This window comes from Paramacrobiotus metropolitanus, unplaced genomic scaffold, assembly GCF_019649055.1.
Source record: "Paramacrobiotus metropolitanus isolate TYO unplaced genomic scaffold, Prichtersi_v1.0 Parri_scaffold0000002, whole genome shotgun sequence".
Classification (NCBI taxonomy): domain Eukaryota; kingdom Metazoa; phylum Tardigrada; class Eutardigrada; order Parachela; family Macrobiotidae; genus Paramacrobiotus; species Paramacrobiotus metropolitanus.
The window spans coordinates 696,800-1,504,604 of record NW_026570222.1 but is presented as its reverse complement, the minus strand read 5'-3'; the positions used below and the strand labels follow the sequence as shown (position 1 = coordinate 1,504,604).

The 807,805-nt window shown below is 41.3% G+C and overlaps 149 protein-coding genes, 3 long non-coding RNA genes, 1 other non-coding gene and 2 pseudogenes across 290 annotated transcripts; 73 read left to right on the top strand and 82 right to left on the bottom strand.

Moving 5' to 3' along the window:
• Positions 1-1,635: 1,635 nt before the first annotated feature.
• LOC129590964 (tyrosine-protein phosphatase Lar-like) lies at positions 1,636-39,221 on the bottom strand. Of its 12 annotated transcripts, none has more exons than XM_055486441.1 (30): positions 39,026-39,221; positions 38,443-38,591; positions 38,293-38,358; positions 33,054-33,149; positions 29,801-29,915; positions 24,639-24,734; positions 12,459-12,749; positions 11,899-12,081; positions 11,701-11,811; positions 11,439-11,564; positions 10,614-11,209; positions 9,696-9,816; positions 8,826-9,488; positions 8,555-8,572; positions 8,156-8,397; positions 7,745-8,021; positions 7,593-7,685; positions 7,244-7,528; positions 6,876-6,985; positions 6,527-6,807; positions 6,078-6,295; positions 5,837-6,006; positions 5,544-5,756; positions 5,280-5,458; positions 4,751-5,111; positions 3,231-4,265; positions 3,034-3,168; positions 2,696-2,976; positions 2,327-2,462; positions 1,636-2,240 (listed from the first exon to the last, which is right to left on the bottom strand). In XM_055486441.1, the coding sequence occupies exons 5-30, from the start codon at positions 29,868-29,870 to the stop codon at positions 2,169-2,171; spliced, it is 6,363 nt and encodes a 2,120-aa protein (XP_055342416.1). In that variant the 5' UTR covers positions 29,871-29,915; positions 33,054-33,149; positions 38,293-38,358; positions 38,443-38,591; positions 39,026-39,221; the 3' UTR covers positions 1,636-2,168. The 12 variants fall into 12 exon arrangements, with proteins under 12 accessions (XP_055342416.1, XP_055342431.1, XP_055342436.1 ...); XM_055486456.1 differs by having other exon boundaries at positions 38,443-38,557; XM_055486461.1 differs by having other exon boundaries at positions 38,476-38,557.
• LOC129591033 (structural maintenance of chromosomes protein 4-like) lies at positions 38,833-47,583 on the top strand. Of its 4 annotated transcripts, none has more exons than XM_055486544.1 (23): positions 38,833-39,548; positions 40,804-40,924; positions 41,027-41,428; positions 41,675-41,823; positions 41,911-42,102; positions 42,166-42,351; positions 42,493-42,657; positions 42,789-42,916; positions 43,016-43,156; positions 43,231-43,381; positions 43,469-43,690; positions 43,770-43,891; positions 43,952-44,185; positions 44,264-44,476; positions 44,582-44,757; positions 44,858-45,273; positions 45,399-45,556; positions 45,624-45,768; positions 45,864-46,037; positions 46,188-46,376; positions 46,441-46,673; positions 46,793-46,976; positions 47,046-47,583. In XM_055486544.1, the coding sequence occupies exons 2-23, from the start codon at positions 40,816-40,818 to the stop codon at positions 47,310-47,312; spliced, it is 4,356 nt and encodes a 1,451-aa protein (XP_055342519.1). In that variant the 5' UTR covers positions 38,833-39,548; positions 40,804-40,815; the 3' UTR covers positions 47,313-47,583. The 4 variants fall into 4 exon arrangements, with proteins under 4 accessions (XP_055342519.1, XP_055342499.1, XP_055342529.1 ...); XM_055486524.1 differs by lacking the exon at positions 38,833-39,548 and adding an exon at positions 39,627-39,768 and having other exon boundaries at positions 40,741-40,924; XM_055486554.1 differs by lacking the exon at positions 38,833-39,548 and adding an exon at positions 40,435-40,469.
• Positions 47,584-50,512: 2,929 nt separating this feature from the next.
• On the bottom strand, positions 50,513-53,678 carry LOC129591049 (SWI/SNF-related matrix-associated actin-dependent regulator of chromatin subfamily A-like protein 1). The gene is made up of 4 exons (XM_055486564.1): positions 52,637-53,678; positions 51,620-52,292; positions 51,076-51,410; positions 50,513-50,994 (listed from the first exon to the last, which is right to left on the bottom strand). The coding sequence occupies exons 1-4, from the start codon at positions 53,551-53,553 to the stop codon at positions 50,736-50,738; spliced, it is 2,184 nt and encodes a 727-aa protein (XP_055342539.1). The 5' UTR covers positions 53,554-53,678; the 3' UTR covers positions 50,513-50,735.
• Positions 53,679-54,796: 1,118 nt separating this feature from the next.
• On the bottom strand, positions 54,797-59,827 carry LOC129583069 (guanine nucleotide exchange factor subunit RIC1-like). 2 transcript variants are annotated; one of them, XM_055474783.1, is made up of 17 exons: positions 59,441-59,827; positions 59,146-59,353; positions 58,885-58,992; positions 58,748-58,827; positions 58,574-58,675; positions 58,373-58,515; positions 58,082-58,310; positions 57,760-58,021; positions 57,592-57,690; positions 57,390-57,539; positions 57,095-57,334; positions 56,853-57,015; positions 56,684-56,791; positions 56,496-56,623; positions 56,291-56,425; positions 56,022-56,231; positions 54,797-55,938 (listed from the first exon to the last, which is right to left on the bottom strand). In XM_055474783.1, exons 2-17 carry the CDS (start codon positions 59,287-59,289, stop codon positions 54,976-54,978), a joined length of 3,264 nt encoding a protein of 1,087 aa, XP_055330758.1. In that variant the 5' UTR covers positions 59,290-59,353; positions 59,441-59,827; the 3' UTR covers positions 54,797-54,975. The 2 variants fall into 2 exon arrangements, with proteins under 2 accessions (XP_055330758.1, XP_055330750.1); XM_055474775.1 differs by having other exon boundaries at positions 59,146-59,336.
• A 565-nt stretch (positions 59,828-60,392) lies between these two features.
• Positions 60,393-63,458, top strand: LOC129582098 (ADP/ATP translocase 1-like; annotated as a pseudogene).
• On the bottom strand, positions 62,675-67,412 carry LOC129582085 (uncharacterized). Of its 2 annotated transcripts, none has more exons than XM_055473494.1 (10): positions 66,860-67,412; positions 66,453-66,704; positions 66,268-66,370; positions 66,160-66,205; positions 65,635-66,098; positions 65,347-65,579; positions 64,762-65,164; positions 64,533-64,661; positions 64,031-64,472; positions 62,675-63,921 (listed from the first exon to the last, which is right to left on the bottom strand). In XM_055473494.1, exons 1-9 carry the CDS (start codon positions 67,243-67,245, stop codon positions 64,038-64,040), a joined length of 2,451 nt encoding a protein of 816 aa, XP_055329469.1. In that variant the 5' UTR covers positions 67,246-67,412; the 3' UTR covers positions 62,675-63,921; positions 64,031-64,037. The 2 variants fall into 2 exon arrangements, with proteins under 2 accessions (XP_055329469.1, XP_055329478.1); XM_055473503.1 differs by having other exon boundaries at positions 62,729-63,921; positions 66,453-66,689.
• A 12-nt stretch (positions 67,413-67,424) lies between these two features.
• LOC129582071 (uncharacterized) lies at positions 67,425-69,251 on the bottom strand. Of its 4 annotated transcripts, none has more exons than XR_008689585.1 (4): positions 68,908-69,251; positions 68,378-68,621; positions 67,788-68,310; positions 67,425-67,623 (listed from the first exon to the last, which is right to left on the bottom strand). It is a non-coding gene; the product is annotated as an uncharacterized LOC129582071 (long non-coding RNA). The 4 variants fall into 4 exon arrangements; XR_008689588.1 differs by having other exon boundaries at positions 67,425-67,952; positions 68,139-68,310; XR_008689584.1 differs by having other exon boundaries at positions 68,139-68,310.
• A 97-nt stretch (positions 69,252-69,348) lies between these two features.
• LOC129588717 (aminomethyltransferase, mitochondrial-like) lies at positions 69,349-70,956 on the bottom strand (annotated as a pseudogene).
• A 584-nt stretch (positions 70,957-71,540) lies between these two features.
• Positions 71,541-72,812, bottom strand: LOC129590221 (uncharacterized). Its single transcript, XR_008690722.1, has 3 exons — positions 72,782-72,812; positions 72,115-72,283; positions 71,541-71,798 (listed from the first exon to the last, which is right to left on the bottom strand). It is a non-coding gene; the product is annotated as an uncharacterized LOC129590221 (long non-coding RNA).
• A 5,926-nt stretch (positions 72,813-78,738) lies between these two features.
• LOC129582359 (haloacid dehalogenase-like hydrolase domain-containing protein 2) lies at positions 78,739-80,409 on the top strand. Its single transcript, XM_055473876.1, has 2 exons — positions 78,739-79,548; positions 79,655-80,409. Exons 1-2 carry the CDS (start codon positions 79,017-79,019, stop codon positions 79,963-79,965), a joined length of 843 nt encoding a protein of 280 aa, XP_055329851.1. The 5' UTR covers positions 78,739-79,016; the 3' UTR covers positions 79,966-80,409.
• An 88-nt stretch (positions 80,410-80,497) lies between these two features.
• Positions 80,498-84,241, top strand: LOC129582331 (uncharacterized). 4 transcript variants are annotated; one of them, XM_055473850.1, is made up of 9 exons: positions 80,498-80,790; positions 80,844-80,972; positions 81,147-81,222; positions 81,290-81,456; positions 81,522-81,788; positions 82,084-82,304; positions 82,373-82,435; positions 82,690-83,579; positions 83,639-84,241. In XM_055473850.1, the coding sequence occupies exons 4-9, from the start codon at positions 81,317-81,319 to the stop codon at positions 83,909-83,911; spliced, it is 1,854 nt and encodes a 617-aa protein (XP_055329825.1). In that variant the 5' UTR covers positions 80,498-80,790; positions 80,844-80,972; positions 81,147-81,222; positions 81,290-81,316; the 3' UTR covers positions 83,912-84,241. The 4 variants fall into 4 exon arrangements, with proteins under 4 accessions (XP_055329825.1, XP_055329840.1, XP_055329818.1 ...); XM_055473865.1 differs by having other exon boundaries at positions 80,767-80,972; positions 82,084-82,286; XM_055473843.1 differs by having other exon boundaries at positions 80,767-80,972.
• Positions 84,242-84,786: 545 nt separating this feature from the next.
• On the top strand, positions 84,787-91,180 carry LOC129590432 (dihydropyrimidine dehydrogenase [NADP(+)]-like). Its single transcript, XM_055485656.1, has 23 exons — positions 84,787-85,095; positions 85,167-85,298; positions 85,412-85,450; positions 85,569-85,614; positions 85,790-85,864; positions 85,929-85,969; positions 86,266-86,395; positions 86,460-86,602; positions 86,781-86,904; positions 86,973-87,044; positions 87,457-87,594; positions 87,682-87,732; positions 88,009-88,388; positions 88,586-88,748; positions 88,856-88,908; positions 88,979-89,143; positions 89,206-89,479; positions 89,542-89,741; positions 89,801-89,905; positions 90,003-90,069; positions 90,132-90,202; positions 90,281-90,511; positions 90,585-91,180. Exons 1-23 carry the CDS (start codon positions 84,946-84,948, stop codon positions 90,873-90,875), a joined length of 3,141 nt encoding a protein of 1,046 aa, XP_055341631.1. The 5' UTR covers positions 84,787-84,945; the 3' UTR covers positions 90,876-91,180.
• Positions 91,181-91,353: 173 nt separating this feature from the next.
• LOC129584396 (regulator of telomere elongation helicase 1 homolog) lies at positions 91,354-95,245 on the bottom strand. Its single transcript, XM_055476558.1, has 4 exons — positions 94,575-95,245; positions 94,088-94,397; positions 93,128-93,922; positions 91,354-92,927 (listed from the first exon to the last, which is right to left on the bottom strand). The coding sequence occupies exons 1-4, from the start codon at positions 95,013-95,015 to the stop codon at positions 91,483-91,485; spliced, it is 2,991 nt and encodes a 996-aa protein (XP_055332533.1). The 5' UTR covers positions 95,016-95,245; the 3' UTR covers positions 91,354-91,482.
• Positions 95,246-95,358: 113 nt separating this feature from the next.
• LOC129587620 (NADH dehydrogenase [ubiquinone] 1 alpha subcomplex subunit 6-like) lies at positions 95,359-96,950 on the top strand. Its single transcript, XM_055481446.1, has 4 exons — positions 95,359-95,467; positions 95,537-95,713; positions 95,936-96,051; positions 96,629-96,950. Exons 2-4 carry the CDS (start codon positions 95,539-95,541, stop codon positions 96,755-96,757), a joined length of 420 nt encoding a protein of 139 aa, XP_055337421.1. The 5' UTR covers positions 95,359-95,467; positions 95,537-95,538; the 3' UTR covers positions 96,758-96,950.
• Positions 96,951-97,257: 307 nt separating this feature from the next.
• LOC129585915 (telomere length regulation protein TEL2 homolog) lies at positions 97,258-101,208 on the bottom strand. The gene is made up of 13 exons (XM_055478832.1): positions 100,827-101,208; positions 100,562-100,732; positions 100,068-100,479; positions 99,919-99,987; positions 99,552-99,699; positions 99,333-99,472; positions 98,833-99,130; positions 98,661-98,752; positions 98,412-98,600; positions 98,226-98,339; positions 97,887-98,140; positions 97,696-97,814; positions 97,258-97,600 (listed from the first exon to the last, which is right to left on the bottom strand). The coding sequence occupies exons 1-13, from the start codon at positions 101,081-101,083 to the stop codon at positions 97,380-97,382; spliced, it is 2,484 nt and encodes an 827-aa protein (XP_055334807.1). The 5' UTR covers positions 101,084-101,208; the 3' UTR covers positions 97,258-97,379.
• A 155-nt stretch (positions 101,209-101,363) lies between these two features.
• LOC129582264 (alpha-ketoglutarate-dependent dioxygenase alkB homolog 4-like) lies at positions 101,364-102,915 on the top strand. The gene is made up of 2 exons (XM_055473755.1): positions 101,364-102,010; positions 102,152-102,915. The coding sequence occupies exons 1-2, from the start codon at positions 101,513-101,515 to the stop codon at positions 102,677-102,679; spliced, it is 1,026 nt and encodes a 341-aa protein (XP_055329730.1). The 5' UTR covers positions 101,364-101,512; the 3' UTR covers positions 102,680-102,915.
• LOC129582248 (mediator of RNA polymerase II transcription subunit 23-like) lies at positions 102,837-108,889 on the bottom strand. 3 transcript variants are annotated; one of them, XM_055473742.1, is made up of 9 exons: positions 108,376-108,889; positions 108,083-108,190; positions 107,486-107,752; positions 107,013-107,372; positions 106,434-106,806; positions 106,023-106,348; positions 105,506-105,939; positions 105,368-105,404; positions 102,837-105,307 (listed from the first exon to the last, which is right to left on the bottom strand). In XM_055473742.1, the coding sequence occupies exons 1-9, from the start codon at positions 108,433-108,435 to the stop codon at positions 103,073-103,075; spliced, it is 4,200 nt and encodes a 1,399-aa protein (XP_055329717.1). In that variant the 5' UTR covers positions 108,436-108,889; the 3' UTR covers positions 102,837-103,072. The 3 variants fall into 3 exon arrangements, with proteins under 3 accessions (XP_055329717.1, XP_055329699.1, XP_055329709.1); XM_055473724.1 differs by having other exon boundaries at positions 106,434-106,827; positions 108,376-108,888; XM_055473734.1 differs by having other exon boundaries at positions 106,434-106,827; positions 108,086-108,190; positions 108,376-108,888.
• A 113-nt stretch (positions 108,890-109,002) lies between these two features.
• LOC129582272 (thymidylate synthase-like) lies at positions 109,003-111,393 on the top strand. 2 transcript variants are annotated; one of them, XM_055473765.1, is made up of 6 exons: positions 109,003-109,501; positions 109,591-109,770; positions 109,844-110,014; positions 110,268-110,368; positions 110,592-110,738; positions 110,972-111,393. In XM_055473765.1, exons 1-6 carry the CDS (start codon positions 109,264-109,266, stop codon positions 111,107-111,109), a joined length of 975 nt encoding a protein of 324 aa, XP_055329740.1. In that variant the 5' UTR covers positions 109,003-109,263; the 3' UTR covers positions 111,110-111,393. The 2 variants fall into 2 exon arrangements, with proteins under 2 accessions (XP_055329740.1, XP_055329747.1); XM_055473772.1 differs by having other exon boundaries at positions 109,007-109,492.
• A 1,227-nt stretch (positions 111,394-112,620) lies between these two features.
• On the top strand, positions 112,621-117,926 carry LOC129588707 (tonsoku-like protein). Its single transcript, XM_055483056.1, has 6 exons — positions 112,621-113,471; positions 113,857-114,526; positions 114,619-114,912; positions 115,081-115,673; positions 115,739-116,395; positions 116,478-117,926. Exons 1-6 carry the CDS (start codon positions 113,000-113,002, stop codon positions 117,824-117,826), a joined length of 4,035 nt encoding a protein of 1,344 aa, XP_055339031.1. The 5' UTR covers positions 112,621-112,999; the 3' UTR covers positions 117,827-117,926.
• A 42-nt stretch (positions 117,927-117,968) lies between these two features.
• LOC129584542 (novel acetylcholine receptor chaperone-like) lies at positions 117,969-119,804 on the bottom strand. Its single transcript, XM_055476742.1, has 3 exons — positions 119,522-119,804; positions 119,294-119,429; positions 117,969-118,622 (listed from the first exon to the last, which is right to left on the bottom strand). The coding sequence occupies exons 1-3, from the start codon at positions 119,630-119,632 to the stop codon at positions 118,408-118,410; spliced, it is 462 nt and encodes a 153-aa protein (XP_055332717.1). The 5' UTR covers positions 119,633-119,804; the 3' UTR covers positions 117,969-118,407.
• A 370-nt stretch (positions 119,805-120,174) lies between these two features.
• Positions 120,175-125,727, bottom strand: LOC129584491 (anaphase-promoting complex subunit 7-like). Of its 4 annotated transcripts, XM_055476669.1 has the most exons (6): positions 124,330-125,316; positions 124,218-124,262; positions 123,089-123,340; positions 122,578-122,618; positions 122,252-122,504; positions 120,175-122,025 (listed from the first exon to the last, which is right to left on the bottom strand). In XM_055476669.1, exons 5-6 carry the CDS (start codon positions 122,465-122,467, stop codon positions 120,484-120,486), a joined length of 1,758 nt encoding a protein of 585 aa, XP_055332644.1. In that variant the 5' UTR covers positions 122,468-122,504; positions 122,578-122,618; positions 123,089-123,340; positions 124,218-124,262; positions 124,330-125,316; the 3' UTR covers positions 120,175-120,483. The 4 variants fall into 4 exon arrangements, with proteins under 4 accessions (XP_055332644.1, XP_055332652.1, XP_055332669.1 ...); XM_055476677.1 differs by lacking the exons at positions 124,218-124,262; positions 124,330-125,316 and adding an exon at positions 125,326-125,727; XM_055476694.1 differs by having other exon boundaries at positions 122,583-122,618; positions 124,218-125,316.
• On the top strand, positions 122,892-124,997 carry LOC129584532 (uncharacterized). The gene is made up of 2 exons (XM_055476730.1): positions 122,892-123,389; positions 124,395-124,997. Exons 1-2 carry the CDS (start codon positions 123,096-123,098, stop codon positions 124,596-124,598), a joined length of 498 nt encoding a protein of 165 aa, XP_055332705.1. The 5' UTR covers positions 122,892-123,095; the 3' UTR covers positions 124,599-124,997.
• On the top strand, positions 125,205-133,066 carry LOC129584515 (protein quaking-B-like). The gene is made up of 7 exons (XM_055476706.1): positions 125,205-126,401; positions 127,401-127,531; positions 128,906-129,022; positions 129,190-129,333; positions 129,398-129,518; positions 129,624-129,932; positions 131,481-133,066. The coding sequence occupies exons 1-7, from the start codon at positions 125,942-125,944 to the stop codon at positions 131,615-131,617; spliced, it is 1,419 nt and encodes a 472-aa protein (XP_055332681.1). The 5' UTR covers positions 125,205-125,941; the 3' UTR covers positions 131,618-133,066.
• Positions 132,655-135,612, bottom strand: LOC129584524 (procathepsin L-like). Its single transcript, XM_055476717.1, has 5 exons — positions 135,217-135,612; positions 134,645-135,103; positions 133,612-133,676; positions 133,372-133,540; positions 132,655-133,164 (listed from the first exon to the last, which is right to left on the bottom strand). The coding sequence occupies exons 1-5, from the start codon at positions 135,350-135,352 to the stop codon at positions 132,959-132,961; spliced, it is 1,035 nt and encodes a 344-aa protein (XP_055332692.1). The 5' UTR covers positions 135,353-135,612; the 3' UTR covers positions 132,655-132,958.
• A 623-nt stretch (positions 135,613-136,235) lies between these two features.
• Positions 136,236-138,423, bottom strand: LOC129582516 (uncharacterized). Its single transcript, XM_055474037.1, has 3 exons — positions 137,577-138,423; positions 137,097-137,287; positions 136,236-136,732 (listed from the first exon to the last, which is right to left on the bottom strand). Exons 1-3 carry the CDS (start codon positions 138,171-138,173, stop codon positions 136,624-136,626), a joined length of 897 nt encoding a protein of 298 aa, XP_055330012.1. The 5' UTR covers positions 138,174-138,423; the 3' UTR covers positions 136,236-136,623.
• A 162-nt stretch (positions 138,424-138,585) lies between these two features.
• Positions 138,586-140,316, top strand: LOC129582532 (mitochondrial transcription rescue factor 1-like). The gene is made up of 4 exons (XM_055474043.1): positions 138,586-139,201; positions 139,416-139,576; positions 139,801-139,873; positions 139,990-140,316. Exons 1-4 carry the CDS (start codon positions 138,911-138,913, stop codon positions 140,185-140,187), a joined length of 723 nt encoding a protein of 240 aa, XP_055330018.1. The 5' UTR covers positions 138,586-138,910; the 3' UTR covers positions 140,188-140,316.
• Positions 140,317-141,928: 1,612 nt separating this feature from the next.
• On the top strand, positions 141,929-144,313 carry LOC129587500 (synapse-associated protein 1-like). 2 transcript variants are annotated; one of them, XM_055481294.1, is made up of 9 exons: positions 141,929-142,205; positions 142,280-142,318; positions 142,465-142,568; positions 142,638-142,778; positions 142,854-142,993; positions 143,166-143,260; positions 143,329-143,361; positions 143,652-143,789; positions 143,875-144,313. In XM_055481294.1, the coding sequence occupies exons 1-9, from the start codon at positions 142,073-142,075 to the stop codon at positions 144,021-144,023; spliced, it is 972 nt and encodes a 323-aa protein (XP_055337269.1). In that variant the 5' UTR covers positions 141,929-142,072; the 3' UTR covers positions 144,024-144,313. The 2 variants fall into 2 exon arrangements, with proteins under 2 accessions (XP_055337269.1, XP_055337277.1); XM_055481302.1 differs by having other exon boundaries at positions 141,931-142,184.
• A 490-nt stretch (positions 144,314-144,803) lies between these two features.
• Positions 144,804-145,932, bottom strand: LOC129588634 (protein zerknuellt-like). Its single transcript, XM_055482952.1, has 2 exons — positions 145,563-145,932; positions 144,804-145,491 (listed from the first exon to the last, which is right to left on the bottom strand). Exons 1-2 carry the CDS (start codon positions 145,930-145,932, stop codon positions 145,058-145,060), a joined length of 804 nt encoding a protein of 267 aa, XP_055338927.1. The 3' UTR covers positions 144,804-145,057.
• A 1,275-nt stretch (positions 145,933-147,207) lies between these two features.
• On the top strand, positions 147,208-150,800 carry LOC129587526 (uncharacterized). Its single transcript, XR_008690377.1, has 3 exons — positions 147,208-147,827; positions 149,640-150,037; positions 150,197-150,800. It is a non-coding gene; the product is annotated as an uncharacterized LOC129587526 (long non-coding RNA).
• Positions 147,441-151,870, bottom strand: LOC129587428 (uncharacterized). Of its 2 annotated transcripts, XM_055481170.1 has the most exons (14): positions 151,657-151,870; positions 151,183-151,294; positions 150,938-151,023; positions 150,649-150,808; positions 150,388-150,506; positions 150,167-150,250; positions 149,836-150,090; positions 149,622-149,735; positions 149,349-149,479; positions 149,046-149,285; positions 148,718-148,851; positions 148,569-148,650; positions 148,266-148,404; positions 147,441-148,082 (listed from the first exon to the last, which is right to left on the bottom strand). In XM_055481170.1, exons 1-14 carry the CDS (start codon positions 151,669-151,671, stop codon positions 147,816-147,818), a joined length of 1,938 nt encoding a protein of 645 aa, XP_055337145.1. In that variant the 5' UTR covers positions 151,672-151,870; the 3' UTR covers positions 147,441-147,815. The 2 variants fall into 2 exon arrangements, with proteins under 2 accessions (XP_055337145.1, XP_055337153.1); XM_055481178.1 differs by lacking the exons at positions 151,183-151,294; positions 151,657-151,870 and having other exon boundaries at positions 150,881-150,943.
• Positions 151,871-152,128: 258 nt separating this feature from the next.
• On the top strand, positions 152,129-153,544 carry LOC129587517 (40S ribosomal protein S16-like). Its single transcript, XM_055481313.1, has 5 exons — positions 152,129-152,544; positions 152,652-152,753; positions 152,826-152,922; positions 152,998-153,045; positions 153,297-153,544. Exons 1-5 carry the CDS (start codon positions 152,485-152,487, stop codon positions 153,440-153,442), a joined length of 453 nt encoding a protein of 150 aa, XP_055337288.1. The 5' UTR covers positions 152,129-152,484; the 3' UTR covers positions 153,443-153,544.
• Positions 153,545-153,667: 123 nt separating this feature from the next.
• Positions 153,668-156,229, bottom strand: LOC129587477 (uncharacterized). Of its 5 annotated transcripts, none has more exons than XM_055481282.1 (7): positions 156,152-156,229; positions 155,784-155,855; positions 155,460-155,497; positions 155,182-155,325; positions 154,694-155,048; positions 154,295-154,501; positions 153,668-154,101 (listed from the first exon to the last, which is right to left on the bottom strand). In XM_055481282.1, the coding sequence occupies exons 3-7, from the start codon at positions 155,471-155,473 to the stop codon at positions 153,775-153,777; spliced, it is 1,047 nt and encodes a 348-aa protein (XP_055337257.1). In that variant the 5' UTR covers positions 155,474-155,497; positions 155,784-155,855; positions 156,152-156,229; the 3' UTR covers positions 153,668-153,774. The 5 variants fall into 5 exon arrangements, with proteins under 5 accessions (XP_055337257.1, XP_055337240.1, XP_055337230.1 ...); XM_055481265.1 differs by having other exon boundaries at positions 155,430-155,497; positions 156,152-156,228; XM_055481255.1 differs by having other exon boundaries at positions 155,430-155,497; positions 156,148-156,199.
• A 548-nt stretch (positions 156,230-156,777) lies between these two features.
• Positions 156,778-159,721, top strand: LOC129587470 (uncharacterized). Its single transcript, XM_055481235.1, has 6 exons — positions 156,778-157,157; positions 157,336-157,464; positions 157,750-158,001; positions 158,397-158,502; positions 158,592-158,798; positions 159,036-159,721. Exons 1-6 carry the CDS (start codon positions 157,126-157,128, stop codon positions 159,390-159,392), a joined length of 1,083 nt encoding a protein of 360 aa, XP_055337210.1. The 5' UTR covers positions 156,778-157,125; the 3' UTR covers positions 159,393-159,721.
• A 97-nt stretch (positions 159,722-159,818) lies between these two features.
• Positions 159,819-167,085, bottom strand: LOC129587444 (E3 ubiquitin-protein ligase parkin-like). 7 transcript variants are annotated; one of them, XR_008690367.1, is made up of 14 exons: positions 166,871-167,085; positions 166,369-166,633; positions 166,142-166,283; positions 165,932-166,035; positions 165,635-165,724; positions 165,437-165,555; positions 165,001-165,199; positions 164,814-164,945; positions 164,604-164,687; positions 164,077-164,351; positions 161,834-163,165; positions 161,061-161,452; positions 160,761-160,868; positions 159,822-160,627 (listed from the first exon to the last, which is right to left on the bottom strand). XR_008690367.1 is itself a non-coding variant. In XM_055481193.1 (9 exons), exons 1-9 carry the CDS (start codon positions 166,582-166,584, stop codon positions 164,142-164,144), a joined length of 1,296 nt encoding a protein of 431 aa, XP_055337168.1. In that variant the 5' UTR covers positions 166,585-166,807; the 3' UTR covers positions 163,837-164,141. The 7 variants fall into 7 exon arrangements, 3 of the variants coding, with proteins under 3 accessions (XP_055337189.1, XP_055337168.1, XP_055337198.1); XR_008690368.1 differs by lacking the exon at positions 166,871-167,085 and adding an exon at positions 166,697-166,784; XR_008690366.1 differs by lacking the exon at positions 166,871-167,085 and having other exon boundaries at positions 166,369-166,807.
• Positions 167,086-167,487: 402 nt separating this feature from the next.
• LOC129583083 (serine/arginine repetitive matrix protein 1-like) lies at positions 167,488-173,111 on the bottom strand. Of its 3 annotated transcripts, none has more exons than XM_055474803.1 (19): positions 172,764-173,111; positions 172,595-172,684; positions 172,402-172,524; positions 172,068-172,336; positions 171,252-171,812; positions 170,986-171,090; positions 170,826-170,912; positions 170,622-170,696; positions 170,377-170,460; positions 169,940-170,188; positions 169,777-169,866; positions 169,522-169,662; positions 169,398-169,454; positions 168,990-169,064; positions 168,734-168,826; positions 168,484-168,576; positions 168,326-168,422; positions 168,064-168,243; positions 167,488-167,982 (listed from the first exon to the last, which is right to left on the bottom strand). In XM_055474803.1, the coding sequence occupies exons 1-19, from the start codon at positions 172,785-172,787 to the stop codon at positions 167,959-167,961; spliced, it is 2,517 nt and encodes an 838-aa protein (XP_055330778.1). In that variant the 5' UTR covers positions 172,788-173,111; the 3' UTR covers positions 167,488-167,958. The 3 variants fall into 3 exon arrangements, with proteins under 3 accessions (XP_055330778.1, XP_055330769.1, XP_055330785.1); XM_055474794.1 differs by having other exon boundaries at positions 167,488-167,986; positions 172,764-173,110; XM_055474810.1 differs by lacking the exon at positions 168,990-169,064 and having other exon boundaries at positions 167,488-167,986.
• Positions 173,112-173,808: 697 nt separating this feature from the next.
• On the top strand, positions 173,809-180,067 carry LOC129585764 (LIM/homeobox protein Awh-like). 2 transcript variants are annotated; one of them, XM_055478601.1, is made up of 6 exons: positions 173,809-174,261; positions 175,661-175,851; positions 177,730-177,838; positions 178,252-178,375; positions 179,067-179,223; positions 179,549-180,067. In XM_055478601.1, exons 1-6 carry the CDS (start codon positions 174,145-174,147, stop codon positions 179,796-179,798), a joined length of 948 nt encoding a protein of 315 aa, XP_055334576.1. In that variant the 5' UTR covers positions 173,809-174,144; the 3' UTR covers positions 179,799-180,067. The 2 variants fall into 2 exon arrangements, with proteins under 2 accessions (XP_055334576.1, XP_055334584.1); XM_055478609.1 differs by lacking the exon at positions 173,809-174,261 and adding an exon at positions 175,262-175,500.
• Positions 180,068-181,163: 1,096 nt separating this feature from the next.
• On the bottom strand, positions 181,164-185,976 carry LOC129584182 (calcium load-activated calcium channel-like). Its single transcript, XM_055476305.1, has 6 exons — positions 185,630-185,976; positions 185,492-185,553; positions 184,843-184,920; positions 181,875-182,046; positions 181,656-181,800; positions 181,164-181,496 (listed from the first exon to the last, which is right to left on the bottom strand). The coding sequence occupies exons 1-6, from the start codon at positions 185,644-185,646 to the stop codon at positions 181,413-181,415; spliced, it is 558 nt and encodes a 185-aa protein (XP_055332280.1). The 5' UTR covers positions 185,647-185,976; the 3' UTR covers positions 181,164-181,412.
• Positions 185,977-186,764: 788 nt separating this feature from the next.
• Positions 186,765-192,023, bottom strand: LOC129583243 (vacuolar protein sorting-associated protein 11 homolog). Of its 3 annotated transcripts, none has more exons than XM_055474976.1 (17): positions 191,933-192,023; positions 191,684-191,738; positions 191,554-191,625; positions 191,165-191,338; positions 191,052-191,102; positions 190,898-190,966; positions 190,678-190,775; positions 190,376-190,535; positions 190,202-190,291; positions 189,861-190,065; positions 189,706-189,785; positions 189,137-189,636; positions 187,876-188,656; positions 187,681-187,802; positions 187,523-187,618; positions 187,401-187,460; positions 186,765-187,103 (listed from the first exon to the last, which is right to left on the bottom strand). In XM_055474976.1, the coding sequence occupies exons 2-17, from the start codon at positions 191,696-191,698 to the stop codon at positions 186,926-186,928; spliced, it is 2,751 nt and encodes a 916-aa protein (XP_055330951.1). In that variant the 5' UTR covers positions 191,699-191,738; positions 191,933-192,023; the 3' UTR covers positions 186,765-186,925. The 3 variants fall into 3 exon arrangements, with proteins under 3 accessions (XP_055330951.1, XP_055330959.1, XP_055330942.1); XM_055474984.1 differs by having other exon boundaries at positions 191,905-191,992; XM_055474967.1 differs by lacking the exon at positions 191,933-192,023 and having other exon boundaries at positions 191,684-191,889.
• Positions 192,024-192,471: 448 nt separating this feature from the next.
• LOC129584215 (uncharacterized) lies at positions 192,472-194,716 on the bottom strand. Its single transcript, XM_055476337.1, has 5 exons — positions 194,231-194,716; positions 193,843-194,097; positions 193,516-193,734; positions 193,118-193,382; positions 192,472-193,019 (listed from the first exon to the last, which is right to left on the bottom strand). The coding sequence occupies exons 1-5, from the start codon at positions 194,450-194,452 to the stop codon at positions 192,760-192,762; spliced, it is 1,221 nt and encodes a 406-aa protein (XP_055332312.1). The 5' UTR covers positions 194,453-194,716; the 3' UTR covers positions 192,472-192,759.
• Positions 194,717-194,892: 176 nt separating this feature from the next.
• LOC129584236 (protein IMPACT-like) lies at positions 194,893-197,903 on the top strand. 5 transcript variants are annotated; one of them, XR_008689857.1, is made up of 5 exons: positions 194,893-196,303; positions 196,389-196,564; positions 196,857-196,951; positions 197,010-197,199; positions 197,336-197,903. XR_008689857.1 is itself a non-coding variant. In XM_055476363.1 (2 exons), exons 1-2 carry the CDS (start codon positions 195,579-195,581, stop codon positions 196,468-196,470), a joined length of 807 nt encoding a protein of 268 aa, XP_055332338.1. In that variant the 5' UTR covers positions 194,893-195,578; the 3' UTR covers positions 196,471-196,958. The 5 variants fall into 5 exon arrangements, 1 of the variants encoding a protein (XP_055332338.1); XR_008689858.1 differs by lacking the exon at positions 197,010-197,199; XR_008689855.1 differs by having other exon boundaries at positions 196,389-196,951.
• On the bottom strand, positions 196,517-199,216 carry LOC129584226 (epimerase family protein SDR39U1-like). Its single transcript, XM_055476348.1, has 8 exons — positions 198,979-199,216; positions 198,887-198,907; positions 198,702-198,814; positions 198,419-198,501; positions 198,291-198,344; positions 197,699-197,766; positions 197,322-197,625; positions 196,517-197,107 (listed from the first exon to the last, which is right to left on the bottom strand). Exons 1-8 carry the CDS (start codon positions 198,998-199,000, stop codon positions 196,837-196,839), a joined length of 936 nt encoding a protein of 311 aa, XP_055332323.1. The 5' UTR covers positions 199,001-199,216; the 3' UTR covers positions 196,517-196,836.
• Positions 199,217-201,474: 2,258 nt separating this feature from the next.
• On the top strand, positions 201,475-203,515 carry LOC129584615 (uncharacterized). Its single transcript, XM_055476851.1, has 4 exons — positions 201,475-202,087; positions 202,195-202,268; positions 202,760-202,816; positions 202,892-203,515. Exons 1-4 carry the CDS (start codon positions 201,754-201,756, stop codon positions 203,228-203,230), a joined length of 804 nt encoding a protein of 267 aa, XP_055332826.1. The 5' UTR covers positions 201,475-201,753; the 3' UTR covers positions 203,231-203,515.
• On the bottom strand, positions 202,478-206,865 carry LOC129584604 (ribosome quality control complex subunit NEMF-like). Its single transcript, XM_055476840.1, has 5 exons — positions 205,333-206,865; positions 203,886-205,095; positions 203,733-203,821; positions 203,445-203,672; positions 202,478-203,388 (listed from the first exon to the last, which is right to left on the bottom strand). The coding sequence occupies exons 1-5, from the start codon at positions 206,659-206,661 to the stop codon at positions 203,308-203,310; spliced, it is 2,937 nt and encodes a 978-aa protein (XP_055332815.1). The 5' UTR covers positions 206,662-206,865; the 3' UTR covers positions 202,478-203,307.
• Positions 206,866-207,026: 161 nt separating this feature from the next.
• On the top strand, positions 207,027-210,217 carry LOC129584658 (golgin subfamily A member 5-like). 3 transcript variants are annotated; one of them, XM_055476940.1, is made up of 8 exons: positions 207,027-207,196; positions 207,250-207,706; positions 207,848-208,006; positions 208,091-208,292; positions 208,390-208,510; positions 208,580-208,676; positions 208,751-208,857; positions 209,168-210,216. In XM_055476940.1, exons 2-8 carry the CDS (start codon positions 207,286-207,288, stop codon positions 210,026-210,028), a joined length of 1,968 nt encoding a protein of 655 aa, XP_055332915.1. In that variant the 5' UTR covers positions 207,027-207,196; positions 207,250-207,285; the 3' UTR covers positions 210,029-210,216. The 3 variants fall into 3 exon arrangements, with proteins under 3 accessions (XP_055332915.1, XP_055332906.1, XP_055332897.1); XM_055476931.1 differs by having other exon boundaries at positions 207,027-207,706; positions 207,857-208,006; positions 209,168-210,217; XM_055476922.1 differs by having other exon boundaries at positions 207,027-207,706; positions 209,168-210,215.
• A 653-nt stretch (positions 210,218-210,870) lies between these two features.
• Positions 210,871-218,254, top strand: LOC129582042 (SCO-spondin-like). The gene is made up of 19 exons (XM_055473422.1): positions 210,871-211,251; positions 211,339-211,470; positions 211,619-211,765; positions 211,980-212,330; positions 212,428-212,595; positions 212,699-212,863; positions 213,062-213,232; positions 213,403-213,576; positions 213,664-213,831; positions 213,917-214,093; positions 214,250-214,420; positions 214,487-214,672; positions 214,746-214,916; positions 215,021-215,260; positions 215,342-216,319; positions 216,397-216,750; positions 216,821-216,925; positions 216,995-217,407; positions 217,649-218,254. The coding sequence occupies exons 1-19, from the start codon at positions 211,128-211,130 to the stop codon at positions 217,961-217,963; spliced, it is 4,710 nt and encodes a 1,569-aa protein (XP_055329397.1). The 5' UTR covers positions 210,871-211,127; the 3' UTR covers positions 217,964-218,254.
• Positions 218,255-218,824: 570 nt separating this feature from the next.
• LOC129587420 (60S ribosomal protein L12-like) lies at positions 218,825-219,880 on the top strand. Its single transcript, XM_055481161.1, has 4 exons — positions 218,825-219,016; positions 219,158-219,231; positions 219,330-219,510; positions 219,588-219,880. The coding sequence occupies exons 1-4, from the start codon at positions 218,980-218,982 to the stop codon at positions 219,791-219,793; spliced, it is 498 nt and encodes a 165-aa protein (XP_055337136.1). The 5' UTR covers positions 218,825-218,979; the 3' UTR covers positions 219,794-219,880.
• A 482-nt stretch (positions 219,881-220,362) lies between these two features.
• Positions 220,363-225,817, bottom strand: LOC129588624 (uncharacterized). Its single transcript, XM_055482942.1, has 16 exons — positions 225,327-225,817; positions 224,869-225,173; positions 224,717-224,778; positions 224,412-224,486; positions 224,258-224,358; positions 224,083-224,165; positions 223,972-224,009; positions 223,742-223,818; positions 223,579-223,657; positions 223,325-223,493; positions 222,247-222,588; positions 222,074-222,165; positions 221,562-221,745; positions 221,201-221,364; positions 220,849-221,034; positions 220,363-220,769 (listed from the first exon to the last, which is right to left on the bottom strand). The coding sequence occupies exons 1-16, from the start codon at positions 225,371-225,373 to the stop codon at positions 220,452-220,454; spliced, it is 2,322 nt and encodes a 773-aa protein (XP_055338917.1). The 5' UTR covers positions 225,374-225,817; the 3' UTR covers positions 220,363-220,451.
• Positions 225,818-226,657: 840 nt separating this feature from the next.
• Positions 226,658-228,659, top strand: LOC129588614 (DNA mismatch repair protein Mlh3-like). The gene is made up of 6 exons (XM_055482932.1): positions 226,658-226,739; positions 227,900-228,044; positions 228,094-228,343; positions 228,421-228,499; positions 228,587-228,611; positions 228,647-228,659. The coding sequence occupies exons 1-6, from the start codon at positions 226,658-226,660 to the stop codon at positions 228,657-228,659; spliced, it is 594 nt and encodes a 197-aa protein (XP_055338907.1).
• LOC129588461 (homeobox protein DLX-1-like) lies at positions 228,300-232,060 on the bottom strand. Of its 2 annotated transcripts, none has more exons than XM_055482678.1 (4): positions 231,846-232,060; positions 231,150-231,409; positions 230,531-230,868; positions 228,300-228,760 (listed from the first exon to the last, which is right to left on the bottom strand). In XM_055482678.1, exons 1-4 carry the CDS (start codon positions 231,905-231,907, stop codon positions 228,698-228,700), a joined length of 723 nt encoding a protein of 240 aa, XP_055338653.1. In that variant the 5' UTR covers positions 231,908-232,060; the 3' UTR covers positions 228,300-228,697. The 2 variants fall into 2 exon arrangements, with proteins under 2 accessions (XP_055338653.1, XP_055338646.1); XM_055482671.1 differs by lacking the exon at positions 228,300-228,760 and adding an exon at positions 230,070-230,313.
• Positions 232,061-235,121: 3,061 nt separating this feature from the next.
• LOC129584139 (girdin-like) lies at positions 235,122-246,491 on the bottom strand. 2 transcript variants are annotated; one of them, XM_055476255.1, is made up of 15 exons: positions 245,922-246,491; positions 245,654-245,742; positions 243,231-243,345; positions 241,262-241,331; positions 241,051-241,193; positions 240,820-240,978; positions 240,619-240,755; positions 240,401-240,554; positions 239,625-239,994; positions 237,479-239,421; positions 237,272-237,417; positions 236,763-237,004; positions 236,064-236,700; positions 235,914-235,998; positions 235,122-235,800 (listed from the first exon to the last, which is right to left on the bottom strand). In XM_055476255.1, the coding sequence occupies exons 1-15, from the start codon at positions 246,012-246,014 to the stop codon at positions 235,555-235,557; spliced, it is 4,629 nt and encodes a 1,542-aa protein (XP_055332230.1). In that variant the 5' UTR covers positions 246,015-246,491; the 3' UTR covers positions 235,122-235,554. The 2 variants fall into 2 exon arrangements, with proteins under 2 accessions (XP_055332230.1, XP_055332238.1); XM_055476263.1 differs by lacking the exons at positions 245,654-245,742; positions 245,922-246,491 and adding an exon at positions 244,355-244,488.
• A 1,376-nt stretch (positions 246,492-247,867) lies between these two features.
• Positions 247,868-249,943, top strand: LOC129587581 (uncharacterized). The gene is made up of 3 exons (XM_055481391.1): positions 247,868-248,343; positions 248,728-249,026; positions 249,583-249,943. Exons 1-3 carry the CDS (start codon positions 248,256-248,258, stop codon positions 249,781-249,783), a joined length of 588 nt encoding a protein of 195 aa, XP_055337366.1. The 5' UTR covers positions 247,868-248,255; the 3' UTR covers positions 249,784-249,943.
• A 4,401-nt stretch (positions 249,944-254,344) lies between these two features.
• LOC129582573 (E3 ubiquitin-protein ligase Siah1-like) lies at positions 254,345-256,548 on the top strand. 2 transcript variants are annotated; one of them, XM_055474113.1, is made up of 8 exons: positions 254,345-254,513; positions 254,711-254,749; positions 254,859-255,017; positions 255,093-255,127; positions 255,193-255,268; positions 255,367-255,606; positions 255,690-255,879; positions 255,938-256,548. In XM_055474113.1, exons 2-8 carry the CDS (start codon positions 254,713-254,715, stop codon positions 256,161-256,163), a joined length of 963 nt encoding a protein of 320 aa, XP_055330088.1. In that variant the 5' UTR covers positions 254,345-254,513; positions 254,711-254,712; the 3' UTR covers positions 256,164-256,548. The 2 variants fall into 2 exon arrangements, with proteins under 2 accessions (XP_055330088.1, XP_055330078.1); XM_055474103.1 differs by having other exon boundaries at positions 254,346-254,749.
• On the bottom strand, positions 256,479-258,401 carry LOC129582585 (mitochondrial import inner membrane translocase subunit Tim21-like). The gene is made up of 5 exons (XM_055474125.1): positions 258,134-258,401; positions 257,720-257,782; positions 257,452-257,549; positions 256,997-257,073; positions 256,479-256,895 (listed from the first exon to the last, which is right to left on the bottom strand). Exons 1-5 carry the CDS (start codon positions 258,345-258,347, stop codon positions 256,688-256,690), a joined length of 660 nt encoding a protein of 219 aa, XP_055330100.1. The 5' UTR covers positions 258,348-258,401; the 3' UTR covers positions 256,479-256,687.
• A 162-nt stretch (positions 258,402-258,563) lies between these two features.
• LOC129584995 (probable ATP-dependent RNA helicase DHX34) lies at positions 258,564-264,287 on the top strand. The gene is made up of 16 exons (XM_055477474.1): positions 258,564-259,026; positions 259,265-259,369; positions 259,570-259,793; positions 259,989-260,178; positions 260,304-260,521; positions 260,774-260,899; positions 260,963-261,118; positions 261,325-261,427; positions 261,507-261,559; positions 261,623-261,699; positions 261,827-263,062; positions 263,151-263,272; positions 263,331-263,498; positions 263,568-263,655; positions 263,772-263,902; positions 264,020-264,287. Exons 1-16 carry the CDS (start codon positions 258,654-258,656, stop codon positions 264,151-264,153), a joined length of 3,504 nt encoding a protein of 1,167 aa, XP_055333449.1. The 5' UTR covers positions 258,564-258,653; the 3' UTR covers positions 264,154-264,287.
• LOC129585005 (dolichyl-diphosphooligosaccharide--protein glycosyltransferase 48 kDa subunit-like) lies at positions 264,206-266,696 on the bottom strand. Its single transcript, XM_055477486.1, has 9 exons — positions 266,441-266,696; positions 266,127-266,324; positions 265,829-265,935; positions 265,551-265,645; positions 265,387-265,480; positions 265,164-265,324; positions 264,808-265,076; positions 264,638-264,744; positions 264,206-264,576 (listed from the first exon to the last, which is right to left on the bottom strand). Exons 1-9 carry the CDS (start codon positions 266,589-266,591, stop codon positions 264,400-264,402), a joined length of 1,359 nt encoding a protein of 452 aa, XP_055333461.1. The 5' UTR covers positions 266,592-266,696; the 3' UTR covers positions 264,206-264,399.
• A 1,070-nt stretch (positions 266,697-267,766) lies between these two features.
• On the bottom strand, positions 267,767-272,410 carry LOC129584863 (rab11 family-interacting protein 2-like). Its single transcript, XM_055477244.1, has 9 exons — positions 271,917-272,410; positions 271,155-271,257; positions 270,177-270,308; positions 269,927-270,105; positions 269,234-269,457; positions 268,969-269,127; positions 268,797-268,899; positions 268,533-268,705; positions 267,767-268,246 (listed from the first exon to the last, which is right to left on the bottom strand). The coding sequence occupies exons 1-9, from the start codon at positions 271,993-271,995 to the stop codon at positions 268,082-268,084; spliced, it is 1,317 nt and encodes a 438-aa protein (XP_055333219.1). The 5' UTR covers positions 271,996-272,410; the 3' UTR covers positions 267,767-268,081.
• A 3,234-nt stretch (positions 272,411-275,644) lies between these two features.
• LOC129586654 (POU domain, class 3, transcription factor 4-like) lies at positions 275,645-279,162 on the bottom strand. The gene is made up of 5 exons (XM_055479979.1): positions 277,948-279,162; positions 277,278-277,292; positions 276,996-277,219; positions 276,093-276,231; positions 275,645-275,914 (listed from the first exon to the last, which is right to left on the bottom strand). Exons 1-5 carry the CDS (start codon positions 278,615-278,617, stop codon positions 275,778-275,780), a joined length of 1,185 nt encoding a protein of 394 aa, XP_055335954.1. The 5' UTR covers positions 278,618-279,162; the 3' UTR covers positions 275,645-275,777.
• A 3,228-nt stretch (positions 279,163-282,390) lies between these two features.
• Positions 282,391-290,988, top strand: LOC129591113 (phospholipase D1-like). 5 transcript variants are annotated; one of them, XM_055486671.1, is made up of 26 exons: positions 282,391-282,408; positions 283,953-284,130; positions 284,361-284,488; positions 284,662-284,803; positions 285,130-285,258; positions 285,594-285,687; positions 285,860-286,083; positions 286,192-286,666; positions 286,724-286,834; positions 286,896-286,939; positions 287,003-287,077; positions 287,154-287,211; positions 287,274-287,804; positions 287,955-288,016; positions 288,084-288,241; positions 288,318-288,436; positions 288,542-288,769; positions 288,890-288,984; positions 289,083-289,197; positions 289,358-289,406; positions 289,472-289,539; positions 289,613-289,689; positions 289,754-289,894; positions 290,071-290,194; positions 290,268-290,465; positions 290,544-290,988. In XM_055486671.1, exons 3-26 carry the CDS (start codon positions 284,371-284,373, stop codon positions 290,568-290,570), a joined length of 3,462 nt encoding a protein of 1,153 aa, XP_055342646.1. In that variant the 5' UTR covers positions 282,391-282,408; positions 283,953-284,130; positions 284,361-284,370; the 3' UTR covers positions 290,571-290,988. The 5 variants fall into 5 exon arrangements, with proteins under 5 accessions (XP_055342646.1, XP_055342638.1, XP_055342623.1 ...); XM_055486663.1 differs by lacking the exon at positions 282,391-282,408 and adding an exon at positions 283,712-283,826; XM_055486648.1 differs by lacking the exon at positions 282,391-282,408 and adding an exon at positions 283,772-283,884.
• An 809-nt stretch (positions 290,989-291,797) lies between these two features.
• Positions 291,798-295,461, top strand: LOC129581957 (protein phosphatase 1D-like). 3 transcript variants are annotated; one of them, XM_055473294.1, is made up of 6 exons: positions 291,866-291,926; positions 291,985-292,034; positions 292,220-292,468; positions 293,141-293,186; positions 293,252-294,871; positions 295,038-295,461. In XM_055473294.1, the coding sequence occupies exons 3-5, from the start codon at positions 292,297-292,299 to the stop codon at positions 294,864-294,866; spliced, it is 1,833 nt and encodes a 610-aa protein (XP_055329269.1). In that variant the 5' UTR covers positions 291,866-291,926; positions 291,985-292,034; positions 292,220-292,296; the 3' UTR covers positions 294,867-294,871; positions 295,038-295,461. The 3 variants fall into 3 exon arrangements, with proteins under 3 accessions (XP_055329262.1, XP_055329269.1, XP_055329279.1); XM_055473287.1 differs by lacking the exon at positions 291,985-292,034 and having other exon boundaries at positions 291,798-291,926; XM_055473304.1 differs by lacking the exon at positions 291,866-291,926 and having other exon boundaries at positions 291,988-292,064.
• A 5-nt stretch (positions 295,462-295,466) lies between these two features.
• Positions 295,467-305,254, bottom strand: LOC129581943 (rho GTPase-activating protein 39-like). 2 transcript variants are annotated; one of them, XM_055473265.1, is made up of 18 exons: positions 304,933-305,254; positions 304,706-304,871; positions 303,017-303,118; positions 302,226-302,364; positions 301,130-301,285; positions 300,932-301,024; positions 300,624-300,754; positions 299,168-300,330; positions 298,614-298,826; positions 298,318-298,538; positions 297,958-298,236; positions 297,547-297,773; positions 297,330-297,459; positions 297,029-297,225; positions 296,638-296,712; positions 296,299-296,557; positions 296,006-296,065; positions 295,467-295,934 (listed from the first exon to the last, which is right to left on the bottom strand). In XM_055473265.1, the coding sequence occupies exons 2-18, from the start codon at positions 304,720-304,722 to the stop codon at positions 295,800-295,802; spliced, it is 3,597 nt and encodes a 1,198-aa protein (XP_055329240.1). In that variant the 5' UTR covers positions 304,723-304,871; positions 304,933-305,254; the 3' UTR covers positions 295,467-295,799. The 2 variants fall into 2 exon arrangements, with proteins under 2 accessions (XP_055329240.1, XP_055329249.1); XM_055473274.1 differs by having other exon boundaries at positions 304,940-305,254.
• A 3,004-nt stretch (positions 305,255-308,258) lies between these two features.
• On the top strand, positions 308,259-309,690 carry LOC129589620 (SCAN domain-containing protein 3-like). 2 transcript variants are annotated; one of them, XM_055484449.1, is made up of 3 exons: positions 308,259-308,638; positions 308,722-308,929; positions 308,981-309,690. In XM_055484449.1, the coding sequence occupies exons 1-3, from the start codon at positions 308,615-308,617 to the stop codon at positions 309,433-309,435; spliced, it is 687 nt and encodes a 228-aa protein (XP_055340424.1). In that variant the 5' UTR covers positions 308,259-308,614; the 3' UTR covers positions 309,436-309,690. The 2 variants fall into 2 exon arrangements, with proteins under 2 accessions (XP_055340424.1, XP_055340416.1); XM_055484441.1 differs by having other exon boundaries at positions 308,259-308,664.
• A 441-nt stretch (positions 309,691-310,131) lies between these two features.
• On the bottom strand, positions 310,132-313,451 carry LOC129589047 (uncharacterized). The gene is made up of 12 exons (XM_055483527.1): positions 313,298-313,451; positions 313,048-313,131; positions 312,810-312,846; positions 312,374-312,461; positions 312,081-312,305; positions 311,942-312,018; positions 311,666-311,893; positions 311,230-311,515; positions 311,013-311,176; positions 310,860-310,952; positions 310,738-310,803; positions 310,132-310,612 (listed from the first exon to the last, which is right to left on the bottom strand). The coding sequence occupies exons 2-12, from the start codon at positions 313,113-313,115 to the stop codon at positions 310,340-310,342; spliced, it is 1,605 nt and encodes a 534-aa protein (XP_055339502.1). The 5' UTR covers positions 313,116-313,131; positions 313,298-313,451; the 3' UTR covers positions 310,132-310,339.
• A 483-nt stretch (positions 313,452-313,934) lies between these two features.
• On the top strand, positions 313,935-323,950 carry LOC129582058 (rho family-interacting cell polarization regulator 2-like). 2 transcript variants are annotated; one of them, XM_055473455.1, is made up of 17 exons: positions 313,935-314,495; positions 318,255-318,571; positions 318,643-318,721; positions 318,810-318,863; positions 319,247-319,295; positions 319,386-319,547; positions 320,088-320,257; positions 320,336-320,484; positions 320,676-320,829; positions 320,891-321,142; positions 321,212-321,321; positions 321,656-321,884; positions 321,953-322,244; positions 322,338-322,481; positions 323,100-323,249; positions 323,312-323,536; positions 323,668-323,950. In XM_055473455.1, the coding sequence occupies exons 2-17, from the start codon at positions 318,297-318,299 to the stop codon at positions 323,742-323,744; spliced, it is 2,571 nt and encodes an 856-aa protein (XP_055329430.1). In that variant the 5' UTR covers positions 313,935-314,495; positions 318,255-318,296; the 3' UTR covers positions 323,745-323,950. The 2 variants fall into 2 exon arrangements, with proteins under 2 accessions (XP_055329430.1, XP_055329438.1); XM_055473463.1 differs by lacking the exon at positions 313,935-314,495 and adding an exon at positions 317,218-317,818.
• A 1,246-nt stretch (positions 323,951-325,196) lies between these two features.
• On the top strand, positions 325,197-328,956 carry LOC129582048 (tetratricopeptide repeat protein 7B-like). Of its 2 annotated transcripts, none has more exons than XM_055473443.1 (4): positions 325,197-325,412; positions 325,768-326,040; positions 326,137-326,291; positions 326,380-328,956. In XM_055473443.1, the coding sequence occupies exons 2-4, from the start codon at positions 325,878-325,880 to the stop codon at positions 328,684-328,686; spliced, it is 2,625 nt and encodes an 874-aa protein (XP_055329418.1). In that variant the 5' UTR covers positions 325,197-325,412; positions 325,768-325,877; the 3' UTR covers positions 328,687-328,956. The 2 variants fall into 2 exon arrangements, with proteins under 2 accessions (XP_055329418.1, XP_055329409.1); XM_055473434.1 differs by having other exon boundaries at positions 325,197-325,428.
• A 106-nt stretch (positions 328,957-329,062) lies between these two features.
• LOC129588362 (uncharacterized) lies at positions 329,063-330,331 on the bottom strand. Its single transcript, XM_055482549.1, has 3 exons — positions 330,113-330,331; positions 329,893-329,963; positions 329,063-329,703 (listed from the first exon to the last, which is right to left on the bottom strand). Exons 2-3 carry the CDS (start codon positions 329,959-329,961, stop codon positions 329,404-329,406), a joined length of 369 nt encoding a protein of 122 aa, XP_055338524.1. The 5' UTR covers positions 329,962-329,963; positions 330,113-330,331; the 3' UTR covers positions 329,063-329,403.
• A 1,410-nt stretch (positions 330,332-331,741) lies between these two features.
• Positions 331,742-333,267, bottom strand: LOC129590465 (putative ATP synthase subunit f, mitochondrial). Of its 2 annotated transcripts, none has more exons than XM_055485721.1 (6): positions 333,156-333,267; positions 333,046-333,087; positions 332,512-332,652; positions 332,290-332,388; positions 332,073-332,189; positions 331,742-331,962 (listed from the first exon to the last, which is right to left on the bottom strand). In XM_055485721.1, the coding sequence occupies exons 3-6, from the start codon at positions 332,609-332,611 to the stop codon at positions 331,934-331,936; spliced, it is 345 nt and encodes a 114-aa protein (XP_055341696.1). In that variant the 5' UTR covers positions 332,612-332,652; positions 333,046-333,087; positions 333,156-333,267; the 3' UTR covers positions 331,742-331,933. The 2 variants fall into 2 exon arrangements, with proteins under 2 accessions (XP_055341696.1, XP_055341686.1); XM_055485711.1 differs by having other exon boundaries at positions 333,019-333,087; positions 333,156-333,246.
• A 376-nt stretch (positions 333,268-333,643) lies between these two features.
• Positions 333,644-336,509, top strand: LOC129590444 (transformer-2 protein homolog alpha-like). Of its 3 annotated transcripts, none has more exons than XM_055485683.1 (10): positions 333,644-333,927; positions 334,032-334,097; positions 334,830-335,050; positions 335,113-335,211; positions 335,273-335,305; positions 335,380-335,515; positions 335,649-335,777; positions 335,862-335,921; positions 335,998-336,098; positions 336,155-336,509. In XM_055485683.1, exons 2-10 carry the CDS (start codon positions 334,083-334,085, stop codon positions 336,204-336,206), a joined length of 846 nt encoding a protein of 281 aa, XP_055341658.1. In that variant the 5' UTR covers positions 333,644-333,927; positions 334,032-334,082; the 3' UTR covers positions 336,207-336,509. The 3 variants fall into 3 exon arrangements, with proteins under 3 accessions (XP_055341658.1, XP_055341667.1, XP_055341674.1); XM_055485692.1 differs by having other exon boundaries at positions 334,032-334,240; XM_055485699.1 differs by lacking the exon at positions 333,644-333,927 and having other exon boundaries at positions 333,954-334,240.
• A 799-nt stretch (positions 336,510-337,308) lies between these two features.
• LOC129590439 (AP-2 complex subunit alpha-like) lies at positions 337,309-342,913 on the bottom strand. The gene is made up of 18 exons (XM_055485670.1): positions 342,559-342,913; positions 342,300-342,368; positions 342,009-342,151; positions 341,747-341,940; positions 341,101-341,332; positions 340,913-341,021; positions 340,695-340,845; positions 340,561-340,632; positions 340,287-340,383; positions 339,963-340,208; positions 339,831-339,905; positions 339,673-339,770; positions 339,479-339,608; positions 339,098-339,355; positions 338,824-339,038; positions 338,333-338,629; positions 338,042-338,228; positions 337,309-337,923 (listed from the first exon to the last, which is right to left on the bottom strand). Exons 1-18 carry the CDS (start codon positions 342,620-342,622, stop codon positions 337,711-337,713), a joined length of 2,850 nt encoding a protein of 949 aa, XP_055341645.1. The 5' UTR covers positions 342,623-342,913; the 3' UTR covers positions 337,309-337,710.
• Positions 342,914-344,137: 1,224 nt separating this feature from the next.
• LOC129582439 (WASH complex subunit 4-like) lies at positions 344,138-349,625 on the top strand. The gene is made up of 8 exons (XM_055473955.1): positions 344,138-344,465; positions 344,776-344,921; positions 345,013-345,939; positions 346,086-347,658; positions 347,913-348,127; positions 348,211-348,294; positions 348,419-348,613; positions 348,830-349,625. Exons 1-8 carry the CDS (start codon positions 344,444-344,446, stop codon positions 349,118-349,120), a joined length of 3,453 nt encoding a protein of 1,150 aa, XP_055329930.1. The 5' UTR covers positions 344,138-344,443; the 3' UTR covers positions 349,121-349,625.
• A 2,738-nt stretch (positions 349,626-352,363) lies between these two features.
• Positions 352,364-354,361, top strand: LOC129587028 (tRNA wybutosine-synthesizing protein 2 homolog). The gene is made up of 2 exons (XM_055480606.1): positions 352,364-353,128; positions 353,928-354,361. The coding sequence occupies exons 1-2, from the start codon at positions 352,529-352,531 to the stop codon at positions 354,330-354,332; spliced, it is 1,005 nt and encodes a 334-aa protein (XP_055336581.1). The 5' UTR covers positions 352,364-352,528; the 3' UTR covers positions 354,333-354,361.
• A 163-nt stretch (positions 354,362-354,524) lies between these two features.
• Positions 354,525-370,843, bottom strand: LOC129582199 (protein Shroom2-like). 4 transcript variants are annotated; one of them, XM_055473650.1, is made up of 9 exons: positions 369,636-370,843; positions 369,058-369,552; positions 367,703-367,854; positions 362,652-363,738; positions 362,173-362,270; positions 357,651-358,031; positions 355,740-356,583; positions 355,183-355,455; positions 354,525-355,122 (listed from the first exon to the last, which is right to left on the bottom strand). In XM_055473650.1, exons 2-9 carry the CDS (start codon positions 369,217-369,219, stop codon positions 354,862-354,864), a joined length of 3,258 nt encoding a protein of 1,085 aa, XP_055329625.1. In that variant the 5' UTR covers positions 369,220-369,552; positions 369,636-370,843; the 3' UTR covers positions 354,525-354,861. The 4 variants fall into 4 exon arrangements, with proteins under 4 accessions (XP_055329625.1, XP_055329633.1, XP_055329642.1 ...); XM_055473658.1 differs by having other exon boundaries at positions 369,859-370,843; XM_055473667.1 differs by having other exon boundaries at positions 369,058-369,389; positions 369,859-370,843.
• A 3,791-nt stretch (positions 370,844-374,634) lies between these two features.
• On the bottom strand, positions 374,635-375,507 carry LOC129588607 (uncharacterized). The gene has a single exon (XM_055482919.1). It carries the CDS (start codon positions 375,505-375,507, stop codon positions 374,635-374,637), a length of 873 nt encoding a protein of 290 aa, XP_055338894.1.
• Positions 375,508-383,262: 7,755 nt separating this feature from the next.
• LOC129588598 (dynactin subunit 1-like) lies at positions 383,263-391,716 on the bottom strand. Its single transcript, XM_055482907.1, has 4 exons — positions 390,106-391,716; positions 388,906-389,031; positions 388,713-388,823; positions 383,263-383,364 (listed from the first exon to the last, which is right to left on the bottom strand). Exons 1-4 carry the CDS (start codon positions 391,714-391,716, stop codon positions 383,263-383,265), a joined length of 1,950 nt encoding a protein of 649 aa, XP_055338882.1.
• A 2,282-nt stretch (positions 391,717-393,998) lies between these two features.
• LOC129588589 (tetraspanin-11-like) lies at positions 393,999-395,553 on the bottom strand. The gene is made up of 6 exons (XM_055482896.1): positions 395,488-395,553; positions 395,215-395,406; positions 395,054-395,151; positions 394,748-395,018; positions 394,589-394,672; positions 393,999-394,501 (listed from the first exon to the last, which is right to left on the bottom strand). The coding sequence occupies exons 1-6, from the start codon at positions 395,551-395,553 to the stop codon at positions 394,409-394,411; spliced, it is 804 nt and encodes a 267-aa protein (XP_055338871.1). The 3' UTR covers positions 393,999-394,408.
• Positions 395,554-396,996: 1,443 nt separating this feature from the next.
• Positions 396,997-399,019, bottom strand: LOC129586853 (tetraspanin-11-like). The gene is made up of 7 exons (XM_055480321.1): positions 398,793-399,019; positions 398,487-398,619; positions 398,214-398,405; positions 398,076-398,150; positions 397,734-398,016; positions 397,587-397,669; positions 396,997-397,499 (listed from the first exon to the last, which is right to left on the bottom strand). The coding sequence occupies exons 2-7, from the start codon at positions 398,604-398,606 to the stop codon at positions 397,407-397,409; spliced, it is 846 nt and encodes a 281-aa protein (XP_055336296.1). The 5' UTR covers positions 398,607-398,619; positions 398,793-399,019; the 3' UTR covers positions 396,997-397,406.
• A 176-nt stretch (positions 399,020-399,195) lies between these two features.
• On the top strand, positions 399,196-406,384 carry LOC129582288 (PAN2-PAN3 deadenylation complex catalytic subunit Pan2-like). The gene is made up of 16 exons (XM_055473785.1): positions 399,196-399,438; positions 399,842-400,310; positions 400,406-400,575; positions 401,454-402,171; positions 402,611-402,759; positions 402,811-402,948; positions 403,064-403,274; positions 403,620-403,923; positions 403,982-404,082; positions 404,160-404,395; positions 404,481-404,751; positions 404,813-404,903; positions 404,989-405,293; positions 405,382-405,561; positions 405,678-405,810; positions 405,939-406,384. Exons 2-16 carry the CDS (start codon positions 400,161-400,163, stop codon positions 406,088-406,090), a joined length of 3,309 nt encoding a protein of 1,102 aa, XP_055329760.1. The 5' UTR covers positions 399,196-399,438; positions 399,842-400,160; the 3' UTR covers positions 406,091-406,384.
• LOC129582297 (uncharacterized) lies at positions 406,255-408,677 on the bottom strand. 4 transcript variants are annotated; one of them, XM_055473796.1, is made up of 4 exons: positions 408,143-408,677; positions 407,756-407,999; positions 407,371-407,487; positions 406,255-407,018 (listed from the first exon to the last, which is right to left on the bottom strand). In XM_055473796.1, exons 1-4 carry the CDS (start codon positions 408,392-408,394, stop codon positions 406,477-406,479), a joined length of 1,155 nt encoding a protein of 384 aa, XP_055329771.1. In that variant the 5' UTR covers positions 408,395-408,677; the 3' UTR covers positions 406,255-406,476. The 4 variants fall into 4 exon arrangements, with proteins under 4 accessions (XP_055329771.1, XP_055329788.1, XP_055329780.1 ...); XM_055473813.1 differs by having other exon boundaries at positions 408,215-408,675; XM_055473805.1 differs by having other exon boundaries at positions 407,756-408,002; positions 408,215-408,674.
• A 919-nt stretch (positions 408,678-409,596) lies between these two features.
• On the top strand, positions 409,597-412,047 carry LOC129582322 (1-acyl-sn-glycerol-3-phosphate acyltransferase alpha-like). The gene is made up of 5 exons (XM_055473834.1): positions 409,597-410,100; positions 410,388-410,539; positions 410,951-411,123; positions 411,332-411,497; positions 411,657-412,047. Exons 1-5 carry the CDS (start codon positions 409,874-409,876, stop codon positions 411,839-411,841), a joined length of 903 nt encoding a protein of 300 aa, XP_055329809.1. The 5' UTR covers positions 409,597-409,873; the 3' UTR covers positions 411,842-412,047.
• A 587-nt stretch (positions 412,048-412,634) lies between these two features.
• Positions 412,635-414,277, bottom strand: LOC129583866 (60S ribosomal protein L4-like). Its single transcript, XM_055475872.1, has 5 exons — positions 414,038-414,277; positions 413,866-413,981; positions 413,593-413,795; positions 413,331-413,535; positions 412,635-413,147 (listed from the first exon to the last, which is right to left on the bottom strand). The coding sequence occupies exons 1-5, from the start codon at positions 414,193-414,195 to the stop codon at positions 412,699-412,701; spliced, it is 1,131 nt and encodes a 376-aa protein (XP_055331847.1). The 5' UTR covers positions 414,196-414,277; the 3' UTR covers positions 412,635-412,698.
• A 299-nt stretch (positions 414,278-414,576) lies between these two features.
• Positions 414,577-417,602, top strand: LOC129583630 (splicing factor 3A subunit 1-like). Its single transcript, XM_055475520.1, has 3 exons — positions 414,577-415,450; positions 415,666-416,086; positions 416,194-417,602. The coding sequence occupies exons 1-3, from the start codon at positions 414,755-414,757 to the stop codon at positions 417,246-417,248; spliced, it is 2,172 nt and encodes a 723-aa protein (XP_055331495.1). The 5' UTR covers positions 414,577-414,754; the 3' UTR covers positions 417,249-417,602.
• Positions 417,603-418,093: 491 nt separating this feature from the next.
• On the top strand, positions 418,094-419,089 carry LOC129589429 (uncharacterized). Its single transcript, XM_055484200.1, has 2 exons — positions 418,094-418,475; positions 418,647-419,089. The coding sequence occupies exons 1-2, from the start codon at positions 418,298-418,300 to the stop codon at positions 418,793-418,795; spliced, it is 327 nt and encodes a 108-aa protein (XP_055340175.1). The 5' UTR covers positions 418,094-418,297; the 3' UTR covers positions 418,796-419,089.
• Positions 419,090-422,617: 3,528 nt separating this feature from the next.
• On the top strand, positions 422,618-428,153 carry LOC129588104 (glucocorticoid modulatory element-binding protein 2-like). 2 transcript variants are annotated; one of them, XM_055482190.1, is made up of 7 exons: positions 422,618-423,352; positions 425,924-426,108; positions 426,370-426,452; positions 426,641-426,989; positions 427,111-427,289; positions 427,377-427,651; positions 427,820-428,153. In XM_055482190.1, the coding sequence occupies exons 1-7, from the start codon at positions 422,882-422,884 to the stop codon at positions 427,895-427,897; spliced, it is 1,620 nt and encodes a 539-aa protein (XP_055338165.1). In that variant the 5' UTR covers positions 422,618-422,881; the 3' UTR covers positions 427,898-428,153. The 2 variants fall into 2 exon arrangements, with proteins under 2 accessions (XP_055338165.1, XP_055338156.1); XM_055482181.1 differs by having other exon boundaries at positions 427,108-427,289.
• A 179-nt stretch (positions 428,154-428,332) lies between these two features.
• LOC129586001 (charged multivesicular body protein 2b-like) lies at positions 428,333-430,474 on the bottom strand. The gene is made up of 8 exons (XM_055478979.1): positions 430,125-430,474; positions 429,880-429,971; positions 429,660-429,701; positions 429,476-429,580; positions 429,206-429,256; positions 429,025-429,127; positions 428,860-428,966; positions 428,333-428,796 (listed from the first exon to the last, which is right to left on the bottom strand). Exons 1-8 carry the CDS (start codon positions 430,168-430,170, stop codon positions 428,674-428,676), a joined length of 669 nt encoding a protein of 222 aa, XP_055334954.1. The 5' UTR covers positions 430,171-430,474; the 3' UTR covers positions 428,333-428,673.
• Positions 430,475-430,872: 398 nt separating this feature from the next.
• On the bottom strand, positions 430,873-436,596 carry LOC129584343 (protein MMS22-like). Of its 4 annotated transcripts, none has more exons than XM_055476497.1 (16): positions 436,235-436,596; positions 435,848-435,961; positions 435,727-435,779; positions 435,575-435,662; positions 435,337-435,472; positions 435,183-435,276; positions 434,990-435,120; positions 434,673-434,874; positions 434,420-434,610; positions 434,224-434,346; positions 433,651-434,156; positions 432,757-433,401; positions 432,189-432,696; positions 431,802-432,100; positions 431,470-431,658; positions 430,873-431,380 (listed from the first exon to the last, which is right to left on the bottom strand). In XM_055476497.1, exons 1-16 carry the CDS (start codon positions 436,315-436,317, stop codon positions 431,299-431,301), a joined length of 3,444 nt encoding a protein of 1,147 aa, XP_055332472.1. In that variant the 5' UTR covers positions 436,318-436,596; the 3' UTR covers positions 430,873-431,298. The 4 variants fall into 4 exon arrangements, with proteins under 4 accessions (XP_055332472.1, XP_055332479.1, XP_055332488.1 ...); XM_055476504.1 differs by having other exon boundaries at positions 433,789-434,156; XM_055476513.1 differs by lacking the exon at positions 436,235-436,596 and having other exon boundaries at positions 435,725-435,779; positions 435,848-435,920.
• A 447-nt stretch (positions 436,597-437,043) lies between these two features.
• On the bottom strand, positions 437,044-440,807 carry LOC129591177 (NAD kinase-like). The gene is made up of 6 exons (XM_055486733.1): positions 440,233-440,807; positions 439,580-439,610; positions 439,235-439,420; positions 438,336-438,441; positions 438,189-438,274; positions 437,044-438,043 (listed from the first exon to the last, which is right to left on the bottom strand). Exons 1-6 carry the CDS (start codon positions 440,529-440,531, stop codon positions 437,276-437,278), a joined length of 1,476 nt encoding a protein of 491 aa, XP_055342708.1. The 5' UTR covers positions 440,532-440,807; the 3' UTR covers positions 437,044-437,275.
• A 422-nt stretch (positions 440,808-441,229) lies between these two features.
• LOC129591218 (mitochondrial translation release factor in rescue-like) lies at positions 441,230-443,019 on the top strand. The gene is made up of 3 exons (XM_055486795.1): positions 441,230-441,506; positions 441,761-442,052; positions 442,915-443,019. Exons 1-3 carry the CDS (start codon positions 441,342-441,344, stop codon positions 442,971-442,973), a joined length of 516 nt encoding a protein of 171 aa, XP_055342770.1. The 5' UTR covers positions 441,230-441,341; the 3' UTR covers positions 442,974-443,019.
• Positions 443,020-443,034: 15 nt separating this feature from the next.
• LOC129591148 (protein phosphatase 1 regulatory subunit 12A-like) lies at positions 443,035-461,713 on the bottom strand. Of its 5 annotated transcripts, none has more exons than XM_055486695.1 (23): positions 461,224-461,712; positions 458,375-458,505; positions 458,161-458,279; positions 457,916-458,075; positions 457,616-457,760; positions 457,471-457,545; positions 457,333-457,400; positions 457,042-457,264; positions 456,642-456,953; positions 456,501-456,569; positions 456,358-456,435; positions 456,234-456,295; positions 455,835-455,993; positions 455,675-455,770; positions 455,480-455,570; positions 455,137-455,395; positions 454,994-455,070; positions 454,827-454,931; positions 452,322-452,489; positions 443,978-444,079; positions 443,830-443,871; positions 443,713-443,763; positions 443,035-443,651 (listed from the first exon to the last, which is right to left on the bottom strand). In XM_055486695.1, exons 1-23 carry the CDS (start codon positions 461,500-461,502, stop codon positions 443,565-443,567), a joined length of 2,958 nt encoding a protein of 985 aa, XP_055342670.1. In that variant the 5' UTR covers positions 461,503-461,712; the 3' UTR covers positions 443,035-443,564. The 5 variants fall into 5 exon arrangements, with proteins under 5 accessions (XP_055342670.1, XP_055342662.1, XP_055342678.1 ...); XM_055486687.1 differs by having other exon boundaries at positions 456,642-456,956; positions 461,224-461,711; XM_055486703.1 differs by lacking the exon at positions 443,830-443,871 and having other exon boundaries at positions 456,642-456,956; positions 461,224-461,711.
• A 50-nt stretch (positions 461,714-461,763) lies between these two features.
• On the top strand, positions 461,764-466,399 carry LOC129591185 (28S ribosomal protein S35, mitochondrial-like). 4 transcript variants are annotated; one of them, XM_055486763.1, is made up of 10 exons: positions 461,764-461,782; positions 463,813-463,892; positions 464,080-464,179; positions 464,295-464,392; positions 464,627-464,852; positions 464,958-465,097; positions 465,204-465,313; positions 465,375-465,444; positions 465,795-465,899; positions 465,955-466,397. In XM_055486763.1, exons 3-10 carry the CDS (start codon positions 464,080-464,082, stop codon positions 466,159-466,161), a joined length of 1,056 nt encoding a protein of 351 aa, XP_055342738.1. In that variant the 5' UTR covers positions 461,764-461,782; positions 463,813-463,892; the 3' UTR covers positions 466,162-466,397. The 4 variants fall into 4 exon arrangements, with proteins under 4 accessions (XP_055342738.1, XP_055342730.1, XP_055342746.1 ...); XM_055486755.1 differs by lacking the exon at positions 461,764-461,782 and adding an exon at positions 463,331-463,486; XM_055486771.1 differs by lacking the exon at positions 461,764-461,782 and having other exon boundaries at positions 463,523-463,892; positions 465,958-466,399.
• On the bottom strand, positions 461,902-469,013 carry LOC129591228 (uncharacterized). 2 transcript variants are annotated; one of them, XM_055486807.1, is made up of 7 exons: positions 467,848-469,013; positions 467,047-467,196; positions 463,446-463,479; positions 463,215-463,290; positions 463,043-463,103; positions 462,939-462,963; positions 461,902-462,245 (listed from the first exon to the last, which is right to left on the bottom strand). In XM_055486807.1, exons 2-7 carry the CDS (start codon positions 467,095-467,097, stop codon positions 462,205-462,207), a joined length of 288 nt encoding a protein of 95 aa, XP_055342782.1. In that variant the 5' UTR covers positions 467,098-467,196; positions 467,848-469,013; the 3' UTR covers positions 461,902-462,204. The 2 variants fall into 2 exon arrangements, 1 of the variants encoding a protein (XP_055342782.1); XR_008690825.1 differs by lacking the exons at positions 461,902-462,245; positions 462,939-462,963; positions 463,043-463,103; positions 463,215-463,290; positions 463,446-463,479 and adding exons at positions 463,497-463,884; positions 465,415-465,456; positions 465,665-466,018; positions 466,450-466,639 and having other exon boundaries at positions 467,848-468,935.
• On the top strand, positions 468,041-475,651 carry LOC129591209 (ras-like protein 2). Its single transcript, XM_055486783.1, has 8 exons — positions 468,041-469,159; positions 469,776-469,816; positions 469,914-469,941; positions 473,805-473,854; positions 474,016-474,053; positions 474,178-474,280; positions 474,395-474,622; positions 475,189-475,651. The coding sequence occupies exons 1-8, from the start codon at positions 469,124-469,126 to the stop codon at positions 475,265-475,267; spliced, it is 603 nt and encodes a 200-aa protein (XP_055342758.1). The 5' UTR covers positions 468,041-469,123; the 3' UTR covers positions 475,268-475,651.
• A 799-nt stretch (positions 475,652-476,450) lies between these two features.
• LOC129589447 (coatomer subunit beta-like) lies at positions 476,451-482,301 on the bottom strand. The gene is made up of 23 exons (XM_055484222.1): positions 481,846-482,301; positions 481,522-481,751; positions 481,092-481,261; positions 480,841-480,955; positions 480,653-480,745; positions 480,460-480,597; positions 480,272-480,394; positions 480,107-480,214; positions 479,901-480,047; positions 479,684-479,832; positions 479,530-479,626; positions 479,306-479,469; positions 479,132-479,252; positions 478,997-479,068; positions 478,745-478,897; positions 478,489-478,581; positions 478,336-478,422; positions 478,048-478,192; positions 477,862-477,981; positions 477,654-477,799; positions 477,483-477,572; positions 476,889-477,041; positions 476,451-476,819 (listed from the first exon to the last, which is right to left on the bottom strand). The coding sequence occupies exons 1-23, from the start codon at positions 481,934-481,936 to the stop codon at positions 476,736-476,738; spliced, it is 2,889 nt and encodes a 962-aa protein (XP_055340197.1). The 5' UTR covers positions 481,937-482,301; the 3' UTR covers positions 476,451-476,735.
• A 632-nt stretch (positions 482,302-482,933) lies between these two features.
• LOC129589474 (40S ribosomal protein S23) lies at positions 482,934-483,729 on the top strand. Its single transcript, XM_055484253.1, has 3 exons — positions 482,934-483,242; positions 483,303-483,423; positions 483,500-483,729. The coding sequence occupies exons 1-3, from the start codon at positions 483,079-483,081 to the stop codon at positions 483,644-483,646; spliced, it is 432 nt and encodes a 143-aa protein (XP_055340228.1). The 5' UTR covers positions 482,934-483,078; the 3' UTR covers positions 483,647-483,729.
• Positions 483,730-484,605: 876 nt separating this feature from the next.
• Positions 484,606-486,090, bottom strand: LOC129589465 (40S ribosomal protein S13). The gene is made up of 6 exons (XM_055484246.1): positions 485,923-486,090; positions 485,736-485,784; positions 485,392-485,470; positions 485,134-485,303; positions 484,899-484,999; positions 484,606-484,714 (listed from the first exon to the last, which is right to left on the bottom strand). Exons 1-6 carry the CDS (start codon positions 485,943-485,945, stop codon positions 484,681-484,683), a joined length of 456 nt encoding a protein of 151 aa, XP_055340221.1. The 5' UTR covers positions 485,946-486,090; the 3' UTR covers positions 484,606-484,680.
• A 557-nt stretch (positions 486,091-486,647) lies between these two features.
• On the bottom strand, positions 486,648-489,568 carry LOC129589455 (hsp90 co-chaperone Cdc37-like). Its single transcript, XM_055484234.1, has 8 exons — positions 489,142-489,568; positions 488,810-488,943; positions 488,201-488,342; positions 487,941-488,057; positions 487,713-487,871; positions 487,306-487,542; positions 487,173-487,241; positions 486,648-487,027 (listed from the first exon to the last, which is right to left on the bottom strand). Exons 1-8 carry the CDS (start codon positions 489,172-489,174, stop codon positions 486,836-486,838), a joined length of 1,083 nt encoding a protein of 360 aa, XP_055340209.1. The 5' UTR covers positions 489,175-489,568; the 3' UTR covers positions 486,648-486,835.
• Positions 489,569-490,209: 641 nt separating this feature from the next.
• Positions 490,210-497,510, bottom strand: LOC129582498 (uncharacterized). 3 transcript variants are annotated; one of them, XM_055474029.1, is made up of 10 exons: positions 497,281-497,510; positions 494,119-494,658; positions 493,758-493,818; positions 492,593-492,754; positions 492,387-492,496; positions 491,840-492,225; positions 491,690-491,764; positions 491,510-491,631; positions 491,169-491,220; positions 490,210-491,108 (listed from the first exon to the last, which is right to left on the bottom strand). In XM_055474029.1, the coding sequence occupies exons 2-10, from the start codon at positions 494,220-494,222 to the stop codon at positions 490,717-490,719; spliced, it is 1,464 nt and encodes a 487-aa protein (XP_055330004.1). In that variant the 5' UTR covers positions 494,223-494,658; positions 497,281-497,510; the 3' UTR covers positions 490,210-490,716. The 3 variants fall into 3 exon arrangements, with proteins under 3 accessions (XP_055330004.1, XP_055329989.1, XP_055329995.1); XM_055474014.1 differs by having other exon boundaries at positions 490,210-491,220; XM_055474020.1 differs by lacking the exon at positions 497,281-497,510 and adding an exon at positions 495,770-495,933 and having other exon boundaries at positions 490,210-491,220.
• A 781-nt stretch (positions 497,511-498,291) lies between these two features.
• On the top strand, positions 498,292-503,850 carry LOC129590954 (transcription elongation factor SPT5-like). Its single transcript, XM_055486421.1, has 10 exons — positions 498,292-498,445; positions 498,691-498,805; positions 498,983-499,096; positions 499,306-499,568; positions 499,858-500,642; positions 500,837-501,429; positions 501,493-501,925; positions 502,010-502,638; positions 502,811-503,278; positions 503,362-503,850. Exons 2-10 carry the CDS (start codon positions 498,767-498,769, stop codon positions 503,512-503,514), a joined length of 3,477 nt encoding a protein of 1,158 aa, XP_055342396.1. The 5' UTR covers positions 498,292-498,445; positions 498,691-498,766; the 3' UTR covers positions 503,515-503,850.
• A 197-nt stretch (positions 503,851-504,047) lies between these two features.
• On the bottom strand, positions 504,048-506,250 carry LOC129584824 (fibroblast growth factor receptor substrate 3-like). 2 transcript variants are annotated; one of them, XM_055477161.1, is made up of 2 exons: positions 506,085-506,250; positions 504,048-505,746 (listed from the first exon to the last, which is right to left on the bottom strand). In XM_055477161.1, the coding sequence occupies exon 2, from the start codon at positions 505,262-505,264 to the stop codon at positions 504,578-504,580; it is 687 nt and encodes a 228-aa protein (XP_055333136.1). In that variant the 5' UTR covers positions 505,265-505,746; positions 506,085-506,250; the 3' UTR covers positions 504,048-504,577. The 2 variants fall into 2 exon arrangements, with proteins under 2 accessions (XP_055333136.1, XP_055333143.1); XM_055477168.1 differs by having other exon boundaries at positions 506,092-506,250.
• An 887-nt stretch (positions 506,251-507,137) lies between these two features.
• Trnal-aag (transfer RNA leucine (anticodon AAG)) lies at positions 507,138-507,219 on the bottom strand. Its single transcript has one exon. It is a non-coding gene; the product is annotated as a tRNA-Leu (tRNA).
• A 1,481-nt stretch (positions 507,220-508,700) lies between these two features.
• Positions 508,701-519,412, bottom strand: LOC129585775 (uncharacterized). Of its 2 annotated transcripts, XM_055478622.1 has the most exons (20): positions 518,547-519,412; positions 515,757-515,837; positions 515,517-515,591; positions 514,336-514,513; positions 512,987-513,111; positions 512,716-512,802; positions 512,585-512,623; positions 512,334-512,511; positions 512,026-512,162; positions 511,878-511,958; positions 511,411-511,597; positions 511,214-511,323; positions 510,956-511,090; positions 510,801-510,833; positions 510,448-510,631; positions 510,018-510,328; positions 509,556-509,756; positions 509,341-509,439; positions 509,063-509,188; positions 508,701-508,950 (listed from the first exon to the last, which is right to left on the bottom strand). In XM_055478622.1, the coding sequence occupies exons 1-20, from the start codon at positions 518,686-518,688 to the stop codon at positions 508,871-508,873; spliced, it is 2,589 nt and encodes an 862-aa protein (XP_055334597.1). In that variant the 5' UTR covers positions 518,689-519,412; the 3' UTR covers positions 508,701-508,870. The 2 variants fall into 2 exon arrangements, with proteins under 2 accessions (XP_055334597.1, XP_055334605.1); XM_055478630.1 differs by lacking the exon at positions 515,757-515,837.
• Positions 519,413-522,660: 3,248 nt separating this feature from the next.
• Positions 522,661-526,736, top strand: LOC129590323 (uncharacterized). Its single transcript, XM_055485487.1, has 5 exons — positions 522,661-523,580; positions 523,769-525,643; positions 525,876-526,171; positions 526,236-526,347; positions 526,410-526,736. The coding sequence occupies exons 1-5, from the start codon at positions 522,840-522,842 to the stop codon at positions 526,563-526,565; spliced, it is 3,180 nt and encodes a 1,059-aa protein (XP_055341462.1). The 5' UTR covers positions 522,661-522,839; the 3' UTR covers positions 526,566-526,736.
• Positions 526,737-527,270: 534 nt separating this feature from the next.
• LOC129590331 (podocan-like) lies at positions 527,271-531,862 on the top strand. The gene is made up of 2 exons (XM_055485499.1): positions 527,271-527,913; positions 529,398-531,862. The coding sequence occupies exons 1-2, from the start codon at positions 527,797-527,799 to the stop codon at positions 531,579-531,581; spliced, it is 2,301 nt and encodes a 766-aa protein (XP_055341474.1). The 5' UTR covers positions 527,271-527,796; the 3' UTR covers positions 531,582-531,862.
• LOC129590340 (uncharacterized) lies at positions 531,812-534,655 on the bottom strand. Of its 4 annotated transcripts, none has more exons than XM_055485520.1 (6): positions 534,230-534,655; positions 533,741-534,126; positions 532,851-533,549; positions 532,706-532,771; positions 532,579-532,634; positions 531,812-532,501 (listed from the first exon to the last, which is right to left on the bottom strand). In XM_055485520.1, exons 2-6 carry the CDS (start codon positions 534,068-534,070, stop codon positions 532,066-532,068), a joined length of 1,587 nt encoding a protein of 528 aa, XP_055341495.1. In that variant the 5' UTR covers positions 534,071-534,126; positions 534,230-534,655; the 3' UTR covers positions 531,812-532,065. The 4 variants fall into 4 exon arrangements, with proteins under 4 accessions (XP_055341495.1, XP_055341505.1, XP_055341512.1 ...); XM_055485530.1 differs by having other exon boundaries at positions 533,741-534,083; XM_055485537.1 differs by having other exon boundaries at positions 533,741-534,073.
• Positions 534,656-534,883: 228 nt separating this feature from the next.
• LOC129590359 (uncharacterized) lies at positions 534,884-537,553 on the bottom strand. The gene is made up of 3 exons (XM_055485552.1): positions 536,345-537,553; positions 535,624-536,110; positions 534,884-535,528 (listed from the first exon to the last, which is right to left on the bottom strand). Exons 1-3 carry the CDS (start codon positions 536,986-536,988, stop codon positions 535,136-535,138), a joined length of 1,524 nt encoding a protein of 507 aa, XP_055341527.1. The 5' UTR covers positions 536,989-537,553; the 3' UTR covers positions 534,884-535,135.
• A 1,446-nt stretch (positions 537,554-538,999) lies between these two features.
• LOC129584471 (DENN domain-containing protein 1A-like) lies at positions 539,000-543,609 on the bottom strand. Its single transcript, XM_055476645.1, has 17 exons — positions 543,191-543,609; positions 543,065-543,129; positions 542,936-542,976; positions 542,560-542,720; positions 542,201-542,482; positions 541,760-541,858; positions 541,645-541,695; positions 541,540-541,585; positions 541,369-541,470; positions 541,194-541,300; positions 540,996-541,107; positions 540,740-540,883; positions 540,646-540,681; positions 540,471-540,536; positions 540,227-540,375; positions 539,943-540,066; positions 539,000-539,765 (listed from the first exon to the last, which is right to left on the bottom strand). Exons 1-17 carry the CDS (start codon positions 543,211-543,213, stop codon positions 539,250-539,252), a joined length of 2,124 nt encoding a protein of 707 aa, XP_055332620.1. The 5' UTR covers positions 543,214-543,609; the 3' UTR covers positions 539,000-539,249.
• Positions 543,610-544,005: 396 nt separating this feature from the next.
• Positions 544,006-547,489, top strand: LOC129584483 (calponin homology domain-containing protein DDB_G0272472-like). The gene is made up of 6 exons (XM_055476656.1): positions 544,006-544,479; positions 544,648-545,111; positions 545,433-545,546; positions 545,699-545,797; positions 545,889-546,713; positions 547,011-547,489. Exons 1-6 carry the CDS (start codon positions 544,389-544,391, stop codon positions 547,158-547,160), a joined length of 1,743 nt encoding a protein of 580 aa, XP_055332631.1. The 5' UTR covers positions 544,006-544,388; the 3' UTR covers positions 547,161-547,489.
• A 4,103-nt stretch (positions 547,490-551,592) lies between these two features.
• LOC129586416 (discoidin domain-containing receptor 2-like) lies at positions 551,593-570,445 on the top strand. Of its 4 annotated transcripts, none has more exons than XM_055479683.1 (12): positions 551,593-551,795; positions 560,165-560,281; positions 564,519-564,624; positions 566,215-566,937; positions 567,489-567,667; positions 567,751-568,037; positions 568,124-568,391; positions 568,607-568,848; positions 568,960-569,075; positions 569,209-569,403; positions 569,513-569,747; positions 569,915-570,445. In XM_055479683.1, the coding sequence occupies exons 2-12, from the start codon at positions 560,191-560,193 to the stop codon at positions 570,212-570,214; spliced, it is 2,742 nt and encodes a 913-aa protein (XP_055335658.1). In that variant the 5' UTR covers positions 551,593-551,795; positions 560,165-560,190; the 3' UTR covers positions 570,215-570,445. The 4 variants fall into 4 exon arrangements, with proteins under 4 accessions (XP_055335658.1, XP_055335648.1, XP_055335665.1 ...); XM_055479673.1 differs by lacking the exon at positions 551,593-551,795 and adding an exon at positions 557,296-557,592; XM_055479690.1 differs by lacking the exon at positions 551,593-551,795 and adding an exon at positions 559,336-559,680.
• LOC129586440 (uncharacterized) lies at positions 557,541-571,032 on the bottom strand. Of its 6 annotated transcripts, none has more exons than XM_055479700.1 (3): positions 570,725-571,032; positions 565,278-565,468; positions 559,542-559,706 (listed from the first exon to the last, which is right to left on the bottom strand). In XM_055479700.1, the coding sequence occupies exons 1-3, from the start codon at positions 570,866-570,868 to the stop codon at positions 559,544-559,546; spliced, it is 498 nt and encodes a 165-aa protein (XP_055335675.1). In that variant the 5' UTR covers positions 570,869-571,032; the 3' UTR covers positions 559,542-559,543. The 6 variants fall into 6 exon arrangements, 1 of the variants encoding a protein (XP_055335675.1); XR_008690129.1 differs by lacking the exons at positions 559,542-559,706; positions 565,278-565,468 and adding exons at positions 567,452-568,222; positions 568,309-568,442; XR_008690130.1 differs by lacking the exons at positions 559,542-559,706; positions 565,278-565,468 and adding exons at positions 567,452-568,222; positions 568,309-568,372.
• A 144-nt stretch (positions 571,033-571,176) lies between these two features.
• On the top strand, positions 571,177-572,324 carry LOC129588648 (uncharacterized). The gene is made up of 2 exons (XM_055482977.1): positions 571,177-571,711; positions 571,919-572,324. The coding sequence occupies exons 1-2, from the start codon at positions 571,312-571,314 to the stop codon at positions 572,062-572,064; spliced, it is 546 nt and encodes a 181-aa protein (XP_055338952.1). The 5' UTR covers positions 571,177-571,311; the 3' UTR covers positions 572,065-572,324.
• Positions 572,325-572,462: 138 nt separating this feature from the next.
• On the top strand, positions 572,463-575,357 carry LOC129584759 (uncharacterized). The gene is made up of 6 exons (XM_055477072.1): positions 572,463-572,985; positions 573,084-573,162; positions 573,484-574,161; positions 574,265-574,564; positions 574,708-574,806; positions 574,922-575,357. The coding sequence occupies exons 1-6, from the start codon at positions 572,512-572,514 to the stop codon at positions 575,167-575,169; spliced, it is 1,878 nt and encodes a 625-aa protein (XP_055333047.1). The 5' UTR covers positions 572,463-572,511; the 3' UTR covers positions 575,170-575,357.
• Positions 575,152-577,844, bottom strand: LOC129584768 (origin recognition complex subunit 4-like). Of its 2 annotated transcripts, none has more exons than XM_055477085.1 (2): positions 576,271-577,844; positions 575,152-576,124 (listed from the first exon to the last, which is right to left on the bottom strand). In XM_055477085.1, the coding sequence occupies exons 1-2, from the start codon at positions 576,986-576,988 to the stop codon at positions 575,577-575,579; spliced, it is 1,266 nt and encodes a 421-aa protein (XP_055333060.1). In that variant the 5' UTR covers positions 576,989-577,844; the 3' UTR covers positions 575,152-575,576. The 2 variants fall into 2 exon arrangements, with proteins under 2 accessions (XP_055333060.1, XP_055333067.1); XM_055477092.1 differs by having other exon boundaries at positions 575,155-576,124; positions 576,292-577,844.
• Positions 577,845-582,414: 4,570 nt separating this feature from the next.
• On the bottom strand, positions 582,415-583,997 carry LOC129586358 (vesicle transport protein GOT1B-like). The gene is made up of 6 exons (XM_055479544.1): positions 583,855-583,997; positions 583,523-583,771; positions 583,332-583,423; positions 583,061-583,239; positions 582,909-582,990; positions 582,415-582,813 (listed from the first exon to the last, which is right to left on the bottom strand). Exons 2-6 carry the CDS (start codon positions 583,545-583,547, stop codon positions 582,772-582,774), a joined length of 420 nt encoding a protein of 139 aa, XP_055335519.1. The 5' UTR covers positions 583,548-583,771; positions 583,855-583,997; the 3' UTR covers positions 582,415-582,771.
• Positions 583,998-584,182: 185 nt separating this feature from the next.
• Positions 584,183-585,103, top strand: LOC129583844 (60S ribosomal protein L38-like). Of its 2 annotated transcripts, none has more exons than XM_055475847.1 (4): positions 584,183-584,340; positions 584,508-584,568; positions 584,676-584,798; positions 584,917-585,103. In XM_055475847.1, exons 1-4 carry the CDS (start codon positions 584,338-584,340, stop codon positions 584,967-584,969), a joined length of 240 nt encoding a protein of 79 aa, XP_055331822.1. In that variant the 5' UTR covers positions 584,183-584,337; the 3' UTR covers positions 584,970-585,103. The 2 variants fall into 2 exon arrangements, with proteins under 2 accessions (XP_055331822.1, XP_055331814.1); XM_055475839.1 differs by having other exon boundaries at positions 584,268-584,408.
• Positions 585,104-585,906: 803 nt separating this feature from the next.
• LOC129583826 (U1 small nuclear ribonucleoprotein 70 kDa-like) lies at positions 585,907-590,473 on the top strand. Of its 3 annotated transcripts, none has more exons than XM_055475827.1 (10): positions 585,907-586,190; positions 586,328-586,397; positions 586,474-586,622; positions 586,736-586,798; positions 587,216-587,270; positions 587,329-587,390; positions 587,481-587,543; positions 587,827-587,908; positions 589,462-589,822; positions 590,022-590,473. In XM_055475827.1, exons 3-10 carry the CDS (start codon positions 586,479-586,481, stop codon positions 590,143-590,145), a joined length of 954 nt encoding a protein of 317 aa, XP_055331802.1. In that variant the 5' UTR covers positions 585,907-586,190; positions 586,328-586,397; positions 586,474-586,478; the 3' UTR covers positions 590,146-590,473. The 3 variants fall into 3 exon arrangements, with proteins under 3 accessions (XP_055331802.1, XP_055331794.1, XP_055331785.1); XM_055475819.1 differs by having other exon boundaries at positions 586,321-586,397; XM_055475810.1 differs by having other exon boundaries at positions 585,908-586,397; positions 590,022-590,472.
• Positions 590,474-591,018: 545 nt separating this feature from the next.
• On the bottom strand, positions 591,019-595,712 carry LOC129586864 (CD151 antigen-like). 4 transcript variants are annotated; one of them, XM_055480342.1, is made up of 7 exons: positions 595,384-595,712; positions 594,477-594,620; positions 593,576-593,767; positions 593,314-593,487; positions 592,353-592,577; positions 591,593-591,676; positions 591,019-591,424 (listed from the first exon to the last, which is right to left on the bottom strand). In XM_055480342.1, the coding sequence occupies exons 2-7, from the start codon at positions 594,594-594,596 to the stop codon at positions 591,377-591,379; spliced, it is 843 nt and encodes a 280-aa protein (XP_055336317.1). In that variant the 5' UTR covers positions 594,597-594,620; positions 595,384-595,712; the 3' UTR covers positions 591,019-591,376. The 4 variants fall into 4 exon arrangements, with proteins under 4 accessions (XP_055336317.1, XP_055336326.1, XP_055336308.1 ...); XM_055480351.1 differs by lacking the exon at positions 595,384-595,712 and adding an exon at positions 594,704-595,175; XM_055480333.1 differs by lacking the exon at positions 595,384-595,712 and having other exon boundaries at positions 594,477-595,175.
• Positions 595,713-599,410: 3,698 nt separating this feature from the next.
• On the bottom strand, positions 599,411-606,267 carry LOC129583000 (uncharacterized). Of its 4 annotated transcripts, none has more exons than XM_055474656.1 (9): positions 606,109-606,267; positions 603,443-603,618; positions 602,991-603,079; positions 602,551-602,781; positions 601,826-602,403; positions 601,605-601,753; positions 601,308-601,529; positions 601,135-601,247; positions 599,411-601,027 (listed from the first exon to the last, which is right to left on the bottom strand). In XM_055474656.1, the coding sequence occupies exons 2-9, from the start codon at positions 603,579-603,581 to the stop codon at positions 599,705-599,707; spliced, it is 2,844 nt and encodes a 947-aa protein (XP_055330631.1). In that variant the 5' UTR covers positions 603,582-603,618; positions 606,109-606,267; the 3' UTR covers positions 599,411-599,704. The 4 variants fall into 4 exon arrangements, with proteins under 4 accessions (XP_055330631.1, XP_055330646.1, XP_055330656.1 ...); XM_055474671.1 differs by lacking the exon at positions 606,109-606,267 and adding an exon at positions 605,945-606,084; XM_055474681.1 differs by lacking the exon at positions 606,109-606,267 and adding an exon at positions 605,941-606,078.
• A 253-nt stretch (positions 606,268-606,520) lies between these two features.
• On the top strand, positions 606,521-608,563 carry LOC129583024 (uncharacterized protein NKAPD1-like). Of its 2 annotated transcripts, none has more exons than XM_055474725.1 (3): positions 606,521-607,207; positions 607,602-607,718; positions 608,122-608,563. In XM_055474725.1, the coding sequence occupies exons 1-3, from the start codon at positions 606,855-606,857 to the stop codon at positions 608,219-608,221; spliced, it is 570 nt and encodes a 189-aa protein (XP_055330700.1). In that variant the 5' UTR covers positions 606,521-606,854; the 3' UTR covers positions 608,222-608,563. The 2 variants fall into 2 exon arrangements, with proteins under 2 accessions (XP_055330700.1, XP_055330692.1); XM_055474717.1 differs by having other exon boundaries at positions 606,557-607,207; positions 607,581-607,718; positions 608,122-608,561.
• Positions 608,446-609,587, bottom strand: LOC129583019 (harmonin-like). The gene has a single exon (XM_055474705.1). The coding sequence runs from the start codon at positions 609,506-609,508 to the stop codon at positions 608,567-608,569; it is 942 nt and encodes a 313-aa protein (XP_055330680.1). The 5' UTR covers positions 609,509-609,587; the 3' UTR covers positions 608,446-608,566.
• An 80-nt stretch (positions 609,588-609,667) lies between these two features.
• Positions 609,668-612,209, bottom strand: LOC129583015 (uncharacterized). Its single transcript, XM_055474692.1, has 7 exons — positions 611,985-612,209; positions 611,750-611,843; positions 611,322-611,622; positions 610,836-610,896; positions 610,660-610,745; positions 610,419-610,592; positions 609,668-610,231 (listed from the first exon to the last, which is right to left on the bottom strand). The coding sequence occupies exons 1-7, from the start codon at positions 611,998-612,000 to the stop codon at positions 609,896-609,898; spliced, it is 1,068 nt and encodes a 355-aa protein (XP_055330667.1). The 5' UTR covers positions 612,001-612,209; the 3' UTR covers positions 609,668-609,895.
• Positions 612,210-613,313: 1,104 nt separating this feature from the next.
• On the bottom strand, positions 613,314-619,301 carry LOC129589931 (mutS protein homolog 5-like). The gene is made up of 24 exons (XM_055484868.1): positions 618,839-619,301; positions 618,655-618,778; positions 618,379-618,459; positions 618,182-618,277; positions 617,973-618,097; positions 617,785-617,903; positions 617,697-617,732; positions 617,593-617,615; positions 617,425-617,530; positions 617,202-617,340; positions 616,989-617,051; positions 616,793-616,870; positions 616,646-616,702; positions 616,486-616,558; positions 616,312-616,421; positions 616,100-616,177; positions 615,922-616,009; positions 615,654-615,750; positions 615,343-615,438; positions 614,894-615,020; positions 614,535-614,684; positions 614,128-614,424; positions 613,853-614,067; positions 613,314-613,749 (listed from the first exon to the last, which is right to left on the bottom strand). Exons 1-24 carry the CDS (start codon positions 619,022-619,024, stop codon positions 613,641-613,643), a joined length of 2,673 nt encoding a protein of 890 aa, XP_055340843.1. The 5' UTR covers positions 619,025-619,301; the 3' UTR covers positions 613,314-613,640.
• A 203-nt stretch (positions 619,302-619,504) lies between these two features.
• Positions 619,505-630,919, top strand: LOC129589919 (dnaJ homolog subfamily C member 13-like). 2 transcript variants are annotated; one of them, XM_055484856.1, is made up of 45 exons: positions 619,505-619,720; positions 619,863-620,057; positions 620,127-620,202; positions 620,273-620,419; positions 620,484-620,525; positions 620,602-620,748; positions 620,803-620,856; positions 620,929-621,071; positions 621,140-621,206; positions 621,305-621,400; positions 621,472-621,563; positions 621,630-621,796; positions 621,852-621,934; positions 621,996-622,376; positions 622,472-622,627; positions 622,694-622,872; positions 622,933-623,104; positions 623,168-623,404; positions 623,544-623,651; positions 623,727-623,833; positions 623,949-624,108; positions 624,195-624,257; positions 624,316-624,417; positions 624,490-624,594; positions 624,710-624,912; positions 624,973-625,057; positions 625,131-625,486; positions 625,545-625,746; positions 625,829-625,944; positions 626,009-626,087; positions 626,150-626,285; positions 626,351-626,535; positions 626,792-626,983; positions 627,046-627,225; positions 627,393-627,563; positions 627,629-627,859; positions 627,953-628,124; positions 628,201-628,392; positions 628,568-628,843; positions 628,991-629,115; positions 629,193-629,366; positions 629,521-629,700; positions 629,778-630,059; positions 630,122-630,224; positions 630,539-630,919. In XM_055484856.1, the coding sequence occupies exons 2-45, from the start codon at positions 619,984-619,986 to the stop codon at positions 630,643-630,645; spliced, it is 6,705 nt and encodes a 2,234-aa protein (XP_055340831.1). In that variant the 5' UTR covers positions 619,505-619,720; positions 619,863-619,983; the 3' UTR covers positions 630,646-630,919. The 2 variants fall into 2 exon arrangements, with proteins under 2 accessions (XP_055340831.1, XP_055340824.1); XM_055484849.1 differs by having other exon boundaries at positions 619,505-620,057.
• Positions 630,909-632,041, bottom strand: LOC129589936 (mediator of RNA polymerase II transcription subunit 11-like). 2 transcript variants are annotated; one of them, XM_055484881.1, is made up of 4 exons: positions 631,900-632,041; positions 631,747-631,849; positions 631,467-631,607; positions 630,909-631,274 (listed from the first exon to the last, which is right to left on the bottom strand). In XM_055484881.1, the coding sequence occupies exons 2-4, from the start codon at positions 631,829-631,831 to the stop codon at positions 631,066-631,068; spliced, it is 435 nt and encodes a 144-aa protein (XP_055340856.1). In that variant the 5' UTR covers positions 631,832-631,849; positions 631,900-632,041; the 3' UTR covers positions 630,909-631,065. The 2 variants fall into 2 exon arrangements, with proteins under 2 accessions (XP_055340856.1, XP_055340861.1); XM_055484886.1 differs by having other exon boundaries at positions 631,747-632,013.
• A 171-nt stretch (positions 632,042-632,212) lies between these two features.
• On the top strand, positions 632,213-634,950 carry LOC129582647 (cell division control protein 6 homolog). Its single transcript, XM_055474218.1, has 9 exons — positions 632,213-632,792; positions 633,019-633,197; positions 633,272-633,378; positions 633,458-633,597; positions 633,757-633,863; positions 633,925-633,998; positions 634,133-634,305; positions 634,401-634,541; positions 634,602-634,950. The coding sequence occupies exons 1-9, from the start codon at positions 632,427-632,429 to the stop codon at positions 634,689-634,691; spliced, it is 1,377 nt and encodes a 458-aa protein (XP_055330193.1). The 5' UTR covers positions 632,213-632,426; the 3' UTR covers positions 634,692-634,950.
• Positions 634,815-638,155, bottom strand: LOC129582656 (actin-related protein 3). The gene is made up of 11 exons (XM_055474231.1): positions 637,864-638,155; positions 637,740-637,795; positions 637,452-637,576; positions 637,274-637,384; positions 636,732-636,935; positions 636,328-636,471; positions 636,078-636,251; positions 635,928-636,020; positions 635,725-635,850; positions 635,583-635,666; positions 634,815-635,191 (listed from the first exon to the last, which is right to left on the bottom strand). Exons 1-11 carry the CDS (start codon positions 637,905-637,907, stop codon positions 635,096-635,098), a joined length of 1,257 nt encoding a protein of 418 aa, XP_055330206.1. The 5' UTR covers positions 637,908-638,155; the 3' UTR covers positions 634,815-635,095.
• A 303-nt stretch (positions 638,156-638,458) lies between these two features.
• Positions 638,459-642,094, top strand: LOC129582640 (pre-mRNA-splicing factor CWC22 homolog). Its single transcript, XM_055474205.1, has 10 exons — positions 638,459-638,882; positions 638,960-639,182; positions 639,411-639,539; positions 639,772-639,907; positions 640,029-640,235; positions 640,296-640,588; positions 640,728-640,958; positions 641,028-641,155; positions 641,231-641,332; positions 641,393-642,094. Exons 1-10 carry the CDS (start codon positions 638,752-638,754, stop codon positions 641,883-641,885), a joined length of 2,073 nt encoding a protein of 690 aa, XP_055330180.1. The 5' UTR covers positions 638,459-638,751; the 3' UTR covers positions 641,886-642,094.
• An 835-nt stretch (positions 642,095-642,929) lies between these two features.
• LOC129586328 (polycomb group RING finger protein 3-like) lies at positions 642,930-645,435 on the top strand. 2 transcript variants are annotated; one of them, XM_055479501.1, is made up of 7 exons: positions 642,930-643,047; positions 643,549-643,711; positions 643,776-643,878; positions 644,312-644,367; positions 644,443-644,753; positions 644,859-644,942; positions 645,052-645,435. In XM_055479501.1, the coding sequence occupies exons 2-7, from the start codon at positions 643,603-643,605 to the stop codon at positions 645,097-645,099; spliced, it is 711 nt and encodes a 236-aa protein (XP_055335476.1). In that variant the 5' UTR covers positions 642,930-643,047; positions 643,549-643,602; the 3' UTR covers positions 645,100-645,435. The 2 variants fall into 2 exon arrangements, with proteins under 2 accessions (XP_055335476.1, XP_055335486.1); XM_055479511.1 differs by lacking the exon at positions 642,930-643,047 and adding an exon at positions 643,099-643,192.
• A 72-nt stretch (positions 645,436-645,507) lies between these two features.
• LOC129584674 (uncharacterized) lies at positions 645,508-648,764 on the bottom strand. The gene is given in 9 exon segments (XM_055476954.1): positions 645,508-645,901; positions 645,982-646,113; positions 646,186-646,392; positions 646,459-646,812; positions 646,868-647,154; positions 647,157-647,259; positions 647,425-647,484; positions 647,803-647,990; positions 648,093-648,764. Coding segments are annotated over 8 exon segments (1,428 nt in total). The 5' UTR covers positions 647,965-647,990; positions 648,093-648,764; the 3' UTR covers positions 645,508-645,778.
• A 648-nt stretch (positions 648,765-649,412) lies between these two features.
• On the bottom strand, positions 649,413-653,704 carry LOC129584193 (WD repeat-containing protein 75-like). Its single transcript, XM_055476317.1, has 14 exons — positions 653,166-653,704; positions 652,660-653,099; positions 652,393-652,580; positions 652,260-652,330; positions 652,101-652,199; positions 651,795-652,048; positions 651,545-651,738; positions 651,279-651,478; positions 651,076-651,215; positions 650,771-650,993; positions 650,607-650,701; positions 650,467-650,550; positions 650,022-650,401; positions 649,413-649,910 (listed from the first exon to the last, which is right to left on the bottom strand). Exons 1-14 carry the CDS (start codon positions 653,324-653,326, stop codon positions 649,611-649,613), a joined length of 2,829 nt encoding a protein of 942 aa, XP_055332292.1. The 5' UTR covers positions 653,327-653,704; the 3' UTR covers positions 649,413-649,610.
• Positions 653,705-653,987: 283 nt separating this feature from the next.
• On the top strand, positions 653,988-657,454 carry LOC129584809 (membrane-bound transcription factor site-2 protease-like). 2 transcript variants are annotated; one of them, XM_055477131.1, is made up of 5 exons: positions 653,988-654,479; positions 654,886-655,175; positions 655,234-655,609; positions 655,681-656,415; positions 656,479-657,454. In XM_055477131.1, exons 2-5 carry the CDS (start codon positions 654,988-654,990, stop codon positions 656,947-656,949), a joined length of 1,770 nt encoding a protein of 589 aa, XP_055333106.1. In that variant the 5' UTR covers positions 653,988-654,479; positions 654,886-654,987; the 3' UTR covers positions 656,950-657,454. The 2 variants fall into 2 exon arrangements, with proteins under 2 accessions (XP_055333106.1, XP_055333114.1); XM_055477139.1 differs by having other exon boundaries at positions 655,681-656,419; positions 656,483-657,454.
• A 141-nt stretch (positions 657,455-657,595) lies between these two features.
• LOC129584817 (lambda-crystallin homolog) lies at positions 657,596-659,489 on the top strand. The gene is given in 3 exon segments (XM_055477148.1): positions 657,596-658,313; positions 658,586-658,965; positions 658,968-659,489. Coding segments are annotated over 3 exon segments (963 nt in total). The 5' UTR covers positions 657,596-657,981; the 3' UTR covers positions 659,219-659,489.
• Positions 659,490-660,636: 1,147 nt separating this feature from the next.
• Positions 660,637-663,902, top strand: LOC129584431 (retinoblastoma-binding protein 5 homolog). Its single transcript, XM_055476591.1, has 5 exons — positions 660,637-661,103; positions 661,246-661,274; positions 661,338-661,651; positions 662,455-662,730; positions 662,792-663,902. Exons 1-5 carry the CDS (start codon positions 661,073-661,075, stop codon positions 663,591-663,593), a joined length of 1,452 nt encoding a protein of 483 aa, XP_055332566.1. The 5' UTR covers positions 660,637-661,072; the 3' UTR covers positions 663,594-663,902.
• Positions 663,903-664,428: 526 nt separating this feature from the next.
• On the top strand, positions 664,429-671,202 carry LOC129585132 (oxysterol-binding protein-related protein 8-like). 2 transcript variants are annotated; one of them, XM_055477720.1, is made up of 16 exons: positions 664,429-665,755; positions 666,600-666,925; positions 667,254-667,473; positions 667,725-667,979; positions 668,034-668,173; positions 668,315-668,358; positions 668,422-668,446; positions 668,529-668,641; positions 668,701-668,782; positions 668,853-668,951; positions 669,044-669,140; positions 669,251-669,561; positions 669,641-669,732; positions 669,868-670,050; positions 670,119-670,369; positions 670,611-671,202. In XM_055477720.1, the coding sequence occupies exons 1-16, from the start codon at positions 665,662-665,664 to the stop codon at positions 670,892-670,894; spliced, it is 2,616 nt and encodes an 871-aa protein (XP_055333695.1). In that variant the 5' UTR covers positions 664,429-665,661; the 3' UTR covers positions 670,895-671,202. The 2 variants fall into 2 exon arrangements, with proteins under 2 accessions (XP_055333695.1, XP_055333685.1); XM_055477710.1 differs by lacking the exon at positions 664,429-665,755 and adding an exon at positions 666,269-666,484.
• A 4,694-nt stretch (positions 671,203-675,896) lies between these two features.
• Positions 675,897-678,632, top strand: LOC129584706 (uncharacterized). Its single transcript, XM_055477003.1, has 9 exons — positions 675,897-676,458; positions 676,557-676,678; positions 676,770-676,790; positions 676,876-676,899; positions 676,977-677,086; positions 677,172-677,256; positions 677,354-677,444; positions 677,873-677,987; positions 678,263-678,632. The coding sequence occupies exons 1-9, from the start codon at positions 676,284-676,286 to the stop codon at positions 678,333-678,335; spliced, it is 816 nt and encodes a 271-aa protein (XP_055332978.1). The 5' UTR covers positions 675,897-676,283; the 3' UTR covers positions 678,336-678,632.
• A 492-nt stretch (positions 678,633-679,124) lies between these two features.
• LOC129584679 (uncharacterized) lies at positions 679,125-683,730 on the top strand. 4 transcript variants are annotated; one of them, XM_055476968.1, is made up of 7 exons: positions 679,125-679,545; positions 679,637-679,673; positions 680,193-680,320; positions 680,458-681,088; positions 681,731-681,928; positions 682,628-682,756; positions 683,452-683,730. In XM_055476968.1, exons 4-7 carry the CDS (start codon positions 680,483-680,485, stop codon positions 683,476-683,478), a joined length of 960 nt encoding a protein of 319 aa, XP_055332943.1. In that variant the 5' UTR covers positions 679,125-679,545; positions 679,637-679,673; positions 680,193-680,320; positions 680,458-680,482; the 3' UTR covers positions 683,479-683,730. The 4 variants fall into 4 exon arrangements, with proteins under 4 accessions (XP_055332943.1, XP_055332951.1, XP_055332967.1 ...); XM_055476976.1 differs by having other exon boundaries at positions 679,637-679,708; XM_055476992.1 differs by lacking the exon at positions 680,193-680,320.
• LOC129584714 (MKRN2 opposite strand protein-like) lies at positions 683,571-685,760 on the bottom strand. Its single transcript, XM_055477015.1, has 5 exons — positions 685,402-685,760; positions 685,161-685,210; positions 684,564-684,753; positions 684,194-684,493; positions 683,571-684,125 (listed from the first exon to the last, which is right to left on the bottom strand). The coding sequence occupies exons 1-4, from the start codon at positions 685,626-685,628 to the stop codon at positions 684,283-684,285; spliced, it is 678 nt and encodes a 225-aa protein (XP_055332990.1). The 5' UTR covers positions 685,629-685,760; the 3' UTR covers positions 683,571-684,125; positions 684,194-684,282.
• Positions 685,761-687,176: 1,416 nt separating this feature from the next.
• Positions 687,177-688,752, top strand: LOC129584724 (proton-transporting V-type ATPase complex assembly regulator TMEM9-like). Of its 3 annotated transcripts, XM_055477035.1 has the most exons (6): positions 687,177-687,403; positions 687,476-687,650; positions 687,776-687,867; positions 687,939-688,062; positions 688,226-688,396; positions 688,455-688,752. In XM_055477035.1, exons 2-6 carry the CDS (start codon positions 687,537-687,539, stop codon positions 688,593-688,595), a joined length of 642 nt encoding a protein of 213 aa, XP_055333010.1. In that variant the 5' UTR covers positions 687,177-687,403; positions 687,476-687,536; the 3' UTR covers positions 688,596-688,752. The 3 variants fall into 3 exon arrangements, with proteins under 3 accessions (XP_055333010.1, XP_055333002.1, XP_055333019.1); XM_055477027.1 differs by having other exon boundaries at positions 687,177-687,650; XM_055477044.1 differs by having other exon boundaries at positions 687,180-687,650; positions 688,226-688,369.
• Positions 688,753-689,303: 551 nt separating this feature from the next.
• LOC129582450 (elongator complex protein 1-like) lies at positions 689,304-694,614 on the top strand. The gene is made up of 5 exons (XM_055473967.1): positions 689,304-689,701; positions 689,798-690,055; positions 690,484-691,943; positions 692,020-693,685; positions 693,987-694,614. Exons 1-5 carry the CDS (start codon positions 689,414-689,416, stop codon positions 694,158-694,160), a joined length of 3,846 nt encoding a protein of 1,281 aa, XP_055329942.1. The 5' UTR covers positions 689,304-689,413; the 3' UTR covers positions 694,161-694,614.
• An 850-nt stretch (positions 694,615-695,464) lies between these two features.
• LOC129588578 (protein Wnt-1-like) lies at positions 695,465-698,015 on the top strand. Its single transcript, XM_055482884.1, is given in 7 exon segments — positions 695,465-695,578; positions 695,934-696,084; positions 696,316-696,445; positions 696,701-696,778; positions 697,076-697,407; positions 697,678-697,894; positions 697,897-698,015. Coding segments are annotated over 7 exon segments (1,116 nt in total). The 5' UTR covers positions 695,465-695,489.
• A 65-nt stretch (positions 698,016-698,080) lies between these two features.
• Positions 698,081-700,042, bottom strand: LOC129588418 (vesicle transport protein USE1-like). 2 transcript variants are annotated; one of them, XM_055482629.1, is made up of 5 exons: positions 699,855-700,042; positions 699,541-699,693; positions 698,966-699,146; positions 698,663-698,837; positions 698,081-698,426 (listed from the first exon to the last, which is right to left on the bottom strand). In XM_055482629.1, the coding sequence occupies exons 1-5, from the start codon at positions 699,963-699,965 to the stop codon at positions 698,378-698,380; spliced, it is 669 nt and encodes a 222-aa protein (XP_055338604.1). In that variant the 5' UTR covers positions 699,966-700,042; the 3' UTR covers positions 698,081-698,377. The 2 variants fall into 2 exon arrangements, with proteins under 2 accessions (XP_055338604.1, XP_055338596.1); XM_055482621.1 differs by having other exon boundaries at positions 698,668-698,837.
• Positions 700,043-700,348: 306 nt separating this feature from the next.
• On the bottom strand, positions 700,349-708,344 carry LOC129585653 (paired amphipathic helix protein Sin3b-like). The gene is made up of 14 exons (XM_055478424.1): positions 707,562-708,344; positions 706,926-707,286; positions 706,240-706,590; positions 706,107-706,175; positions 705,898-706,023; positions 705,181-705,768; positions 704,750-705,128; positions 704,235-704,592; positions 703,851-703,931; positions 703,119-703,660; positions 701,982-702,682; positions 701,488-701,840; positions 701,038-701,314; positions 700,349-700,958 (listed from the first exon to the last, which is right to left on the bottom strand). The coding sequence occupies exons 1-14, from the start codon at positions 708,113-708,115 to the stop codon at positions 700,545-700,547; spliced, it is 5,154 nt and encodes a 1,717-aa protein (XP_055334399.1). The 5' UTR covers positions 708,116-708,344; the 3' UTR covers positions 700,349-700,544.
• A 3,750-nt stretch (positions 708,345-712,094) lies between these two features.
• Positions 712,095-722,940, top strand: LOC129584884 (insulin gene enhancer protein isl-1-like). Its single transcript, XM_055477285.1, has 8 exons — positions 712,095-712,459; positions 713,102-713,303; positions 714,565-714,692; positions 714,814-714,945; positions 716,089-716,459; positions 716,699-716,761; positions 721,065-721,319; positions 722,139-722,940. The coding sequence occupies exons 1-8, from the start codon at positions 712,414-712,416 to the stop codon at positions 722,322-722,324; spliced, it is 1,383 nt and encodes a 460-aa protein (XP_055333260.1). The 5' UTR covers positions 712,095-712,413; the 3' UTR covers positions 722,325-722,940.
• Positions 722,941-728,920: 5,980 nt separating this feature from the next.
• LOC129588571 (uncharacterized) lies at positions 728,921-729,940 on the bottom strand. The gene is made up of 4 exons (XM_055482872.1): positions 729,656-729,940; positions 729,428-729,506; positions 728,971-729,134; positions 728,921-728,926 (listed from the first exon to the last, which is right to left on the bottom strand). The coding sequence occupies exons 1-4, from the start codon at positions 729,938-729,940 to the stop codon at positions 728,921-728,923; spliced, it is 534 nt and encodes a 177-aa protein (XP_055338847.1).
• Positions 729,941-730,279: 339 nt separating this feature from the next.
• LOC129581893 (RNA-binding protein rnp-4-like) lies at positions 730,280-731,766 on the top strand. Its single transcript, XM_055473180.1, has 5 exons — positions 730,280-730,554; positions 730,673-730,729; positions 730,805-730,897; positions 730,965-731,101; positions 731,323-731,766. The coding sequence occupies exons 1-5, from the start codon at positions 730,479-730,481 to the stop codon at positions 731,449-731,451; spliced, it is 492 nt and encodes a 163-aa protein (XP_055329155.1). The 5' UTR covers positions 730,280-730,478; the 3' UTR covers positions 731,452-731,766.
• Positions 731,767-731,888: 122 nt separating this feature from the next.
• LOC129581865 (phospholipid-transporting ATPase ID-like) lies at positions 731,889-739,663 on the bottom strand. Of its 3 annotated transcripts, none has more exons than XM_055473150.1 (20): positions 739,272-739,663; positions 739,007-739,129; positions 738,108-738,169; positions 737,967-738,025; positions 737,588-737,701; positions 737,057-737,155; positions 736,779-736,984; positions 736,550-736,698; positions 736,237-736,418; positions 735,913-736,127; positions 735,693-735,849; positions 734,580-735,524; positions 734,344-734,523; positions 734,105-734,175; positions 733,929-734,041; positions 733,615-733,838; positions 733,372-733,545; positions 733,108-733,251; positions 732,711-732,922; positions 731,889-732,597 (listed from the first exon to the last, which is right to left on the bottom strand). In XM_055473150.1, the coding sequence occupies exons 3-20, from the start codon at positions 738,145-738,147 to the stop codon at positions 732,165-732,167; spliced, it is 3,717 nt and encodes a 1,238-aa protein (XP_055329125.1). In that variant the 5' UTR covers positions 738,148-738,169; positions 739,007-739,129; positions 739,272-739,663; the 3' UTR covers positions 731,889-732,164. The 3 variants fall into 3 exon arrangements, with proteins under 3 accessions (XP_055329125.1, XP_055329133.1, XP_055329116.1); XM_055473158.1 differs by having other exon boundaries at positions 739,440-739,663; XM_055473141.1 differs by having other exon boundaries at positions 739,007-739,663.
• Positions 739,664-740,107: 444 nt separating this feature from the next.
• Positions 740,108-741,642, top strand: LOC129581883 (motile sperm domain-containing protein 2-like). The gene has a single exon (XM_055473170.1). The coding sequence runs from the start codon at positions 740,613-740,615 to the stop codon at positions 741,507-741,509; it is 897 nt and encodes a 298-aa protein (XP_055329145.1). The 5' UTR covers positions 740,108-740,612; the 3' UTR covers positions 741,510-741,642.
• Positions 741,643-743,784: 2,142 nt separating this feature from the next.
• Positions 743,785-746,526, top strand: LOC129587601 (nuclear receptor 2C2-associated protein-like). Its single transcript, XM_055481413.1, has 4 exons — positions 743,785-744,184; positions 744,346-744,436; positions 745,380-745,553; positions 746,107-746,526. Exons 1-4 carry the CDS (start codon positions 744,147-744,149, stop codon positions 746,218-746,220), a joined length of 417 nt encoding a protein of 138 aa, XP_055337388.1. The 5' UTR covers positions 743,785-744,146; the 3' UTR covers positions 746,221-746,526.
• A 392-nt stretch (positions 746,527-746,918) lies between these two features.
• LOC129582936 (biogenesis of lysosome-related organelles complex 1 subunit 2-like) lies at positions 746,919-748,627 on the bottom strand. 2 transcript variants are annotated; one of them, XM_055474569.1, is made up of 4 exons: positions 748,310-748,627; positions 748,108-748,227; positions 747,777-747,881; positions 746,919-747,651 (listed from the first exon to the last, which is right to left on the bottom strand). In XM_055474569.1, exons 1-4 carry the CDS (start codon positions 748,464-748,466, stop codon positions 747,380-747,382), a joined length of 654 nt encoding a protein of 217 aa, XP_055330544.1. In that variant the 5' UTR covers positions 748,467-748,627; the 3' UTR covers positions 746,919-747,379. The 2 variants fall into 2 exon arrangements, with proteins under 2 accessions (XP_055330544.1, XP_055330552.1); XM_055474577.1 differs by having other exon boundaries at positions 746,919-747,533; positions 748,310-748,616.
• A 563-nt stretch (positions 748,628-749,190) lies between these two features.
• On the top strand, positions 749,191-751,246 carry LOC129582953 (uncharacterized). 3 transcript variants are annotated; one of them, XM_055474595.1, is made up of 5 exons: positions 749,205-749,462; positions 749,887-749,966; positions 750,177-750,476; positions 750,644-750,699; positions 750,847-751,246. In XM_055474595.1, exons 3-5 carry the CDS (start codon positions 750,258-750,260, stop codon positions 750,899-750,901), a joined length of 330 nt encoding a protein of 109 aa, XP_055330570.1. In that variant the 5' UTR covers positions 749,205-749,462; positions 749,887-749,966; positions 750,177-750,257; the 3' UTR covers positions 750,902-751,246. The 3 variants fall into 3 exon arrangements, with proteins under 3 accessions (XP_055330562.1, XP_055330570.1, XP_055330578.1); XM_055474603.1 differs by having other exon boundaries at positions 749,205-749,528; XM_055474587.1 differs by lacking the exon at positions 749,887-749,966 and having other exon boundaries at positions 749,191-749,462.
• A 154-nt stretch (positions 751,247-751,400) lies between these two features.
• Positions 751,401-754,328, bottom strand: LOC129585179 (creatine kinase B-type-like). The gene is made up of 6 exons (XM_055477773.1): positions 753,617-754,328; positions 753,298-753,474; positions 752,965-753,186; positions 752,487-752,831; positions 752,308-752,424; positions 751,401-751,731 (listed from the first exon to the last, which is right to left on the bottom strand). The coding sequence occupies exons 1-6, from the start codon at positions 753,884-753,886 to the stop codon at positions 751,630-751,632; spliced, it is 1,233 nt and encodes a 410-aa protein (XP_055333748.1). The 5' UTR covers positions 753,887-754,328; the 3' UTR covers positions 751,401-751,629.
• Positions 754,329-754,589: 261 nt separating this feature from the next.
• On the top strand, positions 754,590-758,357 carry LOC129591053 (heterogeneous nuclear ribonucleoprotein R-like). The gene is made up of 9 exons (XM_055486576.1): positions 754,590-754,760; positions 755,182-755,872; positions 755,938-755,995; positions 756,642-756,813; positions 756,893-757,011; positions 757,077-757,208; positions 757,289-757,526; positions 757,589-757,754; positions 757,818-758,357. Exons 2-9 carry the CDS (start codon positions 755,219-755,221, stop codon positions 758,025-758,027), a joined length of 1,749 nt encoding a protein of 582 aa, XP_055342551.1. The 5' UTR covers positions 754,590-754,760; positions 755,182-755,218; the 3' UTR covers positions 758,028-758,357.
• Positions 758,358-759,124: 767 nt separating this feature from the next.
• On the bottom strand, positions 759,125-761,338 carry LOC129591080 (60S ribosomal protein L7a-like). The gene is made up of 7 exons (XM_055486603.1): positions 761,181-761,338; positions 760,878-761,010; positions 760,321-760,470; positions 760,102-760,237; positions 759,956-760,040; positions 759,418-759,548; positions 759,125-759,360 (listed from the first exon to the last, which is right to left on the bottom strand). The coding sequence occupies exons 1-7, from the start codon at positions 761,181-761,183 to the stop codon at positions 759,186-759,188; spliced, it is 813 nt and encodes a 270-aa protein (XP_055342578.1). The 5' UTR covers positions 761,184-761,338; the 3' UTR covers positions 759,125-759,185.
• A 112-nt stretch (positions 761,339-761,450) lies between these two features.
• On the top strand, positions 761,451-763,009 carry LOC129591090 (mediator of RNA polymerase II transcription subunit 22-like). Of its 4 annotated transcripts, none has more exons than XM_055486622.1 (4): positions 761,451-761,675; positions 761,788-761,987; positions 762,214-762,297; positions 762,489-763,009. In XM_055486622.1, the coding sequence occupies exons 2-4, from the start codon at positions 761,847-761,849 to the stop codon at positions 762,750-762,752; spliced, it is 489 nt and encodes a 162-aa protein (XP_055342597.1). In that variant the 5' UTR covers positions 761,451-761,675; positions 761,788-761,846; the 3' UTR covers positions 762,753-763,009. The 4 variants fall into 4 exon arrangements, with proteins under 4 accessions (XP_055342597.1, XP_055342612.1, XP_055342605.1 ...); XM_055486637.1 differs by having other exon boundaries at positions 761,451-761,707; XM_055486630.1 differs by having other exon boundaries at positions 761,451-761,714.
• A 189-nt stretch (positions 763,010-763,198) lies between these two features.
• LOC129591062 (major facilitator superfamily domain-containing protein 12-like) lies at positions 763,199-766,997 on the bottom strand. Of its 2 annotated transcripts, XM_055486593.1 has the most exons (9): positions 766,872-766,997; positions 766,275-766,787; positions 765,888-766,035; positions 765,595-765,802; positions 764,739-764,853; positions 764,490-764,672; positions 764,223-764,408; positions 763,813-764,078; positions 763,199-763,700 (listed from the first exon to the last, which is right to left on the bottom strand). In XM_055486593.1, exons 2-9 carry the CDS (start codon positions 766,602-766,604, stop codon positions 763,427-763,429), a joined length of 1,710 nt encoding a protein of 569 aa, XP_055342568.1. In that variant the 5' UTR covers positions 766,605-766,787; positions 766,872-766,997; the 3' UTR covers positions 763,199-763,426. The 2 variants fall into 2 exon arrangements, with proteins under 2 accessions (XP_055342568.1, XP_055342560.1); XM_055486585.1 differs by having other exon boundaries at positions 766,275-766,954.
• A 530-nt stretch (positions 766,998-767,527) lies between these two features.
• Positions 767,528-779,029, bottom strand: LOC129585873 (CREB-regulated transcription coactivator 1-like). Of its 5 annotated transcripts, none has more exons than XM_055478790.1 (11): positions 778,645-779,019; positions 778,467-778,561; positions 774,835-775,245; positions 770,909-771,103; positions 770,263-770,628; positions 770,096-770,136; positions 769,816-770,011; positions 769,272-769,481; positions 768,995-769,168; positions 768,452-768,575; positions 767,528-768,206 (listed from the first exon to the last, which is right to left on the bottom strand). In XM_055478790.1, the coding sequence occupies exons 3-11, from the start codon at positions 774,943-774,945 to the stop codon at positions 767,923-767,925; spliced, it is 1,701 nt and encodes a 566-aa protein (XP_055334765.1). In that variant the 5' UTR covers positions 774,946-775,245; positions 778,467-778,561; positions 778,645-779,019; the 3' UTR covers positions 767,528-767,922. The 5 variants fall into 5 exon arrangements, with proteins under 5 accessions (XP_055334765.1, XP_055334774.1, XP_055334747.1 ...); XM_055478799.1 differs by having other exon boundaries at positions 774,835-774,917; XM_055478772.1 differs by having other exon boundaries at positions 769,281-769,481; positions 774,835-774,917; positions 778,467-779,029.
• A 15,220-nt stretch (positions 779,030-794,249) lies between these two features.
• On the bottom strand, positions 794,250-801,145 carry LOC129585516 (endophilin-A3-like). Of its 3 annotated transcripts, none has more exons than XM_055478238.1 (10): positions 800,616-801,145; positions 800,326-800,490; positions 798,542-798,610; positions 797,157-797,373; positions 796,913-797,046; positions 796,781-796,850; positions 796,007-796,211; positions 795,744-795,907; positions 795,585-795,654; positions 794,876-795,079 (listed from the first exon to the last, which is right to left on the bottom strand). In XM_055478238.1, exons 2-10 carry the CDS (start codon positions 800,368-800,370, stop codon positions 795,007-795,009), a joined length of 1,047 nt encoding a protein of 348 aa, XP_055334213.1. In that variant the 5' UTR covers positions 800,371-800,490; positions 800,616-801,145; the 3' UTR covers positions 794,876-795,006. The 3 variants fall into 3 exon arrangements, with proteins under 3 accessions (XP_055334205.1, XP_055334213.1, XP_055334219.1); XM_055478244.1 differs by having other exon boundaries at positions 795,606-795,654; XM_055478230.1 differs by lacking the exon at positions 795,585-795,654 and having other exon boundaries at positions 794,250-795,079.
• Positions 801,146-801,540: 395 nt separating this feature from the next.
• Positions 801,541-806,925, bottom strand: LOC129584588 (zinc finger protein basonuclin-2-like). Its single transcript, XM_055476815.1, has 6 exons — positions 806,623-806,925; positions 804,802-804,904; positions 804,241-804,476; positions 802,323-803,954; positions 802,233-802,262; positions 801,541-802,167 (listed from the first exon to the last, which is right to left on the bottom strand). Exons 1-6 carry the CDS (start codon positions 806,665-806,667, stop codon positions 801,958-801,960), a joined length of 2,256 nt encoding a protein of 751 aa, XP_055332790.1. The 5' UTR covers positions 806,668-806,925; the 3' UTR covers positions 801,541-801,957.
• Positions 806,926-807,805: the final 880 nt, after the last annotated feature.

Here is an 807,805-nt window from a genome sequence, read left to right as displayed (position 1 = left end):
AGTTACCAGCTTACTACAAACTCTGCGAATTCCACTGGACAACACTTGCCACTTGGACAGCTGTAGTCGTCGAAGCTGTCGTCATAATACTTGCTTAGGTTCCGTGAACATGGAGGTGGTCACGAAAATCCTGAAATTTGCTTTGCTGGTTAAACCGCGTTTGCTGCTCATGATCGCCATGTGAAGAATTTTAAGAGCAATGGCAATTAATTCTGTTCTGCATGAAAAACTGCATCCTTGCAGCTCTATCTAGCTGAACTAAATTTTTCGCAAGAACTTGCACAAATTTTTTTGTTAATGTTTTTCTGCAATCTGCACTGCTAGAGTGTTCTTCGAGAGTTGTTCGAGAGTACTGAGTTGTTCTTCGAGAACGGCTCTGAATATGAACAGATAACAAAACTAAGTATGTAGTAAAACCGGCCGTATGCTACAGGACTTACTGGTCACAGGCTTGCATTTAGTCATACACGGTTAATTACAGGATGTTAAGTTGTTAACTGCTTCAGGAACTATATGATTCTGCAACTTCACTGTCCGTGTCGAAATTTCGTACGAACCCATACGTGTGCATCTCCTTAAGGTGCAGCATCGTTCGTCGCTTATGGAATAAAGGCAAATCTGGCAGCGCAGGTGGCGTAACTCGTGCAGTGGGAATGGGCACCGGCAAGTCTGGCGTTGATCTACTCGAGCGGTGACTTCGCAGCAGTTTCTTACCGTTAGTTTCCATGATTTCTTGTTCGTACAGTACTACAGGTACTGGAGTACGAGAATATTCTTATTGCTGCTCGATGTTGTATGTGACTTGGTTCTCGTTTATCTGCGTAAGCTTACTGCAAAATTAATGAAACAGCCCGCGCTGTTCTCGTTTATTGGTTCTTCATCAAACCCCAAGGCTTTGTCTCCGATCCCAGTTGCGCGCGTGCGTACATAGTACATACTAAAGAAGCTTTGCGTTGTGCCACCTGGCCCACCTCGTAAAATCTGTAACCACGCATCGGTCTAAAATTCCGTCACGTACTGTGGTACTAATGCGTGCGAAAACTACCCTTGGCGAGTGGCGACTGAAGTTTTGTACAGAAGGGAAAATCTACTCGTAGAGTATTCAGCTTCTACAGAACCTTCGACTGCTGGTCATCAAAATTCAGGCCACTCCTCATCGAACGGTAGCAATGCGGCTATGTAGCATGCAAGATCTCCAGTTTTGAAAGGACTCGTTTTCTGCTTCTCGTAGCTGCCTACAGGCAGCTGATGCGGAGTATAACCTTCATGTAGATTCGCTGCTTATAATAGATACCAAAGTGGGAATCTGACTGTGAGGTCGCGAAGGCTATTTGCACTCGAAAGGTCACGTTAGCTTTCCGTAACGATACAATGTGTTTATGTCCTAACATCACGATTTTCTTGAAATAACTGCATTTGGCACAATTTCGAATTAAATATGGATACGTTTCACTCAAGATCAGTTAACACTGCAAAAAACCAAAACTGTCGAACTTTGTGAAGGTAATTAGTACTCCTACATAGTGGCGACACGACCATAAACACAGCCGGTGTTTTGCTTGCTACTCGTTGGTAATCAAATAAACAGTAACAGTGATTTTATGCAAACTGCATACAGAATAATACGAGTAATTTCTTTACGTTATTTTTATTTGGTATCGCTTTCATTTGAGCAGAGGAGAGGAACGATGCCTTTAAAAGCAACATCGAACCAATTCCAAGGTAAAAACATGCGAAGGGTTGAACACAGCCCCGGTCCACAGGCAATGCAACCAAATTATTTTAACCATTCACAAATACCGAAAGCAACAAAAACCAAGAAATTCTGTTTGTACATTCAAATCTTTAAAATTAAAAACTAAAATTACATCAAATCCACTTTAGGTTGCACAAAAAACTACAAACAAAAAATAAAAAAACTTCTCTAACTGCACAAGAGGAGATACGTGTTTGGCATGGAAATGACTAAACGCTGATCAGCACTGCGCCAGCGAAGATGCGTCCAATGACGCCACAGCGGAATGCGATCAAACTGGTCCTCGGAAAATGGCCGACAGCGCAGAGTAAACAACATGAAGCATTCGTTTCTCTTTGGAAACATTTAAGGCATGAAAGGAATCATCGGTAATTTGAAGCACAAACAAATCTGGCAGTGCTCAACATATGGCTTAGGAATTATTGTATTCATCAAAAGAATTGAGATATTCCAAGGCCGCAAAATACAGAAACTGATACTGATCCTGCAACGGTACAATCGATGCTCACAGTGAAGAGGTACTAACGAATCACAAACAAAAATCATGCGTTGATATCAAATATAACTTACCAGTGTCTGCACCATCGACGGTCGCTGCGTTCGAAGAAGTTTGACCGCTTGAAAAATATCAATAACGCCTTCATAACGCAGTCGCTCCAATACAACACTTAAGGCAATAAAAGCCCCGGTTCGACCAACACCGGTGCTGCAAAGATATCAATCGTTAGTACAATTCGTTAGCAAACTAATCATACTTACTAATTTTTTCTGTTCCCTGAATTCTTATTAATATTTGCCACATCACGGTTATCACAGTTACCACCATCGCCTTAACCGGATTTTATCTAATTTTTCAAAAAATTTTCCAACATAAACAAACGCTATGTTGAAAGCTCATAACGAAAGGTCAAGAACTTAATTTTACTTCTGTTCACCAACCTGCAGTGGACGGTAATGGGTCCTTCCTGACCGAATTGCTCCTTCGTCTTGTGCACTTGATGGCAGAAATCGATAAAGACCTCACCAATCTTCGGCACACCCTCTTCCGGCCAGTCGGTAAACTGGAACTGTCTGACGGTGCGCGACTGTCCATCTCGGGCGTCTGTTACTTTAAATTCGCGCAGAATGTACTGCGGCATGCTGTACTCCGCCACGGGATACACCACAAAATACTGGTACCGTTGAGATCGCTCAACCGGCCAATACTGCTCACATTTCTCCTGTACGGAAAATATTATTATAAGCATGTAACTTCCAGTCACTTATTGACAACGTACTCGGCCTAGTTCGCGTAGTTTGGTTAGCATCACAATAATCGTGGAGTTGTGCTCCCAGATCATCCTCCAAAAATCATCGACGGTGGACTTGAGTGGCGCTTGAGTGGCAATGTATGCACTGCGCTGCCGATAACTCTGTTAAAAAAAGTCACATTCAAAATCCAGTTCTGCTGAATAAAAGCACCACTCCAACTCACATCAATATAGCTGGCGTTGATGTAATCCGACCCATCAATACTCCTGATGGGCTCCAAGCAGACGCGTGAACTCTCATAGGGCAGGATATTAATCAGCCGGTTCTTATGCTTATTCACCGGCATATTGGCGCTAACGAACTTGGACATTTCCGCTTTCACCGGTGCCAGCTTCCTAAACTCCAATTCCATGGCCGTAATGCTTTCCGGTCCCCCCACGGGCTGCATCAGTTTCTGCAGTCGCTGATGGAGATTCCCCGCCCTGACTTCCGTGAAGCCGGCCTCGACGGCCTCCAACACGGCGTCATAGATGAAAATATACTGATCCTCTGTCTGGACCATATAGTTCCTCTGTTCCCGCAGGCAGGTCACGTGGCCATACACATCAACACTCCGCTCGCTCTGCAGCCTATCCAGCTGTGCTTCAATCACAATAAAAGCCCCGGTCCGTCCCACCCCGGCGCTACAGTGCACCACCAACGGCCCGGCTTCCGGTGGATTGCCGGTTTTTACGCGCCGTAAAAACATGAGAAACTGCGTTGGACTCTCTGGGACACCGTGGTCCGGCCACCCGGTGAACTGATACTGCCGCACTTCCCGCCGGTCCATGTGACCCATGGGCTGCAGGTGGAACGTGCGGACGCAGTAGAATGCCATTTCCTGTACATCCACCAAGGTCACCAGCATCACGCCGTACTGTTCGTGACCACGGGACGGCCAGTACTGATCACATTTAATGCGAGCACGTTCTTCCAGTTTCGTCATCATGATGATGGTGAAGCAGTTCTGCTCCCAGACCATGCGCCAAAAATCCCCGAAGGTTTCAGGAAGCGGACCCTGAGTGGCGATGTACATGTTTTTATGCCGGTAACCATCACAGAAATTGGCGTTGATGTAATCGCTGCCCGGAATACCGTCCAGCGTCTTCAAAATGACCCGCGAATGGTCATACGCCACGACGTTGGCGTAACGATTTTTCGGTTTATTGTATTCCAGATTGGAGTTTTCCCAGGTGAACTGCTGATTCGTTTCCACACTCTACAAGAAATTGTCAAATCAAATTCTGATAAAACCTTGAGCTTTTTGCTAGCACCTTCCATGGTGCGCGGTTCAGTGAACAGTATTTATCGATTCGTGTTACAATACTACAACTACTGTATAGTTTTTTTTTCTCATCCGTTTCGCCGGCCGTAAGATCCGCGAAATTACCGGAGAACCACGATCTACGGCCTTTTTAAGGCAGCGCTTAAGCCTTGCAGTAGTCAGAGGAAATGCAGCTGCGGTTTTGGGTACACTGACTGCACGCCCCAAGATCACTAATGGGACTAACGATTTTGGATGTTTTTTCAATGTTTAAATTCTGATCATTTTAAGTAGTGTAAACCTGTGCTAGCCCATCTGATCTGTAAGCTGACTGGTGTCGAATAAAAGTTATCACTACTGTATAGTACTTTATATCAGCATAATAACTGCAAATATTGTTGCTACATAAAAAAACATTCGACGATTACTGTAAGCAATACCTCGTATTCTTGCGAAAATTTCAGATTATCATTGGCCTTGAGGTTATTGATGTAATTGGCCAAATCTTCGATCGGAATGGCCGGATGTCGTCCGGGTTGCGGACTGGGATAGGAGTCCCGCTTGTCCCGCCCGACTTCACGTAACCGCAGTGTCGAGTTGGGGGACGGTTCCGGCTCTTCTGGGTAAGTTGATCCGAGAAGAGCCTTTGTTTCTGGGCTGGTGTTGACTTGCAGTGCATGACCGCCGTGTCCGTTACCGATGGCTCCATTGCCATTGGTGGTCGGCTTCTGGGCATATGTGGGACTGGGCTGGGGCGGCTTCACGTGCGGCTCCGGAATTGGTTTTCTGGTTTTCTTGTTCCTTAAACCACGACAATATTCATTTTACAGCTCTTTTCGTACGTTTGGATAGATATCAAGATATTTTTTTTATCTTGTTGTTACAAAATTGTTTTGGAAAGACTATCAATGTTTAATCGGTAATCTCGCCAACCTAAAATTTTGCATTAGCAAACTACGTGTGTTGTACCTTTTCACGAAGAATAAAATAATAAGACCAATAATAACAGCCAAGATAAATCCAGCAACCAATATTATCCACCATGGAAACTGAGCAGCTTTCTGGGTGGCTTCCGGTATTTCCGGCTTTGCCCGTTTATCCGTACTGATGTCCTCCGAAAAAGGGCTGCTGGTGTACAGTGGCTCAGACTACAAGGGCATGCATTATAGTAGAAAAGCAAATTCATGGATTTCATTTCCGTAAATCCTCAATGACATGTCACAGCGGACTTACGATGTTCTGACTGTCCACGTAAGCCCGCACAAAGACCCTGTAATGCTGGCCCGGGACAATCTGCCGGTTCAGATATGTTTCATATACGTTCCCATCGCCAACATCGAACGTGTGCGGCAAATTTTCCCGACTAAACTTTGCAGCAATATATGGGAAGGATGGCTTTACAGTACGATGTGTTTGTTGTCCACTCGCCAATTCATGCCGCGTTAACTGTCAAGGAACAAACATAAAGTGTCCGAACAAATGTATTCAGTGTCCACTACAAGTATTTACTGTAATCAAACGAATACCTCAGCAAGAGTGTAATTATCCGGATGCTTGATCGCCAACTGACTGGGAACAACCACTACCAAATAATGCTTAATCGGGCCGAATTCTTCCGTTGCCCGCTTCAGCTGGATTCGAATCATTTCCTTCTTCGTAACAGTGGTAAAATTAGGCGGGAACAGCATGGGTGGCACTGTGGGCAGAATAAATGACAGGCTTAAGTTCTTCCCAATGATTAAACTATCGTCTCAGGATAGTAATTACCATCGATTGCTGTTTTCACTTCCAGTCGCACGGCAGGCGGCTCTCTGCCATCCAGGGGAATGGCAGTTAAATCAATGTAATAGGTGGTGTGCGGTCGCAGATTGTTCAGTGTTATTTCCGTGTTAGCAGTCTCATTGGAGCCTTTGGGCATCTGACGAATCTGAGTACTGCCGTCTTGGTCCAAAAATACTTTCCGGCCACGCCAAGATATCATGTATCTACAAATAATCATAATAATAATTACGAAAAAGAAAAAGCAAGGGTTACACATATAGGGCAAAACGTTTCGGTTCAAAAACTTTATGAGCTAAAGGTCACGAGCATCGAGGGTAAGTATTTCACATGCAACACTTGGTCAAGAACTATCAACAGCGCCAGTTCACATATAAATAATAACACCACAACAATAAAAAAAATTAACAAAGACGAGTATACTAAAAAAAGTTCACCTGGAAGGAATGACGACTAACGGAGGTTTCCATCGAATTGTGATGGAATCTTTCAGTACGTTGACCACATGTACGTCTTTAGGAACTTCTTCCGGTGCCATTCGGAAAACTACTTTTTTGGACGATTGCCCAACACTACGAGTGGTCTTGCCCGCCACAATGACGGTATAATTTCTGCCGGTCTCCATATTTGGCAGGATGACCGACGTAGCATGATCTACATCAACCGATCCCGCGTGCGTGCAGAGATGCCGAACTTCCTTAACGCAGCTGAATGAGACCTGCACCAAACCGGATCAATTCGCATAAAAATTCCGACAATAAAATAACGCACACAAATGTATCATACTTTATAACCGTAAATTTTAATAGCGGGGGTGTCCGGAATAGCATTCCATCGGACTTCTGCGTGAGTGTCGTTAATAGCGGCGGCACGTACATTTTCAGGAGGCGGCGGTACTGTATTAAATTAAATGACAAAGCAGTTTAATAGCTAGTTGGCTCGATCAATATTCAATGCTGTTAATCGATCCAAATGGTTCCACAACTGTTTTACCAATATTCGTCTAAATATTAAATCTACGCAAGTTATTCACTGAGCATTTCGGTCTAAGGAGTAGCAAATATAATAAAAAAACTTTTATTCAATCATGTATTTTGCATTTGGCAATTCGATTTTTCTCTTCATAAGCAAAGCACTTGACTGTCGACACGAACCTTCCGCGGGTGTCGATATGACGATATTCTGGCTGATTTTCCCTTCGCCCTTCTTTGTCCATGCGGAAATGCGAAATATGTATTCCTTCCGCAGTTCCAGTTTATCAAAGTCAAAAAACGGTTGCGTAACATTGGTTTTAGCGATGGTCCCATTGGCGTCAAAGTACACCGTATAGCCGGTGATCAGGCCGTTCTGCATATCCGGTACTGGCGGATCCCAAGTGATGTGCACCGCCGAAGGGGAATCGAAACGATAGGAAATATTCTGCGGCGGTCCAGTGGGGACTGCAATAACATTGCGGCTCTTGCGGTTGATCGTCCCTCTTATTTAAATATTTTCGCCACTCACCGCCTTCAGGCATCTGCACTTCCTTAATTGCTTCCACGCCCACGCCCAGATTGTTGAAGGCAGCCACTCGAAATTCATAAGGCACACCGCGACCTGCACATTAACCCATTTAATCCCACCATCCAATCAAAATCGCAGTAAACAGTAATTACCTAATCCTTCGATACTGATGAATTCATCCCCCGGGAGCATCTCCTTGACCGTGAACTGCTCCTTTGGGCTGCCTTTCTTCCCGTACATCACATAATAGCCCTTCAGCGCGCCGTACGTTTGTTCCGGTTTCTTCCAGTGCAGTTTCACTTGAACTTTTCCCTGGTCTTCCGATAATTTGGGCTCGTCTAATTTGGGAGAGAGAGGCAATCCGGGAGGTGTTTTGACTTTTTTCGGCTTAGTCAGCTCTCCATCTCCTGAACGCGTATATGCGCCGACCTGTAAAAATGATGAAAATCAATAACAAAGTCGAAATGGTAGTCCTGCAGTACTAAGATTGCTAGTGGTAACTGCACATATAACTCAAGGCCTCAAGCGCACAATCTTGGATTAACTATAATGCGAAAACCTACCTGGACGTTGTAATTCGTATCCGGTTTAAGGTTGGTCACAGTGTAATGCGTTGCCGTTCCATCCATTATGTTGTACTTATACGTGTCATCAATCAGTTCATCGCGCTCATCAACCGGCTGAATAAAGATGAGATAGCCGCGAATAATCCCGTTTTGACCTTTCTGGCTCGGCGGCAGCCATTCCACATCGATGCTGGTGGCGTTCTTCACAGTTACGCCCACTTTCCGTGGCCGCTCCGGAACTGCCCAGAAATCAAAAGTTTAAGGCTACGCTAACCAACACAGCAAGAAAAAACAAGCAAATTTAAAGACATTAGAAGATAATTATAAGGAAAGGCACGACGCCACTTGCTTTTGCTTAAATAACATAACACATAAAGGAGCACACACATTACTTACGGGTTTTGGATGGCACGCCTGGCAAAGTTACGCAAGATTGCAAAAAGCACGAAGAAAAGAGTATTACTAAACGGGGTCATATACGTAAATGGTGGAAACAGAAATGTTATACTACCGGAAATGCCTTTCGCCAATAAGTTCGCAGCATTAAATTGACAAAGTCAGCAAACACAACATGCAAATTAAACAACCATAAAGTGTCACACACAGGGCACTCTCATAAAACACGGGTATTTTATCCTATATATACGGGAAGGAAAGGCGTTCTTACCGGACTCATCAGTGCGAACAATAATGGGTTCCGTGGGCGGCCCATCACCCACGGCTGTACTGGCCACCATCCAGATTTTATACTCAGTCCACGTCGAAAGATCCCGTAGAATATACCGGCGTGATTCCCCTTCGGCAGTAACCACCATCGGTTCACCCTGCTCCTGATCACTGGGCTGGTAGAAGATTTTATAGGAAATAATCCGGCCCCGCGGAGTGTCCTGCTCGGGCGGCAGCCATGTGATCTCGATGCGGCGACTGTCCAAATATTTACCAGCCAGCGCCTGAGGTGGAGCGACGGGTCGGCTCTGCTTGGTCATCACTTTGAGGGCATCGGATGCCGGGCTCTCCCCAGCGGAACTGGATGCCGTAATGTAGAAAAAATACTCCGTACTCGGGCGTAACATCCTTATAGTAGTGTCGGTGGTGGATGCTTCAACGGTCTCGTGGCCGTGTGCGCCATCGCTGGAATTGTAGTAAATCTTGTACGACGTAATAGGGTGGCCGGTCGAGGCGGGTGCAGTCCATTTCACACGCACGGAATCCGTGGAAACCGACGGGAAGGTCACGTCCGTTACCTGACCGGGAATCCCATGCTGAGTTTTAATTTGAATCGGTCGGGAAAAAGGTCCCGGACCGCCCGATGTGTACGCTTGAATACGCACTATCAATAGGAAAAACAAGGCAAGCATTAGCAAGCAATGTACTGCTATCAAATAAAACCTAGGGTAAGCCATCTTTCAAAAAATAAAATGTTAAACGAATTTAATCACGTTAACTTTGATAAAATGTACGACAGAGGGAAACCCAGAGCAGCTGGGCCACGATTTCCTTCTCCCAATCGAGGTTTATTAGCCTATCCGTTACGTACCAGTGTACATCGCACGCGGCTGCAAATTGGATAAAGTTGTGGATAGTTCATTCCCGACCATCTCAAATCTCCAGCTGGTAACTGATAAACGGGCATCAGTCGTATATGCCACTTTATATCCCTGGAACGAAGCACACAATAAAATCAATAAAGACTTTTTCACCACACCATGCGTAAAGCTTGCGTGCAGTCAACAAACTAGCGGCCGAAAGTGGGTTAATATTGGTCACGGATATCTAGGAGAAATTGTTTCCTAACATTCACAAAACGGTTACTCCTAATCATCAACAATCGCACACAATTTCCCTAGAAAATTTCTCCCTGCTTTTTGCCGGTTTTCTTTGGCTGAAATCGACGGCATTCATTAGTCACGAACATTTTAGCCGTATCGCATGAAAAACAACAGTGGTCTAAAATTTAGGCTACATTACGAAATAAACCTGATGAGAAGACAATTTACAGGACCCCACTGGGCGTTTCAATACGATATCGGATATACCATGTCTTTGCAACCGTCAAGCGTAACTAGAGCGATAAAAAGTCAAGGCAATAAATTGTGACCTTTATAAATTTCTGTATTTGAAAATTTTCACGCGTGCTGGCGTGCGTAACCTGTCGGGCACTTGAGGGATTTAAAAAATCCCACAAGCCGATACGTTTAGCACAGCCACTCAAGCAAAGCATGTTTGGTTAACCGGTATCGGGTGCTGCAGACAACCATATTCACAACAACTTGCAGTAATTATTGTCCGTACTGTGTAGAAGTATTATGTTCAGCTCCTTTTTACTAGATGACCAAGGGCACTGACAAATTTATACCAAAGAAAGATTTCAAATGGTTAAAACTGCTCTCTTATTACAGTTTTCAAAAATACCCTGCAAAATACTGAGCTTAGAAATCATGCTTCTGCCACGTACCACAATCTGTCCATTGGGTGACATAGGCGGATCCCACTCAACAAACAAACTGGTGGAGCTGGGCGCTCTGGCACGCACATTGCGCGGAGCACTTCCTGGCTCAGCTTCCAGGGTCGTCATTTCAGCCACATCACTGGGCGGTCCGCGGCCCTTGTCATTGACACACACCACTTGGAATTCGTACAGTGTGTAGGGCTTCAGATTGGTGACGGTGTGGCTGGTCGTGGTGATGCCGCTGATTTCCGAGTAGCCTTGCGCTGAATCCCGCGGCTTATACTGTACCACGTAGTACTTAATCTGCTCATTATCCCCACCCGGATACCAGGACAAATTAACCGAGCTGCCGGTGACGTCGGAGATTTTCAGATTGCGCGGCGGCAACGGCAGACCGGCACTGCTGGCATCCGCTCGGGGCCGGTCAGCCACGCCGTCCACGTTAATCCACGTGCTGGCTTCGATGGCGCCTGGATCCTGCATGTTCGACTCGGCACTGGCAACGCAGGTGAAGTTGCCGCTTTTTCGGATGTTCTTCAGCTGCAAGACAACTTTGCCGATAGCTTGTGGCTCGCCTGCTCCCGGAGCGACATCCCTTAAGCCTATCAAATCAAAAAATATGGTAAAAACTCTTGAAATCCACATCAGTAGCCAGAAAAAACCCTAAACGATTACGCATTTCGAAAAGTCGAACAAAATTTTCCGTCAATCACAAGAACTGAAATACAGTAAATTACAGTACATTGTGTACACATTGCGAAGCATGCGTAGAAATTTCGGCATGTCAATTGCACCAAGTACAAAAAGCAATTACAGTATTGATTGGCATACCTTCACGCCACTTGACGAAAGGGACCGGCGCACCAGCCGCCACACAAGTCACATTGAGATCACTTCCCAACGGGACGCTGTACTGTTGACTAAATGGAATGGAAAAGTATGGAGGGACACGGCGCACTAGAAGGGAGAGAAACCATACACATACTGCATTTCCTTGGCAATTTCCGGTACAACTCAGTAAAAAAATATACATTCACACAGGACTCAAACAGTAAATCCAATATATTACAACAAATGTGTAGAGTACTCTTACCCTTAACGTACAACTTGGCGCTGTTAGACTGGAGTGTACCGTGGACATTCTTGGCCAGACATTCATAATCGCCCTCATCCTGCTCCACTGTTTGGCGGATTTGCAAAGAACCTAGAAACAACACAGAAAAAATAGACTCAGGAGCTTATTGACCAAACATACAGGCAGCAGAATCAATACAAATCAAGGGAGACGAACCTTGATCTAGCAGGGTGTAGCGGCTACTATCCAGCTCGAGAGGAATGTTGTCTTTTAACCATATTACTTCCGGTGGCGGATTCCCATCGACTTGACAGAACATCACAGCATTGCCACCTTTCTCCACTGACTTAAGCTGTGGATGATGGATGATTTTTGGAAAGCCCGCCGGCGCCTCATCATCTGCACATAGCACAGTAAAAGAGAAAAATCAGGCCATGCGAAATTAATCATCCATTCTCGAGTAAAGTATCCAAAGCCAGCCAACGGAAGAGATTTTCTCCCTTTCTCTCTTCGCGGAGTGCTATGCGGCTAAGAGTACCGATTATGATTCAAAATCCAGATGCATACCTTTTACCTTCGTGAATATCGAAAAGCGAAATGCATGCATCACAATTAAGGTAACAAGCGTTTCTACTGGCAAACGCTGAACTGCATCGCAACTACTGCATGGCGGGTTTTATTTGATTGTTATTATCACAAATCACCGATATTTAATTTATCATATTAATCAGACGCAATTTTCGCATTCCAGATAAAGTTTTCCTCCTTGTACACACCTTTCAACACGGTTAGCTTAGCACTGGCGGTAACCGGTGTGCCGATGCCGTTCTCAGCTAGGCACGTATACACTGCGTCATCGCGGTTTTGTCTAACAGGATCAATCCGTAAAACGCTGGCACTTCCGCCCGGCACATCTTTGATAAGGATCCGTGAAGAAGCGGCTCGTTTACCATTTTTCTGCCAGATAATACGCGGCTTTGGATTACCCGATGCACGACAAATGAAACTGACAGCTCTGCCATGGATGGCCGTGGTATCAACGGGAGGATTGAGAATTTGTGGAGCATCTATACAACACACACAGCATTTCATATCAGTTCCAATTTACTGGTCAAAGACCAAACCAATGCATTAGGCTTTCACAATACTCTGCTTTTTAAGCCACTGTGTCTCATTTTTCTCGGATCATAACACAGGCACAACTATATCGATCACGCACAATTTTACAACATAAATGTAATAAAATATTGATGAGATATCCCAGATCTACACACTTTAAGTCCAGTTTATCGATTCGTCATTGTGCCAACTTCTGCATTAATTTCGCAAGCTAAAAAGTCTTTCTCCTCAACGCCGGCATCGCAGCGGCTTCGCTAGTCGCTTTCGTAAATGTATCGAGTTAATTTTTGGTAAATTTTCCTACCGGATATATGTTAAGCGAAGCCGACGCGCAGTGTGGTCGCTCTAAAACCCTAATCTAATCGGACACAATTAGGTGGCACCACATCCATTTGGATGCCAACCGTCCTGGCTAGGCCTGGCACTGACCACTGCTCTTAATTCGCCTACTAAGCGGATGTAATGGAATGTGATAAGTGCACTTACGGGAAAGATATTTGACATACTGGTACGCGTTGTAAAACCCAGGCCCCGTACCACCAGTCCCACTTTGATTTATGTTCGAACTGCCTGTAAAATGCAATATGTGCCTACGGAAGCTGAAGATGAACGCCTGATTTCTCTTTGTATAATTGCGTTGATTGGGGTTTGCTGTGGTATACTGTCCCAAATACTGATGAAACCACCGTTCAGACCACTACACAGAAGTTACAGTTTTAGTAAAATTCAAACGATAATTTCTGCGACACTGTAAGCTTCGAGAAATTACTATTCTTTGGTACACAAAAGTCGCACGCACTTTTTCAGGGTGATTTTACGAACCCACTTTGAATACACGGCATTCATAGTCAAATTTTGTATTCATCTCCTTGAACGCACTATATCTTCTGATATTATCGTTCAAGAATCGCTCCTTCACCGATATTTAATATTAAGCTTCAAGTACGTTTCAGATATAATCAAGGTTCATCAATTTTATCCGTTAAAAGAGTATCACGACAATCATACTTCACAACGTGCTTACATATCCTCCACAACACATATATCCCAGAGCGAATACCGGGGAACAGTTACAAATCAGCGACATGGAAACCTACTTTGGATAATGTGGTCGTCTGTGCATCGGTCATCGTATCAGTGTACAATACAAACGCATTTCATGAGCACATCGATCACTATGAGTAGCTCTTGGAAAATGACACGGCCGCAGTCTTCAGAGACATTAAATTAATTTAATTATCGCAGTATTATCCGACAAAGCTCACAACCGTTTGGAGAATAACCGGCTAACTGGATGCAAGTGTTCAGCCGCCGCTGCTAAATACAATGAGTGCACTATCAGTAAAGCGACTGGCAGTCGATCTTCGACAAAAAAGTAGTAAATACAGTTGGCAGTCTCTCCCGAAAGAGCTAACAGATTCAATATAAAGTTTCATCAAGTAAGCGGCATGCTACTTCCGGTGACCCATAACATTGCGAGATGCAACACCATTATTTACCAGATCGCAGTGCATGAGCACAACAAAATCTTGAGTTCGTAATACAGATTTTAGAGTCCCGTAATACAAATGTCAATTCTGTATGTTGCAGCAATGTTTGGATTACATTGTGTATGGTACAAATTATCCTAATCATGGGCAAAAAACGTCGCTGTCGCCAAAGCCAGTTGAACCAGCTGCACGCTATAATCCACTTTGATTCCTCTTTGTTACGCTACTTGTAATACACACTCCCCAAATTCAAGTAAGGAAGTTTGCAAAACAGCTATCCGGCACTGCTTGCACCATGCCAACTGCTTAAGATGCACAAAAAAACATCGAAACTGCAATTCCGTAATTAAAGTACAGATTTGCTTTAAAAGGAGCACTTTCATACTCCGGTATTCTGCATTACATTATTTACACCTACAATTAAAATTAACACAAACACGATCTGAGGCATTTTTACTTACGTGTGAGAAGAATAATATTCAAAAATATTTCTGATGTTAACATATTCCAGTCACACAAAGCACAATGGTGTCATATCGGATCGACCACATCAGAACCCGCTGCGACTGCTTAGTGTTTTGCTCATAAGCTGCCACAGCACATCAATCCGCAACTAATAACTCATGAAAGCCTAATGAAAATGGATGTCGCATGCGGTTTCGGCAAAACATGGTGCACAATAGCAAAAATTCCCATTTTAGAAACCACATCTAGGATATCCAGCCGGCTTAATCTTCATCCCGCTGCACCATGTCCTGGCATGCAACTTCTTCATACATCCAGTTACCAAATATTACGCGAATCATCGCTGCTCTACCGGCGCGACGATATATGCTCCCTTAGAGCTCAGTCACCGACCGGGATGTATGAGCCTGTGTACTATGAGCTGTTCGGGAAACAAGTGTAGGTGCAAAAGAGTACAAAGTCACACAAAGCAGCCAACTTGCGCTAAACGGGAGAATGGAATCCGGAGAAGCCGGGGATGCCGACTGCAGTGTGGCAGTTAGTACAGACTAATCGGTGGAATCACGCACTAGCGTGGGGATACTCTCCCTCTCTATCGCCCCTCACGATCGCCGGCGTACAACTGGCAACAACCCACAAGTAAATAAAAGGACCGAAATTATGAAAGGGGGCTTTTCAAAATAATCGTTCTCATTGCTGTTTCCGATTAAGCACTGCACAGATCCAGCTGTAGTACAGAAAGTACAGTGCGGGCCAATTGCTACCAAATCCCGGGCTGCTCTCCCGACTAGCCAATCTGATTCACTGCTGCACTTCTTTATAACATCTTCCTTTTATAAATCATGGTTGCCATCTCACTCAGTTGGATGGCGTAGTACTCTATGTCATCATATCTCCATATAATTGACTGGACTAGATCAGGTCAAACGATAAAATACTATAATATATCACATGTTGCCCAACCCAGTGTGTCGGAACTTGGTCAAATCGTTATAATAATTTCTTAATCAATATGGGAACAGCTGCATCTGTATCAAAATGTGATTAAATGTCTACGTAAATCTTTAATAATTTACGCAAGCACACTCACTGACACATAACAGACAATGCCCAGTGTCCAAAAACAGTTTCCGTATATGCGTACAGCTTTTCCACAATTCAGGATGGTACAAATACAGTATTACTATACCAAGATGAGATGGGATAACGATATATAGGTTTATCGCTACTATATACCTTGCTACTGCCATAGAAAAAACTACACTATTGTGCAGAGTGTAGATACAGATCAATGAGATCATACAGTGTACGGTGCTAATACTTTCAACACAGCAGTAAGGTCCAGAATCATAGTTACTACCTGCAAGGTCAGTGTGCATTTTCATTTGTGCATACTCACTTATAATTTCATGAAAAATCCACACCGAAATTCTAACAGTTAAATCAAGACAACAATTGACATACTTATTCGAAAGTCCTACACTGTAGTACACGCGTAAAACCTTCCCAACCATTTTTTTGACGATGCGGGAATAAAGTTGCAATATAATAATACTGTATTTCTGTACTCCAATACCGACTAATGGTAAGCTGAAACTCACGGTTTGTAGCTTGTTAATCGTCTTGGTGTTTTGTTTGGAAAACATATGGAACTGTATTATGTAAGCATAGATATGAGAGAAATTAATGTGGCCACTACAACATCGTCGAAACTGCGTGAAAAATCCTAAAAATATTTTTCCTTCACTTTTGCAATTGCCCTTAAAAATAGTAATCACGTGCCAGTATCATAGAAATATTTCGATTTACACGAATTCATATTTCCAAACTTGGTCGCGATTAACCTAGACCCTAATTATGGCCTTAAAAAAGAAGTGATAATGGTTTTTGTACCCATACACGTAATTACTGATTACAAGCGTTTCTAAAATGATGTGTTTTAATAAATGTAATATTGTGACTCATTCAACATTTAACAGTAGTAGTAGTAGTAGTAGTAGTAGTAGTAGCAGTAATATGGTTGCTTTGTTGGCAAAATTCAATTTCCTTTCTTCTCAATATCTCGTGTTTACTTATACGTGGTACGAGAAACCCGCAATCGTCGATTAAATGAATCCAATTTCCGTTGCGGCTAGCAATTTCTGTGTTTCTAGATCTCTTAAGTGGCCCATGTTTTCCTCTGCTTTGCAAAAGCTTCCCCTTGTACGCCAAAAAACATGCGGCGGAAAGCACCAAACAGTTCTCAGCGTACAAGAAATCTTATAACCAACTTGGATAACACGAAAGGAAGATCGAGTACCTGGAGCGCGATAACCGCTTAGCCTTGTACTGTATATTTTGTAGATACCAGGAGCAATTAGCAACTGCAAATAATTCGCCAAGGTAAGAACTAAGAACCGTGTTTCAATCGCATATGTTTTACAGACATTTTTGACTCGTACGTTGTACCTCGTAAACACTGAACCTTCTATCCGTTCGCCAAACGTGAACTGCAATTATTTCCAGTTTCATGTATGCTCATCCATATTCGAGGCTATTATCAGGACCGCGCTTACTACGACCGCGCTCTAGGAGTACCGAAGTACTTAATTCATTCATTCCGTGCTCCTAGAGCTTGGTCCTACTAATATACTTACGAAAAGGATATGATCACTCTTACGTATATAACAATAATAACCTTACTACGATTTCCCTACCGACCCTACGTAATAATAGTCGGTTGTACTAACAGAGGAGGCAAGTATACACCGGCAAGCATACACCGGTTCGCCAGATAAGTCTGAAAATAGCCTTCTAGTACACCTAACAAAATGTACTGACCTTTGACGAGAACATTCTGCTTGATTTTGTACAACTGGTTCAAAAACTGAAAAAAGTAGATCTAGCCTCGTAAAATCTTCATACATTACTCGAAAAGAAAGGAACCATAGTCGCTGGTATAACAAATCTTAAAAGATGCAAAAGTTAACATTGAACGATAATATACTAGTCAAAGTTCTACAGCGCACTTGTATGGCACTGCAGTGGCGAGATCCTCGAACATCATTTTAACAATAGTGCCAAGAATGGTTACGAAGCTTTCAGGTACTTATTCAAATAAATTATTTTCAAAGACCAGCAATGGAGAATTTTTCTGATTTTTCGCAGATCTCCAGAAATGCTGGTAGCGTCCAACCGCTGACCCGTATTACTCTCACATACAGCTCCCCAGCTTTCCAAAATAAAACATGTTTCCCATAAACGGTTAATAAACCGCAGAAGAAATGAAAAGCGATCGAGCAATAAAGAGACAAACAACAAATCGCACAACCGAACTTTCCTGATGACACTTCTTCATCCTGCATAGTGGCTGCAGACTTTTTCCTTGCATACCTTTCCGGTCTGCAAAGAATACATGTGTACGTATTTACAAATAGAGTGCATACCCGAATTCTGGTAATTAATAATACGCCAGGGTCCAGACACAAATACCAGGTACTCGTACATATCTGCCCAAATGCATTAACCTGAAATCTCGATGAAGTAACGCATATCCGAAAAATTCCCACAAGATATTCTGAACTTAATATGACCGCTATCGACCATTTCCGATTTGGGAAATAATTCTATGCTGCCGCATGTTACTGAATGTCCACTTCCATGTGCTGAATGCATTGATCAACTGGACCAAACGGAACTTGGAATACCCTTTCCGGTTGGGTGATTCGTTTCACTTCCCAAATCTATCATTCAACACTCACACTCAGTGTTAGCCACAACAAAGCCCTTTTGTGCAGTTTTGCACACAAATACTACGGCTTCTATAAAGACTTCATTAGAGCAACATTTCACAACATTCCGTCGGTTGCTGCACAAAGGCATATTTTGAACCGATACGACCTCTACGAAATACGAGACAAGTATCCCTATTGCGGTGCTTTGCAGTCATTCTTTTCATCAAAACGTTGATAACAAACAGGAAAACATCTCTATGTTCTATGGACACCTCGAAAAACCAGAAAACAGGTCGATCGAGATTCCGTATAGCTTATTTCAGAACGTAGTACTTTAACCAAATATATAATACTTTATTCTTGTTTAATTACCGATAACCATGTACAGTATGTTATACTCAGTTATAGTGATCGCACAAATACAGCACAAATATTTATACTTGCAAAAATTTTGTAGTATCGTACATACAGCCACACATCACTGATCGAATGGGCTGTGCTAAACGCCTAATTTAATTAACTGTAAGGAAACCGCGATACCCGTCTGTTGCAAATATTTACATACAAGCGTATAAGCTGCTTTCAATCCTGCTTACATCACGCATTCCATCGGCTAAACCGCCAAAGTTAAGCAGGTCCTCAACTCATCCTAACGGTCAGTCCAGACTTCATGCATGCAACCTGTACAGGTAGTTCAACGCCTGTTCACACATACCCAGATAAACCATCGACACCTCCGGTGTACAAAATGCAAACCTCCTCGGAGGACACTTACCCCGCAAAGGCACAAAGCACTGGCGCAAACATATGGATTGCTCTAATTTTATGTCATGTCCATTCCAGTGCGCAGAACGAACTTTAAATCTTCGGGCTTACCAAGAGGATGCTGTTGAATACGGCTGGCAACAGACTTCTTTACGCGTATTCATCAACCTGAAGAGCTCTCTACCTTGTTCAAAGTAACTTCCTACATAACTGAGACTCATTCCCCAGTCAGTTGCAGTCCAACGTTCCCAACTCGACCTAATTTTATTGTGCATTACACCAGAAAGCTTCTAACTGACTTCTCAAAAAATAAAAGGACACGGCTTATGTACACGTCCACAATAATAAGGAAAATAGGCAAGTTGTATTTTATGTTCAGCAATTACAGAAAAAACACAGTTAAACCAGTTGTGGCGTCGGATTGCTGGCAAATCAATTCACCATCAGATATTTTCACTGAATAAAAGAAAACTGTAGAGCAAGTAAACAGGGTATAATACAGCAGTAGGAATCAAATCTGAAAAGAAATTTTATGCTAACCGTTTTCGGACAAAATGTTATATCCGTTATCTTTTCAGCAGCATAATCTCTGCAGATATGGACTACCGGCATTTGTAGAGACAGTAGAGGCTCTAATGTGCGTACCATCGTCCATGATTTCACACGCGTTACAGAGAAAACACACGCTAATAATAAATTTAAAGGAATGAATATTTAGCATTCGATAGAAATTTCTTCTTTCCGAATTTATATATAATTTACTCCAATAGTTAGTACAACACTTGAGTGCCGCTAGTACTGGGGCCATCACCAGCATAGTGCTGCATTTAATTTGTACAGGCGCAGCAAATCCCGAAAACAGTTCAATTTTGTAAATAGTATCGGTCAACTGTTGAATTGCGTCCAGCATCACAGTGAAAGTTAGCCCAATTTGGTGGGACGTTAATCCACCTAACCTACTTGAACAGTGCAAAGTGACTTAATTAGAAGGCCCTGACCACATTCGGCTCTGACCGGATGTGGAACAGAATCGAGAACAGCAGTGATCTTCCACTGTGCAGCATGCAGTATACAATGCGCTCCGGGACGCATTGATTTGATTCCTAATTATTTCGCACTGGCTGTACACAAAGCATACCAGCCTTGTTAAGCTAAACAAAATATACCGCACACCTCATCGAGACATCCATTCAAAAACCGCATTAACTCACCACTTTTTGTATCCGAACGACAATACGTTACACAATTTACACCCAATTAGTTCTGATGCCGGCTTCCCACTTCCGGCAGCGGACTTTTTTATATCGCTCTGTAATTATGTGTCTTCGTACACTTGTCCTTACGACGCGACTCTAACAAAATGATTATTTAGGAAAAACTAAATCAGCATGTACTGTATGTCACATATGCCTCTACGCAAGGCCGCTGACAAGCATATTCACACAACGTCCTAGAAAATTAGTCCATCAAAATAAATCCAATAAAACTTGTCGGAGCATATAAAGGATTTATTCAAGCGAACAAAGAACGCTCGTGTGGCGTATTTGTTCGATAAATAATGGACAACATGCAGCCGTAAAAAGAGCGCGAGATGCCCATCTTCACCACACGTTGGCCTGCCTAATTACGAGTTTTGGCCCATCGCCTTTTCACACCAACTAGACACAATCCCGGGATGATTTCAGCAGTGTACATGAACAACAATATAAACTTACTGAACAGGATAAGGACCATGTTGAGAACTGCCTCAGCTGTGAGCATTTTTCCCCAGAGGCAGCTTTGCACATCACTTAGCTAAGATCAATTAATACAATTCCTCAGCAATCCAGGTCATATGGAATGCATGACACATTTGAGATCTACCCATCAAATACAGTACGAGTACAATAAATACTAAGTTAAAACTGGTTTCCGGATGGTTATAACGAAAAAACAATAGGACCGATAGTTGAGAAAAATGATTCATTTCAACATGTCAGTCCCGTGTTAGTCCATATGGAAAACGGATCCCCTCCTCCATATAACACAGGATAACTGATCGCTATGCGTAAACGCCAGTAAGTGACAGAAAACGAGCTTCTAATGTCGTAATTTGTCACCCAATTCCACCTAATTATACAGGAAGTAATCCATAGCCCGAGCTGTGCAGATCAAACAGAAAAAGAGCGCCCATCACGCAATACGCGAGATGTGGTATCGGGGATGGTGTGAAATGCACACAAAGTCATCAAAAACGGAAAGGAGCATCATGTCTGGACGCTACGATCCGTACAGCCACAACGTGCCGGCAATGGCATTGGCCATTCGGGAGACTATCGACTGACAAAGAATCCGTTAAAGATCGTTCTGGATGGGATGTGGGCTATATCCACACTATCGGGATTATGGCGTGTCAGTGATATTGGACGGTTGTTCTATCCTCGTTATCGTGCTGTCGGCGACAAGGACGTTTAGACTTGTACCAACTACTTGAACGGCGTTTGGAATACAAGTTGCCAACTGGACAAATTATACATGCCTCGATGTTGAGGCATCTTTCTGGTCAATCGGCTGATACCAGCGTCGGCAACATCCAAACAGAACACATGCGCCCGATTAATTCTCAATGCTAGCAGGAAGAGCCAGACGGAAGATACAACTATTGGGCTTAAATAGTTTTCTGATCTCCAAACCCACTCCAAATTGCCCCTCAATACTCCGCGCCAACTCCTTTATACATTGCGTGTATGTAAGCGGAAATATTCACAGAGATAACATGCCGATTTCCCGCAACATAATACGCGGTGCATTAAAATTGAACAGCGAAGACCGTTCGTGTTCCCACGTCAGTCTAATCTTGGGAAAGTAAGTAACCAATCAGTAAATTACGATGAATTCAGCCTGACCAGCTTCGATTAGCCAGAATCAATCTTGAACACAATCTTGAAAAAACAGGAACCCTAATGTTGACAATGCGGTATAAGCGTGTCAGAATAAATCACAACATATAACATCCAATATTTGGTTTGGACTGCTGCGGCTTAAACAAGCCCACACCGGGCAGCGCACTGGGAGCAGCGCTGAACCAGGCATACGGTGCAGATACAAAACGTACGCATTTCTACACAATTCCAACGCACGGTCGAATAAAAACGTAGGCGAGCAACAACAATGCCTGCCGATCATATCCCGTAAATCAAGTGTTGCCAATTGGGAGCGAATGGTAAACAACCAAGAGAATCCCACCGCGTAACGCTACTTATTGTGCCACTTCACTATGGCGACATTTTTCTTCCAACCAATATATCGCTGGGAAAAGCAACATACTGTCCTAATAGGAAAAATGCATGCGGGAGTGCGCTAAGTGAGCCGGAGAATAGAAAAACGCATTCACTTGTAACCTACAGCAACTTAGGATCAAAAACCAAGGAAACAGTCTTAACCCTGTCCTGCTGCATTTGTAACAAGACAGATCGATATGACGTACTCCCCCAACGAAACACCAGATCAAATGTACCAGAAAGCAATATTGACGCTCTGTACACTTTTCACTCTTTTTGAACTTGCTGTCTCCTATTTGTCCGCAGACACGGGAACAGACGAGGCAAACTAAAGTCCCAATTCCTGGACTACACCAGTCACTCTGCATAAGCGCATACAGCCGACCATACAAAAGCTTTGAATATAATCCGGCTTAACATTATTCCATCACTTGAGCAAATTTCTAGCTGTTAAACGTACTTTACACATGATGGATGCGCTAACCTAGTTTGATCGAATCTTAATTTTCCTTTCCCCACATTTTATAAAGGGGAGAGCAAAAAGCGAAGGAGGCTGTGTACAACCTGATCATTTGCTTCGAATTCTTAATGTGTGGCCACGCGCACGCTTCCCTTCTCCCACTTCCTAATTAAACGATTTACCCGTCACCCAGTGCCCATTGAGTGTTAAGGCATTATACAATATAGCTGCAGCACACATCCACATTTCCAACTGGAGCACGGGTTACTGCACTGATTCTTCCATGACTTAGCCAAACTTACTCCCAATTTTAAAGCTTGTTAATCTGGTCTCGGTAAACCACTTGAAATACAGCTGAACCGGATCACCAGCATCCATGGGAAAAGTTCCCTGAGGAACATTTTGTACGATGTTCCATCACAAGAGCCTGTAGACCTCACAATACCGGGAGGATCTTCGTATAAACTGAAGCAAACGGGATGGCAGCAAGTCTGCATGTACAGTTCGTGAATTTGCAGCAGATTTATCTGCTTACTTTTTGCTTAATTAAATCGAGCCGGTCCTAGCTGATCGATTCACTACTACCTGTTATGAAAACCCTTTCACTGTCTGACTTCATCGCTGTGATTTCAATACTGGTCCGAAGAAAAAAGCTCGACTGCACTTACCTATAATACAAGGTGCATTTATTTACATATATTTTACATATATATATTTACATTTATATATTTGCATACATGCTTTATATATACATAAGAAAACTGCGAAATACGCTTAATTATAACCTTTTAAATTTAGTTACCTCAGTGAACTGCACTGACTGAGATTTTTATAACAGATCTTCAACTTAATTAATATTCACCTGCACACACAGAAACTATGTAGCATAAAGCCATATGTACTTATTATGTAATTTAACATTGAACGGCTACGTAGAGTTACTTCATAGTTCGCAGTCTCAATATCTTGTGCAGTTTCAGGAAAAAAATCAAGTATAAGCTGGAAGGTGTGCAAAAGGACTTTCGTAAGATGAAGCAACCGGACACGCATCGAATGTAACAGTCACCTACGTCGGCACATCATTAAGTTTTTCCGCTCTAACCGTTAGCGAAAATTTTGCCGTTGTAACGACAGTATCATAATACTTTCTAAAATTGGATTAGTTTCCATTGTTGTGCCTGTTGCCATTCGGCTGCTGCATATACAATACTTATAAGTATACATTACACAGTAGTTTATTACACTGCCATATCCACAATTCTGTACTTATATGCACCATGCAAAGTGAGTGGAGAATCGGAGATAGTGGTAAAATACAACATGTAAGTGTAAACTGGGCTGCTACGATGTTACAGTGGTGTCAAATGCTCGAGAATTTCTGAACTGCATAAAATTACAAAGATTAGCGTATCCGACAAAATAAACACTTATTAATTAGTTGTTGGGAAAAGCGCATTAAGGGTTGCAACATTTTCACTGGGCGAAAATACCGCCAGAGTTGCAACAACCTATGTTGACTTCGGCATGTGGCTGCAGTACAAATTTCATTATTAGGAAGCACCGAAAAAGTTAAACAAAACAAAACGTGAAAAAAGCGACGGTAATAAACTTTCAGCTTACTTTGTTAGTGACGTATACGTACGGATAACATGTTAACGCAGAATCTAAGCTCTAATAAGCGTACTTTTACCGTATATCCCTCCAGTTAAAGTGCAACCTGGACCACAACCGGAAATAGGGGTAGAACGCCAGGCGGCATGTACCGATAAGCACAACATCCCTGCCACCGGAGCAGCCGTTACTTAAATTTGTACCGTAACTATGCTTACGTATATAGATCCGAAACACAAGAAACACTTTTCTACAATTTTACAGAATAAGTCTTTGACTTAAAATTTATCTTTGCACGTAGCATTGTTAATGAAAACTGCACTAAAGCGAATGATAACGTGATTTCCGGAAGCGACAAAACTTCAAAGCGCTCTAGCAGTTAGCCATAACTATATATGAATTTTTATGTGTTTACGAAACGGTTACAGAATTTACAACGCACTAGGGGAACTGGCACTGCAGCAGCCATAATTCTTCCGCAATTTGTTCATCGTTGTTTAATGTTTCCTATTTATTGAAGTTATGAAAAATATTCATGTTCGTTTTAAACATCCAAGATGACACACCATGCCGCTGATTAACAAGCTGCAGGGCGATGCGAAAAAAACGGCAGACGTAAGACGTTTTTAAAACAAGATTTTGGATTGCTAGCATCAATAAAAAACATTAAAGGCCGGTTTCGGACACCCCTTTTAATCACTAAACGTTTTCCTTCAGAATATTGTAAACAAAAGCGTACACTTGGTACACCATTTTGCTATTTACTGAATTGTGAGGTACTTATTACCTATTGCCTATTGGATGGGCAAAAGGTTAAAATAAGTTTTATGAATCCATTGAGCACCTGCTACAATCAAAATTAATATGACGATCATTGATTTATATTTACGGCAGAATACGAACCTTGCCAATCGCATGTTTTTGATTTAAATATAAAAATTTCTGTCAGAGTGTAGTTGCTACTTGCTGCAACAAGAACTACTACTGAGTGGCAAACCCACGAACTCCATGGACGACTTAAAAAACATAAAGTTTTTCCTGATGGGTGTATCTCCGAAAGACGTAATTTATAAAAAATGTAATCACTACTTGATAGCATGTTGCTGCAGAGTATAAATACGGAGAAAATATCACAACATACGATATTCCATGATGCTGTATGTGACAGAAAAACGGCAGTTATAAAGTTTCATTTCCAAAATTAAACCTTTATGTTTTCTTTTATACCATAGTGCCTGTAATATATATGTTGGAATATTCTTTAAACAAAATCTTAGCACTGGGATTCGATACATTATAATATATAAACAAAACATTTCAAATCTACCGGTAGTACGCTAGCTATTGTACAGTACATAATACTGAGAACAAGAATGTGCAAATCCATTATCGCGACAATTTTAACACAACTCTTTCCAGAATGGTGGCTATACATGTTGTCTCTAAAAGGCCTGGTTTTAAATTTGCCAAGTAAACTCTAAAAGACCCGCAAGGATTCCTTTAAACGAAAACGGGACATCCATTGGAAAGCGGCTTGCACATCTAGTAGTCAATCAATCTACTGCAGCCACCGACCGCTATAGTGAAAGTCCCGAAAATGGACATTTGTAATTAAGGACTGTTTTGCTGCTGTTAGTAGGCATACCGAGCGAAGCCGGTCAACTTGTTGTGCGTGAGCAACACACAGGATCGGAGAAATGTATATCGAGGATGAATAACACAAATTCATCACTGCGTCTACCCCAGTGCCGACTAGGAACACATGTCATTCAGCGGAGACGGAAGAATCGATGTCCGCTCTTCATTTGGCAACAAGGAACCACAATACAACGCCAGTTTGAGTACATCACAAAGAACATTTTTGTTTTGGATGGAAGGCCTTTCTCTTGCTCCTTTTCTTTGGAGCTTCCCTAACCAACCCACAATCCGCAATTCATCATTATCCCATTACAGCGATCAGTGACGGCAGACTTGTTAACTGATTTATCCCAAGTAACTCAATAAAAACGACCCGCGCAAATGTCATCAGCTGACTGTGACATGCACATACACTGGAAGCCCACCAACTGTTAATACTTCGCTACTTTGCATACTCGAATGCTTAACTAAATGTTTTGGCCTTTTATGCATTTCTGACATTTAGCCATTTTTATGAATGCTGAAACCCTGCTCAAACGCCTTGCGCAATGATAAGCTAAAGCGTGCATAGTTGAATGTCCCGAATTAAAAACAAGAAGGAAAACTGAACGATAAAAATCGTCACACAGACACTGGAGTTGTGGATACTGTGAATCCCTGCTGCCAACGAAATGAGTGAAGCAGAAAATACATGATGACAGCCATCCAAGTGATCGTAATCTCTATCGATTACACAAATGAAATTTAGTAAATTTCATGTTTTTATTGCAATACTGAGCACGATGCGGTTGCCGAAATCAGAACAGGAAAGAAATGCTCACAACTGTTCAACTTTTCAGTTGCAACGGCATACCATTTTATCCAAAGAATTCAAGGCGCAAATCAAGAATTTTATTCTACAGTGAAGAAAGATAATTTATTCTACAGTATCGAACGAAAACATGTATGGTAAATGTGACCTCAGTGTGCTACCAAATTTCCAGAACGTCATGCACTTGTCCGCACTGCTTGTATAAATGCATACAAATAAGATCAAAATCACGAATTTTCAAAAAAATTTGGTCGTGGGTGGCACAAAGACCACAGACTAAAATCGATAAAATTTTATAATAAAACTCTTTAAGTTAATTAAACACTTCACGAGCGACTGATCAAAGATATTACTGCGTATTTCCAGATGAAATTTTGTCAACAATCTAAAGCGGTATTATACACGGGGTGTGTTTCACATCAAGGAGAGCAGCGTCTTAATATAATCACTGGAACAATCGTGAGTACAGTTCGAATTCTTTCTCCATTGCGTACTCAAACATCAGCCTAACCCAACAGACTGCGAAAATTAATTACACACTCCAACATGCAAAAAAATCATCGAAAATCTCAGCCACCGACTTTTAGCATTCAATTACAGTAAATCAGATGGTGGCCTTCAGAAAGACCCATCAGTAACCGACACTTGCTTCTTCTTTATCAACTGCGTTAAATTCCTGATCATGGAGTACGCAAAGTTTTCACGGGTTATACTATTTGGAAACCAATACAATTCTATTGAAAATTCGGATTATTACCTTAGAAATATAAAGATACAACATTAAAGCCAGCAGAAAAAGATGCACAAGTAAAATTCATCAGATCTTAAAAAACACCGAAGAGAAAAGATTCTGTCGACAGGCTTGTTGTTTGTGAGTGTGAGACACGAGCCGCATGGCAACACACATGCATTATGTTGATTGGTTACACCAACACGGGACCAACAATGCGGCCAATACGTTAGTGTTCGGAAGTCGGTTCCGTCAGTATGTACTTAAAATGTCTGACAAAAGGTACGATAGGGTGCCCCTATTCTCGCCAAAAAGGTAAACGACCAAAAGTGGTTTAAATTAATCGAAATGGAATGAAGATTCATGTCACGCAATCCCTTAATCGCTTTCGCGTTACAGGTGATACACAAAAACAGGCAACACCCAAAAAAGAATGAGCTGGATTATAAATTTAGACCTAATTTATCTGACATTAAATTTGTAATTTTAATTTAGTTTAATTTTGAAAACTGGGTTGCGCAGAAACATTTACGCGGTGGTTTTCGCTGGCTTTAACTTGTGCCCTTTATATACGGTTTAAGCTCTGTACTCTGCAATGTAATCGTAAAACATTTTATGTAAAATTTTACAAAAATATACTGTGCGAAGTAGCTCTAGAACAGTGCACTGGGTATATCAGCCAAGGAATTTAACATAATTTTAAAAGTGAGCTGTTAAAACCCCTTCCAAAAAGCCAGTTCCAAAGCGGCATATTTCTCCCTTGTCACAATCAAACTTAAACCAGGCGGACTTTAATGTTCCAATTAGCAGTGTGCGTTCACACCAGACGTTGCGCAACAGCGACACGAGTCGCAAAGCATTTGCAGAAACTTTTCCAAGTGGACCTTTTACCAATGCAAACCTGCAATAACTTCGTTACTAACTTTCTACAAAAAAACATTCTGGCTACCTGTAAAAACTGAGCACAGCGAAGCGAAATTAAGCTTCGAAGCTGAGTCCGCAGCATCAGTATTTATTTTAAAAATTTGAAGAACAAATTGTGTCTACTAACCAGTAAGGCAAAGTGAATGTTAATTCAATAAGCAAGGATGGTCCAGAACGATGTGCATGTTTTCACTACAAAATATTCTTGATTTCCCAGTCTGGCAAGGTAAACGAGTTTTTAAGTGTTTCACAGATTTAATATTTTAAAAAAATTCCTTTAGCTTGCGTATTTTGGATAATTTTGGTTAAGATTATGGCGAAATTCTTTCTCGCAGATCCATTTAGCAGAAACAGTAAGGAAAAGTCACATCATACAGACGCAGCTGTCTGTGCACTTGTCACGAAAATGTAAGGTTTAATCACTTTTTTACTGCATAATTATTTCGTTTTTCCTTAAATATCAAAGAACACTGAACATCTCCTAAAAGCGACCGGCAATAAATTTTCCGAACGACAGACATCTGGGTTTGAGTTACATGCATGTTTCCTAACTCTTTTCCGTTATATATTTTACAACCATAAAATCAATACTGACACACTTGTAGGTTTAGGCAACCGCACAATGTTCCTATGTATCCGCCAGACAAGCTCACACACAGTTCACAAATGCGCCCGCTGCATATAAGAAGAATTCCAGAAGATGCAAATAATTTTATTTAGTTGACTATGATAAAATGTCGTTTTAACGACCGATATCCGGTGGATTATTCAAACATTTAACTTCATCAACTGAATCGCTCTTTCAAGTGAGCACTGTGCGCGTAAATACACTTAATGCCAATCAGTGCAGCAGCGTTCACTAATTCCAAAATATGCTTTTTATAACAAAACCATTTATACCGATTTTACAGTGACAAATTTAAGGTTCTTGTTAATTTTTGAAAATTTGACTGAATAACACATAGTAAAACATAGATATATTCAAGCAGTCGAACGCTAATTTTATTTATAAAAATTGGTAGTGAAAGAAACTGCAACTTTTGCCTTGACAATAGGCAGAAAGGCAATTTCATTAGTATTTGCGGCAACCCGCAAATTCCCATCCCGCTCAACTCTGAGAACTCAAACTCACCTTCAGCTTCCGTTGTTAGTACTTGAAAGTAGATTATGCATATCAGGCGAAGTGTTAAGCTCCGCAACATCGTATCTACCGATGTACGTGTAGCAGTAGGTTATTCACAGAACATCTGTAAAAAGTTAATACTCATCCGTAAAGATATCCATCATACGAACAGCCGTAAGTGATCGATTTCGGCAAAGGTGGCAGAGTTAATTAACACAAAATCAGTTTTTCCTGCAATATCAGTGTCTCCAACCACTTATGTCTGCAGCAAAAAATACAACGCCATGGCTACAAAATTCCAGTGATCGTAGAAGAATACACGAGTCATGACACAATTATCTGATGGTGCGCTTCGTCGCTCCATAATCGCATCAGATCCCCGGAACACCGCGGAGGATAATGTATACACACTGTTCCGGTTATTGGCTGCTCACGAGGGTCAAACAGTGTAAAATAAAAGTTTCAGTGTACAAAACGTTTTTACACCCTGCGCAAGTCGTTTCATAAAATGGGAAGACACTGGTGCCATATAATTTCAAGAGTCAGGCACATGTCCGCGACGACGTTCGGCAACATAGATATGCACGGAGCTTTATACACGATCCGCCAGCAACTGTGCAAGTTTGGGAAAGAAAACAGACACTATAGGATGCGTCCGCACGAAGTCAAACGTAAGAATGGAATAAAACATTCAGTTCAAGCCAACACGATTTAGAAAAACACACAGAGAGAGTTAACAAGGTAACAAGCGCACTCTCAGCTAGTTTGTTCTATTCCCGTTGTCCCAGAATGCGTATATCCCACGGTGGTGCGATCAGCGCCGTTGCCGGCGACATGACGAAAAAGAGAATAAGCGGCAAAGTGAGCCTCGGCTTTCAATAGGTTTTACTTAAGCGTTATGTGATGAAATTGTCGCTAAATTTCGCCATTCCCAGCTTATGCTAGCATACTAACGATACAGGACAGCAATTGTAGTGATCTGTAGCTGCACATTGGATATCTCCACACTGGAAGATGGGAGCCACAAAGTGGCCACATGACTGTGCACATACATTGGACGACTGATCTACCGACCACGATAGGGCAAGCTCCACAACACAAGGCAAAATTGATCGATTTCCAGCCCAAAATTTTAATGCATTCATCAGCGATCGGCTTAGCCAACGACACACACACATTCGACCACAACTGGATTGTATTGTACATACGTATCGCAAATAACCGGAGAATTTGGGCTTTCATATCTACAGGCAGATTGCCTGCTTCAAGAGAAAATCCAACCAGGATAACCGGACATGACGAGGGAATTTCTGTATTAATTTTCCATTTGGTGCCATTTTAAAAATGCTACATTAACTGGAATATGGACTCTCCAATTTTGCGAAACTACTGCAACGTTTAAGTGAATCGCCTAACAATGCCCGTCCATGCTGGGTTACGCCGTCGTTTCAGGGACGAAAGCGGCATGGTACTAATTTCGATTGTATCCAATTCAGGACGCGCGGCAGCCACATTCCCTTTTTCCTGCTCGAATTAGCGATTAACGATGTACGATCAAGTCCGATATATACTGGACACACACATATAGTCGACAGCCCATTAAGCACACACAGTAGGCTTCTTCGCAATAGCAGATCATATTACCATGTATATGTTTATCCTGTCCTTCCCATGCGCTTACTAATGCAGTTTATCACCGCAAGGAACAGATTAAATTTGGCTAACACTGACAGATCCAGACATTTTCCGCTCATTTCTGCTTTTAGGCTGAATTGCGACAGGTTCTAGGCCAAGCAGATTCGAAGCCGCATATATGGCAACATTTGCATATCAAAATACGCATTTTACTCGGATTTGTGAGTATCCCGTATGAGCCTACAAGAACTAAGACGGATGTACGCCAACCCTTTATAAAGCTTCCGGTTTGAAAGACAAAGACGGCAAAAATGAACCTTAAAACGTGTTAACCTTGCAGAGACAGCTCCGTCCTAAATATTGTGTATTAAAACTAAATTCACTTTTTAGCATCTTTACAGAAATAAAATACACTTCCTGTAGAAAAAAGAGCGGTTATGACTTATACGAAGACAACAACTCCTGAAGTGCGACAATCGTATTACGGTCCGCACAACACAGCTGACAAGTGGGCGATTAAATTTGTGGACAGGTATGATCTATTGTTAATTAAGATTGATTCCATTGAGACCAATAGAGTCATGCCGTAAGAAGATTCAGCCCGACAGGGCACTTTCCAAAGGTCCCGTACTACCGCTTCCGTCCCAAAGTCAAAAGCATTTAGCTGAGTGATCCAGAAATACTCTATAACTGCTTGTCAGCAACCAGCGCGTTTTGTCTGTCCCGCTACATTCTGTTATTACACGGGCACTCTACTCATCAAGTAAAGCCGAAGCGGACCTCTTCACTCGTGAACAAGCTCCTGTAGCGCAGCCATGCAGTACACCCGGCATGCCTCTGGTAGCTGAACAGGAATCTCCCATCAACAGTGTAAGCTGTAGAGCATCGGGTCCAACTGGCAGCCGCATTACCTCCAGCTGGCAGCAAAAAAGCGTTCCACAGAAACACGAGGCATGCAGGATGACGGCGGATTCAGAGTACGAGTACTAATGGTATTTTTCTTAGTCTTCCAAAAAATCATTAAACCACTTGACCTGCCTCTCAGTCTCTCTAGTTTCCTCATCAAATGTACAGCAAATCATGGTTTTTAAGGACGTCAACACGAGGCTTGGATTGTCAAACTTGACCGATTTCTCAGGCCGGCTGGATGCAATATTAGCACCTTGTCCGAATGATCGCTCATGCCTCAGCGGAAGATTTAGCAGAGTGGATATACTACCTCTCTCTCGTGCGCAATTCAAATGCAACGCAGCATGAAAATGTTTTTACATTAGTTTTTTAACAGTTTGATATATGGAAATTAATCATGATAGTGCAGTAATATTTCGTAGCTTTTTTTATCAAGCCTTTCATACTTTGCTTTGAAAGATGCTCGGTTTTTAACGGAAGAATTAAAACACCTATCTACAGGAAAGCAGAGAAATAAAAAATCCCTGTCGAACTGCAAACTCACTGCAGCTATGTACAGAAGTAAAGTACAGTATCCAACTAAACAAAAGCAGTCTTCAACTGCCACTGCGCTATTATAACTCATTAACAATTGTTTGTAAACCACAACGATAAGCAACGCCACAAAATTCTAATGCCACCTTTGCCGAGAAATTTAAGGGAAAGCAATTTGACGTACCGAGTGTCCAGATATCACGTCCATACAATATCAAGCTCAGTTTCCGTATGCGGAAGCGCTACAGCAGGGGCTTACATCCTTGTTCCCATCATCACCCTGTAACAGCAAACCCAAAAACTGTCAAATATGTATCAATCTAAAAACTGTTTCCAATGAGCAAGTGCAAAAAGCGTTTGTGGTCGTAGTATTTTCGAACTCTTGATTTCTAACACCGGAAACTGGGTTTTAATACTGCAGAGAACCGGATCAAGAAAGCAGTTAGACTTTACTTGTTAGCCCAACATATTACGGTTTTCTTCCATATAAAACATTGGCTGTAGTGGTACTATGGTATTTCATTAACATCCGAGAACTTAGTACCCCGTGTTTTGAAACCCGCTACATAGAAGCATCGCCCGTGTACCAAAATTAACAATAGTGAAATACTTAATTATAAATAACTTTACAAAATACCTGAAAGTAATGATGTATGTATTGCATTGCATTAAGCCCGATAACGAACGCATGCTGCTAAGTATTTCGATGTACAAGACTACAAGTACTTGTGCGAAATTCTATAGATATTATTATCAATTTTATTAGTTCTATACGTACATATACGTAAATAACGTAATACATTGTATTAAGCGGAGCTTCGCTCAGCAAATACAATTATATCATTTTTCTTTTGTTGATTGGCGATTGCGCAAAAAAATGAAGCAACACTCGTACAGCAGTACAGCTGCATCGCAAAGTATAGCAATGTTTAATTTGAGATTCACGACATATCATAACTGTGCTATCCGCAGATTCCGCACTACATGAGGTATCGATACGTTGGGTGGTTTTGCCTTTAATAAAGGATCTCTTGTTAATTTCTTCGACTGTTGTCTTTTTTGGTTTGCTGGCTGAAGCGCATGAATACATACACGGAACCGCGAAGATACAACTAAAAAATTAGCGAGCCAAACCTATTGCTGCATTGGATCACAACCTTTTTTTGCGTTGAACGAGCCTTATCTGAGCAAAGTTGTGTAATTATAACCTTTTACTGTGGGATATTGTGATACAAACAATAACTGAGCAGTAGGCCAGTAGTACAGTGCGCACGTTGGAATGTATGTTGTGTTATAATTATTATTATAAAACATGTTCATAATAAAAATCAGGCGTATGACAGGAATAAACATCAAGGGTCAACAAGGGCAGACGAATATAATTAACAAATTAAAACCTCAATAATGGCCACGGTTAATTAACTCCTGTACCAGTGGCTGTATTTCAAAAGTTGCTAAATTAATTTTCCTAGTCGCCATGCCATATATTCAGCCTGCAAGTCCCAGATTTCAAACAGCGTATTGTCACACTCCCTTTTCGTGGGTACATCCATTGTTTCTCGTTTCAAACACGGATGTGTCCACAATGACTACCCGAGAGCTGTCCAGGAACAGCTAAGTTGAAACAAAACGGTCAAAACCCATCAGTTTCTAACTTCCTTAATACCATGCACGATACTTTATTACTGCATACTCAAATAAATGTTGTTCCCGTTACTTCTTCATGAATAGGAAGGTGAAGAACTACCACTGATCAGTTCCCGATGCTCACGAAGAAAACCCCGATAGCCACTGGACGACAAATCGTACATCGACAGATAAAGGAGGTTTTATAAGTGAAATCTGAAAAACTGGCATGTGTTCACTAAATTCAGTACTGTGTTAAACGTACGGCATTATCCGTATTATCCGCATATATTTACGTAATATAGCCCAAAATCTAGAAAATTCGGCAATTTTGCATGAACAAGCATGATTCACCAAATATTCGGGATAAAAGACGAGAAGGTTTCGGTACATTAAACTTTAAAGACTAAAGAAATCCATTTGTGTTGCACTGCTCGTACATGTACATACAATGCCGTACAACTGAACCATATTACCAAACTTTCAGGAAAAGCGACAACAAAAAGGTTTTATCCAATAAGCGTACAGCGCAGCAGGTTTTTCCGTTTTAGAGTATAAACTTTTTTTTTTGAAGATACAGAAATAATAGGAAAGAATATTTAGCGGCGGATAGGACTTCGAAGGAAAGACTTCATAAGCATACAGAAACAGCACAGAGTTCAGCAACATTTGAGAACGCAAACGGGAAATTACGTGCTCGATTATGCATGAGCCATAACAAAAGGGATCTTTGACGGCTCTATAGCATCCTCCTGTAGCAGCGTATCTGTATATAAGAATCAGCCACTGGCATGATCACCCAGCCCGTTTTCCTCCACTCATACATTAATTGTCGTATTTTCCCTTTAACAAATCGATAAAGCTTTTCATAAAGGAATAACAGTGGCATAAGGCTGTCAGACTATGACTATCGTCCAACTGACCAGGAGCATGCATTGTCCATTTCGGACCACTGGGAACCAGGAAATTCACTGACAACTTGTACAGCTGTAATTCTACACATATAAATGCGCACTCCGCGTCTCTCTCCCAGATGCAAGTTCAGGAAAAATCGTTACTCCATGCCTGCACTGACCTACTGAATAGCATCCAGCAGTGCCAATCACGCACTTTGCAAATCGGATAAATCGATGTATCCATCTTTGGTACAGGCCGGTTAGCTAATGCGCCCACAAAATACCCAAATTCTAACAAGCCTAAAAATGGATTAAATAGACGATTATGTAGTTCAACTCGTCCGAAGCGGGATACCAATAACAACTTTAGGCTTAACACCTAAGTTGGATATTGCGGCCTCAAAATGGCAATTTATCCTAATACCCGGCCCGGATCGTTTTTGATTTTAATGCACACACGCTAGTGACGCTACTCCGTAGGATTAAGTACTAGCAATAGATAACTGTGAAAAAAACTGAAAAATTTCTTATTATTAACTGTCTATAAACCACTCTTGTAATGTAACAAAGACTGCAGTATGAGTGCACTTTATTTTCATATATTTTATTAAACAACGCAATGATAAGATAAATTACAGGTAGCGACGATTTCAGATGTACCCGTGAGATTTCAAAGCAAAATTATCCGTACGTACGTGCCGCAGAATTATGAATGATCAAAAGAATCTAAATCATTGACACTTATGCAAGCAACAGCAACAACTGCTGTAAAGACTACTTCCAAAATCGCGATCCTAGAGTATTCCGAGTTTCTGCTAAATTTTTCCTGTTGTGATCTGCGGAGCCGTTGCTGTCATAAAACGCATAAAGTTGTAGCGGTTTGAATAACAAAATTCTGCGCATAAATTTGTTCGAGTATATTTCATGTTTGCAGCTTCCGCTAGCATTCTGCAATTCCAATTGACAATGTGAAAACATTTCCTCTCAGCACAACAAACCAACATTGTCAGCTGGGACGATTAATCATTCAGCAAATCACAAAACGATAGAAGACATCTTCAACCATAATCACTGTTGTTAAAAAGTGACGCCCGATAACCATCAAGCACACTTGAGGCGTCTTGCGAGTTGGTGCTGTTTTATTCCCTGTCATCGGCAAAACTGCAAAATTAACACAAAAGCCACAGCACATCCCTAATTATTCCCCGCCTTTCAAGCGCATTTTCGGGATTCAAATGTATGTGTGTGGGAGTAAATCAAGAAATACACCAACGACGACCTATTTTATCCTGCGGATGTTTAGGACTCGTCAGTGCCTACTAGGCTGAACGTCAAATGATCCGGCACTATCACATAAAACTATTCGGTTCCTCTGCGACGAGTGCTGAATCGCTAACTAGTTGATTACGACTGCATATACAGCTCCTCGCCGCTTAATTACCTACAGGCTACGGTCCGAATTCACTCGCTCCAGGGACACACTAACAAAGACCAAGCAGAAAATGACAAACATTCAAATTTTTTCCCAATTAAACCGTATGCAAGTACCAGCGCTCTGTTTCAAAATCCCAACCGTAAGAGCGACACAAGCCATTTTTGCGGTTTGTTAAAGATTTTTGCATTACCCAGTGTTCACCTTGAAATACAACATTATCAAAACTTATCACATGTCGCGAAATATATAATTACAGTTATTATTTACTCATACAGTATTATATGGGAACTGCTAACATGCAGCCGAAGGCGTACGAGTAGCGATGCAGCATCGCTGGAAGGTCTGACAAAAAGAAAAGCGTAACATAACGGTTTGCAAATCGAGCGGTGCATCTGCAAATGTTTACTTATCAACGAAACGATGTGGGAAATCTCTATAAACGGTTGGCAAGAACTATGCAGTTACGCCTGCGTTCGTAACAAACCAAATCGGTATAAACTGCGCACATATTTTGATTGGTAAGAAATTTCACATCAACTAACTTTCTCACATAAGTAGTTTGTAATGATTCCGTTAAATGATGAAATTATTGGTTGCCCGTTGCGGATATGTTATAAGGGAAAGAAATCAGGAAGAAAGAAGCAAACTGAAGCATTTCCCACCTCTTTCAAATTAAAGCAGCTCCAAATTAAACTATGTACTCAAAAATAATACTTCTACATAGCTATATATATTTTCTAGATAATGCTATCAAAGCCAAAAACCGGTTTTATACCAAACCGCGTGTGCTCTCTCAAATATTTATACGCATTAGTATGGTTCGCAATTACGAAAAAATGTTTTAAATTATAGCACCATTTTGTCAGTATAATCCGAACGTCTGACTTTTGTCAGTATGTATTAAACGATCACATCCAGCATTAAGAACTTTTTACGGTGAATGATGTAACATCTTATCCATAACTGACCATAAGGTTCAGCAAATTTCAACCAGGTGAAACGAAGGTAAATGATTAAACCTGACTGTAACTAGCCTAAAAGCAAGGGTCAGTAAACAAATATCTCGATGTATGAGCAGCATCAATTTACTAATTTAACGTCGTTCAAACATATACGAATACCACTGCGGATCTGACGGAAATTCGAACCAAATACCAACTGAAACAATATTCGTTTCTACAAAGTGCCGCTAACAATCGAAAATTGGACAAAAATAATATGTATGTATAATGTATATACACGTTCGATTAATCGTACGAGCACAAGATACAGCCATTCCAGCTGACCTGTTAATATCTCGTAAAGAGCAACAAGCACTAGATAATCAAGAGCCAATATGATACAAAAACACTCTTGACAAACATTGCTAAACAATTCAAGCGACAGTTGCGCACAACATGCTGCGTGCTCAATAAAAAGGATGATACGGACGGAAATTAATCAGTTGGATGGAATTTACAACTTACCGTGAAAATAATGGTCTATCAACATTTGTAAATCAATGGACCCACATCCGGAGCAGAAAGCGATTCCTATCGAATATTCAATAAACCATTAGATCTCTGTTCATCGCACATCAGGGTGAGTTGATAGTTTCATATTTCTATCCAGCGCACACATTGCACTACAATTTCCTCCGTGTTTCTTACGCCGTCCACAGATACGAGTACATAAGTGCCGCCGTTACTCGTTAGTCCATCGGCTCCACAGACACTCCGTCTAGTCCAGCGGCTTAAGAAAACAAGATGCAGCACACAATGTCAAACTGAAAATATGCATAATTTGGTGTCTATCAGATTAAAAATGAAATATCACCCGTACATGCTGTCAGGCCAGATAATTCACACAGTCGCCGAAAATCACCGCTTGCGCGATCGGTTCAACGAGTAAAGGCCTTGGAGGTACATTAAAGTCTGCACATGCATTTCTGAGGCAGCAGTAAACAATTTTATCATTGGTCTCGCATTACAAAACACCTTCAAGTCAGATACAGAGGTGCTGCACAGTAAGCACATAATGCACATTCAATGTCATATCATTAAAATAAAATTGTTACTATCTCTGATTTTCCAGCACCATTTTACTGCCATGATATGAGATAATACACTTTTCAGTTGACCATTTATATCGTCGAGCGCGTATATCTATATATTATATACATAACTGCCATGCATGCATACAGTAGACATACGGGCTTACTTGCAATCCACAACACCGACACCTTTCCATGCCCAATGAATTGATGGCTTTATTTTCTGGATAGAATTCCTGGTGGGGACAAACTAGCATTCAGTTTACACAAATCACAACGAAGGAATTCCTCACTGCAGTAGTGGTGCACAGAACCATTTGAGCTGGATCAAACGCGTAATATGCATGTGTGTACGTTGTTTCCCTGCCGAATCGTGGGAGACATGGAAGCTGCACTATCGATCGGACTACACGCTGACGGCCAGGTCTTTTACGTGCTCTTTCAGCCATGAGCCGTGCGGTGCTACTTTCCATGATATGCCATTCGCAATGTCATGTGCACGTTGCCGGTCGTGCTCGTATTTAATTGCCCAGCCTCTGCAAACCGGCCAATTCGACGTCTCTGACCACGGATAGCCTCATTTCGCAACTACGGAGATGAGAGTCAACACAATCAGACCAAATAATCACGCATAATGGGATGAAATAGCAGGATAAGGCGGATGTATTTCCAATATCCAGAGTAACCTCAGTCAGTAGAGGCTGTAATTAATAAACGAAGGTGCTAACAGCCCGCAGCAGACTGCAAAGAAGGACACCCCAACGCCACAATAATAACTGTCTCGGATTACATTATTTTATTTTTTATTGAGAGAATGATTAACATTTATTTCCTGCCCAGAATTTCGGGTGGGATATGCAGGCTTTTAACATATTCTCCTGATTTATCACAACGGAAGGTATTAGAATGGGTACGAGTACGATAGTGACTGACCAAAGTCCAAAGGATGAACCGGACACGGTTTCATATTCGTACAAACTCAGTTCCCCGTTCCGGGTTATGCTATCCTTTTAGCACGTCACTGCCTATCTGCTTCTAAGCCAATGGCTCCGGGAAACTGGATTCAGGAAGTTTCATCTTCATCCGTCAAAATTATGTCGGAATTGCCAGAAAACAAACTACAACAGCAAAACAACAAATGCATTATTTTATAATCATAAATTTATAAAATGACTATTAAGTAGTTGAACTTTAATCCACATTTACCAGGACTGGCTTTCTGCTTCTCAAAAATAGTAAGCTGCGATATTCGGAACCTTTGAGCATATCTACGTATTCCAGTATTTCTCGCGGCTTTTGTTTTGTCATGCACCGGAAGTTGGAAGCACACTGGTCCAACTGGAGCGTTACCGGCCGTGTCATACGGTTACCAAATTACCACTTACCAGCCTACTATTTTTTAGTAGCCGAAAGCGAGTGAATCGCGGTAAAAAGTCTTACTGTACAGTGTACAGTACACTAAACTTTGCTGTACACTAAATATCTGAACGGAAGTTATGGAAATATTGGAATTAATTTGCTAATAGACATTCGGGAAACCGTACGGGAAGAGACGAACTCTGCCAATTTATAGCGGGCAATTCACAAAACGAGTGGTCGTTATGGCTTGCTGTAAGAGACGAAATTGCTTTTGCTCCCATACAGAGAATTTGAGAATGCGCCTGCGATAGGCATGTCAAACTTTACGTATTTACAGTGCGGTCTATTGCTGTGCTTCCCTGTACAGATTAGCAAGTAAATTCAAGTGGACCAACTTACTATTAAGTACTGTTTTGAGAACTAACGGCTGTTTCAGTTTGTTGTCTACGCGCGATAGTTTATCACGAAAACTGATGATTTCGTTTTCTTCTTTTTTTGAAAAGAAGAAACGTTACGAATTTAGGCGCTATTTTCAGCTTTCATGGAATGCTTCCTAATTATCCCGCACTTGTTAATGTGCCTGTAGAAAGTTCAGAAAATGGAATCACTTGTGTCAGCTGGTGATTCGGAATGGAATGCTAGTCGTAAAGACGAAACCCGTCAAAGCACCCGGGACACACTCACAGAGAATCTCAGCCCAAATGCTGGTTAGTTATTCGACTCACCATTTCCAGTGCTGATGCAGAATCTTGATTATCTTGATTCTTTAATTTGTTCGTGCATGACTTGAGCGATACTTTTTGCATCAGGAAAGCAGTGTGCACCTGCTACCAACGGCAGTTTTGTCACACCAGAAAAGATCTCAAAAACCCGGTTTGCAACCAAAACCTCGCCCATCAACCTGTTGAAAGATCGCCAAGCGCATGTGGATGGCGCTTCCCGGGAAGTGGACCCGGAGGTAGCGAAGCGCATCGAACGCGATGGGCGAGTCAGTCTTACGCCAAAGCCCAATACGGCCACACCTAAACAGCGTCGCACGTATCGAGCCAGCTGTGCTGCTTTGGGCATGGACACCGAAGAAGACCACGCAACGCAGAACGGTGACGCAGAAGACTTCGAATCTATCAAATTGGATTTAGAAGCGGAGGCCATGGATGTGGACGAATTCGCGCCTGTACCTCTGGAGGACGCACTAGAAAATGCAGAAAGAAGTAAGTATGATACTCCGTATGTTGCAGCCAACTGGATCAGGCCTAGCTGAAATATTGAATTTAATTACTGTTTTTTACATGTTGTGATTTATTTTTATTTAAGTTTTGCTCAACCTCCCCATATTACATAGGAAGTTTTTGAAATAAGCGTAATGTAACCTAAATGCGTAATGTTTTATGTCATGTGAAATCAGTAAGCGTAATGTTTTCATGTAAATTCTGTACGCCATGTGCAACTTGTTTTAGTATTTGGAGTGACCATGCCTCCGCCGCTTCCCACATTCCGACAGCGCATGAATGCTAACAAAAGCGACGGTCGCTTCGTTGTTACTTCGTTGGTTCTTGAGAATTTCAAATCGTATGCTGGTCGCATTGCTATCGGGCCGTTTCATCGGGTATAAATCTTCCATAATGTGGTCCAGTTATTTCTTCTGTCTTTAAATTTTACCGAAGAACTGATAACTGAGCTGTTTTATATCCAGAGTTTTACTTGCATAATTGGACCTAATGGAAGCGGCAAAAGCAACACCATTGATGCGCTTTTATTTGTGTTCGGCTACAAGCCAAAGCGGCTACGAGCTAGTAAAGTTAGCGAATTGATCCACAAGAGCGCCAGATACCCAGACTGCAAAATGTGCCGCGTGACAGTTCATTTTGCTCGAATAATATTTGACGTAAGTTATCGTTAATCGCTGTTGCTTAATAAGCAGAATTTATGGGAACCACCTTATCTTTAGGCGAATGATCTGTATTCCCATCAAGTCGTTTCGGGATCTGAGTATTCAATCGCTCGTGAAGCATATAAAGAAGGGGATAAATCATTGTATTATATAGACGGCGTGCGAAGGCAGCGCGAGGAAGTTGTGATGCGACTCCGAAATGACGGCATCGATATTGACCACAATCGCTTCCTGATACTCCAGGTGAAGAAATCCTTTAGTTCACTGTTCACATTGTGTGATCATATTGCTGCCGAGTAAATCGTATTTTCGCTCTTATCTTTCGAGAGCAATGATACGTGACGACATTTAATGATTATGCTTTTAACGGACTTTTTCTTACAGGGTGAAGTGGAACAGATAGCGATGATGAAGCCGAAAGGAAAAACTGAAAAAGACGAAGAGATGCTGGAGTATATCGAAGACATTGTTGGCACGAATCAGTACATTGATCCTATAAAAGTCATGAATCAGAAGGTGGAAGATCTGGCGGAAGAGGAAGAGAGACAAGTAAACAGCTTTGCAACTTTTATAAATTACAGCTTTCTTAAATCAAAATATTTGCGTGCATGGCGCAGTATAACCTTATACCGGACCACGGTGACTCAGGAAATTCAGTGTGAAAAATTTTGTTCTTGCAGAATGTGGAGGTGTTCCAGTTTAGCAAGACGCTTACAAGCCTGGAGCAGGTGAAGAAAGAAACCGAAGATTTTCTGTTGACGGAGAATGAGGTTTTCCATCGACAGCATCTGCTGCAGCAGATTCGACAGTAAGTTTGAATTTTGTCATTGTGTAACATGTCTGCAGTGGGGCTCGTATGTGACATGTCTGAAGCACTGACCTCACCATCATTTACCGCTGTCTGTAGTTCGGAAGTTATGGCTGACCATGAACAAGCCGTCGGAGCTGTGAAAGAATGTGATAAGCATTTCAAAGTGGCGGAAGAAGCATATCTACGCGTGGAGGTGGAACTGAAGACGGTTTCGGATGAACATAAAATCTTAGAAAAGTATATATATCTGTTTCACAATGTTTCGTTGATTCTTTGTAAGTGAAAACGATAGTAAAACGATTTCCTGACAGGATGATTCGAGAACTGGAATCAGGTCCTTCTGTTAGTGGAACAAAGGTCAAAAATGCCGATACGGCCAAGGAAAAGCTCCATACGAAACTCGCTGCGTTGGAAGATAATGTCGTTCGCCTCGAAAAGGAACGGGAAAAATTTCAGCAAGAAGTGAGGCTTGGAAGATAATCATGCCCATTTTGGAGTAATGTAATGAACACGACACGAAATCTTCATTATAAATCCAATGATTTGCAGCTAGAAAAACTGCATGGTGCTCCGGAGAGACTTGAATCGGACATTCGAAGATTAGACGTTGAAATTAATGAGTCTAAAAACGTTCTGGAAGAAGCTCGCACACAACTGCAGGCGGCGCTGGAAGAGTTACCTCAGCATTTGACCGAGCTAAACAACAAACAGCAAGAGTTGGAAGGGAAGCTGAATAAGATTCGGCCAGAACGGGATGAAAAGCTAAAAACGGTAACTCGTTTATTGTTGACATTTCATTGGTTTTCTGACGGGGACGCACGTGTTTTATGTTTTGTGTCCTGCTTCTCAGCTCGATGACAAAAAAGTAGAAGAGGATGGATTTACCGCCCAGTACGACAGGGCTGTAAAGCGCCAGCAAGAACTCACCGAAGAAATTGCAGCACTTGAGCACAGAATTGCGGAAGTTTCTGGGTCAGAGCAATGAAGTAAGTAACTTACCTCAGCAGGGAAATAAAGTAGTACATGTTGCAGAGAATTTGATATCGTAACTCAACAATTGCCTGCAATAAAAGAGAACGTCGCCGCCAGAAAAAGTGGAATTCAGCAAGCCCAGCGTAGTCTTTCGGAAGTAACAGATTCGCTAAATCAAAAACGCGATTCGCTGCAAGAAGCACGGGCGAGGACTGAAACGGCTTCCAACGATAAAATGCTGGAACGTATTCTGCAAGCCCAGGACCAGGGTCAGTTAGCAGGCATCGTCGGACGGTATGCGGTTTTGCGAATAAGCTTATAAGTTATAATGTATATGTATAACGAGTAATTTATTTGTTGATATCGTCTTAGACTCGGGGAACTGGCAACCATCGATGAAAAATACGATGCGGCGATATCCACGAATTATACCGGTCCGCTAAACCACATTGTTGTTGGAGACAAAGACCAAGGCAAACAGTTGCTGGAATACCTCAAGTACCAAAATCTGGGACGAGCGAGTATTTGTGCACTTGAACAAATTGCCGCAAAACAAGGCAACACCGCGAACGCACCGTTTCGAGCGTACGTTACTTTGTTTTGGTGCCGTTGTACATGTACTGGTTTTTTGTGTGCATATATTTCCGACATTTGGTGGACGTATTTTATACCGTTGATTATCTTTGACAGGCCAGCCGGTAGTCAACGACTCTTTGATCTCATCCAAGTAGCGGATCCTGCTTATCGAGCCGTTTTCTATTATTTTTTGGGTAATACGTTAGTAGCAGATGACATCGACACAGCCGCCAGAATTGCCTACGGAAAAGATAAATTTCGCGTGATAACATTGGACGGGAAAGTAGTCGGTACGCAGATACGAAGGGCAGTTTACGTTAATTGTCTGAAAAACGATCCAGGTAGTTGATTTATTCAGGTTTTTTTTAATGGAATGCGAATTGTTTGTAGACGGTAAATCGGGTAGTATGACTGGTGGGGGTGACATCTTACGAGGACGAATTCGAACCAGCGCTCAGGGTCAGCTAGTGCGGGATGCCTATAATGGACCCAAGTTGGAACATTTGCAGACCGAATGCGAAGCATTAGAAGCCCGCCAAGGACAATTGCGTAGAGATATTGAGCGTGCGGAAGCGGAATTGCTCGAACTTGAGCCTGGCGTTCGCAATCGAGAGGAAGGCCTGCGGACAATGCAGAATCGGCTCAAGATAGATGACGCAGAATTAAAGCGATGCAAAGAAAGCCTGGAGAAACAGCAGACTGTTGTAAAAAAACTGACACCAGATCCGTTAATACAAGCTGACTTTCAGCGTGCACTGGAAAAGTTGCAAACTGATTTCGATAAAGTGGATGGAGCATTCAAACAGGTATCAAATTAATACAAACAAATAGTGAATAAACTAACTATTGAACAACTGATATATCCAACAGGATTAGGTCCGTGATAAAAAATAATGCTGCATTGTCTGAGGAAAATTTCTGTTTATTTAAGGTGGAAGACCAGATAAAGAGCACGAATACGGAAATCGCTCGCATAACCGAACACAAAGTGAAGCCACTGCGCAAGAAACAGGATGACGCCAAGAGCGCTCTGGAAAAGTTGGAAAAGCAGAAACAGGACAAACAGAACAAAATCCACTCTCATGGACGGTAACGCTAATTTCCCGGTATATAAAAGGTTATGGTATGTTTTCATCAACTCTTCGTTGCACTGTAGTGACAAGGAGCGTGCTGAACAAAATCTTCGTAAACGCGACGAAGATCTCGAAAAAAAGACTGCAGAAATTGAAACCTTAGGTGAAGAATTAAAGGGTGCTGTTGCTGCCGCCGAAGCTGCACAGAAAGAACGAGAAGCTGACAAGGTGAGCCCTTACATTGTTAGCAGTAGAAGTACGATTTCTGCTGGCTTTTTTTGTCTGTTAGTGAGATGCTAAACATCTGTTAATTGTTCTTACAGGAGCTGCTCGATCAGAAAAAAAATGAGTATCAGAAGAGCAATGTTCAGGTCGATGTTTTGGACAAAAAGTTAGAAGCGGAAAAAACCGCAATGGAGAAATTCAAAGTGGCACGAGACAAGGCGGCTGCTGACCAGAAGGCTTTACTGAAAGAGGCCCACAAGATCCAAAGCAACGTAAGCCACAATACTACCTAGTAACTTTATTTCACTATCAGTGACAAGGCTGTGGCCAATAGCAGTTATTAGTACGTGCATATACGAGTATATTACAGTACTATTTGCAGTTTAATACTCGTGCTAATAATAAAATTGATGGTGTTTTAGATGGATGCTATAAAATTACATGAAGTGCAGTCCGATGATAGGCGTGCAAAACTTGCCTTAGAAAAACTCAATGAAACCGCCATAAAGGAACTAGCGGATCGCGACTTTGAGGAGGAAATTGGTCAGCTGAAGTTCAGAATGTCCAGTCTCAAACCCGATCTAACGAAGCTCAAAGAATATTATGATATTGTTAGTGTTGCTTTACATGCTGCTTTACATTTGCTTCGAATTGTTATACATGGTGGGTTTGTAGGATACAAAAAGAAAGCAGCTGATGGATCGTGTTGAGGAAGTTCGAAAAAGAAGAAAACTCGGCTTCTCATTTTATATGGCACTGAAAAACCGCCGCTTTACCGAATTTAACACTGCCTTGCGGATCATTAAAAATATTGTGAAAACTACATACCGACAGTTGACGCTCGGGGGAGATGCATCATTGGAGCCCATTGATCGTTTTGATCCTTTTTCGGAAGGACTGGAATTTATGTGAGTTATTAAAATATTATGGTTAACAACATTATTGCAGAAGTTACAAGAAGTATCTGTAATTGTTTATTTGTCCTGTTTGTTCTCTTTCTACATTTATTTCATGAGAATTCGTTTAGGGTGAAACCCAAAACCAAGTCCTGGAAGAATATTGGTTACTTATCGGGCGGTGAAAAGACCATCAGTTCCCTGGCTTTGATATTCGCTCTGCACTATTTCAAGCCGACTCCGTTTTATATTATGGACGAGATCGATGCTGCTCTTGATTTTCGTAATACATCTGTAATTGCATTTTTCGTCAAGGTATGAATGCTGTTCAGTGTTCATTGTACAAGTTTTCCAGCTTCGCGATTGTTGACCTTTTTTTGTTAGGAGCGGGCAGTGTCAGCGCAGTTCATAATTGTATCATTGCGCAACCAGATGTTCGAGACAGCTTACCGCCTGATTGGTATTTGTAAACCGGACAATCACAGCATGTCAATGTACATTGATCCCCAGAAGCATGTATACAGTGAAGAGGACGAGCGACGCAACACCGGAAGTATCTTCTCGCAGGGCACGCAAGGCGGTCCGCGGCCCACCGGGGGCACAACATTCTCTCAGCATACAGTTTTAGGTCCTCGAAATTCGAATGTGTAAGGAAATTGTGTCCCGAATTGGGAGCAGGGCTTAGTCAAACCTCATTGGTCCATGCCCTCACGGTCAATCGATCATTTTAAGCTTCGTCCACATTTGCATCTTATGACGTTCCTTCTGACGCAGCGTGCTTTTGCAATGTTTTTATTTCGTTGGCTCGTAATTTGAATTTGTTGGTTACATTGACAGTATTCAGCAGAGTTAAAGATCTGCAGTTGTGCCTTGTTGTTTAATTATAAACTACGTGCCACTGCCGCCCACAGCAGAGATGCGTCGTGTAAAAACGAAAAACAAAACACCATATTATAATAATTATTTTGCTGACTCTGTAAAAAATGCGTACCAGTACCAGCGCTTGCAGTTTTTATTTATCCTGTTGTGAATACTACAATACGAAGACTCAGACATTCCGGTATCTTTCCAACGCCAGTTGGTTTTTGTGCATAATGCGCCGTAGATAACGACGGGTAACGTGTGTCATGAATCATGATGTCATCACGATCCGGAGCTTATAATCTGCGCTCCGAATGGTCAAAACAACTATACCGCACGTATTCAAGATACCGCGCTGCACAACTCCGTTTTTTAACATACCCGTCCTTATCTCTATAAAACATAGGGCAGAGTGCGCTAAGCTCCAAAACCGATTAAAAACATGACCGATTAAGAGTTTGCCCGAGTCACTGAAAGCGACTCGACTCACAGAACGCTGCTATTGGCCAATTTCAAGCCACCTCCTAGAGAAGTTTCTTAATCACTACCGATTAAGAAGTTGTCCGATTAAGAAATTTCTCCGAGGAAATGTTTTAATCGGAATCGTAATCGCTCTGAATTGCTTAGCGCACACTCCCCATAACTTATGCACCATAGTGCGCTGCACTGGCCGTATACCAGCCAGCAGAGAAAGATGTCTGACTTTTAAATTTTCTAAATATATCCCGGCGCACGACTGGCGCATTACCAACAAATGCCAAATTCATTTTTGCTATTATGACCTATGTTACGTAACTATTTTGATCTCTTTCTCTGTTGGTGAGGAATGAGTAGTTTTAAAAGGACGATTTCCATACGACCTGCTGTTCATTTTAAGTACTTGATCGAAAGTAATGATGGCCGCTCAGGTGTTGCAAATGGATAAAGATCAGAACGATTCTCGGATAACGTTGATTTTCCCGGAAGGTGAAATCATCAGCTGCAAGTACAGCGATCAGATGTCCTTGATCAAAGCCAACTGCAGCGATTATGCGGTGCTTGTTGTTTTCTTGGCACATGAGGACTCACACCGACCATTTCTTCTGAAGGCCAGTTGGAAAAAAGACTTCCAAGATATTATTGACGCCCTCTGGTGTTCCGAACTGGTCGCGAAAAAGCGGGAATTATGTATTTGGCCAAGCAGAGAGCCAGTGGAAGACTCTACCCTGCAAGAGTCTCGGCATCTGCGGATGTTGGTTCATGTTGGAGGTCGAGAGAATCATTTGCCGATTCTTATTTTTGCGCTCAATCTAGATTCTGACGACCCTGATTCTCAGGGCACTGCTAAGTCAGCCAACTCCAAAAGGCTCCGCCGGAATTTCAGACCTTCGAGGATTCAGCACATTGATGCCACATTTTTCAAGCTGCGGATGAACCTGACTGATGAAGTATTGGACCCTCTTCATGCTGTATACATGTACGAAAAAGAGTATGCAGCTGGAACGTGGTGTGCGAAGTTTGATGCAAAAAGTACGGCGACCCTGAAAGATTTGGTAACACTAGTGCGAAGCTGCACTGGCAGAACGATCACTGCTTTCCACAACCACCTCAACGAAGTGATAGCGCAAGGAGTGCCCATGCCAGCAGTTCCAATGCCACAAGTGATGGCCAGAGCCGCTAGTCCGACACCTGGCACCCATTTGATTGTTTTCTTTAGGAAAGACCCGTGGTTGTTGCTGTGAGAAGGGAGAAGGAAACAACCAGAAAACGGAGAAAAGAGTTCTTTTATAATTTGAATATTTTTGTAGTTTCACGGGGATGCTAGCTTGATAGGACTGGGCACTGTGGGCAGCTCGACAATGTTGGGAGGAATCCGAAGGATTACCGTTTTCTGCACAGGAACCGATGGTATTTAATGTTGTGCATCACCACATTACAAAGCTTTTGTGTGTGCCAGTTTGATTATTCGATTGTTTGATAGTTTTACTGGTTTGTTTACTAGATTATTTCCTTCATGCAGTATTATAAGTTTTAATAGAGTTGCGGAGTTGTCTTTTATCATTAGATTAAACAGTATTCCTTGAATGCTACCCGATTTTTAGGAGCAGCGCAGTTCTTTGGTAACGTTCTCATGGCATCGAAAGTTTTCAGGATTAAAATATGCATGCCAGCTTTGGCCGGGGTTGTCACTCGATAATTCTCCAGTTTCGTTGACTCACTACAAAACGTCATTTTAACACGGGTAAAAGTGAGCTTTTAACACGGGTGAAGACAAATATTATGCAATAAAGGTGCTAGAACCGGTGCAACAGGTGCTCGGTTGTTTGCTTTGTTTATTATTTACAATATTTATGTACTTAATTTACGTAGCATACTGTGTCGACAGATTTCAAACTCTCCGAATTGTTCCGTGCATTTTTATTTCATACTAAGTTGCTGTGAATTATGGCGCAGGTGTTAGCAGAAATCAAAGTCATTATTAATAATTCATCGTACGCCACGGCCCACCACTATCAACGCATCAGAATGCCGCTGAGTCTGCGTAACGGGAACCACGACAGCCGTGCCGGAAACGGACTCACTCATTGTCGGACGCTTTGCTCCCGCTCTTCTGGATCTCTTGCAGAAATGCTTTCACGGTTGACCTTTTTTAACTTCTTCCACAAAATTGCATTGTATGACGTCAATTCCAGCGTGTGCGTGATTTTGCAATGTTTTTATTTCGTTTGGCTCTTAATCTGAATTTGTTGGTTGCATTTGACAGTATTCACAATTGTCAGCGGAGTTAAATATCTGCAGTTCTGCTTTGTTGTTTAATTTTAATTGCATATTAAAATTTAATACGTGGCACTGCTGCCCACTGCAGAGATGCGGCGTATAAACCGAAAACGAAACAGTATAATTATTTTGTTAACTCCGTTAAAAAATGAGTACGACTATCAGCGCTTGCGGTTTTTCTTAATTTTCCTATAGTCGTGAATCTTGACAAGCTTACACGGTGCTTAAATCTGCATTCCAATTCCAAACATGATTTCCACAGAGATGTTGTTATTTTACTCGTACAATAAGAATTCAAAACAATCCTACCCATAGCATGCAGCGGGCTGATTGCGAAAATATGAACTTGTAAGATTCGACATGCACAATCCGCCTTTCTGCCCGACTAACTCTGTTCCCAGTCAAAACTAAAAACTGTACAAGCAACTCCATACTCAGAAAAGAATTGGAAAATACTCATTCCATCGGACTATCGAAACCCGTCATATCAATGTTTTCGTCTGTCCGCGTTCGTTTGAAAGGTGGCCCGTTTTCGCCGTCACCTTCATCTTCCAAAGCTTTTTCCAGTTTAGCTGAGTCCACCTCAGCATGCTGTATTGTAGTTTTTATATTGTTAAAATTGTCTGTGCTCAGACCAACATCGTTCAAAAATTCCAGTTTTCTTTTGAGCAATGGCCACAGTTCGTCATCCGCCGTCTGCTTCGCGACAAGATACCTAATATGATTAGAAAACAGAAACTGTACTTAATATAACCGGCACAGACCCCGATACAAATCACATGTTTCTGCTACTCACCTGACCATAACATTGTTCTGTTGACCCAATCGATGAAGGCGATCTTCCGCCTGCACTAGAATGCCGGGATTCCAATACAACTCTGCAAAGACAACCAAGGAAGCGGCCGTCAATGTAATGCCGGTACAGCAAGCTGTTATGGACAACACAGCACTCCGGCATGTGTTATCGCGCTGGAACTTGTCGCAAAGATGTTTTCTTGTTTCGGTCGGTGTAGATCCGTCGATGGTTATGCCGTGGCTATCACCGCCAAGGGATTCGTGAATTTCTTTAACAACTTGCGTATGATGAGCGAAAATTACCATTTTTAAGGAACTATTCTCCTCCAGCAGATCCTAACGGCACAACAATTTTCGGAGATTAAAATAAATTCTTGCAGAAAGATAACAAACATCATTATAAACTTTCAATTTGAACATCGCAATTTACATGCAGCTTGCATTGTCTACTAAGGAAGTAACAGCAAAAATCCGGACAACAATATAATGCAGTTATGGAGCGTAAAGTTCATCAAAAGTTTCAGATAAAAAAAGTAAGTATTCACCTTTAAATAATCAACGACAGCCGGCAGCTTGGCTTTTCCCGTATGTTGGAAGTAAGTCAGCAGAGTTTTGCGAATTTGTGCATATGATGCTGAGTGCGACTGCATTTCTCGAAAACTCTCTGCCGATGAGCTCAACTCGGATGGGAACTGAACCTTCCCCGGATCCAACACCACTATACTCCGAGTCTTGTCGGGTAGCTGACTGGCAACGTCTTTCTTCATTCGGCGTATCATTACCGTGGCCTCCAGAATCAATTGCAATTCTTCCACATTTGACATACCCGAATAATCCATATGCCCAAAACTTCCTACGTGTGCATCGCAGTAGCGTTTGGCATAGTCGGGGAATGTTCTAAAAATGGTCCGGTCAAGCAGTTCGATTTGGGAATACAATTCCACCGGCCGGGATAAAGCAGGGGTGCCCGACAACAGCAAAATCCGGACAGCTTTCTTCGCAACTTCAGACACCACTTTGGTACGTTGAGCTTTATAACTTTTCAAGGCATGAGATTCGTCGCAGATCAGAAATGGAAATGTGTGGGGCAGAAAATGCTTTTTCATTGAGACAAGGAGATCATAAGTGGTGATTACAACATGCGCATTCGCCAACTGATCAGACTGTTTACTGTTCGTCACTACGACGATATTTTGCGGTTTCAGCGTTGGAATCCACCTAGAACAGGATGCATTCAACCGAATTATAAAGTAATATCGAATGATTAACTAATACGCAGAGCAAGAATTTAGGTTTGCATTATTAAAATTCGATATTCATTTTTTTCTTTCGTTAATTATCAACTGAAAAAAAATTTCGGAAGAAGCTAACAGAAATTACAGAATTGATCATCCATTATTCGCTTAGCCCAAAACATTTTTCTCACATTAATTATCCGTATCTTATTAATTCGGGAAAAAAAAACACAATACCAACTACAAAAAAACGGTAATGCTGAATTTGTATTAAAAATACTGTAATCTCTGAACCTTCCAAATTAAATAACTGCAGCAACATCTCACCTAAGCCACTGTTCTCTCCATTCAAACCTCACGGAACTGGGAGTAAGACACAGAACAGGCCAGTCGTTTTTAAAGTACGCTGCCGTCGCAATCGCCTGTACGGTTTTTCCCAAACCCATATCATCCGCCAAGAGAATCCGTCCCCCATTTCTGACAGCAAACGTGACTCCCTCCACTTGATAAGGCAGTAACCGCAGCAGCAGACTGTCGGGAATCTTCTCGGCCAAATCCACATCTTGAGCGGGCGTCCGCTTATGGCGGCCTTTGACGAGAATATCCACGACAAACCGCGCCAATCCTTCAAACTCCACATAATTCCCCAACTCCGTGCGGATCGTCCGTTCCAGCGTCTCGTAGTCTGAGAATTCGAACGACCAGATGCGTTTCGCTGTGTCATATTGCTTCGTTTTGAAGCGCTTGAACGTTTCGATCAACTGCGCGCAGTATGGACTATGGATTTCCACACGGTTCTTCGACGTCACCACAGCCGATGCCTTGACTTTGCGAACAGGAAGAGGTTTTGGAGGAGGCTGTCGGGGATAATCCGAGCATTGTGGCAGTCGCGGACCGGTTACCGGTCTGAACTGCACAGGTGCTGGCGCCACAGACTGTGTGACTGATCCGTTTGGAAAAGATGCGGACGCTGAGGCATGGGGGCGGACCAGAGGATCAATCACGCCAGTACTGATCGGAGCGATTGAATGAACAGTATTAAATGGTACTCTCGGTCCGCTAAAAGCAGGACGCGGTTGAGGGAGCGGCGGTCCTGAAGGGTGTTGTTGTGGTTGTCCTGTCGATATCGAGACAGCGGACAATTGTCGCTGGGCTTGCAGTCTGGCTTCGCTTTGTTTACGTCGTAGAAGGGCTTCTTGCTTATTCTTCTCTATCCGCTGCTTCTGTTCCTCGGTCAGCTCCATTACAATTTAAGGGAAAACACTCACAATCGATCCATAGACAGTATCCAAATGCGTCGACAGGGTGCGCTGTTAATGCGTACCTCGACAAAACCGATCACACTGACAGTACCTGGGAATAAATTTTACTGCTGACAACCAGTAGTACCTATGGTTGCTTGGTGGCCAAGACCAGTAAAGTGCCCAACAACGGTACACTAATTTCAAGCGACTCTCACCCTAAGGAGATGGCTTCCGAGTTTCGACGTTTTAGCTTTCCAATGTGTGAACGTGAACCCTTTTCCTTCTACGATTCTACCTATAGCTTTTTAATATTTTTATCTTTTATTAGTCTGAACGGCGGCGACGAATCGCAGGGGTTTGTATTCGTACTCGTCAGGAGCAGAAAATTTGTTGCGTTTAGTGGAAAGTTGAGATAAAATTAATGATATGTTTCGGCTATGCTGCCTAATTAATGATATGCTTCATGTTTCGGCTATGCTGCCTATACACGTGCGGCACACAGGAACTAACGGTAACGGTCGTTACAAATGTGGTAAGAAAAGCCGGTATGAATATATTTGTTACGTAAATGGGTAACACTCGTAAATGGGTAACACTCTTCAAGTGGCGAGAAATTTAAGGTTCCACTTTCACCAAATGGCGAATATGGCAGCATTAACAATAAGAGGAATGCTGATGGTCAGCAATAGTTACGGCCACCGGACGTTTATTTCCAACGGTGACCCAAGCTCTCAGGACAAGACTGCAAACTCATGAGTGGTTAAAAGTGAAAATATTTGGTGTCAGGAAAATGCAGAGAGCGGGGTCATCAGAAACACGAAGCAGACGTGGAAGTGGTTTCTATGCCACTACCACTTACGCAAAGAAACAAAAACCTTTAATTTAGTATCTGCCATTTGAGGCAATCGTACTGTTAGTGGAGCTAGCGCCAACTTACCAATAAAAAAAGGAGTTTGCAACTAGCGCACAGGGTTCTTCTAATAAAAAAGCCAAAATTAATATGTAACTAAGTAAACTGCCAAACATGAAAAGGTCCCGAACCCTTTGCAAATGCATAGACAATAATAAGTTGACTAGCTGAGGGATATTAACTAACACAATGGATGGAAGAATGACAGACCATAGCACCGGGCCTGCATAGAGGGGCGATACTCATTTTCAACATTTTGACCCTTATTTTACCTATTGTCTCAACCAGTGCACATATTGCAGGCGTCTATCTGGTATACTGAAAAAGGAAAAATAATTCGTACTCTTTATTGAAAATAACTATCAATTTGTAGCCGATGATCATTCAGGAGCACCAAGATGAAAATAAAATTACTGATCAGCCAAACACTATAATACACACACATTGATACGAGTCATAATGGCTCACAAATAAAACGAGGCAATCACCGGAAATACAAACTTAAAAACACATCAAGCATTCTGTGGACCATCAAGTTTCGCTTGAGCGTAGCCTGGGAAACGGCGTCGATTCCATTTCTGCTTGGAAACCATGGACGGTGTCGAAGAAGAAACAGGAATATGCATATAATTCACTGAACTGGACGGATTAGCAGGGTCTACTTTTTCTCCCACATCAGCCATCGAGCCGTTCTCAGCGGATGTTCCATTCGTCTGGCTGGACAGCAATGACACTGATCGCATAATATCATCCCGGGCAAAGGGTGCGCTACTTGTTCGCTTCAGATTTGCAGCTTTCTGAACCGATTCCGAGGTGGTTCTGGTCCGCACCGTCGGCCCGTATTTGAATGTCGATGTGCCTTGCGGTGACAGAGGCGATGCATAGTCCGACCCTTCTCCCACGGACACACTATGCTGTAAACCGGTTGGCGACTTGCTGGAATTTAAATTCTCTGGAGTCTTCCGCTGACCCTCTTGCTCCTCAAGATCCAATGCCCGAAGAAATCGCACCGTCTCATGTACTAAACTGCTGTCGTCATCCGCTTTAGCTCTATCGTGGAGGATCAAAGCCTGTTTTTTAACTGAAGAGACGCTCAACGTATTATTCAAAATTATCAAGAATGAAGCGGCAATATTCAACTGATTGGAATCCAGGCACTCCCGAAACAGATCAAGGGGCTCTCCAGCTTCCGCAAACAATTGAGGCCAAAGGGCAATGTCTGATTTCCGCGCACAGTGAGCGATAGTTTGCAGAAAGACCGGAAACTCTTGCACAAACGCCACCACACTCGGCAGCAAAGGATCAGGTATAGGTTCGGAACACGTGCCCTCCTCTTCCAGCACTTGATGCAAAAGTAATTCCAATGAATGGTTGAAGTACGGTAATTTTGTACATGTCTGAGCTATATCCAAGGCATGAGCACCCAAATTTTTGCGGAGAAGCTGCCTTAAAACTTGTGGCAAATATACTTCACTCTAAAATGGGATAATAAAAGAAACTATCATCTGTTGTAATTACTTCAAAATTTCTGGTAAAAAAGAGAAGCTTCGACGCTTACCGTCCTCTGAACTGTGAAAGCCGGTAAAGATATGCTTTTTCCATCGACTGAACAAGAGTCAAACATGAAGTCGCTTTCCGCTCCATGTACCATAGCTTCGTCAAATAACACACACAGCGGCAAAATTTTCAATCGATTCGGTAGCATGATTCTGCGTGAGTGAAAGGCTGTCCTCTTATTGACTTCTTTGGAAAACAAAGGAACCCAGACCTAACATTCAGGAGCATGATGTACCTTTGAAAAAATCAAACAATGTTTCAACCAACAACCTTCATTCCATGTGCTCCGCAGAACATCCAAAGTGCTTCGCTTAATTGTGGCTTCTCTCTGGATGGAGTTAAACCCGGATAAACCCAGAGCATTTCCACACACGACGATAGTAACATTGGGGTAATGATATTATTCTGCGGATATTGTAAAATGTTAATGAATCGGCTCATTGAATGAATTCAGTCGCTACTACAAAGTCCGTACCACCGAATCCCGGGATTCAGTTTTCATATCGGCTTTAAGATCTGGCTCTCGTTGAATTATCCATAAACGTCCGCAAACATTTATCAAGAGGCTTTCAGCTTCCCGTGTTCCCGGGTGCTTCCTTTGTCCTAAAGATAATACTTCGATATTGCTGCCGAAAAGCTGCATGCTTACGGCAACCACTTTACCGGCTTCGGTGCGTAAAGGTGTTAAGTCAACAGATACGACGCAATGTGGATGAGGAGCTATATTTTCCACAGAGATAATTTGCAAGATCCGAATCAAAACGCTTGGAGCTGAAACGAAAAACCAGTCACTATAAGAATCTTAACATCGCGGGCATTTAAGCACGCTTACTGTCAGCTTGTTTTCTTTCCAAACTGCACAAAGTCAGCATCCAATCACCGGAAAATATAATCAGTATATCCCGAAAAATATTCAATGAAATAACTGAAGCCTGGGATTTCCAAACAACAGCCGAGTTGTGATCCAGTTGTTTCCCTTTTGGATAAAACCGCACCTAGACTCAAAAACTGGATAAAAACGTGTTCTGAAATTCCCAAGGGCATTAAGACATTAATTAACAATCACATTATTACCTCATCGCTTTCCGTTTTTGTGTTGTAACATCCACAAACAATAAAATCTTTCCACCACACCAATCCCCCCGTGACAACAAACAGCTGCTCAGCAGTATCGTTGGCAAACGTTTTCCACTTCCGGCTAGAAACGGAGTAATGGGCTAAGCCGAACCGTCCCGCTACCGCAATGGCTTCGGCATCTGCGTCCACAACAGCGTAGCGCAAAGGACAATTCGTAGCGAGGTAACGATATGCCAACTGCAACATTTTTCTTAAAAGCATAAAATTAGAGCAAATTTTCTTTTCCAAATACTTGTATAATAGTCCATGCTTTATTGCTGAAGAGTTTATAGCTGGAATCACCGGAACTCACAACTGCTCCATGGGGTGGAGAAACCACACGGTCTCCCGTGTTCAAATACAGACACTGCTCTCCTTGCAGCAATACGTACATTCGGTTTGTCTATAAAAAAATACTGTAAACAAGGTAATCACTGCAAAACTACACTTCTTACAGAACAATTGTTCATCGCAAGGGCGCTCTTCAAAAAGCTGTATGTAAAAACGATTTTAGGATCCATTAGCCACAGGGAATAACCTTCGGTGCCCCAGTCCTGAAATACAGATTTTTAAATCCATAAAAAATTGTGTATCTACACGATGGGATTCGTTGAGTATTTTACCAGAGCTTTGATTGTCCGGGATAAACCTTCATGAGCAACGGATAAGCAGAACGTCATGAGTGCTCCAAATACACTCCATATTGAAAATCCACCGTTCTTCCAGATGACGGCCAGAGCGCAGCCATCGGGCGTCCAGTTCATGTCAACGACGGGGCCACACGCGCCCACCATATCCGGACAGTCTTTGTCCAGCAGCTGCAGTCTGTGTGTCAGCTGAATGCCTTCCGTTTGATCTTCGATACTGTATAATGCTCCTTGTGCACTGCAGGAAGCAAAACAACGTTTCACACATAGTTTATAAACGCCAAAAGGCAACACATACTTTTCGCAACCAAAAGCCATGAGTCGATATTTGTGGTTGACTGCGGTGCATGTAAAGGATGTCGACTCAGATGGCACCCATACGCAATACACAGAATCCGGAATAAAATCGGAATGGGTAGATGTTAGCAAAGCTCCGCGGCCGTTTGAAAACACGACGGAAAATCCCCCCAACAGGAAAGAATAATCCATATCAACCACATGAACGGAGCTGCGTGGCAGATAAGATTCTACAGCGTAGCAAAACACTGTGAAAGATGCGTGAGCAAAATCCATTTCACACTACTCTCACTTTTCGATTGCGGAAAATCGACGGAAAATGGAATTCTATCCACTACTAATGTCATTTTTTCACTGACAGATCCATCCCACTGAATGCGCTGAATAAACCCATCGGATGTGGACACAAGCACATGATCGCGCAGAGATTCCAAACTGGAAAGCAAGGATTTCGTCAGCACGAAGCGGTAGATGCAAACACGATTCGCATCACCTCGTAATCTTCCCGGATACAAGTATACTGGCGGTAAGCGCGACCGAGATATAAGGGATCATCTCCTTTACGTATAACTCATCGGAAACCCGTTTCGAGTTTCTGCCGAACAAAATAACACCACACAACTCACTCCGCGTATCAGCTTTAATTAACTGAATTCCCAGTATTTACTTCACATCCTCCAGCTGATAACTTCCATTATCGGACATATCGGCATCGATTTCGAAAAAAACTAATCCCATCTCCACCGTCTGAAAGAAAAAGTTTCTCATTCAGTCGGCAAAAAATTGGTGATTTTAGGTAAATACTTGTACGACGATGGCCGATGAGTCAGGCTTCCAGAGCGCGCTGACATTATGTCCCAAATTTCGTATGGACATCTCCGATCTTCTGTAGGCAGTTAACTGGACAAGCGGCTGTGCGACGCAAAACGCACTTCGTTAAACGCGTAGCGAATGTATCGTCATGTTTAGGTTAAAATCACGAGCAGAAACAGAGAATGCACGAGTCACAAGTGTAGAACGCACGCCAAGAACTGTCGTTCTGGACACAAAGCACATCTTGCCTACCCGCAGCTGCCATATTGCTATGGAGTATTTTCTGAGAATCAAGCAGAATATCCTCTCGCGATTGCAGCAAATGTACTGAAACTGGTCATCCTCCTCTTGAGGGAGAGTGCTGATAACTTTAGCCAGTCCACTTGGGAAATACATTTCACGGACAGGAATTCGCCTCCACGTCCAGTTGACGCTATTTCTCGCTGCAATTTGCAACTAGCTAAGCAGTGTTGCAAACAAATGATGTGAGACATGTGAATTCGCTGAATTACAAGCACCACAACATAATATTATGGTATTCGGTTACCTTGCGAATCTCATCCTAATAATAAGAAAAAAAATGAGGGGTCATTATCATTAGCCCTCGCTTGATGTCGAACATGATTTGGTTCTAAAACATAATTATCTTGGTCGAAGTGGTACCTCGGTTTGAGGTTAAGATTGGTGTTCAAGAGCATCATCTGCTAACGAAACAGAAACTACAGCAGGTCACATTTACTGATTTACAGTGAAAAATGCGGGATCATTGAAAAATTCGAATTCCTAATCAGCAGATCTCGGTTTCCAGATAAAAATTTTCGGTAACAAATTAACTAATAACTGCTGACAATTGGACAACCACCGACTTATAAGTTATAAGTACGTAACAAATAAAATTAATAATGTAGGTTCACTAGGTTGTGTTGATTTATTTTATCGTTAATGCCGTGCACATTCCGTTTTTAATATTCTGCAGGTAAGTGCACTCCCAGGTTGGGTTCTGAACATTATCGTCCTACCGCCCAATTCCCTAGCTTTACCTGAACAGTTATCGTCGGATTCCGATTTGGGTCACATAAACAAGCAAAGCAGTAAGTACAGTCACTACAGTACTACATATGTACAGTATGGCGTACAAAACGCGCAAAATTAAAATAACGTGAAGTGATGAGTTATGAGTGGTGATCACCGTGATCTATAATTAGTGAATAATAACTGCTGATAAATTAGTGTTGATTAGAAAATGGGGATGTGAAAGTGAGAGTTAATCGGTGATTTATATGCGGTGAGTTCTGGGCGGTAAGTTAAGAGTGGTGAGTTCAAAAGCGGTGAGCTTAAACTCCTGATGTAAAAGTGATGATTGGAATGTGGTGATTTAGTAACGTAACTGGCGCCTTGTGCACCGGAAAAGGCATTACGAACTTGTGGTTTCGTTCAGCACGTTCGACTCACTAAATGCTGAGTCATCTGTGTCTGCCATTCCGCTGTGCTAGTTTTACTGTTTACACTTTACAGTACTGTACTTGCGAATATGCGCCCAGCTTTTTAAAACTGAATTCTTCCCGTTCTTCCCATTTCTTGGGTTTTCTAGGAATATTTTGATTCATGTGGCAGTCATTTGATTTATCATTTGGAAAATGGAAGCCGGTGGAGAAGTTCTGGAGAACCCAAAAATCCGCCAGTACACCACTAAAGAGCATTTTCAGCCTTGAGCAGAGCTTGATATTATGTGCTTATTATAATGGAGGGCTGAAAATTCCTTATTCCGTGGCCCGCGCGCATATCGCTGAAAAAATCGGCCAACCTGGAAGCCACGGGAAAAAAGGAGTTTGGACTTGGTTCAAGAATCGCCGAGAGAAAGGGAAGAAACTCGCACAACTGGCAGAAAAGAAGAAACAGGCTGATGTGGGATCCGCTACTGTTATGTTTCAACCTCGTCTACCACAGGATGTGAATTTGCTGCAGCCTGCAGATGTGTTTTCCTCGTTATCTGCCGCATCTGCGACTGTTCCGGAGAACCAGTCGGCCGAAGTGCATGACGGCATTCCGTTGAATTTTGCTTTTCTGGAAAGTTTAAAGTAAGTGCACCGATCCGAAATTAGTAATCATTTAAATTAAGTAATGATTTTAAATTCATTTTTTAAAACGGTTTATTTTGTGTTGCAGCTTGAAGGCAGGCTGCGGTAAATTCAGCCCAGAAATGGTGGAAAAGTTTAAAAAGGTCTGTGAAAACTTGAGGATTTGCATCGTGCTCGTAATCGCTGCATTTCGGTGTGCAGCCAGCTTGCGTGGTCGATACAGTTATTTACACGATGATTTTGTCTTGTTCAAGTTGTTGCGCGCAAGGACGTTATGCTTGCAGTGGATTCGGACGAGATTGAGATTGAAGGCGTGAAAGACTTTCTGTGGGCGTGTTGAAAATGAAGAACCATAAAGTTAAGGTTTGCGTAAAAATTAAACAGGTTAAAGTTTTTCGAAATTTGAAAATAAGTCGGCCGGCAGGAACGACTACAGACCTTCTGCCACTGGTTGTCTCTTGATTGTAAGTGGTTTCGCTACGTGTCGTTTTATTAAAATTTAAGTAACACTAGTGCTCCTGCGTTTAATCGAATTGTCGTAAAAGCCTACAATAAACAATTTATCGTAAACCTTGCCATGCTTACGATAAGGATTGCAAGGTATCTGATTTGTTGCGTTTTCTGCTACAGTACTAGTTTGGACAACATCTTTGAGCAAGTTGCGAGGTTTTTCGTCATTGTTAAATTGATTTGAATGACTGCGTGTGCAGCGTGTATCCCCCTTGACACTGTAAACTTGCTTGTGCATACAGACAGCGGCCGCCGCAGGTGGTCATCCGTACTTTTATATTTTCGTAGGACTGCATATCGCTGGTTCCTCCCTCGGATAATTTGACGTAGCTGATACCTTCATCATGGATGCGACAGCAGTATTCAAGGATTTTATGACCGGGGGAATTGCCGCAGCCATTTCCAAAACGGCTGTAGCCCCGTTAGAGCGTGTCAAGCTCATTAAACAGGTGCAGAAAGACTATAGAAAGCAGCAGCGCTATAAAGGCAAGATGGGCGCTTTCATTTGTATTTGGAGGAGCGGGGATAAATCAATTTCTGATGTGGTAACTGGGGCAACGTCATTCGGTATTTCCCCACGCAAGCCTTGAATTTTGCATTTAAAGGCCAATGTGAGCGCATCTTCTTGTCGGGCGTTGACAAGAATAAACAGTTTTTCTACTCCTTCTTGGGCATGTTCTGGCCGGGGGTGCAGCTGGTATGACGTCGCTGGTTTTACCTTGGATTTTGCCCGAACTCGGCTTGGTATGTACTTGTACGAGTACTATATACTGACTGGTTCTTTGCGAGAAAGTTTAGTTCTTCGTTTCATTTAACCGGATCGAAATTGTTGATTATCCGTTATTGCGAGTAACTGAATTATTTTTTTAAAATTAATAGATTTATGGAATTATACCAGCTTATAGTGTAGAACTTGGATTTCCGAGTTAATTACATTAAGACGTATGTTCCAATCCCTCTTTCTGCTTTCAACAGTGTTTTTCGGAATTGACGTCATTTGTTGTGTAATGTTATGTGATTTCCATAATTTAATCTCAGAATTTTGGAATTTGAACAACAAACACAAATGTTGAACAAAAGTATTGCAAAAAGATTTCAACAGTTTAGTACAGTAGATCGGACGTGCATGGAATTGCTGGCTGACTGGCTGACTACGTTTGAAATGAGCTGTTTTTTAGGAGTGGATGTCAGTGAGAACGCGGGGACTCGTAAGTTCACTGGTTTATGAAACTGTATGAGAAAAACCTACCAAACCGATGGCATTCGCGCCTTGTATCGCAGCTTCAACGTTTCCGTCCAGGGAATATTTATTTATCGAGCTGCATATTTTGGTGTATCTGACACATTTAAAATTTACTTCAAAGAAGGCAGAGTGCCCATCATGCTTAACTTTAAGATCGCCCTCACCGTCACGGCGTTTGCCGAATTTATGGCATAATTCTAACTCAGCTCCGTTATTAGTACGTTTTCTGAATTTTGTTTGTGCTTTAGGTATCCGTGGGATACCGTGCGACGACGCGTGATGATGCAGTCGGCAGGCAACGAAATTCTCTACAAGAATTCACTGGACGCCATGATGAAAATTGCCAAAAATTAAGGTTTCCCGACATTCTTTATGGGCGCCCTGTCCAACATGTTCCGTGGCGTTGGTGGTGCACTTGTATTAGTTATTTTTGATGAATTGAGACGTGCTATGGAACTGCAGCCAGGTGCGGGGAAGGTCGGTCATTAACTGGGCACCGTGTGGAATGGATTGCTATTTCCGATTACCGCAGTTATCGAAGTGTTCAGTTCGAGGAAGTTTTCTTGATGCATTTGATTCCGTTGTCATAATGATTTCTTTACTACAATTGTGTTTTACATACCTAATTCTGTCAATTTTATTTGTTAGATGGTTTTAATATGAGCCGAACAGATCATGATCCAGGTGGGCTGCGCGCTTAAGACTTGAGTGATAATAGATGTTATTTAAGTATAGGTACCGGTTAAAAGTTTGAAAGTCTCGTGTGGGAAATATTGCAGTTGGCTCCGAGTAGCCGGTAACAGATTTTTCGGCTGACGAACATCGCGTTTAATCAAAATCAGTTCAGTTTCTCCATCATAACATGAAACACGGATAACAAATTATTGAAATTAATTACGCTGGAACATAAAAAACATTCCCGTTGCCGAAGGAACTAGTACTCAAATGCCATGCGGCTATTCATATGCTATGCGGCCAGCAAATTGTGCTGGAGAATTTCCTTTAAAACCAAACAGATTTCCACTTAACGGTTATTAAAGCCATTAACAGCATGTTGCAAAACTAAATGAAGTCCAATATTCCGTAATCCATTCAAGTCGGATCCAAATTTAGTTGATTATTCCACCCAAATCAGGAACGAAAACAAATCCGTTATTTCTCACTCCACACGACTGCCCAGCTACCGCTTAACAATCCCTCAAAAAATACAGCGATTTAGCAATAATTTAATTTAATTATGTGATTTATGGTTGAATTAGAGGTGTTAAAAATTCAAATAGTCATTAATAAAGTAAATTTCTCTTACACGTTGTTCATTTTATCTGGAAAAATCCCGCCATCTCGCTGTCCACAGATAAAATGCACTCGCGAAGGTGCAGCCGCAGTTTGTCCTTGGACTCGCATCCGACGGGCAGCATAAGCTTATGGCTGCACGTAGATGCCTGAGGGCGACGTTCTTCTTCTCGTCCAACGGAAAAAACAATTGCGATTTTCGGAGTGGCCGGAATGCGGTACCCGGAAGTAACAAAACGGAGCAGTTGTCGTCGTTCATGGTGGCTCAGGTCGTGTTTGACAATTTCATCAAACCAGTTCACAATCTGCAGCTGCTCAGCCATCAATTCATCGCTAATATCTTCGGCATGTTCATTGTACGGCAGAAACTCTTCCAGCAAATCGTCTACTTCTTCGAATTCTCGATAAAGGCTTTTCTCGAAGAATTTCCATTGAGCACGTATTTCTCTCAGCTCCTACAACGATTTTATTGCAAGTAAGGGAAATCACAAGGAACCAAAAACAGTGATTCATACCTTTCCCATCGTTCCGGCCAGCAAACCTTCACTTAGATATTTCAAATTAGAGGCTCGCTTCCCGCACAGTTCATACTCGGCGATGTGTCGACACAATTTCTGGCGTCCTTGTTGCACCAACGCAACAGTCTGCAATACAACATTTCAGTGCTATCCACAATTTAGAGACGTTGTTAGCTGTTCAATTTTCTTAAATTTAATATTATAGGGCAATTTCGTCGAATTTTACCGGGAAAGCTGGATGATTCTCTGCCCAAGTCTGCAAGGATGTTTCATTTGCCCAGACGATCGGCCCCGTGCCCGATAGGATGTCCTTGATGGTATCGCCGGTTCCAACGTTGAAGCGGAAAATGTCATTCACTTCTACTGGCAAGTTCAGAACGTACCGGAAAGCGGAATTATTAAACCACTGAGGGAACGGACTCCCATGAAGTATTGCTTCACGCAGAAGAAATCCAAATGCCCGCAAAGCCGAGATACCTCCTTCTGTTGTAATCGCTTTTCCGGTTATCAAAGTAATCCCATCAGTCACTTCGAATAAATCAATATCAACATCCGGAATCTTGTACGAGCGGAACCCTTCCAAAAGCTCCGTGATACATTCTTTGAAAGGCCCGTCCCAATCCGACGCACTACAAGAATAAACTTTTTGTGTGCATGTTATCTTTAACACGGCGTATTTTAATAAAGTTTTCAGTACCGGTGCATAAACTACATAATACATCTCACAAGTTACAGCCCGTGTCTGTTACAGTAGCGCGCTTATGTACATGTCAAAAATCTTCAAACTGAAAAGCAAAGTTATTACACTTACTCATCCATTTCCACTTCCATTCTTCCGCCATAAGCCAAACCATCAGCACGCGCATAGTAAAAGTCGATAAAATTTTGTACGTTGCTGCTTCTTTTAATCCAAACAAATACGATGTCGGATTTGACCATTGGTCGCTGACCGGTAACTTTTAAGCACAGCCGAGATCTCATGCTTTCAATCGATATTTCACTTGCGCCTGGATCAACTTCAGGAAATTCAGCGACTTCAATAATCTGCGAAATAAAAACCATAAATTTTTGTTCGATTTAATTGTTCAAAGCCAATAACCTGTTCTGTAACTGCGGCACTACTGGCCGCGACAGCGTTCTTCTTCTCCTCTTCAGCTTCGCTGTTATCCGAGTCACCAAGTACGATGACGTTATTGCTTAATTGACGACCAGAAGCACTATCGTTGAACATTAATCGACCGCGACGACGGCGAGGCAAATCCGGTGAAGACGGTGGAGACGGAGAAGTATCGTCTAACCGTCCCCGAAAGGAATTCCTTGATGCGGACACGCTTCCAAAGCCGTATGTAGAAGCAACGAAGGCACTTCCGAAGCCTGATGATGCACTGGATGCACTCCCGAAGCCGGATGATGCACTGGATGCACTCCCGAAGCCGAATGTAGAAGCACGGCCGGCACTCCCCAAGGCGGATGTAGAAGCACGGGAGGCACTCCCCAAGGCGGATGTAGAAGCACGGGATGTTTCTCGCAGACCAAAAGGGGATCGGGAATTTGTGATACCAGCTGGAAAAGTCTTTTTTAGTAACGATAGCAATATAGTTTTAACCTCGGATGTATTTATTACTTGGAACGTTTCGTAAATCCAGTTCTTCCACAGTTCTTCCTTGATCCTGTAAACACACATTATCACAGCGGCATACGTCATATCGTTTTGTTTATACAAACTATTTACCGCAGCAAATTCCTCAAAAATTTCCCGCGGGATATTCAGTGTACCATGAGCTAGAGCGATATACATGCGTCTTCGCGCTTGGTTTAGGGCCCTCTCGGTGTATCTAAAAATCGTACGCGACAGTTCAAACCAACAGAATATTTTATGCGAAATTAACGGTTTAACATTTTTCACTTCGTACGTACAAGTCTTGATCCGCCCAAGATGGAGATAAAACATCCAAATCTGTTGGCCAAATAAACGGACTCTTTAGCTTTCCCGGCTCATCAAGTCGGCTCAACAACGTCCATTCCTGGTTGCCAAGACAATCGCCAAATGCTTCGGAAATTTTTGTATAGATGTGACGTCCTTCCAGTACGTCAAACTCAACTTGCCGAATTAGTCCCGCTTTCCGCATGAAATCTAGTTCCATCTGATATTCGCTGTAAATAACATCACTATAAAAAAACGTATACATTTCAAACATAAAACGTACGTTAAAAACTAACTAGCGTACAAACATTTTATTTTTTAATTAAAACTGGACAAATATTTAAGGTTTTAATTTTGCTCAAATAAAAAACCCTTACACCCACAAAATTCAAAAACTTACCCCACTCGCTGGGACGGAATCTGATTTCCTTCGGCGCTACGAAAAAAGTAAATCTCCATGGGATATTTACGGTGTACTACTGGCCTCTGATTCACTGGCTGTCCGAATTGGTTTGAACTGGTCATTGAGCGAAATTCCTCCGTTCTGGGTCGTTTGACTGCATACTGCTGCCCACCACGGCCTCGCCGGCCGCCCCGGCCACTGCCGACCGGCAAAGATGAAATTCCTACATTCGAATTGCTTGAAAATCCAGGTGGTACAGATCCACGTGCCGGTGCTCTTGGAATGCCTGGCTGTCCACCGCCAAATGTACTCCATGGCAACTCACGCTGCTGGAAGTTTCGCAATGGCTGTACTGAACTACTTCCCAAGCCGTAAGGTTCCATATTAAAGGCTTGATATTGACCCTGCCCCGCATTTCCTGTGAAAACCTGAGCTCTGCTTCCAGGAACTGGCGGCTGAACAATTTGTGCTCCGCTTCCTTGCGGGCTGATAGCAGCGTGCTGGGCTGTAGTTGTGGATCCGGTGATACTTGCAGCATTTTCATTTTCATTCATAAGGGGCGATGGCTAGCGGAGTTTCCCATGTTTGAATTCAATTCGGGATTAACAGCTGCCAATAAACTACAGCGAATATGCAGACCGTACTCGTGATTACATCCAAAAACACTGCATTTAAGCCCGCCCAACGGTCCGCTCCAGGAAAAATCGATGTCAGCCTTTAATGGGATCACACATGGGCAATCTCTTACCCCACATTTATAGCTAAAATCAACCATTTTAGTCACACACACGAAACGCAAAACGAAAAAATGTTTTGTCAACGAAAATTAGATAAAATTCGATGTTTCTACGCTCCACTTTAAAAGAAACCGAATGATGTGAATTAATCTGAATCTGCCGCTTAAAATGATTTTAACAGTTCTTACAGCAGCCCATGCGTAAGGCGTGGCAATAACTGACCAGCTACGAGCAAGCTGCGAATAAATAACCATTGGCGCCTCAGCAGCTTACAGCGGCATGCAGGTGGGAACAAGAACAGACAGCCCACATGCGGTAACTTAGATCTTCCATGCCGCTCGCAAATCATTTGTCTGCAAATTTTGGCCGGCATAAAACAAAGGCTTCCGCGCATTAGTCGTGTTCCACTGCAGATTTTTACCGTACGCGTATTATTCTCGACAACAAACTTTCGTGTGAAACGATTTTTGAGGAAAAAAGTAAAATGAATCAGCAGAGGCGAATTGACATACGAAGTACTTCATCGACGCAGAATTTACCCGCAAATCATCCAGCATGGCGAACTCACATCCGTAAAATACAATCACACCGTTTCTACCATGCGGGATCTTATTTCAGCTGTTTACAGATAAAATAATGTTTCCAGCAGCGCTGTGTCCGGTTGCTGCGTTCATAGCATGCTCCACTCTGGTACGCCAATTTTCGGGCATACTGCAAATATCAACAGCGTATTGATTTCAACTACGATCTGAAATGAAACATATTATTCCGAACGTACCATGCAAGATGCCGGCACACGAATAGTTCCGGTGTCTAGTGGTAGTACATGTCGGTCAGTTTAAGCCTTGGATGTCATCCACGGTCAACCTCGGTTCCGGCGGCTGGCAGCACACAATGAAACGAACCGGTGATACGCTCCCCTCACGCACATTTTGCGGCACAAGATAGGAATCGTACATATCCCGGCGAGTAATTCCTTCATCGCACACGGTTCCTGGTTTAGGATTCAGCAAAGTATTTTTCTGCAATAACATCATGCGCTTTGTAAAAAAACAGGTAGAATTTTATTTGCAATGCATTCAACACATTATGCGGCAAATGAAGCTAACCGCCGGTCAAATACAACTATGGACCTTTGGTTTTTTTGCGCATAGGATTATTAACTCAAACAACTAACAATTAGTAACAAAAAAACGAGTGCAGTTATAACAATGCAGTTATGACGATCCCGTTATCTTGCACAGGCTAAAAAACGAACGACAGCGAAACCAAAAACATAACGGAATCATAGGTCAGCCAGTTACATACTTTTGCTTAGCGCGTTGTAATACTGTAACGCCAGACATTAGCTCTGTTTATGTCCTTTGGCATGGTAATAATTTGCCTCCACAAAAGGCATTTTCGAAACTTTTCCCTCCACATTTTACGGACAAACTCCAAGTTTGCAAAAGCATTGTTGGGATGACATGCAAACGATACCACATCCTTGATAAATCACATCCATACAATGTCATGCGTAATATGCCCGCAAGTTTTCATACTTCGGGCAGGTGCTCTAGTGGAAATAATTCCAACACGTTTCTTCTGCACCCCCCTTTGATTTGGGGAAGGATTTTCTCTGCACCCGGAATTCCACCCTCTTTGCGACGGCGTTTTCCTACAATTACGCATATATTTCCAACAATTAAAAAAATTTTGGAATACTTTGAAATTTTTTGCTTGCTTTAATAGGTTTACCTATCGTCCAGGTTAGTTAGCTTCTACCGGTGTCGCTTGTTCGTTAATATCGTTTCCGGACAAACACAGATCGGCTTCCAGCCGGAGTGAATCCCTGGCTCCCAAACCAGCCATTCGTACCTGCCCTTCATGCGACTTTAACAATATATCACATAAAGGCGCAGCATCTTTGGAAAGACAGGATATCTGCAGTTTGAATTATGCATGGGAACACTAAAGCGTACATAGTGAATTATGCATGGGAACACTAGAGCGTCCATGGAAAGACAGGATATCTGAAGTTTGAATTATGCATGGGAACACTAGAGCGTCCATAGTGTAAGCACTAAGCACGTGCCTCAACGCCATCTTCGCCGGTGTAGCCGCATTTGGTAGTTCGACATCCCTCAAATCCGTACAGTGTACAAAACGTAGTCTGCAGGAATTCCAAGCTATCCAACGAATCCTTTAAGCCGGGCTGAATAACTCTTGACATTTCCGGTTCTAATCAGAGAAAAAAGGACATATATACGGCAAAAGGTTAAGTGTCACTCTGACCGTAACTTCGAATCAAACGAACGAAAACCAAAGCAGATTTTTCTTTAACATAATGCCGAATAGGTACAATACTGACAAAAAGTCTGTTTTTATCGATAATATGATAACTCCATGCCAATACATACTTTTAACAGTTTTTTAAACGTCGTCATGCTGAAACAGAACGTGAGAACTCACTTATATAATCCGTAACCCGTAAAGACGTGCAATAAGTCAACTGAACCTGAACAGCAATTATGAATACAGATTTCCGTTACAGCAAACCTTGAACTGCAATCAAAGCTCTTTCCTGCACAGTCACGATGCCCATTTGAGCACCCTTCCCCTTCTTCTGGAAGTCCAAGACTTTTTTCGTTAAATATTCTAGATCTTTGCCGCACAACCGGCGTTAACAACTACGAAGAGATGTCCGTGACTGGTGTTCATCTGCACCGTATCATCAATGATGCCACCGCTCTCGTTGGATAACAAACTTAATGTGCCGCTGTTTTCCGGTTGCTTTTTAACATCCGACACGCAAACAGATTCCCAGAACTCATGCCGATCGTTGCCGTGAATGACCAGCTGTTGCTTGTGAGACACCTGCACAACAATTAAAACAGCATAACAAAAAAGTAAACATTCACAAATTCAGACAATCCGATGCATACAGCCATGGAAAATAATACATGGACTTTACGGTAGTGGTAACGTACAGGATAACGTAATCGGCAGTACGAGTATCGTAACCGCTGACTGACCATGAGATACTTAACAGGTACTTTTTTAAGCATAAATTAATATCAACACGAAAATAAAATCATAATTTAATACACGGCACGCAAGAAAAATGCAAGACCTTCCGTCAGCAATACTGTACTTTCATCAAAAATACTGTAGTGTTTCCGAGTATGGATGTGAGATTCCGAAATGGACTGGTCTTGATAAATCAACGGCATTGACCGGGACTACCTGCAAAACGTCTGAGAAAGTCAAATCTCTTATGTTCTACTAAAACGCTCATACCCTTGCATACGAAATCATTGCACAAGCGAACGAAAACTTTAACCCTGATGCCAAATCCGTTTTTGGTGGCTGAAAGTTACAACGACTATGCCAGTGCGTGAAATCGTCGTCCGTGCTAGCCAAAGCTGCGATCGAATCTTTTCTTCGTTTGATGTCGTAACAGGCGTCCACTCCAATCACCACAAGACTCATTGGATCTTTTCTTCTGAAAAACAAATTAACAATACAAAATTTGTTATCATTATCTTCATAAAAGCAGATTTAGCCTTACATTGTCAGCATTTTAGCCATGCCAAATGGATCCACCCAGCCTGCAATTGATTTGCAAAGCGATTTTCTGCGCAAATGCGCGCAAACGATCTGACCTTCCCAGTGTACGACTCATAATGACCTGCGAAGCGATTAAACAAGTTTAGAACTGTGATATCCATAGAAAAACTTGTTTAATTATTAGAGAAAAATATTATACTTCGTTTTCCACCGCGGCTTTAGCAATGCTACGGGCATATGTGATGTTTTGATCGGCAGTTAGCATCATTATCTGAGGATTTCCGAGCGGCATGCCAAGACTTTGACTGGCGTCACGGAAGGCGCGAGCAGAATCTTCCGCATTTTTGGTCCCGCTTTTCGAAAATCAAGGTCCAATGTTCCGCCCTCTGGGATCCATAAGCTTTCCACCGGTCGTATTACGCGTCCAGTCGCCGTTTTCCGGAACAGTAACGGGATTTGGTGATTGACCACAGATAAAGCTGTTCGCGCTGTAACACTCGCCCAGGCATACGTAGCAATTCTTTACTAATTTTGATGCCGAACGTCTGTAGAATTTTCTGGGCCTCTTGGCCTCGGTCAAGGTCATTTAAAATACCCTTGATTGTTTCCGCACGCTGTTGGGGATTCAGTTTGGTGGCTATGGCGATGGCCTGAGCAAAGTGAATTTGTCAAACATAAACGCCTTAACCAGTATCAAATATCGATATTTCAAAACGCCGTACTGAAGTACTAAAAGTTCCACAGTACAGACAAAGCGTTGTACGTGTAGCAAGCAACAATACTCGCAACCTCTGTGCAACCTTACAATGTTTTGTTATACTTGAAATTTACAAAGAATTAATTAAACGGTGTACTAAAAGTACATCAGAATTTCAACCACAATCATCTCAAGTTTCAAAAGGCACTTTTAGGCACAGAATTTTCTATAATACAAAAGTAAATAAATCATCAGCGGAGAAATGGTACCTTCATGGCCGCAAAACTTGCCCGCAAATCATCCTGGATGCCAGTCAGCTGACAGAGTCGTCGCTTGTTCATCTGCCGATCTTCATAGCCATGGGAAGATAAATGATGCAGCGTGATCCACGTCAACCGATCCCGCGTGCGTGCAGGGATGCCGGACTCCTTAACGCAGCTGAATGAGACCAGAAACAAACCGGATCAATTCATAAAACTTCCGACAATAAAATAATGCACGTGAATGTATCATACTTTATAGACGTAAATTTTAATAGCAGCCTGTACGGAATAGCACTTCATCGGATTTTATGTGTCGTCAATACCGGCGGCACATTTTCAGGAGGCGGCGTACTGTATTAAATTTAATGCGCAGTAATAGTTACTACTGTATTAAATTAGACTTTTCTGTCAGCGCAGCGGCCTTTTCACTTAATATGCTCGCCGTATGTTTAGTTTTCAACAGGCCGTTGCGCCTTCACGATAAAACAACACATCCAGAATTTACAAAACCTTAAATTCGGCAGAAGCAGTAAATACAACGCTCACTTACTATGACATAAAGCTCACTTCTTCCATCTAAACTATCGCTTTTAACTCTGCCGGTATCAGTAATATCAACGGAGTAACACCACGGGTTTTCTAAAATTCGGATACACTGATTTGTCATATCTACCTTTATCCAAAATAATGTTGTAACATTTCCTTTGCTTCGCAAAACCTGAATTCCATGAAACCCATCATCCCGCATCAGATCCATACTAGCCCGAATTAACTGAGCTTCAACAGGGAAGCGGCTGATTATATCGCACACCGGGACAGAATCCCTGGAATGGCCAACTTGATTTCTTAAGTACTGCGGAAATTTTCTGCGACATCCACGTCGGCGTCAGGCAGTATCAGCCGACAAGATTTCTTCCAGAGGAAAACCTTTCAATCCTTCTGATTACAGCCGAGAACAAACAACTGCCTTGGTGACTTCTCGCCCTCCGTGCGCAATTTGTGGTTATTAAAAAAGGAAATAAAGCTATTTAGCTTATCCTGAATTCTTTCCGTGAATACTAAGTGCAAAACCATCATGTCGCGGGCACTGGTCATATCCAAAATTCGCATATTTTCCATGTGAATGAAGATAGATCGAAACAATTTAATCACAACGCGACCCAAGTCTCTCCAAAGCCGTTCTATCCGCTGATTGTGAACTGACGGTCCCATAATGATACTGGCGCGGTTCGGCCCCATATAATGCTCCATCCAGCGTGCAACTCCGAAATTTTCTCCTAATTTGAAAAAAATAGTAAGATCATTCACTACTGAGAATTGACGACTCGTAAAAAGAAAAATACACTGAGGAAAAGCAAAAATCGCAAAACTGACAAAAGCGCAAAAATGGTATTGTACCGCCGCAATCGCTTCTCACTCTGGACGGTACTCCCCAAGCTTCAGCACCAACGAGGAAGGCTTGCAGCACTGTGCTTGCCCGATTGTTCGTTGCAACGACGAGGGAAATAACCGTCCGAGAATAACCGTCAATAATACCGTGTAGATGCAGATCCCCAGCGGACCAACTTGTGATTGCCATCAATGTGCCACAACGCGTTCGGTCCAGCATTTGAATAAACGCGGCGAGGAACAAAATGGAAAAACCGGTTGGCTATGCCATAAGGATCCACTCTTCTCATAGAAGCCAGAATTCTCGTGCGTTGAACTGTTAAACCTCCTGATTTTAACTGGCCGTTAATGTAACGATATCCTACGTTCGGGAACGAATTTAAAATGTCCACAATCACGCGATCCAAATCCATCACTCAATTCCGAGTACTGAAAAAGCAAACGAATTTAAATTAACACATAGCCTGCTTATACCGTATATAACAATCAAAAAAGATAAGAATTCACCAATGCAAATCTGCAACGAACTAAAATATCTACGAGTACTACACCCAACCGTGCCGTGATGCTGGCACATCCCTTACTTTCCTATTCAAGCCAGCATCTGCCAATCTGTACGTGACGGTCCTCTTAGAAACTCCATACAGCTCAGCAATACATTCATAACCTCGAACCGCAGATCAGTAAATCATCCTCCGGAAGAATATTTTTCCATCTGGTGTGCTGCGTGATGGGAAACGGACACAGTCCGTTTTCGTCTTCTGCAGTAGATCCCGTAAGCGACTGGAGTAGTTTATTAACACATCAAAAAGCTCTTGCGCTTACCGTCCGCTCCTCCGGAATATTTTCGCAGATATCTCTCGTATATCTAACAAAGAAAACATTCAAAATTCCAACAAATTTATCAGCAACCGTTGCTGTTTGGGCAAGTTACCCATAAATAATCCATCTGTCAGCGCTCCGTCAACTATCTTGATCCTGATCCCATTCTGGACTATTAAATAACGCTCCGCACGTCTTACAACCGAGTACGCAAACTGAAAAAACTGATCCATTTCAAATTTCTCTTGGTTTCTAAACAAATAAAGTGATAAATACTGAAAAATTAGAGACTTGCTCTTAAATGGATCGCAATAATCCAAAGTCGCTAAGAATAAACAAATTTCAGTACCATTAGAAGAGCATTTCCAGTAAAAATAACTGTCACTTCCAAAGAATGCGTTAAATTCCACTCACTCATTGGAACTGGTGGGTGGAATTGGAATGTACAAGAACTCAGAAAATTCTTCGAAGTCCGGAAATTAGGCTTCCGGTTCAGGAGGCGGCAGTCACGTTGATAAATCACCACTCTATCATCACCACTTTTACACTTTTAATCACCCCAGTCTTATCATCATTGTTAAATCAGCACTATCTAATCAGCTCTATCTGATCAGGACTACTTATTTAATCAGCACTATTGATTCACCGTTGTTAAATCACCACTTAAAGATCACCGATGTAATTAAAATCAACACTTATTAATCAGCAGTTATTATTCACTAATTATAGATCACCATTCATAACTCAGCACTTCACGTTATGTTAATTTTGCGCGTTTTGTACGCCATAGTACAGTACATATCAGGCGCACACAGCAGCATAGTGTCACACTGACTCCGACTTTCACGGAGGAGAGTCCCGACTCGTATGGAATTCCGAATGGCCGGGAGTTTTGTTGATGTTTGCTGTTTGATTTAGAAAGTTTGATCAAAGATCAATGATTACAAGACAATGAATTTGGATGGTTTGATTTAAAACCATTGATTTTCAGATCAGTGATTTTCAGTCAATGATTATGAATCAATGGTTTTCGGACACCATGATTTTAAATCAGTGATTTTCAGATCAGTGATTTTCAGTCAATGATTATGAATCAATGATTTTCGAACACCATGATTTGAAATCAGTGATTTTCAGATCGGTGATTGAAAATGACTGACTTAAATGTTTTGATTTTGGATCACTGAATACAATTAACTGGTGATTCACTGGTGATTGTATTAAATCAATGATTCATTAAAGACAGACCTGCAATCATTGATTGCCATTCATTGGCTTGCCATCAGTGATTTTCAATACGTAACCGTCGCCGCGTGCAATGGAAACCCGCTATTCAGACTTGGAAAAGTTTTCACGCTTTACAAGTTCCGATTCCTATCTACCGATTCCAATAAATTTACTCCAGTAAAAGGTTTAGAAATCATTCAGAGTGATACACAAATAATGATATGTTGCAGTGCTTCACATTTTTAATTATTTGATGAAAAATGCGAAAAACAAGTTAAACGAAGTTCTGTATATCACCATAAATTCTGTTATACTGTAAAAGAAGAAAAGGATGGCATTCTATGCAAGCGAGATAATATAAGTGTTCCAGTGATCCGGTCACGAAAAACATAAAGCTTTTACTCCAGGCAGGACATTAACGGGTACTCCAGGATGTACATTAAGTAAGACTGACCAGTGATAGCTGAACATTAAGCTGTACTGCAGGCTTTCCCACTAACTAAACTTACGAGCTAAATAGTTCCATTGAGTTATTCGCACACATACCAGACGCATATCGTTTTATGGAGAAAAATTAGCTTTGTCAAGCAGTGTTTTTTATAGCGGGGTGGTCTTTATTCTTATCGTTTAAAAAAAATGAAGTTAGTATTGCAAATCGTCCAATGACGCGTCTGTGCGCACTTCAAAGACGCCACCCATCACGCATCCGAAATACTGAAATTCGGTGAAAACTGAGCGCTGGCCCGCCTGTACGACATCTGCGTTGGCAATAAAGAGTCTTTATTTGCTTTAGTTTTGAGTTTACAAAGAGTTCACAAAATAGATTGTTGATATTTTCATGTGCATTTAAGGTTCAAAATCGTCGAAATTAGATTTGGAATTTTAGAACACAAACAAAATTACACCGCGTTCAAGTGTTTAGTGCTCAGAATCTACAGCGTACTTTGTGCCAGCTTCAGCTAAATCCGGATATGATCAGCCAAGCTAATAACCACGCGATGCAGCATGCCCGCAATCAGCGCTGCAGAAGATCGGTATCTCCGATGCGTGATGGGCGGCATCTTTGAAGTGCGCACAGACACGTCACAGGACGAAATGCTATACTTAATTTACATGTTTTTAAACGATAAAAATAGAAACCAACCCACTACAAAAATTTTTTCTATAAAGCGATAGGCGTCTGGTATGTGAGAATAACTCAATGGAAATATTTTGCTTGTTAGTGTACTACGGCTATACTACGAGCTGTACTACAGGCGGTACATTAGGCAAACAAGTTCTGTACACGCCGGAGTATAGTTAAAATGCAGAAGATATTAGTTAAGCATATTGAATATTTTTGTAATTATACTTAATCACATTAGAAATAATTTGAGGCGTAAAAATTGAAACCGGTAAACTGGAAGCATGGATATATATTTGATACGCAAGACAAAATTATTAATGAATTTTAGCACTGCATCGAGCCGAATTAACAAATTCATAAAACCAGAGACGCGGACAATCTGCAGCTTTCAGAAAAAAAAACACTTTTGTCTTTAGTTTTTTGCAAAAAAAGTGTTAATAGGGTGACTTATATTGCGCTCAGAAAAGTATTTAAGAATTCAGATGCATTACGTTAAACAAATCAACAATCATTGCGATGGGCTGCCTAAATTTTTTAATATCCTAAATTCTGTGTGCTATTACTATATTTGTTTTTCTGATGTGATAAAATACAATTAAGAAAATATTCAAGATGCTTAGCTGATATCTTGTGCCATATGGCTATAGTGCGGCCGACCCCGGCGTGCTGGTTTGCCTCGCTTGTTTGCCTAATGTTCCTGTAGTACAACCTGCAGCACAGCCCGAGTACAACCTAGTGCATGCCCTGCAGTCTAACCTGTAGAGCACCAAGTTCAATTTAGCAATACCATTAGCATTATTTATCGTACAGCCAGCAGTACATCTCAATGTACGACCTGTTGTAAAATGTTTGCTTTCTATGATTCAGATACATGTGTTGCTTTCGTATTTGTTTAGAATGTTGTCAAATTTTCTTGCAGAGCATTACAAAATTTATCCATATATACTGAACGGAGTTTTTGTTTTCGAAAAGTAAGTAAAATCTATGTGCACGCATTGTTATCATTTTTTATGTACATTACTACAAAAGGATTAATAAGCTTTCTAAGTTAAGATGTTCAATTGATATACATATTGCTTCTCGTCGATTTTCAGTTTGCCAGTTAATGGAAGATGTAAAAGCAATGGTGGTTGTTATTTCATCTTTGCTAATGAAATGTCAAGTTCTTATCCAGAAGAAAATGTATTATTTCGATATTATTTTAGTTGAATGTCACAAGTAATACATCATTATTATGCTAGAATTAAAGCTGCACTAGCAATTAGTTATCTGGACTCAGTATTGAGTAGCTGTGCGCAATTCGGATTGGTTGGGTGGTAGTGAACAGGAGTGCGCAGCCGCGTTTTAAGACGGTTTTCTTGTGCCGCAGAGTCTACGGTGCACTGGATACCAAACATTTTCGTGTTTTCCAAGTCCGAATAGCGGCATCCAGTGCACGCGGCGACGGTTGCGTATTGAAAATCACTGATGGCAGGTCAGTGCAGGGCAATCAATGATTGCAAATCAGTCTTTAATGAACCATTGATTTTAATTCAATCGCCTGTGAAATGTATTCACTAACCCAAAATCAAGCCATTTAAGTCAGTCATTTACAGTCACTGATCTGAAAATCACTGATTTCAAATTCATGGTTTTCGAAGATCATAGATTCGTAATCATTGGCTGAAAATCACTGATCTGAAAATCACTGATTTCAAATCATGGTGTCCGAAAATTATTGATTCATAATCACTAAAAATCACTGATTTCAAATCATGGTGTCCGAAAATCATTGATTCATAATCATTGACTGAAAATCACTGATTTGAAAATCAATGGTTTTAAACCAAACTATCCAAATTCATTGTCTTGTAATCATTGATCTTTGATCAAACTTTCTGAATCAAACAGCAAACATCAACAAAACTCCCGGCCATTCGGAATTCCATAGACTCGCGGTTTGTTTGATATTAATTTTGTGAGTGCCTTCGCCGACTCGCGGCAACATTATAAGGTTCGTCATCCCGTAAGGCGTAATGCACAGTTATTACTCATCCGTCGACGGCGGGTCGCGTCAGTGACTCAGATGTCTAGCGTTATAGAATCTACCCATTCGAATTAGATTCATACGGTACATTTGTCCATTGACTGTCTCCTGTCTGCAGACTTTTTTCAATTCATAATTTTTCCGAACGTACAGTAGTCTGCTTCAAAGAAACGGATTTGATGCGTAATCGCAGTTGCGTTTATATTTTTTTCGTCGTTTATACCGGATCAACCCATAAAGTGAACTGCCATTTTTAAAGAGCAGTAATTCAGAGCTTTCGAATCTGAAGTTATTTTATTGGAATTCTCTAATTCATCGATGCCGACTAATACCGATCTCAAACCTCTCCTTCCAACGTTCAGGGTTCTTCATCGACACGCGAAAATGACTCGATTCTGCATGGCTCTGTTTGATCTTAGTGGAACTTTACATGTGGATGATCACGCCATTCCTGGCGCCGTACAGGCGATTGATCGCCTACGGCAAACAGGAATGCCTTTACGTTTTGTCACCAACACAACGAAGGAGAGCAAACGGATGCTGCATCAAAGATTGACAGCTATGGGTTTCCATATTAATCCCGACGAAATCTTCACTTCTATAACAGCAGCCAGGAAGATCTTGGAAGCCAAGAAATGGCGACCATGGTTACTAGTTTCCGATGAAGCAATGGAAGACTTTGAAGGCCTTCCCACTAATGATCCTGATGCTGTGGTAATTGGGCTAGCGCCCGAAAAGCTGAACTACGAGAATATGAACAAAGCCTTTAACATGGTACTGAATGACGGAGCTCACCTTGTGGCTATTCATAAGTCACGATATTATCAGACCAAGCACGGAAGTGCCTTAGGTAAGCATTTTCCAAGAATTTTTTTGAATTGGCTTGAATGATTAAGTTCATAAATCTCGAAGCCTAAATTTTAACACTTTTGCTAATGCTTTTGCTAATTTTTCAGGTCCAGGAGCTTTTGTGACGGGTTTAGAATATGCGACGGACACGAAAGCTCAAGTGGTGGGTAAACCGGACGCTGCCTTTTTCTTATCGGCTATCCCTGGCGTTCTGAGTACGCATAAGCTGAATGAAATTGTCATGATTGGTGATGATGTAAGGGATGACGTATGCGGCGCTATGAAAGCCGGTTTATCGGCTATTTTGGTTAAGACAGGCAAATACCGCGAAGGTGACGAAAACAAAATAGAGCCACATCCCACATTCATTGCCAGCGACGTAGTCCAAGCCGTCCAGTATATTCTGGAAGAGCTGTGATTACCGTGAAAACGTTTGGGGAACGCTGCGTTGTGGGAGCAAAGTCCACATTGGCGCAGTGATCACTGATCGATGAACCTCAACCACTTCCTGTCCGCTGCGGAATGGGTGTGGAATAGACGATTGTATTGGTTTAGTGGTCTTCACCAGTTTTTGTTAATGATAATGTTTGTGGGTATTATGTCTGCAGTTGTTGAAAATTCCCTTCGGTTTTGTTGATAAATTTAAGTACCATTACTGTTGTTGAAATGGCATGGTCTGTGTTTTCGGTTTTGAAGCCGTTTTCGGCACCGTAACTTATTGGTATGGTTTGAACATTCTGAATTCCTCCTTCGATATTTTTACGGCTTAATTTTAAATAAATCCACTGGCACACTGCGGCCGATATCGCATGCGGAGTTTAAATTAACGCAGTGCTATAGGCATAACTGTATTTTCGTATCGTAAAAGCGCATGGGAGAAGGCTGTATTAAAGGCGCTAGGCGCATGTTCTGTTCACAGCAAGTTCTGTTCACAGCAAGCGATCAATGCAACTTCGAAGTTTTCGAACTGAGAGGTTCGAAATTCATGGCAGATTTTGGAAATACCGTTAATTTTGCTAATTATGCAATAAAAAAAATAGTTGTACAAGTTTTGACTTCATTGCTCCAATTCATTTTGAAAACTCCAGTTAGGCATCTTCTGCTCCAGGCCCCGACCAAATGTCGGATACTTCAAACGACTTCAGTTTGTGCATCCGAAGGCGGCTGGCTTTATGGCCAGAACAGTGACAATGAACAAAGTCTAAAATCTGGTTGCTAACTCAGCTAACAGATATGACGATATGTAGGTTAACAACCCATGCAAGCCAGGAAGATTTAATAACATTTGTTTTCCAGCGTGTGCATTCTTGAAGCAATTGGCGTGACTTTTATCCACGTTATGCTCCTTTGTGGATGAGGGAATGTGAGTAACTCTCGGCGCTCGCTCAACTGTCGAAAAACCGAAACTTGTTGGAGACCCATGCAGTAAGCCTTCATAAAGAAATGATTTTTTCCGGGTAGATATGATCTGTGAACCCCGTTCGCAGTTCAATGTTAATGACAAATTTAAAAAAAAACTATGGTGTTAAGTTATTTGACAATAGCGAGCGTGGCCTGTATCATGTATGGCCAATATGGGTGTTGCATCTGTTCTTTTAGATATCCTGTTCGGTGTGCTGATTTTGATTTTGAATACCAGGACATGCAAGTGACCCGCAGTTGCTAGATTTTACATGTTAGTTCTATCAGCTCTACGCAAACCACGATTCCAGTTCGGTTTCTTGTAAAGGTTTTTTATACAGTTGGCAGTCCATGCTGAAGGACGGAAAATGTCCGATTATCCGCTGGTGCAGAAAACTGGCCGAAAGCGTGTGTCAGACTTACCAAATATGGATGGCAGTGCGCAGCATGAATTGCAGCTGCGATGGAGACTGAAGCCGCAGGATGGATCGAATCCCTCCGTTGATTTGTATGCGTGCTCATCAGTTGTAGTAATGGAATATCCCTTCGGGAAGTCATCCGTTTCCATTCCAGGTGGCACGAAGTCTGGCTCCCAGAAGAACTGGTCAGTACGAAAATGTGTGGATTTCGAATTGCGGACGATATCGAAACCGAGGAGCTTCTGACAACCGCCGCCACCAGCCCGGCTCGACTGCGAGGAAATCATTTTAGCGGTCCGTTTAATGTGCAGAAGGGTGTTGTCCACGCTCGCACTGTTCTCGATCACCGTCAAAGTCCTCTCCTCACGTTGGATGGCGCTGAACAAATGGAGTATCGCGTTGTGATTAGCGCATTCGGAAGGTACGTGTGCGAAAACACTGTGTTCGGCAGGTGGTTTTTTATGTAGTGCAGTTTCGATGACAGCTTGAACAGCAGTGCTTTCTTGCAGTGGTGCCACAACTGAAGTTTAATAGTGGCAGAGTATTTTAGCATAGATTGCCGACGATTTGCCGTGAAGTAATTCCTAAGATGTAGCGCGTTGCATTGTTCTGTTATTGCTGGTCTTCTTCGCTTTTTTATGTATTGCTGGTCTTCTTCCGTTCTGTTCCCCGTCATTAGTCGCAGTAATTAACTGTTGTTTTGTTTAACACTGCAGTGAAGAAATGATCTGGTTGCCTGCCGAACTTGTGGCACCGGCTGATGTTTCTCGCTATAACAAGAAGCGTACTGCGCCTCCATCTCCTGTGCGGAGCCCTACCTTTCCGGAAGTGACAAACATTAAATTACGGAATGTTTGTCAGGAAGAACTAAAGAGAGAATCAGTGGAGCATACACCCGTCTTGAAAGATGCAGTCGCTAGTAAGATGGCTCATCTGGGTGTGTATTTGTTGCAGCTAAACGTAAATTGTCATGGATCCGTAAAGCATCCTGTTCTTCAATTTTAGACAATTACAGTCGAAAGACTCGCAGGGCAAAAACAAAACGAAGGGTTTCGGAATTGGATTCTGGTGCGTATCAGCGTTGTACGCTGGATATGATACTGTTAAATGCAGATTATTATTTACAGCACTTAATTTCAGTTCTAGTAGATTTAGAGTGCAGTTACTGTAATTAAAACCAGAATGCAACAGTAAGTAATGTTAATCCATATGTCTTCATTTTTCAAAAGCATTTTCATAGGTTCGGTTAATTTAAACTTACTCGTTTCCCCATGTTGATTTACATTACCGCTTTCTTTCATCTGAAAACTCCGTGCTTGTAGATCAAGAAACTGCCGCCGACGATGCTGTTAAAAGAATTCTGCGCCAGCGAGGCTCAATGAGAAGTCTTAGTGTGATGCCAAAGCATAACTACGGCTTGCGTATATCATCGAGAAAACCGGTTTATTGTGAGACAGACGAAAAAAAGGAGGAAGAATTTGTTGAGAGAAAACAGGAAGACGAAACAGTTCGAAGAAAGGAGGTGCCCAGTACTTCAGTCCCTGTTGAAAATCCTGATAAAACTGCAGTCGCGTTGAAATTGTTAGCCAGATCACGAGAAAAGCGTAATAAGCGGCGTGCAATGTCCATGATATCTCAACCATTTGCCAGGGGAAATCCAGTTAGCCGGAGTTCGTCGCCAGATGATGTCCCTATTGTCAAGCGGAAAAGTGAAAACGTTCGCCGATGTTATTTTGACGAGGATGATAGCCATGATGACGAGGTCTCCCTTACTTCAGCTTCCGTGCCAGTAGCGCAGAAAATGTCGAACGAGAAATCCGCCGAAAAATCTACTGTTGTTTCGCTGGCAGAGGAACTTTCGGTGCCCTCTGCGGAAAAATATGACACTCCTATGCAGTGTCCGGCACCGGAAGCAACACAGAATGCGGTTAACAGGAGCTCGGAAAAATTCGTAGTGCTGGTGCAGCATGAAATGGATGGTGCTGTGACTGCGTCATCGACTGCTCCTGAACGGGTGGACGAGAATGGGCGTATGCAAGATGATTCTGAGGAATGTCATGCCGATATGAGCATGGAAATTGAACCCCACCCTGTGCATCCCGTTCATGTTTTTAGCCTGAACAATTCCTCTGCATCACTTGACGAAGGAGTGTATTCTGAAGAATCAGACGTGCGCGCTGAGGATATGGCCTCTTCTTCCGGCATCGCAGAGGTAAGTGACATTATGGAAGGATCTTTTTGCCATCTGCTCGTACATGGTGTTTTATTTAGGAACCGCTTTCTGAAGTACCTGTCTTTTCTCTAAGTGGTTTGGAACAAGGAAGAGTAGCCAAAGCCATAGAAGCTTGCGCCGAACTTGAAATGATCAATGTTGGCAGTCCGTCCTCAAAAGAAGTACGATTTTTGGTTCGATATGCAGACGAGCGATTGCCCCAGCACGAAGCTGTGCGCTATGATGTCTGCTGGAAGTATTGTCCGCAGTTGATGATTTCCTATTTCCGCTGTATGGGATTCGATTCCGGATTGCTCAGTTCTCCTAGGTGATTAATGACTTCTTGGTTTTCTGTTCCTTGTTTAGAGACTAACTGCAGCACCGTTTTTCCGGTGTGGTGTTAATATTGTTTAATTGTACAGTTAGGTTCCTCTGAATCACAACGTTTATTTTGCTCACTGATAGTTTATTGTTTTGATCTGAAAGATTTAGCTTTTCTGCCAGAAGTGCGAGCGGTGTCCTTTTTCTCCTTTTAATTGCAGATGATGATAATACTAGCAGTTATTAGAGTAGCTTTCTGACTGATTGATATTAATTTGTGAGATCGACCTGCTGATTTGTGCTGGCACAACGTATTTTGAATTCCAAAGAATAAATCTCATTCGCCATCAAATAATGCTGTACGTCTTTTACAAATTGCGGGACAAGCGTACTGATTTCACAAAAGAAAACCGGAATACGCGGCTCGGAAATTTCCGGTGGCCAAAAGGCGCATAGCGCAGCAGTTTGTAATTGTTGAAGTGCCGGACAATTTTAATTGTTTTTGAAAGCCTAAATTTGCTGTCTGGACAAAATTTCTTGTGACTAGTGATGAATAAAATAAAACAATATGTTTCAAGCGTTGTAATGCCACTCGCTTCTCGTGCTGCATACACGTTAATAGATTTGGTTACCGTTTTGCGGCATCGTACTTGATGCAAGGTACATGTTTCGTCGCGTGCAGTGGAGCTGTAAGTAGATAATGTGCAATCTTCATAAATGTTCCGAAGTGAGCAGATTTATAGGTAAATACAATTTGCTAGCTACTATCTTCTTTGATCTGGAAAGGCCATTCTATAGATAGCAAAAAGATCTCTAAACCGATACAGCATGCACTTCGCTTTCAACACATGCCTAGAAGGTAACAGCCGTGTTATCTATTTGGCGGCTACTGCACATTCAGGACAACATTTAATACACTCTAGCGCAAAACATACTTCACATGCAATTCGTTGTGGTGTGCTTTACTGATTTCACTGACTGCAGGTGAAATCTTCGTGATTGACCGTTGTTTGACGAAAAGCTACGGCGCTTAAATCACTGTACAATGTCGCATCTTTTAAGTAAAGATTCACCGGATATCGAGAGCTTACTAGCCTTAAATCCCAAAGTCCCTCAGAAAGCCACATGGAAACCCAGCATTATAACAAAGGGCGAGAAGAAACGATGGAAGCGCAACGAGGACAAGCAATGTTCTGTAAGTGCCGTGCTTTTCTGACTGTTTGCTTTAATTGATAAGGTTTCTTGTTATTCCGGTGTGCATAACAGACATGCAAACCTTTGAACAACAACTTTGACGACATCAAACATACAACGCTAAGCGAGCGAGGCGCTCTTAGAGAGGCTTCTCGATGTCTGAAATGTGCGGACGCTCCGTGTCAGAAGTCCTGTCCGACGCAGGTACCGTACATAAATCCAGAATCAACTGGTGAACGCTAGCTGATTCTGGATTTGGTAACCAGTGTAGCCGGCTAAATGTTGACGATACAATCATACCATTGTAAATCTTACAGTTGGACGTCAAGGCATTTATCAGCAGCATCGCCACCAAAGTATGTGAACATCGAAATACCCTTTAATGTGCACTTAATTAAAATTGTTATATTGCGATTTTGTTTTATTTGGAACAATATTCAGAGAGTATTGATTTTGTATTTTCGTTTATTACAGAATTACTACGGTGCAGCTAAAGCGATCTTGTCGGATAACCCTGTCGGTGAGCGTGCACTGAATACGTTACGTATGGTTATGTAATGATCAGCCGCTATATGATCGGCAAAATAGATAGAAGTACGTATAGATAGTTCAAATTCTAAAACCGCTTTCCCAAAGCGATCACACTGATCAACCGATCTGTTGATTTTGAGATTTTAAAACGTTAATGTTTGCAGGTTTAACTTGTGGAATGGTGTGTCCTACTAGTGACCTTTGTGTCGGAGGATGCAATTTATTCGCCTCCGAAGAAGGTAATCAATCAAGTAAATTTTTCATCTCGGAAAGCATCTGAAGAATATATTTTTTTGTTAAAAGGTCCAATAAACATTGGAGGTTTACAACAGTTTGCGGTGGAGGTATGCCATGCACAGTTGTCAATACATACTTGTAGGAACAATTCCAAGTTAACGCTATGCTTGACTAACCATAAGTAACTATACACTATACACACTATAGTAAGTACTTGGTACAATACTTTTCACACTATAGTAAGTACTTGGTATCATATATAAATACTCGCCATATGTTGCTGCAGACAGACTGCGCATTGTGTTTTTAAAATTAGGAAAAAAGAATTAAGAAGGCTTACTTTTGAACATCCTTATCGCCACTCGTTTATGAAATTGGATTTAGTTTTATGCCGGTTTTGCAGATGTTTAAGAAAATGCAAATCAAGCAAATCAAACCACCGAATTTGGCTCACGATCTTCCGGCATCTTACCAATCGAAAATAGCACTTCTTGGTTGCGGACCGGCGAGTATAAGTTGTGCTACCTTTTTAGGTAAATTTGGAAAGGAGAACCGAAACTTTATAAACAAACGACTAACAAATCGTTATTTCTGCAGCCCGACTCGGCTACTCCAACATCACCATCTTTGAAAAAGAGAAATTTCCAGCTGGTCTGAGCGCATCCGAAATCCCTCAGTTCCGCCTGCCTTTTGAAGCGGTTTCCTGGGAAGTCAAATTAATGCAGGATTTGGGCGTCAAGGTAATATCACATTAGCTCTGCACCTCTACCATTAATTAGTATATAACATCTACGTACACATATTTTTGATTATTACGATGATTCGACCATTGTAACAATATGCATACCTCCGGAAAGCCTACTCAGTAGAGTAGTACACTTAGGAAAATGACCGGTTTACGTTTAATTAACTTTGTAGATTAAATACGGTGCTGGCATTGGTTTTGACGGTTTATCCATTGCGTCACTACGTAAAGACGGATATGACTCTATTTTTGTGGGCATCGGACTTCCTGAGCCCAAACGCGATCCCATGTTTCACGGTACGTGTTTTCAATCATCTTGCCATGGAATTTCTCGCCCTTAAGCCCACAGCAACCCTGATGTTTAGATCTGGCACCGGAAAATGGATTCTACACATCCAAAGAATTTTTGCCGGCTGTCAGCGCTTCTAGTAAACCAGGTACGCAGCGCATTCATGTGAATAAGACACAACAATGATACAGGATAAACGAGGATAAATGGTTCGAAAATTTGGTACGAAATACTTCTGGTAAAAGAAGTACGCAGCGTTCTTCTTTGCTCCACAAGGTCATGAGTACAAAATAAAAATACTGGTATACCTAACTGTAAAGGTGTTGTGCACGATTACGTACGCGTGCACGTTGCGGTTGCAGACTTTAGCAGAAGAGTGGACGTGCATAATAATATACTTAGAAAAACTACTTACTACTAAATAATATACTTAGAAAAACTACATTACACAATTATGTAAACAGCTGCAACCATATCTGACAATACGTTTCAATTCTACCATTTCGGGATGAGGCGGCTAATGGCTGTTTTACGACTCATAAGCCGCTTTATACGTTTAGGAATGTGTGCATGTAAATCGAAATTACCGGAATTATGGGGCAACGTGATTGTACTGGGGCTTGGAGATACGGCACTGGATTGCGCTTCGTCCGCACTGCGATGCGGCGCTCGTCGCGTTACTATTGTCTTCCGGAAAGGTATGCAAAGTTGCAAAAAGACTGATTAAATTATTATGATATTGTCTTCCAAAAAAAGATGTTTTAATGTGGTTGCGCACTGTTTAGGTTTTACGACTGTTCGTGCCGTTCCGGAAGAAATGGATTTAGCGAAAGACGGTACGGTATAATGAATGACCTTTGAAATAAAAAACGGTTGCTGGTTCCTGAACATTCCTTGAACAGTCACTTGTCTGTCTTCCTGTATACAAATTGTATAAAATAATTAGCGCTTACATAATTTTCTACTATTTTTAAAAAAAATAAAGATGACAATGGCATCCGGCGTTATATCAACCTGCGTTGCACGATTTGTTGTGACCAACCGAAAATACACATATAGCGTTCAATTTAGCTTTGCCAAATTTATGTGACCCTTAACTTTTCTTCCATTAGAAAAATGCGAGTTTATTCCCTTCATGCAACCTCACAAAGTCATTATGAAAGAGAACCGTATTGCTGGAATGGAATTTTATCGCACTGAACAGCTGGAGAATGGAAACTGGATTGAGGACGCCGATCAGAAAGTCCGCCTGAAAGCCGACTTCGTCATTTCGGCTTTTGGCTCGACGTTGAAGAATACTGCTGTAAAGGAAGCCTTAGAACCGCTGAAATTCACTAAACACGGTTATGCAGTGGTGGATAAACTGACCATGACCGCGCAAGATGTCCCTTGGTTATTTGTCGGAGGAGACATTGCCGGTGTGTCGGAAACGACGGTCGAAGCCGTCAACGATGGAAAATCAGCTTCGTGGTCCATGCATAGATATTTGCAGGTATAACTTTAACATAGTAACTTGCGTTCAATTACTTGTGAACACCTGCTAACAGCAAGGTCTCAAACAGTGGATAAAGTTAATTCGTTTCATATAATTGTCTAATTCGGATATTTCACTGCTTGTTGTAATATCAAACCGTGCGGAAGGGCATGCATACCAAACCGTTGTATGTATATAGTATACCACGTTTTCAGAGCGTACATAATCTTGGCGTTCCCGAAAAACCATTCTTGCCGCTATTTTACACTCCGGTTGACCTCGTGGACATTAGCGTCACTGTCTGTGGACTGAAGTTTAAAAATCCTTTTGGTCTGGCATCTGCGCCGCCGACCACTTCCAGCGCTATGATGCGAAGAGGTAAGACACCTTTGCATATGTCATCAACAGTTTTTTGTCATATAGTAAAATCATATCGTTTAATATACGCTTATTTTTTGGCTTGATATACAATCCCAAATTTGCAGGATTTGAAGCTGGATGGGGTTTTGCGCTGACGAAAACGTTCGCTCTTGATAAGGTAACAGTCAAATATGCACGTAAAAACAGAACGAATGAAATACTCGTACTCATTAAACCAATTTTGTTAGGACATTGTGACCAACGTCAGTCCACGTATTGTGCGCGGCACAACTGCCGGTCATCTCTATGGGCCAGGCCAAGGAGCATTCCTGAATATTGAATTGATCAGCGAAAAAACAGCTGCTTACTGGTGTCAAAGTATCACAGAGCTGAAACGAGATTTTCCTGACCATGTAAGTTCGGTAGATGCGTTCCTTGTTTGCAACAATGTTTTAGTTGTTTGATGAATCGGTAGATACTCATTGCCAGCATTATGTGCTCGCACGATGAGGCTGACTGGACAGAATTGGCCAAAATGTCGGAAGCGGCCGGAGCCGATGCACTGGAACTGAATCTGAGCTGCCCGCACGGTATGGGTGAACGCGGAATGGGTTTGGCTTGTGGTCAGAAGCCGGAACTAGTTGAAGATATCTGTCGCTGGGTACGCAAAGCGGTGAAAATTCCCTTCTTTGCCAAACTGACCCCCAACGTTACCGACATTGTCAGCATTGCGCGTGCCGCAAAACTAGGTAAAACACGCTTCGTGCAATGGACAACTTTCAGATTGCTGCAGCGTATCCTTCTGTCGCAGGTGGTGCCGACGGAGTTACAGCCACGAATACCGTTTCCGGCTTAATGGGTCTGCGGGGTGACGGAGCAGCATGGCCGGCAGTGGGCAATAAACAGCTGACCACATACGGGGGTGTTTCCGGTAATGCCATTCGACCGATTGCCCTGCGCGCTGTCAGTGCCATTCGCACCGTGTTTCCGGATTTTCCAATTTTGGCCACGGTAGCCGCGATTTTACGCGCACTGTACCGTTTACTATATTTGTCATTAATTCACTTCAGGGTGGCATCGATAGTGCCGAAAGCGCTCTGCAGTTCTTACAGGCTGGCGCCAATGTTGTGCAAATATGCAGTGCGGTACAGAATCAGGATTTCACCGTTGTGCAGGTAACTAAAATTGTACCATCCTTAAGCTTGTGAACTGCATTGAATAAGTAAGTGTAAGTAAGTAATCGAGTTTTGGTATAACGTGGGTTTTCTCTAGGACTACATTACCGGCCTGAAGGCACTATTATATTTGGAAAGCATGGAGGGCTTTGACGGATGGGATGGTATGAGGATTACATTCATTTACGACACCTTTAATAACGACAATATCTGCTACTTATTACAGGACAAAGTCCACCGACTTTGAAGCATCAAAAGGGCAAACCCGTCGTACGGCCGAGCAAAATGGGAGATAATGTTCGTACACCCTGACAGCCAATTCCATGCTGTCAACGTTAATCTAACTTTTGTGCCGATTTTTGCCTTGTAATACAGACTTTGCCATTCTTTGGTCACCACATGGAAACGCGCGAGGAACTACTGGCTGAGGACAAAACGCACGGAAAAGAAGGTACACCGGAAGAGAAAGCGCATTTGATGGATTCATACAATCTCGAAAAGAGGCCGGCACTGCGTCTGGAAGACGTCATGAACCGGGCTGTTGACCGCATCGGCGCTTATGGTGACCTGGACAACAGTCAACAAGTGGTTGCCATCATTGATGAGGTACTGTACTTGTCAGAATAATCTTGCACAATTATTAGAGGAATCAATGACCAATGAAACTCTCCCCTCTTAGGACATGTGCATCAACTGCGGCAAATGCTACATGGCCTGTAATGATTCCGGTTACCAAGCTATTACGTTTGATCCGGAAACACATTTGCCCCACGTTACGGAAGAATGCACAGGATGCACATTGTGTCTGTCGGTGTGCCCCATTGTAGATTGCATAACAATGACAAAACGGAAAACACCATATATTCCGTACCGTGGTATCCCACTTGGACAGACGAATGAGGCCAGCGGATACTCCAACGGGGAGAACCAGCGAGTGCGTCGACAAAGTGAGCCGCTGCACTGTCAGTAGCTCTGTTACGCGAAAGTGACCTTTGGTTTCCCATGCACGGTTTCGAGGGTCAAGAGCTGTTCACAATATATTCCATTTCTAATGCGAAACTGCACTCTGTGCTGAAATTAAATACTAATCAGCATGTACAGTGTAGCTCTGGCACAACCGTACTGTTAACATTACGTAAAAATTGCTACATATCGTTCTTTAGATGATTGTTTGTGTCGTGTGCAAATGTTCTAAAGATGTGTTTGTTTTGGAGTTTACTTGTTTTGAAGTTTACTATTCTTACTCTTAACGCAAAATAAAATATTATCAATGTTACAATGCTGGCTGCGAGCTCCAAAAATTTCTTCTGCTACGCTACAATATGAATTCGTATGCACGAAATATGATCTCACCCATCGAACTACGTAATCTCATCTCGATTGTAATTAGAGACCCTATATATCCACAGCACAGGACTATGCCATCGTACATTCATTTTTTTCTTCTAATTTATTAATTTTCTTTTGATAATAAACTTGCACAAGTATAAAACATCGACGTGAGCAACATTAAATTTTCACTTTTCGTGTGCCACACGGCCAACAAGTAACAATTATCACAACGCTGCGTCCACTGATTACAAAGTGATAACGTAGCCCATTCCATCCAGAAATCGATCATACTCTTGACGGCTGCGCACTGGAATATACCTGCTTAATAAAAGCGCAATTTTCCTGCGCTTGCTCGAATCTTCTACACGGCGAAGTGCTTCTGTCAAAGAGGCACATCCGTCACACTCGGGTTTCCTTAGTATACTCAGTGCGCGAGAAACCGCCGCATAATCTGCATGGTTTAGTTCCGTCCGCAAGACAGATAAAGTATCCGACACTTGAGTTGTGTTCCTTTCCTTAACTCCTGCTTCTGCTGGATCGTTTGAGGACTTAGCCGAAGCAACCACGGAACTCTCTCGGGGCAAGTCGACAAATCTCTGTGCAGGCCCGGACTGTGAGTTCAACTCCGCGGATTTATTGGGTTTAACGACAATTTTTTTGCGAATTACAGGCATCGACTGAGTGGCCAGGCTAGAGAATGTGGAAGGAATATCAGCTGAAGCAATAGCCGGAACAGCATTTTCCAGCGCTGCTGAATCTTCCGATGCATCCATTGCAGCAAAAACAGATGCATTTCGCTTCGTTTTCGACACTGCCGCACCGGAATACAAAGATAACACATGGGCATCCGACTGTAGTGCAGCGCATCTTTTTTGGACAGCGCAGGCCGCAGCCATGGAAGTTTCCCTTTCTGGCTTCACAGACGCGGTAACGAATTTTTTCTCTGGTCCAAAATTTTCCAACGGTATCACATCTGAGGACCTCAGACGTAGTTCTCCACAATGACCTCGGAAAAAATCTGCTAATGCTCGCTTGCCGACCGGGAAGGCGTAATTCCGCAGAGAATTACGAACCCATCCGCTTAACTGCTTCTTGCTGCTTTCGTTCTCGAATCTCATATCACACAGCAAACAAGCTCCGAAATCTTTAGCATGACGGATTACACGCCCCAAGGCTTGGTTGACCGTCGACCAGGCTTCCCGATTGTACCACTCTTCACCAGTCAGTGTCCGAGTGGTGACATTTCCATAGGTTTGTTGCAAATATTCCATTTTCACGCGAATGCGCGGTTCATATCTATTTGGATACGGTAGACCAGTCAAAATAACTCCGCGAGCGCAAACATCTGGGAAATCAACGCCCTCGCTGATTTTCCCACGGCAGACGCCGAAAAACGCCGCTCCGGGTCCGTTTTCTCGAACTGCTTGAAAATATGCCGACAGCATGGTGGTAAATTCGTTGCGATTAGTCGGCTCAACAAAACATGCCTTCTTTTTTGACATTCCCTCCCACAAATCAAACGATTTCCAGCAGGTAATACAATCATCCATGACACGATACGAAGGAAAAAATATTAATACTCCATCCGGAATCACTTCAAGGAAATTCAGTATACCCCGACCAAGAGATCGTTTGTAGTCTACAGAATCACGGTTTTTGAACTGTGAGTTCCATTGGATTCCATCCGGTCCTGCAAAAATACAATAATAATCTGCTACATTTCGCTAACTTTTGCGTTTAACATGATCACAACATTTCGAAACGAGATCAGAGTCTTAAATCTGCAGTCGGAATCATATGGCTATTATTATCTTTTCAATCGCATTTACCGAGCGACTTATTATTCTTTCAAGCTACCGAATCTAAATAGATATAATATTAAAAACTCACCTTTCGATATCACTCCGACCCAAACTTGGCTTCCACTAATAACATGTGGATTGTACAGCTGGATCGGAAACGGTACGGCTAGTTCCTTTAAAAGTGGCTCCGCTGGAGTTAGCGTGCCAGAAGTGATTATCATGGAATGGATTTCACTTTGCATGATAGTCTGTATCGTACAGCCTGGACTCATACACCAAATGCTGATTACGCGATTCTGTTTGGTCGTAATTCCATCTCCGCTCCAACCGTCTTTTAGTCTCTTTTTTACGTCTTCCTTGCGGACATAGACGCGAAAATACGGATGATGCTTCTGAACGTCTTTCGAGAAAACAACTTCCATCAAATCAACGAATTTCTGCAGAGATCCCGCATTATGACTCGAAAAAGCAGAGAACTGATCTTTGTTTTCATTCTCAGCAAGCAGCTCACTAACGGAAGTGCTTAATTCCGCAAAACGAACTTGGTTTACTTTAGCCGCGGAAAACAATTCTTTCATAAAGGTCATTGGTCGTACCCAACCGTGGCTGGCGTCCTCCGGTAGCGAGAGCTCATCAAGTGCCGCTTCAAAGTCTAGTAATGTTCTTTTTAATGTGGCAACGGCGCGTGTTTTCTCCGACCGTTCCGGATTTTGCAATTCCCTAGTGACATTCGACTGCACAGTGCTGCCTGACGCTGTTTCCATCTCATTCGATTTTACCAAATGATTCAGGATTCGCCCGGTTTCGCGGATCGTTGTGGCAAGATCAGTGGATGAAATCTCATACGAATAACTGTCCTCGCATACTTTGCCAACATTGTGCCCTGCACAAAAATATTTCTCCAATAAATAAACATAAAAAAACGAAATAATAATAAATATAAACGTAATAATAATAAATTTATATACTTATATAACAATAAAAATTAACAAAATTACATCTATGAAAAACTAATAAATCATACTTCGCCGCTTAAACTTTGCCGTACCTTCATCGAGAATTATAACAGCATTCATAAGATCCAGTTTGATAGTGCGCCTGACGGTGGGATCGAAAATGTAATTATACGGCATGAAAATCACTTCGGCTGACTTCTCATAACTTTTGGCCAAATAATACGGACACACTCGGTTTTTCTTGCCGAAACTGAGCAGATCTTCAATATCAGCTGCCGGTTCCACAGCTAATGTACTCTCTTTGGCTTGCTGTTCCAACTGAACATAAAACTTACAACTGCGGGTATTGACTTTATCACGACACACTTTATTCTTGGCGGCAATGTTAGGCAACTGCGAAACCTGAAAAACATATCTGTAATAGAAGTTTACATGATACTAATTAACACGTTATACGTACAACATTACCGTTAGACGACTCACTAGAACTTACGCACTATTTCAATATAAACAACTAAATTTACTTTAAATTTGTAGATACGTTGCACGGTAATTGTAAGTGTCGGATGTACTGCTTACCTGTGGATTGATGCACAGCTGATCTCGCGAGCCCAACGTGGCCACTCGTACATTTCTGTAACGAGTTTTCTTCAGCTCCTGCATGACTTGCGCCAATTGGGAATGAGTTCGGGACGCGTAAATGATTTTCGTTTCCACTAACGCCTTCGTCAGCTCAGCAGCAGAACGCTGCGACGGCCAGGAATCGGGAATCTCCGCTCCAGCAGAATATAATGGAGCGCCAGTCAAACGCTGCAGCTGCTGACGCGCTTTTTCGTGCTCCAGCCATGCTAAAGATGCACACAACAGACACAGGGTTTTGCCAGTACCAGTAGGACTCTCCAATAAGGCATTCGTCCGTGATTTCAAGGATTTTATCACGTGTGTCATATAAGATATCTGGATATCGTATGCCTCATACGGAAACTCGACGTGGATACCTTCGATGTCGAAAGAAGGCATTTTTCTTCCACGCCTGCTGCTTTCACAAACTCACATGCACAGATCTGTCCAATGGATGTACCATACACCATACATCATGTATGGTAAACTTTAACTAACTGTAAGCACTGTAAAAAACCTTGTACACACCACTGTAAACGCACGCCTCACTAAAACTCACGGCAAAAAAGTCGGAATTCTGTTTGTAAAAAAGGTTTTAATATGTTTATCATTTATGTTTTAATAAGGTTTCGAGAATCTTGTGTTTTGACAGAACCAAATACCCGCGCGATATGTTGTCGCTGGCAGAGTGTGTACTAATGCAGAGTCCGTACATATCATTTACACATAGGCTTGTGCCCCTGTTCTATAAAACAGTTAAAACTGTAACTACGAAGGTATTTTACTGCCTTTTAAATTTTGATGAACTGTCGTCGCGTACAGTAATTAAATTTTCTTTTGAATATTATTGGGTAATCAGGCACCTTGCAACATTGTTTGTATAATTGTATTATTTCTGAGCTTTTTTCTTTTGGATGCAGTCATGATTCAAAGTGTTCGCGCTGCTGGCGCTCTCGTCGCCCGATCTCCTGGCATCAGATCGGGAGTGAATGTGGGTGCCCGCGAAGTTGCTCCCGTGTTTTCCCTAAACCGAAGACAAGCTCGTCGTCAAGTACTTTTGCTGTACCGAGCCTGGTATCGTGAAATCCCGTATTTCTGTAAGTTTCCTAATTTGCAGTTTGTGAGTAATTGCTGAACATCAGCCTGCATGTTTGTTGTTTTCGGGGAATCTGATAGCAGCAGCGTTAAATCAACTTTAGTGTCTAGTTATCTGGTAATTATTTTGTTTTCATACTGAAATACTGGCCAGTGCTAGAAAGCAAATTTCAGTGAATGATGAATCTACCATCAAAGCATGGGATAACAAATGGTATTTACAGTGATGGAATACCATGTCCCTGTCAGTGCGGAACAGTGTCGAAAGCGTTTGAAGGAGATATTCATGGCAAATCGAAATGTAACCGATATTCGCGTTATCGACATGCTGGTTGCAAAGGTAAAGAATAATTAAAGATCCTATTAAAGTGTTCGCATTAATAGAGTCATAGGTAGTCACCGTAGTTGTCGTTGGTGTTGTAATGGCTTTTGTTCTCATCTCCTTCGTTTGCTGGCGGTTTTCATTCCTTTTGAAATGCAAGATGGAGTCACTGGAGTGAGAATTAGTGACTGATTATGTACTTTTCCGTGAAAATCGCTTGGCTTTGTGGATGATATACGTACGCATTATTATCGGGAGTATTTTGTGCATTCTTTTTTAAAACTGGCTGCGAATAATCGATGCAAAAGATAATTAGCTATTGAAAAGTTGAGCGAAGTACAGATTTGCAAACAGGAAAAGCATGCGGATTTAGCTGAACGTTACTTACATTGTTAATAACTTAATACGATTAGGGTAGGGTTTATTCCTGATTTCGTATGTATAGTACATATCTATATACAATTTGTGTAGAAATCCACTCACGCAAAGGATGCATCATTAAATTTTGTTTAACAACATAAAAAATAGCTATTTTTGTTTGGCTTGTTTCGTCAGTTTGTGTGTGCAGTATGAGTAACGTTGTTTGTTTGTAAAGGGTCAGATGGAGCTGAGAGAAACTATGGAAGTTTGGAAACAGGCAATCCACCTCATGTCGTTTTTCCGAGATACAGAACCGCCCAAATCGCATAGCTTCCTGTCAAAGTTTCTGCACGGAAAGACATAATTTTGAATTAATTCGGAGCCGCGCATTTAGAGCATTTAAATATAATTATAAAATAGACGTTATTTCCTCGTACGGGATGCTAATGTAATCTTTTGTGTGTTCTGCAGCATTATGATGCGTGCTTCATCAGCCTTGTACAGATAATTATTGCACCTTGCGAAATGGACCGTGCAACAAAAATCAAGTCTCTTTATCGTATTCGTGACCCTAGAAATAGTTAACAATGTTTTTATTTGCAAGTTGCAGTTCGAGAGATCTATTATGAGGCTTTTAAATAAATCCTTGACAAAGGAATGTTCACCTAATTTAGCTATAGACTATGGGCAGGCAGTCTGTTTTAAGGCAGCAACAATGCTTACTGCAAGATCGTCAAATATTTCAAGAACGGAAGACTTTTGCACTTGAGGCCTGTATTATATTTTGACGGAATGAAAACTGTAATTTTAAATACACCCGCACATGCTGTTGCTAGATATGCGCCCGCATAGCGTACGTTTGTAAGATTTATTGTCCAAAGCACCTTCTATGGCATCGACTTTCCGTTCTCCAAAATATATCACAATTTAATGCCAATATTTATAAATCACAAGAGAATGCTAAACTGATGAAAGCCGATCATTTTTCAGCTTCGCCAAAAGGTTGAATAATTAGACAACGATGATATCCTTTTTACGTCTTCCAGAGTTACAGGCTTCCAGTCCCGTCGATTTATATCCAAAGCAGAGAAAGACTGTTTTGGTCCCGAAAAAAGTATTATTTTACTGCTAATAGTATGATCCAACATTTTTTGAACTTGAGAAGCCAGTTCCGCGCACTTCGAATTGGGATCAAAGGATTTCACATCTGCAAAAAATATTTATGGTACATCACCATTGTGCACAAATTTTAACGCGCAACAGCAACAAAATTACAAATTTTTACGCGCATAAAAGAATTACCTGAAAGGTATTGTCTAAGCTGGTCAATGAATCCGAAATCTTTGTTTGCAGACGTAAAATCCAAAGGCACTGCTTGCACACACACAGCAAGACACACCAGAACGGCCTGTTTGACAGCCCTAAATAAAAATTCACTGGGTAAACGGTTCTAAGTGATAGCAGAAATTTGGTTCAACTTCCAAGCATCTTACGGATCATGGTGGTCTTTTAAATCCCACACATACTCAATGACGCGCAAACAAAGACCTGGAGTCTCCGGCAACTTTTCGGCATAGTGCATAAGAAGCGTCAGAGTTTGCACCAGGTGACTTAGCAGCATCGCATCTTCTTGTTGTAGTAAAAACACCGGTGTCCTTGGAGTATAGCCCGTACTTATTAGCGGCATAATATAAAAGCGAGCAAAGTTCACAAAACGGTGTTTCATTCCATGGGATATTTTGGTAGCCTTAAAATAACAAAATCATTTTCGGATAAAGTAAGAGAGAACAGACAGTCTACTACACCGAAATTTCTGAAAAAGGGGAACACACCGATGCAAAACGTCGAGTTTTGCCATCGACAGTACTCTCCAAAGGTGTTCCCGTTTCGATAGCAGTAACGTCACCAACTGAATGGCTAAGCTCATTTGCTGCCGCTCGGATAACCTGCAAATCCAAAAGATGCTGAAAAGAGTCCACAAGCGTTCAAATGAGCTAGAACAGCAATTGCACTTGCACCTGAAGCATTTCCAGCCGAGCGCCCAGGCCGTAGTTATTCATTCTGACTTCCTTTCCATAAAAACATCCACTTATTTTCGGATGATCAAGTGCGATTCTGATTAGCGCAGTACTTCGATCAGCTGAACAGTCAGCCAGAGAACCCTCCAGTTCAATGGAATAAAGCACTTGCAAGAAATTGTCCACCATCTAAATCGAACGGGATGTAGTGAGGGGAAGCATGGGCATGCAAATGCTCTCGAAACTCACAAACTCAGCGGTGTCTTTCTGCTTTTCCAAAAGTCCCGCAAGAGATTCCAAACACACTTTTCGCCTCGCAGGATCCTCTTTATTTATCAGGCCTATATACACAGCAATACTGTAACCGAATATCTTTACGTTACTTTACGTAAGGATGCAATAACATGCCCTTGCTGCTTACCATCATAGCAATCTTGCAGGTACTGTGGTCTACCGAGAGACAACTTTGTTTTGACTGAAGTTCGCGAAACAGTATTGCTGTATGGAACAAGATCGTCATCGCTGTCAACTGCTTCGGAAAGAGGATCCTCGAGTGGCTTGACTGCGCCTTGAGTAACTGGCTCCGCCACTGGAGCGTTTTCTTCATCAATAGTCTTAATCGTCCAAACTGGTTGTTTTGAGCCAGGAAACCCCACCGATTCAACAGCACGACATTCCATCAGGGATTTCAAATATTTTGTATCGTCGGAGTCCACATACTGTACAGAAAAAAAACATCGATCCCGCACACGATTCTTTAAACATGTTCAAACAAAGCGGACAAGATTTCCCAATATCGGCTTTAAAAAGTACATATTAACGATCATCCGCAGTCGGCGCAAGCGATGAGTAATTATTCGGCTCACTCCGATTTATTTGAAGGAAGCCAACATTAGAATAATAACAATAAGTCGCTCGTACCTCAAATTTCAAAGCTGCTTCCGGCGTTATGTCGACCAGTTTGGTCACGATCTCTCCCACAACCATTCCACTTCGTCTTGTCCGGGAATCTGTGGACTTCAAACGCTTTTCAACTCCGGGTAGCACAGCCACAAGCACCTCTGTGCAAAAATTATATTGTCAGAAGGACGACAAAACAGACTTCAAACGGTTAAAAGGAAGACAGAAATATTGCAGTACTCTGTTTGAGTTCCGCATCACAAGGTAAACATTCTCGCAAAACACCAGCAGCCAATATCAATGCCTTTGTCAGTGACATTTCATATTCCACGGCTAAAAAGCGGTGCGCGCAGCTGTTTCCCCATGCGCCAGCCAGGGAAATGAGTACCTACAAAATAAAAACAGTAGTTGTCTGAATTCGCAAACAATCCAAACATATGCCGAACAGCGTTCTCAAAACTATCAATATTTCTGCTGTGGGAAATCAAAAGCTATACAGCAAACATTTCCAGCACATAGCACAATCTTGAGACTCGAGCATGATAGGCATATCATTTGATGATGCTTTGGACCGCACGGTAAATTACTAAGTAACTGAATGCGTTACCTCTTTAAATGCACTGCGATCCTGATTCAAGGCCCAGAAAAGCTGAAGCACTGCCCGAAAAATATGAACCTGTAGCAAACGATAACAGTCGATGACAAAATGATTTCGCGGGATAAAACTTGAAAGACTCTAATGACAATTCGACATACATCTTTCGGCGGAGGAAAGTACTTATTAAAGAATATTGTCTTTGTCAGAAGCCGGCTGAGCTGCGGTTCCGAAATATCGTAGCCAACTACGAAAACCATTTGCCGACCATCTTCCACAGCACTCAACAGCTCAACAATCAAAGGCTCATGCGCTCGATGAGGAATATGTTTAAAAAGGGTCTGTAACAATCTACGCCAGACAAAATTTGCTTCACATTTCTGCAACGCGGGAAGAATAAGCGATCGGACGACTGCCTTTTCTTGCCCAATCAGACAGAATTTTCCCACCAAGCTACCATAGAAATGCAAGGAAACACTGCGGTTTTCGCTGAGCGCCAAATGCTTTCGATGCAATCCGTTTAGCACTGAGCAGCAAACGTGGTCGAAAAATTTCTTCCCGGATAACACTTCCCTAACATACAACAGCCGTCCAAAATGCTTCCGCCAAAAAAAAACAGGAAATTAACGAACGGAAATTACTGCTGAACACCAACCTATAATCTATCAACATATATGGCGTCACGCGGTCCGGAAGCGATCCCAGTAATTTAATAACGTCAGCCCAGTCGTCTGCTTCGTTTGACAGAATTCCGAGGGATATAAATGTCGGCAGAACATGGAGCACGTGATACTCAAGGAGGTTCAAAACGTCAAAAATTACCGTGCTACAAGAATAACGTTTTAGATGTTTGTCTGCTATAAACTGTAATAATAATAAACAGTCGTGAAACATGGCAAAACAACAGAAGGCAGTCTAACCGTGATCCGTTTCTTAGAAGGCTTATTAACAAGCGCAGAGAATCCTGGGTGTCCGCCAGTCGCAGCAAATGCTTCAGATGAGGGATGAAATCGCTGAGACCACAAGCGAAACTCGATAACTTTTCCAGTGCTTCTTGCAGGACTAGAGCATAGTCCCGTTCTCGTACGGACTCCGGTCCTTCGGATAACAGTTTATCGAGAACAGCGTAGAGATCCTTCGCTGAATCGCAAGTGGTGACAGCCGTGATGTAGTCCATTTCATGCCTTTATTACTGTAACGGTATTTCATAACATTAAATCGTATTCGTAATGCTCTTTGCCGACTTTGCGTCAACAAAAACATCGTTCTTATTAACCAAACTTCGCAAAAAAACTACTTCTACTGAGTCTACTCTGTACTACAGAACAGCCGTAAAAAGATGCTTTATTTTTCAGTATGGAAGTAGCTGCAGCAATGGGGGTCTGCCGGCCCGGAACTCTGAAGTCTGCATTATTTTACTTACCGTCCTTACTCCGGTACTTCACTGATTACGCTTGTTTGTTTAGCAGTTTTATTCTTTTATGAATTTATATACGCAATAATACATATTAATTTTGTTAGCTAGATGATATTTTTCAGGGCTGGAATTGTCCGTTTGGAAGTGTATTTTTATTTGCGAAGAGGTATTGCAGAAGAGGTTTAAGCAATGTCTATCGATTGCCTGCAGGTCTACGGAGGCAAACCGTGTGCCTGTCGCGGCGTCCGATGTTGTGTGCGCTGCAAACCCGATCTGTTCGCGGAAAATCTGAGTGTATCGCGCAATATAGCGGACAAGCGTGGACCCGAAGGAGCAGATATTAGTGATATTCTGGATGATGGGAATTGTTCCAGGAACGGAATGAAGTCTTATATAAACTCTCAGTCACTGCCACATTCATACTCGTATTGCTATCAGTGTCACCATGCCTTTCCAGAAGTGATATCCTGTTCGTACAGCAGTTCTGTTCGCGATGCGGAAAAGGAAGCGTCGTCTTGTACAGGAACCAAATGCATTCATGACGATACGCTGTATAGCAGCCATGCTTTCGTTCTTCCCGGTTTGTACATTTGGCTGGACTTCGTTTCCGAAAACGAAGAGGAATTCCTTGTGAACTGCATTGATCAGCGAAGCTGGGTAGAGTCGCAGTCTGGACGACGTAAACAGGTAAAAAATTGAAATCTTCGCGAATTAATGCACAGTAGTAGCGAATTAATGTACAGTTGTGACTCCGACTGTTCCTCCATAAAATTTCGTCGCTACGTTTTCCATTACGACCCTTTCGTTAACAGTTTTTTTTCTTTTTAGGATTACGGACCGAAAGTAAATTTTAAGAAGCAGAAATTGAATCCTGCCTCGTTTACTGGGTTACCAGGTTATTCCCGCTTCTTATTGGAGCGGATGATTAGTCAGGGTGACTGTAAGGATTATTTTTCTGATTTCCGATGCGCGGAATTATGCAACCTAGAATACACCCGCGAGCGCGGCTCTCATATTGAACCACATACTGACGACACGTGGCTGTGGGGCGACCGGCTAGTCAGTGTGAACTTGATATCCGACACATTTCTTTCGCTAATTCCGACAGATAGCTTCGCAGCGCAGTCGGGATTACCACCCGAGATTCGCGTGCATGTCCCTATGCCTCGACGTTCACTGTTTCTTATGATGGGCGAAGCCAGGCATAAATGGAAACATGCTATTATACCGGAAGACATTTGTGATCGACGACTTGTCATGACGTTCCGAGAGCTCACTCCGGAGTTTCTCACAGGCGCCGAAAGTGCCTTGGGAAAAATGGTGTTGGACACTGCATCTTCTTTTCAGGGAGTGTAGCCGTGTTATGTGCGTCCCTTACGGACTAGGATAACGATAATGATTTCAAGCTTTGGTAACACTTTCTGGTAGTCAGTAAAAACGCCTCTGTTGTGCGTGCTCTTGGTAAAGTAACCGACTGTGCTTGGTCACTGTCCACTTTCGATCACAATTTCTTCACACAGATTTATTCTGAATACTGAGGACACTTAAAACAACACCTGTTGATTTATACTTCAAAACAATTTGAAATAAGTGGACACAATTCCCAACATTCAAACGTAAAGTAAAAAACACTATGATAAACTAGCAGTTTATTTATAAATGCGAAAAATGAACACATACTTAACTACTTACTTCACAGTAATAATGAGCAAAAACAAAACTGTCAAGCTGCTTAATTTTTCAACCATGTTATGTTGAATTATCACCTTCAGGTTTAACAAACTGCTGCAGGAATACCAAATATTTCCCATACTCTGGTTGGACGGTGGATAGGAGTTCGGTAACCTGATCTCTTCTCAGATCAAGAGATTTTCCATAATTTTCCATAACATAATACAAAACATCGCGCAATGTAGCAGCATGCTGAAAAACGATATTCTGCCGGCTTCCCACACGCTGTATTAGTATTAAAATTGCCGACAGCCATTTGCCCAACCTGACCGGATCGTTACCGATTTTGGGCAGCAACGGAACAAATAAATTCATAACATAGATTAGCTGACATTCAGCACCCAGAAATGGGACGATAACAGTGTGGAAAAACTCCAAAGATTTCAGCAAATGACCGGAACCGCCGTGAAGAATGGTGGCGTGGAATATTTGTAAAAACAGGCCGTGCATCGGCTTTTTCATGTCGAAATAGCTTTTTTTCAAATCAAACATATCCATTAGCACGTTCCCAGCCGTCACAAGATCCGTATCCTCCAAAAGCGTCCTCAAGAATCCAAGAAGACCAACAAACAATCGTTCTGGCAAGGCGGAGATCATAAGGGCGACGCAGTTCAAACATTGCAGGAACTGGTCGTAGGTCTGCATCGCATATTCTTTGGATCCATTTTCAGCTGCCGGAAAGCGTCGACGCACAACGTTTAGTAAGTTTTCTGTTATCGCTTCCGACGGCCCCGGAATGCACATCAATTCTATGCAACTTGTGTACAGGGCGTGAGCAGCAGGGCTCGGGTGCTCATGGAATCTCCATTCGACACCATGATAAGGAATTTCCAAATTATGGCTATATAAGCATAATGTCAATCTTGTTACAAGAAAATCGTAATATTCGGCGGAAAACACAAATGCATCAGGTTGTGGCGCAGTCAGATAGGCTTCACAATACCGCGTCAGGTAAAAATTCGGCATATGGTACTCTGCCTTAGCTCCCAAAATGGTTCGTATTAATTTTCTTCGAACATTATACACATCCTTTAGATGATGGTCATAAAAATGTAATGTCTGCCAGATAAAATTTACGGGATGGTCGTGGTAGCGGAATATTTTCCCAATATTGTCCAAAAAGGATTCGAAATGCTGTAGTTGCGAAGAATTTTTCGGAAACTCTAGAAATCGGTGAATAACAATGTTAAAAACTGGTACGCATCGCAGGATAACATTGGAAAAATACACCGGCAGAGGTTCATGGTTAATAGCCGGCACTCCTGGCTGTGTGTAGTCGTATGTACCGTTGAAATAGTACACTTCCGGGAACAACTGATGGTAAGCAACAACCTTTTCAAAAAACGTCTGCTCGTGATTCAAATAATCCGGAGGAATCAGATTAACTGTTTCCATCAGGCGGCTCTGAAAATCGGTCGATTTACAGAGCTGCACTACGATTACAAGAGCCATTTGGAGCTCATTTGCCATGTCGAAATGTCGCATGATCAACATGAAGAGGAACCTTTCAAACGGTATGATACCAAGTTTCCAAATCATCAGTCGCAGGCAATCGAGCTGCCGACTGATCCGTTCGGGAGACGGAGGCGGAATGGCTGTGAGCTCCATAATTATATAGTCGATAAAAATCCGTAACATGTGCAGCTGACCTTTGTATCCTGACTTATCAAGGACAGCGGCAATCAGGGCCGGCGAGCGGAACGGCATATTCTGGTCCATGTTTTCCATCAGTTGCTTCCAAATTATGCAGTACATATGCAACACGTAACTCCCATGAGTTCCCATAAGAATCGTGCGTACATCGTTGTCATTCGCAGCGGCACGCAGGCGAATGATCATCTCATCCACCATACGCCGTGACTGCGGTTTCTCCCGGGTAATTTTTACATCTTTGTACAAGTTTTGCACTGGTTCCGGTAAAACGTTCCACAGAAAAGTATTTCCATTGGTCGTACCTGGATTTCCCCATAAGTGAGCGACAACTTGTTGAGATTCTGCAACGTATTTCGTAAGAAACTGCATGGTTGTCGCATCCAGTCCCGATATTTGCGCCAAACGGAACGATGTCAGGAGTGAGAGGCGGAGAAGTTCTTCTACTTCTTGCTGAGCAGTTATCACGTTAGCGCTCCCCAAATAGTTACGGATGTAGTGCATATCATATATGTTCAAACTCTGAATGATCCTAATTGCCAACTGCTCCACATACAGTACTGCGTGGGGATGACTGTGTGTGTTTGTCATTGTCACAAACCTCTGCAACACATCCACCGTCAACAAGATTACTCGGAATATTAGAAAAATTTACTATATTACCTGCACAATGTTCATAACCATCACCACCAGGATCGGCCTAGAAACAACAAATGCAATATTACCATGGGCTGCATTACCATGGGCTGCATCATGCTCAACATGCTTTAAAGTACAATTTTTGAAGCTCAAAACGCTTACTTCCAGTTGAATGGAATATATGGAGCACGAAAACTTAGTAATTCGAGTTGACCAACAAGCACAAACCAAGCGCGATTTGAGATTGCTATTTCTGGCAGTTTTCGTATCATCCACCCCAAAACGGACTGTTCATTTTCTTCGTAAACACATAACCGTGCATTTGTCTCCAAAAACCCGGATGAAAGAAAAACCTTTTCCGGCTTGCTGGCGTAATCCGAAATAATGCGGGTAAAACTGGGTGCCAGACTGTTGGCCAATAACAGCCTGGCATGACCCGAAAGTCCATCCAACAGCTCCAACGAAAGCGGCTTTGTAGCGCGAAGCACCACAGAACCGCCAGGGGCAGCCATGGTCTCGGGTCTTTCGACAAAGGAGGACGAAGTCGAGTTATCTACCAAATTTTCTGTCAGCGAGGCAATCATTCTGTCACAGTGCTACAGAAGAATAAAATTCATTAGGACAGCGGTACGCATAGCGAGGACTAAGGAGCACTTATATGGGAGGATCAACGACCTACATCCATTCTGTTGGCTTCCGGTATTTTTGTGGGTGACATGGGTACGAAACAGTTGACTACGGCAATATGTTCCAGAGTAATATCCAGAAATCCCAAACCACTAGGTAAGACTGCTCGGTCAATGCAGGTGCGAATAAATTCCAGCTGCCCCAGCAAACATCGTGGTGTTCCGCATGGTAAGGGAAATTTTTCGTAACTTGCCCGACGAGAAACATACGCCCACAGATATCCCGGTGACAAATGGATGATAGCATATTTCGAAGACAGCTCAGGAACATGAAGATATTCTTCTTCCGGAAACATTTTCAAAATAAGACGCAGGCTCCCTGGAGTGCATGCAAAATTGTTGCAATTTATGTCACATCAACTGCACAAAAACCGGGTTCATTCAAAAATCTCGAGGTATCATACCTGCAACATCTTTTACGGAGACTGGCAGGTTATGCTGCGCAGCTACCCATTGATAAAACAGCCAGATGCAGTAAAATCTGCCAGTACTGAGGTCGTCCAGTTTAATGCTGTCCAGAGCCACTTCCAGATTGTGCATAACCGAGCTGAACCGTATGTAATTACACGAGACGGCGCTTAAAACGTGGTTTAAGATGTGCATCCAGTTTGTGTATAACAGCTGCTCATCAAAGCATTGTAAATGCCGCACCATAACGGCAACGATCTGGCCTTCAAGTCCCAAAGACAACATGGTATTCTGCTTCGATATGCCCAGGATACTCTGGCACATTGGTCGACTATTGGCTTGTTCCAGCAAATATTGAACCAATTCCGTCTGTGGTGGGTTAAATTTGTCCTACGAAATTTCCAGCAGTCATTTTCAAGTTTATGCAATCCGCCTTAGTTTTAAGGTCCTCTGCAGTTAGAATACATTGTGTTAAATCTGCAATTAAGCACAATTCTACAGCTATTCTTACACGCTACTCCAAGCTATAGCTAACAATCATAACCAAAGTATCGCACAAATGATACAGTACGTACGCTGACAAATTCTTGAATAGCAGGCATGGTAAACTGCAGCGTTGTGCGATCCATTCCCCATAACGGACTGTGATACAATGAATATCCAACAACAGGAAAAGAGAACTGACGCTCGCGAATTTTAACCAACTCCACCGTTTTCTCGAAATTCTCAAAAAATGACGCAGAAGGCATTATTAAACCAGAAGAACGCCAATTTTTCGTGGACAAGGTATTTACGATTTCCGGTAACAAAATAACCGACGGACAAGTGCTGGAGCAAAGAATAATCTGCAAAAAACCTCCGAGATAACCATAAGCATCGGTCTCAGCCCCAAGTTTCCGTTTGGCGCGGAGCCGCTGGGATTTTTCGACCGCAGCCTAAAATACCAGACATTATCCAACAACTTTGTTAAGGACAATTTGACATTCAAATGCTTCAAGCGTCACCGCTTTCATGCAGCTTGCAACAATGCATTTCGTATTTCGCCTACACGAAGAATTTCCCCGACTGCTTTCATGTCCAACGATTTTAAAACAGGCACAACCAGTCTGCACAGTTCAGGTTGCTTCAGCTCGAACTGAGAGTTCAGCACAGCCAGGAGAAACAGCTTTCCCGCAGTGTTCTGGTGACTGACACTGGCGCTCTGGAGTGTATGAAGGATGCCATTGTACAATGCGTCGCAGATTTTTTTGTTGTTCAGTGGGTTCAGAATATACTGCACCAGCAGATCCAATATCGTCTTTTGCGTTTCCAGAGACTAAAACATTCATTGCTGACAGTATGCAGACTTTGTGTGTATTCAAAATAACTGCATCCTCCATACGAGTAAGCAAAAAGAAATCTTTTCCAGTTTACATGCGATCAAGGTATACAGGAGAAAACTCCTATACACCTTGGTGTTACCACGCATGATATCTACCGGGTACTCGTAGATTAGGTATATTAGTTAAGTAATACTGTAGATTAATGACTTTATAGTTATTAGTTAATTACTATAATCTATATACACTTATTAATATACAATACACATGTACCATATTGTGCGAAGACTGAGCAGGCATACAAAATCACAAATAGTCCGACTCACCACGGTTGGTAAAAACAGTCCTGGAAGTCGATCAATCAATTCATTTAAAGGATCATTTACTGGATTCTTCACCGTGTGAGAGAACAGAGTGACGAAGGATTCGTATCGCTAAAGGAAAAACAAGAGTGATATTGTAAACTTCCGCTCGTTAACTTACGGCTTCCACTTAACTGAAAAAATAACGCCAAACAATAACTACAGTAGTTATTAGTTCGATAAGTTTTTCTTCTAACTTTTCGTAATTTTATAAATTATCATATACATCTGCAACCCACTGCAATGTTTTGACTTACATCCAGGATCTTAATCATGGATGCAACGGCTTGCTCCGTCAATGGGTCCGACGCAGCCATCTCTCAGCTCATTAAACGATGCTCTCGCCGTAAACAAAAGATACAGACAAAAGAATTTTGTTAAAAGCAAAAGAATCACTGGTGAATCAAAACTTAAACTGTAAACAGGCTGTCAGACTACAAACACCACGAAATTCCCTCCTTCCATCATCCACGGTACAACGGCAACGCGTCAATATGAAAAAGCCAAATAGATTTTAATTTAGATGGTGACTCCAAGCTATAAGCAGCGCATCCGTTTTAGATGATGGAACAATATTCATATGATGTGCTGCTAAAAATAATTAATAAGAAACTCCATCATTGGAATAAGAAACTCCATCGAAGTTTTTAACTTTTGCTCCTTACAGTCTTACTGCTTACAAAACCAAAAGCATGGTCTGTGTATATATATACATACACAGACCATGCCATTATATACACAGACCATGCCAAAAGCTTTCAAAAGCTTGCAAAAACTGTATCGGAAAATACTTTTGAAGTGATGTGCATAATTAATCGCTCCAAAGCAGGTACGACCACCGCCCCATGGAGGCTTCCCTAGACGTAGAAAATAAGAACAAAGCCTGACGCAGTCCAGTTCCTGAGAGAGACAGCGAACCCTTCTCTCTGGCAGATTGAGATTTGCCCATAATGCCCCATATGTTTGAGGTTTGAGCTAAGTCTACGCTGATTTTGCTTTTTTGTGGTTCTCCACCTCTAGGAAGAAGTTCTAAGTTTGCAAAAACAAATTTCCTTGAAGATCCGCCCACTTTTTGAATATTTTCTATAAGTACGCTGTGCTGTGTATGACTGTATGTAAGGTATGTGATCTTGCTTGTTATCCTCATGGAAAACAGTGATGGTTCGATTACGGGTCAGGCGAAGAATGCGCTCCACAATCATTTGAAATTTCGATATGATGGACAACAAAACAGTGAATCCAGCAGGCACGAAGAAATGCAGTATCTAGACCAACTTCGCTACATTCTGGATAACGGATCCTTCAAAGCTGATCGCACCGGAGTGGGGACCTTATCAGTCTTTGGGTTGCATTCCCGTTACTCTTTGCGGGAAGGTATTGTAGGCTCCAAAACAAGCTGCAGCTCTCATCTGCAGTTTTTAACAACCGTGACGAATTTCGGGAGATATGCAATAAGAAAACTTTTACTATAGGTTCGTTTCCTCTTTTGACCACGAAGCGGGTGTATTGGAAAGGTGTTGTGGAAGAGTTATTATGGTTTATTCGCGGTGGAACGAACGCTAAAGACTTGGCCGAAAAGAACGTTCACATTTGGGACGCCAATGGATCGCGTAATTACTTGGATAGTATCGGGTTGAAACATTACGAAGAAGGTTGGAACTTGCGAAGCACTACATTCTCTTGATAATGCAGTTTGCACCCACTGTCGCTGATGCCTGATTCTAGGGGAGCTCGGTCCGGTTTACGGATTTCAGTGGAGACACTTCGGGGCTGAATACGTCGACTGCCATGCGGATTACAGTGGGAAGGGCATTGATCAGCTGAACGATATTGTTCACAAAATAAAATCCAACCCGAATGATCGAAGGCTGATTCTTTCTGCATGGAATCCAGCCGGTAAGTTAAGTTTAGCGTTCAAGATTCTCTGTACAACCGCAATAAATGCTTCACTGTATTATACAGTCATTGCTACAATTTATTTCGATTATTACAGTCTGTCTAATCGAAATAAATTGTAGCAGTGACTGTGCTACTGTAACTTTTATTGTCACAGCCATTGTTGCTGCTCCGGTCGAAGTTTACCAAAATTCATGGAAAATTTTCTTGTGTGTTCCTACTAATAACGGTTGTCACAAGTTGATTTTCGCAGATTTGCTGAAGATGGCTCTTCCGCCATGCCACGCTCTGGTGCAGTTTTACGTGTCAAATGGTGAATTATCCTGCCAGATGTACCAACGATCAGCTGACATGGTACAGTAAACTGTGCAAATGTGACCGTATAATTAGGCAGTTGTGCTTCGGGATAATCCGGTAGCGGCAGAATACACAATTATTTGCTGTTTATTTACCTTGGAATATCAGTTTAATAGGTTGTTTACTTGATTTAGTCCGGTGGTTTTTGAATAGTTCTAGTGCAGCACTGCTAACCGGTGGTCGATAACTGCCTGCTGTATCTCTCGGAAACGTTTTGCAGGGTTTGGGTGTGCCCTTCAACATCGCGAGCTACTCCCTTCTAACGTGCATGATAGCTCATGTTACGGGCCTTTCACCTGGCGATTTTGTCCACACAATTGGTGATGCTCATATTTACGTGAATCACGTGGACGCTTTGAAGGAACAGGTGCGTACTTTTCTGTACATATATAAATGTAGATCACAGAATCAGTCACTGTGTCCACATATCAAATTTTTCGTGACGCGGCCACGTACTGTAACTCTGTAGTCTGTAGCCTTTATTCACCGGCGATTTCTTTTTGAACGTTGATTTTGCTAGTTGACTTGTTTTTTATTAAGTTGACTGAATAATCTGACCGTGGGGTACAAAGATATAATTTTCTGATTTATTTATTTCAGTTGCTGCGAACCCCACTGCGCTTCCCTCAGTTAACTATCCAACGAAAAATCAAAAACATTGATGATTTTCAAGCCGAGGATTTTGTTCTAACCGGATACAGCCCACACCCTCCCGTGAAAATGTCGATGGCTGTTTGAGAACGATTTAATCCAAGATTACGTAAAAGTTTACCAAGCACGGTTTAATGTATTGGGTTTCATACCTCACTAATTGTGAAAGAACTTTGTGGAAAACTGACCATGAATGGGTTCATCGGAGTACACTGTTGAGATCGTCATTTTCGAAGTTCGTTTCTGCTCTATCAACTGCTGAGCGTTGTTCGTTTTCACTAACTGAGTACGACCTGAAATATATTGAAGTGTAAACTAAAATCGGTATTCATAATTTTCTAAATCCTGTCAATTAAATCACTACACAACTGCTGCTCATGAGCGTTTTCGCTGTTTGTATTACGTGAGTCACTGAGTACTTGAACTTCTGCGTCCGTTTACTGTGAGTTATCATCTCGGTTATGGTATGTGACTTAGCAAGTCTCATGACCTTTTACACCATACTGATTTTGGATTGGAATTTTGTATACACTGACGAACTATTTCGACTTAATAATTAATTTACGTATTATCCAAGGGAACGTGTCCTCCATAATTAAACAGTAGCAGTGTAAGAAATAGATGCTGTGAAAGCGCAGACTTCCCATGCCAACTGGAACCGACGGGCCTATCCGGAAAAGACGGGATGAAACCGGATTTGCTGATACCTGTCCGGCAAGGAACGTTAGTATGAGATGCAAGGAATTAGTGCACGACGCAAGCTAGCTCGAAGAAGGCAGGGAGTATGTATTGCACACCTGGCAGAAGATGCGAAGCGGCGACCATGCTCTTCATTCAGAAAAGCGATACCGGCCTTTATCCTTTATTCTATCCTTTAGTCAAGGTATATGAGAGATAATTCCTGCTACTGTTTAATTATATACCTATATACCTTGCTTTAGTGGTTGAAACGCTGTGTGTTTTTGATCCGGCTTTAGCTGAGCGAGTTATTACATTTATGGGTCGAAAAATTCGTGAATTAACTGGAGAAGCGTGTTCTGCTGCCTTTTTCTTAGGCAACGTTTTAGTTGGGCGGTAATTAATTAAGGGAAACGTTTATGTCTGCGCTAAGTACATTACCTTTCGACCCACTGGAGGATATTGATTTTTGGTTGTTGGTTTGATGTTTAAATTTTTAGCTACTCGTATTTGAAGTAGTGTGTCCGCGCTTGCACTTTTGTCATTTTGATCGCTATTGCCTTTTAAAGTTATTACTGCAGGTTATTTTCATAATTTTATATTCTGGAGGACGAAATGCGTAAATACTAAATTGGCAAAACACTCCGAACAAAGATTCCTTTCGAGCTGGCCTTATTAAAATTTTAAGTCGTGGTAAGCCTACTCGTAGTAAGTACTTACAGTACTGTACCATGGCAAATCATACAGTGTAGTGTAGTGTAATGCCTTGACTGTACTGTAATCCTCCCTGACCGCCTGCCGCAGAAGTCAGCCCAGGCGAGCGCTCATTGAATTGTTCTCAGTGCTCACGTTGTTTTGAACATTTCTGATTTCTCAGTTTGCAAACGTGCTTTCAAACAGCTTTCTTGCTGATTTTTCCAGAAGTGTTAACGTTATTATTCTGATGGTTGTTACGAAAGGGTGTCTTGTATTCCAGCATTTAAGAATTAGTTTCTATAGAAAAATGCAATAAGGTAATCAAAGTTTAATACGAGTACGATCTGTTTGAGTGCTGTCCGTGGTTTGTCAGATTTTATGCAGATTTCATTGCTTTGGTTGGTATTCTGAGCTACTCCTAGTGCATACTGATTATTGCTAACAGATTGGAGTTCGGAGCCGATGCAAGCACCACATTTCATTCTTGTTAACCTTTTGGTCAAAATCTTTTTCAAAAGGGAGAGATCCGTCGTCCAAGCCATCGGTTTCACCCGTTTAACCCGTTAAAATTGGGATACACCCGTGGTCGTGGTGCATGACAAGATGGTGAATAAGAGCATCAAGAGCCAGATTGAAGCGCTCTCCCGTGATAAACAGACAAATCTCAACCGTAGAAACTACAAGGAGGTGGCAGAAATCTGCAATTATCTCGGCGAACTGCTAAGTAAAGAAGGACGCTACGAAGATGCTATTAACGAGCACGAAACTGAGCTGGAAATGTGCGAGAAACTTCAAGACGCACTGGGAAAAGCGATTGCCAATCGGAAACTCGGTGAATGCTACTGTGCCTTGGGGAGCTTTGACAAGGCTCTGGCGTACCAGCAACAGCACTTAGTCATTGCGCGCGAGCTGGGAAATGAGTTGGAGCAGCAAAGAGCGCATGCCACCCTTGGTCGAACGTATCTGTGCAAAGCAGAAGCTGCGGACGATGTGCGGGGAGCTTTAGCCAAAGCAGAACAGTCCTTCCAGTCCAGCTTGAGCATAGCACTAGTTTTGAAAGGCGAAATTGACTCAGGTAAGGCCTTTCGCAAATGCGTGGGAATGGGCACACTAGAAACTGAAACAGCTATTAAGTGTTGTAGATTTTAAAACGGCTTGTTAACTATTTAAAAGCATTTTTTGTGGATCCATTTTGTTCGTAAATCAGTAAGCCAAAGTACAATGATAAGCCGTAGGTGACTAAAAGTTAAAACTATACATTAGAGGTACGGAAATAGTCTTTGTTGATTGTTACTGTTTTGCCGCGTAATGTTACTTTTATTTTCAGTGATCTTTTACATAGTAATTAAACATCGTTATTCTTTGTGAAATTTAAGTACCCGTAATCCATATGAGGAATAATTTAATGAAAAGGCTTCTAGACGGATTTTTTGCATAATGCCGGTTTTCTAAATTTCCAGGTGAATATTTCGCTATGGTTGGTCGGCTGTATCTTAACCTTGGATTGGTTGCTGAAATGAGTGGTCAGATTACACGTGCTATCAAATATCTTCACGATGCCAGAACGGAAATCAGTGGAAAAAAGCTGGAAGATGAGGAACAAAAATGCCTGTCCACTTTGAGCGCTTTGTACCAGAAAACCGGCAATGTATCATCGGCCCGGGAATTCGCGGAGAAAGCGTATGTTCTTAGCAAGCGGCTTAAAGAGAAGTCGGCATTAGTCGAATGCCTGCAGCTTCGTGCGGGGATTTTCATGGAATCTGAACAGTTTTCGGAGGCTCGACACTGCCTGAAGCGACTTATCAAATCAAAATTTGCGGAGGCAGAATGCAAACACAAGGCAAAACGAATGCTAAATTCGCTTCCCAAACTCCGGGAGGGCATTGGCAAACTCAAAAAGTGTGACGATAAGGTGACGCGCTTGTCTCTTCTTGAAGTAATTGGAGATTTGTACTGCGGATGTGAGTGTTATTATACCGGACTACGATATTACAAAAAAATGCTCGAAACTGCCATTGACTGCGATAGACCGAACGGCCAGCTAGCATCGATATACGTATCCCTTGCCCAAACCGCCGCGGATCTCAAGATGTACAAAGAAGCGGTGAAATACTGTTTGGAAGAAGTGAAGTAGGTTTACATACTGCAAATATTAATTGCCAGTTACACAAATGAATTGAGGATTGTTGTGTGGTTTGGTAGTACCGATTTTTGTTTTGTAGACTGCGGATTGATCCCGTTCAGTTATGTAAAACGTGGCTGAATATAGCAGATTATACATACCGCAGCGAAAGCAACGATGACCTTACTATTGATATGTACAACAACGCTATCCGAGAAGCGGAAAAAGCGGATAATTCCGGATTGCTGCTTCAGTGCCTGCAAGAACTGCGTTCCTTGTACCGTTCTTCTGGGGATGCTGACAAAACCACTGAACTGGACGATCGTATACGTCGTCTGCGAATACGAGTAGATGCTAGTGAAGACGATGATGATGAAGAACAGACTTCATCGAGGTGAACACCTTTAATGTCATAGTTAGACTGACTGCCTAATTGTAGTTGGTTTTGTTGATTTATTTTAAGGCAAGGGATTTTGCTTGATGATGTTCGAAAGGCAGCTGCTATAAGGCAACAGAGTTTATATGCGGCAGGTTTTACAGGCACATTTTGCTTTCATCCTAGATCTGCAACACCTGACTTCGACGATTTGAGCAGTGTTACTGAATCCGACGATGAACAAGGGGAAAACGAGGAAGGCCTGCTTCCAAGGAAACGGGGTCAGTACAAAGTCCGGCGGAACGAGAAGGGAGAGACCCCGCTGCACGTGGCTGTAATCAACGGCAGCTTGAAAAGAGTTCGTCATCTCATAAACCAGGGTCATCCGGTGAATGAGCGGGATTATTGTGGTTGGCTCCCCATTCACGAAGCTGCCAACCATAATCATTTGGAAATTGCTAAGCTGCTCATTGAAAACAATGCTCTGTTGGATGATCAAGGTGGAGGCAGTCAGTGCGATGGCATGACGCCGATTGTGGACGCGGCAAACTGCGGAAATCTGGACATGGTCCGGTTGTTGTTCGATCGCGGTGCCAATTTACTGAAAAAGGATAGATTTGGCAATACTGTTATCGATGCACTCTACGCTTGGAAGAACGGTAACCTGGATGAAGATGATGTGGAGACCAAGAGCATTTTTGAAAATTTAATCGCCGATTTGCAAGGGGCCATGCTGCAGTCAGGAGCCAAGCCGAATGAACTGCGCAACAAAACAGCGGGTAATTTAAGATATACATTATCATAAATCTCCTCTATAATTATAACAGTATATAATTTCTCCCAGGGAAATCGGAACCCAATCAGACTGATTCCAAATTACATAGATCACATAAAAGTGGCGAGAAATTGAATTCACATTTTCGCCGTCAGCGATCTGCGTCACCACATTTGGACTCCAATCCGACAGAAATATATCGTGAAGCTATTGTGGGTATTGGAAGTTCGCGTCAACGAAAACGGAAACGCAGTCCTTCGCCAAACTTCCAGAAAATATCCAATGACGATGCGTTAATCCGAGCGGAAGATTTTATTGGTGATGATTGGCTGGTTGAAGACGTGATTACAGCCGATAAACAGCCGGTCAATAAAAATGCCGCAGCGTTGCTGTTTACTTCTGGTTCGCGGCAGTCTCCGATCGTTTCGAGTAAGAGGCCGGCAGAAGATCTTGATATGCGAGCTGAACCGAAACTGAAGCCTGGATCACAAGCCTCCACTGTATCCCAGGACAGTGCTTTTGAAAGAGTGGCTAGATCGGCTTCATCTAAAATTTCGTCGTCCAGACGAACGGTACGTAATCCTGATGTGGAAATTTTGGAGCTCCCAGACGAAGAAGACAATGACGATGAGGAACTGGCAACTTTGCCGATGCAGACGGCGCCCTCCGTACCGGCAAAAGAAAGGAGTTTCGAATGCGCAGCCACAATTCATGTCTGCGGTTCGTGAACCTGGTGAGAAATGGAGTCATTTATTTTCAAGCAGAACGGTATTTTGTTTTACACAGTGTGTTATATTGTTTACTGCAGCAGTACGAAGATTGCGAATACGCATCCAGGACATGGTGGTGTTAGTCCCACTGACATCTGGTTCCGGTAAAACCATTTCATGGCTTGCTGAAGAGGCTGCCACTCGATACGCAGAAGCTAAAGGTTTGCAACCACGCTTGCAGTTAATGACCAGCGATGGAGCGGTACTGTCGTTGGCTGACCAAGTCAGCGATGTTGTCGGTGAGCTCGAGGAAGTTTGCGGATTACCAACATCATGGGATATGCCTCCCATCGGCGAGCGCTACACCAAGGCCTGTCAAGTTACAAAAACCCCGCTCTATCAAAATATTTTGCAAGCTCTTAACATTGCCGTAGACACGGGGCAGCTGGTGTTGGATGACCTTTTAGTCGAGCCGAGCTCCATGGCACCGATTTTTCGGTCACTGCAATTCCAGTCCAATATCCGACATTTTTCGTGCGAAGGGTGTTTGCTTAACGATTTCTCATTTCCAGTGTTGAACGAAACGTTAGTAACAATGCCGCATTTGACCAGTTTAAACTTATCGTGCGCCAATATGACGGAAACGAGTTTGGAAATCATTAGAGGAAGCCTCAACCCAACGACACTCGGTTCCGTAAAACCTTTACAAATGGTCACCAAGTTAGATCTAAGTCATAATAATTTTTCGAATGCCGCGATGAAAATAGTTGCTGATATTTTAACGTCTATTCCTAATCTGGAGGAAGTAAAGTTGGATGACTGTGGATTTAGTACTGGTTTCCTGGACGACATTTCTTCCGAAATTCGTGGTAAACTGGAAAAATGTGAAAAATTACGGACGCTGTCGTTTGCCATGAACCACATCGGAGCTCATGGGTTTTTGAAGACTCTAATGTGTTGCTCGAATAATGTATGGTCTGTGAATCTGAGCGGAACAATTCGGGATGCCTGTGCGCCACCGGCTTGTTTATACCGTGAAATCGACAATATTTCACGCAGCATCCGTGAGTTGTCTCTAACCTATTGCAAACTGGATAGGAAATGGCTGCATGCCTTGTCGCCCTTGTTCAAGAATTGTTTGGATCTTAACAAAGTTAGTTTTGAAGGTAATCGTGAACTGGGTGGCGAAGACGTAAGGTTGATCTTGCGACTAATTTTGCGAAAAGAAGTTTCATGGTCTGCAATTAACCTGTCCGGGTTGTTGAGCTGCGACGAATGCTGGCCTTTGTTCCAGTCAATAGTGGAAAATTGCCCTTGGGTTAGAGAAATGAGCATAACTTTTCAAGATGCTACGTTCTGCGAGAAGATGAAAGAACTTTGGAGAACTCTGCGAGGAGATCGTGTTGTCTGGGATAAACCAACCGGAACTGTTTTTTGCATGGTTTAGCCCTGTATTTGGATTGGATTGAAGAACTATAAAAATATTTTAGTAAATTGTCGTTCGATACATTTGTTAAATGTTTTACCTCAGAGATTGTTTAATAAAAAACTGAAGGTGATGCGCGACGGAAGTATTACAGAAGCCACAATTACTCAAAAAATTTTACCGCCAGAGTCCCACAAAAAACTGAAAATTCATAACATCTTGGAAGATTTCGGATCATCCAATCAAAATAGCGCACAAACAACGGTGAAAAACTTCGTGACATGCATGCTTCATTCTTCTACACGACACTTGGAGATTCTGTGCAAAAACATACTCAACGGAAGGATTCAAACAAAATAAAAACACAAATGACCGCGAACAAAACAAATAAAAACCAGAATCGCGTCTCAACCACAGAGGTCATTCGCTTCGGGGACACTGTGCGCCGGAGTAGATTCCGGTTGCCATGCCCCGACAGAGGTACTTCACGTGAGATTCCTTATCAACAAAAGAGGTGCCATAATGGGGTAAAGCATCACAAGGGGCATTTGTCCGATGATGACGATATGGATAAAGGGAAATCAGAGGAACTGTCCTCAGATTCAGTCTACTTTGCGCTCCACGTGGTTTTCCCCGGAAGCTGCACTGTTCTTCCGCCTTGCCAGTTGAGCATTGATAACGAAACGGCAAACCAGCATCAGCGCGAAGACGATTGCCGGTGCGATTCGATCTAGCCGGTCATTTATTTTCCAATGGGAATAAATTGCCAATGACACCACCAGGAAAAGGATGACATTGGCAATCTGCTTCATAGCTCCTGCATTAAACACACGGGACTTTTACCAACTGTCAAGAAACGTTTACCAGTGCATTTGTATATAACCACTAAGAGAAATAGTTCTATCATTACAGTTCTGTCCTCAGCTTACGGAACAACAGCTTTAATATTAGCTATTCTAGTTAGCATATACCTATACCTAACTTCTAGTTATTCAAGTATAACTTGTTAGCTTATGCTGCGTAAGCTAACAAGGCAAACCATCATATAAAGCAATCACATTCCTGTCCTTCCCGAGCAATTACAATGCATTCTTCCATACCGTTTACTGTATATCCAAAATCCAAATCAAGCCTTTACTCTTTACTGAGACAGTAATACCTCAAAGTTTAACTTAAACAACCGAAAAATCACGATAATACAGAATCTGGCAAAGAACTGCAGCCATTTTGCGCCTATCAAATTTTCTTCAACCTGTCTTTTAATTTCTTAGCTTGTGATTGTAACTCCTATTGTGGTTAGAAGCAAACGACCCATACACTAGAAACCATCAGAATACGGAGCAAAAGTGGTATTATCATAAATAAATATTTAATAACAATTGAGTTTATTTCAATGACAATTTAAGATTCGCTTCTATCATATAATTATTTATTTTTAAAGCGCGCAAGTATCAGCTGAGAATGACTTTCAATAATCTGGTCCCTCACCTGGCATTAGCAGTAATGCAAGTCCACAAACAACTTCGGTCCAGCCAACAGCTTCTCGATATACTTTGGGTGACACTTTCACGCCAAGCTGAGACAGGACCGGGAACACTTTGGCCTGAGCAGCGAAGTTCTTTTTCTACATCAGGTGGATAGTAAGAGAGATAAACACCGCCGCTTACCAGAACAGATTTCAAACCATATTCAACTGATATGAAAGAAAGAACTCACCAGATCTTTATGCATCTCATAGCTGACAACTTGCGTCAGTTTCAGGGTTCCCACGAAACAGAAGAAGATACCAAGAGAAATTGACAGCGCCGTCAAAACCATCTGAGCCATTTCTGATCAGGCACAAAGGCGCTCTAACTATGAATACCGCTGCTCTGTTAACTCAAAGTTGAAATAGTATTCGGGTAAAGATTGTGTAAATCACTCGGATCCCGGGTTTAATCTATGAAACTGAAAATATGACGGTAAAATGGAACTGTAAAAAAATTTCCGAATTTCTGTTTTTGGCCACATTTACAAAATGTGAATGATTCATGCGACAGTAGAATGGGAAACGTGGCAACGGCACTTATGGCTAAAGGGAGAATAAATGCGCGTCGCCCTAGGCCAGGGGGACCTCAGTACGTGCCCTGGCTCCATGTAACTGCCACAAAAGGCGGTCCGCTCAACCGGAAACGTTCCACCCGGAAGTAACACAAAGAGACAAAACGATTATGTCTGCGAGTTCTCCAGTAATTTCTCTACGTACTTACTCATATTATGTATTACTGAAGTAATTAACAAGTAAGTACTGTTGTGCTATCCAATGTTGTACAGATTCGTTCCAATTATCCGCTTGTTTTTATTCAGTTCCAATTATTTCTAAATTTTTCCCCCTTTATTACCAATTATTACCAGTACAAATAGCCGGCTTTTCTTGTTTTTCTTTAGATTTTTGTTCCTTTTTTGTTTTAACTGTTTTTTTTTTCTTTTTATCATTAACTGGCTTCTTGTTTTTCTCTAAGACTGCAAATCCACATCCGAAAAAATTTTTCCCACTATTTCTTAACTTTTAGTCATTTACGGTACAATATCCGTAGTGTAAACTTTTGTTTAAATAAAGGTGACTGTGAACGAATAATCAAATAAAAAACGCTCGCAACCCAACAAATTCCATTTATTCGCAAAATGAACTTCCTTAACTATTCCATAAAAGATTCTTCGTCGTCTTCCTCTTCCGCTTCGGAATCTTCGTTTGGACCATCATCCTCATTAGGCGAAGGCAGTCGCGGTGATCCTGGCGAGCTGCTACGGAAGCCATTGGACGGCCCCGGCATCGGACTGTCCGCCCGCGGATCCAGCCCGGCCACCGGGAACGTATCCGCCAAATTCGTATGCTCCTGCTCCTTCTCGTCATTATTCAGGCTGTTATATAAGCGGGCCAAAAACTGATGGATCTCTTTACTGCTGCCATACATCATCTGTTTTTTCAACACTTCCACTGAACGATCTGGTACTTTTAATTTTTCGTATGCACTGGCCAATAACAGTGCCGACTTCCGATCACGGGGGTAAGATTTTAAATGCTTCTCTAATGTTGTAGCGACTTCGCGCAGGCGATATCCAAAATTTATGTAGCATTCTGCATAAATCTGCACACATCGCGGATTTTTCTTGCAGAGTCGGTACATATCGGCGGCAGCAGTTATCGATTCCTTTTCACCGTACTTTTTCTGGTAAATTTCTATGCGATACTTATGAGCATCCAGACAGGTAGGCGACAGATCAAAAGCCCGTTGAAAGGATCGCTGAGCCGCAAAGAAGTCCTCCTTCTTATAGTACACCAGGCCCCGCAGAACGTGAGCCCGATAGTGCGTGTCGTCGAGATTCGTCGCATGCTCTGCATACCGCACCGCTGAGGCGAAATCTTTCCGTGCTAAAGCCGTGTACCCTTTGCACGTCCATGCTTCAGGAGACAGATTGGCACACTTAACCAATCGCTCTGATAGCTTCTGCAAACCAGAGACATCGTTCTGATCATACAACACGGCTGCATATTCGTCCATATCCTGAAAAAAGTTCGCATGTGTGTGGTCAATACTGCTGAGAATTTTTCCCGCTTGCTCCTGATTGCCTAACGAATTCTGGCATTTTGCCTGGATAGTCATCAGAATTGGATTATGGGACAGAATGGGCTCTTCCAAAAGAGCGCACGCTGCCTGATAGGCATAGTAATAATTCCCCGTGGCAATGTATGCATGACAGTGCACCAATTTGTTCAGAAGCTGTGCGACTTTCTCTTCTGCAACGTTCTTTCCCAAGTTAGCATTAAGTTCTACCATCTTCCCACTACAGGCAAACCACATCTTCAGCACGCGCAAAGCCATGGGAGCCTGCCGCACGACTTGCTTCATTTTGTCCAGAGCGTAAGCCTGCCGGGCGGGATTTAACTTGACCATCATAACATTGACTTTGGCCGAACGGTTGGCGGGAGGGATCGTGTCCAGCACAGAAAGCGCCTCATCAGGATCATCCACAAAGACGTACGCTTGAGCCAAGCGATACTTGATATCGTCCTCAGTAAAAATCCGCTCAAACCCCGTAGTGCCAGCGGGGGTTTCCACTCTTGGCCCGCTGAGTGATCGGCCGCCAAGTTTTCCAGCCGAGCCCGGAGGCGGGTGCGTGTGATACAACATGGCACAAGCGCGCCCGTAAACATCGATAGCCTGACGGTATCGATGCTCCTGTAACAAAGTCCAGGTCCAATAACGCGGTCAGGTCAATTAAATAAGTAGTATTCTACTCGTGCTTACATACTACATACTAGCAAAAAACTGCAAAGAATAATTAAAATTAGAGAAAACATGAAATCCTGGGAGTCCACAAATGTCTAACGGATATGTTAATACACTTGTGATAAATTTGTTAGCTGTACGAGTATTAACAGTATTTAGTTGTTCGTTGTTGTACCTGAAGTAACGCATGAGCATACAAGACGATACTGCGAAATTCTTCACGGGGACCACGAAATAAATCGCGTTGTGCTTGGGGATTTCGAGGACGGCAGTCAGACGTTAGAAGGAAATCTCCGAGATCAACCAGCGAATCAAATAGCTCTTCTTCATGAAGTGTTTTAAACTGTTGGTACAGCGTTACTGTCCCGCAATTATTTGCTGTCGTAGTCATCACGGTGAAGTTTTGGTAACTTCGCTGAGTTTGCTTCCTGTGAAAGTCAGTAGAAGGATCAGCATTCAACAATCAACAATTTGATTTTTTGCAAGCGTTGTATTACTTACGGCACCTCTCAGATTAAAAATTCCAATAAATCATAGATTCCCTGCAAACAAAAAGATTCGGGTGAACGAGCTATTGAGAATTTTAAGTTTTTATTAACCATTAATATGGATGCTCAGGTCTTTACGAAAGCGGGAAACATCAAAATTATTGTCAGCTCGCGAAAAAAAGCGTGGAAAACAAACCGACCGACAACTGATGGTGAGCACAACTCCGAATTATTGATATAAAGCATAACGTAACTGCCTCATGCGGATTGTGGAACATAAGACAGCCGGGTCCGACCATGAGTGTTGTCACAGACTCAAAAGTCAAAAGAGAAAGGAAAATGCAGGAATGCAACAATATTTTTTTTTGTAAATCATAAATTTAAATATATCTTCCAAAATTTAAAACGGCGTACGAAAACTTGATTAATTTGCCGTAATATATTCTCACTTCTTTCTACCGGACATATTGCAAGTATTTGCGTACAGAGGGTTGCCAACTGAGCTCGTGTGTAGGAAGACGTACTCTAACGATGGAAGCCAGCACCAGTACAAATAATCCCAACGTGGATGTTGCACAAGTGAATGTTCTCGAAGTGATTACCAGCGGTGAAGAATGGTTATCATCAATCATGAAAGGCATTTCGGAAATATTTGGGACTGGAAGGATAACTGCATTCCCAGTAGATAAAGCGCAGCTGGCTACCCTTACGGCTCGGATGAATCCAGTTCCCGAATGGCTTAAAGGAATTTCGGAATCATTCCGCCGCTTGCGGATCTTGGAAGAAGTTTTAAATACACTTATTCCGGAGAACGTACCAATCGAAGTATCGTAGTCAATCTTTAAGTTGTTAAAAAAACGACTTTGCGATTAAGTAAAACGGATTGTTAGATGTATCTGTACAAACTGCAGTTTTATTGTTAGTTTTAGCGTTTAAAGTTCAAACTGTTAAACTCTATTAAATAATTAACACTATTAACAGTTAAACTTGTGGGATTAAGTACTTCCCAAATTTCTTAGTAAGTAATTGCACTTCAGGTTTATTATTTTATATTCTACAGACTACAGCGTATGTACAGTAAGTTGCGTACGAATTGCTCTGTATGGAAAATGTACCCAAAATCGAAATCTACTCATTGTCAGTCTACTGCATTGAAAATTTAAATTATGAATAATTTGTAATTATAGATATTTTCAGTTTTCTGTAGAGGTACTCCGTACTCCTCTATAGAAAACTCCGAAAAGGTACGGTATGTACTGTCAGTTAGAGTACAAGTATGTGCTAAATTTGGTTTTGTTTGCGAAAAGTATTTTTGATTTTCTGTATTCTGGGTAAAATTTGTTTGCGGACATGCTTTTAGTACATTCTTAATTTCTACATTTTGTGCTACCTACATAGTATGACTAGTGGGTAATAAGTAGAACAGAATTTATATGCTTTAGATTTTTTTGTTCTTTTTTTAATGATCGAATTTTATGACTCATGATTCATGAAGTACTACAGTGCCGTATTGTCTTCGCGTATGCATTTTTCCTTTTTTATTACTTCGATAGCATTACAAGAACTCATTGTAAAAGCGTGCATAAATAATTTACTAAGTTTTACAATAAAGCAGTTTTACAATACTGTAATCATAATAGTTCATATACTTACTATTGCAAGTATTTCTATATGAAGTGAGCCATGTTCGCGTGAGAACTGTAGGGTACAGAATGCCGTTATACTGTAACATGTTCTGACCAGTGGCAGTGCCAGTCATCCTTACAGGCTGCGAATAAATCCCAGGTCTGCTTTCAATTCGGCAATCAGATTCAGATCTGCTGCTTTCAGGAGCTGGTATGCATCCGTGGAAATGAGGAGGAAGACACCCCGCAAAACATTGAAGACATGTTCAAAAGCAAAGTTGACAGTGATTTATGGAAAGAATACGAAGAATTGCGGGATGAACTGCTTAAGCAGGATGCATATATAAAACGAATCATCGACGCTGAAAGGATGTTTCTTCAAGAAGTTAACTGTATTTTGTACCCTTAACTACCAATAAAGTTGACCTTATCAGTTGATAGCATCCTTTCGGGTGCTTGTTTTGGCCTTTTGTTCCAGCTAGCCGGCCTTTGTTACAGCACAAGCACAACTTGATATTTCATTAATCTTGGAACTTGGACAAATGACTTCGGCAGTTAAAAGTATTCAGTTTATTGCAGCTGCATATTGATTTTACATTTATGGAAAGTAGAAAATCGAATTAAAAACATGATTGTTATCAAATTAGAAGCCGTTATTGTTAGCTCTCGGTCCGTATAGATACATTGAATGACATCCACTACCCGTACTGATGGTAATTCACTTTTTCTAACAATTGTAAGTCAGTGCTATATGATTTAACCAGAGAGAAAGATATCTTTCTCTCTGATTTAACATTTAATACTCGATAACAGTGCCGTTCTCATTGCGTGGCCCCAGGCTATTCTGGTGAATCCGCGCACGTACTTCATATGCATCATTCTAGTTTTGCACCGACTCAAATGGTAAATTTAAGAAATGTTACTTACTACTATGTTACTACCAACTTTATGCGCTAGGGTTATTTGAACGTATGCCGGGCTACCAGAAGAAAGCGATACGAATCGCTGGTGACTGCAACATGAAAGTCTGCAACTGTTTTCGACATTCCGTGTCATTACTCCGGCAAGAAGTACCGGCGTCAGAATACGATGATCCGCTACTGTATTATACTGCAGAACTCCTATAACATACTTACTTGTACTGTCGCGTACAGAAACGGATACGGAGATCGTAATCTGATAGGCATCCTGGTGTCTGATGAATGGATCAGATTGGCTGCGCATGTGGAGAATTTGCTCTTCTTCGTCCAGGCCTTCAAGTTTCGCTAGCGAACCGAATGGAGTTGCGGTTTTGCCGGATCTTCATGCTGTCATATTGTACAATACGATTCTATCAGCTGTACGAGCGCATCCATCCCTTAACAGTTCGTACTGCACATGCGGAATTCATGCATAAACATGAGCCGAAAGCAGCAGCCAAATGGCCGATGGCAGTGGTAGTTTGTTATTAGTGTTAAGAAGCCACGGAGACTGCATGGTTGAGACGGTAACGTTTCTTTCCCTTCGCTAGCCGATTATTATCACCAACTAACACAACTGATTAGCTAATGCAGCTTGTTAGCCCCTGCGTGCGCTGTTTGCTGGTCCTTTAATATGTTCTAATGGACACTAGTGACCTTTGAACTTGACTTATTGTTGTGCTTTCACATGCTTGTGTCAGCAGCAAATGTCGTTAGTTGTTGGCAGACTTTAAATTGGACAATTTAAATTTAAAATCTGTTAGTTATTTTTTTGTTAAACCTTCGCTAAACCATGACCGATCATCCTTCCCTGCAGAACCTGTCCATCTCCAGCAACAGTTCCTCCGGCTACAGCAGTCCCGGTTCCGGCATTCTTTCTAACGGAAATTATATTGCTAACATGGGAAAACGCGTGCAGGCTCATCTGCAGCCCGGCGGCACAGCCAGCGTCAACGGGCTCCTCAGCAGCAGTTATTCATCAGGCGCTTCGGCGGTCAGCGACCTGAACCGATCCGCCGGGCGCTCTCCATCCATCAGTCCCAAATCCTCGCCACACCACAGCTCCAACGATGCCCTGAATTCCTCCGCGTCCATCTCCAGCGGTGTGGGCAGCCAGAACAGCAGCGTACTGCAGACGTCAATCGCACCCGGAAGTCTGGCGGATCACCTGGGTCAACTGTTGCGGGATAAGCGACAGCTGGCCAACCTTCCGCGCGACACCTTCATGCACGTAGAACGCTTGCTGGATGAAGGTAAATGGCACACCCATTTGCTTTTCTGAAGAGAAATTAAGGATTCTTATCCAGTTTTACTGCAGCCTTTTTTTCCCAAAATATAAAGACCTCATGATCACCAAATGTTCGGTATTTTATAATTTACATGAAATATTTTTTGCGGCTCATTTGCACATCACGAGCATTTTGGTCAGGAAATTTCCTATTTCCACATTTCAGGGTTCCCAGAATCATTTCCCCGAATGATACTACTATAGTTCCTTTATAAAAAAATACTGGGTTTTGTTATTTTGGTAAAAGTAAAATATAATGGTGAATTTTCGCTGCCTTGATGAATTGTAGTAACTTCATTACTTTACTTAATTTTGATTATGTAGCCAGGTCTCCGGTTGAAACCGTGAATGTGCGCTTTCTGTTTATTTTTTGTAAGTACGGGTCAGTTTATCCGAAGGGTCACGGCCTGTTAGTGTACATCTTTTGATTTCGACACGTGCCGCGGTAGTTTGAATTTTTCCCAGACTTAGTACTGCGTAACAACATCTTTTTTTCTCCCGTTAGCTAAAAAAAGTGGTTATTGCTTAACGCATTAGATTAACTACTGTTATTTTATCGGCATGCCTTCTTTCGCGATGTGCAGTTATGCGTTACGTCGGCTAGCGGTTAAAGTGCAATGAGTCAGTTTTGGCTGCGGGCCATATGCAGCTGCTCACCTTATGAGGAAGTTGGTATCATTTCTGTAATTTATCGGTTAATGAATAAATTTCCTTAAATTCAGACTGCCGAAAAAAAGTTATTGACTGGCCGAGTGTGATTGAAAAATTTCCTGTAATCATGATTTTTAGAAATTTAAATATGACTTGTTTGATGGTTATTATAATTAAACAGTTATAACTGTCGCTTATTTGGCGACCGAATACAAGTATATGCACCTGTAGCTGTGCCGACAACCGTCACTGACCATGAAGCATAACCAACGACAACAAGTAAATATTGATCTTGTGCCTGTGCTGCTTGCAGAGATCAGTAAGGTGCGAATCAGCTTGTTCCAAGATGGAGAGGGTCCGAAAGAGCTGGTTCTGCCCGAGGAGGAAGGCCCTGCCATGACCCAGACAGAAAAGGTTTTCATTCCCGTCGACGAGCATCCCGATGTAAGTGTCATACCACCCGGTAGCATTAATGCGGAATATGTATTATTTTGTGCAACGTTTTAAAACAGGTTAGGCTGTAAATATCGCCTTCAAATTCTAATTAACGCATAAGCGAATATTGGGATTAATTGGATTTGCTGTTGTTTTTCAGATTTTAAATTGTTGTGATATTTCAAATTTAAATGTTAGAAAGGCAATGCAAACGTGTAAATCCGGAGTCCAGACGACTTTGAACGTCATTATTGTATACATGTACCGACAGTCAGTAGTGTTTTCTGTTAATTAGTTGCCGCAAAGAGTCACATTCGACTGATTCGAGCGGTCTTTGGTTTAGTTCGCTTGGTGCATGCATCCTGTAGACCTGTACTCTCTACGCGTGCTTTTTCAAAATATGCGTTAGGTCATCGGTGTTTTCACGAATAAGTAGCAAATGACACTTGGAGCAAGTGTTGCATCTGGACTAGTTTGGCTGACTGAGAGATTGATTATTGCTGCATGGAATTTACTGCGTCTATAGGATGCAGCCGTATACTCGAAAATAACCGTTCTGAGAAGGAAAGTTTAGGGAAGATTTGTTACAAACGGCTGTTAACTCTTAAATCGCACTAGCGACAGATTATGTCACTCATCAGATTTCATTTGGGGTATTTAAAGATGTGCGTTTTAACTCCTCTCTGCGCTCTGTGTGCCATCTGAGATTACCATGCAGTTGCTTTAGTAAATCATGTCAAAAACGGCAAAAATTATTTACCGATCCTGCTGAGGAAACGATACCACAGGGTTTGTTAATAACGTTGACTCTCTTAAGAATTGAATTTCTGTCGTGCCAAAAGGTCAGATTTATGTGGTTCATTTTTCTTTCTAAACTGAAAGTTATGCTTTTAAATAATTTCACTGTATTTTAATTGGAAGTATGAATGTGGTCTTTGTCAACTGTACTGGTAGAGTGACTATCTCGGTTAGTGAATGCTTCTGAACCGTAGCGAATGATCCCGAGCAAAGAACAGATAAATACGGTTTCATACGGAGTACCGGCTTCAAAGATCCTTTACATCCTTACCAGAAAGAACTAGGTTCTATCTTAAGAACTGTGCTGTCGTATTTGTCAGCCTAAACTGGCTGAAATTTACTGCAGCAGAAGAGACAATTCCAGTTTTGCAATGTAGAAAAATTTATGGAAGTAGCAGTTATAACACACTCTGCCCATTTTTGTTTCTTGTACCTACTATTGTGCCAAAGGTCATATGTGGTCATGTGTTGGTTTATGTGGTTCATACAGTACAGTATATTGGTAGTGTATAGGTCTTAGAGATTCGTAGTTAACTACGTACGCATTGACTGATTGACACTAACTTACTTTTTGCAATCTGTTAGTTCAACTTTGTGGGGCGAATTTTGGGACCTCGTGGACTGACCGCAAAACAGCTGGAGAAGGAAACTCAGTGTAAGATCATGATTCGCGGCAAGGGATCGATGCGTGACAAGCAGAAGGTGAGCATTCGCTGTTGGCATTATCGCACTTTTTACAGTAGCACTGATAACTGTATTGCGGCTACTATAAATTTGATACTACTTGAGCAGACAACTCTAGTAGTTAATAGATTATACACCTGCAGTTTTTAGAACATAATAAAAAAATAAAACCCGATTATTTACAGGAGGCTCAGAACCGAGGTAAGCCGAACTGGGAGCATTTGGACGAGAATCTTCATGTGCTGATAAGTGTGGAAGATACTCCGGAACGAGGACGCATCAAGCTGAAGCGGGCGGCCGATGAAGTTCGCAAATTGTTGGTCCCAATGGTAGGTCGATTTCGGCAAACCTTTTGGATTAATTGGATGTTTATTGTTGCTACTCTTCTCCTAGAACGAAGCTGACGATGAGCTGAAAAAGCGGCAACTTATGGAGCTGGCAATTATTAATGGCACTTATCGTGAAAGTCCAAAGGCCTTCGCTATTAGCAATGGCATGAATCCTATTATTTCGCGTACGTTCCAGCTATTTGATTTGCTTTTACGTTTTACATTAATGTGCCGAAGTTCTTCAGTCGCTTGCTGTAATTTGTCAATTATACTGTAATATTGTTGAGCAGAGTATTACGTGGATAACGCTACCCGCATGTTGGCCAACCAGGCGGCCATGGTGCAGGCTGCTGCCCGACAGCAGACTCTTGGTGCTCCGTTGATGCTGCCGGCCACGCATCAGCACATGGGCAACACCTCGGGATCCTCTCCACGCTATTACCACGCCTCCGCCAGTCCCGTTTCGCTGCCGGTGCCGGACGCCACGGGTCTCTTGCTCAACCCCTACGAATACGCTGCGGCTGCCTCCTATAATCCAGCGCTGGCCGCTTCCTTGTTGAATGGTGATTATACTACCTTGGAGTCGCTTGGAGCTGTTGGTGGGTTTGTTACCCGTTAAGACTGCGTTGCATTACCGTGATCTTCTTTCCCACCCGGCACAGAGTACTACTTTTTCATTCTTCCCAAATGCACATTTTTTACGCATTTCTCTCACTCATTTTTATGCCTTATCTAGGAAATTTCTTATTTAATTTTTGGGAAGAGAACTTTATTATCCAGCAGCTGTTTCCTTTTTTGTTCTAGTCGAGACAGAAAGAATTAGCGTAATTGCATTTATTAATTTTATTGCGCATATTCATTTACTTTGTGCTCCAGGCGCAGTAGTTATTTCCTGCTTGCTTTCTCGCCATACCTTTGTTTTTTTGCATCGAAGTTCGGCTAATTTTGTTACTCCATTTTTTGCGAGACCATGGACATCGTTCCTTGAACGCCGTAATGTTTGCCTTGCATGCGGATTGTGTTGTACATCCATGGCGTGATCTGTTGTAATGTGGATGCTTTTGCGTATTTTGTCTGTTGTGCTGATCATGCTGCCTTTTTGTACTGTATTTATCACGGTCTTGTTTTGTGCGCTTTTTCCCGTTTATGTACTGTCTGTCTGAGAGCTTTCCGAACCAGAATGCAGTACTGGAAGCATTCCATTTTTTTGCTTAACGTCATTCCCAATGATTTTGTAACAAATTGTTTTGCGGGGAATAAAAATTTGCGAAAGTTGGAATTAAATTTAATTTTGAAAGGCATTTGCTATGAGAGCGTGAAAGGGTATGTGAACGGGGATACCGTACTGTAGATGGAAGGGCAGTGGTGGTGGAAGGCCAGTACCTGACAGTAATTTCGTAGTTATAACGAAGGTCACGGTTGAAAATGTAGAAAAGCCTATGATTACAATACAGTTGTCTTACTCCAGCAGTCCAGCCGTACGATATTTGAGATTATTTAATGTTATTTAAGTAAACTCACCATGGTCAGAGAAACAGAAAGTTTAATAATATTTAGACTCATTTACAGTACACTGAACGCTAATTGAGGAAGTTTTTGACGACGCCGCAGAAACATTAAGTCTAGAAACAAGTAAAATTACTCTAAAAAGAATGTGCCAAAATTAATAATTCACTCTAATACTATGATAATTATGAAAACAATTGTGTGATATTATCGACTCATATTGCTACGTACCTTACGCCCTCATTACTCCAACATTACCTTATAATTATAGTCTGCTACGGTCAGTGGTTGGCAAAACTGTCACGGCACCACTAATCACTTAATACGTATATCATGTACCGGTATTACATTATTAACTTTAAAAGCTTCTGGACCGCATGTATTTTTCCAAACGCCATTAATTTATTTAAATAATAGTATTGGTACGGTCGTACCTAATTCGAACGGTGTGGGAATAAACTGGTTGTGGGCTAAAACTTGTGCAATGGGGTGAAGGTTACCAAGTCTTGATATATAATTTGCTTGATTTTTTAAAAGCCTTAATTTTGCGATAACCTCATTATGACTATGGGATAACCTTTAAGCTTGTTCCGCTGTTGATGACGTTAACCATTTGGACTTAATAACCCTGGGTTTAACAGGTGGCGTGATTAAACAAAAACGGCATTTGGGAACGAACAGGGAACAAGTCCCGTATTCCCGCCCCGCGACTATTGCTGGTGCACCTATTGTAACCGGTAACACGGTTTCTGCCTCTGCTTCCTCTTCTTCAACTTGACCGCGCTTCTAATAATCTGTGGTGCCCTTTGTATTTACATGTTCTTATATGAAGTTTAAATCCATTCTTGGCTTGGATATCACTAACTCTTGGCATCTGCTTAACACGTCCAGGTTGGTGAAATCAGGGACATGATCTGATCTGTTGATTTTATGGTGCCTCAAAAACGTTTTCAATTTTTGCATACTGTTAAGAGCACGTTGTTGATGTTGAGATGTGCATTATCTTGTTGTTGAACTATTTGTGCCAGCTTAATGGTTTGAAGTACTGCTCAATTTTTCTTAGCCCAGACTCTAGAATAGAATACCCGCCTACGTTTTACCCGAGGCAAAAGCTCAGTTTTCAAAAAAAGATGTTTCTATTACTCGTTTATATTATAGTATTGTTAATCGTCTTATTTCGTTGCGTTTTAAAAATAACTCAGCTTGGAGATAGTCACCACTTTGTTATAGCTTGCACATCGATGAGGAATATGAGTACTCGTACCGAAGCGGCGATGCAGCGATAATCGAATACTGGCTTATGCCAACACTACTTGCTGAACACTTATCAATAAAATTAACTCAAAACTTGTGAAGCACAGTATTGTACTTACTCGTATAGTAATCGATTCTTCCGATTTTGTTTGGTTAGTTAACTATAGCTTCAGTATACAAGTTTGCTATTCCGAATATTCCGTTCGCTACTTGCAAGTACGAAATTAACCTTGCAATTACGAAATTAAATTTTATGAAATTGTATGCATACGAGAAAGAATTTCATTTTCTTGAAACAGGAAAGTAAGTAAATGTGGAGCTACGTACCATAAGGCATAAGGTAGCACAAACCTTAAATTAATTAAATAAAGTCACTTCTATGCGCCCCAAAATTTTAGGGCTCATAGCACTTTCGATTAAATAATGTACGAAGACGAACAAAAGCTTTGCGCTGTTATAGTTCGAAAAAAATCAAGTACGGTATTACAGTATCTCTTAACAGCAGTTTGTGAATGCCGATCTTATTCCAAAACCTGTGTACATTCTCTGTAATGCACCAAATGGATGTGAAATCTTTTTTGTTGTTCGTCGTTTTAAAACAAGAATGAAACTGTGCAAAAGATTAAAAAACCATAAAAGACAAAACATGGGAACATGAAAACTGTGCCACCTTCGCAAAAAGAAGGCTAAATGCACGGGAATCTAACCATTAACATATTCCCGAATTCAAGAAGAAAAGAATCATCTGTCAATCTGATGATGCGCAACTGAAGAAATTATCACATAACAAATCCGAACTGGCACACCAAAGACGTGAGATTATAGTCATGATCAGGCAAGGAATGGAACATGATTGGCAGGAAAATTATACTAAAGGATAGCTGGCAGCTGTGGCAATGCCGCACTGGTTTTTCTTGTTGCGAACCATCTTAATGTAGCCATCATCTCCCCATTCCTCACCCCAGCTGTTCTTCACCAACCAGTAATCCTTTCCATCCTCTGTCCCGTAGCCAACGGCCAGCACTCCGTGGTCCAGATCTTCCGAGCTGCACGACTTTTCATCATACACTCCTAACAAATGGTAATCAAGTTCAAATTTAAGTTTCTTGACCCTAATAATATACCGCAGACAACTGCAATACGGTAGACACCAAACCGATCGGCAACATTATTTTTATGAATCATTATATGAATAAAACTTACCTACTGGCTTCGTCATTCTTTAAATTAAAACAATAAAATTCCATTACAATAAGTACTTCCACTTTTATTTTATACCTTTTGAATAAAATTGGAAAGTTTCGTGGCTGGCATCAATTGCAACACTAATTGGACCAACAGTAGCAACAGCTTCTTTAAGCTTTCCTTCGTCACCAATCGGCGTGACATCCATGTGACCGGAATCTGTTGCTCCAATGGTATCCTTCTTGAAACGGCATTTCTTATCCTGAAACGCATCGAAATTACGTATGCTCTTTTCCATACAGTCACAAAACATTTTCCACTAAAATGACTTACTTTTGCTTCGTAAGGATATGAAGTTTCCGTGTCCAAACCTTTGTTATCCTTGATGTAATCGAACGCTGAAAAAAGCATTCGAGACTTATACCGACGTCGTCACACGCAAATGGTTCGAGAAATTACACATACCGCGAAACTGGCTAAAAAGATTCTGACAAAGACCGAAGTCACACATGTGACCACATGATTGTATGCGTGCATCAGCAACGAAAGAAACAGCGCTTCGTCAGCTGATTTTAAAAGAATCAGAACGAAAAAGTTCGAAATAATTACTTGCGAGCTACAAGCTTGAACTTCGCTTTCGGGCCAGTTTCGGCAGTCATCGAACACATGAACGCATGTCACGGCATGTACATAAAAATTGCGAAGCGGACCATTGCAATGCAATGCATGCAATGCATGCTTTTGTGAGTAAAGTTCAGTAAACAGACTGTACTGCACTCATCCAAAATCTCAGGCAGCACTAACAGCAAAGTCCAAGCCACTAAAGAATTCAACAGGAAATCAGATACTTAACTTCCACATCTGCTTGTTTTCAAATACCGAGAGTCACCACTAATCGACTAAATCAGCCAACGATTTCCGGTATGAGAGCGTTAAAAAAATCTAACACGATGAACTTCGGATGACATCAAGGAAGATAAATCAAAACCGAAAAACAGCAATCTATGCTACACTTTTTGTTTTCAGAACGGATTCCTTGCGTCAGCGTAAAAAACCAAAATTCTACCCAAAAGAAACTTCTTTTTTTTTAAAAATTACATTTATTTTATTAAACTAACAAACTGATTTCCACACGCCATAACCAACTACGAAATTAACCACGACATTATGGAAAGTCCTAACCTTCTTATCTGTGTCCTAGTAGGAAGTAGAAGTTTAAATCTGTTTCAATTCAGGTTTAGTTTTCCCTTTAAAAATATTCACTTTCTTGCAGCAATTTGAATACGACTAATTTCCAACAATTCTTACCACTGCTTACACTTACTGCTTAGTCAGCGACGCCGACAGCTACTGTATTAAATTTTACCTTGGTCCATCAATCCACCATTGCAGCCTTCATTGCCGTACTTTCCAGAACAGTCGACCAGCTGCTGCTCACTCAGTGATACCAACTTTCCCGATTTCTTAAAATGCTGTCCCTCCAACGCGCCCGTAGAACTGAAGGCCCAGCATGATCCACACTGACCCTGATTTTTTACAGGAGTAACGTAGCCCTTCTGTCGCCAGTCAACCGTATCCGGGATCTGCACATTGGACGGCGTCAAGAAGAGCGAGTGCGTGGTGGATTTGCTTTCGTTGTAGTTCCGCTTCAGGCCATTCATAATCTTCCGGAATTCCTGTGGTTCAATATCCCCGTAATGGTTCATTTCCAGTTTGTACGAATGCAGACCCTGCGCGTATTCCTTATTGTGCTGAAGAATTCTCTGGCTGTTTCTGAGATACACTTTGCGTCGTACGGGATCTTCTGCTCCATCGTATTCCTTTACTGCACAAGCAGAATAAATTAACTGATTACTGTAACTTAAATTAACACTACAATAACTGGAGTGACACGACGTTATTATTATCACGCAAGTCAGAAGAGATTAGTTACTGCACCATGGAAGGATTTAAATTTATGCCAGTCGAAAAGAATTCCGTCTTCGGTAACTTGATTGGAGGATTCATCCCGAATAAGCGCTGATAAAGAAAGCGCATGCAAACAGGCAAATGAGAAAAGCAGAAGCGCTTGCATTTTTAATAGACGATCCTTTGAGTTTTGACGAAGTGTCAGATAGCACAATCTAATGAAATGACGGATATTATAGAACAAGTCTGATTAAAATAGTACAGTTACTGAGTTACAAGTGAAAAAAAACGCAGAAATCTGTTAGCTTCACGACGCTTTGCTACTGCTTTTCTCCGCAACAAGATAGAAAATGGAAAGTGACACCACTTTATACGCTGCGCCGCTGCGGAGACTGTTGGTGCGAGAGCAGACATATTATATGTCTGCTCTCTTGGTGCTTTATATTTTGTGTGGCTCGCAGTCTCGCACGAGATAGGTCCTTATGTATGTGAGTCAACCGACTGGGCGGCCGCCTACTCTGCCTGTTTACTGCAATCACATGACATCGTTTGCGTAATACTCGCTAAATAACAAATTTCAGAGAATCAAGAGATCCAAATGTAAAGTTGTAAACCGGGCGAAATCATTTCGTTGGTGAAATCATTCGTGGCGAAATCATTTCGTATTTACCCGTACATATACGTACACGTACATTGCAACATAGCATACAGTATTTAAAAATTAATTACGAATGGAAGTAGCATTCGATGATGTTGTAATTTGTAACGCAACCATTTTTTGTTATCTCCAAAATCAATACGCTCACTATAGTCGCTGTACAATACACTGTACAGCTAAAAGTAAGGCAGAGGAAACGTACATAATTACTATCAACCTGAACTATAAGGCATTCTTACTTGCTACTCCAAGGTACCACTGTACTAACCGTAAAATATAATTGTAAAATTAAATTGTATGGTTAATAGTACAGCTAACGATAATATTACGTATGCAGTAAGCACGTAGCAAAACAACTTCCACATTATTGAGGTTACGAGCAACTTGCGGCCACCGTATCTAAATACAATAATATACAGAATACAGAACCATATACAGCAATAAATATTGAGAATACATAGTCCGAATACTGCAAACAAAATAATCACTACAAATTTAGTCGATTAAGCATAGTTGCACAAAACCGCATTCAACTCACAGTCAGTGAACTCACAAGTCACAACTAGCGTCTTGAGATCAAAAGTTTTTTAACATAGCTGCTTTTCTCGCAAAGTTATTATACATTCAACTACGTATATACAAAGTTCAAACGTTCACATAATTTTTGTCAAACTACAAACAAATCACAATTTTTCTGAAAAATGATAATAGTGTCGATAAATATGCTGATTAAATATTGACCGTTAAAGCAAGCTGAGAGTGAGGCATGGGTGGAAATGTCATCTCAACGGAAAACTCTGGTAAAAATCCAGAAGCGTGGCGCGGTGAGAGGCTTTTGAATTGAAGAAATCCCGTGGTACCACAAACACCACGTCAGCATAATCTAGCCTGCAAAACAAATAGAACAGGTTACAAGCTAATCTTTTATTAGTTTTATTAGTTTTAAATCCAAATCAACGCTACAAGGAAATCTCTGAAACCGATATCTTTTCAGGACCGCGTACAGCACTACCCAACACAAACCGACGTACTACTGTGCGGTACCAATTTTTAGGCTTCAAACAATATTTTTGAAAACACTTTCCGGATCTTATCGGACCACTGCTGTTTAATACAGAATTCCGTAATACTGAGTATGTATGTGAATGCTTAAGGCAGGGTGTATGGGTTACACCTTGCTTAAGGCGTCGCTTCGCGAACGTTTAATCCATTTACGTGCGAATAAAATAACGCTCAACAGCGACTCCCTTACATAGTCAGCAGATAATACAGCTTTGAGTCGAAACCACGGAAACATGTAACAATATTTCCAATTTCACCGGGCGGAAACTCGTTCTCATGATACGCTCTGGCCAACTGAAAAAACTGGCCATTCATAACAACTCCTTCGGTGCCGCAGTCCTGAACGAGGTAAGTCACTCCAAAAGCCGCAACCGGCAGTGACTGCAATGGAAAGTGTTTCGGTGGTTACTGAACGCCAGATACATGAAGACAAAATCTGAAAATATTATCCTGACTCTGGATGCATTACTAGAGGATTGTACAAACAGCAAAGCGCGTGCAAATCACCTCAGCCCGAAATTTATGAAAACAGCAAAACTGAAAGCAATCGAAACTGGTACTCTATAGCTATATCACCAGTGTGAGCCTTTACACTTCATATACCGAATAAATACTGCAGAAAACTCAGTCCAAATTAAATGGTCGAGAATGCAGAAAACATTCAACTAACCTTTACTGTATCTCCTTCAGGCGCAGTTTGGTTGCTCTGCGTAGTTGGGTACTCTGTATATTGCTCAAGAACGGATTCAGCAGGGGCAACAGTCGGAGATTCATCAAATGATGAAGCACGTGCTCTAGTTGGAGATTCTACAGATGCTGTAGCAGGAAAGGAAATTTCACATTGTTCGCTGGATACACTATGGTTCGGAATATCAACCTCCATATCGGGATTTGAACTAGAGCTGACATCCTTGGGCGACTGCGGCGAAGCTTGTACTTGCGACGTGATAGATGCAGCTGAGAAATCTGCTGTAGAGACGATAACCGTAGGACGACGCCTCGCAGGTCTTTCAAATGCGGAGCTGGGCAATGCGCGATAATAGGTGCCACCGCCAATATCGTGAATATCGCTAAGGTTCTGGGCATCCTTGGCTGAGACTTGAATTGTAATTACCGCATTTCGTTTGCCCCTTCGTCGCTTCGCTGGTCTAGGGGAGGCGAAGTCCGGGGATTCATCTGAGGCTGGTTCAACGACAGCGCTCGCAGCTGCGGACAAGAAACTGGATGTAGACGACGACGCATAACTATCGCTGTCAGTGTCCGCCATTGCAGTATTCAGTTAAACTTCCAGCTGTGACGACCATTCATCGAAAAGTTTGCCCAGCGTCCATGATGAATTTCAGATCTGATGGTTCCATATCGATTTCCAGTATGTTATCACTCCCACTTAGTTAGAATTGTAATCTAGGAATCCGAGGGAAATATTCCTAATTCAAAATCAAAAACCAAGAAAAATTGGGAAATGCATCTGTACTCTATAGATCGCAGCAGAAGTACTTACCATGGCTTTTTAAACTGATGTATCTGATGTATTACCATGGCTATCTGATATACCTACGCTGTACTTACTAATCGTAAGTAGACGATCTCCAGATTGTTGACCGGAAACCCGAGGTGGGCAACCAACGACAGCGGTACGTATAAGTACTACTGTACTTGTAAATATAAGTACTACTGTTTTTATAAGTACTACTGTACTTGTTATTGTACCGTTGTACAATACTTAATTTACGTTAAATGTTAAATTATAACGTATGGTAATCAGTTCATTCAGCTAATTAAGAAGGGCACAAACTTTTGAAACATACCCATTGTTTCTGCAGACTTGATTTATTTGAGGTATCCTGTTCTTATGACGAAGATTGGCAGTCCGTAACTGAACTACTCGTACGGCCAGAGAGCTTACGAAGTTGTTTCTAGCTTTCTGTTTAGTATTTTAGCTATTTTTCAATTTTACCGTTCAGTTTTCGACTTACGCATGCGAATCAGTCACGTCCCTTCACAATGACAAACGTTTCGAGATCGGCCATTCTTGGAATAGTGTCGCGGTACTGCGCACGGCTGCCCACAGTAGTCCGTAACGCACCCAGTTTGTCAGCTGGCTATCTGGGAATATGCAGAAGCGCTGCCGTTATCTCCACTGGTTCCATTCATACCTTATCTCCCGTTGGGCGGCTGTCCATTAATTCGGGTTCCCGGAGGCCTTCTTTAGCTCACTCGCAGCTTGTCCATCCATGGCTTCCAGTTTCTGCTCAAATGAGGGGGTACGCCAGGAAGAAATCAGGTGCGAAAACGGTAGGTGACTACGAAGATGCCACATGCACAGGCCCGTAGCCGAGTATTCTATTTTCTATTGTATCCAGATGTATTGCTCGCTTACCGTAAGTAATAATACAGTTTTCGGGGCTTCTTATTTGACATTGCAGCATTTGTTTGGCAGTGTAACAGTGTTTCCTCGTCACTTGCAGTTTGCAATACATTGCATAACTTGCATTGAAATATTTGTTAGGTGGAAAAAGACGAAGACGAGACAGGAGAAGATGAAGAAGGTGGAGTTCTTGAAGACGATGATGACGACGGGGAAGTAAAAGATTGGAAGGATGTAAAAGTGAACGTGTCCACTGCCAGAATAGACAACATTATGAAAACAGCTTTGAATGCCAATCGCGCGTACGTTCTGGAGTAGACGATTTCTGTCAGACGTTTTAGACTTATGCTTTGAGATATTTTTGAAACAGTAAGTTTTACTTTTGGAACAAAATTGGTACTGAAATATTGAAATTGAGTAAAGTACCTCTACGAACGTGGCTAACCTGTTTGACATTTTTCATTAATTCCATAGCTGTCGTCGGCTTACCGCTAGACCTCTATTATGGTATGGTTTTTCATTACAGGAAAATTGAAGAAGGATTTATGGAGAACCGAATTCGGGTGAATGGCGAAAAAGTTCACAAAAAGAGCGGAATTGTAAGGTTTAAGAGTACATTACTACAGAAACAGAGCGCGGCTGCGCGAGCTATAAATACAGCTATTCTGTAGAAACAAAGTGGTAGAAGTATGCAACATTTCTAAAATGCTTATAGGTAGCACTGAATGACGAAATGGATTATATCATTGGAATCAGCAATGAAAATCCTGATATGCTAGAAATTATGCGAGTGCAAGTTCTGGGACTTGAGGATACTACTATGAAGGGCAAACTACCAATATATGCACGTATTTGGAAAAAGTTGTTAGTCCCAAATTACAAAGGATCCAACAAATACACTTTGTCCGGTTAAAATAATGATTCAGATTTTGTGTCCAGTAATTGCATTTTTGCGTTTCTGGGTTGGGAACGCTGATTTATTTGCTGTTTCACGATGCTGTTCTGATCGCTAGCGGCCATAAACTTTCTGGAAAGTTTAAAACCAACCAAGATCGATCGATATGAGCCATTTTGGTAATCTTCAGTACGTAATCAATCGTGTTCGTAACCTGAAGCTTAATTTTCTAAGTCCACTTGACCCATTGCACAACAATACTACACAACATACATCATAACGTTAAGCAGGACAAACCAAAACAACCACGCTGATAAAATTATTAATCACACCGGCCGGGCCCGAAATCAGTGCTTCTTCCCAGTAGCAAATTTATCCTGGGCGTGGTGTGCAGTATCCGAGGGCACCGGAGTGGTCTTAGTCAAAGGTTCAGCCTTTTTCGGTCTGAATTTCAGATATAAAAACCCTAAAAGGAGCATCCCGTAGGTAGATGCCGCAATCTGCAAGTACAAAACCAACATGATAAACACGATACATACATACAAAACCTATAAAAACGAAGGCAAACTAAAGCCAGTAAGCAATAATGGTAAGTTAACAAATTAAGTAATTTTGACTGAAATTTCTGTCATGTGCGCTTTACGAAAACACTGCGAACGGCTAAACCGGTCACTTTTATGTTCTGTTGTAACTATTACAGTACTTCAATTTAAAGGTAGGTTAAGGTAGCAAGCACTCCTAATTTCCTATCTCGTATGGCCGTACGCGTAAAAGCAGAGAATCTGATGAAAACAATAAACATTTGGAAAATCTGGTGCCGTGAATTTGTCAGACGTCAACAACTAAGAAACTCTTGTTATTAGTGTTGCGCTGTTAGAGTTTATCTCTGATGATTCTGATCACAACGATTCACAAGTCGTAAATTCAGAAATTCTAAACTAGCACGGCAAAAGCTTCCTACGAGTCGTACATCAACATGACAACGTCTGACGATGAATAAAAGCAGCGCTCGAGCACTTACATTTCGTCGTCCAAGGATGGTCGTAGTGTTGTAATATTTCTTCCATCCTGTTATGTTCAGACTATCACCTCCGTGGTCTCCTGCCATGTTTGGATAAAATGGATGACAATTGTCACAATTCACGATTTCCTGGATTTCGGCCGAAAATACCTCTATCAAAAACCCTTATTATTTTTCAGCAGGAATGTTATAAAAGATGTTGTGCTTTGCGCCACATTAGGCCAGGAAACAAAGCGCGAAGGCGAATCAAATTGCCGCAGCAAAGTGCAAACAGCAAAAGGTGAAACATAACAATTAAGTAACCTGTAACACTGATAGTCTGCGACTGAAAAAAAGGAAAACTTAAAAAAGGAACAACCGCAAACGGCAGCGACGGCACACGTACTTTAAGTAGCACTGGTTTACCTGTTATTGGGTCGTAATGAAAAACTTTCAAATTATATAAAATGTAAATAGCAGATGTCACAATTCCGTATTCCAGGAAAAAATACTGCAGCTTTCCAGAGTACCAGCTTCCGAAGATGATGTTCCTGATTTTGAAAAAAATGTGGCTGTTCTTCGGCAGCCCCACAAGGCATTTCTTGTGAGTCTGTCTACTACTGTGCCACTTTACTGTACAGTACTACAGCAACTGCGGCCCACGATTTGCAGTTAAGAATGTCTCCGCCCATAAAGCTGTAAGTATTTTCGTGTAGGTTCGGTTGGTTCGGCTCATCGCATTTTCAGCATATGCGCAGTGCTCCTTTTAAAAGGTGTTTAAAATTTGCATCATTTTGTTTGGGAATGCATTTATTGTTAACCAGTTAACATCCACGTGAATTCGTTCAGTTTAATCTTGTTTACCGTAAAAATTTTCCGGTGGAACGTGTTAGAAATTTTGATATGGAAGTTAGTCCGTTGTTGCAGACAGATACCGCTTCTGATTCAACAAGGAAGCGTACTGAAGAAAGCGAGGAAGCCCAACATCTGCCAGAAAACGTGGAAAGTCATCCAGGTGCAGAGGGAAATTCCGCTGGTATTATAGTGGAATCAGTGGACCGTAGTTTTATCGTTTCATACGCTGTTAATTCTGGATTTCATTATTTGTAGAGAAACCGTTGAAGGTACAGAAAACTGCTGGGCTTTTTGGTAAGTGCGATTCGTGGTTCAGTATTCTGTATTGGCTTTGACTTTTGGGGCTGAATTGAATTTTAAAAGGTTCTAAAAATAAATTGTCGATTTGTTGTTTTTGTTTTGCATTGGTAGTGGTTTGTCACTAAATATGTAATTTGCAGGGGTATTCTCCAATTTGGCTGCAGGGATCACCACTGCAAGCCAGAGCGTTCTTGAACAGGCAAAGGAGGCATCAAAAGCTGTGCAAAAAACTCTTGAAGACAAAGTAAATTCGTGGTGTTCTACCCATGTCGAATCTTAGCGTCAATTGTCCCGTGTTTGCGTGAACCCTTAGACGATCATTGGAGGCTTCAACAGAATGCAGAACGAGTTCATTCAGGAACGAATGGCGCGTGATAAGGGTCCAGGCGTGGCCCCTTGGAGCGGCTGCAACAACGAGGAGGAAGTGAAGAAACAAGTTTTGGCGCTGTCGGCAGTATGTTGATGTTGTTAGAGTGCTTGCTTTAAAACGGATACCGCATCTCAACGAGTGTTGACTTCGTGTTCGCAGGATAGAAGAAATTTTACACGCGATCCTCCATCGGGTGCCAATTTTGAATTTGATCTCGAGAGCGCAATGCCCATTGCTGTTATTCTTCTGCAAGACGATCCGGAGCTTAACAAAAAACGTTTTGAATTGGTGCCAAAAGTGTGAGTAGTTAAATTATTAACGTACAGTTGAATGCGATTTTTATTTCTTATAAAGGCTACGAATTGTAACTTTGTATGCTTATTTATCCAACTTATTGTATCTTGTTACTTTGAATTTTTTTTAATGATTTTTGAAGTTTTATTATCCAGTAATAAGCTTACATTTTTGCAGCGTCAGCGAGCACGACTTTTGGAGAAATTACTACTATCGTATCTCATTGATAAAACAATCATCCATGTTGACCGTAGATACCTCTGACATGGAAGGCAAGCTACCAAGATTTCGTGTTCTTATTCTAATGTTTTCTTTATGATATATTTCTGTTTATAATTAGGCACAAACACTCCAAGAGGGGATATTGACAGAGGTGAGTGAAAGCACACCTGTCTGGTTAATTTTTACTGGTTATCCCTCTTTACTGTTTTGCTCGTTTTTTGTCGTGTTTAAGCTTCGTATAAAATTTATTCTGGTACCTGTTGCCTGTTCAACTGAATTTCGGTTGACCACATTCTTTTAGTTAAACATTTACCATTGCAACTTATCGTTAATAATAAGGCTTTATAGAGTTATTGTTTGTTAATTTCTACCGGAATGTGTTGAGTTCTATGTGATGATATTCATGGAGTGTTTTCAGCTTGTCATTTGTTTGCATTTTAGACGACATCTCAGTTGCATCGAATCTGGATCTTATGGACGGCTCTGTAGTGGGCGATTCCGACACGCATACTGCCGAGCACGTGGTTGTGCCGTCTTGCCCTCCGTCAGCTGACAAGCCGGGCAAATCAGCTACTTCGGGTACAAATTTACCTTATAAGCTGTTTTATTCTTACTCGTGATGCATTTTTAAATGAATAACTCTTCAATATGGGAAACCTTGCAGAAACAGGCAAAGCAGCCGAAGAAGGGTGGGAGCAGGAATTGCAGCAGACCTTAGATAGTTATGAGGTTGTTGGTGGCGAAACGGACATAGCTGATACAGAATTGGATCAGGCCCTGAGCAATACCGTCGATGATCAAAGGACTGTTTGACAGACATGCACACATAATCACATTGAAATGGGGACTGCTCTGTCGCCTTCCGGAAGGATAAAGTCTTGTCCAGCGGCATAATGTTGCCAACGCTGGTTTTCGCAAACCTTTTTTCCAGTTGATAAAATGACTCAGCGCGGACTGTCCTGTTGTTTTGGTAATTACTAGAGGTTTAGAGTTCCAGCACTTTCAAATGCACTTTCATTTTAACTGGGTCGGAATTTCTTAGTTTTTATCCCATTTCCACATCGCTACAGGGAAGCAACCAATCAATAAACTGCGGTATCGGACACTAAGAGCGCCTCGAATTTTGTAATCATAAGCGAACGATAATAAATTACAGTATGTACGAACACGAGCGCGATGGTTGAAAACTTAAACGTGAACTGTCTAACGTACACGTAGGTCCGATTAGGTCGTGGAGTAGCGTTATCCTGTGGAGAGACTGGAAAGCTACCCTCGGCTACCGAATTCAGTGTCAAAGCTCGATTTTTGCCATGATTTCGATGCACATGCCATCTTTCAGATAAGAAGCCTAACAAGTACCTGTTGATGTTGCAGGAGTAACTACAGGTACTACTTCCATTGTTACTGTCCTCTATTATTGTACTTACAACAGAACACGGCACTTCTACCACGATATATACCCTGTTCACCTTGCTTCTACTGAAAGTCTAAAACCGGTCAATGGTTGCTGTTGTTTATGAACCGTGCATTTCGCAACAAAAAACAACTGGTGAATTCAATCGCATACTTTATATATTTTAAACATATAAAAAAAATCACAGTAAGCGCAATGAAAATTAAAGAACAAACTTCGATAAAATGAATGCAACTAAGTTCCTCTTCGTCATTTGCGATAATAAGAAAATAACGATAGAAGTAAGTACTAGTACAAAAATTAACAATAACTCGCAGGCATGCATCAAGTAAGTGAGTGCTTCTACGTAAATGAGTATATGAGTACTTCTACGTAAAATCACTGTTCAGGTTCCTTTCGAATTTAGTTTAGAAGTGCATTCGTACAAAAAACGTTAATAATTGTGCAGATACGGGTAAGAGCAATTGGGCATTGGCAAATAACCCGGTTCACGGTGGTCTTCGGTGTCGCGGACAACGTCAGACTGCACATCCGCCTCCCTTCGTGTGGCACTCTTCGCGTGTGCTTTACGGTGCTTAATGCGGCGATTCTGCCACCAGATCTTAATCTGCGCCTCCGATAATCCCAGAAACTGGGCCAACTCCAACCGCTGTGTGGCATTAATGTACTGTTCACCCTTGAAATGCTCCTCCAGAACTCGCAGCTGATCGTCATTGAACGTTGTTCGGCTGCGTTTGACTTTGTGCTGACGCGTTGACCGCGTAGGTGCTTTTCGGTCAACGATGTCCCCGGCGGCTTTGGCATTCCCGTTGAAAACACAATTTTGCTGCTGGACACTGTGTTTGCCGCGGAAATGGTGTTCCGGTCAGTGAGATGGCGGCTATAATCGCTCCAGATATCGATATGATGCGAGCGGTCGACGTCAGCGTCTCCATGACCTTTCTCCTGGTATTCGCAGTTGCCATCGACATCCCTTTCCCGGAAATTAGCGTAAACGTCGCCCGGCTGGCTGGCAGTTGTGTCGTGGTGTGCTTTCTCCACATTTTCAGTTTGGAAACCGACCGAATCAAACGGTGGCATAGCAAAAGGATGACCTTGCGGCACGACGAAGTTGCTGTATGGGTTGTAGCCATATTGCGCCAGTTGGACCGGATCGTACAGAGCGGACTTGGCAAACATATGCACGTATCCCGGAAAAGGGAACCAGTTGGAATTCGGATGCTGGAGTGGCGGTACAAGCATTTCCGGCGTCCATGGGAGCTCACCTCGTTGCGCAGCGGTATGTTCGGTACTGTATCGCGAAGTCATGGCGGTCACTGCTACAATGCAACCAGCAGAACTGAATATTGATAAATTTCATGGAGTTCGGTCGCTCTATGGTTCTACTCGTATGAAAACTAGAATTCAAAAAAGGATGCAGAGTTTTGCACTCGTGCACATAAGAACACGTACTGATGACCAACAGACCGGGTTCGTAAATACTCCGCAACGCGTATAATTTTATTAATTTCGGTGGACACACCGGGCCGGCCGGCAGGTATATGGAGTCAGGGACGATATTACAGCACTTGCTCTGTACTGCGGTCGCATACGGTTAAAACAATTGGTGTGTAAGAATCTAGTCAGACGCTTTCAGTCACTTTTTGAACAAATTAAAAATGTGTGTACTTACCTTTTTAAATCAATATTGATACCGCGATACCACAAGCAAGAAGACACCATAAATAATATAGATTCCGGCACGATGTTCCGGCACAGGTTGGTTGATCCGAGCACAAAAATCTTGTACGAGATTTTACCTTGGAAGAGATTTTACTTTGTTAGAGATTTCGCTAAAATTGATCCTGCTAATAAACGGTTTACTGAACTAAATTTGACTTGAAGATAAACGCAGAGATATTAAATACTCTTTTTGGCTCGCTACGAGACCGATTAAATTCGCTTTCCTCTGTTCTCGTAGCAAGAGTGAATTGCTTGCATGCATGAAAGACGGCAGTGGGCACTGGGCAGCGTGCTTTTGATCGTCCCTTTCCGAGAACGGTATTTAATCACAAGTCCCCTGAACAATAAATTACTGATTGGCCGCTTGCTAATTAAAGCGCCGTTGAAGGGGAACCTGCAGCATTCCTGCAATCTATGAGCTGGACAAACAGATCAAGAATGTTTTGGTTTCCCTGTCTGAGCACACAGCGGTACCTTTTGTTTTGCCTCACAGACCTTTAAAGCAGCGGCAGTATTCATCGGTCAGTGCTGTGTCACTAGTAGAAGTAGTGTTTTTGCCACACATCTATCATAATTATTCCAAATAATATTACGCAATTATCAGCCTTAACGTTAAAATATCTTTAATTGTTATGAAGTATTACATGTTATAGTTATACTTCTAAACTATCTCATTACCGGTCTTGGCATTCTTTCTACATACTATACTCTTATTACAGTACGTCTAGTACTAATTAATAGAACAATTTTGAATCTAACTTAATCCGTGTTGCCAATCAGCGTGAAAACATCTATCGCATGATAGCAACTGCCATTTAAACACATAACGAGCAATTAGTGTGAAGTTGTGAGCCCTTTTTCTTAGGGCACACATTTCAGTTTTAGCAAGTTTGTTTTAAAAATTGCGTGTAAAAAAAGTTATTAGCACCCCACATCCTTAGGGTTCTAAATGCGCGCGTTAATTTTGCATACGTTTTTTATTTAATCACAATAAACAAGTAGCCGTACGTCCTCGCTTCTGTTCCTTTTTAAATTTCTTAACGTATCTGTATATTAATCGGCGCCTAGGTGTAATTTATTAATTTATTGGAGTTTTGGATCTTCTGCACTAATTTTGTCACAGCTTCCGATGGTACAAGATAATCCGTTCGGTTTGTCACAGATATTTTGCGGTCGGCATGCCTTTGAACGAAGTTAATTAACAAAGTACCAACACCGAAAGCCATTACATGGCACAAAAGCGCAAAGGATCAATTACCATGTTAAGAGGCTTAATTCATCACTGAGCATAGAGTGTGTGAAGAAAACAGTCACATATAGCTGATCGGCCTGATCCCATGAATGGCCACCAGCAAAGATACGCACATCAACAGGTGCGACATGTATGCAATTTAATGACAATGATGACAAGGACGTCGTAAACACTTATCGTGATGGCGCGAAATCAAACCATCAGACCATCACAGACTTTAAACAATGCTGTAAGTCCGTTTTCTGCCCATTTGCGTCATCGCCAGAATTCCCAAATTCTGGAGTGCCGGTAAACACGATGTGAAGCGCGCGTGAACTTGGGAATCAAGAGAACTGTGCTCCACATCCTTCTTTTCCAAATATTCCCGTAACTGACTAGAAAACCCGGCGCAAGACTTAGAAAGATCCAAAGCGCGCCTGTTAGACTTCAACGTTTTGTACACAAGGCAAAGATCCGGCACAGTTCCGCTTTCTCCTTTACTCTTCTAAAAAACAAGAAAGGTTGTCCAAGGTCAGGCTCGAAAACATCTACTCTGTAACCGTTTTACGCAAAGCTTTAACAATGTGATAAATAATCGGCCATATTTTTTATTACTGCTAAGTATTAATTATTCTAAATACCGTTTAGCGCACAATGCGCATTTCAGACAGATTTCGGAGATACTTACGGAAAGTAAGGAATTACAATCTCCCAAAACACCGCTGCAAATAGCTTTGATATCCGGTAGCAGTACGTCGCTCACACTCTGCACGTCATCAAAAATCAAAATTTCCCCAAACAGTAGATGGTCCAGTGGTTTCACGTACCTAATCGAATGAGAAGAGGAATTCGTTTATCACAAACCACAAACGCTAGCTTCAACAAAACCTTGAAATTTATTTGAAATCTAACTCCCAAAATGGCACCGGTTTGGAAATCAACAGCCAATTGGTCATGTGTGCATTTGTCGTTATTTGTCGGTACGCCTTACCGGCTCAAATCATCCAACAAAGATATTAGAAGTGACCGCTGTTTCGGCTGTTTCCTAAAATTCAGCAGCGTTTCTTCCGGCTCTGCAATAAAACACGCTTAAAAGTTTTGATTTCTTATTGCACCCTTTTGGATCACACTGCAACATACCATTTATTCCCGAGTCAATATATTTCTGTACTGACTTTTCCATCGCAGAGGCGGAAGAAATATTCTTATTCTTTTTTTCTTTGAGAACAGCGATGCATTTTTTCAAGGTTTCTGTTATCTTAATTGGATTTAGCCTGCAATCAAATAATCCTTCATCAATAGCTGTTATATTATCAATATATCACAGTCAAAAACATTTTTACGCATCATTTAACTCGTGGAAAGTCGTAACTAATGCCACGAAGCTAAACAAAACCGCGAAAAATAAGATCAGCGATATAACATAACTACTCGTAACTAAAGATCAGCAGTACCACGTTTCACCGACCCATGTTCGTGTAGATCTGGACAATCGTTCCATGTAGTTTTAGACAGGATCTGGGAATAGCATTTCCACCACGGTAATTTACAAATAACCGACAAAATTTTCGACACGATGGTTGTAGTTAGCAGCGCAATATCGTACAGCGACCGGTATTCGAGTAAAGATTTTTTAATTAATTCCACCATAACCTCGTCATTTAACAACAACTCCACCCTCTCCGAACCTTCGCGGCTTTTCAGGTACCTGAAAATTATATTAGAAATAAGAAAAGTGACCATTTTCTCAAACTGTTCTTGAAATCTCCACCTGCGAAACGAAGGAGAAGACCGACACGAATCCAAATGTTCACGAAAATCAGAAGTGTTGCTAATTCGATCCAGCGGGACAAACTTCGTATCTTTGTAAAGCTCTTTTGTGTAATAAATCAGTACACAAGCCTGCAAAATTTCGCTTGGCAATTACTTAATTTTGGGCTAATTTCCATTCTTGCTATTCAATTGATTCTACCGCCGGCAGAGAAAATGACTAACTGATGTAAAATCAGTACGTAAATATAATGCAAGTTTGCCGCCGCATTACCTTTAAAGCATTTTTCAGCAACCGCGGCGACTCATAATGCCCCATAACGCAGTCCATTAGAAACGAAACAACTTTTGGTCCAAACATGAATGGCAGTTTTTTGCTCTCGATGATCTAAACACACAAACTTTTTCGAATGGAATTCACAAGAACGAAGCGAATCGACAGGCTATGCGCCGCAGCCGTTATTCCAACGTTTTACCCAATCACTTACATCAAACAAAAGATCTTCTGCTACAACAGACTTCTCCGGGGTAATGTATTGTTCGCAAACAACCGTCGACGAATTGGAAAACCGGTTTTCCATTGCGGAAGCGCGTCCTCGAAAAAGCAAAACCACAGCCGCGTCGTATCCGCTGCTTTGAATGACAGTGGCGAATTTCAAGAGAAGTTCCCGCTTTACGAGTTCACCGTGGGTAAAAACAAAATAAAGATCAATTACGGGCTCTGCGTTTGCTTTGTCCGATTTCTACAAAAACACAGCGCGCGTTACTGTATATGTTTGTAAGTCACAGGCCGTCTATGTGCTGAATTAGATGAGCTACCTTCCGGCTTAATTTTTTCTCTTCCTGCAGGTAGCCGATCAGCCCGAACTGAGCCATTTCTTCGCTGGATGTCAATTCCGTGCCCTAAAATAACCCACACGTAGAAACCACGCTATTATGATTCAATTACACAGTTCAGTAAATGTCAGTGCCATCAAGACTGGCCCTGCATTATTTTGTGCCCATTTGCACTTTTTGTTAATCTTTTGGGCGGCACATACCATCATCACATCAATGTCATTCATATTCGAAATGGCGGATCCGTCAAATGAATGGACGAGCAAGGAACTTTCGTGATCATGAAGAGCCCCGACGAAAGCATCGACTGCAGCATCATCCTCTACAAAACGTAAAAACCAATGGAATGGTCTCATAAAATTAGTTAGTTGGCAACTTGCGTTTAATATGACTGTAGTAAAGGTGTGAGTTACACGAAAGAGCAGCATGGATTCTGGTGATCAACACAGAGTGATTTTCCCTACCAAGAGCAACTTTCAGTAAAGGAACTTCGGCCTTGAAATCCGCAATCTGTGGCAGATTTGCCGTTTTTATCTCCTTTCGACTCATCATCCCATTGGCGCATTCGATAACTTGTTCGGCAAGTCTGCGCACTTCCGTATCTTGCTCCTCCTCATTGCTCACCTTTGTGAAACAAAAGACCATATAAAAATACTTTACTAGTAATACTTTAAGAAAATTAATATACATACATACCGATATTTAACTGGCTTGTGACTCAGTGACTGTGACTTTGTGAGAACAAAACAGTACCTTCGTAAATGGCTCGATTAGCAGTTCCAGACTTTCGAAATCGTCCTTGGAGCAGTTCGGTGCAGAAGCAAGAAAAAGCTCCTCATCTACGAAAGCTACTGTAAATAATGTACATACTGCTGTTCAATGCCGCGTAGACCTAAATCGATACGAAATGATCTTCAAGGCGACTCAAATAAACCGAATGCTAAATTCGAATAATTTACAGGAAACATCAACTATTCACGAAATCCATGTGTAAATACCTGATTTAGCAGTAACCACGTTGTTTCCCCTCTTTTTTGGGGTACCGGCCTTCGGCCTACTACTCTTTGACGTCTTTTCCTCGCTCTTCTCCGGTTGATAAAAAATGCAGGCCTGAAAAAAATCAAATATTACTCATTTGTACAGCAGTTACAAGACTGAAACCCATTAAAGCAGCATTACGGCTTGTATGTTATTTGTAGGTATTATCGTACAGTACTCGTACTATTATACAAATATCTTAATAGTAAGCATTATTACAACTTGAGGGTGACACAGAAACTTCACAAACTGTCTGCCGTGTTTGCTGTTTGCAGAAACCTAACAAACACTACGAAAACACAAACTCAGCCGAAATCCACAATATGCAATTATACCCTCATCCAATAAAATTACGTGCTAGTGACTTTATGCAACAAAACGGGAAACATAATCATAAATTGCCATCAAAAGGAAAAACCCAATCCCGTTCGTACCTGATGCAGTTCCATTCGTCGAGATCCAAACGTAGTGACACGTACAACCAGTTATCCGGAAATCAGCTCTCCAAAGACTGGATAAAGAAATCAGTAGACACTAGACAGATATAGCAGTCTGCAACGACGATAGCGTTGATTCACAAAGAACATGGGAATTATGATAGACAGGACTGAGACCCTAGGTAAAAACTCCAAATTTTAAATAAAACGAAAAAGAAAAGCTCAAAATAAGCAGGGTCTCCAAAACACAAAAACGAAATCAAAGGCTGTCGGAAAGCTGCCCACACGGGGTTGCAGTGGCCAGGCGCAGTGTTGCTTACGTCGACTGCTATCGGAAACGGAAGTGCTAACCGTCTCAGACCGGATCCAGTCACCCATTTTCAGTTTTAAATTTCTGATACATAATACCTAAATATTAACTGAAAATACTTACGGTTACCTAATACCTACCCTAGTGGAAAACGTAATGATTTAAATTCAGTTTCCATTTTGACACGGTTGTTAATTTTGTAGCAGTTATCCAGTGGTCCAGCGGAGGAAATAAGACATCAATTTTATATCCTCTTTATAGATGGCACCACCGCTTCGTCCACGTGACAAATAAAACCAGCTACCAAACCGTAGAAGTCACGTGACAAGCAGTCACCTGTTAAACTCCATGCGCATACTTATCCGTAGCGCATAGTAGCATACGCCGAACAGCATCGTATTGTAGACGACTTTCTGGCTAGGACCAAATTTCACTCAAGCGATTCCAGATTGCTGTTTCTCTGGGATTAGTTCTCATATCGTTCTGTTCTGGCTTTGGTTAGGTAATATCAAAAAATGTCGACCCCGAAAACTCCAAAAGCTCCCATCCAGTCAGTCCAAGTCTTCGGTAGAAAGGTAAGCGGCGAGCCGTACGCTGGTAGCCTGGTACTTCAGTTATGGCCGGCCGATAAAGCTTACGCAAATGAAATGTGAGAGATGCTGAAGAGCATATGATTTTGTAGAAAACAGCGACAGCAGTCGCGTACTGCAAGCGCGGACGCGGACAGATTCGCGTCAATGGAAGACCGCTGGAGTTCGTGGAACCCCAGTCGCTGAAATACAAGGTACTTCACTTGACTGCCTAAGAAGACGGTTCTTAACTCCAGGATAAATTATCTGTAATTCCCCTTTCCTAGCTGCTGGAACCAGTACAAATTCTCGGTAAAAATCGATTTTCCGAGGTAGACATCCGGGTCCGTGTGAAAGGAGGTGGTACTATTTCTCAGATCTATGGTGAGTTGACGGTTATCGCTAATAAATAACCAGAATTTTCTAGATTCCTGATCATTCATGTTTTTTTATCTTTAGCTATTCGCCAAGCAATCGCCAAAGGATTGGTCGCATATTATCAGAAATGTAAGTGTCCAAATTCTTCAGAATTTGTTTTGATTGGTTTTTGCTCGGTATTTTCATAATTTCATAAAGAGGCAGCGTTAATTGCACCTTTAATTGTGGTCTGTGTAAATGCTCACACATCTTGCCGTACAAAATTTGCTTTTTTCTTTTCAATTACAATGGGATTTTTACTAAGAATATTGATTGTATGTGAGGCAGTACTTGTTGCTTACACCTAAATCTGCTTAAACGGTCCTTATAATCATCTGCAGATGTGGACGAGGCCTCCAAGAAAGCCATTAAAGATGTTCTCATCCAATACGACAGAACGCTCCTTGTGGCAGATCCGAGAAGATGTGAGCCAAAGAAATTCGGTGGTCCCGGAGCTCGCGCTCGTTACCAGAAGTCGTATCGTTAGATTCTTTTCGATGTATGTTCTCTGCTAATTTTTCCATCCTGAATGATATGAACATTTATACTGGGCGACGTTCGGCGTGAAACAATAAAACAGCGTCATGGATTGTTATCCCAGTTCGTTATTTGTTTTTGCCCTCATTTACATTTAATTAAATAAGTTAACCAATTTAAGTTCGTAAGGCTCGTATAAATTAAACCGAAACACGAGAAATGGCCAGGAAGTCAATTGTATCACAATTTCTCTATCAAAAAAATGCAAGAGGCAGTCAATTAGACGGCCACTATAGTATTTATAGGACTAAGTCACTAAGGATCGTCAATCAGACTCCCTATTCAAAGTGCAGGAGCGTTTGTCGGAAATGTGCAACCACTTTGCTGTACAACTACGCTTGCAGCATGCAATCCCATCGTCACACATTTATCCACCGGCATATCTTGAATATATTGGGACAAGAATCCACCAAGAAATGCGTCACCGGCTCCGCTAACATCAACGACATGTTCTGCAGGAACTGTAATTATAGGATAGAAAGAACATCCATCCGCCGTGGCTACCAGCACAGACGCGGGACCGCGTGTCATCACCACAATTCGGGATTGCACACTTCGAATTTTAGGAAGTTTGACAATGGAGGTACATATGTCACAGACATCCGTTTTCTGCAATATCATTAACACAGACATAAATATACAGTACAATTTGGTTGAAATTTGTTCAAGATTGGATATTGTCATATTTGTTATCAAAAATTTTTAATATGACAATATACATTGAAAGATTTTTAGTAGTAAAAGCAAAAAAATACTTAACACAATCACAAGATCCACAATGTACCGGTATTGTCATTCTTACCATCATATTCAAGGCTTGACCAAGAGCAGTGATTTCAGTATCATTACCGACTAAAACATCCACAAAGGGAAGAAGCGCACGAATGGTATCGGTTTGCTGCCAGCACACTCGGGGCGCACCCAAGTCTAGTATCAACTGCTTTCCGGCTTCTTGTGCGTGAACAGCAACACTGCGCGCTGTTCGCGCGCAAACTGTCAGAAAAAATCCCTGGAAAAAGTGCACCTCATTAGCGACTGTTGAACATCGCTTCAAGAAAAACAAACGAGATAAATAACCTAAACTAATCTAAGGGATAGAAGTATAAAAAATGTGAGCACCGCGTGCCCGGATATGATTAAAACGTAAAGAACGATGACAAAAGTACTTATTTACTGCTCGTCAACAGAGGAAGTTGATTACCGAAATGTAGATAAAAGATGATGCACGGAACAGGCGTTGACTGGTATCTTCCAAAAATTTGGAAAAACTGAATTCGCGACTGGCACCGCCATAACTGCACATGGATCGCTGATTGCCGGTAATTAGGACAACACAGGCACCTGTTGGACTTCCCTCGATAACCTGACAGGCCATTCGTACCCCGCTCTTCTTGGCGGCTTCCAGTAAAAATTCCCCGCTCTCGTCGTTGCCGATGGATCCCATAAAGGTGCAGATCCCATCTTTTCCCAAGATCCATTGCACCGTGCGAAGCACATTCAAACAGCATCCGCCGGCAGATTGTCTGGTGGGGAAGCGATCTTTGACCGATTTCAACCTGATAAAATAATGTTTTGTAAGTAAGTAAAAGAAGGTTTAATTTACTACTAATGTTTGTTACAAATACAATAGGATGACGAGTTTTGGCCAAACATGATTATACGAGTACGAAGTATATAAGAGGTACCTACAAAGTGTAAAAATGCGCAGGATCACCTCGAATGGCCTGATCCGTTTTGATGCCGTTTTCAGTGAGGAAATCTTCATTCACGTCAGCCGTAATGTCTAAAAGTGCATTGCCGATTCCCAAAAGTGATTTTGGCGTAACCCCAACCCTAGATAACAAATAACTTGTTAAACTATCCTTGAAACAAAAGGTTTTGATATGCTGACTTGCGAGTGGATAACGTAACATTCATTAAACTTAATTTTAACCAACTGTTTTCCGTCGTGCGGTGCTTTCGGAGACCTGTTCAGATCCATCTCGGCTTCGAAGAGACCAACCGTCTGCAATTTAGCACAACAATTAACCCTCTAACATGCATATCAGCTGTATAAACAGCAATGATTAATATAAATACTAGCAATTTCCGCATGAAGATACATGCAAATGATACAAGTAATAAATTAAACAGCGGTGTTGTATACTGTTATGTACCATCCACTGTGTGAAATTCACAATAATCTTTAACATACGAGTATTCCAAGTACATAATAGATACGAGTATTTCTGTATTCCACAATTCAAGGAAGAGCATCGTTATCTGTCAGAAGCGCTTATTTTAGCACATACTCTCAGTCACGCAGTCCGGGTTTTGAACGTCGGTTTTTACATCCGGTCCTGCGTTTGGGAACAGCTGAATCCCTATTAAACCATTAAACCATTACCAAGTATTAACGAAAAAGTTACACGTTTCGCTGATATCGGTGTTTGTTTAATGAAAGCATATCAATTCAAGCTTTCCACAAAAGATGTTGGCATGTTTTTCTGAGCAAGAACCTTTGCGTCACGACAATCAGCTGTGTCAAACAACAGCTGCGTACTAGAGCATAAATTGCAGTCTACAGGTACAGTACGTAGAATGGTAATTAGCAGAATATCAAGTAACTGATAAGACTCATTAGTGATAAACTACGGCTGATCCTACGTAATGTACCTACAGATCTGTATGAAGTAATGCAGTAATCAGTAAACCCATTCAAGTCCAGTTACAGTAACAAAAGTTGCTCGAGCGTGCTTCGTTTAAGTTTAAGTGCAAGAATTGCTTAATCAAAGTGCATCAGTTTCCAGCTGACACTATGCGAAACCGGTAAAGGATGCAAACGATCAGGCAGATTGTGTTTTCAACTGTTTTATATGTTTCTGCGGATTTACAAAAAAACACAAAACACAATAGTATACTTAAAAGTAGGCGCAGGAATTTGTAAAAATATCGTACTGAATAAAGTTATTACATTATTTACATACACAACGTAGTTGCATAACAAGATAAGTAATTACAAGAAACCTTACTTACATTAGTTAACAACCTACTACACTCAAAACTTAATTTGAAATACTTAATTAATAATCATAATCTTTTGCTACCGTTTATTATTTATTATTTATTATACAAAATCTCGAAGCAAATGGATTTTTAAAGGTAGCCATTTTATTATACTTCTATATTTGTTATCTGATAGTTTTTCGTTGAATGAATAATGCCTGGTGACGCAGTGACGCTACATCGCAGTTTGCCGGAAGCATTAGATCAAGTTTCGAGAATCTGGTCGCTTATCATGTGGTTGCCCCAAGGTTCAGCTGATAGCATTCTACGGTATTTACTAGTTTTAAATGGGAAACGGATACTACTGACTGTACAGTTACAGTGTCTATGGCGATCTAATAGTACTGTAGTTGTGTTAAATTTGGGCTTTCTCGTTTTACCATTTTCGTTTCCTTGCTTGCCGGCAGGTTTATCAGGCCATGCACTGTGTCGGCCTGTAACGTCTGTTCTAGACTGGCGTCAGAATTCAGTACAGTACTTCTGAAGTATTGATCATTGCTTAATTTAGAAGCGGATTGTTGGACGGAGTCCTCGAAAGTATTACTGTTAGTATTGCTCACTGCTCCTGACTTGCGAATAACATTCATAATGGGAAGTCAATGTCAGCCATCAAATCTCTCGTAAGTTCCATAATGTTGTTCAATAATTGCATGTTCGCTTAAGGTGCTTGGCGTTACAAAGTTAGACTACGAGTATTTGGAATAACACGGTGAAATGCACTACTTCTTCATAGAAACTGCGCTGCACGACATTGACTAAAGTACCGCTCTGTCTGTAATGACTGTTTCCCTGATTTAGCGAGGGATTACTCTTCGGATTAGGGAACCCGCTGCTCGATATTACCGCCGCAGTAGATACGCAGTTTTTGGAAAAATACGGCCTAAACGCTAATGATGCGATCCTCGGCGGAGAAAAGCAAAAGAACCTGTAAGGCTTCCTCTCTGTTTCCATGATATTTCTTGGACGTTTACAACAACGTCGTAATTACTTTTTTAATCATACTTGTCTAAACATGCTGTCTAAAAAAATTTTACAGATTGTATAGCCATATTTTCACATTTGATTTGTTATCGATAAATAACTGCTTTTTTCATCAAACATTTTCATCAGTTTTCCAACGTTCGTTTCTACTTTTTAATTAATTGTTCCGATTCATACGAATTGTGTTAGGAATTATTCAAAATCACAAGTGTAGAATTAAATTTTTTATAGTTCCCACGATATGGTGGAGAAGTACAAAGACGTGATCTACACTGCCGGCGGTTCATGCCTGAATTCCTTCCGGATTGCGCAATGGCACTTGCGGAAGCCGCATGTTGTCACCAACACCGGCTGCGTCGGCAACGATGAGTTTGGACGGATTCTGCAGAAGCGCGCTCTGGAGGTTGGCGTGAACGTAAAGTTCCAGATTACGGACAAAGAACCCACCGGTACATGTCCCGTCCTAGTCACCGGGACCCACAGGTTCGTTCGTCTGCCAAAAAGTATAAGAATCGCTGCGGGCAGTATTAGTTTATAAAGCATTTGTGCTTGATTGAATGGGATGCATTTCACTTGTCAGTTGCTGTATCAAACCATATAAGTTATCATGTTTCTGCTGGCAGTCAGAGATAGTTTCACTTTCACAGTTTCGTCTTTTTTGGAAAGATTTTTGGAAAGTGGTAATAAATGCGCTGTTCCGAAATTTTTTTTCCTGGTATTCGCTTTATTCGTCATGGCCTGTTTCTTTTTACTAGTGCTTACTCCTGTACTTCAAAATTCAAACCAAATTGGTTTTACTTCCATAAATTTCAAAAGCGTGCTGAGGCTACAGTACTTTGCCAGGTTTCCTGTTTTATTTTTTTGCGGATTGTCTTTAGGTCGTTGGTAGCCTTCTTGAACGCCGCCCTTTGTTTCGACAAAGAGCATTTAAAAGATGCTGATATCAAAGATTTGATCGAGAAAGCACAGTTTTTCTACACCACGGTAAGAAAAATTTTATATCGTAGAATTTACGTTCCATGGTCTCTGTTTTCACACTTTTCAGTAACAGTACATATTTTGTGTCTCCACAGGGATATTTTCTTGTTGTCAGTCTTCCAAGTCTGTTGGAAATTGGCCAGCACTGCCTTCAGCGGAACAAGTGTTTCCTTTTTAATATTTCAGCTGGTTATGTCTGCGAGAGTTACAAGAATTCTGTGGAACAGCTGTTGCCCTACGTAGATGTGGTATTTGGTAACGACCAGGAGTTTACAGCCTTCTCCCATGCCTTTGATTTGGGGGTAATTATCATAATGCTTTTCTTTTGTTTTTTTTGGTTTATAGATCACTTTTAAAGTTGTGTTACTATGGTCTTGGTAATAGTCGTCCCCAGTAACGAACTGTATGATTTGGCGGAGTTAGCGTTGTGCGTGATATTGTTACTGTACCGGAACCCTGCTTTTCTTTGCACAGAAATAACTTTTTGATAGGCCCGCGATATTGATTTCTATTTTATTTACATTCCTTTTTCATTGCAGACAACAGATATGCATGAAATCGCTAAGAAAGTGGCGGTCATGCCTAAGCTGAACAGTGCCCGAAAGCGCATAGTTGTGATTACTCAAGGCCCGGGCATAGCGTTGGTGTGCCACGATGGCCTAACCATTGATGAGTATCCAGCCACTCGCATCCCCGATTCGGAAATCGCTGAGACTAATGGAGCGGGAGATGGGTTTGTTGGCGGATTCCTGTCACAGTTTATCCAAGGTGCCTCGCTTGCCCAATGCATGGCTTGTGGACATTACACAGCTGGACAAGTAATTCGTCAGCACGGAGTGAATGTGCCTCCTGAGCCAAATTTCGTTTTCGCGGACAGTCAACAGACTTGCTCTTAGTCGACTCTTAGTGTTTTAATTTATTTCTGAGTTTCTTTGTTAATTCTATTATTGAAGCTCTCTACGTTAAACTGCTATAAATAACTTTTTGGAAGCTTGATACGTCAAGGCAATTAACTCTGCCAACAGCATCTGTAAAAGACATTGTCGAAGTATAACCATTTGCGATTTTTGCCTTGGGATTTGCTTTAAATGGATTTGTGTTACTGGTCGTACCTCACACAAGTTTAAAATTCAAACTAAATTGCTCCGCGTCCGGTTTTTGTTGTTTTCCTCCGTACGCTTCTTGCTATATTGGTTACATCTTCAAGAAAATGCAGTGACGATTATTAGTATCCGTCCGTACGCAGAAACCATCGACCGTAAAGGTAATGAATGAAGTGAAAGAAAAAATATCGGCAGGCGAAGCATGCTAAAAACAATTCTTCTTCTCAATATTAATCAAGGTTATTTACTTCAGATTTAAACAAACTCTGGTAAATATCAGTAATTACCAAATCAACAACAAGCTCTGGTAAATAACAGTAATTACCAAATTTAAGAACAGCACCGTAACGTCAAACCGCAACAAAGGTCATCGCCAACAACTTACAATACCTGCACACACTGTTTTGGTATTCATCCTAAAAACATTCCGAGCGTGGAAATGGTACTAAGTACTACTAACTGTGCGAGTGAGCATATCTTTGGTCATTCACTTAATTACAAAATTAATTACACTGCTCTCCTAGATACACTAAAAAGCGTAAGGACAAAGATAATGTCATCATGCCATTTTGGCCATGCGGTCCATGCCGATTATGCAGAAGGTGCGCTTGGTGATAAATCCGGGTACAATCCAGCAGTTGTGACGGGATATGCCGCATATGCATTGGGCACGGCCCGAAGTTCAACTTGGGATTCTTCCACGCGAACACGAGAAACGCGTCCATCGTTGTCCTGTGGAATGCGGCGATGTTTCCTGTGATTGTGTCGCATCACCAGCAGTATAATGATTATCAACAAAATAAAAAAAACGACGAGGCATGGCACACAGATCATCAGCAACTGCATGTAATCAACACGGTCAGCAGGCGCGGTAACCGCTGATGGCAACGATGTTGAACTGGCAAAAGTCTTCATAAATTCAGGAGTCGTCAGCAGGCGAAGTTTTTCTAAAGGTCTGTTCACCGGAACGTTAAACTCATCGTCACGCTCAAATTCTTCGGGGGCGGAAGGGTCAATTTGGTTAGCATCTACGAAAAGGGGAGCTAATACTTGTACACCGCAATGCTAACAGAAAAAGGCACACCACGAAAGTTATAAACTCGTTACCAACAGCGCAATACTCATTACCAGAGTAACAGTTTACTTCCTCATAAACCTTACCGAAGGTTCTAAAAGTAATATTTGTGTGCTTCCCCCATTCTCCTTTGTCTTCGTCTCCTTTTACAATAGCCACTACGTCAACCATATACTGTGCCCTTGGTTTCAAACCTGCATAAAAAATTAAGAATGCACGAAAGAGTGCTTTTGAATACAGGACGATGAATTTCTGGGCCATTGCAAATTCACTAGAAGTATATTATCCAAAAAACGCAGCTGATAATTTGGGAGTACGGACTCCACAGAGTAGTTCTCAACATAAACAGAAGCAAGTGTAAGTACCGAAATTTCGGTACAACATACCTTTCAGCAACCATTCCCGCTCTGGTTTTTCGTGCATGTAGGATGTTTTTTCGCGGCAGCTGACCGGGGTATCAACGGTCATAAGACACACTACATAACCCATAACACCTCCGGTTGCTGGTCGATCCCAAAGAAATTTCGCAGTGCCTTCAGTTCGATAACTGTTTCTAACCCGCAGGTCCCGAGGCTGAGTTCTATCATCGGGTACGACCGCTGTAAAGTATACCGGTGAACTGCGGCGTAAAGGGCGGTTGCCTTTTCCAGGAGTGGAATCCACAACGCATCGATATTTTCCCGCATCTTCTGGCCGAAAATCGTAAAAGTCCAATTTGACCGTGAAAGAACCTTCACCTTCCGACTCTGCATCTGGTTTGGTCTCTACCACGTAAATTCTGTAAAGTTAATTGGTACATCAGCTACACTGTCAAAACGATTAATTACAGTATTCTAACGTTAAACCGCCACCGTAACGTGCTGCACTGGGCAAACAAGAAACGTAAGTGCACCGGAAGTAGCCTGTTGTTGGTTTTGCAGTAACCATAAAAGTGCCGTGCATATGTACAATATAAAATCATGATAGAATTTAATATACTCGTACTACCCTAAACTATGAAGTCTAAGGTATTGTACTTACTAGTTATTTTGTTCAAGTATCCATACAGTGCTCATACATTATTCCCACAATTGCTGCGATCGGATATTGTCAAAAAAAATTATTCCAAAAAATAGTTCGCAATAATTATCGTTCACTTAAAATCACTATGAATTCTGACCGTCCGCTTCTGTCTTGGAAACGTTGACCATCCTTTTCCCAGTAGACGAGTGCTCCTTTTGCAGCAACAACTGTGCAGGACAATTGAGGATGAATTCCCAAAAGCCTAATATCAAAATGTATCGTTTGGTTCGGCTGGACAGCGCCAGGTGAATCTCTCCAACCTACGCCGAAAAGGAGATTGATGGAAAAATTGTGCAGATTCTTCGAATCTTCCGGAATCGACCGCCGTAAAGGAACTGAGGCGGAAAACTCTGTCTCCAGTAATAATATCAGTAATGGCACGGTAACAATAACGAACCGTAACGTTGCCATGATGTTAAACATGGAAGCGCTAATCACGTGGATCCAGACAATACTGAACAGCAGCGAAGGGAATGAGAAAACGAATTAATGTAAAAATTTAGAAAACGCATAACTAAACGTAAGAAAATTATCCGATGGATGGATGCTCTTCGTCTTCAGCCGGTGTTTTGGTATTTACTAACTACAGAAATTTGGTATGTAGACAGTCTGCATATGTACAGCAGGCTATGTACTGCATAACAAAAGCCGGCTAAAAACCACTAACAGAAGTCGGCTTTTGGCTGCCAGCCAATAATGCATAAGCCTCTCCTAAAACAAAGAACAATCTCGCCGTCCCAGTAATTTGCTGCCAAGTTAACGGTACGCATCTGCATCTGCCCTAGATAAAAAAATATGACGATGAAGAGCAAAGGATTCTGGATCAGGTAGACAAAAACAGAGGCAGTTAACGACAACGAACGCTTAAATAGATTTCACACAGTGACAAGTGCTCACGCAGGCTGCCATTAGCTCGTATTAGTAATAACAATACAATATTAGTGGTATTCATGCATTGTCGTCTTCCCGACAAACCAGATGTTAATCCGCTGATCGCATATAGTCCTAACTGGTAAGTTGTGGTTTTATTTGTTTCACATTGCGTCGATGTGGATTGTGATACAGTATAGAAGTGACCATTCTACTGAACCTTTGAATAGCACAGCAACTATGACATATGATGGAAGGTGCAGTCATGCCGGTTGGTGTTTTTGAAAAAACGTCTGATACTTCAGATAAGTTTTTTAACTGCTCACCCGATGGGTGACATGATGCCTTCCTGATCATAATCGTTTCTTGCTGCAGCTGAGCGTACCACGAGGAGAACTTGATTATGCTTTTGCATGCTTGTTGGACGCTTCTTCGATTTGGTAATCTGCATTCTGCAAGACTGAAATGCTGACGCCAGTGTTGAAGCTTAAGAAATGGAAAATGGCATTTGTGGCGGAACGAAAAATACAGCATATTTTGTATACTGAACATTCAGTACCTGTAAACAGAAAATACTTACCACAAAATTAGGCATTATTCTAAGCTTTTAACGTTGATTAACTTGAATGACCGCATTCCCGGTACCAAGCAGCAAATAAATTCTTGAATTTAAAATACGGTCACATTTATAACCAACTAACTTTATTCATGTACCGTATATTTAAATACTTACTTTAGCTTGCCTGATATGGAAACGTTTTGCCGATTGTCACAGGCTGGTTTGATTTCTTAAATTTTCCACCGTCGGTAAACCGGCTTGCATCATACTGCGCAGTGCGTACTAATTGGATCTGATTTTCATCGCCTCTGATTGACCTATTAAGTACTATTATCATACGAATTGATACAATGACTTCAAAATCTTGATATCGTTTCAGGGTAAAAGACTTTGCACTGTGTGGTTTTTATGCTAAACTCTATTTACATTATTAATAAGAAAGCGCAATACAGAAAGTTGACATAATTCATATATTACAGATTTCTATATTAATAATTCAATACATACGAAATAATTAAGTACATGAAGAAACTTCTCTACGCTCCGGAAACTCTTTTTTTTTTGCAAAAATGCATCTTTAAGGCATACTAAAATATTGTCTACTTATTTATCGAATGGTGCTGATCGCGTCCTTTATGCAAGAGAAGTACCGTTAAATCGATATCTTCGTGTTTCAAAATCCAGTTCTCTCTTTATTCTCTACCTGAAGGCGAACTGAAAGCCGTAATCAAAATAAGAATGCAAACCGACAACCTCATCTTCAGGTTTTTCATATTATTCAGCAAGGACACCATAAAATTCTCATGTTTGCGATGTACATATAAATAGCTCGTCCCGAATAGTACTAGGGAAATCTAGCTGACAACAAACACAACATTGCACTCCAAAAAACGTTATCTGTTATAACTTACAATTAACCCAAAAATCTTTTCGCCAACGCAACTTTCGATGGGCACACGTGTATATTGGCGTATTCTCATCCGAACCAATGCCGACTCATGCAGTTAATATTCCACTCAGCCAAACAAATCCAGCAAAATTCTTTCCGACACCGAGTACATGTAATATGCATGCAACCACCATTCCGTTCCACTGGTGTATGACATCCAGGACAAGATTTGGTCGTGTTGGCGATCGTTAAGCGAGATCTGATATCTGTTCGGCTTGGATCTTGCGAGGCAAAGGTCTGAACGTAAAAAGCACCCATCCTCAATGTTGTCAGTTACAACTTATAACTAACCTGAATTCAAAGGAGCCAATAACTCAAGTGGTAAAATGTGCAATCATATAAGTAATACGTATTAATCTACGCAATTATTCACTGTGTCGAACAACAACATATTCTTTCATTCACACAACGAAGGAAAAAGTGCTTTTGCGCCAACCTAACCAAAAAACTGAAGTAACTCGCGATTATTATCATTACTAAGTTACTAACCGATAGAATTCCTTTCGTCCAGATAACAGGCTCATCGCAACCTCCACTGTGAATTTTATCTCGACAAGTCCGGCAGTATCTATGCTGCAATGCACAAGAAGATCAAACTCACAGCAATGTAATTTTTGCAAATATGTACATTAACGTTAAAAGTATCTAAACCAAATTTTTTTACAGAAAACAGCAAATCTAACGGAGATAGTGTCTTACACCCTTCGGACAGGACGCGAAAACGCTGTCGGCTAAATCCACAAATGCAGTGTTGCACGCCACTTCCGAGCAGAATATCCCGCCTTCTCTAACAAAACGCTCTTCCGCCGCAAAATCTTTAAACTTCTCGTACTAGCAACAAGACGGTTTTAATCCATCCCACTCGAAATCTCTCGAAACTGCTTACCAGCTTTCTACCAAGTAAGTAGAAGTGATGCGGATCGTGGATAAATCCATGGCGACAGCCAACCGGACAAGGAATGACACAACCCGTCTGTTCTTGCCAATAAAATCTCCGTTCTGTGACGAGAATAGAGCCATACTGGACAAAACAGTCCAGACACAGAACATGAGTCGGGTCACAGAGAAAATCCACCACGAGCGAACTGAAACACAATCAACAGTAAACAGCAACTTAACTGCAAAAATTCAACCACTACTGCATACGCGAAAACCAGAATCAGTTCCAAACCGCTTTCACCCTTTTTTCCCATACGAAAAAAAAACAGCAAAGCCCCAAATTAAACCGCCAAAACTCAAAAAGGGTATATTGTACGAGTACGCGTATCAGGTCGAAATTACCATCTGTATTTATACGGCAGCTACGGCATTTTAACGCTCACCTGACAGATTCGCATGTCACACACGGGATGTCGTGTTCATTCAACAAAACTTGACGCAGGTAAACAATTTGGTCAAAATCACTCCTACTTGGATGTGCCGCACATTTAAAAAATAAATTCTGCAAGCAAGCAAACGAGTAATTATCCCTGTGCATTCCACCGGAAAGAACTGTTCATTTTTTGCACAACTACACCTACAGCCGATGCCCCTCCACATCTTCCATAACAGTGAGCCGGTAATGCCACTTGTCGGGAACATATGCGGTCCCATTCCTGACAGACTGTTGCCTGTAAATACACACTAGGATAAAACAGACATTTGCGGACCACTGCAGAATGATAACAACAAATGCAATTATTCACAAGGTTAAAAAATTCTTATTTAATGAATTATTCTGAAAAATTTTTGGACTGAATTTTCGACAAAAATGCTAACGTCCAAACCAAAAATGTAACTAGGCTGCACAATATTCGTATTTCGCACGACATACCAACCGTTTTTATTACGATGTTTGTTGAATCGCAAAAGCTACACGAAAAGCGCAGCAAAGCTGGCACCAATGCTGCGCAAACGTCCTTGCAATATCCATAAAAGGTGCCTGTAAGGAGCAGAAGAACACAAACTGGAAAGTACTATAATATTATACTGTCAAAATGGAAAGCATAATGCGAAATGCATCTGTTATTCTAGTGCGAAATTCTTACAGTTAAATTTCCTAGCCTGTTCCACTGGAATTAAATCGCTCTTTCCCGAGGCATCCTCGTTGATACATGCTTGATCCGTGCACAGTGCTGGATTTCGACATGGGACAGCATGAAGAATTGTGCAATCACGAAGCGATGTGTCCTAATCATAAATGTGTATCGCAATGCGTTTGTTGATCAGAGAGTAAAAATACTTTCTCACAAGACAAAAGTGACAAACCGCGTACCTTCAAAACGCTGTCGTCCGCCAAAACTTCGCCAGCAAACGTGATAATAATATCGTTAGCTGCTCCGTTCTGGTCGCCACCGTTAGTTTCCTTATTGAAGTATGGCGCTTGTTGGAAAATAACCCTTTTCAGGTCTCTTACTGTGGCGCTGTTCGCGATGCGGACGTCAAGCGATTCTTTCCCAGCGATACGCACCGACAACTGAAACTCCATCATCCATCTCCATAATTGACAATATTAACAAGGCGAGACGGCCGAAGCATAACTGATAACGATAAAATAACCTGGTGAGCTAAGGTGGAACCTAAAATCCGCTGCCAGTACTTACTACAACTATAAATACATGTATACTTCTATAAACGAAGGAAATCTGATTTCCTATACATCAAAAATAGCTCAAGGGATGGATGGCAGTTTAAGAAATATAATGCACTTCACCAACTACCTTGTACGCCACATACTTAATAACATACTACTTAATAAATAATTTTTAAACTTTTACTCCTTTCAGTCGTTTCCTGCTCGCCGCGCGCGATTCATAATTTCATATCGCTGGCCATCAATGTCCACTATACGTCGCCGTAGTCGAGTAAAAAATTAAAATCACACAGAACATGAATCTCAAAATTAAATAATAATCTTTTTACGGAGATATAATTTGTATTGTTATAGACTCATAGTTTTTTCTCATAACGTATAGCGGTACTGCCCGCATGAAAAAATTTCGCCGGCAACAATCGGAATAAATACTTACTCTGTACGCGAATGATGTCATGATGGGGTTGTAAAAAAGTAAAAACTAGCATTATTCCAAATTTCCGACACTTAAGTCGGACAAATCATGCTTACCATTTTGTACGTAAAATTTTAGAAGACCTGTGGTAAATTTGAAGTGCAGCAAAAGAAGAACACAAAGCAAAGGTTTGTAACAAGTTGAAATCCGGGCAGTTTAAACTAATGAGCCACCTTACGAATCTCCGAGACGATCCACCTTACCAGTTCTACCTTCACAATTCTTTTGCCATGATCCGCACGAAATATGCGTAATCCTAATAAGTCCCGAAACCCACACAACCTACAAATTAAGTCTTCCTTCGGATACGGAAATACAAATACGGGTAAAATTACTGCTCTTTCTTTAGCTTTTCTTCCTTCAGGGTCAAAACACAGCCTTAAATCACCCAACAATTCAAACAGCCAATTACCCAATATTCATTATAAACACAACAAGTCTACAAATCGATGGAAACCGCGAACAAAGAAATTGTTATCTATCCGCAAAACAACAACAGCGTCCAATTGTTTGACCATACCGAGCAGAAACCCTATTATACAGCCATATTAAAACGTTTACGTAAAGCCCAAAACAAACTAATGCAACTAACTACCACCTGACAAAAACATCTTAACGGTTTTCCGACCCAGCATGCACGCGCAGTTCCAAAAATTACATATCGACGATGATATAGTTAACTTTGCCAATCATATCCTACTTAGCTTATTTTACAGAAAATGAAGTCTTATGAAATTACGAGTGCCGCTCCTGCTCTTTCTTCATGGATGCCAAAGCGCGGGCACGAAGCTTTTCCTCTATGTCATCTGGATCCTCTGAGTCTGCCTAAAAAAATCTGTTTTAGGTTTATGGGTTCACATTAACGAGCACTAACGTTTCGCTATTAAAAAAATAGGTTTTACCGTTTTCCGAGATTTCTTTTCCTTGCGATGTTTCTTGTGTTTTTTGTGTTTCTTCTCCTTATGCTTGCGTTTCTTTTCTTTTTTTGGTTTTTTAGGGGACTCACTGTCCGGATCGCTCTCTTCGGACTCCGCTTTAGAATTGATTGGGCTCCCTTTCGTGTTAATTTGCGAAGCAGCTTTCTACAAATTAACAAAGCAATACAAAAAGCCACACAGTAATTCATAATGTTAAATCAACGTTGCCCTTTGCCGGCATAACCACCTTTTGTAAGTCTGCTGGACTTCGAGATCTCCAAGCTCGAGGAGCTTCCCCACTTGATGCCGATCGTCTATCGGGATGAGCGCCATCAACTCGTTTACTGTTAAGCAAAGTCTAAAATAATACACGCGCGGAAAGATTCCGTATCTTGCAAATCTCACCCAGCTTGTGCGTGCGCCTGGGATTCTAATTTGCTAGGAATGTCCAACTTATTATATTTGTCTCCCAGTTGCGCCGTCTTCGCAACCGTGTCTCTGCAAACAAACGCGCAGTGGTATTTACACATACGCACCAAATATTTATGCAAACTAAGCCACTAGGTAATAACAAAAAATAACATTTAAAATATAAGAATCACTATTTTAAAAGAAAACTGATATCATCAGCTCAGTTCAGACTACAGGTACTTACCCAGAAGGCTGACCAGCATTCCCTTTATCGCCAGTTTTTCCGGGTGGTCTCTCAACCCAGCGTCCGCGGGGAGTGGACGATCGTGAACGTTCTCTATAAAACGGTAAAACAACTGCCTTAAACGTGGAAACTATCTCAATTTTAAATTTTAATCTCGTAAAACAGCATTTTCACTAACAGAAGTGTCAAATAACCACACGGAATGGAAGAAAATCCATCAACAAGGGCCAGAATAAAACCGAAGTACGAGAATTACCTTTTCCTATCAGGAGAGCGTTGCTGCGTCTCCGGGCCCTTTTTACCAAATACTGGATTTGAATCCAATTTGCCCCTAAATGAAACATTATTATTAATTATTAATTATTCGACTTCCCGCTAAAATTCTAACTTTCATTTTTAATGAATGTAGCACGTATTAAATACAAATTATGCAAAAAATACCAACGAATATATCAGCAGTAAGCCAAATGTCAGAAAATCGAAAAACGCACGCGGTGGTTTACTGGTTCATGAACTACTCAGTTATGCGCACAATCAAGTTTTTTTCCCACTTTCGCAAATGAAAGAATTCCTGAGGAAACCGGATGGGAATGAATATCGTGGAATTTGATGCATCAGTTTTCCAACAAACTAAAGAATTTTTTAAAAAATTGTGAAAAATTACCCGTCTCGCATCCGAACGTCGATGTCCCGCTTCGCATCAGGGGTGCCTGATCGTCCACTAAATCATAAAAAAACGTCAGGCATTATGTTCCATAACAAGCAGCACCTCGAAAATGATATAATACCGGGCAGGTAATTTGACTGACTCCTTTCCATTTGCACGATCAGGGCCACCATCATTTCGATATTGAGTGCGCGGTGGTGGAGGTGACCCTGAACGACTACGCCTGGTATACTGTCGCGGAATATTATCTCTAGAGCGATCTCTGAAGGAAAAACACGTTATGCACTCGACGTACCAAAATAAAAGCACATCAAGAAAACTATCAACTTTTCACAAAAAAAAACGTTTCAACTTAGAAACATCGACAACTTATTACCGTGTCGCCCGGTTGTATCGTTGATCCCTCCGATCGCTAGGTCGCTCCCAGCGTTCCTGGCGGAATCGAGAAGAAGGCTGAAACCGTCCCCTAAAACATAATCGGAAGGTGCACGAAAAGTACAAGTTCGGGTGCAGAAGGGTACTATTTTCAGCAGTATTACCGTCTGTAATCGCTAGGCCTTCCTCTATCACGATAAGCATTTCGTCTAGGTGATCGAGAATGAGATCTTCGTCGGGGTGATCGCGAATCTGATCGATGTCGTTTTGGCGACCGAGAATACGAACGCTTCCTTTTAGGTGATCGTGAGTCGGATCTTTTCCTTTTCGGTGAACGCGATTCAGATCTCTTCCGCTTTGGTGAGGGTGATACCGACTTTTTACCTCCTTTTTCCGATGGCGAACTGGAAAGCCTGCACAAACCACTCAGATATAACAATGAAAAACATGACCCTCGGCTTGAACCGCATTACTAAATAATTAATGTAAATTGTTCCAGCAAGTACAACTTGGAGCATTCAAGCACAAATATAACATATTTCTCAAAAGACTGCATTTACTCACGGACAATGGAAGTAGACATACATCTCTTTCAACTTACTCTTTCCCTTTAGCAGCCGTTCGTCTGGGTGGCGGAGATGCTTGAGTCGCACGTGGAGAAGGCGATTCCGATGATGATTTCTCCCTGCAAACATAATAATTATAGAAAAGCTCCAGAAAAAATCCATAAGACAGAAGTAAAGAAAGCAGCAGACACATGACTCGCTCATTCCGCACACTGAACTTATTTCATACTTAAAATAATATTAATTCCATGTGCTCCAAAAGGAAAGTGAGGCAACTTACCGTTTTTTATAACTTGGTCGACCGCGCCTTTGCTCTGCAGTAGAAGATTCAGCAGCACGGCGTGGTACGGGCGACCTATCCATGAAATATTTCTAGGTTTTGTTTCATCAAGCTGATAAAAACACTCAGTTAAGATGCGACCAAATCATCAAAGAGGTAAGCTCGAAAAACTCTCAAGCGCGCAAAATCTATTTATCAACCTACCGGGAAATCGATTTTCGCCTAACAGGGCGAAGCGACTTAGACTTATCGCGTTTGCTCTTATCCCGATCAGATGACAGAGATCGCTTCCTGCAATGTCCAAATCATACCCAGATATCCACCTATCCATTTTTTGTGTATATGGATAAACAAAGCGACCCACCTAACAGGCTGCCGATCCGCCGGTTTCCGAGGCGGCGGAGATGGAGATGTCGAAACCTTTCCTTTCACACGGGGAGGCGAAGCCGATGAAGCCGAGGAACTGCTTCTGTAAGCAGTTCGAACTGATTTAATCAAAACTTTGAAAATCTCAGTTTCGAAATTCGAAGACCCGGTTGAAATAATTCGATCGGGTAGCATAACACATATCTTTGAATTTCAGAATTTACCAGAGATGTAAAGGTTTCCATTATCTAAAAAAATTCATACTTTTTCCGCAATGGACTCTTCGGCTTTCGCGCTTTTTCAACTTTAGATTCACTGGAGCTGCTTCGTTTACCCCTAGCAGGCAAGGGTGATCGCTTCTTCTCGGTAATTATTTCTTTTTTCGCTGCACGATTGCCATGACTCGTAGAAGAACTGCGGCTGCTTGAGCGGTCTGATGAAGGTGCTTTAACTTGAGGCAGTGGACGGCGCTCGGCTGGCGAAACACTGCTGCTGGAGCTACTGCTTTCGGATTTGGCTCGTTTAGGCTGGATCTTCGTCGCTCGCTGTGGAGGTAAGGGGGAAGGTTCCTTTGCTGTTTCCCGGTTTTTGACTGGCAGCTGTTTCGACGGACGCTCCACTGAACGTTCACGCGACCGACTACGGCGAGCAGGGACACGCGGCGGAGGAGAACGTTTACGCCGAGGAGACGGAGTCCGTCTAAGGTTACGTGGTGGACTTCGTGTGCGACTTCGACGGAACGTCCGCGCGGGCGAACGACGCCGTTCTGGCGACTGACGAGCTCGGTTGGGACTCTTTCTGGGGTTGCGGCTCGTTACAGCAGCGCTGGAAAACGTACAAAGTGGGATTCGTTAGACTGGATCAAGTTGTCACCGCGAAAAAGTAGAATATTTCGACTTCGATCTTCAGGATGCACCAGCACACTACAGAATTTGCTTGGGTACTGTCGTACTGAAAACTTAACAAAATCTCAAAACCAAGCGAAAAACAGCCCACTCATTTGAAAAAAAGCTATCTTCCGAGACCAAAAATTAATTAAATTAAGATAAAAATGTGCTAGCTAAAACAGCTGCTTCGCACCTGTTAGCGATGTTGATAGCCTCCTTGGAGGGTGGATTCATCATATCGATGGACGCCTGCGTCTTGCGAATAGCTGCGTTCACTTTATCTTGCTCCACCTCACGCTCACGCAGCTCCTTCTTCTTCGCTTCAATAAACTGATCCGGAATGCCAGTGGGATTATTCTGCGCACTGACCAGATATTCCCACAGCTCGCGCATAAATTCCCGAGCATTTTTCCCATTGAGAAACCCTGTCATATTGATCTGCATCTGCTTAGGGTCCACGATCTACGGCGGAACAATCTGTGTATTATTCACTGGAGAGATGTGACAGATTCACAGAAAACACTCACAGGAACCTCCAACTGCGAGAAGACATATTCCACAACCACTTCATCTTCCAAGCCCAACATCTCCGTGATGCGCTGTGCTATCCATGGTTTGATGGTTTCCAGCTTAACTTTCTTCATGTCCACCTGCAATTTTGGTCAGAATTTCATTATGCTATTCAGTGTCCCACCAACGTTATCAACAACAGTTGTTTACCCGCTCCGAAAGGATATCGGCGAATTTCATGGTTTTGAGCAGCTTCTTCTGTTTATCGGAGAACCTGGTGTCCTGTTCACTGTTCGTACCCTGCAAAACGTAGCGCATGACATCACCTCGAACAGGACACACCATTTCTCACAGGGGATTATCACTTGATATTGCCTACCCGAAAGAAACCTGCGTCCGCCATGATTCCTTAGGACTTAGGAGGCCAAACCAGAGAAAAAGGGGATCAAAATGGTTCCTTGAACCTTCTTGCCAATCGGGTATCAGGATTTATTCAACATAAACCATTCAGGAACAATTCAATTTCTAGATTCCCAAAAATAGTTTTACATCTCCGTGACGAAACAAGAAACTAAAACAGTAAAACGCACCATTAACGATATCAATGCTAGCCACAACAATAAACCTCCAGAAGTCAAATTGGTACATAATTCTCAAAAATAGTACCCTAGCGAAAAAATGCATGAATTTCCTGTTTCCAAAACGAAATGAGAGCTACACAAGTGACAATGCGATCAACGATTGGTTAATCGCAACACGTTGTGCATTACTGTAGGCGTGTTAAGAATTGTACAGCAAATTTACACAGAAGCGCTGGAACAACAAAGTCAACAACAATAAAATTTACGATAATTTTGATAACGTTTTACATTGATATCAAAATGTATTTTTGTGGTTGAAATTGGTTAAGCGTTTTGTTTTTAACCCAGACATACGAAGTTACAATAAGTATAACAATAAACAGAAACGTTTGAAAATGGCTGCACGGCGTGCACGCCGGTTTCTAATTACGCAACAATCAAAAGTTGCGCAGCGGAATAAGTAACCAAATCAATAAAAACGGTTTATTTTTAGATGGATTCATATCAAAACTCGCCAGAAAACAGGGACCGCACCGTGCAGAAATATCAATAAAAACATCTTTTTAGGCAGGAGGCATAAAACAACGAAGTCATAAACAAACAAAAAGCTACGATGCCTGCGTATCGTTATGTACCGTAATTATTAAGTGTTGTAACATGTGAGCTTTGTAAACTTACATTTTATTTCGGGAGTGCCGCATATTTAGTAAAAATGATTATTATATCTTCGTATGAATTTAACAAAAACACGCGAGGATCGATTTATTGATTAACGCTTGTGAATATTAGTTGTACCGTCATGCATGATGTTAGCGTCATCCACCGGATCCGCAGGCTACTCTTCAGTCGTACAGTTATAAATGTGTCCACGCTGTACGATGCGATCGGACCGATCGATATTAACACCACATCTTCCTGTTCTACTGTTTTATCACTTTTCGCAGATTTTGTACAAATCAAACCGCGTTGATATCAAAAATCGTAAACTTTTCATTGCAAATTCGCGATCCTGGGGTGATAGAAGCATTTATGAGATGCGAAATAATTATTTGTAGATACGGTATCTTCAACCGTCATTCTTTCCAACGCACCAGTCACTATTAAGGACATGTTACTGCGAATCCATTTGGAACACAATTAAATCAAGATGATTGTTTAGCTATAAATTTATTTGCCGACATGAGCATGCTGTATTCCTATTCGGACGTTGTTGTCAACATTAATGCTGGAGACAAATTCTCCAGGACCAAAAAGCGAGATGGTTCGGTCAAGAAAAAGAGGTCAGCTGTCGTGCGGGTAAGGAAAATTGTGATGGAGTTATTATTCTCCATATTGGTTTCTACAATACACATATAATATTTTGTTTCACAGGTTAATAGGTTTTCACGGGACAAATATTATTGCTAAATGGCGATTATTGTGTTCTTTAGCGGTGAAAGCTGTGAAACCAGGTTGACACCTCAACCTTAAGTTATATTTAGCAAAAATGACCTGGGATTCGCTGTAGCTTAACGCATTTGACAAGGTGACCGGGAAGTGTGAAATTCAGTCAAAATTAATTGTGTACTTTGAGATACAGTACCGCGGTGATCTGGCAAAGAGAATAGTACATCTATTTTATTGAATCGAACGAGCAATATAATCGCGTTTCCGTAATCGCGAACGATATACAAAAGGCTAAGAAAATGTGAATGAATAATTGCTTGATATGCAAAAGGTTACCTAAATCTCAGTTTCTCTTTCGATTTAGGTTGATTTAAGTTGTCGCTTCTTGGTACGTAAGTCGAGCTTGCATTTGCTCAAAATACAAGAAAATTTTTTCGCTAAGTCGAATTAATATACAAGTTACAGTACCTATTACATACAGGCTGCATTACTTACTGTTACATACTGTTCGCATGCGCATGCGAGACGATTCGGCAAAGATCAACAATTGTGATTGATAATGGCCTTCGATGGGAGAATCAAATTTCGGGACGCGATACAAGCCCGATACGTGGGCATTTTCTTTTAAGTGATATCTTTATAGTTTTCGATAGGAAAGAAAAATGTCAGAACGCGACAGGGTGGCTCATTTTATTCACACTCATTAATTATGAGTATGACAACAACGCAACCTATGATGGCGATTTTGCATCGCGAGTTCATGACAAAATTCATGATACATAGTTTTGACGAGGGGACAGCCAGCTGTGAGGAAAACGATACCTTGCGGCAGGCATTTGCCGACACCAGTTAAACCTGCACACATAAAGCGGTCTGCGACTAGTATCCTTTTAGCTGAAAGGCGATTTTTGTTGCCATTTTTGTTCCGACTATTTTTCGGAGATTAATGTCTGTGCATATATTTTAGAAAGAACGCATAACATTTGACTGTCTGTCTTTCACTGAAAGAATGCGGCTTTTTTTCGGTTTATCAGCATGTCAACCTGCGGTGTCATTGCTCACGAACTGCATCAGGCGACTAATTTAATTCCACTGCACAAAGCCTCCCTTTCTAGATCTGTCCAATTGTGCATGCCACTATTACTCGATGTAAATCTGCACTCTTTGTGCGGCCGCTTTGCTTATCCTTTACAAATTACTGTGCTTACCGAAATCACGCGCGATATGCCCGTATATGTATTTCAGCAATTAGCATTACTGATGACGAATCCCGGAAAAACCGAAGGTGACATGTATTACCTTTTTTCAGGTAAATAACTTAACGTCGTATGTCTGTTCATCTTGTACCGGCTTGATTGTCGATCGATATATGCTGCAAGTTGAAGACAAATTCTACCATCTGGATTGCCTGCGTTGTGCTAGCTGTCAGAAGTCTCTTGGATCTGATCGATCGTGTTTCGTCAAAAACAACAATGTTTATTGTAAACAAGACTACGTAACGTAAGTATTTATGCCCAAAAAATGAATTCAACGACTTATATGCCTTGTACTGGGTGAATGGACAAAAGAGAAATCTACACTCTAGACACCTGTCTCTTTCATCCGTTACGGTTAGCGTATTTTCAAACGCCAGAAATTTTTTCAAGAATTCCAATTGTTCACCCAAAAAACACTTGATATACGAAAACGAATTCATTCGAAAAGCCATACGGACATTTTTTTGTTGTGCAATTTCCACAAATTCTGGACGGCCTAAATTTAACTCGCTTGTAAATGACACGTGTGGTGCGCCAATATTACTTAGCGTTTTTTTATATCACCGGTACTCACAGTCAGGTTAGCTAAATCTGCGTGTTTTCATTACTTACCATTAATTAACGTGAACTGAACTTATCCAAAATTACTTACTTTGAAAGGGCACACATTGAAAAACGATGTAGGTAAGTTGTCATGTGTCAGTAGAGTTACTGTAATTCCATCGGATTTCATGCGGATGAGATGTCGGAAATGGATCACGGGTCGTTTTTGACCAATGGGCAAACTTGCATAGTTGAGCCTGTGCAGCGTATCGGCTATTAATCGGCATATGATCATAACCTCGTTGGGCCTGTAGCTTCTAGTGTGATGTGTTTTGTCGGTGTTCCCTGTTGCGCCAATATCACGGTCAATAATTACCCATCTGTGCCCCATCCTCAGTGGTTATTGTCAATGGAAGTGCGTCAACTAAACCAGGAATGTTTACTTAACAAATGATTCTAATTACGAAATATGCGTAATACAGATTGCCTAATTAGTACACGCTGAGGATCGTGCTGCGTGGATCTGTGACGAAAGCTCGCACATCTGTTTCCAGTCACTTGAAATTTAGATTTGTTTATCGCGATCGTTGTCATATAATGCGTTACACATTGCCGCACCAAAATAAGCAACCTATAATCCGTAATACGTGAAAACGTTTTGCGTTATTTCTTATAAATTCTTTGTGCTGCATGTTTTTAATGCTGAACTCTATTCCCACAGATACTCGTGCGTTTGCGTAAAAGCGTTTTTCAAAAATTATTTGCACAGTTGTACACAGTGTTGGTGCCATGCTGCATTTTTATGATTGTTTTGGAGGATTTTAAAAAATATTCACGGTTTCAGACATTTCAGGTCGGGTGTTTTCGCTGCAAGGAGCAATAATAATTTAGGCACTTCAAAAACTTATCCGTACTTCTATGCACAGAAAGATCTGCAAAATTAAATTACTGTAACTTCTGAACTGCACTTTGTATGCGTATTTATTATACAAGTGTACTTATCCAAAACTTATCCAAACCAATCCTTGCATCTGAACATTGCCTTCATGTGGCATTCACAAGAAATATTGATTTGCCAGGCTTATTGAGTTCTTCTTAATTTAAATTCAAAAAATATGCCTATCATATAGTTTGTAAAGCAGCTTTGTAAACTTGTAGTATACTTTGTAAAGTAGCTTTTCGTTTGATAAACTAAAAGTTTCTTATCCCAGAATTCACGTGATACAAGTACTATAGTGTACATGGTTAGAACCGCAAACAGCGCAGATCCATATGTCATAAACATTTTAAAATATGCTGTGGGCTGACCTTTTGTACTTACTGTCTACTAATTGTAGGGTGTACGTATTACAAAAAATCGCTATCGAAGATGACGTTTGATTAATGTACTTAAAGTTAGATCTGATTAGTGTTCATTCAAATAATCGCTGCAATTTTAAAAATGAATTTTTACTGTCGGCCCTCAACAAAGAACGTGAGAAGGCTTGTCTAGACCATTTGCGCCTTTCTTGAACTACCTAACGAAGATTGATTACATTCTCGCATTGTTAACGTCGCTAATGCATGCTGCTATTTGCAGATTGTTTGGTACTAAGTGTTCCAAATGTTGCCGCAGCATCGCCGCCACCGACTGGGTCCGACGTGCACGCGAGTGTGTTTATCACCTTGCCTGTTTTGCTTGTGATACTGTAAGAAAACTGGGAAATATCGAAACCAGGCGTAATTCGTCTACATTATGGGCAATATTATTCTGCATAATATAAAATTCTTTACAAAGTAGCGCAAACGGAGAAAGGAAAACTTAAAAATTTTTAAGATATACGTTTTTCGCTAAATTAGGTAGTACTATTATACTTTATGTATTGCACACATTTTGAGAACACACATACGCCTTTTAATGGTGCTATAAATCTCAAAAATCTTGTTACTAAATTTTTCACAAGTCATAAGGTCGTGTCACTAATATTCCAATGCCTTACTAGTGCAAAGGTCAACTAGGAAAACGTTTTGTATAGTTTTAAAAGAAAACAGTTCCAAATGACGAACGATTATTCGTGAAGCTTAGCCAAATAACTGTTATAATACGGGGATAATTTTTTAGTGCAAGCGACAACTATCGACTGGAGAAGAATTCACATTATTGACTACAGACGAGGAAACGCGTTTATTATGCAAAACGCATTACATCGACTCCGTGGAGGGATCATCCAGCAGAATCAAAGATGGTAATTTCGTTTTACATGCCGGCTCCACATATATAAAAAAGATAATATACAAGGAGTCTGACGGAAATAGTACAGTACTTATACTTTACATAATATAATATTATGTTAATGTAAGATATTATAAGAATAACACATTAGATGTAGGTACTAGCTGGTTTCAATACTGTATCGTGTTCACTTGGCTATTACGCGTATTTCGATAAGGTCAGCATGTCAGCGCATGCGATTGAATAATTATTTTTGTTGCTCTTGCCGTGTGTGACCAACCTACGTAAGTACTTGTCTTCCTTTAATTTCTTACTTTGTTACTTCTTCTTACGTTAGCTGTATGATGACACCATAGTGTACGCACTGTACGGTTGATTTTGCGCATAGTAATTTCCGATGCAACGGGACCAAAATCACGGGAGCGTGATAATCCAGTTATATAGGTGTTGAGTTCTGTGGTAATCCGGATGAAAGATACTTACGGGATTATATAAATGATTGCCAGGGTGGCGGTTCTAACAGTTTTCGTTAGGCATAACAAAGGGTTTTTTCGTTTTTGTGGTATTGAGTCCATTTATTGATAGAGGTATTTGTGCTTCCTGAGAGGCTAATAATAATGTGGTGGGTGTTAATGTAAACAATAATAAAAGCTTCAGTTTGTACCCATTGCCATTGGTAATGTGTGGGCTCGCATGCATTCTAGATGGGTCAGACTCGTCATCATCATCCACCGGAAAACCAAAAACCAAGCGAATGCGCACAACATTTACGGATGAACAGCTACAAGTATTACAAGCTAATTTTAATATGGATAGCAATCCGGATGGTCAGGACTTGGAAAGAATAGCACAAATGACAGGGTATGAAGAGTCCGTAGTGAATTCTACTCGTACGTAATTAGCATGTTGCAGGTACTACTCGTGTGAACACGATTTCTTTTTCTTCGATTATTTAGAGCCTAGCCTTTTACTGTCAAATTGCCAATTATCTTTAAAACTGTAAGAATGAGTATTTGAGTATATTGTTTTCTGTCACATTAACGCCAATAACAACCTGATAATTAATGCGTCCATTTAGTTCACATTGGTTAGCATATAGTAACTGTTTACTTTTAATTAAGTATTATGCTCGGACATAATTGCCATGTAATATCTAACAGATGAGGTGCAAGAGATTTTGTTCCAGGTTATCCAAAAGAGTTACACAAGTGTGGTTTCAAAACTCCAGAGCGCGGCAAAAAAAGCATCAACAACAAAGTCAGCGGAAAATGCACGCCAAACAAAACAATCCCCATTCTGTTAGCCGGCAGCAAATGGACTCTTCTGTTGGAGTACAACTTAGTCAAATATTAGCTAATTCACCTAGTCCAAACAGTATGAGCAATGATAATGCTGATTCGAGTTCACAAGATTATTCTATCTCATCGTTTATGTAGAGGGTGGGAATATAGATAAAAAGAAAAGGTCACCTGTATTACCTAAGAGGTTGATGAAAGACAAGAGTTCGTTTACGCTGCTTCTGAGGATAGTCTTTCTGATTCGTTTTAAAGACTAATTGTTATCGATTGCATGATTACGCTAACGCATAACTTGGGTACAATGCATATGCATACGATCCATTAAATGTCGACCATAAAGTTTTTATTGTTAAATGATACCCAGTAGTAGTATGCTAAATTACCAGACAAAATGCAGAAAAAATACGTTTCTGGCAATTGTTTAATAAATGTCTGAAACCAGAGAAAAAAGTCTAACTAATAAAAAATAAACCTGTTTACTAGATTGGATGTCTTAAACAGATAAACTGCCTTTGTTGTAAATCTTTTAGCTTTCAAATTATTCGTATTTTTTATTGATCTGAAATTTGAACGGTGTGCTGTGGAAGACAACGTACCATACTATGTAACAGCCACAATCACAATAATTTTAATTTGGTCATTCGATCAGAAATATCCGAATATTCGTGCGAGAAGTCGTGAATTCGGTATAAAATGGCCGTTGTTGTTGTACAAGACCTATCCTACTCCTATATTATAACCTACCGTGGCTGTATTGTACACTAGTCTGTACCTACTTCTCTCCTAACACTGGCTAACAGTATTAATAAACTCCTGCCAAAAACAATTTCTGCTTTGTTATGGCACAAATGTAGCTGAATTTATCGTTATTGATCTGGATAATTCTGAATGCAACATAAATATCATCGGCGCGCTTTATACATACGTAACACACCCTCGGCAGCCAATGCAAGGCAGGTGCAATTTGTACAAAGCGTCAACAATGGCTGGAGAGGTTATTAGGCGATTATTATATCAATTCAGCCTTTGCAAAATTATGTGTTGCGCAGCCTGTCCAGATTATTCCCCAAATCAGAATTATGAGCGTCAATATTTTGCACAGGAATAATCTGGATATGCCCTGGCGACTGCAGCGGCAAATCGGGCTCAAAACGACCGGCAACGAGAGCAAGTGTGGACGTTTAACACAAACAGGATTTCTAGCATGGCAAATCAATGTTGCATTTAATCTGTTACTGTTTACTGGAAAATTGGGACAGCCAAATTATACACTAGTGTCCTCAATGCGCCAAAGAGGACTGTATCAAGAGGATAATTCGATTATTATCCCTTGTATTGGTCTTGATGAGGTCGGCGGAAATTTTCCTGCGTGACTGTCGTGACAATGCTGTACCGATCGACATTGACTACACGCGGCACAGTCAGAACACGATGTTTAGAGCACTTGATCGTATCTTTCCAAAGGCACACATTATGTCTCAAGTGAAAGGAAACTTTCGTGAGCTCTTCGTTCATTATTCGCTCTTTCGGTCAGTTCACAAGCAGAAATCTGTACGGCTACTAACAGAATGTAACATTTTAATACTTCAAAACCGAAGTAGTCGGAAAAGATTAATGGTCAATTCTGAGCAGCTCGGACTAATAAAAATTATTAGAAAATCAGTGACCACAGACCATGGGAATTTTATGCGTGTGGCTAATGGGCAAAAATAGTAAATACATTCAATAATCAGCTGAAATATAATTTTTATATTATTTCGTCGTCGGAGGGGTAAAAAAGCCTGCGTTCTGGTTGCTTGATCTAGCAGGAGCGAAACCGAGGATCTTTTGCAAATTCTACAAACAAAGAAATCAATAAGTCAACATTTGATATTGCAAAAACAGTGAATAAGTGAAATTACGACTCCCGATTCACAAAAAAAACAGGAATGTGGAACTAATTGAAGTGGAAAACCAATTTCCACCAGATTTGTTAACGAATGAAAAACGACTTACCTGGCGAATTGACATAGTGCATAAGATATATAAAAATAAGTAGGAGCAATCAGTATAATCTGATCCAAGCAGGTTCCGATGAGAAAGGCCTTGAAAAAGCCCAAAAGGTATAAAAGGCAACTTTGCTACCACTTTTCCTTCGAACCTAGGCAAAAAAAACGTTGTCTATGTACAGCCAGTCCACTGCACCATTTTATAATCCAGGTATCTGTAACTTACAAAGCACTAAATATGCTCAACATCGCTGAAAAAGCCACACCGATGGCGAAAATCGATTTCATCTTCACCATGGACAACTCGCGATTGTTGTGCTTTAGTTTTCCCTCTTCCCGGTCCAACATCTTTTTCTTATTGCGCGAAACAGCGGTTTCTTCCTTTTTCTTCTTCTCAACTACAAAAAAACTTTAACATTGACGAACGGCTCAAAGTTAATTTTTTATCACAAACAATCAAACAACTAAAATTATGCACGTATTCGTGTAATCTGACTGTTTCGAATACCTTAACTAGATGCAGCAACATGTCAAATAATTTCGTTCTGCATGTTTATGCACTGCACCACGATGCATTAGTAATATTTATACCGGAAACAATCCACAAACAATCATAGTAAGCAGTAGGATACCACGAGACTTCCACCAAGGATAAAAACGACAAAACCGATGCACAATTTATTGGTAAATTTAACAATTACAAGAAACAGCCTCGGCTTCGCCTCCGCGTTTCTTGTGGTCCATGGCCATTTTATTTGAATTTGAATCAATATTTATTAGAATAACATCAGTCTATTCGTCGAAACATGATCGGTACATGCAATAGGGCAAGCACGAATTTTCTATGAAAATGAGTTCCCGATTCTATCAACCTTGAGAAAGCATTCCCTTTCGCTGTGCATACAGATAATTTCACGATACCCTACCCGAAAAGAAAGCCGAAATATCAGTATATAAGGTGTGAAATTCGAAACAGTGATAGTGCACTGTTTCGTTCACCCGCTGCGTTAACGGACTTTCTGCGCCGGACATTAGTGACTGCGCGGTCACCTGCTCTCCTACCGGGCTTTGTGCACCGGACAGTGGTGGTAACTCGGTCACTCGTTCCCTAACGGGCTTTTTACACTGAAAATTAGTGACAGCTCGGTCACTCTGCATCGGACAGTAATAACAGCTCGGGCAACCGCTCGCATAGCTATCCATAGTGGCAGTTCGGCCACTCACTGGCTTAGCGGGCTATTTTAACTAGAAAGTAGTGGTATTTCAGTCAACTAATTTTTGGTATTTTGTGCACAGTGGCGGTAGTTCTGTCTATCGCTGCTTGGCCGGCACTTGTTTAGAAATTGTCCTCGATGACAACGTTGGATATGTAGTCGTTCTTGTCGCAATAACGCCAACGGTCTGCTAATTAAATTGATTCTGATATTCTAATTAGTGGAAAATACTTTTATTTTTTAACTATATTTTATTTGGTTTACGTGGCAACATTGCCTGGTTAAAAATACCACGATGATAATTATTATTATAATAATTTAGTTACATTTGGTGAAGGTAGCCATAACTCTTCCGCTGTGGCGCTCGAAGCGGGAGCGGTTTTAAAAGAAATGAATACTATCTGGCCGGGTTTTCGACTACGGGCTTTCAGAATATAATATTGGTTTTGGTCAGTCTTTTCTGGTTTGCCGGCTCTGGTGTATCCCATTCGTGGCAATATAGATCTGAATCTTGATAACGATTTAAGCAAAGCGTCGTATTTCAGTCACAACAAACAAACATGCAAAATAAAAAGATAAAGCGTGATAATGACACTTACCTAATTAAACTGGGAAATTTTGTGTTTGAAAAATGTTATAATATTACTGCATAAGAAATGGAGAAAGCTGCGCACACCACGTTTTACCACCAAAGTCTCCGCACACCACCTTTCACCACCACCAGGCTCCGCCCACCACTATTCGCACCACGTTTTGTCTCGGGCCACCATTTTTACGCCACCATTTTTTTATTAAAATCGTCGGCAGTCTCGGGACACCACATTATACTCGTAGTTTCGAAGATATGCGGTGGTCGGTCGTATATACGACTAATATGAGTTATGTTGTATTTTTCGTGTGTGTACAGAAGGTTAAACTTTTCTTAAAATATGTTGTATCTATATTACAATGTTTTGGGTTTTTCAATATAGTGCAAGGCAAATCTATACTATACAGCATGCGTAATGCAAGTAAGTAAGCACAGCATAAACCATAAAGTAAAGCCGATGTTATACTTCCATATGACGGCCAAAATGATGGCGCGTCATAAGCAGCATACGACATAATCATATTCAACATTTAAAACATGAAACCAAAAATGATTATGCCGTATGTTAAATGGCAATATGCTATCACCAGTAAAATGAAACGGAAGTATGAACCAACTCGTCAGAAATGTGTTAACAAACCGTTAACCGCCCGTGGTGGTGATATCGCCACCTACATGGGGCGACAGCTTTTACCTAGCATATTGTTGACATAAAAATATGTCGAAATGAGCAGGTTCATTATGACATTTTTTATGTAGCATAGTCAACATGCGAGCATCATGCGCTCATGTTAACATTTTTTATGCAAACGATTCATACTTTTATGTTCAGCATAAAAAATGTGCAGCATAAAAGTATGAATGCCGATCACATATATGACAGCGTATGCTAGACATATTGGCCGTCATGTGGAAGTATAACATGGGCTTAAGTAAGCACTTCTTTAGTAGGCAAGCACAGCAAAACACAGGTGGTTGCGAAAGCAGGCAACCACGCGCAAACGAAAAAAGCTTGAGTTCGGCAAGTCTGCAAAACCGAAAAATTCGCAAACTATAACGGAAGGCAGACGAGTTGTATCAAAAAATACCAATTAATAACAATTAATCAATTTTGTTGTTAATAGTGGTGTGCTGAGACTGTGGTGGTGTGCACTCTGCCCTTGGTGGTGTCAGGAGATTTCGGTGGTTTTTGAAAAAAAATTAAAAAATAATAAAAAGTGGTGTGCGGAGCCTGGCGGTGGTGTTTCGTGGTGTGCGGAGCCTTCCCCATAAGAAATTTGGTAGTATTAGATGTGAGCAACTTTGTGATATTCATTCTATCTGAGCAAGACTGCCAACACACACCCATCCGATGCGGAAAAGGACAAGCTGGGACGACGAGCAACACTCACCCTTTTTGACTTGGCGATCGATTTCCGCTTTCAGCTTCTTGTATCTGTCGGTCCGGTACACTAGCAGCCATGTCAGCCCTGTTAAAATAAAAGCTGCTTGTTTGTTCTGATGCGAATTAAACCACAGTTACTAAAACAATTACTAAAACAATTTCCGTTTTATGTTTTACTGTTCAGTACACCGAATATAAACGTTTAATGAAAAGTGCTACTCGTATGTTACTCGCAGTCTCGCACTATCATTGCAAGGATTTAAATAAAATCTCCCTGAACTCTCTCAGTCAAAAAAGCTATTTCGGAAAATACGGGGTTTCGTAGGAGCCAAAAAAACAACCATGCGTTCTGTCTGTTAAAACAATATTCCGGGAATTCCTCATTTTGTCAAGAATAAATAACCAGATAGGAGCACTTGAAATAAATATTGGAAGATTACGATCCGAATATTGTTAGTACTTGCTCAAGCCGAGCTATAACACTTTCAACAGCACTTTTAGAGGCCAAACCAAAATACACTGTTTTAATTGTAAGAAACATAACCAGCCCTGCAACAGTGATCAGCATGGATCATGGATAAATCAGGATAATTATTTATGCAACCAGTTTCAAAATGAATTCCTCAAAATTAAGCCGCTGTATGACTCGTACTCACCTTCGCCGATAGCCGAAGCGATGAAGGAAACGACGATGATTAACACAGCATCCGCAATCATCCTGAAAATGGCTGAAACCCCTACTCTAATGGAACTTCGACCCTGAGCAGCAAAAACTGACAAACACGCTAGCAGACCTGCTGCAAAACTTCATCAAAAGTTGACGGGAGATGTCCTGCAGTGTGACAAGTTAAAGGAGGTGCAATTAAACTACACAAACCAGAAAGGCAGAAACCAAAAAACTTGTCCGTAGGACTGGGATTGGGAATACCGAAACGCGTCGTCCATCAAGTTGCAAGAGCCATGAGGTACATATTGCCTCCGACGAGGTAAGTACAAGCACTCACCGAATGGCGGCTGCCCTACGATACGGTTTCACACATGTCAGTCACCACTCACCACTTTACAGGCTAACGCGCGAAATAATACAAGTGTGCAAAATAGCAGTGTCGAGCGCCATTTCACCATTGGATGATCCTCGTTTCCGTTGTGCGGCCATGCTCTTTCCATTTTGATTTATTTTTTTGTGGACATGTTTCCGGAGCAGTAAAACAGATATCTGCGGTGTATACATACTACGAAAAACATATCTTGTAGAAAGAAAAATGCAGTTAAAAACTGCGAGCGGATTTCCGCCCGGCACTTTCGAAACGGCCGTCGTGGCCAAGTACAGACATATCAGTCCTCATAATGTTTTCATGGCATAACCGGCTGAGTGGGGTCATTATTACGTAACCGGGTCATTTTATTACTTTTTTTCACTGCACAGATACTTTATTTCAAAACAACGCTTCCAAACCGTGTACTAATTACTATTATTACTTACCAATTAAAACCAATTATTACCATACAATTCACAAAATTATCTACTTAACTACTTATGGTTGTTTCTTTAATGTATAAACCTGTCTTTTATTAGTGCCTATCAGCGCGGGCTTGTTTGTTATGTTAATTGGCTATTACCTGAATAAAATGACTACTTAATTCATGCATCTCTACAGTATTACCTTTGCACCTTCGATAGTTACAGAATTCCACACATTTCTAAACATAGCTGGGAGCGCCCAAGCGCGCGAGATACTCTAGCAGGAGTACGTCAAACATAGCGCTCGTATTAGAACTGTTAAAAAAACAAAATGCGTAACAGGCATTTTGCGTACTTTAAAAGCACGCAGTATCGCAAGTATTACAGTCATACAAACTGATACAATACCAATTTAGATTTCTGTAACCTTATAATTTCAAATAAGCTGTCTTTCAAATAAGAAGGGGTACAAAGCCAAAATTTAATAACGACACATAAAGTAACAAACAAAAGCTGCGTCAAAATTTAAAAAAACCAGCAAAAACACTTTCACTCACACTCACAAAAATTCAGAAGGGAAGACGTATCGCAGAAAAATCACAGGCACCGGACCGTAGGTAACAATTTCTTAAAGTCTATCTCCAGGATGCAAAAGATCATCAATTGGTGTCTGTCGTCCAAACAATCGTTTGCCGAAATATTCAGCCACCACCGAAAAACTATCTATTTCCTTATTAACGCGGGAGAAAAACTGCTGTGATAAATCTCGGTTCTGCTCCTGAGCGTTGATTTCATCCAGTAATTTTCTAAACAATAAAAAATTTTCATTTGAGTACTAGTAACGAAAAATTTTCTACAGTTCCTGTGATCGAACAACAATTCGACGTTCAAAGTTCCATAATGCACCACCCTGTTTCGTAAGTTTCATTATGGTCCGAGTGAATTATTTTCGAATTTGAAAAGTACACAGTAGGTACTTGATTTTTTTTAAAAATTTTATTTTACTGAATTCAGCAAACGGAAAACCAAGCAAAAAAGGCGAAAATAAAATCACACGAAAACTATTCTAGAATTGCACAAAAGCAATTATACAAGTAGGGTACCTATTTTCCGGACGGCAAATTGGACACTCTTCGTCAGTGTCGGAATAGCTATCAAAGCAGCTGCAAAATGAAAATGTTTTCACAAATACTTTTTCTTACAATTAGAACTAAAGGTTACTTACTGCTGATGGTAAGAATGCCGACACATAAAATGAACGGATGGCAACTCCAAAGACTTGTCACAAGCACTACAGTTGGCATCTTGAAAAATTTGCGCTCTACAGAAGAAGTACATGAGCACTCAGTTTTGTACGATAGTTAAATTATCAATAACTATTACCCATTCTTTATCTGATCTACTTCTTTTCGAATTTGTTCCGTTTTTTCGCGAAACTTTTGAATTTGCGCTTCGTCGTCTTGGATTTTTTTCTCGTCTGATTTCATTCGGCTAATAACATAATCCTAGGAACACAAAACAACGTTCCATGGAATTAAAGGTAAAAATCTGGATGTAAAACTTAACCATTCCACTCACTCTAATGATATCCAGCGTTGTGTTGGGATTTCTGGATAGTATATCAATTACCATAAGTGAAGGTAGCAAATTTTTTGTCTCGATGACTTTTAATACTTCCGCAATCCATGACTTATCGTACTCCCCAAAACTTTCGGAAAAGAACCAGAACGCTTGCACCCACAAATGGCTTTCCTTGTCCCCAAAGCGCCGACAAGTCTGAACCACTTGCTCAAAACTATGCCGATCCATGAAAAACTGCAAGATCTCGGTGTACATGTGTTTTTGCTCGAACATGTACAGAATTCCTGGAGCGAAATCGTTCAACTGGCACAAAAGCAACGCCTGCATAGGATCACAACAATTCTCTTGCTGGAGCAAGCGCATAATCTTCTGCTCTAAACTGTCTTTGATGGCTTGTTGACCGGTATTCTTCCAGTTCTCAAGATATAACTCCAGTAGCGTATTATAGAATTCAGGGGAAAGATCGCTTCGACAATTGGCTACATATTCCAAAAATTCGCACATCAATCCAGAATGATTGACAAAAATATGGAAGAAGTCTTCAGGATTGGCCGCCATATGCACCGAGCTGCTACTTATTGCTTCTACCTTGTCACTTTTTGGCGCATAATCTGTGCACAGCTTTTTCAACAATTCCGTGCACTGCTCGCTTGCATGCGATATCAGAAGGCGTCCGTAGCATTTCAAATTGGCTTCGCATGATTCGAACTCTAATTTCGAAATATAATCCAAAGCTTCAACAAAATCTTTGTTGTTTTCCAGCTGAATCTTCAAGTACCTGCATCAATTACCAATATGGAACTCGTAGATTCGTATACAAGAGAACAGTATGCTGACATAAAAAAGAATACGTACGAAATGATAAGTATGGATAAAAAAAAACTCTGCCATAAATCTTCAAGATCTTAAAAAAATTTAAATTCACTAACTTGAATGGGTCCAATTATTATTTATAAGTCAAACGTTTTGTACATTAACATAATATCACTGTGGTATTATGTATATATTAGGTATATATATTATGTATATATCACCACATATATCTTGTGATATTTTCTCACTGCAAAAATAAACTTTTTAAAGTCCAAAAATATCTGGACTCGAGATTTTGAGCGACCATTCTCACATACCAATGTTATCTCTCACAATCTATCACATTTAATCTGTCACATTTAAACGCAAAAAACAAATAGTGAATCCCAAAGTACAAAGTCATTAAGTACCGAATTCGGATAAGTTTTGCCTAATTACTGCCTACCAATCGTGCTTTTGGTGAGTTTTCGCGAGGTGTAAAGCATGTCGAAAATATCCAGACTGTCGCAATACCCGGATAGCTGTTTCCACATCGAAGTTGACAGCATGATTTGAATTCTTTGACATAATAAATTTATCCAGCTGCTCCTCGTCTTTTAGTTTTGTATAGCAGTTTAATAACAGCGTTGTATGGTCCTGGGAAGCCAAATTACTGTCATGCAACGCACTCAAGTAAGCTGTCAAATTATAGATTCGCTGAGCATCCAGGAACTGACGGATAACATAAGAAGGTTCTAATCGTCCAATTGTTTTGATATACTGAGCCATAGCTTCATCAAAGTCCCCTTTGCTGTACAGATGGTCACCGTACTGCCGGAACATATCGATCAAGGCGTCCTGATCATATTGCTGCGCCTTGGCAAGCGTTATAGCCAAAGAGTACAAATTCTTTTTGAAAAGCATGTCCAGTTTTTGGAGCAACTCTTTTTCTTTAATTTGGTATATCTACAAAGCGGAAAGTTCGTCCACAATCATATTTCACATGACCCTGTTCATAGTTAAATTGCTTTTTACCTTGTTATCTGTGCAGAGGATAAAAATTGAGCCCCATTCGCACAAAATGGCTCTAACTTCTTGTATCGGACCATAATATGCTATTGGATAAAGAAAAAAAGACATCAAGCAATTTATAAACTGCGGTACAAAAGCTGCAGTCAAGCGCAACTTACCTATAAGCTTATTTTTGACATCGTAGATGGTAATAATCTGCATTTCACCAGCTCCGGAATCACTGCCGCTTAATGTGCTCCGCGTTTCGCTCTCTTCTTTTCGGCTAACCACAACAAGATATCCGTGGCACCATTCCAGCAACAACTTCGTACCTCCAAATGCAAGGCACTGTCCACGACTATCCGGCAAGTAAAAATAAAGCGCCTAAAAATCAAGGTTTTAGATAAATCAATCACAATTTAAATACTACTGATTTGTATTTTAAGAACTGTTTGTAAAGAGCACTGTTAGTAAACACTGAAATCAAATATGGTACATATTTAAACCAAGTGTTTCTTACATCTGCTCGGCCAATGACAAACTGATAGTCTGTCGAAGAATCAGTCATCGTTGAGCACATCAATCCGCATCCATGGTGATCCAACACCGACTATAACAAGCAATCGCTGATGACTTGGCTTGTCTTACGGAGATGCGAATTAATTTAAGACAACGACAATAAAAGAAAACTTACCCCAATTTCTTTATCTCGACCTCCTATCATATACGACCATATTTCATCCATGGAGGAAATAAATAGCACGATGCCACCCTTTGCTGTTGTGGTAGGTCGAAAGCTTAAACCGGTGATGGTGCTTTTACCCTCGTGCAGTACGACATGTTTGCTTGTGTTCCTTTAATGTACAAAACCATGCTAGTGGTACACACTGGGTACATAAACGTCGACTAAATTCCCATGGTAAACCTCATATAAAAAATCCCAGTAAAAGTTTTCCAGAAACACAAACCAGCAACCCTTAAAATTTCAACTCGTACCTTTCCTTCGTAATATCACCTTTTAACAGAATCACAACACCGCTGCTGTATCCAATGGCAAGATAATTCAGGTTTTCGTGAACCACAAAGCAGGACACCTAAAAGAACTCAACGGTGCACGTATGAATCACACTAACTTAGCTAAAAAATATCATTCTTGCATATTCGGCAAATTCATCACGACTACAAAAGCGATTTAAAGTAAATTAGCAAATCGTACCAGTTCCTGAGTGTTTCTGAAATTCAACCGGATCATCCGCGAACATGACGGATTATCCCCGCCATCCATCTGAAACAAACACATTTTATAAGGCTGACATATGTGTACGGTATTTTGGGCATAACCAGAAATCTGTTTTCACTTTTGAACATACTTTGTCAAAATTCCATACTTTCAACATTGGCCCCTGTTCCGCACTGTCCTCCTACAGCCAAGTAACCAATCTTAAGAACATATGTTATTATTTTGCTGCTGTAAATTAATTACCCCAACAGAGACTAAAATGTTCTGTTGTTTGGTCATGAAAAGATGGGACACTTGGAGAAGATAGCCGCGAAAAGAAGTGACATTCTGTTTGTAGTCCATCACTACGATCCACCCCTCCGAATCCCCAAATATCATCTTTCCGCGCCCGAATGTCGTCGACCATATCTTGTATGACTAATAAAAAAAATTCGCGACTTTATGCCGAACGACACAGAAACTCAATACTTATTGTTGCTATCACACATTCAAACGCAATAGAAGTATAGTGAATAGACTGTTCATTTGATCCAAAAACAAAATTAGGGTCGAAGTTATTCTCTTAATTAAGTCTATCTAATATACTACTCAGTTACTCAATTTATCGAGAGAATTTAAGCATAAGAGCTCACCTTCAGGGCATCCAAAGTATCGCCCGCTTCGTTCTTCAGAAGCTTCTTGTCGAAAAACGCGAACTTCCGCCACTAAAACAGACAAGTGCTACAAGGATCGACAGCGAAGTGGAAAGTATGCTATACAAACCTGATTTAAAGCCATTTTTCCTCTGCACCACCTCGGTATCAAAAAAGTTGATGTCCTGTTCAACCGAACAGCAACAAGAAACTAAATAATGATTCTCTGCTTCGCGATCAGAATCAAAAATTCATGGAAGGAAATTTTCGATGTCGAAAATGAAAAACGGGTGGCAAATATATCAAATGCTAATACCATAGTCAAGTTACAACATGTCCTCATGTAATTACACTGCTAATACACCGAATGATTGTGAACCTTCGGGTCCAGCGTCCGCGGCGGACGTGCCGTTCCAAAGGAAATTCTACTTAACCTCGGCCGGGGGTACGACGCTGTGGCGATTTTCGTCTGGCTGCTTAAAAGTTAAAAAACTTAAAACAATAAGGATTTACTTATTTAACTTATTATTGTAAGAATTAACTAAGTACGGTATGTACGAATACCTCCACAAAGGGCATACTCGTACTACATTCTACTTTAAATATTTAGGAAATTAACTATGCGCCCTAAACTTTTGGGGCGCATAGCGCTTTCGAATAATAATTTTTTAAGTCGATTTTGATTTAATAGATATTAAATGCACTGTTCGTGCTGCAGACAGCCCGTCCAGGTGGCCCCAAAAGTGTAATTTCCATTTTCCTCCCTGAACGGGTTAGGTACATACTAGATAGTGTCTTTTAATAACAATAAGAGCGACAAGCAGCCAAGAGTACTGATTTACATTTCAAGGATAACCTTGCAAACTCATCGCTACTTTTCGATGAATACAGATTTTCTCTCGGAAAATTTGTATAAACTGTAAACTTTAATAACACTTATGCTAGTACCTTTTTACAGAAATGCAGTTATAGCACAACAGTCTGCAAACAAAACAACATAATTATGGTACTCCAGGACCAAACTCCAGACGTACAATGTCAAATGCACTGCAACATGCAAGTGCGAAGTGCCAACAAAATAAAGACGGAAAGATACAGCACACGAACCACAGAAGCAGAGAGAAAGGAATTTAACTGGAAATTGAGTAGCTTAAAGTGTTCGATTAATCCATAACGTGAAATCGTATGTCAAAAATAAATCTTTGGTCAACTAACATCCGGTTCTGCATTTGTCACTACTTGACCGCTGCCCACTCCAGAATGTGAGGCAGAAGCTCCCGCGGTCACCGCAAGCTGAGAAGGAGCGCCAACAACTTCTTGATTAAATATCTCGAATCCCAGTTGTCTGCCGCTGTGCAATGGGTGTCCAGCAATGACATTGGCGTCCGTCATCAGACCATTATAATCACGATTACAAAGCCCAAGCCAACTGCGGAGGCACTTTTGAGTGGCTGTTCGGACTTTTGCTGGAAATTTTGCAAAACGGAAAGTTACTATGGGAAGTTAATCCAAAGTTATACTATCCTAACCCTTACTAATTCGAATTTATCGAAATTCTGCGTACATTTTAGGTGGTTCAGTCCGGTCAGAATTAACAACGCGCGCAACTGGCATTTGACAATTTTAGGAGATATCGCATCCGCAATAACCTCATAAGCAGCTACGCGCACTTCCCACGCAGAATCAAATGCTGACCGGATTATTGCTGCTGCGCTAGAGGAACACACATGGACGCTCCGTACGGCAGCCGCTCGGACGATGGCAGATTCATGTTCTTGCATCCGGCAGTGCAGCACCAAAAATGCTCGCGTTGTATGACATGCCTCTTTCTGGAAATGAAAAAAGCCAGAACAAATCTGAAGTAGTGCACTACCAAGCCGGCCGTAATAATGAGCTATACAGAAAAAAATTTAAACCAAATCAATGCTTACTAAGCCTTAACTGCCGCTGTCAACCACGCACCTCGTATTGGTAATGTTGAATCGCCTCCATTGCCAAAGCGGCCACTTCATTTTTCACGTCAAAAGTGCGCGTAAGTAAATATTTGCGCACAAGATCTTTGTTGCCATCGGTCTCCTCGATGGAAGAAAATACAGCTCCTGTACTGGCCATCTTTTCCAAGAAACAATTGATAAACTGCAGTATTCGATATCGGACTTCCCATCGGCCAGACTCCAAACCCTTTAAAAAATACCGTCTACTAACCTCAGCTACCAGACGAAAATTCTCGCAAATATTTCACACTACAAAAATCATCAGCACGCTCCATAATCTGATGCGCAGACAAACCTTTGCAAAAAACTTGATAATCCTAACAACAAACAGTCGCGACCCGTCGTTCGACAATTCAGGATTTCGGTGGAGATCACACAAGAAAGCTGCGATGGTGCGCATAGTATCGCGATATTGGACTGGGTCTGGACGTCGGCCTGATAACTTAATCTTCAATGATCCTTCGACCAGGACTACCCTGCACAAAATCAGCCAAACTTCGTTTCCCATATCGCCCACCTGGCTTACCGTCAGCGTGTCCTTCTGGAACGTCTAAAACAAGGTAAAGGAGTCAGTTTATGAAACGAAACGGCCTGCAGCTAGTAATCATCGTAGAGCAATATATGAACTGTAGTATCGCGTTTTGCAGAAGCCGCAGAACCGTTAGGCAATCGAAGAAACCTACCTCGAAAAACCTGTCACGCAACTGGATGCATAATTCTTCCCGCGTTAAATCGGACTGCACCTTCCAAACTTCATCCAGAATATTAGCTAAAAACGCGCAGTAGTCTCGGATTGGATCCTCATCGACTTGCATCGCGCCGTCACTGTTCTCAGGGTTTGATGATGGAGCTCTGGTTGTGGTGCGCGTACTAGTCGTTGGCTTACTGCTCTTACTTCTTCCCATCGCGTAGCAAATCCTAAATGCGGTCTACCGAAAAGTATAGTCTCCAAACGTGGTCTGCCAGCCACGGGTTTTCTTATCTTTAAAAAAACCATCTGTGGATTATTCTCTGACAGTTGGAGACTTCAAGTTGTAAAGCAAGCACCGCGACCGCCCGGAGAGGCGACGTTAAGCCACTGTTTGCTGTTTACGGTCTTCTGTTTACACTTTACAGCTGTTTAATAATCAGTTTAATGATTTAATCACTTTAAATCATTTAGGGCAGAGTGCGCTAAGGGCAGAGTGCGCTAAGCTCCAAAACCGATTAAGAAACCGATTAAAAACATGACCGATTAAGAGTTTGCCCGAGTCACTAAAAGCGACTCGACTCGCAGAACGCTGCTATTGGCCAATTTCAAGCCACCTCCTAGAGAAGTTTCTTAATCACTACCGATTAAGAAATTTCCGATTTGCAAAATTCCCGAATTTCCTTAATCGGTCCGATTAACAAACCGATTAAGAAGTTGTCCGATTAAGAAATTTCTCCGAGGAAATGTTTTAATCGGAATCGTAATCGCTCTGAATTGCTTAGCGCAGAGTGCGCTAAGCAATTGCTTAGCGCAGAGTCCGCTGCGTCGGTGCAGCAGCGGAGCAGGCGGAGAGAAGAAAACTGTCGAAACACGGCTGGCTACAACCAAGATACAATCTAGTAGCTGCCGCCTTGGAAATTTACGGACCCTGGGGAGGCGGAACGAAAAAACTCGTGGGGAAGGTCGGCAACTGCATGGCTTCCGCCACAGGCCAGAAGCGGGCAAAAGAGTTTTTTAGACAGCGGCTTTCTATTCAAATGCAACGGGGAAACGCGTTATGTGTCATGGGTACGATCCCCGAGCAGGATAGCATTGAAGAAGTGTTTTTGTTATGAATTTTGTTTTAGTAAGTACTTAGTATGTACTTGTATGTGATGCTTATTAAAAGTCAGTTCATTTTTTTTTACACTGATCTAGTGTTAATGCAATGTGTGACGTTTCTTAATCGGTTTTGGAGCTTAGCGCACTCTGCCCTTAATCACTTTTAATGTTTACGATTTTATTTACGATTAGCACTTCTGTTTCGTTTAGAGCGGTAATAATAATAATTGTCAGTCTAAATGGACAGCTTAAGCGATGAACAACAGCAAGCAGAGGAAATGGAAGCTGTCGCTAGTATTTACGGAAACGACCTGCACTACGAAGATGGGTTTGGATCGAAAGGAAGAAATTTCAGCATTATCTTGTTTCCCAAGAACGAAACCCAAATTTCGTTTTTCCTTCCGCCTGGATATCCAACGAAAGAGTCTCCCCGGACTACACTTATTGCCCCTAGCCTGCGTGGCGAACCGCGAAAAGTAATCGAGAGGAAACTGCAAGAAACAGCGGAGCGTTCTCTGGGACAGTGTTGTTTGTTCCAGCTTGCAGAGGAAGCACGAGATTTAGTGACACAGGCGGGGATCCAGGTGGAACCATTATTGGAATCCTCAGTTAAATCTGCAGCTGCTAGTGAAGAAAATATGCATCCAGAGAACGCGTCCGTATTGCCTTTGTTGAACCATGAGATTTTCCATGGACGGCCATTTACCGAACGAAAAAGTACATTCCAGGCCCATGTCGCCGCTGTCCGGAGTGTGACGGAAGTGCATGCCATTGTAGATGAATTGAAACGCAATCGGAAAATTGCTGATGCGACGCACAACATTATGGCTTACAGAATAGAAGGACCTGGGCAGAGCGTAATTAGCGACTGTGATGATGACGGTGAACTGCAAGCCGGTGCGCGGCTTCTGCATTTGCTCAATATTCTGGACGTGAAAAATAAAGTGGTCGTCGTCAGCAGATGGTAAAAACTCTCTACGAAGCATGCTAGTCGTATGGGTATTGCGTAGTTGGTTATTTGCATACCGATAACTAGAAAATTATTTCAGGTTTGGCGGTGTTTTGCTGGGACCGGAAAGATTTAAGCACATAAGCAACGCAGCGCGCGATCTGTTGGTTCAGCATACATAATCCGAACATAATTATACGTTAATCAGTGCTATCCGTGGCTGTTGCTGCATTCTTTTCATTTCAAAGCCGTTGTTTTGTTTCGGAGAATTCAGCGGTATTTGTTTTTTAACTTTTTACATTAAATTACCCACTAGCATTTTTACCACACACCTCTTGCACAGACGTCAATTTGCGGACATGTTATCAGTCATAATAGCACTTGCTAACTAGAGCAGCCACTATTAATGAGCAGATTCCTCATTGCCGAAAAAAAAGCATTTGCTACTTCGCAAACAAATTATTTCGCAGTGAAAAAATTTAAAAAGCGAAATTCTCCCCGCCAGAATCTCAAAAGGTTACGCAGCTGCTGAAGCGAAAAGCTTGGAACTAATCATGTACTATTGTAGGCATGCAGATATCTTCACACGCCTCTTTGATGGTTGGAAAGAGAAACCCAAAGCCATCACTGACGATTTTTTTGGGATGAACTTTCTGTCCGTCGGTAAGTATCTTTGCCCTCTCTTTCCCCAGTATAACGTTCAGTGCTATCTTGGGGACAGGTATGACGGCTGGTCGGTGCATAGCCTTGGCAAAGGCTTTAGTAAATTCGGCATTCGTGATGATTTGTGGAGCAACTGCATTGTACGCTCCATGGCACCTGCGCATTTTACGGAGCAAAATTTAAGAAATAGCACGACGAGTGTTACATAACAAATTTATGGACACACATCTACCGTATGCTCATTTCAGGTGCGGCAAAAATGTCGCCAGAATTTGAAACAAATAAATTCAGCGAATGCCATTTTTGTGAATGTAGGCATTCACACACACGACAGGTTAAAGTCAACGCGAGACAGCCGCTTAATCCTTACTGTTTATTTTCCAGGGTGTACTTGTAAATGTGGGCCAGATCATCCAAATGTATCCAAGGAAAAGGCTGCTTCCCGTCACCAACCGGTCCACCCAGTCCAAAATAAAATGGCCAATACAAGTTTTTAATGACGCCACCGTCGCGACCGAGTACAGCCCCACAACGAAGATTTATCACACGCACGCCTGACTCGCGTGGTAAATGCGAAGCCTTTTCCCAGGCATCCGCCAGTTGAGCCAGAAAATCATGTTTGCCTCCCGAACTGGCTTCGGTGTATTCCTCCGTCGGACTCGGCTGGTAATAGCCTAGAAACGAAAGAAAGCAAAGGAAATAACGGCCGCAAAGGATATAACGGCTGTCCGACTCGGCAGTACATACCAACACCGCTTGCAGTAATAAATACTTTCGGCTTCGTTTTCGTTGCAAGAATTACTTCTCCTAAAAACCTGTTAAATGTGGCAATATTACTGCACAAAACGTATTCTTCCCTCATTTTTATCAGTGCGTTGTTCACAAATGCACGGCTTTAGGTGCAGTCTCACTGCTCAGCCTCACTGCAGTAGATCGTAGCAAAAACATCATCAACAGAAACCTTAGAGCATATTAGCGACACAGATGCCGGCGGCTGTTTAAAATCACAAGAATTCGTAGAATCTGGATTTCTGAATTAGAACTTTCAGCTATTTAATGTAAAAGAAATAATATTGCAGTCACGGGAAATAACATGACATTTTCGTCGTACTTTTACTGTAACATTTTCCATAATATCCAACTTTAACATTTTCCATAATCCGTAGACCGTACTTATTGCCAAAATTTATTAAGGACATTCTCTGATTATTATTTTTGTTTTTGACTAGCATAGTAAGCATACCAAATACACACAATATATCCACGGAAAATCAGAAAAGAGAAAAAAATCAAAAAATGTAAACTAAATCGAACAAGAGCATACACAAGCTTCACTTACTTGGTTGATGCTGTCCGGCTTGTGAAAACATCTTTTTTAAATTTAGCATCCCATCTATCTATCATAGAAACGTGGAAGTCTCTGCGGCTATCCAATTTCCTAGACTTCAATAACAAGGCGGAAATTACCTTCGCGTCATATTCATAATATTTTCGCCTGCCAAATTGATCACCGCGTCGCATTGAGGAAGCCCATGAAGTTGTAGATGGTCCTAACAATATTAACAAGCCAGAATGACTGATTTGATGAAATGAGAGACCACGAAAAACTAAAAAAACACCATTTCGTTTTCGACTAAGCGTTATATTTATCAGGACATCTGGATGCTAATTACTTACAATTTCCAGTGTTTATCGATAGCAAAAAAATATTATTGCAGCAAAAGCATATTGTAGCAAAAACATATTGTACCCAGGTTATAGTTTCGTGGAAGTACGGTGAACTTGCGCTTAATTGCGACGTCCTGCGTGTAACACAAATAATATTGTATCCATCCCTGTTCAGCACCTTCGCCAGGTGCCGACCTAAAGAAACACAGTAAACGGGCCTGTACACCGTTAGCTGGATCACTGCATGGTGTAAACGGGATAGCTTACCAACAAATCCTGAAGCACCGGCTGCAACAAAGATAAATTATTACCAGGTTTACTGTTTGCAGTTGAAGAAGGCTACAAATCAATGAGCTTACCTATAACCACAGTGGCAGACATTGAGATGCGATTCCACAGTACAGTAATCGAGTACTGCTAACCAGTCTGTCACTTGAGAATTAAGATAGGTTTTTTCCCTTTAAAAGAACCCAAGAGTTTTCCAAGACCAAACATTACCAAAAACCAGAAAAACAGCGTTTAAACTTTAAAAGTGAATCAAAACTTCTGTTTAATAGAGGCCGCTTGTGCAGTTGTGCTGAATCTGCTGATAGCGAAAGCGGGGTAGTTAGAGAACGAAGTAAAATTTCTAGATACATTTCTAGATACACTGGTGTAAGCAGCTGACGGCAACCGGGCTCCGTGCGGTTGCATTGATCTTACGGATAGAAATGACGACCACCCGAAGAAACATAGCTATACGCCTACACCCATTTCCGATTTTTTTCGCGCATTAATTTTAATTTAGCTTTTGTACCGTATTTTACTTTATTTATCATGACAATCATGATGACATTGATAAGATTTTCACATGAAATTCTCAAAAATAGATCCACAACGATATGGAAGGCATCCATGATTAAAATCCTTGCATAAACGCAAAAGCGAAGCTGAAACTGAATGAAGTGCAGTGCAGATATAAAGATATATATATTATATACACTGTTAATACTAATAATATATATATAATATATATATAATATTATATACTACTGTTAATACGATGCGGTTAATTTATTTTGATACTTTAAAGCCTCTATACTGGCTTAAAGTGGCTTTGACCGAATACGGATTTTATAAGGACTGCCGCGGTAAGCATCCACCAAAACGTTACGTTGTGCACAACGTTGCCCTAATATTGCACACATGTAAATATATGACTGAAATTTTATCGTAAAAATGTTAAACTTGTGTATTTTAATAGATAATTCTTATAGAACAATATCTAACTATTGCGTCAAATCCTGTACAGAATTAATATGAACAACATAGATGCTCACTGTTCACGTGTTAATGCAGTGGTACAATGTCATATCAGTTCGCCAAAGTTTTATAGGAATTAATTAGCTTATGAATAGTTTCAGTATTCTGATCAATAACCAGTTTTGAAGTTTTCGTGTCTATTTGGTTTTAGCGATTGAATCACCATAAAAATGCGCACGTGGACTGCGAGTAATTTGTTTTAAATACAATATATGCAGCAGCACTACTATTCCAGTGACCTTTCAAGGAAACGTGCAAAATGCAGTTAAAAACCAGGTGCTGGAATCCAAGACACGTTTATTATGCGTACTTGAATTCTGGGTCTTGGCATGTTTGACGGTGATATGATCAAAGACGAGTGGGTTTGTGTTGAATTCTTTGGTACCTTGTGCCTACTCATGGCTGTACATGTAGATTACTAAGACAAACTAACACATTTCATATTTTGTAGAGTACCTGTTACCATTTACATTATAACTATGTGTGTGAGAACGAAAAACCCGAGGCGTAAAACGCGGGTTAATTAACCTATAAATATTGTAGCAGTAATAAACCATTACAAGACTGCTTGTATATAGGTCACTACTTATTACACAATATTTCCCAATACGCATGCGTATAATACTATAAAACTTACATACAAGTACTTATATTCGCATACAAGTACTTACATAGTATTGCTAACCAAAATACACGTGCATGTATTATGGTAAGGCAAAATATATATATACTGTACATATTTATATATTATCTATGTATAGATATTATATTATCTACATTACTGTAGTAGACTACCGACACGCTTACATCCTATTATTACCTGTGCGAGAACAATTTGTGTACAATTCAGCACTGTATCATACAACAGTGTACGTCTTTAATATTTTTGGAAGATTATTCATTGAACTGAGATAAGCAGAAAGCTGAACCTTTTTTGCACAATAGGTTTTTATTTTAGAAAGGTCACCGTTCGTTCATGATACGTGCAGCGGTAATAAGAATGTTGCATGTTGTGTACAAAATTGTGTTTTCGATGTATCTGGATTCTGGATCAAATATTAATTTCATAACTAGACTATATGAAATGAGTGTTTAAAGTTGAGCGCCATGCATGCAAAAACACCTTTAAGCCATTAACATTAATCATACAGACATTTCTTATGGCGCAGTACGGTTCCAGCTGTCACTATTCCTACGATGGAAGCTCAAGACATCATCGCCCCGCTTCCCATGGTGTCTTCATTATAACCTTTGTGATATCTCCATGCGCGGTACATGCATACTTGTGCAACGTAATTTCCTTTGACCAGTATAAACGTGTGGGCTGAGGAGCACTGCTGGGGCCACTCCGCTCTACCTGCCCTTCTTTCGGCTGGAGCTCCAGGATGCTCCATCACACTGCGTTCGACCTTAATGCACTCACGCACAATTCACAATTTCCTTTAAGGACTGTTGCCCACGGGAAAATGCGGTTATCCCGCACGGCAGTCACGTCGCGTTATCCACAGCCACTATAAAAACGCCGCCGCAACATAACAAACGCTCGCAGTTGATCGATTTCCCACCAAATCTACTGTATACAAACTAGAAAAATTCCCTCATGCTACGATCGTAATCACTGTCAAGGCAGTTACTGAGCCGTATACAGCAAAGAGGAAAATAAAGCCATAGCCGGCATATTGCGCGATCCTGTGGAGCGTATACAACGCACATATATCTCAGCCGTTATGATTAAAAAGCGCTGCCATGTGATGCAAGTGATTTCGTGAATCTGAGGGAATATGGATTAATTGAAGCACAGTGCTATCTAGCGTTCCCCTCTTTAACAAAACATGATTATGGATCACTCCCACACAGCGCATGTACACTATGCATCGCGCAGCCCAACATTGCACTCTGGCTTACTATCCGTGCACGCTCCCAAACGACGCGCAACGCGAACATTTAGCGCATCCACACATAATTCATTTCAAAGTTCTCGTCGTCATTCGGTGTGGAGGAAATTCAGTACCAATACTATCGCCCTCAGTATGGAGGATAACGAAGGCAACGCTTTTGTTGGCGTTCCAACGGGCGCAAATCCGAAATTATGGTTTGCACTGATATATTCCACGTTTGTGCTAGCCGGATGCCATTTTGTGTGCGGATTCATCAGCATTGGTGTTGGTATGCAGCAAAACAAATTTCCGCATGACCTATTAGTGTGCCCCGCGTTATTATATCAGAAATTGTAATCATCCGCGTTTAATAAGGTAGTGTGTTTTGCACAACAGGAGTCATCACGACGATAGCAGCGGAGCAAACTGTCTATGCTCACACTGTGTCCCCCATCTGGAGCGGATTATCAGTAAGTGAACTGTACTGGTCTTTAATCTCTTACCCCTTGGGTAGTTTGCGTCCCTCAACGACCCGCACCAGCCTTCAGACAGGAAATAAAATTTAAAATTCAATTATCCCAACTTTTATTTCGGGCTGGTGATTTCCATTAAAGATGGTTTTACACATGTCACTTTATATTACTCTTGAGCGAAAAACCATCACGCGGCACGATTTCGCCATCCAGCGCAAACAATGCGGTAATCAAAATCTGCCAAGGTGAACATGGCCATGGAAAATGATAGCGGCATATTTCATATCAGGTTTAGAACAACAAAACACTGGAATATCTAAAATGCCGCTTATACCATGTGGATCCGTCAGTATACGTGTTACCAAATATCAGACGACAGGAAAATTCAGAATTTATTGCAGGCGTCAAAAAGAATTATTCTGATTAGGGTGGAAATGTAAAACTAAATTAATCATCAAAGACGTGATAATCACACCGTTATAACTCAGTTTGTAGTGGCGGGATTTTGTGGAATCAGTGCAGCGCGGAAGCGAACAGTGTACATGGTAAATCACTCAAATAACCATATAATTGGCCAATAAATCAGCTCATAAAATCACTTTTCTATTGATTTGCAACAGATACATCTTTTCATCGGGGTCTCGGTGTGTGCCATGATCCTGCTGTTAATAAGTATCCAGCTGTTACGACTGGGACTCGTCTACCACACCAACGACGGGAATACATTTCAGAAGGACCAGAAAGACATTTGGATCATAATTGCCCTGAGCGATGCAGGCATGGAGGGATTCATTTGTTTAATTGCTGTTTTCACCAGCTGGAAAATGGCACGGCTAGCGAACGTCCCGCCGGAGCCGGTTAAGGATGATGGACCGTTCCGTATTCAAATAACCAAAGGCGGCAGTCATTACATGACCATGAGCAAATACACCAATAAGCGCAAGATTTCCAGTTTATAATCCGAATATTATCCGAAGTATATCTCTGCTCGTTGGGGTAACAGAACCGGTTTTTTTAGTAAAGAACAAAACATCCATTATTTTCGTCGCTGTTTGAACTTGGGCTGCTGTAATGCCACCTTGACAGAGCCCGGAAAGTTGCGCGATAAATCCTGGTCCTAAAAACAGACACAAAATGACATAACATTTTAAACAGATAATCCAAGATATTTGCCTTGATCGATTTCAGTATGTCCTTTTCTGTAGATGTGGCCGTTTTGTCTCTAATAAATGCCTGAAAGCAAGCTTTGGCTGCTTTTCCGCGTTTCGCCGTGCCCGGGAGTAATTTCATCTTGTACTTGAAACTTTGCATAGCGGCGTATGGAGCACAAACGGGTAGGCAAAACAGCAGGATATCGTTGGGCAGCGGATTTCCAATAAATGTTTTCCAAAAGTGTGAATCCTGCCATCAAGCACCTAGTAAGAGTAGGAACGCAACTACGTGACATGCATTCAAACGTACCTCGGTGGCAGCTGTCACCGGCTCATCCTCATCCACATCCTCTTCATCACGCTCTTCCGTCCCGGGCTTCCTTTCACTTAATGACTGGTCTAGATGACAATTATAAAAACATCAGTGTCTTTTTCGTGTCACGTAAAAAGACTGTCTACGTACCCGAAGTTGTTTCAGTCGGTTGTTCCACCAGCGCATCATCTCCCATTGCTCCAGCAGTTTCGATCTCATTCATCACATTTTGAGATGTTTCCTCTTCAGTTAGTTTTACGGAATCATCAAGGGAAGCAATACTTTCTTCAGTCTTGAGCCCTCTATCTGTCTTCTTCTTACGAACCTTTTCCGGGAGACCTTGGTGTCGCTGGGTGTAGTTTTTTGTTGCCCGGGGAGCAGATTTTCCCTTTTTCTTTTTATAATCCGACCAATCGTGATCATCTTCGACAGCATTTGGCTTATTCTTCTCTTTGACATCAGCCTTTGTAATATTAATTTTCGGCGGTACAACTTTTAACTCTCCGCTTTGCTTAACGCTTGCTTTCTGAGACCCACTTTTTTGCGCCGGAACAAAGCCAGACAATGTAGCCGTGATAAGCGTGTTTTCCTCGTTATCTACACCAGTTGACAAAATCCGAGAAGCCAAACTGCGTAGCAAATTAATATCTCCCGATTCTTGTTCTACAGTCGCAACTTCCGCTTCGTCATCGGAACTGTTATCCATTTCCAGTGCAACATCTTCACCAGGATTTGTAGTTACTTCTGCATCAGCTTCGGTTTCAGCCCGATCTTCTTGTCCGATATGGTTCTGCACCGAAGCGTCATCGATTTTAAAGGTTATACCGAATCCCATTACCATGGGCAAATCGACAAAAAAATTCTTTCGTCCACGTATCATAAAGCTACCCGTGGTCAAGTATTCTCCCGTCGGCGCCGTTTTGGTAACTTGATGGCTGTACACCCACCAAGCACGACAAGGGACTTTAGCTTCCCACGCACTGCTGTAACTGATAGCCATGACGCCAGCTTCTTCCAGAGCTTTCGGTGGCGGCGGGGTGTTCAAAGGATTTTTAACAACAACACTGCTGGCCCCATGCAAATCCGCGTGAACATAGAAATCGTTAGTTTTCAAATAGCGTTTCACCAATATTTCGTTCTGCTGGGCGTCACGGCCACCAATGACCAAATAGTTGTCCGAAGTGATAAACCAAAAAAATTTTTCAAACCAATACGTTTTCCGCGCCTTTGTTATTGTCCCAATTGTAGCCACTTCTTTCAGTGCCTGCCTAGTCCGCTTTTCGGCATTTTTAAGGGCTATTTCAGATGCTTCAATAGTCTTGTGTTCTTTGGCCGCTGCCTGCTTTTTCACGGAATGTAACTATAAAAAAACACGAATTTAGGACAAACGGTCAGCAACCGGTAAAAGGATCCACTCATTGTCTACTTCGAACGTATACCAGTTAAAGAACAAACACGCAACACCAAAAATTAATAACCGAAGTGTTGTGAAACGGTGTACAACTAGGAATACGTAATATATGAAAACATTATTTTAGCAAAATAAGCAATCTGACCACCTGATAAGCAAATAAGTTAAGTAATTAGTAATAATTACCCTGGTGATATTTTGGAAAGCAGACTGTCCGAGATTAATGTCAAGCTTCACCACGTCATCCTGCTCTTCGGTGTCGCTATCTTCGTCGCTGCGGTTATTACGGTTATCCAAAACGATGGTCACTGTATTCCGTGCAATATCAGCCTTGACCACTCGCTCGGCAATTTCATCTCCTCGTTCGCGTCTTCGCTCAAGCAGCTCGGCCACATCCGGCCAGGATAATTCAGCTGCCATTATAGTTCGCATGTAAACGATGATTTTATCCACTAATTCTACATGCTCTTCAATCAAGCGAGCCTGGAGAGCTTCTTTTTCTTGGGTTTGACGTAACGCATCCAGGCGACGCTCATGATCCCGTTGAACATTCTCCAGTTTTTTCAGTGCCAGTTTCTGTTGTTCCAGAATATTCATATCCAACTTCTGGCTCTCTAATTTCGAATAAAATTCGTCCACTGCAGTCAGAAAGGTGTCTTTTTCAAGAGAACGTACACTTTTCAGCTGCTGAAAGTATACGGGATGAAATTCATCATAAACTTCGCATTCTTCGTCTTTTCCGGCCTGAATTTTTTTCTCCGTTCTGTAGGTGATATACCCCTTTCCAACTGATTCGGAACACTGTTTGTACAAATTTTCTGATACTTGCAATGCGTCGATGACTTTGGGAATGAGCGCTTCTAAATTCGCATCCTTCGCAACTTTTTGATTGGGTACGAGTCCCGTTATCAACAATGCGTGCTCCACCAGCGCTGACCCATAGAAAAGATGGATATTCAAGATTTTCTTCAGCTGATCTTTACCAGACAAATTAACGAACCATCCTCGAATTTCTTTTTCGCTGGGAGGAGGAGTCCACTGTTTGGCCATCTGTGTTGGATATTGTTCATGCACCGCAAAACGCACATCGGTATCTTCGTCCGTTCTGGATCGCAAGATATTCAGGATATTGTAAGAATTATCAGTGAGCACAATATTTCCTCTGTCGTACAACTCCACAATTACATGGTACGCTGCTTCGCGGCTTCCAAATTGCATGTCGACTATTCTGTCGACGCCAAGTTGATGAATACGTTCTAATCGGCGATTTCTAATGTGCTTGCGCAGCTTCATTGCGAAACTTGATGGTGCGGAGTTTTTCGGCCATTCAAAATCTGTGGTGTGTATGCGGATTCCAGACTCCACTAACAGCATCACCTTTGAATCAGGTTTTGCGAACTTGAAAAGGTACACTTTGTGGTCGACATCATAAACATTCGTTACGCGCAGACCGATCAATCCTTGCAGTTCCCGCACAGCGGCGACAATATCAATATTGGTAAAACGAGCTTTCATGGTTCGGGATCGGTGTGTGTCGATCTCGTACACAGAACTCTGCCAAACAATTCCAGACAGATAATAATATTGTTAAAACCTGCAAACAAATTTCATCATCTTTCAGATTTTTTCTCTCCTTATAAAAATTCAAATGGGATAAAATAATGTCATCATGACACGCAAAAAGTTCTGTTCTAAACATCTGGCAGACATTTATTCTGGCTGCGGCCAGATAAGATTGCAAAGTGAAGCAGAAGTGCGGTAGGCCGCACCGCCTGCTGATGCGCGACGTGCAAGTGACCCGAGATGCACGAATGCGCAATGTTGTGGTTTCGTTTCGCCACGTACCGTAACCTACGAACTGGATAAACTGTACGTATTTCCTTCGCTAAAAAATTTCAGGGATTATTGTTTACCAGTTGCTTTGATGCTCATAAGTCGCATGTGAAAGCTGACAAATTTTTTTTGTCTGCTATTGGTGCCATTACGATTCTGTGATATCGGAGATTTTGATTTGTGAAGTCAACTGAGTTCGAAAAAACCTCTGTTTCCGGTTTGGCTTTTTTCATTTTTTCTTTATTGCCTTTGATCATGGCATGGTTTCAGGACTTGGCTGGCAAAGCAGAGAGTCTCCTCAATCGCATGGACCAAACAGCTGCAGAAACTTTGCACTCTGGATCTCCAGTTGGCAGTAGCACGCAAGGGTTTCCCTCAGATTCTATCGGGAACAACCGTACAACTCGCCTATCTCATCGCCACTCCGGTTCGAATGTCTCCACTGCGTCGGATGCGCTCTTTGGAGGCGACCATCGCTCTCTTCCCGAGGAAGCGTGGCACACACACGATTTGGAATCCGTTGATAATCCCGTTCGTAGAACAGCCAGTTACCAAGATTTTGCCGCATCACGAGATCAGAGGAAAGCTCGGAGTAGTCCCAGAAGTAAACAAACGGAATCCGAATTAATGGAATTTTTGAACGCTGAGGAGCAAAATAGTTCTGCCGAAGTGAACAGTCGCCGCGACTCAAACAATACGCAGCACATCCAAGGAAATGACCCGCATGGTATTTATTGTAGCAGTAACGTTAACGATCAATCCCTTTTCCCTTTAACGATGCCAGAATTCGGAATGCTATTTATTGATCGTTTTACTTTTATGGGTAACGGTTTAAAACAGAAATTACCCATATATTTTTCCGTCTCAGTTGAATCAGAAATTTTGGAAAAAGCAGCGGATGTGCAAGATTCCGGATCTGCTCCTCGTGAAGCTTTTTATCGCGAAAATCAGCTTCTTAAAAGTGAACTGCAGGGACTGCGGAAAGAATCCAGTTTGGCACTTGCTCGAGCTAAGCGAGCTGAACAAGGTAAGAGAGGAATTCCGCCATTCCGATGCGTGTTACTAGTTACTGATTGTACTGGTTTGGTATTTACGTTTTAATGTGCTTCAGATATGGAAAAACTCCTTAACCAAGTATCCGCTGAACGCACTAAAAATGTGGCTGAAAATAACTCTCGAGAAGCTGACTTTATGAATGCTCTCAAAGCCAAGGATTCGCAAACAGCGGTTCTGAGGGTGAAATTGGAACAAGCAGAAGGAGAATGCCGTCGCATTCAGGAGAAGTTGAATAACGCGGATTCTGAGTTAAACAGGTTGAGAATATTTGTTTGGTTAATATTGTGATCGTGGAATAAAGGTGTTCCTTCCGGCCGACTTGACGGGAATTTTCAATACAGTATTTTTTTCCAGATTGAATCGGCTACAGGTGGACATGGGTTCGCAAAATGTGCAGATGGAATTCACTAAGCGGCAAATATCCGAACTGGAAACACAATTGCATCGGGAAAAGGAAGCTGCAGTATCTCAGCAGGTGTGAAATTCTTATTCGCCAGTTTTTGATACAAAACTCTACACATTGAATAAATCTCGATTTGTACAGAACCAGCTGGCGACGAGCATTAAATATTTGGAGAATCAAAATCAGGAATTGCTGGGTTCTGTTTATTTACTGGAGAAAAACATTGCCTCCGAAAAAAGTATGGTTTGTTATTACTGCGCACGTTATCGTCCGATTAGGTCGATGGGAGATTTAAGGCAGTGATTTCTGTAGGCGCACGAGAGGAAACGGCAAAACAAATGAGTTTAGCTCTATTGGATTGCGATTTGGCCAGGCAGGAGTTGGTCGATTATCAGCAGAAGGCGCACAAAATTTTGCAGGTAAGTTTCGTTCATGCGTATTTAATTAAAATAACAATGGTTAATAAGTGAACCAGTGTATTTATTTGCCTTGGGCCACAGGGCCGTGTTGTACTGATATGCATACGACGAAATTATTATAGAAATCGAATAGAATAGAATATCGTGTAGAAATGTGGGTGCAATGCGTATATATGCTCTTGTCCGTCAGTTAGGTGATTAGAATTATTGTGCAATACATTGAAGTATCATTAATAATTGTTATTGTTAATCGTACAAGTTCGATTAGCGACCTTTTTATCCAAACACGTTAATCAACTTTGTTTTTTAGTCGAAAGACGAACTGATTGGTTCTCTTAAAATGAACTCGGGAGCTTTAAATGACGAAACATCTAGATTAGAAATGAACGAAATGGAAGAAGAAAAAGAAATGCTGAGAACTGAAATCATTAGTCTTCAGAGCCGTATTGAAAATGTTACGAAACAGCTCCATGCCAACGAAATTCGCCACAGGGAAGATGAAACAGCGTTGCGATCCCAGGTTATCAGACTAGAACAGGCACTGTCGGAAGAAAGCAACAAGCGGTCGGCAGCTGAAGCCGGTCTGCAGAGTCGATCGGACGAGTTACGCACGGTGGAAGACGAACTAAACAGAAAAGAGCAGACTTTCCATTCCCGAATGAAAGACCGTGAAGAGGAGCTTATTCGTCTGCGGCAACAGTTTTTTACTAGAAGCGAATCGAAACCATCAGAACAGGAACTGGAATCTCGGATGAGGATCTTAACTGACAATCTTATCCAAAAGCAAACTCTAATCGAAACTCTGAACACTGAGAAGAATTCGATGTCTGTTCAAATGGAGCGCTTGGAGAGGCGGCTGAGGGAATCTAGTCGAAATAGTGCAAATGATTTTGTCCTTCCGGTGGCATCCGGTCCCCACAGTGAAGCGTTTCGAACTAACGCACCGTCTTTTCTAAACGAACACTCTGGTGATAATGAAGTTTCGCGGAGGCTTAAGCGGGCATATTCAACGGTGGACCGCTTCAGCTTCCGGTTGGGCACATTCTTGCGACGTTATCCTTTAGCACGAGTTATGGTAATCGTGTACATGCTGCTTTTGCACTTTTGGGTTCTTGTCGTTTTGTTTACTTATACACCGGAAATGCATGGTACAGAGCATTCGAAAAGATGATGTTTTTGATTTATTTCATAATTTGGAATGAGATTGGGGCGGTAAGGTTGGTTGAAGTTATTATTAAGTGTTGATGTTATATGAATGTACGGTACTGTAACTCAATGGTTTGATGACAACTGTTTGACAAGAACGTGCCTGCAACATGTAGGCCTGCCTGTACAACAATAATGATTTTACAATTTACAGTACAGTAAAATCATGGCCCATTCAGCATGACGCTTATAATATACCTACTTAAAGTAAGTCTATCACGCTATGGTAAAATTAATGGTAATGTGGTAGGACCTTTCAAGTTTCCACGCAGACAGCAGTATAAGTAATATGAGCAAGATCAACAGGTGTAAAAAATTTAAATTTCAGTTTACATGCTCTATGGTTTTGCTGATACGAGTACATCTCCATAAACTACCAGTTGCGGCGAAGCAGGAATCATCGGACAGAATACTACAAAGATGCGTTGGCGGGACGTCCGCACAATCGCTAAAGTTTGAAGTCATCGAACAACCTGTCTTTTTCAACCGCAATCTTTTACTGAAATCCCCCGAAAATTAATTTAATCATTCTTTCATCGGCTTAAAGAGAGTGACCAATGGGCGTTCAGAAGTCGTGAATCTGTGATACACCACCACGTACGTTTATGTTTCGCACAGTACTGTACTCAAAGTATTGCACTCATAGTCATACCTGTCACAACTCCTGTACAATACGGGTGCATTTCGTACAATATTTATATTATTTTAAAATTATATAGTGGAGCGCGCGTACGAGTACTGATGAAGAAGCACCGTATAGAATAAATACCGCCTCGGTACCGCGTTAGCCACTAAGTCTTGCGAATTTTAAGATACCGGCGTATTAAGTAATACTTACAAAATATAGACGTCAGTGATTTCAATAGGAAATTCTGATCCAAGACTTGGGTGCAAATTTCTCTTTCTCTATGCGACCCAGGTTTTGTAGTTCTTCGGATTTTGTAGTTTTTCTGTTTTAGAGCCAAATTATTTTATGTTTTTGTAATTGTTCAGTGCTGATTAATCGTTTTTCTTCGTGAAATTTTACAGTACTGTATTCCAGTTCGCAGTCGCTCGGAATTATCATGATCATAAGGAAGTTTTGGATATCTTGCGTTATACTATCTTCCTGTACCCCGTGCTCTCGTGCGCAGGACGAAGATGTGGTTGGCACTGTTAACATAAAAATTCAGAATCTGACTTCACCAGGTTTGTGTTTGGATTTAGTAGCAAGCTCTTCCAGGTTGCTGTTTTCGGAAGATAACTGCAATCTGCGCATTTGTTGTGGTTTTGTAGATGGGGGCGATGACCTTTATGCAGACGAAGACCTGTACACTTCGACCAAATTGCCACCTCTGATGAAGCAGGGGGAACGAGAAAGTCCACCTTTGGTCAACCGATCTTCTACTGGGATTTTGCAAGTTGATGGTAATTTCATTTTTCGAAAACGAAGTTTAGAAGAAACATGGATTGCACATAATAATTGTATACAGGAACTGGAGGCAGTCTCTTACCGTGATCGATCGACTTTGTGAATTATTCCAAAAGCGATTTGAATTTTGCGATAATATTATAGGTGACCATAAAATCGGCACTTGTCCGCCTGCATACGCGATTGCTATCGGATCTTGCTTGGATACCTGCAAATCTGATGCAGACTGCCCGGGAAAGTGGAAATGCTGCAAGAATGAGTGCGGAAAAAACATCTGCTCATCACCGATCCGTAAGTAAAACGGCCATTTCGAACAGAAGTTATTTTTGCACTCTAACTTAAGAACAACTGAAGATTTATCCAGCTCTTTTGTACTGAGGTTCGTAAATAATCAAAAGTTTATTTCTTAAAAAAACTCCTAGTATTAATTTTTTTTGGGCAATAAAAGACCACGGCAAAACCTCTTGGGTCTGTGATTCTGATGTTTGGTTTATTCCGTGAGTAGAAGATTTCGGTTGGTACCACTGGGGTCAATGGGGAAGCTGCACGGCCAGCTGTGGAGGAGGTGTGCGCGTGCGCAATCGGAACTGCAATTTTCCTGGACGCTTGGCGGAGCAGAAGAAATACTGTCACGGGAATCATTACGAGTTGGAGAGTTGCAATAGCCAGAAGTGTGAGAGCTACGTTTCCCCATGGATGGAATGGACGTCGTGGACGGCATGCTCGGCAAAATGCGGTGGTGGAGTGCGTAGTCGTTATCGTTTCCGTGTGTGCGCTGATGAAGATTCCAGTGAAAAGATCTTTTGCGATGATTTTCAAATGGATCTCGAGGAATGTAATTACCACAGTTGCGCAGGTTGGTCCGCTTGATGCTTTCGTTCAGTTGGGGAATATGCTTCAAACTATGTTATTGTAACCATAGGAGGAAGTATGTAACTCATTTTTCTTTCCAGATGTTGTGTACAGCAATTGGAGTAGCTGGTCGGCATGTTCCAGCTCCTGTGGTACCGGTCTAATGTCCCGGTTTCGCTCTTGTCCGTTTTGTCCATTTACGGGCTACGTTGGCGAATGTTCCGGTCCAAATTTCGACTACAAAGTGTGCACTGGACCACCATGTAAAGGTACTGTTTCCGAATTATATTTTGCAAAGTGAAATTGATTCGATAGCCTGCATTTTGTCGAAGACGCTAACATGTATGCCAACTTGTTAATGTAATGCTTTAGGCGAACAAAGACTAGTGGAGGATTGGTCTGACTGGTCTCGGTGTACTCGGGATTGCGACAGTGGGCTGAAGATCTCTGTTAGGAAAAACCCTGAATGTCAGTTAGGCAAGGATTGTGAAGGATACGAATTCAGGAGTGATATCTGCAATCCGCAAAAGTGTCCTGGTGCGTCGCTACACTATGTTATGATTTATGCGATTTATTTTTTAACTAACCCTGGCTAAAAATCTTCACTTATAAAATCAGTTGGGAAAAAGTCTATAATAAACTTTATCACTGCATCACTGAACTTCTGTAGTCGAACTAACTGCATTTGCTCCAAATTATAAACGGTTATTGACCGATTTTTGCTCTTGTCGATAGTTATTCCCGGAGATTATGGGCAGTGGAGTGACTGGTCAGAATGCTCTGCCGATGGGTGCGAAGAAGGATACCAGTACGCGTCGCGTGATTGTAATCATCCGACACCGTGGAACAGCGGGCGATATTGTAGTGGAAAGCCTTTTGAACTCCGAGTTTGTAATTTCTGCAAGAGTGAGTACAATTTGAATTGTTTATTTAAATAGCACTGGATTTATTGGGTCAAAATTCAAATATGTTATTGCATAGCCTGGCGTTGCGATTTGAATTGTTTGTTTCTGGTAATACACAGGAGATGCGACTTCTTAATTACAGCAGTAGTAGTTTAAATCTTTTGCTTGTAGTGGTTGATGGCGGCTGGTCGGACTGGGGAAAGTGGAGTGAGTGCAGCGCTTCGTGTGGTGGAGGATTACGTTACAAAAGCCGAAGTTGTGATAATCCCACCCCAATGTATGGCGGACGTTATTGCCCAGGGGATCATTTCAAACTGGAAGCTTGTAATACTGTCTCGTGCAGCGGTAAGCTGATTAACAGAATCTGTGCCGTACACTTCCCTTTTCTGTACTTTGATGGTTTGCTGAATATAACGATGTTTTTTTATACAGCAAGCGAAGGTTATGAATGGGGATGCTGGTCACCATGCAGTCGTAAATGTGGAGGAGGTGGTCGCATTCGCTATGGGACTTGTAACGCCCCTACGCAACAGCGGTATGATGAAATTTGTAATGCTGATCCTTACGAAGATGAGGCATGTAACACGGACGCTTGTGACGGTATGTCTTGCCGCTTTCTTATGATGTGACACTGAATCACTGATAATAACTGACACTCGAACTTTCAAATCGTGATCACTTGCAGATCAGGAAGTCGATGCGAAATTATCCTCTTGGACTCCTTGGAGCTCATGTTCGCATACTTGCGGCACCGGAACAAGAATACGTTATAAGTACTCCCTGTGTCCTGCTGGAAAGGATTCTGATGCCTGCCACGGTCACGACTTCGAAATCGAACGATGTCAAACACGTCCTTGCTCAAGTAAGTGTGCAACCAGCACGATATCTGGTTTTTCGCTATAACTGTTTTCGCCGAACGCTGAACAGTACATACACCCTTCAGGCAGTTTATGTTAATATTCCGTGATTTATACTGTACAATATATTGTATATTGCAATAATCCCGTAAAATTTTCAGAGAAAGCACTGGCCTGGGATCACTGGTCAAGCTGGTCTCCATGCTCTTCCTTATGTGGAGGTGGTTCAACTATGCGCATTCGAAAATGCTTATCGCACGGTATCGATCAACATTTAGTATGCCCCGGGACACCGTATGATGTTCAGCCGTGCAACACTCATCCTTGTGACCGTAAGGACAACAACTCGTGTGTACATCTAAGGACAAATTTGTCATATTGAATGTATTGTTGAACAGATTACCGTCAAGATTATGCAGCATGGAGTAGCTGGTCATTGCCCACTCCTTGCTCCGGCCAGTGTTCTGAGGATGGTTATTTCGCTAACACGTTTCGTATATTCAGTTGTGGGTCGGCGGATGTCGAAGATTGCCCGAGAATCGAAATACGGCAGGTCGAATGCGATTACCGAAGCTGTTATAAAGGTAAGACTGATCACATCTCGTTTCCACATTTTCACTCAGACTGTTGGACGAGGTTTCATTCGTAAATTTGTAGATGTAAACAATTTCATTTATCCTCCATGGAGTGAATGGTCATCGTGTTCAAAGCCGTGTGGGACCGGATATGGGTATCGCAATCGGACGTTTGCAGATGACCTTCCAGTCAACGGAGAATTCTGTACCAAACCGGCTTTTGAAGTAGCCCAATGTAATCGTAAAAAATGCGGTACGTTTTCGAATCATTTCGAAAGTTGCCCACGTCAATATTGGCACTCTGTTTTTTTTCCTCATCGATATTACTGGAAATATTATATGTTTGTGTCCTTGCAGGTTTACGAGAAAAGACTGAATTTGCTGGAGACTGGAGTTCATGGTCGTCTTGCTCTCGTTCTTGTGGCGGAGGGATCCAGATGCGACGCCGTCAGTGTATGATTGTCAGCGTACCTGAATATACGGATTCTGTTGTAATCCCACCTCCTCGGCCACAACCTAGAAGCGCTTGCCTGGATGGATCGTCCGATTTCCTGAGTGGCATTGAACTGGCTGGTTGCGCTATCAGCTTATGCCCGGGTATTTATTTTACATAATTATGCCTATTAAGTTATCGTAGTCAGGCAGGCAGGCAAATGAGTTTACATCGTTTATTGTTAGGCGAACTGCAGCGCTTCGATGCCCAGTACGACAACAAAGACAACTACAATTACGCCAACGAAGCATCCACTCCGCGATATCCCGCTGCAGCTGATCTAGTGGAATACAACAGCACGGCGTATCCCGATAAAGGAGCGAATAGATTAAAACTGGATCATTTGGAGCAAGATGACCATGACGAACATTATCCGAAGTACCCCACAGCTGCCACAACAATATCCCCCACGCAGTATGTGTCATCAAATTCGAGCAGTTACCGGCAGACTGTTTCGCAGTATCAACCAGCGCCGGCCAGTGTGTACGTGCCCAGTTATCAAGGATGGAACACCAATGTGAATACTTTGTATCCAAACCGATCTATAGTTCCACCTTTTCCGGCGTATCAAGGTTACGACTTCGTCAACGCAACCGGTCATCTTCTGCGTTATCCTCAAGTAAACCCAGGAGTGCAGACATTGGTTTACAACCTGCCTTTGCCCGGCGATTTCCGTGTACAACGTCCGCCCGAGTATGGACCTCGAAATGTGTCAGCTCCGTATGTGCAACCTGGTCAGCCGATGCAGGGATGGGGTTCAGTGCCTCCTGGAGCGAAGCCGTATAATGTTTCCCGACTACAAGGAGCTCTGCAGTATAATCAATCCGCTGTTTACGTTAATCAAATCGTTTCTAGCGGACCGCAGCAGTACGGGCCACCTGTCGGCACTCCACCACAAGGCTGGGGTCCTGTAACCACGTTGCCGCCTCAAGGATGGGGAACGACATCTCCGTATGGATATGACCGGCAGAGTGCGAAACTTTCCTACGGCACAACAGCTGGATGGGGGCCGTTATCAACTTTTACTGGCTGGAGCTCGACGACACCGAAACCACAGGGATGGGGAACAACCAGTACTGTGCCTCCACAAGGCTGGGGGCCATCATCGACATTGGGATATCAGACAACATCCGGATGGGGCACAACGCCGTACGGTCTAAAAGGTAAATGTGTAACTGATTTTTGTTCTTTGCTGTATGGATGACTGCAACTTTTGCTGTATGGATGACTGTTTTGGTAGGAGGAATTGTTGTAGCTCAAAATACAAGCTATGTTGAATACAAGCCTGAAAAATTGTACCTTGCACCGACAACATACCAGGGATGGGGACCGGCTGTCGCACTCAGCACTCCCGCTGTCTCTGGTTGGGGATTAGTGGCCGAATCTAGACCTTATCCTAATGTCAGCTTTGCTTTGGACTTGTCTAAAGGATTCGTTGGCGGGTGGTCAGAATGGGGACCGTGGAGCGGTTGTACGAAGAGTTGTAATGGAGGGCAGAGATTTAAAATTCGTGTATGCGCTGCGTCTGAAAACAGGAAAGAGTGTATTGGACCCGACAGGCGAAATGATGCATGCAACAAACAAGCCTGTAGCGGTAAAGGACCTTTTAATCATTGAGTTTCTAATCGTATTACTTATTGTGTAAAATTCGTTGCGCTCTTCAGGAACTCCGGCTTGTGTTAAGCAGTGTAAAGGAGACAATGACTGCGGAAGCAATTCGAAATGTTGTACTCCCGATGGGTGCAATTCCGTATGCATTGGCGGCTCTGGTAAATTCATTGTTATTTACGAACCTGTTGGGCTATCTGCATTTTAACATCATTCTTGAGCTTTTGCAGATTGCAATTTTGATCCTGCGGCTCCATGTACACAAGCCACTTGCCGACCGGGCTTCGAGTGTATTTCTTGGGTGCAGCCGAACTGTCCATATCCTCCTTGTGAACCGGTGCCTAAATGTATTTGTCCTCTGTCTTGTCCTTCTGGATATCGTAAACACCCTCTTACCGGGGAAACAATGTGCGCCTGTAATTCGGCTTGCGAAGCAATCAACTGTAAGCCGCGACAACGGTGTGTTCCTCTGGATCGACTATGCCAGTCGTGTCCTAGTGTCGGCCTGTGTTTGGATGAAGGATGTTTCCTGCTGCAGCTGTACGACAAGATGGTTGAGAACGGGATAGGATCGGCATCGTCCATTTACGTCGTTCCACCAAATGCCAATTCTCCACCGATGCCAGGGCGTAATTACAGCCAAGTATGTAATATTTTTTGTGACGGGTCAGAATATCTTTGCATACAGTATAATATGGCACAAGCCTCATAAGTGCCTGTTGGATGCGTAAGTGCGTAAAAACTTCAAAGAATAAACGTTTTTGTTTGTAATGACGTTATTTACTCAAATGTTTATTTTTTTAAGTGATCGCTAAGGCCTGAAAATTACCCTGTACGTTTATCACCAATCTGTACAGGGAAATTATCTTGTTTAATTACTGCAGATGGCCTTGCCTGGACAAAATTACACGGGACGAAACTCGTATTCTCGCGGAGCGCCAAAGCCACTTCCGTTAGCATACGGAGCGACACGGCCGGTTGAGATTCTTAAAGTTCCTCAAATGCCAGTCGCCAGCAACCCTCCAGCGGCGTCCAAGGTACTGCCTGCCCCGCTTCCTGATGTCAGGCCCCAAAATTCGTACCCAGAACGACCGGCTAACGTTCCCAAAGTTGATCCAGTTCTAATGCAACGCTATCGTGAATCTGTAAGCGCGGATTATGATGATTATGACGAAGATACGAGAAAAATCCCCTATTGATTTACCCGAAAGAAGCATTATGTGATTTTTTGGGTATCCGGTGATTTTTAATTGTGTTTGAATTTGCAGTATTATTATGGTTTTTGATACTCATGACAGAGATTTTTGTTTTGTTCTAATTGTGAGTATTAGTGATCATTTATTTTTTATACTTATTTTACAAACATGTGTGATCCCCTTTTGGACTATGTATAGGATTTTAGGGTGGACTTTTTTATTTCCGGTGTCTTTGCAAACCTGGTATTGATGTGTTGTATTGTCTTTTATGGAAGTAAAGCATTTTGAAAGGTACTACCGAAACATCGTAAAAGTTTTGTCGGTTATTTTCCATTTTTAGCGACACTTGCTCTACTTGTTAAATCCATGTTTAAATTTCGTTACTATATTACGAATGCCGTATAATCGTTGCAATTTACTATTCCGATTACTGTATGTGTATGTTATTTTTATCGTTAATAATCGATCTGTTAATATCCAAGGACTGTACTTGTACTTCCGTGTAATCGAAAAAACAGGCTCGCTTTAATACGGCGTTTATTATTCAATCACCGAAGCAGCCAGTTTTCTGTTACTACAAAAAGGCTGTTCTAGTATTGGTTTAACGCTTTTTCCCAAGAAGACTGATACCCCAAAATGGCTGCAAGCTTTTTCACGAATGCCGGTCATCGGCACGAAACATCACTTACAGTTGATAAATTTTTTAGAAAGATACCTAACATAGCGAGCTATTACTAAACGGCACTTCCGGTCGGGCTCCTAGCAAGCCGGCATGCGGCTACGTGAGCAAACGATAAATCGAAAATTGTGCAGACCCGCTTGCCATGCGCACTGCCTCGGTACAGCCAGGAAAATCTGTACGTACTCTGCATGCAGCTCGGCAGCTGGATCGGATTTGAAGACTCGTAGAGTTCCTCGAGCCGGGTCTTGACTGTTTGCATCTTTGATTATCCTAGATTGGAGTCTGTTCGGAATTTGATTTGTTTTTGGATTAGCGATTAACTGGTTATTAATTCACAATGCCTCCAAAATTTGATCCTAATGAGATCGTAGTAGGTAAGTGCCCATGGGACTCATTTTAATTTCGCCACGATACAGTATCATGCATGATATGGTTCGCGGGAAGCTCTGCATCACAGATTTCTCAGATGTCAGCACGCTTAATAAGTTTTATGCAAAATGTGATGTATATTGCAGTGTATATGCGTGCGATCGGTGGTGAGGTTGGCGCGACGGCTGCCTTGGCTCCCAAAATTGGTCCTCTCGGATTGGTACGTTTTCAGCGTTTTTGCGCAGTTATTGAGTTATATTTCCGCTTCGGTTGTTGGAATTGGAAACCCTTGTTTTATTAATAATCGCTTTGTTTTAGGCTCCCAAAAAAGTCGGTGAAGATATTGCGAAAGCAACCGGCGATTGGAAAGGCCTTAAAGTTACAGTGAAGCTGACAATTCAAAATCGTCAGGCCAAGATCGACGTTGTGCCGTCAGCCGCCTCTCTGATCATCAAAGCGCTGAAGGAGCCACCGCGCGACCGCAAGAAAGTTAAGAACGGTGAGTCAAGAAACACATCGAGACGCCAGAGGCATGTTTCCTGTTACTATGCTTATATGTGTTGTTTTATTTCTCAGTAAAACATTCGGGCAATTTAACCTTTGATGATATCCTGGATATCGCCAGAACTATGCGGCCACGCTCGATGGCGAGGAAATTGGAGGGAGTTGTCAAAGAAATCCTCGGCACCTGCCAGTCTGTCGGCTGCACCGTGGAAGGCTCTAACCCACACGACGTAATAGATAAGATCAATAATGGAGACGTTAATGTGCCCGAGAAGTAGTTCAGCTTGTTTGGCTACCATTCAGATGGCTTTTACGGAAATACGTATTGTGTATGATTACCATCGGAAATAAAGATGCATAATGAAGTACGATCATGATTGCCTGTATTTTCGTTTTCGTATGAAAAACAAGCAGTAGGAATTAGGCAAATGTTTTCGAAATTCGAAGCATGAAATCCCGGTGCCTGCGTGTTATGTTCTACATTCAGCCAGCATACAGTTAGCGAATTGGTTGATGTTCCCGGATTTTTCCCCAATTTCGGTAAAAAAAATGCGGATTTTTATGTTCCTCTCCGTTAACTATATCAGTCAGTAAAAAGTTTTTGAACAACTTATATGGAGCTAGTAATTTCTGTCCGCTACGATTCCGATTTTGCATGTACTGTATTATTGATGGTATTGTACTAATTGCAAGTGATTTTAATACCCACTGGATGGTATTTAAAATTTAAGGGGCGATTTATTTGTTCAGTTTACTGGCTTTGTTCACTGCATATTTCAGACCGGATGCGTCCTCGTATTGAAAATAGTTACTTATTAACTAGCTGAAATGTGAGGAAAGCACAAACCACAACTTTATTTAATTTCTCGATTTTTCTGTTGATTGGCATCAGTTCGATACAAGAAACGTAATCAAGTTCTTCACGGAAAAAAAACTTTAACTTTTGACATCAGCGCGGGTTTTTTGACTAGATGCAACACCGGATGTCAGCGCAGCATTCACTAAATGTTCTATGGATTCGCGTCTATACTCTGCAAGGGTTTTCTGTATGAGCTCATGAAATCCTTCCTTTCCCTGCAGAACTTCTTCTAGGTTATGCAGGGTAATTCCAATTCGGTGATCCGTTAAGCGGTTTTGTGCAAAGTTGTAGGTTCGGATCTTTTCCGATCGATCACAACTCCTGACTTGTAGTTTTCTGCTTGACGTCTCCTTGTCCATCTGGTCATCTAACTGTTTCTGATTGAGTATAGCAGCCTACAGCAAACACCCCAATTTTGTTACTCAGGACACAATAATAAAAACACTAGGGCTATCTCCTGTCTGTATTTATTACCAGCTTCTCCATTGCCCGTTTCCTGTTATCAGCCTGTGACCTCTGTTCCTGGCATTCTACTGCGGTGTTAGTAGGAAGATGGACAATTCTCACTGCACTGTCCGTTTTATTAACGTGTTGTCCACCTTTTCCGGATGACCGACAAGTTTCGATTTTCAGATCACCTTTTCTCAGGACAACATCCACCTGTAAGTTTTGCAACACATCCATTAAATCTCTCAAATCAATGTAAAACCGTTATCAAAATGTAAATGGTACGTAAAGCAAAACTCTGAAAAATATCTGCGTGTCCAGCATTGTTGGCCGATCAGTGGCCATATTGGCCACTTAAACATTAGCTTTGCATACTTACGTCTTTCGGTTTGGAGAGGATGGCAACGGTAATCGTGCTTGTATGTACTCGGCCAAATTTTTCCGTTTTTGGTGTGCGCTGAACTCTGTGGACACCGCCTTCAAATTTCAGATGCTTGTAGGCTTCGCGACCACTCACCGATGCGCTTGCAAAGCGAATTCCTCCTTTAAATTTTAATGTTGAAATTTCAGTACAATTTCGTGCATTTACAAGACGCATCTATAGCGAATGAGTTGTACACTGGCATCATTCTTGTAAAAGCTGGCATTATGCTGAATTTTTCGCAATTGGCAGCGAACAGCTTTGCAAACGCCAGAAATTTATATTCCGCTTTAACATTCCGCTAAAAAATGACACTTGCCTATTTCGCTTTCATCATTTTGCAGCTCTTCAAAAATCCATCCGCGGAACAAAGAATATCTCTCATACATTCGGTACATTTCACTAGCAAATAGCATCGCTTCTTGTCCGCCAACTCCCGCACTAACTTCCATGATAATGTCGCCCGCATCCCCCGCATCTTCCGGCACCAGAATGTCCAGAATCTGAAACGCAAAAAAACGTATCCGCGATGTAGCATATTATCTTGAAAATTACCTGAAAAATAACGCGATCTGCGTTGATAAGTCTCTCAAAACTTCACTGCTTTCACAATTCATGAGAATCATATACGCTTTTACACAGAATGGTCACTTTCCCCTTGAAAAACTGCAGAAACTGGTCCACATTGAAAATTCCAATTAAAAGATGTTAAAATGTACTAATGCAATATGCAAACAGTAACATGCATAAAAATAACACCTGCTATGAATTTGCGATTTATTTTTAAGTAAACCGTCGGCAGCTAGGACGCAAATCGTGTCTCACTCACACCTCCTTTTCCAGTTTCTGCACATCCTGCATACATTTTCGTAAATCTTCGTCGGCCAGTTTCGCCATTTCAGCGTCGCTAGTTCTTGTAAGATCTGCAAAATTAACCTAAGTTCAGAAATTTAACTCTAAAAATCAAGGAATACTTTTTAAAAGTCTCGTAAACGTTCTGCTACCTGCTGCCAAACTCTCTAATTCTTGGGCATCGGACATCTTTTTCATTCTCTTCTCGATGGCCGGCATTGCCTTTTGTATTCTGTGATATCGCGCTTTCAGGTTTTCCGTTACTGCACCGACGCTAAGGGTTTCTTCCACAGAATTTGTAGGATACAGAGTTTTCTGTAAATGTTCGAGTTGTTTGGGGAGATTGTCCAAATAATTGGCGACAACAGATCGCTGCTCATCCGAAACTCGTGATGGCGTGGGGGTCGAAGAGAATCGATGATAAAGAAAGCTGCCTCGCGCGCCGCAAATAAGTCGCCGCATTTCTGCAAAGCAGCAGCATGCGAGAGTTCGGTTTACATAGGAAAACATTTTTCAGGGAATATCGAGGCAATGGATTGCGAATGTAAAGGCATAAAACGCAGCAGAGTCCCTAGTTGAACAGGTCGCGCGATTGGGGTAGCACGCCCAGCCCAGTTAGTGATCAGCGCAGTTCACCATTAAAATGCCAGACCCAGAATTTGTATCCACATATCACGATAGAATTCTCAATTAATTTAAATGTCCATTCTCAGCTTCACAATTAAAATCTGAACATCTCCGTAAAAAATTTCGCGAAATGTTTATTGTTTTAGATGTTGAAAAATTTGATGTATACATACAAAATTTTGACCGTATTGTTTTCCCGTGAGCGGCTGGCGGGCGACTAATAGGTATTCTGGTTGTGCTTTATTCAGCCAAAACATCAGCCAGATATATAATTTCACATCTTTGAACAATTAATCAAATAAACACATGAGAAACGCATAAATATAAACAGGAAGTACAGTTTTTATAAGATATTCACGCTCACATATTACTGGTATTTTGACTGATTTAAGTACTGTAGTACTACTAATCAACTGCTATAATAATGGCGTAACAAGTCACGGAAAGCAAACATTCGGTGATCCATAGGTCAATCACCGTCGAAAACCTGTAATTTATAAATAAGTCTTAGATTTGGATATCACGCGGGTCTCGAATCATTCCTGACGACTTTCCGGCGAGGAGTCTCATCACTACTTGGCGAGTCACCCTTTTCTCATGAACCATTGCTCACAGGAACCGCTGCTTCCTTAACGACAGCAGCATTTTCTGCTGCATCGTCCTTGACGATAGCGTGGGAATCGTGACTGAGGAAATCAGTTATGGTCGAAGCAACGTTTTCCGGGGTATTCAAGTGAAGATGATGTGTTCCTTCGGCTTTCATGAACATAAACTAAGTACAAAGTTCGCTTAAAGGTTAGAATAAAACATTAACATTAACACTGCGGTAGATGAGAAACATCCGAAAACTGCCTTACCCGGCGGCACGTTTTGGAATATAAATGCAAAAACTGATCTTCAATTTCTTGCTTTTCAAATTGTGGCGTATCCATTGCCCTGCAAAATAAGTGTTACTTATTAATAACACAAACTGCATAAAATGCAGTGCACACAGCATAAAGTTATTAATCAATGACATACTTAATTATAAGCAAATCACTTTTGAGATCCTTAAGAATGTCCAAGTGTTGTTCAGTTGTATATCGAAACAAGGAGGGCTGAAATATAACACAGCATAAATTTTGGACAGCGATAAACGAGCCTGCGCAATTAAGAGTGCTCAAAAATGCCAGTCCTGAGTTCTGACCAATATAGTGATTCATACTCTCAAAATATTAATTTAAACTAAACCCTGATGCTGGCTAGCTTACGAACTGCAACCGTCGATCCCTGGAATATGTAAACCGACCTACAGAACAAGATCATAATAAAAGCCCGGTAATCTTACAATCGAATTAGGTACGATGAATACTGTGAAATACCAGGAGAAATTTCTTTCAGGCCCCTTTCCATCAGGATTTCAACAGATTCTCTGGTTAAACTGTAGGCAATTGCCTCAAACCACCTAAACAGGAGTCCAACTTACATTATAATAATGCGTATCACAGTCACTCACCGTAAGAGCAAAACAGTTTTAAATTTTTTTAAGCAGCGTACCTCTCAGCGGCTTCCTCTCGGGTGTAAGTACGCGTATCTTTCGAGACATCGTAATTAACATGGGCGATGATGCCTTTCCTCAGCGTAGACAATGAAGTCTCCTACAGTAAATCGTTTTCGTATCTTGCGTAAAATTCGGACAAAATGGCGTTACCGCTTTGGCAGATATTGGTTTTATCATATCGATGGATACAACAGCTGTCACTTCTTCCGGAAAACAAGCAGCCATCTGCGAACAATATTACTGATTTAACTGACAAGTATAAACCAAAATCCACGAAAGCAGAGACGACAAAGCGGAAAAGAATTTCACAGCCAAACGAAAATGTTTATAGACAAATGTTCAAAGTAATTCTGTAATATCAACTCATTTCTATCGTAATATTAATTTCGCAAAATTCGATAACCATTTAGACGGAAATTCACGGAATGCATAGTAAAAAACGCTTTTGCACCTACTGCTTGCGCCACTCCAGCGCCCATACTGTGCCCGATAATGCTGTATGACTTCCATCCTAATTCTAAAGGAAATCAAAAATGTAAGACATTTGTCGGAATGAAAGCATACCACAGATACACAGATGCAATAACCAAGAATGTCAAAATCCTACTGTTAACGGTGGCTTTCAGGTCGATAAGATAGTCCGGTCCATGGTAGGGGAGTCCTGTTGGTCGCGAACTGCTACGTCCATGACCAGGGAAATCAATGGCAATCAGCCACCAGTTTTTGGGTAACAACGGAATCAATCGCTTGAAGGAATTACTGTTGTCCTGCCAGCCATGCAGCATTAGCACCTGTTTGTTCCATTCAGTGCTCTTCCATTCCTGAGCGGCGATCGTTCCCCATGGAAGAGCGATTTCCAATTCTTGCGGATTGGCAGCACCGTGCATCATTTTTTTTTGTGTCAGACCGGGCCTAAACGAGCGAGAAACAAGCGGGTCATATACTTCGGACTAAAATTCACGGCCTCCGGAGGCGAGGAATATTAAACAACAATCCGCACTCAAACCATTCCTGTTCCAGCGCGTAGTCATGGTATTATAATCGATTAAATTAAACACTTCATACCTCGCAACTCTCCAGATTGGCTGGATACCGTGTCTGCATGAATGCATTGATATTGCTGTTGTACAACACACTCGCCAGTTGTTTTGCCGCTGCTTATGGACACTCGCAACTACCTTCTCGATAAATTCCAAATTACACAACAAGAACTCTGGATTCTGTGTTAATAAATTAATGCAAACGGATCTGCAGCGATGACAATAAAGAATACAATGACGCTGGGCGAATTTTCCAAAACGGCAACTTGAACAAGAATAAGAATGCAAACAACAAACTCAAAAAACTTACTACCTTTTTGTTTCAATAGCGCTAAACTATAAAAAAAGTGGTACAAACGAAAATTCCAAGCAACTAAGGTAGTACCGCATCTGTACTTACGCTCAAAAGTTCGAAACCATAATATTAAAATTGATATGAGAAACAAGATTTCTGCAAAAACAATGCTACAATTACAATAAAAAAATTATTACTGTCCTGGTATTGTACGCGTATTATTACTGGTTGCAGGCTGTGTTTACAACGTTATACTCGTATAAGTACGTTTTGCAGGGTTATTGCATGAGTGCAGTTTATTGCATCATCCGCTCGTGTCTGATAACAAGCCCACTCCTCGTGGCGGCCCGTGGCCGTCAGCAATACCAGCGGTACAGCCGGTGCTTGATCAACAAAAGCAAGCTTTTTTAAGTGAGTACATAACTGTACATTTCTTCGCACATACTGGAAATCAAATTTATTCAAAGATTCAAATACTGCATGCGGCTAGGCTTAATGAAGCATGCAGTTCTTGGGATTTATGTACGGCGTCCATAAATTTATTTACTATTTTATTGATTTTATTCATTCATTTATAATTGAGACTGTAGGCACGTATTGGCCATATTCCACGGTTTATCGCAACATGTTGAGCAGCCTACGAATCCACACCGGTCAGCCGCGGATGGTGTTGCGCCTTCCGGATGATCGCCTGGCGTTCATAGATGTTTTGACAGGAAACAGCCGATACATAAGCCAGCTTGAAACGCAGAGTAATCCAGATCTGCAGGATGCTTCCATTATTCCACTGCACTGCCACAGGAATTCGGAAGGAAGTGACACAAGTTCACACCGGATTACTGTTGAAGTAGACGTTCCTACATCATCTCACCGTCAGTCGGTAATATTAATGCATATAATTAGCATTTGCTGTATGTTTTACCATTGTTATTAACTGTGTAATCTGCCATTCGATCGTAATTAATAAGAAATATTTTCGGTTATACAAAGTATACGAGTACACTATTTTTCAGAAGCAGTGTAGTGTTTCCAATGGCAGCAATCAAACTGAGTCTGACATCATGTTGAGTCTCACACCGCGATGGTTTAAGTTGGATACCGAAAATATTGCCGACAGATTCAGAGGCCTGCGTCCTGTTACGGGTACGATGAACGAGATCCCGAAATGTGCGGAGTTCGCAGCTGTAACTAAACAGTTGCTAAAACCGTTGCCGATTTGTAAAACATGTTTGTTCGTCAGACTTTACAATATGTTGATTTTGAATCATAGTAAACAGTACAATGTACTGTATATTAATTACTGGATCCACTACATGCTTGCGTTAACCTGTCTTTTTGTTTTATAAGCGAAATTCTTATTCATCGGTGTTTTTTCTCGGATTGCAGCTGGAGCTCGGGAAAACAACCTTTCCTGTTGCCTAAGTCTTACTGCAGAAAAATTGTGGACGGATAAAGTTCAGGATTATCCGGGCGTAAGTGATCACGTGCACGTATCTTTTGGTTATTAGCCTGCAGTACTGTAATCAACCGGGATTACCGGGCTGATATTGTTTGCTACAGCGTCCATTTATCGCTGCATAATGTAGAAAAGAAAATCGTTTGAGAATTTCATTTCAAGACAGGTTTTTTATATACTGTGATTACAGTATCGAGTCAATTTCATAGCCAACAGAATTTGTTTAAGTAATTTGTCCGCTTCTTCCATTGTACGCCAAGGATGGATGCCGCATTTGCGTAGGTGAATCTCCAGTTATAATCACTGATGGCTAAATTCATGCGGTCGACATGCTATAATATGTACAGTACCAACCGTTTAATTTAATTTAATTCGAGTCAGTGGGTAGCTTATATCCGGTTAGGAAGACATCTAGCATGGGATTTTGAACCTGGTTATAAGTAGATGTCGCTATGCTGGAATTGTATTATAATTAAGCAGTCCATATTTAGGTCGAAGATTTTGGCCGTAGAGTGGACAATCAAAATGCGTCCCAAGTTGTGTATTCCAAAAGGTCACTTCAAAAGTCAGTGCAGGTACAGCCTTTTATATGGTTTCTAAGAGTATTAATTTCTAAGTGAGTTAATTTTGGTTAGCTTTATAAAATGTTATTACTATATTGATAGTTTGTCGGAACGTTTTGTAACTCACTTCTTGTGTGTACAACGACTTCTTTGGAAAATGCTTTAGAAACTGGTACGTTTTGTAAATTCAGGGGAACGCTTGTACATACGGAGCATAAAACCGGGTGCATTAAATCTTAAAACTACAAGTTTTTCTATTGCAAGTGTCTGTCCATTTTTCGTAGCTCCTTTTTTGTCCAATTATGAGTTTTTGCTCCTCATTGACCAGCACGCAGTACACGAACGAATTCGCATGGAACGAATACTGAATGGTATCGTATCATCGTTATCGTTTGTGTATGGTAATTTCCGGCTATTAAAATTAAATTCGTATGCATATTTCAGAGTTATGTGAAAATGAATTTGTAAACCACGGAAGCAAGATTGTACGCTCTGTTCTCATTATGCCTCATCTCAGACTGGAATTGGCGATGGCCACGTTAGCGGGTATTGCAAAGTACACCGATGCCTTCGCCAGAGTAGGACTTCGCTTTATCATTCAAAATCCGGCCGATGAAGTGGTGATTGTCACCCATGTGCCGGCGCTGTTAGTGGAGAAGCACAGAGTGTCCAGTTATCGGGATGCACTGCGACTAGATGTTCAAGTTCTGATCGATGAGGCTTTAGAAGTGCGTTGTAAAGGTTTTCTGCCAAATATGAAATCATTACTCCTTAGTACTCTATTACCAACTGGTCATTATTTCAGATTTTTTGCAATGCTTCGCCATTAGCCTTTATAATCCCGTCGGTGATGTACAACTGGATTGCTACGGCCGCATGTAGAGGTAAAAAGACTTTGCAGCATTCATAATAAAGATACATTCTGATTATGGCGAAAAAATACTCATTTAATAACCAGCTGTATTTCTTAGGTGCCGTTATGTTTGGTGATGCTGTGTCTGCAGACAATTTGAAATGCATGTTGCAGGAAGCTTTTGCATGTAACTTCCCTTTCCAGTGTGCTCATGGTCGGCCGAGTATGGTCACGGTATCCTTTCCAAAACTGCCTGATCCGAAGCCTGTACGCCGCTGTTTATTAGTTGGCTCTGAATGAACAAAAAAATAATTAAGCTGCAACAAGCAGACGTCAGAATTTAACTACATCTCTGTTGCAGGTACGAACCATAACATGGGAATGTTTCTCTCGTACTGACGATTATAAGTGACTTGTGAGTTTAACCGAAGTTAGCCATAAAATCGGTAAACTTCAACACCCCATTTTCTGATTTTTGCAACTTGGATCGGCTAACAAGCGTGCTGTTAAAGTTTAGGAAGCAATTCCCATCGGATATGCATCTTACACGTGTGATATCTATCGTAGAGGTATGTATGTACACAGAATTGTTAACTTTTCAGCGGATCGTGTAATATAAGAAGCCAAACCTACCACCCAGAAGGTGAGAGCTGGTTGGTAGGTTTGTGGTCTAATAAGAGAATAATCTGTTGTTGATAATTGTACCCCAAGCGGTGTTTAATGAGGTTTTGCGTTGCTCACCTATCGGGCTTTTCAGGTTTTATTTTCCTATGCCGCGAATCAGCGTTGGCTAAATTACGGAGATGGCTCGTGTTGATAGATGTGACAGGCGCTAAAGACCTCCTGCTGTTGTCGTGAACTCACCGGCCAACAGTTGTCAAGATTATTCTCATCGTTTGCTAGCGTTTGCTTTTACTATCGCAAACATGTTGACTTCCTTTGTCCGAGACTTCGCGTTCCATTTCGCAATCATTTATCATTCACCGGCCGACATGAATAAACTATCTCATATAGCAGGAAATATTTCGGAACAAGTGCAGATGAATGCGAAATAAATCGAAATTAAAACTAAATTTATTTTGACTTCATCAGGCATTATGTGGTTGAGTGTGTATCTTGACCTTTGGCGTGGCGGAATGTAGGAGCACGAAAAGAGCGCGCAATCGACGGCAGCAAAATTAGTACTTAACTTTAAGCACACACGCTGGTGAATATTTTTATGCCTTACTACTTGTTGCATTCATTATCTTATGGCTGAGTTTATGCAGTCAAATCACATAATTTTGTATCCGCAAGGCATTTGGTTTCACATCCAAAAGTTATTTATTAGAACATGTAGCATTGTCATTATAGACCATATAATACGGTTTCATGCGACGTAATTGTTTTTATTAAACCTCTGCCAATAATCAATACGGTAGAAGTGATTAAGAAAACAGGAAAAAGGACCGTGGAAGTATGGCCATCTTTATTAATTACTTTGTTTCTTCTTCATGCACCTTACACAGAGCTCATAACTTTGTTGATTACATACTACGCAGCTCGTTTCTTGTGCTTTAAGTTTATTGAAATTTCAACCAAATCAATAAAGCACAGCGGCACAATCAACTTAAGTTTAACACCATTGCAAAGTGCAAACTTAATTAGTTGTCCAGTCGACGCACAACATAAATACGGTGAGAATGCATTAAGTAACAAAACGATGTGCAAATTTTTTTTATAACGAGATGTGTTTCTACAGATACGTAGATAATTCCATGTGACAAATCAGCTGCAAATAACAGCCGACTCGATTTTTGGCGACTTCTTCGCTTTCATTCTTCGATTGGCATACCAAATGCGAACCTTGGAAAGAATATAGAAAAACTTTCAAACGAGAAAAATTTAAATAATAAGAAAGTTTTACCAAGAACTTATTTTGCGTAAAAGTAGATCATGCCGCGCTTATAATTTTGGCAGTTTATACATCTGAATAAAATCGACGCTGTATATAATGTGAGTCATATAAAAGTGGAGGTCAACGAAGGTTCAATACGGGATCAAAATTAGCAGCAGCGCTTACCTGTGAATCCGTTAATCCCAAGGTCGCAGCAAGCTTTCTTCGGTCCTTCTTGCTGATGTACTGCTGAGCAACAAAACTACGTTCCAATCCCTTCCGCTGCAAGCTGGAGAACACCGCGCGCGTCCACGTCTTCTTGCGCTTACTAGCAGTGTGCCCATGCCGACTCCCCACTGCGTTGCTGTTTGCGGTTGAGCGGGAAGGAGTTGTCAACTGTCCCGCAGTCGGAGCGTAGGTTGGCTGCGAGCGAAAAGAAACTGCCAAAGGAAGCCGCTGAACAATAGACGGCACAGTGTTCATGATATTGTTTGCGTCCCAGCAGGATGGAGGTATATTATCTCCTAAAAACATGCGTATACAGCATATGCAAACCGCATAGGTAGTCCGTAGTTGGACACGTATACCTACTGGTAGTCTGAACATGTGATAAACCGGTGGCAGCATTGAATATTATGTCATCTGAATTTTGTTATTATTACAATATAAAACTTTAATCACCTACCTTACTTATGCAAAATTAATGATCGAGATTTATTATAAAAGTTTTAAAATACCTGTATGCACTTTAGTTTTGAATTTGCAATTCGGCACATTGCGCTTGCAGTACAGTACAAGTACTTACTGAAACGCAGTGATCCCATATTTTCGGCAGGATAGTTGAGCTGATTGTATCCGAAGACGTCAGAACTGTAACAGCCTGGCGGCACCGCATAAGTCGGCCGTTCATAGCCGTATAAATGCACGATGGATTCGGAAGTGGGACGTGCGCACGACGGTGACAATCCTGTCAACGACGGAAGGGCAAATTTAAAGGTCACAGGGGAAGGGGGACGATGAGCATGAGAATAATCCAAACGCTTTCGCTTCGACGACTGGAGAATACTGTCAATACCAAAATTCAGCGAAGATGGGGTTTTAACGGATGACATGGTATTATTGTACAACAAATTATGGCGGTAATCGGAAAACAAGTCAACGCAGAGCTGTGCTGCTGATGCGCTCACAACTTTTGCAAATTTACTAAGGTCACATCACCAGCTGTACGCATGCAGCAACTGCTTAAATAAAGTTCTATACCACCATTACTGATTTCATCAAACATATCAAGTAGTAAGCAATAACTTCTCGTTGAAAAATACAAAAATCTAAAAAAGCTTAAATTTAATTTCGAAGATAGGTGCTAACTAAATAGGCAGCAAGTGGAAAGTAGAAAAATACGTTTGGCGATTAAATGAGTAGAATCATATATTAAGGTTATAATTGATGGAGTCTGTTGCGTACACCACAAAATAAAATCGCGACATGAAGTTTAATATACCGTTTAATATGAAACGATATGTGGGATTGTTTGGTACGATGTCCGGAGGGCTTGAATGACATCGCATTAGAGCAAGAACGAATCACACAAAGCCACCCAGCATCGATTGCGACTGTATGTGATTAGCTACCAGTTGACATCTACCGATAAATCAGCTTCTGGTTTAATTGGGTGGTGTTATGATCAACCAGGGAAAATTTAGCACGAAATGCAATATTACAATGGTATGTGTGGCGGAAAAGTACCGCACAAAACGTCAATCGGCCATACTATGTATTATTTTAGATGTTATTAAACAACCATGCGTCGGGGTGTCCATTCACTCTGTTGCTACTTGTCCTGCACGTGTAGTCCGCATAATTATAATAATATTATTGCATGCAAATCTTCTAATAATTGTGAGTGGCCTTGGACAGTGCTTTTCATCATAGCATCTAACCATCGTTCGCTGGATCTAGCATTTAGGAAGTTTTGAAACTTAAAGGTGGTACCAGAACTTATTAAGTATATAGTATACGCAGACTGAATTAGTCACTATACTCAACTACAGTAACGTTTGTCTTTTCAACATAATCAAGAATGCCATATGTAATATCTTTTTAGCAAAATTTAACTATATACCTACTTGCCCCAAAGCTTCAAGTTTTTGTCCCTTAAACGGTACCCAAATTCTTGTGAACAGAAATAAGAAAAAGACGAATTTAAAATGGATTTAAACGTTTTCTTTATCGTCATGTCTACGCGCGAGAATACTCCCGCGCTATGAGTTTTGGCTACGCGCGAGAGTTTTTCGGCGCCACTATTTATGAATATAATCAAAACATTTCGACATAATTTCAGCTCTGGAGTTGTTTATATAGTGCATTATAATTGTCGCATCAGTCAATTTGCATCAAGTCAGTCACACCGCAGTCGTTCGGAAACCGGTAGGCTTTCCCAGCCGGCGAATTATGGGCAGTACATCAGCTGCCGTTACTACAGCGTTATTTTTGGTCACAGAAGTTTTCCTTCAGGCGTTTCTTCCCTGTACTCGAGGAGGAGGTGTCAGTGCTCCTGTTTATATTATATCTAAGAACCACTGTCGGAAATCCTCACCCCGGGCGTAATTTGCGCTCTGGATCTGTTTATCGCTCTATGGTCACACGCATACGCAAAAGCGTATACCAAGCAGTTGTTACTGCCGGGAGACTGGGCATACACAGGGACATATTCGATGGCAACCTGGCCTTTGGTGTCGGGATAAGAGAACAGGAAGTTGAGTTGCAATTTCAAAGCATCGGTGGGCATTTGACCGGTGGAGCAGTATATTCGCACCACGCCAGGGTTTTGAGAATTAAAGAAGGCGCAAACATAATGACTGTCACCATTGTACAGCGGCTGTATGATGATACCTCCATGCATGCGGACATGAAAACGAATCCTAGCGTAACACTGGTCGTTATGCTGGCACAGAGCCAACTCTGCAGGAAGTTCTAGCCAGCCTCTTTGACGAAATGCACTGCGTAGCAGATAAACTCCTGCGTTGAGTAATCTCAGCTCCAAATCCGAGCCGAACGTTTTCAGATTGTTGATGTCCTCGCGAAGCACCACTAATTCTTCCGCAAATCGGTGTACGACTTCATTCTAAAAATTCGCATGTGTCTTAAGTATCCGAGCCGCACGCATAGCGGGTGTTTCTCCCGGACGCGGTGGACTGCGGGATATCCTGGCCGACTTCCGCCGCGGCATGCCCATTTCGTTCCTTGTTGCCGAGGGACTGTTCGAAACAGCGGCAACCGGTGTGTCGGCTGGCTGGGGCGTGGCTTGAATTGGCTGTGAAGACGTCACGGCTGTCTGATTGAACCGCTGATGGCGCCTTCCTTCCGACGGCCGTCCTTTGGGTTTAATGGTTCCGCGAGGTCTGACTCTGAACGCAGAAAAATCAGGAGCGACGAAGTTTTCTGCGGCAGGAGGTTTTAGATTTGGCAAATCGCCTTCCGCTGCGGCTTCAGGGATTTCCGGCTGCTTTAAAGTTGTTTCAGGTACCGATACCTTAGCCAGCAGGTCAGGATGACTAATTAACGGCACAGCTTCACTTCGCACTATATCAAGGTGTTGCTGCAGAGCTACTATGTGTGTTTTGAACTCAACCGCTCCGAATTTAGCTAACTCGGTGGCGAGAAAACGTTTGCGAGAGAACGTTTGCTTCATGGTAGTGGTCTGAACGAAAACGATGCGCAACGCATCTATTCCGTCTTCCGCCACAACTACATCATAAGTGCCGGTCGCATCTCTTTGCCTGTTTTGCCGCAGAAATTCCGTGAGAATTTCGTGCTCCTCCCGCCCTTGCCTCTTTTCCATGCGTATTTTCGTCCCCCGGTTCAAAATGTCTTTCGTGATGACAGTGCCGGCTGTCCCGCTCGACCGACGTGAAGCGTTAACAGTGCTCGCAATAATCCTCGGTGGCACGCGGCTGCTCCACGGTCTTCTCCTCCGTGTCGGACAGCCGTCTCCTTTCCGGGAAGTGCTGTGCTATCGCCTGCGAATCTGCGACACCTCGTGATTGTGGTCTTCTGCAGTCGGCACGTGGATGACTTCCAACATTCCGTTGACCCAGTTTCAGACGGATAGCTGCTTGACAGTCGCTCTTCAGAGTGGTGGTGATAGACTTTTTCGTCGAAAGTGAGCCTCGCCGATGAGGACGATACACGCCGGCTTTCTTGCTTGCCAGTTTCACTGAACTGTACGGGAAGGTGTCGTGCAGTGGATGCGTTTTCGAAGTCTTTGCATTGCCACCGGGATTTATGAAGACCTGATGAGTGGATTCGCTCCATACTTCGACTGCACGTAACGCCGCCGCGTAGGATTCGAATCTGTCGCCTATCTTAATTACTAGTGCCATTGTGTGGGCTAATTATTACAGAAACACCGGTCAGCGCAATGTGCGAGATGCCGGTTCGATAGTATGATACTTACTTTATAATAATTACTTTCGTGTACGAAGGTGACTCCTACAGCATTTACAGGTTGTCATGACATGACAACCTTGTCAATTTCGTTCCGCCCGAAAACTCTCGCGCGTAGCCAAAACTCATAGCGCGAGATGCTCTCGCGCGTAGCCATTTCGTTTCTTTATTGGCCCTTACTGTTAAGTCTTATGAATATTTTTTTAATTAATCGTTTGCTGCGTGCAAAGATTCGCGAATGCGGATGTGTTTTCTTCATGTTTTCTCCTCGCCTGTTTGCAGGCTAATTGAACAAAATCATAATTTTGCTATGATCAAATTTTCAAGGAAAGCATTAAGAAGAGCTTTTTTTTCGCCGGAACCGGATGATACACTGTACGTATTTTATTGACCAAAGCCAGGTTATCCGCTTCTATTGTGCGAATAAAGCAGAACGCCAACAGAAAGCAGAACGGAAGAAGCACTCGGTACTACAACAATAAAACATCAAAATTAAGAAAACATGAACAATAATGTCCGAACTCACAATATAACGCACAAAGTGTATAGATAACGCGCACCCTATGCGCACAATGTTCACAGTATAAATACGCTTGGTGGTGTAAACACGCATATTTTACATAATTTTAAACTACATAAAAAGGTAGCCTAACCGAAGTACATCTGAGGAACAAAGGGAAATCAAGTCAGATCACAAATAAACAACCGCAAGAGCTGCATTCGACTACAGAGACTGGGTATAACCAGAATGTCCAACAGGTCCATCAGACGCAGCCGTACTCGTACCAAACGGGACTATCCTCAACATTTCCCACGGAGCTGCCCAGATCGCGCGGCTGAGATTCCATAATCACTGACGGTGTACTGGCGTCGCTCCTATAATAGCTGGGCCTCTCGTAACTACCGGACTGAACGTGCCCAGATTGGGAGCCATTGAACGACCAGGTTGATATTGTGTCGCTCTCTTCACCTTGCGTTGCTGTGTCGGATGCCGCAATGGACGATCTAGGCTGAAGTGAAAAGGTTTTACAGCGAAGAAATATGCCATGCACAGCACAATTTTTAATACCCCTGTTGTATAAACCGTTATAATATTCCAGTTGTAATGTTGCGAAGTACGCACCCGAAAAACGTATCCATTCGGTGGCGTTCCAAGCCCAGGTTTCGGAGAACTCCGAGAGGTCGTAGTGGACACTAAATGTTTGAGTCTGCAACGAAAAAAGACATAAAAAACAACCGTACAAAACAACGAATGAATTCCAAGATGGCTCACCGTTGCTGGTGGGGAACAGCGTACAAATGCGCCGACCGAACGGATGTCGTGGGTGTAGATACATTACTGCCACTAGATGCCCGATCATCCTTGCTTTCCCGCATCTCACTGGACGCTCGCACCTCGTTATTTCTTCTCAACGTGCTAGGCGACGCACCGTTTGCAAGGGCTGTTGCCGCGGTCAGCCTGGTGTAATTCAACATACTACAATCGTGGAAACCGCCGTACGATGTGCAGCATTTCTTGGCACCCGGTTTAGACGAATCGCCAGCGTCTTGTGGTTTGGACGGATTAGTTGGCTCGGATAACTGATTCCCTCGTTCTCTTGCCGGATGGTGCACAACCACATTGGTGTTAGGCTGATACACCCCGCGACGACTTCCAATGCGATGCAGTGCCGGATCACGAGAGTTGCCGGCACTGTCGGCGGCGGATGTGCCGTTAGACACTGTACGGGGTCGGCCATCTTCAGCCGGTTGTTCCGATGGTGAAATGCACGAAGAGGCACTGGAGCTATTCTTGCGTAGATCGTCGGACGAGTAGCTCAGTTGCGGACCACTTTTTGCAGCATTCCGCTCGCTTGCACTTTTAGGTAAGGCAGCCATGGTATGCATGCTGATTGAATGGAGTCGCTTCACTGTGGAGAAAAAAATGAGAACTGTTTTCCTTACCCCAATTTTAGTTGGTCAGAAATTTTACCGGTTGCACGGTCAGTTGTCCCTGCTGTGGATTCCACTGATGAGCTATCAGCGGTGCTGTCCGTCGGACTGATAGTTCGTGTGCGCGACCGACTTCGACTACGCCCCACCAGCTCACCGGCAGCGCGACGGACTCGCTTCAGAAATCCCACATGCCGCTTCCGCGCGTCAGCATTCTTGAATGTATCATACAGTTTTTGTATTAATAACTGTTTTTGCAAATCCAGTGCATGGAGTTTTTCTCTGTAAACAGAAACAGCAGTTGGTACATTGCAAAATAAATGCTGGTAATGTACCAAACAAAAGAACAAGACGTACAATTTGTTTTATTACGTACTGCAAATGCGTCAGAAAAATGATAAAACGCCTTTGTAAGTTTTTTTCACTTTTTATACGGTATGTACTTCGGATGCACTGCTGCTTACTGCCGACAGCACTCGTGAAAACAGTAATATGGGGATATGAAGTGTAAAATGCACTCTTCCTATCGCATCACTAGTAGTGACTTACTGGAGTTCCTTCTGCTCTGTTTGCATCTGACTTTTTTCGCGCCATGAATGCAAAAATACATCATCGTATTGAAGAACAAGCCGTTCGATGGCTGCCGCAAAAGATCGTTTTTCGTCCTCTAACGAAGCAATAATTCCTAGCAAAATCTGCAACATATTCAGCTGAAAAGTAACGATTGCTGTGAATCATTCTCAAAAAAGCACCTACTTCAGTGTGTCTGTTGGCTTCCACTTCCTTGCTCTGCACTTGACTCTTGCAGTCGTAAACAACACCCTCATACTCGATCTTTTTCAATCGCAACTGATTGATCTCCGTTTTGACAGTCTTATGTTCTTCCGTCAGGATCCGATACGTTTCGCTGAGCTCATGATTTGTATTTCGTAACGCATCATTTTCCGACACCAGTGCCGCATACTCCGCTTCCAGACGTTTCAAACGCTCCTCACGAATATCCGCTGAGTCGGGCATTCGGTTATTGCGCAGTCCTTCTTGCGTCATAGAGGAATACGGTCTACTTTGTGCCAGATCGTGCACTAGCTTCTTGTTCTCGGCCTTTGCCATATTTAGCTCTTTAGTCAGTTTTTCGTAATCCTGGCTCAACTGTTCATGCAGACGTTGCAAAGCCTCATGATCGGCCATTACAAGAGAATGTGCATCTTGCGAATCTTCTGCATTCTTTAGCAGACTATCCTTTTCTTTCTCCAACTGAATCAAATTCTTTAATAAACTGGAATTAGTGAGCTGCTGCGATTTGCTTTCCACCTCCAACTGGGCTTTGACCTTTTCCAGGTTTTGATAATCGGATTGCAGTGACTGATACGAGGCCTGCGATGTGTTCAATCGATCTTCAAATGTTAGGCTTTTCAATTTGGCAACAGTCAGACTTTGTTTCAGGGATGCTGCTTCCATGCGTAATTTTTCCAGTGCATCGTTCTGCAGTTCGCCATTGGTACATGACGCTTCGATGGAGATACTCGACGGAGTGGTACGTGCGCGTCGCGCTTCCTTCTCGTACGCCGTCCACAGTGCGTGGTAGTCATTGCGCAGGTTGTCCAGTTCCGCCTTCACGTCGTCGTTTTCGCGCTTCAAGGCATCTTTTTCGTTCTGGTTCAACGCACTCGACAGTGCATCAATGACAACGCCAGCCACCGTAGCGCCATTCCCATCGTCCAATTCGACTTCAGTGGGAACATTCACGTGCTGATTATTCAAAAAAACCAACATCTCTTTGACAAATTTCCCAGAGTTTCGTGTGCGTAGCTTCTCCCTGACCAATTCATTCTGCAGACTGTTCATGCTATCCGCACAAATGCTCAGCTTCTGGGTCATTTCCATATTGGCCGCCTCCAACTCCGCCATGCGCGACCGCAGTTGCCCGATGAGCTCAGCTTCACTCTGTGATTCCTTGCAGGCCCCTTCGAGTTGTGCTGTCTGATTACGCAGTTCCGCAATCTCGTCTGACCGACTGTCCACTAGTTGCCGCAATCGCTTATTCTCACGCTCTAGAATTTTCGACTTTTGATCAGACGATTTTAAATCCAACTGCAGCGTGGCGTTCTCCTTCCTCAGCACATCCGCTTCACCGGCCTGTTCAAGCAGAACGGCACGAGAATCCTCCATTTGCCGCATCTCACCGGTCAAGTTCAAGATCTCACTTAGCGCCCCATCCAGCGATTTTCGAGTTTCGATGCGCTCATCATGACACTCCGTCAGTTTCGCCTCCAATTTCTCATACTGCTCCAATGATTTCTTCAGCGACAAAATTTCAGCTTTTAGCAGGAAATTTTCCTCTTCCAGGTATGAATGTAGCTTAGAAACACTTTTATTATTAGGAGAAATCAAATGACGATCCAAAGTCATTGGCTCGTATTCGCAAAGCGTCGAACCGGTAACAGTCGACTCTTCGTACGTCAGGGTACTATCCATCGTGTGGAATAAAGAGTTTGTTTGTGATGCACAGAGATCGTAACTGTCCGATCCGCCGCTTCCGATATCGGAATCAGTATAGTCCGAGTTAGAACGATGCGTGGGAATGTGCTCGCGATCACGGCTTTCCAGAAGGCAACGCAGCTTTTCGTTCTCAATTTCTAATCTGAGAACTTTTGTTGAAAGACTCTCGGTAAGCTGATCCGATAAAGAAAGGCCAACTCCTAAATAGAACGAATTCCAATTACACGAACAGCAAACGCTAACAAAAACAGTAAGTAATTGTCATTCTTAAGCACACACACTACACACAATTCTTTTACCATAGTCTAACTACAAAATGCTTCAGGGAGGTAATATGGCTAACCAACAAAAGCTACGACTCAAGATTTCACTTTTCAGTTACGCAAAGCGGTTGTAAAAGTACCAGAAGATTTATCAGAATGACCGTCATCCCCGTATTTGGTCAATTCCGTTTCCGTACGGTATCGCTGGAGATCTAAGGTCAACTGAGCATTTTCCGCGACGAGATCTTTGACTTGTTCTCTTTGGCTAGCCGCATCGGCTGCAGCTGCACACAATTGGCTCTTCAGTTGCGCAACATCCACTTCTAATGTCGGTACGAGATCGGCTCGTTTTCGAGCAGATTCTAGCTGGGTTTCGAGTAAAGCCTTTGCCTCGGACAGCAACTGAAGATTTTGTTGCATTTCTTCAATGCGATTTTTATAATATTCCATTTCGTTCAATTGGCTCCGGTAACGGTTAACTTCGCTCTCCAGTTTCTCGGCTTTCTTTTCCTGTAACATGATAACGACCCGGAATAAAACTCTCCTCACAATACACAGAATGACAGTCACTCACAAATATCCAGTGAAGCGTATTGTCAACTTAAGTAACCCTTCTTCGTTATAATGGTATTTGGTTTAATTACTTATGTTTACGACAGGCAACCATTTTTTTTTAGCGTAATGATTGATTAACATGGTTGTTCCGGCTATGCACTGTCCAACTGAAAGTTTCCAAACAACACATCAAGCACTGCGCCTTTGTTGTTACACCGACAAGCTGTAACTGGTGCCAGTCAAGAGCAATTATCACGCTATTTACATGCTATTTACATGCGTATGGCAAGAGTTTGCTTTCTTAAACAAATTACCCACCACCTACACAACTGCAAATACACGGGTTCAAGATCTTACACACCTTTTCGTACACAATATCAAGTTCATCACGGTACACTTTGACCAGACGGGTGTTTGTTGACAATTCGGCATTTTCTTTGCGTAGACTATCCACCGTTACCATGGTCCTGTGCAGTTCCTCTTTGCATTCCTTCATCTCTTCTCCGCATTCGTATCTAAAAAATTTACAGCATATAACTGCGAAAGGGAAATCACGATTGCATCTGCTGTTTTGCGTACAATTCTTGTGAAAGACGGCGAATCTGCGCCCTGAGATCGGCGGTTTCCGCGGCATGATGGATGCCTCCTGGCATCAACTTCTTCCCGCTGCCATCCGCTTTGCGTTGATAGTTTTCGCGCCACAGCAGCAACACCAGCTGTAATAACAAAAAGCTACATTTTATGATTTCGAAACTGTTGCAGTCCAGCCGAATCCCGCACCTTTAACAACTTATCGCGATCGTTAACAAGCGCTTTAATATGCTGATGGGCTATCAACAGCGGTCCACTGCGATGACCGTCACCGTGTGCCGATGGATAATCCACTACGGCAAGGTCCGTATGCTCCATTTTCCATACTCTCTGAGGGTTATCTGTCACCTATTCCGTTCAAAAGAAAATATTTACCACAATTCCCTCAAGCTGCGTCTGTTTGTAAAAGATTTTACTAACCTCTTTAATACACTCTACGATGCCTTTTTGTGCGCACTCGTCCATCTTTTGAATACGCTCAATAACGTCTTCCTTTTGACTGCATTGTACGGCAAAACTCAACACCATGAGAAGTAAACTCCGCATCTCCCGTACGGCGTGTTCTGGAAACATGTAAACATGTTTTCTCAAGGTGCTTCCACATAAATCTGAGCTACTGAGCATCACATACCGGCTGTCGGACACTGGCTGATATATAAAATGTCGGGTGGCCGCATAACAATAATTTGGCCAAGGATCTCCTGTAAGCCGATCAGCATGCGAATAAGATCGTTTGGTAATTGAAATGCAATCATTTACTACGATTATAATGCAACCTTGGCATAAATGCAGTAGCTCGAAGCAAAGACTTCACGCTTTTGACTTTAGAAAATGACCACATAGCACTAAATAGTTGTCATGTTGTCATCCGAAGTAAAATCAACATGAAATACTTATAAAAACTGCTTATCCGTACCAGCAAATATAGTTAATCTTTTACTCGATCTCGTATTAATTGGTATTTCGTTGTACGTAGTGCTAGTTTTCTCGTTATAAAGTTGTGAAGTTAATGTTTTGGTTTGATTTTTAGATTTTGTTTGTTCAATTCCATGATTACATCAAGCTTTGTGAAATACACCAGCGTAAACACAAAACTGTCTTCGAAAAAATTAACTTGTTATGGACCACAACGGATCAAGCTATGTAACTGTATTTGTCAAATAACAAAATGCCGTCGCAGCATTCTAGGCTAGCGTAAACGGCAAAGATCGAAAGTTCACTATACCAGTTCAGGGACTTGTATATATCTAACCGCACACAAATATTAGTGAATCAAACAATATGCTATAATTAAATATCGCGCACCCAACCGAACGGACCGGAAACCAGGCTTGTTCGCAGGTCTGAATTATTTATGTACCCGGGTCGTTATTGCTCATGCGCAACCGGCCTTATCTTCAATCAATATTAAACACTACTATCCACTTCGTGCCTAAACAGAAAAAGTGCCGTAGTTTTATCGTTTTTGATGAGTTTTTCTCACGCTTATAAACATGCATGGCACCAATGCAACCAGGAAATTTTATCAATAGCACCTGTTGCGTGTCGCTTGCAACACCGCTTTGTGCATTAATCATCCCATTCATTCACACCATAAATTATTCGAGTCATCTAAAAAAAGAACCCTGTCTACAGATTAAAAATGACGCCGCAACTCAGTGACAGAATTTTATACAAACAAACTATCAAAAGAAAAAAATGTTCACAGAGCGCGGTATTCACTCGAAGGTAATACTAATAACTATCATTAGCTTAGCTCGGTTTTATTTGCGCAACTGTAAAAATTCAGCTTGAATTGGAAAACGATAATTTCGGCCAATCGAGTGTACCTTGCAGGTTTACCCGGCTCGTAGACTCACTCATCCGTATAGCAATCAGACTAAATATTGCTCACAAAATCAGATTGTCTGTCGACTGCTGCAGCAAATACACGCAAAGTAGCCAGGTACCATCTGTCATTCCTGCATGATCAATTCTGCCTCTGCGTAACCTTTAACAAATTTTAAACTGACATACCATGCCACACAAATATAATGCAACAAAACCGTCCGGAGTCCGGACCACTGTAATCGGAAAACGTGCATCTAATAAAGGTTACCAAAGGACTGCAAAATCAAATCAGTGGTTTTCTAAAACTCACTCACATTTTGTTTCGGGAATTTTGTGCCTCATGTATTAGCAGTAATAGCAAACCACAAACACACAAGAATAATCAGTTATTCTGATGAAACAAATGTGAGAGTTAGAAAAAATATTATTTGCGACGCACCCTATCACCCTAACAAATAAATTTAATAGAACATTTGATGAATCCCTTTAAAATAATTTTACCAAGGAAATTTCCGTTGCAACGGAAATCCCATAAAAAGCTTAAAATGTCATGAACCGCAAGTAATTTAATACGAGCTCAAAGGTACAGTTGGTGTATTATCTTAATAGTTAAAGCATTATCGCATTTCATGCTCGCCGGAAGTAGATTTCAAATGGAAAATAAATAAGGCAACGTTGAAGTCAGATAATTTTCAGTTTCGGACGTCGGTAAGTTTCATAACTCGTATCCGTCGTATGCTATCTGCCACTAACTGTCATCTCTTGCATACCGAGAAATATCGACGAATATGCAACACCAGGGCTTCCAGTACATGTAATCTTCGAAGAACCGGATCAACGGGATCGTTATGATCATTGCCATGGCCATCGGGCAAATGAGGATCGCTGAAATATGATAATGAACGTCAGCAACAATACAAAAGATAATTTCTATGTATGATATGTAAACCTACAGCACGTCTTTCAAAACGCACGCACAACCCACGCGCCACTAAAGCGTTTCCCGCTTGGCAAAACCCAACAAAGAAACGGATACACAAAATACTCGTACAAACAGTACTTGAATATTACACTACTATTACTTGAATATTACTGGAGTAGTTCATTTTCGCTCATCGCTCTTTTCAGTTATTAGTTATTAGAGATGTTATGTTCTCGGTATTATTTTCTTTCGGTTAGTGTGTACCTCTCAACCGCAATACAACTTGTCTGTGAATCAACTGGTAATAAAAGTAAATTGCGGAAGCAATCGCAGCTTGCAATAATAATTCATTAGCGCCGCTTACGCTGTAGGAACAGCGGTATTCAATGCTATTCATAAGATTTCGCCCGGTTTGGGATGCATTAGCATGCGTCATGCACTACAATGGTTCAACAATCAAAATTAATTGTGTTCGGCTATTTTAAAACATCCCTATTCACAGTGCGGCTATCGACACTCGCCTCGTTGCAGTTATGGTTTTCTGGTTTGCTGTCTATAAAATACAAAAAAACATGTGTTCAAATTTAAACTAATTAATCTCTAATTTGGCAATCATTATCACGCTTTCATTTCTTTGTGATACTTTGTCGCATTTAATGGTATAAAAACACTGATATTGATGCACTACTGTACTGGCCGTGTATTGTATACACTTTGAAGGTGCAAAAGCTGAAAAGCCAAGAGTGAAGACCAATAAATTAACGCATCAGCGGTTTGACCTGAGGTCTGGGAACACAAGTGACCATAAGAATATTATACTGGCTGTGTAATACCACTTCCTCCATCCAGGAAAGGCTGTGCTACTTCCCAGAGGGGCGCGACCGCAATGGAGATTTTAAACTTCATCCAACCGGCAACAAACGGCTAATCTGATTGCGACTTATATCTTCAAGCAAGTGACCGTTTACTTACTGCGCGACAAACAGTAATTACTGGCTCTGCAGACTAGTCACAGATACTAGTCTATCTGTAGAAAATCATATAATCCCTGAACGGAAAATCTGGTCACAACACACAACCGGCTGCTGCAGAATCCCTGGTGCGGCAACTTTACTCTCGAGCTTGACTCAATAAGCGCATAATAATGTGCATATGCGGCCTCACGCAAACAATCGTCTTTGCAGGTCTGCGGCACCTTTCAAGGCCATTGCGATTAAATAAGAGATAAGAACTGCGCACGATTTTAAAGACCATTGTTAACCAGTAATCAAAGGAGGGATACGGGCTATGTGAGCAACAATAACACTTGTGCAAACCTTGGGGAAATTATGTCTGTTTAGCAACTGTTTTACTGATTGTTTATGACGCTGATACGATTATTCTATCTACAAAATGTTCGTCTTATGGCTGTATTTATGGCTGACAAATTGAGAACGGGTTTAAATCTGTGAAATAACGATGCAGTATAGATTTATTATTAATTATCCTGACTCTTGATAGGCGTCTGATAACTTGTGCGTTACCTATAAAATGACCACACAACATTCGATAAAGCGAGATTATTCAGTTTATAAAGGAAACACTTGATTAAAATGCAATACTATGCGGCAAAATATTTCCCCCTCGAAGGAATATTAATTTTTATGAATAAACCTCTTGAAGAAAGGCGCGTTGTGTGCGGAATAAGGGGTCACAAGTCAAGCACAAAGCGCGAGAAAGCAGGATTTCGTGAATTACATATAATATCGCTCAATAAGACGCGTGAGACGTGTAGTGAGACAGAATTCAGATAAAACAGATTGAAGCCCCGCAGCAGTATGAGTTTGATGATAATTTATTGAAATCGAAATAGCTACTGATGAGCAACATCTTGAAGGCGAAATTCCACCCCCTGTAAAGATTATTGCTGGGCTTTCCCTCATATTAAGCAATTTAATTCCTCAAAATTTTCGGAATGTTTAACCTCAAAAGCTAACAAACATTTTGCTCGCAACACAGTTGCACGCCAGAGAGTGAGCGGAAGGCGATATTTCCATTGATGGGCACAGATCTGAACACACAGATCCTTTCTTCCAAGTAGCTGAGCTTGTGGGAAATGTTGTAAAATTAAAAGTGCAGTTCTTGCATTTTATGCGTTACGGAGAGAGCACACGAAATGGTTTGGTGGCCGTCCAGCTGTTCATGTTATGTTAAGGCTAAGCGGGATCATTACCACCGAACGGAAAGCGTAATCACAGACATTTACTGCGCATACTTCACTGCATGACTTACATTTCGGACAACAGATTCCGCAGGAATTCGCTACTGCATAAATCCGAAGGTTCTATGCTGCGGTCGTCCACTGCAGCCAGATTCTTGGTCTGAAATTCACCAATCAACTACTCGTACTTTCATTCTTTTTGTATACGAGCGAACATATATACACCAAAAACGAATGAAAATGCAACCACAAAAATTTCTAACGATCCATAAATGTACTAATCTGATTGTAACTGTTATCTTTTTCAGTGCTTTTTGCTCAACGGCCACAGGTCCGTACCCAATAAACAAGGGGAGATGATAAGAATTCATCCACATCAAATCCCTCTGCAGGCTCCACAGGCCACAATGAAACAATTGCTGGAGTCTCCATTTAAATGATATAACGGGAAGCCCTCACATCAGTGCAATGCCCAGTTAATTTATGATCCCATATCCATCAAAAGCGCACGCATGTAATTATTGTTGTCTCAATGAATAACGCAGCACAACTCCCCAATATTCTTGACCAGAGACTAGTAGACTAGCCAGGGAGTTGCACATATGTCGGCGCAGTGCTGTGGCAAGATAAACTGCAGAGGTAAGTCAAATGAAATATGCTGCTCAGTGCTCAGAGCGCAGCAACACCTGCGCGGTGATTGTGAATGGGAACGACCGCGTCTGTTAATGTGGACAGCCAAGCAGATCTAAACACCTCCCACTCAGCGTAGGTTTCCTGGACAAGCGGCTGGGTGGATCACCGGTGTGAAGCTCAAATGCCCGGTTTTGCACGTACGCATAGTTCAAATCTACTACATCACCATTCTGCTGTAATATTTAAACCAATTTCCTTGCGGCAAAAGCGATCAAACAGTACTAACAGCCTAACTGACCACTGAAATCACCATCATAAAACTTTTGAATTTGAACATTCGTACAGCTTTCAACGTGCTCTTGATTCGCTGCACTGTTGAATACGCCTGCCGGTGACTTATCTCGTACAACCATTTTAATGTTGTTGCATGTATCGCGGACATACCGTGTTTCGAATCTATGGAACTAATATAATGAAAGACTTTTCCAATGTAACAAGTATATGTAAAGAACCGATTGAAGACTGCGTAGTAAATCCTTGCAATTTCTGCCGCTTTTTACCGTAGCAGCCTTCGAAAGTTTTTGTTTTGGTATCCCGTGTATGTCATAGTATGTTGGAGTAAATGATACCCTAAATAATAGGAAATAGCCATCAAGTCATAAAAAGTGCGAATGCAAATGCGAACAATCTGCTCCACAGTTTAAATTTGAACTTTAAAAAAGCGCCCAAAATCTCTGTCCAGTTATTCCTATTGTATGGTGCAGATATGTGGACCGCATTTATTTTATAAAATTGCTAGATCTACAACAATTATACGAGTGCATAATCGGATACAATTAACAAACATCATTAATTTTTAAGAGACGTAATACTGTTACAAGTAAATGAAAATGAAATGAAAATGAAATGACTCGCTAGTCGCTACTATAGATATACGGACACATTTTGTAAAATAATGTACTATTTTAGTTCAGATTGGCGGCATAAAAAACATGGATAAATTCGATTACTTATCTGTATACGTAAAACGCCATCGCGTAAATCCATTAAAGAGACTATCTTTAACGGTTTTACGTAATGTTTTTTTACTTACACACAAAATGTACCACCCTCTATGTTATGTTTTGGTTGGGATTGTACCACAATCTATGTTATGTTTTGGTTCTCTTAGGGTAATTCTTTAGATTATTTATAAGTAATTCTTAGGTTTTTTTTCACGTGAACCAGACAACATGTAAAAAAAGATAAACATACGCCAATTCGTATGTACAAATCGAAAGTTTATTACGATGGATAGAATTAACGCAGGCAAGACTAAATTAACTTTAGTGTAATTAAAAGATATTTATCTCTGGTGGAGGGCAAAAAGTGTTAATTGTTGTCCTACAGTTTTAATTTTATCGGTAATGTAAAAACTAGTCAAATCATCTCGACGTTTTGTTGGATCTCGCCTGTTCTAGTCCGAGCTAATAATTTTCAGTTTGCATTGCGCATAATCATTCCTCGAAAATTGTCGGTGACACCAGTTTGTACCAATTAAAAACCAAACAGTCAAATCTTTGACCCGAAGTTATCACCATGAATTACGATAAAGAATAATGTTACCAGTTTGGCGTATCAGTCTCGTCCCATATATCATTGACGATTCGACATACTTCATTCTTAACTTTGCAAATGTTAGGTTTTACTGGCCGAATTAAAAAGAGTGTTAGGTTTTACTGGTTCGTAATAGTAAATGTGGGTCGTGTATCGGTACATAATCTGCAAACTTGTATTATCAGCTTTGTTGTCTCATTTGAAAAGCACGGAATTACGCAAACACAATTTTATACAATGAAATCTGGAAAGGTTGTCGCTGACAAAATTTTGTGGCATCCGTTCACTGGCTTCCGCATCCGGTGACCTGACTTTTACCCGGTGGTTGCAAAAGTTTAGAGCCAGCATTTCCCGTTGTTCGCACCTCTGGTCATTAAATTTTGTACCGTACTACGATTTTGGTTTGATTGTGGAGTGACTCAAGCACCAAGGCATTCTGAAAACATGCTTTCTCCAACTGCACGATCACTGAGAAAGAATGGCATCGGCCACTTTTTTACCGGTGGCTTAAGTATAATTTGGCAAATCGGAGGTAAGTACTTTAACCATATGTGTTGTAATAGTACCATGATTCTGGCTATTTTTTGTTATGGTTCTGTTAAGAAATACTCGTTTGTGCTCAAATCTCCGAATCTCTTGTAATACTCCTTATTCATATCGATGTAAATTAAACACTACCATACACCAAACACTACCATGTTTTGCCAAAACATCCCAATGGGATACTGATGATGCGAATTCCGTAATCAAAAAGATGTGGTGAAAGAATTTGTTTAATCACACGTATCGACCTGCAGAAAGTACATGCACATCATCAGCACCTGAGGTCACATGCCAACGACAACTCGATTACTTACATTTATTTTTTAAATCAGTTCTTTACACACTTCAGTTATTGGCAAATTGCTGGTTTCAGTGCACATATGTGCAGGACTGCACACTGCAGAATTCAACATCTATATGGCAGACTATGCGAGAGATATTGCCAACTCATCCACGGGCATCTTTGCCGGAATCGTTTTCATCCTTGCAGGCGTTGCGGCTTTTCGAATCACTAATATTTTAAAGGAAAACGAGAATGCAGATGTCACAGTGCCCGTGAAGATATTTAAAGCATTAAGTGGAATTAGCATTCCGTTCTCCTTTATCCTGGTGTTTTTCAGTGGTTATCTTGCCTATCGAACTTCGCATCAGTTTGAAGAAGCCAACCTTCAGGTGAGTACGAGTATGCAAGTAATGCAACATAACAGCACACTGCTCGTATGAATCGAAAGCAACGAAGCGCTTGAAAATAATACTAATTGTAAAAAAATTACCTAAAAGAAACGCAGAATGTCATATCAAATACCTGCAGCTTAATCTAAATTTTCTAATGATTGATATCCGGCGGTGAATAAAACGTAAAAATTCATACAGATCGTACATATATAACATATACATATAAATATACACAATCAGCAGCGTGCATTTGAATTATCGGTACCGCAGTAATTACATTCCAAATCTTCGTTTCCGTTTCAAATCTTCGTAATTGTTCGAATTGCTTATTTAATACCTAATGCCTGATTGAGTTAGATTGATAATTACATAACGCATACGAAACACATATATACACTGTTATACAGCCTTACAGACGCTGCAGTAGTCACCACTCGAGCTAGTGTTTGATTTTAGTTTGTTACACTATTACATAAACGAATCTTGTTTAGCAGTCACATAATATTAAATTAACATAAAAAGAACTTGCAAAGACATACCCTCGTAATTGCAGCAAATCACCATTGCACATGCGGCACTACCCTTTCATGTTCTGCACTGTCTGACGGGAATTGCGGACATGGGACTGGCTATCTGGGGCCTCCTCATGCAACCAGTGACCAAGCCTCTGCCACCAGTGTCCTTCCGTTCGGCTAGAGATCGAATGGGACTCGAAAATCCAAGCTACTCTAACAACAATGTCCAATTGCCTTAGACTGTTTGTTAACATTGAAATAGGGTTGGTAACTCGACATGCCCTGATAACAATATTTAAATTCTGCCGAGAGTTAACCGTGTTCCTTAACTTCATTCGACTGACGGTGTCATAAGCGTCTTTCAAACAATTTGGTGATGCCACAAACAATAAGACAGAAGTTACAAAATCAAACGATCTTTTCGATCGATCGAAAAGTACTGAGTACTTTACTCGTAAAGCCGTACAGCTTGGAAGTCTGCACTTATAACAATGCAAGCATACAGAGTAGGTGCAATAGGCAGCGGTTCCCGATGGTTAGCAAATTTCTGCAGTATCCTGTGAGTATTGAAAGTTATTGATATTTATTTTAACATAAACCTGAGTTAATACTTTAACGTCATGACGGTCGTGTCTACATTAAGGAGAAATAAAACCCGCGCTATGCGGTTTGAATGCGTGCCAGTATTTGATTTCGACGTGCGCAACGTACACTAGGTATACGACACTGCCGAAGCGCAGCAATGCTCCAGCATTTATTCGAGTTTTTGAAGACAGAATTACTGTTAATCTGCCATACCGCATTTCTACTTCTTAGTAAAAAAGATTAGTAAAAAGAAACGAAGATTAGTAAAAAAAACCACAGTCGTTCTGACGGCGTGGAATATTGGCAACGGCCAACGCCGAAGTGGAACCTCGCGCCATCAACTGGCGTTATGTTCAAACTCTGGATTACTCGCGGAAGTTTTCTTAGCGTATTGCGTCCCTAAGCCTAGGGGAAGGTGACATTGTTTCAGTCTGAATCATCTCCAAAAACCAGTTTCACAATTGCTTGTCCCGCGCGCATGCGTAATTGACGCTTTGGATCTGTTTTCTTCGCAAAAGGTCATCGGCATATTCAAAAGCGTACACAACGAACTTCTTGCAATGCTTTCGGCGTGGCATGCGGGCGGTAGGCAGGGACATATAAATATTCGATGGCCGCCTAGTCTTTCCAGGTCCTTTAGTGTCCGGACAGGTGAGCAAGCAAAACAAAATTGCACTTTTAACCGCAAACGTTGACATACAGTATGGCCGCCGAACAAAATCCGGACATCCGGACAATCTCAGGCAGCACTACCTGACGACCATCAGGAGGTGGCGCACATGGGCGGTTGGCATGATATCAAGGTGCTTGCACTTTTATGCTCGTCCTTTATCAAGCGGGCGAGCGAAGCGAGCCCGCGTTTCTAATTCAAGACATATTGAGGGTTCGATGCGACGGGAAGTACCCATAACCTTTGGGTCGCCGCGTGACCTTTGGGTCGCCACCAATTTTCATGGTGATTCCTATACAGTTTGATGTGCTCAGTCGAACTGAAGTACTCGGGGACCTCGAACCCGGGTCCCCGAGGTCGCCCCCACGATATGTACAGCAAATGCAAAGTTTAACCTGCTGAGTCGAACTGAAGTACTCGGGGACCTCGAACCCGGGTCCCCGAGGTCGCCAAAACGATCTGTACTGTAAATGCACAGTTTGACCTACTGAGTCGAACTGAAGTACTCAGGGACCTCGAACCCACGTCCCGAGGTCGTCACCACGATATGTACTGCAAACGCACAGTTTGATCTGCTGAGTCGAACTAAAGTACTCGGGGACCTCGAAAACGGGCCCCCGAGGTCGCCACCACGATAGGTACTGCAAATGCGCAGTTTGACCTGGTGAGTCTAACTTAAGTACTCGGGGATCGCGAACCTGGGTCCCCGAGGTCGCCAAAACAGTCTTATGTATATGACACTCGGAGACCACGTCATCGGGGGGCGCCAAAGTTCCAGTGCGTATTTTTTAAGTGCTCAGTCAAAGCGAAGTCTTCGGAAAACTCAGATTCGGATCCCCGATGTATCATTTATATTTATGCACTTTAGAAATGCTTCGAAACGTGGTTCCATCTGTACCCGCTCTAACCACATCTGAAGAACAAAATGAACTACTCAAAATTTCGAAATATCTTTTTTTTTCAGATTTATAAAACTTTCTGAATGTTTTTGAATATTTCTAAATCTTTTTCTAAATATTCTGAACATTTCTAAATATTTCTAAATATTTTTAAATATTCCTAAAATTTCATAAATTTTTCTAGATATTTTTAAATATTTCTAAATATTTCTAAATATTTCTAAATATTTCTAAATATTTCTAAATATTTCTAAATATTTCTAAATATTTCTAAATATTTCTAAATATTTCTAAATATTTCTAAATATTTCTAAATATTTCTAAATATTTCTGAATATTTCTAAATATTTCTGAATATTTCTAAATATTTCTAAATATTTCTAAATATTTCTAAATATTTCTAAATATTTCTAAATATTTCTAAATATTTCTAAATATTTCTAAATATTTCTAAATATTTCTAAATATTTCTAAATAAATCTAAATATTTTTGAATTTTTTCTGAACGGTTTTAAATATTTTTGAAGATTTTTAAATACCGATGTTAAATGTTTATATATGTTTATGTTAAATGTTTATGGTTATTTTTAAATTTTCTGAATCTTTTTCTAAATATTTCTTCTATCGCTAGATATTTTTGATAATTTTAAAATATATCTAGTATCTGGAAAAATTTAAAAACATTCATATTAATTCAGCTAACTGAATACCTACACATTTAACCAACTGGATACGTAAGGTGCAAAAGCTTTTACTGCGTTGTTAAAGGTCTAAAGAGGTCGTGCAAAAACACACGTTAGATTTGTTTTGCTACCATTTTTTCAAAAGGTCGATCAGCACTGACTTAAAAGCCCGAAGATGCAAAATTTGATTCCAGTAAACTTCATTTCCGGTAAAAATGCCAAACGCAAAATGTAATGAATAAAGTTATAATCCCCGTTATTTATATATTTCTTCTCATTAAAAATGCCAAATTATAAAATAGTTTATGAATTTCAAAGTAAACATTAAACTGGTGCTCCCAACCTATTAATTAATACGAGAATCATTTCTCAAATTTAAGGCTCACTGAAAAACAACCCACACATTCTAAAATTTTTTGAAGTTTAATTTTTTTAAAAATTTTAAAAGTTTTCTTAATCAATTTGGTAAATATGCATTCAATTTCAAACCAAAACCGGATTATATTTCTGATTTTAAGTTGTGGAACTAGTATCTATCAGTTTCCCACGTTTCTAATCCAAAATTGATTTCATATTTTTTAGTATAATTCTCGAGACCTGGTTTTGGTTTCAGAATCAGTTTTCAAACTGATAATTTTCTAATCTATCAAATTTCTTTTCTTTTATAAATTTTTTATAAATTTTATGAATTTCTTAATCCATTTGTTAAATATGCATTCAGTTTCAAATCGAAACCGGATTATATTTCTGATTTTCTGCTGGTGGTTTTGGTTTAAATTTCACCCACTTCCTTATAGTAGAATATACTAATTTTTCGACTTAATGCTGGTTTGGTAAATGCTGGAACCACCAAGACAGTTCTTTTAAATGGTTACTGCAAGTTTTTGGTTATCAGAAAGCCATATTAGCCTGCCTCGACGTGCTCCTCAAATGCGTTCTATAAATTAAAGTCCCGGATATTCTATAAAAGTGAAACTAGCAAACTTGTAGCGCCGAATTTTACAGGAAGCGATATTAGAAAACTCTAAATTTCACCAACTTCCAAATAGTAGAATATATTAATTTTTCTGTTGTATAGAGCGGTCGCAATGGACAACACCCGGTTAGTGGCCGATCGCTATTCGCGATCAGCGCGATAACCGTTACTGGTTGTACAGAGTAGTGAAACCGAGAAATTTAGGTAATCCTGTTTTAAATTCACGACTATCGAATTGCTCGTTCCGCTGTAATTTTCTTTTTGCCACTGATGGTTTTTTCGCTGTAAAAAAAATTAATTACAACAACGTAGGGAAATTTTACATCCGGTTGGAGTGATTTTAGACAGAAGTGACGAAACCACTGTAACGGTATTTTTTCCAAGTTTCAAAATAAATTTTATAATTTCTGAAATCTGTTTCAAAATTGAGAAAAACTGCTTAGAGCCGTTGTTCGGTATACATACAGAGTACAATACATTCATACTTTGGGGATTAGATACTTATGTGCAATTACATATAAGATTTGAGCAAGTTGGTCCATAATGAGATTTTTTCTGTACCGGGTAGCTTTGAAACTTACTGAAATTTATCTCGCCCATCCTTCTCCAACCAGATGTTGCGTCGACAAATGGCTTTTACTTTAGTGTCGCAAATTATTTGTTCACAAAATGTTACTGAGGACTGTAAAAAAGTTTTTGGGATGGCGCAAAAGCGAAAGTTTGAACGGATTTAGCAACATGCACGCGGCAGTTCCTTTGAAACTAAATGTTAACTACCAAGGCCAATTTGCAGCTTTCGTGTTTACATGTTAGTGAATGCTTGCCGCTTGGCAGTTGGCACATTTGCTGCCTTATACATTTAAAATTAAAGACCGCCGCCCGCTTGCCCTAAGGGCGTATGAGACCTTATACTAGTTTATTAATAAAGTGTACTCGTACGGACTGTATACAGCGTCACTACACACATTTCGTACAACTTGCCTGCTTTGATGGCAAACTGATCGATAAATCCAGCCTTGTCCAGGATGTCTCATGTACGTATCCCATGCACAGTGATTTCAATTCGGGAACTTTATACAAGTTGAATACAAGTATATGAATTTTGCTCCTCTACTTAAAGTTCGCAAGTTCTGCGAAAGGCAGCAAATGTGCTAAGGTACACCTCCATATTTCCATTCCTGATTTGTCAAAATTATTGAGTTCTGCTGTTGCGTTCGGAAGGCTGTGCTTTGCGCATGTTCACAACAGATCAGAGAACCACGTAGTTGCTTTTTGTTGGGATAAGTTTGAACGCGGATTTACTGCGCTTTCATCGATGTTTTCCAATGCCTAGTGGTTCCTTTTGTCGATTAGGAATGAGTCGTCGCCTGGGATATTCCATGCCTCATTTTGGTAAGTATGTGTCCTTTTACTGCGCTCGTGGAATTGACTGATTCCACTAGTGTTATGGCTGACTTATTGGTATGGACGCGCCTAATAAAGCTAATTTCTTCCTTTTCAGGAACTAAACCAAACAGTGCACCTCCGCCTGGTCTGAATTCTCGTGCAGAGAATCACCAGATGAATTCGGAGTGCGCTGGAGGCGCACTTTCTTCACTGAGCAACGGAGCACCATTAGCGATCAAAAATGAAGACCTAATAGGGCATTTCGAGTGTCCTGGTCAGTACTGAGTTGTGCGTGTTCTGTACAGTTAAATTCCAGTAATGTTTACTTTACCAATGCTTTTATTTCTAGTTTGTTTTGATTATGCCGTTCCTCCATTGCTACAGGTACGACACATACATTTGCAGTACTGCTGATTTACATCCACTTTAAAATTTTACAATGTCTTCAGTGTCACAGCGGGCATTTGGTGTGCCAATTATGCAGAGAAAAACTGAGTTGCTGTCCCTCCTGTCGTGGCCCCATTGGTACGCATTCGTTGTAAAATTAATGATTTCTGCTGTAAATTGTCCACCAATGGGCAAAACCGTTGCCAGCCGTTCTTTACCTGGTTCGTGATTTTTAGGGAGCGTCAGGAATCTGGCTATGGAGAAAGTTGCTGCAACATTAGTGTTTCCCTGCCGATTCAGTAATTCAGGCTGCACACAAACTATGGGTTGTTTTGTCAAACTGAAGCACGAAGAGGTATGCGATTTTCGTCCCTACACGTGTCCATGTCCCGGAGCGGGCTGCAATTGGAATGGCCCGCTGGAGCAGGTGACAACGCATCTGAAAACTGCTCATTCCAGTATCACCACTCTTCAAGGTTGTCTTATTTTTACTTGGTTTGGTTCGATAAGTGCTTTCCAGTTACAGAGTGGGTTTGATAACTAGTTGACGATGTTATAGGCGAAGATATCGTATTTCTGGCAACGGATATATCACTTCCGGGAGCGGTTGATTGGGTTATGATGCAGACCTGTTTCAACCATCATTTTATTTTGATTTTGGAAAAACAGGACCGAAACGATGGATGCGTTTTTTATGCAGTGGTCTATTTCGTGGGAAACCGAAAAGATGCAGAAAAGTTCGCTTATAAGTATGTGTTTTGTATTGCACGCGCAGGCATCGGTGATCTAATGGGCATCTTTTGCCAGATTGGAACTTGGTGGTGATAGACGCAAGTTGACATGGGAAGCCACCCCGATTTCTATTCTCGATGGAGTGAACGCTAACGTTTTTAGCCGCGATTGCGTCATGTTTGAAGAGGCCATTGCCAAGCAGTTTGCAGAGAACGGGAATTTAGGCATTAACGTCGCCATCACGACGTTTGAGCTGCTGGATGCAAATATGCTTGCTGCGGATGACGCTATGTTCGATTAGTCGCTCGAAAAGGATTAGCCTGGCGTGTTTGTGGAATCTGGTTCGGATGTTATTGTTAAAAACAGGTGGTGCAAACGCCTGCTTCGTAGCTGTACAATATCGAGTTTGGTTGGACATTTTTTGTCGTCTTTAATGTTCTGTACCCTTTCAGTCGTCCCAGTGTTTCAAATAAGTATGGGTTTTACGAAGTATATGATATTTTTTAATGATGTGTAGATAATTATAAATTATTCAATCGTGTAAATTTTAACGCTTTCGCTAACTTCCGCAATGGACAAGTATGTATGCAGTTGTTTTATGAATGTTCGAGTTCTGTATTTGGAAAGCTATCTCTGCTTGGTTAGACTTTACCGATCTCTTTTTCTATTTGCAATAAAATTCGAAAAACGGACATCGTATATTGTACGGCAAAACCACGTGGAGTTCAAGATCGAAACTGCCGCAAAAGATCGAAAGCCACTTCAACGGCTTGCCTTGTAGTTCGCGTACGTAACACAACAAAACCGTATTCAATATCACAGAAGTCAACTAAATATCGTAGAAGGCCGAGATTTCACAGGATCGTCAAGCAACGAAAAATTTTCCTTTCCATCATCTGTCTCAAACCTTAAAACTCTGTATGACGAATTAGTAACATCCTTCTCGACATACACAGTTGCCGCACTGAAAGGTCCACTAACGTAAAAGACCAGCTGAATGACCTGAGCTTGGCCGTCGGTAAACTGTGCTGATCTACGGACAAGGAAAAAAGTTGCGGGAATTCCTGTTATAACCGCACAAGTAGGATCTGCCACCGGTAGTGACAGCAAGGAAAATGTATACGATTTACTTACTGCACGTGTCGCCGACGGCCTCTTAACGAACTCAGTTCTCCGTACGCCTTCATAGGAGATCCCAAAATGGACTGCACCTGCAAAAATATTTCGTTTTAGAAAAAGCCGGTAACCAGGAACACTTCCTAGGAGCCTACGATATAGGTGCACAAGGATAGTACTGTGATTCCATGTTTATTAAAGCGCACATATTCCATCCATTTCACATCTGTGTAGAATTTACGTGCAAACATAATTATCAAGGCCACCAAGACACAGCATTAAGACTTGAGGATTAGTTAGAAAATCTTAAATTTTTCAAGTACGCTATCAGTGCGAATTCAATATTTCCTCTCACAGTAAAAACCGTGCTAGTCAGCAAATACGAAAAGAAATTCTTTTCTAGAGATGGTTTAATTTTGCTCGATGAACAAAAGAAGGCAACCTATTGATAAAAACAAAACATGGTAAATTACCCTGGGATCTTTTTTGCAACGCTTGAAAGCTTCAGAATACACTCCGCTTGGACTTGTCGATGAAAAAAGTTCCCGCAATATAACAAAACCCATCAGTCCTAAAGACAAACGACTGTGGATAAGGATTTCCGCATCCTGTGCTTAGGCAGACGGTAGACCACTACGCCAATGAAATCATCACGAGTGCGTAGTCGTACTCGTATTCTTCAAGCAAATTCCTGTACTGCTCTATAGTAAGCACTCAGGAGTCAGGACGGGTGCGGTGTACCTGTAACCGCAATCCCTGCGATAACTATTCCAGTCCAAAACGCATCCTTTCCGGCTTGTTTCACTACAAGAAGACAAGCCCTGCGCCTTTTATGAAGCGTTATTGATGCAGACAGCAAACTTGCAAGACCATAAGAATCTGCAGTTGTTACCCGATTTATGCACAATTTTAAACTCTAAAATTAATGGTACATAAATATTTACAAAAATATTATCAGGTACGATTGCAACTAGCGTAAGAAAAATTATCATCAGCCATTACGCATTCCAAAGGATACTGCAACTGAACAACTCCCTTTAAAAGTTCCATTTCACAGCCAAGACTACATATCACCGAAATGACCGATTTCAAAGCTTTAGCGACATCATGGTTTTAGATGCCTACGGTATGTTATCAGTCAGACCCTGAACTTACCTTTTTCCGCGGCACTTGTACTGGGAAGACTGGAAGCTGGCTTGCTCACAGACATATCAGAGGCAGTTCTCTCTTTTGATTCATTTTTGCTGGACTCCGCTTTTGCGGAGATGTTTCTGCTGAACATAAAAAACGCGGTTCCATATTTCTCTGCGCTTCCTTTCCATACTAGTTTTGAAACCACTTTTTTGCAGAGCAGCGACCTCAAAATCATGATTTTGTAGTGCAAAAGAATTGGTTAAAATGTGATAACAATAATAAGTTGCGAAACTTGTACCAGCAGAATAGATTGCAAAAAAATTGTATACATACAGTTTCAGTCGTTCCACCACAACCATGCGGCATTTACGTACATTTTCGTTTTGTTTACGTTTTCTGTTTCGCTATCGCTTGAGACAATTTTTACCATATAAATAATTATTATTTTTACAGTTTACTGCAACAATAAAAGCGTTTAGGACTTACCGTTTAGTTTAACAACAGTAGTTACCATTGATGCCATACCACTTTTGTTGACAGAATGAGCTCTCGTCATTCAAAGGGGCGAAGCTCAGGGGAACATTCTCGTAAGCGGAGTTATTACGATGGCGGAAGCGATGCAAGCCAAAGAAAACAGTATAATCGTCACCGAGAACGAGAACGCGCGGATAGAGACCCAGCTAGAACAGATACGCCGTTGTGCGAACAGTGGGACGGATATTTTCAGGACAGCGACAGTATCCACTTCGACCTCACATTCAACTGGAAACCGTTTAAATCAACAATATGCCGAATGGTCTTTGGACGTGGCGGCTGGCTGAACCCGGGAACAGTTGTCGCTGACACTCATAACGAGTTCTGGGCATTTGTATCCCGATTTCTGTCAAAAATAGCCCAACAAGCACGAGTGAAAGGTACGTATGGCCGTGTTGCTTATTTATTGTTTTGCTTCAAACTTTGAATTGTTTACTGGCTTCGTATAAAAATCTACTTAACTAACTTGAGGTAGAATTTCGTACGCTGGAGAACCTAACCATAAGGTTTGATATGAATTCTGGCTAGAAAATTGTAAATTTTACTTACGGTCCCGGAATTTCCGAACAAATGATTTTCGAGCGCGAATGACAAATGTTTTGATTGCCGCCTTGGCAGGTTCCATTGAAAAATTTGAACTGAAAGAAGCGCTAAAAAGATTCCATTGCCGTCCTAAGCACTTCAACATTGTTAACCGTTATCGATACATCCGAAGCGACAACAGTAGGTTATCGGCTGCTGATGACTTTTTTTAAATTTTTCCCGCATTAGCTTCTAAAAGGCAACAGAGCGTTGACGCTGTTTGTATTGAATTGTTTATACATTTCAAAAGTTTAAAGACAAATAATTATTAAATGCTTGCAAGTTGCAGTTGTTATCACCTTTAGTTAGTGTAACATATTTGCGGCTTTTCATCCATTTAGATGACGTTCCGGAATTGTCATCTGATGTTCTAAAGAGTGTACATTATTTTGTACTTTGCTATATTGATTTTCTGGAGAAGCAAGAACTTCAGAAACTTAGAAAATTACGACAGAGCCAGGCAAACCTTCCGATTGCAAATTATCGCCAACGTATTCTGGACGCTCTCCACAGCCATTCTTTGGTTGTTGTTAGTGGTGATACTGGTTGCGGGAAATCTACTCAGGTAAACTAGCGCTGAATAGGAGATGCTTAGTATTAAGTATTGCGTTCTTTTCTTTATAATTGTACGGTTTTTTTCCACGGTTAAATTAGTGGAGATATACAGTACTAATGATTTGTTAGTTCTTATACCAACGAAACCAGACTACCAGGAAAGGTGACGTTATAATCGCAGTTATTGAATTTCGCTTTTTTCCAGGTTCCTCAGTATTTATTAAAGGCTGGTTTCGATAAAATTTGTTGCACGCAGCCGCGACGGATTGCTTGTATCTCCTTGTCGAAACGAGTGGCTTTCGAAACTCTCAATGAATACGGATCTCAGGTGGCGTATCAAATTCGTTTCGAGAAGACCAAGACAGCTCACACAAGAATCGTTTTCATGACCGAAGGTTAATAACAGTAGTCATTTGTTATTGTATTTGGTTTTCTACTTCCTCCTCAGTATTCTTCGAAATGAAAGATGAGTTTCTTGAGATCATAACTTTAATCCCTTGCGACTGCTTTTCTGATTTAGGTCTGCTTTTGCGTCAGATCGGAACCGACCCACTGCTGTCGCAGTACGATGTCCTTGTTTTGGATGAAGTGCATGAACGGCATCTGCATAGTGATTTCTTGTTGGGTGTGGTTCGTTGTTTGATGGAGCAGCGGCAAAATTTAAAGATCATCCTTATGTCGGCCACGATTAACATAGAGTTGTTTGCCACATATTTCAATGATGCACCCGTTATTCAGGTAACATACCGGTAATTGTTGTTGATATTGATAAAGCAATGTTGAATACTTGATACTTTAATAATTTTTTAAGTATCGATTATTATAATATGTGCCATATTGTAATATAGTTTCGGAATGTGTTTTTGCAATCCTTTGAGAAGCCTGTATTTTGCAATTGGTAAGGTGCGAATTTCGGATGCATATTCATATTGCGTACACGGTACACCGAATGTGTATGAAAGTACTGCACACCCTTCGCTATTGGTGTAGGTTCCCGGAAGGCTGTTTCCCATACAAGTTGTTTATACTCCAGTATCTGTCGAATCGCGATCTTCTTCCTCTGCTCGATTAAACCCATTGCCTTATGTTAGGATACTGCAAATGATTGACAAGAAGGTACGTTTGCTTTTGATGGAAACTGGAAAGTTTTCTTTGTTTGACTTGCATGCAACTTCATAGTATTCCGAAAAAGAGCGCGGCGATGTTCTCATGTTTTTAAGTGGAATAAACGAGATCACTACTGTTGTGGAGGCGGCTAACGAGTATGCGCAGCAGACGAGACGGTGGATTATTCTTCCTCTCCACAGCAGCTTGTCACTCAGAGAGCAAGATAAAGTATGAATAGCATTTTATGATTGTTTATCAGTATTAGAATGCTTATAGTTTATTAAAACAAAAATATTCACAACGGAGTTCATTACATTAGAAGAATGTCCGATTATTTCTGGCATATTTAGGTGATTGCAAAAATGAATGGCTTTAAAATTTTGAGTTTGCTTATGGGCATGTTATGTAAAAATTAACGATTCCTTTGCGAACAGGTGTTTGATATTGCTCCAGATGGGATTAGGAAATGTGTTATTGCCACAAACATTGCTGAAACCTCCATTACTATCGACGGCATTCGCTTCGTTATTGATTCAGGCACGTTAAAGCGAGCAAATAGGTTTACCGGCTCTACTTGTAAGGAACATGAGCTACTGTAACAATTTCTTGGTTGCAGGACGTGTGAAGGAGATGAGCCATGATCACAAATACCGGATGCAGCGGTTACAGGTGAATCTCTTTGTTCAAACGCATTTTGTTGTTAAACTGTACTAAGAATATTTTCTGACGCAGGAATTTTGGATCAGCCAGGCTAGCGCAGAGCAGCGCCGGGGGCGAGCGGGACGCACTGGTCCTGGAGTCTGTTACCGGTAAGAGGATAAACCGTCCTTTTATGTATTCTCGTTTGATCTGTACGACCGTACGAGCATACATTCAAACTGAATGTAATAAATTAAGCGGATGCAGGATTTTTGTAGAATTGTGTTTTTCGTTTAGCATGTATCAGCAGTCTGATTATGACGAATTTTCCCCGTATTCTACTCCTGAAATTCAGCGCGTTCCCTTGGACAGCTTACTGTTACAGATGATTGCCATGGGTTTGACGGAAGTGCGTAAATTTCCTTTCATTGAACCTCCAGACGATACTGCCATTGAACAGAGTCTCAGTAACTTGAAAAGTCACAATGCAATAACGACAAAAGAAGAAATCACTCCAATGGGAAAAAGTTTAGCCAAACTTCCACTGGATGTTATGATTGGAAAAATCCTAGTTTCTGGATCTTTAATACTGAGACTGTTAGAGCCGGTGCTCTTCATAACGGCTGGACTAAGCGTCCAGTCGCCCTTCACCAACCGTGCATTTCGGGATTTGGAATCGCAGAAATTATTGGAACAGCTATTTTCAGACCATGGCGATGCGCTTTGCATCATTCGGGTGTTTCACGCTTGGCTGGAAGAAAAACGACGACAGACGGACAAGAATGATAATACCAAACGGTGGTGTCGAAAGCGGGGAGTCGAAGAACAACGGCTTTATGAGATGACTAAACTAACTGGGCAGTTTCGAGAAATTCTTCAGGAACACGGGCTACTGGACATGAAGAAGATTTTGGAAGAAAGTTTAACAGATCGATGGCAGCGAAAAGGCGAATTAAAGCAATTGCGATTTCTGAAACGAACCGCTCAGAAGACCAGCAAGAGTCGAAAGATGCTGAGCCTGGAAGAGGACGCAGGCGCCAGCGATCAAGAGAAGGACAGCGACGAAGTTGACATACAAAACATTGATTTTCAGTTGCAAAATGACCGGTCAAACGTAGATGATATGTTTGACGCAACCACAGATCTTACTCAGCATGAGAATCAGATTCTCAAGATGATCTTGTGCAGCGGCTTGTATCCGAACATTGCAATTGCGGACGAGTGCAACAGCTATAAAGTTGGTCAAGACCAAATTTTTCATACAAAATCCAAACCATATGTGGTTTTGCACCCCACTAGCATTTTTGCATTGCGCCCGGAAATTCTGCTGGTTAGTGAAACGGAGATTTTTCGCCCAACGGATAGTGCGGGACTAACAAGGCGAGAATCATTCAGCGAAGGTCATCAGTTGCTTTTTTACGTCTCTTTACTGGAAACCAACAAACCTTATCTGATGAACTGCATGCGGGTTCCAGCATTGCATACTATGTTGCTTTTTGCTTCGTCTATCGATTCGAATGGAGATTGTTCCAGGTAATAAAAATTTGAGCGGCAATTTTTGAATCCAAAATAACGGAAGGTCCCGAAAAATGGCCTTTTTAACGATGTATTTGTAATACAGGCTCGTGTTTGATGGATGGATAGAAATGCATGTTCATAATATCGAAGATGCTCAATCACTTTTGGAGGCCGCCATCTGGATACGAGAAATATGGAATAGCCTCCTAACTTTGCGTTTATTAGGTAAGTTGTTTAGCGTTTTCAGGCTGTAATGTATTTTTAATCGCTGAGCATTTTCCAGAATCCGAAGTTTCTGCAACAGAGTTTGGCCGAAAATCTAATAAAACTTCAAAATCTCTGGAAAGGGATCTCGTAGCAAAGCTAACCAATTTTGCGGCATCTCCTGTTCTTTTTTCTATTAAAAGATTGTTGGCCGCTGATATGAAACTGCTTTATGTGGGCACTTCTGGTGGGTCTTGGAACATTTGAAACTAATGTGACATTTACCTGAGCTAGTTTTTCATGTTTCTGTTAACAGAATCGTTTTCTTCGAATCTGCCAGAATCGTTGCATGTGAACATCATCAAAGGCGGGGTGACAGCTACACCATACTTCACGTACCAATGGTGCGTAATACTGGATCATGTTTGCCACGTTTTCATTTAAAGAAAAATAGGGTTGGGTAAATAATTTTTGAAAATATGTATTGTTGCCTTGAATTTTATGGATATGTTGTTTGTAGCCTTGCAGAGAAAGAAAGGTGTACTACAGATTGCAGCTGGACTTGCTCAAATTGCGATCAGTCATTCAAAGGCTCAGTATTGGAACGCGTAATGCACTTTACCGGGTGCATTTCTGCACAGCCAAATTTAGGTACGCACGCATTTTTAGATGATGGAATGAATGATTATACAATGCATAGTTAATATTTATGCATCCAAAGTTCGATTTGAGTTTGGCGTTAAGTTTTTATGATTTTCATGTCTTCAGAGACCAGTGAAAAAGTCGACGACGACGAAAAACCAAGAAGCGCCCTTGCTAAAGAGTACGCGTGCTCTGAATGTGGAAAAACCCTGTTGCTGACACCTGCTGAAATCCTCAAACACCGGAAAACCCACGTTTAAAGCTGAAGTTTGCTCAGGGTGAAAATGCTCTTTGTGATAACAAAGCTTTAGCCGCCTTGTACAAATATTTTGTAAATAAAACAATGACGCCGTAAGGCCCGTAACAAATTACGTCAGGCCCGGACCATCACAAAACTTTTCTTTGACTCAAAATGAAATTATAAGTCATCGAAACCAATAAAATCAATAACAACAAAATAATGGTGCTGCGAGCTCGTCGAATGCTCGTAGCCAAAAAAACATCACTTACTGCTCCTTCTTAAGCTTAGCCGGCACTGATGCCGGTTCGTCATCTTTAAAGCTGTTAAACACTATCACAAATAAGAAAGTGCCCGCAATCATTGATAAAGCACTTATATAATACGGGAATGCAGATCCGATGAATCTTTCGTATTCGGTATGCTTATATGGGCGCACGGATACCTGTACAAAGCGATATTTATCAGCAACATGTGATCAAGTCGCCACTCCCAGCTAAACTCACTTGTGTAGTCGAAAATAAGTGAGTGTATCCCAATCTGTCATAATCCACTTTGAATTGGTAGACACCGTAAACATCGGGAACCACAAAGTGGGCGACAAACTTTCCATCTGTAATACGGCTTTTGTATTACAACCAACAAGAAAAACGGAAAACAAGTGTACCGGAAGTACCTTTTCTTGTCAATTTCGTGCGAACGAAAGGATCAATACGAACAAATTCGAGCTGTACGTCTTCACCGTGGTAAGGCACCCATTTGTCACCTTGTTTTTCGGTAATTTCAATGGTATACACAACATTATCTTTGATCGTGTAATCGGCTGGCTCAGAGAATTCTCCTTCGCGATAGTGTCGCACAGCTCCCACTTTCAACACGCCAGATTCTTTGAACACCCAGTTTGCCAGCGCGATCGCCAGGTCGGCGTTTCCTGCCTTTCCGGATCTGGAAATTGTGCAGAAGAAGAAAACATAACCGCACATGCACGGAAATAAACGCATGAAATATTTTAATTTTTGCAGTACTACTTACTGCGAAGAAGATCCCTGATTTTCTCCCTCAGCCGGATTAACGGTGGCATCGAAGAACTGGTTACTAAAAAATTCCAAGGAACCGGAAACCACAACACGGGCATTATTCCTGGCTTGCAGTGCTCCAATAAGAGCAATATTCCGGCCGATTCCGGAAGGAAACTACAGACCGAAACCATCAAATGACATCGAGTGACTACTTTCAACCTTCAAAATGGCGCTACCAAAGAAATCGGACGGGTAGGATGATGCGAGTATGCCGTGGAAGGCGCTCTTAAAATTTCCAAAACAAGCGGATTTTCCTTGTCCGGCAGCAAACTGTGAACATGAAGGAACAAAAAACATTAATTCGACGAAAAGCATCACTATTTCTGCCGAAATCACTTACGCGACACCACGGAAGAGCAAAGGAGCATTCGCGGGCTTGCCGACAATGGTCGGTGCTTTTAGCAGGGCTGCAGAGTCAGCAATAACCGTCGAATGCTGCAACAACAGAGCGGCTTTACTAGGCTGCGCTTAAACCCAAATTAACGAAGCAGAATGGAAAACTGAATATTAAATATGTACCCTTTTAAATGACATTTTACTCCATTCTAAAGTACTATTTGCTTCGCTGCTAATAAACGGAAAACTGTGAATGGTGATCAAAAGGGAACGAAACCTTACCCAGCCGTCGTCCAGTTTTGCGTCATAGTGAAAATGATCCACAACGCGACTGGTATCTTCGTCCAGTTCGAATCCAAATTCAGCTGTCAAATCGCGGATCGCTTCGCCTAATTCAGAAAACAACAGTTTGCAACTCTTTTTGCAAATCTCTTTGCAACAGCTACACACTTCAACTACTCACTTCGCTGATTCAATAAATAACGTACCAGGAGTAGGCGCTACCAACTGCAAAACTGCTGCACTACGGTTCGCAGCAAAAGACGTAAAAAAAGACTGTTGAATTCAAGAAATTTCTAACCCAAATTGTCTCCGGCTGCCACAAGTAAATTTCCACCATCATCAACAAAGTTGGCCAAGGCTTCCACTTTAACCTGCCCACCGAATTCATCCACAGACGGCGCAAAAATTATTATATGGTTGTACAGGCGTTCTCCGTATTTAAACAATGTCAGGGAAGCCGCATCGGCCTGCTTGAAATCCAACTCAAATCCTTTGTCTGCAATTAATAGCAGTATGAGTTCTAGGTCAGATTAGGATTGTAAGAAGCCGTAAAGAAGCAGCACAGATAAGTGTATTAAATCTACATTACGGTTCATTCGGTACTTGAGTTACCTGTTAACGATTTGAAAAACTTTGAATGGGTCTCCTTAATATTAGCATTGTCCAACAGGACGAGGACCTTTTTGTCCCCCTTTGCAATCAGCTCGGTTCGAGTCGTACTGGCAAATAACAGGATCGTTAAGAAATTCAAAAAATTCATCATGATTCTAGATTTTCAGTTAAAATAATGAACATCTAAATTTGCAAATTTTCTGGCTGATTGATATTTTGTTAAACGTTCTACTGAGTTCCTTTAAATATGCAACCTCTTCGCACCTAAATATATGGTGACGCGGCATCGACACCGCTGCGCGTCACACTGTCAGTCGCACACGACAGTACGTGCGGTTGCCATTACGCGGCTAATCACTGGAGAAGTGGGAATTAAGCATGCACATATGTATGGTATTATAATATATAATATTAAATTAATAAACGGTACCCGTACTGTGATTTTATTCGGCTTTGGTAGTTGCATCTGGAGGTCGCACGAAAATGATACGAAAACTCACGAAAAGTCAAAACGGCAACACTAGGCTTCGGCCAGCATAACTACTGTACGTAACAAATCGCCTGCGCAGGTTTACACCAATTAAAACCATCGAATTTTTAAACATTAAAAAAACATCCAAAATCGTTAGTGTCTCGCATGACCTTAGGACATGCGTTAAGTGTACCCAAAACAGCCGCTGCATTTCCACGGACTACCGCTAAACTTAAACGTTGTCTTAAGCGGCGGCGGTAGATCGAGGTTCCCCGGTAACTTCACGGATCTTTCTGCCGACAAAACGGATAAACTCGGCGAAAGGCGTTCCGAAAGTCCCGAAGGTCTGGACTGCCAGCGGATAAAAAAGATATCCTAAGTCTTCGATAAAATCGTACTAGTACGTATGTCCGGCGCTTGCTTGCTTCTGCCCGTACTCGTACTTATTTATCGAATAAATAATTACCGTTTAATTTTATCGTTATTAGACTGGAAAAGCTATGCGTGGAAAACGCTGTGGTACGAGTGGACAAAGTAGTGAGAATTTTCACTGAGAAATGATTCACAAAAACTAATCACAACTTATGAAATTTATGAATTAATTAAGTATCTCTACTGACTCTACAGTAATTCATCCTTTCTATGCAGTGCAAGCACGTTAGCTCTACATGTAACATGCATCCGGATTCTATTAAAAAATATAGATACAATACATGTATTGTACGTCAAAAACACTCATGAACTGCCTGTGCATGTATGCCATCTATGCTTATAGCTTCTAGTAGTATCCGTAGTATTATAATTCCAATTTATGTGCTGTACATATAAATTGTGCTCCTACCTATATGGTGTAATTCATATCAATAAAATTTTATTTATGTGGTCACAACAAGAATCAGCGCCAAAGAAACGTATAAACAACTCCAGTGTTGACACCTACAAAAAACTCCACTCACTGTCAGCAACACATCTTTGCAAACATGAAATAACATCTGAAACAGCAGAACTATTAAAATTTCGTGCGTAAAGTGCTTCCCATCCGGGTTAAAAATGGCCACCGAGTCTTGGAAGACAAAATCTTGAAGCAAAAGGAATCAAAAATATTTTAAAACCAAGAATACAGCATAAATAAGACAAGCGTTTTTACAACAGATTTCGAACAGAAAGAATTATCGTCGCACTGGGGTTCCATCGGCAGGATACGTCTGGAGCAATTTCGGTGCGGTATCCATCACACGAAGCAAGAGAGATTCAATATAGGTCTGCATTCGATCGATTTCAGTTTGTTTCTCGCCTAATCGTTGTTCAGCATCCACAAGTCGAGCAATCAGATCCTGAAAACGCAAAATTAGCTAATGATCATCACATTCTAAACAATATCAAGCAACAAGATTCCGCTTTCAGTCAGTATTGCATATTAAAATGGCCACTGTATTAAACATCCTACATCAGCACTTCCAAATACAGATCTGTAAATGCAGCGATGATTCGAGTATTACGGGTATTCTATAGTGATTGCGTTAACGGAAAGACATAATGCAATAATAACACAAGCATTAAAAAACAGATCCTAACTGATACAGGGTACTTAAATAAACATAAAATGCGAGACTGGTTTACCGCTTTTTCCAGATGTCCATATTTTCTCATCATTTCCTTCGAAACATGAATCGATGTCGGAGTTACCGGTTCCGCCGGCTCCGTGAAGCGTGGCTGATGCTTCGCAAAAATATCACCATTCAAGCGGGGTGATTTTTCCGACGTATCACTCAGCGTGCTGTTCCGTTTATTAGCTACAAAACAAGCAAAGTGCCAACTTAACTCTTCCCAAAGCCTTCGAAGTGGCAACTTTATGGCATACCGTAAGAACTCATTTGAACTTACTTTCTACTGTCATACTCGACGACTTGTTATAGCTTTTCGAATAATCCGGTTTGATTTCCACCTCACTAGGAGTTCTTGGTAAGGTGTTACTGCTGCCATTTGTCTGGACGAGGAATGCACACTAATGTCAACAACCAACAAAAATGACGAAGAAAAAACCAAGATACTATACCGAATATATAACGGAATTGACAATAGACTTGGCTTTATTGAAACTGGACGACTTGGTCACCGGTGCTGTTGTGGCAGCGACACTCTCGGGTTGTGTGACCACAATTTCCGGCTCGCGGATTTCGGCATTGGACGATGTGAAACTCACATCATCACTGAGCTGTGACATACCAAACACGCCGCGTAAGGCCAAGCTATTGAGATGGAGCTGACGCCAGACACCCACTGTAAACAGTCATCCACCCACCATTACACATTACACGTACCTTCTCCGAGACAATGCTGCGGTTGGCACTCAGCTCGGGCGTCAATTGCGGCTTGGAGCCGTACGATCCGTAACCGCTGTCAGCTGGGGTACTGGTTTGTGACGCTAAATGGGTCTTCGAATGTGAGCGGGATAGCGACGAAAATAATCCACCACTAGATTTGGGACTGGAAGTGCTGATATCCATAACAGATCCATGATGTTTTCTGTTAGGAAGGGTTTTACCTGAAAGCCCATACTAATTCAGTCCAGAAACAGAATCCAACAACACACATCGATAAAAAACTGTAAAAAAATTCTGTCCGCCCTATCGACGGTAAGTAAATTGTACATGATACTATTAAATTCTGCGATGTTACAAAACAAACAATGACAAAAGAACTGCTTTAAAATGCTTCTATTTAAAATAGTATCTGTGTCGCCTTATCACGATTATTCACGCTGTATAGTGATGCACCAGCCTTCCGGCTGAGGAAACCTACGCTGACGTGACAATAAGGTTATCGAACAAAGAAGACGATTAATAAACCAACGATCAGATCCGGATGTATCATGTAACAACTTTAAGCGTATTATGAAGTCCGATACGATAAGCGGCCTTAAACAATCCTCAGCGTTGCGCATTGTTTATTATCCATGAGAAATGATCAGTTCCCCTGTTCACACTACCAACACAACCTGGCCATCAATTTACCGAATGTGTTCGACAGCGTCGACCGGAAGCTGGAACGCTCCTTTTTCCCACCGTTCTCCAACAGATTTGGCACGCTCACAGCAAGATTTTGCACATAGAAATTCAATCGCACTTGAATTTCCCCGCGATATTTTTCCTCTTTATTAGAATCCTTCTTCTTACTGCGCAGCGGAAACCATCTAAAACACAGGAATTTCATGCACGGAAAGTATGCTACATTACCGATTTTCCTCTAATTTCAAGTCCATACATATTTTTGGGGCGTTCGTAAAAATTCAGATCTTGTAACGGAAGTTCCACGCGCCCAAGGAAGTCATCCGTACCAATAGTGTGTTTATGGTAAGCGGTCAAAACAATCGATCCCGTCAAGTCCGCAATACGTCTGCAACGAAGAATTGCGAATCCCGTTAATATAAGTAAAGAAATTAGCAGTGATAAACACATACAAGACCAGCACGACAACTGTTGGTCGACATATCCAGAAGGCACAGATACTTGAATCGCAAAAAAACCTGATTCGTAGTGCTCGCAGTATGGCGAACAATAAACAATTTCATGCGCGCATTCAAAGACCAATCAAATTATGATTAAACTCACTGCCGCAGATAATGTCGAAGGTAAAGTATTCGTCTTTTATGTAAAATAATAAACCCTACACTCACTTTGCAGGCTTAATTTATCATTTTAAAATGGTAGAAATTTCTTGTCCCAAGCTAAACCGTGCAAATATCTCAGAGATTGCACAGATGAGTATTATAATTATGTATTTTTTTTAAATCAAACATTAACAGCAAGTAGCTCCAGGTAGCAAAGGTCAGAAATTGGCCATGAAAATTGATTCCTACTTTATAGTTGTGCAATAAAATTTACGCATTGTTCGCACTGTTCCAAAGTAACCACTTGACAAGTACGCCTTCATCAACGGGAAATATCGCATCTCATGCCAATGAAATTTGCTTTTTTTCTATATTTTTAGGCTCTTCCAAGCGTGAAACTTTCCTCGATGCTTTTCCGCCTACTTTTACGCAGCGTCGGCTGGCATTGATTAGCAAAATTAGCGCAAGCATTTAGGAGCTCTTAGCATTCACGAGTGAACACTAATGATGCTATTAAATCGACAAAAAGCCCAATATCGACACTGATACGGCTACCCGCCTGACCCATGGGCAATGTCAAATGCAATCTGAACAATTCACAAATATCCACGTCATCGCGCTATATCACTTACAAATCACACTCCTCGTTCCATTCCGGAGATTTACTCTTTTCCTGCACGGATGTTTCAAATTTTTCTTTGCCCAACTGGATTGTGACATAAGCATTATTTGTTTCTGGATAACAAAAATGACAATTTCGTTAAGTCACTGACAGCAAATTGTGCAAATGTAAAGTACTGCTAGTTCTGCAGAGAATTTCTCTACAGTACAGTTAAAGTACATTTCTCTACAGTACAGTTTCTCTACAGTACAGTACTCTCTTGTTAAAGCGTAAGTGTAACAGCTAAACAACCGCGAATCAGTAAAAAGTGCTGCTGTAAAAACCCAGGACGCAATTTATTACAAATAAGATTATAAGTGCTTGCGGTAATTACTGATATTACTGACACTGTTTATACATCCTACGCTTGGTTAGAATAAACAGTTATAAAATAGATGGTAAATCGTAGGTTTTAGTCTTAACTCGTACAAAATTATAAATTATAACAAGTCTGCGGCGTGCATCAACACAATTCAATGCTAACTTTCCGAGCTAGCAATTTTCCTGCAAACGCATCTACCGTGTATTAAGTACCTTAAGTTATCCTAATAAAGTTATCCTTGTTTAGAGTTACTTTTCTACAACAAGATTAAGTCTGATAAAAAGCACTGGTAACAGGCAGCTGATCACTTCAGTTTAGAAGAGCGTCAGCTGGAGGCAGGAGCTAGGTAGAAGTTCCCAATCGTAAGGTTTCACACTACGCTGCTTCGCTTACGGCCTCGTGGATGCTTACCTCCATTCTTGCTTTTAGGAATTAAGTTCTTCGCTCTAATAACCGTCACTTGGACGTGTGTAGGCGACCAATGTGACATTTTGATCCTCAGTCGAACAAAATGCGATTATAACAAAAACACGCAAGTAGTCACATGTGTCCGATATTGCACACAACAAGTCAGAATTTCCACGTTATCCCTCTATATACAGATACATATTAAGCAACAAAGTAAGTACCGCAAATGCGAAGGTTGATCATCAGATTCAGCTGTAAACGACAATTCCCTCAGATCTGCCGTATGGTACAGCCCACTGTAAGTCATTAATTTAATTAACACTAGAATCGATGCGATGTTCTGGAGTTATCATATTATCACTGAATGAACCACAAATACGAACTTTACGAAGTATTATTAAAGTAAAATTGTAAAAACCAAATTATTCCAAGTGTACGAGTTAAAGCAACTTCATTAAACCTGCCAGCAAGCAATGGAGATTTAAACGGCATTAGAAAATCTGGCCCAACCAGTGGCATACCATCAAATTTAACGGTACCGTACAATAATGTACGGCACTAATCGGTGACTAATAGTTAAACTGTCATCCATATATTACGTAACGCCAAAAATCGCCAAGTTTGACCCCCTTCTCTTCCCTGCGTATAGTGCCTATTGCCTAGTCCTACTGCCTACTGCCTAACGCTTTTTGTTAATATCATTTATCGATATCAGGCAAATAACGCTTCTAAACACCTCTCCTCCCCCATTTCGCGCTACGTAATTCAGAGATACTGCCCAACAGTTTTGATTTCATACTCGTACAGCACGATGTATAGCCTAATGCCTGCTATGGTACGTGGTCTTTGGGAGGAGGTGTCAATTAAAAACCACACAATATTATTGTGTATAAAAGGTACGGTACATACTGTACGGTGCAGTGATTACAAAAATATACTGTACACGCGAGCACAGTTTTCAGTTTTGTACCTGTAATAATGCGGATTTCGGATTGTTTTATATTTTTTTATTAAATGGCAGCAACATGTACATTATATTACATGTACATTTCGTTAATACCACATGCCCGCACTTAATATTTCATATCTGTATCAGCTACATTAGTTTTATCAAAGTTTGCAATTTGTTTATTCCTCCAAAAACTTTAGATTGAAGAAAATAAGCACGATTCTAGTCCGTAGAAGCAGCTGTTGTTATGTTGCAAAACGCTGTAGATATATTTGACAACGGAAAAGCATTGAAATCCAGCGAGGAAATACAGCTCAGGATCTACCGTATACAGTACTTGAAAGCCGAAACGGCACCAACCGGCAGGGAATCATACGAAAAATTAATGTCTGTTTGTTGCCCACCCTACTAATGCCGCTGCACGAGTATCACGCGCTTGAATTTTTAGTGAGTTACATTCTGATGGTTATATTGTACTGTAAGAGGTCGCAAATTTTGTAACCGATTGTGAAAATAAATTAGCTGAAGTAGAGATCCAGATTTTCTGTATGCACTTCCGGATACAAGAAACAAAAGCATGTTCCGATGAGGAGTTTCTTATAAAAAATTATATTAATTTTGTCAAGAAACGATTGGTACTCTCACCTGGTCAAGAAACGGTTGGTGCTCTCACGTCAGTTACGTACGGATGCAAACGGGGTAATTAAGAAATGCGCTAGCGCAGGTTGCCGGCCATGCAGGGCTAAATTTTGTAATTGATCATGTTGTTGAAAAAAGTATTATTGTTGTTGAGGGTTTATCACCGTAGTCCTTGATTGGACCGTTGCTCCAACAAATTTTGATTGAGGTCATCTCTTCATGGCAGCGATGTTATTGCAATAATTTATTATTGATTATTAAATATTTAATTTTATGTATTATTTTTTATTTTTCAGTTTCTTATTTATTATTGCTTATTATTATTGGAAAAAGTATTACAAACACGGTTAATAACTTTAAAGTACAATTTTTGTTGCTTATGGAAACGAGTACTAGTATTCAAAGTTATTCGTTTCCACAAGCCTGAAAATAGTAAGTATAATCGGTTTAAAAATTTTAAACAAAATATGGAATAATGAGCAAAATATGAGAAAAATCGAAGTGTAATATTTAATATTTTACTTCGAAACTTACAAACAGCCTACTTTTCATAACAGATACTTCCTCTATCACTTTCGAAGCACAATACCAATAGCACATCTTCATAAATATAATATGGGAGCATAAAAATACAATAAGGAAGATGGACCGAGTGCAATGGAGAAGAATGGATCTTCCGCGCATTCTACATAATTTTAACAATTTTAGTTTTAACAAATTGAAAATTCGATCTCTTGAATCTTTTTATTCAACGCTCAAAGTACAAAGTAGAGAAAAAACAATTCACAAGGCAAGTCATTCAAAAAAGTCGTACAAAACTCTAATCTTCTACGCAAAACGTTCATAAACGGAACGGTATTTTTTGTACATATTGCTATCCATTGTTTGCATACAGTCATGGTACAGACTACAGACAACAAGCGGCACGGTAAATCCAAAAGATTGCTGATCACGGAGCTTGCTGATAGTAATGGCTCTGGAACAGCAAAAACCACGTACCATGAAACCCATAACCGTAAAAATATTAAAAAGCAGGAGAAACTCATCCAACTTACGACTGCAACCAACACCGCCTAAGGCCCTAAACTATACATACGTATATCGTGTTGCATACTACGAGTATATAGATATAATCGTATACATACGTTTACAGAAAGCGTTGCTATCCTGTACTTCTAACAAGTAAGATGCAACTACAACGCTGCGTCAAAAACTGAAATTTGGTCATAATAAACTTCTTGTCTGCCGGCGAGTCCGATGATTAATAAGTTCCCAGGTAAAGATTTTTGTGATGGTCCATATAACTGTTATATCTGTATATAAGTACCGATCTTTCGATGCATTATGATTTCGATGCCTCACGACTTCCGCTGCAGCTTCAGGACAGCGATACATCACAAGTTTGACCGATGTACGGTACTTATCTGTATGTACATTGTAAAGCGGTACCATTGTGACTGCGCCGGTAACAACCTACACTAATGTTTGCCGTTTTTCCACGAAACGAATTAACGAAATTTGTCAAGAAATTAAATTATAGCGGATACTGTACTGGGTTTTATTACTTATTACTGGATTTTATTACTTATTATTGTATTTCATAGGCTTAATTTTTTGTTTCAGTCCTTGCTAAATGTTGCAACTTCGTGGTGGCTCTACAATGCACCGTTGTACGCCCTTTTTATCCGAAAAGCGCTCTTATTATTATTTTCCTTATAGGAGCTTATATAATTAATCAGCACGTATTGAATAGCCGTGAAGTGCAGTCGAATTTTACTTGCACAGATATGACAGCTCCAAAGAGAATTTAATTAACTATACATGAAAATAATGAATACTGCTAGAAAAGTAAACTGCAGCGATTACACAGGAAAGTCGAATGTTGTATAATAAGTATGCATATACCTTCTGAAGAAACGAAAACTTGTACTCGTAACTAAATTAGTGCGGTTTATTTTTTATTTCCGATTTCCACGGTTTTTAACAATCGGGACCACCACACCAATGAGTGAACGCGCATTGTAGTGCTCTAGAGCAGTGTGTCAATATAAGTTATAAATTGTAACGTACGCAGATTAAAGCGCGGCGATGATAAGCTGGAACAGTGCGGCATACTGCCGATAGAAGTATTAACTTTATTGGAATGTCTTGCAAACTGTGCTTTTGAAACTGATAGTAGTTAGGTCAGACATATATGATCGGTGACAGTTGCACTTGAAAAAGTGACTTTAATTTTAGCTAAAAACCGGGCAAACAACCGAAAACTGCTAGAAGTTTCACATATTAAGAATATCATCTGAATAAGAACTGTTTGCATCATCGCTGCAGTGTTGGTGCTCATGAGAATTGCTACCATTATGTAGATCAACATCGCCCATTCCGGACAGATTTGGCGTCGGCGTCATCCGTTTTTCTGCAGAAGCAGCCAGACTTTGTAAATAACACATTTCCTGACAATTATTTTTTGCTGCTGTACTCTACAGCCCAGTGTACTTGTTTTACTACGGATTTCATAATTATTATAAATCCAATTTACAAAAAGAAACACGCCTGTATTCCTAAATATCATTAAAACATACACTGCTGTGTACCTTTCTGACGACGGTTGCAAAACCATACACGAACTACCTCCTTCTCCAGCTGTAAACTATCCGCCAAAGCTGTAATTTCTTGGGCACTGGGCTTTGGATTTTTCTGAAAATAATTTTCCAAGGCTCCTTTCACGGTTATCTGTACAACAGAATTACAACTTATAAAATTAGTGCAAAAGTATAGTATACGTCGCCAGCAACGCCACTACTATACGGTGCTATTACACTACAACTACCGTATACACAACAAACTACGGCAACACACATAACGCTGGAACGCCACACGATACGTCAAGCTAGGCGTTTTAATAATACATTACTACTGTAAGTAAGATGATCATATACTGTACCCGAAGAATATACCCGCAATTTTTATCCCCGAAGATATACCCGAAATTTTTAAACGTCCTGTACTTCTATTTTTCACTGCTTTTCAGCTCTCATGCAGGTAAACTCAGAACGAGCATAATTCGACACCGCTGTAGCTCTGCTCCTTAAGAATAGCTTGGCTAATTTGGGCTATTGTGTATTAAAAGTACGACATTTCTTCATTAGAGCCATTATCCTCGTTTGCGTCGTTCGACCCACGGCAGTGTACGTGCTACATAATTTTTTCGAGCACAACCTTGCACGGTTGCACTTACAATTAACTGCAAGCGCGATCACTGAATAAACAAACTTAAGGAAACCCAACCGTAATTGTAAAGGCATTATGATAGTACAGTAACTATTCACAAGTTAAAAGGATGCGCGCTGCATAACATGGAAAAACATACGTTTGCTCTATGTTACTTACCACTTACAATATAACAAAAACTCAAACTTCAGAAAACAAATTAAGTTCGTGTTTTAAATCGATCTTTAAAACGGCATACAGCTAAACCGACACACACGCATTCTTACTTCTATACTGGTTCGTTTCTTTCGCTTTCTTCCAGCTGCAGCTAGCTTTTCTTGCATGGCGCTACCGGGACTGCTGTTAGTGTTATCGGCTTCCTCCAGCCATTTGGCGAGTAAAGGACGGAGCTTGCACATATTCTTGAACGAAAGTTGCAGCGCCTCGAACCGACAAATCGTCGTCTGGCTGAATACATTGCCATACAGCGTGCCCAGAGCAAGACCGACGTCTAAATAAGAGAGAGGTCATGCGCAAAAGCTTTCAAAGACTGCAATCAAATCGCTCACCTGCTTGTGTATAGCCTAAAAATAAAGAGAATACCATATCAGTATAGCGGAAATGCAGTAATGAAATCAATAGCTTCTTATAATAATTAGAGCATAATTTTTATCGTGAGGGGCAAGGTTGCACAGCTGTAAAACATTATTGCCAGTTCTGCAAGAAATTCGTTTCTATAGTTCGCCATCTCCTTAAAAATCAGAAACATCTCATTTTTACCACCTAGTGAGTCATTGAGTCAATCCCATATTGCGGCCGTAAATATCGTTCAAAGTGATCAAACTGTTCCACAAAGACCATTAGAGCAGCTATTCGTATATTCTGCGGAACAAGACCAGATTTTTTGTTTTAACGCTGTTTCATGTTGAAGAGGTTAAATTGCTGCTTACATAAAAGCGTCATTATGTTGAGGATAAAAATCGTTTGTTAAATATTTACATGATAGCCAGAAACAAGGTCCGCTTTCTTTGTCGAAAGATATGTAAATTCAACCCAAACAAGGTACGCGGTAACCGAATGAATGAAGCAGTGCATCCATTCAATTAACAACAATGTCGTCTAGCACTGCCGTATTGGGTATACACATTCTGGGTGAAGAAAGTTCATACGAGGACAACTGACCTCAGGTCACCTCCTTGCTATTAGCCGTCCAGTGGATAGCAGATACGATCTGTTTACCTAATTTAATTCTCCGCTGCTTGAACTGTTTAGCAAACTGCTCGAGGTCATCGCTGGTGGGCAGTTCGCCAGGGTCATCCAGCTCCAATGGAGTGAGCATGTCTGGCCCGAATGGTCGAGGCCGCAGATCGCCGGGACTGCAGCGGCGCATTGATGCGGAGAAATCACTGGGCCATATCGAATTCCCCGCTTGTTGAGAAAAAATACTGCTAGCCGTCCCCATACCATTGGGTGCACCATAATTGTTCTGGCCATAGGTGGTTACCGAGGTGGCGGTGTTCTGAAAGGGCGCTGGATTACCGGTAAACTGCCAATACGGTTGTAACGATGTCCGATTATTGAAATTGGTCACCGACGTCATATCAGCGGCAGGATGAGATAGGAACTTTTGATCGCTACGTAATCCGTTTTGCAGGACATTATTCCAGTCATTTTCAGCATGGTGGGATGCCGCGTTAACTTGATGTTGCCACAGCGTCGGATACGCTGTCTGATTACTAAACAATGTGCCCGATGCCGGATTCGACAGGGATGCTGTGGCGGCAGTTGGGTTGATGTTGATGTTGTGAGCAGCTGCTGCCAGCGATGAAACTGAGTGCATACCCGCGCGCACCGTGTCGCAGTAATTATTATTGTGGAGTGATGCCGACGACGTGTGGTGTGTTGCCATTATACACACGACGGCATGAAAATTAAGCAGGGAATCAATCAAAACACACTTGCCGCTGTATACGCTAAGCGCATATTAACTGGAGAATAAAACAGCTTAATCTGATTAATTATGATTCCAAGAGGTTGATTTGCTGCTTAAATGAAGGCGTCATTAATACTGATGTTGAAGAGTGAAACCGTTGGTGAGCAAATTAAAGCTACTAAACAGATTCAACCGCTGAATGCGAATGGACTGTTTTACACTGCAATATTAAGTCAATGGGTTGAAATTATACAACAAGAAAAAGCATTGTCGAAAACAAATGCAAAAAGTTATTGCCAGTCAGCAGGCGTTTTGAAGTGAACTGTGTCACAAACGGTACAGCCGCAACGATTTAGATGGATCGTCCACAAAATCATGCTGCGGGGCAGTTCCAGTTACTTACATTGCGCGCGCGCAAGCGACCATGCTGGCGCAACGCAATGCTATTGGAGCCAGTACGAGTGGAATGATTGACAAGTATTTGGCGTAATCCAATTGAAACATCAAGTTAGCGGCATAAGCGGCTTTTGTATGGTATGAATCAAAGCCACCCACTGCTCGCAGGACCGTGTCGTAGCGCATCATCAGTTTTTGGCAGAAGTGTGCATTTGTAAAAAATGGCCAAGGCGCTCATCACAGAATCGCCGCAACCATGTGGAATGGTGCTGGTAAGGTGGAGCCAACCTAATGATCCATCCAATATCGTGCATTGTGCTTACAACATGAGCGCCAAGCTTTTTCCGCCATTGTTAAGCGCTGCCCCCTACGTGCCATATCAGCCAAGATGTCACAATTGTGCTGAAAAGAAAAACATCACAGTCAGCGCGGTAGAAACATTACTGAGCGGCAAAGTGGATTAGCAATTGACCGGCTCGTATGGTCAACTAGATCATGATAATAAGTAGTTGGTTTTTAAGTGCACCTTGCTGCTGTGTGCGCTTTCTGGCACAAACGTTTTCTGCCGTTTTTGAGTAGATGTGCTTCACACTTGATTATTGACCTCAAAGATTCAAGATCCACCGAGTGTGGATGGAAATTTATGCGGCTTTCCATCGGCGGTGTGAACATCAACATAATGATTATAAATTCGCCAGGCTTAACCTGTTTTTGACGACTAAACGACAATTTGGCCTACCTGTCACAGCTACGTGTACACTGGCAGTGAATGCCAATGCACCATTAGCAAATGTTAGTGCTGACATCTTGTACCATCTCACACCGCTAGCACGGCGCTTTTACGGTGTTAGCTACTTTTCGACGGATCCTAAGCATCCTGTCTCCAAACTCTAAAGTACTGTTATTCATATTTCTATACAGATGTTGTCTTTACGCAACGTGATGATTAATAATCTTGCCAAACTTCTCATATCGATCCGTTTTGATTCAGGTTTTTACCGCATTCCCCGGTACCACTGTACCAGTATAGTTTTGCTCGTGGTTTACTCTCCATTTCATATTCATCTACGTGACCTTTGCTGCTCGGTGTAATTTGTTAGGGATGGGAGTGCTAATTCACTTTAGTTAGCCGCTCAACAGTTTCTTTCGTGTCATTTTCGATACTTACACGAGGTGTGGAATCGAAGCGTTCGTTAAATAATTGCAACTGTTCAGTGCATCATAAAAATTGTGGTGGAATATCACGTCACTCGCAAGTCGTGGGTTGACTTCCCTATTCCGCAACAATAACTGTTTTTAAACCACCAATAATATAGTAAGCCCAACATGCTTGTTTCATAGCATGATGATTGGCGTACGGTATAAATATTCTGAAAACTGATAGAAAATTGACAATCTAAAACCGATCAAATTGACCGCAATAAAGCCGAAGCTTTTTGAGTTTCCATCCGGCACCCCAAATTTTCACGGTGTATAATGCAAAATAACACTGAACGTGACCATGTGCCTGCGTAATTGCACACTTCAGGTTTACCAGTCAGTTTAACAGGTAGTGCCGTACCAAGTGACTACCAACACAAATTTTGAACAAGCGGGTACACGGCTGATAATATTATTATGTACGTAGTTGCGTTAAACGTAAAGTCAAGAAATGATAATATAACAGCGACAGTATTTTGGAAGCTGTCAGATTTGGCGGCTGGTCACAGCTGCACGTACGAAGATAAAATCTGCATTGTGATTATGAAACAGAAGCGCAGTCTCCTGTCGATCATCCTACGATTTGGATGTCCGCGAATATTCAGATTGTTCAAATCGGCCGTCGCCGGAGCTTGATGCGCATTCCGATTGCAATTTTCTGTCATGAATGAAAAATCATTCGACAATGAAAATCTCATTTGACGACACTTTCTAATCAATGAAAAGCACATCAAACGTGACGCGCCCATTCAGTTATAAAGACATTTGTATTCGTATTTGTCCTTGCAATATAAACCTTTTCACGCTTTCTGTAATTGCCGTAAGTCTGAAGAGAAATGTGTTATTCGTCACTTATACAGTAAGTTGCTACAAACCGGTTGCAGTTCCTGTATTTTAACCGGTATGCGGTATTTGATTTTTATTTCAATATTGTTGCTTTAAAAAAAATCAGACTGTAACTTTAGTGTATCTACTATCCAAATTAAAATTTACGTTATCACTTGAACAAAATTAAGTACTGTGCTAACGTTTTCAAGGCAAAACTTTATCCAATATTTACTACATAAAGCTGCACTACATTAGATTGTGCTGGTCAGCTACCCGTGGGTTACTGATTGTAAATTAGTAACTTTTATAGTAGCGTTCCAATAAATTAACCATCTCCAGTGTTTATAATAGTAAGACTCTTTTTAGCGTGTTTACTCATATCGCTTTTCATACTTAATATGCAGACTTGCAGACAACATGCAGCTATTGTTGATTTAACATGAAAAGCAGCTCAGCACTTAACCTTAATCTTTCGTTAAACCTCTGTCCACAAAAAGCATGCGTCTGTAAGTAGCGGTTGCCACCGGCGGAATAAAATTAATAAATCCATGTGTACAATCTTTGCACGATAATATAAAATATACGGGTAACATTAAAAGCATTAGCGAGCACTGTAGAAATATTTACGTTACATGTCGTACTTACGTATACATTAACTGATAATCATAACAGGCTGTTATGCAGATACGATGCTGAATTCGAATTGCTGATCTTGTTTGTTTACTAGCTAGTAAACTGAATTCTGATAGTTCGCAAACCTAAACCAGCGCGATATTAATGTTAAAAATTATTAAATTTTTAATACAGTGATCAGACTACCTCTACAGTACTTAATACGATATTCTGGAGCCACTAATATTATTAACAGATTGATTAGACGGCGGCTTCCTCAATGTAGTTATGACCGGAGCGAGAGGACACTGCTGTTATGCGCGGAAGATTTGTTCTGAAAATATTGTTATTTTTGTTAAACATCTGATAAAAAAAACAATTAATACGTACATTACCAAGCCATGCATGTACAGACAGACATCTTAAATGCAATCTTAAGGCATTGTATTTTCCAATAAATTAAATATGTATCCCTTGAGTTCTGTTATAGACCGTAAACATGGTACGTACACGTATACGAGTACATATAGCTACAGTATATACAGTGGAATAAGTTGACAACCATATTTTCATATTTTTCGTATTTCGTCTCTTCACTTTGGCGCCATTTTTGATTAAATCAAGTGGATTTGGCGTCTATCTTTCTGGATTAAATCTGGTTTCCCGGATGACTCGTATACAGATGTCGAAGTATGCGATTCAATACGTACGACACACGCTCTAAACTAATGGTAAGCAATTAGGGAATGTCCATAATATGGGGACTCTGGTGCACACACTGGTGAGTATTACTGGTGTGTACAGAATAAAATTTACATGAATTATCATTGTAGAGCTACCCGGTTTTCCGTAGTTAGTGGAGTAGGCTCATACAAAGTCAAATGTTTATATTCGTAGTACTAATTGTAAACTGGGAAAAAGCATGCAACACTGCCACTGGGATTATGCAAAACCGACAGACCTTGCAATCGTAACTTTTAAAACAGCAAAACAGCGGGTTAACCCGAGTAAAACAGTTTGTAAAAAATACGGTGGCTAAACGTTAGTTAAAGGCCAAAATTCGAACATGTTCGAATTTTGGCCTTCTTTTTCTTTAACAAACTATTTACTCGAATAATTGCTGTACTATTCTTACAACCTTTTTATGCAGCGGTTAGTTAACATGCTGCACACGTAAAAAATAATGTTGAAAATGGTACAGGATAAGAAGTTTGGAATCATTACGTGGAAACAATTATGTCTGGTTAAAGGGTACCACATGCAAAGCATAAACGCAAAAATACTTTTTAAATATTTTACGTAGAGCATGTATACGGTATCTATATGCAAAATATCTATTTACGTAAAGCAGATTCTGTTATATACTGAAGAAATAAGTATGATAGCTTACAACAAAAACCACATTATTTACGCGCCGTGCAAGAATTGTACTGTAGTAGCAACTTAATTTTACAGTTGACAAAAATGGATTTACGTAACAATTTATATCATTTAAATGCGCATCTGTGTTCTCTTTCTGATATTTGCAGCTCATATTGGAAGCTATAATACTGACAACTGCAAACCACTTGAATACGTACTAATTAATTACTTTATAAAACGAAAAATAAGCAGTCCAAACAAAAGAAATGAATTCTGTATCATTTGACGGTTTTGACCGAAAACGTTTCTTTTAGCGTTTTAAGCGGTATTCTTCGCCGCTTTGGTATCAATAGCTTAGCCAGCAGGGCAAAATCTGTGCAAGAAAGGATCGGAACCGAACGTTGCTGCCCATGTCAATAACAGTGGTTTTAAATTTGTTTCCCATTCTTGAGTACGATCCCACTTCACACATACGCAAAAGTTTCGCAGGCAGGGTCACCGTAGGAGTCATAAAACGAGAAAATGGAGAATACGGTAATTCCTAGCTCAGGAATGATTATCAAAAACTGCCTGTATAATCAAATACAAATTTTTGTTTAAAAAATTAAGTTAATTAAGGTTGCATGCAGCCTTTGTAGTCCAAGTTGTTTACGTCAGTATTCTCTCGTACTGTAGAAAACTCGTTTCGTATGATGGCGATGCACCCACGATAGTTCAGTTGGATAAACTTTGAATGCAAAGATGATGCGTCAAACACTTTAAAGTGTGCTCCCTGCATATACATACAGTACGTACAAGTATAATACTATTATTGCTGTGTTTTTGACAGCGTTGTTTCAGTAACAGTAAGTAACCTGTAACTGCCTAACTTTTAATCGAAGATTTTTTAATGCTTTTCTCAATTTACGCACAGGAACGTAAACCAAGCAATATTGATGGCTTTCCGAAATGCGATCTGATTGCTGCAATGGAACCAGATTAAACCATAATGGAGTTATCAGGCTGTGAGGTGCGCACCAGCCAGCCAATGTAATCAGCTCCAGTACGCGCGGTACGCCGCTCTGGTTCACCCTTCACCGTCATACAAACTGGTAAGTAAACACAAATTTGATAGATCTCAAACAAACTGCTCGCTCAAACGGTTTTTCTTTTGTTGAGTCTCTACACTTCGTCATATTCTTTGCGCTTGAAGTACTTAATATCAGTTTGGGCTGTGCTAGCTGGCAAGTGACAACATTTGACACCACGTGCTGTAAATCTGGGGTGCTTTCAGCTTTTGCGAATATTTATCAATTTCTTTATTATGCACGTTTTTTCGCAGCTGTGCCGCAATGGCGGCTCCAAACGGTGCGATGCCTGTTAATGAGGGATTCGCGCTGCCCGATTGGGATGAGCTGGATGATGCGGAGGGGAGTTCGCTGGACGGCGACGTCCCCGACGAGAGTCCAGGTTGGAAGACAAAACAGTTACAATCTTACGCATGCTTAATACGATGCGCTTTCTCATGGTCATTTACCTAGTTCAGGCTAAATGGAAAAATTCTGCGTAATTTTGCGTATCATTTAACACAAACCGCGGGTTTTTGACTGATTCTTCGTATAATTTTCGGTCGGATTTTGTAGACTTGATATTCTTGCCATTTCAAGCCATTAAAGAATATCCATCTATCTTGAATGGTAACACCATCTTTATCAAGGATAAGCCCGTTGAAGTGAATGTGATTAATGTCGAGCGCACCACACATCCTTGGTTCCATCCTAACATGTAAGGGAATCATCGTATTCTTTGTTTAAGTAATTCTTGCGCAGTATTGCAAATATTGCAAAAATTAAGTGCAGGTGAAATGTTCTTGTAAAATGCCTGTTTCATAGAAAAGGGAGTGTTGCGATATTGTTGTCTGAATTTTGTATGTTGTCGGTCATTCTGTTAATTTTTGCTAGTAGTGTGGCAAACTAGTTTCGCTCGCTAAGATTGCATTAAATAAGGCTGCTTGTGGCCTGGATGGCAAGTTTTAGACTTTGGGCGTTAAACCATCCAGGTTACCAGTCTTCAAAACTTGATGGTGAGATATCGAGATTGACGTTTTTCAGTTACGAAATCGAAATCCGTCATGGAGGATATTTTTGGACTATCCGGAGGAGATATGCCAGAATCCATGCTTTACGCCGGCGATTGCAGCTGCATGCTTTATCCATGCGTATAGTCAGGAAGCGGAATGTGTAAGCTAATTACGAGTACATGTTATGGGGGTTTCGTGTAATTTAACTTTTGTAGTTTCATGCCTGTCAGCCTGTGCTATGGTTGGTCACTTTATCGTACAATATTAATTGCTCACCGTTAGACTGAGTTTGTTACTATACTTTTTCATAACGTGCACGCGGTATGTTCATCGTAGCACTGATTTTGTGGGCGGATGTTTGCACAGCTGGGACATTATCCATTTGATTATCGCAGTATTTGTTTACCAGTTATGCAAACGCCAGTCTTGCGGCAGTATATGGATGTTCCAGTGTGTTCAAGAAATGTGTACCTATGTGTCGTCTCCTTATTATAGTGCACATCTGATGTCGGATTTGAAACCTCGCCTTCCTCGTTTGCCAAAAAGAATGGAAGTATTCGTTGGAACAGAGCAGCTGGAAAATAGGCGTGTACGTTTGCATATTTGGGTGGTTTTTTAAGGAAAAAATGTAAAGACCGGTTTGTTGCGCTACTTTTATTGTAATTCAACTACTTTGTGGTATATCTATGTGTGAAACTGTATCTGGTTAGGAATTTAAAAAAATATTTGTATTGAAATTGCATTTTTCTGCGAATTTTCAGGAGGCCATTGAAAAATTTCTTCAGGACTTATTGAGCGTATCTATTTGGCGAGAGCATCCAGAAACGTTGCGATTTTTAGAAGTGAGTAGTCTTAGTTTCTTGGGCGAACTGGGCGAAAAAGGAAAGGAAATGCCACTGAAGAAATTGAGTGGTCGGATCAGAGTGCCGTTACCTTGTTGTCGCTACAATGTTTTCTGTGATGTGTGTTCCCGTTGGAAAGGGCGGTAAGCAATACTGCTCAGTGATAACATAAACATACCGCAGAATTTGCCAGCCATGTTACATCGTGGCACTGAGTATCGTGGAGGACGAATATTAGTGCTTGATTGCAGATGGATACTAGTGAAAGATACGTATTATGCATACATGCATTTGAAGGCCAATTCCAGTCGCATTGCTAATGTGCTGTTGATTGATCGTGATATGAAGATCGAGCACGACGCACGGTACAGTGCTTTACATAAATCGGTTGTTGTTCGAAACTCCACACGGGATTTGGTGCTGAAGTTTGCTAGTCAGCGCGACCTGAACGATTGGCTCAAGTATTTTGAGTATGTGATGTCAACATCGGCTTCCCAGTTTATAAAGCCGCATCCAAACGGATCCAGCTTCCCAGTCCGGGATGATGTGTATGCTAAATGGTTTATCGATGGAGCACCATACATGTCCGCTGTGGCGGATGCCATCGAACGCGCACAGGAAGAGATTTTCATAACCGACTGGTGGTTAAGTCCGGAAATTTACATGAAACGCCCGATCACGGAAGGGGAACGATGGCGTCTGGACCGCATTTTGCAACGCAAAGCGGTATGTGATATTTGTTTAATATGTATCTGGTTAAGTGTACCGTGGATCGGATTTCAGGAGGCCGGAGTGAAGATTTATGTACTCCTGTATAAAGAAGTGCCCATCGCTCTAGGGATCAACAGTTTTTACAGCAAAGCTACATTAACCAAGCGTCATCCAAATATAAAAGTAAAGTTGGAATATGCCTTATCTTGATTCACCACAATTACGGTAAACATTGCTGATGTAGGTGCAAAGGCATCCCGATCATCTTGGCCAGAATGTTTGGCTGTGGTGGGTTTCGGACTTATAGAGCTGCCAGAAATTGGTAATTTTATTGTCTGCATAATTTCTTAGGTCACATCATGAGAAGACCGTGATTATCGATCAGAAAATTGCTTTTCTGGGTGGAATTGATTTATGCTACGGCCGGTATGGAAATGATCAAACTACGTATCTTGCGCAAATGCATTAAAATTTTATGTTATTTTCTTGTTTGTTCTTTCAGTTGGGATGATCATCTTTATCGTCTGACAGACGTTGGTCCGGTGGATGGAGACGTGCCGGTACGAACAACAAATTTGGCCATTTGTTCGTAGAGTGCCTAAAAGCGTTGCTTGGGTTGTAGACGGAATTCACTAATCCACCCGTGGCGGGGAAAGATGCCATAAGTGGTGTGTTACCAATGTCGGGCATGAGTCGACCGCGAGAAGATGCTGCTCCGGAAGAGGTGGAGCTTATGAAAAAAGAAGAAGAACGGGATACGCGATGGGATGATCAGATTAAAAGCGGTAAATGGCGGATGGGTCAACGATTTAAAGCGCAAAATGCTTCTGACGATGCGGATAAACTGCGTGCGGATATACCATTAAAGGAAGTGGCTGCTAAGAGTGCGCCTCGGCCACAGACACTTGCGTCCGTTGTGGACAAAATACTAATAACCCAACCAAAGGACCGCAGTTTTTCCCGGAAAGATTTTGCGCGTCGGTCGATTTCGATGCCGGCGGAAACGAGCCATAGTGTGAAGGCAACTAGAATATCGTCGGATAACTTGGCACATGGAAATGGCTATGTGGTAAATTTTGAAGCAAATACAGTGAAGATACCCAGTGGAAATGTAAGACCGGAAAGCCCAAAACTGAGACGACGGACACGAATGGTAAGAAATTTCTTATCGAATTTAGAGTATTTAGTAAGTTTTTGTGTACTAACAGTAAGGTACCCGTATTTGCAGTGCGGCTGTCGTCTAGCTACACCATAAAATTCCACTTCAGTTGGCACCACAGTCATTTGTTGTTATTATTTGTAGTTACAAAACGCCATGCGACTTACTCGGAGTATCTCGCACCGTGGGGACGCCACGGACTCTACGTAGGCGCATTCGTTCATTGTCTCTTGTTGTTAAATTGAAATACTTGCAGAACGCTCTGATCTGTAGTAGAGCACATGTTGCTGTTGCCGAAGATACGAATCCCACAGAAGCAGATTTGGATAGACTCAACATAAAAGTGGCTGGACGTTTGTGGTTGGGAAAAGATTACCAGAATGAAGTTCGTAAAGCGTTCGCGCAGGATGCCGCTTTGAATCCATATGACGGTAAGTGGTAAAATATTCTGCCTGTTATTACGACCCTATAGTGTATTCTACACAGTCTGTAAAACGATTTCTTTAGATCAAATTGATCGTAATGATATCCCGAGAATGCCGTGGCGAGATGTGGGATGTGTGGTTTATGAGCATGCGGCTCGCGATGTGGCACGACATTTCATACAGCGCTGGAATGCATGCAAGGTACTTGAAAAAATAAAATTGCGTACTAATTAGTACAGTACTCAAATGCTGAAAGGTTTACTGGATATCCATTGTATCGAATTCTAACCGTTTACTTTTTTATAGGTTGAAAAGAATAGGGACGATGAGCAGTATACCTTTTTGCTACCAAAATCTTATGATACTGCCGATGTGGATCGAGAGTTGCTCAGGGATTCGCATCGATGTCGTGTACAGCTCTTGCGCAGTGTCTGTTCATGGTCAGCCGGTCTACAACCAAATAAAGTAGAAGATTCCATTCACCAGGCTTACATTTCCTGCATTGAAAAAGCGAAACACTTTATATATATCGAAGTGAGTTTGTAACAAAACTTCCGCGGAAAAGCTAAATAACGTTTGGTATTAAAATTTGGGATTTCGAATTCAGAATTTTAGAACTGATCTTTGTTTTTTCATAAGTACATCTTCTTGCAGAACCAGTTTTTCATCACGTTAAGTGGCGATAATAGATCGACTGTGACAAATGGTATCGGAGAAGCACTGTTTCAACGAATAAAACGTGCATTTATGTAAGACAATGCATTAACAAACTGTTGTAGAGTGGCTGAAAGCGATAACACAACTCTGATTTTTCCGAAAATAAAACTACGATGCTTTAACCTTACAGGATGAAAGAGAACTTTCGTGTATATGTGGTGATGCCTTTAAAACCAGGGATTGAGGGTGAATATGGCACCGATCGCGGTGCAGCCGTTCAAGCTGTCACGCACTGGAATTACCAGGTACCAATCTTTTATAGATTAGCATGATAGTAATAATGTCGGTGTTCATACGACGTTCATTGTTCATATGTCGGTGTTCATACTTCGGATGTTTGTTATTATGTACATATCTGCAGCAAAATTTTTATTCTTAAGTGCGTGTATGCCTTTTTTGCTCTAGAGTATTTGTCGCGGTGGTCATTCTCTGTTCGAACGCATGGAAGAGCTAGGTATCATTCTGGCAAAGTTGGAAAATAGGTTAAATGCACAGTTGCTAACTTAACTGCATACGCAGGAGCGGATCCTAAAAATTATTTATCATTTTGTGGAATGCGAACTTACGGAGAAATCAATGGAAAATTGGTACTAATTAATCTGTGTCTCAAAATTACTTTAGATTATAAAAATTGGTAAATCTTGCGATAATTATTCCTAGGTGACTGAGTTGATCTACGTGCACAGTAAAATCATGGTGGTTGATGATATGTACACGATTATTGGATCAGCCAACATGTAAGGTATCCCCGGATTAGTCTGGTTCGTTACAGTAATTTTAATCGAAGTGTTATCTGTGTAGTAATGATCGATCAATGCTGGGCCTTCGGGATAGCGAAGTTGCTGTGCTTATTAAAGACCGTGAATTCGACGAGAGTGTCATGGACGGAAAGCCTTTTCCATCCGGAAAGTTTTCTGGGCGATTTAGAAGACGGTTGATGAAGTAGGTTGCAGACAAATGTTCTGGCGGCAGCAATTTTTCCATCTGGGGGAAAATACAGACCTTTATATAGTGCATTTAGATATGGCCTGTACTATACCTAACGTAAGAACCCAGAATATTTTAAAGACAAGCATGGGCGAATTCAAAAGTTTGTTTTGAAAATTTTTGGTTTTCAGAATTTGTCTGGGAATTTGGAACGAACCCAATGCCGATGCTACCGTTGCGGACGCTATATGTGATAATTTTTTCCATAATGTGTGGAACGCAACAGCTCTGCATAATGAACATATTTACGAAGATGTAGGGATAGAACAGTTATATTTGTATTGTGGTATGGGACCTTTGTTATGCCAACCAGCGAACATGGTTACAGGTTTTTGCGTGCTTGCCAAGTGACTCGGTGGTGGACTTTGTGAAGCTGGCCGAGTGGGAAAAGAAGGAGCACATCTGCCAGACTGATCCGGATGAAGCGAGGGAACACTTGAAGAAGATAAAGGGATACTTGTGCAAGTTGGCCTTACAGTTCCTCAAGGATCAGAATCTGACGCCTACGTATAACACTCGTGAAAGTGTAAGTTGCAGTTTGTTAATGTAGTGTTGTGGTGATAACAGCGTAAAGATTTTTTGCTTTGTTTTCTTGGTGCTGCAGTATCTGCCTTCATACTTTTGGACATAAGGACGTCATCGTTTCGCGGCATCCATTGTGTTCGTGATCTTGTATTTCGTGATGATGATGTCAGATGCCTTCGACGTTTGCTAATGTGCTCACTGCGCATTTGACTTTTACGGTAATTATAAGATCTCATGCTCTGCAGCTCATGAGACGAGTGTTCTGCTTCCTGTTTTTATGCTTTTATCGTTTCCGGTGTCCGACCGAAGAGCCTTATCTAAATGATCGGTAATATGCGCTCAATCTAGTATAGGTATTTACTTGGTATGGATAAGTCAATTGCTCAAAAAGCTTAAACTGATTGCGAGTGGATATTGCTTGCTTCCGTTGTTGTTCAGTATACCTATGTACTATTGGTTTCACGGGTCATGTTCATTGTTGAGTAGAAGTATTAATTTGTTGCTAGTGCTGCAAAAAAAGTTAATAAAATATCATAATATATATAATAATGAATTCGTTATTTATTCGTAAATTCGTTATTACGGGTTACCGTGTTAGTGCAAATCAAGGGCTGCTGTTGCTGTGCTTTGTTCGAAAAAAACTTCTATCCTTTTATCTTCCTGTGACCTATAGTAATGTACTTATGTATGTTCATCATTAAGTAATTTTCCACTGATCTCGAAGCGCTTTTGGTTCCCATCATGAAGTGCTGAATTCGAAAGTTAGAATATGTAAAAAGAATTTGGAGCGGTGCAGCATCTTTTTCCACCTGCAGACAAGTACTGTACTCGTACAGTACGAAAATCAGTGCAGCGGTTTACTTTAATTCGTAACTTTACACTTCTCCACCTTTAGGGAAGATGCTAGGTACGTACAGAGTAGTTGTAAAATTGTAAACGAATGTAAAGGCACGCACTGTTGTCATCACATACATTCCAGAAATAAATTTACAATAAAATCCGCACGCAACAAACTAAATTATATTATCGAGTAATTACAACAACCATTATTGCCGAAATCAGTAATCAACTGTAAATTCTATATGCATTGAATCGTCCGGGAAGATGTGCCAGGTATCGCACCGACCCTTTTGGCTCGGCCGCTTGGACCGGCCTGGTAGCCGACATTCCCAAGTTTGGCAACAAGCCAGACATAGTTCAAACTTCACACGCAGACTCATTCAAGTCTGGCTCAGCAGACGGTTTAGAAGCCTTCAGATCGAGGCCGCAATCGGAATCGAAGTCGTATCGCGATATCAAATACGACGGACACTTATGAGATTCCCATATCTCGCTGGAGGCTGAAGCAACCTATGTGACGTTTGTTTTTGCAGTAATTTTGTTGTTGTTGTTTTGTTTAAATACATGTTTCTGGTTCCAGTTGATGGGGCTCCTATCTTTCGTCAAATATCACAATTTACAGGTAGCACTATTAATATAACCTATGGTGGCTACTGGCTAGGTTTCATTACGTTTAACAGGTTCCGCAGGACCGCACGTCACCGTGATTCCAAGCGCAGGCTTGCATTTAGTAGGCCACATAGCTTTCCAATGAATGACCGTGAGGAACAATGAACTCATGTGTCAGCCAGACGTAAAACCTGGCATATCCGTTGTTGTTGTTATTGTTGTACCAGCATCCCTTTCTTCTAACAGTAAAGACTGGCACAGTATTTCGCGATCTTAAACTGTTTTCTGTTTGCGTGTACATTATAGTTCAAATGGACTGGCGCTAGTTGGGAGGTAAGTATATCACAATCATTGACGCCAGAGAAAGCGCGAGTTGATGGAGAATGTCCAATTTCGTGGACGCTCCGAATGGCTATCCCTTGTCAGATGGCTATCGTATCAGTATTTACAAAGAACAAGGTGGAAGGCATCATATGGAGGATATACCAGTTTTTGCCAGGGATAGATACGATGGTGTCCCGGATGATGTTGTGACGGAGCCTTACGACTATATTGGTAAGCTTTAAAGGCAGTGTTGTCCCTTTACCCGCATAAGATGTATGTACCCTACAGTACATCTTGCTGCACTGTTTACGGTTGTCGTTCATTACATAACCAGACTTACTGATATTTAAAAGTGCCTTTGCAAATTGAGTTTTTTAATTGCGATATTTTTTGAAAACGGCAGTTACGATTTACTTAAATAGCTGGGGGAAAAGGAAAAGCACGAATATGCGATAGCGTGTATATTGTATAAGATGGTTTTGAACCTACTGATATGTGCAGAAACCTTCGAACTCTTTGAAAAAGCTGTTCAGAAACGGATGTTTACAGATCAGTAGAATGAAGACTGTAAAATAAGAAATTATGAGCGTTTGTGATGCCAACACAGAATCGGATGGATATGGAGAACATTTTCTTAAAAATGTGTGAAGTGCGAATGTTTTGTCTATGTATTAATAATTATCTGTATTAGTAATTAGTATTGTATGGTACTTAATTGAATTTTCACGTGCAGTAGGTATCGTTTGCATTCATGGGTATCAATAACTTCGATGGGGATTATGTACTGCCGCGCAACGCACCGTAATTAAAAAATCTTAAAGATATGAATTTGGAAGTGAAAACCACCAGTGACATTATTGAAATAGCTATTGAAATAGCTTAATCTAATATGTTGCATTGTAGCTATTTTTGATGGTCATGGAGGTAGCCAGGCTTCGGAATACGCGAGGTAAAATACGCGATTTTTATCTTTCTAACAAAGTAATTGTGTGCAGTGATTTGCTATCTTGTTAGCGAACACCTTCTGCGGGACATCGTTTCTCAGCGGGAATTCTGGTCCGATAACGAAGCCGAAATTCTCGCAGCTATTCGACAGGGTTTCATAAACTGTCACTATAAAATGTGGAAGGCCTCCAAGGAATGGCCGCCTTCGTCGCCGGGCATCATGTGCACGGCCGGCACAACGGCCAGTGTGGCTTTTGTCCGTGGCGAAAAGATTTATGTGGGGCACGTGGGGGATTCCGGCATTGCGTTAGGCCGAGTGAACGACTTTTACACCGAAGCACGTGATAAACCCCTAAAAACTACCCCACCCAAGCTAAAAGTGCAAGGACGAGAAACTGATCTGACCGAAGCGATATTCTCCAACGGCAAAAAGAACGATCCCAGCAAACAGGAATCACGTTTCGAAGCACTCATGTTAACCCGTGATCACAAACCCGAAAGCCCTGAGGAAAAGGAGCGCATTGAGAGTCTCAATGGTGAAGTGCGGAGTAAGAGCGGCGTATTCCGTGTGGTATGGAAGCGGCCACTAAATTCGGATTTCGTATTTCCCGATGTCATCTTGCCGGTCAATCCTGTTCCGTTTTTAGCCGTTGCCCGTTCTTTAGGTGATTTTTGGAGTTATGAGGAAGAGCACAATGAGTTTGTTGTGTCTCCGGTGCCTGATGTGGCAGTGCACGCGTTTTCTATGCCGAAAAATCGCTGCCTTATTGCTGGTTCTGATGGCCTCTGGAATGTTGTACGCCCTGCGGAGTGCGTAGAAATTGTTGAAGAAACTTATCGGATGCAGGAACTGTGGATGTGGCAGTGTTTAAAGGCCGGAAAACGCGAAAGAATTCATGGTGCCGACGTTAACGTTGCTGAATTGTTGGTCAGGAAGGTGTTAAATCGTTGCGAATTGCGCAAAATGCGTTCAGATAACGTGGGCATCGTTGTGTACTATCCTTGCGTGAGCGAAGAAAAAATCCTGCACGTGATGGAGAATCCAGCCGAAGGAAAAATGTTTCCATGGTTTAACGACCCCGATCTAGGTATTGCGCAGTATCGTTACAGTCTGATGCATTTGCAAAACATGGTTTCTTGCATCAATAATAATAAGTCGACGTTAAGTATCATGGAGATTGCTTGCCGCATTGACATGATTGGATATGCGCCGAGGCTGCGGTGTAATCCGTTGCGGGAACAGTCAAGAAATCCTCTGGACAGCAGAGAAACAACCTTCGATATTGATCCCTTTATTCCCCAGTGTGCTTTGGTCTTGACCAAAGAAAACGAAAACCTACGAATTCCTGCGTATGACGGTCTGTTGCTGGATGAAGACCTGGCATGTAACGGGTCAATGCGTATCAATCCCCTGAAGAAACGTCACTCAGACATATTACTGAGCCAGAGAATAAAGATTTTCCGAACCCACAGCAGTCAGGCGATCGAAGCCTCGACGACCGTCGAGAGAACAGAACTGACAACTTATACTGGCTATATGAACGGAAGCAAACGTCTGCGCGTTGCGCCGGCTTTCGAAGAAGAGGAAAATGTTGATTCTCCGCCGACCTTTTTGTCGCTCTCATTTTCCCGTGACGAACTCAACGATCTTGACAAAGTGGCAAACTTTCAGAAGGATCATTAACGCAAGTATGCCTATGTGATATATAATTTATGGTACCCACTACCCACACCTGATTGAGATTTTCTCCCCACATCTATTTTTACATGAGCATTAAGCATTTTACTCGTTTTTGCATTTTGTGTAATTCAGATGTGTATCAATCTACTTGTAAATCGCTGTCTTTTTTTGCAGATATCGGTGGTAATCCCCGTCCTCTTAAGCCCGTTTCATCTGTATATAGTAACGTTTTGCCGTTTTTTATCGTGGCCGATTTTGAGTTTGATTCTCTTCTTTCCTCCGGTAGCTGCTGCAATAGTACCTCATACGGGATAATTTTTCGGTTTAATTTAATTTTTGTTTTATTTTTTTGTTCGTAAAACTTTGTTTTTTAAACGTATGCCAATCTAATGCTCAGGCATTTTTTTTGCCATAGCATCCTCGCCTTTTCTGAGTAACCGCTTTTTACTTCAACTTTTACGACATCTTTGGAATTTTCATGCATTTTTTTCCGGATTTTTTCTGTGGCAAGCGCAAGATTCATCCTGTTTAAAGGCTATGTGGTTTCACTTTTATTTATTTTGTGCGAATTTATTTATTAAAGCAAAGGTTTGTCCAACCACATCACTGAGCGGAATTTTTATTCGTTCAAAGAATCAAAATAACAACTTAACAAACAAAAAAAACATTACAAGAGGATGAAAACTATGAAATAAGGCGCTTGAACAAGCAGCTTCTTGACTTCAAATAATATACAAACCAATACAACTCGTTCACACATGTTTTATAAGAAGTCGACTAGAATTTCTATGCATATCAATAAAAATGAGCATAATGAACCGTTGTATCCCAACCAGCAAAACTATGTCTAACCATCAGAAAGGACCATCCGCGCCACGAATACCGCACGACATACAGGAAACAGAGGTCCCAAATAACTGATCACGAATCAAAATATTATTGCACACCTTCTATCCATGAAGTATCCAAATGCTGCATCAGTGTCCTGATGAACGTCATTTCTTTGCGAGTGTTTTCGAAAATCACTTGCGGATCATCTGACGTACATCGGAGGCAGTTTGGTGCCATAACCTATGTAATCAGACAAATGTTAAAAGAAGTCGAATATACCGTAACAGTACTGGATTCCATTCATTACGCACCATTGCAAGGTTTTGTGCATCCATTTTTGTGGTTTGGACGTTTTCCGACTGAGCAAATATCTGCAATAACAAGAGCAAATATCTGATTCACCAGAAATTATTATTTTCATTTTTCAACAATATGCAAAGAGTAGACGATTCAAAACCAGGTCGAATGCAAATCTACCGACGCTGTAATTTTTAATTTTCCATTACAGTACAACATGCCCTAACACACCGTACTATATATAGTATGGAAGTTTATGAATGAAAACTCTACAGTGCGGCGTCACAAAGCTCAGTCCGGCACTTACTTGCAGGAAGCGAATTAAATATGTCAGAACACGCTGGTTTATTTCCGGAAGTTCACCGATTATGTGAACGGCATTTTTGGCACTGTTGCAGTTTTGGATGCAGAGATCGTAAAATCGCGCAGGAATCAGTGGTTCATACAATTCACGATACCACAGCTTCAGTAAAGAGCTAGGAACATGTGGATCGCAACAGTCAGGTTTATTCCATCTGTCCATTTTGACTTTTAGCATATTCACTTCATCAATGTCTCCCGGAACTCTACACAGCGGGGAGGAAGGTTACGCAGACTGCCATATAAGCCCATAAGTTAGCAATGACAAATTTTTTACAAAACAAACCGAAATATCCCTTCGGTTCTTAATCCGTTAAGGCGTAAAATCTCTTCCGATAAGATCGTTTGAATCCAAGGCAAGCTGGAAAATTACAATGGCAAAAGCGTGAAAATAACCACTGAAAATTACCACCACTAAAACAAAAACCAAATAAAAAAAACAAGATTTCACACAGAGACTAAAAGTGTTCATACAGAGAGCATGTTACATCAAAAATACCATTTGTATAATTACAAGCAAATTTTCTATAACGTTTTCCAGCTGAAGTTAAAATTATCGAAAAAGGTTTGACATTCTAAAGAGTTGCTACACTACTGTAGATGCAGATCTATCTAACTTTAACAGGGCAGTGTAACATCTCAGAATTTTATTTTTTCAGTAAAAAGAATAAATTTACCTTCGGTCTGGATAACGCTCTTTTTGCAACAGCATGACATCGTCTAAAGAATTTCCAAACATTGACGGATGGAATATTTGAATGCGGGCCTGTTGTATTTCTTCCTCGGTCGGCTTGCGAATTCCTCTTTTGGCACCGGTTTGCGACATTCGCTCTAACCGTTTCAAACAATGACTAGCATAATGGCTAACTTGAACCTATACGAAAGACAAACAAATCGATCGCTTGAAATCAAATAACACCCCAGAAACCAGTATCCAGTGCCAGAGTCTGGCCCAGTGTCAACACCATCACGACTAACCTCAAATGTATTACAAGCCGGGCTTTGGAAGCGCGAGATATAAGTACGTAAATAAGCAAAAAAGCTGGTCGACGGAGGAAAGAAGGCTAAACAAATGGCCATAAGTTCCCATCCGCGCCGCAGGCTCTCACTGAATAAAAACAAGTTCACCATCAATGAACCGAATTTAAAAATAAAATACTAGAGATGCTACAAATGACGGCAAATGATGTCTTACGATTTGTGGTTTTCTGTGGTCTGTTTGCAAATCTGTATGAAGAGTTCATCGCGCAGCGTGGGTTTTTGCCAAGCCATTCGTGTTAATTCAAGCGCCATGCCGTCATGTGTTTTACTATCTTTCGCCTTTCGATCGCCCATATACATTTGTATCAGACGGTACATGGCACAAGCTTCTTTCTTCACTGACTTGTCCGCTGTCATAATTAGCGGTTTCTTAATGGAATCCTGCAGGCCACACATTCATTCAACAATTGCTACCGTGTGTGTCAACAAAAGAAACCAAATTTAAACAGCTGATTTCGTTCGCGCTATGAATCGGCGACTTAAATCATTTAGCGAAAATCCACCAGGAAAAAAAACGAACCTACTGACGGCTAGATTTGCAATACACTGAATTACTCTTACTCACCTTTGACCACGACAAAAGACTTTGAATGGAGACTTTCTTCCTAAATATCCCTTTCGTGTGATCGTTTAATTTAACTTGTGCCGCTCTGTGATCTACATCTTCATTGACAAATGTTCTATCCCGCGTCAAGGTAGCACTCCCGTTCAATCCAGGATAAAATGGGCGGCACACGGGAGAAGCACTTTTGGTGCTGGAGATGAGCGATGTCTCTGACTGTGTGGGCAACACAACGGACACCGGCCTCGGTTGTTGTTGTGCTGATAATTCTGTTTGCACGGACTAGAAAAGTAAACAATGAAGTACAATGTCAAACCTGTCAGATTAATGCGATCAACACCAGCTGCTCGCAGGAACACATACTTGACTTTTCTCTAAACCCGGCAGTTTCGTTCCAGTTATGGTAGCAGTGGGCTTTCGGCGTAGTGAGGCATGCCGCGTATCTACAGGAGCCAAGCACTGTGCCTGCACTTTATCCCGCAGTGCGCTAACCGCTGCGGCGCTGTAATCTGCATCGCTACTGTCGTCGTCTTCCGGTGCGGCGGCGGCTTCCACCGGCATCGATTTGAGTGTGCGGTCGACTGCTGTAATATCAATATTACAAGAGATATACACAACAGTGAATCGCTCCAATTATTGGCACAGACGAATAGTAATACCACAGTAATTTGGATGTGTCCGCAGTTGTGACGGTGATAAATGACCGTATCGATTTTTTCCTGATGGATCAGCCATCATTTCATCCAAATCATCATCGTCTTCGTCCTCCTCATCGAAATCATCAGAATCCTCAACATCCGCGTCGTTATCTTCGCTGTCGGTATCCAAATCAGAGTGCTGCTGCTGATTGCTGGCATTTCTTCTTATCTCTACTGCAAAATACCCACCGGCATTTCAATAACACCAAACTCTTCAACACACCAATAACACTTTGAAAGGCAGATTCAGACAGATTGTAATATGTTTCCTTACTGACAAGAAATTTCTATGGCGATCAGCATAGAAATATTGGTGCACAGAAATTTTTAGCGACATTTGTAAAATTCTGAATAAATTTCTATTCATCTTCATTAATACACCATCAACGGTAGCAAGTATTGTATTTTATACTTTGACATTCGATCCATCCAACTTACACAATTTTTTAGTACGGCAAAAATAAACTGTTTACGGTATGAGGGTCTCTAACAACGTTATGATGCACTTTGCTTACCGGGCGATTCCAGTGTGATACGAGGATGTCCGTTAATTCTACGATTCCCAAAAGTATGCGCGTTGGTTTCGTATTCCGCCGCCCTCAACAATTCTTCTGCTTTGCGATCTTCTTCCAACTCTGCCGGACTTAACTTAGGCATGAATCTTCCCACTGTAACCCGTCGCTGCAACTGCGGCGAGAATGGTCCAGATGTTTTGCTAGAAGAACCATCCGATGATGGACTCTTCATGTCATGTCGATCCACCGAAATGGTTCGCTTCAGTTTCGTGGCTGAATTTGCACCCGTGAATGTCGATACCCCGGGGATGCTGGCAATAATATTTTCCGGCATGGGTACCCGACTCGGGAGAGGTGTCAAAAATCCATGATTAGGGCGCTGGTTAGATGGCACGGGATGTGCAAATACGGGTTCCGTATTTCTCGCCACTGCAGCGGAGCTTGCACTTAACAAACTTCGCTTACTTTCCAGAGATGAGTGGGAATGACTGGAGCTTCCGCTGGCATGTTGTGACGCACCAGACGGCGTTGTCACCTCAGTGCTCGGTCCAGGCGAAGGAATCCCATTAGACTTGGTCAAATTCTTTTTCCGCGACTGCATTGGCGTGCCACCAGAAATGGCAAAAGCGTCATTGCGCGGGCGCAACTGATAGCCGATTTCCGCAATCTGCGGTAATGGTGCATCCGTGTTACGGCGCTGCACACGCGGAGTGGATTCAACCGAACGAATTCCCGATGGAACAATCGGTGCTGTCTGTGAACTGTGGTCCGTACGAATCCGGTAAGGTAGAGAGCCATCGGTGTGATCCAGATAAAAGTTTTTGTGATCAAAGGAACGTTGACGACGCGGCAGGACCACTCCCTGGCTGCTTCGGGAGAAACTGGCGGAGGGCAGTGGCTGAATGATGTCCGAGGGGGAATCATTTTCATTCAAGCTCTGGTTCTCGTATAAACCAGTTCGTGAAAGAGATCCTGTGGGGAATTCAAGAGTGTTCGCAGCGGGAGATCGTGGTGATGGAGTTCGCGGTGGCACCGATTCATGAGTACCGGTAGCTGACAGCCGCTGTGGACTAAGTGGGACCATTTCGGATGACAGTCTCCCATTATTCCAAACATCCTGGCTGCTTACTTCCAGCAAGCTTTGATCTCGCATTCCATGGCCACTGGAAGATGACATTCTGATGAGAATCTTATACCGTGTCTATCAGGTTGACTGACCATTATCTGCGTTATAAGACGTAACTAGTTTGCGTCATTTAAAAATAGTATTTGTACAGTAGCTACTCTAGGTGCTGAATGCTCATTCAGAAGAACGGAACCCATTTTCTACGACTGACAAACCTAACAAACTGTCAATCTGCTGCATCACTGTACTAGTTTATCATTGTTCCACGATCGAGGAAAGAACAACCGCCACCATAATAAAGTAGCGAAAATTAATTAATCGACTGTTTACCGTTGAGGAAATCCAGCGGACAACTGACGCTGAACAGCCGGCGCCCGTCGAGCGGCTTGCACAGAGCTCCCCTGAGAATTGCTACTGCGAAGTGCATTCTGATGCATGCTGCACTTGTGACTGTGGTGATGCTGTAAGAGAAAACGGCACTATCAGTCGAAAATGCACCACGCTGACCAGAGTGCTAAATGTTAATCTGGCACAATTTTTCCGTGACTAATAAAACCCCACAGAATTTAAGCAAGTGGGGCTTTATCCTGTATGTATATGTTTTACTTTATGTCTTTCTCGTCTGCCCGCTCGTTTACCCGTTTAGTCTCTTTGGGGGAAGGCTGTGGAGTAGTTTGTGTTTGTGAGCTCAATTTACGAACGGATCCCGGTTGAAGTCGCTCTGATCGACCCTGGTAATCCAAAGGAAATAAATTTTCTCATAGTTTACATAATTGCTCAAGTAGGCAAACAAAGTGTGTGACTGAGGCCCGTCTCTCATACAAAAGCACACATACATCTTTCTTGGCTGTCATCGACGAACTGCTGGCCAGCGTAGAGGATGTGGTTCCATTCTGATTACGATTGGATGTGGTGCCCGTAGCAGCGTCAGGAAATCTGCGGTTCCCACGTGAGGCATCGTCGTCTCTCACTTCAGTATTCTGTTTTAGAGTCTAAAATAATCACGCATTCATCAGTAGACTGCTCTTAACAGCAGTATCAGTAGTCAGAAAAACCATATCACGGTAAAAATATGTATAACTGGTAAATGGTAATAATCCGCCACTCTTTGAAAAAAATTGCTAGGCGCATGGTCAACTTCTGCATAACATCGGACACCTTGAATTTTCAACAATGCGACTATGCTGTAAATATGAGGACAGACTAATTATCCCTGATGATGAGAATCCGAAGATGCATTCACATTTTACAATCAACTAACCAGATCGAAAGCCATATTACAGCCATGTAAACAGACGGAACAGATAATCAAGTTCGTTTGTCACTTTGTCTAACTATGTAATGAGCTCGCAGAAAAAAGCTGCACAGAACCCAGAGTGTAACCACATCCGGTTTCAGAGGCTCGCATTACCATATTCATTATAAAAATATGCAAATTCAAATTACATGCATTTCCAAAAATTAGAAAAATTAGAAGATGAAAAATACTACCATTTGCCGAGAATTACTAATTTTGACAAAACTTTTGAAGTATGTTTTAACGGTCATATCGCTGTTTATCAACGACACTGGGCAACCGATAACAGAATCAAAAACTAGGCGAAATTGGACAAGTCATTTCCCACTCAGGTCAATCGATCGATGATATCGGCAGCATAAAGCGCCATAGCTATGTTGTCGACTGACACCACAGAATGCGCACGAGAGTGGAACGACGGCACAAAAGTGAGCAGTGAAAAAAATAGCGATCTTTTAATTTTCCACTGGGGCAGCACTTTCCACTAGTGCTTAATACCCAGACACCACTACTTAAGAGCTTCAAAAAAGATCACCCAACAGTCAATTTTGCAAGTAGTCTGCAGTGTCGTTTACGGATGTCAGCGCTTTCGTAAAATTAATGTCATCTTATTAGCACAACGATGACAACCAAACCTGTAATTTAGCCAATGGAATTATATCACAGTTTTCCGGTCGTTCCCAGATGGTTTTTGAATCCGTCGCATTGTAATAATAAAATCGATGCGTTTTATCATCGTACAGTTCCCACCACTGATTGCTATCGGCTTTTTTCCTGCAAAAAAATCGTACAAAAGACTGGTTAATTAATAAGTACTCGGACACCGCAAAGTGCGAACGCTGTGTCCCCGGAGGACATCATTCGCTTTGTGCGCCGTAAAATTAATAAAACAGCACAGATAAATCAAGGAATGTCATAAACGAACCCAAGAACGATAATAATAATTTCCACGTTCGTAATTCACAGACTCAGTGCGCGCTATCCTTTATACTCATATCACGTACTCTATATGCGTAAAATTACAACAAAATCGACCAAGATATAAAATCAAAGGGTGACCACTGACCACAGATCCTGGTTACGCCAGCATACCCTTACCAGTCGAATTTTCAGCACTTTGTATTTGGTACGTTAACAATTTATTCGCTATAATAATGAAAAACTCTTTAGTCCAAACTTCATCAGAAGGGAAGAGTTTAGGCAGGGAAAGAATAAACTACAGAATACTCAATGCAACGGCTTGAAATATCTTAATACAGTGTATACCGGTAGTGGTGCTACAATACTTAGTCAAATCAACCTGGTCGTATGTGAAACGGAAAGAAATGTAATATCCACAGTATCCCCATACTATTCGTTACAATTCTGTAATTCTAAGAGCATTCACTATTTTCAATCGTTCTGCATGATAGCGACGCAAACTTACACGCGTTGTCCATAAGGCGGTGCCCACACACATTCACCGGAAACAAGGTTAGCGTACATATAATTTTTGGAACGTGGCTCGATGATTTCCACCCATTCCATTCTGAAAAGAAAAACACCCAATGTCTTATCAACGCTGGTTTTCGAATCACAAAGTGCCGTAAAACCACGGAAATCGAAAAATCTGACATCTGTGGAAGGCTCCACACACCCAGCTATCAGTAGGAAATTAAACTTCATCAGCCTGAAGATAACCGCGGTGACACGAAACCTGCCTTATTACGGACAGTTCTCGGCGATCGTCGAACATGTTTCATTTTGATAATGCTACTCAGCGTTCCTATTAACACTGTCCATTCAATCACCGAACCGAACAACATGGCCAGTTCACAACAGCCACCTCTTTACAAAGTACAAACTAGCTGCAAAAAGTTTAATCTGTTCAAACACATAATACTGCTGCAGCAATAAAGTAATCATTCGTGCACAGCAGATTTCACAAATGAAAATACTGTATGAGTACTGTATCACTGTTCAAATCAGTTTATATAGTATAATACATCAGGCAGCAAGGCAATACTTCATAAAGTAAAAATTACTAACTCCTTTCATGGTGAAACAATTTAAATTTTAAGCAGCTTCACCCAAACAAGTAAATACATATATAAATAATTAAATCACTCTGTTTCGCCATTTAGTACTCCATTTGTTACTTTGTGCGCAGATTTTGTTTTCGTTTAAATAGGACGGATAACTTTAAAATCACTCATACTTTTGTGCTAATGGCTGCATCAGTATTATTTGCACGAGACTGGAATTCCGAATATTAAATGGCGAAGCACCTGAACGCATTCCAGCAATAACCAAGATCAGAGTAACGCGTAGGAGTGAAAATACGATAAACAAGGAGGTCCATAAGAAACATACCTATAATAATGTACTAATGTACTAAAAAATGAGGTGATTGCTGATTGAACAAATGCAATACTGCGACTTGCGAGAATCGTAACTAGTAAATAATATCAGCATTGTTACTGCCAAATGCCAAACGAGCGAAATCCTTAAGCTACGAGTACATCGTATAACACAGGAAAAACAGCACAGTTTCATGTATGTAAGTACGTTTCTAACCTCTCCATCAATTCACAATTTACCCCCACAATAAAAACAAATATCTATATTGTATATTTTATTCTTTCCTTGTACCACATTCCTAAATAGCATATGGCTTGCGGCTACTTACTGTAAACCACTGAACGTTGTCTATCTATGGTCTACAGTAACCAATAATGATAATTCTAGTTTAATTTCTAAGTACATATCCACTACTTTAACCGTCTAACGCCAGTTAAGTCTGTGCTCAATGCTTATGGAGGAGCACAGTACTATTTTGTCCAGCACCTCAGACTTTAGAGTGAAAAAACATTACCTTACCTATGGCTTTCGAGTAACTCGAAAAGCCATAGGTAAGGTAATTATCACTTGTTTTAATAGTTTTAAAAATGTGCTCGTGATGAAGGCTTAAACGCTTAGTTAGCAACTCGCGCTTCGCGTTCGGCGCAAGCTATTTAAATTTTCTTGCATTTTATTCAGTATGTTTAAAATTTTATATCACATAATCTAAAATTTGTTCCCAGATCTAAATTATCCAACCAATTTTGTCACAAAATCAAGACATACAGTCGCTTACTCTTCGTTCTCTGTCATCTTGTAATCCTCAGAACTGCACCACTGCCGCTGGTACAGGTCGATTACAATCCCCAAAAGAATCACATTGGTCACAATTCTGGTGGCGATTTCTTAACTAATTTTCAGAACTCGATCCGAGAACTTCCGAAAGTAAATTACCAGTAACGCTGTAACAGGACATGAGGAATATGGTATCACTGCTGCGATGCAAGATGCGACCCGACTTACGCATTACCCAAAATCGTTATAATCCATGTTTAGCACAGATATAGCGCAACGCAAATGATGAATCAGAAAAGGATTCTGGTTGCCTCACGGTTCGTGGCCACAACATACAGTAAGTACACAGTACTAGTGAGTATAGTACTGCACTTCTACTGATTTACACCGAGAGCTTCTCGCTCGTTCACTTGTGTCCTCTAAATCATGATTTGGATCAAAGGAATCTGCACCGCTATATGAAATATTTTCGATCCCGCATTATACATACAGGCTGAGACAGACACACAGTGTCGCACACATACAGACACACAAATACATTTAATAAACTGTGCAGTTTTCGACTAAATATCCGATATGACTGCACACAGTGCACAGTGCAGTCTGCACTCCGCTATCAGGGCACACTAAGGCCTTGTCCCGATTTAAAGCGAAGCTCGCTATGGTAGAGTTGCTCAACCGCACGAGGTGGCTGTATGCAGTGGCCACGCCTACAGATACAGTACGCGAAGCCACCTCGCGAAGTGGAGTTGCTGTATCGCAACGAGATTCGCTTCGAATTCGGGACGAGAGCTAACACAACACAGCTGTAGACAGCCCATTAACAGCTAGCAGCAACACGCCCCTAAGACCACTACCACTGGTGCTGCCTTAACAAGGAGGACCGCCCTCTCTATTCCTATACTACAGTCCTAACAGCAAGTAACGATGGATGCGAATAAAGTTCTCAAGTATAAAAAGTTAGACTTCAAAAATCCGGAGACCTCGAGTTCGTTTTCATCATTCAATAGTCCAAGATTTATGCTTTTGACGCACTTATTTCTGCAAGAACCGCCAAACGGAATTCTTTAGACTAATTTCTGGCGAAATCAGCTATTGGTGATTTGTCGCTTTTCGTCATATAATGCTGAGATCCACCATTTCAGGTTCGCCGCTCCTGCTGAGATCCACCATTTCAGGTTCGTCGCTCCTGAAAATTTGCTTTTACAGTAGACAATTTGGACAAAGTGCGGCAGTAGCAATACAAATGGCTAAAGCCGTCTCGTAGACGCACGACGGAACGGCTATCGCTACAGCCATTGTTATTGCTACTGCCGCATTTTGCCCAAATTGTCTAGTAATTCGGTAAATACTCTGCGTACATCAGTGCTTCTTTTACCGTTGTCGATCTGAAACTTGATAACAGTTATCAGAAATATATTCTAGTTCCAACATCAAAATAGCCGCCAGTCACGTGATTCGAAACTAAAAATACGGCTAACCTTTTAGATCTTATGTGATCGAGGATTGGTCTTACGACCACCGGACTGCAGATTAAGAAATACCCGCCTTATAATATGGACGCCAGGGCCACGTTTTTTATAAAAGCTTTAGAACGGCTCGACGAAGCTGGAAATAAGGGAATCGAAGAACTGCAAGATGTGGCCGTTACCATTCAGTCTGAAATTCAGAACGAAAACTTCAGCTTGGAGTCTCTTCTCGCCATAAAAAACGGAATTCCTGAAACCTCACCATATGACACAGTGCGCTTACAAAGATTTCTTATAACAAGCTTAAGCGGATGTGTCGCGCTTAAAAGCACTGGAGACGGTAACTGTTTGTACAATTCAATTGCTGTTTCGGTAAATGGACAGGAATCGTTATCGAGCGAGTATCGAGTACGTGCAGGGCTGCTGATGATACTAGAACCAGAGCGCATGACTTTTAGTCCGGAGCAGCAGGTAATCGACACTTGTGAGGTCCACCCTTGGCGGTACCGGTCTTTATTGGCGCAGTTTGCCGAAACCTGCCCGCACCGGTATCACGTTGCAACTGTTTTTTTAAACAAAGAAACATTTGACGAAATTCCGCGACGCGGCCCAGGTAGTGAAAATGGAATCAGCGTAATATTACCCACAGAAATGGAACTTTGGATTCAGAACGATGCCGAAAACATCGTGAAACCAAATCGATGGGCATGCCAGAACTGTATCATTGCTGTCGCAACGTCGTTGCAGGTGGAGATAGTTATTTTACGGCCAAAGGTATGCTATGTTTTCTAATAACGTTTGGTCTTAAGACCAGCTTACCAAATGCACGGTTGCAGGGATACTCCTCTTTCCTGGTGCGACCGAATTCACCCTGTGGAAGAAGAATTTATATATTATGGGAGACAAATCACTTTGCTCCAGTGCAGCTTGATGCAAGAGCCAAACAATACCTGTCCGCGGTAATCGCTGAAGCTATGCATCGAAAGCGCGACAAAAATTCCGGCGGATTATCATTGTTTTGCCTTTCTTGCATTTTGTACCCAAAAAAGACCGACTGTAGCAAACAAATCTTAACAGATTCTGATTTTTACGATTTTCCAAGTCCGATCACACCAGAAAAGCAAATGAAAAAACGCAAGGAAGGAAGTCAAACCAATAAAACTTGCCCCGTGGAATCCAATAGCTCACGGTCCGCATCATTAGTGCCTCAACTGAAAAAGCGCAAAACGCATCTCCAGCAGCCTGACCTGCCCCCGAGAGCAGTAAAGTGCGCCACCGACGATGAAAGACATCTGTCCCACTCAGGAACTCGGCTTAAATTTTCTGAATCAGGTCAGAATGGGGACCATGTTACGGAAACATTTCTGAATTTCGACTTACCGGACGATTTAGATCTTTTCCAAGAACAGTCGAATGCTGAAGTTTCTACAGGTAATATAATGGTTAATCGTTTTAACGATATGGCTGCATGGAGCACGCTGGCCAATGAGAATATGTTTTGCAGGAAAAGCCACGGTCAAGTCTGTCGAAATCGAACGTAAGCATTTGTCTTGCAACATCTTACGTGTTATACTGCAAAAATTCTTAAATGCCTTTACGTACTTAGGGATCGCGTTCGCGCCGTATTATTGAAATATACGGAAGCGAAATCGAAAATCCTGAGTTTTGCACCAAAGGAATTTTCAGCAATCGCACTGTGGAAGTTATGGAAAATTTAACACGATCAGTACAAAATAATGAGGTAGTTTTCACAATTGTTGAAGTTGATGTGGTCTTACGACCAGTTATCTTCGTTTAGGATTTGGACGCCACTCAAAAAAAGCTTATCCGCGAACGAATGCGATTTTTTTATGAAGGCGGTTGCAGAACAGGCGGCTTTAGGCTCAGTTTGGCGGACGGAAAATTATTTTACAAGGATAAACTGGCCAAGAAAAAGCATATCCCTCAAATTTGTAGACGTTTTGAATTTGCGTGGAATATTCATCTTTCGCCTTCACAAGCATGCGTTGCGCGAAGCGCGGAAAGCCTGGCAAAAGAGTTGTCGCGCTCTGTGTTCATTAAGGATGGACATCGGTTGATGGAGAGTATTAAATCCGTTTGTGCTGGTTGTCAAATCACGAGAGCAACAAAGCAGCTTATGCCTTATGTGCCAAAAATCATAAGGACCTTCGAATTGATGGAGCGAATTCAAATCGATCTCGTTGATATGGCACCCGATACGGAAATGCAAATGCGAACAAATCTCGGCCAGTTTCGCTACGTTCTTTCCATAACAGAATGTTTCAGCCGATTTTGTTTTTTGTTTCCTATTAGAAACAAGACAGCCGAAGAAATTCATGCACAGTTGGTAACCTTTTTTGTGGATGAAGGTTGTCCAAAAATTCTACAGAGTGACAACGGAAAAGAGTTCGTTAATAAGCTGGTAAAAGACCTTTTGGAAAATGCAAGCGTTGGGTTTGTGCATGGTAGGCCATACCATCCACAGTCACAGGTAACTGTCTTTTTCAAATTTCTAGATTTTAAAAAAATCTTCATTTTAATGTTACAGGGACAAGTGGAACGTCTAAATCAAAAGCTGAAGCGAGCTCTTGCATTTATGATGGCTAATTTAGACCCTGTAACGCAAGGTTTATTATGGCCGTATTTTTTGCCATCCGTCCAGCACTTATTGAATACAACACTACATAATTCCACAAATATGACGCCGTTTGAAGTCTACAAAGGGTACGCTTCTGCGCTAAGCCTTGAAAGAATAGGTAAGATTTCCCAACCTGGTCTCAAGACCTACCAAACACTTTCAGTTGTAGAATTGGATCCGGTGCCATGGAAAGCGGAGCACGTCAGTATGCTGAAACGACTTATGCCTGAGCCACCAGATGATGAGTTTGCTGATGTTTATGCAACGGAACAGTATGAAAACGACATTGATGAAAAGGCTGAAGAAAACCTTCGACACCTAGATGATCTGCCAGAACCGCTGCGGTCGCAGGCTTTACACGCGCTGGAACAGCTGCATTACCGACGTGCTTGCATGCAGACATCTGTCATCGAAAATGTAGAGCGAAGACTTTTTAAAAACATCTACGGACCAGCAGTGAAGGCTAGGCAGATACGAATCGAAGTTGGCGATGTGTATATTTGGCGTCCGCATCAAAAAAAGACGGAAATTATCCGGTCGTGTAAAGGTGAAGATTGTGCGAATTATGGAACAAGAGAAAACGCTCTCCTCAAGATACCAGGTGGAATATTTCAAGAACGGTGACCGGGAACCTCCCATAAAGACCAAAGAAAATTCTTCGTTTTTCACAGTGCTTTTGGTTAACACAAACGAATTATCAATTTATCGGCGCCGTATTGCTACCCAAAATGGAGTCCATGAAGAGCGCATGCGAGAAGAAAGCACTATTGGCTGTTTATCAGAAATTCACAAGGACGCAAATGCGGTGGGAAGAGGCGTTCACGAATTTGCTGACACAATGCGTGCTTATTTGAAAGAAACGAGTTGTTTGGCAAAACGCGTGCAGCCTGGATTACTGGATGAAGCAGACGCAGAGAAGTTTTTCATTTGTTGGATCAAGGTGCAGCAGCTTTCATAACGGAGACGGAGCGCGAAAAGCTTCCAAAGATCTGGAAGACGTCTTAGCTGGGATAAACGAGTTGCGAGATTCAACAGGGTTTTTGTACTGGATGAGCGGTTTATTGAAATGGGAAGCAACGACGTCCAAATCGCCTTTTAAAATAAGAAATATCCTGGCCGGGCAAGATCTTTACCACAGAGAATCTTGCATGCGATGTATGGAAACTCAACCTGATTGTGGGCATTTGTGCTGTACAGATGCTCTGAATGAACTTTGTGCAAAACGAGGTATGAGTTAATCTACTAATATGCAATTTGTTATGGTTCTAAATGTACTAGAAACTCTTGATTGTAAACTAATGACTGTAGCGACAGCAACTCTTGTTGCTTTATTTTAGCAATAAGAACAGCATCTGAATGCAGGAAGCAAAAAATTCTTTAAGCTGAAGCATTTTACCATAAAAAAGTCGGCACGAAAATTCAAAAGCTAACATAAAACAGTCATTTGGTCTCAAGACCAGGTCTCGTCGCTAAAGAAACAAAAGTATCGGTACCATTTCGACGAAACATCAATAAACTGAAGACCCGTTCACAATAAATCTGTAAAATAATTTCCGTTAAGCTTTAAAGTAGACGTTGCTGGATCCGCAGATTCCACTGCATCGGCTGGCGCATAATAGATGTCAGCCGGATCGATTTGAGCAGGTCCAACTTTTGAGTATACAAGAACCCCTGGCTGAAGAACACCGTAATCGCTGGTGTCAAACTTTCCAGTAGAAGAGTTCGCTTTTCCGCCATAATACACGTTCAGCATTTTCGAAATCATCAGGTTCTTGCAGGGGGTTTTCACAACGTTGTGCAGCTGTAAAAAGCGTAATAATGTTAGCCTTGGTCTTAAGACCTGGCGCACAAAATCTTGAACTTGGACAATAATAAAGAAGTGCGAAATATGAACTTGGTCTTAAGACCACACATGCAACGGCTTACTCGAGCTCGTTCTAGCTTTAACAAACAAGTTTCCCGCTGGTATTCTGAATTTTCAAGTCGAGAATTCTGCAAAAGAACAGGTAAAATATTTGAAATCTAGCGCCACACGCTCAAATTTCTACCTGGCAATCAATTTGTTCGGCTGCAAGTTGTGAAAGCGCGTGATCCAGCTTTTCCTTTAGTGCCGCGGCTTCTGCACGTGCGCTAGCCAAATCCTGCAAAACGGAAAAACCCGTTAACTTAAACCTGCGTTAACCTCTTTTCAAATGACAGACGTCGCTTGAATTGGCTGGTGCCATATCCGAAGGGACCGGAGGTTGCGGAGATCCTTTCAGTCTTTTATGAGGATTATGTTTTTTGCTGGAAGCCGACTGCGTTTCATCTGGGTCTTTAGCATCGTCCGCATCTTCTTCTGCAGGAATCTCAGCTGCCTCTTTTACTGCAAAATCGGCGTTTAAAAACAGCAAAAAAATCAAGAAAAAATTTTACTACCGTATTTCTCAATTTTGTTCCAGTCTCCTTCTGCAATAATTTCTTCAAACGCCCGCTCAATCATTTCACTGGTCTTCAAGCCCAGTTTTATTCTTCGGAAAATAATAGGTCCGATTTCTTTTTTCTCGCTTTCCATGCCTTTGCTCGACTTTTTTTCTTTAGGAATGTGCTTTATCTCTCCGGCATCGGCTTTTACCATGAATCGGTTAAGAACCGCAAATGTCTTCACTGGGAGATGTGCGCATTGGTAGATGAATTTGTACGAACATTGTTGCAGCGTCTTTAACTGAAAAGGGACCAGGTTGCGTTAGCTTTGAATCTCTCTAACCTAAGGTCTGGTCTCAAGGCCAAATCATTCGCATAGCAAGAAGTTGCCGAAACAATCTTAGCAAAAGTCGGCTTGGTCTTGAGACCAGTGCTCAAAAGTATTACTCACTGGAATTCCAGTAACTTTGCTGATCATCTTGTTATCGGACTGCACTTGCTTGCTGGTCTTCTGCAGGTCACCTGCTTCTTGCTGGATGTTTTGTGCGTTGTAGCAAATCTTTCGGAACAACCGAAGGGTGTCAAATACGGTTTCCTCGCGGTGGACGCTTGTTTCCGTATTACGTGCACGCGATAAGAACAAGCACCGATTGTCGTCCAGGTCCACGTAGATGGCAACCTATAATCAAATTTGTTCATTTGAGCAAATCAAGTGAAAAGAATCTACCTTAACAAGAGAATCCATTGTCCATCTGCTTTCGCAGTCTTTCACAAGAGCTAATATGCTCTCCAAACGATGCTGACCTAAACACACCACTTCACGTCACCATTTCACCATATTAATAAACTTAGTTAACAAAACAAACCGTCTAGTATTTCCACGACCAAAATTCTGCTTTCTGCTTCTTGGATCAGAACATCTCGTGTTTTGCCATGACTTTGGACCACACCAGTGAGAGAAATCTGAGCAGATTTTGGGTCGGAATTTTTCAGGCTCTCAATAACGACATCTCGGTAATCTTCGTACATTATCCGTGACTGATGCTGAGCGGAAGGAGCACGCAGGTTTCTGATTGGTAATGACACTTCGCCTGCTCAACAAACTCAACTTAACAAACACTAAACACGGCACATATGAAGCAGAGATCTTTGTAATTACACAGAAACGCGTCCTCCACTTCCTTCTTGTAGGGCGATACTTCCATTTGAGAGGCACTAGCGGACGCCACGCGTTTATCCTTGGCGGTCTGCAATTTAATAGTTAAACCAAGGCGATGCTTTGTAAAACAAACCAAATCTTCAAACTCTTCTGTGTGAGCCATTTGGTCGTAAGACCAAGCTAAAGTAACGTTTTCAGGTACTTATTTCTACACCAGATCTTAAGAGCAAGCATATGATCCATCTGGTCGTAAGACCAAGCCAAAGTAACGTTATCAGTTAAACATTTCTACATGAAATTTTAAGAACAAGCACATTTATGTTTTCTAGAGCTTTTATCATGCAAGAAATCACGTGACTGCCTCGTAGCTTTTTACAAATTAGGGAAATTTGGTAACCTTTTCTTCGTTATTTAATTATTATTTAATCGTTTTCACCTCTTTGTTCTGTGAATGATCGGCCTCCTCGCTTTTCCTAAAAAACCGGAAAGAAAAATATATGAACAGTTGTAGTTGTTGCAGACTGATAAGAGCTAACATAGAACCAAAAACCCATTTAGGAGCCAACACTTGTGTTTACAACCTAATACTCTTGAAAATGGAAAAACATTGCCTACACTAAATGCAGGATAACAGCCATCATCAAATAAAGTTTGAGTATTGGTAACATCTTTACCGCTTATCAATCGGCTCCATGTTGCTGAGATCGTCCATGTCGGTTCCGCGGCCGTCTTTCAGAGACATCACTCAAAACCAGACTCTAAAGATGTACAAGACACTCTTGCTGACAATAATTAGCTTTCAGCCATGATAGGAAGCAATAATATCGCAAGCGGTAAATCGAGCATGAGGAGCTTTGAGATAACCACAGGATAAGCTGAAGCAGATCAGAACCTCATATCAGGCCTCTCAGCAGCACTGCTTACCACGTCGCACGCAAACGTTTCCAGAATTCAGATAGATTCTATTATAAAGATTACCTCACATTAAGTGAATATTGTGTAAACTGTTAGCAATAGTACTAAAATGACTTACATAAATAAATCAGTTATTCTACAGAAAGTGAAAAAATTCAGCGAATTCACAAGCTGTAGACTCAAAGAACTTTCAAAGAAAGAAACTGGAAAGCGAAGCCGCTGCACGAACTAGCACGCAATCCCGAAACGAATGGAATGAACTGAAATGACGTGGTGCTGCTGATGATTACTCACTTTTACATGTTAGAGACTTGCAGCAGCAAGGCGTGTGACAACAAACGAAGCTACGCCCATTTGGGAGGGTTGCTGCCAGCTGCTAACGGGCTGTCTACAACAGCGCACACCACAAGTAAAATACTCGTACTTCCGCACTTGCGCATACGCGCAGCACGCCTAGTATACTAGTACGTACTACGTAGTAGTGTAGGCGGATACGTATTCACCTACACTACTACGTAGAACGTACGTGCTCTGTTCCCATACTGACTTCGCCACAACACACGATGGCACGAACTGTGATTTCGAGTGGTAATCACTGCGACTACCATGTTGTAATAAGTAGTACTGTAAGTCCTGGTCTGTATTGTACAAGTATTAATTTAGTAAGTATCCCCTTTCGCAATGAGTCTCAGTTCCGAGACAAACTTTTCAAAAAAACGGAGAAGATCGTTTGATGGATTGCTTGTGGACGTTGATACTTTTGTTTTAAGTGTTTACGTTTTCTGGTTAGCCGTTATTCATATACTTTTTTCTCATTGTGACCTGCTTTTCATGAGCAGATAAGATGGTGTTCATCTCAGATGTTCGTGAAAGTTGAAGGATGCTTTACGGTTTACATCTCAGTTTATGGAAGGAATGAGTCCAAATGTCCCAAGTAATGATGTTTGAGTGCCCGTTTTGGATTTGATAACGCCTCAACCGCTGCTTTAATAATCACAAGTCCTTAACACTTGTCGTTCTGAAAACTGGACAGCTGGAACTCCATTTAGATCTTGATTATTTATGACTGGGGAGAAAAAAGTTGAACGTAGAATTTTGCTCGGTACTCTCCAGTCAGCTCATCCGTGCCACTCAGCCGTGCCAGACTGTACAATTTCGTCCCTACAGGGCGGATTTGAAAGCCCCTCCGGGTACCGTTCTTCTTAAGGTAAGGCATTGGGGTATTGTCACTGTTTGTGTGAACAGAACACTGAAGCGCTTCAGATTTTAATTTTTTCCTTCACTATTCTATATTCGAACTTGCCACCTTTTTATGATATTGTATACTTCATGCGAATCCAGTTTCTGAAAAGAAATGCTCTCGTGTGGATTTGTTAATCGCAATATGATCCTTGTGAGAAGATGAACTGATATGGGCCATAATTGATAATTTACTGCAAATGTTACTATTACAGCGCGGCATGTTACTTTTACGTTTTACTCGTTCTTTCCGCTGAAGCGTTATTTTACCAATCCGCATCTTTATTCAAGCCATCAATAACAAAATCACAGCAGAGCTGCCAAGAAAAACAACATCGGGTACTAATCATTCCCGACCAGCCAACCCAAAAGCTGAAAAACGTTATTTTACCTATACTGTATGTGTAATTATGTACTGGGTCTCCTTTACGTGTTAAACAGCTTTTTATAACTTAAATTTTCAAAAGCTTTTCATCGGCGCTTTGATCTGTTTTCCACGTTGTCAGATTACAGTAGTTTGTAAAACACTAAATCTGGATTGCTGGATGAAGAACGCCCGATCTTTTAGTTGCGGTAAGCGCCAGTGAATTTGAAGCATGTACGAGTATTACTTACTACTTACCTCATTTACTACGTAGTACGTTGTAGTTTGCTGCCAACCTGTAAGCTGTAAGGTCTGCGCTAACTAGTTAGTGAATTTTGCAAGGTTATTTATGAATTTACCAAGTTGTTACGTTAAAAACGGCCTGAGCTATAATTTTTATGGATAATAACTATGATTTAAATTTCAACTGAAATCGCAGTTCCATCAGATATGAACTACGCACTTAATACACTGCCTTTTTACTGTAAAAAAACGTGGAAAAGTATGATAGAAATATCTTGACCAAATAGGTACTTTTTATCGTTTGCAGTGTGCTGTGGTCACTGCTCCTCACTGAAAAGAAAATAATGGTTTAGCTTGAACTAAATTTTTAGCGTTTGTTTCGAGACATTCGATGGGAAATCTTTTAGTTTTGAATACCTATGCCGTCTTTACGAAAGTCTTCGCTGGTGTTTATTAGGCAGAGGTTGAGGAACCAGAATTAATACCATAATTTATTGGGTTAAAAAATCAGAGAAGTAAAACTGCAAGAATGATTAATGGATAAATTTTCTTCTAACTTTCTGGAATTGAACCTTTTCTCGGTTTGCTTGTGTGTAAATACTAAATTAAACTTACCCTTATTAATTACTTACATACGTGCTCGCAGTCACATGCATCCTTGTGATTGCGCATTTTTGCTGGGACATAAGTTAATGCTGTGAATCCTCTGAATGGACATTTGTTGTCATTACAGGCGTTATGTATCTGGTTGTCACCTTGTGAAGACAAAGACCGACGAATGCTATTTTGAATATCAAGGTGTCGGCATCCGTCGTCTTAAATCTGTGTTTACTTTTTGAAATTGCTCTCTAGCGGTATGAAGTATGAATTGTACCATAGTGTGGTATGCGTAGATGTCTGCTCAGTCGGATAAAGATGGTACACATTACAATTGCGCTTCGTTGGTACTATAACAGGTATTACTGTACATAGGTCCAGTATACGTAGCTATATGATTCTGAAACCGGTTTCGTGCAAAATTTGGTCACGTCCTATTCGGTACCTAACGTTTAATGTTACAGCTGGATTATGTAAAGCAGTTTATGTAGCAGGCTGTTTTTCGTGATTAATTTGGATTGTTTCAAGTATTTTAAATTGTTGGTATTTAGATAGTGGATTGTCAGTATTTTCCTTTGATTATGTTAGTGGAGCAAGTGTAAAATTAAAGTACTAACTACTTTTTCATATACTCGTAGTGTCGTAGACATGGTAATACATGCCTGATTCCTCACTGCAGCACCGTATTAATATCATCACTATTACAAGTGTCCTAACATCGTAAGTGTAATGTGATACCAATCTGCGCATTGGTTCGAAAATGCACACACTTGACTTTCGAGCGATTAGTAATTCCCCATGAACTCTTCCTCCGGTCAGCTTGCAATATTTACGAATTATGATTGATCATACTACGTTTGTGCAAAGTGATCGAGATTAGGCCAGTAGCTTTTACGATTGTGCAGCGGGGCTGTTGTGCATATTGCGAGTTCGTCTTGGTTAACGATGCGTTTACTAGAGAGTAGGGTCAGTTTACCCTCTGGCGAGGTTCGACTGCTGCTGTAAATGACCATTTCCGGTAAGAACGCTCGTCCGAGGAACACGCGCCAGTCTGGAGTGTTTTATCATTCAGAATGCGATTCTTCTCCTTAGGCACCTGTTGCTTTTAATTGTTTATGCATATGGAATGATTTCGCTTTCCTCCTGGACATAGCGACCGGCGTCTGTTGCTTTCGTTAAGTAATTTGATAATAAATGTATTACAACAAGCTGCTTGTGAGCATGGATACGTCCTTTGTCTGCTGCATGGTAAAGGTTTGGAATGCATAAAATTTATGGAGTTTTAATATGTCTGGAAACTCGGTTCTCAAATAGTGTCTGAACATATTCTGTCAGCGAGTGACGTAAGTATTAATTGTTACAATCGATTTCTGATAGGCGGCTGTAGATCCTCTGAATCCGCTTTCTGGTTGAAATAGTTATGGCACTTGCGGCGCTTATATAGAATCATGTTTAATTTTTAACTATTAACTGTAAGTAGTGTACCAGCGCTTGCAGTTATTGTTAATCGGGTGGCTATTGCCAATAAAGTTGATCACAGATATAAGAGTACGAAGTTCTGAAAGTGTAACTACGTACATACCGAATTTTAAGCGGGTGTTGTTTTGGCCTTTGCGTATTGTTCAAACAGTGTTTCTCTCCATCGCCTACTGCCAGTCTCAATACGTTTCAAAAACTTTTAATAGTGTGGCTTTTTGAAAACATTTTTTTGACATTTTTATATTGACTGTTGTCTTTCATAATTTCATCACAGTTATTCTTAATTTGTCTCGATCACCAAGGCTTGTGGCTAGTGGAGCCTGATTCGCAGCAAGTGTAGAATATCCGTTTGGTGGAACCAGTTATGCCGTTTGACGTAGATATTATGCCGTTTGCCGTGGATACCCCGAGGGTTGCAGATTTTGATGCCCACGTTGCCGAGCTCTAGATCTGTTAATGCAGCTCACTCATGATTCTGGTTTTACTTTTTTATTAATAGTATGATTAGTTATTGTTCGTTTTCGCCTTCGAAGCCTGGTCAGTTGTAGTTTTTTCAGTATTCGCGATTTCCTGTTCGTCAGTCACATTACGCGCCAACTGTAGACGAGGTAATATAGGATTTGGTTATGAACTTGCGATGTTATCGGTAGTAGAAATTGTTGATCAAAACTACCGTAGCTGAAGATAATCATACGAACAGCTTGTCGTTTTGAACCCCCTTAACTGATACTTTATTTGTGATGTAGCTGAAATATGGTAGTCATTTGCTGCAGGTAACTGCACTTGATTTTGGCACGAGCATTCGTTTTGTCCATTTTTGTGCATACATTGGATTTGTTATCTTGGTTATGTCACTATCAGAACATGCTGTATATCCCTGTAGCCGATGCGGAAAATGCTTGGACATGCTCAGTTTCGGTTATTAGCCGTGGGGGTCAAGTGAAGGAGTCAATTGTTTTTTGCCGAGTGATTCCCGGAACTCCAGCGATATACTAGTAATTTGCATCGCTGAAACGGGTGTACTTATAATGTTGGTGATTATAGATTGACAACAGTCAGGGTCCATGAGGAACGATTATAACCGCAATGTCCTCCCTGACAGACCGTCGCCGTTTAAAATTCCCTGAACTTCCTGAAGGAAACGGTGTATCGCGAAGCCGATCCTTTGCAGGATTTCTCAACCGTTCTTTATCGCGCAAGGAATCAATGAATCAGCAGTCGACAACGACGGTATTAGGACAAGATTATCGTGTTTTGGCACATCGTGCTGCGGATAAGAGAATGAAGAGTGTTAAAGCACCTAAAACGCCTCGACCTACTCGCGCATTAACGATCATCGATTCATTGCGGTCGGGTTTGAAGTAAGCCGCTATTATATCTTTGTTGACTGCTTGGAATTATTGTGCTGTAAAAATTCCTTATCCGTGTTTAGAGAGTGCATTTTATTAACCAACGACGATATGAAGGGACTGACGAGCGGAAACGAACGGATATGCATCCAGAATTCTCAAGTAAGTCAGCGGCGATGAATATGTTGTGCACATGTGTGTAAGCAAAGTATGACTGGTTAATTGGGTTAGTAATATGGGTTAATTGCAGCAACTGAAAGCAGCTGATCGATATCTGAAACGGCTGGAACTGCAATTGAGCAAGGTGAGTCTAGGAGATGACGTGCGTGACACTTGAATTGAGCAGTAAATTAATCATACGTTTTTTTCTTTGATCCGCTAAATGCTGACATTAGACTGAATTTTGATTATGAAAACATTCTGATAAATGGTTGAGGTTTGAGATATAACCACCTTGATTGTAATAGGCTCTTTCTATAACCTCGCACCCATTTGTAAAATGGTATGCGATCATCCTATGATTATCTCCAGAAATTGGTTACAGTAGGTAAAACAGTTCGATTGAGCATTCTTTCGAATGAGCACATTCAAAGCTTTTAGTATAAGCATAGTATTGGTTAGTTTTGATAAGGAATAGTTAAAGTTTCTTATACGAATGTAACAATCTGTGGTTGTGTGGTTTCGCAGCTGGAAGAGCTAAGCGAAAATTACGTGGTTCAATGCAAACTACGAGAAGGTACGTTATATTACAGTGCCGTTTGCTTCAGAGTATGTTGATGTTTGCCCATTATGTATGCTGTACCTATTTGTTTTGCTTTATGAATAGGTGTGCGAAGCATGGCGCAGGCATACCGACTGTCAACCGGAAAAGAGCGCGACAGTGCTTTGGGAAAAGTCAAAGCCGGATATAAGGAATGCACGCAGAACATGTGCGCTCTGGAGGCGCAGCTGGAGCAGATGATGGGTAGCCTGGAAATGCGGATGAAAGGCATGTACCAGTATCAGTGAGAAAGTACAGTCTGCCTGTCTGCATTTAGACGCCATGCCATTGTTGCTTGGCATGGCGTCTGAAATGCACAACGACTGTTGCTTTCCATAAATTGTTGCTTTCCATAAACGTTCTAAAAGGTAAAGAAATAAATTATTCTCGGACTTCCTCACATATTTCAACTTTGGCTGAGCAGATGATTTTGTAAAAACATTTGCGTTTTACGATTTTCCGATAAAATAATGTAATAACATGTTACATTATTTGTATTGCAATAATATGTTACTTGCGTCACAAGTAACATTTTAAACGCAAATGTTGTTACAAAATCATTCTTGCGTAGTATCATTAATATGTCCATCAAAATAATAAAATTCAAGCGCGGGCACACTGCTTCACAGTTAAAATTTGAACATAAAAAAATATGCACGTATTAACTTAATGGTTTTCGACTAAAATTTTGGTTCTAAATTTTGCTTTTTAATAAGAAGATACTGGTATACTGCATCGAGCTCTGCTTAATTTTTTTGCATTTGTTAGGCATCGCCGGTTTTGCACGCCTTTGTCCGGGTGATGTATTCGAGATCATTATTCGGCATGGCCCGCAAAAGTGGAAAAGTCGCGGCACGGTTAATAAAGACGCTACGCAAACATGGGACCACGAGTCAGTCATTTTTAAGAGTTTACTGGGGGACATACTTCACGTGAAGGTGCGCCGGTCTTGTTCTCTTACAATTACTATACAAGCATGTAAAAATTGTTTACTTGTCATCGTTTCTTGAAACCAGGCATCTGAAGTTAGGACACTGGGAAATCGTGTCATTGTGGGCAATAAACATTGCGAGACGAAGGATCTGTTTAGCGCCCATCACCAGATTATGACCATTAGTCTTAATTCCAATGGTTCTCTCAAGTTGAATCTCGTTATAACATGGAAGTGAGTTTAGTGCATACGTATGGTTAGATGTTTTATTTACCTGTTTATTCCGAAAGTGATTTAACGCGTATTTATGCTTAGTGAGCATACACATGCATTTAATTCATACTGCTCATGCAGCGTTCCGTGATTTGATAATTGAAGTTATAGCGAATTTGGTAATTTTGCAATGCATTATACGGCTGTTGCAGCCCATTGGATGGCGTTGCTGACGATTTCATATGGAGTCCGTGGATGCTGAAGGCTTCGTCCGAGCCTTTCAAGCTGAAAAAACCTCTGTCAACTGTCAATAGTTTTGCCAGCAGCGATCGGCTACCAAGTCTGCATAGCGCCAGCATGAAGCAGGCATGTTTATTGTTGTTTTTTATGCCTTGATCGTTTCAGTTTTAGATCTTTGGTTTTATAGGCCTTATCTCAACGTGACTCAGTGTGCAGCACCATGAGTATTTGCAGTGATCGGCGTTCTTCTACTTCCCCGAAAACTGAGGGAAGCCGTAATGGCAGTTCTAGTCCATCCAACATGTCAGTAGTGTCTGGCCATAATAGTCTTGAAACTGTGATTCGTTCCGTGATGACTGCGCTGGAAGAGTTTCGCGATCATTATCCACAGCTCAGTAAACTGGAAGAACAGATTTTACGGATCGAGAAAATGCTTCTGGTATGTTGATGTGCTTGATACATACTGAGTGAATGGTGAGAAATTGGACCGTTATGTATTGCGATGTAGCCAGCGGAGCAGAACGGACATTTTTCGAGAGGGTCTAATCTGAGTATTTCCGTGGAAAGTGCGCTGGACTGTTTTGATTTTTTAAATGATGTGGAAGATTCTGATATCGGGTAAGCGCTATGCATTATGGATGCATTTGATAGGCTTTTAAAATTTCGCTACTTTAATATAGCATAATGATGATTTCGGGATAATACAGATAACAGACAATAACTGCTGACTGCGAAATTTAATACTTTGATTATATATTTGTATGTCGACCGGATCTTTAATTTTTAAATATTATCAGAATTTACGACATAGCTCTATATTAAAAAACTTTGAGTGATTTTGACCACAAACAGTTATTCCAGCGTTAGTTGTCGATTACTTTCATATTTTAAATTACGTAAGTAATTAATCTGGTAGAGATACCTTGGGAGTGATTATGTTGCTGGATTATAGAACCGTTGACCGAAAATTGTCTTCTGGAATACGGCAAAAAAACGCGGACATCCAAAGAGATACAGAAGGGCATAAATCGAAAACAGTTGACTCTGGAATCGAATCTCTTGAACATAATCTAAAAAGTTCCGACGAGAAATTGTCCCCACTGAGGAACGCCTCATCCGGATGCGAGCAAATAGATTTGGCTCTTATTCAACATCTCTTATACTGTGATACTCTTCTTGAAGTAAGCATGAATTGGTTTTTGCTGCTCATTAAAGTGCGAACATAGGTCTACTTTCGGGTTTTTATTAGTCTCTTGGATCTTCCGGACCGCTGAAATATGGGGAGAATCGTGCAATTCGTCATTTACAGACCCAGACGGATATTTTGGAAATTTTCGTCAAGCTAATTGCAGATCCGGTTATTCTGGATGATTTTACAACATTAATGCGTGACATAACCGAAAAACAGCGCTTGCATCTGTTGTGGGAACAATGTGCCGGTGGGCACTACTTGAACACATCTGCCGACTCTGTTGTTACGCAGCTCAAGGCGCGCTACGTTCATTTCCTGAAAACGTTTACTGAGACCGAGCGTCAGGACGGTGAGTGATTATGTGATACAATTTGAACTTTGTGAGGTTACTGACTCATGTTAGATAGGCACCGGAAACATCGATCGTTTTCTATGTTTATAGTGCTGGAGTTGTTAATTTGCCAGATGTTAGACAGGCCGGCCTACGATCCGTCAACCATTGTCACCGTCTTTCATTTTCTTTTTTTCCTAAAAGCGGATAACCACTGGGATGTGGAGGCTCTGTTGCTGAAGTTTTGCAACGACCGTATGTATCCGATGATGATAGTAAACTGTTTCAGAAAATTGGTGAATCATAAAACCATTCGTGATTCGAGCCCGCTGTGGTGAATAGACCATATTCCTTTCAGTGCCCCACCTTGAATTTGTTTCCCTGAAAATGATTTCTTTCCGGCTTTTTTGGTATTGTTGTTTAAAATTTGATTTTTTGGCTTTAAAATAGAAAGTACTTTCGTAGCGTAATAGAAAACAAAATGTTGAAGCGTTTCCTTGTGCCTAGTGTGAGTGCGTGATGAGAAATGATTCGCACAAAACATGGCTGACTATTAGCCATGGCGGCTGTAGTGCAGTGCCTCATATGGCCTGGTCATAGTGCTTTCACCGCTGACGACGCAATTTGACCAATTTCAAAAAATGGTTAACCATGTAATATGTGATGTTTAGACTTTAGACTACGTTTTGCTGTATCAGTAGACCAGTACATCCAAAAAAGCCGAGAGAAAATCAGTTTTGGGAAAAGTTATTTAAGATGGGGGTCATATTTAATAGCGGGCCATTTGAATATTTTTAGGAGTAGCAATTTGAACGAAAGTAAAATTAATTAATCAATGGTCTCAGAACGCGTGTTTTGTGTGTTAATTGGTAGTGAAAGTGCTTGGTTCATTGCAAAGCAAGGACATCAATGAAGTAGTGGAAACATTACGCAGCTTACGAGGCCGACCAGTGGATGCTGCATACGCGGTGCAGATTGCAGTGTGTTTACTGAACGACAATCAGGATGTTCAAGCTGCTGCTCGTGAGTTACAACGGTGCTTGTATTTTTTTGTTGGATAATCTCTAAATGGTATCACTTTGTAGGTGATTTTCTTATGACGAGCCACGGTGAGCTTTCTTTACGCAACTGGATGTTACGAACATATTCTACTGCACTGGAAGACGATCGCACGGAAATCCGCCGGGGCGCATGCCGCGCATTGGGCGTACTGAAAGCCACAGAGTGTGTGGAAGAACTGATTCATGTGATCGAGTTTGATTCCTCCAGTTCTGTGAAGGACGAGGCCAAGGAAGTGTTGGTATCTCTAGGTGAGCAGTGCAGTAATAGAACTACTGTGGTAAAACTTCCCAATATCCGCTCCATAATATTTACTGCGTTTTCTGTAGGAATTAAATTGACCTTGCTGAACTGATTTCTTACGCGTTGGGTATGTTCGCAGGTGAACCCGGCCGGCAGGCCCTGAGTTCCCTCCAACCAGCAAAGATTGTTGCCAGCGAATTTACTTTGCGAGTGTGACGTCCACATTACTTAATTCTTTTGTTGTAAATGCTGAGTTCGATGCAGACGCATTCAGGTTATTAACGTGCAGGGTTACGGGTTTTGTACCTTAATTATCACCAGTGTTAAGATGGATGTGGTAATTTTTAGATAAAAGTTTATGTACGTGCTCTTTCTTATTAAGTAATCTGCAGTTTATACAACGAATAAAACCTTTAAATCTTTTTCATCACAAGCATACTGAGATGACAGTTTTTTTGTCACTAAGTCTTTGTGATTGTACTGTTTGTACAAGACTGTACTAGCATGCAGTCACGAAAATCCTCATGTCGTATTGAACGGACAATGAATATATCGTACTTATCTACTGTAGTAAACTTACTGGTTAGAAGTTATTTATGGCGTCAAAGAAGTCTACTCCAGTAACGGAGAACGGCAACGATTCTGCATCATCTGCCGGGAAAACGTACGTAATGTACATACACTTCAACACCGCAATCGCGTTATTAGTCGGACAATAAAACAATCATAACAGTGACAACACACAATGTCAAACATCATCCACGCCCAACCCAAGGATCCACTCGATTTTTTCGCATAAGGAATTCTATTTTCCTCGACATGTCATCATTGTATATCCGTTTGCATGACTCGAAACACAAGCGCTGACGAGTCTGCCAGGGCTTCTCGTAATAGCGTTTTCTGCGTACCAGGTCGAAGATTTTCTCGTGCCCAAGAACTCTATCCATAAAAATCGCTGTAAAGACATTCCTAGCAAGTAATGTCCACTTACTGACCTGTTTAAAGCGCGCACGGCCTCATCAACTTTTCCGTCCCGTACTAAAACAGTTCTGGCAAAAAACTGGAAATGCTTTGGAGCCATGAAACTGTCTAGTTCAGTGTTCACGGAGCAAGTAGCGCGAACCGAAAACCTGTTTACATCAAACGCCCAGTTTAAAAATATGCTGCATGCAGATAAATCAGGAGTTCAAAGATTTCCTCGACTTTGTTTTCGCAAATACTTCATATAAACACCTTGTCTAATTTGAATTATTAATCGGGCACGCTGTTATGGTCACAGTGCAAAAACTACGTTGCAAGCAGCAAAATCAGTACTTCTATAGGATTCAGTCACTGCAACAGCACTGTACTTAATTCGACCATAATTATCATGTACGCGTAGTATGATGGTTTTGACTTCCGACTTACAAGGATGAAGGAGTAAGGAGTTATCGACGATCCATAGACTAAAAAAACTGAAGCCGGGTAAATCTGTTGTCCATAATAGTTAAAAATCAAATTATCTAAAATGAAAAATTAACAAAAATTTGTGATTAATGGCGTATTCATCAATAGACTCAATACGAACCATTAAACGATTCTTTTTGATTCATTCAAGTGCAAGTGCTTGCTGCGCCAAGAGGCGGTTACTTTTATAACATTCCCACTCTCCCAGTTTCCGATCCTGCCTGCGGTACACGCGGGCGAATGTTCCCTGTTTGGGTAGCAGCGGAGGCCCGAGTGTATTATAATGTACTTACAGTACGCACTTACCTTCCAGGCTCCAAGTCATCGCCAGGGCCTGCACTGTTCGGACGGAACTGAAGATTACTTAAATTCGATGCCGTTACTTATGCGTTTTAATTGTATCTCATATTCTCCTTGGGTAATTCGGAATTTATACAGGTGATGTTGATTAATGGTGAGTGTCTCAGTTTAAGCCTGTAGCACTGCTTAGAATTATCACTTTAATTTTCGGTTATGAATTGTCAACTGTGAATTCTGATAAGGTTGCTGATGTTTTATTGGTAGCTTTAAATTATAAATTAGGTATAAAACTATCGATGCTGGTTCCCTAATTAAAATTTTGTTTGAAATTTTTATATGAGCATTTCATTTGCCTTTATTGATTCGTTCGGCCGGATTGTTTTTTGTCTTGTGTTCTTGTTACTCTTGTATTCAACAAACCTGCTTTTCTTCGCGGGTTACGCGCGATTTGATTCGCTGAAATCTAAATCCAAGAGAGATTGTCCCTTTGCAGTTCACTAATGAGCCTGCGTGATGTTTTTCACTCTTGTGGCATGCTGCTGGATGGCACCGGACGGAGAGTAATTGAGGATTGCTGATGATCTGAAGTGTCCATTTCCACAAATGCCTCCTCCCGTGCAGCCTGCCAACGCTCGCACGGATATACCACTGACAACCATAAAATCACCAATTCGTGCGGAGCTGGAGAAACTGCGCCAGGAAGGACTGTGGGACAGGATTTTGGAATTGGCGTCGGAAAATCAAAAGGCACACCACTCATCCTTCGGTTCGTAATAGTTAGAACTGCACTGCGTTTGGTGTTAATTTCTGTTATTTCTAATATGTAATAAAGTTGTTGGTTTATCGCTACTGTTTGCTGCAGATCCTGTTGTGAGCTTCTATCAAGCCGAAGCGAGATTAGAGCAAATTGTGGATTTCCTCCGCGCGCAGCAGTTGACTGTGGTTCCGGATGAGTCTAAAAAAGCTTTAGTTGAAGTGAAGAATCTCTTCACACAGTTGCTAAAAACTCCGTTGCCTGTAAGGGTTACTCTTTGCCAACATAGTTTTGGCGTTCTCCTATTATTATTGCAATGTTCTGACATGGTTTGTTTTTTGTTTACTGCAGACGGAGACGGTACGCTTGGGATGGTTTCTTCTGGGGAAAACGTACTTCCTACTGGATGATTTCAAGCAGTGTAATATCAGCCTGGATAAAGGATACATTAGCGACATCGACATTTCCCATGAGACCAATCGGCGCAACCTGAAAACTATAGCCGAAGGGTTTTGCTTGAAAGGGTGTTGTTTGTGGAAGAATGCGACAGCGCTGACGACCAACGGTAAAGTGAAGCGAGAAGAAGTGGAGCGTATAATGAGCAATTTCGAGATTGCCAATGATCTGAGCTTGTCCTGCGGACAAATGGATATCTCCGTGCGGGAATCGCTCGGCCTTACCGGTGATCTGACACCATTTCAGCTCGGTGATCTTCTGGAAAGTGCACTGAAAAGAACGCCCAATATGTACGCAAAACATGGAATGTTGTCCAATGCACTGATTCGCTTCCGAGAGTCACTGCGGGCTATGGAGAGCCCCAGCACCCGCAAAGTGCGGCTAACATTGGCCCGCCAGTTATTGGAGATGCTGCTGCGGGGCTATCTGGGCATTCATTATATTGGGCCCCGTTCCACTGAGCGCAAATATTCAACGGGTGCTGCCGGTACATCCGCCGCTCCTCGTCCCAAAAAGTACCTCCTCAACGGCAGTTTCATCCCGTTGGCCATATTAGAAGAGATTGTACTGCTTCTGTATATCTGCGAAGCCATAATCGTTCGTGATTTGGCCAGTCGCCCATTGGAAGATCCGATTTCGAAAAAATTGGTACTGATGAGTGCCACGGCAGTGGGTGACCTAGGAACAATTGCCTTCAGCCGACTGCACCACATTTCGTTGGGAATACCGTTTTTGGAACGAGCGGCGAAATCCTGCCCAAATTCACAGCACATCTGGCGGCAGTTCGCTATGAGTCTGATTGTGAAAAATGATTTCGGCAAGGCGCTTCATGTTATTGAACAGTTTTTTCGGTTCATGCCAAAAGACCGAACACTATTAGTTTTCGCGTCAAAAATCTGTTTAGATAATTTATCATTGTTGGACCGGGGAATTTTTTATGCCGAAGAAATGGCGAAATTGCCCGAGAAATCACGGCATACTGGGCGAGCTCGTATGGTGCTGGGAGTGGCGCATTCGCTGAAAGCCCTGAGAGCCCGTGATATCGAGCAGGAAGCCCTGGCGCGAGGTAAAGCGATTAGTTATCTCCTTCAGGCGGAGGCTGAAGATCCCGGTGATTACTTGATTCATTACCATTTGGCTCTGGAGTACTGTATGGATCGTAGGATGGATGATGCATTTCGCCAGATTAAAAAGTGCCTGAGAATGAATATGGATTACCTGCCGGCTCATCATTTGTTGGCTCTCATACTGTCATGCTCTCATCGTTATGAAGACGCTTTATCGGTCCTGGAGAAATGTGAAATAGAATTCTCCGAAGACGTGGAAATCGAATTAACCAAAATACGACTGCAGGCGAAAATTCAAGGTGCAGAAAACGCCTTGAAATCTTGTCGGCATTTATTGTGGTCTTGGAAGGCCGTGTATGAAAAGGACCTGCGAGAGGCTGAAAGGGAACGAATGCGCACAACTAGTCCCGAAGTGCCGTATCCAGTATCTCCCTTGGCGTATAATGCTCAATTTTCCCCGCTTCCGTTGACTTTTCCCAACAACAGTCTGACTGTAGCCAATCCAAAAATTTCCCCTTCCGGACCGGGAGGAGGAAGTGTTGACCGCGCCGATACGCTTTCATATCGGGCCGAATCGGGCATGACGTTACCGCGTGGTGAGGGTACTATTTCCGAAATGGCATCTACCACTGGAAGTTATCTGGCAAAGGCCAACGCACAGCGTGCATTTTCCAGTCAGCTGCATATATGGGTTCTGATGGCAGAGTTGTATTTGTCACTGGATCAGCCGGATAATGCAGTTGACTGTTTGTCGGAGGCTGCTATGGCGGGTCCACCTTCGTTTCTCGTTTTCTACTTACAGGGAAGTGTGTTGTTGAGAACAAAGGGACCATGCGCGGAAGCACGGCGGTTTTTCGAAAACGCCCTCGCTGTGAATCCGTGGCATGCACCGTCGCATATCCAGATCGGCTGGATGTTGCGAAAGGAAGGATACGATGATGAGGCTGAGCGGCACTTTAGGGAAGCCTTGCAGGGCGACTCCACTTGCTTTGAAGCCTGGGCAGCTCTAGGCGAATTGTATTTCGAGAAGGGAAACGACGAAATGGCCATGGAATATTTGGACCGCGCACGAAGAATGGAAATGTCGCAACCGATTCAGCCCTTTCATAGTTTTTCTCGGTGCATATCGTATTGATAAAGACATATAAACCCTTCGGTTTGTGTTCATCACAGGTCGTGTACAGCGGAAATCGGAGGTTTTCTTGCATATTTCCGTGGAGCTGTTGCTTAACTGTAGTTGTATTCAGTTTTCCGCTAAGTAGGCCTAACATCCGATGCGCATGTGTCCTGAATTTACTGGTGAATGTTTTTGTGATGTACGCAAGACGGGAATTTGTTCCTGGCTGATTTACTAGCATTCCTGTATAATCTGCAGCTTCACAAATGAGTTACGAAGTAAAAGTATTTGTGGAAAATGGGGAGTAAATTTCATGGCTTACTAAAATTTCCTTGCTCTAATAGACATATAAACTTACACATTAGTGACATTACTGTGACACTTAAGCAGAAACGGTAAAAAATTATGCGCCTGATTTTTATAATTATTGTAAGAATATAATACAACTTCCGACGAGATTTTAAAGCTCAAGATTTGGTACAAAACGAAAGTCCATTTGGCAAAGTTCGTTGGTTCAAAAGTCAACTGAACTTCTATTTGCCTAATTGTAAGCAAGCTCTACTCCATTCAGGCTATTGCACGTTCTACAATTACCGCATGACTACAAAAAAGAGGGATAGCAGAAAAACACTGTAGGAAAAGAATGCTGAAAATGAGTCAGAAACTTGGAACGATGAATCCCAGTACAAATCATGGTTCCGGGCCTCCGGCTAACCCGTATCGAAGAAATAATCCTCAAGATGAAATACAGTCGCATTTATCCTGCATGAACTGGTGATTCAGTCGCTTCTTGCACGTCAAACAAGTCCATCCGCGCGGCTTGTAGTGGAAGGTGCGATTCTGCAGTTTGAGAATGTTTTCAGCCGCTTCGATGTCGCTCTTCGTCGCGTCAGGCTCCAGCGTGATCACTTCCCAACAAGCACCGCATATCTGCGAAATTTCCTCGAACTCCTTTCGAGCGTTTTCGTTGTGGAAGACAGTTGGATGGTGGTGGCAATTGATACATTTCAGCTCCGATTTGGGTGTGGTCTTCCTCTGAAAGATAACAGCATTCATAAAAAAGCGACTAGCAATGGCTCAACGAGTGACGAGTGATACAATAGGAGAAAGCGCAGAAACATATCCAAGAAGTGATTTACTTCACTGTGGGGATTCTTTAATTTTGGCAGCCCTGACTCTTGAACAGTGAGCGAAGCTATGGAATGTTATAAGAGACGAACTTACCTTTTCGTCGACTTCGTTTTTCAAGCGCATCATGGCTGCCATCATTTCCATCTGAGCATTATCAGCCATAACTGAAATAAAAAGCTATTGCACTTTTTTGACAAACCGAATCGTTACGCTGGCAAGTGGCAAGATAGTGCGACTAATTTTTTAGATCACTGGAATTTCTGACAAAGAAATGACCGCAACCACACCACATATTAAACTACTGTCGAATTACCTGTCAACTGTCAAGTCAGAGTAATGCGAGAAACAGTAAAGGCGAATTTGGCAGAAAGCCGACAGACGATGAACCAGAGCAACTTAAGAAGAATGATATTATGCTGCAAGTCTGCAACAAGTCCGAAAACTGCCTTGAACAGCCCGAATAACTAATGTCGAAGAACAAAGAACAGCCGGTGCATTCTATCCAGAATACTGATGAGTTTTGCGATCATTACAGTATTAAGTAAGTACTAAGTTGAATTTAGGTTTAGGGGGCATCCATAAATTACGTACGCAGAAAACCACGATTTTTTCACCCCTCCCTCCCCCTTCGTAGCGGTCCGTCACATTTGCTTGACCCCTCCCCCCTGGTTCGTTCAATCGTAATATATGGAGCTGACCACCCCCTCCCCCCTGGGTTCGTCGAGGCCGTCACAGCTTGTCACGCTTTTTGGACCCCTCCCTCCCTGGTTCGCTGCGTACGTAATTTATGGATCCCCCCTTATAGTTCACCATGATATTGTACGACTGTACGAGTACAGTTTGTACTAATACAAGTACGGTAATGTTAGTACCAGTACGAGTACAGAAAGTATACCAAAATAACTAACCGGTAAATCTTGGATTCTTGACAGTGTTCCCTGCGTTAAGTGGATTCTCAGTCAAACTTCCTTGCTATTCTGACAGCTGCCGGACACATAAATTTTCATTTAGACTCCAGAGGACTGAGAGGAGCAAGTGATACTGGTCATTAGGGAAGAAGATAATGGATTTGCACGATTGTATTGTACATAGTGCATAGGACCGATTCTACAGTGAATCTACGCTATACTCTGCTTTATGCCCATTCGGGCAAAATTAGTGTTTTAGTATCTGGGTGTGACTGCTCATCATGATAATAAAGTAAATTAATTACATTGAAGTACTTTGAGTTCAAGCTCTTTTGGGTGTTGTGGACCTGTCACCTGTGGTTCAAGCCGGGACCAAGTGGAAGGTCATCCATCATATCATTATTGGCTCAATGCGGCTTCAGTTGTGAGAACAACGGATGGAGTAAACAAGTTAAAAATGAGCTCCTTCTGACATTGTTATAATTATTAAGTTTTGTGTGGCTGCTTCCTGTTTGGTTTGCTCATATATGTGTACTGATTTGTATTCTGTGCCACTTATTAATAAAACGTTAGGTAATAATTTACTTCGAGCCTTCGTGCCGTTGCTACTCCCGCAAACTGCAAAGGACTGATGCCGGCAGCCGGTTGTATTTACCGGGGTAATTAGAAAAGCAAATACCCGGAATATACTCAAGCAGTAAAACGGTAAGAAACTATTGCTAACCTAAAGCGCGTACTGCGAGTGCAAAATCACTGCAAATTGTGCTTTGCGAAATCTAAAGAAGGGCATTCTGTTTTTTTGTAAAGCAATTACAGCGTAATGTCACTGATCACTGGATCTACCATTGCAGGGCAGGTACATCATTAATGTGCTCGAACTTCAGCAAAACCGCCAAAACCAAACAACATTACTAAGGAAACCAAGATGGTAAAAATGACTTTTAATAATGTCCAAAAGATTTCGGGCTCCATTAACCGTAAAGGTAAACCACTTGAGTTACCGATAAACGGAACAACCAACCAGATTTGTAACGCATATGCTTTGGTGGTTTTATTCAACTCATAAAGCCAAAATCCAAAAATCAACACACTGTCTAAACACACTTTGGGGCTTGGACACAAAACCCCGCGAATCTTATAATTTTAAACTTCCATGATTGGTCAAGCACCTCACTGCACATAAACAAATCTTCACAACTCTCCATCGGCCAATTAATGTTCGACCTTCAGTGATATTTGGCATGGTTATGGTGTCCTGAAAGAAATTTTAAACTCATGCGGTATGAGTGCATGAATATTGTACTAATTTATTTACGTATATTCTGTAAATATTATACTAATTGAATTGGAGTATTTTACACTCACGTAGTGACTTATAGGTTAGGAGGTACGAAAAGGCGCTGACGGCTACAACGAACTGCAGCAGCGGGGCGGCCGTGCCATAACGCACATGGATGTACTTCCGCTGCCAGCGCCAGTATGCTACAACAAGAAAGCAAGTATTACAGATAACAAATAAGAGAACAATCGTAAGTCACCCAACATCTCACACTTATAATACACCTTTTAATTAGCAGCTTACCGCGGGAAAGCGCTCTCCCAATGGCAAACGGATGAAAACTGCGCCGACCAAACCATGCTGGCAGTTCGCTAAGTTTCACCTGTGCCAGTGGCATGTCAGCTACAAACATCACAGCGAAATGAACCTTTGCGTCATCCGATAATCGTTTCTTAAAATATCGCAACGATCTTGGTAATCGTTTCAGAAATATTGTGTCGGGCAGGTGCATTGTACTGTACTCACGCTTTCCGTAATACCGCGAAGGATCATACGGGCCATGCACTTTTCGGACGTATTCCGGGGGATACTCTCCGATTCCGAAGTACGAGAATTTCTCAAACATTGTAGCTGTGGCTGATACTAGTGTCTTCTGCAAACTTCAGCCTGCGAAAGAGTGAAATAGATCAACAATCCAAGATTCAAAAAGACAACAAACGAGGAACACTTCACGACATCAAGTTGTAACGATGGAATGAAATTAATGGACCGTTTTACAAAGGGAAAGCAGCAAGAGTGCAAGATCCAGAGCAGCAAGACTGCAAGACCCCATCTGCTCAGCAGCAATATTCAAGCTATAATCTAAAGTACGTCACTTTTAATGGAATGTATAACAGCATACCAGCAAATCCTACGATATCAAGCGGCAAACCATAGAAATCGTAAATCCATGAAATGTTGAAAATATTATATTAACTATTCAACTAGCTAACAAATAGTTAAAAATTTATTCATAATCTTATAAGTACTTACAATAACCTTCCTAGTTCGTATTTTCACCTTATTCTCCGCGTTTCCCGTTTCGGTTCCTTTTCAAAACCTCTAAAAAGCAGAAAACTAAGAATGAGTTTTAACGAGTAAACAGAACTTTTCTCCCGTATAGAACAAACCTGACAATTATGAGAAAGGAATCCAAACTTAATTTTTAGGGCCACAAAAAAGTGTTTCCTTGCTCGGCCGCCTCTCCAGATTTTCAAACACATGCAGTACGTAAGTATTATAAGACTGCCGTCAGGAACGGTGAAACCCTTGGGCTCTGTCTTTGAAAACAGCTCAACATTTTGGCAGGGAGCTGCCGGCTGCGAATCCTCCGTTCCTTTTCTTTTCTCAATATTTTTTTATTAATTCAAGTATAGAATAAAAATTAGAAATCCATAACTGTCAAGGTTAAAGTTTTAATTTCAGTCGCTGGCATTTACTGGTTTTGTTAACGTTAACTAGTCCTTTTCTACTGTCAAAGAGCGCCGCTACCGCAGGCGATGGCTTGGTTAGCCAATCATAATTAGCGTCTGTTTTTCGCGCACCAATGACAAAAATGGCCCGCCCAAAAATTTTAGTCTGAAAGCGGCTGGTGCGAACTAACAACCAACGATTTTTCCATTTGGAATTTTCGATTTTAAATCGAAACACTTCTCATTTAGCTGATTTAGCGCGAACTCTCCAAGATCGTTTTGATCGAAACTTTCAGTCTGGTCAGTTGTTTGTCCCAACGTGTGAGCTTCAAATCGGATTTGAGTTGGTACAATTTTTGTGTGTAAAGTTTCGTGAATGCAAGCCGCAGTGTGTTCATCATTGCTGTAGAATTGTGATTGTTGTTTCCGTGGGACTGCGCTTTCGATAAAAACCCTTTAATGAGGTGCCTTGGCAACGACTACGATTCCGGTATTGTTTGAGTTTGCCGCGGACTATCTTACCTGTGGAGAATTTCACCTGATTTAGCCGTCAGGTTTTTGTTACAGTAATTGTTTTCCTTTGTGCCTTTTCAGCTGTTTTTGCCAATAAAGGGTAAGCTGCACGCAGATCCTTTGCTTCCAGTTATGGAGTCCTTGGAGGTATGTTACGTCAGAAATCGCAGAAAAGATAAGAGGGAAGAACACGAAAATGAAAGCAAACTGAACGAACGAAACGAACAGAAGAGTGACCGTCACAGTCAAAGCAAATTCATTCAGTGAAAACAGTTCTTCCCGATGAAGCGGTATGAATATGTTAATTTTGTGATTTTGTTTTCGATATTGCCCGTAATTTTTCTATCGAATCCTGCCTTAGACATATTTATGAGTCATTTAAAAATTGAATAGCTTGCTGCTTATAAATCTGGAGAAAAATGGTCTTTTTTACCTGATTTTCTGCATGTTTCATACCGTCAGACAGTCAGTGTTGCGGAAATACTGGCTATTGGAAGTTAACTGCGGCAGCTGGTTTAATTTTAAGTTACTACTGTAACTACTCGTAATAAAAAGTCGATATAAAGTATTAGACGATTCACGATTACGGATTACCTATTGGAAGTTTTTATTAATTTTTTCATAGTGCGGTGTTATTATGAAAAAGCGCTTTCGCTTATTTCGAGTGTTAGTAAGTACTGTCGCCCTGGGTTACCACGAAGCCGACGGTGAATTAATGGTTTGTTTATGCCTTTATGGTTGATACTTCATAGTATCGAAATTGTTACTGTGACAATATAGTATCCATGGATCTATGAGTCTTGCATGCATATGACGTACTGCGTCGACGCGAATCTCAGTCTAGTTGGTACTTTCTGATTCCCTGTTTTGGCATTGCAGGAAAGAGGCGATGATACGATGGGCAGTGGAGATCAGGAAGTGGACCAGATCATTGATGAATCCACAAATAACGGGGACGAACGACATGAACACGACAATGGCCGACTGGTGCGCAATCAGACCAGTTCGCCCAGTGGACGCTCGGAGTCGGTAGGATCGGCCCGCAGTGAAAATGACTCACGCCGTCGTGTGGATGTTGACATTAAGAAAGGAAATCCCAGGTGGGTGGCCATTGTTACCCCGGCTTTTTCCACCGCTGGTGACGCTTTGTTGTGCTTTTTAGAGAGGAGAGCCCGAAGCGCAGACGCCGTAAGGATAGTCCTGTACGAAAGAGTCGTAGTCACACACCTTCCCCTTCGCCGCGCAAAGGAAAGCGCACTAGGTGAGACTACTGAAATTGTTTTTTTAGTTTTTGCATTGATGGTTGTTTGTGTTCGGCGCAGATCGGATGATAGTCCGCGTCGTTCGCGTAGTGGGTAAGTTATCGTGACGCTGCGCTGCAAGAATATTTTATTTCGTCAGAAGATCAGTTTCTAGTTTTTTTTGACAGAAGTCGTCATCGAGATCGCGATCGTAATGGCCGCTCGGAGAAGCGTCGGCGTAGCCGAAGCCCGCGCCGACGGAGTCCTGTGCGTCGTAGCCGCAGCCCTCCGCCGCGCCCGCGATATGGGCGGTATTCCGAAAGGGTATGTGCGATTCGATAAATACTGTATTGTAATGCGTATGCAAGCAATAAGAAATAGTATACTTCGTGCACCGCGTGTATTCCGCACCATCCTGGTCTACTGTTTCAAGAAACAGCGTGTTTATACAATTTAGGATAACCCGAAGCCAAGTAAATGCATTGGCGTTTTCGGTTTGAGTACCCGCACTCGGGAAAAGGATTTGCGAGATGAATTCGACAAATACGGGCTTTTGGATAACGTCCAGTTGATTCACGATCATAAGGTACGATAGTGCAATAGCTGTAGTGTGCGATTTTTCTGTGATCGTACTGACCGTGCTGATTGTTTAACGGTATTCATTTCGCAGACTGGTCGTTCAAGAGGGTTTGGTTTTGTATATTTCGCGCACTTGGAAGATGCGAAAGCTGTAAGCTAAAGATGCTGCTTTCAGTATGCATTAGCCGACAGTTTTACAGATTAAATTTTGCGTTTTCTTGTTAAAGGCTCGTGATGGGGCCAACGGAATGGTTTTGGATGATCGTCGTATTCGAGTGGACTTCAGCCTTACCCAGCGAAATCGTTCGCCGCCACCTCGGTCTCCTCGGTATTACTTCGCGCATGAAAACCGCACGTAAAAGATTTTCATTGTTATGTTTTTAGGCGTTCTAGGTCTCGGAGCCGATCGCCTCGTCGTCGCCGATCCCGATCATAAATTACCTAACTTCACATTGTTTTTTGTTGGGAAGTCGTTAAACTTCGTTAAAAGCAACAGAAGTGAAAGTGGACGAGATCATTCGGATTTTACTACACTTGACACTTGATTGAATTTTTGTTGAGTATTTTATTTAGTAACGCTTCCTGTGGACTTGCAAGAAATATCGTGGAATTCCGTTGTTGAACTGGCTTAGTGATTGGTATTTGTTGAATTAAGAACAAGCACATCTTCCTGTCTTTAACATTAGGTTTGGCTTTTGTCAGTTACTGTTGTGGTTCTATATAAATGTTCACTCAGGGAGCTTTGGAGTTTTGACTCACTTGCGTTAGAAAGAATTTCGTAACTGTAAGCAGTTGTAACTTGTGTTTACAGTGTACTTAATAATATTTTATTAATTACAGTACAACAAAACTACTGATACAATACAGTACTTACTAGTAATTTTCGGAGTATTGCAAATCATGATCTGTAAATATTGGCATGTAATATTTACAGTAATAATGTAATGTAATATTTGGCTGTTTTAACATACTTCAAACAGTGCATTTATAGGTTAGCTCAGCCAGAAATGTATGGAAAAACCGAAGAGTTATTCGAAATTTGGTATAGTGTTAATAAGTAAATATGGAGCATAACTTGATCAAACTAGTTGTATAACTTTCATCAAACCACAAAAGTATTACATTTTCAAAATTTGCAAAAAAATAAATTAGCCTGAGGTGGAAGATGGTGTTTGGCTAAATGGAGTTTGGCTATTGCAGCTGGATAGCACAATTACGAGTATAATACCTGTCTGTAAAGCATTAGCTCCCATACATCGAAACACACTCATTAAAACAACAGCTAATTATAAACATTATAATTATAGAATATACAATTGTACAGTATTAAAATAAATGTAACAATTTATTGTGCGTAGTAGTTTGTACTGGCATTACGTACTGTTAATGCATTTTGCACTCTGCAGTAGGCCTTCCTCGTCCTCCCATGTATAGACTATTACTAACTTTATCTGTTTTGGTTTTGCGCTTTTTCTTTGTTTTGGTTTCTGTAAGTGATTGGCAAACGCAAAGTTCCATGCCAGTATCTTATTCCAAGATCACGATGACTTCTTTATTAAAAACGGCACAGGGATTTGAATTAAGCATAAATTACAACAAAAAATCAATAATTAACATACAGACTGTAGGTGGTACACAGTTCAGATGTGCACTTGTGGAAAAATCACTGGTCAGTTACAAATTAAACAGAAAGAGTCCAACAGTCATAATAATTCAAAGAAACCACGAACAGCGTTAAAATTGTCGGACATTTCGACACAATAAGCACGGTGACTTCAAGTTTCCAAACAAAGACAAAATTTCCCTAATCAGAAAGGCGCAAAATCTTTATTCGTACTAAATCACGTTAAAAAAGGTACGCACAGAAACGCCCACCTGGAATGGTACACTGACGAATATTCTGCTTGCACAATGCCGGGTTAAAAGACAATTAAAACAGGTTAAAATTCATCTTTCAGCAGCAGAAGAAGGCTCTGCGACACCACCTCATTGCTGGTCCGAACGGTCATCCGGTACTTGTTGTCACTCCGCCTCGGTTCCAACCGCAGTAGACAGCCTACTTGCAATGCAGATGTGTAAACGATACCGGCTCCCACAAAATTTTCCGGGTTGGGATCGATATTTGGCATAACGGCAAATCCAAACGAACTTAACTGCTCGTGACAAAACATCATATATTAGAGTATTAAATATTAAACAATATCGACCCGAAAATCATACGTTACATTAGGTTACACAACGAGGACTATCAAATTTGTAGTCACTATGTACTTTTTCTCGAGTAACTGCGGTATCCATGGGGTATTTTGCGAAGAACTGGTCCTGCGCTTCCTGAGCCGGCAGGCTCAGTTTCTTCCAACGAGCGAAAAACGTCTCCGAATCCATGGCTGCACCGTCCAAAAACTTGTTAATGAACACCGGGACTGCAAATTCAATGGACACGGGATGATTGTTGCACCTGCAATAGTCGATGATTGCTGTTTCCTCACAACAATCTCCGTGAGCCGAAAGAAGGTCAAAACACCTCCAAAAACATATCCACAATTTTTTACAGCGACTTACACGAAATTAACAACAGCGACTGGTGGTCCACGGAACGGTGACATGCATTTAGCATTAAGCACTTGTTTGACCTGAGCACTGCCCTGCACCACCGGCCCAATTTGGTTCATCTGCAGCAAGAGCCCTTCGGAATCATCCGTTCGCGACTGCACGGTAAACTGTGAAAAGGGACTCGCAGTTTTGTTGCCGTAATAAATTTCTATCTGGCCAGTCGCCTGAGCCTGGGTGAACTGCGATTTTATGCCAATCTGTATCAGGTCGTTTTCGAAAATCACACCCGAGGTCCGGAAAACAAACCTGTAAACAAAAATACAATACGAAACAATTACTGTAATGAATGCGCTTCTGAACAATAACATACCATAGAAATGTACGCAAATAATTTTCGCATCACCTTACTTTAACAATTAGCATATCTTTTACACCACAATCACGTTAGCCAAGTGAAGGCAAGCAATAAATGCCAAATGAACTTTCAAATATCAACGCACTTTTTCACGTTTGTATCGTTGGCAGTTTGCACATTGCCATTCACCATTCCGCCATTACGAACCGCTGATGGAGAACCAAAAACGTCCAATAAAGAGTCCGCCTGGGACTGCTGTTCAAAACCGCCGCCGAATGCAGGAGCTGCATTTGTCGGCGAGTTAAGGCCCAAAAGATCCGTCGACGCTCCACGATTTAAACTACCTCTCCGCTCCGGAGACTACGATCATTCTAACATGTCCATCTCATCAACAATATTCGAGTGCCGACACGAATTACCGAAACGGCATCATTGTTATTGACAATTGCTTGTGGGAGATGCTTCGCTTCCTTCGGTGTATCCAAGTCATCCGGCAGTTCCTTCTTTTTCTTCAGCTTGGCCAGAATGCTAGATTCTCTCTCCGGGAAGGCCGGCATCTCCTCCAGCACAGTCGCCAAAATATCCACAGAGGCAATCTTGCTCAATTGGAGATACTCTACAGAACGCTGCTGCAGTTCTGCATCCGAATTGCGAATGTTTGTGTCATTACGCAAAATCTAAAATATCAAAAAATTTTAGGGATAACAAGCTAGACTCTATCAGTGGACTATACAATCATTAGACTTTTACTGTGGAGCGTTACTCGCGCAAGCTGTGGCGCACAGATTCGTTATTCTTACATCTTGAATCGTAATCTTGATTTCCGGGAATAAATTAATGAACTTCATGAAAGTGGATAAGAGCAGACAACGTGTAGCCACGCTGCACAGTGGATATTTCGAATACAGCAGGTCAAACTGAATTTGTGAACTGCAATTCGAGTGAACAGATCAGCATATTTCAAAATAGCGAAAGACAGTTTTCGACACCACACCTTGACCGAGGATCGCCAGCGATCAAATTTCCGAATTCTCCCAAAATATATCCGCCAACTTTCACCATGTTTTCGTGACAAGCCGGAGCTTGCAAAGCCTGTAATCCGCCTCAGTATGTAACACTTTACACACGTACAGATTAAAACGAGAAATTCACCTCAAAAACAGTCTTTGCAGCATACCCCTGCACGTCATCGCGGTTAATTACAATCTGGATGACACGGTACCACACCTAAAAATTAATTATCTTAATACATCCAGTAGGCGTAGGTCATCAGTATTAAATTACCTCCTCGCTGACATAATCTCCCGCAATCCGGATTAGGTTGAGAATAACATCAACATACCACGAATAATCACTGGCGTATTTCTCAGCCAGAATAGCAATCTTTAATACCATCTCTTCCCGAATAGAATAATCGGCCGATTCAAGATAGATCAACATCTCCTGAACAATCTCCTCTGCGTTGCTGCGGTCACACATAGCGTACAAAAGATCAATAGCCCGTTGTCGCACACTGACGTCCCGCTCGGTCTAAAGAAAGTGGTCGCGTACAATATATAAATGTCACAACCATATGCTCACTAAATTAAAGCAGCCGTTTTTACTCACTTTTAAGGCATTGATAACCGTTTCTTGGTGTTTTTTAACGGCTTCATGGGAAATTTCGCTGGTCGCAAGAAGACACATGCTTTCTAGAGCAAGGTACCTGAAATAAAATGAAAAAATATCGTCAACAAACACCACTACTGTTTTTAACTTCCGCATATATTTAAAATGGAAATTATGAGCTGCGAACTTGCGAGCTCCATAAACTTCGTGCATATGGCAGTACAAAAGAACACAACTTTAACTTTACTACGGACTGTTTTTTGTAAATTCTCACCGCATATTGGTCTCTCGATGCTGTAAAAACTGACCAAGTTGGTTGCAAGCTCTTATAAGCAGACCCGGTTCGCTGAAAAATTGAAATAGTAAGCCACATTTATCAGCACAAAGCAAAACGAAAACTCAACCAACCAATCCATGTGGATAATCAAACTGATGGCTTCGAAAAGAACAGCATTTTTGGCATTGGAATGCTGAACCTTTTTTGATTTGGGCGGCTCTTGAGCTTTATTCAGTATGGTCTCCAGGCACTCATTTAAGCGGGATTTGATGCTGGCGTCATCTGTGCAAGTAAGCCGATTAGCTGAAAAATCATAATGTCAGTAGACGAAAAATTCCCTGACATTTACCTGATGGTGGATAATTCTCCAGCAGTCGTAACAGTTTTACGGAAAGCCACGGCGCAGGAACAAAGTAATACGTATAATCTTGTAAATCATTGTAAGGAGAAGTCACAATCTGTATAAGGTCAAGTGGATCGTAACAATACTTCAAAAAATGGGTGATTTCAAAATTGTATTTACTGCTTTGAACTTACGCGGCTCAGTCGAGATACGGCCAGCGAAACACATGCTTTATATTCCGCCGGATTCTTCTTTACAAGCGCATCGATTAAACTCGACGCAGCCGTAACTACTCCCATGTTCTGATCATTCAACAAATGCACAATGCGTGATGTCCACTCGCCACCGGGAACCACATCCGGAGAAGCCCGGAAAAGACGCAGCAAACACAACGCTGCGCTCTGCTTAACCATATCAATCGCATCTCTGTAAAAAAACAATTGAACGAACGAGTTAATACAGCAACTCCGTAAGTCTCGATTGCTACGTTTTCGGAGCTCAGTCTAATGCAGTAAAATGTATTATTCTGCAGATATTTTCAAAAACATTAAGTAATGACACTAACTTACGATATGGAAACTTATAAACACGGAAAGGTTGCGTGCAGTAACGCATTCTACTACATCATCCAAATGGCTGTTGTAAAGACCTTTGAATTTTCTATTGTCTGAGTACAAAATAAAAACATTCGTGTACACTTTTTTGCAGTTATTCGCATCACAAAGTGTGTGTGATATTTCGTTTGATAATTTTGGTTTACAAATTAAACTGGATAACATAAGCCCAGCCCATACAGGTAGGCAGCACGCGAGGATGATGCGGCGACATTTGAGCACTCACCCCGATACGAGCAGGCGTGGAATATCCTGTTGGAATGCCTCGGCCATTTCTTTGCTACCGATGTTTGCAATGCACTGGAGGGCTAAATTAACGAAGATCGGATTACGGCTGTTCAAATCGGTTTTGATCGACTGGATGATCAGGCGCATCAGCTCGCTGTCGGCGCTAATCAGGACCGAAATGAATAAGTATCCCTGAAAGCACAAGCGAATAGCCGTACAATGAAAACAACACACCGCACGCTCCTGCATCCATGACATACCACTTGTTTCTCGCTGTACTTGTTGGAACTGAGTAAATTAACGGCTTCCATGTGTCCGAAATCAATGTCATGGCCCAGCAGGAAAATGAACAACAGTTTACAAACATATTTCTTTTTCTGGTATCCATCCAAGGTTTTGTCTCCTGCAGAACAATCACCGCATCACTGAGGAAGGCCACAAATATAAAATAGTCTTCACTACTGTATACCACTGCAGCCACTACCAATCTGATCATCAAAATAGGAAACACGCTAGTCACGGCTAGTGTTTATGTTCCACACTTACGCTACCTTTGAATTTTGATCGGATGTTGGCAAGCTCTTTATTGATCCGTTTTATTTCCGCTTCCTTGCTTTTGCCTGCAACAGTATTCTTTTCACTCCACAATTTTAATAATCCACGAAACGCAATTTTTGTTGTAAAAGTAATTACAACTTAACGCTGCAGAAAATAATTTGCAACCAGTGCATTACGATTAGTCCCAATCAGCAAGTTACGAGTAATTTGCGACAATGAGGAAGCGTGCCAAAGAAGGCGGTTTCCTCTTACAATTTCGTATATCCGATATAAACACAGCCAGTCCTCGCATGCCATCCCCTCGAACATTTGGCATTTTTACGGTGTTTGGATGTCACAAATAATAATTACAAATTATTAACAAGTGGAAAAATTAGTCCGCATCAGAGATAGTACACGATTTTCCCGCACGGATCTCCTTCAGACGGAACGTTTTCAACTGATGTCCCAGCGTCTTCGCCGCAATTTCCACCTTTAAATTAGGCACTTAATAACATTTATGTGGTGGTCGAAACCTCAAGTGCGTATCACAAACACGAATACAAAAATTGTAGGTAAAATCAAATTGTGTACCAGTAATCGACTGGCAGCCCGTTATCTCCATTCTGTGCTACCGTAATATAACGCATACGCATGCGTACGACTGTATAGGTTTCGTTGCTTATCACAATCAGACTCGGAGTCGGACTTCAGATTCTATTCAAGCGATTCAATTCAAGCGATGTGGTACGATTGTATCTCTCCGCCGACTGGACCAGTGCGGGCGATGGCTTATGGTTAGCAGCACCGCGCCATCCGGCATTCGCGTTGGAATGGTTTTTTACGATAATGAAAGGATGTTCTCCCCAATTCCCATTGCATCTACGGGTTTCATGAATCGTGATAATCGATAATTTTTCTGTATATGTGGAGTGTATTGCATAAGCATTAGGATCCGCTTACACTCAGGGCGGCTTGTTGGTAAGCGCCCGTGGCGGCATGGCGGTGCATAGAGCACACGAATCGGCCGGCGGATCGGGAGCTCCAAGTCGTTCATCCAATAATTAGTACGATAATGAATTTAAATTGATTTAATCAAGCAAAATGTCAGATATAATAAGCACGTAGGTGGAACTTCAGAGTTTTGACATACAGTACTAGCTGTTCAAGAAAAAAATGCATAAAGGTAATCTACTGTACTTCTGCAAACCGCTTTTGTATAAAAATAACGTTTTAGAAAACAGTTTTGGGACTACAAATTAGCAGCACAAATGAATACTTGTGTAGTTATGCAATTAGAAAATAGTAAATACTACTTACTGATCGTTTTTCTGGCTGTTCACAGTAGGCTGGCTGCCCATTAGTTGTCGAAAGGTTACTACTCGCTACCGGTTGGACAATGAAGCTGGCGGTAGAAATCGTATTACGCATCAAACACATGTACAGTATTGCCCGTAGATACAATATAATTAGTATAATTATAGTGTACCTTTCTGGTTTTATTAACGAGTAAATTTTTCTGTGCGTAAGCGAACAGATCCAATTGAGTATTTGTACCAGAACTGTCAGAATGTTTTTGGTCGCCACAACTATCCATATTCTCGAACGACTCCAAACCGTTATCCGTCTCCGTATAAATTTTAGTTGGTAAAAATGTTTGACGAAGTAAAAAACTGGAACATCAGTACGTACTGTGCAACTAGCAAGGTACAGCATAAGGCCGGCCATCGGGCACACAAATATCTGGACCGGAAGTCATCGCGATAGCTCGATGGCAGACTGCCAGATATTCATCTACAATGCTGCCCGCCCTACAACATATATTACGTGAAAATTGAATGTTCCCAACCCGTGTCTTATTAACGAGTAAAAACTCTTAAATTTCGCCTTTGGCTGCGAAGAGTACGATTTATTTACGAAAATAAAAATCTGCATACCCCAAGGAGCAAGGTAACTCCAAAAGTGTGCATTTTATATGGACTCTATTCTTGAACTTCCATATGTAAGAAACTGAACGCTGTTCCCAACTTCCCACACATGCGGATATCAACAAGTTACATGACGTAAGATTTGGGAATAAGTTGTGCTTGGAAATTCGAATGCAGCTGGGTACAACAGCTACTCCCTCTTTTGAGTCTCTTAGTCTTCTGCCGGAAAAATGTTGAGCGCGGAGGTCCGAGGTAATTCCACTGTTAAGCCTGCACTTGATTTTATAAGTATGCTTCCTAGTTAACAAAAGTGCTCGTACCTGGCCTTCAGGCTTCTGCATTCGTAGAACATGCCATATGGCATTCTGAATTTTTAGATGTTCTGCAATCTGCCCCTTGTAGTGCGAGTATGTAACATTAGTCATACTTAACAATATTAACAATAAAATTTTATTAAAAACGTATTATTTTTTACACTGCTGAAAATGCCTTGTATTTGCGTCGGTACAACTACTACGGACACAGCACATGCACATGATCTGCTACTGCCTGGCTGTTTCAGGGTCTTTGCAAAAGAGATTTTACAAGAAGGTAGGAGACTACATCAGCGATCTGGGAAAACGCTTCGAAAATTCCGACGACGCTGAATCATGGCTCGCAAATGTCGTCAGCTACGGCAGTACAGCAAGAAATCCTATCAAAATTGTGGTGAGCAAATTGAGCATTGTTGTTAGACAAAGTTTTCGGTACTAATGACACATTAAACACATGTGAAAATCATTTTTTTTCACGCTGACAGTTGAGTCCGCATGAGAAAGCCTGCATCGAAGATTTTGTGCAGACGGAAAATGATCTTTTCGGTAAAGTCATGGTGGCCATTTCCGTCATGGCTGCGGAGCTGCGCTTCCTCATGCACGAAGCACGTCAGCGTTTTTTGGATCCACTGCTGCACTACTCCGACGCCTACATTGAGAATCCGTCGTATCTCTCTCTCGGACGTTTTCTGCCTTTCCTTCAGGAATTTTCCTGTTTTAAATCCCGCTGCAAAGAAGTGATCGCACTGGTGCTGCAACAGTTGAATGTCCTGGCTGAGCGAGATTTCGCGTCGGGAACAATGGTGTTCCTGTACGAATGTCTGTCGGGTTTATGTAGTTGCCTCATAACAGCGGATTGCATCATTAAAAGCAACAACACTCTGCGAGATCACTGGACGACATACAAAGCCTCGCTAAATGCCTGTAGCCACAGTGCGAACATGGCCGCGAAGGTCGGGCTGGAGAACGCCGATATCAAGGAGATTGAGTCCTTTCTGATGAATATTGAACGGGATTTACTCAGCGGAACCATTTTTCTCGATTGTCTATCTAACGTGGGGCGATTGAATTTGACCAGAAAATTTTTGGATTCCTGGTCGGTGGCGTTCCAGCAGTTGATCGCTGACGTTGATAATCCGATTTCACAGAGTCAGAACCCTGGGAAAATTGGAGAACGGGTCATGGCGTGCGGTTCGCTTCTGATTCTGCATGTAGTGGTCACGCGAAATGTCGATAAAAAATTTTTGCGGATGTTTTTGGATGTGTGCAAAACCGCGCCGATAGTGGCACTGTGGCAGAATATGTCCATCTGTCCCGCGGATGTTGTTTTGGCGATGATTCCCGATGTCGGTAAGCACGTCGACAAAAAGCAGTTACAGCTGATCCAGCAAGCAAAGGAAGGAATTCTGCAGGTATGCAACTTTTTTTGAAATGGCTTTGACATTCTATACGTACAGCAATGCAAACATGTTTACGAAAAAAATTTGTTATCGGATATTAACGTCAAATGGCAAATGAGTGTTGCTCACATGAGATTGGGATGCTCTTGGTTTTTTAGGCTCGACTGCAAAATCTGGCCAAAGATGTGGCGAGTTTTCGCGTTGACGCTATGGAATGGGTTACCCGAATTCAGGCATTAGCCAAAGAGTCCCAACCCATCATCGACGAGGATACTCCACGTTTTGTTCGCTCTGGCTTGCTTTTGGCTCGGCGAGTCCAGAATTCCGTCGTTCAGTTATTCCATTTTCATTCCATCTTGTTGAAACCACTTCCACGGCAGACACTTTTTCTCATCGGGAACATGCTTGAGATTCTCATGGTGTTGAAAGGCTGCAAACAAACGTACGACATTACACTTAGCCAGCTGATCGACCGTATCGTCCAGTTAACCACGAACCGAATGCAGAACGCTTGTTACACTCTGGAAAAGCGCCTGGCGGGTGAGAAACGCGTTGGTGCGCTGGAACACGTGGATGCGCTGACATCATTGCAGTTACTTCAGCAGTGTCTGGTGTCAGGTCCGATGACGGAACAGCGTATGATCGTTCTAAAAGCTTGCCTGGGCGTTGGCTTGTCTATGAAAAAGTGGCCACAAGATGAGCTGAATTATGTCCAAATTTTTGTCCCGCTGCTGAAAGATCTGGCAACCTTTCACGAAGCGTTTGATAATGCGTGTAACATGTCGATTTTCTACTGGAATCGCCAAGTGCTACGACCGTACCTGGAGGAAATCTTCCAAAATCCTAATCAAAGCCCAAGAATTTTTTGCCTGTTAGCGGCTTTTGAGACCAGCAGCCGTTCGTTACGCCGGGTTCGTCATGCTGATCCGGATGGATTGGTGAAGAAGTTCGGTCAGGAAGTGCGCAGCGAAGTGAACGAATGCATTATCAATCCACTGTGTAGAGAAATTGAAATGAATTTACGCCTCACTGTACATTCGCATTTGTCGCTACCGGAACGGAATCCGTTCGACGCGGTAGTGCGGGATATTCGCCAGATAATATCCCTGGACGCAATTCAGTTCCTGAACCACATAATCTGTGTGAGGGACGAAGTGGAAAGTTATCTGGATAAGACGTTCTATGATTTGACTACTGTAGCTCTGCACGATTGGAAAACTTACGACGAAATGCGCAGTTTAGCGCTGCATATGTATGGACTACATGTGATGCAAGCCCATCTACCATGCCAAACCCTTGAACAAGGGGCAGATATCTTGGAAATAATGCGAAATATCAATTATTTTGTATCGAATTATGCTTATAATCTGAATAATCAAGTGTTTGTGGAGAGAACCAGCAACAGCAAACATCTGAACACCATCGGCATCCGGCACATTGCTAATAGTCTGCGAACGCATGGGATCGGTATTATGAACACGACGGTCAACTACACGTATCAGTTCTTGCGGAATAAGTTCAATTTATTTTCCCAGTTTATGTTTGACGAGCACATTAAATCGAGGTTAATTAAGGACATAAAGATATTCCGCGATATGAAGCAAAACGATGCCATGGCAAAGTATCCATTCGAGAGAGCGGAAAAATTCAACAAAGCGATTCGAACGTTGGGTGTGACGGCGGATGGGCAGACACGTCTGGATCAGTTCAGAATGCTGATAACATACATCGGTATGAAGCCATAACCGCACCCTTATTTTGCATTTGATAGACTTAAGTTTTGAACGATCACAATATTATATTTTTAAAAAGTACCGCAACGGTCCGCAAGGCGCAACTAATAGAAATAGTCATTTGTCAGGATTGCGGGATTGCAGTGAAAATTTGAATTTTGCTTACGAAATTGTAAAATTTCTAACAGTTGTGACGATAAACATGAACCGGAGCGAGATTAGAGAGTAACCAAATGTATTTTATTTTGCCAGGTAATGCCATGGGATTCGTGAGGACCGTACGATCCGGTGGCCTGCATCACTGCAGCAAAGCAATTTGCTTTATTCCCGATTTGGAAGATATTGAATCCTTTGAAACCCTTGCAAAGGAAGAGGAAGTAGCCGTGAATAATACCGCCACAAAGGATCTTGATGATGTTATTACTATGTTGAACAAAAATCTTTCTGATGGCACAGAATTCTTCAAGGTCGTATTCCCTTTCATACTCGTGTTGTGCCGACAGCCTCTTTCTTTATAGGTAGTAATGCTGGTTTTGGAAAATTTTTGCAGCTACTTTTGGAAGTTTTCTCGGGAGAATTTCAGAATGTCCGCAATCGACATCTACACAACTTTTATATGATCATCCCCCCGTTGGTATGTTCATGTTCAGGTCACTGTTAAAAGTCCTTAGAATGAACGCAAAACTTTCGTGGCATCCCATTATGTGGCGCGTATCCTCGTTGATATTGACTTGGTTTTTTTTTGTTTTCATCTTCAGATGGTCAACTTTGTGGAACATGCGGTAACATGTAAGGAGCGGTTACATAAAAAAAATCCTTCCGGGCTTGTTTTATTCACGGATGACGGTTTCGCGATGGGAGTGGCTTATATTCTGGCACTGCTTGGACAGAACGGTCTTTTCGATTCCCTTAACTGGACAGATGCCGTTCGGGAGAAATTTCGGAAAGATGCGGTATGTAGAAAGGAGCACGTTGACAACCAAGATAATTGACGTTCTCAGTTAGTAACTCACCAATCACCATTAGCACATATGCAGCCTGTATTAATTTTACGATTTAGTCAGTCTGGTTTTACTCTTTCCTGCTTTATTACGGAATAGATAGTGTCTGTGTGATAGGTAAGGACATTTTCTGGGCTTTTGTTTGATGTTGTTTTTGTCGATATACAGGAAGCGGCCGCACAGGCGAATAGAATGGATGCTCAAGGAAACAGGAGCGATGTCCAAAGCGATGAGAAACTGCGTCAAGCCCTCAAACTTACTGCACGACGACTGGACTCGTATATTAAAGAGTTCGAGTTGCTGTTTTACTCCTTGAGTAGCGCGCGTATATTTTTCAAAACAAACCCAACAGGGTCAGTTCAGCAAACGTCTAAAGAACCGCCAGCCGAAGGTAATCCTGCTCCGACGACTGCGGACTCATCCGTCAACGCCATTAATCAAGCTCCTGTGGGAATATGATTGCACTCAGAGATGTTTGACATCGTGAGTGGTGATTAATTTGATTGTGATTATTGTGATACTGCACGTTCCATTAAGCATCCATAGTTCGCGTTTATTTTATATTTTTGAGTTAAGGTGATGCTTCAGTTTTTATAACTCCCTGTGAGTTCAAGGGGCTTGTTGTTGTTGATTGGGGCAAGTGTATTCAATAATTAGCTCTAGATTTATACTGTACCTATCCGACTATCTGTTGATCATTTATTTACGAATTATACGTAATAATATGCTCATTATGTCAGGTTAAAACAACTAAGTCTAATGCGATTTACTAAAAATAAGATACGTAAGTACTCTTATTTTTCTGCGACATTTGGTAAGTTTGTTTGATTGATTAGTACTAAATTACTGCACTTAAAGGTTAAAACTATCTCGAATATCAAGATGAGCATGCCAAGTACATACTTCTTTTCTTTTTCATTACTGCCTTTTAAATACAGTACAGGAATCAAATTGACGTGCCTAAAATTAGCGTCATGCATGGGTCAAAAGTGTGTATTATCACTATTATGTACGTACCTGCAAGCGCTCTGTGTATAGGGCCTGTAGGCCATTGTGTGCAATTACGGACTGTAAATAGTATTAAAATTATTATCATTGTCACCGACATTGTGGAATTATTTTTATTCTTACTAATGAAAAGCGAAAATAAATTTCAAGCTTCAGCGTTCGCCGGCAACCAATTGGAGCGCAGTTTGGTGGAAGGGTTGGATTAACGATCAAGCGAAAATCCAAGCCATGCTTGACCTGTGGACAGGCCCGAGACAAAAGCAGCTGCCAGCCTGCCACGCAGTAGCGTATGAGCCAGCCAGATTCTGCCCGATCACTTAGTCACGAGGCAGTGACTCACTTAGCAACTACAAAGGACAAAGCACCCGGCACGAATGTGACGTCAGCGATATCGATGTAACGGTTGAAGATGCGGCCAACACATGTACAAGCCAACTAACCGCTTCAAACACACACTGGCCTTGCAAACTCATCGTACTTGCCGAACAACCTTACAGTGTAAAATTATGCACGCCCATTCACCATTCACTACAAATCTACAAGCTAAACCGCGCACCGACGGAAGTTAAAATGAAGACTTGCCAGTGAGATCAACCACGATACACATCACACTCACATCTCACCGCATATTTCCTGGAAGGAAACATTCGGCGTCTTAAAGCTTTAATGCGTTTTGAAACGTAGGCAGCGCCATATCGTAAAAGACCTCTACAATGTACGCACATAACAGACGTAAAACTTATGCCAAGCATTTGTGCCATTGCAAAGCCATCGTAAATCAAGAAAAGCAAAAAACGGTAGCTAGCGAATACGCACACGGAAATCACGACATAAAGCATGTGATGCAAGCCAAATGTGTCCCGTATCAATGCCGATCTGAAAACAAACTATCGCAAAAAGGTATCAGTCATCGCACGTGCACATACGTACCCACCAGTGCATACCATTCCACTTATCCCGCCGTACATCCCATTGAAGGCATCCGATTCTGCTCGGCATCCACAAATCCACAACAAAACCATACGTTGAAGTCATCAAAGATGACTGTGATATGCTTCTTCTTCTTGCAGGCGGACCCGCAATATCGCTGCATTTCACAGCCACTTTGACGGATTCAACGAAGTTGATTCGTGACAGACCAACCAATCCGAATATCCAACGAAATCGACCGTTGGTCGGGTGAAAGAGCACGGATGGCGAGAGCAGTTTAATCCTAGTGAAGACATCTCACTACCCATGTCTTTCACCAGAGTGCAACGGTCTGCCGAAGAACCTGCAAAAATGCGTTTCTGATTTCCTGGATTCCGAAAAACCCGAATGTTGGAACCAATTTATATCAGTACTACACGACGTTTCTCAGGTCAACAGCTCTGAAAGCTAAAATAGTAAAAATCGTACATAGCCTTCCACATACACAGCGCAGCAGGCCTGAAACACCAACAACTTTCACGTCAGCTGGTCATCCCACTGTTACATGGTCCACTCTCTGTCTCTCTGCCTCCTTTCTGTGCGCGCTCTCAATAACTGCCACTGCACAACCACTACTGTGAGAGGGAATTCCTTCCCTCATGGTCAGCTATGAATGCAGTGCCCACCCCGAATTTCTGCGCTGGACGTTGAGCGCAAAGCTAAATGGCGGCATTCTGCAGCCGGTAGTCTCAACACAACTGCCATGGTTCAACGGATATGCTTAGCATGCGCGTGTCTGATTTGCCCGTAAAAACCAGACTAACCAATGCGAGGAATCTCTACCTGCTTTTCGGCCAATAAAAAAATTCGGCTACTGGAAACCTGGGTTCTTCGACTACAAATTTTTTATTTCGAACTCTTCGCTACTCGCAATTCAGCATATACATATTTCCACTACCATATCTTAAGAAAACCCAAACGTTGAAGACCCAGTTCGTACTAAGTTATAAAACAATTGCCTGAGAAACATCACGAACTAGACCTACCTGCAGAGAACCAAATGCTTAAAAGCGGGAAATCCTGCCGCTAAGAGATAAAATACGTACCACAACCGCTCTAATTCCAATAAGAACCTTCACTAAGATAAGGAGATCATTAGTAGACACACCGGAATAAACTCACTCTCAAATAATTCATGAAAATATAAAAATGAATTAAGTGGAATCGTGAATCATATCGTTAATTCGCTCGACACAGTCAGAATTCAAAAAGCCAAAGCGACTGGTTAACGCTCAAACTGAAACGAGAAAATTTTCGAAGCCGTGTGCATTAACAACCAACAAGTGACTCGTTTCATGTAAAGCCGTTCCACACAAATAAATTTGTTCCGCAGCAAAAGGGAGTACAAACCTCTGCTACTCTGTAATTTGCGTTACAAACTGTTTGTAACGGTATGCTAAATATTTTGCAAAATTATTTCCTCCATTTTAATATCGCGTATACTAATTTCATATTAAAACATTTATCAAAAAATACAAAATTAACGTAAATATGAAAAACCTCAATTTTCTCTACCAACCAACGCTGAAATTTTCGTCACTAACGGTTTGCGAGAGTTTGCTAGTTATGGCGGCAGGCAGCAGGAGCGGAGCGGCTGGCTCGAAATCGGTGCTCATCGGGCTTCAGCCACCAGGCAGCAGCCGGGTCGCGGCCGCAGCGGGCCATTTCACTTGACCAACCGAACAGCTGATTTTTGTAAAATACTTCTTTTGTAAATTTTTGGAACATCATTTCCATGCTTTTTTTTTATTTTTAGAGTTACTGGTGTCCAGGCTCGTTTACACGATTTCTTTGCCATGAGCATTTTGCAAGGCTTGCATTACGGAGAGTGAGCATTTTATCTGGTATTAGTTTCCGTCTTTCCGACTACCGGGCCGACAACTTAAAATAATGAGTAAAAAAAAGACGGAAACTCCACACGCCAGGCTGCGGAAATCCATGCAGTCGCTACTTGAAGAATACTATCTGCCTGTGAACGGTGCACTTGACACATTTCCGCGGCACTGGGAGATCTTTGGTGATCTTATTCTCTTCCCTGAAGATGCATTCACTGCTGACTGCTGGAGAGGAATACAGGAGAAAGTGTATGATGCCATTTGCACAGTATTTAAGGTATCGCGGATTGCTCGGCATGGACGAATCCTCCCCGGTGACTATCGCAGTCCACAGGCACAGATGCTGCGAGGAACTTGTACTTGGGTCCGGAAAAAAGACAACGGGATTATCTACGAATTTGATCTCATGTCTTGCATGTTTAGCTCGGGCAACATCACGGAAAAGATACGGATGTCTACGCTAGCATGTCAGGATGAGTGCATTGTGGATCTCTTTTCTGGTATCGGGTATTTCACTATTCCTCTACTAAAAGCTGGAGCAAAATGGGTGTACGCTTGCGAATGGAACCCGGCATCGGTGGAGGCTTTGAAGCGAAATCTCAGATTGAATGGTGTCGAGAAGCGGTGTGAGATACTGTTTGGTGACAATCGAAAGGTAAGACCGTACACGGTTGAACCGTGAGCATTTCCAGAGGAGAAGTGGTGACAGCAGCCGTTTACTATTTGGATTCAAACAAATTTTCTGAAGTCAGCACATGTTTACTTTTTTATGCTAAATATGTAATCCCAAGAAAGTTTTCAAACACAGCAGTTAACTGAATGGTATTGCTTTTTTCTTTGTTTTGTTTTCTGTATCTCTGGCAGTATCTTTAACCTAGTTTGTTGCTATAAGATAAAGTAATATTGAGATTTATGAACGAATATATTGCTTTGTCTTTTGTGGATTTTCACAATAAAATCTTGAAAATAAAAGTTTTATGATGATCATCATGGAAGTGTCTTTGCGGCATTTTTTGTAATTGCTTTCCAGAGATATGGCTGTGGTGTGTTTTCTAATGCACCCAAAATGCTTCGTTTTCTTAACCTGAGCTGTGAGATCTGCATTCTGCACCGCATATGCGCGCGTAAAACTTACAATACGAATTGTAGCGGAAAACTGAATTCGTTGCATCACTGAAGAAGTGTTGGGGCTTATGAGTTTTGATGTGGTGTCGGTGTTGGTTGTTGTTTTGATGTCGCTAACTGAGGCGATAAAACCCTTTCGAAAACTTGTTCATTTTGGAAATTGTAAACTGAAATCATCTACTTAGAGTTTATGGTTCTTCCATTTCTGAATGAAAAGTTTATCAAAGTTACCTAAGCTTTGTAAATAAACGCAAATCCCGCTAAGCTGTATTAGTTATTATGTGACTTCATTTTTTTATTGCCTATTCAGGCACCACTTGTGCTTGCAGATGTGTCCAGTGAATGTTGCTGACCGTGTCGTTCTGGGGCTTATTCCCTCTTCCGAATTGTCTTGGGAAACGGCTTGCAAAGCTTTGCGTTCTGCTTCCGGTGGAATTCTCCATGTTCATATGAATGTCGAGGAGTCTGACGCTTCAGATTTGAAATCTGCTTGGAATGCTGAGAATCCACGAATAACGTTTAATTTTTCGGTCCATTTTAAATTATCATGTTTTAAAAATTTCGCGGTTTACATATTATCAAAACTGGTTTCAATCTGTGATGGTGTGCACGGTGGTACATGGACTGGTCATCTCTTGCATTTGGAGGTAGTGAAATCCTATGGGCCGAAGATTTATCATTGTGTGTACGATGTAAAGATGTCTCCGACAGCTTGTTTAGGAAAATTTTTGTAAACAGTTGGATTATACCATGCGGAATAAAGATCTGCACTTACTAGTATTTGTAAATTTCAGAGGCCATAAGTCGATTTAACTATCACTAAACACCAAACGCACAAAACCTGCACCTGTAACTTAAAAAATTTGCCAGACTAATAAACCTGAGTGGCACAAACTAAACCGTAAAACGAACAACAGGAAGTGATCCAACCAAACACTTTCTCACTTTACTACCGTTTTGTTGACCATAAAAAAATTTATGACTACTGCATTCTGATGCAGGATTTCCGTACCAGATACTACGAAGTTTAAATAAAGATCAATAACATGAAACAGAAAACTGAACTGCAGCGCAAAAATTCCGTTTGGTCACTAAAAGGAAGTCACAAAAGAAAAAGAGTTTACCGAAATACGCAATGGATCGACAACGTCGGAATTTGTAAACAACCATTTCTATCACCAACTGCATTTAGCTGCATTACAAAGAAACAATAGCAAAATAACCGGTACACTGCATTTTATACAAAACCCCAGTTATTTGCAGTCAACCAGGGATGCTGGAGTTTAAAAGGCAGAAGAGCTTCTCTTCTCCCAATCGAATTTTATCCGCTAGCTGACGGCTATCACGCAGCAGCGTTGCCTTGGTTTTGAAGAAGTCTTCATAATCTTCGTATCCATCTCGGTCAAAGTACTTCTCTGCTAGAATGGTTTGGAATACCTTTCGACGGCGCTCAATTCCTTGTTGCAAGTAGTTGGCTTCTTCTTGCTGAGTTAATAGCTTGCTTCTCTTATTTTTCAAAGTTGTCTGCAAAAATGACTCACATTGTTTTTGAGTGTGCAATGGGCAAACCATACGGAAACTTACAGCTTCCAGATCATCAGCCGGCAACGTTAGCTGTCCCAGTGAGAGCTCCAAACGTTCAATGCGGCTAGAAAGGCTCATGCTTAATGCTGTAATTTCTTCCAGTTCGCGTAGATGCTGGATGTACTTTTCCAGATCTGGCTCTGTGGCTTTTATTGAGAACTTCTGGAAAATACTGTCTCCCCACCGATCAGTAGTGTTGATCTCTTCCTGCAAGCTAGTCTGTTCCTCCCGCAATAAGTCAAGTTTGGCACTTAACCTTTCAATAATTTCTCGCTGCAAAATGAAAGAATGCCAATCTTAAGGTTAGTCTGGTTTCATCTCATCAACGTAACATAAATAAATTGCCCAGCAATATAACACTTGCGTTTATATGTAGATTATCAACGAAACGTTCGCACAGAGAAAAACTGCCGAAACCAAATATTAATTATTACTAGAGTCACAGTGACTCTAGTCTCTGCGGTAGTAATAATTGACTCAATCACTAAACTCTAGTGACTCAGTCACTAAACAAACCCTTAGAAAAAGAGCAAAGTTGAAATTAAAAAAAAACTTACCTTGGCGCTGTTCAGCTCGGAATCCTTATTCCATGGCGGTAAATTCTCATTACCAATCTCCTTCTCTGACAAAACTACCATTTGCTGGTCAATTTCTGCGTGCTGCTCCATAACGGGTACGCTTGCCCGAATTTCTGCCACATCGGCCTGTTCTGCCGATTCATTTGATTTTCTGTATTTCGGCACATATTTCTGTTGCTCTCCTGTTTCTTTATTCGATTCACTTTCCAACATCGCAGGTGATTCTTCAGTTATAGAGTTCTTGCGACGGGAATCGTCCGTATTTTTCGCACCAAGCACCATGCTATGCACGGCCGTTCGAAAAATCGTATTGGGTTTAACGGAAAGCGCCGGTTTTTTCGGTGGAGGTACGGGATAATTTATTCCAGAATGGCGCACAATGGATTTCAACACCGGAGACGGCTTGATTTCCTCGCCCGGAAACGGATAACTCCCGGACGGCGTCTCCGCGGTGGACGAACGACGTCCTTGTGCACTCTGAATGGGAGCATCGCTCAGTACACGCACATCCTCCATGGAGGCAAACGTGACTTGCGTTGGTCGGATCGACTGAGATTTCTGTCCGTGCTGCGATAGCGCACTCTTTGGTTTTGGCGGACTTGAGCCAGATAAAACTTCAGCGTCGGCTGGCGCAGCAGGCAGGTGGGTGTACCGCGGCTTAGGAGGCGGATTAGGGGCTTTGGGCAAGAGTTTCGTTCCCGAAAAATTACGCACCATTTCCGATACGGACATGGAACGAACGGGCACATCAGACTGCTCGTTTGTCTCGTTGTGGGCTGCTGTGCTTCTTGACCAACGATCCAAAGACGACGCACCCGCATCACTGCAAAAAACGCATCAGCATATTAGAAGCTCACATATATACGAAGTTCGAGCTGTGCAAAAACAAAATGATACTGCCCATGACGAATCGTAAATAAACAAAATAAACCTTTGCCGACACATGTGTTATTCTCCTAAAAAACCTTAATTACCATATGTTCGATAACCCAGCTTCGAAGTATTCAAAATTTCGGGTTGTAACACACATAAACCGCGCGAGAACACTCAAGACAAGAGAGTAAATCAGCAATTCTATTATAAGTGGAATAAAACACCATGCGTACGTTCTCGACAATACTCAACAAATACATTCGTAGTGACCTAAGGTGGTGCGTTCCTTCGGCATACTACACAATTATGAAACAAATGTTCAAAAGCAGCCTGCCCAAATGTCATCGCTCGGCATTATCGTCAGCCGATGATTGTACAGATACATCCGTCAGCGTCGCAGTTACCGGTCTGCAGAAGTTGACAATTGAACTTAACGGTCAAGGACGTCCGTTCGTCTTGGACGAAGAACACCGAAACATACAAATACGATAACAAATGAATGATACAAAAACATTAATGCTATATCTGTACAGCGTAATACTAATATCATCCATATATTAATGTGATTTAGAACAGATTCCAGGTTATTTTTTTTTTTTATTTTGGAGCAGTTTTCGGGAAAGATACTTAATTAAAACTTGATCAAATGTCCAGTAAAAAAACCTGCAAACCGGTAACAACTCTTAAAATCACAGCAACAAGTGCTTCCGATTCACTCACTGTAGTGGTAACAGTACTTAACAGTTAACTATCACCGAGATGGAGCTTTCTGCTTCAGGGTAACTTATGCACTGCAGCCACTATAAAAGTTCTTTCGGCAATCAAAACGAGTTACATCTACAATACTAAATGATTTCACCAAAAACTGCTCCTAACCTGCTCGGGAATCCCGTCTACCTTTTTCGAATGCATATGTACAAACACAAACAGGGGATCCATGGTCAGGATAGGTCGATAATTTCACAATTTAGTTTATGCAGACAACTCACATAAAAACTGAAAGAAAACGAAACTTACGCAGTGTTGGAGCGTTCCCTGCGCTGCACCGCCGAATCTGGATCGGTCCCTGCATTACTGTTATCCCCCAAGAGATTGGAAGACGATAATGTTGTCGAGGAATATCCGCTGCTCGTGGTGGAATTGGACTGCCAGGAAACAGAGGAATCCATTGAAGCATTGCGAATATGCTGAAATTCCTCCGGACTGGAGCGGACACTGGACGGCGAATCACTGGGACCGGACTCCTTCAGCGCGTTCAAATTCGGTCGCATCTGGAAGGTGCGCACTTCTTTGACGGTTGTCAGCTGCGCATTGCTTCCTTTTTCGCGTGAGAGATCACCAACACTATTACCGCTGCGGCAACCAGGCATACTACTTGACATTCGATCAGTCGCGGAGCTGTAAAAAAACCATTGTATCACAAAAACATTTTGGGATCTCACAAGAATGCGTTAACATAAAATTATTATTCTAGTCAGTATAAATGTAAGTGCAAATCAGCTGTACCAAATCTGTTGTTTTCAACAGCTGAAAATTATTAAATGATCGGTACTGGGAGAGCCTGCGTGATTCAGGGCCAGGTGTCGTAAAACGGCATAATAAACCGCATACCATTTTGATAACTCATAATCGCAAGCTGAGTGCGATTCAGTACTACAAGCCTACAAGGCTTCAAGAAGAAAAACTGAACTACGTCATGTCACGCCTGATCCTGCTACTTGCTAGTGACAGAGAAAACAACCTGTAAGAACGCAGTATTGGAGTAATATCGGAGTAATGTCGAATGTACCCTTACCAGTATTGGAATACTATTCAGGTATCTCCAAAATTACAAAGCTCATGCGCTGCTGTACTTCATAAAATCCATCGCAAATCCTTAATACCACAACTAATCGTACAGATACAAGGCGCCGAAGCGCTGATGCAAGCCGTGCAAGCTGAACATGTAAAAAACCAAAGACTGTCCACGCCAAACCAACCGCAAATTCCACTTTAAGGCGGTGATTGGTTTAATAAGAAAGAAAGTGGAAACTTTGGTCTGGCAGATATCCAGCGATCAGATCAGCAAAGAAACAAAATCGGCAAAAATATTAAGTACTGTAACTACTGTAAACACCAGTGTGGTTAACGCTAACAGTTTCAGTAGTGGAAACAAATCCGGTTTGCGTTCCGACGGTACCGTGCACATAGGCTGATTCTCAGTGACTATGGTCTGTGAGTGTGAGAGTGAGCACACAGCACTTTCCTTGGCGCAGAAAGGGAACAGAAACAAGCAGTACACTGCTTGAAAATAGGTAGGTAGCTAGTAGGTACCTAGGCGGGTATAAATGGTGATTCATTCGCAATGGTCATTTTGGACCAACCCACTAAAACAGTCGCCCGACTGCGAGAAACAGCAGGCACTGTGAGGCACACATATTTTTATCGCAGAATGAATGATAAGCTACTGTAAATATTCATATTCCTTGGGATATCAAGCAAATAAAACTTTATCAGTATGAAAGAAGAAATCGGTTCGGCGAAGAAAATTCAAAAATGACGTCGTAGTCTTAAACCTTGAGTCACCTTATCCATTACTCCTGCGCTTTTAGAAACAATTTATTATGAAACGAATCCTATAACGTAAGTGTAACGCGGTATTAAAATAACTCACTAGGTAAGTTGTCAAACTGTCAACAAATATCTATTCGTAAGGCTTTTCGTAAAGCGCAAACAACGGATGTGTTTTAATGGCTGGGAAAACGGTCGGTGCTTGCGCTGATAAGAATTAGCAACGGTACCATCAGGCGTGCCGAGGGTATAAGAGGCGTAGCGTGCGTAGCGCTTGTCATTTGGAATGAGAGAATATCATGAGACATATACCGCCATATGCAGAACTCTATTCGGAATCACTCTGTTGTTTCGTCGTTTAATATCGTTTTGCTTTTAATGTCGCTTACTATAACACATTTAAACAAAGTTATACACTTTATTACTGAAATGTCATACGAGTATACATGGAAGTAATCTAACCATGCTTTTGCACTGACATGGTGCAAATATGTTTGCGAGTTCAGTGTTGAAATTATATGCTACGCAAAATGTGAAAATGAAAATATTTTTGAATTGTGTTTACTGTAAGTAGTTCCAAAACATTCTGTGAATAGCCTGTGGATTAACGACAATTGCTTGATCTTGTGGAATGGCTGTAGTAGCTAATTTGATTATAACTGCGATTCTCTAAAAACGCCCGCTAAATACTGTAAAAGTTTATTTAGGATGTTATAGGGCGCGCATGCGCTTTCTGGGATATCTTCAGGATATGTAAATAATTCAGATAGTGTTTACAAAATAGTAGTTTCAAGTACTAGCTACTACTATATACTTTTTATGATACAAAGGAAAACGTCTTTCAGCGAAAATATTGATATTGGATCACCGTGCAAACGTTACAGTATATTTTCAAATAGTAATATAAGCTTAAGTTGTTACAAAATTGACATCGTTATTGTTTGTGCTTGCAGCACTTCAAAGATCCGTTTAAACTTTTCAAAACTAGTTCAGTTTTATCCAAAATTTTAATGATTAGTAATAAATTGCTGAAAAAGTGCAAATACAGAAGTTGTAAATATATTATTATAAAGTAAAGGCAGTAAAAGTGTAACATATGTAAGTCGTTACTAAAAAACTTGTCATAAAACGTTTTTCTCAGTCGTTGTAACGACAAGTAAATGACGCTCACACTTCACAGGTTCTGTACTAGAGTAACGAAAGCTGTGCAAGTACAGCGAATTCGCCGCCCTGGGTGCGTGTATATGGCAAGAGTTATAACGTGGGACATCATTTACTTTTGTAGGAAATTGTGTGTGACATTTAGTTGATACAGCTAAAATTGTTAAGATTAGTTTAGTTTTGTAGGACTTTTTGTACTGAACAAGTCCTCTTTGATTGTGCTTGAAAAAAACAAGTAGAAGAGCGTATACACTTGGAAATATGGACTGCACTGGTGTTTTTCCCATAGACGCATATGCTTAACCTTGTGGAGCGTCTCATTCCAAATGACACAATAGAGCCGAAATCACACCTCATTAGCGATGGTACCGTTGCGTATGCGTACCGTTGCGCTCTCAGTCGTATGAAACTAGTACTTACAGAGTAGAATAACTAATAGAGTAGTGTACGAGTAGGTATTCTAATTTACACTTAATCGCACAGAATACATATATATAAATCTACATATATATCTACACATATATCCATATCTATCTGTATACTATATTTCGCTTCCGGTGAAACTATACTCTACTTAAAATCTCGTCTGTATATCGCAGTTACTGCTTATACGTTTTCCCAGAATACCACGAAGCCTTTAAAATATACGGATTTCACTCCCAGAATGGTTACGAAGACAAAAATATTAATACAGCGAAAACAGAACAAATAACACGAAATAACAACAGCTGCATAAGATTCAATTAGATCTCTTCCTGTCTCACGATTGTTTTTCTCTGGGTAAGGATACTCAGATCTTTTGCTTTTACTGTAGCCTCATTAGTTCGAATATTTATCATCAACGAACTCAGAACTGGTTGTACCTTCTCGACAAACAGCAGTAGCTCAAGTATTCACATGAAACTGCAAAAAAATATAATACAGGACTACAGGTACTTAACTGTACAATAGAAAATTCTACAGATACACTTCGACTTTACGGGGTTCAGAAGCCATGCAGTCAGAAGGTAACAGAATTTTATTTACAATCAGTTTAGCGCCATGGTTAGGTTTCATGACCGGCCTAGCCTGTATCTATTGATTCACAACTTCACTACCTTGAGTGACCAAAACATAGTCACCATTCGCTACGATCATTGGGCACAAACAGGAGATTCGGATGCGAACAGGAAGACGCCAGGTTGTTGACCCGTTTTCCCTTCGGCTACAGGAAACAGGGCAATACACAGCAGAGTATCGAGTTTCCTGGCATGTCGTACTGGATGCATAATATGTACAGATTCTGCTTACGGGATATTATATGGTTACCAATTCAGCGGACCACTGGTTGCCGGTCGGCATTATTTTTTAACTAAGTCCTAATTTCCTATACAAGGTCAGGCAAATAATACAAAAACGCAAAGGACGTCGTCAACTTCTGTAATTTACAGAAATAAATTATCGTTAACGGTGGTACTAACAAGCTACAAGTAAGAGAATGAAAATCCTGTTGCGTTATAATGCTGTGGTAAGTGTGGTTAGACATTTAATCCGCATCTCACAGAAGCAGTTTAAATAGCTTCTGAGGCTTCGCAAACATATCGGAGAAGCAATCCCCGCGCCAGTACTTTGTTTCTTCGCATTACAGCGAAATATTGGAAAGTGGTTGGTAATTAATCAACTATAAGGGAGGTAACCGTTGAAAATCTGACATGCAACGAAGTTCACCCAGACCACGGGCACAAAAGCCTCGTGTTTACTTCGCCACTCATCAAGCCGCCCAACATTTGTTCAAATGATTTGACTTTGACAATAAGTAAAGCGTAGATGCATTATACGGTATTTGTACCTGCGATTGGTCTTGAGACTGGCCGAATCGTCCAGCTCATCGGAGGATATCGAGGCGTTTGTGAGATTCTTGCGACTTTTCATCCGATCCCCACTCAACTGCAAGCACACAAACCATCAATACAGAAGCTGGACTGAGCCACTTTCTTATCGGCCAAGTGGAATATGGTCAAACGATAACTTCTGCGCTCCGTCGCACTGCTCATAAATTAGCCATGCTAGCTTACGTTTCGCAAGTTGCCGCACCTCTCAAGTGCTTTTGGCGGATTCTATTGCACATCATGTTCTCATTTTACGACATAAAGGAAGCATGCGACTGTTTCGTATTCGTCTGCATAAATGTAAACTAAACACCATTACTGCAATATAAAAAGCAAATACCACAAGAAGATTTTTGCTCGATGCTTGTTCGTTCACAATCGATAGGTGTTAAACACACGGGCGCAACCATAAATAACACTCGCTCCCGGGCGTACTAACCTTGCTCGCGTGGGCTGTACTGCTACGACTTCCATTCAAATTAAGGCCGCAAACCGATGGTCCCGACGATAAGGATGACCGCGATGACAACAGACCACTGCTTACACTGTCCCCAGTGCAGCTTCCGCTTAGTCCAAACCCGTCGCTACTATAATCGCGCAGGGAAGGGTCATGGAAATGTTCACTGCATTGCTGCGACGAAATGCTCAGTGGCAAACTGCGTATAGTAGCCGATAGTTCTGTCACTTCTTCTGGTACAAATCCCGAACGTTGGCTAAAATCAACAGGCAGGCTGTGCCGCGGAATGCTCTTATGATCAATGCGTGGAGGCATAATTGGCGTAATGACTGGAGATTCTGTCTGTGACCAGGAAGGCGTTGCGTGAAAGACATTATTATTAGATACGTGGTGACTGTGCAGAAGATCCATCATTCTTTGATTTTTCGGCTTGAGCCCGCTCAACGAAGACGAGACCGGCGGCACAGGGGTTCCTATATCGGCTGCCTCCAAGGTCGAATTACTCCTTGAACCATAAACACCCGACTGTTGTTTTTCCATACCACTCAAAGATTCATCAAATTTCCGTGCTGAATACGAAATATTCACACATGAAGACGACTCTTGCAGTCCAGGCACGGGCGGTAATGGTTTCTCGTACCCTCGATAAGGTAAGGGCTCAACAAATGCGGTTTTTTTACTTGTGGCTGACTTCCGGTAAAGGGTACTAGATGGTAATCCACAAACAGGATAATTGGAAGCATCTACTGACTGACGAGATAAAGCCCGGGATGATGATTTTGTATACGAAATGTTCTCTGTCCGATACATGGCCAGCGGCTGGGAAGCGTATAAACTACTACGACGCGCTGAAAGCGGCATACCAGAGAGGAATGATTCCGACGGGCTGTCCATTTTAGCATTTGCGCCAGGTGGTGATGTGTTTTCCCCCTCTGCGGCGTTAGTGATCAATGGTGGGACGTCCTTGTCGGCAGAATAACCATCTGTGTATCCAGACGTTGTGTGGTCGTGGTGGGATTTCCTCTCGGTAACAACTGAGATTACACTGTCATCGGCTGCAGAATCCTCCCTGCGAACATTGCAGAACATTGGGATGAGTTCGAATCGCACGATGACCACCATAAACTTACTCAAATCAGTTAAGCTTATACCAATGGAATAATTCACCGATCAGCACGCATTGTTATCTGCACTTGAACGCGAAATGAAAAGTTTAGTACATACAAGGTAAAAGAATCCAGAAACACCCGCTTACGCTTTTTATACAGCCGCCACGCACAAAACGCACAATAATATTACGTAAATTCAAGCAGAACTGTAAAATTGATGCTCACAGCTAAACACTGGAACTGAAAATCCACAACAAAATTCTTTTGCTTGCGTATCATCAGATTACGGAGCGGATAAGTAACATTTTGTCAAATTTTCAGAAAAACGTATGCGCACCATACGGTAATTAAAGGAACTGATCGATGCTAGGACGCTGATGTACTATAGTAATTTTTATTATACGATCCAACTCATGACCAACTACCGTAATAATTACCAACCAACATGATTCAACTACCGTAATAATTTGAAATCATCGCCGATTTTAGTGAGAAGAATGAAAGGAGTTCTGACAGTTAATTTTCTGAATGAATATATCACACTGATAGCAAGAACTAACAAGGACAAAAGAAAGCTGTCACGCTACTGGTGCTCGTAATGATCGCGGTATCAACTGAAGCTGCACACTGGAATTTGGCTAATCTGGCCAGATGGATCGGTAGATCAATGCAAAAGCAGACCTTGGCGGTCAATCCGATGACAAAATTCCGTTCAAGAGCGTTTAATAAATGGCAGGCGACTTAAATACATAAGTAATAGAGAGCATTAAGATCAATAATACTGGTTTAGAATTGGTAAACAATTAAATACTAAACGTGTCCATGAGGAGCACTGAAGATTATTTTGCTAAAGTATTCCAAGTGTACTTTAGGTCAACTCTACCGGTAAAGGCCGGGCCTGAAACAGTAAGTAGTGCTTCACTGACTCGTGAATACCCGTGTATTCGAAAAGTGGCATATAACAATCATTATTATACCATGTAATTTTCATATTAATTCTTCTGCAACAAAAAATTTAGAAATTCTTCCTAAAGGCTATTTTTATATTATTTAGCTTAAGTATTAATAAAAAATATCAACATAGCCAGGTGAAATCTTTCTTTACTAACAGACCGAAAATATGGGAAATGTTTCAGAAACGTTATCTTTTGTCAGAGTTAGCAAGCACGAAGTCAGCGCCGAAGCTGATTGCTTGCCACTGGAAATCACAGAATTCATGTGCATCTTCTTGTTCGCGTCAAAATAAAATACTATCAAGTTGTATCAACTAGTATCAAGACGTCGACTATAGATAGGTCTGGGGAAAATCACCTAAACGGTCATTTCTCAGACAGCGCTACCGACATGCAATTTAGTTCAACAATAATTATACGCTATAATCACCTTAACACGGAAGCACGTGTACGCCAGAGGGGATTCTTGTCGTACCGCCATGCATTTCAAAATCTTTTTAAAACCCACAAACGGGGCCAGGAAATCCGGCTAACCTTAACTGAACCAAAATGAGAAAACCCAGTCGCGGTAAGTTTGTTAAACTATTAACGTCACTAATTGTCCTCTTTCAATAAGTGTAATTTTTACCAAACAATCACAATCTAACAGGCCAATTAAGCTCGTACACTTCATTAAGTGACCATAGTAGAACCATGGTAGAACATTAAAAGCGTAATATGAAAACTGTACCTTCGCTGATAATCAACACCAGAATAAATATTCGTGTCGCGGTGCTTATGGCAGGTATCAGGATACACTTGAAAAAATCATAGGGCAATTATGCATTCGGGGAGTTTGAGTCGAATCAGATCAAGCAATGGTACGTAAATGAATCGGTCAGCGGCGAGCACATTTACCTCCCGCTCGTCGGCTCACGCTTCAAATAAATTATTCAACGCAGGATACCGATGAGGCTACGAGCTATGCTAATTGTGACAATGGCCTTTTCCGTCTACCATCATTCAGCCCTATCGAACATATACACACATCTGCCAGTCAGGTACAGAGGAAAATAATAATGAGATCAAAACAAATGGTCTCGCAAAACGGAAATTGACCAACGCATGAAAGCTGCAATCATAATTCGATGTGAGTGGGCTGGCGCAGTAAACGCAAAGCATCACCGAACACAACTGATGCCGCAAGCTCCGTGTATGTCCCCTAGAGTAGCCTAGCACCTCATGATCAGTCGACTCAGCACTGACCATCCGCGTTTAGGATTCGTATGATTTATGGCAGTTGAACAAATTGAGCAGCAGTGGCCTCATCGAAGGCAAGCAGGTGCCACTTGTTTCGGCTGCTACCGGCACTGTTTAGCAATTGTCGCAAAAGAAACAACGAACATGGTCCTGAACGAAAACCACTGTTTTGCTTCCAACTGTAGCAAAAAAAACGAACGCGTTTTGGCGTTACTTGATAGCTATAAACAATACTGAAACTGTAATACTTCAATTCTTACACCGCTTGTGGAGATACCATTACATGTCGCCGTGCAGATATCGTAATAACAACAGAACAGTTTGTTCTAAAATTCCTACGAACTGGTTTGCTTGGACAAAATAACGTTCAGTACATGCTTAGAAGTACGTACAAAATGGGCAAATGCAATGTCGCCAGACCCACTTCATTTTTTCCACACAAGAGAAAGCAACCAGGATCTGTGTACCGTGAACGGCAACACGAATAGCGAAAACATGCCGAAAAGTTTATTTTTGCCGTTTAAACTGCCAACACTGCATCGGAAGGTCATCTATGCAGTGTGTACTTCCAGAAAATGCGATTACAATTCGGTTTACGGTTTACCACACAACAACATTTACATTTTCGGGTAGTGTGAAAAACAATACGCTCAACCAATGCGTACAAACCAATCTGAAATTTTAAGATTACATTAACATCGTGATTTGTACCGAGTCACAACTGACTGACTGCAATTACTGTGTATACTGCTACAGCACATACTATTATCGACAATAATTTAGAAAGTAGCAATACTGGCGCCTGAGCCATATTCTAAGGTACCGAAAAGATTCATTTTGCACACAAATGATTGTGGCAATGCAGTAATTTTACTCTTATAAGTGGAAATCCAAAAAGCCCAGAAATAAATTTGTTAATATAGATGTTTAAACAAGACGTTTGCGCTGCACTGCATAAGTGTTATCACAACATATGCCGAAATCACAGTTAACTTGAGATGGACTAAGCGGCATCAAAGAGAAAAATAAACCAATTAAATGTGAGATACAATTCGGTGCATCCGTTCGTTGTCGCTACTGTCACGTAAGCAAAAAATCACCTAAAACAAACTTGCTGCACTAAAGAGATTTTAACATTTAAAATGCCACAATTTAAATTTTTTGTCAATTGCAACAGTGCGATCGATGCCCTGCATGAGTAAAGAATCGGTAAACTAAGCTGACCACAACGGCATATAAGCCGGACAAAAACAATAAGGATTATGTTTATTACCAGCTCGCTTTTCTTGCAAGGCGCAGCAACAACACCTTTGCCATTTAACCAGAACTATCAAACAAATATCCTAAAAACGCTTGTAAGGTCTCCTAATTCATATCTATTCGCTATTCCTGAAGAAAATCTCAGAGTATACAACCTTCACATAAGGCCTAATCCAACCACACCTTACCACCCTTTTCGTTTCATTTTAAATTATGGCAAGTAAAGAAAGTGTCAACAGCCAAAAATATCCTGTACTTAAAATAAAATAACAAATCCATTCTTACGGTGCATTTGTGCAAAACGCAATTTCGCGGACACCAAACATATCCTGAAAGTGCTACACAAATGTTTGGGTATGCCTGTGAATTTCAGCTTCCATTTTTTTCGGAGTTGTGAATACTTCTAGTACGTTTAGCGCGCTCTAAAGTTCACCGAATCTTGGGTGTTATTACAGTGTTTCAATGATCTTACCTCCAGATTCTGAGATCCAAAAAATGGTCATCTGCTGCTTCCTGTATGCATATCTGGGCGTCATTTAAAGAAGCGCACAAATTTTCGTTGATGGATACAAGGATATCGCGCACGTGAATCCCAGCAGCTGCGGCCTTTCCTTCTTGGTCCACCTGCAAAAAAATATACTTTCATCAAAGTTTCTCCAAACCAATTCAAATGCAACAAGTTGCAATAATGCGGTTATGTACAAGTTTGCAATGTTTTATGGTCAGCGACCTTTGATTATCAAAATAAAGTTTACACAATATGCTGTAGTTTCGTACCGGAATTCCCTACAGTTGTAGTAGGCTGTAAACTCGAACACCGGCTTAGAAGCAAAATGTGATGCCAAAAATTTCGACAAGTGCACCCAACAACATCGATTATTTTTACAATTCGCATGTCATAAATTATGTGATTCGAATTACTCAGAACATACGCAAACATGCACTTATTACTCGACGTCACATGTGCAGATGTACGAATACAACATGAAGTGACCAAAATCGTTCTGTGTGTCTGGTCAAAAGCTTCCGCATCGCATGCCAGTTTTCTAGGAACAATACTGTAACAGTGGCCTATCTGGCTACTGTTCTAGTGGGGTGGCGATCAGCCTTTACCACGATTAAACGGCTGTTGGTGTGAAAGGTGGCACGGCCGGCAACGATGCTGGCCGAGGACGCTCTTACTGATGTACACAATTACACAGGTGGCTCCGATTGGGATGACGCTAGTTCATCCCAAGCGGTCAAACGCAACAACGTAACTCAAGGCATGTTTAATGACAAGGGAATCAAGAACACAGCAAGGTTGTAAGCAAGGGTTTCAGCAAGAGGAACAATCAAGTAGATGCAAGCTGTAGCAAGCTGAGCACAAGACTGAATTCTAGAAATTCATGAGAAAGGAAACTAGCCGGTAAAATGGACAAATTCATAACGCGATGGAATGATTCATCATAACTAGGCGGTCTTATCGTTCGTACAAATACTATCGCTACAATACGATAAAGGAAGTCGCAAATACATGCCCCAAAGAAAACTGTTATCAGATTAGTTATACAAGTGATTTGCTTGCAAAATACTTGCAACACTGTAACAACCAGCTACCGTAAAGAAAGACATAATTTTACCCGCAGCATCGCCAAGGCTGAACTTTGAATATCTTTCAGTGAAAATTTCGTATAACTGTTCGCACGCTAAAGCATACATAAAGCATACACATATGTAAATATACAAATATACATCCCCGAGTTATCCTATCATACTAGTATTAATTACTTAATAAAGTCATCGAAATTACCAAGACCCAGTATAGAGTTGGTAAAAGTTTTTTACCTTGGAAATGACTAGTATTACATCCGCAACATCGTTCACTTCCGATTTCCCTTCCGTAAAGACCTCTTTCACAGTAAATCCCCATGGTCGTCCACCGGATAAACGGAATACAAGCGTTCCAGTCTGCTTTCCAGTTTTTATCTCCCCGTTGGCGTTGTCCATTTATAAGCTTATGAATTTTGCAATTTCCAAAACACTGTCAGTCAATCGTTGTTACGCATTTAACAACGGTGTACAAAGATCTTTTTTGGTACAGCCATGTTTTTTTGGCGGTTGGCAGGTTGGTTGGGCCGAATAGGACCATGCAACTCTACAATTCTTGAAGGCCAAATCTGGAAACTGCAAATTTTGCTACAGCCCACAGGAAACGCGCCGTTGCACAAAGCCAGATGAAATGAGCGAACAACATAGCTGCGATAATGTGCCTGCTGCTTCGTAACACAATTTGTTTGTTTTAAACTAGTATGGCCTTGATCTAACTTCATCAACAGGAAGCTGCAAATGATTAAACATGATCTACAACAATTAAGTACGCTAGCGAACCAGCTATTTTACAAGAGCAGATCACCTGCACATACAATTATGTCCGAATAGGCGAATGCAAACTTTATTACACGGGCCAAATGATGCAAAGGCAGATTGATCGAGCACATCTGGAACACCGCTACACACTGGCCAGTGAGCAAACTCACACAGGACATGCTTTGCTTTGGTATGTATGTGCGTGCAGCGCGGCAGTCGCGCCTGCCTTATGCATTCCTGGGTAGTGAGCAATCTGTTCATAATTTCATATTCACATACCGTATTTCCGATCCTATGCCAGTATCGTCATAAACCCAAAATTTGGTATGATAAGCTTTTATGAGCGCTAACAGATTGATATAATCCAAGTAATATTCAAGCGAGTAAAAGAGGGAAAAATTGATTAAAAAAGCGTGTCGTATTATGAGGTTGCCAATGGTACAAAGAAGTACACGATTAGCTAACGACTCTCCGGACGGGATCGTCGTAACCACTATCCCTGCCTTGCTCAGTGAGTATCGCAGCTCTTGTCTCAATCGTTACAACGGATCACGGGAAATGTGCGGAATCTGGTAGGTTCAGGAACACGAAGATCAGGAATCCCTAAGCGATTGTGCTGAAGAATTCTCCTAACTTCCGGTCGTCACATATGCGGGTCGGACGAAGTACGAGCATACCGTGTTTACCACGCTATAATCCGATACAAATTACGAACGTCGATAATCACAGAAGATGCTTTACTCCGCTAACACACAATCATATGCACAACACAAGGAAAGTTAAAAGCAAGTAGTCGTCAGATCAGAAATCCAAGACTGAATTCCAATCCCTATCGATATTAGTAAAATCTCAGACTTAAATAGACTCAGAAGTAAAAACATCAGATACACCGCTAAGCCATGAATATAACGAATCACAGAACTGATCGGTGCTGATATCCGGTGTTGTACTTGCAGGTGAAGGCGGACAGTCAGTGGATGTACGGTGGAATCCCTCGTACGTACTCCTCCACACGTCACCCCCACAAACGTTTCTTGGCTCCCGCCAACATAAACAAGTCCATCCGCAACATCCCGTGAGATTGTGAGCGCTCCATCCCTGATCCATCTCCCGTCCTTCGCCACAATCCACGCATGTCTATCCGATGCCCAATGACTGTACGCCTGATCCGTGTGAGATGTTAATGTGTGGATCCTAGCGTCGTTGGCATCCGGAAGTCCATGGGATTGACGAGGAGGAGGTCCAGGATCCAGGGGGCTAGAATCTACTGCGTACTACTGTGCCTTTCATGTGATGAATTTTCTGTGTTCTGTATAGGCACTAGGCTTTAATGATAATTTTTAAACTGAATTACTTTATGCTGTTCTTCCAGATCTTTAAACTGCGGAGAATGCTATACAGTGATTTTAATTATTGGATCTGTACCAATACTTCGTGGGTTAATCCTGACGAATTTTCGACAAAAAATGCTACAAAAATGTACAAAATGCAGAATTAAGTGCAAGGTATGAAAAATCGGATATAATACACAAAAATTCCGCCATAATTTATTCGAGACGAGGGAAATTATGCAGAGAAATAATGGAGACATATTGAGGCTGCACATTCTCCTGAGCATTACCAGTATCATCCAGTCGCACGACCTGTGAGTAAGGAATCTCCGGGGACAGTTCTCGCTCCAGTATCTGCATTTCTGCGACAGGTTCTTCAGGTTCTTGCAGTGGAGTTGGCTCCCGAACATCGCCCATACACTCCGAAAACCACTCTTCATAGCCTTTGATATCAAATGCAGCAGGAGACGACCAAGGCTCCTCAGGCTCTTTCTTCATCAGTCGACCACGAAAATTTACACACAAGTTTGCCGTCCGAATCCAACGCTGAGATTCTTCATCCGTTTCGAACATGCGCAAAATCTCCCGAATATGCTCTTCCTGTCGTTCTTCTTCAGCCCATTTATCATTCTCACGTCGGACTTCATCCATGTCCTCCATCGTTTCCACATAAACCATCATCGCAGCAAGCATATTCTGACATTCTTGCTGAGCGCGATCATATGCTTCCAAAGCTCTGATGCCCAAACGTCTGGCACCACGCGTAACAACGCGACGAGCAGCTCGAGTAACGATCTTGGCCGACATCTTAGACTCAGAGACAACTCTGTAGGGGCTGCACGGTTTTCTAAATTTGTGACTCGTGTTAGAATCTCAATTTTTGCTTTATGTACTGAACATAGCTGTGGACATCCACTCGTGATGCAGCAATGTGTATACCGGAAATGTATCAGACTGCCACTCCGTTGGTGCGTGAACCGGAAATACACTGTACCGCTTATTCTAATTTTTAATTTTAATTGGAATTATCGGCTTCCGCTACGTAACTTCATCTTTTCCAGATTAATAGACAGGTTATCATGTGAAGCAAAACAGCACAAAAATAAAGAAACTATTATCTTATTAAAACTGGAAACGAAGTCATTATCGACACATGGGCGGTAAAAAGATACGCAAACCATTCAAACCGTGTTAGGCTCCTTGTCCTCTTGGATGCACAACTTACAAGGCTTATTGTTCGAACTGCTGGAGCGCACTTCCGACAAGTTCTCCTTCAACGGTGACAGCGGGAAGCCGTAAAAGCCAAATCCTCCGGTGTTGGCCGATGCCGTAGGCGCAGAATGTGGTTCAGCCATCTGCGGGGCGCCTCCATCCAACTGCTCCACAGTGTCTCGGTACAGTAGCGGGGCAACCTTTTCCCAACGCTGAATAGTCATACCGTCACAAATAACATCCTTTCCAATCGTTCGTTGATCTAGAGGAACGGTATCGACCATATCCGGTGCCATGTTAATCAGCTGAGCAGCGCGAACCATTTGCTGATTCGGTGCTTCCTTCGGTTCTCGTTCTTCGTCAGGCATAGAGAACAACGACGAAATGGATCCAGTACGATAGCTACGCGGCGATCCAAACTCAGTGGCGATCGAGGACCCATGGCGCTGCGCATATCCAATCATGACAGGAATCTTACTGACAGATTCCACAGAAGCTGCTGCTAAACAGGAAGCCATTTCTTCCTCTCGACCCGAAGCGTAACGCTGGAAAAACGTGTTGTTGCGCTGCGATTTATTCGCCATGATAGTGTAGGCTTCCGATCACGGCTACAAATGAAAACTAGCGAGTACTTGTGGCAAAACTTGTACCGTACTGGCCATATATTTAAATTTTCAGATTTAAAGGCTTGACTTCTGGTATTGTACTATTGCATCTGTGCACGACGAGTTTTCGCTTATCCGTACTGGTTGGCTTGTACGACCGGTTGTACTTGCTTAGCTCTTTGTATTTCATATTTTACTGAGTGTTTGTACTTGATATTAATTTTAACTACTAATTAGAAGGAACAAGCACCCAGACGACCTTTTTAGCTTTTTATTTTTTTTTTTGGATTTTACCTTTCATTATTTTAGGGTCCCTGAGGGCTGCGTACGGTTGATACTGCACTTGGGGACGACGGTCTAACCGGATTTGTCCCATTTCCGTTAACAACAAACACACAAAACGCGTAAGAAACAATTCAGTGGCCTTTGAAAATGACACGCCACACACCAGTAAAAATCCAAAACAACAAAATTGAAAAGAGCAACAACATTTAGGTCAGGTCAGGTAATATCACAGAACAACAACAAAATCAAAAATGTCTGCCCATGACCAGTAATAATCAACAATAAATAAGTGAAAATTTACCATATCACTTGCTGCTGCTTGGTGCCAAGGAAAATAATCCTGTCTGTCCCGAGCTCAACGAGGCTGAAACAGCATCCAGACGGCGACTGACTTCTTCCGCCATCTTACGTCGCTTTTCCATCTCCGATTCTCGCTGCTTCTGCTGGAGTAACTCTTGGTCAGCAACGAAATTAGGCACAAAATCATGCGAGGGCTTCCCGATTCGGTCTCGCGAAGCTGAACGGTCACGATTCGTATTCACCGGTACTGCAAAGGCATCGACTCCAGGTGGCAATCCCGGAAGTGCACTGACTGCTGGTACTGCTTGCACGGGCTGCTGTGGTAATGCTGCTACGCTGGCTGGCACGCTTCCGACAATCAGGACAGACGGGCCTGATAAATGTTGATCAGCATGAGGAGGAGCGGCGACAATCTGGCCCACAACTCCGCGACTCGGATCTTCAACTGGTGGAGGCGCCTGCGCAGGGTTCGCGACGTCGACCTCCATAGGGACGCCGGAATTCTCCACTCGTTGAGCCGGATCATCTGGTCCAGCAGCATTCGGAGCAGGACCCTGTTCCCCCAAGGGTCTGCCTCCACGGATCCAATCAGATGGCCCACGACGGATGTTGTTGCTTCCGTGACTTCGATGGTACATAGAGCGATACGGGCGAAATCCGCCGCGCGCACGGCCACCACGGTATCCCCCTCTCCAGCCATACTGTTGCTGTTGTTGCGCCGTCTGCGATGACTGAAATACGGCGTCAACGAGCTTTTCAAAAGCTCGGTTCGGATCAATTGGCGGCATAGCAAATCATTACTGAAACAAGTGACCTTAGACAGCAAAAGAGTGAAGTAAAAGTTCCGCACGGAATAACGAAATAACAAGGAACTAGTACACAGCCTGTGCGGCGTGACTGAAAAAAGTGCAAATTTTAAAATGAGACGGTGCACTGTGCAATCTGTGCTGCTTTACCCGTTTAAATACCTGTGCCTGCTCTCTGATCAAGCGTGCCGGTGTGTTGGGAAATTTCCCCACTTTCAAATTGCATTCAAACTAACCAATCACCATCGCAGGTTAAAGCTCTTTTAATAGGAATTAGATAGATTACGTCACAGCATCGGCTTCTCCATACATGATCAAATCATCAGATTAAAAATTTTACCAGGCACACCGCGGCAACAAAAGACTGCAGTCAGCTATTCCGGACGTACAAAAGGCGCAAAAATTCAATTTAAGGTTACAAAAATAGAGATGAAATATCATATAGCAATAAATCGCTAATTAATCTCGCTATAAAGGCAATCGTAACAACAAGCTCATACGAAAGATGAAAGTTAACTATGCTGATTTGATAAAAATCGATGGCACAAATGGGTTGAGAGGAAAAATACCACGATTATCCAAAATGGGGCTGCGGACTGGTGTCAGCTGTCCAACTTGTAACTCCCCCGAGCGTGGCTCTTCTTCCTGCTGCTCGATGACGACCTGCATCTGCACTACTGCCGCTGCTGCTGGAACATTTTCCGCTTGCTCGTCATCATCGATGCGCAGCTGAGACTGTTCTTCCTCCTCTGGCTGTTCATCAGCAAAATCCACTAAGTCGCTAACATCCGCTTCCTCCATAGCAACTTCCGCAACAGACTTTTTTGGCAGGATAGGCGGATGCTCAAAATCAGGCATCGGGGCATCTTCTTGGTCCGAATAAATAATAAGCGAATCTTCGAAAATCCGCATTTCACGCTCGTTTTCGCTGTCCGAATCAGACGCATCATCTTTCTTCTCCATCGGCTTAGTAATCGTAGACAGGGGCTGGAAAATGCTGACAGCCTCCGGTTTCTCCGTACTACTTCCGGCCTCTTCATCTATTTCATCAAACTTGCGCTTAATAGATCCGATCAGACTGCTGAAGCGAACCCGGCGTTCTGCTTTAATGCGTTGAAGATGCTCCCATCCAGCTTTGGTTTCCACACTGGTTTCAGAACTGATAGAGTGATCAGTCGCAGAGTCGCTATCCGTTTCCGTATCCAACGAACCACTGGTGTCACTGGCGTCCTCATCACCATGCGCTTCTTCACCATCCTCGGCGTCGGCGTCGTCGCCCGAATCTTCGCTGTCCCGTCCAGCATTCTCAGCCGCAGCTTTAACCTCCGCTTGTTGCTGGTTCAGCGCGGCGATATCAACACTTGGATCAACGGCTTGGGCGATGGCCATATCATCCCTATCGTCAGCCACGGCCAAATCAGGAAACTTCAGTGTTACTGAGTCGACCGAAGAAGGCTCAGTCTCCGTATCTTCTCGTCCGAGGCCTACCGCATTCAACTGTGGCCGCTTGCTGCGCTGGACGGGCCTTTCCGGCACTCCAGTTCGTCGGGCAAACCCGGGGCGTGAAACGCGTGCAACACCATTCCCATTTCCTGCTAAATAGTAATATTATAGCAAAAATTCCTTCCATTTAATATCGGTGTGCCATGTCGTGTTATATTTAAATTAAATGTAAGAGTTTAATTTAGGTCTTTAACCACGGGCAAATTCAGAGGAATGCCATTAGATGGTAAGCCGTTTGAAAATAAAAGATTGAAAATAAAGTCGTAAAAAGCTACCTGCAGCATGTCCGCTGGTACCGCTGTCTTCCTCGGACAATTCCGGCGATTCCATCAGCCGAATTCGAGCATTACCGGTGCCAGGTGGGGTGCTGCTATTACTGGACGACGAGGAAGGCTGTCCTCGCCAACGTGTTTGCTCTGGCGTGCTTGCAAATGTGCCACGGCGCTGGTTCCCGCGAACGACATCTGCTCGGTCTGAATTGCGAACTGGGGGTGGCTGTTCTTCAGCGCTGCTCGATCCGCTGGATCCTTCCGCAAAATCCGCAGCTTGAGCCTGCGCTCGCGTCACTCTGTGCTCCGCACGATCCGCCCCCGATCCAGGCTGATAGCCCATCGGATGCCGGTTTGCATTTGGTCTTTCCAGAATGCCACGCTCACGCATTTGGCGAGTAGGCGGTGTGGGTCGCCAAGGTACTGCATCTTCTGGCTCCGGTATTTCAGGAGAAAATCGCCGGGACATGCTTCCCAACAAGCTTTTGTGCAAAGAACCCATAAAATAACGAAGAATGAAGCCAAAAATGAGGGTTCTTGAAATCAAATATCAAAAGTAAGATGAAGCACTTCAAAACTTAAGAATTTTCAAGTCGACTGCGGCATTTTACACACTGTACTATACGGTTTTTGCATGTCAGTGCCATAACATGGTGGTTTGCCTGTCGACGGGCACTCTACTTCCGGTGAGTAAATATTACGGAAATTCGCTCATATTTCATGAACCATTGTTCTTTGCCATAGTTTTTATGGATAGAAATGTTTTTTAGGTGCTATTTAATAATATTTTGATAAAAGGAAGACCGGAAACACCAATTCCGGATTTTCCGAACCAAAATTGCGCGGGGGTTCTCCGTGGGCACACAGTAGCTGGGATACATTCGGTATCTCGAAAAAGCTACTGCCCGCGTGCGGCTGACTCCCGGTATTTTAGCACTTAGACTTTTCGGGTTTTTCAAAACTTATCGCGAACTTTATTCCTGTTTTCCTTTTCTGATCTTATTGTGTTGACATCTTCTGTTTTTCCTTCTCTATAACAATTTAATATTTATTATTATCATTATTTTCGGTTAATTAATATTCGTGCTCTATAGGGGCCATGTACTGCCTGAGTGCTCCCTCTCGTGGCGATATGCGCGGAACTCGGCGTCTTTGCAACGATGTTGCCGCGATGCTCAAGAAACCGCTGGAGCCCATGGAAACTTTGAAGGCTCGTCGTCAGGAGGCAATGAAGGCTTGTGTTCAGGTTCGCCTCCTAGATGCCTTTATGAAGGGCGAACTAGTGGACATAATGGATATGCAGGAGTTTTTGTGCACTCTGCATGATGATTTCACTTCCGCCCGTGTAAAACTGTATTTGGAGGAAAATATTTCCGCGGGGTTTCTGTTGAAACAACTACATGTGGATGGACGATTCATCCTGGGGGAAGCTGAGCGTCTTCGGAGCCGTCGTCCCGTTCTAATTATCGATCAGACCTATAAACTCCGTGCCGCCATCTGTGGTATACTGCTTGAGGCTGGATACGGGGTTACTCGCCAGGAATTACTCGTGTGGCTGCGTAACACTTACGCTGTGAAGATCCCACATTTTCTGGTCCAATTCCGTAGAGCACTGCTGGCACTGCTTCGTTTGGGACGCATACGAACTGGGAATGGAACGCTGTTTATTCATCCCTGCGTCGATGCACGGATGAAATCGGTACGCGCTGGAGAACTCTCGACCGAATTTGGACGCACTCTCAGTAAGTTTCTATTTTTATTTTTGATTTTAAGTTAATTAGGCTGTCAATATGCCGTTTTCCTCCACTCATATTTTCTAATTTTACAGCAATCCGGATGAAGCCGCACGAGGCCGATTGCCCGTATTTGTGTTATGGCTTTGGCGATCTCACCGTGAACAATATGTGTTCTGCTATTGTGAATGCCGCGTCTGAACTGGGAAATGTGCGTGTTCCTGTGGCTACTTCGGAGGTTGTGGATGATCCTGGACCGTCAACCAGCTCATCCAGTGCAGAAGTTCCTGTTTCTGTGAGCTTCCGTTATGCTGCGCCCGAGAAGGAATCCCTTCCGACTCGTCGTCCTGCTCGCGCTCACACTGTGTTGCCCACTTCTGCTGATATTATTCGTACGGAGGTTGTTTCTACGGGACAGACTCTCAATGCCATCGCTGATTCACTCCGCCACAACTTAAAAGAAGCAGACGCGAGTGTTGCCAGTCTGAAGCGTCGCGTCGGTGATCCGACCACTACAGGAAAACCAAACAAGTCTGCGAAATCCTCCCGTTGATTTAAATTAGTTTGAGAAATTTCCTGCGCTCTGTTTTTCCTTCGTGAGCTAATCTCATCTGGATTTGCTGAATAATATTGTCGATATTCTCATTGGTAGCAATCTTCGATAATTAAACCATGTACTCATTTTAATTAAAAATGCCGTTTCCACTGCAAGTGTGTTAAAATCCCGCTATTGTATAAATCTTCACGCGATGTTCTCACAAAATTCAATCCGCGACATTCAGATTTTCTCATCTTAAATAAAATTTAAGATAAACTAAGACCGAGATAAAAAGATATTTTTCACTTTAATTTACGGCACTTTATTTACAAAATATTTGCCCTTGCTGGGATTCGATTCTAGATTCTGGCAACAACAAGGAAGAATCCGTAAACAACTCGGCCACTACGGCTTTAGTAATTTATACTGTTACGGATAGTGCCGGAATTGTATAAATAGTCACTTGGTGTTAAAATCTGTTCCCTTCACCATCGCATTTATTCTCCTGATCTAAAAATTAAATTTGTTTACAAGGAGTTGAAAAATATATATTTCAAATAGTTATTAGGCAGTTAATTTGCAAAATTGACAGCCATGTAGACACTTGAACTCGCTGACTCGGCTATCGGAGATGAGTGACATATCGCTCGGCCACTACGGCGTTACTGATTTTAAATTTTGACCAATAGTCTCTAAAACTGTGATTCTACATGATGGAACCATAAAAAGGATTAAAAATTAAATTTATTTATAAAATCACCGCCATCGCTGAGTATTGAACCAGCGACCTTAAACCGTTGTTGAGGATCTGTTAACCACTAGACCACTACATGAGTTCACGTTTAAGATTAATCTAGCCATCGCCAAAATTGTATCCGCCATATTTGAAACGTAAAAATGGCAAAAAATGAATGAGCCTATTACAAAAGTTTCTTATTGTGGTCTCGAACCTGGTATCTCGAAGCATTATTTAGCAGTGGCGACCACTACACTACTACAGTAATTTCACATTTTAAGCTCATTGTGCAATCACGGAAAATATTATTATAAGGTTTATTCCACAATTTTGACAAAAAACTAAATTCTAAATCACAAATGTTTATTTCACCGGGTATAGAACTCTAGACCTGAGCGTGGAGAAGTGCCACTGCTCACCCATACACTACGCAGTTATTACTGGCTTTTATTCCCGATTTCAATCCTTGTGTTCGAAAACATATAACGGTGGTTCGCCATGTCGTGTTATGCGATATTAGATGTTACAACTTCCGGTGGATCATGTCATGTTATGCCACAATTCAGATCAGTCAGTTTTTATTATTATGGTTCGAGATCGACAATTATTGCTTTTATTATTATCAATCGGCAACCAGGCAACGCAAGTGAATTCGGAAAACTATTGATAAGGTTCTAATAAAATTCTAATAAAATCTATACACGCGGTAGCAGTCAAATACAAGTGCAAGCAGATGCACTTCCTCTACTAACAAAACTGAAATAATGAGCATAAGAAATCAGGGGAAATAAAGTTTCCGAAACTCATAAACCAGGAAAAAGAGTGAACTAAAAGAATCCGAGAAAATATTCAGCAATCCTTTAGTCGAAACCAAATCCCCGCGGGTACGCATATTCGCAATATGGGCCTCGTCCGCTCAAAATTTTGTCGTAGTGCTCTTTCTGTTGGCGCGCGAACATGCGCATAAACTTCTCGTAAGATAAATTTTGAATCTGCTCCGGAGTCATACGACTTGTATACTTGACATGCCAGTCCGGAAGAGGAAGGTTTTTTGGTTTCGGTTTGACGGTGGTGTAATAGTTTCCGCCACGCTGTTCAGCCAATCGCAGGCGTAACTGCTCCGCTTCCCATCTCTGTCGCTCTGGCTGAAGGGGCTTGTCCTGATCCGGTTCCTCGTGACGCTTGCGGAACTCTTCTTCTTCCAGCAAATGCTGTTGAAGAATCAAAACGCACTTCGGCACTGCGCCAACTATACTGACAGGGAACTCATTAGGCACTGGCGTGCTGCTTGATACTGTCCCGCTGCCGCTTGCCTTTTGCTCTCCCTGTGAGGCTTGCTCTTCCTGACCAGAAACTTCTTCATCATCGAATTGAAGAAGGTCTCCCACATCTGATTCCTGCACAGGAACTGGAGCTACTGGCTCATACGGTTCCTTCCAAACAGACTCTGCGTACAGTTCCGGGGCTTCGCGTATCTTACACAGTTCTGGTTCACGAAGTGTCTTCTTCATCGCAAGCGGTTTGATGATCTCTGGCACTTTCTCGTCCACTGCAGTCTCACGAGGCATAGTTGCTTCAAAATTTTAGTCAAAATTATCAGAAAAATAAGGGAGTACAACCAAGGAACTTGAAAACTGCAATTTGTAAAACTGAATATGGTTTCACCGGAAGTACTGAAATACGAGCACGTGCTCAATCGAAAATGTCAGCATGGGCTCGTAACTCCCCTATGCTGAGGTTCGACTCGACATCGATGTGTTCTTCCTTTCACCGTTCTTTTGCGAAATTTTGACGACCTGTCCTTCCTTTTAGTGTCTAATTATCGGGAATAAGATGTTTTAATTTATTTTGATGTTTAAGAGACGGAAACAACACAATTTGCACGATAGCGAGTGTATTAGGTCCAGGGGTATGCTTTTACTGTAGTGCCCCCCATCAATATAGCTCATTTCGCCACTATACTGGTTTCCGGTTACTCCTTGGAGGTTCGTTCCCGTCTTCCAGTTTTGTTATTTTTACTTCGGAAATGTACCGAATAACAAAAGTAGGTATGTATAGTCTGTTTATACCTCTCCGGGGCACCAGAAATCTAACCATACCGCTCTATGTCAACTTCCGGTGGATACTATACTACATATGCTACGCTCATAGGTATAGTGCTCGGAGGTCCCTTATTTCCTACAATTGTTGTGTTTTCATCTCCGGGGGTGATTTAATCCCTTCCTTATTACTTCTCATGATTTTAGAAGTAAAAATTAGGCGTTTACGTTTATTCGGTCGGCGAGGGCAGGATGCTGAAAGCTATGTGCTGATTCTGCATAGCTGCTTGTCCCCTCTATCTCTTCGCGATTTTACGGTTTATTTTCTGACTTAACCGATAGCTTTTAAATCATCTATAGTTCTTATTTTTTTTTTTTTTTTTATATCCATAAAGTTTATCCATTATCGACGGCCGTGTTCAGATTTATCTTTAGACTTCCGGCTAAAACTTCCTCACAGAGCAAATAAGGATTCATTATAAATACCATGTTTAAAAACAAAACAAGATCGGTTATCACCGTACTTATAAGCTGTAAACAAAAGAAAATATTGTAATTATAAACACCATAATAATCCAACAATAATCTGATCACAATTTCTCAAACTGCAAGCGGATATGCTGTTTTGACAACCAATCCAGCTGCCGACGATCCTGCTTTTCCCTCGGTTGTTTTAGAATCTCTTTCATTTCCCGCTCAATTTGATCAATATTGGTGTAATTGGAGATGGGACGCACACGTAACTTCTTTACTTTGACGGTTTCCAATTGTGGTACGGAAGTCGGTGGTTTCCGTTCTGGCTTTGGTTGTTCCTGAGGTTTCTCTCCTTTGTTTCCGGTCTTCTTCGGTTTTCTTGGACATTTGAAGAATGCGTCCTTCACCGCCTCTTGCTGGGCTTTCCAAAACTGGTGAACTCTGCTGTTTTGCTCACTCAACGCGGCTTCGTCCAGCTGTTGATCTAGTGCTTCCGATCGGTGGCCAATGCTGCTGAAATATGTCTCATGTTCAGCAGAATTGCACTCATCGCTCGTGTCCTCTGCTTCCTGCCCTCCTTCTTCCATGGCCTTCTTTTTCAACAGGGCTTCCAACATGGCTTGCTGGCGTCGCATTCTCTGGTTCAACAATACTTTGGCCCGGTCATCTGCTGCGATGTCAGCTCCTCGCTGCATCGTGTCGTAGGTCTGAACGGCCAGCTTAATCTCTTTCCGTTCGTCTGCTGTCATCCTTCTACCTTGTGTGCGAATATCTCGTTGCTGCTGCAGGATGTGAGCTCGCGCTTCCATCATTCTGTAGGCGAAACTGCAGAAATGATCAGAATCAGGCTCAGGCATATCCAGTAGATAATCCTGTTTAACCAGGGACTTTTCCTCTTCTTCGGTGCCCAGGTCTTGCTCACGTACTCTTTCCATAGCCTTCTGAAAAGGGATTCCACTGGCACTCTCACGCCAAACGTTAATCGCATAAGAATACTGCCGTTCATAAAGATTCCATTCAACCAAGGGAGTTTTCAACTTCCCATAAACTTCATTGGCGAAAAACATGTGAGCTGACTGAGGAGACGCCATAATAGTAAAAGATAAATGCAAATCTTAAAGGAGAATAAATTTACAACTAAGTTTAAAAACCACAACACTGCGACGTCCGTTTCACAGCGTGATATAGCAGTTTCCGTTTCCGGTCGCCCCTGGCAGTCACTACTGTAGGTGGCTGACACAGCGACAGTTTCCAACATTTAACATAGTAGAGTTTACGGTTCTTCGTTTTGAATTCGATCACTTTAACTTCTCCTTTGTTTTCATCCATGTTTATTGATTTCCAGCTATTCCTTAGAGATTTAATCATTTTCCTTCTCTAAAGTACCAGGTTATCATGATACGGTAAACAGAGACATTCTTTGGTTAGTTAAAACGCGGTAGACGAAGTGCACTATTTAGAAGCAAATTCTACGAGGACTTATTCAAGTTTTTAGTCCGCATTTTCTATCAACAAAAGTTCTAACAATCAGTTTCTGCATATTTTTAGTTTCCCTTGATTCCACATGGTACTCAATCTTCCAGTGGGCGCTTTGTTCCTCGACGATCCGCGTCCTGCTCATCATCATTTATTTGGAGCTGCCTCAGGAGCGCATCAGCCCTCACGATTGCCTGCTGTAGGGTTTCCGGCGTACAGTGAACTTGGGCAGATGTATCTTTTTCATGTTCCGATTTCTTTCATTTTTATGCTCTAACAATAATTTCCAGCGCAGGATACGAGCGTCCGATCTGACTGTTCTTCCGCCCAGAAGGCCGCCTTTTCATCTTGGACTAGTTTCTGCATTTTATCCACGTCAAATGCTTCCCACTTCGTCTTTTTCATCGATCACCTTCAGCTCCTTGGCCATCTCCATCATATTCATATATAATTCCGGGTACTCGCGTTCTCGTACTTCCTGGCAATATTGGACCATGGCTGCATCACCAATCATCGGATTCGTTTGCCGGTAGTCAAATTCAATATCCGAGTCGTCTGACTCTGGCTCTGGCTGGTCTCCGGGATTACGGCTCAATGCGTCTGCGATTACGTTCTCTTTTCCAGGTATGTGCACCGGCTTAGTGATGAATTGTTGCACATATAACGCCCACCTTCCAAGACGACCTGCCGCGTCTCTCATATTGTGAAGGAATACAAGCGCTTGATGGTCCGTTTGGACTTCAAACTCGTAGTCCGAAAGGTAATGTCGCCATTTCTTTAATGCACAAATTAAGGCATACGCCTCCAATTCAGTAGGGAAGTAGATTTTCTTCTGCGTTTCCGTTAATTTTCTGCTCAAAAATGCAACAGGTTTCCAATTTACCGAACCTTCCTGTTCCTTTCCTTTCGGGCACTGCATAAGGACTGCTCCCACCGCAATCGTACTTGCATCAACGACAACTCTCGACCTTGCCTCTGGGTCGTACCGAGCCAACACTGGTGCCGAGGTAAGTGCGTCTTTAAGTTCCTGCACAGCATCTGCTTGTTCTGGTCCCCATTCAAAGTCCACTTTTTTAGGAATTAAGCGTTGTAACGGATCCGCTTTCTCTTGAAAGTTCTTAATGAACTGGCGGTAATATCCCACCATTCCTAAGAATCTTAAAATGTCTTTCTTGTCTTTTATAGGGCCAAATTCCTGGACCGCTTTAGTCTTTTCTGGATCTGTGCTTATACCGTGTTGATCTACCGTATGTCCCAAAAATGTAATTGAATTGACAAATAATTCTGTTTTTTCAGGACTTATGGTCCAGCCACATTCCTGAAGCCGAAGGAATAATTCTCGTAAATCCCGCATGTGATCTGCCAGGTTTTTAGAGAAAACGATTATGTCATCTATGAACACCAACACGTTGCGCCATTTCATGTTTGCCAGTGTTAAATCCATTGCACGCTGGAACGCGGACGGCGCGTCCTTCATCCCAAATGGGAGTACTCTGTATTGGAAGGTAAATTCTTCTCCCACCATTGTCGTTTTCGCTCTGTCTTCTGGCTTAATCTTTATCTGCCAAAATCTCGATTTAAGATCTATTTTTGAAAACACAGTTGCTTTATCGAGTGCATTTAGGATATCGTCGACCCGTGGTAAAGGATAAGAACTTCCCAACAATCGTTCATTAAGCTTCCGGAAGTCTACGGTAAGACGCCTCGATTTATCTTTCTTTTTAACGATACATATTGGACTTCCCCATGCTGAGTTAGTAGGTTCTATTATTCCATCTCTGACCATTTCTGCCGTTTTGGCTTGAAGCCATTTCCTGTCCTCGAACGACGTACGGTACGGTGGAGTGCGCACTGGGGCACTGTTTCCTGTATCGACTGAGTGTTCATATATAGTACAACATCCGACTGGACGAGCCTGTGTTGGTAAGACTGATTTCGCTTCATAAAAGATCCGTTTTAACGCTTCCTTGTCTGGACAGATTTCGCCGATTTTTATTTTTGCGAATGTTTCCTCTGTTTCAGGGTCAATTTCCGTATTGGACTGCACTTCCTGTGCCTGCATTGCCAAGCAATCACATATTCTTTCCGCTATCGGCGTGCCGCTTTCGTCACGCGGAATTTTACAGAATTCATCATGGTAATTCTCCCAATATCCCGGTGTGTCAACTTGATACACTTCATCGACCACCACTATACTTCCCAGGTTCGTTTCTCTATTTAGTACCATATGTTTGTCCGAAGCGTTCATAACACAAACTCGTGTGTTTCCTTTTTCATTGAGAGATACCACACCATCAAACAAAAGAACGTTTTTATTATTTGCTGGAATTTTGCCTTCGTACAGGTACGGTAACTTCTGCAAATTTTTCTCCTGGAATTTTTGCAATTTTTCAGCCGACATATCTGTTCTAACTCGAATGATTCCCTGGGAACGCGGCTGGATCATTACTGGGGACACCGGAAATAATTCCATCCTGAAAAATTCAATGGGCACCGGTTCTGGCTCGACTCGATAAATGTCCTCCGCTATTTTATCAGCCTGCTCGACGACATCCGCCTCATTCTGGACTTCCGATTCTCGCGACAGCGTGTGAATGCCATCCTTCGTGTACATATATGCCGGAATATCCTCAGAGTCCCGTGCATCCTGCGATTTTATCGCCGGAGCTAGAGAGCTTTGGATTTCTTGCGACATTGCTACCCTCTGATTTTCTTCCAATTGCTGGATGCATTGCTGGGTGAGTTCATTTAATTTTTCACGCTCCAAGGCTAATTGAATTAATTGTTGTTTTAAACGGCGACTCGCGCCCGATTTTCGCTTCCGTTTGTACTCATATTGGTCAATTCCTAGTTTTTCTACGTCTTGCTCACCGGCAACCTCTGCTAGTATTATGTTGGCACCGTTGCTTTGTTGAATCTCGTTCCAGATACGGTGTTGTTCGCCCACGTCCACATCAGCCATAGCGGCTTGTGTCGCTAATAACTCCGGGTTTCGCCAACTCGGTAATTGTTCTGTTTTCCGCTGCCCATGATATGCCACCGTCGGATCCCGTGGGGCTCCGACATAGACTGCTGAATCATTTGGTGCCGTTTTGGGTGACAACCGGATATTAGACACATCCAGACCGAACGGTAATTTACTTAATGCCTGTTCATGAGTCAGCTTTTGCTTCTCCGCCATTCTGTCTTCATAGGAAACGGGAGCTGGACCTATGTTGGACAGCGGCATACCTTCTGCCGGAACAAATGTGCCATTTTCGAAATCCCCTGCAGGAGCTGGATTTTCCGGTGAAAAAGTTACTTTCTTCTTGTCTGACATTGCCAACAATTCATTCCGATGTGCCGAATTATAATGCTGCCGATAATTTAAAGAATGACGACACTCTTCACATTCCTTCTCATATTCTTCAATTTGTATAATTATATCCGGCCAATAGAACATTTTCACAAGGTACGGATAAAGTTTTTCTCTTGGACCATACACTTGTTTATGTATCAGATTTTCGTGGAATTTAGCGATTAACTTTTCTCGCCATTGGAATGGGACATAAATACGTGGGCACTGTCCATCATGATCGGGAATTCGACAGATCAATCCTTCAAAGGTGATCATTCTGTTCAATTCGTATTTCAGGTAATTCGTATTCGCGTATTCAGGTCTGTTCAAATATCGGAGCCACATTCGACTGTCCATACAGTTCTGTTGTTCAATTTTCCAGAATTCTACATCTCTGTATTGTTTTTCCGTTGGAAATCTATCTCTGTCCTGCGGTCGGGTTGGCGGCATCATCCAGCGCATCAGTTCTGGATTTCTGGCTAGTTTGGAGGGATATTCCCGCTCATGTGTTTCGTCTACATGCTGGTGATTGAAATCAATCGGTACTACGTTCAGCACTTTATTCCCAAACACTACGCATTCCGCTGTTTTATTTGTCTTTTTAGGAAAACCCGCAAACGTGTACTGTTCATCCGGTAAAATATGTAGTAACGCAGCCAGCGTGGTAAGCGATTTAATCGGCTTACCAATACCCCCACAAACTTGACTAGCATCAATTGCAAAACATCGGCTCGATTTAATTATGGAATTTTTTACAGGGTTTTGTACTGCCGGTAACGGCTTCACATCTCCGTGGGATATTTCCTCCTTCTGGACATTCTTCTGCGGCGTCGCGCCTCCCCCACAAACTTGACTGGGAACTGAGTTTATCGGTGGGTTTGGCATGTCGTGTTGTACTTCAACATTTTCCTTCCGCTTGGTGACTGTTTCGTGGTTGGGTTTTATGTAACCTTTGACCGATTCCTTTACTGCTTCTTCCAGAAATGCCCGATCCCTCTGGTTCGATCCTGGTGGCATCTGACCCGAGTCCAGAGACTTCGCATTCGCTTGAACTACTGGTTTTGGAGGCCGTGGCCACTCCTCTTTCGCTCGCTGGATGTGCATCATGCACATTTCCACTGGTGCTTTCGTCAAAATCAGGTGGGCTGACTCGTACGGTACAAATTGTGCTTCTTTCGCGATACCGATTCTTTCTGTTAACAATAGTGCCAGTATTGACGGCGATGGTTTCACTCCAGGTGGGATCATTGGATCAAAGTGATGAGCTCTTATGATATCGGACATTGAGTGCATCTTTCTTGGGAACCATGTCGGAAAATTCGGGCGTCGGCGGGACAATCTCCACGTCATGGTATTCATATCCAGAATAAAAGGTTTTGTTGCTAAGAAGTCCAATCCCAATACAATGTGGTCTCGTTCAAACGTTGAACTGACCAATACTGCATGCTCAAATGCCATCCCGAACTCGTGGATGGTTATGATCGCACACATGGGCTCGATTAACTGTCTTCCTTGATAGGCCGTATGGACCACTCTCCCTTGGATGTGATCAGGACATTGATGAATGTACAGATCCAGGTCTTTCGCCATTTGGTGTGACATCACCGAAATGCTGGAGCCGGTGTCAATCATCGTTTTTACCTTCTGATAATTCACATCAATTACCGAATACCATGCCTGTGCATCTAAAGTCGGTTTCAAGCATACCGCATCCGTTACTGGATACTGGTTCGGATCCACAATTTCCAACGTATTACAACTTGCCGGAGTGCCATTTGCTACTGAAGTACCGACCATTTCCAATTCCATAATGTTTATCTGGGGATTATTACATCGATTTAAAATTTCTTGTGTAGGACGATACAGTCGAGGCACTGCTAAGGGATTCGGGCATGATGCCACTGAATGCATTCCATGACACCGGTAACAGATTTCGTTTCCTTGATTATTTCGCCATGCTTCCTTGCAGATGTTTCGCTCATCAAACGGCTGTTCCTGCTGATTCGGTTGCTGAGAATTCTGCCGATAATTTTGATTATTATTCGGCTGCTGCTGCCGATAATTATTATTGTATCCTCCGCGCTGGAAGTTATTCCCACGAAAATTATTTCCATAATTATTCGGCCTAAATTGTCCTTGATTCATACCCTGATTATTATTTACGGGGGCATTTGGCCTAAACTGCTGGAAATTCTGCAACGGCGGAAGCGGCTGTTGCACCAGTTGCATAGGGATAACAGGCGCCTGCATTTGCGGCTGAATTACGGGCGTGGGAGGCAGTGGACAAGTCTGAGCGAACTGTACCGGTTGCATTTCCTGTGCCTGAGGCTGTTGATATACCGGATACGGAATGTACTGTACTTGCGGCTGGGATATATTCGGAACGGAAGTCGCCTGCGCCGGCGGCGGCTGTGACGGCTGACTTCCCGTTTGGTCATTTTGATAATTTCCTGAACCGAAATACTGTCTTGAGTATCCGCCTCTATTACCAAGGTAATTCCCGCGGCCTCCACGCGGCTGGAAATAGCTTCCGCGGGACTGAAATCCGCCACGATTGGTACGGTTTTCTGCATCATTAATGCTGCCGGCACTTCTCGGCTCTTGAATAATTACACGTTGTCGCGGCTCACCGCCTTTTTTCTCCTCATCCAGAATTTTCTGCAATTTCTCGCAATCCTGTACTTGCGTTTCGAACTCTTCGTAAGTTTCCGGCCTATTGCGGTATAAGGTTGCATACCAGCCTGGTCTATGCTTTTTCAGGCCTTCCAACAGGACTTCCACTTGTTCCTCTTCCTCAATTCGTAATTCCTTGAACCACATCATAAAACTGTCCATATACGTACGGACTGATTCTTCCTTTAGGCAATGCCTGTTATTCATTGCCCGTCTCATTTCCCCTTTCGATGATGCACCGTTGAAGTGTTTGATTAACGCCTGTTTAAAGAATCTGTTCCATGTCCTTGTCGGATTATCCTTATACAATTCGGCGAACCAGATGTATGAAGCACCCTTCAATGCACCGGAAATTGCTTGACAGGTTTGTCTATCATTCCATCCATTTGTGGTACGACACTGGTCTACTGCAATTACCCATTGCTGTATCCTTTCAGGACGTGAGTCATCGAAATTCGGTAATTTCATACTGGATTCTGTTTTTTCAGAACCTCTTTTTGCCAGCTGTGCCAGGATGTCCACGATTTTGCCTTCCGTATCTTGTTGTCTTTGGACGTGTGGGTCTTGACGGATCGCTCTCTGGGATGAGCGGGAAGAGACTGAACCAGTCGCACTCGGCGGCTCACGGTAATCATCTTCCTCACTCTGTTCATCCGTGTCGGACATTTCTTCCTCGGTTTCCGTGTGGCGTACACTTTTTCTCCTTCTGCGTTCGGTTTCAACCGTGTGCCGTTGTAACACTTCTTTTCTCTGTGACGGTATTCTTTTTAGTTTAATAAAACTTTCCTTCTCTCTTATTTTAGGAGGTTCGACCGATTTCTCTGTTCGGATGGCCGGCTTTAACGGCGGTACCGTGCTGGGCTCACGTTGGGACAACAGTAAATTTGAATCCGACGGTCCAAAGGTCTGGTGATCATGGAGATCCTTCCGTGACGGAGAATTTAGATCACCGGCGCTCAATGGTGTTTCCGATTCGAAATGCACTTCTCGAGCTGCATGCTGATTCCGATAGTGTTGGAGTTCTTCCTGCATCTCTGCACACGCCGCACCCGTATGCTGTAATTTTTGTTGCAGGTCATTAATTATGATTCGACATTGATCAGTTTCAGCTCGTAATCTATCTACTTCCGTTTGTCTTACGAAGGCTGCTGCCTGTGCTTCCCGCATTTCTTTTTCGGCATTAATACATTTTGCACAATCTTTCCCTACTCTGCATTCCTTTTGCAGCTTCTCCTTCTCTGCTTTTTCTGCCGCGATTTCAACTTTATATTGTTCAATTGTGGCCAACAGGGTTTCCTCCCTGCTCTTGGTCACTGCCGACGTTGCCGCTCGTGAAGAGGACAAGTACATTTCATTCTGCGATTTGACTGTGGCTAACTCCTGTTGCAGTTCTGCCACATAATCTGCATTTGGATTGATACGCTTTTGTTCTTCTGTCAACTGTCTTCTCAGTGACTCGATTTGATTCACATCCTGTCCATTTTTCTTTTGTAACTCGGCATAAGCATCCCTCTGTTGCTGTAATTCAGCACGCAACCTTTGATTCTGTTCGGTTAATTTCTGATTTTGTTTTTGCAGCTCGGCTTCCGCCTGCTGGTTCACCTTCGGATTTCTGGATGCCCGCAAATTTTCATTTTCCCGCCGAAGTTCTTCCGCTGCATTTTCCACTTCGCGGTTACCATCCTTTAACTGTTGAAACTCTTCTAGTAATTTGTTATACTCCTTTTTATCCGTATCTGAATTTTCACGATAATTTTGTAAACTATCTGATAATGCGCGATTCTTATACAATGCGGTATCCCGCTCTTTACAAGCTGCTTCACATTTCTTCCGCATTTCATTAAATTCCGACTGGAATTTCAATTTTTCCTTTCTTTCTTCCTGTAGGAGCTGATCCAGCTTTTGCGATTCACCGATAGAGTCCAGTTTTAATTTGGACTGTGCCACAATCCTGCGTATTCCCCGTATAAGGAATGGAATTGAATCTCGCACGACTTCCTGTAACTCCTGCTTCGTTTTGACCACGGTCAATTTATCATCCACATTGGCTGCTTGTTCCAAAAATTCCTCATCCGTGAATTCGAAATCCTTATCAGAAAGAAAGTTTTCCAGTCCGGCCTGGGACGCATGAAATGTCGCTTGACCAGTACGCACAATTTTCATCTTGGGTAAGTGCAAAGTTTCATCATGTTTATTAGCCGGTGTTTCGTAGTTAGACGAATGATCATTTTCTTCCGTGGCATCATCAAAATCAATGAGGCTTACTTCCGTTGCTGGTTGTTTGTCTTCCTGAGGCTGAGCTAGCACCTCTTCTGGCGCCGATCTCTCCTTCAGTTTTGACACCGTATCCATAGTCTTCTCTTGTACCGATTTGGTTGACGGTTCTGAATCCTGCAGGGTTTTCTCTTCCTGTGGTGCCAATAGTTTCCTGGCTTCAACTTCTTTTCTAAATTCTGGAACTTTTTCCAATGCACGCTCCGCGGCAGCTTTGAACTGCTCATCTGTCACATATTCCTTTATGTACGGCTCAGGAATGCACCTGTCCGTTGACAACCAATTTTTTATGTAATTAGGCCGTTTCCGCTGGTATTGCGGCAGCGTTGGATCCTCCTGATACTGAACCCACGGTAATCCGCAGTACGGTACATCCGGTACTTCAATTCCCAATTCCCGATACATCAGCTCCAGTGGAATGACATCCACATTAAATTTGAATCGTTTCTGACGCGATGCATCATACGGTCCTTTCTGATATAGGGCAAGAATCTTCGGGTCAATCTTTATGATCGCCCTCGAATTATTCTTTCCCGAATCTGCCATTGTGCAGTTTTTCTTCCCGACTCAAACCCTTACGGCTCAAGTCCCGTTTCCCTATAATTAATTACTGTTTTTAGGCGATTGTGCCCGCTGGATTACAACCTTTTGCAGTTTAAATCCAAATTTCCTATCATTAATTATGGCGATTGTGCCTTACCAAACAATTCCCTATAATTTATTTATGGCGATTGTGCCTTACAACAGCAGCGATTGTGCTTACTGTTTAATCTGGTTCATCATCTCACCTTTAAGGTTTGAGACGATAATTCATTACGGCAATTTGCTGCCCTCCCTATAATTAATTTACTACTGACGACCTTTGCGGTCTCAACTACGAATTTACTTTTATTTCCACTTCCGATTTTATTTTCCACGCTGCAGGTCAATCTCCGATTGCCTGGTTTGTTTACGTTTTTCAGCTGCCTGGTATAGCTAGCTACTGATTTGGCTAGCGATTCCGCTGCCTTTGTATTCACCTGCTGAAGATTTTATCTTAGCTTGCCGTAGACAATGGCTTAGCTCAGATGCAATCTGCGGCTACGATCTGAATGTAGGCCAGGCGCACTGACGCTATACTTTACGCTTTATTTTCTCCGGTCATCGCTTTGCGCAGACAACCCGGAAATCACCCACTTCTCACTTTATTTTCACCACTTTTCTCTGGCTGACCTTTAAGGTTTCCACCAGTTTTACTGCTGAATTTTCGGCCCAGATTTATCAATTAATTAATGGCGAGGAAGCTCAGCCAATTGGGCGAGGAAGCTCAGCCCGGGGAGGAAGCTCACCCAATAAAACTCTAGGCCAGATCTGGACACTGACCTCCTTCGGTGTACCTTTCGGTTCGACACCTTTCTACGGACCACCACAATTTTCTATCAATTAATTACCATCCAGATTCCTTCCTTAATTTCGCTGTAACATCGGGAAATTAAAAACCATCGGTGGGCGCCATGTCGTATTATGAGGTTGCCAATGGTACAAAGAAGTACACGATTAGCTAACGACTCTCCGGACGGGATCGTCGTAACCACTATCCCTGCCTTGCTCAGTGAGTATAGCAGCTCTTGTCTCAATCGTTACAACGGATCACGGGAAATGTGCGGAATCTGGTAGGTTCAGGAACACGAAGATCAGGAATCCCTAAGCGATTGTGCTGAAGAATTCTCCTAACTTCCGGTCGTCACATATGCGGGTCGGACGAAGTACGAGCATACCGTGTTTACCACGCTATAATCCGATACAAATTACGAACGTCGATAATCACAGAAGATGCTTTACTCCGCTAACACACAATCATATGCACAACACAAGGAAAGTTAAAAGCAAGTAGTCGTCAGATCAGAAATCCAAGACTGAATTCCAATCCCTATCGATATTAGTAAAATCTCAGACTTAAATAGACTCAGAAGTAAAAACATCAGATACACCGCTAAGCCATGAATATAACGAATCACAGAACTGATCGGTGCTGATATCCGGTGTTGTACTTGCAGGTGAAGGCGGACAGTCAGTGGATGTACGGTGGAATCCCTCGTACGTACTCCTCCACACGTCAAGCGTATGAAATGTAATAATATATAGTGCTTACAGTTTCGTATGTAAAATGGAAGACTGCTAAATATTATGGGAAAAGTCATATTAATTACCAGCACTGTCTGCAATTATAAGTACTTACGTTGCAACGGGTAAGGAAAGACGGCCACAAAATAAGAAATTGCTTGGCTAAAGAATATTAATATCTGTAGCTAAAAGAAAATCGTAAAAATGTATCCAAGAATTATTTTCACCAGATTCCAAAAGCCTTGCAAATTTGCATTTTTACAGCTGCTGTCCTAAATTTACTTTTCCCACGCTCCCCAAAGTTTATTCTTCCAAATGGCGATCTACTTATAACTACTGTTACTAATAGTGTAATAACATTGATGATTGGGGGAATTAGAAAACGCCCACGCATTAAAAACTGTTCGGTCTCCAGATTACGTACAGTGATGTAATTCGGCATTTTCTTAATTTCATTTTCATAAAGAATATTAATTTGTTCGCTTTCAAATTAGTACCAGCTGGGTTATCCCGGTTACTAAGTCCGCACCTACTTGGACTCAAATACTGTAGTTGTTTAGTTTTCAAGATCGGGCATCAGACTGTATCTCACTGATCACTGTTATTAGTCCAAGTATTGGGAGAAATAGGTAGTCAGACATATATCGTAGCCTACATCAAAGGAAGCCAGTAGAGTAGTACAAATTTCAGAATCCAATCAATACAACACGAAAACAAATTGCAGGATGTTTTGACAATTTTCTTCCTAAAAACTCCAATAATAACTTCGAAAAAAAACCATCAGACAAACATGCTTCAAAACTCAAATCAAAACCGCTTAGATAAAAGTAAAACGACACCGGAAAAACGGCGAGTAAAAAATAAAACAGATCCACAACATAGAGATTCGAAAAGCACCATTCACCAGTTCACCACTGTAAAAAACTAAAATCATAAAAGATCCATAGGAATTTGGCAGCAATCGGAATGAGAAATGGAATGCACCATAAAGACGAAACAAAAGATTCATACCGAGCACAGACTACAGCAACAATTTTCGGATACTGATGGCAGTAGCAAGCAAGCATCACGCGCCAAGGCGTTAAGGCATACGGGAACAAAATGTTTGAGCGAATTGTTTCCTCCAGAATCCAAATTAACCAGCTCTCGTGTAATCATAACGCAGAATCGGCTCTTTTGGCTTTTTCAAGCGCGCAACAAGACAACAAGATAGCACGGCTCCAAACAACTACGAAAAATAAGCGCGTCTGTGTGGTTTGTAAATTTTGGGGCGTACTGTAGTAGTTTGAACAACAGAAAGTCTGTGCGTGCGTACCTGCACGGCGCAAATGCCAATTCCCACTCCACCTATGATGTACAAGCGCTCCCGGAGAAAGGCAGCGAATGATGAAGTACATCCCTAGAATAATTTTTACAAAATTACCTACTATTTTAGTAATTCTGTTCTCTCTACACAACGAAAACCAAGACTTACATCGTAATAAATGTTGGACGGATGGCTACGAAATCCGCACGCAGTAGTTGTGTTCTTGCAGCAACTATCCGGCACCGGAATGTAATCCGCCAGTTTGTCATGTTGTCGATCCTCGGCATTACCCCAGTCACTGTTCTGCCAGTCCGAATAATCCGCAGAGCCACAGCAAGTAAAGCTTTTCTGCAAAGAATCCATGGAGTTGCTCATTGCAAGATCCGTTCCGTAATCTTTCGCAATGATTTCTTTTAAGCGATGGTTGAGATCGGACCATCTAAAATGTCGCAAAAAAATCGGCGAGAGAACAACATGGATACTGGGAAAATTTGCTTACTTGTTCCGCGTAGATAAGCCAAAACTCCTGCAGCCGCCTCCAATATGAAGATCAGAAGCAATAAGAGAATATACTGCAAAAGCCACAATTTTCAGGTTTGCGTTACAATCTTAAACCGAAGATAACGGCCACGTACAGCAACCATCCAGCTCTTGCGTAGTTTGCACAGCCCAACAAAACCAATCGCACTGGTAATAAGGACCAAACACCCAGCTCCAATGAGGAGATAAGCGGCCACAGCGTAGGTCGTCGAGAGAATGATCGGTGTGTAGTTATGTCGATCAACCACCGTCCATATTCCCACTCCCAACACTCCCAATCCCGCAATCTGTAACAGCAGCCAGCTCATGCCATGTTGTTCACAGAAATGCAAACCAGAAGCTTCCGCTTGTCGTCTACGTACACATACCAGAAAGAAAACGTTGAAGAATGTCAACACTTGTTTCAGAAAATCGATGCGTGATTCGCTACGCATGTTGGATTCGCGGCGAAAATTACGGGTTGGTCCTGCAGAATGTCTCCCCATGTTGTTGAAGATTCTATAGCGACATGCAGCTGTAACATCGGGAAATTAAAAACCATCGGTGGGCGCCATGTCGTATTATGAGGTTGCCAATGGTACAAAGAAGTACACGATTAGCTAACGACTCTCCGGACGGGATCGTCGTAACCACTATCCCTGCCTTGCTCAGTGAGTATAGCAGCTCTTGTCTCAATCGTTACAACGGATCACGGGAAATGTGCGGAATCTGGTAGGTTCAGGAACACGAAGATCAGGAATCCCTAAGCGATTGTGCTGAAGAATTCTCCTAACTTCCGGTCGTCACATATGCGGGTCGGACGAAGTACGAGCATACCGTGTTTACCGCTATAATCCGATACAAATTACGAACGTCGATAATCACAGAAGATGCTTTACTCCGCTAACACAATCATATGCACAACACAAGGAAAGTTAAAAGCAAGTAGTCGTCAGATCAGAAATCCAAGACTGAATTCCAATCCCTATCGATATTAGTAAAATCTCAGACTTAAATAGACTCAGAAGTAAAACATCAGATACACCGCTAAGCCATGAATATAACGAATCACAGAACTGATCGGTGCTGATATCCGTGTTGTACTTGCAGGTGAAGGCGGACAGTCAGTGGATGTACGGTGGAATCCCTCGTACGTACTCCTCCACACGTCAAGCGTATGAAATGTAATAATATATAGTGCTTACAGTTTCGTATGTAAAATGGAAGACTGCTAAATATTATGGGAAAAGTCATATTAATTACCAGCACTGTCTGCAATTATAAGTACTTACGTTGCAACGGGTAAGGAAAGACGGCCACAAAATAAGAAATTGCTTGGCTAAAGAATATTAATATCTGTAGCTAAAAGAAAATCGTAAAAATGTATCCAAGAATTATTTTCACCAGATTCAAAAGCCTTGCAAATTTGCATTTTACAGCTGCTGTCCTAAATTTACTTTTCCACGCTCCCCAAAGTTTATTCTTCCAAATGGCGATCTACTTATAACTACTGTTACTAATAGTGTAATAACATTGATGATTGGGGAATTAGAAAACGCCCACGCATTAAAAACTGTTCGGTCTCCAGATTACGTACAGTGATGTAATTCGGCATTTTCTTAATTTCATTTTCATAAAGAATATTAATTTGTTCGCTTTCAAATTAGTACCAGCTGGGTTATCCCGGTTACTAAGTCCGCACCTACTTGGACTCAAATACTGTAGTTGTTTAGTTTTCAAGATCGGGCATCAGACTGTATCTCACTGATCACTGTTATTAGTCCAAGTATTGGGAGAAATAGGTAGTCAGACATATATCGTAGCCTACATCAAAGGAAGCCAGTAGAGTAGTACAAATTTCAGAATCCAATCAATACAACACGAAAACAAATTGCAGGATGTTTTGACAATTTTCTTCCTAAAAACTCCAATAATAACTTCGAAAAAAAACCATCAGACAAACATGCTTCAAAACTCAAATCAAAACCGCTTAGATAAAAGTAAAACGACACCGGAAAAACGGCGAGTAAAAAATAAAACAGATCCACAACATAGAGATTCGAAAAGCACCATTCACCAGTTCACCACTGTAAAAAACTAAAATCATAAAAGATCCATAGGAATTTGGCAGCAATCGGAATGAGAAATGGAATGCACCATAAAGACGAAACAAAAGATTCATACCGAGCACAGACTACAGCAACAATTTTCGGATACTGATGGCAGTAGCAAGCAAGCATCACGCGCCAAGGCGTTAAGGCATACGGGAACAAAATGTTTGAGCGAATTGTTTCCTCCAGAATCCAAATTAACCAGCTCTCGTGTAATCATAACGCAGAATCGGCTCTTTTGGCTTTTTCAAGCGCGCAACAAGACAACAAGATAGCACGGCTCCAAACAACTACGAAAAATAAGCGCGTCTGTGTGGTTTGTAAATTTTGGGGCGTACTGTAGTAGTTTGAACAACAGAAAGTCTGTGCGTGCGTACCTGCACGGCGCAAATGCCAATTCCCACTCCACCTATGATGTACAAGCGCTCCCGGAGAAAGGCAGCGAATGATGAAGTACATCCTAGAATAATTTTACAAAATTACCTACTATTTTAGTAATTCTGTTCTCTCTACACAACGAAAACCAAGACTTACATCGTAATAAATGTTGGACGGATGGCTACGAAATCCGCACGCAGTAGTTGTGTTCTTGCAGCAACTATCCGGCACCGGAATGTAATCCGCCAGTTTGTCATGTTGTCGATCCTCGGCATTACCCCAGTCACTGTTCTGCCAGTCCGAATAATCCGCAGAGCCACAGCAAGTAAAGCTTTTCTGCAAAGAATCCATGGAGTTGCTCATTGCAAGATCCGTTCCGTAATCTTTCGCAATGATTTCTTTTAAGCGATGGTTGAGATCGGACTTCATCTAAAATGTCGCAAAAAATCGGCGAGAGAACAACATGGATACTGGGAAAATTTGCTTACTTGTTCCGCGTATAGATAAGCCAAAACTCCTGCAGCCGCCTCCAATATGAAGATCAGAAGCAATAAGAGAATATACTGCAAAAGCCACAATTTTCAGGTTTGCGTTACAATCTTAAACCGAAGATAACGGCCACGTACAGCAACCATCCAGCTCTTGCGTAGTTTGCACAGCCCAACAAAACCAATCGCACTGGTAATAAGGACCAAACACCCAGCTCCAATGAGGAGATAAGCGGCCACAGCGTAGGTCGTCGAGAGAATGATCGGTGTGTAGTTATGTCGATCAACCACCGTCCATATTCCCACTCCCAACACTCCCAATCCCGCAATCTGTAACAGCAGCCAGCTCATGCCATGTTGTTCACAGAAATGCAAACCAGAAGCTTCCGCTTGTCGTCTACGTACACATACCAGAAAGAAAACGTTGAAGAATGTCAACACTTGTTTCAGAAAATCGATGCGTGATTCTCCGCTACGCATGTTGGATTCGCGGCGAAAATTACGGGTTGGTCCTGCAGAATGTCTCCCCATGTTGTTGAAGATTCTATAGCGACATGCAGCTTTTACAAATGCACGCTCTTCCACACTGCTCCCAGATAAAACCCAAATTAACAGGAAAACAGCAGAACAATAATAAGATAAACAATAAGATTAATAAGATTATAAGATAATAATAAGATTATAAGTGATAAGAATTAGTTGATGTACATTACTCACAGTCTAGAAGTCGAGGAAACTGCATAAATCGTACAGTAAAACTTGCGCTCTTGCTGTCTTGCAGCTTTTAATATTCACTCCAGGAGTAAGTCTAAAATCCGGTAAAACCGAAATAAATGTTTGGAATGCGTCAACAAATGTGTAATGATAAAAATTAAAAGTCTGTCCACTGCAAAGAAGTTGTATGCGACCTGATTTGTCCTGCTTTGTCGTGTTCTGTAGACTACTTTATACTGCAACAAAAAACAAATCAAAAAGACCGAATGGCAGACGGCATACGCATACGTAGGTGCCTGGAAATGGTCTATCGTACAGTCGCAGAGTCGCAGCGTACAAACTACAGTATACTGTGAGACGGTGGACGATTGGAAGTCTCCCTTGTTTTGGCACAATTCATATGGATTCTTGCCACTTGAACCGTCTGAATGAGTCGTCCTCTGTATTTGTTTTCGTTAAGTCGAGGATAGACGTTTATTCGCAGCCATTTACGATTTAAAATTTACTTACATTTTCTTGGTTAACCAGTTTTTTTGGGATCTAAATTTTGATTTTGAATCAGTGCGCAAATTTTTATTCATGATCTTCTAGATACTTTGGTGTGCGGAATGGTTGACTATGGTCTCTAAACACTTTTGGGATTTCCAACGTACGTACTTACTGTTGCAGCTACACTGCTACAGACTACAATTTCAAGAGCATTTCTAACTTGTGATTTGAATGATTTTGCCTCATAATGTAGAACTTCGGATGTCTATTACTAATAGTAATAACAGTAGTTTTTGGCGTACTTAATGTAAGGCAGTGCTTGAGCAGCTTTGAGGTTTAAGTATAAATTATTCAGATATTCCGTTATATAAATATCAGCGAATGACCTAACGTGTACCTTGATAAGTAGGTGACGCAGCCATTGCTACTTGCGATCCCTCATTTACTTGCATAATTCATGTTAAAAGTTTAACTGATCCGTTTGTGATGAAAACTGGCCTTTTGCGAAAGTTGATCTGAATTGTGTCCTGCCATGTAACCCCAGATTATCTTTTTTTCTGCAGCCAGGGCGCCTCTGGTGAAGCTATGGACGATGTTGCTATGCCAAAAACCACTGAGGATTACAGTTGCAGGCTGTGCTAGAAGGTCGCCCTGGTTGTTGTATACGCATCTCTAAACTAACCCAGCTCCATGTAGTCTTTTCAATCGCATCTTATATTAAAAAAATCGAAAAAAATTGTGTGGCTTTCTGTGTAACGTCTGGACCGATGTTCCATCATGGAATCCATCACGGAATCGATGTCTGCGTATTCCACACTTATTACGTAAAACATAAAACCCCGTTGTATTCTCCACTGACTGCTGCGCAGTTGACAGCACGAAATGAGCCTAGATGAAGGCATCGCGGAAGGAAATGCCACCATTTCCTACGTCCCGTATCGGACGCTTAATACGTTTGGTGATTCTGGAACTATCGGCACAATCGTGAAGTTTGACGACTATGAAGAGTTACTGTGGACGGCGTCGAAAGAGGTAATTTACTTCTACAGCTGACTTTGCCTTGGGCAACAACGCAAGATCAGAAGAGCGTCCGCTGTGGCCGTTATTAATTGCTGTGGTGCATTTAGGGACGAATCTCGTCTTATTGCGGTCCCTACTTGTCCAGATATACTACCTTCTCAACGCTATACGATGCAGAGCTCAAGGATATGTGCGTCACGGACCCTGGTATTCTTACACTGACATCATGCGGACTGAACCTGCACAAACGTGGAGGTGGCCTGCTTTATGCTACGGGGTGAATATCGTTAATGTATTTACATTTAAATACTACGAATCTGCAGTGCATACTTTACCATTGCCTGCCTTGACAAAAAATAGTGAATAGATACAAGGAGTTCTCTTATTGAAATTTGTGATAATTACAGAAAATGTTAGAATTTATGGCGGTTAATTATGAGTTATTCGATTACAGTCATTTACAGAAAGTAAGAAGTTGAAACCGATCCGCTTTGCATTTTATCAGAACTCACAGCACTGTTTAACAGCGAGAGCAGTTTGAGTTTACCGAGTTTCAAAGAAAATATTTTAGTCACGTGGTGTTGTTTTTCTAAATGTCGCTTGCGTTTCCACCGTACCTCCTTCGTGGTTCTGTTTGGATCTGAACTAAAATAGGCCACTTTACTGCAAAGAGTAGAATTTAGAGTTAGATCAGTGGAAATTGGTATTTAGAAAATCGACTAAGCTTTTCACTCAACATTCTGAGAAAGGTATTTTGGTTTTGTCTAGCTAAACAGTGCGCTTGATACCTTATAGTATTTTCAAAGTGAAACATTGTCGTGCGACGACCCAGCCGAGGTGTAATAGCTGTGTCATGAAGAAACGAACAAACGCGAGCAGAATTTATCGTGTCAACAACACGGTTGTGTGCTAAAACAGCCACCTCCATTGTACTTCCAGCATTTTTCAAACTGCTCAGCATGCTTTTTTATGCGATCAGGAATAAACAGGACTGTCATGCGTTTTTTTGCATTTGACCTCGACTGCACTAATCGCAGCTGGTGCAAATATCCTGTTTCTTTATCTGTTTTTGGATTAGTGATAATTTGAGGCCTATCAAATCACATGAGGGAAACAGAAAATCCTTTGACAATGTCCTGAAGGTGCACTTTACAGGCTATCTAGCCCGGGAGTTTTCTCTTCCTGCTTAGCCGTTTCCGCCGCCACAACTTGTTATCCGAATGGAAGCATTGTCATTGCCGGAAAGCATGGATCTGCCCGCAAGTTAAATTTGGAACGACCTGATTACATTGAGAATCTCCAGATTGCCGACATTGATACGGTATTTCTACGAGGATCCGAGCGGTATTTGTGTTTTGCGTCCAGCGGCGGCGACATCAGCATAGTCGACCTTCGTTCTAATCAAGCACGCCACCATCGCGCCATACCGGATAGTATGATATTGTGCGATGTAGATGTGTATGATTATTCGTTGTTTATGTGCGTACATGGAGTGGACAGCATCGACAACATTCTTCCAAGTTATTCGCTGAGCGTTTATGATTTGCGCGTCTGTAAGGCAACATCCCCGATCAATACCTGTCTTGCTCCCAGTTTAGTTCGTTTTATGCCAAAATCCTTTGGACAATACTGTGTGGCTGTGGACATGGAAGGCCGATTCCAGTTTATTAACAGTTTTGCCAGTGCGGAAGTATGCGAAGAGGTTCATCGACTGGGAAACTTTGCGGCTGCACCAGTCAGCATTGATTTTTCTAGCTCAGCGAATAGCTTTGTTATTGGCGACGCCGCTGGACTTGTGCACATATTCTCACGGGGAAATCCCTCCTCCCATCCGCAGTGGAATTCGCATTCGCGCCCTTGTGCAGTTCCAGAGGTATTGTACTAGTTTGACCAACGATGCTCTTAACATTTATAATTTAATACTGAAAACATAGTATATTATATAATTAAAACAAAAATTATTTCACGTATTTAAAATGTAAAATAATTCTTCTGTGGGCCAGACAAATTATTAACACATAGACACCAGTAAAATATTACTTGTTTTATCTGTCATACAGTGAACATGGTGTCGCCAAATACTGGTGAATTGCGCATAAAATAAGCACTGGTCAGCAGATGAGTTTAAGGTTTTACAGTACTAAATTTGTCTATCGTTACGATTTTACTTGTCCTTGATGTTAATTAATTATGACGAAAGGGTTGACTTTTCATACTTTTATAAGTCATACTTTTACCTTTTCATATGTTCGGAAGGAATAGAGTGTCGGGCAATTGTGTGTCGGGCACTTGTGATCAAAGTCTGTTTGCAGCTTTTGTACCATAACATCGGGCATACTGCGTCTGCGCATTATAGAAGTGATGGCCCTTCCGCTGGGACAAGTCATCCTCTTTTGCGAAGCCAAATAAATTCCCAAAGTTGGCCAACCACGTCAACAGCGGGTCTGGAATCACCACAAAAGTACTGTTACCAGAGTCGCTATTGACAGGTGTAACGAGTTTCATCTTTCAGGAGTGTTGCGCTGGAAGTGGCAGAGGGCCGTCCGGTGGGACTGCCAAAAGACTCACCTGTGCCGTTCACTCCGACCAATGGGTGCAAGGCCGATACGGTGTCAATGGGCCGCAGCCGGTCGCGGATGCCGCAGATCAGTGAGAATGACAGCAAAGTTATGTTATGCATTATGTGATCTAATTACCAATTTTCTTTTTTAGGGTAAAGAAGTTTATCGGAGCTTTTAAACATAAGCTTAATACGGTTTATGCAGCTGGAGGGAATTTAATTCCTCGAACCTGCCAGCCCTGGAACCGGAACTTCCTAGTTCTTACTGTAATGGTATACTGCAAGCTTTGTACAACATTGGCCCGCTGGCGGCGATCTTCCAGAATCATCACTGTTATAATGAGTTCTGCCTGTCATGTGAACTGGGATTTCTTTTCCATATGATGAATGTTGCTGGGTCAGAAGAGCCTTGCCAGGTATTTTATTGTCTCAGCCCGCCCTAGTAATACCGTTTGGGAGAAAGTGAGGTTCGAATGCGGGTGTGAAGGAGAAATGTATTTGCGTATTAATAATTATGAGGTGTCCTCTATGTAAATGTAGAAATGTGCATCTTGTGCATCTCTTATTGGTAAACCCTTTCTGATTCCGGGATTTGGTTTTCATTTCCCCAGTTATTTCATGGAAAATTACCGTCTTTCCTTTTACCTACCTGTATGCGCTTTTTAACTTTTTTTTATGTGTCCAATTATTTCATGGTTCCACCGTTCCATGAATATTTATCATGTAGAAAAAACAGTAGGATCAACTTTAAATATTTGCAGGCCAGTAATTTGTACCGTGTTATCCGTTCGATGGACAGTGCCGTTCATCGTGGGCTGGTCATTAGCGAAGTGGACGATCTCTCTGGTACGATGCCGCAGATTCTTCTACAACAGTGGATACAGTTCGTTTTGGAGCATACTCATAAGGAACTGATGCATGACGGTTACTATGCGAGTCAGGACTCCAGTATATCCCGGTTAGCTTCGGTGCGCGTCCTGGATACCATTACGCACACTTGTGGGCACATCTCACAAGAGCAAAGGACGCTTTTTACCTTGCCACTTCGCTATTTCGGAGCGCAGAGTAATTTTAATCTGTTTGTACTCAGTTTTAGCAATGTTAAATTTGTGTTCATTTCTAGATCATCGGGGTCAAGATTTGCACTATATCTTGCGGAATACGCTGAACGAATGTTCGGAGTGGGTTCTGCATTGCGATACTTGTGGATTTGAGAATGTTGCCGTAAGCTCTCTGGTTTCTTGCAAGCATACTAATATATGTCCACAATTAACGTACACTTATTGTCTGGCTTGTCATAGTGCTTTACACGCAACGTAACCTCGCTCCCAGAAATTTTTGTTTTCAACTTTCGACTGGACAACGAAAATAACGCTACAGCAATGAAACAGACTCTGGCCAATTGGACCATCCAGCAGCTGATAAAGAAAAAGGCCGAAAGTTCACCTTTAACGTTAAAAGATGTTAAGGCTTGCCGATACGGTGCTCAGTGTAATCGCATGGACTGCCTCTTCTTGCATCCTCGGGATATCGAAGCGTGAGCTCGTTTTGTTCGTTGTCACATAGATTTCATGATGAGTTAATTTCGTTTTTGGACAGATATTAATGAAAATGTATTGTAGAGAATGTTCGAAATCGGACCCGCCAACGTTCATCCCAACGTCCCTCTGGATGAACATCGGTAGTGATGGCAAAACGGAGGTGGTGAACACGCGACCATTAGGACGCCAAAAATGGACTGAGTACGAAGTGGCTGCCGTCACTTATATTGCTCGCTGCAAGGAAAAGGGAGATTCGCAAAGTTTTGTTAGCGCCATCAAAGTGAGGAATAGAAGTGGCGGAGCTGATCCCTGGCATTTCTTTGATGATCTGATAATAACACCGGTTTCTCAGGCAAATAACTGATTTTGTTTTTCTTTTAACGATAGATGGTAGTAATGTTTCAAATTTGCAGCGAGAAGCACTTCACTTTGATCTAAATTCCCGCATACCTTGTACGGTATTTTATGCTCGAGCGGACGTGCAGAAGAGATGGCCGACCACGGGTAGGGCGCATAATGTTTCCCGCGTTTTAGGCTGAATCGGTTGATTTGATGCTTTGAGTTTTTCTTTATAAATTGGGATCATCAGTGGATAATCCGATTACGCGAGATATCTTCCTGCGCTACTGCGAACAGAGTATACCGCCCGGTCATCACGAACCGAGCTCCATCATTCCTATTCAGGAGACAGAATGCTTTGGACCGAGCGATGTCGTAGCACTGGATGCAGAATTTGTTTCTCTCAGCGACGGCGAAGTGGAATTCCATGCGGATGGAACTAAGTCTATTATTAAGCCCTCTATGATGTCTCTGGGCCGGGTGACCGTCGTGCGGGGTCATGGAGTGCTGGCTGGTACACCCTTTATGGATGAATATGTTGTGGCTAGAGACAAGGTAAACAGGATGTCATATTTAGACACTTTTTGTAAAATCCGGGTACCTTGCAGTTTAACAACCCAGACCTGATTCTGTTTCGCGGTAGATCGTTGATCACCTGACGGAGTTTTCCGGTATCCAGCCGGGAGATCTGTGTGCTGATTTCTCCTCTAAACGGCTGCAAACGTTAAAATCTGTTTATGTGCGGCTGCGTTACCTCGTTGATCAGGGTGTGAGGTTTATCGGTCATGGATTAAACAACGACTTCAGAGTTATTAACATAAAGGTTGGCATTTACTTATATACGAGCAATTATTATATACTCGTTATTATTATATACAATTATATACTCGTATTTAGCAATGAGGTTTGTATATACTTAATTATTGTTGCGTTATTTAGGTGCCAAAAGATCAAATCATCGATACTGTTCAACTTTTCCGTTTACCGGATCAGAGGCTGATATCACTAAGGTTCCTAGCATGGTACTTTCTGGGTAGCCACATCCAGATTCATTCACATGATTCCATTGAAGGTAAATCTTACGCTTCTTGTGTTGGGGATGTCTTGTGTAAATTGTAGCCTCACATTTTAATTATTGCTAGTCGTATATATCAGTTTATCTTTCCTTTACTGTAATTTTTCGTGCGCTATCTCGAACAGATGCCCAATCCGCCTTATACCTGTACCAGAAATACGAGGCACTCACCAAAGATTCCTCCAAATCTGATGGCAGCACATTTGTTAAAGTGCTTACACAAATGTACGAAATCGGCAGATCTCTCCAGTGGAAAATTCCTGTTCCCGAATCATAGTTTTGACTGTAGTGGTCACCGATGTTTTATGCGGTACACTTCACCGTCTGCATGTTCTGCAACCGTGTTCAGTATTTTTTTATGTTCTATTCCGCATTTAAATTTTTTCCTTGTCTGTGTTTGTGGTTTTAATTACTTACGTTTTTAATTTTTTCACCTAAATGCGGTCTTCTTTATTCAGGTTTTATTCGTAAAAACTTTGTGATAAAAACTGATTTTAGACAAATGGCTACAACAGTGAGATCTGGCCAAACACTCGGGTATCGAAAGTTTTAAAAAAGAAAAACATTGTCACATATTTCGAAATTGTTGAAAACAAGCAAGCAACAACACTGCAATACCTACTGCTTACAATAGTAAAGCAGGAACAAAAAACACTGTAAATATCAAGCAACGGCATTCCAGCAGACATTTCCTTCAGCGTTCGGTTCGGTCCCATCATAACAAACGCACCGATACCCACCGGAAACATTAATACACTGGGCTAGCACTGGGCACACCGGTTTGCGAAATTTGCATTCATCCATATCCGTACACTCCGCAGAGCCATTAACCATTTCATATCCTGGTTTACAGGAACAACTATAACTTCCGGGAGTGTCCACACACAGAGCATTGCAACCACAGATTCCTCGGAAACGAGCGCACTCGTCGATGTTAGCGCAAACACGAATTCCATCGCCCTCGTAGCCGGCACGACAGCGGCATGTCCCGTTCGAACAAACAGCATTACGGTGGCATCGGTGAGGATAACAGCCGTCGGAAGGAGCCACCGGCAGCACTGGAACAGTTGCCAGATAACGTTGAAATACGGAGTAAGGAGCGGTCGTCGCTGTTGCGCGGGTCATTTTCGGGTCAATATCAAAACTGAATGCTGGCTGATTAGAAATATCCGGAGGAGCTTTGACCTTTCTCCCACCGGCTGGGGCTACAGTTGACATACAACTTATAAACAAATGCGGGATCAGACAAAAGGACCGAAAGCTCATGCACAAACACCGCAAACGTTCCTTTTTGAAACAAAAATTTTGCTGTAATAGATTTCAAAAATATCAAATGCAGTTATTAAGATGTGAAAGCTTTTCGATAGCACAATCATTTCGGAGAAGTATTTCAACGTTTCGCAAATGTGCATAACGTGCACTAACTACATCATAACCCGAGGGTTCCATCAAAAGGATTTGACAACATGTAATGTTAAAGCAATTTTAAAGTTATGTTAAATTAAATTGTTTTTATATGGAGAATAAAATTGTTTTGATTACTGTAAAATGACCAACCTCCTCTGCGTGTGACTTCCGGTGGAGTAGTGGAATAATCAGTTGTGAGAATGGTATACGGAATCGGCGATTGAACCACATCAGAGGAGTCGTTCTTGGATCCCATTGAATAAACCGCTAAAAAAATACTCAAATGCATTTACTTAACAAAAAACTTGTTAATCATTTGACACGATCAATCAACTCATGTGTCACGTTTACTGGGCGTTTACTCGTCATGGTCATCTCGTTAAAAAAAGCCAAGCTGTACCAGTATTTGACAATATTGCATTTGTTATATTGGACAACATCTAGAAACGGCTAAAGCATTAACTTATTTTATCAACGTCCACGCTTATTAGATTTTTCTAACACTGCGACGAACGGAAAACCGACTTGCACTTACAATAGCAAATCAGGGCCACAATAATAGCAATAAGGATCAGAAAGAAGAAGATGCAAAACGCCATACGCGGTCCACATCCGCAACATTTGTGCTGGTAATATCCGGGTCTGGGGAAGAGCGTATAGGTCCGTTTGTAGGCATTCGGTCCAAACCCGGTATTGCGACCAGCTGAGAAGAGATTCTTTTCTGGATCAGGACTCTGCCAGGCAAAATTAACAGCTGAACTGCGTCCACCTCCGTTTGACTGCTAATGTGAACATGCATCGTATAACGAGCATAAGTGCTGATTTTGAAAGGAAAATATACCTACTCAATTCAATTAGCACAAGCACCTACTCGTTAACTAAAGACCGAAGAAAAAAATATTGCTCATCGAGCTAAACTTACGTAAACGTTTTTTTGGTCAACAGTATATAACGAAGCTTCCCTGAACCAGCAAGAGTATCGCTTTGCACTTACTTCGTAAGCATACAGGATTTCGTCCAGGGTTTCCACCACGGTTGCCCCGGTAGGATTACTTGAACTGCGATTTGCACCAGTATTGTATTTTTGTGGGCGATCCCAAAATCGATGAAAATCACTTTCAAGAGCTTTTAAGAAGCTCGAATTGGAGCTAATTTTTCGCTGGCTTTTCGTCATGGTTTTCGGAAATAGTGCTCCTCAAGAACTGTACACCGATACTGCACGCGAATTTTAGCAGTGCATAATAAGAACATTAGGAGGGATTAAAAAGTCATGGCATAAATTAATTAAATATTTTATTCAATCCGGCGCCATAATCCCCATCCTTTATGTTGCAAATATTGCAAAAAATCAAATCGTTAACACGGAAACGACTGCGCAGACAGTAAATACACCCAGTAATAATCCAATAATTTCGGCGATGCTGCATGGTCAGAGCGGAAAAGAGGAGTACGTACCGGAGACGATGACCTCAGGATACCGCAGCACAATAGAATACGTGTACAGTTGTAAGTACTGTATGTTTAAAGCAATTTTGTTGAAATCTACTGTACAATACAAATATTTTGGCGCACCGGACCATTACAATAGACAAAGAATTTATTTGGTTGTTGTTGCCGAATGATTGTTGCTGTTAATAATTTATCTGCCGCATCCGTCCTGGGAACGGCACCAGCCTCGGCTGATTTAGATCAAATGTTCTCAGTGATTCGGGCGCCTGTTTCTGCTGTCTGTTGATGCTGTGTGACGCTCCTGTTTTTCATTTGTTTAATTGATAGACGTATTACTAAAAATTAAAGCTCTATTACAAGCAAACAAAAAAAAAATTTATCTGCAAAGTACCAATGTGTTATGTGGATGTCAGTTTCATCTGCAAAAGCACATCATCCTTTCATAATTATGATATTTTTAAAACTATTGCCGTAAAAAGGTTAATGATATTAAAAACTGTACCGTACCTATTTATTATTTTCAATTATTATGGATATAGATTTGTCCCAACTCCAAGGGACAGTGTATGGCATGATATTATAGATGTATTGTACAATATGCGGATTTAGTACAATGAACCACATACGTGTATGCAATAATTATCGATATCGATATTAATTTATTATTTATTATAAGAATATCATAATTGCTTACGCATACGGCAGACTTGTAAAATTTTTTTGTATGGTACCGTACATAATCCTGCATTGTACAATATTTTTATTTAAATATTATTATAATTTTATTCATAGAATTAATCATAAACCATGAGTTTTGTACATACCGACAGTAGCCTATAGACTGTACTACTACGTTGTCCATGTTCCTTACGATCGTTATCAGCTGTGCCGTAGGCATGATCATGATTACAAAGTCCGGACTTGTGACTTTTTATGGCAGTGCATTTTCACGACTTTCAGCAGACTTTGACTTACGGAAAATCGAGATATCCATTGAGGTATTTTATTTCTCTAGCCATTTGAATTTTGTAGCTTGATATAATTAGCCATTTCCTTGGTCGACTCCGGACTCCAGAACCGTCACAGCAAAATACTTTGTGGGATTCTGTGGATTTATTTTGTCAAGGAGCGACGAGAACTCGTTTTGTTACGAACTTGGAGTCAGTTATGGTGTGGATCTATACCGGACCCATCTGCTGCAAATATGGAGCCAGAAATATCTAAACCGGAATCTTCTTTGGGAATAGTGATTTTCCAGTATTTCTGCATTGCACTAACAGTTATTATTCCCGTAATATGGAAACTGTACGATTCTTCCCCCGCATTTCGTTATCAAGCCAAGATGTTTTTTTACATGACGATAGTGTATCTCACAAGCTCCCTTGTGATTCCGTTATCACTTAAGGATCCCCGAAATCCCGATAATACAAGGTATAATTCACTTGTTAAAACATCTGGGGTAGTGCATATTGCGCAACACTTTAATGATTTAATAGTGTTAGTCTCAATAGTCTGGTACATAATAATAAGGATAACTTCCGTGCGTGTTAAGCAGTGGTATCAGGTGTATATGAAATTATGTGGCATTCGTCATTCGTGCAAGGGCATTACATTCTTGCATTCATTCCTGGACCACGCGTTTAATTTAATTCTTCACACATTTTTCTTGACCCCTGAACCGCGTATTAATTACCGATAAGTAAGTGTTGTTTTTCTAGGAGCATCACAGGATGGTTATTTTTAAATTTATTGAGAGGGAAAGAATTATTTGGAATTCAAGTGGAAAAACGTGGCGAGGAAAATTTTCGTAAAGCTGGAGATGGTTCATATGTTGTGATCAGTAATCATCAGTCTTCCTTGGATATGATACGTACGATACAGTTATACGACTAGCCACTACTCTAGTGTGTTTAAGCAGTTGCGTCTCTGTCCTTTTGACTGATAAGCGCTTTATGATTTAAAGTTTTACCTTACTGGTTAGAGATGATTACAAGTCTTTCCTAATGACATCTATATCATACTGTATCTAATTATGCCCTGTATTTATATCTGTGAGATGCATGTTACTGTCTCCGGGATAACCTGATTACCTGCTCTGCAGAAAGTTGCTTTTGAAATCCGCGTGACTGTGATAATTTTAAATAATTCTTATCCGTTTTTCACTAGCACTACTTCTACTATTGATGTGGATATTCAGCAATTTTAAGCTGCACTATATGAAACAGATAGAAATACCGTGTACTTCTGTGCTCTGATCCTAAGCCGGTATTCTCTGATTTAGCTTTATTCGATGTTGTACCGGAACGATGTACCGTGTTAGCCAAAAAAGCGCTATTATTTGCTGGACCTTTTGGTTTGGCTTGTTGGTTGTGTGGAGGGATATTTGTGGATCGCCGTCCCGGCAAAGGAAGGGGGACTATGGATGGTGCTGCCTCGGAATTGAAGAAAAAGAATGTAAGTTAAGGTTGTGATACAAAGGATATTGTTCACCTGTTGCTACTCAAACATATTATTATAAAGATAATGCGTTGCGCCGCAGATATAGAAATATTATTGTGCTCCCACGGGTACAGCATTTTTAATCCACGTGTTTCCACATGAACCCCACTCGTACTGATACTAAGGACACCCTGCATTTTTTACTTGAGCTGTTGAATTTCAGGCAAGGATATGGATATTCCCCGAAGGAACGCGGAACCACGGAGATGGCTTACTACCATTTAAGAAGGGAGCGTTTCATTTGGCACTTCAAGCAAAGGTCCCCATAGTGCCCATTGTTGTGTCATCCTACAAGTCGTTCTACGATAAAAAGACTTGGAAATTTGAGAGTAAATATGAACCTGCTTTCATGGAATTGTTAAATTATCGGCACCGTGTCTAACCTGTCTTAGTACCAGATATGTTATTTCCGCCAGTTATTTTCAGTATTTTATGGTTAATATTTGGCACAACGAATGACTACTACTTAACACTACCAACTTTTGTAGCTGGGAAAATGATAACGACTGTGCTTCCTCCTATTGATACCAGTGCGTACTCGGTGGATACTATAAACGATTTGATCGAAAAAGCCAGAAATGAAATGATGGATGTCTTCATCAAAACCTCGAAAGAAATTGATCCGAATTTCGTTCTTGATCCGTACGATGGGAAAGCAGACAAGCGATCGTAGTACTAGTGTTGGTACTACGTTACCGGTGTTGTTTAGCGACTTCTGTTATGTACCAGTGTAGTTACGGGTTGTTACGTGCGCAACTGGTGGAACTGATTTAGTCGCAATTCTTATTGAATAAGCTCAAATATATAGCTAGTTTTATCTGGAAAACATTGTTAGAACCTCACAGCAAAAGAGAGTTTGACGGAATCAAAAAAGTTGAGTCTCTAGACAGTATACGTTAATCAGGTAACTTATCTATATACTATAGAAGTATATCTATATGATGCCGTATACATTATTGAAAAATATATTCTGTGCTGTACCTGTACTGGTTAATATTCGAGCTCAGAAGAACCTGCTCAAACAACCAACACTGTCGGCAAGGACAGTTGTTGGGGTTTAGTGTTGAAAACATCCAGGGCGAGCAACCCACCGAGGAAAACACATAAAAAAGGACTTTTTTCCGCGCATTGAAATGATAGGCACTGCCTATTAGGCAGTCTGAGGATTGACATGGCACGAAACGGCACGATAATTTTTAAAAGTCAAGGCAGAGAACATGTTGGAAAATGTAAAGGCCGCCTTTGCTGTACGTAAAATTGTAGCATGTGTGGTATACTGCATTGTATACCGGCATCAGTGGCATGTGTGCTAATACTGTACTAGCCCAAAAAAAATCGCGAAGCTGGGCTGACATTTTAAATTAAGTGTTACGAAGCTATACTCGTGTCTAGTGTGTTGTTCTCTACGAGCAGTCGAGCGCTCAACGGAGCAGTCGATTACGATATCGTTTGCAAGCGAAAGGGAGATGTTTACAGGTTTTTATTTATTCGCTAAAAATTGACAGATAGACAACTAAATCCAAAATTACTCTATTTTGCTTTAACAGCGCCCTTTTGTGGCTTAGCAGAAGGAGCCTTTGCGGCTTTAGAGTCTTTTGGGGCAGCCGCCTTTTTGACGATCTTCTCGCTGCGCAAATGAGCCTTTCGCTTCACTACCTCCGCGTGGGGGTTCAACTTCAGCATCACACGGATGTGTTTGAGAGGGTTCTTCTTCACCACACGACGCGAGGGCTTGTTTTTGCGGGGGCGCAGAGCAGCTTGGATCTTGTCCGATTGCAGCAGTCGTTTAAGGTCCGTGATGGTCATCTTGTGCTGCGGCAAGTTGTAGTCGGTCTTCAATTTAGACTTAGTGGTGTATGATCCATACAAATCGTCCAGCAGACGGAAAGAAGACTCAGTCCAAATTGTAAATCGCCCTAAATGAGCTCCCGGAGCCAGCTTCAGCAAATTCAGACTGCGAATATGGACCACATCCACGCCTGGAATGCACGTTTTCGTTACTCAGATCGATAGATAATACCATTATGCTGAATTTTAAATTCTCATGGTTAGAAAAATAAATTCCCATGAGTCCCATGATTAGAAAAATAAATTCCAATGTAGCGAACATTATTTGTAACCGTTACTTATTTTATGATGACCACAAGCCGAAGCAATCGTACCTGGGATGTTACGGAAAGCTCTGGTGACACCGTTGTCCTGATTATAAACGATCAACGGGCCTTTCTTATGGATGCGGCGACGGTTTCTCAGTTTACCGCGACCAGCTCGGAAACGTCGCGACTTGTACACTTTCAGAACATCTCCCCACGCTCGAACACGGCGCAAAAACGTGACAGCATCCTTGGTTTTCTTCAGCTCTTCCACCTAAATCAGAAGTACGTTGATAGACTGCTGTCATCCCTGCTTCGATAATATTCGGACCTTGTCAGAAACCACCAACGGAACCTCCGGGATCTGATCAATAATATGTCCGCGAGCCATAACCAAAGCCGGAACACCGGTGGCGGCGATGGCTGAAACCAATGCGTAGCGACGCTGGGTCACGTTGATCTTACGATGCCATCGGCGCCACGTCTTGGTTGGCGCAAACATGCGTCCTCCGCGACACATATTGCCGAACGCACCTAATAACAAGCACTATCAGTATCTTTGCAACCCTGTAATCAATAATGGCTTCAGCAGTCAACAGCGAACCTTGTCCGGATCGGTGGGTTCCACCACCGCGTACACGAGGAATACGAGCCACAGCTCGACCAGTTCCCCATGATTCCGCCGATGTTTGATGGCCAGCAAGATCGGACACGGCATATCTATATAAAGAAATTTGTAAAACATCGGAATCCTAAGGAACTCACGAGCCACGTACGCTTGGCGCGTGTTAAAGCGCATGCTCGTGTGGACGAAGTTCACCACGTCCGGTCGAATAGGAGCTCGGAATACGGCAGGAAGAACGACAGTCTTTCCCGTTGCCACATTCTTCTCATCGTAAACCGTAACAAGAGGTCGGGCAGAAACCTGCGACATTTTTGATCTTTTTAAAGAACTTCCAATAATCCGGTAGAAATCACAGACGACTTCTCGCTTCTGCACCGCATCCAAAAAGAACAGACAACCATAATACAGACAGCGGATTTTAGCGCACCATTTGGATAGTTAATGCCATAATTAGGCTTCTTCTGATTGGTTATGAGTTGATTCAAACTCACACACTGTTCGTTCACGAATTCCATTACTGAGCAGCTGGAAGCTTGGCTCCGATTCATGCCTTTCGGATAAAACTTCCGTAGTTCCATTAAAAGCTAAGTAATGGAAAATACAATTGGGCTTCGTGTCGCAGTGATTCCGCTTACGGGAGGCAGCACCATTGCGAAATGCACCATAGCCCACACAGGCAGTACGGTCACTACGGTGTTCGTCCATGTAACGTTTGCAGAAGCTCGCAGAATCTCATCAGATGTAGCTGTACGGTAACATTCAAGATTTGTTTTTCAACGACATTTGTTTTCCACTTTAGCTTCCTTTGATGTTTTTAATGGTACGATAGAGTTTTTTATTGAATCCTTTTGAACAGCAAACCGTAAACATGGTCGCCAACGAGGTTGAAGAAATCCTCGAGGATGCCTCAAAAAAGGCCGAATTCGTCCTTCGACCCGATATCCGGGATGACCAAAATGAAGGAGAAGTCTACAATACCCCCGTTATTGGGATCATCTATCCGCCACCAGAGCTCAGGAATATTGTGGACAAAACGGCATCGTTTGTCGCGCGGAATGGTGTTGAGTTCGAGTCTCGCATTCGACAAACGGAAGCCAATAATCCAAAGTTTAACTTTCTGAATCCTGGTGATCCGTATCACGCCTACTACGAACATAAAGTTGGAGAATTCATCCAGGGAAAGGGCCAAGAGCCTCAGGTTGTAGCTCGGCCTAGCACCCCGCCCTTGCTGACATCGGCGAATGTGGTTCAGGAGAAGATACGGCAGCAGGTCAAAACCTTAGTCACACTAAAGGATCCCCCGCCGGAATTTGAGTTTTTTGCGGATCCTCCTTCTATCTCCAGTTTTGATTTAGAAGTAGTGAAGTTGACAGCTCAATGTGTAGCTAAAAATGGGAAAGAGTTCCTATCCGAATTAATGGAGAAAGAAAAGTCGAATTTCCAGTTTGATTTCCTGAAGCCACAACATAGTCTCTTTGACTACTTCACAAGATTAGTGGAGCAGTACACGAAAGTTTTGTTGCCACCCAAAACTATCGTGCGTGATCTTCGTCAGGAGGTTCAGGTATGGATTCATGGTATCATATAATTACTTTAAATTATGAGTGTAAGCAGCTCTTACAGGCTACATACAGCAAGTTAAGCGCGTTACATAATTTTCATAAATATGTAATCTAAAACTTATATAAATATATAAATAGTTTTATAATAATTCTTAAAACCGCGCATGATTGAAGATGGGTTTGTCGGCAAAAATTTAATTGACTGCTTATTTCGCAGGATCCTCGAAAAGTTTTAAATGCCGCTCGATACCGAGCAGAATGGTACCGTAGAGAAATGCGCGAAAAGGAGCGAGAAGAAGAGGAACACGAAAGAGAACGGGTAGCCTACGCACAAATTGACTGGCACGATTTCACCGTAGTGGAAACGATTGATTATCAGCCTTGGGAAGAAGGCGAATTCCCCGCTCCAACTACACCCGAAGAAGTTGGAGCCAGAAGCCTGCTTTATGAACGAATGCTTCAAGAACAACAATTAAAGCAACAGGCACCTCCTGCGGCTAATACGGATGCTGAGGACATCACCGTGGAAATGGAGATCGAGGAGGAAGAACCTCGGCCAGAGTCACCTCGTCGAGAGGAGCCCAAAGAGACACCTGCTCCATCCTTACCTCCTCCGGTTATTAATCCCGCAATTCCGGGTAATCTTTGTAATACTGATAGCATGTTCCCCTAAAAGCCAGTTTTATTTTCCTTGATGTTCCCAGGCAAACTTTTTCAAACATATACTAACTTGTTATATTTTTAGGAAATGTCATCATTCGGCCGTACAATCCCAAGCAGAAACCTACAAGAGATACCGGTCCACCTTCAACGGAGTTTGTCATATCTCCTATTACTGGAGAGCGAATCCCTGTGACGAAACTACAGGAGCACTTGAAGTACAGTCTTTTGGACCCCGAGTTCTTACAACAGCGTGATCGGCAGTTGCAAGACAAACAGCAGCAGGAGCTGGTGTACGCACCAGGCACCGCTATTGGGGAAAGTTTACGGCAGCTAGCAGAGCGTCGTACGGATATTTTTGGTTCGGGCGCCGAAGAAACATCGATTGGTCGGAAAATCGGTGATGCATCCAAAGAGCCGGATAGGAACAAGGTTATCTGGGACGGATTTTCTGCATCCAGCGAAGCTACGGTTAAAACCGCCGCGAAGACAGTGACACCAGAAGAGCAACGAAAGCACGATTATGAAATGGCAAAAATCCAAGGACTTATTCCGGACCCAGAGAAGGATAAAATCGGACCACAGACTATTATTCCGCCCCCTGTACGCGCTCCTCCTCCTTTTATGTCCCCTGCGCCACCAGTACCAACGCTGCGCCCACCGGTTATGGGGATGAGCTTTCTGCCACCGCCAGCGCAGGTTATGTTTCAACCGCCGCCGGTGATGCCACCACGAATGGTGGCTCCTCCACCTGTGGAAGCAGTTGCTCCTCCTGTGGATGACGATGAGGACGATGACGAGCCGGCATCTAAACGGCAGAAACAGGATCACACCGCTGAGGAGGAATTCCTGAAGACATATAAAAATCCGATTACGTTCAAAGTTCAGGTGCCTCATGTGGCTGATAAACCAGAATGGAAACTGAATGGGCAGGTTTTGAATTTGACTCTTGCTCCTAAAGACACATTTACTACCATTAAGGCAAGAATCCAAGACCAATTGGGCATTCCACAAGGAAAGCAGAAGTTGCAGTTTGATGGAGTATACGTCAAAGATACGCAATCCCTTGCATCTTGTAACATAATTCCCGGCTCCATGGTGATCCTGCAGCTTAAAGAACGTGGCGGAAGGAAGAAATGAAGAACCAGACTTGTTGTTCGTTGATTGTAGGACGTGTATAAAGACTAACCCTAAATTGCTAGCTTAAAAACTTGTCCGCGCTACGGCTCTTTTACGTTTTCGTGGTTTATTTTGCATGCAGTAAATTTGGTGGATCTACAGGGTTCCTTTTGGTTTTTGCTGTATCTCTGAAAGTAGGAATACTTGGTTATTTTCGCTATACAACAACACACGGTGCAAGCACTTAAATGTTCGCAATTGTATTTATATTGGTTCGCGGCCTCTGTTGACGAAGTGCTGAAAAATGGTGTTTTCGTTTTTAATTTTGTTTTTCAGTCTCGTTAACAAAATATCGGCTTTGAAATATGTACGTTGAAATTAACAAAACGTTGTGGTTTCGTTAAAATGCAATGAAATTATTATAATTTTATGAAATTGGTGATAAAAAGAACTGGCCTTCTGACAATGCCGGCGCTACCGCGCTGGGGCATTTATTGCCCCAACAGAATGCACAGATCCGAAAACTTCATCAAACAGTTATTTTTAGAATCACGAAAAAAAACTTGTATCTGTAGCTCGTATGTGGTCAGTTACAAAATGAAAAAAAATGGACATGATTGCAAGCGCACTTCGCATGCTTGATATTCGCTACTTTCTTTTTTCTACATTTCGCTTACCTGATGAATGTAACGCAACCACCACTTTAAATCCATAAGAGCAGAAATGTGCAGGTTAGAAGTAATATAATAAAATCTTACGTATTCACTTCGCATGCTTGATGTAGTACGCCTTTGCCGGTACGGCGAATACTACGCCACACTGCCACCGATTACATACTATGCCACATAAAGTGGAAACTGGTCACCTTTCTGTACTCGTTCTGTGATCGAGGTTTTGATCAGTCGCATTCGAAATTTCGAATACATAACATCATTCAACGGGAATTTTCAGTTAGATATAAGCCGAGCACGTTTATTTCTTACTGCAGGTAATACATAAGCGTAAACTTTTCGTTTAGACTGCTCCAAATTGGTTGCCGTCAACTGCACGCAAGGATTTAAGTTGCCACAATGCCGAATTCAGTTGGCTCGGTAAGCTCAACTTCCAATGCAGAAGCTGCGGTGGTCATTGATTGGGATGAATGGCTGCGGATGGATCCTGAAAGGAGCTGGAAGCAGGCTGCCGCCGAACTCAGCGATATGGACAATCTCATTTCCAGAACCTCAGCCAAGCTGGTCGTCATGCAAGGTAAGTTGATCGCTGCAAAACAATTTCATTCACAAGACTAGGACAAGGTATAATCGCCAGTGCAAAATCGCTTGTGTGTGAGTGGTTCACTCTGATAAAACACTGCATGGTTTTTTATCTATGTGGTCGCGCCAGTCTTAAGAATGCGCGATGCAGTAAAACTAGTTACAGGAAAAGTTGCGGAGTCTTTGAAAATGGAACGGAAAACTCACCTGGAAGAACATGCCATTGACGTGGAACTGGAGAAACTGGAAGCGCTGACGACAGAAGGAGCTGATAAAGCCGCTTCCGAAAGCAACTCTTCTGCAGTTGAGACGTGAACTGTTTACGTTAGCTGCAGCATCTCTTTTCTGGTGATTTTTGCAATGTTTTACTTGCCGCTGGTTTTATAGTTTTTGTGAGGATTCTTTGATTTTTCATTGTAATTGTTTAGTAATTTTTCGGGCATTTTTTTGTATGTTTTACTGGCCAGTGTCCATCGCGCGCATTCTCTTTTCATCTTTGATCAGTCCAGCAGATAGGTGTTCCCATGATTCTGTTGTTCTGTTAGAAGCAGCCGAAGGCTGGCAGTTTTGGTCTTTCTCTGAGAGATTTTTACCGATAAAGAATAGTGTTAGCGGACATTAATCGCGCGCATCTCGGTGCCGTACACAGTGGACGACGAACAGCGAAACACATTTCGGCCAGGATGCTTTCGTGGCTGTCTTCCATTTAGCGCCGCGATTTCTCATAAATACAGTGACGAAGGGGCGCAGGAGGAAATCCGATCGCGGCAGTTCACGGGGAATTGGCGATCGTCGTTAATGATCGAATTTCCGTTCTGGATCTATTTGCTCAGCGCACTGCCAGTCTCCTGGCATTTTTCTGCTCTCGCGCGGCGGAGCCTATTTATTGTTCTTGCCCGAGCCGGTTAATTAAAGCGATGCCTTCGGTAGGATGCACTAATTAATGATCGCCTCCTCTGTTCATTTCCTTCGCGCTCCATCAATGTTGACTTCATCGACGGTTCCGTTGCGACGCGATCGCGGGCGTCCCGGCGCTGATCAATGATCAACTACCTCTCTGACGAACGCGCCCATCTGATTCGCATCTTCGCGACATCATTTTCTTAATGGCTTGCTCCTCATGGTGCGCTATCACTTGTTCTCTATAAATAACAAACTTCATCAAGAAGTCGCAGAGCAGGCAACAAAACAGATATTTGCGTATAAGTTAGAGCTTGAATGTGACGCCGCACGCCGCTGCCCGGTGAACTCTGTACATATTCATAAAAGCGGATACGTATTTATTACCTGTTACTACGTCTCTGGCTGTAGTTTTATGTTTTCTTGAGATCATTGTCAAGTGAATTTGATAATATTAATCCATCAAAAAGTGAAGGAAAGAATTTGCGTTTTCGTGAAAAAGCTAAATCAAGGTGCTAATTTTTTGTAAGTATGTGAAATATTTTCTACTGGCAAAAATAATTATATCGAACTGTGAATTCCAGCTGATATGCAGCATGCTGAATGTGAAAGTTGACGAAACTTTATTCTAGTTTTTGCTATTACTGTATCAGAGCCCGCTATTGCTTTAATTAGCTTTTGACTTAATCTATTGTGAGTCTGTATTAATTCGGTGAAACCGAACAAAAGAAATAACATTACCCACTAAAATAATTTGCCGCCACCAGCAGCGTGAAAAATGTACAGAAAATTGTAATCTGTAAAGTACTAAAGAAATGTAATTAATGTACAAAAGAACAGAAATATGATCTGTAATCAGTAACATGTAACAAAACAGATTTAGGCCGCTTGGCAGAACGCTGTGCCAGTGAACGTTTGGATTGGGCCGCCGCGCTCCATGTTAATACAAACATTTGAAAATCGAAATTTTTGATTTAATTTTGCGCTGAAGTAAAGATATGTTGTCTGTTAAATATGCCGTGAAATTTTTGCTGACATGATAGCATGTTAAAAGAGAAATTACTGCCAGCAGTGCAGTCGCAGTGCACGGTAGTCATGTACAATAAATATCGAGAATATTGAATATCATCTTTCCACTGCTGCACATACTGCACATATACGATATATTCCGCTTCATGCGACCCAGCGTTGACCAAACTAGTCCTTCGTCCCCCGCGGCCATTCAAACAGATTTGTGCGGCAACATTTGCCGCATATGCCGTGTCGTGACCTCGCTGTGCTTATGCTGCCTTCGGTCGATTTTGACGACTATTTCGGCATTTAATTCTAGTTACACAGCATAAAAAGCCGCACTGGTTAAACTAAACAAATTATGGCGGAAGATGTCGTTTACGCTCCGCGAATGCTGTAGCAGCTTCTGCATCCATTTACAGCCGTGCTTGTGAGTACGCATAGGTCGACCACCAATGGCAATAATCGATCGCCTGTCGAAGCATACATAAGCTGTAGTAACGCTGAGTCGCTGACGTTGACCGGTGGCGGTGAATATGTACAATATGTATACAGTGCCATAATAAATCGTATAAGATTTAATGCAATTTTTACTTCGACCTTACAAGTTACGAGTAAAACCCTGCGTTTGGTAGTATTATCCAGCTGTAGACTGTAGCCTGAATAATTTTAATTCTGATGCTTGATTATGATCATGGTGAAAAACAGTAATACCGTATTAACGTGGATTTTCGACGCATCTACCAATTTTTGTTAGGCAGTTAAAGAAAAAATAAGTTATCACTAAACATGCGGATGCACTAAACATGCGAGCGTGGTCCTTGTATTACACGAGACAATACGGTATTGCATACACGATCTAATAAATTCGCTACCGATAAATATATACTTTAATACCTAGTTCTATGCAAAAGGAATGCCCACGTACTGCTTGTACGCTGCTATACAATAAATACTGACAAGTATAATTCGTATGGAAAATGCGTAATGTGTCAGTGAATACACCGGAACAGCGACTACGCCAATATTCAGTCATACAGTTCAATTAACTTCCCACTCGTGCTCTACGTAGAGATTACTCGTAACCGGTGATCACGAAGCATGCTCTGATAGCTGAAAGAACTTACGATTACGAAACTGTAAACGAAAAGACACGGTCTAATTACGAAGTTAATTTACAATTAAAAAACTACGATGCTGCAAGGTCAGCGCTAACTGGTATAATAGGGGCGGATTGAGTGCTACCACACAAATGTAACGGAGTTGACGCGTGCGCGTCGTTGTTTGTGCGTCGCAATCTGCATAGCTTCCGGCTGCAGACGATGCCCGTGTTATTCGGCGCTACCGATAAGCAACCAACCGCGCGTTCTCTATTTGCTTGAAGAGTTGCTGTTTACTTCTGTCTACGGTAGCTGGGATATTAAGGAGTCGAACTGAAGTCTCGATCACGCAATCCGTTAACACTGATTGTGTGAAATCCATTGCTTGTTGACCTTTTCGCTAACAAATTCTACACGGCTGACGGCTGGACTCACCGTTAATTGTTAAACCTCGTGCTCAAATTATTTTCTAGTACAAGCGCTGCTGCGCTAGTACCGACTGATGCACATATATACTTAGATTCTAAATACCAAAAAAGAGAAATTAGGGGACAGAAACATGTCAAGTATTAATTAGCACAAGCAAATTACTTTTTTAACGCTGAAGAACAAAATACCTTGAAAGACAATTATTAAAAGCAATCACTTGTGCCATCCGGATACATATAGAAACTAAATCAGAATTGTTATAAATGCTCGTATCAACAAGTTCAAGTATCCCTCATTATCTTGCGACTTCCTAATAACAAGCGGGGATGAATGTCAAAAACGGTATAATTTTTTATGGTTTATTTAAAAGAATACGGAGTGATACTGATAACTGTAGGTTTTACGGCATGTGTTACAGTTTACGCTTTTGTGATCATGAATTTCGCAAATGCAGTAAACCAGCTAGCGGCGTAACGGGTGGGCCGTCTTTGTTCATCATCAGAAAGAGAGCATGGCGAAGATACATACAGCAGCTAAATGCTTATCTAGCGAAGGCCGCGCCGCGCATATGGCAGGATTCGGTGTGTACATTATAGTGCACGTAGTACGTCTATTCCGTGTCTCTGCCGCTCGATCCGCCCTACTACGCAAAGAATGATGAAAGAAAAAACGTTTGTAGACCGCACGAGTACTATTCAACTGTTGCTGCCATCAATCAGAAGCGTGTGATGGTGCGAAATCTGCAAGAGTCTTACTACCGACCATCGAGCTTCCTCAGTGACCCTACGATTTAGGCAGTAATGTGATAAAAAGATTTCTCTTTCGTCGGATTGGTTACGAACCCCGGAAATTGTGACAGTGTCGCTTTCGTTATAAATTTTAAAGTTATAAAATATTTCGGCGGCTGTACACTCGTAAGGTCAGTAATTTTTGAAATCGTTGCGAGTATCTGACCATCCAAATGCTTCCTGGAAGGCCGTACAACCGTTACGATCCACTGGCTGCTATTGAAGCACCCACACGAACAGTGGGAACAGCCGATATGACGCTGTTCCAATCGCCGGAATTTCAACTGCAGATTTTATTGGAAATGCGCTCCCGGTATCCCGACTATGTTAAGCCGGATTACAATTATTTCCACGGCAGCGTCGTTCTGGATGTGGAGTGTGGGGATAACCACGGGCAAATGTATTTATCCCGGTTTTGTCAAGGCAGCAAAGGCCAGTGCATCCTGTACTTCCGCAGTGTCACCGATCACTTGTGGTTAACGCCCAATCAGTTCCAGTGCATCAGCGGACGGGAGTCGGCTAAGGACTGGAAACGCTCCATTCGGCATCAGGGCAAAAGTTTAAAACTGCTGCTGGCCAAGCAGATACTGTTTGTCCACCCGTCAAGTTGTGCCTGCTCGGGCTGCCGCATTAGTTCACCTGTGGTGAGTTCAATGATTGCATACTGGGCACGTATGCAATGTGCCGACACTGGATGACATTATTGTCATCCGCTGCCGTCGATTGTCATGCACGATGATGATCATGACCGTTATACTGATAATGTATAGGAAAGATGATCGCCAAATATGCGATTGTCGAAGTGTTACGCTGATCGCTGGCCACTCATGTTATATGGTTAAGATGTGCACAATATCTCTGATCAATAGCCGCGGTAAAATAATGTGTATAATTGTGGCACTTTTTTCTGTGGTTCTGTCGACTTCTTTGCTAATCGGTTTTTTGTTGCGCTCATAAAATTCTGTGAAAACTTATTATAAGGTTTAGCCTAGGTTTTAGCCTAGCTTATCAGAATATTTATCACGCAAGATGTAACGAAAACAGTTCAGTTTGTAAGAAATCAGTTCACTCCTTCGATCGTCAGGAAACGTTTTTTTTGTGGCTTAAGTATCGTGGCGCGCTGTAGATAGTATGATCATCACTGCTTAATTAAAGCGACTGTCAAAATTACCTTTTCGACTACGAGCGTATCAAAACACCTTAATTTGCACCAAGGCAAATAAAAATCACAGTACGACGACGACGACACAAAAAGTACAATAGGCGCAAATCGTATTTACGAGCGGAACAATATAATAATTTGATGTAACGGTCTCGTGCCCCAAGACACTGAGCCGGCACCGGCAATAAAATTCGATGTTTACCAGCGACTCGTGCCTTGGATCATTCGACCAGGCAAAACAGGATGGTGCTAATTAACAGCTTTGTGCTAGCTTAATTTAAAGCTTTCCGAACTGCGCGTTATATAGCACCTTGAAAATGTTATTGCTTTTGCGGACGTTAACTTATGGTGTGTAACAAACAGAAATAGAGAACAAGAAAGACGTGCATGAACTTTCACACATTTTTACAAAATACAAAATAAAAGGTGTATCTTGCAGACTTGCACACGCGGAGTGGTCTACGTACAGTGTATTAGCATTGTAGCAACTTCGGTATTGTACTATTATGTAGGTACATACGTTTGCAGTAATGTTATTGTTTGTGCGACAAACTTTGATCATATACTGTATTGCGCATTAAAAGTGTGTGCTGGTTTGCACATTCAATTCGCTAACAAAACGGAAATAAAGTACTTTATGCATTATGTAACTTGTAGTCGTAGCAAGCTTAATACTATGTTCAACTAATAGAATTATTTAAATTTTTTTAGTTTATATCCACAGAGATTGTCAGAATGCTTTCCTGTTGACGTTTCGTGGAGGCAATAGTTCGCTTTCGAAAAGAATTTATGTGACAAAATCTAACATTTTTAACAAAATTTTTTCATTTATTAAGTGAAACGGGCAGTCTGGCTTCACTCCAGGTTTCAGTTAACTGCTTACACTTGCGGGCCTTTTGACGCGCCTTCGGTGCTTGGACCAAATACAAATACGATGTTATTCCGATATCGATGTGCAGACTGAGTATGCTTTGTGGTCTTATCTTCGTAATGTGTTTTTGAAATAAAACGTCCGATTTATGCTGATATGCGTGCATTTTTGCCATCACGGCCGACAATTTTTTGCGGTGGTGCATTAAGAATCAAGCGAGGCCAGACCGACCATCTGTCTGCTTTATGGCGATTTACGATCGCCTCCATGTATCATTGAGTCATGACGCACCGACATCAACTTAATTGTATACCAATCCTTTTTGCGATAAGATACATTCCAGCTTTAGCTGCAGGAAAAAAACATAAACGATATGTGGCAGCGGTGCGTGAGGAATCCGTCAACAACAGCCGTTGCTCCGTCAGCCGCAAAGATAACGAAGCGTGCCCTTTATAATGTTACCTTAGGAAGCTATTCTTCTCGGCCAACGATGCAAGTAGAATTGTTAAAAACGGAAGACACTCCGCACGATGATCACTGGGGCATGTCACTTGTTTTTATGAGTTTGTAGCCATCATCGTATATTTTGCCAAGTTGGCTGCTATTTTGTACCATGGCAAAGGTGTTGTTCGTGATATGTACAAATAATAGTACGAGTAATATTAATAATACTCGTAGTACTATTAATAATTTTAATGCAAAAAATGGTTGCGCGATAACTTCAACGAATCCAGAATTCATACGTAAGGCAGTCAGAAATATTGTTTGATTGCACACTATTACGTGTCTCCTGCAGTGCTGATTGGGGCTGAAAAACCAATTTGCTTGAACCGGAAAAAATGCAAATAGTTATTAAAATGCCTGGTACTTTTATTATTAAGGGTGCTCTTGGTCAACGGTATGAGTAATAGAAAAACGTCGCAAAAAGTAAAGATAGATAATTTTTTTCATAAGTAAACACTTGTACCATAAACCACTATTTTTATGCTGTCATATCATAAGATTTCTCTTCTTATGGGCAGCTTTTATTTTTTATCTGCAGAGCAAAAATGCGACTGAATTTTTCCTGCTGCGTATATAAATCACTTGTAGCAGTTCTTCATCGCATTGCATGATACATAAACGATAGATGTACTCACATGTTTTTGCGAATAATAGTAAGAAATTTTATGATGTTAATAGGATCGCAGAAAGCTATCAGCTTACAACTTCCGCGTTGATATTGACCCGATCGGACCCGGAAATGCAAATCGCTCAGCAGAGGATTATAAAGGAAATAGTTCATCAGTTATTAGCGACCAAACCGATTCAGAAAGAGCTTTCCAAGAGGATCTTCCTAATGAACGTTGGACGCGGAAACCACATCGGTAAGCACGGCCGTAGATAGCGTATTCCTGTAGCATGAGTAACTTTTCCGGGAAAAGTTGGATGTTAAAAGCTATTATAATGGTGCCCCTGTGTAAGTTTGCTGTGTCGGGAGTTCTTAAAATGCAGGCTACATAGTAAATAGTAGAACGAAAACAGATTATATAATTGCAATTAAGAACTGCGTAGAAGCGGCTGCAATAACTTGTGCGCGCGTATGGTGTATTCCGTTAAATATTAAATAACAACGTATGTGCTTTCAGAAATAAAACGCCTTTGCAAGACATTTCCGAATCATCTTCTGAGGGTGTGCCGGCAGCGAAAACTGGGATGGCGAATTTCAGATGTATGTACGCCCAAGAATTCTAGTTAGCAAACATCGTACATAATTTTTATAAATTCTACAAAATTACTAAAATACGCCTGCTCTGTACATAGGCCAGGCAGGCCAGGTAAAGTTTTTCAATGTTTCTCAGTTCTGCTGTATTTGTGAAATACGTTCAAAATCTATAATTACAAGACTTGCGTTTATAGCGAAACACAGCCGTGATCATTCACAACTCGATGACGCGGCAGAATCGGCGGAACGTTACCCAACGAAAAAGAAGCGATTAGAGGCAAATAGTTTCGCCTCGCCCGTCATGGATTATTCTTCTTACACGTCACCGGAAAACGGCGCTGCTAAGTCGGATAAACGACTGGGTATCCAGAATTCTGCCCCTTTTTCACCGGCATCCGCCATGAGCAACGGGGCGGTCACGCCAAACTTCCACATGTTGTTGAACCGTTTGCCCTTTGGTGCCGGTGCAACTCTGCCGAGCTTCCCGGCTGCATACGTCACCAATTACAGTCAACATTTTCCCAGCATGTTTCCGTCGTTCGGGTAAGATGTATCGGTTCGCTTTACATATACATATAGTAGGCATTTCCACGAAAGATTACTAAAATCGGATACCTTTTCTAATATCTTTCATCTTTCATATCTGTAATTATCGCTTTAGCAGCATGTATCCGGACTTCTTCCGCTCCTATTCGAAATCCAATCCAGCGCAACCATACAGTCTTCCCGCTCGTGATGGCTTGGAAAATACATCATCAAGTGGATCTCAGTTTTCCTATCGTTCATCTTGTCCTATTCCGCCGATAAATGATCAGTCCGCTACAACCATGGCTGTCGATTCTAGTAAGCAGTTTGCCTACCAAAAAATTAATAATTATTACATGCATAAATGGTACAGTAGATAATAAACGAATTGGTTGCATTTTTCAGTGTCTTCGGACACTTCCGGCTCTTCCTCGCCGACTTCGACGCTACGTCGATCTAATAACTCCAGTACGGAAAATTCACCGGAAAGGGAAACGCCCTTAGATCTCACGCTGGCCCGTGACACACCGGCCGAAGTCGACTCCATCAAAAATCACAACTGCAATAATCCACCATTAACTCTGCACGGCAAAATATTTTCCGGGTGCACCGCCAAAGTCCCTCGATTTAGTTATTCGTTTCCTGCATCCGTCATTGATGGTCTGGAGAAAAACCTACCGGTAAGGCGCTTGACTCTAAAGGTTTTCTGTAGTTCGTTCTGTGGGCAGATTTGAAATTATTCGAAATTATACCTGTAATAATACAAAACACTGCTTGAAAACAAATGGCAGTACCCTACATCTGCGCAGTGCCGATGAGCAAACCTACGCTGTTTTTTACTACGGTAGGTTAAAGGCGAAGAGGTTTTTGTCCCACAACGCCTGGACTCCCCAGAAGACCGTCCCATTTCACCCACCGAAGACTGATGCAAAAAAATAAGTAATAAAAGGACAGTCAAAACTCAAAAGTAATTCAAACGACAGTAATAGAAACATTAGATTTGTTGTGCTGACATTGTTAATATGATGTTTTGTTGTTGCGTTACCATGATTATTGTGCTTTAAATTCTTGATCGCTTTAGAAAATCGACTTTTTAGCGTCGACGGTCGCTGTAGGAATTGCGCTTTAAGAGGTACTGAGTTTGTATGCTAATTGTTTTCTATTTCTTTTCACGCATTGAGACTGAAGTGCTAGAATATTTTACAAATATTCATTTTATACAAATTGTGCAACCCAAGAATAATATCTAAAGTTATCCAAGGTCACCTGGAACACCGACTCGGCAAATCATACGAATGCTCGAATACGACACCCAAAAAACGATAAACCGAATTTTTCGTGAATTTGCGCCCTGGATAACCTCAAACGAAGTATTAATATTTCCAACATAAGCTCGAAGTGAATCTCGCATATTGAACCACATTCACCAATTAGACAAGGATAAACGCCCCAAAAGTGTAAACCGACGATAAATATACTGTATCTGACATTTAAACAGGCATGCGGTATAAAACTAGGCATCAGTACTCGAAACTGAAAAGATGCTGAATACAGTATAATTGCAAGGGAAACAGCTTCAAACACATGGAATGAGTTCCACACAATAAAATCTCAATGCCAATACGACAGATGAAAGATTTAGCAAGCATGAAGGGAAAACTTCCTAAAAAGCATAACTCCACATGGAAAGCGAAATATCCGATCATTCGGCTTTCAACCGCGCAAGCTGCTTTTCGATTTCCTCGGCTTCGTCGTCCAGGCTTTTCTGGTTTACTCGAGAGGCTTCCCCCACCTTAGATCGGGAGGGAGCAGGGGCTTTTGAAATCTTCAAGAGATAAAACGCTCAATCATACACCGTATCAAAAGAACGCAGAATAACTGTACTCACTTGTCCGCCAACTTCGATACCAATTTCGTCCAGAATCCTATTTACAATGGAATTCTCCTCGCTCTCATCACCCGATTCAGTGAGAATGTCGTCCAGAGTGTCGTTTACTGCAAAGCAAAATTTTGCAGTGAATGGGGCGGGATAACGCATACAGCCCACACATACTCATTTCCTCGGACATATCCATTTTGGCGGATTCCTTGGAGAATTCCTGCATTATCTGGCCGACTTGCTGCGGGCTGAGCTGATCGTTCATATTATGCATAGCCTGTTTTCCAAGGGGAAAACAACAGACATATCATTAGATGAATTCGGGGTGAATTCCAGCAGCATAAACATTTCTTACCCTAGTGGTGCTGGCCATAGCTTCGCTCATCTTCACGTTAGAAGTCATCGTCTGCGAAAAAAAGAGTTTAGCGAAAATAAAATAATTTTGACAGGAATTTCATTGTGCACAAAAGCTAAACTTGATTAATCCTGCTAAAAAAACTCAAGTAACTTTAAAATGAACATAAAAAAACACCAATAAAAATTCTGCCATTTCCCTTCAACTTTCCGGTGCAGTGACTAATTATGCGAGATAAGCACAGCATGACGCGCTGGAAATGTCACTCACCTTTCCTTGCATTCTGATACCCGTGATTTGGGAATTAGCTGTCATACTGCGGGTCTTCTGTTTCCTTAAAGCAACCAACTGCTTAGCTAGGATTTTAACACCCTCCTGCAACCCAAACGCTGTCAACGACCGAACAACAATTTGTTAGTCCACACAAAAAAATATGCACAAAATTATTGCTTACAGTGTTCTTCCCGTCTTTTGCCATTTTCTTGATATCCAGCTCCTGTTCATTAAAATAATCTTAATAATATCAAGGCAGAACATACGTAAACAACAGATTGCCATACACAAGTGCACGCTGCTATAATTACGTACGATACGATTGTCATTCATCATTAGCATTAGTGCAATCCGCTGTTAAGTAACTGCAAACGACAATACGCTAAGCTTACGGTGCTTACCAGCTGTTTTTCTCTGCGCTCTAATTCTCGACGATCTCTATCCAAGTCGCGTTGGGTATGCCGGAGCGCTTTATCCTGAACTTTAATTTGTTCTGCAAAACAACCTCCTGAACCACGAACGCTGGTTTTAAACTCCACAAAAGGGAAGATCAGATAAATTATCACAAACATAAGCGCAAATATAAAACAATAATAAGTGACGAAATAGCATTAGCAACTACAAAACCCAAGGAAACCGTTTTTACCTTTGACATCAGGCTTCTTCTTAGAAAACAGACCCGATAAAGACATCTCCGGATGAGGAGAACCGAGAAAACGAAGTAAAGCTTCACAAATACTATAAGCTCTTTTCAGCTGCGAGGATTATCCCTTCAGTGTCCTCTGTTAAATTCTACACAAATGGAAATCACTGTATCAGTCCACCGATCGCAGCATCAAGGTTCTAACGTAGAAAATGGTGGAAGCAAAAACGGATGAGCTAATATTCGGCTACTAGCACAGCCTTGAAGACAGGTGCCACAAAGAGGATGCCAGAAATGTCACACAGCTCGACAAACTCTGGCAATAATTATTGTGGGGAATGAAACGATTCACGAATGCTCGCATTCTTTTTATCCCACAACGAAACACATGAATGGGTGAGTAATCGCAGTGAGTCACGCTGCGCTAGAGGACTGACGTCAGCGTGAAGTCGGGTTACAACTTACAACTACGGCGTCTATCGTCTGGCGGTCGGCCTTCATCAAAGCCCCGACCAACAAAAAAAGACTCGCGCGGAGACTGAAAGGTACAGTATCCCCCGTACAGACTTATGCAGTGGTGAGGTAAAAGGACTTCCAGTGAAAACAAAAAAGAATTGCACCGTAGAATTGGAAGAATTAATTATGGCAAAATGCAGTTTCTTTGCGTTGAAACGGCACCACATACCGTTTTCTAATCAGCAACATGTTCCGCGCCGATTAGAATGGAAATAAATTTTGAACGACGGACTGAACTGCATGGGACTTCTGCTGCTCTTTTTCAACAATTTTAGACATTGTGCAACAAACAACCACAAGAAAATGAAATCCAAGTAACATTGCTTTCCTGTTCACTAACATTTCTTCGCATGATTCGCATCTCAGAAAAATGTTCTCGTTTCTCTTTTTTTAAGCGCCAGAATGGTAAGGTATTATTTTAAGCACGGCCTTTTTTCAGCAGAGCCCTTACTGACCTTACATCGGCGCCACGCAAACATCGACCTTAAAAAAAAGATATCGATTGTACAGAGGTAAAACCACATGCTATGCTTGACAACAATAAAAGCTTTAGCGCCAGCTGCGATTTGGTTAGCCGTTGTTGTGTGTTTCCCAGTTGCAGTTTAGTCCAACCTCTTGTTGACTTTCACCTTGTTGCGACGAACGGCTTCCGGCCCAGGACCTACTGGTTGACGAACGATAATTTTGCAAGCTCCGAAGCACCAAGCGGTCCCAGTTTCTCCAAGACAGAGATATAAGACTGTCTGCAACATAACGTAAAAAGCATCACCACACAAATTATTAGGAGAAAACCCACAAGATTGGACAACTGCGTTACTTTAACAGCGTTTACCGTGCTTTGGCAGTTTGGTAAGCAGGATAATTCGAACTTCTGGCGAACATTTGTGTCAAAAACGGAAGAATTTCGCACAATAATTCAGGATAAGTTCGTGCTATTAAGTCCAAAATCGTGAGTAAACTGCCAGGTTGAGTATTAGCATTCGCCAAAAATTTGCTCCTTACAACTTGAGTAAGCGACACTCTGCAAGGAATAGAGAAAAAAAGTGAGTGATTTCCTTTAGTTTGTAGGGAAACAAACTTATCCTACGAACAGTTCTACTGAAATTCGGAAAGTAGACGAAAAAGAAAGTTATGCAAGGAAAACTCATGGTCACTTCTGTTTACTTGGTGGTTTCCGTGCGGTTTGCTGCAAACCAGTTCAATGTTTTTTGGATTAACGAAAAGCATCCTTGAGCAACAGCTTCGTTTCCCTTAAGGTACATTTCGAGACTGTTGGAAAACACACAATTTGCCACATCAAGCTGCATGTCGCTTTCCGGAAAAGCCAATAAAAGCTTTGTAATCAAATTCAATGCGAGAGAGATGTGCTGCGGCGGAGTGACGGCATTGAAAAATGCCCGACAAATGCTGTTAATGGAAAACAACACAATTTCTTGATTAACTGGTGGTTTCTGCATCGCAAGCTGCAATAATAAAAGCCGCATTAACTGCAAACAATTTCAGCTCGCACGCGTGAGCATTTGAAAGTAGAAGATTCATGATTCCACTTACCAAAAGAGGATGCTGTTCCAGTGCCACAAAGGAAAACTTTGTCAAGTATGTCCGAATAATTCTTTGCAACAAATCGGCAATCTGGGGATCATCTTTTAGATTCAGTTGAGAGATTGCGGAAAAATAAAACGAAAACTCCTGCTGTACAGCTTGTATAACTGCCCCGTGATCAGCACCAAGCAAAACAATGTCCACCAACTGACGGAATGTGTTGTTCAATTTCGCACGAACATAAAGAAACGGCGCGCAATGCAGCAGAAACTGAGCAACGGTACCGATGGTAGCCGAGATCAACTGCGTCGAAGCACCGGATCGTAAAGTGCTTCCCACATATTTAGCCACATCGGCGAAATATATCTGGAATTGTCGCTGCCATACCATTTTGGTGTCATATGCTGTTGCACGGCGAAACGAGTTTCCACATCCTTCGATAAACCGACGGAATATGTCCCCCGGTGCACAGGGTGGCGAAATAAGCAATTCTGTTTCCGGAAGCAACTGTATTTTTCTATAATTTACTCGCTTTCGTTAAAGCAATACAAACATTTCAATACGCAAAATGACTTACTGAGACAACTGAAGTACTGCTTGATTATGTTCTCCCATTTCAAAAACGCAGCGCACCCAACTGTGTATGATCTTTGGTGACGTCCACTGGTCTTTAGTTAGAACTCCCATTACGTCTGGTACCGAAAGAATTTCCGCCAGATAATACACAGTAATATCAGGGTGGACATCGTCCGCCAGACCAAAAGTTTGAAACAATCCGCTGGTGCTGTCGCTGGAACTCTGCCGAGCAACATCTACACTGAACACGGTTAAGTGGACAGCGCATATCGGAATGGACTCCCACAACTTCTGATTACGGTCTGTAGCCATACGCCGGACAGCAGGCAGTATGTTCGCGAATAAGGAGTTTAAGAACGACAGGTGATAGCGAGCCGCAGAAGACTTCAAATCGGATTTCCAGTTAGGAAAAATCTGAGAATAAAGGTCAAAGAGTAGCTGTATCGTGGCAAACAGTTTTCCTTGCTTTGTTTCATCCAAAGTGACTTGACAAAGGTCAGTGAATCCACTATTCACCATATGAGCGACCGCAGCCAGGCTTTCCGGTTTACAGCAAAATAGGCATTCAACGGCATCGAAATACATTATAATCCAGGACCACAGTGAACCGATCAATCCGGGATCAACACGGACGGTTTTCAAATGCCTACAAAAGGTTAGACAAAATTCAATTTCGGACATGAACCACGGTATGAACCACCACGGTATGAACCACCACATGAACCACGGACATGAACCAGACATGAACCATGAACCACGGTATCATTTACAAATTTCGTCATGTATTGCACAGTATACAGCAGAAGCATATGCAGTGCATAAACTGATGATTGCAACGCTGCCAACCCGCTTTTCTAAACAGTTAACTACTGAAACGGTGCTATATTCTGTTTACCGACACAATCTTTCAAATTCCAAAGCCAATTTCCGTACAAATAGAATGTTATCAATCGAAGAATTCTGATATAAGAGCGTCAGCGCAGCAAGTCCTCGTCCGATTACTACAGATTTTTCCACCGAAGGTCTGTCGCACCATGTGTTTTCGCCGATGGCTTCAATTAGCTGCGACGAGAAGTCAGCAACATTGCCGATACGTCCAACAAGCACCATTATGAGATCGAAAAAGCGACTCCATCCGGCTGCGGTTAGACTCTCAAAATACTTTGGTTGAAACTTCGACAAGAAACGTCCCCTCAAGCGTTTCCAGGAATCTGATGATTTTGTTAAGGCGTACACTAATACCCTGATAAACATTTCGAAGCTGCTCTCATTCCGCGAAATTACGGCTGGATCAGCTTCTGCTAGGCCAAAACTCGCCCACTTGGCAACCCATTCAGCGGCATTCTTGTGCAGCACCTGAATACTGTCTATAGAACCTGGCTCCAATGAAAAACTGTTATTCTGCAAAGTACATCTACTTCAAAGCACAACTGAGAAGGACACTGTACAAAATATACAACTATCTTACAATATTCTTCAAGAAAAAATCCGCCAGGATTGCCAGTGATTCTAACTGCGCACTGTCCACCGTCTGAAAACGATAAATACAAGCCAGTACAAAACGAGCTCTGGATTCGTTCCACGAATGTTCCTGAAATGCAAGAAACAGGAAGAGTTAAATCCCACTTGGGAATTCAAAAAAAAAACTTCACGGCTTTATTTACCAGATTTGCAAGCGCAGGCTGCACGATCTTATTAGCGACGAATTTATCAAAAGTCATGTTAGCGGCAAAAATTCCATTCGGCTGATGACTTCTTCGAGATGCTTCGGCCATGTGGTATAACATCCACAACACAAAGCCATTCACATCATCTGCGACATTTGGTGAGCTGCGCATAACGACCACATCACTTCCTAATTAATTGCCAAATTTGTGTTGCTTCTTGCTAGCTACTCATGTATTTGATCATATTTACTGAGAAGTTCCTGGCTGTTTTTTGGAGAGTGTTTTTTGAAAGACTCAACCGTTTTCCTGATAGTATCCGGTAAACACGTTTCTCCCGCTTGCATTCCAGGACAGCGACTAATGATCTGCTGAAGTATCAAAATGCAGTTGGATGGACAAGAGCAGACGTACGGTTGCAGCATCAGTTTCTGCAGCCAGTTTGAAGCAGAAAACTAAAAACAAATAAAAAAATCTGACTCATTTTCCACAGTTTTTGGTTATTCACTGAGAAATTCAACCGGAACATCACAACCACAGTTAATAATCATTGATTGGTCATGGCGCTACCTGAGAAAAACGTTCAGCGGCCAGGCCTACGATATTTCGAAAAGAAAAACCGACAATATCAGCCGGAAGACTGGTAGGATTTTCCACATTTTCTGCGCAAATGACGTCCCTGTCCAGCTGCATGATTTCATCTGCCAACGACAGAATAGTTACTGCCTGCTTATTTCTGGCTTTTAGTGATGAAAAATCTCACACGGAAAATTTCGTTGGATTTCGCTGACATATAACACCGCCAAGGTGATCATTTCCAAATGTGCATGATATCGTATCCTGTGGGTGTTGTTGTCCTAAAAAGTTTCCTTTGCAAAGATGTCGCACTTTCAAACAGCGTAATGAGAGCATATTACCACATAACGCTGATCGTGATCCATACTGCGATACGATGAATCGTCGCCCAAGTAGCCGAACTGAAGCAGAATTCCTCTAATAAACATCCAGGAGTCCCGCACAACACGCAAAATTATCCGGCTATCACCAGCGTCGCTACAAAACAGTACCAATGACGAAAGACAATTTATAATTTCACACAAAGTCGAAAAACACGGTAACCACAAATTACTTGCACAATGTACAAATACAACATACCCTTTCATTGCTGTAACCATTCGAATAATTTGGCAAACGAATACCGACAACGATCTTCGTGTGTCAGAGGCTAAGCTGCATGAATTATCTGTAGGATTTAAAAACACTTTTTGCAAATTTTAGTCAATACAGTAATTTTGACAAATTTACACCTTGGAAAGACGCCGGAAATGGCTGATGTCTGCGCATTTCATTTATCTTTTTTCTGGAAGAGAAATTAATTATCAGCTGAGCCTGGATCGAAATCCGCTGTGCACACGCTAAATATTTTACCTCAGCCCCAAAAATCGATTTCGTACCGATATTCCCACAACAGAGCTGTGCTCAACAAGTGGCATATGCACATAAAGATCATCAGGTTCCGAATTCAATTTCTTCACAAGAAACCTGAAAAAGTTATGGAGAATCTTTGATTAGACAACAGTCGAAAAACCATTAAGTGGACAATTTATGAACCAGGTCGCATTCGGCTTCCAGAAACACAAAGTTTCTTCATACACAGTTGTCGTACGAAACCAACTAAAGTTTGCACCAGTCGCTTTAGAAACACGCATTCATTCATTAACTGTTCATTTTATACAAACCAAGGTACAAAGGAAGCATGGAAAATCAGAATTAGCCGCAATTGCAAAAGAAGACCAACTATGGGTTATAGCTTACATGAGGAAAGAGTCCTCGGGTTCCAGCGCAGCCCATTCCTTGGGTTCGCAGCCAAAAAGAGAAAGAGGACAAGAGGAAGCCATGATCACCGAATTTCACGCAACCATAGCGGCAGCAGCGATCGCCACAGAAGTTACTAAGGACATGCTGCGATCGTAGATAAAATGTCAGGGGTTTCTGCAATCCAGATGAGCGATGAGTACGTACTCTCTAGGCTCCCCTTATCACCACCACATTTTCGTTGCAAAGGTTTGCAGGCGAACAACCAGTAATTCTAAATGAAATTCGCGGAAGTCAGATTGATTAGCATTTTAAAGGTAACTAGTAGTCCAGTACTACAAAGTTTGAAATCAGGTAGCAGGTAGCTTGCATCTATTATGTTCTTGTTCCATGCTCTACTCGTAGATGAGTCGTAGTGCATAATTTGCGTAGTGCACTATAAGAAAGCCTGTACCGCTCAAATAGCATCCCGTTTGTGTCAGTCGCTCGGATTGTTGCTCTTATCAGCTTTATCACTTTTATGTACTGCGTAGAGCTCGTGCAGTACTGGTCTGATACGACTCACACGAGACTACGAGTGTCTGTAGAATGTAGATTTTATCCGCTGTGGTCGTATGCTGTCAATATTGTTCGCCTAATTGTGCGAATTTTTTTTCGCTGAATTATTAATTATATTTTTTAATAAATGGTCATAACTTCCCAATTTCTTCTATCTGGTTAATGTAAAAAAGCCAAAGGCAGAATAGAATAATCCTGCTTAATAAAAATATCACCCCACTCTGAACACTGCATATCAACAGCATCACAGATCCAAGCAGGCATTTTTTACTGCAACCTGCAACGAGATTACCAACGGTTTCGAACTATAAAAACACCAGGCTAATTGCAAACCATAAAAATCAAAAATGTGAGAAATGCATCTACATTCCGACAACATTAGCAGAACATGGCCCAAAACTATTCAGACAACAGATATTTGTCACCGTAAATAGTGCCTCGGATAGTCTTCACCTATGTAAAATAAAAGCTCCCAGCAAACTTCTACGGCTTCTCTTCACCATTACACAACTTATGATTAGACAGGGGTTTCTGTGGCTTCCTAACGTTCCAGTGCAAACAGCCCGCCAATCCGGTAAACCAATCCTGTATCTGGTCTGTTTGGCAAACCGATGGCAGCGGATAAATCGATGTCGTCACCTTGAGAACATCACCGTAATTCAATTTTTGGCGACACCGGCCATCAAAGGAGACCCAAGCAGGATCGCGAGCATTATCCGATACCATTACCCGCAATTCACACCCGGCAGGCACCATAATTGGCCGGAAGCTGAGGGAATGCGGACAAATTGGAGTAATCATAATAGCCGGAACACCAGGATGGATAATAGAAGCCCCCGCTGAAACAGCGTAGGCTGTGCTGCCGGTTGGCGTGGAAATGATCAAGCCATCACCTTGGACAGACGTAATGAGTCGGCCATCACAGAAGAGATCAAGATTAACTAGATAAGGCGAAGGACCCCGGTCAATTACGACATCATTCAAAACAACAAATGCCGTGTGGTCATGGGGATCGTCTTCACCGGTTTTCGTTTCCGGTTCCGGTGAGGATTCTGTCGAACTGCTCATTGTCAGCATTGACTGTCGCTCGCGACCATCCTTCAACATTTCAGAATGCAACCGGCTGCGTAAAATCAAATTAGCATGACCACGGAGAACGCATTCGATTCGCTTTTCAAAATTAACGAATTCGAATGGCGTTAGAAAGCCCAAGCTGCCCAAGTGAAAGGCCATCACCGGCGGAACACTGGTCTGTAAATAAAATTGACAAAATTTACTTTTTGTACCTTTTACTCTTATATATGCGTTATTGTTACATGTCTAAACTCCGACATTAAGCTGACAAGACTTAAAACTGTCGGTAACACGTGAAAGTGATCACACGTGTTGAAATCACCTGAAAGAGGGAACTTGCATAGAGCAACGTGCCGTCACCCCCAAGACAAATAATAAAATCGATGATGTCGCTCAGCGCATCGCAGCCTAGATCAACAAAATACAATCGCTTGGTTACAATTCAAACATGATTAAATATATTGTTTACCTTCAATAAAAGTGCTGAGTTTGTGCTTCATGTTGGCAAATTCAGAGTTCTCTAGTAGGTGCTCCTCGCTGAGAACGGACTGTTCAATGAAGATTGTCATCTCTTTCTGCAACATAATAAGTGATGCAACAGAAAATAAATTATTCCAAAATACCATTTCTGTTCTTTAAATCATGTCAAGTGCTACTAATCTAATCAGAAAAATTAACTTAATTATTAGATTATCTTTATTAAACGCTCACCGACATTACGCAACTTTTGAATGGGAATCACTGTGCATTTTAACCATTTCAGACACAGACTGTTCAACAATAGTTACAGTATATTGTAACCGTTACCATATAATAACGTCTTTTAATGCAACTGATAGCCGTCGCGAAACCTATTTTTTCAAAACTTCTATTTCGATTCTAAGTTATAATAACCTGTACATCTGTACCTAACGCAAACGCAAGAACTTGACAGAGTGAAAACATAACTGAAAATCTGAACAGAACTATAAATAAGATGTGGTGTTGCCCTTTCTCAGTTGCCGGTTTGGATTTAATGCACACTGCACATTATGAACCCTGCTGGTAATCAGTTCTGCAATTTCTGGTCTAACTAGTGTGCTACAAAAGAAAATATGAACCATTCCAAATAAGCCGATATAAGTCCTCAGGGCAAAAATGTGGCAATAATCCCACAAAAAGAACACGGAATGATTAATCGTTAATAACCATCACCATTCAACAACAATGCCTCAGCAAACAATGTTAATTACTGGCAAATGAATTATTAAAATTCGACAAATACATTAAACATAATTACATTTTGATATAATTTAAGGAAAAAGCAGCACACTTTGCAAGAAAAATGTTCTTAAGAGCTTTTAAAAAAGTTAGTAATCTTATTCTTACCTCCAATAAATACTGCAATAACTGCACGAACGGCTCCAAGACATCCAGATCTCGGACTTTTTTCACAACAAGAACGTTTTGCGGGAATGACGACCAGTTCAACCGGGTTGTTCCAGGATCATTAACAGTTGTAACAATTCCTTTGTCCGAATGAAACAACTGGGCTTTCGGCCCGAAATGGCACACCTGAGCAACCACAAGAGGAACATTAGATGAGAAGCGCATTATGGAGCTTATTGAAGCAGTGCGCCACTCCGGAGGATAACGGTCGCGCAACCGAGGCGATCTTTCCTTCAGCACAGTTAAATAACTACAGCAACAAGGAAAATGATTTTAACGACTTACGGGACTCGGTCCAGCAAGCGATCGTGTCCGCCTACGAAAGACACCGTTCATTTCCGATTACGCCATGATGCAATGTAAGGAAGTTAAAATCACAAGTGACAAGTAAATGCAGAGCAGCGATTCCGAAATGCAAGCCGGAAATGAATGGAGAACAGTGTGTCTATGCGGCGGCAATTCGATGACGAAGCCAAAATATCGCAAATCTCCATGCATCACCGAGCACATAAGAAAATGCAAAAAAGAACCACTTTCACACGCATGGAGACGGCAGAATAGCACCTTTATCCATCATGACCAGTTTACATGATGACGTAACGCCACCGCAATGCGAAGCGTGTATGCCGTTTTAAAGGTAAAAGCGTTCCTATAAGCTTTTCAGTTTTATCAGAGTTAAGTCCTAGGCGCTATCAACTGCAAGAAGGCTTTGTTTGCTAACTACCCATGGTGGTATTATTATCCTCAATGTGCGGCACTCGGCAGTCACATGGTTAAGAAATCGATAAAAAGGCAAAACTCGAACTATCACTGCCAATGGGAAACCAACATGCACCTGCTGCGAGCGATTTAATCGCAACACAGTTACTCGGGAGAAACCAGCTATCGCTAGACGAAAAGCGTCAATATCTCGATAAAATTCAGCACAGTATTCCTACCTGCCGATACCATCGAATTCCGCTGATAAGTGGCGTAATCGATAAGGTATAGCTGGAGAGGTCTTGGCTTCGCGTAGCATGTTAAGCGCTTCCATGTCCACGGATAATTCGTTCAGGGTACTGGTTTTCTTCACAGGAAACATTCGGTTTTTGGTGGCTCTAAACGCCTTTAATTCGGGCGAAGAAAAGGCATCGGGACCATCGGAATGATCTAAACTGGAGTCGTCCCACGATGTGATTCTATCGGCATCTCCGTTGATACCTGCTATCTTGTTGTTGTTGTTGGTATCCATTTGCATTCGGGTCTGTTTTTGAGTCTTGGCAAAGCAGTCAAAGTCGGGCTAAACATATGTTATTCAGCAACGGCATTGCAGTGCGCAAAAAAACTGCCGCAAGCGAAATACAGTTAGATAATGTAGCGCGGAGAATCACAATAATGTGACAATATCAACTTATGAAAATTATCGACGCCACGAGAAATTAATAAATTTTGAGAGTGACAGTCGCTGACAGACATACTGCTGTTGTACGAGTACAATACTCGTACAGTCAGTGAAAAATTACGCGCAGACACACGAAGGTTGGAGTGGCGCAGGCCGAGGGAGTCAAACCGTCAGAAACTAGTTTAGCCGCCACCTCGCGCAGTTTGCGCGGGGCTTCTGTTAATGTTTGGAAAATAATTACTTACTATCAAGAACTTACTATAGGTACTCTCACACTATAGTAAGTACTTGTTACTATCTACGTATATCTGTAGTTGTACTGTACATATGTTTACGATTAGTAAATATAGTTGGATTTTTTCAGCTTTTCGTTTTTCAGTTTCCCAAAGACGACAGATTATTAACCCTGATTCGCATAATGTAGTTTTTATGCTTCGAAGCGCATTCTTCAGGGAGACGTCGGATTGGTTTTTACAGTAATTTACAGTCAACTGTCTAATGGCGGTATACGTACATGTACGAGGCGGCATACGTACATCATTACATGTACATATCATACTATATCTATATAATATAGATATTACTAGTTTTAATTACATTTAATAACATTGTTATCGAGTATGGTTGTGGTATGAAGCCGAAATTCGACGGGCTTCTATAATCGTTATGTCTTTTTCAAGTTTTTATCGCTTGATAGCAATGTCTGATACAGTTCTGCAAAGCAAGAGCGGATTGCGGATCTTTCGTTCTACTGGCATGATGAACGGCGTTCGAAGCAGACACCAATATCCACCGCTGAACGAAGACGAAATCGAGGAATCGTTTGTGAGGGTAATTGAGTAAATCTGACGATGCCTTTACTTTAGTTTTTGTCCTTATGATATCGAGATTTAATAGCAAATTTTACATTTCCAACTTAAAAGGATGCTGCTCAAGATATCTGGATATCTCAGTAAATTCTGGATTAATGCGCTGTGCAGTGCGATATTGTGACTTTCAGGGAGCACTCGTGTTCGTGTGTATGAAGTGCTACCGTATTTTGAATTTTGAGTTGCAAGGTGCTGTATTTCGCTGAACAATTGCAGAGTGGTGGAGCGGGAGGGCAGAACGTCAATAAAAGAAGCACGTGCGTCCAGTTAAGGCATCTTCCAACTGGAATTATTATTAAATGTCAACAAGAGCGAACGCAGGAGCGCAATCGGATCTTGGCTCGCCAAGAGCTGCAGAAACGACTAGATGATTTTCATAACGGAGAGAACAGTTTTCTGATGCAGAAAAAGAGACAGTTTATATGGAGAGAGGAGCAGAGGAAAATGAAAGCGGAGGAGAGAAACCTGAAAAAAAGACTGCTTAAAGCACAAAATGGCGAATCGATCGGTAATTCTACAAATGATTCCACGCGTAACGACGAGTTCTTTCCCGACCAAAATACAAAATCATAATGTAATGAGACATAATGACACTCACATGTGGATCTCGAATGATTTACCATTTACTGACAATGGCGATACTTTTCGCTTGTTTTGTGAGCTGCAATGGATGAAGTGTTCACGAGAGATGGACATCGGATAGGAATATTTTATCCTATCCGAGTTTCGGATAGGATACAGGATAATTATCCGAAACGTTCGGATAAGGATAACTTGCCGTAGCATTCGGATAGGGTCGGATAATGGCTGCTTGTCCGAACCTTATCCGACAAATCAATTTGTGCTGGTAAACGTTGCTTACAATTTTTATTCGATAAACCCGAATTCTCTTGTTATTATTAAGGAGAGCAGTACTGACGCGGTAGTACGGTAGTAATGCCGGTACATTGGCGCTTTTGCTTTAGTTTAAATCGATGGCGTTAATAACTTTAGCCATTACTAACTTCTGTTTTATTCAGAAACTAAGCGCTGAATTTTGTCCAAATTTTTTTCTTATAAAAAATAAAAAATTGCCTTTTTGGACAATTATCCGATTATCATTATAAGGAAATAGAAAAACTTTGGATAAGGATGATTTTAAAAAGTGTTGCTTAGGAGTTGGGATTAGGATAAAGAAATCTTATCCGATGCCCATCCCTGGTGCACTGCACACTATGCAATGTTGTTAAAGCATAATAAAAGCCACTTGATGGTGAGTTATGGTCAGTTCGCGCCTTACTGGTTAGCGGTACGCGCTGTACGTAGTTTAATAAGTCACAAGTGCTGTACTTCGACGTATACTTGAACCCACCTTGCTTGAACTCCCGCAGGTTGGGGATTTAATGCTGTGATCACTACCCTACCATTTCTTACATTACCTAACTGGTGAACGAATAGAAGACCGATGCATTACGTTGGATCTGGCATCAATAAACAACACCTGGTACTGGTAGTGCTTTCGCTGACTTTATTTTTATTAAAATTCCCTTTAGGCACTCCAAAATCAAAATACCACCAGCAGTCGTTCAGCCACCGAGCTGACGTTAAATAAAAAATAACTGATAAAAACTTAAAAATTTTAGTGCAGATGTAAAAGCTCTGCGGTAAGAAAAACATATCGAACTAACAGCTCTCCAACTCCAACCCAGAGCCCAACCGAGAAAAATACAGCTTTGTACAGCGGATGGTTCAGGTAACAAGGCACTGAAATGGTATACAAACTGATGGGCAGATCCAATCATCCAAATGGACTTAACGGCGGTTATGCCACAATTAATGGATAGGTAAAATAAATCAAAAAAAGAAAAACACAAATCGAAGGCCATTGAATTCATCTGGATAGGTGAGCACAGAAGACGCCAACCGCAAATCTGCTTGATTATACCTCTTGGCACAATAAAAACTTCTTCCGGAAAAGGCATTCGAAAGTTTCACACGAAGTAAGAACCACAATCCATCCCAAATCCCATCAACCGAAACGTTATTTGGACAACTTGCTTATGACTCGAATGAGAGCGCCATTTTCTTCTTTTAGCCTTTGGTTGTCGGCTCGGAGTGTCTCTAATTCCTGGCGGTACAATACATGTAATGGCATGAAAAAAATTACGGTTATGGCTCTAGTATAGTACCTTTAGTTCTTCTTCCATCTCGGCAATCTTCCGCTCCATTGCTCTTCGTTCCTGTGAAGTAAACACAACATGTGAATGGTAGTACAAAGTCACTAGTAAATATAAATTACACCATACCCGCTTTTCAGTTTCCGATAAAGCGTTAGGCCGATTTACATTCTAACAACAAGCGCGCTTGATTAGTGCATAACCACACCCATATTATTATTAGCAACAAAGCACCGCCGGTATTTGTGAATAAGTTAACCACCAATGCCCAACTTACAGAATGCTTAAGGGTATCGGTTTTGACATCCGAAAGTTCTTTCTCCACGTCTGTTAATTTTTTCCTTAGCTTTTCGTTCTCCAGTTTCTCTTGTTCGTACATCTATAATACAGATAACAATTAACCATCCCACATCAGTATACAGACAGTATCGGTATGTAGTATGTACATTGTACGTACAGTCTTACAGATATATAATAACAAGCTGAGCACGGATGAATATTGGCTTGCGACTATCTCAGATTGCAATACGTTGCAACATGGTTAGAACAAAAGCTGTTTCCCTGGAAATTTGCAAATTAGTAAGCCCACGAGCGCGAACCCTCCCATGTTAGCCCAATGGCATCCATGGTAACAAGCTTTTGAGTGACCACTGGACTTGAGTTTTTGAAATTTGCCAATGACGATTGGTCTTAGAACACCCGCGTGATCGGGAGGTTTCTAAAGCATTTTAAAGCAGGAAAATTGGATGAGTAGAAGCTGAGATCACCGGCGCCGAAGGAGGGGGGCCGAAATCCTGGCACAGATAGTTAGTATTCATATAACCAGTGTACGGGATCTACATCCGTACGTATTGTTCGCAGCGTACTTTAGTTTCGAACAGGCCCGTCGCGAGACCCTTGTGCAATTTTCAAAAAAATACTCCTCCTACAGTTTTCATCAGAAAATTTTTCTGAATACACCATTGGATTTGTCGTGAAATTCTGAACAAAACGGTTGAGGCTGATTTTTGAAATTCGCATTTCCCCCTAGACCCTTACTACGGGCGGTCGCCAATGCGACAGCTCAGTTCTTGGGGCATTCCCCCCTGGCCCCCAAGGGCAGTCAAAGACACCTTCTCGAGCCTTTTTAAGTGATACAATTAGTATTTCAAGCGCAAATGATTTCTCTATTTCTGAGGGGTCAGGGGGAAAAGCCCCAAAACTTGGGTTGTGACATAGGCGACCGCCCGGGTGGACGTCCTTGGGGAGGAGCGAATTTTGAAATTTGGCCTCAACCATTTTGTTCAGAATTTTACGGCGCGTTCAGGAATGTTTTCAGAAAAAATATGCGATAAAAACTGTAGGAGAAGTATATTTTTGAAAGTGCACGGGAGAATTCCCCAGAAGTCAGGCTGTCGAATTGGGGACCGCCCGTAGTAAGGGTCTAGGGGGAAATGCGAATTTCAAAAATCGGCCTCAACCATTTTGTTCAGAATTTCACGACGAATCTAATGGTGTATTCAGAAAAATTTCCCGATGAAAACTGTAGGAGGAGTTTTTTTTTGAAAATTGCACAGGGGTCTCGCGACGGGCCTGGTTTCGAAGGTTTCGAAATTTTTTAGTTAATGAAATATACGAATCTTCTGCATTCAGAAAGTTTTTTTAAGCGTAAGAATTGTAAGACGCCTAAGAAACCTAAGCAACCTAGAAAAACCTAAGAAAACTTAAGAAACCTAAGAAACCTAAGAAAACCTAAGAAGACCTAAGAAAACCTAAGAAAACTTAAGAAACCTAACAAAACCTAAGAAAAATAAGAAACCTAAGAAACCTACGAAATCTACGATAGCAAGAAAGTCAAGAAAGGCAAAGAATACAATTGTCGTACTTTTACGATTTTTTAATTTTTTTCACCGAAGCGATGCCGAAGGCCGCGGGCCGCCTCTGTCGCTGCGACTGTGCAGATTATTAGCCCACGGCCGTCTATGGGGGCCCATGGCAACAATTTGTTATTTGGGGCCTTTGTTTCCCCGTTGGGGCGCATCGGTTTCGCATTAGCGTAACATTACTGGCGTCGTTTCGACGATTCTGGCGCACTTTACTGCGTCAAAATCGGCCCAGCCGTTCGGCCAATCATTCGGAACAAAGCATACTCGTGTATAAGATGTTACGGATGTAGATAACCAGTTTACGGAGGACTACATCCGTAACCAATTTATCGGCATCGGCTTTTGGTGATTAATTAATTTTGTTTTTGTTCGCATCGAGGCCGCTGGCCGAGGCGTGTTGTGTCATTTACGCACATGGGAACAACTTGTCCATGTATGTCTATGGAGGAGCAGGAGCAGGAGCACTACATCCGTATCTAATTCGTCGGCGTCGGTTTGGCGATCGGCGTTAGTTTTAGCGATTCAATTTCGTTTTTTTTTGCGCATCGAGGCCGGTGGCCGAGGCGTGTTGTGTCCTTTACGCAACGGAGAAGATACTTAAGTCACAACACTGTGCTTAACTAGTACCGTACTTAGTTTGGAGCGAGGTCCGAAGCCGCGACATGCAGGCCCATGGCAACAATTTGTTTTTTGAGGGTCATGCTCCCCCTTTGAGGCGCATCAGATCGGCAATAGCGCAACATCACCCGCTTCGTTGCGACGATTCTGGCGCTCTTTACCGCGTCAAAATCGGCCTACCCGTTCGTCCAAACATAATTTTCTTAGCAAAGGCCGTCACGGCTGTTACGGATGTAGTTAACCAGTTTACGGAGGACTACATCCGTAACCAATTTATCGGCGTCGGCTTTTGGTGATTAATTAATTTTATTTTTGTTCGCATCGAGGCCGGTGGCCGAGGCGTGTTGTGTCATTTACGCACATGGGAACAACTTGTCCATGTATGTCTATGGAGGCCCATGGTAACAACTTTCCTTTCCGGTCCCCTTTTTTCCCCTCGAGGCGCATCGTCTCGGTAATAGCGTAACATCCACCGGGGCGTTGCAGCGGTTCTGGCGAACTTGACCGCGTTGAAATCGGCCTACCCGTTCTCCCAAACATAGGTTTTTTAACCTTACTCTGTCACGGTTGTTACGGATGTAGTTAACCAGTTTACGGGATCTACATCCGTACACAAACTTTTGCGGCGCAAGTTTGTTACGAAATGCCCACTTCGCAACGGTTGATCGCATTGGTCCCAGCCGCTAAGAAAACTGCGAAATTTAAGAAAGCGAAAATCTAAGAAAACGTCAGAAACCCTAAGAAAGCCTAAGAAACCTAAGAAAACTAAGAAACCCAAGAAATATAAGAAACCTAAGAAACCTAAGAAACCTGAGAAACCTAAGATTCCCTAAGAACACCTAAAAAACCTGAGAATACCTAAGAAGACCTAAGAATCCTAAGAAATTAAGAAGCCTAAGAAACCTAAGATATCTAAGAAATATCGTATATGAAAGAATACGAGGTATTCTTTCATATACGATATTAACTAGTGTACGGAGGACTACATCCGTACCCAGTTGTGTGATATTACGGCGTCGGACGCATACATTATTAAAATTTGTCGAGGTATTCCGGATAAAAACTTTGGCTTTTTACGCATGGAGGCCGGTGGCCGAGGTGCGTCCTGTACTTCACACCCGGAAATAATAAGCAGTAAACGTTGTTTACAGTACTTTGCTTTAACCAGATGGGATCGATGTCTGAAGCCGAGGCTGACAGGCCCATGGCAACAATTTGTTTTTTGAGGCACCTGCTTTCCCCTCGAGGCGCATCGGTTCGGCAATAGCGCAACATCACCGGAGTCGTTGCGACGATTCTGGCGCACTTTACCGCGTCGAAATCGGCCTACCCGTTTGTCCAAACATAATTTTCTTAGCAAAGGCCGTCATGGCTGTTACGGATGTAGTTAACAAGCTGAGCACGGATGAATATTGGATTACGACTGGGCAAATAGACTCGTTGAAAATTCAAATGTTGCAGTCTTTTGAGGTAGCAGTAGTAATTCACTAGCAGTTAGGAATTTTTTTGAAAAGAGATAGTTTTATAGGAATGTAAGACAATAGATCGCCTTCAGTTTATTTGATTAAACTGGTCACAACGAATGCTCTTCGGTCAACTTGCGTTTGTATCAGCTGAAAATCTTCCTGTTTCTGCAATTAGATCATTGACCAGCCAACAAGCGGACGTTTACTGGCATTATATATTACGTTAGCAGTTTGCACTTTTTCTTATGAGTTGAGGTCGATTAAGCCGATATCTGATGCCTGGTTCTTCAAATGTTGACTTTTCGCCATTAAAATTTGTTTCGTTTGTGCCTCGGATGCTACTTTTCATTTTATTTTAAAACTGACTGAATCATTCGTTCGCTCGGTATGTGGTCCACAAATACGCAGAGGCGAAGCCAATGCTGTTTCTTGTTTAACCCTAATTTGCCCGTGGTGAAAAACAAGCGCATGTTAGCCCTATGGCATCCATGGCAACAAGCCTTTGAGTGACCACTGGGCTTATTCTACTTGTTAGAGTAGAAAAACCACTAGCTTTGTGTTACTCTACGTTTTGAAAAGATTCTGTGAAAATTTAAAGCTGCAAAATCGGCTCAGTGGAAGCCGAGAACATCGGTAACAAAGAGGAGAGGCCGAAAACCTGCAAGAGATGTACAGTATTCATATAACCAGTTTACGGGATCTACATCCGTACACAAACTTCTGCGGCGCAAGTCTGTTACGAAATGCACACTTCGCAACGGTTAATCGCATTGGTCACAGCCGCTAAGAAAACTACGAAATTTAAGAAAGAGAAAATCTAAGAAAACTTGAGAAACCCTAAGAAAGCCTAAGAAACCTAAGAAACCTAAGAAACCTGAGAAACCTAAGAATACCTAAGAATGCCTAAGAAACCTGAGAATACCCAAGAAAACCTAAGAAACCTAAGAAACGTGAGAAACCTAAGAATACATAAGAATACCTAACGAGGGAGATACCCGAACACGTCCGCGTCAGATCAGCATACACTTGGTACCATTAGAATCCTTAGAATTTCAGCTATTTTCTTTGATAATCAAAATACCCCCAGATAAAGAACTCGAGTTTAGGGATCCCTGAGAAGCCAACACAGATATGATGGCTCATTTCCATCGAAACGTCAGCAGACGCCATACAGAGCTATACGGCGCGTCTGTACGGATGCGAGATTGCGCAACCGTCTTTCAGCGAGAAGTTAAATAGCGCTTTATCGATAGCTATCGCAGTTTTTTAACTCATTAAGCGCAGCAGCATCGACTAGCTGCATAGAGATCAATGCAACCGCGGATGCTGTGCGCGCGATAGGGCAAAATAGGTGAGACAGCCGTCAACAAAGCCAATACAGAATCAACAGATTGCAGCCAGACTATGCGTAACGCATGGCGTATCTAGGCTGGACAATGCGTATGGCGGCTGCTGACGTTTCGATGGAAGTCAGCCATCATATCTATGCTGGCTTCTCAGAGATCCCTAAACTCGAGTTCTTTATCTGGGGGTGTTTTGATTCTTGAAGAAAATAGCTGAAATTCTAAGGGTTCTGATGGTACCAAGTGTATGCTGATCTGACGCGGACGTGTTCGGGTATCTCCCTCGTAAGAAACCTGAAAGTACCTAAGAAACCTAAGATATCTAAGAAATATCGTATATGAAAGAATACGAGGTATATCGATCACGCTGGTGGGATTGACTGCGATTACTTTTTGCACATGTTTCTTAGATTTCAATACTTTGTAACGTGCCGATGCCGAAGGCCGCGGTCTGTCTCGGTTTTTCCGAACGGTCCGCGAACCGACAATGTATTTACCATGTATGTCTATGGGGCCCATGGCAACAATTTGTTTTTTGGGGCTACTCCTTCCCTTTTGGGGCGTATCGATGGCGCAATAGCGTGAGGACATTCGCGCCGTTGAGACGAATTTAACGCACTTGGCCGCGTCGAAATCGGTTCAGCCGTTCGCCCAAACATTGGCTACATTATCAATCGTGTATACGTGGTTACGGATGTAGATAACCAGTTTACGGGATCTACATCCGTACATGTCTTTCGTTAAGAAAACCTAAGAAACCTAAGAAAACAAAGAAACCGAAGAAATCTAAGAAACTTAAGAAACCTAAGAAACCTAAGAAGCCTAAGAAACCTAAGAAAACCTAAGAAACCTAAGATATCTAAGAAATATCGTATATGAAAGAATACGAGGTATACCGCTCACGCTGGTGGGACTGACTGCGATTAATTTTTGGACATGTTTCTTGAATTTCAATACTTTGTAACGTGCCGATGCCGAAGGCCGCGGTCTGTCTCGGTTTTTCCGAACGGTCCGCAAACAGACAATGTATCTACCATGTATGTCTATGGGGGCCCATGGCAACAATTTGTTTTTTGGGGCTACTCCTTTCCTTTTGGGGCGTATCGATGGCGCAATATCGTAAGAACATTCGCGCCGTTGAGACGAATTTAACGCACTTGGCCGCGTCGAAATCGGTTCAGCCGTTCGGCCAACGTCAGGACATCTACGTCGGACATCTGCTTATCTACGTCAGGACATTCTTTGCGTATGCGAAACTTCCCTGAAAGGTGTTTTCGCAGTTCTTCGTTTTCTTTTGATTCATGACCTTTACTGAGTTTCCTTGATTTTGGACGGCCGCCTTGGTTTCGTGAGGAAGAATCGTGACGGAGGATTTTTGCGTCCTGGCTCGCTAAATCCTTTTCTTCTGCAGCACCTGATATTTCTTTCTTGAGGGTTCCTGCAGATTTCCCTTCTTCGCGTACACTTCGTTGACGTATTCTTCTCTGATGTTCGTTTCTACGGGTTTTCTTGCCGATATTTGATTTTTTTCGAATTTTATTCCTCGTTTGATAGCATTCTTCTGACACTTACATTTAAAAAACATTTAATAAAGTAAACAAATACGTTAACACACAAATTTGATTACTATTATGTTATGTCACTACAAAACAAAAAGGTCAATGATGGTGACCGTCTCATATCGTTTGCTATACGCTAAGAGCAAACGCGTACCCATGTATTTCTATGAAGGCCCATGGTAACAACCTTTGTTTTTTCAGCCCTTTTTTTTCCCTTGAGGCGCATCGGGTCGGCAATAGCGTAACATCCCCCGCCTTGTTGCGACGATTCTGGCGCACTTGACCGCGTCCTCGTTCTCTCAAACATAGGTTTTTTAACCCTATGCCGTCACGGTTGTTACGGATGTAGTTAACCAGTATACGGAAATCTACATTCGCGCACAATTCTTTACCGAATTCTATTTTTAGCAAATAGCTAAAGGGATCCATATCCGTACCCAACTTTTGCGGCGAAAATTTGTTTCGTCGCAATCGACAAAGCACCGGTCAATTCCGCCAAGAAATTATGAAACTAGAATGAATGCAAGAAAACTAAGTAACCTAAGAAACCTAAGAAACCCAAGAAACCTAAGAATTACGTAATTGTAATGAATAAAGGTCGTTCGTATTAAATTATAGGATAATTTAATTACAGGAGAATACGTAAGAAAACCTAAGAAAACTCGGAAATCTAATTATTACGCCGCGATTTTTTCCTGAATATTGCTTTTAGCAAATGTTTTCGAAGAACTGTGGTCGTGGCTTCCGTTTTCTTAGAGATTTTTTCTAATTTTTTTCGTGATTATTTAACGAACCGATGCCGAAGTGCGCGATGTACCTCTGTCACTGAGACTGTGCAAAGGCTTAGCCCATGTCCGTCTATGGAGGCCCATGGCAACAATTGGTTTTTCGAAGTTTCTGTTTCCCCGTTGGGGCGTATCGATTTCGGAATAGCGTATGAACCTTCGCACCGTTCTGACATTTCTAACGCACTTTACCGCGTCAAAATCGGCCCACCCGTTCGCCCAAACATCGCGTTGGTCAGTAGTTCCTGTCATAACTGTTTCGAATGTAGATAACCAGTGTACGGAGGACTACATCCGCACCCAGTTGTGTGATATTACGGCGTCGGACGCATACATTATTAAAATTTGTCGAGGTATTCCGGATAAAAACTTTGGCTTTTTACGCATGGAGGCCGGTAGCCGAGGTGCGTCCTGTACTTCACACCCGGAAATAAAAAGCAGTAGACGTTGTTTACAGTACTTTGCTTTAACCAGATGGGATCGATGTCTGAAGCCGAGGCTGACAGGCCCATGGCAACAATTTGTTTTTTGAGGCACCTGCTTTCCCCTCGAGGCGCATCGGTTCGGCAATAGCGCAACATCACCGGAGTCGTTGAGACGATTCTGGCGCACTTTACCGCGTCGAAATCGGCCTACCCGTTTGTCCAAACATAATTTTCTTAGCAAAGGCCGTCATGGCTGTTACGGATGTAGTTAATTAAATTTAACAATACAAGTACAATAGTCTATACAAACAATGTTAATGTATAGCACTCGGAAGGAGTAGGGGCCAATCGAAGACGTATAAAACTACTGTGGTGCTAAGTCGCAACAGAACTTTTTTTACAGTGAGTCGTATCCGTTTAGCATACAACTCACTGTACGGGCGGGTGCTGTTTCGTTTTATATTTGTTTTATGTTTTATATTTGTTTTACGACACTTACTTCAAAGTTTAAAGGAACTCCTAGAACAGAATACAATATTTCGCTTAATCTGTTAACCTACCTTCTTCCAGTCTTGGTTAGTGCTTTCCACGTCTTTCTCACTGGTCAAAGAGCTAATAGAACTAGCTCTACTGGATCGGTAACTCGGGACTGGAGCGGGACTTTTCTCGGGAGTGCTGCTTTCATATTTGGATCGCGTATATGAACGGTCAGTACCAGTAGCCGTACCCTGGAAACATACGTACATCTGTAGAATCAATCATCAAGCAACTGAGATCTTTTACTGCATTCAAAGCGCGAATACAGCAACACTTACTGTAACACCCTTATAGAAAACATTTTTATCGAATTAAAACCGATATGAGTATTCAGCCGGCATTGGCGGTATAACGTCCAGCGGCATTCAAGGCAAGCGTGATGCGATATAGAAATACCGTAAGGCGCAACATCAAACAACCAAAGCTCTTTTTACGGATTATTTTACGGATAAAAAGTTAACTTTAGAATTCAAAATAATCACATGTTCTGGGTGTGTCCCACTGAGTGCCTTCCAACTACCCATCATACAAGTTTAAAAACTGGTGGTCATAAAATGCACTGCTCTGCGGGATTTGTACTTGAATTGTCCAAAAACGAATCGTCAGTGAACGACTCTTCTCTGACTGAACTGGTTAAAACGTAAAATGCGGGTGAAATAGCTACTGTATCTTACTGCATGAATGGAACGTGACCTTGATGAATTTCGTGGCTGAAAAACCAGGGACGACAAAGAACTATTGGAAGAACTTCCTAAACCCGAGGCGGACGAATGACTAAGGTAAGCAGCCTGCGTCGGCGTCGGTGTGGGTCCGGCTGAACTGCGGTAAAGGAGACTGGAAAGCGCAGAAGCCGGAACCATGTAACTGGTAGGATACGATTTGCCGGAACTGCTCGCTAAATACGAAAAATTTAGAAAACTCCATGTTTTTGTTCTCAAAGCAAATATTTATGAGTCATGTGATACTTGAGCTTCCGGCCGGACTGTACAGGCTGGCACTCCCTCTGCGAGAATAGGACATGCTGTTTGTGCGTGAGAGATGCCTTAGCAAACAATCAGGATCAATGACCAAACGAAGGAGTCACAGGATAAAAAAGGCAGAAAATATCACGTAGGAACGCATAAACCGGTGCAGAAATATGTAGCCAACATGCTTTCACTGTTTCTCAAGAGTAGCGGCTCGTACGACAGCGAGCTGACTATGGCGGTTGATGTGGTGATCATCACATTAATCACAGTATCCCAAAATATCATCCTTAGTCTATTAATAAGTCCCGCTACACAACACCCATACCGTGTACTGTGTACACCTGCGGATATGATCAACTGACCGTGAGTATTTTGCGAAGGTGTTACAAGGATACTGCAGATTAGTCACAGGGATAATTACGAACTTTCTCCTGACTAGACGACTATCTAAGCAATATTCGGCCTGCAAGGAAATACGCGTAGGAAAACAACATCCACCGAAAGGCTTTCATGATGCTGGTGTAGAAACGAATCGTAAACCTGATGACCATACAGTATGCGCACGTACACAACCAAAGTAAACTGGTCTTTCTTCTCCATTCGTCGCTTTCCCAGCTGTGCCGAGTGTGCGTGCCTACCAAGTTCACTCGGCTTGGAGAAACCGCCTCTACCGGCGTATCGAAAAATTAAGCTATTTTTACGAACATCCCCAAACAGCGCACAAGTCCTTGACAGCAGTCTAACACATTTTCGGAACGATTCCAACATGCTATATAACACAAACACACACACACACACCGGAACTCACTGTGGCCAACATCTACATTTGTGCAGTTTAGTGACGTCAGCACAGCATGCCGCCAGCCAGAAACACAGCGAGAACTAGAAGGAGCGCGCGCACAGCTAATTCCAGCCGTGATAAACGTCCCACATTTATGGTAAGTGCGAACAAAAAATGAAATGTACGGCTCGCTCATTACAACCAGAACAGCTTTACAGCATATGTACAATTTTACACTTAAAGTCTTAAACCGACCACAACATTCCTCAACAGCTATTCACAATGATTGGCCAGATGCACGTACAAACGATAAAGGCACAAGAGCAGGCCATGATGGAAAACTGGAAAAGACGAAAGAAACCTATGAAAGGTCACAAGTGCAAAATCATTCTTGCTCAGCAAAGTTGCCCAAAGTGCTGATCGCTCAATTTAAAACGAAAATCGAATCCGGTAATTTGCACGAACAATTTCTCGACTTCATTTATAAAAGGCAGCATTGTTTTTAAAAACACAGATCCAGGTCAAAATAGCAAAAGATCCAGGTATCACTGTACCCTTACAGCACCTAGCATTACTTCATTTTTGAGTGCTGTATCTGTATTCTGTACTATAATCACAACCATCGGCACAGAACCGGGCTTGCCGCTCGCATTAATATTATTGCATTTTAAGCGTCTTAAGGACTCGTCCAATATTGCACATTAAACTACATTCGAAGTACAAGTATCGCATGCAAACACAAATACGAGCACTGTAGCGGGCTAAGATATTTCAAATACCTGTGATCCGTTACTTTCGTGCGGCGGGCGTCCATTTGGGAGACCTGAGTCTGTTTTTGAATTTAAATCAGTAATGTCTGTCCCAGACGCTGAGCCTTCCTCTTCCTTTGAAAGCAAACTAATTAATCATACACCAACTCATTAATACCCATATCACGTTATCATACCTCCATATCGATGTTGACGACACCAGTTGATCGACGCTTTGGTCGACGCCGCCGTGAGTTTTTCTGATCATCCATATCTGTGTTGGATTATAAATTGTTTATCATATCCAGCTTTTCTTCCGAAAAATAAAATTTCATGCTACCTTCATCCGTCTTCGTTTTCCTCAAAGGTAGCGTAATAATAGCCTCTGGACTAGCGGGAATCAGCTTCTTGGGCGACTCTATCTCCGTTCCACCGGATGCGCCAGGGATAGTTAAAAGCTTCAAAACCGAAGATCTCCTAGCATCATTCTCTTTCTCCTCATTTCTACTGGTCGTCTCACGTGCTTTAGCGTAATTATCATCTGCCTGCTGTTGTTTAGCTTGTGCATCCGCTGCTTTGAGATCTTCCGCGGATACGCCCTGCAGTAATAAAGTGTTCATCAGCAGCGAATGTCAAATAATTAATAATTTAAAATATCTGTTCATAAACTGGGTTGATCCTACCTGTGTGGAGCGCCTTGTTTCCCTTACTCGTTTGGCATGCGCTTTGCGCTGAGCTTCTGATTCCTCATCGCGACTGGGAGCTTGAAACGACCTATACATTAAAAACAAAATATATCGTGAATCATACATGCAATAGTATTGTCTTTTGTTCCAAACAGTTATTTCTTCATTGGTAAGGAACACAATAAGACCCACCTTCTAACAGTGGCAGTGCTAGACACTTCAGTGTCGCCGACATTACCGGCGAAAAAGCCCGGCGAGGGCGAAGAAATTCCCGCTTTTGATCCAGATCTGCGCAGATTTAACACATTTAAAACTGCACTGTTAACGACAAAATAGTACTTCATCATTTTACGCTGAAACGGTGGTTATTTCAATAGATGGTTTAGATTCAGAAGAGGCTTTTTTGACAGGCGATGGCATAGGCTGCGTATGGGTTAATGGTGCCTTATAGTTAGGAAAGTCCGTTGTGGTTGACAATTTCGGCGGCCAGTCCGTGTTACGCCGCGATGGCCTGTTTAATAGTGTTAGTGTGAAACACGCTTATAAGCGCAGCCACTGTAAACATGGACGCCAGTTTCCACTATTTGTTTAAAAAATCGAATGGTAGGGAAAGCGATATGGCAAAACAACGAAGCGAGGGAAGACATCCAACCAAGGCGTGCGGCGTGCACAATTAGACGTCATGCTCCCATTAACCCATAGCCACCGTATGCATAACTCAGTGATCAAGCAGTAATCGGGCAAATCTTACCGTTCCCGCTGTGGAGCCGCTGCTGGAGACGCCGGCCCCGGTGAATTCACCGAGGGACCATCCTGGATAACACAAAGCTTTAGATATACATGTGCGCCAGGATACTTCAATAATTTCAACTTACATCGATATATTCAAATGAAGACAACTGAGGCAGGGAAGGCTTATTAGTGTTTTGTCCAGTAGCTGGAGAAGAGAGCCCCTAGAAAAACGTTACGTAAAAATAAGTACCAAAGCCCGAAGTCACAATGATACACTGCAGCATACCTTCTGTGCAGTTTGTCCAACTGGTGGCTGGCTAACTACAGCAGCAACAGGTTTCTGTGGCGAAGAAGCCTATTAAACATAATTTAAAAATGAAAAATTATAAATTCCTGATTCCTCGGATTAAAATGACTGTCCTAGTACCGATGGAGCAACATCTGTAGGTTTGAGGAAACTGATAGGTGTTACTTTCTGCAGAGGCTGGACAAGTGGAGGCGGTTCAGTTTTAAGTTTCTCCGAAGCTGTTGAAAGTTTGGCTGTGAGAGGAAACTGAGATTCACGAGACTGAAGGAAAGATATTGGCTTAATATCCTCAGGGACAGGGAAACTGATGGGCTTCACCGTCACTGGGGCAGGAACTGGCACAGAAACAGCGGGCTTCGGTTCAGGTGGTGGTTTCTCTTGGATGACATTCAAAAAGCTTATAGGTTTCACGGGCTCCGTGATTTTTAATTCCTGCTGTCAGTAAAATTATATAACGATCTATGATAGACTTCGTTTTTATGACCAGTGGACAACTCACATGAACATCTCTGATTCTTACCTTTTCGAACTTATTAGGCGTTATTGTGGATTGGATGTACCGGGAGTTAGCCTGATAAGGCGATGCTGTTGGTGTTTCTGGTTTCGGCGCAATATCACGCTGCACATTCTCCGTATCACAGATTCTACTGTTATCCTTCGGTTTAATTCGTAGCGATTCGAGCTGGGTTTTTTCACTAGGAACATCTTTCGACTGGAGTGGGGCCTTATCGACCCCAGTAACTCTGAAGCGAAACAAACAAGCAAACTCAACCATCAACGTTTCTCTTTGTCGCAATGTTAAGAGCTTTACCTTTTTCGTAGGGCAGCAGGAATTGGGCGATTTGTTAACTCCATTTGCGCATACTTTTCTTTGGCCATCTACAAAATTTTACACTGTTAAATGATTCTCACTGAATGCGTATTATTCAAGAAAAAACAACTAACGTACTGCACTTTGACGTTTCTGCAAATCTTCTAAGAAGGCCACCATGTCGTTTTCACAAAGATCACTAGCTAATTGGCCCTAAATAAAACAGATAAGTGGGAAGAAATAACCAATTTCCAATAAAAAAAACCAAGCACAACAAACGCACCATGTTCGCCCTGGCTTCCATGTCGCATCCATATTCTACCAGCATACGACATCCCTCGCGATGACCCCAGTGTGCAGCAGCGTGCAAAGGTGTCCAACCGTCCACATCGCGTGCGTCAATGTCAACACCCAGGTCAAGTAGCAGCCTGCATTCAATGACACAATAACTGAAATTCCTGAGCGCAAACTATACGTAAAAACTAGCTCATTTAGCAATTACAGTAAGTAAAATTGAATACGTCCAAATCAGAAAAGTAAAACACTAATAACAAGCAACAAATTACGACGTCACGAGACTTACCGCATCACTTCCCGATATCCTTTAGCAGCGGCCACATGTAGTGGCGTAGCACCGGTTTTGGGATGAATGTTTTCTTTTGCAGAATTGGCTCCGTACCACTCTTTGACATCCTTCAGCATTATCTGCTCCTCCTCCGACCTCGCGAGATCCGCATCGATTCCTGTCGTGCGACAGCGAATAAGTCCAAACAACAGCCATAAAACGAATAAAGCCACCCATCGAGCACTATGCCGCATAAAACTAACCTTGCCGATGGACTTCTGCTTGCAGCAAACTCTCCATTTCATCAGTGTCTGCGATATCAATGGGAAGTTCTCCATCGTTATTGACAATATCCACCCGTGCGCCATGTTCTATGAGAAATCTGCAAAGCGACATGTTTACCAATCGAGTGAAAAGCAAGCAATAAATGCACCAGCCGCGATAATGCATATCATGGCTAAACAACATCAACCGTACTTTGCAATGTTCAGGTATCCACAAGAAGCCGTAGCATGCAGTGGAGTCCACCCCTCGTTATCGCCACGATTGATGTCCGCCCCGTGTTCCACAAGAAAAATCACCATATCAATACGATCGTCAATACAAGCCTGTAATATCGACTTGCTTAATCACATATGCGCATCTATCACTGTATACACAAAAAATCGAAGTAATTAACATTTTAAACAGTGATGCAACTGACAATTGTGCGGTGAGCAAATTCTGCAGCGTCGAGTACTGTAGGTCGTAGGAGTAATTAATAAAGATTTTGCACTAACAAATTCACGCGAGCATTTTAATTTACATAAACTAAATGAACAGCACAAGTACAAAAGCAGTGCAATCAGAATCTTTAATCCTTGTAGTCATGTACGAGTAATACGACTAATATGAGTGTCGTTCAAAGTTCGAACTTACAAACAGCTCAACACTTGTTGCATCGTATTTATCACACACAAGGCCACAACATCTCCGGTACACAATTGTCTTCTGCCGCTATCAGCCGTGAAGTCTTCAATTTTAAGAAAGCAGAATCACGTCCAACTAAACGGTGAAATTATACAAATACTTAGATCGGGGTGGGCCACCCCGATCAAAAACTACTAGAAAACGCGAAACTAAAAATTAAATGTGGTTGATCTCTTCTTCTCGATTGGTTAACTGCTGCGAAGTAAACAGCGTACTGAATATTTTGAACACTCTGGTTCCTAACAGAATATTATTTTTCTAAATGAGCCAAATGACTGCTTAAAGTTTTAGACGATATCTTAAAAAGTATGAAAAGTCTATTAAATTATCAAGTCGTGTAAATCAGAGAACCTAAACATAGTATTAAACCATTAATGCCACACAGATTGGATCATGACACAATTTTTACAAAAATCTGTTAGTCTGATGTTGAGGCGAATCCAATTTGTCATGACCCAATATATGCGATCGGGGACAGTAAGTACAGTACGTTCACGTATCGTTTGCGAGTTCAGTTCGACAACTGCATTTTTCAAGAACCATTACGAGTCTGACTGCATGCAGCTATTTGACTCTCAAAGTTTTTCTATTTTTATCCAGCAAATGGTAAATCAGGACATTACGAAATAAGCGCGGCAATCCAGTGAATTGGAAGAAATAAACAGCGAACATATTGGACGGTATTTCTATAAAAAACGAGCCTGCCAACCGGTACAAGATGTGAGAAAGGAAGGAGGAGACAATGGACTTCAAAAAACTTATCTCCTTATCATATCTACTGCCAGAGGCATTAGGCAATAAGTCATCAATACCAGAATATTTCCCACGTGCACTTCCAAACCAAGAATATGGATAGCATAAAAGGATGTGGATAAGAAAAAAGCCTCAAGTAGCAATAAAAGCTGAAACCACCAGGGAAAAGGTTTCCTCACATTATCATTGTGTATAAGTACGTATTGTTTTGCTGCCTCGGGTTTTGCTAATCAGCCGTAGAGATTTCTACACTTTTTAAACAAATCCAGGAACCAATTTACATTTACAGAACAGAATAAGTTCATCTCGAAATACAGCGATAAATAGGTACGCTATAGTATACCGATGTTTGGCACAAAAATTAGCCACATTATCAAAACGGCATATGATATTAACAACAAGAAATCCGCCGGCGAATTAAAAAACTGAGGCATAGTTTTGCGTAACTAGTAACTATAGTTCAGCAAATTCTGTCTACCTCACGAAACAAATTCTGGGAGCTCAGCTGCAGAGATTTTAAACACAAGTACTGCGTGCCGAAAATTGTCTGTGGAGCATTATCGGCATGTTATTGAAATCTTCAAACACAAAACATCCAATTACAAAATTAATGGTACAATCAGCCAACGGTTTACTTTTCCTTTGAGAAATCTGCTACTGCCAACTTTGTTCACCCAAAAATATAGTTTTGTAGTTTTGCTTCATGATTCGACACAGGAGCTGTGCTGCTCATGGTCAGTACAAGTGAAAACCATAATGACGCACTGTCCAACAAATAATAAGATTGACGGAAGCCCTAATTTAACTGGGCGAAAGTTTTGTTACTGCCTTATTGGTCTTCTGAACCAGAACAAAGAATTAATTGTATACACGCTAGTTTACGAAAGCAAATAGACTGGACAGATTATATGAAATTATAAGCCACATCACATACTTGCAAGCACAAACCTTTCAAGGAAACTAGTAAACCCACAATAGCAACACTATGCAAGCGTCAAACGATGAGAAAAAATGCTCATCAACCAGCTGGTAATAATGGGTGGGTAGTGGGTATTGGTTTGAATGTAGAATCTTTTTGCAATGTAAATTACGCCTGCTTACTGTGCACTGAGTTTAAATTTCCGTTAAAACATCCAACACAAATTACACGTGATTAATGAAAACGAACTATTAATAACTATTTTGTTTTTCATGCGAGGACGTTAACAGAGAAGGTTTCTGATTTTCAGCCAAAAGAATTTCGTTCTTAAGACAACTGAGGTGAGCAACGTGAATAGGTTCATAGACAGTGTGCAATAAATTTCAAACCAAACTGCCAAGCCCATTAAAACTTTCACGAAAAACTATCTGAATCCCTGACAATCAAACAAAAGGTCTCAATATTTCTACAATAAACCCGCATCATTAATTTCCAAACAATCCAGATTCTACCATTTACCATCATATGACAATACAACTTCAGATAACTGATAAACATCCTGTTTTGCTGCTTTGGGAAAAGCAGTCGCGATATATTTTCCGCGGAAAATGGAAACACAACTGGCAATATCCCAATAAACGCTGCCAATCAAATGACATAAAAACGGTACATGTTTCAGACTGACCTGATGCAGAGCTGTGAGCCCATCAACATTGGCCGTATTGATATCAGATCCTCGCGTTAACATACGCAGCACTTCATCCCTTTCGCCAGCTGCACAGGCGGCCAGAAAAACACAATCATCCTGAAAGGCAACTTTTCGCTTCTTTTCCTTATAGTCCGACAATTCCTTATTGGTCTCCGATTCTGTCCAGCGCTTTAATTGTTCAGAACGCTTCTGAATCGCTGTGCTGGAGCGGGGCAGATCAGAAAGACTTGTATTATTCTCGTCTGCTGGAGCCATTTGGGGACGACGCGTGTCTGCCTTCACAGCAGCAGCAGTAGCCACCAGTCAAACTGATCCCACCAGGAATGCTTCATCAGAGAATTACCGACCTGTTATCACGCAGGTTTCTCCAGAGCAGTCGCGATTCATAAGGGGTCGAAGTTTCTTTTCCCCTCTGCTTGGGTGCACAAAAAATGATATGGATGGAAAAAATGTACGACTATTAATCATGTCGTCACAATTCGCTGTGTATAGCGTATACTTGAGACAGCGAGGCAAGCCTTCGACTGCGTGTCGAGTAAGTACTAAGTACACTGGGCGCTTTGCAGTTTACCGGATGAGTCATCCCTGTCTGTACTTGGATGTTACGGCATCCGTCTGTTTCCGATAAGCTTATGTTTTTATGCACACCCTGATTCGTAAATTTCGTACATTTGACTATTTGAGCCACTCGACGGTCTTGGCCAGCTGGGCCGGAACTGACTATTTTAATCTTTCCCCAAACTCATCCTGCTATCACCTCATAAGAAATCTAGAAGATCACTTGTGAGCATGGCAAAATAATATCGGCGTATGCGAGAGCAAATCTAGCACATCTATCCAAGCCGAAGTGTTCGTAGTGTACTTACACGTACGCGCCTGCGTGAGCTGCATGCGCATCGGATAACGTTTTAAAGTTTAAAAGTTGGCGATGCAGGTTGCAAGTTAGCTGCAGCACATTTACGGCGGAAGATCTCTGGCGTCGAAGACCACTCCAAATCCTGTTATGTTTGCCAAATGTATTTTACGAGTTCTGCCCCGACAATTTTTGTTATTTATTGCTTAACAAAAACAGTTATACTGGTTCATAGATTGAAGTATCATTCTGCAAATTCCAGCTCATGGGTTAAAACTTTCTCTCTGATTTGAAGTGATTTCAAAGGTCAAGCGTAGCATTACTTATCAGTTACAAAAACGTGCATGGTGGCTTTAGAACCTGGACAAAATTTGGTTTGAAAGTTTCTGTTTAGGGAAAGTCTTTCGCTAATTTTATGATTATGATTCTCACTTGCCTAATGCTGGAGGGTAATATGGTTTCTCGTCATTTTTGTTACGTTTTCCGTTATGTTTATTAATGTGACACTGATAATGAGAATACTCGATCATATGCTTTGAAAGTACAGTAGGAATGTATGTATGTAGTAATTATTTTTTTTATAAATCTTCGCCTACGATTTTTTACGGTCCTCTTTAAATACCGTTGTAAGTCATCAGCGATAATATATATGGCGCGATAGATAAAACAAATAAAAAATTCGCAGTGTCTTCTTTACTTGCGATTTATCCCATTAATTTTGATTAATAAGATATTATCAACTGAATTCTAAACGAAATTGCCTTAAAACTGGTGTTGTGTAAAAAGAGCTCCGCAGGTTCCTACTCGACATACTCTTACATTAGATCACATTGCGTACCTCGCACAAATGCCGGTTGACGAAACTACAAAGTAGTACTGTAATTATAAACAATTCTCAGCGGACGGCGATGATCAGAATTCAGAGTCAATACTCGTACTTACGGTTAGTGGTCGAAAGAGTAATCGTAAATCGTTTACCCTTTCCGTTTGCAGCACTGGAGATCTTGATGCACAAGGAAAAGTGAAACAGAAGTGGTTAGTATTGAACTGTTACTGAAACAGTAAATTCAGTCGAAAAATAATAAAGTTCAAAATAATTATACGCGGATAATACAAAAAGATTTTCCGGAAGCGCCATTCCACATACGCGACAGCCAAGGGGTGGCGCATTCCTAAACGTGATATTCCGACTGCAAAAAGTAATATTATGGGTTTGTAAGGGCTGTTTGTACGAGTCGGAGTGTTGTTGTGTTGCCAATTGTTGTAACTTTTGTAAGCATAGATTTATTTTATCAGTAAATTTGCACTCGTAATAAAGTAATAAGATCAAGTTTTTTTGACGTACATGTGAGTCGCATCCATCCTGTGACACTCCGCATCTGAAAGGTAAGTGCCTTTTCCTTGTATTTTCGGATTCTCGATCGTCGTCGGCATAGGCGGCTGGAACCCCTCGGCCAGGGGGCCATGGCCCCCTCCAAAAAAATTTTTTTAACATAGTGGTCTATGGGCCTGGCCCACCCCAAAGCCAATAGTGCTGGCCCACCCCAAACCGGGAAGCTCCAGCCGCCCCTGGTCGTCGGCAACCAATAACCATTAAGTTATTAACCAATATTAATTATTACGGACGCGAACGGGGTATCCTCATCAGTAGTCATAGTCAAAAAGCGATGCATACTTATTTGAATGCCTTATGTCATTTCTGCGCTTATGAGGTTCATCGTTGATTGTGCCATCCCCGGCAGTTTGATCGCCAAAGACGTCGAAAGATTCTTCGCCAGCCGCATCTTTAAAGGTAAACTAAATATGGAACTACGGTATGCGATAAATTAAGATTATTTGAAGACAGATGAATAGTTCCGAGTTTCACAGTACGGAGTTAACGTTTCAGTTTGTGCAGCGACTGCAGCTGACAGATGTGAATGTTGTTATTATGGAAGGTTTATTCCCGCTCAGTCAGTTTTAGTCATTTTTCCCTGCAGATGTTTGGCTTGCCTCAGAAGGCAGCGCTTGTAAGGTACCCAGCCTTGCGACATGGAATGGCTACCAGCGCGAGCTCCGTTACCGTGGACAAACACGATGGTGAGTGATGGTATTAGCTTAGCATTTCGTGCTGTCTTTCGCTGATTATCCGACTCTGAATTTCATGTTCTTATAAGAGCAGCCGAATTAAAATGAATTTTTCTTCCGTTGGCAGATCTTGTGCGGGAGTCCAGAGAATTCCGCCAGCTCTCGCTGAGTCCTGCCAGAAAAGAGCGCAAACGGGAAGAAGATCGTAGATTCCGGTCCCAAGATGTGAGCAAAATATTGCGTGCATAAGGAAACTTGAAATATGTTGAATGATTTACGCCGGTTAGGGACTGCGCAAGTAACGCTGCATGTTACAACCACTTCTGCCATTGCCAGTAGATTGCTGTGCATGATACATCCAAAAAGAATTTACACTTTCTGCTTAACCGTAATTTTTTATATCTCAGTTATTGTTCTGCTAATTTTCCTTTGAATTTATTTTCCTTTTTGTCGTACTAGTTGATGCCTCCACGATCCCAGAGGATGCACGTGGATCAAGACTGGACAAATGTGTGGCCGGCTGCTGCCACTTTCAAACCAGCCACTGTTCCGCTTCCCATTCGAACCAGCACGGGCACAAGCAAGACTCCCTTGGACAAATTCGGAAACACCGAACTTATGAAAATCCCCAATTTTTTCCATTTAACTCCTTTAGCCATTGCGAAGCATTGTGCTGCTTTGAAAAGTAAGATCAATCCCTTTGCGCTCGTTTATGCTGCCTTTTAGTGTTTTTTTTTCTGTTATGATTAAATGCTATCATCAGTGTTATGATTAATTTTTTTGACTGCAGAATTTTGCACTCCTTGGCCAAAAGAACTTCAGACCGAGGAGGATTGCAACCTGCATTTCCCGGTCGAAGTGATTACTGCCACGTATTGTCACTCGGGGCCATCTATCCGTAATACACGAACTCGAATAGTTTCTCTCAGGGTTAGATGCTTTTTTATTAATTTCATGATCCGCTGGTAGCTCCGGTAGCCGTGCGGTAGCCTGCGCTTGCAGGATAAACACTCCATGAGTTCTGCCTTCTTTTCAGGTTAAGTTATCGGAACTGAAGTTTGATTTTCACGCACGGGACAAGTTTCTGCGCCTTTTAGGGGACCGCTACGATCCGAAATCGGATTATATTACTATTGTTACGGACAGGTATGTTTTCGCACGAATTTATTTTTTGGGTGCTTTTGGAATAAAGATTTTGGCGTTACAGATGTCCTACACGCCAACAGAATTACGATTATGCAAAGTACCTTCTAACCGCACTTTATTTCGAATCCTGGGTAAGTTGAAGGCTGAAGCACAAAAAATCCGCTTTCATTTAGTTAGTTTGATACTTCGGTGTTCAGCAAACGCATGATAGGCTCGACTTACGCTCAAGGATTTACAATTAATTCTTAGATCTCTGAAAGATTGGTATTGCATGAGGACTATACCTACCGGTATATCATCGAAATATGTGTATACCTTACCATTAGCCTGAGCGATCAAGAATCTGCTTACCTGTATTAGAAATATTACCGTATCCGAAAGGCCGGTATGGTTGTCGGCTTTGTCGATGCATAAAACTAATTGCGAAGAACAATAATAACGAACAATAATAATAATAACAATAATAATTCTGTAATTGCAGAAAACGGAACCATGGGAAAAAGAAATGACTGTTGCTGACAGAGATCGGTATTACTGGGAAGGCAGCCCTTCGGAAGAAAGCGCGAAGACATTGCTCGCCAGAATGGTAAGAAAAATTTCGTATTTCCGTGGATGGTGTTTCAAATGTTTTCAATTTTTAGCAGGCAGTCAGCGCTGTTCAACCAGGAGCCTCTCCGAAATCCGCCCAGACCGATGATGTTCCCCCTGGAAATGCCGCATTTAGTAGGAGCCACGAGCACCTCAGAGAATACGAGCAGGCAGTGACCACCGTGAATAATGGAGAAGAAAACTTCGACTCTCTTCGGCAATATAAAACGGCCGTGCTGAAACTTGCAGGTCTTAATTAATTTTCAGGATGTGGTGGAATTGTGGAGTACCTACAGCTCTAAAACGCTAAACGGTTGATGAAATAACAGTGCTTTTAATGATGATGTTAATAATTACGGATTAATGTCTCCCTGAAGCCTAAGGTAGCAGATGTGGATTAGTCCTGTTAGCGCCTATAAAGGTGCACATGACACATGCTTGATTAGAACAGTGAAGGAATAAATCCACTGAGTGAGATTTAATGGTGGACTATCTTGTCGGTGCCACCGCCCACTGTTTTTTTATCAGTTACTGGTACTCATATTTACGAGTCTATGTTGACCAGGAAGAATTCGCATTGCGTAATATTGCCACGGTACCGTGCTGCTACTAAAGCTGGTTAGCTTGTGTTGTAAGGATCTGATTCCAGCATTAGGCCCGCTGCCGGTACAGATGGGTTATCTTGATTCCTGATATATCGAGATTCCTTTGAATCGTCCAAAATGATTGTGTGGAACACTGTTTTGAAACCAGCGGCAAATGGCGACAGCCGTTTTATTATGGAGCTTGTGTTGCTCATTACAGTTACTCCACAAAGTCTGTAGCACACTGTTTCTAATTTTCTCAAAAAGTGAGCATTTTTGAATACTTTCGCGAAACGGATTTAAATTGCAGTTGCAAATTATTGGCAGCTTAATTTTGCAACATGTTTCAGCGCATACGAGAAGTGTAAGATGTAGATGGTTAAAAACACGAAAATGCAGAAACCAATCAATGGAAGGAGCAGAAAAGTTTTAAGAAGTTTTCATGTTGTAAAAATCGTGTTGTTCTTGATTAATATATATTACGTTTTACCAAAATTTAATAAAACAAAACCAAACAGTATTAAACTGCATGTCTGTGGCAAGAAAGTACTTTCTACTTACTTTGACAATTAGGTAGTTGTAGATTGTTGCATCCGAACCGTTATCATCCATGCATTGTTAATCAACTTCCGGTAAGAATCGGTGCAGACCGTACCTACCATTCCCTGGCTTGCATTTGAGAATCGTGGTAATGAAGATGAATTTACCATCCTAAAAAAACTACAGTTAAACCCCCGAGTAAAACAACTTACAAAAAAAACGTTAGATAAATCCTAACGGCTAAAATTGACACACATCCGTTCACTTACGAGTAGCGATAGTTACACGTTAAAGTTAAACTAACGGTTTTCCTATAAGCTGCTTTACTCGGGACCGGCTTCCCAGGAACGTGAACTAAAATTAGTGTATTTGTACTACAAATTGATTTACTTCATTTTCGAGATATACATCTGTAACTGTTCTAGTAAGTACCGTAATACAATTTATTCATGAAATTTAGAAATTGATGTTCAGATATATTTTTTGTTCTTGTTGTTAATTCAGTCAGCCAGGAGATAATACATAAGTTCAGTTATTGTGGCACGTTAACATGACAGTTTTTGCGATGGCAAAACCCTATTTTCGACTGTTTCTTAAACGAACATTTTGAACAGAACGCCAATTAGCATCCTGCCGTTAGTCTTGCTGCGCTGATATAATGACGCCGGGATCTAGGTGCACGGTCTGATCATGATAAAAGTAAACTTTAAGTAATTGTTACAGTTACACAAGGCGCCATTCATGTCACTGCCATTCTGCACATATATTATAATTTCATGTAACCACTACGCCGTTATCGTTTCCGTACAATCGAGGACATACCGAGGTTACCAATCGCGAGTAGCTGAACCACTTTTCAAAATGGCATTTTATCGCGCATACAAGATAAGATAGGTATTCTTTTCCAATTCGTTTCCTCAGCGGCTTATTCGTGTCGCTCTTAAAAATATTCGCAGCTAGTACAAGTTTACCGAAGGAGGAGTCGTCCTTATATGCAAACAAAATACATAGTTTGCGGTTACGCTGGATTGCAAAATGCTCCCAATCGCCAGTGCAGCACAAATCATATTGCAATTGGTAAAACCGGTATCGCGGCACAGCGCGCGCACTGATGTTTTCTCTCCGACGGAGGCCGTTTCCCAATGGCAAAGACGCATACGAGTACAGTATACAAAGTGTGTAACGTAAGGTTTAAAGTGCTAACCAACAGTCACATGAAATTGCCTTCCGCACATTGCGCATATATCTGTGTTGATGCTTGTGGATATATGTTTTTCAAATAAACTCCTCCTTAGCCCCGCACTTCGCAGACTGGTTTTCACCGCAACCACATACATCAGTGTTTTCCTACAGTAGTTTCGCTCTTTTTCCTTAACATTGCATCCAGATCCTAATGTCTGCCGCGGATCAAAGCCGCAGCTTCCACCGCGATATATAGCCGTTGTATAATCCGGTATTTTTATTGCCAGCCGAGCCTTTAACAGCGTTCCAGTTTAGCTAACATTTCACAGCATTGAAGCGGATTCTTTAAACGACCGCCAGAGTGAGCCGTATTACTGCTCTATAGAGGAAAGTTATAAAATTATCCCGACACCGAAGCCAGCTATCCAACTGGAACGGGACATAATCGGTACTGCGAAAAACGGTTCCCTCCTCTGTTTTATGGCTATGTTCCACGCATAACAAATGCCTGTGGCAATTCACACACGTGTGTTACCGTCGTCGTGATTTGTACTGCGTGTAGTGAGGTAAATCATCAACAGTGCAGTATCGCGGAATTTAAATTACCGCATTTGTGTCCATGAACAAACCGGTATTACCACGTTTATCGAAAAGGATAACCATCTGGCATCTGCGGATATTCTTATCATAGATTTTATCGGTCAACCCGCCATTTGCCACTTTCGGCATACATGCTGGAAACGGGATGCTTACTTCTTCTCTGACTATGCCGCATCCAAAGTAGCATCGCTGCTTTCCAATGTTTTTTTCTAATCATAAGAAATAAAGCATATGATTTTGATAAACTGGTGATTTAAGTGCGATTTTATCGTTTTGGAGTTGCTGTTGTATAAGCGCTGACTGCTTGGAAGCCGACATGAACGACGGGCGGCATTTTTCCAGTCAAGGACAGGTTGGTCTGTTTAACCTTTGTTGAGCTGAACAATCGATACCAATTCCATTAGGGAACTATTAGGAGACGTGTAAACACATGCAGTATAAGTAGTAGTATGCTATATACACACCGGACGTTATGCAATAAATCGATTAAGATATCTTCTTCTGCATCTTATAGGTACTAGTATCCTTGCGCTGTGTACAAAATAACCGTTGTTTACAGACATGCCTGCAAGATAATTTCAATGATATTTTAGAAAAGCAAACTATTTTCGAGTGTATACTACTTTATACCGGCAAATAATAGAGATATTTCTGTTTACGTTACTTCAGTCAACAACAGTTCGGTATGATGATGTAGAAAAAAATTCCGCGCGCATTTGTTCGGTATTGAATGAACTGCTACTATTGTACATCGGGAGAGGTAGACTAATAGCAAATCTGATTTGTATGGACAAACTGCTAACAAATGAGCCGGTATAAAAATTGTGTAGTTTGTGCTTCGAAAACAGTATCAGGGTTGCATTTATCTACCACGAAATATTGAAAAATACATAGTCTCGTCTTTTTATTAAATAAATTAGTTTTAACTACTCTAGACCACAGGCTACCTAATCATTTATATTTTGCAGACGTACAAGATAGTTGTCGTCGGAAGCGGAGGAGTCGGAAAGTAAGCAAATTTACACTACAAGTTGAAATTCATTATATGAATTACGCCGATGTTAATATCTACTCGAGGTAGATATGATTGTTTATTTTGTTTACAGGAGCGCTCTCACAATCCAGTTTATTCAGGTATGACGCTGTATGACTATCCCCAGGGAGTGTCGTTATGCATGTCCCGCATACTCTACAAGAAGCATTATTGTTTGCTGTAGATTGAGTACCTTCTCAGTACGAGTACTACGTAAAGGACAATACATGCGTAGTAATTTCCGTATAATGTACAGCACGTTCTACAAAATAAATTAAACATTCTAATACCGTACGTAGGGTAAAAAGTAGTTTGCGCTCTACGGATAATATATATAATATTCGATACGTAGAATATTCACTTTGAAAGGCAGTCCAAAGATTTTTGAATTCAACCACGAGTATAGGCTGTTTATAATTAGGAATAGTGCTAATTTGGTTCATGTACGCAAAAGCTAAGCCGCAATACCTATTAGCAACAGCAAAGTAAAAACTGACTGATAACGCTTTAGGTTAATGCTGTCTAAATGCTTTGAATGTAGAAATTGTAAAAACATAAATACGTGGTTAATGTTAATTGCAATGATGGAATCAAACAAATCCAAGTTGTATTTTATGGTACAACAACATTTTACGGTATGTATAATATTACTTGTGACTTGTATGTCCTGGTAGCAGTCAGTACCAAACGTTTAATATCCCGTAAATACCGTGGAACGCACATTCGACCATACGTGTTCTGACTACAGGAACTGGAGTTCAAGTTTTGTCACCGGCATTTGATAAGTGCAAACAATAAGTGACAGGAGTTCGTAAATGAATAATAACGTAAACTTTATTTCGCCCGTGTCTACAAGAATGCGAACATAACCGGAAAAAATACTAATTTTAATTTTAACTTGAATATTTGTATAATATATATAGTCAGCTTGATTTATCGAACGTCAGATGTTATATTCCCGATATATCCCAAGATGTTTCACGCTAAAGTTGTTGTCCGGTGACACGTAAAGCTTCCGAATAATTAAATTTTCAAGCCGAATCTCCCTGCTCATGCAGTGCTAAAAGGTACTTCTAGACTAATTCGATTTATGTGATGCCAGTAACTTACTTTAATAAATTTCGCAACTAATATAATCTGCTACGCGACATAAATTTTGATAAACCGTTATAGAGCTATGTCTATCCAGATTCGCAAGCTGTACTATTGCTTGCTGAAAATACTCGTAATCGTAAGGACAACGCAAGGAATTTAATTTTTTATCTGAAAAACCTGCTGTGATATGTGAAGGCAAGATAGAATTTACTACAGACAGCACAGCAGCGCCCTGCTGTGATCAACAATGTTTTCTTACGCAATGACCTGTAGAGTGACAGAATTTTGTCGGGGATGACAAGGTTTCCTTGAGGGTCGTGCAACTGATTAACACTTGCAAGCAATGCCTGGGAATCATTTGTCGCTAAATCGCTAAGCCAAGTGTTACAAAGAGTGCAGCGCTTTACCGGTGCCGTGTTTTTTTTTTGTGAGGCAGTGAAGAACGTTTTTTGCATCTCGTACAAACACCTTTAGTGCTGTAATGATCGTAATCGGTTGTTGATTTTTTAGCGTTTGTTTGCGGGTCATTGCCGGAGAAACTGGTTATGTTACTACTGATTAGTTGCGCTCTTATGGTACTAAACCTTGAAAACTGCAGTCTGCAAATTGCAATCAACGCTTTGGACGAATGAACTGTTAATTTTATAAGCGGAGCCTCTTTGTTTGTTTGGTGGCACTTTTGAAAATCCATATTTTAGTGATCTTTGAGATGAATTTTTTACAATAACATGTTGCTTTCTTTATATTTTTGTGATTTGAAAATGGGACAAGTGCAATGTCATTTGCTTTGATCTTTTGTGCACTGCATCTAGGTGATGGAGAAATGTGACATGTGTGTATTTTTGAAACGCGAATCGTAGTACAATACGTGTTATGTTATGCGCGCAGGTTTAAGTATAAGAAGAAAGTGCTATCAGTTTGTTACTTATTGTTATTAGTAGTCGAAGCTATTACTTATTAGAAGGTCTTAATTATGTGTCTCAAGGCAGTTCTTAGTGTCTGTGTGAACACTGGGCATTGTGTGGACAGAATACGTTATAGTGTTTCAGCTGTTAATGTTAAAAGCAGAAAACTTGTAACCTTGCGGCCTTGCCTACATTGTGTACTCGTATATTGTACATTAATACGGCGATATGTTCTTGCAAGACTGCATTTTCCAGAGCAATCTCCGTAAAGAAAGTGTACTCGCTAATGATTCCAGGTTTATGCTAATTATTACGGTCGAAAACGATGCAGACTAAGGTTCGTTAGTTAAGCGGGACAAATCAATATAAAAATATACCAGAAACCAGCGAAGCGTCCAGTCGATCCAATAGGATAATCCGAATACTTGTATGTCCGATTTCGTGCGATTGAACTCAAACGGAAATCTTCAATGGACCGTTTAAAGCTATACAGCGCGTAAGAATTGTTATACATCGCGCGCATGTTTCACACCCATAATTGCTGAAATTTTACGTGTTGCTGCCTTTAGGCAATAAGTACGTGCGAAGATTTATCAGCAGTTCTTGTAAACTGCTACAGCGATGCATAAAAAGTTCAATAACAATTTTAACTAGTGCGCGAATTCATTAATGCCTTGGACAGAAATTTGCGCTATTCCTTAATGTTGACTATTGCACCTTAATGACGTAACAATACGGCTTCCTGGACATTTACCACATCTTCTCTGTTTGTTTTTGATAAGGCTAAGTAGCGATTTCACGAAATTATAACCTTGGGAAAATGCTTACGCCTATATCACAAATTCTTTACAAATTTGCCGAGATTTTTTTCATCAGGTCCTAAACGAAAAATCGATAGCGCGTATTTTACTTCCCACTCGATTAGATAGGCGATTAAGTGACATCCGAAAGTTCTGATGACGTTTAATCTGTTCTTTCGGGAGTACTGATACAGGAGAGTATCTCAATGCAATTGCGGCGGATATCCGGTTACGCAACACACAATCCCCTCGCGAATGCGTCAATTATTGGGATTATCTCGCGCCGCTTATTCGCGTAGTTATATAACAGTGTCTTCTTCTCTTTTTGAAAATCTTGTTCAAAAAGCTCATGGAACTAATTTAAATTAAAAAAATCTTCGAACGCCGGATTTTAAATTTTTATGAAAATTTGATGGCTGGCACATGTGCGCAACTTTACTGTGCGTACTTTATTTTTATAGCGCTATTTGCGGCAACATAAACACTTCCTTCGAGTGACCCAGTTTTTTCTCATGGGAGAAATGCAAGCCCACCTAACTACGGTAGTGGCTACCGGACAACTTCGGAATAGAATAAACTTCATGCTCAGCCACAAATAATGTTGTGCAGCAGCGCATTTTTGTGGTTTTACGTTTACACGGAATAACAGATGCTCAAAAGTAATATAAACTTCTGGTAAATTGACACACTTAAAATAATTTCAAATTGCGTTTACCAAGTTCTTCAGCTTGTACCCTGCGCATCGCTTTTTTAAAATTATTGTGGAAGTTTACAATTAGCCGATATTGTAGTTTATTTTTTTCTAAAAGTAGGCCCTACAGTAATATTAACATAACTTTCTATGGAAGTTACTATCGTAAATTATGTTCTAATATGGATTTACGCATTTGGTGACGTACTTAGGCATTTGTTAGACTAAAGGTTAGGTGCAGAGTACATTACGCATTTTTTGGGCTATTATTGACTTATTGCATTTCAGTTTATACGTTTATTAGCTAGCCACCAGAGCAGCGCAAATTAATAGGGAATTGCAATATTAATATAGATAAACTGAAGTAGTAACATTCATGTACGTACATACGACTCGATACGAGTACTTGTGCATCAATAGTGCATCAATACCTATCAAAACCTTTTCTCTGGACATCAACCTTTTTTTTCCAGAGCTACTTTGTGGATTCGTATGATCCTACGATAGAGGACTTTTATTCCAAGTATGTCTGACTTATTAATTTCTGTTTCTGAAGTTTGTTTGCTGTGTCGTCTCAGTATGAACCGAGCACAGTATGAACACTATTCAGGTGTACTCAATTTGTTTTATGCACACCAGTGTAAGTACCCGTTCCCGAAATGTGTACAAATTTTTTTATTCCAGACAATGTGTGATTGACGACGTTGTGGCAAAGCTGGAAGGTAAAGCCAGTTTTTATAATTTATTATGGCAAGTAATATATCATTACTGTTAACTAAGCACTTGTTGTAGAAATCTCATTAGAACGTTTTGTTCCATGCAGTTGATTCAGCTTTTTATTGACAGTACTGGACACTGCCGGTCAGGAAGAATTTTCCGCTATGCGGGAGCAGTATATGCGAGGTGGCGAAGGATTTCTGCTTGTGTTCTCCGTAACAGATCGCACAAGGTCAGTAGGCTACAATTGACTGCATTACTGGCAGCATCTACATTAAGAATGCCGCTCGTTACATTGTACTGATTGACAGCGTCATTTTCATTTATGTTCCATCGTCTTTTATAGTTTCGATGAGATATACAGATTTCACAAGCAGATTCTACGGGCCAAAGATCGAGATGAGTTTCCCATGTTGTTAGTGGGCAACAAAGCCGATCTGGAGCATCAAAGAGTTGTCAGTTCGGAGGAGGCTGCCGATGTGGCGCGTCAGCTCAGAGTTCCTTACGTTGAATGCAGTGCAAAATTAAAAATCAATGTCGATAAGGCTTTCCACGATTTAGTCCGGCTTATAAGGTATAAAAACTGTTTGATATAAAAATGCGCCAGGTATAAAATTATTTGTGTTTTAGTATTATTTACACTATCAGATTAACTAAACTGTTTTCGCATAAAAACGTGCAGCTTGTCCTTCGCCTAAGCCTAAGACCCCAAGCATCCACAATTAGCATAGCGGAAGCTTGGTGATTTATAAGTAATTAATCGGTTAGGATGCTATGCATTTTCTTTAGTTCGTGGACTTTGAATTACACGTATTTGTACGTAACGGTCACTAACGGTATATGCACTCACAATTATAATGTTAATGCTGCGATTGTCTGTCACCATTCTGTAATTTTCTTGTTGTTAGTCTGAAACATCTACCATCACAGCGGTTTCATCTTTAATCTGTTCCGTTTATCACGTAGGCAGCAGTCGCAGCATATAAGTTCTAGTATGTAATTACTTAACAATTTCTAAATATAGACAAGTCGTAGATGTAGACAAGTCATGCGCGCATTTTAAAATTAATACTGAAGCTAATCAATCAATTTGTTGAAGTATTTTTGGACTTTTATTAATGATATATTCTACTTTTGCAGGAAATTTCAACTAGCGGAGCGGCCAGCGTTACAAAGCGAGAAACCGCACAAGAAGAAAAAAGGATGTTGTGTATTATAAATTTTCTACTGGTTGATGCGCCAAACCCGGAGAAGGAAAATTTAAAATAATTTTTTGTTTGCGGAAAAAAAATTATGACCTAAAAGCTCCGATCCGCTCATTTCTGGTCGGCTCACTTCATTTTTGATGATATTACCCCGATTGCCAAAAGTTACCATCGCAAAGTTTTACATTTGTATTGTAAAGCTTCAGCTCTGTACGTACAGCTTTGCAGATGTACTTTATTTTCCGATTTTTGTACTAGCCATACATATTAATTTTGGCTTTCGATTTTCAAGAAATTTGGTATGGTATTGTGGAATCGTGCGTAGTGAGTACAGCAGTAGTATTTGTGGCAACTGCCAAAAATTATGGTTTAGTGAGAAAGAAATAAATAAATTTCGTTTGTCTTTTATCTGCACCTGATTGTACTTATAATTCTGATGGCTACTTTGAATATTGATACTGATACATGCACTAAGTAATCTGGATCTCTGGTATAATAGTTTATATAGATTTACAGTAATGCATGGGCTCATTCCCCAAAATTAATAATACGAGTGCGAAAATCGAATTCTGTCATGAAAACTCCGGAAAGGGTCTGGATGGGCTACGTCTTATGGGAATTTAAAATTTTTTATGGAAGAAATTTTCGTGGAGCGGTCCGACTTCGTGCAACATTATAGTACGCACTACGCATTCTGTACGCTGATGATACACAATAGCAAAACGACTTTTCCGGTGAGCGATACAGATTTCTGTTTGATGTGCGGATTTTAACTCTTCACTACTTACATATTTTTGAACTGGGATTCTGTATAAGGCGGTGATCGCTACATAATTGAGGATCTGGATACCCACACTGATGAAGAATAAATACACGTACAGCGTGGTTCAAGCTCGTCAACGAAATACTCTGATAACAAACTGGCAATAACACAAAGATAAACCATGGCGCTGGACTGGCCGCTAGAAAGGAGTAGCACTCTACAAACGTAGTGAGAAGCGGAAACCGGATAAGGCTGCCCTTCTACCTGATTGTTGTCACACTGTGCTACAATTCCATACATAACATCAAGCACTTGTGCCGGAAATCAGCGCTAGGACAGAAGTCGTCTCCGTTTAATCGGCAAAGTGGACACTTAGCACTGTATTCCGCTCTTTACTAAGTCCAACTTGTTGAAACCCACAAAACGACTCAAAACATGAGTGTTATTGTCTTATTGAATCCCTATTTATCCTTAGGTATAAAAAGCAACAACAGAAAACGCCACGTGAGTAAGGAGAAAGACGGAATGCTTAACGCGGACCGCACAACCGCAGCTGTAAAGGTAAATAATTCGTCCTGGATGATAGACAACTGAACCACAAGATTCCACACAATTTTATATTTCATTCTTCTATATTATTGAAATATCTTCCAAAATAAAAACACCATCGCAAGAAATATTAACCCAAATAGAAACTTCTATGAAAAAAGCAAGGTCGTTCAGTCTTCCGTTCGTGTTTTGTTCTCTTTTCCCGACTGTTTTTGTGCGGACGTGATCTTTTCACCCATACTTAATGCCATACCCTGTTCAACAAAATACATAACATCCCGATCAGAATAACACTTTAACCTGATCTGACAACATTCCTTTACCTGGCTTTTTGCCCGAATTCGTACGTGACCGGTGACAATGGGGCCATTCATGTCGTACGAGCGTTCCAGGCTCACATTGGCCAGTGCATCCTCACCGAAAATCGATTTCGCATACAAGTTAGCCGCCATGAAACCGCAATCACCCGACAGTGCCTAGCAGAATCAAACCAGGTTAGTGGTCATATTAACAGCTCTTGGATCCTGTAATTATCGCGCAACACTCTGAATTATATCCAGCAAAAATATATGTAATCATGTTGATCAATACAGCTGTTTCCCCTTATTCAATCCAATCAGCAAATAATCGCCCACGTTGAAATCCAATACTTTTATGATCCAGCAATTTAATTTTACACATTAAGTTCTCGGTGTGGCTAGCACATTGCGAATGTGTACATTATACTGACGACTAATAATAATCTACCAATTTCTAAAATATTACGAAATCATTGTCCAAAACCAAATTTCTTTCTTTACCGTACCAGCAACAACGTGGTTAAAACATTAAGTTAAACGGGTCCATGATTTAACTGCTTCTGCTACAACTCTGATTCCCTACAGTAAAATCTGCAGAACACTTTCAAATCCACTAACCTTATCGGGGGTTAAACACTTCATATTAGTGGCTTTGATGAGATAATTAAGAAATGTTCGCAGATCCGTCATAGTTGTATTCACTGCCACCTGCCAAGCACAGGAAAAAGGAGGTCACTCAGCGGATCTGGTACTGTATGTTTATCTCCTTTCTATCTTGCCAGGACTAACCTTATTTTCCCACTCAAACTCGGCCCACATCAGCCGGAATTCCAGATCAGTGCATGTCGCAGGAACAATGTAATCCATAATGTCCACTTGAATGTTATTTAAGTAGACGCAGTTCCTGTCACTTACACCACTTTTCAGATCGTACACTGTAACATGCCAACTTCCGATTACGTTAGACATTAGCGTGCCAATCACCCAGCACACTGACCAATATTCCCGAAAATGACACCGTTTTCCGTAGAGGCCACTTTAACACTGGCTTTGATATTGGCAAAATCATGCGGCGCCATCGTTATCGGACTAGGTTTCTCCACTAATTTTAAATCTCCTATTTAATTAAGCCAAATATTAAAGGGGATATCATTTGTACGTCCTCAGTATCCACACAGCATACCGAGTGTGGCCAGCTCCAGTGAAACGTTTTGCAAAACATCGTCAGTCTGGTTCACAATCAGCACATCCAAAAGGATATCAAACTGATTAACATGGACGTACGCCTCTGCGTAGAGGGGATCAGAAAAACCGGTAAGCTGCGCCACCTATGTTGAAAAAATGTACCGTAAGCAACACTACAACCATTAAAAAAGGAACAAATGTAAATACAAAATACTGTAATGATAAAAAGAGCACCAGTCATATGGATATCCCCATAGTCAGCTGCATTTTATTAGCTCTTCTTTACTTTGTTCAATTTTGATGATGCCGGATCGTATGTATCCTTTTTTCCACCTTGGCCAACAGCCGCCGACAAGCTTACGGCAAAAATATCCTGGAAAAAAATTATTAAAGTTTTTTCACATATCCAGTAAGTACTCAGAGGTATTGTCTCACATACTTCACCATTGGCGAAATCACTACGTCCAGAAAGATGCGCGAAAGACAGGGGGTCATCGGCCTGGACACTGGTCGCCAATTTTCGTGTCTTTTGCTACAGTCAGAAACTATTTATTTGATTTACAAATGAGCACTTTAAATTACTCGGGTACACACAGGCAATGCCAAAAACGGAATTCACCCAGAAACTTTTAAACGGATAAAGGACGAATATTGTACACGTGTGTAACGCGGTAAAAATAGAACATCCTACTGACCTCCTGTTCTTTCTCTTCTTTCTGCTTAACTTGGAGAACGGTTGCTAAAGAGCGCCGGCAATCTTCCTCGAATATTCTAATTATGACTGGAGACCGATCTGCCAGAACTTTCAGACAAAGACCTATCCTGTCCTGATCATCATCGGTAATAGGCTGAAAATAAATAGACGATTAGTTCCAAACTGAAGTTTTAAATCAGCAAGGATTTCTCCAATACAGTAAATATATCATTGCTTGATCGGAGAAACTTACTCGTTTCGGAAGGCCCGATTTTCCCAAATGAAGAATAGAAGCCATTATGAACATTGACTCAGCAAGGAAAGCCTGTGGGAACAAATCCGCTCAAGTAACTTACAGCAAAATTCCGATTTACGAAGAGCAACGCACGTTTTGTCGCGCGCGTTCTTTGGTAACGTCGCAATACCGCAGCGCTAGTTTGGCTAAAGTGGATGCCAAAGCGGCGCCCAAAAAGAAATCTCCGTTCATTAAGAGCTTGCGCAGCGGCAATCTGTAAAGGATGACATATCGATAAACGCAACAACAGCAGTATTCCAAACATACTTTTTATCTTCTTCCTTTTTCCCTTTGTATTGCGTGGTTAACGCGCTCTGAGTTGCGTATGTTCCATCGGCCGTCACAAGTTTTTTAAAACTCTGCTCCATTTGTTCATCTTTCACTGTCTGCTCTCCGCTCTGCTTTGCTAATTCATCTTCAACAATCGGTAACTGCAAAGAAGTGCCAGCGTTAAAAGTGTCCTGTATCCGAGAAAACTTTTGTAAACGTACAGGTCCCAAACTTTGTCTAATTTCATGCATTGTGCCTTGGATATCGTCTTTCGATCGGCAATATTCACCAAGAATCCATAAAGCACCGCGCAAAATGCTAAAACAGCGACATTTTGTTCACTCTTGCCAATATCGAAATAAATATCACTTTTACGTGGAATTTTTTATGGATGGCAGAGCTTCGAGAATATTGGAAATAGCAACAGCTTGAAGTTTGGGAAACCGCTGAATGGCTTCGCGCAAAAACACCAGTACATCCACGGCCGCCATTTCGGACTGAATATCGCCAAGAAATTCAGTCAGCTACAGGAAAACGACATTTTGATTTCACTACACAAAGGCACAACCAAAATAATCAAAATTTGGTGTACCATAGGTATAACTGTAGGGCAAACATCTGGAAATTTCACACTGCACGAATGGAGTGTCCGCACCAAAAGCTGACGGTACTTGTCGTTATCTTCCTGTTCCACGACGTTATTTGTCTTTTGCACTTCTTTCTTGAGTATCAGGACCATCTAAACAATATTACAGAATGCGGAGTACGATATTTAATTAGTTCGAAAAAAATAACTACCTCTTCGACATTTCGAGAGGACACCAATTCCAGTACGATTTCCAGTGTCTTTTTTCTAACTTCCAGATCTGTTGAAGCAAGAACACGAAGAATATCCATCACCAGTTCCTAAAAAACGAATATAAATCAAACCATACTCATGAAACTTAGACCAAGCATGTTTACCTGGAGAATCTTCTCGTTATTGACGGCGCTCTCGCGAAGGGCAGTCAGTCGGTCCAGCACAATCAATTTTACGTTATTATCACTTTCTTTAACCACGATATCGATGTAACAAGCGGCAGCAGCCTACAACAAATGCATACCTTATTAATTAATATTTAAATTTTTCTTTAAAAGTTAAACGAATTTACCTTGACTGCGCTAGGAGCAGCAGAAAGAGTGATCAGAGTTCCAGCAGCTTCCAGACGAACAGCTGAACTATTAGAATTCAGCAAATTGTAAATACACCGAATAAACCGCGCTCGCTCTGTTGCGTTTGTAAGGCAAACCTAAAAACATAAGGCCTGAAGATTTGAAGCAAGAACGACATCGTTCGAAACATACTTTATAAATCAACTCCACAATAACAAGTTGTAAAATATCACCGAAGCCACCAACTTGATCCAAACAACTGCTTAAATAATTCAAAGCGCGCTCCTGAAAGTCCAAACCCGTTATAATCACACTCATTTCAGAGTTGAATGTGCAACTGTTTGACATGTGTTTCAAACTTCCGGCCATCTTTCACACACCTGATCCACATGGATAAGCATCATGAATGCGTTGCGCTTACAAGACATATCCTGCTCTTGGTCGAGAAAGCCTCCGATCAATTCCGGGGCGTCCGGGATTAAAAAATCAAAATTCCTAAATACGAAATTACGTACTCTGTGCGCTCTTAATACAACCACAATTTCTTGGTGAACACAAGGAATCACAATACTACAGAAACAAGATAATCCACAAATTAAAATCTGGGAATTCACATATTTCTAAGTCTTACTTGTAGATTGTATAAATTGCTAAAACAGCGTTCCTTCTGACATAGGCGTGACGATGCTCCAGACAGCTCCGGATGGCCGGCATAAGAGGTTCCAGCAGCTCCGGCTCTTTCAATTTGCACAGAAATCTCAGTGTGGAGCCCCGAAGAAATTCGTTCGGATGCTGTAGATCCTAGAATCGCCAAAGCTTTAGAAAGCAGCGTTACAACAGTGATAGAGAGCGCTGATTGGTCTGCGAAAGAAACCCATAAAATCAACCGAAACTTCCGATCCCGAGGATGCAGCATTCTTGTATCCAATGAAAAGTTGTAATTAAAAACGTACTAAAGTTTTTACATGTTGAAGTGTTTTAAGTACTGCAGTACATGCCTTTTGCAACTGTGCACATTAGTACCAGATATTACAAATAAATGCGCCGCTGACGCTGTATACCTTTCTATATGCATCGCACACAAGGATCATTTCGTGAAGCAGTTTTCCGTCTGGATGCGTCTTTGGTACGATTTCCCAAAATAGCAACAAAAGCTTCTTTATTGTATGGTCTTGAGAAGGTAGAACAAATCGGATGATAGTCATCAAGATGGATGAGAACTTCTCGCCTCCCAATAAACAACGAATGGTTTTTTCTAAGGCTTCGATCTTTGTCTTCGTATCCCCCTTTTCTGTTTAGCAAGTAAAAATCACCTTACAAAGAATGTCTGAATGGTAGCTCCAACAGAGTTGAACAGACATTACAGACTGAAGATGAGCACCGACCTAAATCCGCTTTCAGCTGCTGTTCTGTGGGAGCGTCAGTTTCCGCTGGGAAGTTGATCAGAGTGTAGCAAGGATGTTCTGTTTGCGCCATATTTCGAACCACGTGAAGCAACACGATTCAAAAATTGATTTTCCGACAGATTTTCACTCAACACGAAACGAGGACGTAATAAAATTCGTTTCGCCGGAAACCAGTTGGTCGTGCAGAATCAACATGCACCACGACAGCCAAACCACAAAACACATGGAATAACGTTCTGACCGTCGACAGCTAATGCAGTGCAAGGGACAAACACAATTCACTCCATGAAAAAAGAATTAAAATCACAAAAATAAATTATAAACACATTACCCAGTTATCTCCTGGACGGTGGACCATTACTAATCAGCTAAAACTTTAAAATCCCGATTTTACTGCAGTATTATTTTTAATTTTGTGTGCCAGCAGAGTTACTGCTAAGACCATGATAGCAACAACATCGATGTGGCAGTGATGATGAATCAGTCTGCACTCTGCAGGCTAGAAGCCTGGGTGCTACGGCAGTACTTACTTACGAGTCTAGGGTCTGTCCTCGCGCCATCTACAATCCCGTAAGGATCATTTTTATTATCAGTCCAGTAATCATTTTTTGGTATCCCAATAATATTAAACATATTATGATTATTCTTTTTAAGTGTCCTTTCAACTTTTCGAGTACGTATGTATGGAATTAGTATTGGTACTATTGGATGTCATGTAACCAAAGCGAAAACGGTTCAGCGGCTTTCTTACACTCAACAGTTAACATCTATTCTGCTCCTAGATAACTTAATGCTAATAATGCCAGCCATGTATTAGTTGTAAATCACTCAGAATATGAAATTTTCGGTTAGAAACATTGGATTCAAGGTTTCACAAGACGTGGGATTTGGGAAAAAAATACCTAAAAATACTACCGGCTGTAGTCTGTAGAGTGGCGCCCCCTGAAAATATGAGCGTTTCGTCCATAGCGAGTACCGTATGGAACCGGTAGCCAGTAGTATAGACTGGTTGTCAATACATTACGAGTAGACTCACTAGACTACTACGAGTAAGTACTGTACTAGTACTGTATTCGCAATTTTACAGACGAAGCTGCACGGATCTTTGGATTTTCTGATTTTCAAGTGTAGTTCTAATCGTAATAACAGTAACGAACCCTCGTTGATTTTCGCACTTGGTTTGCCATCTCGGGGTTTGAATTTATCGCCAGAATGGGCAAACCTCACGGAATTCGGACTGCGCGCAAACACAGGAATAACCGGCGTGTTCAGAAATGGGCCGATAAGGACTACAAGAAAGCTCACTTGGGTACCAGGTGGAAAGCCAATCCTTTTGGAGGAGCTTCCCACGCAAAGGGAATCGTTCTTGAAAAAGTGTAAGTTCCCATTAATTCATGGTGATTTCGTATGTGTTGTTGCACTTTCTCGATTATTAGAGGTGTGGAAGCCAAGCAGCCGAATTCCGCTATTAGGAAGTGTGTCCGTGTTCAGCTTATCAAAAACGGAAAGAAAGTGACGGCATTCGTTCCTCGTGATGGCTGTCTTAATTTTATTGAAGTAAGTACACTTGGGGGAGAAAATAGCAAAGCGGCATTTCAGCAAAGCGGCATTTTCATGTTTTACTCTTGCACAGGAGAACGACGAAGTTTTGGTCGCTGGATTCGGTCGAAAGGGACACGCCGTCGGAGATATTCCCGGAGTCCGCTTCAAAGTTGTCAAGGTCGCCAATGTTTCTCTGCTAGCTTTGTTTAAGGGAAAGAAGGAACGTCCGCGTGCATAAAATACTGTCTATCCTTATCATGTTTCTGTTCAGTCTTTACTGGAAATAAAGCTGGGGTCCCAAACTACGGGATTCGTGCAGAACCCTTGCAAGCGCATTCACGGTTCTTCGTTGCTTTGAGTTGGAAAACCATTGGTTTAAAAAACTTAATAACTGAAATCGTTCGAGCATGACTCAGTTCTTGCTTCATTGATTCTCTGAACAAAGTAACGTAGGTCTCCATGAAACACCAATTTTTTTATTACATAAAAGATTGCTGACGAAAACTGATAGTTATAAGTTGAACGAACGAGCGTTTTTATGGTTAACGTTAGGAAGTTCAAAATGTTGGAAATGCACGTTGGCGTACATTGCCGGAGCGAATTCACTCAATCAACAAAAATATTACTGCTGATTGTTTTTCTGAGATAGAATTTCGGTTTTCGAAGAAAGCCTTTGCTTACGTCCACTGTCCAGTTACCTTACTTAATTTAATGGGAGTATGGGACTGCTGATTGTACGGCCAATACTTACTTTTTGGGAACAGGTTGTTATTTGTCGTATCTGATACTTGATCTTTAGCGCCTTCTTAAATATAAATTCTGAAGCTGGGAGAATAGTTACTGCGCGTACTACAAAAAAAGCGGTTATTAACTTGTTATACATCGCTTAAAGCTTTGAAGAGTTAGCTGCAGTGTCTCATTTTTCATCGTAATTTTTTGCGCGATATTGAACATGGTAAAAAAAAATTATTTTACTCTCCATAAAATATGAATTCAGGAATTATGTAAAATTGTAAATTTACTTGTTAGCATGTAAAGTGTAACCAGAAGACAACTTAATGTTTTTAAAATTAACAAAATATATTTAACCTGCAACGTTTCGGAATACGGTGCAGTAAAATTCCTTATCGCTGTTGTCCAAAACTATCACTGATATTACACTACTGCAACTTCGTGTCTCACGAACGTTATGCCACACAAACGCCATCAGTTTTTATTCGGAAATTGTAATTTTCGCATAATAAAATTCCATATGAACAAGACATCCAAAAATTAAGCGACAAGGGCGGAGGCGGTAGCGGATTCACTGCAAAGGAAAAGTTATTGTTACTATCAGCAGGAAAAGTTGCAGAATTGATCTTTTTTAATTTCTTTGGAATTTTTTAGTTTATTACTTTTCCCTTTCAGAAAAAATCTAACCGTTAGCCATTACAGAATCACAGAAAGACTTTATAAAAAAATATCTTCCTTTAAACGATGCAAATACTCACTATCGCCAAGTCGGTGGAAGCACACGTGTGCTTTTGAAGTAACGCGCCAAACGATGGATCTTCGACTCCACCAAAATCAATCTGAACTTAGCATCTCTGTCCTAAAATCCAAGACACGATTGCATAACGCCATACTCTGACTGTTTGATACGACAGGAATAACCACAACCAACATAAAAATATAAATAAGTTTACTTGAATAGTTAAGTACATAAATGACCAAAATCAAGCATACTTTTCGATTGCGTTCCAAGTGTTTCCGGATAGCTACGGCTTTCTTGATTAAATGATAAAGATCCTCGGGAAGATCCGGCGCCAAGCCTTTGGACTTGAGAATGCGCAGGATCTTGTTACCCGTCAAGAAGCGCACTTGCGCAATACCGTGGGAATCCCTCAAGATCACACCTGAACAAGACATAATTTTTAACCGAATGCCATGGGTAACATAGTTAATAATAAAGAAACTGCAAAAACGGCTTCAAACGAATCATACCGATCTGGGAAGGAGTGAGGCCTTTTTTTGCCAATTTGCACATGCTCTCCACCACTTCCTCTGGGCTGGTTTTTTGCCACTGCAACAATACGAATGTTTCGAGGATGCCATTTCATCCTAATGTACTTCTTTCGATTTATCGATTTAACCATTTGAAAAACTCAAAGACCCTCACATTACTTAGTCATCCTAATAAACACAAGGATAACCATAAGCCAATAACCAATCATTGATGGAATTACTTGTGATAGAAACAGATATACAATTCGGAACTCAATTAAATGCAAAGAAAGTCGGAAACCCGCACTATCACCTCACGGAAACAACTATTTGGAGGTACTTACGGTCGGAACGCTTCGGCGATAAGGTAGTGCGGACTGGGAAATACCCTTCCTAAAAGAAAGAACTCCTAAAACTGCGCAATAATGGATGCAATCAGTGAGGATCCAGATCCACATTGAGGTTCTTTAGTCGCACTAGGTACGTTCAGTACCACAGAATCAGTCAAAACAGAAGCGGAATCTCACTTACCCGGGCGCGTGCATGCGCACCATTGTTGATCAGTTAAGCAGTAATCGACACTAAAAACAAAATCACGGGATTCTGGATTTCCGATATTCCCTACATGTGTTCATCCAGCACCGAAGGTTCTCCGCAGTTCGTGTACTGTGATTTACAAAACTTGCAGTCTCGTTTATGTGTGGCTGAGGGAAGCCGGGAACCGCTATGGCAAATGCTGCTGAAATATGGCCTTCTTTCACAGGCCTAATTTTCATAACAGCAGCCAATTGTATATTGGCAGTCCATAAAAGAGCGAATGGGGACTATTGCAGCCTAAATGTAGGCGGTCTTCGTGTACGATTATAGCGAAGCAGAACAACTATGTACGACTAGCCGGTCGACTCCCGCAGGTCAATGGAGCTAGCGACAGATGATGGTAGAAGCGTAGAAGATAATAAATACCGTCTATCAACTCTCATTTCGGACGGTGTAAAGTCAATTCTAGTTGATTTCCAGAATCCGTCGAAAGAGTAGTACGTTTTACTGTGGTAAATTTAAAAAGGCGTTCCAGTTTATTAAGTCAGACAAGCACCTACAACGAACACACACGAGACACGGTAAAACTGGCACGCCGACAAACCTTAACTCTAACAATTGTAAAGGTGAGCGATAAAAAATGCAGTGTGGTGTGATAAGTAAGTACTTGTATACTGTACTTACGGTACAAGCTGTGCAATTTCTTAAAAACCAAAATGGTCCGTGCGTAAATTTAGTCGCAACTGTGGCCAGTGACAACAATAATTAAAGAACACAAGAAACTTTGGAATCCATTCCTGGTCAAACGAACGACTAGTCTTCAAACAAAAATAAAAACATTCGACCGCTTGTGAATTACATTGGGTGAAGTGAATGCAAAGCTGCTGCAGAATTCCATAAGGACGAACTAGGACGATCCATCCGCTACTGCCTCTGTCGTTTTGATGTTTTCCGGTTCATTCGAAGCGCCACCTTCCGGTACCCATAAACCAGACTTGACGCATTTGTCCATATATTCAATGGCTTTGTCCTTATCCAGACTTGCCAGCACTTCCTTCAACATTTCCGTATCACGCGATTCAAAACATTTTCTCAGCTCCTGAAAAGTCAGAAAACATCGTTCAAACATTACTGAACGATGATCTAGAATAAGCAAGTTATTCAAAAGAACGACATACAAAAGTCCACGCCTTGCTGACTATCTGGCCCGTTTTCATGAGCAAGAATATATTATGCAAGCTAACCTCTGGTAATTCTTCCATAACTTCCACAGGATCCAATCCACCTGGACCAAGACGGGCATTTCTTTCTTCCTACAATCGACAAAAAATAGGTAAAACAAAACAAACTGTTATGAAGCGTTGTTAAATATTTCACCTCTTCCACTTCCTCCATGGCTTTTTGTATTCTAATTCTAGCGCGCTCTTGAATGCGGCCCTTGAATGCCGTGTATTCATCGTTGAAGGCATCCTTGTACTGTTTATCAGCAAGTTTAATTCTGCTAAAAAAGGAGCTAACACAAGCGCGAGGATCCATATCCAGCTGCTTGGCGAGTTCTAAAATGAACTGCATCACAATCGCCTGATGAGCAACGTGGTCCATAAGCGCATGTTTCTGCAAAAATGGACAACAGTGATCATTATTTATTGTACAAAGGGCGAAAACAGTAATTCAATTTTTCGCCCATTTCGTCAGCGACGAGTAACTTTAGTTCTACTGCTAACATCCATTAAGTAAAAAGGTGTCTCAACCCAACTGGATTGTCTTGTTATTTGTCAACGCACCTGCTCCATTTCCAAATTCAAACACATTAACACCATATAATTTGCAGTTTCTTCGCACACCAATTCGGAGTGCGACTGCAGAAATTCCCGGCTATCATCATAATTTCGGAAAAAAGCAAACTTCTTGATATCCGCTTCATTCTTCTTAACGAAATCGACCTGGAAAATTATCGAAACCCTTTTAATCAACGCCTAAGACACAAGCGAAATAGGAATGAGCAGCCTTACATAGTACTGTTCCCTTTCCTCGTCGGTCATGTCCTTCGTCACCGGCTTCGCGGGTTTGTTAACAATCGTTTTGCTAAATCCTGGCTTTGAGATCGTATCCACATTCCAGGCTTGTTTCTGCATAAAAATACCAGAACAGTTACAAATAATCAAAACAAAATCGAAAGATTTCCGTAGACGGTAAGGCCGGCAGGGCACAATAACAGAAACTTAAAAATGTATCATTGCATCGACGGACTGCTCGTATGATAGCTATTCACCTTTTCCTCTTTCATTACTTCGTCCAATTTTTCCTTGGTTGCTGTTTCATCCTTATTTGCTTTTTCCAAGTCCTTCTTTAAATCAGGATCGTCGGCCTTGGCTTGAAGTTCTTGCTGCTTCTCCAATCGAAGTTTTCGCGCTCTGTGGAATAAGAATCATAAGACTGGAATTTCGCCAGCAACTTACTCGACCGACAGCGTATGTATTCGCGAAGTCTTAAACCGACTTCAACAGCAAAACCACTTGTGTGTCGTCAATACTGCGCCGGTAACACATTCTAACAATAGTTTCCAGAAATCCTGAGGATTTCTCAAAACTAAGCGCAGCCAGATTATGGAAGATGAAACTTAATCAATCGACAACAACACGTGCAGAAAACGTCAAATAAACTGGGGAAATTCATCGTCCTGGCGGTAAAAAACGTTCTATATAAATGAAAATTTAATAAAAACATGCACCAAAACGATAATGAGAAAATATGCCGTATGGATTAAAATCGTGGTGAACTCCGTGATAAGCTGATACCAAAGCATATGGCGTGGAAACGGTGCAACAGTATTATAAAAGTAAGCGACATGAGAAACAGAGAAGGATCACAAATGACTTACGCTTCGTATGCTTCCTGAGCGTCTTGTTTTCTCTTGCCAAACTCGTCCATTCTTTCGACTCGCGCTTGATGCCGCCATCGAAACAGACTGCCCGTATCCACATTTGGATGGGTATCATCTTCATCATCGGAAACCTTCACAAACGTTAAAGGGAGAATTATGATCTCTGGCACGAAACAGCTAGGCTTGCGGACTTTTTCTTAGTTCTACACTCCTACTCCTAGTTCTGAACTGTTACTTGGATGTGATCGTAAAGTTAATGAGTTAAGTACTTTTCGGTCTTTCCTGCTGGCGACTCATACAGACTACAGTTCAAACTAGAATGAACTCACCTCAATCGATTTCCATTTGCTATAATCCACCATTTTTGGATAGATCGACAAGCTCAATTACTGGAGCAAAGATGCAGAACTCAAATCCGACTCAAATCTTGTCAGTGCACGATCACAGTCACTACACTACAGTGACTACACTCATTGAACTTATGGTTAGCACCAACTTCCCAACTGGAAAACGCAAAATTAATGATAAATTGATAACCCTTATTAGAGTTGTTCGCGATTCACCTCCAAACTGATTTCATGCAAGTTACAACAAGTACTCGTAAAATTAAAAAGCTAACGACCCATTAGCTGTGCCCTCATGTACTTTCACTGCTATTAGCTAAAAATATTTAAATTTTTGATTTTGAAAACGAAAACTACTGTATTAATGTTTCTGTTTTCCCATGGTACTTGTGTACGCATCCCAGCACCTTTGCTTTACGGTTAGATTTTAGAAACTTCTCGACCAGTGACGATTGTTGCTGCGCATGCGTAAACGCCGTACACTCGTACGGGAGAAGTTTGACGTCGTAGTTGGGTGGAATGATGAATCACGCCCCCGGAACTGATGCAACAGGGTCCACAGACAATTATCCTTATTACTCGGACTCCTTACCATTAAGTTCGCTGAAAGGTCATCTTAACAAAAATTTCTCATAAGAAATGACCAAAGAGTGGCAATAGTCAAAGGGGGTGAGAAAGATGGTGACAATAACCTATGGGGGCGTTTATTTTTTTAAAAAGGGGACGACAATAGTCGCACCCTTGTTTATTTTATAACTGGAAGTTTGGAACTTCTCGTATAAAGTACTTATTGTGCACTTCAGAACGAACTAACCTACCACGCTCCTTACTCGTATTCATTCGTATTGTTACTATTAGGAAAAAGTGAAAACCTGGAAGGAAATTTGAAATTGATCTCAGGCACTTATTAATAACCGAATATAAAATATCGAAGTTGTCCAGACATAAATCCTTACAGTGTTTACCATAATGTACAGTACTAGTACAGAAATGAAACATACCGTGTCCATTTAAAAGCACCAACCACATGTGTACCGTGAATACCGTACCATATTCGGTCACAATTCGTTTAATTGACTAATGCATTTTAACTCAGCGAGAAAGTGAAAAACGAAAAATCACCGTAAAAACAATACAAAACACCATAGTGAAATACTGCAACCTTACGGTCATTTAACCGTTACTTTAAATAGGTACGTACAAATCACCAAACAACTACTGCAGTTAACAAAAGATTCAAGAACGCCGTTGAAATTTAAACAACAAAGAGGAATGGAAGAATTAACCGGCAATTTGTCCTGTCAGTCAGGCAAAATGTCAAAATCAAAAAGGCAGCTGACAGAGCTCAATTCCGGCATCAACAAAGGCTCCACAAATAAGGAAGAACCCGTTAACAATAGCGAAAAATTTCGCTTAAAGCCTGAATCTCGGAGTGGATTCCATCTTGAACGTCCAACAACAACTGGGGTATCCAACAAAAGTGTTCCCCTTGGACCCAAACAACTTCCGTAATACAGTAAAAAAGCTACAAAAAGATGAGCGATAATCCCGTCATGCTGCTCAGCAGGTCCATTTCTGTTGAACAGCAGCCGAAGATGGGTTTAGTGTCAAATGACGGAAGCGCTGCTCGGACTCGGTACCGAACGATTCATGACGGGATGCGGGAAGATTCGTCAGACGGCCCACCAAGGGTGAGTTGTCCACGACAAAAAATGCACGGTCGCTGATATTTTCAGCAGTATCGCGGGAATGCTCTTGACTGGAAAAGGACAGGGAACTGCGGTTAGCACGCATTCTATCATCACAGCTGGAAGCGGGAACACTCGTGGATTCCTCAATATCCACATCAAATACGGACCTCGCGGGCGCTAGGAACCATTCGGAGCGTGTGCGCATTCGAGCGGCTTGACGCTCATGAACGATAGGTAAAAAGGAGAGACTCCGTGTGTTTTCTGCGTAACAATTTATGTCTTTCAGTTCGGCAAACGACAAAGGCACTTCGTCGGTTTCACCTTCACTAGTCACGTCCCATTTCTCGGGATACGCAATTGCCACGCCGGAACACTAAGGGAAAAAGTATGATCGTAATCTTTGTCAGTAGCTATACTGCATTACTAGCCTGACTACATCGTAACAAATATTACCAACATTACATATATTGGCGAAGTTGCCAGCATGCAATCACTAATCAACTACAATATTAATAATTTATCACACATGCCTTGTATATCTTGTGCCTACACTTTACTCTGACTTCCCAAGCGAAACACTTAAGCATATTTTCGCGCTTAAGACAAGGAACTTTATACGTGCACAAATAATTCACAGATCTACGACGAATAAACAGTCGTACCTGTCCAAAACTCCCGTGGTCGCTAGCAGACATCACAATCTTGGGAATATTTGCATATCGCATATCAACTGGACTGAGATCGGTTTGGATACTTCCTGCAGTTTCTTCGGATGGAGATATACCTATCCACACTCAACAAATCCATACTTTATCCAGTAAAATGTTATGAAACACACTTACATTCGTTCGTTACAGCCATGCCCCATTTCAGTGCCTCTAATTGCAGCCAACTATGCTTGTGAGCCAACTTGTGTTCTACAAAATGAGCAGTTTTTCAGACATCAAGATGCCAGAAGCGCGCAGTTGTCTAGGTCGCCTGTTTTTACGTACGACTAAGGCGGGTGGTTGCTAATTTAAGTTTGTCATGCGGATAGTCGAAAGCAAAAATCCAGTCCTCGTCCACGCGCAACACGCGACCCGTAATACGGGCATAATACTCGTAATTGCCTCGTCCAAACAAATTATTCGTGGCAAAATTGTCGATCATGAAGGTAATAATTCTGGATGCCAGCTTATAGCGTTGAATGTCCTCCAATTTTGCCTGCTTGCCGTTACTGATGCATGACATGAAAAAGCTTGGTGCGACGCTTACACCCAAAGCTTCCGCGGACATTCCAGACTGGCCGCCATTCTCCGCATGCATGGCAATAACGCGGAATGTGCCGAACAGTAATACTAGAAGTCTTTGAGCAAATATCGACAAATCTCCGATCACCCTGCACAAAATAAACGGAATTAACAGCAAATCACCTATTCCGATACAAAACAGACGACAGAATCATTTTACTACGTCAATTTCAGATTATTTTAGATTCTTCTGAACATATTGTGCAATATGAAAATTTTTTTTCAGAAAAATGCGATCTTGAAGCGGTACCCATGGATTTGTTTTCGTTGCTCCTCGGGGTTATCATTTTGTATGATATCAAATAACCGCTCTTCAGAATTCTGGCCAAAGATACCACCCGGAAGCTTTCGTAAGAATTTCTGTAAATAAATCACAAGCCGCCGTGCGTTACGAAACTACGTAGAATCCGAAAGGGTTGTTCATTGACTGTGCGAACAAAAAAATTAATGCGGTACCTTTAGGACCGATGCAATGGTGTATACGGAATAATGCTCTATATTGACAAGCCGGCCAGTTTGTAAAAAATGTATCAGCTTTTTGATGTTGCCTTGATGACCGGGGGCTCTGAAGACGTCCTTCTTGTACGGACCTTGTTTATTGATCTTCAGGATAAGTACCTAAAACATACAGTGTTGTGCACATGAACTTACGCTTAGACAAACAGTTCAAACTTGTTTCAAAGACGGCCGGTATTAAATAACTTCACTGCAACTGTTAATGTATTCTACTGAAACGAATGAATGTTTCTCTGCTTCATCAGCGTTCTCTTCGTGCTCGGTGCTTAACAACTTCATTTAGTAGCTTCTTTACTACGTCTGCTCCAATCCATATTTCAGCCGCTAGATGATGCAAGAAATAGACTGTTACAAGTGTTAAAAAAAGCTCTGACCGACGTCATTCATGCAGCAGTCTAGCGCTTTTCGCAATGCAATCAATTAAACTGTTCCAAAAACAGAATCGCTTCTGGATGCAGGCAGCATCAGCAATTAGCCGTCGCTGTAAACTAAATCGAATAAAGTTAAACACCAAAGTTTGCAGTTTGTTTAAAGCACTTTAATTTAGCCTCTCGGACGGTATGTGTGAATTCCATGGCACAGTTTAGACGAAAGGAGCGAAAAGGAAGTCGACCGCGTGGATAAGGCAGCGAGGCAGCTAACCCGTATTCCCGGCAATCTTATTGATTTTATTTGCGACTGATGGCCTAAAACAGTCGCCTACACCGAAGAAGCGTAGGCACCCAACCCGACTGCAACCTTTAAACCGTTAAAGTAATTGAACGCCGGAGAAAAACTGCTGAACGCCCAGAGTTAATCACAAAGTCTGAAGTAAACTTAGCAGCAAAGCTTGATTCAGAAAATGGCTAATCAGTCAATTTTTTCGACAACAGTTCCTGAATAAATCTTAAAACTTTCCTAGATCGACATACATTTCCTGCCGTCTATTTGCGTGGTGACTAAATCGCATGTAATATGGCACCCGCTTGTTGGCTCAAGTTATCAATGTTTTCTTACACAAATACCAGCGCACATATTCCTGGCAGTACGACTCCGGAAAATCCAAGTTTTCGATAACTTAAAATATAATACCAAATCACTAAACCATCATGTTTTCGCGACTTACCAGTAAAGGAGCTGGAATATCATTTTTGCACACTTGTTCCACAGGAATACCAAACTTCACTCTAGAAAGCCAAACCAGACGGGCAATAAATCAGCGAAATATAACAGCAGAATTTTTAATCCAAGGCATATCATGTCAATTAAATTACGAATCAAATATTGGTAATACTACTGTTTAATAATGTTTACATCTAATCCGCATGTAACGTTCACATTAACATTGAACTGCAAAAAGCGTGTCAGAATCTGCTGGCCTAAATAACCTGACAAAGTAAAACCAAAAACACAAATGAAACAATAGTTATATAGAACCTCCCTGAACATCCGGAAGCACCCAAAAAATTTACAGGACTGGTGCTTACTTTTCAAATCTCTTCGGATAAGGATCATGTGAATGGCCGCAATTAGTGACTGCCTGCCTCATGGTTTCGGCTCGTCGATGAACGCGGCTAGTCCAGGATGTCATAATATTGAAATCCCTGCTTTCGATAATCCTCTCCACATTTGTTGTTCAAATGGACAAAAAAATTATGCCACAGTCTGCCTTTCCGGTCATTCCATGGCACATGCACGTTAAGACTTTGAGGAAATACACTTGTGAAATTGCCGGTGGCATGGACCAGAGTAATCCCGCTCTCTTTTTACCAGGCAACAACATCGGCTCCGTACACTACGCTATAGAGGCACAACCACGCCCTTATCTTTCTCCACCTCTTTTACATTACACCACTTCTCTGATTGTAAGTTCTCTCCAGTTTGCCGTATCAATAAATCAATCACTCTACATAAATACAATGCAGATGAAATGCGCTTCACACTAGCGGCTCCTGTCACAGCTATGCTGTCCTGCAACCGGAAACATGCCAGCCACGCAATGTCCTTGTAGCCAGGAGGCTACCAAGCTGCAAGGAAAAGAATAATCACATGAGCGCTAATCGTGGAAATAAAAGTAGCCTCGCAATGTGATCAACTGGTTTTTATATTTGCCCTTTATAGCCAACGGTCACACATAATTTACTTAAAATAAATTAACAGGCACCATACACGCAGCTAATGGGTTATGGAACCAATCGACACGCTGATAAAGAAAGGTACATTTCGTACAGTGATAAAATGGAATTCAAACTGAGCTCGAGACCGCACAACGCACGGTTGCTGCCGAAGTACAGGTACTCTTATTATAAGACAAGAGTCACAAGACGGTGAACAACACGTCAGAAACATGTTTTCGCGCGGTTTATGGATAATAGTCTTGGTGGTGACCTTTAGGTCCCAACTGCTTAATCAAAAGATCGGAATGCGTCGGAACATTTCTGTTGAAACAAATTACTCAGTGCGGTAACAATTATTATGGCCCACAGCCATAGTCACGCCATATAATTAACGATAATTCCATTGATTAACAGCGTATATAATTCAGTTATTAATACTACCACCTGGGTCCTAATCATTACGAAGATGTCATTTGCACTGCCGTTTTTACACGTCATCAAACCGCCAGACGACAAACTGTTACTGTATGAACTATGAAGTGGAGCCTCAGGGCATCTTCCCATGCTTTGTAATAACTTGCAAGCCTGCAGCGAGCACTATAGCTCTCACACCTGACTAGAGTAGATACTAGATAGTAAAACTTTCGCATAGATTTTTTAATTTTAAATATCGTCGTAATCAATGTCACATTTAGATTTACCCGTACCCCTATACATATAAGTAATCCACACCACCACATAGGATATACGATACAGAATGTAACAAGAGATGCAACAATTTGTTTTTAAAAACAGAAAGTACACTACTTACGTGCTTAAAGCGGTACATGTTTGGCCAGGAAGAGAAAATAATCAAAAGTAAGTACAAGTACTTACCACACAAACGTAAATTATGAGTTAACCATAAGTTCGAAATCAGTGAGAAGACTGAGTCGGGCCTGACTGACCCGGGAACGTACGGACTACGGACCATTGCATTAGACTTCCATTCACGAAAGCTCGTTTATATACTAGTACTTACACGTAAAGAATTAAGGTAAATTACACAGGTATCTCACATGCATCAACGCATTAACGGTCTATAACTTACGGCATTTTCTTGCCATAAAACTATGATCAAGCAACACTATATGCGTAAAATATTAAGCGGCAAAATACGGCTCATCAGAAAGCCAATGCAAACATGCCCGGCACAAATCCTCTCAAGTATTTTATACAGATGTGTCAAAAACAGGTTTTGTGATGAATGAAGTCCCTGATACTTACAAAACGTTGTGTCATCTCGAAAACTACCGAACCAAACCCTAAACGAGCGTTATGAAAATACAAAAACGTGAATAGCACATACAAAGAAGCTTAATACAGTAGCGAATACCTATGTTTACTAGTAACGTATATGTACTGGCATAATACTACTAAACCTTAAGGTTTAGTAATTTTATGGTATTGGTCATAGCTTCGGTAATTGCACTGACGAGAATACCACGATTATGCAAATGTACGAATTACGCAAACGCGCCTTCGCTGCATGAAAAAGTAAAAAAGACCCAAATGAAACGCAATATGTTATATGCATCATGTTTTTAATGACGAAATTTTTGCAGTCTCCAGATTATGAATTATTACAGAAATGGTATCTGTAGGACAAAATGCACGAATGGAGGACAAAAATCAGCAATGCATGAGGAAAATTTTTCTAGGCAAACATAAAATTACCAAAATTTATTAACAAAAAAATTCAACATAATATTATCATGCACTAAGATTAACGACTCTTTGCGGATCACCCGGATAGCTTCTAATCATCGAATGGCAAAAAATGTAGGGTTTCAGAACTGCCACACTGCACAGCTTAATCCCGTGTTTTCCAGATTTCGTCATACAAAGTTTGAAGCTGACTTAAACTTGGACACTGCAAACGTCCAAATGTATCTGTAGCCATATTTCCTTACTGTTAACGCACTCAAGCTAGGCATCCAAAGAACAACAGAATTTGTTTTGATGTCCATTTTTCGAAATGTACGATCTGCTTGTAAGGACCTGAGGCCATCTGGCCGAATTAAAAGTTAAAAGGATATTCAGAAAACTGAAAACAACAGAAATGACAGTAACAATAAGAACCGGCAACAGATAGATTTTATGCATTTAATCCCTTATCCTTATGCTTAATATTCAATATAAATTATAAACTTATATAAGTATGATCCAAAAACTAATTTTTTGTTATTACAATTTCTACAAACATAACTATATAAGTCAGAATGAGATGGTAGAAAGAAGGGACAACGACCAACGGCTACATACAGCAGTACCAGTAAGTACCAAACAAAATTCGTCATCTCAATTTGCAAACTAACAATCCATGTCACAAGACAGCAGAAACTCTTGCGAACAGTAGTTACCGGAGTCTTTGTTAAAATCGTAAAAAGTGAATAAAAATCTAATAGGTTCCACCATTAAAAAAGCGCAAAAGAGTACGAGTACAAACTGCCAAGTACTTCTACACTACCCTAGAGTAGTAAGTATTCATACCTTTGAAATGGAAAGTGGAAGCCAATGAAGTGAGTGAAGTATCGCGATGGTTCAATTTCGATCAGTTTTAAAACTATCTGACTCCAACATTTATATTACAGGATAAGCGGTAAATCTTTATTTTACAAATTTCCTCTAAATAATATTCCTCTAGGTAATTGTGCCTAAGAAAGCTTTTGGATATCATTGTTATCATAAAGCGGAACTTAACTGAAGTCAAAATTAAAAAAAAAAAACAGTATGTATGCATAGCCGTCGTAGCGTCTCCACGGTTTTCCGTTTGTGTCGTTTTTTCAAGTAGTACACGCATGGCTGGCAAGTATGGCTGGCTTATCTATCCCTTAGCTTAGTGGCAATGTTCACCGCACCTCGGGCTCAGCATTCTACGACAGCTCATGGGGGCAGAGATCTTGTTATTTTCTCGAGCTACTGGCTTCGCATGTGCGTCAAAACATCGTGTCTTGCGTGTACAGAGATATGCCAGTGCACCACATCATGATTGCGCAATAAAATTCGTGACGGTGAAGATTTGACGCTGGCCCATAGACACATATGCTATAACTTAAATTTTCAAAAATTCATAACTTTGTTAATTTTCGCGTTAGTTTTTGTTTAATATGCTTTAAAAATACAGAATAATATATACTAGTAGGCATAACAAATGTTTTTTCGATTTTCTTTTAGGGTTGCGCACTATGTGCCTAGGTAATTAGCATGTAAGTCTATGGAGAAGTCATTTAATTTGATTTAAAGATTTCTCGTAGGCGGCTATGTTAACCACGTATGCTCTCAGTGCCAAACCTTAAGATGGAAACAGAAAAAAAATCATTTTGCCTAATAGTAGATATTATCCTATATTTTTAAAGCATACTCACAAAAAATTAACGCGAAAATTAACAAAGTTATGAATTTTTGAAAATTTAAGTTATAGCATATGTGTCTATGGGCCAGCGTCAAATCTTCACCGTCACGAATTTTATTGCGCAATCATGATGTGGTGCACTGGCATATCTCTGTACACGTCTTGCATGAGCTCTAGACGCAGCAGAAACTGGGAAACGTTAAATTTTAAAACAATAATATAGATTTTTTATAGTTTAACTTTTGCAGCTTCTTAAGAATCTTTTCTGTGAAACTCAAAACAGGACCGGGAACAGAAAACGAGGTACGTTTTTTTTCAGAATCCGTTTCTGGTTGGTATTCCTTAAAGATTCCAGGTGCGATTCACAAATACATACTAGAACGTGCGCTGATTGAAATGTCCCTCTATCATGGCTCTATGATTAAATGATTTGTAATTATAATAAACTGAAAGCTGCAATTAGCAAGTTAAAGTTAGTTTCCGAAGTTTTTATCCTATTTGTTTCTGGAAAAATTGCGGATACGTATAAACTGTTTGTTGTCCCTAAGCTCTAGCTGAGGTTTGGTGCATCGCACTTCGCTGCTGCAAGTTGCTGTGATTGGGGTTCCGGGTCTTCGTTTGAACATGTCGGACAGCGATGAAAATTCGGAGAACGAAGTGGAGGTATGTTGCACATCACGTAATATACAGACTGGTTTTTAGGGTACCTAGAACACCTCAAGTACATAATCAATAATGTGGCTTTAGGTCTTCAACTGAAATTGAACTTGAACAATCACAAAGCGTGATACCCACATCGGCCCCGAATTGTAAATTAAATTTTTGGTAATTAACTTCCAGGTTAGCAAAAGTAAAAAACAGAAGACTTCGCATCGCGACGCCGAACAGGAAGACGATGATGAATTAGATGAAGACGATGACGAATATGACGAAGAAGAAGAAGAGGATGATGAGGTAAGTAGTAATTTTTTCTTAAATTTAAATTGATTTAAATTTTATTTACCTTACGGTTCACTAATTTAAATTTTTTTCATTCTGTAAATGTGGATTACATCCTTGCAGATTACACTTGTAATCGAGAACTTTTGAGCTTATCACTTTTGAGCTTATCATTTTTGCCCAAAATATGGCCTTTTTTAAAAAAAGATTTTGCATCATATTAGGATTACGACAAAGGAAGAAAAGGCCGTAAAAAGAAGAAGAAGCCAGCTAACGGATACATCCTTGATGAAGCAGAAGTTGACGATGATGATGAAGAGGACGAAGAGTGGGAAGACGGCGTGGAAGCTGCCATTATTGAAAACGATCGCCACAACTACAGAAACGAACCCGAAGGTGGGCCCTCCGCTCGGGACATTGAAGGCCACCGGCGACTGGCGCAGATGTTGCATACCGAGAAGGAAGATGAAATCGAAGCGTACTATAGGTCTGTTGCATTATTAGTGACTAGTCTTATGTGCAATTGTAGGATGGCTGGATACAGAGTAACAGTACAGTAATGCTGTTGCAGTGTTTTGTACGTTTTTCCTTCCGCTGTCTCGCTGTCTGAACCTTAGAGGGGGCACTCGCTCCGTGCAAGGACAATAAACTTCCATTATTTATGAATCTAGTGATCATATTTGCTAATCGTTTAAGTAACCGGCGACTCGATAGGGAAATGTCGTGCCGAGCTTGTTCTTCGGATTATTTTTTTAATGTACTCTGGATTCATTTAGGTCCCGCTACGCTGAAACGAGTGCTCGGGATCGGGCTCTTGCTGATTCTCAGACATCCGAGGATATCGCTAAGCAGAGCTTGTTGCCTAACGTAAAAGATCCGAATTTGTGGATGGTCAAATGTAAGATCGGGGAAGAACGAGCAACATGTCTACAGCTGATGCGGAAATTCATTGCATTTCAAAATTCTTCCGAGCCGCTGCAGATAAAATCCGCTTTAACGGTCGAAGGGGTTAAAGGATACATTTACGTTGAAGCTTACAAGCAGACCCATGTAAAGCAGGCTATTGAAAATATATCCAATCTGCGTATGGGCATGAATAATCAGCAGATGGTGCCGATCAGAGAAATGACCGACGTGCTGAAAGTGGTCAAGACAACCGCTCGGCTGAAGAACAAGCAGTGGGTCCGAGTGAAACGTGGATTGTATAAAGATGATCTGGCGCAGGTGGAGTGGGTCGACCATGCACAGAATGCTGTTTCATTGCGTTTGATACCGCGGATCGACTATAACCACATCAAGGAGACGAAGAGGGGAAATGCCAGTGCGAAAACGGGATTAGCTAAAGCTCGCGGTAGCCGTCCAGCTCAGAAATTGTTCGAACCGGATTTGATTCGAGAGTGTGGGGCGGATTATGGCCGTGATGGTGATATGTATTTGTTCCATGGAAATCGTTACACCATGCGCGGTTTCCTGATCAAAACTTTCCCCTTGAATGCTATTACCGTAGAAGGAGTGAAACCGTCTTTGAATGAATTAGAAAAGTTTGACGACTTAATCGAAGGTATGGTGAAGCGATTTTTATGGTCTCTAATGAATTTTGAGTTTAAAACGCAGTATGCTAGGAAGACTGTTATAAATAAAAAAAGTCGTTTGTAGGTGAGGTAATGTTTTCCGTATTTAAGCGCAAGATATTGTTTTGGAATTTGGTAAAAGTTTCGTAAAAATTGATAAAGTAAATTGTTAACTCTTTTCTAGGAGTGGATTTGTCGAAAGTGGCTGCTGAAGTTTCGGAAACTGAGGAAAATCAAGATGCCACTCGTTTTACACACGGGGATTATGTGGTGGTGTGCGAAGGCGAACTTATTAACTTAAAGGGGAAAGTTATTCGTGTGGAAGGCAAAAAAGTCGTTATTCAGCCTGATCATGAGGATCTGAAGGACCCCATCGAATTCCCGGCTCGCGAGCTGAAGAAATTTTTCCGCACAGGCGACCACGTACGTGTTCTTCGTGGACGTTATGAAGGTGATACAGGATTGGTGGTTCGAGTGGAGGATAATCTCATTGTTCTGTTTTCGGATCTGACAATGCACGAAATGAAAGTTTTGCCGGAAGACGTGCAAGTCAGTTCGGAGCGGGCATCTGGAATTGACAGTTGGGGCCAGTTTCAGTTTGGCGATCTGGTGGAGATTGATCAACAGACAGTCGGCGTCATTGTGCGCATTGAAAAGGACAATTTTCATGTTTTAAACATGCATGGAAAATTATTACAGATGAAACCTGGCGCCATTCTGCGGAAGAAAGACAGTCGCAGAGCTGTCGCTCTCGACAGCGAGCATAATCAAATTCAGGTAATCCATTGCATTCTGCCATTTTAGCAGTCATAGTGGAACTTATTACGGATTATTTTTCAGGTGAAAGATTCTGTTAAGGTAACGGACGGCATTCATAATGGAAAACAGGGAGAGGTGAAGCACATATTCCGCGGAGTTTTATTCTTGCATTCCAAACTGGTTGCCGAAAATGGGGGGATTTTCGTTTGCAAAGCGCGTAGCACTGTTTTGGCAGGCGCTAGCCAGACTACATCGTCCAGTACAACCAATAATAATCAATATTCATTTGCGCCGCAATCGCCTCGTGTAGCAGCAAGTCCTGTTCATCCCAGTTCAGGAAGCATTCAGGGTGGAGCTAGTGAAAGAAGCACCCCTAAAAGTGGTGGGGGACGCACACCAAGCCAGAATCAACCTGCAGTTCATTCGCCAATGGGTTTTGCGAACCGGAATCGTGGTCGCAGAGACAATACGATGATTGGAAAAACTGTGAGAATTATTCAGGGACCTTACAAAGGTATAAAAAGTGGCAATTGTATGAGTGTTGGGATAATTTACAAAAAAAAAGTGAATTGTTTTGCTTGAGATTTGTATTTTGCAGGTTACATCGGAGTGGTGAAGGACTGTACGGATGCTACAGCCCGTGTAGAACTGCATGCCAACTGCACTACCATTTCAGTGGATCGCAACCGTTTGACAGAAATCAACAGCGATGGCAGACCTACCGCTCGCGGTCCTGCACCATTTCGAAACGATGACACTGTTAGACGAACCCCCGCGGACAGCTACCCGAGGAGAAACCCGTCGAATTTCGCTCGTCCGGACGAGCCGTCGTCTCACTTTGAAGCCGGGAACAAAACTCCACGGTACGAAGATCCCACGAAGACACCGATGTACAACGATGGCAGCCGTACCCCGGCGTACGGTATGGGCAGCCGAACGCCTGCGTATGGCTCACGCACTCCTGGGTATGGTGGTCGTACGCCTTCTTACATGCGTACCCCAGCCCACGAAAGTGCATGGGATGCCGAGCGCGAAGAAGAGGGAGAACGATGGGATGACAGACGATCTCCTCGTCCCACTAAGGACGAAGAGGAGGAACCGGAGGAACGTGATGAATACGAAGATCTTGCGCCGCCACCGTCGAACTACGGGGTACCACCCACTCCTGGTGGTTATCAGGAGGACATGGACAGTGGTGGTGTAAATCCCAGAACTCCTGGATTTCAGGTAAGTTCGATGTAGAAAGAACAACTTGAAATTGGAAGAGTTCCTCTTGGAGTCAAAATGTAGTACCGATAGTCTTTTTGTCATTGTTAAAGCTAACACTTGTAACATTTTGTAATTGCTGATGATTGAAATTTTGCTTTTATTGATGACTGAAATTTTACATCTGCCCTAGGCTCCGGAATCACCAGCTGTTAATTTCGCTCCACAGACACCAGGAGGAATGTATGGTGGCGATACCTTCAGTGCTCCTTCGCCCTACAGCCCGGCTCCATCGCGATACGGTGCCAGTGGTGTAGGATCATCGTCTTACAATTCTTATATCCAGTCACCGGGCATGGGCTATACGCCGGGAGGTGCGGCACCGTCCCCCTATAACCCACAGACTCCTGGCTATGAATCGGGCTTATATAATCCTCCCGAAACACCAGGCGGAGGCGTTGATTTGAATCATACAGATTGGGTGACGACAGATATTCAAGTGCGTATCAAACGGCACGATGATCGCAGTTTGCTGAATCTGATCGGCTACGTCAGATCGGAATCGGGAGCCATGTGTTCCATCTTTCTACCGGAAAAAGATAAAGTGATCACCATTTTAGTATCTCAGGTGGAGCCAATTACCCCATCTCGGGGCGACTTGGTACGTGCCGGTGCAAGTGATCTCACACATTCGAAAAATCGAATGTAAAGTTTATGCTGTGTCGTTTTCTGCATACAATATAGGTTAAGGTTATTCTCGGAGATGAAAGGGATATATGTGGAAAGATGCTCTCTGTGGATGGAAGAGAGGCGGTTTTCAAGCCAGAGAATTCGGACCAGATGAAGATGGTTCCTTGGCATTACCTTTGTAAAATGGCTCCAACGGTTAGAATTTAGAGGAGCGATAGTAAGCTGTTATTCGTAGAAGTGGGTAAACTTCGAATTTGGTTTTGTAACACTGAAAGTAGTATAAAGCAATGAAAATGATAATTAATTGTTGTCGGAACGTTTCTTGGTGGAAATCGGACAGTTAACTAATGGTTTATACTTGTTAGTCTTCGACTGTGAATCCTCTTTCGTAGTTTGCGATTGATACTTTCTGATTAGAGCTTTTTTGTACGGTGTTGGAGCTTCTGGGTAATTGAAATGTTACGGTTTGCACCGAGCAAGGTGTTTATTCAGTAATCGTCGGAAGGAATTGCTTATAAGGTAGCACGAATTAAAGGGTAAAACACTGAACCTGAAAAGTACGGTAATCATGATCGCATTTACAGTCGTGTCTTCTTTTAACGCTCAGAACCCTAAATCTTTTCAATTTACAGATGGCGTTGTTCCAGCGTATTGCTACAGGGTATGTCTGCGACTGTCCCTGATGATGAAATTTAATACTTACGTACTTTGTCAAACCAGTAAGCTCACTGTTTTTAATTTTAGTTCTTGCTTAACGGCAATGAATGAACTTTAATACAAGTTGCGTCACCTTCAAGGAAGCTCACTTCGCACAGCAGCAGAATTAATAAATTAAAATCTTATATATAAAAATATGTAAAAACAAATTCTGCATTGGACGCCTTTTGATTTAACCACATACGGTTGGAAAAGCTTCAACGGCCTAAGAAAATATAAGATCCAAAGGTAAGAAGGTGCATCACATGCAAGCTGCTAAATCAAACCCGTAGCCCGCGGGTTTGCTCGGAACGTACTCTTAAAATGACAAAATAAGCACAATAACTTATCCATAAATTTGACAAAAGTCCGTAACACCACATCATTGTTCGAAACAAATGGTACCGATAATTCCTGCCATTACCGCGGGCATCCAGGCTGCTTCGTTGTTATGAAGACAAAAGTCATACAAATACAAAACTGGTTATCCACATCGAATTGTGATTGAGAGGGGAACTGTGATTCATTAGTGCGAACTGGAAGATCAAGATGAAAGGTTGCCAGCTGCAGCTCATCAGCTAAGAAGTGCTTTTGTAGCTTCCGGGTCAATCCGCACGTATTCAACTGTTTCGACAGGTGAGCCACTCACGCAGGTCGGCTTCTGGTCAAAATCGCCAAGGACATCGTAGCTTCCGCTCCAAAGGTCCGCTTTGTTCTTGATGCTGCCGGTCGTGTCGTCCTTGCGCGGTAAATCCAGCGACGCGTAGTTGGTTACGAACGGCCGGCCCATGGCGTCGCAGTTGACATACCGTGGCTTTCCGTCTTCCGCGCCATCAAGACTACTCTTTGCTGGCGGTTTTCCTTCCGTCTCATTCGCCGGGCGCACAACCGTCTCGACCATTTCCTTGCGGAATGCGTTGTCCATTTCCTGGATGGCACTGACGCTCTGTTGCACTAGCAGCATGATTTTCTTGGCATCTTTCGTCTTCAGCTGATAGACACCCGGGCCTGTCGCGCACCGTCGCCCACTCTCGAATATGAAGAGATTCTTCTCGCACCCATAGCGGCGGATGCTGCGAATTGGCCAGGAATAGTGCTCTTTACTGCCATCCAGGAGCACCAAGATGAGATTATCGCCAGTGATTTCCAGCTGCCCATTTCCCAAAAATGTACTATCACCAGTGGCCTTTACGTTAAAGATAGGTTTCGGTTGCGGAGGAGTATTATGGCAGATGACCAAACTGGACAGACGATTGCCCATTTTCGGAAATTCAGAGATTTACGAGGATGAACTATAGACTACAGGTTGCTGCTCACATCATCTGAGCAACTATAATCAAGGGGCAGGGTCCAGGGCAAGTTAAAACAGCTTAATGCTTAAAATTTTTGAGAATCCTACGGTATGCACTAGGCAGCTGCTGAATAATCACTACTGCAATACGAGCAGATAATTTGTAAACGTGTTATCGGTACAAATCAAAGATTCCGAAGGCGAACACTGATCAGGAAATAATGAGTGTCGAGTGACGAAAAAATCCTTGTCGTCACACTGACTTTTATAGCAGCAAAGAAATCTAGCGACGTGAACAAGTCTCCGCTTCTGTATAGATAAGGATCACTGGATCACGATTTCGTCACTGGCTTGATACGCATCACACAACACCAGATCGACAGATCCGCTTCTTTAGTAAAAACGCAAATCCCTTTCCGCCATTATGCAACGGTAGAATGACCGCTGGAGATCTAAGAAAATGGCCGCAATAATCGCAAGAGAAAACAATAATTTCAAGAGAAAAAATGTCACAGGTCAAATGATGCGCTTGTTTCATGGAAGATTTAAATTCTTCGCAAATAATTATAAAAATTTCAACACAGGTAGATCGAAGCACTTAAGGAGCGCATAAGGGAAAACCTTTCCGAAAGCGTACAGAACTACGTTTCCTTCAGGAAAAGAGAATTTGTATCTATCTTGGCTATTATGAAGTTACTTAAACTTTAAAAGTCTGCGAAACTGACAATTGCGAACAGCAAAATAATAACGAGAAGGTAAACACTAAACAGCTGGTATTTGCCATATTTACCAGTTACCACTAGAAGTATGACTGCTGATAACTGCTAAAGCCCGCAGGAAATGACGAGAATATCCAAGAACGTCACATTTAGGTTACCGCAAACCTCGCAGCTACGGACCAACGAGACATCGCGTGCTGCTGACGCAAGAAAACGTCAAAACAGGTTAGGCAAGTGCAATACTATGTTATTGTGCAGCAGTGGCGTTTTAAGCAATTTTATTGCTGATTTTACTGGCATTGCACCATTTGTGGACCCTCCGGTTGTCGAGCGACAACGTAACAGAAGCACGCGTGCGGTGGCCCATGCCACAGGCTGTTTCAACGTAAATCTTTGAAAATTCATAACTTTGTTCACTCCTGCATTAAATTTTTATGTATAGTCTTAAAAAATGCAGAATAACACACAGTATTAGGCAGAATAAATGTTTTCTGTTTCTTCTTTAGGGTAATGCAGTATGAGCCTCTGCGGTTAACATAGCCGCCTATGGGAAATCCTCCATAGGCGGCTATGCTAGCCGCGCAGGCTAACAGCGCACAATCCTGATAGAAAAATTAAAAAGCATTTCTTTTGCCTGATACTGTGTATTATTCTGCATTTTTCAAGACTATGCATAAAAATTTAATGGAGGAATGAACAAAGTTATGAATTTTCAAAGATTTACGTTAAAACAGCCTGTGGCATGGGCCACCGCACGCGTGCTTCTGTTACGTTGTCGCTCGACAACCGGAGGGTCCACAAATGGTGCAATGCCAGTAAAATCAGCAATAAAATTGCTTAAAACGCCACTGCTGCACACTAACATAGCATTGCACTCGTTAGGCCAGCGTTGACATCCGGTTAACCATCCGCCCGCGCACGCCAGTTGTTTTCCTATCTGCATAATGCCTGCCATCCGCCCGGATGCCGGACAGATGCCAACTCTTCTTGACCGGCGGAAACGGATAATTCATCCCTCCAAATTCCTAGATACTTCTAGGTCTCTTGATAAATTTTTTAGTATTGTGAACTTTCGACTGATTCCGTACATATAGAAAATCACTGGTTTAAAGAAGAAAAAAATATGATGACGGTGGGATTTGAACCCACGCCTGCGAACAGACTGGAGCCTTAATCCAGCGCCTTGGACCACTCGGCCACGTCATCGTTGTACTATATCACAACGTATTAATCCAAGAAAGGTTTTTGATTCTAGGGATCCCGTGAAGATAAGATACTGGGAGTAGGGAAAAAAGATTACCAATTATTTACTGTACACAATAAATACCATATAGAATATACCATACATATACCATATACCATATATACCATATACCATATCTATATAACATGATATAAGTACAGTACTGGCGTTTTTATCAGGACAGGAAATTTTGTTACCAACCTCAAATTAACAAATCGCCTGAAATTTTCGAGGCGCACAGAGGTGACGTCCTGAATAATTTATCATGGCATTTTTATTTCACATATAATAATAATCTTACAGTTCAGAATTTTGCGTAACTTTACAAAAAAATCTTCATTGTTAAGAATCTTTAATTTGGCGAAAAAGGTCTGTAAAAAAGTGCTGCGAAAGTTTCGTTAGTTACTTACAAATTAATATGATACAATCGCGGATAAAACAATGGGTAGTTAATAATAAAACCTCTAACAATAAAAATGAACGACAAATTCAACATCAATAATTTTTTGTGTATATAATATAATGATATTGAACAAACATGTACTGTATAACGTGCACGTGTACATATGATTATTAATGAATGTACTCTTTTTGCTTGAATTCCGCACGGTTTACGCCGTTATGCAAATGTTTTCGCCGCTTTTCGATTTCCCCTTACCATCGCACCATTTTTCTAATGAAATTTTATTTGCTTCAGTTTACGGATTAGTAAGCTAATTGGGTTTAATTTTAACCACTGCATTCCAAATTTCTGCAGACTCTACTTATTCCACACTTTACATAGCGAGTTGCGCAAGTGGTCTCCGACTTCGTAATACAAATTATACAACAGGCAGTTCTAACCAGGGAACATTTTGAGGCTATAAATTCAGAAAATTTTCAGTTTTTGCAGAAAGTTGGAACAACTATACAGGATGGCTAAAAAGATTATTTCATGTGCCATGGCCAATGGGCGTGGCCAAAACAGAATTTAAAAGTTAGTTCTACACTGTGTGGTTCTACACTGTTGCCTATAGGCAGTGTACCGCATTATACCTGGCAAGACTAATATAACGTTACTGAACAATCTTTACCAGTGCGAGGCTAGCTTACTCGTTCCAAATTTTGCGCCAGGCGATAGCCATGCGACAGCGGGTGCTTACTGCTTAGCACCCGAGGACATATGGGCTCTGTTGTGGAGAATCTGTAAGGGTAGTATTTTTTGTAGAAGCTTGTTTGGTCACGCCCATTGGCCATGGCACATGAAATAATTTTTTTAGGCAACCTATATAGTTGTTCTAACTTTCTGCGAAAATTGAGGATTTTCTGAATTTATAGCCTCAAAATGTTCCCTGGTAAGTCTGTGTCCACTGTCCAGTACTGTAAAAAGCGTTGCAATACTAATACGAAAGCATTTCAGCAATTACACGTATAACAGAACTTTATTGCTTTCCTATATTATCATAAAACAATTTTCCAAAAATATCCTGGTCCCGAAGAAAATGAAAGTTTAGCATATACAATTCCAAAGCAATTGCCAAAAAAACAGCAGTAATACTCTAATCTGAAAGACCGAAATCATCACACTGCATGAGGTAACTAATGCAGAAAACGAAACAATGTTTGGTATCATTTCTATCGCCATAAGAATATGAGGCTCAAGTGAATCAGGAGAAATGCAATGATAGAAATGCGGCAAGTTCTACCAGGAAAGTCTGCAAAGAACAGAAGTATATTACGTGCAGTTAGTGCAATCTTGGCGTTAATTATAAATAGTACATATAATTTCAACTTTTTTAAACGAGATCTAACTTTCATAATACTTACCGTTTGTTGTGTTGCTTTCGTGCTGCCCGCGACCGATGGACGATGGGTTGAGTTCTTTCCATAGAATACGATGTTTGTAAAACGTTCCAGTCGCAGTTAAGCGAATAAACAGTTTGTTAGTGTTAACTGCGAAAAAAATGTGTGCAATCATAATGTGTGCAAATAAACAGGCGGCTCATGTTGTAAACCAACAAATCACACACAATTAATAAAGTTAAAAAGCAAACAAGATAATATATTTAACCGTAAATGTACTGCGTAGCAGAGCTTTGTCGTACCGGTAACGGCTTTGTTTTGGCACACCTCAATACCCTTATCCTTATCGCGCAAAACAGTGGAGGTATATAACTTGACCAAATTCTTCTTCAAACAGTGACCTGGAGAAAACAAGAACAATCGACCATAAAAAACTTCAAAAAAGTCATGCTTCTTAAGTACACTTTTAAACGCGATGAAAGGTGTGACCTTTTTTATCTTACTGGTGTGCACTTACTGCGTTCCGATAGTTTAACATTAGCGCTGGATTTGTCCATCTGCATTAATTTTATATCCAGAGATATATACATTTTTTGAGTTACTTCAATGGTCCAGTCGCATTGAATGTGGTGGATAATGTTTGCGCTCATTGTAATGTTACGCCGCGGAACGATATATAGAGCTCCTTGATGGCGGTTCCGGGACATTCTTGAGCACTCTAACGACAAAGCTACAGTAACATATATACGTATACATTAACGCGATACATTAGTGCATTAAGATTTGTAGGTATTCTTCAAGAACATGCCGCATTGCACGCAGCATCGAAATCTCTGTTCCAGACTCCCCTGTATGCAGATAAATATTACGGCGTGTCGTTACAATTTTCTAAAGTGATGTTAAATGATGTAGCAGGCTTTTTTTGCAAACTCTGTAAGGTTACTATATGGCCAGGTATACTGTATGTAACCGTACTAACCGTATAGCGGTTCGTGGAAATCGTAAACTGCGCTGAAGTCGTACAAGTGAGCATCGGTCACTGATAAACCCAAACGATGATAACGCAAAATTGCTCCATTAACAGCCGATATTGTCAGTGGCAGGATGTCAGTAAGGTCACCACAAAAACATGATATTTCCACGCGCGGATGTTGCCGGCTCAATACCATAATGTGGAAAACATCCTTCAATGAATGGCTCTTCTCTGCCTCATTTTCAGCCATTGTACAGTGGCACCCATGGCGGTTACAGTGGGTGCGGCACAGCCAAAACATTGTTTCTTCGCCAGGTCTACAACGGCACCACTTGTTTACCAAATGCAAATAATCATACACGGGGATGAACGTAATAATTGCTATAGTATGCCGGCCAGTGGGGCCTCACATGTTAAGAAAAGTAAGTAAACATACTTGACCATTGTCGCCTGATTAATTTGAATGCTAATGGACTGGTTCGATTTGGAAGAAAATTCGTAGTTGCAGTCCGTTGTAATGGTAGAAATCCACACTTGTTGGTCAAGATTGTAATCCAGTTTCGGACCCATTACACTTCCTTTGGGTTGGACGTTTTCGCTGCTGAAGGCGTAATCGCAGACTGGAAAACAAAAGACAACTGAATGCTAGCAGACCGGGGTCATCTGTGGAATATACGAGCAATTTTGGTTCGAACATTTGTTAGAAGTCCGACGTATAAAACCGACATTATACAGCTGTAAAAAATACACTACGAGCTATATTTCTATTTTTTTATTGATTCACCGTACCCGTATTCAAAATCTTTTTTCCTAACAAACGCTCTGAAAAAAACAACAACGAAATCAGAACTATGACATTAGGTGTAATTATTGTCAAGACCACCTCTATAAATAGGTCTTGTTAATGTACATGTTGGTTGATCTGAAAATTAAATCCGACGTACCATTGTGAAAGAAATAGCTTCCGCTGATCCACTCGGATGTTTTGCCGAGATGGAGGTTTCCATTTTTAGAAGAAAATGTTAACAACAATGTTTTCCCTGCACCTGCAGCGTATTCCTCGATGGCCTTCTGATCGCCTGCACAAAAACCATAGCTTTACACAAAAACCATAGCTTGGGATATCTGATCAAATTTGAATCACTCCGTCGCCACATCCGACAAATGAATTAAACGACATGGAACAAATTGCCTCTTCTTACCGGCTGCTGCATATTTGGATGCAGGGCCACATATCCGCTTGATGAGGTGTGTCTCCTCGTCTTTTTCATCGACTTCGGCAATGCGGATAACTGTATTACAGTGATCACTTCTAGCATGACAAAAAGCACGAACTATTAATTTTTCCGTCGACAGACCGGTCAATCTGTCAACCGCGGATGACTTTTTTGGGGCTTACTCCAAAAAATAGCTGTGCATGGAAAGTATAACTTGATCAGTGAGAGTGGTTGGAATGAATTTAAAACGGCAGCGCGTCTCCTTTGGAAACCAGTCCATTGGACTACTGAAACTGGCCCAGGGAGTCATGTTGCTGTAAAATACCCAGTCACAGAAAGTTTTCTCGATTTTGTTTCCCACGATGCGATCTACGGAACGCGAAACAAAGGTCAAACTTTTTCATAATCAGTAGCACGTGTATATGCATTACGTAGAATTACTTATGTCAAAGTAGATACAGAAAATATTTTGTACTATTTAATATAAGCCTCTACGTACTTAATTAAAGCTGTCTGAACTTTTAGCCAAAAATGCTATCTGGCCATTGATATTATTAATTGCTCCACTGCAATATTGTAACCATTCCTAGTACTATGGGTGTAGTTCCAGTTACGACAAACTACGTATTTGTATGACTGAATTACGCACCAGGTGGATTGTTTCCGAACACAACGGTGCCCTGGAAGCCGGTATAATTATACGGCGGGGAGAGAGCTCCACTAATAAACTCTAAATTCCCAAACAAGGCTTCATGGCTATTTAGATTTTGAAATTTCACTGCGAGTTATTTGCTTACCTATAACCAAGGAGGGCCCGGTGGAAAAATAAATCATTTCCTCTGTTTTTTGTACTCCACAGAGGGTTTGTAAAGCAGGATCAGTTTTTGTACTATAGGCTCCGTCAAAAATGTTTACGTAATGTGTGTCACAGTCCCTGCAAGGATCAAGGCTAATCAATATCTTCTCGTAAGCGTTTCGCGATGGGTATTCGATATATGCGATACTCCTGCCGACCCGGCAATTACATTTCAAACTTCCAAAAATCGCGAGTGAATAGTACTGCAATTAAAATCTGCCCATTGGATTTTTTGTCGGAAACATTTACCCGGCTGGGAAATCAAAGGTTTTAAACTGGATACGAATCTGCAATGATGGATCGGTGCTGCGGAAGAAATACCGGCAGTGTTGATAATTGGAATACAATCCCGGATAACCCGGCGTGGAGAAGTCACACGGCTCCTCTGAGTTGGAGCAGTTTTGTTGCCGATAGATCCAGTCACATTCTGCGAAAAAAATGCTGCACGTTAGTCATTTTGCGAATTAATTAAGCAATGGCGTTAAACGGAACATGTCAACCTGAATTAGGAATCGCCGTCCCACCAAGCGCATAATTCTCTATCAGCGGAAGGTCAAAAGTTAGTGATGCAAATATTCAAGCAACGTTTATTTGAATGTTGTATGGAATGCAGCGGGATATTTTTGGCTACCTTCGCTTTTTTCATGGAAACTAAATTCCAACATAAATCTCGATTGGATGGCAGTGGCCGCCCAATATTGAATGATAGCCATGGCGCCTGCAAATTGAATAAAGTATTTCTTCGGAATATCTTCATACGATGCAACCAGTATCTGATTTCACATCCATGGAAGACAAATGGACGGAAGAAACTTATTAATGGAAACGGCTTATATGCTTAGACCGGCCAAATAACCATCGATGTGAAAGTGGAACAGTATAACTCAAGAGTTGACACTTACGCTCTTTAAAAATAGTCACCGGTCGGTCAAAACGGCTATCAGCGCCGCAAAACACATGGACAGCGGATGAATTTCCTCTAAGCGCACGAACTCCGTCAATTATTTGCAAAAAGCCGCCAATGCATCTGCAAAGCAATTTAAAGACAAATATCGCTAATTTTGTCACATAAGAATTAATGAACTTATCAATGCAAATCGCACTGTATAAAGATGTTTTTCACTGCGAACATCTAGAATAGCGGTCCTAAATTTAATGATGAGTCTGCGCGCTTGTCAAACGAACTCCTCCAACTAAATATCCACATCATATTAATTACAGTATATACCGTAGATCATGAATGAAAGCTGCACTCTCTTGATTTTGAACAGGGGTTTTGAAGAAGTGTTAGTCAGTTATATAAGTATAATTGAAAACACTCACGGACTAAGAATATATAGGGTGAAAGCAACACTGCTCTAACCGCAAAAAAAGGTGCCCTTATAGTATCCATTCAGACACCCGTGTATCATAAATACCGGTTTTCACACCTTGTTTGAAGTTCTTTCTCATGAACATACCATTCTGGAATTATTTTTTTAATCACCTGTTTTGACATTTTTTTTTCTGGGTTTTGCTTGTATTAATAATCATCGCACAGTTATGGTAATAAGAAAGAAACACGCTATATTAATCACAACAGCAAAACTTCACTTAAATTATCCACTCCGTCCATCGTGCATATATATTAACATATATACGAGATTTCAGGATCATGAAATTTTTCGAGAAAGTATGATTCCGGCCTCGGTTCTTGAGACGACGATTCCGGAGACTGACTGTCACCGGTTTTCATTATTTTCTAGCACGATTATGTAATTTATCGGTATTTTAATAAATTTTAAGTGCTTGTGCGAAGGCTCGTGGAGTTTCAGTTCCCGCGCATAGCGGACAACACTCCCACTGGCGAACAAACGGTAACGATGCTCCTATTTTTCAAATTACCATTTAATAGTTGCAGGGCATACTATACTGTATATGTAATGTAAATCAAAAAAGATTTGCCTATAATAAATAATGAGTAAAAAAGGTGACTTTAGTAAGCCTGGAAGTCTTTCAGTGTTGACTTAAAATTATTACTGATACAGTGATACCATTTTTCATCGAATATTTCGGATGCATTTTTACTTAGTGACTTATATAATTATTCGTCGAACATTTATGAAATATATTTAGAGATCAGTTTGGCAATGGTATTTAATGAAACATGTGTAATTAAAGTATGATATTAATGATAATGATTTCCTGAAGCACGCATGATACCGGTATGCAGGATCATTAAAAACAAAAAACAGTGCAGTCATACACTGACCTTTTTGTTTGGGGATTGTACTCTCCGATGCCTTGCATCCGATAAAGGTCAATCTGAATCCGTGTGCTCGGATTGGCAACAACATAAAACGAGCAAAAAATTGGTCCAGGTGAAGGAGGGCTATAAATGGCTCCATGCTTAGTTGTCAACTGACTCATATCAATGGTCATATTGCACACTAAAACAACAAGAAATTAATGATAAGCGCCAACTGCTCCGAATGACAGACGAGCTCATTATCGTTAGTGTGAAAATGCTTATCGAGGTCAGAGCAAAATAACGCACTCTACTACCGCCTAACAAGGCAACGCATTGAAAGCCGGCAGCACCGAAACGAAATTTGCATTATTATGTTGTATATTTACTGTGGATAATGACATTATTAGGTCTGCAAAGATGTGCAACCATTTACCCCAGCAATATATTTGATTAAAATGCCTGGTCACTTCAAAACAATTTTTATTCAGGTTATCACGACTTCCGGAATTTCAGTGAGAAAAGAGATGTACAGTTCTCACACATGCGTATACCTCGGTAAATTATGGGTTTATTTGAGCTTGAAAGTTAAATCCTGCTGTTAGGAAACACGTCTATTTTTACTCTGTTTACGTAGCATAACTGTTGGCAGATCTTATGAATGACTTTTGTGTAGCAAGGTTTGCTTAGCATAGCTCAGCAATGCACTCCAACATCATCCTGCACGCAAAACATGTGCCAAATGAACCCAGACTCGACAAAGTGTCCGTCACGTCCAGAAACTCAACGAGCTAGCCAAGCTCCTGTCGAAAGTGCAGCTAACCACAGCGTCATGCAGTGCAACAGCATAATCAATCTTGCAGAGAAAATTATACTCATCCGATAATTGTCCAATTTGACAGCCTACCCTTTACTCAGCCCAACTCGAAAACATTAGCACGAACAACAAAAACAAGTGAGATAAGCTTCAGCCTAAAAACAGGCATAGCTTAGCGGGAGTAATGCATAATAAAATTATTGCTCGCCGGTCTCGCCCTACACTTGCGGATTCATGGGCAGAAAAAAAGGTATTAAACCCAGCACAGCAAAATCGAAGAGCTTGCATGCAGTTCTTTCGCATACCGTTGTCACCGGCAGCTAATTATATTTACCAATAGATGAAAGCTGTTAAAATCTATAAAATTTGTCGTAATATAGCTCCTCACTTTTTCCGCAAAACGATTCCAGACCACATTGAGCGCAGCGATTGGATAGTGGGGCCGAGCACGGACATCCTATTCCTGAAAACAAGACCGACATAAGCAGTTCTTATAGTTAAAACCGTTAAAGCAAAAAAAGCACCCACAAAAAGATTTATTTCTCAAGCTGTGTATAGTCATCCACTCTAATTATTCATGCACCACTTCACGTGGTTCTATATGTACGCAGTTACTGTATTTACTAACCGGGATCGCAGCACGCACAAGTCATGTTAAAACTATCATGTGCGCAAGCACACCCGCTTTCGGACAATGTCCAGAAATCAACTGTAAAGACAAAATAGCAAAATAAGTTTAGAATAAAAAAAGTTTGGAACATGCTGCTGCTATGATGCAAAATTTACCCTATGATGCACAATTGCAACTGCTTGTTTAGCTATAGCGAGAATATGTAAACTTTAATCTTATATTGTGCAAGTAAGTACTATTTTTAAATTCATATTTTGAAACTACGTAATTTTGTGCCCGAAGTAACACACTTGAATCCGCTGTTTGATCATGTTTTATATGCGTAATATCAGCATATGCTGCTGACATCCATAATGTTAACAAAAAGTTAGTGGTATAGGGTAATATCCATTTCTCATGTATTGCAAGAAGAATATCGATCGGTATGGAAATCTAAATGCATCAAATCCATCGTGACGCTTGCTCTCTCGATTGTCCGCACAAACCAATAAGGAGTAATAAATGTTTTTTTCAATTACATGTGAAATTGCAGCAAAATTTTGTGCTAACTTTAATAGGCTATCCTATTAGCTTTGAAAATTTCGCACAAATCGATTTGATTTGATCGTAGCGCAGAGAGTCGAGATAACTGTCAAGTACTATTTAGATGTTTCTCAAATTTACGTTGTACAGGCGTCCTGCAGGCTGGCTGGCTGCTATGTCATTTACAATTTGTTCAAGCTTCTTCTGACTCCGGCTGACAGCCAGCATCTAACCACAAACCTAATCAGCGGGACACGTCGCGCATCCGTTTCCATGCCCGAAATGCCAGAAATGGCCTTGCAACTATTTACAGTCCAATTTTCATCTTAGAAGCGCCTGCTTAATAATAGCTGCGCAAAATTTAACAAAATATTTGCCAAAAATGAAACGGGAATTCGCTTTACTGCTATATAATGATCATTGTACCAGCATCGAGTTACGTACATTTAAAGATATGGGATAACTATAACATCCAAAATTTTAAAGTGTGCAAATTATTTTAAACTTAACAAATGTATGGTATGTGTATGGTTACGTACTTGCACTCTAGTTATGCAGTTTCGGCGATTCAGAATCGCATATGTTGCAATAATAAACGGATACTTCTACTGCATTTAATGATATCACGCAACCGGTACGTCGAACCAGAATGCCCGGCGTACGTCATATAAAGTGTAAGAAATACAGTTTTACTATTAAGTATTTCAATTTTAATTCGTTTCTGCATGTACAAATGCCGCAGTTTGACTTGAGGGCATACTTAACAGAAATTTACGCAGTCTGTGTGTGCAAATTGTAAAGATTCATTGCTCCTGAAAACATTTGCCATTCAGGCTTTATCCCACTTCAGCACTCTTAGTGACAAAAGCTTCCTGAAGCACTTCTGACCATTGACTGATTTCCCATAGAAGAAAATAAGAAATATACTGACAATCGCACGTGTGTGAGCATTTGGATACAAGGTAGTTGCAAATGCTAAATGCATGCTAATCCAGATAGATAATATTAGCATCTTTTTAAATGCTATAGAAATTTTTTAATTTACTAAACAGGCAGTTTACAACTAGATGCGAAATTCAGAGGTGTACATGCAAATGTTTAATAAAAGTTTAGGAAAATTTAATTTTTTTAAGTAATTAAGTGTTTTAATTGAGTATTATGAAGAACAGCTGTGCACTATAGTAAGTACACAGTTCACACTATATAGATATTAAGTACTTGGTATTATAAATGTCTTACTTTTGGTAATACTGTAATTATGGTAACGGTATTTAGCCTCTTTCAGAGATTTGATCATAAAACTGCAGCCTAAGAGCTGTAATATGCATGCGGCACTGGCTCGAAATAAAACTTCACTCCAATCGGTATGCATTCTACAAGAAGTGAGAAGTATGAGACGATGACATTTACCATTTGTGTACTAAGATCTGTCAACAGAAATTTTCAACAACACTATGATGCACACAATACACATTTTATCTGTAGTACTGTATGAAATTAAATACATCGCGAATTTAAATTTTACCACAACTGTGACACAGGACAGGAATAGTCGGTGATGCTGTGATTTCAACGATGCTTCTTATAATTGTTAGAGATATTTAATAGATTAATGGTATGTACAACTGTTCCACGTTGAGTTTTAGAAATCGCCTACAATTTCTGTAAACGAAATGCTTTGTTGACTGTCGCACATCAGTGGCCGCCTATTCAGATAACAGTAATCGCGCGAAACTACGAGGCGTGCAATAAGTAATAAGAGAAGCCACTTACTTAAACAGATAAAATCGTATGCCGTAATACTGTAAAAAATATTTTTTACTGTTTGACCTGCATATCAATTACGGCAAAGTCGCTAATAAGTGTGCAGATGTGCACAATTCTGTATGACGAACAAATGTGTGTAAAATTGCTTCCTGCCCTTCCACCAGTTCACTTGTATTAATTTTCCGCAGCTCTTTAAGTATTTAGCTCGCATTAAATTAGATACTAGTACTTATATAATTATGAAAGGTACATAGCTGTAAACAACTTATTATCCAAGCCTCAGGAAAAGCAAAAATTTGCATATAGTAAACACATTCAGATAAAGAAACGAAATCGCGTGCGGAAAATTCATGTATAAAAACGACAACACAAAATTTAATGATATCTGCGCTTTTAAGCTTTAACGTATGGAACAGTGAAATAAACGCCTGTGTTGCACTCTTACGTGGCTACACTGAACATCAGAAACACGGTATATTATGTTTTGTGTTTAAATACCTCGATTGTTTTCGCCAATAAACCCGACAGAGTGGTTTGATGATAAAAACGAAAGATCGCCGGTCCTGTGCATGTAAACAAACACAAGAGTGTTCAGCAGCCAAATCCCACTGGCAATCCCACGTGCAACGATAGCCTTCATTGCTTGTAATAAGGGGGATGCGGTATTTTTTCACTGAGAATCTCAAAAATAATCCGCATTATTTTTCTACATTCGTTTGACGTCAAGGCATGCTGAGAAAACTGGGTGAAGACAGCGTCTAATACGGATCACAGCGGGATAATTGAATGAGATAACAGTGAGTGTCCTTTTACATATTTCGAATAATTAGGCGGCTGTATACAACGACCGGGGCAGCGAGATAACTGGATTGGAACCAATCAAGTGCTTTATGGGTAGAGAAAAAATGATTTCACAAACAATTCCGGAGTCGGCAAGCATAGCCTTTGGTCATGGTATTCAATGGAGCTTGAGTTGCGGAGTAATGCGATCCAAGAGGTCTTCTACATGCGACTTCCGTTCCTGCGGCGCTTCTGACCGCCGGCTGATTCCTAATCCAATTCCGTATGCCCACAAACGCTGCTGACACACGGAAAGCCAACACACATAACATCCACACACAGACCGATCAAATTTTCACGACTGTATGGTTAGCCAACTCAAACCGTATTGCGCCTTGGAGCCCGGCGAAGCTTAATCCAGACGATATACACGCGCTTAGGAGAATGATGATGAAGAATCTTATTTAACTGCTAAATATCCAAGTTATGTCGAGCAGCATCAAGAGATCCGGATCCAGATCACATTCACAACAGTTTCCGGTCGCTTAGTCATTTTAACACCGACCATACGTATTCTGATGCGGTCACGGTACCGCCTAGATTGCCGATCGCGCTCCAAGTCTCAACCAAACTGACCGGAAAATGCGTGATATACACATATCGAGCTACCCGGCAATCTATATACGGAAGCAATAACGCCACGGGGTTTGGTTATCACCATTCCCACAATATTTGGGTAAATGGTTTTAGCAGTTGGACAGAACTCGGTACATTATACACTTGTAAAAATATTAAAAAAGTTTGGTTTTTCTCACCGTACGTTTTTACTGATTATCATTATATAGGGTGGCTGATTAGCATTTTGAGACAACAATTTATGAACATAAAATGATAACCATGATTGCACATTCAGTTTTAGAGTATTTTTCCATAGAACATTATATGCAGGAGAGTTTACTTCTTGTCTAACCGCAACTGTTAATTACACTCTATTAAATTTACAACAAATTTAGCATGTTGAACATATCGTGATAAAAAATGTATTTGTAGTTGTATTATTATTATTATTATTATTATTATTATTATCGTACTACAGTAGCCAAACTCCATTACGGAGACTTATTACCCTCAGGAGAAAACCGTTGGGCAAACCAGGCTATTGGAAATTTTTTTTGTTAATTTTGAAAATTTTATACTTTTTTTGGTTTGATTTTATGAGATAAAAGTTACCCACCTAGGAATCGAACCCAGGAATCGAATATCATGCATCTTCATAATCTTTAATTAGAACCCTAAACGTGTATCAGTAACCGTGCTTGTACGGTGTACCCGGAATGCGTGCAGATACAAGATATAGAAGTACCGAAGCTCTAAAATTGATACAGGATAAACTCCAAAATTTACGTTAGTGTTATATACCGGGTCACTTCCCTTAAGAGGACATTTGTGAATCTTTAAAAATTTATATGAAAAAGAAATTACCAGACAAATCAATTTTAGTTACGTCACTGCAGAATGAGCAGTTCTAAAAAAATCCCAGCACAAAAGAGTGGAACAGAATAAATTCTTCTCACAGGAAGTACTATGGAAACGTATACAAATAAACGAGCACTAACGTAATAGTTTCTACTTGAGTGAAGCGTCAGCAAGGAGTGCTGCTTAGTAGCCTGATCGTTAACCAGACAAACGTAAGTAAACAGTTTCTGGTCTATTGTAATGCAGATCTGCTTGATCGGAGAATATCCTCCCGTTATCGAGAGAATTTCTTTGTAAACTAGTTTTTCCCGGCCACCTTCGCGGCAGCATACATGGGTTAGCGACACAAGAAATCGTTTTTATATATTGATCCAGACTTCCAAACTTTTTACGGTGCCGGCTCAAGTTGTTATAATAACGGGATGTGGATGAGCCGATTTCTGTTTCGGTACTGTATAAATACCGTATATGTGTGCTGAAAATGCATCTTATCGCGTAACAAAAATGGCTTCCTTTAGCTTACCCTTTACAGCGTATTACAGTACATTTTTGTCTTCATAGTAATTTCATAGCAATTTTAATTTCAAAACTAGTGCTCCGAGAATGAATGGACATCGAAGGCAGTTGCTTCTACCGGCACTGTAAACAATAAGGCGTCCTGATATTGTATCTATAGATATTACCGTAGTACACTAACTGTCAGTTATAATAATTCAATATGGTCGTACTGCATGTACAGTACTGAAGCTTTACCATTAGTGTTAACATTAATACAGTACACTCTGTTTTCCTTGGGCTTTTTGGGCATTTTTTAGTGAACTTTTTTTTATTTTGGAAGTTGTAATCTAGAATTTGCTATCTCTTACACGATATTGTTGTAATCGTCCGGAGTGCGGCGAGTACTCCTTAATTTAATGGAACATACAGAAAGAAGTTTTAATTAAATTGGCAACAGCCACCCAAGTGCTTAACAAAAATGCAGTCTTTTCTCAGTTTTCGGCATAAGAGCAGAAAGAAACGTGAAAAAGACAAAAATCTACCAAAGCACCAATGTGCATTTTTCATTTTAAAAGAATCTACCAATATTCCGAATCTACCAATATTTTAATAGAATCTACCAATATTCCAATATATTAAAAGAATCTACCAATATCTACCAATACTCAGTGACCCAATTGGCATCCGATATTTCCGATTTCGACCCGGAGGTGTACTGCGGTGACGCCGAAGCCGAGTGGCAGCGTGTGACGGAAGCTAACCTTCCAGCTGTAGAAGCCCGAAAATATCAGAAAGTGTGGGATGAACCAGTTATCCAGACCTCCGTAAAGACGCTAACCGAAATTGCCCAGTCTGATATTTCCAGCCAGGCGCGGCTTTTAGGTGTTAGCACGAAGGACAACGGGGCATGGCTGGATGCTCTACCAGCTGCATCTCTGGGTAATCTTTTAAACGATTCTGCACTACGGATTGCCGTTGGCTTGCGCTTGGGAGCACCGATTGTAACTCCGCACAGATGCATCTGCAATGAATGGGTGGACGATCGAGGATACCATGGCTTGAGCTGCAAAAAAAGTCGAGGCCGAAAGTCTAGACATAGCAGCTTAAACGCCACGCTTAAACGAGCCTTCGCCTCAGCCACCATTGAGACTGAACTTGAGCCCTTGGGAATTTCACCGACCAACGGCCTACGCCCTGACGGTGTCACCTTAGTGCCATGGGAACGAGGCAAAATGTTGACATGGGATGTGACTTGTGTGTGCACGATGGCCCTCTCCCATATTGCAGCAACATCCACCCAAGCTGGCGCAGCAGCGGCACAGGCCGAACGGAAGAAAACCGCGAAGTACCAGAACATCGCCCAGGACTACCTGTTCCGTGCAGTGGGCGTGGAGACAGTAGGACCACTCGGACCGGAAGCCTCTCGGCTGATCAGTGAACTGGGCAAGATGATATGGCAGGAAACAGGCGAGATACGTGCAACTGAGTATCTGCGCCAGAGGTTCAGCATCGAAATCCAGCGTGGAAACGCCGCATCCGTCCTGGGAACGGCACCAGCTTCGGCTGATTTAGATCAAATGTTCTCAGTGATTCGGGCGCCTGTTTCTGCTGTCTGTTGATGCTGTGTGATGCTTCTGTTTTTCATTTGTTTGATTGATAGCTTTTGTGAATGATTAATAAAAAGTATATATATTCCGCTCAAAGTTAGTATGTGTACGAGTATTGTACATTCATTTGCCGGTAAGCGCCGGTAAATACATTTACGTTTGTTCTCACGCAGCGCGCGCGGGCGGTCGACATTGGTAAGCGCCACCACGCTACGCTATCATCTTCACACAACTGGTCGGTCGACCGGTGACACAACGGTGTCAAAAAAGTTTTTAAGTTTTGGCCAGTCTATTTAGGAATGTTAAATTTTTTGTAGGAATTTGTTCTGTTTAAGCGTCTCACATTAAATACATGAAATTGTAAGTTCAGGGCTGCTTTGTTTGTACATTTGGAAGCCTATACAAGAACTTGGGAAGAACTGAAGGGAAAATGACCGTGTGTGTTGTTGCCACCGAAGACCCACGACCATCTTCGGAGGTCCTGCATTTCAAGGATGTTTTGCATCTCGATCATAGTGAAATCGATAAAAGATGTGTTGACATCTGGGTGCAGCTGATTGGGGATATTTTGAATCCGGCATATTCACCTGCTAGCCACGGCGAAGACGGTGCACTGGTCCTTCAGAAGTTGATGTACAACTACACGCAGCTGCATCAACTCCCGCGATTATTCAACAAATTTCTGCAAGGCCTCCGGTCCGTACCTGCTTCTCCGCATGGTGTGGATTGTTTTTCTTTTACACTGTTTGCGGAATTGCGAAATGCCTTTGCCCAAGCGCCGGAATCGCAGATGGCTAGTGTATGGGATAGTTTCCTTAAGGAACTGCTGGCCTATGTGCAACACATGGACACTGCTCAGGATCGGGCACTCGGCGGAAAAATCAAGCTGCTTGCCAGGATATTATGGATTTTATTAAAACATTTTCGTATAAAAAATACCACCCGTCAGGAAACTCTGCAGACTGTGTGGAAACTGCATACAGAGATGCGAGACACTGTACTGGAACCTTTGCAGGGATTGTGTGAAAAATTACGTGATGACGATGTCGTTTATACCTGCGTGGTCCTGCTACATGCTTGGAATGATTTCGCTTTAATTTTAAGTGACCGGCTCGAAATATCGCCCAAAAGCGCAATAAAATACGCGAAAAACTGCAGCAGTACTATGAAGGTTAGTGTTTTCTCGTTCTTTGTTTTTCGCTGTACGATATTTTGAGAGGCGACTTAACGCCGCCACCACGTGCAGGCAATGAGGCATGAACTTCTTTTTTGAATAATTAATGTCGTGCAAATTAAATCAAATGTAATAAATGTATCGTGCTGTGCAGGGTGCCTATTCAGCAATGTGTCTATTCGTAGGAAACTACAACTTCGGAGAGACCAGATTTGAAATTCTGGTTACAGTCTGGCTTGATTCAGTATTACACCGTCTCGACGAGGCTCAAATGGACAGCCGATGATTTAAGTGGCTTCTTGTGTTGGGAAGTCTTGAATTCCGCCACACACAGTGCGGTTTGGGATGGAAATGTCTTCAACATTACCGCCCAGAGTCTTCCCGTGGCTGTATGGAACTCTATCTGCACGCACTACGTCCACCTTCCCCAGGAGCAAACGACCGTGAATGATATGGAATTTGGGCGACATCTCGTGCGATACTGGTTGCACTTCCAAACTTCTCCTGCCGAAAATACTTACACATTGTTCACGGTGGCGGATAAATTCCTTGCATCCGGAAGTGTGCGCACAAAACCCGCATTGCGCGCAGCATGTTTAAAGAACGTGGAAATGATTTTGCGCGAGTCCTTTGATGACGCGGACTGCCAGCCAACTGGCCGCAAAGCCAAGAAAGCCAAACGGGAGGATGCACAAGCTCGTTGTCGATTGTATGGCCGGTGTTTGCAGCTGTATGTACATCTGACGACATCCCTCACTATTCGTGAAGAGCTGGTGTTTTCGATGTCTTTGTTATGGAAAGCCATGGAATTCATTCTGGATAATAAATCCAACTGGTCGCAGGATGTCCATACCGCCGACAACGTAATTTTTCTTGAAAGGCTGTTCATTAACGCCATAATGTCCGTCCCTGCTGTGGATGCTGGATACTGGGAGAATGTTCTGATTGATTACGCCCGGTTACGTCCAAAACTGATCGACACAGCCATGCGACTGGAGCATTCCGCTGCGCTTTCTTCGTGTCTGCACCTATCTTACGCAATAGATGTGCAGTTAGTTAAAAGGATAATAGCACAAGGAGAAGCGGAAGCAGTGGATAGAGCAATTAAAAGCGTGGCAAATGTGAAGAATGTCGATTTGAATTATTTGCCGTCAGTATTCCTGCGAGTACTAAGCCCTCGAACAAACCAGCCTCATTACCCAGCATTGTTTGATAAACTAGTGCCGTCCACAGTAGAGTTCTTCGGAAAGTGCACGAATGCGTTTTTCGTACCAGATGGTCAGACGACGGAAGTCGAAGTTTTTTTACTTCTCCAATGTGCAGACACTTTGCGGATCGTGTTGACGAATCTTTATTCGGAGGAGTACTTGAAATCTCGATTCAGTAGTTTGATTACACAGCTTGCGCCAAATTTCACAACGAAAAGAGCGAATATCGCTCTGAATTTTCTTGGACATAGCTCGGATCTTGTAAGAATGGAAACTGCCGTCAAATGGCTGTGTTTGCATATGGAGGGCACTCAACATTGCTCGATAAAGATGGCAACTTCGGTCATCCAGTATTTGACCCCATCACTAGCGGAAATTGGTGTACACCGTCACTCTGATTCTTCTGTGCCACTGGATAGAGGAGAACTGGATTCAAATTCCTATGAAGAGTTATTTAAAATTTTGCTGTCTTCTGTTGATGAAATGCAGTCTGCAACAGCCGAGCCGTCAGATCATGATGAAGAACTTCCTTGTGTTTTTACCTTAACCGATCATATGGCCCTTTTTCGGCAGATGCGACGATTTTCCAAGCCGGTGAAATTTTCCCAGGTTTTACTGGATGGTCTGTCGATATTTAGAAGATCGCCACATTCAGAATCTACACTGCTTTGGGAGCTGACCTTCATGCGTCTGATTATATCCACTCAATTGACTCTAGAAACGGTGAAACAATGCACTGAACTGTATGAAGCTATCCTGGAGAGACTGAATTCTGTGGTCTGCTACGTTGGCACCGACCATCGGATCGGCTCAGCATTTATGGGAGTATTATTTCCATTGCTGGACAGTTCGGTAAGTACACATTTTTTGAAATTACTAGCTCCGAAAGTTTCTGAGTGATTTGAGCTCTTCTCCATTGCTGGTGATTCGTTTTAATTGGTTGTTGATGAAAATATGCAATATACTTTGCCATCTACTATAAACGCAACGTTATGAAAAGATAAAAATATTTTGAAAAAAACCTAACGCGAGAGGAAACTCTAACCCACCGGTAATCGTTCATTTACCTATGTTGTTTTTGCAGTACGCCTTGGCTGCATGCACGATTGCTTTGAGTGAACCAGTATTTCGATTGCTGCTCAACAAAGAATCCAGTGACGCGGACTTCACGATGCATTTTCAGAACTGCACGCTGATTCTCAACGAAATTCTCAAGCAGTCACGGCTGATCACGACGCAGACAGTGCCGGTTCTAATGAAAGCCATTTCAGTATGGCTGATCAGCATTCTACAACGGGCCCGTCAGGATAGCGATAGCGCAACGGCCCGTAATGCCAACCGGAAACTCGTCATGATCCGGAACGCGAGTTTTGTTGAGAGGTTTGTCGATGAAACTCTTCTCCATGTGTGCATGTTCATCAAATGTCCCTTTTCTGTATTGCAGATTACTTGGAAATCTGGTCCGGCATAAGCGAATATTCTCCAAATTGGTTGTTCATTTAATTGCCGTGTACTGTTTGGAGATGCAGAATGGCACACTGTATCCAGAAGCCAAGGCAAGGCATTTGTATTAGTCTGATTGCTGGGTATTCATGGGATAATCGTGTTTTAAATGTAGGAGCATATTACGGCCGGATTATACCGGTTGTTGGACATGATCGATCCCCATTCCAAACAAATGGGCAACGCTAGTATCGGAGTGGAATCGCGGGAAATTTATAAAACGCTCATCGAAGAACATCTAAGATTTCACAAATATCGAGGTCAAGTTTAAAGAAAGTACAGTGAAAGAATATGATGCGATACGGAGTTTTTGGTTTTTTCGTTATGTGTTGCTGAAACGGACCAGGTGAATGAAAGCACGTCAGATGTGATACCGCAGTAGAAATTATGTTTTCTTGTTTTTGAGTAGTTATTATGTTAAAGTATTAAAAATATTATGATGCTGGCAGAACAGCTTCTTTAAGCACCTACTGGCTTGATAACAAATCACAGCCGTACAGTTATATTTTGAAGTTGCAATTTTATTATGTGGTCATGCTTAACAACTTCGATAGTCCGAACATTAACTGATCGCTTGAATGGATAGCGAGGAGGATGTTTATACAAAATACCCATACATTATCCACAAGACGCTATTTTGCAAATTACTCTGGTCAGTAAATCATTTTGGAATGTCAGCGTTATGTCCTCTTAACAAATTATGTTGCGCTTAGTTCGACCCTGTCATTATTGATCCGGCATGCGTCCATGGCCGGGGTCTGTTGCTGTTAGGATAAAAGACGTTTCCCTTACACTGTCTTAAACCATAAAACGTATCCTTTAAATGATAAAACGCTTTGTGCACTTTGGTGCCGGCATTCTGGATGACTGACGAGTGTATCCCTTTTCCGTTGCCTCTTGTTCACTGCACAGTCAATCCACAGACGGAATGATGCTATCGTATTATCAGTCATAAAAGAAAAGACTGTCCCTTCCTGATGTTGCTGCGTATGCTGGTTGTACTTACATATATGCTGTACTGCTGCGTAGGGATGCGGGGCCAGCCGGCAAAACAGACAACCCGTGTCCAACCACAACAATAAAGCCACATAGATGCGCCGGAACCCAATCAGTAATATGTTCCTTAATCTAATAGTTTTGCGCAATTTTCCCCTCATCTGCTATGTTGTTTATCACCGGCGTCCATAATGTGAGTGGGAGACCTTTAATGGTGTTTCCCTCCCGCTGCGATACAGGATTGCGCTGATATCCGTTGCAGTGAGATGCGCTTGTGACAGCGACTCCCATACGCCTTACAATATACATTTGCATTATCGCTCTGTGTTATGCAATTGCCGACATTTATACTAAACATAAGTGCATAATTTCATTGCACTACTTTCTTATCACCATTTATACTTTCTTATATTATTTACTCATATTGCTGGTTGCTTTTACAATCTTAATGAGCGTTACTGAGATTACGGCCTCAACGCTTATGGCTTAAATTTGCGTAAAAAACCATGACAGGTCATTGGAACGTATGGACCAATTCCGTGGGGACAGCGGTATGGATACATTTCCTGACGCTGATGCTTTCTTTCACTCACTGTCTTTCATACAGTCATGACATCAACGATGTAAGTAAGCAAGCCTGTAACAAAATATTGTATTAAATAGTTTGTTCTTTAATGTGGAAGTGCAGTTATTTGTTTCCTGAACATTGTTTCAAACACTTTGGTACCGTGGTACGTACGTAATAAGTGCCTAAATAAACATGTTGTCTGATGTGACTTTTCCCATTGTGATCGGAGTCAGATAATGCAGTACCAAATATATGGCATTATGGCAGTAAGGTTAACGCTTTCACGAAAGATTAAAAGACGCACATTCTGGTTTAAAAATAAAAAGGATAGAATACAAATTTTTCGAAAATATCAAACAGGAGAGAGCCTTAGAAAGTAAATTTGTGATTGTTCCTTATTCCCATTTTTCACGACAGCTTTTTGCATACTTTTAAGTAGAATCAAATATCCCCATGCGCTGCACCACTCTTTCCCTTAAGGTATACCGTAATTATCGAATTTTTGGCGCCACCCGCAATAAGAGCCCCTGAAATAAGCGCCCCTCCCTGATATTGTTTGAAAAATAAGGATACCCCCCGAAATTACGCCCCAGGGAGCCGTTATTAATTACAAGCATGCAAAATGGTAGGAATACCACAAATTTTTTTATAATAATTGTTGTGATTTAAAGGGTAAACAGTACACGGACATCAACATAATGTGGTGTTTGTTGGCAAACAGGAATAGAAACAGTTGTATTGATAGGAATATACTCCAAAATGTTGCTCGGAAGGTTGTATATATCGGAAGGTTGCGTAATTGCATATACCGGCAGCTACTGCGTTCAGTACTTCAGTTTCACTAGAACAGCATGCGCAGTTGTTTGAAATGTATTGCCCCTTTCCAAAATTTGCCGTTTGAAAAACAATGCCACCCCCCGAAATTGCGCCCCTCTCCGAAATAAGCTCCCCTCCGCCATGACCTTCAAACTATTTGCACCCCAGAGTCATAAATACTATAATTATGGTAACTATTTAGATACTGCACGATTATAACCGGTTAATGTTACGATTAGTACTACTTAATACTACTTAAACCTGGTTAACACATTTAATGCATCTATAAAATTACTCAATTTTGATAACTGTTGACTTTCTACACAAGATGAGAATCAATTTTCTTGCACTGTTTTCAAGAATAATTGTAAAATGATACGTGGGTGCAGCAGAGAAATCAGCCTTTCATTTTATTGGTGGCTTGTCAGGTACATGTTTTGTTAACAAAACTTTCGAAAAGGATAGGTTATGCGTGGTTTTTCCTAATTTGTGAAACTGGTAATTGTTGTTTAAAACCAGAACTGAATAAAGGCTGAGATTTACTGTACCAGGTTATTTATCAAACTGCACTGTTAACTGCATCAAAATTATTTCCTTGGTACAAGCGCTGGGTTTGGTTTGCAGTTTTGCACAGAAAACGAACTGTATCGTCCTGCAATACGTTGTGCGGTTGGTAATATAAATTGTACTTGATGCAAAAACGGCCTAAGCATTTTTTTCCAGGGCTCATCAACAGACTACGGCCTTGCCGCGGAACTAAATGCAAATGCATCGGATAGCTCGCATTTGCCACCGGAAGTGTCATGTCCAGAATATTGTGTGTGCAGCGCAGCGGAAAGCACAATGAGCTGCAACGGAGAGCACATTTTTCCATTTCCCGTCAGATTTCCCGCCACCACGGCTCGGGTTGCATTAAAAAACTTTCGAAAAAATGACCTGCATCCCGGCGATATGGACGGTCTTCTCAGCAATGCATCGCATCTGCAGGAACTGCGTCTGCAGCACTGCGGCCTGAATGTGGTGCGAAACAGCGCCTTACAATTGCTAAAAGGATTAAAACGACTGGATCTCAGTGAGAACAGATTGAGTCAGATCTCTAATTTGACATTTATTGGATTGTCTTCTCTGCTGTACTTGGATTTATCAAGTAATCGTATCGCCGCAATTGATCCCGCATCCTTTGCTTATCTACGAGATTTGATTCGGCTCGACCTCAACGCTAATAAACTAACCAAACTCCCCAACGACCTCTTGACTGGCTTAGTATCACTGCACTATCTCAATCTTGAGGTCAACCACATTGGCGACATCCACACGGCCGTCTTCAGTCCCACCACCCAACTGGTTCATCTAAATCTGGCCATGAATCCCATCCAGTCGGTGGAGAAAGTCACATTGGAATTGCCGCATCTGCAATACGCCGACTTCAGTCATAACCGTCTGAGCACCGTGCCGCAGAATCTCCCGGTGACCATCCGCGATATCCGGCTCAGTGGCAACAAACTGTCCGTGCTCAATCGCCAGATGCTGGGGCGCTACAGGGATTTAGCCATTCTCGTGGCCGATGACTGCAATATCACCAGCATCGCCAACGACACCTTCGCCGACATTCATGCACTACAGCGAATCTGGTTGAATGGCAATCAGCTGCGCGAAGTCCCCACGGAATTGCCGGTTTCTTTAAGGGCATTGTATTTAGATGAAAACAGCATTAGATTACTTTCACGCAAACATTGGCGCATGTTGCCCGATGTGGAGGAGATTCATTTGCGGCGTAATCAAATCACATCTATTGAATATTGTGCCTTTTGCGATGTGCCGCGGCTTCATTTACTCGATTTACGAGCCAACCGCTTAGAAATGCTCAACGACACACTATTCCCCCTGGTCAACTCACTTTCCACTCTTGATCTGTCCGCTAATCCCCTGGGGATGTTGGGGAAAAACTTTCTGGACGGCCTGACAGGACTGAAGCAGTTGGAAGTGAATCGCGTGGACAGCACCGCTTTTGCAGTTGAGATTCCCACGGTGCACGCCCTGTCCCGCTTGGTGACGCTGGATGTGTCCGGTAGTCCGGCGATTGCCGCCAAATTACTGCATTTAGCCGCGATTACCAATGACTCCAGTTTTTTACCCAAACTACACACAATTAACCTGCGAAACACGAATTTGGCCTTATTAGGTGAGGAGCTCTTTCCGTTTTTCGCTCGTTTATCGCGGATAAAGTTAGTTCAAAACTGGATATCGTGTTCGCTTTGGAATAAATGGCTGATCCAGATGATCCAGACAGATACCGATAGATTTTTCAAAGCACAGGATCTCAAATGTGCCAGTCCGAAGGTACTGAAAGACCGAAAAATTCTGACTATAAATTCGGATACTTTACGGCATTACTCCTTTATGGAAGCTGCTGATTTTCCAAAAGCAGCGAAGATATTTCCTTTACAAAAAACAACCACTCTGTCTTTTACCATTCCACCGTCCTTGCCTTCTGCGGATTATTCCTCGGGCCTTTTTCCCGCTGAAATTTGGATCATCATTGTCGTGTGCTCTGTGATGACCGCGTTGGTAATGTCGGTTGTATTCTGTCTGATGATGAAATGGTGTCCGATAGGTAAACTGCGCTGGAAGCAGCGTTTCATTCGGAGCAAAATAGCGCGAATATTGGGTGGCAGACAAGAGCTGGAGCCGGTACCGCACAGGGAGGATATTCGAGCTTGGTACGATACATGCAGTGAATCCGTTTATACTATCACTTCGGAAGCGCCGGTCTTGAGAGCAACAACACCGTCCGAAGTCTTCAACATTGATCATGAATTTCCCAAGTACACTTTTCAACAGGGAATTGATAATGATGGCCTTTCTACTTCTTCCACAATAAGGACATATGCAGAATACCGGGTATAAAATCTTGGTTTTTGTAATCTTATCCAAAATTTTTTATGTACATAATACAAACACGTGTGCCACATTCTGTTTCCACCGTGACTAGATGACCGGTGCTATTTTTCATTATCAGTAGAACATCAAGTTTCTGGAATGCCTAAAAAATGAAAGCTAAATCATAATACCTACAAGTTTGTGGACGCTATGCCTAGCCGTCTACAATACAAAAGCGACAACACGGTATGGAATTCTCGGCCAAAAGTCCCGACTGTTTCATTGAATGTTTCATTTCTCAGGAAGAATTTCGGTGCTGTCTTATCATAACACGAATAATACACCCAACACGAGTAATATAACAATGACAAATTTGTCGTATCAATAAGCTACTAAAAACAACAACAATAATGACTGAAAATGCAGCAAAGCGCAAGGACAAGCAACCCGTGCACCTGTGCAGGCTCAAGTATAGAACAAACAAAATCTTTACATTAAATACATGTCGAAGCTAACCATGGAGCCCCAAATCGTAATTCTCACTACCTTGGGTATATTGCGCACCTAGGTACCCGTTTGGAAACGGTTGTCCCCTGCAAAAATATGCGTCCCTTCTGGCTTGCTGAAAATACTGTATTCGACTGCTTCCATCACACTCGGCCTCGTCTTCTTCATTCCATTCTATAATACTTTCAGTGCGCAAAAATCCATTGCGAGCAACTCCGGATTTTGTTAGTCCGTGACGTTCCAGATAGTTTTTCGTAGCAAAGCTTACATCACTGCCATGCATCCCGTAGAAATTAGCTTGCTCCAAGGCTGCTCGACTGCTTTTGTTGATGAAATGGTGCATATCCATATTTAAATATTTTTTTGCCAGATCTCCACACAACACACTCACGTCATTCGATCCGCTAACCGGGTCACCAATGTTCGGCATTTTTTGTTTGCTAAACACGAAAAAACGTTGATAATTCATCGCATTATGTATAGTTTCTAAAAAGATGAAAAGGCATAGTTACTGTACCTCGGATCGATAATGCTGTCATTTCCGGAGTTTTTTAGCGCTAATTGGATATTTGCCTAGAATTGCAAGGATCAATAAGTTAGTTACCTTTATAACTGATACAACTTCTTTTACTGCACTTCCGTACCATCATTTCCATATAGGCCTGCTGCTCCGGAGAAACTTGTCCATTTATAGGTGGACCAACAGCCTTCTGAAGCATAACCAGTTAGTTAAACGAACGTGAACTTCTGATGTCAACCCGGGATCAGCAGAAGAAAAAAATTTCCCACCTCGAGAGGACCCGCAGTAGAACGTTTGTCGCACTTAGTCTCTGGGCAATCACCGGTCATCTCATCCATTGCGGTGCTAGCGTCGCACGTCTGCGTCACTTCCGTTTGCGTAGCACACTCCGACGTCGAGCTTAAATTTTCAACACTTTTGGCATAAAGGGAACTGTACAATTCGGCGCACTTGTGGAGCTGCGAACGCAGCATGTGAATCTGACCTTCCTGGAACTGAACGCGCTGAAGAAGATAAGATTCGTACGAAAATGCAGCCGGAGATCTGTTCACGACCGGACTGAACGGATTCCACAATAAATTAAGACCGGCATGCGGCATTCCGGGCAGTGCAGGATTTGAGTTTGGATGTGACGTACTATCAAACGGATTCATCAAATGGTGGGAAAAAGGACTTTCAGGGAAGTGACTGGATTGCCTTTCCCGTGTTGGAGAAGCAAATATGGGCGACGCGCTAAACATTGGTGTTGAATTTTGGCCGGACGAATTGGGAATTAAAGTGGTATTCGCACTGGGCAGTGATATCGCCGAGAGCAAGGATGACGGCGGAGGAAAGAAGGTGCTGGTCCTTGTATCGTTTAGTTCGGTCGACAGCGGATTAACTGGTTCGTGAAATGATGGTGTGAAGCCATTGTTATTACCGTCCATGGTGAAAGATAAATCAGGGACAGTCGGGGATGTCGGTGCGGACTACAATTACAAAATCAGCATACAATCAATATCGAAGAAAAAAACCCAGATCCTATATTCCCAGTAAACGGTAGCGTGAAAATCGATAAGAATAAATTTGCTAGCTACAGTTTTCTAATCCCACGAACACCGTTGTTAAGCGCTAATGTAACATCATTAAGCTTTCGCAATTTCAAAAATGCGCTCTTCACCTGTGTTGGAGCAGGAGACGGGAAGATGGCACTGATTCGTGGTTTCGCCCTTTCTGGCAGCGATCCCGGGGCTTCTTCGGGGCTTTTATTCGAAAACGGTTTATTTTTCAAAATCGCTTTCGGAAGAGCGGCGCCAGAGCGATCGTTAGCAAAGCCCACACTTGTTCGTGTCGGAGTGCTGTCAGCAAAAGAAATGCGTCTCGGGGCTGAGGAAATTTTTGCGCCATCAGCCAGTTCGCTGGGTGACTTCGTTAATCGTTTGGTGGAGGATACGCGAGTAAATCCAGATACTCTGGGTTTAGCTGATCCAGGAGGTGTTGTCTGCTTCATGTCCTCGAATAAACTGCTACAATCAGTGCAGTGATTTTATTCTCACCAGCACACAGCTGTTAAAAATAATTTCTGCCCTTATATCATATATGAAAGTGACTTTAAGTGAGTACAGTGCTTCTCAACTAAGTCTCTGTAAGTGTGATGCTTAGTGCTTACTTCCAGTTCCAGCGAAGAGCTCCGTATTCAAAAACAAAAGTTTTTGCAGATTGAGTGACGACGAGGACACAAAACAATCAAATTCAACAAAACTGCGACTGCTCATAGATTCACATGCCATAAAACACTGAAATCAAATTACTCAATGGAATATTCTGCTTCGTCTGTTCAGTCTGAAGTAAACTGGTGAAAAAACAATGTCACAATGACGAAATTTACTGATGAGACATTTGAAAAGTAAACAACTAAAAATTCAAAAGTCCACACATAAAAATTATGTCGTTTTGAAAGTGTTTAAAAAAGTACCGTGTCCCGTAATTTTGAGAGCAAAAATTAACTTAAATTTTACTCAACAACCGCGCGAGGACAAAACGCAGTTTGTGGTGCATTGTGCACAGTGCGTTACTAGTACGAAAATGCGCGCTGCGCACCCCGGCTCAGGCTCAGCCCCGGCCGCCGCCGGGGTCGGTGATGCTCAACCTTTCGGTCGAGTTCAAAACTTGCAGGCTGCACTTTCAGCCTGTATTTGTAAGATGTCCAGGCGATTCGATTTAGGCATGTAGCGCATGGAATAAAAAAAAACACGGATCAAAGTTAAAGGTTAAGTGACATTTGATCAAATGCATGAACGGCTCACGGAAAACAGGATACTGGCACAGGAAACGATTTTTCTCCTTTAAAATTACAGTACAAGTAAAAAATTTCTAGTAAAACCATATTGTACATTGATTGACAGAAAAAATCATTAACAAGAAATATGCCACCACCAACAATCAACAGCACAAGTCATCATCATGTCCGCCTTTTTGGATGCGGTATATGAAAGGCCACTCTCCAGCATACACAATAAAAAATGCTTCCGAAATTTTGACAATTAAGCCGCACATTTATAATACGCTTTCTGCATTACAAAGAAATCACGGACAAGCGAGGATCACTTCCCCTGTGAGCAATCACCAAAGCCTTCTGTCCAGCGAATGTAGCGCAGGTGTCTGAATAGAAAGCAACAGGTGGCAACCAGTTTGGCTCAGTAGATTCGCTATCATAGTTACGAACGGGGATCTTTGCCATCAAAAGTCCCGAATTCACATCCCATAATCGAGCAGTTCCTTCTGCATCTGAGCAAACAGCCAAAGTATCATCCGATGAAAGACTAATCGGAAACGATTCCCGAGAGAACGAAAAGGTCGTCTCTTCGAAAAACGACAAAGGCGACTTCGCATAGCGCTCATCCCATAAATGCATCTTAGGAGATTCCAACGGAAGTCCAGCAATGTTCGTGATAAATCGATTCTGAGTCTGAAACATTTCAGGTTGGTATAAATTTAAATTCGGCAAAATGCTATTACAATTACTGTACAAATATTAAGAAAAATCCAATTTGGTACGCTTACATTGCACGCTTTTATGTTCTTGACGGTGCACTTCCCTGTAATTCCAATTTCTTTCCAAACATCCGCACTAATAATACTGGTGCAACGATCTTGACGATGGTCGACCTGTACAACAGAACCGCGATTGGTGCCCACCAGGAGGACGTCCGGATGACTGGTGGTGAAATCCAGACTGCAGCAAAACACTTCAGCGTGCTCGTCATCCGTGACCACAACAGACGAAAACTGCATGTTGTCCAACGAAAAGAGGCGGATTTCTGATGACTCTCGGGATCCCGTAGCGACACGCGCTTGTGTTTTGTCGGCAGCCACAATGTCATGAGATGTGATGACGGGCATCGAATGGATTCCGGTGGCTGTTTCGCTAATGCACAACCCGATACGGTACGTCCCACTGGCGGCTACACAACTGAAAAATGCTCGTCCAGGCGGAAAAAGTGCCACGGAATGAATGGTACACAGTTCGGCTGGCAAAAGCGATCCGGCTCTGCAAAATCATTAAATAAAACACATGTTAATAAAGCATACAAATAATAATTATAATATGCATCATTCTGCATAACAAATCCGACCAGAAAATATCCGCTTTTCATCACATAATCCGTAAACAGGTTAAGGTTAAGATTAAAAACCACGCATAAATAGAATACTATTTGCATTCGCTAGCACTTGCTATTTTTAATACAATAATTATACGAGTCAGTGCAATAAAAGTACTTACTTTAATACGCGGAAATCGCTGGCTAAGAGTTCATTATTTTTCCATTCAAAATTGGCTGTGCGGAATTCCGCTCCATTTCCTGCGGGAACTCCCGTGGTCCGCTGCCCGGATGAATGCGCAACAAAAAATGCTCTCGGGTGTTCAGCGTTCAGCAGAACATCAACAGTGTGGAAGAAGGGAGAATACTGGACGGACGACTGGTTGCTCTGCGTGGCAGCCCATTTGTACATTGCGGGTGTCGATCCGATTTTGGCCAGATTGGCATGATTGTACGCACCGACGGTGCTGCGTCGAGAGCGATACGACGGTTCTCCAGGCAGGGCCAACTCCCAGCTTGTCAGAAGATTCACTTTGGACGTGCAATTTACAATTTCCGGATGGATCCAGGGGTAGCGCGGCCGTGTGCGTTTAGGAACCAACTGAGAAACGGGAACGGTGAAGTTGTTCTCGGGAGCTCCGTGTCCAGTTCGGAAGTAACGCTTACGAGCAGCATCATAAAAGAAGCCTGGAATGGACTCGTTAGCTGCATTGGATTCGTTATGGGTTTGCATGGACCGAGAGGCATCTGCTCCCGATGGAACGGGAGAATCCTCGTCAAAAACCTCACGAGAGCGTTTGTCTGATCTTCTAGCGTTACGTTCCATATCGCTGGCATCAACGGCAGATTCCGAAACTAAGTCCAGCGGCACTGTTGATGTACATTTCTGACGTAATTCGCAAACTAGAATAAATCATGTACAAACATCAGAACGAAAATTTTTGAACCTTCAACAGCATTCAGCTTGGAGCTTGCAACGACTGCTAAGTGGGATCGGTTACGCACTATAAAGTATAAACGGTAGCTGTGGATTGTGGACGGTGGCACGCTAAAGGAACTGATGAACAACGTAGCCGTCACCGTACGTGGGTCGTCGTAACCTGTACTTACGTAACAGCAACAACGCCACCAGTGATGTCCCGTAACCCGTTTGCAGTTTTTCATGTCCCGAGCGCACTTTCACGATCAAAAACTTTCCCGCACCCGCTCCCGCACCCGAGCGCTCGGACCGTCCCGCAACCCGCTCCGATTCCCGATTTTCAATGAATCAATAATTTCCATAATTGTTACAAATTTATTACAAAATTTTTGTGATAAAGTTTCGCAAAAAGTTTAACGGATAGGCATTTTTTAGAAGACTAGACCTGCTGTCACCTGCATGATAAATCTTACTTTTTACTTTTCAAAAAAACTGAGCCTGGCTCTTAATTATAATTATAGAATTGCCATAAATATATTATTATCGCCATCAACAATTCGATTTCCTTTCGAAACCCACGTTTCCGTCACGAGCAAGCCGCCGCTTATTACATTTGTAATTTTGATCCAGCACAGTGCCTAAGGGTGGGACTCTGATTCGAAGCAAATCTCGCTATGGCATTGTAGCTCAACCACACGAGGTGGCCGTATGGGTGTCCATTCATTTCGGAAACCATTCATTTTGAAAACCATTCTTTGTGAAAACAACAGAAAAATTTTATTCGGTTTTCTTATGTTTATACTATTCTTATGCTTAGGCTGTCTCGTGCTTCTTTCTTATGTTATTATCCAAGTGTATTTTTAGGTTTCGTATTTTCAGGTTTTCTTCCGTTTTTATGTTTTCTTTTGTTATTCCTATTTTTTCTTAAGTTTTATTAGGTTTTCTTATTTTCTAAACTTTTCTTAGATTTTTATGCTTCCTTAAGTTACTGTATTATTTCTTTATGAATTCTTTTGTTATTCTTATTATGTTTTCTTTTGTTTCTTGATTGTTTCGGAAATTTGTGATTTCCGAAATTAATGGTTTCCGAAGTGAACGTTTCCGAAATGAACGGTTTCCGAAATTGGTTTCCGAAGTGAACGTTTCCGAAATGAACGGTTTCCGAAATTGGTTTCCGAAATGATGGCCGGTGCCGCTGTATCCGTGGCCACGGTTACAGATACGATACTCGATGCCACCTCGCGAGGAGACTGGAGTCGCTGTATCGCAGCTAGATGCGCTTTGAATCTGAGACCCACCCTAAGACACCAACTTTCGCGCGAAGCGCGAAGCTGACGCACTTTTTGGCTGCGAAAATTGCTAGAAATTCTATAAAATTTTTTTAATTCTAAGAAATCCCGTGTTTTCCCGAGTAGCGGGCGGGTATACTAATCAGGCTTTATTCCCGACCGCACCCGATCCGAGCAGAAAGCCTCCCGCTACCGCTTCCGAGCCAAAAGCGGGTGCGGGGTGCGGGAATTTCCCGTGATTTACCGAGCCCGCGAAAAAAACGGGACATCACTGAACGCCACAAAGCTATAACAGTACTCGCATATTAGTGATATTACGTAACTTCATCCCTGGATTTTGCTGGATTGAAAGCTTGGAATAATAAAGATTTTTTAACTATTCACTGTAGCTTGTACGCAGTGTAAAGTTCGTTTAGCAATTATGATCGTAATAACATTTATGGCCGCGTTGCTGCTTTCATACGGCCTTTAGGCAACTATCGCAAACCTGTTCCGTAACTTCCGTTGGTTGGACAAAAGCTTGTGGGGTGAAAAACAAAAAAAAATTAGTATTGGTATTAATTCATCTTTAGGGCGACAAGAATACTTCAACTTCAAGCAGCTGCTAATGCTTCCCGATGATTTAAATCGAAAATCTTGAGATGTTTTTTCATCCGTTTTGTTAAACAAAATACCTTGAAAGTGCTGCCAAGCGCTTGAAACTATTTTTTTAATACAAGCAGGAAAAGTCCAGATGTCAAATACTACTTATCACCCAAAATAGTTACTATGACAAGTTAAATTACATGTGTTTCTCTACACGGGAAAGACTTTGGTGCAACTAGGAACACAACATTTCAGTTTCGGAGATGGATAAGCCATGGCACAATTCTGTTTTTGTTATTTGTCAAAATTTTCCCATGAAGAGGTAGCCGGGTTTTGAGGATGCGCTCGTATGGGCTGTCGAACACTGCCACTCCCTCTGTTGTTCGAATCAATGGTGCTGTCGGCTCTCGTTGAAGCCGCGAATTCGTTCGCACCAGGCGTCAAATTTCTGTAGAATGTGGAACTGGATGGACTAGCCGGGCCAACGAATCGTGGGTTAGTCGAATATCCAGAAATGTTAGCCGGAAAATTGTCATAAAATACGGAACGTGTCTGTTGAGGCGCCGTACTGCGAATGGCTGGGAGAAGAGTAGCTTTACGTGAGTTTATTTCGTCCAGGGAGATGCGTGGCCAGGATGGAGGCGCTGGAGATTGGTTTTGGCCTGGCATTCCGTTGCGCATGGGTATCATAACCGGACTAGGTATTTGATACTTGTTCTGATTCACTATTTCCATCACCTTTTGTTTTCGTTTATCTGCTTCGTCTTCGAGATCAATCAATGCTTCGTCAACAGACACTGACAAGCTATCCTGCAGACAAACGCACCAAAATTACTTAAAAAATAATGTACGAGTATTAAATTATTTATTGCTGCAGTACACCTCGGCTGCAGTAGGAAATTACTAGGAATACAGAATACTAACTTCCTTACTGCAGAACAACAATAATACTACTCAGTAGAAAATTTAAGAGAATAGCGGTTTTACCGTTAAAATATCTTGTGTTTCTGGGAGAATTTGGGAACCCATTTTCTCGGGCGTCGATGTAGATGCAAAGCTTTTATCACTAAAAGCATCCTCGTCTTCACTGGGAACTTTCATGACTGACATTCTGAAAACAATAAAGCAGAAAATTACGAGACAAGAATTATTTTACGAAAGAATAAATATTTTTGATATGGTACCGTTTATGTACGAGTATGTCAACAAACTGTCAAAAATGTCCTTTGCTACTGAAATGCATGAATTTTTCCTTTTACCGAAAACAGTACCTATTCATTTCATTCAGATACATCGAAGATGTTTTCAAACTTCCAGATGTCGGAGTATTTGTGGAAAAGAGTCGTCGATGATTGGGGCTGCCAGGCGGAGGGTCTTTCGTATCAGAAAGCGATAAAATATCGGGAATGGAAAAGTTGTCCTATACAGAGCAATATTTAGAAAAACAAAACAGAGTGTACAATACGACTAGTATTCGTTCATTAGTTTAACCTTATGTAACATCACTAACAGTACCTTAACATTAACCTCCTGCATCCTTGCGTTGATTCTTTTTACAGCTTCTTTGCTCCTGTCTTTCATCTGTAAACGCAAAAAAGAATGCCCTACTCAAAAGGATATTAAGTAAGGACGACTATAAAACTTTGGTAGGCGATCTTCCTTCAACTGAACTCCAAAAATTAATTAGTACCTTGTTGGTCACGCTTTTTAGGAGATTTCCGCCTCTCTATAACAACAAAACAGGATCCACCAATTTGTTGTTTTGTAACTTCGAAACATCGTACTGTGCTCCAGCGACGGTACTGAGCGGCAATAGACGAACGTTCGCTGGATTCGTTGTCCTGATCAATTAACAGAGAGACTTCTTGCTCGAATTCATCGCTGAAGCCCTCGCCTTTGTTTAGTAGTTCCAGTCGTTCATCAATAAACTATAACCGTCAAGAAACAAAGATTTTGAATTGTGCAACTACTGGTGACAAATTTATCACAATAAAATCTAAAACGTATTTTCATCCAAATTGAAGGTAGCGGAACATTTACCTGGCGGAACATTTGGTGATTTACTAACTTTACTAAAAATGGCTGAAAAACTGCCGGTCTGTTGCGGATGAACTTCTCCATATCGAAATTACACTTTTCACCAGGCGGAAAGCTGAAATGTTGGGAACTGATAACTGATTTCTTGGCTAATATGATAAAATAATCACTCTATTATATTTGAAATAATATTTCAAGCACCTCAACCCGAAGCGATATCCACCAATAAGTTCAACCAGGGCACGCATGAATGCACGCGCCACACCATCTCCAAACATATTTCCCGAAGAGTTCCTGATGGATGACACCTGTATCAGGGAAAGAAAATCGCGTCTACTGTGCCCTTTGAAACACAGATGATCAAGCAAATTCTCACCACGGCACTGGGCAGGTCCTGAACATCCTTGTGCGGCGTCTTCACAACGCGCTGATCACAATCGACAATCACAACTTCACCGAGATCCATTTCCAAAACCGCCCGCAAATGAAAAGAAAATCAGCCCCGGTACGAATGACAAAAGGGATTCAAAGCTGAACTCCGTCTTACTGAAAGTAATTCACCGGGAACTCCAATAATGTATGGCATTGGAGCACTGAAAGAAATTTTCTTGAAAAACTTTTAAAAGCAAACTGAGTACAATGCATTTCTTACATCACATGATCCAGCAGCTTCTTTGGCAAAACCGTAACGAAAATCCATTGCCTGAATAAGCATCAGTTTTTGTATTCACAGAATACACAAATTTAGAGACAATCACAACACTTACCAGTGCATTGGATAAAGTATAGTATTGCACGCCATTACACAAGCGGTAAGTCGACCAAGCTTGTTTGATGTAATAATGATTCGCCTTTCGTTTAACAAGCTAAACGCAAAAAAGATGAGTGAATTCTAGATTTACTTTTTTAAAGTATTTTCAATTTGCAATTTGAACCGAAGTCTGGACCCAGTGATACGAATAAACCTCTACTTAGGTATAACTAGCAGCGACACATAAAATCAATACTGCTAACAAAGTAAAGCCTAACTGCTAGCGCAGGCTAAATAATGAGTAAAACTGGAAATGCATCCTAGAATGCAAAACAAAAACGAATAATCAAAAATCATGAAAACCGTAAGTCGATAAGAATCAAAGAAATCAACCATAATAGGTCTGGTATACAGTATTATTTAAAAGTGCTCTAAAGTCTGACCATTATCAGCGTACCTGGCAAAAATTGTAATCATGTTGTTGACATCGAGGGCATTATAGAATTCCGTCATGGCACGATTTTCCGGTATTGTAGGTAGCTTCTTCATATCCGGACACCATGCCTGGAATTCCACTTTCTGCAGTTTGTATATAACGTGCAGCTCCTCACCCCCACTGGGAACAACCGTCTGATATGCCGTGCGAAGAAATCCAATGGAATCATCGCTGGGGTTTTTCGTCATAAGTTCCATGATATAATTCAACATTTTATAATACAGATCGTGCCAGGGTAAGTAGCTAGAGGAACGACAACGTTCATCATGCAAAATGTGCCAAAGAAAATTCATACCGAAGATATTCGTCCCGATATCTACCTTAAAATGCAGATGCAATGTTTCCCTTCGGTGCTTAGTCGACAAAATCCAAATACGAATTTGCTCTCTACGTCTGTCAGGACGAAGCAGAACTGCTGCACTGGACCGGGATTGCATATTCCAGTGGGAAAGCAAAACATGGGAATAACTTTCAAAACCTCCTACAAATCAAAGTGATCAAACGTTTTATATTTTCGCTCCGAATTTGCAAATGCAGTAGAAATTCCGAGATTACTTAGTAATAAAAATATTATTTATTTCTGAGAAATTTCCTTCGGCTTGCTTCTTAGGTGTCGTCTAGATAAAATTTATCACCAAGGAATTTCGGAATTTCTGCTGCATTTGATTAAATAATCCCCTGGTCCAGATTTCTTGCCTGATCGGTATAATCGTCAGGAAATTTTTGAAGAATCCAACCTAAAATTATAGTTCATTTATTAGTGGCGCTGGTATCACTTCCAGATTCAAAAACAAAAAGTTGCGAATTGGTTCGCACTTAATTCACCTTCTTGCTCTTCGGAGGGACCAACCACTTCAGCAAAAACATTAAAAAGACGAGGAGACTTCTCCCTGCATGAACCATTCGCCAAAATCAGGTAACCACGTTCCGAGTTGAAAACTGTTAACTTACCTTATCCGAGATCCCAAACCCATTTCTGCTTCAAGATCAGATGGCAACGTTCGTAAAAATCAATAACACTAACACAATAATATAACGGATAGCGAACAACAACGTCCAGAAAGCTAGAAAGCTAGGGTATACTCCAGTTCACAAGGACCATCAAGTTTCAAGTCTCTAAGGTCTAAAGTTGTATTTTCGAAAAAAATGTGAATGAAGTTGTATGCACGTGCCCATGACAAAATCATACCGTTTGGCTTTGTGATTTGTTTATCATTTCCTGTTGGAAGAAAAACTCAAAAGACTCAACTCACTCAAGGTTCTGTTTGCGATGGGCGGTTTTTGAATGAATGTTCCATGAGCTAGCCAGCAAATCAGCAGTTGCACGAGAAGGGTAGCCCACCCGAGGCACCGTAGCTAGTGACGCTAACCTTCCTGATGCTTTTACTGTGTAGCCACCGGGTCCTCTCCGTCCCGTTCTTAGGCCTCTTCAGCGAAAAAAGCTCAAAAATATGTCTCAAAAATTTTTATCATAGATTGTTGGCAACAATTTGTTGCCAACTTATTACTTGTTGAGGTTTTTTTGCTTGCTAGCTCTGCGTGTTAGCGTGTACTACATAGTCATTTGCATCCTAGCGGTAGATTCGACGACCGTTTGTAGCGGCGTGTAGCCGGACGAAGGGCTGTTACCTCATTCATGAACGACCACCAAGTGGGAAAAACATGAACCACGAAAAACTGAAATCGCAGTACATACTACTGTACATATATGCCACTTACCTTATAGTAAGTGGCATATACTACATAGTAGGCAATGCTAATTTTATTATTATCATAACTCGTCAAAGGCATCCGAGTTATTCTTTCTGTTTAGACTTTAAGTTAAAGGTAGCAGTTTATCTTTTTCAGCGCAAATTAAAATTAATACAGTTTCTTCAGTTTTCTTGTATATTAACGCTGCAAAACAGCATTATGGGGAGGTAGTTCTATTCTAAACTTGGTCCAAGACTGGTGTTGTTCATTTTGGAATCCTTGCTACGTGGAATCTGGAATAATCTCAGCTTTCTTCTGTACTCGTACTTTCCTACCTGCTGAATCCGGGTCTGATGAGCCACGGTGGCCGTGAACCTCAGTGTGATTACAGAGTTCATTTTTGCGCTCAGAGAGTACTGAGGAGATTTCTAGCGCACGAGCGCAGCAAACCGCCAAGATGTTTAAAAATCTCAAGAAGAAAATGGAAGATGTTGGCGCTGATCTGAGCGCTGTGGCGCTACCCGGAACACTGGGCTCTTCGCAGTCAAGTGAGTGATGACTTCTACATGAATTGTAGGATCCATAGAGAATAACTCGAAGAATCGTTACATTTGATGTAAATTTGGATTTCTCTAAGTGATAGTTTAAGCGAAAAGCAAAATTAATTCGTATAATCACTATTATGTGTCTCGTCGCTGATGCTGATTGTTGCTCAGGTCTTCGACGCTCTGAGAGCAAAATGTCCAGCATGACTGCGTCACGCGAGAGCCTGCAGAGTATTCATTCAGATTCACCGCGCGTTATCCGAACAGCTTCTATCTCTTCTGGAGATGCATCTGTCGCAGCGAATAATATTGTCCCGTTGCCCCTGCTCATTGAGCCGGAAAGTGACGCAAATCATACCCAGGATATTATAGACAGCGAGTTAAGCGTGATAGATCTTACGGACGCAGCATCTACCCTGAGTATTTCCGATGCCGCTGCACCTCCCTCGAGCCCGAGACCCGATCCATCCGTGTCGATTGTGGATGAGCCGGTGCTGGATAACCTGGATTCGAGTCCCGTTCTGCTGCCGAAAATAGTTGACGAATTTTCACTGCACAGAAGCCAAAGTTTATCTCCAGAGCCGCTGATATTCCAGGATAATTTGGTCAAAGAATTAGAATCTCTTAGAGCACAGGTACGGTTGAATCTCAAAAAGCTTCAGTTGCGTTGTTCAATAAAAGTTGGGCCTTTACGCGACTACGGATTAGAGTGTGGCCGTAGTTGCCTTTTTGGAATGAATATATTTTTGGAATGATATATATTTTTGGAATGAATATCTATCTATATCTGCAGGTATTTTGCAATATTACTGTTGGTGGTGTAATTGTTTCGTTTGAAATTAGTGTTTTCTATAAAAGTAGACTGGGTACTTATTTTGAAAATCAGTAGACGCAAATTTGTCGCACTTTACCACCGCAAATTTAAATTATATTTTTACGAACGTTGCAATCCGCAGGTGAAACAAAAGGAATCTGATGATCAGAACTGGAAGAGTGCGTTGGCTAATAAGGATTTGGAATGTGCGAAACTGAAAGCGGAATTGGAGAGGTATAGAGAAGCTGTCAGCCGAGTAAGTACAGATAGACCATGTTGATTTTCTTACCAAATAAACTAAATGATTATCGATTTTAAAGCATTAGAAACGAACGTATGTGTGCAAGTTTCCCGGCTTTGCAGAAATGCACCATGCTTATAATGTCAAAACTACTGTGTATATTTCAGCATCGAGCAAACGAAGACCGCGTATTGGAAGCGAATAAAAAACTTGCTGATGTAACGGAGCAGCTGGATACTTTGAAGCTCGAACGAGATTCTTGGAGGGTTAGTATAAACAGTTTCCTCTGTGATTGGTTTTTTGGTATGGGAAACTTAAATTTTGCTCGCATTGAGTTAAAATTCAGTTTTTCCTCAGATCGCCCACGACCAGGCTGAAAAGCGTAGCAAAGATAGAGATACCACAGTGCAAAGCATGCAAAGGCGAATATCTGACCTTGACAGCAAATTGTCGCTGGCTAAAACTGCCATTTCTGATCAAACGACAGAAATCGAAAAATACCGTGAAGAGAACGCTTCGGTCAAAGCTTCGGTAGGAACATTGGACAAACAGATCGACAAGCTTTTGGAAGATATTCGGAATGAGCGCCATCTCAAGGAAGCAGCGCAAGTCGAATTAGGAAAGAACCAGGACACCGCTCAGGAACAGATTAAACAGCTGAACGAACGAATTCAAATGTTTTCAGAACAACACCAACAGGAACTCGGTAACGCGCGGCAGATCATCATAGAAAAAGAAAAACAGTTGGAAACTGTTCGAAATAACGCCGCAGATGCCTCGAAATCACAGCGAGAGGAGAGGGAAAATAACGAGAAAAAATTGCAAATTATGCTGGACGAACGGTCGCAAGAAAATACTGATCTGAGAAGAATCATTAGTGAAAATGAGAACATAATCAGTGCTTTAAACCAGAAGATTTCTGAGATGGAAGTTCGCACAAAAACTCTTGAGGAAGATTTGGAAGGCAAAGAGACTACTTTGGCAATCATCCGGCGGCGGTCAGCAAAAGATATGGAATCAAAATTACGTGAACGTGATCGCCAAATTGCGAGTTTGGAGCGGCAAATGCAGGAGTTATCCGAAAAAATGGCACAGGTGGCGCTCGTGGAAACTCCCGATGAGACTGGTGATCAGTACAAGAAAAATGTTCTTTTGAAATTCGTCACCGGATCTTTTGATGAGGTATGTGCTATGTGGTACAATGCGGAGAAGCTAATCATTTCCAAAAGATTGTGGCCGTGCATAGGAAAACTGGAAGCTGCGCTTAGCTTGTTTAGAACTGCATTATACCTTCCCTTTTTGACAACTTAAGCTGCATGCACTAGTTTAATAGATTGATACATAATTGTGACGAGTAGGATTGGTAAAAGTATGAACTATAAATCTGGATGCACGAAGAATTTTGATAGAGTTTTATCTGCCAAATCGATGCTGTCGGAAGTTGTATAGTGGATGAGCTGAAAATTAGTTTTATTTTAGGCGTTGCAGCTGGTGCGCGCGGTGTCAGTTTTGCTTAGTCTGACACAGGCAGAGGAATTATGGCTGCGGGAGATCTTAGCATGGAAACAGTCTTGGCTGCCGGGGCCAAAACCGGAACTGCACTCAAAGGCATCCCAAAACGGAACTTGATCATGCGATCACCTGTTGCGCTTTCATTCAAAATCTGTTTAGCCACAAACGTTCGCCTGGTTGTCTCTCTTCCGGTTGGCTGTGATAGAATTGGGAAATAATTACATTGTCCAGTGCCCACTGTGTATCTGATGATATTTATGCCGCATTTTGCGAGTTTTATACTGATTGATGTCTTCTGATTTTTCTTGTAAAGTGTGAGTTGCATTTATGCAGTCGCTGAAGTTGAGATCATTTAAGTATTTATTTAAAATGTGCTTGTTGTTAATAATGTTAGAGCGCCTTTATTATCGAATCGGTTTTGATCATTAAAGAAGGGTATACTTTTGTGTATATTTAAATTGTCAAAATAATGAAATGCGATCAACCCGACCTAGCAGACCGTTTTTTTTAAAGATGTACCGCATCCCTTCGTATTATTGTATTACAGGTAATAGTGGTACAATAGTAGGCCTTACGAAAGCTTTCGTAATGCCTCCCTATTACCTATAATATGTAATGTGAACTAATGCCGTGAACGACCTTTACGACACTAGTAATTCCAGTTCTTTGACTGTAATTCCAGTTCTTGGACAAATTATTGGATTTAATTTACACTGTCGAACGCCATGGATCGTACGGCTCCGATTTCTTTTTGACCTCTCAGATTTCCAGCGGTTAGATAAATGCGTGAACACCTGCGCGGCACACTGCCGTCTGGAGTCTGAATGGAATTCGATGAGTGCAGCCTAGAGCATTCAAGGACGCACAGAACTACAGTACGTCTTGACTCGGTGACCCGCAATGCCCTACTGCTGCTCTTGCCGGGACGAAACACAGCGGTGCGCTCTTCCTTGAGACGTACTATTTTATTGCCATTAAAGCAATCACGCCTTTCCAGATAGACAATAATACAGGAATTCTCCCGCTGGTTCAGGCGGAAAATCTACTTTTAAATGAAATTCAATATGCATTTGTTGCTTTTGCAAAGGAGGCTTTGATGCGGACAAACGATGATTATTTGCCTTTCCATCTTGTGCATTGTCTGCCGTGACTTGAGTTACATATCTCATTAAACCAAACTAAGATCATTCAACAACGCCGTCAGTGTACCGTTGTGACAATTATTAATCTCGAGCCTGGTATTCGACATTAACGACGTGCACAGTTAACCAAACAGATAAAGGTCATATAGATAACGCGCACATATCGTCAACCAGTACTGCAGCTTCTCGTAGAATTTATTATCGTTGATCCTATTGTTTATCCACGGTTGTTGCGATCAGAGTGCTTTACATAATTAGTATTAAATGGCACAGTAAACCTTAACTTATTATCACACAAAATGCAGATCACGGATTTTGCTAACATAATACGTAAAGCCACCCACAAAACCGTCTCGCACGTATTGTTGGCTGCGCTAATCATTTGTGCAACTGCGGTACCGGTGGGTTTACCGTTTTCACAGCAAAATGATATTATTGTTGGCATACTTTTAAGACGCTCTTATCATTTTAGCAATAATACATCGATGGCCCAAAATTACAAAGGTACGAGTACAACGAAACCGGGATATGGACAGTTTTACTAGTATGATCGTGCTATCACTTATCAGTCATATAACAACGCCGAACATCAAAGCATCCAAGTCTACCTAAATACCACACCCAGCGGACAATTTAGACGCCCCACTCCCAGCGGGGATTTCATCGGAACGTCTCATAAAAACGACCGATGTGGGTTCACAAGTTCCGAATTCTAATGTGGGCAGAATCAATTACTTTTTCTTACGCCTCCATGATCCTCCTTTCGTATTCACTTTGAGAAACAATGCACGAACATGCTTGCAATAAATGCAACATTTCTGTTCCAGCATCGTATCATGCCCGGCGCATGTGATTTGTGTTATAAGAATTTCACATGTCTTATTATACAACAGTAACGTATTATTCGAACGTGCACAATACAAGTCATGGCGGGGCATCATAATACTTATCTGTGACAGAAAAACCAGGCGTCAGTAGCTACGGCACATGTGCAGATAAAGTAGTACAATCTGTTCTGGACACCGTGTGTGCGGAAAGATCTGTTGGGAGGCTAGGACCAGCATCTTGTATTATTAAAAGTTAAAATCCGGTAGGATGTAACTAACCGGTAAGCTAGCTAGGAGCAGGGCATAGTAAATATTACGTTGTTTTAAGAATAGTTTGCCTCAAGATTAGTAGCTTGACGAACTTGTTAACACGGTTCTGAAAGCGGCAAAAACTGCAAATCTCCAGCTAAACGATACTGGCGGTGAAGTCTTTGGGAAATTTTACACGGCGGGTAGGCAACATTTTGGATAATTATTGATTAATTTGACCACCCGGACAGTGATGTCCGTCAAATATAATTTGTTTGGCAAGCGTATGCGTCCAAATTATTTACACGGACGAGTTAACGTGGGAAATGTGGGGAAAATTATCAGATCATGTTTGATTAGGAATGCGTGGGGTGAAATCTCAGACTATTTGATCCAGATTAAGCTTCCAAAACTAGATTTTAGATGATTAGCCTTAACGGCTGAGTGAATTTAGGATTTAAATAATGCATATGGCGGCAGTTTGCTTCAGGTATCTGTTGGTTTTAAAGCCAAACGATGCGGTGAATTTGACCAAGCAGCGCAGTGGCCCGGACGGCTTTACATAGTAAGCGCATTAGCCACAGCAAATCCGTTAAAACCAGGAATTTGAGAAATCAGTGCGAAGCATCTTGCATCGCACTGTAGTGTCACAGGGTGCAGATTCGCAACGCTATCAAATTCACCACCTAAATATTCTTTTGTTTTCGTTTCTGCAATATTCATTATATTTCTGTTTGTTTACCATTAAAGCGGTGGGTAGAAGCAGCCAGCATGTAATTTTCCTAGTCAGACCAATAAATCACGCTGCTTCCTGGTTGCCTTGCTCGTGCGACGTGCCGCTCCTGTGCCGCGATGGATTATCGACGGCAGCAGATGATCGCGCCCCTCAGGGGGTTAGGATGCGGCCCGTCTTGCACGCGGCCTCTCTGTGTATGTTTTCCTACGCCGCATCCCCAGCGCAACTGTGATGCAGCTAGCGCCAGTGCGCATCAATCATCGCTGTTCCCCGACAAAACCTGTCTCATTTAACTTCGCCTCAAGATGGCTATCTAATATAAAACAAGTTGCCTTTGTAAAGTTTTCGAAGCCCAACCGGCGAAAGATCATTCGGTTGGTCAGTTGTTAGCAAGTAAGCTAGCAGAAAGGCCTCGCGGCCACGCTTGCCAAATCCATCAGCCTTCAAATGCGGCTCTAATTATCCTCAAGTATCCTTGATCGACCCTTGATTACGGTGCTAGCTTGTAATTTCCAAGCAATTAGAGCTTTCTATTGTGCTGTAGACGAAATGGACTTCTCGCTTAATGATTTGTTAGGGAATTTATAGCAAGAAAATTCATTGACCACTGCGAAAACTGGTAATTGCAGCGGCGAAAAATACCGCCGCTGCCCCGCGCTTGTGTCATTACTACCGGCAGCAATCTGACCACTGCGCCACGCTCCCTCGGTGCTCGCGCGAATACTTACTCACTAGTGTATCTGTACTGTAACGATCAGCTCATTCTTTTAAATGTGCAAGCGGGTTGAACGTTTAGTTCTTACAATTAATGGAACTCAAATAAAAAATGCATTCATTAATTTAAAAATTGCGCATTAACAGCGTAATTTTTCGTATAAGCTTCCGTGCGATCCAATAATTCACATTGACACAATTTGCGTGAGAAACCTGTATTACACTTACAACCGCTCATCTTCCTCAAATTTTAAATGACTACCTGGTACTCTGCGATATTTTCGGATCACTGAGTAGTCAAAAATATTGCTTGCAAGCGTGGTCAGTTGTAGATTACGCGTGGCTCGGCGTGAGTGACCTATAGGAAGCAAATAAAAATCCATCTCAATGGATGATAATATTTATTTATGCACGTCAGAAAAAAAAGTGCAGATAAAAATAGGTATTATTACTGTACATACAAGTTATGAAATCTATAGAGTTACCGGTAGTTAATCATTTGCATCCTTTTAATTTCTTATCAACTGCATTAGCGCTGCTGAATCACCTATTTTGATACGTACGACTACCGCACATATTATTAAAGATTTCGTAACCGCTGTACTTACTGGACTTCTGAATTCTTCTATAATGTAAAGCATCATCAATCATCGTTGTTCCCACCTCCCACAGCACCTAAGCAAATGTGTCAGGACGCGCTGCTTCTGTGCCAGTGTTCCTTAGATCCGCCCATTACAACTTTTGGGCGACACCTCTTCGCTGACGTCGACATGGATTGTTAATGGGCAACATGGTGTCTATTTGTTGCACTCTAAGCTGCCTGACAACAATTTCGATCTTGACTGACCACTGACCACCACCACATTATTCATAACGCTTAAATCAGTTTGAGATGGAAAGTGTAAAATCTTTTACAGAATGCTTAGTAAAACGATTTAAAAGCGATACTGATTTGTTTCTTACAATGGTCAGCAGAACGCAATTTTAGAAAGATAACACTACGGATCAAAGAAGGGCGTCCAGGAATTCGTCTCAATATTTCCGGGAAAAGAATCCCTGCAGAAGCGAGATCAATTCGGGGAAGGTACGTTTTTTGAAGTTTCATTAAAGGCTTAGCAGTGATTTAGCACCTTTTAAAACTCTAATGTGTTTTCGAATTTTGTTCACTGATTATAGTCTTTTCGTAGACAAGAGTAGCGTTATAATTTGAAATAAAAAACTTCGTTGTTTCCATTTATGTCTTCTGTTCTGCAGTACATTCTATTACACAGCCACGGAGTAATTATTTGCTAATATGATTTACTTGTATCTCTGTCACAGGATGTTTTCGTTTATTTTTTTTAATACGTACGAACATGAACAGCCTTCCGGTACGTTTAGGAATACTTAAAGATAATGCTTAAAGTACTTACGGAAGAGATCTTGTACACTTGCAGTGCAGATCTTCTGATCGTTAGTTTGTGTCGTATTTTGAGAATGATTACCAACAGAATTTTTTCACATGCCGGCAAGGTAATGGAAATCAGTAATGTAATTATTTAATTTAACAGCACCACGCAAGGCCAGGAGCTTGCATTTATTTAAGATTCAGTTTACCTGTTAGTCCAGCTCTCAGGTAAAGCACTGGCGTGGGACACATAAGAATTTTTATTAATAAGTCATAAAATTTAATCTTATGGACACCACCATGCATCCATACAGTAGCAGTTTGACCATGAGTGCATAATCGAATGCTTTGTGTATTTGTTGCGGTCAGTGTATATACAGTGTGTCAGTGTATAAATATGGAACTTAATTCACTCATGCCTAACCGATATCATTTGGCCATAAAACTGCCGCTGTTCCTGATCGGTTTAGCAGGAAATTCCGAAACATCGTTTGTCAGTTTATGGTCATAAAACTCGCACGAGGTGGCAGCTTTATTGGGGTCATTCATTGCCATAACTTGTGCATTATTGCAATTTCATGGCGTAAGTTAATTACATGTTTTCAAAATACCTTTGACCAGTGAGCGCTCATTTGCCCGCCTGTCAATGAGAAAACAGCAGTCAAGAAATCTGCTCGCTGTAGTTAAATGCACATTTGCAAGTGTGGTCCGACCGAAACCAATTGTGGGAATTTGCTTCCCGCTAGGATCTCACATTATAAGCACGGGTTACGACGTTTCGCTATGCAGTTGTTGTCGGGAGGTCCTACCCGTTTCTCCTCACATATTATAAAGTAAAAGTAATACACTTTTGAAGCGTCCTAATGCGCTGGTTTTCACATACAAAAATACTTAAATGCCGGGCATACGTACAATTATACTTGGAATACGGAGACAAAATGTAACCGCTGGGAATATCTAGTTACTGACGATACAGAAAAATAAAAAATTATGCTAAATACGAAATACGAGCTGCAAAATTTGTATAAAATACGTAAGTGCAAAATTGTAAAATAATTTATTCTACCCATTCGACTTGGGAAACCAGAGTGGTTCAAATTCCATGACGATGCCGGCGCAATTACACCGCCGAGCAGAACAGTCACGGTCATGGCCAAATGATTGTGCCGGTCGGTCTTCTTTGTTCTCTTTCCCTGATCTTCAGTGTCTGACCGAGCAAGGCATTGTTAAATGGACATGATTCCCTTTATGAATTAAACCAGCTGTACAGGAAAATTAATTTTCATCAATTCGAGAAGCCGTAATAATTAATGGGTAATAGCATCAGCGGCTAATACAATTTCCTGTATGTGTACCCATTTTGTATTCTCAGCTGCTCCCGCATCATTCTCTTTCAGACCATTTACACTGACCAAGAGCACCCAGGAAAAGGAAACATTTTGTTCTGCTAAATATGTACTTACCTAGCATAAGGCTGGAAATTTTTCAACTTGTTTGACAGTGCAAAGATCGCCTCGAATCTTTGTAAAAAATATTATTATTTAACACAAAAATGGCAATATTATTCGTAGCTTTTTTTCAAAATATTTAAAACACTAAATTCATTCGATAAAATTTTTTTAAATAAACGACACTCGTTGAGCGTCGTACTTCGGAACTATCAAGTTCGGAAAACATCGTTTTCTTGTAGTCGAATCAATGAGACGAAGTGACGTCGAAGTCCTGTGTGACTGCACAACGGTCCGAAATAACATGCCATTTCTAAATCACCGTTGAATCATGTTTTGGTAGCAAATATGTGACGACATTTGAATAGAGGCATTGCGTGCGCACAGGAGCAGTAATTATTCACATGCAAACCCTGACGCGGGAGGTGGTTGCCCACTAAAGGTCACTGCCTCGATTTTATTTATTGAGTTGCAAGGAAAATAGTGGTGTGTATTGATTTATTCAAATTAAATGTAAGAGTCTAGTTGGGTGAAATTTTGGCACCTTTTCCTTTTGCTGAACATCACTTTTCAAGTGGGTCATTTAGACAATACGAAGCAATATGTTTGCCGATCCTTGGACATGTTTTCGTTTCAAGCCTGTAAGTTGCGCTGAACGGGTACTGACTGGGATTCAATATCGTTCTCTTTTATTTATATGTAGCTTGTAATGATGCATTTACAGAGTGGACTGTAGCTCTTTTATCCAATACAATTCGTAATCCTATCCTTAAAAACGGCTGAAAATTTCATTATTCTTTGAAGTGCATCTTAAAATGTCGAAAGATACTGAACGGACCTATCTTGTCTGTCTTGTTTTAACACAAAGATTTTGCACACCCTTTAACACTTGTGAGGCATTCTATTTCTACAACAGCTTTAATAGTGCGATGGTAATAAAAAAATACATTTAAAATTTTAGAACAAAATTGGCCTAGTCGAATCATACAGTACACTGTTCAGCTCCTGATTATTACAGTATCCAATCAAAGTGACGAACATTGTCTGTAGAACTGCCTGGCAGGTGTTTATTGTTTAAGTCAAGGGTTTGGAGTGTGCGAAACTAAAACCTTTAATTAATAATTCATGGCATTGTTAAATGAATTCTATTCTTGCTGATGCTGTTCTGAAGTGCTTCGCTATCTCGACAGTTCGTAGGAAACTCAAGGGGCTCTTTAGAAACGTGATCGTGTACATCTTGTAAGCCAGATGCCGGTGGAGTAAGCTGGTATCGAGTCAGTTTATTGTCCTGACAATCAAAACATTATTCTAATACCAATAATTAAAATTTTAAAGCAAAACTAAACTATTTTCTCAAGAGATTTTTGTATTTATGTGTAGTCACAACATTCATTTAAGTAGTCTGACCGGTGGTTTCTGCAATATCGGTGCAGATGTCAAAACCGCAATGGTGCAGCCGGCAGGTACAGTACAAAACGTAAAATGTGTCTTTCTTGCACCGTACTAAAGTCTCCTATACGGTTATTATTCTGTATTGTTAAAACGTATTCTGTACAATCACTACAATGCAATTTTTTTAGGTGCACGAATTCGTTCTTACCGAACACATTAATAAGAAAGTACAATAAAAAATATATACATCAAAACGGAAAAGATCAGTTCGTTGCGTTACAGAATTAAATTGAATAATAAACCGCAACTTCATTACACTAAGTGTGTAATTACATGTAAATGGTCGGCGCGACTTTTAACGAGCATATGGCCAGAAATGGGTTTTGGGCAATCGCATGAATAGCCTTTCTAAAGACTGGAATGCGCAGATGTTCGTTCTCTTAAATTGAGTTGAAACAATGAGGAGAACTCGTTGTGCAATTTACATAGGAGTACTACAAAGGGCGGTTGGCCATTGTATACAATGGCCAACCGGCAGACGACATTTCAAGGCACAAATGGGCAAATCTTCATTCAGAAAACGCCCTTATATAGTAACACTGCATGAAAATCACGGTAAAGTGTTACAATGGCTTAAGTCTGCCTTAATTATGCGCTACGTTTTTATTGGTGACGTAACAATTATAAGTGCCAATGCTTTGATGTTTTCTAAAGTCACGCATCCTGAGCGTCAGCTGGCTGTGGCACCGTTACTGCACGAGACTCTGTTAAAGCCTACAAGCAGAGTAGAACGTCTCACCGTACCGAATTAAAGATAAAATTTTCTCTTAATTTATCCGAACTTATATGCAACACTCTGGATTACATTCATTGTACGTACGAAATGTTTAGTTTTGAAAACTTTTAATTAGCTAGATGAAAATGCACATGGGATGCCCAAAGAGCTGCATTTGCTTCAGTGAGGTCAAACAGATAGAGAGAAAAGTGTCAGGATGCAATCGGGCATGCTTTAATTGGAAAGACTGGAGTGCAACTGGGAGTTCTGCTCAACCGGCAATTAATAGCCGCATCGATTTTAGAAAGAACCTTAAAAGGTTTTCTGTTATAGCCAGCTTCAGAGAATAGTGTGAAATGGCATATAACTCAGCTGCTGCCAAACTAATGCCTTCAAATCCTGCTTTTTTTCTTGTCGATTATCCACTTTTACCATACGCGACTCCGAGATTGATGGGAGTTTTACCCGTACTTACAGTACTAAAGTATGGATTTTTAGGCTATACATAATACTGTTAATTTTTATTGCAAAATTAATCATTTACGATAGGGGAATTTATCAGCACAATATATAGGCTGTAGTTTCTGACTTTCTGTGGCAGTTAATTACGAGCGCTTTCACAAAAGTGACCCACGAAACGTTGTGCGTAATGCCAGTACTCTGATGCTTTACCGCATACGAGTATAAGACGAAAAACCAAAACACAGTTTTTGAAAATGCTGTTGACATTTGAATAACGTTTTAAAGAGTGCGCACGAACGTAAAGCAATTCATAAACAGCGTACAGTTGACTATATATACGGGAGCACTAAAGATCATCCAATATTGCCTGTATTGATATCCCGTTGCCGCAGACGACTTACACCACTGTATTTATTGAATGTTAAACTAGGTGGCCTACTTTGAGTTGAATAGAGAAAGTTGTTTCATTCAACTTGTCAAGAAAATGTGATAACGTGTTTGCTTTTTTGTTATTGAGCTGCCGTGGACACTTGAGCTTTCTATGGGTACTTACACAGTTTCGTATGGTACCCTTTACACAAAATACACAAGTGTACAAGCACACCTAAAGTTGTAGGAAATTACAAAGCGTTTGAAAATGTGGTACATAAATAAATTTATTGTAAAAATTCCATAAAAAATTAAAAATATATAAATTGATCATTAATATGCAGCAAGAAGCTGTACAGGTTTCATACGATTTTTGAACACTTTCTCCCGGGAGAAGCCTATTACAATATTATAACAAACATCTTTTCTCTTTCACTGGTACGTAGTTACTATTACGTACCTCAAAACGCTATTTGCTTCAAACAGCAAGTCCAGTTTTAAAGTTACAGTACTTCGAATGCTACGTATGCTAGAAAGAACGCACATTTACAGTTCTGGCACGTCACTGGCCCAGCGGGATGAACATATGTAAATCTAGGTTTCACTTCCGCTTGGGTCTGTCTGAAAGGGGGAAAATCTCTTCCCGCACCGGGTAGCGGTACGCACTTGTTGTGGTATGAGCTAACGTACTATCTGTATACATAGTGCCACCATTTTCCATACGTACAAAATCCTCTCTTCCCGAAGCGTGTTCCCGCACGTTATGCAGCGACATTCCGGATATCTTACTAGCTGCAAGCTTGTCAGCGTAGAGCAGAGACTTTATATTTATACCAGTTCGAAGATTATATATCAGGAGTGCGATGTTTATACCTTACAATAAATTCCATATAATTATAATATTTTAGTATACCGAATCGATATCAGGCGATTATTAATCGGCGATGGCTACCTACCTTGCTGTTATCCAGAAGTGTGTAATCTGTCTCATAGATAGCTCATATTTGACCTGGTCATGCCAAGATTTTGTGGATCAAACGCGTTACAGGTATTTTTCCTAGAATTGTCTGCAAATTAAACCGACTTTTAACTAATTAACTAATGTGTAATTAATCTAATGTCTACTGTCTAATAAATCTAATGTCTTGCGAGGCAGTTAAGCTACTGCATTGCACGTACAGTAACGTTATACACTACCAAGGTATATAAATATAAGAGATAGACATATAGATATACCTTGATACTACAATATACTTACTATAATTGTGTTGTTTCTCACGTAGTGTTAATCATGGGAAAAACCTTTCCCGGTAGCGTTAACTGCATACGTATTTCATAGTACAGTATTCTGTACTGACTGTACATACTATAGTAAGCTATAGCTACAACCGCTACGGTAGCATCAAGGAAATGCGCGATGCACTTGAATATACAGTAACTTGGTAATCCCAGCGAATTAAAGGCATTAGATGAAATTTTAACCCATAATCCTTCTATCGTCACCATATTGGTGCTAACGCAAAAGAAATATTTTAAACATAATTTTTTTTGCCGTTGAAGAGTACTATAACCCACCCACTATAACAAGAGAAATTGCAGACCCACTTACTAGTGGGTGTTCGCTAAATTTTTGGGATGTTATATTTGTAGTTAGAACAGAATGCTTTCCTGCTTTAAAAGAACGGTTTTTGTTGTCGAATAGGAAATGTGTAGTAGAACGGTATCTAACTACTGCAAAGAATGTTTCCCAGCCAGCTGTTTTTGCATGGAGCCGTAGTTATTCTGATTAAAGGGAAGCGTGAGAATCGGGAGTGCTATAGTGGGATAATGCATGATGCAGGATACCGACGCGTCAGACTGAAGCGGATTACGATTGCAAGTGGGTTATTATGTTTCTGACCCTCCCGCAGATTATCTAACACCATCTCTTTCTTATCCTCCTTATTCAGCAGAACTTCCGAACTTTGATTAACTCTGCCGGGTCGGGAATGTCCGGGCGCAAGCAGGATGATGTAAACAGTTACGAGCAAACCAATATCACTACTGTTGAACGTATCTAGTTTCTTAATGCGGACGACATCGCGTTTAGCAGTACTGTCCCGTATTGCTGGTACGAACATAAGAAAATGCGCTTAAGTAGGTTCAAATATCTATATATTCATTTATTTCTTCTCGCAAATGCTATAATTTATGCCATAGTTTTTCTTAGATGCCATATATGAGTAATCTACGTAAAACAAATTAATACTTGTATAGGACTGACAGCAGGTCCGATCAAGCTCGTGAGAATAAAGATACAGGCGCGGTTATCACTTATGTAGGCCAAAAACACTACAATGAATGCGAGCCGTGTATTTTAGCCATTTTAAATTACTGTACATTGTAAGTGACCAGGAACCATTGGTTTGAATTTTATCAGTATTAATTAATATGGTGCATGGTATTCGTGGAAACAGTTTCAAGATTTCGCTCGGTTTATAATACTTTTTCAGTTGCTATATTGCCATAAATCTGTTGGCTTCCGTTTCTTATAGTTTTTAGTGTGCTGTAAAACGATCTGATAAGATTAAAACAATACAATAAACGGTCAACATTAAAAGTTAAAAGTATCCTTTCTTTTAACAACATATAATAATTTTTTGTTTTCGGGAATTTTGCATAGCGATCCCTGAATGTACTGTATATCTGCAAAATCATAGTTTAAACTTCACGGTAGGAATTCGATTTCGCGTGCTCGTTTTTCATGTGGGGAACACAATCTCCTTTGCGCGGCACGGTATTTTAAAGAGAGCGGTGTCGTTCGGGCTGCGAATTATTGCGTGATTTCAAACGCATCACTGGACTGCACGCCGATCTATGTAGATTATGGCTGCGCAGCAGCACAGGGTAGTTTTTATTTTATGTCGTGCCAACGAGATTCGCGATCCACACGAGCTGAATGAAATATTTCAACTCCACGGACATAGACGGTGTATGTACTTATATTCAACCACTTTGGTTCATGACGGGATATCATTCACTTTCGGCGCACTGATGGCAACATATGCATCAAATGTGAAGGCATCTGGTACTGATGTCCAATAATCGGTCATGGTGCATTTTATCCGCTGCCATAATCGTCGACGCTCACATTGCGGTACAGTATTATGCGTCGTCTGTGTTCTGAGAATATAATGTATGTATAGTTTATACTCGTATTGTTAGATCTAAATAAGTTTGTAATGTTAAAACCATGAAATTTATGCAAGAAATCAATCCTCATTAAAAACGATAGCGATGAATTCCCTGTTGGCGATGTGGACATTCGTGGCGTGTTATGCGTTACATAGACAGCCGGCAAGTTAAAGGGGGTGAGAATAATATGAGAGTCGATTTTCTGCATAAGTCCATAACATCCATTTATTACAGGGTGCACTTTTGATAATTCGAAACTAAATTATTCTTTTGTTTTGATGGTTCTGAAATGGCATCATCAGGCATAAAAGCACCGATATCGGAATAACCACACACATCAGGATTTCCTGATGCTGCTGTTATAGTTACGCTTTGGTCGATTTTGACTGACCATCGCATAAATAAGGACGCATTATTAACATCATGGTTCCCGTTTTTCTTTGCAGGCTTGTGATCGCTAAGTAGCTGCATTATGGCTTTAACCGGCAAACTGATTCGGACAAATGCGTTGGCATTACTTTGTTTCATTGCAACGGATATTGTCGTCTTAGCTCTCAACTATGGTAAGTGCACTCTTCAAAAACAAATGTTCACCGTTTGCGTGTTCAGAACTGAAACAACTATTCTACTATCTGTTCATATAAATTTTTATTTTTGGTTTGTTTTTAAATTTCAATTGTGAATAATGCAGTTAAAATAATTTGATTAGCATTCGATTCGGTTGTGGTACATGTTATTCCATTTCCGAGTCCTATAATCTTCTTAATGCAATTTTCCCGCTGTTATTAGCAGGGATCGTCAGGAGACTAGGAAATATGAAAAGGGATTTTCGATTCTTTAGAAAACGATTGAATTTTGAGATTAATTTCTGCTGGTGACAGATTTAATTAACAATTACTGCTGGTGACTTATGCAATGAAGCGAGTGCGAGTTAACTTGATTTTCTTGTTTAGACCCTAGTCCGCCTGATATCATGCCGGCTGACAATAGACATGAACACGATTCAATTTGTTTGCTCGGTCATGCCGTAATGAACATGAGCAGAGTGGAATAGCTGCGTTCTTTATAAAAGTTTTGTTGATTATTTGAATACTCAGCCATTGGGGTCTGTACATGGGCTAATAGATAATAGACGATGTAAACAGTGTCAGAAAATTAAATTATGTGCTTCATCAGGTTCGTCTGTTCGAGCGGAGCACATAGGATTTGCTTGTGTGCGTGCAACTACAGTCCAACTAAACTTATTTATATGCAGTTGTGACCACTGCTGAGCCGCTGCTACCATCAATTTTCTGTGAACTGTGGTGACTTGCCGGCTTTGGTCAGCCAGATTTGCACTTTGAAAATCTTTTATCACCGCTGCAATGGATGCCAGCGAAATTAAATACTTCTGTTTTGACTTTTTCTCAATATTGCAGTCACTTGACGGTAATTGGATTACGCACTTCTCACACACTTATGCTTTCTCCATATTATTTCCTTTGATGATTGAACATGTTTTTGGTTTCGATAGAAAGTGCAGTCTTTCACATAAATATTGTCTGTGGACAATATTGTTACGGTAGTTAATTTAATAACTTTATTCTAGCTGCAGCAGGTTTAAACGTAATCAGTGAGCTATGAGTGTGTGTAACTGATTCCTGATTCCTGATCGTCTAGACTGATGTTAAAGATATGTGCCTTCTAGCTGCATGTGCGACGCATATATGTATTTACTGTTATTACTGTATTTATATGTATTTACTGTTATTTATGTATTTACTGTTATTATATGTATTTACTGTTATTTTATGGCCATATTTGCAAAAAAAAGGTTCTCGTTATTAACTGTTTCTTGTTCTGATTTTTTATATAATACACAGTACATAAAGTGTTTCTAATCAAGCATGAGTTGCTCACGCCGTTATTCTGAAGAATTAGCATAGCGAAAACCAGGATGCGGGTGATTCTCGCGGTGGCTATGCAATAGAGTATGGGCATTCTTCGTCACGAGGTGTTGTGCAGGCGCCCTGTCAGATAATTTAAATCCATTTGTGAAGTGTCCCTTTGCCGGTAGCTGGGAGAATGTACAAAGCAGACGGGATGCAGATGGTTTGCTATTCTCAACAGCTCTTGTGGAGAAAATTTGAAATTCACCAACAATTTCGTACAATCGTACATAAAACATGACCCTGTTTGTTCCGTCAATGAGCAAGTGGTCTTGCACTTACTTCATTTTGACAGTTTGGTCAGTCAATGTCGAGCTGATTCGAGCGGAAGCATACAGTCAGTGCAGCGTGGCGCGTGCGGTTTGCCTCGAATTGGTACTCGTATTATGTCAATTTTAAACGGCGGGAGTAGAAAACAAGCTCGACAGCGCATTAATACGGATAATACCTAATGAGCTGCCCGGCGTCGACCGGATATGCAGCTTAAATTCATCGCACAAACAACCTGTGTGTATCTGTGTCTGTGTGCGGCGGTTGGTTTATTTTTCACTGGTCGGAAAAATCTGTCAAGAGCACGAACTCATGAAATGTTTTTGGGTATGGATAAATGTTCGGGTCTATTTAGAAGGAGCATCGTTTATCGTTTTCAAAATTGCAAATGTAATCTATAAGCCCCGTGACATGTTTGAAAATGACAGATGATGACCACCTCAGATTTGTTTTCCTTGACTACTGGTGGTAGTGTTCCGCAGCTGGATCGGCTGGCTAATATTTTTGCTCTCTACGGTTAAGATGTCGTTATCGATATCGACTTCAAAGGTTAAAATGCTAACAAGAGGGAACACAGCTTATGTAAATCAAATAAAACATTGGGATACGGAGCATTCCCTTGCTCTTGAAGGTTGGCAAACTTCATATGCATGTATAATAATGTTAGGACTATTTTCAGTACGATATTTCTATAAGTAAATATCAAATAATAATTGTTCAAAAGTTTGAGTCGGAACAGCTAACGGTGCATATATATTAATGCAGTACTATTATCACAATATATATATCGTAAGTCATCAGTATCAAACTATATAATGTGGTTGGTATAAACAAAAGTAATTCACCGTATTCTATTATATTTTATAACTTTTAAATCATAAGCACGGTGCATGATTCTGTAATTATGCTCGCAAAAGAGATTTTCTCATAGATTGTGCCATACTGACCAGTGCAAAGCCTGATTAGTTATTAATACAATATTGCGCAGAGACCAAATAAAGCAGCCTTAATAGTAGCTGAATTATGAACTTATCAAAGGATGTGTCTCGACTATTTGGCAGGCGGTAATCCGATGAGGTTGTTTATGGTGGATTATTCGCACGCGGGGAAGATGTTACGCACACAGATCGATATATTAAGGAAATTAGGTCAGATCATTTGTGAGGACGGCGGCAGCCACTTCCGTGCACGATTGTTCTCCGCTCTTCCTGTTGATTCTAATGTGCGCTGATTGTGTTTTATCGGGATTAAATCAGTGTTTTAATCAGAATATATTGTGCTGTGTAACCAGAGCAGTCATCAAAGCTTGCTGCTGCTCAGGCAGCTGTTTATGCCATCAGACAAGAAAATTAATGAATGGTACTGTTTTGACAGTACATTTCATGCCGCGTGCAGATAAAACTGGAATCAAACGAGTATACCAAATAATAATTATGAGTGCATTTTAAAAACTGTTTCAGTTTTTGCTATACGATTATGAACTTCTGCCTTTGAACGTAGCGCTATGCATCAGAATTGCAACATGCATTTGCTGTGTTTTTCCAGTCTCGTTTTATGTATTTCAACCAACGTATCGATCCAATCATCCAGGAGATGCAGCGATATATGGTGTTTGCATGATAATATAAGTTTTGGCACTTTCCCTCCCAGCGTAACGCGGCTCGGAAACTTGAACTGAATACAAATCAGCATGAATAGCCTAATCTTGACCATGTCCTGATTGAGGTCCTGCCACTAAGGATTAGGAAAAGCCCCCAGAAAAAATTATTGTCTTCCAGGCAACCAGACGTTCTATCAAAATTAGCAGCTTGGGAAAAAAGATCTGAGTAACCAATTCAAATTCGCATTGAAGAATGAATAACCTAGGGGACCTTCTTTTTTAAAAAAGGCAAATGATTGCTGGTTGGGATCAACTTACGCAATCGCAGATGACATTTTTTTCTGTTGGTTGTTGCGCTATATTTTGTTTCCAACAAAATTAGCGTGCCAATAGTGCCGCACACCGGCGCTTGTGGAAAATAAAAGAATACAGTAAAATGTTGCACTTGTTAAAGGGAGCGAGTAGTATCCCATATTATATGACTGAGTACTGAGTCACTTGCGATATGTGGTCAGTTCCATACAATAGGAGTTATACGTCGTTGCCCTTTTGCAGTATAAGGTTAACATGCAAGAAATAAATTGTTAATGCGTTGTTAATGATGTATAGTTGTTCTTGTAAACTGTTTCCTGGCTATTCTCGTTGCACACTTTACTGTTCGATGTTAAATAAAAAAGAAAATATTCCGTGCGAATATAGGAGAGGATGTTGCGCCCATTAAAAAGGAAGCAGGCAAACGTTTTCTGCGGCAATCTCGTGCGTTACCCTCGCCGGAAGTCAGTTCCGAGGCTGCAGCTTTTGTCCAACATTGTTTGTTTGATGGCGTTTTCGTGCTGAAATCGTTTAAGATCATAAAAACCAATTTGACGTTTCGTCAATGATATATCATGAAACCTATCAGTGACTGAATTGAAATGCAAACTATTAATTAGCACGCTGGAGCGAAAACCTAAAAGAACCCACTAATTTAAAGGTGATCTAATTAGATGTTGCGTTTGGCAGATGAATGTGTGGCCCCGTTGGGAATGGAGAGTGAATTGATTGCTGATGATCAAATTAAAGCCAGCTCATCCTATGACGATGCCAGTGTTGGTCCACAAAACGCCAGGTAAAATACGGGAATACCGATGCATTACCGGATGTTCAAGTAGCGGCTCGCTACTGACACTCGCTTGTCTACAATGCTAGAGACTAGTGGTACACAGGCCCGAGTATTATTGTAAGCCAAACTTGGGCAGCAAAGCGGTAAGTTGGTAGGTTTTCTGGTATGCAACTTTAAACAGAATTTGCTGGATCCTGGATTTTGTCAGCAAATTTAATCCGGAAGTATGCGCAGATGTTAATTTAACTTGTAAATGTTAATTTAACATGGACCTCTACTCCCAACCTTGCACTAGCAGCGCGCATAGCCTATGGTCCTGCTAGCTATATACAACGTCATACAGTGATACACCTCGTTAACAAACACACTGGTATAAGAAAATTGTGTGATTTTACCGTAGTATTTAATAAAAAAATACTTGACTACAGCGATAGAAGTATTGTTTTTGCATAAACTTTTGTATATTAATTTTAGCGATGCGCTGCAGCACAGTTTTAGAAACCGCACTATACTTGTAGTACGTTTAAATGAGGAGACTAAAATTAATTCAATTTCGGTGTTCTTAAAGTGTTTTGTACCGCCCTAACAGGCTTTTCTGTGTCGAGTAGTAGGATATTTTCCGTTTTGCCAATTTGCATTTTACGTTCCGGTCTGAATACTTATCATATCCTTTTGATGATGCGAAGCCAGAGCTCGTTAGAAAGAAGGAGAAGTGAAAGTAGTCAGATGCAGGATATTCACAGATCACAAAGCTGTCCAGATTGTCCTGACTGCCCATACATCCAGCTCCTATACAGGCGAATTGTGTGCCGGTCATGATCATAGGCGGCGGATTGATAGTCTGAAGATCCTATTACGGACGACATTAGTCCATTTTCAATGCAGTTAACAGTGGGACATGTCATTTATCATCCATTAAAAGTTGCTTCGTTTTTCGCGCTTTAAAAATTCAATTAATCCGGCACCGGCCAAAGTGGGAGGACTGGAAAAAGTAGGTTTGTGAGTCTGCTGCCATGTGTATTGATTGTTTCCCAATGGCCCCCTTCTCGACTCTATCAGCAGTGTATGCTTGAAATATTCGCTGACGCTTTCTAAAGCACAGCAGGAAGCCAAGAATTTCTCATCTCTAGCCGGTGCTGCATGTGCCGGCACAAACTCCCAGAGATGCTCAAAACAAGCTGACAATCTAATGCTCTGTTTTAAACTTGTCGTTTCACCATCAGCAATAAAGTGAATATTAAATTTTACAATAAAATCTCATATTGCACCATTAACCCACATGTGCAGATCACTCCACAGGTCAGTCATCACACAGCGCTATTCAAACGCCGTAATACGATCCTGTGCGAAAGTTGCCTGATTACGATTACCGACGCGGATCGCGTGGCTCTTGTCGCGTCTCATACAAATTCAAAATTAATGAATCAATTCTGTCTGTATATTTGCAAAAAAACATATAAGTTTAATCATGTTTTTGAATTGCGATAGGTAGAAACAATCACTTGTGCAGAAGTAATGCACAGTCTCTTTTGATCTGTTCTGTGTTTTTGGAGCAGGAAGTAACTAATGGCATAATGCGTTTTTCTGTTTCGGCAGAGTGGGACATGAAGACGGAGGCGGTGCCTGGTGTCCACGACAACAAGTGAAAAAGGATGTTTATGAGTTTTTGGAAGTGGACCTTTTACAGCTGCACGTGGTCAGCAGTGTAGAAACGCAGGGGCGCTTTGGCAACGGACAAGGTCAGGAATTTGCCGAACAATTTATGCTGGAATACCAGCGCGAACCGGACAGCGAATGGATAACCTTTCGCAACCGGAAAGGCGAGAAGCTCTTCCGCGGGAATACCAACACCTACGTGCGTAATAATCAGAAACTCGATCCGCCCATCATCGCTCGCAAGATCCGCTTCATCCCGCAGAGTGTCTATGCCCGGACAGTGTGCATGCGGGTGGAATTGTTTGGATGTCCGTGGCGGGAAGGAATCCTGTGGTATTCTATGCCGCAAGGCGAATCCAAGGCGCCGGATGTGCAGCTATACGACTGGTCGTATGATGGCGTGATCGAGAGTAACCATTTGTATCTGGGCATGGGTCAGCTGACGGATGGACGACTGGGCGCTGATAATTTCCGCGGGACGACAGTGGCTGGACAGAAAGCATCCGACTGGGTGGGCTGGAAGAACGACTCACATCGCGGCAGCAAAATTGATCTGACATTTAAATTTGATGTGCCCCGCAAATTCTCCGCCATGTATCTTTACTGTAACAATTTGTTCAGTAAGGATGTACAAGTGTTCGCCACGGCTTCTATATACTTTAGGTACGGATTATAGGGAACCTAATCGTCTTGATTGCTAGCCGGCAATTGCGGTGCAGTAGCCAGTGGGCATTTTTAAATCGATAACGAACGATAGATACTTTGAAAGCTTTGATAAAATTGAGCTTTCTATTGTGATCTAGCCACAATAAGGCTTCGTTAGCACCGCCTTGCAGCTATGAATAACTCGTAGGTTGCCGCTGATGCCCTGCTTTAAATTTCTAAACTTTTTAACCCATCTAAATAAGCAAAATCTAGAAATGTCGAAAGTGAAAGCAGTGGCTGTTAAGTTTGACAGCCTAATTGGATTAATACTTCTGCTTATTTAAAAATTTTTAAAAATTAGTAAACACTATAATTATAAAAACTCCTAGAGCACGCATATGATAAATAATTAAATATTTAAGTTTCATTTGCTGTAACAAATCTTTCTACCAAATGTTTCGTCATAAAGATAGCATTATTTGATTTTCTTGTTAACTTTTCAAAGCAGAAAAGGATTCATTAAAATGGCTTTGTGATGATATCTATCTCACTGCACTTCTCTGTTGCAGTATTGGCGGGAAATATTACACAGGAGCGCCAGTTCACTATGCTTACACCGCTGACACCGTCATGGAAAAGTCTCGAAATGTCAGCATTAAATTAAACCAGCATGTTGGTCGCTATGTAAAGGTTATTTTGACGTTTGCCTCCCGTTGGATGATGATCAGTGAAGTGTCGTTTGATTCGGGTAAGAATCGACCGGTTGTCCACTTGAGCACTGAAGCGTGAAATGAAAATTTAAAATGCTATCTGTCTCCCTTGATGCCGCAGAACCCTTAGCCGGCAATTTCACGCCCGAGGCATCTCCGCCAGAATTACTGACCAAGTCGACGACCTCCAGTGCCGCACTGGACGGTCAGTTCTTTCACATCTTCCATCCGTCGGGATTTCTGCTCGGCGGTAGAGATGCGCCGGAAGTTCACGGCCACAAAACGCATTTGTATGCCGTGCAGGGCAACACGTCCAGCCGCCTGCAGCCGACCACTACGGATGATTATGTCGGCTTGATTATTGGCATCGTATCCGGGATGGTCATTCTGCTATTGATCGGATTGGGTGTAAGTGTGAGAATCATGACGGATGCCGCATGCTTAATGGCATTGGCATTCGCTAATGGTCTGACTTTCCTTTTGATGATTCCTAGATTGTCCTGCTTCGCTTCCGACACCGCAAACACCATTATCGCAACAAATTCCATTCCGCTGCTGATTTCTTCTCGTTAGAAAAAAATCTGCCTTTTGATCTGAAAAACGTCCAAGTCGAAACCTTGAGGTCAATAAATGGGAATATGTACGGTTCAGTGGCATCGGAAGAGCCGGAGAAAAATACCATTTATCATGAGCCGCACGAAGTCATCCTTAAACGCATTCTTCCCGAAATGCCTTCGTCCGCTCTGATTAAGGAATATCATAGTATGTCACACAAACATGTAGAATCTTGCAGCAGCACTTACAAAACTCTAACTGAAAAAGAACGGATTGCTTGAAGAATGTGGAGACTCATTAATCTTCTTTCATATATAATGCGTTTAACCTTTGCTGTTTTGCCTTAAAAATTTGTAACTTCCACCTATTGGTTTGTAGTTGCCTTAAAAATGAAGATCTTCATCAGTGATATTGTATTTTAGACACTTTGTGCTCAAGAGAGTATGCCATACCAGAACTGAAATCACCGTATGTCAAACCAAAAAACTTCGCCGGCAACCACCTTCTCCCTTGCTACAACCAGTTCAGTCTGCAAGGCCCCAGCGGTACTAACTCTATGGATTCTCCGACATGCTCCGTCCAGCCCACAATGTCTACGGTTTCGGAATTACCGCGTTCTTGCTTGAAATTCATTGAGCGTATTGGCGAAGGACAGTTCGGCGAAGTAAGATATGAGAAACAAATTATGGTTTGACTAGTACTGGTTGCATGTTGTTGCAACCTAATTTGCCTCTCCCTGATCTTGTTTTCTAAAGTGATTATTTCTATCTTACAGGTGCACCTTTGTGTCGCGGAGGATTTATATGAACTAACGGGGTACCGGTCCATGTCTCCCAGCGCAAAGCTTGTTGCTGTGAAAATGCTCCGCTCAGATGTTTCGGGTGATATAAAGTAAGACTAAAATAATGAAATCTAGTTATACTGTATTTTAGAATGCGCGTTTTTTAAATTCACTTAGTTTATTTCTGTTTATGTTTTTCATGACTCCATAATCAGATTCAATTCACCAAAAGGTTGGTTGCAGGTCTGATTTCCGTCGAGAAATAGAAATCCTCAGCACACTGCATGACCCAAATCTGATTCAAGTTCTGGGAGTGTGCACCCAGGAAGACCCATTGTGCATGGTCGTCGAATACATGGAATGTGGTGATTTGAACCAGTTCCTCAAAGAGCATATGCCGGAGAGCCCTTCCGGATTATTGCATCAGAAGGCCTTAAAGTAAATTGTGCTAACACAATCTTAATTATTCTATATAATGATGCCCAAAATCATGTGTCTCGGCGAAACTGTTCCAGCTACAGCACATGTTGTACGTTCTGTTTTTCAGTTACGGTACGCTCATTTACATGGCCTCGCAGATCGCTTCCGGTATGAAGTATCTGGAAAATCTAAATTATGTCCATCGCGATCTGGCTACAAGGAATTGCTTAGTTGGACAAAATTATACCATTAAAGTTTCTGACTTCGGAATGAGTCGACGACTGTATGCTTGTGATTACTACCGAATTGAAGGCAAAGCGATATTACCTATTCGCTGGATGGCATGGGAAAGTATTCTCATGGTAAGCTGTGCGCCACTGCACCTTAACACATTTTGTTGTATGCTGTCGAAAGTACCTTGTAGTTTTCGACCATTAAGATAGGACGAAACATTTTGCATGCTACTTATTTTGTATCTTTTTTGTCAATCCAAAGGATTGCATTTAAAACACAGAATCTGTGGTTGCAGGGAAAATTTACCACAAAATCGGATGTATGGTCATTTGCCGTGACACTGTGGGAGATTTTGACCTTTGCCCGGGAGCAGCCTTTTGAAGAACTGAACGATGAACAAGTGATCGAAAACGCCGGTTCATGCTACCAGGGCGACAAGAAAACCATTTTACTTGCTCAACCTCACCTTTGTCCCAAAGAAATTTATGATCTCATGCGCGAATGCTGGCAAAAGCAAGAAGAAAACCGACCAAACTTTAGGGAAATTCACCTGTTTTTACAAAGAAAAAATCTCGGTTATACGCTGGAAAGATGATACTGTTTCAAAAGCGGTTTGAACTCAATTACGTGTAATGTCACTCGTTATCATTTTAGTCTTGGTTGTTTTTGATTGTTTTTGACACAAATTTTGGATGTTTCGCAAAACAAATGTGCTAACACTAAAAATTGTTGAAGGCTGCTGTTTTTGGTCAGTTGTTCAAATTTTTTATGGTTATGATGCTCTGCAGATGCTGCTGCATTGAGTCTGCTCGAAAATAAAAATGGTTTGTGATTGGCACGATTAAGAGCACACTTATTTGTACACGCAACTGACGTAAGTATAATTGGTTTTCGCCAGTTTTAATTTATACGATATGCATTTTTAGTCATCAGAATATCTATATGTATTTAATATAAAGCTCTATATATATTATATTATCATTACAGTATTATTACGGCACAAGAGCAGACAACCCCGAAGGGACTTCAAGTCTGGTCGTATAATGTGAGAATATTGGCTTAGACAGTTGCAGCTAACAACTGGATTTTTGCACAATCCACTTACTACCAGTGTCCGCTCCAGATTGTAAGTGACAGAATCGCCCATCGGCTCTGTTTTATTCCATCGGCCATGCCGTTTGGAGCATGTGCATAAATTTCTCATCCAGGATACGTAAACGCGTATCAGAATAAAAGGTATACTGTACATACTCCCTGGCTAAAAATAGCACAAAGGCATTTCCGTTGGCCGCTTTAGTGAAAGAACTAGCAAACTACTTTAATACAGTAATGTTGTAAAAATTAAACCTTACATGCTTTGCTTGTCCAACAAAAGCTGTTGTGTTGTCCGCCGAATAAAAGTAAGTAAGTAAGTATCCGTAGTACTCGTAGTTTGTGCTTTTCGGTCATAAAGTCCTCAACGAGTGCACTTTGCGATGTATTGTAATTCACTCGTATTTCCAAGCAACCAAAACTCACGATTCCTTCAACATATCTGTACACTGATCGTTTCTTACTGTACACTTACTACTTAGTTTCGTTTGTGAACCATATTATTGTTGTGTTGTTTCTGTCCCTAATTTGGTATTTTTAACCGATTTGTGATTATTGTTCTGTGAATACTTATTTCATTACTACTTTAGGTTAACAAGAATGGAAGCGGGTGACACCGGAAGTTCCCACGCGCTCCTTAATACTGGGACCCAACTGGCCGAACTGTTGGTTGCAGACTCTCCTGCTTCCACGTTGTCTGCACACGTAGCCGGCAGTTGTTCTCGTCGACGTTCGCGACCTTGTTCTAAAACGTCATCGATGGCGTCCGTCGCAATATCTTCTGACATACCCGAAGGTGAACGGGTAATTCTAATGCACCGGTACCTGCAAGAAAACCTGCAACTGGCCAGAAAAATACTTGACCTCCGAGCGCGGCTGGCCATGCGCCCGGAAATGATTTCAAAATTAATTGAATTAGAACATGAACAGAATCATGCCCCGGCTCCAGTGAAGTCCTGGTCAGGACCTACGTGTGCGAATCCTGGTACAGCAATACAAGGTAACGAGCAAAATTTTTCCACTTTCGTTTGTGTCTCCACTTTCTTTTGTTCCACTTTAATTTCTTTTGCGTTTGTATTCGTCGCGGTTATATATACCCAATATATGCTATTAACGGCTTTATTTTGCATATCGACTGTATTTGAATCGAAAAACTGAAAAACTTAAATAATTGGGAATGAAACCATTGTCAAATCCTTTGTTGTAGATTTGACATCGAATGCCGGTTCCGAAAATACGCCATATATTCAGGATAGCTCTTGGTCTTCGGATTACTCATTAGCCTTAACACTTTCCGACTTTATTACGTTCCCTAATAATAACGATGTTGTTGGGCCGAATATTTTACTGTAAATACTAAAAACAATTATTGCCCTGTGCCTTTTTATGTTTCTTGAATAAGTACTGAATTTCTAATTTTCGATATTTTAGTACTGCCCAAATCTGTGTTTATGAATGCCGCAATATGAACTGGACGCTTCTTACTCTAATTGATTTGCGGTGTTTCGGTTACCGGTACATTGTTTTTGCAGTACATTGGTTATTCGATGCATACGACTCTGGTGAGCCTATTTGTTAAAAAATGCAAAACATGGCTTGGAAAAAAATTGCTTGTATTGTACAATAAATTAAAAAGTCAAAGCGTAAACCTGCTGAAAATATAGATACGTACAGATGCTTATTACAATTATATCTACCGGTATCGTGCATTCGTGCCGGTCTTCTTAGTTCCAGAAGTCGACGGTATTGCATATGCCTGCATTGTACCCTAAGTAGGTGCTAGAATAATTTAATCGGTCTATGCAGCTTCAGTTTTTTCCTTCACATATCTACGTACGAAAGCATTTCATGCTTTACGAAGTATTACCAGCCTTGTTGACAATTGTTATGTTCTTGCATCTGACTTCATTGTTTTATACTGTATTGTTATTTGATTGGCGATGTCATTCATGCGTGCTTGGAATTTTAATTGCTGATATTCTGGTCTGGATGGATAAACGGAAAGGCCGTCTCCTAACCGATCATCGTAATTCCGGTGATCAGGAAGCGGACAACCGTCCGCTTGATAACGTGGCGAGCGCACATCAGTCGCGCCGGCCGAATCGTCGGGGTTATCGTGTGTTACTAAAATCTCGCCCGCGTAAACATCGAAGTGCACGAACTGCTGACCAACATGCTGATGCGAAGACATCGCGACATCGTGAAGAATCCCAAGACGCCATTGAGCGGCAGGATGCGGCTGTGCGTGTTTCGCTGCCAATGAAATCCACACGGGTACACTTGCACTTTGTTTCGTCGGTGTTTTCTCGTCTGTTCTTACTCATCGGTAGCATCCGTTACAAAATTACTGTGGAAGCTTTGTTACCTTACAGTTGGGACCAATTTTCGGAAATATGCGGGTGTCTGAACGAATGCACCGAGAAAAAGCCGAAGATGTCTTGTGCAAGAAAGGTAAGCCAGAAAGTATTCTTCGATTTGCCAGTTACGAATTACGATTACCGCAGTGAACCTTGCCGCAATCATCAGACTTTGCGTCGTGAGTTTATTGATAGTCTGTCATTCGCAATCCATTCTTGTGCGCACTGAAACGTGGCTGGACCTCTCGTGTGCGCTCTTGTGACCATTATTTGTAGTCTTGTAGAACGTAGTGTATGAACGGTTGTTCAGAATGATTATATTTTTGCAATGTCTACGCATTAGCAGCGTTGCTGAAGCATGTTAATGTTTGGGAAAAAAGTTATTTTTGACCAAGTTTGGGTCTGTTTGATGCAGCCCACCCTTCTTCGCGACCGGCTCCGTTTTTCCAGTCATCGTCTTTTCCGAAACTACCGGAATCAGTTCAACGTTACCTGCGAGAGCCGACGCTGGTCTCCTTCAGCAACCCATCGGATGAATTGGCTTGGCTAGAAGCAGACGCCACGAGTGACGGAGGGGTCAGCGAAAGAGAGCCAGCACGGGGCGGTGCTACCCCGAAAACGCAACGGGCAGACGGTGACCAGTCGAAAGAGCGCGTCCATACGCAGCATTCGACAGAATACGTGTACTCCCACCGGAGTGTCACATCCGATCATCTCAGTCAACAGTCAACACAAGCCAACCGGCATTCTTCCGCGGGGAGGGCAAAACATCGTCCCGAGCGTCGCCATAGTCAAAATAAATTGGTCACCAGAGGGACCAGTCCGATTTTGGCCCGTTCACTGCGATTGCCGCGCCGCTCTTCTCGGGATCATGTTTCGCTGGATGAAGCTGTTCAGACAGTGGACTATGAGCAGTCGCGATCGGGAAATTCCTCGGGAAGTCTGGCCCGGTCTGTCGCGATTCAGTTTGCTTCGACTCCAGCACCGGATAGCGGCGGTGTTTCTCCTCTGGACGTAGCTCCTTCACCCGGTCAAAACGTTACACCGGCGAGAGATCACGTCGCCGCTTCGTTAAGAACATCCGGAGCAGCAGGTACTTCCTTAATTGTTAATACTTCAGGTTGAAAACAGAAACTAAAGTCTCTGTTGGTTATAAATTTGACTATTTAATACGTGCGCAATTTCATATAATCCAGTGCCAGAGCGGGTCTTGCTGGATACGGGGGAAGTTGCACTACTTATACGAGGACCAGTGCAGATTATCCCTTTGCCTGAAAGTCGCAACGCAGATAGAAGAAACAGCCAAGGGAAGCACTGCGAATCGAAACAGAAGGTCGCTCGTCGACAAGATAATGTTGATATTCCACGTAAAAAGCGCCCACACACGAGTATGCACCCTGTAAATTTGCCGGATACTGCGAAACTCGGTACACTGGACACAAGTATCGGTTTTAACTTTAACCCGACTCCGGTATTTCGACCGATAACAGCACCAGGTGGGTAAAAACTGTTCGAAGGCAAGACAATTTTAAATTTTGTTAAAACCCATTTGTCGACCTTAATAAAGTGTAAGCCTTGCGGACAAGCATGTCCTTGTCTGTCCTTCAACGCCCATGCTGAGACAGATTTGGTTTTCTAGGAATTGGTTCGCATGATGTGCTTTCTGATTTGAATACCCCGTTCAAACAACCGAAAGGGCGTTTAACCGACGCGGAAGAGTATGGTGGAGTGAAACCAGGTAAAACACAATCATTTAAGTCAATTGAATTTGAGTGTAATCAGAGGTATCTAGGTATACATGGTAGATACTTTATTAAACATATCTCCCAAAAATATTTTTTACGCTGTTTTAGCATCGACCAATCCTGGAAGCTATCTCCCGCCAGGACATTCGCTGAATTTTAATTACGATGAAGCGGACCGGATTGCCGCGGAATACCGAATGTTGCGGGAAGAAGCGCAAAGTCGGGTTTCACTGATGGACTTAACCTTTCCTGTCCGCACTTTGAGCCGTGCAGATAACAAGCCAGCGGAAACTATAGACACCGAACCGCTTCGGAGGGGCGCCGTCTCTCGTGTGTACCCGCGAAAGATGTTCTAAATGAAATGAGTCTTGAAGCAAGTCTGAGATTTTATTTCTGTAACATAATTCTCGTCCATAGACGTTTCCCGGGTTTTCATGACATAACTATGCATGTACAATATTATGCATGTGGTACGTATTATACTCGTATGGTAGTAAACTCACAACTATTTTAGCTTGTTTGTGCTAACATCCGAACAGATGAAATCCGGTAGTATACGACAAATACACACTTAGTTTTAATGTGGTTTACCACTAAAACCGATAAAAACAATCAAAAATTTTGGTCAAGTAGCCGATGGTCAATGTTTTCAAAGAAATTAAACTGAATACGCAATACTCGTGTAAATGCTAACAGGAAAGCAAATTAACAAAATTCAAAAATGGAAGGACAAAAGAAAATAAAAAGTACGAAAATAAATACATTACCGCAAGACTTCACTGCAAAATGCTCTCAAATCAGTAGGCATTTTGGTCATATCTATTTCACCAACAGCGCCACGGATATGCTGCAGTGCCATGCCTAAAGTGACCGATCGGTACTTCCAAGGCTCATCCTTCACTCGATCGACGAACTTCAGAAGTCCGTAATCTACCAAATCCGAGAATGCTTGCATCAGTAAATGCTGGCCAAACTTCAAATTCCTCAGCCGCATTTTTGTAGCCTCGCTGTAGATTTCTTCCACCAAACAGTAATTAAAATTTCTTGTCTGGTGTGTTCTGGTGAACTGAAAGCAACATAGCAGAAGAGCAAAATGGAGATGTGGCAGATCTCTAATAACATCCACTGTTCGATCTTCGAGGATCATTTTAACTGCTTGGACAATATGTTTTGCAGTGAACCTGGAGCCACAATTTTCACAGAAAGACGCCACCAGTAGTGACAACTGATTAATGGTATTCCATCCTCCTCTTTCTTCGTAGGCTTTCTCTAAGCTCTGCACAGCGGTTCCCTCTTTCAGAGCTTCAGCAACTACGAAAATAAAACGATTCACTTCGCAACAAGTTTACCAATTAGCGCTATCAAACACCCAAACCACTGACGCAACCAGAAATATCCGGTATAAAACCACATAACACGTGCCAAACATGGCAAGGGAAAATTAAACTTCTGTGTACCATCGCTCTTCTTCTGCGTACCATCGCTTTCCGCAAGTTCGTCTATCAAACAGGACGCCCGAAAAACAAAGGCATGACAAAATTCATCGAAGCCAGCAAATATTTCCGCGCCGACATTAATGATACGGTTGGAAAATCTTGATCTAACGCGCTTTTCCATTCGTTCCATAACATCAAGGACGGTCGTCATTCCAATCACACAAACAGCAAGCGTACTCGTAAACACAAGATCCAGAAGAGTGTACAGAATTAACTGGGTCTTCTGCTCCGCCAGCCCTTCCAACTGATCAATAATAATAAGAAAACCAGATTTGTTCTCCTTTTGGGAAACGTCAGTCAAAATGCGCCCCATTTCCAGCAATTTTTCGGCCAAAGAACCAGTAATTCCGCCATCGTTCTTCTGTCTGCCAGCACCAACCTGCAGCAGGATTTCATCCACGCATGTCCGTGAGTCGCCAGCTTGGGTCCAGCCATCCAGTCTGATATGGTGGAAGGTATTCCACAAATCACTGTCATCTCGGTATATTTGGAGAGCCTGCTCTAAAACTGTGGATTTTCCGCAACCAGAAGGTCCACAAAGGATCACTGATTCTCGGGAACCACGGCAAAAGACCCTCTTCAGCACAGCGTCGAGCTGTTCCACGCATTTCTTCGAGGCAACACTAAGAAAGATGTCCACTTCCCGACCCCCTCGACGCTTCTTCGTCTGGGGAGGCATAATGCACAAACAATCAACAAAGCATGTATTCTAATTTAATCTAATTTTTCATTATTCGTCGGAATTATACTGTGCTTAAACACAATAATGCAGTTCTGGACCGCGGACCCACACAACGACAAAAAGGCCAGAACGACAGTGCATGTGAGCGCCTCCTGTGCGAAGGACAGCTCAGTCTGTGGCCCGTGACAGACGCGTTCCTAACGCGAAAACAGCTCCTCGTAGACCTAACGCTATAACGAACTCCCACCCACAGCCAATGAGCAGGGCTTTATCCATCGAACCCTAATTGCGTATAAGACTTACACAATTTCCTTAGTTTCGATTGCAACCATTATTATATTATTGCTGCTATTAACCACTGTAACTGTACATGCATGTGATATTGGATTTTTTGAATAACGATGTCAGAATTCGTTTCTTCTTTCATAAAACAGATTTTGATAATTTGTTTTTGCTGATCACTTTCCGCTGAATTTCATTAATCACCTTTTCAATTTAGAAACAAGAAAGTCATGCTGGCACAGAACGTTTCTTACCGTGCGCTTTCTTTATAAGCGATATAAATACTAGTAACAGAATTCATACAAGTCGTACTGCATCAATTTTTTAAAATTTGTTATTGCTGTACAATAAAATCACCACTACAAAATAAAATGGTTTCCAAAAAATAGTTGCAAAATACCGAGACTGTTTAGCTGTTTTTTTATGGCGGCGTATGTTTGTTGTACTACCAACTGCACTGCGCGATGTACTGTAGGATGTACATAAGGTTGTACTACAGTATGCACTTCAGGTTGTACTACATGATGAACCTTAGGTTGTAACACAGGCTGCAAATCAGATTGCGCTTTGAGTTGTTTTAATATATTTTAAAAGACCATAATTATTATAAACATCAGAAAAATTGTTATGGAAAACCTTTTGCGATTTATTGGCTTTTTAACGTTAACAAAAGATTAAGTAGCTACTAGCTTCCGTTGGAAAACGAAATATTTTTTAAATTTGATTTGGACAAATTTTTTACTATTAGGAATTGGATGCGTAGACTTATCATTTTGATTTATCAAGTTTACAGGGAGGCCCTTTAATAATTGCATCCTAGAAATGACGTTATTTTTATAAGGGCCTTCAATAAAATACAATACGAGTACGGGTGAGTTAAACCGTGTTTATGGAAAGTTAATTTCATCAGGCAAAAAATATAGTTTACTTTAACTGAAAACCAAGTAATTGAGTCATTAGAACAGCGTCACACCCAGAAATTAAAATATCTACTTACTTTTCTGCAGGGTTTGGATTTATGCACAGGAAACCTAATAAATTACATATATTATGAAAATTTACAATATTAATACCATCAACAAAACGCAGTATTGTAGCATTTTTATAGTACCTTTTACGCTTAGTAGCTTTTTAATGTTTAATAAATTATATAATCCCTGCAGTATACCTTGTAGTACAACCTGAAGTACATCCTGTAGTACGCCCTGATGTATATCTTATAGTACAATGTGTAGTGGAACCTGTTGTACAACATTCCGGTTATTGTAATGAAACCTGACGGGCGGTGCTGTACGAGAAGGCTCATCATTTTGTCATTTTCCAATTTTTTGAAAATCATCTTCAAAAAAAAAATTCAATAGCTGGGTTATACATCAATTCTGTTTTGCTGATCCAATATTTTGGCACCCAACTTAGGATTTGGCAAGTCCAAATTAGCTTACCACAATTATACGTTTTTACTCGCCATTACCACATATTGTGCAATTTATTGTAAACCCTTATGAAATTAACATTATTTTTAGGATGTAAATTTTTAAAGGGTTCCTCTACAGTTTGATAAAACAAAATGATAATCCTACGTATCCAATTCATTATGGTAAAAAATTTGTCCAAATCAAAGTTTAAAAAGAATTTATTACATTTTTCAGCGGAAGCTGCTTAATGTGCAGTTAACGTTAAAAAGTAAATTAAGCGCAAGAGATGTTTTGTATTAATCTTTAATGCTTATAATATTGATTGCCTTTAAAATATATTGAATACAACGTGAAGCGCAATCTGAAGTGCAGCCTGTAGTACAACCTAATGTTCATCCTGTAGCACAACTTGAAGTGCATACTGTAGTACAACCTTATGTACATCCTACAGTACATCGCGTAATGCAGCCGGTCGCACAACAAAAGGGGCGCCGTTGTAAGAAAAGAGCTAAAAAGTTTTGGTATTTTGCCACTTTTTTGGAAACAATTTTATTTTTACACTGGAGATTTTTTTGTTATACAGCAATAATAAATTTTAAAAATCGATGCAGTATGACTTGTATGAACTCTGATTTTTATATCGCTTAAAAAAACGCACGGTAAGAAACGTTCGGTGGACTGTACCAACTGCCAACATGACTTTCGGCAACGTGTCTTTAATTTCTAAATCGAAAAGGTGATAAGTGAGTGAAATTCAGCGGAAAAGTGATCAGCAAATACAACATATCAAAATTGTTTCATGAAAGAAAAAACGACATTTTGATTCAAAAAATCCAATATCACATGCATGTACAGTTACAGTGGCTAATAGCAGCAATAATCAAGGTAAAGATCTATATTACAACGGAAAACCCCGTACGATCTGGTCAGAACAAACCAAAAAATTAATCGAAAAACTGCTAACGCCATTCGATTCAGCATGTCTGGAAACTGTGTCACATGCATTTGTTTTGGTAATTATCCGCTCCGGCTTCCGTGCAGAGACACCGGTGCCGGTAGAGCTGAAAGCTCAAGGTGACCTTGAAAACAATTTCAAAGTCCTGTTGCATGGAGCACGAAACCAGTAAATTTAAACTGATACCCTTTTTAGATCAACAAATTATAAAGGTTATTCTCCTACAAAACTAGAAAAGCCAAATAGCAGTAACACAAACGATGCTGCTAGTGAATGACTCTGTTTCAATAAATCGTTAACAATTTAAAGCGCTCAAAAACATGACTTAAGGGAAGTGGGCCGGTACATGGTACCAACATCCGGTTCGGGAGTTATGGCTGTAAGAAAATTCCAAAAAGTTTAAATGCATTCAGGTGTACCAAAAGTCTCATTATCGACCGATCTCCCTCAAATTTTGCACGTAAATGCACATAACCGCGAAGAACGATTTTACACCGATGATCCGATCCATTGTTCTAGCAATTTTTTCAAATTTTAAAATGAGTTTCAAAAAGTTTAAAATTCATTTTAAAATTTGAAAAAAATCATGGAAGCCTGGATCGATGTAAAAACAAACTTCCTGGACATGCGCATTTACGTGCAAAATTAAATTTAAATGCATTCAGGTGTACCAAAAGACTCATTATCGACCGATCTCCCTCAAATTTTGAACGTAAATGCACATAACCACGAAGAACGTTTTTACACCGATGATCCGATCCATTGTTCTAGCAATTTTTTCAAATTTTAAAAAATGAGTTTCAAAAAGTTTAAAATTCATTTTAAAATTTGAGAGATCGGTCCATAATGAGACTTTTGGTACACCTGAATGCATTTAAACTTTCTGGAATTTTCTAAAAGCCATAACTCCCGAACCGGATGTTGCGCGCACAAACGGTTTTCACGCCAGTGTATACAAATCTTCGGGCTACAGAAAGTCATAAACCGAGTCAATAATGTGTTTGGGAGTGCGCGAAAGTGTAAGGTTTCGTGTATGTACACGAATTTGGTACCATGTACCGGCCCACTTCCCTTAAGAATAAGAACTCTCGTTTAAAGCCATTTGAAGGCAGCTGCAAACCAAACTGACCATAGTAATCGTTTAAACGGGCTAACCTTTCACTGCAGTCCGAGCAAAACTAAGGACAGGGATTAATTATCAGCATATACAGTCCTTAAATTATTCCGTATAATACGGAATAATACGGTAGTCTACATTCTAGATCTTTACCACAAAAAATAAAATGGGATACACGAACCCAGCTTTCCCGTATAGAATCAGCAAAAACCATTTCCGTAATCTGAGTGCTCATATTCCAACAGCAAAAACCATTTCCGTAATCTGAGTGCTCATATTCCAAATCCCGGCCAGACGGTCTTAGTTTCACAGAGCCCCCGCTGTGACCGAACTACCACTACTGTCTAGAGCGCACAGCCCGCTAGGTGAACGAGTGACCGAACTACCGCTGTTGTCCAGAGCACACAGCCCGCTAGGTGAACGAGTGACCGAAGTACCACTACTGTCCAGAGCACACAGCCCGCTAGGTGAACGAGTGACCGAAGTACCACTACTGTCCAGAACACACAGCCCGCTAGGTGAACGGGTGACCGCAGTACCACAACTGTCTAGAGCACCCAGCCCGCTAGGTGAACGAGTGGCCGAAGTACCACTACTGTCCAGAACACAGCCTGCTAAGTGAACGAGTGACCCAAATACCTCTGCTGTCCAGAGCACCCAGTCCGCTAAGTAAACGAGTGAACTACCGCTGCTGTACAGAGCATGGATCCCCGCAGGGTGAGCAAGTGACCGAACTTCCATTGCTGTCCAGAAGCCCGCTAAGAAAATGAGTGACCGAGCTACCACCAGAATCTATTGCAAGCATTCTTTCGGTGGAAATTTCAAATTTAGTACCTGGTAGACTTAAGGTCTGGAGGGAGAAGTTTACAAAATTCCTTCTGTGTGAAAGTGAATGCGTCTAACCATAAGTGCACAAAAGCCATAAATTCACTTTTTATCCTATCTGCATTTTAGCTTAGTTTCGCTGAAGGAATGAGAATTATAAGATGTTAACTAAATAGGTGATCGAAATCATTTGACTAAACCGGCCATAGACTGGGTACCGCAAGAAACGCGGAGGCGAAGCCGAGGCTGTTTCTTGTATAATATATGGTTGCAATCGAAACGGACGAAATTGTGTAAGTCTTATACGCAATTAGGATTCGATGGGTAAAGCCCTGCTCATTGGTTGTGGGTGGGGTTCGTTATAGCGTTAGGTCTACGAGGAGCTCTTTTCGCGTTAGGAACGCGTCCCTGACGCGTCCCTGGACAGCTTCTACACCGTAGTCGACCGGAAGTTGCGGTGCTGAGTTTATTGACTAATAATAATTATTGTAAAGATAACTTATCATACGAGTACGACACTTTACTGGTCAGTGGTCGCACAAAAATCAATTTTTCTGGCATAAAAAATTGATGCACTGATTGCACTTCTTTCGAGAAAGTAACGTGGCCAAAAATACAGCATATCCTTTAAAACTTGTGGTCAAGTTTGAAAAAAATGCACATCAGCCTGCCAGCCGCGGCAAAAACGCGGTGGCGGCCCAGTAAATGTGATCTCAACGTCCTGAATTAAACTTCATTCGAAATTTTATACTTGAACATTTGTTCAGATTGTTACCACTTTGTTACTGTATTACTTTCTCGTATTGTACAAGAAAACCATAAGCGAAAATAACATGATTATCTTGTTTATTCCAATAATCCAATCTGATATAAAGTATCTCTCCGCATTTCGTTTTTCAGTAGTTATAACGCTTTACGAAAACAAATGAGAAAAAATCAGGAAATCTCAGCAAAACAGTTCCAGAAGGCAAACGGTAACATGCTGCCCACAAATCGCACGTCCTCGTCTCCTTAATCGTATGCCTAAAAAGGCAATACGGGCGAGGTGGACGGTAAGACTCAGACAGATTCTTGAGATCTCCATAAATTTACAAAACGCTGAAAAACTCACAATGTAATCCGATTCCAAAAAACAAAAACAAACGCAAATAATTAAGTTATACTGGCAAAAGCTCGAATTGGTTATTTACACAGCTGTCCTGGAATCGTCGGCGTATTTCGACACTATCTGGAAAGACATCTGCATTAGATTCTTCGCTGAATTTCCAGCGATGCTGAATTCTTAATACTTCAAGTATCGTTTTGGATTAACTGCAAACTTACCCTACTTATGCCAGGCATATTAAGGAAAGTTCCAATGACCGGAAGTCGCCGTATAAAACTGAGCGCAACAGGGAAAAATCCACTAAAAGTTTAGGAATTAAAAAATTTTGTCGTTGTTAGAAACAAAAAATGGGATCGTCTCTTTCTTGTACCTGAATAAAGATACGAATCCGTACGACTCGATCACCATCCCAATTTTCGGATACCCGAAAAGCACTACCGCTATTCCACCAAGAAATGCTACAGTTCCTTTTATTTTTTGAAACTGGAAAAAGAACCGCACAGTTCGTTCTATTCCAATCACAAACGTCAATCCAACAACGAACAATATCTACAAAAAACAAGTTTAAAACTACAGTATCATAAACCTGCAGTACACGGTACACGTTAAAAAGAGCCGGCCGATAAAAATTTGCCGCTTACATTTCCGATTGCTAGTAGACCTTTGTCGAAAAACAATAATATTCCCAAGAAAATGAACGTAACACCAAATCCTGCGAGGCCGATCCCGATTTCTGCATAAAAAACAAAACCAACAAATAAATCTAAATTAACTGTAACACAACATTATCGCACATAAATGTAATACATTATTTATGATACATAATGCTTACTTTGGAAATCAGTCACTTGAATCATCCTGCCAGCAGATTCAGACGGAAGTCATGGAACCACTTATATTTCCTAAAATTTCCTGCTAGAAAGTACTGGATATCCGAACTCCAGGCAGAGAAGAAATGGCAAGATGGTAGAATAATTTCGCAAACGCACCGGACGGTCAGTTCTGATTTCCGGAAAAGCAACGCGCAAAATGACAAATGACAAACTCCACGTCACTGGCAGCCAAACTTCGGATGCAGATCCTAATACCGTAGGAGACACCACAGCAAGATGCAGTCAAAATTCAAATCATGTTTGGTTTTTAAAAATGGACAAAACTACTGACCACCGCATATATTCCCCAAAGAAGGAAGCTGAAAATGCCAACCTATCTTTGAAAAAACAATAGATGGTAATATTAGAACGTAGTATGTCGTATTCTTGAACGTTTCAGATTTTTGATACCCTGTGAATTTAACACAACATTTTCATCCAGACCTGCACGCATGCCGAAGTACATGTCGTACAGTTTGTACTTTGTACGTTCTACGGTCGTATGCGGTAATATTAAACAGCAAACAGCGAATCATTATGTGCAACCATAAAACGAAGCACGGTCTTTCATATGTGGATTGACATTCATTCGTACACTGTTATTTCATGACTTCCCTGTATCAGGGTCCACGATGGTTGACTACGATGCAAGAGCCGGTTCAAATAATTTGTTTTAGAATTGAGTTCGTTTTGGGTTTGATCGATCCTGTTTGTTCTTTTATACTTCTGATTTGTTAGTTGTAACATCCGCTGCTTGGATCTCAGGGGATCCAAAATGGTACGGTCTGTAATTTAACCGACATACGCATCGTGGTCTACTTTACAATGGCAAAATACGATACTGATGTGAGAGTAGAAACTGTGAACGTCTGATGGTTCGCGGCAGGTTCTCCATTTGCTTTATAAAATTGTGGATTTATTTAAATGGGATGTAATTTGTTACAGCCAAAACAAGTCAAGGATATCAAGGAGTTTCTCCTTCTTGCACGCCGCTCCGATGCCAAAGGTGAGAAAATCACGCTGTTGTTAATTGCGGCTTCCTTTGTCAAATACCAGTTAACTCAGTTAAGGGACTATTTTACATCCTTGAACCTTCAATTGCATCCGTTGCAGTGGTCAAGATAAAAAAAAACAAGAGCAACGTCAAATTCAAGATACGATGCAGTCGATTTTTGTATACTTTGGTGCTGGAGGATAAAGAAAAAGCCGAAAAACTGAGAGGATCCCTTCCCCCAGGTATGATTGTTCATTCACAAATTCACTAGTATAAATTACAGTTACACTATTATATGAATCACTACTATAAATTAGCGTCAGAATTTAAGCTCTAAAACTGAAAGAATGGTTTTTGCAGGTGTTCAAGTTAAAGACGTTGGAGTTAAGGAACCGACAAAATCGAAGAAATAAATTTTTGGAGATTTTTTTTCCTTGTGATGCGTAAAATAACGATTGATGTCGGGAAGGTGCCCAAAAGTGAACTCACGGTTTTGCGATTGAAGAACGGACGAAAACAAAATAAAGATCTTTTAACCTACCAGAAATATATTGTTTTCGAACGTTTTAATTTTTTAAAGAACTGCTTCTTTTATTCAAATAATGCTCACGGGGCATGGCATGCTGTTTAATTTTCTCGGAAAAGCGTAGAGAAGTGGCTTTTTGCCATTCGTTTTCCTTACGTTAGGTTTGAGATCATTTTCTAACTGGCGCAAGGCTCGAGTGCACCCCCTTCCTAAATACGTAAGGACGGAGTCTGTTAGTCTGTACTCGTGTAATGTCCCAACGGCCAACTCCCATGGTAATTTCCAAAGGTGCTTTGAAAAATTTCATTATGCACTTGAAAATTGGAATAATAGAGTAAGTAATGTTTGTAGATTTTGAAGGCGTAATAAAACTTGTGTTTTTAGCTTTTAACCACTGTGAAGACAAAAAAGGAACTAACAGTAACTTAGTGAGTGTAAGTATTTCCGTATTTCCTTCGTTTTTTTTTTCGTGAGTCCGTATTTCCTTCGTTTTTTAAAAAAGAAAATACGACATATTTTTCATTTGATACGTAGTGTTGTCGATTTGAGTTTTCGTGACTTATCGTACCTCGGTCGGAATTTCGTAAAATCGTAAAATTTTCGGGTTGAAAAGAACGCAATAAATACGAACAACATTTTTAAAATTCGAATATTGTGGTGGTTTATAATTATTTTCACCACCTCTGAGAGCTGGTATTACGGTGATTTATGACTATGTTTATGATAAAGACAAACATAAGAACTAGAGAGCTGCTCCGTGGGGGCGCTACGCGCACAGTGTTCGCCTCGCGGTCCTCTATTAAAGCACCGTGCTTTAAGATGCACCAGTGGCAGTCATTCACAGTGATATCAGTCCTATACGTAAGTAGTAAGTACTTACTTGCAGCGGCGTAGGATGATAATTATCAGGATTCGCATTTTGTGTTGCTTTTTTTATTTTTTCGTTGTCGACTGTCTGCGTTTTTGGGATGTGATTGCATAGATTGCACTGCCAACAGGTTTCTTCGAGGTTGAGTAAAAGCAGATTTGAATCAGTCCTGTTACTAACTTACTACCGAAGAGGAAAGCACGTTGACGGACGCTTGGGATCAACTTTTGTTACGATTTAGTGAGTTTGATTATTGATCTGGGAAGGGGATTCTGTAATATCACTTCTGACTTCTCAGTCAGAACTTAACAGGAAAGAAAGCGTTATTCCCCGTCTGTAAATTGTTTATACTGAGTCCTTTTTGCTTGAGATATCAGCGGTTGTCACTGAGATTTTGATGGTGGGATTGTGAGCCGTGCTTGGTGGTCGCGGACTGGAAGCCTAACGGTAAGTGATAAGTTAGGTAAAACTAGAAGATGGCAGGCATCCGTTCGACTTGGTAAACGGACAACGTTTTCGACAGTTATCATGACGGCGTTTTTGCCTCCAAATCTTCTTGCTCTCTTTGCGCCTGGGCCACCGATTCCTTACCTGCCCCCTCTGGATAAAGCTTCGGGAGAAAGGAAACGCGCTGGATATCATGGAATAGGGGCATTTCTGAATCAGTTCGAGGTAATTGAAAGACAAACAGGAGTGTCAAACAGTAAAATCTAATTAATGATTGAGAGTCTGTTTCTTTAAGATCCTTTTATTCGTACATTTCTTGTAATGAATTACGTCTGCAGGATCCTAGAGACGCTCCTCCTCCTGCACGCTTGGAAAGCCGAGAAGAACGGCGAGAGCGTAAGGTGAGCCACAATTACCGTATTTCTGTAGTTAAGTTGAAAAAGTGGTCGAAATGGAAGCGCCTTTGGATGTAAACTAATTTATAATATGGTTAATTCTTTTTACGACTGGAAATTGCTGTAAATCGAATTTCAGTAATCGCCATGTCGCAGGAATGGTAAAACCGGATGGCGGCAGTCATTAATGAAGTGTTGGAAAAGTTTGCTGATGAATGCGCTGAATATTTTGCTCATCAGTTAAAATGTTTGCATGAAATATTTTGCTCAACGCTTAAAAAGTTGCCACGAGATCATTAGGCCACTGTTTATTCTCGGGAAATAACGAACTATGAAGTTTTGAGCCGAGTGTAACAGTAATATGGGTGTACCCGAGAAATATTCTTTCCTGTTAACGTTGCATTGTACTCTATGCTTTTTCAGAAGCGAGAGCGACAAGAGATGATGACATACAAACTGGAACAGGAGTTGGCAAAATGTGAAGAAAGCTCTGCAACATTGTGATAATTTCGGTTCTCAAATAAATTTTTTTTCAGGGAATCCATCAAACCTGGAATTCTTGTCCGATCCGTATAAAACCTTATTTGTGGGCAGACTCGTAAGAATCTCGCTTATACGAGAACGTGGAAGTGCAGTGGTTCTGTTTCTTGTGAGAATCGAAGTTTCTGATTTGAATTCTACTTTTCAGAATTACGATACGTCTGAAAGCAAACTGAAGCGGGAGTTCGAGCAGTATGGACCGGTTGTTTCTGTGAGTGGTATAATAAATTACTGATGTCATGTTGAACATCCAGATTATTACTAACCTGGTATTTTCTCAGCGAACATGTTCTTAGTGTCTGCTGATGTAACTGTCAGGAACAACGAGCCGGGCCAGGTGTTTTTATTTTAGCAGATCTATATCTGCTTATACAGAACGTCTTGCGTACAAATGTTTAGCGGTTAGAAAAAATAAGAAAAGCGGATTCAAGTTTGATGAGTTAAATGAGTTAATGCACGGAACACTAGTCTACCTTAAATCTTTTGTTTTGCAGGTTAAAATCGTTACCGATCCAAATTCGGGGAAATCCAAAGGGTATGGTTTTGTGGAATTTGAGAATGAACGAGATATGAATTGTAAGTATATTATTGTTCCATTATTTGTCCTCCTTTTCGCACTGAAGAGGATGACACTTACTATGCAGGAGGAGCAGCCGGCGCATTTTAGGTGGCTAGCATTTTCTTCGATTCAAATCAGAACTTCAGTAATGTAATTGCATTCGAAGTTTCTGGTTTTTGAGGGGTTTCGTTAGATTGTGTGAGTTTTTTTTACTGAAATCGTCGACGCATTTTCCATGCAGGTTTTTGGTTTTGTTAGTTTGCATTTGTTAGCTTTTCCGTCAGGCCTGCACACTGTTGCAGGACCTATACACTATAATAAAAACAGAAAGTGAGACTTTCTGTATAAGAGTGTATACGGCTTGTTTCTTGCACGGTCTATGGGGAAATCTGTAACCAAAATGTTACACCCCTGTGATTGGCACAAGCTAGGGGTGTGGTTTACGGTATGCCAGTTAATACGGGCATAGTGCATAGTCAGCATAGCTGTCGCTAGAATGGTTGGGCTAATAGCCTAATAATTATAGAAGTATTCCATGTGGTTTGTATCCAGTTCCCGTTTATCCCGATTATTTCCCTTTCCCATCCAGGCCTGACGGAGCTATTTCCGTAGGAAATGTCACTTTAGTGTTTTTTTTAGAAAAAGAGTTTTATTTAGAAGTTAGTTTTGTATTTACAATTTTCGGCGATTGAGGATGCAGAGTAACCAAGTCACTTACGATTTATTGTTCATACCTGTCTTTGAACTGCTGGAAGATCATAAGTACTGTTTTTTCCCGAGAAATAAGACAGGTTAACTTAATTTTAATATGGATTGGAGTGACTCGCATTGGTATTTTTAACACGAAATGAGTGCATTGGTGAGATAACATCAGTTACCGTACTGGCTGGAAGGCATCGGCATTCATGACAAAATTGTTTACAATTAGCGAGGTCTTTCTCTTAAGGATTAAAAAAGGAGTGACATGTACTGGCGCGCATTTTAGATTAGGTTTGTGGATATGCAGTGTTGTTGGTCGGAATGTTTCTGACCTTTATCAAGGTTTCCTTATCTGCAACAGTGAAAAAATATAAAGTTTGCAGCTTTCGCTTGAAGTAGTTTTAACTTTTGATTGTGTTGCTTCTTCGTTTTTTATTATATTTCACTGCTGAATTTTAGAAACACGTTAAGTGAATATTGTTTTAACGAAGCGAGGTATGCGCTTCTTGAACACTTACTTTCGAGTGCATCGTGGTTGAAAACGGAGTGACAGCGGACTGACGTAAATGTCGAAGTTTGTAATTTAAAGCTATCCCGGCTGTTAATGCGTAAGTATACGCAGGTAAGCCGGGTAAGTATAGACTGAACATTGAATAATGTGAAACATTTTTGTTTTCATTTCGTGGCTTTTCCACAGCTTAACCAACAGAGAAGATGACAGAATTACTGGCGAAGTGGATGTGCTAATGAGGGGTCGGTTGGGCCCGATATTAGCACAAGTTAATAATATCAAATAAAATTCGTATGTATGATTTCCCCTGCTCGGGCGGGAGTTAAACTTTGGCAAAGATTCAGTTGTTTTCTCTTGCAGCGGCTTATAAGTACGCCGATGGGAAGCGGATAGATGATCGGCGCGTTGTGGTGGATGTCGAGCGTGGGCGCACCGTAAAAGGCTGGAAACCCCGGCGTTTGGGTGGAGGTCGAGGTGGGCGGAAGACTGGGGCTACCGACCCGGATAAGCGACGGGCATCTATGGAGAATGAGCGTCCGGCCGGCGGTGGCCCCATGAGGTCAGATCGTGATCGGGACCGCAATCGAGACCGTGGGGGCCCTTACCAGGGTCCGGGTGATCGGAGTTTCGACAATCGCGGTCCAGGAGGGTACGGCGATCGAGACCGGCACGGAGATCGTGGAGGTCCAATGAGAGATGACAGGGGCGGGCATCGCGACAGGTGCGACGTGTAAAGACATTTTTTCGGCTAAGCTAGACGATTTGATTGAAGAAATAATGTTATAAAGTTGGGCTTGTTCGTACTGGATTTGAGTGATATTATGACTGCCTGCCTTAGCTGCGGTTTTTGGAACACATAGCTGAACAAGATAATTAGATGTACATTTGTGGTATTGAAGAATGCTGTTGCTTGTTTGCAGGGGCGAGGATCGATTCAGAGATAGGGATGATCGCAATGGTTACCGCGACAGAGATCGTAATGGATCGCGATATGGCGGTGGCGGTGGTGGAGACGATCGTGACAGGAACCGCCGACGGTATTAATTGTTGCACTTCCCGTTTCGTTATTACAAATAAAATATAAGGACTCCTAATATAATAAGAACTTCTAATGGTTGCATTTGCGTTTGTATGAATGCAGTCGCTGTAGTTTCTTGAAGTTCAAAGTGACCGTGCAGTTAGATGGAACGCAGTTTGTCGTGACGGACTTCTTTTGATCGTTGTTTTCCAAACACATTGCTATTGCCTATTGTTAATCGAAGTGTATACATCGATACAATACTGTACTTGAATTTCATATCACACTGCTATTCGCACCTGTTGTTTTGGTACATAAATTGTGGGTTCGATTTTTTCGGTGCTTAACATTGGCATGGTCCATTTGGCGCATCACTCATTTGTTCACGGTGCTGTGCGCTGCACTTGGCAGTTAATGTAAATTGCAAATTGGTTAGCGCCGTCGTAGCAGACCTAGACCAAACTACCTTAACGTGGTGTTTTCACCTCGAATACTTGAACGCTCACCTGAAAATAATTCGCATATTATGAATATTTGTAGCTGGTGGTCTGACCTATATTCTGAGGATGTTGACTAACCGCGTCCGTGTAGGAGGTGCGAGAGCACCACTTTAACCGCTGTATTGCGCAACCGAAATTGGCTGCTAATATACATCGCAAAAAATCGCCGGTGAAAAGGCGACTCATTTAACAATTGTAAGATGTGGTATACTACACACGCTGCATTATAGTGTTGCGACTTGATGACATGTTGTTTGCTTTCTCTTAAGACGTTTTTCCGATGTACTCATATTAGTTAGGGTATCAACTGTTACAAGAGCGCGAACGTTATGCTTGTCGATTGCAGTATAGTTGTATAATCTCCTACGTTAAATAAACACCGCACACGTGTTTCACGTTTTGTACGCGGGGTTTTTTCCTAATCTAAAGTGTACATTTTGACACGGCCGTAGTCGCACCCGCCAACGAAAATCAACCAAGATTTAACGAAATTAGTGTGGTCTTTGGAATGTAAAAATCACAATAAAAAGAAAAACATGTCTGCATGCCGATTACGTACAGTAACCACTACTAAGCGCCATAAAATAATACAACAAAAAATATGATTCCCCATCCCGCAAAACAACTGAAACTGAAAACCTGGAAAAAAGGACATCCTTCTTTATATATGTGTATCGTTTTTCGTTCGAGATCGGGTTTCATAGTGACGCTTCAACCGCAACGAAGGCAGCTAACTAGTTTCCACGCTGGCTGTCTTTTAGATAATTTCCCGGAAAAGGCACAAGGAAAAGATCATCCCAAAAATCTACAAGAAAAAAAACCGACTGTATTTTATCTCCATACCAAATGCACCTGCGCAAGTTGGTATTGTACTTAATTCTGTGTTTTCACGAAAGAAGCATAAAATCCTTTGTCTTCTCGTGAGAAGAGCGCAGTACTTCGAAATATTCTAGTACGTAGTTTTTATACTTACCAGCGAGCAGGCAATAGCAATTCCAATGCCTCCTAATATAACCGCATGTTCTTGTACGCCGTGTTTCGCTTCTTGCAGACAGGGCTGTCAAAAAGCAAAAACATTATTATTGTATTATGAGTTACTCGCACAAGCAAAAACAGCAGAGTCCAAATTGCGCAGCTGTAATGCACCCTATCAACGATTTATTGCTGACAGAATGCAATAACCGCGTGTTATAAAAGCTCTCTTCAAACAGTCAAATTCTTAAAGGCGTACTATTATGAGAAGACAATTTCAAAGTGATTTTCGATCGATAACACGGATTACAAATTGTGTCAAGTGCGCTGTTTTTTTTAGAAAAGCTTTAACAACGTTATCGCGGCAAGCGAGCTTCAAACTGGAGCACTTTTGTTTTCTCTTTAGGCGATTTAATAATTTGCATACGCTTTGCTTTGAGCGCAACCGAATTTGTTTTGATTTTTAACTGAACTGTCACTGTACCAACAAATTTGCCCACCATACTCGAGTACTAATGGACTTTTTTTGTTCACTTAAACAAAATCGGGAATATTTTGGAAATAACTTGAAAGTGTGAACTGACGTCAGAATATTAAAATACTTTGTGAAAGTCTACAAATATAATTTCACTGGAAAACAAGGGCGTTACGATAAGTACATACATCTAAATCAATTTCCAGCGTCCTTAGTATAGCAAGTTAGCGACTAACCGCTCGACTACACAGTGCGCATCCCGTTTTAATAACCAGATTTATCTTACTTGCACATTGACAAAAGCCGGATTGGGCCAATCTTTCCGTCTGTAAGAGCGTGACTGGCATTCCGTAAGGTTCACATACACTGCCGATCCCTTTACAAAGGAATCATTCGTCAGCCGGCAGCAGGTTTCCGGCACGAGCGGTCTGGGAGTTGGTTGTTTTTCATACCATCGACTGTGTATCCAATTGGTTAGATTGTATTCAGCGTCCACCGCGCAGCATTCTAACTGTAAAACAACAAACCGCTCAACTACGAGTTCTTTTCTAAGACTAATTTAATATTCATAGAATTTTGAAATGCTTGGCAAAATACGGAGATATAAAAGTGATCGGAGCAATAATTTTCAAAACCAAAACTGCATAAAGTTTAGAAAGTGAATGCCAACTGCACCATGATGGAATCAATGCCGCCGCCTTCAAGTCGTGAAATAAATTGACAAATAAAACCATCTACCGTAAATTTTATGCGTCGCGTGGTCGATCGCTGCCGAATTTGGTTTCGTAAACGAAATATATCCACTGGCTATGACCATGTTATGCAGTTTTTTTTGCAAACAGTGTTATAAAATAAATCCGGCTCTCAATGCTTGCATGCATGAAACGTACATTATGGCTGAACTGACTTAACTCAAATATTACCGGTAACACACCCACAATACGACAAATTTTCAATGCGAGTAGCACAGGCGTTTACTCTTAATTCATACCTCACCAGCAACGAGACAGTTGCAATTATAAACCATCAAATTACACAACTGTCGATGCAAATAATTATTAATCCGACGTATCCCAAAAAGATTTCAGCTAAATCGAGCTTTAGTTATTCATCGTCTCAAACCGTCCGGAAACTACTCATAGCAGAATTGCATCACAGCGACACATAATCAACCTTCTACTTGCTTAACTACTGTTAACGTACAATGCCTTAACTTTTTAAAACGAGACGCAAATTCCCAGACTTACCGTTTGCTGCATCGTATTCCAGGCATCATCGATGACCTTCACGTAACCGTAATCACGAATCATAGAATCGTGCATCTGCTGGCGCATCGATTCCTCCACCTGATCCCGAAAGACATATCCAAGAATACCCCCCAATAAAAGAATTATAAAAATGCAAAATAGGATAACGAAGTACTGCAAAAATAGAAACAAAGCTATTTCATATCAGCTTATTGTCAGTTTAAAAACAGTGGAGAAGCGAAAATAAAACAGACGCACTTACCGTCATCAGCATGCATCGCACGCCCCTTATGGCGCCCAAACAACCGAAAAACGCTACAACAATCACACCGCATCCAGTGCCTATCAGTATCCATGCGGCACTCATGTACAGATTAGTCCCAAGGAGACTTTCCAGAGACAATTTGTCAATAACTGTCCATATCCCAGCAGCGATCACAGTTAAGCCTCCGATCTGTAATTCAAAGCATTCGTTAACACACTTTACAATATTGTGCTGTCTTGCTTATCTATCACTATCAGCAGGTACATGACATATAAATTTCACATCGAAGCGTACATATATATAATACTGTATTTCACTGTCTTGGTTCTTCTTGACGGTAGTCGACATAAAAATAAAGAGATGATATAGCGGCACAACAATCAAACTGTAATACCACAGACGACTTAATTCGCTATTAAAAGCAAAGCAGTCGTGGCCGAAAGGCAGGTATCGGTAATTCTGACATTGGTCCTGCGAATTTATTGCGGAAAGCGAAAGTATAGTATTCATGAAATTCCATTAATTTTATCATAGTGAAAGCTAAAAGTTATACGTACGAAATTGATAATGAGAGTGTACAACTGTGGTTGTTAATTCAGTGTGAAACATAAAACAAATTCATGAAACCAGCATTGTAAATTGTACAGGACGTACATACACTCCATTGAATTAGCTTGAAATAACAGTGCAACCTGGTTTTTAAAATCTTTAGACGTTAAATTAACGAAATCTGTACAAACAACAAGCGTACTGTACATGCACATAATGCTACATATTAATATAAATATTTGTACACTTAATATCAACTAATTCCAACGTAAAAAAATACTGAACACTTATGTACTGCGCACATAACTACTGTATACCACCGAATTATCGCACGAGAAGTATAACTTACCATTATGAAAATATTAAGGCAGCATAGGATGTATTTCATGCATCGTTCCCATCCCAGGGTCATCTTCCCTCGGGATGATGGTCCGATCCGAAAATGTCGCATGGACAGCAATTGCCGCATTGTGAAGGAATTGGAGAGCAGTTTCTGATGTACAAACAGTCACGTCAAGTAGCTGTCATCTTTCGGCAACGATAAAAGACATATTAGATTGGCGTCGCTCTTTTTACCAGATATGCATATGCATGACACGGCGGGAAAAGTTGAAAATTAAAAGTAGTGCAGCGCTCCAGCAGTACTTCATTCGGAGAATGTTGTCTTTTAGTAATGCACTAACGCGCCAAAGTTGGCTGCAGCGCCGTCAACGAACATAAGAGGCGATTACTTAATAAATTTGCTGTTGAGCTGGCTATCTTCTGATTCTTCCAATACGGAAATGCATGATACGGCGAAAGTAGATATGTATGTACGACGGCGTTATAATCGTCATTTAGCGTCACATAAAGACAAAAAAGCAGAAGCATCGAAACCCGGGCATTTGCAGGGATCGATAAAAGCAGTGAAATGGCAAAGACACATTAGAATAAGTTTGTTGATCTTTATGTACACATCGGTGATCAAAGAAAACTGGCAGTTGACTCAACAATGCGCTGTGTGATGCAAACAGTCAAACATAAAAAGAATAATGCATTCACGCGGTTATGATAACTCGGTAATTATATTACACAGGAAAAACAAAGCAACTACCAATATTACAGAACTTGACTTGACCAGCCTACACAGCACAGCGTAGCAGACGCAGTGCGTACTGAAGCGAATCAAGCGACTGTGCAAAACGCATATGCATATTTTACTGATTTTAATTATCGTTACGCGTTTCGACATTAATGCTGCAAAAACAATTCCTCACCGGACTTCGCGTTGTAACTTTATATAATGTCGTTAAGATGTGGCAGTAAGCAGTATTACAGCAACTGTCGCATTGGCCATTGCATTGGTAGGTTCGGTAGAAGCGATTCCTCAGCTGTGCGTACGGGATTCCCCGTTTTCGGCGCAACGAGAAACTGACTGGTGAACACAGTCGTTAATCGTACTTATTCGTACATATTGAGAAATAATACTATTCAAGATTATTTTTAACAACGACTTTGTTCAAAATGCTAAAATAACCGCATCAGGCAAAAAAATTGATTGAAAAGTACCAGAGAGCTGCAACATTCCATAAAACATCAGATTTTGCATTTGATGACTGGGAGGATAGCTCACAGTCAGGATACCATTCCGCTTTCTGCAGTAACGTGCTATGGAATACTGTAGTATAGCCATTTAGCCAGTGGTCGTTTCGGTTTTGACTTGTACCAATAGGTGGTGGTGCAGTTACGTGTGTGCTGTATAGCGTACTGTTTCAACCATTCAAATAAGTAAGTACTGTACATACTGATTTTGACCTTACATTTATGGGAAGTGTTGTTAAATAAACAGAATAATGTGGTAAATGCCATAACGATTATATCTATATTCAAACAGCAAAATGTACGACACAAGCAGCAAATTATATAAATAATTTACATGTAACAAACAAAGTAATGTAGTAAAACGTAATAAATATCACACTGTAACCCACTGCAGACTGATGACCATGAAAAATGCTCGGCTGATAGCCTGATACCCTGACCGAGTACTAATAGAAAATCAATTCGCTGAATTTTAATAAAAAAGTCTTTCATTGCAGTTTCGGGAACAACATTACTGAAATGTGTATATGTTTCTTGTGTTGTGAAATAATAACGAAACTATTTAACTCCACGTTGAAAGAAGTTGCACTGTTTCTGAAACGTTACTTCACAATGTTCTCCATATCCAAGGTGTACGAGAATCCCAAAATGTCGCAGGATAAACTTGTGAACGAGTGTCCACGAGCGCAGAAATTGAAGTTGTGTAATCGGCACCGTAAACAGATAAGCAGAAGTTCCAAAAAATGATTGTGAGGAGCAGGTGCTTAATTGTTGTTCTTGTATCACGGGTGTTTTACGACGTTTTTTCCATCATTTTGGTTGTTTTGAACAGTGACGATAGCGTTTGTTAAACCACAGTGAAGAGTCTAAAGACATACTCGTAGTGATGGTGTAATACTAATTTGTACCGATAGTGATATCCTGATAGTGTAATAACTTGAAATGAATTATTAATATAAAGGATTGCTATTGTTGATGTTGTAAAATTCCTGCTAATTACTAGTTTTTAGGTAAGTAATAAATACACAAATAAGTAGTATGTCTGTGGTTGGAACTTGGTAAAAATGTCTAGTAACCGGGCACAAATAAAGCATTATCGCAAGTGCTGCATGCCTTGCTATGCCTTCACTGCACTGTTTATACTGGTAAGAAAAATGTATGCTAATTCGCTAACCACAATGCCACAAAATTCGCTAACCACAATTCGCAAATTTACAACTTAGGTAGCGCGCACCGCATAGTAAATAATGTTACTTATTGTTAATTTTTACCCTGGCAGTCGCTGGGAGTAGTAGTCGTCCGAACTGGTATCGTTTGATTCTTTGTTGTTATTATTTATTATGTAAGAGCTTGTCATCTGCTGTCGGTACCTTCGTAATCGTCAGGGAATTATTGGTATGTCTGCATTCTGCGCTGTGTTCCCGTATAGGTTTGTCACAAACGAGACATATTTTTAATGATTATGTCTATGAGTCATTTGCTCATTTTGCGGCAATTGTTGTTCGCGCTGCCGGTAGTTCACCATCGTCTTTTTTCTAGCTATGTACGGCAGTGGAGCATGTTAAAACAAGTACCTTGCATAGATACCTACGTAGTACACACGTACTTCATGTAAGAATCTACCTACAAATTCGGAACGCTAAACAAAACCACCTAACCTACTTTGGCGCCCATGTTGTTCTGACTGTGATTAATATTGAACGTTTGCACTTCAGAACAATTGATGCTCTAACTATAGTCACCATGTTATGCAGTGGTGCCCTTGTCCGGGTGCAGTATCATCTATAACTAACAACAACTTTGTGCTACAGGAAAAGTATCAACATCGAAATTTGATGAAGTGATGTAAATTCTTTTCCCCGTTCTTCGATTTTTACCTTAAAGTTTACATGTAGACATGAGGTGATTAAATTATTTGCACCGTAAAGATGCATTTTGCACAGAATCTTTCATTCGGAGCTGGTGATTACTATATGCATGTATAAGCAGTTGTGTGACAACGCCTCCTGGAGATTGTTATCTGCACAAAAACTGCTGCAATGATTGTGATAATGTTTTACACTTTGATCTCTTTGTTTGCAGTATTTTCATCAACAGGTAAGAAATATGACTAGAGTGGTATATCTTCGCTGATTCCGCAGTTTTCAGCCTTCAACTCAGAAACAACGAAATCTGTTTCGATAATTCAAAATTGAGTAATTAAAGTTCTGCTAATATCCGCCTTTTGACCTTAAGTCTACAAATAAGACCTACTCACAGATGAATTTTATTAGATTTCAGAATATCATTTAGCATAGTATAGTTTTTACTGTAATAAGCTAACAGCGGCAAACCGAACGTACTTTGTTTTGTCGGCAGTACCTTATTCTTAATAATTTAATATCCAGAATACATAAAATTCTGACAGTACAGTACATATTATACTTTTTTAAGGTAAGACTAAGGGGCACATGACTGCGTTGTTTAGAAAAATGACGAATCATGACTGTCCTAGCTGTCACCGGAAAACTGCTTGTTCATTAACTAGGGCAGTACATCGGCGTTGGTATGCATTTTTACCGAAGTTGGAAGAAAATCTTTAACGCAAAGTTTCTTCGTTAAAAGTCTAGTTGAAAGTTGAAACTACGTATATATCGGCAAATCTCTTTAAACATTTCTGAAGAAAATTAGCAAACCTTTGGCGGAAGCTTAATTTATTTTCATATTAATTAATTTTCTTGTAAATTTCAGTGGCCGTTACCAAACACTGTTACGTTTGTAAATCACGTGGAGACCAAGGCGATTGTAAGGATCCGTACGACACGGAAGCGGGGAAAATTAATAATGTGGAGCCTTGCTTCACTGGATGGTGCATGAAAACTCTGGATTCCGACACAGAACGTGAGAATGTTAACGTTTGAGTTTTTGAGTCTTTGACGCTCATGATAAAATAATTTTTTGTACTTAATTTCAAGTATGTGTAACAAGTTTACACATTTGTGCATCGTTCTCGTATACGTACTCATTTTGTTACTGCATATGTAGTTTTTCCGGCAACTGAGCGCGCGTGTATGTCCAGCCCGCCCAGCGATCTTGTTCCGCGCTGTGCTGCGGCAACTACAGCATTACCCGGATTTCCACCGAAAAAGATATATGTCTGCTATTGTTCGGGAGACTTGTGCAACAAATCTGGGATAACGGCTTCTTCGCCGGCCTTGTGGGCCATAGCGACTCTTGTGGTCGTTCTATTTAGATAATCGGGTCACTGTGTTACTATACTTCTCCGCTGATGGATTCCAGTACGTCACTAATTAATAATCGATGCAGTTCAGTTCGAATTCTTTTCGATGTTATGGAACTACTCACCATATCCTATTCGTACAATAATTTCGCTTCTTAAAAATCAGGAAAAGTACCTTTCGCTACCGCGGGCTAAATTTTTCATTTGTTCGTGCCGCTATGACAGTATATTTTTTTATTTGCTGTGATAATCGAAGTGTAATCCTTATTCATCAACGATCCCTGTTTTCTAAATAAAATGGACTGCGTTTTTGCTGCAGATAATTGTTCCGCGAACTTCAGTAAATTCCAGACCTGTTCTACAGACAGTTCAGCTAATATTCTTGCACTATGTTTTTCGTAAGGAAGCAAATAGTTTGTGACGAAAAGGAATATTGAAAGTTTCCACGACAGTGAGCGGATATGGATGTGTATTCGTAGTTTCGGTATATTCGTTTTTATTGTTAACTAAAATCAAACACTTCGTAATAATAAAAGCCGATTCCACTAGCCTTCGATGACTTTTACGCTACATTACAAAATAACATAGAAAACAAACAACAAAATAGAAGTCAGTCAACAAAAGGCGTTACTACATGACAAATAAACACCAATTATTAAATACGTAACTTTCCACGACTAAAGATCAACTGGACATTTCCAAAGCCAGTCCCACGATTAATTAATTCGGTAACCATCACAGACGAAACCCATTCCCAGTTAGCTGTACCTTGGCTTCTACGAATACGTATCCATCGGAGCACTGGCAGCTACACGGCGATTTTTCTTACTGTTCGGACTTAGCTCCTTATCCACATCATCCGGATTGCGCTTCTTACTGTTTCCTAACGCCTGCTGCAGTAATGCCGTAAAAGCATCAAACTCCAGAGAGGCTTTAGTGGAGTCTTCCTGTTCCTGCGGTTCAGCCGGGGACACTACACTGGGAGCAGGAGCGGCAACAGTTTTACTGCGATCCATCTCATCCGAAGTCAGGACCGGAATGATCTTAGACAGTCGCGGATCGCGATTCAGCTCGTCGGTAGACCGGTAGGCGCTCACCCGGAAATACACTTCCTTCATGTTGGGCTTACAGGTTTCGATAGGCTCCAACCGGTACAAGGGCGGATCGGTGTTTTTGGCCAGTGACCCTTCCAGCTCCGGTACCACGGGAACTGCTTCCTTTTCCGTCTTTTTCCCTAATTCTTTCTCAGCCAGCAGTTTTTGGATAACGGCTTCGATGGCCGGCGTATTTAGAACAGACCCCAAAGCGGACGGGACGTGCATGTCCTGTGGTGGGGAAGCAATCTCCGAAGCGGTGCTGCGCTGTAAACGAGGATCTCCCGTTGTAGCCATACCGGGCAAAAGCCCAGTGGAAGGAACCGACGGCACGGCCGAACCATAAGGAGGAACATACTGAGAATGCACAGGCATCTGGCCAGGATAACCGCCCGGATAGGCGGTGTCGTGAGTAGTGCCAGGAGTCGGTGCAGGGTACGAATACGAAGGAACTGTATAAGGAGGTGCCGTCGACGGTGCAGGAGGATTGTACACCGCCGGAGGGCGCCCGTAGCCGGGCTGCAGCGGTGTCGGTGGGTAGGAATTTGCCTGCACCACCGGCACCGGCGTATGAGGATGTGGAGGGGATTTCAAACGCGGATCAACAGGAGAGGGCTGTGCATAGTTCCAGTTGGGATCTTCGTACTCGTTGTACTGCCCAGTGGGCGGCGCCAGCAGACCCCCTTGGAGGGCAGTTTGCGAGTACGGCGGATACACCTCCACGGGTGCCGGTGGCATCAGCAGCGGTTCTCGTGCGGGAGGAGGCAAGGGTAACAGAGTTTTGCCACGGTTCGTGAACTCTTCGCGGCCGTCAAACGGCGCCGGTCGCTCGTGATTCACCGGCGGGTCAACAGGTGGATAGAACGGAGCATGTGCAGGTTGACCGTATGGAGCGTTGGCTGGCGGAAACTGCTCTGGTTGGCTACGCGGATAGTTTTGAGCGGGAAAAGGTGCACGAGCTGGTGGATGGCTGGAAAGCGGGCGACTCCAGCGCGATTCTTTTGGCTGCAACAATATTCAAAAATATACCTCAAGACGGTGCAAGTAAACGAAAAACCCCAAAAACGATCAATTCACAAAGGCAAAAGAAGATTACGCAAATGGAATCGTACCGCTTCCTGAAGACGTTTCAGAGAATTTGCGAGAACCTGATCGTTCCCTTCGTCCTCATCATCGCTCTCATTCCAGTGTGTTTTCACCACGGAAGATTCCGGCTTTGGAAAATCTGTGAGCAAATTATCGTAAACGAAAACAATCTCTTGAAAAAAAATGCAAAAACACTAACTTTCTTCATGTTGACCCTCGCCTTTTGGCTCAAACATCTCATCCTCCTGGTTGCCACCGGTACCGGCATCGTAGCTTCCTTCTGCTTCCGACACCTGTCGTGCAACCCCATGCTGAGCACGCTGCTGCAGTCGCAGGAATAATTCACGTTGACGCTTCGGCAGCGATTTGCTCGCATCCGCAGTACCGTGTTGGTGAGAGCTGCCTTCATGCGGAGATTCTCCTGCACAAAAAATTAATCTGTGTCTCCAACGAAGGGTGCATAGTATGAGAAGTTTAAAATCAGATAATCACATACCTTGACCAAAGCCTTCAAGTTCGTTTTCCCCATTCTCCAGTCGGGCTGACGACGTTTCTGGCTTATTTTCAACTTCTTCGCCGTACTGCCGCTCTTCCGGGTACCGGTTGCGGTCTTCCCCATACAATGTTTCACGAAAAAATTCCGGACTAAAAATTAAATAAAAATGATCGCAGTTTAATAACCGTCTTATGCGATAGTATTCGACACACTGATTTTACCGGCGCCGGGTGTTGTTGTTCCAGTTAGGACTCTCGTTCTCAGCACTGGGTCCAAGGAGATCGCGCGACAAGTTTTCAAGGAATGAATTGGCCAGTTTCGCCGGGCTATCAGTCACGTGGTGGTGACCTTCCGGACCTTCTTTCAAGGCGTCATTTCGGTGCCCTCGTGAATAAGAATCCCTGTTCTCTTTTTCCAGCAGTCTGTCGAGGGCCGTTTTCTGCTCCGTCGACAGCGTATCATGCGAGAACTTGCACGCATCCCCGGAATAGCACCGCTGACCCGTGTGAAAGAATTTACACGGGAATTCACTGTGCATGTAGACACAGTTGACGCCCTTCTGGCAGTAACCACCCATGTAGAATTTACAGGCTTCCAGCTTTTTTGTCTGCGGAATGTTATGACTAAACGGACACTGATCGCCATATTTGCACCGGCCCTCGACGAAGAATTTGCAAGGAATTTTCTTCTCTTTGGGCGGTCGAAATTCTTCTTTGCGCCGTTTAAAAGGAGGACGCGAAGAAGAGGAGCTAGGTGCATTTGGACGAGGGTCACGAGATCCGCGATGACGCCGCGCGTCCTATAGAATAAAAATTGCAAAAACCGGGGAAACGCATCATTCAGACGACTCTGCCACAATTAAGAGCAACCAGCATCGAGTCAAAACAAAACTCTATTAATTTGACAGTTACAGAGCAAACGGTTCTGTTAAATAACACAGACATACCGGGGAGTGGCCACCGGAGTCACCGTGACCGGAATCGGAATCCCCACTGTGACTGTGGCGCCGGCCACGATGGGAATTCAGCTGCTTGTATTCGTTCAGTTCATCCTCGAATGAGGGATTCTCTTTGCTTTTCCGTTTCACTTTCGCGTCGTTTCGTTTATCGGAATCTTTTTCCTTGGAAAATTCTCGCGATCGCGTTGGTGGTTTCTTGGACTCACCGCGTTTACCACTCTACACAAGCCAATCACATTGCGATTATCCAGTATTAAATGGCAGAGCAATTGCTACGCCTATGAAATCCAGCACAAAAAATTCCCGACGCCAAAAATTACTGTACTAATAAAGAATCGCAATTTCCGCTATGGTCTGTCTGTAAAACCTACTCGTTTAATGGGAACATGAACTGCCGTTAACCAAAATCACACGGAAATGATTTTCACCTTGGATCCGCCGTCGGGTTTTCTCGCATCCGAAGAATCATTTTTATGCTTTCGGCTTGCCTCTTTCGATTTTCCGCCACGGCCACCACCTGTTTTGTGGATATGTTAATCTTTACTTGGAGTTGTTAGTATTTTACTTAATACTTGTAAAACACGTGTTTCACGCATCGTGGACATTTTCAAATTTCAAACTATATCACCAGAAGGTAGTACTGGCAACTGTCATATAGGTCACTATTGTAAATACAGTAAATGCAGACATCGTAGTCTCAGAGGTGGGTGAAAAAAAACTGCTACTCTGGTGTATAAACGAGCAAATCTGTCAATTTAAACCAGCTTTCTTCACATAACTCGTACGCGTCAAAGTGATTCTGCGATCTCTAGTTCTTCATCGTATTGAGGCTAATGAGGGAAGCGTGCGCTGATTACTAGTAACAGCCACGAGGACGAACCTGTTGAACTTTTCACGGCTTTTCGATTCTCATCCTTTTTTATCTGCTCTTTTTGACCACCGGTTTCATCTCCAGACTCGTCTTCAAGTTCACCTTCTTCCAGGTCAATTTTGTCCTCTCCTGTGTCTGCACTTTCCATGTTTTCACAGGACGTTTAAATGGCTCCGCATACAAAACTGCAAAATTGGATTAGTCAATCAAAAGCAGCCTTCATTCCATTCAAAAAAATCAGATTTTCTCTCGCATAAATCTACTGTGAAAGTTTAAAATGACAAAGAGTGTGTGACTGCCACTTCGAGGCTCGAAGCTATGTAGTTTCCAAATATTCATCATCAATGGAGAAAATATAGCACCGTAGTGACCGTACCCGGAAGAAGCAGTCTTACGATTAAGAGTTTTACACTAGTGCAAAACTGCAACACCAGCTTCCACAATAAGGTTAATCCGGATGTTGCCAGAATTCTCGACAAAACTGTATCATTACAATGTCATTTATTATTTAATGAAATAAAATATTGGTTTTAAAATATTGGCATAACAATAGTTTTCGATTTCAATCTTTAGCTTAATTATTTTTAACGCCTTATCGACGCTTATCTCAGATGAGTCAGATCATTCAACTTCATACTTTGTAAAACGGATAATTCATTTTAGAGGGATTTCTCATGTTGTTCTTCCAAAAGAGCATTCCCAAGTCCAGTTTCGCCTTTGACGCGATACCGTTTACTTTACTACAGTTAATCAAGATTCAAGGACATAAAAAACTACTTCGAAGCACTGTAAATATTCGGAATTTCTCGAAAAAGATCGATTAATGACAATGCCGTCCTTCCTACCCCAACAAGTATTTATATTTAAGACGGATTACGAAATTTCATGATGCTATCATTCTCAATATTATATCGTTCGTGGTTATCAGTCAGTCGGTTTCACTGCTACATTGTTCAATGCCGAATTTGCCGATGGCCTACGGGCGTCTCAAGGTCACCAATCTCGTGAAGCGCCGGGTGGTTTTCTAACAATACCGCAGCGCAAGATGTTCCCAATAATTTTAACGTCAGTAATAATATTCTACCTACAATTACATTTCATTACCATTAAACTAGGATTACGCCATTATCATAATTTTTACATAAAATACCTGCAGGCTGCAGACACTAAAAATATTAGGCAAGCAGGGCGATCGCGTAGTACAGTACTATGTACTAAGAAAATTCACAAATACTGCATCTGATTTTTTTCTAACAAAACCCGGACAAGATTTTTTGGTGTTTCAACTCGATGTAACTACCCGCACAGAATTTCAAACACTTATTAGGCATGTACTGTACTTTCTACAGCATAATAGAGCTAAAGTTATAAGTAGTCATGAATGGCTTGTTATCGATTAGACGATTACGCCAGTACGCTATGCCAGCCTAATTAATATCCCACTGTTTCAACGAAATTCAAGACAGTACCGGAAGTTGAGCTAAAAACGAACGCAATCAAATTCCCGACCGTTCGATAAAATGCTTTATGAACGAGAAATCCGAAAACAATTGCCAATACTATAAGCACATCGCTTGTCAACTGCATGTACTGTATACTTTCAAAATATAGTATTATTACTGTACATTTTAAATTAATCGACTGTAAGTTAACACCCTGATTAATTATAATGACACAAGGATCCTGATTCGGATTACAGATGAGTCAATTTCGCTGAAACTTTTAGCCGAATCGAATATGCTGAAACAATAAATTATACTAATACCCAATTTATAATTGAACACCCAAAGGTACTGTATTACCGTATAAAATATCGGAATACCATAATTTAATATTGTTATATAACAAAATCTCCGTAAACTGGGCTACTGCAGTGAATTAACTGGAATTTTTCTTCTAAAATTCAAAGTAAGTACAGCGTACGTTGAAGATAGGATGGTTATAATATCAACGCAACAATAGTAGTACAAACTATTAATTTTACTAAATCGCACATGACGACTCATGCGGTGCATTAAAATAAAAATTTTAGTATTTACGGAAAACAGCAATAAAAAGTGTACTATTTTCCCAGTGCTGAGTGCTCGATGTTCACTACTGAACATTTATTTGGAATTTAACCGATATATCGCTTACTAATATTACATTATTTTGTCCTACCCTTTAAAATTTCCTGCCTTAAAGCGCTGTATTGCGATTTTTCGCCTACGCAAGAGCAAGCAGTCTGACAAGTCAATCGGCTCGCTCTGTCGTGGCCTATTTAAGCACGTCGATCAATATCCAGTCGGTATTTGCTTTGAAACGGAACTTAAGTGGAAAGGGCGGTGTGCTCAGCTACGCGATCGCTGCTGCAAAGCACTGAAAATTCAATATGGCGTCGCGGTACCCGATGAGATGGATTATGAAAAGATGCGCCCACACTCCTCTCCCAAAATCCGTAATTAGTCTCCTCGTCCGTGAAATAAACATTAACCGGTATAAAATTTTTAACACCCTACAACACTTACTTACGCTATTGGAATCTGGATGCTTTTAAAGAGCATTAACAACCCTTAGGTGTACATTTTGCTGCTGCATGGCGTAAATTCACGATTCATTGTCGCAGAGGCTCTCACCGCATTAATTCGTGTGCGTTTTGGCCAGCTTAGGTCTTTACGTACAACATGGTAGATTACCTTTTTTCAAGATGAGTTAACACAGGAACAACACCCAAAGGTCACCATTAATTTTGTTCAGCAATGTTTTTCGAGTACTACAGTTTATCCTCACATGATATTCAGTCCAATGTTCATGCAACGGAAAATTTTTTCGCTTATTGCAACAAGACTGATTTGGCTGAGCATCCAACTTGCGAACTATGCTGCAGCGTGCTCACTGCTTCAGATCAAAGTACGGCAGAAATAAGAAGGCGGAGCTTGAATTGTTGTGCTATGGTATTGGCCAGTTTTGTGCAGTCCGGCCTATAATGCATTGGTGACGTCATTTGACCTACCGACGAATTCCGTAAGTAATGGACGGTCAACTTGGTCGTGTTCGGTGGCTCCACTCACGTACGTACGTACTTATGGCCGCTGTAGACCTCGTGTGAACTGCGAGAGGCGGCAGTTCCGTTAGCGCTGTGCTCTTTTCAGTTGTGAGTTGTATAATAATTTTACTTTGCCTGTTTACTTTCTAGTTTCTACTGTAAACGAAAAGTAAAGCGAGAAGTTGAAAACTCAAAGTCAAAAGTCAAAAGATCTGACAAATTTTGAATTTTTGAGTTGCCCGTCTTACAGTTTTTGCCTTAGTTCTGTTACAAGTGTTGTAACTTGCATGCAATGAACGAATAAATACGAAATCTTCGTGTAAATATTAGAAAACGGTGTACCGTGTGCTTCGCGAAAACGCGGATTGTCGAGGAAACGGAAATCCTGAACGAAAGATGTTGCACCCCAGTGGAAAGCTTTTGCTGCGAAACAGTATTTTGAATGCTGACGCATTCAATAAGTCGAACGAAGAGCAACAAATGTGGCAGCAACAAACCACCAGCGAACATCTGTCGGACCGCTGTTCGGAGCGCTCTCCGCCTTCTCATCCTTCGATTCAACATTCCAAATCCAGAAACGACAAACCAAAAAGTATCCATGAACAGATCCTTGTGAGAAAAAAGAGGCTTCCAGATTCCAGTAACTCGAATTTCGCCTCTTCATCTTTAGACGAAGTTCTTCGTCCTCAAAGCGATGACAGGTTTTGGTTGCGTAAACTTGCTGAATGCAAAGAGGCTGATCCAGAAAAGTAAGTTTACTCATTGTCAGCTAGAGTGACTTATATTTTAATGTATCTTTATTACTTTTTGTTGTATCTATTCTTTTTATAGTAGAAGGTTCATTTGACATACTGTTCGTAGCGATATTTTGCAGTCGTCAAAGTTCGCATACGTGATGAAACACAAAAACATTAAATCATCATCAGAACGCTTTAATTACATGGTAATACAGATAGTAACTGATAGTTTGATACGAATCCTACATTGATGCATTTTATAGTAAGTTTTAGTAACATGTTACAAGTTCCAATGATTTAGTGGGATTTAGCATGTGTTGGATTTAAAACCTGTTGGTGAGTTCAGCAACTTCAGCTACAAGAACATATACGGTTGGAATTTCAGATGGCACCACGATGGTTTCAGGCAGTTGTATCCGGAAGAACTGGAGCCGCAGGGCAGTCGCCTCTCTGTTTCTGTGGCATCGCATAAGCATCGTTTACATGAAGATCCGAGGGATGGTTCTCACCGAAAGACAAAAAAGTAAAGACTGATGTTCGTATCAGTACGGTACTCCGTACTTGCATTAGAATTACTTACCCAAAGTAAAAGTGACCGCAGATGATTGCCATGCTAGTACTGTATTCAGTGTACAGTATTGTGCTCAGCCGGCTCATGAGTCATGACCATAAAATTGAAAACTGTTAACGTTCAGAATTCGTTATTAATGAATTCTAACGTTAACAGTTGTTAATTTCTGCTGTACCATAAAGAAAATTAATGCGATTAATGAGGAAAGTCGCAGGCAGCAGGCAAAAAAAGAATAACAGTGTGGAAGCATAAACTGGAATAACTTGTATATGATGTTACATCAAGGGAAAGAAGTGGCAAAGTGTAAGAAGTTTGCTAATACCCAGTGCGAAATTTTTTGTTACATTTTTTGCAGGCGCCATCGCTCTGCAGGCGAGACTTCCCGTGACCGAAAATCCCAAAAGCGAAGCAAGAAAAGTAAAAAGAGAAAGAAATCAAAAAAGGAAGAAGGTTGAACCAGCCTTAAAATACATAAAAGGAGTTAAAGGAGGTTGAACTTCGCTGTGATACTAATGTGATAATGGCATCATAATGCAGCAGGCTTTTTATGGGTATTCTTTTTTTTGTTACTTCTCAGCATTAATGTTATTTGCTGCAAGTGTTTCCAGAATTTTATGTAATTGTACAGAATGTGGGGTACGTTGTAATTTCTGAGATGAATCTCACGTTTTACGCACGGCATTGGATCTTGAAATGTGATTTCATTAATTTTGTAAACTGATCGATTATACGAGCACATAAAATCAGCAGAAGTTAATAATCTGAACTTTCAGTGAAGCCTTATTTGAAGAAACGCACCCCTAATAAAACTCCCGCATAATTTTCATTAAAAACGATCCTTCACAGTTGAGAAATGCAAGGGATTCTTCGAGATCACGTTGTTCTAGTCGTTTGCCATTTGATTCCACGATCACATCTCCAGTGCGAATTTTGGCATGCCAAGCTGTGGAATTCTCCTGGACTGCCAAAACCTGCAAGCCGGCTTCGCTCTGGCGGACATGCAGTCCCAGTGTAGCATCGCCGGTGTCCGGAATCAAGATGCGGAGCTCTTTGGCGCAGTATGCGTTCGACCACACCACGAACGATACAACTGATCGTCCCATGGCGATGGGAAGTTTGTTATCGATCATTTCACCCCACACCGGAAATTCCCATCTTTTCCGTCTGGATTTAGTTTGCTTTGGAATCATGCCGACCATTTTCATTTCCAAATCTAACTGTAGTGATATTTTTACGTAATCGACGAAAATTCGGTGTGTCGCTTTGTTGACGCGCATTCCGTTGACGCGACAGATCTGCATTCCGGGGCGCACTCCTGCACGCCAAGCTCTGGACTTCCGGTCAACGTTAGATATCACTAAGGGACAGTTTTGATCTCTGCCGCCACATACTCGAAAGCCGAATTCGTCGTTCAGCGTTTTTCGGTTCACTATTCGCCTTAATACACGATCCAAATCGTACATTGGCAGCGTTTGACTGAACTCAATCTGATCCGCAATCCGAACTAATTTTCGGCAGACATCAAACAACTCCAGATGAAACGGGTCTGTAACTAGTTCGGTCAGCCGTCGAGCAAACATTGCGGCTGTAATAAACCCGATTGAATACTGTCGTATGACCTTCCGAAGGTAGGTACGCGTGGACAGTTGCGGGTAGAGTTTGTACACGGCTAAATCGAATTCGATATCGTAATCCGTGTTAGTATTTGGCAGACTGGAATCGATGGGCAGAGTCTTTTCCATTTTTTCATAAACCAGGGACAATAACAGATTTATTAATATCTCGTATCATACGTGATATTAATAAAATCACTTCACTGTCTACTGTGTTCCATTACTGGGCACAGGCATTTATAATCCTGCTTCCACAGTCTACTCATCGCGCTAGATTCAAAATGCAAACAAACCGCGCTGCAGAGCAAAATGCCGGTCAGGCTTGTAGGCTCCAGCGTGCTTTTAATAATCCTTATTTTCTTGGATGCCAATTGCTGTACTTGCGTACAGGAGACTGACTGAACAGAGCGCTTTTAAACATTGTAGATCGCTGCATCAGCGACGATAATCAAAATCCAACAACAGAGCATCAAAGCTTTTCACCAAACAAAACACGCGTCGCGCTCAAATCCTCATTCACTGTTTTTTACGTTTAGCTAGTTCAGCAAGTGTTAACTTCTTTCCACTGGGCTGAGCAGGCACTGCATTTTGGTTAGGAGGCGTCGGCAGAACAGTGTTTCCGGCAGCCGTTCTGGCAGTGGACCCAGTGCTGCTGACCCCGGCCAACATCTGTCCGAAGGATGCCTTCATGTCCGATTTCTGCGTATCAGTAAGAAGCGCGGTCGTTTTTACCGGCACAGTTGTAAGATTAATTTCACGCTTTTCATCCAGCGAGTTGTCATACTTCCGCCGTAATGCAGTCATTGCAGCAAGTGCGCTGTTTTCGCACATCACCAGACATGCCGCCACAGCCTAAAGAAGCAAACCGCTACTTCTCTATGTAAAGTTCCTGCAGCGAGAACGCAAATGGTACCGTTCAAAGGTAAAACTGATACAGAACTACATGTATGTACAAATATCAACGAAGTGTAAAAACAATTTGACGAAAAAGACTTCCAAATTTATGCATCACCAAACCTGCGCGTTGCCTGGTATTCACCTTTTTGTACTGCTCCAATGAAAAGTGTCCTTTACTGAAAACATGGGCTATTCGATTGGTACATGCCAAATATTCCATCATAACAATCCCCTGTCCGGGCTGGACTTTGGTCAAATCAACACGGTCTTCCTGAATTTTTGTCGCCTCGACCGTAATATTATCTCCATCGATCACCTGTAGTCAGTATAACACGTAAGTTTCTAGGATTATAACACAGCTGGACAACAGGAAATAACCATACAGCTTTAGCGGCAACTAGGAAATCCTTCTGGCCATATCCAAAGTCTGCAAGGACGGTGGACAACGCGGTGACCGATGTTGGCAAAACTAAAACAATGTCACTTTCGTTCAAGCAACGTTGATGCCGCAGCTTTCGTAAATAAGTAGTTTTGCAAATACGAAATTATGACAGCATACCGTTGCCATTGTCCTGAAGGATCAATGACCGCATATGGAAATCACTGTATGGACGAAACCTCTGCAAAGCAATAATTCCTTAAACAACATACAACTGTAACAGAATATATTGGATGTAACATGATTCCATTTAAAAAAAAAGTAATTTTAAAACCGAGAAATAGTCGAACTCGGTATTTAAATGATAGGGAAAACGATATACCTAACTCTTAGCATGTTTTAACACAACAGTAACAAGTAATATCTCTATAATACAGTAATAACAAAAATCAAGATACTCGTACGAAGTATAAATAAATAAGAGACCAAACAGATAACATACTGTATACTTACTGAAGAGCAGTAAACTGCTAACAGTTAAAAATGTGCGTAACATACAGTACAAGTGACTGTACAACTGACATTCTACTACGTTAACGACCTGGGTAGCGTGTACGATAACAAAAACTTACACAAATTCAAAAAAAATCTGATATTGCACTGCACCTGCAAACAAAGTCGGCTGAAGAGTCCGTTCAGTGTGTAATAGTAATTAAAAGGAATTCCTCGAATAGTTCGCAGGCTTTTCCTGAAACGCTCTGATTTTGCCTGAGTCTTCTGACGATCTTTTCTTCGAGTGTGAGAATTTGGATTAGGATGTGTCGAATTTAACTTCACCTCTCCAGATCTCGTGGACTTGGATGAACCACCCGAGACGAATCCAAAATGCAGTTGTAATTTTCCACGAAGCCATCGCTTTCCTCTTCGCTCTCGTTTCGGCCGCCGCAGTCGCGTCGTTGATCGCACTCTGCAAAGTCAAATTGTCCAAATGTGTGGCTCTCAAGAAAAAATGGGTTACAGCAGTCCGCTGCGATTAAAGGCGGAAAACGCTGCTGAGCATTTATTTTAACATAAGTTTTAGTTACGTGACGCACATACTAGCATCCACTTCAGTTTTCCGATCCTCAGTTCCGCTCCTTATGCGAACGATGGAAACGTCGTTCGATGGCTGCGAAATGCAAATGGTATCTGCAAAGTGGAAGGATGTTTAAATCCGAAAATAATGGCCTCAGCTGTATTAAAAACGCATTCTTAATACTTAATAGAAATAATAATTAAATAATAATTAAATAATTCTTGTACCATTATGATTAAAGACTCCTTTCTTACTTGTTCCGGACAGCATGTTTGGTGTTTCGTCAAATTTGACACGACTCGAAAAGCAAGGTACAACCGGAGATTAACATAAGCAAGTCAAATGGGTACCCAGAAATCCCAATAAAACTGAGAGACGATAAAACATTTACGTCAAAACTTCGAAGAACGCTCAAAGAATACGCATCTCTCAAAGCTTCCATGAGCGGCGAGCTTACGACTAAAACAATAATTAGTGACAGCAGGCCTCGAATCTTTTGATTTGTGAACTTCCGGTTGGAGTACTACGTTGGTCTCCCTTCGGGTGGCGTCGTCATGACCAACTTGATTGTTGTTGATTTACCGATGCTGCCAGCCTGCCAGTATGTATACTCTGCGACGTCTGCGGCTCCAGAAAACGAACATCTCCTTGTTATTTTACGTGTTTACAGTTTGTGTTTCAGTTTATAATTTCATCCTTGTTACTAGTATCTGGTTTCGTATAGGGTACACTAGAATAGACTACACGGTGACTCCCAGGTCAGTTGTGGAAACCTTCCTGTGAGCTAAAATGGTGAGTTAACAACCTAACATGCACATTTTTTAGAAGTGCAGTAGTCTTCGTAAAAAGAACGGTCCTTAAAGGATACTACACTTATTTGCTTTGCATTGTCCCGTTGGCCATGGTACTAGGAATATCTGATAATGTAGAGTGTAGACATTGTGGAGTTTATTTGTACGATAGTCAGTGTACTTCATGTTCCATTGTCCATTAATTCCTAATTTCTTATTTTTCAGTCCGCGCTTTTTAATTTTCAAAGTCTCCTGACTGTCGTTTTGCTCTTAATCTGCACCTGTGCATATCTCCGTGGAATGGCGCCTCGGGTAATGGATAAATATAAAACCGGGTAAGCTTACGCTTTTGGCCACCGAACCTTTGTTAATTCGCATGAACTCTTAGGTATGTTTTATTGCAAGAAAAGCGTAACTGGAGAAAAAAATGAATGTATGAAAACTTTTACGTATAGCTGTGATTAATACTTACTTTTTCTTGACGGTTTTTAGGGTACTAAGCATTTTTTGGAAATGCGCACGGATAGGAGAAAGACTGAGTCCATGGGTATCTGTTTCGTGTATAGCCATGGCCTTTTGTGTTTTGTTTATGTGATGATCGCCTTTAATTTCTGTGCTACGACTGAAGCGTTGTCCGTTCGATGATACTTTGATGTCCAGCAGTACAAGCAAGGTTTCAATTGGTATTAATTTTGGTATTCGTCTCGCATTGATTAAAGCGTTTTGTTATTTTTACACATACTTACTTGTCTCGCTGTTCGAATTTGTCTTTGGGAATCTTTAATATTTAGTTGTGTACTTTATTACCTCAGAACTGAGAGTTAACAGGAAAAAATATTTTTTTAACTATAGTCTTAACAGCGTAAGGTTGAATAACGCAAAACGACAAAAATGACGAATGGCAGACAAATCTACCGCAGTAAGTACAGAGCTCTGTATGCTACTAATTTCTAATTATACTGCAATATGCGCATATTTAGAATATATACCGATATTGTAGTTTACATATTAATACCTACTTTAGCACACTGACACAGGTCTGTTCGTACAACATAAAAAAGCTTCTTCACGGATCAAGGATATCTGAATGGGCACAATGGCTAACAAAAATGTTGGAGCCTACACTTCATCGGAATTTCGAACGAATTGACTAATATTATCCAGAAATGCTCTTCCGTCTTCCGCTACTGGATCGAACTGCAGGAGTTTCATCATAATGGCGTTCGCCCTGCAAAATTTGGCCCTCATAATTTGTTCGCATTATTCTGCGTCTCAGAATACTGTCGTATCTCGCACATACGAAAACATTTCTTATAGCACTGAAAACTGACTTTTCGCAAAACGCAGTTTTTCGCAAACTGACAACGGGTTTGATCGCTCGGTTACACTTGATGCTTTCTGCGACTTCATGGATTCGGTCTACGATTTTCTGAGGGAATCCAGCCAATCTGGAGATTTCTACTGCATGACTTGCGCTAGATTTGCCGTTATCCACTTTAAATAAGAATACCATCTGGCCACCGTCGGCGGTCGTATGCTGCATTTTCTGCAAACCCGCTCGTGGTCAAAGACATTTTTAACAGAATATGTCGACTTATTTGCGTACTTTATAAACAACAATATCCGAAGGTGGTACCAGTTCGTCCAAGGCATGGAAATGGGTAGCAAGGAAGATGATCGGCGTTGCTGTTTGAGAAGAAGTCTCACTATTTCGTGCCGGAAGGGATGCATTTTTTGCATGGGCAGTGTCCGAAGGTTCTGCCTGGCGTGGGTGCGTGTCAGAAATAAAGTGGTTCAAAATAGCTGCAACGAGGGCCAATCCATCAGTGGCCCGCGTGCCCTTTCCGAACTCATCCAAAATAATCAAGGATCGACGGGTTGCATAATTTACAGCAAAGGCCACCTCAAAAAAATTAAGCGATAACGCGAACACTACACCTAGCATCACATGATTTCCGACTCGGCAAGCAATATGTATACCGCTGCTCGCTGTGCTCATGCGGCTCCGCTTACCTGCGTAAGGTCAATCAGAAAGGCTGACTGCCGCAGCGCAACAGTTTCTTCGGTTAGTAAACGCGTGAAAATTTTGTCTACGAATGCGATTCTTGCACGCTCCGCTGGAACTGGACATCCAATGTGTGCCAAAAACACGATTAACCCCATCTAATTTTTGGAACCAGAAGGCAACTTCACATTAGTTTGCGCTTTGTTAGTATATTTAATTTATTACAGTATGTAACGATGTGGATATTCTAAGTAGGTAACAGGTATATGTATCTATATTGCATATCGTTTTCGTGATAAAGCTTACTCGTTAGAGTAATATTTAATGACAAAATGTAAATATATTGGTCATGCATGCAGTCCCGTACTTGCTTTAGGTAAACACTCTTTCCACTCATGTTAGGTCCTGTGACAATGGTTATTCGTCCTTTATTTGGTTCGACGTGAATATGATTTGGGATGAACGAATTAACATAAAATTCTTGCAAAGGATGCCTGAAAACATACCGAGGAAAGCGTAAGATGATATTGCACAGCTCAGGTTAATTATAAAACAATAAACGCGGAAACGAGCCAGTTAGTGCTGAAGTGCAAGTAGGTATATATATTCCCTCGAACGTATACTTGCATGTTTTATCATTTCTGAATTAGCTGTATTATATTATCAGTATCGGACGGCATTCACAAGGTTCAGTAACTAACTAGTACTAACCATAATCAAATAACTATATACTGTAACTAACTGTAGCAAGTAACTATAATCACAATCTTTTATAATCCTTAGCTACACTAATATCTTATCAACGTTGTAATGTACCTAGCATTCATAATTTCCATTCCCACATCTTCTCCCATAACGGGAATGCAGTACGAACGAGAACGAGATGATCCAACCGAAGCGATAGCAATTACACTGAAATGATATAAATAACGCTGAGCAGTTTCTTCTGTGTACCCCAAGCAGTTGTAATTTAAAAAAAGTAAACAATGAAAACAGACGGTAAGAATACTAGCGTGTGTACTATAGATGTGTTACGAGACATCGAGAGTTACGTTACCAGAAAGGTCACTGCAAGAATCATTTTAGCACTTGTGCCCAAAAGTGCTGGCTAACGCTCTTGAACGTACCAGTCCAGTTCAGCGGTATGCTTCATTACATCCAAGAACAGTTTAGAATAACGGAGAACAATTTCTTGTAACTGAATCATGATGATTTGTTCGCAATCTATAACATTTAAATACATTTTATTAAAATCGCAAATCTGGACCGCTAGCAGAATCATGAACTTATAAAAAGTATATATTTGCACTCTTATAGAGACCGTATACGTAATAATTGCTTTAATTTTAAGGATAAATTCTGTAGGGTATACATTTTGCTTATACAATACGTTACCGTGAATTTTCGGCACTATGTCTCCGTACTCTTCGTCCAGTTGTCGCATTCGGTCCGATTTGTAAAACAATCCATTTTTCGCTTTGAACTGCAAAATGGTTACCAAGCTGAAACAATGCCTGTTTGGACCAATAGTCTATGATATACTACCCTAGCTTGATAGTGGTGTAATAATTACCACGAAATCCAATCCAGGTAGCTCATAATTACTTTGAGCAAGATCTTCGGTCTCTTGTAGGACCGTAAGATATCCTAACTGCAAAAAAGTACATAGAACACTGACCCACAGAATTTTAACCACAAAACTTAGCGCGGTAAGTTAGTAATAAATTAATTCTCCATATCTCCATTATTATTTGTAGTAGATGGTGCGGTATTGCATGGCCTTACATGTGGAATATATGTGACTCGAATTTCACGAGCGCCATCGGTCATTTTCACTAATTCTTCTGCAGCAATATATGTCAGCGTTTCATTTAGATTATGCAGCATTTGCTTTACTGCAAAACGTAATAGCTGTTAATATAAAAATGCAGTGCATAATGCATGCGTATGTATACGCACATTCGTCCAGTTCTGGAGCAATGTTGGGATTCACCACGAACCGTTCTTCCATAGCCGAAGCTTCGAAATCAATCTGTACTTATTGTTAATAAAACAAAAGCGTGCACGATATGCTCACTTGTCAGACCAATAGTGCTCATGATGTATGCCACTCACTCACCACTTCTTCAATTATTTTAGCGACTCTAGCCAAGTCGCCGGTAAAATTATCTACAATCTAAAATTTCAAAAATACGCATACGAAACAAAGTTGTTAAAACCTAGATGCATTAGACGCACGGTCAAACTTGAAAAAAATATTAGGTACCTTGCCGAAAATTTCGATATCTTGCGGCATACTTTCGTCGCTGATAAGTTGAGCAATGCCAAAAGCGCATGATGCTGTCTAAATGTACAACTGCAGTTATTGCACAAATGGTAGTAAAATAAATGAGATGACCTGCCCAGTATCTTCCTTCCGGTATCAAATGTAATATACATATATATATACAAGCGGGACTTACTTTTTGCAAGGCTGACCAGTCCGCCAATGTCGATGCACCTTTGGCCATTCTTCCCAGCGAGCGCTTCAGAATATATGAAAACAAAATAGCTCTGGCATTTGATATTACAACACAATCTGCAACATTGTTTGTTTGCTCTAAAATCGGTCATTTATTTCAAAAATTCAATAAACAAGTCTACGAAAGGACCTGTCGTTGCACATTACAGCTTACCGCGACATCTTTGATGTTTCCTAGCAGCTTCTCAAATTCTTTTTTTAAAACCGCATTGCTGTCGCTCATAAAAAACCGAATGCCTTGATGACGTTCGCGGATTACAGCAAAATTTCGAGTTGGACGATTAAACCAATATCTAAAAGCGCAAAGAAGAAAAGCGTACGTTTGAAGAAGGAAAAGCGTGCGATGTCTCAATCGGAAAAGTATATTTTCATCTGACCTCAGCAATTTACTTCCTGTCGGGCTCTTACACCGGTTGAAGAGCGCAAATACACTCAAGCCTTCCTTTTTTGCTTTGCCGGCTTGAAAAACCGATGGATGCGTATCTGCACAAAATTTTCTTGAATTAAAAGAACTCCTGATTTTGCAGGTTCGACAGACAATTCACCTGCATGGAAAATCCGTAGAGCTCTGAAAAAGCGTCGTTTATTATTTGGGCTCATTCCTGCATTGCTGTTATCTGTTATCTTGTTTATAATTGCAATGACTAACCTTTGCGAATTTTCGTCTATCGACACCGAATCTTCCCTAAAAAAATGTAATTAGAAAGGCGATATTTCCACGGTAATATGCAACATGCATTGAGAACATCCGCAGAGATACGATGGGAAACGTGACCGCAGGATTATTCTCGCCGGTGGCCGACGTCTGTGGAGGATGTTTATCCAAATAGTGCAAAAGTCCACCGAGAGCTCGCACCTGCAACGTGCCATTCTTAAATACAGAAATTTAGGGACAAGAAAAACTCAAAATTACAAAAGTACACACCATTGCGATCCGTCGGAAATCAACCAAGCTTGCGAGATAGGTCCTTATGGATTCGACTTCTACAAAATGTGCAGGCATCGCAGGAAGGCGGATCCGATCGATTCGCTGTTTGCACAATCCCAGTGCTGCAAAATAAACAAAACGATTTTGGTTAACATCTTTCAATGGCACAAGCAAAAAAGGATGAGCGTTTCGCAGTTTTATTTTACCGAAATCTTTATTTGGTAAGATGTTGAGCTGTGGCGGATCGGCTTTCGTTAAGTCAAGAACTTCGTCTTCTGTTGGAACATCGTCTTGGTTTTGCCCTGTTGGAATGCAGGCAATTATGGTCGAAGGAATTCAACGTAACCATTAGCTTAGCGGCTAATAGTTACAAACCGTAATTGGTATGTAAACGACAACCTACCGATTCGCATTAAATATTCCTTAACGTCGGGCTCCGTATTCTGACCAAAAATCAAGTGACCGGGTTTGGTGTTGGCAATCACTAAAAACAAATTAGGAAAATAGCCGCATCATTGTTGCTGGGGTTGCGCTGTATCTGCATGACTATGTACTTATTAGTATCACCCGAGTAGTTAACACAAAGAGAACGGTCTAAAATTAAAATTAAGAAGAAAGGAGATCTAGAGATATCGATGCAGTCATCTAGTCTAACATATCACGCCGTTCAAATTCTTACGCGCACGCAGGATTTCGAACGGTGGACTGTCGTGAACGTCCATTAAAAGGTCAATTGTAGCCGTTTCCGCATTGTACATCGCGGCACCCAGAATCCCGGCATGCCACACTATCGCTAGATAAATCTGCAAACAAAGAAAACTAATGCGACAAGAGGCTCAAACTGGCTTACGATGGCAACTCACTGCGGTTTGATCTGCGGAGTCGAGCAGGAGCGGCGCTCCAACATCTGGAAGAAGAGATTCACGCTCTGCTCGTAGCGCGAAGTCACTGGCTGCTTTTTCTGCATCAGGGAAATATGTTCGGCGATTTGTATCAGAGGAGAATCGGACAGATATGGAAGTTGCACTATTCGAAGTGATGCTAGCCATGTCTGAGCAAAAAACAAACAAGAAAAGCGCAAACAAAACGCATCAGGGTCTTTCAAAAGGTGACCCAAGCTCAGCGACACCAAAATATTGCGTTTTCTTTTGAAAACTGAAACCGAGGGTAGGCTGGACAGCTGAAACAGCGAAAACCAAAGTAATTTCGGGGTAACTGGTAATAAAGGACGATGCGAATTTCCATTGTTATTTCTTTTTAAGAAACAAATACCAAATCAATAAGTGTTAACATGTCATTTTATAACGACAAAAAGACTGGCGTAGTTCTTCAAAATTTTCGTCAATACAACGCCTCAGCGCGCTCTGACCATCGGCTACGAAAGCGGCAGACACCGACCAAGGCTTCAAGACCAGGTGCGCCAAGTTGGCAGCCGCCGTATCCATCGAAGTCTGTGCTACTGTTGGCTGTAGGTGTCAGCAACAGTAAAAGTCAAACGATATATAATTATTCTTATCGGATTATTTTAACCGATCAGCGTTTTGTGGTTTTCATGTAAATACTAAATATGTATCAACGTCGACCAAAATCGAAGATATCGTGACGTGATATGCGCATTTAGACCCTTATATTAATTGTATTACCGGTCGTAGGTAACGCCTCTTAAAAGCGGTTTCACAGTGAAATCTTTAAGACGATTTAATTGGGCATTTTATTTACATCTGTCTGGTACGCTTTTATTTACGGTACGTCTGGTTGGTACGCGTTTTGTCAGCGAAGGTTCATGTGAAATCTATCTTGATCGTCCACAATCTGCAGTTTTTAAATTGACCTGATGTTGCGGATTGAAAAGAATTTGTTTTTACTTTGCAAAAATATTTGGCGCAGAAGCAACGGGACGTCGGATCGCCCTGTGCGAATCTGGAATATGGAGCTTCGGACGATTGACTGAGCCTGGTTCGCTGATCAGCTGACGCGTTTTGTTCCTCGACATTGACGAGTGAAAAGAATGGCGGAAACTCCGCTCAGGGATAATAAAGATTTGTGTTGCTATTTTGTCACGAAGCACTCGTGGAAGGGAAAGTACGTAGCGTGTGCCTCTCACACGATGTATTCAGCGTCCCGGATTTTGTAATCGTTTGGTGTTCTTAGGTACAAACGAGTGTTTTCTGTTGGCACTAAAGGAATTACCACCTACAACCCGGGATCATGCGAAAATACGAACCAGGTACCTAACGCACTGGATATAATTTGCTTCGCACCAGTTTGTCCTGGATTATGAAGGGTTTTTATTTTAGTGGGCATACAACGACATCGTGTCGATTGCGCCAGCCACAAAAGGCCACGGTGGAGCGGAATTGACGCTCACTGTGCGCAAAGGAAAAAAGATTGACACATTGAAATTTTCTTCGGATCACCGGACTGACATTCTGACAGAATGCCAAGTAATGCGATAATTATTTTCCGATGCTATGCGACTGCCATTTTTGAAATTACATTGTATTTTAGCGATTTCGCCACTTATTTCACGAGACATCCAAATCAAGGCCGGTAAGCACAACGAGTGTGTAAAGCTGAGCTTGTAATAAAAAACTATTATTATATTGAAGTTGGAGATATTTTGTAGAAGTATAACGCTTATAAGCACCATTGGTCGGATAATCGAATTCCTGCCACTCTGGAAATCGGATATTCGGGATTGCACCAAGTGGATCCTGCAACCGGTGTCCAGCGATCTGTTTACGATTACAAAGATATCGAAGCAATCGCATTGGTTAGTGAAGCGAAGTTTGGGATGTAATGCAGCAAAGCAGTTTTATTCTGGCAGGTGTCGGATTATCCTGGCGGTTTTTGCATCTTTACCGGAGGTTTCGAGAGATTGGTATTTCCGCAGCTTTTTAATACATCAGAATTATTCGTGTTTGGGGTTTAAACTGTATTCGCATAACTGCAGCATATGTTTGCGAGCGAAAGTCGGGATGCAGTAATTCGGGACATTTCGGAAGCCGCCTCGCAGTACATTGGACTGCATTTAACGGCTCGGAAGGAGCCAATCAACTTTGATCGCTTCAGTACCGAGAGATTTGGAAAATATAGGTAACCGTTTATTTGCGGAATATTAAACAGTACTTCAGATAGTAATGCGAATTTTTTATTTAATTCAGCACCGACGAAGCGTTGACGAGTCTGAGCGAATTTGTCGTTCAAAAGATAACGACGAAATCATCCACAGTATGTAAAATTATTTTATCATCTTATGGCACAAGACCGTGTATGATTTGGTGTGGTTATGAACTTAAATAAATCCCTGAGAAACAATTTGTTTGTAGGGTGCTGTGAAGCGAATCCTTTGCCTGAGTGAATCGTGCCTTTTGGAACGGGATCCCGGGAGTTACGCTATATGCACACTTAAACCCTTATGTGACGTACGAAAACTTAAATATTCTGTTTCATGTAGGGCTTTTGTTACGCAGTTGTTGTACTTAATCATTTGCAGATATTCGCTATTGTTCGCCACGTGGATAATCCCCAGCTTTTCAGCATAGAATATGTTAAGGGACAGACGAGAACGTACGCATCGACTGACCGGTAATTACTAGGGATTTGCGGATAACGTTACACTTTTTTTTGTGGTTAAAATTCCCTTTTCTCCAGTGATTCGCTTTTGGCCACAATAATGGACGGTGTTCGAGCAGCCGGCAACCGCGATATACATGTGAAAATGTATCCCACCGAGCGCGGCTATCGTCTTGGACCATTTACCATTCCGGTCGACGAAGAAGTGGAAAGCCAGCATTTACGGTTTCTGCAGATTTCACCGGGTAAGATATGAAGTCCATAATTTCTTATGAGTTGCTGATTAATTTGTAATTGCAGCCGGAATGTTGTTTTCGGAAGTCGTGCAACGGTTTAATAGCAACATTTCATACAGCGGACTTCTTCATGCCGTCACTCAAGATGTACGCATTCATTTTATCGGCTTTCAGTTTATGAAAAACCTTTTCTGCAATGATTCAATAGGGTTTGTTTGCGGAAAATAAGGAAAAGCTAATTAATGTAGCCTTGATGGCACTGGTGGAGCGTGATATGGATTTGGATATTGCAAAACCGGAAGATGTGGAAGCTCAGTTTCAAGCACTGCGACGCCTCTTTGCCTCCAAAGCTGGGTTTATGGCTTTCACAAATATTCCCACCCTACGAGAAAAAATCGGCAGCCGAGTGATCAAGGCACTCAGCAAGAACAACGATGCTATTACTCATGCAGTATTGGATATGTTATGTGCCTTAATGCAGCCCATGCATGACGATTATGACTTGCGACAAGAACAGATTAACAAAGCTTCACTTATGTCGTCGAAAAAATTTATGGAAGGAATTTTGGAAGTGTTTTCTACCCACGTGGTAAGTAATTTGGAGCACGTGGAGGATGCGCACGAGAAACCTCTGCACTCAAACCGTTTTGATTTTTTTCTTCTGACTTGTGAGTTTCGTTGTAGCAACGAGGGAGTGGTGCTTTAATTATCAGCGCAACGCTGGATTTTTTAACCTTTGCCTTGTGTGCACCGTACAGTGAGACAACTGATGGAACGATGTTTGATCAGATGCTGGAAATGGTTGCTGCTAGAGGGAGAACTATGTTTAAGCTGTTTCAGGCAAGGCTCCACATAGTCGTTATTAAAAAAATTAAATGAAATACCTTTTTATCTTGTGTTTTATAGCATCCTTCAATGGCTATTGTGAAAGGCGCCGGGTTGGTAATGAAGGCCCTGATTGAAGAAGGCGAAGACGATGTTGCCACGAAGATGCAAGAACTAGCTATGTCCGAAGGCGCTTTACCTAAGCATTTACACATTGCTCTATTTACACAAAGTCTGGATAGTCGAGTTCTTACCAACCGGTAAAATGTTTATTTGTAAAAATGAAGCATTTCGCTTCACCTGCAACCGTTTGTTCGTAGTCAACTTAGCCGAATCCTTGTATCCTTATGGGTATCGGGAAATGAAAGTGCCATGTCACTTCTTTCACGAATTATGCCTTATGGACTTTTGTACTATTTGGAATCCAGCGAAGAAGTGCCGGAGCATGAAATCGATCGTATTCACCAGCGTGATAATTTACAACTAGCTGTTGTATGTGCGCCTCGTTGAATTGCTGAACGTATAGGTATCGATGACATTTTAAATTTGTTACAGGATATCCAGAACAAAAACAAAGGAAACGCACAGTGGAAGGTAATTGAAAAACAAGTGTCGACCCTCTTGAAACATTGGAGAGCTCGTATCGGGATGGAAAATCAAGATGAAAAGGTCCAGCGCATTGTGGTGTTGCGGAAGCGCCGACAGAAAATAAAGAGCGAATCAAACTGGGATTTGTTTTACTACCAATTCTTGAGAGATCATGCCAGAGCAAATTTAATCTGGAATCACAAGGCAAGTGATGTTTAGTGCATTGTGCGTGGTCGTTAGGGACCTTAGTTAAGTACCTGGCTAGTTTGACAGTAGTCAAGCTGAACAGACAGAGCGATTTGACAGACACTACGGTTTGACTCTCTTCTGTTGCTTTGATCAGACCCGAGAAGAACTACGGGAATGCTTGGAGAATGAACTGCGCGCTTTCAACGTCGACAAGGATCTTGGCGCCGGTAATATTATTTCCTGGAATCATATTGAATTTGAGGTGCTTGTTAGTTGCATTTATCGCGTCTTAACGTATGTTATATTTCAATCGTTTTATCATAAATATCATGGCTAGGTTCCATATAACTGCCTAAATGAAGAGATCAAAATCGGGGACTATTTTCTACGACTTCTTCTGGAAGAAGGCGATTCAGATGATGAAGCCAGTCCGATGAACAAACCGTGAGTTACTGTGCTAACCATAAGTTCTATACCACGTTGGGTTCAGTTAATATCGAGTAATTGCTAATTAATAGATAACTAAAACTGTTACATTAATATAATTGCTCTTTTGTAGGAAGGAATTCTTTTTCGACCTGTACCATCGATTTCTTCTTTCGCAAAAAGCTTCTATGAAAAGCAATTGCCTGCAAGCGATGACAATTGTTTATGGACGCTGTTCAGAAGAAATAGGTCCTTTTAACGATACCAAGTATATGATGCTGATGTTGGATAAGGTTAGAAATTCTTGTGCGTTTGTACATTTTAAGTGGTTGGTAATACATTTTAAGTGGTTTTAAGTAATTTTAATTGACGGTGTTAGTGTATGGATAAATTGGAGCGCGACCGACTGTTAATTTTTGTGGATAAATTGATCTCGAACAAGGTGAGGATGTTCTTTGTGTGCGAGAAAAAAATAATACTGTTGCGGTTTTTTGTTGCAGCAAAACGTGAAAGACCTGATCGATGCTAATGGCATTCGAACGTTGGTGGACCTGCTGACACTCGCACATTTTCACACCAATCGAGCAGTTATACATACTCAGGTATTTGTTTTTCTTAAACTGGCATAGATTAAGCGGATCTGTAACTTTATTTAGTAATATATGAGGTTTTAGACCAATGTCATCGAAGCGGGAGCTGATTCTCGAAGGGATACTGAAAAAGAGTGGTATTACGGCAATCTTGAAAAAGAACGCCTGGGTCCAGTCAGCATGGCTGAGGTATGGTAATAAGTGATGTGTGATTAAGTTCTGTTTTTTGTAAAAACAGAAATAAACCGATTCTTGCCTTGAGAATCATCACCGGAATTTATTGTGCGATTGATGTTGTTTTTAGTTACGAGAATTGTGGGAAAGTGGTGAAATCAATCAGAAAACAAGATGCTGGGCCCAAGGTATGGATGGTTGGCGACCACTGCAGCATGTTCCTCAGTTGAAATGGATACTGATGGCCGGTGGAAATGGTGTCATGAATGAAAGTGATCTGGCATCTTTGGTCCTGGGGATGTTGATCAAAATTTGTGAGCTGTATCCGAGCAGGTATGGAAGATCCATAACTTTTGTTTTTAGTTGTACATGTTGTTTACCGTTTCGTTGTAGAGATGCTGATAATTCAATAATTCGTCCCCTCCCGAAAGCTAAGAGGCTTTTATCCGATCCTTCTTGCCTCCCGCACATCGTTCAGGTAACTGTGGCGTGTTGTGCTTATAGACTATAGTGGCTTCGTTACCATGACTAATAAATTGGTATAATTTTAGCTTTTGCTGACATTCGATCCCATTTTGGTGGAGAAAGTGGCTACATTACTTTATCACGTAATGCAGGACAATCCGGTTCTTCCACGACTGTATCTGTCCGGCTGTTTCTTCTTTATCATGATGTACACTGGCTCTAATTTGTTACCAATTGGACGTTTCCTGCACTACACGCATACCAAACAGGCGTTCCGAAGCGAAGAAGTTAAATCATCCACACTGCTTCAGCGTAGCATTCTGGGACCATTGATACCGGAAGCTATGATTTGCTATCTGGAGAATTATGGTTCGGATAAATTTGCGGAAATATTCCTGGGCGAGTTCGATACACCTGAAGCCATTTGGAATTCGGAAATGAGGTGATTTGATGATTTTTAGCTAGAATGAATTATGGATGTTGCTATGGTGGTGTTTCAGGCGGTTAATGATTGAAAAAATTGCGGTCCACATAGCTGATTTCAGCCCGCGGCTCCAGAGCAATGCTCGTGCATTGTATCAGTATTGCCCGATTCCTACTATTAACTACGTGCAACTGGAGAACGAGCTGTTCTGCAATATTTATTACCTCCGACATCTGTGTGACGTTCGACGATTTCCAGATTGGCCAATAAAAGAGCCGGTAAATTAAAAAAAGTTGTTTTTTTATTAAAGATAATGGTAGCTGCATAAAGCTTTTCATGACAAAATACTGCTGTTTGTAGGTGAAATTGTTGAAAGATGTCCTGGAAGCTTGGAAGAAAGAAGTGGAGAAGAAACCACCGACGATGTCGGTGGACGATGCATACGATGTTTTAGGTGTCAAGAAAGGCGGAAAAGCGTATGTGTTGTAAATGTGGCTTCGACTCACCGGCATTTGCAGGTAAATCTATTCGTTGCTTCAGAATTGATGAGAATGTGATTCGTCGGGCGTATTTTGCGTTGGCTCAGAAGTATCACCCTGATAAAAATCCGGACGGACGGGCAAGTGTTGTCTAGTTCTGTGCGAAATTCAGTCTTATTTACTTTTCCATTTTCGTTTACAGGAAATGTTTGAGAAAGTGAACAAGGCATACGAGTTCTTGTGCAGTCGTACTGGGAAAGTATCTGACGGACCTGATCCACAGAACCTGCTCCTCATTTTACAGACACAATGCATTTTGTTCAGCCGTTATAGCGAAGGTAGCATCCAAAAATTAAAGTTTATTTGATGAATATTTCGAAATGGGTGATTGTGTTTGCATCAGAGCTTCATCCTTTCAAATATGCCGGCTATCCGATGCTCATTCAAACTATCACAATGGAAACCCAAGATGATAATCTTTTTGCGAAGCCTGTGCCTTTATTGGCGACTGCATGCGAGCTGGTTTACCATACTGTGGCTTGTTCGGCGCTTAATGCTGAAGAACTTCGTCGAGAAAATGGATTTGAGGTAAAACTTTGCAACATCTGCATAACTCTGTTTGGTTTGACTGAACAAGTATGTAGCTCAGGGAATTTTAGAATGGTTTAATGCATCGGACAGTTCACTCATACCTTTGGTTATTTTTATCGGCCTGTGGTTTGATTTGAAACAGTCAATTCGACTTCGAATAGAACTAGTCTGTAATATTTGTAGTTTAACTCGAAGCTTACTTACTTAATTATAACCTTATATACGCGTGGTGTTTTTATCTGGCAACTTCTAGATACTGGAAGATGCGATGCGGCGCTGCGTAGACCGTTTGTCTATCTCATCCAAATTGGAAGATTTGAATGTACAAGTTTGTATGAATATTGCGCGATGTTTCGCTGTGGCGGCTCAGTTCGAGCAGTGTCGCGAACGCCTGTCCGAAATGCCGGACGTTATCCGAGATCTGTGTCGTTTGCTATATTATTCGGTAAGCCTGTACTCTAGACACTAAATTTCGTTAGCTTTCATGATTATTAATTTATTGTACAGCACCTTTTCCGACTGTGTTGCGTGGCCGTGGAAGCCGTAAGCGCGTTTTCTGTGGATGTACTTTTGCAAACACAACTATTCAAAGCCGGTGTTCTGTGGCATCTTCTTTTGTTCCTGTTCCGGTATGATTTCACGTTGGAAGAAGGAGGTGTGGAACGTAGTGCGGAGACGAACCAACAGGTAAAAAGTCTGCAGTTTAAAAACCAAACTATGATGCAGTTGAAGTCTGTGGAATTTATGATGGGATGGACTTTGCTTTTTGTGGTGGCTGGTTAACGGGCCGATGTTGAGTATAATGTAAATCTTGTTGGATGCAGTTATCTGATTTCTATATTTTATTTTGGCAGGAAGTATCTAACAATCTGGCTAAACTGAGTATTGTGGCGTGCGCTCGACTGGGTGGTTATCTCAGAGGGGCGGCCTTTGAAACACCCGAAAACCGGGAAATTCGACAAGCCCTTTGCACCATGCTTACTCCATATGTCACGAAACAGTTTCAGAAGTGCAGTCCACACGAAGTAAGCTTTATGAATGCTGAATATGTATCGGAATTTTGAAACTGAAATTCTGTTTATGTACGTAGTTGCTGAAAATTCTGAACAGCAACATTCGAACTCCGTATTTGCTGTGGGACAATGGCACCCGGGCAGAATTGTCGGAATATCTGAACAGCCAGCGTGATTCCATGCAGCGCAGTGGCGAATGTGACCCAAGCTTCGGAACCGGCTTTGTCCACTCTGCGCATTCATCCGAACTGATTATTGGGGATATCTTCATCCGAATTTATAACGAACAACCCACATTTCCGATCGAAGTATGGATACATCAGATTGTGTCATGCTTCAGTTTCAGATAAAAGCTCTAGCACCAATACTGTTTTGGCATGGCTTTGCTCTAATATTTTCAGGACCCCAAAGCTTTTATAAAAGATCTTTTGCATTATTTGGGATCGGAAGCGCAGTATGTTCATTCACTTATGTCGATGCCAGACAAAAAGGGTGTGAAGATCGATGCGAAACGAATTAGTAATGTGGAAATGGCACTAGAAGCACTGCGTAATATCGTCCGAGCCAGCCCAGGTACTGTTGCTTAAGGGGCTCAGTAAGCATGGTTTTGTCGGTGATTACTAATTTTGAATGTTTTTCTCTGTGTTAGGTGTGGAACTGCAGTGTGTTGGGCATTTTAAACTCATTTTTGGTCTGCTAAGAATGGATAATTCGGCAAAATTGCAATCGGTAGCCCTGGAAGCAATATCATGTGTGGTTAGCAATAAAGAATGCGTTGTGGATATTGCAAATGCCGAAGTGTTAGGAAATTTGATGCCCTTAATGCATTCTGTTCCAAATGGTATGGAATTTTTTAACTTCTGCGTTTGTTGCATACTTTTTTATTTCCGCAATAGCTGTATTGTCGATCACATATTAGGTCGATATCTGGTGCAGGCGTGCTATGTATTTTCTTGTTGCATGTTGAAAAATAATTTTATTATGTGAGGTTTCTGACTTTTTTGTGTTTTGTGTAGCGCGGCCAGTTATCCTAGAGGTTCTTCACCCACTGGTTTCAAATTCAAAAATTGTCAAGGAAATGATGTCGAAGGGCGCTCCGATATATTTGCTGGATATGTTCTGCAATTCAACAAATGGTCAAGTTAGGGAAAAAACCGCAGAACTGTTTGCTAAAATGATGGCGGAAAAGCTTAACGGGCCCAAATTACGATTGCTTTTGGCGAAGTTTCTACCGAATATCTTTATGGATGCAATGCGAGATGCCCCGGAAACTAGTGTGCATATGTTCGAAGGTGCGACTTTTTTCGTTTTTATTACTGAAAATGTTTCTTTTTATTCTTGAAAATTTGAAACGAATAGGGCAGACCCGAAAAAAACACAGTCATCGCTTCAACTTTGTTTTTTTATTTAGTTGGATGCACATTATTTGTACTTTGTAGGCGCCCATGAGAATCCTGAATTGATATGGAACGATGAAGCTAGAGAAAAGGTTTCCGGTACCGTGAAAGAGCTGAAAGAAAGGTTCTATGAAATGCAAGCAAGAGATCCAAATGTTTATTGGAATGTGAGTACCAACAAACGCCAATCAGTAATACTCGCATGCCAAACAACAAAGATTCAAATGATTTAATACTATTGCAGCTGCCGCCCGATTACGATACAATATACAGCAACGTGCAAGGAGAAATTGTTGTTGGTGGAGTTTTCTTGCGCTTGTTCGTAGCTAATCCTGGCTGGATACTGCGGAAACCGAAGGAATTTTTCATAGATATTATGGATCGCTTTTTGGAATTGGCTGCTATTCCCTCTCCGCCGGTACATGTGCACATTTTAATTTGTTGGGCGAAAAGCCATATTGCTTGAGCGGCCGTAGATGTTGTTACAAAAGTTTTCATCCCCTTTGTGCCAAATATTTAAACCGAAATTATTGGATGGTTGAAATATTCTAATAAATCTTGTATTTCCACAGGGCGAAGAGCTTGAGCTGGTTACGACAGCTATTGTTGTCTTCCTGGAAGCCCAGCCGTTAATGGCAGATCAGGTTCCTACGTTTGGACACGTTCCACAGATAGTTCAACTTTTGAAAAACAGTAACGATGCCGTCGTTAGTGCCGCTATTAAAGTGGTGCACCAACTGGCCAAGAGTCCGGTACGGAAATGAAACGTTTATAACTGTAATTAAACAATGCCAGCCATTTACCGGTTGTACTAATTTTTTCGTTGCAGGTTTGCATAAACAGTTTAGCCAGTGTTGATTGCATTAACGGAATGAAGTTGGCGATGAAACGAAACCGTTCCGTAACGCCCTTAGCATGCGAGGCGCTGAACAGTATTTACGAAGATCCGAAGGATGAACTAGTATCACAGGCCTTGAGCTGCGATCTGATACCGTTTCTCCTGAACTTGTTGGGAAGCCCATTAGAGTTTATTCCTAATCCAGCTGGAATTAAGGCTCATATTGTTAAAGCACTGAAATCCATGGCTAAAAGCTTGACACATGGAGAGAAGGTGAAAAACGACCGTGTTTCGCATTCCAGAAATTAGCTAATTTAGTTCCTGTGCAATTGTAGGTCACCAGTATTCTGAACGCTTCCAAGATATGGTCCGAATTCCGAGACCAACGGCATGATCTATTTATTACGCAGTCGACGACGGCTGGTTATCTGACAGCAGGTATGGGCATTGTTTACTTTTTTTCTCGTTGCATTATTGAACGTATTGTTTAAACAATAGGTCACTGCTCAGTTAAGAGACTCGCAGTGAAACATGAAAGTCTTTAGCAATTCTGTCCTTCGTGTGCATCAACACTATTCTTACTACGGTTATAACTAATAAAAAATAAAGGCTCAACACTGTAGTAGAAACTAATTACTGTAGGTTCTTTAGCACCGATATTTATTTCAGTAAAGTATTGGTTTAAGAATTTGTATGACTTAATGCATTATCCAGTAGTCGTGGAATTCACCAAACGTGTTGGATTTTTACAGGTACGCCTGGCGTTGCCGGTTATTTAACGCAAGGTAGTGCGAAAACTATGCCCGATGCTCCTCCGCCGATGGAAGGAGACTACGAGTATCATCCACATCAGTTGTGATTATTTTTACTGGCTTGTTGAATTTGAATGGTATATCAAGCATTTGTTGATTGTCGCATTTTTACGAATTGATACATCCCGTGAGTTTGTGAAGGTTCAGATTCATTTCTTACGATTTGTTACGCGTTTTTTATAACTTCCCTTTCCGGTTGTGATGCCCTTGACAACCTTCTTGCTCTGATGAGTCGATTTTAAAGTGCTTGCATATACGGTGTGTATAACTACCTAGTCAGATGACCAATTCGTGCAATAATAAAAATGACTGAAATCAAGAAATTTTTATGTTGCCTCCAAAACCATTTCGGAATGAAGAACAAAACTTGAACAGGACAGACTGCAAAGTATCGAGATCATAAATAAATATAAAACTAGAACCGCAAACCACACTTATACTCATGGCTGGAAGTTATCAGCCTGATTTTACATTGTTTGGGGTGTGCGTACGGTTGTAGTTTCATCGAAAACCACCTCATCCGACTCCATAGCGGCCGGATCAGGCAAAGTGCTGGCGAGATACTGCTCTTTCTGTTGCACTAAATACTGCAAAATTTCATCCAGATCACCTTCGCATCGGAGCATAATCTCGCGCTCTTTAGAGCAGTCATAATGCGTGCCTTCATGAGTGACTCCTGAAAAAATAAAGTCTTCAAGATCTTGTATGGACACGCGTATATAACCTGATAAACAACCAAAGAATCTGCATCCGATAACTTCATTTTCGAGTCATAAAACCTCAGTCGTCGTCAGTAATCAATCTTTCCGAACGAAATTTGGATGTTAACGCGTAGATGCGGACGTATAGTTGTGCGGCTTCTACTAACCCGTAGAGATTTGCTGGAGGTGAGAGACCTGTTGTGCGAGTGTTCTGTCGATTCCTTCCAGCGTTTTCAAGAAATTCGTACAGTGTCCTTCAGCTGTTTTGGAAACGGGCTTCTCTTTGGACAGCTCTTGCAGGCACTGACCTACAAGGAATTTTAAAAAGTACGCTCCAAGGACGCCAGTGTTACCACGTATCCACTTCATAGATTACCATATTCATAAAATTGTTAACAGCAACTAATAATAACTGTAGATTGTACAAGTAAAAAGCAGGAGTCCCACCTGCAAGACTGATTAGCTGAATGATGTCTTTATCCACTTGCTCCAGTTCTTGCAGTCGCTTATCCCGCTGCGCCGATTCATCCATTTCACGATCAACCGCGCACTGCAATCACTTTGTCACTAAGTTGGAAACAAATGGAGTCTTACACGTACCTCTGAAGCCAAGAACTACCACGTGAAAACAGTCTACAGATCAGAAAAATTAATATTTCCAATTAGTCAACGAAAGTATTCAAATATGATTGTAGTGGTTTCGTTTGTTTGCGTTTTCAGTTTTACGCTAGTTTTGACAGGAATCACAGGATGAAGCGGCTGGCATCCACGGAACATTTTACCTAGGCGGGCATACAATTTTCAGTAGTACAGGCGTTGCACTCGAACCGTACGGCGCGATTTTCCTGCGACCACCTCTTTGTCTGTTTGCCATAGTTTTGCGGACTAAGTCACTAATAAGAGCATACGGGAAGTGCCTATGTGGGAAGACATTTTAATTGTTCACTTTTAATTTTAAAAAAGACTTGTTGGATAACTTATTCTCAAAAATTTTTCAATTTTTTAATGGTTGTTATTTGTTATTGCAATTATATTTGTAGTTAACTTTGTTTTGGAATTTTCGACATTAGGAACTGTTTATATTACGTACCGTTTTATTACAAGACTTGCCGTCACTTGCGCTAGAAATGGAGAATCCTGGAGTACGGAAGCTGCGATCCCGTGTAATATACAGTCACCAGGAGAAGCTGGATTCACCGGAGATACCTTTCAAACCCGCACTTCCCAGTACCCCGAAGAAGCCAGTGACTCCTTTGAAAATCAGCGCTGCAGAAACGACTGCTGCCAGCGCGCCTTTGACTCCTTTGAGTGTGAAGAGAACCCTGTCGACGCAACAGGTGACTCCTATCAAAGGACGGGATTCTGAGATGAGTCGGATAAAAAGATTCATCAGTGACCATTTAGCACAGAAAACTCCCGGTGCCCTGTACGTTTCGGGGAAACCGGGAACAGGGAAAACGGCCTGCATTAATGAGATCTTCAGTGAGCACAAGGTGAGCCTCCGGTTTTGACAGTGAGCTCAGATTTGAATGTGGGACCGTGAGCATTTCACATTGCATCGCTGTATTTATGCAGTGCTAACACTAGGATATAAAATTCTGGAAATATGATTATGTAAAAATTGACCCGGAATTTATTTCCCTTGTGGGCGATCTGTCTTGGACGATCTTGTTATCGATTTGATGTTTGATTGGAAGGATCGCACTTAATTTTTTCCAGGGCCTTAAGTATTCCATAAATTGCATGGGCATTGATAATCCGAAAGGAGTATATCACGAATTATTGGTGGAGATGAACCAGCCGACCAAAGGAAAATCTCCAGCGAAATCTCCGCGGAAGCATCTCGATTCCGTAGCACAGTTGAAGCGCGTTCTCACAGATAATAAAAGACCCATGCGGTATGTATCGGTAATACTACGCAATCAAAACAATTAAAAAGGGCAGAATGCCGCAGTAGCGAAGTGTTTTGCAGACTTGTTCTTCTCGATGAAATTGACCAGTTGAAAACTAAGGATTTGGATGTGTTCCGGCAAATATTTCTATGGCCTACTTTACCCAATTCAAGAATTATCCTAATTGGTAAAGTTTTTCCTCGTCTTCTGTAACTTTACCGGTGAATTTTCCACATCACTGTTCCTTGACCGGATGCAATTTTTAGGTATTTCCAATGTTCTGGATTTTGTCAGCAGTTTAATCCGCAAACTGGACTTCCCTGCTGGTTTCACACCGGATGTGCTGCATTTTGCGCCGTATACTGTCGGCCAGATAAAATCCATCCTCAGTGACAGGATGGATGAGGTCAGTCTGATGCTGCAGCATGTGCTGACAATTTATAACTGTCAACAGTTTACAATAGTTTGTATGTGTTTCCTATTGGTTCACAATACTATATGTTGGATATCGGTACTATTTTAATTTGAGTTTAGTCTGCACGACATTTTGCGTAATTTATTTCAGGCCGTCGATAAAGATTCGTTGAATTTCGACAAGGGCGCTCTGGAATTGTGTGCTCGAAAAGTCGCTGCAACAACCGGCGATATTCGGACGGCTTTAAGCGCGTGTCGGTAAGTCTTTCCAGATCTACATTGTATTAGTCGCGGTCTAATTTGGAATTTCTGTATTCAGGCGCGGAATTAACATGGCCGAGAATCAATTTAAAAAAATGCGGCTCAATTCAGATTTACCTGACCTACCAAACGGTAAGAATTGTTGTCACTTTGTTGTGGTTATAAGCAGCCTGCATTCTGTTCTTGTCGTTATGAAAGTAGTAGAGTCATGCTGCTTTGTATCGTTTAGATCATTCCATTTCGAAAGTGGTGTTTTTATGTTGCAGAATTAATAAAGTCTTCTCCATCTGTGATCGAAGTGAAAAGTTCCCATATTCAAATGGTGATGACGGAACAAAGCAGTGCCAGCGATGTTGGTGTGTTGCCTTTACAGCAGCGAATTCTTATTTGCTGCGCTATTCTTTTGCTACGCGGAAGAAAATGCTTGACCTTGGGACTGGTGAGATTAGACACCCATTTCTGAATTTTTCTTTGGCTTGGTTTGTTTGTGAATGTTAAGACCGTACATATAATAATGAATTTTTCAATTTTTAGTTGACCGTTCAGTATAAGAAAATTTGCCCTACGTACGGATTACCTGAATTGACCCCGGCAAATGTAGCAGATCTGTGTGAAGTGTTGGCTGCTAACGGCGTTTTTTCCATTAAACGAGGAAGCAGATTGTGGGATTCAAAGGTAGTTCTATGCCGGCATTGTTAAGCTAATTAAACTATACTCTGACTGTTGGGTTCACAGGTGATTTTGATCCTGTCCGAAGAGGATGCGGAATTTCACTTTGCTGGAAAGGCACTGTTAGGTGCAATTCTGAATTCTTCCATTTGCTAGATACGAGCTGCGCCATTTGTACCGCTTAACGCTTTTGCGCCGTCATTGTTACGTTAATTTTGTTCCCGTTCTTTCCTGCTTTTGAGGTTTTCAATGTACATAGGTGATGTTTTCAGGTTTTAAAGTGATTTGTTATTTATTTGTTGTGCATGCGATCAACTGTTACTTCAGCATTTACATACCCGTATGCTACCAGGATATAAAAAGCTTAAGTTGATAAAAACTGATCAAGTCAACTGCAAGAAAGAAAACGAATTTGGAACAAGCTGTCGCAGTTTGTCACCAGGAAAGCAGTGCACGAATCTGTCACAAATACAAGATAGGCGGTACAAAAAAACAAGCAGGACACAAAAAAAGGTAAAACAAACAGAAAGGCATCAAACGATTGGTCTGGATGCAGTCGATCATGACATCACTCCAAACACTGGGTTGTGACGGCAAATGCTCGGGCCATATTCCTCGTAATCCGCTTTTGTATGGCTGACTTGATAAAACTCAGGCTACAAAACGTAACACTCAGAACTGCAATTTCAGTGCCTTGTACTCGTACTAAATAAATATCAATCATTCAACAGAAGCCGCAAAACATTACGTCCGATTGGTCATAAAGATTTGCAAAAACAGCTTAGTATCTGGCTGCACTTAATATAAAATAATTACTTGGAGTATGAAGAATAAATACGTAATGAATTACATACGTAGACTACAAAAATCTTAGGTTGTGTGAGCAAATGAATCATTCGAAAATGCACCACAAAAGCATTAACAATGTCTCAAGAAAAACACGAATGCCACTGCATCACAGGAATAAAGGAAAAAAGACAAAATTACATAAAGCAATTACCGGTATATACCAGAAGATAATAATATGTTGTCGTTAGTTAAACGTACCGTTGAGGCCAGCATACTACCACCGAACCACACAGCGTATCGTTGCATCTGGTGACTAATGACTTGAACGTCAATGGGTTTAGGCTGAAAGCCGAAAAAATTCGATCAGTATCGTCTGGATAAAGCATTGTAAGCATTTTACCGTTATCCTTCCGCCGCTCAGCTGCGCACTCAAATTCAACCGTAAATCGACATTGCGTTTAATGTCCCGCTGCATGCGACGACCGAAATCGCGAAACATGGTTGAACCGCCCGATAAAACGATATTCTGAAAGGAAGCACCACCTTAAGCAAGAACTATGCGGAAAAAAATCTCCCTTAGTCCACGTAAAGCAGAAACCGTACTTTGTATAATGGCCGGCGAACATCAATCGGACAATTTTGAATGACGTCGTCCACTACTTCAGAAATCGGGGTGTTAAAATCGGGATTGGCAAACTAGAACACGAATAAGGCAGTGAATCCATGGTCCCAGCAAGAATGCCGAAAAGTTACCTCTGGATGGAAAAAGATTTCTGGACCCAAAAACCGTTCATATCCCACATCAACAGAAAAAGGCTGCTTCGTGATACTATTCACTCCGTCGTACTGTTTGATCCATTTAGACGGTTCCTGATCATACTTCGCAAACTCCTTAGCAATGTCAGGACAAATGTACGAATAGCGCTCCTGAAAATCAAACGATATTATTTCCAGCACATTTCCAAAGCAGCATAATTCTCAACAGAATACCATCGTCACGCACCTTTATAGCTTTTGCAGTTTCCATGCTCTGCTCGGGAGGAATTTTAGTTTCCCGCTCTCGAAGTAAAGACTGAATGAAATACGTTATGTCCCGGCCAGCTATCGGAATGTGCTTGATGCAGCTGCCGATAACATAGCCTTCCGCCTGCACACGATCCAGAATTTACTAAATTACAACTTAGAAAAAACCTATTTGCCTTCCTTACTTTCTTCTGCCAATCTTTTTTTAACCCAGTAAGTAAAATTATATGTAAAAAAACACATTCCAAACACTGCCAGCAAGACAATCCGTACGTATAGAAGGATCATATCAGACGATTTTGTTTCATTCATTCAAACTCTGAAATTCATTATCTTTCCGAACTCTACCTAAGGAATGCACAATACTTTTTTTTTAAAACATACCACAGGAATAACATGAGTAACTCCATCGCCACTGTCCACAACAACTCCAGTCAGTGTGCGTTCACCAACAGGACGCGATAGCCAAGAAGCAGCCAAAGCCAAAACTGCCTGAACAGCGATGTATAATCCCGGAACATTAAACGTCTCGAACATAATTTCAGCAGTGAATTCTCGATTTTCTGGAGTGTTTAACGGCGGTTCCGTCTGTGGAAAAAAAATTATATACCACGTAAATAAAACAATACCACAACGAATTTCCAAATTACTGTAAATCAAAACCAAACATGTCTTAGCGACGACGTCTGCAAGAATCGCAAGTGTGTCGCAAGCATAGAGGAAGTGTTTGTTTTAAAATCTGTTTTACATTGGTACCATGTTTGTACTTGTATCGTGATACTTATTAACAGCCTACTACGAAAATATTGCTGAAGCAAGAGCTACCTTCCATTAATGTATCAAATCAAACGAGCGCTTTCGCGACAACTGTCAATTTTTTACATATACGGATATCTTACTAAGTAAGTATCTTAAAAGGCACTAACCAGGAACATATAGTGATCTTCTGGTTCACATCGGAGATATTTGAAAATGCATTGCTCGTAAAATCGCTCCATAAGATCCCAGTCATCAACGATACCATGCCGAATGGGCCACTGTAAAATATTCGATTTTTCAAAGAGCGCTTGATATTACCATTAAAGAGCCTGCAGAGACACTGACTTTGACGGCGTACGAAGGCTGCTCCAGCGCTTCATCTCCGATGAAGAAGTCCAGATCTTCCACTCCGCGTCCCAATCGTCGCTGCGACTGATCGCCTACTTTTGCGCTCTCCTTGATGGCAATCGCTAAGAACGAACATTTTTAAGCTCAACAGTGAATCGGATTGATTTTAATTGCACACAAAGAGAAAGGCAATAATCGGAGCGCGTCGGAAACCACAACAAGCAATGGACCATACAGAATTAAAGGGGGAGGAACCCTCACAACAGGCTACGGACAGCTTCTTACCCGATGGAATAATGAACTGTGGCTCGGTATTTCCAGCATACCCCAGCTTGGAATATCTAAGAAAAACGTTCATCAAGAAGTTGTAAACGCTATCGACTATCTCAATGCACAGTCGCACACGCACCCCGTTCCACAGTCGATAACGCATGCAGGCATTCTTCCGGCCATTTTGCAGCAAATACGATGTGGAACAATAAATATAGTCTAACGAAGCGCGGTTGCAAACTTGCAGTGCAGCAGTTGTTTGATATGTTTTAATCCGCCAATACACAGCAACTTCAATTAACAATTATTGGCACAATACATAAAAAAATGTCCAATCAAAACAATCTTATGGTTAGCCACGTTTTAATACTGCACAAAATTCTGGAAGATAAAACATTCAAAATCGACAACAAATTATTATTACAAACTCTAAAATCTTCAAGGATGGATTCTGCTACGCGGCAAGTAGTGCACGACGTCGTCCTGAGCTGCAAAGCACTTTTCCGGTAGAAGTCAAAGTATATTTACAGAAATTCTCGTAACACATCCCAAAAAAGGTTTATAGCCACAAGAATTTAGGACATCTTTTAAAAAAATGTAAAAAAGCATAATTTGATAAAAGAATAAAGATTCATAAGCTGGCAACAAAAAAGATTTGGGGGTGTATCTCTGGCGATGTTTGCCTCACGGTAGTCCTGTCGCACTATTCTCGACTAAACCGTTTAAGCGTCGCCTTTTGAAAACTTGAATTTTTGAAAATCTAAAATTTCCATAATAATTATTATATTTTCCGAATTTTTGGTTGTTCTGTTAGTTAACTAGTCACAAGTTATTCTTGATCTTCGTTTACGCTGGTTCTATGATTTTGTGTAGAAAAAAATTTCGTTGATGAAATCGCCCTCTTGATACACAGTTTTCAAACTGGATTCCTGTAAATCATCGTTTACCCAAGACAGTAAAGGGACACTACCGTGACGGATACATCAATCTTTACCAGATTTCTTGTATTATTCCATTATTGAAAACTATGGAGGAACCCATTGCTAAAAAGGCGAAAACGGACGATGAGATCATGGCGCTCACCACACGCACAGGAGGAGCTTATATTCCACCCGCTCGCCTGCGCGCTTTGCAAGCTCAGGTTACTGATAAAAGCAGGTACGGAAGTTATGACTTACGATTCCGTCAGGGAAAGTTAGTAACATCACATTCCATGATAATCTGTGGGTTTATAGTGTGGCTTACCAGAGAATCTCGTGGGAAGCACTTAAAAAGAGCCTGCACGGCATGATCAACAAAATCAACGTGGAAAATATAGTGAAAGTTACGGAAGAAATCCTTAAGGAAAATATTGTTCGTGGTCGCGGTCTGTTGGTGAAATCTTGTATCGATGCACAAACCCAGTCTCCTACATTCACGCATGTTTACGCTGCGCTAATTGCTGTGATCAATACGAAGGTGAGATTTTGAGAAAAACACGTTGAGCGATAATCGGATAAAATGCACGGTAGATGCAGTTACTGATTGGAGTTTGTGGTTTGATTAGACCTACCAAACAGGACTGTGAATGTTTTTGTGGTTTTGTTTGAACTATCAAAAGCGCTTCGATTTCATCCTATTGAAGTGGTGCACTGGTGATTGAGTCTTATTATGGAAATCAATAGAATTTTGTTTGTTTTTCTGCAGTTTCCCCAGATTGGCGAGTTGATCCTTAAACGATTAATTAACAATTTTCGGAAAGGATACCGGCGCAACCAAAAAACAGCCTGTTTATCTGCGTGCAGATTCATAGCACATCTCGTCAACCAACAAGTGGTAAGTACTACTCGAGTAGTAGTTTGTACTTTCCTGTAAAAAATTGTAAAATGAATAATAAGGTTTTATCTTCTCCTGCTTTTCCTTCGTAATATTACAGTATTAAAAAGAGCAGTCGACCCCATCAGATTTAGTTAAACACTTTCAAGTCTGGTCGAAGTTGAATGAAGCAGTTTTGGGTTTTGTTATCTCATTATTTTTTGTTAGCAGTATATGCTTGACATTCTTTCAGGCTGATGAAATTGTGGCTTTGGAAATCGTAACGCTTCTTTTGGAAAATCATACCTTGGATTCTATTGAATTAGCTGTTGGTTTTTTGAAAGAATGCGGAAATAAGCTTCAGCAGTCGACGCCGAAGGGACTCAATGGTAAGACTTATACTGTCTAGTTATTCAGTCTTTCGAGAAGTCGGGACAGCAAAAAAAATACTGCATGGTTGTCCGCTTGTGCCTTTCGCTGCGATTAGTGGAAAATGGCTTGTGTTTGCAGCTATATTCGATCAGTTTCGAACGCTGGCGTATGAAAGTGATTTGGACAAGCGAGTTGGGTATATGCTTGAAGTGTTAGCCCAGATCCGGAAAGATGGATTTAAAGACCATCCTGCTGTCGCTCCTGGTCTGGATTTGGTGGACGAAGAAGACCAGTTTACCCACACATTAACGCTGGAAGACGAACATGATTCGGAAGATATTCTGAGTAATAAACTAGTCTAGTTTGCTGATCTCCTAACGGGTACACTCAATCTTTTTATTGCAGATGTGTTCAAGTTTGATCCAGAATATGAAGTCAATGAGGATAAGTACAAAAGTATTCGCAAGCAGATTCTTGGTGAATCTGAAAGTGAAGGCGAAGAAGGGGAAAGCGATGAAGAGAGTGATGAGGAAAAAGGAGAGAAACCAGCAACTGAAAATGACACGGCAATTGTAGACAGCACCGAAACTAATCTTGTTGCACTCCGGCGAAATGTCTACTTGACCATTCAGTCCAGCCTGAATTTCGAAGAATGTGTTCACAAACTTTTGAAATTGGAGCTTAAACCTGGACAAGAAGTAAGATTTCGTTACGTATTTAGGCATTTGATTATTAAGTGTGCTGATTAAGTCTGCTTGAGTAATTAACGTGCTTGTCCCTATTGCTGCTGTTAAAGTTAGCAGCGTTAGTTTACATTCAAAGCTAATATTTTTGCAGACAGAGATTTGCCATATGATTGTGGATTGTTGTGCACAACAGCGGACATACGAAAAGTTTTTCGGTCTGCTGGCAGGCCGCTTCTGTCAGTTGCACCAGACCTACATTGAGCCATACCAGAAAATTTTCATCGATTCGTACGACACGATTCACCGTTTGGAAACGAATAAATTGAGAAATGTTGCTAAATTTTTTGCCCACCTTCTATGGTCTGACGCCATTTCCTGGCTGGTAAGATTGCAAAATTGTTTTGCGATACTACGACTCACGATGAACACTTGAAACTGGTATGTGTACTAGGTGCTCGGTCACATAAAGCTGTCAGAAGAAGACACTACTTCGTCGAGCAGGATTTTCGTCAAAATTTTATTCCAGGAGTTAGCTGAATTTATGGGAATGAAAGAGCTGATGGAAAGAATTTCCGATCCGTAAGGGTTTCGTTGACATTCGTCCTAAGCATTTTTATTATTGTTTGCATTACAATTCATTGAATTTTGTTGTAGTGCATTGCAGGAAGCGTTCGAAGGGCTCTTTCCTCGAAACAATCCAAAAAACACCCGTTTTGCCATTAATTTTTTTACTTCCATTGGATTAGGAGGCTTGACGTATGTCTGTTTTTTCTTACTGAAATCGGCTGATATTAATAACTCTTTTAATTATTGCAGGGATGCTCTTCGAGAACATTTGAGCAGCATGCCTAAACCTCAGGCTGCGCCGGTTACTGCGGAAAGCGAGGGCGACTCCAGTTCGGATTCCGAGTCGGATTCTTCATCTGGCAGCTCAGATAGCTCTAGCACCTCATCGGAATCAGAACAGGATAACCGTCGGAAAATGCAGCCTTTAAAGAAGGCAGGCGCTGCAAGGGATTTCGATAGGAGCAAACGACCGCGACGATCCCCGGAAACGAGGGAAGAAAGACGAAAGAAAGAATCGCCTAAGGTCAAACAGGAACGTAAGGATTCTGAATCTCCTCATTTCAAAGAAAAAAGACGGAGAAGAGATTCACCAGATACAAAGCAGTCACGACGTGATGGAGGTCGTAACGAAGAGAGAGTTCAACTGGAATCTCGGGATTATAGGCGTCGCTCGCCAGAGAGGCGCAGATTTTCACGAGATCGAGACCGCGATACTGACCGCTCGCGTCGTAGGAGTCCTTAAGCTTGATATATGTTGTCGCTAAATTGTTTAAACTTATTTTTTTGTTAAATGTTCTGCTCTGGTTTTACGGTTTAATATGTGGCGGTTGCTTACAGTAAGTTAGTTTTCATGATCGCTCCATCAGGAGCGCCGTATTCCTTGTTTTAGTTATTTAAGCGTAAAATTTTCAAACTATGCCCGTATGCGGAATTAAACTGTACAGTACAGTACGTAGTGGCTTGATGTGCTGGAAAATTTTTAAGGTCCAGACACTCAATATTCCCTTTAATACCCAACTGTTTGATGGCAGAATTAAGAATTTATAAAATTTAGTTAATAACTTATTGGCCGAGGCCGCCGAGCGCAGCGCGACAGTAGGACACTAACCATAAGCTGCCATGAACTTGTACCTACAAAGCAGTATGAACCGGAAGCGGCAGCTCGCTGCTAACCAGTAAAGTTGAAATCAGCGCATATTCACCAAAATATGAGACTTACACCACCTAGTAGAATAAAATGTGCAGTATTTTAAAAATTCTTTTATTTTCCGGTAAGTATTACTGTTTTTGTGTAATAATCATCTAAAGTAAGTATGGGAGAACGTTCGATGACGTCTACGCGCGCACATCAAAGATGCCGCCCATCGTGCACCTGAGATACGGATCTTCACTCCGATCCTGAGCGCTGGCCTGCCTGTACGGCAGCTGCGTTAGTGATAAAAGAATAATTTTTATTCGTTCTAGTTTCGTTTTACATAGGGCGCCGACACGTTATTATTATTTTCTGGATTTTGAAATCTAGAATTCTTTGAACAGCAATTTTTCTGGTTCTGCAAACCAGAAACAAAAATTATGCCGTTCAGTGCTCAGAAGGTAGAGCTGACTTCGCTTCAGCTCGCACTGAATCCGCGGATATGATCTGCCAACTGATAACCAGGCGATGCAGCATATCCGCGATCAGCATTAATGAAGATCGGTATCTCAGATGCGCGATGGGCGGTATCTTTGATGTGTGCGCGTTGACGTCACCGAACGTTCTCCCATACTTAGTTTAGATGGTTATTACAAAAAACTGGTAATACTTACCGGAAAATAAAAAATTTATTAAAATACTACAGATTTTATCCTACAAGATGATATAAGTCTCATATTTTGGTGAATATGCGACGAAATAAACTTTACTGGTAAGCTTAGACTGTTTTCATAACGAAAAAGCGAAAGCATTCCTTTTACAGCATTAAATTTACAATATTGTTACTGTAATAATGTGTTTATCGATATGAAAAGATACTAACTGGAGCCTTTATTTGTTCTCACCTTTATTTTTGAGTATTTAAAAAGCGTGCTCATATCTATATTTTAAATGTACAACTGTACTGTGTAGTAGTGTGTACGGTACAAATATTACTGTAACAAATGCTATGAAGTTTAATCACGAATTATAACATGATTTTCATTTTTACTGCTTGTAGCTTCGGCTTCAGCAGCAACGAAATCGCTGCAACGCAATTTCGCTCTACAAAAGTTTATTTAAAGTTGTGAAATTTTGTGATTTTGCATTTTTATTGGAATTAATATTATTACTATTATCAATATTATTTTGCACTTCTAGTTCTACTTATCTTTGAGTATGAGGAATTGTCGGTTGTCTTAATATGAGGTGCTGGTAATCGGTGTGCATTCAGGTTCTACGCTGTGAACTGCGATTCCCGATTACTCTTGAGGGTTTTGTTTTTGAAATGTCCGAACGAAAAATTCCAGCCAAGGACTTCTTGCATTTGATTCAGTGCAAGCTTTGCAACGGAGTTCTGGTCAATTCCACAACCATAATTGAGTGTCTCCATACGTGTAAGTTCCTTAGCTGGAGAGAAAAATACAGTTCGCTGAAGCAAATTCCATGTTGGTTTTGCAGTTTGCAAATCTTGCTTGGTTAAACATCTGCAGAAGGCCGACAGTTGTCCGATGTGTGGAAATGTTGTGCACCAAAGCGAAGCCCTTCGCTATCAGTATATAAGGTATTAGGTACTTAACCGTAAACGCACAATAAAATCAATTTTAACTTTAAATTATTACAGTCACTGATTGCGCGCATTGTTTCAGTTTGTGGTTTGAATTATAAGTGCTAATATTCCAATAGTTGCTTGCGGCTGTAGTTTCAGTTTACTGTTTTGCACAGTGATTTCTGACCATTTCTTCTGGATATAATTTTGGATTTTTTACGGTTTCTAATTTGTGTTTTGTTTTGAAAGTTTTGTTCAACATATCTGCAGCGCTTTTGTCGCATAATTAGCTTGTTAGGAACAGTAATGTTGCGGAGTACTTACACGGTATAAATGTGCCTTATGGTTAGTGTGGTTATTAGCTTAATGGTAACAGTTAAATACGTAGTATTAAAATAGAGTGATTAAATGGTGGCATTATGCACATTTTCGTATTTTTCTTTTTCAGTCATGATCGGACTTTTCAAGATGTAGTGGATGCTCTTCTTCCGGAAATCAAAAAGAGTAAGCGTATCCGCGAGACATGTATGCGGCAGTTGGTGGGAATTTGGCCGTATCGTTAAGCTGTGAAATATGTAGATGAACTGGAACGCGAGCGTCAGTTTTATCTTGAGCATCCTGAGCTTCCCAATCCTCGCATGGGTGAGAACGGCGCTGCTTTTTTCCCCGCCGTTTCCGGATCCCAACCAGCTGTGCTGCCTGTGCGCAAAATAACCGCGTCTGATTGCCACCGGAACGACGTACAAATCAGTGTACAGCTGGAGTGCAAGAGCAGCGCTTTGAAACCGTTGAAAAGACGTTATCTACTGTGTTCGATATTCACGGAAATCCATCACTTGAAAAAGTTCCTTGCGGCACAGCTGTTTAACAATACCTCCCGATGGCAGGAGGTACGTTTTATTGTATTTTAAATCTTAAATAACATTTTCTCTATATTACTTTGACTTACTAAGTGTTATGTAACGAAGATGACGGAAACAGTTTTCTTATGTTAGCTGGATATTATGTGCAATGATGTTTCTATGCTTGGACGGAATCACACCCTTCAGTATATCAAACTGGTATTTTGGAATTTCAGGGTACGTTAATTGGATGAAATTTTGAATTTGTACGATTTTGATGTGAATTTTTTTGTAAAATAAGTTGTCATACCAAGTTACGCTTACGAGTACTTCTATTTGGTTCCAGGAATTGCCCCTAGTTCTTACGTATCGGAGGCGATCGGAAGCGGTGTAGCCTGAGTTCTGCGGTCGCCGGAACGGTGCTCGATCTGATTTCGCATACAAGTAACAGACAGTAAATATTATGGGTATCGTACTTGACCTCAGTAAATTTTTTTATTACACATGCCAAAACTGTTCTCAGGTATTTATTGTTACGGTGGATTCTGCGCCGGTCCACTATTCATCCTTATTTCTGTGTGTGTTTTCTTATCGTCTCTGTAATGTCTTTCAAATCGATGTTCTCATTTGCATTTTTATTGTGTCTCTGGAATTTGCACTTAGAATAAGTTATGTGAATTATTAACTGCCATACAAGTACTACCCAGTAGTACATAAATAAACTACTGATCAAAAGGTTCATATGGTTAGAAGTACTCTTTGAAGTGCAAAGCAAACTGGAGTTCCTCTACAATTTCGAAACTTTTGCTGCCCAATTCTTTTCTTTGCTTCACACATATTTTTCCATGCAAATAGCAATAAAAAAACTGTCAAAAAACTTGAGTACAGTAAAACGAGAATAGAAATCCAAGAGATTTACCACTGGAAAATATTATTTGAGCACACCATTGGAAAGCACAACGAACCATGGCAAGTAAGTTGAAAAACATTAACAAGCTGAAATACAGGCTTGTCCGTAACGACCGGCATCAGCAAAAAAGTGCAAAACAAGATCAGTTAAAAGAAAATCACAATCAAAACAGAATATTGGCTCCGGCAATAATACCCATTTGAAAGAGCACCAGTAATATCAGCGAAATTCCGCAGGTAAAGGCCATTATCATCCCGAACTTGATAGGTATGCTGAAAAGTTTCGTCTGAAAAAAAACTCAATGAACGAAGAATAACAGTTTTCACTGCAGGTCACGCATGTAAAGCAGCTCCTGCTTTAACTTACACGAAGACTAGCATGGTTGACGAACAGTACAAATGAATCGAGATCCAACTGAGACGCATCCTTATATCCAAATACTCGCATTTCAAAGCAAATCTGCTTCAGTTTGTCACCGGTGGAAGCAACTCGGGCGGCCTAATCATTGAAAAAACTTATATACGGTATTGGGAAGGAATTCTGCTGCTAATAATATCAAAAAATACAAACCTGCACTAACGGAAACAATAATGCCGTGCCAAAAACAATGGGATACAGGGCGCGATACATCCAGGCCCATGTATTGGAGATGTCGTTAAGGACCAGTAAACATAATCCCATTATGGTCAACTCCGTAAAGCTTAAAACGCCAATAGCCGTCATTCGCGCCATGACTCCATTTAGCATACTAATACCTTCCCGGACACCCAAAATGTCCTAAAGGGTAAAGTCATGCATATACTTACTATGCCAAAGACACTGCTGCCAAAAAAAACGACTTACATGCATCGCAACACGCAAATCTGTGGACTTTTCCCGCAACCGCATACAGATTCCATTGACCAGAGCAATAAGCAGCTCACACTGTGCGGCATAGTTGACAATAACGGCCACTTGCACGAGGTAGACAAAAAGAAAACCCAGTAACTGGAACGCGAACAAAAACGATGTCCACCACTCTTCAACGGAATCCAAAAACCAGATTGTCGGCGTCATTCCAAAAGCAGCAGCCGACAGTCCTTGCAAGGCAACAGCCAACAGACTCCAGACCAGTCCACAATAAAAATACCAACGAGCGCCGGTTATGGCGCTGGACTGCGTCAAGGCACGGTGTACCGGCGCTTGCCGAAGAAAAACCTGAAATTTTATTGTGTAAAAAACTATTGACCCGTTGTCTATGTTCATTTCAAACCTTTTCCATCAAAGAGTACAGTTGTTCATTCTCCTGGACGCGGAAATGCATAAAACCCATGATATAAACTGCAAAATGCAGCACTGCCGGCACAATGTAGGTTGTCGTAATATGGTAACACTGGCGTCGCTGGACGGACGGTTCGATGGTGGCCATCCGATCCTCCGACCCATTGGGACTGAGCGTCGTCGTGGGTGTTCCTTGGTTGATAACCAGTTTGCCCTCACAGGCAATCACTTGGTAGACAAAGGTGTACAGTTGCAGGAAGATTATCACCATGGTGTAAAAAGGTTCAAAAGACGAATGGGCCATGATCCATAATTAATACTGTCTTTCAGCCACGATCGCCAGCCCACGACCACCAAAAGTTTTGCATACGGATTCAAAATAACCTGCGCAAAAACAAAATGTTTAATAATAAATGCCCAGTATAACTGACTTCGGTTAACGAAAAATTAAAATTAATGCCAAACATGAAAACTACAACAGACGGAAATGCCTAAAGGAGACTCACTTATGATACAAATAAAATTAATATAAACACAAAAAATTCTCACCTGTTGACACCATCGTAAAACACCTGTTGTTGTATGCGTTCGCTCATCCAAATCGCAAATCTACGAATCAAACAATTTTATAAAAAAATAATGTTAAATTTCTCGGAAAGTAATTTGCTCAATGAGAATCCCAAATTTGAAAAAAACAATGACAAATAATTAGGAAATCCAGCTAAATATCAACACCACCTCCACAACAGATTCCACAGACAATATCCCACCCAGCTTCCGACTAGGGGAAGCTGGCTCACTATTTTGTTGCTGGCTGCTGTTATTGTCCATATCAGTGAACACAGTCGCACAGGAAAAATTGTCACCCAATATCCACAGCTTGCAGGTATCTGCATCTGCCAGTTAACAATCACTTGTTTTCCTTACCTCCACTCGCACGACACTTGTAGACGCATCGGAATCCAGCCGATCATGACTGGCCACAACGTATCCGTCATCCGCATTCCAGTCCGGATTGTAGCTAATCGAACCATGGCGATGATACGGAACTGTTGGATCGTGCACGGTGGAGTCAGAAAATGTCGACATGACTGGAGTGGCCAAAGCGGAAACACCTGGCGACAGTCAAGTGCTTATTGTTGAACACGAGTACTGAAGCACAAAAACCCCGACATATCGTATTTTCGCCTAGAAAATTCACAGGACAATTTACACACCTTAGGCAAAAAAATAACTGCTGCAATCGTCCGGCGATGGAAAAGACTTCCAACGCTGAGATGCAGCAGGAAATAGTTGGAAAAATGAATGGACAATAATAGGACCAAGTTCAAACAAACAAGTCGCTTATCACCAACATCGTAAAATCTGAGAAATGGCGTCCGCGTCGTGGGTCGTAAAATAATGGACAAATCGTTGCCATCTTTGATAAACACTGACCAAGTTCCACCAATATTACAAAAGAAATCTAAAAGACGATAACACCGCACAAATGCACAGTGGTGTTATCTTATCCAAAGTCAAACTCGAAATATAGCAGGTACGCCGTAGAATATGATGCACTCGTATCCACGTACATTCTCAAATATAGATATATTGACGGAAATGCGAAAGCAAGCTGCTGTCTGCGGCAAGTTTCAAGTTGCAGCGTTAATTCAGTATCCGCCCAGGTTATCCAAAGCAGCTTCAATTTTGTAAAAGCAGGAAATTCTACTTAAAAAAAGACCTGTGCGTACGAGAAAAGCAAAAGGAATCTGCACGGTAAAGTTGTAAATTCAAACGGCGATATTCGTAACGGCAAGATGAAGGTAGGTGAGCAATGACACATACATAATCTGAATTTCGGACATATTCGGCAACAACCCCCAGCTTCCCCCCACACCCCAAAACGATGTTGCCAAAATTTAGAGATTTTGGCAACATCAGAAGCTGCCTGCCAGAGCCATGCTGCCGAGCACGGCAAGATTCCAAACGGGACGAAAATGGCTAGCCTATCACAATCGTTCAGTGACGTCATGAATTTTTAATTTCCGCCGACAGCATCAAAAACATTTATCGCCAGCAGCACGCCCTGTGTTTTCGCATTCGCATCATTATAGATTGTGAAATGTCCGTCATACGTAAAATCATGGTGAATGGCATTAAGATATGAGCAAAATTAGCTGCAACTGCAAATGCCGCACTGCACGGTGAACGGCCATGCTAAACGCTACAAACTACAAAGTACTAGTATAAAGAATGGGATTTTGCTTTTTTAAAGTACTTACAGAAAAATCGAAAAAATGCTGAAATTTTCTAGGAAAAATTAATTTGTTCAAAATTTAAAAGCTCCATTCCCGGAATGTTATAAAGAATCATTCCACCAGTACGTACTGTATGTGCACAGCGTTTTACGAGTAGCGTAGTAAATATTTTGTTTAATTGCCGATCAGCTGACGATGACGTAGTCCGCTGCGTAACATAATGAAGTACTCATACATATCAGCTGTTGCGATGCGTTGCAGTCGAAGGAAGATCGAAAGAACCGAACCTCAGAAGAAAACATAATTTTATCTCAACAAAAACAACAGCTCACAAGCCTTCGGTGTTTTGGGAAAGCTCAGTGCAAATCTTTCAAACAATAGTATTCTGGATGCACCGAAACCACAGACATTGTATGATTTGTATCCTTATGTTTCTTTTTCGTCAAAACATAAATAACGATGGAAGAGAGACGGTTTATCATAAAAATCATTACATCACCTTGACATCAAAACTTCAGCTTTCAAAAACGACCAATCTTCAACGTCATCAAAATCAGCAGAAAATTCGTCTATCAACTTTGTAATTCCGCTTGATTCTTCCTTAGTAATAATCGTTTCTGTATCCATAGGTTCGGCATCGTCGTCATCATCTCGGTTGAGATTGACTGTCGTCGGCACTGCTTCCACGGGCGTGGGAATATTCTGAACACTATCTTTTTCATGAATCATACTTTTGATAACTTCTCCAACCAGAAACGACACTGACGGCATAAGATAAGCCGGCGCGGAAATCACCTGTTACAGGTACGAGTAATAACTTCGGTACTGTACTACTCATTACTAGTGGGCACTAGTTTGCCTACTACAGAAGGGCATTAATAAAAAAATAAGAAAATGAACACCAACCTGTTGCACAAAGTTTAGTTGCGTTTTGTTTCCGCCCTGTAATTGCAGGTTATCCGAAACATCGGGTGATATCATCTTCTGTACTGCTAAATTTTTCATCACTTCTTCGTAGAAACTCTTCGCATCCTCTTTTTCAGCTGTCGGTTTTACTGGCTCATCTCCAAGCCCGACTGACCAGAGTTCACCTCTGTTGGTCAGCACAACAATTCGGAATTCAATGTCCCAGCTCCCTGATGACAGATCCGCATTTTCTGACCGTGGGACACATAAACATGAAATAATTTCACTCTCCCTTTCTTCTAATACAGTAAACGATGGGGGGCTATTTGTTCCGATGTCGGTAGCCAGAGATGCCCATTCGTCCACGTCCATGATAGCCACTAGGCGCAGAAGAATTGCGATTCAAAAAATTGTGCAACCAGCACAAGAATGCTATACTGCTTACCAGATTTATTTCCACCAATAACCAGCCAGCGACTGTAAAAATCCAGGCAAATCACCGTAAAATTCCACGGAAACCTTTTTATTGCTGTTGAATAAATTGGATTATATAAGGGAAGCCATGACAAAATAAAGCATTCTAACCTTGGCCTGCGCGTATATTCCAAAGTACTAGTTCGCTTTTGGTGACCGCATACAGCAAGCACTGATTGTTCTTTCCATTCACAAACCGAAGTCCTCTAAATAAACAATACGTCAATAGCGGGCTGAGAAATCTGAACATGTTAGGACATGACAGGTCACCGTACCCGGGAACTACCGGATGTGTCAGCCCTTCCAACAGAACATTTCGCCTCCTCAAAACCGGCCCAACTTCAAACAAAACCACCACCGTTCCAAATGCCACAGCCAAAACACCATCTTTGGATCCCGAAAAAGAAACCGCAACACAGGGATGAGTGGATTCTTCAACAAAAACCGGCAAATCACAAAATCGCCCTTGTCCGGTGCATATCCAGTGTGGCTTCGGTGCTAGACAAGGAACCCAAAAATTTTTAAAAAAAGGCTGTTAAACCAATATTATTCAAGAGCATATAAAACTGAAGATCTTCACCTTTTAACAAAATCCACAATTTGAAACCGTCAGGGACTAAAGTGACGACGATGGGTGATTCTGCTGACTGGCAAGCAATAATACTGCGGATCTCTTGTCCATCGTGTGGGTCCAGAACCAAGCTCTCGACACTATACTTGCTGTACCACAAATTCGACTTTAACAAATGATACACAAAATTATTATTCATTTCAGCTTCTCACTTATTACGCTCAGCACCGTAAGTCCAAAATCTGAGATGCAAGGTACATCCAATGTGCTTCGTAGTTATCGAATCAGCTGTTATCATCCAACCGGGTGATCCTTTCACAGACGGTAGAAAAGCGACCGCATCTATTTTGGAATTGACACTATCCCAGCCTTCCACTGCACTCCATATGACGTTCTGCCCAGTGACATCAACCTAATAAGTAAATATCATAGAGAAATGAGGACATAACTACAGCAAGGCCAAGCAATATCCGCTTACTCTATCGATAAGATTCCGGTCTGTAAGACCGTAAAAAGCTAGTTGGCCCGGTTGTCCCGGAAGAACCAGCGCTGCGTTGTTTGGATCATATCGCACAAAATGAATACTTTCGCTGTTTGTCGAAGAAGAAAACGAGGAACACAAATCATCAATTCGTGCAAGGATATTTCGCTGCGCTCCCACCAGAGTTATTGCTAAAAAATGTATCGGTTAGTAATTGAAGTGATCACTGTTTTCTGGATAAATTTACTGTTATTGCGATGGTGAACAGCGACAGTACTGCCACCACTCGTGGGTACAAATGAAAGTCCTTCAATGGGCGCAGCCATTCTGGGCAGGAAATCTTTATGGGCAGTGTCGGCCATAGACCATTGCACCAGGGTACTTTCGGATCCACCACTCCATAGAAAAGAACCCTGGCTGGAGAATACCACGTCGCCGACACTTGAAGAATGCCAGTGAAGAATGCATCGTGTAACGCTGGACGGATTTTCCAAGCCATACCTGTGAGAGAATATATCCAACAAACGAACACATAGAAAAGATTCCAAAATACCATAATATAATGCGTCCTCTACGATCGCCGGTGGCCACGCATTGTTGTGTGGGATGAGATGTCAAGCAAGTAAACTGGATTTTTCCTGGCGAAAGATGTCTAAAAACGTCAAACAAATCAGCTCAACAGAAATCTGCAAATGTACAAAACCTTCCTCACCTTCTGAAAGTGGACTGGTTGAAAAAATACATTTTCAATTCGCTCTCCGATATGGCAGCAACGAATTCTCCCTGTTCATTAAAAACAAATAAAATACGCCCCCGCACATAAGTACTCCTACAAGCCCATGTACCGATGTATGAAACGCCACTTTATCCAAATCCGGAGTTAGCTGATGGATGAGACCGTTCTTGGGCCGCACTTTACCAATTTTATCAGAAGCGCTTTGATGCACTTTAACCGTCATATCCATGGTTAACGAACATAACGAAAAGGGAATCACGCAATGATCTGTGGCACCATTAGATTTTGCATTCGTGTCTGTAAAAGCCATACACAAGAGTTATTCTTCGTAGCAGCACCAGCACAAACGCTGCAATCTGTTCAATTCCACACTAACCAGATTCATCAGATTTCTGGGAATTTTCGCCTCCACGATCAACTGACCGCACTAAACCAAAAACCGAGCAGCTGTTTAACCGAAGGTCGGCAGGCTGCTGAGGATGTTGAAAATGAATCCCAGCTAAGCGCTGTGCACAGTCTCCTGCACTGTCAGCCGCGGGTTTCGCTTTGGACGGCAGAACCAATTTCCAGCGTGCGCAACAGCGCGACTCTACTGCCGTCGATGCACAATCGTAACTAACCAACAAAATCCAACCGTCTTCCGAAACGGCACAGATTAACCGGTTAGGATCGTGTGGCCACAATACCAGCGAGCACCAGCTCGAATACGGCTTCGTGGCTCCAGGCTCTTGGTTCAGATCAATGCAGTGCGACAACTTTCCGTCGGAGGTGCGAAACACTTGAATGATTGCATGATCCACCAAGGCTAACACTTTCCTGAAAGGATGGGGATGTTGTATGCATGGGGACATATAGCTCTCACACAACAAGCAGGCACTTTACCTGCCATCCGGAGACAATAAGCAACGCCGGCACATTTTCCTCGATCCACCGATCCTGTTAACAGCCACTTTGTCATTCCCCTTGGCGAGTTTTCCATCATTTTTGAGATCCATAGGTTCGCTTCCTGAGTCTGTAGAGTCATTCTTTCTGTTTGGAGGCATAGTTCCGATGAGTGGCACTGTGGCAGTGGCACAAAGTAAGTACAGTAAGGACTGCAATTTGATAGCTTCCTAGCAGTCTGAGCAGAAACTTCGCAGTCTACTTTTCAAGAAAGACTTCCAGGGATAGGAAGCATGTGATAGCACTACAGACTAAAGTATGTAAGCTTAAAAAACACTCATTTCTGGAGCTAACTCAAAGTAAAAGGAGACGGTCACTACGGTAGAAAACACTTTAATCACCGGTCGCGCCATAATTTTGGAAATTCAAAAAAATTAACCTTCAAAATTTATCTACATCTGTTTCTGTTGCAGTACCGTACTGCACGACTTCCGGTAACACCGTAACATAGGGCTACCGCACAAGCTGAAGCGTTGACCCTCTCCACACTGCGCCATGCTCTTTTTCTCGAGCAGGAGTTTTGATGTCCTCGTGGCTTGCTCGCAAGACAGTACACGTTTGTGGCATTTATGGACAACAAGGTTACAAGCAGAAACCTTACCCATAAGCAAAAAATTAGGCGAAAACGGAAAAACTTACAAACGAGGTCTGATGTTTTAAGCTCTTAAAACGCCGTGGGTGGGCTGTTGACACCGGTTGTCATGTACTACTTGAGTCGCGTGCAGTCGCAACCATGAAGTTTTCCCGATATGTAGAAAACTGCATTTTTCGCATTAATTTTTTCCAGTTTTCAGTTTTTTTATTGTTAATCAGTCAGTTCTTCGCTGAACAGGACGGCCCTTGGTTTGACAGCGAAGTATTAGTAATTGCTCATAAAAGGATTTTATAGTTTTAAGGTTTTCAACCCTATTATTATCTGTTATTATTGCATTTCTTTCTTCTGATATTAGTGATATGTGCTACTCTTGGCATGGGAACGGTGGAACCAGACCCATCCACTCTTTATTTTTCTTTGATAATCAGTTTGCCCCTTCAGTTTTAAGCAGTATTTGGCTATCGATTTACTGAACTTATGCGGATCCGGATATGGCATAAAAGGATGTCTGGAGTTTTGTAAACTGGTTGAACAACTTGTACAACACCATGTTGTTACGCCACAGTTTACAGCGTACACGACAGGAGGTGTAAAACTGTAAATCAGTAAATGCAGCAAATGAGTCTGCAAATCGTTTAACATGATGGAACGAGGGCAAGGTGAGAAATCACAGTAGAAAATTAGAAATCGATCCGATCGTACCTTTTTAACTGCTAAAAAAAGCTTACTGAATGCATTCGAGTTATTTTTGCAGTGTAGACACTGAAATTTGCATTTATTTCCAAAACATCGATAATTTGCTCTCAAACGAATTGTTCTTGTTGGAAGTTATGCAGCCTGAGCTAACGACCAGCCTGCATTTTGATTAATTCCCTCCTTGTACAACTGCTATCAACAAGCAGCAAGTCTGATGTTTCTGATTTGTCATGAAAGGCGATTTTTGGCTTGTGTGTGTTTATAAAATTGCTTAATGCATAGCACGCAACTTCCACATCTTCTTATGGTTAGCGTGTGAAACTTTGTTGAATGTTTCGTATGTTTGTGTTTTTTGTTTTTATTTTGTAGGAAATGTTGGAGGGTTGTCATATCCTAAGTTTGTGGATCACAGTCATATGGAATCATAACCTCTTAAGTCTTATGGTTGGGACATAGTGCAGTAATTCAAGCATGATTCCACTTGCGTCCGCCTCGTCGCTCCGGAATGAACAGGATGGACTGAGCTGGTTATATTCCACCATTGCACCGCCTGGGCCCTTCCACCCAGCCTTTCGAGGCCGTCCTCATGCACACTCATCGACGCGAGCCAAGGACTATGCTGCGTTGCAGAGTTTTGCAGCGTTTTTCATTTTCTTTTGGTATTGATTTGTTGACCAGTACCAAATACTTCGCGACTAAAATGTTGTTTCCCTTTAGGTTGGTGGTCATTGTGTTACATAGGTGGTGTTGCCGTCACTTCCACTGGTACGAGCAGCAGGTCCGCACCGGAGCCATTCAGGTCTCTTTTGGCCGCTTGTATTTGACATTCCAGCATTTGAACAGGCCGCTGCAACGTCTGGGCGCATGGAGTCGTATTGTGCGTCTGTGGCGAGTGTGGTTTGTTTGTGGCGCTTTGTTATCTTCCATCCTGATCTTGCCGGCCGTACTTTTTCTATTGTATTTATTTCTTTCCCATTCCTTTCGTATTTGGCACAATTATCACCAAGCTCACGCTATGCATTATGCACCAACTCCTGTTAGTCCTGTGCTAACACCAGGATCATCAACTATAAGCAACTCTGCTTTTTACACGGTAAGATTAGATTATTAGATGATTATTTGCCCTGCCGTTGCCATCTTATGTTGACCGCTGATTCTCTACAGACTACTGCTGCTAGTATATCAGCTGGCGGTCCCAGCCTGATGCCCATTATTCCCGGTATTAATTTGCCGTTATCCCATATTGTGCCGTTTTTCTGTTCCGTCCTACTGAGCACTGTTGTTCACGAAATGGGTCACGGCATTTCATCCGCATCCGAACTGACCGAAGTGGGAGGTATGGGAGTGGCTGTCTTGGGTATTTTTCCCGCAGCATTCGTTGTAGTAAAAAATCTGGATTCACAAGCTTTATCTCGTCAGCTAAGAATTATGGCCGCCGGAGTTTGGCATAATCTCGTTTTGGCGACAATTGCTGGAACATTTTTATGGAGCATGCCGATTCTGACCGGTTTGATGTACACTTCCGGGCGCGGCGTAACCGTCACAGCGGTGCTAGATTCCCATGCTGCTTTGGCGAATCACAGTATTCCATTCCATGTGGGTATGGAAATCTACAGCATCAATCAGTGTAGTGCAAACAATAGCCGCGCCCTGGAACGTTGTGCCGTTGCTTACAACAAAGGTGGTTTCTGCTTAAGCGCTGAAGCAATTAAGAGTGCGCGCGGAGATTTCATTCCGCCTGTGAAATACAAGCAGACACCCAGCGAATCTTTCCATACGGAAAATTCTACAGTGCTAGAGTGTTGCCGGAATACTTCGTCATCTCTGTGCTTTTATATGCAAACCAAGATTGCGGATTACTCCAACCAAACGCGAAGCATATCCCCGGAGTGTCTTCAGGTTAGTATGCTAGTTACTGTTGTTCCATTTCTTTAATATGATTGTGGACGATTTATCATACAGGTAGAAAAAGTGCGATACAAACAGCGGTGCAACGTATCTCTGGAGTGTCGGATGTGGCCAGCGGAAGAATGTTATGTGCCATATTTGCTACCCAGTGAGCGAGTTCTGCTTTTCAACACTTCCGCAGGTCCGGTACTATTTGTGGGCGATGCTGCTGGTTTGCTACGCGCACTGAGGGTATCTAATTATTCCCAAGCTGAATCCCTTCTACCGCTGTGGCTGCCGGGAATTGTGGAAATTTGGCTGAAATACATTGTGTCCGTATCCTTAGCATTGGCGATTTTGAATGTCGTCCCCTGTGTCGGGCTGGATGGACAACATATCTTCTCTATTTGGCTCGACGTGCTCTTTGCCAAGCAGTATCTCCCAGCAGCATGGACACCACACAGGGTTAGAATTGGGCAGATGATCACTGCTCTGTGCACCTTTCTTTTATGCGCGGATGTCTTTCTGGGATTTGTGTTGTCGTGAGCTGAGTGATCTCGCATATCAATTTGTAATGTCGTATGGAATTGCGGAGAGCTGCTTGCCAGCAAAATTGTTATTATTGAAACCGGAAATTCTAGTCAAATGGTTATTCCAGGACGCATCTATTGATGCTGACGCTTCTGCCAGTGTGGGACGCATTGAATGAAGACTGGCATGCGATTTGGGCGGTCTGTTAGGAGCAAATGAGTGATGGTGGGGTCGTTGGTCGGCCCATGGTGGGTCGGTCTGTTGCAGCCGACCTAGCAATGGTGCCTTAATGTGATTAATATAATTTACAACAAGTGTTATGTGAAGCGATATACTGCGCTCTTTTACATTGGTTTTTCGTTTTGTTAAACCGTCATTTTTCTTGTAACTTTTCGGATTGTAATCTCATGACCGACTGACGAACCGGTAGATAATAAGTAACTGCTTTTTAATTCTATATTTGTGTTAAATTATAGTTTAGTTGGACTTGCTGTCGCGGAGAACAACAGTACTCGTAGTAGTCATTCACGATATCGGATAAGATAATTACTACTGTGTTTACCGTTAAAGTTATCTTAACATCTTCCATCCTGATTACAAGCAACGTACGCCAATAGCATTGCCAATAGTATGCGGCACGTTCAGTGATTATTACTTAATCTAGCTCTGATACTGCACGTAGGCTCTAGCTTTGGGTGGCGAATGTTCGGTATTTGGTACCGGTCGGGAGACCTAGAAAATAGTCAAAACAGTTGCCGAACGCCTCGCGTCGCCGACTTTGGAACTGACCGGTGCGATTATGCGATTGCTGCAATCAGACTTGAGTTCATGCACACTTGCCTTTAATTTTTGGCTGTAATGCTGCAAAATGTGCTGCTGCTGAAACTCAACACTTGCTGGCATCTCATATTGCCGCTCGTGATGTTGCAGCCTATGTACCGCACAATTATTACTTACACTTTGTGACTATTACAGCCCACCTTGTACCGAAGAATATCATTTTATTACATCTTCCTCTTGTGGGCCTTCAAGCATTAAATTCGAAAAATGTCTCTTTTATCAGATAGCATACTTAACGAAAAAATCGGCATCATCGGAAGTGGTTTAATAGGGCGTAACTGGGCGATGATTTTTGCATCGGCTGGATACCGTGTCTCACTGTATGATGTGGACAGTCACGCTGTTGGAAAAGCCTTGAAAGCTATCGAAGAGCAGCTCGACACTCTCCAGCAACGCGGACTTTTGCGTGGGGAGTTGTCTGTCGGCCAACAATATGCACTGATTACGGAAGCGCATTCCTTGGAAGACTGCGTATTAAACGCAACCTACATTCAGGAGTGTGTACCCGAAGTTTTGGAGTTAAAACAACAGGTTTTCCGGTAAGTACATGTCTTGGTGAAACGATAATGTTATTGTACTTGATTGTACGGGTTGCTCAGACTTCAGCAGTACGTACAACCAACCAGAAATATCTTGCCGCTATGTTATATTATGTAACAAACACTATATATAGATCTATATATACATGCCTTTTAAATTTTATCTATATAATACAGTAAAAAAATTTTTACGCACATGCGCCAGAATCATTCCTTGTACTCATTGCGTTTGTAGATCACAGCTGACTTTTGGTGCTTTTTCCGCTTTTTAGCGAAATTGATGATGTAGTCGATGATGACGACATTGTTCTGGCGAGTTCATCCAGTTGTATTCCACCCTCAAAATTTTCCGAAAACTTAAAGCACCGCTCACAAGTTCTGGTGGCACATCCGATAAACCCACCGTATTTTGTACCGCTGGTGGAAATAGTGCCGGCGCCGTGGACAGCCGAGCACATTACAGCAAAAACGCGCAAAATACAGGAAGTCATTGGACAGGCGCCAGTCACACTGCGGAATGAAATCGCCGGATTCGCGCTAAATCGCATACAGTACGCTATCATTAACGAGTGCTGGAGCATGGTGCAGGATGGGCTACTGAGTGTGGAGGATATTGACAAGCTCATGAAAGACGGACTCGGACCGCGCTACGCTTTATGGGTGTTTTCGAAACGATTCACCTGAATGCGGAGGGTGTCGGTAATTACTGCGACCGCTACGGGGAAACGATTTTCAACGTGTCACAAACGCTGGGCAAAACACCCCGACTATCTTCCCAGACCGACGTGGGAAAGCTTATTTGCCAGGAAATGGAGAAAACTATTCCTTTAGGCCGTTTGCACGAGCGGCGTCGTCTGCGAGATGAAAAGCTAGCCGAGTTAGCAAAGTTAAAGAAGTTGTTTTGAATGTGTGTTCAATAAGCTCTGGAGATGCATACAGGCACACATGCGCTTTGTAAGTCTGTTATTGTTAGCTGATATGAAAAATAGGACTTTGCAGTTGCATAGTTCGAAAGATGGAAGGATTTTTAGACGGCTTGACCCTTGTTTTAATTTAAGAAGGTTTTTATTCGGGGATTGTTTGCTTTAGTGCACGATTGTGCTTGCAGTGACCTCGGTGATTTCTAACATCGCTCGCTACATGTCACTTACTTGTTAAGAAAATAGTACCGGGTTGTCCGCAGGTCTACCAGTATAATTACAATTCAGTCGTGGTCAAACGAACTGTATTAATTACTGCACAATACATATTAATCTACATACACATACAGACATACGGTCACATAACTGTTCCACAGTGTAGAGCTGGGCGGTTGTATAAAATCAAACATCCGGAGAAATTCCATGTGCCGCAGTACATGTAATTTCTCCGGATTGCTTGATGTTTGAGTTCCACCATCTTGGTGACGTACATCATTTGGAGACTGGGAGTAGATCGTGGAATTCAAAAAAGCAAGTGAAGCCGGCCGGACGACCTTTTGGAAAGGCAGCCAGACCATAATCAAAGCGGAAGCGAAGAAAAAAGGTCGACAAAATAACTTTCGATTGGAACCTTAACAAATTGTGATTGTTTTTTGTTAATCGCAATTTTTTCGACATCTTCGATACTTGTACTATTGGTGCTTTGAAGCATGCTTGAAACAGTGCTTGTGTAATAATATGGAAAATAAAATTCACTGCATATGTTGTATCGGTAAGCAGTTTTATTTCAATTTCACTCAAATTTAGAGTTAAAAAAGTACTCAATCTTTATCGGTTAAAAAAGTACTCAATCTTTATCGGCAGCTCTATCACGGCAACATGGAAACAAGCGGGGACAGTAGCAGCGGGCGCGGATGAAGTGCCGAAAAGTATCGGAACCTCACACAAAGAGTCGAGACTACATATTCCGTGCAGTAGACGTCGAAACACTCGGAGGTCCTTCCGGACCGGATGTCTCCCGCTTGGTCAAGGAGATACGACATGAAACAGGCGTAATACAGGCGACCGAGTGTCAGCAGCGGATCAGCATCAATGTTCAACGCGGGAAGGCGGCCTCTGTCATGGGGACAGCACCAGCTCCGGGTAATTTGGATTTTGGACTATGTAACCGGTAAATCCTCTGAGGAAATAGAACATTTCGCCCGTTAGGTTGATTAGTTAATTCCGCGATCGGCTGTACATATAATCAGTTAAAAACTACTAACTTTTATTGGACAGTGTCTTTTAAATTTTAACCACCACCATCGCCAGAAGCTTTTGGGCGGCCTCCACTGACGTCATCGCGGAATGGCTTTGAATGAGTTACGAAGTACGTACGAAGTGGACCACCAACTCGAAAAATTCGATCCAAGCCTTTTGAAAGTTTTTGTTTTGAATATTTTCGAATTTGCGATGCTAAAAATCGACAGTTGATGACTTGATAGTAATACGCTATAAAAAGTTAGTTAATATGATTATTTTAACAGAAAATTTTGGTTTCTTCAACTTTCTTAATTGATTGATCCTAAGCCAGAAACGGCTGCACAGTGCACACCCTCAAAAGGATGTGCATCTAGTCAGTTATCGCTTTTATCCCGCGTCTTCCTTTTTTTGTGAATAACAATCGTTAAAATATACGGTTATTTTATCACTTCCACGTTATGAATTTATGACTGATGTGAGACACCCACCACAAGGTATAACTCCAAGAGCTGAAACCACGACCCCGGGTCTTATCAGTCTGCAACTCTGCACCCTTCTCTAGGAAGAGAAAAGAGTTGTTGCCCTTGTAGTATTTGAATGGCTCTTTCGAGCAATCTGGAATTTTTTCGTAAGTATGCATTTTTGTGGGATTGCCGATTTTTAGGATATGCTCTGTCGTGAGAACTTAAAGCAGTTATATTGTTATTATGAACTACTTCGGTAAATCGACAGTTGACTACTGAATAACCGGGGTTTTTCTGTTATTACAGTTGATTCGTTTGGACAGAATTATCCTGAAGTACGCATTAACAGCCGTTCATTTCTCACCGTACCTCTTTTTCATGATTTCCGTGTGTTTTAGGAACAACATGGAACTTTGGACTGTATCAGCATTGCGCTGACATGTGCTTTCAATCGACAGGGAACGTTGTTGGCCGTGGGCTGCAACGATGGGCGCATCTGTATCTGGGACTTCACTACGCGATGCATCGCGAAGATTATTACGGGACACGTGCATCCCGTATGTTCCTTGAGCTGGAGTCGTAATGGGCAGCGTATAGCCAGCTGCAGCACGGACAGCAAGGTGTGCATTTGGGATACGTTGAGTGGCGAACCAGTTTGGCAGTACAACTTCTCCACACCTATCATGAAAGTCCAGTGCCACCCGCGAAACATGTGAGTTTGCATTAGGTAGCACTTGTTATTAGCAAGTACTTCGGTGTGGAAAGTGGAAGTAAATAATTTGAGTATTCTGCTATGTGCTTGTTCCGTTCTTTGTAGTAATTGAATTTGAGAGAGATGAGAAAGTTGGCGTGATTCTGTGCATTACTCGTACTGGAAATCTCATTAAAACTTGGTTGTTATTAATTTTTTAGGGTTATGTAATTATTTAGTTTATTTTTACTTGGACCATAAGAATTTGGTATTGTTAATAAGGCATTTGACGTTTTCGAATTGGCATTTTTAATTTTCCTAATTACAGTTGTTCAGTACTTCCTTACCACAAGGCGCGCGGTTACCTGAGTCAACTCACTGAGCTTGCTAACTTGAGTAATTTTCGCCTATACAACGTGCACGCATCTGGCATTCTCTTTTCTTGCAAATTAGGTTTCGTTCTTGAGAATCTTTTAATGTTGTGTAGGTTATCCCGGAGAAATTCTTGTGTTCAAAATAGACTAGAAAATTACCTGACTGTGAGTTGGCAAGTACTTGAAAACTACTTTGGAGATCGAAAAACTATATTACGAGGTTGTTATTTCTTCAGCGCTTAAAGGATACTGAATTCCATGCATTACGTTCACGGACTAATTCAGAATATCTGAAAAACTATTACTGACATGTTGTGGCTTTCTTCGTGTGGTTTCGGGTGGTCTTTATTTCGCACTCAGCAGTAGCTGTTTAATTATACCTTAATAAAGTAATATACGTAATATTATTTTAATGTGCCCCCAGTTGAATTTTTTAACTCTTCGTTCCAGGGACGAATACGTCGTCGTTCCCTTCAAACAGCTGGCTTTGGTAGTCAAGCTGGGACGGCCTGGCTTCACCCGTTTACCGACCGAAGACGGTGCCGACGATTACCACACATACGCGACGTACAGCAGGCGGGGCGATTACATCATTACCGGCAATCCCAAAGGTCACGTAATGGTACTGGATTCTGTGACCATGCAAGTCCGTGCCTCTTTTCGGATTATGACTGCCGCGGCTACTGCTACAGCTATTCGAACTATTGAAGTTTCTCGACGTCTAGAGTACGTTTCTTGCGGTGCTGTCTCGACTGCAGGGTGATTTAAGAACTTGTTTTTATTTCAGAAATATGGTTGTAAACACCGCTGATCGGATTATCCGTGTATACAGACTGTCGGACATTATTTGTGCTGGCCAGGGTGGTGACCCAGAACCTTACCAAAGGTTGCAAGATTTGATTAATAAAAATGCATGGAAAAAGGCCTTTTTCTCAGGTGATGGAGAATATGTTTGTGCTGGGTCAGTGCGGTATGCACTGCATATCTGGGAGAATTATACGGGCACATTGGTAAAAATTCTTCACGGAACAAAAGGTGAAACGCTTATGGATGCAGCATGGCATCCCGTGCGACCAATCATAGTTTCCGTGTCGGGAGGAATTGTCTCCATTTGGTCACAAACTCACATTGAAAACTGGAGCGCATTTACACCAGATTTCCGTGAGTTGGACGAGAACGTTGAGTATGAGGAGCGAGAAAGTGAGTTCGATTTGGAAGATGAAGATCGCAGCGTTAAAGAAGAGGAAGAAATTAGGGATGAAAACGATTACGTGGACGTTGTCACCGTGGAAAAGAATACGGCATATTGCAGCAGCGATGAGGAGGAAGAAGATCCCGGGGCAGTGCTGTATATTCCTATTACTCCTGAAATAGAAGACCCGGAAGACGTTGCTTGGATGATGGAGATGTATCCGGAATACATACCGCCTATGATGCCTGCACCCCCGGCAAGCCCACCGAAAGCGGCGGAACCTAAACGACCCAGGAGTCGCAAGGATTCACAGACCGGTTATCCACCAAAACGACCTAAGATGGATTCACCTGCCAGCGCAGACAGTGGACGGTCTCGATCGGATTCACAATCGTAGACTGACCATTTTCCATGATCAACAGCGTAGCAGTAATCCCAATTGATTGTAATGTCTGGTTCTGTTATGATTTTTCACATTTTGTATGAGTATGATTAAGTACAGTTTTTGGCATGCGAAAGTTTTTGAATCGTTCCGAAGTACTGCTGTGGAGCGGTGATGTTTGCTTTTCCTTTCTCAGGTCTTCTTTGCAGTTAAATGCATTTAATTAATTATTTATATCACAGTTGGATTTTGAATAATTACTTTTGATGTGTTTTTTTTCCAAATTGAGCCGGTAGGGTCTCCAAAGCATGAATGAAAACAAAAACTGAATGCGAAGATGACATGATATACATCGAATATACAAAAGTTGCGCGCGGTATTTTTATTTAGTATCCATAATGAAGATGCAACAGAAGTGATACAGTATAGAAAAAATATGTACAGCACTGTGCAACTAACATGAATAACTTCCATCCAAATTGTTATTTTTCAGAAAAAATTTAATAATGCAGTATTTCTTAGTTTTTGCGCAAACTGCTTGAAATAAATTTGCTTTGTCCAGAGCAGAATTCGGCGGTGACTTGTATCAATGATATCAGAAATGAAGACATCGAGAAAATTTCAGAAGTCAGTTACGCAATTACGTTAACTAAAGAGAATAAGAATTTCGATCATTGTAAATTTACAATAAACGTACGAGTACAGATTGTAGTAGAACTGCCTACAGAAGTAGTGTGATGACTAATAAGGAGTGACATTGCAAAGTTACCACAAAATTTGACTCCTGAATGATTTGTTATTGATTGTTGCAAATCGGTTATTAACGATAAGTATGTATTATGTACTATGCTTTTTAAAGTTTTACTATTGATTGCACAGTGCAGTCTGCACTGTATTCCAAATTGTACTCATTGCCAGAATTTTTGGAGCTGCAGAACTTACCTGGCGTAATTCTGTTGGGGAAGACAATAAAGTTACAGTAGCAGTAATTAACCTCATTTATATACCTAGTGCAATGTATATCTATATTCTTAACGTTATTAATAACTGTTAATTACGCACTCTTTACATAACAATTACGAGTCATATCTCAGCCACAGCAGCCGTGCTGGCCTATGCATAAATCCTAGCGGATTTCAGGCTATGCTGCCGCTATGGGCGCTGAGAAGCTTTTTGTTGTTGTTTAACTCGTTGCGGCCGGCCTGTCGCCTGAAGGGATGTTTCCCGATACAGAGGCTGATAGCCCATCATAGTCGTCATCTCCCAGTCAGCCTTCGGAAATCGATCGGTCGGTCCCGGACTATAAGCGAGCTCCAAAATAAGGATAAAATTGGCAAATACGCATACGTATATCTCATCCTGTGCAGCCTTGATTCCATTTAGCTCTTAGCAGTTCTTACTAGATGGATCACGAGATGGTGCTTCAGCCAGTCACGGACTTGCGACGCTGACGGAGATGGATCATGGATGTCGAAATCTGTTGATGTTTTTTATTATGCATGTGTGAACATGGGTTTGCTGAATTGCTCTTTGTGTGTGTAGTATACCAGCAGCAACCAGTCCCGCGGTTGCCCAGCTGCAAAATATGCCTTGTTCTCGTTCGCGCCGAAAAGAACAGACTTGCTGCTGCAGCTGTTGATTCAAAACTGGTTTGGCTAATTTATTACTTACGATTACTACTTACGGTTAACAGTCCCATTATTACTACGCAGTTTGACGGAGTGATTATTTTTGCTGGTTGCCGATCGTAAATAATGGTATGCTTATCAGAGATAAATTTTATGGTCATATCATCGTTTAAGTTTGTTGCAATTTCCAAGCGTACACGACAGCCCTTCCCTTGAGTGTTAATTTTATCGTATCATGCGAGCACATAAAATGTGTGCATGAAATTATTGTGTTGCAAGTGCTGGTTTAGTATGGACGCATCGATAATTCATCCCCGAAGCAGTTGTTTGCGTTACGTACATCATCTGTGAATAATTTGCATTCTCGTGATTATTCATGAAAACTTTATGAAGATGCATGCCAGCGGAAGGAGGTAGAATATGATCGCCCACATTTGTTGTAACCTGACGAGAAAATGACCGAGAAACCTACTCGTGATCGCACCGGAAGTGTTGCTCTGCGGGAACAACGGGAAGAACTGGAAGAAAACCTGCAACGCGAACTGAGCGGTAAGCTATCGTCGCATAGCCATTGACAGTGCTAGAGTTTAAATCACTTTGAAATGAGGCTGGCGCCTGCGTCTTCCCATCGAGTGCGGTGTGTCGCTTACGCCGCGCACTGACTGCAGCAACTGGCAATTGGTGGCGGAAAATACGTGGGATCTTAGGAACCTGGTTTAGGAAAACAGTATCCGCCAACAGTTGAATGGGCTTAAATTACAGAGCGCCTTAGCTGGGGCGGATTGTAGGCCTCGTAAAGAGTAAGCGAGCTGGATACTTATGGATCGATTTTCATGCACAATTTCCGCTCGGCGATTGTGTGACTGCAGTCAGATGGAATTGCGGCTCACAGGTTGCATTGGCAATATGTATTGTACACTCAGCACTATATATGTACGCGTGTGTGTACAGTGTGCATGCATTTTTTCCCTTTTTGACACCAGCACTGTTTCGCATCGGCAGGAGTAAGTAATTGTGCAAATTTGCTTCCATGTTGACATTCACGTTTTCTCCCCGAATCACTGGATATCATAATCACACGATAATGCTCCGAGGATATTTGCGTTACTGGAAATCCCATCTGCATGTTTTTGTGCACACTGCACACCGTATATGCCCGGCAGTGCATTGCCGGGTTTAGAAAATTAAAGGAAAAAGACGTTCGTCGATGCGCGGTAATGGCGGGAATTTCAATAAGCGGGATTGACGACAGTCGACAGCACAGTCGCATGATGTCGAGTAAATGTCACTTTTTTCTCCCGGTGCTTTTAGCATGCCCACTAACTGACGGTGATCTCTAAGTGCCGCCGGTAATATTGGATGAATGTTGATGTTGGTTAATCGGATTTTCTAGGTGTTAATGCCGTTCAGGACATTCAGACAAGCAACAGTGCCAGAAAAGAGAAACTGCGCGATGACAGCTCCGGCGAAGGTCCGCAAGGCGCCGAAGCCGGACATTATAAGTTGGCACGCACGGGAACGTACAAAGAACAGAAACGCCTGTATAAGGAAGAAAAGAAACGCGTTACCGATGAAGTGATGCAGATATTATCCGAGTCGACATTCCTTATAGATTCTGGCTGGCTAAAGGCGCGCACGACTATTAAGACGTGGACGAAAGTATGGTGTGAACTCAAACCAGGTGGATTGATTCTTTACAAAAATGAACGTCTTAATGAGGTGAGAAGAGTAAACCAAATCGCATCAGTTTTAAGCGGAGTGCTGTTTTCCGGTTGATGAAGACAATTTGTAATTGTCATGACAAAATGTTCTGGCATGACTTTTTTCGCTTTTACATACATATTCTTCATTTGCACAACAGATTAAATACAGCATAGCAGGTGATTCTTGTGGCTTTTTATAGGAAGTGCTTCACTGTTTATAGCGCTATGTGCAAGAAGTGTGTTACACGGTTTCTTGTTTTAATATTGAACATTTTTTATTCGGTTGATTTTAGATTTTTATACAAGAGTTTTCAGAGATTCTCAATATGTCGAATTCTTTGTAGACAACTGAAAGTATTTGGGTTGGAACCATTCTTCTTAATATCTGCCGAATCATTGAGCGACCCAGTAAAAAGGAAGGCTTTTGTTTCAAAATTTACCATCCCCTGGATCAAAATATTTGGACAAACAAAGGGCCGCATGGAGAGACTTTTGGGATGAAAGCTTTCGGTGTTCCACTGCCGGTTGATCATGTTATTTTTCGAGCGGCTAACGATTTAAAGGGTACGATACCTATCAAAATTATGCATTATAGTTAGGCATGTTTTTGTTTCTAAAATCTTTATAGTGCGAATTTAATAAGCGTTGTGACTTTTCTATTGTCTAATTGCAAGTATTTTGGCTTTGTTGCAAAAATCATTGCAGTACATGCAGTGCAGTACAGTGCTGAAATACGTGTCATTGTAGGGAGTTATAGCGAGAATGTTTTATGTTTTCATATTCTACACAGAATAGCAGTTTATGTTATTTTTCAGGAAGAGAATGGCTGTCTGAAATCGAGCTGGTTGTTAAACATTCGCCGGATTATTTCACACAGTCTCAAAGTGGTCAGGGCACGTTGAAAAGGGACGGTGTACGACGGACGGCGTCCACTGGGGTGGATCAGAGCCGTTTGTTACAGCGTATGCGTTCGGAATCCGATTCGGTTACGGCTGAAGAGGGCGCTACCCAGACTGAATCTCCCATTCCTATCTCTGGTGCATCGCACTGGAATGACACTGATTCTCAAGGTACGTGTTATTTGTGTTTTTCCTATGGGCACCTGTAATTAGTTGTAATTGCAGAGGAAGACGATGAGGAAGAGAATGTTAGCGGAAACGATAGCAGTAACCATAATGAACAGTTCGTCGAGGCTGAAGATTACTTGGCAGATGCTATTCAGGAGACATCGTACGTGCTTAACCATAAAGAAGAGCTGGGCCAGGTGAGCATAAGTGCTTTATCGTAATTAACGCACTGCAGTCATGCGCGCAACGGTTTGTTGTTTACGCACAACAATTATTTATGGAGATATTCGTACTACGCAAGCATGCAAAGTGTTTTAACGTATGAAAACTTGTTGTAGCACGGGAAAGGTTTGGAAGAAAAGCTTCCAGAAGAAGAGCGAAGGTAATGTTTCTTGTGTCTACGGTATGAATTGAATTTTAATGATTTCTTACGGTGTTATTGCAGTCTTTTCTGGCATCTTTTGTTACAAGTAAGTGCATCGCGACAGCTGTTCCATCATGAGACTTTATGTACAATTTGACATGTTTGTGTCAATGATATCTTTGTTTTAGGTACGCCCTGGTATGGACTTATCAAAGGTTGTTTTACCTACTTTTATACTGGATCCGCGATCTCTGCTTGATAAATTGTCGGATTATTATTACCATGCTGATCTTCTTTCCAAGTAAAGTTGAACACAGACGCTTTGTCGTTGTTTTCGTGTCTGACTCTGACTTGTTCCAGAGCTTCTCAGTATGACAGTCCTTTCGAAAGGATGAAAGGCATTGTCGTGTGGTATTTGTCTGGATTTTATAAAAAGCCAAAGGTGATAGCTGCATTTCGAGCTAATAGTGTCCATGCCCTTTAGCATTTTGTCTTGTTGACGTGGAATACAGGGTGTGAAAAAGCCATATAATCCTATCTTGGGAGAAGTATTTCGTTGCGCGTGGGAGCATCCTGAGAAGAAATCCCGTACCTTTTATGTGGCTGAACAAGTAAGTGTGCCTGCACGCGGTTGTCAGCCACGACAATTGGCAGATATGGATTTGGGTATGTTGTGTAATATGGAAGTGTGTACATTTGAAAGGTCTCTCACCATCCGCCTATATCGGCATTTTATGTTTCCAACCGACAGGAGGGATTTACAATAAGTGGTGCTATTTTAACCAAATCCAAATACAAAGGTAATAGTCTAAGAATTAGTTGTTTTTGCATGTGTCTCGTAAGCGATACACATAATCGGAAGAACCAAAGCTTTTAATGCATCTGTACCTTGTTATTTGGCGTATTATAGGAAATTCTATTCTGGCGATCCTTGACGGAAGCGCCAAATTGAAATTGTTGAGCCGCGGGGAAGAGTATATTATTACCATGCCGCATTTGATATGTAAAGGGATGCTGTTTGGCAAATTATCGATGGATCTCGGCGGAAAAGTGACCATAGCATGTGCCACGACCGGCTACTCAACGGAATTAAATTTTTCTGTCTGGCTGACACGCACGGTGAATCCGGTGGAGGGCCGAATTAAACTCGGCAACGAAGTGATGGCAACTCTGCAGGGTAGTTGGGATGGAGAGATGTTCGTAACGGATATGAAATTAAAAGTAAGAATACGCATAGAACATGAACACGAGGAGTTCAGAGCACAGCATGCCCATATCATTAATTTAATTTGTTTAACAGAGTACGGAGCTATGTTGGAAACCGATACCGGAAGCTAGACTAAATCGCCTAACTGTCACTTTTGATCGTCAAAGCGACTTTGAATCCGAAAAGTGAGTGTGGTGCTAGGAAGTAGGAATAGTTGTTGAAGAGCTACATTACTGAGCGAGAGTTTAAATGTTTCTGATATACCTACTTGGATTAGTGAATTTTTCGTTATTGCATTCCATATTTGTCATTGTCGACAGATTATGGTCCCGCGTAACGGCAGCCCTTGCCGTGAACAATCAACTAGAAGCTACGCACGAGAAAACTTTTTTAGAAGATAACCAACGAGAGCAAGCGAAGGAGCGCCTAGCCAAGAAAGAATCTTGGATTCCGCGTCTTTTTGCTCAAGATGAAAATGGAGAATGGTGCTACCGATATGCCGAGTAAGATACATGTTGGCGTTACTGCTATATGTGCGGATTTTAAATTCAAAAAATTTGTGATTTTTTAGCTTTCGACCATGGGATCCATTGTTAGATCTACATCAGTTTGAAAATGATTTTTGCATCCAGACCAAAACACGCCACCAAGGTCCACTCCCAGTTGGACCTCCAATGGAAATGAAACCGGCAGTGTTAGATGGGACCAGTGAGCCAATTCGGATTACGAAAGCTGCGGTGCGGCACGGGTCTAAAGCCAGAAGGAGAAATATTCCTAATGACTCGGATACATCCAGCGATGGAATTATGGAACGTAATGATTGTAGGTGACGTTATTTTCTTGCTGATTATCAGATGCCTTGTAAATATAGATAAGTGTTAAAAAAATAAATGAAAATTGTGAACTGCGACAACTGATGGTGAGTACTTTACATAAGTTGTCATCTGACCTGTACCGTTGTTTGTTGCTCTAATAAAAATTTCGAATAATTAGCATCATGATATGTTTTCATAAAGTTTGTGTCAATAAGTGCATTAACTGAAGTTCAGTTTATATCTTGTAGCGAGTAAATCGGCACTTATATCCGGTGCAACAGTTCCCCGTGCTTTCACTGCCGATAAACTAGTCGACAGCAACCTTTGGCCGGCGATACAGGCCCTACAAGTGCAGCAATCCCAGATTCTTTCGGAGCTGCAAGGTATGCGGCCGGTCATTCAGCGTACTGTTTCCCATTCCAGTTTGGAATGTCGACTTGATTCCCTCATTCAGAAATTTCAGTTCTTCCTGTGGAGCGCCGCTGTTTTTGGCATTGCATGCTGTATAGCTGTTGTGTGGCGTATTCTATGAATTTTGTCGGCGTTTTGTATTTAATTAGGTGGTGTATGATCTTAGCGGACAGAGCAATCCGGCATGTGGTGCTGCTGTACCGGCACTTAATGGCTGCTTTCAGCTACGGTTCTGTGTTATAATTGCGCCAAAAGTTGATTTTGAATTTTCACAGAGAATGTTCTTTTTTAATTATTTGTATCAAATACGATTTGCGAAATGATTTAGAAATTGTTCATTTCGAGCCTGTTTGTATGTTAGTTGTATCGAAAGAAAATATAAACGATGGAGAACAGTCCAGATTTTTGGATATTAAATTTGTTGTTTTGCCCTTGTGAAAATCTGTACTGTGTTTATCTAAAATTATTGAGTTTTTGAGTACATTGTGTGTATTTTCAAATCGGTTTGCTTACATATTACCTGAAAATTTTAACGATTGCGAAACAAATATTGTAGGCATGGAACAAAAAGTTGATTTAAATTTACCAAAATGGAGGCTGTCATTCAGTAGTAGACCAATCCGTCCTGGTTTGGTACGTGTGACCTTCTGCTGCACTTGCCAACAAAATACATTATTAAAGGGTATTTTTTTATACCTTCAGTCTTCACATAAAACGGTAGTACTGTACTTACTTTTGGACATGTACAAGCACTACCATGCAGGAAGCTATCGTCGTGCGTAGAAAACGTTTTTAATTTTGTCTCACAATTGTCAGGTTCCATGTAGAACTGAATAACTGCAGTAGAACCTGGGATGTCTGCTCTAATTTTGCATTTGCTCTGTTTCGGGAGTGATTATAATATTAGCCATAAGTAAAACAGGGAGCGCAATTCGCGTGAAATAAAATGCCTACCGAAGATTTCGACGTCGTTAATTTGGAGTGTTTTACGACTCTGTTGACGCTCATACAGAGAAGAGAATACCGGAATACTGGCAGACATTCGTAAATTAAGTAGGCTGCATGGATGTTCTTAAATACACTGCGTGGACAATCTCTCGATTGTATAGCGGCAGGTTCGGGATAAGAAAGAGGAATACTGGGATTTAAAATAATTTCGGATTTGTGTATATAAAAGGAATAATAATAGTAGGGGAAAGAATTTTGTGAGTGTATGAAGGACATGAGATGTTGTGGGTGTTCCTTTACTATAGTTGAGACCTTGAAAATTGCGCGTGTGGTCTGTAACTTTCCATAGGTTTACAAGCCGGTCCGGAGTTAGAGCACGATAGAGAACAGCTAATGCATAATAAGCGCGATGTAAGCGCATAGCACGCTGGCCACTACACTACGTCTACCACAATGCGTAAATGCGCTCCGCAGTAAGATTGTCCCTTATTGCACCGACTGTTTTCTAGCCACCTTCCGCCAGGCAATTACGATTACACTCGTTAAAATATATGGCATGCACCAAGCCACCAGCCAGCCAAAAGCATGTTACGTGTTTAAAGAGTGTGACGTGTCGTGGCGTAGTATGTTGTTTGGCGTAACCCATGAATTTACATTATTCGCTGTTCTTTATCGTGCTCTAAGTACACAGTCATTTCGGTAGTAGTAATTTGTGTATTAGTAGTTTGTGTAGTTAAGACAGTTGATTGCTTAATGGGGCGAACTATTACGTTTTGCACTGATAGTCTTGGATGTGTAGTAACAGGTGGTTTGTAAGGATGTAAGCTGGGACGTACATTAAAAGGTTGTTCGAGAAAAAGTTTGGTTTAATTGGTTTGTTGACTGGATTTTTTGAGCTCAGTGGGTATATTAGAAGTTGAGGAACGTTGTGTTTGAGCTATTATGGATTTGACGAAGTATATGCAGTGAAGAAAATGTTTTTCTTGTTGGTTATTTTCTGGTGGCCGGTTTAGATTTTCGGAAGTGTACTGATTCAGGTTGTTGTGTTTTGTTTGGCTTTGGTCTTCTTAGGTTGAGTATAGTTTAGTAAGTTTTCTTTCATAGATAGTTTCTTTTAAGTATTGTTTTTTTAAATAAAATAATGGAAACTCATTGTGATCGCAAGAAATACATGCGTGAGTGTCTGCGTGATTATAGAAAAAAAACCGCAAAATGGAAACTGATGGTAATTATAGCAAGGAAGATAATGATGTAGCGATGATGTTAGACATGAAAATATAAAGTTAAAAAACAAAAATGTAAACTTAACAGGGTCAGCAAAACACAACAATTCAGGATAAAATCGTAAAGTAATGCTTAAGAAAAGATCCGAACAACCATTACACATTAACATACTCCGAAAATGTCGTTCAGCACCATTATAATATGCTTGACTGCCTCGTGTAGCCTTTCCAATTTTTGGATATAAAAACTTAGCAACACTTTTATTACCTAAATCTTTCTCTTTACAAAAATTGTCATTTTTAATAACATAATTAATCGTCCGTTCTACCTGATCCCGTTGATAAAGGTTTAGAGCTCGAAAACGTATGAGCAATCTTTTTGAAACTTATTGTCTGCACTTAAAAGACGCAATTTAAAATATTTTTCAGGTGAAATACTATAAGGCCAATCATCAGTTAAACCACCATAACCAAACGGAAATTAATTAGGATACGCTTTTTCTTCCAATCCAGTTTCTGATTTCCAGTCCCAAACAAATTATCATTATAAGGTAAAACACCCTCATAACCTTCAGTATACTTTAGGGGTATAACATTATTGATTATTCATATCTAATAAAGCTGCACTATCCATAATATCAATTTTCACTTTGCTTTCAGACTCACTGGTTTCTAAATTTTTCAAATCGCGGATTTTACAGTTCCCGTAAAACATGTTATTACAAATCAAAAAATCAAGCGCCTTATAGACGATATCAAAATCAACAGAATAAGTGACTTTTCGAATACAATTATCAAAATCATTCTTTTTTGCCTGGCATACAGCTAATAAACAATCTGTAGCCGGACGTGGTAGCAAACATTCGAAATTTTCACTAGGATCACTAGTTACATGAAGAAATTGCCTTACACATTTTGTTAAATTATTTTTCAAATGCAATATTGTCGAAAAAGGCTGTAATAAACGCACTGCCTGTACTTTCATGTAACCAAGATTAGTTAACCAATTTTCTTCACCAACATCTAAACAATTCCGCCGTAAATCGTAATCACAAAAATTAATATGTTTATGTTTATGTAAACTCATACATCCTGCACATAGCCTAGCATCGGCTTTTAGTCACTATGTGACATGTCTGAATTATCACCAATCAAATCAGATGCAACTAAAATATTGCAACAATCGCACGGCACATAAGCAACCATGACCTTTTTCCAATAATTTGTTCCAAACATACCAGAAAACGCACCACCTTTAGTATTCCGATTAAATTTTTGTTTTTTAATTTTTACATTCTCATATCTAACATCATCACCACTCCCCACATTGTCCTCCCTGCTACAACTACCATCAGTTTCTATTTTGTGTTTCTTTCTATAATCACGCATATACTCACGCATGTACTTCTTACGATCACAACCACCTTTCATTATTTTATTAAAAAAGAATTCTTAAACGAAAATCATGTATGAAAGAAAACTTACTAAACCATACTCAACCTAAAAAGACTTACCAAAGCCAAACAAAAGACAGCAACCTGAATCAGTAAGTATCCACAAATCCACACCGGCCACCAAAAAATAACTAACAAGAAAATTATTTCGCTCACTTTATATACTTCGTCTACTCCATGATAACTCAAACACAAGATTCCTCAACTTCCTCCACTCCATAATAACTCCAACACAAGATTCCTTAACTTCTTTTATACCCACCGAACTCAAAAAATCCAGTCAACAAACCAATTAAACTATACATTTTCTCGAACAACCTTTTAATGTACCTACCAACCTACTTTCCATATACAAACCACCTGTTCTTACACATCCAAGACTATCAGAGCAAAACATAATAATCTGCTCCATTAAGCAATCAACTTTCTCGAAATTTCTCGAATTTTCCACAATAATCCATCACTATCTACAACCCGCAACACGCTCCACTTCCTGTAACACTTCATTAAACAGTCAAATACGAACAACCACAAGGTCGAATATATTTATACCATACTACAGTAAAACTCACCCTAGTTCAATGTAGACTCTTTCTTCCCTACACTGGATTAGTACACCCTTTCTTCGTTATCACTTTTCGTCAAACATATCACCTTAATATAATTTACTATATTATTAAATTCTCTATTCAGCACTTTATATTCCTACCCCTTATAATCTCCACATACAATATGCTCCTGCAATGTACTCCTACATTATGTAGGAGAATATTGCAATGTGCTCCTACATATGTAGGAGCACATATATGTAGGAGCACATTGCAATGTGCTCCTACATATGTAGGAGCACATTGCAGGAGCATATTGGATTACGTTTGTTTGGATACTACAATTCCGTTTTTCTCCTACAAGAACCGATGAAACCGATGCAATGTGCTCCTACATAATGTAGGAGCACATAATGTAAACTAAAAAACATGCCGAGCTAACAACGCCATCTACAAGTTTCACGCATCGTTACTCGACTCTTGTCACATGACTCATGTCACATGACTGTTAGGCCCCACCGCTTCCTTCAACCGGCCGGACCCTTCCGTACTTTACGGGCGCCAAAAATTAGTTTTGTTTACACACGGATATCGAAGACCAAAAACCGAAACTACAGTTTCATATATGCTGCAACTGATTCTAGTTGTATACCGCATATAAGAACCTGTCACGGTTCAATGAACCTGCCGCAAAAAATTTGTAAAATATAATTGCAAAAACGTACGGGCACCCTGGTAGTCTGGTTCATGTACAGTACTTGTTTTATCGTCAAAAATATTCGTACTCGTACTCTAGTACAAGCACAAGCACTACTTTAAAACTTAAAATAAAGTACGTACGACTGTACGAGTACTAGTACTTCCTTTGCAGCTTTTTTAAAACCATTACCCCACCCAGTTGACGGTTACGAATTGTGCGTGCCAGAGTACAGCCGTACCGTACAGCAGCACAAACGTGCTTTATGTTTATGGTGCGGTAATTCCGAATTTTTGATAATACAGTGATTATGAATCGCTTTCCGTTCGGTTACTGATGTTTGATCAGGTTTCCCTAAGGAAAGGTTACGCACTGTTGCGGCTTCTTCCTCTTTTAGCACTTACCAAGTTTCAAGTTGTTTTGTGATTTTGGTGATAATTATTGGTTTAATTTCATCATTAATGCCGCGCCACAGGCACGGGAAAACCAAAGCTATCCCTTGTAACTTCTACTCGTAGAGTAACTAATAACTATCGATTGCAAGCAGAACATTGTAGTGCTTGTGGCGCATTTCTGAGCTGCTGCAGTTTTGATTAGTTTTTTCAAGTGTAAATCAGTTGCTAATTTACTAATCTTGACGATGGCCACTCAGCAGCAAGTAATTCAGCCGCCTAAGACGAATACTTTAGAAGTGACCAGTGCAGAGACCTCTTCTCGCGTGACCGCCAGAATTCTCGCCTGGTCAATCTCTGAGATACTGAAAGAACGGCACGTATTTCCAGCCGATGCGTTCCAGTCAACAGATCTGGGAGACGGTAAGTATGCTTCTTTACTCTCATAACGAAAGCAGTGCCGGTAACGCAGTCAGCAGGGATGCTTACTGGGACGCACGTTTACGGTAATAAATATCTAGAAAACACCGTGGTGGCTCTGCAACGCCAAAACCTGAAGGGCGAATTCGAAGATTACCAGGAGGCCGTCAACCGATTGCTGGACATGCTGTCCAAAGTATTCAAAGGAATTTTCGCGCATCAGGTACCGTGCAATTTGTTCTTTGTAAGCCGCGTTTGAAGACCATCCGTTACTGATATGAAATCAAAACCTCCCTACTTTATTCCGTCCTTAGGTCACGGCGATAATTCTGCAGGTAAAAACTTCCCATAGCGAAAATTTTTTCACCTTAATCGATTTTCTGTCTGTGAGCCTTTGTTTTTGTACTTTTCTTTCCGCAGTTCCATGACGGACAGGATATGAACGTAAGTGCACCGATAATAATGGCTCTTTGTTATCGAATTGCAAGTTAAGCGTTATAGCGTTGGTTTGCACTCTGCAGAAACTGTACGAAGAATGGCGATTTGAGCTGGAACACCGCGATGACGATCAGCTGAAGCAGATGACTGCGAAGGTGGCAGGATCCCGGGGTGTGCCGGATCTCGACAAAACGTAGGAGTGGAACTGTTGGCAGTTGGACATTTTCCTTGGCGGGCGTGGCTTCGTTCAAGTGTCTAATTAGCAGTTTTCTTTGCAGACTGGACTTCGGCTCGCAGAAATTTGTTAAGCCCAAACTGAGTGACTCCGAAGTGTCGCAGATGGCCTCGCGCACGATTGGAATGGTACTACTTTCAGTCTGTCACCCAATTAGTTGTTGCGAAAATTGAAAAGCGTTGTGTACCGGAAATCGTGATGTAAATGTTTGTACTGTTTTTGCAGATTCGAGATGCAATGAAGACCGTCAAGCCGATAGATTTCGAAAACAATGACATTCGCTTGGGACTGACCGTGCATTACACCAAGGAGGCTTGTGCGTATCAATATATCTTAAAAAATTGCTCGTACCTTGATGTAACATTGTGTTATAAGAGATCTTAAATTTTCTTTACCAAACGCTCAGAATATTTCAAATTCTGTTTCACAATGATTCGAAACTCGTGAGTCGGCCATACTCGCAGCTCAGTAAAGAAATAGTGACCCCAACATAAAAGAGTAACGTAGAACTTAACTAACTGCAAACGAACAGTCTCCGGTAAAATTTTTATTGAGCGTAACAGTAATTTTAAAAATTTATACAAGAAAAAGCAATCTTAAAGCTGATGTATTTGATGAAAATAAGAACTGTTTATAGAATGTCTAGAGCCATTTTTTGCAACCATTCTATTCTTGAATTTAGTTGCTTAAATGACTACAAGTACTGTCGATTGTCGAACATCTTGTAACTGTTTCTCGTTACAGACCTTAAAGGTGATATACCTCCCCATTTCGACATTCAGGAGGATACTTCCGTAAAGCGTCACATTGATAACCCGAAACGTTTTAAAGTGAGCTCTGCCGATCTGAAATATAACGCGTAAGTATTTTAAATTGTGCAACAGGCGTACGTATTTTAAATTGTTTCAAAAACTGTATGCGGCGTTTGTACAATTTGTACAATTTTTATTTTTGCTTTTTGTTGTTTTTGAGCAGTAAGCAAAAGGTATGACCCTATGAGTGTCTGGGGCTTACCCCTACGTACTGAATAGGTTATTGCCAAATAATTCCGAAAATGTACGATATCATTAGGAATTTTACGACCACTGTAACTGATCTACCATTTGGATTTAAATGGATGTTTTTATGCTGCAGAGTGTCTATAAAGATGAAAACGAGCTTGTATCGTGGGAGATCAGCAAAAGGAAAGAAGGAGAGCGTGCTTTGATAAATGTTACGCTGCGACTTTCCGATTATTTTGGCTGACTTTGATCTGGTTTCGTTTATGGATTCCTTGTTAACATACGAACTCTTCTGGTATATTTGTCTTCTGCAATATGGAGTATATCTCGCCATACCAAACGGATAGAATTTAATTCTCAGTTGGATTTATCACACTTTGGTGGAAAAACCGGTTAATTTCGTTACTTTATTGTTACATATTTTCATGTTATACAGTTTTGTTTTTTTAGTGTGGGTTAATTTATGTAGCGTAGAAGTGCGCGCATATCCAAGCGTAGAATACAATTATAAAAGCGAAGGTTGATAAACAATTATTGCTCACCTTTGCCTGGTTCGTTCAGTAATAACAAAATGTTTATGTGCCACTGCTGAACGCTATAATGCCTATGTTTTCTCACCAAATCATTTTGTTTCACGACTTTTATGTGTACACAAATGTGTCTCACTCGAACGCTTGAAAGATTTCGTCCTGTCGACAAGGTCGTTCCGACGCGACGTGCATGCATGAAATTCCGGCTGCAGTGCCGATGAATTTCGCAACAAGTGGGGATGTTGGTGCTTTATATAGCCAATGCTCAGCTGACCGGCGATGCAAAAACCTAGTTGCACTTCTTTAATAAGTCCGCGTATCTTGCCGTTAGGAGGAAGTCAGATTAAGTAGTCTATTTTTAAAATCTCCCGTCATCAAAAAAGTACGGCGCACGACATGGACATGCACAGAATCCAGCAACTCTATATATCTAATTATTCGTCTCGGAAACATTTTCCGCGACGCTCTGCGTACTGCCGTTAACCCTGTGACGAAAGTTCCATTAAATAGCCTCTGTCTTGAAAACTGCTGTGTATTACTTTGTAGCATCACTACATCGGTTGTGTGTATGTAAACCAATCTGGCTCATTTCACTTTCACCAGTCTGGAAGTACTCTAAAGATGTTTTACGTTATGCGCAACTTAAACATAACATTCATCTTTTGATAACATAACTACCAAAGAGGTTTATGAGTATCTACGAATACAATATCCGCTTCCTGTTTTTGGTAACCTGTAGAATCTTTTGATGCTGCAATACGTTTCACAACCCACTTTTTGTTTATATATCTGCTCTGAATTGGATTATCTCGTGTGTATTTGATTAGAAAGGGATAAGTAATCAAAAAGTAACGGCGATCACGTCTGCGTCTAATCTCACTTCATTGTACGTGAATTCAAGTGATCGCTAAATCATTATTGCGCTCGTTGTTGGAAAAGACTAATCCAAATTGCACTACTTTCATTCACTTATTCAGGTTCCATCCTGGATAACTTCCTTCTGTTTTCATGACGGTGCGTAGGATTAATTAAAAGTAGCCCGGTCGACGGTGAGCGTTCTGTATGCACAGTATACATACTCGTACTTGAGCATAGCTACCCGGCAGGTCAAATAAGTACTTATGGTTAGTTGATATTGTTACTGGAACTTCATGATGCATCATGAAGTTCCAGTAACAATATCAACCAAGATCAAACTCGACAGTCAAAAGTTAATATCAGACTGCATATGCAGTCTGATATTAACTTTTTTGACTGTCGGTTTGTCGATATAGTGCAACATTTTTACCAAATACAGTATTGAATTAAATTATTTTTCCGGGTTTTTTTCCTGTCGGATTCGACAAGGATAGTTATTGGTCTTGCCTGCTGATTTTTCGTATTCTTATTTGTGTAAAGTTGTAATTGGCACAAATTATGTGCAAGGGAACAAATATATAGGGTACCAAAATACATACGGTATGAAATCAAGCCAGACGATAATTTCATTTTCGACTATACGCAAATAATATTGTGTGTAATGTGTATACACAGGTGCCCATCCAATACGATTGCGACACTGCAATTCTTATGTTAGTTATGTATATCCATATTCCACCAATAGCGTCTACTTCTAACACTGCAGCCGGAAGCCAGATTTAACCGAATTCCATTTGCAACCGGTGCGCAATTGTTTAATTTATTGATGACCCGAAAAATTAAGTTATGTGGCGCATACCTATGGAGACCATTAGTACAAACATTATAGGTTACTGTTTGCGGCCTATTGTTGCTATCATGTACACACGCTGTTTATTAGGTCCAATCAGCAAATCGAAATCTGAATGGAAAGCAACCGTGATCACAATAACGCTTACCATAATATTAATAACAGCCAATCATCAGCGGACGCTGGCTCGGCCAGCATCACGCATAACCATAACCACATTGCCGACAATCCTATCGTCAATACTCAACATGCAACTGATGCGATTATGACGGCACCGCTCACCACGTTACAAAATATGCCCAAATCAATTCTCCACGAAAACACCATGACAATGAGGTTAAGGTTGAATTTCCCCTCCGCGGACGGTAACAGTTTCACAGAAGACTTAACGGATCGCGATCTGCATGCTGATATTCTGAACAATGTGGACAGCCGTCAACCGGAAAGGAAAAATTCCAAATTGCTCACGGAGGGCTTACTCCGAGCCATGCGCACGCCGGCGCCAGTGGCTTACGAAACGTCAGCGGCGGACGAATGTGATGACACTTTTCCCGACAACCTTAATCCCTGGATGTTGGAAAGCGAGAGACGGGATTCGGTTGAAACAACCCGCAAAAAGCTGACAGCCAAAATGAGTGGAGCAACCCGAAGCAAAAATCAAAGAAATCGCCGGGGACTTCGGGAAAGCCGACGGAGTACGGGAGTGGCTGTTTTTGACGAGGTAAGGTCGCGTTAGTATTATATCTGTATGTACTTTTCCATCCGAGAATCTGGTATACCGTTAAGCGTGTATCTGTACAATATAAATGTACACTAAGTTATATTACTCACTAAGTTATATTACTAAGTCTTGCTGAAACTCAGCAAATTTCGCCTCAAAAAAATAAACACGCTTTCCGTTGATTTTTTCAAGATATTATCTTTCGATACTTTTGAGCGTTTAATCCAGTTTGTACACAGATAATGACATTGTGGCAAATTTGTTTTAACTGTCTACTGTATACTAAAGATTAATTACAATGATAGTATCGCACCGCGCAGATACGTGTCCTGTGACGATATTGTGCACTATATGAACAATAATTAATTTTGTCCTTATGACAAGTATTTCAAGGACAATGTTAGTGCGTTACTGTATTTTTTTACAGTAAAACATTCTTATTGTAAGATCGATCTTTGACCGGCTTGACGCTGGCGCATTAATACAGTTGCATAATTTCTATATATATAGCAGTACAACTGCCTTGTGCTCCCACTCTTCCATCGCCCAGATAATATTTTTTGATACATGAAAAAGTCAAAAATCTGCCTAACAAATCAGTTATTTTAGTACAGTCAGTAACCAGTCAATCCTGATTTGCAGATGAAAAATCCTTTATACCAGAATGATGATGAGGGTATAGCCCAAGAAACCAGAAAAAATACAATTCAAAACGAGCGGCCTTATCACCAGTTAATGCAGCAGAATCAAAACCCTTTTTTGCCTGGCAGGAAAAACTTTGATCAGCCGGTGTTCGAACATGCTCAACGGATTTCTGAACCGGAAAATGCCAGTAGTGAGGTAAGCGTTTTAGCGTTGATTTTACTGCATATGTATTGTACTAGTATATGGTCCGCACAGAAACTTCATGACTGACTATGCAGTATGCACTGTTTATGGCCGCCATCATCGTGTACAGTAATTCTACTGTGTACATTCATAACAACTGAAAATCGAAGACTTTCTGCTATGTGGCATTTCTGCCACTTTTTCTTTAAAAGATATACAGTACATAATTATGGCCATGGGAAGTGCACGTGGTGCAGCCCAAAGTTTTCGCTCTTGTAATTTGAATTGTTTCCCTATATATATGCATACTGGCTCCTGAAAATGACTAGTTCGCCATGCGAAATTATCGTTTTTCACCATACTGTACATCGACCTTCTGAAATTTATGTTTCGTTTAAGCCTGGGCAGGATCATTATAATCTGCTTTGGTTAAAACAAACTCTGCAACCAAAACATAATTAAGCTTCTACTCGCAAACAATGATGCCGCTTTGCCCTTTATAATCAGCTATACCGCTTTGGTACAGTGTGCTGGATTATTTTCATTTAATGAATACGCAAAAAAAAACTTATCTAGAATTTATAACAAACATCAAGTAGTAGAGCCTTTGGAATAGATTTCAGATTGACAGTAACAACCATTACTCCAGCCGCGATTAAGTTGTTATTCTAATTTGTACTGAAACTGATCATGGACTGCTTTCTTTTGAAGGAATCTTCTAGTGGTATTGAAATCCCTATTGAGCGCATTTTCGATCAGCAAACAAGCAACAACGAAACTGGACCAAATGCAAATGACCTTTACGCGCAATTAGAAACGGAGCTGGATGCTTTAATCAAAGTAAAACAATACTTCTATGCATCCCTTACACACTGATTAAGTTCTGCCTTAATGACCATTGTAAAATTACAATTAATTTTGTAGAAAAGCTATGAATTCGAATAAACAAACTCTCGGTTAAGTCTTATCATTCGTACGATAGTACGTATAAGCAATCAAGCAACAAAAATTTCTAATATTCAGGTATTTGAAAAATGATGTCGGTGGTCGTTAGTCTCCTGTTATGTACCGTTAAGCCCTAATGCCAGTCGCGAATTACCTTTAATTAACTAAGAGTACCTTAGAATCAAACACGTCTAATTGCAAGTTATTGTGGTTGTAACGGTTGAATAAAATTATTTTAAACCGGTTACGAACTTTTTTTCGAAAAAAATATGTCTCTTTTTGCGATATTTGAGTATAGATATGCTGTAAAAGTTGGCAAAACCTTGCAAACTTACTACTACAATCATTATAATCGTATACGCTATGCATTTACTTTTGATAAATTACTTAAGGTAAAATGTTTTCAACTACCCTAAAAGTATATATACCGTCTTAAAGCATTTTATTTTTAGTATGATAGTATCAAATGCATAGCAAAGTTTAAATACCGAATGCGCTTGTAGTGTGTTCGATAATCCATTCGTTCCGATCTATGTAGAATAACAAACAACTGCGTATCTCTCCCTAATGCATGTCTGTTTCTTTTCCAGGGGCTTCAAATGACGCCGAAGGAGTGATACTGAACAGTCTGGAATCTCAGCTTATTAAAATTCAGATGTTTTTTTTGCTCACGCAAACCGTAACGTAAATTGTAAAACTTGCTAAAGACTTCGTATTTTAAATTTATTTTGTTAGCAACGCAATACTAACCGTTGTATGAGAGTGTATCAACGCTTGCATGTATTGTGGCTTTTAGGTACAAAATCGTCCACCATCAGTACTCACAAGTTGAATCATAACTGCTTGAAAAAATAAAGCTCCAATGATCAAACACACAAAAAAACATGTGTTGATTTTAAGTTACCTGCTTAAAAAAGTGAGTTCAAAGTGTTGCACACGTAGTTGTAGTTCGTCTTGTCGACGCGATTCCGATGCAAGTAGAGAATTAAACAAACAGAAATGCAAGAGCTTTGAGACTTAGACAGTTAAATAAAGAGATAGAGCGCTCCAGGAGGAGCAAGGCAACAAAACCATCATTCTGCTATTTATTCTGAGTTCAATTCCAATGCTGAAAATTCAGAACAAAACGGCACATCATTTCCAGCTTCAAAACTGTGCTTCGCAGGAAGATTTCACACACAAAATGTTACAGCGCCCTCCGTTAGGATAGCTTCTCTTTCATTCGCTTCCAGGAAAATGCAAGTTTAACAAGTCTTGATCCATTCTACGACAACAAGAACTTTTCCGCTACCTTAACTTTAAGAGTGTTTATTTTCGAAATAACGGCTGTACCTCCCAACCAGCAATGCGAAGCCACATTTCGTGCATTTCAATGGTATTTCTCAGTTTGGTAGCGCAGTCACCAGCCAACCAACGATCGATCACATATCCTTGGTATCCTGAATTATCCATGACCGTGCAGTTGAGCAAACTTTTTTGTATAACTCCAGAAAACGTAATAAGCGCTGAATTTTGGGGAGAATGACTTCTGAGGTAAACATTTCCTTGTTTCCGAACGGCTCGGTTTCAGTTATCAAAGCGCGAACAAACCCAAGCGCAAAATCGAAACAGTTCCGAACCTGTTCGTTGTACCTGTTAAAAATTTAGCAGCTTTCATCACCCAAAGCCGAATACGTACTTGTCAGTCCGTGCTAATTCTTACGCATGATTGTCAATTCTCCACGACAGTGTGTGTAACGTTAATGTGTTATTCCATCTACACCGCTGCGTATCTGGGATACTTCCGGAACCATACGTTAATAAATCTGCATCCGGCTGTGACCAAACGGGCAGACATTCCGGCCAGAACGTGTCTCGCTTGATTCCATTATCGTCATAATGCAAAACTTGCCCTACAACTCAGTAACAACTGCACATTAAATTTTGCGAAGCACTTGTATCAGGTACAGCTAAGTAATTCATTAAACATCAGAAAATTTACAAAAAGTACTATTTTTAATTTCCTAATTACCAAAAGAACTAACAACAATTTTTTTATTTGAAATAATGGTGGTGGGTCGCAGATTCGTAAAAGTGTACTAGGGAGGCTGAAATACGTACTTCAAGACTTTTAGCAACGTTACGTACGAGATAGGAAAATGATAATTACAAAAAAATCTTGTTCTGGCGCAAGCAGTCAGCAAGATAAGCGGCAGCGCGCGATATTAAAATAACAGAACATAAATAAAAATTTAAAAACAAGAAAAAACAGTACTGTCATTATATACTTATCATAATTACCGTAGTACCATCTAGTTACCGTCGCTATCCGCAATTCCGATGTGTAAATCCTCTACTCCTGTGTAATCCCTGCAGTCAGAACGATGTTTAATGCGTATAAAAACATGAACATTTGTCAAAAACCTCGACGACTTCAACATTATTGGTATCATTTCCTTAAAAATTTATTATGCATTTAAATATTTGATTGAAATTTAACTATCGCAGGCACTGGCGACGGGTTCAATACTCGCAAGTACATACATAATAACAAAACTTACTGGAGAAATCTCCCGTTCGTTGGACGGATCACAATCGTGCAGGGGCACGACTCTGAAGTTTTCCATGGAGCAAAAATCTGGCGAAAGGAGAACATCCAGTCCTTCAATTCCCCATCGCACAGAGGACAGCTTGCGGGCGAACCCATACAAATGACAACAGTATCTTTGCTGCAATGCTTGAAAACTGTCAGACAAGGATCCTGATGGACGATACTGATTGGCCGCATTGTAAAAAAATTTCGTCTTTTATTTAATTGAGGTACTTAATTTAAATTGTAAAACAATTCTGACGAAGCCAGGAATTAGGAAACCAAACTCAAATGACGTAAATGTTTGCAAAACGCCAAAACGGGTCACAAAAATTGATTTTATGAATGGAATGGACGCAACGATATTGGGTCAGTACCAGAGGTTGCCCATTTCTGCTTTTTCCATATCCCATCCATACCCCATTTTCTTGAAGCTTTTCCCACCCATTCCCGCTCCATAATTTTTGGATCGGACCCATTTTCTTCCGTTCCCATTTCAGCGCCCCATTTTTTAAAAATAAAATTAAAAACGAACAAGCAAAAACCGAGTTGCGAGGCAATCCGCTATTCAGCGAAGCGTGAATTCAACGCTGTTTTTGCCGAACGTTTTTCGATCGTACCATTTAGAAGTTATTTCAAGTTATTACAATTTCGCGCGAAGCGCGAAAGTTTTTTTATGGGCGCGCGATGGTTTTTGTGAATTGGGGCAACGAAAGTGGTTGTAAAAATCTATTAATTCGTTATTTTCATCATATTTCCTAAATTTCCCATTTCCGCCCATTTCTTCGTTTTCCCCATCCATCCCCATCCATAAATGCAATTTTTCCATCCATACCATTTTAGTATGGAAAAATGGAAAATGGGGGAAAAATGGGATCCATTCCCGTATAAAAATGGAGATGGGCAACCTCTGGTCAGTACGAGTACAGTATACCTAGTGCGATTTGCTCCAAAGCAAAATGCAGCCGGAAGTCGAAAATGACCGTGATACCGAAAATTGAAATTGACGTCACGCCAAGGAAGCTGTGATTGGTCAGAGTATTAGCTCGGCTCGGAAATTTGCCAGGCTAAGCATTTTGGCTGAACGTGGCATCTTCTGAAAATTCCAAAAAACCGACTTTTTGGAATTTTCATTTTCCCGTCTTCGGGGAGATGCCGAGAGTGTCGGAAATTCCAGATCTACTGTGTCGTCGTGCCGTACTCCTGTTGTCTAGCAGTTACGTATAACAATTTTTGAATTTATTTTTCTCCGTGCATATTGCTAGTGTGAGCGGAGAAGCGGCTCACGTACAGCGACAAAATCTTTCAAATGATTTCAAGTTTTCAACGTATTGCGCCGTGGTGCAGTGGTACTGCCTACGCGGATCTAACGACGTAGCCGGGGTTCGATTCCCCCATCGGCGCCTTTTTCAGCCGTTTCTGGGTTTCCAGTGGATAGCGCCCTGCTTATTTGCTACTGCCTTTTTTCAGTCGCACAGCACCTTTACCATGTCAAACTGCTTAACTTAAAAATATTGAAAATTCCAGTAAAAAAATGGGCGTAAATCCAATTAATGGTGCATTTTGAATTTTGCCACTAGCAGCACTTTGTCATCGCACGCGGTCTAGTCAATATTACGTCAGTCAATGACGGCGACTGCTGTAAAAATAATGCCACTCTTCTGGGGAGGCGCCGAGGCGGATTCTACAGCAATCTGGTGAGCACTGCGGCATGGTCTGTGACTGCGGTTGGCTAAGCGCGACTTCAAAAATTAATTTGAAATCACAAACTAAAAAAAATATGGGCACTTACATATACCGAAGTTTTATATTAAATCTTGTAATTTGTAGTATTCTTCCCTTTGCTAATTTTAGGTACTTTTTTTAATAATAGCGATCGTAGGCTCGTAGCACCAAATCTACGGTTACCTTACATTAGAACTAGTACTGGTACTGTTACCTTACTAACTAGTACCTGCAAAAAAGTTTTGGAGGTACGTTTCGCTTCCTGGACTGCGTAAGCGGTAATCATATTCCATTAATTTCTTTAATCTGCTGCTCTGCAGTTCCTAAACTCATAAAAACGTAAGTGCTTCGTGACTTATCTCACCATCAACTGAGGGCGACATGGATCTTAATATTGCACGGGCTTTGAAAACATGGCGCTCCTATAATTTCATTATTGTTTCGATGTTATTGCTATTTGTGACCACGAGGGCGTATGGAACTGATGACAATGAGGTACGAAAATTCTTCCAAAACCTGAAAACCAGTAAAATTTGAGGAATTGATCGCATACCCAGGAACTTATTATGAGAGTTTGGTCTTGTTTGTAATTTGTTACACATTTTGCATTTCTGCTTAAGGATCATTCCGACAAACGTTGCAAATGTATTTGTCCCCGTATCAACGGCACAGGACGTGCTGTTTATATCAGGAACGTAAACCCTGAACAATGGTAAGCAAGTGAAATTCACACAACTCAACATGTCGCGTTGATTTACCATTGCTTTCATTGTGCTGTAACAGTAACTGTGACCACGTTGTCCTGCCCAATGTGACCAGTATGGCGGACGGACAGAAAGTCACCGCGGGTGAATTCTGTGCGAAGTGCCAGTGTAAACACCAGAACAGGAATTCTTTAACAATAAAGGTAATAAAAATGCGATGTCGTTTGACGGTGTGACATGGTCACATGTTATTAATTAGTAAAACTGTAAAAGGTATCAGTGTTACTAAGCGGGTTTGCCACAACATAGTGTTCAACAATTTTTTCTCATTGCTTTCGATCCTTTACTGTCTTTTTGCCGTTTCAGATTGTTGTCATTGCGTTTATTGTGATTACGGGAATACTCATGGTTTACATGGTATATTTACTGCTGGAAGCCAGATTTTTCAAGCCCACCAAAGCCGTCGTGGAGGACACTTCCGTTCCCTACGAGCAGCATCTCGACGACGAGGTAAAGCAGCTGCTCTCCGATTCTGAGGTGCTTTTTTACTACATTTTCAAGGAGTTTCCGTTAATCCCAAAAATTTCTTTTGCAGGGTTATGGACGGAACGGTGGTGAACGTCGGAGAACCTTGTCAATAACTGGACGTTTGAGCGATCAGATGGCACGCTGGAAACGAGCAGTAACGCAGCAAAGAGGAAATGTTTATATACGTCGGACAGTTTTGAACAACTAATTCATAAATCGACCTAGTCTGATCGTTTGATTTTTCTAGCACAATGTTGTATGATTGTAATTAACAAGGAAGACCCTTGGTTTTGAGTGATCTGTAATTTATTTTTTTTTATTTTCTGTATATACGCGCGCGAAAAAAAGCATGATGGACGCTCAAATTCGCTTTTGCACCGCAAAACAGCCTTTATTTATGTTTATGGATTGATGGAGTAATATGCAACATGCAGCTAATACCCGTTACAACGAGATAGCTGATAGTAGAAAAATCTGCAACACGGCTGCTGTCGCAATGTTCTGCCCGATGGTGGACTGAAGATGGACAAGCAAGTGGTCAGTCTACCCAATTGTTTTCCCGTCTGATAGTTCTGAGTCGGAAACAGAACTATAAGACGAAAAGTCTGCGGCCTGTGCAGTAACCCAAGTTCCAGTTTTGCGGGTTTGAGATTTCACGAGGTTTTAACTTCGTGCATTCCGTTGATCCGTTTAAATATCATTCATTAAAATGCAGAAACAATTGGAAGTTCAGAAGTGCAAACTAGTGAAGCTACAAAGTTCGGGAAATTTTCGCGTCCTGTAGTGGTCAACCAACCGCCTAGGACGGCACTGTGACTACATCCAAAAATATCGCCGCCCCCAGGCGGGTGTTGTACGAGCTGCCTCACGTGTAAGATTTTAGATTGAGGACATTCAGAAACTAAGAAATCTTTTTTGAAATTTTTCTGCATATAGAATCTTGAATCTTTCTGCATATAGAGTCTTGAATCTGGTTTTATTTGGTTCTTTAGAGTGCTACAACGTTGCTATTGCTGTTTTTTCAGAATGAGGAATTTAGAGTTTGTTTCCGAGCGTCACCGCTCGTTGCCGTTCGGTACTGTTTCAGAGCATGCTGGTGACAATCAGTCCAAGTTCCTCTGTTCAGACACCACTGGAGCGGTAGCGGCCGCCAGTAATTCAGGTTATGTTTTCATAAGAAATGAGGAAGAAACCGTCTTTGGTATCCCTCCGGAGCATTCGCACATTGTGGACATCGATTATCTTGTCGCGGAAGCCGCGTTGTTTATCGCAACAGTCGAAGGAACGATTGCGCTTTCTTGGGGGAACGACGTGGTACGTATTTTTGCGTCACTTGATCGTCGCTCCTGGCGGACGCTTCTTCTAGAAGCATTGTAGGTGAAATAAAAAAATGTGTTTATTTTGTTATAGTCTGTTATGTGCCACATTGCGGAGGGTGTCAGTGCGTGTAAATGGAGTGCGGATCAAGAAGTATTAGCGTTGACCACTCGCCATACACACGGAGGACCGCATTTGATCGTCATGACAGCTGACTGGCTGGCGGTTTCTACCAGTCCTATGGAGTCGGAGGAGTTCGGGGAACAAATGCCCGTCACTGTCGGATGGGGTAAGAAAGAAACGCAGTTTCATGGGAGTGAAGGCAAGGAAGCTGCGAAAGCGAAAACACAGGTATGAATTGCCTGATTTTTGTTTGTTCCGGGAAATTTAAGTTGCAATAGTTGCGTGGTATCACTGTGAGTAACGAAAGTGTTACTATCAACTCCAAGCTCGAACTGGCATTTACATTTTGCAGTTATTTACTTAATTTGAATAGGGTGTGAAACAGTGAAAATGCTGTTGTACTATTACTGAGTTTCACGAAGTTCGCTCTGTTCTACGTATTATGGACTTGGTGGTGTCTGAACAGTGGTGGTGGTGGTGTCCAGTGGTGTCTGAACAGAGATGCTGCTTTTGTAATTTCCTTCTTTTGAAGAATTTCTTTGTTACCTGTGTTCCCCAAGTTTGTCTTTTATTTTATGAAATTAGTAGTCGGTTCTGGTTAATGATACGTAAATAACAAGCACAAAACGAATATGAAATGATTTGCTTTAATACAGATAACGGGTGGAATAATGGGGGAAGATGATGCGATTCCACGAATATCTTGGCGAGGCGACGGTCAGTATTTTGCCGTGGGATCCATTTCGGAGCTGCGCCGCAGTCGGCTTATTCGCGTGTACGATAGACAGGGAGTTTTGCAGAGCACCAGTGAACCTGTTAACGGCCTGGAATGGTGCCTAGCTTGGAAACCTTCCGGAGCTCTGATCGCTTCCTCGATTTACGAATCAGATCAACGACACATTCAGTTTTTTGAAAAGAATGGTTTGCGGCACGGCGAATTCGCTCTTCCCTTTCCTGCTCAACAATCAGCTGTGAAAGATCTGCAATGGAACTCAACGTCCGAAATTCTTTTGGTGTGGATTGTGCTCAATGAGCCGACTGGCCTTTGTGATTGTCTTCAGTTATGGACTGTGAACAATTATCATTGGTATGCTAAACAGACTTTGCGCTATCCGCGCACCGGTGCGGATCAGATTGCAGCGGCTCGCTGGAGTCAGCACGAACCATATGTTCTCTATATTCTCGATTCGGGAAGTCTGTCCACAGTAGAATGGACATGGAGCTGCTGTCGCAGCGAAGATAGTTCCTCGACGGTTGCCGTAATTGATGGAACGAGGGTTTTATTGACAAATTTTGCTTCCGGAATTGTTCCTCCTCCTTCGTCTTCCCATTTTTTGACCTTGGACTCCTTCATTAATCAAGTGGCGTTTTATTCTACCCATGATTTTTATGAGCTTGCGGTTGTAACGGACAAGAAATCTGTTTCGATATTTTATTCGAGCCGCTTGGATCCAACAGCTGCACCCATATTGCGGAAGACTTGCGTTATCCCGTTTGCGAATTATCCCCGAATATTTTGGTTTGGTCCCCAAGTGTTGGCCGTAGTTGAACCAGCTAACCAAAATGGAGTTCCTTTATGGGGTTTGTGGGTGTTTTCAGTGAAACATGAATCACAAATGGAACTGGAATCATTGTCATCAATGGAATTTCTGGAAGCAGACAAAACATGTCGATTGCTGGCATATTTTGATGCACCCATTCTGAATTGCATACCGCGCGGGGATTTTTTTGTTGTAGCGACTTGCAACGGTGTGATCTTCAAACTGATGGACAACTTGACCGGCGCGGTTGTTTCCAAGTTGTTCAGGTTTCCCTTACCATGTGACAGAGTGGAAATAGTTTCTGAGGAAGAATTATTTGGATTACACAGTGCGTCTAAGCGATTGTATCGGAAAGAGGATTTAATTAGCGATTCATGTACATCATTCATTGTCGATCATAATTTTTTGCTGTACACAACACATCATCACAAATTGACATCCATTCGTCGTGGAATCGAAAAATTTGGAGCGTTAAGAGATGAAAGAGAAGTGGAGCGAGGATCGCGGCTTGTGACAGTGGTTTCGGACAGGACGGATGTGATTTTACAGCTTCCACGTGGTAATCTGGAGACAATGTATGTCCTTCTGTTCATTGGGTTTGCGTTTTCGTTATGTTACTTTTGTAGGATCGAAATGAGTTTTTGTTTGCAGCCATCCACGAGCCTTGGTTATATTCCGAATATGCCAGGCTCTAAACCAGAAGAATTATGCTCTCGGTTTTGAGTTAGCTCGCCGCCATCGTGTGGACATGAATCTCCTCGTTGATTACAACGTAAATACTTTCCTAAACGATGTCCAATTATTTGTGGAGCAGTTGAACGACTCGGCCAATATGAATATCTTCATTGCTGAGTTGAACAACGATAATGTGACGAGCACAACTTACGCGGCGCACTTTGCGCAGGCTTCGCCTTCTGTCTCGAACAAAGTTAATACCGTCCTGGATCGGTTGGAGAAGATTATTGGCAGCCAGCCTTTGGGAAAAATGTTCATTTCCCTTTTAGCTTGTGACATATACAAGAAACCTTCTCAGTTGGAGACAGCCCTCTTCAGAGTGAAAGATCTACGTGGTGCAAGTCAGCCATATATTTCGGCCGAAGAAGCATTGAAATTTATTCTGTATTCCGCTGATGTGAACGAGCTGTTTAATATTGCTCTCGGAACATACGATCTAGAACTGGTTTTAATGGTGGCCGGAAAGTCGCGGAAGGATCCAAAAGAGTACATTCCGTTTTTGAATCAGTTCCGTATTCTACAGCCTGAAGCGCGACAGTTTCTGGAGATTGATAAGCACTTAAAGCGCTATTCCAAAGCGTTAAAACATTTGGCCAGGTTGGGACCGGAATATTTTGAAGAGTTTGTGGATATTATGACGCGACATAATTTGTACAAAGACGCATTGCAGATATTTCCTGAGCAGAGCAGTGAAAGAAGTCGAATTTTATTCTTATATGGAGAGTATTTAAATAAACAAAAACGGAGAGCCTTTGAAGCGGGTGTGGCTTATGAGGAAGGACAGTTTTTTGAGGAAGCAGTGGATTCGTATCGAAAATCACTGGACTGGCAGCTGGCCATGTCGTGCGCCCATCGTGCCGGCTGGGAGACTGAAAGACTATCGAAATTGGCACAGCAGTTAGCCTTGCAGTTACAATCGAACAGCAGGCACGCTGAAGCTGGAAATCTATTACTACGTTTTTCGAATAATTCTGTACAAGCAACAGAGACGTTTTTGGCAGGAAGATGCTGGGACGATTTGCTGTTATTGATAGCTAGCGGGCAGAACGTCAAGGAAGATACATTTCCTCGCCTAAAATTGACAGCTGAGAAGTGCCATGCAGATTTTTTGCATGAAATTGAAGAGATCAAGACCAGCTTAAAAAAATATTCGAGTCGCTTAGTAGTTGTGCGACAAATGAAGCAAGATAAGAAGGATAGTGGAGAAGATTACGTAGATACCGCTTCAGAGACAAGTTCCATTTCGGACCACTCTCGTGGTTCTAAACTGAGCAAGCTGAGCAAGAGCTCCAGTAAAAGTAAGCGGAAAGACGAGAAGAAGAAGCGTAGTCTGCGAGAAGGAGGATCATATGAAGAATTGGCACTGCTGGATACCATCAGGAGCCTGTATAACCAGGCAAACGTGATGATGAAAGATATCGAAAGTTTGCTGAAGATATCAGTCTTAATCGGTTTGTCGAATGCTGCAAAGAATCTTTTCCAGCAGTTCGATAGTTTGGTACAGGAGCTGGCCGCGAAGCGATCTGTAGTATGGAGTGTGCAGAGTCTGCTGAATGTCACGGGTGTCCGTCCTGGAGGCTATGTAAGTCCTATTATTTTACCTTATAAGTCTAGCAGAATGGGTGTTAAACGAATGTGAAGGTTCTTAAAATTCGCATTATCAGTTTTGAGTTTATTTGTTTTTTGGACAGCTATTGTTGCCGGTAGTACGCATGGAGCCGGTGTGGACTGTACTTTTTTGACATTCACGTTTACGAAAAAGTACTTCAAGAAGCGGTGCTTGTTAATTTTTTTCGTACTGTAAAGTAAGGTGCAGTGACTAAAGAATTTTCTCTACAACTGAATATTCTAACGAGCAACAGAAAGTAATCGCAGTTTTGCAGGCATATGGACCAAATGCAACTTCGAACATGATAGCCGCTGATATGCAGAATTCATCTGTTTCCGACGGACAGATTGGGAACCTGTCGTTGTCCGATCTGGTCTTGTTTATTCCACCAGAACTGAATAATGTGTCAAAATGGAATGAATGCAAGATGGATCAGCTGGATGACTGAAGCGCTCCGCTAACTGATTGTCTTGATTTGCTGTCTCCGATTTTGGATAAATGTGTGGTGCTCTCGTCACTATTTGCGGTGAACAGAAATGTCTTCCTATCCAAAGCGCGTTTACCATACTAACATGATATCCGCCTTTTCCATTGTGTTATCCATCCATCGTCAGGCGATGCGACACCCGGCCAGTTGTCGTAGTCAGTCAGCCGCAAACCTGTCAGTCATGCCCGCTAAGCAGAGCATTGCGATGCGATTGTTTGTGACTTTGTGTGATCATGCTGTGTATTTTTCAGAAAGCTTGGTTGTCGAGAGGTTTTGTGAGCTCAAAACATCCAGCAATGGTTGCCCAGTGTTTGTTCTCTTTGTTTTTTTATGTGTTAATTATGATTGGTCTTTTAGCGTAATTGATGGCTATTCGTCAAATGGAAACGGTGTCGTGCGACAGAATCAAGGAAATAGCCTGAAATATAAATAAAATTTTTTTTTGTCTCTTCCGTCTTGTTAAGTGAAATGTAACTCAATGTACACAAGCAGTTATACGGAAAAACCAGTGTATAATTAAGTATAGTGTAATTAATTGTACACAAGCAGTGTTACGGCAAAACCGTTTGCACCGCAGAACCTGACGGTCGTCCCATCCGAAGCCAGCTTCTAATAAAGCAATCACATGTCAAAAGAATTCATGGTGCGTAATCAATCCATCATGCTTGGGCTACCACATTTCCAATGTCTGACCAAGTGTGTCCGTGTGTGCAGTTTCGTATCAGTGTTTGGTCAATGAAAATGTAAACGTTGATTAGAGAAATGTCCTATCCCGCTTAATTATGATGGACAAGCACAGATATAATATCGTGTCCTGCGTCGACGAAGCTAGCGCTACTCCAATGGGAGAATGGTCAGATTATCTAAGCAGATGGACACTGAGCATTTAATACCGTCTTATTAACTTTGGGGCTCAGTTGACTGAGCTTAACTCTGCCCAACCCGCGATTTGTAACAATCTGTTGAATGGATATGTGTAGTCCGATCGGCCGAGTAGGCCGTGTGGAATGTGTAAAGACGTATCATATCAGTGATACTCCCAGAATTTGCAAAAGCTAATCCTGTTAGGAATCAATTTTGCGGCTGTTGCTCTTTTCACAAACCTTTATTATTGAGTATAAAGCAGGACTGGGCATCCTGCCAAGTGAAGGCAAGTGACACCTTTGAATCACGAACTGGAACTGGACTCATGCATGGTCCAAACATGTGAACCAGGATTAACTGGAGCCTGATTTTTTTTATCTCAGCTTTATGATACTATTATTTGGTATATATGAGCTGAGGAACAAAATGACAAGTTCCCATGTATTTATGGTGGATCCAGTTGTTTCCGGACTTATTCTGCTACAAATTTTTCGACCGGCATTTTCGTCGTGGTGGTAAGCTGATGATGAACCCCTGTCGCGATTAGGTCTCGCTTTTATTAATTTTGAAGTTGAAATAGGAAACAAACACATGAAGGCTACATATATAGTAAATTTTTGAATACTTTTTGAAACAATAAATATATATACTGCATATGCAGAGGTCACAGTATCAATGCAAAAAATTAACTGTTTACCGGCATATAATTTACGCCTTACAGCGCAAGAGCAATACTTTGTATGCGTAACGATAAAATAAATGTGCTTATATATATGTGCATATGCATATACATACATAAAAGATTAATGTATTGCAAATCCGCTACATCTTTTTTTGCAACACATGCACAATGCCGCGATTTTATTACAGGTTACTGGGAACATCAGCTGTGCATGTTGCGTCAAATTCCGATGACAGTTCAAATAAGGTCATAGCGTATCAATCAGTTTGCCGAAATCTCGATTACCTGGGAGACAAACAGAAGCAGCTTTGTGTGGCTGACCACAATGTTTTGAAAACGGTAATGAGATTCGTTGACATTTTCTGGCTTCACAATAAGTTGCGGTCGAAACTCTACGCCGTACAGAGTGACTGAGTGTGTCTCTGGTGCAAGAAAATGTCAAGAGGATTACTCGAGCGCATGCGCTAATAATTCGCGGACCACCAGGAAGCTCTTTACTTGCACGGCGTAGACATAAATTAAAGAATGCGCCTAGGACAAGCTAAAGATATTTTGTGTGTAAACCATTAGGTAATTGCGGGAGTCAGAACGGGCATAACAGAATGCCAGCAACAGTTCCAGCAACAGAGATGGAATTGTTCGTTGACGTCTACCGGTGTCAGCAATTCATCCAATGGTTTTGGACCGGTGTTGAATATAAGTACGTTCGTAGAAAATTCTGAAAACATTATTGGTATAAACGAAACGTTTTCTTAAATGAAAAAGTGATTGACAACGAAACTGCATGTGATGCCAGTGCTTCTTATAATTATTAAAAATCTGATAATAACACTTATTATTTTGAAGAAGATAAACTGGCTTCAAAATAAACACATGTAAGTAAATAATTTTGTAAACAAACTGAAATCGGTAGATGGAGCAGGTAACGTTTTTCCCTTTACGCTGTTTCCAACAGATAGCCGGGAGAAGGCTTTCGTTTATGCCATAAGTTCTGCTGGAGTGGCGTATTCCATTACCAAAGCGTGCAGCCAAGGTACAATATTAAGTTTCTTTTGTATCTTCTGGGTGTCTAATACTGTCTATGTACGCCTGCACGATGCATGGATACCGTATTTGTAGTATTCTTCCAGTTACGTATTGTACTTAATACAAAATCTATGTATTTCATAGATCTAGATAGATGCTTTTATTTTTATGTTTTCTCGATATTGTTTAGCTCTCTGTTTTTAATTTGGAAGGAACGAATAACTGTAAAGGAATATTATTAACGAATGGTTATGTGTAACTACAAAGTTAATTAAGCGCGGACGAGTGCGGGATCTTTACCTAGGTGATATTTTGGACTGCATGTGCGACGACCGCTTAAACAACAAGCCGGCACACGGACGGTTTCACTGGAGCGGCTGCAGCGATGATATTACTATCGGCGAACGTTTCAGTCGGGATTTCGTGGACACAAAAGAAACTTCGCGTCATCCGGAAGGACTTATGAATTTACACAACAATGAAGCAGGAAGACGGCATGTCCGGAATAATATGCAAATATTATGCAAATGTCACGGTGTTTCTGGATCCTGCTCTATGAAGTTTTGCTGGCAAAAACTACCCATGTTCCACAAAATCGGCGATTCGCTGAGCAGCAAATTTGAAAGCGCTTCACAAGTAAACAAATAGTGGTCTAGCATTTCTTGGAATTTACTTTTGAGTTTTTCACACGAAAGGCAGATTTCTGTTCTTAAGCTAAATAAATTAATGATTACTTGTACTTTAATCGTAGAAGTTACACTGTTACAGTATAAAATCAATTCCCAGTCCGAACTTATTAATGCATACGACGTATCTGTACTTACCAAGGTTTTATAAAGTACATCGCTGTGTAGTAAGTATAAGTACGAAGTAGTTCAATTTGCAAAGCGTTTTCCCACTTTCTAGGTTAGAATGAATCGCAAAAAAGGCAAACTGAAACCAAAATATCGCGGTGACAAAATTCCCGCAAAGGACGATTTGGTCTATCTGGATAGGTCACCCGACTATTGTGAGCGAAATATGAAACACGGAATTGGCGGAACGAGAGGGAGAAAGTGCAACAAGACCAGTCGCGGTATTGATGGCTGCAGTTTAATGTGCTGCGGAAGAGGATATCGTACCATGGTAAAGAAGTGGAGAAAGATTGCCGGTGTAAATTCGTCTGGTGCTGCAGTGTTAAATGCGAAAAATGTCAAGGCAAGCAGACTCTATATAAAAATCTGATTTTCGAATTACTGATTTAATTACTACCAATTCTTAGTCAATCTGTCTCCAGGATAGTAACTTTACTAACTCGGTGACTCCCAAAACTTCCCTAAATTTTATTTGTGTAAATTGTTTTACAGAGCGAATAGAAGAGCACGTTTGCAACTGACTGGCAGGATACCGGCGCTCGAAAGACTGCACAAGAGAATTCATACAAATGATCTTATTATACAGGCGGTTTCCCCGGCACTTCAACAATTTTATCGTGTCCGTGGCTTGGGAAACAATCTCATAAAGAGTACCATCATTACAAAAATGCCAAACAATCCAATCAAGAAGAACAGCACCCACCAACTTGTGTTCTTTTTTGTCTGCTCCGCCAATTTCGCATTTTCCTTTTCTAAACGAGTCTGGTTTTTGTCCACAATTGCCGTTGTTTTGTCAATTGTCTGTAAAATGTTAATAAAATGGAAAAATTTACTAGGATTCAATCACAAGATCTGGCAGTGTGAGGGTAAAACAGTGGATCAGCAAAGTAGCGCAAAAAATTGATGATAAAATGCCATAAATTATTTAGTCACCGATAGTGGTTAAAGCAGTTGTCCTCAATAAATTTTCTTACGGTTTCGACAGATGTTTTTATTTCATACGCATTAAACACATTATTACCGCAGGGTTGTGTTACCTCACCGTGAAATCTCTCCGGACGAGCTGATTAGCTGTTGTCATGTTGGCTTTCAGCGTCTGCGTCAGATCCAGCATTTCATCGGTGATGCGCTCCCGTCGTTCCATTTCATGGGCCATCAAAATATCCAGATCTCTGGAAGAAGGCTTCGACGTTTCAGCAGCCGCCGTATTTCCTACAAATTAAAAAAAATATCAAAAGGGAATCAGTCATGATTCACGATAACAAACGCATCAACGTGTCTAGCAGTAAATCACGTATTGTATAGTGGGAATTAAAAACACATGACGAGCATATACGAACTCGTGTACGAAGATCCGATTGGCGGATAAGTTGTCTCTGCAGAGAAATCGACCACGCTCGCTCCACTGTCTCCTGCCCCGGGAACAGCATTATCCTGCTTCAACCGTACTGCGGTGTCCTGTGACGGCTCTAAGTTTCTGGAGAGCGAACGTTTGTCAAGGAGCAGTTTCCGGTCATTTTCCTACAAAGCATGCCGTAATAGGCAAAGCAAACTCGAAACCACGGGAAACAAAAATAAATGAAACCGTAACGGCTCTTTCCGCAATAACGAGTTATTAAAATTACGCACAACGGAACAAATAAAACCCACACCGAAGTTGTAATTATACGAACAAGCTTCAAAACTACATAATAAAAAATGTGAAAAAAATAAAAAATGTAAAAAAAATCAACAACTCACTGGTCAGTAAACAACAAATATTTTAGCCTTTTCAAAAGGCCCAAAAATAGTACAAATACCAGCCAAATTACAATGAACAACAAACTTGGCAAGAAGCTCCGTTACCATACAAATCGCAAAATTATTAAAAAGATATGATTGTGGAAACGCGGTTTAACAAAGTGACAACACTCACCTCTGAAAATAAATCAGGCCTGGAAATACGGCGTAAATGATCGACCCGCGATTTGTAAGTTGTAATGCGGTCTAGAACAGAATCGCTTCTCTTTGGCGCAGTATCCGCCGTAGCTTTCACGGATAGGAACAGCTCCTGCAATGCCTCCACGTACTGCAAAATTAATCATTTTGAAAAAAACGTAGAAAATTCTATTAAACAGTTGCCTACATACAATGATCAGCGCATGGGATGCCAATGTAAAACTGCACACACCACACACGTCTTCAATTTTTCTAATCGTAAGTGGGATATCACATCAGTCTTGCACGCACCTTGTCGAAGCGCCAGTCTGTCTGCTGATCCTTCTCCAACAGTTCGCACTTGCGAAGCAGCCGCTTAAGATTGATCTCCGGCGCTGAAAAATCCTCACCATTACTATCCATTCCGACCGATACTTATTAAACAAATATCGTTTACTGCCATCAGTAAATTACTGATAATTTAAAGCTTTAGCAGTTTAGCTTTCTTGGTTTCGTTAGGTGACAAAACTACGCATAAGCACTGCAAAAATTTCAAGGAGCTTTCCGCCCATGGTGGCTGACCCGAGGACGCCGTGTCACATCAAAGTACGGCTGTTGTGTTTTTGTGAGTACGTATTATTTACAAAGCGTTTGTGCAGCAGAAAATAATGCAAGTAGCAAGTACTGTACCACTCGTGAGTGTCTCAATGGTAAATGAAATCATGTTAATTGTAAGGCAAATCCCGTGAACGGTTGTTGCACAAACATTTCCTTTCACATATCAATAACAAGCGCACACATAAAACCAACACATAAACTTTAATCAGTAGTTCCTTAATCCTGAATGATAAAAGTATGCGAAACTCAAAAACACACGCTAGAAACAAGCATTAACTGCCACACAATGGACGAAGATCAAAAGCATAAAACGTTAAATACTAAATCCCCAATACTGTTCTTCGAATGCAAGCAATCAATGCATAAATTCCAAACCAGGCAACACTAATTCGACTCTTCGACCGACGCCCGCTTGCGGGGCTGTTTAACCTTCCGCTCGATATCATCTTTGTCTGTCTCGGTATCCTCCTCCTCTGAAGTGTCGGACTGTGCCGTGTCCACTGCAGTGGCTTCCTCCTTTTCCACTTTTTCACCTTCGGCGGATGCTCTTTCAGCGTCAGATTGAATCCAAAAGGGTTTCGCATCATCCAGCCGCTCACTTTCGTCGGAACGACATAGATAATACACGAAATAAGGCGGATCAACGCTGTTGCCTTGCTTGTACCGATTCATGTTCTCGCGCATCATGCTCAAGAAAGCTTTGTGTTTTTCCTGGGATATCAGGGCTTTCTTCGTCCATACATCGGAAAGATAACGCTTAAAGGCGGTAGTGCGGCGCTGTGAAACTCGCCGATGGCTCTACAAAATTTCTCGCTGATCACGCACTATCACCAAACTGACACTCATGAGTGTAAGACGTTTTCCATGATCTTCTTACCTCAGCTGCAATCTTCTGCGCGCCGCGTCGATACACCAACCACTCGTTTAAGGGTGTCTTGTCAAACGCACGTCCTAGAATGTCCCCACTTTCGATCTGTGAACGAATGTTGATGCTCATCAGCCATGAGCGGTCGTCCAAACTGAAATCAGCTGGCGTTTCCGGTTTAGACGTCTTGCTGCTATCCAAAGCCAAATCCTCATCTTCCTCTTCTTCTTCTTCCTCGTCAATTTCTCCTCCAAGCTGCTTTCGATGGCGCGAAAATTGTCTATGATGCCTAAAAAGAAACGGCACGCGAAGGTTATTAAGCGCCCTCGAAAACAAGGGAATACAATCAACTCTCAAACACTAATACGCTATTCAAAAATCGACCCGTAGAAGCAACTGCAAAAGGTACTGCATTGATTATAAGTTACGACTTCAGAAAACGACCTGATCAAGCTAGCTCACCTGACGATGAAGACCGGTCCTCTCTGAAGCAAGCGACTTCTCAATTGGTCGTCGACGTTATTGTTGGTAGCATGATAAGCCACAAAATCTTTCCAAGTGCGGCACTGAGGTTTCAAATCTTCCGGCTCTTCGGAAACGATAAGTTCCAAGCAGACGCGACCAGAGTTGAAAACCGTCATTTTAAAACAATTCTGATCTTTCAAAAAGTCCGCAACTCTAGCTTCGTATTGCTTTTCTGCTTCTCCTCGTTCTTCTCGGTGTAACAACAATCCACCAGCTCCGTTGGCAACCCGAGCTTCTTCCCATAACGTGCGCACACTTTTAGCACGGTCTTGTGCTATGATGTGATGCAGCTGCAGAAGCACCACACATTATTGCAAACAATTAGCATTTTTGCAACGAAAAAAGAAAAGCAGATATATATGTTCCCCATATTGTGCATTTAAGACAAACACTGCTTTAAGTCGCCGGATATTTTTCAAAGAGTTACGCACCTGTCTTGTAATACTCTGAATCAAGCGATCCAATGTGAAGGTCAAATAAGCATCTTTCCGAAAAATTTCCCTCATTTCCTCTTCGAACCCGGTCGGATCAATGTTCCCATCTAACAACTTCAGTAATCGGTCCATGAAAACAATCCAAAATCTTTCCACTGGTATGTCAATCCTCGGCCGACAAGCTTTGCTGACGATATACGCTGGAGTGTCCTGTTTTCCAGTTTCCATCATCAAAAGACTCTGGAAGCTGTTATATAGCTGACTGAATCGATCGCACAATATCTGATGATAGCGGACAAAGAGGAAGAAAGGAGCGTTGCCGTAGATCAACACATAGCTTGCATCATCAGCCGGTAAAGCATCCCCGATACTGCCCACTGTAAGGCGCTTAGCAATCCGTTCGCGATTCTGTTCCCGCTTTTTGGCTTCCATCGTCAGCTCTTCGTCAACCTGGGAATCCAGAGATTTTAAATCCGTTGTATACTGGCACAATTCTGGCCATGGCAATGGCAAAATGGGAAATTCCTTCAATGGTCTCAGTTTTTTAGCGGTGCTCTCGACGGGTTCCGCTTCACCGTCATTAGTTTTTCGTTTGTTATTATGATCGCTATCGTTTTTATTTTCGTGATCCTCCTCGTCCGATGTACAGTCCGACAAACGAGGAACTGACGCCTTTCCGCTTCGAGGAGATTTTCCTTCTACAAACAATGCACATCGAATTAGACGGCTGAAATAAAGATTCCACTGAAATAAAGAATAAATTTAAATCTGGGCTTGTTTTCCTGTTGGTAATAATGACCTTGGTATACTTTTAAATAATAATATGTTACTAAGAGCTCATTCCAATATGTATCGTAAATATCACGGCTAAACAATCCCTATGATAAGGGGTTTTGCAGTAAGCAAACAAAGTGTTATGTATTATCGTAAACCTCTTGCCCGTTATCACGTAAAAACGGGTTTCCAACATCTGTGGTATGAGATGCTGACTGGTTTAATAGTCCGACAATCGTCACAACATGAGAACTGATACGCATGGGCACGATCGTTCGATAGACCAGTGGCCATTAAGCCAATCATCAGGCCATTACCCAGTGAACCCTTTAAGAAAGCCTGCCGCATCGCCGCCCTTACCATTGTCGGTCTCATCATCACTGGACTCCATCACAGCTTCCCGATTACCGCTCGAATCCGGTATTTTCAAACAGCGGAACAAATATTCAAGTAAGAAGCGATTCATCTGCTTCTTTTCGGCCTGATTGAAAGCGGAACACTGTTTGATGTAGCGTAATAAGAAGAATGTCGCATCATCAATAACAATAACCGATTTGGGATAGCGAACAGTCAAATGAGCCTTTTCCTCTGCGGAGCCACTGACGACTTCCGGGGCGGATGGCATAACTATGGTTGTTGACTGATTCATCGGCTCTTCCGGTTTCCGTTTTCCTGTGTCTTCTGTCTTGTGAACAGAAACTGGAGGGTGTTCGGGCTGTTCGCTGTGCAGTTTCTCCATTTCATAAACCAAATGTCGAGAGCGCAGAAATCGCATATCCGTCTGTTTGAAGGTGATGCCCTTATAATCGCCTATCTTGGATGCGTTGCGACGAGCTTGCTCCATCCAAATTTCACTCATGCTGTTTTGCACTCGGATCCACTGAGAATGCTTTTGTTTAATTCTGCACAATACAATAAGTACATAAAACTGTACCGCATCATGCAAGTTTAATTAATTATTATATCATGAGCACTGCCATCAGTACTGGCTCATATGTTCGGCATCGATGTTAGCCATAAATAGTCAAATAAGTACTAGTAATACTCCATCATCCACAAACTAAACACCACAAAAAAAGCCAAAATAATTACCTTTCCAGTACGGTCGGAATCGCGCACGCTGGAGATCGCTTAAGATGGCTCAAAATTATGGGAGCATTTTCGCCATATAATCTGAAAAACAACGATGTAATATACAGATAGTTTTATTGACGCTTTCTCGTTGTATTAGCCTTCTTCAGTTATATGCACTCACGTCAGCTCGTTAAACAAAACCAAACAGACTAAGAAACAGTAGTAAGTCAATAACAGAGTGAGAAGCGGTACTTTCCAAAGGTGTTTTCTACATGGCAACCATGAAACGTTTGTGTACATGGCGACCACCCCATTTCCTGAAGCCCCTATCAACACTGCACCCGCACGGTGCTGTCTACTGTCTAAACGCAAAATCCTATTACGTGAATACGTTGTACGTACTTCGTAATAACCCGGCGATGTAAAAACGCCTCGTCCCATGTAGGAAGTTTTCCCGTAACGCTATTGGATGTCAGTTTATTCAAAACAAAGGTCATAGCATCCATTGCCGCCTCGGCACCGGATAACAGCATATCCATTTCGTATTTCTCGTCCTCGCATTTAAACATGACTTCTTCCGCTGAATTCTTCTTAGAAATGGTGAACTGAGATCCTTCCGAAAACATCGGGCATGAAACATACTTATCGTTCAACACACTCCTATCCAATTGTGTCGAACCGGAACTCTTGCGTTTAATGTTTGTTTCCGGTCGAATGCGATAACTGCGACTCTCGGTAAATCGTTCGAATGCTTTAAAATCTGCAAGTAAAACGTACATACAAACTGATCTACGTGGATATACGTCTGATAAACGAAAGAGCGAAGACTTTCCCGCAATTTCACTATAGGTGACATGAGAATTCAAAATGTTCTACACAGAAGCAAAAGTATTCAATTTTCACACAAAAATACATACCAAATTCAGCAATCCTATTATCTGGTTCACGGGTTTTTTGTAATCCACCTCGTCTTGTATCACCATCAGCATTGGCGGATTCTGAAGAACAAGCGCCGTTCTCGATGTGCTCCGAACCAGAGCGGAAAACCGCTTTCGTCTGCAGCAGCTGTGCAAATTCTTGCACTAATTTGGGTTTATGATAAACCAGCTTCTCCACGATTTCCAGGAGCTTTCCTTTGGTGATGGCTCGGCTGTTATACAACTCGAACATTTTCAATAGCAGATGCCACACATTTACTGGCACTGCTCGTTGAATGCGGTGAAGCAAGTTAAAATCTTCCAGCGAAGAGAATGTAAAAGCCTCGGCCAGCGATACTCGTCGGGTAGGTTGGAACACCTGTAAAATAACCTTGGCAGTGTTTTTAAATTTAATGTATAACAATCGCTACCTTTCTGGGTGACAACATTCGCTTGGATCGCTTGCGCTGCATTATTAAAGCCGGTTTATACTTCGATTTTTTCATTTTCAATTTCCCTTGCCCGTCGTCGATGACCTGACTGTCCTCCTTGGTTTTCTGACCAGTCACGGTTTTGGTGGTAGTAGTCGGTACAACCGCTACCGCTTCCATTGTTTTACCACGCGCCATTCTGACACTACTTGGATTACGTCCATTCTTTTTGCTCATATCCAGCGCTTCGGTTTTTATAGACTTGTCTTTTGGTGTCTGCTTATTGTAACGTCGGACTGGTTTTACTAGTTCACCCGCTGGCTCGTCGGGTTCCTCTGCAGAACGCGGTCGGCCTTTAGAACGTTTCTTTTCTGGCTCCTTGACTTTACCAGTGGATTTCGGTTCCAATTTTTGTGGGCTGCTAGCACCGGATTGTGATGCTTTACGTTTGGCACCTGACTTCGGTAAAGCCGTTCGATTTCGTGGGTCTCTAGCGGTTGTGGGTTGGGGTGATGAACTGGTGCTGCGACTGGGGGAAGTTGTTGTCCGAGTGGAAGTCGTGGGCGGTGGAGGCGTCATGGATCCGCCCTTTATAATTTCAACATAAGAATCAATGTTTCAAAATACGCTTTCAAAAAAGTGTCTTATTTACAATGATATTGAGCGTATTCAGCAGAAGTTCGTATAGTATATACACAGTAAGAAATAACTACAAACCATAGCGCAGGCATTAGGCAGGAAACGACTAAAATCATCCATCAAATCGGGGTGATCTCCGAATAATCGATCTACTTCCTTATAGACGTCAGTTTCATCCAGCGGACGATCTCCCGTAACCCTAATCTGTTTTGCATATCAAAAGTGGAATCTTAATGGGGTTATGAAGGACCGAGTTTTAAAAAGTAGCAAATAATCCTCAGTCCTACCTTTCCTTGATAAGCATGCAAAATTTCAAGAAATCGCTTGTAACGAGCGGGTTCATCCTTAAATCGGTCCTAAAAAATTAAACTTATAACGAATCTTATAAAAAAGATAAAATAAGATAGTGTAATTGCAGACCTTTATCTTATTGACGTAATTAATGGCGTAATCGAATTCCACGCCCTTTGAAGGCACAGCTGACGCTCTTGATCCGGCTCTTCCACTCTCAGGCAGCAATGCGTTGGCCGTCAAAGCGCGCGCGTCAGCATCTTGTACAGGAAATAAAGGAAGATCGGTTGCACGAAGCGGTCGTGCATTAAGAAGTTCGTCATCCAAACGACTATCCATATCGTCGGAATCCGCAGACACTGTTGAAGCGGGAGACTGCGACTTGGATGGATCCTGTACAGCGGATGTAGATCCAGGAGACGGAGGTGGCAAAACTTCCGTTATAGTCAGAACCTGATTCCCAGGCACCGTCACACGAACCTACATTTCGAAAACACTAAACAATGAAAACAGCTTATACAGAGCTCCAGCAAAAAAGGTTCAAAAAGATGTCGAAATCTTTCTTCAACCTGCACTGCTGCATTAAAAGGGCGTGGGAGGCAATTTCTGATTAGCGTTCAGTTTACAAATAAAATGTCGTCATGCCACCAGTAAGTAGTAAGTACACCATTCTGGGCACCACTGAGTGCAGTGGTTACCTGGATGAACTATTTCTGATTTTTTGGAAGTTCGAATTAATTGCCTGGGCAGTTGTCAAATGGACAGTATCAAATGTTGAAATCAAGTGCAGCACCGGGTAACAATTTTCTACTTACAATTTCATCGTCATCAATGTCAATTTTGTAGCCGTGAGGAAGGAAGGCATTGAATCCGACAATCAGATCAGCGTGTCCCTTGAAAAGGCTGGCCACTCGTCCAATAACTCCAGGTGTATCGAGGCTTTGGGATTTAAATTCCTTCATGATGTCCAGGAAGTCATTATACACCTTCGGCTTATGGTTGAAGATGATCTTTACTTGATCCAAATAGCCCAGAGCGTCCTCCACTTTGAGACGCGGATGCGTAGATGTCAGTCCGTGCGCCCGGGGGTCTTGCAGTTTACCACTGGCGTCACTGCTGCTTTCGGATGGCATCGTGAAATCCCCAATCAAGCTCTTTTCAATACTAGACTGCTTCCTAATCATCATGAAACAGGTGCGAATTACAACATATTAAACCAGTAAACGATTTCACACCAAAACATATTATACACATATTAAACATATTAAACCAATAACGATTTCACACCAAAACAGTCGTAAATCAAAATTAAATTATTATCCGATTTAGTTCAACTGCTCCTGTCATGTGCAGTGGCATCAGTACAAAAATTCCTTAAGGTGCAGCGATCTCAAGCAGCAGATATAAGGGAAAGCAAAGCACTGTTTGTCAACTTGTCTGATGAAACTCACTTGTTGCTGTGTTCGGTTCCCCGTCCCGTTTCGCGCATTCCAGCCATACTGAGAGTGTGCGCTGCGCCGAATGCAGCAAAATGCGACATAATCGATTCACCCACCACACTAGCCACCGTTATGCCTGGCGAGGAGCCCGAGGACATGGAGCTGGTACGAGGATGAATGGGCATCGCGGGCAGAGGTTTGAGAGCGGGCGGCATTCCTCCATCACTGCGGGCCAGTAAGGGAACGGGCAACGGCGGAGGTAGATCACTGTCAAGCTTCCCGATGCCCAGAGCACCGGCTGGCATGACGGCCGAAAAGGGATGAAAAGGATTCAGCGGAGTTAGGCTGCTGGCGTGGGGCGCAGATGGGTAGGTTGAGTGGATAAAGGCTGGCTGCGTGATGACAGCATTAACGCTGCCCTGGGGCATCTTTTCAGGAGAATACGCTGCGAACGGCATGGATGTTCGGTCCATACTCGGGGAGTCACTTAAGATTTCTGATATGTTGTGGGGAGTAGGGGCACTCCTTGGGGGTTCTCTGTTCGGAGCTGCCTCGTCGTTATCCATGGCCAACTGCGAACTCGAGCAATCAGATTGCCAGTACTTCTCAATGCTTGCCAGGTTTTCAATCGATGTTAAAGCATGCTTTTGTAGTCAGTTACGAAGCGAAATAATGGAGAGTACTGAAATGCAAATGTAAAAACAAAGTTGAATTTTAAATAAGAAACATTAACGTTAAGTTAGTTGCACAATGCACAATATAAATGTTAGAAACTTGAAAAACTTCATGTTGAAAAACTGCTGTAACTTTTTTGATCGTGACGCTGTTTATTACACTTTAGCTCACTCAGGAAACGTCATAGTACTTACTGTACTTATTGATACGGATTGATGACTCATATATGTGTCATACATTCGAAAAGCCATTCCAACCGCCCTCGTCAGCTGACTTCTTGGCGGAACTTCTTCCGGGGTGTCCGTTATTTATTATTCTGGCAACTTACCACCAAATTTACAGTGCTTGCACCGTTGCACGCGTACTTCATTAAAGTCCCTTCTCATGTTAATTGGGACAAATTCTTCATTTGATTTATTTACGGAGTGGTGCTTGCGGATATGAATATTGGGAATAAAAACTTCATTAAATAACGTTGCGGTGAAACCATAATTAAAAATTAAAAACAAGGAAAGTCATCAACGTAACGTCCCGTTAGCTGCCGGTAGTTTTCTAACAACGAAACAATAAGCACTTAAGCAGATTAGGATTAACATCACTGTTGAATTACCTTAAATAATAAATGTTAGGTTCTGAATTGTGAACCCGAACGAAGAAAATGCTAAAATGTGAAATTTTCTATACTTTTGGAGAGACAGAACTCTAACATCAACTAGGATCAGGAATCAGAATCACTGCATACGGGAATTGCAGGCTGTTCGCAGCCTTCAAAAAACCGTTACAATTTACCAGCTCTAAAAAATATGGATTCAAAACGACTACAATGCATGCATGCATGAAACTTGATGAAAGCATAATTAGCTCCTGGTCAGGCCGTGGATGGCCGTCCACAAAGTGAAGTGAAATTGGCTAAAGAAACTGGCCATTATGCGGACTCCAGGAAAGGGGAATTTTTAAAACGATCGAACAATGACCTTTCAGTGCAGTCCTGTGGCTACCGAGGTTGCTAAATTAATTAGGCCATGACCACATAAACATACATGAACAGCAAGCGATACTACTAACGTTTACATTCCAAATTGCGTAAAATAAAAACTTATAAGTGAGCGCGATACAGGTACAATCTTTTAGCTCCCCAAATTTATGCTCATCTCTGCCCATATCAACCGACAAAGGCAATGTTGCTTGATATTACAGTAATTTAAAGTTCTGGTAAAGATGGAAGACGAGATGGATTAGATACTGTCTACAGTAATTACGCGTTTACCTCCTGCAGCCAGTGGGTGGCGACGGCGCACGTATCCGCCACCACTTGTTTTAACGGCCAACAGTGAAATATTCCCAGCGGGATGCGCAGACCAGAACATGTCAGTTCTTCCAAGTCGTGCAACGGTTCGGTTTTGCCCTTGATACGAGTACTAACTGTCGGTTATTGTAGTTAGTTTGATAAGGTTTTTACTCGCATTAAAAGCCTAATGCGAAAAACCTTATTTTTTTATATTTATATTCAACACATAATTTGCGGTAGAAGTACCGATACGTGGGATACAGAATTTTTTTCGTAACATTTGCGTCTGAAAATTGCAACACGTGCTCAGACAGCAAAGTTGCGCACGTTACTTGTGCACCCATATACATGTATTGTATACATGCACCCATATATATGTATTGTAATTATCACTTATCCAACTATAAAGCAATGTTGCCTACTGTACTATGCATTGTGCAACAGATTATAAAGTATAGTCTGAACTATCGTTAGTATGTACCGATATAAGTATTGTAATTTGTACATATACAATATATATGCACTTTTGGCGGTACAGTATCACCGGCTTTGCGAATTGTTTGCATCGTGCTAAACCGAAAGACGAATTTCAAAATCCCTTGTTGTTATAATTCATTGCTGTCTTGGCGCGGCTACCGGGACAGTGGTTGCACATTAGAACAATCACCGTTTTATCACATGCCAATTTGTAGTGTAATATGAAGTTATTGTAATACTGTGCGTTCGTACTGTTACGCCTAATAATATTAAAGCCCAGCACGGATGAATATTGGGCGATGACTATTAAAAACTTAGTAATTCCTAGGATGTGTTGCTTTGCGGTCGCTTACAGACTGTCACATTATGTAATATTAATAAACCCGTACGTATGCTTAGTAATAATTATTATGATGCACTTTACATAAGTTAATCGAAACACGGACTGTCTACTTGTACATACAGTACAAATGATCACTAATGTGATGATGACTAACTTTTACTTTGTATTGTACTCGTACTTATTAGTTATTGTTAAGTAGCAGCTCAGATATTTCTGCTGATTTCGGTCAAGTTGTGTTAGAACAGTGTGCATTTCTTATCGCGTCCATGGTAACAAGCTTATGATTGACCACTGGACCTAGACAAATGATTTTGGCAAAAAGTCAACTATCTTGGATCCACCGCTACATCTAGAGAATTTTGATGTACTTTAAAGCAACAAAATTGGTGAAGTAGAAGCCGAGATCCTTTGCCTCAAAGGACAGGGGCCGAAGCCCTGGCACAGATAATCAATATTTATATAACCATGAATAGGTTATCTAATATTAATAAGTATTGCAGTCACCAAATTCATTTCTTACATGTTCATATAGAGAGCAAGATTAAAGCAGCCTAGTAATTCTGGGAGATTCGCAGATAATGCGAATAGACGTTATACTAATAGTTATTTCCGGCAGAATAATGTCAATGTGTTGTTAACAGAACGGAGCCACGCGGTGGTGCTACAAGACAGACTTGACATTACCTTATCCCAGAATCTTCATTCCTTATTTCTGAATCGTAAATCGTAATACAGTTCTCGCTTGGCAGTCGCGCGTGGTCCATTTCAAATTTGAGTGACAGCTTTGATTCACATTTCACTGACATCCTATGGCAAATCATAACCATCCAACTGTCAGAGTGCTATCCAAGTTAGAAAACAGAAAACACCAGCAAGAGCTTGTCCAACCTGAAGCAGCACAGCGAATGCATATTAAAGTTATTAACAATGAATGTTAACTGACATGCGCACCAGCATTTATTCCAATAGCATATATATATTCGACTATGTATGTACCGTAGAACTGTAAATGCGTCGGTGCTTTGTACATAGTTGCGTATTGTGAGCTTGTCCTTTTATGTACCATAGTCCTGCCCAAAAGTATCAGACAGAAGCTTCGAGAAATTTAAGAAATTGTATGTCCACTTTCAGTCAGTCCAGATGGTAATGTGTATATTTTCGAGCACATGGTTAGCCAGCATCGATGTTTATGTTTAGATTTTGTGTCGAATGCCGATCCAGCTTTACCAGCACCGGCATAATCACCCGTAAGAAAAGTGCAGGAATTGCGTTCAGTCATATCCGTGTTAGGCCACGTTTCTGTAAAAATCATTAAATTTTTTATTGTTACTTCGCCGACAATAAATCAGATATTTAACTACCAGTCATAAAACATCAACATTCTGTTAAGGAAACTAACGTAATTCTTATCGCATTATGAAAGTCTTCCTTCTGGTTTTAAGGAGCGCTTGCTCAATATATCTACAGTACAGCATGTTGGTGTCGTACTGGACGTCCAAAGAATTCAAGACACGAAAGTACGGTATGTAAAATTAATGTATTATCTTGCAGATGTGCGTATTCAAACGTTACAACATACGTGGCCCAGTTTGAGACATGCGCCATCCCACAAATCACCATCACCGGTATTTCGCTTTGGCAAATCAGCAGCGATTCGTGATCGATATCTCGCCCAGCCGTATGAGTGCGTTTCTTCCCTCAGGAAATGTAGAATGTAGATACGAGAAACATGCGCTATGCAGTCAAACTTGGTTGACGCGCACATTAAGTTTTAGCCATCTGTATATTGTACCACCACGAATATATGCAAGCTCGCTTCACACAGTCCATAAAATTATGACGACATTGTATGAGACTAACGGGAGGAGAATCTTCGACATCAAACTGCTGCCGTTGCATTTTTAAATCTTATTTCCAAACAAATCGCGTATCTTTTTTGATCAACACAACCAGTGTTTTAGCAAGATTACTGTATATTGTGTTCGAAATGATCTGATAAAATTATGTGAGTGGTTGGATTTACCGTCTGTTACCTACATATGTTGGTCAGAGATTCAGAATGGTTATGACTGAGCGTCAACATGGAGAGATCGCAGGGATTAATTGAGACGCAGTTAATGATTCCTAGTAAGTATGCTCAAGATTTTGAAACTCCAAGCTTTAGGAATTTTAAAAATGTCTGTTTATTTTTCTATATTTTTATTAAGCTGGTACACGTTTGTAATAAGTGCAAGTTGGTACTTGTACGAAGAATAAGAATCAATGTATGGTTCATTGAATTAACCGTACCGGCAAGGGACAGCGTGTAGGCGTTTGGGAGACAGCCGGCTGGCTAGACATTCTTCAGATTATTATTTTAGCAATTTCCCGATAATCATTGGTAATGTGCTTATTAGCTGTATAATCCCAGATAATACGGCACCATTTACAATCTCAACATGGGTGATGCTGATCAGCTGCAGTCTCGTGGCGCATTTTCAGGCGCACTGAAGAGTAAAACCACAGATCATCATGCTGAATACTGCTCGTCTCTATTATGCCTGTGACAACTTGTTTAGGATGAGTTGAAGAAATTGTAAATACATTTTGCTTTGATCACAATCAGCACCAACCTGTAGACTACGTTTCCTGATTAGCATAAATAGCTCAAGAATTTACCTTTTGTCTGGACATTTGATCTTCGCCTTTTTATTTTTTATTATACCTTTTCATAGCTGGTTATATGCTAAACATATTTTTGATTCATTGCTATTTGTTTTTCCTTTGAAGGTAGAATGAAATGCGAGCGAGATATATCTCGGTGTGCAGGATGCGGAGGATTAATCCACGATCAATATATCCTTAGAGTAGCGCCCGATCTCGAATGGCATGCATCGTGCCTTAAATGTGAATTTTGTCAGCAGTTTTTGGACGAGACACACACATGTTTTGTCTACCAAGGACGTCCCGTTTGCAAGGAAGATTATATTAAGTAAGTTCTCATATAATTCGATATAATAATGCAGTTTGTACATACGTACATACATACTTAGGTACTGCGAAAGAAAGACGAATGTTTTTATTCGTGACGAAAGACGCATGTATAAAGACATATCTGACACGCACAAAGCAAAAATTAATTTTTTCTTAATTATTATGGACACAGTGGCACTAACTTACGCTACACTTGCTCCTTTTCGTTCACACATAGTCATTGCGTCATTCGGTGTAGATGCAATTATCAACAGCTTATTGCATAAGAGCACCCGCCGGGTTCCCATATAGATCATCTTCAAAAAGATTCATGCAGTTTGCATCTGTTACCGTTCTTGTATAAATAATTTGCAGGCTAACGGTGTAGGAATGTCATACGACTTCTGCAGTTACTAATAATTGTGAAAGTTTGTACCTCGAAGAATCTGCGCAACATATCAAGTCTGCATATTTCAGAAAAAGTCATTTATCATGTTCAAAATTAAAATTAGGAGCTGTACTTGCTGTCTTGCCCTTTATCGTAAACAAACGCTTTAACTGAATCTTGTTTGGCATATCTTTCGTTTACCTTAGAAAACGCTATTTCAATACATGCAATAGATGCTAAACAAAGATTTGTAATGCATATGCGATTGGCAAGCCTTGGTAAGCCAACGCTCTGATTTAGAAAGGTCACTCAGTCGATGCGAGCAGGCTGCTAGTTTGGTTAATCATACCTACATACTGCTACCAATTCTTGTGACCGTTTAGGTGTTCAGAATGCCATATAAAGATCACTGGGATATTGTTACTCAAAAAGTGACCTTTCGTTCCTGCGTGGTCTTTTATTAGCTTCCGCAAATCGCACCAGTTGTAAAGTGTGCTGGCACTTGACAGTAACAACTTCCACAAGGAAACAGCAAATAACGTTGTAACCTGTTCGGGACTCACATAATGAAGTATCTGCAATGTGTCTAACCATAGTACGAAATGTCATTGAACGCAACTATTGCACTTCATAAAAGTTTATCTTATATAGCATACGGTTTCTGACAGCCACAACAAAATTTTTAGATACGTTAATCAAAGTATTAATTTTGTCAGAAAATACCTAGACTGATATCTTAAAGATTGTAGAACCTTTGCGTTAACGATAATCTTCAAATCCACTAATTTCTGGTCATCAGGTTACTAGTAACCTTTAAATTTACTGAAAAAACATGTTAACTTTGCAAAAGTAAACGTATTTTCAGAACCTTGCATGCGTTTTTGTGTTTCAGAAATTTTAAAAGCTGCGCCAAATGCAAAGTGTCCTTTCGAAAAGACGACACAGTGATGCGCGCACGGCATTTTATCTATCATTTGGAATGTTTTCGGTGTTCGGCTTGTGACAATTCCTTGTGTACAGGTAAGGGCAAATCGAAGCCAAATCATATGCGGTCAATATTATTTACCACTTTTTATAATTAGCAGTTTTGTGTCCGCTAATGCTTAATAAATAACGTAATTTGTGCGTATGTGGTATATAGGCGACGAGTTTGGATTAAAAGAAGAAATGCTTTATTGCAAAATACATTTCGAACCAACACTGAAAGCAGAGATGGCGGACGCAGATCTTTCCTTCTGTTCCAAACCAGTTCGGAAAAGGGACAAATCTTTCGGTAAGATTCGACAGGATCTTGAAATGGGTAAACACTACAGGAGAACGTTAGGAAAGCTTTATGAAATATACAAGCAGAACAACAGTTTACCACGATGGCGCTTAGCATTGGAGTCTAGTCATCCATACAAATGAATAAAATACAGAACTTCAAGCGGCAGGGCAGATTTGCACTTGACGGATACTTTTGTCAAGCTGAATAAAGCTTGATGTCGCGCTGATTTTGATTAATGCGACAGTGACAGAACAAGTACGAACTTCGTAAACAGTTTAGCTTACATCTAACACAATTTGCGAGCCACGGTATGGTATGCATATTGAACTGATGGGAGTCTTATCATGGAGCAATAGAGCAGTTCCATAGCATCGCCGCTCTGGTTGCGGTTGTGTGTTCTTGCAAATAACGCTAGAATCACTAATGAATTCTGCAGGCATAATTATGGAAAAACGAAATGGAATAGCGAAGTATAGAAGTACTGTATAATAATTTGTTTCGTGTAATGCAGTTCTAAAGACTTGTACTTCGTCAGCAAACTGCGCGTTTGCGCTTGAAGCTGATACAATAGATCATTCGGACGGCATAATTGTTAAAAAAACTAAACTTTTAAAATGCAATACTGTACTCTGTTGTTAAGTCGAATTATTATGCAATAAATTTCCTATTAAAGCATAATAGACATGAAATCTTATACGTGCAAGTGGGAAAAGTCTATCCATTACACGTATTTCCTTGCAGTATTTGTACACCTGCAATACATTTTTTCTACATTTAAACGAAGGTTGGCTTCGTATTATATTGTTATAGGGTGTCACATAAAGGTTTGATCCGTGGTAGCCTACTCCATTGACTACAATAATTTATGCACTTGACTTGAGCATCCTAATGTTGTATCCACAGACACAATATAAAATGCTGTCATATTCGCATTCGGTTTGCAAATTGCAAGTGATTTTTATCAGCAATTGAGAAAAGGTTATCTCCAAATAAGCGTCACGCACGACATTTTCCCCTTAGATGTATAATTAGTTGTGATTTAGACTGGCCAGCGTGATTAGCCGCTGCCAGCTGTCAGACTAAATCTGATGCAATTTTTTGAAGCATTCTACCACACAGTACGTGAGTATTTCATTTGTGAATTGACAGAAAACGCCACGACACCGCCGCACACGACCGTCGATGGCTTGGCAGCATTAAATGGATCTCGCAGTCCCGGATCCGGCTCGCCCAACAGCAGCGGTGGCACAGTGGCAGTTCCGACGGGCAATAATCACAATAGCGCTGTCCCCAGTTCCAAACACACGACAACGGGCACCCGTGATACGCATCATCGCACAACCGGCGGCAAACACGGCAAGGAAACCAAAACGACACGTGTGCGCACCGTGTTAAACGAAAAACAGTTGAGTACACTGCGTAATCTCTACAATATGAACCCGCGTCCCGATGCGCTGATGAAGGAGCATTTGGTCGATATGACCGGGCTGAGTCCACGGGTTATTCGAGTGTGGTTTCAGGTAAGCGTTGGGAATCGAGAGAACAATAGCAAAAGTCCCGTATTTGGTTACGGGACAGATTTCTGTGTACAGTAGTGTTTTCTGTCTAGTAAACAGCAGTGTGCACTCATGTACGAAATCCTTGTTGACACAAAACGATATGTATGCGCACTTGCAGTAGACAGAGGCTGAATAAGTATATGTGATAATTCAACAAAACTTGTACGGTTAATATTGACACTTTTCCTTGTGCTTGACAGAATAAACGCTGCAAAGACAAAAAGAAACAAATGCTTATGAAGCAAATACAACAGCAAGAAAAGGTAAGCCAAACAGCATTCTGTTTGTATTTCTATATCATTACATACTGCTTAGATCGCAATCTTTGTCAATCGAGTGTCTAATCACGTAGTGTATGGCAATGCTGAAGAAATGGTCTAACAGAATAAAACGCTAGAGATTAGAACTATAGTACTGTAAATAACTTTTCGTTGTTAGTGTGCGCGCGGGAACTGTGTCGTTTGTATGTTCATGTTAATCTATATAACGTTTCGTTTAATTGTGCTTAAAAGTACAGGCACAGGCAGTTGGCTTGCCGCCATTTTGGCCGGGTCTGATTGTCTTAATATCGATTTTCTGCCGGTTTGCACAGGCCGGGTAGCGTAAAAGAAAAATAGGTGTAGCGTGCATGAGTAATCCCCCGAGAGTTTCCCCTGAAAACACCTGGGAAATTGTCGGACTCGAAACAATTCCATCATTGCGAGCAGGAAGCCGGTCGTTCTTCAGTGAGTTTGACACGCAACTTCAACTTGGCTGCGTTAAAACACAGGAAGTTGATTAATTGTGTTGACGTGTAAAGTTCTTCTAGCAGTGCTGTGTGTGTGCAGCAGGAAAATGACTGCTGGCCGTTTCGAAGGCCGTATAAACTGATTATGCGCTTTGTCTTTTTTCTTGCACCCTTAATTCGCTTAGGCATATTGTTTCGTGCGAATTTATGTCCTCGGCATTCCCCCTGGGGCTAACTTGACTGCTAACCGGTAGCCTTTGGCGCATTGGATCTAACGTGCAACATGCTTTGAGTCTGCATGCTACGCGCTACCGGCCGACACACGCTATGCTGTAGACGACTACTGTATATGACAGGACCAATAATCACAATGGCTATTGTCAGACTGCTGTGGGTATTAATTGATGGCTGACAAGTTGACTTTCGGTCGTGTGCGATGCTTTGTCTTATTAGGTACTGCTTGCGCCAAAAGACAGTATATCAAGATTAAATTAGCCAATTTATCAATATATGTGACAACCTTTTTCTGTACGCAATAATTTATCCCGGTTTCGTAATATGTCAATATTGTCAAAACAACAATAAGGAAACCAGATGATGTCTGCTGATACAAAGTCTGTCGGCAGCATTAATTTAATAGTTCCGAACTTATGAATCTCCGAAATATTTTCAGTGGTACAGTATTAGAAAAACGACTTATTCGTCAAATATGCTCGAGAAACGTGGTGACAGATGGCGGAAAAATTAAGAAATCAGTTATAAGTGACGCCGGGATGGATCGGCATATTAATTGGCTTATAATTGATTTAAATGATGGGTCGAGTTAGAGCCTGAATGTTTCTGGAGCGTGAAGCGTAACATTTCCGATCAGGCTACTCGTCCGCTCCCGGCCTTTAAGTGTGCCTATGCTCCATTGCACGGGAACCAGAAAAGATGCGGGTAGCACAGGACACTCATCATATTATTGTTCCATGCACATACCACAACATTTTGTCATGTCACATGTGTATGCAGTGTCTCAGTGAATGTATTGTTGTATTTGCAGTACTTAGACGCGTATGGCTGGGCGTCGAGTGTAATTAATTTTATACTGTCCTGGAAAATGTTGCAACCTGGACAACAAGTGCCGCCACGCTTAGGGGCGGCTGTGTGATTATTTAGATTTTATTTCGCTTGATGATCTGATTCAATAAGGGTTGAGTAAATGTTTTGGCGCACTTTCTCAGGGTGCTGCAGTCGCGCTGGTGTGGTATGAGTGTGTGTGGCGGTAGCGCTTTCTCTCCCCATGGACAAATGAAGGCTCAATAAAACCCATAATGAAATAATTATGCTGGCTGTCCATGTTCCGCTACCTGGCCACGTGTCAGTTGATGTGAATTGAAAGAGCAGTCAATTTTCACTTGGCCAACAATCATTCGCAGTGACCGGCCGACTTTTGAAAGAGTACGTCATGCTCAGTCAGATTTCGCCCTGTCTTTTCAAACTGCGCTGTATTGTATTAATACCACTGCATACAGTAAACGTGACATGGTCAGAATTGTCAGGATACGGTCGGGGTGTCCATTCTTAGCTGGGTATGAAAAAGCCTAGTGTCCGATATGGGCATTGTTGAGTGATTTTAATTTGCCGTCATAAATGACATGACGCCGTTCCCGGAGGGCGGCACAAGTCAGACCGATGCTGGACATATTATTAGCTGATTGTCCATAACTTCTATTATTTCTTTCTATTTTCCGCTCACTTTGGTGTGAGCGCACTGTTGGCGATCTATAACATTGTTAGACATATCTATTTAAACACCGCTACCGACATGACGGGCGTTGCCGCACAATAAATCAAAAGCAACCAGAAGCTCCGCACTTCGCAAGTTGACGAATACAGTAATCACAGATACATAACTAATAATAACGTAGTTTTTTTAATTACCCTCCCACCGCCACTGCATAGTTTCTGTTGGGCTGTGTAAGGACAAGGTAGTTAAGATTTTTATAATTGTTTTCGTTAATGCCAACAAGAACAATTTGAACTGAATGAAGTGCATTGCTTGATGACGTACATGTTTTATCTATCAATTAGCATGATATCCGATGGTCTTTACTTCGACAAAGTGGTATATTCGACTGTTGATAGACTGCGTATCCTTGACTGACATCGGTTCACAGAAACAATTCTAATTAACTTGACCTGATGTGTACGGAGAATGAAGTGTTCGTGCACTTTTAACAAGGTTGCTTCAGAACAATAGCCTAGCTGATACTCGTACGTGTTTCAGATTGTGTTTATTTCACCAAAAGAAAATGTTTGCGTATCGGTGGCCTTATTTGAACACAGCTATGCGCGCACCTGCATTTCTTTTGTTAGTATGAGTAGCATAGGAGTAGTGAAGTTACAGGATTCGTATTAGCGTAACTTCTGTCTTCAGCCTTTGATGTTGTTAGCGCCAAGATTTTATTTAATCATTCTTGGTCCTTATGGTACATTAATTTCCTTATGGTACATTAATTGAATATAGTAACAGATATACTGCAACAAGTATGTTGTAAGAAAAAGCATATCTGTAATATTATTATACTGTAGATTAGCGTTCTTTACAACAAGTTTTTCAACAACATACAGACTGTCCTATGGTACCAGCAGTAGGGTTATAAGAGCGAATGTTATAGCAAAGCGCTTCATTTGCTATGTTCTGAGCATGCGTTCTAGAAGTGTACCGCGTGAAGTCAAAACATCAAGACCATTGTTTTGTTATGAAGTAATGTAGCCTACATTTCTTGTCTTCACTACACATGTAAAAGTTCGCAGTTTTTGTAGCAAATTGTTCTCATTAGCTTTCTTTTTAACCTTTAGCACATGATTTTCACAGGCTGATGCATTAAGAATATTCACGATTCATTTACGTAATAACTGCGGTCACATCGCATCTGTTCTACCCCGAGAAATAAGGAATACCTATGCTAGTAATGTTTGTTATCCTTTCTTATTTGCGCAAGGCTGGCTATGGTGGGATCCAGTGCGAGCCGGTTGTGGTCTATATATCTAACCCAGCAGGAGAATCATCCTCCCTGGGAAGATAACCAAGGACAAAGTGCATTTGTGACAGAGGTTTTAAGCAAATAAATCTCAATCATATTTATGCAAGCAGTCTCATTCTTAACCCGCAAGCGAGACCCGAGCAGCAGCATCTGGAATCAGCGTGTATTATTTGGTACTGAGATTTCACATTTTCACTCTCTCCGTACGTGCAGTGCCCGCTTTCTGTGCTGACGCCCTGTGCCGACAACACATCCCTAGCATCATAGAAAGCTGGCTCAGAGCTAGTCAGCATCCGGCTTTCGCCCTCATGCATTGGCAAACATTTTCTCATTCTTCTCTATCGATTGAGATATCGAATATTTGAACCAGATTAAAATGTCATCGGGCATGGCTTGGTATTATTCCCATGCATTGCTACACTGCATAGCAGTAACGAAGTAAGCCCGTTGATGCAAGTCGAGAGTCGACTCAGCCAGCCCTCGAACATCTTATCACAATCATGACCTTTGCAGCACAATCAACCGTCGCTTGTCAGCATACAGAAATCGCAGAAAATGAGTTTGCAATACACCGAGTCGTACAGCGGTAGTGAAATTTATAAGGGGCTTATGTAAATGCATGTATTACGCTCCATATATCGAAGAAAATTAATTTTAGAAATTAGTAAATGGGTAATTTGGTTCCGTTTTTGCATGTGTAATATTCTAGAAGTATTTCGAAACCAATGTTATCTTATACTGATTTCTTAAAACAGTATAATTAAATTTGTGGACATAGTAATTAGTAAGCCAACTTTGGATTTTCAGAATGGCCAGCGATTAGCGGCAATTCAGGGAATGCAAGGTGTGGCAATGGTAGCGGGAAGCCCGGTGCGTCATGTTGGTGATCCACATCTTCAAATAAATCCGGTGGATATTAGAAGTTACCATCAACCACAGCCAGCGTGGAAGGCGTTGGAAAATTTTGCTGTGCAAAACGATCTAGTACGGCATCCAATGAACGGATCGGTTGGACTACCCGGCGACCATGGACACGATCCAACAAATGCATTTCAACAACTGGTAAGCCTATCGAGCATAACCATGTCCGCGCGCAGTGTTACAGTGAAGAGTGTACATTACGGCGACGCACCGCGGGAATCAGAAACCTGTGTGGAATCTGTTTATGCCATAGGGAAATTATGTCGCTTAAGTCGAAGGGAAATGTGATCGCCTGCTAGAAAATACGTTTGTGTAAATTATCAAACAGTGCATAGCAAACTTGGATTATATTATACGCTGTGCATCTTAGGCCTAAATATGTGCCGCTCTATGAGAGAGTAAAATGAGAATGGAGAAACCATGCGTATCGGTAACAGAAAGATCGAGATGAAAAGGATCGAATTACTGGAATTTTCAAGTTAAACAATAGAGCAGACTAAACATCAGCAAGACCAACCCGGCAACATGGACAAAATACATAAACTAGCCGCTGATCTGGCCTAGTTATCCTTACCGTCAATAGTATTTTGCCAACCGTATTTTCTAGCGGAACATGCTCGTACGTACATTTAAAATAATAATATCGCATAAAATTAGATTTAGTCATAGTGGTATTATTAAATAAGAGGTGCGACTCATCACCATCAAAACGTGCAATTCGAAGAACATATTATAATATTCTAGCTACGATGATTGACCTGATTATTGCTGAAAATTTAATGTGATAGACAGACAGTGATACTACATAAAAGGCACATCAACATTATGTACGTAGTATAATGATGCTTGGTTTTTTGTATATCTATATGTATGTTTTACATACGTAGTTATAAGGTCAAGATTTCATGCCATTAAATGCATTTTTACACGTGCTGTGTTTCATTTCCGTTTTATTGGCAGCTACATGGCTTTGCTGATCCAACCATGGGCGGGATGTTGCAGCACGGGCAGGATTACGGCGGTCATCCCGGCGGCGGGGATATGTATGATTTAGGCGGCGACGACAGTTACCAACACGCACCAAATTCCGTATCCAGTTCTACGCTACCTTCTGACTTATCCAGTCCAGAAGGAAGCACGGAATAATCAAGCAAATGCGTTCACTCTCTAATCGCGTCGGATCTAGTGAGTTGCAGCTTTAGCTATCGCCGGGCGCTGGAGCTGCAAAGTACTATACAAGGAAAGCACTATCAACCTGGGTGTACTATCGGATTTCAGCTCCAGCAGACAATAACACCTGCCTTTATCGCAAATCAACTCTTTTTAGAGAATCTCCAGAGGGGCGCTGACCCATGCAATCTATACAGTCAGTCTATATGATCCAAAACAATTTTCGCTGTACCTTTCGCCGCGATAATAAGATGGAATAGAATTACCTGCTTTTGAGTTCAATATGTGCGCCCAGTGTTTATGCACCGTATACATTTTATGCGCATTTTTCATGTTCGAAAGCAATAATTCCTTAATTTTCAGAAGAGCCATAATTTTCGGCCTTAAGTGCCATAGCGGCTATGTTAATAAACTGCTACAAAAGCTATCATGATTAAAATTACACAAATACAACTGGAAATGATTACCATAGCAGAGTCTGATTTTTTAGTGTGAGTTCCAAAATTTTGATAGAAAGTATTATTTGCTTCTGCATGTCGCAAGCTTAAGAAGTATTTCTACCGTAATATGACAACTCCGCTTTACAAAAATGGCATAAATTAACTTAAGGTTATGGATTCTGGTTGTGCTTACATCCCGCTGGCTGCATATTGAATTAATAAGCTTATTGGCTAGTTCAATGGACATATCCTGGATCGCACAATATCAACTGGCATATTGATTTAGTATGTGATGCGTCTTTAGCAATTAAACGAAGCGTTCTTCTTTTATATTGCTAATGAGAAGCAGTGTCATTAAAGTCTTCGAATGGCGCCCAACACACTTTTTCGACACCGTATTCATTCTGCAATATTTACTACACGACCACGTCCCGCATTCATTCTATCCAAATGATGTCCATAAGTAAATTGTACTGTATCGTCTCGTCCAAGCAATCAATACTGCGACATAGAAATTGTATACAGTGAAATAAGAATTGCTCAGTGATCTATGATGAACGGTACTGTCCCGCTACTATTGCTGTAATAATTTATCAAATTAATGATTAAAATGCACATTTGAATGATTTTTCTTAGAATGTTCAGTCGCAATCGGCAGATGTGTTATATTTATATTATTGTACATCATACTCTAGCAGCACAGTGAGTGGCAAACGCTTCGTTATTATGCATTCCGGTACAAAGGAATCTATTAAACAGAAATGTTTTATTTGCGCTGCTGTATTTGCATGATAGTAGAATTTTCGACAAATGTGACAAATGCAAAACACCATGTTGCACTGCCGAATATTGCGCTCCGTATCCATTTTTTGAATGAATTTAAAGTGCCGGGAGTTTGGAACTGCAAGCCCGGCTAAATCTATATAAGAGTAATATTATTTAAAGCTTGCTGAGAAGGCTGGACCATTAACGCGTAATTTATTGAAACCTGCGGAACGCCGCGGAAGTTAGTAAAAGGAAAATGTAGCTCTTTAATATCATATTTGGGTGCAAAAAAAAGCGAATGACCGATAGCTAAGGATGCAAAATTTACCTTTACGTCCTGCCCTATGTACAAAGTAGTGAAGGATACCGTCGATTCGAAACACAGCTTTTTCTGCGCCGTACTGTATCAGTGTAATTAGAATTATGTATTCTTATACTGTATGATAGATTAGCTGCAGCATTGTACCATTATGAAATCATTACTACAACTAGTTGAGTTCTTTTCTTCCAGCTAATTTTCTAGCAACAACATTTTTATAAAATCCGTTTACATCCCTTTGGAAGATGGATATTGTTATCGGCATCATGATCAGGATGTGGGAGATTACACTATAGGTCACTGCCAGTGCTGACCAGACTTCACTTGTTTAGTGCTTTCGACATTCACACTACCAGTCTATAACCCAGTATGTCACTATTATCGCCTAATTAGTTCATCTTACACTGGAACCAGGAAGATACTTAATTATATCCTACCTACTACTGATAAGGACAACAAGACGACTTGCTAATTGGAAGTAAATTGAGATGAATTAACATGATTAGTGTCATGCAATTCCTTGCTACTTAATTGACCTCCGGGTAGTCTGTTAAAAAGTGGTTAGTAGTAAATTATTAATAGTAGAGTAGCCCAAGCGAATGCTCATCAGCGTTTATTGCAACAAATTTACTTCCATTCTACACACCCACGGCGAATCTTAATTAACATTGCGCATAAATAATATTTATTGCCAGTCCTGTGTATCGTAATTCCCACGTAATTTCGGACAATTACGATACTGCGCTTCGGACTAGCCAAACTAACTCCTACCGCAGCTTGAAAGTCAGATAAAACTACTGTTGAAGTTGCACTAGTCGGATCGGTGGAGGCTTTGCTGTCCTGAATTAATTATTTTATCGTTAACATTGTCGATACAGTGTACACCCTAGGAATACGTCTTATTATTATAATAACTTTCGAATAAGAGCAACTGACTACATGGCGACAAAAATGTTACTCTTTTATCAAAGCGGTATGTGTGTATATTGTATTATTACAAGCTAGGCCCTGACAATCTGAATGCAGTTACCAAATACACAATATAATAATTACGATTTGGAACGTATTTGTATATAACTAGATTATTATTGAAGTGAACTTATTGAAGAAACTTATTGGAGGTTATCTTCGGTACGACAAAATAATGTCAACCAAACGAAAAGTTCATATAAACTTCATATAGGATCGAGACTAGAAGCACAGGTATCATAAACCGGATTTCCTCATTGTAATGTAGCATCGTGAAGTACAGTATATCAAGATCACTGGTAAATTTAGATCAAAATTTTTTTAGTGACTTTATAATTTAGCGTGTAAGGAATGGAGCGGGGAAATTTCTTTCCATTCCTTATATGTGTAACTGTGCCTAACGGATCACCGGCGCTGGCTGGATACATATACTTTATACCCATCATGCAGACATGCACATGCAGTAATGGTACAAAAGTTACTATCTAATTTAAACATCGACAACGTTCCAGCCAGGATAATAGTTTTAAAATTGCGATGGGATGCTTGATAAATTTATGTGTGGCTGCTTTCCGGCAATCAGCGCTGCTGAAAGTAATCGCACGCAAATATTTTCCATACACATGAATATATGGTGTATTTCACTTAGCGTTTGCCAGTGTGTCCTGCATTTCCAAATGGCTGCCTGCTTTTAAATTTATAACAATCCATAAAACCTACTCTACAGAATCATTACTACAACTGTTGCCTGTTCAAAAAGCCTTCTTATTGATGTCATGCATAACCTACTGTGACAAAAGTTGGACATTTCAAAATATAATCAATTTTTAATTTACTTTTCCGATCCTACAAGATGAAATGATATCATTAATTACCCGTCCCTAAATAAAAGTCACTTCGCTAATTGATGTACTCCATATAGTCATACAGTATGCACAGGCACTATTGAATTAATTAAGTATTTTTATATTAATATGACGAACTGAAGCTAATTATTTCGAGTGGGATGCGCACATCCGGTACTGCAGACTATAGATACGAGTATATATTGTACAATACATCGTTCATGCACTTATGCCATTGTGCTATAGTAGGACGTGCAAATGGACAACTTCGTTACGAGTTCTGAATTTGGAGATAGAAAAATGAAATAAATGCTTTTTAAAACTTTTTAGTAACACATTTTAAAAGTGGTCGACACTGTGCGCGTGAACAGTAGCACTTGATTACGAATTTAAAAGCAATAATAATTAGTAAAATGTTCCTTCAACAAATTCCCGTAACTCCCAAAATGCATGCTTAATTGATATTAACCATTAAGCCTAGTACAATCCACAGCCGTCAGCAGTTGTTCGCTTCCGTGAAATGGTAAACTCCAGTTATAGTCGGTGATTTTAAGGTTCATATAGTGATCAGTGCCATAGCACAATTCAATGTCAGCTCTGGATGTGGAATGAAAATAAAATTAAATGCAAATGCGGGTCAATATCTGCAGTTTGCTGAAACGCTAACGAAATGTGGCATAACAGGAAGCCAGATAGTTTTTATTATATAAAAATTGTGACTGCCTCCACTCTGAGTGAAACAAAGCATTCATGTCGTGACCTCATTGAAAAAGTTTTTAAAATTATTTTTAAAAAGTTGTAATTTACGTACAGCTAGCCACACCTAAATATTTACATTGTTAATATCCAATAATGCTTTATACGCCTTTATTGCGTCTGAGCAGATATTGCGTCATGATAATATGGTCATTTATTGCTGCCCACTGCCATGAGTGTGCGCTTTCTCACCTTCCCGCTGAATAAGATCATCCATTGGAAAGGGAGACTTCAAAGTGTATGAATGCCGCTTTTATGGTTAAAATATGAAAGTACACTGAGAAGTGGCCCTCTAAATCTAACGGCAAGAAATCTGGCACCGGCGGATACTTTGTTCTCGAAATAGGTGAAGGATATTTTGTCAATACCCACTTCAGCGGTGCTCGTGCTCGGTCTTCAATCCTCAAAATAAAATTCGAGTAAAAATATTGTGTGTCCTTCAGTTGTATACTTCTACTCGCCGTCAGGGAGCATTGAATCTACTACGGTAAAATCAAAACCTGCATGCATATAATACGGTAATTTTTAACCAATGGCTGCTGATCATAACTGGCCCATTACAATGCCAGAAAAGGAAATACTAGTGTTACGTACTGTACAAAGTGCAACTATTCGTATTACATTTTATTAATATTATGGTCTGTTAATACCTACACCTGAGATATATTTTTTAAAAAGATAATTGCGTTATTCGGCCTCTGCAGCAGTATTCGTACATGTGCATCCTCTTGCACGTACAGAGTACAAGTCAGAGATGGGACAGTATCAGCGAATTATCCCTTCAGTTTTTGCATTTGAGATCGACATTCAGTCGCGATGTGAACTTTTGGTGACAGGTTATGATTATGATTATTACCAATAATACTTGCGCTTGCCGGCATGTATATGTAGTGTAGCAACTGGCCTCAAATCCCATTGTGCTCAAAATCTGTAATTCTACACCCGTGTCAAACACAAGTTAATCTTTTTCCGAATTACACTGCATGTACGCTTGACACTTTGCGCACATAAACCCAAAACCAGATCCGACCCGCTGGACAAAGAAGGATTAAAATGTATTTCTGATTTCCGGCACTAAATACATGGACATATGTCTGACTATCATGTCCAGTCATCCCTTGCTCTATCCAGCCTTTCTGCGCACTTCCGCTGCTAACGATGTGCAAATATCCACGATCAGGTTACACATTGGGGCATCATCAGTGTGTGTTCCGTTGACATAGTGTAAACAGTTTAGAAGCAGCCCAGCGCCTACTTCTTACCATTTCAATACTTTTTACACTATGCTAGAAGTCTTCTGTCCGAAAATAGGCTTATAAATGCGAAATGTAAAAAGTGCTGTAAGTATGGAAGGAAAATGCATTCGCTGCACCCAATACTACCGCCACCGGCAAGTACACAATGGTGATCCCCGCCGGAAAAGGAAGACCGGCACCTTGATCGTATTGTCTGCCTTGCGTTTTCTTCCATATAATACAATAATCTTAGTGGTATAACCTGTAAGCATGGGATCCAGTACAATACGATTGTAAAGGAATCGAATTTCTTTCTCGAGATGAGACTTTGTTATATTTTCCAGGTTGCAGCTGCAAACCTGCAATGATATACTTTTGCTAAGTAAATTTACCGACCAAGATGCGCACCCGTGACGTGTAACAATTTGGACTGTTTTCTTGTTTGAACCTTCTGCAATAATTTTTACAGCCTGCGACTTTTTTTCGCACACTTGCTTTGAATTTGATGGACGGTCTCGTGCAAAATACAGAACTAAACAGTAAGCAGTTGTTCCGCTTCCAAATGATTTCGCTTTAATACTGTTATTGAACTGACCATAATTAAGAAACAACAAGGTTATTTTGCCATTCAAAAACGTGCTACTGAAAATAAACAAAACAATAAAATGATTAAGAAAACATAGAACTAGCCCCAAAGTTCACTGTTTAATTTGTCAGAATTACGAGTATTACGGGCGGCTGTTATAGCAAGTATATAGGTACAGCAAAGCATACCAAAGAAGGAATCTTCAACACTAAAAATACAACTACTTTTTAAGCCTCTTGCGGCACGCTGGTTCGAGCGCGTACATCTATGCCGCCAACTACAGCGACAAAGAATTCAACAATCAGTTCTCTTGAAGGTCATCATGTCGCAATGTGCGCTATTCCAGATGTGCAGGAAGAAAGGGCAGGGAACGGCCGCTGGACATGGCCACTTCTACTTTATGCCGCAACTCAGGGAGCTGGCGTAGTGAATCAGCGTATTTCGGGCTATAAAAAATTTAACTTGGCCATAGTATACGAAAAACATTTTTTGGAAACCACTCGTTGCAAGGAAAGCGCCGTAAGAAATAGTCATTACACTCACCTGAAGATAAAGTCATTCGATTCTGCCATTTCGGCTAACTTGATGCTGGGGGTGAATGTGAAAATCGAATTTCTGCTTCCCATGGAACAAGCAAAAGGGACATTTTTCTTCGAATCACCGCTGTCGGAAGAAATGGCAAAGGCGCTGCTGTGTTGTTCGCGAACCTCCTCGTCTGTCTGCGGTCGTGAGAGCTGATCGTTTTCCGGTATTTTATCCAAAAAAGAGGATGGAGCAGGCTCACTAAGCGGCAAATGCAGTGATTTTGGCGGTTGGACGAAATAGGGTGACTGGAGCGCCAGATTGGGCAGGCAGTTTTGTCCGGTAACGTCTACAATATTAACTTCGTTATGTTAAGTAGACTAAAGTAGCTACACCGCACACCACTTGCATGTGGCGCCCTACAAGGCTTTTAGACGAAATTTACAAACAACATCACTTCCTATTTTTGAACAGCAAGTACCAGATACTGGATTAAAATAATTATAATTAAATGGTATTAACTATGCTTCAGATTTTTGGTATTTTAATTGCGCAGTTGGTCACAGCTGCGTTAATTACAATCTACAACCGTAGTCGGCAGCGCTGTCACACGAGTATATTCAACTGAACTGGGTTTCTCACCTTTCTTGCCGAGAAGATCTTCCGCTTTGCCTCGACGCATGCGATCGGACACTCGGATGTTTCCAAATATTGGGCCCAACTAAAAGGGGATAAGTTTGATGACTAGCACATTCGTATATAAAAACATTCAGTTGCTAATTTGCTACTTGCTATAGACTGACTGGCAATATGCACACGAGTTTAAAGCGCAGGAATTGTGATGGATAGTATGTCAAAGACAACACGTACCGGCCGGGACGGTCGTACCGGAGCAGGAAGTGATGCGCGCATATCTGACTTCCCTTGCAGCTGTTCTTTCCAGCGGATCGCGTAAGCAATGGCTTCTTCCACGTTTTTGGTGTTTTGGCGCTTAGCGGGTCTCAGTGCCGCGCGATAATCACGGCGTTTGGACAGTCGTGACCCGTTCTTATCCGTAGCACTTTCCAGCACATCCAGCAGATCCCTTTTGTGAAATTCGCTGCCAACTTGATGCTGGAGATGCGAATTTGCATACTGGCTTGATCGTTTGTCCATTTTTTCTCTCTAACTGGTTGATATTCAGTAAGTACTTTTAAAAATACGAGGGCAAACAAATACCGGAAAAGTGAATAACGTCAGTGTAATTTGTTTTTGCTGAAAGATAGGTACTTATTGAATTCTACATTGCACGGCATGTGTATCGGTGCTGCACCATTATAGAAGTGTGCGCAGACTGACCCTTGGCCGCTCTCTAAAGCGGTAGGTAGGCAAGTGCAAGATCAGAACCCGGGCGGGCGCACTGACGACGCTTGCAGCATACGCTGCAGCTAATAAACACACTCTGCGAATGAGTTCAAATATACAGCACACGGCGGCCCGTACGAGTATTATGTTTCTGTTTCTTGCAGCATCTTGCTCTACACTTTAGTTTTGAAAAATCTCCGATTTAAATTTTATCTAGAAAACTTGTTTGGATTTCAGTAGAAGAGCAGCATAACTCTATAACGTTATTCAGTTACCTTAAACTTACCTTTTTGTCAACTTAGTGGGGCTGTGAGGAACTCATTCCTGTCCCTGCTGACAATCCGGAAACATGGATACTGCCAACATGGAGCTTCAAATACACGCAATGTCCACAGACTTCGAAATGGGAGAAACAGATCTGGAACGTAAGAAAATGATTTTGTTTACTGTTTATACAAAGTTTGTAGGATGTGCGTCAAAGCAGTAAGAGATTTGGTTGGGTGAGAGTTCCTGTTTTGAAACGTTGAGATCGGTTGTGTGTAGGTTCCGTGGAGCAGATGAAAGAAAAAGCAACTGTAAAAAAGGGCCGTGGATTTAATGGTACTACCACTACCTAACTGTGAATCACGGAAATTTGAACGAAGGGGTTTTTATGCCATTATTTTACGGATTTAGATACGAGTCGGGTGGGTCGCGACGGAGTGGGTCCGGGTGAGCGTTACGATGATGGAAGTGTGCACACCAACGCACGATTTCAGCCGCAAAAGTGTAAGTGTAACAATCGGCTCTTTGGAGTAATTCGCAAAGCGAAGGATCTTACTGATTGCCTTTACAGCTATTGAGGGATGGATCATATTTATCAACAATCTTCACGAAGAAACCAGCGAAGAAAACATAATCGACGCATTCCAGGAATACGGAACCATAAAAAATCTCCATTTGAATCAAGATCGCCGAACGGGATTCATCAAGGTACATCATTAAAGCTTCGTAGTGCATGACACGGGAAATTACGGCACAAGTTTTGATTACAAAAAGGCAAAGGCAGCAAAGCTGACATTTCTTTTCGTGGAACGAGCATGTATAATTCAGTTACCGTATCTGGTTTGCGAGATTGTAGTAGATTATAGATATTAATTACGTTAAAAATGGAAAAATTTGAACTTGATCTTGTAATTTTCTGCTTGTGATAGGGATACGCGCTGGTGGAATATGAAACGCACAGTGAGGCAGAAAGGGCTATAAGCTCCATGAACGGAAAAGAACTTTTGGGTGTTGCGATCCACGTAACATGGGCGTTCGTCAAAGGAGGCAGGAAATGAAGCAGTAAAGGCGAACTCTCGAAGCATTTGGAAAAAAACCATCCCTTAAGTTACGGCATCTCATGGATTTCCGGATGTGCACTGTGGATTATATTACATATATTCGTTTGTTATTGTTTTTCTGTGGATTGTGGCAGGATGAGCAAATTCACAATGGTTTTACTCTGAAGTTGAAGTTGCGAGCATTGTGCATTTTCAGTTTTCCTGTGTGCAAAAAACGTAATGATTGTAATTATCATATTTTTGTTTACGTTCGGATTATAACGAGTTAACACTACGCCAGATTGCGAAGCATAAGAAAGATCAGTACCAATACGAAGTTTTGTTATCCCAGTAAAACCGCTCCTGTTATAAGGTTACAAGATAAACCGGTTTTGTTATAAGAAACCGCTCTTGTTTCAATTCTAAAAATTAATTATCACAATACGTTCGGCAAATTTTAAATTAGCAGATTATTGATTCAATCAACGACTGATTTCAACAGCAACATCACTTAATACTGATACAGGACAAGCGAACCGTAAACAAGAATCAAAATTATAATCTCCAAAAACACTCAACGAAAAACTTTGGCTATACGGAAAGCATAAAAGTAAACGGCTGTACTCTAAAAATTATACAATCCACCAACCCAATCCTTACAATAATAGCTGGACAACAAGAAAATGCATCACAAAAATTGTCTCACAGCTGCAAGTACCGATATCAGACAATCACAATGACGTAATCTGAACCGGTCTCGATAGAGGCTGCGCTCCATCCACTTGATCGGCAATGCCGGAAAATTTGACTTCTTCCATCTCTTTGACGGGAGTTTCTTCCGCCACAAAGGCACTTTCCAGCGGACTCTTCCCGTTCTCTGCTCGACGTCTAGCTTTCTTGGGCCACAGTCGCACGGACCCGCTTTCTTTTCCACCCGGCATATTCGTGCCCGTCGTAATCAGATCACCGAAGCCTTTCTCATGTGAAAAAGCGTAGCTGCTGCGCACTGACTGACGACCACGCTTCCGACGACGCGTTCCTGGTGCGGAATAACTTGACCGCGCTGCCAACTGACTAGTTTGTGACCGCTTAATTCGCGAATCATTCTTCTGCCTTAATCGGACCCGATCTGATAACGTGGGTCTAGTATCCACTAAAAAGAACCTACAAGGCATGTCAGAAACCAAATAAATGACGGTGCAAATAAAAACGATCAAAAAATACATTTTAAAAAAGGCGAACTGCAGTGAAAGCAGTTACAACGAGTATTTTCTCACCTCGCAGCGACAACGGGCACCATGAGTATCACCACAGTCAAGACTAAAGTAAACCAGAACGCGGGATTCGAATACACTTTCCGCTCAGATCCAAGATATGAAGAGGTGAATAAATTGCTGTACATAAAGAGTGTCAATGCAAAATAAAACACGACGCTTCCGATAATGGTTAAGAAGTTGAAAAAAGTCCAATACGCTGTATCCAGAGCGACCTGAAACACGAACAATCATTTCAACAATGTACAACACGAAAATAATTGTGTTAACTGCTGCAGAACAATTATTTTCAACGAAAATTTAAAGAAAAAAGTACGTCACAAATTAAATTTTTCAGCAGAACAAATTCATACATAAAAACAGACATAAAAACAGTAATATTAATTAATCAACCGTGTACCTGAACCGTCACAGTTACTATTAGAATAGTAGCCAGCGCAGTGCCGAAAGCTTGATTCCCTTGGAGATCATCGACGGAATAATGGAATGCACCATAAGCAATAAAAAATAAAGCTACAGATGTCACAATACCATGGCACATACTCTGCAAAATGCATACAAGCATAATTAGTTGACCATTCCGACAAGCAGACGCTAAAAGTGTCTATTCGCCACTTATACCATAATCTTCTGCATAAAGACTTAGCCACCCCTTCCGGCTTACCCTCAAAAATTTGGCTTTATTGAATAACAAATTCTGATGCCCAGGAGTGTACAGTTTTGGGAATTCAATGGAGTTCCGGTCATTTACATCTTGATCAAATACTCCAAGAGCCAGAATGGGAAGGGACGTGTAGAATAAATTATAGAAACTAATGAACCATGGGTCGTATACCGTCTGAAAAGTAAAATTATTACCTTTCATTCGAGAAACAGATAAGTAATTTCCAAAGCAGTGTAATCTCACCTGTGCAGTGAACCCACAATAAAAGGCATACCACATATGGCATAAAGTGAATGCAAAATTTTTATAGAAAAAATAGCGCAGAAATTTTGACATCCGGTAATACGACCATCGACCGTGAACCAAAAGGAGCCGTTTCAGAAAACGGAACTGGCCAATAGAAAAATCGCTGGCAAGAACAGCCTGCATTCCTTCTTGTCCACTTATTCCAACACCAATATGAGCAACTGTAACACACACAAAAATACAAAATACATCAGCACAAACGCGCATACAAACCAATACAGCAACTACTGACGCTGTAAAAACTTTCTCACCTTTGATCATACTGACATCGTTAGCACCATCTCCAATAGCCAGCGTTATAGCTTTTTTATACTTTTTTACAAGTTCCACAACGAGTGCTTTCTGGAGTGGAGTAACGCGGCAACTGCAGAATAAATCTGATTCAAAGACAAGTCTTCAACGTAAACAGGGAAGACCTGGCATTTACCATATCACAGCTTTGCAAAGCGATGCAACCTCAAGAAATGATTCTTCCAATTCTTTTTCTAGTGCGTGGACCTTAAAGCAAAATTAGCAGATTACGAGATGCCAGAAAATAAAATGCCACACCTATTCGAACGATATTTGAACAAGTGCTTAAGATACAGGTCGCAAGCCAAGCAGAAGTCTGCAGAACCAACCAAACAGTCCAAGCAGGTTACTGTTTCCAGTTCACATTGTACTTACCAGACTTTTGCCCTGAATAACCAAGGCACATGCTCCATCCGCTTCCATGTTCCCATTTCCTAACTGCCCGTTCTCAATATCCGTATGAAAGGACATCCCTGATTTTGATCGTGGCACATCTTCCACAGCTGGGGACAGCAAAGGGCTGCTATCAGGATTCTGCAATTTCTGTCGCGCTTTCTAATAAACAAACAAATCAGCAATCACCGCATTATGAGCATCTATATACAAATTACCTCAAGTTGATCTTTTACACCCAGAGCGTCATCCGCATCAATAATGAACACTTCCCGCATCTCATCGGTGAGCAATCGGCACGAGTAACCAATATTTATGGCCGTTTCCAGTTTATCTCCAGTAAGCACCCAAATTTTTATATCAGCCTGTGCCAGGCTGGCTATAGCATCCGGCACACCTTCTTGCAGTTTATCTTCAATGGCTGTGGCGCCAGCCAATATAAGATCTTTTTCAATCTCTTCGGATACCGCATCAACAGTTTCTTCGCGGTTTTCCATAGCCACTGTAGCTTCGTGATATTTCTTTTGCCAGGCACCGTACTGTGATGGATCAATTTCCTTCCAAGCTAGACACAGCGTCCGAAGACCTTCACAGGCAAAAGCCTGCAGATGTTCGTTGACAACATTCTTTAATTCGTCGTTCTTCGGGGTCTTAGCCAATCGTTCCATGATAATTGAATCGGCTCCTTTACAATACAGTATGATTTTCCCTTCTTTCCGCAAAATTACCGACATGCGTTTGCGAACATTGTTGAAGTCCAAAATGTGTAACAACTCGTACTCCACTTCTTCTTCCCCAATTTTCACCCGGATCAAATTCGGTGTGCGGTACAGAAAAACATATCCAAAATTCCGTGCGGCATTCACTAACGCTCCTTCATCGGGAGATTGGGCCTGATACACCAGCCGTCCGTTCTTCTCATCGGGCATAACGGTATGGCACAGCGACAGAATTCGAAAAAACATGTCACAGTCTTTATCGCCCTTTTGAACATCCTTCAGCAATTTGCTATCAAAGAAACGGAATCCGTTGTCAGCGTAAGGATTTTCCGAAAAGTCACAAAGCGGTGCTTCTTCGCCAGGTTCAACTATTTCGCCTTTTTCATCCGTGCAATCACCGTACCGCCGCCCACTTATAGAGCACTTGTTAAAGGTCATTATATTCTGCAACAACACAAATTCTAAAAATAAGAGGCAAACAAGCTTGTGACCGTAATACAAGCACTGTAATATCACGAAATTCGACTTTAAAGCATCATCATGGCCAGTTTATGTCAGCCTTATCTGGATTATAATATTTTCAAATTAGTTTGCGCGGCTTCCGAATTTCACCTGAGTAAGCGTTCCGGTTTTATCACTGAAAATGTATTCAATTTGGCCCAGTTCTTCGTTTAGCGTTGTAGTGCGGGCTTTTGCATGGATGTCCTTGTACACCATATCTTGGTCCCAATTTATCCAAAAGCTATGCGTGAAGCGGATGATTTCCACACTACAATTAAAACAGTTATTACAAAGAGCCAGCAAAGTGTCAAATAAAAAAATCTCAACTTACCTCACGTAAAGCGAGATCGGCACGACGGTATTTAAGACAATGGCATAAGAGAAAAATACCAAAACCGCGATAATAGTAATAGCACTGCCTGCGGATTTTTGCTGTAAAAACTGCTCCCATGGCTGAATAACTTGGAACTTGATCCCAATTTGACTTTCCCATATGCCACAAGCAACGGTGCAAATGGTGCACATAGAAAGCAGGAATATCACGATCTGCAGGGTAGCAAACAAACAATCTAATCATCGATTTTCAATACGTAACCGCTCCTCAATAATCAATACGTCCACTTGAGTATAAGACACCAACTACGGGATCGCTTACCCCAATAATGATGTAATTGAGCAAATGGTCCATACTAGTTTGTTTAAACTTCGTTTTGCCACTGTTTTGCATCAATTTTGTATCCTTTCCCGCGAAAAGCACCACACCGTAACACCATGCCGTATTCCGCAGCACGCAGCCACGTAATAGAACTTGGTTGTTTGTCAACGGGTAAGTAGACCCTACAAAACAGAATAATGTTTACGTGACCGTGCAGTATTTCTGGATGGGTAAATGATTTCCAAATGCAGCTGACTGTTCTCCCAGATAATTGGTATTCAACAAATCATTTCAAACAGCAAAACCTTCCTACCGTCAAACGTAATTTTTCCCTCGAACCGGCTCAGATTATTGTTGGGCGGCTCACAGACAACTTCTGCGCGAAGACGGCTCATTGCGTCCTTATCATCGTTCAATTCACCCGTCTCCGGAAGCGCCTGCCGTGATTTTAGATTCGTTTCTCTAAAAAACGTGTTATGCTTATGGTAAACCATTGTACAAAGGCACGATCCATTTCTAAGTAAATTCAGTCACCAACATACCCATCTAATTCAGCTGTCTCGACATAACACAGTCCATGCGGTTCACTGGAAGACAATAAGAAAAGATCGGCAGCCACAAATTGATCGTTCTCCATCCGGATAATATCCCCAACAACCACTTTATCCCAACGCTCCTCTCGGAAGTCTCCATCCCGTAAAACGTACGATATTCGACCATTGACAAGATTATCGTTACGGTGGCGTTGCTACCGATCAGGCAAAATGCATAAATATTCTGACAACGCTGCAGCCTAATGGCAAAACTTAAATGTCCGTACAATATCATCCATGGCATCCTTCAACGCTGTCAAGGTCAACACGGCGACAAGAGGGACTACCGTTGTAATTGGTGTCAGGGATGAAATTTGTGGAATGACCTACAAAATAAGTAATTCTTACAGCTCAAAGCGTGAAATACTATAATAATTCATTTTGTAACTGTTCGACTGCACAGTGAAGATGCCTTACAATTTAAGGTTTAACCGAGTGTAGCTTCAATAGATGTAAGAGTTACAAGCCAATTGGAATGCTCAATTTTCCAAATAACAAACTTCATAAACAGACGCGCCATTTTTTCAAAACCAGGGTACACCGACGCTTTTGTGTCGCAACTCGCAAGTACAAATTTAATGCCTCTCGGCTGCGAGGCAATCTTAATCTCAGGGCGTTTAACAAGAAGCAACAAGCAGTAAATAAGCGACGACACAAACAGTTCAAAGCAAGTATAAGCTTGCATTCAAAGCTTGGACAAGGGAATTATTACAGCATAGGTACAGTACTTACTCATATTAGATCTACTCTGTACGTACCTGAAGAATCAGCAATATCAAGAAGTAAAAATTGGCCAGCCGTTGAAACTGCTCGAACAGATTTTTTGGCAGAAACGTAACAATGTTGTATTTCGACGTTTTGATGTAGTTGTCCTGCAAAATACACACAGTTAACAGTGTACATGTTTGCTATTCGTGTCAGCAGAAACCGATCTTGTGAATAAGCAACTTTACTGAAATATCGAACATATTAATTACATAAAAAAAGTCAAATGAACAAAGAGCCGTGACTTCTCCGCCAAATGTTTAATTAGATGACTGCTATTATACCGGTTACTCTAGTCTACTAGGGTAGTCACTAAAACATTCATTAATTTTATCGTTTTCAACCAGCGTACGTTCGTGGAAATATTCTTACCGCGTAATGGAATTCAGCATTTTTGTCGTGCTGATTAACGTAAATTCTCCGTTCGGATTCTAATGAAACAAGAACATAAAAAAGTAATGCAAGTGTTCATAAACATACTGTAACACATTTTCTACGTGTGTGTTTCCATACCTTTGGGGACCGCTGAACTCTTTTTCCTGAACTGAAACATTGTTTGTCAACGCCGGAGCATACTGCAAAAAAAACTCATTAATTTTTTAAACTGGAGTCGGAACCCCCGCATATTAATACTAATCATCATAATATATACGTATTATCTGCAGTCTGCAGACTATCAGAAACACTGATAGAAATACACACTGATAAAAATACTGAAGTAATAGTAATAATAAGCAGTATACTGACGTGTGGTATGCACTAAGTAGCGGTGTCAACATCCGCAACATAAGCGAAATAGCCGTCAAGTCAGGTAATTCATAAAAAAATTTAATAACAATGCTGCAAAACTTTTCATCGATATTAGCTATGCAGCGACTAGGCTGTTAAAAAGCATTTCATTCAAAACAAACATCCTTTACACTATGGCTGCGCAGCCCTGCGAGTCTGCCATCAACAACTTGTGCCTATGATATACAGCGGTTATTGTTATAAAATTAATGTTAACAATATAATAAGCTGATACCGTAAAAGCCAACACAAAATACAGTTTCACATTTACCACACTATAATTTAGCAAAACGGCACTTTCGAAATAAAAATTCCGTCAACCGTTAGACCTAGAACAGATTCTTTTATAATTTTTAAATATTTCGGATATTTCTCAAACCTATTTGGGATAAATTTCTATTTGGGATATTCTGTCTGCAATTTATTAGTCAGCTCCCACTGTTTTTCGTAACTCCTCCGCGTTTCCTCCGTGTTCTAAACATCCCAAGACTAGGCGTTCTTAATAATTTTGCTACTATCTGCCAGTATCTGGAACAACGTTTTCACTCCGTCGAAAAGCCCAATTTTTGGCGAGAAACCCGTAACGTTAGTAATTTATGTATCAAAGACAAACCAGTTCTAACCTGATAAATGAAAGAGAATGGAGGCAAGTTCTCCCACACACTGCGCTCAATTGGAAGGGAGCGATAATAAAGGAGGAGAGATGGAGTTCAAGGACGCCTAGATCAGCGAACCATCTCCAAAGACTGCAACGAACGATAAACCATGGTATCTGTTTATCGAGAAGGCGTGAGCAGCCCTACTGTAGTAGCATCTTGTACACCTAGGTTTGTCATATTCGTAATCATAGATGATAAATCATAAGTCATAAAGCAGATAAAACGGTACAGTTGTTACTGAGTTCCGACTCAGTGTTGAATGAGGCGCCGAATGAATAATGAAAATACAAATTTGACTGATCGCCAAACAATGGCAAATAAAAATCACAAAAATTCCATCTTGGTCTTGCTGGTCAGCTGGGGCCAAAAATGCCTTATGCAAGTTAATCCCAAGCACCTTTATAGTCACCGAACTACGTTGCGAAATTATTCTCCTGCCAGTTGGGACTGATAGATGGAAATTCGAAAACTACATCATCATACAAGCGTTGTCATTTTAAAAGCGATCAGCCAAGATCAGAAATTTTGACTGATTCCAGGTTCAGGAATAGTAGCAGAATTAACAAAATTAACGATACAACTGTATCAGGCATGTCTGCTTTTTTATGAAAAGATTTAAAAGAACAACTGAAAACTACGGTACGATCCGTATTCCGTATTGCTACAGTACGTCGTAGTTCGTAGTACGTAACTTCGTACGATATCATAGAAGTCTGGCCCAAAATAAAACGCAATCGATCCAGCGGTGAGTCGAACCGGTTAACCTGATCGAACGGTAATGTAATTGTGACAAAAATGGTGTTTATTGCGCTAACGTGCTTTGACATTCGCTATTTGTAAATTATAAAACCAAAACCTAATCAACTTTGAAAAGATTAAAAAATTCCAAACGAAACGTCGAACTTTTCAGCAAGACTCTTATTGTTAGACTAGCAGGTAGCAGTCCTAAAGAGGACTGAATGAGCCGGATGGAACCGTGGTCAGCGGGCGGTTCAGCTGTAAACGGCAACGCTGATTTGATTTCATACGTCGCTCAGGCGTCAGCCGCAAAGGGAGTAGAGCGCGTCTGGAAAACTCACCGCTTTCCTCAAGGATATGACGTCTTCGGAAATAAATTTTCCGTAATATTTATAAATTTTCTGAAGGGATGTCTTGTTGTCTGAAATGTAAACAAACACACTCTTTAATGCGACGCGAAATCTGTATTACTTGTCGTCGAGATGCTTAGTATTAATTTCGCGGTGAGCCGATTATTTTACATCCGTTGGTCCGGTGGAGTTTTAGAGTGATCAGAATCACTAACGGACAACGGCTACAAGAGAGCAGTAAAGAGGTGGAATCTTGCGTTCGTTAATCTGTTGGAATATCGCACCATTTTGTGGTTTACACTCCAGAATTGTTCTTTTGCATCCAGTGTCGCATCGTACGAGAAAATGTGCACTTGTATTGACTATTGCAATATTTGATTGCAACTTGCAAGCTGTGGCATGCGCTGACGACAGTACTGGCAATATTGTGAGACACCCAGTTGACATTCTTCCACAATGTTTTCTTATGACTTTCCACCTGTATGATTAATATGATGCCTGGGATGTCCGTAGCGGAAATGAACGTTGACATTCCATATACGGCGCCTGTTGTACCCCTGGACGTCCGAAAACGAGTCCGTTTCTCAGAGGTTGATGTGTTGGCGACATACTACGACGAGTATAGCAACAGTGTTAATCACGATGAGCCTCCCCATCCTTCCGTGGTGCTGCCCCCCAAAAAGTGGAAAGTGAGGGAGCGACGGAGTCAGGCATCTTTGGGCACTAACCACACAGGGCGCTATCTCAGCATTCAACCGGGTGATGAGTTGGTATTTGAGAGTCGCGCAAGCGATGCACGAGAGAAAGAGCCAGCACAGTTCGACGTAATACGTCTCGCCAATATTTCTGCCAGTCATGTGGCTTTCAAGGTGAAGACCACCGCTCCGGAGAAGTTCCGCGTGAAGCCCAGCTATGGCTTCATTGAATGCGGAGGCACGAAGATGGTGGAGGTGACCGTTCTGCCTGGTTTTGTGATGTCAACACAGAAGGACCGCTTTCTTGTCATGAGTGTCCCGTTGGACGGTGAGTTGGATAGTCATGACGATCTCGTTGAATACTGGCATGATTTGTTGAATGATCCGAAATCAACTGCGGTTGTGGATGAACATAAGCTGCGCTGCACAGTTGTTATGCCGATTAATGGCGATGCATCGCCGTCCACGAGTAGCGCTGAGGAGAGCAGGACGTTTGTTATGGAGCAGTTGACCGCTCTGGAAGGAAAACTGGATTTGCTTCTGGCAATACGCACTGAAAATCATAAACGGTCAGCGAAAGCTCGGGAGAATTTGCTGACGACCGCCATGCTTCTTGTTTTATTGTTTTTATGTACAAGAGTGATTGTTCTTCTATTTGCCAGTGATTCAAATTACGAAAACTGATGTAAATTTGGGAGTTTTGCTCAGTTTAATAACCGCTTATGACAGTAACGTTTGTTTTGTCGTTTTTAACGTGTACAGTGATTTTATGGGGTTTGTTGTAACAATAGTTCGACAGGTAAATTTACCTCTTTCAGTTCAATTTGTGAACGATTGGATGTCAGCGTTTGCAGCTTCACACCTTCGTGTTTATAGAGGAGAGCACTCTGCAACAACAAGTAAGCACTAAAAGTAGTTTGCCGTTTACGGTAATGGGCGTCTTCACGATCAAAACTGAAGGGACCAGAAGATAACTCTTCATATTCCAGAATTTCCCACTGCTTATAGAATGGTAGGTAATAGCCACAGGCATGCATACTCTAATGAATGATACGCATTATGGTTCCTTTCAACTGCAACGCTGCAAATGCTTGGCACATTGACATACAGATAGCATGGCCAGGACGCCAGGTACAAATTTATGCGCGTTGTAACTTGTAACCGCAGTGCTTAGATATCCTCTTACCAGTTTGTTAAATGTTTGTTACATAATTTAACTGCATGTTCGGAAGTCCAGCGTTGGCGCGCTTTTTGCGGCCCGGAATCGAATGGAAGGCCGGTTATGTTTCCAGCCTTTACAGGGACGGGAACGGGCATGTTCGCCATGCTCAGCTATCGATATATATAATTATACATTTGTGCTTTATACGTAGATCCATAATATTATACCGATGGTAGACAGGTCAGACATATTACCGGCAACCGGGTCGCGCTCTGGAAAAACTGCCGAGCCGGGAGAAAGCGGGATTTTAGGCTCTAAAGAAGGATCAAAGGTGCTCGAGCCTTTGATTTGCGGCAAAATTGCAGCATGAACACAAGCTCCCATTAAATTTACTTAATACTTTGTACAGTGTATACTTGTATAATATCTATATAAGTATACAATACTATATATTGTATATGTAGTAGATTTTAATTATACGGCACGAAGCCGCACACGATTCAAAGCATTGTTATTATTCTGCGAGCTGGATCATATTGTGGGCTTCTGATGCAAGGTACATAGAGATATTTATATAATGAACACTTTTCTGCAAATATACGAAATTCTTAATCAGACAATACAGCACTACGTCTTCGATCAGTTAATCGTAAGTCATGCTACTTATGTTGTATAATACTGTACTTTTTTTCTTTCACAACAAGAAAAAAACCGTGACATAAGATCTAGAACTTCCTATAGTAGTAGAAATGCTTGCTGCTGTGATAACAAAATTACAGTAAACGTAAAATGCAAGAAAGTGTAGCGATATGAACACTTCACTTCGTTGTTTTTTCCTTGAACAAGGTCCATATTTTTTTTTTCGATTTAAATTCTGCACAACCTGCATGCATTCCGCGAACGTGCAAACTATGCATGTACAGTATTCCATACAAACTACTAACCGGTCAACATTTTCGATAGATATTGCACAACAAATGTGCTATAAATAACCTAGCGAAATGTCTTGCTAAAGTTAACCGGAGTGCGGTTATTGCATGCTTAGTCGGTCGCACAAATCGAGCCGCTTAATAAGGATACGCAAATGCACTCGCAGTACGCACACAGTATATTCTCAAAACGCACACACATTAGGTAATGTTGCGCAGAAATCAACTCACAAATCAATTTTTTTCAGGCTTTTCTACGTACTTCTTCGAAGGGAATATCTAATGGCCACAGTTCTGAACATATTTACGGTTAAGTATTTACCGGTTTTTTGCTAACAAAACTGATCTATGATCTTCACAGGGTTTCCTCACTATTCTGATAAAATCATGAGTGAAAATCAAAACCTTACAATTAAAGGAATAAATCTATCAGCTGCTCCATGACTTCCAAATTCCAGAACGAACAATGGGCAACAATTTTTGCAGCTTTTAAATGCTTACACTTTATCGTAATATTAGTAATTTGTCTCATAATATTCAAATGTGCGTATGCCTCACAACATATTTATTAATTTTTTATGCGCGGAGTGGTTTGTGCGGTACTATTTTCAGTAAGCTCGAGCTTCACAAGTTGTACGAATGCTTAATAATTTTCTGCTGGCAAAAGAACTGCGCAAGTGACCAGCGCAAGTCGTTTATGTCGCCAAGTCTACAGTATAGTACAAGTACCGAAGTAAGAAAGTACATTACTTACGCGAATACGGTTGATTCATCAGGTTTATTATGCGGCATTTCGGTATGTGACGACACTGACGAGGTTTGTTTATAATCAGTTCCCACGAATATTTGTGACTTACATATTCAGCTTCATACTCAAACGTTGTATGTCTTGAAATGTACTGTATCCAACAGAATTAGAGTTTCTTGTGTTGTACTGTCTGCATGCGCTGCAACAAGATCACTACAGATCATTTGTATATTTACGTACTCTTCTGACACTCTTCGTACTGAAGAAGGCACAGAACATTTTACTGTATCTGTATTTTCCGTTGACGACGACTCCCATGCATCGTTGGCGTTCTTACTAACGATAAATACTAAGTCGCTATATAGTATTAACATCTGAGGACTATGGTTTTTAGCATATTCACTTCGCATACATAATTGGATTTCACCTTTGCTATCTTAAAACTTGGACTTTCAGTTTCTTTTTTTCCAAATCCTTGCAGCATGCCTACTCGCATCCCCATTAACGAGGATCAGATTCGGTAACTATCTGTTTGTTTTTGACAATACCATGATTGTGTGTTTAATCAAGTGCTATCTGTAAAATTTCTAATTAATTTTATTAAAATAATGTTTTAGGCTTGCTTAATGGAGCATTAATAATTGAATACTTACTTTGTGCTAAAATAAACTGTTTTCTTAGAGTGAGTTCCGTGGCGGGTCATGACAATAATCAGTTTGGAAAAGAACGCATTGTTGATGGAAATTCGGCAACGTACTGGCTGAGTGAAAAGGTGACTGAATCAAATAAGCATCGTAAAATAGTGACATCTGACATATGTAACAGCAAGCGCATATGTTACAGTAATGTTCTAAAAAGATTTTAGTCATGCTACTATTATAAAGCAGAATTTTCACAGTCATTAATTCTGCATTGCACTTTTGAATATTGCAGAACGTTCTAACCATAAGAAGTTCCTACTTTTATAGAAAGTTTTCGCAGTTATTATTTCTGCATTGCACAAAAAGGACATTTTTATTCAATGCGCACATATTCAAAAGTTTTCGCAATTATACTAATTAATAATTATGTGTACGAGAACTCACGTCAGAATATTAACACCATAACCATTTTTCTAGTAACGTTGACTTTAGCAGTTTTTCCTCCAAGTCAATCCGAAATTGTTTTAGCAAACAAAAATCTTCGTATTATCAAACTTCCACACACTTATAACCTGCTTATTCAGTGTATTCCATAATTTGGTCAGTTTATGAGAGCACATCTAATAATCCAACTTTACACTCCGAAAATTAATGCGAGCGCACAATTAAGCGACTATAAGCTGCTTGACTGCCCACATCATAATTACTACAGTACTATCCGTAATACGAGTAAGTACAAATACTACGATTATGCGGTGGGGCCAGCGTTATAGACCAAAACTACAGCAGAATTATCGTAAAATCGGAATTATTGTACGAGCGGAAATTAATTAATAATAAAAACACGATGCGGCTGAGCAAACGCATTTTAAAGCTGCTTAGTTTGTTGTTAGTTGTTGCTGTTAGTTGTTAATGCTAATTTTTTCACTAGCTCCGTACTGTTTTTCCACAAAAACGCAATTCATTCAAAAGCAATGTTCAGAAACTGTTTAATTTCGTGTTATGCGTTGTTATTATTAACACTTCACCCGTTTCCGCAAGACTGCAAAATTAAAAAGTTGCATAATGTTGCAGATGCAAGGTGCGGCACAGTGGATTATCGTTAAATTCCACGACAAGGTCAAGCTGGACGAAGTTCGCATCCAGTTTGAGCCTGGACTGTCTGCTAAATCGATGTCCGTGAGAAATATGGATCCATATGAAAAAGAGCTGGAAATGTTTTTCCCAGATGACACCAACTCACTACAGGTTCGGTAAACAAAACGAAAAGTGCATGTGCTTGCTTTAAAATTTCATATCATTTGTGTGCAACAATAATCTAATGCTAAAATTACAAAACATTTTATTTTATTGAAATTTGTGTCCTGATATGTATACGTTTAATATCAGTTACCAGCGACGTAACTGTAACGTACGTGCCATCACAAATAATTATTTATAAACACGTACATAGCTGGAGTCTGTGCATATTAAATTTTTTGAGAGAGTTCGGTCGTTATGCTCACTTTGGATCTGTACGAGTACACAATGATACCGAATGCGGTTTCATGTACAGTCGCTCGTCCAATGTCCATACAGATACTCCATACTACAAACTTTAAATTACGCTGGTCGCCCGTCACAGTACAAGGTATATATATATTTACAACTGTAAATAATTTATAAATAACAAACAACAATTTTTTATAAGCTATCTGCAATTTAATTTTACTTCTTTATAATTTTTAATTTCGATGTATGGTGCCAATATCGTAAACAGTACAAACAGATTATGGTGTTGCAATCGAATTCTCATTTGCAGGTCATTCCCATACCACACAGTCCTTCGGTGCACAATATCAAAATTGCTTTCGATTGCTCTACGGACTTTTTTGGACGAATAGCGGTCAAATCATTAGAGTTTTACGGTGCTTAAGATTTTAAACGTGCGAGTAAATGATTTCAAATACGTAGATTGTGGATGAGTCACACAACTCACAAGTCACAACTGCTCGCAAGCATTAGCTAACAATTTCAGTCAGACAATTCGTCATGCGATTGTTTGCTGCGCTATGCCATCGGCAAGCATTTAATTAACCTGTTGGACCATATTGCCTAAAATGGCAGTTCTTAATCAGTATGTTGTTTAGCGTAGTTTCAAGTGGTTTCTGATGTTGTTAACCATAACTGAAGTCTGAAATAATTATATAGTTAAACGACTGCAGTCAAAATAAAATTTTAGATAAAGGTACAGTAATTCCTTTTCTTGCGTAAATCCTAGAGTATGAGATGAAAATATCACATGATTTGAAAGTAGAAGTACTTATATTATCTTATGTGTTTACTATATTTACTAACGATAATATTAATCATAACTTCGTAAGTAGTGTGCAGTGTATAATGTACTGTACGAGTGAAGCAAAAATATGTTCTATGAATTTTTATATCTTATGCCGTTTTGCAGGACGCAGCTGCAATTTCTTAACTATAATTTCTTCAGTACGTGCGCCCATTACGGAGAATGTCCTTTATTAAGTTATCCAAAAAGATTACATCTCTAAAATTACTATCATAATGCATTTCTTCTTTATGTTTTCATTTAATATAATATTACTGTACAAGGCAAGTGTTAAGTACAAAGTAAGAATATTTATATAAATACACTAATGCATCCCAAAACAACATGAAGAGCCTGACACCTAAAACACTAATAGCATATCAAAACAACACACCCAAAACAACTGCAATTATTACTGTAATAATATCCCAATTCCCAAGCTGCCAGTCCTAATAAGCTGGGCAATCCCAAAGAAGTACAGTAACAAAAAACCAAAATCACGATTAATATAGGTATCTACACACACGTATTATTCACCATCAGGCATCAGTAGTAACCAGTAAGTAATTCTGCATTTCTGTATGTACTTGTATTTTCCATTGTACTATGAATAATATTATTACGTATCAAACAACTGCTCGCTTAAAACGACGATACAGCTACCACCGTAAAATAGTTTCTGCGATACTTAGCATTGTACTAGATTGCTTCAACATCTAAAATACAAAACGATTGAACACCTAATGCACAAGCGTTGTTAAATAGAAATATCCAAAGGGAATAAGGAAGAGAATGGCTGGTGTCCGGCTGAATTCACTAATAACTTCCAATCACAGACATAACAGGATTGCTGTTCCGCTTCATGAAATGCTTCGTGGATCACCTTTTCTCCAAGGCTTTGAAACGAGTTTCTGAAAAAATTTAACAACTTCCATTCCTGCTGTACGCCCAAGTCCTGACGGATCCTGGTAAAGCTTCTCAAGTGCCGTATGACTCGGTATGAGCAATGATCAATTTCGAAAGGTCGAACTACAGTAAGTATACACAGATACACCCACATATCTACAATTATAACAAACTGATAAATCAAGTCAACCGCTTTCTGTTTATGGTAACAGTAAAAATGTTAGTACTTGTTGAAAGTACTGTTTTACCTAATTGCTTTGCGTAAGTATCCAAACGGAAAACAGATCTTTCCAGTTCGTTAACTTGGGATTCAACGGCGTCGATCCGCTCAAGAAATGGCAAAATACAAGTGACTGAAGTGAAAACACACAGTTAACCGACATACCGATATCCAAAAGCTTACGTTATACAAGTAAAAGTTGAAAATGTTTGCAATCTGCATTCGCTGAAGATGATATACCTAGTTGAAATTCTAGCGATGCGTTGTAAGAATTAAGAAATGAAGTTTCTGCTATCTCTGATTCTCCACTTATACTGTATTAATATCAGAACGTGCAGGCTTATATTTAAGCCACCTACAACGATCATTCATTGTTCCCAGTGATTCGCGAAATCGTTTGGCCACCACGAGAAGTTCCTCGTACTTTTCTTTGGAAACCAAATTTAGTTGCTGGATAAGTCTGTAATCCTCGGCTGTTCCTAAATAACAGTGAACGTTCTGTAGCGTCCAGTTGCTCCAGTACTTCAAAACTTTTAGAACAGTTACAAATTTGTTACATGCCTTCAAATTCCGATTTCAGATACTCTGACGTCTTTGTTAGCAGTTCTTCGTATAAGCGATTAATTGCGGTAGCATCCCCATCCATAACTTCCGTCACTTCCTTTGAACTATCGGATCCGCCGGAGAGAAAGTCACCGGAGTTTTGGGGGATGGCCATGATGAAAAATATGCGTACTACGGTCTTCCGAAAAAAGATAAACAGATGTTTATTGTCGAAAACTGCAGTGTGCTGTTTCTAAACCATGACAACTGCAAAGGCAAACCAGAGCGGACAACATCAGAGTCGCAAACTACAAGTAGTATGAAACTACCAGACTAAAAGACAGTCAGTACCAATAGCGAGGGTAGGCTTTTCAGCTATTAAACAGCTGGGCAGAGCAACTGCCGCACGCACTGCGGCGACTGCGCAGTACAGATTACTAAGTTTCCAACATGTTTTTGAATTTTTAAAATAAATTTCAAAAAGTTTAAAATTAATTTGTTTAAAATGGTGGAAACCTAGTTCGGTATGAAAACGATCTTCATGTTAATTGTTAATGCGCGCTTTAACGCAAAATTTGAAAATATAATTTGATAATGAGACTTTTGGTACACCTCCGCGCATCTAAACTTTTGCAATTTTTGGTCACCCATAACTTCCCAACCGGATGTTGCGCGCAAAAACGGTTTTCACGCCTATGTGCACAAATCATTAATTTGTTACAGAATGTTTGTTAAAAACAGTGCAGGAAGTAGTGCAGTTAATTTAATAGGTATTAAGTACATATTAATTTGCATAAGTTATAAGTTACTATTTTATAAAATCAATTTGCATAAAGTACTATTTTATTTGCGCGCAGCTGTTCAGTGTTGGTGCAGGTGAACAGCCGTTCCAAGTATACCGAAGTGGATCGGACCGTTTTTGTCGTAATCGCGCGCGCGTGTCTGAATTTCAAGGGCAGTTTCTTTTCTAACAGATTTGCTAAGGGCAGGGTAAAGCACAGATTCTGCTACGGGGTAGTACAAAAGTTTTACTAGTAATTTTTAGCAACATTCATCAATGAAAACGTTTCGGATAACACTAAGCAACATCTGTTTTGCCGTTTGTGGCCTTATGGTCGGAATTTTCTTTTTCGGCTTTTTGCGCGAGTATCCAAAGTCTCTTTTTCGACAGGTAATGTAAATACTTACTTTGATACTTTTTTATCTTTCACCGAACCTTTTAACCTTTTAACAGAGGGTTAGTATCAGCTTTTGTACCACACGCTTAGTTCTGCTATGCTGCTACAAAGTATTTAACAATTCATTAGTTGTTAACTTGTTATTAATCCATTCCGTATCATTTGGAAATCATTAAGGCAGAGTGCGCTAAGCTCCAAAACCGATTAAGAAACCGATTAAAAACATGACCGATTAAGAAATTTCTCCGAGGAAATGTTTTAATCGGAATCGTAATCGCTCTGAATTGCTTAGCGCACACTCCCCTAATAAGCTTATGTATACAATTGAGTATAATTTTAAGCGTGTATGTGCATAGTACTGGACTGCTAGAGTGTTCTGAACTTCTGATCATCATGATCAGTTGTTATTAATTTTAGTTGGATCATAGGAATAATTGCTGGCCAACCCTAGTTGTTGAAAGGTTTCATGCGGAGTACTCCTGTACTAATTGTAACTTGTAAGTATCTTAGAATACTGTAGTTTATGACTTTATGTTTATAAGTTCCACTTACTAATTGTAAGTTACCGTGTGCTTCCTAATTGCAATTCTTTTGTGCATCGATGCCTTACCGACCCTGGTACATCGTTTTCATTGCTTTGTATTACTACTCAAACTCTCAAAGTGAAAGAACAAACTGTTGCAGATCGATCAGGCATTAATTTTCAGGTTTATCGCATATTGGGTTTGACGGGACTCAGTGATACCGTGACACACTCTCCTGCTGCGTTTGTCCCAGAGCAACCGGAAATGGATGAAGCCCGTGCTTTTGTGGAAAAAAAGCTGAAGGAACACAAGGTTGTTGTGTTTTCTAAAACGTATTGTCCGTACTGCAAAAAAGCCAAGGGCGTACTTGCAAAATACAACATCGCCCCGGAAGAACTTGACATTACTGAACTGGATAAAATGGACTCAGGAAAGGCCGAATCTGTTCAAGACTACATGGAAACTTTGACCGGGGCCCGCAGCGTAAGACAAAAATATAAAAACATTCATTTGTAATTTTGTAGCATACCAGTAGGGCCGAGCAGGCAGTAGCTCTTCATTATTAATTATTCCGTCATATGATAACTGTGGCGCTGTCACTCTGAATGTACGGGGGGAAAGTTGACTTTTTACGCCTTTTGGTTGTGTAGGTTCCGCGAGTTTTCATCGACGGGAAATTTATCGGTGGTGGAGACGATACCGAAAGGTAACGCATGCTAGATTGCTAAGCCTTGATATCCTCTTTTTTTAATTTTAAATGATAATGTACCAGTCCTGCTTGATTGAGTCTTGGAAGTTACGTACTGCAGATGAGCGCTGATTATGCAACGTCAAGATGTTGTATAAATTGTAGACTAGACAAATCCGGGAAATTGAAAGATATTTTGGACACTGCTGGCGTTCGCTAAAAATCGGCTGTCCACTTCAAAGTACCAGCTTCTACTGAGTAATTATTTTCAAGCTCCTGTTTGTTTGATATCACTGTCGTGCCTACGCAATCATCGGTCTCTGACAGTTGCTAGCTGTTTTCAGATTACTGAACTTCTAATAATTCCGAGCCTTTATTAATTTGTAATTTCGTATCGTTCGAAAACATTGCCAGTGCTGACACACCATGACTATTGCCGTTCGCGGTAAAATGTTGCGTTATGGAATTCTTATGTTATCTTTGGTGGTCTTTTGCTTTTTAAAACATTGAAGAATGCACTGAACATGTATACGAGATCTACAGTACCAATGTACCGTGTACGTAATTCGTTGCTTTTCGGCATTACTTCAATAGTGCATTTGCGTTTCTTACTTGTATGTGTACAAATCACGCATACATCTATATACATCTATACAAGTAAGCAAAAGTAGGCCGGGCAAGCCAATGGCAATTGCCAAAACGATTACTAATGATTTACACTAATGATTTAATCCATTTTGTCACAATTATACGCGCGCGTATGTACGGTTAAACTGTTAAAGACTTCATACTGAGAAATCACTCCGTTTAACCAAGAACACCTGCATGAACAAACAGTCAGACGAAACTCCCAATCTGTGCAGTAAGTATCTCAATATCACATAACGATAAAACTCTTAAAAGAATGAAAATATCACAATGGTAGCGTTACAATGAGTAATTCTGAAATCAGCTGGGAATCAAATGGTCAATAGTGCGGTCACTTTTCAGTCGCTTTTCCATTCGGATAAGTAAGTTGGAGCTATCAATCACCTGCTGAATTGAATCAACCTGCAAGATTCACGGAATATCAGATCTTTAAAACATCAAGACAGCCATATAAGATTAAGGCAATACGACTTGTAATTATCGCCGTCCGCCTTACAATTAGCTAGTGCACAATCAGCTAGTGCACAATGTGATCCAGTACCATGTTAATCGTAAGAAAATCTACAGTCTTTTTGGAAAACGGAAACCTGTTTTATCCTTTAGTGGTTGAGACACTGGGAATTTTTATCCCTGCTCTAAGTGAACTGTTGCATTTCATGGACCGTAAACTTCGGGACTTAACTGGCGAAACGCGTTCTGTTGCTTTTCTCAAGCAGCTCTTTAGTTCAGCTGTTACTGAAAGAAATGCTACGGCTGTTCAGAGATTACCCTCTCAGTGGTTAAAAGGCTTTTAACCATAGAGAGGGTAGAAACTTTGGTTGTTTTCTATTATTCAAATTTTAATCATCAGTTTTAATCATCATAATTTTTGCCGGCGTTTGCGATTATTGGTATTTGGGTGGCTATTGCCACTTGAAGAAATCTACAGTCTGCCTCTACATACCGTATTATAGCACCAAGGATTATGATATCCCTTACCTCAGATATCCCTAAACGATCCACATTAGACATATCATAAACACCGGAATTCTGCAGCTCCGGAACAGCACGTTTGTGTAAGCCCAGTTTTTTCACAATGGCAGGAAATCTTGGATCCTGTAACAATAATCACTCAAAGCGATAGGAATTTTTCGTACAAGAATTTTCGGGACACGTACTTGTGAGAGCCTGGGAAGTTTAATGAAAACACTAGCTCGCAGGGCAGTACCCAGATTACTAGGGCAGGTCGTGACAAATCCAAGGTGGTCATTCCACATCCAGGCAAAGCCGTCGCTGTGCAAATTTTTCTCCATAGATTCCAGCGCCTGACAAAATCTCTCGAATGTTTCCTTCATGTTGCCGCCTGGCTGGACCGCTATTAGCTTCATCTGATCTTCACATTCATTTACAAAAACAAACAGGTTTTTATCATAGTTGTAGAATATGCCACGGGCATCCGGCCAATCTCTTCCAATGGAAGATGTGCAGTAATAAGATGATGGGCGGTCAAAACCAGTGCCTTCCTGCGAAAACGCCATACTTTCTTGGGATAGATAGAACTAAGACCGAAAGTTAAAAAGCAACAGAACTTACAGAAATATATTAGTATAGTACAGCTGTGGAGAAAAACACCAACTTCCGGTCACTCGGACTTACCGCTATCATTAATGCTAACTCTTCATCCGGGATATCTTTCAAATTAAAATATCTTCCTTTTAGGTTTCCACCGAGGCTTTTGCAGGAGCGCACAACGATTTTCTCAATATGACGGCGCTCGGCACGTGTACAGGTTGGAGGTAGACTAAATCCCCGAATATTTCGGCAAGTTCTTATTCTACATGATAACACATAATCAGGATCCAGATTACCTCCGCGGAGCTACAACCACGAAACTGAATCAATCGAATAATGCTGTAATATAAACTGACGGTGAATATACATAACTGCATCCGTCCAATAAAACCGTGCAAAGAAACGCAAGTGCTATACCTTCGCTGGAGAAAGATCTGTCGTATGTTTATCACTAGGTTTATATCCGCTATGACGTTCCTGAATGATAGGATCAAACAATTCAGCAAACACAGAGTAGGATTCTTCATCGCCAGCAAAGATCCCAACCGTTCGTATGAGAGGATGTCCTGGATTGTCCACGCCAACCTGGATGCACTGCAAACAATCAACAGAAGATGTGAAGGTGGAAAGTACTGATTCTATTAGGATGCAGATCTTATTTTTTGATTGGGTGCTTTAATAATAACAAGTGCTGGACATTTCATACGTGGCTACACCGCTGATGAGTGAGCTGTACCTGATCCAGGGTAATCCCTATTTCTGTCTGGCGATCGCGTAGCATTGCATACAGACGGGGTGTTAAGGTTTTGGCCATTATGTTTTCATGCTTAGAAAGATCCGGGTATGCTTCTGATGCAGAATACCGCTTGCTGGAAGGATGGGTCGGATTGTAGCTGCAGTCCGCTTGTTTGTGAAGAGATTTCGATACAATCGTAACGACAGATGCTGCTCCCAGAGCAGCCCCAACATGCGGACCGTAGCGAAAAAGATGACGGAAAAGATTCATTCTGCCCTGCACAGTGCACACCAAGCACTACAGTACTGAGTAACCCCCACAACGGAAACAAACAAAAACACAAATTTTTCTCTAAAAAACAGATGGTCTCTCTCTCTACAACCAGAAACACGTGGTATCAAGAATTACGCTTCAATGATAACCCATTTCCAGAATTTGGGCTCGATCTGTCACAACCGGAGCAAGTCTGCAAATTCTTTGCAGTTTGAATGTCTGATCTGCTTCGACAGCGTAAAAAGAAGTCTCGACATAGTACCAAAGACACCACAAAATGACAGAAAAATATTAATATTCGCATACAGTTATAATGATTTAATCTACGATAAAATACGGAGAAACGAAATTATTTTCACGAAAGCAAAGCTTCACTGCCACTGCGTCCTTGTAATAATGATAAAAAGATTAATAGCTAGAATGCTACTAGAAAGGCATAATTTTTTAGTTTTTCTCATTTCTGTTTTTTTGCGTTTCATCCTGCAAAACCGCCCTAATGGCACAAGCTGTCGGTCCGACGGTTCGAAGCTTGAAAACAATCAGTCTTTAACAAAAATGTGTGCTTGTTATACACGGCTGGTTTTTGGTTTCTGTTTGCTTATGGTTAGCCAGACCGCCGGGCCGACCGTGGCTCGGATTATGTATTTATTTGGTCAATTCGAACAAGCCAAGAGTCCAACCAAGCCTCATGTTTGTTACAAAGTACAGTACTACAGTACAACAAATTGTCGAAAAAAATGTTCCTGAAACTGACTGCATAATACTGTGGGATTTTTACTGTTTTGTTTTTAAATTAGTGCAGCTGTACTTTCATTTTCTCGCTGATTATTTCTTGAAGAACTGCTTTTACTGCAGACAGGAACTGCAAGCGGTAAGTCACTCAAAGTACAAGGTAGCAAGATTTCGTGGCAATCGCACGAAGGGTCCCTTTCAACTTCAGAGGTTCCTGCTTTAATTTTTCTCTTTGTAGTTTGTATGTAGTTTAGAAGTAGAACTTTAAAGTTTGAAGTCCTAAACTAACCGATTGAACTTATAAAGGTATGAGAAACGGAATAGATACAGTATTTAATTTTATATCGGCACCAAAAGAATGAAAAGATTGTTTTAAACTGTTTTCAGAATCTCTTTCTTCTTTGTTGTGGACATTAGTGATTAGTATGACTAATCTGATACGAGTATTGAATTTCGATTTAAGCTTTTTGCAGCTTAATGTTCTGATTATCAATTCTGAAGCATACGATCAAAATGACGATATTGTGGATTTTGTATTACAACTGAGTGATCTCTTTCAGTCAGTCCAAGAATTTCTATATATGCTTGAAAACTGAAATGGAAGGCCAGCTACCGCAAAACTCCATAAAGGACGAATCGGAAAATTCGTATCCGTATCCGACCCAGAATACTGATGACCAGGTGGAGCCGGAAAGCAATCAAGACTCAAAAGGTTCTACGGGTTCTCTTTTTCCCGAGCTGCAACAACGCAGTAAAGATCTCTGTGACCGAACTGGCTACACTTTGACGATTGGGCCTACTCTGCGGAAGTACGGCGGACCACCGCCGGACGGCAGCGAGAGACCTCGCGCTAGTGAAGTTTTCTTAGGTCGACTGCCACGCGATATGTTCGAAGACGAAATAGTTCCCATTGTCGAGAAATTCGGTAGAGTATGGGAATTGCGCATACTGCTCGATGAAAAGGGAGAAATGGGCCGAGGATTTGCTTTCGTTACTTTTTGCGCGCCGCAGATGGCCGACAACTGCATCCGCGGACTGAACGGGAAACCGATACCTGGCCGAGCGAATGCCAGCAAGTTTGCCGCGTCGTTGTCAAAGCCACACTCCCTGGTTGTACTCAGAAATTTACCGAAGGACAAGACAAGGAAACAACTTCAGGAAGATTTTGGAAGCTATTTTGAAGGCATTTTGAATGTTCAAATTTGGGGCGTGGACGCGGAAACCAAGCCAGCGCGTTTGACTGCTTTTCTGGTAAAATTTTATTCTGGAAGACAGATATGCAAATCAGTCCGTCCATTTTATGTCTGATTTTACAGGAATTTGGTTCGGAAAGAGCAGCTGTTGGAGCTCTAAATCGTATCACTTCCGGAGAAGGTACGAATAAAAATTAATAGTTTAAAAATTTCGCATTATTATTTCAATAGCGATACTGTTCTACAGAAATTAGAGCAACAACAAAAATTTAGAGCAATAAAATTATATAAATTGATCACGAGCTAAGGATGCGATATCGTAACTCTGTGATTCCCTGGTTCTGTAATTTGCAGTGGAATATGTAAAAATTTTAGCTTTACCCGAACTGTGATTACGTGGTTTTAGTGAACTCTTTCACTCCTCTTTTTCCTCTCGAGAAAAGCGGCAATTATCTGCTTATTTTTCACCCTCTCTGCCTTTCTCTGCTAAATCCAAGCAATAGTAATATCGCGCTCCTGCCGTTTTGCATGGGAGCATTTAGCGAAAAGACGGATGGGTGGATTATAATTTTTTAATTTAGAGTGTTTACTGATAAGGTCTACAGAGATGGATCAGTTTTTTTAATCCATCTTTTTTGGCTCTTTTTAAATTGATTTTATGGTACGCCAGAACTCTTGAAAGTCTGAAGACTAAGTCAGTCTTGTTGACTCGCAACCGTCCTTAGCTGCGCAATAGCACCCTTATCGGTTATCCCTCATTGTAAATGCCAATTTGTCATCACAATTACGGCCTGAAAATCCTCACCGTATACCTTTTTCTTCCAAAGTTCGCCCATATAATTACCAGTTGGACGCCTACTATTCGTATTGCGACGATACTAACAATGCCCATACTGTGGTACTTCATGTACGCAACCTCCCAGAAAAAGCGAATGAAGAAAACTTAGCACAACACTTCCAGCAGTACCCATCCTTTGACAAAGCCCGTTTGATTAGCCGGTTGGTTCCGTTTGTCTGCTAGTGCCTAAACTGTCACATTGGTGCAGTGTATGTGAATATCATTTCATGTTCGTTCCAGATTTGCATTCATCCATTTTCGGGACCATACTACCGCCGAGCGGGCTCTGCAGGAACAATATGGAAACAGATTTTTGGGTCAATCGTTAGAAATGGCCTGGGCCAAAACTAAAACATACGGTTAGCAACATTGATTTATCTCTTTTTGTTGAAATCAGATCACGATTTTGCGAACTCTTCGCTAGTTCCCATGCCTCCTCCACCCCGACCAGTGGACGGAGACCGCTCCGGAGGTGCCCGTGGACCTCCCCCGCCTCCACCGTCTCGCAGCCGAGAGCGCCGCCCAGGGTATGGCGAATCATTACCACCGCCTCCACGTAAGCGATTTTCTCGAAAGTTATGTTGTGGTACTTCGGCACAAACTCAAAAAACGTTTACATGAATTGCCCGAATTTAGCCCGCCGCCCTGGACCACCACCCGGACATCGCCCATCTCCTCCGCGGGCACCTCGCTATGGATACCGGGAGCCGCGAGACGATTTCGTGGATTATCCACCACAGTCTCATGGATATGGGCACTCCATGGCGGCAAGGGATCCGTACTACGACAGTCCTAGCCAGGCTAGCCTGTTGCGCCCGTCATATCTTCATTCTCGTTCCGACGACTATGGTCGCAGTTACGGACCAAGTGGAGGGTTGGTTATTTAAAATACATTAACGAAATCAATCACCTACAATTACTTAACCTTTATATCAGTTACGACGACTACGGCGGTCGGGAAATGAGTCCGCCTCCGCGTTATGGTGTTCGACGTGGTCGGGAGGAAGAAAGCCACATACCGCCTCCTCGTAAGCGCCGACCATTCGAAGGAGCGTCGGGATATGGACACGTGGAGCAGCGCGCCCCTAGAGTGGATTATAATGTGGGTATCGTAATTTGTATGACCTGATGATTGTTTACTTTACGTTTTCTTGGCTTTTCACAGGGTGCGGGTTTTTCACAGGGTGCGCCCCACAACACAATGCCTGTTAGTGAACCTCCGTATAGCCGTCAACATGGTGGCCCGAGCACGGATTACCGTCGCGCTGCACCAGATCATGGTATGCGCCAACCCAGCAGCTATGGAAATCGGCAAACCGTGGATTATGCTTCAGATAATTACAGTGCGAGCTATGGTAATGGTTGGGAAAGTTGAAAAGTGCTCGATAAACTTGACTTACGTGAGCACAGCTGTTTAAAATAACAAAACACAATAGTATTAGTTTTCCGTGTTTGTAATATTCAACCGATATTTTCCCCCTGATTTCGTGTTTAGCTTTCCAGTTTTGTCTACTTTTATTAGCAGTTTCATGCATTTTAGTTTCACGGTCAGTCACAGACTCGCAGAAAATCTTGTAGCCTTTGTGTTCATATTGAAATCGCTAACGAATAGTACTCGTACATGTTGCTGCAAGAGTGCTGTTTATTCATGTGTTCAAACAAGATTTGCATGCGGCTGAACGACACAAGTGTTATAAATAAATTGAGCTGCTTTTGCGTTTTTATTTGGTTGACACTTCCCTTCCTCTGCTCGCCTTTGTTGAGTTGGTACAAAACTATAATAGGAAGAAAAACGCCGGGTTTAACTAACCCCTTTATTTTCGGTCCAATGCCGCTTTCAGTACAAATCGATGTACAAATTTGTTGCGGATTTGCGATTATCGTCGCTTGAAACGCTTCATGAATTTCTAGTTCTTGCAGTTATTACATTTACGTATACAGGTAAATTGATCAGCCTTCAAAAAAGGATATGGTATCGCTGGTGGAAGAAACGAAAGTTGGGTTAGCTCTTTTACTGCAATTTGGTGTCGTTTTCACGCGGATTGATAGCAAACAATAAGTACTGTAACTAATGCCGAACGTGACAGCAAATCACAAGAATATGTGCACACTAAAATGCATTTTTCTGTATAAGGAACTGAAGGAAGGTACAGAATTATTACAATTTAGCACATTTTTAAAGTTTCTCAATGATTTCGAAACTTTTGAACATGTACCAGTTCGAAATACTAGTGTACTCTGGATAACTACTCGTAGGTTGTTATCTCAGCTTATCTGAGCCCTCTAATACTGCATAACTATATTATTCTGGTGCATAGGGTGTTTCCGTGGCGAACCGCTAAACAGTAGCACTCAAAATTTCTCCCGTGAATTTTTGACATCCACTTTCTCATACCTATCACGCCATTGCGTTGTCTGCATCCTCCTCTGTGAAAAGGCCAGTTTTGAAATTTTTTCGGGAGAGAACACGCGGAAGTGTTGATCACCTTTATTATAGCCACAAACATTACAATATATCAAAAACTAATCGTATTTATGCCACTTTTTGAGCGACTTCTCTCGCTTTCGCCTTCTCGAGTTTTCCTTTTCGTGCCTGCGACTTGGTACTCAGGATGTTGCCTCCCCAGTGTCGGCGGATTTCATCATATCTTTCGTTAAAGTTATTCTTGACCGTCTCGACCACTTTGGACAATGATGGTCTATCCTCACTGTAAATAAAACCCTTCTTATCCTTAATCAAATCGAAATTAAAATGTTTTGCTTACGCGTTGATGTTCTGGAAAGCCAAGCATGATGCCGTTTTTCGGTGCACAACTCGTCCTAAACGAGCTTTGCCCTTCACGATGCAGTACGGCACTCCCATTTTACGGCACAAGGCCGGCAAAAAGAGCACAATCTGTAATATGAAAACAATCATCTTTCACGTACTGTACGAATTCCTGATGCGATAGAGCAAAATTAATAGGTCTGGATAAACAAAAGTTAATCCTTTAGTCATTTCGCTATAAAAATTCGGGAGTATGTAGATAAATCGTTAATTCCTGATATGATGAAGTAAAGTAGTTTAACTAATTCAATGATTACAAACCGCCTAGTAAAAGTTTTACTAGGCGGTTTGTAATCATTGAATCATTAAATGCTGCCTCGTGACGCTATGTAGGCATTTTCGTGATTTCTGTTTCTTTTTTCATTTTTGTGGCTTTTACTTTAACTGTAAAAGCCACAAAAATGAAAAAAAAACAGAAATCACGAAAACGCCTACATAGCGTCACGAGGCAGCATTTAATGAACGAAGTAACATACTTCAATGGGATCAACATCGTGGGCAATGACGACAAGCTGGGCCTTTTTCTGTTCCACCAGTGTAGTAACCGCGTTCACACCAGATCTGTGGAAACATTTGATCTACAGATCACATAACAATTTTCGATGCGCATTTCCTTTCGTACCGAATAACAGCGGGTCGCTTAGTGGGAACATCACCCTTTCCTTGGGCTTTCGCCGCAGCACGCTGCTTCAGACGTTCTTTCTTCTGCTGCTTCGTTTCTGGTCTGTATTTGTTCATCAGTTTGAACACCTGAGTGGCTAAAAAACGGCAGGGCTTAAACTTAACAGCAGTTTCGGAAAACATATGCAACGCAGAAATTATGAAGTGCATGATGTCTTACTCGACGGTTTGTCCAGCGTAAGGTTGAACTGATTGATCGGTGGCGGAACCTTCAAACGCTGATACAAGATTTTCTTTTGGCGCTGAATTCGCACATATCGGGGGAACTTGACGAAACGAGTCAAATCCCGCTTCGGCTGGATGTCTTGTCCTAAAAAACATTTTCGCATAACGATAGAATACCACACAATTCTTGAGACACATTACAAATCTGGTGAGCTGATACAGAAATGAAAATCCAGTTCTAATTTCAGGGATTCCAACTATACTATTACAACATTAATTGTGAAAACTGAAAAGCCTTTGAACCAGATCAAATACTTATCACTTATGTTGAATACTCAGACCAAACTTTGGTCCAAACCATGAATACTCAGACCAAACCAAAGTGTTTAAAACTGGCACTGTGAACGGCGAACCACGCAAGGTTCCAAGATGAATTTTTTATCCACTCAAAAATTAGAATCCACAAGAATTCACAAATTTCGAACCCTTTCCGCTTTCGCAGAGCAGTGTTGACTCGCGATCGGTAGAAGAGCTGTGCAAAAAAACACTTACCAATGCCGAAGTTCTTGGGACGTTTTTCAAACAGCGGATTGGTTTCTTTCTTAGGCTTTTCAGTTTTCTTCCTGATGGCAGCAGGGACAGCAGCCACCTTCTTTGCGCCGCCCTTTTTGACGGGCTTGGGAGCCTGAAGTCGCAAAAATACTTCACATTTGCAGGCGAAAACAGTGTCGAAGCCTGAACGCAGAACCAAAGCATCAGAGCGCGAGCTGCACTGGATCCTCTGCGCTACTCTGTTCAAGCCATCGGCATTCTCTGCTAAAAGTGCTGATCTCAATCTTTTAATGTCTGACTTACCATCACGATGCTTGGTAATCCGCAAAAAACGGAAAACAATTAAATCTTCCAGATACACGGCTCTCCACACAAAATCGACAAATTTCCTGTTTCACAGGAGCCGGGTACGAAATGCAGCACGCACACATTATTACACGCTGAAGCAGACTGCGATGTGCAAAAGCACATCGGTGACAGAGACCGCCACCGCACGCTGTCAGAACTGGTGTACCCTAATCAGTGCACACGTTGCCACTTCCTGACTTCCACAAAAGCTGATCGTGAGAATTTTTTCACTGTTTTTTGGTGTTTTTCGTTTTGTTTTGTCTATTTTCTAACACCGCAGTCACTACAGAGTACAGACAACAAGTACAGTTAATATATAGAATAAAAAATAAGTACTTAGCACGGAATGTATTGTACATTACCTGGCATGCTGTGTGACTGGTGAAGATTTGGAAATTTAAAAGCTTCAGAATTTTTCATCTTTAAGGGTATCCTTTACTTGCATTCCAGGTTTGCATTGCATTTGCGGAATCTGGATGCTTGTTAGTTGTTAGTAACTTGTTACAGCTTGTATTTTAGATTTCTATCGTAATTCAGACTGATCCGGTTTTGGCCTTCGTAGGCTTCGTCTGAGTGGTGCCTTCGTCTCTGATTAACGCAAAGCTTGAAAGAAAACTTACAATGGCTCATGCTGCTGGCCATGGAAGAACGACTTTAACTGGTGGAAACAAGGAGAACGTTCTCAAGACACTAAGCAAGAAACAAAAAGATGACGTTAGAAGTATTCAAGACAATTTTGCGGAAATTCTCAAGCTTGTCAAGGCAAGTGTGTATCGGTATAAATAATTATTTTGATGTCCTTTTTGTCATTCACAGACCATTCTGCTATGTAGCAAACGGGCACTGTAACAGTACCTGCACTTTTGTTACTTAATCTGTAAATCGTAATTAGTGCAACAGTATGTGTAAAAAATAATCGTAAATACTGTAATGTGTATAAATCACAATGGCAGGTTGTGACTGATGCTATCGATCAACTTATTGTTAGGTTGAAGACGAACGCGGAAGTTCTGTACGAGTACAGACGGTAGAACAGGAGCAACTGGAATTGGGAATTCGCGCTACGAATTTGGTAAGCACATACCACGCGATCATTCGCTATAGCCTATAAGTAAATATTGTGAATTTTCATCTAGAGGAACAAACCATACTGTATCACGGGAACAGGCTACAAATTTAAAAAAACAAAAACTTCAGTGATATTGCGTGTTGAATTGTCAACAGTGGCGCTTCGCGTGCTTAAACAGTGTTGCTTAATTTCAGGTCCGTTGCGCAGAATCGTTGATGAAACTTAACGAAGATCTGAAAAAATATTTCTTCCTGAACGATTTTCCCTTTATAAGCCAATCGGTACAAAAGGCCAGGGAGGCAGCAAACGCTGATATAAAAAACTCTCAGTCTCGCATGATGAGTGTTTATCGCGAAATGCAAGCAGAACTCCATGATCTCGAGGATGAGTATGGTTCCGTATGGTACATCAAAAATTCTAATCCCACGAAGGAAAAGCCAGCTAATGGTGATCTTTGACGACACTGCGTATAAGATTACAAAAAGAAGTGAATTCATACTGAGCATTTTTATGGATGATCTACTCTTTCCTGTGATACTTACTATTTTGTTTCTTAACATTGCGGCTGAACGAACGATCGATTTAAACAGCTTTGATTTTTGGGCGCGCTCCTTCATTGGATTAATGGTGTTTCTATTTTTTCGTGTTTTATTATTTTGGAAACATTGAATTTCAGCATTGTCGCTCTGGTGTGAAATAAATCGAAAAGCGAAATTTGGACATAAACAGCTCAAGTGTTTTCAGTTTAGACTTCACGATACAGAAGAAAGACATCGTTAATTACCATATTTATTTTGACGGACTGATTCTGTCTAACTTCCATTAACTTCCAAGATTATTAACTTCCAAGAGCTAACATTTCCGATCAATTTTCTTAGATGTTAGCGTAAGGCGCTATCCCTAAAATTAATTGGTTTTTATTTAAAAATAAATCAGTGTAGCAAAATATCCACTGAAAAATTTAATAACAAGGCAGTAGACATAATTTTAATCTCTTTTCTATATTTATCGGAAACTCAAGCAGAACAGAAATTACACTACAGTAACACTTGAAACGATAAAATTTGAGAACAAACCAGTAACACCAGGAACTGGAATAAGAGAGTAAAAAACAACAGATAAATTACCGGGTTTACGAAATGGTTGCATTAGTTTGGGTTTGAGCAAAACGTGGATCACCGTAATGATCACCTGATTCCGAAAACATGGCTTGTCTATCTTCATCATTCTGATTGACAAATTCACGGTACGATGTGGAACTCATTATCCGCTGCCGGTCACGATGTCGCACTCCCACCGTCTGACGCGATATCAACAAAATGCAAATCAATGCTATCACACATGCTCCGGTCGGTACATATACCATCACTTTTGCAAAGAAATCCGAGTGATCTGAATGAGTGCCGCTACAAAAAAAAACAAGCCCACAAGTCACGCAAAGTAACATAAAAAATCATTATCCAATTACCAGGCGTATTTGATTTTTATACAACTTTCGCAAAAGAATTTGCAACTCACGAGACGGGATGTAAGAGCTGGATAGCCATCACAGCTAATCCGTTGGATAACTTATCCGCGAAACTCATTAGTCCGAACACAAATGCACCCGTACTGGTACTTCCCGCAATCAGATCGCTGGTGACAGCCAGTGACGCTACCATGAGCACGGTCCCGGAAGTCCCCAAAAGTGCCGCGATTCCGTAAACAGTTTTACCGTCTACGTTAAAAAATTGAATCCAAGCACAGGCTCCTAAGCCGAGTGCAATCCCGAGAACACAGGCAACCTATACAATTAAACGAAAAAATAATGCTTGGACCACAAAAGACACGACATGCATGCACTCGAATATAACACTATTAACACTACGATTATTCTAATGCACAACTGGCCATAAAGCTGAAATCAAAAATACAAAGTGATAACAGACCTTCTTGCCAATCCATCGGTTCAGTGGTTTCATTATTACTGAAGCTACAAAGCCGGTCATGTAAACCATGAGAGGAATATAGCCGATACTGTCCTTTCCTAGTTGCAGAGTATCCAGCAAATACATTGGCAAATACACCTGCGTGAGGTTGACAAAAAGCCGGGCGGACATATATAGAGCACCCACCTGAAATTGCAGAGACCAAATTTGGAGAAACAGCACACAAAAAATTCTTAAATTCTATGGAGTATCTTCAAGATAACTTACAATGTAAAAGTGCGGTTCTTTAAACCACTCTGCCCAAGTCATATGCACCGAGCTCATCTGGCTGTCTTGTGTTTCTACAGAGGACTGCGATGAGCTGCGTTGTGGATGTGGATCTTCTTTCACACCAACATGGAATATAACGGAAAACAATGTTCCCACACCAATTACAATGAAAACAATCATCTGAAAATACGCGAGACAAAAATGAGCTAATTATAATTTATTGTCTGATAATCGTTTTGACCGTACTCGGAATGTTGATGCATCAGAAGGGTTGACCGTTTTATCGCCGTCGGTATCCATTCTCAGGACCAACCAAGTAAGCATATAAACTGTGAGGTTAGATATGACTGTCCATCCGTAACTGAAACGAAAAAAATACTTATTTTTTAAGGCATAAAACCATACAAAACGTGCCAAAACTCTTTACAGCGGAATGAACAGAGAAGTCCTGTCATCGTAATAAATGGAAGATCTAGAGGTTTACTGGGTTGTATACAGGTTTACCAGTTACTACCGTACACCTCAAATTTTAAAGAGCAACAATGCTATCGAGAATGGTGTCACTCAAAACGATGAACACCATCGTACATACTCCAGAAAAATAAAAACAAATTATTCTACAATTTCCATAATTACAAAGCAGAAAATGGGAGAACATAACACAGTCAGATATCAAGGAAATAACAGGAAATAATTCCTGGGTTAAAAATGTGATGAGTTCTAAAATTTTTACAGGAAATGATTCAGCATACTTCCGGCGCTTTAAATCAATCACAACATCAGCGCACAAGTACTGGCAAAAACTGCAAAACAAGCTTTACGAGTAAGACGAGCCTTCAAAAGCTTACGTAGGAGAGTTACAGTATATATGAGTAACTGCAAGAAGCAGCATTCAAAAGCGAAGCTTCGCTGGTGCATACATATTTTACAAAAATTCGAAATATCTTTCAAAGAACAACTGCATTTTTGACAATAACAACCCTAATTGTAAAACGCGAGCTACGACTGTTGTAAACAAAACAAATAACGATTCTACAGTTCAGTTCACATCCAAATTGAAAATCTGGATTTCGAAGCAGAGTACAATGATTTTATTTTTTACCGAATAGCATTGAGTTCAACGCGATGGGAACCATCTGAAGATAAATCCGGAATCAGAGCAAGATGCGCAATCTGGACAGAAGCCCAGCCAAATTGGAAAATAACAACAAAGGGCGCGAAGTAAATGAATTTGGCCCAATCGTGAGAATTATGACAGCCGATGCAGTCAATAAACAGGAAAGGGAATGACACAATCACCGCTATCGTACCTGCAAACATTACGCCGTTTATCAGTCGCGTGCCGACAACGAACGAAAATGTGCAAATAAGAATTACGTGCAACGAAATATTTACCGATAAGATGCCAACTTTTCCTTCGCCCATAACCAAAAAATCCCGAGACAGAATGGTCAGATTCAATTCCGACAAAGGGAGTGGCAATCGCATCCGCAACTTGCCCCAGCAGTATCACAGCACCAGCGTAGGTGTTGGTAAAGTTCAGCTACAAAAAAAACAGGTCCGCGTAAATGCTTTGATCCGGGTATTAACAAAAATTAATGAATGCATAATAGTACATACTACTATTACACAATTAGCATGCACAAAAGTCAGGATGCCATCACTGGCACTGATAATTATAAATAGATAGATAGTAAATACATAAATCCGTAAACATAACCACTCACCATTCGAAGCCGAATGGGAAATTCCAAGAATTTTAACTACAAGTCTACAACTTACCACGCTGTGCAGGAACACCAACAAATAGCTGAACCACATGGCAGCGCATAAATCATTGAGCACATGTCCAACACCGTAGCACGCTTTCCGTATGAGAGTCAGCGGACGTTTGTCCTCCCCCAGAATTCCCGCAGTATCCACACTGTCTGGGGAATCCGGGGATGGAGGGCGCACTTCTGCCAGGATGTCCTGCGGTAATCCCAGCGATTTGTGGTGGTGATCATGGTGATGGTCGTCTTTGTTATGATTGTCGCCATTGACCACCTGTGGCTCTGTCGCCGATGTGCTGCCATTAAGCGTTGGTTCCTCCTGATTCATATCAACATGCATGGTGCTCCGCAGGAGGGGAATAATCCTGTAGGACTGGCGCGATCGTCCATATGATGGCTACACTACAATCCCAAAAGTTCTTAGTGATTAATCCCGTGTCTCCGTGTCCCGATTCGGAATAATCGCGTAAGCAGCAAGCTTTGGATTACGATTCCATATCGGAGAATGCAATGACATTTGAATCTTAAAACAGATTGCACCCGTACTTTCACACTTTCATAACAACTTTTCTGGTCAACATAAACTACCAATAAGCATATGACATACCGAGATACAGATGAACGGCGAACGTCTGACAAGTGAAGGTGGCGATAATTTAATCGTAAATCAGATTAAAATATTACGATAGCTCGATGTTGTACTATACGTACAGCAGGAGTCTGACTCTGACCCACTGTTAAAATCGACTGACTGGTGAGGACCAGTTGTATTACGACCAAATTAATTTAGACCAAATTTTCTCTGTGATTAGGCCGCCGCTGTCGATTGATGCTTAATGAGTGATAGTTTCCGAAGCTTTTGTTAAAAGTACTCGTGTTGTAAGTTGTAATTTGTAATAGTATTCATAGTAAATAATAAATAACGAACTACGAAAAAAAAAAGTTGTATTACGTACAGTACTTGGCACAGTACAAGAAAAGTGATACCAAGGCGCTGTGCACATTTTTACACAGTTTTTTTAATGGATTAAAACAAAATTTATCTCTCAAAAACATTTTATGCACAAAATATCGCATCCTGGTATGTACAGATATCCAGTAATTTTATTTTTTGACAAAAATGTTCACGTCATGATGCTCTAGTTTTTCGCTTCAGAATCCCATTTTAAATGTTTCTAAGACAGGAACAGAAGCATTCGCGGTGATATGTTTACTACTGGCTGCTAGCTACCATCTTACAATTAGATTCCAGCAAACTTTCGAAACAGTGTTTTTATTAAATTCAAAATTTTTTAAGTTAGCTGCTAACACAATTAAAATGTTCTAATACACCGTTTACGCAACCGAAAATCGCCGGCATGCAACAACAAGACGATATAAAAACCAGAATTACACTGTACAACAACAGACACCGAATTGCGGTCCAAAGGACCATAAAATACTATAAAACATTAATTCCACTACCATATCCGCTCGTCGGCATACCTAATTTACACGCATACACCAATTAAGAGATGGATCGGTTTTCTGCAAAGAAACTTTGGCACGTGCACTTCAGTTCTGTATTTCGTCGTTCATGAGGCTCAAGAATTTTTATAACCATATTTATCGATGCTGTTTTCGTGACGCCAGCTCTGCACCACACGCACATCGCAGTTTCAGTGAATATTACTGTCCAGGCGGAACTGCTCTTCTGTTTCGGGATCCACCACGTGACCCAGAGTGTCATCGTGCAGCATACTTAGTGCGTCCTGGTCCAGTTTAAACATATCCAAGAGATCAACAGATTCTTGACTAAATGTCTGCGCTGAGAAGTTGTGGTCGTTCACGTTTCCAGCTGACGCCATATGATGGTAGGGATGCGAGTTGACCACGGAAGCAACGCTGGTGTGCGGAGAAATGCCTGAGGAACAATCAACGCGCTGACTTCCATCGTCCATACCTGCGAGAAATTAAAGTTCAACGTTAGTTGATCTTATAAGTACGATAACACACAACAAATCAAGTCAGCTATACCATACAAAAATACGCTAATGCACAACAGCAAACAACAGCAATTAGTACACAAAGTATACACCGCATTTATACTGTCCATTAGCATTAACGACGACGTTGACACTTTACCATTATTAGCATACTTTAAAAGGGCATGGTAGTAACGTTAGTATAAATAGGATAATTGCGTACCAAGTGCGGGAGTAAATATTATGTCCGGGATCTGCGTTGGGTCGTTGTTTTGATTTCTGTGCATGAATTCATGGTTCATAAACTGATTGAAAATGTTGAATTGATCCGGCATGCTGTGCTGATCCTGCAACGAAGAAATTATACAAATAATAAATTAAGCTCCAACAAATGTGTTGTTGCGCCGTCTTATACCCCAAACCAGAATTAATTTCCTAAAATCACATCGGTAACATATTCCAACCAAACTCAACTGGGGATAACAGAACCCTCAGCTAACAGGTCGTATCCACAATAATTATTATCATCTTCCTGCACTGCCATTGGCACAGTATTTTTTGCACATATTATTTTAGAAGGTTACCACAATGCCGCTTTATAAGTACTGCTACCTCGATCGACACTAAAATACTTTAGCAGCGAGAAAGTGTTCGTTTTTTTCAATACAAATTTTTGGGGTTATTCCAATCTAGTAGGCAAATATAGAGCAAGATTTTTATGTCAGATTATTAAGTAAACTCATACAATGCAGCAGCAAGAGCTTACCATTGTTATTTGCTGCATTTTTTGGTGCATGTCTATGTAATGTGGATCTTGCGCGTATTGCATTCCACCAGAATTTGCTGGTGATGCGGGATTGGATCCACCTGCATGCATCATAACAAGATGATCGGATTGGACACCAGGACTGCTCGAATTCGACCGGTAGGATACAAACGACTAAAAAAAAGCTAATTTTATAACTGATCGCTGTATGTACTATGTACTGACAACGAGACAAACTGCTGATTAATGATATAACTACAGTTAAAGTGTAATTTACATTATGCACCGGCTGATAGGGATTCATTGGATTGTAGGGAAGGGTAGGGGAGGAATGCGGAGATTTCCTCGGTCCACCGCTTGGACCATTGGTGTCCGGGCCACGCATTCGCCGCATGTTGGTCGGACTAGTAGATGACGAGTGACTGTTCGGAGTTCGCACTTGATTTGACATTTGCATCTGGGGACTAGCATTATTCATAGAATACATCTGTAATAACAATAAATCAAAACATATACAAACTTGTTCGAAGTTCTGAAATTCAAGGTAGGTAGGTATAAAAATTTAAGGTAGCCATAAAATACTAGCACTGATACTACCTGATATTTAAGTATATAATGAAAAATAGTCGACAATGTAATGAGCAGTGTAACGCATTATCTCAGCATCAAACCTAGCTAGCTGACTTGCAGCGAATCAACCAAGCCCAGATTTTTACTTAAATGTACGTAATTAAGTAACGAAAGCTGTGCCATAAAATTTGTCAGTTTTACGTTTCCTACAAAATGTATTATCAACTCGCTTCAACAAAAGCTTCATTCACCTGTGCCGTTTGTGTATCTTCTGGATCAAGTGGAGATACAAGGGTAGGAAAGTTCATTGATGGATTCGTTAGATCTGGTAAAGAACCTGAACTCTGATTGGTCGATGCGGAAGGTTGAATACTTGTGGGCGACAACAAGTGTTGCTGTTGTTGCTGCTGCTGTTGCGCGATATGAGCATCACGCTCGGAAAACGAACTGAAAAAATAGTTCCAATGCAATTTCAAAGGGTTCTGCCAAGCGTAAGCTGATAAATATATATGGGACACACAATAAACGAACCTCGTTCCAGGAATGTCGCATGGCTTTGGTCGGTACATACCCTACAACGATTTAAGGGCGTTCAATGAGGAATTTTTATAGGAGGCACCGCTCGTTTAATTAAGTTTTTGCTAAGTGAAAGAAGAAAAAATTGTTGAAATGGTTGGCATCATTATAAAAAGACCAACCTTAGACGGATCATTCCACAAGTAGTTATGAGAGTCTGAGGATTTGTCAGGCACCGGCGAACGTCGATTAGGACCAAGTGCGGATGGGTGTTGCGCGGCCTGCTGACTGGCCAAGCTGTCCATGTGCGGATTGGCCGACTGGTGCAGTAAGGGATCGGAGATGGCGCGTTTTGTTAAATGACTGTTCTGATCAGGCGGCAGCAGATAAGAGTGCGGCATCCGATTGGCATCGTAATCCGTAGGCCGCTTCGTTGGTGAGAAATGCCGGCGGACATGACCTGACGGAGGTGTCGGACTAGGATGGCGCACTCCGCGCGGAGAAAGGTCGCGCTCGGTTCGCAGCATTTCCAAGCTTTCCAGGGCATTCTGTTAAGTAATGAGATCACTTTCGTACTGATCTCGCAATTACGTAAATACATTTATTAAGGGTACTTCATACATATATCTTTTCATAAAAACATCGCTCATAGTTAAGCAGTAAATCGAAACAGGAACATTTTCTAAAAGCGTGACAAAACTTGATGACAAAGGCATCGCCAATAGCAAGCAGATATTCAGAGAAATATATAGCGTGATTATATATGCATCAGTCCTTAATTCACTTCTACCTGGCCAAAACATGCAGAATGTTTTTGCCAATGCCTACCTGGAGATCAATACCGGCATTAGCCATTTGGTTTACGTTCGGCAGCGATCCCCCGCGATAACTGGGATAGGATGGGACCAGATGCTGTGTGCCGCGACTCGTGTGACCGATCGGATGCTGCTGTGCATGACTGGCAGGATGGTGATGCAAATGAGGATGCATCGGTGGCGCCGTTTGACCGCCAGTGTATAACACCTGTATAATATTCCCAAAAAAATCAGATACTGCTGGTACAGGAGGCATTCTTTTGCAGCAATCCCCGTATACGCATATGTTCAATCCATACACTTCCTTACAATTCGATCAAATGTCGGTTGCACGTTACGGTTTACATCGTTAAATCACAGATGTTGCTTTAAAATTTTGCCGAATCTTTAGTAACATAACGAAACTACGTAAACAACAACTCCTCTTAACACAGCTTTTAGCTGTTGTAGTGTTACTGCATTCTCGGTCTCTCGACATTGATGAAAGCACTCGATGTGACTTTTTCCGACTTTGCCTTAAGTTTGTTACATAAATTAAGTTTGTTATCTAAATCCATAAAACAGTTACTAAATAAATTTAGTTTCATAGTGCGCGAGTGAAGTGTAGAGCGACCTAAATATTACAGTTTTGTTTTCGGGATTTTCTTTTAATCATATTTTTAGCGCTAAGACAATTACAAAACGATGCAATATTATTTAGTAATGCGATGTTCAAAGATCTGCCAAGCCGAAGGATGGCACGAGCCGAGATGCACGCATACGGCATAGGTGATCTAAGTAATATGGCTCCGGGTTTAAATAAAACAGAGCGAATATGGTATACCGGATGTTCCTAACACCTGAGGGAATGCCAGTTTCTTTCTGCTTCGTGTGTGCACGTTCGAAATTCCCATGAACAAACTGGTGCACGCGGCTATTTCAATAGCCAAGGATGGCCAATTGCAATATTGTTACATAAATACTCTGTATCTACAGGTTTTTACAAGCAGGAATGCCGGCCGGATCAATCGATAACGAGCAATAGGGTACAGGCTTACTTTGGCTTTGAGATCAGCACCCCGAGTATATTACAGAACAACACAGTGAACAACATGTACATACTAGTACTACGTAGTACTGTGCGGGTATTCTGGAGAGTGGAGACTGGAGATTCCCAGTCCCGGATCGCACCGGCACATGTGCAGCCTGTTGCCTGGTTGTGGAACATGTGGATTTTGAATTTCTGATTAGCGTTCGTGCAATTGTTAATGTGGTGCTTTCTCGGTCACCCAACCTACCTGTACCGTGTACGCGATCCCGACCCCTTCGTTAAGGCAATTATGCAAATGCTCAAACCAACCACGTAAACACCACACCATGTGATTTAGCCCTCTTAACGAAACGGTCATTCCATTAAATGATTACAGCCGGAAACGAGTAATAATTATCGCCTTACTTCTAAGCATCATTCGTAAAAGAAATTGGCTTCCAGCAAAATACGTCTCATGCTCATACGTCAAAAGCGGGATGTTGTATCCGCAACAAAACAATAATTAATATCGCAAAAGTGGTGTTAACATTCTAGAATTGCATTATTTTGCAACGTAATGCTTTTCACTATTTTTATACACAAGCAACCAAGCTGACAATAACAAGAAGCAAGCCAGCCAAAGGTTAAATTATGTATATACTATATATCAATAATACGAGTGCATCTGTGGTGAACGGGTGAAATTTTCTTCCTGTACAGAGTACTGTGTTTTAATTGCTGGTAACACTAACACAGAAGTTAATTTGTACGCCGTATGGTAATAATAAAAGTACTTTACATCTTCGTAAAATTTCCGTAATAAATATAATACATAATCAAAGAAGATTTACGGTAAACTATCAAACATAAGATGTTGATGGCACCTTTGCATTTAAGTATCCGACAATACAAAATACATTTATTTTTTCCGACAGATGAATTCTACTCTATCGCCCACATATTAGCGCAACAGCTAACAAATAAATAACGGTCACATTCTACCACCAGCATCTTCTCAATTAGACTGTGATTGTGCGAATGAATGCAAGAACCCGACACCGCTTATTCCGGTGCCATGCACGAACTGCACAGCCAATTCTTGGGATGAATGGGAATATACAAACATCACATAAAGTGATTGATAAACGCTCTGTCACGTTGCTTCCGTCTGAGCAGGCTTACCGCGATGAAAAACGCCAACATGTGCTTCATCAAATATTCGCTTGATCGTATGCAGATGCACAAGCAAAAGTTTTCTTCTTCAGAAGATCCCAGTGTAAAGATATGTAATGCTACCTAGCCGGAGTTAACGAATTCTAACTCTAAAATATAGTTCTCTTTTCTCCTGATTCTCTTATAAATGATTTTTGATCGTCTTTAAAAATAATTTCTAAAATGTTTTATAATAACTAAGCAAGCTTCGCACAAAAGAAGAAAAATGGCGCATATTAACTGCGAAAAGCGCGCGCGACATTATTGACAGCATGAGAATTCGGAGCAGCACGAAAGCTTTATGTTCACAGTATTTCTTGTTGTCACTGAACACATCCAGCACTTGCTTAATTAATATGACAATTTTATCAAACAAATTAGCTAGTACGAGTTAGCAATCAGCAAATCACAGTCAAAGTTACACTAAGTTTAGGACATGATCAAACGACAAGCGAAGCATTTTTGAAAACCGTTTTTTCTTACAGTTCTTATTACGTTTCACTTTGTCTTATTTGTGGTAATTTAATGTAGTAGAGAACACATAATCGTATACTATATAAAATATACATTTCATCTGCAATTTTATGCACGATCACTGTGTTTGTAATTATGTATACGTAGTTCCAACAGGAAATCGTTTGGCATACCACAGCACCTCGAAGCGTACGTACGTATGTGTTTACGATTAGTTATGATAAACGAGGCAGAAAACGTATCTCTTTTATCGAAGTTGTGGTAGATAGGCGCGCTTGGTTGTCCCAAAATATAATGACCGATACATACACACTACAAATCTACCGTAAAACGACGCACGAAATAACACCCACGTTAGCAACTTAGCTGATTAACATAAGCACTATCTTTTTCACTGACGACCGAACGCAGAAAGTGAAAAGAAAAGAAAACAAAACCCACTAAACTTTGGTCGAAATTGGGTTACACTTTATCACAAAATATTTACCAGCAGTCAGGCTAATTATATAGAAAACCGCAATTGGGTAACAATCGGCAGAAACCAAAATCAGCCGGAAAACTAATCAAACTTTTATTATTCATATAACAACATTTTTCATATAACAGTAACATACAGTAACATATAGTCAACATATAGTAACATATAGTAACATCGTTTTCATATAGTAACATTTTCTTCAAATATTACTAAGAAATCATAACAAACAAATACTAGCTAAAATAAGACCGATTTTAAATTATAAACTAAATTTCGACTCGCGCATTTAACCTGTACCTACCGTGTAATGTTAAGGAACTGCCAAACAATTGCTCAGTATATATAACACATCAAAATGTGACCAGTGCACTTACCGGTACATAGGCGAAACACTTAAGAGCTACTCGTACTATGAGATCCGAATAATCGTACGCTAATTTTAATTCACTAGAATTACTTTTAGTAATTATACAATGGAAGTTATGTTGTGAAAAGTACAAGCTTGAATCCTAAAAATCTCTGATCTGGCGCTTGTTCACGTTAGTGATTTACTCCCATAAGAATAAACTGGACGGAATGATCATCACTTCACACTATAAGTCTGCCATTTAAAGTACGAGGAGTTCAGAGCCTGATTTAGATATTCCGCTCAAATTATACGAAAAACGTGCTATAATGATGAGTAGCTAATTAATATCCAGCAAGTACTTACACTTAAAACTTACAAGATAACGTCCATCGCCAATCAAATTCGCAATACACATACCTTGACGAGTTGTGCTTCCTGCATCATTTCGTTGAATCGCCTGGTTTCCTCCTCCTGCTTTTGCAGCTGTATCTGAATTTTCTCTGAAAATTTCCGAGGATTGTTAGACATTTTTGGGATGGTTGGAGATGCGGTGGTGTGTTTCTTTAGTGTAAAAACAAAGATTTCCAGGTATACAGGAAGTCAGTTAATTTGCTGGCATGATGGTGTCAACCATTAGAGGCAATCCAATGGAATAATGTCACCATATGTCAAACAGTGTAATATGGCAATTCAATAGGCACTGTTCTTTAATCCAGCAGAAAACAACGCAGCAGAATATATGCACGGTTATTGTGCCTGTGTTCCAGGCGCGTTATAGGCGCAGTTAACTCGGTTTGTACATGGCGTGGATCAAGGAACGCAGCTGCGCTAAGGGACCAACACGAAGGAAAGGGAATAAATTTCTCATTTAAGCTGTCAACCAACGGGGGGATAACAAGAAAAGGATACTGGCGCAGTGTTTTACCACAATCAGTTGATAACTAGGGTAGCACATATACGTGTATGTGGCATTGTGGCAGCACGAACACATACAAAACGTATACTAATTTGGCAAATGTATTATGTGTAACGCGTATAAATATCCAGTTGTGCCCGAATAGAGTAATGATCGGAAACAGTGCGCAGAGTATATTGTTCGAAGCAATAAATTATTAAAACATTATTCCCTCACAAAAACAGAAACATCATGAACGAGGTTTTCAGTAGCCATGATAATAATGAATCTGTTGGTTCCTGCAAGTTCCAAGTTATAGGGCTTCCGCTTGTACCCCAGGACTTCATAAGCAATCTAGCCTCGTGAGTGTGTACGCGAAGATTGCTAGTCTTGCAGTAACCACACCGCAACGTATTTACACGGCACGGCAGTTGCAATAATACTGTATTCAAATTGCAACCCTATGCGTAGCGGGTAGTCTATGTATGTGCTACACGTGACATATATAAAGCAATTGATCTGAACACTGCCGAACTCCACAAGCCTCTTCGTAACGGAAAGTTTACTGTGCACGTTTGTCAGTGCGAAACCCGCTGAAAGATTCGCTGTTTGCAGTTTGCTGACTAAAATAATAATAACTTAAACCAAAAAAGAGTTCTACGCAGTACAGCGCTAAACATATATGCGCCCCGTATTTCTACCGACGACAACGAAAGTGCTGATTTAAATGTTTAAGAATTGGAGCAGCCTTCCCAAAACACGCACGGGTGTAGTGGGCAATGACCAAGGCCGTCGCCACACATCGAGCAGTGGGATAAACAAAAAATAATAATTATTTTTTACATGCGTTACCGTTAAAAAAACCTTTCCAATTGACATAAAAAATTAATAAACAAATGCCTGCGGTAAAATACTATAAAATATAATTAAAATATAAGTACCGCCATGTCAAACAACATGTTTTACACTGTTTAACAATAGTATGTTGCCTCAAATACGAAAGTTTCTGCTTATATAGTATAGCGTACTTATACATAATCTGGTAACGACAAGCTGGCCAGTATCAGTAACAAAAAAGAGCGGATATCCTATTTGTATAATAATACTGCATATACTGCAGCTTAAAAACAGAAAAGCTTATTGCTACGAGCATAATTATTGTACGTATTCTTCACTACACAATTTTTCCAGTGTTACTAATTTTAGGCGACGGCGCTGAACCCAAAAGTTTTACAGCCCTTTCTTGAACCATGGTCGGTGTTCGCAATCGGGAGGGAAGAGAGTAACAGGGAAACTGACAGTTTCGTTAACGCGGGTCAAATAGTAAGATATTTTACCATAGCGTACGTACACAAATAACGTTAAAAATCTTCTTAAATTTAACGAAGTGTGTGAGCGACAAACCAAAATTGTATTCTGGATTACATATACTCGAGATATACCACTCCAGTTTGTCTTCGGCAGCTTACTGCCAGTACACTTTTCTGACTTCGTACAAACTTCGGTGGTTTCTTCGGTGGTTTCTTGCTGCAACATCAGATTTCACTCATATTATAGGTCTTACGCTAACCGGATGGTGCTGCTACTTGTAGGAGGACAAAATAACCCCTCAAACTTCCGCATGTGGTATAGTACGTAAAAGTTCCGCATGTGGTATAGTGCCTTCCCTTCCCGTTCGTTTCGGTGGTCTGGGGATCAGACGCACTGAGAAGCTAGATCCTTCTGCTTACTTGGCATCGGCTTCTTCATTGCGCCCACTGATTTCCAGATTGTGCCCGACACTAACGGCAACTGATGTTACCACCGCCACTCGCGCGTGGAAGTTAGACGCCAACGCCGAGGAACTTCCCGCGGAAACTTTCCGACACGTCCAGAAAGCATGGGATACTCCTAACACTCTGCATACATTTTCACGACTGACCGCACTACGAACATCGCAGGAGGAAGTGGCACATTTGAAGGCGGTATCAGTCCCGGAATCAGGCGTGTGGATCCATGCATTACCGGCAACTTGCCTCGGTAACCTATTGGATGACAACGCTTTTCGCATTAGCGTTGCGCTGCGTCTGGGAGCACCGATCGTTACTCCGCACGTGTGCGTTTGTGGTGGGTTGGTCGACGAGTTAGGCCGGCATGGACTTCGCTGTAAGCGGTCTGCCGGAAGACTACCACGACATGACGGAATCAGCGCGGAATTTACTCGAGGCTTGAAGTCAGCCGGTTTTCCTTCTAGAATGGAACCAAAAGGTCTGTATGTGAAGGATAAGAAAAGGCCGGACGTGATCACACTAATACCGTGGGCGCGCGGAAAACCGCTGGCCATAGACGTTACCTGCGTGGACACGCTGGCGGCCTCGTATATCGACCGCACTTCCGTGAACGCCGGCGCAGCAGCCGAACTCGCCGAAAGGAAGAAACTAGCGAAACACGCTTGGATGCAAGCAAGATACGATTTCGTTGCTGCAGCCATCGAAATTTACGGACCTTATGGAGACGGTACTAAAAAGCTAGTGGAAACGGTTGGAAACGGTATAGCGACTTCAACTGGCCAAAAGCGGGCGAAAGAGTTTTTTAAACAGCGAATATCTATGCGAATACAACGGGGAAACGCGATTTGTGTAATGGGTACGATCCCCGATCAGGATAGCATAGAGGAATTGTTTCTTTTGTAAATGCCGTTTTGCTCTGGTGCATAGTTTGTACTCGTACCATGATACTTATTAAAGGTTTTATTGTTTAGAAAAAAAAAGCGGCACTGGATTTTACAAGGAATTCCTATATACTCCATAAGTACCGTCCAGTCGTAGACACTGTTGTTATCGAATTTGGATTACAGTACATAGAACGTAATTTAAAATTAAATACAGTAGGTGTCTGAATTCATGCTACAGGGTAAGTATGAGTATCGTACCACTGGAATACCTTTAGCATTTCAGGAGGAAATTAGTGGTTTTACGTACAAACATGCATTAGTCCTGAGATCAGCTTTTGATACAGCTTGATAAGAGATCTCTTATGGTCTCTCTTAAGAGATCTCTCTCTCTCTCTCTCGAATGGTTCACTCTAGAGTGAACCATTCGTGGAAAGGAATACCTTGCGTGTTACTAATAATACAGCTTTATTCGAACCAGATCCAGACATAACGGAAACTTACGTTCGATGGAATTGATCCGGTACCCGTTGTTCTTGGTTGTCAATCTCGATGGCCCTGACTGCGAAGCTGCACCATAGTGTCCATTCGGCCGTAATCTGCGCTCGGACATAGTGTTCGCCGAACAAATGGGAATTAAGTCAAATACAAACTGCATGTGAACAGCAGAGAATATTAATACCGAAGTTACGAAGATCCCTGTGCAACAGAAAACGTCACTGTGGCCGTAATGTGGTAAACCGGTGCTGTAAATATATACATAGCCGACCAAGTGAAATCCTTAAAAAACAATATGACTGCAACTCGGACTCGTGAGACTAACTACTGCTTCCGGTGACGGAATGAAATCTATACAAGTGTCGCGTTTCTCCAGCTGGTGTTCGTGTAGACCTTTCATATACCGGTACTCCGTTTCTAAAATACCTCTGGCGACTTCACACATTGGCCTACACGTATCCTGTCACATCTCTGAAATCACGGCAGGAACTCGTCACTTGTCTTTGGGAGGCTCACGGGTTTTACCCGCGGACTTCTGTGCACTTGTCACAGCGCCTTAGGTCGTACTGTTAACTAGTATTACCGGTTCGCGTTGTATTGATTCAGACTTCGTAAATGTGACAAAATTACAGGGCTGGAAATTGTTCGCGATACATCAGATGACTTTTTCTTGCATCTAAATGCAGCAGCAGCTAAACAAAGGTTAGCGAAATTAACAAAAACATATCCTTGATGGAAATCTTCCCACCGGCACCCACCCAGCTGTAAACGGAACTAAGCGGACGTTTACCACAGTTCGCATCAGGTCCTTAGTAACGTCAGAAAAAGAAAACAGTGCGCTGGAAGTGACAGTAATTATGGAGCAACGCTTTTGATAACGATCATCTTCTCAAAGGTTTCGTCGTTATGACGTCTGTGCTTCCATTTTGGTCATAATTTTGCAATGCAGAGAATTGCAAATGCAGTTCAGGCTCATATGTATGCTGCTGTGGTTGCGATTATTGGTGTTTCCTACAGTAACGATCTGCAATGGCAGTGCAAAGCAGAATTTGAAAACTCGCCTCATCAAACCTGATATTATACGAGGAATATATAGAGCATGTTCAACTTAAATGGTCACAAGTCCCTTTGTATACCCGGGCGATTACCATTAACAAAATAAGCAAAACGAAAGCAGGAGAATAAACTATAAAACATACTTCTTGCTGTCGGTTCAGGATAAAGGTAGTACGAGTATACCTCTAATATTCGCTGGATGCCCTTTTGTTCGGCACGAACAAAATTAACACAGCCACAACTACGACTTTATAAGTATGATTATTGTTTCTAAAATTACCGTACTATGACAAACCTGTTATACATACGCCTCTTTGAAAAATGCTCCCTCCACATGCACATCGACGTATTTTTATTCATTTTTATCAGTATTTTTAACGACTACTCAGTACCCTCCGGGGGGCTTCGGGGGAGAACGAAAGGTGATCCAAAGCGCGATGAAGACTGCAGTCCACGGCGGCCCGGCGGGTTTCCGACATAACAGAACTGCTATTAACCGGTAAGCTGCACGGCCTTGATTCGTAAGTTCACCAAATCCAATCCTTCTGTAGTCAAGGTCCCAGGTTGCAGAATAAATTCTGCATTTGCAAACCGGAACTCAAGTCGACCAGGAGCACGGACTTAAACCCAACGATAATCCACGAAAACCGCATATAATTATAACAAGCGACACCAGTACATACCAGTTAAGCATAAAGACAATAATAACACATACAGTATGCCAGAACTTATGATGAACATCAAAACGTTACCGGGTAGCAGTTTTTTATCCTTCTTTTATGGACTCCATGCTTTGAGCACAATGTGTGCAAGTTGATGAGAACAAAGCGGCAGTGTGGTAAGCAGCCGTATTCGCCTTGAACTGTGAGGAACAGAGACGCACCATTACAACGCTTTTATATATATTTATTTATATACGATTTTCAACGGTACGAGTAAATACAATACGCAGTAGTGTATTTACTTTATTATTGCATTTGTTATTATTAATTAATTCCGCTCGCGGTTAGCAACCTGTTGCATTGAATGCCTTTACCTCGGTACACCATACGTTCCAGCCGCGTGTACCAGTACCGCGCATCTTTTTGCAGATCCTCCTTCCACGTTGTGCACTGTACTATGCTACTATGTTCGTGCTACATAGAGATGGAGATTTGTTTCAAATTTGACTACATTTCCATCGCAGCTGTTCATTTTTGAATTTTGTTTTAAGGTCGCAAGCTGATGAAGAACTTCTTGGGAGCTCTCACGTGTTATTTTGCGCGGTGCTCAACTGCATAAAGCAGGCATCTACCGGTAAAATACAAAAATCTGTTTCGAACATTTAGATTCATTTACTGGAAGTCTCATTCTGCTGTTTAACTATATATATATATATATATATATATATATATATATATATATATATATATATATATATATATATATATATATATATATATATATATATATATATGCCGATAAGAGAAAACGCATATATATATATATATATATATATATAAATAAATATAAATACTATCAAGTGAATAGTGTTTTACTATTTGTATACGTAGATACCAAACCGAGCAAAAGGTTGTGAACGAATTGGTCGCCTTGGCTATATATTGCAGATTATAACAACTATTCGAACTATGTTTGGTTAAAAATGAAATCCATTCTCAAATTGAATACAAATAATGTATTACAAGTAAACTTCATTTATTACGATTTTAAAACACATGGCTACAACCGGATACTACTCTAAAATTTATATTACATTCGAAAATTAAAACTAAGACACATAACCACATACCGTATATTAGCTAGCCATTTGAGTGACCTTCCACTGTTTGCTAAATACCTAATCGAAGCCGCCTTGCACATAACTGCTTAACGTTAGTGTCGTACCGCAACTTGCTCGCAATAATTTTATTTGAATTGAATGCATCAGGTAGGAGCACATAGTTTTATTTTGTATTATTAATTACTAACATATTTCAGATAGGTGGTATCGCTTTATATGTCGTGCTGGGTATGTACAGCACTATGTATAGCACTATGAATTATTATGTACAACGACAACGGCTCCAGAGTCGGCGAGACCGGGTTTGAGTTTCTTCCGTTATTTTATATTTTCTTAATGGAGACATGACAGCAGGGCCTTCTTTGCTGCATCGTTTTGGCAGGATGTATCCGGCGCACAACCATTCTTCTGATTGTGGTGTCCTCCTGTCTTACCGCGTTACAATATTTGTATGTCAACAGTTTGTCCGTCCAGTGCCGCTCTACAATTAATGCAGTCTACTGACTGCACTATTGTAGAGTGACTCTGGCCCGTCTTGTTTCACCCACATTATAACAAAAACTTTTGTTTCCCACGATTGTTGCTTTAATTCTGACTACTTTCTTACCATTTACATTTTGAGTGTTGTTTCTCTCTTCTAGTGACAGATTATGAATATATTTTAGATCCGCCATAATTTAGTGACAAAACTGATTGTACTGCTGGTTTATTTTGCTTTTGCCAGACGAATGTATGTTAAATATATACAAAGTAAACGAAACGTTGACGATAAACGGATAAAATACTGTTCCGGGATCTACTTCTGTTCAAATCACTATACACTCTCCGTAGCTCCTAACGCATGCCGCATTTTTTTGGCCATGATGTTTTTCGGGGTGTTCGCCTAAAGTCTGACTTGACCCCTGATCATCACTAACCAGGGACAAATACGCTTCATACACCAAATGCTTCTGAGACGGGAGCCGATGACCGGCCCCTTATCAGCTGACGACGATTTACGATTTATAGAGCACGCAAAATTTATAAGTCCGGTACTTTTGGCACAACTGTAACCAGCGTTAATAGTAAAAGTCCGGTACTTTTGGCACAACGGTAATTTATAAGTCCGGTACGGTCCGGTAATTTATAAGTCCGGTACTTTTGGCACAACTGTAACCAGCGTTAATAGTAAAAGTCCGGTACTTTTGGCACAACGGTAATTTATAAGTCCGGTACGGTCCGGTAATTTATAAGTCCGGTACTTTTGGCACAACTGTAACCAGCGTTAATAGTAAAAGTCTCAATTAAATCATATTTTCAATTATATCATATTTTCTGCATCACACTGTGCAACTAAAATCTACGGGGACTCAGTAAATACGAGTACATTGTTTCTCCTGTAAAAGGTTTTGTGAGCACGATGAGAGACTGTCAGAGATAAATAGCGAGGTCAGAGATAAACACATAAACAGATAAACATAAACATATGTCACAGATAAACTAGCCGCGAGCACTACAGGTTTCATTGCACGCGGTGCCACTATTTAAGCGTTAATTTTTACACAGATCGGCATTATTAAATTAGTTTAGTTCTAATGAAGGTTTGCGTTGTGGCCGGTGCAAGCGCAAATGCTAACAAGGCCTTTTACCGGCTATTAAAATTAAATGAAGCTGTATGAGTTACTGTGCTGTTATTATAGAGATTGTTATAATTAAATAAAAGTTGCACTCTGTTACTATATGAATTTCGGGCATAATTACAGATTATGACTCAAGATGCGGATCTAGTGCTGCAATCCACTGTTCGCTTTAGCTAGTAGGAGTGTGATTTTCATACATATTCCCAGTGCATGCAGCCGGGTTTCACGCCAACGGCCCGAACAGTCAGCTCCAGTTATGTATTTCTGCATATATATGGATGGTGTACTCTTCCGAGTGTTGTATCCATGTAATGGCTCATATATTGACGTTTATTGACCGCTGCAAACACCGCTATTTTGCACCTGTTCGTAATAATTGTATCGATTGGCGCACATACACACATACACACTAGCACTGAAACACACACAACACCGACCGGTACATTCCTACTGGCTTCCCTACTGTGCCCTGCCTGACAAGTAGTCCAGATTAGGAAAATAGGTAACTCAGTCCCGGCCCTTGTATTCCCACCATATAAGCCCAGGCGCTCTTTATCCGCATCCGGATCTTGAATGGCCCTAACCATTACGAGCCGGCCGCAGTGAGCTGAAGCGGCCGGCGCGCTAATCATCCAGCGGGATAGATCTCTCCTCCGCGCTCCACACAGTACACACGCGCTGCTGCATGCCTCAGTCTTTCCTGTGTAGTCAGACAGGAATCGCTGCACATCACCGCCCTACAACTGTGCAATATTACACCGGTGTGCAACGGGGACAACACAATGTGTGTAGTATCTTAATGTTAACGCCCTACACATTAATGCCCTTAACGCCGGGGATAGAGACGGGCACGAGCACTCACGTTGAATGCACCTCCATGAAATTTCATCATCATCCCAATGATCATGTTCTCTCGATCGCCGATCCGATTAGCTCCCATGATAGTATCGAGTGCACTGTAATAAAACACCCGCACCGACCAGGCAGGGCACCGTGCACCGGTGCTGTGTACTGTGTGTACCGCTGTCGTCGCCGCTGCCGCTGCTGCCCGGCCCCAGCAGACGACGCTTTGTTGATTATATGCGTAACCACCGACCGGCGCTTAGGCGATTGTGTATCCCCCGGAATATCCGCTCCCAGTGAATCTCTCACAGCCCCCTCTTCATCCATTTCCACCGGATCCTGGCAAAAAGCCGTGTACAACTCTATGGCATATTTCACCCAGGTAATAATACTTAAATTCATGATAAATCCCCCTTTTGTCCTACACGATATTGGCATTTTCCTTAATCCATGGCTGCAGGTTGTAGCAGGAAGCAAAACCGGGAGCTGACAACGTTCGATACCGCGGAATGCATCATGGGCAATGGCGGACTGACGCTGGCAGGAAACACTTTCAGGTAAGCGTGCGATTACGCAAGTCCCGTGTGTATTATTTGTTTTCACATCATAAATGATTTGAGACAAACCGTATAAAATTAGGGTAGTCTAATCCTGCAAAACGTACACTTTATTTTTTGGAAAATGTTTTCGGAACTTTGAACTGTATTTTGTAAGATAGAATGAAATTCTAGTATGTAACAATAATTTTAATTATTAAATGTTGATAAAGTTGCCTGTTATGAACATGAAAAGATGTACCGGCATTTTGCGAAGTGTTTGGTTTTCCAAATACAGAAAAATCACAGCAATATAGTCCTGCTTAAAACACGATTGTTAGTTAAGCTCTTACCGGTCACTACAGTGCGGGCACTCTATTTTTGGTTGACTATCTAGCGTTTAATGCTAATTGTTTAATTTTAAACTCCTAATTTTTCCGGTTTGCAAACTAGGGATTGCGGTAGCACTAGTGCTATCTTCCTAGTTCCTACACTCTTCGCTGCCGACTGTAATAAAATGTAATTGTCGATTAGCAGTGTGACGTTGATTCATGCCAATTGCCGCACACTACGCACCGTGCACATGTGCGTGTCTACAGGAGAATACACAAATGCATATAATATTCTCGTAACTTAACTTGGAATGCATATCCTCTGGACACTGGACCTGCCCACTAACGTACACCGGTTTTTTTGTAGACGAGTTACATGACTCATCCGGCTAAACCAATGAGACCGAGGCAAGTAGAACTGTACGATGCGGTACTTACGTCGCTGGATCCATCCATCGATGGATTTTTTGCCGAATAGGTAAGCTGCATTAAGGAATTGTGAATGCCGGCCAAGTCCAGAACGGCAGATTGGAATATTTTCCGATAAAGGAATAACAGTGAATTGTGCAGGCGAGTAATCAGACATGAGTAGGTTTGCGTGTCGAGCTATATTTATGTGCGTGCAAAAATCTGATTGCCAAGGAGCGGAACATGGACCGAATTCTATGGCGTGTCTACGCTTCGCTGCAGTAATTCGCTTGGTTCTTTGCTGGACATCCATTCATTTGGGATCCGTTGAGTTTTCCTCAGGTTTCGATGGCTAGAAGTTACAGAGTGCAGTTGGAGTTAATTATTAGAAACCTTTCTTACAAGAGCTGAGCGGTGACATGCAAATTGAGATTTGAGCACGGTGCAAGTGTGTATGCACAGACTTACATTCTGTGTTTAAATACCCAAAGAAAAGCACTTAAAATTAAATAATACTAAAATTTTTGATTTGCAGTTTACACCTTATTTGCAAATAAAATATTCATATTTAACACATAGGATGTTTGTCTTTGTGCATTACCTTTAAGTTACATGTACAGGTAATGCGTGTAGTTACAGGCTGTAACTACGCGCGGCAGTGTTTGTGACCCTTTAAGATGTGTTAAGTTAAAGGTATTACAGGCTCTTCTATTTCTCGAAAATTTGCACAGTCTTTCTCATAATAATTATTGCGGTACCAAAATTCTGCGATTTTATATCGAATACACTGAACAGTGTTAATGTTAGTAATGTGGTAACTCGGCCATTGTTATAACTTTTGTTGTTTGACTTCGGTACTCGTATATACCCGACAATCGCGGTACACAGCTAAACGAAAATAGTGTAGCTCAGCAGTTTCTGAAACAAGAAACGTAAGGTTTAAGATTTAAAACTAAATATTTGCAAGCGCGTGCATTTGGGGCTTTGCTTTAATTCTTCCTGATTATCAACAATGAACTTTCACAAACTAAATGAGCACGATATGGTTAAATACACAAGTTTTACGACCATCCAGATTGGTGTTTTCCGAAAGTGTTGTAATTATAACGGATAACTGATAAAACAGACGAGAAAACATTATCGATGAATTACGAAGTCTGTGTTGCTTAATTGTAAAAATTAACAGCTTGAACTACACCATCAAGCTGGACCAACCGTGTTATCCAGACCTTACAAAGTTACACAAATTAATTATCGATGGCACTTTGCCTGATTGAAAATGGGCGCAAAATCTTTGAAATTCAATAGCAGTTTTTTTCTACTATGGATACAGTGTTTTTATTGTAACAATATTAAAATCAGCAGTGGAATCTAAACTAGCTGCCCGGCAAATTAGGCCAAAATGTCTGGAACATGGTGCAGTGCTGCTCCATAAAACTGAAACATACGTGCCGCAAACACCTATAGATTTACGATATAAGTAAGTTACGTTATACAATTAATGCAACTAATGCCTGCTTCTATTACTTAACAGTCAAGTATTACAATTAATATAATTGAGTATTATAGGTACTTATATGTTAAGTAATTAACTGTACGTTTGAAGTTACTGTATATGCGTGTTGGACTGATATACATTCACATCCAATGCCGGAATTTACATTTTTGCATATGTCAGGTATGACTTTCGATGAAAAACTTTAATATCATTAATAGTAAACCACTATAATTCTGCTGTTCGGCAGCCACAAGATGCCGGCGTTTTTTTCGTGATGGCGACCACTGTCAACCGTAATCAACAAGACCGGAAAGATCTTTCTACGGCCGTCCCGTAACTCAGACCACTCCGGGATAGACGTATACATGACTAATCGATTAGGTTGGAAAATCATGCAAGGAGCCAGGCCAGGGAGGAATCAGCGAAAACCAGCAGGTAATAATGGGAATTTGCTGACTCTAATCGAAATAATTCCATAGTTGAGTTTGTCAGCCCATGAGCTAACAGACACAAATGGGGCATTGCACCGCATACTATAATGTGAGCTCGCCCCCAGTTGAATTTTATATTCGAGTTTACCTAACGAACAAAAAATAACATAAACGGTTAACCTTTCGGTACCTATATGATAATATTAAATCAATTACGTAAGTAAGCAAGCCAAATAAAACAGCTTACACAAATAAAATCTGCACAAATATCTGCCAAGTATCTGCAATCTGCAAGACATCTTAAGAACCATTTCAACTACTCAGTACCTTTAAAACATCGGTGGATTCCTGCAAGTTCACACAAATCGGTATTCATATCTGTACGCCGTTACATCTTGGGTTTCGTTCATTGTGATCTAGCGTTCATTCACTTATTTAACACGCCACTTAATTAATGTCTTTGTAAACCCGTAATTAATATATGTATTTAGTTTTCGACGTACTTTTATAGAATGCCGGTAATAAGTTTCTCATTTTGATGTAATTTTTCCCGGTCTGCTTTAGGAAGCACTTATTTTAAAATTTAGGGAAACCACCATTCGCTTTTACACAGGAAGCTTGTGCAAATACCCGTGACAGTGGGCTGTTTGTCATTAACACAACAATGCCTCACAACTTACAAATAATCATCACAGTGTTCTAAAACAAAATGAGGCAATAAGTGTTTTAATAAAGCAGTGTCTTGTTTTTGAATAAGAGAATTCTCACAAAAAAGCAAGGAAGAAATACTTACACTTTACTGGTTCAGAATTTGGATGGAAAATGGAAACCGTACATTGCTTGAATACTCAACTTTTTGCCGCTTTGGCAATTAGTATCTATCTATACGGAATCGCGTACGAGATGCATTTAACAACCACGTTTTAAACAACACAACGTAAATGTTTGATTTACTGCGCTGTAATTATAAAAAAGTGTTTTTCTTACCCACTACCATGCAAAATTAACATTGTAATATGCATTGTCAAAATTATAAAGCACATCTAAATACGGACAGGAAAGACTGTATCTGTAGCAGCGACATCAGCGGCATAATTTGTTGATTCTAAACGGATGAAAAAGCTAACTAAAGGCCGGCAAAATCTAAAATGGAATTAGCGGCCTTTTTCGCTGAAGCCCAAACTGTGCGTCCAAAAGCAACTGTAGACAGTATTTTTTTATAACAACGTTTAATCTATCAAGAGGTTTGCGTGGCAGTAAGCTGCGAAGCTTTTGCCTGCCTGTTACATTTGAGTATGCACAGCGGTTTCAATTTGTATAATTTGCAGGAAGATTAAATGGACTCTGCTTATATGTAAAAAGGATGTTTGAGACCGGTAGACTTCCGTGTGAATATGCTCACCTCTGGCTCTGTACTTACCGTTTCGATAAACACCTTATTACTCAAAAAGCACGGAGTAATTAACTGATGAAATCGTAGACGATAACATTCTATCGATCCATATATGTGTGTCGCTGCAGCGGGGCAGGCGGCCTTTCTTTCCTGCGCTCTTTCTGATTGTGAGCCTTGACGTGTTATGTGGTGGTCATGTTGTAATTATTTAAGCCCTAACCGGTAACACAGAGGCTGCTCATGTGTTCCGATTCTTGTGTGGATGGGATCAAATCAAAGCCACCTGATACCTTTTCTGCCGCTTCTATTCCGCCGCTAAGCTGGTTTAGGTGGCAGTCCTGGCGGAAGGAAGAACAAGACTCATTCGCCCAGCATATAGATCCAGATACACAGTCATGGCAAAAGGATACCAATGAAAAAAGCTTATACACACCTGCTGTAAACAAAGCAACAACCGAAACATTTATCCACAGTCCAACTTCGAAACCGAATTGCAACGTTGCGTACTAGTGGCGCTGTTTTTTACCCTGAACTTCGATTTAGTGTACCGTATCTGTAATGCAAAGAATTCGAAATAGAGTTAGTACCCTAGAGTAGGAAGCAGCGGAACAGCTAATACCGACAGACACTCGTATTTTAATTTTCAAATAGAATGGTTTTAACAGATTAACGGAACATCCCTGGTTTAAACTACTCGTATTTAAAAATTACTGATAACGGATGTACGATTACGCCTTTTGACTCTAGTGCCATTCGCATGGTTAAACTTGGCAGCAAATCTGAAGAAGTCATTTTTCTGCTTTGTCCTGTTTCGAAAGAATTCAGTTTTCTTAAACAAGCAGAATTTATTAGAATCTAGTGGCAAATAAGATAGCAAATTCGTTGTTACCGAACCCTTTCAAAAACACGATAAAGCAGAAGGATCTTAAAGCAGTAAATGCACAGAATAATATATTCCAAAAATGTCTGCATGTAATAATACGCACTGGTGATTTGACGCTAAAACGTTCGTTTCACATTTGCACTGCTGGATGTGAATTTTAAGTAAGCACAAACACATATAAGTTCTTTATAAAATTATAAATTAATTATAGATTCTAATTAAATTCATACTGATTCTACCAAAACTTCCGGTCATTCTATATGGCATTTTGGAGCTAACATTAAGTTGATTCACTGTCAGTGGCCTTAGTTAGGCGACGAGGATTGTGCCCTTTCCATTTGAAACTAAATATACGTGCGCAGCGTGTGATCTCTATTTGACAAAATTTTTACTAAATTTTTTTCACGCGTGGCATGCATTCTCTCTGGACTGCTTGTTTGTATCATTACGGTTAGTTGGTTTATTTGGAGATATGACCACATAAAAGAAAAATGACTACTCACAAGTGTGAAGATTAAACAGACCATTAGAAGTACTAACCCATATTAATTTTGAGTAACGAATTAATCGGAAAAGTGAGCCGGACGTACACGCTGACATACGGGGTCGGTGTGAAGGTTTTACTCATACGGAACACAGCCTGGACAGACATTGTAAATGGAGACAAGGCACAAGGCTATGGAAATGCACTAGGGAATAGATGTTCAAATGAGACACGGATGCAAGAGGCAGGTACACACACCGGGCAGGTCATACAGTGGCTTAGTGCGCAATCACTTGGATGGTGGGCCGGAACACACAGGGATCGGAAGATTCAGGATTAGAGGATCCAGCACCGGTGCGACGTGCGACCGGCGAATCCAAGTCGGCCTAGCGTTTCTTGTTAAGATTTAAGACGCTTGCCACTACACCCATCGTCGGGACTGGTTAGTGTGACAAAAGATGGTTACCAGCCGCGTTGGCTTGTTCCCATTTAAAGGCTGAACCTTGCTTTACGCTCCCAGTCCCCCTATGCTCCCCTGAGATTGTTTAGCTCACCAATTAATAAAACCTGCAGCTTCAAATTTTCTAAATTCGGACCCCCGTCGCGCTAACCCCGAACACAGGTCGATCATGCATTTCTGAAGACTAACACGCTGCGATGTCGATGCGGTTATCCGTGACCACTGCAACGCACGCCACGTACGTCTGCTGCTTTTCAACAGGTCAGTCTTAAATTAATTTTATCAATTACTGCAGAAGATCATGTATAATTAGCGTAGCATATGTAAAACTGGCTCTCCATGCTTTTTAGATTTTAATGATGACCTCGTTTCTTCTCCAATCTGATTATAGAAGACCTTACATATGTTATTCTATGACCCAACGCATTAACCGCTCAGCACCGAAAACTTTGACTTGTATTTAAGGTTATGCTTTTCTTAAAACTAATAAACATTTTATGATGCGCTCCGTATTGCGCAGGTGTTGATGCTAGTTTGGCGGCAGGCCACCTCTCGTTAACATCTAGAACTCTGGATCACTGTCAGCAAAAAATTGCGCATGGAGCCCTAGCTGCAAAACGGGTGCGATGGATATCGCAGTATTGCATTTATTTTATTTTACGTGGGATAATAAACACAACAAATTGAGGTAATTTTGAATTGCAAGTGTGAAATTTTGACACGTCTAGTGGCACGTATGTGGAAAGCCAAGAGTTCATAAGCCACTTATTATTATCGGGGAAGAAACAATCCATAATACTGACTTTTTTCTATGCAAACCATTTAGTGCATCTTCACCAACAGCGAGGGCAAACAGTTTCGTTAGAAGATATTATTATGATTTTGTTTGATGCACAACACAGTTTATCATGATGAGCGTTTTTGCAGTAGCAATAGCACTTCAGTTTTTCAAAGCAGTGCGAAAAATTGTTAAAAACACGGTATTGTTGAAATAAGGAGTTTTAATGTTGCTTGAAGATAGTCTTAAAATGATAGTTTTGTAGTGACCTTTTGCCTTTGTTTGCGTGCAGAGTGGAACAAAGGTTTTAGCATGCGTCTAGCACGTATCGACATCAAAGGTTAATTTGCGCACGATCCTTCTGATTAAGTAATGGCTGCATTGACATAATGTTTTATAATTCTTGAGATAATATTTTATCGCTTTTGATTTCATTACGTACGGGAAATTTTTTCTGCTTGTACAGATATTTATTGTCTGTACAATACATGCACAATTGCACCCAATCAAAACGAGCGCTGCAAAATTATATTTTTTGCCGTTATTTCTAATGATAAACTGTTTCATTGGCTTCGTTCATGGGTAACATGTGAAACTACTTTATTTAACTAACAAACAAGAACCATGCTCCTTTGGACGAAGAATGCTCGAATAGAAAGAGGAAGTCGGAAAAAGAAGTTGAAGGTTTTTGGAATAACGCTGGTATTATAACTGAAACTTTCACGTCTTAACATTTACGTTTTTATAATTTTACATTTTAACACTAATTTATAATTATGAATGTCCTGTCGGCCGCTCTTGTTGGTGCGAATACAAATAAATTTCTGTTGAAATTTCGTTTTGACATGTGATACCTTAATCATACATGCATGTTCTGGGTTCAGCAGTCGGCTTCCGCAGGCAATATATGCCAACATGTTATGATGTTTCATGACTGTATGGCAAGAATTCAGCACTGCTGCCTACTGGTGTGCACGGAACAGGTAAATTCGATAATTACAGTTGCACACAAACCGCATTTCACGCTTCTTTCGCCGACTAAGAAATCTTCAGTCTCATTGGTATCAAATATCTTAATTGGAGCATCTTGAATAACGATAGCGAAAACAAGAGCTTAAATTTCCATAATTTTGTTAAACAATTTTTTCCACAAGTTTTATAATTATAGGTCGTAGGAAATTACATTCACCTAGATGCCGGTCAACGTTGAGAATTATCGGAAGATTACATTTCTGCATCACTGCTTCATATAATGTAAATTATCATGGATAATAACTACCGCCGCCGTACGTCACGTGCGTGAAGTATCGGTTTCCATGTCACATACTGTAGTATGCGGTTGAAATAATATTGTAACGTATATCTTTGACACTAAAAAATAAAGGCATATAAAAATGGATTGGAAAATTACAAATTTGTAGTATGGCGTCTTATCAATGTACCTTTGCGATACCTTTGCATGCACAATTCCGCAAGCATCTGTTCATTCAGTAAATGGAATATCTTGGTGTTTATTACAAATATTTTAAATTATCCAAGTAATGCACAAAATTATTTATATATTTCGTTGTTTTGCAGCAAACAAATAATATTTTGCAATGCAATTTAATAGATTATTGCTGCAAGCGCTACACCACCTCTCTAAACCTCGTCGACGTACACGCTAAATCGGCACAGTAAAGTGACCTTTTAAACGGAATACCAGACCCTAGCCCCTTCAAGCAGTGGAATACCATTTAACACCTTACGGCGGCTGGCATAGGATTGGATTCATGTCCCCAGGATAGTTAGCCGGTTCCAAATGGAAGACTAGTGATTTTTTTGTTGTGCTACGACTAACAAATAATCCTAGTCGTTCCGTTTGGTTGCCGGCTAATATAGTCAACCCGAAGAAAAATACAAAATCATATCCCGCAAAATAACATCGTGTGTAAGTATGGAATGTGACGATTAAAACGAGTAATTCAAAACCTAAAAGAGAAAGCCTTATTGAATCGACGGAGAAAAAAACATTGTTCGGTATCCGAGTCGTCAGTATAATTGGTATAGTATTGGATTCGGAGTCGTTATAGCACAAATTGCAAAATAATTTGATTTCGACAACCTTAAACCCAAAGATTTCCATATGTGTGCAACCAGAGTATAAATAATTAGGTTAGTTATGGCTTTTAAAACTTACCCGTGTTACTAAAATATTATTAAAAACGGAATAATTATAACAATTGTAAAAACTTGTTACAGAAGCGGTATGCATAGCATGACCGTTTTACGCTTATATTGTTCTTTCCGCTGCTTTGCACGCTCTTTTGGGAAAATACTACCTCCGATTCAACATCGTTACCATTTGACCTTTAGGCCGCCAAATTTTGCATCCTAGAACGAAAGGCAAAATTATATGGGTTTTAAAAGGTAACTCATAGCCCAAAATATTTGTAATATTGCACGTATAATATTAGCGCCTACAGAGTAAGAACACTCATTGATCATACCAATTCAATATCCCTGATTAATCTAATCGAGGTTGTGCGTTTTTTACGGCCTTGCAGCTACGAGCTGCATATACAGCTAACACGTATATAAAACAAAAACTATAGTATGTGTGCAATGTGTGCACTGTGCTGTCTATGCATACTACAAAATTAAAGCGGTATAAAGCTATATTGAATTAATCCTAGGGTAGTGATAAATATTGGATTTACATGATCTCAGAACCGGTACTATGTAGTCAGGACCCGGAAGCACGAAATTCAATGGGTACGAGTAATACTCGTAGTTAATAATCATCACAGTTCACAGGAGCCGAAAGACATGTAATACGTCTTGAATCAAACCTTAAAACTGTGACCTGATAATGAACGGCGGCATCGACATAATGGAAAGCTGGAAGTTAGAACTGCTTCTCTTCTTTGTTTTCAAATTTGTTACGTATCTGACTGTGTCCAGAAGTGCCACTTATACAATACAAGTTCAATTCAGTCTGAAGGCGTTACAATGTTACCGAAAACATTTATCTGGATTTCCTGTTGAAAAATAAGAACTGATACGTACGTAAAATTTTTTTATTATAGATGATTACACCATTTTGAGAAAATTTGCATCCACTCAGAGTTAAACGTCTGCTGATCTCGCTTATTGAAGTCAACTTTATTAATTGTACCAGGTCTCACAATCTTATTTTTCTGACAGTGCTAAAATCCAGAAGATTTTAGCACTGTTTATTCTCGGATTTTTAATTCACGTGTCTATATTCGTGAATTAGCTAAAACTTAACCAATGCAAGACACGTTCTATCCCGAATAGTTGTAATTTTAAGCCTCATTTTCAGGACTGCTGCTGGTTCGTAATCTAGTTACTGTTGACAAATCTTTTTGAAAGCATGAAAAAAATATAAGTTCGTCAAAGCAAAATAGGAAATAAAGTGGCAAAAAATCAACAAATCAAAAAAGTGACTAACAGAGACAACATCAAAAGTACGAAAAATGACCTTGCAACAGCAAAACATAATACCTGCAAGAGAAAACATTACAACACTACGCTACGTTTATCTATGCAGCTTGCGTTAAACAGGTCACCGGAGCTACTCGGTCTCACTATCGAGAATCATGAACAGTATCATTAGCGAATAAATTATCCATAAAACAATGTCTTTCATTTTTTGGGAAGATCTACAAGCACTTCGACATATGTAACTGGAAACACTCCTGATTTGTCCTTGAGTGCTCCCTCAAACCAATTCTCGTCCACACGTTCAACCAGCGTAATCACATCGCCCTCTGCAAAGCCCAGCTCTCCCTCGTTTTCAGGTTCAAAATCGAACAGCGCCCGACAGCACGGCTTGGACTGCTGTGTCGAGCCGGCAGTGGGTGCCGTAACCGGCCGAAAATTGCTGTCGGTGGGAGTTGGGAAGTTGTCGTATGATGGATACAGAGGCGCTACAGGCGCCTGCCCTGGAGTCTGTACCGGTGCTGATGGCGATGAAGAAGCCGCACCGGCTGGCTGTTTGGGTGGAGGCACAAGGGATGAACCGAATGTTATCTGAGTATCAGCGGTCATCTGCTGCCGCACCGGATGGCCCACTGTGGGCGACGGAAGCGGCGAAGGTGAGCGTGCTGGACCTACGGAGTCAACAAAATTTTAAATACTTCTACCGATTAAAACGTCGCACATTTCTTTAGTGAAAACGGGATAGCAGAATTACAAAAAAATAAACAATCGAAGAGTTTTAAATGTTCATACCGTAACACAACCCACAGATCATCAACAACTAGTAAACCGTACACCGAAATCATAAAGCCCGACTCGTAAAGCAAAACCATCAACTATCTGTACATCAACTACGACCTGTAAAGCTGCATGAAGTTATCACACCAAGCAAAATTACAGCAGAAAAGATAAAATGGCGCATCATAGTATGAACGAAGATGTGCTCACAAGTTAGCAGCACAAGACCAGTCAGATTCACCTGGTAACAAAATAAAAGTGCAGTACCAATAAATATTAATTGTATTTGCCATATGCTTACTACTACGCAATGAACGGAGTTTTAAAATAAGATTTGTTGGAAACTAAAAAAATCTCAATTTTTGCCAAGCATTCTTTCCAAGTGACGAAACATCCCACCTGGTCACAATGCCAACTAACCGTATAAACGGAACAAAAAAGGGAAATAAATGGCACTCACGGTAAGAAACTGAAAAACAAAACCAGATCAATGGACAAAACCATTCCAAAGGGCACAAAATATTCTGTTAACAAAAATAACGAATGCCACCTGCTTACTTGCTGTAACTCCTCCACCCCATGCATTAACGTCCAAAAAGCTATCCTCTGGACTATCACGTCCGTTCTCATCAAATGGCGTCGGTGAATCCGTATTTCGCATAGTTCTCGCAGCCGGCTTGGGTTTATGAGGCTCCCGAGCTTTTTGAGATGCTTCATCTCGTCTGCGGAAAAGAACTGATGCAGAATCAGAATTTCAAAACCGTAGAAATAGAATAAAACAACCGAAGATGTTCAAATCCATCATTTTGAGGTCTGCTTACTTGCTATATAGCTGATTCAAGAGGCCTTCTAATATAGTTGCGTTCTGCTTGTGATATTCGACTTGGGCTTCCACAAGGGCAACGAGTTGCGAGATCTGTTCAATTTCGTTATCAAGAAGACTGTACATAGCCGTTTCAGCCAAAGATTTGGATTCTTCAAATTTTTCTTCGGCAGTTTTGATCTCCTCGTCCGTTACACCGCCCCCTGTACATTCATCCATTCATCATCACGGTAACCGATACACACAGTATAAAATCTCGATATCAAATTAGTAAAGCTAGTCAGTATTTATTCTCTGTTTTTTGTCAGTCTGTTTAATTGACAGTTGACAGGTCTCGATAAGGAGCGATTCTTGAATCTAGAGGCCTTAAGCAATAAACCCAAACCTGATACTGCAACAATTTGCAAATGTAGCACATATATATCTGCAATTTGCAAATTCTTCGAAATGCGACTATATGCTCGTACATAACCTGTCAGACCAGTTTGATATCTTGCAGCATCTGATCAGCCGGTTCTAACGTACTCACAAACAGGCTATCTTCAGACAAAAAATTAAATTTTTCTGAGAGGCGAACCTCTCTGACCGTGCCCTCGGTAACTAAATTATCGCAATTTACTTTTATCACAAAAATTCACCCGGAATTCTGAAGCTGATAATAAAAATTAACTTTCAGAGAAACAAAAAACCACCGAAGGAAATGAATAGCAAAATTTACATATGCACTGCACCTTCCGCTTGGGCCTAAATATAAACGATACAAAATACGCACCTCCACCAGCTTTCTTCCGCTTTTTACAATCAAAGTCCAATCGCCTGCTTTCCAACTTTTTCCGATGAAACTATTGATTAAATTCCAAATCAACCGTTCAAACAGACAGTCGTGTGAAGTGCATATAGTTACCATTAAATCTTTAATGTCCTTCGTCTGCAGCAGATGAAGTGGCTCGAGGAAGCTCTGCCGAACTTGGTCTTCTAGAGCATATTTCACTTCGGCCATTTGCCGATAAGCTTCTCCGGATTCCATTAAAGACTGACCTATTTGCATAAAGCATAAAGTTACCGCTAATGTGAAATAAGATAAAGTTTTTTTCCCTCACATAGTTCAGAAAATATTTTGGAACACAAACATACAGTATTCTACACACCGAAAACGGATTCGGCACCCAGATCCCCACCATATTTATACATGGTGTCCCCTAGTACGCCTTCCGGTTGGGGATATGCATGCTGTTTAGCTTGACCGCGCATTTTGGCCATCGAATTAATGGCATTCATTTTCGCCCTCGAAGCCGGATTTGGCTGAAGATATTCTTTCGTTCGAAGTATAAGATTTTCAATCAGTTCGGTTGTTATATCCGTTTTCTGCAAAAGCAAAAGACATTTTATTAAGGCTAAACTGATACTAGTACTGTACTTCGAAGTATCCATAAAGCAGGAACGGCAGCAACGATCCTGACAAAACTGTAATTAAACTCATCCAATCCACTGCACGGAAGTTAACATAGCGATAAAATGCTTAAATGTGTGTGACACTAACAATCACGCAAAACTACATAGAACAGTAGCTCAGGCTTGTAGTATACTTCGTACCGCAAGATATCTGTGAAAATTAATAACTAGATCAAGGCGGCACAAGTTCAAACTTTACATTTGTTGCAACTACAGCACGTACTAATATTTTTTTATAACCCTTCATTCAGCCTGGGCATTGTTTCTCTCCACCAGGAAAATCAAAACACCCAATTTAAGCGACATTTCTTAACGAAACTGCTATCCATTTCATAAAATTGGAAACGTCTCCCACATCATCCGTAACGACGATGGAAAATATTGTCAATACATACATTTTTTCACGAAAGAGCCTTATTTGTCTATTATGTTTGCCTCTACACAAATCTTGCGGTATTTTTAGCCAGCGGATCGATAAGTGGAAGACAAAGGCATGAAGCTATGCACGCATGTCCGACCCCGGACTATCCACACATCAGTACCGTCCTTTGTAAACATTTTTAAACAGTTTGCCGGTTAACAAGAAACGAACGGCCGGTAGCAGCGCATACAGCTACAACGGCATTGCACATCCCATCCGAAATATCAAGTGAGCTGTGAAAATTGATTCCATCGGTAAAAAAACATAGCCGATGCCGTAACATTTCCCTGCCCGCTATAATCCAGGATGTTTGACGAGCTGATCGATTTTAGCCTTCTCTATGAGCATTTTTCATTTTCACGGGATCTCCTCCACATCCTCTTGCATGTGGCACAACTAGGCACAGCAATGAGCGAACGGACCCACCCCGCAACGGAAACGCGTAGGTCTCAATGGCGCGACCAGAAAGCTAACATCCAAAGAGGATCACTGACGTGCGCAGCCAACCAGGATCATACGTAACTTGCCGCACACAAATCAAGAAAGGATTGCCGAACAAATCAACATCTCATCAACTACTGTCAATTTCCAGGGCGTACTTGTATGCGACCATTCTCATCCGAAAGGGTATGTACGAATATTTACTCTTTACCCACTTACCCGTTCCATTTCTCGAAATTCTTCGTCCAGTCGTGTCGGTTCAGCACTTCCCATCTTTTCTGTCAGATACTGAAAAATAAAAAATTAAATTCGTAATCATCATTATCTTTTTTAAATCACAAGACCAAATAACCTAGACTACAAACGCGTACAAACTTCCTGCGGCAAGAATATTGACTAAGATGACCACGCACGCGATGTCAATTTTATTCTTTGGCTCAGGGTACTCCTTCGTAAGATAGCCGCTTGTACATAAATTTACTTAGTTAAAAATTATTTTCGAAATATTGTTCTGTCAATCAAGACACATTTTATATATAAACTAAGTATCTACAATTCGGAAAACAGTCGACAAAAAGGTATACACCATTTTCCCTGATGTTCCATATTGTAACTTGGAAATACGGAGTAATCCGACTGCTTTTTCATTTTCAACACGAGTATGTAAATTTAATGCGCTTAAATTTTCATAATGTAGTCGTGCTTTTTCGTTCTGTAGCTTAAGAGGATTAGTATTTAGTAGCTCATTAAGAGGATTAGTGCATTTCTAAGAAACATTCTACTGCAACTAATTTTTAAAAAAACAAGTAACCGATTAAATACGACTAACCACGAAAATTACTGGTAATAAACCCTAAAACTGAGTATCGCCAGCTATTTACCAAGTTTCAGCGGTCGAGCCTTATCTAACCACTTCGTAAGTTCGTATGCAGGTTACGCAACTCGTATTAATAACCACGACAAATAAAACTAATTACTCGATTTTTTAGTTTTTCTGTTAATAAGTTTTTTCCCCAACCCACAACCCCATCTACCTCATTCTAACATGTCGGTGTCTCGAAGACATCAGCTTACACCGCTAAAGTAACAGTGTGCAGCATTGCATTTAATGCGTACTGTTTTATGAAAAAAGGATTTCCATGTCGAATATCAAAAATAACAAGTCAAGGTGCAAGGTCCTAAATCTCCATCTGTTGTCGAATCAGCAATCAAACGATGCACTATCGTCTACTGCGCAACCAGCACCATGTAACTCTAGGGTATTTGTTCCATTACTCCAGACTTTTACCATATTTCGAAGTTGCATGTTAACAAAATTTATATTTGTGGAAGCACCATGCGCATTTTAAATTTGATAGTGCTAGTTTTTGCCTGTCTTACCGTTAGCTGCGCAACAGTAAAGTGTGCTTATTTAAACACAGTAACATAACTCCGAAAAATTCAAATGGACGAAGCATTCAATCTCACTACAATATGCATAACAAAGCAGTCCAAAAACATTCATCGTAAAAACCCTTCCATTCTGTCTGTGTGTCACTCTCTCTCTCTCTCTCTCTCATTCAAAAACACTGAAAAAAGTCCAACCAAAAATTAAAAGGTCTGAAAGATTAACAACTAAAACTTAATCACAGCAGAAACCGTTTTATAAAATTTCTGTGTATCAGATCATTCGCAAAGCGTAATACAAAAATTGCACAGAAATATTCCGGAAAACATTTATTATTATTCAGTATTTACATTTTTCAGCAATAATTTATTATTATAAAGTCGAGGTTCACAAAGCAAATTCGACGAAAACCACACGAACAAAAAGTGTACTGAATCAAATGCGCAGTATCAGTGCCCGTACTGTATGTATGTTACAGTATGCATAATGTAGATATAGATATAAGGTAAACCAAAACACCGTCTAATAACTAATTCATTCAAATTTTGAGCAGCCACATCGTTCTATATCGCCAATGAAAATATATCCTCAAAAGAAGACAGAAACAGTAGCTTACCTGATTCGCCTTATTAAGCTGCTTTTTCAATCCAGCGAGCGACATTATGACGGTTTGTGTTGAATATCAGCTGTCAAAATCCAAACAGGAAACGTTATCCTTGAAGTGCTACTCGTGTGTAGCTCGCAGCTATAACGCAGCGCACTAATCCTGTGATGAATCAATCTGCAACAGAAATCGAAAAAGTGTGGACAATCAGTATGGAACAGCTGTGAAGAGCAGTAATAACTGTATCTGGTACATAAACAAAATTATGGCTGCGGATTTCAACGCAGGACCAGTACACTCACCAACAATCTCCCGATACGCGTCAGCTTTCTGGCCTGCTCAGAAATTCAGAGCAGAAGTGGGATTGCCGCAGTTAAAACCCAACGTATAACCAACTAAACATCCAACAAATAAGGAAGACTGGAGTGCCAGGAAATGATATATGAGGGTGTGTATCACAATGGAATTCCTTCTACGAGGAACAAACACTGGGACAGCACAGACTGCGTTCAGCTGTCGACGTCTGAGTGCGGGCGTACAAGTCGTCCGTACAAGTGTAGATGTTAGCAGTCGGCACGCTCCAATAAACTATATGACGCTTCTTCCAGTGTTCCGAATCTCCAGCCGTTTTTCCCCTCGGGACCAGCCTTATTATGGATTTTTTAATACGGCAGAAATCGCATAAAAGCTCTTCAGCTTACAGCGCGGTAAGTATAACTCTCTGTGTATTCTAATGTAACCAACGGCGTTCACTGCTAACGCTGTTGACGGCCGACAAGACAAGTTTCAAACAAACCACATGGCACGCTGTAGCTGTAAGCGAAATGCAACAATAATATTGTACAACAGCAATACCGGGTTGTCGGCGCTTGTCGATATCGATGGCACTTCCGTCTGTCGTCTGATGGCGCATGGAATGTTGTCAAGCGCGACCTGTGCTTCCGCGCTGACAAAATTCTCACCGGCTGACCACCATAGTCACCGTAGTGAGTTAATAATGTCGCAACCGGAAGTGCATCTGCCCGCTTTCAACTTATTAACAGCTTCTAGTACGTACCAAGTTTATTTCTTTAAAATGACCGAATGCCCAGTCTTGTTTACCCGTTATTACCAACCCAGTGCTGTATTTTACAATTAATTTGCGTGGGATTTAGTATTCACGTAAAGTTAAACTGTGTGCTATTCTAGTACTAGTACTGTTGTCGACAGCGAACCAATCTGAGTAACTCGAGGTCATGTCTTTTATTGTTCCATTCCATTCGTCAGTTAGTGCGCGCGCTTTGGTCGGAAATGAGAAAAAAACAATACTAAATAGACACAGCATCGGAACTCTAGCAGACAATGCTTTCAATGACGGGCACCAAATGCAAACTAATTTATTACAAAACAGGTTTATACAATCGTTAAAACCAATGTGGATATACAGTACTGTTAATTACCAGTAGTCACAAAACGAACAAAGATCATGCAGCAAGAACTCGACTGAACTCAGAACAGTAAACAATCACAACACAGAATCGGGTCATTTCCCGCGAACGTTTGATGCATGGCATTGCATGCAATCAATGAGGTTAAACATTTACGAATCCCTTACGTGCGTAAGAGGAACACCAACACACGATTACGGCAATAAACACCGCCGCATTACGGCTCCGGAGTGGGAAAGGTCAACACCGGAGTGATAACAGCGGCGTTCGAAGTCGGAGTCACCATGGTGGCAGCTGTAGAAGGAGCAACCACAGCTGTGGCTAACATCGGAGATAGTACCGTGCTTACAATCAGCTCGTCTCCAAACCCCGCCATAGTTTTATTATGCAAATTCGCATTGGCACTGTGACGATCGCGGCTTCTGACCTGCAATCAGAATTCAGATTAGGCTACCCAATCAACTATCCCGCATCGATTTTCTTCAAACATACCGACGGAAATGCTGCCCCGCATCCGGGTATCTAATAAACAAACACGCACATCAGCAACGGTATAACAATACTTTGCGTATTAATAATTACCTTGCACTTGTGCATCAGTCGCAAATGCACATTGGTGAAATGCGTCCGTACAGTGAAGTGATTCTTGAGAATCTTCCCACACTCCACACAACGGTTAGGATCACTGGGGTCAACGGGAATGATGACCTTTCCGTGCTCGTCCCGTTTGACGGTGACGTGCGGCAATGGCGCCGTGTCCATAGCTGAGTCACTCAGCGAGCAGGATTCATCGTTGTCGGAATCCTCTGCACCATCTCCCACTCCCGGATCGCTCTCTCCTCTCGCCAATTCCCCGAAGCGTTTGGGTGGCTCCACCGTGTGAAGTTCCTTCTGTGCTTGCAATAAGAAATCTGCGTCAACAGATTTGCGTTCATTTTTCACCAGATCCATCGGCTCATCGTGAGAACCGGTTCGTTTGGAAAAGTCCAGTGCCTTCATCGGATTGTGCTGTCCCGAGAAAAACATGTCGTCACGGTAAGGATCAAAGCAACCGTTGTGGTGCGGCTTGCGTTTTGCAATCGGTTCCATCCGATCGGTTGCCGAATTAGAGTCATCCGTCGCAATAACCAGCTTGAAGTTTTGTCCAATTGATTCTGGGCTGTCCAGTTTGAGTCCAGGCTGCTCGGCTTCTTCGTACGACAATGACCGATCGTCGTCGTCATCATCCATGCCGATATCACTGGGCTCCGGCTCGTCATTCTGCGGCGGCAGTTCATCGTCTCCCGACGCCAAAATACCACCGCGTCGGGGTTGAAACAAATTACTGTGCAGGCGCGGATTCAGGTTGGCAGAATGGCGATTGCGGCTGCGGCGCGAGCTGAACATCATGTTGCATCCTTTCACTGTACACCGATGCATTTCTTTAAGATGTACAGCACTGTAGTGGATCTTTAAAGCTCCCTTATCGCAGAAGCTTTTATGGCAATGATCGCAGTCTACCCGTTTTGTGGGCGTTTTCTTGGGAATCATATTGGCCATGGATTCCAGGGCGGCTGGCGTTAGTTTCTCCAGTTTGGGCAAGGCTTTCTTTCCCACGTGGTCGGTAGCAGCAGCTCCATTACTGAGCGGAGGCGTCTGTGGGGGTTTTTCGGCAGCCACAACGGGCTGAGGAGTAGTTGGAGGTTTAGGCTGCAGTTTTCGTTTACCGGGAATAGTCGGCTGGGGAGGGGTGGAAGCGGTGGGCGTGGACTGGTTCAGACTGAGGTTGAACTGATTCGTATGCGGCAGCGACATGTGCGTATCCGGTTGGACATGGATGGTGCCATTCTGTACGGCTCGGATAACGACGGGAGTGAGAGATCCGTTACTGTCCGCATGCACGGGCACGGGACGCGGTGAATTGAGGCCCTGCAAAACGAGTCCATTTTGGACAGAATGCGGAGGAGCGGCGGCGGGGGACGGCGGCACCAGTGGATTGGCAGCCGCGTTGGATTTTTGTTGGTTCTGCAGGAAGAAAGTCTGCAAACCAGACTCCGGTGGCTGTGCGAACACCTGAAGGTAAGGGTTGTCCTCTTTCCGCTGGTTGGCAATATCCTGGAGGAAACGAGTAGCCACAGCTTGGGTTGGTTTGTATTTCAGAAAATGTCCCAAAATCATCGTTTCGTCCACAAGCGTCGGATAGACCCAGTTATTACGCAGCGTTTTGTCATTAGCCTATAAGATTGCCAGCAAAGTCAACAGCAGAATATGTTACAAATATTAATGCTGCAGCATAATTGTGTAACGACAGTCCACTCTGCCATATAACCAACACCATGGTTTTGTTAAAATTAAAATAACCATATAACATAAAATCAATAGAGCACTATGTAAGATTATTCTCCACTCTTTGTAGGCAATATGACCTATATGCCGACAGTAAAGCAAAATCCAAAAATTATATTCGGGCTAAAAAAAATATGTAAGGGGAAAGATCCCAAAAAGTGCAACAGCGCTGTACCTGTAATTTGTATCCACGGTAAAAATCTTCCCAAATCCAATCAAACTGCTCAACAATGCGAATCACATCATCTGTATCCAAACAAGCCAGCAACCGCTCAAGACAAACGTGGAGGCGGAACGGGATGCCATGCGTTCCAAAAAGGATCAAACTGGCGATGTCGAAAACACAGTCGAACGTGATCGGCTCGTATTTCCGCATGTCCCATTGGTACACGATGCCGATCTTATCCAAAGCTGCAAAATTATTTTGACGCATTACAGAAACTTCGTTCGTTTTTTCTTAAAACTAATAAAATAAGTAATCACTTAGACCAATTAAGTGCCCAATTCAGGCACACTGCAAAACAGGGTTTTTAACTTTTTATGCATTATGGAGTCGACCTGCGATCCTGCACTAATTGCAAGAATTACAAGGCGTATTTATCTCTATTAATTTCCGATCGTCCAACAAAGAAATCCATAATACCGTGATAATTTAACTCAGTTCCAGACCTGCTGGTGAGTATCTGACTAAAATTGCAAGGCATAAACGATACAGTTCTTAACCGGTAACCCTTACCATGAGGAACCCAACCGTGGGTACAACTGTAACACTGTCGCACATTGTCCGGTGCCGTAGTGAAAGCGTCGCAGTGACATCCGGGATATGTACATCTGATTTGCTGAAACAATCATTTTTAAATTAGAACTAAATACAACTGATGCTTTTTAAATCGAAAAAAAAACATTAAAACAACAAACAATATCAGCAACACGAAGACTTACTATATGAGCATGATAATAATGTTATGTTATCTGTACTTCTATACACTTTTCCGAGTTGCCGCTTGCGATAGTGAACGTGGTCATAGGTTGTAAAATACTACAGCAGTGCTGTACACGATTATACTTAATTCAGGCAGGTATACGACCGGACAGTTTCCTGATAGTTTTCGGGCAGTTTTTCTATGTCGGTACGAGAATCGAAACAGAACGTCCAGCCTTACTGCTACATAGCCTGTACCGCAGTCTGTGCCGGCTGATTTGTGAGAGCTTTTACCACTTTATATGCTGATAAGGACCACAGCCACTAGCCAATACTCAGTAGTGCGTTTTACGCACTGCATTACTTTGTGCTTATGAATCTCCAAATTCCCGAACCAAAAGGTGCAGTCACTGCAGTGCAGTTCAGTCTCTAAACTACGCACCGATACGCTAATAACCTACGAAATCGGAAGTACGCCGCTTCCAGATTTATGGTATTAATTAAAAAACCACAAAAATTTACACAGAGGTCAAAAGTCAACTTGAGCAGCACGAAGCTTGGGCTTCCGGTACTCTGGGTACAGTTATGACCGTTACGCGCGCCCGACCGCAATGCCGACCACACCTGGAGTGCCAGTTATCGATGTTATGGTTATGCTCCATTTAGTATGAGTACTCACTACAGTAATTTGAAATTTTGGTCCTACGTAGCCTTGGTAGTAAATCCAAGTACGGTATCGATCGTCGCCTGCTTATCGGTGGTGACGATAGCACAAAGTGACAAACTAAACATTACGTATAAGAACGTCTCAAAATGAGCGAACTTTAATCGATCCATCCGCGACAGAGCGATGGTCGACTGCCGAGCACGTCGGCAGTCACAGACTGCACGCCAATGCTCGTGGCGACGGCCTGCACGATCAGCAGCCGGTTTCATGCAGCCATGCGCCAAGATATCGTGTTTCCAGCTGAGACTGCAACTGCCTACTAGAGTAGGGGCTTTGCTGCCATTTGAACATTTCACTCTGCGGCTCTGCCGACTAGAAAGATAAAGAGCGGTCCTATGCATCATAATAAGGCCGGTCGAAACCGGTTTAGATGTGCTCGGCTGCATTCACATTTTCATTCAAATAGCAAAAGCCTGCCATATTTCAGTTGACTTCATGCCGACATGTGGGTCTTAAGCGCACAGAACCACCATACGCTCCAGCAGTCTTTAAATGTCCTAGCCGGACGACTTTCAGCGGAAATGGTAGTGATCGCTACTCGTTCAACATAACACGTGCGATTGTCCATATCTGCAGTATATCGGCTAAACCGTATGGCATTTCAAAGTCCAGCTCTTCTGTGAAGGTTTATCAAACGCTTTAGCGGCCTTCGTCGTAAACTACAGTGTATTTACTAAACTGCATTGCATGCCCAAATCACTATAATGCAATTTATAAAGAGAATTTTGTCACCGCTATGTATGCACTTACAAATATCACGATTTTATGCCCGAACTAAAACTTGTCAAACACTCTAGCAACAGCGATGACCAAAACGGAATCCAGTCAAACAACTTACAATAACAACGTCTCAAAATCAGCGTACAAGCGCAAACTTTGTAGCAAAACTATGCCGACTTTTGACTTACAACGTTATTGCTGGTACCGTTGGACGTTCCCGCGTTGTGGCCCATTCCTGAAAAATTTCTATAATGTGGGATAACAACGAACGGTTCTTGTACAGTAACGACTGTCTGAAATACCAAGACTGGCAAACGTTGACACTAACTGCGCCACCGCTCTACTCTGCGTGCCCGTCGCAAGTGCACCGCGATCAATCGGTTAGGATTTGGTGACTACAAGACTTTACCGAACGACGCCGTCAACCCCGCCTTCACCAATCAGTGGCACGTAAACGTAAATAAGAAGGCGTTCCTAAAGTGTTACAGCCAATCTGACCAGCATGGATAAGAGTACACATGCATTACAACAGCCACAGGGCAGACCAGAGCAAGCAAGACAAAGGACAATAGCGTTGCCGATCTAGAGGGAGATGGTAATCCACCCAAAGTCCGGTTTTAGATCCTTCTATTTTAGCCGTGACAGTAAATGCATAGCAGCATTTGCCCTGTGTGCATTCGTGCCAGTCAGAACACAGTACGAAATTTATTGAAGAAGCGCGCGACTCCGATTCCGATAAAATTGTCGAATTAAAAAGCCGTAAAAACTATTGTGCTAGTTGCAACGTATTAGTAGTAGTAGGCTATGAGTACAGTACGTAATAAGTTATTAACGGTTCCCAGTTTAAGCGAATACGTACGGATTTCGAAAAATTGCTGCATTTTTTTTAATTGTTAACGTATAGGGAAAAGTTAAAACGAATTTATCGGCGTACTACGCAAGCAATTAGCAATGAAGTATATGATAAGTAACATTTTCTATGGTAGCCAACTCCAGAAGTCCAGTTTACCGCATAGTAGTCCATGACTTTGTCCACTACCTGCATTCTGCACATCCATGAAATTGTAATTGATTGATCAAACTTTGACAGGACTGCCGTAGGCTAATGCACGAGGACTTGTGCGCAAGCGGGGCCACAATTTATAACTATTTGAGCGGCCAGGCCATGGTTGCATTGGTTGGTGAGTGCTGACCACATGGGCATCTGATGGTATCGACCGGATTTCGTCCGAAACGAACTCCATGTGTATTGGCCACGAGCAGCACGCCGCTATAGCTCCGCATATCTCAGGCTATCTCGCACTAACGTCGTGTTATTGTGACAAAGCAGAGTGAATTCGATGGCAGAGAGACGAGAGGCCGGTTTGGCGG

Bases quoted from the DNA above. Each gene is read 5' to 3' on its own strand.
- LOC129583844 (XM_055475839.1), top strand. From the start codon at position 584,388: ATGGCAAAATACGATACTGAT. The intron at 584,409-584,507 runs GTGAGAGTAGAA...AATTTGTTACAG, and splicing joins TGGCAAAATACGATACTGAT to CCAAAACAAGTCAAGGATAT. The intron at 584,569-584,675 runs GTGAGAAAATCA...CATCCGTTGCAG, and splicing joins ACGCCGCTCCGATGCCAAAG to TGGTCAAGATAAAAAAAAAC.
- LOC129582585 (XM_055474125.1), bottom strand. From the start codon at position 258,347: ATGATTTTGAGGTCGCTGCTCTGCAAAAAAGTGGTTTCAAAACTAGTA. The intron at 257,783-258,133 runs GTAAGTTCAGGG...GTCTTCTTGTAG, and splicing joins TACAAGTGCCGCGGAAAAAG to TGAAACAAGCCGGAAAGGAT. The intron at 257,074-257,451 runs GTAATTTACCAT...ATATTTTTGCAG, and splicing joins GTTGCAAAAAAGATCCCAGG to GTGCAGTCCATTTTGGGATC.
- LOC129584863 (XM_055477244.1), bottom strand. From the start codon at position 271,995: ATGTCACATTGGTCGCCTACACACGTCCAAGTGACGGTTATTAGAGCG. The intron at 269,458-269,926 runs GTAAATTGATGG...ATGGGCTTTCAG, and splicing joins GACGCTGTCGAACACATTCG to GTAAAACCCTTCCTAACAGA. The intron at 268,900-268,968 runs GTATAGTATCTT...TTCCTCGTCCAG, and splicing joins TCAATTCCGTTATATATTCG to ACAAATGGCAGCAGTAACAC.
- LOC129582953 (XM_055474587.1), top strand. From the start codon at position 749,349: ATGAAAACGTTTCGGATAACACTAAGCAACATCTGTTTTGCCGTTTGT. The intron at 749,463-750,176 runs GTAATGTAAATA...ATTAATTTTCAG, and splicing joins CAAAGTCTCTTTTTCGACAG to GTTTATCGCATATTGGGTTT. The intron at 750,700-750,846 runs GTAACGCATGCT...TATAAATTGTAG, and splicing joins GGTGGAGACGATACCGAAAG to ACTAGACAAATCCGGGAAAT.
- LOC129590439 (XM_055485670.1), bottom strand. From the start codon at position 342,622: ATGCCAAATGTTCGAGGGGATGGCATGCGAGGACTGGCTGTGTTTATA. The intron at 340,633-340,694 runs GTTGGTTGAGTT...TCAATTTTTCAG, and splicing joins TTGATTATCCACATGGATTG to CGAACCGGGTCTGCTTATAA. The intron at 340,384-340,560 runs GTGAGAATTTAC...ATTTTATTTCAG, and splicing joins CATCGAGAGACCAATATGCG to GTACCTTGCTCTAGAAAGCA.
- LOC129588589 (XM_055482896.1), bottom strand. From the start codon at position 395,553: ATGCGTAGCGAATCACGCATCGATTTTCTGAAACAAGTGTTGACATTC. The intron at 395,407-395,487 runs GTATGTGTACGT...CTGCTGTTACAG, and splicing joins TCTTCAACGTTTTCTTTCTG to ATTGCGGGATTGGGAGTGTT. The intron at 395,152-395,214 runs GTACGTGGCCGT...TGGCTTTTGCAG, and splicing joins GCAAGAGCTGGATGGTTGCT to TATATTCTCTTATTGCTTCT.
- LOC129589447 (XM_055484222.1), bottom strand. From the start codon at position 481,936: ATGGCGCAAACAGAACATCCTTGCTACACTCTGATCAACTTCCCAGCG. The intron at 479,833-479,900 runs GTACACCAAATT...GTTTTCCTGTAG, and splicing joins GCCCTACAGTTATACCTATG to CTGACTGAATTTCTTGGCGA. The intron at 478,193-478,335 runs GTAAAGAAGAGC...TTTTCAACATAG, and splicing joins CATCATCAAAATTGAACAAA to GTGGCGCAGCTTACCGGTTT.
- LOC129584759 (XM_055477072.1), top strand. From the start codon at position 572,512: ATGCAGCTTCAGTTTTTTCCTTCACATATCTACGTACGAAAGCATTTC. The intron at 574,162-574,264 runs GTACTTCCTTAA...CATATAATCCAG, and splicing joins AAGAACATCCGGAGCAGCAG to TGCCAGAGCGGGTCTTGCTG. The intron at 574,565-574,707 runs GTGGGTAAAAAC...TTGGTTTTCTAG, and splicing joins TCGACCGATAACAGCACCAG to GAATTGGTTCGCATGATGTG.
- LOC129584396 (XM_055476558.1), bottom strand. From the start codon at position 95,015: ATGCCTTCTTTCGACATCGAAGGTATCCACGTCGAGTTTCCGTATGAG. The intron at 93,923-94,087 runs GTACGGCAAAGT...ATTTTTGTGCAG, and splicing joins TGTTATAATTCTCGATGAAG to GGCACAATGTTGGCAAAGTA. The intron at 92,928-93,127 runs GTGAGTTTTTAA...GTATTTTTGCAG, and splicing joins GGTCGGAGTGATATCGAAAG to GACCGGATGGAATCCAATGG.
- LOC129584588 (XM_055476815.1), bottom strand. From the start codon at position 806,667: ATGGGCCACAACGCGGGAACGTCCAACGGTACCAGCAATAACGTT. The intron at 804,477-804,801 runs GTAAGGGTTACC...ATAATTTTGCAG, and splicing joins CCACGGTTGGGTTCCTCATG to CTTTGGATAAGATCGGCATC. The intron at 803,955-804,240 runs GTACAGCGCTGT...GCAATCTTATAG, and splicing joins ACCGTGGATACAAATTACAG to GCTAATGACAAAACGCTGCG.
- LOC129587477 (XM_055481265.1), bottom strand. From the start codon at position 155,473: ATGGATCTGAACAGGTCTCCGAAAGCACCGCACGACGGAAAACA. The intron at 155,326-155,429 runs GTTGGTTAAAAT...TTTGTTATCTAG, and splicing joins GCACCGCACGACGGAAAACA to GGTTGGGGTTACGCCAAAAT. The intron at 154,502-154,693 runs GTAATCAACTTC...CACTTTTTCCAG, and splicing joins CATCTTTTATCTACATTTCG to GGATTTTTTCTGACAGTTTG.
- LOC129583015 (XM_055474692.1), bottom strand. The intron at 611,623-611,749 runs GTGCGTCACGTA...TTGACTTTGCAG, and splicing joins ACTGAAGTGGATGCTAGTAT to AGTGCGATCAACGACGCGAC. The intron at 610,897-611,321 runs GTGCAGTGCAAT...ATTGCTTTGCAG, and splicing joins TCAGCCGACTTTGTTTGCAG to AGGTTTCGTCCATACAGTGA.
- LOC129582297 (XM_055473796.1), bottom strand. From the start codon at position 408,394: ATGACGAAAAGCCAGCGAAAAATTAGCTCCAATTCGAGCTTCTTAAAA. The intron at 407,488-407,755 runs GTAAGTGCAAGT...GTATTTTTTTAG, and splicing joins TGTGGCCCTGATTTGCTATT to CGGTTTATTCAATGGGATCC. The intron at 407,019-407,370 runs GTTGGTCATTTT...TGTCAACTGTAG, and splicing joins GGAAGTCACACGCAGAGGAG to CCCCAGCCGGTGGGAGAAAG.
- LOC129584139 (XM_055476255.1), bottom strand. From the start codon at position 246,014: ATGGAGACTCCAGCAATTGTTTCATTGTGGCCTGTGGAGCCTGCAGAG. The intron at 239,995-240,400 runs GTGTGTAAGATC...ATCATGTTACAG, and splicing joins TTGATATTGTGTACGAAAAG to GAAAAGAAAGCCGAGAAACT. The intron at 235,801-235,913 runs GTGCGTACTTCG...TTTTCACTTCAG, and splicing joins CGAATGGATACGTTTTTCGG to CCTAGATCGTCCATTGCGGC.
- LOC129590444 (XM_055485683.1), top strand. The intron at 335,051-335,112 runs GTGGGTGGCCAT...TGTGCTTTTTAG, and splicing joins ATTAAGAAAGGAAATCCCAG to AGAGGAGAGCCCGAAGCGCA. The intron at 335,922-335,997 runs GTAAGCTAAAGA...TTCTTGTTAAAG, and splicing joins ACTTGGAAGATGCGAAAGCT to GCTCGTGATGGGGCCAACGG.
- LOC129584724 (XM_055477035.1), top strand. From the start codon at position 687,537: ATGGATCTTAATATTGCACGGGCTTTGAAAACATGGCGCTCCTATAAT. The intron at 687,651-687,775 runs GTACGAAAATTC...TTTCTGCTTAAG, and splicing joins ATGGAACTGATGACAATGAG to GATCATTCCGACAAACGTTG. The intron at 687,868-687,938 runs GTAAGCAAGTGA...GTGCTGTAACAG, and splicing joins AACGTAAACCCTGAACAATG to TAACTGTGACCACGTTGTCC.
- LOC129587444 (XM_055481193.1), bottom strand. From the start codon at position 166,584: ATGATGGAGTTTCAGTTGTCGGTGCGTATCGCTGGGAAAGAATCGCTT. The intron at 166,036-166,141 runs GTAAGAATTTCG...TGCTCCTTACAG, and splicing joins ACAGGCTAGGAAATTTAACT to GCACCTTTTATGGATATTGC. The intron at 165,725-165,931 runs GTTGGTATGTCG...GTGTATTTACAG, and splicing joins CAAACATCGTAATAAAAACG to GCAACAGTCTGTCAGGAATG.
- LOC129586001 (XM_055478979.1), bottom strand. From the start codon at position 430,170: ATGTCTTTATCGGGTCTGTTTTCTAAGAAGAAGCCTGATGTCAAAG. The intron at 429,257-429,475 runs GTGAGTGACATT...TTTTTTTCGCAG, and splicing joins GTATCAGAATGCAAGGAAAG to ACGATGACTTCTAACGTGAA. The intron at 428,967-429,024 runs GTATGTGTGGGC...TTTGCTTTGCAG, and splicing joins GGATATGTCCGAGGAAATGA to TAAACGACACTCTGGACGAC.
- LOC129585775 (XM_055478622.1), bottom strand. From the start codon at position 518,688: ATGAAGGCTATCGTTGCACGTGGGATTGCCAGTGGGATTTGGCTGCTG. The intron at 511,598-511,877 runs GTGCGTAATTCA...CGCGTTCCGTAG, and splicing joins GTTCGGAAACAATCCACCTG to ATCGCATCGTGGGAAACAAA. The intron at 508,951-509,062 runs GTAAGTATTATG...TGTTCTTTGCAG, and splicing joins CGAAAGCAACACAACAAACG to ACTTTCCTGGTAGAACTTGC.
- LOC129591209 (XM_055486783.1), top strand. From the start codon at position 469,124: ATGAACGACGGGCGGCATTTTTCCAGTCAAGGACAG. The intron at 469,942-473,804 runs GTATGACGCTGT...TTTTTTTTCCAG, and splicing joins TCACAATCCAGTTTATTCAG to AGCTACTTTGTGGATTCGTA. The intron at 474,281-474,394 runs GTCAGTAGGCTA...CGTCTTTTATAG, and splicing joins TCCGTAACAGATCGCACAAG to TTTCGATGAGATATACAGAT.
- LOC129581865 (XM_055473141.1), bottom strand. From the start codon at position 738,147: ATGTTTCAGTTCAGGAAAAAGAGTTCAGCGGTCCCCAAAG. The intron at 738,026-738,107 runs GTATGGAAACAC...TTGTTTCATTAG, and splicing joins GAGTTCAGCGGTCCCCAAAG to AATCCGAACGGAGAATTTAC. The intron at 734,176-734,343 runs GTAAGTACAATG...TTTTGCTTTAAG, and splicing joins TTATTCAGGGCAAAAGTCTG to GTCCACGCACTAGAAAAAGA.
- LOC129584542 (XM_055476742.1), bottom strand. From the start codon at position 119,632: ATGGCTCAGATGGTTTTGACGGCGCTGTCAATTTCTCTTGGTATCTTC. The intron at 119,430-119,521 runs GTGAGTTCTTTC...CACCTGATGTAG, and splicing joins ATGAGATGCATAAAGATCTG to AAAAAGAACTTCGCTGCTCA. The intron at 118,623-119,293 runs GTGAGGGACCAG...TGTTTAATGCAG, and splicing joins TGCATTACTGCTAATGCCAG to GAGCTATGAAGCAGATTGCC.
- LOC129591049 (XM_055486564.1), bottom strand. From the start codon at position 53,553: ATGGAGCTGACCGAGGAACAGAAGCAGCGGATAGAGAAGAATAAGCAA. The intron at 52,293-52,636 runs GTGAGATGTTGC...ATCCTGTTCTAG, and splicing joins TGGAGAGAACAGTGGCTTAG to GTGGATTCCAACGCTGAAAC. The intron at 50,995-51,075 runs GTGAGTAGCAGA...TAATCATATTAG, and splicing joins CAGAACAATGTTATGGTCAG to GTATCTTGTCGCGAAGCAGA.
- LOC129589931 (XM_055484868.1), bottom strand. From the start codon at position 619,024: ATGGCTAGCATCACTTCGAATAGTGCAACTTCCATATCTGTCCGATTC. The intron at 618,460-618,654 runs GTAAGAATTTGA...ATTTGTTTTTAG, and splicing joins GTTCGAAATCCTGCGTGCGC to TGATTGCCAACACCAAACCC. The intron at 614,068-614,127 runs GTACGCAAATAA...GCGGGTTTGCAG, and splicing joins CGGATATTGTTGTTTATAAA to AAAATGCAGCATACGACCGC.
- LOC129588418 (XM_055482621.1), bottom strand. From the start codon at position 699,965: ATGGATAGTAATGGTGAGGATTTTTCAGCGCCGGAGATCAATCTTAAG. The intron at 698,838-698,965 runs GTTCGTATATGC...TTTAATTTGTAG, and splicing joins AATCGGATCTTCGTACACGA to GAAATACGGCGGCTGCTGAA. The intron at 698,427-698,667 runs GTGAGGTAACAC...AACATTTTACAG, and splicing joins TCGTCCGGAGAGATTTCACG to ACAATTGACAAAACAACGGC.
- LOC129585764 (XM_055478601.1), top strand. From the start codon at position 174,145: ATGAGCATGCTGTATTCCTATTCGGACGTTGTTGTCAACATTAATGCT. The intron at 178,376-179,066 runs GTAATTTCGTTT...CATGCATTCTAG, and splicing joins ATCCAGCAGAATCAAAGATG to ATGGGTCAGACTCGTCATCA. The intron at 179,224-179,548 runs GTATGAAGAGTC...ATTTTGTTCCAG, and splicing joins AGAATAGCACAAATGACAGG to GTTATCCAAAAGAGTTACAC.
- LOC129591185 (XM_055486763.1), top strand. From the start codon at position 464,080: ATGTTTGGCTTGCCTCAGAAGGCAGCGCTTGTAAGGTACCCAGCCTTG. The intron at 464,393-464,626 runs GTGAGCAAAATA...TTGTCGTACTAG, and splicing joins GTAGATTCCGGTCCCAAGAT to TTGATGCCTCCACGATCCCA. The intron at 464,853-464,957 runs GTAAGATCAATC...TTTTGACTGCAG, and splicing joins GCATTGTGCTGCTTTGAAAA to AATTTTGCACTCCTTGGCCA.
- LOC129589474 (XM_055484253.1), top strand. From the start codon at position 483,079: ATGGGCAAACCTCACGGAATTCGGACTGCGCGCAAACACAGGAATAAC. The intron at 483,243-483,302 runs GTAAGTTCCCAT...CTCGATTATTAG, and splicing joins GGAATCGTTCTTGAAAAAGT to AGGTGTGGAAGCCAAGCAGC. The intron at 483,424-483,499 runs GTAAGTACACTT...ACTCTTGCACAG, and splicing joins GCTGTCTTAATTTTATTGAA to GAGAACGACGAAGTTTTGGT.
- LOC129591033 (XM_055486544.1), top strand. From the start codon at position 40,816: ATGGAATCACTTGTGTCAGCTGGTGATTCGGAATGGAATGCTAGTCGT. The intron at 42,103-42,165 runs GTAAGTTATCGT...CCTTATCTTTAG, and splicing joins TTGCTCGAATAATATTTGAC to GCGAATGATCTGTATTCCCA. The intron at 43,382-43,468 runs GTGAGGCTTGGA...AATGATTTGCAG, and splicing joins GGGAAAAATTTCAGCAAGAA to CTAGAAAAACTGCATGGTGC.
- LOC129587581 (XM_055481391.1), top strand. From the start codon at position 248,256: ATGCTTTCTCCAACTGCACGATCACTGAGAAAGAATGGCATCGGCCAC. The intron at 248,344-248,727 runs GTAAGTACTTTA...TGCTGGTTTCAG, and splicing joins TATAATTTGGCAAATCGGAG to TGCACATATGTGCAGGACTG. The intron at 249,027-249,582 runs GTGAGTACGAGT...TCGTAATTGCAG, and splicing joins TTGAAGAAGCCAACCTTCAG to CAAATCACCATTGCACATGC.
- LOC129582498 (XM_055474014.1), bottom strand. From the start codon at position 494,222: ATGACATCCTGGACTAGCCGCGTTCATCGACGAGCCGAAACCATGAGG. The intron at 492,226-492,386 runs GTACCGCTTCAA...TATTTTGTGCAG, and splicing joins CAACGAAAACAAATCCATGG to GGTGATCGGAGATTTGTCGA. The intron at 491,765-491,839 runs GTACGTAAAAAC...CTCATTTTGTAG, and splicing joins AGCAACCACCCGCCTTAGTC to AACACAAGTTGGCTCACAAG.
- LOC129583024 (XM_055474717.1), top strand. From the start codon at position 606,855: ATGTTGCACCCCAGTGGAAAGCTTTTGCTGCGAAACAGTATTTTGAAT. The intron at 607,208-607,580 runs GTAAGTTTACTC...TTGGAATTTCAG, and splicing joins AAAGAGGCTGATCCAGAAAA to ATGGCACCACGATGGTTTCA. The intron at 607,719-608,121 runs GTAAAGACTGAT...CATTTTTTGCAG, and splicing joins TCTCACCGAAAGACAAAAAA to GCGCCATCGCTCTGCAGGCG.
- LOC129584226 (XM_055476348.1), bottom strand. From the start codon at position 199,000: ATGTCTGCCACTGTGGTTATAG. The intron at 198,345-198,418 runs GTAATTTCCGCC...TATGATAGATAG, and splicing joins ATTATGAATATGACGCGAAG to ATGGGATGCTAAATTTAAAA. The intron at 197,626-197,698 runs GTATGTACTGCC...TTTCGTTTCTAG, and splicing joins TATTACTGCAAGCGGTGTTG to GCTATTACCAGCCGAGTCCG.
- LOC129586853 (XM_055480321.1), bottom strand. From the start codon at position 398,606: ATGGGGAGACATTCTGCAGGACCAACCCGTAATTTTCGCCGCGAATCC. The intron at 398,017-398,075 runs GTAAGCAAATTT...GCGACATTTTAG, and splicing joins CTTATCTATACGCGGAACAA to ATGAAGTCCGATCTCAACCA. The intron at 397,500-397,586 runs GTACGCACGCAC...TATTTTTCGTAG, and splicing joins TTGGCATTTGCGCCGTGCAG to TTGTTTGGAGCCGTGCTATC.
- LOC129585915 (XM_055478832.1), bottom strand. From the start codon at position 101,083: ATGGACTACATCACGGCTGTCACCACTTGCGATTCAGCGAAGGATCTC. The intron at 100,733-100,826 runs GTTAGACTGCCT...TTATTCTTGTAG, and splicing joins CTTCTAAGAAACGGATCACG to CACGGTAATTTTTGACGTTT. The intron at 99,131-99,332 runs GTACGAGCGACT...TTTTCTGTACAG, and splicing joins AAGCAGCTTTGAAATTTGAG to TATGTGGACTCCGACGATAC.
- LOC129584236 (XM_055476363.1), top strand. From the start codon at position 195,579: ATGGACAGCTTAAGCGATGAACAACAGCAAGCAGAGGAAATGGAAGCT. The intron at 196,304-196,388 runs GTAAAAACTCTC...AAATTATTTCAG, and splicing joins GTGGTCGTCGTCAGCAGATG to GTTTGGCGGTGTTTTGCTGG.
- LOC129589455 (XM_055484234.1), bottom strand. From the start codon at position 489,174: ATGGTGGATTATAGCAAATGGAAATCGATTGAG. The intron at 488,058-488,200 runs GTGAATAGCTAT...ATTTTTATGCAG, and splicing joins AAGTAATGAAAGAGGAAAAG to AAACAAGCCTGGAATGTGGA. The intron at 487,872-487,940 runs GTAAGGCTGCTC...ATAATTTTCCAG, and splicing joins AGGAAAGGGAACAGTACTAT to GTCGATTTCGTTAAGAAGAA.
- LOC129583083 (XM_055474794.1), bottom strand. From the start codon at position 172,787: ATGGCGGACGCAGGTTTCTTTCGG. The intron at 172,685-172,763 runs GTAGGCAATATC...TACGTTTTGCAG, and splicing joins CGGACGCAGGTTTCTTTCGG to GGTACGAACAGTGAACAGGA. The intron at 172,337-172,401 runs GTGAGTGTTTTC...GTTCCGCCGTAG, and splicing joins TCTCGCAGTTGGAGGTTCCT to ATCGTGGACCCTAAGCAGAT.
- LOC129584431 (XM_055476591.1), top strand. From the start codon at position 661,073: ATGGCTCTTTCGAGCAATCTGGAATTTTTTC. The intron at 661,104-661,245 runs GTAAGTATGCAT...CTGTTATTACAG, and splicing joins GAGCAATCTGGAATTTTTTC to TTGATTCGTTTGGACAGAAT. The intron at 661,652-662,454 runs GTGAGTTTGCAT...TCTTCGTTCCAG, and splicing joins CAGTGCCACCCGCGAAACAT to GGACGAATACGTCGTCGTTC.
- LOC129590954 (XM_055486421.1), top strand. From the start codon at position 498,767: ATGTCGGACAGCGATGAAAATTCGGAGAACGAAGTGGAG. The intron at 499,097-499,305 runs GTAAGTAGTAAT...GCATCATATTAG, and splicing joins AAGAAGAAGAGGATGATGAG to GATTACGACAAAGGAAGAAA. The intron at 501,430-501,492 runs GTAATCCATTGC...ATTATTTTTCAG, and splicing joins GCGAGCATAATCAAATTCAG to GTGAAAGATTCTGTTAAGGT.
- LOC129587470 (XM_055481235.1), top strand. From the start codon at position 157,126: ATGGGAAGTCAATGTCAGCCATCAAATCTCTC. The intron at 157,465-157,749 runs GTAAGGCTTCCT...AATTTTTTATAG, and splicing joins GGAGAAAAGCAAAAGAACCT to TTCCCACGATATGGTGGAGA. The intron at 158,002-158,396 runs GTTCGTTCGTCT...GATTGTCTTTAG, and splicing joins CTAGTCACCGGGACCCACAG to GTCGTTGGTAGCCTTCTTGA.
- LOC129583630 (XM_055475520.1), top strand. From the start codon at position 414,755: ATGGTCGCCAACGAGGTTGAAGAAATCCTCGAGGATGCCTCAAAAAAG. The intron at 415,451-415,665 runs GTATGGATTCAT...CTTATTTCGCAG, and splicing joins ATCTTCGTCAGGAGGTTCAG to GATCCTCGAAAAGTTTTAAA. The intron at 416,087-416,193 runs GTAATCTTTGTA...TTATATTTTTAG, and splicing joins TATTAATCCCGCAATTCCGG to GAAATGTCATCATTCGGCCG.
- LOC129584524 (XM_055476717.1), bottom strand. From the start codon at position 135,352: ATGCAAGCGCTTCTGCTTTTCTCATTTGCCTGTTTGCATGCGCTTTCT. The intron at 135,104-135,216 runs GTGCAGTAACTA...CTGCTTGTGCAG, and splicing joins TAAATTTAAATCCTTCCATG to TAAAGGAATACGATGGAGCA. The intron at 133,677-134,644 runs GTAAAATTTAAT...TGCTTTTTTCAG, and splicing joins TGGTGGATTGATGGACCAAG to CGTTCGATTACATCAAGGAT.
- LOC129584658 (XM_055476922.1), top strand. From the start codon at position 207,235: ATGGCATGGTTTCAGGACTTGGCTGGCAAAGCAGAGAGTCTCCTCAAT. The intron at 208,293-208,389 runs GTTGAGAATATT...ATTTTTTTCCAG, and splicing joins GCGGATTCTGAGTTAAACAG to ATTGAATCGGCTACAGGTGG. The intron at 208,511-208,579 runs GTGTGAAATTCT...CGATTTGTACAG, and splicing joins AAGCTGCAGTATCTCAGCAG to AACCAGCTGGCGACGAGCAT.
- LOC129582288 (XM_055473785.1), top strand. From the start codon at position 400,161: ATGAGCCTAGATGAAGGCATCGCGGAAGGAAATGCCACCATTTCCTAC. The intron at 402,949-403,063 runs TGAGAATGACAG...CGGTTTATGCAG, and splicing joins TCGCGGATGCCGCAGATCAG to CTGGAGGGAATTTAATTCCT. The intron at 403,275-403,619 runs GTATTTTATTGT...AAATATTTGCAG, and splicing joins GGTCAGAAGAGCCTTGCCAG to GCCAGTAATTTGTACCGTGT.
- LOC129584193 (XM_055476317.1), bottom strand. From the start codon at position 653,326: ATGCCTCCAAACAGAAAGAATGACTCTACAGACTCAGGAAGCGAACCT. The intron at 651,739-651,794 runs GTAAATTTATCC...TACATTTTTTAG, and splicing joins TGTTCACCATCGCAATAACA to CAATAACTCTGGTGGGAGCG. The intron at 650,402-650,466 runs GTAAGCAGTATA...TTCTGCGCCTAG, and splicing joins TATTGGTGGAAATAAATCTG to TGGCTATCATGGACGTGGAC.
- LOC129584491 (XM_055476677.1), bottom strand. From the start codon at position 122,467: ATGACTACGACAGCAAATAATTGCGGGACAGTAACGCTGTACCAACAG. The intron at 122,026-122,251 runs GTACAACAACGA...ACTTTGTTACAG, and splicing joins ATGCTCATGCGTTACTTCAG to GAGCATCGATACCGTCAGGC.
- LOC129583243 (XM_055474976.1), bottom strand. The intron at 190,967-191,051 runs GTATGTTCAAAA...TGTTTGTTTCAG, and splicing joins AAGTATGGAATTTTGACAAA to ATGGATGGCGGGGATAATCC. The intron at 190,292-190,375 runs GTAAGTTTTCTT...TGCTTGTTATAG, and splicing joins GTCGAGATAAAGAAATTGGG to TCGGTGTTGGATCACCATGG.
- LOC129584706 (XM_055477003.1), top strand. From the start codon at position 676,284: ATGGCCACTCAGCAGCAAGTAATTCAGCCGCCTAAGACGAATACTTTA. The intron at 676,459-676,556 runs GTAAGTATGCTT...ATAAATATCTAG, and splicing joins GTCAACAGATCTGGGAGACG to AAAACACCGTGGTGGCTCTG. The intron at 676,791-676,875 runs GTAAAAACTTCC...TTCTTTCCGCAG, and splicing joins TCACGGCGATAATTCTGCAG to TTCCATGACGGACAGGATAT.
- LOC129584824 (XM_055477161.1), bottom strand. From the start codon at position 505,264: ATGGGCAATCGTCTGTCCAGTTTGGTCATCTGCCATAATACTCCTCCG.
- LOC129582058 (XM_055473455.1), top strand. From the start codon at position 318,297: ATGTCCTCCCTGACAGACCGTCGCCGTTTAAAATTCCCTGAACTTCCT. The intron at 318,864-319,246 runs GTGAGTCTAGGA...GTGGTTTCGCAG, and splicing joins TGGAACTGCAATTGAGCAAG to CTGGAAGAGCTAAGCGAAAA. The intron at 320,485-320,675 runs GTGAGTTTAGTG...CGGCTGTTGCAG, and splicing joins AATCTCGTTATAACATGGAA to CCCATTGGATGGCGTTGCTG.
- LOC129585653 (XM_055478424.1), bottom strand. From the start codon at position 708,115: ATGGATAACGACGAGGCAGCTCCGAACAGAGAACCCCCAAGGAGTGCC. The intron at 707,287-707,561 runs GTGAGTTTCATC...CATGATGATTAG, and splicing joins GGAACCGAACACAGCAACAA to GAAGCAGTCTAGTATTGAAA. The intron at 705,769-705,897 runs GTTTGTAGTTAT...GAAATTATAAAG, and splicing joins TGCCTAATGCCTGCGCTATG to GGCGGATCCATGACGCCTCC.
- LOC129582450 (XM_055473967.1), top strand. From the start codon at position 689,414: ATGAGGAATTTAGAGTTTGTTTCCGAGCGTCACCGCTCGTTGCCGTTC. The intron at 690,056-690,483 runs GTATGAATTGCC...GCTTTAATACAG, and splicing joins CTGCGAAAGCGAAAACACAG to ATAACGGGTGGAATAATGGG. The intron at 691,944-692,019 runs GTATGTCCTTCT...TTTTGTTTGCAG, and splicing joins CGTGGTAATCTGGAGACAAT to CCATCCACGAGCCTTGGTTA.
- LOC129582042 (XM_055473422.1), top strand. From the start codon at position 211,128: ATGATCATAAGGAAGTTTTGGATATCTTGCGTTATACTATCTTCCTGT. The intron at 212,331-212,427 runs GTTGGTCCGCTT...TTTTCTTTCCAG, and splicing joins TAATTACCACAGTTGCGCAG to ATGTTGTGTACAGCAATTGG. The intron at 214,094-214,249 runs GTAAGTGTGCAA...TAAAATTTTCAG, and splicing joins TCAAACACGTCCTTGCTCAA to AGAAAGCACTGGCCTGGGAT.
- LOC129584809 (XM_055477131.1), top strand. From the start codon at position 654,988: ATGATTCCACTTGCGTCCGCCTCGTCGCTCCGGAATGAACAGGATGGA. The intron at 655,610-655,680 runs GTAAGATTAGAT...GATTCTCTACAG, and splicing joins GCAACTCTGCTTTTTACACG to ACTACTGCTGCTAGTATATC. The intron at 656,416-656,478 runs GTTAGTATGCTA...TTTATCATACAG, and splicing joins TATCCCCGGAGTGTCTTCAG to GTAGAAAAAGTGCGATACAA.
- LOC129588598 (XM_055482907.1), bottom strand. From the start codon at position 391,716: ATGGCAGATTCGGGAAAGAATAATTCGAGGGCGATCATAAAGATTGAC. The intron at 389,032-390,105 runs GTAGGGAAAGAT...ATGTGGTTCAAG, and splicing joins AGCTGCAAAAGGAATGCAGA to GAATTACGAATTGAGGAAGA. The intron at 383,365-388,712 runs GTAATAGAGGCG...CAATATTGCCAG, and splicing joins AGGCCGCGGGAATTACCTTG to GAAGTACGAGAACGCGAGTA.
- LOC129585516 (XM_055478230.1), bottom strand. From the start codon at position 800,370: ATGTCGCTCGCTGGATTGAAAAAGCAGCTTAATAAGGCGAATCAG. The intron at 798,611-800,325 runs GTAAGCTACTGT...TTTATTTTTCAG, and splicing joins AGCTTAATAAGGCGAATCAG to TATCTGACAGAAAAGATGGG. The intron at 796,851-796,912 runs GTAACTATATGC...TTTAATCAATAG, and splicing joins AGGACATTAAAGATTTAATG to TTTCATCGGAAAAAGTTGGA.
- LOC129588571 (XM_055482872.1), bottom strand. From the start codon at position 729,940: ATGGACAAACGATCAAGCCAGTATGCAAATTCGCATCTCCAGCATCAA. The intron at 729,507-729,655 runs GTACGTGTTGTC...ATCCCCTTTTAG, and splicing joins CGGTACGACCGTCCCGGCCG to TTGGGCCCAATATTTGGAAA. The intron at 729,135-729,427 runs GTGAGAAACCCA...TTAATATTGTAG, and splicing joins AGATCTTCTCGGCAAGAAAG to ACGTTACCGGACAAAACTGC.
- LOC129591090 (XM_055486622.1), top strand. From the start codon at position 761,847: ATGGCTCATGCTGCTGGCCATGGAAGAACGACTTTAACTGGTGGAAAC. The intron at 761,988-762,213 runs GCAAGTGTGTAT...ACTTATTGTTAG, and splicing joins AAATTCTCAAGCTTGTCAAG to GTTGAAGACGAACGCGGAAG. The intron at 762,298-762,488 runs GTAAGCACATAC...GCTTAATTTCAG, and splicing joins GAATTCGCGCTACGAATTTG to GTCCGTTGCGCAGAATCGTT.
- LOC129588707 (XM_055483056.1), top strand. From the start codon at position 113,000: ATGGTGAATAAGAGCATCAAGAGCCAGATTGAAGCGCTCTCCCGTGAT. The intron at 114,913-115,080 runs GTGAACACCTTT...CTTTCATCCTAG, and splicing joins GAAGAACAGACTTCATCGAG to ATCTGCAACACCTGACTTCG. The intron at 116,396-116,477 runs GAACCTGGTGAG...TGTTTACTGCAG, and splicing joins AATTCATGTCTGCGGTTCGT to CAGTACGAAGATTGCGAATA.
- LOC129588624 (XM_055482942.1), bottom strand. From the start codon at position 225,373: ATGCATTCATGCAGACACGGTATCCAGCCAATCTGGAGAGTTGCGAG. The intron at 224,487-224,716 runs GTAGGTGCAAAA...TATTGTTCGCAG, and splicing joins GCGCTGGAGTGGCGCAAGCA to ATGGCTGCTTGTTTTCCGGA. The intron at 223,658-223,741 runs GTATGTCATTGA...CTTATTTTGCAG, and splicing joins AGTGATTTGCTTATAATTAA to GGCAATGGATACGCCACAAT.
- LOC129584604 (XM_055476840.1), bottom strand. From the start codon at position 206,661: ATGAAAGCTCGTTTTACCAATATTGATATTGTCGCCGCTGTGCGGGAA. The intron at 203,822-203,885 runs GTACGTAGACAG...ATTGTCATCTAG, and splicing joins ACCGACTGAAACAACTTCGG to ACCAGTCATTAAGTGAAAGG. The intron at 203,389-203,444 runs GCAAATATCTTG...GTCTGTTTTTAG, and splicing joins ACATACTGAAATCGATCAAG to GACCAGGATTTATCGCGCAA.
- LOC129589465 (XM_055484246.1), bottom strand. From the start codon at position 485,945: ATGGTGCGCATGCACGCGCCCGG. The intron at 485,471-485,735 runs GTAAGTACCTCC...GTATTGTTGCAG, and splicing joins ATCGCCGAAGCGTTCCGACC to TGGCAAAAAACCAGCCCAGA. The intron at 485,304-485,391 runs GTATGATTCGTT...TGTCTTGTTCAG, and splicing joins CCTCACTCCTTCCCAGATCG to GTGTGATCTTGAGGGATTCC.
- LOC129587428 (XM_055481170.1), bottom strand. The intron at 149,736-149,835 runs GTAAGTGATTGG...TTGTGTGTTTAG, and splicing joins CAGAAGATCTTTTGTTTGAT to ATCATCGAGAGCAAAAAACT. The intron at 149,480-149,621 runs GTAATGCGGCGG...GAAATTTTGCAG, and splicing joins TGCTGAAAAATGCTTTAAAG to GCTTGTGTACTGATTTATTA.
- LOC129582248 (XM_055473724.1), bottom strand. From the start codon at position 108,435: ATGGCTGCGTCGGACCCATTGACGGAGCAAGCCGTTGCATCCATGATT. The intron at 105,940-106,022 runs GTAGGTCGTTGA...ATTCTTCTGTAG, and splicing joins CGGAAGCCAACAGAATGGAT to CACTGTGACAGAATGATTGC. The intron at 105,308-105,367 runs GTAATATAGTAA...GATGTGTTGCAG, and splicing joins TGGTTATGAACATTGTGCAG to AGGTTTGTGACAATGACAAA.
- LOC129586416 (XM_055479683.1), top strand. From the start codon at position 560,191: ATGGCTTTAACCGGCAAACTGATTCGGACAAATGCGTTGGCATTACTT. The intron at 568,392-568,606 runs GTATGTCACACA...ATTGTATTTTAG, and splicing joins TCTGATTAAGGAATATCATA to ACACTTTGTGCTCAAGAGAG. The intron at 569,404-569,512 runs GTAAATTGTGCT...TCTGTTTTTCAG, and splicing joins TTGCATCAGAAGGCCTTAAA to TTACGGTACGCTCATTTACA.
- LOC129584515 (XM_055476706.1), top strand. From the start codon at position 125,942: ATGACCGATCATCCTTCCCTGCAGAACCTGTCCATCTCCAGCAACAGT. The intron at 126,402-127,400 runs GTAAATGGCACA...TGCTGCTTGCAG, and splicing joins AGAACGCTTGCTGGATGAAG to AGATCAGTAAGGTGCGAATC. The intron at 129,519-129,623 runs GTACGTTCCAGC...ATTGTTGAGCAG, and splicing joins CATGAATCCTATTATTTCGC to AGTATTACGTGGATAACGCT.
- LOC129591177 (XM_055486733.1), bottom strand. From the start codon at position 440,531: ATGCAAATGGATACCAACAACAACAACAAGATAGCAGGTATCAACGGA. The intron at 439,421-439,579 runs GTAAGTCGTTAA...GTGGTTGCTCAG, and splicing joins CGCTTGCTGGACCGAGTCCC to GTGTGCCATTTCGGGCCGAA. The intron at 438,044-438,188 runs GTGATTTCAACA...TTTTATTTACAG, and splicing joins ATGCAAGTTCCCTCTTTCAG to ACCAGTGTTCCGCCGGTGAT.
- LOC129590331 (XM_055485499.1), top strand. From the start codon at position 527,797: ATGACAGGTCATTGGAACGTATGGACCAATTCCGTGGGGACAGCGGTA. The intron at 527,914-529,397 runs GTAAGTAAGCAA...ATTTTTTTCCAG, and splicing joins ACAGTCATGACATCAACGAT to GGCTCATCAACAGACTACGG.
- LOC129584215 (XM_055476337.1), bottom strand. From the start codon at position 194,452: ATGGGAAGAAGTAAGAGCAGTAAGCCAACGACTAGTACGCGCACCACA. The intron at 193,735-193,842 runs GTTTGTCTGCGC...TATTTTTTAAAG, and splicing joins TTATCAAGTTTTTTGCAAAG to GGTTTGGAGTCTGGCCGATG. The intron at 193,020-193,117 runs GTACGCAGAATT...CAAAATTTCCAG, and splicing joins CGGACTGAACCACCTAAAAT to CAAAAGTCCGAACAGCCACT.
- LOC129588104 (XM_055482181.1), top strand. From the start codon at position 422,882: ATGCTTCCTGGAAGGCCGTACAACCGTTACGATCCACTGGCTGCTATT. The intron at 426,109-426,369 runs GTAAGCACGGCC...ATGTGCTTTCAG, and splicing joins TGGACGCGGAAACCACATCG to AAATAAAACGCCTTTGCAAG. The intron at 426,990-427,107 runs GTAAGATGTATC...TTATCGCTTTAG, and splicing joins AGCATGTTTCCGTCGTTCGG to CAGCATGTATCCGGACTTCT.
- LOC129582272 (XM_055473765.1), top strand. From the start codon at position 109,264: ATGGAAAACAGTGATGGTTCGATTACGGGTCAGGCGAAGAATGCGCTC. The intron at 110,015-110,267 runs GTAAGTTAAGTT...TGATTTTCGCAG, and splicing joins TTCTGCATGGAATCCAGCCG to ATTTGCTGAAGATGGCTCTT. The intron at 110,369-110,591 runs GTACAGTAAACT...AACGTTTTGCAG, and splicing joins ACCAACGATCAGCTGACATG to GGTTTGGGTGTGCCCTTCAA.
- LOC129589047 (XM_055483527.1), bottom strand. From the start codon at position 313,115: ATGTCTCTGAAAGACGGCCGCGGAACCGACATGGACGATCTCAGCAAC. The intron at 312,847-313,047 runs GTAAAGATGTTA...CCGGTTTTTTAG, and splicing joins ATGGAGCCGATTGATAAGCG to GAAAAGCGAGGAGGCCGATC. The intron at 312,306-312,373 runs GTAATTACAAAG...TTTGTTGAGCAG, and splicing joins AGTGGAGGACGCGTTTCTGT to GCGAAGTGTCATTACCAATC.
- LOC129591062 (XM_055486593.1), bottom strand. From the start codon at position 766,604: ATGCATGTTGATATGAATCAGGAGGAACCAACGCTTAATGGCAGCACA. The intron at 764,409-764,489 runs GTAAGTTATCTT...CTGCAATTTCAG, and splicing joins AAGAACCGCACTTTTACATT to GTGGGTGCTCTATATATGTC. The intron at 763,701-763,812 runs GTGAGTTGCAAA...TTTTTTTTGTAG, and splicing joins CAGCTCTTACATCCCGTCTC to CGGCACTCATTCAGATCACT.
- LOC129587028 (XM_055480606.1), top strand. From the start codon at position 352,529: ATGAGTAAAAAAAAGACGGAAACTCCACACGCCAGGCTGCGGAAATCC. The intron at 353,129-353,927 runs GTAAGACCGTAC...TTGTGCTTGCAG, and splicing joins TGTTTGGTGACAATCGAAAG to ATGTGTCCAGTGAATGTTGC.
- LOC129586864 (XM_055480342.1), bottom strand. From the start codon at position 594,596: ATGCGGCAATTGCTGTCCATGCGACATTTTCGGATCGGACCATCATCC. The intron at 593,768-594,476 runs GTAAGTTATACT...TTTGAATTACAG, and splicing joins GCCTTAATATTTTCATAATG to ATCGGAGGCTTAACTGTGAT. The intron at 591,425-591,592 runs GTAAGTATAAAA...TTTTTCTTGTAG, and splicing joins TTGCTATTGCCTGCTCGCTG to ATTTTTGGGATGATCTTTTC.
- LOC129582085 (XM_055473494.1), bottom strand. From the start codon at position 67,245: ATGGAACCTTACGGCTTGGGAAGTAGTTCAGTACAGCCATTGCGAAAC. The intron at 66,371-66,452 runs GTACGTACGAAG...TACGATTTTTAG, and splicing joins TCTTGGGCGGATCAAGACTT to ATACACCGAGAGGGCCCTAA. The intron at 64,473-64,532 runs GTATGAATCACT...AAATCGTTGTAG, and splicing joins TGGCCGGAACGATGGGAAAG to GAGCTGAGAGAAATACGTGC.
- LOC129584768 (XM_055477085.1), bottom strand. From the start codon at position 576,988: ATGCCTCCCCAGACGAAGAAGCGTCGAGGGGGTCGGGAAGTGGACATC. The intron at 576,125-576,270 runs GTACACAGAAGT...TTATTTTCGTAG, and splicing joins TACGCAGAAGAAGAGCGATG to TTGCTGAAGCTCTGAAAGAG.
- LOC129586440 (XM_055479700.1), bottom strand. From the start codon at position 570,868: ATGTACAGTATACCTTTTATTCTGATACGCGTTTACGTATCCTGGATG. The intron at 565,469-570,724 runs GTAAGTGGATTG...CGTCCGTAATAG, and splicing joins ATCTGGAGCGGACACTGGTA to GATCTTCAGACTATCAATCC. The intron at 559,707-565,277 runs GTATTCAGACCG...TTATATTCTCAG, and splicing joins TCATCAAAAGGATATGATAA to AACACAGACGACGCATAATA.
- LOC129585873 (XM_055478765.1), bottom strand. From the start codon at position 778,620: ATGCAGTTTGTATTTGACTTAATTCCCATTTGTTCGGCGAACACTATG. The intron at 769,482-769,815 runs GTGAATGAAGCT...TTGTTATTACAG, and splicing joins AAGATACACAAACGGCACAG to ATGTATTCTATGAATAATGC. The intron at 768,207-768,451 runs GTACGCAATTAT...AATTTCTCGCAG, and splicing joins AATATTTACTCCCGCACTTG to GTATGGACGATGGAAGTCAG.
- LOC129582640 (XM_055474205.1), top strand. From the start codon at position 638,752: ATGGAGGAACCCATTGCTAAAAAGGCGAAAACGGACGATGAGATCATG. The intron at 639,540-639,771 runs GTAAGTACTACT...ACATTCTTTCAG, and splicing joins ATCTCGTCAACCAACAAGTG to GCTGATGAAATTGTGGCTTT. The intron at 640,589-640,727 runs GTAAGATTTCGT...ATATTTTTGCAG, and splicing joins AGCTTAAACCTGGACAAGAA to ACAGAGATTTGCCATATGAT.
- LOC129591053 (XM_055486576.1), top strand. From the start codon at position 755,219: ATGGAAGGCCAGCTACCGCAAAACTCCATAAAGGACGAATCGGAAAAT. The intron at 755,996-756,641 runs GTACGAATAAAA...TTTCTTCCAAAG, and splicing joins TCGTATCACTTCCGGAGAAG to TTCGCCCATATAATTACCAG. The intron at 757,755-757,817 runs GTGGGTATCGTA...GGCTTTTCACAG, and splicing joins CCCCTAGAGTGGATTATAAT to GGTGCGGGTTTTTCACAGGG.
- LOC129582936 (XM_055474569.1), bottom strand. From the start codon at position 748,466: ATGGCCATCCCCCAAAACTCCGGTGACTTTCTCTCCGGCGGATCCGAT. The intron at 748,228-748,309 runs GCATGTAACAAA...ACTGTTATTTAG, and splicing joins TCTGAAATCGGAATTTGAAG to GAACAGCCGAGGATTACAGA. The intron at 747,652-747,776 runs GTAAAACAGTAC...TACTTACTGTAG, and splicing joins TACTTACGCAAAGCAATTAG to TTCGACCTTTCGAAATTGAT.
- LOC129582516 (XM_055474037.1), bottom strand. From the start codon at position 138,173: ATGGCGGACACTGACAGCGATAGTTATGCGTCGTCGTCTACATCCAGT. The intron at 137,288-137,576 runs GTTAGTTGAATG...TTTCCATTGCAG, and splicing joins CTGAAGGAGATACAGTAAAG to TCACTGCCGGTTGCGGCTTT. The intron at 136,733-137,096 runs GTAAGGGAGTCG...TTTGTTTTGCAG, and splicing joins CTGTATTATCTGCTGACTAT to GCTAGATTATGCTGACGTGG.
- LOC129590359 (XM_055485552.1), bottom strand. From the start codon at position 536,988: ATGGAACGTAACGCTAGAAGATCAGACAAACGCTCTCGTGAGGTTTTT. The intron at 536,111-536,344 runs GTAAGTACTTTT...ATGATTTTGCAG, and splicing joins AGCGATTTCCGCGTATTAAA to AGCCGGATCGCTTTTGCCAG. The intron at 535,529-535,623 runs GTAAGCGTACCA...GAAATGTTTCAG, and splicing joins AGAACATAAAAGCGTGCAAT to ACTCAGAATCGATTTATCAC.
- LOC129582199 (XM_055473650.1), bottom strand. From the start codon at position 369,219: ATGGACAACGCCAACGGGGAGATAAAAACTGGAAAGCAGACTGGAACG. The intron at 367,855-369,057 runs GTAAAAAACTTT...ATTTTTTTGCAG, and splicing joins TAATACTAGTCATTTCCAAG to GTGGACCAAGAAGGAAAGGC. The intron at 362,271-362,651 runs GTTAGTACGCCC...GTGTGCTTGCAG, and splicing joins GTACAGCCCACGCGAGCAAG to TTGAGTGGGGATCGGATGAA.
- LOC129582048 (XM_055473443.1), top strand. From the start codon at position 325,878: ATGCCTCCTCCCGTGCAGCCTGCCAACGCTCGCACGGATATACCACTG. The intron at 326,041-326,136 runs GTTCGTAATAGT...TGTTTGCTGCAG, and splicing joins GGCACACCACTCATCCTTCG to ATCCTGTTGTGAGCTTCTAT. The intron at 326,292-326,379 runs GTAAGGGTTACT...TGTTTACTGCAG, and splicing joins TGCTAAAAACTCCGTTGCCT to ACGGAGACGGTACGCTTGGG.
- LOC129584714 (XM_055477015.1), bottom strand. From the start codon at position 685,628: ATGCGGCCAATCAGTATCGTCCATCAGGATCCTTGTCTGACAGTTTTC. The intron at 685,211-685,401 runs GTAAGTTTTGTT...TTCTGACTGCAG, and splicing joins ACGAACGGGAGATTTCTCCA to GGATTACACAGGAGTAGAGG. The intron at 684,494-684,563 runs GTAAGAATTAGC...AATTTTTAACAG, and splicing joins TGGAGAATTGACAATCATGC to GTACAACGAACAGGTTCGGA.
- LOC129589620 (XM_055484441.1), top strand. From the start codon at position 308,311: ATGCCTTATGTGCCAAAAATCATAAGGACCTTCGAATTGATGGAGCGA. The intron at 308,665-308,721 runs GTAACTGTCTTT...TTAATGTTACAG, and splicing joins CATACCATCCACAGTCACAG to GGACAAGTGGAACGTCTAAA. The intron at 308,930-308,980 runs GTAAGATTTCCC...TTTCAGTTGTAG, and splicing joins GCTAAGCCTTGAAAGAATAG to AATTGGATCCGGTGCCATGG.
- LOC129583019 (XM_055474705.1), bottom strand. From the start codon at position 609,508: ATGGAAAAGACTCTGCCCATCGATTCCAGTCTGCCAAATACTAACACG.
- LOC129581943 (XM_055473265.1), bottom strand. The intron at 301,286-302,225 runs GTTTGGTTGTCA...TGATTATTTTAG, and splicing joins TTCCATTGGCTAAATTACAG to ACTCTAAAACAGAATACTGA. The intron at 298,827-299,167 runs GTAAGCAAAGTG...GGTATTTTGCAG, and splicing joins TATCACACTGGAATCGCCCG to TAGAGATAAGAAGAAATGCC.
- LOC129583826 (XM_055475827.1), top strand. From the start codon at position 586,479: ATGACGGCGTTTTTGCCTCCAAATCTTCTTGCTCTCTTTGCGCCTGGG. The intron at 587,391-587,480 runs GTAAGAATCTCG...TCTACTTTTCAG, and splicing joins CCTTATTTGTGGGCAGACTC to AATTACGATACGTCTGAAAG. The intron at 587,909-589,461 runs GTAAGTATATTA...TTTCTCTTGCAG, and splicing joins GAATGAACGAGATATGAATT to CGGCTTATAAGTACGCCGAT.
- LOC129588362 (XM_055482549.1), bottom strand. From the start codon at position 329,961: ATGGCTGATAATGCTCAGATGGAAATGATGGCAGCCATGATGCGCTTG. The intron at 329,704-329,892 runs GTAAGTTCGTCT...GTTATCTTTCAG, and splicing joins AAAACGAAGTCGACGAAAAG to AGGAAGACCACACCCAAATC.
- LOC129584471 (XM_055476645.1), bottom strand. From the start codon at position 543,213: ATGGGTTTGGGATCTCGGATAAG. The intron at 543,130-543,190 runs GTAAGTTAACAG...TGGTTCATGCAG, and splicing joins GGTTTGGGATCTCGGATAAG to GGAGAAGTCTCCTCGTCTTT. The intron at 540,682-540,739 runs GTACGATGTTTC...TTGTTGTTATAG, and splicing joins AGTACCGTCGCTGGAGCACA to AGAGGCGGAAATCTCCTAAA.
- LOC129582532 (XM_055474043.1), top strand. From the start codon at position 138,911: ATGACAAACGTTTCGAGATCGGCCATTCTTGGAATAGTGTCGCGGTAC. The intron at 139,577-139,800 runs GTACGTTCTGGA...TTTTCATTACAG, and splicing joins GCTTTGAATGCCAATCGCGC to GAAAATTGAAGAAGGATTTA. The intron at 139,874-139,989 runs GTAAGGTTTAAG...AAATGCTTATAG, and splicing joins TTCACAAAAAGAGCGGAATT to GTAGCACTGAATGACGAAAT.
- LOC129587620 (XM_055481446.1), top strand. From the start codon at position 95,539: ATGATTCAAAGTGTTCGCGCTGCTGGCGCTCTCGTCGCCCGATCTCCT. The intron at 95,714-95,935 runs GTAAGTTTCCTA...TGGTATTTACAG, and splicing joins TCGTGAAATCCCGTATTTCT to TGATGGAATACCATGTCCCT. The intron at 96,052-96,628 runs GTAAAGAATAAT...TTGTTTGTAAAG, and splicing joins TCGACATGCTGGTTGCAAAG to GGTCAGATGGAGCTGAGAGA.
- LOC129588614 (XM_055482932.1), top strand. From the start codon at position 226,658: ATGTTGAGTCTCACACCGCGATGGTTTAAGTTGGATACCGAAAATATT. The intron at 228,045-228,093 runs GTATGCATATTT...AAACCACGGAAG, and splicing joins CGGCTATTAAAATTAAATTC to CAAGATTGTACGCTCTGTTC. The intron at 228,344-228,420 runs GTGCGTTGTAAA...TCATTATTTCAG, and splicing joins TGATCGATGAGGCTTTAGAA to ATTTTTTGCAATGCTTCGCC.
- LOC129590432 (XM_055485656.1), top strand. From the start codon at position 84,946: ATGTCGCATCTTTTAAGTAAAGATTCACCGGATATCGAGAGCTTACTA. The intron at 86,396-86,459 runs GTAAATTTGGAA...TTATTTCTGCAG, and splicing joins AAGTTGTGCTACCTTTTTAG to CCCGACTCGGCTACTCCAAC. The intron at 88,909-88,978 runs GTAACAGTCAAA...CAATTTTGTTAG, and splicing joins AAACGTTCGCTCTTGATAAG to GACATTGTGACCAACGTCAG.
- LOC129584343 (XM_055476497.1), bottom strand. From the start codon at position 436,317: ATGGCTTCCTCTTGTCCTCTTTCTCTTTTTGGCTGCGAACCCAAGGAA. The intron at 435,663-435,726 runs GTGTAAATTTGT...TAAATCCTACAG, and splicing joins ATTTCCGGCGTCTTTCCAAG to ATAATTCATGCAGCTTAGCC. The intron at 435,121-435,182 runs GTGAGATTTTTC...TGTCGTTGGCAG, and splicing joins AATCCAACGAAATTTTCCGT to ATGAAATCATGCAGCTGGAC.
- LOC129588607 (XM_055482919.1), bottom strand. From the start codon at position 375,507: ATGGCCATCGCCCAAGCCGTTGATCCAAGTGTTGATATCGCCGCGCTG.
- LOC129591218 (XM_055486795.1), top strand. From the start codon at position 441,342: ATGTCTTTTTCAAGTTTTTATCGCTTGATAGCAATGTCTGATACAGTT. The intron at 441,507-441,760 runs GTAATTGAGTAA...GAACAATTGCAG, and splicing joins TCGAGGAATCGTTTGTGAGG to AGTGGTGGAGCGGGAGGGCA. The intron at 442,053-442,914 runs GTAATTCTACAA...GAACTCCCGCAG, and splicing joins ACAAAATGGCGAATCGATCG to GTTGGGGATTTAATGCTGTG.
- LOC129582331 (XM_055473850.1), top strand. From the start codon at position 81,317: ATGTCCGATTATCCGCTGGTGCAGAAAACTGGCCGAAAGCGTGTGTCA. The intron at 81,789-82,083 runs GTACGTGTGCGA...TTAACACTGCAG, and splicing joins GTGATTAGCGCATTCGGAAG to TGAAGAAATGATCTGGTTGC. The intron at 82,305-82,372 runs GTGTGTATTTGT...CTTCAATTTTAG, and splicing joins TAGTAAGATGGCTCATCTGG to ACAATTACAGTCGAAAGACT.
- LOC129584884 (XM_055477285.1), top strand. From the start codon at position 712,414: ATGGAGAGATCGCAGGGATTAATTGAGACGCAGTTAATGATTCCTA. The intron at 716,460-716,698 runs GTAAGCGTTGGG...TGTGCTTGACAG, and splicing joins TTATTCGAGTGTGGTTTCAG to AATAAACGCTGCAAAGACAA. The intron at 716,762-721,064 runs GTAAGCCAAACA...TTGGATTTTCAG, and splicing joins AAATACAACAGCAAGAAAAG to AATGGCCAGCGATTAGCGGC.
- LOC129583866 (XM_055475872.1), bottom strand. From the start codon at position 414,195: ATGTCGCAGGTTTCTGCCCGACCTCTTGTTACGGTTTACGATGAGAAG. The intron at 413,796-413,865 runs GTTCGCTGTTGA...GCTTGTTATTAG, and splicing joins AACCCACCGATCCGGACAAG to GTGCGTTCGGCAATATGTGT. The intron at 413,536-413,592 runs GTCCGAATATTA...CTTCTGATTTAG, and splicing joins CGTTGGTGGTTTCTGACAAG to GTGGAAGAGCTGAAGAAAAC.
- LOC129590340 (XM_055485520.1), bottom strand. From the start codon at position 534,070: ATGAAGCAGACAACACCTCCTGGATCAGCTAAACCCAGAGTATCTGGA. The intron at 533,550-533,740 runs GTGAAGAGCGCA...TTGTAATTGTAG, and splicing joins CGTCTCCTGCTCCAACACAG to TCCGCACCGACATCCCCGAC. The intron at 532,772-532,850 runs GTGGGAAATTTT...GTTATGCTTCAG, and splicing joins CTACTGCGGGTCCTCTCGAG to AAGGCTGTTGGTCCACCTAT.
- LOC129584182 (XM_055476305.1), bottom strand. The intron at 184,921-185,491 runs GTGAGTACGAGT...TTATTTTAACAG, and splicing joins CGCTTCGGCTATCGGCGAAG to GGCTGACATGGCTGCTAGTG. The intron at 181,801-181,874 runs GTAAGTTACAGA...TTTTTTGCCTAG, and splicing joins TTGAGCATATTTAGTGCTTT to GTTCGAAGGAAAAGTGGTAG.
- LOC129589919 (XM_055484856.1), top strand. From the start codon at position 619,984: ATGGCGGAAACTCCGCTCAGGGATAATAAAGATTTGTGTTGCTATTTT. The intron at 625,747-625,828 runs GTAAATTAAAAA...TGCTGTTTGTAG, and splicing joins ATTGGCCAATAAAAGAGCCG to GTGAAATTGTTGAAAGATGT. The intron at 627,564-627,628 runs GTAAGCTTTATG...TTATGTACGTAG, and splicing joins AGAAGTGCAGTCCACACGAA to TTGCTGAAAATTCTGAACAG.
- LOC129584679 (XM_055476992.1), top strand. From the start codon at position 680,483: ATGGAAAGCAACCGTGATCACAATAACGCTTACCATAATATTAATAAC. The intron at 681,089-681,730 runs GTAAGGTCGCGT...CCTGATTTGCAG, and splicing joins GAGTGGCTGTTTTTGACGAG to ATGAAAAATCCTTTATACCA. The intron at 682,757-683,451 runs GTAAAACAATAC...TTTCTTTTCCAG, and splicing joins AGCTGGATGCTTTAATCAAA to GGGCTTCAAATGACGCCGAA.
- LOC129588634 (XM_055482952.1), bottom strand. From the start codon at position 145,932: ATGACTTCGCGATACAGTACCGAACATACCGCTGCGCAACGAGGTGAG. The intron at 145,492-145,562 runs GTCATGGAGACG...CGCCATCTCACT, and splicing joins CTGCGAATACCAGGAGAAAG to GACCGGAACACCATTTCCGC.
- LOC129587601 (XM_055481413.1), top strand. From the start codon at position 744,147: ATGCCTACTCGCATCCCCATTAACGAGGATCAGATTCG. The intron at 744,185-744,345 runs GTAACTATCTGT...CTGTTTTCTTAG, and splicing joins ATTAACGAGGATCAGATTCG to AGTGAGTTCCGTGGCGGGTC. The intron at 745,554-746,106 runs GTTCGGTAAACA...TCTCATTTGCAG, and splicing joins ATGACACCAACTCACTACAG to GTCATTCCCATACCACACAG.
- LOC129582322 (XM_055473834.1), top strand. From the start codon at position 409,874: ATGGAGCCAGAAATATCTAAACCGGAATCTTCTTTGGGAATAGTGATT. The intron at 410,101-410,387 runs GTATAATTCACT...TTGTTTTTCTAG, and splicing joins CGAAATCCCGATAATACAAG to GAGCATCACAGGATGGTTAT. The intron at 410,540-410,950 runs GTACGATACAGT...TCTCTGATTTAG, and splicing joins GTCTTCCTTGGATATGATAC to CTTTATTCGATGTTGTACCG.
- LOC129582264 (XM_055473755.1), top strand. From the start codon at position 101,513: ATGTCTATCGATTGCCTGCAGGTCTACGGAGGCAAACCGTGTGCCTGT. The intron at 102,011-102,151 runs GTAAAAAATTGA...TTTTCTTTTTAG, and splicing joins AGTCTGGACGACGTAAACAG to GATTACGGACCGAAAGTAAA.
- LOC129590964 (XM_055486441.1), bottom strand. From the start codon at position 29,870: ATGTTGCGGAGCTTAACACTTCGCCTGATATGCATAATCTACTTTCAA. The intron at 6,296-6,526 runs GTGAACTTTTTT...GATTATTTGTAG, and splicing joins TTAGTCGTCATTCCTTCCAG to ATACATGATATCTTGGCGTG. The intron at 3,169-3,230 runs GTGAGTTGGAGT...TTTTTTTAACAG, and splicing joins TCAACGCCAGCTATATTGAT to AGTTATCGGCAGCGCAGTGC.
- LOC129582656 (XM_055474231.1), bottom strand. From the start codon at position 637,907: ATGGCCGGAAGAATGCCTGCATGCGTTATCGACTGTGGAACGGG. The intron at 637,577-637,739 runs GTAAGAAGCTGT...GTTCGTTCTTAG, and splicing joins ACAGTTCATTATTCCATCGG to CGATTGCCATCAAGGAGAGC. The intron at 636,936-637,273 runs GTTAGTGCCTTT...TTTTTTCCACAG, and splicing joins AAGATCACTATATGTTCCTG to ACGGAACCGCCGTTAAACAC.
- LOC129581883 (XM_055473170.1), top strand. From the start codon at position 740,613: ATGATTAATATGATGCCTGGGATGTCCGTAGCGGAAATGAACGTTGAC.
- LOC129587500 (XM_055481294.1), top strand. From the start codon at position 142,073: ATGGAAGTTAGTCCGTTGTTGCAGACAGATACCGCTTCTGATTCAACA. The intron at 142,569-142,637 runs GTAAATTCGTGG...GTGAACCCTTAG, and splicing joins AAAAAACTCTTGAAGACAAA to ACGATCATTGGAGGCTTCAA. The intron at 143,261-143,328 runs GCAAGCTACCAA...GTTTATAATTAG, and splicing joins AGATACCTCTGACATGGAAG to GCACAAACACTCCAAGAGGG.
- LOC129591228 (XM_055486807.1), bottom strand. From the start codon at position 467,097: ATGGATGATAACGGTTCGGATGCAACAATCTACAACTACCTAATTGTC. The intron at 463,480-467,046 runs GTAAGTAGAAAG...CTTACCTTTCAG, and splicing joins ACAACTACCTAATTGTCAAA to ATGCGGAGTGTCACAGGATG. The intron at 462,246-462,938 runs GTACGCAATGTG...CAAACATAACAG, and splicing joins TCAACCGGCATTTGTGCGAG to GATTTGGAGTGGTCTTCGAC.
- LOC129591113 (XM_055486671.1), top strand. From the start codon at position 284,371: ATGGCGGCTCCAAACGGTGCGATGCCTGTTAATGAGGGATTCGCGCTG. The intron at 287,805-287,954 runs GTAAGAAATTTC...TATTATTTGTAG, and splicing joins TGAGACGACGGACACGAATG to TTACAAAACGCCATGCGACT. The intron at 289,198-289,357 runs GTACCAATCTTT...TTTTTGCTCTAG, and splicing joins TCACGCACTGGAATTACCAG to AGTATTTGTCGCGGTGGTCA.
- LOC129582439 (XM_055473955.1), top strand. From the start codon at position 344,444: ATGTTGAGCGCGGAGGTCCGAG. The intron at 344,466-344,775 runs GTAATTCCACTG...TGGCTGTTTCAG, and splicing joins GTTGAGCGCGGAGGTCCGAG to GGTCTTTGCAAAAGAGATTT. The intron at 347,659-347,912 runs GTATGAAGCCAT...TTATTTTGCCAG, and splicing joins AATGCTGATAACATACATCG to GTAATGCCATGGGATTCGTG.
- LOC129584532 (XM_055476730.1), top strand. From the start codon at position 123,096: ATGGAAGCCAGCACCAGTACAAATAATCCCAACGTGGATGTTGCACAA. The intron at 123,390-124,394 runs GTATCGTAGTCA...TGCTGCTTTCAG, and splicing joins CGGAGAACGTACCAATCGAA to GAGCTGGTATGCATCCGTGG.
- LOC129584615 (XM_055476851.1), top strand. From the start codon at position 201,754: ATGATTATGGATCACTCCCACACAGCGCATGTACACTATGCATCGCGC. The intron at 202,088-202,194 runs GTATGCAGCAAA...TTTGCACAACAG, and splicing joins ATTCATCAGCATTGGTGTTG to GAGTCATCACGACGATAGCA. The intron at 202,817-202,891 runs GTAAATCACTCA...GATTTGCAACAG, and splicing joins GGAAGCGAACAGTGTACATG to ATACATCTTTTCATCGGGGT.
- LOC129586654 (XM_055479979.1), bottom strand. From the start codon at position 278,617: ATGGCAACACACCACACGTCGTCGGCATCACTCCACAATAATAATTAC. The intron at 276,232-276,995 runs GTAAGAATGCGT...TCTGTTGTACAG, and splicing joins AGAAACGAACCAGTATAGAA to ATAACCGTGAAAGGAGCCTT. The intron at 275,915-276,092 runs GTACACAGCAGT...CTGCTTCTGCAG, and splicing joins TTGCAACCGTCGTCAGAAAG to AAAAACGGATGACGCCGACG.
- LOC129585132 (XM_055477710.1), top strand. From the start codon at position 666,331: ATGTTTTTGTGCACACTGCACACCGTATATGCCCGGCAGTGCATTGCC. The intron at 666,926-667,253 runs GTGAGAAGAGTA...AATTCTTTGTAG, and splicing joins AAAATGAACGTCTTAATGAG to ACAACTGAAAGTATTTGGGT. The intron at 670,051-670,118 runs GTAAGATACATG...GTGATTTTTTAG, and splicing joins TGGTGCTACCGATATGCCGA to CTTTCGACCATGGGATCCAT.
- LOC129582359 (XM_055473876.1), top strand. From the start codon at position 79,017: ATGCCGACTAATACCGATCTCAAACCTCTCCTTCCAACGTTCAGGGTT. The intron at 79,549-79,654 runs GTAAGCATTTTC...CTAATTTTTCAG, and splicing joins CAAGCACGGAAGTGCCTTAG to GTCCAGGAGCTTTTGTGACG.
- LOC129587420 (XM_055481161.1), top strand. From the start codon at position 218,980: ATGCCTCCAAAATTTGATCCTAATGAGATCGTAGTAG. The intron at 219,017-219,157 runs GTAAGTGCCCAT...TGTATATTGCAG, and splicing joins TCCTAATGAGATCGTAGTAG to TGTATATGCGTGCGATCGGT. The intron at 219,232-219,329 runs GTACGTTTTCAG...GCTTTGTTTTAG, and splicing joins AAATTGGTCCTCTCGGATTG to GCTCCCAAAAAAGTCGGTGA.
- LOC129582647 (XM_055474218.1), top strand. From the start codon at position 632,427: ATGGAGAATCCTGGAGTACGGAAGCTGCGATCCCGTGTAATATACAGT. The intron at 632,793-633,018 runs GTGAGCCTCCGG...AATTTTTTCCAG, and splicing joins AGATCTTCAGTGAGCACAAG to GGCCTTAAGTATTCCATAAA. The intron at 633,999-634,132 runs GTAAGAATTGTT...TTTATGTTGCAG, and splicing joins TTTACCTGACCTACCAAACG to AATTAATAAAGTCTTCTCCA.
- LOC129591148 (XM_055486687.1), bottom strand. From the start codon at position 461,502: ATGGCTCCAGCAGACGAGAATAATACAAGTCTTTCTGATCTGCCCCGC. The intron at 457,761-457,915 runs GTAAGTCTCGTG...CATTGAATGCAG, and splicing joins GGATATCGGGAAGTGATGCG to GCTGCTACTTGACCTGGGTG. The intron at 455,994-456,233 runs GTAAGATTTGCC...ACTATTAAACAG, and splicing joins GCGGCTCCACAGCGGGAACG to GCCATCGCGGCGTAACACGG.
- LOC129585179 (XM_055477773.1), bottom strand. From the start codon at position 753,886: ATGAATCTTTTCCGTCATCTTTTTCGCTACGGTCCGCATGTTGGGGCT. The intron at 753,475-753,616 runs GTACAGCTCACT...GATTGTTTGCAG, and splicing joins TAGGGATTACCCTGGATCAG to TGCATCCAGGTTGGCGTGGA. The intron at 752,832-752,964 runs GTAAGTCCGAGT...GCGTTTTCGCAG, and splicing joins AGTTAGCATTAATGATAGCG to GAAGGCACTGGTTTTGACCG.
- LOC129590323 (XM_055485487.1), top strand. From the start codon at position 522,840: ATGACCGTGTGTGTTGTTGCCACCGAAGACCCACGACCATCTTCGGAG. The intron at 523,581-523,768 runs GTTAGTGTTTTC...GTCTATTCGTAG, and splicing joins ACTGCAGCAGTACTATGAAG to GAAACTACAACTTCGGAGAG. The intron at 526,172-526,235 runs GTTTGTCGATGA...TCTGTATTGCAG, and splicing joins AACGCGAGTTTTGTTGAGAG to ATTACTTGGAAATCTGGTCC.
- LOC129582573 (XM_055474103.1), top strand. From the start codon at position 254,683: ATGCCTAGTGGTTCCTTTTGTCGATTAGGAATGAGTCGTCGCCTGGGA. The intron at 255,128-255,192 runs GTACGACACATA...CAATGTCTTCAG, and splicing joins CCGTTCCTCCATTGCTACAG to TGTCACAGCGGGCATTTGGT. The intron at 255,269-255,366 runs GTACGCATTCGT...CGTGATTTTTAG, and splicing joins CTCCTGTCGTGGCCCCATTG to GGAGCGTCAGGAATCTGGCT.
- LOC129589429 (XM_055484200.1), top strand. From the start codon at position 418,298: ATGCCGAATTCAGTTGGCTCGGTAAGCTCAACTTCCAATGCAGAAGCT. The intron at 418,476-418,646 runs GTAAGTTGATCG...AACTAGTTACAG, and splicing joins CAAGCTGGTCGTCATGCAAG to GAAAAGTTGCGGAGTCTTTG.
- LOC129583000 (XM_055474656.1), bottom strand. From the start codon at position 603,581: ATGGAAAGTGCAGACACAGGAGAGGACAAAATTGACCTGGAAGAAGGT. The intron at 603,080-603,442 runs GTTCGTCCTCGT...TCCACAAAACAG, and splicing joins AGCCGTGAAAAGTTCAACAG to GTGGTGGCCGTGGCGGAAAA. The intron at 601,248-601,307 runs GTTAGTGTTTTT...ATTTGCTCACAG, and splicing joins CGAGGGTCAACATGAAGAAA to ATTTTCCAAAGCCGGAATCT.
- LOC129581893 (XM_055473180.1), top strand. From the start codon at position 730,479: ATGGATACTGCCAACATGGAGCTTCAAATACACGCAATGTCCACAGAC. The intron at 730,730-730,804 runs GTACTACCACTA...TTACGGATTTAG, and splicing joins AAAGGGCCGTGGATTTAATG to ATACGAGTCGGGTGGGTCGC. The intron at 730,898-730,964 runs GTAAGTGTAACA...TTGCCTTTACAG, and splicing joins ACGATTTCAGCCGCAAAAGT to CTATTGAGGGATGGATCATA.
- LOC129585005 (XM_055477486.1), bottom strand. From the start codon at position 266,591: ATGATGAATTTTTTGAATTTCTTAACGATCCTGTTATTTGCCAGTACG. The intron at 265,936-266,126 runs GTTAGAAATTTC...TTTCTGAATTAG, and splicing joins GGCAGCCGGAGACAATTTGG to GCGAAGCGATCCGCGATTTG. The intron at 265,646-265,828 runs GTAAGGTTTCGT...CTGTTGTTGCAG, and splicing joins CAAAACTGGACGACGGCTGG to CATTCGACGGTTATTGCTGA.
- LOC129588648 (XM_055482977.1), top strand. From the start codon at position 571,312: ATGGAAGCGGGTGACACCGGAAGTTCCCACGCGCTCCTTAATACTGGG. The intron at 571,712-571,918 runs GTAACGAGCAAA...CCTTTGTTGTAG, and splicing joins TCCTGGTACAGCAATACAAG to ATTTGACATCGAATGCCGGT.
- LOC129591080 (XM_055486603.1), bottom strand. The intron at 760,471-760,877 runs GTAAGTGTTTTT...AATGTTTTTTAG, and splicing joins TCCCAAGAACTTCGGCATTG to GACAAGACATCCAGCCGAAG. The intron at 760,238-760,320 runs GTAAGACATCAT...GCCGTTTTTTAG, and splicing joins TACGCTGGACAAACCGTCGA to CCACTCAGGTGTTCAAACTG.
- LOC129581957 (XM_055473287.1), top strand. From the start codon at position 292,297: ATGTCCAATTTCGTGGACGCTCCGAATGGCTATCCCTTGTCAGATGGC. The intron at 292,469-293,140 runs GTAAGCTTTAAA...GTTGCATTGTAG, and splicing joins GGAGCCTTACGACTATATTG to CTATTTTTGATGGTCATGGA. The intron at 293,187-293,251 runs GTAAAATACGCG...CTATCTTGTTAG, and splicing joins CAGGCTTCGGAATACGCGAG to CGAACACCTTCTGCGGGACA.
- LOC129587517 (XM_055481313.1), top strand. From the start codon at position 152,485: ATGTCGACCCCGAAAACTCCAAAAGCTCCCATCCAGTCAGTCCAAGTC. The intron at 152,923-152,997 runs GTGAGTTGACGG...TTTTATCTTTAG, and splicing joins TACTATTTCTCAGATCTATG to CTATTCGCCAAGCAATCGCC. The intron at 153,046-153,296 runs GTAAGTGTCCAA...AATCATCTGCAG, and splicing joins GGTCGCATATTATCAGAAAT to ATGTGGACGAGGCCTCCAAG.
- LOC129584483 (XM_055476656.1), top strand. From the start codon at position 544,389: ATGTTTAAAAATCTCAAGAAGAAAATGGAAGATGTTGGCGCTGATCTG. The intron at 545,798-545,888 runs GTTAGTATAAAC...GTTTTTCCTCAG, and splicing joins TCGAACGAGATTCTTGGAGG to ATCGCCCACGACCAGGCTGA. The intron at 546,714-547,010 runs GTATGTGCTATG...GTTTTATTTTAG, and splicing joins TCACCGGATCTTTTGATGAG to GCGTTGCAGCTGGTGCGCGC.
- LOC129588461 (XM_055482671.1), bottom strand. From the start codon at position 231,907: ATGTCATTCAAGCCCTCCGGACATCGTACCAAACAATCCCACATATCG. The intron at 230,869-231,149 runs GTAAGTACTTGT...GCATGTTTTTAG, and splicing joins TATGGGATCACTGCGTTTCA to GAGATAATATACCTCCATCC. The intron at 230,314-230,530 runs GTAAGCGCTGCT...ATTCTTTCCAAG, and splicing joins TGGGATTAACGGATTCACAG to GTTCGCATTTGGTATGCCAA.
- LOC129586328 (XM_055479501.1), top strand. From the start codon at position 643,603: ATGTCCGAACGAAAAATTCCAGCCAAGGACTTCTTGCATTTGATTCAG. The intron at 644,368-644,442 runs GTAAGCGTATCC...TGAAATATGTAG, and splicing joins TCTTCCGGAAATCAAAAAGA to ATGAACTGGAACGCGAGCGT. The intron at 644,943-645,051 runs GTACGTTAATTG...ATTTGGTTCCAG, and splicing joins TGGTATTTTGGAATTTCAGG to GAATTGCCCCTAGTTCTTAC.
- LOC129589936 (XM_055484881.1), bottom strand. From the start codon at position 631,831: ATGGATGAATCGGCGCAGCGGGATAAGCGACTGCAAGAACTGGAGCAA. The intron at 631,608-631,746 runs GTGGGACTCCTG...AATTCCTTGTAG, and splicing joins TCAGCTAATCAGTCTTGCAG to GTCAGTGCCTGCAAGAGCTG. The intron at 631,275-631,466 runs GTTAGTAGAAGC...TTATTTTTTCAG, and splicing joins CCTCCAGCAAATCTCTACGG to GAGTCACTCATGAAGGCACG.
- LOC129583069 (XM_055474783.1), bottom strand. From the start codon at position 59,289: ATGTATTTCCCAAGTGGACTGGCTAAAGTTATCAGCACTCTCCCTCAA. The intron at 58,828-58,884 runs GTATTTACCTAA...TTTTTCTTTCAG, and splicing joins CATCGGCCATCGTCGTACAA to ACGGTGGAGATGGGATTAGT. The intron at 57,540-57,591 runs GTAAGAAGTGTA...ATTTTTTTATAG, and splicing joins TTGCGATGAACAATTGTTCT to ACAAACCGAATGTACGTATT.
- LOC129586358 (XM_055479544.1), bottom strand. From the start codon at position 583,547: ATGATTCAAGTGACTGATTTCCAAA. The intron at 583,424-583,522 runs GTAAGCATTATG...TTTTTTATGCAG, and splicing joins TCAAGTGACTGATTTCCAAA to AAATCGGGATCGGCCTCGCA. The intron at 582,814-582,908 runs GTAAGTTTGCAG...ATGTCTTTCCAG, and splicing joins ATATGCCTGGCATAAGTAGG to ATAGTGTCGAAATACGCCGA.
- LOC129584995 (XM_055477474.1), top strand. From the start codon at position 258,654: ATGAGCTCTCGTCATTCAAAGGGGCGAAGCTCAGGGGAACATTCTCGT. The intron at 260,900-260,962 runs GTACGTTTGCTT...GCAACTTCATAG, and splicing joins TGCAAATGATTGACAAGAAG to TATTCCGAAAAAGAGCGCGG. The intron at 261,560-261,622 runs GTGAATCTCTTT...TTTCTGACGCAG, and splicing joins ACCGGATGCAGCGGTTACAG to GAATTTTGGATCAGCCAGGC.
- LOC129590465 (XM_055485721.1), bottom strand. From the start codon at position 332,611: ATGTTTGAGAAATTCTCGTACTTCGGAATCGGAGAGTATCCCCCGGAA. The intron at 332,190-332,289 runs GTAAGCTGCTAA...TTCTTGTTGTAG, and splicing joins TGGGAGAGCGCTTTCCCGCG to CATACTGGCGCTGGCAGCGG. The intron at 331,963-332,072 runs GTGAGTGTAAAA...AATTTCTTTCAG, and splicing joins CCTAACCTATAAGTCACTAC to GACACCATAACCATGCCAAA.